This window comes from Chionomys nivalis, chromosome 8 (genome assembly GCF_950005125.1).
Source record: "Chionomys nivalis chromosome 8, mChiNiv1.1, whole genome shotgun sequence".
NCBI lineage: Eukaryota > Metazoa > Chordata > Mammalia > Rodentia > Cricetidae > Chionomys > Chionomys nivalis.
The window spans coordinates 34,923,629-36,077,061 of record NC_080093.1 but is presented as its reverse complement, the minus strand read 5'-3'; the positions used below and the strand labels follow the sequence as shown (position 1 = coordinate 36,077,061).

General features: G+C 41.2%; 5 protein-coding genes and 1 pseudogene across 23 annotated transcripts; 3 read left to right on the top strand and 3 right to left on the bottom strand.

The window, feature by feature from the left end:
• Positions 1-149,181: 149,181 nt before the first annotated feature.
• Positions 149,182-149,532, bottom strand: LOC130879571 (40S ribosomal protein S26). The gene has a single exon (XM_057778236.1). It carries the CDS (start codon positions 149,530-149,532, stop codon positions 149,185-149,187), a length of 348 nt encoding a protein of 115 aa, XP_057634219.1. The 3' UTR covers positions 149,182-149,184.
• An 86,348-nt stretch (positions 149,533-235,880) lies between these two features.
• Trpm3 (transient receptor potential cation channel subfamily M member 3) lies at positions 235,881-728,663 on the top strand. Of its 16 annotated transcripts, XM_057778234.1 has the most exons (28): positions 235,881-236,354; positions 473,311-473,390; positions 474,829-475,033; positions 487,820-488,033; positions 491,454-491,578; positions 506,258-506,429; positions 520,401-520,475; positions 537,819-537,993; positions 558,956-559,079; positions 603,068-603,140; positions 632,386-632,486; positions 633,720-633,854; positions 637,310-637,360; positions 643,432-643,467; positions 643,619-643,759; positions 645,985-646,014; positions 646,924-647,213; positions 647,828-648,056; positions 650,508-650,675; positions 654,718-654,858; positions 660,795-660,923; positions 665,437-665,688; positions 671,777-671,987; positions 711,433-711,583; positions 711,701-711,900; positions 715,696-715,828; positions 720,051-720,334; positions 721,986-728,663. In XM_057778234.1, exons 1-28 carry the CDS (start codon positions 236,178-236,180, stop codon positions 722,006-722,008), a joined length of 4,125 nt encoding a protein of 1,374 aa, XP_057634217.1. In that variant the 5' UTR covers positions 235,881-236,177; the 3' UTR covers positions 722,009-728,663. The 16 variants fall into 16 exon arrangements, with proteins under 16 accessions (XP_057634217.1, XP_057634218.1, XP_057634204.1 ...); XM_057778235.1 differs by lacking the exon at positions 520,401-520,475 and having other exon boundaries at positions 671,777-671,951; XM_057778221.1 differs by having other exon boundaries at positions 671,777-671,951; positions 720,051-728,663.
• A 134,773-nt stretch (positions 728,664-863,436) lies between these two features.
• On the top strand, positions 863,437-888,575 carry Klf9 (KLF transcription factor 9). The gene is made up of 2 exons (XM_057777966.1): positions 863,437-864,818; positions 886,804-888,575. The coding sequence occupies exons 1-2, from the start codon at positions 864,314-864,316 to the stop codon at positions 887,031-887,033; spliced, it is 735 nt and encodes a 244-aa protein (XP_057633949.1). The 5' UTR covers positions 863,437-864,313; the 3' UTR covers positions 887,034-888,575.
• Positions 888,576-925,954: 37,379 nt separating this feature from the next.
• Smc5 (structural maintenance of chromosomes 5) lies at positions 925,955-1,000,829 on the bottom strand. 3 transcript variants are annotated; one of them, XM_057777979.1, is made up of 25 exons: positions 1,000,571-1,000,829; positions 996,316-996,457; positions 992,822-992,874; positions 991,499-991,661; positions 989,160-989,294; positions 987,314-987,454; positions 985,544-985,705; positions 981,781-981,852; positions 967,246-967,501; positions 965,331-965,485; positions 960,921-961,034; positions 956,938-957,032; positions 954,545-954,677; positions 953,394-953,567; positions 953,132-953,301; positions 950,370-950,493; positions 949,856-949,978; positions 937,489-937,614; positions 934,591-934,635; positions 934,074-934,169; positions 933,480-933,584; positions 933,159-933,278; positions 929,490-929,669; positions 929,314-929,409; positions 925,955-928,192 (listed from the first exon to the last, which is right to left on the bottom strand). In XM_057777979.1, exons 1-25 carry the CDS (start codon positions 1,000,753-1,000,755, stop codon positions 928,049-928,051), a joined length of 3,309 nt encoding a protein of 1,102 aa, XP_057633962.1. In that variant the 5' UTR covers positions 1,000,756-1,000,829; the 3' UTR covers positions 925,955-928,048. The 3 variants fall into 3 exon arrangements, 2 of the variants coding, with proteins under 2 accessions (XP_057633962.1, XP_057633963.1); XM_057777980.1 differs by lacking the exon at positions 934,591-934,635 and having other exon boundaries at positions 925,956-928,192; XR_009057576.1 differs by lacking the exons at positions 925,955-928,192; positions 929,314-929,409 and adding an exon at positions 932,232-932,325 and having other exon boundaries at positions 929,543-929,669.
• A 10,898-nt stretch (positions 1,000,830-1,011,727) lies between these two features.
• Mamdc2 (MAM domain containing 2) lies at positions 1,011,728-1,149,011 on the bottom strand. Of its 2 annotated transcripts, XM_057778067.1 has the most exons (14): positions 1,148,641-1,149,010; positions 1,148,204-1,148,317; positions 1,079,811-1,080,082; positions 1,078,180-1,078,264; positions 1,074,667-1,074,804; positions 1,066,477-1,066,733; positions 1,061,117-1,061,210; positions 1,055,092-1,055,235; positions 1,051,971-1,052,236; positions 1,037,387-1,037,480; positions 1,034,776-1,034,928; positions 1,016,384-1,016,643; positions 1,012,677-1,012,761; positions 1,011,728-1,012,554 (listed from the first exon to the last, which is right to left on the bottom strand). In XM_057778067.1, the coding sequence occupies exons 1-14, from the start codon at positions 1,148,672-1,148,674 to the stop codon at positions 1,012,490-1,012,492; spliced, it is 2,061 nt and encodes a 686-aa protein (XP_057634050.1). In that variant the 5' UTR covers positions 1,148,675-1,149,010; the 3' UTR covers positions 1,011,728-1,012,489. The 2 variants fall into 2 exon arrangements, with proteins under 2 accessions (XP_057634050.1, XP_057634051.1); XM_057778068.1 differs by lacking the exons at positions 1,011,728-1,012,554; positions 1,012,677-1,012,761 and having other exon boundaries at positions 1,016,500-1,016,643; positions 1,034,780-1,034,928; positions 1,148,641-1,149,011.
• On the top strand, positions 1,097,346-1,098,777 carry LOC130879228 (pre-mRNA-splicing factor CWC22 homolog; annotated as a pseudogene).
• Positions 1,149,012-1,153,433: the final 4,422 nt, after the last annotated feature.

The window sequence follows — 1,153,433 nt, the reverse complement described above, 5'->3', positions numbered from 1 at the left end:
ATGACAAACCTTAGACAATACAGCATGCAAAGCAGTTACTGTACAGGTAGAAAACTAAGATCCAGTGTGTGTTCTGGTTTTGACATATGCTAACTAACTTGGGTAACTTAATATCTCCAAGCCTCTCTTTCCACTTGACAGTGACTGTAGGGTTAATTAGGATAATTGAACATAAAGAATATTCATGCTAAGAATAGAACAATGACTAACTAATGGAACCTATAATGTCTCAATTGGACTTGGGGAAAAAAAAAAACAGAACACTAGCTTGTTGGCAGGTGGATTGCTTCCTTGACTAGCATAGAGAAGACATGAGATTGACAATTCTACTGCTGCACCAGGAAGTGATGGTAGGTCAGCTGGTGGGAACCCGGAGGTAGTCATAGGTGTACTCTTACTTCATTGATCATTTCTCTGTATCTTGACTGCGCAGTAGTAAATTTTGGGGTTCATTAAGAATTGTGTGTAAAAACTTTACAACATGAAAATAACAATCTGATCCTTAGGAGTTTTGTGGGTGGTAAAATGAATACAATTGACATCAGCCTTTGCACCAGCAAGGTTTCTTGTCTTCCAACCGTGTCTCTAAAGATACCTTCACCACTTTTCAACTTGTTCACTTACCTTAATGAATTGACCATTCTCTATTGCCTTTAGCAATCCCAGTGAAACAATGCTAGGGTTTCCTAGACTCAAGTTCATTAAGCTTGGTTCCTGGAGTCATCATTATTTTTATTTTAAAAATGTGGGACTAATTTATAAGCTGTCATTACCTATAGGCATAATATGTGCTGTCTTAACTTTCATAGTTACAAATGTTATTCAATTAGAAGCATTAGCTCTTAGTCAGTATATCAGGAGAAAATGTATTTAATTTCAATTATGAGTTTTACCTATTATGTCCAGAAGTGTACCTGTAGTCATAGAAACAGACAATAATGTTAAATAAAAAGAATCATTCAAATGAGTAGTAGATTGAATTCTAATGATTCTAGGATTTCAGTCCTATATTTTTAGAGAGTTTAATCTACGTGCTGTCCTGTGGTAATTTGTCTTAGCCAGGAGGAGTGCTGCCTTTCTGGGCTGTGTAGGAAATAGCTAAGGAGATCTTCACTATTCTCTGGTAATACAACCCTCTTGACTTCTCTTAAGGGCACCTTGATCTGAGCATCTCTGGCTCTTCATAGACCTTTCTTTCCCTCTGGGCAGTACCTTTAGTTCTCAGTTACTGATTGCTGCAGATGCATCTTTTGCCTCGAGTACTGATTTGATTATTATTCCTAAAAGGAAGCCTTTTAAAAATTCTGCATTGAGCGGTGTTCCATAAAGAGACCTTAGTGAGACACAGAGGAATGCTGTCTGGCATTGGTTTAGTTATCTATGTGTACGCAAAGTGCAGCCTCCAGGGGCGCCATCTGTAGACTTGACAGATGTGGCAAAGCAAGAACTAGCTGGGACTCAACGGTACGATATCTATACCTTGCAGCATTGAGCAGGGTGTGATCATAGAGCTCATCTCTCCTAGCTGAGTTTTGGTTCTGTTGCTGCAGAATGAAGGGGCCTTACTGAGAAATCTGTGCAATTCTACAATTTCTTTGGTCTGTATTTGTATACTTTCTTCTATTGGGTTGTAAATTAAAAATGGCAAAGTTTTATTTTTCAAATATGTTTGAAAACAATCAGAGAGAAATCCTTACCCCCCACAAGCCCCCAGTTCTGTCGTGAACACAGATTCATTAGTCAAGTGTCAGGTCTTTGGTGCAAATCATAAATCATAGACTCTGAAAAGTCTAGAGGAATTGCATGGCGAATACATCATAAAAACTAGAAACAATGAAAGCAAGTTCCATAAAGAAGTTTCCCCAGTGCTTTGACAATGCCATGGTGGTAGCATGAATAAATGAGTAGTCTAGTCTCAACTGGTACTTGTCTATGAGTAGATGGAAGATAACAACCCCCCTTCCTCTTCTACCTCCAAGATAGTGCACCATGTCTGAAACTCTCTGAGGAGAGAAAGCTTTCTTAATTCCTCAATTTTTCTTACTAGCCACAAGGACAAGGTATAAAACAGTTAATGGCATCAAATAGTTGCAACATTGAGATAAAGTATTGGAGTCGTTTTTTCTTCAGACTACTTTCCCATACCTATAACCTTTTAAACTTTCAATGCAGTTTAATTGAGAGCTAAATTGTTCTTATCATTTCATGGACTTTCAACATATCACAGGGACATCTAGATAATGAGATTATAGTTTTGTAATTAAAAAAGCAATTGAAAAAGGTAAATAAGATTTGTTGGTATTTATCTTTAAATTTTTATTCTGAAAAATTTCTAATATATGTGTAAAAAAGAAGACAGTATAAGCCACTATATATATATATATATATATATATATGTAGTCCACATAAATATTTTGGCTGTCCTCTCTTTCCACCATTTTCCTGAAGCATTTTAACTCAAACTCCAATGTTTTATTTGATAAAAAAAAAAACTGTTACTGTTACTTTGATAAGGGGATCATAAATAGCTCTATTAAATCTTTTTTTAGAAAAATTAGTTCATTTACACAGAAGTATTAATACACTGTCTGATGTGATTGCAAAGAGATGACTACACAGAGCCTGAGGCAGCCAAAAAGAGATCATGTGTGACTGTCTTACTCAAAAATTGGCTCTTCCATAGTAAACTCATAGGAGTAGCACCTTTTAGTTATTTTACTACTTTATATTTAGGGTTTAGAATTTGAATGGCTCTTTATTGTTCTTTTATTTCCAAGTGCAGTATCCAATACAATGCCTAATAGTTAAATACCTAATTGATTTTTTTAATCTTGGTGACATTAATATTCCATTTTGGTGTATTAACACTTTTCTCTGTTGGGTAGTACTCTGAATTGTTAATAACAAACTTGTGATATCTATAATATCATCTTCTCTATTCATGAATTATCAAAATGGTAAAGAAAATGTCCAAAATTGGATAATTGTGTTAAAATGGAACTGCTGATTCAGGCTAGGGCATTTCCTTATATCTCACAGTGAAGTCTCTAAAAGAAAATTTTTTAATCATTATCCTGAGGTCTTCTTACATCTGAGAAGAAGATATTAGAACAAAATGATCTTATAGCTCACAACAACAAAATAATAACAAGCAGCCATGGTTAAAGCTGTGTCACAGCTATTTTCCCACTGGGACTGTTCACTCTTCCTTCTTTGTGTGGCACAAGAATCCTACAAAGTGCATATCAGACACTCTCCTCAAGGCAAGGATAGAGGAACAGGTGACACCCAAATTCCGGCTCTTGTGTATCTTTTACTAGTGGTTGATAAAATTCACGCCATTCTTTGCATTTATACAATTTTCTTATTTTATTATAGGTGAGAATATTGAGTCACAGAGAGTCAACGTCTCTTAAGCCAAGGGACATGTTGGTAGGATGTGGCGTTTAGCATCTGAATTCAGATGGACAGGCTTCATGAGCCATCCATAGCATGGTGCTATTTCCAGATCAAACACCACAGCTTGTGTTATAGTCATACTTTTATGCCCCACTTTAGGGTCTTGGCTTTGTTATTAAGGTGAAACCCGCAGGACAAAGCAGGTCTGTACTACATATTGTGACCATTCCAGAAAGTCTCATATGAAAAGAGAGCAGATGATCTTTTTTGCTTTTTCAGCCATTCATTGGTATATTAGCTAAGGTCTTTTCGTGGTAGTGATCTCTTGGGTGTGTGTGATAGGATGTGGCTAGTGCCAACATGAGGATATTTTTGTATCTGGTGCTTATCCCCTGAGCTGTGTAATTAATGTGCCCTGGAGCAAGTCAATAACAAACTGGATTCTAAGTTGAGAGAGATGGGTTTTTAAACCTTACACACATAAACACTCATTTTAATTAAAAAGTAAAAAAAAAATTATAGGGTAGGAAAAATAATGAAGCAGGGTAAAATTTGCACAATCTTTTTATTAATTGGGTACATTGGAATGGGAATGCAAGGTGTGTGGGTACCATCCATACAACAGGGCTGAGGCCGGGGGAAACCAACAATATAGAAATCACAACGCTGTTCTTTGAAACAGAGCTGTTCATTCTCCTTGCATAGAGAATACACCCACTGGTCAGGTGTTTGACTTCCAAAGGTGAAACAGCTAGTCAGCCCCTGAAGTAGCTTGTGTCTCCTATCAGAGGCTTCATTCTTAGGCATATGTCTTTAGTGAGAACTATTCAACTTGAGTGTGAAGCATATTGCAAAATCAGATCTCAGAGGCCCTAAATCACAAAGCCTTCTAAGGAAGAGTTAATGACTATAAACTACCATGCAAAACTCTAAAAGAAGCAGGGCAGTGGTAGCACACGCCTTTAATCCCAGCACTCAGGAGGCAGAGGCAGGCAGATTTCTGTGAGATCGAGGCCAGCCTGGTCTACAAGAGCTAGTTCCAGAGAGGCTCCGAAAGCTATAGAGAAACCCTGTCTCGAAGAACCAAAAGACAAAACAAAACAAAACCAAAAGCCAAAATCAAACAACAACAACAACAACTCTAAAAGGAAGCCAGTAACACACTGTAGGAACTTGTGAAGGGAGTGAAGGTGACGATTGATTAGCTGTGTGAGCCTTTTGCTCAAAAGCTATTTTGCCTTGGAGAGCTCCCATTAGATCAGCCCCACTGTCTCAGTGGGTGGCGGTCCTGACTTCCTTGCTCATGTTCTCCCTCCTTCTGCTCCTCATTTGGACCTTGGGAGCTCAGTCCAGTGCTCCAATGTGGGTCTCTGTCTCTGTCTCCATCCATCGCCAGATGAAGGTTCTATGGTGATATGCAAGATATTCATCAGTATGGCTATAGGATCGGGTTATTTCAGGCTCCCTCTCCTCAGCTGCCCAAGGAACTAGCTGGGGACATCTCCCTGGACACCTGGGAACCCCTCTAGAGTCAAGTCTCTTGCCAACCCTAAAATGGCTTCCTTAATTAAGATATATACTTCCCTGCCCCCATATCCACCCTTCCTTTTGGCTGAAAAAGCATGGGATAAAACCGGACTCTCTGAACATGGTGGACAATGAGTTCTGCTGAGAAGCCAAGGACAATGGCCCTGGGTTTTGATCCTACTGCACGTACTGGCTTTATGGGAGCCTAGCCTGTTTGGATGCTCACCTTCCTAGACCTGGATGGAGAGGGGAGGACCTTGGACTTCCCACAGGGCAGCGAACCCTGACTGCTCTTTGGACTGGAGAGGGTGGGGGAGTAGATTGGGGGGAGGGGGAGGGAAATGGCAGGCGGGGAGGAGGCGGAAATTTTTAATAAAAAATAAATAAATAAAAGTTACAGAAAAACCAAAAAAAAGCTATTTTGCTGTCATTGCTTGAGACTCAAGACACACTCCCGTGCGACCCACTCATCAGCTTATATTCTGATCATAATGAAGTGTTCTGCTTATTGTGCAGCTCAAAGAACATCTTAAAATCGTGGGTGGATTTTGCAGGCAAATGGATGAAGCTAGAAAACATCATTTTGAGTGAGGTAACCCAGACCCAGAAAGACAATTATCACATGTACTCACTCATATGTGGTTTTTAAAAGAAAAAAAAAATCCAGCCCACAAATCACAATCCCAAAGAACCTAGACAACAATAAGGACCTTAAGAGAGACATACATAGATCTAATCTACATGGGAAGTAGAAAAAGACAAGATCTCCCGAGTAAATGGGGAGCATAGCGACCTTGGGAGAGGGTTGAAAGGGAGGGGAGAGGCAGGGAGGAGAGCAGAGAAAAATGAAGAGCTAAATAAAAATCAATGAAAAAAGAATAAAAATTATGGGTGGAACCATGAGCTCAATGATAAAATTTTAAAAAGTGAATACAATAGGAGCTCTAGGAGATTAACCATAATACTTATCACTAGCCGTTAGGTTGAAAGAAATCATGAAATGGATATAAATTTAGAATATTTTAGTATTTTAGAATAAACAGAAATCATGAAATGGATATAAATTTAGAATATTTTAGTATTTTTTTTTTGAGAAAACCATTTTTATTATCACTGCTCAGCTTGTGTGTGCAGATTATGTACCAAAAACAGAGCACTGATTTATCATGAATCTTCAGTAATGTATGGGTTTAAATTAGGTTGGTTTAATTTAATATAGATTTAGTGGGAAATATATTAAGTCAGTTTAAGACACATTCTAAAATTGTTTGCAACATTTCAGTGACTTCTGGCCAAAATTTCCTTTTTTTACACAAGCAGCTTCTTCCTAAGTTAAAAAATATTTATATTTAATGGACACATAATTAAATATATTTATGTGATAGATGTGAACTGTGAAAATGTGTTTATGTTGTATCAGGATGTAATGATTAAGTCAGAGTAATTAGCATATTGACTACCTCATACTTGTACTATTTCTTTGTGACAAGAACACATGGAATTCTTTATTTTTAACAACCAAACATGACAAAATAAAATGCAACAAAGCAAAAACTATTATATTGAAATTGAACACAACAACACAGCAGGAAAAAGAATCCCAAGAGCAGAAACAAGAATCAAAGACTCATTCATTGTCATACTCACAAGTTCCAAAAAATCCTAAGCTAATATATATATATATATCTTATGTGTGTGTGTGTGAATGAGTGTACATGCATGCATGCACATGCACAAAAGACCTGGTCCAGATCTGTATAGGTCCTATCCTTACTTAATGCTTCAGTCTCTGTTAGTTGATGCAGAGAGCCTCTTTTTTTCTGATGTTCTCCATCCTTTCTATCTCTTTTACTCTCTCTCTCCCCTCTTCCTTAGAGTTCCCTGAGATCTGAGGGGAAGGATTTGATGGATACCTCCTATTTAGACTGTTTCCCTATGTAATATCTGGCTCTGGGTCTTTGCATTTGTTTCCATTGCTGCTAGAAGAAGCATCTTTGATGCTGACTGAAAATGCCACAGATTGTGAGTATAGCAGAATATCACTAGGAGTCATTTCATTGATAATTTCCCCCCGCCTTTTTTTTTTTTTCAGATCAGAGATGTTTGGTTCTTACCTAGGTCTCTGGGTCATCTACTCTCTAGTTCTGGTTACCTTTGTAGTGTCAGGTAAGGATCCCCTCTTATGGAGTAGACCTTGAGTCAAATCAGATGTTGGTTGGCTACCACTACAAATTCTGCACCACCATTGATTGCCCTTGCATATCTGCAGGCAGGCAGACTGTAGGTCAAAGGTATTGTGGCTGAGTTGGTGTTCACATTTCTTCTTTTGGTAGCCTTTAGATTGCCTTCTTTACCAAAGACACTAGAATGTAGGGGTGAGGGCTCCAGGTAGACAGCAGCTTGACTTCTCCATGCCCAGTGAGTTTTATGGGTGTCATCCTTAGGGATGGGGCCCGACTGTCAGTTCGCAGAGAGCAAACCATTTTCTTAGCAACAGCCTGGGTGTTTGGGGGATTTCTACAGAACCCCTGGACCAACAACTCAATTGAATGCAAACTACTGGAGGCCTTATTTGGCAAAAAGAAATGGCCAGTTGAGACTTCATATCCCCTTTATTAGAAGACCTCATAGATCACTTTCATATGCTTTCTAAAGTTTCCTCTGCACTTGGCTTCCATAACATCCCCCAGATGCCTCTTAATTCCAGCTGTCTCTTCTCATATTCTCCCCTTTAACCTCTCTCCTTCCCCACCCACCTGATTCTTCTGCTCCCCTCCTCACCTACCCCTAGTCTGCCCTTAAAATCTGTTCTATTTCTCCCTCCCAGGGAGACCCATGTGTCCTTCCTGGACCCCTGCTCTTTACCTAACCACTCTGAGTTTGTGGATTGTAGGTTGGTTATCATTCAATTATTTGCTAATATCCAGTTGTAAGTGAATATATACTGTATTTCTCTTTCTGATCCTGGGTTACCTCACTCAGTTTGATATTTTCTTCATAGTATCAGTCATTTGCTTGCAAATTTCATGATGGCATTTTTTAAAGAACTGAGTAATACTCCATTGTATAAATGTATCACATTGTCTTTATCCATTCTTCAGTTGAGGAACATCTAGGTTGTTTCCAGTTTCTGACATAAATAAAACAGCAATGAACATAGGTGAGAAAGTATTCTCATGGTAAAATGGCATGGGTATATGCCCAAGAGGGATATAGCTGAATCTTGAAGATCAATTCCCAACTTCCCGAGGAACCACCATATTGATTTCTATAGTGACTGTACATGTTTGTCTTCCCACCAGCAATGGAGTCTCTAAGTCTGTGATTTTGAGATTAATGTTGTGTGAACACATCCATGTGGCAACTGAGCCTATAACCTTGGACTTATTAAAAATCTACCAATGAGTGCATTATTGACAGAAAAGGCCAAAAAAAAAATAATAAGGGGTGAGGAGTTGATAACAGCAAAAACACATTTGAGAATGATAATGTTTTTAAAACAAAGAGCTGATATTGTGGTGGTTAATAAACTTTCATGCTGCTTTGCTCAAAGTGAGATTTGAATTTATGCTGATCCTGAAGATAGAGACAGCTGCTGTCTCCTGGTCAGTACAGAGGTTCTGTTGGGGAAACACTGTGCTCCTTTTAAATCACAGCAAAAGTTGTTACTTCTGTGTTGCCCACTCATCTCCTCATTTCTATTCCCAAAGGCCACAGTTCCATTAAGGCCAGGGACAGAAAAGTCTGGTGAGTAATCCGGTCCATTTCGACAGACAGAAATTTGTTTGCAAAGTAGAATATTATCCTCCATATTGCTTTGCAATTGCTTTTGGAGTCATCGTCCTTTCTGACAGATTTATGGGAAAGCTGTGAGCGGAGCAGTTATTTGGATCTAGGATTTTCTGTATAATTATTAAGAAAGAGAAAAGGAAAGATCAAGATAAGAGCATCATTTGAATGTGAAGCAGCGGAGCCTGCTCCAGCACAGCCCCCACGAGCAGGACTGTGATGTGTGCAGGGAGGGCCAGCTAGTTTTGGCATGTGACCTGACTGCAGACAGTGTTCTCAGTTCCAGATAAAACATCTGCCAGATGCACACTGCTGTTAATTAGATGCTGGACCAGATAGAAGTTGATGGATGCAAATTCATAAAAACGAGAGAGGACTGACAATTTCTCTTTGTATACAAGTGAGAGGATTGCTGCAGAGGTTTTTATTTTATTTTATTTTTTTTAAAACCACATGTATGCTTATCCCTGAGAAGGAGCTATGATTTGAATTCCAGCTCACCCTCCTGCCCCCTTCTCTGATTCACCATCTGAAATAATGGCTCAGTCAAAAGCACAGGCCACCATCTGTGAAACTGCTTCCAGTAGCTAAAAGGTTAGCTTGGTCACTGGCTACCTTGATTTCATTGCTTGCTGTTGTCTGACATGCCGTGTTCAGGGACTTTCTTTAAGAATGAGATACTGTGAAGGCTAATTAGCTATCAGTTGGCAATTGGGTTTCCTGGGTTGAAGGTTTACTAAGTGGGACAGGGCATTTAATGTGAATGTTAATGTAAGTTTTAGTTGTTCATTAAAATATCTCCTGCATGTTAGGCATGTTTTATCCTTTTTAGGAATAAAATAGTTATGTAGCCCCATAGAAAAACCAGTCTTTGTTTTACTATTGTAAAAGTATCTATCAGTGGCTTATAATGACAAGACTTTGCTCCAACTCACACTATACACCCATGTTCACTGTAGAATGTTAGAGACCCCAGTGGCAGGGAAAGGGAGTTTAGAAGGTCTCTTATGTGTAATTGATTGTTTTTGATTGTAGATAATGCATGAATTTATTTTCTGAGGTGGGAGGGATGCAATAATCTCTTGGCCCCAATAGACTATCTTAGAAAGAGGTCATATCAGTTTCCCGGGACTTACCTTGATAAATGGCCACAAACTAGGAAGCATAAAATGGCAGAAATAGTCATTTCATAGATGTTGGCTGTACATTTGACATCCAGGTGTTGGTAGGTTAAGATCTTCTAAAGCCCGAGTAAACATTTACTCCACACCTTGATCCCTGTTTTGTTTTTTAGTGTTTATTGATAATATGTGGCCATCTTTGTCTTGTGGAAATGTCACTCCAATCTCTGCCTCTGTCTGTATGTGCTGTTCTTTGTCAAGGGCAGAGTCCATATTTTCCACTTTGGGGAAAATTAATAATCACCTTAATTGGCATAATATAGGTTGATTTCATTTTAGTTTTACCAGTGTTTTAAGCCAGAGTTTCTCTTTGTTGGTCCTGGGTGCCTTGGAACTCACTATGTAATTATAGTGATGAGGCGAGCAGGCCTGTTTTTCGTCCCACCCGGCTTCTGCAAGGCTAGCTTAGCCCCGGAAATAATAACACAGAAACTGTATTCATTTAAACATTGCCTGGCCCATTAGTTCTAACCTCTTATTGGGTACCTCTTACATATCGATTCAACCCATTTCTAATAATCTGTATCACCACTTGACTGTGGTCTACAGGGATGAGTCTAACTGGCATCCGTCTTGGAGAGGAGAGCCACGGCGATAGCCTGACTCTGCTTTCTTTCTCCCAGCATCCTGTTCTCTCTACTCTGCCTACCTAATTTTCTGCCCTATTAAAAAGCCAAGGCAGTTTCTTTATTTAACCAATGAAATCAACACAAAACAGAAGACCCTCCTACATCATGTAACCCAGACCAGCTGTATACTCATGACTGACTGTCCTCCTGGGTAAGCCTCTCAAGTGCTGCCATGATAGGAGTTAGCCACCATAGTTGACCCTGATTCTTTTCATAGCTGCAGTGACACTTTGTTGGAAGTTGGTCATATTCTTCGGAAAACAAAATTAAACCAATAGCAGGGTCACTGGAGTAAAGTTGGGCCCTAGTATTAAAAGGGAGGCACTAAAAAAGATGGCAAAAAGGATGCCAGTGAGTTCTGTACTCTTCCTGAAGTTTAGAAAGTATTATACTTCTGAAGTCTGCTTGGAGATTAAGAAAGGGTAGATCTCAATAAACCAACACATGGGTGATGGTGACTATAAAACACTTAGGTTGACAAGCTAATGATATTTTTTTAAATATTTATTTATTCATTCATTTATTTATTATGTATACAATATTCTGTCTGTGTATATGCCTGCAGGCCAGAAGAGGGCACCAGATCTCATTACAGATGGTTGTGAGCCACCATGTGGTTGCTGGGAATTGAACTCAGGACCTTTGGAAGAGCAGGCAATGCTCTTAACCTCTGAGCCATCTCTCCAGCCCAAGCTAATGATATTTTAACTATAGAGACACTATCAGGAAAGGGTTATAAGGATTTCAATGTTCTCAATTCTTTGGGTCCCTCACTTATTTATTCCATGTTAGCAATATTAAGGAGGGATATTGTACTCACAGGTGCCAACAAACAAACTAAGTTTACCTAACTGGAACTTTTCGCATGGGTATAAGTGTCCTCCTGGTGCTGGTTGTGGCGAGATGTCTTAGAAATCAGTAGGATATAATATTTCAAGACCAGAGCTTACTCAGTATTTATTTATGATAAAGCACCAAGAATCATTTGATTTCAGTGATGACAAAAAAATAAGTATGAATTTAAAAATTTCTAAGCTGTATCTTTGGCTAATTCTTGCATATTGTTTGAAATAAAATTGCTGTCTAATATTCTTCTGTTTGTGGGGGGGCACTGGAAAGATGCCTCAGCCTTTAAGATTGCTTACTGCTATTACAGAATAATTATATCAAAATGACAGAACATTAGAGTTTTGGAAAGTCACGGACATCGTTGATGGGACTTTGCATGGACCACCGTCTCTAATGTCAGCTAAAAGTAAGAAGGTGTTTCACATGTGGAGAGGGTAAAGCATGTGGGAATAAAGGGTCAGTTATAGGCAGGGTATAGTGAAGATCAGAGAAGTCAGAAGTTACTTGATATATCAGAGGCAATGAGACACAGAAAACTAAGACAGAAGTTGAATGGAAGGCCAAGCTTTGTCCCTAACTTTAGCTATTCATTTTTAAAATTAAATGCAATGCTTCATCTTTGTTTTAGTATTCTTAAAACTTCTAAGTTTTGGAAAAAATATCTTAGAATTGGGTACAAGGGCATCATAACAAAAGTAGTATGTATCTTTGTGGTATAACAATGAAAACATACCATTTATACACTGTTGCAAGTGTTTTCAGTGAGTTTAGTGGTCACACAACCCAAGAGGAGAAAGCAATTAGGGAATGGAGGTACCTTGAAAGAACCAACATGAAAAGCATAACCTAAAGTTGACCTGACTGTAATTCTGTGCCCATAAGCCCTGATTTCCAAGGCCTACCATTGGTAAATAGATAGACAGTGGGTAGAAAAGGAGAACCAGGGTACAGTGATGACTTTGAATGTCTCAAACTTATGTGTTTATTCATTTAACTAACAGTTACTGTGCCCTTAGCAGTGCCACACAATTCCAGACCCCAAAGACTTTACTGGGCAAGAGAAGCCCAGGTACTGTCTCCTTTGTGTGTTCTCTTCAGTTGAGGGACCAGGGAGGTCAGAGGCACTGGCAACAGAATAGGAAATGCTGCCATGGTCGGAGATAGATTACCAGTAGACCTAAGCAAGTAGCATTAAGCTGTATTGAAGAATGTGAAGTGACTGGGTGAAGAAGAAAGGAGCTGTTGAGTAGAGAAAGACAGTGGTGAGAGCATAAGGCCAGACATTTCCCTCTGGGCCAATGTTCATCTGACTGCTTACACACTGATTGATATTCTGATTTATGCTTGTGGGAGGCCTGTATATTAATTCTATTAGCAAGTTGGGGGAGATGCCAGTCTGGTGAACCCTCAGTTTTGGCTAGTTTGATTCTTGGAGATTCATCAGGAGGCAAATGATTCTGAGGATCAGCACACTGGAATTTCTTGGTAACGTTGGGAGAAAACTGGAAAAAACAATGTAGTTAGATATAGAAGATGATGACACTCTTCTGATGCTGTGTGGATTTGGTCACAGAGATTGATAGATACTAGCTATCCCGAGAGCAGTCTGGAGGATACATGTTAGCCAGGGGCTGTGTTCTTGATGATGTTGAAGTGTTTTCTGATGAGGATTTGTGTCTTACTTGAAAGACAATATATTCTGATGTAACGCTTGATTCTCAATGGGCCTGATAATTACTCAGTCAGTTTTGATAATGCTCACACATAAGTGAGCCTTTCCAACTCTTTCACACACAAAACCCATGACCAGGCAGCCTACCATTGTAATTTTATCACTAAGGTACTTTGCATCAGCTTCCTAAGTCAAATGTTAGGATAGCACATCACAGCTTTTTAAAGTCAGAGAATAATCTTAAAAGGAAGGAATAGAAGGAGGGAAGCATCATTTCCGCTTGTCTCAGAGATAGGTGTAGGCCAGAGGTCCTCAACCTTCCTAATGTTGTGACCACTTAATACAGTTCCTCATGTTATAGTGACCCCTAACCATAAAATTATTTGTTGCTGCTTCTTAGGTATAATTTTACTACTGTTATGAATCATAATATATATCTGATATGCAGTATATCTGATATGTGACCCCTGAGAAGGGGTCTTTCTCAAATCACAGGTTGAGAACCACTGTTCTATGCTGTGCTTTCACAAGACACAAACTCACACTTCAACATGGTGAATGTCTGCGTTATAGTCCAGCTGAGTTCTTGTTGGCATATGAATAATAAATCATTAGTTCATGCTTCTTTTAAAATTTTTAGAATGTGTTTTTGATATTGTGGCTCTTTCAATACATAAAAGAATAAAGTAAAAGCTATATGAGTGTCTGTATGTATGTTATTAATTTAAAGATCTTCTGAATGTCATCATCCTCTTTTTATTTATCATTGTAATTTTATCTTCTTATAACTATTATGATTGATCTTGGTGTTTATTACCCAAGACATTGAGAGTATCTAGAAAACATAAAAATAGAGAGTAATTTTGACATTTTAAGATATCTAAATAGCTTCTCATATAAATCTTTCCACAACTTTTTCCTTGCCTACAATTATGTTTAGAATATACATGCATGCATCAGTACTGCATTGATTTTTATTGATTTATAATATTTCATTGTATAATAAGATGGTTTATTCATGCCATTCTCCTATTATAGACATTTTAATCGGAAACGACCTAAATTTCTTTTCTCTAATCATAGATACAACTAGTCATTTAATTTTTGCAATTTATAGGTGTCTCCACTTATTTTCTATGATTATTGTTATAGAACTGTTTTCTCAAAAGATTATTAAAGAAAGAGAGTATGGTGAAAGGGATAGAAAGTAAATCAATAGATGATAAATACGTAGACCTAAATTTACTCATATGGAGTTCTATTGCAGCATGAGCACTGTACCCAGCTTTCCAATCTGAACTATAAGTTCCTTTCTAAAGGAGGAACCAGGGGTTTCTCAGGATAGCTCTGAAGTAGGTTACGTTTTATAAAACAATATGCCCTAGCTCATATTAAAGAGACCGAATACATCGGTCATTATCTCCAGGAACAAATGTCTTCACATTAGCATTTTCAGGTCTGTTTAGCAGGTCCTCCTTTAAAAGAATAGCTTTTTGTAAGGAAAGGTCACACAATTACATCATGCAATAGTTTCAGCCTTTTCAGTAATGAATTCTGAATTAAAACGAGGCCTTTGTTTTCTGTAGTTTCTGACTTCCAGGATGCTTATAGATACCTTCTTTATGAGCATGGAGGTCAACATTATTGTAGCCTCATCACCAGAGTAGATAGCCATTCCCAAATGCCTTCCATATGAGTTATCATTGATGTCTTGAGTGTCCTTTACTAGAAGATGCACTCTTCTTTTTTTGTAGCATGGAGTTTCTGTCCTGCCTGGTCCTGCAGCTGTTCAGTCCCAAAGAAACACACAGAGGCTTACATTAATTATAAACTGTTTGGCCTATTATCTCAGGCTTATTAATAACTAGCTCTTACAACTTAACCCATAATTCTTGTCTAGGTTTAGTCGAGTGGCTTGGTACCTTTTCTCAGTGCAGCATTTTCATCTTGTTTCTTCTGGGTCTGGGTGGCAGTTGTACACTGAGCCTTTCCTCTTCCCAGAATTCTCCTAGTCTGGTCACTCCACCTATACTTCCCACCTGTCTACTGGCCACTCAACGTTTTATTAAACCAGTACCAGTGACAAATCTTTACAGGGTAAAGAGAATTATTCTACAGCACTCCCCCCCCCCTTTTTCTTTTCAAAACAAGACTCTGAATCTAATCTCCCTTTTTCAGTTTTTTGTTCCTGGCTATTATCCATAATAACTTATAACACACCAAACAAGACAAACATCCATAATCCATTTTTTGGGGATTGTGGACATAGTATTCCAGGCTACTTCCTGCTAATTGGGGGTGCTGATAATCTTATGAAGACCTAAAGAAAATTTAGGTTTATCATCAAGTCCTGACAAGAGTATTCTGTGAGCCTGGATCATCTCAACCAGCAGTCTTGAAGCTGTTCTGGATGTAGAACTCAAAGGAAACTGTAATAGAGGTGCTCTGAAATGTCGGATTATCTGGGCCATCTGTTCCTATTCAAGATTTTTCAGGGGGTGTTCCTTGATCAAAGCTTATTTTTCTTAACCCAGTATGAATCCACAACCTTATGAAAGATTTTGTCTTGCTTCCTCTGCATCTGGGTGGCGACTGCAGACTGACCCTTTCCTCTTCCCAAAATTCTCCTAGTCTGGTCACCCCACCTATATGTCCTGACTGACTACTGGCCAATCCACATTTTATTAAACTAGTACCAGTGACAAATCTTTATATGGTAAAAGAACATTATCCCATAGCATCTTCTGACTACAGATAATACTTATTAAATTTGGAATGACATAAAGCTTGCAAATTACTTGAAGTTAGATGACAGAGTTGCTAAGTTCATGGAAAGGAAACAAAAGAATCTGAAATAAACAAAATCTAATTCAAAAAGCAGTGAAAAGATGCTGGGCAAGGTCCAAACTCTTTTTATGAGGCTACAATTACCCTGATACCCAAACTGCGAGGTCAACTTAGCAAGCTTCCATGTGAGGAGCTATGAGGATATGGATGATGAGCTTCATGTGCATCCCGTCAACAGGTAATTAGTGCTGTGCAGCTAAAACAGTGAACTCAAGACGGCCTTGATAGCCATAGCCACAGATGCAGCTTCCCCTACAGGAAGTATCAGCCACCCAGTAAGTGGTAACTTTGGCATGTTCCTTGGTGTCTTCCTTGATCAGCTCACATTTGAGTGATCGTGTTGGGGAGATGTTACAGGTATAGATTCTGACATCACTAGGAGACACAATCTCCCAACAAGGTTCTGGATCCTCTGCTTTGTACATTCTTACAATCTTTCTGTCCCCTCTTCTACTCCCTTCCCTGAGCCTTAGGTGAAATAGAGTTTTGTATATATGTATCCATGAGGACTGGGCTTCACAACTCTGCTTATTAATTGATTGTGCTTTTCTTCAGTGATCTTCATCTGTTGCTTTGATAAAGGGTTAAGACTACATTTATCTGTGCATGCGTGAACACAAGTTTGTAAATTGTCATTAGGGATTATGTTGTTTTAGGAAATTGGTGGCTATAGATTTTCCTCTAATAACCTTTATTTCACTAACACTGATTAGTTATTTAGGTTTCCAGGACTGGGTATTGAATCATTCTTGTTAAGTGGGCCTTAAGTTCATTATGGGAATTATTGGTAGCCATACTAGCATGTACTACCACTGCTCTACCGATAGAGTTATCAAGTTACAAACAAGAAGCTCAAAATCTTTAAAATAGTTCAGTGCTAATATTGGTTGTTGCAAACTAGAAAAATACTAGGAAAAATATACTAAGAAATGTGTTCTTGAACCACACCAATGACCACCATAACTAACTCCTATATCAAATCTTATATTTGCTTATTTTTATCAATACTCAAAGTACACACCTAAATATGTGGGAAAAAAACTAATAATAAAGATTGGATCAGTTATTGGTGAAGGCTTGTGGAACAGAAGATGCAAAGATACAAAATATCAATTGTCTCTCTGTCTATTAGTACAACTATCTGAAATAAAACTGGACCTAATAATAAAACCTAAGATATTCCTGTTTTAATTTTTTAAAAAGGAAAATTTAATTATATGCACTAAAATGAACAGATTTAACTACACCATTTAGTATTTTGGGGACTCATTGTTGCTTTTTTGAAAAGAGTTTATTCCATGTAAGTGATAAGTAAGATTTTTTTATATGAGCTATATAATGTGATTTAATAATATATCTAATGGTAGCCATTGTTTCCAAGTTCAGAATGTTTTGGAAAATACTGTAAATATTTTTGTCTAACTCTTTATTTTTTTTTTATTTTTATTTTTTATTTTTTTCTGTTTTTTGAGGCAGGTTTTCTCTTTGCTACAGTCCTAGCTGTCCTGGAACTAGCTCTTACAGACTAGTCTGACCTTGAACTCCCAAGTTCTGCGATTAAAGGTGTGCCACCACCATCTGTCTTGTCTAACTCTTTTAAATTATATATATTTTAAATTTTGGAAATACACTTCATGGTGCAATTACCATCTTTATCTTTCTTATTACATTGTTTTCATTCTCTCACTGTTTCTCTTGTGTGCATGCATGCATTTGAAAACCACGGAACAATCTGCAGGGGTTTCTTCTTTTCCACTAAGTGGGCTGCGAATCAAACTCAGGTCCCCATGCTTGGTGACAAGAACCTTTTCACACTGAGCACTTTTGCCAGTTCCTAAGTCTTTTAATAAACGTTTTAAGAAAATTGAGTTAAGTACATAACGTTCTAGTTGCTTCACCCTTTGCTAATTCTGTCTTCTCTGCTTTCCATTGTATGGCATTCCTGGAAGTTTATGATGTAACTTGTGGTTTTAATCTTCTGTTCCCTGATGATTAGTAACCTTGCTCATGTTTTGTGTTGCTACTAAAGATTCACATGCCTCTTGCCAATTGTCTACTCAAATCTTTTGCCATTTTAAAACTTGAGTTGGATATTTTCTTCATTATTTTACCATAGTAATTCTTTTTATATTCTGTTTACATCAATTTTAAACATATTTATTGTGAGCATTTGCTTTCCAGTCTTCATTTTAACATTCTGATAATTAGATATACAAATTCAATAAAGTGTAGTTTGTAATTACACATTCATGTGTTTTGAATCTGAATGAAGAAGTCTCACAGTTCAGTGATGTAATAGTGTTTTCTTCTAAAGGCACCATGACTTCCATATTTTCCTAATGCAGACACTGACTTTAATCCTTGCAAATTTCTGGCAACTTGTGAAAAAATTAGAAGGCCAATCAAATATCTCATTTTTACCAAATTTTCCCTGCTAGATTTATCATCTATTGACATTTTTCACACCATTTATTTTTTGATGTTGCTTTAGAAGTGGCAGACTTCTTATTTCACCTCATTCATTAGTTGTTGTTCTGTTTTAGCAGATTCTCTTCCCACTGCTTATCAGTCCATCATCTATCATTCCATCTACCATCTGCCTGGCTAGCATGAATCAATGGCCCCTGCTTATTAGGTGGTTTATAAGAAATTGCTTTCTTCTATTTTATGTTTAGACTGCCCCAGATATGCTCAGTGGGTACCTTTTGAAGCTACATATTTCTTACTTTTAAAATAGTTTTGTTGTTTTTGAAAGGAGCTTCTGTAGTTTATGGATGGCTTCCTGAGACGAACTGAGTACATCTTTAACTTTATCTGTCTCTGTTGTGCTCATCCATTCCTCCCTGAGCCCTTGTTTCATCCTGAAGGGAAATGTTTTGGAAAAAGATTTCTGAGTGTTGGGTGTGCTCATTGCTACAGGGATAGTCTTAATTAAGTGCTTGTCTTTATTAGGTTGAGGTTGAATATGAATTATTACTAACTTTTTATCTTTATGAGATGTCTTTCTGAAATTATTTAAAAGAGGTAAATTCATTTCATGCCAATCTCGTAAGATTCTTTTGTGCCTTCCTCCCTTTAATATTTACACTAAATATTAAGTACTCACCTACATATTAATGCCTTACAAATATTTTCTCAAGTGTTAGAGTTTATTTTGACTTGGTTTATAGTGTTTAGTTTTTATTAAAGAAAAGATGCAAAAGTAGAATATTCTTATAGATCAAGTTGGACAATGTTCTCAGAGATCTTTTCACTTACCTTCTACTTAGTTTTGATAGCTTTTCTGTGTATATTTAATATGTTAACCTAAGAAATTAGCATTGATATGCCCTGAAACTAAAAGAGTATTTTAAGTATTTTATCCAAATATTGCTGGTGTTTCTTTTCTTCCTAACATCTGTTTTTTTTTTTTTTTTTTTTTCTTTCTGGGATCCAGTTTGGTTTGGTACACTGCATTTGGCTACAGTGCCTCAATGCCTCACTGTTCTCCAACCTTTGGTAGAGTCACATCTTTCCTTGCCTTTCATTGCCTTGGCAATTTGAAGCATGCTATTTGATACTTTCCAGTGCCTATATTGAGGTTATGAGTCATAAGAAACCAGCACAGAAATGGTGCATTCTCTTCAGTGTCGTATCCGGGGGCACGGTGATAGCATCATGTTATTTGTAGTTAGGATTTCCATCATTTAGTTAAGGTCATGGCTGATAGTTTTCTTTAAACTTACTGTTTTCTTGGTTAGATATAGGAAATGTTTGGTGGAAAATACATTAAGACTTATGCAAATGTCTTGCTTCTATTATATCTGTCTATAATGTAATATCCATTCTTTGTTTTTTGCCTATAGCAATTAGGCCTGTAGTGTTACTATGGTCTTTTTTAAAATTTCTTTTTATCATCATAGATATTTTTGTTTGTTTTATCGAGGCAGAGTTTTTTTGTTGTTGTTGTATTTCCTTTTTTGTATAGCAGCTCTGGCTGTCTTGGAACTCACTCTGTAGGCCAAGTGAATTCAACTTGAACTCACCTCCAGAGATCCACCTGCCTCTGCCTCCCAAGTGCTGGGATTAAAGGCCTGAATTTTTCTTATTTTCATATTTCATATTTCTCTAATACAAAGCTATTCTTTTCCTTCATTGAAAGGTCTGTTTGCTAAGGGTGTTCATACCCTGTGTTGTTACTGAAACAATACATTTAGGTGTGTATATGAATCCATGCCTCAAGCCCATACTTTTCTCTTTATAAATGTGTATGTAACAGCCCATGATGGTGCCTCTCACCCAGGGAACAGCCTCTAGGTTGATCATAGCTTTTATCATGCATTTACAGGGAACTTCTTTCTCAGTCAGTGGTGAACATGATTTCCTTTACTTATAATGAATTTGCACATTACTCAGCATACACTTAGTTTCAGAAATGCTAAATCAAATTCTTAGGAGGAACAAATTTACCAACTGAAAGAGTGTTGGGGGGGATTCTTTATCCCTTCAGCTTTACCATGCTTAGCCAAAACACTGCTTCCAAAGCTGCCTGTAATCTGTTCTCAAGATTTATTTATGTGTTATTCTGCTAGACAGTTTGTCTTTGTTACTATATGAACCAACAGTCTGGTGTTGAATTTTTGAGTGATATTTCACTGTATTGATCTGTCACAGTTTGCCTGGCATTAAAATATTAATATGCATGCTTTTGTGATCATAGACTGTCATTTTCCTTAAGGGTTAACCCAGAAGTTGCTTCATTGTATCATAGGTTTATAAGAAACCGCTGAACTGCTCCCAAACTGCCCTTACCATCTTGTAAGTTGATGTTGCTCCAAAATCTTTGCACAATCATTTTGCTGGCATGGTTGTTCTTTTGCTCCACACTAATGGAAATAGAGAATAAACATATTTGACTATTTTTACTAGTTTTTATGTTAAGTATTTTTTATATACTCTGAATGTATTTTCATTGTGAAAGATAAGATTTACGAATATTTTCTCTTTGTCTACAGGCCATCTTTTAATTTTCTATGGAATTTTGTCAAATGAAGTTGTTTATATGCACTCAAGCAAAGTTATAATGGACAATTTTCTTTTTTTTTTATTCTTTTTTAATTAAAATTTCCACCTTCTCCCCGTTTCCCATTTCCCCCCCCTCCCAAATATTGCCCCGTCCCCCCAGTCCCCTCCCCCTATCCCCACTCCTCTTCTCCTCCCCCCACACCATTCCCCGTCCCTCTCGATACTGAAGAGCAGTCCAAATTCTCTGCCCTGCGGGAAGACGAAGGTCTTCTATCTATGTCCAGGAAGGTGAGCGTCTAAACAGGCTAAGCACCCACAAAGCCAGTTCATGTATTAGGATCGAAACCTAGTGCCATTGTCCTTGGCTTCTCATCAGCCTTCATTGTCCGCCATGCTCAGAGAGTCCAGTTTCAACCCATGCTTATTCAGACCCAGACCAGCTGGCCTTGGTGGGCTCACAATAAATCAGTTCCACTGTCATAGTGGGTGGCTGCATCCCTCGTGGTCCTGGTTTCCTTGCTCATGTTCTCCCTCCTTCTGCTCCTCATTTGGACCTTAAGAGCTCAGACCGTTGCTCCAAACTGAGACTCTGTCTCTACCTCGATCCATCGCCAGATGAAGGTTCTAAGGTGATATGCAAGATATTCATCAGTATAGGATAGGGTCATTTCAGGTTCCCTCTCCTTAGTTGCCCAAGGTACCAGCTGGGGACATCTCCCTGGACACCTGCTAACCCCTCTAGAGTCAAGTTTCTTGCCAACCCTAAGATGGCTCTCTTAGTTAGGATATATACTTCGCTGCTCCCGTATCCTCCCTTCCTATATCCCAACCATCCTAATCCCCCGAGCTCCTCCCATCCTCCCCTTCTCATGTTTCTCATCCCATTTCCCCTTTGCCCCTTGCCACCTCACCCGCAAGTTCCCAGTTTTTGCCCTGCAATCTTGTCTACTTCCCCTCTCCAGGCAGATGACTATATGATTTTCTTTGGGTTCACTTTCTTATTTAGCTTCTCTAGGATCACAAATTATATGCTCAATGTCCTTTATTTATGGCTAGAAACCGATTATGAGTGAGTACATCCCATGTTCCTCTTTTTGGGTCTGGGATACCTCACTCAGGATAGTGTTTTCTATTTCCATCCATTTGCACGCAAAATTCGAGAAGTCATTGTTTTTTACCTCTGAATGTGAATTTTTCGTAACACTTTTGGAAAGCCGTACCTAATACATGGATTATGGAACGATTCACTCATTTCCCATCTATTACTTGGATAGTTTCATTTTAAAATTCATTTTTCATGAAGTTTGAGTTTGTTCTAGGATATTGTATGAAGAATAGATCTATTATTATCTTTTTCCAGATGGCTGAACAATTACTCAAACAGTACTTCAGAGTATATATTTGCCCTAGCAGTTTGAGATGTCACCTTGATCATATGTTACAGCCCCAGAAGTTGTTGGCTCTATTTTGGGCCTCCTTACACTGCTTCATCTGTGTAGTCACACACTGGCACCCACACTGCTCTGAGATAAAGGAGACATCGTATCATATTTCAGTCTTTAGGACTCTTTTTGCTGTTTTTTTGGAATTATTCATATGTAACTCTTTTATCATTTGAATACAGTTATATGTTCATCTATCTTTGAAAAAAGATTTTTATGATTATCACATTAAACTAATAATTAGTTTTGAGAAATCTGGGATTTCAATATTTGAGATGTTAAAAAACTAACAAGAAATATTTTTAGTTCACGCCACTCTCCATTTATATATTTTAAGGTTTTTAAAATAAAAATATCATTTTATCTCTTAATATTTGCAAATTAATTGTATATATCAATCTATTAATATGTTTATTGTCATTTTGAATCATTTCTATTATATACTATTCTTATGAATTCTTTATTATATAAAGAATTTTTCTGCATATGTGGTTTGATAGTTGACTAGTACATTATTACTTGTATTAGTTTATCATTGATTCTCCTGGCAGTTTGGTTATATATTCATACTATTTACAAACATCTTTTTCATGTCTAATTGCATTGTTCACAGCTTCAGTTTAATTCTAGTGTCAGAACTTAAAGTATGTTAGGTTAACCTGCCTTCTTCTTGGTCTTAGTTAGACCATGAATGATTTTCTCCTAAGAGTGAATGAATGTGTGTGTGTGTGTGTGTGTGTGTGTGTCTGTCTGTCTGTCTGTCTGTTGATATGTATCTATTCAAATCAGGGGTTGTTAAAAGTGAATATTTAATCTTTTGAAAGATTTTTCACAGCCAGTTGAGTAAAATTTCAGAGACTGCATTTTATCAGTTTTAGAGTCTCCTGAAATCTCCATTATTCATGTATCATTTTTATTTATATTTTTAAACATCAGTCATAAGTTCATTATTTTTAAATTTTTTCTTCCACAGTTTCTGAATTTGCCTTCTCTTGATTATTTTCATGGACTATGAGTCTCATTTTCAAGGTTCTTTACGAAGAGTGAACATTACATGGCAGCAAGGAGAATTTGGATTCTGTCATCTCCCTGCATGGTGTTAAATACTGTTCTAGTAGACAGTCACGCTGCTGCCAAATCATCTTCATCTTCTGGAAGCTTCCAGTTTCTCTCCAAGTCTAAGAACTATTTCTTAGTCATGGCATAGGCTTTGATTTTCAAGAGCATAAACATTTTATGTATGAAATGAGGCATTTACCAAGTCTCTCAGACTCCAAGGTTACTTTTGATGTTCTCCACCATTTTTAGTTTGTCTCTGTCTAGATCTCTCTCTCTCTCACTTACTCTCCCATTACTTGAATGCAGTGGGCAAGAATCAAGAGGAATGTGAATGGAGTTAATTCCAAAGCTGGGGGCATTGGAGGGTGTTGTGGCCAGATAATCTGACTATTTTGAGTGAACTGATTGAGAGTGGCTGGCACGATCATGCCCTCAGACTCTCGTGATGACTGTTCTGACTGGATGAGCTTGTTTGTGGCACCTATGGGGTATAAGCAGCCAGATGCAAACAAGCATTGTCTCTTTTTATTTCTAAAAGGGGTGGAGAACACTTAGAATTGACACCCCGAACTGGTTTCTACATGTGGCCTTCTACTACATAGGAAACCTTACCTGTAAGATAGTCCTTACACTCAAGAAGTTAATTTGAATATTTGAAACCAATATGGTAAATATGTAAGAGAGTATTTGTTTTATAAAAAGTTATTTGCTTGTTCTCAGATGACCCAGTTCATTGGTCTCAGAGATAATGAGGCAGACTATTTAGTATTTATTTCTTATATTATTTCAGATGAAAATGGCAAAATTAATTTTGGCAATTGTTTTCAGCAGTATTCTCCATCAGACATGCAATGATACTTATCTGTAGCATCAAGTTATAGAGAGTTCAGTGTGAGTCACATAATTTGGGGATGACAAAGGCACATTCTATTTTGAGAGTACTCAGTATATGAGAATTTAACTACTGGTTGTTAACTTTGAAAATGACTACACTACTTATAAGACATTATGCCCTTAATTCTGGCTCTGTATAATTGGTCTTCAGATATATTGAAATAAAATATACCCTAAAATAATTTGATTTTCTCAGTTTCTATCCAGAGGATCAGGGAAGGATGTGGGTTTATGATATGTATAATATCAGTCTTTTCTAAATAGAAAATCTTATCAAGGGGGAGAGATGACTTGACGTCCTCCCTGAGTGATGGCCACGTCTCAAATCTCATGCATTCTTATTAAACTCGGTTATAGTTGCTATTCACAGGTTTTGGTAATTTATGGTTTTCTTAGTAACCCCAAGTCTGTTTCATCCACATCTCAGTTAAAATTTCAGCATGGAATACATTTTTAAATGTGGGGCTAAATTCTATCATAGGTTATCACAGTAATTGATATTTTATTGAGTAATATTTTAAGAAACTCAGTATTAGAGTATAAAAACTAAATCAGTAATTGGGATAAATAGTTGGAAGGGAAAAGATGCTGAAACAAACACAGTAGCTGGGTATCAGGCTTAAAGCTCATTCTTAAAGAAATATAGAAGAAATAATAGTTAAGAGAATTGAAGAAATAAAGTTAAAGAATATCTAATCAGATTTGATAACCATATGGGAATAGCAAAGGATGAGACAATTTGGGGAGAAGAAAATGATTGTTAAATAAGAAATAGCATAGAAAAGAGAAAATACAATTTGAGATAAAGGATTGGAGTTTAGGGATGTAGCAGAGCATAGAAATGGCTATTTGGGATTCATTCTCATGGAAGTGATAAACAGAGTATTCAGAGTGTATGAGGCAGGGCTCCCCATCATCCATAAGAGAGCAGATGATGCTATGGTAATTCTGTGGCATAATTTATAGAAACATTTTGTCTTGAAATGTTTTGTTGTGACTTATTCCCCAGTGCCTTTCTGTATTAGAAGTTAGCCTCTTTCCCAAAGCAGTTTGTAGCTCATGTATTTTAACCATAGTGTAGCCTTTGAAATTTCAAAAGCATATGAATTTCTTGGATTTTTCTGTCCTGCTTTCTTATTATATTTCTGTAGAAGCACACAAGAAATGCATGAGGCAGGTTTAATACGAGAGCTCTGATTTATTTATTCAGTCTTCAGTGATTTACCCAATTAGTTATAGTTTGTTTTGGAATTTTATTTTTACCAATTGTTATATTTGGAACACAAGCTTCTTATCTCTCAATGGGCCAAGATTTATATTTTAAATAAACTAGAGGAAGAAATAATTTTGCTTGAAGTTTTTAAGAAGATTATTTTTCTCAACTTATGTGTTTATAAGGGACACACCCCTTTGGCCATCACCTCTGGCATTTCCCTTGTTAGTTTATCAGTGCAAGTTTGGAAATTACCCCAAGGCTCTCCCAGGTGAGGAGTCATACCACCTTATGCCTGGATTGCTGGAAAGTTCCACTTCTCAGGAGATGTAGGGCAAAGGCTTCCTACCTTCTTCACATGCGGCAGCTCCATGTTATTTCCAAATTTTCATATTGCTGTGCTTGTAGTGGAAGGGAGGAGGCTTACTGAGGCAGATGTTGTTGGGAACAGGTCACAAGCTAGATTGCTCACCCTTGCTGAACCGTCACAGTACAGACATTTGCTGGCTCTGAATTCTAACAGGGTTCCTGTGAGGAGGTCATGAAGTCTTTGGTTCAAATCTAACCTTGTCCAGTTCCCTTGTTAGGTTTATATTCTCTGCTGGAATTATAGGTGTAATTGAGTTTGCAATCTTTAATTAATGGCATTGTCACTAGAAATATTTGATTCAATGTCCCAAATTCTTGTCTTCCTTTCCCCATGCAATCTGCATGGATCTAGACTAAGCAGGATTTAAGACAGAGCAGTGATTAACCAATTCTCTTTGGATGGAGTTCCCCAGAACTCCTCCAAATCTTGATTCAGAATTGATTAAATAAATACTTCAAAAAATCCCCCACTCTTGAAGACAATTTATTAGAGTGTATTGTAGAAACCTTGTTATATTTAGATGGTGACAAGGCTTAATTCTCTGGGCAAAGCTCATGGGCATTTGAATTTTTTCGAATGTGTCATTAATTAAGGACATGAAAGCACTGCACTGGACTTTTAAAAAATTATAAAATTGTATATGAATGCTCAGCGTGATGTGAAAATGTTGTGGAATTATTCAACTAAAATGAAATATGTCATGAGACTGGGAATAAAGCAGGTACGACTAACTTTTTAAAATTGAAAATTTTCTTTTCTCATACAATGTATCCCATTTACACTTTCCCTCACAGTCCCTCCCTGCCTCCCCTCCCACCCTCCAGATCTGCTCTTTTCTGTCTCTCATTAGAGAAGAATAGGATCTCACATCTCATAGTTCAAATTACATTCTCATAGACAGACTGAGTACTCAGTAACTTTGAAAACTCTGAGCTTATTTATATTAACAAGCTGCTGATTTTAGCTAACTGCCACCTTGTATATGATTTCACTGTGTTTGTGGCATGAGCAAACACTGACCATCAGATCAGTTGTTCTCCTTTGAGTTAAATAGACTTTATCAAAAGATATCTCAATTGAAGTTTTATTGTTCCTAATAAAAAAGATGTCATAGAAGAGTCTGTTAGAGTAAAGGTTACTTTTCTGTTCTCTCAAGAGCAGGAAGGCTCTGAAGTTATCTGTTTAACTATCCAAGAAAAGAAGATGTAAGATGTTTGTAGAAGAGGTTATTGTATGGGTAGAGGTCATATATTACTTGACCAGTTTATTTAAGCACCAGGGTTGTCTATCCCATGAGCATGCTATGCTACACAGAATTCATTTTGTAGGCAATATGACTGTGCAGTGACCTGAAAAACATTCATCCACTTTGGCTGCTTTAAAACTATCTTAGATCTTTTCTTGAGCCCCAAAGCTATTATTCTACAATAGACTGGGGCTTTCCACCCAGTATCCATCTGCATCAATCCCTTGGTCATATGGTATCCTTGGGGCTTATTCTACTGTTGCCTTGTATTTAAATCCCAACTTACTCTTCCAGGAAAGATACCTGTAAGCTATGCCTTTGATTTCTTACAGGACATTACACAAACGCCACAATGTGAAGGATGTGCCCACCATACAACTCTGGTGCACTGTATACAACCTGCCCAACGGCATGTTTTTAAGGCCGTTGGAATCATCTGTGGTCGGGGTGGCTCTTCTTCTCTCTAAGTCCATGTCTCAGACTTTCAGACATGGTCCTATAGTCTTCAAGATGCCCATTGCTTTATCCCTGATTCTCTGAGAAAGAAAATTCAGGAAGCTATTCTGTGATTTTCCTTCTATAAAACACTGAGAATCTAATTTTCTGCCATTAGAGAAGTATTGAAAGACACAAATTCTCACATTCAGAGATACTGTGGCCATCAGTAGCATAATAACTAGAAGACTGCATTTAGCTAACACACTCGTTATCCTCCATTTCATGTAAATAATCAGTACAAAAATTTAAATTTTAGCATTGCCACTTATGAGCACATCTATACAATGATTATACAAATGTTTTTCTCTCACTGACACAGGTCTCCAAAGAACAAAATTTTTTGTTAATCTAATTGCCTTTCTGTGTGTCCCTGAAAGTGAATAAACTAAAACTAGACAACATCTTCAGTTAGTTGTCTGTGAGTTCAGGCTCTGAGCAATGTATGAGCTGTTCCTCTGAATGACTGACACACATGAGCTACCTACACAAAGGGGCAGCAGGCCCGGGCTTGTGGAGGATGGTTGTGGGTACTACATCGGGAACATGATCCAGCTGGTACCAGACTGAGATTTCTAGTGTGTTGCCTTTTTCCATTGTCTTGCTAAATTTGGCCCTCTTCTCCTCTCTCATGTTTTTTCATCTGTCTAGTTACATCCCACAGTTTCTTCAAAGCAGATGTTATTTCCCAGGAATTTTCTGCATTGATTTATGTGGAGGCTCATATAGGCTTGTGTTTGAGTTACTGGGTGCTCTTTACATCGCAAGTAAATGAGAATGCTCCCTTAATAGAATTTAGAAATCGTAAACACACACGCATATACACACACACAGAGAGAAATCATAAACACATATTTTCACCCTGTAATAGGGAAAGAGTAGCCCAAAATTTAGGAACTAGGTGCACAGCTGTTTTTCTTGGAAGAAAGAATTCAGGACAATTAGAGAAGACCCATATAGACTCAAGGGTTTGGAGGGATGTGTTGACTCACCATCATCATTACTTGTTTTACTTACCCTTAACAATTGTTTTCACCCCATCTTTTCAGCCATCCCCGCTTTACTCAAGTTCTCTAACTTGTAAGCTATATAATGTGGCAGTCCTTAAGTGACCCCTTTGATACTGTTGTATCCCAGAGGCTTAGCTCAGCTCTATGACTTTGAGATACTCCATACTCAATTCTTCTTGATCAGTTGAAATATCAAGAAAAAAATTATATAATTAAAACTGTCTTACTCTGGTATCTGCTGGATTCTTGGCATTACATTAGATACACTGCAAATCACAGACAATTACAATATCTAATCACTTCTCTCTAGGTGCTAATTTGAGAGACAAAATAAATACAAAACATCAAGATAGCTAGTAATTAAATAGAATCACAATGATGCTCTGGGATTGTTGCTCTTCTGTGTTTTTATGTGCTTCAAAGCTGACCAATTTAGTCTGCATTCGATCCATGACAGCCACTGTACAACTGGATGTATTCCGAAGCCTCCAGGTAATTGATGTGACGTGTCCCACAAGGCTCATGCATTTGAAAATTCAGTATCGGAGATGTAGAGGGACCTTTGAGAGTTGAGGTGTGGTTTCAGCTCTCACTTGATCTAGCTGTTTCCTGTCTGGTGCTATGGCATTAACTGTTCACTTTATTCTTCTTTTGCCACAGTGAGAAGCCACACTTGCATTCCTGTCTCCTCTGCCACGATGGGTTGTAGCTTCTCAACTGTAAACCAGAATAAATAAATTAGACTTCTCTTAAGCTGCTTCTAGTCAGGTGTTTCTCCTAAGTGACAAGAAGAGTAATACACACAGATAATGAGAACCTTGATACTCTCTTTTTCCCAAACATGCAAAACATGCGCATAAAGTTGCTGAATTATATATGTATATGCACATATATATGTATGTATATATATATATATATATATATGACACTCTTAAGTATTAACAAGCATTGAAAAAATAGCGTGAACCAGTCAAAGAATCTCTCCAGTGGCTTGCAGATTTTTCTACGTCTTCATTCTAAACACTATTATCTCCTTGGTCCTCCTGAAAACTTAGATCCTGTTTGGTTAACAAAACATCATAAATACAGTTGTATAAATGTGATCTTGCTTTCTCTCAAACTACCTTATCAACCATAGATATTTGAAACTAAGAATGATAGGGATTACTGTTAATGCCAAGTTTTCTGTTGCCCAAGCCCATTCATTTTGTGATTACAACAGTTCTGTTGTCGTCCCTCTTTTACAGAAATAGAAAGTGAGGCTCAGAAGTGAACTTACCTGACTGAAAAAACACAACTGAATTTTTAGTCATTCTTGTTTATTATACTTCACTGATATTGAGTCTGCCAGTATGCAAGTGGAAGGTCCTTCATCTCTGGGTCACAGATATATAAATATATTCCTTTCTGTGATAGCATTGAAGATATTAGTTAAAAACAAGTTAGACCTATAGTGCAGCAAAGAGGCAATAAAAAGAACAAATCAGATTAATGACCATTTTTGTTTCAAGTAGGTCATTGTAAATATGTATTTATTATGAATTATAGTGCTTTTATATTTATTGTTATTATCAGATAGGATGTGGAAGTGTGCCAAAAGCTACCAGACAATTTGTGTGAAGCACAGGGGTAAGGGACAGATTTTGGAATAGAACTCAGAATTCCAGGCCCCTGTCCACCAAGGTTTTTGTTTTGTTTTATTTCTTTAGAATTAAGAGACATTTTTAAAAGAGAAGAAGGGAGGGACTTTTGTGTGCTCTTGGAATAATTTGTTAATAATAATTTTAGTAATTTAATACTCTACAGTCTATAACAATGCTTTTCAAAGAAATGTTGAATGTGAATTGATTGTACATAAATAACCTGACTTACATGTTTTTAATTTTTTCATGCTATTTTAAATGCCTTTAATTAGTCAGTCATAATCTGCTCCAATAATATCTGTGGAAGAACTCAAATCTGCTTGCATGGCATAATGTGGCAGTCACTTAGTAACAGTGACAGGTGGCTTGCAGAACTTGTATGTTAGTTAATTGGTTCAAACATTTGCCTCCTTGGACCAGAGTTTCAGAAACCAAGCTTCATTCACATGCTAGCTTATAACTCACTTGGTCTTTGTAAAGTCGTCTGAAGAGAAGAGAGACGGTGAGAAGAGGATGAGGGGAAAGACCAAAGGAGCATAGGAGGACACGTGATGATCAACCAGGGTGAGCTGAGTCTCCTGAGATGTGCCAAATGTCAGAGCAGTCAAAGAATCTCTCCAGTGGCTTGCAGATCTTTCTACATCTTCATTCTAAACACTATTATCTCCTTGGTCCTCCTGAAAACTTAATTCCCGTTTGGTTAACAAAACTCACCTGCCATTGTTCCGTCTCTCTCTGATGACCAGGTTAGTCTATATCTCAGATGAATCCAGCCCATCAGGATGGTGCAGTGGCCAGCTCAACTTCAGAGAAGGCCATTAACTCACTAGCACTCTGGATGACTTTATTTCAAGTGCCTTTCATGGCTAACACTCACAATGTCAACTTCTTCCTCCTTTTGGAAATAGAAAGGTGTAATAATTAATGCATAACTATATATATACATACATATATATATATATAATTTATTTATTATGTATATAGTGTTCTGGGCACCAGATCTCATTATAGATGGGTGGGAGTCATCATGTGGTTGCTGGGAATTGAACTCAGGACCTCCAGAATAGCAGTCCATTCTCTTAACCTCTGAGCCATCTCTCCAGCCCTAACAGTATTTTTAAAAACATTGATAGAGGCTCTCAGGAAGATGTTAGGATACACAGATTGCTTCTGTAGCAAAGCTGTCTTCTGAAAGGAAGTCGAAGAAGGCTGGGGGATAAAAAGGGCTGAGGGCACCGAAGGACAGCCCAAGTTCTGCTCTTGATTTTCAGAGTTTAAAACTGTGGTACATTTCTTAAACCTTCCAAAAGACCAGTACATTCTGTGTGCTTTGGGGGTTGAAAATAGAGGTGATTTGTGCAGCATTGTTCAATTGTTCATAGTGCTAACCCTATGTTTTGTATTTATCCAACGTCTTTGATCTCAAAGGCATTCAGATGGCATAGTGCACATGTAATCCCATTGTAGATCCCTGGAAAACCTCTGTCTCCTTTCTGAATAGACTTGCCTGGGAAGACAAGGTGTAGAGCATAGCTGGTTAGTCTGCCCTAGGATCATGTTTCCTAAACATTATCACAAATATTAGCCTAAAGGCATTGGCCTAGTGTCCATTGTCCTCCACATCTCTGTTCTTTGAGATTTTTTTTTGATTGTCTTCTGAACAAGATCTTAACTTGACAAAATCTTTAGTAACTTTCTACTAAAACTAAGACATTAAGTCTTTGATCCTAGGAAGGCAGATACTGTGACTCAAGGAGAGTGGAGAAACAGCAGGCCCCCAAAGAGCAAGTACTTCAGCTAGAATAAGGTGTAGCCTATCTACCAATCTGGATCTATAACTGGGAAGAATTTTATAGAAGAGGTGAGGCCAGGTAAATAGCATGCATGGTAGGACATTACATGTAGTTTCATCTAGAAACAGTATCTTACTGGCATCTTGACAGTTGGACTAGTATTGGTGAGTACTCTGCAGGAAAAAGTGAAGTGTTACCTTGCCTCTCATCTGAGTCAGAGGAAAGGTTGAGAGGGGACCTTTTCATCACCATGGCACTGGAGTTATGAGGCCAAGAGTTCTTCTGGACCTAGGGAAGCTCCAGCTGCCTCTTTTCTCCCCTTGTGTTTTCTCTACCATTGAATAAGTTTCTAGGATCGTTTTTAGAGTATTGGGGACAACTAACTGTCTATCAATAAAGAAAAGACTACATTATCAAAACAGCAATAATCTGTTTTCCCAACTTTGCGATGACACACGATTAATCTGTCTCATCTTATGAACATGTTGTTGGAACCAACACTAAACAACACACTCACAGAGTCAGACGTGTTGTTGGTATTACATATGTAACTAGTGAAATACATGTTCTCCACGCCCCATAGCTCACCATGTGCTGAGTAAAACCATGCAGTGCAAATAGCACCTGCTATGCAGTGCTGACCCATCTCTCATCTCAGACACTTGAACCAATCAGTTCCCTTATATGTAAATGGAGGTATTACATGCAATTGTCTCTAATTTTTTCTTGGGGTCTCATGATTCTTGGTTTCTTCTGAATAGTTCTCAATGAATTGTCATAGTTCTCAGTAATAAATATTGGATTTTGGTCATAAAATATGAAGAATTGTTAATTCATTAGTATATAAGATCTTTGCTGCATTCACCAAACCCTTGACCAACAGTCTAAGGATATTAGACTCATTTCCTAATCCCAGTGCTCAGAAGAGAAAGTCATGCAGATCTCTAAGAGTTTGAGGCCAGTCTTATCTACAGTGACAGTTGAGGCTACCCAGAGAAACCCTGTCTTGAAAAACTAAAAGAAAAAAAAAGAAAAACTTCTTCTAGTGTATGAAGTCAGTATTTTTCCTGGTGGGGAAAATTGATGCTGGAGGAAATATGCAGGTAAGGTGCATTGCAATGCTGTGGTGTTCCTGGAGTCCACTCTTGAGATGGGAGTTATGCTATAGTGAAACAGCTCCTGGAAAACATCTCAAGGTTATGCACAAATGCTGCACAGGCATGAAAAATCTCCAGCTGAAGTCTAGTGATACCTAATGAAGTAGTTTTCATAAGAGAAAGCAGCAACAGAAAAATTATCAAATTGTAATTCCAATTTAACAAAGTTCATGACAAATCTAACTCTCTCTCTCTCTCTCTCTCTCTCTCTCTCTCTCTCTCTCTCTCTCTCTCTGTGTGTGTGTGTGTGTGTGTGTGTGAATGTTTGAACATATGGGAAGAGAAAAATGTGGTGAAAACAGGAAAGATTTTCAGACTCATTTAGTACCCTGATTTGCCATTGCCCAAGAAATTCCCACTCTCTGACATTTATTTATTTCTAACATGAAATGCAGTTTTAAAAACCATTCTATCCTCCCTGGACTTGGGGAAAAATAGATTTATAATCCAACATCTCTGTGTCCCTAGACTTGATACTTAAGCCTCCTATGTTCCCACCTGTGAAAGGGGGTGATGTGATTTTTACAAGACATGTGTGAGCACTTTGTTAAGCACCTGTATAAGAAAATATCATGTTTCATAGCCCATGTCAGAGATGATATACAATAATAAACCGAAGGTGCTTAAAGACACGTCAGCACCTTTTCTTGCTTAACACATTGGCTCAAAACATAGAGTTTAGCTTCTGTAGAGTTGATCCTGTTTCACAGTTATGTTGTCATCTGTTTTAATATTATAGTTATATTTTCCTTAGTTATGATAAAAGATAAAGAAGATATAAATGTTATAACTGTAATTCCTGCTTGATGCCTGTTTTGTTATATGTAATTTTCCTATGTTAAAGTAAAACCTTCCCTTTTATTTAAACAGAAAAGGGAAAATGATGTGGGGAAAAAATATTTTCTTCTAGAGAAGATCTACATTCTGGTTTTGGTTGCAAACAATACTGAGAATTTTTGACTATTTATTCAAGAGTCTGATTTTTTTTTACTGTTTTCATTTATTGTAATTTCCAAAGATTTTTTCCTAATTAATTACAGTAGTACATATACTGGCATACCGATAACAAATGTTTGGTAGATTAAGACCTAGTGCAGGTGGGCACATTCTGTCCCTAAGAAAGAGAACTGAATATTTCCATCTGTCCGTGAGTACTTGGCTCAGTGAACTCTCTTCTGTGGTGTCATAGATAAGGCGGCTTTGCTATGACCCTGTTCATTAGGGCTAGCATAAGCCAAGGTAATTTAGAATGAGCCTTCAATAGTCAAATTTGCTGTCATGCCAGATTAAGAAGGAAAGTCCAGTCAGACCTAGCACTCTTCAGGAATGAGGTCTGTTTGCTTTTCCCTCCCTTAATGTTTTGCTTCTTTCCTCTCTTTCTTTCTTCCTTTCTCCTACCCTTCTCTTCTCTCTTCCCCTCCCCTCCCCTTCTCCTCCTCCCTTACCTACCTTCCTTCCTCCATCCTTTATCCTCTTCTTTTAATCCCTTTGGTTCCCTTCATGTTATCTTCTCTCTGACTTTGGTGTGTCAGCTTCTTTTCCAGTCCTAACCTGATGTCCATTGTTTTGGTCACATAGGTGATGATTTAGCAACAGCTTTTCTTAGTCTTTCAAACTCTAAAGTAGCCGTTTTACTTCTGATACCTACTCCCACCTGCGGTTTTGGTTCAAATTCTCAAGACAATTCCAGTTATTCCATTGATGGATGGAGGCTGTGTCAGCTGTTGGTTCCTGATCCCTTGGTAGTTTGGGTGGGAAAGGTGCTTGCAAACACTATATCTGTATAGGATAACTCCTATTCACTGGCAAATGTGCCTAACATACTCACTTGAAAAAAAAAGTAAATGACAATTCCTCTACAGGACAGCAGAGAGAATCACATAAAATAGCATACAGGAGGCGGTAGGATGATATGTGGGGTATGGGAGCAAGAAAGGACAAGAGTTGGACTATTGGTGTCACCAATCAGCAATTGGATACACTTAGTGACTAATACCTTTGAGTTTAGTGCTGGTTCCTTTAAAAAGTCAATTGATACACTCGAGGTTAGAGCTGGTTCCTTTAAAAGTCCAATCTGAGTTGTAAGACTCATTCCAAGCATACTGTTAACCAGAAGGCTGGATGAACAGAAAACACCAGATTTAAATTATTAGGGAACAAAACCAGTCCGAATTAATAAGAACTGTACTGGAGAAAGGATGGAGTCATTTTATCCCCCCAAATGTTGAACTATTTAATATACCACCAGATCTTGACATTTACAGTGTATCACCTTTTTTATTACAAAGGGCAAGATGACTTAGAAATATTGCAAAAAGGTGAAAGTGGCTGATCTTTTATGAGCAAACATACTCCACAGTTGATCTCTTACTCTTGACTAATTATTACCTGATCTACTTTTTAATATAGCCAATGCATTTCATTTGCGTTAAAAACCTCAACTTTAACTTTGCAAATGCAATCTGAGGAGGATTGTTTTAGGTGCGCAGTGAATCATATCAAAAAATTCTTTTTTCACACAATGTTCTTTTTTGTGAAGTTCTGAACTAAAGTTTTATCCAATATGACTTTTAATGGTCTCTATTGACACCATAAAATATAAATTAGAAAAAGGCTACTGACTCATTCTGCTACCACAATGCTGTTAATGAGACAAGATTTGACATTTTTATCACAACTTTCCCAGTCACGTAGAGCATTCTGGCACAGTCTAACTTAGCTGTTACCCGAGGCAATATGACTGCTGATGCCATTTTGGGCATAAAACAACAGGTGAGAGTGTAAGCTACATACAAAAGTATTTAATGAGTTTTCACTTCAGAGTACTTTCTAATGTCTGCTATGAATATTTCTATGAATATTACTGACATTTTATGTTATCATCTGTTTGGATGAGCCATTTGAGAGATTTGTCTATCAATGAAGTATCTGCTATTTCTTCAAGCTAAAGTTCAAGTAATGTAACCATGACAACTTCCTGGATCCTTAAGATGTTTTGCGCTCAAATGAATAATCAATTTTAATAGTCTAATCTTTTCGTTGACTTGAGAGCCTAATAAGCACATGATGGAATACCAAATCATATTAAATAGTATATTGTATGCCTCTATCCTCCTCATCATACCAAAAATCCAAGATATGTGTTGTAGTAACCATTACTAGAGAGACTCGTGTGACAAAAAGCACAGAAGAGCCAAGTGCTAGATTAGAGACACAAATCGCAAGGTACTGTGAGGCCACATCACAAACAACTTCTTAACTTGGTCCTAGACAGAACTGCAGGAAGATGTGACCCGATAAAAACTATAAAATTGGTCCCAAAAGTTACAATCCACATTGTAACATTTAATAATTTAAACAAAGGAAGAATGTAATCTTCTGTTTTAGAACAATCACTTTGGTGACACCCAGATGTTAACCAGACAAAAAAAGCAAGTCCAAGTAATAAGGAGAGTGATTTCAGACTGGTTGGTTTCTAAACAAGAGGATGAAGATGATTATGATGTCAGTATCTCATTTACTGACACTGGATTAGATGAAGGTTGACATATCCATCAGGAATTGAATAGGTGTTTTTATGATTTGTTTCCTTCTTAATTAGAATTTACTATTTTTATAGGAACTAGGGGTTTAATTATATTTCATACATATCATATATATTCTGACCATCTTCAATACCCTATTATTATAAAAATTAATTTCAAACATTCTGAAGAGTAGGAGGAATGACATCTCTTTTAAGATTCCTTATTTTATTTCAGAGAATAAAGAAACTGAAAAGGATATGCGCTGACTTATTAGGGATGAATTGCAGCTCATAACAGTAGCTTAGACTAGGAAAGCAGCAAGGAGAGCAGTGAGCCAGTTTGAGAAACAGTGTGCTCACAGAGTGAAGACAAGACGTGCTGCTAGCCTGGGTATAGAAAATAATGAAGGATATAGAGCTGCCAGGAATGACCTGATACACGTGGGTCAGAAAACAAATTGTTGACTAGGAGAGGGAAGTGTAGGAAAGAATTTTATTTGGGAGTTCGATTAAAAGCAGCCTTTTGGCATATGCTTTTTAAGATACACTAGAATCTTCCAAAGAGGTTTCAAGCAGATGAGTGGCTGTTCATATTCCGAGACATAAAGTTCTAAATTGTGAATGTCTTTATTATGTGAAGTGGGTTCTTTGGGGGTGGGGCAAAGATAAAAGGATAGGGAGGGGAAAAAAGACAAACTGATTTTCACATTTGTGCACTGGATGAAGGAAGCTAACGCTATGAAGGTAAAGGGGAGAGGCTAGAGTCTACAAAGCAGTAACAACGAAAGGACAAGAACAGAGGTCAGGCTTGTATTTTTCCTGTCTTGTCTCTGACCAGCATTGATACTTATTTTCATATTAATTGTTGTTGGTCACATCCCTTTCAGGAGATGCTTTTGATAAACAATGATTCACAGAAATTCACAGGCATCTCCATAACCAGATATTCTATTCTATCATTCCTCAGGTTTCCCCAGGAAAACAGAACCAATAAGGTTTAAAACAGACACATAGAAAGTAATTGCTTCTCAAAAGGAGCCTCTCTCTCTCTCTCTCTCTCTCTCTCTCTCTCTCTCTCTCTCTCTCTCTGTGTGTGTGTGTGTGTTTCTTTTTTATTAGAAATTGCTAATATATTGCAGCACTAGAAGTTTAGAAAGTTATAGAAACAATTTTTCTCTATGTTTCATACATTAGAAAAAACACATGCTAGGATTGTGGTCCTAAAGGTAATGCCTTTTATCACTACTTATTAATTCCTCTGCTTCTTTCTGAACCTTTATCAGAAACTGTTTTCAGCTAATTATTCACATGAGCCAATTATGATGGCCCAATCCTTAAAATAATGAGGTGCAAAAATCTAGCATTGGCCGGGCGGTGGTGGCGCACGCCTTTAATCCCAGCACTTGGGAGGCAGAGGCAGGTGGATCTCTGTGAGTTCGAGACCAGACTGGTCTACAAGAGCTAGTCCAGGACAGGCTCCAAAACCACAGAGAAACCAAAAAAAAAAAAAAAAAAAAAAAAAAAAAAAAAAAAAAAAAAAAAAAAAAAAAAAAAATTCTAGCATTGTCTCACTTTAGAATTCTATAATTTCAACTTTTCAGAGATTTTAAGAGCTAAAAATAATGGTCAGGGAGTTTCTGCTTCCCCCTCTCAAACTGTCTTTCCCGTGGGATGCACTCATATTCCTGCTCTTCTCATGTCTATGGTCTGCCTATCTGTTGACAAAGCAGTGAGCTTGCTGGGACTTAGGTGAGTGACTGTTAAAATAATAATAGTGATTTAATATTACCTTGTAAAGCATATACCGAGAGTTAGAGAAGATGGTAAAAATGTAACTTCTATGTATATCTATAAAGACATCTGTAGAAAGTTAGTGTTGGATGCTGGGAGGAAGGGAATGTCTTACTGTTGTAAACAGGTATCATCCAGTCTATCTAGGCCCCTGACTAGGATAAAATAGTAGAGTCACGATGAATTCATTCTTGTTGAGTTGAGGCATCCATGTTCTTCTGTCCTTGGATGTAGATGCCTCTGGTCCTTGGACTTTCACTTTGATCTAGGCCTTCACTCTACTGACCCTGGGGACTTTGGATTTTTATTGAAACAATAGCACTGGCTTTCTGGACAGTTGATCAAGGGACCTTTCTGACCCCACCACTACTTCAGTCACTCCTGCTTACAAAATCACTTTCTATGTGTCTGCTTATATCCTGTTGCTTCTGCTTCTTCTTTTCTAGGGAACACAGACAAATAAAAGCAAAGACTGTCCTGCTGTGGAGATTCCTGGGAATGAAGAACATTCATTTTCCCATTGTGGGATCTTGGATGAGTTTTTTAATTTAGTTTTTAGAACTCTAAGAAATAATACAACAATTTAGCAAATGCAGCAAAAATGAAAGAATTTCAAAATGGTGGTTTTAAGTGGAGAAATTCAGTCAAAAAGAGTTTGTATGATGGTGTTTATATAAGATTTTAGAAAATACACGCTTAGCTGTAGGAACAGAGAACATTTCCATGTTTACTTTGAGTTGGGAGTTGGGAGTGATCTTAGGAACAGTCCACAGTAAGAGATGGCACAAGGAAACTTTAGAGGGCAAGGGATGTGTCCATTATCTAGATTGTGGAACTGGTTTTGAATAACAAAACTAATCAAATTAAAATTTAATATAAAATTTTATTTTAAGTATATTTCAACAGAATTTTAAACAGAATTTTTTGACTCAAGAAGAAAAACAATTCTTAATTACCTTTCAACTTTCAATGTCTATTTTAGAGATAAGGGGACCAAAGGCCCTGGATCTCTAGAGGCTACCAGAGCCAACTGGTTAGGGACATCTATGACCAGTCTCCAGCAACTGGCTTTGTCAGAGATGTCCTTGGCTACCCAGAATCTGGCCATTATTCCCTGCAATGCAGGCAGTTACTAGTTGAAGACAAACTATGAGTGTTGAGAGAACAATGGAACAAACAAAACACTGTTGCCACTCATTGCCCTTTTGTGAGGACATAGAGAAGCTTCATCAAGTAGTGGATAATTTTGGAAATTCTGCCCTAACATGGAACATCAAATTTCTAGTTTTAAAGAAAACTAACTAAATATAAATATAACTAAAATATAATTTTAGTTGTCCAAAACATTGACATATTCACAGAACATGGTTATATGTGAAGCAAGTCCGCTGCTAGAGGGTCACATGTCTAACAGTCCTTGGTTTTTGGATGTCTTTTCTTCTTTTTCTTTTCCCCTTTTGGTTTTTGAGATAGGTTTTTGTTATGTAGTGAAAGCTGGTCTGCAGCTCACTATGTAGCCCAGGCTAGCCTCAAACTCAGGATCCTCCTACCTTAGTCTCCAGAAAACTGGGTTTAAAGGTGTCTTCTACCAGGCCTGGTCTGGTTGCCTTTTTAATGACTTAGATTTTCATAGTGACTAAATTCCTCACCTGAATTACCATATACCCTGCATTTAGAGACACTACTTACAAAGTTTCCTTCACTTTGTCTGTGTTTAATTAAGTCTTTGTGTTGGGCGAGGGCTACACTTGGTCGCGTGTGAGCACACATGTGCCATGACATGCATATCTCCATACATGTTGTTACAGGACAATGCTGTGCAGTGCTTCTCTCCTGTCCCTTCACACGTGTTCTGTGGACTGAACTCAGAAGCTGTCTTTCCCTGCCGAGTCATCTCACCATCCTTGCCTTCCAATTGACTTTAAAAATTGAAATCCTATGTTGTTCCTCCCCTTTTTCTGGAATATATGTAAAAGACAATTTGCTGTCTGCATTTGAAGCATTCAGCCAACCATGGGCCCGAATTTAAGAAATACAATTTAATTACTGCTTTTACAAATTCGGAGCACCATCATACAAATGGGAAAAGCCATCTTATTGGGACAAAGAATGAAAATAACAGTTTAAAGTATAAATAGAAAAAAGACAGGGTTTTTATTGTTCCATGTTTTAAGCTACCTTCTAAGACTTTATAGGAAATGCAGACATTGTTTTTATGTATCAGTCTCCCCCTCCCCCTCCTTCTTTTTTTAACTTTACAAACCTTTGTTACCATTCCAGCCCAAATATGAATAATTTCCCTTTCCTTAGAAATAATCAATCATTCTTTTTCACACATAGATTTATTTTGAACCTTTGATCTCACCATTCACATTCACCATGACATCATATACTCATCTGGTCAGAGTGCATCCTTCCTCCTTTCCAGGGAGAAGGCAACATGGAATAACAGAACCAGAAGGTAGCACAGTGAATGTGGCTTAGATAGCACCTCTCACCCTCTGTGCTACAGACTGAGAAATCAGAGCCCACAAAATCTGAATGGAAGAGGATCAAAAGGGGCACTAAAGCTTGTGAATGGCACCTGAAAAGTGACAGTAAGCTGGCCTGCACAATTGTGTTCCCTTCGTGTGGGCTTGTCTCAGCTCTCTCCTATTGTTTTAACCAATTCCCACCATCTTGGTGGCTTAAACAATGTAAATATGTTAGAGCTGTATAGGTCAGAGGTCTAGAGTGCGCCTCATTGGCTCACGTGGCTGCAGACAAGGTTCTTCTCGAAAGAGTAGGGCTGGGTCTATATCTTTTGCCCCCCTTCTCCATCTTCACAGTCAGCAATGTTGTATGTTTCTGTAACCTCTCTTTGGTCCCCATAGACTACTGATTCTCAACCTTCCTAATGCTGCGGCCCTTTTAATACAGTTCCTCATGTTGTGATGACCCCTAGCCATAAAATTATTTTTGTTGCAATTTCATAGTTCTAATTTAGCTACTGTTATGAATCATCATGTAAATATCTGTTATTTCCTTTGATCTTAGGTAACCCCTGTGAAAAGGCTATTTCACTCTCAAGGGGATCATGACCCACCACTGTCCTCGACTCAGAATTCTTTTATTAAATTTTATAAGTCCATGTGATAAAGTTGGGTACAACTGCAAAGCCAATCTCAGGGTCTTAGTTATATTGAGCCATCTACATGCCTCGTAAGGACATGCATTCACAAGTCCCAGAGATCACTGGGCATCTTAGAAAGCCATTGTTCTAAGTACCGTTTGAGTAAGATATCAGAGCATTCAGGGAAGGAGATGAAGACACAGACAGAGGCTGAAGGGATGTGTTTTAGAGAGCTGTTTTCTGGAGTGTGACCCTAATTAGTCTTATCAATAAAAACCAGGAGTCTGATATTAAGGTAAAAACCTGGAAGATCAAAGAACTGAGAGCAGCGGCTGCCAGTTCCTTCTTTCCTTCCTCTCTCCTTCCCATCATCCTGTTTCCACCCCACCTTATCACTTCCTGTCTCCTCCTCCCAGGTGCTGGGATTAAAGGCCCAAGCCCCAACAGCCCAACTTCTGTGGTTAACTAGCAGCTAGCTCCACCCTCTGATCTCCAGGCAAGCTTTGTTTGTCAGAACACAAAAGAAACACCACACAGCAGTCAGTTTACTGGTGTGATTTACAGAAAAGGGTCCACTAGAGAAGGAAAGCGCAGCAGACAAGACAGAGCCGCAGGTGTGAAGGCAATACTCACAAATTAGCCGCATCCGCACCTTGTACACAGGGCAACCCTTTCGACTCACTCAGTCGCCAAATCAACCAGTTCCCTCGTGGGCCTGCCTGACATCGGCTTCTCAATCAGGGTGACAGATGGAGCCCCGTCATTAGGTACTTGACGTTTTAAAGCATTGGAGTGAAATAGTTGAAAATCATGACAACAGAAATATAAGTGGATAGTTTGTAAACCCAGAGTTCTTGCCTAAAGTCTATCCAGGATGAGCGAGAGAGTAATAGAAAAACAGCACATATACTGTAACGATTGCCTTTGGGAGCAAACGTGGTCTCCCCCTCCCCACTTTAAAAATAAAGCCAAGATACGGACACAGTAAAGTTCAGTTTGCAGAAAACGTAAGTGATGAGGAAAAGGCAAATTATGCTTAGAAATCTCTCTCTCTCTCTCTCTCTCATGCTGTGTGTGTGTGTGTGTGCACCCTGTGTCATCTCTCTTTTGTTCCAATTAAATGTCTTTAATATCCTACACAGTCCTTTTAAACTACGTTTTTTAGTGAAATTGATTTTAATACATGAGCACGGTAAGATTAATATTCATTTTAATATAACAGCCATCTACAAATATTGCTGGAGGCCATGGTCTTAAAATTAATTACTGTTTGAAACGTACAGCTCAAGCTGTCAAATCAGTCATGGCTGATGGAGTTGAGGTCCCGACCAGGGAGGCAACTGTGAATGCCATGGGAAATCTTTAAACCCAAATGTGTGCAGACTGTGAGCGTTTCCACTGATGTCTGTAAAGCAACACTTGGTTTTACATATGGTGAATATCTGAGTTGTCTGGACAGGGGAGGTGATCGATCCCCCTTTTCTAATGTGTGAATTAACACTGTGTTGCCTTGTCCACTTTTTCCAGTGCAGGTGAGTGTGTTCTGTCTTGAATCTCAGCAGGAAGCATGCAGGAGGGGGCAGCATGTGAGCTCAGGGATGAGAATGGCTGCTCACTCCAGTCCATCCGTGCCACTGGCACGGTGGGGTGGCACAGATGAACTCGTGCAGGCTTGACTCCATGGCTTTGTTTTCTCCATCTGCTCATGCTGCCAACCTGAACCTTGAGGCCTTTTTCTTTTCTGCTTTTTTTTTTGTTTGTTTCTTCTCAAATTGAACTGTCAGTTGAGAAGATCAAGGAAGCAGAATCTCTTAAAACCTTGACCCTGATATGTTTCTAGGATACCACAAAGCAGCTCAGATGCACAAATCAGAAACGCCTTCAGCTACTGAATCTTCTTGCTCTCCCAGAGGCATGGTCATTAGGGTGACCAGTCTGTCAACTTCACTCCTGAGTTACACTCTCCTCTGGGAACACGGTGGTGCATGTGGCATGTCATGGGGGCAGTGTAGATGTACTTGGGTTCAAACTGTGCCTGCCATGTCAACATGCATACCACGTTCCTGTGATTCCTTAGACTCATCAAGCGTTTCTGAGGTAGATGTGGCCGAGATAGATTTGTTCTTATTTCAAAACAGCCTCTTAACTAATATGGATCAGGGATGAACTGAGAGGACAAAAAGGAGTCTCTCAGGATTGCAAAGCATGAAAACACTCCTATTTGCTGAAGAATGAAGATGGTAGGAATCAGGAAAAGAAATACACTTGAAAATGGTAGATGGAGAGCTGTGTGATTTTTTTTCTTTGATAAACAGGTTATGAAAATGGTATTCATAGTATATTTGTTATACTTGCACATGAGTTATCTTTGTGGCAAATATAGAATGATTTTGAAAATTTCCTGGCAGGAGTGCTTCAAAGACAGGCTAACATGACTGAAAAAAGCACTTGCTCTCAAATATCACTGCTAAAACCTGCAACGTTACATTATAGCTCCTAGCAGTCGGCAAATGGTTCAAGTATCCGACTTCGGAGCTGACACCCTTGTCCTTCAATAGGGTGCTTAAGTATTCATAGTGATTACCAATGATTTATGATTTATAATTATAATATGCCTAAATACAATAATGCTTAAAAACAAGCTTGAAAGTTAGGAACATGTCATTTTTGTAACTACAGAAAACCAGGAAGAATCGAAACACAGCTAAAATACTAAGGTGAGTTCTTTCTTACTTTGGAGTTAGTCTCTGCATCATCTTACCCTGATTTTGCAACTAGAAAAAAAATAAATAGGTGTGAGGAATTTCCAAGTGCTTCCAAGGGAACAAGAGAAAGCTCATGCCCCTTGGTCAGAGGTTCTCACTGCTGAGAGTTAGATGAATTCTGTTACTTTTTGAGATTGAAGCTTCATGAACTTGAATATTGACCACAGCCTCGAGAATTATCTTGGCAAAAGGGAAAGTATTTGTAAAGTTATGAAGCAAAAGTACTTTGAGATGAATCAAGATGAATAAAGGAGTACCAGGGGTCATAGGAGACATGTGCTTTACACATTAAAATACAGCATGATGTACTTGTGACCTAAAATACATGGTAATGAAGCATTTTCTATGAAACATAAATACATCTTAATACTATTGCTATCATTTTAAATTTTTCCATAAATTATGGTTAACTTTGCTGAAGATAGGTCATCGAAATCTAGAAACCATATATGAAGTACCAGCTATTTTTAAATCTAGAAACCATATATGAAGTACCAGCTATTTTTAAATCTAGAAACCATATATGAAGTACCAGCTATTTTTAAAACTGAAAATATGAGGTCTGAGTATACACATCAGCGAGCAATGATTTACGTTGTGTAAGTTCCTAAAAATACAACATTTTAGGTTTGTAGTATTGATTTTGAATATATTTTTTAGGGAAGATTTAGATTTACAGCATTATTACCTGTAAATGCAGAGACTTTCCATTCCCTAATGCACACCTCCAAAGCACAGCCCCTCTAAATGCCAGCATTCCCTTCCAGAGGTTTATATTGCAACAACTGACACGCCCACATTGGTTGACACATCCTCCTCCCAGAAATCCACATGCAGTTTCCAGGAGGATCTGCTTTGAGGATTGAATATGATATTCATTTTGAAATATGAATAACGGCATGTATCAGCTGTCATGCAAGAAGACAGGGAGTTTTGCTAGCATACAAAACCTCCTGTTCTCTGCCCATTGATCTGTCCCTCCTCAGAGTCTCAGGGGTCATTGTCCTTTTACTATCTCCATACTGTTTTGTTTGCTTGCTTCACTTCCTGGCTGAGATAAAATGTTATTTTTATAGGTTTGACTTCTCAGAATATGATAGAATTGCAACCACGCAGTGTGTAGACTCTTCAGACTGGTTTATTCTTTATTACTATGGGCTTCCTTTCCTTATCAGCACTGAATGAGAGCCACTATCCAGACACAGCACTGTTGTTACCCAGTGTTAGTATCCTGGTGCCCCTTGGGAACCTGGCGCAGTCACCCCTCCATGTATGGCAAGCAGTTCCATGACTATACGCAGGTGCAAAGGTCCCTTTAAGAGAGAAGCTTCACCCACTCCCTATCTCTCTCTCTTTTCCTTTATTTCTTCTGAAGAAGTGAGGAGGTCTCTGAATCTCTTCCTCTGCCCCCCGCCCCCCGTCTCTCTTCCCTTCTCATTCTCTTTATCTCAAATGAACTCTACACTCAAACTCTGTCTGTATGGCATATTGATCTGTCCCTGAAGGCGAAGGCATTGTCCTCACCCACCATGGGACCCACCCACGTCTCACTCACACCATATAATAATACCCACCCACCCATGGCAGAACACAGCACGTTGTATGTTTCTAAGATGGCAATTTAAAGACATGAAAGATTTATGTCATCTGAAGAGGGAGAGAACACAAGTTGCAGCCACTTGAATAAAGTTACTGTAAACATCTGTGCAGGGTTTTGTGTGAACATAGCTTTTCAGGTGATTTGGGAACATGCCAATGTACTCTGACAAAAACAAGAGCAACTTCAGGGAGGAAAGATTGGTTTGAGTTCACATGTTCCAATGCTGGCAGGTGGGGTAGAGCGGTGAACATCAACTCCAAGCAACCTGGAAACTGGACAAAGATAGGGAGGGGCCAGGATGAGATTCATCCGTCCAAGACTCCACCAAGTTAAATAGTTCCCTCCACTAGAACCACATTTGAAAGTTTCCACTACCTCCCAATACTTACCTCAAATGTTGAGTCTGTCTACTGAATAAACCATTGATTACTTAGAATACCTGTGAGCTAATAGCCTCTGGGAGACACATCATGGGCACTCCTGAAGCTTGCTTCACTCATGTGCTAGTTGTTTCCCAGTCCAGTAAAGAAGGTGCTCAGGGTGAGGCATCATAACCAAGAAGCACAATCTGGAGATGATTCTGGAAGCACCTACTAGATACAGATGAAGCTCAGTGGTAGAAGAAAATAAAGAGAAAGGAAGAGGAGGGGGGATGCCAGTCTACCTTCTGAGGTGGCTGTGTGTTTTGTGTACCTCTACCAATGAATGAGGGGTCCTCTTATATTCGTGGTAGGATTGGGTGGTGTCATATTTGCAGCATGTGCCATTGCAATGGGAATGAAGAACATTTCAATCTTATTTTATTTATTTTTTTTTGATTTTTGAGACAGAGTTTCTCCGTAGCTTTTGTTTCGTGTCCTGGAACTAGCTCTTGTAGACCAGGCTGGCCTCGAACGCACAGAGATCCGCCTGCCTCTGCCTCCCGAGTGCTGGGATTAAAGGCGTGCGCCACCACCGCCCAGCTGACATTTCAATCTTATTATGTGCTCCTCCTGGCATGTGATATGGAGCAACTTATTGTTTGTGCATTCCCGTTGTTGCATGGAGAGTTGACTATTAATGTGTTTTGACAGTTTTTAATTGTACTGTTTTTTAGCAGTTAAGTGTTGGGAGGCCTTTGTCTATTTTTTATTGATGTTTGGTTTGCATGTACTTTTATGTTGGCAAGATGCTGCTCATTCATTCCCTGCTACTCAGACCCGAAATAAGCACACAGAATCATTGTTTGGCCTATTAGCCCTAGCTTCTTACTGGCTAGCTCTTGCATCTTAAATCAACCCCTTTCTATTCATCTGTGTATTGCCAAGTGGCTGTGGCTTACCGGCAAGGTTTTGGTGTCTGTCTCCTGTGGGCAGCTACATGGCATCTCTCTGACTCTGCCCACTCTCTCTCTTCCCCCCTCTCTATATATGTATATGCATATATATATGTATATATTTCAGCCTGGCTATACTATGTTAAGCCATTGGATAAAAGCAGCTTCTTTATTCATTAACCAATAAAAGCAAAACTGTACAGAAGAACTTCCCACACCACTTTTATGCAAGTCTGTAGGCTATCTTCTCATTTTCTTGACTGTATGCTTCACACAGGGAATTTTAGTTTTAATGAATGCCAGTTAACCAGTTATTTCTTTCATGGTGTTCTAATTGAAAACTCATGTCTGGGCAGGTATAGAGTTTCTGCAGAGGGTATTATCTAGGAGTCTTAGAGTTTTGTCTTTGCATTTAGGACTATGGCATATTGAATTCACCTTTGGGAGTAGTGTAAGTCTGTCTCTAGATTTTCTCTCCTCTGTCCATACCCTGCCCTAGTCTTTGGCTTGCTTAGTATGTGGCTGTCTAGCTATTCCAATACCGTCTAGGAAAATATCTGTTTTCTTCATTGCACTGTCTGTGCTTTTTAGTCAAAGATCAGTTGGCTATATTTATAGATGTCTATTTCTGGAATGTCTATTATTACACTGATCAAATAATCTATTCCTTTGAAAATATTACAATGATGTGAAGTGATTCATGCTATCAAAGTCATGGGAACTAGAAATCCTCCTACTCATGCTTCACTAAAATTTTCTAAAAAATAATTGAAGTTTTGTAGAATATGTTTTTCTTATCCTAAAGCCAGTGCTAGTGTTTGGAGAATTTAAAATAAGAAATATTAATTCACAAAAATATTTTCTCAGTAACAATTTTGTTTTAGTGTAATCTTTGTGTGTATAAGTATCTGTGTTTGCGTTAATTACACGTATTTATTTATATATTGTGTGTAACAGGCATGGCATGCTTATTGAGGTCAGTGGACAACTTGCTGGAGTTGGTTTTCTCCTTTTACCACATAGATCTCAGGGATTGACCTTTGGGTTGCCAGGCTTGGCAGCAAGTTCTCTTGTCTATTGAACCATCTTATTAGCTGTATGTATAAGTTTTTAAATCACACATTTCTATGAAGATAGTATTCAATGAGTTCTTTATTAGATAATATTAGATATGCAGTGTTGTACATTTTCCTTAAAAGTCATCCTCTCATTACTTTGTGATGAAGAGAGATAAAGAAATATTCTTGGGATAGATTATTGCAGTAGAATAGTCTCCCCGGTACTTTTTGGAGTTCTGGAAAAAGAAAACTCAGTTAAGGAACAGAGTAAGAAATTGGTAGATAAAAATATTAGGTATTACTATGCTTCTTTCATCTTTTGTTGTATGGTAATCTTCTGTTTTGTGACAAAAAAGAAAAAAGCTATTTCAGTTTAAGCCTAATTTCATGGGTTTATGTTGATAGGACTTTTGAGGATATTGTATCCTGAAACATGAGAGAAACTCTGGTCAGCTGGAGGTAACATGTCCTCAAAGACTGATTCACAGTAATCCAGTCATCAGACACAACTTTGTAAATCTTGCCCACTCTTTAACTCACAGCATAAGTCGCACTTCATAGAAAAGTTAGCCACTCCCTTTGAGCAAATAGGTGTACTTTGGTGACCAGATTACATAAATAGAAAATGATGTTGGAGGCTGTGAAATTAGAGCAATGGGAATTGAATTTTTAGCAAGTACTTCTCTCAAGGATATTTTGCCCTTTGACCCTCGAGGGGATTTTCTATTATAATAATCATATACGTAGTCTAAATATCTTTCTCAAGACTTCCGCACCTTTCTCTGGGTTGATTAATGCAATATTTTATTAATAAAAAGTGCAATGAAATATTGATTTCAGCTTCCAATATTTTGGTAGGTTGAAGACTAGTTTCATGGTTTGTTATGTTTTGTTTCTGCTAAAAGGAACACCTTGGAAAAATCTAAATATATTAACATGACCGCTTACATTGAATTCCAACATTTTGCAATGGTTTTTGCCTTTTCAAGTTCAGAGTTTGATATTCATCCAGGTTGTGTGTACTAAGGTCAGCCTTGAAATTATATATTATTTTATTTGGATGACATACAAATATTAATAGTTTAGTATTTTTGCATCTCTCCTAATAAGTTGTGCCTGTTTTTGTTATAAAAAAAAAACCTCTTCTTAACAGTTTGATTTCTGTTATGAAGTTGTTGTTCTTGGTCTGAATGATGGGGAGTCCTTTCTCTCTGCTGTCATCTTTGTCAACTCTACCACATTTTTTTTTCATGGGATTTTGATGAAAATGAATGTGTGTGCCTTTCAGTTACAAATTAACATGTCAGCACATTGGCTGCAGGCAGGCTGTAATTCTGAGAAAATGGAAACAATGAACTTGGTATTCAAGTTATGTGTTCCTCCAAAATGTTTAGTAAGTGCAGTGTATTGTTCACGAGCCCATTATTTCAGAATTACACCAAAATTGTAAGTACAAGAAAATAGCTAAGGAACCAGCATTAGGAATTCAAATTGTGGTGGATCTTGCCAACATTCTACTTTATTTTGGGGTGACATGTGGCTGTAATAGTGGCTCGAGTCTTTTTTATATGTCTTCTAAATAACTAAATATATTTCACCTTTAATTTCTCTTAGTGCCAGTGGTGGTGTGTGTAGAGGGTTCTCTTGACTCTTGTCTTCTAAAAAGAAATAATTCACCTGAAACAGACATAGATGGTTTGAGCAAAAGTTTACTCAGCAAGGCTAAACACAGCAAACGCTCTGAAGAGAGGTGAGCACGATTCACTCCAGTATGGGGAGCAGCCTAGTTGGTTCTGGATTGCCAAGTTAAAATAAAAGTTTCTAGGAATATTATGATGTGTATGATATAAACATGGTATAAGATGACCCCTCTTCCATTCCAGTTCATGGTGAACCTCATCTCCCTTTTAGAATATTTCTTTTCAGGTCCCCACAAAAGGGGAGTCCTGTCAAAACACACTGCAAGTGATATTTATAATGACCTTCAGTCTCTGAGAATAGAGGCCCTTGGTCAGCACTCTCGAGGCATTCATTTTGGTACAGTGGAAACAATTTAGCAACAATTAAGGGGGTATCTTGGACACAGAGACATCTGACCAACAGGAGGCACAATTGCCAAGATACAGCTGTGTTGCCCCCAGTTCCTTGTATCTAATGCCTTTCCTATCTGCTGTCACCCCCCCCACACACACACACATACACACCCCACAAGGACTGAAAAACCTGGCATTGATTTTTAATCCCCACATTTGTTTCAACTGTAACATTTGCACGTGTCCATTTTCCTAGCAGTAATAAATGGTATCTCTTCTAAAAGTATAAGACATATTTGTATGAGACATTGAATTTATTTGTATCAATGTCAATAAAGCAGTGGAACATTTACCACAAATTCAGCACATTTTATAGCTGTAAGGAAATGGGACAACTGACTAATCTTTCTTTCTTTCTTTCTTTCTTTCTTTCTTTCTTTCTTTCTTTCTTTCTCTCTCTCTCTCTCTCTCTCTCTCTCTCTCTCTCTCTCTCTCTCTCTCTTTCTTCCTTCCTTTCTTTTTTTTTGGGTAAAGGATAAAACATCTGGAGAATTTATACTTAATCAACACATATTAAAATATTAAATGTACAATTTAATTGGTGGTAGGTGTATATATCACATGTGACCTGATTCTTCAGTGGCTCTGAAGAAACTTTGGGACATATGCTGACACCTTCAGCTATTGAGGAGACAAACAGGTTCTGTCCAGTGGAAAACCTGACAATCTATTAAAGACTCAATCACGTTTATGTCATGATGTCCCTTGCTGTTGGAAGAATATGCTCCCAGGCATCCTTGGAGAGTGACATAGGGAGGCACATGATTTACTCCCAGTACAAGATCTCAGGGCATCAGAACCGGCTTCATGATCACATGCTCTGAAGGCCGAGCATCAACCTTAAGCAGGAACACAGACGACTTTTATTTTTATGTGTTTACTTTGCTTTCTGCCTTGACTTCACATCCAACTCTGAGCTTCAATTACAGAGCGCAGCAGTACTGCTTATACCAAACCCCCATTACTTTGTTTGCTGAGGTGTAAAATTGCTCTCATTTGGTATCAGAATAAAACCAACCTAAGCTCCATTAGGTACTGTAGAAAGAAAACGATCAGTTCCTTTAATTTAAGGGTGTTAAATACCTCCCCTAGGACGGACTCTATAATGAAGTGATAACAGATCATTAAGTGGTTATGACAACTAGATTCTGCTGGAATTACTAACAAGACCAGATAAATGTAGTAGTCGAAACTGAGGATTAAATTAGATGTATAAACACTCCTACTAGCCTTCCCCTTGGTTCTCCTGGATCTATACTCAAATAACCCTTATACTTAGGCAATGACAATGTATACAGATGAGCTAGGTTCTAGCTGCTGCTGTTACTGCTTTAAACTGCCTTTGTGGGAGAAGAGTGTGAGTGTTATCTGTGTGAATGCATGTGACTGTGTGAACCATGTGGAGGCCAGATGTCAATTCTCAGGAGCCATTCACCTTGTTTTTTTGTTTTGTTTTGTTTTGTTTTTGTTTTTGAGAGGAAGTCACATTGGAATTTGATCTTAAAAACTGTGCTAAGCTAGATGACCCAAAAGATTCTCCAGTCTATTGTTTGGCAGTAGGGTTATAAACATCCCTCACTACACTAGATAGACATTTTATATGGGTTCTGGGAATTGAACTCAGGTCCTCATGCCTGCATGGTAAGGACTTCAGTAAAGTGAACTGTCTCCCCAATTGCCATAGTCATATTTTAACTGAAAAAAATATTTCTTGATGATTATAATAGTTTTATACAAGCCATTAACACACATCACTTGCCTTTGGGAGACGTGGGGTTGGTATAGGAGGTTCTTCTGTTTGTGTGTTGCTTTCATTGGTTAATGAATAAATAAACTGCCTTGTCCTTTGGATAGGGTAGAACTTAAGTAGGCAGGGGAAACAGAACTGGAGGCTGGGAGGAAGAAAGCAGAGTCAGAGAGAAGCCATGGATCTTCCGTTTGAGACGGATGCTGGTTAGGATCTCCCATAAGCCACTGCCACATGGTGATACACAGATTAATAGAAATGGGTTAAATCAAGATGTGAGAGTTAGCCAATAAGAAGCTAGAGCAAATAGGCCAAGCAGTAATTTAATTAATACAATTTCTGTGTGGTTATTTTGGGGCTAAGCTAGCCGGGTGGCCAGGATGAACAAGCAGGTCTCTCCTTGCTACATGGGGTGTTAAAATATATTGGAGCTCAGGTGAAAGCTAAATAATTGGCTATCAGAATACAAATGCTGCAGAGGATGGATTTCATTACACATATAGAAGGGGGAAAGACATTTAATAAATATTAGCACAATTATTAAATCACTCAAAATATGTGATTAACATGGCCAATATATTTTCAAAACCAATATTGAACTATGCCAAGCTAAAACATTTCCATTTCTATAAAATGTAGAACATGTTATGTCTGATCACTTTAGCAAAAACATTTTTAATTTGATAGCAGGGAGACTTGTTGAATGGGATGTATTTTCAACTCCCAAAATATCAGCTTTAGAAAAACTAGGACAAGTCATTGTAATCAGCTAAAGATAAGTTTTACAAGAAGCTCTTAGGCCAGGGTTATAATAATATGGTTATAGTTCTGTGGCAGAGTATATGTTTGACACATACAAGGTCTGAAATTCAAACCCCAGCACACATACATGCACACATACACGCACACATACACACACATACACACACATATACACATACACACAATCACAGTTTAACATAAGACGAGATGGAGAGATACCTCAGTAAGAAAAAGTACCTACTGCACAAGCACGAAGACCTAAGTTCAAGTCCCCAGATCCCACATAAAGTAAGCCAGGCCAGGTTGTACATGCCTATAGCTCTAGAATTGTGAAACTGTAGACAGGCACAGTGATGGTCAACCAGCCTAGCCAAGATGGCAAACTCAGATTCAGGAAGAGACCTTGTCTGGGGCTGTAAACCAGACAGTGCCACAGGGCACAGAGAGAAAAACAGGACACTCCACATCTTCTTTTGGCCTCTGTAAGACACACATGGGCTCAGTACATACCGACACACACACACACGCACGCACGCACGCACGCACACAAAGAAAAACCCAGAGCAAAATCAGTAATTACAAGAAAAATTTTAAGAGCAAGTAAAATAAATGCCTTATTAGGAGTGAGATAAAAATTATAATATAAATACTAATTTATCATAGTAGCAAATATGGCTGATATACCCCAAGATCAGCAACGGTAGTGCCTGCTTCTTATAAAATTTCACTGGAATAATAAAAAGCAAATAAGAATAAACAAATGTACTTCTTATTTGAAAGTTCAAATTTATAAATAAGTCCATATATTCAAAATAGATCTTCACAATAAAGATTTTCCTAAAAGATGTATGATGGAAACAATAGACAGTCACTGAATAAACAGTTACAGAACACAGTCTTTTCCCTCTAGAAAAAGAGAAGACATAGGAGTGATAAAATGTGTCACAGCTAACTATCTGGGGACAAATTAAGTTAGATACATATTTTTATATATCTTGCCACAATAACCTTCAGAATTTACAGCACACAGTAAAAATAAAAACAAAATGTAATCAAGTGTTCATTAACCTTTAGATTTAAAAAATCTGAAATAGAAAATGCCCAAAGGAATCAGAAAAAAGAGGAAGTAATTTGATTATAGAGTGGATAAATAAAGATGCAAATAGGAAAAGATGGTGGCACCTAATGTGTTAGGAAAGACTGGGAAGGGAAGAGAAAAGGGAGATGAAATAAGGAGAGAATGAGCACACCACCGCGGAGGCGGCTGGGAAGCCAGTAGCCCTGGATGTTGACCCATACAAAACTAACCCTGGAGAAGGTACCCCGAAATGGACTCTGTAGCTCCATTCTATCTTGCACATCAATAAGTAACCTAAGTAGAAGTAAAGAAAATATAATTAGTCTCAGTGATAAAATACTCAGCACAGTATTTCCTATAGCAAAAATTGGAAGGAATCTAATCAGTTAATAATACATGAAATTGTGTTTCATAGTAATGTCAAAGAGATTTACAGACTGAACAGTGTTGTGCGAGGAATAATATGGAAACAGCCTTGAAAAGGCATTTCAAGGATTTCTGAAAAGGATTTTATTTGAGAAGAGACATTAACTGAGACTATAGAATAGGGTGGTTGTTCGTATTCTGTTTTCTTAATTTATTTGACTTTTAAAAGACTCTTCAAATTAAACTCACCAGTGCAGGAAAACTTTTTGTACTCTCTGTATCTCGAATTTACTAATAACAGGAGATAGTAGGATAAGAAGGAAAAAATAAAATAAAAGATTGCATGAATATCTTCCCTCACTCCAGGCAGGGTTCTATTGAAAGCCTGGCCATAAATGGACACTTTATAAAAGATTCAAGTCATTCATCCACAGCCCATCAAAGATCTGCGTAAGAAAGAAGGGCTGGTTCAGTCATATTACAAGAAAAGGAAAGAAAGAAAATATGTTATCATTCTCTAGTGATTTCCTGTTTAGTCCAGAATTTTATCTGTAGTATTTTGTAGGATCCCAGTAGCTTAGATGCTGTGTCCCCATTTGCTACACTGTAATCAGTCACATAATCTGTGTCAAGAGTTACTAAGTGACAAAACCATGTACCCTCAGCATTTCTGCTTGAGATACTACACCAGTAAAACAATATGCTTGTATGTGAGCCTCATAGGCAGACTGTAGGAGAGTCTGGCTGCCAACTTGAATTGCAGAATGGGGAATTGTATGTGTGTACCCTCTTGCAGCTAGAATTGAAAGCTTAAACCCATATCAACTGATCCTATAAGGCAACAGATTGGGAAAGGAAGATACAGTGCTAGCCTCTAAAAAAAAAAAAAAAAAAAAAAAAAAAAAAAAAAAAAAAAAAAAAAAAAAACTTCTAAAGCTGTAGGAGAACTCCCATCTTCCACTTCCTTCAGGTAAATTATCCCTGCTTATGCTTTAGCACCAACTTTAGTTGCTGAAAAAATACCTGGGCCATGACAGCCTTGTTAAAATAAAACCTCTGGGGTGGGAATCCAAGCACCAATAAGTATAGGCAGAGGCCGCTTTTTCATTCCCAGTAGCCCGGACCTGAATAATTACTCAGAAACTGTATTAATTAAAATACTTCTTAGCTAATAGTTTATGCATATTTCTAGCTAACTCTTACATCTAAAATTAACCCATTTCTATTATTTTATATTTTGGCATGATGCTTGTGGTTTACTAGTACCGGCACATAGGCATCTTTCTCCTACTTCCTTTCTCCTCTATCTGCTTGGAATTCCCACCTTGCTCAATTCTGCCCTGCTGTAGGCCAAAGCTTTATTCATTAACCAATGGTATTCACAGCATACAGAGGCAAATCTCACACCACCTCCCCTTTTCTGTCTAAATAAAAAGGAAGGTTTTAACTTTAACATAGCAAAACTACATATAACAAAACAAGCAAGCAAGAATTATAGTTATATTTAGTCTATTTACATTTAACAAATTAATGAAAATACTGTATCATCTATCCTATATTTGTGAATCTAAAGTTTTATATCTAATCTATCTTTTATAATTATAACTATCTTTCTTCAACTCCATCAAAGACTCCAAAAGAATATACTATTACCTATGTTAATAGGAAGAACATTGCAAGCAACTTTCAAAACTATAGAATTGACAAAGACATCTCGCTGCCTGGACAGTCTCCCAAAGTTCTTCTGCAACATTGTGGCATCCATCTTCAGCCTACAGGCCCATAGTTTCTGCCAGAATTTTCCATGAAGCAGGAAATTTTAAAGACAGTTCCACCTATATTGGCAGTTTGTCAGTCAGTCACTTTCCTCTGTGTTCTGCAGAATGTCTGGCAGACTCTTTCATGAACTAGGAACCCCCAAGGACCATCTCACCTTTAGGCAATTTCAGCAGTCATTTCTCTGTGGGTCCTGCATGTCCAGTTCATATGGTATAAAATCAAGCAGTCCAGGCAAGAGCAGTTTCTTGCCCAAATGGCTAACAAACTCCATAAGGAGCCTTTTGAAGTAGATTGGTGCTGCCAGAACAAATGTGTCTCACTGTCATGAAAACTTCTAAGTTCTTAAAACATTTTAAATCCCATATTCTGTTAGTCTTTGAAAGGTATGAAGAATAACTATCCATCTGAAAATATATCTCTGTATATCTAAAAAACCTAACTAACATGACTACATGCTTGACTGTTATAAATGACTATCTATTAACCTGTATTTCTTAAAGTATACATCTTAGTTTAGCTTAGTAGCCCATATAATGAAATGTATCTCTGTACTTAGCTCATTCACAGTCAAAATATTCAAAGAAAACATAATAATATACACAATCCAGACTTTCTGTGTATATTCAATCTTTATGTGGGTTATTTTTTTTACTCCTATAATCTATGACTGTCTGTACTCTGTCTCTTTAAAGACTTTAAAATTTTTTTAAAATTTCTCTCTCAAGCCTATGTACATTTTTAAAACACACTGTGACCTCTTGAGAGGTTTATTTTTGTCTGAATCTGTCTTTATTGTCTATCTGACCAGGAGCATATTTTTTCTTAATGCTAAACAGGCGTGGCTAGGACCAACTCCACCCAGTCCAACATGGAGGAGGCATATTCATTGCCTCTGAGAGCATGTACATTTCCCTAGCTCCAGGGTCACAGCAGGTCACCATTAAGCAATTTGTAACATGCTGCTCACAGACCTCATTTAAGTGCTTGGCTTCCTGAAAGAGCCAGAGCTGTTCATTCAACAAACACAAACCAGTAAGCCCTCCCCTAAAGAAGCTACACAGCTTTCATTGCCAGTGCTGAGTCACAAAGACTTCTCTTAAAGGAGCCATGTCATCCCTGCTTGCTCCCTGCAAACAGAGTCCATCTGAAAATATATATGTATAGCTATTAAGAAGCTGTGCTAAACTCTCTCTCTCTCTCTCTCTCTCTCTCTCTCTCTCTCTCTCTCTCTCTCTCTCTCTCTCTCTCTGTGTGTGTGTGTCTGTGTGTGTGTGTGTGTCTAGCATTTCTTTTTAAAGCTTTCTCAGGTTTTATGTGGATATAGCTGGTCCACATTGGCACACCATTTTGTAGGTGGAGACTACTTGTTTGTTCCTGTCTGCCCAGACCCAAAATAATCACAGAGAAACTGTATTAATTACAGCACTGCTTGGCCAATAGCTTAGGCATATTCCTGGCTAACTCTTATATCTTAAATTGACCCCTTTCTATTAATCTGTGTATCACCATGAGGTTGTGACATACTAGTAAGTTTCCATTTGGCATCTGTCTTCTGCAGTAGCTATATGGCATCTCTATCACTCCACCTTCTTTCCTCCTATATCATCTTGGAATTCCAACCTTACTCAATTCTGCCCTGCTGTAGGCCAAAGTAACTTCATTCAGTAACCAATGGTATTCACAGCATACAGAGGAGAATCCCTTATCAAATATGTTTACGTTTCTCCTAGTAGCACTGATATGCAGTTAATTTTGAGAACATGTGTCTTAATAAATCCAAGGTCATAGTTTATTTCAGAAGTTGTGATGGTGTGTACAAATTTCAGGGGAGGGGAGTGCTGACGGAAAGGCCATGGGTGAAGCTAGTTATGATGTTCTTGTAGTCTTCAATCATTTTATTTCAGAACAGATATTTGATTTGCGTGCTGAACATGTAGGCTGGGAGATAGTCCATCACAGCTGCCCATACCCTGAGGGGTTCCCTTTGTGAAATATTCAGTCATTTGGATGTGAAATAACACAGATATTGAGTTATAAAAATTATCTGGTGTTAAAAATATGACCCAGTTAGGGTTAAGTGCTAGCCAAAATATTGATTATGAATAGTGATATCAAATTGTCTTTTACTAAGGGCAAGTCAAGGTCCACAGATCAGCAGGTGTCAGTTAGAGGGACACTGGTGCCTAAAAAACAGCAGTAGTTGAGCCATGGCTTTGGATAAACCTTCATCCTGATAAACACAAGTGACTCTCCTAATGTCAGAGTCTTCACTGGGTCTTCTTGACGCCGTAGTTCAAAATGCTGACTTGATGTATTATGTGTCCTTTTCTTCTAGTGGACTCTTGGGGAGAATTCGGTGAAAAAGAAAACTCTCCCACACGACTAGGCTACGTTTATGTTGATGTATTATTCATCAGAGGTCTTCCAATTCCCATGGGCACTGTGTGAGAGGACTGGGGGATTTCAAAGCCTACCTCCAGGGCTGTAGAGCAGAAGATGGGGGCAGGCCTGAGAAGCTCCATTTTTGATCATCTCCCAGATACCGCTGCTCTAATCCAGGCCTTGAGGCTCTAATGCTAAGGTTTCCTCTGACCTGGTTCTGCATCCTGTATCTGAGTCAGCAGGAAATGATGTTATTTACATGTCCTCATCAGTGTGCTTCTTACAGTAAAATGACAAACAAATGCTGAATGAAAATAACATTGGCCTCTCTTAACTAGTAATAGCATGCTTATGATCATCTGTAGTCAGGAAATAGGAAACGGAAAAATCTCAGAATTCTCTAAGTTTCATACTGCATGCCAGGCTAAATAGTGCTATGATAACCTTTTCCATCTTGTTCCATCCTCCCTGGGATGTATTTCATCCTCTCTATTCACAGTACCCACACTTGTGTATGCTAGCTGCCATCAGTCACTTCATAGACACCTGATTATTAGATCAACCATAGCAGTGATACAATGTTTGTGCACGAGTAGCCCTTACTTTACTCAGTAATGGCCATGAAATGTAAGGATGGTAATGATGGCAATTTGATAAAGAAGAAAGAAAGAAAGAAAGAAAGAAAGAAAGAAAGAAAGAAAGAAAGAAAGAAAGAAAAGTGAAAAGAAACCAAACTCTGTATACTTTAAGAAAACAGGTGAATATTCTCCACTTAACAGTTGTTGAAAAGAAGATCAAATGCAGAGGCTGGTAAGATCAATGTAATAATCTTCTAGCCATAACATTATAGGAAAGGAAACACACATACACGCTGAAAGAAGCATTATTGGCTCAGGACCCCCAAGACCAAGTTCTCAGCACAAAGGAGATTTATTTGCCCCTGACAGCAAAGGTCAGAGAATAAGAGACAAAAATAAATAAATAAATAAATATAGAAATAAGAAACAGGAGATAGAGGATGAGGGAGAAGAGAAAAGGAGTACAGGAAGGGAGCATAAATATTAATCCCAGCACTCGGGAGGCAGAGGCAGGCGGATCTCTGGGAGTTCGAGGCCAGCCTGGTCTACAAGAGCTAGTTCCGGGACAGGCACCAAAGCTACAGAGAAACCCTGTCTCGAAGAAAAAAAAAATATTTGTCCCAGAGGATACAGGGAACCGCCTCTGGATAGAGAAAAAGAGGCCCCTAGGCCAACAGAGGGTTATGAAGGTAAAAGCAGAAAACCCATGCTAGAATGAAGTGTTTAATTTTAATTGGGCATGTTACTGATAGTAGCCAAAAGGGGGCTTTTGAGTGCCAGACTTCAATAATTTGATAACTGGACCTCGGTAGTCAGTTTCAGGAGGAGAAAGTGGCCAAAGAAGAGATCTTGATGACCAACTTCAGGAGGGTAATCGAATGACTTTTAGCAAGGCAGAGGTAATGGGGGAGAAGGACAAGGCCTGCCAGAGCCATAGCTGCCTTGCTAGGGCTGGCTAGATTCCTTTCACATGCTAATTTTGCTGTCACTTTCAACTGCAAAAAAACAAAACAAAACAAAAACCCAGTAACTGTTTCTGCATAAGTGCTTAGTTAGTTAGGTTGAAAATGACATCAAGGACATAGTGTGGTGCTCTGCTCTTCCAGGTGTTTCCTGGGTCCCTAAAGGGTAAGGGGAGTACACTATTATCCCATAGGTTGATGCTGACAATTGGATTTTATAAGCTGACCATTTTAGGAACCACGTGATTTTCTTACATGCGTATTATAATATGTAAATCATTGCTGGATAACAATCAACGGGTGGAGATTCTACACTTGTTAATTGCCTGGCATGCTGGCAGGGATGGTGGAGACCTGTGAGACACAAGGCCCTTGCCTGTATTTGTATTGCCTGGTTGAAAACTGAGCCTCTTTCTTTCTCTTAGGGTTTCATGTATCTAGTGATGTTTCCTAAGACAGTTGGATCAGTGAGGCGCATCCTGGAAGCTGTTTATGATTTCCTTGTTATTATGATGTTAGCTAGTGCAGCCCCATTTGTCAGGATGGAATGGACCCAGTAATTGAACTCTCTGGAGGTCAGAGTTACTTGGAGAGGAAAAGCATTAGTGTGTTCAGTTCAGCCAGATTGTTTTTATGTGTTTATCTTGTTTTCCAGGGAGGATACACTGTGTGCTCTGTGTGTGTGTGTGTGTGTGTGTATACTCCTTAGAATGTTCGAACAAGCCAGTTTGTCTTAACCTTGCCCGAGACAAGTCTCCTAGGCAACTTCTTGGGGGCCAGGAGGCCTGATGTCACCCTGATTCATTATACCTGATGTTCCCAGGATGAACCTGACATTGCCCTCTACCCCCACGAAATCATTGGCTCTCAAATTTTCAGGAGGCGCACCTAGAGAGCTTAGTGGGATGTGGAATACTGGCCCCAAGTTCTAGGATTTATAATTGAGCAGGCTGGGGTGGGATGTTATGTCTTTAGCATGGTCTGTGCTGTTGCTACTAGTAACAGTGCAGTCATCATTCTTCCAGGGGCATTGATTTTGGAAACTCTGCTGTGAGCCACAGGCATCACTGCCTCCCCAAAAGAGGTCACCTCTTTTTTAAGTTCTGCTGTTGGTGCCGTATTAAATATCAAGCTTAGTTACCAGGCTAAAATCTTATCCTTAAATCCACGGTGAAGCTTCTATTATAAACTAGGATTATCTTGGAAATTATGAAATCATGCTTTAAGTTACCTTGGGGCCCATTTAACAATCTGACAATTGAATTTTATCTAAACCAAATTGGAATTTTTGTCTCAAAATTTATTAGCTTAGCTACTTTTAGCTATATCAATCACCTACGGAAAGGTCCATCTAACTATTTTCATGAAAATGTATTTGCTAGCCCCTTTCGATTAAAGGATAAACACCATTAGTGGCATGTTCTTGTCGTTGTTCTTCTTTTGTTGTTTTGTTTTATTTCTTGAGACTGCATTGCTCTGTGTTGTGTAGCCCTGGATATCCTGGATCACACTCTGTAGACCAGGCCAGCCTCAAACTCAGAGATTCACCTGCCTCTGCCTCTCAAGTTATGGGATTAAAGGTGTGTGCCACCACCACCCAGCTGACATCAGGACTCTTAAATCAAATATGTAGATGGTTCTCTATGTTATGCTCCTGGAATGATAAAAATCCTTTTCCAAGGCATGTCGCTCCTGGACAGGTTATTTTGACTAGGATGTCTAAGGATCATTTTTAAACCTTGAATCTTGTTACCACGTGGTCAATGCTGTTAGAAGAGAACTATGTAGATCATACACTGCTCTTTACAGCACAGCCTTCTCATCCCTAAACACAAGATTGCTGTGGGAACTCTGCCTGGTATCAGACAGGTTAGGTACCCACAGGAGGTTCCTGTAGCCTTTCAAAGCGTAAGCTAGTTTGGAAGATAGAAGCTTTATGCGGAAAACAAAACCAAAGTAAAAACTGGTTCTGGCAAGCTTTTTACCTTGATATGTCAATATTTTAGTCACGGAGCAGTGTTCTGTGTAGTGTATATATGTTTATATGTGTGTAGCATCTTGTGTGTGAATCTGGGCACACACAACACACTGTAGGTGTACAAATTAGAGGGCAACACCAAATTTTGTCCTCTCCCTCCTCCTTGAGACTCAGTCTCCTTTTGGTTGTTTACTGTTGTGTGTTTGAGCCTAGCTGGACAGGACCACTGGACTTACAGACATGCACCCAGCTGTATGCGTGGTCTGGTGTGGTATCATTTCATTTGTATTTTAATGAATAAAGCTTGCTTGAAGCCCAGAAAGTGAAACAGCTACACTGGCCAGCCCTGAAATCAGTCAGAAAATGGTGATCCTGCCTCCAGGAAACCTCAGAATGAGATTGAGATTGAGAGCTATCTCCTCCCGTTTTATAATCCTCTCTAGTGCTGGGATTGAGGGCGTGTACCACTACCTCCTGGTTTCTATGGCAAGCTAGTGTGGCTACTGGGATTAGATGTGTGTGTCATTGCTGCCTGGTCTGTAAGGCTGGCCAGTGTGGCTGTTTTATGTACTGGTCTTCAGGCAAGCTTTATTTATTAAAGTACAAATGAAATGCCACAGTCTGGGATTTGAACCCAGGCCACCACACTTACGTGACCAGTGATTTACACAGTAAGCTATCTCCCTAGGCTTTATTTTTGCATGTTAATGTGTGTCTGGATGTGTGTGTGCAGGTGCATGTGCACACGCAGGTGCCTATGGAGGGTAGAGAAGTTGATGTCAGATGTTTTCTTCTAACACTTCCCTCTCATTTTTCTTTTGAGCCAGGGTCTCTCAGTGAACCCGAAGCTAACTGATTTGGCCAGGCAGGCTTCCATAGAAACTCCAGAGTTCTACCTGTCTCCTCTCCCCCAGCACTGTGGTTACAAATATGCACTGTCATGCCTAGGTGTTAGGGACTGGAACTCAGGTCCTCCTGCTTACTTATCATCACTCTAGAGTCTCCCCAGCCTCACCCACCCCCAGGTTTTTGAAAAATCATTGCATTATAATAAACATAAAATATAGTTTACTTTTCTTTAGTATTCCCTATTAAAAACCTATTAGATAGCATAACATAGTCTCCCTTTTCTCTTGAGGTTCTGATAATAGAATTGTGTTTTCTGTGTCTTTGTATTTTAATAAGCTTGTGCAACAAGCTAGGTAATTAGGTTTCATTTTGCCACGCTATGCCACAGGGCCCCCTCTTTCCCCCAGCTCTCTCTCTTAAGGAGCACATCTCTTGTTACTGATGAGCTAAAAATGTAAAAGCCGTGAGTCATCTGGAAACACTCAGGGTTGAACCTGCTGCGGTGAGAATGACCCTGCATCTTTTAGCTCTCTGTGATGGCTTCCCTATCTCTAGATCTCGGCTATGACATCCTCATAGGGCATTTCCACTTCTCTATCCACCATGGCTCGTGAGCCTGCTATTAGAAAAGCGCTAGAGACACCTCACATTTATGCTGTCGGTGATAAATATTTAGAAAAATAGCTTTCTTTTCTATTATTAAACTCAACTGGGTCATGCGCTCCTATTTCGGCCATTGGTAAGGGTAAAATAAACTCATCTTTCCCAGTACTCTTATCCCTTTTGAACAGTCTGACATTTTTCTTAAGAAGTCAATGACTCCTAAAGTAATTTTCTGAAGGAAGTAAGGAATACTTGCGCACACTAATGAGATAGAATGGGATATATATTTCCTCGGGGTTCCCTAAGATTCTTGGTGACTTAGCCCCGAGCATGGTAAGCAAAAATGAGTGACCTGAGTGTGTGATGTCCTGTGTTTCCACTCCCGCTGCAGCCGCCTTCACTCTCTGTCCCAGAGCTCCATGTGTGAGCTGGGATCGAGCATCTGCCCTTCAGCCTCTTTTCAATCAAGCTAGAATCTATGCAATTTCTGCCTGGTCTTTTGCCTTACCCCAGATTGACACAAAAATCACGTTTCTTAATGAATTCTTGACTTTTACTTTCTAATTTCTTCAGTTACAATATAACTTACAAAGGGCTCAAATAACCATTCCTGTTCCCTCCTTTGTTTCTTTTCCCTTCATTTTCAGTACCTTTTCCAGCTTGAAATACTGTACTTCATAATCTGTTCTTGATATTAGCCTTGTCTATGCTGAGTTTTCCTGCCTTATCTATGGGACCTTCTACACCCACCCTCTCAACAAAGCCCAACTCCCACTAATAAAGGCTGTTGCTGTTGTGGATGTTGTCTATGAGGGCAGTATTGAGGCCATTTTGGAATTCAAAGTCTAGTATGATTTTATCCTTCTTTGCTGGATTTGCTTTTTTCCTAAACCAATGAATACAGCAATTTCAGGAGCTAAATTAAGGGCAATGAAGTTATACTGCACAGTGTTTCAGATTCCAAAACGCTTGAGAGCTGCAGATCTTATTGGTTTGGTTCTGAATTGTTCCCTAGAGTATTTTGGTGGTTTGGGACTTTTGTATCAATTGAGCAAATAGCATTCTATAATCAAATAGACTATGGGCTTTCCAGTATGTTCATAAAACAGGAGGTAATGAGGCTAGATAAATATTTACTAATATTTATTGATAAATGTTTATGAGCCTGTCCATATCTGAGAGTATCTGTGATGATCATCTGTGATTAAAATAACCAGCAGGTGATTTTCCAACTGCACAGAATTTTAAAACTACAGTTATCTAGGAAGAGATTTGCGATGCACAGTGTAGGAGTTGATTTATGACATTAAATTGTACATGTTTTTGTTTTAGGTAGACATTTAGAGTTTGTTCCATTATCCCCAAAGCTGTGGCAATTATCTCGCACTGCTTAGAATAGAGGGAACCCATACCTGAGAGTTACTGCATTCGCTGCAGGATTGGTAAGGGGAATAACTGATCAGATTTTTTAAATATCAAGAAAATCCTTTGAGGATCAATCCGTGTTTCCACAGAAGAATAAATGGAATCAACATTTATGAAGCAGCTACTAAAACCAGACCCTGCATTACATGTTCACATATGTGTGCATTATATATTGTCCCTTTAAAGTGGACAATTTTTACAAGAGAGCACGTCACAATGAGGCAACTGGTACATTATCATATCAGAGTTTTTTCACCTTTAACCTACTGACAACAGAACTTATCTGAGAAGTAGCAATAGCATTTCTAAATATGGCAATTTGGGGGTGGTTAAAGAAACTTACTGATTAATTTAGGGAATACATTTTATAGCAAAATATTTTACCATAAAACATGAAAGTTTAATCTGATTTTTCTTGTGTACTATTTCAGTGAATGTGTGTTCGAATTTAACAGCCTGTGATTGTGAACGCCAATGAATACATGCTTGGGATCTAAGCCAGGAACTATTGGGAGTCAAGAATAATCATAATCAGCATGCAGTCATACAGAGTCCACCCCTGATAAGTAAATAAAAAGATTGGATTTCTGTGCTCACCCTATAAAGTGAAACCTCACTCATAGGCCCTCTGAGGTCCTCAGATGCCCCATGGGTGCTTCTGTGTGGAGTTCTGTATTCTTGTTCAGAAGCCAAAGATAAGGAAGACATGACCCTTGGTATCTAATTGGAGGCTAACATAAAATTTAAAATACTTGGACATATGCTGTCAGGAGATCAAATTCCCCTGGGCATGCATTCTGTTTTCCTGTGTGGCCTTTTATATTTAGAAACGGTGTGCTCACGGGAAATGTTGGAGACATATTCCTAGGATGCAGATGGAATACAAACATAGATTTAGTTTGGAAGCATGGGATCTAGCATGCATCAGCTGTTGGGTATGTATTGACACACATTCATTCTGTTTGTTAAGGCCATGCTGTGATTCCTTGCATTCAGTTGAATTTCAAAGTTCTACTGAAGACTTGGTTTAAGGTCCCATGTGGTCCTGAGAACATGGTCAATAGCAGTATCAGTTATTGTCCTAAATATTAAATAATGTCTCGTCAAATTCCCTCATTGTCTTTTGCTTCTTTATTTCCTCTTTATAATCAAAGGGACCATCTAGGAATTGATGATATATTCTGAAGATGTTAGCCATTTCTTTTTCAAATTAAGAGCTGCATTATAAAGACTTAAGGATCCTCAACTTGGAAATGCAAGAAAGTTAGTGATTTATAATCTTATTTAAACTTCAAACCAATATTATCCTTACAAACACACTGGTGAAAGCCTCTGTTTGCCTCTCAGACAGAACTATGCTGAGCCGAAAGCACCTGGATTTGAAAGCTGTGGTTAAGTGTTTGAGGAGAGATTTTGACAAAAGACAGTTCTTGAAGAACAACACTCACTGAGAGATCTACTGAAAGCTAAGAAATATATCGGTTTTACAACTGGATGGAAAAATGATCCAATTAAATAATTTACTTGCCTATTAATAGACAAACAACTCAGTCATGGATTTCAGCTACATGAACTTCAAAAAGATAGTCTGCCCACCAGCAAGAATACATTTAAGCTTGCATGAAGTTAATGTTGAAATCATTGTTTCTTTAGCTATTTTATGATTAATATTCCCTTATTACAGAGTTCTTTGGATGTTTAAGAACCAGGAAAGGAAGCACAGTTCTAGTAGGCATTGAGTCTTTTAAGCTTTAAGCCCCAGGAGATGATTTTGAGCTAGAATCTCTGTTTCCATTTTGTGTACACAATCCATTATGAGGAGGCTGTCACTTGGTGTACTTTCCTCCTGGATTTTCTCCTACCTACTCTCCCCACTCCTGGCACTCAGATGTATCTGTTTTAGCCCGGAGAACCTTCTTGTCCTTATTTGAAGTTTGTTCTTTAATAGCCATATTTTGTCGTAAATTTTCAGTTCTTGTATTTATAAATACATATGAGATAAATTTAAGGGAAAGTATACAATATTAGTCACTCAATTGAAAACAACATATGAGGAGATGTTTACCAACCCCAACAGCTTTCCAGATGGGAGGTATTGGCTGAGGTTAAGAACTGACAAGACAGATTTCAGATGACAGGTGAGCAGTAGTGCAGATGACAACATAGGATAGTTTATCCGACTTTACCAACTTCTCTTCTTGCATTCCCTTTCCTGCCCCTCTGCCTCTTATTTTTTCTTTCATTCTTCCACTGTAATTTTCTGGACCATATTTCCTTTCTCTTCCATTCTGTTCCATTTACCTTTTAAATCCAGTGTGTGTGTGTGTGTGTGTGTGTGTGTGTGTGTGTATTTGTCTGTCTGTCTAGTATATGTTTGCAAATACTCATAACTACCTATGTGGAGGCTTGAAGCTGGTATTGGATGCCTTCTTGGATTTCCCTCTGCCTTATGTATTGAGATGAGGTTGCTTGCTGACAACAGAGCTGGCTGTTTCAAGTGTGTCTAGCCCCTTTCTCTGCCTCCTGCCCACTGGGATTCTAGGCAGCCATGCACAACTGGCAAGCATGTGGGTTTGGGTGATCCTCCAGTTGTGTTGCTTGCATGGCAAAGGCTTTACTTGGTGAGCCATTTCCCCAGCCCTACATTTTAAAAATAGAGTTAAGATAGTTAAAATGGATATTTCCATTTATCTACTTTCTTCCACAGTAAATATCTTATACTATATTTATCAAAATGCTTTCTTTTGTAACTTTCATCTGTCCCAACCCTCTAATTCACCTTTGAAGCTGTACTGTATAACAAGACCTCTTTGAACAGGTGACACTGTGAAGGCACAGTGCAGTAACTACAGCACACATTCCCTGTTATTTTCTCTCTACCCTCACCTCTATTTATTCTCCCATGGTGTATTTGAAAGAATTTGAAAACAAAATTCTGCTACTATTTACTAATCTAACTAAAGACACTGATTTCAGACCCTCACGGACATTTATAACCCAAATTTCCTCCTAGACAGCCCAAGTCATGACACCTCCATTATCCCAGGTGGCTGCCAGGACTATCTTTTCAGATGATGTGTCTGATTCTATCAGTCTTTCCATGCGTTCTTGCTCAGTAGAGTTGTGGTCCCTGGACCATGCTAATGTTCAGCACTGCAAGGAGCATGCAGGAACAAGGAAGGTTTCAAATGTTTGAGGGAAAGAAGACAAGCAGATTCTATCCACTGAGCACTGTGCTCTGGCTCCAGGTACTCTATTTTCAGCATGAGGCTGGGTGAGTTCATTTCACAGTCTGGTTTTACAAAGCTAGGTCTCCATAATTGCTGTAACGTGAGGTACACAGGCTTTAAAGCAAAGGGAGGCAAAACAGGAGAGTGATGGCTTCCATCTGACTCTAGGGATGTAGACAATACCCAGCCTGTCCACATCCAGGAGTCAGCGGTGTGACTTTTAAAAATTAAGTGTTTTCAGCCGGGTGGTGGTGGCGCACGCCTTTAATCCCAGCACTTGGGAGGCAGAGGCAGGCGGATCTCTGTGAGTTCAAGGCCAGCCTGGTCTACAAGAGGTAGTTCCAGGACAGGAACCAAAAACTACGGAGAAACCCTGTCTCGAAAAATAATAATAAAAAAAAAATTAAGTGTTTTCTTTTTATATATATAGATTCGTGGTTTTGAATGGGCACTAAGTTTGTAAGATATAAAATTTGGCGCCCTTTGTGCCTCTGAGGACACAGTGAAGAACACATTTCACTGGGTACGACACCTCAGTGAAAGCACCGGAGCGCAGAGGGCAACAAGAAAAATGTGTGGTTTTGTAGATGATGGAAGAGCCTGAGCCTCATAGCGAAAACTTTCGTAGGGCATTTCCTGAGTCAGATCCTCTTAGACGAGGGAGCTGTGCCATCCAGGCAAGAAGTACTGGTTTTTCCGTACTGGTTGCTAAGCTTTGGGGAATATCAGGTTGTTAAAGGGGGAAGATGAGCACACACCATGCCAGACACACAGCAACTGTGGGTGATTACCACGCGAGCGAACTTCTTTCATCTTAAGGTTAACATTATCTCAGTAAAACCCAGAGCTCTTGAGCTTGTTTGGTGTGTAATCATTTACAAAATCACAGGTTTCATCATGACTTTCGACACAAGTACATCATATAATTTGCTCATATCCACCCTCATTGCCCTGGCTTGTGCTGCCCTTCCTCATCACAAACATCTCTCCTTTTCACCGCATGCCACATATTTGAAAATCCAAATTTCACATACATACAATGAAACATGTGACACATGTCTTTCTCGGTTTGGGTTAAGACATTGAATATGATCTTCAGATCTACCCATTTTCTTAAAAATGACACAATTTTGTCCTTTGTACGGCTTAATAAAATTTCATTCTGTGCCTGTACAACATATTCTGTACACTTTCATCAGTTGATGGGCATCTAGGCGGATATGTCTTGGCACATATTGAATAATGCTGCGGTAACCACGGATTGCAGTGTTCTGACTTAGACTCTGCTGAAAATATCCACAGGGCAGCACAGCTGGGTCATTTGACTTGTTTCACGTGGCTTGACTTGTTAGTACAAAGAAAGTATTCAGAGCCATACCTCTTGCATCCCCTCTCATCAGCTGTTCCTCTGCTCTGTAGGGAAAAAAAAAAAAAAAAAACCAAAAAAAAAAAAAAAAAAAACATCAGTTCCCATCAGTCAGTACAGTACTAGAAATCTCTGGGCTTGGCTAGAAAAAAAGTATTCAGAGTTCAAAAAGACTATTAGCGAGTCAGATTCAGCTACTCAGTTTTAAATTTTTTTCTTTTTTTTCCAGGGCAAAGATCTTTCTGGTAATAACCTTTGTAGAAATAGGAAGATTTGACCATTGGGTTGCTTGTTTAACCAAGGAAAGTAGGACTCTGATTGGCTGACTTCATTCTTCTATCTGCTTTCCTTTTGATTCTTTCCTTTTCTCCCCTAAAGACAAAGGGCTCCACAAAGAGTCTTGGATTTTGGCTGCAGGTGAGAGGATATTTGCCCAGTGACGCAAGTTCTCTGAAGGAGGCCTGTGCTGGGCAGAAGAGAGCTGCAGAGAGATTACAGAGGTCACACAGGAAGGTCTTTCCTGTGTTGCTACCTGCAGTTTGCTTCTGGGCCATGTCCAAACCATGGTGGAGCACCTGTCTGGATATAAATTCTTATTATTGGGAGAAGCAGACCTGACAAAAAGGAGTCTGATCCTCTATAGTATATAGTCTTAATAAAGTTTCTATTGATGATGTATATACAAAATTCTAAATTCTATGTTACTGAATTAACTTAAAGTCACTACCCCTTATATCCTCAACTCTATAAGGAAATTGGTGACTATATTATTATTTTAAAATTATATTAATTTTTATGCACATGGATTTTTTCTGTACACCACATGCAGGCTTTGCCTTCACAGTCTAGAAGAGACCATTGGATCCTCTGGGACTGCAGTGACAGATGTTGTGAGCCATCATGTGAGTGCTGGGAATCGAACTTGGTTTCTCTGGAATAGCAGATGTGCTCTTAACTGCTGAGCCATCTCCAGGTCTGGCCGAGATATTATTCAAGTCCTTTCTTATTTCATAGTGTGGGGGATCAGTTTTACAATGTGTAGGACCACAGACTTAATTCTATTCCTGAAGCTTAAACAAGCCACTTATTTTACTGTGCCAGCTTCCCTGTCTGTATACCAAGGATGCGTTAGACTGGTTAAGATGAGTCTATGGGATATGCCTCATGCATAGCATCAAAGGAGCAAACAAATAAACCATCCAGATTTCAATATCAAATAGGATATAAAGTATCCTGCACTCCTTTTAGACATTCTATATGTGTGTTAGTGCAGTAAAGAATCTAGATTTTCTGTAGTAAAAACCATATTTAGGCTGAGTGTGATGACATATGCCTGTAATGTCAACACTCAAGAAATGGAGGCAGGATGATAGTATTCAAAGACTGAGCTCCACAGTGAGTCCTAGCTTCAAAAAACACATGATTACCACCACCAGAAATTTAGATAATAACATTTAATTATGTGATTCTGTTTACTAAAAGATCTTTAACTTTGTTTCTGAAGACAGTTTACTAATTTATGGCAGATTGTTTGTCCCTCAGATTCTAAAGTATCCCTCAGTTCTGACTGCATACAATTTGATGCTTTATTTCCAAAAACAAATATAAGAGCCTAGAAGATTGGTTGCGGTGTCGTAAGCATTTCCATTCACCTTTTACCACATATGAGAGCCAGTTACACTTCAGGTCAGCTAAGGGAGTCAGGGCATTGTCCAGTGGTATGACCACCAACCGTGAGGAATGTGGAGTCAAGTTGCCTGGATAACTTCTTCTCCCAGTCATGAGACTGAGAATACTTTCAGAAACTTGATATTTTGTTTTCTGTCATCAAATAAGTGAGCCTTACACTGACATGTCCATTCAAATGTGAAGGGCTCAGAACCTTTGATAATGTCTTTACAGTGTTATATAACTACGATGATTGACTCTTCCTGAAGATATTGAGAAAGCAACAGAAAATGACTTATCCCATGATTTTTTCATGTGTTACTCAAATTTAATCAAATTTTGTTAAATCTCTTCTTGACTGTGCCATTTGTCTCTATTATGCGCTATCATAAAATCTTGGTCACCTAAACTCTATATGGTTAACATTTGAAATATGGACCAAATAAATTCTCTTAAGGTATTTATTGCCATGGCAATCCCAGGGGGAACCAACGTCATTTCTTCCCTGGTATCCTGCAGTCATCTTTGAATGGCGGTTGATTTCCCATTGTTCTTTTATCATTATCAATTAGAGTGCTAGTTTAAAACATACCAGATATTGTAGTAAGGTCTTCAGCACATTAGAAAAAATGTTGGAATATTTAATCATGACCCTCAGAGTCTCCACTAGTGCTTAGGCCTACATGAGGCATCTATATTACCTGCCTCCCCTTCAAGGCTCAGGAAGCATTGCAGAAGTGCAGCGTACGAGATGTGCAGCAGAAGGACATTTCTGAGCATGGCATAGCTGTATGGTCATGAACTCACGACAGCCGACCTTGGAGTCCATAGTAAGTTCTCATTCTAAACTGCTGTACTCTGTTTTCCTCAAATCCCCAATTTAATTCTTTTCTTTACAAACCTTAGAAGTATTTACTATCCTCAGTTTTTCTGGATAACTAGCTTTCTTTCCTGTCATGCTTATTTTCATGTTATCTGCCTAGTGAATTAGCAAGAGTCAAATTCTGGGACCTGGTCTGGGACAATGGTCTGTATTCTGTCAATTATAGTTTAAATAAATGCTGATTGGCCAGTAGCCAGGCAGGAACTATAGGTGGGACAATCAGACAGGAAGTAGAGGCGGGTCAATGAAACAGAATTCTGGGAAGAGGAAAGTCGATTCCTCTGCAGTCCTGCCCTAACCACAGAAGAAGCAAAATGTGACTTCCCCGCCTAATAAGGTACCAAGCCACGCGGCAAACACAGATAAGAATAATGGGCTAATAAAAGTTGTAAGAGTTAATAAGAAGCCTGAGATACTGGGCCAATTAGTTTACAACTAATGTAGACTTCTGTGTGATTTCTTTGGGACTTAATGACTGTGTGAACTGAGCAGGACAGAAACCCTGACAACAGGGACCCATATTGTTTGACACAACTCTGTGCAATGAAAACTATGTTATAAGATATATTATACACACAGAGGGATGGGTAATCAAAATCTGGTTAAATAATGACCATGGAGTGAGCATCTTCCTTTCAACATCAATAAAAATAGAACATGGAAGTACCTTTGATAGCCCCTGTGTACTCTCTCACCCTTACAGAGGTGACTGCAGGTACATTAGTCACAGTCATCGTGTTTCCTTTGCATCCTTGAATTCTAGGTTTAATTCTGTCTGTTTCTCTCCATTGCATATCAATGGAACCTTATGTGTATGCATTGTCCCTGATATGTTTTTTCAGTTTGTGTGTTTGAGACTCCTTTGTGCCGATGAATAGGACCCAGTCAGGCCGGCTCACACTGGAATGTAACCCCACTGTGTGAGCAAATGAACATTTAGTTCTCCATCCAGCTGATGAATGCTTGAGTGGCTCAGAGGATGCTGCTCTTATGAATGATGCTGCTGCAGACACCTCCCCATGTTTCCTGGAATGCTTGCAAGATTTTTTTCTAAGGTTTACACTTGACAGTTGGTTTTGGTTGGCCATAAATTATTCTCCTATTCAGTCCTACTCTGTGACACCAGCTTGTTTTCCAAAGTGAGATCAAATTATATCCCCCTCCAATGGCACATGAAAATTCATGGGGCTTTAAATCTCCTTGCACATGTCAGGGAGATTGTCAGCCTTTTAAAGTCTTGCCGTTCTGGCAGGTGCGAAATGATAGCTTCTTGAGATTTCTATCTGCATTTCTTTGCTTACTATGGAGACCGAGGTTTCTCATTTGTTGACTGTGGTCTTTCATTGGCACGGTGGACCACACCCTTAGTGAAGACTCCCTCTCCAAGCAAGTCGCTCCTTAGCTAGAGGTGGGACTTTACACTGACCTCACGCTCCGTCCTGGGGATTTGTCTGTTTTGAACTTGTACAGGTCTTGTGCATGCAGTCACGACTGATGTGAGTTCATATGTGCAGCTGCCTTGCTCTGTCTTGAGAACACTGATTCCTTGTAGTCATCCACTCCTCAGGCTCTTACAATCTTTGTGCCCATTCCTCCACCATGATATTTAAGCCTTGGGAGAAGAGGGTGTACTATAGATGCCCACCTACAGCTGAACATTCGGCAGTCTCTTATTCTCTGTACTTTGACCAATTGTATGTTGTCTTCATGTTGTCATCATTTACTGCAAATAGAAGCTTAAGCTTCTCTGATGAGGGTTGAGAGATGTACTAATGTGTCTATGGCTATAATAAAAAGTCATTAGGAATCAACTTAATACCATGTTTATCCAGCAGAATGATAGAAGTAGGCTCTCAGGATCTATGCCCTGTCTAGCCACGGGTTCTTGGCCTCCACAATGGTGCTACGTATGGGTTTCATCTATGGAGCAGACCTTGAATTCAATCAGAAAGTGGCTAGTTTGTCATTTATGTCATTGTTACACCAGTGAACATGTCTTGCCAGCTCATTATTGCAGTTGTCACCATCCACATCTGGGTATGATTGACTATTACCATTTTCCTCTGGTGGCCTGCAACATTGTGAAAGCTAGCCAGTAGAGATGCAGCACCAGGTCAGTACCAATATGATTATGCAAATATATGAGTGTCATCAGCAGTAGGGTCTTACCATCAAGTTTTGGAGAATAATAAGAAGCAATGGCAACAGCCTCTAATATTTAAAGGTCAATAAGATCTTATTAGTCAGCAACTTAAAAAAAAACATTCTTAACACTAAACTTTTTATTTATTATCCTCTGGTATCTAATATGGGCTTAAACACTTTTAATGTCATTAAGAGATTCTCATACATTTTTTTTCAACCAATCTTAATCTACTCATTGAAATCTTAAAATAAATTGCCATGTGTATTCTAAGAAAAGAATTGAATCTCTATTGTTTTCTATATGGATTTCAGTAGTTCCAGGGAATCTATATTTTAAAAACCCACCCATTCCTGAAAAACATCTAATATTAATTCTTACAAATGCAGCATCTCCATAGATATATGAGTCTCTTTGTGGAGACTCATTTCATCCTAGTATTTGCCACATCATGGGTGCAATATCAAGGTTTTAAAATTGCTATAATGTTAATAACGTAGAGAGCAATTCCTTTGATCATATTAATCCTTCACTTCTACATGAGGGTATTTGGAATCATGCTATGAGTTCTGTGAAACATCCTTCAGGGTTTTACTGCAATCGTACTGAAAGCATGACTGAATTTCAGGTAAGGGCTAATATTGGCAGTATTAGATCATTCCTGCACACAGTAATTCTCTGGTAGGGCTTTCTAAGTGAGTTTTATCTTGCTGCATAAATTTGCACATTTTAAAATTTTTCCTAGATGTCCCCCTTTTGAATTTGTAAAGAATGTAATTAAAAAATACATCTCAAATTTCTTCTATCAGAGGCTTTGCACTTTTTAAAGTTTCAATATGCTTGAAATGTTTAAATGTTGTGCATAAAAGAAAGCTCTCCAATTACAATGTTTTATTTATTTCTAAGACATTTATAATGCATTTTATCTTTTACATAGTGAACTGACTCAAGCATCAAACATAACCTATAATAATGGACCTTTGTGTGTGTGTATGTGTGTGAGTGTGTAATTTCAAAGGGAATGATTTTAAAGTTTCATTATTGAGTATGATTTTTGCCAGTTAATTTTTCCAAATTATATGTTTTGAGATTAGATTTATAAGATTTAGATTTTTCTTGTTTTCAAACCATTTTATTATGAAAAGATGAACTTTATAGAATTTTCCACTAGAAAATTGAAATGAATATAGATATTTTCCCATTGAACTGTAAATGTAATGAGTAACATTTCTGATTTCTAATATTCAACCTTACATTCTTGAGAAAAACCAATATTGCCAAATGTATTTACTTTGGAAACCTTGCTCTATTTGGCTGAAAGTATATAATTAATGTGGAATTAATTATATATCAAAGAAGCCAGGCAGTGGAGGCAAACAACTTTAATTCCAGCACTTGGGAGCCAGAAGTAGGCAAGTGTATGTATGTTCGAGGCCAGCCTGGTATACAGAGGGAGTTCCAGGACAGCCAGGGCTACACAGAGAAACCCTGTTGAAAAGCTATATATATATATGTAATAGTCAGGTTTTTTTAGGGTTCCTATAATTAGGACTATATTGCCCCTGTTCTTTCCTTGTCTCTCTTTCGTGTTACTGCAGAAGTTAGACATCACACATGATTTAGAAAGTTTCTTACCTCTCTCTTTCCTAATGCTTCCCCCCCCCCCCCTCCAAGTCAGGGTTTTTCTGTAGCTTTGGATCCTGTCCTGGGGCTAGCTCTTGTAGACCAGGCTGGCCTCGCACAGAAATCTGCCTGCCTCTGCCTCCCAAGTGCTGGGATTAAAGGCGTGTACCACCACCACCTAGCCCTGTAGCTTTCAAACCTGTCCAGAATTTCCTCTGTAGACCAAGCTGGCCTCAAACTCACAGAGATTCCCCCTGCCCTAGTGCTGGGATTAAAGGCATGCACCACCACCACTTGGCCTCTGAAGATGTTTTTAAAGTGGTTGATTCCTAACAGGTTGATTCCTAAGAACTTGCTTATAAAATGCTGCCCGAGATATAAGGTTTTCTTTGAAAGATTTTAAGCTACTCTGTTTTATCTATCTTAAATTTATCTTAAATTTTAATTAAAATATAATTAAGTCAATATTCTCCCTCCAGTTCCTCCCAAGTCTCCTCCTTCAAGCCCCTCCCATGTTCCCTCCCTCCAAATCTTTCTATGTCCTGCCTCATTCTCAGATTGATAGCTTCTTCCCTGATTGTTATTTTTACATGCATGCACAGCCATTTGTGTGCATTTTTATGTGTGTGTGTGCACATAAATGTATGTGTGTGTGCGCGCACTACAAATATATAAATACAAACTTCTGGGTTCATTTTTTGTTGCTTTTGTACAGATGGTTTCAGTGCTCACCACTTTATATTATTTGGATCACCAATTAAGGACCTCATCCATGGGAAAGGCTGGCTCTCCCTCTCTTTGCAGCTATTGGTTGTCTGTAATTCCTCATTTAGGGGTAGAACCACATGTCAAATTGCTTACTTTAACATGCTATTAGTAGTGCTCAATTTTTCTGTTATTTCTTAAGTGTCAGTATTAACATTCTATATACCGGTAAGGCTTTTATCCTTGACTTACATTCGGTTACGTTATGTTGTATATGAAATCCTTTTGTATTTGCAATTGCTACTTTTATTCTGTTTCTCCCTTTGTTTTTAAAGCAATCAACAATTTTAGAGCTTGCTCAATTACTTTATTAGGCATAGATTTTTACTTTAATTGTTTCTATTTATATCCTTGTTTTCTATTTTGTATACTCTATTTCTCCTTTTAATTATATTGACTTTTGCCTGCCAACTTTTACAGCAAAGGGCTCCTTAATACTGACTCCATGTTCTGTGTTGGTCTTGTATGTAAAGTTGGACAGTTAGACTATCTGTCTAAGCTTACTTCATGAGTTTGGACTTACTGTTTTACTGCTATTCATAAAGGTTTCAGTGTTTTTTTTTTTTTTTTGTAGACAGAAGTTTTGTCCTGCCTGGTCCTGCAGCCATTCAGACCCAAAGAAACACACAGAGGCTTATATTAATTATAAACTGTTTGGCCAATTAGCTCAGGCTTATTACTAACTACCTCTTACAGCTTAAATTAACCCATAATTCTTATCTATGTTTAGCCATATGGCTTGGTACCTTTTCTCAGTAAGGTATTCCCATCATGCTTCCTCTGTGCCTGAATGATAAACTGAGTTTCTGCCTTTCCTCTTCCCAGAATTCTCCTAGTCTGGTTGCCACAACTATACTTCCTGCCTGGCTATGAATCAATCAGCTTTTTATTAAACCAATACACATGACAAATCTTTCAAGTGTATAAGAACATTATCCCACAGCATTTCCCTCTGTTTTCTTCTTCTTTTCTTTGATCTTTTATGAGAGAGGGTCTCTATGCAGTGTACACTGGTCCAGAACTCCCTGAGTAAGCCAGGCGGCCCTTCAGCTTCCCAGTGCTAAGGTTATAGGCACATGCCACCATGTCAGGCTTACTATTTCTTCTTTGTTTCTATCACATTTTGGTTTTGTTTATCATTATTAGTAATCTGATTCTTATCTTACCTGTTCTGCCTTCTTCCTTTGTTTTTTAGTCACTTTATTTCTGAGATGTGATAAAGTAAGAAAACACAATCTGCATGTTGTAGATTATTGGACTTTGCCTTATGTTCCTAATTGTAGTAGTCAGTTTTCTAGATGTCACAGTAAACCTGACATCATGTCTATTCCTCAGTGATTAGTTTTATGATCTTTGTCTACTAGGTCAAGCTTCTAATTATGATATTCAAACCTTTCAATTCTAGTAACTTATCTTTGAATACTTGATATGAAGTGTGTTATATCCCACCACTCTAATGGCTGATTTGTCATTATCTCTAGTCTATTTTATTAATTTTCTTTTGAATATTTTTGTAGCTCTACTAATTAGAGCATGTAAGTTTGAAATTATTATATATTTTCAGTTAATTTATCAATAACAGTATTCTTTTGCCTCTGATGTTAACTTTGGAATCTATTTTTATCATTATTTTTTTCTATAATATAACTTTATCTGGATTGAAGTCATATTCAACACATTTAAAGACTTGACTGGTTTCTGCTAGCAACTGAGAAACTGAACAGTATCCTGTCTATACAATAGAAGGAACCATTTAGGGCAAGGAATGGAGAGGCATTTGTAGGAGGCTTGACCAAAGAAACAGGGTAATTCTGAGAGGGGAGTACTCAGCATTATCTTAATTAAATCCATTTGTTTTAAGGCTAATGGAGAGTGGATTTCTTAATAGAGGCTCAGAAGGCTGGGATATTCATTGCTGGTGGTAGATTTTCTGATTTGGGAAAAGCTGTTGTGTTATGTACGTGGTGGGGTTCCTCCTACTTTAAGGTTTCACTGTGGTAGCTTGGTACTTTGCATGACTGGCCTTGTCATATTGGTCACTGGGACCTACCATCTAAAGCAGTGATCTCCCCTACATTTGTATAATGCTATTATTTTTCTCTTAAATTATTGTATTTGTAAATATCACCTGTTTCAATTTTATGGCTTTCAACCAAATCTCCTGCTCTATGTTTTTATGGACTTATGAACTTTGGTTTATTTAACATTGATTATTTCTGATATATATATGTGTGTGTGTGTGTGTGTGTGTGTGTGTGTGTTTATTTCTATCATATTATTTGTGTTTTCTGTTCTCAGCTTTTTCTTTTCATGACTTTATACTAATTATCCATAACTTCAGTATTTATGCACACTATACTTATTCCTTTAGATCATATGCATCTTAATATACATATTTAACTTAGCAAATTCTAATAAATAATTTATCTCCTCCCAAACAGTATGAGGGCTGTGGAGCAATTCAACTTCAATGACCTTATTCCTGATTTCCACAGATTCCTTAAATTTTGTCACCATCTTGATTGCTTTAATTCTTCAATTATATATTGTATTGCTTTGCTATGTAGGCACTCATATATTTGTGATTTCCATGACCACAAATGAATCTTGAATCTTTTTAGAGATGCATTTTAGTGTGAGCGTGTGTGTGTGTGTGTGTGTGTGTGTGATGTGTGCTTTGGGGAGTTGATTTTTTTCCCCTTCTACTATGGGTCCCAAGGAGCAGATCCAGGTCTGATACCAGGCTGTGCAGTAAGCACCGTTACCTACTGAGCTCACAGGCTTTATTTCCTGGATGTCATATGTTCATTTAAAAGTCATTTAAAGGAGATTTTTAACGACATTTTATGGTATTTTTTTATTATTACAAAGAGGACTTTGGGAAAGTCTTCAGAGAGTCTCTCCCTTGTGAACTCTGGATCTGGTGCTCCAAAATAATTTTTCTCCATCCTAATTTATTTAGACATGCAATGTGTGCTTATTCCAAATGTGAGTCTCAACTGTTACAGGTAAAATAGGACTCAAGACAGCTCTCTCATTTGTCCCTTGTTTAAATGGTCATTGAAAGTATCTTTCTTCTATGCTGGGCTGTGCAATTTCACAGAGACATATTTACATATGAGTTACTCCTTTCTTAAAGCTCATCTTGAATGTCTAAAGTGTATAGCACTGTGTCTTATGATGATATGAGATGCAAAGTCATTATGTTTTTCAAAATTGCCTCTGTCCCATTTTGCCTTTTGTGCCTTTTGTGAGCTTTGAATAGATCTGTGCATGCCCTTTCATTCTGTGCCCCAGCCTCTTAGCCTTGCCTTCATCTCAGCACTGCCTTGAGGGTAATTTCCTCAGCTCTCTCTTGGAGGGCCCACACTTTTCTTCAGGTGTATCAGAACTGGGAAATGCACACATGGAGTTTCTGGTTTTATTATGGTTTATCTCTAGCAGTATTATTGCTTCCCTCCACAAACTGTGTGGTTAATTTTTTATTGTCTTGTCGCTTTACTTTGACAATCTCTTGGTATCGTCTTGTCCTCTTTAAGTGCATTTATGGACGTTAGACATCCGGCAGTTTTATAGATATCCTCCGGATGTACTTTCTGCGGATCCCCACTGCCTTTTTGTAGTTTTACAATCACTGCTAGTTTAAAGTCAGGTTGTATTATTTGTGTTCTCTAGAAGCACAACTGAACTTAGGGTCCTTCTTGTGGTTTTACAATCACTGCTAGTTTTAAAGTCAGGCTGCATTATTTGTGCTCTCTAAAAGCACAGCTGGTCTTAGGGTCAGAAAGTCGCAAAGAAATGGCTATTTCTAGTTCTGCCTATAATCAAGACCAGGAAAATATATACACCTTGCAGCTTCCCCCTGCAGGAGATTTTTATAGCTAATCTCTGAGGATCTCAGCCTCATAAATAAAGGACTGTTTCACAACCCATATGTTGAGTCCTAAGCTTTTGTTTACTCCTACATTTTTGCTCACATAGCCTTTAAAAAAATACAGAATCTTGCTCCCTTTGAGTGGTTCTCTGTCTACAGGAAAAAAAAAAAACATATTGATTTCTGTGTTTTTCCTCTTCTGCATTCATCTTTCTCATCTTCTGTATCCTCTTCCTCCTCCTCCTCCTCATCTTCCTCATTCATCCTACTTGTGTCCAAGGCAATCTCTTCTTTTTCTCACCAGTCCACCATGTAATGAAATACAGTAGAAGGGAAAAAAAAATCACCATTTCTTAGCTCTCTAGTATTTCCAACGCTTCTGTGTGTAAAACTGTTCTCTTGTAGGACTCATTTTTTGCCTCCCTGTGTGTATCTGTATGCATTGATGGATATATTTATCTGCAAATATGAAATCATAGTGTGGATAAACAGTGTCAGTGAGTTTTAATTTTGTTGATAATCTACCCTCAACCTACATCCAGAAAATAGCATGTACTGTATACCACATTACGAGGCTTAGGGGACCATGCCTTTATCCCTCCTCGAGGTACTTCTCATGTTTTGATGTAATCATTTGAATAAACTATCAGGTATTTAACTTGAGAAATACTGGGAATTTTTATTAAGGGATCAAAAGATGTTAAGAAATGTCTCTATCCAACAAAGAACAGCCGACTTTCACAGCTTTTAGGATGAAATTTTCAGAAATGAGACAAATGTAAGACTGTCTTCTAGGCTCAGAGACACGTACCTAACCCGTGTCCACACGTCTGTGGACGTCTTGGAAACTCGCCTTAGACTTCTTTGAATTGCTCCTTTGCATGCAAAGCAGTTCATTCTAGAGTTCAGTCCTCAGCTCTTAATATATATACTAATGTGTGTGTGTGTGTGTGTGTGTGATTATGTGTACCACATTACTTAAGAAATGAGGCAACGTTGGACAGCTGAGCAATGGACTAATGGGACTCATAAATGTCGTGGCCTCCTGTTGGTGCTATGAGATAAAAAGCTCATTTGGTTGGTACACAGTCCATGGTCAGTATAAAATAGTAACAGGTCTTCTTTTTCTGTGTAAGGTTCGGAAGTTGTGACCTGTGGTGATCTGAAGGCCAGCAGCTGTCCTTCAAACGTCCCTCTCTCCTCCACTCACAAACCTCTTCTTTTCTGATGCTCTGATGCTGTTAAATGTTCAGATAGCATCTTGTGTATTCCAATGCCACACACTGTTGTTGTTTTTTGTCTTTTGTCTCTTGGATTAATGCTTTCCTCCTTTTCCTGTTCCAAGCCAACACGAATTTTGTGGATTGATGGCACAATGATGCCTGGACGGAGACTAGACAGGCAGCCTTGAAGGCTTCCTGGGTGTGTTCTGAGGCTTCTAGAAGGAAGGAAGGATGGGCTGCATATTGATTTTCCCAGACCAGCCATCGTTCGCCTGTGTGTGACACTTGTATGGTTAATCACCTATTGTTCCTCTCACACACCACATTTCTCATATTATATAGCTAATCCCGAAAGGATGGCAGCCTCAATATGGTTTTCTCATACTAATTATTTAATATAGTTAAGTGTTTGAGAATAATCTCATGAAGTCAGTCATAAATCAATTATTTATTGAACATCTGGTAAAAGACACCGACAAAAAGAATAGTTTCTGGGCTCTGGATGCACATTAGTGAGCAAGAGATAAAAGCCCCAACGTGAAAGAATTTGCCTTGGCTTTGAGATAAGAACAGTAATGAGTACACAGGACTGGCAACGAGGTCTAGGGGAAGCGAAAACAGCTTTGAATTAAACGTAGGAAAACCTGTGGGGGCATGAGAAGAGCAACCTAGCCAGAGAGAGAGGTTGATATTCTGAGAAGCAGGAAGCAGTTTGTGTAGCTGGAGTCACAGAGGGGGTCAAACAACGGGATAGATCCAGTCTAAGAAGCAGGCAGTGGGCGGATTATCTAACACAGGCTCCCAGTAAGCAGCGTTCCAGGCCGCACTGCGTGGACGCGGTTACACCAGCCTCTCTGGCTCTTCCACTCTCCCCTCTGAAGTTTGTGGCTAGTGCTGGGACCCAGACTACTGACCCTAGAAAATACACCGCTTCGTTACTTTGGTCTTCCATTCTCATTGACACCTCTTTGGGTACAAATGACAAACAAAAGCTACACGGGTTAGGAATGTAGTGAAGAAAGAGTGCTAATGGCCGGGAGTCGCTGGGCAGAGATTTTCCCTCCGGATGGGAGATGGGCTGGGCGAGCAGAGCTTGCACATGAAGGGCAGATCACAGCACGATCCTGGCTTCTTGCAACAAACAGATTGGAGCTTTGAATAAATTACACGCCCTCCCTTGGCTTTGCTTAACTTGAACTACTATTGCTTACCAGCAACAAGTTGATTACAAGACTGGAAAGCCAGTATCCTCGGATGGGCTGGGGATACCTTCCACAGTTACAGTGGCTACTAGACCCCCTCCTCCCTCTACCAGGGTCCAAAGGAAGGGAATTAACTTATTCCAAATCGTCAGACTTCTTCAGGAATAGGTGTTTGGCTCTTGATCTTGAGGATCATAGATACCCAGGGCTGGATCATTGGCGTGACTCTAGCCTGGGAGCAAACAGGACTTAGAAGAACGTCGTAGGCAGATGCGTGTAATTTTTGCTGTGGTTAGCATTTTACTTCTGTAGAACGAGTAAGGCACGGTTTGAAATTTAGGAAGCAAATAGGTTCATTTGCACCCACAGAGCGATTGTCAAGCCAGCCAGGTGATGGTTCTCAGAGAGACCTGATTTGAAAACTCCAGCTGGGAAGGTGGGTTAGGGGAATCAGCAGGGTCAAATCGTATGCACGGAGAGAACAGTGGGACCGGAGCTTATCATCAGCGAAGAAAGCCTCGCCTGGTGCTGGAGCACTTGAGACGGCTTGAACCAAACAGCCTAGGCATTGTTTGATTTGGACTTAACAACCCTGAGATGAAATGGCTTTTCATTCGACGTTGTTAAACAGGGACAAGCTGGGCCTTGCTTTACTCTTGAGTTTGCCAAGTAAAAAGATTGGCGACCGCAGAGCCGTGCAAGACATTTCTTCTCCATCAGTCTCCCGATGGCAGCTTTTCAGCCCTAAGAGCAAGAGTCTGCTACTCCAGAGCAAAATGGAATAGAAAGGAAAAGGAGGCTGCGACGTCTCTTTAAGTAATGCATCTGGCGCCCTCTCGTGTCTGACTGTAAGAATGCAAGTCTGGGATAATTTATAACAAAGCCTAGCCTCTCAGAACTAGTACCTGAAGGTTATACATGGAGGAGGGCGGGCATTTTAAACAAAGAACGCAATCTGCCTGTTTAAGTCCATTTTACAAACACGCGATGTGTGGGTTCCTCATCTCGAACACCTCATGTATCTTGAAAAATTTGCCTCTGCCTATTATTCATTTAAAACAGAGTATCCTCAAGGAAAGGGTATTTAAAACAAAATAAGTGTTTGGCTGGGCGCTGCTGGCACACGCCTTTAATTCCAGCACCCGAGAGACAGAGGCAAGTGGATCTCTATGAATCTGAAGCTTGTCTACAAAGAAAAGAAAAAAAATAATTTGAAAATTAAAAAAAAATGTAAGATACTTTGACCCAAATTTTAATGTAAATTAGTAAATACAAAGTTCATGTGTTTTTTAATTCTTTTTCCCCAATTATAAATTAATCTGTTCTACATAGTTTCCCTGAGGGAATATTCTCTTGTATTTCTTAGCTGTGTGAACTGTTTAACCAATAGAATATTTTTAATTGTATTTCTTATTTATGTACGCAATGTGTAACGAGGTGGATGTGAGTTTGTCCAGGTGCATTTCAGTCCTCTCCTTCCACCCCGTGGGTCCTGAGGATCGAACTCAGGTCCTCAGCCTTGGCTGTAGTTGCCTTTACCCTTTGAGCCATTTTGTCAACCCTTTAGCCTATAAAATCTTAATAGTAAAAGTAACTGGCACTTGCTTGAGAAGAGCGATTTAGGAACATCATCTTCAGTCATGTTTAGAAACGCCTGTATCAGAATCTAAGCCTAGGGATCAGAAAGGTCGTTGGATCAATCTTGTAGTACAAAATTGTTAATAGCCATGAACGCATCAAAAATGGAGTTTATGAAGTAAATCACCAATTTATCACTTTCTCTTAAAGAAGTAATTTTAGTGATGTTATGGTCAGTGGAAGTTGTGTGTGTGTGTCTCTCTGTGTGTGTGTGTAGAAGCATCCTTTGAGTAGATGCCCAAGAGTGGTATACCTGGGTCTTGAGGTAGATTGAGTACCTATTTTCTGAGGAACAGCAATATTGATTCCCATAGTGACTGTGTAAGTTTGCACTCCACCAGTACTGCAGGAGAGTTCCTCTTGCTCCACACCTTCACCAGCACGAGCAGTCATTGCGACATTTTTATGCACACACTTCCCACCCACTGATATTTCTCCTACTTTCCTTCCTCACTGATGAGCCTCATCCCTGATAGTCCTTCCACTTCTACTTTAAAGTCATATATTCCATCAGCCTCTTATTTCCCTGCTTTAGATTCTTACTCCCCTCTTTTAGCCCCCTTTCTATTTCATGTTCTACATATATGTATACACCACTGAGATATGACATGTGTGACTTTAAAACTAGGTTTACACATGAATGAAATTTATTGATGTGATATTTGTGTCTCCAAGTCATTTATTCCATTTAGCAATATGTCTCCCAGTTCCATCTATTTTCTTGCATGATTTCATTCTTCTTTAATGTGTAGTAAAATTCCATTGTGCCTTCTGTAGATAGACATATACACGGGTTATATTTCATGACTATTGTGTCTCATACAACAATAAACATAGATGAGCGGTATCCCCGGGTGACTTAGAAGCCACAACTCTACACCGGGTGTGGTAAAGCCTAATCATATGGTAGCTGTATTTTAGGAGGGTCCGCTGTGATCTCCACAAAGGCTGTGCTACTTTCCATTCCCATCACTGCTCTAGCATAGATTTTGTCTCCCCACAATCTTATTGTCATTTGTTATCTTAATAACAGCCAAAGTGACTGGGGTGAAGTGGAATCTCAAAGCAACCATAGTTTGTATTTCCTTAATGGCCAAGGATGTTGGATGCTTTTTTTTTTTTTTTTTTTTTTTTTGCCACTTAGTTCATTCATTGACTGAAAAGTTTATTCTAGTAAATTGCTATTTTATAGTTCTTTATATATTCTAGACAGTTTCTTCTTGGGTTCTCTATTCTGTTTTAGTCTGCGTGGGTCCTCTGTGTCTTCTTCATAGAGTTTGTGCTGTTGTTCTTACCATGACTCTATGGTATAGTTTGAGATCAGCTCCAGCATTGCTCTTTTGCTTAGTTTACTTTGGCTATTCATGTTCTCTGGCTATTATGCTACTTTGGCTATTTGGCTAGTGTTCATGTTTTTATTTGATTTTTAATTGTTATTTTCTAGTTCTGTCAAGAATATCATTGTGTTTTTGACAGGAATTATGTCGTTTGCTCTAGCTTGCTTTCAGTAATAAAGCAATTTCCATAGTACTCTGATAATCCGTGGTAGTGACATTAGGGGTATGTAAGTGTCCATTTTCTACTGTTTTAAAGTTATTATTGGGGATTTGTTTGATCTCCTCGGTTAATTTTATTCTTAGCTATTATTGAAGTAATTATGAATGGGATTTTACCCCCGATTTCTTTCTTGTCAGCTTCATTGCTGATATATAGAAAGAGATGGTTAACGGTTAAGAGCACTGGCTGCTCTTCCAGAGGTCCTGAGTTCAATTCCCAGCAGCCATATGTAATGAAATCTGGTGCTCTCTTCTGGACTGTACGCAGATATACAGGCAGAACACTATATACACAATAAATAAATTAATCTTAAAAAGAAAAACTAGTTGTTATTGTACTTTTTGCATTTATTTTTGTTCTCTTTGCTGAAAGTGCTTATCAATTCTAAATACTTTCTGGTAGTGTTTTTGATTCTTTTTATTATAGGTTATGTGGTTTGCAAATACAATAATTTGACATCTTTGTATTACTTTTCTGTTCCTTTCGCTTGTCCTACTGCTCCAGTTATAATCACAAGTATTATATTGACCAATAGAAAGTGGGTCCCTGCCTAATGTCAATTTAAGAGGTGGACCTTTCAGGGTTTTTTTTTTTTTTTTTCCAAATTTAGAGTGGTGGTGTCCTCTATGTCCTTTACTTTGTGAGATTCAATTCCTTGTATTCTCAACTTCTTCAGTACTTTTTATCATGAAAGAATGTTGGGTTTTGTCAGAGATCCTTTGTGTGTCTACTGGGAGAACTATATGATTTCTATCCTATGTTTATTTATGTGTTGTGTTTCATTTATGTATTTGTATATGTATTGAATTATCCTTCCATCCTAGGATGAAACCCATGTGATCACGGTGTGTAATCTCCTTAATGTTTCCTTAAATTTCTTTTGCAAGCATGTTACTAACATTTTCATGTCTATGTTCATCAGAAATATAGGTTCATAGATTTGTTGTCGTATCTTTATCTGCCTTAGGTATCAAGGTGATGCTGGCCTCATACAATGAGTTTAGTACTGTTCTTTCTTTTTGTACTTTATGGAACAGTTTGAAGAGCTTTACTTTTAGCTTCTTAATCATTAAGTACAATTCAGCAGCAAATCCATTAGATCCTAGATTTTCTTCATTGGGAGATTTTTATTGTTCAGTCTCATTGCTTGTTATGGATCTAGTTGAATAGTCTATATTATTTTGATTTAATTTTGTTAAGATATATGTATTCAGGGGTTTCTTTCTTCCATGTTTTTTAGTTTTTGGAAAATTCATTTTAGAGCATTCCATAATGCTCCTCTGGATTTCATTGAAATTGTTATACCATCCCACTTTTCATCTCCAAATTGTTCAGTTGCGTCTTTTTCTGTCCTTTGGTTAGATTGGCTATGGGCTTGTTTAGCTTTTCTTTAATCCAAAGCATCAGCTATTTTAGTTTTATAACTGTGATATTTCCATGTTTATTTTTATTCATTAAACTTTCCAAATATTGCACGAATTAAACTACATTCCTTAACTGTATTTTAATCATATTGACCCCCTTGACAGTCCCTGCAACTTCTCCAAGACTCCCTCACCATATCCTCTCCGCTCCATGTCCTCTGTTTTAACCTTCTGAATCCATGTAGGGCTTCAAGTATGTGCATGAGCATGGATCCATCACTAGAGCATGGGTAAAAGACCAGGTAACACACCTTTAAAGAAAACTAATTCTCTCTTTCTCTGTAAACTATCAGCTGTCAATAGCTTTTCGGCTAAGGGTTGGTTTCCTGAGCCTCTCTCTAGCCAAGCTAGAATTTTGGCTGGCTTGATATTGTACAGTCTTATGTAGGCAACCACAGCTGCTATGGTTTCATGTGCTCAGTGGCTCTGACATGTGCAGAAGTCATTGCTTATAGCAATGCTTCTCAACCTTTGACTCTTACAATCTTTCTTCCCATTCTTCCAAAATGATCCCTGAGCTTTGGGGGCAGGTATAATATAGGTCTTCCATTTAGGGCTAAGCATTCTGCAGCCACTTATTTTTCCATATTTTGACCAGTTGTTGGTCCACATCGAATTTTATTCACTGCAAATAGAATATTCCCTGATGAGGGCTAAAAAGCCATACTAATCTTTTGGATAAAAATGAATCTTAGAAATCTTAAAAATAATAAAAGTTAGATATTAGGTTCATTTAGCAAAATATTAGAAGTAAGTTTCTTTCTAGGTCCTACGACTTCCCGAGCTACAAGTTCTAAAGAACAACTCTTTGTCTTATTTATTCTATAAATTGCTCTTGATTTTTCATTTCACTGATATCTGTGCTGACAATTTACTGCTTCTTGCTACATTCTTCTTTGGGAGTTGGCTTGGTTTTATTTTTCTAAAACTTTGAGGTACGCCATTCAGTTATTTATTTGAGATCCCTCTTATTTTTTAATGTAAGGTTTACATGGCTGTAAACCTTCTCCCGAGACCTGCCTTAGCTGAATCCCAAGGTTCTGGTAAGTTGCAGTTTTATTTTATAATGATCTTTATAATTATTCCTTTAATCTTTTAATGGCACGCTGTTCATTTCACAGTCTATTGTTCAATCGCTCCACATTTATATTGTTTCTATGGTTTTTCTTGTTATTGGTTTCTAGTTTTATTCCACTATGTTCTGATCAGACACAAGAAATTATTTAGAGTGCTTTCTATTTGTTAAAGCCTTCTTTGTGGTTCACCATGTGATTTATTTTAGAGTAGGCCCCCATGAATGGATAAGAATGAAAATTCTTTTTTTTTAAAATATTTATTTATTTATTATGTATACAATATTCTTTCTGCATGTATGCCTGAAGGCCAGAAGAGGGCACCAGACCTCATTACAGATGGTTGTGAGCCACCATGTGGTTGCTGGGAATTGAACTCAGGACCTTTGGAAGAGCAGGCAATGCTCTTAACCACTGAGCCATCTCTCCAGCCCCAAGAATGAAAATTCTTATCTGTTGTATAGCATGTTCTATAGACATCTTGGTATGTCTATGTGATTTATGGTGTGGTTTAACTCTGAGATTTCCTGATTTCTTTCTTGATATTTAGTTTGTATGTCCTTTCTAAATATGAGAATAGGATATTAAAGTCACCAACATTTACTGTATTAGGCCTATTAACTGTTTATACTCATTAATGTTTTATGGAATCGGAAACATCAATATTAAGTTCAAAGATATTTAAAATTGTTATGCCTTTTTGAAAACCCATGTTCTTTATTTTTAATTAGTATCCTTGTGGTTTGAGCATATCTTCATAGGTTCATATATTTGAATATTTGATCCCTACTTGGTGGAACTATTTGGGAAGGGTTAGGAGGAGTAGCCTTGTTGGGGGAGTTACTAGGGGAGGGCTCTAAGGTTTCAAAAGATTTGAGTCATTCACAGTTACCTCTCTCTGTCTCATGCTTGTAGGTCAGATGTTAACTCTCAGTTATTGCTCCTATGTCATGCGTGCATGTCTACTGCTAGGCTTCCAGCTTTGGCTGACATGGATGCTAAGTCTCTGAAAATGTAAGCCCCAAATTAATCATTTCTTCTTCAAGTTGTCTTGGCTATGGTGCCTTATCAGAGGAACAGATTTTTTGTATTCGGATTCTTTTTTCAAATCTTCTTTATTAGACATTAGAATAGCTACACTTTCTTGGTTTTGGCATCCGTTTGCATGATACATTTACTTCTATCTTGTGACTGTCAGAATTTGTGCTTGACAGATAAGTGTGTTTCTTAGAGTCAACAGGTAGTTGAATCTTGATTTTTAATCCACTCAACTAGTCCTTGTCTTTTTACTAGGAACTGAAACCATTGACATGTAAAACTATTGTTGAGAGAAGTTTGCTTATTCCTGTAATTTAAAAAAATTTAATTTATTTTCTTATTTATTATTTTGCCCACATGTACTAGTTTTTGGTGTATACATGATGTGTAAGTGGGAGTGCATGCCTCAGCATGAATGTGGAGATCAGGGGACAACCTTGTAAAGCTGGTTCTTTTTTCCCTTCTTTATATGGGTTCCAACGATTGAACTTTGGTGACACAATTGCATAGAAAGTACTTTAACCACTGTGTCATCTTTCCAGTCCCCAAACTACAGGGATTTAGTGGTGATATCTCTAATGCTAAACTTAAGCTATAATGGATGGGGAGGAGGAACTGAGGCAAAAGGATGAGCAGCAAAAGTCAGTAGGTACTAACATGGCACATTTGAGAGGGTGGGGGGCCAAGAGTTCTCCTTCAGGACTGATCATGAGCCAAGTTAGTGTTACAGAGCGGTGTTGAGATTAGGGCTTAGTAAATATTTATTATTGATGCTATGTTGGGTATGGAGAGGAAAGACACAGCCTAGGAAGACACCTAGGCAATTGTAGGATTCAAAGTGTGCACACACTTGCAGCCCTGGCCAGAAGTCACTGCTCCAGTAATAAAGGGAAGTGACAGAGAGGAGCTCTGATTGCTGCTCTTACACTTGTCTTTAGAAGAATATACAACAAGCCCAGGTAAATAAATACCCTAGTCAATACTGCAGCAGCACATAAACACACAGAGCTGTCTATTTTTAACAAGAGCATTTAAAGTATCATGAAGTACTGCATAAACTATCATGGAAGCAACCAGCATGGGGAAGCTCAGAGTGGGTAACATTATGATTCCACTCTATAATGTGTCTAAAGTAGCATGACCAGGAGACACAGAGTAAAATGGTGGTTAATGTGGGGGGAGAAGATGAGTTGGGCAATGGCTAAGAACCTAGACCCAAGACACAAAATGAGAAGGCTCAAGGTGAGAGCCAGACAAGCAGAAGTTCAGTGGGAAGGCAGAAGAATGCCTGTGGACTCAGAGGAGACAGGCATTCTTGGAGTAGGTTTCAGCCAGTCTTCAGGAGGTCACTGAGAGACTCTTGGCAGTATTTAAGAGAACAGTCTACAAGCATTCAGGAGGGGAGATGTTGCCAAAAGTGGGAGGCCCATCCTCAAAGAAATTCGCATAAGCTCTTTGCTTGCTTAAGCAATCCCTTCTTATACAAAGAACTTTTTTTTTTCTAAAAATTTCCTCACTTTATTTTTCTATCCAACATGTTTCTTCTCATTTTATGCACCAGAGGCTAGACAGACAGACAGAGAAAATTATAGGGACAGGAAAGGAGCCCTCCGGGAGCCTGGTGAAGTTTCCCATTGCCTAAGATGGAAGAATTCCACCTTGGTGTGAGGATGGCCTTCTTAAGGAATATCACAGTTAGATGCCACAACATTAGCAATTTTGGTGATTTCCAAGGAAAACTGTATTTGGCTCCCTGGTGCCAAGTACAGTGGCTAACTCTCTACACATCACAGCTTGAGCCAAGACTACCTACACTTTCTACCTGGTCAGCACTCAGCCTTCCTGCCCTTCACACCACTCTCCATGCCTTCCCTTATTCTAAAAGTCCCTGGCATCTTCTCAAAAGCCCAGTATTACTCAACTTTAAATAGTTTCTTTTAGGGGCTTCAGACATGAATCAGTGATTAAGAAAACTAGCTGTTCTTGCAGAAGATCTGGGTTTGGTTCCCAACACCTACTACATGGTATCTCAGAACAGTCTAGAACTCCAAAGGTTCTGATGCCCTCTTCTGGCCTCCTCAGGCATTTAATGTAGGAGGTACACATTCATGCACACAGCAAAACTCTCATACACATAATATAAAAAAATAAATATTAAAAATATTAAGTTTTCTTTTCAGATGGTACTTAGCCACAGTCCTCTGACTAGGGCTTCTCATCTCTACTTCTGACTTGTCAGGCCAGAAAATTTCCCCTCCGCAATACCCACAAAGAGACTTTAGTTATGAGAGCTGTGGGCTTCTGTCGGTGGAACAGCCAGGCATTTTCACCAGTGATTACTGACTTCCCTTTAGCTGAGGCTACCATTTCCATTTTCTTGCTGGGAATTCGTGTGGCTGTTACTTTTTGGGCAGCCCGACTTTCTTCTTTTCAGTCAGTCCCCATTCTGCAACTCTGCAGCTCTCAGCTGAAGTTCTTGACTCATTTGTGAATTTCCAGAGCCCTTCTTCTCTTTACGACTTTGCAGCAAAGTCTGTTTATTCCTGTGTAACACTGTTCCTTCACCAGGTGATGCAGAGGCATCTTCTAACCTGCCATCCTGCCTCTGATGCTGTGGAGTCCAGGCTGGTTCACCCTATCAGGCCACACCCTGCTTTTATGGTTTAGCCTCTAATTTAACACTGGCATACATGCTTGGGGGAAAAGTTGCAAGTTTATTATTTTGAGGAAAAAGTTTTCTTATCTAAATTTAGTTCTTTTATAAATTCTTTTTTTTTTTTCCAAAAGTGCCAGATGGACAGATATTTAACTACACCCCCTCTTGCCTGGAAGAACCTCCGCAAGCCAGGCACCTTTGCTCTGTTGTGTAAGTCTCCTTATCTGGAGACTCCATTCCATGGCATGCACCTGTCGCTCCACATGGCTGATACTTTTCCTGGAAGAGGTTGCCCTCCTGTGTGGGGATATGCATTTCGGACTTAATAGCTGATTCCAAGGAATATTTGCAGTGGTGACTAATCTTTTAAAGAAACTAAATCCCTCATTTGCATTTCTCACAATTGGGCATTATTCAACATTTTTAGCTGAGGAAAAAAAGTGATAATTATAAACTGTCCTCTGTGTATGTGTGTGTGTGTGTGTGCATGTGTGTGTGTGTGTGTGAACATGCACACAAAGGAAAAAAAACTTAATTTAAACTAGATCTGCATTTCTTTGGTCACAATTGCAACAGATAATTTCTACTTAGAATTGATGACTATTGATTATTCATCTGTATTGATTCTTCATGTCTGCTACCTGATGCATAGTTTTGTCATTCCAAGATAAGATATCTGTACAAATTATACATGGATATGGTTGTATACACCTCCAGATTACTTCTAGTCAAATATGCCCAGTATTTTCTTCTTATTGAACACTGGTGCTATTTCTTTGCATTAAACACTAAAAATAGCAATTACATATGGCTCCACTGAAACAGCTTATGCCTTGGATGATAAACCTAAAATATTTATCACTCCAGATTCCAGTTTCATGAGTTTTTCATATGCCTAATAGATAGTAATATTTAGAATTTGGCTCGTTGGAAACAAGCTTTGATTTTAAAAATGCATCCTTCTACTGTGGCCTGGCTTCCTCCGATTTGCAATCTCCTGTTTGTTTCTGACAAACATTATGGAGCTTACAACCTCCCCTGCCTAACACTTTTGTACTCTCTTCTGTACCCTCTAGAAAACCTCTCGAACCCTCTTGCTTGACTATCTGCCAATATCCTATGCTTCTTTGGGGCACTTAGGCATATGTCTTCCTTGGAATATACCTTCTACAGGTATGATTGCCTTATCCACTTCTATGCTGGGACTGCTTTGATTCCAACATGTGGAATGATGGTCTTTTGGTAACAGAACTTCAATTAATTTTCTTTTTATCTGAACTGAATTCATAGAGCAAGAGTTTCCCATGGTCCAAGAAGTTGAACTAAGTTGAAGTGGTTTCTAGTGCTTAGTGCTATGAGATGCACACAGTGCAACTTCCTGTGCCAGCTATGGCGGAAACAATGGGAATATCAGAGGAAAATGCACCAGAATGTATTGTGTTGCTAACCTGCCATTTATAATTCAGCCTCCTTTCCTCTGTCTTTATTCTTGGTGGGTTTTGTTCTTTTTTGATAGAGACTCCTCTGTCTTCAAATTAGCCCCTTTCTAGAGTTCCGGCTATGGAAGGTAATGCTGAACTTAGTGTGGATTACATGGCGATGAAGTGTTTCTCCCAGGTAGATTTTTATTTTTCCTGAATCCAGAGTAGATTTTTGTTGAAGTCAATGCCACTGGCAGAGCCCTGTGACTATACTGACTGCATTATGGGAGATTCCTACTTGGGATGATGTTCTGCACTTGACTGTAAGCAGAGACTGCTCATTTATTTTCTAGCCACACAAACCTGAATAATCACACAGAAACTATTTTAATTACAACACTGTTTGACCAATAGCTTAGACATATTCCTAGCTGACTCTTACATCTTAAATTAACCCATTTCTATTAACCTGTGTATTACCATGAGGCTATGGCATCTTTCTCTTTCAACAACTACATGGTGTCTCCCTGACTCTGCCTTCTTTCTCCCTGCATTCGGTTTAGTTTTCCCACCTAGCTCTATTCTGCCCTGCTATAGGCCAAAGCAACATTTATTAATCAATGGTAATAAAAACATTCACAGCACATATAGGAGAATCCCACATCATTTGACCTACTTATGTGGACATTTTGTAGCCTATCATTCTCAGTTCCAGATGTATAAACCTAACTATCTCCTGCCTTGAATTATTCCTTTGTCTACAAATTATTTTTTCAAATTTGCATTTCAAGTCTCCACATCTACACAACAAAAACTGACTCAAAGAGAATTGTATCATGGTGAAAATTATTTCATCCATTCTTTTCTAATCTTTATATCTTTTAAAATGAAAACAGTGGAAACAGCCATCTTTGTAAACAGTTTTCTATGTAAACTCAAAGGAAATATTTCCACTATTTCAACAGTGAAAATCAGGAAGTGTGACACCTCTCAGGGCTCAGCCTTAACATAGTCAGAGCTATAGAGCTGGGGTAAATAACTAGAGGTGAAACAAAGGATGTCACACCAAGTGTGGTATTTCTGCAGAAAGTTTGGTAACTGCTTAACACAGTGGCTTCCATTATGGAGAATGAGATAGTCTGCCTACTATACCTAAGCTTGTAGGCTGACACTTATGTGCCTCTTACAGATTCAAACACATGGCAATTATTCTGGTTTCAGAAGCATTGTTAATGCCAGGTTAAGATTTGGGGCTCCCTGTAGACAGTTTTACAAAGGACGTCTGTGGAAGGTCCTTGTGTTTGAAAGCAGCCCAGGGGCTGATGGGTGAAACAGCCTTTGTATACTTTCTTGGAAGATGAGATGTGCCTCTGAGTGCACATGGACTCCAGTGTGCTTGTTCTCTGGCACTTTATTGGGTGTGTGTACATGATGGAAAGGGAAGTCTGTACTGTTGCATAGCTGGATCACTCTTAATGAAGTCTGAATACCTTCAGCTTCCTTCAGCAAAGATGCTTGGTTCCATAGCACAATCAAATTTTTTGTAGCTTGAAGCCAATCATAAAGAGCACCCCAGATAGTAGTCATGCTCAAATCTACCTGGAGGCTTGAAAGGTCAAACCTAGGACATAGCAACTCAAAGAATGCCTCTGTCCAGCACAAGGTGACCAATAGAAGTTGACTATGACCCTGCAGGAGCTAGAGGGCTGAACTCACAGACAAGGGTTAACTTACAGCTCTGGGCACAAAACCATTTGTGCCAGATTAAAGAAATATTAACACTGGACTCTGTACACTGGATTTAAGAATATGTATGGTAACCCACAAATAGCACCACAGAGACAAGGAGCATCAGAGCCCTTGAGGAACTGAGAACTGGATTTGGGAGACATAGAATTACTCAGGACTGTCATGGAGAAGACCATGCAGAACTTAATTGGTTCTATCTGTAATCATATATTTGAATTCTATTTTACACATGGTGATTATGAGTTATAATTACACATTCATATAAAATCATTGGACTAAGTATAGGGCTACCTAATGTGGGTCCTAATTCATATAGCTCTACAGTCTGAATTGCGTGCACAGGTGTGTGAGCCTTGTCTCGTGGTGTGTTCAGTCTTTTTATTATGAAGACTTTCATCTTTGTGCAGCCTACACCCCCTTACTACTTACAAAATGAACTAATAATAAATGACTGTATTTGTAAATAAGCTGATACAGAAGTATGTGGCTATCTCCATACCTGGTACTTCTGTAAGGCAGTGATAGTACATACTGGTTTGTTTGAGTTTTTTGCCATATGATGATGAATAGACATTTCTACTCCCCTCTCATTTTAAATGTTATGCCTTTGTGTGTGAGAGCCTGTCTGTGTGTACATGCATGTGGAAGTCAGAGGACAACTTTTTGTACCGTTTCTTGATCTCCTGTCACCCTTTGTGTACGGCACGTCTCTCACTGCTCTGTAAATTCATTGAGGGGGCTAGACTAGCTGGCTACTGTGATCTTCCTATCGCTCCTGTCTTACCATCTATGCACATTTTTTCTTTATGAACTGAACCATCCATCCAGCCTAAAGTCAACCTTTCTTGTCAAAAAAATATTTTTTGATGTTTAGAATTGAGTTACACAAACTCATATTCATCTATAAAATAGTGTCAGTTTATCTCTCTGTTATTTCTGTTTTCTTAATATCTTGGTTGCTGAAGATAGAAAAGAGAAAATACATCTAGGCTTTCCAGGGCCAGACACCGCTTGAGGAGGTCGCTGAGGTTCAAACACACTGTCAGGGCTCGTCTGCCAAGAAGCCTTTGAAGCATAACTCTCACGTCTAGTGTTGGACAGTATTCTCTCTGTTACTCCAGTTACCCCTCCAACTCCATCTGGCACCAGTGGGGAATGAGTGCCACCAAATAGCTCCACAGAAGAGCGGACTCTGACCCTCGGATTTGGAAAGTAAATAGGTCTTTGTCATTTCTCATCAGAGTCCTGGCATCCTGTCCCTTCACGTCTTTTGAATCAAGGGCACAGCATCTGTAGCTGTCTGTCGGGTGGAAAATGACTTAGTTCTCTGTGTCATCTGCTTGGCATGAAAGTGTCTCCGCCCATGAAAAATTCCACAGAGGTGTGTTTGCTGCCCCTAGTGGGAGCCCTTTCTAGGTCTTTTATATTTGGGTTTTAAAATTTTTATTTTTTTGTTTTATTATTATCTTTTAAATCTCTATGTAGACACTCTTTTACTCCAGAAGAGGGTTAGTGTTCCTGTTTAGCAAGGCCTATCAGAAGGGCATATGCCTCTTCTTGTCGCCAAAGACTCTATTTCTTCTGTCAACTGCTGCTAAGTTGTGTTCATAGTGAAAAGATTCCTCAAAACATATAAATAAAAAAAAAAGACTCACCTTCCATCTGTGGTGCTGTGAATGATACAGAATGCAGTGTCTCAGGATGGAAGCAGACTTCACCATTTTCAATGTAGAGAAGTTTGTCTGTGTGTTTGGAATGCTAGGATGAGAAAACGGAGAATATCACCATTTTCATGTTTACCTGTTAGGACTTATGTCACTATTCAGCTGTTGAAAACTGTGTGGTTGACATATTCACAGAAGCTTGTAGCTCCCAAGATGCTTACTTGCATAAAACCCCCACATAAGATTAGTAGAGTTCATTTTCTTTTCTTTAAAAATATTGATGGAAAGTCAAATATAGTGGCCTACATCTAGGACCTACATCTAAGCCATCTGAAGCAGGACAATTCAAAGTTAGAAATCATTTTGGCCGATAAAATGAGATGCCTCTAAACAAACGCAGTTATCCAACTTCAGCATCCTGAATGTTTCGATTTTATGGTGCGTGATGAATACCAGTATTTTTCCAGGCAACGTAACTGGAAAGTCACACCATGTGGGTGAAGGTGGGGAGGCATATGTTTAATTCTTCACCCTTTTGAAATCTGATTAAAAGACTATTTGTGTCTGTGACTTTTTTGAAAAGAGCGAGACCCACACCAAAGAAGCTGAAAGGTTTTCTGGAAAGAAACATAGAGATGGACTCAGTTTCCCCACTAACTCGAAGTCACATGAAAGGACAAGCTGTGGGCATAGGAGATAGGCAGACTGTGTGCTGACCTTCCACTGCCAGTCTGGGTCATGAAACTGTTCATGCATCCTATGCCTATTGTATGCTTGTGAAGCAGGAAGCCATGTCCCTAGGTTAAAGGATAAGACATATGCTTTACTAAAAGATCACTGCCATATCTAGAACCTTTCTCTCTGAATCAGGTACTTTGAGCAGTTCTTCCAGCTCAGGTACAAACTTGTAGGATGACATAATAATCAGGAGACTGTATCTTTAATGTTTGGATTGCATTTTCTTCTCACGAAAGTTGATTTGCACCTCTCCATGTCTTTGTTTTATTGTGAATATCTCATCTCCTTGGCTCTGATACCCTAATATCATACCCAGTGTCTTCTTGTTTTCTAAATGTCATCTTTGCCACACCCTGTGAATTTTTGTTAGACCTTATCCTCTCTCTGAAACCTTTGTAAACAATGCTAATCACTCAAAACCATCTTTATCTGGTCTTCAACTCAGAGCATAAGCTTTACTTAGAATGTCACTGAGAAGCTTGGCTTCCCTGTCTAACTGGACACAGATGTCTCCGGTATCTATTGTTGAATATTGGCTAGATAGGACATCAAAGAGCTGATGGAAGAAACTTAACTCATAGATTTCCTGTGCATCATGAAGAAGCGAGTAAGATGCAAATTCCCAAGTGATACATTATTCTTTAAGTGGATCTCCATTGATTATTGGATCTAGATGATCCCATTCTGAGTGTAAGTCTTGATGAAAAAGCCAGACAAAACTGTTCCCTTTAAGGATTTCAAGCTTTACTTGAGAAAGACAAGAAATAACCAACCCGATAAAAGTAAGATAACAATCTATGCATTGCGTGAGAAAGAAAATAGAATAGATGATATCATAAAGTCTTTGATTGTGGACCAGGGGAAACCAGCATGAAAAGACACAATGGCTACGCTTTGTGTTGTAAGAATTGTTACTCAAACTAGCAGATTAAAAAACAATATTCAGTGAGGCTTCTTGTTTGTTTTCCAGGAAATAATTAGGAATATTTTGGCTGTGTAGCTCTTTCTAAGGTCTGAGCAAGTTGCTGGTGTGTAAAGGCTTGACAGGGCTGGAGGCTCTGCTTCCAAGAAGGTTTACTTATGTTGATTACTAGCATAGGGGGCCAATACTTACCTCATGAATCATTCCATTAGAGTCACACAGATGACAAATTGACAGATTCCTCCCAAACAAAAGAATCAAGAGAGCACTTATGGAGCAGCAGGCATCTCGCGTTCTACCCTTGAAGGGCATATGCTATCTTCTTATCATATTTTTTTTTTAATTTTTCGAGACAGGGTTTCTTATCATATTCTTTTGGTTACACTGACTGGTGCTGATAGTGGAGAAAGATAATTGTTAGAGGATATGCATACCAGGAAGAGAGCATCCTTAGGAGCCACTTTGCTTGTTGCTTAACATAATAGAGGAGAGCTGACTTCAGGATAGATTTATAAGGAGCCTGTTGTAGGAAGCCACTTGTTTGTTTTCCCAGCTGCACAGACTCCCAAAATAATCATGCAGAAACTATATTATTTAAATCACTTCTTGGCCAATCACTTAAGTGTTTTGCTATCTAGCTCTTACATCTAGTATTAACCCATTTCCAGTATTTTATATTTTACCACGAGACCCGCAGCTGCTCCATGGCTTCTCCCTGACTCCTCCTCCTTTCTCCCAGCATTCAGCTTAGTTTTTCCCCACCTAGCTCTACTATCAGGCCAAGCCAGTTTCTTTATTAACCAATGATATTCATAGCATACAGAAGGGAATCCCACATCAGGAGCCTGTTAAGTGAACATCCAGTTGGGGAGAACATTCCAGTTCAGAGAAACAATGTTTCTAGGATTCTAAGAACAGGGTAGATTGGTGCCATGAAGAAATGCACCCAACATTTGCTTCAGTAAGTCTGAGAGTAAGATGGGGGTGACTCTAGGGTTAAGAGGTATCAGGGTCCAGCCTCGATGGGGTTCACACATTCCAGGGTACAAACATGTGGATTAGAAATATTACATAGGAACAGAGATATGAAAGAAATACAGAGACATAAGATAGAATCAGGTGGGCAATCCAGTGAATACTGAATTCACCCGCATTTATTTTCCATGTGCTTATATACCCCAATCAAAAGGGGGAAGAAGGCAAAAGACTGCTTTAACATGACACAAAGAAGAAATAGAGTGATTACTTGCTTTAATACTTGAAACATCAAGCCACTATATCCTGAGATGAACATTCTGTTGTTTAGACAGGACATGCAGCGACTATATCATAGCCCAAGCATCCTGTATCAAGATCAAGTATCAAGACAAGTATCACACCTTGGGTTAAACCTCCTATCATATCCTTGAAGAAACAGGAATAGGCTTGAATTCTCTGACCTTTGGTCAGGGTGGAATGGATCTTGTTTATAGTCACACCTTAAGTCAGACCTCTTGTCAATAACCTTGAAAGAGCAGATAAGGTTAAACTCTCTGACTTTCAGTCAAGGTAGAGTAGATCCACTTCTGTGGGCCTCTACAAAGGGGCCAGATTGTAAAACTTTATAAAGGTCTGAGATATATACTGAGTGGGTGGTTTACATTCTTGGAAGGTTTGAAGTAGAGAAAGGGACATATACTGCATAACCACATTTGAACAGAAGTATAATTCTGAACAAAATCTAGACTGTACCCTTGAAGTTATAACACTATACAGAATAAGTGTGATTCAGACTCTTGACTTTTACCCTCCTCAGTCATGCTATGTGATCTCATATACAATGAGACATACAGAGATTTATTATGTTCCATTGAGTGATAACAAAGTGAACTGTGGATTTAAACATGAAATGTTAATATCTCAAACTCTTGTTCTGCCATCATAATACAAGTGGTTCTACAGTTGAACATTCATAAGAACCAAAGTCCAATGAGAATTCCAGGTGAGCAGACCCCCAAGATGCTATATAAAGCTTTCAAGGGCCGTGGTATGTTCTTGCTCACGCAGTTATGTACTTCCTGTTTTTCTGGAAAGTCTTTCTGGTTTCTCTGCCTCGTTTTTCATGCTGTTAAAAAGCAGAGCTTAATTTTTAAAAAGTCAACTTTAGACATCAAAGAATATTTCTCTGTTCTTTTAGCTCCTTCTCTGGCATTCCTAGCTCACAAATGAATGATGAGATTTCATTCTTGTAAATGTTTGTTTCAAATGAGATTATTCTGCTCTGTTGCACTGTATAGGTGTTGAGATACAGGTCACACTTCATTGACTTAGAGAAAGAATGTGTTTGGTTTTCCCTTTAAACAGCATATACCTTCATGGTCTCTGCCATGCCACTAAAATATTTAAGTGGTAACAGATTATAGCAGACAAGAATGATCTCTGATCATTCCCATGTACATAAAATAACTCCCTTTTCCATGTCAAAGAGTTTGATTCAACATTTTATCTCTTCTCTACTTAAGCTACATTTATTCATTTTTACTTAGGATTAGAAATATTTATACCTTATTTCCAAGCCCTGAATAACATGCACCAGCTTTCTGGATAGAAATCTAATGTTTATCTATGTAAATTCATTTATCTTAGTGAATTATCTATAATAATAGGTAAATAAATCAATTAAATTTTTTATTGGAGATGCTTTTATGCAATGTATTTCTAATAGTTGGAGAGCATCTCCATTTTTAAACCCACATATGTTTCTTGGTGTGGTAGTTTGAATGAAAATGGCCCCATTGACTCACAGGGACTGGTACTAGTAGGAGATGTGGCCTTGTTTGAGTAGGTGTGGCATTGCTGGAAGAGGTGTGTCCTCGGGGCAGGCTTTAAGGTCTCAGATGCTCAAGCTATGCCCATTATGGCAATTGATAATGGACTAAACCACTGAAAGTATAAGCCATCTTTAAGTAAATGATTTCCTTTATAAGAGTTGCCATGGTGATGGCATCTCTTCACAGCAACAGAACAGGGACGAAAACACTTGGGTTGTTCTCCTGGTGCCCACCCTATGCTGTTGGTCCACCACCATACAGCGTGCTTTCCTCATGTCACATGTCTCTTGTGCTTTGCCTGAAGCAGCCTCTGACTGAGTTTGTCTTGTGAGTTGTCATTTCTCTTTCAAAGTTCAGTGCAGTCAACATTTTCACTGAAAAGCTGTCCAACTCTGGGAACAGATCTGATACCGATTGCCACACACTCATGAGAGGACATGGAGACCTTCTGTGGAGCACGGACTTCACACACCAGCATTGCTTGATTGATCAGTCCCTCCATGGCCTCACACATCATAGGCTCAATACAAATTATCGTATGAACCAATAACCCGAACCATCCTCACATTATCGATGTGAAGTATTTCAGAGCTTCTCAGCAAGTTAACCCGGGTCATCTGTTCATCACAAGCTGTAGCCATCTCAAAGAGCAGGGACAGCCTCAGGGTGGCTGCTTACAAGAGCTTCCGATGCAGAGAAGCCAGGAAATCCCTGTCCTTGTTGGCTATGCTAGAAGCTGTGAGAACATTCGTAGAGATTTGATGTCTGTTGTATTTGTGTAATGATGGATGTGCTCATCATTTATTGACCCTGAGTATATTAATTAACAAAATGATACTCAGAAGCTCAGCCCCATCCATTCCAGTTTAGAATACATAACATTAAACAAATGACTCTCTGTATTTCTGGATTTAAGAATAAAAATTGTCTTCACTTAAAATAAGATATGGCTTAGGGGCTGTCAGATCCTGGGGAGGATGAGCTAAGCAGCAGAGGTGAAAGATCTGGTCTGAGTAAGGAATTGCACTGTGCCTTCCAAATCTCCCCGTTGCCTGGTGGAGAGACAGGTAGATGATGCCATCAAGTACACTTGGGAATTAATATCCAATAACGTATCTATGCAGTTTTATTCATTCACTTCTTTCTTCCACAACCATCAGCCTTGTGCTCCTAGGGGCAGCCATTTGCTGGATGTGGAGTCACAGTAATAAATAAAACCAGATGTCCTGCCCTCACCTGCATCCATTTGGGTGGGATGAAAGATACGAGCTCACGTGTGATTTATTTGTTACAGTTTTGATAAGTGCAAAGTATTCCGGGGTGCTGTAAGACTAGAGGATAGTGGAGATGAATGTTAGCTGAGGTGGGAAGAGTCTTTTTCCAGGAGGGACGTGGAGGATGAGAGAAGGAATCAAGGGAGTTGGGACATACGGAAAAATAAGGAAAAAGTAAAGGGAGACAGAGCGTTCCAGACAGAAGGAAGAGCTCCTAAGACACTCTTGCTGTGTTTGTCATGGAGGACTCACAGGTAACTTTTGCTCATCTTTTACGGTTTAGTCATGCAGAATTAAAATGAACTTTTAACATTTGACACAACATTATTTTCTTTTCCTTTAAAAGTTTTTATTGAAAATATTTTTATTCAATATATTCTGATCTCAGTTTACCCTCTCTCATCTCCTGAATCCTCCACTCCCATCTGATTTGATATCTTCTTCTTACTTATCTTGGAGTGGGGGCAGGGGGAGAGGAGTGGGAGGAGGGGGAGGGAAATGGGAAACGGGGCGGAGGCAGAAATTTTAATTAAAAAAGAATAAGATAAATAAATAAAAAGAAAACTAACAGGAAAATTAAACAGTAACAATAATAATGATAGAAAAAGCAGAAGAAAATAGTACTTAGACATACACAGATAAACAGACAGATACATACACATACCTTAAAACACAAAATATAATATACAAGCAAAGAAACAGTATTTTTTTTAAAAGCCACAAGACAATATGAGACAAAAAATCTACAAAAATACCACTGAGTTTGTTTGGCTGTCTAATGCTGGCTATGGAGCCTGCCCTGAGGTGTGATGTGTACACCCAATGATACTCTATTAGAGAAAAACAGTTTTTCCTCTGCAAGTGCTTGTCCATTGGAGAGGCCTTCTTGCTTAGGGATGAGAGTTCATGTCCAGTTCCCCTCTCAGTGATGGGGTCCTATCTGGTTTGGACCTGTGCAGGCCCTATGCATGCTGCCACTGTCCCAATAAGGTGGTATGTGTGTCAACCTACAACTGTGCAATGTGCAGAGAGTGAGACATTTTGGAATACTCAGGCCTAAATGGGATGCCTTCACTCCCCACCCGGTACCCACCCAGGCATCTAGGAACTATGCAGAATAGGAGGTGCAAAGATTGTAGAGTCAGAGGGGAAGGATGACACCAAGGAGATGTTGTTTTCTGCATTCAAAGAATTAAAGTTATATCCCTTAATAGAAACAATGAATATTATGTTAAGTAAAATAAACCAGTCATAGACAAATACGGCGTTCTGCCACTCATATGAGACAGCTGAAGTCCTCAGCATTAAAAAATTAAATAGTGAATGTTACAGACTGGAAGTCACAGGAACCAGAAAGTTGCCAACAATTGGCATAATGTTTCGATTAGGCAAAACAAAGAAGGCTGCACCTATGCTGAACAACATGGGACTTTTAGTTCATAAAACTATATTGCACAGTCTCAAAAATTATGAGAGACTGGATTTCATGTTTAGCAACTTTACACCAGAATATGAAGTATCAAAATAATATAATGACCTAGAATACACCAAAACTGCTTTTATTTATGTTTCTGGGTAACCCCATCTGCTTATGATGTGAGAATTGGTAACAGATATCAATTCTCTTCCTTTAGACATAGAGGGAAGAGCCTAACAAACTGGTGGGCATAGCATAAGTTACCAATGCCCAAAAAGAATGTAGAACATAATGCCTGTTGATAACAAAAGTGTAGTGTTGGGTTTCAGTTAAACAGGTTTCTTGCATTTGAAAAACGAGAGGTTAAAAAAAAATAGAGAAAGTCACTGGCTCAGAAGGTGAGGAAGGATGATTGGCAGTCAAAGGATGCAGTCAAGAGTTGGATACTAGAGAAACATGAGCACAGATGTTGATGTGAAAGGGATTTTCCCAGGATGCTTCACTCCCACAACAGACTCACAGATAGCTCTCAGTAGTGTATGATGGAAAAGGCAAATTAATTGAAGCAGAGGCTTACTTACTTCTGAGAAGACATGCTTCAAACCAGTGCTGGGGTAAGAAAGCCACAGAAGCACAGTTAATGCCTCCAAACTTGGTTACTGTGGAAGGATCACAAGGAACCAGATATTAGCTTATATGGCCAGTAACATTGCAAGGAGTCACCTCTGAAAACTTTTCAAATTGTTCTTATTGTTCACTTACTCTCTTTTATCCAAGCAATTTCTTCTTCTAAAGGATGTGAAAGAACAATCTCAGTGGATGCCTTAAGGGTTCAAGTTGCCATCAGAAAGTAGCCTTATCATCTGATCATCTTCCCAGATTCTACAGAATATAAAGTATTATGGTTCAAAAAATCTTAAAGATAAAAAAGAAATTGGAGCTGGAGATATGACACAGCATTTAAAAGCCCTTGTTGCTCTTCCAGAGAACTTAAGTTCAGATCCCAGAACCCATGTCAGGTGACTCACAAATGCTTGTAACTCCATTGCTCCAGCTCCCTTTTCTGGTCTCTGCAGATGCCTGCTCTCTCTCTCTCTCTCTCTCTCTCTCTCTCTCTCTCTCTCTCTCTCTCTCTCTTTCTCTTTCACTCTGTCCCTCCCTTCCTCTCCCTTTCCCTCTCCCTCTCTCTCCTTCTCTTCCTCTCTCCCTCCCTTTCACACTATTTAAAAATGTTAAGAATCACAAAATAATTTTGATATTTAACAAGTTCTAAACATATTTTATAAGCAGTACAGATAGAAGAATAGCTTTATTGTCCACATTTTCTTTGTGTTATGTAAGTTCTAATTGATCTTTTTCAGGAATTCCTTTTAAAATAATAAAGTTCCTACTGTGAGATTTAAGAGAATCATACTTACAAAAGTATCTTTCTTTGAAATCATCTGAATTAAATATGTTTCTTTGTTATAGTACATTGTGGTATAATTTAAACATTCTTTCTGTAGTATTAATGAGAAATGATTACAACTGACCCATTCATAAGGATTTTTTTTTAAATGCTGGAGCTAAGCAAGTTTTAAAAATATGTATTTTGATAGAAATACTCAGCTTTAGGATGCAGAGGTGGAATGAAACGTTTTGTGAAGTGTGAATTGAGTACAAAGGAAGGCAAAATGGTGGGCTAGCTCTATGTGCAGCTTTCAGGTATAAGATATACTTGACTATATTCTTTCTCAAACTCTGCTCAGAGAAGATCTTGGTTTCCAGACTTAGCCCCCTTACCTATCAGGAAGGAAATGGGTCTTCTCATACACTGGAATTTGCAGTGAGGGCTGGTGCATAGAAAAATATTGTGTTCCTATACTGTTTGGGAACCCTCCTTTGGATCACTTACAGCCTTGAAATACTCCTTTGCACAAGTAGAAAGGGTGTGTTATAAAATGTTCTAATCAGGCACTTCTACTACATGGGTCTACCAGTGGCAGGGAGAGGGCAGAATCATTTCTTTAATATTTTCTTTTACAGTATTACCCCTTTTCTGTGGTGGCGCAAATGAATGTAGACAGATTATATAGATATATACAGCTTTAATAAGGAAATAGACTTACAGGACCACAGGTTCCCGAGGAGCACTGGAAAAGCGGAGCAAAAGAAAAAAGGGGCTGCTGGGCTCACACCCGGCAGATTTATCCGTAAACATTAGCCCGAGGCGAACACGCCCCCAATGGGTGGGGCTATGTCCCTACACTTTTCTATTTCCACTCTTTTCTATTCTTCTTCTACTTGAGAGTATTAACAACCGAATCAAGGGTAAGTCACACTAAGCCCATGGGCTAGAGCACCAGGTACGAATTATCTAGAATGAAACAAATTTGCAGATTTGGGATCTCCAGTGTCTGTTCTCGGACTGATTTTATGGTCCTTGTATATACACATGGGCACTTTGAAGTGCTATAGACAATATGGAGGTGTGGAAGACACAACTCCTTTTACTAAAGGAAGGCTTCCTGCAGACAACAGTGCTGAGATCGCTCATGAGTGCCTCCAAACTACTGCTCAATGAACTGGAAGACCAAAAATATGTCTGCATACTCTCTTGGGAATTTCCTTCTCTTCATCTTAGAAGTAAATTTTAAGTATAAGGAAGACTGTGCCTATATTTTGTATCCTCTTCTCCTGAAATTGTCTCATGGATTGCTTCCAGAAAAAATAGCTGTAAAAATTGTGTCCATAGTACATCTATGTCCTACTTAGGGATTAGCAGCATTCTACAATCTTCCTTTCTTGCATCTTGACCAATTTTGGGGGGGGGTCTCTGTGTTAATCACCACCCACTTCAAAAGAAGCTTCTAGGATTGGGCATAGAGATAACTCATTAGAGGTCAGTTCAATTGTGACATTGATTTAGAAGGGTGACATTAAAACAGCAATTCTAATATTCCACTCTGGCTATATTTCCAGGCATTAATCATGGTGTTCTATACTGATAATTATTATATGGACAGCTGAACATTTGGCTGTGCTACATTGTCAAGATACTTAACTACAAATGTTCTACAAATTTTAAGACTTGTATTATAAATATCCAAGTAATATTACAGTACCTAACTCTCTGTGATCTTATTGGCCAACTTTACATTGGTTTTTGAAGAGCACAGAGATTACTAGTTTTCTCTTGGTAAATAACAGTTCACTCATCACTAGAAACTCAGAACTCAAATGTGTATGTAAGACAGCACAGCTCCTTACATGCCTGCCAGCTGTCTCACCTGTCTATATGCTGTATGTTTGCAGATCACACATCTGGGAAGTTATATGGAGACCTCCAGCTCAGGCATAGCATATCTCAACATTTATATGTCTTTCTTTCCAAACTATGTGGTGAATTCCTCATTCAGCAATTGTGCTTCCTTGGTAAGACTTTCCCCCCCCCACACCAAGCAGACTATCCCCTCCTTTTGAATACTCCCAGTACTTACTTACCTTTTACAAAAACCATTTGCATGCAACTCACTTTATGGAAGAAACTAGGTCTTGTACTTTGGTTATGATATGCCCTTCACAAGGGGTTATGGTGATGAAAGTTTGAACCCTCACTGGTTGGCCCAGTTGCTGAGAGTGGTTTTATCATAGGACCTTTGGCCTCATCAATGGACCAACCCCCTGATATATTCATAATGCAATGACACCAACAGAAGCCTATGGAAGGAACAGTTGATGAAAGGATGACACTGGGGGCAGGACTGAGAAAATTGTATCTTGTCCTTAATGTCACACATACATCTGCTGTATGGTTACCATGATGCTTCTGCTTGTTTTGGGTCAATGCAGTGAAGATAGCCAGGAATGGACAGAAACCTAAGAAATCACAAGGTAAAGCAAATCCTTGCTCCTGTAAGTTATTTCAAGCATTTATCACAGTGCTCTAACTAGAAGAATCTTCAGTTGTCAATGCCGCTCACTGCTGTGTGCCCAGCACTTGCCGTAGAGTTGTGATGTGTCAATGGAAGGAATATGTGCCCCTGTGATCGGAAACAGACTGAAGTAACCACTGTGCTGGGCGTCAGAATTGCAGAAGGTTCACAAATGCATGGGGACTTCAACCTTGGAAATAAATGTCATCTATTGAAGCTGCATCTGAATTCTGACCCCATGGCCTACAAATATGTTCGCAAGCCAGATGCTGGGCACTTCTAATGGGAAGCTGTTTACCACTTTCTTTCTCTTCTACTTTCATGACTGCTATACCTCTGAAAGTAAAAAAGGAACAGCCTTCAGAGAATCTGAAATCCCTGTGCCATATGCTATGTCTCGAATCTTGGAAGGAGATCAGAAGGAATGCAGTAAAGAGGAACTTTTTTTTCTTTTGATTGAACTGCTCTCTCTTGATTGGCTGTAGATCATTCATTTTTGAAAACAAGATAATTGTGGCAACAGCTGTCTATAAGAAACAAGAGGCAAAGCTGGCTTCGTGCCAGGAGAAGAGACATTCACAGAATTTTTTCAGACTTACGGTCTTATAGTATACTTACAATTAAAATGCTCAAATAGAGCTAGATTACACCTAAAATAATGGGTGGACTGTAAGATAATAGACTTGTTTAGGTGCACAATGGTCAGAGATTGATGTTTTGTAGGTTGCACAATGTGCTTTTACTCTTGTTTAGAGGGACAGTTAAAACAACCTTTAAGAAACACATGAGAGTAAGCTTGGGAAATCACAAATGAATCAGAACACTCTTCGCCCTTTTACAAGTTCAAGGAGGCCAGACAGTTATCCACAAGGGATCAGAGGTGACAGTGTGCTTAGGGCCACTGTGCAAGATTCTGCCAGGTTTCTCACATCTTGAGCAGCAGCAAATGGATGGCAAATGCCGTGACTTAGGCCCAACGCCTGTTGGGTTACTTGAACCTGATATGACTGCAAAGGAGCAAGAACAATGGGGTCTAAAACTAACAGAGCTTTTCAGAAATAAAAGTAAACTCGGAAGTTGGTGGAACTCTTCAACCACTCTTATTCTGAGTGGGAAAGAAGGGGGGATTATGTCCATTCCTCTTGGCTTACTGACTCATTTTTGTTGAGAGGCATTATGGTGTACATGAAAAGCGTTTACAAACTAGACAGAATCTACTAGACAGGATGCGAGCATGCTTTGCAAATTGCACGCACTCTTTAAAGGTGGTTTTGCTAAGTTGTACTTTAGACTAATATAAATTAGTTTCCTTTAATAAATATATTTTCTTTATTTAATGTAATTTTTATTGCTTCTTTGGGAATTTCACATCATGTGCCTCATTCCCCTTCATTTTCCAGTCCTTCCATGTCCACCCCCCCCAAAAGAAAAACCCCACCACTTCCTCTCCATCACATATTCATTCATTGTAGTGCTATTTCGAGTTGCTGTGTGTCGCACAGTGTACCCCTCTTCCAAAGCGACTTTACTTGCGAATGTTCATTGCAGTGGGTTGTTGGTCTGATTCAAGCCAATACCATCAGTATTAGACCCTCACTGGGACTTCTCTCTGCTGTCTTGCTATTACCCTGAGCCATGAAGATCCTGGGGCTATGGCTCCACAGTACTGGTCCCCTCAGGTACTACGACTGGTCATAGATGGGGTAGATGTTAAGATAGGCCAACTCAAAGCACTGGATGTGGGCTTGGGTGGTAACTGAGCTGGTCAGTCCAGGCCTCCACTAGGAACTCCCCACTTAGGGGAGGACAGGACTAGGTCTTCTGTGCCTACCTCACTGAGGCCAGCTCTCCCAGGGCAAGCAAGCGGTGGGGTCAACTCAGCAGGACCCTCAGACCTCAACATGGCTTTCAGTGGTGGTAAAGCAGGTCACAGATGTCAGCATAGACCCTGGCTGCCATCAGGCCACAAACACAGACATGGCTCAGTGTCAGCACAGGGACACACACCACATGTGCTCCTCACCACCCTCATCTCTCCAGTTCCTGCTCTCTCCATGGCGCACTGGACTGCTCTGCTTCTCCTTCCGTCCCATTTCTCCACCAGACATTTGTTCATCATAGAGGGACCCAGTGGTGGTGGTGGGTGGGTCTCTGGCCACTGTCTTTCTCCCGCCCACAACTGCAGCCACCAGACAGGCAGGCTCAAACAATTATATTTTAAATTAAGTGAAAGGTGTAATGTTTACTGTGTGTGAATTAGCCTTGTGAAATTGGCTACACTAAACTACTTGCCATATGTATTGCCTCATAGCTTCTTCTAGGAGAATGTCTGCAATCTATTTTTATTCATTAGTAGAAGAGATATCCCTCCTTTAATTGAGACAAAATGTTTCAAGTATTCAGATCATCGTTATTAGTGTTCTCAGCCTCTAATCCAGTGTATCTCCTCTACATGTTACTTTACTGAAATGTGTGCTTTGATCAGAATTCCACTATCCCACCCACCCTTGGCCCCTGACAACCATCCCTTGTGCTCTGGGCTTCTATGGGTGTGTATTTCTAAATTCCACAGCTACAGGGGAGACCATGTCATTTGGTGTCTGGCTTGCCACACTTAAGATGGGGCCCTCCAGTTTCATCTGAGAAGTCACAGCAGATGTCCCCTTTTCAAGGGTTAGATAGTTTCCATGATGTGTGCTTAGCCAGTTTCTTCATTCAGCTGATGATGGACGGGTTCCTTCCGTATCTCGGCCATTGTGGAGAACGGCGTGGCAAGCCTGAACCTAAAGTACCTATGTCTGATATTGGCACAGTGAACTTTCTTTTCTGGCTATCAAATGCTGTTTTGAGTGGTTCTTGTGTTGCAAGGTCACCAGAACCATTTCTAGCCCCTAACAATTAGATGATTAGATCACAGTGATCCACGGACACACAGATGCATGCACACGCATGTGCACACACACACACACACACACACACACACACACGGTTATAGCAACAAAAGTGTCTCTGTTTATTCCTAGAATCTGAAGGACAGCAAAATTGCCCCTGGTTGAGAATTACTGACTCATATCATAGTTTGTGGTTTCCTTTTAAAATATTTACATTTATTTATTAATGCATTTATCTATGAGGTGGGACTCATGGGGAGGTCAGAGGACAACTTGAGAGAGCCAGTTCTTTCCTGCTACCATGTAAGTCTCAGTGAATGAACTCAGGTCATCAGGCTTGGTAACAAAAGCTGAGCCATTTCACCAGCCAGTGCCATATCTTACTGCAAAGCAACAACTTACGATTATGTCAGCAAGCTAGGAAGCCTGTGGGATTTGTTTGTTCCTGTTTTGTTTGTTTTGTTTTTAAGATAAGAACTTTCACTCCAAGCTGGGTTAGCACTTGAGCTTCTCTCCCTTCAGCCTCCTTACTTTCAGTATTGCGGGTATGCGCCACCACCCTAGCAAGCTACAGCTGATAAATCTTTTTCTTTATCAGACTGCTATTGAAAATCTTATAGTGGATTGCATATGAGAGAGGCAGGAATGTGTAAGAAACTGTCCCCTCAGATTTAGTTGTAATAAAGAAAGCAGCTGCATGAATTAAGTCATTGTGCTATGGGATGTGATTGTAATTCTGTAAAGGTCAATTCCATGGTGCTTTGGCAGCCTGCAGGATGTGTAATCAAATTCAGGGTGAAGAATGCAGAGGAGCTGAATAATGGATTCTGTATTACTCCCCAGAATCTTTCTCCATGTCAAATCAGTGTTCTCTCTGGGACTTTCAGATCCTCCTAACCCTATAGATGCAGAAGGATTGTGAATCTGAGTTCCTCAAATTTCTCCTTGGAAAGGTAGAACAGCATTTTATATCAAGTCATTCTTAGAGGGCGTGTTTCACAGCTCTGTTCAAGAGTGATGTAGGCATTTGTTGGCTTGGGGAGGCCACTGCAGCAAACCATCATCATTTTCAAAATAGGAAGAAACCAAATCAACATTAGGTTAACAGTAGAGTAGAAATAATGAAAGTGGCAGAAGCCAGAGGATCAGACAAGTTATAAAAAGCCAGTTGCCCTGCAGAAGCTGGCCCATGCCTCTAGTAGATGGTTACCAAGTGTGTTATTTTTTCCTATGAGAAAAAGCAATAGGAGGAATACACATAAGGCCCTCTCTTTTTTGTCCACCTGTCCATCTATTCAACCTCCAAACAGCGCCTCTTTCAATTGTTTCTGATACAACTTAAATGTTGCTCTATGATACTGTTCCTTCAGAGCTGTCTCCTCTGCCCTTAGCTTGGCTCAGGCTACTGTCCTCCTCCCATAAGATGCTGCAGTGACCTGCTCATGCCTCACTCTACCCTCATTGCCTCTTTCTCTATCTACCAGCTATTGGCTTTCTGCCATATGTGAGTAGTTTTGCTTATGTAGCCTTCTCTCCCATTGGTTCTTGCCCTTCTATCTGCTGGCTTCTTCTGCTGCATCATATCAAAGCATAAACATCATTTCCCGAAAAATGGTCCCTTATATAATCTCATCTACTTCAGAGCCTTCTCAAGAGTAAGAATCCTTGCAGGTTCAGTTCTGTCTACGGATGTCTCCTAGAGCAATGAATCAGTGTACTGGGCTCTCTGATGGAGATGCTTCAGAATTCTGGAAGATCACTCCATTTTCTATAGGCAGTTGAGCAGGAAGGCCCGATCATTGCATACAACTGAACTGAACAGAGGTGGTTAGGCTGATTCTTTAGGAGCGATCTCTGTGTAGGTGTAGTATTCATGCCATAAATACCCAGGAGAGAAAACTAAAGTGGACACGTTCCACACACACCCTCACACAGTCACACTTGGGCCAGAGAAATGCATTGCTGTTCCTTTGAACTTCGTCTGGGAAGGCTTTGGAAGGCCATAGGACTGAGGCATTGGGGTCTGTAACAAACCCAGAGACAGATATTGGGGTTCAACCCAAAAACCAGAAAAGAAAAGCAGCCAAACCACTAGAGAAGTTTTACCTCTACCAAGGCTGGGTGAGCACAGACTAAGCAGACTAAGCAGTTGGAGCCTCTCTCTCTTCCCATTTTATATTCCCCTCTAGTGCTGGAATTAAAGGTGTATGACTCCCTAGTACTAGGGTTAAAGGTGAGGCACCACCACCTGGATTTGTTTCTGCATTGATCTTACATAGCCCTGAGTGGCCTTGAACTCACAGAGATCATCTGCCTCTGTCTCTCAAATCCTGGGATTAAAGGTTGTGCCACCACTGCCTAACCTCTAGGGGCCTAGCTCTGCCCTTCTGATCTTTAGGCAAGCTTTATTTATTAAAACATAAATAAAATATCACTATAGGGGTCATTGGCATAGCCATGCCTGTGTCTACCTATGAACATCCAGTCGATGGCAAGAACGTAGTGACAGAAACTATGTCTAGTCTTCTCATTATGGTCTTCCAAGTGACTCGAAAAGAACCCAGATCTATTCAAAAACATTTTGAAGGTGGGAATAAATGAGCTAATCTATTAGATGATTGATAAATTCTGATTTGGGTTAAAAATAGCAAAAACAATTAAATTGCTAATAGATGTAGAAAGTAAATTTGCAAGTTTTTTAAAATATAAAAAGGTTAAATAATTTTTTATTTCGATATTAGGTAATAATTTTACCAAATTATTTTTTAAATTAATTTCCAGGTGTTTCTTTCCTTTAGAATGCGAGTGATATTACATTATTAGTAATTCCTAAAATTCTGTCATCAGTTTTAATTTTATTATAGAAGTTCTTAATACTTTTTATTTTGTTAATGACAATGGTGACCTTTCAGGTCTTAAATTACTGAGCTCATAAAACAATCCACTGTTAACACTGGAGTCTAAAACAATTCCCCATTGTAGCCACCAGGTGTCAGTGTCCTAGACAATCCATCCACAGTAGAGAAATTCAGTCTTCGGCCACTTGATGGCATCGCTCCATTGTTTTCAAGAGCACAGTGACTCCCTGTTTCCTTCTGGGTCTGGCTGCTTTGTTTTCTGTTCTGTAGTTGTCACTGTCTCACAGTGGTCCTGAAAATAACCCCAGTTACGTGAAATGTCTTTTAAAGAGAGGATGTTTGGACCAATTCATTGAAGGATATTAATCATGATTTTATTTTTTTCATTTTAATTAAGCTATACTTTTAAACCAGAAGAAAACTCTTCATTTAAAGAAAACAAAACTGTGTAGTACTCTTTAAAATCAATGAGCGGATTGTCTGCATATATACCAACAAAGAATATATTTATTGGGATGGCTACATGTGATGCCATTGTTTTAAGGCTTCATAGTTAGCTTTCATTGTAGCATCATGTTGCTGGGGCTATATTATAATTTCACATTAAGGACCTTCAATCTGTACTTCTTGTAGCAAAGCATAGGACTTTTTATATTATCATAGTTTACAAAAACCTCTGACTTTTAAAAATTCTCAGGGACAATACAACTACATTAACGCTCCAAAGTAATTGACAATTTGGGGTGGTTGGAATGATATGGGAAAATGCTTTATTTGTGTTTCTTCAGTGACTCATACCTTTTCTGAGTTTCTTTGTATCCTCATTCGCTTGATTTGACCCTAGCAGAATTTTGGATGGGCAAAGGTTTAAGTGATTGTATCTCTAGGTGTTGTTCTTGCAGAGTGTGTAGAAAGTGTCCCTGGTGAGTCAGCCTGGGAACACTCAGCCAGGGAAGGAAGCAAACAATCTCGGAGTGCTTTTCAAGTCAGAGAATTCATTCCACATTGTTTTTAGCATCTACTGTGGAACAGCAAATCATAAATGATGACTTAAGGCCCATTAGAGATGAACGGTTTTAAGTGTCTATTTCTATGGGAAAGACTTTTAAAATAAAACTTTTAATTTATTCCTTAAGAATTTTATACATGTATACATTGTGTATTGATCATATCCACTGTGTCCCTCAAACTTTCCCAGACCCACTCCAACCAATCCCCCCTCCCAGTTTCATGTCCTTTTTTCCCCCTTTTTAAACCTGGGATCAAATCAGCACTGCGTGTATATAGGTGAGCGTGGAGCCATGCACTGTGGCAGGGGCACCTACCAGTGGCCACACTTCCAAAGGAAAATGACTCTTCCCCTCCAGAAGTCGCCGACTACAAATAGCCACACAGCTGGGAGGTGGGTACCTTGTGAGCCAGCCACCCCAATTCATTCCTGCATGAAATTTTTCTCTGTTGTTACACAAGTGGTTTTTCTTTGTATTTTCTGCTAAGGCAGTCTTTCAAAGTGTCTGTTTTCAAAGCATGCAAATCTTGTTCTTAAAATCTTAAGAGTGTTTCCAAAATGTCAATGCTGGGGACACTCACAACCACAGCGGGCTGTGTAAGTGTATAGCAGCAATTGAACATAACACCTGACTAACCCAACAAGAATCTCTGAGTGTTGTGGTTGAACGGGAAAGTCAAGGTGATAGTATATGACAAAATTGTGATTAGCTGGAAATACAGGCTTGATATGTCCCTGGTTGGCCCCTTGAATCAGTGAAGATAGGAATAGCTATAAACAACAGCATAAGGAAATAAATGCTCAGCTAAATTAAAATGCAAAGGAGTGGGTGACATGGGATGGTCACGGGTTGGTTAGTTCAGAGCCTAAAGGATAATCTTTTTGACTTTCCCTTCTACCTTCCCATCGGTCAGCTCTGTCCTCTGGCTTGTCCCCTGGCAGTCACGAGATCATTTTATGTGTCTAGAAGTCATGCTTTGATATTAGAGTGTTCAAAGGAATAGAACTGTCTAACTCTACCCAAAGGCCCCAGAAAGCACCACCCTCAGGTCTCAGACGTTGCTTGGATACTCATTTCTGGGTCACCCAGTGGCAGGGTAATTTGGTTTCCAGCAAAGCTTGAACTCTTAGGTTTATCACTCAGTCACTCAGAAAAGGTAGAATTTCCCAAGGGAAAATGTGTAAGGAGTGTAAATGGCTTTGGGCTTGACAAGCGACCACTGTGGATGCTTGACTTTGTTCACACTTATTGGTGGTTTAGAAGAAATGTGAACAAATTCAGCTATCAGAAGAGCAAGAATGTGCTTTGCATTTTGGTAGTTTCAGCATTCCCAGAGAACAATGGTACACCCACCTTTGAGACTGTGCTGCCAGCCCAGAGAAGGGTGGTCAGCTTGGTGTCTCAGCAAATATCTTACTCTTTAGCTCTTCTAAATGTTCCTCTAGCTAATAAAATGAATCATTTGCTAGTACATAAATATTTAAACTTCTGAGCTTTCCTGCTTTGAGGCATACTTCATAACTGTTAAACAGTGATCCCAAGACACCATGAAAGTCTAGGCAGCAGAAAGTGATTGATTTCTGTATTCCATACTGGGCCATATTCCATAACAGTAATACAGTACCTGATATAACTAAGTTAAATGGAGGAAAATTTTGTTTGGGCTCAGTGTTTTAGAGGTTTCGGGCAATGGCCAACTGGTTCTTTTGGATCACATCTGTGAGGAAGCTGCATCTCAGAATGGGGAACATGGGACAGAGGGAGCATTTATGTCATAGTGATAAGGAAACACAGATGGGGAACAAGAGGAAGGTGGGGCTGTGATCCAGATACCTTCTTTCATGCATGCCCTCATCTCCCAGTAATGCCACCAAGTGGAGAACAACCCTTGGAGATAAGCCCTGGGGACATTTTAGAGCCAACTACAACACAGTAGGGGTCCTCTCTTTACCCTAGGATAACTGCCTACTTTATCTTAGAAAACAAGTTTCCCTTGCTAGGAATTCCACCGAATGACTTTCCCTTCAGCATTGGAGTCTCCCTGGCTTCCTTCCACTTTCTTTTCTTCTTTTTTTTTTCTTTTCTTTTTTTTTATTATTTTTATTCTTTTTTAATTAAAATTTCCACCTGTCCCCGTTTCCCATTTCCCTCCCCCTCCTCCCAAATATTGCCCCCTCCCCCCACTCCCCTTTCCCTATCCCCACTCCTCTTCTCCTCCCCCTACTCCATTCCCCCTCCCTTTCGATACTGAAGCACAGTCCAAATTCCCTGCCCTGCTGGAAGACCAAGGTCCTCCCACTTCTACCTAGGTCCAGGAAGGTGACCGTCCAAACAGGCTAAGCTCCCACAAAGCCAGTTCATGTATTAGGATCAAAACCTAGTGCCATTGTCCTTGGCTTTTCATCAGCCTTCATTGTCTGCCATGTTCAGAGAGTCCAGTTTCAACCCATGCTTATTCAGTCCCAGTCCAGCTGGCCTTGGTGGGCTCCCAATAAATCAGTTCCATTGTCACAGTGGGTGGGTGCACCCCTCGTGGTCCTGACTTCCTTGCTCATGTTCTCCAGAGGCCAATTTTGAGGTGGCAAAATAAATCCTATTGTTGCTCATACCCTGAAAGGAGGCTGATGTAATGAGAAACGTGAGAAGGGGAGGATGGGAGGAGCTTGAGGGATTGGGATGGTTGGGATATAGGAAGGGTGGATACGGGAGCAGCGAAGTATATTTCCTAACTAAGGGAGCCATCTTAGGGTTGGCAAGAGACTTGACTCTAGAGGGGCTTGCAGGTGTCCAGGGAGATGTCCCCAGCTGGTACCTTGGGCAACTGAGGAGAGGGAACCTGAAATGATCCTATCCTATACTGATGAATATCTTACATATCACCTTAGAACCTTCATCTGGCGATGGATCGAGATAGAGACAGAGACTCAATTTGGAGCAACGGTCTGAGTTCTTAAGGTCCAAATGAGAAGCAAAAGGAGGGAGAACATGAGCAAGGAATTCCTTCCACTTTCTTCAGGCTGAGTACAGCTCCTCCCTTTCGAAGCTAACCACTACTTGTGTCTTTGACTCTTGCTGTTTTTCTGCAGACTCCACAAGTCTTGTCATCTCAGTTCTGCAGGGCACAGAAGCTGGACACTTAAGAGTGTCTTTGATCCTTGGCACCCTGTGCTCTGAACTGCCAGCTGTTGTGGATTGTCTCAGGAGCTATCTCCTCCCACCCCATGCTCCTGTTATGTCTCACAGACGTTCTTGTAGAGTCTCAGAGACCAACAGACTCTTTTCCCTGAATTTGGCTTTTCAACAGTCTGGAATTTGAAGAAGGGTTTCTGTTTTGCTATTTTTTACTTTTATTAAATATTCTGAGAGGTAACCTTTCTGTAACCTATATTTGCTTTTAAGTACACTAGAATTACGTGGTGTGCAGGAAACCTAAGGAGGCTAAAATGGTACTAGCTAACTACCAAGTGCGGAGAGAGCGCTAATTAAAGTGTCTCGCAGCTAAATCCTCTCTACTAAGGAGATAAATTAGAACTGTTGGAATTTACAGAGGCCAATTTTGAGGTGGCAAAATAAATCCTATTGTTGCTCATACCCTGAAAGGAGGCTGATGTAACTGTACGTAAATGTCAGTAAATTCTGCGAAGCCAGTTATTTATATAAATGGCTATTAAATGGGGACAATGCAGTTCTTGTTGCTGTGTGTTAGAACCATTGTTTGCATTTCTTTTTATTTCCATTTAGTTCCGATCTTAAGTGCACGTACCACGCCCACGAAGGGGCCAGACCTTAAGAATTGCTCTTTACTCTGTATCCAATGGTCCACTCACATGGATCGCTCACTTCAATGACTTTGCTCCGTTCAAAATCCAAACTTTGGGCCAGCGTGATTGTTTATTAGGCAAAAAGCCCTTGCTACCAAGCCTGATAGTTGAGTTAAAATCCTGAGACCCAGTCGGTAGAAAGAGAGAACCCAATCCCAAGAGGCATCATCAGACTTCCACAAAGCATGTCATGGCATACCCCACCCCCATCGCAGCATGTCACACACACATGCACAGGCATGGGAATTTTCTTGTATTTTATTTAATTATTTCATTTGTAATTAATGTAATTATTTATTTTAAAATAATTGAGTAAAAATGTAATACAAATTTAATCCAAAATGTGACCAATGTTTTCTATAGATGTGGCAACTGAGCTTTTTTTCCCCCTATTTTTTTCTTAAATATAAATATTTTGAATATTAAAAAATAAAAATCGAGCCACCAGGGGTAGATCAGGAAACACTCTTTGATTTGTTTGTTTTGTTTTTTGTTTTTCCAGACAAGACTTTGTGTAGCCTTGGCTGTCCTTGAACTATCTCAATAGACCAGGCTGGTCTCGAACTCACAGAGATCCAGCTACCTCTGCCTTCTAAGTACACAGGAAACATTCTTGATGGTGCTAGAGCTTGTGTTTCAGAAATTACTTTTCTACCCATTATTATCAGATCACTTGCTCTAAGGAATATCAGACAACCAAATAATGCACATTTTCCAGTAATCACTTACCCAAGTCTCCATTTAAGTACCATTAAGTAATTTAATATCTTAAAGCATTGTTCAGAACCTGAGTCATGCTTATCTCTTCTCTGTCTACTGGTAATATGAGTTCTGATTCACTGAGAAAATAAAAGTCAGTCTTTATTAATGTGGCTAAATTATAGCAACTCTGCTTCTCTGCTGGAACTCTCCCCCCACTGGGCAGCCTGTTGTCTCCTGCAACAGGCCTTGATGTGTTGGTCTGTTCTCTCCTGAGTCTTTGAAGCCACTGCCCTTCTTAGTTACCCAGGCTCTGTGCCTTTAAATCCTTCTCGGCCATTCCCGAGACCCCAATCAAGCAAAAGCCCCTTCTTGTACCTTTATCCTTCTCATAGTTCCTTCTTCCGGTTTTCCCCATATCCTCTGTTGATGACTTGAAGAAGCCTATGTACTCCCGCATTCACCTGTCTGTGATCTGAAACAGCTGGGATTATGTTCCCATTTCCTTGGAAACATTCATGAGGTGCCCCACTGTCCTGGAGAACTGTCTTCGCATCTCATTCAGACTTCCTAGTCTGGAGCAAAAGAAGCCTTGTCAAGCTCTTCTTCAGAACATTCTTTGCTCTCCTGATGCTATGACGCATGAGTACACTGACAATACTCTGGCACAGCTGGGGTCATCACACCTCTACTCATATTTTTTCCCCTCAACCTGGGCTGTTAATTCACCAAAACTGAGTTTGTTCATCTTCCACAATCCCCTTGAGCGTCATTGACCTTCTCCTAACACTAACCAGAAGCAACCACGCATGCTCTATGAGACTCAATTATACTCCTTCGGGTAGCTACACGACTTAACTCACTTTGCTCCCCACAATGTCCAGCATGTCACTTTCATTTTCTCTATTAAATTTCCTCCCCCTAAACACCACCTGAAGCAGAATCCTGTGTCCACAATAGGAACTCCAAGTCATTGGCAGAGATGGAATTACCTGTTGTTTAAATGGTTTGTGTTGAGAGTGATCTTTACAGTATCTTTGAAATTTATAATGGAAAGTAAAATGCAGTTCAGATCACAAAGGTCATAGTAACAGGTGCAGAATTAACAATTATACAAGCAACATGCTGTTCATATCAGGAATAGTAGCAATACTGGCAATGGTGGCAGTAGGCTTATTTTTCCTTGACAGGTTCTGAAATGAATACTGCATGAGTCAATTTTCAGGAAGCCAACTTACACAGCCTCCCTATTTCAAAATTCATAAACCTTCCCTAGCACTTCATTCTGTTGACAAAAGTCAAGCCTAAATTAGTAAGGCCCTCTCTCCATTGAATCTGATAATGACCGAGTTTCCAGAGTGCTACGGAGGAGCTTATCCAGGATATTTGACTGTTGCGGGAGCCGAGGTATTTCCTAAGTCAACTACTCATCTCGTCGACTCAGCCCCTAGACCTGGGAGTTCCCCTGGAGATGTTTGCCAGTGGCCAGTCAACAGTTCTCTCTATGGCATTAGTGATCTAAGATGCGTGTATCCATGGTCTCGGGATATTTCATCTGCACGCAAGGTGTGCTTGATTCATAGCCCAGGACCCTGTACTTTTGAAGATAAGCCCAAACTTACACCTATAAAGCCACTTCCCACATCCCTCTGCTGCACTAACAATATTTAAAACTGTTAAGAGGCCGTGACTTCCCTAGTCATCACGTAGACGATGCAGGTTATGGTTTTGTCTTGAAATCTCCTTCCGAAAGCAATAACACACTGGTAGCCTCTGACTCTGTGCCCACTGGCATGGTGAATAGCACAAAATAGCACTGTAATATGGCTGACGAAGCAAATGCCCTGGATAAAATCATGGGAGCTACATCTTCCCTTTAATCTCTAAAACTAACATTAGTTCGAACTCACTTACATTTACATGTTTAAATGCAAGTGGAGTCTGAGCGTCTCTCAGGATGCTTTCGTTACTGACACTTTCATTATCCCAAAAGCCGCTTAGAGGTCCTGGCATTTCCAACCAGTGAGATAACGAAGCCTCAATATGTCATCTCTCAGAACTCCAACAGAAAAAATATCAGCTGGATACAATCTCTATTTGCGTTATTTTTATTTACTGATGTGACAGAAGTTTTGGCTAGGATCTATTAAGAGTTACAGGACCCTCCTGAAAGTAGCTACCAGGGGTAACAGGAAGAAACATTATATATTTGATGGTCTACACACTAGAAGAGATTTCACATTTAAAGCCATGAAACCAAAGGCGTGGGGTTGGGCAAAGCACGGTCTACTTGCAAGCCATTTGATGTAGCAGAAATATATAAAGCTTTATCTTCTTACATTCCTGGAAAGAAGTGATACTTTGAAGGCAATTTCCTGTTTTTTTTTCCTTTCTTTGGTAATATTAAAAGTTAACTGGGAACATCTTAAAAGCCTTTTATCTTTGCAAAGAAATAATCTATAGAGTAGCCAAGGTTCACAAAAGGTCTAATGATTTGACAAGTGCTGAAGGGTTGTCTACATCCTAGTAAATTTTCAGCATCGAAAATTTAATGTCCTGCTAGAAGACTAAAGAGTTCAGTTAAAAATTTGTCCATGGAAGGAGAAATCCACTTGTATGAATTTCCATCAGCAGAACAATCCTTAGATGGGTAGATTGTATATCTTTTTAGTTTGACCCACAAATATCAATACTTCTCCCAACTTATATGAGCCCATCCTTCTTACTTTTATTTATTTACTTATTTAATTTGCAAATGTCTTCAAGAGAAGAAACTGCCACATTAAAGTTCAATCTTCATTTCAAATGAGGGGAGGTGCATTCATTGTTAAATTTGGGGGGTGTTTAATGCAAACATTAAAATGTTAACACTTTCATAAACTGAATCGGAGACAATAGTGACTTGGATAAGATTATCTGAGTAAAGTCTTATGGTACTGAGGCTAGCTAACAGTCATGGCTAGAATGATTTTAACTCACTGACTGAGGACAACCTTTTTCTAATACTTATTTCAGTGAATGGCATGCCAAGTATAGAAAGTGAATAGATCATAAGTCCTACCATCTAGGAGCTTGGAGCCAATGCCCTCACCAAGATTCCTAAGGTGTGGGTCATGAGCCATAAGTGATGTGGGGGTCTTGAAAAATTTGGCCAAAATAAAAGCTATTTAAAGACATAGTAACTAAAAACTAATTTCTAATCAGATGCCTAATGACTCTGAGCTACTTCAAGCAGTAGCAGATTGAGTTATCACATGACTTCACCCAAGCCTTGGTTTTGAACACACAACATGTCTATTTTGCAGTGTACCCATGGAACAGTAAAGAATGCTCCCTGAAGCACCTCCACTCAGGTTCAGACTCATGTCTGTGTTGTGAATTGCAGTGTGTTCCTGTACATAAAAAATTCCCTGTTCTTATGGGAATACCGTGGCTAAGTTATAAAACAAACGGTTTAACATATTTTTCTGGTCTTACTCCCCTGCATGTATCAGATTAGCACATCTATAGATTGTGGTGTTCTGCTGTGATCTTTGGTTTTCTAAAACTGCTGTGTGAGTTTCTGACAGCAGTTTCTTAATAACCAGCAAAATAGCAATTCAAGTTTCTTAAAGGATGTGCCAGACAGATTTCTGCCATTTTGTACTTTGTATTTATGTGAAACAGTTACCTCAGTATTGATAATGATAAAAAACAAAATATCAACCAACACCCCCCCCCAAAAAAAAACACTTACAGATGATCCACATCCAACAGTGCTCAGCAAAGGTCTAATTCTCCATGTGAAAATGAGTAGGCATGCGATCTCGTAAACAGGTAAACTTGCTTTCATCTTGGATAGACATATAATATGTACAACAACAAAAAAATATCTGAAGATAAAAATTTGTTCAGACTTACTATCCTCTACTGAGATGCAAAAGAAAAGGAGCTTTTCCTCCAGGTGACACCCGTAGAGAACTTTGAGACAAATACCAAGTTTCAACGTGTTGGTTTAAAATATTAACACATAATTTATGAAGATTCCATTTATTTGCCATTCACAAATATTTGTGCAGCAGCTTTTGCCTGGGAAAATATGCTCTAATGAGATATAGCGTTCAAGTTGAAATGCATGACTGTTCGAATAGTATGTGTAGAAGACAATGGTTTTTAATTTATAAAGCTCAGACTTCTTTAATTGCATGAGCTTTTCTGCAGCGTCCTGTGAATATCTTGGTTTTGCTTAACAAGAGTATTTGTATATACTTAATTTCAAATTATCCGTATGACTGGTGAGAGTCCTTTGTGGACTCAACTGTGGACATTTGTAGGAGTCTTATCCACAAATAAAGCAACAGATAGCTTTAGATTTACTTAAAATGTGAGTTTATTTTCAAAAGTGTCCAGAATGATTATAATTACCGGAACCGGAAGATAATACATGCCACTACTTTTTATTTATTTTTTTCATTTGGAAGGAAATCCAGCCACTGGGAAATGTGCCTCATGTGTTTCTTCTTAGTAGAGAGTTGGCCTGGATGTTTCCAATGCAGGCTGAATTCTAATGTCTACAGAGACACCTGCTTTCCTGAAATACATTGAAAAGTGAACTTGGAAGAAATTTGACACTCCCTTTTTATATGTATGTTTTGTCTAGTTAAAATATAGGATGTACATTTAAATCATTTATACATCAAAAACCATTTTATTTGTATTCCTATTCATATTCTTCTGTACCTGGGTCCCATAAAATGTTCTTAGATTAAAAAGGTGTCACGAAGTGAAAAGTTTAAGGAGCTTCAGTCTGGCCAGCCTCACTTCCCCTGAGAGTCATTTTGAAAATCCTAACAGGAATAAAAATTACCCCCAAAGTCTGAGTACTAATTTAGTGATGAAGTAGAAAATTATTTTGAAATTTATAAGATATGACATTAATAAAGAATCTGGTACAGGTGAGAAAGTCGTACATCTAAGGCTCAGACTGGTCCATAGAGAGAACCTTCATATTTATGTAATGAGCTCCAAGATGCATGAAATTATTCCTCTGAGCTATGCTTAGATGCCATAAAGGTCTCTTCAGTTAATCCTTGACAAAAGAATAAAACCCTTCAAGCAAATAAGTTATTATGTGGAAAATGTTGGGAATAAATTCCACAAGCTGTTCTAGTTAATTTTATTTAATAAATATAACAAAATACCTTTTTAAATTTGACAAAAAACCTGAATAGGCAAAGCCATTCCTTTTTTGAGGGAGTATTATTATATATCCTTGGCTAGTCTGGAACTCACCATGTAAACCAGGCTGGCCACAGAGACTGCTCTACTTCTTTCTCGCAATTACTAGGATTAAAGATGTGCGCCACCACAACTGGCAGCAAAGCCATCTTTGAAAACACCAATTCATGAGACCATATCATGTTGATACAGATGAGTTTAAAGCATAGATTTTATCTTTGTTAACATTATACTGAGTTGATGTTGATAAAATGAGAAATATGATTTCCACACTCTTATTTAAGTAAAAAGAAAAAAGTTCACCAATAAGATACTTATTCTGAAAAATGCAATGTATTCTGAGGGATTAGTGGTGATGAGTGGTATGCCTACTCTTGCATGATATTCTCAGTTTTTATTATGGAAGTGGATAGATATTTCCTGTAACTGTAATAATCCACTTTAATTCAAAGTTTTTGCTCACTTATTTTTAAGTATTTAATTGAAATAGAATTATATCACTTTCCCCCTTTTCTCCCTGTAATACCCTCCCTCCAGTCACTCCCATACTCCCATCAAGTTGATAGTCTCTTTTTCTTTGATTACTATTGTTTTATATATATAACTATAACTATATATATTTCATATATATGGAAGTATATCAATGCAACCTGCTGAGTCCATTTTTGATGTTGCTATTTATGACTCAGGGCAAAACACTTTGCATTGGAAAATCAAAAATGGATCTCATCCCTGGGAGATGCTAATTCTCCTTCTCTCAGCAGTTATTAATTTCCTGCAGTTCATTATCTGGGGGTGAGACCCTGTGAATTCCCCCTTCCTTTCATGTTAGCATGCTCATTGAAACTCTCTGTGTTCTTGTCTTGTTTATTCAGACATTTCTAGGAAAGAGTATCTCACATATGGCTTCCTGGTATTCTGATTCTCACAATCCTTCTGCTCCCTTTTCTTTAATGTTCCCTTAGATACAAGAGTTCTGCTGCAGATGTATCCACTGGGGCGGAGCTCCCCAGGTTCTGTTGTGTCCAGTTGTGGTTGTCTGTGATGGTCTCCATTTGCTGTGACGTAGCATCTTCGATAAGGAACGACAGCTACACCTGTCTATGGGTATTAGGATGAGATTTAGAATGTAGTGAGCAGTGATGCTGGTCTATAAAATTGCTAGTAGTAGAGTTCATGAATCAGGAGCCTCGGGAAGCTGGCTAGGTTTCCATTATCATGCAAAATTTCCCTTCTGTTGAACATACCTTAGGTTCAACTAGATAGCTGCTGTCATGTGAGTGCTACCTTTGAGGATATATTGCCGTGCTAGTAATTGTCATTCTTCACAGATGTTGCATCTGGGAGGGACTGTTTAATTTCTTCCCTCCCTTGCCAATTTGCATAGTGTGTTTTTGGAACTGTTTTTGAACCATAGGAAAGAAGTTTCCAGGTGAGATCCAGCTCGAATCATTTGTTGACTCATAACTTTTGATGATGAAATCCTGTTTTGCTTCAAAAGTTTTGCTGACATTGAAAAAAAATACTCATTTTATAACTTTGCGTATCTGTAAGTGTGTCGGGGGGACCAGTGCTAACAAGATTTCTTACTAAATCTAGAGCTCACCAGTTAGGCCAGACTAGTAAGCCAGTGAGCTCAGAGGACCCAATTGTTACATCTCTGGATTATAGGAGCATTACACCATGCATTCTTCTTGTATGGGGACAGTGGATCTGAACTTGGATTCTGATGCTTGTGCAGCAGTACTTTATTGACTGAGCCATCTTTCTAGCCCTTGCTTTGTAATTCCTGAATTGGAAATTCATGGGAAAATGTTATTATTTACCTTCCTGTAGAATATTGAACTATAGTGAAATCAGCAATATTTGCGAGCATCCAAAAGTACCCTAAATATTAAAATTGGTAGAGCCATGTGTTTTCAAATGTTTATCTGTGGAAAACTTTGCAAAGCCTATCAATAATTATGTTAGCAAAGCTGTTCTGTTCTTCTACCGTGGGAAGTGCAGTCAATAAAAAATGGATTAAAGTTTCACCATGTGAAATGTTAAATATTCCATATTTGGTGTGTACTTTTGATGCTGTTATTTTTCTGTTTTAAAGGGAAGGAGGATGAAAACCCCATTTCAGCAGAGATATGTTTGCTCTGGTAAAGTCACACTTCGATAATTCAACCCAAGACCTTGCAATCCCATTGCATTGTGTTTTGTTGGTCACAGACTGAATTGGCAGAAGGCTGTGTCGATGAGACTATTCGTAGAACAGGGGCTGGAATGCTTTTAAAGGTGTTATTCAAAAGTAACGCCAATACTCTCAGAGTGCATTGGGAGGAAGGAAATTCCCAAATGGTTCCTTTAGAAGAAAGATGGTTGTGCAAGGCAATTTGAAGATATTGGTGAAGCGTCCATACCCATGAAAACATCCCTCAATTTTCTCATTCACCTTTACAGTCTCATTGTTTAGTGTCCTACCACTTAGAAATGCATTGGTTTTATAAGGTCCCTTTAGCAAATAAACAGCCCTTGCCATAATATTATGCATCATATCCACCTTCATATTGATAATATTTAATCACGGAGGATACAGAAAGAACAAGTTCTTAGGAATAGGATGAAGAAAGGGGAGTCATTTTTTGTTTATTTGGTTGGTTGATTTTTCTTCACTGTGGGAACCTGGGGAGTGAGATAGGAGGAGACAGCCACAACTAAACATGAGAGTCCCCGGGAGAGGAAGAGGAAGTTGTGATTGACTCAGTAGGAGGATGATGAAGTATACAGAGAAGGAAAGCAGACAGTCCCCGAAAACTCAGGCATCATCTTTGGCAGGCATTGTTTATGGTGTGGGTGGGATAGGCTAAAAGCAGACTGGCTGAGAGTAAAATGTGACCTAACACCTGAGTGCCTGGCTGCTTATTATTTCATAGGAATATACTGAGATACACGGTGGAAACAAAAGGAGTTTCTGTTCAAAATGTGGTGAACTACAGCTAAATGTTTATTGCAATGAGCATTCAGCAGTTTGAGAGGTACAGCCTACCCCTCCTATGTGAAACATAAAGGATAAAAACCTACCAATCATCTTTTGAATATTTTCTGTCCTTTGCTTGGGGGAATGTTCATTTCTATATCAAAATGCTGTCAAATTGAAAAGACAAGTATTAAGACTCATCAGAAACACCCATATTTATAGTATAGAATTTATCTTCCAAACCATCTATCAGATAAAAATGTGTACTTCCTATTATTATCCCCACGTTTTCACACAGCCATTTTGTAAGAAAGTGAACCAGGCTTTCTGAAATAAATGCTGGTATAATAGATGACCATTAAATTCCTAGACAGAAATATTTCTAAGAGATATGATCTGGGAAATTGTTTGGATCATATTGAGCCTACCCAAGATCTGCTTTCATACTACCATCCTTTATTCAGATAAAGGAAAGAACATTTATATATTCAAGATGATAAGAAGGGTTTACATAGGTCAGTAGTATTGATGGGAAATTCTAAGACCCACAGAACCCATTTTTATGCAGCTCACAAAGCTGTTTCAGTACATATCTATCTTAATGTTATCAAGTGTCATTCTTTAGCAGCATACATAATTTATTCCAGGTTGAACAACCTTTCTATCTGCATCAAAATCTACACTTATATGTGTGTGTGTGTATGTATATATCTCCTAGATTGGACTTGGAGTGTGTGAATATGATTTATCCTCGGAAGGGTCTTTGGAGATCATGAAAACAAGCTAGGATGTAGGAATCACAAGTAGACATTCTTGCTATCTTATTAAGTGAATATGGTTATTATACAATATCATTTATATACTACTCTTTATTTCTTTCTGCAAATCTAGGGTAGAAAGGAGGAGGGAAGCTAAGAGGTAAATGATAGACGGTTGTGGTTGGAAGAAACAGTACAAACTGAACCGGCTCACCTCAGTTTATGGAAAAAGAAATTGATACCTGGAGCATTTAAAAGTTTTATCACGGTCCACACATTAAGATGCTTGTGCATCCAACTCTAAAAATTAGGTGGTCCATCTCTCAACCAAGAGGCATTTCCAAGCACAAAGGAATCAACAAATTGAGATTAGGACAGATACTCTATGCATTACTGGAATTATTTTTGTATTATGTCTGTTAACTTACTATTTTGTATACCACATAAAGCTGCTGGGATATTTATTTATAGTCACTAGTTGAGGCCATTTTATATCATAGACAGACAATATGCTTTTCTGGTAAAAATAAACATACATTTTCAACACATGAGGAAATCATGAAGTGTGTAATAAAATTAAAACTGGGTATGTCCTGTCCTACTATAATAAGTATTATGTTTTGCCTTTGTGGGGATGCCCAGAACCAGTTTGCCTCAGAAGGAGAGTCTTTTGCAACTCTAGAAACCTGAATTTTTCAATATCCAGAATTTCTGGGAAACTTATCCAGTATCACCTTTTTGTATGTTTCACCATTAAACATTCAGATGGTGTATCTGAATCTCAGTATCCCATATCTAAGGAAAACAAACACTTACTGGTAATTTACAATGTAATTAAAGTAATTTACTGAAATTATATCATCAGCGAAACAAACTGATCCTATTAGTGATCAGAAATTCTGGAAAATTTAAATCAGAAAGTGTAGACTCCACATTTACTCCTCTTTCTCTGGCTCATCTGTCAGTCAGGCTACACAATCTAAGTAAATTGGTAATCATTTGCTCACTTATTCATCATACATATATAGATTATGTGCTATATACTGCGGCACTATGGTATATACTGCAAAGGAAAATAATGGATCTTATAATTTAGGACTCAAATAATAGCTTAGATTGTATTGTGAGAAACCACAGTGAAGGTTCAAAGAATGATTGGGTGGAGGATGAAGGTCCTAAAATAATGATAGAGCTCTCTTTGATGAAAGGAGACTTGAGAAGAGTGCAAGAGTCATGGAATAAGGTAATCTCGCAGTATATATCAGAATACCTACAGAGAGAGCGTCCAGTGAGTAAGTCTTGCATGAAGACAAACCTGAAACATTACAGAGTAAGAAGGAGGCTGGAATGGAGTGGGGGAGCATGCAGCATGGTGTGAAGAAGATTGAGGTTCACACAAGGGGCAAGATCACATATGGAAAACCATAGTTTCTTCTCAGGAAGCTGAAGTACTTGCCAGAACTTTCTTTGGAGCTGGTGGTATCTGTATATAGATTGCTTTGAAGTGTTTGTTTACTATTAGGGTTTATTTATTTTATACTAGTTTTTGTTAGTTTGATTTTTGAGGCAAGATCCCATGTAGCTCAAGCTAGCTTCAAATTCCTTATGTAGCTGAGGCTAGCCTTGAACCATCCTTCTGTAGACATAAGTTTGTGTCCTGACTAGTTCCACAGCCATTCAACTCCAAAGAAACACACAGAGGCTTATATTAATTATAAACTATTTGATATATTATCTTAGGCTTATTATTAACTAGCTCTTAAACTTAAATTAACTCATAATTCTTGTCTATGTTTAACCATGTGGCTTGGTAATTTTTCTCAATAAGGAATTCTCATCTGCCTTTCTCTGTGTCTGGCTGGTGACTGACTCTACCTTTCCTCTTCCCAGAATTCTCCTAGTCTGGCTGTCCCACCTGTACTTCCTATCTGACTACTGGCTAATCAGCATTTTAGTAAACCAACATGAGTGACAAATCTTTAAGTATACAAGATCATTATCCCACAGTAATCCTCCTGCCTCCAACTCCCAGATTCTGGAATTACAGCTATGCACTATTATCCCCAATTTAGATTAGTATTTGTAAAAGACGTGTGGGATCTGAATAGGAGTCTGAATTTCGGGTTTCACAAATCCCAGTATGGAAGACATCCATTGTGAAGAAACTATGTTGACATCATTGAATGATGTAACCTTTCAATTCACATGTTGCAGACATAGCTTTTAGTGTCTCAGAATGTGACTATACATGATATGAGGTCTTTAAAGAAAAAATAAACTAAAATGACATTAAGGGAGGCCTCAGCTCAGTACAACAGGTTTTGTCACAGGTTGAGACCTAGATAGGAACACAAAAAAGACCTGGAGAAGACAGAAAGGGAAAGGGAAACAAAACCAAAAATCCCTCTGCAGAGAGACTTCAGAAGAAATTAATGCTTCCGACAGTTCATCTTGAACTTGTAGTTTTCCGAATCAATGTATATGTGGGGTCTGGGCTTGGGGTTCTGTTATCTAAGTCCCCAGATCTTTAGTGCTTTGTTCTGGCAGCCAGGGCAAAATACATATGAGTATTCAGAATCTTCTATTATGTTATGCAGCGCTACCCTGACAGCATTAGCAGCGGTCCCTGCATCTTGTTATCCCCACCCTTATGGGTTCCCTCACACAATGAATCGTATTCCTGTCTGTAACTGATTGAAAATTAGGTGACTGCCAAGGCTGTGTCACATATGACACTGTGGCATGGCCTTGTTTTGTCAAGGCTCACTGCCTCTGAGGAAAATCAGCTGCACCATTTTATAAGGACATTGTAGCTTCCTATAGAGGTTCTAATATTATAAAGAACTCAGACCTTGTCAGCTGGGCTTGCTAGTGAGCAATCTCTAGAGCCCCCAGCTCCCCAGGACTCTGGTTGCAGCCTCAGTACACATCTTCAGTGAGTCCCCGCCCAGGCACACTGCACGGTGTTCCTGACCTATAGGGATTGTTCCATAATAACTGTATATTGCTGCCATAAATCGCTCAGTCTGGGGCAGCTGGTTCTGTAGTAACCGACTGATAGGATAAAAATTAAAAAGAAAAGGATGGCAGCAGTGTGACTATGCTCCTTCTGGTAAATCCAAAAGTGGGTCAGCAGGATTTCATTCAGCCTGAATTAAAGGAAGAGACTTGAGCTTCACTGCAGAGAATTCTGGAGCCTGGGGTGATATTTTAAAGGCCCAGCTGAATTTTTGTCTAGAGAGTCTTTATAAACTGGGCTATTTCCAAACTCAGTAAGAATGTCTGATGATAATAACACCTGCAATTCATTTATCTGTGATTTGAAGCACATTTTTTTTTCACATCAACTTCTGTGTTCAATTTAATATGGGAGATGGCAATTCTCTATAGTTTCCTAGAGTTTGTATAACTTTCTAAAATGATCAAAGCTCTTCCCCAAGAGGTGCAGGCAATGGTGGTTTTGTTTTTGATGTAGATAATGCCTTTGAAAATTAAAACATGACTCCTTCCCTTCTTAGCATGCCATTAATTTTGTATAAGTTGCATACATCAAGATTCGAACAGTTGACAATATCTACATATAATTAAAACTACTGTTTACTGGAAGATGAATATTTGATACTAAATCTTTACTTGTCAAATTGAACCTAAAGAGAAAGGTATGCTTTTGGCTGTAAGAGAGTGTAGCTTTTATAGAATGCACAGGGAAGGTGAGTCTTTGGCATAATTTTCAACCTTGGTACAAGAATGGGATGGATGGAAGAAAAACTCATCAAAAGGCAATAAGGTTAGAGGCCCTGGTGTTCTACTATATAGGAGGTGACTATAGGTGGTAATATTATGCTGGACATTTCAAAAGTCAAAATGAAGGGGTTTTATAAGTTTTACCATAAAATTGTAAATATATTTATGGCAAAGAATTTAACCTGATTTAAATATTATGACATATATACACAATTCAAAATAATACACAATACCCCTTACACATATACATCTTCATGTTTTATGTATCAGTCAAAAATAATAAATTTTCCAAAAGGACAGAATATTCATTTTATTTGAAGATTATATTACCTCTTAACTGGTTACCTCATTCACTGGTTACCTCGTTCTATGCTCTTTGGGTAAGGACAATGCACATTGTTGGCTAGGGAAGCAGGAGTGTAAAATGAAGAGCCTGGTAAGTCTTTTCCTAACCACATGCAGCAATTTAAATTTATTTGTAGAGTTTGGGGCTTAGAGCAGGTCACTTTTGGATAAGGACGTGGGAAGAACAGACAGCAAAAATGAGCCTGCTTGTGGAAGGAAAGTCATGTATGTGGTGACCTAGATGGTAAGTGTGATAGGGGGCTATAGAACTAACTCGTCACAGCACAGGCGTGGGAAGAAGATTGATAAAGTTACATGTAGAACAGGAAGAAAGAAGGGAAGAAATTAGAGAAGGGGTATCTTCATACTGGACTCACCCGCTGAGCTCTTTATACATCAAAGAATAAATGGGGTCAGGAAAATTGACACATGCTCTGGCAGTAGACATACCAGGGAAAGATAATTCTGTTGGTTTCCGTTTGACTTCTGGTTCAATCATGTATTACTCACTAGTATGACCTTGGCAGGTTGTTAAGATGGCCCATGGACAGTATTAGTTCTTGTCCATTGCTAGACTGGAACTCAGATCCCTCCAGAATCCATGTCCTCTACCTTGGGTAAGACATGCCTGCATCAGAATCTGCTTGAACACTGCTCTCTGAGCTAGCGCATATCTTTGGCATAACCAAGAGAACCTCATGCCTTTGGAGTCCTTTGTGTTCAACACCTGAAAAACGGAAGTACTGTGAATACAAAATGCAGGTAACCTGATTTTTAAGTCTGTTAGGTAAATCCTTAAGTAGCTCTATATCTGTAATTATAATGCATATATAATAATTTATTCTTTTTACTGTAAGAAATGATTATCAACTGAGAGGCATAATAGCGTAGAGTACAAAGTGTTTTTCTACAATTCTGGGTCAAATCTCCTAAAATGGATCAGGAGAGCTGCATTCATATGACTGCTCTAGGGGACAATCTGCGCGGTCATGTTCCAGAGAAAAGAGGCCACCTGCATTTCTTGGTTCCTCACCAGGAATATAACATCTTACCGCTTCTTTCTGTGTCTTCTACCCTCTGCTTCTGCTATCAGACTTCCTTGTCTGACTCTGACCCTCCTGCTGCCCTCTCATAAGGACTCTCAGGATTACACTGGGTCACCCAGATAATCCAGGATAATCTCCCCATCTCAAGAGCCTTAACGGAATCACATCTGCAAAGCATCTTTTGCTGTGTGGGGTAACATACAGGCTCTTGGCACAGGACGTGGACACCTTGAGGGTGGGAAGCTGTCACTCAGCTTACCACAATGTGCTCATTAATATATAGTATACGATACCCTGTTCCCTCTATCATTGCTAGGGATTTTAGCTGGCCCATACCGGTAAATCTGTGGCTCTGAAACCTAAGAAAAGTTAAGAATAATATTTCCTTTCTTCATTGTCCCAAATTCTTCTTGCCTGTGATGTGAGTAAATTGAAGTTTGCCTTTAATTCGTGAGGAAGAGGCAACCCACAAGCTGTGGCAGAAATATGTGCTTTGAAACCTGGGGCTTAAGAAGCACTGAACAGCCTTTGCAATCCTGAGGTCTTGGAAGCCTCTGAAGCCTTAGGTGGTCTTCAGTTCAGATCCAATTAGAACCACACTGCCATACAGTGCATGCAGATCAGGATCCTAAGGGTGGAAATTCCTAACAGTCTGCACCAGCTCCGTGTTGTGAGTGTAGAAACAGTTCTGATGGAGACCTGGATCAGAAGAATTTGTATATTTGCTTATTAAAGCTGTCTCTCTGTTGTCACAATGAATATGTGTGGGTAACTTGTGGTCAGAAACACTGAGAACACATATCTCTGCTTTTCTTTATCCAAAACAAACTACAAAATGCATGAAGGATCACATGTTGAATTTACAGATGACACTTGACGTTTGTCACTGGGATTTAATTCTTTTAACTTTCAGGCCCTGGTCTTTAATAAGTATCAAGCAGTCTAGAAATTGAGATGTTTTCAGCTACAGAAAGAGAGAGTAGAGGGAGAGAGGGAGGTTTATTATTATTCATCTGGGCATTCATTATCCTTTTATTGACAGTGCACTGCTCAATTTCACCTTCTATGAATGTATCTTCTGCATATTCTACAGGCTGTACACCCTGGTAGCAACCTTGATCAGAGAACATGAAGTAGTCATAATTGTAACCTTTCAAGAGCTAATGATCCTTTAAAGTATGTATTACAAATAGAATGATTACCATAAATCTAAGTGGCAGGAAGACCAACATTTAATTTTATCAAACTTTAAGGAAGTTGGTATGCATATACTTTTTAAACTCTGTGCAGCTTCTTCTTCTAGGCTCTCATGTCCCTTCATCCAATGTCCTCAGGCATGTTCTCTTCCTCTTGTTTGGATACCAGACTTTTATTCCTCGGTTTATCTCACATAGCCTCTAAGCTTGCTTATGCCCTAATGAGTTTCCACAAGTCATATGCCTAAATTCAGAGCATTGATCTGACCAAGACCTGTTGTCATGACCATGTCTCCCCTTATCAAGTCATGGATACGCCCCATGCTACCTACTAACTGAAGACATATGGAAATTGAGCATCATGGCTGTGGTGAGTTTAGACTCAGACAGGCAAAACACATACCAACTGCTATGACCTGAAATGAAAATAAAGACCTAAAGACATTAATTTTTCATATGTTTGCATCATATTGGATTAAGTAAAATATCATAACAAATCTATAATGAAAATTGTGTATAACCTAGTTTGCTTCCTGTTGGTGTGAAATGAACTATGACCACAAAAGACATAAAGAGGAATGGGTTAGGGGCTGGAGAGATGGCTCAGCGGTTAAGAGCACTGGCTGCTCTTCCAGAGGTTCTGAGTTCAATTCCCAGCAACCACATGGTGGCTCACAACCATCTGTAATGAGATCTGGTGCCCTCTTCTGGCGTGCGGGCATACATCGAGGCAGAATGTTGTATACATAATAAATAAATAAATCTTTAAAAAAAAAAAAAAAGAGGAATGGGTTAATTTGGCTTACACACATAGATCATAGTCCGTCATTGGGGGAAATCAAGGCATGAACTCAAGCCAGAACCTGGAGACAAAATCTGAAACAGAAGCCATGGAAGAATGCTACTTGCTGGGTTGCTCTTCGTGCCTTGTTCATCTGCTTTCTTATACCACTCAGGACATCTGCCCCACGGTAGCATCACCCACAGCTGGCTTCCCCTCCACATCAACCAGATTTCAAGAAAATGCCCCACAGATGTGCTATATGCCAATCTGACAGACTCATTTTCTCAATTGGGGTTCTCTCTTCCCATATGACCCTAGCTTTATCAACTTGACAAACTTAATGAAACTTAGTTTATGAGATGAACAGAGGCACTAGGACAAGAATGAGCATGTGGCGGGGGAGGGGAAAGGAAGGGCGAATATGATCAAAGTACAGGACCTGTAGGTGGGCAAAGGTTCTAATTAAACTTATAGTTTTTATAACACATTAATTCTGATGAATAAGAAAACAAAATTATAATTTTTTAAAACATTGCTATTAGCACCTTTCTGATTGTGAATATTTAACATATATTTTATATAGCATTAAATTTTAAAATCACACTAAATCATTGCTTTGCATAGCCCTGCTGCAGAGCATCAACTTTTCCAGTAAATGGCTAGATTAAAAAAAAGATCTTCTTGGCTTGGGTCATAGATGAGCTATAATTGAAGACTGTGGCTCTGTTTGAGAGGAGACCAAGACAGGGGTTGTGAAGATTCAGGCCAAGGTCATAGTTTATAGACACTGGATCTGGAGCCTAAGGCAATGACTGAAACTTCTTGAGTGATGGATGCATCTTTATCTTATTGTCTGACCTCTGCCTGCCTCTACTGGCATCACTGTAACTCATGAGCACCCACATGCATCTACTGGGATCCCAGGAACATTCTTATTATATAACTTTTATAATTAAATTTATAATTAAATTATATTACTTTGAATTGATTTGAAGACACTTGGTTTCATTATATTTTCACATATATGCACATATACAAGTAATTGTATTTTGCTCGGTTTTGCACCTTTCACTATCCTGTTGTGCCCTCTCCTCTTTACCAGTCCTCTTCATTCTTCCAGCCCTTTTAATTATTGCCATTCATGTGTGTGTGTGTGTGTGTGTGTGTATTAACTCTAAACTTGCATGTGGGAGAAACCATGCACTATTTTGTCTTCTTAACCCCACCACCCTCTCTTTAATTCCTATTACCCTATTTTTAACGTCCCCTCTTTCCTTCTGTTTCCCCTTCCTATCATAAATGTTCTTCGCTGGTTTGTCGTATACCTTATAATTGTCTTTGAATATAAGCTCACACAAAGACCACCCCCTAAGAATGTAATGAAAATGAGGAATTCCTCTACCTGGCAGATTATTAAAACAAAGAAGAGCTGTATGAAGAAGCCACAGGAATCCCAGGACTAAGTGTGTTAATTCGGAAAATGAATTGGAAACAAAACAAAACAAGGATTTGGCAGAGTACAGAAGGGTATGAATGGAGGAAGGGCAAGGAATTAAGTCTGCTAGTATTTCCCCAAGAGTACTGTGAAACGGGAGAACAGGCATGTGGTTTTATATGTAGATCCTGACTCAGGCAGGCATTGTCCTTATGTTCTTCAATATGAGAAAAGTGTTAATCTGTTTCACAGGGAGATAATGAGTTAGGAATGTTAAGTAATGTGTTCAAATGGACACAGCTTGCAAAAGGAAGAGCTATGATTGAAGCTGAGGTCTTCCCAAGAATAAAGCCCCCCTTTCTTTGCTAATCTATATTGCTTCCAATGGTCCTGAATTCCTACACTAACATCTCAGCAAAGGCATCATCAAATGACAATGTTATTTGTTCTTTGAGTTAGTAGATAAGCCTACTAGGAACACATGGCTTGAAATCGGCCTTTTCCTCTAACTTGCCTATTTGGATCAACTGGTAAACTAAGCATGAGACAACAGGCTTTTAAAAATTAAACAGCAAGGCCGGCCGATGGTGGCGCACGCCTTTAATCCCAGCACTCGGGAGGCAGAGGTAGGCGGATCTCTGGGAGTTCGAGGCCAGCCTGGTCTACAAGAGCTAGTTCCAGGACAGGCACCAAAGGTACAGAGAGACCCTGTCTCGAAACACAAAAAAAAAAAAAAATTAAACAGCACTATTAACTACAGTATGTAAAAGAGGAAAGATCAATAACTACTCCCCACTATCCTACTATCCCAAAGGCAGGACTTGTAAACACTTCATAGCCCAGGCAGTACATAGTAAGCATGGTTGGTGTCAAATGCAGTGTTCGTGGTTCTTTCTACACTATTACTGACACGAGTTCAGGGGTTTAGTTCGTGTTCATTTTATTACCCAGTTCGCTAGACATGTAAATCTTTATATCAAACAGTGAGGATCTTATACCACTCTATCCTCTCAGTGTAAAGTCTGGGTCTGATGATTTTAAACATCTTTCCTTATACTTGAGGGGCAGTGGAGAAGAAGCATACAAATGATTTTGAGATTATTGTAAAATCAATCCCAGGGAAATGTAGCTTAGAGCACATACAGAGCTTCCTAGCCAATAGTAGCTCACTTCTGGTTTCTCATTCGGGGGTTAATCAAAGGTTATAGCTTTTAATTTGCTCTCTGACTCCTATGTATTATCTATGGCTTTTGCGACTCTTCTGTAATCTCTGGGGAGAATGGGATGCTGCCAAGGGCTCCAGAACCTGCAAATACCCAGCTTGAAGATTTAATTCTAAATCAGTATCTAAGACGATTTCTGAAACTCTAGAAAGATGTTTGAGTACTTCTGTCAAAAACAATTCTCTGGAAAGTTGTGGAATAACATGGCACAGTGTATACTTCTGAGTTAGCAGTAAATGCAAACAGGTTTTATAAAAATGAAATATGAAGAATTTTATTGGTGTCTGGCACTACATCTACATTTTCCTGTCAGTAGTACAAATATTTTACAAGTGATGCGGCTGAGTAATTCTATCCTATGATGGTAACTTCTTCCAGGTCAACTTCGTTGTTTTTATTTTGAGACAGGATCTCACCATTTAGCCCAGGCTGGTGGTTAACTCATCATGTAGCCAAAGATGACCTCAAGCTCACTGAAATTCTTCTGTTTCAGTTTCTTATGTATTATAATTATAGCCTAGCACCAAGTACTGTGCCTAGCTTTCAACTTTTAGAATCACCTAGAAGGTGGGAAGGGCAAATCATCAGATAGTCTGTCTGTGAGGGATTACACGAGTGAATATATTCCAACCTGAACTGGGCAGAACCATTCCACAGGCTGGGCTCCTACACAGAAACAAGCTGGGTGGGGGTGATGGAAAAACAATGACTTTCCCCTTCTCTACTTCTTGGCTGTCATGCTATGACATGAGCCACATAACTCTTGCTCCCTTCAGCCTCTGCCAAGTGTTTTGTCACAGCAATGAGTAAACATACACATATCATTGAAGGAATTTAAGACGCATGTTTAAATAGCACAGAGGTCAGTGGAGCTTCCAGAAACTGTCCACAAAAACCATCAGCAATATCGACACTCTCTTAGAGTTTAGTCAGTACACAGACACTTGCTGTCAGGTGCCAAGTTTTTGGGTATGCATGCCATAAAAAATTGAAGGTTTTTAAATATAGTAAAAGAATTGAGAGAAATCAAAATTTCTATCTCATCTTCAGCATTCCTAAAATGTTGGCTTTTTAAAAATAGATCTGCTTCAGAGAACCAGAGATGCATTTTTTTTCTCAGTGGAAATTTAGATCACAATGACAATATAATCATGACCACCAGTCACTGCATTTCATTTCCTTTAAGACTTAGAAAAATTGCTATTCACTTTGAGAAATACATTATTGCTTGACAAGCAACTAATGGACCACTTTTTGTGCCCTTATTGAATTTTGAATTGATAATGTAGCATTTATTGGAATTTGGGCCTGCCTTTGCTAGGATGATAGAACCTTAGTTGCATTCATCTTTGTATCCCTAACTTTAAGCATAGGCCCTTGTGTATAGCAAGCAGATATAGACACATATATGTGTCAAGTAGATAAGTGATGGATGATAGAAAATTATAATCAACTCTTAGCATGTCCTTTGGTGGGTTTTGCACATGATAAATAGCCCTAGAATATAGTTTAATGGATCCTAACAGGAGGTTGGGAACTAGGGTATAAGCTCAAATCCTGGTGCTAGTGTTTACTACCTGTGTGACCTTAGGGTATTTATTTAAGAATACTATACTTTGACTTATTACAGAAATTGGAAATCAACCTGTACAGTTTTATTATGCATATTTTATAAGTAAGATGTTTCACTCACCCAAGGACACAAATTCTGATTTCAAAAGGAGTTGGGAAAAGCAATTAATATCACCCCTATTCTTAGTCTTTTTACTTGTCAGAGAGAACAAGAACCAAATGTTCCTAGTTCATTGATTCTCACCTCTGACACAAACAGAGGTCTAACTCTGTATCTTAGGCTATCCCAAAATCCATTGTGCAACCCAGGAAGGCATAAAATGTGTAGCAATACTCCTGCTTCAACCTCCCAAGTACAGGAGTGAGCCATATTATGAAGCCACATACTTTCATGCCCTCAAAAATGTGACAAGATCACTATTGCATGGTCTGTCTTTGTTAAACATGACCGTGATCCTTTGGATAGGGTCTGGAATCCACAGGAGAGAAAGTGTCATAAGCAAAGGCTGAACAAACCTGACTCCACAGGTTTCTGCTGTAACATTTCCATTCTATATTTTCATGAAGAATTTTTATGTGGACGGAGGCAATTTAAAAGTATTTTCTCTTTCCCGTGTCATGATGCCAGTAAGCTGGTATCCAATTTAAAGTGATCATACGAACATGGATTGAGCACCTAGTATGTACCTACTCAGAGCTGCTGAAATAGAGTAAAATATAATAGAAATTTCCCCCCACTTCATAAAACCATTTACATCGGAGATGGTCTAATTAAATGCAAAATGTCATGTGGTATAGAGTTCAACTGAGTCCTTCATTTGGCCCTTCACCTTCCATTGAATCCTAAGTACAGATTTGTTACCTGTCTATCTAGTATGTTTCTTTTAAATCTATGTAAACTTATTTCCTGAACACAGAGGCCCAAAGTAAAATGAATAGCGTCCTACTATAGGAAATAGATATATTTTATTGTCGTAGGGGGACTCAAGTTCAATCATTACATTGGTCCTTTAGGCAAGTGCAATGTGAATGTGATTTGTGGTCTTGGACTCTTTTCCCTGACAAACAAGTAGGCAAATATGAGCGAAAAATAAGCATGGCGATTGTCAGATCCATTTTATCTGCTAGGAAATTAATTCATTCTAATATATGGGCAAATTAGGAAAGAATGATTAGTATTCCTTTTAGTTAGAAACCTATTTACAAAGTAATTGTTTGAACTAAATTCTCTTGCTTTTAATAAACTCACATCTGTTCATGAACAACAAAGAAATTGTATGGGCCTGTTTTGTTGGGAGGAATATTCTGTCAGCAATTTCAGATGCGGTTACAGCAAAGGTGTAACATCAAGCACTTAGCTTTCACAGCAGGCCCATTTTTCATAAAGCTGTGTTGGTTGCAGGTTAAAGCTACCACTCCATCCTTGACAGTGGCATGTTTCTCTGTCTCCTGCTGTGACCCTATAGACATCCCAAGCTTCCCAAGAAACCTAGTGTCCCCGAGACTCAGCGATTTCCACTCCTTCCTCTGCTCTATGCTAAAGTACCTGTTCATTCTAGCAATTAAAAACCAAAGGAAGGCCGTAGAACACCCCTTAACACAATGTGAGCAAGAAACTTAGACAAACTGTGAGCAAAGTAAAACTTCACTTCTTCCCCAAGGTGGGGCTGAGTTCTCAGGGTGGAGGTTTACTGTTTTATTCCACGCAGAAGTGAATCTGTCTCCTAAATCTCCCATTTCACTCAGTAGTAGACTTATTCTGGATTCCCAAGGATGTTACAAAAAATTTTGTGTTCATTGGTAGTGATCCAGACATACATAGCTAAGAAACTCAAAGCCAATTGATTTAAGTTCCATTCGCCCCAGGTAAATCTCTTAAACTTCAAAGAAAGCAGGGGTTAGGAGAGTCTATAATCCCATGAAGATTGAATTTAAACTCTCAATTTTGAGTAAGAGAAAATTACAAAGCACAACACTCAAGTCTAACTGATCTGGTAGTATTTCCTGGAAGTTGCGTGGCAGAGGGGCGCGCTATAATGGGTGATTCCTGTTGCACATTGACGATACTTCTCACACATCCACACATCCCTTTGTTTTTCCTGGTGGTTTATCTGCATGTTTATGTGAGTACTCTCCCACATCTGATCCATACTCAAGCCAAAGGCCCTAGTGTGTAGAGAAATGTTACAGGTAAACTAGAAAAATAAGCTGGTTTCTAGGAAGAATGGCAATATTGATCTAGAACATTAATCCTTTAACACATTTGTAAAGCATCATTTTGGTTGAAGATTTGTGTTAAATGTCCATAGGTCATTTTCCCCATCCTCATAGACACTGGACTTTTGAACTGCTTTTTGCTAGGAGAGGGTAGACTGTCATAAGCTTGAAAGTTTAAGGGGGAAAAGCAACAAGAGACAGAATCACCATGGTAATAAAGAAGTCTGTGGGTACAAAATGATAGGAGAGTTCACTGGGGAATGTTGTCAAGAAGGAAAAGCAATTTCATTGATCTTGAAAATGTTGCGTTTCCAATGGGCAAGATAGAGACATGGAAGCTTAGGACCCGGGACTCAACTGAAAAGAGGTACGGAATCTGAAGGTGTGTGAAATAAAAGGGCTTGTGGGTCCCCTGTGGCTGACACCTCAAGATTGTACCTGGAAGGGAGACTCTGTAGTGTGTTGCATTCTACAGTTGGGGTTGTATCCTGGCCATAAGAGGAAGAAGAAATATTTCAAAGGGAAGTGACATGTGATGAAATTGGGGTACAGTGAGAAGAGCCACCATGAGGAAACCTGGATGTGTTTGGTCTCTAGAGTAGTTGATGGCTTGTGGGTTGCTTCTCTGTAGCTCTTAGAATTACATGGCCAACAACTCTGGCAAGAATATTTTTGGATGGGCCTACATTTATATTATTCCAGGGTGTACCTACCCAGGATCAGGGATGCTAGACTACAAGCTTTCAAGTTTTAAAGGAATGTCTATTTCCCTACTAACATATTTAGGGTGCCTGAGCATTGGTGTCACATTTGAAACATGAAGCTGTGATTTGAGGCCATCCCTCTAGCTGGTGCTCGTTGTAAGCAAACCCCTTTCCTCCCCTCAGTCTCCTCACTCTGCCAGTGCTGGCAGCCAGCTGTAGACCTTGTTTATGAAAGTCAAATCAGAGGAAAGTATTTCTCTCTGACAAAGACTATAGCATAATTATTCATTTCCACAACCTCAAACTTAGACATTTTGAAACAGTTTTTAAAAAGCATCTCATTTCTCAAGTAAAATCAGTTTGCTTTGAAATGTAGAGGCAGAAAGGGAAGCATTTTAAGAAAAGATAAAATAGATTGCAACATAAGAAGTTTTGGGTCTTGTCTTTTAAAATGAAAATGTCTGTACCAGGCTCTGTTGTTTTATTCTGTTTGTGTAATAGAAAAAAAAATAATAGAATTCAAAATGAACAGATGAGAAAATTTAACATTAAAAGTAGTTATAGGCCAAATGGGATATATGTGTCTTATAAACTCTTTGGTCAAAATTTTGAATATTTTTACAAAAATTTTTAATTTTAAGTCTGTTGAAAGGACCCTGGACCTCCTACTGCCCTGAATAACTCACATTTTTAATCTTTGCCATTTCTCTCCTTAAAATGAAGAAAGGAATAAATAAATTGATGTTCTCATCCCATGGCTATATACATTTTAGAGTTATATGTTATGTGTCTAAATGTAATAAATGAAGAACAGAATTAAGATGAAGTTTCTAGTTTAGAGATTGATAAACTAAGCCTTGGAGCAAAATCCAGTTTGTGGGTTGTTTTCACACACCTCATCTCTAGACAACGGCATATCACCCTTCCTAAATAATTCAAAAGACAAATACTTTGTGACATGCGAAATGATATGAACTTCCAAAGTCGGTAACTTGCTGGAAAAAATATTATGGGAACATGGTACATCCTGGCCCTTGCGCTGGCCCTGCTCAGTGCCCCAGGAAACAGTCACAGCGAATGGCTCAGCCTGCAGAGTTCAGAGCATTTCCTTGACAGTCTCTAAAGAAAAGGCGTTGCGGTCATAGTTGAATCTCTGTATTCAACTATGGCACTCACACTGGCTTTACATATTTGATGAGAAGAAAGTATATTGTTTGTTTGAGACTTGAGTTTCTTGGTTTATTTTCACTTTGCCTTTTGTCCGTGTTCTCCACATCCCAGAATGCGTGCATGGAAAGCTAAAAGTAAACTGCTGGTACACACATCATGCTAAAGCTACCTGTGGCCATGGCAACATGTTATAACCTCTCTGTCACAAGGGAAAGGGCCTAACACACGTTAATATTAAAATAGTCTGCTTAGCCATTTTCCTCTCAGAAAACGGCTCTGCTGGTCACCACCACCATCTGCGTGCATTTGCACGAACCCTTCAGCTGTGGTTCTCAATATTCCTAATTCTGTGACCCTTGAATACAGCTCCTCATGTTGTGGTGATCCCAACTGTAAAATTATTTTGTTGCTGCTTCATAACTGTAATTTTACTAATTTTATGAATCATAATGTCAATATCTGATATGTAGGATATGTGACTGTGACTCCAAGGAAGTCCCAGACTGTGGGTTGAGAACCACTTCCTTAGGGAATCCACCAATTCTTGATTTTCAAAGTGTATTTTTTTCTAGAAGGAGCTTTCTTCTCATGCTAACCTCAGAGGTCCACACATTTAAATGGGTTCAGGCTTCTGTGGGAGCCATGTTCTTCTACTCAAAACAGACATTTATGCATAAAATGTTTTGAGAGTCCCTGTTGCAAAGACATTGCTTATTGTTACTTGGTGTTTTCCCATGAAAGCTTTTCTTCCCACACAGTGCTCATCTAGAGTGAGCTCAAGGAAGCACTTGCCTCACACTGATGCTTAAGATCAGAGGCATTTATTTAACCAGAAAACCAAGTCAGATGCTTAGCGCAGCAGAGATCTGCTGTGTCAGAAACAGACAGAATGAGTTTCATTCAAGCTGAAGTATGCAAGAGGAGACTTGAGGTTCATTTTTTTTTTTTTAATTTTCCCTACTATGTCCGCCAATCCCAACCTCTGGTCTTCTGGCTAGGTAGCTGGCAGGTCCAGTTGGATTAACTCTTGAAGAAAGGGACACTGTGTGGGGCAGTTTAGAATGTTTTGTCTCACTTAGGGCCAGAGGTAGAATGCAGACATCATTTCTGAACAGAAAAAATAGATTGACTTTAATGGGTTCCAGCAAAGTCCTCTAGTTCTCCTTTTCATGTGTATTCTTAATCTTCAGAAGGGAGAACTGTGACGCTTTTCTTTCTTGGGTTACCAGAAAAACGGGCTGTATGGGTGTCCAAAGAAGATTATGAGGGAGAGATCCTTTCTCAATGGTCTTCAAACCTGCTCATGCCTAGTGAGCTACCTAATACTAGAAATGTGACCCATTTTGAAAACAGCATCATTACATATGTCATTGTTGAGTCAAAGATTTTGGAATAGGATTGTCCCTCAACCCAAGATAACTTGCACCTTTGTAGTAAGAGTAAACTTGGATGCATAGACTCACAGAGGCAGAACAGCCTATGACAAAGCAAGGCTCAGCATGATGCTTTATGAGCCAAAGGACGCCAGAGATTGTCAGTTAAATCATAGGAACTCATTGGGGTCTGCTCTACTAAAACGCCTAGGAGGAACCAGTTCTACAGACAGTTTGATCTTAAATTTCTTCCCCCTCCTAAACTGGGAAAGGATAAATTTGTTGTTCTTTTTGGCTACTTTTGAGATTAAACCCAGGGTTTAAGGCATGATAAGCTAGGCCCTAGCACAAGATTCTGCTACTTTTTCATCTATACAGTTTGTGATATTTTGTTATAGCAGCCTAAGAAAGCAATGATTGGGATATGCAAATCTTTTCAACTGTTATAGCCCTCCCACAGTTGGGGGCTCATTAAGAAGCACTACATTTTCATTAAAGAGGACTCCAATGTGTAGAGTACCAGAAATGAAGAAAAGGTGGCCTTCCACCTTCTGGAACAGAAGAGGAAAGCAGGAGGATAGTGGACTTTGTAGGAACCATTTAGAGTCAATGCTTAGGGGTGGGAGTTAGTGACAGCGAGAGTCCTAAGATCTATAAAAACCATCATCAGTTTGAATTTACTCTTCCCTTTCTCCTTACCTCCCTCCCCTTTTTTTTGATGGGGGGGCACTATGGTAAGAGCCAGAAGGGACAATGGAACCAGGAGAACATGGCCCACAGAATCAACTAAGCAGAGCTCATAGGGGTTCACAGAGACTGAAGTGGCAATCATGGATCCTGATGGGTCTGCACTAGGTCTTCTGCATATATTTCATGGTTGTTATCTTGGTGTTTTTTGAGAATTCCATGCAATGGGAGTAGGGGTATCTCTGATTCTTTGGCCTGATTTTGAAATTATTTTTTTTTTATACTGGGTTCCTTACCCAGTCCTGATATGAGGGTTTGTACCTAGTCTTATTTTAAGTATTACGCTCAGATGGAAAGGTATCCTAGCTTACCACAAAGTCACACCACATAACAAACCTCACACAAGAGATTTATTGGGAGGGAAAAAAAAAAGGAGGGTGGCTACCTCTGCTTGTGGGTGAAGCAGCAGGGAATGGAGCAGAAGGCAGGGTTTACATAGAGTTTCTTGGAGGGTGGAGCTTTCTTTGGTGAGAAATGGTGGGATGTCAAGTCCAGAGTTTGGGGTGATCTCAGGTGCGGTGGCATTGCAATTGTATTTTAATAAATAAAGACTGCCTGAAGATCTAAGAGTAAAACAGTCGCACTGGTCAGCCTTACAGACCAGGTTATGTTAACACACATCTTTAACTTCAGTAGCCATAATGACATGCACTCTTAATCCCAGTAGCTACACTATTTGCCATAGAAATTGGGGTGGGGGGATACATGCCTTTAATCCCAGTGGTACATGCCTTTAATCAGAGCCGTAGAGAGGAATATAAAACTGGGGGAGACAGCTCTCAGAGACAGCCTCATTCTGAGATTCCTGGAAGCAGAATCTCCATTTCAAACTGAGGTTGAGGTAAGAGCCAGTGGCTGGCTGTTTTGCTTTTTGGATCTTCAGATTGAACCCCAATTTCTAACTTTGAGTTTTTATTAATCGTACATCACTCAGAGACTGCTAGGATGTTAAGTTCTGTGCTTGGCTGTGATGGGTCATTACAGCAGTTAGAGTGTTTTGTGTATGGAACCTGGCAGTTGAAGGTGTCCAGGGGCCTTATGATTTATGTGCCTTACCACCAATGTGCCTTGAGGGGCTTACAACTCCTCTTTCTTGTTTGTTATTGATAAACAGTCAGGGGTCAGGAAAGCAGGGTGATGTTATCATTAAACTACTTCCTGTTGAATGGGGCTGTCAAAGTTGTTGGGATAAACTTTACCTTCACCATCAGGGTATAATTGGGAGTCCCAGGCCTCTGGCTTGGTAGCTAGGGGCTGGTAATCTATTAATAACAACTGATTAAAAGTATGGCTAGAAATTTTTTGGGTTTGTTGTTGAAGAAATCTAGACAAGAATCTTACAAAGCAGGGTGCGATTAGTAGTATTAAGACAAAGAAGAGGAAAGAGGTTAAGAAGGGCAATATCCACCTCCATTTTGGACTGTTAAGGATCCACTGGCCAGAGGCATCAAACTGTTTCTTACGTTTTTGGAGCTCCATCTGGAGTTGTTGGATGTTTTCTTTTTTTTTTTTTTTTTTTTTTTTTTTTTGGTTTTTCGAGACAGGGTTTCTCTGTGGTTTTGGAGCCTGTCCTGGAACTAGCTCTTGTAGACCAGGCTGGTCTCGAACTCACAGAGATCCACCTGCCTCTGCCTCCCAAGTGCTGGGATTAAAGGTGTGCGCCACCACCGCCCGGCTGGATGTTTTCTTTTACTACACCTGTTTAGTTAACACAGAAGCAACATTCCTCCCTGAGGATAAGACAAAGACCATCTCTCCCTGCTATTAATAAATCTTCTCACCAATTTTGTACCACCATGGTGGCCAGTGAGTCTATTTGGCCCTGGAGGGTAAGGATGGTCTGAGCCACCCTTTAGAGATTCTGGATGAACTGAGAGGAAAACCAATGGTAACCAGCTAGGGAAGAAGTCAATCCCACCACTGCTGCACCAATGCAAATGGTTATACCCAGGATAATTTATAGAGGGTATGACCTGAACCTCTTGTTTGTCATGCCCTGATGCTATAAATCCTGTGATGAGAATCAGCAAGGGTTCTTCACCAGGTACCATGTCTAGTTTTGGTAAAAGGAACCCCAGGGCACAAGTCCTAGCCCATCCAGCAGGTGGGTGGCAATAAATTTAAGTGCTACAGATAATCGAGGAATTGTGAATTGTGAATGAATGGTGGTAGTACTAAAGGTTAAGGTTGGTTATTTATTTATTTATTTATTTATTTATTTATTGTTTTTTAGGACAGGGTTTCTCTGTGTAACAGCTTTGGCTGTTCTGGAACTCACTTTCTAGACCAGGCTGGCCATGAATATACAAAGATCCTCCTGCCTCTGCCTCCCGAGTGCTGGTATTAAAGGCATGTGCCACCCCCACCAATTATTTTACATAAATGGTAGGACACCTTCCTGAATATGCATCACATCTCCTTCGGTACCAATAGGGGAAGGCTCCACAAGTCTCTGGCCAATATCAACAGTAATCTCTAGTGTGATCATAAAGAAAGCAAGTATGGGGGACAAGTGTTTTAGAAATTAATTTGATGGTTAAAGGGAAAGTATCTCCTTTTGGCCTCCTGCAGGTGGGCAGTCTTCAGACCACACCACCAGGGTTTTCTGAATGGACTGCTAAGTATAGGTTTTCTGCATTTTTGAAATCTTAATATAGCAAGAACATAGAGGGTAAAGGGAATCTGAAACATTTTTCATGATCAGATCACTGTCTTATAGCTCAGAACTTCATTAAGCTTTTGTATCTTCAGACTTTCATAACACTTTCGTAGACCCTCAGAACTTACTTTTACGTTCTCAGACCTTTATATACTGCCTTAGACTCTCATTGTAACTGGGTTGCATTTTCATCAATAGCATATCCTGGGTTGTCTCTAGGAACTCCAGCCCTGCCACACAGTGCCAAGTCTCCATAATCCCTTCATGTCTTTTTAAAACTAATACTACCTAAGTGACTCTTACGTTACAAAGTTCGGCTACCAGTATGAAGTACATTCTTATATGCATACAGGGAGGTGCATCTTTAATACTTCATTAAACAAGCATTTCTTTTTAATCCTATCTTTCATAAACCCTGTTTTTTTTTATTTAAAGTTTAAGTTCCATTTTATTTTCCCAAGGGGTTTTCTTCTATTTTTATGAAGTCACTTTACATGGGCTTTGGTGGAGGTCGTGGTGCGGCACCAGCAGGTCTAAATCGGGGTGGGGGTGTTCGGTCCTTCCGAGCTTCCCGAGATCGATTCCTGACTACCTTGCTATGAATAGCACAGCTCACACAGTAATGCAGCTTGACATAGAGTTTGGGGAGCACATAGGCGTCGAAGACACTTGCTTCGGATATGTCCCTGACGGCAGCCGCCTCTACGATGTTCCGAATGACGAACTTCTTAATGGCCTTGTCCTTGGGCACACAGCGGGCACAGTTAGTGCAGCGAATTGGCTGCACATGGCCGCGGCCCTTTTTGGCACGACCGTTGTTCCTCCTCTTTTTGGTCATCTTGGAGCCAAGTCCCGAAAAAACCATAAACCCTGTTTTTATGATTTTTATTTTAAGGACAGGAATTATCATACAAAAGTAGAGAAAATGGGCACATGGGGAAGGCCCAGTGAAGGAGAGATGACTAGTGGAGCTGTAGGGAAGTGAATTAGCTTTTGACAGCCTAAAGTAGAGCAATTGCTTGGCCCTATTAGTATAGGCTATCGGTAAGAGGTGCAGGGTCTCCATATGTAATAGCGGCCCTGGACAGGTTAAAGATAAGAAGAAACAGAAGAGAAAAGAACAAGTTTAGATATAAAAGATTTTCAGATCATTTGTTTGTGCAGTGACAGAAGTTGCCACCACTGAAAATCAAGCATGACAGTTTAGGTTATCAAACTGTGCAAGGTCAAGCTGTTTGTAGCCACAGAGTGAGGATTTAATAAAATCCAAGTCCATGGAAGAAGAGAGGTAGGGTTACCAAACAAATTCTGCTGGAAAGAGTTTCTATGAACTCCAAGTGGGAGCTGAGAGGCAAGAGAAAAGCCTGGGGAGACACAGAGAAGCTGTGAGAGTTCCAGGATGGAGCTGGGACACATGAGGGACAAGATGGGTCCAGAAGGGCTTAAGGAAGCTATGGGACTTAGCAAACAGTTCCTAAAGGAAGGAGGCAAGAAAATGGGGAGGGCTCCATTAGAGGGAGAGGTATAAATATCTTGATAACTAGAGAGTTGCCTGCAGGGTGGCTCCTTAGTGGGTACAGTAGGCTCCAGGAACCAGAGGGAGAACACTTACTGAACAGGCAAGAAGAGATGGATGGGTAGAGCAGGTAGAGGGAAGAAATGGCTGAAGAGGTGGACTCTAGAATTTGGAATCAAATATGGTGCGGGTCAGAAACGAGCAGAAACAAATGATCCACACCTAAGGGTACCTTAAGAGAGTCAAACAAGCAATTTGAGTCAATTTTAAATGTTGATATATGGGCATGGCTGAGAGGTAAGTGTAGCATCCTCTATCAGTGTTACCGGAAGAGAGAGAACTCTGAGGTTGGGTAGTGTTTGGAGACCCTTGTATGTTAGGAGATAGGATAGGTAGTAAAAAGAGAGGATAGTAGTGGGTGGCCTGAAGGTTAACCTTTTTATTTGATTTTATTTTTATTTATAAGATGTTCTGCTGTGACAAGAGTGCACAGGCAAGGTGTCCATCCTTGGACAGTATGTTTTATTTTTTGATGAGTATGTAACAGTTGCAAAGGAAGGTCCCGGTTGGTGACTCAGGGCCCTGAAGTCATATTGCTCTGTGTCTGTAACCTGGTGAGAGAAGGGGTGAGTTAAATCCAGAAGATCTAGGGTCAGGGTCCAGAGATGAGCCTTAAAAAATGGTTTAGTGATGGGTATAACAAGGGGTTCATGTGAGGGGTCAAGGGCTGCTTCACATAGGAGGTGGGTGAGCAGAGACAAAGAAGGCAAGTGGTAGGTTCTGTGTTTTCTTTTTAGCTGAGTATGGGGTTACTAAAGGGGGGGGGGATGAAGCAGGGTGCAGAAGATTCTTAGAGGTCAGAGATAAGAGACTTAATTCTCCTGAGGCTGTAGAGAGAGTGGGTATTGTGCCTGGGTGCTTTATTTGGTGGGGTTTGATGAGGTTGATAAAGCTGTCCCCTACCCTGACAATAAGAAAAGAGAGGTGGATCATTAAAACTCCATCAGGACTAGGTAAGTGGTGCCAGTGTCCAGAAGGAAAGAAATAGATCACTCTTATATTGTGATATCTACCTGGTCATAGATGACTGAGGTCGGGTCAAGGGATCCCAGGCCCCATCAGTCATTCACAGCCAGACATAGGAGGTTGGCTGAAGGACCATCTGGATTTGAAGTGCCCACGCTAAGAGAGACATGGATACAGTCAACATCCCAATACGTTTCTTGATAGTACCTTGGGCATTAGAAACGTAAACCACTCCAGGTGGTTTATGAGGTTTCTGACAGGCCCAGGGCTCAGTGGCCCTCCTGATCACATTTGAAACTGGGATGTGGAGGTTCTCAGGATTCTGGAGGGGAGGGAACCTGGGCAGTTGCTGTGCCATAGCTATCATCAAGTATTTTTGTTTCAGGCTTTTCCATCTCTCCCATTATACACCTTGAAGGCCAGTGCTACAACTTCTGCATGTGGACTCAGGGATCCCCTCTCCAGGGATTTAAATTTGGCCCTAATGTCAGAAAATTAGGAGAAAAATTAGGTCATAAGGAGTTGTTTCCCATATGGGGTCTCAGGACCCAGACTGTTATATTGTAAGAGGGCTTGTGTGAAGTGGTCTAGGACACGAGAGGGATTTTTCACATTTGAATTTTTTGTAATTTATCATTTTAAGCGTAGCCTTATGAAGACTAGTCAGGATGCAAGTTATAAATTGATCCCTAGAATAACCCTAACTTTAGGGAGGTTCCCTTTTTGGCAGGTGATATCTAATCAAATGAAAAGCATTTGTTAGTCCTATAAGTTAATTTGGATTGAATGACCAAGCTGTTTGATGAACTATTGCCATTCCTAATCAAGATGTCTCTCCTGTTCGAATCAAATCTTTATCAATCTTGATACTATCCATAGTATTTCTTCTGTAGAAACTAAAGCAACACCTCTTACCCAATGCAACGCATATCCTGGTTTCCATTCTGAGGTCAACACATCTTTAAAGTGTATGGGTTGATTCTATTCAGCATGTTGTTTTTCCCCCAATACCAAATGTCTCTCCATACCTGTGTCTCCTTTCTCATTAGCATAATTTTAAAGTTAGTGAGATGGTGGTTGCATATGTTTTTAATCCCAACACCCAGGAGGCAGAGGCAGGTGGATCTCTGTGAGTTCACAGCTAGCCTAGTCTACAGAGAGAGAGATTCAGGGCAGCTAAGGCTGTTACACAAAGAAACTTTGTCTCAACAAACTAAAAAACATAATAATAGAATCAATAAAGCATTCCAAAATCAATCTCTGGGAGTCTTTATTCCCCCTTTCTTTTTAATAAGAATATCTTTTAGAATTTCTCTAGTGCCAGGTTTCTTGCTAGCCCTTAATGGCTCCCTCAATCAAAAATCACTTTCCTTGCTCTCCATCTTTCCTCTATCTCGATTATCCTGTTCTCTCAAGATGTTCGTCTCTCTCCCCTTCTCCCATTCTCCACCCTTTTGCTTTTCCTTCTTCTCCCACCCCATGTTCCCAATTTTGTCAGGAGATCTTGTCTATTTTCCCTTCCCAGCAAAATTTATATATGTTTTTCTTAGGGTTCACCTTGTTACTAAGCTTCTCTAGGGTCATGGACTATAGGCTTGTTATTCTTTGCTTTACAGCTAGTATCCACTTATGAGTGAGTACATAGCATGCTCGTCTTTCTGGGTCTAAGTTACCTAACTCACAATGTTTTTTTCTAGTTCCATCCATTTGCATGCAAACTTCAAGATGTCATTGGGTTTTGCTGCTGAGTAGTACTCTATTGTTCAAACATCACATTTTCTTTATCAGTTCTTTGGTTGAGGGACATCTAGGTTGTTTTCAGGTTGTGGCTATTACAAATAATGCTACTATGAACAGAGTTGAACAAATGCCTTTGTAATATGATTAAGCATCCTTTGGGTATATGCCCAGGAGTGGAATCCACAAGGATGACCTCAGCTAAGACCCTAATCAATAGTGGAGAGGGTGCCCTAACTGGCCTTGCCTGTAGTCTGATGAATATCTTAAATGGCACCATAGAACCTTCATCCAGCAACTAATGGAAACAGAGGCAGAGACCCGCAGCAGAGCGTTGGGCTGAGCTCCTAAAATCCAGTTGAAGAGTGGGAGGAGTGAGAATATGATCAAAGAGATCAAGACCATAATGAGGGCACCCACTTAAACAATTTACCTGAGCTAATGGGAGCTCACCAACTCTGGTCAGACAGGGAAGAAACAAGCAGAGGACTAAACTAGCCCACTGAATGTGGGTGACAGTTGAATGGCTGGGGCAGAATGAGGGCCACTAGCAGTGGGACCAGGATTTATCCCTACCACTTGTACTAGTTTTTTTGGAATCCATTCTCTTTGGATGGATACCTTACTCAGCCTAGGTATAGTATGGAGGTCTTGCACCTCCCCCAAAGCAAAGTGCCTTAACCTCTCTGAGGAGTGGATATGGGTGGAGTGGAGAGTGGATTGGGGGAGGTGGTAATGGGAAGAGGGGAGGAAGAGGGAACTGCAACTGGTTTGTAAAATAAAAAAAAGATAGTTTGTTTTCTTTTTTATAAAAAAAAGAAAAAAAAAACAGTATCTTTTAAAGTACCAGTAGGTCTTATTGTAAATGTCCTGTAGGATTGTGTGGTATACCTTTAATATATTTTATATATTGTAACATGCAAAAACTCTTTCATTTTACTAGAGACATATGCTGGAGCATTGTCAGTCTTAGTTCTTTCAGGTGTCCCCATGATGGCATAACTTTTAATAAACATATAATTACAGAATCAGCCTTTACAGAACTTAAAGCAGTTGTTCACTAAAATCCTGAATAAGTATTTATGGTATGGTGCACATACTTTAATTTTTTTCAAACTCCACAAAATGAAACACATCCATTGCCAAATTTCATTTCTTTGGGTACCCTTTGGGTTACTTCTTACAGATATTGGAGTTTAGTTATACAAAGAATAAATAAGACATTGCCTTATAATTTCTTTGGCTTGTTACCAAGTGATAGAAAAATCTTTCTTCAAACCTTTAACTGTCAACATTGTGTTTCTTAGGAAATTCTGAGGTGTTTAGTATATTTCCTACCAATAGTTCATTATTTCATCATTACCTTGTGCTAAAGGGCCTGGTAAACCTGTATGGAATCTGATGTGTGTTATATACAAAGGATAATTTCTATTTCTGATTGTTTATTAAATTTGAATTAATAAAAATGTTAATTTTGAATCATCTGGAGTAAGTTCAGCAATTTCAATATATAAAACAACTTTTACTGCATATTGAGAGTTAGTTATGATATTTAGAGGACCTAAAATGTCTAATGATACCATAAGTATAGCATATCATTTTGATTTTTGAACTAAATCATAAAGGCTTTGAGCCACTTTTCTTATTTTTCCTAACATAACCTGCCTTTCCTGATTTATTTTCATTAGTAATAACTGCCAGGACTCCAGATATTGGTGCTCCCATACAGTCTGAAGAAGGATTAAATTTGTTCTCTTTATAAACTGGTCTCTTACTTTGGGAATATTTGTTGTTATTCTTCCCAAAAATATTATTGAGAGCTTCTTGCCACTGTTCATTTTCTGTCCATAATGAGGCAATTTCAACAAAGTAAAAAATAGATCTGCTGGATCTGTTCCTGATAATTGACAAAGTTAGAATTTTCCTTTCAGAATCGACTCAGAAAAACCTTTTCTACATAGGTCTTTAATTTTTTACTCTGTTTGTATGATAAAAATATCCATTTTCAGACATTGTCTTCTCTCTGTATTTGAATGTCTGTAGAGGAATGTGTAGAAGATAAAAATAACCAGAATACAATCAAGCTCTGGATCTAGACAATCAACATATACATCTTATAATTTATTTCTATCAAAGTCAATTTTTCCCCAGTCTCTGCTGATAATTTTCTTGGACTATTTATGTACTTATCACTTTGTGTTTTTGATTTTAGCCATTCTGACAGGTGTAAGATGGTATCTCAAAGTTGTTTCCATTTGCATTTCCTGATAGCAACAGATCCATCAATGTTAACTTAAAAGCAGGACATTTATACACTGGGTGTGGCAAGGCATGGGAGTGGGGACAGACAAAAACAAGCAGGGCTTGGCACAGAGAAAGAGAAATAGGCGATGGGGAATGTGTTTCCATTTCCCCCTATTGCTCCCAGTATTTGTAAAGGTTCCAAATAATACTGAAACCTAAGGTGTCATTAGATGGTCCTTTGGATGGATTATCAAAGGTAACTTTAAATGCAAAAGCAAATAAATTTAGAACCTGTTAGCTCAGGTGCCAAGAAGAGAGGCTGGAAGTTTTCTAAGAGGCACCCCTAAGGGGAATGGGAGGGTATGGAAGACACCATTGGCGTGAATAAGAGAGGAGCTGGAAAATGACTGTCTTTCTTCCTGTCTGAGAAAGCTCCCACCCGTAGATGCTTTTACTAAGATATGTAATAATGCACGTATACAATATAATCTCAGCTCTTATGACTTTTCAATTTTTTTCTTTTTTTACTGTTTTTATTGAGTTATACATTTTTCTCCTCTCCCCTCTTTCCCCTTTCACCTTGTACCCTCTTCTGTGGTCTGCCACACTCCCAATTTACTCAGGAGATCTTGTCTTTTTCACCTTTCTATATAGATCCATGAATGTCTTTTAGGGTTTTCTTTGTTGTCTAGTTTTTCTGGGGTTGTGGCCTGTAGGCTGGGTTTTCTTTGATTTATGTCTAAAAGTCACTTATGAGTGCATACATATTATATTTGTGTTTTTGGGTCTGGGTTACCTCACTCAATATGGTTTTATCTAGATCCATCCATTTGCCTGCAAATTTCAAGATGTCATTTTTTACTGCTGTATAGAACTCCATTGTGTAAATATACCGCATTTTCCTTATCCACTCTTCAGTTGAGGGACATTTAGGTTGTTTCCAGCTTCTGGTTATTACAAACAATTCTGCTATGGACATAGTTGAGCACATGTCATTGTGGTGAAATTGAGCATCTTTTGGGTATATACCCAACAGCAGTATTGCTGGGTCTTGAGGTACATTATTTCCTAATTTTCTGAGAAATCACCATACTTTTTTCCAAAGAAGCTGTACAAGTTTGCACTCACACCAGCAATAGAGGAGCTTACCCCATATCCTCTCCGGCATAAAGTGTTATCAATGTCTTTGATCTTGGTCATTCTGACAAGTGTAAGATGGAACCTCAGAGTTGTTTTCATTTGCATTTCTCTGATGGCTAAGGATGTTGAGTATTTCCTTAAACATCTTTCAGCCCTTTGATATTCATCTGTTGTTCTTTGATGTCAAGTTTCTTGAGTTCTTTGATATCCAAAATATACAAAGAACTTTTTGTTTGTTTTTTCAAAACAGGGTTTTTCTGTGTGGCTCTGGAGCCTATCCTGGAACTTACTTTGTAGACCAGGCTAGCCTCAAACTCATAGAGAGCCACATACCTCTGCGGCCAGAGTGCTGGGATGGATTAAAGGCGTGTGCTACCATCGCCAGACATGACTTTTGAAATATGTTTTATCCAACACTGGTGAATTTGTGGGTGTAGAAACTAAATATATGGAGACCCCTCAGTCATGCACTTTTACCTTCCTTTCTTCTCTCCCCCTCTTTTTCCTCCCTTCTCTCTTCCTTCCTCTTTCTCTTTCTCTCAAGCATATCACTATGTAGCTCAAACTGACTTGATGTAGGGGAGACCCAGCCAATCACCTTGCTAGCAGGGGGCGGGGTCCCCCGAGGATATTTTTTACTTATAAAGATTGCGGGCATGCTCCCAGCTGCCCCTTCTGCTTTCCTGTTCTCTGCTGGAACTTCGGTTCTGTGAGTCTTTCCCTAATTAAAGCTGAATATTTTATTATAATTTCCGTCTGCCGTTCATTTACGCCGCGACAACTTGAATTCTTGATCATCTTGCCTCTGCCTCCTTCTAAATTCTAGGATTATAATCCATACACTGTCACCCCTAGAGTTTAACCCATAATACTTCTTATCGTAGTTTTTTCTATTGGAAAATATCATCAAGTGATTTTTGTACCTGGACTTTTCAGAAAGAGTTAAAATCAAGGGATAATATTTCATTATCATTTCTACACACATTACTGGATTTTTGTGGATGTTTTGCTCACATTAAAGTTTTTAGACAGACACATGTTGTGTTCATATGGCTTCCCCTGTCTCATCAGCATCATTTTACATTATTATCTTGGTCATAGTCAGTTCTAAAAGAGGCAAATGTCAGCTATTGATTAGGCAGACATACCAGGTGAAATAATTGTTTTAAATACCAGCAGTGTTCTGCCTCTCTTGTTTTGTGTCAGAATTTGAAATCTCTCCCCATTTCTATTTCAAGGTTACAGATAGAAGAAGATAGAATGAATTCTTTTGACTCAGTTCACCAATGCTCTGTTTAGTGAGAGACCCTTCTCCATCAACCATGGGTGGATCTAAGAGAGGAGCGCTTGGTAACATGGAAACAAACCCCAAAGACAAGAATGGTGTAATTTGGAACCACTTAAAGAAGAAAGAAAAGTCTAGCTAAGTTGTATGGGGAACTGAAGAAAATATATCTGCTTAATAATCTTTTTTATTGATTTTTAGAAGATAATAGAGATATTTTGAAAGTATTAAAATGACCAACTAGTTTTAGATGGTACTAAAAAGTTTAAAAATACTGTAAATTCACCCTTATTTTGAATATTAGTGGTATAGCTAAATTTATGTGAATACACTATCCATTAATTTATAGAAGATTTCTAGCACTGTATTGGAAAGTGCCAACTTTTCTTCTGGCTATGAATTTGCCAGTTGGTATGTAATTGCATTAAAAGACGTATTTAGTGCATATCTATACCTCTTTTTTGTTTGTTCATTTTGTTTTGTTTTGTTTGAGACAGGATTTCTCTCTGTAACCCCTGGCTGTCTTAGAACTCACTTTGTAGACCAGATTGCCCTGAAACTAGCAGAGATCTGCCTGCCTCTTCCTTCTGAGTTCTGGGATTAAAGATATGTGCCACCACTACCCAGCCTCTTTACCTTTTTATAAAAGCTAAACAATAATGGCTAATTTAAATTAATGGGAGCATACTTTCAAAGACTCAATATAGTTTTTAATTTTGGTTTGTGGTCTCAGCTATAGCCTTGTTATAAAATGACAAATCTTAACTCTTTAATGCTCAATAAGTTAAGTAAGCACTTCAAATGTGACCAGAGATTATAGAGACAAAGTACATTAATTTTTTTGTTTTATTTTGTTGTTTTTTAAAACAGGGTTTCTCTGTAGCTTTGGAGCCTGTCCTGGAACTAGCTTTTGTAGAGTAGTCTGGCCTCAAATCTTACAGAGACTCACCTGCTTATGCCTTTCAAGTGCTGGGATGAATGGTGTGTGTCACCATTGTCTGACAGAATGTTAATTTTTTAAAAAACAAAGATAGTTATCTTTAAACCTTCAAGAAAACAAAACTTTAAACCTCTCCCTCTCCTTGTCCTCATTCTAGCAAATATCAACAGGATGACCAGTTGTCAGTCTCTCTGCTAGTCTCCATCCTGCAAAAGAAAGCTTCTTCAATGAGGCTAAGAGATACACTTATCTTGGGTACAGTAATATATCATTAAAAGTTGTTATAATATTATATCCACTTATCTACATAATAGCAATAAGCTTTTGATTAGGGTTCTGATCTATCTAGCTACATACCGGTCCCTGTTCTGAATAATGGTGCCAGATATGGGATCCATTTCATGGAACAGACCTTAAACCCAAGCAGAAACTGACTGACTGTTCCCATAACATTTGTGCCACCTTGCATTAGTGGTTATCTTATCAGAATAATTGTTATTATAGGTCACAGGATTGATAACTGGGTATAATTAATGATTACTATTTTCTGGTATCATGCATAGAACCCTTCAGAACTAAGGAAGCTGGTCATTAGGGTTAAAACTTCAAGATCATACCAGCTTGATTTTACCATGTTTTATGACTTAAGTATGTGGTGTATTCAACAACATGGTCTTATCAAAGTTCTGAAGGCTAACCAAGAACAATGACAGTAGCCAGTAATATTTAAGAGTCTGTGGGACCCTCCTAGTCAAGAACCCCAAAAAGAGGTAATTCATTCCTGGTACTGATGTTTTTATTCTCTTGTGTGGGTTGAGAGGCGGGTGAATCTGGGGGCAGTTAGGATGAGACAAATATGATCAAAATATATTGTAAGAAATTTTCAACAAATTAAAGTATTTTTTAAAAAATTTATTGGAAATAAAGATTCTTTTTCATATAATATATCCCAACAATTTCCTCTCTCTCCACTCTCCCCCACATTCCTTCTCCCCCAGATCCACTCCCCCTCTGTTTCCTCTTCAGAAAAGAGGAGGTCCCCAAGGGACAGCAGCCAGACTGGAGAAGAAAATACAATAAGACAAGGCAAACACCCTCATGTTGAGGCTGGACCATGCAATCCAGTAGAAGGAAATTTTTAAAGGCTCACATCAAAGATGCAATCCAATCTGAAAATTAAATATTAAGGGAAAAGTTTTAAAATAAAAGTAAAGTACACAGGCTGTGTTCTTTAGCCCAGTAATCAGAACTGTGGTTGTCAATAGTGTGGTGCCTGTTTCTGTATTGTTTAATCATCTTAGCAAACAGAAAGGGATTTTTATAGACAGTGGTTATTTGTTAGATAGAGTTTCAAAGTTCTCATTTGTAATCACAGTTTTCTGGCAGACAGCACTCTGAGGAAGGTCTGGATTTACAACACTAGCTCTTTATTTGAAGTTGGGAACTTCCTCTCCAATATCCTTGCTTCACTTTTTTTTTTTTTTTGAGACAAGATTTCTCTGTAGCTTTGGTGCCTGTCCTGGAACTAGCTCTTGTAGACCAGACTGGTCTCGAACTCACAGAGATCCGCCTGCCTCTGCCTCCCAAGTGCTGGGATCAAAGGTGTGCGCCACCACTGCCCGGCTCCTTGCTTCACTTTTGTGTTTAACTCACCTGCAGTTGAAGAGGACATTTCAGAAGGCTACCTGAGTTAGCCTCTGTTTCAAAACTGAAACCCTGAAGTAACACAGATAAACCTTTTCATGCATTAGAAATCATTTTTTTCTGGGCAGTGGTGGCGCACGCCTTTAATCCCAGCACTAGTGAGGCTGAGGCAGGAGGATCTCTGTGAGTTCAAGGCCAGGCTGGTCTACAAGATCTAGTTCCAGGACAGGCTCTAAAGCTACAGAGAAACCCTTTCTTGAAAAAACAAAATGAGATGGGGGGACATGGCAGGAGAGAGAAAGAGAGAGAAATAATTTTCCTTGTGTAAGCACTTTTCAAGCATGTATGTTTCCTGTATGTGCTAACTCATCCTTTATGTGATACCCAGCCCATCAAGTACCCTTGATCTTTAACCCCATTCTGCATCCAAATTCCTGAGTGTTCTTACAATAAGAACCAAGGCTTCTAGGGTTTGTTTTCTTCCCCTGAGGTGACTCGTTTGCACTTTGATTTGTACTGAAACTGTACCATACAAGCACAGTAATTCATGTGATTTCTCAAGGAAACTATCTGTAGACAGCTCAATTTACTCATCCTGATGACAATCGTAGGTGAGAAACATTTACTAATTTGTGTGAATGAGTCACCTTTACTACCATACAAGCCAGGAGTTAGGGAAGGTTGAGTAATTACTTCTGAGCTTGTGTTTTTCTGAATGTGTCAGCATAGGCTTCCAGGAAAGTACATGACTAGTTTAACACTTACTTCATTCTTATCCCCAGGAACCCGCCAGTGTGTTCCTACTTCACATAATATTGCAGTAATTTTATTTAAGGAGTATTTGGACAATAGGCATAGCACGGATGCTGTTACATATTCTGTACCTTCTCATAAGACTCCATTCTTCCGCACCTACTGTCTACCCCACATACTGCCAAAAGTACACCTTGCGTAGGCACTTAGAAAACATATAAAAATAAGATTCAAGCAAGACTGGAAGAGAATGCCTTAAAAACTTAACTCATAAAGCCCAAGCAAGATGAGAGAACATCTTAAATACTCCCAGGCCTGAATACAGAGTCATTTTTGAAACTTGGGAGTAAAAGTAGAAAAAAGTATTGGCTTCCATGGAGGCAGTTCTTTTAAAACTCTTTGTACACTCAAACCTGTTCACTGGGGCTATTAACAATTGTATAGTGCTGTGTGGGGCACTGAATTGGAGATGATGTGTGAGAGGAAAGAGAATAGTAATGGAAGTCAGCACAAAAAGCCCTCATGTTGGCTAGACAGCATCTAAAATATGGTGAATATCTTAAGTCGCAAATTCCTGTAACAGTTCAGGAAGTAAGCATAACTATAATCCCCATTTCACAGATAAAGAAGCCAAGACACAACTAGATCAAGCAATGCTTCAGGGGTCACAGAGCCATTCACCAGGGAAGCTGTGGTTTTAACACTACCTTAGGTCTATATGATAATACTGCTTGTTAAACATCATTACTTAGTTTTACATCCCCTGTTGGGGCTTCAGTGTATACTGATAACATAAGAACCAAAATAAGTTTAAAGCAGGACTATGATGCATGTTACAGGCTTTGGTATAGCCATGTACAGTGTATTCGTCTACAACTTACTAAGGCATGTTAGGAGGAAGCAGTCACACTGATCTGTGTCATGAGCAAGGCAGAGGGCGTTGTGATGGGCTATCTCCCAGATCCCTGGGTAAGGGAGAAACACTGAGAGCTTAGGACAGCATAGGTAATATTGTAAGGGTAAAAGTCATTTGCTCAGCCAACCTGTCCTGTTCCAAAGCTGCTGTGTGGCTTTGAAGACAGAGCTCTCTCAGAGACTGTGTCATCAGCCAGAGCCAGGGCAGCAGATTCAGTTTCCCCCAGATGCTGGCCAAAGCAGATTCTTCTGAGTGCCAGCCTCCAGGACATTGGTTTGCAGTCTGGCTCTAAAGAATGGATCCCGTTTTTATGTCATCAGCGTAGTGAGCGTTCTGTCAAGGTCACACAGCAGATCTGCAAAACAAACAAACAAACAAACAAACAAACAAAACCAGACTGTGTGTGTACAGGAGGAACCGAGAGCAAAACAAAAATAGGAAAAGACTCATTTGGGATTGTATTAGATTCCCTTGCCTCACTACCACTGACAAAAGCAGTCTCTGGAAGGAAGGACTATTTTACCAGCACTTGAAGAGTCGGATGTGTTCGGCGGGGGAAGTTAGTGCTCCAGGAATTTGAGGCACTGAACACACTATATTTGTAGTCAGCAAGGAAAGGGCAAACAATGTCTAGGCTCCTCTGGATTTCTCTTTTGTTTCCAGTGCTGATTCAGCCCATGAAACGGTGCCATTAAGAATGTACAGGTCTTCCCACCATTCAGAGTGTGCAGGTCATCCCACCTCAATTAGCTCGATCTGGGTAATCACTTCTGGGCATGCACAGAGGTGGGTCTCTTAGTTGAGTCAAGATAATCAAATGTAAACAACTGAATTAACTGTCACTAAGTCAGACTGTGAATTTGCTCTTTTTCCCCCCTATTGCCTCAAAACTATAGGAAATAGAGTATTAAAAGAGGAAAACAACACCAAATAGTCAGGAAATCGTAGAAATATTGCAAGTCAAGCAAATAAGTGCACAGCAGTAGTCTGTAGTATGTGTGCTAGCGTAATATTCTTTCGAATGGGGTTGCCTATCTAAATTGCTTCTTTATAATAAAATGGAATATGCACACAATGTTAAGGTTTCCTCCTGAAGTATGAATGCTTAGGAAGTTACTTGCTTAGAAAATGCTTGAGGACAAGTTTTGTCAATTTTTTGCTATTGTTGTATGTATTTTGTTGACATATGATCCCCTGTTGAAGTCTATTTGAGCTATTATAGTGACAGATTGAATGTGAAAAATATGAAACATGAGAAGTTCCAAAATCTAAAAATTATGACTAATAATGTGACAGGTCACAACCAAAATTCAGGTGAACTAAAATACTGTATTAAGTTACCATTAGGTTATATGTGTGGGTGTATTTGAAAAGTAAATAAGTCTTGTGTTTTCTCATGTCTCATTCATTACAATATCTTATTATGTGTATGAAAACATTCCAAAAATCTAACATTTGAAATCTTTCTGGTCCCAAGCATTTTACATAAGACATACTCGTCTTCTTACCTAAAGTGTTCATTTATCCAAATAAATTTTACATAGTCAAGTGTAGAATATCATTTTAGCATGTAGTAGAAGCAATTGTATATGGAAAAATAATTTCTAATGTGCGTATATCAGTTAAGGTAAATCTTGGTACTGTGGCAGACAAATCCAGTGATTTGACAATAGTGAGTTTCTCACTGGTGTCAGAATTCAGTGAGAATAACGAATTGGTTAGATGACTCTGCTCCAGGTAAAATTCCAGGACCTGTGCTCTGTGCATGTGGTTTCCACATCATCCGTTTATGACATTCTGGCTCACCTGGGTCATAGTCACTCCTGTTGGTCACATGACCTGGGGAGAATTTTGTGGGTCAACTGGGCTATCAAGTGGAAATATTCTTTTGCCAAATTCTGTTGATTAAGCTCCATCAATGGGGCCTTACTTAGATGTTAAGTAACCAGAAAGAGCAATGAAACAGGGCTTAGTGAGTACTTAGTCTGTTATCCCTCTATCACAATAGATGTATTGTTTGTCTCCTATATATGAGCATTCTTGCCTGAAGGCAGTGGATATTGGTAACAATGAAATTTTATTCCCTCTCAAGGATATGAAGCCTTTTGAATATCAGTGTGCATATGAAACAATTATTGTTGTTTTAAAGTTTACATGTATGTGTACATATTTGTTCATATTGACTTCTAAATGTGATGGATTCCATGTTCACCAAGTACTCATGTTCTAGGATTCCAGAGGTTACTAAAAGTCTAAGGAATACAGCCATCAGGTCCTGAGTCTGAGCACATGACTGCCCATTGCCAAACTGCTTACTAGAATATTTTCTATAATCCACACCTCCCATATTCATTTGTGTTTCTTACTATGATGACTGCAGTGCCATACAATGGCTGAGAGAAGACGAGGATGAAGAACAAAAACAAAAAATGTGTGAGAGCCAAAATGGCTGATTTTGTTTCTATTTTGAGTTTACACTCAGCATTACTCTGTGGGATGATTTAATCGATAATTTAAGTTTCAGTTTGGGAGATGAATAAAGCTTCAAAGTTTGACTCTACAGGGGACAGTAACTGGCATTACAGGTACTCTCTGACTTCACTTGGAAGGTAATGGAAACTGTAGGAAGCACCAGTACAAAGGAGGAGACAACATGACAGATTTGGGGAGCTGAATAAGTTAAAGAAACTAAGCTTAGGAAGAATTTGGGAGAGCAAGTGGGAGGAGGGTCAAGGGAATTGAGATGTGAATTAGATTACCTAGAATCCAAGGAGGCCACCAGTGACATTCTAGGGAATAGAGAGGACAAAGGGCTTTAAAATGGGTTAAGAGGCAGACACAGCAGTGTGTTATGTACAATAAGCCAGACACATAAGGGAAATACAATGGAATCTCATATGTGTTATCAAGAGAACTGAATGGGAAGGAGGAGCATGATGGTTTGCAGAGGAGGGACTTTGATGGGGTAAGGAGAAATGTTGATCTAAGTGTACCGAATTTCATGTAGGAGAAGAAAGCTTTAGTAGTAATTAATTGTAGAGAATGATAGCTAGTATAAATATGCAATGCATATTTTAAAAATGCTAAAAAAATTAATGTTATTGTGTTTACCACAAAATGATCATGGATGAGATTACAAAGCTGATTTAATCATTCTAAATTGTAAGCATATAAGAATATCATATATTCATGAATTCTATTGCCAATTAAAAGCAAAAAGATATTATAATACATGCAAATTTTTGTTACAAATCTCTTTAAAGGAGTTTCCATTCATCTACCATAGTTTAAGTTTGACAAGTTGCTGCCAGATAGCAAAACTTCATACTTCCAATCCTTTTCTGAAATTTAGATATAGAGGAGAAGACATTAAATGTGCCATATAGTGGAGCTCCTTACACTTCTTGTTCAACAATAAATACTTTTTTTCTGTTTTAACCCAAAGACGCAAGATACCGCCATCCATAGGTTCCAAAGTATAGATTACTTTCTATCTGTTACAAGTTCATGGAAGGTCTGTTCTATACCCCATCCCTTGCTGGTCATCAAGGAACTGGCTGAATTGAAGTCAGGGACACAGCATCATCTACCCTCAGTGTAGGTTTAGGGGAGGGCTTGGGCTCAGTGCTCATATTCTGTCATTTTGAAGGGTATGACATTTGAAATATTAGATTATATTCTCATTTCAAATTTCTCTTCTTTAAATCTGAGATGAAATGACCCTTTCGAAGGGGTTTTACAAGTTGTACATAGGAAATACAGCTGCACAAACATATCCATGTATAACATATGCAGAAAACAGGTATTGCTTTTCTGAATTGGAGCTAACCTTCAGTGGGTTAGGTCTTCCCAGCATTCAATTTAGTTTTCCCCACCTAGCTCTATTCTACCCTATCAGGCCAAGCCAGTTTTCTTTATTACTTATCCAATCATATTCACAACACACAGAGGGGAATCCCACATTCTTTTACCTCACTGTCTCTTTACTCCACTCCTAATTCTGTTGCCCACCACCTGTTGTAGAGAGGGCTTGCCACTAGATATTTTTATATTTTATGGTATGGTGTAAATTGACTATTAGGTGTTAAAAATAATCATTGACTTTGAACTCATTGACACCATTGTCAAAAACCAAGTGGGATACTTGGTGTGAATGAGAGAATGCTAATTGGTGATGGTGTAGAACTTTCTGGTATTTCTTTAGTAATTATTACTTCAAGGTTTATTATTGATTAGTTTGTGTAAATCCCTTAGGGATAGAGAGCACTGGTCTACTTTATTTGGTGTGTTAAATGCTCACAATGCCAACTTGAATGGTGACTTTAGGACTACTGATGCCTCTTTTTCATTAGGTGACTGTGAAATGGAATGGACCTGTGTCAGCTCTGCTCATATAATTATGTTTACATATTTTTAGTAAGTAAGTTAGCATAAAAAAAAGGTTTGCTTTCCAGTTCTTCCATCTTTTATGGCCACCGGGGAAACTGATCTGGAGATTAAAATGTTTATAAAACGATATCAAAGAGCTGGGCGGTGGTGACGCACACCTTTAATCCCAGCACCCAGGAGGCAGAGGTAGGCGTATCTCTGTGAGTTCAAGACCAGCCTGGTCTACAAGAGCTAGTTCCAGGACAGGCCCCAAAGCTACAGATAAACCCTGTCTTGAAAAACCAAAAAAGAAAAAAAAAAGATATCAAAATCAATCAAAGAAACAAAGCAATCCTCTGCTGATTTTTCATACCTTCTTTTATTAAGTGGGCTGCAAATGACCTTATATATGAATATTAGATGTTCATATATAAATAAAGGAAATAGCACTTTGACTTTGTCTGTTCTGGAGATCGAAAAGTAAATGCACACACCAGACTCTCCAGGAATGGGAAAATGCACAGTTATTTAAGATGTATGTACCAATAACTGACATGTGCAGAGTTGTAGGAGAAAAAAGTGAGGACTAAGGGTGGGGTATGATGCGATCCTTGAAGAGTAAGTAGTAAAACTTTTGATCAGGAGGGATGAAGAAGGAAGAGCTTGGCTAAAACAAGACTCAGAATAGAAGTAGGTGTCTGGAAGACCTGAAGGAAAGGCTAGGGTGAGAGAAATATGGGAGGGGAATCTCACAATTTAACCACAGAAGCTGAGAGCTTCAGAATGCAAATATTGTTTCCATCTAAGGAATTTGCATATGTAATAGTTCAACTATACAAACAAGCACTTGAGAACACATTTATGTGTATGTGCATTTGTACTGAGGGGTTAACTTTTACAGACAATTTTGTTTTAAACTACATGCATTCAGGTAGACCAAAAGACAGCTTTTATCAGTTTATTAATATGGCAACAATAACATTTTTCACAGAAACTGATCTATTTTGAACTTCCACTGTAAATTAGAATTTTCTATATTTCTGGGGCTATGATAAAATTTGAGAAAGCAAAATGAGCTGTTTCTCATTTTGAAGCACAGTTTGATTATCCTAGATTTTACTGAAGATTGAAAATTTAGTGGTGGTAAGGAAAAGGAAGTGGGCTTTACTGTTCATCAAGTAAGTGGGGGAAAATTCAGCCTTGGTATTTCTATAAAAAATAACAAACATGCAGAAAAGTCTGCCATTCTGTGTCTGAGACTGGCAGCTGAATACACTGTTGGCTAAACAAAGGAAGTTGCAGTCCTAACACATAGAGCACAAAGTGAGTGGATGATTTGGGAAGAATCCTGAAATCTCTGAGGCAGATAGAGTTAAAAGGACTTTCAGAAGCAAGGATGTTTGGGGACTGACTGACCTTTATCCTCAATTTCTGGACTGGAGAGCCTGGTGCTATTGACTGACTTTCAAACACATCTTTATCCACAGATTGATTTATAATCAGTTCCTGGAAACCATGTCTGTTCAAAGCTTGGAAATGAACACAGTCTTTTCCTTTCTTGAATTAGTAAAATAGGTACCTTTTCACAGGGACTTGGTCACAAGCACAGTAATAAAAATTAAACCAACACATTTACTGCAGGTCAAAAACAGAATTTATTATGTCATTATGCCATCTTGTTTGATCCTTATTGCAACTGCAAAAAATGGCTACTATTTATCTCTATTTTATGGAGGAAAAAATCGAAGATATGATATGAGGAATAACTAGCTGGCTGTCATAGGATGAATGACCAGCAATCTGGGCATGCTCTCTCAAATCATGGTGGGTTCAGCTGGGTCTTGGAGGCAATGAGGTGAGGTCTGCCATGGAGCAGTTATAAATGCAGGGGAGACCCACAGATGTACTCATTGATTCTTAGGCTGCTTATATATGGTCTTAGAGATCCTCAAACTCTACGGCTTACTAGATTATATACTATTGTCAAAATTATGATAATATCAAATCATTATCTAGTCGCTTGAACATAAGAAAAAATGAAAAATTGTTTGTAATCTTTACTTATATGATAAAACTTATATGAAAAGCATATTGTCCACCCTTAGATAATAACTTTTGGAAGCACTACTATTGCATCTCTATTAGTTTCAGTCAAAAACTTCCACTTTTCCAGATTGAATTTGAAAAGACTAGTGTGTTTGATGATGCCCAGTGCTACCAAGTGTGTTGAGAGTGTGTACACCCACACTGCAATACTACCTTTCAGGAGGGCATTGGGATATTTCCCACTAAGATTTAAAATGTGTACAGTTTTAATCATTCTCCTCGAGACATCTGTTTTCAGATGAACTTGCACTATGGCCACAGGAAAATCAAAGGATTTTATTGTATTTATTTTATAGAAAACATGGAAGCAAACTGTCTTCATCCACTGTGATATAGCACATATTAACTCCTTTAAAACTGTGGCATGTACCCATCCTTCCATTTCTCTATTTTGAAGTGAAAATAGACGGACAATATGCTTTCCATATATGAAGAGAAGAACATCATAAAAGAATATGAATAGCATATTTCCTTTTGTGTTTGTAGTGGTTTGAAAGAAAATGGTCCCCATAGGCTCATAGAGAGTGGTCCTACTAGGAGGTGTGGCTTGTTAGAAGAGGTGTGTCATTAGGGGGTGGACTTTGAAGTCTCTGAAGCTCAAGCTGGTTCTCTTCTTGATGCCTGTGAATCAAATGTAGAACTCTGAGCTCTTTTTCCAGCACCAAGTCTGCCTGCACGCTGCCATGTTTCCTGCCACGAGGATAATGGACTAAACCTCTGAACTATAAGCCAGCCCCAGTTAAATGTTTTCCTTTGTAAGAGTTGCCGTGGGCATGGTTTCTTCACAGCAGTGGAAACTCACTAAGAGTGCTATGAAAAGTGTGTGTCTGTATGTGATTGCATATTTCTGGAGAATGTCTGAAGGAATAACCTTGGGAGTTGTCAGCTTTGGGTAACAGAAAAGGGACTTTAGAGTTTTGACTAATATTCTTCTATATTGCCTAAATTTTTATGAAAACTATCATTTTATTCAGAAAAATAAACTTTGGGATTAAAAATGAATCACTTGATTTTGTTAGTTTTAACCTTAGATGATTGTTTGATTTTGAGATTGCTTCATCCAGGCTTCCACTCCAGGGTTCACAGAGCCTCCTTAGAGTGAGAGGTACAGAGTTTATATATTAGTAAAAAGAACTGTGACAGCGCATCCTTCCTCCAGATCTTCCTCCCACCTCTGGGCTTTAGCTTAGGATGCCAGGCACTCAGGAGGACACCATGGGATAAGATATGGGCTTAGTTCTGTTGGTACCATTACCAGGAATTCCCAAGAGGGAAGAGAAACCTTTAATCTATATGTAAACTATGTAGAAGCAAAAATTATTATGGTACATCTCTTCTCTATATGGGTCCAGCAATGAGAAGCTAATTGGATGTAAGTTGAAGTAAAATTTAACTTCATTCAATCTACAAAAACAAACAAACAAACAAAAAAAAAAACAGTTAAGCCAAGATGTTATAGATACCCAGAGGATTGTTTAATCTAGAGCTCCTATTAAAGATATAGTGACCTAATTGTTGGTATTCAAGCATGTGAGTAATTATAAATCAGACTCTGTTAATTAAATCAGGCCTAGAGTTGTACATTCTCTTGCGGTAGAGGGTATGCTTTAAATGAAACTATCGACAAGAAGAATTTTTAGCTGATAGTGGCAAACACGGTTGTGAGTTCTCTTTAAAACACTATGACTATCTCAGATATCTCAGATTTGTTCATTGGTGAACAAATATTAGATGGACAGTGAGAGAGATCTTGGGTAGCTTGTCTTTGTATGTGTCTTCATGTATCAATCAGACATTCTTTCTTAAAATATAACCACTAATAGCTCCTAATATGCTTGTAATACCATCTATACATCCACTATCCAGGTTATTTTAATAAATTAATTAATTAAGCTATTTATTTATTTTATATCCTGGCCACAGTTTCCCCTTCCTCATCTCCTCCCAGTTCCTTCCCTACACTCCCTCTGTTCCACTCCTACTCTGTTTCAGTTTAGGAAAAGTCAGGTCTTTCATGAGTATCAACAAACTATGGCATATTGAGTTACAGTAAGACTAAATGCCTTCCATTGGATTAAGGCTGAGCGAGGCAACCCAGGATGAGGAGTGCTGTCCCAAAAGCCAGTAAAAGAGTTGGTGATAGCTCCTGTTTCCACTGTTAGGAGTCACATAAGAGGACCAAGCTATTCAACTGTAATATATATGCAGAGTACCATATAGATCAGTTCTATGCAGGTTCCCTGGTTGTTGGTTCAGTTACTGTGAACCCCTACGAGCCCAGGTTAGTTGATCCTGTAGGTTTGCTTATGGTGTTCTTGACCCTTCTGGGCCCTACAATCCTTTTCCCCCCTCTTCTACAGACTTCCTGGAACTTTGCCATATTTTTTTAATTCATTCCTTGATTGAGAGACATTTAGGTTGTTTCCAAGTTCTGGATATTACCAATAAAGCTGCTATGTACATAGCTGAGCAAGTGTCCTCGTGGTACGATTGAGCATCCTTTGAGTATATACCCCAGAGTGATATAGCTGAGTCTTGTGGTAGAATGATTTCCAGTTTTCTGAGAAACTACCAACTGACTTTCAAAATGACTGTACCAGTTTGTTCTTCCACAGCAGTGGAGGAGTGTTCTTCTTGTCCACATCCTCTCCAGCATAAACTGTCACTTCTGTTTTTAATCTTATCATTTTGACAGGGATAAAGTAGAATCTCAGAGTCATTTTGATTTGCATTTCCCTGATGGCTGAGGATGTTGAACATCTCCTTAAGAGTTTCTCGACCATTGAGATTCTTCTGTTGAGAATTGTCTGTTTAGATCTATACCCCATTTTTAATTAGATTATTTGATGTGTAGGTATCTAGTGTTTTTGCTTTACATATTTTGGAAATCAGCCCTTTGTTGGATGTGGGGTTGATGAAGATCTTTTTTCATTCTGTGGGCGGCCATTTTGTCCTATTGACAGTGTCCTTTGCCTTACATAAACTTTTCAATTTCATGAGGTCCCCTTTTTTAATTGTTGATCTTAGTGTCCTGCTCAGGATGTTGTCTCCTGTGTCAGTGCAATGGAGATTATTTCCCACTCCTCTTCTATCAGATTTAGTGTACCTTTATGTTGAGGTCATTGACCTGCTTGGATATGAGTTTTGTGCAGGGTGATAGAAATAGATCTATTTGCATTCTTCTCCTTGCCAACATACAGTTAGATCAGCACCATTTGTTGGTATAATAAAGCAATATACAGGAAGTTGATTGTCAACATCAAATTAAATGGAAACTCAAAGAAATTCCAATAAAATCAGGACCATGACAAGATTGTCTGCTCTCTCCATACCTAACCAATATAGCACATTAACTAGAGCAACAAGACAACTAAAGGAAATGGAAATCAAGGGGACACAAATTGGAAAGGAAGAAATCAAAGTATCATTATTCATAGATAGTATACATAAGTGACCCTTAAAACTCTACCAGAGAACTCCTACAACCGATAAACACCTTTAGTCAAAAGACTGAATACAAGATTAACTCACAAGAATCAGCATCCCTCCTATATGCAAATGATAGATGGGCTGAAAAAGAAATCAGAGAATCAACACCCTTTACAATAGCCTCAAATAATATAAAATATCTTGGTGTAACTCTAACCAAGCAAGTGAAAAGCCTGTATGACAAGAACTTCAAGTCTTTGAAGAAATAGATGCTAGAAGATGGAATGATCTCCCATGTTCATGAATCAGTAGGTAAGATAGTAAAAATGGTCATCTGACCAAAGGCAATCTACAGATTCAAGCAATTCCCATCGAAACCCCAACACAATTCTTTGTAGACCTTGAAAGAACAATATTCAACTTCTTAAGGAAAAACAAAAACTCAGGATAGCTAAAACAATCCTGTACAATAAAGGAACTTCCATAGGTATCACCATCCCTGACCTCAAGCTCTCCTACAGAACAATAGTAATAAAAACCACATGGTATTACCACAAAACAGACAGGTGGATCATTGGAATTGAAATGGAGACAGAAATCCATATACCTATGGACACATGATTTTCAGCAAAGAGGCCAAAATTATGCAATGGATAAAAGATAGCATCTTCTGTTTCAATTTCTAATGAAAAGAATCATATTTTTCTAAAAATTCTAACATCTCTCTAACCTCCGTCTTAGCTCGCTTCTTATTTCTAAGATTTATTTCCTCATTTTTCTCAAGAGAAGAGACTTCTTTTTGGACACTAATCCGTTTCCTTCTAATTTGTAAGCTAAATACCTTGGGACAGAACATTAGGATAAATGTAGGATTTAATCATGTGTTACAAGAGCAGAATGGGCATGAGATTAAAAAATGGATTTAGTGGCTTTTATAATATGTTTACTTTCACTTTTATATTACAGTTTGAAAGTAGTTTATGTTGTTTGTTAATCTCAAAATGTTTTTTATGATACTAAATAACCTGGAAACTAAAACATCAAAGGATGATTTTACTTGGGGCTTGGGAAATGTCTCAGTGGTTAAGAGTGCTCAGTTTGCAAGGACGAGGACCTGGGTTTGAATCCCTGCCACCCCGTAAAAACTGGGTGTGGTCATTTCTACCTGTAACCCAGGTGCAGTGGGATGGAGACAGGTGAATTCTGCAAGTGTACAGATCTACCAGTTTGCCCCAGATAGTGTGCTGAGATTCTGTGTCGGAGATTAAAGAGGAAAGTGATGGAGCAGCATCCTTGACATCTGCTTCAGGCCTCCCGACTGGTGTGTGCACTCTTCTACACAGGTGCACACATATGTAGACCACACACACAGAAAAGGTAAATAAATAATTTAAAAACTGATTTTCCCACATGTTTGAAACATGAAATGTGTTTAGGTCCTAAACACAACTTCCTCCCCAAAGTGAGATATATGTAAGACATAACCCCCTGAAACCTTATCTGAAAATAGTCATTGTAAATGTGTTTAGCTAAGATGAGGTTTCACTGGGGTAGGAGGGGCCCCTAGCCTCATAGCAATTATAATAAAGCTCTGTGAAGATGGAGACATGCCATGTGCTGCTAGAGACGTTAAGCACAGCTTCACAGTTGCAAATTATGGAGTAACAAAAAGGGTCAGCAAATTTCAGAACTGTGGGGAGACAGGAAATGTCCCCACATGTCCCACAGGGAGGCTAGCTCTGCTTTCAGCTTCATTTTGGACTATTATCCTTCAGACTCGAAGATCATATGTAAGACAGCCTTAGGAAGCTAGCCTTGTAGATATGAGAGTATGCTACTTTTACATGCAAATCCTCATTCTCTGCCGGAAGTTCTTGATATTCAGAGATATCAACAAGCCAAGGGGTCATTAGGATGCTGTTGTGAACCCATTCCTTGTTTGTTTCTTTTTCAAGTATGTAGACTAGATTCAGTTGCTGTGTTTATATAGCAAAGGCACATATGAAACACTTAGTCTGGAGCCTGGTACAGAGTACCATAACACCGTGAAGTCTCTTGTGTCATCTCTCCGAGTGGAATAGGATGGCAGATGCCACAGGAGTTGCCTTGTGTAATATACCGTGATTAGTCTCTGAGTTGGAGAAGCTGAAGCTGTGCTAGAAACTATGCTTAATCTTGATCTTGGCAAACAGACCAGAAGGAAAGATAGGCTCTGCCAACTTCCAAAAAAAAAAAACGCTTCCTTAGTTTATGTTTCTAGTTTGTTTTATTTGGGTTTTTGTCCCCTTTGAATGAGAATACCATTTAGAGATTTGTGGATTTCTGCAATACATTGACTTTAGATTAAGGGCTGATTTTTCCTGTCCATGGTGGGACTAGCTGGCTGTTTTACATACTGTAGTTTTATGCACAGAGTTGCTCTGAGCTGACACCTTTTTCCTATTGTTTCCTCTTTCATTTCATGCATCAGTTGCAAACAGTTTCCATTAGAGTTCCCGACTTCCCCCAGACACCTGCGCTGTCCTCAAATATTCCCTTCAGTTCACTTAGGAGTCCCATCTTTGGCAGGTACAAAGTTTCTCTCAGCACGCAGCTGACTTACCCATCAGTGTGCTTCCAGACTCACCAGTCCTGAGTCCTCCATTTCTCTGATGCCATGTGTGTAGTTGTCAGCTCTTTCTTACTTAACTTTTCAATAATTAAATATGCTTCTTCCTTGATAGTGAACGATCCTGGATGCAAATTCGTTTGGACCACCTGGATCCCTGTGGGTGAGAATGTGAAGCTATTTTGAGACCATCCCTGAGAGCAGATTTTAATGAGCCAGAGACTGGAGTAAATGTCAGGAGAGAGAATGGGACAGTAGGCCAGAAAGGCAAGGGCTGCCCCTGCTCTTGAGAACCTTGCCTGGTACATGGTATTGCCCAAGGCTGGTTCTGAGTCGAAACTTGATAGCAGGAATATCTACTGCTTTGTGCAGACTTAGAATCTGCTCAGAGAATTTCACTGTAGAAAACCATTGTATATGGAACCGAGGACCAGCAGATCCTAGGGAGCCTGAGTTGCTTGTTTTTCAGGGCCTTGATAATATTAAAGATGATCAGAAAGGTGAGCAAGGAGAGGACAAAATCAGGTCACTACAGTGATAGTGTGGCTTCTCCATAGACAGTGATCACAGGACACTAGTATATTTTAGAGCAGCAACGTGACTCTAGCCAGCAGTCTACACCCGAGGCTTTTGCTAAGCACAAGCCCCTCTTCTCTCCTTGATCTTGTGTGTGCTTTGATCCATGTCCACGTGGCAGCACATCCTAATGGTTCTACCTCCTTGTGAGAGGCCTTCTTGGCTTCTCTGCAACCTGCACACTGACGACGTCTGGATGTGTATTCCCAACAGCTGTGTCTGGAAATTTGTGCCAAGAGCTAGTTGCTGTCTGTTCTTCAGCCAGACAGATGATAGGACTGGACGTCTCCTGCTGAGGAGAGATAGCATGGTAAAGCTACAGAGCTATTGGTTGCTGTTGTCTGACAGTATATTAGGTGAATAGGTTGGTATTCTCGTATAAACAGGAGTAGGTATTTGAGTGAGGCTGACAGATTCTAATTGTGCTTCCTTTTTCCTTCTGTAGTCTGAATTCCCAGAAAGGAAAAGTGCTCTTTTTGATTTCTGCAGGACACCCATAGTTTAAACTGGGAAACTGGGATAGACATGCGTGCTCAAGGATGGGGGACAGTAAGAGAATGATGCCACCCTTACTGTTCCTGTTATTAGTGTGCTCAATGCTACTCCCTGCAGTAAGACATTCCAAAGTCTGTATTTAAAGGTGAAAGTGGTCACATCAAACTACCTTTAATACAAACTGCGGAATAGCGTGAAACTAATAGATGAAGGTTGGCCAAGGGTAGGCCATGTAACACTTCCACAAAGTCTTCAGTGCAAGTTGCTGGCCGAGGACTCTTGTCATGCTGGCCTTCAGGAGGAGAAGGAGCCAATAATTCTAATCAGTCAGGAAATTAAAGCATAGGAGAGAAAAAATATTTTCAAAAGGGCTGGATGGCTAGAGGGAGAAATGCCTCTGGCATCTCAACCAAGGACAGCTTCCAAGAAAAATATCTGGTCTAAATGAGAGATTTTTTTGTTTTTCAGCTTTCAATACCCTTAGAGAACCTATCTCGGGGTGAACAGTTGGAGGCAGATACGTCAGTCACTAAGCCAGGAAGTCAACTTTAGGGCCAAACTCCTCTGTTGATGCGACTTCAAAATGCCTTTTTCTTTGTTTTCTGCTAGATTTTATGACAAAGGTGAGCGTGCCCAGAGGCATCCTGTCCACCAGTTAACTTTCAAACACAGGATCTGTGACCTTGAGCTGACCATGTCTCCAGTGTGTATGCCACTTTTCTCTCTTAAATTATGCCCTTACACTGAGCATGCTCAGGAATTCGCTTACCTCTAAGGTACTTTTCTATAGGAATATATTTAGACTCCCCTAAAGAGGGCATTGTTTGAGAAATAACTTGATTGCTCTCCTGGTCTGTTACAGTTATGATATATTTCTCCACTCTGCCACATCTTGGTCATGTATGTTTTGGCTGCATGGTCATCACAATTCACGCCTGTTATGTGTGTTGACAGTGAGGAGCAGCTGTTGTGGCCTTGGCCATGGATTTTATTGTCCATAGCATTGGGCTATGGCTCTGCGCCATACATGTTGAAGTTGTACCTAAGAGTTGGCTCATGGGAAAGCTTTTTTAAAGCCGATTGTGTTTGTTACAGCCCCGTCACAGTGCTCTGCCTTGTCTGGCATGTTCTGTTGACTACCAAATTACTTGCTGACCTTTTCCAACCATGTGGGAGATGAGATGGATTAAGTCAGTCTATTAACGGATGCTTGACAAATTTTCAATAAATGTTTTCACTAGCATCATTAAGCCATTATGCCATTTTATGGTTTATGCTGGATTTAATGAAGTAAAGTTAAGAACTATCAAATAAGTAGTATTTTAGGTTAAACCGGCTCCTTTATGGGTTTTTAAATAAATGTACATGAAGGTAAAACCACTTTCTTCTCTGGACCCTAGCCATGATAGAGCAGAAGGGGATTAAAGTGTGTCAGTCTGGCTTAAAGGAAACTTACTGTGGGATTGCTTAGTCAAGAGTGATCCCAAATGTGAGGTCTCCATTTTTCTCCATATGTCTTCCCTCTGACTATAGTTTGTGCCTACTAGCCTGTCTGTTTCCTGTATGTCGTGTGTGTGTGTGTGATGTTTGTTCCTATTGCCTGTGTATTGTGCCTATATCTATTTTATGTTTGAGCCCGTTGTCTGAGGTGTGCGTGTGTGTGAGTGTGAGTGTGTGTGTGCGTGTGTGTGATGTCTGCCTCCCTCTAACAAAAGATCTTTGCTTGGTAGTTGTTGATCAGCAGAGAACATACAGTATGGGGACAGACCAGCAGATTCCTTACAGAAATCTTCAACAGAGTTTTGGAAGGGAAGAAATCACTTTTCAAACCTCAACTCCCCCAGAGTGGCACTCAAAACAGCAAACAGTCATTATCAGTCCATATCTACACGCAGCTTCCAATATTTATGGGGCACTTGTTTTGCTTAAGGTTACTTTCAACCTGTTGCCTGCTTTCAGCAAATGTTTACCAGAACACAAACACGTACATACATTACTCTGGGTCAGGGACATGGAAGAGTACACAACTTAAGTTAAAGCTATACATGTAGCTTAGCTGTAAAAGCTGGTTACGTGGCAAAGTCAAGGCCTAGTAAGGTTGGTCACACTGTTCTCTTAAAGCAGCGGTTCTCAGTCATCCTAAGACTGGGACTCTTTAACACAGTTCCTCATGCTGTGCTGACCCCCATCCATAAAATTATTTTGTTGCTAATTCATAACTATAATTTTGCTACTGTTGTGAATCAGAATGTAAATATTTTTGTGGATTGAGGCTTGCCCAAGAGGTCACAAAGCACAGGCTGAGAAACGTTGTTTTAAAGGAAGTTAAACTTACATAGGATAGCAGGCTAAGTCCATCATAACCTCACCAGGACAGCAGGCTAAGTCCATCATAACCTCAGATGATCTCAAGGCATATTCCTCTTGGCTACACAGTCTGGGAAAAAGTTCATTCTCATTGAAGGGAAGAGATATTTTCAGAGAAATATCTCAGCAGACCTGTCTGTCACATTAAATGGAAGAGACTGAGATTATCTTAGTCAGATAGACAAGGATTTCAAGCCACCAAGTTCTCAGAGGCATAAATCCTAGATGGCCTCACTTTTTTGTAGGTTACTGTTTGAGGGAAGAAAGTCAAGGGTTGGGATCTGTGCTCTTACAATGCCGATTGGTGGATCAGCAGTACTTATTACATACACACAAACACACTCACATACCACTCTAATAGTGTTCTATTTCCTATGCATATGTGTGCCTGATTAAATACTGTCTTAATAGAAAACAAGTTAAACATCTATGTGATGGACAGGGTTCATGTGGAGGCCTTGGTGTCCATCCCCTGGTGTGCCTAGTAATACATTAATAGTCCCTTATCATGGGGAGCCTCGGGAGGCTCCAATCTCTCAATGATGGAATGATGATGGACGAGGTGTTTTAACCAAAACATCAGGTGGTTTCGTGCTGTACTTAATGACTGTTGCCTGGGTCACATTTTCAAGCAAATGTGGTTTTGTTTGGGCTTGCTTCATCCTAGCAACCCCATTGAGCAAGTGATAATAGACAGCGACTATGAGGTGTGTGAAAAAGGCCTCTGTGTTGCCGGAGGACGGTGAGAAACTGATACCATTTTTATAAATTCCAAGGAAACCTCGGTTATAAATGTGATAACTGGACCTCAAAGAGAACATTGTAAGTCAGTGACTGCAAAAGGATTCATGCCTTCTTGATGTTAACTACGATACCTAAGTGATCGCTCTGCAGTTAGGAACACATACTGCTCTTGCTGAGGACTCAAAATGGTTCTCAGCATCTAGGTCAAAAAACCACAACCATCTGTAAGTCACTTCCAGGAGATCCTTTTGTGACTTCTGAGAACACAAGCCCTCACCTGCCCATTTCTACACACAGACTTGCATGCATGTAACGAAAAACAAAAATAAACACCGGTCATAGTGGCATACACCTTTAATCTCAGTTCTTGGAAGCGAGGCAGATCTCTGTAAATTCAAGGTCTGCGTAGTCTAGTGTGCTCCAGGCCAGCCGTGACAACATAGTTGCTGTCTTAAAACAGCAACAGCAGCAAGATAATAAAGAAAAAGAAAGAGAAAACAAATTGTTAAAAATAACCACATAGGAGATGCTGCACATCTACTTCTCTGCTTATCAGTGGCTGCTTTCAGCTTCAAGCCTCCTATTTGCTGCTTTTCCTTAGTAGACTGAGCTGACCTAAGGGCTTCGGTCGTTCACCTCTTTTTTATCTTGAAGTTTAAAGAACTCAACCCTCTCCTAATCCAAAGAAAGCAACAAGTTCCTACTCGATTACTGTTTATAAAAACAAATAGTTTGGAAATGAAAATCACAACCAATCAAAATGCAGAATTGTGGAGCCCAGTCCCAATGGTTACAACTAGGAAACGTTCCTTCACCTAAGTCACAGGGAACACTGTGAAAGCAGAAATAGTGTAAGAGTCAGAGGAGGGGAGGGAGTTTTCTGATCCTGTTTCCTAGTAATGTTAGAAGCTACACCCATGAAGCCTCACCAATATGACTGCCTGAACGTTAGCTGAACGGGGAAAGCAGCATTAAATCTGCCAAAAGGAGATGCAGAGAAGACCAGGAACTCTTCATGAAGAACTACAGGCAGTTGAGGAATGCTAAAGGTGGGATAGTTTTCCCCAGGGAAGAGCAGACCAATTGGTTAGCCAAAGCCAAATAGTCAGCCCTGAAATCATGCATACAAGTAACAGTCTACTGACTAGGTTATGATTAGGAATGTGTGTGTATTTACATAAACATATATGCCTATTGCAACAATTAATGAAAATACCATGAATTTAGTATAGAGCATGGAAGGGTTGGGGAAAGAAACGAGATTAAAATCTCAGAAATAAAGGAAAATCAAAACACACAAATGCTTCTCCATATAGGACTTGTTGCTTGGAGCTGTGATGGCAGGATGGCAGATTCCACACAATTTAAGAAAGCTCGCTGTGTCTGGAAGGCGAATGATTGGGATAAGCCCTCTGTTATCTGGAAGAACATAGATTTTTCTCACATTATAAAGTGGAAATATAAAAAATAAAAATGAAAAAAATCACTGCATTAACTTGGTTGGAAATAAATGATTCATAAGTAGTTAGATCTCCAAATAAGGGCAGTCCTGTCAATCTGACTAGATCATCAAAAAGAAAATAGATATTCTAAGGTTTTCATGATCGGTTTATTCTAGCAGCTTAGTTCTCATAGCACTGAACCAACCTTTAAATAGTATTTTTATTTTGCATCTGTAAGATCTAATGTGTGAGAAATTGAAGAGGAAGCCGGGACCTTGTTTTGAAAACCCATTAACCCTTTATTAAGTGTAATGGCCTGATTGAAATATCGCAACTAATTTCAAAACAGCAGAAATCTCAGAGTCAACAGAATTGAAGCATTTTATCGTAGTTTTTTCTTAAACACTGTAATTTCTCTGACAAAGCAGAGTTGGCCTAGGCTGTCTCAAACCACCTCAGAGCTACTTCCTACAGAGTCAGTAACAGGTGTGCCCGCCCTACCTGCTTGCCCTCATATCCAAGAAGACATTTACAGAAATTAATTTGACCTTGGGGTATCCTGTAATGGGTTGGTTCTCAAAAAAAGGCTAAAGTCATTACACTAGCATTTCTTTCAAGTATATGGCTTCACAAAGTATAGCCATCTTTCTTAAAATGGGGTTAAACATTGACCCACGTCCTAGGAAGTTATATGTAGGTTAAATTCCTTTTCAGATGAAGCTAATTTGGAATACATTTGGGGAGGATATCTCTCTCTAAGAAACGTAGATGAATTCTCACCTTGCATTGTGTGATATAAAATCTATTATATTCTCCCGAGAAGGGGACAATTTCCAAAATGGCAGTTCAGCTAAGCCATTTTCTACAGTGATGAGCAAAGTCCCAGACACATTAAAGCCATGTGGCAGATTGCACTGCTGTTGTCGAGAGAGCCACCAAAATTACTTCTGATTTTAGGAGGCAGATTTGATTAGAGAAGTCTCATTATGATTTTAAAATTTTGTTTCACAGACTATTTGTGGAAAAATTATTCTTCAAATGGAAAATTTCCCCAAAAGGAACTCTAGTACACTGCTTGACTCATATGGCATGGAATTGTTTCTAGGCCCCTGTGAATCCTGAAGCCCCTGGCAAAGTCAGTATTCTGCCTTTTCAGAAAAAAAAACCACAAAAAACAAACAAACAAACAAAAAAATCCATGCAGGCTGAATTTCTGGATGCCTGGCTTCTCTAGTGGCCATTCTGTTTTGTCATTTCCTTCTGCTTTGTAGGTTTTAATTTTCAGCAGTCAGTTTGTTCAGAATCATGTAAGGGATCCCAGTTCAATAACAAATAGTCAATCTTCTGTTTAGGCACAACATGCAATTGCATTTGGCGCCAAGTAAAGCTAAGAACAGACTAGAGCAGAAGCCTGGATGGGGTGGGGGTTCTCTCAGAGGAAGTGAGGACGCAGCTTTCTGTCATCAGTGCAGCATGGGGGCTCCTGAGCTCTTTCTGGGCGTGGTGAGGCTTCTGGCTTTTGCTGGTTCCTTTAGCGTGAATTCTAGTTCTGTCAGCTGAAGGCTGATCTTCAGCTGAGTCTTTTACATGTCGGCCCCCTTGCATGTATATTTACTGGGTCCAGTACCGTGACGACAGCATCCCCCTTTCTTCCTAAATGCACCAGAAAGGTCTGGAATATAAAGATCAAGAAAAATCAGGGTTCAGTATCTTCTGATTAATTTTAAAAAATTAAATTTACTCTAATGCCTGAAATTTTAATTAAGTTAAATGTAAAACTATCCTCTAAAATATTTTTTAAAATTCAAATAAATTTTAATTTGGAGGGGCTGGAACAATGGCTCAGCAGTTAAGATGACTGCTTCCATCTTTTAAATTCTTGGGCAGATGTTCTACTCTCTATGGAAGGTTTTGTACTAACTACTGTGAGAAATAGTTACTACATTTCTACTTTCTGAAACAAAACATAGTGAATTTATGTACCTCTGTGCTATAGCATGCTTCTTTCTATTACATTTTAACTTGGGAAGCATAGATTTGCATACAAATGTCTCCTTAACGTGTATCATATCAATATAAATACAAGCGTATACTGTAAATTAAGCTATTGCTATTGCTGTGCTCGCCATGACAAATGATTATAGGTTTATAACAGTCTGCCAGACAACTGTGCGGTACAAACATATCTAGAAGAACCTAAATCCCAAGTCCTACCAACCTGAAAAATGTCCTTATTCCAGGTTTAAGATTATGACTCAGCTTAACATTTGAAATGTCCTTTCTCAGCAAGGGACGGTTCATGGGAAGTTATCTCTTGTTCTTTTCTTTCTTTCTTTCTTTCCTTTCTCACTTCATACCTTCCGCTTTTCTTTTCTCACCCCTTCCTTTGATTCTTTCTCACTGTGCCTTAACCATAATTCCTATTATGATACAAAATTAGTCTCCTCATAGCCTAAAGAATGCAAGATAAACAGAAACAAAAATATAATAAAAGTATATGTAAGATGACTGTGTACATGTCAGGAGACTATGATCTTGTCCTGAGTACTTTGGTGCAAAAGCTATGGAAACAGGAGATAACAATATAAACAAAACAAACAAACAAAAAAAATTGGGATGTGCTTGGGAGTATTTATGATATACAGAATATTAATTAAGTCTTCTTGAGTTGAATATTTAAAAATAGAACAAAATGGGCTGACCCAGTGCATGAATGACTCAAGACCCTGTTGTGGGAAAACTTGGGTACTCGTTTCATTCAAAAACTATGTTCCACACCACAGCATGTAATCAGCAATTGCCCTGCAAGATTTCCTATGCTTCTGCTACGGTGCTTGTGTTTTTCGATGCCACATCTATATACTATGCCATTGTGTGATTTCAAGATCCATGTTGAAATCCAATCCACCTTTTTCATCTTTGGTTTCTGCCTCTGCTAAAGGCATATCTGTTTACCAGCAGTAGACACATCAGACCCTGTCAACATTTCCCTTGGGGAACCTCCCCTCATGGCTTTACTCCCTGCCATGTTTCCACTAAGGTCACTCCAGCACTGTTGTTCTCACCCTGACCCATCATGTGCTGCCCTGTTTTTGTCTGCTGCCCCTGTTATTAGTGCATCTTCATCTTCACACTTCCAGTTCATTCTCCTGTCTGCCGGCCAGCCTTGGGGTCTCTTCCATGCGCTGAAACTCTCAGGATTGCATTGGCTCAGATTCTTTCCTCCTTGGCTCTTCAACTGCTCAACTTGATAGGGAAAAGTTCAGAATTAAATAACACTATCACAGAGCCACACACATCTAGTCTGATCATTGCAAAAGAATCATTTAGGTTCTCTTTGTGCAACCTTAAGCTCTCTTCTGCAGAGGCCACTGGGACTTGCTTTTCCTTCTTTCACAGTCCTGCCTTCCCTCACTCCCACAGGTATTGCAAGACAGCTACAGTCTGGAGGGAACTGTTCTATATCTTTGGTTATGCAGCTCTGTTTATCATTTCTTTCCTCCCAGTCCCTTTGCCTCCTGCCTGCAGGGAATTCTGTCTGCTACCCTCTCCTTATTCCTGTGTGAAAACACTTAGCCTCCCAGTCTTACAGTCAAACTATCTCTTCCCCCTAGCTCACCAAGCAGGATTAGGCCCCCACTCTGACAACAGAACAATCTTGTTTACGTACCTGTTCTCTCTTCTCTCTCTCTCTCTCTCTCTCTCTCTCTCTCTCTCTCTCTCTCTCTCTCTCTCTCTCTCTCTCTCTCATAGTCCTGCCACTTCTGCTGCACCACAGGTATTTGTGGATCCCAGCTGATGGCTGAATCTTCACATCAGACTCTCACCCTTGAACCAGCATTTCGCTTCCGGTTTTCCTCCCCTTACTGACTACCTGTCTCTTATCCTTAGAGAAAGCAGCAGAATGATCAATTCCTTTAGAACTTTCTCTTCATCCCCATTGTCTCAGTGTGTGGGTGCCCCCCTCGCGGTCCTGAGTTCCTTGCTCGTGCTCTCTCTCCTTCTGCTCCTGATTTGGACCTTGAGATTTCAGTCCGGTGCTCCAATGTGGGTCTTTGTATCTGTCTCCTTTCATCGCCTGATGAAGGTTACTGTTCAGGAGGATGCCTATATGTTTTTCTTTGGGTTACCTTCTTATTTAGCTTCTCTAGGATCACGAATTATAGGCTCAATGTCCTTTATTTATGGCTAGAAACCAAATATGAGTGAGTACATCCCATGTTCCTCTTTTTGGGTCTGGCTTACCTCACTCAGGATAGTGTTTTCTATTTCTGTCCATTTGCATGCAAAATTCAAGAAGTCATTGTTTTTTACTGCTGAGTAGTACTCTAATATGTATATATTCCATACTTTCTTCATCCATTCTTCCATTGAAGGGCATCTAGGTTGTTTCCAGGTCCTGGCTATTACAAACAATGCTGCTATGAACATAGTTGAGCATATACTTTTGTTGTATGATAAGGCATCTCTTGGGTATATTCCCAAGAGTGGTATTGCCAGGCCAGCTTGGCCTGGGTCAGAAAAAGCATGGGATAAAACCGGACTCGCTGAACATAGCAGACAATGAGGACTACTGAGAACTCAAGAACAATGGCAATAGGTTTTTTATCCTACTGCACGTACTGGCTTTGTGGGAGCCCAGGTAGTTTGGATACTCCTCTTAATAGACCGAGATGGAGGTGGATGGTCTTTGGACTTCCCACAGGGCAGGGAACCCTGATTGCTCTTAGGGCAGACGAGGGAGGGGGACGGAAATGGGAGGTGGTGGTGGGGAGGAGGCAGAAATCTTTAATAAATAAATAAATAAATAAATAAATAAAAAGAAAAAAAGAACTTTCTCTTCAGAGACACAATTAAAGAAAAATACTCCTGTATTTGTTAAGATGGTGGTGTGGTTTGAATGTGACATGTCCTCTGTAGGCTACTGTGATTGAACTCTTGATCCCTGGGTAGTGGTGCCACCCATTTGGAAGGTTGTGGAACTTTTGGGTTTTTTTTTTGTTTTGTGTTTTGGTTTTTTTTTGTTGTTGTTTTGTTTTATTTTACTGTTTTTAATGAGCTATATGTTTTTCCCCACTTATCTCCTTTCCTCCTCCCTCCCCTTCTACTCTCCAATGATCCCAATGCTCCCAATTTATTCAGGAGATCTTGTCTTTTTCTACTTCCCATGTAGATTATATCTATATATGTCTCTCTTAGGGTCCTCTTTGTTATCTAGGTTCTCTGGTATTGTGAATTATAAGCTGATTTTTCTTTGCTTTCTGTCTAAAAGCCACTTATGAGTGAGTACATATTATATTTGTCTTTCTGAGTCTGAGTTACCTCACTCAATATGATGTTTTCTAGATCCACCCATTTGCATTCAATTTTCAAGATGTCATTATTTTTTTCTGCTGTGTAGTACTCCATTGTGTCAATGTACCACATTTTCTTTATCCATTCTTCATAAGGAGGGCATTTAGTTTTTTTTCTAGGTTCTGACTATTACAAATAATGCTGCTATGAACATAGTTGTGCACATGTCCTTGTGGTATAATTGAGCATCCTTTGGGTATATACCCAAAATAGTATTACTGGGTCTTGAGGTAGTTTGTTTTCTAATTTTCTGAGAAATCACCATACTGATTTCCAAAGCAGCTGTATCAGTTTACACTCCCACCAGCAATGAAGGAGTGTTTCCTTTACCCCACATCCTTTCCAGCATAAGTTGTCATCAGTGTTTTTGATCTTGGTCATTCTGACAGGTGTAAGTTGGACTTCAGAGTTGTTTTGATGTGCATGTCTCTGCTGGCTAAGGATGTTGAGCATTTCCTTAAGTGTCTTTCAGACCTTTGAGATTTATCTGTTGAGAGTTCTCTGTTTAGGTCAGTACCTTATTTTTTATTAGATTATTTGTTCTTTTGATGACCAGTTTCATGAGTTTTTTGTGTATTTTAGAGATCAGCCCTCTGTCTGATGCAGGGTTTGTGAAGCTCTTTTCCCATTCTGTAGGCTGCCATTTTGTCTTGTTGATGGTGTCCTTTGCTTTACAGAAGCTTTTCAGTTTCAGGAGGTCTCATTTTAATTGTTTATATTAATTGTTTCTCTCAGTGTTTGTGCTCCTGGGGTTATATTTAGGAAGTGGTCTCCTACACCAATGCATTCAGGTATATTTCCCACTTTCTATTCTATGAGGTTCAGTATGGTTGGTTTTATGCTGAGGTCTTTGATCCATTTGGACATGAGTTTTGTGCATGGTAATCACAAACCTAAACTTTTATACCTGAAAAACAATCAGCTCTATTCCCCACTCATCAATAGATATTTTTATATCAGGAGACTGAGGCCACAAGGACTTAATCATTACCTTTGGTCATCAACCAGTCCTAGTAAGAAAGTCACATCAGCAAATGACAATTGGGATGCTTTGTTCTTGTTGTCTGACATTAACGAGTTCCTCATTCAACTTTGTGCCTTTCTAGGTTGTCTTCTTTCAAAGCTATTTGGCCCAAACATCTTAGTCTAACTTTAAGTTATTTTCAAAGCTTTTGTTTCAGCGATGATGCACTCTGAAATCTGTGAACACACCTGCCAATATTAAGGCTAAAAGAATTTAAGCTAGCTGGGCTACTGGAACTCAATTGTTTTCCTTAATCATTAACCTAAGCCATAGACTATGTGTCTCCTTAATAGAAACTCATGTGTTCTAGCTGTGCGACACTTCCTTGTTTTATTTTTTTACCATCAAAACGCTATTTAAACTAGCATTATTATTATCAGTTAGACAGTACAGCTTAGGAAGAAATCATCTTCATAATAATCCACAGGAAAAATGCCCAGTAGAAGGAGATGTTTTTATGAGATAAGCACTATATTACAGGCAGTGGGGATCTCCCCACATCTATTCACACCATACCAGATACCAGAGGACAATGACAACAGCAAACATGAAAAGACACTGCAGAAACAAGAGACATTCTGGAGCCTGTGGTCTCAGGACCTTGCCTGTCTGAGATTCACCTATCAAGGATTTTCCTCCAGGTGGTCTGACACCCTGAAGTCAACTGTCATCTGCTGGTCCTCTGACATGGCAACTGGCATTTCTCTCTTTAGTTTTTGTCTAGATAGCTTGCCCATTGGTGAGAGTGGTGTATTGAAGTCTCCCATTCCCACTGTGTGAGGGGCAGTATGTGGTTTAAGTTGTAATCATGTTTCTTCCCATGTGTTTTAGTCATCGATGTTAAGAATTGAAATGCCATCTTGGTGGATTTTTCCTTTGATGGAGTATCTTCCCCTTCTCTTTTGATTAGTTTTGGCTTGAAATCTATTTTGTCAGATATTAGAGTAGTTACGCTGACTTGCTTCTTCTTCGGTTTATATGCTGGGAATATTTTTTCACAGCCTTTTACCCTGAAGCAATATCTGTCCTTCATGTTGATGTGTTTTTCTTTTATGAAGTAGAAAGATGGATCCTGTTTTAGCTTCCATTTTGGTGGTCTGTGGCTTGTTATTGGGGAATTTGGAACATTGATTTTGAGAAATATCAATGATCAATGATTGTTGATTCCTTCTATGTTGTTGGTGGTGGTGATGGTGGTGGTGGTGGGGTGTGTGTGTGCGCTCCCACGCACAAGTGTATTTTTTCTTTTGGTTTTGCTAATGTGAGATTATTAATTTCCTGGGTTTTCATGGGTGTACTTAACCTCCTTGCATTGGAGGTTTCTTTCTAGCACTCTTTGTAGGGTTAGACATATACATAGATACTGTTGAAATTTTTTTTTCATGGAATATCTTGTTTTTTCCTTCTATGGTGGTTGAAATTTTAGTCTGAGCCGGCATCGGTGGGCTCTAAGATCACATCTATCCAGTCCCTTCTGGTTTTTAGAGACTCCATTGAGAAGTCAGGTATAATTCTAATAGTACTACCTTTATGTAACTTGGACTTTTCTCATTGTAGCTTTAATAAAACTATTTTCTGGGCCTTTGAAGTGGGATTCTTCTATTTCCTCTAGTCCTATTATTCTTAGGTTTGGTCTTCTCATAGTGTCCCAGAATACCTGGATGTTTTATGTTAGGAATTTCTTAGATTTAACATTTTCTTTGACTGGAATATCCATTTCTTTTATCCTATCTTCAGTGCTTGAAATTCTCTCTTCCTTAGCTCATATTCTGTTGGTGAAATTTGCCTCTACAGTTCCAGTTTGAATTCCTAAATTTTCATTTCCAGAATTCCCTCTATTTGTGTTTTCTTTATCGATTCTATTTCCATTTTCAGATCTTGTTCAGTTTTATTAATTTTCTTCAACTGTTTTTGTTGTTGTTGTTGTTGGCTTTCTTTAATAGATTCATTCATTTCCTCTTTAAGGACCTCTATCATTTTCATATAGGTGATTTTAAGGTCTTTTTCTTGCGCTTCAATTATGCTGGAAAAGTAAGGCCCTGCTGTAGAATATTTGGGAACTAGTAAAGACATTGTCCTGACTGTTAATTGTGTTCTTTAACTGGCATCTGGATTTGAAGTGATCAGGTCTGGGTGCTGATTTCTGGGTTTGATTTTGTTGGGTGGGTATTTTGTTCCTAGGTTTCTGTTTCCTCTCCAGATTTTGAGAAGTGTGATGATTGCTGTTGTTGCCTGCTTTACTGGCCTGCTTGGTTGGTGTGTTCACAGGGAATGCCTGCTGATGTTTCAGGCTGGGATGCAGGGAAGAGTCCAGTGGGGGAGGTCAGGAGAGGATGGTCCTTGGAAACCACAGAAGATATGGGTGGGAGGCACGGAGATCACAGCTGGTGATCTGTTGCAGCACTAGGAGGAGACTTGGAAGGACTAGGTCGGGGGGACAGAGAGATTGGAGATGTTCTTGTGGGCAGCCTGTGGTTGAGAAGAGGGAGTCCTCCTGAGCCGGGGGCTAGTATAGAGTAATGAATGACGAAGCCAGTAGGGGGTCCTCTGTGAGATTCACAGGAGCAGTGGACAAGGGGGAAGCAAGGCTGGGGACAAGCCTAAGGGATTGGGTCTGGGGGAACAGGGAGAACGGAGTGGGGCAGCCTTAGGTAGCCTACCTGTTCTCTTTTCACATTTCCTAATCATGTCTCTTTGGTGCAGGGTAGAAGATCAAGGCAGTATGGAAAACCGTTCCATATACAAAAGAATTATGATTGAATTCCTGGTCCATAATATGTTCACAAATGTGTTTTTTTTAAATTAGTAAAAAGGAAATGAATCTGAATGGAACCTTATAAAATTGATATCTCAATGATGGGCTTTCTAGATATTTAAGTTAATAAAGCATTACATCTTATTGCTAATCACATGACAGACAGTTCAGACTTCCATCTCAATTCTGCACTACCTGTCCAAAATACTTCAGGTTTCTAGTTTATAAGAATCTTGTCTCATAAACTTCTCAATTCTCTGTCTTTTTGTCACTGCATCCTGCTCATTAACCAATATTGCCTTATCCCCCTGACTCACTAATGAAATAGCAACAATGCCACAGAATGTTTACAAAACCCCACCTCTGACTAATCTTCTCATTCTCTTCCCCACTTGAGCCTGGAACTCAGAAAGTGAGAAGTAAAGGCTGTGCTTGAATTTCTGTATCTCTGTGTATTTTTCTTCTTCCATTTTCAAAATGAAATCCATCAACCTACAGCATCAATGAAGAATCATATATGACTGTATTACTTTAAAATGGACTGTTTTGTTCTTGGCAGACAGTTTTACATGGGCTTTCTTAATGATCACCCATTTCTGTATCTATCTTTGACCTGTACATCTTCTGTCTGTTGCATATCCATAGCATTAACTTCCAGTGACCACCCTTTGTAGGATGTATTGTTCCGTCTCCTTTATAACAGAGCAGATTGGGGAGAGGAGCTTTTTGTAATCCTTGATGAAACTGCAGTTCTGAGGACAGCTTTCGACATACAAATATGTTTCACTTGGAAAGTTTATTGCTTAGGAGAGTTTGCTTTTAGAAGATTTCTGATGTGAGAAAGCACACCCCACAGGTCACAAATGTGCAAAAATCAGTCAGGACTTACTATTACACATGCATATGTGCACACACACACACACACACACACACACACACGTATTTAAGTATCTGCTCCTCAGCTGACCGCAGTCCTTGCCACTCCTGTCCAATGAAAAGCTAGAAATCAGTCATTGCAGTATATGCTGACATATGAAATAGACAGACTAACACTCCCTCCTCTCCTTTCCATTGCACCCTTGTCCTACCGCCTTGTCCTTCCCCCCCAAGTGTAGTGTGGTGACTGAATTCAGAGAGGTCAGGTGGTATAGGATCTGCCCTGGTTTACTCTCTCCTGCTAAGAAGCAAAAGGAGTAAAAACTAGGCATCGAAGGAAGACAGCATACAGGTTATATATTCAGAAAATCATTGCAATATGCATGATACTTTGAAAAACTTTCCAGGTGACAAAATTAAAAATGCAACAGTGCAGCTAAATATCATGTGACGTGGCGATGGGTGGTAGCTCCTAATATGCTTTTCTTAATAGTAACACTGAAAAATTAATATGTATAGTGTTTTGTCTGCATGTATGTCTGTGTGATGCATTTGTGACTAATGCCTATGGTGGCCAGAAGAGAGCTCTGGGTCTCTAGAACTGTAGTAAGAACTGGTTCTGTAGTAAGAAATGTGGGTGCTGGGAATCGAACTTGTGTCTTTTGGAAGAACTGTAAATGCTTTTAACCACTGAGCCATTTCTCCATCCTTTCACACCATTAATATCTTTTTGGAAGGTATCTTTTGTATTGTCAGTGATGGTGTGACAGCTGTTCCTCCTTTAAGTGAGGGGCGTCACAATACACTTCACTTTAGCTTCAACACAAAATGGTCCTTTATGTGATTCATGTAACTGTGTTCGTGCTAAAGACTAAAGTTTAAGTTTTATCCTCTCCCACTATATTCTGTCCTCCATCTTTACCTTTTAAGTCTGCAACTTGCCTTCAAGTTACATGTGACACATGTCTGTATGTACCAGCCATCCTACCTGCAAAAAAATTAGCATCTACTCAAAGAATGGAAGAAGTCATTGGAAGGTATAATTTGCACCCATAGCCAGCAGCCTCTGTTTCTCAGAATCATGGAGGCTTCTGATTAGGTTTTTAGGCTAACTTTTCCATGAACTAGAAGAGTGGAACCAAGTGTTGAAATGTGTGAACTGATGGGGCATTTATATTCAAACTATAAACAAATATTATTCTCATTCATTTGCTCTTGTGTTCTTAAAATGTAGCACGCATTTTTGAAAAACCAGAGAAAATATTGCAAATAAAATTGTCTTCATGCCCACTGGTCTTGAGAAATTCACATGAGGAGAAAATAAATGAATGATTAATTCAAATAATTGTTTAAGTTATATGACATATTTTGCTTGCTTCAAATTTTGACAACTTGACCATCATGGATTTAATTTTGGAGACCAACTTCATTATTTCTTTGTGTACAATACAATGAGTTTCTGGAACAAGCTGAAGTATGTGAAACCACAATTGTAGAAAGAAAAAAAACGAGTAAGAAAACTGGTTGACACAGGCACTCACAGATTTTCACAGGCTAGTAAAACTGGCCTGTCTGACACGCTTCTGTGTAACCATTTCAAATGGTTAAAAGAAAAAAGTATACTCAGAGAACTGGTTGAAGCGGCTTTTGGAAAACTGGCTTTAAGTGCAACGGCTGTCTAGCCTGCTGCTAAAGAGATGAGAATCTTTTGGAATGCTGGTCATGAGACTGCCTGACCTCCTGCCTCCTGAGTTCTCCAGGTCTGCTCTTTCAGGAGCTGCCCTGCAACCCTTTGTCTTTAAAATTGTAAATTGTTCTCAGCGGAACCTTTCCCTTTCTCTTCTCTTCTTTCTTCCCCTTTCTTTTTCCTCTCTTCTTCTCTGTGTCCCCCTCACAGCCCTGCATCTTCCCACACAAAGGCCTGTAACTGCTCCTGAGTGTTCCTTCATTCCTGATGTTAACTCTCGTCAGACCACCCCATACACTTTGGTCCTCAGTGAGCATCTAATGCATGATTCCAGTGTCACCTTTGGAGGTTAAAGTTGCTTTTACCTGTCTGATGCTTTGTTATAACTCTTTAGAATAAATATAGGATGCTTGCAAGTTTGCCTCTGCTTCAACCTCTTATATTTGACTTTCTGACTCGTACCAATTACTCCGGCGGTCACATTTTGGACATGAACTGTTCAGATGAATGTCTGCAAGCCTTAGTACTTGCTGTGTGAGATGTGAGTGAAGCCCCCCTTCCCCTGGGATACCTTCTTCGCACACTATCCCATGGTATCGCTTCCTCTTTTTGTTCCTGTAGCATCTGGTACACATACACATCTGTACCTTAGAGCCTAAAACACATCCTTAGGACAAACTGTTTCCTTTTTCAGGGCCAACATTCAAGCCTAAACCCTTTCCACTATCTCCCGAGAACCATATCCCAATACATCATAGCTTGTCAAAAGATGATTGGAGAATAATAATGTATAACTGAACAAACAAAATATATGAAGAAAAATAGGGCTCTAGAAATTTTTTTAATTAAAATTCAAATAATTTCCTGAAACAATCTACTTAATTTATTTCCAATTTTGAATTTTTCAGCCTTCTTGCTAAGAACATATTTCAGCTATTACTATGTGAATGATGTATATCCGCTGTTAGACAAGAAAACAATACAACACAGAGAACAGAAACTGCTCTGTGTGGCTGTGTGCTTCCTCACAGTGGTCTAATGCCATGTCCCAGTAGGTTTTGTGAATGTCAGTTGCTATTCTATGGTAGACATGGGACATGAAATCACAAGTATGATATTTTATTAGAACTAATCTTTTTCTAATCTTCCATTCAGTGACTTCCTTTCTAATTAAATCACTTTAAAAGGTCCTCTGTTATCTGCAGAAATTCAATAATGAGGATAGAATAAACTTAGGTTTGCCTGACTCTTACACAATGTTTTAAATGATTGAGAACCTTCTCTTGGAATACTCTGTCTTTAGCAACTTTCTTACGTCTAAGCCTTTTCCTAAAGTAACCTATGTCTACAGTCGCATTACTACAAGTTCCTCTGTTCACGTCTTCCTTCACATGGCGCCAGATGCTCAGCATGTTCCCTGCCTTGATTCTGTACTGAAGCTGTTCTTTTTCAGTCACACATTTAGAGAGATGTCAACCCATCAATGCTCTAATATTCCCCATAAAGCTGAGGGCATCTTCAAGAACCTGAGCAGAAGGTCAAGTTGGTGCTTCATAATTCTTTGGGATTCTAGACCTTTGAGTCTGATCAAGTTTCCCTCTTCACAAAATGCACACATATACTTGCAAATTTTAACTAAAAGTTTAGTGTGTCCTAGGTACATAAAATACATTCCCCTAGTCTTTAGAGCCATGGGGTTTAGATACGTAAGTACGATTTGGATGTCCCCTAGTGAAGGGTGTTGTTGTGTTAGGGCATTGAGAGCAAACCAAAGTGAGAGATGGAGAAGGGCATGGGTCCAAGAAGCTCAATCTATGAAAACAAATGGAAGGTTATTTACAAGATAAGTAATGGCACATGTGAAATTAATTTGTTTCATTTGTTTGATAGAGAAGTGTGGTGTAGTTTTGCAAATACTTCAAAGAGATTATTGAGATTGAGAGTCACTTATGAGATCAGAAATATGACACTAAGACACCACTTTTGATAAGGCTAAGTTTATTTACATTGACTGTTGAGGAGTAGAAAATCTTCTGTACACTATATAAGGTTTGATTATGTCTAATTTATTTTTTTAAAAAACTGGTAATATTTGTAGTTTAGATTAGGAGGCCTGAAAGTTGTTGGGCATTACACTGGGTTCTACAAAGAAAACAAAGATAGTTTACAGGCTATAGCTTTATAGACAGCTTGAGAAAAACACATTCATTCTGAATACTACTTAGGTCCAATTGAGATGGGAAAGAGGAAAGAGAATTTGATATCAAAATCTGAGAAAGCCTGAGAAGAAGGCAAATTTGAGCAGGCTTTGAAAACAGACTGGATTTAAACAAGTGGAAACCAGGTGTCTTAGGGTTTCTAATGCTGTGATGAAGCATCATGGTCAAAGCAACTCAGGGAGGAAAAAATTTACAAGTCTTGTTCTTCCATACAACTCTTCATCAGCAAAGACATCAGGACAGAAACTAAAGCAGGGTAGGAAGCTAAAGGCAGGAACCAATGCAGATGCCATGAAGGAGTGCTGCTTACCGCTTGTTCGCCATGATTTGTTCTGTTTGTTTTCTTACTTAGGACCACCAGCCCAAGGGTGCCCCCTCCACATTGGGTCCTTCACATCAATCACTAATTAAGAAAATCCCCTATGGCTTCTCTCTAGTGACTCTAGTTTGTCTCAAGTTGACATAAAACCAGCCAGTACAGCAGGTATGGGTGCTATTTTAGCTACTATGCACTGGAGATTAAAAAAAAAAAAGCACTGTGGACTGTGAGTGAAAATATGTAGCATGAGTCAAATAAATGTGAGTTCGCAGATCAATTCCCCGCACTGAAAAAAAATACATTTTAAAAAGTAGTAAAAGATTAGCAAAGATAATGAATATTCTCGGGTTGAGGCAAACTTCTGATGCCGAGCAAACACAAAGTCTGCAATGGCAGAGCATGTTCTGAATTCAACATTCAGCAGGTACTCAGCGCTTCATAGGTGCAAGGAAAAGAGAAACAAATGATATACAGTACCATACTAGAAAAATTCCAAATAATTTTAGAATATGACAAAGTGCTTGATCAAAAAGCTGGTGAGAAAAAGTACAAGTTCCCTGTGGATTGCAAGTAAACGGACCAAACATCATTCATTTAAAAAGTGACTTGAGCCGATGGGGCGGGGGGTAAACTATTCAGATATCTTGAGGTAGAATGCTCCAGAGAACGTGTTGCAAAGCCAAAGTTGTTGTCTGTGTTCAGGAATAGCACACACATTAACATAGCTGGGCAGGCCTTTGGGAGAGCAGTAGAAGACACAAGGAGAAGGAGGCACATGGCAGACCTGGAGGTAGAATTGAGTATGATGGAAGTTTGTACACTTGCTGACTTCTTCGGTGGGCACCTCTGAACCCTCACTAGCTCCGTGCTGTGTGCTGTCTCCCAGGGAATCTGCAGTCAGTGCTCGGCTTTCTCTGCCAGGGAGGAGCTGATTCATCGACATGTATGCCAGCAGATGGTCTCTATAATATTTCAAAATTTTATTCAGCCTCATAAATCTCTGGAATGGAGATGACTTTAATAAGCTTCAGAAAGCAAGGCAGCCATCTTTCAAGTTGTTAAATGTTCCCTGTTGAGTCATACCCATGTTGCACTCGACAGAGCAGGTGTGAGTGGTTCTTTCCTGAAAATAATTTTTACCCCACAGATATTCAAAGAAATTTATTCAAGGGAAAGAAGGCATATATAGAGTGACTGTCCTGATAGATAAAAGAGAATGTTTATAAGCTTTATATATAACATAAAACTCAGATGTGTATTGTATCTTTGCAAATATTGAAAACAATATGTTAATCTTTGCATTTCCTTTTCTAATTAACATACGTAGAACAGCCATGACTTTCCAGATAATTTTGTGTATTCTAAGAATCAATAGAAACATATGGTTGTGATTTCAGGGTATATTAGTGGCTTTCTATGACCCATACTATACTCATAATACTTTCTCTAATCCTTAAATTGTCTCTGTATTGGTTGCCTAGGAGGACACACACATTCATTTATGTATATCTACATATACATTTATACATACAGATTATTGACTCACAGTTGTAGCGGCGAAGAGGTCTTATGATCCACTATCATTAAGTCAGAGACTCTGAGACCTATAGTGCAAATTCCAGCCTGTTGCTTAGGCTTGGCAGTGCCAAGTACTTTGGCCATAACCAGAACAGTGTCTTAGTTCATGCAGTCAAGAGCACACGAAGCCCCCTTTACTCCCCCTTTTTCTTTTATTCAGCCTTTAGATGATCTGGGTGATGCCTGCCCACACCAAGGAGGGTCACCCACATCAATAAGTCTACAAAGTCAGATGCTACATGCATCTTACCAGCCAGGTTCACAAATTATTTTAGCCATTTACATGAGCTTCCATTAATAAGCTGATGCCATCATAGGCCCCGTAGTAAAAGGGACATGTATTCATTTTGTAGAAAAGCCTCTGAGGCCAATGGAGATTAAATAATTCTGTTTACTCTATGCTGCCTATTCATTGTGTAATTATAGCATCACCTATATGATTTTGACTGGCTCGATTGTCTTTAACTTTTCTCCAGACTTTGAAAGTATGTAAGTAGAGTCCAGTAGAAGGAACAAATGGTTAGCACATTAATAAGTACAAGGTGTCTGAATTTGCTAGCTAGGACATTCTAGACTGATTTAAGTGCTATGGAATTAAAAGTCCTTTATTTATATACTAGTCTTGCCCCTTACAAATGATATAATCTTGATGAAATTATTTTTAGTTTGAAGCCTTTAGTCTTGGTTTATGAAATGAGGATTAGAGTATCTGCATTGCAGGGAAAATTAAATAAGGATGTCTTTTGGATTGCACAAGACTTTAGCTTTTGCCAGCTGAATATTTTTATATTCAACAAACATTTCTATATTTTGCATTGATAGCCAAAGATATGTCACGACACTGAGGTTACACAGAATATCTTACTGTTTGATGTTATAGTTAGATTTTCAATAAGAAATGCACATTATCCGTGTCTCGTGGTAAGTTGTACTAACCTCATTTCACCCAGGCAAGTGTTCTGCAGTGGCAAATGCAGACATTTTTGACAATCTGTCCTCTTAGCTGTTAAATAATTTAATTATTTCAGTTTCAGCAATCTGTCTGTGTGCTCTTCAGTTCGTGTCTTCTCTTCCTAAATTACTTGATTCCCCACACCTATCAAAGAACAACTAAAAACAGCATCTCTTCTACTCAGTGGATTTGTTGTTGTTGTTGTAATTACTTAGCATTGTTTGAACTCAGAGAGCGCAAGTCTGTAATCTTTATTTCTTTGGAATGTGCAAAAGCAGCGTTAAGTTAACAAAACACTTGCGGCTAGCAGTGTGCTGAATAACTGAACTTTAATCAGGGTTTTCAGTGTCTACAGTGTATTTAGAATACAAAGTCAGAATAGCTTGTCCTGGATTGAGGATTTAGTTGGTATTATTACTGCTAATCAGATTACCTACTGTCATTGTTTACTCTCACCCTGCCTTTGTGAAAGAGATAAGATTCGGGAACACAATGCTAAGTATATATTTAGGTAGGAGCTGGGATTAAAAGTGTTAGACATGACCATTCTTTGAAGCTGAGGGCCTATATCCTTTAGAATTTTTCAAAATAGAAATCATACTTTTGGAGGTGTTTAGACAGCAGTATAGACACATTTGTGGTAATTTGCTTCTCATTCTTTGTAAGTTGTGAGACTTTGGTATTTATTTAGTAAAAATATTCCTTGCCTTCAGAACTGTAACATTTGTTAGCTTAGCAAACCAAAATGTTCCCTCCGCATTGTGTAGGTGTTATGCTTTTGGTTGATAATTTACTGTTATTCATTTCCTACCAGTGTTTGGGAAATAAATGTAGAATTTTAAAAAGTCAGGGTGTGTTAGTGTGGGTAACTAGAGACAAGTAAGGTCTCACTCATCCTTGCTTTCGGAGTGAAAGCAGAGTGAAGCCTCCGAATATCTGATAACGTGTGCTTCCTGGAAATCATGCTGTGTCTTGATATTCCAACTCTACAGAAGCTGCTATGACCAGACTGAAGGCTGAAAGCATTATCAAGTTGTGCTCATAAGGGTACCCATTCTTACATTGAGTATTCAAGCTTTTCTAAACTCCTTTACAAATACAATGATACTAAACATTCTTCTTCTAGAATTTGAAAGTTTTTGAAAGAATAAATGTCTTGTTGTTTCATATTAAATATAAACCTGCAACTCTCTTGAAAGTCCTGAAGAATACTTATAACAAGTTTTCCAAAATACAGTGTGATAATGAAAAATACAAACACATTTTATCTTACTCATAACATAAAAGTATTTAATAAAATCATTATGTGGAGTTATATTTGCTGTAGTTTAGTAGCAATAAGTTCTTACTTAAAACATTAAAAATTATGCCTGAGGGGCTAAGGAGATGGTCAGTCACCAGAATACACCCAGTGTTCACCTCTCTCACACATGAACACACATACATACACAGATATACACATATACACACACACGGGGGAGGCATGGATAGATAGATAGATAGATAGATAGATGGATAGATAGATAGATAGATAGATAGATAGATAGATAGATAGATAGATATAGATAGGTAGGTAAGTAGATAGATAGATAATAGATACATGCATACATACATGAGAGAATTAATCAAGTGAACAAAAAATTAGATTTAGTTTTCATATAGAGGAAAAGTTGGTATCTACTGATGAGAAAAAGGTGCGTAATTCAGTGATAAGCCCATATACCCATTAACTAAAAGTTGCCTCCAGTACTTTCCTACATTTTATGTAAAACGGTGAAGGTCTGTATAGCTAAGCACACATGGTTATGGCTGACAACTTAGCAATTAAGGAAGCAAGCCCTGACTTCAGAACTCCTTGTCAACCGCCATGTTGTTTGCTTTTCTCAAACTCCTATTATACTAGAAACTACTGCAAATCCAGTCAGTATAACATCTGTCCAGCAGAATCAGTAGAATAGGGGCATTGAGAATGGTGGCCGTCAGCACTCACTGGGCATCAGCCTTTCCAAAAGTTCTACTAAGTAGCAGGATTCTGGTGAGGTTATGTTTTAAGTGCTCTGACATTGGAACAGAGGCACTTTTTGAGCAAGCTTTGTCTTATAGGACATGGATGCTCAAGAGATATACTTCAAGCATTTCCCTTACTTGAATTTTTAATATACTTGGACTAGGAAATAATCATAAGTCCAAACAGTTACAGATATTAAACTTCCAAGTAAAAGTTTAACCACTACTGTGCCAAGCTCTGCTTGGTTCCAGAGTCTTTTCAACGTGCTTAAAATGCTCTGAAGTTTTGACAATGGTTTCCTCCTACCAGTCAGGTTTCCTTCTAACAGCTTGGCAGACACTTGTCCTTGGTCTTCTGTTGTTCTGATAAAGTGAAGTTGGAATTCCCTTCATAGACATGGGAAGTTGGACAGTCAGAAGTGATTAAAATATTTCTTAAGAGGAGTCCTTGGCTTTTGTCTATCTACTCAGAATGACATATTAAAAAATATTAGAGAACAAACTCCGAGAAGAACAGCAAAGAGATCTCACTTCTGGAGTAGCGTGGTCTCCGTGTTTATTGGGGGATGTGGAAAGTTGCTTCGGTTAAATTCTGCTGAAGGAGGAGGCCAGCTGGATTTTATTACGTCGATATAATTTTTGATCTGGTGCCAGGAGAACTTTGCTAACCTGCAAAACAATAAGATCCAAGTTGTCTTTAAGTGGAAAAAAATATTGCAGATCAATTAATGTATCCATTTCATTTCAGATAGGAGACTGAACTGAGTCTAGACTTTTAACTCCCAATGGGATTTACAGTACAGCCCCGTGCTTTGTGCTTTGCCTCCCTGCCTATGGATGATCCTAGTGTTTGTTCTAGAAGTATCTTTACATTATCTTTACAAATTCCTACTTTAAATATAATATATGAGTTTAGATGTTCTAAGTAGAAAATGTGATGAGGTCAGGGATTTAAAGCATGAGCATTTTAAGGAACAGTTCAAAACTAAAGGCTTTCGGTATAGACCCAAATTGAATTACTGTATTTGGTTAACTCTGGAATCTAAACTACATTTTCAGTGTATGATGCTTGAACTTTGCCATGGAAACGCCTTAAAAGTTCATTCTCACAGGACCAAAAATAAATAAATAAATAAACCGAGAGAGAAAGAAAATCTTTCCCGCTGGTATTTTAACGGAGCCCAGCTTCTTCAGGATGGCAATAGACACTTCAAGTTGCAAAGCACTTAAGAGATTTCCAAGAAAATGTCTTAAATTAGATCATCTGTGCCAAGTCAGCTTGCTATACTGCAGGGGAAAAATGAAGGTGCAAACCATACATGTTGGCTCACATCTTGTGGACATAGAATTCATTTCCCCACTGGAAATCAGCTTTTATATTTGTGGGTGTAAGCCTAGCCTTTGATGGCTGAACCACCCCCGCAGCCTGGAAATCAGCTTTTAAAGCATGGCTTTCCAGGGAAGGTCCTTAAGGCCATGTATCTCACCCTGTGGCCAGGAGTCAGGCACCTAGATTAAGGGACAGGATCTCCCAGGCTCTGCTTTGGCTCATCTGTAATTACTCAGAGAAAAGAGTTAGGGTAGAGTGAGCAGGGGTGTGTCCCAAGACATCACTGTTAAGTTAGTCTAGGCATTTATAAGGTAATATTTTAATATTGCCCTTAAAATTAATGTGGCACTTATTGGTTCAGCCTAGCACCCAATTAACAGAAAAGTGTAATTAAGACAAACCCCTCCATGTGTCAAACACTATTCCTAATACCTAGGCAGAAGGCATTACCATGATGCTCTTACGGAACTGCTTTTCTTGGGCTCGGTAGGACAGTGTTGACCACAGTCTATTGGCACTGTCAACTCACAGAGTGTTACTAAGTGAACTTGCACATGGATGCTATCATTTGTGGCTGCTGGCTCCTGTGGATCCTTTTTAGTTCTCTAAGCTGAGCGTTATGCTGACCGTATTTACCAGTCACATTGTCAAGTAAACCCATAGTTGTTATCCTTCTGGCAAGCTCAGTGCTTGATCTGGAGAGAGTGTCCTGTTTACGTGGAAGGATGAATGCACATAGTCACTCATTAGCGACTCCAACCACTGCCCTTAAGGGGAAAAGAGCTAATACAGCGGAGTAAGCACCTCATCAATGCTCCCGATGACTCAACCTTGTTGGGCAGTGATAAAGCCAGTCCCGCTGTGGTGAGCAGATCAATATGAAAACAAACCGTGTTTACTTCTCTCCTACTGGATCTCTTTTCTGTTTGTCAGTGTGTTGAAATACTAACAGGCTGAAATTCATAAATAAAAGTAAAATTTTCACATATTTATGCCATTTTCACCGAATGTTAATAATCCAGTTAAATGAAATACAGAGCTTTAAAAAAAAAATAAAATAAAAGCTGTATTTCCACACCTAAAGATTTCTTTGGGTTGGATGCATTTTAGTGACTGATTTATTCACAAGTAATAATTCTGCAGAAGCTTTTCAGGTCATTGCATCTTAAGAGGTGACATTCAGTACCCTTACTGAGGACCCATGGCATAGAACTTCCATAGGGAGTTGGTTTTTAGCAGTGAACTTAACTTGAAAAATAAGCAGTAAATCTAAGAATCTTTCCCCTTGCAGTTTATTTCAAAGCAAGTTTGGGGTGATAAAATCTTACTGACAAGAAATTCACAGTTTTACATGTAACAAAGGACATGTAATTCTGTTTATTTATGATTTGTTTCTATATTTCTAAAGCCCCCATTATCATGAAATCAGCTATGACATAGATTTATGGGAAAACAAGCTGCAGTTCCTCTGTGCATTCTGAGACGGAAAGACAGGTGCATCATACACTTTTCGTAATGTACATTTTTCACTTGTTGACGAACAATAATGAAGAATCACAGAGACTTCAAACAACAGCCTAGCAAATGCCTCTGTCTAAATAGAAACCCTGTATTTGATTCTTTCTTCATTTGGAGCTCAGTCTAGTGTTCATACAGAATCACCTTCCTCTTCTTTGTGAACTCATAATATCCCTTCATCAGTATTTATGGAAAGTAGTTAGCATACTAGAGATGCCCAAGACTGTTTTCTGTATTTCTAATGTCTTAAACAATTCAAAGAATATCACCTTGAATGTGCTGCTTGACTTATGTAAGCACACTGAAGGATGCATTTCTAGTAGTAAAACTGCTAAGTCCTTAGGTCAATACCTTATTTTGTTTCTGATAATGATGACCAGTATGCCATTCCTGGCACATGTATCAATTTACACTTCCACTAGGCGTAGAAGAATATAAAAAAAACTTCAATTATGTATATCAAATGTTTAGATCTTTGCCCATCTGTTGATTCATTTTCTTGGCAAGCTGGCAGCAGATTGACCTGTAGGCAAGCCTGTGGGGACATTTGCTTGATTGGTGGTTAATGTGGAAGGGACCCAGCCCATGACATTATGGGAAATGCCATCCCTGGGCAGGTGGTCCTGGGAGATATGAGAAAGGCAGGTGAGTGTGAGCCTGAGGAACGAAGCGCTAAGCAATGTTCTTCCGAGGCCTCTGCTTTGGTGCCTGCCTTGACTTCCTGCCTTGACTTCCCTTCATGAAGGAATGGAAAGCTGGAAGACAAAATTAATCCTTTCCTCTCCAATTTGCTTTTGGTCAGAATGTTCTATTACAACAACAGAAAACAAACACACAGAGACAGAAACCGGACCAGTTTGTGAGATAATGCAGTGACGAATCTGGCCATGTTATTTTGAGGAGGGCTGTGAAGGACTTTGGAACTTTGGACTTGAATAGGCACCCAGTGCTTAGAACACGATGGGCTTAGAGATGTGGGAATTTGGAAGATAGGAATGTTGAAAACATTGCAAATGATTGAAGCCTGGCTTGTGACGTTTTGAAGAGAAGTTTGACAGTCTCTAAAGGATTCTATCAGGACGAAGTGAATGGTATTTTGAATTACATATATGTGGTTTCTGGCCATCTGTGGCTGAAGCATTGACTGAGTAACGGAGACTAGAACTACTAATGTGAAACCTTTACCGGGACAATTGAGCTATTTACCTGTGGCTGAAAGACCAGCAGCAGTGATTAAGAAGAGACCAACATTGTTGAGGTGAAACCTTCTGGGATGGTTTCCTCCCGAGTCAACACACAGCTGTTGTCCAGAAAGGGGGTGGGGATGATAAAGCCTGCATCTTAAGCTAGTTAGCCCAACTTGGGAATGTGTAAGAGTCTCTCACTTGGTTGGTGGTGGTTTTGGCAGCCTGAGAGCTGCAGAGTTTGAAAGGGTCATGGAGAGACCCCGAGGCTTGGCACCACACCGCAAGAGGCCATTGGAGACAGTTCAGTCTCAGCTGTACTGGAAATACGAAGATTAAAGGTGTCATGGAAAGATGTTGAGCACCATGTGACAGGTCAGAGCCACTGAAGAGAGCCCAGGGGAGGCTGTTCCTGAAAGGACAATCCGGGTAAACAGAAGGCCTCAGCAGTCTGGAGATGCCAGAGCCGGTCTGAACACAGTAGACAATCTGTATGTGTCGTGGATGGCAGAGCCAGAAAAGTACGAATGCCTAAGCTCTCTGGAGCTCAGCACTTCATGGGTGAATCCCAGGCACCTGACACCGAGTGTTAGACTGTTGGAGAAGAAGCCTGTGCTACACTGGGAGGGAGTGTGTGCTACTGTGAGCAGGGAGCGCATGCTACTATGAGAGGAGGCAGGGCGTGTACTACCAGGAGAGGGGGTGTGTGCTCCTACAGGAAGGAGCACTTGCTACTGAGAGAAGGAGTGGTACTAACTACCATGAGAGGGAATGTGTGCCAGCGTGGGAGGAACGTGTACTATGGTGAGAAGGAGCCTCTGCTACCCCGACCGAGAGCATGCTGGTTAGATTTCTTGGCTTAGGTTCCTCAGTGAGATGCCTCTTGATTTGTATAATTTTTGTCAAGATAGAGATAAAAGGGTAGCTATTTCTAGAACCCTAGAAAATGAAATGATGGTAAAGGTGCAAGTGATTAGGGCCCCCTGTGTGGCCTTTGTACCCTGCTGCTTCTTGAAGCAGAGTGAGGAGCCTGCAGCCCTTCCTATGTGATGTCTTCAGCTGACAACAGATGTAGCTATTTCTTCAGTCTGGTTCGTGATTGGAGCACTTCAAACAGGCTGAATTCCAAAATGCTGTCTTAACCTGATTTCTCTTCTGAATGGAGATTGGTTACAAGGACCCCTCAGTGTCCAGCCTGAATCCCTTGAGAGTTGGTTCACATCTGCACAGGACTTGAGGAAGCTCCTCAGGCTGGGTCTTTGTGAGGACAAGCAGCTGAATTGGATTGCCATTAACATTTTCTTAGCACGTTCCTATTTTTGTACTTTGATAGAGGAGGGGATGGGGGGAGATTTAGTGGCTAGAACATATATTTTCCATAAATATTAAAAAGAAATCGTTACCCAGACAATAGTTCGGATGTATTTTATGTGATACACATATGGAATTTCTGTTTCAAAGGTGCCAAGGTTTATTTTTAACACACAGCTATTTAAAGAAGGATCAAATTAACCCATGCTTTCCCAGACACTTTAAAACTTTGTAGTTGCTTCTAAGCTTTCCTGTTTTCAAAAAATACAGCTCAGGGTTATGTTATATGTATTTCCTTTTTTAAATTCAACATTTGCTTTGTATTGCTAACAAGAGAAACCCAGATCATCATCAACAACAACAACAACAACAACAAAAAACCCTATCCCCCCAAAATAAAAAAATCAGACCTGTGAGAGCTTTGGAAGTATCTGAAACTAATGGGTAATTTTGTGATGTATTTGACAGTTTCTGATTTTTGAACATGATAAATATCTGTCATTTTTCCGAAGGCAGTGGTCAGCTTGTGTGCATGACCAGGAGGTCACAACTCAGGCAAATCCTTCTCTCTACCCTTTTTCTTCCAACGCATTATTACTCAGTACAAGCATGAATCTAATTATTTCTTTATTTATAGGTGAAGTGTTTATAAACCTGGGATTTGTAGATATCAAATAGCCCTGAGCCTTATTAACTGTATGACTTTCGACAAGATATTAACAGGATCTGTAAAACAGGAATGATGTAAATAGTTCTCAGCAGGTCTAAATGAGGTCATGTGAGTAGCAAACTTTGAAAGGTGCCTGGCACAGAAGACTGCAATAATTGTGCACATGTGCTCATTATTTTCATAATTATTGTTTATAATAAGTCGTGAACTCCTGAAAGGCAGGAAATCAGTTTGCTCGATTTTTTCTGTACAGCGATTAGAGGCAGTGATTTGCATGAGACAGTATTTGAGCAAATATTTGTTCATTGAGGACATATTAATAAATTATGAAAGGCTGCAAGTTGTTACGATCTTCAGGGAAAAAAAAAACTTTTTTTTTTCAAGCTGCTGAGCAAATGGGTATTGTTGTTACCACAGGGTCTCTGCACTTGGTCAGGCTTCCAATTTCCTGATGACTTAGCAAAATAATTGAGAAAGCCCACACATACAGTTGATAAGAAAATAATTTCTTTAGAAGAGACACCGTGAAGTGGGTCTTCTGTAAGCAAGCAGCAGGCTCAAGCAAGAGGGTTCCAGAGCCCTTGGCTCTTTTCCCTGGTTCCTGAGGAGAGAGGATTAATCTCCAGGAGCAGGGAAGAGATAGATTGCAGCAGGCTGTTTTCTTTAGGGCCAGCAAACAGCTCCAAAATTAAGACATGGAGACTTCTTGCTAGTTATGAATGCTCATCACTCTTATCCTAGCTCTTATTTTAATGTTTCTCTTTATCTACATTTTGTCTTGGGGACTTTATCTTCCTTTCTGTATGTCCTACTCACACTGATTCTCATGTCTGGCTGACTGGTGGCTGCCTGGCTTCTGACCCTTGGTTTGTCTCTCTCTTTCTCCCTCATTTTCTCCCCTTTCTTCTCTTTGCCTGCCAGCCCCCGGGATATCCCTCTTCTGCCTAGCAATAGGCTATTCAGCTTTTTGTTAGACCAATCAGGCGAGGCAGGCAGGGTAAAACAGCAACACGTCTTTACATAATTAAACAAATGCAACATAAACAAATGTAACACATCTTTACATCATTATCAAAGGTAAAAGAAACAAAAGTAGCATACAGCTACATTTACACAGTTAAAGTAATATCCCACAGCATAAACAAATGCAGTGCATCTTTACATAGTCAAATATTCAACAAGAATGGATCCTTCCTTTACCCTTGCAGAGTTGGGTTGTTAGCTAACTTTGAAGGAGCAATTTTTGCATGGCCATACATCTCACAATGTTAAGAATATGTGTGTGGATTATACATAGGAAGTAGTCTCCTGTGCCCATGTGTTGTAGTGTACTTCCCACTTTCTCTTCTATCAGGTTCACTGTGTTCGGACTGATATTGAGGTCTTTAATCCATTTGGACTTAAGTTTTGTGCATGGTGATAGACATGGATCTATTTTCATTCTTCTACAGATTGACATCCAGTTTTGCCAGCACAATTTGTTGAAGACACTATCTTTTTTCCATTGTATACTTTTAGCTCCTTTATCGAAAATCAGGTGTTCATAGGTTTGTGGGTTAAAGTCCGGGTCTTCTATTCGATTCCATTGGTCGACTTCTCTGTTTTTATGCCAATACCAAGCTGTTTTCAATACTGTAGCTCTGTAATAGAGTTTGAAGTCAGGCATGGTAATGCCTCCAGACGATCCTTTATTGTATAAGATTGCTTTGGCTATCCTGGGTTTTTTTGTTTTTCCATATAAAGTTGATTATTGTCTTCTCAAGGGCTGTGAAGAATGTTGATGGGATTTTGATGGGGATTGCATTGAATCTATAGATTGCTTTTGGTAGAATTGCCCTTTTTACTGTGTTGATCCTCCCAATCCAAGAGCAAGGGACATCCTTCCATTTTCTGGTGTTCTCTTCAATTTCTTTCTTCAAAGACATAAAGTTCTTGTCAAATAGATCTTTCACTTCCTTGGTCAGAGTTACCCCAAGATATTTTATGCTATTTGTGGCTATCGTGAAAGGTGATGCTTCTCTGATTTCCCTCTCTGCTTCCTTATTCTTAGTGTATAGGAAGGCAACTGATTTCTTGGAGTTGATCTTGTATCCTGCCACATTACTAAAGGTGTTTATCAGCTGTAGGAGTTCTTTGGTAGAGTTTTTGGGGTCACTTATGTATACTATCATATCATCTGCAAATAACGAAAGTTTAACTTCTTCCTTTCCAATACGAATCCCCTTGATCCCCTTATGTTGTCTTATTGCTATTGCTAGAACTTCAAGCACTATATTGAAGAGGTATGGAGAAAGTGGACATCCTTGTCTTGTTCCTGATTTTAGTGGGATGGCTTTGAGTTTTTCTCCATTTAATTTAATGTTGGCTGTCACCTTGCTAACCCCAGCAGCACAGACATTAAGGGCCTCATTGAATAAATGGGACCTCCTGAGACTGAGAAGTTTCTGTAAAGCAAAGGACACTGTCACTAAGACAGAAAGGCAACCCACTGACTGGGAGAAGATCTTCACCAACCCCGCACTGACAAAGGTCCGATCTTCAAAATATATAAAGAACTCAAGAAACTAGACCGTAAAAAGCTAATCAACCCAATTATAAAATGGGGCAATGAGTTGAACAGAGAATTCTCAACAGAAGAATTTCAAATGGCCAAAAGACACTTAAGGTCATGCTCAACTTCCTTAGCGATCAGGGAAATGCAAATCAAGACAACTTTAAGATATCATCTTACACCTGTCAGAATGGCTAAAACCAAAAACACCAATGATAGCCTTTGCTGGAGAGGTTGTGGAGAAAGGGGTACACTCATCCATTGCTGGTGGGAATGCACACTTGTGCAACCACTTTGGAAAGCAGTGTGGCGGTTTCTCGGGAAATTCGGGATCAACCTACCCCTAGACCCAGCAATACCACTCTTGGGAATATACCCAAGAGATGCCCTAACATACAACAAAAGTATATGCTCAACTATGTTCATAGCAGTATTGTTTATAATAGCCAGAACCTGGAAACAACCAAGATGCCCTTCAATGGAAGAATGGATGAAGAAAGTATGGAATATATACATATTAGAGTACTGCTCAGCAGTAAAAAACAATGACTTCTTGAATTTTGCATGCAAATGGACAGAAATAGAAAACACTATCCTGAGTGAGGTAAGCCAGACCCAAAAAGAGGAACATGGGATGTACTCACTCATATTTGGTTTCTAGCCATAAATAAAGGACATTGAGCCTATAATTCGTGATCCTAGAGAAGCTAAATAAGAAGGTGAACCCAAAGAAAAACATATAGACATCCTCCTGAACAGTAACCTTCATCAGGCGATGAAAGAAGACAGAGACAGAGTCCCACATTGGAGAACCAGACTACAACCCCAAGGTCCAAACCAGGAGCAGAAGGAGAGAGAGCACGAGCAAGGAACTCAGGGCCATGAGGGGTGCATCCACATACTGAGACAATGGGGATGTTCTTTCGGGGACTAACCAAAGCCAGCTGGACTGGGTCTGAAAAAGCATGGTATAATACCAGACTCACTGAACATAGCGGACAATGAGGACTGCTGAGAAGTCAAGAACAATGGCACTGGGTTTTGATCCTACTGCACATACTGGCTTTGTGGGAGCGTAGGCTGTTTGGATGTTCACCTTAATAGACCTGGAAGGAGGTGGGAGGTCCTTGGACTCCCCACAGGGCAGGGAACCCTGAGTGCTCTTAGGGCTGATGAGAGAGGGGGAGTTGATTGGGGAGAGGGAGGGATATGGGAGGCGGTGGCGGGGAAGAGACAGAAATCTTTAATAAATAAATAAATTAATAAAAAAAGGAATATGTGTGTGGAGCATGGGGTGGACAGAAAGCAGAGGATACATTCTTCCAAGAACAGCTGTCCAGGGTCTCTGGATCTGTCTCTCATTGGTTAGCTTCATTCCCACTTTATAGCTAGTAATGCCCCAGATGGCATGTAGAAGCCAGCTTATTGAGGATAGATGGCTGGAGACACAGCACATACAGCTGTCCTTAGGGCAGAACAATTCTTTCCAAAAGTATGAAGCAGGTTTGTAAATCAAGGTGCATGTTGGAACACTTTGAACTCTCAGAAGAACCCACTACATTTCCGTCCACAGATAATGTAATGGAAAGAAAGGAAATTTATTTTTTTGGACAATCATTGCAGAAAAAAAAAAAAAAACTAATGTTAAAACAACATACTCATAAGCTAGTAGCAAGCAGATGGGAACAAATTGCTTCTTGAAGAGTCAAATTCTTGCCTTTTTCCTGTGATGTATTATTTACTGTGAGGAGTACAGGACCAGCTGCTAAAATGCATATGGCCATCTGGGGCCTTTGACCAGACAGCAAGGAAGGACAACATAGGGCCAACTTGGAAGTTCAATTGTTCTCCTCAACTATAAGCCTGAGAAAGCTGAGTTTCTTCCACCGTGACATTGGTAGATGCATTTAAATGTGCATTTAACTTGAAGGCTGTCCATGGAGGAGTCTAGAAGATCAATTATAGGTGGTTAACATTTTCCTCCATTCCTTACATGCAGAAAGTTAAGAAGATGTTTGTTGTTTTATTTTGTCTGTGATTAGAGAACAGACAGAATATCAATCATATGCCTGAAAAAGAATTATATGTCCAAGCTATAATCATAGAATGAGTCACTCTGCATTAAAATAAATTTAAATACCTTCAGAAATAAAAGTAGAATTCCACATGAGAAAAGAGACACTGCAAATGTTTGCATTGTTCCTTCCTCTTGGAACTCAGATTTCCTCTCTCCAGAGTCCAGTTATCTCAGCAAAGCAAAGCAAGACTACAGAACAGTTAATTAGGGCTTCAAAGACTCTTTGTCAAAAGTGATGCAAAGCCATGGTATTTACTGCTTTCTAAGAGCTTTCTAGAATCCAGCCTAAAAGCCTCCCTTTTAAAGAAAGTTATGCTTGTAACTGGAAAAAGGCAAGGTGAAAAGCAGGGCTTGATAGAACGCCCATAGTAACGCTTCTGTTCTTCTCTGGCCCTAGCCACTTGCTAATGTCTAAGGTCTAAGGGGCACTCCCTTTAGACTTCCTGATGGATTCCATTTGATATTTGAGGCACTGAATATTTACTCATACTTTCACTTTCCTTTTGACCTTACTCTAGAAGAAAGGGCATGTGACTCTTGACACTACTCTCTCTTCACTAAAATTGCATCGATAAACAATTTTTCTAGCTTTTCTAAAAATAATACTTAAAACACTTCATAATTTATGATCTGCTGTCAAGTTTTTTTGAACTATTACCCAACAAATATTTATGGAAACATAATTTTATCTTATTATATCTGTTCATGTGATTTACATATTTCTGGTGGCACAAATGTTTGTAGCTCAGAAATATAAACCTGGGTTACCATGGATACTTGCATACAGAATTTCACTTCATCAAATTATTATAAAAAACTTACTATTTATTTTTAGGATGTCATATAGCTTAAGCAAAAACTCTTACGGTGTTTATTTTCACTCCTACTAGGATTGTTAAGACTATTGCTAGTAATTTTTTTCTTTTAATGCTTCCTTCATGCTTTTTTTTTTTTTTTTTTTGCCAAAGGGCACAGTTTAAACTTTATGTCAGAATGACTGATCAGCAGTCTGGGCTGGCTTTTGCTACTCCTCCTTCCTGCAGGTATGTCAAAGGAGGTTTATATATAACCTGAAAATGATGCTCACTAAAATGTGTTAGAACAATCCATGAGGGAAGACCAAGGTCCTTCAGAATTTGGACTGCTCTTCAGTATCGAGAGGGAGGGGGAATGGAGTGGGGGGAGGAGAAGAGGAGTGGGGATAGGGGGAGGGGGCAATATTTGGGAGGAGGGGAGGGAAATGGGAAACGGGGAGCAGGTGGAAATTTTAATTAAAAAAGAATAAAAAAAATTTAAAAAAAATTAAAAAAAAAAAAACAATCCATGAGGGAGCTCATATGAAGCTAAATGACCCAATCGAAGAATAAAGTAAAATCTTAGCCCTGCCCGCCCTCATGAAAAATCCCCAAGAATAATGATATTCTGCTTATCTTCAGAGCAGTGCACCCATTTTTAACAATGAACTGGAAGCACAACATTACTGATCTCTAAGAAGCAAAGAGAAGAGACTGTAACGGATGTATGTGCAGAACCAGACCTAAGTCAGGAAACTCATGAGCAAAGAGTTGTATGGAAGGAATTAGAAGGTGATTTTGTTTTGAGTAGATCAGACTACGTAAGATGAGATCATAGCGATGGAACAGAGCTCCTCAGAATACCTTTTGGATTGAGTGTGGTGGTTCTGGGTCCACAGTATTAAAAGCCTGAATGACACCGAGGTTCAAAATCACAGACTGAGTAATTTGGGATATTATTGCTTCCCTTTTCCTATTCATTGGGTTGACTATAAAGTAAGGACTATGTTATATGGAAGATCATTTATTTAAAATGTATCACAGAAAAAGAAATGTGTATGCATATATATGTATATGTGTTTAACCATATGAGTGAAAACATAAAGAGTCATGGAGAAGAATGCTATGCCACACAGAACTTTGTAGAACCTGAGCATCCAGTGATATTCCTGTTAAAGTTGCTATGGGCAAATGAATTTTTAAACATCATGGTTCAAGAAGATTTTGCTATTATGAATTTTATAGTAACGTTAAAATGTCAGCATCAGTTACTTTACTGTTTTAGACCTCTAACTTGTTTACGAGTCAGAGACAAGGATAGCTATTTGGCATAAACACTTCAGTAATTTATGCATTCTGCTTCCTTAGAGAAATAAAGCCTAGCTTTTATTTGAGTTTTTCCGAAAGAACCACAAGCTTATTCAACCACATCCATCTATAGGCTAGAGATAAAAAGAACTTAGAGCTTGGAAGGAGATATGTAAGCCCTGTGGTTAGTACTGAATGGAGATGCCACCACACAGCTCAGACATTGGGGAAGATGCGCCAGCTAATCTGGGGCATTAACTGTGTCAGGTAAGTGCCACATAAATTAGCGGGATGGTGGGATACTAACTGAAGCATCCAGGAGCCAACCATAGCTTCAGACACCTCGGCACACCTGTGCCATTTTATACCTCCTCCCATCTTCATCTGTATCTCAGAGCATCTTCTAGCCTGAGGACACTATGTGGCAGGCTGCAGATATAGGTGGATTTAAGGTCCTGCCACCCCGATTCTCTCACAGCAGCTCACAACCAATCACTGATGGGCTTGACATAGAAATCACCACCTGCTTGGTCTTGAGGAGATAACTCTGGGAAGAAAGCTGAACATCCTGTCCCAAAGTAGCAACACACCAGTGAAAACTCCCAGGTGGCTGTGATGGTAGACTCAGAACACACTCCCTTGCCTTTCCCGGTCTCAACCCATCACTTTCATTCTGTGCTTCCTGAAACAACTCCCAAGTGCTACTAGTGTGCAAACCCTCGTTTTAATGTTTATCTGAGGAGAATAAAACATGAGAAAGTCAATTGCAGAGAATCTGGTCATCCTGCACAGGAGGCTGTGGGATGCTGTCTAGACAAAGCTATTTACTTGAGCAGTAGGAGATCAGGAATCCAGAAAGGCTACTTCATAGTCAAGAACAGAAGGAGTGGAAAAAGAGCTCTGCTTTCTTTACTGCACATCTTTGTGCTTTTTTATACTCAGCATCCCATGTGTAACATGAAGGTTAAAATTGAAACACTATTGAACAAATGTCCTTGTAGTATGATTGAGCATCCTTTGGGTTGATGCCCAAGAGTGACACTGCTGGTTCTTTAGGAAGGTTGATTCCCAGTTTTCTGAGAAACTGCCAAACTGTTTTCCAGAGTGGTTGTACAAGTTTGCACAAGCTTACCTGAGCTAATGGGAGCCCACCAACTCCAGCCTGACAGGGAAGGCACCAGCATAGGACAAAAGGAGGCCCGTTGATTGAGGCTGACAATTGTATGACTTGGACAGACTATGGGGCCACTGGCAGTAGGATTTATCCCTACTGCTTGCATTGACTTTTTGGAACCCATTCTCTTTGGATGGATACCTTGCTCAGCCTAGATACAGAGAGGAGGGCCTTGGTCCTGCCTCAAAACAATGTGGTAGGCTTTGTTGACTCCCTACGGGAAGCCTTATTCTCTCTGAGGAGTGAATCAGGGGTGGAGTAGCAGGGGGGGAAGGTATAGGAAACATCAGGAAGGGAGAGAGTGGAAACTGGGATTGGTAAGTAAAATGAGAAGGCAGTTTTTTTAAAAAAAATAAAATAAAATAAAGAAAAAATTGAAACACTACCCTTTTGACAAAACTCACTTTGATTGTAAAGACATTCAGATATCATCTGCATACATTAGAGACCAAATGAATGAAATTTCAAAAACAGTCAAAACGTTTCAAGTACAGGGATAAAATATTGAAAGTGATCATGTGGAAGAAACAGGTTAATTTCACAGGAAACCAAAAGCTGAGTCCAAAGTGTGTGAGGTATTGAAACAGGGCAGCTAGTGGAACTGTAGGCATGAATGAATGCTATCTCTGGAAAACATAATTTAGTCTATGTATGAGATATAATAAATGTATTGTAACTAGTAGTAATTTTATTTGTTCAGAAACTATAAGATATGCTTTCAGTGGTGTCTTATTTTATCTTAGATTTAGACATTTCCCTATTGTATGTATTACCACCCTCTCTCAGGATATTCCTGTTTTTAAAACCACTTTAGCCTACAAAATTGATACAAGGAAATGTGATAATTGGGACTAAGAGTTTTCTAAGAATTTTCTACTTTGAAATTATCAGTAAAAGAACAGAGTCCGGTGGACTGAAGAGTCATGTTCACCCTTCAGTTAAATACTAAAAGGTCTGGCTTCTTACAACCATTTTGAGTTAGGTTTTGTTTGTAACTATCAAAATTCACCTTTCATATACATTCAGTATTTTTGTCTTTGTTTTTAAGTTCTATGGGGACACCAGCCCCTCACCCAGCTACATATGACCTATAAAGTTTTCTCTAAAGCTGAGCACATTGGTGATTGTTATGAACTAAGCTTTAAAGATGAATTTTATTTATTTATGTGCATGTAGCTGTGTGTGAAAGCATATCTGTACATGTGTGTACAAGCACGGAGGCCATAAGACGGCATGGGATCCCGAGGAGCTGGAGTTATGACTATTTGCAAGATTCTTGGTTTGTCATCTGGGTACTGGGATCCCAACTCATGATACTCGTGGCCATTGAGCAAGAACTCTTAGCTGCAGAGCCATTTTTCCAGTTCCAGAACTTAGTTTTGATGTCTCAGTATAGCTACTAAATTATTGAAGTTATTAGACAAAGAACCAAAAAAAAAAAAACCAAAAAAACAAAGACCATGGCAACAGTCTAACTCAGTTTGTTGAGGAATTTTGTATTTTACAAAACAAATACATCTTTTTCAGTGATCTGGATTTGAATACTCATAGGAAAAAATATAAAAATATGACACAGATGATCAGTTTCATATTTTTAACATGACAGGTGAACTAGATATCAAGATCACCTGGCCATAGAGACTGGTTTGATTTGATTATGATGATATCTGATCTGAACAACCACTTTGGGAACCCCAGTGTTCTCTCAGGCACAGTCAACCGCTTCTTTCTTTCTTCTAAAGTCATAGCTTTCTCACATTTAACTATTGTGCCTTCCGCTGTAGTGCATTCATTCAGTCTACTAACAGAGATATTTTCTGGAATATCTTTGGCTAGACTGTTTGGATCTAGTCTTATTGCTTTATAGTTGCATCTACAAGGCCTGGCACAGTAGGTACTGTCTAATTAAAGAATTGGAGGAAAGGACTGAGGAAGGGGGGGAAGAAAAAAGAGCCATCTTGAAGCAACCACTGAGGACTGTTTTATTTCTACTTGCTTAAAAGATATTGTGCCAGCCGGGCGGTGGTGGCACACACCTTTAATTCCAACACTAAGGGGGCAGAAGCAGGCAGATCTCTGTGAGTTTGAGGCCAGCTTGGTCTACAAGAGCTAGTTCCAGGACAGGTTCCAAAGCTACAGAGAAACCCTGTCTCAAACAAACATACAAACAAACAAACTAAACAAAAACAAAAAAGATTTTGTGCCATTAAAATATATTCAAACATTCTTGAGTGATATGAACTCCCAAATTTGGGGCAATGCCACGATGTTACATTGAAGGAAGGGAAGTTATGAGAAAGGCTAGGATTACACCAAATTAGGAGGATGATGGAGGGAAGAAAGATGAACTCTTCAAACATCACGACATTTCCTTTGAGAACAAAAAGAAAGTGTTGCCTGTAGGGACTGAAATACCAATGCATGGCTGTCTGGGTCCAAATGTGTCTCTGTCATTTCCCAATGGACCAGCTTTGAGAGTAATGTTAATCTCATCCACGATTCATTTCATAGAGATTTTTTTATTGACACACTCCACTACTGGTAACAAACTGACTGTGGCTTAAATTAAATGTCTGATGTCCTGAGACAGCCAAGAAACCTTGTGACAAAATGAATGTACTTGGCTTCACACTGCGTGTGGTACCACTAGGCTGAGTGGTTTCTATCTGACTCTTGGCTCCCCCTTCCTGGTATCAAGACACTTGCTCCAGCTTCAAGTGCTACATCTTGAGGTAGCATAGCCCCGTAGGCAAGGCAGGAATGAGGCGCAGTGGGGGGCATAGCAAGGACCACAAAGATCGGGGATTTTCTCTTTTTAAGAAGACTCCTCCCATGCTACCAACATTCTTTTCCTTCTTATTGACTAAAACAAGATATAATGGAACCCTGGAAACCAACATCTTATTTTTCTAGCCTCCCTGATAACATAAATAACAAAAGAAAGTTAGATGGCAGTTGAGTAGCCAGCCTAAGTGTGTGCCAACTGTTGGGTGGGGCATATTATTGCTAGTATTGTGCTTGACACGGCAAAAGTATTTAATTGCTACTTTTATGATTCACTACTCTAGGCTACGGTAAAGAAAATCACTCTAATATATGTTAATGTTTCCTATGGGATAGCACACCAGTTCCTCCCAACTAACGCATGTTTACAGATGGTTTGTAATTTCATGTATTACTGTTACTGCTAATCTTTTCGGTCTTTCTTTTATCTCCACCTCCTTTGTGCTTTGTGCAAATTTCCGAAAAGTAGTTTGTTCCTGTTTGGGGGACTGAAAAATATTACAGTGATTTTCCTAAAATATCAATTAAAATGAGCAAGGATTTGTTTTGATTATTTTTAATATAGCCTCAAGAGTTGAGGTTGTATTGTTCCTTAGAGCTTCGTACGTTATGAAATTTTCATTGCAGAAAACCTCTTGAGATAATACCTTGCTGCTCACCCATTTCAATGCACCTCTAGCTAACAGGAAATTTCATCATCTAATATATTCTTCCCATCAATTTAATCTTCGCGGACACTGCTTATTTCCCTTAGAGCATGAATTATGGTGAGAAAGAAGAACAAATGGAAAAAAGAGATAGTATATTCTCAAGGAATCAAGTAAGGAAATCAAAGAAATAAATAAAACCAATAAAAATGAAAGAATCCTTCTGGAGATCAAAAAAGACTAAACTAAAAAGTCTACAACTAAGTCCATTAAACTATAAAATTGAAAGGCCTCCTTTTATTTTGTTTCAAATCAAAATATATTGCAAAATGATACTTATTGAGACCATAGGACATGGGCATAGAGCCAAGCAAAATGGAAGCGCAAATACAGAAATTTACATGGTGATTTCATTTTATTTTCATTTTAATTTTTTTTATTTTAGAAAATTGCTTTTCCCTTCCCTCCCACACTCACCACCCCTTCTCATCCTCCACCCACTCCTCAGAGGGGGTAAGGCCTTCCTTGAGGAGTCAACAAGATCTGTCATACCAACTTGAGGCAGGACAAAATCCCCCACCCCCACCCATCAAGGCTGGGCAAGGTATTCCACCACAGGGAATGGGCTCCAAAAAACCAGTTCATGTACCTGGAATAAGTCCTGGTGACACTGCCAGGAGCCACACCTACACACACACACACACACACACACACACACAACAGATCAAGTCACAAAGTTGTCACTCACATTCAGAGAGTCTAGTCCCATCCCATTCAGGTTCCCCGGCTGTCACTCCATAGTCCATGAGCTCCCACTAGCTCAGGTCAGCTGTCTCTGTAAACCACATGCTCTTGATCTCCCCACTTTTCCTTGTTCATATGATCCCTCCTCCCTCTCTTCATCTGAACTTCAGGAGCTCAGCTCAGTGCTTGGCTGTGGATCACTGCATCTGCTTCCATCATTTCCTGGATGTAGGTTCTATGATGACAGGGTAGTCACTAATCTGATTAAAGGGGAAGGCCCTTTCAGACACCCTCTCCACTATTGCTAGGAGTCTTAGCTGGGGTCGTCCTTGTGGATTCCCAAGAATTTCTCTAACACCAGGTTTCTCCCTAACCCCATAATGGCTCCCTCTATCAAGGTATCTCTTTCATTGCTCTCCCCCTTGTGCCCTCCCCCAATTCAGTCTTCTTGATCCCTCATATTCCTATTTCCTATCCCTTCCCTTCAACCTCCTCCCAGTTCACCCAGGAGAACTTAACTATTTTCCTTCCTGGGACCCTTCACATGTGTCTCTCTTATGGTTCCCTTTTTACTTAACTTCTATAGGATTGTGGATTGTAGCTTGGTTATCCATGATTTTATTTTCAAAGGATGCAAGGGCAATTCTAGAAATGAAAGAAGCTTCAGCAGTGTGAAAACAATTATTATATTAAAAATATAATTGTATCATTTCTTCCTCCCTGTCTTTTCTCCACCCCTTCTATGTCTCACCGCCTCTCCCTCCCAAATTCATGAACCCTATTCGTTAATCGTCATTGTTACAGATATATACAAATGAATCAATATATAAATACAATCTTCTGAGACCGTTCACTTGCCTACATGTATGTTTCTAGGGCTGACTACCTCATGTTAGATAACCAATTTAGAAATGATCTAGGAGGGATCTCATGATGAGATCATCACTGTCTCCACTGGATGTTCACCATTCTTGAAATCATTCAGGTCTTATTTAGGCATCCATGTTGTTGAGATTTCATGAATGTAGCCTCCCTGTCCTAGCTAGAAGGCACAGTCTCACCACAGACCTAATCCTCTGGCTCTTACAATGTTTCTGTTCATGAGACCTTTTTTAAAATACACACAGCGTCTTGCAGTGTCAACAGCCTTTAGCCATAAAACAAACAAACAACAACAAAAAAAAAACAATTTTCATGTTCATAAGTAGAAAATAAAATAATGACTTTGAAGAATCTATGTATGAGAGCAATCAGAAATGTACATGATTATTTGAGATGTATGCAATCAATATTCTAAGGAGGACAAAAAGTGAAATAGAGACACAAAAACTTCTTGAGGAATCCTGACATAAATTTTGCCTTAATTGCTGATTGCAATGTTATGAAATTGGACTCAATTCAAACTTACCATTCACTGAATATTATTTGTTTTGTTTTTTTAAAAATCACTTGCCTTAAAATGGAATGCATGTACAATAAAGCTCACCAGTTTGAAGTATATAACTCAATTATTGAAGGCTAGAGAGGTGGCTCGGTGTTTACCAGCACCGGCTTCTCTTTCAGAGGCCCTGTGTTCAGTTCCCAGAACTCACATGGCAGCTCACAACTGTGTGTGACTGAAGTTCCAGGATTTATCTGATGCCCCATGCTGGCTTTGGCAGACACTAGGGACAAACCTGGTACATAGACATATCTATACAACTGCCCACATATACACAAATGAATAAAAAATTAAAAATTTATTATTGGACCTACTAATGTTAAGCTAACCAACCACTACTCAGAGTTTTATTTAAGAAAGGAAGAGGTGGATAGATTCCCCATTCACACAGATCATCAAACAGGGTTTTATCTAATAGCCCAGAGCAAATTAGTATTTTTATATTCTGTTCATTTATGTGTCCTGAATTCAGACAACAGCAACCACGGAATGTGCCAATGATGACCTCTAATTGGGAGTGGGACAGTGTCAGCTTTTCTCCTGAAATACCCAGAAGCTAGTAGGAACCTAGGCAGGGGTTGAATGGAGGGAGTAGAAGTAGAGAGGCCAAGAGGCCTTTGGTATGGGCTATGTGTGCAAGCTTGAGAGAGGGCTTATGGCTCGGCTTCTTTTTTTTTTTTTTTTTCAAGATTTCCAATCCTTTCTCTCTGCCAAGTATCATTTTCTCCTTTTAGTTGTAAAAGATCCTTCAACATATACTTAAAACATTTTAAACAGAGTAAAATATTAGTTCCAAGAATACTTAAAACACGTCATACAAGCCTAATGCTTCCTTTTAGACACTTGGCAGAAATTTGAAGTCATTTCCATATGAAGACCTTGGATGACACATCAAAATGAAAAACAGGTATGGACTCAATTTCAAAGTCTAGTGTTGAATTTGTAAAATTAAAGAGAAATAAGAGAATGGCTACATTGTATTCAAGGAAACAGATAAGATAGTTGTAATTGCTTAGCTGGTTTAGCAGAGTCAAGGTTGGCATAATTGCTAGATTTATTCTCTATAAGTCCACTAATTAGTCCTTAAAACTCCATTATCAGGACTCTTTTCTCCATGTTACTGCTTTTCTCAGGGACGCTTGTCTTGAATATTTATTTAAGTGCTTAAGTTAAAAGTTAATCTGTTCACTTGCCCCTTATTAGAAAACAGACTTTTATTTGACCTTCTCTCTACAAGAGAAGCTCTATCAGAAGGAGTAGCTTTTGTCTGTAAAAGGTCAGGAAAAAAAATGATTCTTTTTAACCCCGATTTCTCTGAAATAGTACCCTTTTCTGCTTTGTCACTGTGTGAATCTCAATCCTTTTGTAAAAGTTAGCTTTAAGGAAAAGCTACACCGCAAAATTAACTCTTTTTTAATTACATAGTTCATTCAGCATGATGGAGACTTCAACTCTACTGGAAAAGTCCTATTCCCAGTCTATAGGTTTTAGGAAACCATTTTAGTGAGTTAACACTGAAGACCTCATGTTTATTTATTTTTCAGTTGGTAAGGTTTGTTTTCCTCCTGCTAGTCTTGCCAGTTTCAATTTGTTTCTAAAAGCATTTCATTTTTCTTGTTCTCTTTGGATAGAATTTAGGGTCTTAGCGTTGCTAGGCAAGAGCTCTGTTCATTAGCTATACCCAGATCACTAAGGTCATTTCTATTACATTCCCAGTTACATTTAATACCAGTTCTTAAAAACTTCAATGACATCTGTTTCAGTCATCCAGTTCAAGCATCATGAGCACCCAATCCTGTCTACACTTTGTCAAACAGAACCACCTTTTGGACTCAACGTGTTTCTGGATCCTTTTACTTCATTGACTTTCCTGGACCTATTCTAGCATCTCCACAATCTATGTCAAAATTTTCTGTATTTTTGAGCTTCATGCAATGGCTTAGAAAACTCACATCTTCCAGTTGCTCCTTCTATGCCCCCAGGTCTCAAAGTATCTCTACCTACATGGGATAAAAGAGTTAACCTAAGAGAAGGAACATGTATGGTGATCCAACTGGCATCTTACTTAACTCCAATTGTCAGCTTCATATAGCCTAGAGAAATTATTCTCCATCTTCCTAATACTGAGACCCTTTAAACAGTTTCCTCATGTTGTAATGACCACTCCCCATGCAACCATCAAATTGTTTTTGTTGTTACTTCATAATTGTAATTTCATACTGTTATGAATTGTAATGTAAATATTTTTAGAGATAGAGGTTTACCAAAGGGATCATAACCCACAAGTTGAGAACCACTGGCCTAGAGTCACCTGAGAAAAAAAGCCTCAACTGAGGAACTGAATAGGTCGGCATGGACTCTGGCACTTCTGTCGGAGGATTGTCTAGATCCTTAATTGGTGTAGGGAGGACTAGATAGCACACTATGTTTGGTACCATCCCCAGGTAAAGGGGGTCATATCAAGATCCTGCACATCAGTCATCCAGCAGTATTCCTCCATGGTTTCTGTCATGAATTCCTGCCTTCAGTTCCTGTCCTTAATGATGGATTATAACTTGGAAGTACAAGCCAATAAACCCTTTCCTTCCATAAGTTGATTTTGTTCAGAATGTTTTAGCATGACAGAAAGATGGAAATATAAAAAATAAGTAGCTGAATTTCCTTGAATATACTACAATACTGCCAGAAAATCTTCATAATATTAGACAAGTTAGAATTCCTTACCAGGAGATTAAGGTGTATGGATATGGGAAGAGTTCATTGGAAAGTAAATAGGCATGAAAAGTATCAATACAGAGGATCTGAATTCTAATCACACAGTATTAGTCATATCTGTTTTTCAGGAAGATGAGTAAGTCACCTGCCGCGTTCTACTTCAGCAGATGCTGAGTCCTGTTTGCTTTCCAGTCTTAGAGTCTTAGAGCAATGAGTACAGGTTGAGCCTCACTGTCTTGTTTCTCAGTCCCTCTCCAAAGTGAGGCTTAAGGCATTAAGCCTTCCTGAGTCAGTAGCTAAAGATTTTTTGCTCTCACCTCTGGAGAGTTGACTGTGTTGTCAGGTTTTGATTTTTGATTTTCTATGATGTGCCAGTTTCCCGTCCTCTCAATGAGATTACTTCGATGTTTCATCCTTATGGGCATTACGTATTAATCTCTTTGTAGTATCAGTTTTTGGCTTGATGCTAGACACATAGTAAGCACTCAGAAGTTAGCTGGATCAACACATTTATCTATATGGAATAGTCAATGCAAATCTAATCATATTTTAATAGTGTCCTCGTAAATTTGATAAAATATTAAATATGTGGTCATGCTGTAAGAATGGAAGATTAAAACCTCATACCTTAAGATATACACTTCTGTTGTTCTTCAACCAATCTTATTTGTACTAATAATGAATAACATTGCCAATACGACTATTTTACTCTACTGAGAGTATAAAAGACATACTAATTTTCTTTTATTTTCCTTTTGCCTGAAAGTATGTTTGTGCTCGGGTGTATTTGGTCTTAGATGCCTTCTCCCAGAGTAAACTTCCATAGCACTGCTGAACTCCCCTTCTGTCTGTGATGTGGCAGTGCTCTGGGTGAGTTAGCTGTCTTCCTTCACAGATTCTGTACTAAGTATCTGACAATAGTCACTTCATATTTTTTTAAAAAGGGATGCTGAAAATGCTTTATTTGTGGAAAATTTAGAATGAATAGAAGCATATATGGAACTGATCTTAAATTTTTAAAACAATGTTATTTTTGTTATTTACTCAAGACCACACTTAGTTTTGTGATGTTATCCCAAGTCCTAGAGGAGCAGACTGAAACGGCCCCATATCGAATCTGCTGGTCCTTGGGATAGTCTCAAGAATTCAGTTGCTTTGGTTGTCAGAGTGGTCTACACTATTCAATTCTGTCTTCCTGGCTTCACTTCTCACTTTCTCCGCTGTCCCCACACATAAAATTGAAAGTAAGGCATGGAAGAATTTGTGTAAAATTAAGGAAACTTTAAAGTTAAAGGACAACCAAGAATTGTGACAGGCAACGTGCCAACAAAAATGCCATTTACGGGGATACCTGTGCTTTAAGATCCAAACAAATTTTAGTTCCAAGTGAGTGCTTGAGGAAGCGCTAATATAACAATTCAGGTATGTTGAAAATGATTGATCTAGAAATTGGAGTAGTTTCATTCTTAAAAAGATTGTATTTGTAGGAATTGCTCTTGAGTTCTTTATCTGTGAAGCTTTTACCCATTTTATTTATTTTTTCTGTTGAGAGCTGTGAGTGAGTTCTCAAACTGGATCTGCCCTCCTCTGCTTCTGTACCAAGTCGACAGCTCTAGAAACGTAAGTTCTCTGTTCTCTGGCTTTCCATTCAGAGGGCTCAGCGTCGGCGCTGATCTTCAAAGTCTCTAGTTGCTGATAGTCTGGCAAGTTCAGGAATTTAAGTTACATTTATTCAGCAACAGCATTTCACTCACTTTTGCCAGTCAATCCTGTGGTCAAGATGATTGACACATGGAGCGATACTAGATTGGTTTACCTAGGCCAAGATGAAAGTGTTTTAAGTCCTGAGGATTCTTTCATTTATGGAAATAGTATTTGTGAATGAAAAAATACTCTTAATAACATCTGGCAGCATGAAGCAGTGACCGTTGTTATGGATAGATTGCAGATTTTTATCATTGAATAGGAAATCTTAATATTCAGAGTTGGAAATTGGAAAATTTTCACAACAATGCTTTGATGAGCCTGCAATAAAGAATAAAAGTATGGGCTGTGGCTTGGTCAAGTACAAGCAAGAAAATATAATGTTTAAGCCGGGCAGTAGTGGCGCACGCATTTAATCCCAGCACTCAGGAGGCAGATGCAGGCGGATCTCTGTGGGTTCAAGGCCAGCCTGGTCTACAAGAGCTAATTCCAGAACAGGCATCAAAGCTACAGAGAAATTCTTCTCAAAAAAAAATCTAATGTTTAAAACACAATGATAGAGATTAAAAAGAACACGCATATATATTCATGCTTTTTATCTGACTTGAGCTGGAATGATAGTTCTTCAAAAAATATAGACTAAGTATGTAAATGCTAAAATTTGTTTTCAATATAAAAATATAAAGACGAAAGAAAAATGGAAATCTGTTAATGACTAATGTGATAAGAGATAATATCCTTAATATAAACACAGCATTCAAGAATTAATGGGAAAAATTAAACTCTAATAGGAAAAAAGTCAGTTGATAGAATTTCAAATGGTCATAAGAAAATGGAGCCTTATAAGTTGCAAAATAGAAATAAATATATTTAGTTTCCTGTTATCAACTTGGCCAGAAATAAAATTTAGATTTCTAGTTTTATGAATAATTTACTAATAAGTCATTCTTACTTGCTGCTGAAAGGTATTGAAATGGTGCATACCTAGGTGATAGTGTGAAAATATCTATCAAAAGGGTAGCCATTTCTCATTTTGAGTTATGTCTTTAAAATGAAATCAAAAAGATGTATACACAAATGTGTGATCACCCATCCATTACAGAAGTATTTATAACATTGAAATGGAAGCAAGCTGATTATTGTCTACTAAGGAACATGAATGAATCAAATGTAAGCATTTAACATGCTTTTTGAATATTCAAAAATTTATGTATTAATTAGGAATGCAATCATAGTAAGTTGTATGTGAATTATGTTATCTAAAATACTTGATCAAATATCCAAATTCCATATCAGGAATTGTAAAGTTCTTTTAGTCTGTTTTCTGTTATTATCACAAATTCCTAAGGTAAAAACTTATAGCAAGAAATGCTTTCTTGTGGCTTACAGGTGTGTGGGCAGTAGTTCTTGACTGGTTGATGTTGTCTGCTTTGAAAAAATATAATGGCAGGAGTTTATGGCAGACCAAAGTCACATGACTGTGTTTAAAGAGAGAGGAGAGAGTTGGATTCTTGGTTTCCCTTTTAAGACATGCCCTCAGTGACCAAGACTCTACTTCCTATTCACCTCCAAACAGTCTCATCATTCCTTACACAAGGCCACTCGAATGAATAACCATTATTGCATAGACTTCTGGTGTCATTACATATGTAAACTGTAGCATAAATATTTAAATTTCTCTTAATTTTCAACAATAAAAACTGAGTATTATAATAAGAGAAGAAATAAATATATTTTCTCTAGCTCATTATATAAAAAAACAACCCATCGACTTTGAGTATGTAGTTCAATGCATTCTAGCAATGGCTGAAGTTGAACATCTGCCACTGAGTTGAAAATAGAATGTTTCCACTACCCTGAGAAGTCTTCCTGTCCTTTTTATTGACAGATAACCTTCCTAACAGTTACTGGCAACCATGACTGTCTTTGCTGTCACTCTCAGTTTGTCTTCTCTAGAATTTCATGATTTTGAGATGTATTCATGCTACTGTGTATACCATTATTTTTTTCTGAAGATATATTTAGAAAGAAGACCCAGCATTGGCTCACTCTAATAGACTAACCATGAAGAGTGCACAGAGCCTCATGAAGCACACACGAGGCAGTAAAACTAGAGATAACAGGGTAAATCAAGTCAGGTTCAACAAGCCTGTTTGTCCATCTATAAAACTAAGTTAGTAATCACATCTTCCTTACCAGCATGTCAGCATAATTATGGGTAAGGAATTATAATATTCTTGTGAGGAATCAAAATCAGATTATTTATAATTAGTATTATTTATTATATTATTTATAATAATGATAACTATTATTATTAATTGTGGATCTGGTTCGTTGATGTGTGGATGACTATTCCTGCATTTTTGACTAGACATTTGTCTTTATATAAAATACAGACTCTCCTTCATAAGGATATATTCTGTAGGTTGGATCTTCCTGAATTCTCATCACAAGGGATGTCTAACACTGCTATGTTACGATGAATGGTAGCTGATTCCTTCATGGGAGTTACTTTAGATTTCATCGCTTATGCTTGCTTTGCTTCTCTTTCCCAAGAACCCCTGTGCTTAGAGCTTGTTCTGTGCTTGAGTTAAGAGCCTGTAGGCTCTTCCTTTCATTAATTTTTAGTAGCAGTTCTTAGACTTTTAAGTCTAAAAGAGCCTGAAGAAAAATTCAGTTTGTTAATAAACACTATGCAGCATGAGACTCTCCTAAATAACTTAAAGGCAATGGTTATAATCAATATTCTTATCCATTTATTCTTACTTGTTCATTCTGGAACCAACAGACTCTGATTTGACTTCACACCTTGTTCCAGAGACTCTGCTGGGATCTATTATACTGTTGATGACTGTCCCAAAGAAATGACATTCAAGTAAAAGCTGGGTACCAGAAAGAAGTAAATCAATCATTTAAACAGTTATAAGTTCTAAAAAGTAGAAAAGAATTCAGAGAGAGACAGAGAGAGAGAGAGAGAGAGAGAGAGAGAGATGCAGTAGGTGTTGAGGAGCTGCTGCAGTTGTGCTGGAAGGGCTCTCAAAGATCACACTCAAGCTGAGCTCTCTGCCGCGTGAAAGAGCCACCCTCAAGAGGAGCCAGAAGGAGGAGTTCTGGAAGAACAGAGAAGAGAACACACAAGAGTCTGGGGACAAGAAACTCAGAAGCTAAAATAATAAGGGCTATTAAAGTATGATGGATGGTGATAATGGTCCAGCGTTAAAGCTGGAGAGATGAGAAGAATCAGTGAGTCACGATAATGAAAGCCAAGATCAGCAGCAGAGTGCCTCCCAACCCCAAAGAGAGAAGAGATGGTTTTGCTCATGACAGTGACTTGACTTGATCTTTTAAAATCTTAGGTAGTTTTATAAAATGGACTTAATCATTCTTCCATTTGAACTGTGGCCATGCATTTACTTGCATATGATTTAATTAAGGGATAAGAAAAGGCACGTGTTTTATAATCTTATCTACCTATTTTTGTATTTATTTATTCAAAATATCATGTATGAGTACTGTATTTATATCACTTCTGCCTCTACATCTCTCTCTCTCTTCCAACTCCTCTGGTGTCCTTCCCTAAACTTTCACTCAAATTCAAGACTTCACACACATATGTATGAAGATTTTATAGATATACATGTATTCCTATTGAGTCCATTTAGTATTATATATTAATAAATATTAGTGATATATATAATATATAATGTATGTATTAGGAGTGACACATTTAGCATTATGTATATAAATATACACACGCACATTAGGATTGGTCACTTTGGATTAGATAAACTGTACAAGGAGTCCCCCCTGAATAAAGTTTACTTTCCCTCTCTGAGTAACTATTGAATTACTATAGCTCTTCTTCTAGGGATGGGACCCTATAAAATGCCCCTGTCCACATTGTCATGTCAGCTGGTGTTGTCATTATTTTTTCAAGTCTTATTTAATGAGCCATATTGTTGAGATGTCATAGTGAAACGTCCCAACCCTATTTAGAGCAGTGTCTGGCAAGGAGTCCTGGTCCTCTGGCTCTTACAATCCTTCTGCCTTTTTTTCCATATTCCTTGAATATTAATGGGGGATTCAATTTTATCTATTATTTACCAAAACAACTATTACAAAAGGTCCCTGCTTCCAGGAACATTATCTGTTTTTTTCTATTATAATTCCTTACATAAAAATCAAGTAAGCTTGAATAATTTTCATAATTGTGTTCAGACACCTTTGACTTTTATTGATTGTTACAGACATACAGTTTTGGTCCAAGTGCATCATTGCGTACCTGAAACCACCTGTTGCTATTCTAAGTATCTAGAATGGCCCATCTCACTTGTTATTTGAAACTATTTCAGTTGCCTTAAAAGTAGATTTTTGTAAATGCACAATTAAACCTCACAAAATATATAAAAACTGTGGCTCTGAACTTTGCAGGGTAAATTTACATACATATTTAACTTTTAATTTAAGCCTTGGTTTCCTCATCTAGAAAATGTGGGTGGAAATAAAAAGTGGACAGTAGTAAGTAAGAATTAAACAATTTTATATGTGTAGGACAAACTGAACCTACCATATAAACCCTGTAGGAATATCATTTTCCATTTAATAAGTACCATGTTGGGAGAGAGCTGATAAATAAATACTGGACATGTGAAATGAGTATGAACAGTCTTTATCTCACCGTGGAGGTTCACATCCTGGCACTAGGAAGTAGGAAGGAGTGTAAGAGTCAGTAGTGAAAGCAAAAGCCACAGCCACTGAATGACTCATGGCCTGGCTGTGCTGTGAAGCTTCTGGTGTCAAGGTGAATTCTCAAACATTGCTTAGTCTCTGTTCAGGTTCAACAGCTCAAATGCTGGTTTCTTTATGGAGAGTCAGAAGAACTTTACTTACATCCTTTCCTTTCTAATCACCATCAGTATCTTGTAATAGGTAGAAGTATGAATTATGGAATCAGATGGATCTAGATTTAAGTCTACCTTGCCTCATGTGACCTCCTGAAGGAATAACAACTTGGGAGACTGTTTTTTACTATTATTTTGTTGTTGTTGTTGTTGTTTCGACAGGGTTTCTCTGTGTAGCTTTGGAGCCTGTCCTGTAGCTAACTCTTGTAGACCAGGCTGGCCTCGAACTCACAGAGATCCGCCTGCCTCTGCCTCCCGAGTGATGGGATTAAAGGCGTGTGCCACCACCGCCCGGCAGGAGACAGTTCTTTTGTTCTAATGGGATCTTTTTTTGGCACATCACATGCTTCGTAGTCATTCAACAACTTGCCTACCACTTTGGCATTACAGCCCTGTCTGTTTTAAAGATTATGACTCATAAAATTATGGTAATTGTCAGATAACATAACAGGATCTCAAATCCAGTCCACCTTGACTTCAAAATTCATGTAGTTTTAATCCCCTTGATTTTAATCCCCTTCACAAGAAGAACAAAATAAAACCCAAAATTCAAAACTGGCCAACTGACTAAAATCATCTAATTCCTTGGCTACTATGACTAAGACCCATAGTTGTTGAAAAAAAAGGTAGCATGATAAATACAGTGTCATGTTTTCTGGAAGAATGACAAACACAAAATGGCAAGCACAATAAGTACAATTTTCATTAGCTTTCATCATGAAAATCCTCTCCCAGGCAGCGCCACCACTTTGAAGGTTTTCCAGATCACAGTATGTCTCAGTTTCCCAGGTGAGCGGACCTTATGTTCTAATGTGGTGCTGGCCATCAACATCAGAGGCTCAAGATGCACAGGACACATTGTGTGCTGGCAGAAGCTCCCAGTTCGGGTTGATGAGAGTCAGAGGACGTTTGCAGGGTATGCGTAATGTTTGAGCTTGAACATGAACATATTTGCGTATTCTCTCACCAATACCTTTCTTAAGCCTCCTGCTAGCAATGACTTTCTGTGGTTCCTTCAACCGATCCATTTTTTTTCAAGCAGGAATTAGTGACTGACTGCTTAAGTCTCCTTGCCCCACAGGCATTAACTTTTATATTCATTAACAACATGGTAAGATTGACAAATTTCATAATAAATTTGTGTAAGGTATTCTATTAATAGAGGTGTAACTGTACACACTTGTGTTGCACATATCTAAGCTTAGAATGGAGAGAAGGGTTGGAGTAACAAACAGCATCACAAATATCAGGAAACGGACTATAAAGTAGTTTAAAATGAACACCTCAAATTCTTATATTTTTAACAAGGCCCCACAGACTCATTAAAATTTTAGAATCATTGCAAAGACTCATCCCTGTTGCGAATACAAGCAATAGGATTTCAGAGCTAAATGAGAATGTATTTTAGCCCCTGGCCATTGAAATTTGCTGGCCACCTTATGTGTGTGTGATTTTTAAAGTGTTTTATTAGTAGTTATTTGAGAATTTCACACATGGTTCTGGTCTTATTTCCCTCCCTTCTGTGGTTCTTCACAGACCAACTCCCCATCCCTACCCACTCAATTTTGTGTCTTCATTTTTTTTTAACCCATCAAGACCATTTGTACTGCCCAATTAGTCTTGATTATGTGGCCTTCTGTTAGAGTATAATTATCTCAACCAGTCTTATGTTAGAGAAGACCGGCTCATCATCCAGCAGCTACCAGTGGCCCATAGCTCCTCCACTAGGTAGGACTTCATGTTCAGCTCCCCTTTCTGTGCTGGAATTTGGTCTGCCTTGGCTATGCATAGGTCTGGTTCATGCTGTCACAGCTGCTGTGAGCTCGTATGTGCAGCTGCCCTATGTTTTAAAGACAATGCTTGCTCGCGGTCTGTTATCTGTGCCTCACTCTTTCCACCTTCTCTTCTACAATGATCCCCGAGCCTTGAGAGAAGGGAGTGTGATATATATGCTCAGTTTGACACATGTGGTTTTTATTTTCAGTGAGATACAAGCTGTTTACATACTTTTTAATTTCCCAGAGTAACACATATTTACTTATTAGTTTCATATTTTATTTATAAGTGTGTAGCTGCCATTCGGTTGCAGAGTGAGAAACTGTCAGGGAAGTCGGGTGTGTATCTTTATCCTCGGGGTCTCTGAAGTGGCTCCTCCTACATAAATGAGAGAAAGGGAGAGGTGAAGATATTTTGCATTTTAATTGTTTTAAAATATTTTTTCATTGGATCTTCCCCATGCATGATCTAAATGTAATTTCCTCCTGTGGTGTTAACTTTACTTCCTTAGAGCAGTGTCAATGGGCAGGGCAGCTCCTGTGACTTCAACAAGGATAAACACAGACTGCTAACAATATTTTTTTTTTTTTTGCTTTTCGAGACAGGGTTTCTCTGTGTAGCTTTGGAGCCTGTCCTGGAACTAGCTCTTGTAGACCAGGCTGGTCTCGAACTCACAGAGATCCACCTGCCTCTGCCTCCCAAGTGCTGGGATTAAAGGCGTGCGCCACCACTGCCTGGTGACTGCTAACATTTTGACCCTTGTTAACATCTTCTGTGGTCTCTGCAGATGTCTATTCCTTTAATGTGGTTAGCATTATTATTCAGTTTGCAGATAAGACACCAAAGTGTCAAAAGATTAAGTGACATCCTCAAATCATCTTATAAATGGTAAAGCTGGGTTATAAGTCCAGGTATTGGGTGCCAGTCGTTGATCTTAACCACTGGGATAAACTATCAGCAGAGCCACTAATGTGGTGACTCATGTCAATAATATAAATAACAATGACAATCATATATGGTTTTCATTATATTAGTGTTATGATAATTGCTTCCATTTTTCTTCCAAACTATGAAGGTGGACAGTATAGTGGACACTGTTTCTGGAGTGAGAAACTAGGATTTGACAGCAGATGTAGCTGGTTCAGGTCTAAGTAGGGAATAAAAGGCAGAAGAACTGGAGTCTACTTTCAAAGCCATCACACGAAGACACACGAAGGCCACTTTCCTACTATCAGTGTAGAATTCCCATTAGCCCATTACAACCTACCTCCCTTACAAGCCAGGGCCAGATTTTTAAAAAGAGGAATCTATACTTATCAGTTCAGGTTGGTTCTCTCTGTCTCTCTTTCTTTCTTTCTTTCTCCCCCTCCCTCTCTCCCCACCCCTTCTCTCTATGTGTGCATAAGAGATAGAATTCCGTTTTCTGCATGTATAGGCTGCCATTGCTTAAAGTCAACATTGCAGAGGCTTACTGATGAAAATTTCAGAAGAGGCAAAATTATTAGTGAATTTTCTTTCAAGCTCCTTAAAGAACCTTTGTGAGAAGTATTTCAAAGGATTTAAGAGGATTAAAACATTACTACATTTTGAGTACCCCTGTGACACGATATTGAATGTAGCCCCTGAAGAGGCTGAATTTTTATAACCCTGTGGAAGGATTCCTGCTAAGAACTGCATGTCATGGTGTGAAGAGGGATTGTCCACAGTGGAGAAAAAGAGGACTTCATGGGTTTGTTCGAGCACAGTCTAGAAAGGCATTTGGGAAACTCGACTTGGGAAGACAATTTGATGTAAGAAGTCACAAGGAGGTACATTTCACCAAGCCTTAGGAAGAACTCTCTGTCAATTGAAGCTGCCCAACCGTGGAATGATCTGTTACACCACCTCACCTGGTCCATGTCACTGGAGGCATTTACGCAAAGGGTGGGGAGCAGGCAGGGTAAACAACCCGGTGCTGGAGAAAAGATGATCGTTCTTGTTCTGAGGTATGAAACAAATGCTACTTCGGCTTGTTAAAAAGTGAGTAATTCATTTTAATATAGTTTAATCTATTTCAGAATCTATTATCCATAAAACAATGCTAAAGGGGAAAGATACTTTAACTGGGAGAAAAAAATCATGTAATTTATTTGAACAACATATTTGGAAATAATAAATAAAAATATTGTACATCAGTGGGGCCTATAATAAAATTTTATATTTTAAAGAATATTATAGAAACATCAGAGAAGTCCTAAAAATTTTATAGCTCTGAGAAGAGTCAAAAGGAAAAGATACATTAAAAAAATAAAATGGTTTCCAGACAGAAAGTGTAAATTACCATGAAGTTCACAAGAACAACAACAACAAAAAGTCATCTTTTTGACCAAACTATTGAGCTGGCAGGACACCAGAAAGCTGTGAGTTGAGGGCTGGAGAAATGGCTCAGCAGCCAGCAGTGCTTACTGATCTTCCAGAGGCCCAGAGTTTAGTTCTAGCACATATACTAGGCAGCTCAGAACCACCAGCTCCAGGGGTTCTACTTACTGTTGTCTTATGGCCTCTCTGGACACTCTCAGGCCTCTCTCTCTCTCTCTCTCTCTCTCTCTCTCTCTCTCTCTCTCTCTCACACACACACACACACACACACACACACAAACACACACACAAACACACACACACATACATTCTCAAAAATAAAAATACACCTTTAAAAAAGAAAAAAGACAACTATAGATTGAGGTCAGTCATAAGTAAGCAGAAGGTTAAGACTACTAAAAATTTTGAAGGGGAGGAAGATATATATAGAGGTAACCATTGTCTGGTTTTAATACGTCTCCTGGGTGCCAGAGTAGCATCTACCCTATGCAGACCATGTCCAAAAATAAGCTCCTGAAATACACATACAATTAAAGTCCAAATACCCAAATATTTCAATGGTATAATAACAAAACATACAAACTTACTTTGGAGCATTTTGTGTCTGGATGTGTGTTTTCTTACTTTGCTTACAACATGACCAAGGCACGCTATAGAAGAAGAGTTTATTTTCTTCCAACCTCCAACTAACACCACCACTTAAGCCCTGCTTACGGCACTCAAACGCTTTACTATCCTGAGAAGATGGTTCTGATTTATGTAGAAAAGCAGACTGAGCAAGCCATGGAAAGCAAGTCAATAAGCAGAGTTCCTCTGTGGTCTCTGCTTCAGGTCCAGAATCCAGGTTACTGCCTTGAGTTCCTGCTTTGTCTTTCCTGAATGAGGGACTATAACCTATAAGCCAAATATAACCCTTTCCTCCCCAACTTACTTTGTTCATGGTGCTTTTCACAGCAATAGAAAGCCAACTAGGACAGTGTGGTGTGTATAAATCACTTTATGAGAAGGGTTTGGATATTCGGATCTACCTGGTCATTATGCATCATCCCCTTATGGCCTTAGTTTTCAAATTAGCCCCTCTATATTAAAGGGATATCATGAAGACTGAGTATGAGCCAATGTCTCATCAAAGTGTTTTGACTTTTCCCGAGAGGAAACATGCTGTTGAAGAATAAAATAAAGGCTAGCCTAGTTATGACTTAGTAACTGCCTTGAGACTGAACTGAAAGGTAACGGATGAGAAAGAGGCTTGCATCGCATAAAAGAGAATGGAAATATGTTGAAAGGCACACGTTAGAATGCAAAAAAAACCCACACTTGCTACTTTTGGGAATATTAAAAAGTAATCTGATCATTTAGATTTGTAAATACTCAGACTCATAGCATTGAAAATGAGCATTTTAGATATATGAGACATTCCCTGCCTTAGCCACACCTCCTCTTCTCTAGTTTTCCTCTTAGGGTTCTCTCTAAAAGCATGGGGAAACTCATGTGTGAAAAATACCATTTGTTCTAAGCAAGGAGAGTCCTGAAAACCCCTCTTTAGATAATTGACAGCAAATAATCCTGGCACAAATTACTCCAATGACGAGAAGACTTCCCCTTAAACCGTTCATTCTTTTGATCTTCATCTCCTTTGCTGTGTAGCCTCTAACTCCACTCCCTGAAGGTTTTGTGCTCATCCCTCTAATTGCCACTAGAGAGGATGTGACACCTCCTGCTTCTCATTTCATAGAACCCTAACTATATTTCTGACCGAAGTTATTCTTAAAAATTAAGGGCACTAAGAGGATCAAAGGGTGCTTTCACTTCTGTGTTCTTTACACTTTGGGACAGTGAGGAGAAAATGGGGGCAACTGGAATGGCCTTGCCTCTCCCCAGAACTGACTTTTCAAAACTATGAAGAAACAACTTAAGTGGCGTTTAGTAGCGAAGAAATGCCAGTTCCTGGTAGACTCACTGAAGGTGACCCTTTGCAATCTGATGACTAGGCTTCTGTAAGGAAAAGGCTAAGGGAAGTCCCATTGCCCTTTCAGTCTTTGCCTTCTTCTTTATGCCATTTACTGAACTCTTCACAGCCCATAGAAAACATCCAGGTTGAGTTTGTCTTGCTTGGTTTCATTACCTGGTACTGCAAACATACACACAAAGTATCCTTAATGAAAAATGTCAGTGGGTCCCTTTTGTAGAATAGGGCATGCTGCCTAGAAGATGAATTGTGGTAGAAGGGACTTGAGAGATGCTAAACATGCTAAACACTGAACTTGGTGCTCCACTGGCCCTAGCTCATTTGGTTTCACAAGAACTCTGGGTGTGTAGCTGTGTGATTGCCTCCATTCCAGAGATAAAAGATTCCAGTGCACATAGGAGATGAGAAAATTGCCCAAGGCCAGGGTCAGAATTCCACTGTGAACTCTGAAGTCTGATTTTTAGAATTCAGGAGGCTAAGCAAACCTCAGTGGCATGCCACAGCACTGTGTGAGGACATACTGAGCTCTTAGCCCATCTTTTATTGCGATTCTTACATCAGATTAAAGACCAGAAAACCTAAGTAAAGGTGTTATTGATGTTGTCTCCAACTATGAAAGAAGCAGAACTGAAAGTATATCTTTGGGGTTCAGCAAAATGATTCTAATGCAGGCTAATTTCTTTGGACTTTATTTGCTTAATCTGTGAAACAGGGACATGACAGCATCTGCCCTAGAGGGCTGCCATTGGTGTGAGCTTGCATGATGTAAAAGGGCCCACACCATGCCTGACATATGTATGTCCTAGCTTGTTAACACTCTAAAACGTCCTTTACCCCATTGTGGAAATAGGATGGTGGCAGAAAATGAACCGTGTGTGAGTTCTGTTAAATTGGTACTGCTTTAATCGAAAATAATCTGAAGCCTGGATTTTTATGTCCCAGTAAGTGGCTCTGTAATTCTCTGCATCTCCGCCTCTGGGACACTTTAGGAAATGGTGCGATGGTGCAGGCACCAGGTGTTTGATAACTTCTTTGTTCTTGATCCTAAAACGTGGCCTTGTGTCACCATCACATCTGCTCCAACCCCTCTGGATTTTTGTCCCAGAATGCACAGGAGTCATGGGAGTGTGTGTGTGGTGGGGGGAAGGGGTTACCCATTTCTTCTGGTTAATTAAAAATGAAGACTCTCTAGGGCACTGGGAGGGAAGTAAGGTGGGAAGTGTTAAGTTCCCTGGCAACACTTGAAGGGTGCAGGTGTGGGAATCTCCTGGGCAGATTCTTTGGTCAACAGTACTGCAAAAGTTTAATGCCTGGGGGGAGTGGGTAATCCAGGTGAGCAGCATGACATGCCCTCCCCTCCCAGCCCTCCTCCGGTCCCCTCCTCTAAGTGAAATTGGCCATTGTCTTCCTTTAAATGGGAAAGTTCTCTTTTATTCCCTTTCACCATGGGAGCTTTACAAATTACGTATCCCAAGGCAGCTACGGTCTCTTAAAACCCCCTTCAAAAATTCTTGGGAACAAGGGAAACATGCACTGGAGGAAATCACCTTTTGTGGACAGTGTTCTTTCTACACAGCACTTTAAGGGTTAAACTTCGTTGTAAGAGAAGTCTGTCTTGTGGGGATATCCCCCAATTTAGAAACTACTATTGCTAAAAAGGTAAGCCACGAAAGCATTCCTTTGCACAGCTTTCCACGACAGGAATAACTCCTTATCCCCAGCGTGTGTAAATGCAAGTTTGACTTAGCCTCGGCACATCTATCATCGATATGGTGCTTGTATCAGGGTGAAGACTGTCAATCACAGTTAATAAAAGATCCCAAAACACAGCAGGAATCTCTTTTGACTGTAGATCCATTTTACGATAGCTCTCAATTCTCAATTTATTATGTCACACAAATCAAAAAGGAAGCGTTTATCTTATCATTCAGAGGCATCCTTTCTCCCTCCCAGTGCCCCAACCCCTCCCCCTGCGCCAGTTTACAGCCCCTCAAAGATGCTTTGTGCAAGAAAGTACAAGTTCTTCTGGCTTCATTTTTGTTCCTTTTTGCTTTCCTCCTGGCTCCCCCCCAAAACAAGAGAGCAAAGCAAATGGCCCGGGTCCCCCCCACAACGCCTGACCTGCGTTTGCTGGGAGGAGAGCGGGAGAGGGAGCGCGCATTCTGGAGCAGGCTGCTCTGACTCCGACCACAGGCTGTTTTGTGCAGGCTGTCCCTCTCCTTCGAAATCAAGCATCCCCTCCCCGAAGCAGCAAGCAGTGTGCCTCCATTCGGCCACATTTGGTATGCATGAGCACGGCTGCAGGGAGGTGGCTTTCTTAAGAAGGTTCAGGGGCTCAGGAAACGCCACTTGACTAGACTCCCAAGTTCCAGGAAGCCTCTGCCCTAATGGAATTTGCAGGTGTGGAGATGACCATGGGATGCCAGGGTCGTGGAGGGCCGTTTATTTTCTAGGCATTGCCCAGATTTGCAGTCTCTGGTCTTCCCGGTGGAATTTGGAAGGGGTCATGAATCAGACTGATGCTTCTCGACCCCTAAATTGGACCATCCGGAAGCTATGCCACGCAGCCTTTCTCCCATCTGTCAGACTTCTCAAGGTACTGTAACTTGCTGCTTTGAATGTCCCTTACTGTGCTTTTCAGGTCTAAACGCCCAACTTCGCACTTGGGCTGGGACGCCAGTTTTGGGGCGTGCGAATGCATGCAGTTCTGCCTGTGCTACCCATGGCTGGAGAGAGTTTCCATCACCCCTACCCCACCCCCACCCAGCCGGGAGGATGGCCTGAGCTACACTAGGGAATTAGATATGGTCTCAGGAAAGGGGCTACCTGTGTGCACCCCCACCTTTCTTAACCATTAGTCTGCCAAAGAATTAATTCACTTCTTTGCGGGGGGCGGGGGGGAGGGTGAGAATTATAGTGGGCATGAAATCTCTTCCTTGTCTGCGTTTGGCTCCAGAGCTCCTTTTCTTTCCCTGGGGAAGCCCTTCGACCCACTTTTCCTTAAATGGAACCTGAGAGAACAAAGGATTCTCCTCCTTCTACTAAAATCTCCCTGGTTAGGTGGTCAGTCAGGTATAGACAAAGAAAGAATGCACCTTATCACATAGTGACTTTTTAAAGGCATGAGCATTTCTCTCTTGGTCTTTGGACTGGAGTCGGTGTGTGAGAAAGTATTGTTTCGCATGCATTTGAAGGGAGCAGTCTCCAGCTCCGAGTTACACAAAAGATTCCTACTACACCTGAGCTGCAGTTGCTAGTTGTGCCCACAGTGTCCCTGATTCTGGAAGCAAACGTATTAAAGACAGAAAAAAGTCCTCACGAGTCCTTAAGAATCTACCTTCATCACCTGCATGACAGGGAAGGGCACAAAGTGTGAAGGTGCAGAAGAAAAGTATTGCTTAGGAAAGGAATCGTGTTAACCCTTTGGGGGTGGGTTGAGCACAGCTGAATGCTTCACATCCAAGTTTGTCAGGCAAGGCAAAGCCTTAATTCTCCTTTTCCTATTATATATGATCTTTTTGTTTAGTTACTTGTGAGTACAGAGGGAATTTGCTACAATGGAGGAATGATGGATCAGCCCTGAATAAATCGCTCTGATTTTTTTTCCAGCTAGGTATGGTGTGGACGGATAATTCTAAATAGCTAAGTGGTGCCTTGTTGCCAAATACAACCCATTGGCTCAGTTTCCCTGACCCTGTTAAACACAAACTGGTATTAACTTTCACTAGGCGTGCCCCCAAGTGCCCTTCAAAACCCATCTTATGGTTGTCATGGTAATGACTTGCTTCCCAAGGAATATTTGGAAGGAAGAGCATTTAGGGGCATAGGGAGTGGGAGAGATTTCTACACTTAAGCATGCTTTTGCTGTATTGGAGCAACTTGTGTAATAGGGCATGAAAAAGAATGAGGCCAGAGAATTAACAAATGAATGTGAATTTCCCTCCAGATTTAGTAGTCAATCAAGACCAGGAAAAAGAATGTTTTGACAAATTAACTATGACTGAGAGAGTGAAGTTCCATGGTCCCATGTGCAATAAGAACTACCTTTTCAGTTAAAGCCACTCACTGGCTTGAACCCAAAGTGATGCTTTTTAACTCGTCTTAACAGATATATGTATATATTATTAATGAATACTCAATGTATTATTCATTAGTGTTCATTTTTAAAATAGAAACTGTTATTAATATACTCATCCCAAAGCCAGGAAAGAAGTTAGTATTTGAGATAGATCACTTATTTTTAGAAGAACTCTGTCGTCTTTAAAAATTACACATACACAAACACACACGCACACATACACAGCACAGCCGGGAGACCAGTGCTTGCATTTCATCCCGCCCCACCCTTCCATTTATTCCATTTATTAATGTGGTGCTTGATGACACTTCATCTAATAAAGGGCATTAGTGAGCTTCCTTCCACTGATTGCAGCATCTGAAGGGGGGATGCATTTTATTAGAGAGCTTTCGCTTGCAAAGACATCTGTGCGTTTGAGAGTATAGCTACCCCATGAGATTTGAGAGAGTAAGCACATTTCAGAATCCTGTGAGGAAAATGAAACGATGCCAAATCCTCTCAGCAACATTTAGGCAGAAATACCAACTTCTTTTGGAAGGCAGCTATGCTCACCACTAGACCGCCCAGCTGCTTTGGAATATGAGCGAACGAATCATCCATATGAACACTATGGTGTGTGTTTCCCCCTCTGGGTTTCGGTTGCCCCATTTTTGCTCTGCTTAGCACCTATGCATTCTTCCACTGCTTTTATCTTCTGTGGAAAAACTGAAAGCTCGTGAATAATAATTTGTGTCCTTGTTAAATGTTCTTGTTTCAGGCTAGACATTAAATATTCAATAATGGTTTTTCTCCCAGGCCCTTGCTTACTTTCTACTCTCTGACATCCTTTTGCCTCAGACTCTACTCCCCCTCCCCCACTCTGCCACCATCATGCTAGTTTGATGGATAGACTCTCTGAACATCCAGAGTTATCGAAACCCTTAGCTAACAGACAATTCGCCCATTCAACAGGTAATTTTTGTTTCTCCTCCCACTGCCCTGATGTGCTTTGCCCTCTTTGATGTCCTGAGACTTGTCAGTATATACAGTGTGGGGCATGATGGCCTGATTAAATTTGGTTAAATGAGATCAGTCAGCAATTCTGACAGCCTGGTTTCAAGCTGACTTCCCTTCTCGTTCCTTCCCATGAAAATATATTGAGTATGTATGTATGTATGTATGTATGTATGTATGTATGTATGTATATGTGTGCGCATGTATGTATGTATGACTTTGCTAACTTCAGTGTCATCTGGACAGTCAGAATTGGCTTTGTGTATAATTTCTTTTTAATTTCCCATGTCCTGGTAGAAATGGGGTGCTAAGGAATCAGGGGGAGAAGACCGTCTTGAAACATGAATTAAAACCAGCAAGTGTTAGAATGCACTTATAATTCTTCCTGAAAACATTTCATTCTTTGTTCTGTCCATCCCAAAGCAAATTTTGAACATGCCAACTGACCCTCACTCTACATTTGGAGCTTTGTTTGGAAATAGCACTTGGAAATGAATGTCTGGTCAGGCACAGGGAGATGGTAGTCAAAAGACAGAGCCTGCTTTGAAATGGTTGCCTTTTAGATGGGACCCTTCTCAGGCGACTTCTCATCTGCTATAGTGGGCTTCATTCTTATGTGGTTCAAGGCTTCATCCTGCCATTAATCACACACCCAAAATGTGAATTTTGTTTCAGTGACAGAATGTTCTTAGCATATTTCATATTCATTATCAGGTCTATCTCTGCCATTGTTTTATTTAGGAGATTTCATTTTGGTAACTTGTGTTGAGTTTGAAGAATATTTTTAGGACAAAGAATTTTCTTAGAAGTGAAGTCTTGGCAGACTTTTTGAAGGGAAGGCTTCTGAAAAATGGGTTGCATTGGAGCGAAAGGAAGAGCTATGTAACACACTTTGAATAAACACATTTATGTCAATTTGATAATCAAAAGCATCTGATCAGTATGACCCTAAAGACTTTGGATACTTTATATTGAACAATGCTATGATTTGAGTGAGCAATGTCAAAATAGTATAAAAAGAGGGATCAGTGTAGTTAAGAGTACTTGCTGCTATTCCAGAGGGTCAGTGTTTGGTTCCTAACACTCTTGTTGGTAGTCTTACAAATGCCTCCAACTCCAGACCCTAAGGATCCAATGCCTTCTTTTGGCATCTATGAGCACCCATAGATATATCACACACACACACACACACACACACACACACACACACACTCACACACTCACACACATACACATGCATACACACACACATGGAAATAAAAATCTCTCTCTTTCTCTTCTATTTTTTTGAGACAGGGTCTCTCTATATAACCCTAGCTGTCCTGGAACTCACTTGTCACCCTGGCTGACCTCAAAGTCACAGAGATCCTCCTGCCTCAGCCTCCCTCCCAAGTGTTGGGATAAAAGGCATTGCAGTATCATTTTTGGCTTAAATCTTTTAAACACATTTATTAAATTATATTTGGGAAAGGTAAGTCTAACCACTTTTTCCAATTTCCATTTTCTTTCTAACCAGCTCTGTGACCTTGAGGCTACATAGTTTCCTTGGAACATGGAGTTCTTTTTAAAATGAAGGATTCCAGTCTTGAATAGGTCCCATGATAACTCCCTATGGAGAGACCTACATGCTCCCTGGGAATAGAAGAGCACACTATATCTGGGCTCAAAGGATTGGATATTCTAACTGAAAACAGAAATGTAACAATAAATAGTGAGACTCAAGGCAGATATAGGGTCTTGTCTACTAAAAAAAATGCTTTAGACTATTATCCCAAAACAGATAGGTATAGTTAATATTTGTGGTGAAGTTACTTCCAGATTCAGTATTGTACACTCACCCTGGCTGTAGGGTCTAGCCTTGGTAAGACATGGTTAAGTGGAAGATGAATGCTTAGATTAGAGACCCGAAGAATTTCTAAGAACCTGGGCTAGGACCAAAGCAATAGAAATAAATGAAATAGGGGCATGTTGTATTGATTATTGATGTCTTTGGGAAGAACCTAGAATAATCTTTTAGTCAAGAATTTCTATCTTTGCTATCTAATTGAATGGAAGCCCCCTGGACCTAAGAACAAAGGTTCTAAGAATGAAGGGAGGAGCTACCTTGTGAACCTCTTGATGAGCTAGAAAGGTAAGTCACCTCTGACTAGTTAGGACAGAAGTCAGCACTGTGCTTTTTTGTCTCACTCATCTCACTGAGTGTGGGTCCCACTGATCCAGACAACTTTGAAATAAATGATACATGCTTATAGTGGCATCATGTCCATGTTATTAACTATAATATAATGTCACCAATCTCATTAAACTATGTATTATTTCACCACTTAATGCCCCCGCCTTGCAGCCCAGTCTCTTGGACTTCAGCTAATACTTGTTCTATTTTTCTCTCCTTTCTGACTTTTATGTATTAGAATTAATTAATATTACCTAGATAGCTAAAGGGAATTACCTGGAAGAGCAGTGATTCTGCTAGGAGATAAGGGTTGAAGTTTTATGTCCTGTATTTCCTTATAAAATTATCCTATGCTCATCATACTGTTCGTGAGACAAAGCAAGATCTTACTGAACAAAGATTTACAGTATACTGTACAGTCAATGGTCCTTCCAGAAAACAACTACTCCTTAGTGCTCTCAAGTTCTCAACAGTTACATGGAGATTAATTTCTTTTATTGCTATGTTTTTGAAAGGAGATCTCAATCTGACACTGGACTCAGACATGGGGCAATCATCCTACCTTAACCTTCAAATGCTAGGGTGACAGGCATGAGCCACCACACCCAACTTTCAATCGGTATTTTAAGTGGATGACTTTCAAAAGTCTTCAAATACCAAATACAACTCAAACCTTTCTATGAGAAGTAGAATAAGAAGCAAACCCCAGGTTTTTGGTTAGTAAGGGCAGGTCACAACTAAACCACAATACCTATCAGCTGTTAACTTCAAACCAGCAATGAAACACACCACTCTTCATTAATCTATACATGATGCAAATTATGGCTAGTGAGTTCAGGGACCTGGCTATGGATCAAGGCCTCTAAGAGGCTTAAAGATAGGAAACATAAAGAATAACTATATTTAGGAAAATAAGGTGTGATATTAAACAGAATTTTAATGCTACACACAAAGAAACCTGTGTATTTCCATTTCATGGAGTATCAGCTTCCAATTCCTTTAAGAAAAAAGTGAGGAAGAAGACTGTGGCCAGACTGAAAACTCTGGAAATTGTCTGATGTGCTTCAGACTGTGGCCTCCACTCAGGCTGCACCCTGCACCACGTGACTTGGCTTTTTGTGAAATGTTCCCAGACAGCCTGAGGAGAATTTCTGAGGCCAGAAGAAATCTTCTTTTTGCTCTGGAAAGTTCTGTCTCCTCTATTGTGGACAGAAGAATGAAAATGTGTGGTCATGGGGATAAGGGAGGAAATAGTTGAGATGTCCAAGTCCAGGGCCACCTCACTCAGGGAAGCATGGGGTCACAGCAATGTTCCTGCCAAGCTCTGTCTCTGCCTTTTGTGGTGACTTCCTGCCTCTGCAGTGGGGCTTCCAGGCCTACCTCTCCTGGCTGTTGGTGTAACCTCAGCTAGCCCCAGAATGCCAGACAGCTAGATTACATCTTTCTGTTCCATCATCTGATATGAATAACTCTTTTAATCCTAAATATTCAATAAATGTGTGTTGAATAATCAGAAAAATGAATCAACGGTGAAAGATACATGAAGCCTTAAGACTATTAACCATTATCTGGTTTCTCAGCCTCATCTCACAGTTATTGATTTAGTAACTAGGCAGAGATCCAGAATTTGCACTTTACCCAGTTCTGGGCCCAGTAATCTACATTTTAACCACCTCTCCCAGGGAGCCTGATGCCCGCAATTCTTCTAAGAATGGAGCCCACGTTGAGGGAAGCAGAACCGGAGGGAAGATTCCTTTAGTGGCCTGTCGTGTGCTGGCATCTGGGCTGAACAGATTTTGTGTTAGTCAACAGTGGAAGGAAAGGGTTTGAAGTAAACAGTTCACAGGCTTTCAAAATGTAATCATGAAATACCATGTACAGAGAGAAATAAATTGAGCTCAGCTGCCCTGCTTTGGGTTGTAGATAACGCAGCACTGTAATCTGAAGAGATGTTTGTCCTCACTCCTTTAATTTTCTGCTTATTTATGCGATCATTTTTCTCTCGTCTCTTTCATATGGTTGAGTCATGTAAGTCAGAGTTTACACTTTATGTCTTCTTGAATTTATTTGAGATACGGTTATGAGCAGAGCTCCCGAAGACAGTATTAGTAATTGGGATTCTGCTACATTCTTGTAGGATTTGAGGGTTGCGATGCACATTCTATAGGGCTCTTAGAATGAAATTGTATTTGATAGCACCCCAGAAGGGCAGCCATAACTGATTCACACAATGCAAGAGGCTTCAGCCTTCTACTTGATCCACATAACAGTCACCAAACCATCCAGGGATTCTAGACAGGCTTGGGGCAGAAGAGAACACTCCACACTTCTGCTTGAAAAAGCATATTCTGATTTAAGATTAAATCCATACATGGAACTTTTAAGCGATGCCTTGTATTAAATACTATATGTGGGAGAGAAGAGCTAAACAAAACTGTCTTTTTTTTTTCCTGAGCATCTTATTTGACTCTGGTCATTCAAGGGAGATCATTATAACACATGAAGTTTGTATATCAGTGCATTTGGGGATTCTGTTCCAACTGTCGGCTCTGCTCTATTTCATTTTCAGACACATAGACCTAAGAATTATAGTTTGGGAACATTATTGATCTACTCTATTCCTTTTCCTAGAAATAAAGTTATTTCCAGATTTGATGTAACTGTAGATACATTATCCATAAATAGATCCTGGATGAGTTAAGGCAGTAAGAAAGGAAAGAAAGAGATGGGAAGAAAGGTAGGGAAGATGAGAGGAAGCAGGGGAGGAAGGGGAAACGGGCGGGAAAGAGGGAGGAGGAGGCTGTTCCTCCCACACAATGAGCTCTTGAAGGGATATTTCTCAATGAGGTCCAAGACTGTCTGTGATAGATACAGTTCTAAATATTCTGCCCAGGTTACAATGCTGGGGGGAGGACCTTGAGAATTTGCATTTCACTCTCAATTTTATGCATAATAAAATTGGAAACTCTTCCCTTTTGAAGTATGACATGTCAGTGAAGAGACATTGGCTCATTAAATTATGCCTCTGGCAGGACTGCACCTCAGTATCCGATTTTATCATTAAAACCTGAGCGCTTACCGTATTTCTATACATCTATGTAGGCTCATCCTTCATCCACATCTTGTCATTTCTTGAGCTCACAGGGCACTAAAGGACTTTTACACTTGTTTCTTAAGGGGTCATGCAGGAAACCTAATTTGCATACTGAGAGGAAGGGTATAATCCATTCATGGCATTCGGGGTTAGAAGAGATGACAGCACTTTAATCGAATTCTTCTTACTTGAGATGCTATAGGCTCTCATGGAGGATGACAGAGAAACCTTAAAGAAAGTATCCTAGCTCTGTGACTTCTGCCTATTCCCATGGCCCTTGCTGAATTAGATGAGTCTTCCAGAGCCTCCTGTGTCTTGGGTTTCCTCCTGCTTGCTAGAGTCACTCATTAACCAGATTACTCCAACTAGAAAATCAAGGTTGATGCCTTTCCTGCCTTGCTTTGTTTTATCCTTACATAATCTGACAATTAGTCCTGCCAGATTTTCTCCTGTCTCCAATCCGCCCCCTTCTGTCTATTCCTAGTTCCCAAATTTGGCCTCTCTGTTCCTTAGGCCTAAAATACTATAACCATCTACAGTCTTGTTTACCTGAAATCATTCCTTCCCACACCCTCCAGAATGGACCACTTGAAAAGCAAGTGAGCTAAAGCTGGGTTGTGTCTGTATCTGATGTTCTTTGACAGTTCTCCATGTCCTGTAGAATAAAATCTGAACTTCTTGACCCAGTAAGTAAGGTCATCCCATGACCTGGCCTCTTCGTCTTTTCTGACTTTATATTTTGCTCCAATTGTAGAGCTCTTTAAAGCTGGTCTTTATGGAAAGTGGTGATTTCCATACCTGGAAAATCCGAACCACACCTTCTTCTCACCCACTTCGTCCATTCTTAAATGCTCAACTTAGCAGAGCAAAGTGAGCTCAGAAACCCATCTCCTGGGTCTCTAAGGAAGCAAGATGTAGCTCTCCTTTGCATGTTTGTAAAATTAACTACTGTTCCTTCTCCCCACCCAAGCCAACAGTGGAATTTGTCTTGAAGTCAGGAATCCTATTTCATTCAGTTTGGTACAGGAACATTTAGGAGAGAACCCGGGACACAGTAGGTGTGAAATGAGCTATGCTTGCACAAGTAACAGTTGGAGGAAATGAAGTCATGGACTGGATTCAGGCATATGATGCTACAACTTAGAAGATGAAATGGCATTACAGTACCTTACTATTTTGGACAATTAAATAATATTTTCAAAGAATATTTATGTGTCCCCTACATTGGAAGATTAAATAATTAAATCAGCAATGAGCCCAGTTCTTAGTAAAGGCAACACGAAATTGTTTTGAATTGACTTTGAACTCAAGAAGACACTAAGTAGTTCAGACGAGGTACCTGTTTTAATAATATTTATGGAAAGAAAAGTGAGAAATGAAATCACCTCATTTATTGATTGTGTTAGACTAAGTGTACTCTTTCATTTAGTAAGCTATTAGAACTTATTTCCTTTAATAATGTTCTTGGCCGGGTTACACTGTTAACGAAAGAAAGTAATATTAAATTTACCTTTAACTCCTGATTTACCTTTAACTGTGCATCTGGCAAATATCTAGAGATAACAACATTGGTGCTGTCCTATTGAAATGTTTGGCTATTTAATGTACATGTGATTTGGAATTTACTTTTCTGATTGCATTGGGCTCTTTTACTACATGAATTATTATATATCAATGTCAAGTAGAAATCTAGGTTTTTATGATTACAATAAAGGAAAACATAGACGAAAATAACTACTTCAGGGAAGAGATTAAAGTCCTTAGGAAATAATCCCACTGTTTTTGGTTAAAGCCAGTCACACATGGGACTGGATGAACGGTATGCAATTATCGCTGGCATTATCTCTGTCTTCTTCTTGTTGGATGGAAATGGAGCTGTCAGATAAGTACTTGCTCTACGGTGGCTTGAATGATGACTGGACCATGTGGGATCTAGCAGTTACATTTGCAGAAGTGTTGAATGCTTTGAGCACGTCCTTACAACCTGAGCACTACTGATGTCCTGAACTTGTAGTCCTCTGTGCTGAGACACTTGTCGCAGTGCCTTTGGTTTCCATGTGCCATGTATACAAACCAGGGCCTTTGCAGTGCCAATTGAAAATGTCTCCACACATTGACAAATAAATTTGAAGTGAAACATCATTCCAAGGTGACGATAGCTTCTGTACAGTGCCATTTTGAAGACGGGTCTTTTAAGTCTCAGTTAGGTCATTTGAATTTTCTAGACTCAAGAGGTATTTGCTCTTGAGAAAGGGATGCTCCGACTTTGGATATGCTTTTCTGCTTTATGAAAGTCTGAAATTCAGCTTATGTTGGGAGGATTAACTGGTCAAGTACTATTTGCCAAATATAGAAACACTAAAATCGTCCCCTCATCTTATTGTCAGTCACAACTTGTAAAGAAAAGAGAATGTGGCCAATTTCTGAGAAAGTAAGTATTCCATAGTGTGACTTTACAAAATAAAATCAGAGCATATATGCCAGTTTGACTGATGTGTCCAGCAAAATATTTATATTATATCATTGTTTTATCCTATAATATAATAGTATCTTCTTAGAACTGTCAAAGAAAATGCTGCACAAAATTCATTTCAATGACTACATGAGGGCATTCTACTTCAATATGATTTTTTTTTGCATGGCATTAGATCACATGAGCAAGGATATGAGATTAATCAGGGAGCTACGTGGGTGTCTATCTAATTTAACTTAAAGATTGCTATAGATAGATGTAAGAGCTAAGTTTTGGTCATTAACTTCAGAATGATAAATGGACATTAAACCAAATTAGAGAAGTCAATTAGAACTAGCGTTGAGTTGTCAAGAAGAGTTTTACCTTTGGTGTCTCAGGTATCGCCTGTAGTGAGAAGTTTGGGTTACATCAGAGCCGGTGAATTTTTTTCCTGTGAAAAGACGGATTATCAATTTTTTAGGCTTTGTGGGTCGGATAGTCTCTGGTAAAAGTGTTTGTAGGCGATCAACTGTGTATTGTGACAAGCCACTCCCTTACACTGTGGCCCAGCATCAGCCATGAGATAGGACATAACAAATGAGTGGAGATGTGTTCCAGTAAACCATTCATGAGCACAGAAATTTACATCTCATCTACTCTCAAATCTACCCAACATTACTTATTGCTATTATTTATAAGCATTTTAAATGCAAAAATGAAGTATTTTTTGGCTTACCAGTTGCAGACAGGTCTGTAGACCATAGTTTGTCATCCATGACATAAGGTCACTTCTTGCTCTAACATTTTTAATTGGATGCTTCTTTTTAATTTAATATTTTCATATAATATATTTTGATCCTGTTTTCCCTTCCCCCAGCTCTTTCCAGATCTCCCCACCTTCCTATCCAACCTCATATTCTATCTCTCAAAAAAAAAAAAAAACCACAAACAAAAAAAACCAATAGAGCAAAAAAAAAAAAAAATGCCAAAATGAAACAACCCCAACCAGCATCTCCCATCTGCTCCACACACAATTTCGAAGTTTGTTTTGTGTTGGCCAACTACTGGGCATGGGGCTTGCTCTGGAGTGGGGCTTATACCCAGTGCCACTCCAGTGCAGAAACTGATTTTCCCTTTCCCAAGAGGTATCAGTTGTAAATAGCTTCTTGGCTAGGGTGGGAATTTGTGTCTACTTCCTTTTTACACAATGACCCATGACTGGACAACGTGCAGAAAGTGAGTATGAGGCAGAGGGGGTCTATGCAGAAGTGGAATGGGAAGTATGGTAAAAGGCAGAAGTGATAGATGCCTCCAGGGAAATAATGTCTTCTACACACAGCAGAACTGGGGGATAGAGACTCACAGAGACTGCGACAGCATGCACCACGTCTGCATAGGTTTACGCCAAACAAAATCCCTGCTCTAATGTGTTTTAATTACAGAAGGGTGACGGCAATATTATAGCATTCCCTCATTTGTAAAGCAGCTGAGAGAGTCCATTTGTCCACCGTCATGGTTATATGCTTATTGGGGTCAGTAGGTTGTGGAATAACTGTCTCATGATGGACAAAACACTTGTTCTTTCTCTTTAAATTATATACTCTCAGTTCTTCCACAGATGTCATTATTCAGAGATTATATTGAAATGTCCAAGAACTGAAGGTAAAATATTAACGATTCAACATTTTAAAAGTTCTTTTCAGTTTGCTGGGTATTTTGCTGTATAAAAAATGAAATGCATTTCACAGAACATTGGGCATAATCTTCTGAACAACTACAGTAGGTCTGGTCACTTCCCTTTTTGGATGAGAATGTTATGGGTTAGAGAAGCTCAGCCTCATGTTAGTGGGCTTTTCTGGCTCCCTGTGCTCTTCTGAATCTTACCTAAAGCCTCTCTGAATCCCTTCCTTTATCTAAGGTCTAAATAGCATGTAAGAGTTCTCTTGTGAACCTATAATGGAAACACAGAAATCATTTAGGCATGTTCTCAAAATGATCGTGGGCCAGACACAAATTAAAAGTCTTCCATTGTTATAAATTAAAGTGATGGGTTGAATAGTTCTAAAATTAATACATTTAGTGTTGGTATAGACCGTGATCTCTATTCAGTAAATACAAATTATTCCTTTCACCCTAATAAAGTAGAAATGGCACAGTGAGAATGAACAAAATTGAACATGTCTGTTGGATAATTTTCTACTTGTGGAATCCACGTTATTTGTGTGCAACTTGTTTTCACTGTTAGTCTCTGTATATTGTGTTAGTGTTGCCCAGAGAAATACACCAATATGGTGAACACATATATGCTTATGTATGTCTACATGCATGTGTGTCTGTAAGTGCACATGAGTTAGAGGAAGAATGCATCATTTGTAAATATTGGCTCCTTCGCTCTCAGAGGCTGGCAAGTCTGAAACCTTCAGAGTTTCAGGGGAAGCCAGCAAGTGCAGACTCAGGAGAGGCCAAGCTAGAGTCACTTTGGAACTGGGAAAAGTTGGTGCTTCAGAAGTCATGAAGAGGGATTCTTCCTGACTTAGAGGAGATTGGTCTACTTTTGACATCTGGCCCTCAACTCCACATTAGGGAGTGTAATATGTCTTACTCAAAACCTCATGATTTAAGTGTAGACCACATCTAAAAGCACTCTCATAGAAATATCCAGAATGTTTCAGTAAATCCAAATACCTGGACACCATGGCCCAGACGTGCTGACACATATTAACCATCATATAGGTCACTGTTAATTACTCCTGCTAATGTAAATGGAAATTTTCTTCAATAATTAAGCTTTAGCATATCCAGTAACTTGAAAGGAAGTGCTGCCTAACCTTCTTGTTAGTATCAGTCTTCTTGGTTACGGGGTCCATAGGCTCCCAGTTCTGCTTCTCCTGCTCTATCTCTATACTTTCCTTTGGAGCCTAATTTTTTTCTCTTCCTCTCCAATCTACTAAAACTTGCTAAGGCACCACATTCTAAGTGATCTTGGAGTTCCATTCCTTGATCTGACCACTCAGTTACTCCTCTGCAGGAATCTCACTGTGATCTTCCAGCTGACTAAAATTTACCATCCCAAATCTGTATTCTTGAAGAAATAAAAAGCACAACAGCTTATTTTGTTTATGACTCATTGTTTAGAAGTCATATAATAGTCAACTGAATACAAATAAGGTTTTATGACATTTTAATTAATACGAAATTAGCATACAAAGTTGTTCAGTATACAATAGATTATTAATATGTTAATCAAAGTTGACCAGAGTTCACTGAAGGCCTGAAGTTCATACAAATTTAATATTCAAATGTGTATATTGTTTTTGTTTTCACACACCGATTCATGCATCAACACAAAGTCTATGAAACCGTCTTTTCTCCCCAATCACTTTTGTATTCCGTCCACACTGTTTATGCTACAATAATCTCCTGCATTGTGTCAGAAATTGTGCTTGTATTAGAAATTCTAAGATGAAAATCACTAATCCTTTGATCAAGAATAGCTAATGATGGCAATAGGGAGACAGAGAAGGACACCGAGGACAGATGCAAACACCAAACACAGCCAAGAAAGATAGGCAGGCCTTTTTAGGAAAGGCAACATCTGGTGGAAAATGACAGGTGTGGAAAGATGAGGCAGAAAGGACACTGTGGGTAAATAGAGTTTCATGAAAAGTGGTAGGACAGGGAACACTGTCAAGGACAGTGTGCCCCACAGGGAGGCACTTTCAGAAGGGGAGCAGGCATGCATGTAAGTGCTGAGGGCTGCCTTGCAGGGAGGGAGCCACAGGAAGCTGGGGGCTGCTTCTGCAGAGGGTATTGGGTGTGCATTACTTGGGCTGTACAGCTCGTACTCACTCAGCAGACTGCCTAGTTTAGGCTGCTCAGTTGAAGTGCAATGCTGCCACCTCCTCACCCTCTGCCTCAAAGCTTTGTAGATAGCGCCGCTTCCCCCAGCTGTGCAAATGCAGGGGCGAACCCAAATTCATTAGTCATTTAATGTGGGAACTGTTCAGCAGCAGCGGGATGCTCTTGAGACGGTTACACTGTGGGAGGGAGGCTTCACTGAGCTTTTTTTTTTTTTTCCTTTTCTTTTTTTCTTATTTAATTTTTATTTTTGTGCCCCGGGCAAACTCATTTGCCATATCCAAACGACTTTTCCAAACCGCTTCCTGAAGAAGTAAGAATCTTGTTGTATCTATGCATTCTTAAAGTGCCTTGTCCAGGGTGATAATGACCTTCGGAGAATTACAGTCAACAAGCATCACGGCGAGAATAACTTCCTTTTGCTCTGGAACTCTCTGAAATGTGAGGCAAAGGGAAGAATGGGTATGCTTAGCTTTTGTCATGGAGCTAGAAGGGAGGTGTGTCTTCACATGGGTCACCTGTCAACAAGCAGGTGTATTCCATACCTGCGGTTCTTGAGTTCTGAACTGATTCTCTGGGATGGACAACCTCCAGTCACATCTGAATGCATCCAACAGGTAACCCATAAAGGTGCTACTGGAGCATGATGAGGAAAACTTTCCTGACACAAGATATAACTTACACTGAGCATTATTTATGAATTTTTACCATAACCTTAATAATTTTCACAGCTGCAGTCACTATGTGACCACTCTTGCCAAAGCACATTAATGCTGGCTCTACCATCAATGCTGTGGGCCTAGGGTAACCACTGTTAGATTTCTAACGTTCTTATGAGGGTGTGCATATAGATGCACCTGCATTTTAAGCATTCTGTGTATTATTTTGTTCTAACATCTTAAATTATTTCTTGCTTGTAGGATCTGCCACCTCTCAGGGATAGTCAATTCTTCTAGATGACAATGGTTCAGCAGGAAGTGGCCTTTGATACTTTCTAGAGTATCTCTCTCTGACCTTGTCACCAGAATGCATTATTTCTCTCTCTTAACCAAACCTAAGCCCAGTAGCAGGAAATTAGGGCTCATCCCTGTAACACAGATCCCAGTGGCAGCATACAAACTAGCCAGTCCCAAAGTAATTACCTCACATTGCCAGTACACTGAGCAGTGAGGGCTTAAACCTCCTTTTCGCCAAGTCTTCTTTCTCCTGATCACTAGTTCCTGTTTTGAATTTTCCTTTTCGGTTGGCTTTGTGTCTCACAGGTGCTTTCTCTTTTCTTGAGCCTCTCGGTGACTGTTCCTGGCCCTTGTCATCACATAGATATGCAATCCAAGGCACTCTCTACGTCAGTTTTACTTTGTCTTCAATTTTGTATTGAGTTGAGTCTTACCAATTATATTTTGCCTCAAGCTTCTTCCACTCAATATTTCTGAAATTCATTCATTTTGTTTTTCTTTTCATTCTAAGATACATGAGTATACCATACAAGGTCTCTCAATTGTCTCTAAATGGGCATTTGTTTTATTTCTCTTTATGGGTCCCATAGTGGTAGTTGCTGTGGACATACTTGTGGACATATGCATTCATTTGTCTTGGTGGCTTTAGGGATGTGATTGTAGTTATAGGGTATAAATATTTGACATTAATAAAAACAACTGGATAAGTCTTCAATAACAATAATAATAATAATATTTTACACTCTCATAATGAGATTGCTGTACACTCATATGATATAAATAAATTTATCTATCTATTCACTCCGTGCAGTCATGCCTCTCAGGGGTTATAATTTATAATTCACTAATGGCTAATATAGTGATCTTCTTATGCTAATTTTTAAAAGAAACAACAGCTAGAAAACGTTATGGGTTTGACTAAGGAAAGGAGCGAAAAATGAACATTTGCTTAATTATTGTGACTAAACACCAAGACATCATATACATTTTATTTCATCCTAGTAATAAAGTTTTACCATATCAGTTTTCAGACGAGGAATGTGAGAGTGAGAGGGGCTAAAATGATGTAGTGAAGTAAGAATATGAATTACTTGGCACTGTGATCAGGAGAAATCATGAGAGACAGAGGAGGACATGTGCAGTTTTGGGAAAGCATCTGGCACCTGAGAAAAAGTATTCCGTATTTGTCTGCTGTTCTGAAATAGTGCTATAAACTATAAATAAGGGGGCATTGTTCATTCTTTTAAGGAAAGCCTGAATTTCACACCTAAGCCCCTCTGTATGCTATGAATATGTTTTATTACCATTGGTTATTAAAGAAGCTGTTTCGACCAATGGTTTAATAGAGTAAAGCCAGGTGGGAAATCCAAACAGAGACACAGAGAGAAAGTAGGTGGAGTTAAGGAGACGCCGTGTAGCTGCTGAAGGAGAAAGATACTAGCCACCAGTCAGAATTTTGCCAGTAGGCCACAGCCTCATAGTAATTCACAAATTATAGAAATGGGTTAATTTAAGACGTAAGAGTTAGCTAGAAATATGCATAGGCTATTGGCCAAACAGTGTTGCAATTAGTATAGTTTCTGTGTGAATATTCGGATCTGAGCGGCTGGAAAACAAAAAAGTAGTCTCTGCCTACAGCATTCAGATGGTAGCATGGCTGCTGTTCATGGCTGTTACCCGGGTCTACAGTAAGGGAGTGAGAACAGTAAGAAATGCTGAAAGATTTCAAAACTGTGAAAGTTGAAAATAGTGGCAGCAAGATTAACATTGGAGGACAAGCAGAGTGCCGAGGAACCACCTGCAATTGTTAAAGAGGAAGCTCGTGCTTTTCTCTGGGTCAACAAGAAAGACACATCGAGGGCAAGACTCTCCTAATAAAAGGCTTCAACTTTTCTGTTGTTTTTGCTTGCGTGTTTGAGGCAGGGTCTCATTAAGTATCCTTGTCTAGACTGAAAGTCACTATGTTGTCCAGGCTGGCCTCCAGCTTACAGAAATACATTTTCCTCTGCTCCTCTACTTCTAAAATTGAAAGCTTGCTTTAAGGTTCTAACTTTTGCAAATGCAAATCCATTTGCAAACAGAGGATGTAAACTTAGAATCAGGAATTCTCTGATTAAAAACAAACATCTAGGGAAGTGTTGCTTCTGGGTCAATGTACAAAATACATGGAGACCATTACAATTGTGAGCCAAGGGATTCAGGCAACATCTCAAGCTGGCAGCAGAAATTGACGATGTTATCCCTGTGGCACTGGTTTGAGGTCATGAAAGGCATCTCATACTCCTGCCACCCTGACTTTCCTGCCCCAATCTTTGAGCCAACATAACCCCTTTTTTTCTTCAGTTGCTCACTTCGCTGTTCCCAGGTATATTGTCACAACAAGAAAAGTAACTGATGCAGAGAGCATAGGCTGTTGTTAATTAATGCTCAGAGTCCTACTTAACACTGACCTTACCAGGAATATCTTATGCAGGGACATACTATGCTATCTACCAGAAATAAATACTAGTAAAATAATTATACCCGGCTTCTTTTTTTTTTTCAATAAAAAAAAAAATTATACCCGGCTTCATCTGTGGGAGCATGCTGTCTGCTCATTCTTGTTACATCTACTCATTTAAGCTGTTACAGTTGGACCACCAGAGTGATGCTGAAGACTTAGTGAATCCTTTTCTTCCTCCATATTTGTTTTGGGTCACTGTAATTAGAAGGATTTTTGTTCTTGAGCCAGGATTTTGTTTTTAAGCCCACTATAAATAAATTTTAAATATCATCAGTCACTACTCTGTCAGTATTTGACCACTGATTCCTCGACGCATGCGTCTGAAGCCACAATCCGTATTTGACAGACTTCTTAAGCAGATAGCTGTGTTCTGGCCTCAGCCGTGTTGAAAGCTTAGTTTCCTCGGGATGCTGGGCTATTAAGGGAGAAGACACCACCACATTTTTAATAATATTCATTTTATCAAGAAAAATTATTAGGGGCATCTACTTTGGTTACAATCAGGATTCCGGTGAGAAAAACGAAAGTAGTATTTGAGAAGATTCGCTGGAGTTTAGAGGTGGGTGTTCAAAAGTGACCACAGCTGTTATCCATCTCCAAAGAGGATTTGAGGTGATGGTTTTATGTAAAACTAAAAATCAATTCCTGGGTTAAACTTTTATAACTGTGCCTATAAATTCTGTTAAATATAAATGCTATAAGGAAGGAAGCTTGTGATATCATCCCCTCATATTCTATGAAAGATTGGTTTCAGGCCAGTCAAGTCATTTCTATAAGACTGGCTAGCGCACTCACATAAGCTTCCCACCCCTCCCATACACCCTAAGTCATCTCTGACTCAGAATACCTGATGCATGGCAAGCATTGTGTGAAGGGTTGCCATTCCACATTATCGAGAGATTCACTGTCAGAAAAACAGTCTGTATTTAGAAAGGAAAGACAGCAATTTCCCCCCCTGACTATTTTCAGGCCACAGGTAGTGGAGTTCATAGACGGGGAGGTACAGACATGAGAAGTTAACTGCACAGGTTTATCCGGCAAGAGCAGCATCTGTGCCCTTCTCAAAACTAGAATCTTATTAATTCAATACATAGTTGTGAGGATCTCCGATGAACCAAGGCCCACGTGCATCAGGACCATGAAGATGAAAATGTCATAATCTCTAAAGTCTAGAACTTGAAAACTCATGGTATAAGTACAGAAAGAATTCACGATAGCATTTCTAACAAAAAAAAATAACAGAAAAAACATGCCAAGACACCAGGTGTTGTGAGACAAACGGTTGTAAAACAGCTCATTTTCCCTGAGAAAAACAGTTCCCATTAAGGGCCTGTCCAGGTGTTAGACAAGGAATTTTTATGCATAGTTTTATTTCCAATGCAGAGTTTTACTATGCAGACCAGTAATTTTCCCGCCTCTGATTCCCAAATTCTGGGATTACAGGTATGTGCTGTCATATCTACTCTGTTGTTCTTTCTACATCTGTAGATACTCAAGGCAATGCCTCACACAGTCTAAGTTAACACTCTACTATACTGAGATATGCCCAAGCCCTGATTTGTCCAAATCTTAAAAGACAGGGGAAAATCATTCTAGATAGAAACAAAAGTTTTGTAGAAAGGTATTGTGGTGTGAATGGATGGCCCACTGGGTGGCTTCCAGATGTTCCTGTAATTGAGGAAGTTGACACTGTGGCAGAAGCTGGGAGGGAAGTGGGGAAGGGTTTTGTGTACATTGCTCAGTAGTTTTCATTTGCATTTTTTAAACATTCTGAAATACTCTTTAGGGAAAGTATGTTCAACAAATATTTACAGAGATCATTCATGTGGCACAGTTTGGACTAGGCATGGGCACACAGTAATAAAGGAACCCCAACCCTGGCTCTCAGAATCTCAAGGGGAGTTAGACATGAAGAGAAACAATGGTACCTCAAGGGCACGTTGAGTTGCTCAACTCAGGGGAATTAGAAGCATAAAGGATGAATTTGTTTGCTTTGTGAAGAAAATAATCCGTTTTCAACCATGACAGAAATAATTACGTTGCTAACCAAAATGTAATGTGTCCATCATGTCATTGTTGTGGAGTGAAAGTTTGAAACGTATTTGAAAAGAAAAATTCATGCTGGCACTCGGCTTTCACAGATTTGGTGTTCAGAGCACAGACATATTCCCCTAAAGAGGGAAAATGGAATAGAGTTTGGATTTAATTGCTTCTTCTGAACTGCCCTGAGAGAAAGCTGTTGGCTTCCTCGGGCCTTTACCAGTTTTGTTATCAATAATACAAGAGAAGAGGCTTAAATGCAGCTTCCTCACTAGGGAAATGCTGTCACAGGAGCCAATGACCTAAATTGTATTTAAACGCCAACCTTTCTAAAGTGAAGAGGACACATTTGCCCTTTGAATATTAAACTAGTCCTGAAACTGGGACAAAAGGCTCACAAAGAGCCCTTTGACTGCGCTCTTCCTTGAGGAAAGTGGTGCTGGGGTGTTTGTTACCTTGAAGAAATTAGGTGAAACTCCTGGGCCCATTGTAGGAGAGCTGTTTTTGGAGGTTCACCCTCCACAATGTAACCATGTTCCAAAGCTTAGGGTTCCTTGGCTGAGTATGAATCAGATTCTTTGGGAATTACTTAGCCTACCCAACTACATTCTATATTTCACTCTTATATCTCAGTCTTCAGTTATACATATAAATGAAATTCAAATCTCTCCCTAGTCATATAATTTTTCTAACTACTTTTGACTATTTTTTTCATGTCAGTATCTATAGAGAGAGGAAACGAATGATGACCAAGACAAGATGAGCAATTTCCATGGTCAAGGTTAATTGATTGAGGAATAATGTGGTGGGTACATGTGAATAAACCAAAACCACTAGCAAGTGATCCCAAGAGCAAGGATCATGTCTTATCCATGGTTCATTCCCTAACACATATACTCGAGGCACCAGATGCCTCATTAATTGAAATAGCAGGAAGAAGAGGGAGGGAGTGTAGTATTTTAAGAGGAAAAGCAAAAGAAAAGAACATAGCAGATGAGCTTCAGGTAGATACACAACCGGAAGGAAGGCACATTTAGGTTTTAGACATAGTAGAAAGCAAGGAGCCAAAAGGAAAATTAAATTCATATGTAATTTGGTAAGAAGAAAGAATGAGTTATAGAACATGCTAGGATACAAAATGTAACTTAGGCTCAACCTAAGATCTCTGCTACAATTGTGTGATGACTCTAAGTTCCCTTTCATACACTCAGTGTCAAATGACAATAACTAGTATTTAGTGAACATTTATTGTGCCAAAGGCAAGAGATTTACACATGGTGGACATACAATAAATGTTTGTTGACTACGTTAATAAGGAATGATTTTTTTTATCTTCTAAGAGAAAAAGACTAGCTAAAGCTGCAAAATTTTGTTGAGGAAGAAAAGGAAATTCTAGATGTTTTTAATCAGCTAAGATATTTGCAGTTGACATTGAAGAAATGGTTGTTTTGTGTCAATTGTATATTATACATTTATATTATTTCAGTAAGTCCTTACTCTAAATTTACAAGAAATAGTAGGGAATAATATTTTTGATGTTGATATTTCAGACAATGAGATTATTTAGAATATGGAACTCTTGGTTAATCAGGAAACTATATGACCAAGCTGAAATTTGAACTTGACCTCTGCCTCCAGAAACCAAAACTTCCTGACAATGAAGAAATGAGGCTGGTCTTTAAGAATCCCTTATTTCTTTTTGTCTAGGGGTATTTTATTTTCTCTTGATGATATATCTATTTATAGACAGATTATGAACATCTAGATCCATCTATATGTATTCACATGTGTCTGTGGCTGCAAGTACATATGTATGCATATGCAGATAAATGTATGTTTGGATTATATACATATACATTTATACATATGTGTCCATATGGAGATAACGTATATATGTATATTCATCTAAATGTACCCACAGATCCCTATATTTAGAGAACTGTGCCATAATAAGTTATTTTTTAAAACAACTTCAGATAAGTGATCTGAGAAATGGTGGTGTATAGAATTTTAATCCTGGAAAGAATGTAATTAGATATCTGACCCCATTTCTTTCTTATCCTGAGTGTAGAGGAGTGAGCAGGATCACATGTTAACAAAGTCTGGGTGTCAGAAATACTATACAAACATGTGACCAATGTTACTACATACACTTAAGTGTATATATTTACTTTCAGTGTTGCCAAGTACTCAGCATTGCATATGGCCATTACTGACCAGCAGTATTAACAGTGACTGGAGAGTAGATGGAAGTAATTGCCTTTAAACCAGGAACCTCGGTGTAAATGTTTAACAAGCTGACTTGCCTGAACATATCTGTTCCTTTGTCTTTCTTTAAAGATTTCTGTCTAGCTGATATTGCAAATCATGTTTCTTCAATTCCCATACACCACACAAATTAATGTTAGGATGCCACTGGGCTCCCACTGTGAACTGCTGATTTCTACAGCTTCTTCTTAGTTGTCTTTCATTTTAACTCATTATAGTCTGATTGAGGTTGAGTTTGTAGAGAGGGCCCCAGGTGTAATCAGGGGCTAATCGTAGGTAAGTAGACATACTGCACTGACCCTGCTGTTGACTGTAGAGTCACCTCTATTCTACGAAGTTCTGCTGACAAGAGGGTGTAAACCCAAAAGCCAACCAAACAAACAAGCAACAACAACAGCAAAAACAAACAAAAAACCTGCAGGTATTGGGCATATATTTATAGCATTCCCCTTTCTCTATGGCAAGATGTTCTTGAGAATCCTAGATGGCTCAAAGAGACTTCTTCACAGAGCTGTCCTTCCATTGCCACATGTCTCCACTACTAAGTCATCTGTGATATTTGGCTGCTTGTTAAATCCAAGGCCTCCAGTCTTCTGGATGAGATGAAGCTGAAAATGCTCTGTTGGAAAAGCCCATCAAACCACTGCCTTGTTATTTTGTCACCCATGAATCCCTTCTGGAGTGTACTTGCTGGCTTCTTAGAACTTCCATTTCTTCTATTTTTAGGTCCTAACATTCAGGGACTCATAAGCTGAATGACTGGGATGCAGTTTTACTTTTTTTCCTATGGGGAATATATTTGGTTCTAGGAGAAAGTCAGTGGTACCAATAAGTTCTGAGTGGTTTATTCCAAGCTCATAGAAGTTTAGAATAATACATAATTAAAATATATGTGTATGCTTTAAAAGTTCGCAATATTAATTATAAATAAACACTGCATAACATATGACTAACCTGTCCTACATGTACATTAGGTGTATTTTTACACTCAATGATGGCAAGCTTTGTGTATGATGTACACATAGAACCCAAAGTGTTAACAATACATTTTAGAGTTATGAACAGTGTCTTCTTAGACATTCTCTTAATTTTCTTTTTTTTTTTATTTTAACAGATTATGCTGTGTTTTTATAAAAAGGGACAAATATTTGAAAGCAGGTCTACCATCCAGTCTCTTTCACAGCAAACCATGAAATCACAACAAACCTGCCAGAATCAGGAATGACACAGGAAACGGCCAGTGTTTCCTGGGATGTGGCCAAATAGGCCACAGGATCTCATTTCTCCCTCACTTTCTTCTCCAAAGAAAGAGCTGTTCTGGGCCAGAATAGTGTAAGGGACCATGAAATGACTGATGTGCTGTGAGATGGGCTGGAGGCAAAATCTGATCATTGAATTCTCAATTTCTGTTTCTTTTGAAATGCTGAATAGCCTCTCTCTCTTCTCGCAGAAATTACAAAATATATGAATTCAGTGGACTCCAGCCAATCTGGAAGTTAACGTTCAATAGTAGAAGAGTTTGTCTTTTACTGTGCCACTCTAGATGAAGAAAAACGCTGCTGTCATTCGAAGTTCTAGTATCACCTTCATCATTTATTTGAGAGTGTGTACTCATGTGTCCACATGTATGTCCATATGCATGGATGGGCTCTCCAACAGTCTGGGAGAACTTTGTCTCCCTCAAGAAGTGCATAGCACTCACAAACAGCAGAGATGGGCTCTTCATTTTCTCTCAGGGTTCCAGGGGCATGCTTTCTTTTATTCTTTTTATAACTACTTTATTGTAATGAACTCACCAATAAATACATTGCACAGTGAGATTAACATAGCCACTCACACAAACACTTGCCCCCTCGCAAACTCTATTCTTCTCAGTGAACTTCTACAAAGTTAGAATGGCCATTCTACAGTCATGGAGCTCTGACTGGGGTTTCCACTTTTAATAGAAATTATATTTTTATGGACTTATCACACACACACACACACAGAGAGAGAGAGAGAGAGAGAGAGAGAGAGAGAGAGAGAGAGAGAGAGAGAGAGAAACAGAGAGAGAGAAACAGAGAGAGAGAAACAGAGAGAGAGAAACAGAGGGGGTGAGAAATTGTGATAGAGCTGAAACTCAAAATACAATTAGCTTTCTGTCCCATTTTACTTGCAACTTATGGCTTCCAGTAAAAAGTGTGAGCACAGACATGATTACCATCTTCATTCAGGTCCGAGAAAATAGCTGCAGCACTTAGATACAAGTAGTGAGGAAACTCACCCAAAAAGGGTGTGAGTGTGTGCTGTTTTGATTCTTGGTGAGAGCAGCGTTTGCAACATTGTTTTGAACTTACATTTCTCCTTGATCACTTGTTTTTATTGAAATGGAAGTAAATGAACTAATTTTTGAAATGTTAACTTTACTCAAATTTAAGTTCTGTCCTCTAGAAGCAAGAAAGCTAATCTTGAAACGTTATCTTGCTTGAATAAATACTTACCTTTAAGTCTTAACTGGAAAAAACCTTGTTGTTGTTGTTGTTAAGAAAAGAATAAGAGTGCACTTCACTTTTTAAAAATCATTGATCTCTCTGATCACAAAGAAGAGAATTGTAATGTCATAAGAAATCACCATGATGAAAATCTCCATTATCGAGTTCGTATCTCTAGTAGTTATCTGGGCGAGCAATAGAAAAGACCCTGGTGGCTGTTAGAAGATAAACACACTGGCATGAAAAACTCTCAAATTTTACCATGGATGGAGAAATGTTTTTCTCAGCTACATAAATTAGCATTCAAGATAGCATAAAAACTGTTCAAGACTTTAAAAAAGAAAAAAAAAAAAGGAGCACTACTGGCCCCTCACCTTGCTCTCAAACCCAGTTTTTTTCATTGAGGAAAAAAAAATAATCAGGACAATAGTTTTATCTCTTATATATGACAAAAGGCTTAGCAAAACTCCTCTGTATTTACTTAAGGGAATCCTTTGTTGGTGAAAACAAAAGGGGCTTTGTTCACATACGTTCTAATTGCCAAATGCAATCAGAAACTCAGAAGTCTTAGAAACAGAGGGGATCTAGTTTTGTGCCCTCTGAGCCTTACTCTAGGCAGAAGCCCAGGACTTTCCCAGGGCTTGGATTACGGTCCATTTGGTAGATAGTCATCTGTGTGGACGATATGAGTATTGAGTGGCTGTTTTGAATGGAACACTATAAGTGAACTTAAGATCTTGCTGGAGCCTGGGGTCCTTGTCCTTTTCCTTGCTGAGCCTTAAGTATAGATCACTGAGCCACGAGCAGGGAGATCAATGCTGCTTGCTGACTTGGCTGTCAATATTGTATTATGAGAATGGAGTTTTCCCTCGATACTACACAATCTGATCTTTGATACTCATTTTAAATCTGTCCCATGTGGCACAGAATGATCACTTTGTACCAAGGACTGCATTTAACACTTTTCAGGCATTTAATACATTCTTTTCTACCATCAGCCCGGTTGAGATGATCCTTTCTATTGCCTACAAGAAAGCTAAGCTTAATTAGTTGTGTATTTCACTGCTGCTGGATTATAGATCCATGGTTGATCTTCTTTTCATCCCAACCCTTGGTTTCCTCTAGTGTATTCCTCTTGCTAAACTCTTATGGCTCATGGAATAATACGGATTCTGTGGGAGAGAACACAGAACTTGGAAATGGAAAGGAGATAGAGTAACAGTCAAGCTCATGAAGTAAAAAATTTCAGAATAATCGTTTTTTTTTGTTTTAAATATATCAGAAATAATCTCAGTGAGATATCTGCATCTGTTCTATTCAGTCTCACATTCTTAGCACTCAACCCTGTGATCAGCAAATGGAACTGGCCAAAAATACCTAAATAAACGAATGTTTACAGTTAACTGTAGGCAGAAACATCCTACAGTGTTTAATGAAAAGTCTACACTATAATAATAATGATGGATACTTATTTCCTCAATTCAAATGAATGCTATACTGGTCATAAATATTTAGAAATATAGAATCACATTTGAAAAGATATTAAATACCTAATTTGTCTTTGTTATTCTTGAGTCAGTAGTAAAATTCTGAGATACCTATGTATAATTAAGTGCTGAAATTTCAAATTGAGAATGCTTTATAATTTATTATTTATTAAGAAGAAAAGTTGGAAAAATTGTACTTGGTAAATTGAAAACTTCAGTCTTACTGCATTTAGGAAAACAAAATTGGGAGCAATCACATTTAAATTCCAGATAATTGGTGTTGTTTCCTTTTCCATAGTTTAGAAAGGATGCCGTGATTTCTCACTGTCCAGCGCTAGAGGACATCATTCATATAACGAGCTATGTAAATGAAGCCTTCCCACTCTATTATATCAGTGCTCCCGTTTTCTTTTATGTAGATTATTGAGCCCAGAGGCATGGATTCCTGTTTGAAAACAGGTTCTTTTATTTATTTTGAAGTGAAAATTTGTTTTGTTTTAACATTTGTTGAATAACTATGTCAGACATTGAATAAGAAGCCCGTAACTGAGTGAGGGATGATTCTGGAAGTAGATGCTTTATCCATTAGACAGATGATTTGATGACCAGGTGATACAGGCACAAAGATACTATAGAGATATAAATGTATGTCAATGAATGTGTTCCCATGGCTGAAATCCAAGGTGGTTGTGCCATTTTAAATTGGAGTCACCCAAACAAAATTGCCTTTCATTGTAGATTGGGCTTTCTGTTTCCATGGCCTTTGAGTAATTATGATACACTTGGAGACTGGCCTTTCCTGGGCATGAATCCCGACTGTCTTTAGCAATGCATGTGACTGGAGATCTCTGAAAATGATAACAAAATCAGTCTCTACCAAATTACAGCACACAAGAAGATTATTGGTTCATGGAGTTAGAAACCCAGGAGCTTCCAGGCTTCAGGTAGACAGTGTTTTGCTTGATCCTGTGGTGTAGGAGGTCCTTCTGTATTTGTATTGCTTTCATTGGTTATTAAAGAAACTTCCTTGGCCTAGTTGATAGGGCGGAACTCAAGTGGGTAGGGAAGATAGAACAGAATTCTGGGAGGAAGAAAGCAATGTGGCAGATGCCATGAATCTCTGGCCTTAGATGGACATAGGTTAGATTCTTAACGGTAGGCCACAGTCACGTGGTAATACACATATTTAATAGAAATTGGGTTAATCAAGATGTGAGAGTTAGCCAATAAGAGGCTAGAGCTAATGGGCCAGGCAGGAATTTAATTAATACAACTTCTGTGTGATTATTTCAGGTATAAGCTAGCCGGGCAGGACAGAACTAAAGGACCCTGCACTCCTTTTACAACCATCATTTTGTATTCTTTCTCTGGTCATATTGATTCTCAGTCAGGATGTCCTCTTGCTATTCAAGGTGTCTGCAGCAACTCCTGATATACAACTTCATATTTTCAAGTTTTTGGTCACAATAATATAACAAATCCTTATCAAGAGGTCTCACAGGGAAAGGCCATGCTCCAGTGGGCTGAAGGTGATGTGTTCCAGCCCTAACTCAGGTGGATTTTTCAGCTAAGCAGTGGAGAGTGGGGTGGCTTCTCAGAAGACTGGAGCTCAGTTACCAGAAGTGTGAGAGGAATACTGAGCATAGAAACAGCAGAAATAAAACCACGGAGGCTAAAATGAGAAATCTTCCTTGCCTACCCAGAAACCAACTTTTATAGTGAAAGTTGCCAGCATTTCCAAGAATGAATTATTTCATTTTTAAGAGAATGGTAAGCGTTCTATTTGCAAGGTTTGATAGCCCAAGTTGTTCCCTATTGGATCAGAGTCAAAAGACAGGATCAGCACCACCTACAGATGGATGAGTCCTCCATTCCACATCAATTAACAATCAGGAAAATAACCTTACAGACACACAGACATGCCCATAGGAAGGTCTACTGGAGGCAATTTCCCAATTGAGCTTCCCTTTCTCTTATGTTTCAAGTTGACAACTCCAATTAACCATCATACAACACTAGGCTAAAGATCAAGGTCACCTTGTGAGCTAGGTAGCTATTAGTGTCACTTAATACTGAAGCATAATAAAAGCTCAAAAGTTGTCAAAGATCATAATGTGAACAAGTGCCAGAATTGAACACAAGCTTAAGTCCAAGAGACAAGTTTGAGAGACAACGATTTATCCTTTGCTGTTAGGCTTCTCCAATAATAAATAATAAATGTAATTTAAAACAAGAAAAGCAGTATATATATATATATATATATATATATATATATAGAGAGAGAGAGAGAGAGAGAGAGAGACAGACAGACAGACAGACAGACAGACAGACAGAAACAGAGACAGAGACAGAGAGACAGGAAGAGAGAGAGAGATATCTCAAGGCAAATAGGAATGATAGGGTAACCATCTTAGAGGAACCCTTAATAAAATGAAGATCCAGAGTAAGAAGCAACTAAGAAGCTAAGATAGTTCTGGATCTGTAGCCTGTTGTATGAGTGTATGAGAGGACCACATCAAAGAAAAGGCACACAAAGAGTTCACCTACTTGTGAGAGAAATTGCTTGTAGAAAGGGTATTCAGTTTATTGCATGAAGAATGGTTGTTAGCTATTTTAGGGACATAACTTGCAGCTAAGCAAAGGCTTCTTAGTAATTGTCTCTAGCTGCCATTTCTTCTGTTCAGAGGACTTCTCTGCCAACTCTTCAACCTGTCCCTCAAACTTGAAATGCAGCTTTCTCCATGATTCCTTCCTTGATTCCCTTCCCCACTGACACCAAGCTAGGCATGGCCTTCTAGTAACTATCAAGTCACAGACTCTAAGAACTCTTGTAACTCCTGCACTACCTTTATCTTATAGAACTCTTGTTCCTCACAGCAGACCATAGCCCTAAGAGTAACTTCCAAAGTCAGAGATGCATGAAGAGTCTCCAAAGAGGAAGACGGGATGAGTGTTTCAGATCTGGGAATGACTTTTCTTACACCCACATAGTAATTATTCTACCTTGGGGTGGTTAGAGTTAGGAAACTTCATTACACCTTTGAAACTCTACTGCTTCTACTTAGAAATGCCAGCCTACAACTTGGGCCACACAAGCACTTTTAGACTTTATAAAATGAAGTGAAGTCTCTTGAATCTAGAGGTAGCACAGAGAGTGTTTGTTATTTGAAAGTATTTTGGTAACTAAATAACTCCAGTTGAGTTTGTATAATAAGATATATTAAATTATTACCTATAGACTGTGATACCTTTCAAAGATATTGCCTGTCAGTCTTTGAGAACAAGATTTGAGGATACATTGAACTGATCCAGGCCATTGTTTACATGTCTGTACTGTTCCCACTTCACAAAATGAACTTCCTCCTCTGCCATCTGGAGATGTTCCACTCATAATGAGTTTGAATTTCTTCCATCTTGAAATCCATTTTCTCTTTTCAGGTATAATTAAGTGTTCTGTCCTCTTTGCAGTTTGGGTACTTAAACAATCCTCTTTCCCAGAGCTTGTCTCAAGTGACTTTCCTTCCACAGTTGTCTCTGGAGTTGCTGTACCCTGGCATGTGTGACTGATGGTCACTATGCACAAAAGTTCATTAAGGCATAGAGATTTTTTCTTCATTGTATTTTTAGTGTCCAGACCAGCATCAAGAACAATGGACACAATAGAACCCAACTAAAGAACCAGTAATAAGACAAGGAGTGAGGCAGATGGATTATTACAGGTGTAGTCTCTTTCTGTCAACATTTAAAGCCAAAGAACATTGTGGCCATACTTTTGAAAAGTTCTTAAATATTTGCCTTTCTAATACTTGTTTGCTTTGTGCTTGTACAGATTGTAATTTTCAAACGACAATTATACCATGGACCCATGCCACATTCATTTATTAGTTATAAGTGTTTTCTTAGTCTTTGTTCTCAGTAGAATTGGCCTCAATGTGCAATAGCCTATGTTTAAAATGTCCTTTGCTCATTGAAAGAAGGAAATTAGCTTCCATTTGTGTGCACTGGCTCACTGGTGGGCGCTCTTCACCTACCTCTTTTCTCCCCTCCTCCGTGAAAGCAAATTAACCCAAGTGCATTTCGCATTACTAAAGAACACACCTAGGCAAGCAGCGAGGTGCAAATACATGAGGACCACCAGGCAATCTTACTGCTGTGCTCTACAAAGACACATCCAAAATGCGAGTCTTGAAATTGTTATAAATGCAAATAACTTGTTTTTTTTTAACAAAATAAAAGGCACACTGAGATATGCACACTCACAATATTGTGAATGAGGAACAGGGGAGGGAGTAGAAGGAAAGCATTCATTTCTGGTGGAATATGAAAGCTTTTTTTTCTAGGAACTGGTACCTGCATTATGCTGTGATATATATAACATTAGAAATACAGAGTGTGGGGAGAAAAGAAAAGAAAACTTCTGAGAATAAATTACAATTTGGGCTCAGGGATCGAAGCAACAAGCTTAGTTGGCCTGGAGAGGGTACATGAATAGTCACAGGACATAAGGTATGGCTACTGTGTCACCTTTCTATGACTGTAACAAATAACTTAAGAGAATTTTAAAAGAGGTAATTTTGTTTGGTCTCACAATTAATGGGTGTTTCGGGTCATATTTGGTTGGCTTGTTTCTATTGGGCCTGTGATAAGGCAGCATATCATGACAAGAATACACAGTAGCACAAGTCAGCCAACTCTTAGAAGCTTAGAAGCAAAGAGGAAAAAAAAGACCCTGGGCCCACAACCCCCTCTAAGGGGACACTTTGAGGGACCTACCATCTGCCAGTAGACTGTACATTTTAGAGGTTCCTCCTACCTTCCTCTCAATTGTACCAAGGCGAAGAACAAGTCTTGAACACATGAGTATTTGCAAGCTTTCCAGACCCAAGTCATAGCAGTGGCAGAAAGATTTGTATTAAAAGTTCTTGGAGAAAAGCAAGATTCTAGAGAGATGTGAAAACTTGAGATTTATCGTGTCCCACATTGAAGTGATATCTGTTAGGGTCCAGTCTCAAAAGGTTCATATATTCCAGGATAGGGGCATATGAATTAGAAATGTTAGGCTAATAAACAGAGATACAAAAGAAATACAGAGACATAGGATAGTACCGGGAGGGCAACCCAGTAAATACTGAATCTGTCTGTGTGTTTTTCTTATGATCTTTAAATACCCCAATACAAAAAGGAGAAAAAAAAGCAAAGACCTTTTTATTTTATCATGATACAAGGAACAAAGTGATTACCATCTTAATACCCAAAACACCAAGTAACCACATCCTAGGTCACGATATCTTTGTTAGTAGCCACACCGTAAGTCAAATTTTCTATTAATAACCTTAAAGGAGCAAGAATAGTCTTAAACTCTCTGACCTTTAGTCAAAGGAGAACAGACCCACTTCTGTGGGCCCTCACATATTCCTCCCATTTAAATTTATTTTAAAAGGCTGTGCTTCTGCTACAGGACAGACTATCATGTCTGTCTTAGGCCATCTTCTTCTTCTTTATGGACTTACCCATCATTGGTATGAACATTTCATCATTCATGTCCTGTATTAGGTTGCCTGGAGGGGAAAAGATCTTAGCTGTCATTGACTATGAGTCTCTGTAAATAGAGAGATAAGGAAGGGTACACAGCTAGTTGTGTACCTCTTAGACAACTTTCCATCGAGATAGTTCACAGACAAGTAGATAATCATATGCAAGCCGATTAATGCTTTTCAATATATGTGTGCCTATAGCTACAATATCTCCTAATAAAGTGGAGAAAGACAAAGATAGGATGAAACTTTTGAATTGGTATAGAATGTCTTTAACAGGTTTTAGCTACATCAAAATCAAAATGTGTCCTATTAAACATATCAAATTTAAAGACTTGTTTGCATTATGTCAAATTTTTCTCAGACAAGCTCTAAACTTTTTCTAATCAATAACAACTTCGTGGTGACCTAAAGCAGTTATAAACTTTAATAAGTCAATACCATAATTCTAGTATGAAAATATATAGTAACACACAATTTGCCAAATCATAATTCTCTTAAATCCATTCTAATCAAAGGCAAGAAAAGGTTTCTGTGATAGGTAAGCTGAGTCTTTTTCCTCTCCTAGACCAATTGCATTGCTGCTTTTTACTTTCAAAGATAAGTTCAAACTGTCCCAGTCCCTGAGTAGCAGCAAACTCTTTTATGCTATTCTTCCTCATCTCTGAAAAGGGGCTTCAGTCAGTCTTTGCTTCCACAATAGTGTTCCATTGCTTTAACAAGTCTCTTTCTCCTAGAGGGGTAATTTCCTGAGGCCTCAGTTCTTAGGTCCTTTATTTCAGCAGCAGACTGAACACCATACTGGCAAAAATGAGTTCTGTGTCCCAAGATATGGTATGGATAAACTGTCAAATGTTTAGTCAGCATTCTTTAAAGTAAATAGGCTGACTTTAAAGTAAATAGGATTCATTTGAGTCTGTAAATTTGTGCAGTGTGTCTATCAGGAAGCTGGGAGTCACGAATCATCTCCATGATCTTCCTTTCTCAGATTGTAGCTTGACATTAGAGGGTCAGAATGCAGGTTCAGCAGTCTCACTCTGACTCTTCTGTGGGTGCACTGGTGGCTAAAATGTCAACAGGGCCAGCATCCTTCTTCTACACAGTGGACCAGTCATTCTGGATTTCATTCTCCTTCTGTGAAAAAAAAAAATAGACGATAAATGAATTTAAAAGGGAGGGATATATGGGAACCCACAGAAGTGTATCCATTTCACCTTGTCTAAAGGTCGGAGAGTTTAAGCCTATTCTTGCTCCTTCAAGGTTATTGACAAGAAATTTGTCTTAAGGTATGGCTACTAACAAAGATATCTTGACCTAGGGTATGATTACTTGGTGTTCTGGGTATTAAGATGGTAATCACTTTGTTTGTTCCTTGTATCATGATAAAAAACGTTCTTTGCTTTTTTCTCTCCTTTTTGTATTGGGGTATTTAAAGATCATAAGAAATAAACACGGGCAGATTCAGTATTCACTGGATTGACCTCTCTGTACTCACCTATGTCTCTGCATTTCTTTTATATCTCTGTTTATCTGCCTAACATTTCTAATCCACATGCCCCTACCCTGCAACATATGAATCCATCGATACTGGACCCTGACAGATGTCACCCCAATGTGGTACATGACAGATGGTCCCCAACGTGGGGCTATGACAGAGATTAGGCGAAGAGAGGATAGGCCTAGCATTCAAATGCTTTCAAGAGTCATGGAGTTCAGTCAACAGAGACAGAGATAATAAGAAGTAGGAATTTGGTAATGTTGTAGTGACTGATTGCTCACATACAGTCTCCAGCTTCTCAACTGTAGACAAAGGTAGAGTGCCTCACATATACATCAGAAGGTGTCCATTGTCAGTGCCCTTCAAGTGAAACAAAGGAAAACTGTAACAGGCTTTCTGGGACTGCCAGCCCCCAAATCATGACACAGAGACTCATTACTAATATGAATGCTTGATCTTAGTTTAGCCTTGTTCCGCTAGCTTTTACAACTGACTTTAACTTATTTCTCATCATCTAAATTTTGTCTTGGGGCATTTTTCCTTTTCTTTCATTCTGTATGTACTACTTTCCTGCTCCCTCCATATCTGGCTCCTGCTGTCTCTCTTTCTTTCTCCCTCATTCACTCTTTTTTTTTTTTAGCTTTAAATATTTTACATTTATATGGATTTTTATATATTAATACAAATTAACATTATTTTTGTTATAACATACTATACGTACATTTCCAATCTTGTTCAAGGTATGGTACCTATACAGTTCATTTAAAATGTAATGCAAATCTCTACTCCTTAAAGTTATTATTACCAACTATTTAGGATAATAAGAAAATTCAGATTAGTAGTTAGTCATCTATTACAATTGAACTTGAAGTCATATTAGGTATGTTTTTATGGTCAAACAGAGATATATTTTAAAGGTCATCTTAATATGTTGTAATAACACAGGCTCTTTTTTTTTTTTTTAAGTCAACCAAACATGTCTGCTCCTGGCAGCACCAATTTATTTCAGAGAAGATGATGGGCCTTGAAGAAACTCCACATGGAGTCTACTTTCTTTGTATGTAAAATAAACCACTTGGCAAAAAGTAAACTTGCCTCTGTTGCTAATGCTATGCAGTACAAATTGGACAAGCAGTATACAAAAGAGAATGACTGTCAAACCTTGCTAAGACAAAGCAGAAAAGTCTTTCATTAAATACTTATAGGCCCTCATTCACTCTTGAGTCTAAATTCCTTCTCCAACTTATTCTCTCTGCCCACCAACCCCACTTATCATTATTTCCCTAGCTATTGACTGTACTGTTTTCTACTAGACCAACCAGGTACATGAGGCAGAGAAGGTGAAATAGCAGCACATATTAAATTCACTATAAACAAATGCAACACACTTTTACATGGTTAAGGTAATATTCTACAACATGGTATCTCACAGACATTTTCTTGGTCAGGCTCTGTATAAAATATTGTAAGCATCCCCTTGAAAGATATTTATTGTATTCTGCCATCTCTTTACCAGTGTGTAGTGAGGTGCAGGGTTCAAAAATTTCTAGGTAGAATATATATATATATATATATATATATATATATATATATATATATATATATATTTGCAGATAGACAGGCAAACTAATTTTTATGGATGGCTTGCCCTTCAGTGAGATAGAACAGAGACCCAGTTTTGGAAGAAAAAAAAGACTTAAGGACTAGGTGGTTCAATGGTAGAATACTTGCTTAGCGTGCACAAAGCCTTGGGTTTGATCTCCATATCCCCAGAACTGGGGGAGAAGGAGGAAGAGGAGGGGAAGGAGACTTTACTGCTCTTTGGCCAGCAACAGGCACTTACCTATAATGTGTATATTTTCTCAAGTTCTCTATCCTCTTTCAGTGAAAGTTGAACCTAATTATAGGGTAGGGCATGCTTAGGTGATTGGTGAAGGAGCAGCTAACTCTGAGCAAGAGGTTTGTGTCAGGGGTCCTTTAAGGTCCTTTATTTCAAAGGTTTCTGGGAAGCAGAAGAAAAACAATTTTGAATGAATTTCTTTTTCACAAAATCAAGAATTGGTGTCTTTTGAATATTCCTGGCCCAGGTCCTGTTATCAGTCTTTCTAACATCAGGGACAATAAGAACATTTTGGCACAAGTTTTATTCTATAACTTGGTGAAATTAGTGTGCGTTAACTTGTGGCACATCCTTTTAATCCTGGCGCTCAGCAGGCAGAGGCAGGTAGATCTCTATGAGTTCATGGCCAGATTGATCTCCATAGTGAGTTTCAGGACAGCCAGTGCTATGTATAGAAACCCTGCCTCCTCAAAACAAACAAAAAAATTAGCACGCATTAGATATAAACACCAGACCAAACATCTGTGTCATCAATCATCCTATTTCTCAGGTTGCTAAGAGAATCAGAGAGGCCCAGAGACTGTTCAGCACAGCACTGACACAGTGTTGACCAAGATATCAAAGTGTGGCAACTCTTCCCGTCTCTCAAGGAGGAATCTATAGAACCCTTCTTCCTTTCATAGACTGGGTCCCTACCAATTCATCTCATCTGAGGGTCCCAATGCTTAGATAATTCTAATTATTACTTCAGTATTTAGTTTATATTCATTTTACACGTTTTAATTTTTACCACTTCTTAGAAGGATTAGTTAAAATTACATGTTTTCTTGTATAATGTATGCATGTGCTTATGTATGCATACGTTTTATATATTATTAAGATAGAAGCAGTAGTAATAATATTTGGACTTAGACTGGATAAAATTAAATGTCCTTAGCGTATAGGACTGCTTGTTACCACAACAAGCAACACATTAAGAAATAGTCATTAAAGGAATGGAGAGATGGCTAAGGTGTTAAAAAGAAATGTGTAAACTCTTCCAGAGGATACCAGTTCAGTTTCCAGAACCTACAGTGGTGGCTCACAACTGCCTGTAACTCGAGCTCTAGGAAATCTGATACCCATTTACAGCCCCCCACAGTTATCTGCATTCACACACACACATGCACACACACACACACACATGCATGCACGCACACACACACACACACACGAGTTTAACAAAAATTAAAACATCTTTTAAAAGAAATGGTTATTAAAATAAGAACTCCATTCATCCCTGTCCATCATATTTTCTCGTCCACCTAGAAAATCTCGTCTGCTGTCAGACTACTAGAGTTTCCAGTTTCAGAAAAAGGACCTCCAAGACTGACACAGGAGACAGACACAGAGACACAGCACGAGTGCGGAAAGAGGAGAAGCTTTGAATCAGTCAGTCAGACTTCAGTCCCAACTCCCCACTTACACCTATAACTTTGGCCAGCTTGCTTGGTCTTCTGAGTATTAAATTTCTCCAGTGTGCTGTGGAAAGCGTTCTATGAGACGACGGTCACAGCTACCTGATGTGGTTCCTAAAACATGTGATGTACTTAATACATAGTAATTATCAAACTGATGCTGGTTACATTTATGAATTGTTTCCATCTTACAGGACCACTGGGTACTTTGATCCTGTACCTTCCGTTTGATTGACTCAGAATTCAGACACATTTCTCCCTAAGCACTCGACGTATTCTGTGAAATAAATTACCTGTCATATAGCATTGTATAAATAAAAACAGTTTCTTCACACACAGAGAAGGATTTAAGACTCCACTGTGTGAACAAGGTTGAAATCTCCATAGTGAATTGTCGTGTCTTCTAATGTGCTATCTCTTCTGTTCTATTCCCTAATCTCGTACAATAGAAATGAAATTCTAGGGCTTATTGTATTTCTATTACCCCTTTTGCTTCAACCACCAAGAGGCACTCTTCCTAAAAAAGCCAATGTCAATGGATAAATTATTAACCTTGTGATTTATTTTCTTTGACAAAGATCACTTTAACCACAGTAACATTCTGTTCCCTCTTCATTAATTTGACAGAAGACCAGGCCACATGAGATCATTTAATCCCCTAACAATAGGATCAGAGTGTATTAGAGTGTGAAGACTTTCATAAGATATCCAGCTGCTACTTTAGAGGATACTTCCTTCCCTATGCACGAGAGCTGGTAGAAAGAAGCTCTGGCTTGTCTAAATCCTCACCCACTAGGGTAATAGATACAAGTTCTTGTGAGCTATCATTCAATAGGATCTATGACTTATGATCTTAACACTAGACATAGATTACTTTTATTCACCTAGAACAAAATCAGAACACATCTCTAATGTACCTGGTGGGCAATCCTCTCTTTACCCTCCATGTTTATATATGTTAGGTGAGAAGAAAGTACAGGGCAATGAAGTTACACAGCACTGTTCAGAAGATACCACCATTCCACGAGTACCAGTGAAGCAGGGATCATTTCACTGGACTCCTGGATTTGTTTATGGATGCGTATTGTCACAGGGATTAAACCTTCCCTCCAGAATACAAATGAAATTTAAAACAAACAAATTATCATCAATGCTTATAATCCATTCACTATGTTTCCATAATATTAAATACTTTACTGAGGGTCAGTTGATAGTATGTGATTTAACTAAGCTGGTATTTTTTTTAAAAAAACTTACCCTGTTACTTGGAAACATGGACAGAAAAGTGCACATTCTCAACATCCCCTTCCCCATAGTTTTCCAGCAGCAGTTGGCATATTTATGTCTGTACAGGGACATAAGGCTGTGTTAGGGAAAGTTAGAACATGGGTGGGTATGTAGACGTGGTTTTGGCCATTTTTGGAATCACCCTAAGTCATAAGTCCAGTGGGTCTCTGTAGCTAAGGAAGGAGGCAGATGTAGGACAGATGTTTGCACACTCTCATTGAACCACTCCCTACTGGAACAGACTAAGTTTGGAAAAACCAATGATAATTTTTTCAGAAGCAGCACTGTAGTCATCAAGCTCAGCCAAGTCTCATATTTTAAATGTTCCCATGTGTGCATGCATGTGTGGCAATACTCACGCGATGGCCTAGGCACTTTCTACCAGAATTAGGTTCTTAGTTGCCTTGTTAGAATGCCAACAAAGTAAGATTTTAAGTGAGGGACTCTCCCTTTGACACTATCCTATGTATTTAATTCTCAGCCACTCATACTATCTCAGATTTAAAGAGGAGAACTCTTAAGACAGGTGATTATTAGACATAATCACCCAGCGAGTGAAGAGCTGCAGGTTGAATGCAGGCAAACTATGATGAAGGTGCTTCTCTCTAGTTACTTCCACAGAATTCCCCATGAGTTGACCAATAACTTTCCTTCATAGCTTTCCAAAAATCTTGTTAATGCGTTGTGGCTAAAATTCCTCTCTGTCCCCTTGAAAGCAGAGTAAATGGATTTGATAATGATTTGTTTAGTTTCATCTGCTGAAAGCTGAGTTGGACTTGACTAGGTCAGTGCTGGGAGGGGCATTCAGCCTCGGTAAACCTAGACTTCCCATTCCCTGCCTCCATTTCTCTGGCTCTTTGACTACCTTCTTGTCAGGGGTATAGTTGACGCCAGAATGTGAATGCAGAGGGGATTACCATAAGCAATCCCAGAGAGAGATGGACTTGGAATCTCCCACGCTTACTGTACACATACATCACCAGCTACACAATTTTCCAACATTAGCACAAAATAAAAATTCACTAGCCCTTCTTCAGAAAGAAGGAAAACACATTTTATTTTCCTTTGCGTAGTCTTTCCCTTGAATACCCATGTGTATTAAAACTTTCTAACTAATATTGTGCCCACTCAAGCATGGAGATAATCACTAGGCAAATACACTTAGATCCCCAATGAGAGGGAGTCTGAGAGAGGCCGGGTTTAGGGAAGGTTGGATTGGGGTGACAATGTATCTGTCATAGAAAGGTAATGGGAGATGGGTCTGCATTGAACCTGGGTCCTATCTCTGATATCTACACCACTATCCCACTGGACAGCAGTTATAGAATACATGTCCAAAATAAGATTAATAAGTAAGTATATGTCAAGTTAGTAAGTTTACACGATCCGATTTCAAGAGAAGGTCTTCCCTTGTGAAAGTGGGGTCTGGCAGCTACCCTTGTGACACACTCAGGAAGCTGGTCATTTGCCCATACTGCTTTGATTTGGCTTAGGAGTTGCAGAGCTGCTAGGAAGTGTAGGTGCAGCTCCTCTGACTCCCCCCTCCCCCATTAGAATGATAGCTTCCTTTGACATCATGTTTGAGTCTTTCTCCTGACAAGATCGGAATCTTGGAGAGCACAATGTCTCCTTCCTGTCCTTAGACGATGGCCAGAGATGGATGGAGAGCACTGGGGCAGTCTGTGGAGTATAGAGAGTCATCTTAGGGTGTTTCAGACTCCCCAGCAGGGTCAAACCCATAAAGGACTCCCATCACTCCATTGGGGATTCACTGATGAACGTTGCTGACTCTTCAGCAAGCCAGAGAGGGAGCAGATGGAAGCCACTTGCATAAGCAGGCTCTGCATGCCATTGGGAAGACTCCCATGCATGTTTAATAGAGGACGATTTACTTTCAGCTTATCTCCAAAGGGTACAGTTCTGGATGGGCAAGCTGAACGGGTCTTTAGAAATCACCCCTTCTCACCCAGATTCTTTGCCAAACAGAAAAAGGAGCTTCTAGGAGGGGTATTAACTTACTTGAGGTCACGCCCTCCAGAGATACCATCCTCACATGGCCTGGTTTTTACCACACAGCACCCTCTCCTTTGGAGACTGACTCAAATTCCTGGGAACGAAAACCAATCAGAGGGTACAGTAAGAAATGGCACCCTTACTCTCTTTCCTTACCCTGAATCACAATTTGCCTGTGCTCTCAGACCAAATAGTTGTCTTCTCCCACTCAGTAAATATGCTCTGCCTTCTTCACGCAGTATTTTTTTTTCCTGGTAGTTTGTCCATGTCCAACCACCACCTCTAATTGTTCCAGTGCCACCGGAACAATTTCCCATTTGTTGTTGGCATTATCTAAAGATAATGACGTAGAGTTTACCTGTTTAGATGTGACAACGATGGAGGGAAGGGCAGACTATTGAATTGTGTGGCTAATGGCCTTCAGTACCACCAGCCACATAATCATATGCAGAAGTTATTTACCATGATCTAAAAGCCTCAGTGTAATAGGACAAAATGTATTCTTTACACAGATGAAAGATGGTCTAGCAGTGAAAGTTTAAATTAGGATAACTTATATGATTGAAGCATATTCTTTTCTTTATATTAGTGTTTTTTCAATGTCTTAAATTCCTCTCTAGGGAAATAAAATCTAAATAATCTTAAAGGCTGCCATGCTGTGAAATTCAGCATTCCTTTTTCAGCTTTATCTCTCACAATATTTTCTGGATTTTCTTATTAAATAATATTTAATTCTTCTATTATAAAATGTATGCCATCTTTCAGCCAGCAGTTTGAAAAGTGAAACTCTTGGTTACATCATTATGCAACAGAAGAAATGAAATTTTCTAACCAAATTGGTTTATTGTTTCTTGATAATGTGTGGAGTGGAAAGGGGAAAGATATTACAGCTTCCTTTGAAATCTTATTTGAGAAAATATCAGTGGGCACTTTGGGTACTAGAAGCTGCATTTCTGGCCGGGAAAACTAAAGCAATTAGATAGTGTCTAGAGCTAATCACAGAAGGGACTTCTGTCCCTTCGCAAGCTCACAACTCAGAAATTATTGAAGGACCAAAAAGGACGCAGTTTCTCTTCGCACATCAGTCGTAGATCATTTCCTGTGTAGGGAGAACCATGCCACATATTCTACTTTCTATATTTACCTTAACTGCCAAGTTCAGCAGTAAGGTTTTGACTCAAAGATAGAATAACACATTGAGCTTGTAGTTTTGACTAAGCTCCTACTTTCATTTAGAACCTTATTGCTTAACTTCCCTTTTTAAATATCTATTTATAGTTATAGGTATTTTTCTCCTAGTTTCTGTGCAGAATACCCTATAGGAGATTAGTTTTAAAAATCACTTTGAGTTCTTGAACAGACAGTGTAATTTCATAGGCTCTCAGCTGCCAAGGTTCATCTTCTGGTTTTACCACTCAAGGGCTGTGTGCTCCTGGCCAGCAATAACTGCTGAATGCAATGATTGTTCATTTTCCCCATCTAGAGTGGTACCTTAAAGTGATTGTAGGGATTGAAATTATTTGCATAAATGAGGAACATTAGAAGGTGTCTAGAGTGAACTAAATATACAGTAAGTATTACCTACTGGGAAGATGGACTGATGGAGGAATTTACTCAAAAGGAAATGAAGTAGGTGAATACAAGATAAAATGCACTATAGAAATAATGGTAGGGTATCTCTATGCTTTTAAAAATTGTCACAACTATGCTGTATAAGCAAATGGTAGTCCTGATACTGGCCACCTATAGCAAAGAGCAAAGTGAAAAAGTTGTCTTTAATAAGAGTGTTTCAAAGAACTGAAATATTCATGTTTTGCAGTACAAAGTGAGATGGGTGTACATAGAAGTTTCTGTCCTACCCGGTCCCTCATCCATTCAGTCCCAAAGTAACACATAGTGGATTATATTAATTATAAACTGTTTGGCCCTTTAGCTCAGGTTTATTATTAACCAGCTCTTACAAATTAAATTAATCCATAATTCTTGTCTATGTTTAGCCATGTCACTTGGTACCTTTTATCAGTGAGGCATTCTCATCTTGCTTCTTCTACTTCTAGATGACAAATGCATCTCTATCTTTCCTCTTCCCAGAATTCTCTTAGTCTGGTTGTCCCACCTATGCTCCGTGCCTGTTACTGGCCAACTAGTGTTTTATTAAACCAATATGAGTTGGAAATCTTTATAGTGTACAAAAGCATTATCCCATAACAGATATGCTTTCATTTCATCCTGAGTTAAATATTCTCTGTAGATTTTTCTTATGAACCATAGAATTTTGCAACCTAGTATACAATCAAGTACCCAGGACCAAATGTGTCTAATTTGGTTGTCTTCTCCTTCTTCTTGCCCCTTCTTTTTTACTTAATAGCCACTAAGTTGTTTACGCTCTCTCCACAAAGAAAAAGATAAGTGATTGACACACTTGACATTGGTTGATTCCTTTCCTTTTATATGAACCACGCTCTGTTCTAAAAGTTCTTAATGTCATCATCTTGATACCATGGGCAGGTTGTGAACATTATACCTTAGCACCCTCAGGGTTTCCCAGTTGTGACTTGCCTAACACCTTAAATGTGTATGCTGAGTTGGTCTCTATGACGAAGGAGCATCTTCTTCTGAATCTCTAATGACCATACTACAGAGTCTGTGGACAAAGAGGGAACTCTAATGTACTAGTTTGATCTTGCTCAACTAGGAGTGTCTATCAATGATATAGAATCTGGCTTGAAATCCACTTCTAAGTTTCAGATTTTCTACTGTTTAAGGTTATTATGGCTAGGCTAATATTCATTTTACCATTGTTGACACATGATTTTAACCTTGTATCATTCTTTTGTCATCAATTTTTGAGACCCTGTCTATTCTTGCTCACCACAGCTACACACCCAGAAGACTCTCTTCCATTAAACTGTCTTTATCAGTTAAGGCAAAGTATGTGCTGCTGAAACAGAAGAGGTTTATTTCTTTCACCAGCAATATTCCAGAACTTGCAGGCATTTTGTCATCTTCCAAACATTTCTCCTTGAAAGTCCAAGGCAAGCAGATGACTCAGAAGTGGTTCCTTGCAGCCACAAACACCTTATTGGTCCAAATACTTCATTGATCCAGCAACAATTTCTGACTTATCCTTTACAAACTAATGGCACCCTAAGTTTCCTAATACTTTCTTATAGCAAAGATGATCAGATTTCATTAGCCTCTATAATGAGGGCAGACCTCACTCACTAGGTATATTTTTTTGCTTCTAGAGAGTCATTCACATAGGGTGACATCACCTTTCATGCAGAAAATAAACCTTTGGAGCAACAGTTAGGGTCTTGGCATATAAAGAAGTCTTCACATTATAAACCCAGGAGTTGCAGAAGATAAGTCTCCAGAACTTCTCTAAGACTGAATGTGTTGTGTCTATGTGGAGAAAAATGAGACTTCTGTTTCAGACCAGTGATAGGCACTGTGACCAATGCTTCCATTATAAAAGCAAACAAGAGCTGTAAACATAGATGTTAGTAGGGTACTTGCTTAACATGCCTGGAACCCTAGGTTCAATTGCCAGAACCATATAAACTTGACGTGGTGACACATGCCAGGATTTGAAAATTGGATACCAGAGAATCAGGATTCTAAGGCCTGCTTTGGCTATATAGTGAGAACAAAGTCAACTTGAATAACATGAAATCTTGTCTCAAAAAAGAAAAAGAAAAAAAAAGGCAATTGGTGCACTGCAAAGTAGCAACAGTTGAATATCTCTTCTTATTCTTATCCTCATTCTAAGTCTCATAAATCAAAAGAAAAATGTAGAAATGTTATTTGCATGGGTAGAGAATGACTGTAAATGTTATATAACCCAGAGTTTCACACTGTCCTTCCAAAATACCTTGCTATGATTTTATTGTTCTGACTTTTTAAATGCATCTGATAAGAAATCTGGCCCAAGAGAATTTCAGAAAAAAAAACTTACAGAAATTGCTGTGGATTAGTTCCACAAGCTAGGAAAAAGCTAAAAGTGAGGTGAGGGCATGTTTCTCTGCTTTCCCCAAAGTCTGCTCTGTTTCAGTCAGCATGAAGAACCGCCTAGCTCACTGTGTGGTAGCTCCATGCATCATTCATGACCGGATGGAGCTGCAAACCCCCAACAATCGATGCAGAAACCCCACCGCAAAGATTTGGTCCCCCAGCGGGCTGCAGACTTCTCCAATTTCGTTTTCTGCTGATGTAAGACATTTCCTCCTCCCATTTCAGAAACAAATTACTGATACATTTTGATAATAACACTTCATCCAGATAGCTCCCCCCGGCTTTGCAAGCTGATTCGAGTGATAAGAGTACTGGCAACTGTTGGAGTGAAATATAATAATTTCATGGTCAGCACTCATTAAATTCCAAACTAAGCAGAAGGATGAGAGCTTAGAAGGGAAATTATTAGATGGCTGCCTTTAAATACACTTTTCCTTGTTCCAAGAAGGCTGGTGCTAGGAAAAGATCCTAAAGCTGAGCCGGAGTTTTGACTTTATTTTATGAGGAAAGTCCTACACATTTCTGTCTTTGCAAAGAGGTCCCCTATAAGACACACTTTTAAAATAAAAGTTTGTAAAATGAAATGCAAATGTATATTCTTATTCTCTTACTTTTCTCATATAAAATATTTTATTGTCATATATAAAGAAGATATAGGTAGGTAAGTACATTGTTTTACTCAGGTCCCAGAGAGATTTATTTTTTATGAGAATATAAGCAGAGCTCTCATAGTTTTATAGGATTAGATCTTTTTCTGTTGTGTGGGTATAGTAGAGTTTATTCAGCCAACACAATGGATCCTTTAACGCTGTACTACCACCATGGAACAGGCATTACTATTCTGATTTTTTCAAGAACATCTGGAATGGTTACAGCATGTTCCTAATGATGTCTTTCATAGCCTATTATGCTACATCATGCTATGGTATCATGATAGAAATGATGGTAAGCTCTCAAGTATTGGATTGTTTTAATGAAATATCCTTTAGTTGCATGAATAAGCTTCTATGCTGGAAATTCCAAACTTCAGATACAATAAAATACTTTGCCTCCATTGAAAATGCAGATTTTCAGCTCAAGACTCATAAATTCTCATTAGTATGTTAGAAGCAAGCTGCAAGAAAGATACTGTTTCAGGTTGCCCAACTCAAACTTAGCCACCTTCTGTGGGTGGTGCAGGAAAATCCTACCTAGCCGTCTTCATGTTGTGTTTCCTCCTATATGATTTAAGGACAATGATGCCACACTCTAAGACACAGCCATAAGTAGGCCACGTATCACATGTTTAGGCTTTGCGTTATGGCAGGTAGTCAGCAGCAGCATTGCTGATCCCATTGTCGCTGGTTCTGTGTGGTACTCACTGTAGGCCAGGCTTGCTTTCTGCAGTTCTTTGCACCCTGGCTTTGCATAAACTGTCCCAGGCTCCAGTAGACGCAACTAAGCATGAGACCGACCATCTTCTCTTGTTCCTTTGGGATTGAGAAAGACTACAATTATCTGTAGCAAATTAGCATATAAATAAGTGCTGTTAGATTCCCTATTCTGAGTACAGCAAGAGTTGAAAGTGTGTGAAAGAAATTTAATTAGGAAGTTCAATAAGATGGAAACCAGGGAAATCTTCCATGGGAAGAGTTGTTCCCTAAACATCCCCTTCACCCTTCTGTTGTTTCTACCACAGTCAGGTCAAAAATCATTAAAACGGGGCCACGTTCATGGAATTGAACAGCCCAGAAAGTCTGACATTGAAGAAGCATCAGAGACATGATATAGGGGATTATTAACTCCAGGCCCTTAGAAGGATCCCAGAGGTTGGAAGCCCTGAGATCATGAGCAAATTGCTATGTTAGAAAAATTCCTGATCTCAAATGATTCGGAACCATTAACAAAGCACCGTACCATCACTTTCCTGAAGATGTGATTTAAGCAATAATCCATTGACGTACTAAGATTGTCACACATGATTAGAAGCAGAGATTGGATCAGAACAAGAGCTCAAAGGTTTTATCTTCAACCCACCTGATTCTCATACTCCTTCCACAAAATATTATTATTGTCATAACTATATCACTACCCGTATTAGTTATGAGAAAAATAATGTGCCAGGAGGCTCATTTGCTAACCAAGATTCAAACTCCAGCTCTACGATCCCACCTCCTTCCTCATACTGCTCTGCCTTTATCTTCTCTGAACTGATGATAGGTGCGCTAGGAGAATGACGGTCAAAGGTTTTGTTTAGCACATTCTCATGAAATAGTGCTGGAAGCTACATTGACTCTGCTTATTTCCCTGCTTAAGCATGATGGATTAAACAGAAATGACAGATTTTCAATGATAAAAGAATAGATGGTCCTATGCCAAAATGCCAATTGTAAGCGTAGCTGAGGCATGTTTAAAGGAATCTAATTTTTCTTGGAGCTTTTCTGTCTTTCTGTTTTCTGCAACGTCTACCTATTTTTTTTTAAACAACAACAAAAAAAAACCATACTCTTTTCCTTGTGACTTTTTCTTTTTTATATGTTTTACGGAAAGCATTTTTTATTATATTTAAAATACATCTTACAACAAGCCTGTAAGTTCACTGTCTCCGACCATTTAAGAATCATTGACCTCTATCCATATTTCCTGTCAGTGTCAGGTCTCTTGTCTGTCTTCAGACTGCTGCCATGCAAGCTGGGCATCAGGGCCTCATAGAAACTACTTCGTGCTCTCCTGGGTTGAAATAGGGTGCTGATGCACATGCTAAGCTTTCTACAAATTGGAGGAAACAAGTTATCTCCAAACATTTACATTCAGAACTTGAAAAGGATGTGGATTCTGAGTGAATGGGTGATAAATGTGATCAGTTCTTGTTTTGCATCTTAGTTTTTTGTTTTGTTTTGTTTCAGTGTAGTTTAATGTTTAGCTGCCTTGGGCACTTGTCAACAATGATTTCTCACGTGTGACTTGATATGTCAAAACTCCTAATTGGGCCTTTGACAGAGGCATAAATGGAACACTGTCCTCCATGTAAGTCTGGAAAATGTCCTGCTGTTTTAAGCTGTTACAAAATGATTTTGGCATGGTTTGAAGATGCTCAGCTCCATCTGCCTAGACCCCATTTACAAAATGTTTTAGGGTCTATTGTTTATGGCTGGGAAAAACTGTGTTATAGAGTTTGTTACAACTTCAAGTCTAAAGTTAAAGGCAATTGCTTAGAAAGCCAGCATGGGATCTTTTTCTAAGAATTTGGTCTTTTGGTAAACCAAGGGGGAACATACTTCAGTTTCTTAAGAAACTTGGCATTTCCAAGTGTCAAATTCTGTCTTGGGGATTTTTCAATATTTTAGTAATAAACATCATGAAGTGAAGTCTTATTTAGATATCACTGTCACCAGACTGTGATGTATCCTACGTTAGTCAAGTTTTTCAGACTGAATTCTGTACCTTTAAGGGGTTGAAGGTTATTTTCTCTAACTTTAAACATACATATATGGACATATATGATGTTCTTTCTGTCTCTTTTGGGGAAAATGTGTCCTGGTAGCCATGAATCAGTTTTATATAGACATGATTATTTAGGAAGCACTAACAGAAGCTGTCAACTCCAAGTGAGTCCCAGTGTTCTGTGCTGGTTCACCTTACATGTCTACATTTGTTGGATTGTTTTAATCTGTTTTCTTACGCTTCTACTTCTAAATGGTATTGCTTACTCTTGAGTAAGTCCATTTGCCCAGCCTCCACCCCACCCCCACAACGTGTCACTTTGCTCCTTCTGTGTATTTTTGGGAGCTGACAAAAAATGTGTACTACTTGGGTCCTGTGAAGACTGGAGTGTGTTACGTACATAAAGGTGACAAGTGGCAGGACACAGACGTGATTCCTCTTTCCTTTCTTTCATCACGTGCATCCTAGGATGGCTCTAGATAGGAGAGGAGATTGCATAAATGGTTTTACTTAAGTAACATTTTGCTATAGGCTTGATAGACATAGTCAATGTTTACTTAATGAGTTCACTTAGCTTAACTATATGCCCATAGAGGACTTAGAACACATTAGCATCCTATTATTTAGAATGTGGGATGAGTTACTGAGTCAGAATTCTAGAATAGGGATTGGATATATTACTTAGCTAATCAGTAGCAACCAATCAGCAGCAACACAAAGAGCCTTCTAGCTCTATTTCCTTCATGTTCATTCATTCACTCATTAAGGAGATATTTAAAGGGAAGCAATTTTGTGTTTGTATGCAAAATGATCTCAAAATCGAAAGGAAATGGCTTCATGGTCCTTTATAATGCTTAAAGAACCTTATGTGGATTAGTGGCCTTGTCCACCAGTTTCACAAATCATGTTTACCTCACAATCTTACTTGGACATAGCCTCTTCATTCGGTAGCCCTAAGATTATATTCACTGTTATCTCTTCAACTACACTCAATGCAATAATGTAGTCCATTATGTAATATAGAGATTTGAACCATTACCACTTACAAGTTATCAAGAAGCCTCTGCTATTCCATTTATTACAAGCTCTGTCACCTCACTCTCCAGTTCAATGTGATAAAAGTCAGCGCACCTTTTCTACTTGTGACTTCTTTCTGCTGGAGAACATTATGTTACTGAGGTATATAAGTACAAAAAATAATACAACTATTTATATACAACAACTTTACAAAAAATCGTGTATAGAACTGTGATAGATATGCTGATTTATTTTTACGAAAATAATTAAATCATTATATCATGATTGAATTTTGCATCTTCAACATTTTCAGAATTGATTGATGTTTTGATTTTGTAATCACTGTTGCTGAAAATCTGCATCCCATAAATAAAGGGTACAACATAATAGAAGTACATTTCAAAAATTTTTGGAATTATATATATTCCACAAATCAGCTTTTATTTAATAATTTTTATGAGAATCAAGTCATCCAGTCAAATAGTAATTTTTTTATATTTTCATTAACATGTATTTATACATAAAAATGGGTCATTGTGACATGGTCATACATGTGTTTACAATTCCTTTTGATCACACTTATCCGCATTAACTTCTCAAATCACAATTTTAAAAATAAAAAAAATTAACACAGTTCAAATCAAATACATACTAATTTATACTATAGGATGATGGTAGAAAATATTATAATTATCTTTTGTTTTCTGTAATTAAAACACCATGGTTCTGTAAAAGTAGACAGTGTCACATGTGAATAAAAACACTAAGATTCATAGTATACATTGGTTTCCCATAGGAGTCCAGGTTTTTTAGCCAGAGTTCCTTGGTACTACCTGGTATGATGTACAGTATGAAGTATACATATTGTGTTGTCAAACCCAAGGCAAACTTGAGCCATATTAACACTGGCAAATGCTTCCAGAAATGCCTCACATTCCATTATAATCTGTTTTTAAATTAAGTGTTCATCATTGCATATTCAGAAATCTCTTACTGCTGTCAAAATTTTTGTGACACCTCTCCCCCCATTTAATCACACAGCCCAATGTGAGGTCACGACTTTCAAATTAAGAGGTTATATATGAGCAACTATGGCTAGACATTCCTTTCTACTTTTGTAGCTTGAGTTCCTCCTAACATGCCTACATAGTCATTACACCTTTTGAATTATTACAATATTCTGGACCTACCACAGACGCTTGAAACACAATCCCAGCCTTTAAATATTGAGAAGTCAAGAAAATAACAACAAAGTGATAAAGACAGTACTAAATGCATCATTATAATTATGATGAAGATTGCAAATCAGAATTTTGGTCCATTATGAGAATGTATGAAGAAGGACGCTAAAAAAATATCCCACACTAGCTCAGAATTGAGTATAATAAAGGGTTACTTATTTAGGGGTAGACTCACAGATCTTAGTCCTCTACACAAATGGGAAATAGGAACCGATTCCAGCAGCTGGAAGAGAGCTAGTGTGAACTTTATGTTGGCATTTATAGTATAAGAGACCACACCCAAGTGGGCTGGTATCTTAAAGGCTACTGGCTGAAGGAGTTTCTACAGCAAATGTAGAATCTAAGACTATCTAGAAAACCCAGTGTTTCCGTGATGATTGGCTGTTCTCCTCTGTGTTATACATCATATATGTTTCTTCCTCCTGTTCTATATTTCTGGTACAATTTAATATCATTTCAACATGCACATGTGTTGCTCTTTGTGTCTAGGCTCTTTCCAGAACTCTCCTTCAGAGGCTCTCGGTTTGTTCAACACCTCCCTTATGGTAGATATCTCCAGAAGAGTTGGAAACAAAGGATGCTTGCTCCAAAGAGATCATTCATTCCCACACCTTTCATCATTAGCTATAAACTACATCCAGGGCAGGTCAGGACAAACCTATCCAGCCCTACCCTGCATTACCTCTGTGACTGTGTTCTCCACTCAACCATCCTAGTTAGGACATGCCTTCCTAAATGTTCTTTATCTCACTGTCAACTCCATCAGAAACATTATCCCACTTCTGACTGTCAAATGCATCCAGTACCTACACTTTATAGATCTCTCTACAGACTTTATAGTCCACAAAGGTTTATGTCTTTTATGGCCATATAATTGTAATGTCATATGTTGTTTGACAATTGGCCTTATCCTCTCAATATTGTAATACACCTAGATAAGTCCATTCCTAACTTCTAAAGGCTATTTCAGATGAAGAGCACTGTATGAGACAGTGCCCTGTAAATATTTGTAAAAGTTCTACTTGTACTCTGTAAAGGTGAAGACATTTTGTTGATATTTATTGGTGAGCTCTCCCATAAGGACAGTGCATCAGGCTCCTTAGGTGTCAGGTATCTCAGTTGTTGTGACTTTTCCAAGTGGTAGCTTATGATATGAGTTTTGAGTTTGTGATATAAATTATAAATTCAGAACTTCGACATTGGAAACAAAGCAGCTGGATTCCACAGAAAAGGAACAGTTGTGTTGCTCGATTGCTGCTTTAGAAAACAAGATCATTTTCTATCCCAGTGTCTTGTCTCATCAATGTTTCATGACCTTTAATTCTTTCCTGGGAAAGAATGAATAAAACAATTGAATTTGCATAGTCATTGCTTCTAAGCACTGGTCTGCTGGCTACGGTGAAATCTACTATATTTCATGAAATATGTTTCATGGTGGATTTCTAATATGGTTCTATTGGTAGTTTTTACAATTAACAGATAAAATGCAAAGGCATGACTTGTTTTTCTTGGTCCTGATTAATAAATTGTATCCATCAAAAGAGGGCATTAAACCATAAGATTGAATGACTTAATATAGAGGCGTAAAATTGAAATGCCCTGAAGTACACCTTTATTACACTCATTAGTGCATCCTGCATTCTAATAAGGACAGATAGGCTGGTACTGTATAGAGCCATGACATGGACTTTTGGATCTCCCAAAGGTAATATGGCATTTTCCTGGAAAATCTAGGGCAGTGGCACCTGGGGACTGCAGCTGACTCTTTAATATTTATTATGAGTCTTCATTGAGGGTTGGTGGATATCTTTACAGTTTGATTGCCTGGCTGTGGGTCACTGTAGAAAAAATTCCAGACCCTACAGTAATAAAGCAAATACGAAGGCTCAATTTCCCAGGTGCAGCAGGCTATTCCTGCCCTTCCCTTAAGTCCTTCTATGATCAAGCAGCAAGCCTGAATTCTAAGGTCTCTGTGGGTGTCTAAGTCAGAGTAGCCGCTATTCTTCCTGTGCCAAGAGTCTCCAAGAATGCTCACACCAGACTGAATAGCTTGTTAGGACACGTGGGGCTCATATAGTTGTGTTTATAGCTAACATTCATTATAGCGAAAGGGCATAAAGTAAAATATGCAAAGGTAGAAATCACAGTAGGTAGACACTCAAAGAAACTATCAGGAGCTTCCAAAAGTCCCATGCAGCCAAGTTCCCAGAATGTCTTCATCCCTCCAGCAACAGAAAACAGCTATTGTAACGTGTCATCAGGGAGTATTTTGAAAGGCTCATTGCCTCATGATTTTTATTGGGGGGTGCATCTGTAGCCACCCTCTGCCTGGCGTCTTAAATTTCCAACTCCTGAAGGACAGGCAGGTGTTCAGCATAAACCATAGTATTTCACAGTTTGAGGACCCTCACACACTCTTACTTATTCCAGAAATGGTGGGGACTTACAAGTGCCTGGGTTTTCTGATGCCAAGCTTGCTAATAGAAACTTTCTGAGAATAACCATATTGGGCCTTCTGTGTTTAACCCTTCTATACACAGCCTAGGTCCAACTATAGTTGTATCTGCAAACTTACAGTCGAGCTGTCTAAGCCTTTAAGTTATCTTTGTCTCTCATTCATTCATTTTAAAAGATTACACCTTTTCCATGGCACTTCACAGAGTGGCCTTGATCTTCCTTGTCAGCTCCATCTCATACCTCTGAACCTCTGCTACTTTTCTTCATAAAGCAGCCACACTGACTGTTGATGATCAGATCTTCAAGGATTCTAGTATCTTAAAACTTCAGAGCCATGTTGTACCCTGTCCCTACTAAACATCATGCATCCTTTACCCTGCAGTCACTTACTGAGAGATGGCTTTTCCAACCTAGAAGGGATGAAAAGACATTATCCTCTAGGAGTGCTATTCTTTTCCTCTGCACTGGTAAAAATTTGTCTCTCAATACATAGGGATACATTTCAATTTAGTATTTGTTTTCATAGCTGAGAGTAAGTTTCTTGGTGGGGTGGGGACTATGCCTATCCTGTCTGTAGCTATGTTTCAAAATAACAAGATCTACAGTCAACCATATTTGTTTAAGAGAAGAATCCTAATTTATACTTTAAATCCTTTGACAAACAAGATCTTGCCTTGTCCAGATGCATTTTCTGTGTTAGACTGAAGATTGAAAATATATATATATATAAGCCAGGTGGTAGTGCATACCTTTAATTCCAACACTCAGGAGGCAGAGGCAGGTGGATCTCTGTGAGTTCAAGGCCAACCTGGTCTAAAAGAGTTAGTTCCAGGACAGGCTCCAAAGTTACAGAGAAGCCCTGTATCAAAAAAGAAAAGAAAAGAAAGATATAATTGGGACAACTATGTTGTGGATCAAATGCATAAAACTGGTTGGTTGTGCTTGAATTTTGGATTTTACTATTGTAGAAAGGTAGATCTTTGCTGCATGGGCTCTCTCTCTACAGGGAGCCTGAAGAGTTAGACAGGTCTTACCTTTAAATTCAGCACTACAACTTATTAAATTATGTTAGACGAGCTATCAAGCTTTCAGGAACCTTGTTCCTCTTTATAAGCGAGGATGTAAAAGCCCATCTCAGGATTTGGAAGGAGAAGGTTGAGTAATCAAATGTGCAACATGTCGCACATGGTACTCAGCACATGAGCACGTCCAATAAATGGGAAGTGTGGTTTTGACTCTGCTGGGCTCAGAAGAAACTTCCAGGCCACACGTTTTGGTTTTTATTTTGTTATTTTTTTATCTCTTACTCAATCAAGGAGTCCCTATTCTAACTTCATAGTGCAGTTCTTATTGGAAGCTGGTCCACATGAGCTCAGTGTTTTGATTGAAAGTGGAACTCAGTGCTCATGATTAGCCGTCTCTTAGCTTGCTATGATCTCTGATTTGCCCACCGTAATATCTACCTTTAGAGCACTATTTTCTTTTCTTGGGCAACAAGAATAAGTTTGATTCTTCCACATTTAAACCTTCAAGTGTATGAAGATAGGTATGAAGTCTCACTTAGATTTTCCATCTTCCTATTTATTCTAGTGGAATATCACCTCCAGTGACTTGTTACACCTGCTACCAAGTAGGGTTCCCCCCGGTTTTCAGACAACTTGCAATCTTGACTGTCATCCTGAATGCATATTCCATTTGGAAAGTGTGTCAGGGCGCTTTGAAAAATCAAAACCAACAGTGTGTCTTTGTGTAGGGTGTGCACATGTGCACATAAAGAAATTTAAGGGATTGGCTCCATTGGGAACTGGCAAGTCCATAATTTATAGAATAGGCTGGGAAATCAAGCAAGTGATGCAGCATTTCTTCCTCCCGGGGAACCTTTTTGCTCTTGGGGACTTCACTTGATCAGCTGAGACACCCCCCCATCTGTACAGGACAGACTTTAAAGTTGGTTGATAATTGAAGTGACAAAGATCTACAAAATATCTTCATAATAGTGGTGAATTTAGTGTGTCGATGTGACATTGTGTGTCACATGCTATAGCCTTAAACTACTGTGATCAAAGCTAAATGTAAAGTACTTGCTCTGGCGATGATTCAACACTGTGAGGCATGGCTCCTTTTCTCTGGGAGCTACTTGATTATGAAGATAACCTGAGGTTTTCATGAACTGTTTAGAAATATACAGACCATGCTGACTCGTTTGCTTTTGCAACAAGGATCCTGCGACCTGCTTAAGAAACTCTGGGGGAGTCTGCCCAAAAAGAAACTCTAAGCTAGAGGAAAAGGCTTCATCAGGAAGCTGAATGGAAAACTAAGAAATAAATCCTTGTGTTTGACTTCCCTTTGTCTAAGACAGCTTATCTTTACCCTACCCCTCCAGCTACAACCCACAACCTACAGCACAGATTTGATCATCAGGTCTAGTATAAAGAGATAGGCCAGACTGTGAGCAGCTGACATTGACATGTTGAACACAGAATAAAAGTACATGTACCACCTAATTGGTCAGACCTGATCACGTGCCTGATTTGGGACTGGTATGCTCAGTCTTCTGTCTCTGCTGGACAGTGACACTTGTCACTGGCTGAAGCTGAGCCCTCTGTTTTACCCTGTGTTAGGTTTCTATTTGTTTACACTTTAAGCACACAGAAGTTTGCTACATAGGGATTTAAGTATGGGAACTTCTGGCCAAATTAAAGATAAATTGACAAAACTGTGACATTATGACTCCTACAGGTTATTGACAGCTTTATGGGTGGCTACTGAACTTTGAAAACTGTATCACAGAAGTGGAATTTTTGCAGCAGAAATTCCAATCCAAAAGGCAAGCAGAAAGAGAGGGTTTTTGTAAACTGGCACAGGATTCCCCAGGTAGACCAGCTGTGTCCCACTCTCCATTTCTAAAATCTGTCCACTATACCTGTCAAGATGCTGTCCTCTCTGAGGACGGCAGCCGCTTGATTATCCTGTATGACCAGCTCTCCTCATCTGTGCAGCTGGGCCGCCTCTGTCATTAGTTTGGTCCCCTAATTCCATTAATAGCAAGAGATTTTGAACAGCTGAAGACTCAGCAGGAAGAAACAAGAGAATGGGATGTGTCATTTCAAAAATAGTCAAAGCCTACAACACTCATCAGTCATAGCTGTAGATTAGAAGTGGGTGCCAGGTGGCTGCGCGACTTGATTAACCATGTATCTGATATCATCTGGGACAACATCAAGGTTTGCTGTACTAGTCAACAGCCTGGTTTATTCTGCTTCAGAAGTAGGACCATTTCTGATAAGGGTGTCTCAAAGTACAACGCCCAGACCATGAGGGACACAAGATACTGTCAGCTGTTTCTTGAATGGTTGTTTCCATGTTAGATATGATTATTTATTTTAATGCTTATTATTATAATATGAGGGACATTAATGTACATTCAATACTCAAGTGTTATAGTCAAAACCTGGGATCTGACAGACCCAACAAGCTAAGCTCGCCACATATTTTCAATGTTCAGTAGGCCAGTTAGTTACAAGACACTAGTTGATAGTGGAAGGTAGAGAAAGGAGATTTATTCAGATTTAAAGTGATGCAAACAAAATAAGAACAAGAACATCTAGTGACCCACCAATTCCATCTTCAGGTTATTAGCAGAAGGTTTTCTAAGCAATGTGTGAGAGTTATATATCACTTAGCAGTCCTGGTCAAGGCATGGTCCTGCCCAGCACCAACCCATCAATGCCTCTGCTCTAGGCTCTTCTGCAAGGTGGTTGGACAAGTTGCCAAAACTGTTTAATTCTCTTCCTGGAATAGAAGTACCTTTTATGACTGAAACCAGGCTTCAACCTCTTCCTCCTACCAGCATGAGATTTCTGTGTAAATTCCAATTCCTTCAGGACCATTGCTTCAAGAGTTGATAGCTTATAGAGAGTCAGTTTCTCTCCTCAAAATACCTTTGCTCTGGTCGGGATGCTTACACACTTAAACTACAATTGATCCATCAAATGTTTAACTGCATATTATTTAAAATGATGCAAACATGAAGTTTCCAATTCAGTAAAAAGAAAAATTAAGTATATAGCATAACTAGTATATAGAACAGGGTAAATGTTTGAACAGTGAAGTAAATTTGACTAAAATTTAAAAGCACATGAATATTAGGAAATGCTAGTTTTAGATCAGATTAGTTAAAATTTCAGCTCCACTGAGGTCTTTTAAGATAATATGACCTATGAAAATGGTCACAAGATCCTAAGGGTTTCCTAACCCTTAGGGCAGGTAGGTTTGAGGATACAGCTGATGACATAAGGTGCCAGGCATATCAAGGGCACTCCCTACACCGAAATTCTGCTTTCAGTGTTCAAAAAAAAATGAAACATGTGTCAAGAAAGAACAAAGGATGAATCTATATGATATAAGAACAGAAAACTCTACTTGAATCCACAAGAGCGCACCAATGCAATCAAACGGCAGTTTAGCTAACCCTGCTTAGACCTAGCACTTAAGTACTTGAGACTATCTTTACCCATAGAAGCAGAAAAAGAATGGCAGTGGTTGAGGTCAGTCAGGAAAGATCCTTGCCAAAAGCAGACTCAATGGTTCAGAAAGGTTTCTTGACTGACATGAATTAGTTGGGGTAGCACGTCTACTCCTAGAAACAGTCCCATGCCCTGTCTTTGTTCTTTAGTGGGGTATTTGTACTTCTTCATGATAAATTTTTAATTTTCTATTACAGGGGTATAGCTGAGGCCTACATGAGTTTCATGAAAAATAAATATCCATGTACTATGCTGTGTTCTAGAACAGTGAAATAAAAGGGAAAATTCACAGTGGCCATTTAGCATCCCAATGTGTATTATTTTCCTCATGTATGCAGGATAGAGGAGGAGGCACCTTAACAAACACAACTGATAAGACTTTTGGGACACAGTTTGTGTTTCAGCTCCAGTTGCTGCTTAATTTAATTTCATATTCACAAGAACATGATGGGAAGCTATTGCTAACATGCACATGTACATGTGTTTATGTGCACATGTGTGTTCAAGGGAGAGAGCGAGAGAGTAAGAATAGCACTTAGAATAAGCACTACTCTCTAACCTAAAACTGAAATATACAGTCTACTTATATTCAACGTTGTTTCACAGATCTCGGGGATGATTATCTGAGAGGGAACAGAGGGTTTTCCCAGACTCACACAACTGGAAAGTAGAAGGAATGGGATGTTAATGTAGGCCTCTAGATCTCTGAGTAGGCTATACTCTTTTCCATAACAACAGATCAGTTCCTCTACCATCGAAGATTTTCAGTTCCTGGACCAACACACCCTACTTATGATAACTGAGTGGGTAGAAACGTACAAGTGTCAATCACTATCAAGGACTTTCTATTTGGCCATTTGTACACTTTCTCCTCCAGGCCTACGCCTTCTCAATGGCATAGTCTCCTTGATCTCATTCTCCCCCACCCCATCCTGTATGGAACTTGATTAATTTGATAATCCATGTGATATTTCTTGAGCAGAGAGTCTCTTCATAGTGGTAACTGCTATCAGAGAGCAGTTAATACAGTTTGTCCCACAGAGCACTCATGCTGCATACTATGTTAGGAGAGAGTATGTGTTTTGGAATGTATGCATCAACATCATAGATATTAGAGACCTTTTCCTGTGAAAGATGAGTATTGAATTCTCTGGATATGACTGTAGAAATTTTGATGGATATAGCCATAGCTGGGTAAAAGACAGAGCGATACAACTGGAGGAGAATCAAGACGTGGCAGAATAGCCTTGTGTGACAGAGCCTGAATGGACCTGCGACAGTAAACATTAGTGAGATGGGGTCACACATAATTCCTGATACTTCTGAGGAAGGACGGTGTGGAAACTGACAGACACGAAGGTGTGCTGGAGAGGACCAGTAGCCTCCAGCTGCTCAGAGGACTAATTTCCCTCATTCCTCTAAAATAAGAAGATCTCTGCTAACACCTCTTTATAAGAAAGCATTTAAGCATGTGACTTAGAGGGGAGTGAGTCATTTCCATCCACTTTCATCTCCTAAGGGCTAAGGCATGCCAGAACGCAGCCGTAGCTCAAGCCTGATGAAAACTCTGTCTCCTCTACATTAGGAATGAGTGATGGCCACTATCTGCACAATTTAATACCTCACAAAAATCCATATTGGCATTTTTCTCACACCAGCATCAAGGTGAGGCTTTGCTTTTCTGAAGCACTCTCAAAAATTGGGCCCTGTTTTCAGTTCCCCGCAGTTTAAACTCTTGAGTATGGTTGTCTGCAAGTTTAACTTTCCTCCCAAGGGTATGTCTCCAGTTTTAATTTAGCAAAATGGTTTAAATCACTGGGCTAAAGGAAGTGAGCAAGATAAAATTCTACCCCTGACCAGTGTGATAAAGTACCTCCAGAGGAAACCAGAACCAGTAGGCATCCTCCTGACTGAGACAATAAATGGAAGCTTCAGAGTGGCTGCTGAAGGCACCAGGTGGGGAAGTTGGACCTGACACTTATATGATTTGTTATTGCATCAGAACTCTCAGAGGCTAGGACTTGAGGCAACTTGCAACTAAATGAGGGCCTAACAACTAGCTGAGTTAGGTGAGAACAGCGGTGGACTTCTTTGATGTAAAGTGAGGCAAGGAGTTGACTATGGAAGTCTATGAAAAGCTGGAGAGAGAGCTTTGGCCATCTTTCAGTCGGCTAATATACTGAGCACCTATTCTGAGCAGGACACCAATCTCGCCTGTGTCTGGGATAGAAAGATGAAAGGCATTCCGTCAAAGAAAAGTGACAATGATACACAACATGAAATTTCAATACTTATTTTTTCTCATGATATGACCAGAATAGAAAAAGATGAACTCTTTCACCCAACACAGGCTGATAAAATACCTTCTGTATGCCAGGTGACCTATGAAACACTGTTTTGATGGCTTGGTGATGAGAGAATCCAAGACAGTACTCAACATATGCTTGTTGTTTCCAGGAGGAAAACCTGTGTATGCTTGCCTCTTGAAAACACTTACTTTCTGAAACAATTATGTATGAATCAGCTTGCATGTTCTTGTATTAACATATATCAGTGGTACAATACAATCATTTCATTGAGACATGTTCATACATGTATGCTCAGAGGTCATGCACATTCAACATTTATAATCAATATGTAGATTTTCAGTTATTGCTAAATATTGGATTTTAGCACTGACCATAAAAGATTGATTCCTTACATCTTGTGAACCAGGAGGACAGAGCATATCATATTCCAACACTATTAGAGAAAAATAATAAAAATGACAGTGTTTTCTTTATCTGTGGGACAGCATAGAGTGCAGAGGCTTAGAAGTCTAATTTAATCCAACAAATTTCAGAACCTCTGCAAAAGCAAACTACTTATTGAATTCTTTCCAATACCATTGGTTTGGTGACATGTTCAAATTACTAACGATGGATCCTGAGTCTAGGACATTCAGGTAAAATAATGGAATTTAAATATATATACATATTTTTATATGGGTAGAAACTTACAAGTGTTAGTCACTATCAAGGACTTTCTATTTAGCCATTTCTACACTTCCTCCTCCAGGCCTATGCCTTCTCAATGGCATGGTCACCTTGCTTTGTTCTTGTTGATTAATTCAGGCTAGAAGCTTCGAGTATAAAGAAAAGTATAAACACTAGGCTAACATTCAAAACAAAACTCCACAACTGATTTAAGAGTATAGAGTATTTATACCTGTACTCAGTCAGAACCCAGGGACATGGTGACTTCATTTTCAAGCTGACAAGCTTGAAAATCTGATACTTCTCTAACTGTCTCTCCATTCACTGGCACTTGGAGCAGTAAATAATACTCTGTGTTTTTATTTGATAGATTTTTCCCAACTTATTCAGCTACAGAACCCTTGGTTGTGTGATCCAGCAGTACCCACTTGTTTTTTCTTTGAAATAAGCTGACACAGGAGCAGGATAAACTATGCAGCATCTTCTTGAGGTGTCCCTTAGCCTGTTCTGAGAACTCCACAGTTAAAATCAAACCAACATTACTTCAAGTTACTATCATCTGAGAAAACTCTATGATTTGTATTTTAGAGTCAGAGATTTCTCATTTATATCTATTATGTCCTTCTTATTTGTCCCTCCTCCATCTTCTCATTGAGAGCTTCTCTTATGAGATCCACCAGCCATCCTACAGGCAGATATGTTCATACAACACACAGATATTTCTTAAGTATCTAAGATAAAGAAGATTGTATCCTAGGTACTTAGGTAAAAATGAAAACTTTGTGCCTGGGCATTGTGGTGCATACCTTTAATCCTAGTACTTGGGAGGCAGAGAGGTCTCTATGAGTTCAATGCCAGCCTAGTCTACATAGTACCAGACCAACCAGGGTTCCACATCTGAAAAGTAGAAGGAAAGGTAAAAAAGATGATTTTTAAAAAGAAAGAACGAAAGAAAACTTTAGAGACAGACTTAATATCTCTCTTTAACCTCTTCAGTTTAGTCAATAAGGGATGTTATTGTGTTCATTGTTATAATAACTCACTGATGGGCCACCTGCCATGACAAAGTTATAAAGGAAGTGGGATAGAGCAAAAAGAGTATCTGCATTGAGACAGGCTAAAAACAGGACACGGAAGTGTTGTATTATGTGCGGCAGGGCTGCATCCCCAGCACCCGGCCGCCCATAATACAACAGAGATGGCATCCCACATTGAGTGAAAGCCCTGGGGAAAAAAATGGTTGTACTATCTCTAAGAAAGTCTGGAGACCTTTTGTTGAAGTGCCCCTGTGTTGGTTAGTTTATAGCAGGAATCATGTCCACTAACCTTGAGGAGGCAGTTTGGAGTCACATAAAAGATGCCCTTAAATGATAAGGTATTGGATGTAGTTTTTCTGTGGAAGGAAGTAATGGGCATTAAAAAGTTGTAGAATCTTTTAATAATACAGCAAAACACTGGAGCAATACATTTAGAAGATTCACTGAGAAGCAATCATTAAAAAAGCTAAATTGAAAAATAATTAGATTTTGAGTATACTGAAAAGTTGATAGAAATGAAAAAAATCAAGACTGAGGCTTGACAAGTAGTCATTTAGGGAAGGAATAAAAAAGTCAAGGTGGTGGCACATGCCTTTAGTTCCAGAACTTGGGAGGCAGAAACAGGTAGATCTCTGTGCTATAAAGGTCTACAGAGTGAGTTCCAGGACATATAGAGCTAAACAGTGAAACGCTGCCTTCAACAAACAAAAAAGTAAAATTAAAATGAGCCTGAGCCTTTGAGATTTCTTTCTGAGAGTCTGGTGAGATATATAGGGACAACTACTTTGAGGGTGATGGGGTCTGGGTATTTGAGTGTTTTGTATTCCTTATAAGAGGCCATGGAATGTAGAGGTGGCATTTCCATACAAGCAATGGAAGCCTGGAGATTAATAATGAGGCTTGGTTTTGAATGTCTGTGACTCAAAATTTGAGGATTGAGGACTGAAAATTGGCTCAGTTCCCTTCCAAAGGACCCAGGTTTGAGTCTCAGTATCATGATGACTTACAACCCCCATAATTCCACTCCCACGGGATGTGATTCCCTCTTTGGGTACCACAAACACATGTGGTACAGACATACATGCAAACAAAACACTGATACACATAAAATAATGAAATAAATCAATTTAATCTTTCTAAATTGAGGATCAGGATTGTAGAAAAATATTTGATGTTAATGGTAGACAGTACAAAGGGATATGAGACATAATGGTGAAAAATTCCAGATAATGAGAAGAAAAGACATCAAGGAATCTGCTAAAGGAATATTGTAAGATGGCAAGTAAGAATTGGTGTATTATAAAACTGCTGGAAGTGAGGGACAAGAAAGCCCAAGTGAGATGATCAGGTCTGGAGGAATACCACAGTGTACCAGGTTTCATCTCTAAGTGGGGAGCAGTGCTTAAGCTGTGGGTGCCCCTCAGAACCCCCAGAGAGCTGTCTAAAACACAGGTCACCCATCAATCCTTTCCTTTTGCCCAGAATTTCTGATTTTGTATATCTATGCATAGTGAAGCAAGAAAACATGCACCTCTAACATTATTTGATGCTCTTGGTATTGAGAGACCTAGAACACATCTAAAAAGACAGAAAAAGAAAACTCCTTTTCAGTAGGATTACAGAATTGTAAGAGATGCCGGAGAATAGAAGAGTAAATGACTGGTGTGCTCCCATGCAGCACGTAGAAGTAGGTTCAAAGTAAATGTCTGTGCAGAGAAGATGGTAGAAGACCATGATTTTGAAGATCCAAATTCCCTTCCAATAAGCCCAGCAATGTAGATTATGTGCGTTTGCAAACTGAAGATATATAAACGCTGCTTCCTTCTACTTACTCTGGTAACTGAGACTTCTTAAATGTAACCTTAAATAATATTAACCTTTCATAGCCCCTCTATCTGTTCCTTTCTCCCCCAGAGTCCCTTAATTCTACCTTGTATCCAGCACATGCCAGCTGGGTCACAATCTTCCCCCGGCACCCAAGTTTGGCTGCAGCACTATTCGGTGCTGTCTTTAAGGAGTCTTGGGGGAGAGTGAGTCAAACTTCATTTAAGTCCAGGAAATTCAGCCATGTGTGCCTTCTTTGGTGTGTCAGTTTTAGTGTTCAGTATCTGTTTTGCAAAGATACTGAAATTTCGGGGCTTCTCACAGAACCACGAGGACCTGCCAGACAGTGTGCGCTTTCTGTCGTTCAAATGCAGTCATGCCCCCTTGGGTAATCCCAGGAAATAGAAACGAATGTGACTCTCACAGCTTCAAAAAGTCATTTCCTGGGCTGTGTAGTGGCTTTCTTCATGACACGGTGACTTTATTACCTATCATTTAACACAGCATGGTGTTTCCTGATGACTGGTGTGCTCCCATGCAGCACGTAGAAGTAGGTTCAAAGTAAATGTCTGTGCAGAGAAGATGTTTTATAGCGCTTGCATTCCACCCCCCCCAACTGCCAGGTATGTAATGCTTATTCAAATTAAGTGTTTCTTTTCTTGTTTAAATCCTTTGGGGATTCTGCTCTTACCTGGATGAAAATGAGAATGAAGAGTTACACAAATATAATCAAAGGCTGTCAGAAGGCTGAAGCTCCTGTTTATTAGCATTCTGCTTTAGGACATCCAAAGGTCATTTAGTTTGTACATAAACTGTAAGTAATCCAGAGGGGTTGAAAACTCAGGAATTGCAAAGGGACACTTAGGAAGATAGGAGATGGTACAGGCAGCCCTTGCCAGTTATCATGGCTTAACTATGGATTAACATGGGAAAGAAAATGAACTACAAAGCACAGCCCATCCTACACATAAATGCCATCTATTGGAACTCATTTGAATGACACGACTTTGCATAGAACACAGCAAACAATCATTGAGACAGATTGCTGACTCGTATGTGAGCATTACGTGGAGAGTGTGCCTGCCACACAGAAACACTGAATAAAGGACGTCGGTTGCGTGGTGGAAGTGAAGATAGTTGGCAGGCTTCATTAAATACAGTATATCTCAAGTTCATTTCACCATTGCCCCCTCGCATGCTTTTCAGATAACAACGTTAACATTTTGAGGTACTTATTTTAGGAATTAGGTAGGAAAAGCACACAGCTAGACAGTTAACCTTTTCATTCTCAGCCTGAGGAGCTCTAAAAATGGGATTCATAAATTTCTCCCACAGAAAATGAAAAGATCAGATTTTGCATGTTTATTTGTATGTGCATATTATAATCTAAAATAATGTTTCATATGAAAGTTGATACTCAGTATTGTCCTTTTATAAAAAAAATAATAATCTCATGAAGTCCAGGCTGCTCTCAAACTTACTATATAGCCAAGGATGACCTTAAGCTTCTGATCCGCTGCCTCAGTATCCCCATAGCTAGAATTACAGGCCTGGCAAGCAGTCTACCTTCTATGCTACATCCCTACCCTACCCCCTGCTAGTGTTATTATTTCCAGCTATCTAGTTTAGACAAAGAGAAACATATGAAGATGATGACGTGTCCATTGACCTCATGAACCCATAGAAGCAGTGATTACCTACACAAGACCTGCACAAAATCTAGCCAGTTAAAATATTCAGCATGGAGGAGACATGTTCCTATGGTCCCAATACTTACTGAGGAACTATCGGCTCTTGTTTGCTGATAGGAGAGGGAGAGTCACATTCCTTCAGGAGTGTGGCCGCTGGTAGGTCCGCCATACTCCAGTGATGATTCCATGCCCATGTGCTTATGGGAAGCACTAATTAGACTCACAAGGTCAATAGCTACATACTAAAAGAAGGACGTGAAGCTAGGAAGGAAAGGTGATGAGGGTCCTGAAGGGAGTTGGAGGGAAGGAAGGTGGAATGGACGTTATCTAGATACATTGTACCCATGTGTGAAATTTTCAAAGAGCAAATAAAAATTCAGATTAGAAAAGGAAAATGGCCTATTCTACAAGAAAGTGTTACATTATAAATAAAAAGGGAATGATATTGGCTAAGTACAGACTAAATGTAGAGATGAAGTATATGAAAGATAAAGACTGGAAATAGAGGAGTAGAAACTGAATAAACAGATTACCTGGGAGAATTATCATAAAACTGCAGTAGCAATAGGTTGTCATTCAGGCTGAGATCATCAGGTACACCTTTATGAATGACCAATACCTAAATTCATTCCTGCTTTGGACTGAGTCTTCTAACAGTCAATGCCCGTCTATTGAGTTCAGGGGCAGAGACAGATGCCTGTGACAGTTTGGGATGGCGGGGCGGGAGATGCACATGTGTGTGTATTGGGAATGAGTTTGTTCTTCCTTCTATGATCTCTGATAGGTTTCACAACTCCAATAAAATATTTATTGCCAAACCCAATACCCAACATAATTCCAGAAAGAAACTATAGCATAAGAAGAGATTTATTGCCATTTAAAAGCAAAACATTTGTTTTATGATTTTTGGTGTTGATATCATTTAGTACTTCCCAAATATCTGCAAAATATTTAAAAGAGCCCCCCATAGTTCACACAGAAGACCAACTGAGAAGACACTGAGGGTCGCTGCTCATTGACGCTCTCATCAGCTCTTCTCAGTTGTTGAGATGACACCCGCTTCACCTAGGTTTCTGTTCCCCTCTACTTCATCTGCATCAGATGAGCACTCCCGTTAGGAATCGAAGTTTATAGCTCTTGTTTTGGCATTCACCGGGGTTGCTTTCCAAACTGTGTATAACCGAGACTGCTGCCACACTGGGGCTTTTCTAGTCCCGAGTAGAAGGCATAGTTAAAATGTATGCAGAGAGCTACTACCCCGTTGAGTCACTCTCCTTTACACAGCGCCATCCCGAAAACAAAATGATTCATATACGGCATGAGAAAATATCTCTAACACCAGCTGTGACCGTCAGTGTCATGGGGATAGCATCGCTAAGGCAGAGCAGGCAGCATCAGGCTGGGGAGCAGCTATGCATGGCAAGCTGCTCTGTAGAGAAGGCTTCTTCGCTGATGTTGGAACATATTGAGGGATATTATGGGCCTCACAGTCAACTTTGTGTAAAGACTCCAGCTCCTGCACCCAGAGCTCATCCTGTTCGAAGTCATAAAGCATGTTGGTTCTCACCTTTCCTCAAACTACAGCCTCATTTGTGTTGTAGTGAAAGGGCATGTGAGCTCTTGAAACCAGGGTTGAGACAAGCCACAGGCATTTTCTTTTCTCTATGGGAGTCTCACTTTCCCCCTTCCTTGAAAATTGTGTCAGAAGATGGGCTTTTTAACACTTATGAGATGCGTTGGACAAAGCAAGATGTTCAGACACTTTTTTAACATTTATTTTGTGTTTAGTGAGGTGTGTGGGGAGTGGACACACGCAGATGAACGCAGGTTTCTCCTGAGTCTGGAGGGGTTGGATCCCTTTAAAGTCGGAGTTGTAGGCAGTTGTAAGACACCCAAAGTGAGCGCTGGAAATTGAACTTGGTTCCTCGGCAAGAGCAGTACATGCTCCTTAAAAAAAAATAGGAATGGTTTTATTAATTCTTTCAGCATTTTATACAATGCATTTGATTCATATTCACCCCCTTTCATGACTGCTGCCAGATCTGCTCCCTTATCACAGTAACTTCATGTTCTCTCTCTATCTCTCTATCTCTCTCTCTCCCTCCCTCCTTCCCCTATCTTTAAACACATCAAATCCAATTTTTGTTGACTACCTACTTCTGTCCAGGAGGTCTGCCCTGGATTATGGTTGCTGCACTAGTTCTCACACCAATAGTAATAAAAGACTTTCCTTTTCCTGGAAGCTATCAAATGCTTGTAGCTCCTCAGTTAGGGGTGGGATTTCACATTCACCTTCTCCCCTCCACGCTGAGATTTTGGTCTGGCTTAAACCTGAGCAGGTCTTGTGCATGATGTCAAAAATGCTGTGAGATCATGTGGACAGCTGCCCCGTTGTGTCCAGAAAACAGTTTCCAATTCTGTGTCTTACAATCTCTCTGCCCACTTTTTCTCATAGATCCCTGAATCTTATGGGTCAGGGGTGACACAGATGTTCCATTTAGAGCTGAGTACCCCAAGGTTTCTTATTCTCTGCACGTTACCAGTTGTGGATCTTTGTGTGAAGCACCATCTTGTGCAAGTATGAGCTTCTCTGATGAGGGTGTGTGGGGATAGCCAACGAGTCATTGGGAGTCATTTTAATGCTGTTTAACAGAACAACAGTAGTAGGTTCTCCCCTAGGTCCATGTCCTATCTATCCATAGATTCTTGGCTTCATCAACCGTGTCAAGCAAGTATAGGTTGTATTTGTGGAGTGAATGTTAAATACAATTTTTTAAAGTGATTGGTTATTCCAACAGCGTTTGTTGTTGATATTTTACTAGTGAGCATGTCCTGCCAGACAGACCATTATCATAGTTTGCAGGGTTTATAACTAGATGAAACTAATGATGACTTTCCTTCTCTGATAGTGTGTACACCACAACCATACATACATACACAAACATATATATACATATATACATGTGTGTGTGTTGTAGGAAGTCGCTTGTTTGTCCCAGCTGCCTGGCAGGTTTAGACCCGAAATAACCACACAAAAACTGTATTAATTAAATCACTGCTTGTCCCATTAGCTCTAACTTCTTAATGGATAACTCTTACATATTAATTTAACCCATTTCCATAAATCTGTGTATCGCCATGTGGCAGTGGCTTACCGGCAAGATTTCAGCATGTCTTGGTTCTGGCAGCTCCATGACTTCTGACTTCCTCCATTCTTTCTCCCAGCATTCAGTTCTGTCTTTTCCACCTACCTAAGCTCTGCCCTGCTATAGATCCAAAGCAGTTTCTTTATTCATTAGTGATATTCAAGAATACAGAGGGAAATCCCACATCTCATATATACACTTAAAATATAATGATATATTATACATAATTTAGGGAGCATCTACATTAGTAGGTCTCAATATGGCATTTTCAGAAGCCTTTAGTGTTATCCATCTGCTACATTCCATGCTGTACCCTGACCTCCCATCCCCCACCCCATTTACTACTTCTGTCCCATTTGCCATCCTTTCCTCTTATAACACTATACTCAATTAGTTCTTCCTTGAAAGACCCCCTTCTTCTCGCTGACCCTTTACTAATTCCATAGCCTCTCTAGCTTTTTCATAGGAAAGACACACATATAAAGCTTAAGATCTATCAACTGCCTATGAGAGAAAGCATGGGATGCTTATCTTTCTGTCTCTGGGTTCCTTCATTCAGGATGATTGCTTCCAGTTCCACCCATTTACCTGCAAATTTCATAATCTCAGCATTATTAATGGCTGAATAATATCACATTGTGTGAATATACAACATTTTCATTATCCACTCTTCAGCTAATACATATCCAAGCTGTTCTCATTTCCTGGATATTTCGCCCAGATCAAGGATATGTGTCTCTGTGGTATGAAATAGAGTCCTATGGGTATATTCCCAAGCGTTGAACAGTTTGATCTTAGGGTAGATCTAGTTCTAGTTTTTTCAGGAATCTCCACATTGATGTTCACAATGACTGCATCCATTTTCACTCCATAAGCATACATGTTCCAATTTTCCTTCATCCTTTCTAGCATTGGCTGTCATTTGCTTTTGGTCTTTTGATCTTGCCCATGCTGACTTGGATAAGATGAAATCTCAAGGTAGCTTTAATTTGCATTTCCCTGATGGCTAAGGAGGTTGAACATTTTAAAAAATGTTTCTTAGCTATTTGGGTTTCATCTTTTCTTTCTGTTTAGTTCCATGCCCCATTTTTAAATTGGGTTGCTTTGTTGTTATTTATTTACTTTTAGATTCTTGTATATTCTAGATATTAACCCTCTGTCAGATGTAGAGCTGGTAAATATTTTTCGTATTCTGTAGACTTCCTCTTCATTTGATGATAACATTTTTGCTTTATGGAAGCTTTTCAGTTCTGTGTGGCCCCATCTGTCAATTGTTGGTCTTAGTGCCTGTGCTCTTTAGGGTCCTGTTCAAAAAGTCCTCTCTGTACATGTCAGTTCAAGTTTATTCCATAATTCCTCATCTACCAGATTCATAGTATAATGTTGTGGTCCTTGATTCTTTTGGAGTTTGTGCAAGGTGAGACAGGTAAGACTTTAACTCTACATGCAGCTGTACTGTGTCACCAGCACCATTGTTGAAGATGCTGTCTTTTTTCCAGTGTGTATTTTTGGAAGCTCTGCCAAAAATCAGATGTCCATAAGTGTATGGACTATGTACAGTTCCTCAATTGTATTCCACTGTTCAATGTGTGATTTTTTTATGCCAATACCATACCATGTAATTTTTACTACTGAAGCTCTCTAAGTATAGCATGAAATCAGGTATGGTGATGCCTCCACAAGTTTTTTTGTTTGTTTGTTTGTTTGCTATTGTTTTAGCTAGCCTTGTTTTTTTATGTATTTCCATATGAAATTTAATATTGTTTTACAATTTCTGTAAAGAATTGTGCTATAATTGTTATGGGAATTGCTCAGAATCTACAAATAGCTTTTCGTAGGATAGCCATTTTAAATATTAATTCTGCCAGTCCATGAACATAGAAGATCTTTCCATCTTCTGGTATCCTCTTCAGTTAATATTTTAGTGTCTTAATTTTTTATTACATAGTCTTCCACTTCCTTATTTATATGTATTCCAAGATTTTTGAGGCTATTGTGAATAGGATTGCCTGGCTGATTTCTTTCTTAGTATGTTTGTCAGTTGTATATTAGAAACTTACTGATTTTTGTGGTTTAATTTTGTATCCTGCTATTTTGCTTAAAGTATTTATCAGCTGTAGGAATTTTCTGGTTACATCTTTTGGGTTTTTATGTATAAAATCATATCATCTGATAATAAGATACTCTGACTTTTTTATTTCCTATTAATAGCTTTTTAATATTCTTTTTAAAATTTTTTAAACCTCATAGCAGATGTTTTCTTTTTTTAATTGATTTTTATTGAGCTCTACATTTTTCTCTGTTCCCCTCCCTGCCTCTCTCCTCCCCCCTTCAACCCTCCCCCAAGGACCCCATTTGCTCTAGCTAAGACTTCAAACGTTATATTGAATAGGAGTGAAGAGAGTAGCCATCCTTGTTGTGTTCCTTATCTTTGTATACACATTTTAAACTTCCCTCCATTTAGAATGATGTTGGCTGTAGGTGTGTTATAAATTGCCTTTATTATGTTGAGATGTACCTCCATATCTCCGAATCTCTCCAGGACATTTATCATTGAATGTTTAATGAGGAATTTTCTCAAGTTTATTTTCTGTATCTAATGAGATGATCAAGAGGATTCTGGCCTTTTGTTTATTTATGTGGTATAATATGTTTATCTGTTTATGTAAGTTGATCTATCCCTGCATCTCTATGATGAAACCAGTGTAATCATAGGGGATAATCATTTCTATGTGTTCTTGAGTCTAGTTTGAAAGTGTTTTATTAAGAATTTTTAACTATCATCAGAGCTATTGATGTATAAATTTTTGAGTCATTGGTTTAAGTATCATGGTAATATTATAATGGTTTTACAAAAAATTGCAAATGTTCCTTCCTTTCTGTTTTGTAAAAATTTGGGGGTAATATTTCTGTTGCTTCTTTGAAGGTGTGGTAAAATTCTCCACCATATCCATCTGTGTTTCAGCTTCTTTTACTTAGGATAGTTTTTAAAAGACATCATTTATTTTATTTTATATGTTTATGTGCCCGAATTTATGTGTGTAGGTGCCTGATATGGCCAAAAGAGGGTGTTGGATCCCCTGAAGTTGGAGTTATTGGCAGTTGTGAGCCACTATATGATTACTGGGAAATGAACTTGGGTCCTTTTTAAAAGGAACTTGGTTCTTAAATGCTGAACCATCTCTTCCTGCCCGAGTTGGGAGATTTACAATTACTGCTTCCATCTCATTGTGTTTTTGCCGTCTTCATTCAGGCATTTATATTCCTATCCTCTTTGAATTCCTTGAACATATTTGTAACTGTTTCAATGTCTTGTCTTGTGCATCGGCTATGTTGCTTTTCTCGGGGAATTTTACCATGGAGGTGCTGATTTGTGTTTTGGAGAGGGTTTCTAGGCATCCTCTCCCTGACTGGTGTTCAGTTGTTTGTGGTGTTACTTGGTGCAGATATTTGTTCTTGGCGCTGTTGGGGAGGAGTTTGGATCTTTGACTGATGTTACTTCAAATTATCAGGTTGCCCACCAATTGAATGATGAATTATCAGGTTGCCCACCAATTGAATGATGCTTTGTTTTCAGCCCTGAGGTCACTCTAGGGCTCTAGGTGGTGCTTCTGATAGTCCTAGATCAGTACAGTGGGTAGGTTGGCTGCTAGGCTAACGCAGGCAGATCTGGAGATCTCTAACAAGGGATTTAGGTCTGGGGGATGGTAGTGGATAGATTAGCTGATACTCAGGGGAGTGAGTGGACTGACTCCGGAAGTTGCTACCTAAAGTTCCAGTTCATACTATGGGTTCAGACTCCATTTAAGCGGTAAAAAGGCCACGCAGTACATGCTCTAAGTCGCTGAGCCATATCTGCAGCCCCCTAAATCACATTTGATTGTTGCCGTTATAATCAGATTATCAAATTACTATAATTTCAAACATATATTATAAAATATGACAATATTCTCAGAATTAAAAAAGCATAACATCTACTGAACAATTACTAAGCCACAGACATAGAAAACTACTACATCTGCAAATGCTATGGCGAGTATCAGTAAATACTAAATCATTCTCCTGTTCTGCCTCATGTTTCTGTCTGCTCCAGATCCTCCCAAGGAGAAATTACCCTATGAAATGAGACTCCAAGGAATGAAGAGCTTTTAGTCTTGTTTCCGATGACTTTGAAATATCTGCCGATGCCTGCTGAGAATTGTTTGCCTTAATTTTCTTTGGCTGGCATAACTTTGGGATGAGCTGACCACGTTTATGACCTGAGGGGCTAATCAGCCTCTTTTTATTCTTTGTGGTCACACGTGACTCCAAGTCAATATGCTCTCTTGTAAACTGCACATCGTTTTTTTCATTCTTGGCAGAATTTAGGTAGAAAGTGTATACTATGACTTTCTTTTATTTTTTTAAACTTTTCAAATGTTCTACTCCTTTTAACCTGCTTATTCATTGCCTGTAAGGGCTTCATGTTCCAGCCACTTTGTGAAGCTTGTCACCTGTGTTCTGTGTAACACTCTGGGGCAGTTTTGAATTCTGATCTGGAACAGGAGAAAACCAAATCTTTTTTTTTTTTTCACATCCATGGTATTAGGGCAGTCTTATCAGACCAATAAAAGATGATATTGAATTCATGCTAAAAGAAAGTCTGACAATTCTCTTGGGGAACAATTATCTTGTAACTTTGGGGGGCTTTTATATTGATTTTATTGAGCTTTACATTTTTTCTGCTCCCCTCCCTGCCTCTCCCCTCTCCTTCAACCCTCTCCCATGGTTCCCATGTTCCTAATTTACTCAGAAGATCTTGTCTTTTTCACTTCCTATGTAAATTAGATCCATATATCTCTCTCTTAGGGTCCTCATTGATGTCTAGGTTCTCTGGGGTTGTGATTTGTAGGCTGTTTTTCTTTGCTTTATGTTTAAAAACCACTTATGAGTGAGTATATATGATAATTGTCTTTCTGGATCTGGGTTACCTCACTCAATATGATGTTTTCTAACTCCATACATTTACCTGCAAAATTCAAGATGTCATTTTTTTCTGCTGTGTAGTACTCCATTGTGTAAATGTACCACATTTTCCTTGTCCATTCTTCAGTTTAGGGGCATTTAGATTGTTTCTAGGTTCTGACTATTACAAACAATGTTGCTATAAACACAGTTGAGCACATGTCCTTGTGGCACGATTGAGCATCCTTTGGATATGTACCCAAGTGGTATTGCTGGGTCTTCTAGAAGGGAAAGCCAAATCTTTGACTGAAATGTTTGCTCCAGAGTGAAGCATCAGAAGACTCCAGGCAGGCTTGAAGTCCATGCTGTATCTGATTCAGAGTCCCCAGGGTATGTAGAAATAAAGTTTTAGAGAGACCTCAGGGCTTAGGTCTGGCGTTTTGGCCTCAAAGACAATGACAAATAGTAATGTTGCTGTTTCCTAGTGCGTCATTTCTGCTAATGCCTCATTGAAAGAAAGCCTTCTTTGTCTCACAACTGATGGAGCAACCACCTACTCTGGCACTGTCTTGGTTACTTTTCTATTACTGTAAAGAGACACCAAGGCCAAAGAAATGTAGGAAATTTACCAGGGGTCTTAGAGTTTCAGAGGGTTAGTTTATAGCCATCGTAGTGGGAAGCAAGGCAGCTGGTAGGCCGGTACGGCCTTGGAGCAATAGCTGAGAGCTTACACTTGATCCACAAGCACACAGCATAAAGAGAGAGGGCAGAGAAAGAGAACCTGGTCTGGTGTGGGCGTTTGAAACCTAAATTCCCACTCTTAGTGCTCATCTCCTTCAACAAGGTGATGCCTCTTAATCCTTCCTAAAACTCCATCAACTGGAAACCAGAACTGCAGATATATGAGCCTCTGAAGGCCATTCTCATTCACAAGCACATTAGAAGATGTCACTTCCCTTCCTGTAATCATAAACCACCATTTTATGTGATAGGCCATCTCTCCTATTCACCTTCTAGGTCTTGGTGTAAATATGACCTCTTAGGACATGTTTCCAGCCCTACTGTGTCATTTTGTCCTTTAGACTGTGTGAGTCCATGAGTCCAGGGCCCATCTGAACTCTTCATCCCTAACACAATTCTTCCACCGGATGCTCAGAAAATGATTGTTAAAGTATGTGAATAACAGCAACAGAAGGAAGCAGGGAGGTTTATTGTAAGGGAGAAAGGCAATGGGGAAGACAGAAAGACAGAATTCAATAAACAAGCGGTGATGGGAACCACTAGACCTAAGGCCTGCAGAAATGAGTTCAAGTTCAATGCTTTCCCTCTATTTCCCAAGCAGTGAAATAAAGGTTTGGACATGAAGGCAAGAAGCATCCCGGATCTCTTCATACTATCTCATTCTCCAGATCTGTAATTATAAGCATTCTCAAATGCCTAATATGCTCTTCTCCGTGGGTCTTCCACCTCCCTCAAGTACCAAACAACCCGCGGACTCGAACAATGCAGACCTGTTTGAAAACACTTTACACTCTGTCACTTGAGCTCTTCTCTCCCTAAGCTGTCTAAGGCTTGAAAATTCAATAGGATCATTAAAATCAATCCTTAGACTGTGGTTCTTTTGTAATCAGTAAGCACTCTGTTTTGACTAAAGAAGAGCATAAAAGCTTTAGCAGCAAGAATAAATAGGCTGTGTCACTTACTTGGAAGCGTTCAATGCCATTTTCCATAGAATTGATGTTTGTTTTCCTGGTGTTGTTGTTGTTGCTTGATTGTTATTCTCTTGTGGCATCCAGGTTTTTTAGAACTGAGAGTGGACTGGAAGAAAGCCACTTTGCCTTTCGTCTTCTGGACCGTGGGCTCTTGTACATTACTGATTAGATTGGGTGTCATGTTTTCTGATGAGAGGCTTTTGTGTATTTCTGTGACATCATACCCATGTTGTGAAGGATGTTAGCCAAGAGTTGAAGCTAAGCACACAGTCAGCTATGCTGCATGAGGGATGAAATAACAAAATGTCCTCCATTTTGGAAGGGCTATGCTGAGTGGATGGGTGATAAATTGACTGTGAACTATTCTGTACATGTGATGTATACAAGCTTATACACACACGCGCGCGCACTTTTTATAAGTTTTCCTAATCCAAAAATTATATTGCTTGTGTAAACACCCTGAATTTGAGGCACATCTTAGATTCTACACAATAAAAATAGAATTTTTCTCATTCTTAAAGACACATGTCTCTCAATCGTACAGATCCCCTTGAGCTTCGTTGTGATGTGCACAGAATCAGGAGGTATTGTCCAAATCTCACATTTTGCACAACTTTGACTTGCAAGTTGCAAACTGGTGACAGGAAGCTACCTTTTCTCAGACTGATGCAAACGTGGCCTTCTTTCAAAAGGCCTTTCAATCTGGGCCTGATACCAAAGGCTTCTGTTTCCTACACAAAATAAATTGTAATAAGACCTCCATCTGTTTCTTGGAAAATAGTGTGTAAACCAATAGGTTAAACACTCTCTTCCCCTTTAACATTTTAGTTAATCCCCAGCAAGTTAATAAATAAACTCTGCAACCTGTGGAAAAAAGTTATCAATAATATTTCCACTTACCAGTGAGATTTGGAAGCATTGAGTTAGTGTGGACTTTCTAAACACATCTCAAGGTTGCAGAGACAGAAGAACTTTCTCAAAAATATTGAAGAAGTATAATTTAGAGGCAGGGTAGCCTGCCAGTCCTTCCTTGTGTATCTTAATTAAGTAAAGCAGGTCCTGAAATTGCCTTCTGTCATCTGCACAAGAAGCAATTACAATCATACTTTAGAATGTGGGTTTCAAAGAAGAAGAAGGAGGAGAAGAAGAAGAAGAAGAAGAAGAAGAAGAAGAAGAAGAAGAAGAAGAAGAAGAAGAAGAAGAAGAAGAAGAAGAAGAAGAAGAAGAAGAAGAAGAAGAAGAAGAAGAGAGGAGGAGGTGCACAAGGAAGAGGAGCAAGAGGAGGAGGAGCAAGAAGAGGAGGAGCAAGAGGAGGAGAAGGAGGAGGAAGAAGAGGAAGGAGGAGGAAGAGGAAGGAGAAGGAGAAGAAAGAAGAATCTTCTAATTGGCTTAAGGTAAAGAAATTAATGTCCATGCTTGTGAATATGCAGTAGGACAAAGTGGGGAATTATTTACAGCTCAGAAGATGGGAAATTCAGAATTGGAGCCTGAAACTCGCCATTCCCTAATCTTAAAGTTGGAACTGGTTAAAAATAATTATTTTATATCCGACAAAGAGTGGGGGAAATGTCCCCATGTCATAAACCAGCGTCAAGGTACAAACCTCAAAATCTGGGCTTGTAACATTAAGTTGAGTTTGCAATGGTGCATAATATGTAATACATCCAGTTGGAATACTTTTGTGCAGCAGCCTCTGCATGTCTCTTTTTAACAGAGGTTGCTTTATATTTATAAATAGGAAACACAGCAATGATAGCAAATATCAGATGTTTGGTAGATTCTATTTATATGAAAGCTCATAAAAACTTTTATGCGGAAAAGAAATATTAAGATTTATGTGATTTTATTTGATTTATATATGTCTGAGTGTGGATATGTGAATTAGTATGTGAGTGCAGGTGAACTCAGGTAGAATCTTGAAGATGGTGTCATATCAACCAGAGAAAGAGTTACATGAGGTTTGGAGTTGGCTGATGTGGGTGCTGGGGAATGACCTCAAATCTTCTACAACAGCAATGTGTCCCCTAAACCGCTAAGTCATTTCTCCAGCCCCTGCAAAAGGAAAGTTTACAATATGTGTTCATGCAATATTTGAATCACTACATGTGTGACTCCTTGTACCTGTTCATAAGATGTGCTAGGTCTATAAAAGTACCTTCTGGATTTGAGGGTTATTACTAGAAGACTTTCCTGTGGGTAAATGCAAAGATTTTGGCCGTTGGTCCTTTCTTTACCTGTTTCTGCTGTCCTAACAGAATTCCTGAGACTGGCTAACTTAATAAAAAAGAGATTTCTGTGGATCATGGTTCACGCAGCTGAAAGTGCAAGGGCAAAGTGATAGTACCTAGTAGGGTGTAATGGCATGGTACAGTGTGGAGGGGTGAGTGATTGCATGCAAAAAGGGCAAAGCAGTGCAGGTGTCCTGGCCTTCCAGCTCTGTCTTTGGTAAAGAATCCAGTCTCTTTGTAACTCCTTTAATCCCTCTAAGACTGCACCACATAGCAAACAGATTAAATATAATATAATATATTAATAATATAATAAAATCATAACAATGTGTTTGATAAGTCTTTTGTTTGTGTGCTTGTTTTTCTGAAAAAATCTACTCTATAAGATTATGGATGGAAGCAGATAGCTGAATGGTTGTCAACATGGTTTTAGTAATCAAAAGACAAATGGACATAAGGAAGAAAGCTTCTGTAATAAATGTGATTGACATCAACAAAAGGTGGGAATTGGGGTGGAATTACCAACAGCCTGGGATTAACATTTGGCTGTGAAAATACAAAAAAAAGTAATAATAATCAGCATGTAAAAACAGCACTAAGAGAATTTTTCATAGCAAAATCTTGTAGCACAGTCATTTTTTTCATTAGTAGTGGGGTCATGCATGGCTTAAAGTTATTTCTGATGAATTTTCCAGAAATTAACTTCCTAGAATGTTGACTTCCATGCACACATGCACATTCTGAATGATGCACTAGTAAATGCTGCATCACCCAAAAGCTCCCTGGATAATACAGTCAGCGAAAGCCCTGGTTTGTAGCACTGTTTATTGCACAATATAAATACTCAGCCATGGCTTACTACAAAGTCATGGTTCCTGCATGTATGACTCGGGGGAAAAAGAAAAATCAGCTCTCACACTCTCACATCAGGTGAGGAAGTTAAGATAACCTTGCACATCCCACCCTCTTATGCCTTTAAATCTGAATGGTTCCCAAGTGGAGCCTATGAAGATGCACAGAGGTAACCCAGAACCTCAATTTGTAAGAAAGAAATATTCCCCTTTCTTTGGCCCCTATTTCATTCAGTTAACTCACTAGAAGAATGAAGCATGCCTCTGCTTGGACAGGACTCGGTTTATAGAAACATACTTGATAGATAAATGTGAGAACCCGCCAATCCTCACACAGAAGTTCTCAGCTGCTTTGATCTCTCCTCTTCTAAACATGGCCATCATGATACCCAGAAAGGGCACATCTAGGGTCTGACACATTTTAGTAAAAGTATCTGTCTCCCAGAGCCTTGGTCTCGGTCAACCTGCATCATTTTTTTATTTTTTAAAAAAGAAAACAAACTATCTTTTTTTTATTATATATACCCAATTCAAGTTCCCACTCCCTCCCCTCCTTTCCTTTCCACCACTTATCCCCCCTCCCCCCCCCGCCTGACTCCACCCACCATCCACTCCTCAGAGAGGGTTAGGCACATTGCTTTGGGGAAGGTCCAAGGCCCTCCCTACTATCTGTAGGCTGAGCATGGTATCCATTTAAAGAGATTAGGTTCCCAAAAAGCTAGTATAAGCAGTAGGGATAAATCCTGCTGCCAATTCCAGTGGCCCCTCTGTCTGTTCCAGTCACATAACTGTCAAGCACATTCAGAGGGACTAGTTTTGTCTTATGCTTGTTCCTTCCCAGTCCGGCTGGTATTGGTGAGCTCCTATTAGCTCAGGTAGACTGTTTTAGTGGGTGTCCCCATCATGGTCTTAAAATATAGATCTGGTTCTTTTTTTTTTCTGTGTGTATGTATATGAGCGGTACATGTATGTGTGGTATGTCTGGTGTGTACATATAGATGTGGAGTGCATGCATCCATGCACACATGTGCAAAAGATCCTCTTGATTACTTCTTGCTTCACTCATAAGACAGAGTCTCTCAGTTAGAAGCTTACTGTTTTGACTAGTCTAGCTGTCTAAAAGCTCTCAGGCTACATATCTCTGTCCTTATCCTTGTCCCCAATGCCAAGGTTCAGGTGTATAAATCCATGCCTGACTCTTTGTGTATGTGCTGGGGATTTGAAGTCAGGTATCCATGTTTGGACAGCAAGTGTTCTTATCCACTAAGACATCTCCCTAGTCCTCCCAATGGGCTTGTAGTTCTCTATTTATTTCCCATGTTCCTTCTTGCCCAAGAAACTGAAGACCACAATCTGCTTCAGATAGGAAGATAATTTACTAATGCTAGATGGATACCAAGGAAATTGGATTTCATTGTTTGACTCTACTTATAATCAGTAATTGTCTCTAAGTTAAAGCATGGGGTATTCATCAAAGTCACTGGAAATATGATGACTAGTTAAATGAAATATGGGAAACAATATGCTGTAACTCAAGAAGGAAGGCAACATTTTATCCAAGTATATAATGTTCACCTGCCAACATAGAAAGTTACTTTTTTTTTTGCAAATTCTTGATTTTGAGTTAAAAAAATACTTCATTGGCGGTGTGCATCATCATATACTACATAAAACAATAAATAGCCATAAACTGAGACTTCTGAAATTGTCTTCTTCTAAACAAATATATTTAAATCCAACCAATTACATCCTTAATGCTGTCGATTAAAAGCTAAGGTGTACATTTGGTCTTTAGGGAATTTTGTAAAGCAAAATTGATGACATAACAAAACAATTCTCTTCTGATAAATGAAATACTTTTTATCTGAAAATCTGGTGACAAAAATTCTAAAATTAATAGTAAGAATTATTAATGAGAACTCTACAACAGCTTTAAGATTTATATATTTATAAATATAAATGTGTGTTTATGTACCTAAGTATGTGTGCGTGTGTGTGTGTGTGTGTATGTGTGCATACCATGTACATGCACGTGTCCACAGAGGTGAGAAGAGGTCAGGTCCCCTAGAACTGAAATTATGGGCGGATAGAAGTTGCCCAACGTTGGTACTGGGAACTTAATCCAGGTCCTCTGGAGGGGACACAAGCTCTCTTAACAGCTGAGCTAAGGCAGATTTGTAAATGAACCTAACACTGAAAGATGTATTTTGTGATTGTAAGTAAATAAATGCATACATTTTCAGTACTGAAGTGGAACAGACACAAGAAGTCATTTTTCCCTCCTGTGGGGCCCAGTTGTCTCCATCACACACATGTCTATAGTCTCTCTATTTAAGAGAAGGTCGTCTCATTTCTGTAGATTGAAATGGCTATGTTCTTATCTTCCCCGATACTTCTGCTGTCTTGTCTCTTTTTTCTCTTCTCCTGTTTGTTTGCTTCACTTCTGCAATATTCAGACTGTTTTCCATTGTATATTGAACTTAATGATGAATTTCCAACCTGATCTTTCTAAATATAACTTGCTTTTTGTAAATACGCAGGTGACTGAACCCTGTGTGTTTCCTTTTCGTCAATAAGGAGGTGTTAAATTTCAATGTTAGTCAAATAACAGTTTAGAAAATATATTTAATAAAAGAAGTCATTGAGGTAAGGCATTTACGATGAAATGAGTCTATAATCTCTAGCCTGAACTCTGAAACTGAGAAATTTACATATGCAAAGAACATAAAAATCTCTCATGATCTTAAAAATACAAATTCCGTAGCATTAGTAGAATACAAATTAGCATGGAATCTTCAATATCACTAAAATATTATGAATGATAAACACAATTGATAACAATATGTATGTTTCTCCAGTATCCACTCTAGGCCAGGTACCTGACCTTCGTAAATGCTGTGTAATAATTGCTATGCTAGATTTTTCACCTGTCTTGGGTCCATTCTTTAGAGTAACATGCTAAACACATTGCCAACTTTCTGAAAAGTTATACACATGTATCTAGAAAAGTCTAGAGGAAATAAGATAGGAGGAGTATTCAAATTCAAATCAGGCCAAACAGAACTCTTTTCTCTTGTTGCTACTGCAATCCATTTTAAATTCTGATAGCTGAGATCATGACGAACTTACTCATCTTAGTGTTTCTCAATTGTTTGGCATTCGATATGTGTGTATTGAAAGAATGGTTTTTTGTATGTTAATTAATAATTGTGATGTTACTTATTTGGCAGTAAATTCTCAGACATTTAATGTTTGTAGTATTTTAGATCCACAGAGGAGAACAACAAAGGACAGTGGAAGTCAAAGATGTAATCTAGAAAAAGCTACAATATGCAAAGATGATGAAATAAATGCCTAAATCCCATAAGTTCAGTAAGCCAGTATTTGAATTGGATAATTGCATTGGTAACTAATAAACACCATTTACCTATGTAATTTCCTTTTCAATTTTAGCATAAAATGCAATGATTTGAAATGAAGAGCTTTAGGAAAAGTAGTTCTAAGCCCAACTTTTGCATCACAGGTAAAAACGCCAATTAGCATTGACTATGTTCTGTGTTGAACCATGAGCATATTACAACTCAATGTAATTACTCATTATCACTTCTGAGAGTTACTACACTAAATTCCAAAATCATTTTGTCTATACCAAATAATGTCTTATGATCTTAAATTTTCATTCGACCTGATTAGTTGAGGAAAAACTGTGTTTCATTTTGGTGACCTTTGAGTTTCATTTAAATTTAGTATTTTCTCAAAAAAAAAAAGCTGTAACTCCTCCCTATCAAGGAAGATCCTAATACAGCTAACAGCATAACAATAACAAAATATCATAAAAATAATTTAAACATTTTTCTTAGCTATAAAAGTAGAATATCTTTACTGAATAAACCTTAGAAAACTGAAAGTAAAAAATCAAATATATCTTCTGATCCTGAAATAACTACAATGAATATGTTTAATATGGGTTTGTTTGTGCTGAATAGTCTATGCATTTTTATAAATATGTAAGTATTTTTATAAGTACTGTAAGCAGTTTTTATAAATATGTAATATAAATAAATGCAATTTTCCCTCTTATCTCCGTAGAAATTCTCAGGATGCTGTCTGTTTTAACTGAAAATAACCCTAGAGTAGCTATCTTAGTTAAAGGGTCAGTATATAATTTGGTGCATGATTCAAAAAAGTAGCATCCCCTACAAAGCAACATAAATTTTCTATTTCGGGCCGGGCTGTGGTGGCGCACGCCTTTAATCCCAGCACTTGGGAGGCAGAGGCAGGTGGATCTCTGTGAGTTCGAGACCAACCTGGTCTACAAGAGCTAGTTCCAGGACAGGCTCCAAAACCACAGAGAAACCCTGTCTCGAGAAAAAAAAAAATTTCTATTTCAATTTTTGTACTACATACTATTTTCTGAATTCCAGCTGTCTGTTTGATGATTTTTTATCATTTATTCATGCTTTCTCATGACATAGCACCATAAACCATGAGTCATGGAAGCTTTATTGCCTACAGGACTGTTCTCAGTAATATGTGTATTGAAATATCTATTGACTTACTTTTTTCATAAGCTGATACCATTTAAACTTCATTCCTTTTTAAATTTTTAATTTTTTTTATTTTACATACTAGCCCCAGTTCCCCTTCACTTCCCTTCTCCCACCCTCCCCTTCCCCCATCCCACACCCTCATCCACTCCTCAGAGGAGGCAAGGCAGCCCTTGGGGAGTCAACAAAATCTGCCATATCAAGTTGTGGCAGGACCAAGACCCTGCCCACTATGCCAAGGCTGAGCAAGGTATCCCACCATAGAGAATGGGCCCCAAAATGCCAGTTCATACACCCAGAAAAGTCCTGATCTCACTGACAGCCCACCGCCAACAGATCAAGCCACATAACTGTCACCCACATTCAGAGGACTTAGTTCTGTCCTATGCATGATCCCCAGCTATCACTTCAGAGTCCCCGAGCTCCACTAGCTAGGGTCAGCTGTCTCTGTGGTTTTCTCAAACAGGATCTTGACAACCTCCACCCCACCACCCTGCTCATATATGATCCTTCCTCCCTCTCTTATCTAAGCTCCAGGAGCCCAGCCCAGTACTTGGCTGTGGGTCACTGCATCTACTTTCATCAGTTACAGGATGTATGTTCTATGATGACAATTAGGGTATTCACTAATTTGATTATAGGGGAAGGGCAGTTCAGGCACCCTCTCCACTATTGCTAGGAGTCCTAGCTGGGTCATCCTTGTGGATTCTGAGAATTTCCCTAGCACCTGGTTTCTTCTGGACCGCATAATGGCTCCCTCTATTGGGATGTCTCTTTCATTGCTCCCCCTCTCCATCTGTCCCCAAATTCAGCCATCTTGTTTCCCTCCCTTCCCAGCTTGCCCAGGAGATCTTGACTATCTCCCTCCATGTGTGTCCTTCTTAGGGTCATCCTTTTTGCCTAGCTTCTCTGAGGTTGTGGTTTGTAGCCTGGTTATCCTTTGCTTTATGTCTAATATCCACTTATGAGTAAGCACATACCTGTTTGTCTCTCTGGGTCTGTATTACCTAATTCAGGATGTTTTTTTCTAGTTCTATACATTGCCCTACAAATTTGAAGATGTCATTGTTTTTTTACCGCTGAGTAAGACTCCATACCACGTTTTCTTTATCCATTTTTCAGTTGAGGGGCATCTAGGTTGTTTCCGGTTTCTGACTATTACAAGTAATGTTGCTATGAACCTAGTTGAGCAAATGTCTTCATGGTCTGATCACGCATCATTTGTGTATATGCCCAGAAGTGGTATTACTGGGTCTTGAAGTAGATTGATTTCATTTTCTGAGAAACTGCTATACTGATTTCCAAAATGGCTGTACAAGTTTGAACTTCCACCAGCAGTGGAGGAGTGTTCCCCTTACTCGACATCCTTTCCAGCATAAGCTGTCATCAGTGTTTTTGATTTTAGCCATTCTGACAGATGTAAGATGTTATCTCAGAATTGTATTGATTTGCATTTCCCTGATGACTAAGGATATTGAGCAGTTCCTTAAATGTCTTTTAGCCATTTGAGATTCTTCTGTAGAGAATTCTCTGTTTAGATCTGTTTAGTACCCCATTTTAAAATAGGATTATTTGGTATTTTCATGCCTTATTTCTTGAGTTCTTTATATATTTGGAGATCAGCCTTCTGTCAGATGTGGGATTGGTAAAAAACTTTTTCCATTCTGTAGGCTGCTATTTTGTCTAACTGCTATATCCTTTGTTTTACAAAAACTTATCAGTTTCAGGAGGTTCCACTTTTTTTTGAGTTTATACTTATTTTTTTTATTTTTTAATTAATTAATTTATTTATTAATTAATTTATTAAAGATTTCTGCCTTCTCCCCACCACCACCTCCCATTTCCCTCCCCCTCCCCCATCAAGTCCCCCTCCCTCATCATCCCTAAGAGTAATCCGGGTTCCCTGCCCTGTGGGAAGTCCAAGGACCACCTTCCTCCATCCAGGTCTAGTAAGGTGAGCATCCAAACTGCCTAGGCTCCCACAAAGCCAGTTCCACTTCTTAATTGTTGCTCTCAGTGTCTATGCTGTTGGTGTTGTATTTAAGAACTAGTTTCCTGTGCTCATGCATTCAAGACTACTTCTCACTTTCTCTTCTATCAGGTTCAGTGTCGCTGGATTTATATTGTGGTCTTTGATCCATTTGAACTTAAGTTTTGTGCATAGGTATAGATATGCATCTATTTACATTCTTCTAAATGTCAACATCCAGTTATGCCAGCACCATCTGTTGAAGATGTTAAGCTTCATTCTGATTTTTTTTTATTTTATTGTCACAGATAACTTGAACTTACAATGAATAAATAGTAAACTTTTCATTGAGGAAATATTCTCTAATTTCTAATTCATTGTCATTTCCTATTTTGAACATCTTTCAAAGCACAGGTCTTATTCTATACTGAATGTGTGTATACATGTGCATGTAGATGTGTGTAAATGTATGTCATTATAAATTTGTGCCCTAAAAGAATACACTTGACAATTCATCTTATATTTATTTATTTTGGTAGATCTTTTATTCTCCTTCAATGTAAGTATTTTGATCTTACAAACTTGAATAAATATGCAGAAAATACGCATATTTTTACAAAAAAATTTAAAAGATTTAGTAGTTTCTTGAAATACTAATGGTGGGTTATTGTCAACCTGACACAACATAGAATCATCCAGAAATAAAGTCTCAGTGATAATTTGTCTAGCTCAAATTGGCCTGGTGAAATGTCTATAAGAGATATTCATAGTTAATGAAGTGAGAAAGAGCCAGTCTGAACATGGGAATATTATTTCATGAGCTAGGCCCTAGACAGAATGAAAAGGAGAGCGCCATCTGAGCTCCAGCATGTACACATTAATAAGTCATTGCCCTCTGCTCTTGTCTATGGATATAATATGACTGACTCACTCATCAAGTTCCTGCTGTCCTAACCTCCCCAAAATGATGGACTGTAATAAACACTTCCTTCCTTTATGTTTCGCTTGTCAAGGTGTCTTATCATAGCAATAGCAAACAATGCTAAGACACTTTGTTATGTATGTAGACAATAAATCAAGTATTGGCAACATCTGTGACTTTATCACTAATATAGTCCACAGAGATGTTCGGATCTCCTTCCAGTTGTTACAGATATCTTAAACTACCACTTACATTAACCTTTATTTTGAAATTATGACAATTACTAGACATATGCTGCACATGTAATGTGTTGATGAAAACTTGCCTATTTTGTTCTATTATCCAATTTTACTATAATTGATTTTCTTTGCAAATGGATATGTTTATTTTTATGCATAAGATCTATTTTGAGAATAAAAGTATCATCCATCAATTTATTTTAGTGTCCCAAAGATTAGGATAAATGTACCAATACATAATTATTATCAAAACTATAAATATTAAAGACTTCAATAATAATAGAGTTAAATGGACATAAGATTCAATTCAATACTCAGATGATTTTATTTCACGCATTATTTAAAGCTACATAACTTAAACCATCTTGAATTCAAACTTTTATTCTTTGATTTCTAGATATATTTATAGAAATAACTATATTATTTGATATATTCTTCTGATATTTTTCTAAAGGAAATAAAAATGAACTGATAGCATGCATAGCATAGCATAGATTTTTAAAACAAAAATTTAATTTAAAATGTGACAAAGCAATCTCATCATTAAATATATTATATACATTATCCTAATTATTACCTAATATTCCTTTAAGAGATGTGCCATACAAAGCAATCTTTCTTGACACTTTAGAAATATCTGTTCACTAGTTTCTGTACTTTGTTTTAAAAAGTGATAACCTCAGAACTTGGAAATTTGTTTCTACACAAACAGAAGGATTAGAACTAAATGAAGAGTGAATAGGAATGACCTTAAATAATGTACAAGGAGACACATCTAATCTCTCTAAGGATAAATGATGTTACTCTCATTCAGCGAATGCGTTAGCAAGTTAGTCTGAGTAATTTTGAATATATTTAACAAGACATGGCAGGTGTACTTTATATGGTGAAGTAATGTATTTGCAAAAGCAATTCTAGAAAGAAGCCCTTTTTGGTTCTAGATGTCACTCCTGGCTGTTTCCTAAAGTTCCGGGCTTTAAAACAAGAAATGAGCCCCCTTTACACCCACTCCCATCCAGCAAACTTGACAATCTTAAAGAACAGTACCGGAGAGAAAAGAATGAAAATCTTATACTGATGTATGCTCACTCCTTGTATAGTCAAGCTAAGGTGTGTTTCTGGTTCTCCTCTGTACTTCAAAAAATATACAGGCCAATGTGAGAACATTCAGTGGGAGGTTGCTACAAGGCTCTGAGGAAAGATTCACACTTGTTTTAAGAAGGTGAAACCTGAATGAACCATAAGCCTTTATGACTCTAAAGATCCTAAGTATGATGGAGAGGGATATATTAATCAAGATGTGTATTACTTTTTCAGTTGTTGTGATAAAACCCCAAGACCAAAGCAACTTACAGAAGAATAAGATTGTTTTCACTTACTATTCAAGAAGTTAAAGCCCTTAAGCATAGCAGCAGGAGGCATGGCAGCTTCAGCTGGAAGCTGACAACTCACTTCTCAACCACAGGCGCAAGCAGAAAGAGGAGTAGGGTAGGATCTCTGGTGAAATAATTTCCCCGTCAGGGACACGCCTCCCACACCCCTCAGATAGCTCTACCAACTGGGGAACCAGGTGTTCAAATACATAAGCCAGCAGGGGCCTTTACAACCAAGCTACTGCACTGGGAAATACCTAACTTCTCAAAAAGAATTGGCTTAAGAAATGTTAGTCATTGCCACAATGTCCATAGGTGATCTTCATAGTTAACCCCCACGGGTGACATTTATCCACATTAACAGAAAAGCGGGATGAAGCTGTTTGTTGCATGGAGCAGCCTACTAAGAGGGGTTTACTGAGGAAAGAGAAAAGGTAAGCTAGGTGTCTAAACTCCTAAAGATCCAACAAAGAGGGCCACGGCTTCCTGTAATAACGTGGACTTTAGTGGCATCCACAGATGCCACAAGATGAAGCCAGTTCTGACGTTCCTATCACAAAGCTTTGGCTTCACATATGTGTGCCCTGCCTACAGTAGTGATTGCCAGTCAGTCAATGCAATCAATACTTGTCCTTATTAAAGACAACATTTCTAGTCCAACCAAAATGTGATTTTCCCCCCTAGGAGAAATTGCATTATCCATGGTCCATTAGAAAATTAATCTTGTATATCTCATCCTCATAAATTGAAGAATAATGCTTATTTCTCTTTTATGAATAATATACTCTCTTTTTGCCAAGCGTATTTGGGCTTCTTCATAGGTATATCCTGTCAACTGTCATCAACAGGCTGCAGGGCTGCTTCCACATAGCTGTGACAAGCAGAACACGCCAGTCTGTAGAGAACCTAGAGCTCACTACATCAGTCTACACCAACTGTCTGTCAGTCTTCACAAACCAAGAGCACAAAACGAGACAAAGTTAAAGTGATGGTCCAGAAAATAACGGCTCCAGCTACTCTGGAGAATGGATGTCTGTTGTATTTGACTAAGGGACACTTGTCCTCTCACAGGGAGAGAAATTCTTGGGGCTGTGAGGGGGAAGAAATTCAACAGTGATATACCTACCTTCTGCCGAATTCAGAAAACAAGAGTTGAAATCCCCAGCCAGAAAAGGGGAGCAAATTCTGGTGAAAAGTACTGACCCTGTCTTCACTCGTGTGCTAGGTGGGCAGGCAGCTATAGCTACCCCATAGCGCTTGACTTTGGGGCCTGTATGTCTGCAGGGGACTGGAGACCCAAGGGATACAGAGTTCTTCCAGTACAGTGGGATGAAATCTGAAAATTAAGTACCAAAAGGCAACAAATAATAAGAAAAAATAACAACGCTTTTATTGTCACACATGACAAATGTCCCGCTATGAGCTAATGCAGTTAGCGATTACTGACTGAATGCCAGGCCCGCTCTAAGTGTGGTTTACATCGAAGGAAGCAGCCTAAGCACAGAAAAGTTTCATCCTGCTGATGACAGATGTTGAGTCACAGGAAGTCGCTTTCAGAAGCCGCACTTGTAACACTTATACTTGACTGTCTACTTAGAGGTTATGGGACATTCTGTTGAGGAGACACTGAGATATGTTTTCATCCCTGATGACACAGAAGCTTGTGTCTCCCCTGATGAAATCCCCAGTTCATCCGACCAAGCACTCCCGCTACTTCCCAGGTACCATTGTGGCTTCTCCTCTTTCTGTCTAGAAACTAATAATAACCCAGGTTTTGGCATTCAGCGGCTCTGTTCTAATATGCCTACATACGAAATCTTTTGTTGAATATATGAGGATAATTTGTGCTTAAATAATTAAACAATTAAAATTTTCTTTGGAGCCAAATGTAAATTCATGTTCAATGGCAAGAAACAGTAAAGATGTATGTAATGTCCTCTTGAACTGGTTTTCCCTAGATTTTTAATATTTGTAAAACTACAGTACATCCAAGACCAGGTTTCTGACACTGGACAATACTGAGTACTGTGACTCCCCTAGGTTAACCAGTGCTTGTGGGGAGGCTTGGTTCTGGACAGAGTTATGAGTGTGTTTGTGTTTCTACATCACAGACATCTGGAAGATTTCATTGCCTTAAGAAGCCCTGGTCCCCTCTACAGTCACAGCATCTCTTTCCTTTATGTCCCCTCTTCTGCCCCCAACCCTGAACAACTTACGAAACTCTTCTCCATTTCTAAAATGCTTTCTTTTCAAAATGTTAAATATAAATATATTTATATATAATATAAATATAATCACAATATTTATTTATAAATAATTTATAAATATAAATATAATCACATTTTTTTGGATTAGCTTTTGTACTCAGCATTAGCCCTTGGAAATAATTCCAGGGAAGACTTCAAAATTTCTGCAAGTGTCAAAAAAAAAGCATTTCTTTTCATTGTTGACTAGTTTTCCATAGTTGGCTCACCAATCTGCCCACCGAAGAATGTTGTGTTTTCTTCGCTCTGGTCTAATAATGTTCCTATGCACATTCAAGCACAGATTTCTGTGAGCATGTAAGATTTTTGTTTATCTGGGAAAGCAGGCCAGACACGCATTGGCTAGGTTTCGCATTGGTTGGTGTTCAGTTCCACGAGTAACTGCAAAGAGATTCTTCGAGTGGCTGTCATCTGCCATCATCAGCAAACGCAGGTTTCTCCTCATCTTTGCTGGCATCATGTTTTATGACTACTTTCAAACTTCGTCCTAGATAGTTTCTGTGATTTAACTTGGATTTTTTTTCTTGTGACTAGCACTGCTGAGCATCATGTTAAGGCTCATTCACCATCTCTATTTCCTCTTAGAAGTGCCGTGCTGATTCTCTAAGTAGATGGTTTACTATTACCATCTCGGTTTAGAGTTCTTTATGTCACCTAAGTAATCGTTCTTTGACAGAAAAGTGGCCCATACATGTGTCCGCTATCTATAGCTTGCTTTTCTTATTATTAGAAGGATAATTTTTAGCAAACAGATATATCATTTAACAAGTGTCAAATAATCAATTTTTCCATTTTATGCATGAATTTTTGGTGTAGAGACTAGGAATTCTCTCTCCCACCCCAAATGACAAAGGCTTTTCTCATAAGAGTAACACGTTTTCGTGTTTTTTGTTTAAGTCTGTTACCTGCTGCATTAATATTTTGCTTGAAGGATAAGATGTAGGGTGACATTCACCTGTTTATTCATTTTGCTTATGGATGTCTTGTCATCATGGTGGTTTTGCATGCAAAAACTGTCATCATTCTTCCAATGGGTTTTATTTGTACCTTTAGAAAAACATCAAGTGTAGTGTTAAACAGCTTCAAACTTAGTACATGGGGGATTGAGACAGGAAGACTACAGGTTTGAGGCTAAGCCAGGCTGTGGAGTGAGACCCTGTCTCAGGAAAATCAGGAGCTGTCATATTATGTGGTTCAGTATCTGGGCTTTCTTTCCTGTGCTGAGTGTTGCCCTCCCTTCCCTGTTTTCTTGCTGAATGTGACTGCACAGCAAGGCCTGACCGCTGGGAGAGTGACTAGTCTCATTGTCTTTCTTTTTCACTTTTACCTTAGGTTCTTTGAAACCTATATTTTTCTGGCCTCATGGTTTTTACTTTAATGGAAAAACAAAACAACTTGGCCTTGGTCATGGCTCCATGTAAGCTGCTTCCTGTGAAAGACTAAGGACCCAAGTTTGATCCCTAGCACCCACCTAGGAAGCATGGTGTGGCAGTGTGTGTGTGTGTGTGTGTGTGTGTGTGTGTGTATGTGTGTGTGTGTGTGTGTGTGTATTAGTCCCAGCACTGGGATGCAGATGCAGGCAGATCATGGGTGTCTGGTAGCTAGTCAGTCTAGGTAACAGGTGAGCTCCAGGTTTAGAGAGGGACCCTCACTTAAACACTGAGCCCTCTCCAGACCTTAGTGTCTCAAACACTAAGATAGTAAGTGATAGGGAAAGGCACCTGATATCGTCCTGTGTGCACATGGGTACATGCACCACATCTGAAAAAGAAAAAGGAAAGTAACATCCTCTACCACTCAGCATCATCTCTCCAGTCTCTAATACCTTCCTTTTGCCTCTGAATAAGATGAGTAGTAGGTTGGTTTATCAGTTTTATGCCATATGTCTACTTTCTGCTATGATATGTAAGGTCTTGGGCTACTTAAGACAATCTATCTTTTGTCTTTCCATTTCCCCAAAACTCTGGCTATTTGATCAGCAAAATAATAGTCTGCATGAATTCATTTTGTAAAATTCTGTAGACTTTTTCTATGGCTCAAACCTTAAAACATTTTGCATTTTTCTTCTCTTTTACCTGGAAAGAAAGCGTGTTCATCATTTATTAGGGAAGTATTTCCAGACATATCAGTTGAATCAATACCATAACTTTTTTTCAGTATCTTTGGTGATATTTTCCACATTTATTCTGTCATTCTTGAGAAAACATCACTAGGGTGCTAACTATTATATCTGTTATTATTTCTTTCTTTTACTGGACTCATCAACACTTACATTGTGAATTTTAAGCTTTTATGATTAAGTGTAATACATGCACATAAGTTGTCTTATTCAGTCTGGACTTTTGTCATTATGAAATAATTTATCTGTAATTTTTACAGTTTTGTATCTGATATCAGCATGTCTTTCCTCATTTTAAGTTTTTATGGTATATAGTCTCTGTCTCTTATTCCAAAATTGTTGTGACTTTGTATCGATTATGTGTTTCTTACAAATTTAGTTTTGATTCAAGTATTTGATAGTCTTCTGTAACTCAGCATGGTAATCTTGGACTTTTATTTTTGTCCAGTTATATTTTAGGTTTTTTAAAGATGTGTTTATTTTAAGTGATGAGATTTTGCCTGTTTGTGTGTGTGTACCACATGTATGTCTGGGGCCTATGGAAGCCAGAGAGGATGTCAGATCCTCTGGAACTGGAGTTTCAGATGGTTGTGGCCACCATGTGGCTTCTGGGAATGGAACCTGGGTCCTCTTCAGGTGCAATAAGTACTCTTAAACACTGAGCCATCTCTCCAGCGCTAACCCTCATATATTTCTGTAAATAATTGCTCATTTGGTTAAATATTATTTTATGTTTGTTCTCTGTCCTTTTCTTTCTCTTCTTTTGTTGTTGTTCTTGTTGTTTTTACTAAACAGGGACTTACTCTTAGTCTCTGTCTGACCTAGAACTCAATATGTAGCCAGGGTAACATCAAACTCAGGGCAACCATCCTACCTCAGTCTTTCAAGTATAGGATTATCTGTCACCATGTCTAGCTAGTATATTGTATCTGAGAAGTTGGTTTTTCTCTCCTTCCTTACGTTCTCTTACAAACACTTTAACAAGTTAATAACCTAGGAAAGCAAAAATAGGAAGGGGAAAATCACACAGCCTCATATGCAGAGCGAATGTGAAATTATTCGTGAGAGCATATGACACAATACAGCACAGCGGGCTCACTGTCTGGTCAGGTAGCTAAGTGTGAGCCTCATCATTATAACTTAGTGTTGTATTATAAACACAAGGACAAAAATCAAATGTACGTGTGGTGAGCCAGTAGAGAAATAGGAGCCCTTGTACACTGGTGTGTAAACACAAGAAGGTGCAGCCAATCTGGAGAAATAATGTAAAGTTTTTGAGAATGAAAAATTTTCTAGAGACTATGTAATATATTATATAATATATATAATATAATTTATATATACTATAATGTATATTGTGCATAATACAACCCACCAATTCTACTTTTTACTTAAAAGAGGTGAGAAGAGTGATTTGCACACTTTTGTCCATAGCTACGTTATTCACAATAGCTCCAAATGGCAGCAACCCAAACGTCCCTGTCCAACAGAACCAACATGAGACATGTACGCATACACAATGGGATATTGTATGGTCTTAAAAAGAACAGAAATTGCGACACATGCTGCAACATGTACTGAGTGAAATAAGCAGACAGCTGTTGCGAGGTTTCCCTGATATGAGGCACTTAGTGTAATTAAATTCACAGACCCTAAAAGTAGAATGGTGGTTGTCAGGCCCTGACAGTGAAGGCGGTGGCAGGAACCTTTGGAACTTATGAAGATTGTTCGAGAGGTGAATATTGATGATGACTGAACAGCAGTGACTTAAAAATCACTCATTTGTAGCTTTGAAGATAGGTGTGTGTCGCCAAGCATACAATGTACACACAGACTTTTACTGAGATATGTAATGTGCTCACGGGTGGTAATGGCCTCAGCAACTCTCTGCTTCCTCTTGATTAACTCTTGTCGGGCTAAAGGAAACACTGTCTAAGAAACCGTCTATGCTCTCTATGAAATGTGAATATTCTTTTGAAACAAAAATCTGTTCACAGCCTTTCAAGAATGAAATTAAATGTGTCTGGTTCATTGATCCTCTTTATGCTTAGTATATTTTTACAAGAAAGCTTTGGATTAGCAGTTGAAAATACAAAACATGAGTGAGAGACTTTAATGGTGAAGTTCAAAGTTTCGTACTGAAGAAGTCACTCTTTAAACTGCACCAAACCCCGATACTTCTTTTCTGAGTTTCCGTCACAGTTTATAACTATAATTCAAACATTCACGCGACCCCATGTGTATAGCACAACTCAAAGCAAAGGCTGATTTCCAGTTGGTGTGAGCCCTTTCTTGCCCCCAGTTTCCGTGACTGGGAATGTCTGCAGTTCTCTCAATCCCTGGCTAGAATATGTCTGTTGTACTGGTGTTTTATTGTCTAAGACTCCCCAGCATGACTACCTACAGCTGGTAGAGGTAGGGCAGGCTCTCCTCAGTGCCTGGCAAAGCAGAAAGAGGAGCCTCAGTTCCTGGAATTTCCTGAGCAGTTGTCAGAACAACCATACTAGAGCGCTTACTGAAGTAGGGCTAGCCTGTGTGCCTTGTCAGTCTGCCTCAGTCTATCAGCCTTTCAGACAGCACTCCACCCCTAGAGCAGCTGGGAAGGAGAATTAGCCTTAAAACAGTTTGGTTGTTGTTGTTGTCGTTGTTGTCTTTTTTGAACACAAAAAAAGTAAGAAAAAAAAACTAGGAAAGAAACAAAAGCGAGAAAGATTCATTTAGGGGAGTCTTATATTAGTTCTGTGTTTTCAGTTAGTTGTCAAGCCAAAGTTTTCCTAATAAAATGGGCTAAGCAAAAAGCACTCAGTGGACCAGAGTGGTTTAACTTAAACCATTCATTATTTTCATCAGGTTTTTGTTATGAAAAGGAAAACATAATAATCATAACTACACCAGTATATATAAAACAATAGGATGGGATAGAGGCAAAGCATGTCATTCATACAAATAAGCATAAGCAGATTAAGCTTAATTTACAGGAAATTGGACGATTTTAAGATCAGATCATGATGCAAAACCCAAAACAATGCTGCGTATGTAAAATACACCTAACATTGAGCTCGGAAAGCTAAAACTTAAGAAATGGAAGCAGGAATGAAGGTGTCTATAACCATCTGCTCTTGGGGGCAGGGTAGGATTTCAGGTTTAAGCCTGGAGTATCTTATAAAAAGATCCTGTGTTTACTTCCCTTAAGTTGATTAATTTTAAGTTTTAGGAAGTTGGAGTCAACATACTGTTATTAATGTAAAATTCAGATCCCAAGGAAATCCCTAAAGGAGTGAGGGGGAAACCTAAGCCAAATGAAAGAAGGAAGAGCCACAAAACAGACATCCATGTAGTCAAAATCAGAACAGTAGAATAAAAAGTAAGAGAAAAAAAAATGCTTGTTCTTTAAAAAAACAACTCATCACGTATGAAAAACATTACAAAAGATAATTGAAAGGCGATAGTGTGTGAATACATGGGAAAGTTATAAATCCATAGAGTGAAAAGTGACAGCAGCGAAATGTCACAAAACAAAGGAAATTAAAAAATCATTCAGGGTCCTTTGTCCTACTCTGTGCAAATAAATTGGAAGATCTAACTGAAATAGGCAATTTCCTATGAAAAGACAATTTAGTAAATTCGGCCTTAAGAGAAAAAAAGCTTAAACAGATCAATTTGCATAAAATGTGTTTAGTTATCAAAGCATGAAGTAAATTCTACTGAAACTTCCACAGCTTTTCCAAATACATTTGTTTCATAACCACCGAAATAAAACAAACAAGAAAACTTCCAAAACATCATCCTCCTGATACAAAACAAACCTAACTGTACAAAGATGCTCCAGAGAGGAAGGGGCAGCCTGGTCTCATGTGGGAAAGACATTTAAAGATCATAGATAAAATGCAGTAGACCTTAAGAAACATTTTATGACAAAGAAAAAGCCTATTTTAAAATTTCAAGGATGTTATAATCTTAAATCACCAGTAAATTTGCCATAGCAAATTATCTAAGGAGAAAAATCGTCTCCATAGTGAAAAAAAAAGCATTTAATAAAATTAGACACTGAGACTTGGTTTAACACATAATAGGAATTAATGAATGCTTTCTCAACATGGATCTTCCGTTCTCTAACTCAGGGGAAGAGGAAGAGAAAGGGAAAGATGAACAGTGAAGAAGTGGGGGAAACAGGAAGACCAAAGACTTTGTCAGTGTCCTACATTGTCAATGGGGAATCCCATGGAAGGCAATTATCAATGTGTAAGAAAAATTTATAACAACTTACATGTTAATCCATTCGTTTAAATTCTAGGAGATTACCCTGAAAATACATCTTAACAAGTGCAAATTATCATGGACACCAAATCACTTATTGTGGCCATGGGTATTAGCACGCAGCTCTAATCCCAGCACACTGGAGTCCAAAGCCAGCCCACCCTACATACCAAGTTCCAGGCCAACGACCAGGGCTACACAGTCACATACACAAACATGCATACATGCTTATGCACACGCGCAGCACACACACACACACACACACACACAATTTATACCATTATTCATAGTAAAATTCTGGTAACAGCCCAGTGTCTATCCACAGAGGAATGACTATATAAACTTCACACAATTAAGGAACAAAGAAGAAAGATATGCAAAGAAAGAAAAACACACCCTTGACCTGCTGTGGAGTGGCCTTCATGACCTCCTGTTAAGTGGGGGAAAGATAGTTCAGGGAATTCAAAATGTTTAAACTAAGTCAGCAACAACCAAACAAGTCAGACCGCAAAATTAAAGAACAGAGTTGATGGGCCAGATAGCTCAAAAGTAGCCAGGCAGTGCAGATGAGCAAGGCAGGAAAACAAACACATCCAGTTCAGCTAAAGAGACTGCACCACTCACAAACCAAAGGCACTACCATATTTGATTGTGTGCTGGATCAAACAATAACAAGAATGATTAAAGACCTTTTTTTTTTTGAAAACTTGACTATGGGCTGACATCATGTTTTTCTCAAATGAGGTTAATGATGTGGATGTATAGGAAAATGCTATGTTTTTAAGAGCTCCATGTCCAAGTGTCTGGAAATAAAGTACTATGGTATCTAAAGCTAATACTCAAACAGTTGAGGAGGGTACGGGGCAGCTATAGGTCGGGGATGGAGCAGAAGGCGCTCGTGTGCTCACTGTGGCCTTCAGTCAGTTACTGTGCAGATTTAAATTTATTCAAACAAAAAGTTGGGAGGCAAAGGGAATGTCTAGGGAGGATGTATTTTCTATTCCTCAGGAAATAATGAATTTCGTAAGTAATTCATTTGTCATCATTAAGTGAAGAAACATATATTACCCATCTGCTATCCTATGTTTGTACAAGGAGACAGAAGAACCTAGTTCCGTTTCTAGAGACTAGACACACAGCAGAAGAAGAAAGGGTTGTAGGAAAACATGACCAGTGTTCTGGATGAAGTTTAGTACTGTCCGTGTGGAATAGTTGTGTGGTATATTCAAAAAGCTACTCTTTTCTCCTGAGAGCTCATTACAAAGAAACACCACTCTTGTTAGATGGATTTCTAGAGACTGCCATTTCATTTCAAGGGCCAAACCCGAAGACCAAGGTCTCCAAGTTCAGTCAAGAGAAGTGTATCTCTTGATGATGTTTCTGCACTGAGCACACAGCAGGGCTTAGTTTATGGAATCATGGAATTCTTCAAAGCAGAAGTGAGGTCAAGGGAAACACTCGTGAGTGAATTAGCAAGCTAGGTGCAGGTAGTTAATGAAGGAACATTGCAAAGATGTGGAAGGACGTAAGCAAGACACAAGAAGGGGACGCAGTGCACTTGAGGACTAGAAGGAGGGTGGTGTGGCTGAAGGATAGAAAGCTCAGAATGATGCACAGCAAGAAGCAAGACCAGACACAAAAAGTCTGCACTCTTCAGAACCTCCCTTTATATTAGCATGTTAACCACAAGGGGGCACCCAAGACCCAGTACCTGCCTGCTGCTGCACCTGACCAGGTGCAGAGACTAGGGTCTCTGTTCCTTAGATTTATTAAATAATAATAATAATAAATCAGTAGTACCCTGTTTATTCACATACATCTCTTTCTGCCACCTAAGCAACAGAAACTAAAGTTCAAGTTACTATGGCCACACACCCAATGTAACATATGTTTCAAATTCCCTCCTTTGCAGTCTGGACACAAGAGGTCCACCATCAGCACCATCATCCTTCAGTTAGAAAGCTTTTCCTTTGGCTTCATCTTCAGAATGGTTCTTTAAGCCTAAGCTGTTTCTAAGGCTGGTTGAATAAAGTGTTTTGTTTTGACAATGACTGTGTTGACTCTGGCCACCATCCTTTAGGTTATGTGTGGCCCCAAGACATTTAGAAGTAAACACAGGAACCAGATGTGATGGTGCAGGCAGAGGCAGGTGGGTTGTATGTTTGAGGACAGGTTGGATTATACAGCAGGGCTCTGTATATAAATAAGTACATGAATAAACAAACAAATAGTTTATCTCAGTATGTATGAGCAGAATGCATTATTTATTTTTAATTTTTTTTTTGAGATAGACTTTCACAATTTTGTATTCTAAATCGTGAGCCTTCTGCCTCAGCATCTCCAGTGCTGGGGCAACATGCACCACTACACCCAACCTCACTAATGCTTCTCTGATACCCATGAGCAGAAAGAACATCCGTGGAAGAACCCAGGAGGAAACACACTGCTGTGCTCCTTTCTTTACCACTCTCTCTGTTAATTACCCAGCTTTCCTATACTCAATCAGAAGGAACATGGTTACAGTCCAGATATGGGGCTTGCTTCTGAGCAGATCCTTGGATTCCCAACCCAAATCTCCTAGACCAGCCTGGACTCTGATTTCCCAGACTAGAGAGTTATAAAACTGGCTTCGGGTTCTAAAAGTTTCAGTCACCCTTCCACGAAACACCATTTAAGCCTCCTCCACGCCAACAGGACACCTGTTACAGTGTAAAGCAATTAGGTAGAACTGAGGAAATCTAGCCCCGTATATTCTAAAATTACCCCTTTTTATTCTGACTTTCTGGAAGTCTTTGCAATAAGGAAAGGCATTAAGCATTGTCTAGCTGCCATTGTGTTTACAGAAGCTAATGCATCGGACTATCTGTTCCTTCTATACACCTGGCAAGAACGACGGGTTGGAAGAAAGAGCCACTTACCTTGATTCTAAGAATATGCATATTCTGTGAACACTAATGCGAAATAGCAGAACTACCAATTCTCAGCGTGAGACGACCCTGTCCACTAGAAAGCGTACACACGTTTTGTTGTTGGCTTCCTGTTACCTCTGCAAAGCACTTGAGCATCTTATTTAAGGAATTCAAAGGCAGGAGCAGCCCCTTTGTGTTGGCAGGTATTGTTATTGAAGTGGAAAACTCTGTTTAATTGACTGCAAAGGTAATTAGACTAGGTACATTTGAGTGTTAACAGCCCAAGGAAAGGCAAATAAATTAAAAGAAAAATCTGAAAACTTCTAGATCCCAATGAGTAAGAAAAATTTCATTCTATTGTGTGTATAAACTTTAAAACCTATCTCTCACTTGTAACCACATGCCAGGAGATTACTTTTGTACCTGGGAATAGATCTGAAACCAACATTGGCATTTTCTGTCTAAAGCCAAGCCGTCCTGCAAAATGGCCAAGGAAAAAAACAATGACTAACACGAGGTGGAATTCAACACTTCAGCCGGAATATTCCGCCAAATCAAATCTCCAAGCTCCGAATTAATAAACTCATTCCGTTTGACTTGATTTTAGGGTCACATTGAGCCAAAACCAACTTGCGGTCTTGGATTCAGTACTTTGAACTGAACAGTGGACTGTTTACTTGTTCCCAGAGAGAATACATTATGCTGAGTGATCGCTTCCTGTTTGTCCTGAAGAGGCTTCCCTGGCCTGAAAGAAATCACAATTTGGGTCAGCCCTCCCAGCAGGGGCCGTCCCTGGCTGCTTTCTTGGGATTAATGAGATCTGAAACACCAGGCTTTCAGGATATGAAGAAAGCTTGGCATGGCCCTTGCCTCTGTGGAGGGGTCTGACTTTGAAAATGGTCTGCGTGCTGCCGTTTTTCCCCCTCCCCAAACTGACTCAGGCTGAGGTTTCCTGTAAGAGGTCCATGTACTCCTGAGAGCCCAGGCAATGCATCCATGTGGATATATTAGATCGTCTGTGGGAGGGCTGCCCAGAAGCTGTTGCACCTTCTTTTGGGATGACAATGGAAGGTGCTGAAGGGTAAAAATAGCCCTGGATCAACACATGAGTCAATTGCTGTATTTATCCATTCTTCTGTTAGGGAACAAAACCCTTGAAATGCCATCATGCCGAAAATAACGGGCAATTAAAGCATACTGAACCCATGATATGACTCGTGGCAGCCAAGTGTTCTCAAGAAGCCTCATTATGGGAATGCTAATTACACGGGGTTTCCAGTCTTTAACTTCCCCTCTGGTTACCTACTGAACTCTTTACTCTTTTTTGCATTTGAGAAGCAAAGATTCTCCCAGGGCAATATTACTACTGCCTGTCATTTCTGATCAATTTCAGAAAGTCTTAGGATGCTAAACTCAGGAATAAGCTATTGTCTGGAAAATTTGGAAAGAGAAAGTTGGTGTCCACCGACAATTCAATTCAACAACTTGGAACAATTTATTCAAGGGACAGCACAATTGCAATCTACTTCAGGCATGATGGACAGCCAATTACTAGGTCTCCGCCTTCGTAATCCTTGCTTTCTAGTGAGGCTCTACTTGGGCGGGCCGATTCCCTTCCTCATCTTACCTGAGTGTGAGTTAAAATGAAAGGAAAATGGAAGATTCATCTTGTAGTGAGACTGAACAGGACTAGAAGCCTTAGGGAGGTGACTGCCACAAGCCAAGAGCTTTGCTAGACCGAACCTGGTGAATTTGTTTGCCCGCCGTTCTCTTTCTACATAAGGGTGTGATAATAAACCACAGCAAGTACAGAAATGTTGAGCATATCAAGTAGACGTACTGGGGAGTCTAGGAAGGAAAGGAAAGCATTGTCAAATAAAGGTAAAGCAGTCAGTTCTAGAACCTCTAAGCTACAATAGTGAAAATGTGTGTTCTGGAGTGCTAGGATCTTATGTCCAATGATAAGGAATGTATCTATATAGGCAAGCAAACAGTCAGAGGAAAGAAAGGAAAGGTCAGAGCTGAGAACTTTTAGGGCAGTGAGGTGGTCCTGCATGGTAAGCTGTGATGGTGGTTATGCATTTCTACACAAGCCATGTGAAATGCAAATGCCGAGAGCAAGCCCTGTGGACTTGCTTGATAAAGGTGAATGGTTAGAGAGGCAGAAGATGTCACAAGTGCTCACTGTAGAGGGAGAGGTAGCTAGTGGGATAGGCTATGTGCGTCTAGCGGCAGGGTACATGTGGGAAATCTCTGCACCTTTTCAGTGCTGCATGAATCTAGAATTGCTCTGAAAACAGGAGCATTAAACAACAGCGAAAGTAATACAAATAACGTAAAAGAGAGCATGTCAGGTACGGAAAAAGCTAAAATATACCATCAAAGCAATGTATGTAGAGTTTGCAGCCGGTCTATAGAGTGAGTTCTGGGAGAACCAGGCCTACACGGAGAAACTTGGTCTTGAAAAACCAAAAGAAAAAAATTAAAGAAAGAAAAAAAATGGAATGGTTTTATAACCCAGGAACAATAGGAACAGTCTTGAAGATTTACGACCAAAGTATTTTGTGTTACTTTGTGGACTGAAAGATAGAGACATGGTATTGTAAATCTTGGTGGTCTTGTTAGGTTCCCCAAGAGATGAAAAATGGTGAAATGTCTCATAGAAACCCACTGGGAGTCTATCAAATTAAGTACAGTGTGAGCCATAAAAATCTCTGGCTTTAGACATTGGTTAGGAGCTCTACTAAGTAAGCCTATCTCTGTTTTTATGGGGAAGGACAAAAGACTTTTGAGTTCCTCTCCAAGTTACTAGATTCCCTCAGACTTTGAAAAGGTCCCGGGAAAGAATGTGAAAGAGGTCATATTTTGAAAATGTAGGAGATTACTTAAAGGTATATATAAATGTACCACAGGCTACAAACGGGAAACAAAAGGAACCATCGCTGAAGTCAGGAGTAAATTTGGAGTTCTTTCATTGGAAAGGCATGTTGTCTATCGGTCCTCCAAAGATACTAGCACCAAACCATTTCCACCATACCAAACCATGGCCCACAGCACATTAGAGTTAATATGCTGAGTTTTGTCAGTCAGAGAAGCCCCCATACTTCCCGCAGAAGCCCCCATACTACCCACAGAAGCCCCCATACTACCCACAGAAGCCCCCATACTACCCACAGAAGCCCCCATACTACCCACAGAAGCCCCCATACTACCCACAGAAGAAGCCCCATACTACCCACAGAAGCCCCCATACTACCCACAGAAGAAGCCCCCATACTACCCACAGAAGAAGCCCCATACTACCACAGAAGCCCCCATACTACCCACAGAAGAAGCCCCCATACTACCCACAGAAGAAGCCCCACTACCCACAGAAGCCCCCACACTACCCAGAGAAGCCCCATGGCACATTCATCTTCTACCTCCTCTGCGTCTGGCTGGCAACTCCAGAATCTGACCTTCTTCCCCTCAGCATTTTCCTAGTCTGGATCTCCTGCCTAACATTATTCTGTTCAGCTATTGGCCAGCCAACTTCTTTATTAAATCAATTTCAGCGACATATATTCACAGAGTGCAAAAGAATATTCCATAGCACAAACCTTCTAAAAACTCATAAACCCTTTCATCTACCTCTAAGAACCAGAGAGCATTAGAAGAAACATTAATCCGTGTTGCCGGTAACTTTGAAAAATCCTAGGTAGTAAATGTTAAAGCTCTGGGAACCATTAAACTATATTGTTAATAGCTAAGCATAATACAAGGTAAGTGGAATCTACTGTTTAAATAAAAAGTAACAGGGCAGGAGAGGTGGCTCACTTGTTAAGAGTATTGGCTGCTTTTCTAGAAGATCCAGATTCAGTTGTCAGTATCCTCGTTGTGGCTCAAAACCATCTGTAACTCTATCCCAGGCAATTTAATGTCCTGTTCTGACCTCCGTCGGCATTTAGGCATACACATGATAACATACGTGCATATAAAGCAAATGTAAAAGAATATTTAAAAAGTGAAAAGGGGCTGTAAAAATGGCTCAGTGATGAAGAGCACTTGCTGCTCTTACAGAGGGCATAAGTTCAAGTTCCAGTACCCAAACGATGGCTAACAACCATCTGTAGCTCCAGTTCCAGGGATTCAACACCTCTCTTCTGATCTCCAAAGGCACAAGGCATAGACAGGGTACACAGACATAAAATGATGATGATGATGATGATGATGATGATGATGATGATGATGATGATGATTTTTTAAAAATGAAAAGAAAACCAAATAAATTATTAAAATAGAAAATATTCTGTGAGCTGATCCCAAAATGAGCATTTGTAGAAACTTAGCATTATGTTTCAGCCAGTGATTCCCTATTGGTCGTAGATATAATCTAAACACCACATCCATGGATGCAAATGTAAGCAGGGAGCATATATACAGCATCCTAATCTGTTTAATTCCTCAGATGTCAACAAATGCACCTGAGCATCTTGTTCATTTTATTTGACTTTGGATCTTTTTGAGCCTCGGACATGGATAGAGCAGGCCTTTTGGTGTCATTAAAAGACAATTGGAGCACTCTTGGGACTTCCAATTGCAAAATTGGGCCCGTGTATTATATCATCTAAGTCCTGGCCTTCAAGTACACTGAGCAAGATGAGTTAATGGCTGTAGATCAAAGTTCTGCCTCCCTTAAAATAATGCGCAGAATTCTAGTTCTGCAGAAATGAGGGGGAAACTCATCAGCCACTCACAAATCACAGGGGCCCAGAAAGGCTCAGAAGGGCCTTTGATTAATTCCACAGTGCTGTGCCTTCAGTGGGTGAAGCTCTAGTTTCTGTGATGAGAGTAGAGAAGAAGCAGTAATTTCCTGTAACCAGTTCTCCATCCACTGGGGAAAACAAGCCTCAGCCAGTTTGAAAAATTGCATTTGCATTACAGTAAAATAACACATAGAGCTAATGGATCCAGGGAATTACAGAGAGAAAAGTGACCAGAAATGGTAGCACTTAAGGACTCAAGTTAGGTTGTCAATATATGATAGCCAAGTGAACTTGAGCCAACAGTTACGTGACTATGCATGTCTGGGCATCTGTCCGTGTAGAGAAGACCACTGTTAGGTTTTGCAAGGCTTTATTTTTTTTTGAGCGGTTTTTAAGATCCTGGCATGCTATGCCCATTCATCATCTTTCCCACACATCTGGAAAGAAGCTAGGCACCTCTGACGTAGCTAATTGAAACAAATGGTTGTGCTGGTGGCGTTGTACAGAGCCAGGCAAGCAACATCTCACTCTTCGTTAGACTCTGTCACAGTCTAATGAAGAAAAAAGGTCAAAATATCCTACCAGATAGTTTTTGTAATTGTTACGATGTCACTGGATTTGCAAGGGTGACAAATGGAAAACCAAGAGAGAAAAGAATCTGCCCAGCTTTGCACGCCAAAGACTCCAGGTCAGCACACCACAGTAATCCTTGCACAACTATGCATATTCCGACACTATTTACAAGAGCCTCCTCATTAAATCAGCCTGGGTGTTTGACAACAGGAAAATGGATTTATAAAACAGCAGTGCATAGTCACAATGGGATTTTATTCACCCACAAAGAATGAAAGCATGCCATTTTTAGGAAAACGGATGCAATCAGAGATATCGTAATTAGTGAAATAAGTCAGACAGCAGTCAGATAAATAATGCATGTTTTCTCATATTTGTGGATCCTAATCTTTATATAGATGCATAGAATCAAACATGCATACAGGGCATGAAGGTAGAAGAAAGGTGTCTATGCAGATTAATTAGAATGATGGGAAGGGAGAGAAAAAGGAGAGTGATAGTGAATTTGGCCAAGTACCTGATAGATTTATATAAAAAAATGTCTCATGACGCCTATCACTATTATATTAAGTCTTACATTACATTAATTATATATTACATTAAGTATCACTGCTACATTATATCTTTCAGTTTGGAGTCCAAGTTTAGGAGTTTTGTAGATGTATTCATCATGTATCATGCACACTTTAGGAAAGGCATGAGCTAAAAGCAGAGAACGAGCCATCCCTATTCCACTTCTCGTCTGGCCTAGAGAAAACTCAAACTGCTGATTTTAATGTTTCTGAATAAGTGTACCTGGTGAGGACAGTCCAAAAAATTAGGGCCTCTAACCTTAGGAAATGCTGACGTTAACCAAAAGAGCACCTATGTGTTGTGAACTGTACTACAGAGGCTTCCAGGCTAATTATCAACTACGTATAAAGCAGGAAAGTGATAGGGAAAGAAAGAGGGAGGAAGGGAGGAGGGAAGGAAAAGGAAAGAAAAGGAGGAGGGAGAGAGAAATAAGAAGAGAGAGGGGAGAATGTGTGTTATTTGAACCTGTTTACTCTGATTTCTGCAAAGTGCCCTTGTGCTTTGGTGATTGCGCATCTGAAGTGTTCCCCATGGGTCATGAATCACCTGTGCACACACTAAAGAGAGATGGAGAGAACGCACTCCAGGAAGTGAGAGAAGGTTTAGAGATCCTTTTTTTTTCCTGAACCGGCACCAGGTTTCCTATCGATCAGCTGGGATAAATATATTGTCTACCATTTCTTTGTGTCTTCCATGCCAAGTGGCTGGCGGTTTATTATATAGGATGTGCAGAGAAAGCCAATTCAGCAGGGCGTTGGCTAACGTACATGTTTAACGGCAGGTTTCAGAGACAACAGCGATGCTTTAGCCCTGGATGCTGAGTAAGCTGGAGGGACTAAGGTTGGCTGGAAGAGGAAAGGGGAAATAACAGAGGTAAACCTTCCCTGGAGCCTGTACTGATTTGAAAGGGGAAATGGAGACACCTGTATTCGCCTGGCAGAGAGCAGAAGACAGGCTAGGAAGCAGGAGAGTGCTGTAATCAGCTTTTAGAAAGTCATTGAAATGTAAATTCTTTGGAAAGATCTTTGGAGAAACATCAATGTGAAGTAAGGAATAGAGCCCAGCTCAAGTAGTTCTCAAGCCAGGAGCTGTTGATTTTGTACACACCTTAGATCCACTGCCTAAGCCTATGATACAGCAACTGCTTTCTAACACTGAGAACGGTATTTCATGTTAAGAGCTGATGTGTTTAGAGCATGTCTTCTGCATTGGGTAGCAAGTATATGTATTATAGGCTTAAGTCTTCCCTTGTTCAAGAGTTATAGAGCCAGTATTAGTGTCAGGATTTTATCTTGGGTCTGTTTGACTGTGTTTGCCTTCCAGTGTTGTTCCCTGTGGACCAACAGATCTTATCTGTCTTTGGGGTTTTTGCGTGAACCTGGTGGTGGTTATTAGCTCTCTGTTTTCTCTCTTCCTGCCTCTACCCATTTGTGTCTTTTCCCAAGTAGCATGCTCTCTATCAGTGTGTGCTGGCTCTCCAGAGACTGAGTCCTTGGAATTTGTTCATGTTGCCTGAAGCAGAGAATGAATTTCATTTGCAGGGGACAAACAGCCTATTTAGATGCTAGCCATACCCGCCACTCCTCTGGAGTTCCTGCTCTGCCTGCCTGGGCTGGTCACAAATGACCTCCACCCTATATCTTGTAAGGGCCGTTTTGGCCGCAACTCTCAAATTCTTCCTTTATTCACAATTCCAAGCTTGCATCTCCATTTGCATATCTAAAATGGAACTGTCGATTTTTCAACCTAAACTTGCCCATCCCAATATTATCTTGGTCAGTGGCATTACTTATTAAATTATGTATTCCTATCTTTCTTGCGATCCCTTAGAAGATGTTGCTCATTTTGTCTAGACTTTCTATAGATGCTAGTCATTACTATTGCAATTAGCAATATACAAAACTGTCATCCAGCTCATACCTGGACTCCTATAATTATTCAAACTGGGTCCCAGTCTTCATCCTACAGCCCAATATTGTGGTCCCTGTAAGCATCAGAGCAGGCAGTGAAACCTTCCCTGTGCAGTGAAGATGAAACTCAGGTCAGCAACACTTTAACAGGGGCTAGGTCAAAACTTCCAGAGTCTGACTTCATGGTTTATTTTTCTTATACATTTAAGCACAGTAAAACTTTGGGGGAGAGTCTCAATATGACAATTATCACAACAAAGTTTCAGGGGCGGCTACATCTAGACTCCCTTGCAAAGTAGTAGAGCAAAGACATTTACAATAAGAATGAGTTCTATTGACTGACAAACAGAGCTCAGGGGAAGGGTCTGGGGAGAAAGGATTTGTATAAGCATCAGCTTAGATCCTTTTGATGGAGGATGCAAAGTACATGGAACCTCTTTCATAGTGAATGTTATATTCACTGAGAGACAAAGCTCAGGATTACGACCTAAACAATGCTCAGGATTTGGAGGAAATCAGGTGAAGGCTAGCTCCATAGAATAGCAAAAAGATCACCAGGATGTTAGACAACATCCATTCCAACCTTCCTGGTGAACATGTGTCAATCATTTTCTTCCCCTGAAGAAAAAAAGCCCAGATGTCTAACATGCTTTCTGTAAACTGTGCTTTCTACAGTTCAAATCACCAGTATAAGTTTTAGGAAATTTTGATAATATCAGGTTGTCCCATTTAAAAGCCCTCTGGTGGTATCCTACTATGACTGGATAAAAAAATACTTCAGTCCTCCCTCTCCCCTCCATCAAGGGTTTCTCTGTGTAACAACCCTGGCTATCCTGGAATTCACTTTGTAGACCAGGCTAGCCTTGAAGTCACAGAGATCTGCCATCTCTGCCTCCTGCGTGCTGGGATTAAAGGCGTGTGCCACCACTGTCTTGCTCAAATTCTGTATGCTAGTTGACTGAGCCGTGGCAGTCTGGCCCCCGTTCTCCTCTGGCTCCCTGCCCTACTGCAACTCCTTCATCCTGCTCTCTAGGAACCTGTGCCTTCCCATTCTCACACATGTAGCAGGTGACTTTCTTAGATGTTTGTGTTTCTCATCCCTCCACCTAACATCACCTTCCTTCATTTCTTCCTATAGGAGGATATTTCTCAACCTTTAGGTCTCAGCTCTTTAAATGACACCTCTTCAATGAATATTCCCTAACCCACGATGGCTCTGTCCACAGGAGGCACGCCATTGGCACTTTCAGTGATAGGTTTTTGTTATTCAAACTATCTGTGCTTTATTATTTATGTTAGCCATTTATTGGCCATGTCTACCATACACCTTCTAGACCTGAACTCTCAATATGATACTCACCCCCAACATGTTACTAATGCAGCTACGTAAAGTAAATTCAGTTAAAATCTCACTTTCCCTGTCACGCTAGTCCCATGTGAAGTGCTCCACACCCATATGTGACTTGTAGTGGCTGTATGGAACCAGACAAGCACAGATAATGTTCACGAGTGTGAGAACTCCTAGGGAAAGTGCTGCTGTACACCTAATTCTAGAGCAAGGGCTCTGACTTGGGTGGTGCCCACCACAGGTGTCTTTAGCAGTCTACAAAACCTATTGGCTTCCTTCTCAGGAGGAAATAAGTATACGTAAAGAAGATTTCAAAGGGGACTAACTCTATAAATACAGTTATCAAAATCATAAAATAAGCCTGTAATATGCATTTGCTACTTTACTAGCTCATTAAAAATTAGATCTAACAGCAAGTCTAATAACCATCCTAATCTGAGTTGGCGATAGGCACAAATGGCATTTGAGATTTGCTAACACTGTAATGAGACAGAGAAACATCTGCGGTTTTTGTTTGGCAGCAAGAAGTAGCGCATATAATACTAAAGTTCGTCTCCACTTGTGTTAAAAAGAAATGGTGTCAGTTTAAAATTTGGTAATAAACAAAGAAATAAATATAAAATTCTCATCTATGCTTAAGGACCACAGAGTTCCATCTTGGATCTAGATTAAGAGCCTCTGTGGGAAGCATGCAAACTGAACTGGAAGGTGGGAAAGATAGGAGATGTACACTGAGGGCAGAAGAGAGGAAGCTGTTAGCTATCACTATACTCGGGTAGGAGATGAAGAGCCTTGCATTGGACTCTTAATTTAAATTCAGTGAAGTGTGTATTTATCTTCAAAATAAACCCTATTTAGCAGCTGTTTGATTTAGCCTGGTCCCTCCAAAAATCCTCTATAATGGGTACACGTTCTACATTATTGAGGACGCATTGTGATTGGCAGAGCTTCAGGGTGTGCAAGCATCTGAAACACGGTATGTCAGCAGCCTGACAGTGGTGCTGCTTGTTTTCAAAACCCATCTGGAACACCATGATACAAAAGCTGAATCTGTTTTGCTAGAGAGGAAAAAAAAAAAAACCTCTTGTGTATTTTAACCATGTACACGTATGTGCAAACATAGTGGAAATTCATGGCGTCACTGAGAGTCACACATAACCCAGGACCAAGAGAGGTTTTCCTGCCCAGTTTCATCCCTAGCATTTGGAAATGGCACTTGGGATCTAAGGGTGTGTTACACAGAACAGGGTTCCAGGGCATCACCTTCCAATCCCTGCTTATCTCACAAGTTGAACTAAACTTTTCTGTCTTGTTGCAACGTCCTAAACCGTGCTGTCTGTTTTACGGCGCCTCCGTGAATTTTCTAGGCTTCAGGCAGAAGTTTGAAAGCACACTTTCATTTCTCATTTTTATTGCCAATAGCTGTGTTAAGAAAAGGGGGAATACTTTTCTTGTATTTGTGTGTTTGTCTCTCTGAGCAGACATAATTTGTTGTGATGGAAGGGCCCTTTATCTTCTGCTGAACAGTGTACTTTGCATACATTGACTGGGAGAAATTGTGGCTCATTTCAGGGTAGTATAAGCAGTAAATACACAACCTGGAGATCACAGTTTCTGATATGTGAATCCCTCCACTTAGTAGCTATGTGTTTGGGGTCAGTTATTTAAATAGTTTGTCACTCACTCTCTCACAAAAGGCACGAGGTCAGAAGTTATGGTACCTTTCTCAGAGAAAGACTCTTGCAAGTAAGCAATTTAGGGCATATAAAATGCCTACCCAGGGCTGGACACATAAATGTTAACCCAAGTTAGTGTATCAACACGGAAAAACACGCAAGGCTTCCCACACAAAGAGAGACATCTATCAATAGTTACTTTAGGTTATATACAGACCGTTGTGTTTTTATTAAATGTGACTTTCACGAAGCCTGGAGGCATAGTTTGTTTTCACGTGAAAGACACTGGAAGGCAGAATCTGGTTGAATGTCCAAGTAACTAGTCAGAACAATCCCAGTTACATGAGATTTTATCTTGAGAAGTATGTAAAGATTACTGCTCCAAGTCAAGATCAGAAAGGGCAGAGTAGCTACCCCTGTCCCCAGAACCACATGGAAAAGCTAAGAGAAAGGGAAATCAGCAGCTGCAATAAGGAAGAAAGCTCTTTACAGCTGCAGGCCTCCGGGAGTTGCTGTGGATCAAGCCGAAAATTCATTCACCGTTACTTCTAGAATCTTAGCTAAGCCTGTGGTAAGTGGGGCTGGGTTGTTGCACTACAGGGCATTTATAACAAACTGAAAGAGATGGAGTGAGAGAGCTATGCATTTCTGGAGTCCTTGGTGATATGTTGAGGGAGTAGAAATGATGTTTCTCCTTCCATTTGCCCCTTGGAAGATAAGAACTGTCACTTCTTATTTATGTTATAGATAGGAGCTTCCATATTCTGTGAAAAATTAAGAGGGACTTAATTTTTTCCAAATAATATTACCTTTTAAAACATAAAGCATTCGATTCCATTACATACATAGCAGATATGGCTCATTATCATGGATCCAAGTATCTAAACTTAGAATTAAAACAAGGTCAACTAACTGCCTCGAAGTTTGTTAAGAAGGAAGGAAGTCTTGCATGATTGGGTTCTGTCTAGGCTATCTCAAAGCTATCAGAGGTAAAGCAACTGCATAGAAGGCATAAGGTCCTGGGTACAATAAGGAAAAAAGAAATCAAATCAAGAAATGGGGTAGCTACTTCCTTTTCTAGAAGATCAAGTAGAGAATCAAGTTAGAGGTTCAAGTAAGGGAAGATTCAACTCAATTACTTTAGGTTGTTGCAAATTCAATTTTTTTAGGTTGTAGGGTTAAAGTATGATCTTCATTACTGTTCTATTGCTATGAAGAGATACCATGATAAGGAAATTCTTCCTTCCTTCCTTTCTTTTTTTCTTTCTCTTTCTCTCTCTCTCTCTCTCTCTCTCTCTCTCTCTCTTTTCTTTCTTTCTCTCTCTTTCTCTTTCTTTCTTTCTTTCTTTCTTTCTTATTTATTTCTTAGCATTTTGAGACAGGATCTCTCTCTATTAGAGCTGGCTGTCCTAGATCTGTCCATGTAGACCAGACTGGCCTCAAACTCACAGAGATCTGCCTGCCTCCGCCTCTCAATTGCCGAAATTAAAGACAAGTGCCTGGTAGATCAGGGTAACTCTTACAGAGGAAAGCATTTAATTGAGGACTTTCTTATGGTTTTAGAGGACTAGTCCACGATCACCCTGGTGGGCAGCAGGCAGAGAGAGACGGGACAAAGAGGCAGAGAAACAGGGAGACAGACACTGGGCGTAGCATGGACTTTTGAGACCTTAAAACTCACCCCACTCCCCAGTGACAAACCTCCTCCAACAAGGCCACACCTCTTAATCCTTCCCTAAATAGTCCACCAACTAGTGACTAAAACATTCAAATACAGAGGAACCTTTGGGAGGCCATTCTCATTCAAACTACCACAAGTACTAAGTTCAGTGCCAAAAGGTCTCTCTGAGGCTGTTTTTTTGGTGACATCCAGAGGCAATTTAACAGCAGATGATGGCTTCCTTCCATGTTTGCCAGAGTCCATCTTGCTCTCTCATATGCAATCAGCAAGAGAAGGGGTTCCTCTTGATAATCTCATCTCATCAGAGTGGTCCATTATATTCATGTTCGTATTTAATGAACAACTATGAGACTTCGTAAACAAAATTCCTTCTCAGACAGAGCTGCCTAGATTTGTGTTTAGTAGGTTATCACATGACTTTGGAAACTGCCTACCAAAATATTCGTGTACAAGGCACATAATGAACACTCACTTCATTAATAGGTTAAGAAAAAGAAGTACACTAGAGTACTGACTCCCTATTCAAGAAAAGTTGGTATCAGAAACTCCATATTGGTTAGTTTTCTTTCTCTTAGAGTTCTGGTGTTTGTGTGTGTATAAACATGGAGATCAGAAGACAACTTTTGGAAGCTGATTTTTGCCTACTACTCTGTTAAATGAGGATCTCTCTTGTTTCTGCTGCTGTGCTGTATACTCAACGCTAGCTGGCTTAAGAATCTCTAGCCCATCCTCCTGTCTCTGCCTCTATTCCCATCTTTGGAATGCTGAGATTGTAGATGTGAGATTTTTGTATGGGTTTTGGGAATGGAACTTGCTCCTTACATTTGAGAGCTAGGGTGGTTTGGATGAAACCAGTTCCCATAGGCTCATATATTTGAATAATTGGCTCCCAGCTGGTGGGACCATTTGGAAAGGATTAGGAGGTGTGACCTTGTCGGATGAAGTATGTCACTGAGGATCAATTTTGGGATTTCAGATACTCACGTCATTCCCAGTACCTCACTCTCTGTCTCATGGTTATATCTCAAGGTGTAAACTCTCAGCTACTGCTCCAGTACCACCCCTGCTGGTCTAAATACCATGCTCTCCACCATGATGGTTATGGATTCTAACTCCTGAAACTATGGAACCAATAAACACTTTCTTCTATAAGTTTTCATGGTCTAGGTGTCCTATCACAGCAATTTAAAGAAAGTAACTAAATCTAGAGTTTTTAGCCACTACCCACAGAGCCATGTCCCTGGCCCTGATTGGTCTTCTTTTATGGTTTTCGTGGGGGGAGTCGCAGTGGCAGTGAGGAAGAGGACCTAAGGGCCTTTCACATAGTAGGCAAGCACTCTCCCACTGACCTTCAATTCTGCTTCCGATTCTAACAGGTTTTCCATTTTACATGTGGTACAGTAGAGGTCAAAGGACTTTGAAGTGAAGTGTCTTAGAACATACAGTTTGAAAACAACAGTCGAGAATTTCTTTTGACGATGTCTAATTCTAAAGCCCGTCAATTCTCCTCCACATCTGGACTTCTCGGACACTTGATGGTTGTGGATCATCAAAGAGCCTTCCTCGTTGGTGCTCTAAATCAGCTGATCATGGCCCAAGAATCGTGATTAAAGAAGCCAGGGCTTGTCTCAGCATATCCCATATATACCAAAGAACCTCTATGACTAATACTAGTCCGCTCACATTAAGAACAGTTGTTTTAATGCCAGAACATTTAAAAGAGCATAATTGAGGAGGACAAGATAATCTTTTATAATGATATCTCTCATTTGTTTCTGGACTAACAACAGATTTTTCAGAAAGAACATTAACGGTTTTACATTTGGGAACCACTGCTTTATAGCCTAGCTGGAAAGTTTTTAAGTCATTTGGATAATATACGTGATTTATTCATTAACTAGGAAATAAAATTTTAATATCATTTTAAATATATGAATAGCATAGTACTAAAAAAGCGAAAACTACAAAGACATGCTAAGTCTCAGCATGTGATTAATTTTGTTTTATTCGTTTTTAAAAAGTGCTCCTTAATAGAAAGTTCTAGGTTTACAGTAGGATATTAACAATAGTGTCGTATACTATACTGTATAACCACCTTCTCAGTAGGAGTATCAGCAAAAAGGACTTCTTTGATCTTACTGGCAGAGCTGTTAAAGTTCACAAAAGCTACTGATAGGTATATGCTTAACCAAACTAAACCATGTATATGTTAAATGTGTGTATTCTGACTTATTAGCAATAATTGTTATAGAGCATATCTTAGTTTCTGGTTTTCACATTTCAAAACATCATCAAAATTAGTCATTTGAGCATAATTTCTATAGCAACAAAACTCTACAAACAAAGCCACAACATACTGACAAGTATATTAAGGGCTGGTCCCACAGTCCAGGCCTCACCCCATCTACTCTGGAGGTTGGGGAAAGAGGACCTTGAGTTTCAGGCCATGCTTAACTATAGAATGAGACAAAGGCCAGGCTAGACAACTCTCAAATTTTCAAAAACAGTAGCTGGAATAAAGTTCAGTGATCGAGTTCTTGGCCAGAATGTGAACAGCTCTCACATTAATATGTAGTTCCATAAAACATGTCTACTGATTTATGAAATCTTGGAGAATATTAGAAATTTTTAACACCCTCTAGGTACATGGGCATAAGAGGTGGGAAAATGAGACAGAATTTCTCTGTTCTTCATATTTCAATTTAATTAATAAATGATATTTCTCTGCTCAAGAATGTTTTGAGAGACATTAATTATGCCTGTTCTAGTCCTTATATTTAATATAAGTTAATATTAAGTAAAATGAAAACCCAGATTATCAGTCACCCTAGATATATGAGGAGAGCGGCTACCATATTGGTAGGGCCCACATATAGAACACATCTGTCATTAGGAAGTTTTGTTGATGAACACTGACACACCATTGGATAATTAGTATTCCCAAAGGGATAACCATGATAGTAAGTGGAAAAAAACGAAGGTATTTCTATGTTATTTTGCTTGCCTTTCTGGATGTCTTAGAAATGTGATCTTCAAAATATAATAGGATAAAATATGCTATACCTATGCATGATCATGATTACTAATATTAATTGAATATTTCCAGTGATCCAAACTCTGGGCCTAATGTTTGACTTTTTCATTTCTTTTCTATTGCTCCAATGAAAGCCTTGAGGCTAGAGTTATTTATAAAGAAAAGAGGTTTGTTTAGTTTGTAGGGTTTGTTTGTTTCTTTCTTTGTTTGTTTTTCAAGAAAGGTTTCTCTATATAGCCCTGAATGTCCTGGAACTAGCTCTGTAGACCAGGCTGAGCTTGAATTCAAAGATCCACCTGGTTCTGCCTCCAGAGAGCTAAGATTAAAAGTGTATGCCACCACTGCTAAACTTGGTTTACAGCTTTGGAAGTTGAAAACCCAAGCAGCATAGGCTCTGGCAAGGACCCCCTTGGTTATGCCATATCATGGTGGATGGTATCATAGAAAGACTACTTATGGAAGAGAGAAATGGCATGGTAAAACAGGAAGCCACAGTAAGGCCAAGGGTCCATTTTGCTTTGTCTGTAACAAGTTTTCTTCTCAAGAAAACTGAGGATCTCTGGAGAACTATCTTAATTCCTACTTCGGATGACGTTCCCTATAACTCAGTCACCCTCCACTGTCCTCATCTTCCAACAGTTCCATCATCTCTTAAGTCACCATCTAGGAGATTGAGCTTCCAACAGATGAACCTCTGGGGACCACACCCAAGCCATGTTCAAATCATGCCCACCCATATTCTTCATATCATCTACCCACCGCATGTATGTTTGGTATCCTTATACCCCCACATTATAATCTGAAAGCCAAGCTGTAGAGAGACTACATGATTGGATAGAGATGCCCTATCTAGGAGGTTGTGGAGTAAGGATCAGAACCTCAAATCTTCTTGAGCATCGTTGCTATGTCAGCCGAAACGAGCTTCTAGAACGTCTTGGTCCTTTTTTGCAACTGTCTTCCTTTAAGCTGTGCTTATTTAGATATTTCCTGACACTGCCTTCCCGAAGATGACACATCTATCTCCTTGTCAACAGAGGCAATAAAACAATTTTGCTAATGGTTTAATCATGTACTCTCCAATATCATATCCATAATTTATTAGGAGACTTTCTGGAGACAGTAAACCAAGGCTCACTCAAACGATGCCTTTACCCTCCAGTGCTCAAGCTATTATGTGCTGCAGTCTGCAGAAGTAAAGCCATGATGCTCTGGATAAAATCATCTTGACTTTCTCAGCAGCATCATGGGTTTAGGCCAAGATGTTCTTGAACTGCGTGGAGAATAGCTTGCACAGACATTAGACTTATCAAGGCTCATGCTAATTAGCAGCGAACCACTTTAATATGACCCATGACCTACCCAATCACCAAGAAAACACATTGTCATACATGTAAAGGCATGTATGCGTATTTACCTGTCTGTGTACATGTGTATACTGAAATTGTTTTAGATTCCTTAAAATTAGTACATTGGACTCTACATACTAGAACCCCCCAAAATAAAAGGGAGTGCCTGTCTATGTCTGTATCTCTGTGGGAAATGACACCCAATTTAGAAATTCAGGCAGAAAAAAAAAAGTAACACCAAGTACCCGACAATAGGATTCCTACTTTTAAAGAGGAGGTCAGCTCAATGTTTAACTATCTCCTCTCAAAGGGGATGGGGGGTGGGGGTAATGCGGTCAGGTTAAGCGCTGCTGGTCACGTGAGCAGGGTGTGGGGTAAAGAGCTGGAAATGAATAGGAATGTGTGAAGTGAGCAGGGCTGGAACGGAAAGGAGCAGACGCCTTGGAACCCAATGGGAGGCAGGTGACACTGAGCAGGATGGAAAGGAGAATGAACGCACAGCCGGCTTCCATTAGCTTCCCACGTCAGGAACACAAAGGAAAACGCATTAAAAACCACTTTAGAGAAGCAAGAGGAAGCCTGAAATCTGTCCCAGGCCGACCCTTCATTGATCTCTCGTGCTGCCTATTCTCAAACATCTGCCTTTGCTGCTCTCTCCATTATCGCTGGAATCCTTCCTTCTGCCCTCGAAAGAGCTTGGCAAAGCCCAGCCCCTCCTGGCAAATTAAGAGAGGCAGGACTGCCCCCTCTTCCTACCAGGCTGCCCCCCAACACACACACACACACTCTTGATGCACACCTAGAGGCCTGACCTAAATGCAACAGCTTCCGTTCATGTAGCTGTTTGATAATCTGGCGCTTCAGCTAGTATAGCACCAGCTCCTGGCTTAGTGTACCCAGGATCGGGAGGAGAAGATTGTGGTCCTTCAAAATTCCCTTGGCAGAGTTCCCCCTTTCAGCGTGACTGTCTGATAAACTTTCAGCAAGTAAGGCTAATAAGGCCATGAAGGTAAGGCATTAATCCTGTAGGCCTACAAGTCGGTTTTTTTTTTCTGCCTACAAGTTTTGTACAAAGAGGGAAACGGGTTCCTCCCACGGGTTCCTTGCCCCTCTACAACTCCCACCCCTCCTACCCCACCTCCACCTCCCACGAAGATACTGAAAGTGGCCATCAGCAAACCAAGAAAAGGTCCTCCCCAGAAACAAGAGTGGCATGATTTGATCTTGGGAAATATGTTTCAGAACTGCAAGAATATGAATTTGTATTGTTGAAACTCTGCTCCTACGTTTTTCCTATGGCAGCCCGAGCATGCTGACAGTTTTACGTAGATACCAATGACAGCAGTTACAAAAAGTTCAGGTTGAATTTGGGACACCAAAGAGGCAAGCACCATCAGTTTAAACTATTTTATTTACCCCGAAAGCATAGTGTTTCCATAAAGAAAATGCTTAATAAAAAATGACTAAATCCTGCCCACTCTTTAGCTTTGGGGGTGAAAAATGTCTTCTGCCTTTCATACTTCAAACAAGCAGTCGGCTCTCTCCCTCACGTTTCCGTTTGCCCATCCCCAAACTTCAGTGTTCCCCAAACTAGGATTTTGGAGAGAAACTGGAGTTAATTAATAGCTTCTAGTTAAAAGAGCATGCCCATTCGGCCACATTTTTATGCCAGAGGTACTCAGCGGTAGAAAGAGAGGGAGATGGTTGCAGGTGAGAACACTTGTGGTTGTCAAGAGCCAGGCAGTCACGACAGTCTGGCTGGAAAGTCAGCGTTCTTGTCCCGTTCGCCAGCATTAGTGTGTTGAAAGTCATGGAAAGCCTGGAAATAACCAAAAGTTGTCACAAGGGGACAGAAGGACAGGGACTCGTCCTCTCTGTTGCACCTGCCTGGCCTATACTCCACAGTTCACATCAGGGAATCCTCTCTGCTTTAGAAGAAGGGTCCCCAGTGGAGCTTCCTCGGGCAGGAACTGAAGTATTCTACAGACTTAACCTATAAGATATTTAGGTTATATCTAAATATTAGATATCCCAACCTAGCAACGTGGACCTCCAGGAGTTCTCGTGAGGCGGAAGAAAGGCACACTTTGGCCCCGTAAGACTGTGAGCCGGCTGGGAGAACAAGCTGACCTTTTATCGGAAACATTAGTTCTACTTCTCTTCTCACTAGAGAGGGGAGGGAATGCCTGAATTGATGCTTCCCGTTCTCTTCAGTAAGTGGTTTTGATGTTTTTCAACCTCACCCTGAGAACCTTTCCTGAACTGCTTTGGACGCTAAGGGTGGTTCCCAACTCTTTCGTGCTTTGGGGCCAGTTAGAGGAGTTAACCTCTCTGCACCTGCCGTTTCCACCCCCAGCCCACCCCTAGCCCCCACTTATGCCTCATTGATTCCCATGGAAAACAAAGAAGATTCAAGATCGTTAGCCAGAGCAGGGGCTTCCTTACCATGTTCTATGGCTTTCTCTTTCCTGAGGCTGCCACCTGGTTAGGATTAAGACCTTTGAGTAACTAAGCCTTAAACCATTATATAAGTATTTCTCATATGGAAATAAGGACGGTAAGCTGGTATAAGCTGAAAGGCTGCACAATTTATCATCTGAAGCTGAGCAGCTGTGTTAACTATAGGAGGCACGATGTGATTGGCATGGGCCAGGACAGCTGGAATACTCCAGAAGCCTCCCGAGAAAATGGGGATGTGCTATGACCCCAACTGAAATCCCCAATGATGTGTAAATTCTCCTTTTTCTGTGATGGCTAGTTTGATATTCCTTTGAAACTATGACATGATTTTTAAAATATCTCTTGATTTAAAATACTGTTGGCATTGGTCTGGTTGGTAAATGCAGTGGTTCTCAGAGTGTGGTTGCTGTTTGATTGTCATCATAACCATTACGGGTAGCAGATGGGGCTCCCCAGGCCCACCCACACCTACTGGGAAGAAAACTGGAGGCTGGTGGTCCAGCGAGCACTGTGGGAGACTCTGGCTCTTGTAATGGTCTGAACCACAGGGCTGACCACTGCTGCCCTGGAGGCAGCTTGTTCAGATGAGCCACCAAAACTAACCTCGGGTATTTCTCTTCCAAAGCAGAAACAGGAAAAGTTGGGGCATGATTAATCAGCAACCAGATAATCGATAATGAAGCTGATAGTCCCCTCCTACCCACAGCCTCCTGTCTATCAGTCTTCAGTTGTTGATTATGACTGAGGGGCTTTAGGTAAAGCATGCAAATCTATCGTTTTATTTTCAGACCAATCACTTTTCAGCACATTCTCAGACATTGTGTGTAGTAGCTAGGAAAAGCCTGAAATCCCTGACTTGGTGATGTTGAACTTTGTGTCTCCATCTTTGCATCACAGTGGTTAGGCTACCTGGTGTGGCCAAATAGCTCTCCAACCCCAGTCTTACTTATAACAGCTTGGCCTTGCTGCTTCTTCTTGCTTTGTCTATCATGGCTTTATGGAGAGAGGGAGCATCCTGGTGTGGCGCTGGACACAAGCAATTTAACTCTATTACTGGAAATGCCACCTTTCACTTGAGAGCACAACTCATTAGCAAAAGCTGGGGATAATAGCAGAGCCCATAGAATCATTACACAGTAAACAGTAAGAAATATACTGTATAATATTTAAGAAAGGAATAAGTGTCCTGGCCAAAGGAAGACAAGTAAAGTAAAGAGATAATTGAAGCCGTGAAAGCTGGTGCTTGAGACAGGTGGTCAGGATGGATCTCACGGAAGGGTGACTTGAGTAAGCCCTTAAAGGAAGAAGGACAATTAGCCATGAAGACCTGCAGGGAAGGACATTCCGGGCTAAGACATCAGCACAAGAGCAACTGAAGCAACAGCTTGAAACTAGAATACACATGGTCTATGTGTGATCACTGAAGAGTGGAAGTGAATGAGTGGTGAGGGGTCAGAGGTGAGGCTGAACAGATAACTACTTATGAGGGCCCTGATTTCTACCATGTCCCGGGCACAGAGGGTGGGGAGGTATGAGCTAACTTGCAGTATAAACTGACTTTCTTAGACTTGTATAAAGAATAATCTCTAGACCTCACAGGAAGCTACCATCACCACAATGACATGTGAAGTACATTTGAAGCAGGGCTTAAAAGAGAGATGGAAAATCACAATCAAGTCAAATACACTTGGAAGGGCTTCCTAGTAGTCTCAATGTGAGATGAAAGAGAAAGGGAAGAATCAAGGAGCAAGAAATGTTTTGGGTCAAGGTCAAGGACAGGAAGGTAAAACGGAGGCTGTAAGGCAAACAGTTTCTACAGAGAAGACAGAGTTCAGCTCTGTGTGAGATGGGAGAAAAGTCTGTTACCATGGGAGCTGACTGAAGTGCAAACCTTCTTGAAACCATGTGTGGGGAAGTTGAGAATCACAGGTCAGGGCATTCTGCCATCTCTGCTTTACCAATCCACTCTGATACCCACAGAGACCCGCCTGGAGTAATTCTTCAGATGAATGGCTATGATTTAAATAGCAATTTTATGTTTCATACCTCAAAATACAGTAAGATTACTATAAAATCGGGAGTCTGGTTATGCATCTTCATCTTCTATTCACAATGTGGCACGCATCTACAAAGAGTGTTTACTTGATACAGGAATAAATAAAAAGAACTAGCTGCCATTCTTATTCTGGTCTGGTGTAAATGAACACCGAAGTGGCAGAGGTGTACAGGAGACAAGGGGAACCAATCAGAAGGCCCAGGATTGAAAAAAATGCATCAGTTTGGCACAAAGGGGACTCTGTAGAGTGACATAACGCTGGTGTTGATGTCACACAGAGTCTAGCGAAAATGTAGGTGTTCTAGGTAGACTTTCTCCATTATAGAAACATTTTCTTAGAGAAGGCTAATGTCAAGATATCTGGAAAGGGCAAAAATTTTGATCATCTCATCTTTATTCCCTAGGAGGAGAAAATACTCTTTGTCATGTTTCTGTCTGGGAAAAGGTATCAATGACACTTTAAAACAAGTATGTTCCTTTCCTGTAATAGGGGTGGCAACCTCTCAGCATGATTTGTTTGAAGACTGCTGGACACCAGTGAGCCTGTAGCGATGAGACTTATGAACTTCCTCCCAGAAATTCAAGCTGTCTTCCACCAAAACTAATATGCTTCCATTTTGTCCCATTTATGCTTTATGAAAGGCTTCCATTTTATGGATGGCACATTAACACCAAGTCCACTGTCTTGTCTCATAACGGAAAATTCAGTCCATTTCTTTCGGACACTGTGTTTCAGAGACTATGAAGAGAAAGTACCTGAAATAACCTTCAGTGGCTAGAGTCTCTCGGGTCCTCCGGGCATCTCCGCTGTGTAGATGAGCTAAATAATGATTGTGGCCAGAAAGGAAAGATCAGAAGATTTAAGGAGGGGAACTCTCATGGGACTTTCAGAGTAATATTAACTGACAATGGACAAGAGCAAAGTACAGTGTTGAAGGAAAGTGACGATGGCTGGACACTTTATTGGCTGGATTTCATTTGCTTTGATCAAGACTTAAGAGTAGAAGTAGCCAGAAGCCCTGGGAAGGATCAAAATGACTTTCAATTCACACATGCCGAACTGTCAATCATTGCTGCACTGACTATGGTGATTAAAGAATGCCTGCTTGGTCCTTGTCCAAGTCTCTCCTAACTGAGCTTCTAAAACTCACAATTTTCTGGCTGACTGGGTGTCTTTTGTTCTAATAAAAGCTTGATTAGTAGGCTCCTAGGTGACTTCAGGTTGGGATCCAGTTTCTGGGAAGACCAAGGCTTCATCAGAAGGTTAAAATTTTCAGGGACAAACCAGACCACCACAGAGGGGAAAGGGTCTGGAAAGGAAGTTAACCACCAATGGTCAGTGATTCGCTCGGTTGTGACAACACCTCTGTGACAGGGCTGAGAGAGCCTCTAGGTTGGGAGACACAGGAGTTCCCGATATCCCAGAAACATCATGGGAGCTCCTGCCCTTATGTTTGGCTCACCGAATCTTTTCTATTTGGCTGCTCTTGAGCTGTGTCCCTTTACAAGGAGCAAGGAATAGAAGTAAGGCTGTTTTCTAAGTTCTGTCTGTGAGCTGTTGTGCATGTTTTTGAACTTGTGGAAAGGGTTGTAGGAATCCTTAACTCCATATCCCATTGATCATTCAGAAGTATGGCTGGTCTAGACTTGTGATGAACATCTGGAATGGATACAATCTTGTAGGACAGAATGCTTAAATTATGAGGTTTCCCACTAACTCCGGGCAGTTAGTGTCAGAATTAAATTATAGGACACCCACTAAGTATATAGAGAAATGAACTTGTTGGCATGGGAATAAGCCCACACATTTTATGTCGGAAGTGAGGAAAACAGTTCTGATTGATAGACCTGTATGTTACTCAACATACAAGAAAAGGCCTCTGAGTATGTAGTCACAAATACTGCTTAAATGTTTGTTCCTTTTCTAAATGTGCCTTCTAAAAATAAGTTCTGAGAGAGGAGATTACTTCTCATGATTGACAAAAGAGAAATCAAAACTCTAAGGGACCTTCGAGGTGTAGCTGGCTATCCACCAGGGGCAGTTAAATGAAATTGTCCATGGATTCTGTCTCAAACTGGGGATTGAGAGTGGGCTTCCCATTCAGGATGAGCCTGCTGACATCTTTGGTCTGTAGATGGTTACCATTTGTTAAATATCATTTCTTTTTGTCTATGTAACACACACACACACACACATACACACACACACACACACACACATATATATATACATTACAATTACTACATAAGATTCCTTTCATAAAACAATTAAACTATTGTGAAGATTGTCTTTTTAGGCATCAACTGTTTTATAAAACTATCTGTCCATTGGTGAGAAATCTTATTTCTTTGAGAATGCACAACTGCATTGAAATGACTCTCAAATGATTGACAGAGCTTTGTAAAGAACTTGTTCCGAGTAATTTGTTTCAACCAGTAGTCCCTTTCCAGTGACTTTACTTTGTTTTTTTGTTTTTTTGTTTTTTTTCTGGGGTTGGGATAGTTCTCCTTCAGTAGAGTACTGATAAATGTTTAGTTACTAGATAGGTGGATATTTTTTATAAGCAAGTAAAAGGAGGGCACAAGAGACCAGGATTTGTAGTGTTGGTTCATTTTGATGGCATGAATAAGTGACACTACCTACATAACGTTCCAGTCTGGAGTGGAGAATGGTTGCAATGATTATGCGCGCCACTGTTTCATTTCCAGTCTTTAGGAGCTAATGTACCCTAAAGTCAGGGAGAAAAAAGAAGTATCTCATCAAGGGTAGATTATGAGTATTCCTTGAAGTTATGACACTACTGTGTAGGTAGCTAATAAGCTTTTGAGATTTATTTGCTTATTTAGTTGTTTGTTTATTATTTATTTAAACAACCAAGAGAACTACCTGAACATCAGTGTATGTATTTGAATCTTTCTCAGTAGAATTGGGACAGAGTTATAAATATAGGATTCCTTCTCAGATCTGTGCTAATTCAACCAAAGTAGGCACATGATAAAGACTGAGAAAAGGAGACCCTGCTTTTATCATCTGCCACAACCTGTTACTGATATGATAAGTAAGTCTGTCCTTTGCATTAACTAGACAGTCATGATAAGAGACAAGTCGCCTGGGCTTCCAGTTGCTTCCTATCGTTTTCGTCTAAAAATGAAGTCGGCCCCAGTTGCTTTGTCTTTATACTGGAGATAACAAAAAGTAAAAACATACATATCACGATGCTGAAAGGCTAAGGTATCATATAATGACAAGTTTTCAGTGGTGGCTGTATCGCATAGAAGGTTTAGGTTCTGAAGTGCGGACAGGAGAAAGCAGATCACGCTTCATTTCCATCGATGTGTCTGAAAGCCAGCTTCTCTCATAGCCAGCCAAGCCGGGCACTTAGCTGAAGAAAGTTTACGGTGGGGTGTCTGTAGACTCTTTGCCTCCTGGGATAGGACAGGGAAAACAAACTACACTGACTTCATTGACCTTTAGGGTCAAAAACAAAACAAAACAAAAAACAAACAAACAAACAGTTCCCATAGCACCACTGTTTAAAAAAAAAAAACAAAACAGCCTAATTGAGACCTCAGTCCCATGATATGAAGTTTGTCTGTTAAAAGTGTACAGAATAGTTTGTTTTAATGTGCTCCTAGGGTGTGCTCATCACCATCACGTAATTTCAGAGCATTTTATCTCCCCTAAAGAAATCCCCCCTAAGGAGGACCTCATACTGCCCACAGGGCAGGGAACCCTGACTGCTCTTTGGACTGGAGGGGGGGGGAGGGGAGGGGAGGGGGGTGTGGGGAGTGGGGGAGAAAGGGAGGCAGGGAGGAGGCAGAAATTTTTAATTTAAAAAAATTTAATAAAAAAAAAGAAAGAAATCCCCCCCTAATTAGCAGTCACTTACCATTTCCTCCCCTCCCCGCCCCTTGCAAACACTACATCCTCTCTCCATAGCTGCGCCTGTTCTGAACGTTTCACACCCATGCATCATACTCAATGTGCCTTTAGTGTACTCTTTGGAATGTAATGTTAACATCATGTGTCAAAGCTTCATCTGTGTTATAGTGTGTCATCCCAGCTTCATTGCTTTGGGGAGCTGAGAAATATTTCACGGTGATGTATGTGACAGCAGTTGAGAAACATGAGGGCTATTTCTATTTTCATTCTGAATGATGGGGTAACTGCATCTTTGTCGATGTTTATTCCTCTGGGTTGTCTACCAGCAATGGAAATGCCAGGTCCTGTGAAAATTGTTTAACATTCAGAGAGTGCCAGACTCCCCTCAGGAGCAGCTGCACTGTTTTCCATTCCTCCCAGCCACAGCTTAGGGTTCCCACTTCTCCATACTTCACCATCAATTGTAATTACCTTGCATTTGTTTCGTAACCATCCTAGTGAGTATGAAATAGCGATTCACTGTGGCTTCCATTTCTAGTTGCCTGGTGTTGCTGAACACATTCTCATGTGCTTACAGGTAATTTATAGATCTTCTTTGGAGAAATGCATGCTCAAATCCTTTTCCCATTTTTCCAACCAGTTGTCTTTTAATTAGTGAGTTGAGAGAATTCTTTGGATGTCGCATTTACAATTCTCTATAAATGCTTGATTAGAAAGGAAACATCTTAGTCTCCAGATATGCTTCCACAGTCTTTTTAAAGTATCCTTTCATCTGTAATGGATAAGTTATACTGATTTATGGAGTGCATTGCGGTGCCTCAATTTATGTACACAGTGTGTAATACTTAGCTCAAGGTAATTTTATTTCTATTTCCATAGATGTCTTTCAGTTCTTTGCTTTTAGAATGTTTGACATTCCTTCCACTAGTTACTTAGAAACTCTCCACTAGATGCGGTCAAGTATAGCTCCCCTGTTCTCTGAAGGATTAGGTGGTCTTGCTCCTCTTCGGCTGCATTCCCGTAACCACACTTGCCCTCCTCTCCCGCATTATTGTCTCAGACTCTTTTCCATTGCCTTAGTGGCATTCTGTGCTTCAACTCTTTATTTTTAATGAAGCCTGATTTGTCGATTTTTTAAAAATGTGTGCTTTATTTTTATTTAGGAAGTTATTAAGTTCCTTGATCCAAGTTTTGTACATACTATGATCCTGATACATCTTCAAAACACTTTATTGTTGGAGGAGCGGTGTTGGGGCAGGAGATGCACACCACGGTGTTCCTATGTAGGCCAGATGAAAACTTCGTGGGGTCAGTTCTCTCCTTCCACTTTGACAGGGCTTCTGGGGATTGAGCTCAGGTCGTTGGTGCTGTGAAGCAAGCACCTTGACCTACTGAGTCCTCCTCATAACCTGACACTGTCAACCTCAGTCACTTCTACCTTGAGCTCTGATATCTACATAAGCTCTTTGTGTTCTCACACTGATACACAGGGAAAGCAGGATTAGCCATGATTGCCGCCCCCACGCCTCCCATAGAATAGCCATGAGATAGTAGAAATATTTGCGCAGACTAGTATCAAATTCTGGACACTTTTGCCATTCGGTGTTTTTATAAGCATCTGTCAGGCCCCTGTCTAAGTCCTTCTCTGTGTTCAGTCTTTCTCTTCTACACCCCACTAGACTCTTCTCACCAGGCCCCTTTAAAATCCCAAATACAAATTTGACTTATTTGCTCAGGCGACATGTCATACATTTCTCGTTTTCTTTCTTGAGCTACTGAACGTTTTCACACACTCGGGAGTTCTCACTCTGTTCTTCCCAGGAATGTATTCCTGACCCTCACAGGAATCTCAGTGTCATCTTTAACATCATCGTTGTGAGTGTGTGCTGGTAGAATGGGGGCTGGAGGCTGGGCCTTATGGTCTGAGCAGCAACTAGTAAGAATCCTTGAAGGAGTAAACAGAATCCAGAAGGGGGCCCAGAGCCATTTGTGATGATGGCCTTTTACTCTTTCAATATTCTGCCAGCAGAAAGGTCACAGAACGTGTCAAAGGGGCACAGGTGTGAAGAAATAAAGCAATGAATGGTGGGGGTGGGGAGGACCCAGCTTTTAAACTATAGGAGCCTAGGATTTGAGTTCACACAGATGTGCAATACCTTGTAACGGTTTTGAGTAAGCATTGTTCAAATCTTACAAAAGTGTAATAAGCAAGGATTTTAAAAGGCCCTTGGAGAGTCTAAAAAAGCAAACCACCACTTAATACTTCCTCAAATGAGATTTTTTAAAAAATGAGGGGAATAAATTTCTATGAGTTCGGGTCTGGTTTATCTGCTAAATGAAGGAAGGAAGAGAATTCATTTTTCAGTCTAGGTTTCTCTCTTTTTAAATCCGGAGTGTCACATTGTAGGAGTGTGTCGTTCGTGCACAGGGTCTGTAGTAAAACAGATTCTCCAGATGTTCTCGCTGAGATCCGCCAGCAAATGGGATGAGAGTGAGGGCAGGCGTGAGTCCCAAGTGACAATCTTTCCAGCTGGCCCATTCTATCTGGGCAGGGATGTGTCACAGAGATAAGCCTTGCTGCCTAGAAACAGTCACACCAGCCTCATTCCCTCCAGTTTCCTTCCAGCTTTCACTTTGCAAATTTACTATGGATGTACTTGAGACGAAAATGCCATGTAAATGCTGTTCATGGAAGTAGTGCAAAACCAAGGAAAGAAAAATGATTGCAAAGAGGAGAGGCGTGGACAGGAAAAGAGACCAATTCGGTGCTCAGAAGAAAGGTGTCCTGCCCCAGAAGTGCCTTCACCAGCCCCAGCTCCCTCCTTGGAAGAGACTCTAACAGGTTTCATTGATGAATTAGTCTTAATTTGTCTCTGTTTTCATAGTACTCTAATAGAGGTTCTGGTCCAGCTCTGGTACAGGAAAATGCTCAGGATTTGGATCCAGAAAACTGGGTCTTATGAGACTCCTCTCAGCATGACCCGGCTCAGCATCACTTAGTTTTACTTCTGACTAGGAAGGTTGCTGTTCCTACAGGGATATTTACAGCATTAGCGCTAATGTCCACAACCACCTTGTAGTACAGATTCTAGCATCCCCATTATCACCAAAGATGAGATTCAGAGACATCTGCTGAGTGGTCCAGGATGCACAGGAATACCCTGCTCCCTAAGACTCAGATACAGCTCTGTCTACTGATACCCTTGCTCATGCTTCGGCTCACCGTGCCCTGGTTGTGTCACATCTGGATGGATTCTGAACTTGGTGTACAATCCAAAGTCCTCAGACCAAGTTTCCCATGTGAACCACTCCCTGTGCTAGCTGGATGACCTGGAGCAGTAACAACAGCAGTAGTTGTGATAATTACGATAACTGCGATTCATTTTATATCCAGCCCCAGTCTAAGAAATTTTATTTATGCAATTTCTATTAATACCATAGAGCTGCTTAGCATGTATAGCAATCCTACAGGTATGCAGAATTATCATGTTGTTTATAAACGAGGAAACTAAGATACACGGGGTTTAATGGAACAACCTTAAAGAAGTGGGAGATTTAAACGCAGTGATCTATGTGCAGATTGGTGGTTTCACCCAGATCACTGCAGAGCCTAGAAGTTTAAGCTTTTGAAGCATCATTTTGTTATCTATGAAACAGAAGGATGTTGTCCACTTTATGTGATTCTTATCAATATGAAATCAGTAAACACAGAGAAAGGACAAGAGCAAGTATTCAACAGTGCTGATTTTCTTCCCTTTTTCTCTGCTGCTAACACACTTTTTACAACAGTATTTAGTATTCGGTACACTAGTGATTAAGACTACAAGTTAGAGTGGCATGGGGCAACCCAGTGTGCAGCTTGCACTCTAGAAATAGACCCAAATCAATGGTAGAGACTAGGAGAAGTCAGAGTCAGTTTTGTTTTTTTTTTAATATTTATTTATTTATTATGTATACAATATTCTGTCTGTGTGTATGCCTGCAGGCCAGAAGAGGGCACCAGACCCCATTACAGATGGTTGTGAGCCACCATGTGGTTGCTGGGAATTGAACTCAGGACCTTTGGAAGAGCAGGCAATGCTCTTAACCTCTGAGCCATCTCTCCAGCCCCTCAGAGTCAGTTTTAAACTAGGAAGTCATACTAGCTAATTGAGGGACAGAGGGAGAGAAAGGAGGATGGAGGGAGGGAGGGAAGGAGGGAAGAAGGGAGAGGGGGAGAGAGAAAAGGAGGGAGAGAGGGAGGAAAGAAGGAATTCCTCTGACCAGGCAACAATCTATGTGTGTTTCAGCCTGCTCTAGAAGAATCTTTAGCATTGATTCAGGTGAAAATATAGTAAAAATTCAGATACAGTCTTGCCTACTGTGGAGACAGATCTAAACTCACATTCATCTTTAAGTACTTTTGCATTCTATAAATAAATAAGCTCTTGATCAATCAACATTAGCCTACTGAATTCCTATTTTAGGCTCAAAATTGCTGGTTCTATGGGGCTACCTGTTAGTGCATATGAATGGCTCCTAAAGACTCCCCTAGTGAAAAGAGACAGACAAGACATGGCAAATTGGTCATGAGGTATAGCATAGTAGAGTAAGTCTTACCGTTATTAAAATAGATGTGTGAAAGGAGCAGAGTCTGGTGGCATCGACTTGTACTCTCACATACGAATGAGGCTAAGGCAGTAGGGGGCTGTTAAAGTTCAAGACCTGTCCAGGTTACTTGGCCCTGTATCCAAAAGGAGAGGAGGGAAGGGAAGGCGGGAGAGAGAGAGAGAGAGAGAGAGAGAGAGAGAGAGAGAGAGAGAGAGAGAGAGAGAGAGAGAGAAGGGGAGGGGAGCGAAGGGGAGGGAAGGGGAGGGGAGGGAGGGAAGGAGGGAGGGAGGGAGGGAGGGAGGGAGGGAGGGAGGGAGGGAAGGAAGGAAGGAAGGAAGGAAGGAAGGAAGGAAAGAAAGAAAGAAAGAAAGAAAGAAAGAAAGAAAGAAAGAAAGAAAGAAAGAAAGAAAGAAAGGGAAAGAAAAGAAAGATAAGAAAGAAAGAGGAAATTCCATATTAGCGAGAGACTTGAGTATGGCTATAGAGTCTTGCCAGACACTCACGATTGTGAAGTGTAGTGTTCCCACCAGCTTACTCTCCAAGGAGTTCACGCAAGACCAGATGTGTCCATCTTATCGAGCATATCATGAGGATCACTAGACTCTGGAAATACCTAAGAGAAAGTAGGCAAAAAAATAACGTTGAAAAACCTCTACCATATACCCCTGTCTTTCAGTCCATGCTCACAATGGCACTGAGAAGGTGCAGAAGAAACTGTTCCACCTTGTTTAACTCAGGAAGGGGGTTCCTGAGTATTTGGCTCCCAGAGCTCTTTTCTTGAGCAATAGCATCTCACTGGCTCCATGAGCACCAGAGGGAAACATGGGTGCACATGAGGCATGCTGTCGCATGAAGCAGAGTGATGACTTACTCTATTTGGGGCCATTCTAGAGTTCATAAACTCAGAATTTCTTCAGATCAAAAAGCATATCTAACTTTAGCTCTCCATTCATTCATGGACTTTTTCTACTTGGGTTCTTAAATAACTGAAAACAAAAGCACATTTGAAATCTGTATCTTGCCATTCAAAGGCAGCCCACTCAAATGCCGGTCAAGAGTTCCCTCTTTCATAAAATCCATTACCACCCGCTTCCAGCCCATAGAGATTTCTCTGTTTTTGGAACTCCTCAGTACTGACTGTCCTCCAGTAATTGGGGCTCTGGAAGCATCTCCATGGAATTGGAATTATGCCACACACTTGCCAGCAGATACAAGGAGGATTGTGAGAAAACCGCAGCTTAAAAACAAAAGGCAGCTGAGCCTCAAACTACGATCAATACTTAGGGGACACGGGTCCCCTCCTCTGCACTTCTGTTTCTGTGAGTTTGTCAAAACACACTATGCCTTGGTTTTCCAAACTCAGACATAGATTTCCATTTTATACATACATGTGCATATATATATAAACAAAAAACCTAATGAATCTTTTGGCCTCTCCATGTGATTTCTTGGTTGTTCTCAACTTGAAACAGTTCTCAGCTGTATTGAGATCGATGAATTTGTATTCACAGCCACTTTATTTTAAAAAGTGATGAAATGCAATGTTTCTAAGGCATCTTAGCATGATTTTTCTTATTGACTATTATTGAGTTTTAAAATAAGGATCAATATTATTAAGTTAGATGGTTATGGGAGCCATGTTTTCCTTGGTTCTTCCATGGGTGGCGCCTGCATGAATGGACATGGAGCATGTAGAAGAGGAAATGGCCAACAGCAGGCTGGACTGACAGGTCTGTGGCTAAAACCCATTGCTCAGCCAGCACAAGGGCTGAAGTTCAGAGCCAGCACCCCAGTAACAAGCCAGGCATCCTTGCAAATGCCTTTAACCCTAGCTCCAAGGCAGGCAGTATAGGATCAATGCAGCCTGCTGGCTTCTAGCCCAGCAAAGAAAGCCTTAGCCCCAGGTTCACGGAGAGACCCTGCCTGAAAGTAAGAGGCAGAAAAAGAACACAGGATACCCGCTTCTGTCCTCTGTGAAATTCCACAGGCAATGTGCAGTATAAACACACATACATACACACAATTAATCTAAAAACTTTTTAAAAAATATCCACAGACACTTCAACCTGAGAATTTAAAAATTATACTATATCAATCCTAGAATAAATGAGAGGTTAACTAGAGGAACGCAAGGGAGTTAGAAAACTGGTGAGCAATGACATCGGCAACATGAGATGCAGAAGCGTTCTGTCACAGACTTGTTTACTGTACAACGAGGCAGAGAAATGAATTACTGTGCATTTTATTGGTTCATATAATAGAAAAGCATCAGAAAAGGTACAATTCGTAAAATTCTCATGATTGGCTGAAAGCAAACTAGACATTTAAACAAAGGATGATTTATCTAAAGCCCTGTGGGTAGTTAAAATATTCATTACTCAAACACAAATTATGATTTATGAAAATTGGTCAAGGACTGGAGTCCTACCTAAGGCTGTAATTCAAACGTGTTATATATGACAGCTCGTATCTGCTCACACCACAACTAGAAACTTGTCTGTGAGTTCCTCAACCAGAAGGGCTCTGCTCTAGATTGTTCCAAGTCCATGCACAGCCCCAGACTTAGTTGCTGCTCCATGAATGTTGGCTACCCAGACTAGTCATCCGGGGAAACAGCCAACGAGGAACCAGAAGGGAGAGACAGCAGAGACAGCAAGATTGTTGCCTTCAGGTGGGAACCATGCCTCTGTCTTTTATTAATGTCTCCTGCTTTGAGCCTCTCTTTAGTCTTGCTATTGTTTCTTAACTCAATCACTAAGATCTAAGCATTCATTCTTTTCCTCTTTTCTAATTAGAGACAGAAAAGGAGTAGATTTGGAGAGGAGGGAAGTGAGGATGAGTTGGAGAGAGTAAGGGGATCTATACTAAGGATGTGTTGCATAAGAATATTTTCAATAAAAGAAAAATGGAAAAATAAAAAAATAAAAATGTTAAAGTGTTACTTTAAAACACTTCCTTCTGGCTGCATACATGATTCTAATAGAAAAACCTTGAGTGACTTAGAATACTCAGTCATTGATCATGCACTGTGAAGGCAGTAGATCTTTTGGAAGGCTCTGGGGTTCAGTACCTAGTTTGAGAATTATGAGTATTGTGGTGGTTTTAAATGAGAAATGTTCTCCATAGTCTCAGATATTGAAACACTTGGTCACCAGTAGGTGGCTCTGTTTGAAGGAGTTGGGGGCACAGCCTTGCTGCAGAAAGTCTGTCCCTGGCCACAGACTTTGAGATTAAATGCCTAGATTCAATTCACTCCCTCTGCTTCTTCCTTGTGGTGATGTGAGCCCTCAGCATCTTGTCTTGCCCCCATTACTGCCACTTGCTTCTGAGCTTCCCCACCATGATAGATTCTAATCATTCTGGAACCATAGCTCAAACACACTCTATATCATATGAATCACCTTGATTATGGTGTCCTTTCACAGTAACAGAAAAAGTAACTACTACAGGCATAAATCCATACTTTGCTGGAGGTTTCCAATGAGAATGTGGCTACATTTTTAACCCTTCCAAGCCTCTTTTGTGTAAACATGTTAGTGTGACTATGGTTAGCTTCCAAAAATGCACAGATGCCAATGTGAAGGTCAGTGAAGTATGACCAAAACAGATCTGTGTAACCACCACCAGGATAAGACATGGATCAGTGCCAGCCTCTCATGAGAGTCCCTTGGGCCCCCTCAAATACACGCCCTTTCTTCCCTCCAGAGTCACTGCTCTTGACTTCAAATATGACAGCTCTCTTTCTGCAAACATTATCCTTTCACAGTCCTAGAATGCACATTTCCTTCCTTATCCTGTGGTAACTTACAATACTTATACTGGAGGTGTGCCACATAGAAGGTGCTTATAGTTTCCATCTAGTTACCAGCAAAAATGCAGGCTTTATTTTCCCCTATGCTACTCCCACAGGTAGCATGAACACATACACAATGTTAGTGATGAAGGTAGAAACTATGTCTCAACATTTGACAGTGCTTACCTCGCCTCAAGACCTACTGCTTAAACATTACCTTTAATCCTATGGGATAATTCTCTTCTCCATACTCTTTCTACAAATGGAGGCACTGCTCTTTCTCCGTTTATCTTTAAACAGGTTCAGTTGGTTTGTGCTCCAGAAGGTTATGTAAGTGACCTAAAATGAGCTTCAGAGATGACAGTAATTACAGCTTATCTTTCAGGAGGGTTCAGTATGCCAGGCATTCTACTGATAACTTTGTATGCCTTAGGTCTTTTCAGTCTTCCAACTTGAGTGTGGGGTAGGTATTTTTATTATCCCCAGGATAGGGGCCAGAGAGGCTCGAAAGTTCATCCAACCATGAAGAAAGGGAGTTTGGATATCAACCTTGGCAGTGTATTAAGAGTCTGGCTCTTTCAAAACTTATATTAATTTATGTATTTATTGTGTGTGCATGCATGTGCATATGTGTGCACATGCCTGCGTACCTGTCTGCCTGACTACAACCCCCTGTTTAGGCAGGAACTAAAATGTGTTCTTGGAGTCTTTTAGGAGAGGTTGTTAACTTTAATTTCAGCTCAATGTTGGAAAGGTTCTTGCTTTTAAAAATAATGGGAATGTCTATCATTGTCTCTCGCTTTATTGGGATATGTCCTGAGTGTCTGAGCACAGCTTGGAGGCCACAGGCCACATAAATGTCTCGTTAAAAGTGTTACGATTTAAAGGCTAAATCCATTTTTATATTGTTGCAGTTGTGCTAAAGCACCATGGGTTTTCTGGAGGATGTGCCTCTGGGGATGCCTTCTCTAGTTCAGCCATTAGCGTCCTATTATCTTTACAGTATTTTTCCCTATGTTTATGTTTTCCACTGTTCATCACAACCATATGCAGTTGTTCTAGACTGCGCATCAGAAAAAGAGGGAGTCTGCCACTGTTAATCTTGAGAAGTTGCTGAGAAGAGGCAGCATATAGTAAATTCTTAGGTCATTAATTCATGTGTCTCAGTTTACAAATAATAGACAGATAAATGTACATTTAGTGTCTATTTTAGCATACTTTGTGTGTGATAACATTCTAGAAATTATAAGTAAAACAAGAAATTAATATGACATAATCTCTGGAGAAGTCAATTTGAGAAAGAAGTATATATATATATATATACACACACACACACACACACACACATATAGTTCCAGAAAGTAAAACAATTGTTCAAAGTAATAACAGGAGCACTGTTTACAACACTGCCTGTAAATGAGAAGGCCTTTGACATAGTCTTAGAGAGGTTCCCTGAGATGTGGAGGGGCATCGTGCATTGGGTCACGCTGCTGCACAGGAGCTGCAGGCTGAGGGACTGGAAAGCATGCTTGCTGACAAAGCACAGCTTATCTCAGTGCTGCAGGAAATGAGAGGAACCAGGGAGTAAGGTGGGCTGTCTTCCCACTGCTGCTGCAGGAAATCAGTACGGGCATGGTTGCTCCAGACACAGACACTCTTCACACCATTTTCTGTAGCTCAGAAGTCTAAAAACAAGGCTTCCTGGTTCAAATGAGGCATTAGCAGAGGGCATTCCTTCTGGAGCTCTGGGTGGGAACCTGTCCCTTGGTGTCCCCTGCTCTTGAAGATTTGCATTTGGTGGATGGTGACTTTACCTTCTGTCTCCAGAGCACATCAATCGACACTGCTTGCATCATTCTGTCTCCACTCGGAGAGATATCTGCCCTCTTCCTCTCTAAGAACTCTGACGACCACAGTGACCCCTATGATCATCTTATCTCAAGATTAGCCTCCACACAAAAGTTCCCTTTGCCAAGGAGGAAATCGGAGTCTTAGGCTCCAGGGATTAAGGCTATGGATCTTGGTAGGAGCCATTATTTGCACCGTGTTAGGACGGACTCTAAATGATATGCTTTGAAACATGATGTGCACAGAACAAATCCACCAGGCACTTTGATCTGGGCAAAAACAAGAGCAAAGCATATAATGCAAGGCAGAGAGGCAGACAAGATGGTCATGGGGAAACCGAAATGGGTTACTGGCTCTGCTGTTGGACAGCATGTACCTGACATGTCTGTGAGTTGATGTTTGTTATGCATGTTGTGTATACCTGTGAGAGCACCTCCACGGTCCCCCACAGCTATGGCTATGAGTATAGCCAGTTTGTTCTCCAGGAATGTTCACCTAGTATGGGAAACCACATAGTTACGGGTCCTGAATATTCTTTTGAGCACATGGATAAATTTTAAACCTTCTTATTTCTGAGCATTTTCCATCTTTCTTGAATGCTTCAAAATATGAAATATTAAAAGAGTTATGGACTGAAGAATCTTTCAGGTGTCCCAAAGGGTTTTCTAATCGTAAGGTTATGTTTCAGCTCTAAAAAGTTGCCTCCGATGAGACCTCAGGCAAGCTGCAGTATGTCCCAGCAAGAGTGTTCTGTGGATCGCTGAGACCACGAAATGGGTCTCCCGGAGGTGCCTTGATTAATGGTATTTACAGCAGAGTTGGGACACTGTGTTAATTGTGCACCAGTTGTTTCCTTTTCCTGTCACATTGCCAAGAAGTTGAAATGAGTTGTTATACACTGTGAGTTTTGATGTAGAAATTTAATTTGTTGGAATTAGTTTTAGCGCTGGCTCCACACAGGTATGAAATACAAGAATCCAATGAATTAGCGTATTTGCAGTGGGCAAAGAGGTGGCGAAGGGAGCTATCACTAACAGACAGGTACGAGTTAGGTTTGCCTCTCCGGCAGAACAAATTCATAGAGTCTCTACGGGGATGTGCCGAGACGGTAATTAACACATTTGGAGGTCCCGTCATCGGTACAGCGGCTTATCTAGAGAAAAGCCACCAAGATGCCATCAGGTTGTGCAACCTGAGTCCCTGTAAGATAACAGGGAGCTTTCGGGGCGCAAAACTGTCTTCTCAGAAACAGGAGAGAAAATTACGACAGCGGCATTCAAACTCGAGAGAATTGCAAGGGAGCCTTGAAAAGGTGGACGTTGTGAAGAAAAAGTTCTTTCCCCGCCCACGGCTGAACAGAAGGCCGTCGCTAAGCTATTTTGGTGGCGTTGAACAGTTGTGATGTTCGATGGTAAATAAGATCCACAGAAACAAGCCCAGAAGCCCCAGAAGGAAAACATCAACACTCAGCTGTGCTTTTAAAGACTTGCTATTTTCTCTCTTAATTGTGTTTACCTTTAAAACAACAACAAACAGAAACCAAAAACTTGGCAGAGGGTTGCTCTTTAAGGAGAATGTATCCCTTTGCAGCCAAGCAAACATGCCACTCTTCTGACTGGGCTCTTCCTCTGAAGGAAAATGTGGTGATTTTCCATTTCCTTCACGTCTTTCGCTCAGAATTTACCCTTCTAAATGTGGGAGGTCCAGAGAGAGCAAGTGAGGCCACGTCTGTTGCTACCATCATCTTTACTGTGGCTGTATAAAATCATCAATACTCTTAGAGGCTCAGGGTGTTGGGGACACGTTAGGTGGAAAAACACACATACTCAAATAATTACTCTGCAATGGATAAGGTAGTTGTGCTGATTTGTACCTATTGAGAAGTAACTTATTATCAAGATGACCTCCCTTGCATGAATTTGTGTGCACGTTTGTTGCCTTCAAAGAGTTTCTTACCCACCTGGAAAAAAACAACAAATTATAGCAGCAATACAAACCTACTTTTGAAAACTTGTTTTTCACATTTGGGGCATGGGACAGAGGGGGGAATCACCCACTTCAGGTCACAGGGAGAGACACCAATGCAAAAGTAACTGTTATGTTTCTGATATTGTAACAACATACCTGAAATAATTAACTTAAAGAAAAGATTTACTTTGAGTCACAGCTTTGAAAATATCTGCTCATGGCCAGTTACTACCCTACTTCCTATAAGACTTGCTAATTGAATTTTCAGGCTGGTTGCACATCCTGGATGATGTATATGGCAAAGTAGCCTCATAGTGGAATGATAAAAGAAAATAATCAGAGTCCAGTTTATCCTTGGAGGTCAACTCCCAGTGACCCACAATCCTCCATAGGCTCACCTCTTAGAGGTTGTGCAGTCTCCTGGTAGTGCTGAGCAGAGGACTTTTAGCATTTGATTATCTGGGGGCTATGGCAGTGACTTCAAGCCACCCTGAATTTCTGTGCAACCTGAGAGTTGCAAGGGCAAGCCTCTGCGTGCACTGACCACATGTGCTACTCCAGATGTTCAGGATAATAAACTTCTTTCCCTGAGACTTGGACACTCTCTCCAGAGAAGAAGGTACCAGATGCCATTTAGGGAAATTAGAGGCAGGGAGAGAAGGGCAGCTGCTGGTTTGAGGACTTTGGACAAAGTTCTGATTATCATAAGACTTTTGGAAAGCTGAAGAGAATGCTTATTCATTAATCACTGTGGGCCATGCATAATACAAAGTGGTTAAGCTACTGTTCAATTTGATAATTTCTATATGGTATGAAATTTATAAGTAGAAGACATGATTTGCAAAATAATGCCTGATACATTATTCTACAGCTAGAAAGTGGCAACTCTGGAGTCTGGTGTTCAAATTCAGTCCTTTTAAGCTAGAATGTTTCCCTCCTTGGAAAAGTGAGTTCTGAACCTATGGCTTACCTAGGAATGCTCACAGATTCACTTAGTGGATTGCGGTCTCCATCCTGTCACGTGGAAAGAGATAATCTCACAAGCAACAGATTCCACTTTCAGGGGGATAATCATAGCCACCGTGCATAGTCTAGTGAAAAAACATTTTAAAATTCAAAATTAGATTTGTTTAACTCTCAGGTGGTCCATTAAAGAATTATTTATTTATAATGTTCTGTATACAAACACACACACACACACACACACACACCTCTATTTTAGTCTCTCAAGATATCGTTACCTTTGAGAGTGGCCATAACTATGCCATCTGCCTGGCTGACTTTTTTGCAAGGTACATATTTTCCCTCATCTTTTTATATTTAAAAGTACTATCTGTTGTAATTTTAAAAACAGAGGGAGAGAGATAGACACCATTATGTGATAGAGCTCACATGGAGAGTTTTTATTGGAGGAAAAAAGTGGGAAAAGGGTGAGGGGAGGGAGAGGACATCGACCTCTGGGGACAGCCAAAGGGAGAAAGAGGCTGAGAGGCAGAGGAAGAAACAGAGAGATAGAGAGATGGTGGAGAGGCAGAGAGAGAGAGAGAGAGAGGGGGAGGGAGGGAGGGAGAGAGAGAGGGGGGGGCACACAAAGGCCAGCCTGCCTCTGAAGGAGCAGCAGGAAAGACAGGGGAGACAGGGAGAAGCTACTCTCTTAAATGGGGGCGTGGCACATGAGCACAGACTGCCCAGCGATGCAGCAGCCATAGGACCCTGGGTTAGTACTGCCTGAGTGCATCCTGCCAGCTGACAAGGGGCAGGCCAGCACAATGCCTGAATGTTAACACTATCTTTGAGTGAAAATGTTGAGTTGCTTAATAGAATCAATGGATTTTCGGGCTGGGTTTTTTTTTTTTTTTTTTTTTTGTCTATTCTGGCAGAAATCTGGCTCTTCCTTTTTGCATCTTTTTTTTTTTTCAGGAGAAATGCACCCATACATATAAGTATAGCCTGCAGTCTGTCCCTGCAAGTCTAACCCAATGCTTGGAAAAGCTTATCTTTGAAAGAGTAAACATTTTAGTCCTTGGGATTCTCAGTTGGGTGCCCTTCAAGTGGCACTGCCAAACAGATCAGTTAGCATTGTGGTGGGTCCTCTTATTTGGTTAGTCACTTGCTGGAGACTAGCCCCCTAATTAGTATTGGCTGCTGAAAGGTTGTCAGCATTAAACATCTTGTCACCCTCATCACTTCTCTACTCACCCCATAGACCAAGCGTATTAGGTGCCAGAGAGCCACTAAGCTGCCCCCATCTCCCTACAGCCAGCACTGTGCTTGCTGCGTTCAGCGGGAGAGTAAAAATGGAAGCAACGGGGTCTGCCTCCCAGGAAGAATGATGACAACCCAGATACAGGTAGAGAAGATTGTGCTGCCAGACACTTTCCTGTCTCAGGAAAGCTGTGTCCTGTCAGCTGCCATCTCAGTTTGTCACCTGAGCGAATGTTATTAGTGATAAAAAGTTTTCCATTGTAATTCTAACACCTGCCCTAACTTCCCGAGTAGTCTCGAAAATGTCACTGAACCTACTACCTGGGACTCGAGTTTCCCAAGTATAAAGCAAAAAGAATCCCATTCAATTGGAAGTTCTAAGCTGTTGTAAAGACCAAGTGAAGCAGACATGTACCGACACACACACACACACACACACACATCAGGTATTAAGAACTAGAGACATACTCTTCTACCAATACTATTAAAATACAGACATCTGGAACAGAGAAGAATAGATAAAGGCAGGAACATGAAATAAAAAAACAAATGAAGAAAACTAGATGAGACAAAAGAACCAATTAAAATCAAAGAACAGCCCTCAGCCTGCCCAGACTCAACACAGAAACAGCTTCAGAGTGCTGTAGGTGTTACTATTGCCTATGGCAGAGAAGCATTTCTCTAGAAAAAAAAAAAAGTAGTATAATTGCTACTTGTTTTCAGTTAAGCTAAAAATGTTGAACAGCAAACATGATTGAGTTGAGAAGCGCCTAGGAGGTTAGAAAGCAGACTTCGGGTCTATTCGGCGTCTGCAGGGAGAGAGGGGAGTAACTAAGACAAGAAGACAGGCCATGCAGTCTGCAGAAGCAGCTGTGACACAGAGATGGATGGACCTGCGGAGTGGGCTGCAAAAGCTCATGTCAGAGAGAGCAAGGCTTCTAGTTTTCAACAATTCTAGGTACATAAGGCACAGTGAAGCTGCGGCTGCACATTCTAATCTCCTGTAGCCAGCTAGAAAATGACTCACGGAGCTCCCCGGGAGAGCCTGGGAGAGCCTGGGAAAGCCTGGGAGAGCCTGGGAGAGCCTCATCAGGATCTGTCAACCGTCCCTGGCTGCTGCTGGATCTGCTTTCCAGATCTTCCGCAAATGGTGCCTTGGGCATAATTCATATTGAAGCCTAGCTGGCAAGGAAGTGGGGAGCCCAGGTACTCAACAGAAGACAAGCTGGCACAGGATTGCTCCCTGTGCCTGTGCTCACATGGCCACGGAAAGACTAAAGTTATAAACCAACTGTCCAAAAGACAAAGCAGAGTTTGTTTATTACGTTTTCAAACATGTAACTAGACTGCGTTCCTATGTTAATAGGTATCACCCAGTTACTATTATAGGATTCCCTAAGTAGGAGTTGAATCACTAATTTAGGAAGAGATTTTCAAAGTAAATTTTAAAATGCCACATGAGACATGCCTCTCCCCACCCCAATAGATGCTGTTAATAGTGTGAAATAAGAACCAGTTTTGGTCGGGCGGTGGTGGCGCACGCCTTTAATCCCAGCACTCGGGAGGCAGAGGCAGGCGGATCTCTGGGAGTTCGAGGCCAGCCTGGTCTACAAGAGCTAGTTCCAGGACGGGCACCAAAGCTACAGAGAAACCCTGTCTCGAAAAACCAAAAAAAAAAAAAAAAAAAAAAAAAAACCAGTTTTGAAGACAAAGAAACAGCCTGTTAGGGAAGTTGGGAACCCCGCATTCCTTCTGTACACCTTTGCATATCCCCTCCTGTCCTGCCCAGGCCAATGCATCCTGACGGACATGTGCAAAGAGTTTCTCTGATGGCCAGAGTAGTGCAGAGCTTGATAAACTTTTCAGCTAGGGACCCCTAGTCGCCTGAGCCACTTTTATGTGACCCCAAGTGTGTAGGTATGTAAAATAGACAACAAAGCAAATATTTACTGGTAATCATGAAGACATTTATTTTAAAATAATATTGATAGATGTAATTTTATTTATTGAAGATGAATGCAAATATGTATGTTAATGAGATAATGCACTTATTTATCTGACACAATTCAACAATTCAATCCAAAAAACATACTAACTTGATGTATTATATGCTGAGGAATTATTGTAGAGAATTATCATTATTTACAGATAATGTAGAGAAAGTATCATTATTTTCCATAATTAAAGACTTACAGCTCTGTAAAAGCAGAAATTTTTGCATAGTAAACACATGGCCATTTATAGCACATAATAGTCTCACATCTGACCTAAGGTTTTTACTGTTGTCTTGTCCTTGGCTCCATGGGACCAGAGCGGAGTCGTCCTGTTTATTCTCAGAAGCTGCTCTGCTCCTGCCTTTCTTTCACAGCGCAGTTCCTTAGAGCTTGTCCTGGAGCTGAAGGTGTGCTTCACTGGTTGAGCGCTGGCTACTCTTCCAAAGGAATAGTGTTCGAATCTCAGCACCCACATGGATAACAACAGTCTGTAATTCCACTTCCAGAAGACCCAATGCCCTCTTCTGACTTCTGTATACTACACGTATGCAGTACACAGAGATGCATGCAGAAAGAACATTAAGATGCCTAAAATCAAATTTTAAAGGTGTGTGTGTGTGTGTGTGTGCGTGCGTGTGTGCATGTGTGCTGTTTCTGATGTCCACCTTCTCCAATTGGTGGAGAGGCTCCAGGCCAGGCGGCTCCTCCAGTCTACATTTGTACTTGCTCTTTACAGCCTACCTTGTTTAGGCTACAGAGTTCTATGTGAACCCCTTCCTAGCTCAGTGGCACATTTTGTACTGAGTTTTGGAGCTATGTGTATATGAGTTTCCTTGGAAACTTTATGGGTAGCTTAAGGCCGAGATACATGGATTTTAACCAAATTCTGTAATAATTTGACCTAGTATTGAGTAACCACATCTATGGCCACCTAGTAATCTCTAAGCATTATAACATACAAGCAAGAGTCTCTAAGAGTTTGTTTTCTAGCTTTTGAGAAGAGCATGTGTTTGTATAATAATATATTTTAAGTTCCTTGAAGAGCCACTTACTTTGTAGAAATGCCATTGAGTTCTTACTGTAAGTGGCTTATTTTCATTTTGTTGGAGAGTTGGAGTAAAATGTCCCCCATGGTATTCTTCCCTGGAACTGCTTGACTCATTATAGCCTAGCTTTCAATTCAAAAGAATGTTTATAGATACAATATTTCTGTAATAAATTGTGATACTTAACAACCTTGTCCTCAATAGTCTCAAGTGGCTAGGTAACCCTGGAACACAGCAGCATTTTAAAACTGGGTGACCATTACCCAGAACGTTCTCAGGAAAACCTCCCTACCTTGGGCAAAGGGAAGATGTCAGAACATGTCGCAAATCTTGCCTTTAACTCAATGGTTGAAGTTCTGTGCATTATGCATGAGGTGTACAGCTCCCACCGCTGGAGGCCTTTGTCCAATGGAAGTCAATAGGGAGCACCTAGCTTTCAGAGCTTGACTATGTTATATAGGTCCGTATAGGAACTCCCCTCCCCCATCATCTGTCAAGGTGACAGAAAAAAAAATACTTTGAATGCTTTTCTGATTTGTTGACAACTCAAATTGAATTTTGTAACATCTGTGCTTAAATTCCCTCCAGTGGCTCTGCCTTACATTCTGGATCCAGTCCACCATGCCTTGCCTTGTTTCAGTATGCCTTACAGCAGCTGGTTCCCACTCAAGTACAAGAAACACCTAGCCAGACCTCCTAAGCTTTTCTCATTCCAGCCTCAAGGAGTGCCTGGCTTCCCTTCTCCTTTAGTGAAGAAGCAAGTGCATGAGCTCACCTGTCAATCCCTGTCTGACTTCCCATCATCCTTGATCACTACTCGCATGGATTCTCACTACGTTCGCTGAAGATAAGATTTTAAGCTTCTCTAAAATCATCTACATGTTACGGACCTGCCAATTCCTGGTGTCCATCAGAGGGGCTCAGAACCAATCACCATGCCTGAAAGGGACTGCTGAATTCTACATTTCCTGTGTTCTCTTTATCTCCAAATCAAGAGACTTCTGCTAACATAGAACTTGCTCGTTTAATTTCAGTGGCCTCTTACTAGAAAAGATCTTCTGGGTTCTGACCAAAACACCCATTGAAAGTTATACTATAAATTCTTCACCTAAAGTCACATTCTAAAGCACCATGTAAGAAATTAGCATAATTGCCAGTATATTATCAAAACCAATCCATCCCATAGATCCAAGCTGTGAGAGATGGAAAATTGTACTGCAGGAAAATGTGCCCCTGTTAGTGCCACGGAGTCATTAAACGACAAAAGGCAATGAGCATATGTCACTAAGGCCAAGAATGTAGCCTCATTTATGACTAGAATTGTACAATCCCAAGATATTGCCTTTGCTTTCTGGAGATTTGAACAAGGCTTCTCAGATTAGGCACCCCGGGGAACATTATTGCTTTAGACTTCCATAAGCCACTTTTGTCTGTGTCTCAGTCTGCCCCATGGTACCCAGTATGATACAGAATCAAACCTTTGTGTTCAAGGCAAATCTCTGTCTAAATTGAATTCACTTCTTCTAGAGAATCGGAAAGCAGATGGATGAGCTGCAACTTGTTAGTGGTGATGATTGTTGCTTGACTATTCAATTTACAATTTGATTCCTTGTGGTGTTAATAGAATGCCATCACTATTCGCTCTTAAAACTTACCTTTCCATATGGTTTGCAGATTGTGTTATATCAGATACACACTGAACTGAAGAAATATTAATGCGGTTCATCATTATTTCCTAACATTTATATCCCTCCACCCATTCAAACATAATTACTTATTAAAGCATCTACTAAGAATGAATTCTGAAGTGGTAAATCTAGCACTTGCAATTGTTTCTCACATTCTTCAGCTGAGCGGATTACACTCAGATGTTTTCTTATAAGGGACCAGGAAACACAAGGCTGGAAATTGAAAAATAGATTTAAAAAATTACCAAATATATGTACTATAAAAAGAGATCCTGATGCAGACTGGAGAAGCTGGATGAGATCCGAAGGACCATTTCATGTTCGTGTGTGTGTGTGTGTGTGTGCACGCATGTGCACATATTGGTGTTTAACTGGCTTGTCTTTGAGAGGGAACCAGATCCACTGAAACTAGAGTTACAGATAGTTGCTGCCATGTGAGTGCTGAGAATTGAACTTGGGTCCTCTGGAAGAGCGGTTAAGAGCAATGCTCTTAAACATTGACCCCTTCCCTCCAGGTTCTTATAGATAATAAAGTCTTTCTTCCCTTAGGTTCATTTTTGTGAACTCCACTTGTCTCAGAACTTGCCTTCCCATTAAAAGGAGTGAACACCTTCCTAGCATCTTTTCTCAAAGAGCCTAATTCCCCAAACATTAGAGTTCTATTTTCTAGATATTTCTCAATCACTTTCTGAGTGCTAGGTAATCTCAACTGTGTTTGTGTTTGACCACCTCCCATTTCTTTCTGTGACACTCTTAAGAGCATGTGATCCACATCACCTGATTCCATGAAAATATTGTGGAAATTGGTTTGTCCACTTACAATGGATTATATCAGAAATAAAAAAAAATGTGTCACTGATGCTTGAGAAATGACCTCACTAGCTTGCGCACTCTCTAAGAACCAATGGCAATTTCTCAAACAGGTGCCTTCAGATCGTAACAAGAGCCATATTGAAACTTGTTTTCTACTTGGTTAATGTAGCTTTAGATGATTTTTCTAGAAATCACAATGCTATAGAAAGTTTGCATCTCAATTTGAAAGATCATGACTGTACTGGGAACCTTTGAATTATTTTTCCTCAAATCTTAGTAAAACAGGGTATGAACATCTCATCTGTTACACCAAGGCAAATTTCATTTGTATTATCCAATTGTCAAGTCAGTTCTATAGGAATTCCAACAGCAGTCATTTTGCCCCATGGCATAAGCCTAAGAAAGGAAAGCAGATGGAGCCGGCAGTAGTTCCCAGCTCACAAAGGAAGGGGACGGCTTCCACCATTAAAAGAGAAAGGATGCAACTTTATTCCAGAGCCCTGCATCACTCTTGTCAAAACTCACGTGACTACACCTCTGATCCCCTTCATTTTTATGACTTCAAAAGCCTTCATTAGCCCTCCACTGGGCACCTTTAAGATTATGTTCAAAATATATGGCATGGAGGAGGGTCCTTCCAGGATCATGCCCTTGTCAACATGGTCAGTCTCACCTCCTCCCTTCATCTGCAGCTGCAGCCATCTGGAAATCATGTGGTTTTCCCTTACCAGACCATCTTCTGGTTTTGTGGGCCAGGCCCAGCTCTGCCTTATCCCCCTTCCATTTGCCTCAACCTGTGTTTTAAGAGCATTGGGGTCATCATCTCCTTGGAGACTTTCAAACACACCAGATTGTCCTTGGCTCTCACAGGACTTTGTGTTCACATGGTTTATCTGTATATCTTACTGTACTGCAAGTTCCTTAAAGGGAGGACCCAGAAGGTTTAGCACTGTCTCCCCAATGCCTAGTATCACACTCAGCACATTAGAAAGAGTGAGGCCAAGGAAGTCAAGAAAGAGTAAATCAATTGCCCCTTTACTTAGTTAGAGGTTTTAGAATCTCCTGTCCTGGAGGACTTCATCAATGAGGGATGAATATCAGAAAGTACATTTTTATTTAAAAAAAGCACTTGTTTTATTATTTTATCTGATTAAAAGTAATGGAGTCTAATTATAAACAATTAGCAATACAAACCATATGCAGAAATGGAGCAAATTAAAATCATGCTGAGATAGCCACCACTTATATCCCTAGTATAGCCTTTAATTTTTATGCAAAATTATTTTAAAGGACATTTCATAAAACAGCTGCATAAGCTACTTTTTGCACAGCATGCAGCAGCTCTGTCAGTACAGATTATGACAACAGTGACATTTAAAATGGAGAAGACATTTGTAAGCATCTTTATGCATATTAACTCACAAGCATCTAAATGCCTGCATTAGGTTGTTATTATCTTTGTTTTATAGATGAGAAAACTAAATCAGAGAAGTTACATGACTTCTTCACAGCCATACAGTCACAGAGGGACAGATTGTAACTTAAACCTTCTTAGTTTGGTCCCAAACTCAGTGTTTATCACTAGTAACAATCTCAACCATCCATCTGATGGGGACCATGTCACAACTACTCCCGTCCCAATATTCTCTGAGTTTTATGAATCCACACATCATGACCATTAGTCCAACACAGGTTGCCTAGAGCATGTTTACCTGCCCAGCCTATAATCATCGGCATTTAGATGCTAACTGAAGGAACATATAGTGTTAGACATAATTGCTGAGTCATGTCATGAGGCTATCAGCTGGAGGCATTGAATTTCTCTCCCTAAAATCACAAGCTAAGAGAAATGCTGCATCATCAAATCAGCAGGCCTGTCTGCAGTCAGGATCTAAAATGAAAGCCAGAGAGTGAAAACACGAACACCTAAGCCAGGAAAATGACTCCATGACTCCATGGCTTGTCACCACACAAGCATGGGGACCTGAGTTCAGACTTCCAGCACCCACATGAAAAGCTGGACTTGGTAGTGCATGTCTGTGATCCTAACACTGGGATCCGTTGCTATAGGAAGATATCTGGGACTTGCTGGCCAGCCAGTCAGGAAAATTAGAGAGCTCCAGGTTCAGTGAGAAACACTGCCTCAAACACTACCGTGAAGAACTGCAGACAAAGTCATCTGACATAGCTCTCTAGCCTCTACAAGTGCACACTCGAGCATCAATGTACAGCACACACATACAATAAAAAGTTAGCAATTTCCTGCACTAATTAATGTTCTTGTAATCAGGTAGATGGTGTCAGTAATTCAGGAGAATGTATTATCAGAAGTGATTCTGGATTCATTGTGTTGGTCTTAGTTTGTGGCACTCACCTCTGGGGTCAACAGTGATAGAGATTCCACTCAGCATGCATAGTGGCTAGAATAGCCCTTGCTGGGATAGCAGAAATTATATTTACTGCCTCTTAATCCCTGAGGGTGATGTTTGTTTAATAGACTTCTAATGACCTAAACCATGACTTTGAAGATAGTCTCTCCAGTTCCCAGAAGATGTATTAATCTTTAACCTACAGCCCACTCTGTGGGTTTTCGTAGCAGTGCTTCACAGATAATTGAAAATGTAAGGTCATTAAAGGACTCTCCGTCAAGGTCAGTGTGTCATGAGAGTGAAAGGTGGGCAAAAGACTAGAGGAGAGCAGCACCCACCTACAGCACGAAGCCTTCACGTCCACTTTGTTTCCCACAATGTTCTAACGACTCAACGTACACCTCCCCCTTCAAAGGAATGAATATACATTTATAAATAATAGAAATATAAATTAAAGACATCATTAGGGAGACTGGAAGGTAGAATCTCAATACAAACCAAGAATAAATTATATACGTACACATATATGTATATTATATAAATAACTGGAGTCATTTTATGAAAAGGAGGAATGGTTTAGGGTTGTGTCTGAAGGGCAGTGTCAGAGTGGCTTCAGTGTGTGTCTATAAGATGAAGGACCTGCATCCTGGCTGATACCAGACCTGTTGTGACATTAAAGACCATGTGGACTAATACTTGCGCACCTGTGTAAAAGTACAGACAGGAACAATTCATATACCAGAAAATAATTTTGTCTTCCTTGATCTCCCTCAAAATGATTTGGTTACCTGAGCATACACTGAGAGTGGGAGGTGCAACTTCAAACTGAAAGCTGCCATCCCAAATTCCCCTACAAAGTGCCCAGGAGCCTTTCCGTGTTGTGCTTATGCATAAGCTCAGCCTTCTCCCCCCCCCCCCCCCCCCCCGCACACCTGTTCTTGAAAGCATCTTGCAATCACCAAAAATGGTGTCTAGGAGCTTCCAGAAGTAGGTCAGCTCCCCTCCCCATCTCCCCCTCCTCCTCTCCTAAGCTCCCAGCTTCCTGCCCAGGGAGATAATATTTTAATTCCTCTTTGAAGAGCAACAAAAGGAAAAGAAAACTTATTTGGGGGCAGACTCCCTCTCTTTCTTCTATTACCAGAGGATAGTTATTCACATTCAAAAGAAATACAACCTGAGTACAAATAGAAATGGTGAAAGTGAAAGTCCTTGGTTTCAAAATCAGGACTTGTATTTTTTTGTAATGCTTTTGTTTAAATGAAGGCAGTTATTAAAAATAAACAAAAACATGTGGGTTCAGAGAATATAACCTTTCACCACAGGGAAGGAAGAGTTTGTATCCTGGTGTTATTTTACGGTATGAGGTGCTTATTTTTTTATTAGTCATTGAGACAATACAAAGAGGAAACACAATGTGGCGCTCTCTTGTGCCCCCCCCCACTAGTCTATCTACAATGGGATAATCAAAGTATTCTCATACATGGTGAAAGTATTGTCTTATAGTATATTCTAAAGCTAATCATATTCAGTCATTATGTTCTAAAACCACTTGAAAAACAACACCTAGTAAAACACATGCACATATTCACTGCTTGGCATTAACAGAGGGTTTCTACTATTGCTTTTTTTTCAAATATTTGTTTATTTTTAATGAATTCAAGTGCTCTATCTGCATGTATAACTTTATGCTGGAAGAGGACATCAGATCCCACGACAGATGGTGGTAAATCACCATGTGGTTGCTGGGAATTGAACTCTGGTCCTCTGGAAGAGCAACCAGTGCTCTTAACCTCTGAGCCATCTCTCAAGCCCCTACTATTTTAAATTCAGGGACTATCGAGATGACTATCAACTTCAGAATGGATCTACATATTGTCACAGTTTTACAAACAGAATTCCATCCTTACGAGAGAATAAATGTTCACCACTTAACTCATTCTCACAGAACATACTGCTGCGTGCAGGGAGAAAGGGCTCTGTGTTGCCCGACTGTTTTCTACAGGAGCAAAAATCAGCAAGATTGTTTTGTTTTAGCAGTCACAATGTTAGTTACTTTGGAATGAAGGATGGAGCAAGAGAAGTGTTACTGTGTTTGAAAATGAAGTGTCCCCTGAAGGCTCATGTGTTTAAGCATTTGGGCCCCAGTTGGAAGTGCTATTTTGAGAGATTTGTTGCATTTTTAGAAATAGGGAGCATCTGTAGGAAGCAGATCACTGATGGCAATGGGCCTTGAGGGTCATACACTGGCCAGTTTCACACAGAGTTCTCCACTTCCTGGTCCATGGAACAATATCTGAAGTGTCCCAGCTCCACGTTCTCACTGCTGTGAACTCCGCCAGGGCTTCTCAACCAAAATGGATTACACCCTCTCTAACGGCAAGCCGCGATCAGTCCCTCTGCCCTGGTTTCTGTCACAAGACTGAGAAAAGTAACTAATCTGAGGCCTGATGTAGGGGCCTGGTTGGTGGTACATGTGTACATTCAGTGTGTGAAAATGGACCAACATAGCATTTTTAAAGCTTTGAAAGACTCTGTATCCCCAACTGTAGGCTGTATATATCCTTCTCTACAATCATACACATTCAGCACACATCCTGAGTAATTTCTAAATATGAATGCTCACTCTTATTATAGTTTCCAGAGGAGGAGCTGATAAACAGAGACATAAGTCAATTCCCCAAGTTGTATGTGTTGGATCTTACTTTCTGACTCAGTTCTTCAACTGTTTGCCTCCTTAAAAACTTTTCATTATCATTCCGTCTCTCCCCCCACTCTCCATCCCTGTCTGCCTCTGTCTCTCTCACTCTGTCTCTGTCTCTGTCTCTGTCTCTGTCTCTCTCTCTCTCTCTCTCTGTGTGTTTTATGTGTTTTATGCACATGTGTAGAGGCCAGAGACCCACCTTGCATGCCCTTCCCCAGTTACTGTTGCTCCCCACCTTGATTCTTGAGATAGTCTTCCACTAGCCTGGAGCTTGCCATTTTGCTGAGTCCCAGTGATACCCCTGCCTCTGCCTCCCCATCACTGGGGTCACAAGTGTGTAACACGTGACTCGGGGTGTAAATGTGGCTGCTGATCATTGAACTCAGTTCTTTCTGCTTATGTGGCAACTTCACTGACTGAGTTATCATCTTAGAGCCCAGTTTTCTTTTTCAAGTAGGGATAAAATGACATTGAGCTGTTCTGACCACACCTATAATTCCAGTTACTTGGAGACTGGGGCAGTAAGATCCCAAGTTCAAGGTCAGTCTGGGTAACAGAGTAAGACTCTTTGTCAAAATAAAAAAAAAAAAAAAAGAAAGAAAGGAAGGAAAAGAAAAGGGGTGACTGGGGACATGTAATTCAGTGATGGAATACTTGCTGGCATGTTCAAATCTCCGTACTCAGTTCCTAGAATAAAAAGGGGGAGGGGATTGCCACAAGGATCAAATGATACCAAAGGAGGCATCTGTCTGTCCCAACAAACAACTAAACTAATGTTGACTACATCCAGGATGAGTGTCCCTTTCTGACCAAGGCTAATAGTGATCTCCCTAGCACAGGCTCAGTTTGTCATTCCCATGGACTCTTGACACCAGTGTCTTCCTCACCTCAGTGCATTTCGTTTCCCCTTCCCTTCCCTCCCCCAGCAATCTCATCTACTCTCCCCACCACTCAGATCTTCCCTCCATTTCAAAATTGGTTACAAATTAACTTGCTCAACATTTTAAAGTTTCTAATGGTTGCTAAGCGACAAGAACTTGTCTACTTAATGTTGCTCCAACAAGGCAAGCAATTTACAACTTAACAGCAGTCAGCTAAAATCAGAAGAAGGAGGTAAAGTTAGAAACTTCGAGCTAGTAAACATTGAAAATAGCATAAAGTCTTGTAGAAGCTGAAGTAACATTTCTTGGGATTTCATCTTGCCTACATTGTTTTATGTGAATGTAGTTTTTTCTTCCGTCAGCTCAGCATTCTAGCAAGGTATGTTGTTGTATGATTTTGCTCGTTAAGCAGGTGCAAAAATTGATGCTTACGAGGTTTGAATTCATTTATTAAATTTATTTGTGGTAGAGCAACTTTGTCGAACCCAATCCTGTTCTGGGCTCTGTGAGAGTTAACTTCTTAGAGGCCGTGTGGACAAGCATTACAGAGCATATGAAGATCATTTCAGCCTGTGGTTAACATTCTGAATCAAGTCATTAGAATGATGAGGACAGTGGCATGATTGGCAGGCCCCATGCAAGAGCTCTCTCTGTTCTGCCCCGAGGAGCTTAGGGGAGAATCTTACTGTCCTTTCATTCTTCACAGACCTTCACCACCCTAACTTCACATTAGATCATCTGCAATGCTCAGGAAATCTTCCTATGCCTGGGATCTCCCCACCTGAAAACTTTTAAATTAGACGTGTTGCCTTTTAATGCAAGGGGCAATTGAATGTGGCCCAACGAATTAAAACACTTACTTCTGCTGATTCCTAAGAGTTAATGCAAATCACGAACAAACTTATATCGATCTGATCATTTGCCTAGTTTTACTGAGGCTATGATGTGGGGTTTTCTTGGTGAGCAAAATAATGTACTCAATATGATTGGAGAAGATGAAATCTGCCACAAAAGTGGGATAAAACATTTCCTTGTAAACTATAATCACTTAAAACGTTTTGATTTATACTATTAAATTAGTATAAATTAGATGTTGTTCTTGTCACCATCTAATCAAGGAACATTGGAAGACAGGAGAAAATCGTAAAGTTCTGATATATGTTTTTATACTGAGTGTCACTAAATCAAATGCCCTTTGCTGGTGTAAGCTGTCAGTATGGAGGCATCTGAGATGGTGTCAATGATGTTTGGTCCACCCTTTGCTCATAAGGCAAGAAGGGGCATCTGTCCAGAGGAGGTCTTTACTGTAAGGCTATACACTAATTCTTCATCCACTCTTTCATTATGAAAGAAAAAAGGATCAGAGGAAAAGGAAGAGACAGAAATGAAAGGAATGACACAACAAAAGGAAGTGGGAGGTGTGGAAAGCAGGGAGGCTGTGTGGTCCACAACAGTTGAGACCTTGCAGATGTCATATTAAAAAAAACAAGGGCTCCCGTAAAAACTCACGCCTTGCTCCAAGGCTGATTCCTAAGCTAGTTGCTTCCCACTGGCTTGCTAGCAACAGGGTTCTTCCAGCAGGGTGGCCATTAAGGATGCTGTTCATTTGCTTTCTTCTGGCTTCCATTCATCCACCTCCAGCTCTCAGATGACTTCCTCCCTTGAAAATCCAACTAGAGCAGAGGCCAGACTGAATGAGATTCTGTTACTTGTATTACATTTCATTAGGAGGGATCGTTTTAAAATCATTTTCTTAATAACTAACACATTATAAAACTATGCTTGGTATCATCCATTTTGAAGATGTTGATAACTATATAAATCTTCTACCTAGATTATTTTTTGTAGGTGGGAGAAATTAATAAAGTATAGGGCTAATCTGGGAGACCTGGTATAGCAACGTGGCCTGTGTTTGTGTTTAGTCAGGCTATTTGTCATGAATTAAGAGGGCCTTCACAGTAAGTAACTACTGCTTTAAGTCTCAGAACTAAGTATTTCCTTGACCTTTTAGGAAAAGTCAACTCGAGTTATTAAGTGGGCATAAGAAATAGAATGGAGAGCTTACAAGGGAGGGCATAGAAGCAAAAACATGTTTTAATTGTATGCAACTCAATAGAATTGTATATAAAAGTATTAGGTTTTTTTAAGTCAAAAGTATACCTTCATGATGACAGTAATCATATATTCAATATTTATATGCAAGATCTATGCAATCTGTTAGGAACACCATGTGAGAGTTTTTTGGAGTCAAATTCAAATAGTTTTGTGTCTAGAAGATTCTAGTAAAAAATATAAATCTACATGTGAAAGGAAAAATAATTGACTTCAGTCAGTAACTATCAGCAGCCTCTGTTAATCCATTAAATCCATGCCTTCTTTTCTCCATTCAGTAAGTGAGGACACCATGTATCACGTAAGTTGACTGATTGAACATCCAGTTAATGGTGGTACTCATGTAGGAGTTGCCGTATGAGATGCTCGTTTCTGTTTCATCACAAGATCTCCAGCAACAGGGATGGATGGCCAGGTGCCTGTTGCTTCTACTTGTCTTTAATTCCCCAAAGCAGTGGATCTCAAAATAGTGTGGGAGTTGAAAAAAAACTATTAAAGCCCAGACCTTATTACCCCTTAATGAGTTTTCCCTCTGTGTTCTTCATTAACTCCCACACAAACTGAAAACCATTGGTCAAAATTACTTGTTTTATAGATGATCACCCAAGTTGGTGATTTGATCGTAAGCATAGAGCTAATCAACACTGAAGCCAGGATTCAATCCTGTCACGTCCTAAATGCAGTTGTTTCTGAATTTGATGGGCCAGGCGAGCATAGACATTAACCTGGGAAGATAGACACACATCCAAAAGGGACTGATTTTCATTGCTGAGAAACATGGAAGGAACAGCAGAACCCCTGTTAGAAAAGCCCATCATGCCATGGTTCTGTGTGAGCCAGAGCTGATTTGTGGTGCAGGCTGTGGAACCACTGAGGGCAGCTTAGAAGCTGCTCTCTTGCGTCTTTGTCTTTTCTTTTCCCTTGAACTCTTGGCCTTCCTGCATTTTGACCAATACGTATATGCCAGTCTCTTCTTAGCTTGAGATGCCTTACTGAGCCTTCACTGTTAAGTCATCTCTGTGAAAGCATTTGTATACATTCATGCATCAGAGTACTTAAAGGTCCCAAAGTCAGTTCTAACTCGGGTGGTTATGTGTATACTTCTGGAGAAAAAGATGGCTTCTACCTTTTAAGCCCTTTTTCTGGAAAATGCCTCAGCTGATAGGTGGCCAGTTGCTCTGGTAGTCTCTGCTAAACTGAATAGCACAATCAGCTGTGCCAGATACTAATCAAAATGAAGGTGTATGTGTAATAATATTTTCAAGGACAAAGCCTACAGGTTGAAAGCAAAATAGAAAGACTTGAAGGTTTTCTGGCTGATTCATTTTGAAACATACATTTAAAAAAAATCAAGTAGCAGATTTGGGGGTGGGGGATTACTTGTTGAACTGAGGAGCCAAGCATCACTCACCTCTGTTACCCAGGAGGTGCTGTGAGTACTCAGAGGTACGTGAAATACACCTGAAGAAAACTGGTACAAATTTGGTACAACCCAACCCCCCTGGGTCCTTCACCATATACATTAAAAGCTGACAGTTTGGGGCCTTTAATATCCTTTTCCTTTCAACATCACTTAATATGCCAAATAAATCTTCCAGCTCCCTATCTTGGCCCAGGGCAGACACCATACTGATGCCCATAAAATTCCCATACCACGCCATGACTTTCAAATGCCAGCTTTGCATATTTCATGGACAAACTCTAGAAATATAACACAACTGTCATTTTAAAGAGAAACGGTAAACAATTATTTCAGCTCCGAAGGTCTAGTGCCGGCCTTCATAATATTTCAATTATTAAATATGCCCCAACCCTTCCTCTCCTGGAGCCCTTAGCTCCGGCACTCCCTCCAGATAAAGCTTTCTTCTTTCTCCCACTCCCATCCAGTCTACAAACTCCTCATTGATGCTGCCTTGTTCTTCAGCTTTAACACCCAAGGCCATCTCTGGCAAGTAACCCTTTGATTACTTCATTTTTTAATGTTTTCCCACCATACTCCAGGTCCCACATATGGAAGGCAAAGCACTAGCACCTAGTAGAAGCTCAAAAAGTACTTGCATCAGTGGACGACTAAGAGCAAGGGCCCCAGGCTAACCTGGCCTCCTCTGGGCTCAACCTATTAGGCACCAATCACTCAGTCTCTTTAATCCAATAAAAACCTAATAAGTTTTCAAAGAAGCCTAGAGTTAACATCACCTGATGACGAGTATAAGCGGTGGTCACACCGTGTCACGTCATCACTTAGGGAATCTGTTCAGTATTTTCTTACACCTTTGTTTGCCTGAGTTTTTCCCATGCCTAACTGGAGGCTATAACTGTATCTACTTTTAAAAGTTGTATCTATCCTTAAAAATTCAATAGCAGTTTTGACTTTTGAATACAGACCAGTGTATAAATGCTGGAAATGCTGTGGAGAACATGACCCACAGGAAAGCACCTTAAGTTTACGACCTCATGGTTGAAGCCACTCATCTGACAGAGTTGTTTGCCTCAGACATGGTGAACAAGCATCCCAACTCTACTCTTTAACTTCACCTAGAATGCATTTCCTGTAATTATGGAGAGCTGACTCATCAGGTGAAACCCTGGAGCCATCTCTAGCTCCTTGCCAGCTTCCCATTTTAGAGAGCAACATCTTATGTCATTAGCAGAATTAATTGATTTCATCCATAGATGAAAGTGCTGGAGAGAAGATCCTTCCCCTGGGCCAAGGGAGGCCTCGGGAAGGCCTTAGCAATCATTTCATAATTCAGCATCAAATTTAAAAGACTGGGCTGTCTCGTCTGTAGATGTCCTAGTCTAGCTCCCAATATAACTGTTAATTGCATTTTTCTTAGGAGGTGTCTCTTTTCAGTTTTCTGCTTGCAAAGTCAGCCCTGTGGGTACATTGGATCACGATAGGCCAATTAAGGATTTGTGGCTTTAACTCAGGAAACTGTTCCTCAAAGACTTAAGGCAAATCGTACTGCTGCTCTGTGAAGCCTGCATGGTGGGAAGGGGAGAAACTGGCCGGTGCTTGCACTCCTGGTGACATCAGAGGGGTATGTCATGAATCCTTCTGCAGAGTTAACACACGTGAGCCAAGGGTATGAAGAATTACCGACACATGTGAGGATCTTTAGGGACCATCAGGTAATGCATCCCAGCAGTAAGTGTGTGCTTTCGCTGTTTGGAAGTTTCTGTAGTCTATAAGGACAATACTATTGGTCGGCATTCTGAGTAGCAACCTTGAACAAGACTGTAAAGAAACAAATCTAGTTTTCTTGCGTCCCCCGGCCCTTCCAGCACCCTCTTCTCTTTCCATGGTTACTCGAACCTGAGGGACACAGTTTGCTACGCCCCACTTTTCACAAGAGGAGTGGCGCTGAGAATCTCTTATATTCCAACTAGTTTAGACAAGTATCCCTTGTTGTTACTTTATACAATGTGAATTGTAGATGAAAATCTAAAAGTGGAATTATAGCAGCTAATTCAAGTTGGAAGAGAAAGAAGTAGGTAATATTGATAATAATTAAAACACTTCATGATGAGTAGAGAGCTAAGGATGCAAAATCTACAAAGGCCAAGAAGGCTTCAGCAGAGATGGAAGGAAAGAAACAATAGGATTGAAAGGGGACACAGAAGCCAGAAGCATGAGAAGCCAGACCACAAAAGAAGACGCTGCATGGCATGAGTAGGCACAGGACGCTGCATGGCATGAGTAGGCACAGGACGCTGCACGGCGTCAGTAGGCACAGGACGCTGCATGGCATCAGTAGGCATGCACTGGGCTCAAAAGTCATCACTACAAAGTACAAAGTAGAGCTAGCCGTGGTGACATATGCCAGACATCCCAGAACTCAGGCAGCTGAGTAAGGAGAATTACAAGTTCTAGGCCAGCCTGGGCTACATGGTGAAGCACTTCTTTAGATGCTGTGCCCACCCTGTGGGTGTATACACTCCAAATGCTAGCTTTGTGGCCAGAGAATCTAAGCAGCGTGCATTGGTTTCTGCAGAACATGCTTGGCAATCTCAGTGCATCATGGATTTCAAGGCTACAAGTTCCTATTCCAGGAGCTTAGAAAGAGAATTTCAGTGTCTACCCAGTAGACATCCATTGATCTGTCCAACAAGACCCTTAGTATCAGATGGCCATGTTTCAAAGTTACTTTTCTTGTGAGGTTCCCTCACAAAGGGTCAATAGCATCTATACTGCTTGCTGATGTGTTTAATTTCTTAAAAGATTAGCAACTGGGAAATCAAGTTCTCTGCTGTTCATGAAAAGATTTGCGTTCCCTCTGCTGCCGGGGACGTCATTCTTTAAAATAACCGGGCAAAGATTTATGAGCAAAACTAAAGTTCATTATTTGCAAACATCAGCCTATTTGGTATTTTCAGTGAAACCTCATATTATTTACACTCTTAAAATGTTGAATTTAGAGTCATAAATATATCTCATTTATAGATTACAAACTTGTCCAAAGGTGTTTGTTTATGGCAGCTGTGAAGTGGAGCTAACATACAGACCAGACCCTAAATATACCTTCACACTCGCCACCTGTTTCTATGAAACCTGCCTCTCTAAGCACTTCAAAAATTATTTTTTGACCCAGGCATAGGGGTGCACACCTTTAATTTCAACACTTAGCATGAGGAGGCAGAGGCAGGTGGATTTTTGTGAAATCAAGACTAGCCTGCTCTACATAATGTGTTCCAGGGCAGCCAGAGCTACATAGTGAGAACCTATCTTGAAAAAAATCAAAAAAATATTTTATGTGTGTTAATGTTTTCCTGCATGTATGTATGTATGTATGTATGTATGCCACATGTATGCCTATATTATTTGGGGGCATCTCTAACCCCCCTGAACAACAATTTGAGAGGGAGTTTCTCATGCCTGATACTGAGGTTTTTGTTGGCTAGTCTATGGCTCTTGGGCCGAGGACATTATCACCACAAATCATTTAATTTCACTTCAGCTATACACATATATGAACACGCACTATTTTAACCATCTACTTTCAAAACTTAGCTCATTTTGCAATGCACAGTTGTGAAAAGGTGCTGAATCCACACTCCTCCCCATTTGCTGAAGTTGTGCTAACATGTAGAACAAACCAAGTCCCAAAACACTGTGAAACTGTTTCCAAACACATTTCCCGTGGTGGGAGTGTAGATCAGAAATACAAAGCTTATGGCACAGACTGACCTTGCTTCTACAGATTTTTCTGAAAAGTAGAGGTTGAGAAGTAATGATTAGCCGAGTGTCCTTTGTGTGATCCAGAGAGCTGAGACCTGGAAGGTCTTAGCAGAAATGAGTAATAACAGAGAAATGTCATTGAATTCCCTCTTGTATGCAAAGTTTGAAGTCAGCTGAGCTTCAACACAGGATTCTGGTCCAAATCCAAGATCGGGGACAGTTTACTTAAGATGAGAGTCAATTCCTGTGAGCTTTAATATGAAATCTGTGGTCAAGACAACACAGGGTGTAGAAGAGCCTAGTTTAAAATAAAAGTCACCAGACTATCCCATGAATAAAATCATAGCTACCAGTTTACCCCAAGGCTCATCAAGACCCCAGCAGGCTGGTATCCCTCAGGTCACACTCTCTGCTCTCAAGACTGTCCCCTACTAAGTTGTATGTCGTCACTAAATAAACCAATGACTTGCCAACTGAGGTTTGCCTTTTCCACTGATTCATCTTGAATACCCCAACCTGGTTTGGGGGGTTAATATTGGAATATTCTTTCAAGAGCATTAGATGACAGAACCTCATCCTTAGCCACTGTTTCTAAAGATGATGGAAATGGTTCTTCTGTATCAGAGAAAAGTCTGTGATTGCCCTGGTCTCCACATGGAGGGTAAGGATGAACTGAGTGAAGGTTTGGTTTACCTTTTTAAAATCTCTAAAAATGTATTTACGATAAAGTAGTAGTTGTTTTTTTTCACGTGACTGGTATACTTCACCACTTGTTTACTATTTCATTTATCTTTTTATTAAACTTCCCGTCCATTTATGTCATGCAATTGAGTTTAAAATTCTTGAAGGATGAACCTGTAAATTAAGAAGTTATTGCCGTGAAGCAGCCATCCCCTCCTCCTCCACCCCCAGGAAAGCTATGTCTGCTGCATTTTGTTGCCTACGTGAATCCTATTCCTTTATCAAAAAATCACTAGAAGGAAAGGGTGTAAGTTCACAGATACTCACAGGCCTTTTGTACTTTTTTGTAACTGGGTCACACATTCCCCTTTTGCCAGCTAGGCCTTGAATCTTTACAGAACTGTAGAATATTCAAACACATGATCATTGTCTGAATGATCAGCATCGCAAGGCAACTTTTAAAATTTTTTTATTCCCTAGCAATTTCAGACATGCTCATATCCAACCCAAACTCCCTCATCCCTTGGTACAGATTCACTTTGCCACCTTCATCTGTTCTTCCTCCTCTTTTTTTCTTTTTATAATTAAACTGGGCCTAGTTAATTCTGCCTTTATGCACATGAATGTAAGGCCATCCACTGGAACATTGGAAACCCATCAACAGTCACATAATGAAGGAAAAACGAATCCCCCACACACAGAGAAGCCATCAGTTGACAATATTTTCTTAGCTCAGGGTAGAACCTGTAGACAGAAGTTTCTGTCCCACCTTATCCCGCAGCCATTCAGTTTCAAAGAAACACACAGAGGCTTATATTAATTATAAACTGTTTGACCTATTAGCTCGGGCTTATTATTAACTAGCTCTTACACCTTAAATTCACTCATAATTCTTGTCTATGTTTAGCCATATGGTTTGGTACCTTTTCTCAGTAACACATTCTCATCTTGCTTCCTCAGTATCTGACTGGTGACTGACTGACTCTCTTGTGTTATTCGTCCCAGAATTATCCTAGTCTGGTTGCCTCACCTATACTTTCTGCCTGGATACTGGACAATAGGCTGTAGTGGCATTTTAATTGTATTTTAATAAATGAAGCATTCCTGAGGATGGGGAGAGTAAAACAGCCACACTGGACAGCCTTACAGTTAGGCAGTGGTAACACACACTAGTTACCATAGAAACTGGGTCGTGCACACCTTTAATCCCAGAACTAGAGAGGATTATAAAATGGGAGAAAACAGCTCTCAGACACAGTCTCAGTCTGTGCTGCTTGGGGGGCCTTTGGGGCCTCTTAGACCTAGTGAGGTATCTCATGCTTGGCACTGAGATTTTCATGACTTCTAATAGAGATAATGTCCACTCATGAAGGGTAGCTCTGTCTAAACTACTTTTTTTTAAAGTTGGATTTTTAAAAAACATTTATTTTTAGCTTCCAAAGTAGTGTGCCTCCATAAGACTTTTTAATACATCATTGGTTTTGGTTAACTAACCATCTTCCATCTCTTTTTCCCATTTCCAGCCCTTATTTTTACTTCAACCTTTAACCTCCAGTATTCCTTCTCTCTACTTTCATATGACATATTTTCTACCACCCCTCAAGGCTCCTGTGAGAGCCACCTTTCTAGTTATGAGTGCTATAAACACAAACATGATTCTGTTTATAATCTAACCAGAAGACATGTTTAGATATGTCACTATTCTTGGAATCAGACATATTATTGAAGATAGCTATTTTTGTCAGAGTTCTTGCTGTCTGATGATCCAAACAAATACATAGGGGCACACATTGATGAGTGAAGGAACAAGGTAATAGATGATGTCACCCAGGTTCAAGTGTATAGACCAGGGGATTGATGTATTTGTAGGCAATCCATGATGTGCAACCAGCTTCCTGTGCTTCTTCTTTCTGAGAGATACATGCACAAGGTAATTATGCATTCAGCTTCGTCCTTTAGGATAGCCCCAGCAGCCATTCTTTACTTCAACATTTATTAAACAACATGACACTCTAGCACCACAGTATTACTGATGTGGTGCCAAATGTATATTGGGTCCTTGGCTGCTTAGATGCTTAAAATCTAATGAGGGAGGCAAAGTAATTAACAATCTAATTAAATCCAACCCAGAAAGTATTACAATGGAAATATATCCAAAAGCCTGAAAGTATTGGGAGCCTACAGAAGAGACAAACTGCCTGGAGCATTGGGGAAGTCATCAAAGAAATGGCCATTTCCACTGTGGGTAGGAGAGTATTGTGTGACAAAAATTTTTCCGGGGAGAAACAACACACACATCTACCCACTCCATATAGGAAAACTGCAATAAACCAAATACAGACCACCATCAAAGTTTAACAAGGTGAACCAAGGAATTTTATTGAGGTTATTTATAGGACTATGGGTGAAGGGTTGCTTACAGAAGCAGAAATGATTCAAGGATAGGTGCAGTGCATCACCTAGGCTCCCCCCACCATGGGTGGCAGCTCACAAAGCTGGGGTCTTAGGGCAGCCTGCAGCCTGCTCAACAGATTGGGTAGTGTTCTTTCTCAGGTGCCTTAGCTGGTCTAAACCTCATGCAGGTTGCTCAGCTGGTGTAAACCTCATGCAGGTAGCTCTGCTGGTCTCTGCTCCTTCTGGGAAGCGGATCTGGTCTCAGAATCTTTGTAATTTCTTGTGGCTGAATCTTCTTGGCAGTGCTACCATTTTGGGGGCTTAGCTTTCTCCAATCTGAGAGGGACTCTCAGCTTTCATTGTTTACTGTGACAAGGAGGAGCTTCGTGAACCTGGTTGGTTTCAGGGACTTCCAGAAGCTATCCTGAGTTGTTTACTGTCTTGCTTAAGGAGTTTCCCTGTAGATTGAAATGTTTCAATCTCTGAGGAAACTGTTATACAACCAAGAGAGAAGCTGCAGTCTTGGAATAAGGGCTGGAAGAAATGAGGAGAAGACTGAGCATTTTCGAAGGAAGCCAGGGCGAGGTTGAACAATGAGACTGAGGAGCAGTTTGAGTCTAAAGATGAAAGGTTCTAAAAGAACTGCCTCTATTCTCACTGTGATTTGAGTATGTCTTCCAGTGTTTGCACAATGGATCCTTGAACCTCAGTCAAGGATGGGTAGGGGTTGTATGGAGGGGTAGGACCTTCAGGATGTGAGTACATCACGAACTTTTGTCCTTGCAAATAGATTAAGCCCACCACTGCAGTAGTGGATCAGAGATTGGGGGAGTTTCTCCTCATGCAAGCTCCACGTTTTCCCTCTCTTCTTACACATGCTCCTTGTGTCTTCAAGCACAGATGGTGCATTATGAAGGTCCTTATCAGACAGCCTCTTGACTTAGGACTTTACAGTCTCTAGGATTATAGAAAAGAATTCTCTCTCTCTCTCTCTCTCTCTCTCTCTCTCTCTCTCTCTCTCTGTCTCTCTCTCTCTCTCTCCATTCAAGATAGGATTTCTTTGTGTAGCCTTGGCTGTGGCTGTTCTGGAACTAGCTCTGCAGACCAGGTTGGCCTCGAACTCACAGAGATCCACCTGCCTCTGCCTCCCTAACGCTGGTATTAAAGGCATGTGCAACCACTGCCTGGTTCAAATTCTTTGTTTCCTATAACCTAACTTGTCTATGTATTCTTCTACAACACCACAAAATCAATCAAGTAAGCCATTCTTTAAGCAAGTGCCACCACAGAGAAGGTCCTCAGGCTGCACTTGCCTTCTGTGAGGCAGCATCAATCATACCTACTCTTTCTTCTCATTCCCTGAAGATATCACCCACTCAAAGTCCCAAAGACTGAGTCCAGCATACTCTGCAGTTCAACCCATAACTGTGCTTCAGCTACCCACTACCCCTTTAGAGAGATGTGGGCAGAAGAAAGAACAACACCTTTCATTCTGACGGCAAGGAAACAATTTACCCACAATTAACCATTCATGTTCAAGTCTTCCAAGGTTATGAAGTAGATATTATGAAGTCCCCATTGTAGGATAAGAAGTTGAGAAAACCAATTTATAAAAAGAATATCCTTAATTCACTATGATTATTGATGTGATAATAAATATATTTCTAGTAGGTGCTATGCCTGTATAACATATCTTATATAGTGTATGTGCTCAACTCTAAGAGCTTAGATTTTGTTTACAGTTTATGATGAGGAAACAAGGCTAAGTAATACTAAGTAGTTTTCTCGTGGGATTAGAAGTCTAGTCACTTTCCACACCTGTGTGTGTTTTCTCTGCTCACATCTGCTCATGCTCTCCAGGTTGGAATGAATATGCAGATATGCTGACTTTCCTTTTTATTCATGAGCTGTAGAGTTCTCATTGTCAGGTTTTATAGCCAGGAAAACAGATGAAAAACCCTCCTGGGCATCATCAGTCTATACTGCATTTATCACAGAACACGATTCTCTTGCTATAGAACCTATTTTTTCCTTCTTTTCAATGCAACACTTTCTATGGAAATTATTTCTCTGGGTTGTAACACTAAAGATATTAAAATGTAACCTGAGGAGTGTGGCCACTTAAATTGCTCCCAGCCACTAATTATTGTGTGCATCAAATTTAAAAGAAAATAACAGAGCCATGAGAGAAGACACAGACCTACTAACTGTTAAGTGTAACAGCTCTGAGGGGAAGGGTCTCCCAAATGGAAGCATTGCAACTCTGAGAGGAAAGGTTTCTCCAACACAACTATTGCAGCGTTGAGGGAAAAGGTATCCTGGTAATAGGGAGTGAAGGAATAGCGCAAAATCATACTACACAAAACAAACCTCACATAGGAGATTTAGTGGGAAAGATGCAAAAAGGTGGCTGTCTCAGCTTAGACAAGAACGGAGCAGGAGGCAGACTTTATATTGGGTTTCTTCAGGGTGTAGTTTTCCAGGGTGGGGATTTCCAGGGTGGGGATTTGTGGAATTTCAAGTCCTGAGCTTGGAGAAAGCCCAGGGATTGGTGGGATTTTAAGCTCAGAGGTTGGTGGGTTTTTAAGCTTAGTGACTGATGGATTTTCACAACATAGAAGTAAGCTTGGCCATCTTACCCTACGCTAACGACCCTCAACCTTCCAAATGCTACAACACTTTAATACAGTGCCTCATGTCTCGGGGACCCCCGCCCCAGCCACAAAATTATTTTCATTGTTAGTTCATAACTGTAATTTTGTTATGTAAATATTTGGGTTTTCCAATGGTTTTAGGTGACCCCTATAAAGGGTCTTTCCACCAATCAAAGGGGTCACAACCCACAGGTTAAGAACCACTGCTCTACTGTATCATTCTGACAGATTAAATTCAGTATCTTTGGCTTGGTGCACATATACAGAATAAGGTGAGGTCCTAGTGATGAGCACAATGCTACTGGTTTTTTAGTTCAAAGATTAAAATACCCATGTGGATAACTTTCTTAGCTTGCCACTACCAAGCTAAAGCTTGTTTAGCCTGACTCTGCTGTCTCTTTCTTTCCACCACAGGAATACCTTCCCTCCTATCTAAGTCCAGTCCTGTCCCTGAGTACAAATCCTACCCTTTCATCCTGCCCAGGATGCAACCCATAAACATCACACCCTTCTCTTTTCTTTTCCATCTCCACTTGTCTTTCTTAACTCTAGTTCTTTTCTTCAGTGCTTAAATAGTCTCCAGCTTCACTTAGCTTCCAATACAACCACTAAAAGAAAAAAATCAGTCCTGAGGGACATGCCTCTTCTGCTGTCACCCTGGTTAAGTCTATTTCCTATGACAAGTAACAGAAGCCTGTTTTCCTAGAGCAGCTAGCCCATTCCCTTAAGGAAATGTATGAGGCCATCTCCATTCCTTCAATCTAAACATCTCCCACTTGGCCCCACATCTCATTATTGCCTTGTAGAGAAACTGAGCTCAAGTTTCACTGAGAGAATAAACCAAACTCATAGCCTAGTGTCCTCTCTGCCTTTTCCTCTGTAAGAGAACTTCTGAAAGTCTTGACAGCTCCTGCTCTCTTTATCTCGCCTTTCTCTCCCCTCAAGCCTTCCCTGATGGTTTCTCCAGCATTTCACAAACAGCTTTTAGCCTGACCCTTGCATCACTAACCTTTGCCTCAGCTCCAAATGCTTCTTTCTCTAGGATCCGATTTTCCACAACCTCCTGTATTTCTTCCTACTTTTTCAGGACCCCAAACCACCTTCTAAGAATGGTCATTAAATCATAAGTCCCAGTCTAGTCACAACCCCTATCTATGCTTGCAGTTAGTTGTAACTGCACTCAGTGACACAAACCATTCAGGTCCTATCCATAAATCAGTGATCATCAAACCCATCTTTTTTCTGAGTCCATACCCCATTCCCAACTGTCTAGTAAATAAATCCACCCTAACATCTCAAAAGAATGTCAAGTGTAGGAAACATAAAATAATGCAACAATATATATCTCTCTTTCTCTCTCTCTCCCTCCCTCTCTCTTTCTCCCTCCTTCTCCCTCATCTGTCTTACTACCTGCAGCCACACTCACCCTAAAGGTTACAGAAAAATCAGTTCTTTATCAAACCACTTTCTCCTTTGTACCTCACAGGTCAAGTAATAGCCAAATCTCCATCTGACCTCTGAAATATATCTAAAAACCACCTACTACTTCTTCTATCCTCTTCTCTTCCGTTATCTACCTGACCTAAAGCATGTCTTAGCTACTTAAGGTTCAGAGCATACCCTATTAAATGGCCTTCTTCTCTTTGCCATGGTATAATGTATAAGGTGTTCTACTCTCTTCAAGCCACCAGAATACCTGCAGGGACACCGCGTGGTTCAGTTTAAATAAGAAGAGAGACCATAAAGCTATGCATTTCTGGCTTCTGCCTCCACTAAATCCACTGGGCTTCTTTGGGGATCTTGTACCTTCTTCTGTAAGACCTTTGTATATGCTCTAGAACTGTTTGATTATCTTTTGATTTTTTTTCTCTTCACCTTTTAAAAACCCAAGTCAGTCTAGGTCAGCAGGCCTTGTGTGAACTCTCTGCAACCTTCTTTCCTTTGTTTAGAATATTTTACCTAGGTATTTTATTACATGCCCAAGGGTGTGGATGTGTATTTATCTGTCTGTACTGTGAGTTTGTAAACCCCACACAGGTAGGAAATGTGAAGTTTTTCTGGTGATTACTAGAGGTGATTATTAGAGCACAGAATGGCTCATTAAAATTTCAGAAGGGAAACAGAGAAGCAGGTACAGTGTCAGGAAATACAACATGTATATACAAGTCCTTCCTCTCTCTCTTCACCTTACATCCTTTGCAATTGGTACAAAGAAAGACAGTGGTTCCTGCAAGAGGGATAGCCATTATGTAACGATAAGATTGGTAGAATTTTAGGGTGACCAATGGTTACAACCTTAGGTTCCCCCTGATTTATCAAGACCTAATATGAAAATCATCAGATAGTAATTTCTCCCATTCTCCTTCTGTATTATCTTAATTGTTCAGCGAGACTTAACAACTGCACCCTTTCTTGTTATTCTTGCATCCGCCTGAGGCTTAGCACATGTTAATGCTCTCCCATGCATTCCAAAAATGATGGACCACTCACAAAAGTACCATACACACGGAGTTTGGGGCAACCAAGAGAAAGACCATTGGAACCAGCATGTTCATAAAGCAAGAGGAACCTATGGCTGTACCACTCTGAATGCACCCATTTCATCTCAGCTGATCTTAAAAGCCAAGGAAGCTCAGGCTTAGTTAGTGCTTTGTAGACAGAGAAGTAAGAGAACTCAGAGAATGCAAGTGTGTGATCCCCGGATTCCCCACGATTGAGTTCAGAAAGAGAACTCTCAACCGTATGCTTAGTGTCCTTGAAATACATATCTGCGGCAGTCAAACTTTAAGACTGATTGTCAAACTTTGACCTTAATGTTTTCTACTAATGTAAAAAATAAGGATGAATTATTTAAAAGCTTGTCATTTAGAGAAAAGACTATTTCTCTAGGAAGCTCTTTTTTTCCAATTTTTTTTCTCATCATTTTTTTATGCTACAAAAGAATAATGGTTCAGAAAACAGAAGTGTGAGGTGGTGATCAATCCTGCCTTTTACTTTCCACAAGAAATGCTTTCTTCCAACTTACCTCTATTGCTCCTTTTTGGAGGCAGCTGGGTCCTCATCACTGGCAACAGCTCGGTTCTATTTTCTGAGTTTTGTTTCTAATCTCTTTCAGTCACCCAGAACTCACATTTTTGAAGTGATTCAGATGTCTTAATTGTGGAGATATTTCCCTTGAAATGAATTCTGAGCACATTGCTGTTAAAAGTATACTCTCTTTGCGTATTTTGATTATTGTTTCTCCAACACATTCAGAAAACAAAAGGCTTTATATTTACTTTTGTATTTTCTCTAAATGCAGATTGCACATTTCAATTTATTCCTAAGACTTCAGGCTGCTACATGTAAATGCGCTTACTAAAAGGACCATTCCCATGTGCCAGAAACCTGGGGAGCATGACAATCTACTAAGTCTGAGAACGTCATATTGATCACTGTGACTCTTAAACCACTCAACAAAGATGAAGGGAACAGCCCATAACTCTTCAAAACAGAAAAATCACTTTGGGGAAGAAAATGTTTTGCTCTTCTAAGCCATTCAGAGCTTATGGAGCATGTGTCAGACCCTTTGTGTTTAACTCGCCTGCATTCTCATCCTTGGATGGTCCTTTTAGCAAAGAGGAGTACGCACTTCATATTTTTTCCCTCAAATACTTCCTTTCACTCTAAAGTTCCTGTTTGTTTCAAGCCCCACATCTCAACAAAACAGTCTGGAAAGGTTTTGTCTTGTGTTGAGTAGACATCTTAAAAAATGCTCTTGCCTCTACTGAAAGTGGAGATTTAACTTGAGATTGAAGATATTTGAATATAGACCACTTTGTCTTTCAAGCAGACAGCCATGCAGTCACATTCTGGGATATCTACTACTGGTTGAGAATCCAGCACATTACACCATGACACTTCCTAATAGGACATTAATGAGGCTTTATAGTACTCATGTCTGTTCTTAACAAAAAGAATATGTTTAATTTTTGTAAGCTTTAATATTAAAATACTGTGATGCTAATGCTAAGATTTAGATATGGAAAATGGCAACAGGATGTAACTCCATGGTAATACTTGCCTAACATACAGTGCCCTGGATTTAACCCCCAACACTGCAATGAATGGAAATGAATGAATGAGTTAATGAATGAATGAACAAATGAATGAATAAAATAGATAAAATATATGCATATTTATTTTTGTGTGTGAGGGTATGTGTCTATAGATTGGGATTGGACCTTGCAGATACTAGAAAAGCACCTTAATATTGAGCTATATCCCCAAGTGATATTATATTTTTAATAATAAAATGTCAATTATGAGAAAAAGATAATGAAGATGATGAAAGGAAGCTTGAAAATCCCCCCTGGGAAAACAACTTTTAATGCTCTGCTGAATCCTAACAGCTACTCACAGAGGGTCTAAGGAAATCTGCATGAAGTGACAAGTAAGATAATTTCTTGAACTTTTGAGAAAAAATAGTCACCATTATTCCCTTCTCTTACTGTAAAGCACTATGCTGGGAAATACACAAATGTTACTTATTTCAACATGAATTTGCTTCTTCCCGCTCCCGTGCCTTCCACTCTTATGAATCTCTTCATTTCTTTCCAAATCCAAAACAGAGGAATGTAAGAAGGAAAAATATAGGTACTTCATACTTGTTTAAGAACTCCTCCATTTACTACCTATAGGATGTGTGCATCTCTTTGATCCATGAATCTTAGCTGTTAATTGGGAAAATGGAAAAAAAAAAAACTACCTCATAACAGCTGTCCGAACAGCCATGTTGCATTCTACTTAATGGTTGGTATCTACAAGTCCTGAATTTCTTCTTCTCAAAGACATACTTCAGAACTAGAATTTTGATGCTTAAGTTAACAGTGCCTGGAGAAGTGGGGTGACAAGAATGGATAGCTAAGTGTCCAGAAAGAAAGGAAGAAGGAAGAAAGAAGGAAGGAAGGAAGGAAGGAAGGAAGGAAGGAAGGAAGGAAGGAAAGAAGGGGAAAGAAATATAAACAGAGTCTGCTTGTTAGTTTCCCAGCTGCCCAGACCCAGTTAATCACACAATATTAATTACAGCACTGATAGACCAATATCTTGGGTTTCTTATTAACTAACTTTTACATCTTAAATTAACCTATTTCTATTATTTTATATTTTATCATGAGACTCATGATTTGTTACCTCTTGCTTCTTGGATGGCTACATGGTGTCTGCCTGACTCTGCCTTCTTTCTCCCTGCTTTAAGTTTACTTTTCCCACCTACCTAAATTCTGTCCTTCCATAGGCCAAAGAAGCTTCTTTATTAACCAATGGTAGTAAAGCATATTTACAGCATACAGAGGGGAATCCCACATAATCTCCCCTTTTCTGTCTAAATAAAAAGGAAGGGTTTAACCTTAACATAGTAAAATTAAGAATTACAATATTTATATCTAATTTATTTTTTATTATAACTAAGAAAACTACAACTATCTATCTTCAATGCCATCAAAGAATCCAGAAGGACATAAAATTACCTAAGTTAACAGTAAGTACACTGTAAGCAAATTCCAAAACTCTAGAATTAACAGAGACATCTTGCTGCCTGGACAGTCATTCAAAGATTTTTGTAATGTTGGGGCATCCATCTTCAGCCTACAGGCACATAGTATATGGCAGACTTTTCCATGGAGCAGGAATTTTGAAAGATTGTTTCACCTGTACTGGCAGTTTGTCAGTAACTTTCTTCTGTGTCCTGCAGAATGTCTGGCAGACTCTTTCATGAAGCAGGAACCCTGAAGGACAGTCTCCCCCCTTTTTAGGCCAGTTTAGCAGTCACTTTTCTATGGGTCTTGTATGTCCAGTTTATACAGCATACTGTCAAGCAGTCCAGGCAAGAGCAGTACCTTGCTCAAATGGCTAGCCTTGTCACATTGAAGACAAATAATGAGTTTCTTCAATACTCATCATCTTCCTGAAGTAATTGGTGCTGTCAGAAGCAGACATATCCCATTGTTGAGAAAAGTCTAAGTTTTTTTTAGAACATTTTAAATGCTGTATCCTGCGGGTCTTTGAAAGGTTTGAAGAATACCTATCCATCTAGAATGTATCTCTGTACATCTAGAAAACCTAACTAATATGACTAAAAGCTTGAATATTATAGATGACTATTTATTAATCCATAATTTTAATTATGCATTACATTTTTAAATAAGCTGTATAAACATAATACCTTAAATAAGAGTAGAAATCTATATACAGTGTAACAAAATCAGCCTTAAATTTGTATCAATAGACCAAGATCCATACCAATGTAAAGTATTCATCTCTATATCTTAAATGTGGATGATTACTTCCAGAAGCTTGTAGAAGATTGCGGCTCATAGGCAGCAATGCTGAAGAGCCATTTTTCCATGCTTGTGATAAGGATAGGTTTTCCCATTGCCTGTGTCAGGTATGAAAAGACTCAACAGGATCCAGTAGAACTTGAGATTTCATGTAGGGTTATCAAGAAATATGCTACCAGAAAGCGCAGTTCATCAAGTGACTCTAGCTCCAAAGACCTGAGTAGTCTATATGGGGAAATCATGCAGTGGTCCTCACACTTATGACGTTGTTTCCTGTGGTTCAGTTACTTGCTTGCAACTGTAATCTGCATAGATTAAATAGGAAATTCCACAAATATATATCCATGGGCTTTAACTACCTTTATGATTAGAATATGTTATCATAACCTACTTTATTATAAATATCTTATTGTACCTCAATTATGAATATGTCTTATCATAGGCATATACATACAGAATAAATCTACACATATACCAGGAATGGGACTAGCCAGAGTTTCTGACTTCTACCAGGGTAGAAGATTGCATTCCCTATAGATAATGGCTGGGGAATGCTAAAAGACTGTTGGAAATCAGCTACCAGGTAAACCAAAAACTCCTTTCTAGCACTCACTGGGATGGCTTTGTAGACTCCACTTTTATCCTCACCATGTACTAAGCCTTCCTGGATCATGGAAGAAGTCATGCTTGACTGGTCGACTGGAATCACAGCAGTTCCCGTCACACAGCAAATGCCATTCTGGGTCAGAACGAAAACTCAAGCTTTTCTTAGAGTATGGATGCAAACAACAGAGATGCATTCAAAGTTGTTCCCGTAGGAGGTGGCTGACTGTCAGGGAGAGTTCTCAGACATGAGGAGCACAAAGCAGCAGACAGCCTCTCATGAGGCGCCTAACCATCACTCGTCCTATGCACAGCCTTGCTTCCCTCTCCACAAATCCCTGAGAACATATTTCTTGGTGCCTCCTGATTCCTGCCTCTCCATGCTACCCATGGCTCAGGGTTGCCACAGGGTTTCCTTAGAATTCAGTCAAAATTCCCAGCTTCCAGTCACAGTGAACTAAACGAAGAAGCCACACAGGCCAAGAAGCTTTGTTAATGTCACAGAGGTCCAGTTTCCATACTTGCTAACTATATTTTCTGTGTAACTTGGGAAAGGAGAGAAGATCCTACCAATGTCCCATACCTGGATATATATACACAGAGAAAGTATACTCCATGCCAGGTCTTTTGTTCTGGCCCTAAGCTTGTGTTTGTTTCCTTTCTCTTGCTACCTAAATATCCAGATAGCCAGTTTTTTATCTTTTAAATAAATAACCATTTTATTAATCATAATTCCAAACTGGTGTTTGTGACTTATGCCTTCGCCTTCAGATGGGAAATTCTTTAGAACTCACTGGAATTCAGAAAGGAATTCATCAAACTAGTCTCTGCTCAAGCTGGACATGCATTGACTTAGAAATAAGAAATGTTCTCTCTCTCTCTCTCTCTCTCTCTCTCTCTCTCTCTCTCTCTCTCTCTCTCTCTTTTCTCTCTCTCTCCATACACACACACATACCACCTTAAAGTGACATTAGAAAGCCTTCACTGGGGAACTGTGAGAAAGCTGCATTGGAATGGGACATGGGCAGAAAACAGGGAGAAATGGCAATGCAAAACAGAGAAAAGAGCCCCAAGCTGATTATGCCTGCCCCATAGTTTTCCCATAAATCACACAGCTGTCAGAACAGGTGACTGTAACTTTGCCAACTCTCCCCTTTGTAGGAAATGGGGCACCCGACACAGTGCCAAGGCCTAACAGACGTACTTAAAGAATACAGAACAATGTTCAAAAAAGACCTTGCAAGCAGCAGGGACCTCTAAAGAAACACTGGAAACAGGCAGTCCAGCAAGTGTAGAATGTGCTTATTTTTGCTCCATGAGAAAACTTAGTGCACTTTCTACGTAATGAAGTGGACTTTGAAGGTGAGACTGTATTCAAGTCTTTGCTGGTGACCTTTAAATCCCTTTGCCATTTCTTAGGCTGTGGGCTCCCTATAGCTTTCCTCATTGATCTGACAGCTGCTTTGTGGATAGCATCGGCTCATATCACTTCACTAACAACTAACTGTGTCTTATCCATGGTTTGATTAGTTTTATCTCCTACGTGCAGAGTCTGATCCCGTGAAAGTAAATTTGATTATCTGCAAAAACGGAGGGAGATGCGGCTCTCTCAAGCTTACACATCAAATTAGTTTTCTCTGCTTCCCTCAGCTTCTCCTGAAAAGGGAAGTGGAGTGCAGTGGATGTAGATACAAAGGGATGATAACTGAGAGAGCGTCTCGGTATGCTGATAATAAACTATGGAATAAAACCCTGACAGAGAGTACTGAGCCATCACCTGTGACGGTCATGGAGCTTTCGCACGTCAGTTTTCACCTGACTGGAAATGGAATTTCCTTAGATATGGCTCATTTTCACCCTTCTGCTGGAAATTGTGATTAGAACCCATTCCCAGACATGGGAAGAGCTGGTAACACAGGTTTTCTCTGACTGAAAGATTTAGCTGATTTATTTTGCAATGTGTATACTTTTTTATCTCAAATCTATAGAGTCACTTATAGCTTTGAGTTTTTAGTTTAAAAAAAATGCCCACCTTAAGTATCCCCAGGAATAAAATTGGTCACCAGATGTAATATTGTTTAAGGAGCAAAACTATGGAGCTTATATGAAGATGGACAGGTTAGCTTTCTAAAGGCAAAACCTGCTTGGTTACAAATGGTTCTATTTGATAAGTTGTATTTAATGCCCTGACTGGGATGTAGGTTACGAATAAAATGACCTTGAAGCAGCACTTAGCATGCGTAAGTTATGACTTGTTTATGAGGTGGCATCAGATGCCAATGGATCTCAAAGTGTAGATCCAATCTTGTTCTCTCCCTGCCTCTCTATTCAAATGCCCAGCATGTCCAAAGGGGACATCCTACATCTTGTGATTTTTAAAAGAGCCTGTATACAATCACGCATACTCGTGTGAAATAAAAAGGACTCATACATTTTGCATCATTGGGGTGTATAAAGATAGTTCATAATGGGTTTGGATCAAAACTATTTTAGAAATGCTGTTTTGTTTCACTTTGGACTTAGTGAAACTCACTCAAATAATTTATATGTTCATTTCTTTGACTGACATAAATCAGTTCATACGTCAATTTACAAATTCGGAGTAGAAATTACCATAGTTCATTCCCTCAGCAATTCCACTGACTGCCAGTAGCCTGAGTATTGTGTTCGGTCTTCTGAAACTTGGATGGGTTTGCTCTGCGGATTGCTGACTGGTGTTTGGGATGTGCACGCTGTGGACTGAATTTTAAGGGTGGTCTGTTTTCTGTGAGTCTCACTCTGTTCTTTCCCCTTTCTGAGCTGGCCTTTTTCTCCCCTGGTCATGAATGGAAGACAAGGTACCTTATTGAAACTGAATCCTCCCCCAGACTGACACTGTTCTCAGGAAGGTTAGACTGGCCTAGTTTCCTTATTGTCGGCACTTCCTCAAGGAAGAAAAGAGACTTCTCTGAGTCCCAGTTGTGTTAAGGAGGACTTGTAACCCATGTTGACAAGAAGCTTTTATCTCTGCTCCTTCTAGCCTCTTCTTCCATCTGAACAGCAAATAATTTTGGAAAATAAGTAAATTCTGACACTCAGCCATTTAAATTCATGTTCTAGGAAAACTTTATGTAGGCATCAGCCATAAAAGCAACACGAAACCGGTACCATGACTCATGGTCTTTTATAACCGCTCTGTTCAAGTCCCGTCTCCGAGTTTCACAGTGTCCCCAAACCATTTTCTCCTGTGTCGCTAAGAAATAAGCTAAGTTTAATCCATCATGGCTGTGGGGAGGTGATCCATCATTTAAGTGCCCTCGGTCCTTTTAAAACACATTGTTTTCATCAATTCTGAGCAGACTGGCTGTATGTTTGAGGTACGCCATCTCATTTTCGGATTCGATTTGGGGCCTGTGAGCAATTTCAATAACAGCAAAGTGCAAAGTAGACTTCATTAAATACCCTTGAGCAGCCCCGCACAATCAATCAAAAGTTATCATTTGCAGTGTAGCAAAAGTAAACGTTGGAAAAACAGCACCATCTGCTGGAAAGGGGCAGGTAGGGAAATACGTTTGTCCAGTATCTGGGGGCTGAACTCTTCAACTACCTAAAGCATGTGTTTGTGTCATGCGAAGGCTGTGTGGTCATTTCAGTGAAAATGTGGGTTCAGCTCACAGAACAGGGATATTTGGCAATGCCCCTCATTTCTCTATCTTCATACCATAGTCCTTGAAGAAATTACTTTGTAATTGGATATTGGAGTAAGATGGACGTAGTGTCTGAATTTGTTGCTTCATACTGCTGTCAGCTGAGATTCAAAGCCTCTAGGTCACACACAGGCTATAAGATGCAGTGATGATGTGAGCACCTCAACCTTTAACTCAGCAGCACACACAGGTACAGAGCAGACCGCATAGGTACTCGAACACAGTACCAGAGAGACGCCACAGGAAACATTATGGGATGAGAAGGGAACAAACTCATTTCATTTGAATCAATAACTCTAATAGGAATCCACTTAGTGATAATTATGAGAGAAATACGAACAGGTCAGGAATGTTCATCCCTTTATCTTTTCTGATGCTGAGGGAGTGGCACTGGTGATTACCAGTGAGGAACCATTGCATCATTTGGTAGATGTCATGCTGTGTTAAATGTCACATTTTGAAGAATAATGATGTGGGAAAATAGTCACCATATAACTAAACTGTATGAAAAAATGCTGATAACTAGAGGGATTGTGATTTGGGGTGGCTGAGAAATCAAACAAGAAAAAGAGACATCAAGGACCACAGGATGAACTGTTCCCTGTGGTAATCTGTGAATACCTGTGATTCTCTGCTGTGTCTGTGGGGCTAGGCTGGGCTAAATGCCATGGTCACCTCTTTATCCAGATGTGACAACCCAGAATATCTTCATACCCTGCCAAACATCCAGGGGCAAAATCACCCTCACTAGTTTGAAGGAGATACATCAAGGCAAAGACTCGAGTTGCATCCTTGTCTGTGTTTCTCAACAATATGGTTAATATGTTGACTACGGGAATCAATGCAGAACTTTTAGGGGAAAATGTCTTGTTTAGAGGAAACCTTTAGGATGTAGTTCTGGCATGTGGCAAGAAAGACTCATAGGAGATATGTGCCTGTGTACAGGTAGAACAGTGGTTTTTATGACAGGTGTCCTTGTGGGACCTTCAATCCTTTCCTTCTGCAGTAAGGATATAAGTTTATACACATCTCACACTGAAAGAGGCTCAGTCCTTATTACTCCCAGGAGAGGATTGTGGTATTGTTTACTTTTGATATTTTCTACACTTTCCATAATTTCCTACAATTAACACTAATTTGTTACCAGAAAAATATTAAATGAGCATTTTAATAAGCTATAGGGAGAGGCTAGGAAGCAGACACCCGCTGGCTGCTGTTCTCCTCATGTGGGCTCCGTGACTTTCACAGTCTCTGCCTCTTCCAACATCATCATCAGACAAGGTCTGTTTCATTGTAAGAGTGTGTGTGGCCATGTAGTAAAAGGCAGTAAGTGCTGTAAAAACTCGTGGCTATCTTAAGAAACATTTTCCTTCAGATTTTCTAGGTTTCTTTTTCATCAACTAAGTTTATTCAAATTTGTAACCAAGAAATTGCAACGAAGTCAAACAACCTATGACATCTACCCAATTGCCCATAGACAGCCACCATAGTTTATCACTGGTTAAAATACCTCTTCTATTTGTATGTAGTTATCTCTTAAAGGAGTGGGGGTGGTTTGGTTTTGTTTTTTCGATCCTACTTTCCCAAAGTTTTCTTCAGACAAAGTCCCTCAGAGCTGGGTCCTTCCACTGTCTCCACTGGATTTGTATGACCTTAGTTAGACTTGATAAATTCTTAGCACAGAGAGAAACAGCAGTTTTGCTTTTCCATGTTTCTTTGAAATAGTGATTTTTTTTCCACTAAGGAAAATACTCTGTTCTCCTCTGTAACAGTTAGCAATTGTCTGGAGAAATTATGGGTTGTCTCAGTGGGAGTTAGCGGTAGTAACTAGTGACAAAAACCCAGGAATGTCACTAACCATGCCCTAATGCGTTCTGTTCCACTTCTGCATCGAGAATGACACATCCCAAATGTCAGCAACCCAGGCTGAGATCCCAACTCACTTTCAGCATTTGCCAGCTCCCACTAAGGGTAAAATCTCTTAACAGAATCCATGTTTTCCTAGAGCAGGGAATTCAGTATCGAGAGGGAGGGGGAGTGGACTAGGGGGAGGAGAAGTGGAGTGGGGATAGGGGGAAGGGAGCGGGGGGAGGGGGCAATATGTGGGAGTTGGGGGAGGGAAATGGGAAATGGGGAGCAGTTGGAAATTTTAAGTAAAAAAGAATAAAAAAAAAGGAAAAAAAAAAAGAATCCATGTTTTCTCTGATCATTTCAAGATAATAAACCAGCCTGTGTCTGCTGTCATTAAGAAAATTAGCAAATAATTCCAGGGACATTTGCTCAAGTGTGAAAGTTATAAACTTGTTCAGAAGGGATATTTCTCACCTTGAGATGCAGCTCTACTAAATCACACAGCACTATAGACAGGGTGAGCCAATTTTTCCTGCAGCCCAGTCTTTCTCCCTGATTCCTAGGCAGGTTACTTTGTCCAAGTTTCAGGCCAATGTCTGCTATAGATATGAATACTTTGCATTGGTATGGGAGCTCGGTCTATTGATGCAAATTTTAGGTCATTTTTATACATTTTTTATTAATATTTATTGAGCTCTACATTTTTCTCTGATCCCCTCCCTGCCTCTCCCCTTCCTCCTCCAATCCTCCCCCAAGGTTCCCATGCTCCCAGTTTACTCAGGAGACCTTGTCTTTTTCTACTTTCTACTTCCCATGTAGATTAGATCTATTTAAGTCTCTCTTAGTGTATGCATTGTTGCTCTGGGATTGTGGTTTGTGGGCTGGCTTTCTTTGCTTTATGTTTAAAAACCACCTATGAGTGAGTAGATGTGATAATTGTCTTTCTGTGTCTGGGTTACCTCACTCAAAATAATGTTTTCTAGCTCCATCCATTTTCCTGCAAAATTCAAGCTGTCATTATTTTTTTCTGCTGTGTAGTACTCCATTGTGTAAATGTACCACATTTTCCGTATCCATTCTTATATTGAGGGGCATTTAGGTTGTTTCCAGGTTCTGGCTATGACAAAAAAGCTGCTATGAACATAATTGAACACATGTCCTGTGTCATGATTGAGCATCCTTTGGATATATACCCAAAAGTGGTATTACTGGGTCTTGAGGAAGGTTGTTTCCTAATTTTCTGAGAAATCACCACACTGACATCCAAAAGGGTTGTACAAGCTTACATTCCCACCAGACATGCAGAAGTCTTCATGGGTCAATTTTGTTAAATGTATATTTCTGCTTTCGAATAAGGTATTGTGTTTGTTCAGCTCATTTACGAAAAGTGAGATAGATTATAGAGTATTTTCTTTAATTTGCCAAATATTGTAAGTATAATTCTTGCTTGATAACTGTTTTGTTGTATGTATTTTTACTATGTTAAAGTTAAAACCTTCGTTTTTATTTAGACAGAGAAGGAGAGGTGATGTGGGATTCCCCTCTGTATATTTTGAATATGTTTTATTGCCATTGGCTAATAAAACTGGTTTGGCCAATGGCTTAACAAAGCAAAGCTAGACAGGAAAACTAAACTGAATGCTGAGAGAAAGAAGGTGGAGTCAAAGAGAAGCCATATAGCCACCCACAGGAGATCAACACCTTCGCTGGAGCCCACTGAAACTTTGTGGTAGGCTACGACCTTGTGTTGATGCACAGATGAATGGAGGTGGGTTAGTTTAGGATATAAGAAGTAGCTAGACATACGCTTAAGCTCTTGGCCAAACAGTGTTTTAAATGATATAGTTTCTGTGTGATTATTTCATGTTTGGGCAGCCGGGAATGAACAAGCGACTTCCCTTAACAAATGTCCAAAGAATTAAAGGACCAATGAGGTTGCAATTTGACATCGTAGACTCCGGGACACACCACATAGGTTTTCCAGACATGTGACATCATAGATTCCTGGACGCACCATGTAGACGTTGCAGACTTCTGCATGTGGGGCATATTTACTGTTTTCTCAGTAATCCAACTCTACTTCCCTGGACCTCTTCTATATCCCTTGATTCAGGCAACATCTCTCCTCCCTGGCTGCTCAAGCAAGACTCCTGTAAGACTTAGTTTCTCCAGTGGTGCTCTTCTCAATGAAAACTGCCGTCACTCCTCTTTGACAAGATCCCCTTTGGGACATCCTCGGGCCAGAGGCCATTCATGCAATCTAGAGTTAGTTTCCAGGCACATTTATCATCTATTGACTAGAACAGATGCCCCCAAACATTTCTGGCCTGAGGGTGGGTTCGTTTGCTTGTTTTGAAGCTCACTATCCTATGTAGCTCCATGGAATCCTCTTTCTCCATCTCTCCCAGAAGACTGGGACTACCTACTCATTTGAAAGACCTGCTAAAAAACGAACTTGTTCTGGGCTCATTCACTGGCTCATATCTGCTATGAACAGGTCACTGTCCCTTTGTCATCTGTTTCTCCTCTTATAGCAAATCCCAGCACAGTAGCTGGATTCATCAAACTAAGCAAAAGAACCAGAGAAGAGACAGATGGACAGACTGACAGTTAAAGCACAGCTATTTTCTATAGCCTTCCTTTTGACAGGCATGTAAAGCAGTGACCTCAGTAGATCTCTTTAGAGATCCAGGAGGCCATGTCACTTAAGAAAGAAGAATCAGACTTCTCTTCCCAGTGGAGAAATGGCACAGCCCCTCAGCATTCCACACATATTCAATCTCTAGGGACATTCAAAGCTGTGGGAGACTCAGTTAATGCTGACAACACCAGAGCAGTTTGGAGCTTTACTCTTTGTAAGCCCCGCATGCATGAGTTAGCATTACACTTTGTGGTGTGAAGAGAGTCAGCAATAATTTATAGGTCAGTCTTTGCATCTCAACAAAACAGAGGCAGAGAGTTCTGTGTCCTAATATCTTGCATGCCTTTAATCTGAAAGGCCATGCAGAGCAGACAAGATGGCATGAGTTGGTTTAACTGCACTGTGGAAATGAGGACTAAAATGAAGACCATGGTGAACTGGAAGAGACCAGAGAAAAGGGTGGGACCACAAAACCTGGAGCCAGAAATACAGTTGTTTGTTTGGTGAAGAATAAAATGGACAAAGAGTGAAGCAGGAATGAGCAGGAGATGAATGAATCTACTTAACAAGAAACCAGGGTGGGAAGCTGTCAGACATTTTCAGGACTATGAAACGCAATTCATAGCTACAAGGTTTTACGATGAAAGGGAGATGCACACATTTATAGGAAATGGCCTGTTTGCTTGCCAGTGCTTAGCTGGACATAATGAGAATGATCTAATTAAGAATGCACATGTTGTATTAAGATTCTTCTAGAAAATGAGTGCCAATAAAAGTCTACAGCAAATTTTCATCAGTTCGGGATAAAAGAAAGGCAGTACAATCCCTTTTTTATGACTCTATTTAAGGTACTCTCTTTTTCTAAAATTAATCCTTTCCAATTTCTGAGTCTTAATATTTCCTTTTACTTACAAAGCAATATAGAGAATAGAATTATGACTATTCACATTGGGAGTTTCATGCTATTTTTCTCCTCAAACATCCTCAGGGGTTTTTTCTAATGCTGTATTTAATTGCGTTCTGGAAATAATAAGTTTTTAGAAAAGATAGAATAGCTGTAATCAGTTGTCTCAGTTCCTTAGACTTCCTCCTCTAAGTTGGGTAGGGGAAACTGATGGTGTAGCAGTAGTCGACTTTCAAAATGCCTTGTCACTGGTTGCTTGTTTTTATTTATTTATTTTTTTATTAGCAGATCACATTCTCTGTGTTCTTTCATCATCGTAACAAAACACTCAAGGGACTTTGTAAAAACCCTTATCTCATCAGGTAGTCAAATTAAGATTTTGAACATCTTCTGTGTGCAAGGAACACAGGCACTGTAAGAGGCACAAAGATCACAAAGTGTGATCTTTTCCTTCAAGATGCTTGCAGTCAAATGAGGGAGCGGAGGATCTTGTATTATAAAGTGGTTGAAGGAATTCCTGCTGTCCAGAAAGCACTAGGAGTGAAGTAATAAGAAAAGATGACGGTCTTTACACTTCCTGATGAATTTGACATTGCTGAAAGTGTGGCCATTGGTTCTCTGCTTTTTAGTGGGGAATCGAAAGCCTAGTGGAGAGAAATGCATGGCCAGGCCAGAAAAGGGGAGGTGACACAGGGAACAGGGAATCAATCAATCTCCATGCTCAGCTGTTTAAAGTTTCTTTGTTAGTCAATGAGAGACCGTTGGAGGGTTTTTCACTGAGTGTTATAACCTTGTGTTGTAGGAAAATCACTAAGTTAGGTGGGATGCAGTCTGTGGGAAAGAAAAGAGGCAAGATGCAGAGAGACAGGCAGACATCTCCCACAGGGTGTCCACTGCCAAGGAAGAGGTAATGTGGATTCAGATGTGACCCCTGCAATGAGTGGAGTCCCCAACTGGGTGTTCTTGGAGCTCTGGTGCAGTTTTTAAATGTTGTGAGGGGAATATTTCAATACCTGGGGCAAATAAACAAGTATATGGGGAAAAAACATATGATAAATATGCACAGCATCTTCTCCTAAAGCTGCCATCAGACATTGCATATTACTTATCACTATTTTAATGCAGGAACTAAGGACACATATTGCTTGAACTTAGTGGTGGAGAATGCACCAGCTCCGTTTGTGACAGATACTCCTTTTCTCTCAGAGCTCTGACTGACTTCACTTTGCTGAGTGCCCAACCCAGGGCTCTCTTCCAATGGCTAGGGGCCTACATGTCTTACTGAACTCCTCTTTCTATTTTTAAATTTGTTTGAAAATTGGTATATATTAATTATATAGCAAGATGGGTTTTGTGGAATCACTTTCCCTAAGTATATCACGGACTATAACCAAATCTTCTACCATGCCTGCTTCTTCCTCTTTCTCCTCTTTCCTACTCCTTCTAGCGTCCCTCTTTCCCTATTCTCCCTCCTGTTTATATGTCATATGTATGTATTTGTGTGGGTGTTTATGTATCTATATACAATCCAGAATCCATCAATGAAGGAAAGCATGCTGGATTGTCTGAATATGGGTTATTTTACTTGATATGATGGTATAGGATTGCATCCATTTTCTAGCAAAACTCATAAGTTTGTTCTTCCTTCCAGCTGAATATCACCCCCCCACACACACAGACACACACACACACACACACAAATGTACACACACACTTTTCTATAACCTTTGACCTGTCAGTGGACATTTAGGATGTGAACAATTTGGTTGCTGTGAACCAGCTCCAGTGAATATGTATGTAAGCATCTCTCTGGCATGCTGACGGAGAACCTCCTTCAGGTACACACACGCAGGAGTGGTAAAGATGGGCCACATGCTCTAAATTTAGTTGCTTGAGGAGTCTGATTTCCACAGTGACTGGGCCAGTTTCCATCCCCATCAGCAGAGTAGATGTACCACGGCCACGCCATCTCTGCTAGCATTCATGTTTCTTGATGACTGCTATTCTAACTGGGATGGGATAGGATCTTAGAGTTTTTATTTGCATTTTGATGATGACTGAGAAAGATGACATTTCATCATATGTTTATTGGACATGTTTATTTCATTTAATGAGGATTCTCTATTCATTTCATTTGTCCATTTGTCAGTTGGGTTGCTTGTGTTTCTGGTAGGTTTTTTGTTTGTTTTGTTCTGCTTTTTGTTTTTGGGGGGATTTTTGTTGTTGTTGTTCTTTAGATATTCTTGATATTGATCTTCTGTCAGCTATAAACAGCAAATCCTTTCTCCCATTCTGTTGGCTGTCTCTTCAGTTGATTATTTCTTTTGCTGTTCAGAAGCTGCCTGAATTTCATGCCTTCCCAATAGCAATTGTTGGTATTTTTCTTTGAAGCTGCCGTGTTGAGAACCTCCTTGACTGTGTGTGTCTATATCTTGAAGTTTTTCCCATGTACTTTCCTTATCAGTTCTTGGGTTTCAGATATTACATTAAGATATTTGATCCTCTGTAAATTGATTTTGAACAGGTGAGGCATAGGCATTTAGTTTCATCTGTTACATGTGACTAGCCAGTTTTACTAGCACCATTTGTTGAAGATGCTGTATTTTCTCTAATGTTTTTTTTTTAGCATCTTTGCTTAAAAAAAAAATAAGGTAGCTGCTATTGTATGTGTCTTCTGTTATATTCCATTTATCTGTGTGTTTGGTGTTGTGCCAGTACTACACAATGTTTGTTGTTGTGTAACTTGAAGTTAGGTATCATGGTATCCATCAGCATAATTCTTTTTCATCAGGATTTGCTTTGCTTCTTGTGATTCCATATCATATTTTGGATTGTTTCTGCTGTGTTTGGGAAGCAGGTGTGGTATTGGAAATTGATAAAGATTGTGTCAAACCCACAGAACACTTTTATAATACAGCCTTTTTTCAGAATATTAATTTTGGCAACCCATGGGCACGAGAGATTTTACAATCCTCTAATGTCTTCTTTAATTTTTTCAATGTTCTTCTTTACATAGAGATCTGTGCCTCTTTTCTTTGGTTTTGGTTTTGGAGACATGGTTTCTTTGTGAAACGTACTTCGTGTGGCCCAGGTAGCTAAGGCTGGTCCTGAGGCCCTTGATCCTACTGCCTCCAAGACCAAACACTGGGATTACGGGCTTAGGTCACCAGATGCAGCAAACCTTTCCTAATGTTTTCAAGTTTTACTTGTAGATGTCTTTTACTTCTTTGGTCGGGTCTATTCCTGGCCATTTTAAAGCTATTTTGAAAATGATTGATTTCCTGATTTCGCTCTCAGCTTGTTTTACAGGTATAGGGAAAAGCTGCTGATTGCTGTATGTTGATCTGTCTTCTGCCACTCTGCTGAAAGTGTGGATCAGGCCTAAGTGTTTGGGGCAGAGTCTTTAGTGACTTTTAAGGATAGGCTGACGTCATCTGCAAATGGAGATAATTTGACAGTTTGACTTCTTTTGTTTTTCTCTTTGCTTTCTTGTTCTAGCTAAGTCTTCAAGAACTGTATTGATTGTGAATGGAGGGCCTGCTCTCATGCCTGCTTTCACTGCCAATGCTTTGGTTTTCCCCATCTTTTGGAATGTTGGATACTGGCTTCTCACATGTGATCCTCTATGTTGGCATAAGATCCTTTTATTCTAGAGTTTAGAGCTTTTACAACAGTAAGAGGTTGGTTTTTGTCAAATTCCTCTTCTGAATCCATTGAGATCATTCTGTGGTTTCTGTCATTGAGCCCACGAGTATGTTATATTATGAATATGATTATATATATATGTAATATATATATATATATACACACATGTATGTCTTTGCACATGCTGTTCCATCTTTACATTTCAGGAATGAAAGACACTCAGTCATGGTGCTGTTTATCTCTGACACTACTTGTTGCTATTCTGCCCTGGAGGGATGGGGAAAGGAAGGAAATCTATACCTGATAGGAGAATCACAGACTCATCTACATCTGAGTTCTAGACAGGAATAACAGATAGTCCCTGAATACTAACCAGTCCTGACACCATTGTGTGGCGATTTCAGAGCAAGGTCAAGCTACCCATACTGAGTAGAAACACTATAGATGCGCCTTGCTTCTAGATCAGCAACCAGCAAAGCGGGATATCCCCGAGGCTTCTTTTTCTGAAAGTCCTAATGAATGAAGGCTCCCCAAGGGACTATTTTAAGCCATTATTACAGACGTTTCAAAGCCTACGTTTACCCACTTGTAACTATTGTATAATCCATGAGTTTTTTTTGCACACACACACACATGCGCGCGTGCACATACACACACACACCTGTTGTGCCTCAGCATCACTTCAACTTCTCATTGTGTCTACAGTGACTAAGATGACAGAGTTTTTTCAGGCATCACTAAGGGCTATGTTCTGTCTGTCTGTCAAGGAGCAATATACAGTACCCATACCATCATCACTCTGTTCTTTTCCCGAGTCTTCCCATAATCAATAGAGCATACTGGTGACCCAGCATTTGGGTGGGTGTGATCTGTGTCCACTATATAGAAAAAAATCAAGAACCTGCATCTTTACTTTTTTAAATAATTAAATTTATTCATTTACTTTATATACCAACTAAAGTTTCCGGTCCTTCTTCTCCCATTTCTTCCCATCTCCTCTCTGCCCCCTCCCCACCAAACCACTTATGTTTCTGTTCAGAAAGCGGCAGGCCTCCCGTGGGTATCAAGAAAGATGGCATATCAAGTTGAGATAGTACTAGCCTTCTCCCCTTGATTAAGACTTGATAAGGTAACCCAGCATGAAGAATAGGTTCCCAAAGCCCTGCCAGAACATCAGGGGCAGGTCCCACCCCCACAGCTCGAGGTCTCACAAGTAGACCAAGCTATACAACTGCCACACATATGCAGAGGGCCTAGGTCAGTCCCATGTGGAATCCTTAGCTCTTGGTCCAGTGTCTGTGAGCTCCTTTGAGCCCAAGTTAGTTTTTTTCTGTGGGTTCCCTTGTGATGAACTTGACCCCTGGCTCATACAATCCTTCCTCCCTTTCGTCAACAGGAGTCCCTACTAGAGTTCTGCCCAGGGTTGGCTGTGAATCTCTGCATTTGCTTCTATCAGTTACTAGATCTCAGATGACAATTAGGGTAGTCACCAGTCTTATTACAGGGGATGGTCAATTCAGGCTACCTATTCTATATTGCTAGAGGTCTTAGCTGGGTTCATCCTTGTAGATTTGTGGGATATCCCTTGCACCAGGTTTCTACCTGACCCTGAAATGCTTCCTCCTCAGCAAGACAATCTCTTTCATTACTCTTGTCCCTTAACTGAAGAGTGGACATATAAAATGAAATACATTTACACAATGGAGTATTACTCAGCTGTAAGAAAACAATGACATCAGGAAATTTGAAGCCAAATGGATGGGACTAGGAGAAAAATATCCTGAGGTTACCCAGACCCAGAAAGACAAGCAAGGTATGTTCTCACTCGTAAGTGGATATTAGCTGTAAAGTAAAGGGTAATCATGTACAATCCACAGTCACAAAGAGGCTAGATAACAAGGAGGGCCCAAAGAGGAATGCATGGATTTCCCTGGGAAGGAGAAAAGGAAGAGATCTCCTGGGTAAACTGGGGGTGGGTGGGGACGGGAACATATGGGGTCGGGTTGGAGGCAGGATAGAGGGGGAGAGTAACAAAGCAGCTTGACCATTTTAATGTAGTTAAGACTTCGATACATAAATTAATATTTTACACCTGAAGAATTACAGTGATTGGTATGAATTGCTGTGTATAACCCAGATACTCAGTAAATTATATTTAAGGTTAAAAGAAGTCAACTTAACTTGTTTATGTATCACAGCTTGATATATTTATGATGGTAGTTCCAGACATTAAAAAAAAAACACAAAAACAAAACACAAAAAAAATATTACTTGTGTAGAGTTAGTTCTTGAAAACACTAACTAGTCAAAAACAAAACACAAAATACTTTCCTTTTGTCTAGCTATTTCTTGGAAACACTAACTAGTAGTACATTTAAATCACTGTTTTATTACTAACTGTTCACATCTTCCTATAGAAGTCTTGAGATTTTAGCAGCCGCTATTTTCCCTACTGCCTTTGGCTTCTGTGTTAGAAAGTAACTGGGAACCTATTGGCTTTTGTTTTCCACTGCATGCCCTTCTCCAGAGCCCCCTCACCTATGGTGGTGATATGAAAAGCAGGAAGCCTGGGGCCAATAACTCTGGGCAGTGGAGGGTGGAGAGGTCGCTCTGTACTGCGGTCAGATTTTGACCTGCAGTGGCTGTTAAGAATAGAGTAGCAATTTATTTCAGGGCAAATCAAATAAAACTATTGGCCTCTCTATGTTCACAGATGAAATTCAAAGTCCATACCTCTGAATGACGCTGGAGGAGCAGCATCCTGGAAAACAAAATTAGATATGATTAAAGATGGCTTAACCAAATTTGGAAATAAAAAACAGAAATCACTTTCTGTCATTTGGGGTAGAATTGGGTTTGACAATGCTACTGTAAAAGGGTATACACAGAAGCCATATCCATTTGTAAGTCACCAAATTTGGTAATATTTACAGTGATCCTCTCAATAAGTAGGATAATTGATGAGCCTGTAGTTGGTCTAGAAAGTGAAGATTACAGATAAGAAATCTTGGTGATGATAGAAAAGCATATACATGTGTAGTGATGATTTGATGCTTTTGTATGTTCCTCTCTTTTAATTGTACATTTCGGGAGAGTACAGTTCATCCCATGTCAAATGTGCCTTAATAACTCCATGGAAGCCGGGAGACAGAAGGAGAATAGCAGGGAGCAAAGTGTAGACTACCATACACCATCCTATCATTTCTTTTTTTAAGATTTATTTATTTATTATGTATACAGTGTTCTGTCTGTGTGTATGCCTGCAGGCCAGAAGAGGGCACCAGATCTCATTACAGATGCCTGTGAGCCACCATGTGGTTGCTGGGAATTGAACTCAGGACCTCTGGAAGAACAGTCAGTGCTCTTAACCTCTGAGCCGTCTCTCCAGCCCCCATCCTATCATTTCTTGCTTTTGGAGGCTTCCTCCCTAAGACTCCTCTCACAAACTCAGGAGCAGTGTGCAACTTTGCTTTGGCTTCCCAGAGGCTGCTCATTTGCTGTTCAGTGTTTTGTAAACACTTTAAGATTAACTACCCAAATATGTTTTCATGTCCACCCTGTAGACTCTCCCAGCTCCGTTTATTCTGTCTCTTTACTCTCCCAGCAGGGTAGAATCTGAACTAAGAGGTTCTGCCTTGCTTCAGGAATCTCGCACCCCATCTAGCCTTCAGGACCTCAGCACCTTAGGAAAGCTGTTGACTTTTTCACCAAGTGGCAAAATGATTTTCCCCAGAATAATATGTATTTCACAAAAATGTTGTATTTTATACAACACTTTAACTCTTGTATTTTAACTCTTGAGAAAGCATTTAACATATAGCTGATACCCTTCATGCCTTTGGGTAAAATAATACTGAGAATTATGGCTGCTTTAAACACAAAAAATTCACTATGATGCTTTTCAGAGAAGATTATATTAATCCTTGAAAATAATTAGTTGTCCCTCTTCAGTCTTCCTCTCTCCTCCTCCTTTTTCTTCTCTTCCTCCTTCTCATTTGCCCTGGCCACAACTGTCTTCCATCATCAACCCCAATGGAGACAAAAATGATAGGAACAGCTACTTTGAGTATGATGGGCTTCTATGATTAGTGTGTTGACAGAGCTGAGAAAAGGGAAGGGGTCACTGAAACAGATGCCCTGACAGTAAAGGACAAAGGGAAAACAGGTGCACAACATCACTACAAACCAGACTCCAAAGAGCTCGGTGGCTTTCAGCTGGAGAATGGGAATAGAGGAATGGACATCCAGGATGCTGAGGGAATCTGGAATCTGATGGGCTAGAGACAGCAATGATCACTAACAAACAGAGAGATAGACAAAGAGAGAGAGAGAGAGAGAGAGATTGACAGAATCTCATGAGTTCATTCAGACACTTGAATTTTTTTTGATACTCATTTTTATTTTTTTTTTTATTTTATTACTTAAAAAAAATACCAACCCAAATTCCCACTCCCTCCACATACCCTCCCACTCCACCCCCTCCAATCCTAAGAGAGGGCAAGGCACCCTACCCTGTGGAAAGTCCAAGGCCCTCCCTACTACATCTAGGTTGAGCAAAGTATACATCCAAAAAGACTAGGATCCCCAAAATCCAGTACATATAGTAGAGACAAATCCCAGTGCCATTGCCAATGCCCCTCAGTCTGCCCCAACTGTCAACCACATTCAGAGGGACTAGTTTGATCCCATGCTCATTCACTCCCAGTCCAGTTGGAGTGGGTAAGCTCCCATTAGCTCAGGCAAACTGTCGGACACTTGAAATTAAAGGTGATTTGGGAAGTTTTAGTTGGAACCAGCTGGAAGATGTTTGTATATGTGAAAGTAGAATAAAGAAGAAAGAGATAGGTTCATGTTGGCATCATTGAAATTCCAGAGGTGGTTCTGACATCAGAACATGGCACTGTCGTGCACGAATGTGTTCAGCCACATTCATAGCTATCTTAGGACACATGCAGTCAACGGACCTCTGTTGTGCTTGCCTTGTTAGACTGATGCATGATTCTATATGCTGTTAGCCAGGAAAAGAAATAGTAACACAAGTAACATCTATCCAAATAAAGCCTCAGGGGAAACATTAGTATTTTTTAAATGGTCCTAAAACAGGCCCTTGATAAAGAGACCAAAAATAGCCATGACGTGCAGGAAAAGCATAATAGTCATGAAAGAAAATCTATCCACTGTGTGTTCTGCACAACACCAGTGCTACCATTTGATCCCTCCAACAGGCTTGGGAATGGCCCCGTGACAACTCTCTTTCACGATCCTCATCTGAGAAGACCTCCAATAGTGAAATTCATTAGGCTGTATGATCTAGGGGTTTCGAACATGCTGGCTCACGAAGCATTAGTCAATCACTGCACACCTTGCAGGGTCGCACGAGAGCAGCATTCTCCAGTCACACTTTTGGAAAAATTTGGTGCACAGGTCAACAGGAACTCGAACATCAGGCAGGACAAACAGCGACACTGTAACAGAACTACACGAGACAGGAAAGGCACACACTGCCGGCCCCAGGGAGGGCTGCGAGCTCAGACAATGGGACTAATCAACACCTAGGGCTTCCAGAGGACAGAAACACTAACTGTACACACGGGCACAGAGGGGAGCCTGTGCTGAGTGTCAGCTGTGCTCACTTGGGGTCCCAGAACCTTTACAGTCAGAACATAAACAGAAAGCTATAACATAATAGCCCAAGGATTCACCTTCTCTAGATATATTTCTGTCTGTCTCATGGTTTCCTCATTTTGATTTTCAGTAAACTGTAAAGCTTGAGAAACAGGAAAAAACATACATGATTAAGAATATGATTCTCACAGAGGCTTTCTGAGACTTTGGCTACCTGTTTGACTAGATACGCTAGTTCTACAATTTTTCTCTGCCGCAGAGTAATATTGGGCTTCAACATGGCTCTCCTGGTGTCTGCTATATTAGTCATGGTTCTCTAAAGGAACAGAACTGACAGAATTAATGTGTTTGTGTGTGTGTGTGTGTGTGTGTGTGTGAGAGAGAGAGAGAGAGAGAGAGAGAGAGAGAGAGAGTGCTACTGTGATGTACCATACAAGCTTTGCCATCCTCAAAGATAAGTTGTCTTTGAGAGAGCTTGTTTCCTGTTCCCTGTTTACAACCTCACCCACAAGGGGATATGCTTGGTGATGAGAGATGATGTCATTTTATTTGTCTTTGACAAGATCAGTGGTTTTCAACTTTCCTAATATTGCTACCCTTTGCTCCATTCCGCATGTTGTGGTGACCCCAAGCATAAAATTATTTTGCTTCTACTTCATCACTATTATGAATTATAGTGTAAATATCTGAATAAGCAGGTTATCTGATATACAACTCCTGTGAAAAGATTGTTCCACCTCCCAAAGGGGCCATGACCCATTGGTTGAGAACCACTGAACTAGATAGTCAGGCCCATAGTGCTGCTTATCCTTTCCTGCTGCTGGGAAGTGCCGCTTGGGCTATGTGCCCAAGTGTGAGTCTGCTCCTTTTTTCTGTCTTCCATTGCCTCTGTCTGTTGGCTGTGATTGTACAGCCTGTCATAATGACCTGTTTCCATATGCGCACTGGCCCAGTGTAAACACTTAATTTGCTGTTCTTCAAACTCACAAGCTTTAACTCTTTGCATCCCAGACACTTGCAGTAAAATTATATTGACTTTAGATCAGTTTATGAAGATGGAAATTTCCCAGGATTTGGTCTCCCAATCCACATGTCTAGTTCAAGCCTCTTGTGCTTTTACCTTCTTTAGTTTCTCCCAATACCACTTTGCTTACTCGACGGCTTTCTCTTCGGTGCGATTTTGGACCCGCAAGTTCATGCTGACTTAACAGTTCAACATCATCAAACATTTACATACAGTTCTCTAGTTCTTGGTGCCAGATTGATCTGAAACCAACTACTCTGCCACCCTGCATAGTGAGTGAGCTGCCCCCTCCTCTATTTATAGTCTATAGTCTGATGTACCATTGGGTTCTGGGAAGTCTCTACTATCCGCCTTTCACAACTGTGCGTCACATGCAGCTGATGCACATCACTGAGCCATACCCACATCTCTTTAAGGAACGCTAGTTTTGTATATTGGTTCATTTGCTTACTTAATTATGGAGGGATTTTAAGACAGGACCTCACTGTGTCGTCCTTCCTGAGCTCATATGCACGATGCTCCTCTCCTCTGCAGTCTCTTGAGTGCTAGAATTACAGGTGTGCCCACCAAGCTGACAAAGACACATTATTTATTTATTTATTTGTTTATTTTGTTTTTTTTCGAGACAGGGTTTCTCTGTGGTTTTGGAGCCTGTGCTGGAACTAGCTCTTGTAGACCAGGCTGGTCTCGAACTCACAGAGATCCGCCTGCCTCTGCCTTCCGAGTGCTGGGATTAAAGGCGTGCGCCACCACCACCTGGCGACACATTATTTAATACACATCACTGGCTCATTAACACGGTTATTGTAATAGGAGCGGTGGGCTGCATTCCTGCCCAGCTCCACACGGCTAGCTTTACCAGAAATAATTACACGGAAACTATATTCTTTTAAACACTGCCTGGCCCATTAGCTCCAGCCTCTTATTGGCTAGCTCTTACAAATTGATCTAACCCATTTATAATATTCTGTGTAGCACCACAAGCTGGCTTACCAGGAAAGATCTTAACCTGCATCTGTCTGAAGTGGGAGAATCATGGCGACTGTCTGACTCGGCTTCTTTCTCCCAGCATTCTGTCTGTCTACTCCACCTACCTAATTTTCTGTCCTATCAGGGCCAAGGCTGTCTCTTTATTAATTAACCAATGAAACAACAGATAGAAAGATGACCCTCCTCCACCACATGGTATTCAGGGATGGCCGCCCCAGAATTTGTGCCTGAACAAGGCTTATTTAAAACGTCTTTCCTTCCCAGTGCATGGCACTGATGTCTCCTGCTCAGGGACACTGTATGGTACTTCAGTATTAGGCTTGGGGAAGGTTTAATGGCAAATACCCAATGAAAAGCATTATAATGTGAAAACCTTGGTGCCAAATAGAGCATGAGAGTTTATTGTATGCAAACGAAGTGGGCAGCCATAGCGCTGCCTCCCTCCTACTCCACCAGGAACACTTGAGAACTTTCTGCTATGCTGTACATGCCAGCAAAGCCCGGGAAAGTAACAGCAGTACTGATTGTGAGGTCACGGGTACATCATATCAAGAAAGCAAACTCAAACAGACAAAAATTTATGAAAGTCACAGATCAAGTGTGTTGTTTAAATAAAACCACACTGCTTTCAGTAGGTTATAGCATATAAATAGAATCCCAAATGTCCATGTCAGGGCTTGGGCATGATTCAGTTAGTGCTGGACATGCAAACATAAACCTGTGTTCCATCCCCAGAACCTACAGGAGATGATCAGCAAGCTGGCGTACAGGTGTAATTCTAGCACTGGGAAGGCAAAAGACAGGATGATCCCTTGGGCCACTGGCCAGCTCCAAGCTAATGAGAGGCCATATCTCAAGAGAGGTGGATGGCCTTTACACACACACACACACACATACACACACACACACACACACACACACAGAGAGAGAGAGAGAGAGAGAGAGAGAGAGAGAGAGAGAGAGAGAGAGAGAGAGACTATGCACACATGGAAAAGTGAATAAATGACATTTCATACACTTGGCTTCTTACATATTTGACTTCTTACTTATCCTTGAGATTACATGCTGTCCATACTTTGAAGCTCAACTTCTCTTTTTTGTGTTTCTGTGTATGTGTGTATCCGAGCATGTATGCCAAGGCACATGTTTGAAGGTCAGAGGGTTACTGAGGGAGTCAGTTCTCATCACCATCTGGGTTCTAGGAATCAAAATCAGGCTTCAGAGCAAGTGCCTTTACCCAGTGAGCCATCTTGCTGGTACTTAACTCCTTTAAGACATCATCCATTTTAACTTTGGTGATATCCAATCCCCATGTCAGCATTACCGCAAGGGCTTGAAAGAACCTTCCCCAAACTTCAGGGACCCTCATGGTAGTAACTTCCCTATAATCTAGCATACAGGTGACACCAGGATCCCTCCAGAGTCCTTGATCCTCGCCACTTTGACCTTATCCCTCTCTCTCTAGTTCAGGTTAAGGGAAGGATCAATCTGAGACCTTCAGTTTGCCTCCTCTCACAAGCTTATCAACAGAAAACAAAACCTGTGTTCAACCTGACCTTACACTTTCTTCTGTCATTCTTCCTTGTGTCTTCTGGGGTTGGTGGGAACTTAGAAATTACTGCCTACTGCATTAAGACCCTTTGTATAAGACAGGGAGTAGTTGGTAGCGCACAGTATTCCCCAAATATTATCACAGGAAGGAAAGTCCAGCAGAAGGAAAGCGTTAAGCTGTCCAGGAAGAGCAAAGTCCTAGTTTCGTTTTGCTTTAATGTTTCTTGTACTCATTTGTTGATTTGACGCCACAGAAGTCAGAATGGTCACATAAGAAAATGCCTCCCTGTCAGACTCCTGAAGAGTATGATTCAGCATTTACTTCGATCCTCTTTGGGGTGGCGTACTTTAGATGACAAAAGTTTATTTGTTAAGTTTCTGCTTTCCAGATATTTGAAAGCGCTGTTGCTTTTGTGTGTGGCTAGAAAACCGGTCGATACCATGGAGTGCTACTCCTCAGAGAGATTTAGTAGATGCTGTTGAGAGAAAATTGAATAAAATGCTAGGTAAAGGCTGCTGTCTCCTCTGTTTCCGATGCTCTGTGAAAATTACATGGTAGGTGCGTCAATGTCTTCTAGAAGATGTTTACCTTAGTTGCTGGTCTCTAAACGAAGGGTTGAGGGACTTCTGATTAAGTAATTTGAATGTGTTGGCATAACCAAAGTTAAAAGGCTTTCTCTACTGGCATGTACACAGCATTTAATAGGGTGACACCCCTTGGTATCTATAAAAGGGAGTAGTCAGTAAACATGCTCAGCTTCACAAACCTCTGAAGCAATGCCTGGCAGAAATAGACGTGGATTTGGGATATACTGTCCTAGAACATGATCCACTCGTGAACACAGACTTTTAAGTGACGGTATGAATAATTAATGACTGACTGACTGACAGGGGCCATGTCTAATTGTCAGCTTGCCATGGATGCTCTGGAAGTTGTCGTTCAGGCTAACAGGCATCTCGCCAGATATCTTGAAAGCTGCCAAAGCCATTGAATTCTGCTTGTCTGCCTCTTTAAATGGTACCATGAGTGAGGTAGGTGTACTGAGACTGTGATCACTGTGAGAATGTTCCCAGCATAAGGTCGCTTTACTTTCTGGGCTATAGACAGGATATTAGAGTGGCTTCTTTCAGATTAGATATTAAAAACAAAACACTGGTGGCTGGAGACATGGCTCCATGGTTAAGAGCACTTGCTGCTCTTGCAGAGGACCCAGATTCAGTTCCCTGCACCCACATAGTGGTTTGCAACCATTGTAACCCCAGTTCCAGGGGAATCTGATGCCCTCTTTTGATTACTGTGGGAACTGCACCCACATGGTACACAGATATACTTGTAGAAAAAAACAGTCATACATATAACATAAAACAGATAAATCTGAAAAAAATTAAATACTGTTCAGTAAAAAGGCAGGCCATTAATGGATCTCTGAAATTTTTTTATATTTTATGTTATTCCCTTTGAAAAGAAAATGTTCTGAATGACCATTTTGCCTTCCTAGAGTGTGCTAAATCCAGTTCAGCTCCTCCCTGGGGCATCTCATCCTGGCACCACTGAGAATCGTGTGGAAATAAGACCAGGCTGCTCCCGGCCCATCAGTGTGTTTTGGCTCTCTGTGAGAGCCCCAGAGCCCTGCAAGCTCTGCTTTCTGAAGGGACTGCCTATTTCCTGTCTTCCTCTGAGACTCTTTGCATTCCTCCTCTTCCTCAGACCCTTCCTGGAGCAGTTTCTGTCTCAAATCAGGAAGGCATAACTAACACACATTTGGGAACTGAAGATGAATCAGGAGAATGGCCTGGAATGAGCACCTGGCTGCTGCTTCATTGATTAGAAATAACGTAGCATCTCAAGATTCTGTTTTTCTTCATAGGGCAAGTGTTTAGCTGGTAAATACAATTTTTGAGGCTGTTTTAGGAGAGTTGAATTTCCCAGAGAAGATGAGGGATCCTTTTATTTTTATTAATGAATAACAACTAAAACCTCTGGCAATAGAAATCTCTATCAAATTCTGCGTTTTAGGGAAACCAATATTTCCTCCTTGGTTTACTTGGTTACCTACTGTGCATGCTCACTTAAGTCTTGTCTGACTACATCTCCTCAGTGTGGACTTACACAGGAGAAACCTGCTAGGTGCCGACGATCTGACCCAAACCATTACAAAACAGAACCCCGTCTCTTGATGTGGATTGCATGGTTTGCCTGTGATCCCTCTTCAGTATTTTCTGGTCAGAATCTTGTGCTCCCATTCTCTCCAGGGTAACTACCCTTACCAGAAAAGCAAGCTGCTTGCATTTCAGTTCCTTGTTAAGAAATGCCCAGCTTCCTTGCCACAGTCCCGTCCCTTTTCCCGCAAGTTCTTTATTTTAATAAATACCCCAAACACTTTCCACAGAAGGGAGCACATTCCTCCTAAGGCAGTGGTGTGAAGAGGTGCAGAGTGCAAGCTCAGGGGGCCAGCGTGGCATTCCACCCAACCCAGCTAATCCTCACAACCAAACACGCCAGTCATCTGTCTGTGTCTTCATGTCCGAGCTCTCTTTGAACAGGCAGGAAAATCCAGATCTTTGTTTCAAGTGCAAAGCCCTGCTGCTAGGCCAGCTTTGGCAGTTCCTGAACACATTGTCTGTGCTTAGTGGCCTGGAAAAGAAAAAAAAGAAGCTCATTATATCTGAAAATGTTAATGTTTCAACACAGGAAAGGATGGTGAGCTACCAACCAACACGGCTCATCTTTCCTTTGTGCTGGGTTTGGTTTCTGAATTCCTTCCTGGGAAAGAGTTCTGCTGTGATTTTTCTCTTGCCAGCGAAGTGGATAACATCTCTACATCCCCTGTCCACTTCACCTTCTCTTCTACATTTCCAGAAAAACACACAGTGCCTTGTCTTTGGTATACTGAATACCAGTGACAGACACTTTACCAGGCTGGAGGGGCTACCCATGCTCTGCCCCAGGGCTCAGGCTTGTGAGCTTCCGGCAGCATCTGAGGTTTATTGAGATGCCGGCCAACAACCTTCTTTGTTCCTGAACATCGTTAGGATCCAGTTACAGATTGTTCACCCATCCACATCCACACAGGGTGAACTGGACACCAGGAGCTCTGACTTAATACATCAAGGATTCCGGGCACCTGTAGTCATCCTAAGAACAAAATAGACCCTCAAATGAAATAGCTTATGTTTTTCCCATTGTGGTATCTCAAGAAGAAAAACTGAAAACAGTCAACACGATTTCTATTCAAATCAGAGGTGAGAGATGATTAACCAAATGACTAAGCACTCCCTCCTTCAGCCTCACTCAGATGAAATTAGCTTCTTTCAGAGTAGCAAACTCCCAGCAGCTCCTGCTCAGTGGCAGCATTTGCTGAACACAAAGTCAGACACAGAGGAAATGAGGCCTCCCAGGTTTGGAATGCACTGATGACAATTGAAACCACTGTTTTGCTGAGTGTGGAGTACTGCTAGGTGAAAGGACATACCATACACACGTGCCAAGCCAGACCAGCACTGGGACGAGGCAGCTCATGCTTGTCTGTACCTCGAATATCTTGAATCTTGCCCATAGTCACCCCCTCACCGGTTTCTATGGAGTGAGTTTGCCTTTTAATCAGCTGGACATGTGGGAAAGAGCAGCCTCAGGGAAAGAAAATTACACACATATCGCTGTGTGTTGCCAAGGAAATATTCTGTGTTGACCTTCACGTTCTGTATGACCCCTCCCCCAGCCACCAGAGAAAAAGAATGTCTGTGCGCAGAGTTTGTTCTATGGGGCTCAGGCGTGCAGCAAGCACACCATGTGACATTTATTTCCTAGAGGTAGGACAGTGGCAAACACCAGCTGTGTCCACACTACAGAACACTTGAAGATGTGTGTGATATACTCTCCAAACTACAGCCGCACACCGTCCGCTGGCTCATCAACCAGTTATTAAAACCTGGAAATGAATAACCTTGAAGCAGACACCGCTGCCTTTCTCTGTTTGCACCATCAGGTGCCATTCAAATAATAGTGCTCCCAACATTTTAAGTTTTTAAATTCAATAGTTATTAAGAACCTCTCTGCTGGTTGTCTCCCTTTATGGACCAGTTTCTTTATTTTTGCTAATGAATATCTTATATCTGATAATTACTGTCAAATTTGCTCATTGAATTTATTTTTGGTTATGAAATAAAATTTCCTGTGTGTATTCTCTTCATCATGTAGTTCAAATTCTGTAATTTTTCTCTTTTAAAAAAATGTATTTTTATTCTTTGAGAGTTTTATATGTTCACACAATATATTTTGTTCATAATCGCTCCCTAATCTAAATACCTCCCAGAACATTTTGACTCCACCCAACTTCCTGTTTTCTTTTTTTTTAATAGCCCACCAAGTCCTTTTTTTTTTTTTTTTTTTTTTTGCTGTCTATATACTCATGGTATGGGACCATACACTGGAGCTGAGTCAGCCTGCTAGGGACCACACCCTTAAGTACTCAACTTTTCTTCTGGAAGCCAACAATTGTTAATAGCTCCACAGCTAGAGAAGCCGGGCTTGTGAATTCTACTTCCTTCAAGCTGGACTGTTTACTGCGGTGCAGTCAACCACAGCCACTCTGAGCTCATGAGTGCAATGCTGTTCTCATGACCTGAAGACACCGCTTCACTCCAGCCCTTCTGACCTCTGGCTCCTATAGTATCTTATGTGCATCTTCTGCAATAGTTCCCAAGCCTTGGGAGCTGTGATGATATAGATACTTCATTTCTGGACACATTGTCTGTGCAGAAAGAAACTTCTCTGATAAAGTCAGAGAGCTGTACTAATCTCTGGGTATCGAGATGCAAGCGTAGATGGCACGTTGATTCTACGTTCAGTTAGTATTATTGCAGTAGATCAGTAGATCCACTGCTAGGTCCAATGAGCTCCCCAGACATGGGTTCTTGGCCATATTTATGTACCAGATATTTCTTTCTGTGGAGTAGGTCTTAAATCCGATGAGAAAGTTGTCAGTTACCCCAGAATATTCACGCCACCATGGGACCTAGGTTCACACCAGTCATTTTGGTAGCTAACGTGGTTTACGTTGGGGTAAAACTGCTGATAACCTTTCCCCACTCCCCGGCAGTGTACATAGCATCGTCTAGTACTATGTAAGCCGGTGAACAGGGAGGGAGCTTCCAGGTCAGCACCATGTTATTTCTTCCATGTTCTGTGACCAAAGTGTTTAGAGCCTTCAGTAATACGGCCTTCCCATCAAGTTCTGTGGACAATCGAGAGCAATTTCAACAGCATATATTGCTTCTTGTGGGGTGGGGTGGCACTGGCAACCAGGACTTCTCAGACGAGCACAATCACACATAGTTCCCATATGGCCTTTCTCAAACGTCCTTGGTGTTAGCAATCCCTCTCCCATCCCGTCTCTGCCATGTCCTCCCATTTCTCTCTCCACATGAACACAACGTTGCTCACCAAAATCATATTCAAATTCCCCTACTTAAAAGCAAAGTTGTTGGCTGGGATTGGTGACACACACATTTAATCCAAGTACTTAGAAGGCATGCTGATCTCGGAGTATAGTGAATTTGAGGCCAGCCTGGTCTGCATAATAAGCTCCAGGCAAGAAAGGGCTATATAGTGAGACCCCTGTCTAAAAAGAAAAAAAATAAAACAAACAAAAAATTGAATCTTGTATCTTAAGTTTTGCTCACAGAGGTGAACTGTTGGGCTAGATATGAGAGTCCAGATAGTAGTATTTCATTTTCATAACTGTTCCTCCAACTTCATGGTGATTCATTTTAGGAAGTGACTTGGGTATTAGGTTCCTGTATTAATTAAGCAGTGTGACAATTACCTGTTAAAAGTGGCATTTCTTCAAAAACTGCAGGTTGTCTCTAGGTCCCTCATAGTATCAAATGCAATGTCAAGTTAGAAGATGCTATTAGCATGAAGTATTTTTCATGGAAACGTTTTTAAAAGGTCTCTTAGTAAGACTTCTAACAGTGAGAGCAGGACCTCTCCCTAGTGCTTAGGTGGCTTTTGGTTGCCTGTTCCCTCTGCTGGATTACCTGGCCCCGCCTAGATGTAAGGGGAAGAGCTAGGTTCTGCCTCAACTTGATGCTTTGTGCAAGCCCGTGGGAGGCCTGTCCCTTTCTGAACAGAGATCAAGGTGGAGAGGATGGGGAGGGGGTAGGTGGAGATGGGAGGGGATGGGGGAGAAGAGGGAGAATTTTAAAAGAAAAGAGTCATTAATCCACAGTATCCAGTGCCAAGAGAGCTCAATGATCAACATAGTGTTTGGCTCTGATTTGTATTATCACAAATACGCCCAGTGGGCCAGTCCCTTGAGCAGTTTACCTAACGCCTGGTGGCATATGGGGCTCCAACCTAATTCTTCCTTCCTTTTCATGTCGCTTTCATATATGGCTGAGTGGTTCCTCCTGGAGCAAGACAATATATAAATAGCATGGAATGAAAGGGGAGTATTAAAGCAAATCAACTTGCGATATATGTTGAAGACAAATGCGAAGTCACCCTCTGTATCCTACTGGGCAAATGATAGAAAACGGCTCTGGAGCCTTTTCAGAACCTCAAAGGCATGTGCTTCACAGTGTTTTAGCCCAGCAGGAAAATCCTGCTCTTTTGAAAGTATTGTGAGTGTCTGGCCAGGTAAGGCCAAGTTCATCTTCTTGTGCACTCACCTTTTCCCTCTTTTAGTCCCATGAACCAGGAACCAAGGATTAGGTCAGACCATTGCCTTGATTTAGGGAAAAATCACAAGGTCTGCCCTCCAGTCAGGGTGTGTAGGTAGGGCCACAAAGTATGAAGGGCATATTTACAAAGTTTGGCCTCATTGAACTGCTCATAATACCAGACAATGCAATTTATACTAAAGGATGCAATGATACTTCCTGGTTGGATGCTGTAGATTACAGTGCATGCTTCCAGGAGTGACTGATTGGTCATCAATGCTCTGGTCCATTTTCTGCTCTTATTCCTAGTTGTACATTGAATTCCCAATTCCATTACTATTTTTTTTCTTTTCTTTCTTTCTTTCTTTCTTTCTTTCTTTCTTTCTTTCTTTCTTTCTTTCTTCTTTCCTTCTTCCCTCCCTCTCTCTTTCTTTTTTCTTTTCTTTTCTTTTCTTCCTTACTCCCTGCCTCCCTCCCTTCCTTCCTTTCTCTCTTTTTCTTTTCTCATACAATATGTCCTAGTCACAGCCTCCCCTCCCTCCACTCCTACCTTCTCCCCTCTGTGCCTCATTCACCTGACTCACTAGAGATTTATTCCTTGACTTATAATAAGTCACATCTCTATGATCGAAGCTATGATTCCTTAGCTTGTAACTTAATTTCTTTTTCTATAAACATGCTTTAAATGTCCTTCCTAGTCTGAGATTCTCTTAAATATTTCTTCCCAAGCAAGGAAAGGATGCAGTATATGCAGGAGTTATTCTTAGACTCTTTGAGAAACTTCAGGTATAATGCAGTAACATAACTAAGTCCCATCTCGTCAGATGTGATTTTCTCACTGTTGACTGACCGATTCATGAATTCATCAAGCATTAGAATATTGCTTTTGCAAACATGACGCTAAGTACTATGCGTACATTGACAAATCAATGAGTATTCCTAATCAAAAAGAGTTCATAGTCATGGTCTTGACCCCTTTGCTCATATTATCGCTTCTCCCTCTCCTGGACTGGTCTCTGGAAGCTCGGCCAAGTGCTTCACTGTAGAACTCTGTATCTGCTTCCATCAGTTGCTAGATGAAGGTTCTATGATGACAATTAAGGTAGTCATTAATCTGATTACAGGGGAAAGCCAGTTTAGGTGTCCTCTCTACTGTTGCTTAGAGTCTTAGCTGGCTGGGGTCATCCTTGTGGATTCCTGGGTATTTCCCTAGTGCCAGGTTTCTTGCTAACCCTTTGATGGCTCCCTCAATCAAAATAGCTCTCTCCTTGCTCTCCTTTTCTGTCCTTCCCCCTTCTTGAGCATCCCATTCCCTCATGTATTCCTCCTTCCTCTCTTCTCTCCTCCCCCTCCCTTTAACCTTCTCTTCTCCCTCCTCTCACCCCTACATACTCTCAGTCTTTTCAGGAGATGAAAAGGCTGACTTGAGCTAGTGAGAACTCATTGACTCTGGAATGATAGTTAGTGTGTGTATGTGGGGGGGGGGGCTTCATAGGACCAAACTAGGTCTATTGAATGTGGGTGACAGTTATAAGGCTTGGCAATCTTTGGGGCCACCGGCCATGGGACAAGGATTTATCTCTAGTGCTTAAACTGGCACCTTGGAGCACTTTCTCTTTGGAGGAATACTTTGCCCAGCCTCCATATAGGGGTAAGGGCCTTGGTCTTGCCTGGAAGTGAAGTGTCAGACTTTGTTGACTCCCCATGAGAAACTTTACCCTTTCTGAGGAGTGGATGGGAGCACATAGAGGGAAGGTTGGGATGGAAGGAGGGGAGGGAGTGGGAAGGGGATTGCTATGTAAAATGAGAAAAGATTGTACTAAAAAAGTTCTTAATTTTTTTTAAAAAGTTCTTAGTCTAGAAGACAAAATGCAAATAGAATGATAGACAAAGATGAACTCATCCTTGTGGTCTCTGCATCCTTGGGACACAAGGCAGAGAGCAGAGACCCTGAGAAGCAAGGTTGAGAACGGTTTATAGATGACACCAGGATTTAGTTGACTCTTACAAGACTGTATATCATAAGAAACAAGAAGAGGCCAAAGGGGAAGCTGAGGCCACAGACAGAGAAAAAGCCGAAGGACCTGAGCTAATATAGGCAGCTTAGGAAGTGGCCAATGGTGCTGCACTCATGGGAGGATGGGCGCGGGACACAGGAGGAGGAGAGTTAGCAAATCATAAAAAAAATGGTTCAGAACATCATAGGAAAATTAGACAAAAACTCTTAGGAAATAGGGAATAGCTAGAGGATATAATCACTTTTACCCACAATAAAGCAAACAAAAATAAAAGTATCTTAATAAAATAAACAGTAAGACTTTCTCCAGAAATGGCAAATCATCTTTAAGGCCACAGTCATTATGGTGCTGGGTTTGTTCCGGTACAAAAAGAAATCTCTCTTTCCCTCTGTGGATTTTGGTTTGCCCCAGTGCTTTAGGTTCTGGCTCCAGCAGTCTAGCTGTCTTGCATCTTCCTCTCTCCCATAATTGTCTGGCTCTCTGAACACATAATAAACTCTGGTCCTGGCTTCCGTTCATTTTACTGAGGCACATTCTCATGATCACTGCGGTTCATGTTTAATATAAGCACTGTCTGCCAGCTGAAAGGGTCCCCTGTCAAAGGCTGCCATTTGAACCCCCTCATTCCCAACAAGATTCAAATTAGAAAGCTTAGCTCAGTTCTTGGTGTATCAGAGTTTGGGATGTCTTCAAATGCCTTTCAAACTAGTAGAAGCAGCAGAAAACCATGGTGATTTGTTTGTTTGTTTATTTAACACTTAGATTGCTGATAATTTAGATATGCTAATACCCAAAGACTAATCCTGGAGTCATTCAGTAGATAGCCCCTTGTCAGAGATCTTATTCAAGCAGGGAAACCTCAGAACAAAGCAAGAAGAAGAAAAATAAGTAAATGTGTTTTGTTCTGACTTAAACTTTTGGTTATCTGTGACTTGATAGATAACTTTAGCCCTGGTGTACTTTTCCTGTCTGGCCCTCCTTGAACTTGAAATACAAATGCCCTTAAAGGCCAGTGAGTTGATACACAGCAATGAAGAGAATTTCCTCCTACATTACTGGCATAATTTAGAAATCATTGTTTCTTTCATCTTTCAAGCCATTAGCGTACTGTGTTTCTGCTTTCTGCTAAATGAAATCATTTCCCTTTCCCAGTTGGGGACATTTAACAGATTTCTTATCATTTTTATAAGAACTGTCCTCTGGGAAAACATTTTTTTCTACGTAACTTCAGCCTAGATTTTGTGAAGTTTTTAACACTGTCCAATTAAATTTTTAAGAAAGTCTTCAGTGGGATTTCTAGGAAGTGAGGGTTCAGCTCCACCCCCTTTATATACTATCTTTTGGGATCTTCAGTTTTCTCCTCTATTAAAAGGTTTCTTATACACTCTGTTTGGTGTCAAGATGCTTTGTGATAGTAGACAGCTCTTTGGCAATCAAAAATATATAAACTACAGAAATTCCTTTTCTTAAGGCATACGTCTGGCATGCATACATACAAGACTCATTACTGTTATGTTAATTATCCTACCCAACTGTGAATCTTATGAGCTATAACAATGGCTGTCCTGCCAAAATATGGTCAGTAGTAGTGGCAAAAAGTTATGGGAGTAACCAAACACTTTCAAATTATATGTAAAGACTGTTCCAGAAGACAGAATTCATCCATGGTACCATTAACTGGGCCAAAATCCCATGACTGGCTAGGTTATATAGGCCCTAGTGAAGATCCTAATACTATAATTTTGTTAAATGGACACAATACTAAACTACCCTAAGTTCTTATCTGTATATCTATAGATTAGTACATCTCTCAACTCTAACCAAAGAATTTTTATTTTGTTGTAGGCAATGATTAATACAGAACCCACAACTGATCAATATACAGGGAATAAGAGATTGTGGGATTCTTAGCTCTAAATATGGCATTTATATTGCATTCCCTCCCTCCCCTTAATGGACAGGGATCATTGTAGAAGACAGGGTCTGAAAGATTGTAAGGGCTAGACGTGAATGTCTGTAGAGAAACATTATTTGCTGGACATGATAGTGTTGTGGCAAACACACGCTTGCAAAGCCTATTGCACACACAAGATCAAGACAAAAACACAACATGAAATAGGAAGAGGCTCATGAAGTTCCACCCTTAACTCAGAATCTATTAGCAATTGACGGCTACTAGTGGGAGGGAGAATTAGTCTCCTCTTGGGATGCAGCCCGTAATATGGTCCTCTACCCACACACATACGTGCAGCACTAAGTGGATGCCATGGATCTTTTAAAGGAAAAGAATGCATGAAGTTGGGAGAATAGAAGAGAAGTTGAAGGGGAGAGAAAGAAGGGTGGATTTAATAAAAATGTATTATATGCATGTTTGACATTCTCAAAAAAAGAATCCTGCCTAATTCAACTAAAAAAGCACAATACAATAAAGAGGAGAGAGTCTTATTAATAAATGCTAAAATGCCATAATGTACCATGAACATCTGTTGTGTTTAAACACTTTTTTAAATTGATTTTTATTGAGCTCTACATTTTTCTCTGCTCCCCTCCCTGCCTCTCCCCTCCCTCCTTCAACCCTCCCCCAAGGTCCCAATGCTCCCAATTTACTAAGGAGATTTTGTCTTTTTCTACTTCCCATGTAGATTAGATCTATGTAAGTCTCTCTTAGTGTCCTCATTGTCGTCTAAGTTCTCTGGGATTGTGGTTTTTTGTTTGTCTGTTTGATGTTTCATTTGGTCCTGAGCATGTACATCACTGAGATGTAGTTAGCATATCCCTTTCCTTAAACATTTCTCATTTCTTTGTGTGAGAACTTTTGAACTCTTCTAGTTGATGATAAACTTTGCATATAACATTCATTTTTTTCTAGAAAACATTAGAACCTACTCATCCCATGTAACTGTATTCCAGTTCCTATATTCTTATTCTCTAAGTGTCTGTGTGATCAATTATCCATATTGTAGATCCTTGAAGCCATCTGTTGTCTGTCTGGCCTTTTGACTAAAGAAGGACTTTATAAAAGAGTCTATTTTCCCTCTATGATGAAATTTTATTGGAATCACCTTTAGGTAATGCCCCATATCTCTAGATTTCTGACTTAGAGTTATCTAATACCCAAATCTCTCTAGTTAAATTTGTTGTCTTCCAAGTGAGACATTCTCTCTATTTTCAATTGCCTAGAGGATTTAATTGTGTCTATTTTTATAATTAAGATCACTTCACTTTCTGTGGTCATTCTCTACCAGTAAAACACATCTCCAGTGCATATTTGCATCAACTATTTTGTAGTCTGCTAGATTCATTGAAAATGCTAATATTTTATATAAGACACAGCAGGTGTGATAGTTTGAATGTAATTAGCACCCATAATTCCCTAATCTCATAGGGAGTGGCACTATGAGGAGGTGTGGCTTTGTTGGAATGGGTATGGCCTTGTTGGAGGAAGTGTGCCACTGTGGGGGTGGGTTTTGAGGTTTCATCTTCTCAAGATACTGCCCAGTGTGTTCTAGTCACCATGTAGCCAGCACCGTATCTTCCGACATGCTGCTATGTTCCCCTTCATAATCATAAAGGACTGAACCTCTGAAAATGTAAGCAAGCCACCCTTAATTAAATGTTTTCTTTCTAAAAGTTGGCATGGTCATGGTGTCTCTTCATAGTAATAAAAAATTCTAAGACGGCAAGTAACTATACAAAAATTCTATTGCTCATAAATACAGGGACTGTTCAATAATCCATTTTAGGAGATGGAAATTGTCACAAGTCATCTGTGATTGGTTCCTTGTATTGGATAATTTTAATTGCAATATCAGACATGAAAGAAAATTAGGGAATTCTATGACTATATCAATAATCTTGTTTCATTTTTAAAACCCTAGATAGTTAACAGTGTTTGTGTTAGTTTTAGCATCTTTGTGGTCGAAATCCCTGAAAAAGAACATAAAGAGAAAGATCTAGTTTAGCTCACAGGTTCAGAAGGTTTTGTTAAAGATTGCCTAATCAGGATTCCACAGTGTGGGAGTGTGTGGCAAAGGAATCATCTACGCCACGGCAGACAGGAAGCAGAGAGTGAGAACCAGGTATAACCTTCAAAGGCATGCCTCCATTGACTTTCTCTGGCTAGCCTGCACCTTTCCAGAACCTCCCGAGATAGCATCGCCATCTGGTGACCACAATGTGAGCCACAGCAGTGTGCCTCTCCATTAAGCACACCAGGCAGTGTACAAGGTTGTATCTATTAGGATTGACCTAGCGAGTGCTCTCCCATTATAGGAAATTTTAGGCCTTTTTAAAACTTCGTTAAATTAAAATAAAAAATAAAAATTCCTGTATTCCTAAAAACTCCAGAGAACACAGAACTCAATTTTAGGCACCTTCACAGTTTAGCTCTGCACATGCTGGGATGCAAAAATGTCACACTTGAGTGTGCACTTGACACTTGGAAGAGCGCACTCTTCTATGTTCTCCCTCGATGCTCGCTGCAGCTAGAGGAGGGACTAATGTCATTCATCGGGGCACGCAATACAGTCACCACACTAATCAATGTTGTAGGACTATTTAAAGAATGCTCTGAAGTGCTATTTAAAATGTCCTCCACTCAGGAATTAACATCAGGGTCCCAGCTCACAATGGATTCTATTATAATCAGCATGGCATTAGATGGAAGCTCCTTGAAGACAGTTCTCGAGTAGCTTCTTAAAAGAAGTAGAATTTTCAGAATACTCCTGACATTTTTTAGTCAAATGCCCAAGTGCTATATCAGCGGTAGTAGTATTATGGTGAATTTACGTAACAGTCAGACACAGATCTGAACCCTGGAAAGGTCGGATGTCATGCTTTTTGGGGGGAAAGGGATTTGTTGCTTTTGTTGTTGTTGTTTAATACACTCAGAAACACACACACCCTTGTACTTCATCCTTTTCTACAAGGTTTTCTTACTACTAAGCCCCCAAGTGCTAAGATGAGGCCAGTACTTGGTTGTCACTGTAAAATAAATGAGTGTAAGAAAAATGATAGTAATATCTTTGACCTTTATACTAAAGGCACGAATCTTCATTTATGAAAAACCACTTTCTGGATATCAGTGTTGAATGCAGCAAATGATAACAGCCCATATGGTGTTTTTTTTTTCAGTTCTCTGACCCAGGGATCCATTCACTGTGTATCGCAGAAGCGACTTCTGTGGGATCCCCAGCTTCATCCTGCTCCTAACTTGCAGTTGAATAGCCACATTGAAAATATTCCTTAATGTTTGTTCATGAAATGATATGTATATATATGTATGCATTTTGTAGACATAGCCACTGCATTTGAGCTTGTCAAATGAGAAGACCTATGTTTAGGTAGTCTGACTGCTTCTTCTCACTGTAGTGAGATGGTTGGCTCATGGCCCCTTTTCATGCTGTCTCTGCTATCTGTTCTCCACTAACAATTTCCCAAATAGCATTCCCAAATTACAAACAGAATCCTGGATAGCCATAACCTAGTTCACCCTCTAATTCAGGGTTGTTCCTGTGGGGTAAAACCTTAAGCTTGTTATAAATTCTGACATTTTCCAGTAGAATCAATTTGTGCTTACCTCTTCATATTTTTCAGCTTCTTTGAAAGTACCGAGAGGCTTAGGGTGTTTTGCATAAGACCTCTTTTAGTGTGCTAGGCTTTCCATGGGAGGAAAGAGAAAGAACCCTTTGATGTAAATCTTTTTTGATGTAATCCTTCTCTAATATTAATCTTATTCATTCAGTGTCAATCTTTAATTACTATTAGTCCTTTAATCTGCCCACACGTGGGATTTGGGAGAAGGTATTTTTCTTCCAAAGAACCGTGATTTTCCACGAGTTACAATGTTCTGTATCTGGTAGTATGGGGCATGACCTTTCCTGGCCTGCAAGGTGTGCTTTCAACCACAAAGTCACCAAGATGTCACTAAAAATACATGTGATATACCAATACCATTCATTGTGGGTTACCACTGGAATGTTTTATATTAATATTAATACATATTATATACATATATATATAGTTTTAATCTCAATAGCATTATGATTTAGATTTCTACAGTATTTTTCATTTATAAAAATACCTCCTCAACTCTCATTCATAGTCTTCATTTTCTTGAACCTAACAAAAGCCCTATGAAGCAGAGAGGACTGCAGTTCTATAGCTGAGCAAACTTCACCTCATGGTATTTGAATGAACTGACAAGTTTCCTTGAGACAATGCCGGTTCTCTGGCCAAAGGTCCTGGCATTGTCCACAGGGGTTCACCAAGTTAACTCCCCAACATGATTAGTTATGTAAGCCTTTGAATTAGGGAACCTATGGGAATAATTTCGTGAGCAAACGCAATATTATCAATTTAAACAATGTTTGCACCTAGTTGTGATGGTAGTTATCCAATTCAAGATAACTCTCCATTGAGAAAAACGATCATTGTCAGCCTTTCTTTCACACTGTGTTGTAGATAATAGTGTTTCGTGACTATTTATTTGCCCATCTTAGGCTGGGGATGTGCAGCTAAGTGGCAGAGTACTTGCCTACTATGTATAAAGCCTCTGTCTCATTCCCCAGTATTGCTAAAGAGAAAAGGAATGGGGAAGGAGGGAGGGAGGGAGGGAGAGAGGAGGCAGGGAAGCAGGCAGGCCTCTCTAATTCCTTTCGATGTTGTAGTGTACTAACAACTTTGGAAAGACAGTAACGGTTTTCTCAGTTTTATACTTGTGTGTGTTTGGTCACATAGAAAGTGTACATCATTCCTAGACACCTTATATGTTAGTATAGGTAAGTATTTCCCAGAACATAAAGTTTACAGTATTCATTTTCCTTCAAAAGATTTCTATTTTACTGCAAACAGTGGTTAGCTCTTGGACCCAGTGTTCGTTGAAAATTGGAAGAGCTACTTTAAATAGACACCTTTAGCAACATGTGGAAATAGTTTCTTAGAAGTGATCTCAACCTCCCAAAACATGTGAGTCTTGTAAATGCTTGCTGGCATTTGCCTAACAGTTGTTTTGTTGTTGTTCATTTTGTTTTGTTTTTTCCTTTTCTTTTTAATGGGTTAGGAGTCAATGGGTAAACACAAATCTGCAAGCTGATGAAGCAATACTGTTGAAAATTTTTGCTTTAATCTCCAAAGCCTAAAAGATTTCAATAACCAAAATTGAATTGTGTTGAACTCTGGTCATTCTTTAAATATTTGATTAAAGAATATGACGTTCTACTGCCAACACCCAGAGTGAGCTTAAACTGTTCCCTAGAAAATATTCAAGTGCCAGATATTGGCTTCCTACATGACTTCAAAACTAGAATCTGATCCCATTAATGTAAATGACAAGAAGTGTCAATCTAGGAGAATAACCCTATTTCTGTATATTTTTACCAATTTACAGGTATAGTATGGAGTTCTGACCATAATAGACGTTTTTCCCCCCACTGGAGATTAAGAGTTATTGCTAATTCATTCTACTTTTGATAGTGTGAATACCCGTGTAGCTACAAAACTATATTTCATGAATAATTAATTTCCACAGGTAGCCTTTCAGAGTTTCAACACAGAGGTATAGAAACGGTGTGGGCCATTCATTCTGAGACTAGAAGTCTCCGATCTTGTTTCTCATTTGTTCCTCTTTCTTTGTGGTCTTGGGCAATCTTTTAGAACTCTGAACCTGAATTCTCTGTCTGGGATGTGAAGGCAACATTGCTTTGCCTCCTACGGTTCTCATTAGGATGGAAGGAGGTGATACCTAACCCAGTGGCTCACAGTAAATCATATGCATTCATTTTACATAAGAGCCAGGGAGGAAATGAGGAGATGGCTAATGGTCTGAGGTTACGCTAAATAGTTTTATTATGGAGCCTTGAAAGCCAGCTGGTACACAAGCCCTTTGACTCAAAACTACTGTCTGATCAGTCCTTCCTCACTCCATATTTCTGTTTGCCACCAACCTTCGGCTCTTTTGCCACATTTTTATGGTGTTTAACTATTTCTGAATAGCATCTCAAGAATCCTACTTTTTAAAAGGTTTTTCATGCCCGGTACTTTTATGGTAAAAGGTGGAGTTCAGCATTGTTCTCCTCTCCAGGAGACTCCTCTCTTCTCTTACCCACAATATAAATTTAGAGAACTGTCCTTCGAACATTTATTTGTAACTTTTATTTGCTGCTAAATCTGACTGTGACATTATTCAATCTTTTCCCAATGAATATTTCAGGTGATGTACATGTTAGGTTTTGTTGCTGTTCTTCTGTGTTGTAGTTTTGCCTCACAACACTTCCCACACCCTCCACATCTCTTTGGAAATCTCTGGCTCTGGCCCTGTTGGTCCTCAGCTGCAGAAGAACCGGCAAGAGCTTCCTCCTCTCCCTGACACTTTGCTTTTCTGTATTCTCGAAAATCCCCTCCACTCTGTCCTGTGTGCAGTCCCCTGTTCCTTAGACATCTTCCTTCCCCATGTTTATGGAACACAGTTTCCAGCAGCCCTCTAGGGAAGGGTGGAGAAGTTGCATTTTGAAATATGTCCTATTTTCATACTTGTTCAAAATTGCTTATGCTCGTGATTTCAAGATATCCCTTTGCCCTGTTGATATCCTCTTCTTGGTCTTGCTTATGAAACCATTTCCCCTCTAGAGCCTGGGAAACTTTCTGCTCTGTCTCATTCTTTGGAAATCCTGCCATTCTATACTTTGTCATAGATCTATGTCATCCCTGAGGGTAAACGTTCAGTGACTTCTCCAACTTGAAAATTTATGTTCTACAATTTTGGAATTCTTAAATCATTTTTGCTTTATTTTTTTCTGTGCTAGGGATCAAATTTTGGGCCTCATATATGCTAGGCAAGCCCACTACTATCACCAAGCCATATCCTGAGCCCAAATAACCAAATTTTTATTCTTACCTTTCTAAACATTCAAACCATCACTGCTCATTCTTTAATATTTTCATTTTTGCTTTATATTTTCTCCTTGTTTTTTTTTTACTACTGATCTTATCATCTGGTACTTCTGTTGGCTTTTCTCCCTCTATCCATCCCTTACTCCCTTTTCCCCCTCGCTCCTCTTTTCTTGTCCTATCCCTCAAGTTCCTAGTGCTCCCTCCCATTCTGGAGATGTTCTCCATTGTCACCGCCTCGTACCCCCTTGCCTGGATCTTCAGCCCTCAGAGTCTCCTGGGAATACTACCACTCCCGTTCTCTGCACTGTTTACTGCTGATTTTGATGACTTCTGTCATTCATAAAAGAAGCTTTCCCTTTCCTGATGAGGCACTAAGATGCAAATTGTAATCCTTTGTCCTCATAGAGTATTTAGTGCCGGGTGATCTTTTCCGTGAATGTACATTTTGTTAGGAGGTCCCCGAGTTCAAGATAATTAGGTCATTCTTTGGTGTTCTTTAATATTTCCAGAGTAAACGATCCAGTGTCTGTGTGAAGAGGACTTTAGGGTGGGACAGAGGATTGCAAAGGAGTCATGGGGAAGATATTTAGCCAAACTGGCCATGGTCTAATAGCCCAGAAGAGAAGGATCCTGGAGGGTCTCTAGGTAGTTCATGGTATTTCACTGCTCGTTTTCATTCTCACGCCTGATGCCTTCTTTCAGATGTGTCTGGGGACCCCATGTAAGTGTCAGCTTCTCAAAGGAATACATTTCTAGACTTCTCCAAAAAAAGCAGAAAAGTCGGGTTCAACCTACCTCTTGACCCAGCAATACCACTATTGGGAATATACCCAAGAGATGCCCAAACATACAACAAAAGTATATGCTCAACTATGTTCATAGCAGCATTGTTTGTAATTGCCAGAACCTGGAAACAACCTAGATGTCCTTCAATGGAAGAATGGATGAAGAAAGTATGGAATATATACATATTAGAGTACTACTCAGCAGTAAAAAACAATGACTTCTTGAATTTTGCATACAAATGGACGGAAATTGAAAACACTATCCTGAGTGAGGTAAGCCAGACCCAAAAAGAGGAACATGGGATGTACTCACTCATATTTGGTTTCTAGCCATAAATAAAGGACATTGAGACTATAATTCGTGACTCTAGAGAAGCTAAATAAGAAGGTGAACCCAAAGAAAAACATATAAGCATCCCCCTGAATATTAACCTTCATCAGGCGATGAAAGAAGACAGAGACAGAGACCAACATTGGAGCACTGGACTGAAGTCTCACGATCCAAAGGAGGAGCAGAAGGAGAGTGAGCACAAGCAAGGAACTCAGGACGGCGAGGGGTGCACCCACACACTGAGGCAATGGGGATGATCTATCGGGAACTCACCAAGGCCAGCTGGCCGGGGACTGAAAAAGCATGGGACAAAACCGGTCTCGCTGAACATAATGGACAATGAGGACTACTGAGAACTGAAGAACAATGGCAATGGGTTCTTGATCCTATTGCATGTAATGGCTTTGTGGGAGCCCAGGTAGTTTGGATGCTCACCTTAATAGACCTGGATGGAGGTGGGTGGTCCTTGGACCTCCCACAGGGCAGAGAAACCTGCTTACTCTTTGGGCTGAGGAGGAAGGAAGACTTGATTGGGGGAGGGGGAGGGAATGGGAGGTGGTGGTGGGGAAGAGGCAGAAATCTTTAATAATTAAATTAATTAATTAATAAAAAAAATCAGCAAGAAAAAAAAAAGCAGAAAAAACAGTTCTCTGGCTTTTTGAGACTGAGTAGCAAAGTTGGCTGCTTCTTTTAAAGAGCATCCCGTATGAGTTTAGTCCTACAGCTCCATCAGATCTTCAGCCTTTAAAACTCTCTGGTGCCTCTGTTCTAGGCTGTGGGAGTTCAGTTTAGGGTCAGCTTATTTAGCACTGGCCAGTGCTTTCCAGCCCAGTAACTCAGCTTCACATATTCTCCAGTCAACTATGCCACTTCTCCCATCTGTCCACTACAAAGCTTGCCGGCGTCCCTTGTGCACGAGGCCTTGGCTCCTGCGGACTTGTCCTGGAGGTTTACATATTTTTGTTGGGTTTTGTTGTGTTCCTGTCAATTTAGGAAAATATTTGAAAGGAACCATGAAACATAAACACTTAATTGTCTATGTTGATCAGAAGTGCTAATAAATGCCAGACCCCTTCTTATTCTAGAATGGGTGTGATTAAAAACCTCAACGAGACGAAGGTTAGCAAGAGGGATACTGTACTCCATCTTTCTCTGAGAACAAGTCCAGGCGTCATCAGCGTCTCTACTGAGCTCAGATAGACAGGTGGCAACACTGTATTTTCACTGGCTCAAGAAGAGGATGTAAAACAGGTCTCTCTGTACGACCACCACTAAAATGTGAAAAGGAAATAAAATTCAGTATACATTAACAATGGAAGTAACGTGCTATGTAAATGTCAAAAGCAAGACGTGTACCTTTCAATAACAAAAAAATTAGTAAGTTAAATCTCCAATAAATAAATATAAATATTGCCAATAAAAATCTGAGCTGACACATAACAATAATTTCCAATTTTACTTTGCTATCTAGGAAACTTTATAAACAAACCATATGCATCTAAATAAAAGGGCAAAGGATACTCCTAGCACCTGGTAATCAAACAAGAACTAGTGAATTTAGTTCATAAAAGTTCACATTGCCAGTTGCCCACTGTGGACTGAGCGGTCACAGTGCAGCACAGCAGATCCCGAAGGCAAGCCTCCACGGTCGGTTGCAGCTGCATGCTTACAGTGACCGGGGGAAAGGCAAATCCAGTTAATATGCCTCCTTAGTTCTATGGAGCATGCCACAATCTATGCCAGATGCAATTAAAGAATGGTTGAAGTGGCAGTCTGTAGAGCTTTGAAGATATCCATGGGAACTGGACTGCTTGGCTCTTCATTACTGTTGTAATAGATTAGCAGTGACATTGGTTTGGGGGGGAAAAAGCACCTCATCATTCTGGTCCAGTTGACCAATTAGAACATTCACACTTGTCATACTGCAGTTACATAACGGTTGATGTTATTTTTCATAATATGATTGACTATTATGGGAGAGAGATGAGGTACTTTATGGACTTTATCTCTGCCTTTGTGCAAATTAAAGTCTTCAGAAATAGAGCGCATGTATACATAGGTAACTGAAACCGAGTAAACCATTCTCTCAAGTTGAAGAAGATAGCTGATGTCAATAACTTGATGTTTATTTAAACAGCAAATGTTGAAATCCCAAGATACCCTGGTCCTAGAAAACACAAGATTTCTGTGGACAGACTCATTCTCCACAACTAAGCAGGAATGAAAGGAACCCTGACTACTCTCAGAACAAATGCACTGGTGACTGTCGGCAATCTAGTCTCATCCCAGCCTTACAAGGGACTTGCTTCTACAGCAACTCACCAGAAAACATTAAATCAGCAGCAGCAACAGAGCATGAAATCTTACCTGTTCAATTTCCATCACCTGTACTTCCTAATAAGCTCTGAAAGTGAAGGAGAAAGCAGCCTTGTATTTAGACATATTTGTGCGTGTGTGTCACTTAAAATACATGTTGCCTCGGTAGAAGGCCAAAATCTAGATGTTAATAGGCATCATTCCTAAGAGCTCTAAAGGAAGGCGTGCTCACTCACTATTGCCAGTGGTTGCTTTCTGTCTTTCTCTCCCGACTCATTCCTGTCTCTCCTGGGTGTTTGCCTCTGTCTTCTTCTATCTGGATAAAGGCAGATCTTCCTCCCTGACTTCTTTGTAACTAGACTATATCTATATGCCCCTATTCCTATACAATCATATTTGAGTCACAGGCCAGGGCACTCAGTTGCGAATTTAGAGAAACAATTCAGCCCATAAGGACAAATATTATAATCAGGTACTTTAATGTTTTAGAGATATCAGGATGCTTTGGTGTATTTGGTTTTATTTTTCAGTTCCACGTATAAGACTGTGTTTAGGGAACTCAGTAGCTGCTCTCATTCCAAAGAAACCTAGTGTCAGAGCATTTGTGAAATCCTAATATTTGATGAGAAGCTAAGAAAGTAAACACACATTATCATTCAAAAGCAGAGTGGAGCTACATATTTTTAATGAATATAAGAATTTCTGTCCTAGAGCAATTTCCTCTGTCATCAGTGGAAATCATTAAGACATATGAGAGGATGAATATATCTCACTACAAACTAATCTTATTTGTACTCAAAAATCCCACCTAACATCCTGTGGTAGTTACTGTTGTGTCAGCTTGACAGACACTAAAGTCATGTGGGAAGAAAGCTCAATTGAGAAAAAAAACGCCTCCATCAGAATGGCCTGGGAGCCAGTCTGCGGTGTATTCTTGTTTAAGGATTAATGTGAGAGTGTTCAACCCACTGTGGATGGTGCTGTTCTTGGGGCATATCAGAAAGCAAACCAAACAATCCATGAAGAGCAAGTCAGTCAGCAACATTCCTCATTGGCCTCTGATTCAGTTCCTGCCACTAGGTTCTGCCCTGCCTTCCCTTCATGATGGACTGGTAGCTGTACTATGAAAGAGGCCCTTTCCTCCTCCATGTTGTTCATAGTCACAGTGTTTAGCAAGGCAATCGAAATCAAACTAAAGCACACCCAAGCTGACTTCCTTGCTACCTTCTTGCTTTAATATTTAAACACAGAAGAATGGACCCTGAACCATCTCAGCAGGATCACTGCTTTGCCCTCTATAAGCCTTTCTGACAAACCTGCACAGATGACCACAGCACAGCCGGCGTCCAGAGCAGGTAGACAAGATGCTAGGGAGAGAAATTAGCAGTAACTCACATTTTGACTTCATCACTCTTGAAATTTCTATTTCTATTTGCTAATTTTGCTTTTGTAAAAAATTAAAAATCCCCCCACATCCTTCTCTCATGCACACACACACACACATTCCCCCCCATCAGAGGTTCTCCTTAGAGAACCGTAGAGGGGGTGGAGTCAATGTCTGATTTGGAACTAAGCTCCGAACCACCACTTATTTTTTTAATTCTGAGGTATCCATGAGTGTCCAAATTTACTACAATTTATTGCAAAAAGCCTGCTTTGCTTGAAAACGGTGGTAGGATTTTTTTTCATGTACCTATAAATATAGCTATTTAGAAAGTATTTTGATGTTGCATCAATTTAATTAAGAAATATCCATAAGTTCAATCATTTGTTTCTATGCCTTTCTTGTTATTAGGTTGTTAACTGGGCTCATTGTACCAGGCATGGGTTTCCTTCTACAGAGCAGGCTTCAAAGGCAGTGTGTGCTTAATGCCCCAAGAGTCATGCCACAATTACATTGATGGACACATCTGCCTGCAGGTTGGATTCTGATTCAGAGGGTTCACTGCTGAGTAAGGCTATCAATGCCTTTTGTTCCCCCAACAGCTTGCATGTCATCCTCTGACATTTCAAAATCTAGACAGCAAAGAGGACAGTTATAGTTCATTTCCACCTTGCTTTCTATCTTGCAACTGCAGTGTGTGGTTTCTTTCAGCCACAGGATATCTTAAACATTGTCTCTTAAAGTTATGAGTGTACATATGCATCTGTGTGTGGGTTTGTGCAACATGAGCAGGCGTCCCTAGAAACCAGCGGGCATAAGATTCCCTACAGCTGGTTGTAAGCTGTCAGACATGAGTGGTGAGAACTGAGCTAGGACCCACTTTGAGAGTAGTATGTCTGTTTAACCACTGAGCCATCTCTCCAGCCTCAGTACAGTGTCTTATCTACTAGTTCTGGAGGGTAACAAGAGTATACACATAAGCCTCCATTTCTCTGTGGGTCCCTGGGGCCTCTTAACCACCCTCTGCAAACCATCACATCTAGGATGTGGATTTTATTAGCAAGCAATTGTTTCTAGAAGCAGTGTTACCAGCAGTGCAGGGTAACTCCCTTCGATCTCTTATCTGGGTTGTAGGATAGAAGGTTTCTGTGTGTCTTTTTCCTAGGCCTTTTGTTTAGGTTAATCTTACCTCACAGACCATTTCCCTCATCCTCCATCTCCCTCCTGTTTAAACCTTTCTGTCCCCAGTACCCCCTCTTTACTTTGCTTTTATGTAGTTTTAATATCCCCTCTCCCCACATCTGTAAGGGTCAAACACTTCCCCCATGTCTCTTTCCTAGTTTAATGACTTCCACGGCTTTTCTGTGTTAAGCAGAACTAAAAGTTGAAACAAATATAAGAAAAAAATAATGTCTCACTCAGTATAATTATTTTTGGTTTCATTCTTTCACCTGCAAATCTCATAATCTCATTTTTCTTTATGAATCAATAAAATTCCATTCTGTATATGTACCACATCGCCATATGTTGATGAAGATCTAGGCTGCTTAATTTCCTAGCCATTTTCAGGAGAGCAGTAATGGATCTGGTCCTGCAGGCATCTCTGTAGTCAGATAACGAGTACTTCCGGTGCATGCCCAGAAGTAGTCAACTGTGTCACATGGTAGTTTTATTTCCAGCTTTTTGAGAAAACCCTACACTGATTTCCAAAGTGGCTAGACCAATTTATACTCCCACTAATAGTGTATGAAAGGGGTTCCTCGCTGGGTGGTGGTGGCACACATCTTTAATCCCAGGACTCAGGAGGCAGAGATAGGCAGATCTCTGTGAAATCAAGGTCAGCCTGGTCTACAAGAGATAGTTCCAGGACAGGCATCAAAGCTATACAGAGAAACCCTGTCTCAAAAACAAACAAACAAACAAATAAATAAATAAGGGGTTCCTCCACCATTCTCTCTGGAGGGAGATGTTGCTCAGCATGGATATAGTGGGGTCCTTGGTTCTGCCTCAAAGCAATGTGCTAGACTTTGTTGACTCCCCTTGGGAAGCCTTACCCTCTCTGAGTGGATGGGGGATGGGATGGAGGGAAAGGTGGAAGGAGCAGGAGGAGGGGAGGGAGTGGGAACTAGAATTGATATGTAAAATGAGAAATGATAGTTTATTTAAATAAATAAATAGAGATTTACTCCAGAGCATACCAACTGGTTATCCAATACCAAATAGCCCTGAAAACATACATACAAATATTATTGTATAGACTGAGCAAGTTGTAGTTATGTATTTTGGAGTATGTGTGTGTGTGCGTGTGTGTGTGTGTGTGTGTGTGTATGAAATACCAACCTATGAAAAAAGTTGCATGAATTTGAAAGAGAGCAAGAAGGGATGTGAAGAAAGGGAAGAAAGAAATTACATAATCACATATTAACCTAAAGAGATAATTTTTAAAAGGGGGTCCCATTTACCACATCAGAACTTGCTGTTATTTGTTTTTTTGATCATGGCTGCATGCCATCCACATGGCTTAGTCATGGAACCCTGACTAGGGGTGGGGAGGAAAGGAAGAAATGACAGACAAACACACATATACAAAACCTGGGGTCAGGTGGACTGGGCGTGTCCTGATGGAGGGCACCAACTGCTGCAAACGAAGTGGAATCCCAGCATGTTTATTATATGTAACACAGGGGGCGGGGCTAGGTAGTCTTGGTAGGTGGTCTCCCATAGGCCAGCAGTCTCCGCCTGTAAACATCCCAGAGAAGGAAGATGCAGTAGCTAGTCTTTGTACACACTGATTCATCATCCATAAAGTCTTATACTTGACCCAGGAGAAGAAGACCTTGCTAATTTCGAGCCTATGCCATCTGGGGAAAGGCTTCACTAACTACTACCATTTCTATTTCTTCTTCTGCAAACTGTTTAATTTTCTAGTCCAATTTTTAGCTGAGCACTTTGCTTTCTTGGTGTTTTATTTTAGAATAATTTGTACATTCAAGACACTAGTACTCTGTCATAGGTATAGACGGCAAAGACTTTCTCACATTCTGTGGGCTGCCTCTTCATTTGACTAATAATTTCTTTTGATGGACAGAACTAAGGGAGTCCTCCATTTTGTCCCAGCACAGAGACCTTTCTGGACCTGGTGAATTGCAGCCTTAATTGCAGGGCACTCCAACAGTAAAGAATTTGAGTTGTTCTCACAAGGAATACAGATGCCACTAAACATTTTACCAGCACAAGACAGCCACCCACAATAGTCAACAGTACTGTGCAAGTCACAGCAAAGCTGAAGAGCTGAGGTCAAAGAATGTCATTCTCACAGTCTTAAGGAAGACTGAACGAGGCCACACACAGAGGACAGAGAAGCATCTTAGAAACTGTAGCTCAAGTGCCAATGTGTTAGGAGAAGGCCAGAAACAACATCAGAACGGCTTTAGCAAGCTGCGGTAATCTAGTCTGCAAGCAGGCCCACCTGGAGAAATGCTGATGAGAAAGAAAAAGTTCTGCTCAATGCACGTAAGGAATTACCTGTCATCCTTCTTTAGAAATTAAACCCAATACTATCACAACAAAATGACACCTAATGACATTCTACTATAACCATAGATCAGTGCCTTCCTCAGTCATCATCAGAGAAACTTCCTCCTGAGGCAGATGGGAACAAATACAGAAACCTACAGCCAGTCACTATACAGAGAGCTAGAAACCTTGGAACCCTCAATCCTAAAAGGATTGTCTCCATCAAATCCTTCCTTCCCAGTTCCCTCCTCTAGGCTAAGGGATATCTCCATCAAATCAGGGAACCCTATGAAAGAAGAAGGAGTAAAAGGGCCAGAAGACATGGACGACACCAGGATAACAAGGCCCTCTAAATCAACATGAGCAAAGCTCACAGAACTCACAGAAACCAAGGCAGCATGCCCAAGACCTACTGTACATGTTAAGGCTTCCAGTTGAATGACATCTTGAATTTTGCATGTAGATGGATGGAAATAGAAAACGCTATCCTGAGTGAGGTAACCCAGACCCAAAAAGGTGAATATGGAATGTACTCACTCATAAGTGGATTCTAGCCATAAATAAAAGACATTGAGCCTAGAGAAGCTAAATAGAAGGTGAACCCAAAGAAAAACATATAGTTATCCTCCTGGATATTAGAAGGAGACAAGATTGCCAGGCAAAAATTGGAAACTTGGGGGTGGGTTGGGGTGGGGGTAAAGGGAGATGGGGAGAGAAAAATGAGAAGGGGAGGATGTGGAGAGCTTGGGGGAATGGGACGGTTGGAATGGAGGAAGGGTGGATATGGGAGCAGGGAAGTATATATCTTAATTAAGGGAGTCATTTTAGGGTTGGCAAGAGATTTGACTCTAGAGGGGTTCCCAGGTGTCCATGGAGATATCCCCAGCTAGATCCTTGGGCAGCTGAGGAGAAGGAGCCTGAAATGGCCCTATCTTATAGCCATACTGATGAATAAATAATCATTGATATCTTGTGACTCATAGAAGTTAACTATCTTTTCTCAAATATATTGATGAGAGCCACTTGGGTCCCGCCTGGAGATAGTTTATCACATCACTGGCACCCAGAACCTGAGTAGAGTCTCGGAGCGGGATTCCCCTTCCTACATCTCTGCCTCTCAAAGGCCACCTGAGTAGTTCTCTCTCACATGTCTATCTTCACAGTCTGTGTGGTACACTGTTAACAGCTGAACTTCTCACAACACCTCTCCTCAGGCAGAAATACTCCTTTCCTTTGGGACTTTCTCATCTCATGACTTCTCTGCTCCATTCTGCCTGGCCTATTTTTCATGTTCTAAGGTGAGACTTAGAAAAAAAAATGTAATGCAGACTGATATGAACTTTAAGTGTTCCATCTCCAGTCCATCCAAACAGCCATCAGCTTGTCTCTAGGGGCAGCGCATAATTTGATGTAATGGCCATATTGGGGATTGGGTTTTCTTTTTTTTTTTTTCTGTCAAACCAAATAATTGTCTATTTAGTCATGATATTGTGGGGAATGTGAATATATTACCACACTGAAAATGGTCACCAGTATAGAGAGGCAATAACTGTGATCTGCAGAAAGTACATAGGTTTTGATACTCATATACAACTCCTGGCTTTAGTGCGCTTACACGCACATAACTTTGAGGTCTATTCTATCATTGATATTTAATGTATCTAATCATATATTTCTATCATTATTATGCTGTAGTGAGCAAATGTGCAGGAGCTACTTTCTCAGGAAATGAACTCAGAATTGAAGATAGCACCCACATAGGAAAATGAAGAAGCAACCCTCATTGCTCTTTGGTCTTCATGATATTGTGAAACCATTTGAAATAGTTGTCATGATCTGTAGTCAAGCACCCTTGGAAAGTCACTTGGTAGAATATTTCATGGAAAACTCTTAGCAGTTGTTTAAATTCAACTTTTATGATCAACAGTATGAAGTGGGTGGGCACAAGAGTGAGGTTAACTTGAAGTTTGGATATTGTAAAACTACAAGGTATCTACGTAGCTCATGGACAGAGCATAAACCATCTCCCTTTTCTGGTCCATTAGCCTACATGCCTGTACTTTAGATGGCAATCTGACTTCTAAGCACAGACTACTATGAACTTTAGGTGTTCCATTTCTACCCTACCCAAACAGCAGGCGTTCAAGACATGATATGTATTTGAGAAAGCGATTACACGGATAGAGATAGTGTTTTATACGCAATAATCAGCTCCTCTTGATGGGAAAGTGCAACGGGTATTATGAATATACATGTTGGATTTAAGACCTTAATGAATGTTATCTTGTAAAACAAGAATTATGTTAGGCCTAGATATTTAGGTTTCAGATTCATTCCCATACAAACATGATGCATGAAACAATGATAATGAATGGCATATAATAAAGAGCAAATAAATAAAGAACATTATTTATTATCAGTTCTACTGTAATACTTTTCATTCTGACTTCTGATCCTTACAGCTCTACCCTTAGGTGACTACATCTTCCGTTTCTCCCTATGTCTTATTATTCATGGGTGATAGGTTTGGACTTCTATTGAGGGAGAAGTGGGTATCCCCCAAGTGCAGCATCTTAAAGGAAACCACACACATGCAGAAGGGGCCAGAAGTGCCATTGCAATGTCATCTTTATTAGGCCACAGTGGAGATGTAATTATTCTGCTAAGTCTTCATGTATGATTTGAGAGCAACAAATTAAACCCCACTAATCTACCTCACCGGATGGTACTTACCAAACCTAAGAGGCTTCAATTATCAACAGTTTAATAAATGTACTAATCTTTAGTAAATGAAATTCTTTGCATAAGCACATTGAAACAATGCTTAAGTTGTAATCAGCCTGCCTAGTACCCAAGCATGCGGTGGCTGAGCCCCAGAATGCTGTGTGATCAAATTCCATGTTACTTAAATCTAATGAAATTCCTAATAGTTTTTTTTTTTAAGAAGGAGGGGGGTGTCAAATTAACTCATAAAGAGTTTATTTAATCCAAAAGAAATTAACATTTTGGTGTAAGTCAAGCAAGAATATAATTAAAGCTGCTAAAATCCAGTCACCTATAATTATGAAAATAAAGCATAAAAGAATGTGTCAGTCTGTCCACAAGCCAGCACACCCATTTTAGCAAGTCCTCAGGTGACACTCAAGTTGTTCAGGTTGTCATAGCATTTGTCTGTTTCAACCACAGTCCCTAATGAGGTAGCAAATGGAGGCTATACTCTTGATTTGCAAGGGAGAACCTGGGCAATAAAATTTGTCACCAGTCATATCAGGGAGCTGTGTGAGGTCACCAGTGAAGCAGCACGGGGACTCAGAGCATTTCCTCCAGGTTATCTGTATTCACTTCTGATACCGAAGCTAAACTCACAGTGATGGTGCCGTGAGGGCTTCATCAGTCAGGTCTGGTGTGATAACAGAGCTTTACAGAAAAGGGTAGAATGTGTGCATCTAAGGTCATGAAGGATGAGTACTGACATTCAGCTGAACAAAGCATTGCAGGGTTGTATCCTCAAACTTGTAGAGTGAATTAATCATGTAACCCTATCCACACTATGTATAGATACCCATAGAATATGTGAATGTCAACTAAAAGCTACTAATTCAGAATTCTATTGGTATAGTCCTTTTAATATAGATTATACAGAAATTTCTATTTGGGTAAGGCAAAGGCTAGCAAAGACCATCAATTATTATTTATTTATTTGTGAAACAGAGCAATTTTTGTTGTCATTCTGCAGAAAGGGATTCCAGTGTAGAGAAAAAGCAAAGTGGCTGCCGTGTTGATTAAAGGCCATCATTTCAAACCCACCTAAGAGATAAAGATCTGCTCTCCTTTGTTGCATTAACCTTTAGACTATCAAAATTAATTTTAAGGTAGTCTGCACCAGCCCATGTTAACTATAGCTTGCAAAAATGGAAAAGGGGGCTCAGGCTACAACACAGTGGATGAAGTGCTTGCCATGCAATCTTTGTGACCTGAGTTCAATCCCCAGAATCCATAGTAAAGAGCCAGTGTGGAAGGCATGTGCCTGAAATTACAGTTGTGGGAAAGCAAAGACAGGAGAATTCTAGGGGGCTTCACTAGCCAGACAATCTAGTCACATCTCCAGGTTCAACAACTAAAGTACAGGGTGACTGAAGTATCTGCTATCAACCGCTCGCCTCATCTGCACATAGATGCACATGAGCCAACACCCGTACACACAAGCTCACCCAGCACACATGCATGCAATACACCTAGATATACAAAAATGAGAACAAATGAAACACAGAACAAGATCCAAACTGTGAGGAAACATAGTCAATGGGCAGAGGTGCTACTTATCAAGTGGCCGGGTTGGAATAAGAACACGGATGGACATTAAGCATTCCATATTTTCCCCAAATAGCATTTGCTAATCCAGAATATTCAGATTATTTTATTCTTAGGCCCCTCAGAGGCATCTGTGTTTCTTAATATAAATTTGAAAACATCCAGTAATGATTGGATAGATTCTTTATTCTTTTTATTTAAAGATTTATTTTATTTTAATTGTTTGTATGTGGGGGTATGTCTAGGTGAGTACAGGACCCATTAATCTTCAAGTGAACTAATCAATTTATAATGCCAGAAAAATGATCAGTGATAAATACTATATATGTGTGTGTGTGTGTGTGTGTGTATAATTTCTCTTTCTTCATCACTTTCAGGGTATTACCTATATTGTAGAATTGGAAAACACAAAACTTGTTAAATGTCTACCAAATTCCAACAGAAAATAAATAATGTGTGCACACAGCATGCACACACATGTGACTCATTATAACCACTTTTCAGCACAGTGGCAATACTTTAAGACTGACAGTTCCATTTCTCCTGGTATTTTAAGACCTGACAGGTCTATTTGTACAGAAGATGATAGGTAAATCCAAAAACAAATTGTTTCATTAATGAGTACCTTACAGAATACTCCTTCCACAGTTGAATGATTTGTTTTCTAGATATCTGTAATGTTATTTTTTTTAAAAGAAATGGTTATTAAGTTTTGAGCAGGTGCAAGGCACTTAAAATCTGGCAAGAGAATGAAAAGGTGAACAGACAACCTGGTGTGCTGGCTCCCACCTGTAGTCCCAGCCTTTGGGAGACTGAAGCAGGATGATTAGCACAGATTTGAGGCCAGGCTGGTGGCTCCAGGACAGCCTGGGACCCATTAACACAACACACACACACACACACAACTAAAATGTAGGCATTGTCCTGAGCCTAGAGCTAAAGACTACCACAATGATCAGAATGTGTGACCAACACTGGTCATAACAGAATGCAAAGGGTATGGGGGAAGGAGAAAATACTTGGAAGCAAATACCTTCCATTATAGACTTAAGGAGAAAGAAAAATTTAAATATATCTCTAAAATTACAGAGGTTAAGAACGGGTAATTAAGGTTATATCCCTTAGTTATGGAATTAAGGAAGAACACATTATTTGGAGGAATGCAAAAAAGTTCCTGGAATGCAATACCCATCTTGTACTGCCAGTGCACACCAGCCATGGGCCAGGCTAGCTCAATGAACCTTCCAGGCAACACTGACTTCCCTGATAGAATGGCCCCTCTTAGCCATCTGAGTCTCATAAGATGCTCTAATGTCCATGTGCTCCGCTTTCTGGCTGGATGACATTAAACTCTTTATAGCTGCCGCCTCATGTTCATACCTGAAAAAGGAACATAAAATATAAACCCTTGCTTCACAGGTTTGTGAGAAGGCTCAACTTAATAAAGACTTGACAACCATTAGGCGACTGAATGGCCTATGTCAAGAGCAATGAAACTGTTCATTATTGCTGCTGGTATTAAATAGGTCTTTACTGTACCTGGCTTTCCCCCAGAACAAATTTACTGTGAAGCAGTCGCCTGAGAATTGCATTAACTTTAGTACTATTTGGTAGGTCAGTGAGGTGTAAGCATCCCCATTTCTGTCATGTTGCCCAATAATGCGGATACGGCTAGAGTAAGACAGTTCACTGCACACAGATCCATGTCTAGTGGTCCATGATCAGATGCTGTCCCTTAAGCCAATGGTGAATGCTCAGAACACAGAGGTTGAGAACAAACATTTGGAAACAATCATAGCAATTTAACATTGCCCAAAGGCCAAGTTCACGATCATATTATAGTGGTCTACAAAACTATTGGTCTATGATAAATTGAGGAAGTTCTTTATTGATTATTGATTCTAGTCCAGACTTTATTCATATTTATGACTTTTTCTTTTTTTCAAAGATTTTTGTTATATTTTTATTATATAAAACATTTTTAATGCATCCCCACCACAATTTCCCATCCCTCCATTCTTCCCAGTACCGTTCCCACCTCATCTCTTCCCCAGATCCACAATTCTTTCATTTCTCTTCAGAAAAGAGCGGGCCTCCCAGGATTGTACACTGAACATGGCAGAACAGTCACAATAAGACTAAGTAGGCACAAACCCTCATATCAAGGCTGGACACGGCATCCCAGTAGAAGGAAAAAGATGACCCAACAGCAGACAAAAGAGTCAGAGACACCCCCACTCCCACTTCTGTGAGTCTCACAAAAACAACAAGCTAGAAACCAGAACATATTCCCAAGGACTGAGCTCACCTGTGCAGGCTTCGTAATTGCTGCTTCAGTCTCTGTGAGCCCCTGTGAGCCTTGCTTAATTGATGTCTGCGGGGGGGTGTTCTGGTGGCACACACCCTTATGGCCCACAGAATCAACTAAACAGAACTCATCGGGGCCCCAGTTTGTACAGTTGATTGTGTGTGTGTGTGTGTGTGTGTGTGTGTTATGTGTGTGAAGTACTGGAAAAAGAAAGTACAGATATGACTTAGCCCTAACTGTTCCAGAAAAGGTCTTGGGTATGTTCGGTTCCTAGCAATTCACATGCTGGCTCACAAGCATCTATAAGTCCAGTTCCAGGAATTCTGACACCCTCTTCTGACCTCTGTGGGTACCAGACATATGCATGATTCACATACATACATACAGGCAAAACATCCTTATGCATGAAATAAAAGGAATAACTCAAACAACGCAATTTTAAAATTTAACGTGAGCACACAGCACCGATGGCCCATTTTCAGAGTCTCTAGCCACAGACTCAAGGCTAAGATCCAGGTAGCACTGGTTTTAATAACATATATTAATACAATTAGAGCTTCTCAACTGGGCCTCTGTTTATAGTTTCTCTTTCAATTTTTTAATTTGCATATATATGAGTAAGTTTCATTGTGGCATTTTCAAACAAAAATTGTTTTTAATAATTTTCCTCTCTCTCTCTCTCTCTCTCTCTCTCTCTCTCTCTCTCTCTCTCTCTCTCCCTCTATCCCGCCCAACCCTCTATATCTCCCCTTTTTATCTTTCCTCACTCCCCATGGCCTCTTTTCTGTTTCCATGTGCTTAACTCCTCCCCCATCTTTCCCTCCTCTTTGTGTGGGGTCCTTTCTAATTTCATAGCCTATACCCACACCCACTTACATATCTACATACAAACATCATAAGCTGGGATCTGCATAGGAGCCTACATCTGTATTTTTTGTGCTATCTTCTAAGATTCTTTAAGCATATATTTTAATTTGTATTCATTTTCTTGTGCATCAAATGTAAAATATATTTAAAGAAGACTAAATATATAGATTAGAATCTACCCCGGGATCTAAAATCTTCAAAGGGGTTTTATATTAGCAAATAAAGAAACACATAATCGGTAAGATGCAGACTCCGGCAGCAAATGTTTAGGGAAGACGGCATTAGCAGTGTTTTGGAGATAGGGTTGGTAAACTTCAACATCATGAAAACTGTCAACTGTCCCATTGGCATTCATCAAAGGTTGCGTCTATGTGAATGTTTTGATTGGTTTTTTTGGTTTTGTTTTGTTTTGCTTTTTTTTTTGTTTTGTTTTTTTTTTTTTTTTTTTTTTGATTTTTTTGAGACCGGATTTCTCCGTATCTTTTGGTTCCTGTCCTGGAACTAGCTCTTGTAGACCAGGCTGGCCTCTAATTCACAGAGATCTGCCTGCCTCTGCCTCCCGAGTGCCGGGATTAAAGGCGTGCGCCACCACCGCCCGGTTTACGGGAATGGTTTTATCTTCTACCAAATAACTAAGCAATTTGACTGAGAGCAATGGCTAGCAGATAGAGATAGATACGTTTATGCTGCATTAACTGAACATCTAAACATTCTTCATTCCCCGAAAGATGGTAGGAACAATATTGCATTGACATTGCTGGGCCTGTATGCTTATATGTTGCTACCAATGATACAAATAAGATCGTCTTTACCCTCCAGTTCAGTCATTCTTGATTGTTAGGGTTTTGAGGGAGGGGTTCCTATAAATCTTGTTCTGTTTTGTTTGGCTTTGTTATAAATCCTGACTAGAATGGCAATATTAAGTTTTGGTTTGTCATTTGGTGAGGAAAGAGGGTAAGGGAACACCATGTTCCAGTCTTAGAAGTTCTCTAAGAGGCATAATAAAAAATGCCAAGTTATCATTTAATCATAACAATGTCGTTAATAACACTTGGATTCTCACTGAAACAGAATTACAGTTTTACATATGAGCTGAATAGCTCAGCCAGGGACATTTTTCAGAATGGCTGGAGCCTGGTGAGAATTCTTTCGAGGATTACTTATTAATTCAAATCTTCTTATGTACTTTGTGCTGGATAGGCTGAAACCCTTGCTCTCCGCAATGGTTCCATTGCTTGCTTATAAAAAGAATAATAATTCCACAAATGTGTAAAGAACTTTAAAATCTTTGCCTCTTAAAAACAGCCTCTCAACCATCTTTGTCCACATTAATGAGGGACTAAAAACAAAGCTGCAGGTCTCTGTGTCCCAGAATCCTAACTCTCAAGACCCGCAGCTGACCTTGGAGGTCTCTAAGAGCGTACCACTCTCCAAGATTAGGAACCTGGCTATCAACAAGTCGTGGCCAGGATTCATATCTCAAGATCAGCTATGCCTCTACCAGGCTCTGCCTTAGTACTTTAAATGGATAAGGAAAATTGGGAGTTCAGAAATAAAATCCTATAGCCAAATTGCACTCTATTTTGTAATTAAAAATTTTTACTTTAAAATTTAACTCATAGTAGTAAGTAGTTAGGAGTGTGATAAAATAAAATTTGTACCATACATAAAGACAGACAGACAAGATTGGGATTTCCCTAGGAGTTGATCCTGATAAAACAATTCTCCAAAAATTTGACTGTAGTGATTTATCTAGTCTTATTCTCTGTTTGCCTCAGCATCTTCATCCCTCCAGGACAAAAGAATCAAGATTAAAATTGGCCTCTGCACCGGATGTGGCTTGTCACATAAATTCTATCTACATATTCACTGAACATGAAATGCTCTAATTTTTTGACTCAGCAGAATGGCAGGAAAGGGATGGCAGGCTATGCCTCTTAACAAAATCAGAACGACCACAATGATCTACTATAAAGAATGGAGCGCTTAAATGATGCCAAGCTTCAGTCTCACGAGGTGTTTTTGGTCACAGCCTTGACTTTCAATTCCTCTTTCTTGGGGTAAAGTTTATCGTGTTGCCTTTTAGGATGTGAACCAGATTCCCAGGGAGCAGCGGTGTCATGTTTTTGGGTCGACAGAGGCAGTGAGTTCCTAAGTGTGCAGGCGGAGCATATAAATGTTTAAGTATGGAAACGAGAACTGTGGCAAAGCTCGTGGCTAATCCTTGGTAGTTGTGGAATAACTTCGAAGTAGAAGCCAATATCTTCATTTCAACTCTTTCATCGGAGCCTTTTAGACCTGATGAAATAAATGTACATTTTAACAAGCATCAGGATTCTGATGACATTAATCCACCACACCCAAAAGTAAAGCATTATTGTACATTTTTATTTTTTCGCCAGTCATAAATTTTATTTTATTTATTTTTATTAAAAATTTCCACCTCCTCCCATTTCCCTCCCCCCCCCTCCAGTCCTAAGAGCAGTCAGGGTTCCCTGCCCTGTGGGAAGTCCAAGGTCCTCCCCCCTCTGTCCAGGTCTAGGAAGGTGAGCATCTAAACAGACTAGGCTCCCACAAAGCCAGTCCATATTTTGCATCTTTAAAATCAGTGACAGAATAAAGAAAGCAGAGACCTCAGTACCAACAGAAGCACACGGCCATCAGGCTAAGGTTAAGCCAATCACTGGTATAGAACTTTGGCATAATGCTTAATCTGCATAAAACCCAGTTTTCCTTTATATAAGAAAATAATGTGATGTCTCTTTTATAAACTTACTTCAAAGGTTATATGAATACTATGTTCAGAAACATTCTGTGTGTAATAGAAAGCTGTGGAAAATGTATTATGCTTAAGCAACGATTAATTGCTTTACAATGGAGAAGCTTTACATGTTACATATAAATATATTGGGAGATTATTTTCAAGATGACAGTGTAGAATGACCATTCCACATGCAAATCCTGGTCATATTTAAATGCAATTTTCCCAGCATGGCCTGTTTATAAAGGATGAGTTTTATTTATAACTGGGAAGTGTGGATATTCTCAAAATTAATAGACAAAATAGATAGTTATATCTTATAAATTTAGATGCTGTGTAGTCAGTTCTATTTCAAGTAATTTCAGTCTATAGCCACATTAGTCTCCAAAAGGTAATCCTAGAAATGAGGGTGTAGCAGTCCTTGAGGAAGAAAGGAAAACTAGGATGGAGAAGAAGAGCCGGGCGGTGGTGGCGCACGCCTTTAATCCCAGCACTTGGGAGGCAGAGGCAGGCGGATCTCTGTGAGTTCGAGACCAGCCTGGTCTACAAGAGCTAGTTCCAGGACAGGTTCCAAAACCACAGAGAAACCCTGTCTCGAAAAACCAAAAAAAAAAAAAAAAAAAAAAAGGATGGCGAAGAAGAGAATTCTTCTAGGGAGGTCGTCCACGCTCTAGCTGTGCCATAGTAGACACAGAAAAGGATGGGGACAGGAGACAGCGGAAGTGGGTGAGTGTACCTACTGAACCAGAAATAAGTGATTAGAACAGTCCGTGAGCCTGCTGCTGATGGGCGTGAGAGCCAAGTATGGAAGCAGAACAAAGTCGCGGTTGTTCAGGCTTGCAGGGGTTAGCTAAGCCTCTCACAGAACAAAGTGTTTTATGCAGACTTAGGAATACAAAGGCACTCACTTGGTGCAGAAGGAATAATCTAACTTTCCAAAGGAAATAAAAACACGCCCCGTGGCTGAGAAGTGTGGAACCGCTTGGTGGATCAGGGACACCATCCATATTCTGGTTGACCTGAACAGAAAGAGTGTTAAGGATCGCCAGGAAGTCAAGAGATCTGAATAAAACCCTTCCAGAGTCAGATCCCAAAGCCTTTCAATACTGAGCTGTTCTCACTTGGGCTCAGATGATACATAAGAGTTTCGTAGGCGACAGCATGATCAGTCGCTGGGAAAGGACATGCTTGTGGCGGCGTGATCCAGAAACAGGGACCTTGCTGTGTCCTCTGGGGTTGTTTATCGGTCAATGGCAATTCAGATGGTGAAAACCACAACACATTTATTCTCACACACTGGAATAAAAACAAGGAGTTTAAGGGTTGAAGGGCATTTAAGAGGGGCTGCCTGTGTCTCCTCAACGGCAGTCACTTCATGAGAGCATTGTGACTTTCATCTCCATGTCGTTTTTGGTTTTCGTAGTGCTGAGGATTGAATCTAGCCTTTTATGCGTTCTAGACAGGTACTCCTCCTGTGAGTTCTGTCACTACCACTCTCCTCACTTTTTACCCTCAGGTGCCAAAGCGATCCTTCAACTCACGCTGTTGCTCAGGTAAACCTTGAATGTGAAGATAGACCTTCCCTAGCCTTCCGAACAGCTGGGATTACAGGCCTGTACCACTGGGCTTGGATAAACACTTCTGATGGACTCTTACGTTTTTCACACTTCCAAATATGGGGAAAATGTAACCCCCAAATGATAATATTTTATTAGATGTAGCCCTTCCTTATACAATAATGCGTTGCTATGAACCCAACATAAACGCCTACCTAGTTAGCCTCAAAGTTTTAGGAGACACAAGTCCTTCTGACATCATCCATTTCTTTTTTATTTTGTTTATTTTGATTTTATGTGAATTTGTGCTTGCCTACATGTATGTCTGTGTGAGCGTGTCAGATCCCCTGGAACTGGAGTTACACACAGTTGTGAGTTTCCATGGAGGTGCTGGGACTTGATCCCAGGGTCCTCTAGAAGAGCAGCCAGTGTGCTTAACCACTGAGTCATCTCTCCAGGCCCAGATGCCATCCATCTAAGGCGTCTTTCTAAGGGAAGGTTTTATTCTTCGGGAAATGGAAGGGTTTTCTAGGTCTTCTGTGTGCCTCCCCAGTGCCACAGTTCCAAGTGCAACGCTGATGGTGGTAACAGACTGACATCACTGCCCTTGGGAACTTAACTTCCTAGTAGAGCGAGGGGACATGACCTGGTAGAATGGCAAGGTGTTCCTTTGGCTAGGATGGTCAAAGACCGCTAGGGGGTGAGATATCTGAGGATGGACCTATCACAAGAAAAAGCAAGAGAAGCAAATGTGTCTGAAGACAACTTGCCTGTTGTGCAGGAAGAAGAGTGGAGACAAGTGAGGGGTGGTGCCAAAAAGCCTGGAGGTCCACCAGCGGCTCCCCTGACAGCCCATTGCAGAATTTGCTTTTGTTTGTTTGGTTTTGGTTTTTCTGTTTCAAAGGTTGATCAGTTACATCACTTGCAGCCCACTACCCTCTTCATTGAAATGAAGTATGCTCAGTCATGATCGTGTCTGTGGCTACTTCATCCCGCATGATAACCAAGTAGTGAAGTATTAAGGTGGGGATTTGCTGTCCACTAATATCCTTAAGTGCATACTATCTGACCTACGGTGAAAATGTTTGCTGAGCCCCTAATCTGAATCATCCTCTTTGTCATTACTACCAAATGAACAGCTTCTTTGCAGGTTCTCATGGCAACCCAATATGCATTTTACATGTTAAAATCGCGTTTCCAGCAATAGAAAATCCAATTTTACTTTTTAAAGAATTGTGTGCCAACAAATCCTTTTCAGATGTAATGTTTCATCAACGATAAATTTGGAGAATAAGGCATTCTGCCATGGCATGAAAGCGGAAGTGAGAAATAGCCATAGTGACCACCAGGCATGTGATCTTCTACTGTTACAACTCAAGTTCTCTAAAAGTACACCTGAAGCAGCCTGGTAATAAATCCTTCTGGGAGCTGCATCTCGGATAATGATGCTGTGGGTGTGAAGAGATCCCTATGCAAAGTAGCTCTGAGCTGCGAGTCTCTTTGGAGCTAATTACCTTGCCTAATCAAAGGGTCCACCTCATGTGGAAGCTCCATTCTGCTGACTTCACCTGGAGCTTCCTGTTTCAACTCCCACAAAAGGCCCAGGACTCTGTAGCAATATTTTCATCTCTGGTGTAAATTTCATGGACGGCAACTCATACTCTTTTCTACTGAATATTTACTTCTCTTTAGAAAAGAAAAGCAAGCAAAACTAAACCAAAATAAAAATGAATCAAAATTAAAGAAAGAATCAAAATAAATGCATAGAAAAGTGGTAAAAGACTCTATCAGAGGGATCTGCTGGCAGAAGGTGTTGAAGAAGGTGAATTGCTGACTCTTTCTGCATTGGGAAGTTTACTGAAAAGTCATTGATTTAGCATAATAACTGACTGCTGCTACATTGTCTTCTCAGTAGGTCTTCCAAAGTATCAGTCTGCCCACTTATCCCGCCCTCTCTATTCCCTACCACTTCCTTCCTCTCACCTCTCCCGGTCCATTTCTCTCTTTGTGCCTTTCCAGAAATCTCACACCATATTGAAAACAAAAGTCTTTCTTTTCCAGGATCTCCCTTTGGAGTCCTTCTCATTCTTCATGAACTTCTTTCTAAATACTTTTCTGAGCACCTTCCCGTACCATCCAGTGAGCATAAGACAGAGCGTGGTAACTGAAAAGCAAATGCAAAGTGCGTTGTTTTAACTCCACAGTCTCCCAATGACAAGGAGCACCTGAAAAGCAATGGAATAAAATGAAAACTAGCATAGTTGCCAATCATCTTCCTATTTAAAATTTGCCATTTTTTTTCTTCCTATTTTTCTGTGGTCTGCTCTTTTTCACATTGCAACATGAAAATATGTTTCTCCCTGAAGCCTTTCTGTGATTATCAAATGGCATAAACCATAATTTATTTAGTTTCCAGTTCTGAAGTTTTAACAATGACATAGAGACAATCTCTAATGGTTTAATTAGAATGAACGCTCACAGAGGCACAGAGGAAAGGATTATGTGGCATTACAGCTGTGGCTAATTCCTAAGGACAGGTAGAGGATGTTTGTACCTTTTACCAAATAATAATAATAATAAAATAATCATCATCATCTTCAAGGGATTGGATTAGAGAGAGAAAAAGACCAGAGAACACATATATACCACTGTGCATGTGTGGTGGTCAGGTAATGGCCTCAGATGCCAGTCCCCATCTTTCCATCTTGTTGCAGACAAAGTCTCTTTTGTCTGCTGCTGCGCATCCCAGACTAACTGGCCAAGGAGTGCTCAAGGATTGTCCTATCTCTGTTTCATGTTTTGTCATAGAATTGCTGAGATTTCAGATGAGCACCAAGGTGTCCAGCTTTCGATGGGTTCTGGGCGCTCAAACTCAGGACCCCACACTTGCACGGCTAACTATTCAGAGCACACTCTGGATTCATCTCCCCAGCATTCCCTCTTGGGTTTCATGGTAAAGCTTGACACGATTCACTTAAGTCTTTTTTTTTTTTTTTTTTTTTTTTTTTTTTTTACCATGTTTCATCCACCGAAAGTCCCTAGGTAGATGACTGTCCCTTGTCTCTGGGGAAATTATGGTTTATCAAAAGACTAGCAAATATGGGAATCGATCCTGCAAAGAGCACAGGCAGTAAAGATGGCTGGCTTATGCGCTAATCCACGTGCGAAATAAGTCACTTGGTTACTATTGTCATTTTTACTGTACTGAGGACATGAGCTATTCACTCGGACACAAGGTAACAGGAAAATGAAAAGCAAAGTCCCGCTGCCCTGGCTGATTATAGCCCTGAAGGCTTGCTGTGGAAGGGTGCCACCTCTCAGTTGACTGCCAGCCTGGGAAAGAGATACAGTGCTCAGACACTCACTTCTTCAGAGCTTGTTTGCCTTATTGAAATTTGAACTCGTCTCCCGAGTGTATTTGCTTACCTCGTTACTATCTATCATCAAAAACATTCTCTCTTGGGTGATCTCTGAAAGCACCCGATGGGGCCTCATACAGGCAGGAGTCTCCTAGTGAAGCCCATCACACAGCTGGCTCCTCACACTTTCTCCACTTTCTGTCTGCACCCACATCCACGGGGCACTCAGCAGATACCATAAACAGGGAATGCAGGTCTCTCGTGCCTTTGTGCTGGGCAGGGGAAGGCTGCAGGCAAGGAATCCAATCTGGCAAGTTGTGTTGACATCTAACTGTGAAAGGTGAACAACTTGGCCAATCCCAACTGCGTTCTGCTTAGGTTCATGTGCAGGGACCCGAGGGTTCCTTTGAAACGCTGTGGGTTTTAACAGTTTCTCTTTAAAGAAATACTATCATTCCATGCTGTTCGGCCGAGGAACAATGGCTCTTGTGTGTTCAAACTACTGGCAGCATTAATACACTGTTTCTTTAGAGAGATTCACTTTCCAAGGCTGAACTTTCAGAACTCCGAACACCTTATCACTCTTGCAAGCCTCCCTCCCGCTTCGAAAATGGAAAAAGAAAAGGTGGGGGGGGGGGTTGGAAGCGGTTAGGACTTGTGCTACTTAAACCCGATCTCTCCAGGGATTTGTTTTTCTTCTGGCTTCAGATTAGATGTTCAAATCAAACCGTGTTTGAGGACTCTGAGAGAATGTCCATGGGCTTCTTAGCCAGGCTAATCCTGGAGCCCTGGCACATTCCAAGGGGCCAATCTGCCCAAGTTCATTGCTTACTTGAAATGTCTCTTGGGGGAAGAGCCTGGCAAGTGACTTTTTTTTTTTCCAGTGGGCGGTCATCCGAGCATTATTAGCGGGATGGCCAGCCCCAGTCACAGCAAAATGAAAGCAACAGGAGCTGTGCAGGGGGACTTCTGCCTTGCTACCAGCCGGAGTCGGTGCCCAGGTAAACGATTCCAGCTAACCTTTCTTGTGTTCACCTTCTCCAGGCTGGATGTGGGGACTTAGAGGTAGACCAAGGGAATACACAGAGTGGGTAGAGCAAACAGAGGGGGAAATGAAAGTATATTTTGGTATTTTGTTCTAATGAAGACTGGGTGGCCTCTTGACACTGAGACTGGGATGGCGAACAGCACAGATATGTGTCCCTCGTTATTTGTGTCCAGAAGTTCATTATGCTTTCGTTTTAATCTTTGGATTGCCTGCCTGGGTTACTGAGCTGCTAAGTTTGTGTTGCAAGTGTTCCCTCCCGGAGAAGGACAGAGTCTACGGCTAATAAGGAGGTAAAGGGAGACAGGGGCAGAGCTGTTGGTGCCTTCACGTTGATAGCAGGGCCTGGGTGAGAAAGAGTGGAACCTGTTTAAATGAAATGAGTTAATGTTTCTTTTGTATGTGACAATATTTATAGGTTCATTTTGCCTTCTTTCATCTTAAAGTTTTATTGATTTCATGTTTAATTTTCAAAAGTAGCTCTTGTTTTTATTCCTTAGGGTAGTGATTATACTTTGTTCAAAATGCAGATACCTTTGTTTCTGTTTTGAAAAAAAGAAAAAAAGATATCTTTTAATCATTAGCATTTGAAAACATTTCCCTGTTACATATCACACATGGCTGGTAGTGAAGAAAGACAAGAAAGAAACAGCCCCTGACAAAGTCAGCTTGGGTACCTGACTGGTCTACCTCCAGGAAAGAAGGCACAGAAGTGAATTTCTGAGGGCTGATAGAATCTTTTCGAGAGGACTGGAGACTGCTGTGGAATAGTTAAAAAGCAAAGCTGGTAGGGCAAACCCTCCACTGAAGTTGTGCCTTAGAAGAAAATCAAACCGTCAGCAGGAAATGCATGTCAGATTTACTTCATGCTTTCTAACAATGAGGGCAATCATTGTGTGCTAACTTAGTTGCCTGTTGGAGCAAAGTCTAAAGCTTCATGCAGAGTAGTACAAAGCCCTTGAACAAAAGAAAAAGGGAATTCTTTTAGGCCACAAGTTAAACCATGATTGTACATCAAAATATGCCCTTTCCAAAAGAAAAAAAATTAAATCGAATATCTGGCCACACTAGCAACCTGAATAAAGGCACAATGAAGCCAACCCAACAATATAGCAGAATCAATTATGCATCTTTTGGAGAATTTCTGAATTGGCTCTTATGCACACCCACTTCCTAGGATAAATTATTCTTGCCTCATAAACAAAGAGTCAAAGTTCATTACGAATGACGGAAAGACCTTTTTACCTCACCTTTCTTCTCTTCCCAATTGTGCCATGGCAGAGGAACTGATTAATCTGCTAATACCAAGGAACAGAAGTGATTTCTCATCCATTCACCCGCATAGAGGTTGCTTTTCTTGGTGAATGTAATTAAGTTGCTGGACCGCACACAAGCCAAATCACCTTCCTCTCAAAGACTTACAAACAAATTGACAATCCCTATGCAGTAATTTTTCTACATACCATCTTATCTTACTAAAGCTCGCAGGACCTCCCAAATTGAAGCTAATAATAACAGTGTCCTCGAAGAATCTGATTCGTTTGGCACGGCCCCCATATTCTCAAATTTAAAGTCTAGTTATCATTCCATTTCCTTGCTGCCACAGAAATAATAACATTTCTCCCCTTCTTTAATTTCTGCCTTACATATTGGGCTCTCCCTAAAGTGGCATCCCATCCATTACCCTAAATGGAGAGAAAAAACAGGTGGCAGCGAGTTCACCCCCACCGTGGGTGAATGCTAGACTGTGGAGGTGGAAGGGGAAGAAACAAGTCTGAACCAGTTCTCAGCATGCCACTAGGAGTTCAGTGTGGTTCAAACACAAAATAGTCCCAGGCATCTCAGATGGTACTGCACACATAAAGGACATTCAGAAGCAGTACAGTCTCCTCTGGCAAAGCAATGTATCCAAGGGGTAAAAGGAAAGATCCTTGGGCAAAGATGCTCAAGGTCAAACTGTGGCTTTGGAACTTACTTGCCAACTCTCTCTGGCTCCATTGTTTTTCATTGATAAAATCGATGTCGTATTGTAGAGGATCCCTCCCCATCAGTGCTGTTCTATGTATCCAAGGACATAATGGACCCTTAACAAATGTTAGCTACTGTGCAACCTCGCTGAGCTCCTACTATGTGCTAGCTGTGCAAAATGAACCTCTTGGTCTGTTTATCATAAAACCCTCCATACTAATTTAGAATCTCTATACTATACATGAGGCTCAGAGAAAGTCAGTAACTTTTTTTCTTATCTTGTTAGTTGTCGGTCTAATGTTTTATGAGCCAAACAGAGGGGTGGTCATTTCTACCAGTATTTTATAGACCCTTATATGACCTTCCATGTGAATGTATAGTTTGAGAATCAGTCCAGAAGTCTGGCATGATGGTGCATACCTTACTCTCAGTGCCTGGGAGGTTCGGGATAGTGACTGCTCAAGTTTAAGGTCAGCTAGATTTACAAATTATTACCGGGATAACTGGGACTAGAGTGAGAACCTGTCTCAATAAACAAATAAAAGCCAAGGTCATTCTCTCTTCTTGAAGCCAAGCATGGTATTCCCCAAGTAACAACAACCCAGTATGTCAAGCTTTATTATTGTACCCAATATACAGATGGGGAAAACTGAAGCTAGAAGAATTCCTAACTCTTCTCATCTACGAGAGCCCTTCCTTTCTCCTTTCTCAGCTGTAGATTTTATGTCCCAAGCATGCTGCCTTTCCAAATTCCTCTCCTGGAACATGGACCAGCACTCACTAGAGCAGGCAGATGATGCCCCAAAAGATTTGTTTGAAGGCTTGCCAAGACCGGCAACAGAAGTACATTCTTTCTTCACTGTTCCCCAAGGTGTAGGGAGAGTGGGTTTCAAATGTCCAGTGAGGAACGTCAGATAACATCAACAAAAGTATTCAGTGTTTCAGCACCACGGGCTATGAATAGTTTAATTTACAGGCTTTTTACAAAGATAAAGACGGTTATCTCTGCTGCTGAGCTCCTTTCTGTTGCAAAGATGAAGTCAGTAGCTTTCTTCTCAAAGAAGGAAACTCTTTGAGAAGAGATTTTTTTTTTTCATGTCCTGCTACAAACAAAATTACAAATGCCTTCTGTATGCATGAAGGTAGAGAGGTGCATCAGAACCTAGAGACCTTTGAGGCAGTGTGGGCTGCGGCTTTAAATGAAGACAATGTAGGGAAACCAGAAATTAAGTGGCCCCACTGTGACCATTACTGAAAGAGAATACAGTGTCTTGATGGTCCTCAACCATTCTCCGTGTGGCCATGTGTAGAATATGCATTACTGTAAGTATTAAATAACTACCAGTATGGATGTCACATACACAGACCTCCATTGTATGAGATCAAGGGAATAAGTGTACACCAGAAGGCACAAGGCTCAGATAGCACTGTGTGCCCAGGGAATCGGGACTAATTACACATAGCAAGTAGAAGCTGGTAACAGTTCCCACCAGTGATTGACACAGGTCAAGCGAACAGCTCAATTGTGCATCGGGCCAGGATATTTTAAGAATATGATTTTAGGTGTGACAGTAAAATAATGCCATGTGAAATACCTAAGGTTTGCTCCAGTAACTTCCATCTTAAATACTTAGGATAGGAATCTCCTAAGAAGTTTAGCAGGTTTCATGGAGACTTCTCTTCTGTTTCAAATGCTTTTGAAGAAAGGGATCCAGGGTATCCAAGTTTTTGGAATTGTGGCATGGTGTTTTCATCTACAGATGTGCAGAGCTTCATGCATAGTTATGGTTGGATAATGCAGTCTACGGCCCATAACTTGTACATGAATGTTAGATGATGCTGGGGGGGGGGGAATACCCTTTTGATGGACAGATTATCCTTGCCCATTTAGGAACACCATCTCGATGCCAGGGTGTCTGAGTGTAAGAAGCCATACTTTTTGGCATGTATGTAGGATATAGGGGAAGTGTGCCCATTCCCTTCCCAAGCATTACCCGGGAGCCTGGAGGCTGTGCTGACACCTATCCTCTTTGTCTTCCCATTTCCTTTTCTCCCTCTCTGTTCTTCTGTATCACAAACTTGGTTTTAAAGAACCTTAGTGATGTAGCAGGGATTTGGAGTTATGCACCCCCTCAGCCATCTTCCTTTCCTTCTGTAAGAAAAATCTAATAGAAGCTTCAACCGTGAAAACCTGATACTGAACTAGGTGTGTTTCCTCTGACTTCTGAATTTCACTTTTCCTGTAAGATTATAAATGTCATGTTCTGTTCCTTCAATTTCATTTTCTCTATGAATAGCCTTGTGTTTCTGTCATTTAGAAACCATAATGAACATGTCTACAGTCCCTTTACTAATACTTTTTCCAGCCTGGCTATTTCCATTCTTCTCAATATTATAATGTTAAAACAGGCAGCAGGTTCTGAGAATGGCTGATTGGATGATATACAGCATGGAATCCATTTATGGCATACTAGTATATCATGTGTTGTATTACATGTGTTGTTATCTAGTCAAAAAGATTTAAAATTTATGCTCGCCGGGCGGTGGTGGTGCACGCCTTTAATCCCAGCACTCGGGAGGCAGAGGCAGGTGGATCTCTGGGAGTTCGAGGCCAGCCTGGTCTACAAGAGCTAGTTCCAGGACAGGCATCAAAGCTACAGAGAAACCCTGTCTCGAAAAACCAAAAAAAAAAAAAATAAAATAAAATAAAATTTATGCTCATCATTCTTCTTTCTCTCCCTCTTTTTCAGGCTCAGAAATCCTGGATTGAACGAGCATTTTATAAAAGAGAATGTGTTCACATCATACCCAGCACCAAAGACCCCCATAGGTAATCCTGTGATCTTTAATGCATTAAGAATTTAAAGTCGTAATTATAGGGATAGAGCCCAATAGTAATTACTACCACTGCAAGGGAACCCCTGCCAAATTAAATATATTTTGAAGCAAATATATACTGCACTGCTTAATATGCAAGGCTAAAGTTAATCTTCAACTAAGTGTCTGTACACAGAGTAACAGATTCGCTATTGTAGAAAGACTGGTCCCTGTATATAACAATATACTATATTTTTGTAACAAGTACTTATTTTTCCATCTTAGCATTTTGTCAAATTGTTTCATTGGTGCTAACATGCCCTGCTAAAATAAGCAAAACAAAACACAGTATTGAATGAAACACTCCTAGAAGATTCATTAGGGTTTAGACCTTCAGATCGCTCTGCACTTTTTGGCACTGTAATTCTGTAATTACCTTTCTGGAAATCAACAGTATGTACAGCCGGAAGCTACAATAGTAATAAATACATCGTCATCTGGAAATGCCTTTTGAATGGGAAGTTTTTAAAAGGTGGCTGAAAACACAGATCTTCCAGCCACAGACTAGATACATAACCTTGGATACATTTCTTAAGCTTCAGCACTACAATAGTTTGTCATCAGTGTATCTTCAATGGTTAGTGTGTAAGAGAATGCTATGTAACTATCATTACTAGTAATTGTAATGTTATAACATTCGAAGGACATTTTGATGACAAAGGAAACAAATTTTAAGTTTCCAGTTTTTCTCATTTCTTTTTTTCTTTTTTTTTCTTTTTCTTTTTTTTTTTTTTGGTTTTTCGAGACAGGGTTTCTCTGTGGTTTTGGAGCCTGTCCTGGAACTAGCTCTTGTAGACCAGGCTGGTCTCGAACTCACAGAGATCCGCCTGCCTCTGCCTCCCAAGTGCTGGGATTAAAGGCATGCGCCACCACCGCTCGGCCAGTTTTTCTCATTTCTTCTTCAAAAAAACCTATAGATTTTTATTCTCAGAACTGAATATTGGACGGGAAATCTCAATTGGAGAGATGAGTTAGGTTGTAGCCCACACATAACTGAGATTCCTCATTTAAATGTACATGTTAGAAGTCTTCCCCCCAAGGTCTTTAGCATCTTGTATGTGAGGTTTGATAGATGGGAGCAGTTAGAAGTGGAAACACCTAGAGAACTTCTGTTCACAATTGCCCTGTACAAATAATAGGCCAAGTACTTAAAGGTGTGGGTGTTGAGGACAGTAAGTATGGATAAGCTGGGTGGTGGGGAAGAACAGTCGATGGGGTGTTATGGGGAGCCTCTCTCCATCATTTTCCTGATAAAACTGCATTCTGGGATTTCACCTACCACTGAACTGGAGTGGGTCAGCATGATCTGTGGGTTTCTCTAACAGGCTGCTTGCACATGCATTCTAGTAATGGCTGATGCAAGGGGTTCACTTTAACCTCTCATATTATAGGTGTTGCTGTGGGCGCCTAATAGGCCAGCATGTCGGGCTCACTCCCAGTATCTCTGTGCTTCAGAACGAGAAAAATGAGAGTCGCCTCTCCCGAAATGACGTCCAGTCTGAGAAGTGGTCCATCAGCAAGCACACTCAGCTCAGCCCAACAGATGCTTTTGGGACCATTGAGTTCCAAGGAGGTGGCCATTCCAACAAAGCCATGGTAATAAAAGAAAAAAAAACAGTCACATTCTCCCAGACACGATTTCCCATCCTGTAAGGGAACAGCTAAGAGCGAAGCTGTAGGTTTCAGGCTAGCCTGGCCTCTGTCGCTTCCCAGTAGGGGATGTAAACCCTTCCCCAGGACTTTTTAAATCATTAGGATGAGATCAGATGGTGAGCTGATTTTTACTTTGGTTAGCATGCACTATTGTATATGATCTTGCAGTTCAATGTTGTTTCTGTATGTGTATTCACACTCATTGCCCAAATCCATCACCTCTTTATTCATCTCCCAACACAAGCACCTGTATTATCTTCTGTCAATCACTCTTATAATCAGATCCGCTGCTCTCTGCCCTTCACGTATGAAAGCAAAGGTGGTACTTGTCTTTCTGACTCTGGTTTGTTTTCTGCAGCCAGTCACAGTTTGAAATATTATTTTCTATGTCTCATCTATTTAGCCTTTTCCTAAATCATTTATCCCAGGTTTGGAGAAAGAATAAAAAATGTTTCCTTTAGGTTTCTATTTTGTTTTTATAGGCAGCATTTCCCAGCTGTTTCCTTCATGGTCTTGACAGAGATCTTGTAATCCATATCAAGTACCTTTTCTCCAAGTAGCTGGGTTAGGAATATTCTCAATGGGAAAGAACAATATCTTTAGCGAGGAATTGGGACATATATAGAAATTTTGTCCTGTCTGAACTATAGTTCCCGCGGACTGCACTTAATATGGCTCACAGACTTTTCAAAAAATAAAAAGTATAGCATTGTAGTCTGAAAATTCTGGAAGTTTTGTAATTCAGTAGGCTGGCTTCTGGAGGCTGAAAGAGGCAATAGGTGTAAGATACGAGCACAATGCTGGACGTGTCTACGGGCATGAATTAATTTAGCTGTGTTATTATTTTATTTTTAATTATTTATTTATTTATTTATTTGTTGGATTTTTGAGACATGTTTTCTCTGTGTAAAAGCCCTAGCTGTCCTGGAACTAGCTCTATAGACCAAACTGGCCTTGAACTCACAGAAATCCCACCTACCTCTGCCTCCCAAGTGCTGGGATTAAAAGCGTGCTCCACCACTGCCTGGCTCTAGCTGGCATTATTAATAGTCTTATTTTACCCAGTCTCTAAAAGAACTTGGAAAAATATTTAAATCATCCTTTAAAGAATGTGCCTTTTATCTATGCCTCTATTAGTTCATATACTTTAATTTATAATTTCAGGCAATGCTTACGTTTAACTCTGAAAGATCAGACCTTGTAGCTTACTGGCTGACTTTTGAGTAGGAATCCATTGGCTGTTTATTCATAGCCTGTTGCTGGTTGCTGGTTGTGTGACTGTTCTATTTAAGCCTAGTGCCTTAGTTTCCTTGTGTGAAAAGTGGGATAGTAACTTCTACTTCCCAGGACCATTTCAAGGTTTTATAGCGCCTCTGTAGATTAAGGACTTTGGATGGTGCCTGGTGCAAAAGCTACAGAAGGTTTTACTCTGAGGGAAACTTTGTGATCAATCAAAATAGATGTGTTCTCCTGAAGTCACAGAGCTAGATACATTCTCACTGTCTGATTGGAAATTCTTAGTTAAGCCATTTAAATTTACATGCGCCTCAAGGGTTCTTCCTAGAAAGCTGGTAACGTTGCCTTCCATGAGGTTCATGAGCATAAAGACACCTGATACAAAGCTAACGCTCAATATACATGGGGAAATGATAGAGATGGGTCAGGAAAACAGCTTCCTGTACTTCCTAGAAGCTCAACAACCCCTTAGAATATTTCCACAGGGACATCAGCTTTCTTTTGCCCACAGTTGAGTCTTTGTTCTGTGAAGAACAGCTTTAGTGACAGTCACCATCAGGAAAGCAGGATAGAGGTTTGTAAGCTGATGTCCACATTCTCTCTGGCCCTGGCAGTCACTCATCCCAGCAAATCAGAACGAGTTCCATTACCTGGGTCACTGTCTGTAGCTAACCTGCTGTGGGCGTGGTGTTAGGATGAGCACAGCAAGAGCCCTTTTGTTGTATAAATTTCCTCTACAGGCAATTTTTTTCATCCCCTGAAAATTTCTGGTGAATCTGAAAGACCCCCTAGAAGCCTGGGAAGCTAAACTCAAAATGACTTTATTAGCATATGCCCTTCAACAAAATGTTCCAGAAAGTACTTCAGCAATTTCTTTCATAACCTATAAGGAATAATAGTCATGATCATAAATGAGCAACTAACTATTCTGCAATCTCCTCAGAGCTCATCTCCCCAACACATACTGATGAATGCTTTTCAGAGCTGTGATCGAACCCTGATCCTCATGCATGGTCCCAGCCCTCAGATATTAAGAATTTCAAGACAAAAACTCAGGGACGCGAGCTCTAAGCACTGCCCTTCTGGGCACTGTTTTACACATACTGTGCTGTTGACCCTGAGGTTAGAGTGGCCCTAGGTGGCCGAAGGGCAGTCTCTCTGAGGGCCACCCTTTCTTTCTCCCCAACCCTAATTAGCCTAATGAAGACCAGTTTTTCTCTTCATTACTGTTGGGTATTTAGCGAGTGGAAATCCCCGGCATTCATTCAGACACAAATGAGCATCTTGTGCACTTTGAAAGCTCGCCTCAGAGTTATTCGGCTGCTCCTATCTAAACAAAGAAGTGGTGCTTCTGGCCTCCTCTTCCGAGGTAGGGGAATGGCTGCTTGCCAACCCGAGCCTCTCTTGCTTCCCAGCCTCTCGAGCAAAGCAGTAGGGAGTTTGGACAGACAGACCTGACACCCACTTCCTGTGAAAGAGGCCAGTCTTCGTGAGAACACCGTAGGGTTAATTATTCTCCAGAACTGCGGTTGGGCAAGCCAGTACACTTAATGTGTCTATGGGCCATCGTTTCTGAAAGGAGTCCTTGAAGTGATTTTTTTAGCAAAGTCATCAAAACACTTGCCAGGGGCAGGAACGACTTTTATTTTTTATTTTTTTAAATTAAGGGTAAGATATAACATTAACTTTTTTTTTCAAGGCAGTCCAGGATACAGCTCTAGCACTGTCCACATGCCAAGGTGGACTGCGCACAGTGAGGCAGGAGGACCAGACTCATTACTAAGATGCCTCCCATTACTTGAGAGCCGAGCTGAAGCTAGGTGTTGGTCCTACCACACGTGTAGGACAGCAGGGTACCACAGACCCTTAAGCATCAAAAGCACTTGAGGGTCCCATTCGGTGGTTCTTGACTTGGCACCAAATAACAAGGGAGGACATCACAGATAGCAGTATCTAAGATTGACATATGGCTCATTCATTGGCTTTGATGAGCACATGGGCATCCAAAGATCTTTGGATATATACAGAGCAGTTATTCCACTGTGCAATGGGCCTTGGGAAAATTAATCTCCATCCCTTCTACCTACATTATAGGTAGGATAATTGAAGTCCTCCCTCCCCAAAAAAGTAACTTCTTTTACCAGAGAAAGTTCTTGAACCCAGCTTCCTAATGACCCCCTTTCCATTCTCTTATTTTCTTTGTCACATGTACCCAGGACAGATGACAGCCACTGTTTTATTTGAAGTTGTTTGGAGATGATTGAAAGGAAACTAATTACCATTGTGCCTCTACCTTTTTCATAGGGGTTCTTAGAATTTTTTGTAGCAGAATTTTTAAATCACTAATATTTAATGAGGTTCATTAAACTTGAAAGCCTTGAGAAGAAGGGAAGTCTTTGTAAAATTACATCTTAGATCATTAGACTCATTTGCCAAGTTCTTTTAAGTGTTTGGTGGTGTTCAGAACGCAGTGTCCAAGCTTATCCAAGCCCCAGATAAAGTCCACGCTTTGCAGAGAGAAACTATGACGTGGGAAGGAGCCAATCCAAGCTGACAGTGAGGGAAGGAACTTGGCTTCCTGCCCATTCCCAAGATGCATCCTACCAGATGACAAGCTCTAAACCATCCTGAGTGCTCTAAAGACCAGATCTCTCATAGGGACATCTCATAACTTGCAAATCACCTGAGAGCCACAATAAGATCACCCTGTCAGCAGACATAGTGAGGTTTCTTGGAGACTTGTCTATTGAGGGCTCCGACATGATTTACAAAACGAGCAGACTATAGACTCACTTGTTTACAGATCATCTCTTCTAATTAACACAGAACTGGCTTGTGGGCCAGGTAAGGCTGAACCTAATTAAGGGACTGCAGTTAAACCTCTCAAGCCAGCCACATGATTCTCTTCTGGCTCTCCTCTGCTATTTACCCTGCCTATTCGATCATGTGGAGCCCCTTAGAACAGTTTTCATATAATTTAGAAAATTATGCCTAGCCCTTTTTTTCGCACTGAAGGCTATAACTATTGAGCCTACAGAGGTGAAAGTCTTGCTCTCTGAGCTCTGGGGGAGGGGACCACATAGTAGCAAGGTTGTCCCTGGTAGCATAGCATCTGTAACCATGTACTCTTAGAGAGTTTTAGAGATTGAATTTGAGGTTTACAAACTGTCTCTCTTTGCATTCTGCGGATTTAGTCTGGAAACCCTTGACTAATATTCTTCTGCATAGGAAATGGTTAAATGGTTCTTTCTTCACACACATGAACAACTAATCACTGCCCTATGGCTAACACGAGCTTCCTACAGCTTGATGGGGCTGTGGAGAAACCTTGTGATTGCTCCACTGATTTCCAGTTTGCACATTGTGGTTGAAGGCTGCAGAGCTAGCAACAGGACCAGATGGTCTGTCTGAAATTAAAAATTAAGGTAGAAGCAGGGCGTAAATTAATCCTAGCACTAAGAAGGCAGAGGCAGGAGGATATCTGTTAGTGAGAGACCATCCTGGTCTACATAGAAAGTTCCAGGACAGCCGGGACTGTTACACAGTTGTTAAAAAACAAAAACAACAACAACAAAAAAAATTAAGGTAGAATATATGATTGATAATTCCCATCCTAATTATAGGTATGTAAAATATGGGAAGCTGAATCTGCTCAGGAAATCGTCCACTTCCTTCCTTCTAGAAAATGCTATACTAAATATTTCTGATAGAAACCCCATAGACTAACCCCCATGATCCCTGTATGTGCTTAGTGGCATTTTATGTTCTTTCTCACTACTGAGCTTCCCATTATCGATATTAATCCTACAAATACCTGATATCTAACACTGGGAAACTGCAAAAATAATGACACTTTTACTTCCAAAGTATTGAGGGTCATCAAACTGGAAATTTAAATGCATTGAATGCAATTCCAAATATTTTCTTTCTAGTGAGATTCCTCTGTCTACTGAACCACCATAACCATTAAACTGGATGCAAAGTCTCCATGGACTTGGGAAGCTGCTAATGGCAGATTTCTCTCTGGTGTGACATATTGCGTTTGACTGCAGCTTTAATTATAAGTACCCCCTTTATATGTGGTACAACTATTGAGAAATGAAATGACGCTTGTCACATTTCTCAACAGAGAGAATGGGCCCCATTTCCCACTATGAGCTTGAAAGAAAGGCATTGTGGAGACCGTTAAAACAGATTTCACAATGCTAGGTCCATTAATCAGAACAAACACTGCTTAAGAAGTACCAAGTGGTTCTTTATAAGAATTAATGATGGCTTTGCAGTGAAGGGGAGAGGATTTGTCATTGAACATTTCCAAGAGTCTATCCAGATTTATTGTACTGCGGCCCATTTTCATTTTCATTAAAACAACTGGGCAATGTTACATGGATAAAAATCTAGGACTAAAGAGGCAACTGATGAATTAACACAACCAAATGCTCTATGAAGCTCGAGACAGCTGATAGAAGTTCATGGAGTTTTGTCTTTGATTTTTTGTTTGTTTGTTTGTTTTGTTTGTTTGTTTTTTGGTTGGTTGGTTGGTTGGTTGGTTGGTTGGTTGGTTGGTTGAAGGAGACAGTTTCCATCTCTCCATCTGCTCTCAGTAGAAATGACTGCATCCTCACTCCATCCAGCCTTTGTCCCTGTGGATATGATTGAAGGGGATATGAACACTGCCTAATGACACCCCGTGAGCTTCATCGCATTGATAAGTGAGCAGAAGCATTAGGATTGATGACGTCGTAATAGCCAATTCAGTAGGAAAATCACCTGCTCAGTACAGGCATAGCTGACCCTCTGCAGAGGTCATTAACAAAGAGAAGCTCTCATTGCCTATAGTCTCACAAAAGGTAATTTCCAGTTTGTTGTCTGGAAATCAAAGTATATATATCTTCATGTGAAAATAATGCTGAATTCATTGACCTCCACAGAACTCAGGAACATAAAACTAGACAATTTCAACAAAAATCTAGCTTCTGTCTTACACAGAACATTCCAAAAGTCATCCACCTACTTGATGTGCACAGGCCTCCCAATGTCAGACAGAAGACCTAACAGCAGGAAGAGAAAAGGACAGATCATTACATAGATGCACACCAGATCTCAGCTTCTCTTTCGATAAACTGGAGACCTCAAGGTCTGTTGTAAAGGTCTGTAGGTCTCCTCCTACCCCCACAACACTAGAGTGGAAAATAAAAACTATTTTGAAAAGCATGTGACTTGAATCAGTTAAATGCAGGCACACTATGTCTATGTTGAGTGTAAGGAATCTTTACCCGCTTTGGACTTACTGGAGCTTCTTGGCCATTACATCATCTACGATTTAACCCATACAGTAGCCTGTGCAGTGGTCAGGGTTGGTCTCCTTTAGCAGGTCAGATACTCACATTGTGCAAATGATCAATGCTGTCAGCATCTGATAATGGAGTCGGAAGTTGCTAAACAGCACCAAGCCGGAGTAATGCCTAGGTGACCACATTTGAAACACCTGTTAGGGAGATGTGTGATCATTTGCATTATGATCCCTTAGCAATTAATGACTCATAATGGGAAAATAGTTCATCATAGGCTGGTGGGATGGCTCAGTGAATAAAAGGCACTTGCAGCCAAGGCTGATAACCTGAGTTCAACCCCCGGGACTTACACGGTGAAAGGAGAGCACTGACTCTCACAAGCTGCCCTCTCACTTCTACACATATGCCATCCCCAACCCAAAATCAAAAAAAAAAAAAAAAAATGAATTGCTTCTCACGATGACCCAATAGCTCCTAATTTCAAATCACATTAACAATTTAATAGGAATTGTTCAATTTCTCTGGGCACAATTAGTGTGAAGCTGCTGAGTGAGCAAGTGAGGTCATTGTTCTATACACCTGAGAGGTGTGGTCTCTACATTCATAGGAATAGCATCTTAACTATCTCATTTTTTTTTTTTTTTTTTTTTTGGTTTTTCGAGACAGGGTTTCTCTGTGGTTTTGGAGCCTGTCCTGGACCTAGCTCTTGTAGACCAGGCTGGTCTCGAACTCACAGAGATCCGCCTGCCTCTGCCTCCCAAGTGCTGGGATTAAAGGCGTGTGCCACCACCACCCGGTTTAGGAATAGTATCTTAATAGTTTCTATTTAATTGAAATTTCTAGGTAACCTTAAAATGATGCTTAACCCAATGTTAAGAGTTTTACCTCCCAAACCATTTATTCTATTTTCTAAACAAAATTATTTTTATAACAAATTTCTTTATACCAAAATTATTTTTTTTTAAAAAAAAGTAGCATAGTGATTTACTTAAATATTTGCCTTTTGTTTTGCAGGAGAGGAGCAGAATAAGTCATAGATTATGGGCAATAGGTAAAAGTCAAGGAAGTGGATGTTTGTGGTCTTTACCAGGTTCTGGAGAGTTAGCTGTGGTCTGTACAGAATCTCAACTTTCTCTGCTGGTCCTAGCCAAGATGGGTACCATTAGTGAGATGCCTTGAGTCGCTTGCCAATGTTGTACCTTCTCACTTACTGTAGCCAGTTTCTTCCCCATCATCTCTTTGTTTTCCACAGAAAATTTCAGTGTATTTTACTTTCCATTGGCTCCAAACCAAACACCAGACATGCTGCCTTAGTCCTTCCTTGTGCTTCTGTAGAAGAGTATCTGAGATTGAGAAACATATAAAGAATAGACTCTTATTTTTCACAGTTCTGGAAAATGGGAAGTTCAGAGTTAGGGGCTTGTTGCCAGTGTGGCCCATGGTTCAGTGTCATCTTCCTGAAGTCAGTGCCAAGGCAAGAACTCATGTCTGTGTGCACACAAGACCATCACCAGCAGGAATGAGAGCAAACACATCCTTTTCTCAGGACCTCGTTCCTGTGTAATCTATTCAGGAGGACAGTGTCCCCGTGACCTAACTATCTCTTAAAGGCCCCATCTCTCCAAATGGCTACACTAAAGATAGCATCTTCAACATAAAACTTTAAGAACACACTCAAACCATATACACACTGTTTAGGTCTTATTTATCTGGGCAGGAGTTGTGCACGTGCAGACCCCAGAGAGCTTTTAGAAATAAAGATAGCCAAGATCGAACCTAGACCTATTAAATCAGAACCTCCACTTTTTACTAGCTTACCTATCCTATGATTTTTACACTTTAAAGAATTTTTACATTTTTACATTTTTACATGTAAAGGCCAAGCCCATCTACAACTGTCAGGGTTCACTGTAACTTTAACAATATGGCTATAATAATGGAGTAAATGACGGTTGGATAGCTAGATATGATATCCCTGTGAGACAGTCTTTGTGCCTCCTTTCTGGGGCTATAAGCAGAATAGTTGAAGAAGATGATCTCCAGAACCCCATGATTACATAATCATCTCTTATAATCCTGTGCCTATTTCACAGCAATATTGACAAAGTTTACCAAAAGCCATGGACAGCCTAAAGGCAGCCTGTAGCACAGGTATGAAATGGCACATAAAGGAATCATCCAGAAAGAACTGTCACACTGGACTCCAGCAAGAATCACATTGTGTCAGCATGGGCTTGCAGTCTTGGGCAGTCACTGGGACTGAAGCGAACCTTTGAAAGATGAGTTTAGTTTCTGTGAGTAACAGGGCAGAGTGCATTACCTTAGAACTTGGAGATTATTATTAGTCAAATGCACAGAAAACTGGGGAAAGCTGTCAGTAGTGAGTGTAAGGCCAAAATAAGGGGAAGTTCGCTTTCCCGAACAGAGAATTTGAAAGGATGCAATGATTTAAAATAAGAAATAGTATGATCCAAGGAAGAAGTCAGCCCAATAACCTGCTGCTGTCTCATAGCAATCTGAGGTATGGAAAGGCCACAAGGAGGCTGTTCCGGAACCCAAACTGACATCCTTTAAGGGAATAGACTGCTAACACAACTGTGGAAAGAGCTAAGACCAGGCCTGCGTGAAAGGAGTATTTTGAAAAATGCCTCCTTAGGACTTGGAGACTAGTTGGTTTATGTAAGGGAAAAGGAGTAAGAGGCAGTTACATCTTTAAGGTCAGGAAAAGGTTGTAGATTCTCAAAGCTAGGTTACAGGACCTCTTGTGACCCACTAGTAGTGTGTGCTTGGAAACAGCATGGATCCTTTCCACCTCATTGGAAATGGTAAGGGAGACTATGAGATGGAACTTAGAAAACATGTACCTGGAATGCAGAATTCAGGCCCCACAGAGTGACCTTTTCACTAACACTGGACCATATGTAGGATGCTGGGCTCATGTATGTACAATGGAGCTTAAAACTTACCACCCCTTAGTGGCATGAGGGGAGCATAAATGTAAAAGGCAGCTCATTTTGTTTGGATGTAATTGGCCCAAAGGTAGTGAATAATTTGGAGTTTTTTGAGATAGGATTTTATGAAGTCCAGGCTAGCCTCAAATTCACTATGTATCCAAGGCTAGCCTTTGAACCCCTTAACATCCTGCCTCCACCTTACAAGTGCTGATTACAGCAACGCGCCACAAACCTAGTTAATCAATTATTTTCTCTTCGGGTACAACACTTTCAAAATCTAAAACATTTTAATTAATTTTCTGTGTGTATATATGTGTGCATATGTGCATATGTATGTGAGCCATAGTGAGCACACAGAGGTCAGAGAAAACTTTTGGGAGATGGTACTCTCCTTCTACCATGTGGTCCCGGGGATTGAACTCAGGTCCTCAAGCTTGGTATCAAGGAAGTGCCTTTCCTCGCTGAACCATCTCAAGGGCCCAGAATTTACTTTGGTTCTTGTTATTTTTTACTTTTGAGACAGCATCTCATGTAGTTCAGGATGGTCCCAAACTTCTGATGCTCCTGCCTCCACCCCTCAAATCTTGGGATTACAGGCAGGCACTATCACATCCTGTTTATGTGTGGCGAGGTATCAAACCAAGGGTTTCCAAGGCATGCTTCTACAACTGAGATATATATCCCCCATGTAATATGCACATAAGAATACTATAATTTTGATTACTAATGTATTGCCTAATGCTTTATCTCTATCCCTTTACACTATAAATTAGGCATGATTATTGTTTTATATTGTGTAATAACATGACTTTGTATTTATCATGTGTGAGTTAACTAGTTACATCCCACCTTGTGTTTGAGGTCATCATTCTGGATCATATAAGCTTCAATTTTACTTCAGTGAAAACTCTCAGATGGGAACTCAGGGTTGGCATCCATAAAATGGATTCCACCTTTTTCCTGAGCTCTAGACCGACTGACCATTTCTCCTGGCTTTAATTTCCATTGCTGAAGTTGAGGAGTGGGTTTCCTTCCAGTCTAGAGCCTTCACAGATGACGCTTTCTCCGAACCGTTTTGAGGGGGTGCTTTCTGTGACATATCATGACTGAAGTTTCCTGTTGTTTATCCTGCCTAGGATCCATTGAGCTCCAGGATCTGAGAGTTGGTATCCTTCAGTATTTCTGAGACATATTTCACCAATGCCTCCTCAAGCAGTGCCTCTTTCAAGTTTGTCTGGAATTTTTAACCCACTCTCCTGAGCATCTTTAACTCTCCTGAGCATCTTTAGTTGTTTTAGTTTTTCTGTGTCTTTCTTCAAACCTTCATCTTTCCAGGTCCATGGCTAATTTTTAGGAACCATCGTCAATATGTTCCTTTTCCTTGCTAATTTTCACTTACAGTATTCACCTTAATTTCTTCACATTGTTCTAGGTTTCAAATGGCTATGGTCATTACAACTTCTTCCTTGTTGTGATATCCATATATTAGATGCTGAATGTGTCTGTTCTGTATTCTATGACCATCTCCCTGTCTTGGAGGGTCTAGATCAGCTATCTGTTGGTATGCAGTTATTCCTGGTCTGGATTTATTACACATTTCTCCACAGAGGGTCTGTGTTTGTTTCCACTGCTTACCAGAGCCATCACTCCACCAAAATTGACATTAATATACCACTTTCTACATCTCAAACCACACTAAGTACTGATGGCGAACTTGTGTTTAGAAATGATAGAATGGGAATTCTTTTGTCAGTTCACCCATTGCCTACCTCAGCATGCCATGGTTGAAGCATGCAAATGTCCCTACAGCTTTCTTTCATATAATTCCTTAGCTTTTCCTCTTAATGTTTCAGAGTTGAGGACTTTGATGCGTACAAGTTTTCCACAAAAACTCCCCCAGACTTCAGAGAGTCATAAGGACAGATGTTGAGGGGCTGCAAATTTTGGGAGAGCCTCTCAGATCCAGCCCTGCTTCGTGCATCCAAGCAGACTTTCTTTCGGAATTGAGTGTCTGTATTTCATGCCATGTCAATAGTACATTTCACAAGATTTTTCTCTAATTGCCTAGTATATCAACTATGCAGTTGAACTAAAACCTGTGCGTCCCTGTATATGATCCTATATATTATCATTATACTTATAGCATTTGTTATACATACTTAGGATTTCCTGTTGTGTCCAGTAAAACCCTGATTTCTAGTAAACCCCTGATTTCTGTTATATATTTTCATTTTCAACTATAGATGGCTCAGCGGTTAAGAGCATTGCCTGCTCTTCCAGAGGTCCTGAGTTCAATTCCCAGCAACCACATGGTGGCTCACAACCATCTGTAATGAGATCTGGTGCCCTCTTCTGGCCTGCAGGCATACAACACAAACAGAACATTGTATACATAATAAATAAATAAATACTTAAAAAAAAAAAAGAAATAGCTGGCATGTCTTCTGTCACTGATCTTTTAGAATTAAAATATTTGAACTGCATGTGGTGCCACATATCTCTTATCTCAGCACTTTGAAGACAGAAACAGGAGGATCACTGGGAGTTTGAAGTCAAACTGATTTTAATAGCATGTTCCAGACCAGTCATAGCTACATAGTGTCTCATAAAAATTAAATAAATACAAATGGTTGATTGATTGATTGACTGATGACAGATAGATACATAGGTAAATGATAGATAAGTCAGAGATACATAGATTTTACATAGGTAGGTAGACAATAGACAGGCTATCTGAGATACATTTACAGTTATATATAACCTACTATAGCTTGATTTTAAATTTTTCATTGTATTCTGTAGAACTTTTGAGTCTTCTAGAACCTCAAAATGACAAGATCATAAAAACACAAAGACATAGCTATATCTATATCTAGTTTATTTAAAGGAATTGATCATGTTGAAAATATTAGGAGTGTTTGAAGTATACAAATATGAACATTGAAAAAAATCAACATGATTTGTTTTAGACAAAAAGCTTACCAGGAAAATTGTGTTTAAACTGTATTTTATAAAAATCAGGTAATATTTTAGTTGGCAATAACTCAATTTCGACAAAACCTTTAAAAGTAGGGAGCCCTTTGTCTCCTGAAGCCCCTTTTGGTAAAGGAAATGATCCCTTCTCTTTAAAATGTCTAATTTCACATAAACACCATTTTCTTCAAGCAGAGCACATCTAACTATCACAAAGTTCAGCAGCCCCAGGCAGCCCTACCCATCTTCCTAATTGTCCATCTTTATTCTAGTATGTTCGAGTATCTTTTGATACAAAACCTGATCTCTTGCTACACCTGATGACCAAGGAATGGCAACTGGAGCTTCCCAAACTTCTCATCTCTGTGCACGGAGGGCTACAGAACTTTGAACTCCAGCCCAAACTCAAGCAAGTCTTCGGGAAAGGGCTCATCAAAGCGGCCATGACAACCGGAGCATGGATCTTCACGGGAGGGGTCAACACAGGTAATCAGAGTGGAATGAAGAAAGGAAACTGTGATAATATTGTGTCTAGAATAATTTCACCTCATTGAAAATATCCATATTTCTCTACATTGTCTCTACCAGACATGTTCACCTCCTGCTCATTCCTCTACTTTCCCTTCTTTCCTTGCCTAAGTCATGGCTATACAGATGATTTTCAGCTAAGAAGAACTGCATATGAGAAATGGCTTTACTATTTAATGACTTAAAGGATTTGAATACACGACTAATGGAAATTTGCAGGATGTTTTCAGTAGGTCAAATGATCATCGGTATCCACTAGCGCTCTAAGAAATAACTTTTTGTTTTAAATTGGAATGTCTGCCTTCATAATTTATGTAATTTCCATCTTGGTATTTAATAACTTTTTAAGTGTGTGTGTGTGAGAGAGAGAGAGAAAGAGAGAGAGAGAGAGAGAGAGAGAGAGAGAGAGAGAGAGAGAGAGAGAGAGAGAGAGATCTACATGTGTCTGTCAGTCCTTGCCTTTCCCCTTCTTGAGGCAGGGTTTCTCTGTAGTTCACTGCTGTGTACACCAGACTAGTTGTCCAGTGAGCCTCTCACGACTCTCTATTCTCTGCCACTCATCTCTCTATGGGCATGCTACAGATGCTCAAAATACTACTGTATCTGGCTTTTACATGGGTTCTGGTGGTTCGAACTCAGGTCTTTACACTTGTATGACAGTTGCTTTATCTACCGGGCATCTTTCTAGCCCTACTTTTGAAATACCATTTCTATCTGGGGCATGAATTCTAAGGGTAAGTCTAGATTACTGCATGCTTATTTAAGATATTTTACTTTTATTTATATGTATGTGTGCATGTCTGAGTGGATTTGTGCGCATTAGGGTAGTGCCCTCAGAAGCTGGAAGTATTGGATGCTTCTTGGATCTGGAGTTACAGGCAGTTGCTTACTGCCCACCGTTGGTACTTGAAACCAAACTCGGATCCTCTGCAAAAGCAGCACATGCTCCTAACCACTGAACATCTCTCCAGACCCATGTGTGTTTATAATGTTAAATGTTTCTTAAAATATTCTACATCAACAGATGATTAATTCAAAACATCCTTGGATTCCAAATACCTTTTCCTGTCTGCCACATAAATTTCCATAGTATGATACAGGCACGTAATTAAATCAATTCTAATAACCACTTAAAGTTAGGTTCTTGTCTGCAGAACATGATTAGTATGCAACAGAAAATGGAGTAAACTGTTTTGCCAGAGACCCTAAGTCAGAGATTCTCTATTAAAAGCACACCAATGCCAGGTGTGGTACTGCATGCCCTTAACGCCGAAACTCAGCAATGAGAGGCAGGTGGATCTCTGTGAGTTTGAGGCCAGCCTTGTCTATAACGATGAGTTCCAGGATAGCTAGGGCTTGAGAGGGGGCTAGGAAGAGACCCCCAAAACAATAGAAAAACTATCCTAGTAACTTTGTAATAAGCAAATACAAATGTGTCATAGGGCTCAAAGCCTGTACACATGGGCACATTTGAAGTTAGTGGGACATCTAGAGTATATAACTCTAGACCAACTAATGTGCTCTTATTAAACAATAATTGAGTTTTAGCTTGGATGACACTTGAGTGATACCAAAATTGAAATCTCTTACACAGCTAGAATTTGTGAGCAGTCAGCACACAGCTAAACAGGCATGTCTTGGCAGTCAGCTGTACAGATGGTCCACACCCAGTAATGTCTTATAAAGCCCAGCCCGGCCCATCAGCTGGCAGCATCATTGGCTGACCTGCTCAGTCAGCTCTTACTGTTGATCCTGTAAAGAAAAATTTTAGTGACTATTCAGATATTAGCCCCCACATTTTTGATTCACTAAGTAAAAAGTGCTTGCTTGTAATTATTTTGTCTTTTGCTTTCCTGGTATAGAGAGACCCGCCCAATGGAAGACTCAAAAGGCTCAGAAAAAATTTCAACCAATTTTCTATATTTAGAAGGTTGGATTGCTAGTTGGGTTTCTTCTTTTATGAAATGTATTCAAAAGCAGAGGTGGGGGATTACATCCTAAATACTAGAAACCAAACAACTAATCTCTGGTTCAGAGTACGGGACTTTAATGATAGTTGTTATACGTGGTGGCAGGAAGAGAAAACCAAGGCAAAGAAGCACGCCGTAAAGTTAGATTTCTTTTCCAACCCAGCCCTGATGTGTTATGCATATTATGTTAATATTTATGGATTTCCTGTTTTTTGTCCAAAAGTTGTGTTCAGAAATATTTTTACTTAGATGACACATTGGCAAGCTAACAGGTGAGAAGGGCCTCTCCCAGACTCGCAGTACAGCACACTGTGGATTAGTGCTCAAGGAGGTTTAGTTGATTCCTAAAAAGAAACTCATTTTGTCTGATCTCACGTCTACTTCACAACTGAGCTATTGAAACATGTATGACGTCTCCACAGTGACACTGCTGGGCTTGTTCTCCCTGGTCAGGGCATGGTTTCCGAGAGTCAGCCAGTCCCTCAAGGCCCACAAGTTGACGTCAGAGGGCACATCTCACATGCTGCTATGCATCACTAGAAAATGCAACAGTGCAATCTGGAGCCTTTGGGGACTCACAGGCTGCTCTATGTGCAAGGAATCATAATCGACTTAGTATTTGTAGAAGGGAGGGCACAGGGGATGAATGCTTCTTGGGGAATGGGGAGAATGTTGATGAGCATAAATTCTTAGAAAATATATCTTACAAGTCATATATAGAAACAATTGTTCAAGAAGGGAGCTAAAGGATTAGATACTGCCTATCCTTTAAATGCTTTCTTAAAATAAGATCAGGTTCCCTACTGCTGCAATCTGAATTTCCTTGCTTTTAACTGTGAGGCAATCATTAACAGGAGGAAACAAGGAGAATGGTGAATATTAAAGGTGTGCTCACACATTTTAGCATAAATTTGCCATTGAATAAGACAGCATTATTACTAGGCTTTCCACATTATGTGATATAAATAGAAAGAGGAAATTGAAGTTAATAAAATCTTAGGTAAATAACTACAGAAATGACCCTAATTCTTTCACGGACTGTGGAATAAATTAACTTTTGTGCTTTTTATTCCAAGGATGCAAGGATACTAATAAATCACTATGCTTACAAGAAAAGGGTCCTCTAATTATACTATAATTTTATTTATTCTTTGCTGACATTACATATTCTCTTTTTCCATGTGAGTTAAAGAAATGCATTGTTTAAATTTTTATTAAATCTGATAAATATATCTGCATTATAGCCACTCTTATGAAGTCTTTTCTAAATGTAGCTATTATAGAAATGTGTCAGAATTGTATATCCAACACGCTCCCCCAAGTTACAGGCACTCATCAATTTCTGCAGAATGGTAGGAAGGTCACTGCCCTTAAAAGACAAGGTTAATCCCTCTCTCTCTGCTCCTAGGAGTCATTCGTCATGTTGGAGATGCCTTGAAGGACCATGCCTCTAAGTCTCGAGGGAAGATATGTACCATAGGTATCGCCCCCTGGGGAATTGTGGAAAACCAGGAGGACCTGATTGGAAGAGATGTAAGTCCTGAGGAATGTTCTATTATTTGACTTCTCCTAGTAGCTGTAATACATCAGGATGATACTTTTGAGTCCAACTCGCAAAGTCAAACTCATATTATGAAAAGTTTACTAAATAATTTCTTGGTTTCCAAAGTTCCCTGTCAATTATCCCAACCAAGAAAAGTCAAATATAAGATAGACCAACTGCTCTGCCTCTGCTCAAACAACATATTCTTGGCATGACAACACCAACCTGCATTCATCCGATGTAACATCGGGCAACATGAACTGGCTGGTTCATCAGGACAGTAGTCTATGAAAGATGAAGTCTGAGCTGTGCACCATCAGAATGGTAGTCCTCTGAGATGTGCTCTGTCAGAGCTGTGCTCCACCAGAGTGGTAGTCCCTCAGAGCAGTAGTCCTCCATCTGAGCTGTGCTCCATCATAGCTGTGCTCCAACAGAGTGGTAGTCCGTCAGCGCACAGTCAGCTGAACTGTCCTCCATCCGAGCTGTGCTCCATCAGAACTGAACTCCATCAGAGTGGTAGTCCCTCAGAGCAGTAGTCCTCTGAGCTGTGCTGCATCAGAGCTGTGCTGCATCAGAGCTGTGCTCCATCCGAACTGTGCTCCATCAGAACTGTGCTCCATCAGAGTGGTAGTCCCTCAGAGCAGTAGTCCTCTGAGCTGTGCTGCATCAGAGCTGTGCTCCATCCGAGCTGTGCTCCATCAGAGCTGAACTCCATCAGAGTGGTAGTCCCTCAGAGCAGTAGTCCTCTGAGCTGTGCTGCATCAGAGCTGTGCTCCATCCGAGCTGTGCTCCATCAGAACTGTGCTCCATCAGAGTAGGGCTCTCCCGCTGCAAGGCTCTGGCTTTTATAGCATTAGCATGCTCATTGCCCAATTGAGGAAAGCCAAAGGGAGTGCCTTCCATTCAACATCATGACTTCCCTTGTTGGCCCCTCCTTTGGTAATATAAAAGAGTGCCAGTCTCTGTTTCTCTTTCTATGTCCAGGACTACACACTAACCAACAGTAGAAGTCTAGAGCATTTTTCCCCATTTTTCTCTAGGTTATGATTTCATTTCTGTTTGTTTTTCTGGGGAATCCGCTTGCAAAATATAAACAGTATTACCACCTTCTCAGGGATATTCCTTTCTATATAACTTCTCAAAAGTCCATCAACCAGAATCGATAAACTAGTGAGCAGGTAACTATAGTTTATTTCTCTAATAACTCTATAAAATTTTTATCATTATTATGTACATTAAAGCAATTCACTCTCCTTTAATTAAAGTCCCACAGAGAGTAAAACATTTATGTTAAATAATTTTCTATTAAGAGATCTGTTGGAGCCAAAATAGGATACTAAGTGCTGGGGACCAACTGGTTCAAAACTGATACTTTTATTGAGACTGCAGCACAGTCTTGTCATTCTCATACCATACAGACATTTTTTTTATGCAACCCAAGAGAGGATGCCATGAAACAGAAATGCAGATTCTAGAGGTGATACCCAATGTGCACGCATGGCCAACACTACCAAATATCATACGTAAATGCAGGAAGACATTGGATGGAGGAGAGAGAAAGCAAGATAGGAAAGGGGTTTCTTAACTAAAGTTTCCTGGATGCTTCATCCAGCTGGTAATCCCCAAACTGTGAGGCAGGCAGCTCTGACTGGGAAAGAGCCTTTCTATCCTTTCAGAGTATCTGAGACTACTTTTCCCAGAATAAACTAGCCTCAAACTCCAAGCTGGATTTTAAGTAAATCCTGATGTTTTAATTAGACTAAATATGAAGGCATAAATTAATTATTTCAAATGTTAGGATGACTCAGAAGTCATTTTGGAAGGTTCATGACTTAAATATTTCCATCATAAGCGTTATTATTCAACTTGGGTTGCAGTTCTAGAATTTTCTCATCCATATAAACTATGAATAAGTCAAAGCATTTTTTAAAGGCTCAGTAACAAAATAATAACTTCATTAGCCTAGTACAGGCAAAGAATGCTGGCTTATCCTATTCCATATTTGTTGACCTTGTGACCGCCATAGGATGACGGGAAGCAAGACTTCTGTTAGCGATTTCTCCCTTGTGAGTTGGAAAACTCAGTCCCAATTTATTCTCCTCTTCTTATCACATCTCCATCATATGCAAATAAGAATATACACATGCTAGTAGGACCGAGAGATGTTTTATGGTGTCCCAATTAAAATGGTCTTGGTGCTAGCCCAGAGGATAGGGAAAGGTGCTCATATACCCGATAAATTGTGTGCTTTCATCCTTCATGCACCCAGAGAGCTAACAAAAACAAGCCACACCTCACAGAGAACTAGGAGAGCTGGAAGAAAGGTAAAATAAAAAGTAGCATGAGATCCAAGACATTTGATAAGAAGTTCCCAGCACCACACACACAAACATGTACACACACACACGAACACGCACACAGATACACAGAGAACATTATGCCTTGGGGATGCTTCTTTCTGAGGTAGTGAGGTGCCTGAGGAAGCTAAGAAAGACACAGAAGCCCTCTGCAGGGGGAGGGGGTAGGAAGAAAGTATTAATTAAATAAAATAAAAAAAACAACAAAAAAAGAAGTTTCCAGCACTTCCTTCCTTCTTAATGAACAACCAGGTCTTCTCCCCACAAATACCAAAGTTGCTAAGCTCTGCTTTGAGTCAGCTTTTAGGGTTATAAAGTCCATGCAGGAGGTCTACAACATTCGAGACTGTGACCTAAATGCACTCGATGTCCTTTAAAGGATTAGTATTCAACACAGAAAGAACCTGACCTGCACTTACTGCCTGGATTATGAACAGTGCAATGAATACTGGGGAATAAACACTCAAGAGAGTGAAAGGACTCAATAATAATTATAAGACACTGATGAAATATATTTAAGAAGACATTAAAAATGGAAAATTTTCTCATGTTGGTGGACTGGAAGAATTAATGTTCTTTAAATATACCTTCCACTCAATGGAAGGCCTATTAAAATGTCAATGACATTCTTCACAGAACAGGAAATAATGACCTTAAGGTCTGTATGGAACCACAGTGCCCCAGATAGCCAAAAGATTCCTGAGGGCATAACAGCTGGCAGCCCCACAAAATCTGATGTCAAGATCTGCTATGGAGCAGCAGTGTCCTAGACAGCAGGGCATTGGCAAAAGAAACAAGTGGCACAATGAAACTGAGCAGAGATGCCATGCGTGCACACGTACCCGATACTTAGCAGAGCCTCAAAGGGGCTCACTGTAGAAGTGGTGCTGAGAAGGGTGCAGATCCCCAAAGGATTCAGATTGGATCCTTACCTCTCACTCTCTATTCGAGATAGAACCAGATTGGGGGTGGGGTGGGGAGAAGCTGGGAGCTGTATAGGGAGGGGAAACCATAACCAGAACATATTATGTGAAACAATCTAGTTTCAATAAAAGGAAAAAAAATCACTGAAATGAGGAGTGGGGATCAAAGGCTTAATGAGGTCTGAAGCCACCAGAATCTGAAAAAGAAGGAGGCTTTTGAGGCCCCATAGGGGCCGTGACTTTCTACAGGGGACCTGCAATGGCAGAAAACAAAAGCAAAACTTGACTAGTTGAGATGAAATCAAACCCAAAACATCTCCATAGTATGAGAAGCAACAAGATAAATAAGCAGCCTACAAAATGAGAGAAAATAATTGCCATTACTTCTCTGACAAAGGGGTAATAGCTAGAATACATAGCAACTAAAAGAGACTTAAGCAAATCATCTAACTTTAAAATGGAAAAATAACCAAGGTTCTTAACATATTGAAACACTGAATAGTATTAGCTATCAGGGACATGTAAATCCTAACTACAATGAAAACAGGTATTATAAAATAAATAAAAAATTCTGGCAAAGATGTGCAAAAATGGACCTCATGTACTGGTGATGGTAATATAGATTAGCCCAATCATTATTCAGAACAGTATAGAGGTTCCTCAAAAACTAAAAATAGCTATACCAGAGGATCCAGCTATCCCACTTCTAGGCATATATTCAAAGGAAGGGAAGTCAGTACACCAAAGCCTGCAGTATAGTTCATAACAGATACAGATAAGGAATTAGTCTAAATGCCCAGCAGCAAATGATTGAACATATATACATACACACATATATGTATGTTATCAGATATACTATCATATATATTATTCCATATAGCTGATAATATACTGTATATGTCATATATCGTATGTATGATTAAATATTACCTGGCCATAAAGAAGAATGAGGGACTGTGATTTGCAGTAAAATGGGATTGGTGGCATCGAGTGATATAAGCTAGACACAGGAAAGCAAGGACACCATGGTCTTTCTTATATTTAGAAGCTTTAAAAATGTTGATATCAGAATACTCACTAAAGACTAGGAAGAATATGTGATTGTAAAGGAGGAAGTTGAATTTGATCAGGCTGTGTTATGTGCACATAGAGAAATTCATGTTGAACCCACTAGTATGCATAATCAGTTCACATGATTCAATTGCATTTTTAAAAGGATATAGTCAAAATTTCTTTTTTGAATGGAAATTAAAATGGCAGGTTATACCATGCACTTAAAATATAATGATAGTCTAGTTTTTCAAAAAATTTGTGACCAAGGCTTATTGAATTTTGACCATTCTGCTGCTTTTTTCTCCCAACACTGATGATCTTGAAGGTACATAGAATTTGTTAGGCTCTTTTGTGGTAATAGTGGTTTCTTTTTTCAAGTTTCACATTAGAATAAAAGTAACAATCTTATAAAAAGACAAAGCCAGACATAGTGACCCATGCCTGTACACACCAGCCAAGAGGCTGGGCCTGGGGAATCTCCAATTTGAGAATAGTATGGGCAATATATATCAGGGGCAGGATTATCAGAACTCAATTTAAAGCCTCAATTTTAATAAATATTTCATAATTAAGGTAAATTGGGCATGATGGAATCTAGACTTTATCAGAGAATAAATAAAATATAATGATGTATCTTTCTCCCTTCTCTCCTTTATGACAGTTTCATCTCTCCCGGGTCCCTCTTTATTAGGATCTTAATCCAAGTGGTCTCCATATTTGGGGGTTCGACTCTCATGACATAAATACCTCCTAGAGATCTCACTTCCTAACACCATCACCTTGTACATTGGGTTTTCAGTTTAGAATTGGGGTGAGAGGGGACATAAACTTTTAGTTCGTTTCACCAGTGTTAGAGTGCCTGGAATATTAAACATTAGTATAACACTTTGCATGAGAATGTCAGTCATTGTAGGGCATTCGTACACTTAATGTCTTCATCCCTAAATGAATTGTAAGAATGGTTTTTCTGTTGCTATATAGTATCATTATGATCATATCTAGAGGAGCTAATTATAATTTACTGAATATACCCTGTAATAGAACAGCATTTCAGGGGTTAAGTAAATGAACCATGAACTAGAACCCAAAATCCAACTCTTTCCTGAGACAACTCTTTTTTTGTTGTTGTTAATTTTTATTTATTTATTTATTTATTAAAGATTTCTGCCTCCTCCCTACCACCGCCTCCCATTTCCCTCCCCCTCCTCCGATCAAGTCCCCCTCCCTCATCAGCCCGAAGAGCAATCAGGGTTCCCTGCCCTGTGGGAAGTCCAAGGACCACCCACCTCCATCCAGGTCTAGTAAGGTGAGCATCCAAACTGCCTAGGCTCCCACAAAGCCAGTACGTGCAGTAGGATCAAAAACCCATTGCCATTGTTCTTGAGTTCTCAGTAGTCCTCATTGTCCACTATGTTCAGCTCTTATAATATTTATCATATCAAGAGATCTGAAAAAATCTTGGCTTACACAGTTAACTTATAAAAGTGCCTCCAGTGTGAAGTCAGGAAACAATTTCTAGCAAATTCCAGTTCTCACTTAACACATTTTAAATTTATATTCCTTTAGAAAATAGCTCGACAAGAATTATAGGAGGCAACTAAAATTTTTTTGAAATCTTTATCTCTCACCAACCACATTAACCAGACACATCCCAAATTAAAAATTATAACCAGAAGCAAAGCTGTGTTTTTGTTTGAACTTAAGGATGAACATTATGTCTGGCCGATTTTTCTGACATATCAAATTATTAAACTATCTATTCAGAGTTGTACTTCAATAAATTACAAGTTTATCTCCTTGAGTTTTTATAGCCTTCGAGAATTCTTGTGAAAAGGGTCCTTTCAATGCTATCTTTGCATTTTAAACCAAGAACTACCAAGGTCCATAACACAATTGATTGCTGGATTGGATGTGGTTATCAACTCAGTACACTTGTCAGTTATCCGGGGGCAAGCCAAATATGACTTCACACCATAAATTGAAAAGGCATCCCGACAGTGGTCTCAGCATGAGATTTTTTTGTACTTCTATGACTGGGTAAGACAGGATGTACCCAGAGGATGTGCAAGGAAAGAGTCAGAGGCAAGGAAACCCAGCGACATCTGTTAGTGATACAGGGCGGAGTCAGAGATTGCTGAGCCTGGACCACACAGATTCTGGGCAAACTGCCAAGGCAATAGTAAGGATCACTTGTGTCAGAAGCAAAGTTTTGGTGAAGGTAATGATGAATTTGGATTTGAGCATGTTCACTTTGAGGTTTCCTTGAGACATTTCCAGGAGGATTTCTGGCAAGCTACATGGTGTGTGAGGCAAAAGCAGAAAGATTTGTCTACAAGCTTGGATTTGGAAGTCATCTCAGATGATGGCAATCAGGCCATCCTGGTGGTTGGCATCACCATGAGAGGGTGGACAGGGAGGGAAAGAAAGCCTGGATCCTGATGATCTCTGCAATTTAGTGGCCAAACGGAGGGAAAAGAGCCAACAAAAGGAACTTATGAAGGGCTGAGATGTAGGGACTGAACCGTAAGTTATGGCGAGGGGAAGGCGGTGCTTCAGAAAGGCAGAGCAAAGGGAGCCAAGTGCTAATGACAGACTAAGGATGGCCTGGAATCAGAACTGTTGTTTAGACATCACTGGCACATTGATCCAAACTGCTTTAGTGGCGTGACAAAAAGGCAAGCACAGGCAGAAGAAGAAAGGCAGCATCACCAAGGAGAGACAGGTCATCTACAGGAGTCCCAGGGTGAGGGATTTAAGCAGCAGAGAAGGTGCTGATGTTCCAGGGAACAGGAGAGAGGTGGGGTTGTCTATGCAGTTCTAATGTAAGGGATTAAAAACAATGTGTGCCATTGGTGCTTGGGGTATAAGGGTAATAGATGGGGTAGCCCATGGGAGTCACACTGTGAGGGACTCTTCCTTGAGACAAGATGGATTTGAGCTTCATCACATAGTGGTTATGGAAAAAGGTTTATGGAAAGACAGATGATACTTCTGCAAAAATTATCCTAGAAGGGTCATGAGGTGGTAAAGAGTCCAAAGCTTAGGAGACAGAAAAAAAAGAAACCATCTGTAACTGAAGAAGAGGGAAGAAGTTACACTTGGAAGGTTCTGTCAAGATATTAAAAGGGCTTTAGAATGGAAATTTATCATTATCAGTTATTATACTAACAGTTTTGTACTAAGAACCACCAGATACCTAGCTCCTTGCATAAAAACTCATTTAGTTCTCCACAGGGTGCTCAGAAATAATTATCATTCATTATGCTCATTTTGTTGGTGGCAAACCTAAATCAGTTGGGGCTCCAAAGATGGTTCAGTGGTTAAGAGTACTGGCTCCTCTTCCAGAGAACTGGGGTTTGAATCCCAGTACCCACATGGCAGCTCACAGCCATCTATAACTCTAGTCTCAGGAGATTTGTTACCCTCTTCTAGCCACCAAGACACTGCATACATGGAACCCAGACATCTGTGCAGGCAAAAAACCATACACATAAAATAAGAACAAATAAAATCTCAAAACTTTTTTTTTCAAAAAAAGAGATTGAGTCAACTTCCAGGTGTTCCATGAGCAGTGAAGGATGCGGCTGGGATTTTTAGCCAGTGCTACCATACTGTACCCTTAATTGATTTGAGTGCATCATTCTTTAAGGTTTGCTTCTCAGTTACTCTTTAGGGTATATTGTGGTGAGGTTATGTGCCATAATCCCACTGTGAGCCATGAAGAGTATAAATTGAAATCCATTTAATATGCCTAACCTAATGGGCATTATTAGGTCAGTCAGCCTTGAACTGCTCAGGATACTTAGATCGACCTACGGTTGAGTCTGTTTTGAAGTGGAGTGTTGAATAGTTCATATGGTTTAGTGGCCATGGGACACTGTAGAGTACCAAATCAATCCTTTACCTTTCTAACCATATGCATACCTGGATGCTATGGTTTGCTGCCGCTACAAAACATTATGATAGAAAATCACTAACCCAGAAAAACTTGGTAGTTTCTATTGACTGTTTATTGCTTTTCATATCTTCATAAAGTTGAAAAATCACAAGGTGAACCATTGCATTGGGGGGGGGGATATCTCAATAAGGTGATTGTAATACTAGCCTCAATTTATATATGGAGACATAGAAAACATACAATTCGTAGAGTTACCCTAATCAACTAGCAAGAACAGAAGTCAGACCATCTGCCTAATACAAAGGGGAGGAATTTGTTCAGCAGTATGAAGAGACTGGAGGATGCTGGTCACCAAAGGAGCACACATCATAACTGACCAAAAGCACAGGGCAGGAACTCTAGGCAATGAGGACTCATGCCTAGGGGCAGAGGGTAACAGCAGTCATGAAATTATTTACAACAACTAGTCCGAAGAAGAAGACATATTTTGAAGTCTTAAAGAAAGACAATAGTAATACAGGGTAGTTTTATCTGTGGAAGCATTAAAACGGCCTTCAAACGTAATGGCTTAAGTAACAAAACACTGGTTTATCAGTTACTGGGGAAGGAATTTGCGAGCGGCTTCCTGTAAAGCTCTGGATGCAGGTCTCTTGAGGCAATGATCACATGGCAACTGTGCAGCACTACAGTCTGAGATTCTGCACAGCTCACTCACTAGGCTGTTGCTGTTTATTGTTCCTGGTCACGGGGTGTACCTCTTCAAAGAGCTGCGAAACCATCTTCCCAACATGGTACCAGCTTTCTCCCGAGTACATGATCTGACAGAAGGAAAGCTAAGGGGAAGCCTTTTCTGGTTATACACTATCAGTTTTTGCTTTATCCCTTAGTGGTGAGTCGTTGCATCCGACACAGACCGAGAGAAGAGTTCCAAGGACTTTCTGAACACTCTTTAAATTCGCCCCCATTAGGGCCACGGTGACTGCTGGAGAAAGGAATCCCTCCTCCGGGCCTTTTTTCACCACCAGTAGTGAGTGGCACATGGCTCCCCTCAGGATGGCCTGGCCAAAGGGAGGTGATTCCATCCCAGCATACCGTATAGAATGAGCGTCACAGAACTCTGTGCGACACACCCTGAGGGACGCGTTTTCAAAGAGTTGCAGAAAGATGGCATTGATGCACCTGTAGCGTTTAGTGCTACTCCCACTGCTCAGGGATCTGAGCATTCTTTGAAAATGGGTCCTTGGGTTGACTGACTCCCGTGTGGACTGCTGAGCCAATGGGCAGCAGCTGAGCTTCGGGTCGTTTGCTTTATGCCTACCCTTAGCAGCAGCACTGGCTGAACATGAAATGAGCAGCCAGGGCCCCGCTGGCTGTCGCCTCTCTGAGGGTGAAGGCGTAGAGAAAGCCTTTCCTTTTCTCATTTCTTTCCCTCAGTCCCCACGCTACTGTATCTCTGACACAAAGGTTGCTTCCCGCTTCTCAGCAGTGCCCCCTTTCCCCAGCAGTCACGGGGATGCCAGAATCCTCAGAGAATCTCACCTTTCATTGCTCTCCCACCAAAATACAATCCCATCTGGCTCCCTGCTGGTCCCTTCCCTGACCTCCTAAATAACTGTTCTAGATGGCTCTACAGGAAACAGTGTGCCCAGCTGTCGGAAGGATTCCAAACCCAGATAAGTCAGTAACCAAAATGCCCAGTAGCAAAGTCAACTGCATCCTCTACAAATTTAAAATGAGACAGTCCTGTGTTTCCTTCCTAATGCGTGCTGGCTTAAAAAGGAACTTCAGATCTAGATTTGAATGAGCGGTGGAACGCGTTTGGCCAAGACACCTCGCATCTCAGAACCTTACAGAGCCCTGGATAAAATAAAGATGAAGCGTTACTCCATGGGCTCTTGTCCTCAGTGCACGCAAGCTAGATGTGGTCAATGAATGCTTATTTTCTTCTGGCCTACATTAAAGCCATGTTGCTATTAGGAGAAGGTGACTCTTTAGGCCATTTGTCCCCAACTCTGCTGTTTGTTTGGGTCATGTTGGTATACAAGTCACTAAGAAATGGACTTGGAACTGCAGAGGGCCTCTGATTGATGAGAGAAAAACCCAATTTATCCCAGCTCAATTCTGTTAGGAAAAGGCATCTTGGGTAGCCAAATTTCCATTGCACTGCACAGAGTGCCAGAAGAGAGACGAGGTTGCAAAGCATGAGAGAGGATGCGACTTTACTTTTGTAGCCAGCACTCATTTTAGACCATTGTTCTCCACTGCCTTGGATCAGGAAGCGTGTTTTCTAGCAAAGTGTATATAGCCTCGAGTGTTAGAGGGAGGAAGATTCCAGAAGTTATGAGTCCTGTCATTGACAGATAAGAAAACTTAGCATATCCTGAACATTTATTAGGAGATATTATCTTGACATATGACCATGTATGTCCTCAGCTCAGCATAGTGCCATCACATCACAGGCTGCTTGTCCTCAAGAAATTTATGAAGTAATGAGCCATGAATTCAGATATCTGCCCAAGGTTACAAGGTAGTAGCTATAGTTAACTATAGTTCTTATACATTGATTTCTTGTAACTATTCTTATATGAGACCATGACATGCCTGAACATACTTAGAAAAGCTCCAGCACTTATCTGCAAATGACTGATGTAAGGCCAGGTTCAGAATACAGTCTATGATCAACACATAAAGGACATGTCCTATTAATGCCTTGCATAATCTCTTGGAAGATCTCACTCCTCAAAGGCGATCTCTTTTAGAACGAAGGCGTACATAGAGGCATGAGGCAGAATTCTATCAAATGCACAGTGCAGTACTAAATGGTATGCAATGAATGAACAAGTAAAGATGTGTTCACTTTTTCTTGATGGACAAGAAAAAAAAGTTATTACTTATACAACTGTGATCAGTGATGGCCAGAGAGTAGAAAGGTTTAAGGTCCACTTCTAAGTCGACTTACTTGCCAATCATGAAGACTGATTAAAAAGCCTTTCAGACACTGCTCAACATTCCTCGATGTAGGCTATGATCTCAAGAATAAAATGCAGAAAATTATTTGGGTGCCTGCCTTCTCAATTCTTCCAAGGAGGAATAAATACATGGCTTCAGTTCTCCTAACTTCTTAGGAGCGAAAGGGGACATTTTACCCCATACAGGTTATGGATCTTTTTGATGTAACCTCTCACAAAGTCCCCACTGAGAAGCATCCACAATCACCCAGTGTACAATGAATACATCACCATCATAGCAATACCACTTCCAAAGACAGCCGTCCTCTCTGTATGAGTTCTTGGTGATGAAACTGCTGTGCTGCCTCTAAAACATGTCAGAAGAAGAAGTACATTTGTATTCCTGTTATGAAAAAAGCAATATTTGTTCTATTTGGAAAACACACAAGAATGATCAGGAAATATTTGTAGATACGCAGACTGTAACTCTAATAAGAAGAGACTACAGACATGTTTGTAATGAAAACTATTAAATGGATTTTGTAGGCAAGTTAGACCAAAATACATTTCTCTAAAGTACTGAAAGTTTGGAGATAATTACAAATAGTTGCGTGCCATCACCCTCTTAGATGCCTTAGGGGATGTGAAAATTAAAACATATTTTGCATATTTTGCCAACAGATGGTTGATTTTCTTCCTCTTCTTTCACTGATCTAAATAAAAAGTGAGTGACTTATCCCATATTATGTTTTGATCACTAGTTTACAACTAGAAGCATATAGTTGGTAAGAGGGAACTTAGGAGAAGAGATAAGACAGCTAGCTAAGGAATACATACTTCTAGAAAGCCTGGTAGGAGCTGGGCAGTGAGGCTGGTACTTCACATGTGTGATCTAAAGCAGTCCCCCTGAGGTCAGCAGTGTTATTATTTTCTTTTTGCAAATGAGGAGACTCGGGTTTCAACAGCCATGAACGGAACTGCAGTTCCTCCCTTGATTTATGTTGTTGGGGATGCTCCAGGATCCTGTAAAGCTTCCTCCAAAGAAGAGAGAAATACGGGGGAATTTTACTCATTTTTCAGATTTATATTCTCTGTTTGGCAGACAAGGTCTCTGCCAAAACATGACAACCTATATTGTTACACATGAGAACAAAAGAAAGGGTGATTTGGATAATGAAGAAATCAGAATCTGCAGGTGTATAGAATTCCCTAAGTACTCCTGTGCTATATTTCCTAAGAGAAGGTTGTCACACACCCAAAGACTGAAGCACCAGTGGACATAGGATTCCATAAGGGAGGAAAGAGATGTGACGGTCACAGGAAGACTGTGTAATTGCCTTTTATTTTGTGATGTGGTACTCAGCTGAATTCACAATAATCTTTATTCCTTTTTTATTCCACTTGAAATTTTTACTTTTACTAATAGTCTTTAAGTAGATTTAGAACTTAAAGTGGAGGGGGAGAGGGAGAGAAATAGCACAAATGACTATCCCACATTGTTTAACCTCCAGAACTCCATTTTCCTCTGCCTCTTATAGAGCTGCCCCTCTGCATCCCCTCGGCATTGAGTCCTCGGGACCTGCCACTGAAGTCCAGCACCGTAACTAAAGCATTTGCCTTTGTCCAATGTGCACTGGAGAGGCACTTTCAGAACAGGGGAAAAGTCTTTCTGCTAAGCCTTCCAGCAAAGCATTAATATTTATTAGCATGCACTCCCCTGTAGGATGAATGTTTTATGATCAAATATGAGTGGCAACAAATGGAAATTTCAACCACAAGCCACCCACTCTCCCAGTGCTGCAGCGTGCAGGACTAGCTTCCCAATGCAGGCCTCTTCATTCTGGAAGAATCCCACTCACTGTTCTGGACAAGACAGCAATTGACTACTGCCCATGAGGTTTTTCGAGGCCACAATCAAGGTTATCAGCTTTAAAAATCAACAAGGAGCAATTAAAATGAAACTGGGCACTGGCATTATATTAATGCTATTTTAAAATCTAGGACACATATAACAGGACTGGAGACCATTTCATAATAATAGACGCATTTTAAATTTAAATCAGATCAGCTCCCTAACAATTCTGAAAAGAGGAGATCCATTGCCTTCCCAGGTTTGAACAAAAGCATGACTGTCTCGGGTTTGCCTATTCATTCCGTTTATTGAGTACATTTCATCTTCTGGGCCCATTGCACTGTAGGTTTTCAATCAAGATCAGGGTCTAAAAAATGACTTACATGAGCTCTTTGCTATTGAAAACTGCCCTCACTAAATCACTCTGTAATGCCTTTAACACACGACTCAATCTTACGCCAGCATTGCATGCTGAGTTATTACATGCCGGAAGAAACAAGTACATCTCCTCTGTATAATTAATGGATGCACTGCACAAAGACACAAAAATCAGAGCCCAGTCGCATCTATTCCTGTTCTGTCAATTTCAGTGATTTTGTGCAGATGTAACCATGCTGAGAATGTGCAGCAGAGAGCCTATTGAATGGCCTCTTTTCTCCCTCTCCAGCTGAAGCTCTAACCTAGATATTTTAGCAATCGTTTGCCAATACAATGTATGTCTGATTTGCTCTAAGCAGCATGGCAAAAAAATCATAAGCTCAGAGTTTTGAATCAGGCATTGAATGTAAAGTCTGATTATTTGTCTAAATTTTTGGGTAACTCATATATCTACTTCTTTACTTTTGCGTCTACAAAATAAATATCGCATGACAGATAGGATTGTAACGTGGAATGCAGATCCTATATGAAAAGCAACAGGTTGAAAAAGATACGACTTTTGATAGCAAAGATGTCAAAGACTGTGTTGAAATTATTTTACAGAGTAAAAATCGTTTTGAAATTAAAATAAAAGTAAGAGAGAGAGAGAGAGAGATAAAGAGAATAGAATAGAGATGAACTTTTTAGGCCTGATTCAATTTCATCTCTTGAGAGGGTTATTTTATAGTCAAGCTCTTTTGTACTTAAGGAGTGTTATTAAGGATATTGTTGATTTTAAAAAACAGAGTTCCTGGTTGCTAATTGAGATTGAACAACAACAAAACAAACAAACACAACAACAGCAAAATATTGCCCCTTCCCCAACTCCTGAAACTGACCCCGTTCTCCATAATAATGACTTCTACCTATTAAACCATGGACATGACAGAAGGAGGGAAGAAAGAAATACATGAGTTAATTTAGAAAGGATATTTGGCTCATTAACAAGATATCATTTTTGAATGAAACAGTCGTCAGAGCATGACTCTAACACAATGAAGGAACAAACTGTAGATCTAGTAAGAAACACTTCTCTAGGAACAGTCTTCCTTCTAATGGGATTTTACCATTAATCCTTCTTCTATTCTCGCTCCAGAGAGAGGGTGTCAGCTGCACCTCACTGTACCAGAGAACCACTGAGCTTTCTTTCAATCTCTCTCATCCTCTGTCTCACGTCTTCTTTTCTCCTCTCTGACATCGGCTTCGTTTTGCTGCCTGCAGGTAGTCCGGCCATACCAGACCATGTCCAACCCCATGAGCAAGCTCACCGTCCTCAACAGCATGCATTCCCACTTCATCCTGGCTGATAACGGGACCACGGGAAAATATGGAGCAGAGGTGAAACTCCGCAGACAACTGGAAAAGCACATTTCACTCCAGAAGATAAACACAAGTAAGCAAGCCTCTATTTCCACTCCCATGCCTCCTAGGGAATATGCTAAGTAATTAAGCATCCTGTGCAGTGATGATAGGGAAATTCAAGGAAACAGTAATGCACCAGCCATGGCTCTTCCTGAGCCAGTAAATGGAGTGAAGGAACTTATCCAGGAGAAAACAAGCAGAAACCTGAGAACATTCACACAATGACTGGGCTCAAGCTCAGTATTTTACACATCCAAAAGTCAGCCCCATCTGGGGTTCAGGAATGCAGATAAGCCTTCTCTCAAACTTTTCTGACATCCTTTTCAGAGTACCCACAGAAGAAGGGCACCCCAGAGAAATGGCTGCTATTTATTAAGCCCCCCCCCCCTTTTTGTGACTGAAAAAGGCAAAAACAAATCAGGCTTTGATCTTAGCACAGAGGAGTCTCAGGAGGGTTGAATGTTTTTCTAAACTAAAGCATCCAGGGCAGACTTCTTGCTCAAACTTGACCACTGTTTCTATATTTATGTGTGTATACATTCGCTGTCTCCAGCTACGTGTGCACTTTGATGGATGGGAGCACGTGTGTAAGCCACACGCTACATATCTGATGGCTGTGGTCATTTCTCCTAAGGACTGGGGAGCTCTGTACTGAAGTTGTCACATAAACATTTGCCTGTGAAAAGAAAGGATGCTCCCCCACCACCTACTAAAGTTTCCCTCAGAAGAAGAATCTTCTGTTTTCACAAAGAGACATACGAGGCTTCAGGGACTGGGCAGTTCAGACTGTGTAATTGTCCGTATCACAGAAGCTTAGATATGGTTGATTACAATTCCAAAGCCTGTAATTCCAAGAAATTCTCTTCGGCTACTGTTCAAAAGCTCAGTGCCATGTGGTTCAGCTGGTGCAAATCCCATCTCTCTACTCTGCTTTTGCCCCAAAAGGATCATACTTCCTATAGCCACCTTCCTCACAGAGCTGGGATGTCAGGCCTCTCTGGCCTTGACTTTTCTTCCTAGGCTCCCCTCTCTCATTTTCCCTCCTGCTACTAACTTAGCCAAGCTTTATTCTTTCATTCTATTCAGAGTGAAATCTCAAATAATAAATTTGGCTCATCTGAAATAAAAATTATGTTAGGAAACTCCTTTCTTGAATCTTTGCAGCTGGAACCCAAGGGGAGCCTTTATTGGGGAAGGGTACATCAGTCAGATGGTAAGCTTTGTTGAAAACACTTCATCTGGGAATTCGAGAGAATGAACGGGGAGATGCTATATAATTAGGATTATTTTACACTATTTTAGGCAGCAGTGGTAATTTTTCTCCTGCTATTGGGTTAGACATGAGAGTTTAATGAGAAATGAGCCTGAAACTGAAAGACAGGAGAGCAACAAGGACACAAGAAAAAACTCAAGATTAAGTTGAGTACAGGTCAATGGGAAACACTTGCTAGACCAGCAAAGCCCATCCCTGTGCAGGTCCTGGTGGCTCCTGAGCCAGCCATGCTGTAATGTATAAAGGGAGGTGGATGTGTGGTTAGGTGAGTTAGATACCAGCTGAGGATACGCAAGCCAGCGTTAGAGGGGCCAGGGCTGTTAGCTGAGCCTTATGCTTGACAGCTGCCCTGGCAATAGGGTGCATTTTCTTCATTCCAAAGAGACACCTTTTGGTATTTAATTTATGTATCTGGAAGAATGTCTTTCTCCAAAGGGGTTCAAAGTGCTGAATGTACAACTTGCCTTCCAGGAAAGGAGGGACTGAGCAAGGGACAGGCATAGAGGATCCTGACCAATCAATCTCCTCAAGCCAGTGAGCAGCAGAGTCCAGACACCTAGAAGATGAGGATGACCATGGCAGATGGTTAGGGACATTAGGGGATAGCCAACAAGAGGCAGTCTCTGGAGTGATAACTCATGGACCCATCATATCATACTTGTGGAGACATTGGACCATTGCTTTACTGTCACAAAAGGCAGCAGTTTGAGTTTGTACTCATAAATGGGAACCCATACAAGGAATGTGGATACAGAGCAGGAGCACAGAGGCAATTGTTAAAGGGTTTATTTTGGTGATGGATTCTGAGGCAGCATAGAAACCCACAGCCTCTCACTCTGCTAGTATGAGCAGTAGCAAGAAATGGATTACAGAAGCCCAACAGACTCCAGAAGTCACAGGAAGCTAAGAAGAATATATCTGTGGGGGCAGTAGATGTCATGAGTTAGAGCCTACCGTTCTGCCATTAAACTCACTAAAGATTTCCTGGCATTGTCCTTGGTCCCCCTGGGTCTATGAAAACCTGAGATGGGAAGTCACTAGATGAGTGAGTAATCCCTAAGTTATAAGACAGACTTCATTCTTTACTGTGTTCAGACCCAAAGGGGTAAAAAAGCAGCAAGCTCCTCAGATGGGAAAAGTGATCAGGCCCCCTGAAAAGGTTCCATTCACTTAGCAGCATGAGCAATTGCCCATGACAACCACAGTAGCCCCAAGAACAGACCTGGGAGGGGGAGCAGACCTGTTCATAACATGTATCAGCCTAAGAATATCAACATTCGTGACAACCTTGCTCAGTGTTCGAAACAGCAATTCTACCTTCTTATCTGAGCATACATTTGCTTTGTATCATAATTGGAAATTAGTGATTCATCCTTTTATATAATTAAGCCTTATTCTACAAATTCTAAAAACTTCTCTTGTGTTTGCATTTCCTGTTCCAAAATGGAAATCACAAGAACTCAATTGCCTGAAAATTAGACATTCAATGGTAGCCATCCTACCCACCCCTTCTTATACCCATGGTGGTTCTAGGACTATCGGGACACATCCAACAGTCTCCTACTGAAACATCAAGCCTCATCAATCAGAGGAGAGAGCTTTCAAAGCAGTAACCTACCCACGAGCCTGTTTACCTGCACAAATGGCATCAACTTATGGAGTACACGTCTTTAAACATAAAGTATATCCTCTTCAGGAGACCCTTAAACCCTTTCTCATCAGCAGGCCAATTCTTAGTAACAGAAGCACTGGCTGTCTTTACATTTGATGTGCACTCTGACATCCATCATCCCATCCACAGCCCTCTCTACCAGTCAGTAGGAAAGCCTTGTCAGGGATTACCGAGGGCTCTATTTAAAGAAGAGAATTATTTTAGACATGAGAAGTTCCCTGCTTTAGACTAGTCAACCAGCCTCAATTTTTTAAACTGCAAATTTAACCTACCAGGGGCAATGCCAATTATTTCTTTACTGAATAAATATCTTTTAAACTCTTAATATAGATCTGCTTTGGTTAAGATCTGGAAAAGCAGAAAAAAATTCATTGAGTTTAATTCAAAGACAAAGAGGGTAAGAGGAAAATAATTGAATATGTGTTATCTGGTGGTAACGAGTGCTATTAGGAAAAATAAAGCTGAGGAAGGCATCTGTGGGCACACGCATGTACATGTCAGGAGGGCTATTTGTATTAGTCAGGTGTGGCCTTTAGGAGGAGGACACTGAAGCAGGGACTTGAATGAAGAGAGGGACGGCTGTGGAAGGACCTTTCTGGGTAGCAAGCAGGTACAGAATCCCAGGACCTTCAGTGAAGACATGAAAAACTTAGCAAAGACTCTGATATAATTACAAGGAGTTTGGATCTAAGAACTTACAGATGATCGCCCCCTGTGCTTTACAACATTGCTCCGATGGCAGGTAGAGATCAGACTGGAGTGATGAACAAGGTTAAAAGCCAGCGATGCATTTATAAGGATCTCACAGGAATGTAGGGCAGACACAGTGTTCTTTGGGTGAGCAGCTGAAAAGGTAGTAAGCCTTGTCAGATGCAGGTTGTAAGACACAGATAGGCTGTTCCAGGATCCAAGTGTCTTCATGATACAACTCAGGATAAAGTTCCAAACGTGCAAAATTAGAGCATGTTTTGATAGCACAGACATTACATACTACATATTATCTGCATTTACCAACTCAAGCCCACTCCTGTTTTCTCAGGGCATGTCCCACCTGTTGGATCTCTGGAAAATGGGAAAACAAGTCCAAACAGCACACAATCCCACCCAGAAATACTTCAGTACCAAAATATTTCTGTCTTATATTAGCCAGTCATGGGCTAGAACTGAGTGGTAAATAGTGATCTAGGAACCCTTCAAAATTCACTTCTTTCTTGAAAAACTAAAGGTTAAGAATGACAATAGATTAGAGGGCACTAAAACAGAGAGGGGGAGAACTCATTCTGGTTTGCTGTAGCCCAGTAAGGCAATTCTTGGTCAACACTTCTTACCATATGCCTGTAAGTGACTGAAAGAGGCATTTAAAAGTCCTCACACAGAGAAATGACTAATGGAAGATACGAAAATCCTTGTTACTCTGCTTTGTTTACTGAGTACCTGTGTTGACTGGCAACCATGTACTCCACAATGACTAATACTCTCAGGCAAACTACACTAGTTCCTTGTCCATTGGTTGAGCTTTTGACCACAACCACAGCCGTCAAAATGCTCTAGACACATTGGATACACGCATAAAAATTTTTAAAGAATAAATAGTGCTTAAGATATATTATTTTATTGTTAAAAATGTATCTTAAAAGTTGAACAATCCTCTCTTCTGATGCGAGATTCTACCCTCAGCTTACCAAAAATCCAATACTGGCATTATTGTTCTCAGTAACTAAAGTTATAAAATTTCCAGAAGCTATAACTTTTTTTTAAGTTTGAAAGAAGGGATGTTGTTTTGGGGAGAAGAGGAAGTCTTTGCCTGTTACAAGTGCTAGGAAGGGCAATGGCAGGTAGACATGGGAGAGCAGATTATTATAGTCTTAGAACGTTCGGCCATTTGCCAGTTTTCTCTTAGTAATGATTCTGAATCTGTGAGCCCAGGATGATCGTTCACAAAGTTGTGACTAAACGGCTGAACACATAAAAGAACTGTGCCATGTGGCAGTTCAGACCTTTGGTCCCCTTCTGGCCCTCTCAGTAGGAACCATGGACCATGTTTATATATCCCCACTGCCTTAGGTCCAACCGTGACCCTGAGCTTCTGCTCAGCAGCCCATCAGAGCCAGGATGTTTATTAGAATAGCTTTACTACTTCTAGCCTGACTCTGCTGATTAAGAGTCTACCTCCCCCTTCAGTTATAGAGAGGGTCCAAAGATAGAAAAGTCACCAAAATTATATCTGGCATGTATCATCAAGTGTCTATTATCACTAATTATTAAGTGGTAATTGACAGAATTTCTTGGTCTCTAAAGTGATAACCAAAAATCACTAGCTTTCCCTGAAGAGTTGAAAATCTAGTGTCACTAGGGCCTGAGTCTATAGTACAAAAAAAGAAAACGCTGAAGCTGCTTCCCTGTGTTTGAGAGATCACAAATGTCGGTAAGGCTGAAATGTATCCTGCCTCTGCCGGGGCAAGAACTTGGGCTGATGCAAATCAACCCAGAATGTCGAGAATCTTAGATTTTTCTTCTGATCATTTGCCTAAAGGACATTGTAAGAAAAAGACCAAATTCAAGTTGTCTTTGGGATTCAATTGATTAAAAGTGGTGGAGGTGGCTCATCACTTTATACTTTAGATTTCACCAAATGGAAATTTCATCTGGCTTGGGTTTATCATTATATTGTGCACGTCAGTCTAGGACATCTTTATGAAGCTAGAATTCCCCAGCTTTTCCTCTCTGCTTAAATGAGAACTCTCCATCAGGCTGAATTCAATCTTAGAAAGCCTCTCATGGCAGCCCACTACAAACACATGTGCTTTGAGGGTTAGTTAATGGAGGTGTCATTGCGTGCACTGAGGTTTCCACTCTGCCAGTTTGCTAGAAAGATAATTTGATGCTGTTAGCCCCAGAATAACATCTGACATTTAACGGTGGCCCTGCCTGATGAGGCCACCCAGAGCACTTTTCTCTAAAGGAGCAGATTAAAATGAGTTTGACATTTATTTTTTTAAGTAAACAAGGACAAAAATGATTGCAGAATTCCTAAAATACAATCAAATGATATTGGAATTTAGAACCCGCTGGGGGAATTTTTTTATATATAAAGTTCTTGTTGCAATACACCTGTTCATATATGACTTTGTACTTATTTACACAGTTTACAAAAAGAACAGTGATGAGAGTGGTGTGTCCCAGTAGGACAGAATGACATCTGTAATACATCCCAGATTTTTGTGGAGAGCCTTTCCCCTTTCCACTGAAATGGGTCTTATGACCACACTGGGCCACAAGATAAGTCAAAGCTTTTTAAAAAGGAAGTTGGTTAAAAGAGATTATGGAAGTTCAATTGATTAAAATCAAAATTAAATTGTATTTGAAGTTTAGTATGTGCCTATGATGTACATACCAATTTAAAGCAATTTATGACAGTGAGGTTTCAGCTATGGTGGAACAGCCTCCCTTAACAGACAAATGAGAGAGCAAATTTGGAGTTGCCCCAATCTCTGGTACTTAATTATTGACATGGGAGAGGGGCAAGAATACTAACCTCCTACAATATGTAAGACAGCTTCATATGAACTCCTGGTATCCAACAACGGCATCCCTTTGGATGCGCTTGCTATTTGAATACATATAGAAGAAACATCGCTCAGGAATAGTGGTGATATTAAAAATATTTAACAGTCTGTAAGGACTTTAGTGCCTTTAAATCCGTAATATAAAATGCCAGCTCTAATACATCCTAATATCACTGTAGGAAATTTTCTGTAATATCGAACTTTATTGGTGCTGAAAATGAAGCCTATTCTCTCCTAGAGATGCCCAATAGCATCTCTGTATTCAAACCCTTCATGTATTGGGAGTCAGGGAATGGAGTTGACCGCTGTGCCGTTGTGGTTGTATAAAAGCTAGTCTTTATTTGAAGAGACACACTGACTTGCCTAACAGGCAAAACCAGCCCATGAAGTAAATCAAATAAGAATTTGCAATTCAGCAGCACCGGCTCCTAGCCTACTGCTTTAGATGTTTCAAGCCTGGTGATCTACCTGCTCCAGGCTGGGAACTCTCCTGTCGTAGCCTTTGGTGTCCAGAGAAATCCCACAGTTTACAGTTGTCAGCTAACATGAGGATGAGACAAAACCCAGAGAGGCAATTGCTTTACCTCTGAGGCCCTGGCAAGCTCACTCTTTACATGACATTGCCCAGGGAACATTCTAATAAATCAGGGTTCTGCCAAAATAGATATCAGATGTGAATAGGCAAAAATGCTAATTTTATCTATAAATTACTTAGAATTATTCTAGAAGTTAGAGGCAAGGAAGTAACATAAATCTTGAGCGAATGAGTAATTCATGAAGCGAGCACCATGAGGTAATTTTTCTAAAAAATTTACATTGTATATCTGGCAAGTAGCATATATATTTCACATCCCTAGACTATAGTAGATCATATATATATATATATATATATATATATATATATACATATTCATATTATTAAACCATGGAGCCAAGTCTTCCCAAAGGATTGACATCAATCAAAGAACCTGTTGCATTCATCAATACACTTATCAACATCACTATCCCTGAGGGGCAGCAGTGCTAAGCCGTAGAGACCACTTGGAGATGAAGGACAGTTAGTAACCTGCCCAGCTATATTATTACAAGAAATGTGAAAACTACAAATGTCTGATTTTTTTCCCTAATTCTCTGAAGAATGACATTGGAATTTTGATGAAAACTGCATGGAATCTATAGATTACTTTTTTCAGTACAGTATTATTTTTATTTTGTTAATCTAGCCATTACAGAAACGTGGAAAGTCTTACCATCATCTGTATCTTCTTTAGATTCTTTTTTTCAGTGTCTTGAAGTCCTCACTGTAGAGATCATTCACTGCCTTGGCTAGGTTTATTCCTAGGAAATTTCTTTACTGTTATGAATAAGATAGAACTCTGAGTTTACCGTTGTTATATATGAGAGCTACTGACTTTTTTGCATTGATTTTGCAATCCGTTTATTAGATCTAAGAGTTTTCTGATAGGGTATGCAGGATCTTTTAAATACAAAACTGTTGTTTGCAAACAGGCATAGTTTGACTCCTTCCTTCCCTAGCTTTATCACTTTAGTGGCTTTCTCTTGTCTTATTCCTCTGGGACTACATTGCATAAAAGAGGTCTGAGGGAGGGAATCTCTGTGGAGACGGAAGAGAAAGTGAGGAGGGGTGCTAACAGCTTATGTCAGTCTCCAGTCTGGCTTCTTACACTTGAATGATCCTGAAGTGATAACTAGTCATTGTACAGAATAAAGCCTGGAGGGATAGGGTGCCGATGAAGCCATTAAATGACTAATAAACATATGAATTGGTATGTCTGCTAATGAAAGTTATAAGAAAATATATGACTATAATTAATCTTTATAAGTAAGTTCATCAGGTTCCTTGTTTTAGAGATCATACACATGTCATTATCAATTTAACCCTATTTTTTCCTTTGATATTTTTGTTTGTTTGTTTTTGTTTTTGTTTTTCGAGACAGGGTTTCTCTGTGGTTTTGGAGCCTGTCCTGGAACTAGCTCTTGTAGACCAGGCTGGTCTCGAACTCACAGAGATCCGCCTGCCTCTGCCTCCCAAGTGCTGGGATTAAAGGCGTGCACCACCACCGCCCGGCTTTCCTTTGATTTTTAATTTGCATTTTCAGTCCAACTTAAGTGCTAGAGCTATGTGTAGATGTGGTTTCTGTTCTAGCTTAGAGAGTGAGCAAATTCAGGGTGTGTGTGTGTGTGTGTGTGTGTGACCTTGCACATTTAAGGAGGTCACAGCAAGAACTTTGAAAATAAACATTCTCTTTTCTCCCTTATACTCCATTGTTCACAACAATTTCTTGGTCCCACTTCTGGCTGGGCATCATTTCCCACTGTCATTTTATAAAATAGCTTGAGTTTTCCTTATCTAAAAATGCTTGAGAGTCTGTGTTATAGATTTCAGAAAATTGGGGCTACCAAATTTTCAGATTAGGGATGTTTGATTGATGCCAAAAAATGATAAGTATTGTGACTTTTACATTCACATAAGACAGGGTTTTACAGAAAACAAATGCTTAGAAATTCCATTAGAAAAACAATTTCAAAAGACAGCCAAATGAAGACTATATTTGCAGCTGTGACAATGAGCCAATTTCCATAATATGCAAAGTATTTATAAATCAAAAAGAAAAATGTGTAACACCCTATGGAAATTGATCAAGACATATTCATAGGAAGGTCATGGGGAAGGAGATAAAGATTTAACATCATTCATCAATGAAAAAGTTATATCAATCAAACTGGCAAAATCAAAGCTCAAGGTAAACTTATGTCAATAAATACTACGTAAATATGAACTGATAATATCTTTGTTATGTGTAAATGTGGAAACCCTACTTAGCGATGTTCTACCATCCCTTTTATGCGTACAAAACCTTTGAGTCTACAATTTCACTACTAGGAATTTACTCTGTATATACTTACTATAATATTGCTCACAGTAACAAAACAGAAATAACCTAACCATTACTCAATGATACAAAAAATTATAGAGACATGTAGTAAAATACTCAAATTATTATAGATAGTGAAATAGTTCTGTTTGGGCTCATATAGAAAGTTGTCTAGAGGTATCTTTTAAGATATCTAAAGTTAATCTTTAATTTAAAGTCTATTCTATAATGTAATTGTTTGTTTACTATAATTACATCTTGATATTTTATACTCATATGCTTGTACAATAGCCCTAAGTATTCTAGGATACGTAGAATCGTAGGTAAACGGTACTTACAGTGAACCAGGTAGAAGACAAAAGGCAGGAAATGATACCTACACCTTTTGTTCTTAAAACTTCTTGATGTTTGTCTAAGTTTAATACTATGATGAAAAACCATGACCAAAGCAACTTGGAGAGGAAAGTGTTTATTTGGCTTTTGTTTCCATAACACTTGAAGGAAGTCAGGATGGGAACTCAAACAGAGCAGGAACCTGGAGACAGGAGCCGATGCAGAGGCTGTGGAGGAGTGTTGCTTACTGGCTTGCTCCCCATGACTTACTCAGCCTGCTTTCTTATAGAACCCAGAATCACCAGCACAGGAATGGTACCACCCTCAATAGGCTGGGCCCTCCCTATCAATCACTAATTAAGAAAATGCCCTCCAGTGGGATCTCCTGGAAGCATTTTCTTAATTGGGGTTCCCTCTTTTCAGGTGACTCTAGCTTGTTTCAAGCTGGCATAAAACTAGGCAGCCTGATGCTGAATTTTATAGTAAACAGAGACAATTTTTGCAAAAGAGTATATGAATAAGTCTTTGGAAGTAGTTCCCCTATCCCTTTAACACAGGAGTTTGACACCTTCCTTCCCTGAACATATATATACATATATATATATCATGTTTTAAAATAGATATTATGTGTAATTAAGGAGTACAAAGTAGAATTATTAGACACATCTAAAGTAAAACCATCTCACATAGTTCCCTGTCTCCTCCTTAGGATGGATAGCCATAACATACTCATTTGGCAAACATCCTAACTACAGCACACCACTGTCCACTGTAGTTCTCATGTTGTGTGTTATTTTTAAATTGTCCTTTCAACTGTCGCATCCTTTAGCTCTCCTCTCCTTGTTATCCTACCCCAGCTCTAGGGTGACCCCCATCATACCCGACCAGTAAATGGGAACCTGCATCACTGCATTCAAAATACCTCTTCCCTGATCCACGCAGTCTTGGTTGTGTCTTAGGAATAAAGAATCAGCAAAGAATCTAGTCTGGAAGCTGAAGGGAAGAGAGGCTGGCTACAGACACAGGAACAATATTCTCAAGTCACATATGAAAGTTATATAAAAATTAGGATACCAGTGTAACCAATGTCATGCTTGTATTTAATAATAACTAAAATCAGATCACACGACGTGTTTCTGCTTTGGACTTGGCAGATTACAGCACAGTCTAAACATGGTCCCAGGACTAAAATATAAATAGGTGTCCTGTCGCAGTGGGGAGACTGGAAGCACCCTGCATCTGTGTCCCTACCAAGAGGGGAATATGGCAGTCCAATAGCTAATCATTTCTCTTTCATCACACTCCTGGGGGCCCCAAAGTCCACTTCCCTCTCTCCCCATTAAGTTGCAGCTCATTCAACAGCTGTTTCATGTTGAATAGTGCCCATATGCTCACCGTAGCAAAGTGTCTCCAATATACTCTTTACCTCACTATAATGTTAAGATATTTCCTATGCACGCAAAATATATATTGAATTTCTTCACTTTTTTTTTTTTAAAGTGTGGCAGAACCTCCTATGGTTTAAAATAAACAGCAATTGCGCTGTTCCATTTTCCCATGGCAATGCTTCTTTGGGACTTTTGCTCTACAAGTTTGCCTGAGTGCCTGCACTACAGAAAGCACTGTGGAGGCGGCAAGGTACACAAGGCACAGCTTTGTGTTTGCAGAACTTAGTCTTCCAAAGAAGTCAACAAAACCTTGTGTTGATCGAGTCCTACTCTACATCATTTACAGGGAATAGCTGATCTAATCTCTACAAGAGTTCTTCATCGGTTCTTTAGTAAGCAAACTAAAGCACAGAGGCCAAGGAATGGACCCCAGGTCAGGCTGCTACTAAGTGGCAGACCCAGGAAGTCTAGATCTGAGCCCACGCCTGTACCAGCCTGTTCTGAAGGGCTGGCTATGTGTACAGAGGCTGCACTATAGAACAGCAAGTACCCGTGCTCTTTGTTATACAAAGTACAGTGGCAGTTCAGACAAAAACATTTCTGGATAGAATATTCATGCAGATGCCTGACAAGCAAGATTTGACAGGCACAATGGGGCCAGAACATTTACATGCCACACAGGTAAAATGCTTTCAATAGGCAGAAATTTGGTGCAGTACAGAGAGTTGAACCTTGTCTCATTTTTCTTAAATTGTATCCTCTAATGGCACAGGGAAGTTTTCTGGGGTAAACATGAATGAGGACATGTGACCTCAAGTTATATTTTAGAACATATAAATTATTAAATCCATAAGGAGAAGCATGCATGTTTTACTCCTTTTTTTACTAACAGAGAGTCTTAGGGAAACACTAAAGTAGAATATAGAACCAGAACATAAATAATATAGTATGAGAGTGTGTGTGTATATGTGTGTGTGTGTGTGTGTGGTGTGTGCACAGACATATAGATGATCTGTAGATCTCATCTACATCACTACTTTCATTCTTTATATAAAAGTCACTTGGAGAAACCTTAAGGTTTTTTTTGAATTCACAGTGAATTGACTTGACAGAGCTTCTGCCTGAACCTAAGCTACACGCAGCCTGCCATTCCCTGTTCTGCAGCATGTTGCTATCTTAGTTTGAGGGATGGTCTCTGCTTGGTACAATGTCCTAGGAATTCAGAGGTAAAAAATAAACCTCTCTGTGAAGTTCAGCAACATCCACCAACACAGCACTTGTGGAATCGATCTTGTTTAGTACAAAATCTCTAGTCTTTCGTTCCCCATCTTCTCATTCATCATCTCTCTACTGTGTCTTTGGGGGAGAGGGTTCAAGACAACCAGGGACATGATCCCTTTGCCTCGACACTCCAGTTTTTAACTATAGTCTCACTCTTTTCCCTGCCCTTTAGCATAGCAGCCTTTGATATTTTTCTTCATCAGGAGTTTAGAGAGAGAGAGAAAGAATAGATTGAAAATACCAACCGGTGGTTCACTCTTCAGGAAAGATGTAACAAAGCCAGGTTTATTTAATTTAATATATATTTATGAATTGCTCAGTTTCATTCATAATACTTACACTAAATATCTGGAAGAGGGTGGGTGTAGTTGCCATCTATTAGTAGCTTTGCTTATAGTATTAACAAGTGGTCTGATTCCTACACACAATTGTTAGCTGAATTTATGTCCTCAGAAACACACTGATTAAGGATGCACTGGGAAATGTAACATTGTTATTTTATGAACAGAGGAGAATCTAAAGGGAGCAACCCATGTCCTGTGCTTCAGGGGATACTGCTTTATGGTTTTGTCCATGTATTCACTGTTCTAACAACACGGTTTTATCTGCTTGTGGACCTGAGGAATGGCTCAATGATGACCCATGAAAAGGGGCCCAGTGCCTTTCACCAACCATCCGTCCCTTTCCAATATTCCCAGCAACTGCTACAACCTAAGGCTTCTCTAGAAGTCTAGCTCAGACCTAAGAGGCTGAGGTCTGGAATTCCTCTATATGTTATTCTAGGGCAAGAGACTCAAGGAAGGCAAAGGCAGGCTGGCTCCCTTAGGCCCAGATTTGACAGCAGATGCTGTTTGAGCCACCTAGCCAAAAACAGGCTAACTTAACCAGTGAGATCTCCCCAGAAAGGATTTGCCATTGACTATCTTTCCTGGATGAGAGGGAGAAAAGCCAGCTCAGAAGGAAGCCTGACATACTGAAGTGAGAGAAGGCATTGGAGACACAGACAACCCTCTGACTAGCCAATGAAAGAGAAAGAGCAGAAGGAGAATCCTTAGTAAATAACATTGCTCATGCTTAGTAACAAATCAAGAAGATTAACATGTGATCAGCTGGTATAATTCATATGTAGATAATGTTTGGCAATGGAACATTTTTCTTTAAAAAAAAAAACAACAAAAAAAACGCAGAAATGTTTCTAAAAGCAAGAAACAATATAGGCATGATTCTGCTTCTTGTCCTGTCCTGGAAGACAGAACTGAAAGAGTCATAATTATCATCTTACCTGATACACCAGCCACCAACACTGGGTTTCGCCAATACTAAGATGTAATATGAGTGTAAAGCAATCTCTTCACCTCCCATAACTAATCCCGATGGGAACAGGTCAAAAATATGTTTCTACCAGCAGAAGGCATGTTGATATGAATCTGCTAGTGTTTGGTTTTGAGAAATCGTATGATACTTTGCCCAGCTCTGCATGTGCAGGATTGCACACACAGAGACTCACACAAATTGGGTGGTCCATCTGCTTTAATGAAATGTGTATCCGACCATTGGGTTGTAGAAATTTCAAAGCTTTTGTTTTTTGACAGGATGCCTGCCGTTTTTCTCTCTTGACTCCCGCTTGTTTTATTCATTTTGGGGTAGTTGCCAATTAGACCCAATTGGTAAGTATAATTAACAAGAACCTTGAATTTCCTCTTAAACCCCAAGCAAGAAAATTAACCTTAGAAGCTATCATTTCCTTAAAAATTTCTAACCACATCACTCTCCTGACTACTGCTCATCTCTTCTAAGACATCCATCCCCACCGGGGCTTAGTGATTCCTTTTAACATGTTACCTTGAAGATGCCACTTAGGACAGCTTAGCAGCATTCTAAGATATGAGTAAAAGGAAGGAAGCATTTATTCAAGTTCCCGAGACTATATAAGACATCGCCCTATGTACTGTCTCTCCTAATACTTGACAAATCCATCCAAGGTAGAAATTACATGACGTTTTATAGTTATAAAATGATATCTCAGATAGGTTATACCTTTACTCTTATGCCCAGCTACTTGGGTACCTGCGTGTATACCTAGACTGCTGTGATTCCCAAATCTTTATTGCCCTGTTCTTCAACATGCGAAACATTAGCTCACTTAAGAAGAGGCTCCCTAAAATTTGTCTCCCTTTGAAAGCATTGTTTCATTCAGCACCTAGTTGAGGACTCACTGTGTCCAGGACTGGTTAATCATTGCTTTGAATGAGTCATCAATCAGGACTTAGGTGGGGAGAGATTTCCGGTCAGTGGCTAAGATGCTGGAGAAATAGCGCGAGCAGGAAATAGAGAGGATGGCTAAGAGGGGACAGGCAGACACAGGCAAGCAAAGGAGCTCCTGACCTATACCATGGCTACAACAGTCCTTCTTCATGTGACTCGTGGACTTCCCTTTGTCATCCTATGCCTGAGAATATATGAAGGAGGCTGGGAAGGCAAAGGGACGTTCAATTGTCATCACTGGCATCTTTTTTGATCATTGCACCATCATCCAATGCATTAAGATAACCATAACATGAAATTTTCCATCACTGAGCCCATAACTTTCCCACGATAGGGGTAACAACTCTGTACATCATAGAACCTTGCCCAGGGAAGTTAAGAAGTGAGAAAGAGTGGATGAGACACTCACATATTATCAACCCCAAGTTCAAACTCTAACTGGCAAAGGAAGCTGAGCTTCCTCTAAGCAGTCATATCACATCAAGGACATCCTAGCACCTTCTGTAGATGCTCTGGTCTGTTCAGACCAATCATACAGACTTTCTTCTGTCTCAACCAAAGACTAAGGCTGAGTACAGTTTTAAGTACCAAAGTCATGGGCAGTTACTGGTATCTGTGATGACTATGCTATTTTCCAAATGTTCTCAGTGGTCTAGGTTATTCAAAATTTCCTCTGTCTTTTAGAGGACCTTTTAGCTAAGGGATAATTTGTGTGGTGGGGGGCGCAGTGAAACAACAGCAATCTCAGCCTCACTCCTCTCTGTTTGGCAAAATGACTTGGCACAAGTTGGTTGTGTAAAACATTAGCCATCCTTGCTAATTAAATGCCACTTTAAAAATCAAAACAATGAAGTCAAAACAACTCTGGAGAATAGAAGAAATTTTAAGGAAAATGATGTCTTAGTGTTTGTCTATCTTGCCCATCTGACCCTTCCCTAATCAAGCTAGGATCCTTCTCTTTTTGTGAAAAGAAACATTTTCACTTTTGACTTACTTATTTGGGGATGGGACCATTCTTTTAAACAACTTTGACCAGGTAATTCACCCAGCATCCGAATGGGATCCCCTAGGCACTTCTCCACGGAGAAAAGAATGGTCAGAAATCTTTATATATTAGGAAGACTTTAAGTTGGAAATAATTGATATTTTTGTTTTCAAAATCAGTCAAATTTACTTCTTCTGGCCAGTTAAAGTAGATTATTTTCATGATAACAGGACCTGCCTGGTGGGAGGGACCTGGTCCTTTTCTTATTTCATTGCTAAGTGAAGGACCCTCCATATTATTCCTGTTTCTTTCCTAGCTTCTTTTTCCCGTAATGCCACATGGACATTTTAATCCACTCATTCCAAGATGCTTACAGTTTTCTTGAAGTAATATACACTATTGGGTATGTTTTGTCTCTCTTTGAAACCTGCTGGAATCCAGTCCTCTTTTATTACTGACGGCAACATTCCTTTCATCTCTCCGCCTAACAATTTACCTTCCATCCACGCATTTCCCTTCCTTGATGAGCCTCATAGACCCACACTCCTCACACCGTCCACATTCACACTTTACTCTCTGAAACTCTGTGGTAGCCCTTCTCCCTCATTAGTGATGGTGTGCCCATTTCCCTGCTCAACTGCCTATCACCTGCAAGCTCTGTGACTGTAGAAAGCAGAGCTCATGTCTTAAGCATTTAATCATCCTAAGAACTGAGTGCAAATAGCCGCCCGGTAGATCACTTTTGTAAAGGGCAATGCTTCTTCCTAGCCTTGTTTTCAGCTTTGGTTTCCAGCCTGACATGGAGAGGAGTACGGGGCTTTAGACAATGTAATCCAGAAAGGAAAAGACCAATGAGGTAGTGACATGATAGAGAGACTCAAGGAAGAAAACTGAACAGGAAGGTGTATAGGCTCAATCACCGTGACCACCATGGCTCATGCAGAAGAACATTCAGTCTGGGAAATTTTAGTGTGTTCCTATTCCGTGGCAATTATTGTTAACCATTTCCAACTAATGCATTTAGAAGACAAAAAAAAAAAAATTGCATTAGCCAATGCCGTCATAGCTTCAGAATTTCTGTTTATACAGAAGTAGAAGTATTTATTGATTTCTCCTCACTGAGCCAAAGTAATAGTCACCCATGTCACCACCTAATCTTTGGACCAGATCAGGATCAATTCATTTGGTAGCAACGCAAGGCAAACTTTAGAAAGTTAGACAAAAGGGGGATAAATGAGAGGACTTGTGCTGACTGGGTGCTGTTCTGCCATCATCATCAACTCACAGTGACTTATAGAGAAAAGATGGCATCTTATTCCCGAGGGGTATCAAAGAAACGTGGATTTAAACTCTCATTTGCTGAAGATGGTTAGAGCTGAAGAATTCAGTACAAGCCCTCCAACGCCCCTTTTGAGGATTGTTAATAATTTGTTTAATCCACACAAAATGTTGTTTGGAACATTTCAAGCTCCTGAAACAAAAGAATGTAGAAATCATCATGTAATTTATATACTTCTGAAGAATAAAATAAGGGTCCTGGGCATCACTAATGAAGCTATCATTGTTTTAACGATAAAAAACATGTTTTAACCTTAAACTCTCAGCTCATTAGCCCCTAAAAAAGTGAGGAAATTAAGAGATTTCATGCCTGAATAATAGCCAAACAGGCAAGCAGCAGATTTTCCCTTCTCTTTTGGCACCCCTGGCTGAGATAAAACAGCACTCTTCCCGGCACTGAACAGGCTGTTCCTGTTCCACACTGGAGGCCAGATTTCCAAGCTCAGCAAAGGTCTACATGCCACAGTCCAGCAGGCAAACACTCAAGTCCTACAACACGGGCAAGGGAATGCAGGACCCTAACAAGCCTTGGCGTCGCTGGGTCCACATGGGGAGCTGTGGGCAATTCCTGCTGCAAAGAAGCAGAGTGAAAAAAAAATTGGCATGCCTATGCCAAAACGGGGAGAGGGAGGGCTGAAGAGTCAGCTTTCCCGGTCATCAAACAAATCGGAGCTGAGCCCTGCCTCATTAGCGGCGGAGTTGCGTTTCTTCCACCCAGAGGGAGAACACAGGAAGTGTGCACCGTCTGTGCTGCACAGTAGGGTTTGTTGTGAAATCCTGGGGGAGGCTGTGAAGCAAGCAGCAACTGAGCACAGCACGCCTGCCTGAAAAGTCAAGGCAGCCGTTCCCTGCACCCTTGTTTTTCAGCCTCAGAACCTGGCCCGTTGGGACATAGCATTTGTTTTGTTCTGTCGATTTTTATGCTCCCATTAGTCAAATCCAAAGAACTGCTGCAGTATGAATTGTTGTTCATAAACTTAGATTCCTGGGAAATGCCACAATAACATTTTCCTTGATTATAATAAATTCCGACATCCTCTCCATGTACTTTGTTTAAGTTCAAACTGGCCATCCACATTAGTCTCCGCACCAGCCCTAACACTGCACTATTGAGTTTCATATCGCTGTAAGAAGCACTTGGGCTGAACATGGTGGCACACACCTGCACTTCTAGGTCTTTCTGGGAAGACCAAGACAGCAGGATCTCAGGACTAATGACAGCCCAGGATACAGAGAAAGACCCCATTTCAGAGACACAACAAAACAGAAAATCAACTTCAAATTCACCTAATTTTGAATACCTGTTTCCTGAGTGATGAGCTGTGTTGCTTTGGGCCCCATGATGAGGTGGTACATTATTGTAGGAGTCACGATCAAGCAAAACCGCTCATCTCATGACTAAGAAGTGAGAGAGAGAGAGAGAAGATAAGGCTCCCACAATCCCTTTCAAGGGCAAGCCTGCAAAGATCTAAAGAGCTCCTAGTAGGTCCTACTTATTATTTCCCATATCCCTGTTAGTGCCCTTCTTGGAGGCCGAGCCTTTAACACATGCTTAGGGGAATCACAGCTGTAGCACCCCTACATGCCCCCTGACTTGCACTCTCCTGTTCACAGACAAGACAACTTAGAAAATCGGGGAGGGGCTCTCGACTTCCCTCACTCAAGGTCACCCGCGATGCCAAAGTTGTCCACATCTGTTCCCTCACTCCAAAGCAGGCAACTCTGGCACTCCCGTGCCAAATAACATCTATGGGGAATCCCATAATTTTAGATAGAGGCATAGGGAACCCATGAAGAGGATGTGGAAATTGAAAAATGAAAGAAGAATATAAAATGGGCTTAAAACAGCCCTAATACCAGATATCAGCTAAATAAAAAAAATAGTAAAAAAGATGGAGAGAGGGAGGAGCAGCTACTGAGCCGAGAGCAATCCAGGGTGGTGGACTGACAGAAGTCAAGCAAGGAATACATTTCCATCAGCAGGATGGCCCCTGGGCTCATGATGCTCATAGCCAAGTAAGAAGGCCTGAGAACCAAACCAGGGAGTTGAATCTCTTATCCTGGTTCCAGTATTAGATGCTTCTTTCCATACCACCTGGTCACACTTGTCCCTGTCAAAGATACACCCCTTTCTCTTACCCTTTTCAGGGCAGGAGTTTGCTTTTACACAAAAGCCGTCTAGAAAGTTTGTCTTCAAGTCATTTTGCTTTTAGCAGCTCTAGCAAGCAACACGAACCTGCCATGAAGTGGGGAAAAATGCACCCGGATGACTCCGTGTGAAATGAGCAGAGGAAAAAACAAACGGGAACCAAAATCTAATTCAGAAATCCACAAATTCTCTTAAATCATAAAAACATGTTAATAAGTATTTTCTTTACCTATAAAAGCAAACCACCAAGAAGAAAGTGCAGGTACACATGAGAAATTTCACTAGCATGGTGAAACTCCTTCTGGGATGGGGGAAAGGATTCTTACACTGTCCCAAGCAGCCAGGTCTAGGAGCTGAATTGTTAGGGGATTTCTCTGCCAGTGAAAGCAGTTTGCCACTGGTACAACGGAAGGTGCATCAACACTGGGCTTACACATCCATGTTCCCAACTTGGTCATTACCCGTTGGACCCTCAAGATAAATGAACTAACAGATTTTTCCTCCTCTGAATTTCTTTAGCACATTATCTAGGCCCATGGGTGAGCAAACTGTAGCCCAGAAACCAAATCCAGCATGCCATCTATTTTTGTAAATGAGGATTTACTGCAGCACACATGCTATTCTAAATAAAGTATCCCTGGAATGCTCTGTGTCACAGTCGCAAAGCAGAGTCCTTTAGCAGAGTCCATCGGGTCTGCAGAGCTAAAAACACTCGCCTGTCTGGCCCTTTAAGGAAGAAGTCTGCTGGTGGTTCCTGCTTTAAAGGAGACTCCTAGGAACCCTGTGGGTGGCTCCAGTCTCGCCCCATGAACTTTTCCTTTACTTGCTTGAGTGGAGCACAGTTTAGATGTCAGCTGGTTTTTATGTTTGTTTGTTTGTTTGTTTGTTTTTTGTTTGTTTCTTTTGCTGCCTCCCCCTGCAGCTTAGGCTAAACCACTGGCTCTCAAAGTGTGGTCCCCAGAACAACAGCTGCTGCAGCATCACCTGGAAACTGCCCTGAAACACCGATTCTCACTGACTGGAAACTCTCAGGGATGGGCCAGGCTATGCTTGCAAGCTGTGGCCTCCACGGGTGATTCTGATGGATCTAAAATAAGCCTCCATCCTAGCACAGACACTGGCGTGAGATTTCCACACATCCTTTCTACGGATCCTTCTCAACTGGGCGAATGACTTTTGTACATGAGCGGTGCGATTTTTAAGGCAAACCTTGAAGGACCACGTTCTTACTTAATAATCTTAAGAGAGCCCTCTTTTAGATAATAAGGTCATGAGTTATTATTGCAGCCACCCAGACTTTTGGTGCCAGCAGCTACAAAAGGCCATTTCCCACAGACATACAGAATAAGATAACAGGATTAAATACTCTCATGATTGAGGGCTCAGAGAACCTGCTGCATATCTCTGGGCCATAGCTGTCTCCAGCTTCTCATCATCTGCCAAATGAGTTTAAACGAGGGTGCGGTGCAGCATTCATCTCCGGAAGAGAAGTAGCTGGGATTTATCCCCGGCATCACCAAGGATTTGCTAGACCATGAGAAAAGTTTTGAACTGATATCCTCCCACTAAGAGATTGACACGGGTGCCTCTGTATTATTGCTCTGTTCCTTTGCTTAAAGATTCAGTCCTTCTCTAGAGCCTCATCTCCCCTCGTGGAGACAGGGGAACAGCTCTGACAATGAATAGCTGTATTTAGAAGAAGCAGAAAACTGAACCCATGAAACAGGGCCCTCAACCCCGAACAAACCCGGGCCTCCTTTAAACACCCCAGAATTGCTAGCTACTTTTAAGAACTGCCAGAGATGACCTTGAGATCGTAAGTCTGGCAGAGCTACTGAACTTGATGGTTTGTCCAGAATTAAGCTGTTTGGGTTTCTAGTTGAAATACTGAAGTCATTATCAATAAGGACACCTACACATACTTGTAAATGTGCTCTGATTGGATGGTAAATGAAATGATTTCCTTAGTTTGAGACAACACTTCACTACAACCACGCAGTTCACGAGCAGCCTTGTTTTGACCCATTTGTAATCACCTTCTTTAAAAACCACATTACCATCATTTGCTTGTGAAGAGCTGTGATGACATCAAGAAAAACAAATCTTACGTAAGGAAAATTGTGGTTTTTCCACTTAAAAATAGATTTACACTCCCAACTTGGAATCAGAGGCTCAGGTTGTCTTGGTGCTGCTGCATAGTAGATTCTAGAGCTGAAGCTGTATTGTAGCTCACAGTGTTAGAGCTGGAAGCCCACCACACCACACCACACCCTTGACAGGGACCATACTGAGAGTTGGACACCACAGCCAGGTAGATGGAGAGGAGAATGCCAATTTCATTGATAACACTGTTAAAGATACTGAGGTAATTCCACAACAGGCATTTTTACCTAGATAGCTGACTGGCATTCATCCCCTGAGGAAAAATAGGGAAAAGGCTGAAAACACTCATCAAAGGACCCTCAGAAACTAGCCCTCACCAGTCAAGCTGACCATAGAGCCAGGCATGATGGTGCACTTCTGTAATTCTGGAAGCCAAGAGCCTGAGACAAGAGAATCGTGAATTTGAAGTCATTCTCATCCACCCAGTAAGAACTTATCCTAAGCAAGGAAACAGACAGGGTGATCAGGGGTGGAACACTACAGCAATGGGGATGAACTCCCTGAACAGGAAAACATGAAGCCAGGAAAACAGTTTCCTGCAATATAATATAGTCTCATAATTTCTCCTGAAGGTTCATCAAAGACTGTGGGGACTAGATATAACTTATAGATGGACAGATAACCATATAAAAACACTTATCTAATTTTGTGCTTTGGGTCCAAAATTAGACCCACAATTTGGGATCCAAAATGATCCAAATAATAATTGATCCAAGATAACCAATGCCTTTTCCCTTAGTCTTGTGTCTAACAATGGCAGTCTGCTATTTTCGTTGTTTTGATACCTTGTTGGTGAAGGTCATCCCTAGCCTACTGCTAAAACATATCAATCAGCTCAGTGGGAAGAAATTTTGGCTTCAATTTCAGTCACATAGCCTCTATTCATTGCAACCAAAGGAAACAATAGCTTCACGGGCATCCTTTTAGCAAGGAGAAGAATGTAAACCTTTGCTTACATCTTTCTCCCCAGTGGCCGAGATGCTTTGTCCTCGTAGCTAGGTCCAATCCTGAGAAACAGCACAGCCTCCACTTAAAAGTGCAGACAGTATTCCGTCTCTAAACATCAGAGCTTTTCCAATGTAATCCAGGTGGACTGCTACAGTCGGAGACACACCCACTGATCTCTGACCACTGCTGAAGCCCTGTAGTAAAGATCTGGAAAAGGATGCCACAGAACCACCTAAATGGCTTCCATATGCACTTTCAGCAGGATGCCTCAGTAGCATTGATGTGTGTAATAGTCTCTTTGCAACTCTTGATGTGTTCCTATCCCTTCATCTGTACTGTCCCGAGGTGTTATGCATTTTAGTTTTGTTTTCTGTTTCAAGCACTTGTTTGAACCATCTTCTGAGCATGAAGCATTTGGGAGCCAGTGTATTGAGATGAGGGAATTACTGTCAAGGAGCTTACAGTGTAGTGGGGGAAAACAACTTCCATTAAACCAAGGCAGAGTAACTACCCAAAGACAATTTTTTAAGTGAACAATGGGACCACAAAGGCATAGAAAATTAATACTGCCTAGGGACTTGGGTAGGGCTTAAGAACTGATAACATTGGAACCAGGCTTTGACAATTGAAATGGAGGGGGGCAGAGGGGGCAAAATAAAGTGTCCCTCTTCTTTATCCAAGTTTCAAACAATATTAATAAATAAAAGTAGTTAGGGTATATAGAATCCAAAATACCACTTGTATTGCTTATAGGGGAAAGTGGGGGAAGATGACTTTAGGACCATTAACTGAATAAGCTGTATGAATCCCAGAGTTGAGCAGAATCCAACACCGTGCTGCACCCCCTCACATCATACCCACCTCCTGGGCAGGGCATCTGGAGGACCTGGGAGAGCCCCACTCCACCCCATCCCACCTCTGCTCCGAGCAGGCAAGAGGAAGGAAAAAGTATTGGGCTTGGCCGACCAAACTTAAATGTTCTTTTTAAATTTACCAGGGGGAGAGAAAAGTCCATGGAACTGCTTAGCTAAAATACCTCCTCCTGGAGACAGCTGCAGGAAGAGAGAGAGAGAGACAGAGACAGACACACACACACACACAGAGAGAGAGAGAGAGAGAGAGAGAGAGAGAGAGAGAGAGAGAGATCCCTCTCTGAAGTCGAGGGTGGCTAAAGGAGGAGCTTAAAAATAATCGCACATGGAGGACCCTGAGGATGCTGTGTGAGAATACAGAGTGAAAAACCGAGAAAGCTGAAGCTGAAGCTGTGATCTGAGTCTGGGAGAAGACGAGCCTTTATACGACAGAGAAGGATTTCAGATTTTTCCTATAAGCCGTGAAACCACACTAGATTTTCAAAGAAAGATAATAGCTGTGAATAATGGCTAACTGCTACATAAATACTTCTAGAAAGGCCTGAAAGTTACCAAAGGGACCTTCAATAATCCACAGGAAAACCAGGGAACATACACATGGGGTATTTGCATTTCTGATTTGGGGGCAATGGAAATCATCTCTCAGTTAACTGAGGACAAATTGCTCAAATTTACAAAATTTACAAATTGTTGTAAAAATATTTTAAAAATGTCTGGGGAAGAAGTACATTTTTATTACAATCATCAGGACAGAACTGGAGCAGAAGGGGGGGAGCCCTGGGGAGGCTGAGGCAGGTAGAGCTCAATGAGTTCGAGGCCAGCCGTGGCTATGGAGTGAGTTCTAGGACAGGTTCCAGAGCTACACAGAGAAACCCAGTCTCAAAAAACAACAACAACAATAACAAAAACAAAATGACTCTGCCTTCCTGCTCTTCTGTATCCCAAACCTTAGTGGTCAACCACTACATAAAGAACTCTGTGTGACATGCTTGAATTACTAAGGTACATCTGCCAGGTAGGGAAAAGAGATGCTGGGATACATAAACAAGGAAATAAAATTTCAAGAGTCACAGGGGGGCCATGAGAACCTTCCTCTTTAGATTGTTGTGGCTGACTGACAAATTTATAGGGCATAGTCATAACAGAGACTTCTTTTTTAACTATAAAAAGAACACAGCAAAATGTTTAATTCTGTCTCCTAGTGAAGGGGAAAATGTTCAAGAAGACTTTGAACTTGAAAACAGAAAGGGATGGAGAGGAATAAAACACTACTTGAAGAAAGAACTCTTGGAAATAATTGCATTCTCTTATAACAGATGCAAATCAAAACATATGTACAATTTGAAGATGACCTGTTCATACACATTGGCAGTAACACCGCGCCCATCTCCATCAGCTCTTCCCTGCATGACAGGCCAGGTCCTTCCCTGGGTTCACAGCCCACAGTTGTTTTAACTGCTGTTCTTTATTCCAAATATACAGCACTTGCATGGGCTGTATATTTGGATCTCAGGACACTGGGAGAAAAGTGTTGGCAAAATATTTTAAAGTAAAATGAGTTCCGAACTTCTCCAGTTACCCCACATGTGAGAAGGCAAGGTCAGTCTTTTGATGTGGGTTTTGAACAGTGCAGAGACGAAGATTATAGCTTTGTTTGGATGAGTTTTCTTGTTGTCTTAGATCAATTACGTTAAAACATTCAGTCTTCAAACAATGACCCCAAAGAAAACAATGTTGGATTTCCCCTTTTGGAAAGTAATATCCGCTTTATAGCCCATGGGACTGGGTGTCCCTTTCTATTGAAATTACCCACAGTGATTCTACTTGCATAGGAGCACACTGACATTAATAGCAGCATATTTCAATCAGAGCTGTCTGGCCATAAGGGAATAACTTTTCCCATTAAGTCAAAAGTTAAGTGAGTTTGAAAGCATATAAAATACTTGGATTTGGCTTATTGGTTTTATTATTTAGTATTTGCATCTTTTTTAACCCACTCAAAAGACTTAATCAACTGATTGAGGCACCAAGAAAAATAATTGAGAACTAGGAAAAAAAATAATTTAATTTTAAAGGCCATCTACCTCAAACCAGGAGGTTTTGGGTTTTGGATGCAACATAAATGCATATGGTTTTAGCATATTGTTGGTCTGCTCTAGAAACTAGGCACATTTTCAGGGAGGCATGTTTCCCAGTACTTTACTGTCAGAACATGTGTTTGACTTAAATAGATAAATTGCATTCATTTCTTCTATCTTCATGAATCATTTATATATTTAAAGAAGAAACCTTCTATAAGCTTAATAAATATAAATAGGCATCTTTATATGTGTGTTTACTTAACAAGAAAGCCCTTAGTGCCAAGCTCTATTTTAAGAGGCTTTATAAATGATAACTCCTTTATCGGTGTGATGATCTCACAAATTAGGGATCTACTCTTTGTGCTACATACTGTGCAAAATAGCAAAATTTGGTTTCAATACATCTATGTCTATCAAGTTGCCTTCTAAGACAATTAGGTGGAGCTAACATGCTTTATGAAGTCTAGCCATGCGGACAGGGGGTCTAGCAGTGGCAGTCAGGGCAGGGATACACTAGAAACAGAGATACTTTCTGAGGACCAGTGAAGGAAATGGGAATGCATTTTCTGGGCTCCCTCTTCTTTGAAGCACTTCTGAGATCCCTAATGTCTCATTCTGAAGGAAGTTTAACTGCAGCACCATCTTTGTACACAGCATTTCCATAACTCTATCTGAATACTTACCTATCTATGACAGAGAAACTTGCAAGAAGTATCTCAAAGCTAGAGAGAAAAAAATTAGATTTTTCTTAGACACAACCAATCAACAGCTGTGTGTGGTTGTGTGTGTGGATGTGAGTGTGTACACCCATGTACCACAACATGCATGTGGAGGCCAGAGGGCAATTTTTCTCTCTTTTCACCATGTGGGTTCCTGAAAGCAAACGTGTCCGCTGATCCATCTCATTGGCTTGATTATAGCTTTACCTAATTTTCTTACATCCATTTCACACTTGCAGACCACAGAAGATAGGTCATATCTAGTTACAAGTACTTAGAATCTAATCTGAAAAAAAAAGCTATGGTACTGTATAGCTTCCATCACTACAATAATTGTTAATGCCTCTCAAATGTGTGGGAGATTCTGTTTGAAACGTGCAATAATCTAGAAGGTTACTTGGTTTCGCTGGCCACTCATATAAATATAGGAGATGATGACCATGTGTTTATCGGCAGAATAAACTGCTAAATTAGAGCCCAGGGTATTTGAGTTAGTGGGTGGGTGAAGCCTTTTAATTATAATTGTAATTATGCAAATTTAAATCTGTGCAACATGAAGCATATTGATAAATTCTGACAATATGCAGTATTTCAAAACACAGAAATTCTCGCTCCAAGCAAACTTTTAAATCACTAAGAATTGCATACTCCCAGAGCTGACAAAGCCAAAAATTAACTACATCAATGTTATTGCCACAGTCTTCGATTGGTTTCCCACCAGTGGCAGAACTGGTCTTGAACTGGCCACTCTCTTTAGGAAGTCATCTCATACAAGGAGCAGGAATCTCCTTTCTGAATGATACAGACTAAAAGATTGTAAGCTTGGCCTGTGGTCATTGAGACTTAGATCAAGGTCAATCTTGTCTGTTTGACCTTCATGGAAATATAAACCACTTTTCAACAGAAAATAAATGACTCTGTAGACTCCTAAGTACTTTAAATTCTATCTGATCGTCTTGACATAGAACCAGAGTATTAGTGTGAACTAAGTCATCTCAGTGAGTCAGCCATTTCTGTCCAACACACCAAGTGCTTCTATAATTACCTTAACTGATTATAGAATATAGATGCATGCCAGAGAGGTGGGGAAGGGGATAGACGGGTAGAAAGAGAAGCTTTTTTTAAGGGACTAGAAGGATGGCTAATTTAAGATTGCTTGGCTACTCTTCCTGAGGACCTGGGTTTGGTTCCCTGCACCCACATGACAGTCACAAACATCTGGAACTCCAGTTCCAGAAGATCCAGTGCTCTTTTCTGGCCTCTGCAGACACCAGGCACACATGTGCTACACAGACTCCCAGACAGGCAAGACTTATCCATACATACAAAATAACAAAAATAAAATAGAAAAATAATGAGTTGGCATTTTAAGTCTTCCTGCCTCCTACGTCCTGAACAATGCCCAACTCAACTCAATCTTAATTTATCCCAACATAAATGCTGCCCACATAGGGGTAAGGAATGCCCCCATTTCTGAATGGCATACCAGTCACACAAAGATTTGACAAAAGTCAAATATGTTAGGCTGTGCAGAAAGAACTGGGACTCTAAATGTAATGAGAGAGTCTAGGTAAACTGGACCCTGCTGAACTCATGTCCATTCCCTGAGCTCATATTTTTGTTACATGTAACAAAATGCTAAGGTTGAAGTGTGTGGCGGGTGTGTTACACATCTTCTTGTTAAAGCAACTTATGTTCTAGTAGAAATCTCCTAAGGACCACTACAAGGCTTCAGATACAGAAGAACTTGTCAGATGATTGTGCTCAGCTAAGGAATTAAATTAATTTCTCCCCAAACCAAAAGAATAATAATCCAGAGATCCTCAATAAGCGACATAATCTTTTTCCTAAGAAATAGTTTTTTTTTTTTCAGTATAAATCTGAGTAACTTTTGGGAAAGGGACTGGGAGGCAAACAACCAACAGTTTCAGCTGAGCAAGACATAGTTTTAAATGGATCTTTAAAGGAACTTAAACTAATTTCTGACAGACATAAAGAAAAAGCAATGAGTTGAGCAAATCTAGGTCAGCTACAGATAAAAGGAATTTCCAGAATGTTTCCTTTCTGTCACTAATAAAAATGTACTATGCTTGACTTGTAAAAAGCCATTTCATACTATGTGGCAACAGCCTACAGTTTGTAATCTGTTAATTTTTCTAGAGATTTTCCTAGATGTGTTATGCTCAAAATGTGGTTAAGAAAATGAAGTGTGGGTGGAAAAAATTAAAGAATGAGAGAAAGAGCAGATGGAATAAGAGAAGGGATGTGTTCTACAGTGTTTTACTGGGGAAGGTTTATCCAATCAACATAAAAGAGCAATAAAATGGAATATAATTTCCTCAGATGTAGAATTTAGCTTGAAAAGCCATCAAAGAACTTGTCTCAGTGAGGATCATAAAATAGCAAGCTAATGCGTGAATGTTTCAATGTGGCTAAATAAAATTCTTTATGTACATATTCAATGATGAGCTTCAGGGATCCTAGAACCCCAGTAATTTGCCTAGAAACATCTTTGCCTCTGTCCAGACATGCACTTCCTTTGTAGAGCAAGAGTTTCTCACGTTCTTCACATTCTCACAGGTATTCTCGAAAGCATGCACCACCAATAGACTAACACTCACAGCTTAGCTCATGATGTAATATTTAATATACTTTCCCCCTCTCCGATTCAAAACCAATGTGCATGTATGTGCATCCAAAAAAAAAAAAGCTTAATGTTGCCAGATCTTGGCAAGTTCTGTTTGTGTTAAGCATAACAATTGTCTCTCCCAATAAGAAATTAAAGTAAAAAATAAAATTTTTATTTTAAGTATTAAGCATTTTTTAACCACTGGGTAAACTTCATGTTTTGTCACCAAAGAAAAGAGAGTTTGGGGTATAGATATATATAGAATGTTTATAAAAAGGGAGACAAATATTTTTGCTCTATCCATTTTTTCTAGCACTGAACTTAATTGAACTATTCAATTACCAAGTTCATTACAAATATAGGAAATATTACCATCCTGAGCATATTTCTGTTTCTTTAGAGATTATAACACTGATATATTGACAACTATGTTTTCAGGAAATAATTGAAATGTATTACCTACCCTGAAATTAGTCCATAAAAACTGATCCCTTGTAATTGGCTATCCTTTTGGAAAAATGGTTACTGGTTCTCTTGTCTGCCTTCCACCAGGCCTTAAAACACTGGAACATTCTAGAGGCCCAGTTTAGAACATCCCCCACCCCACCCCTCCACCCCCTACCCCGCAAGACGACACTGAGTGGATTTCAAACGAAAGCCACTTGGTCTGTTAGCTTGAGTTGAAGGCACACTGACAGAAGCTTTGCTCAAGAGTGAGAATTTAGAAATTTCCGTAAATGATTTTCCCTTTCTATATTTGAGGCTGAATCCAGAGTCTTGAGGTATACCACTAGGCTACATCCCCAGATCAGAATGAGTCTATTATCCTCGGAAAAGAGGCTGTGTTTCTCAAGGCACGTTAATGTATAAATCCCCCATCTCGTGAGTGTTTTATGGCAGCAAATTCTCCCCTAAAAATAATGTGCTGTCTGAAGGTCTCCAGTTCATCTTTTCTCTCCCCCAAACCCTTCAAGACCTCGCTCAGTAGTCCCAGCATGCAGCACTGGGAAGCCTCTTCCTTCACAGACACCATAACAGACTTCTTCAGGCATCTGGTGTCAGGGTTGGAAGGGGCTCCTGGAAAGTAGAGCCGCAGAATATTTCACTGTCTTCTCGTTATATTTTCAAAATAATCTTCAAATCCTACCCTCTTTCCAAAAACTAGTGGGACCCAGGTTTCATCTCTCCCCAGTTCTCCTTAGAGAACACAAAGATCTCACAGGCTTCTACCTTAACGAACAGGTGTTCTTTTTGTGACATGTTTTATTTTTTGTTTTGGTTTGTTTTGGTTTGGTTTTGAGTTTTGGGGATTTTCTTGTTTGGTTGGTTTTTGGTTTTTTTTTATTTTTATTTATTTATTTATTTTTTGAGACGGTTTCTCTGTAGCTTTGGAGCCTGTCCTGTTGTTCTGGAACTAGTTTTTATAGACCAGGCTGGCTACAAACTCACGGAGATCGGCCTGCCTCTGCCCCTCGACCCCTGCCCAGCTTTGCCACATGTTTTTGATGGAGATTTAAAATAATACCTATTCATGTGCAACCAGCATTTTGGACCTTTCCTTTAAGATTAAAATCAAATTGCAAAAAAAATCTATCCTCTGTAACATAGAGTTGATAAGACCCTGTGAGACTGGTACGCTCAGATTTTAGAAGGAAAACAGTCATAGTAGCCCTGTAAAATCTCCTACCAACAGGGCAAAAACCAAATCCCAAGTAGTTGCTTGTCACTGGGAAGCAGTTTCCTGATACAAGATAAATTGTCAGCAAAAGGACAGCCAGAAAACACAGATGACCAAGTTTTGATTTTATTTTTGTTTTGTTTTATGTAAATTCATATTTACAGAGGTAGCACAAAATTTCAATTATGTCTTTTGTAAGAGCACTTTTGGGTACATCGTAAAACCAGCTCGTTTTTTATGGTGTTCAGTTTGACTCATGTACTATAAAATTGAACAAAGTACATTATTCAGTGACACCTAATGATACTTAAAATGTCACTATAAAATAAATTAAATCTGTCCTCATGGTTTTTCTCGTGGACACTGGTTTTCAGTGCTTCTCTTTAACATGTTAGGTTGAATCACACATACAATGCTTACCTTACAGAAATTGTTACATGAAAATTACAGGGGTTTGTGGCTTGATATAAATCTTAAATGCATTGGGAAGTACCTTTGAATCCCCTTAATTCAACTGAATGCAACAGATGTGTAGTGAGTATCATCATACACCTGGCACTTTGCTCAATAGTGCAGGGTGCAATTATGCAGAAACCCATGTATCCAAAATGGTGACCTTTTATGATGCTGGTGTTGCTGGGAGCTGCCCGTCAGACAATCAGCTGTGCTTAGAACACATAGACCTATATTGCAGCCAGCATGGGATCCAACAAGGCCCTGCGACTTTATTTTTTTTAATGAAAAGAGCTATTTAAACACTTCTTTGGAAACCAGGAAGTTGGAATTTCTAACTTCCAAATTTTACACAGAAAACTGAACTGCTAGATAGATAAGACACTTCTAACAATCAGAATGTGGCTTCCAACATTTTGACAAACGGCCCAGTCTTTCTCTGTGAGTCACTTCCCTTCTTGATGTATCAGATTGTCCGATGTGAAGTGGAATAATATCCCTCTTGTGAGTTATGGGGATTGGGCAGGATCATGTGTACTTTCTGGGGGTGGAAATTCTACTAACGAGTTTTCTACAAATGTCATTCAGTGTTTTATCCTTTCGTATCTCATTACCTCCCCCATGCTCAGTAATTTTAGTTTCTGCTTTTTTGTTCTCTTTTTGTTTATTTGGTTTGCTGGCTTTGTGTTCTTTTCTCCTTTTTTCCCTTTCTTTTCCTTTTTTGATGCAGGAATCGGCCAAGGGGTTCCAGTGGTGGCACTCATAGTGGAAGGAGGACCCAACGTGATCTCGATTGTTTTGGAGTACCTTCGAGACACCCCTCCTGTACCAGTCGTGGTCTGTGATGGGAGTGGACGGGCATCCGACATCCTGGCATTTGGGCATAAATATTCAGAAGAAGGCGGGTAGGTGAATTATCAGGCCCCAGGGTAGACTCCTGAGTACAAAGCTGGTGTTTAAAGTATGGAAAAGAGGGCATCAGAGCATGTTCTCTGCAGTTCAGTCAAGACCTCATATCCTAAACAGCTATGAACAATTATCTAAACATTGACTGTGGGGTGGTAGAGAACAGAGGACAACATCTCAAATGCCCCTGGAGTGGGGAATCCCTGAAGGCTACCTTGAGACCACCTGAGGATGGGGAGGGAGGAACTTAAAGGGTGTGTTCTTTTATCTCAGTTTCTCCTTCCCTCTTCTCCCTCAAGGAAGGAGAGGCAGGCACTGGGCTATGAGAAATGAAGCAAACAGAATATGGGTAACAGTGCAGGGTAGCCTCCAAGATAAGCTGAGTTTGGGGCGTGAGTCTAAGAACCATCATGGTCAAGCTGCTGTAAACACTTTCGGAAGACTATTATTAAATACTTCTCTATTGTCCTGGAAGATAAAACCTCTATAATTGTGAATTACTCCCAAAACTCCTCAGCCCTATATATTTTGGTTGGAGTATCAGCTTTTTGATGCTGCTGTCTAAAGTCCAAAGCTCCAACTTTCGCTGGGCGGTGGTGGCGCACGCCTTTAATCCCAGCACTTGGGAGGCAGAGGCAGGCGGATCTCTGTGAGTTCGAGACCAGCCTGGTCTACATGAGCTAGTTCCAGGACAGGCTCCAAAACCACAAAGAAACCCTGTCTCGAAAAACCAAAAAAAAAAAAAAAAAAAAAAAAGCTCCAACTTTCCTGGGAGGAAGTCTCTCCACAGTGACCTAATAAGACACTCCTTCAGGTCATGGAAGTAATTTGAAACAAGGTGTGAATGAGTTTAAGGAACACAACCAGGGGAAATCACTTAACTTTTGCTTCTTTTGGTTAATGTTGTTTCTGGGTTTTTGTTTGGGTTTTTTTTTTTTTTTGGTTTTTTGTTTATTTGTTTTTGAGAATTTGATGTGAAGAGCTATAGACAGACAATCAAAGGCTGCTGAGAGAAAGAGAATCATTCTTCTCTATAGACAAGGTCTCTGATAGGTTACCAAATCCATAGTGATCAACTCTTAATGCATACCCACACACATACACACACACACACACAAAACATTAAGTCAAACAAAAAAGCAAAACACTAATTACCCAATTTTTCTAGCATATGGTTAGGGTGACAAACGAGTCCCACAGGAGATAAGGCCTCTTATAAATATAGAGTAGCTGTCCAAGGGTACATGAACTGTGCAAAACATTGAGATATAAACAAAGAAGAGCCTGGAGTTGCCACCCTCAAAAACCATAGTACGGCTAGTGGGCAGACCAGTATGCAACTACAGTAATGAAATTACTGCTAGCCCGGTGGAGGGCACTCCCTTTCTACCTCTCTCTCGCCAGTAAAGAGATTCCACATGTCAGCCACTACCTCCTCTCCTTTCCCTTTCTTAATCCCTGTTTTGGCAGCCACTAAGACAGTATGTTTGCCTGGTTTATACTGGAACCAATACGTGTGAAGTGGAGACTGTCAGAAGGCTGAGGGCTTCTATGCCACCCGTGAATGCCATGATAGTGACCTGATACCTAGAGATCTGATGGTTCTAAAAACATCCTCATCGGAGTTAAAGCTTAGTCACTGCCAAATTTATTTAAATTGCCATCATCATTCTTCTTTGGGAGAGTAAGTACTGACCCATCTTATTACTGAGGACCTAAAGAGAGGACATTTGCCCAATGATCTTTATATTGACTAACTGATAACCTTAACTGTTTTTTAATTAAATTTTGCCATAGTCCTTATTTCTTTCAATATAGCAATATAGTCCTCTCATCTGAAAACAGCTCTTAGCTCTTGATTGTTTGTTGACCCATTGAGTTTGCTGATTGTTTTTGTCATATCTCCACAAAGCAGATATGGGTTTGCATTTGGAATGCAGGTTTCCTTTTCTTTCCTACAAAACCAAAAAAAAAACAAACAAACAAAAAAAAAAAAAACAGGAAGGCATTCTCCAATGTCTCTGCTATCTTGGATCACCCAAGTGACAGTCAGAGTCTGGTGCCTATTATTTATTATTTTTTAGGCTGTGTGTCTTGAACATATTAAAAATCTCTCTAATTGAGCCGCGAAGTGGTGGCACACATGTTTAATCCCAGCACTCAGGAGGCAGAGGCAGGCGGATCTCTGTGAGTTCAAAACCAGCCTGGTTTACAAGAGCTAGCTCCAGGACAGATCCCAAAGCTACAGAAAAACTCTATCTCGAAAAACCAAAAAAAAGTCTCTGATTATTATTATTTAAAATATGTAAGAAAAAATGTGAGTTTTAGAATTGGAAGGGGCAGTGGGCAGCTTAATCTAGTGGACAAGAAGGTAAATGCTTTGTCCAAGTCTGCACAGTCTATGAGCTCATCCATCTGGGTTATTAGCAAAATTCACTGAAGTATGTTTCATGATGAATGTTTCTGTCCTACTCAGGAAGGGTCTTGATGACTTCTTTAAACTTTTTTTTCTTAATATATTTTAATACAATCTTTTCTCATTTTGCATAGCTATTTCTGTTCCCACTCCCTCCCCTCTTCATACTTCCTCCACCTTCCTCCTACCTCACCTCCTCAGACTCCTTTAAACTTTAAGTGCACAAAAGTTATCCAGTTTTTTTAATAATTTATATTTAATATTATTATTAGCATATGTATTCATAACATACAAAAATAGTGCAGTCCTGGTTATGATCTTGTGTCCAAGTTTTGATCCTTTCTCATCCTCACCTAGACCATCATCCACCCATCCCCATATCCACCTCGACTATCATACACTGATCCTCATCCCCACCTATACCATCATCTACCCATCTCCAACCTCACACCTAGACCATCATATACCCATCCCTGTCTTCACCTAGACTTCATCTACCCATCCACATCCTCAACTGGACCATACACCCAACACCAATCTCCAACCTCACCTAGACCCTCATCTACCCATCTCTACCCTCACCTAGACCATCATACATCCATCCCCACCTAGACCATTATCTACCCATCTCTGACCTCACCTAGACCATCATACATGCACCCCCATCCCCACCTAGACCATCATCTACCCATCTCTAACCTCACCTAGGCCATCATACATGCACCCCCATCCCCACCTAGACCATCATCTACCCATCTCTGACCTCACCTAGACCATCATAAACCTACCCCCATCCTCACCTAGACCATCATACACCCATCTCCAATTTAAAACTCAAAAGGACTGTGAACGTCTAACTTCACTTGGAATTCTTATTTCTAACTATTTTATAATCTAAGTATGCAAAATTCCCAATCTATATAGCCTCTACACAAACATATGAACCATGGGCAGTTATCAAAGAATCTGAAGTCACTCACATAATTAATACAGAGGCAAAAATTAAAATAAAAATAAATAAGGCTATTTATTTCAGTGGGTCTTCAAAGCTTAAAAATTATTCCAAGATATTTTTAATACTTAAATAGAAACCTGAAGGGAAGTTTTGTGTACGTGTTTGTCAATACATGTACTCACACACAGAGAGATATTATACATACTGCTATGATGAAAGTCTACACTCTTAGGAAATCAATGGTAAATTTATCCTGATAAAATACCAGTCACAATGTTTCTGTATGCCATTGGAATAACTGCCAGGATTAGTTGTGCCTATTCAGTTTGACAAGAAATTCTTTACCACACATGTGCATGCAATTTAAAGTCATTTCCAATGAACATTATTTTGTGGCAGTGTACTTTCTTTACATGTACGAAAGGAAGGAAGGAAGGAAGGAAGGAAGGAAGGAAGGAAGGAAGGAAGGAAGAAAGGAAGGAAGGAAGGAAGGAAGGAAAGCATGATCCAGCTAGCCTTCATTGACCAGGAAGGATTTCTTTAATTTTTCAAATTCCAATAGAATTGAATATTCTACTACATAACATATGTGCATACATATTTATAGAAACAAACCTGTATAAGTAAATGCATCACTGTCCAAATAAAATTGGATATAGGGAGCATACACATCCTAATTAAAAAGCTTTCATTTATAAATAAATTAATATTTCTGATGATTTTTTTATTTGGGAATAAAGTTAATTTAATTTATGGATTGTTAAATGACATAGCTATAAGGACTATGGGTGTATGTGTTCAGCTATGTAACCTTACATTTTAAAATCTTAAAGAAACGACATTTTTCCCCTTACATTGTGACCTTTCTAGTCTGTCATTGAGTTCCTTTCCAAGAATATGAATTGGAAAGAGAATATGAATTGGAAAGAGAATATGAATTGGAAAAGAATTACTTTGGAAGTGAATTATAATTGGCAAAACTGATTATCTCCTCTGAATGAGATTGCTTGAGATAGAAACAGACAGACTGTGTCTATCACAGCGCAAATGGGCATGGATACATTAGGAGACAATCACAATGAAATGCTTTTTCTGTGTGTGGTGCTGAGGTTAAAATTAAATTCTATGTTTTGTCTTTTTCCTCCCTATCTGTTCTGTGACATGTGGTACCTGGAAGAAATGGCCAAAGTCCATTTCCTTATCACCGTAATGGGTTTTCTGTTTACCTGTCATAGTTCAGAGTGAAGCAGTAAGCACTTTCCATAATTAATTCTCTTGCTCCAGAAATATGATCAAAGCTTTCTTCCTAATGGCAAATGACTAAACCCCATAAATACAAATATTAATGTTACCAGGAACTGTTAGATTTAATTGCCCAGTGCTAAACACAAAGACTTTCTTGTGTTTGACTAAGCAGATAAACAGCATTGCCTGGTGTCTGGAGCACCTTTCAGTGTGCAGCTTCTTGATGCTGAAATCATCAGGCCTTTCTTTACCTGATAACTGTCAACCTCGAGTCTCAAGCTGCAGAGAAATGGGATCTCATCCCTTCATTTGTCACACAGGGAACAAGTGCCTGACAATGGACAGTGTCAGCATGAGAACGTCGTCTGAGCCCACGTGTGCTCTGAGTCACGGTTTTATTAGCAATGCTTATATTTACTTTAGAATTTTTGTTCAAAACTTACCTCCTGGATTTACCACAGTTTAGATCTAGAAAAGTGGCAGAACCAGCCAGCTAGCATCCAAATAGAAAAACATGCCTTAAAGGATTTTTAATAATTTGTTCATGACTATTGGGAAATTATCAAATTATCAGTGAGGCATATACCACTCCTATTCTATGTTCTAGTAGCATTTTAATTAGGGATTGACTGTGAAGGGCATGTCAGCAGTTGTTTTGTTGTTTGTTTTTTTTTGTTTTGTTTTGTTTTTGGTTTTTTTTTTTTTTTTTTTTGAGACAGGGTTCCTCTGTGTAGCTTTGGCTGTCCTGGAACTCACTCCGCAGACCAAGGCTGGCCTTGAACTCACAGAGATACACCTATTTCTGCTTCCCAAATGATGGGACTAAAGGTATTTGCCACCACTGCTCAGCCATGAGAAATCTTACTCTTGGGACTAGAAGAAAAAAAGAATGTAGTGTGTTATGTTGTATGGGATGTTTGTGTGAAGAGAGAGATGAGAGAGTTGGGTGGTGACGGGTGTGTGTGTTTGTGTGTTTGCGTGCTATGTGTGAAATGGTAGAGGGGTGGTGTGGGGAGACAATAGAAGTGGGGATGTGATGAATGGGGAAAGTATATGTGGTATAGGACAGGGGTGATATGGGGTGAGCGTGGTATGGGAGAGATTTTGGGGGGTGTGTGTATTAAAAATATTCTGAGATTTTTCTACTTAAAAATAACTTAATAAGAATTCTCATGAGTTTTTTGTTTATTTATTTTCATTTTCCTTGATGTTAGCCTTTTTATTGAAAATAGATTTTGGGGGGTCAGCTAGGATGAAGGCCTGAGAACATCAACTAACTATGAAAAGGGAAAACTACATTGCATGGTTTCCAATTTATAGCTGCAAATTTCTTGAAAAATATTTGTTTCTCTCCAAATACCTATCATGTATCCAAAGACAAGAGAAAACCATCAGAAAATCAGGTGTATCAGGAAGCTGGGAGTAGTCAGCATTCCCTGGGGCATGTCATTCTGTGCAATAATCACAAGTGTTTACTCCTACTGCTTCAGAGATTCAGCTCACACTGAAGGATGTCAAAACCCTAGCATTTTTCTGAATTGCTTTCTGCAGAAAGTAACTGATCTGGATGGTCTGCACCCCAGCATGAGAGAGACATAATTGGAATGTCAAGTAAGAAAAAGAAACCAATGGCAACTAAGCTGATTTCAAGCATCAATTTTAGTTTTTGTTAATCTCACCTAGCCTCATCCCTTTTCTAGAACTTTTTGTAAGACGTGTCAAGCTGATTCTTTTTCAATTTTCTTGAATGAAATCATAGAAAAAGACATCAAAAACAAAGACTAGAAATGGTTCTCCTGTCACTTCTGTAAGCGTTGTTTAAGGGGTACCTCCTGTGTGCATAGAACTGTTGGAACTGGCTCTCAGAGACACTGTAACGAATATTCAAACACATGACTATAGGGTCACATGGGCTAAAATGCTTAAACAGTACAATATAAAATACTGAGTAGGGCATCTCCAGCAAGACTTCTATAGTATGTCAGTTATCCATAAATGCCAATATAATCAATCTACTCCTTTTTCCCTCTTTCCATCAAATCTGTGTTTAACGAGGATCACCCTAGATGGTAGAAGAAGAAAAATAGTGCTCTCTGTGTAACAACCCCAAAGAAAGAGTCAACCCAAACAAAATGAAAGGAACTGGTAGAGGAGACTATTTTTTGTTATTGATGTTATTTTTGACATTGATAAGCTCTAAATCCTCCTACTTCCGTCTCCTGAGAGCTGGGATTTTAAGCATGCACTACTGTAAGTGGTCAAGGAGAGGAATTCTTTAAGATGGCAGGCTAGCATTTCTGCGTGCTCATGTATGTGCGTTCTCACACACGTGTGTAATTAAATTTTATGTCTATATTTAAATTCAATGCATTAAGTGTAATAAAATATAGCAAAATAACTAACATAATATTTACTCACATATAATTATATAAGTACCCATATCTTTATGTGTACATCCAAATGATTTAGTTGAAGACTTAAACAAAAGACTGATAGCACGACTCTTCAAATTAATAAATCACTAGGTATTTTCTAGAAATCACTTTAGGTACCAAGGGTATTATGGAAAGCATTATTTTCCTCCAGAAACATGTATGCAGTCTCATGTAAACAAATATAACAAATAGTTTTCAATGTTAAATTACTGAGTCTTGAGGTGGCAGAAGGCACCACAGAGAGAAGTATCACTGTTGGTTTTCTCAGAGGAGTATAAATACACAACCTCGTCATAGTGCCCACATTCTACGTGGCCAGAAAAATTGTTCATTTCAACACAAGTTATATAAAACTTTCATCTGACAAGTTACTGTTAAATCTCTCCATAACGTGTCAACATGGGGAGGATAAAGCATTGATTTTATAAAGAATTATCTCAAGAATAGAGAAAATACCAGGAAGGAGAAAGGTTTTATTGACCTACGTTAGCCAGTCAACTCTCTACATTAAATATGCTTTATTAAAATTGCTCCACTCTTGGCTCACTGGGAAAATGTGTCATTGAACATGAAGAGCCGCCATCCCCAGAAGGCATCTGGGCAAACCATTATTGAGAACTCTTGACTGGAGTTGCCAGAAAACCCAGGGAAAGATTTCAAAGGTGCATACTAACCACACAGTTTTATGTACTGATTTAGATGGACTGAAAGCAGAACTCAACAAACTCTTTAAAACCAGAGTTTTTATCTATAATCCCAATGATAATAATGCAGGTACCCCCACTTAATCCCGATGAGAATAATCTATGAGCCCCACTTCACTTAGATAATTTATATTATGTGAAGATTAAATTTCTCTGATACATCTACTGTTTTCCAAAGTTGCTTCTCTGGTCTCTGTACCTGGTGAGTATTCTCCTCGAGTCACTAGACCATTGCTGCAGGTCTCTGCACCTGCTGCCACAGTTGGTCTTTAGAACCCAGTTGAATCAAAAAGTGTATTGACCTTGAATCTCCGCCTGCCCCAGCTGTGCCTAGTTCTGATCAGATTTGTAAAATCCTCCTCTACAGGACAATTTTACTGATAAAGTGCTCATCTTGATAGAACTTTTAGCTCTTAGTACTGTTATTTGAATAGATTTCTTAAGAACATCAGTGTCCTTCATTTCTTGTCTTTTGCAAATTATTGGGGATTTTTATTTTTTAAGTTGGTATTCATAGCATTTTCATATGTATGTGCAATTTGTTATAATTCATCTCCCCTCCTGCTGTCTTCCCTTTGACTTACTGTCTGAACTCTGATTGTTCCCTTCCAAGTATATTCTGACTAGTGAAAACACACAGTCAATTTTAAAAGGTAGACAAATGGGAAAGATGAGAAAGCAGTATTTGAGGAGGAAATGCTCCGGCAGTAGGAAAAGCATTAGATTAGCATGGATGCCATCCAACCTCACTTGTCATTGACATGATAGTTATAGGAGAGAGACACTACAGTCCCAACCTTCCATATGCTTGGTTTTCACTTTTTTATGTTTATTTATTTTTTTTTAAATTTCGTTTTACATCCCAACTATAGTTCTCTCTCTCTCAGCCCTCTTCCCGCTCCCTCCCCTCCCCCCAGCCCATCCCTCATCTATTCCTTCCAAAGAACACATCAAAAAAAGTATCCACCATGACCAAGTAGGCTTCATCCCAGAGATGTAGGGTTTGTTCAACATACAGAACATCTGTCAATGTAATCCACCATATAAATAAACAGAAAGAAAAAAAATCACATGATCATCTCATTAGACGCTACAAAAGCCTTCTACAAAATCCAACACCCCTTCATGATAAAGATTTTCACTTTTTAAAAATAAATATTTTTATTAATTCTTTGAAAATTTAATTCAGTATATCTTGATCAAATTCACCCCCAAATTCTCCCCTAATTATTTCCAGATCTACCCTTACATCCCTACTCCTCCAATTTTGTGTCCTTCTAGCCTTCATGGTTACCAAGCACACAAGTGGTACACAGATGTACATGCAGGCAAAACAGCCATACACGTGGAATAAGGAAATAAACAGCACCGAAATGAAATGACCTTGAATTTATTTCCTGTCCTTCAGAAGCTAATTCTGAAGTATCTTAACGGACATTTGACCCTGCAACTGTTGCTACACTGGTTTAACTTGCCACCAGTGGTACCACTAATAATAAATGTCTGGAATGTTCTTAACAGATTTTCCAGAACCCACATGAAATTCTCAAATTGATCATAGACCACAACATTTTCATACACTAGTTACAGCACCGACAACCTGCTGGAAAGCCCTTTTTGACAGAAAAGGAGAAAACACATTGAAAGCAGGATCCAATGATACATGTACTAATCTTGCCAAAAGAAACGTGAAACAAAAGCCTCTCAATTTGATTCCTATATTACTGGGTGGATATCCACGTTTATTATACAGTCTTTGGATAGTTTGTGTCACACAACTCTTCATCACAAAGAGAAGCTCCTATAGGTCTTGGATAAGCATTAAAGAATCTGTTCCTTTAAGGCCATGGCAGTCATAATTCAGTATTTCGGGAACAGTCCTAAGATTTGGATGTCTGTAAGACTGTGATCACCTTAGTGTTCATCATTTGATAGTGTGTTTCAGTTTCATTATTTCTGGTACAAGAATCACAAGCCATTTTCCTCTTGAGTGAGAACTCACATCAGTCAGTGATAGTCTCCTGAAATGCACTGAGAACGACTTTAAGGCTTCATCTGGGCTCAGATGAAAGGACCTGGTAGGATAGATTAACAATGAAACGCAAAGAGAGGATCTCACAAACAGACAATGTGTTGTGAACATCTACTCTGGCACTTGAATAAAATGGCACCCTTATAAGTGCGCTCATATCTATAAGACCGCCAGATGAGTAACAAGTAGTACAGCAATTTATCTAAACAAAGAGAAAAAGCCCAAATTACCACAAAGGTATGTGGGATAGAGGAAGCAGTTGCTTCTTGATCAATATGGCAAAACATATCAATGTTTCAATTATCTGGCCACATAAGAATGTCCATACAAGGATAAGGCATGAGAGATGAAGGAACAGAAACTCCTTACCACTGGGAATCAGTTGGAAATGGAAAGAGGGACAGGTTGACAACACAACTTACTGTTGATAATATATACGAAATAATAATGTTTAAGTAGGAATTAGGGGCTGGGGAGATGGCGTTGGAGTTAAGAGCACTGTGGCTCTTGCAGAGGCCCAGTTTGAGCTCTCAGCATCCATGTGGTGGCTTCCAGCTATCTTTGATTCCAGTTCCAAGGGATCTGATGCCCTCTTCTATTCTCTCCTGGTGCCAGGAGTGCACATGGTACATATATCCAGGAAAAACATATACATAAAATAAAATAAGTTGTTTGAAATTTCTTAAGCAAAGAATAATCCATCATAGAATATGTAACAAAAATAGAGAAACTTTCATCATCCCAGTATCTGAAAGAAAATACGGTAATAAGGAATAATTGGACAAACTACTTAGAGACATAATATGGTGTTACTCTTCCCCAACCCTCTACCCCTATCTCCAACAACATCCTTGGCACACTGGAGTTTTCTGTTTATAAATATGAATATATCTCTTATATATTATTGCAAAACTTTTACATGCAAAAACTTGGTCTAAATATATTACTTTGTAATATGAGATAATTACGATATTGATCCCACTGTAGAAATAAGAAAATGTAGGATGAAAAGGTCATGTCATTTGCTAACTTTCTCCTAGTAGCACCATGGTCTTCCCAGGCAGGCTGGAACTGGAACTGTGCTCTTAACACCCGTGCCATATTGTATCCTAGGAAGATGGCCCAGTAACTGCGGGAGGCATGTCTTGCTTATTCCAGAGTTATTTCAGACAAGAAAGTAGAATGCATCCAGCTTTCTTCTTCTCTCACATGCTACTTAGCTTCTCCTCTGAATAAATCTCTAGCCAACATTTAATGTATATTCATTGAAGGCATTCCATAGCTTGGCCTCCCCAGAGGTTCCATATACTCCTTAAGTCACCTCTGATTCTGACTTTCATGCAAGGCCCAAAATAATGAAATCCTGACCATCCCCCTAGCCTGGTTATGGGTGGCGTTCACTAATCGGTTTTACTTGGAATGAACTCTGAGTATATTGCTTAACTTACAGTTTTGGCAGAAAATCTGCCTGACCATGTGGCAGTTGCTATATTCCTTGGAAAGCTTCCTTTTCACTCTTGGGCACACGAATAGCCACAGGCAAAGGGAAGAGGGGAAATGACATACAAAAAGCCAGTACTATTTAGAAATTTGTACTTAAATATCCTGCTAGCCATAGCCCTAGCTCTAGTCCAAGGTGGAGCATTTGCCTGTGCCATAAACCTCAAGAGCAATGCTGGCCAACAGAACTTTGGGGGATGATAGAATTTGCCTCTTTGTCATCCATCAGACAGTCCCTGAGTACTTGGGTTATGGCTATGAAGTTGACTTACACTACAATTAAACTTAAATGATCCCTCATTGCTAATGACAATCACATTGAACACCACAGTTCTTCATTTCTACAGTGGGTTTTCACCAAACTAGAAATGCTTGAATTCTGATAGATTTCCCACGTTATTTGATATTTCATTCAATATTACTTATTCATTTGAGAAATACATTGAATAACTATTATGATCTAAGCCCTAGCCCAGATACTGGCAAAAACACACAAGGAAGCCAAAAGAACAAAATTCTCTACCCTCGTGAAGCTTAGAGTCTAGCAAAGTTGGATGATAATAATAATAGTAATAATTAAAAATAATAATAAACAGTACTTTAGAAGGTGCATGCAGGAAAACTACAGAGTTATGTGATCAACACAAAGACAAAGTGGAAAAGTCTTTTAGGATTATTAAGTTGGCACTCCAGAGAAAATACAGATACATAGGTAATAAAACTTGCCATCCAAGCAGCCAAGGAGCTTAGAGTCTAGGTCGTCTTACGAAAAGCCACCAGTAAAACACAGACCACAGAGCTTGTTCTTATCACAAGTACCAAGTGCTCACTTGCCACTCTCAACCTCACTTGTGTTTCCTTTGGTACATATGCCTATACCTTCTATGTTACTATATATGGATCCAGATTTTGGAATTCAAGAGCGAGAGTTAAATGGGAACGGTCCCTCTATGGATATCAAAAATGAAATTTGTCAGAGAGCATCCTGTTCCACTGATATATGTCATGACCTATAACAGGCATTTTCTCTAAGATCCACCTCAGTAGTAGATAGAACCCTCAGGAATAGTCTAGGTGAACAATTTCTTCTAGAATAGACATTAAGACACAGAACTGCTGTTTGTCTTAATTGATAGGGGCTGTTTTGTCGCTGGTTTCGATATTCAGTGACAAAATAATCTAGCTAACCTACATCTGTGTTCTAGTCAATCTGTACCAACTTTCTATCTAGCCATCCTTTTCTGAAAAAGAGCATCAGAGTTGCTCTTAGGGGATTCTAATTGTTGAATATTTATGTGTATCTTTCAATTAATTAAAGGAACTTTGAGCAGCTGATTAAAAAAAAAAAAAAAGAATTCCCCTGGGAACACAGTGGATGCCTGGAGTCACATTACTGAATCTTCTCATATGTCGACTACAGAACATCCTCGTGTATATAGTAGAAGATAACACTTGCATCGAGCCCTTTAAACAAATCATAACGGTTCATCATACACCGAAGTGAGCCTGTACATGGAGGCTGGCATACATCATTATCAGAGTCTTCCTTTCTCACTCTCTTGTCTCCCTGCTAAGCTGGCTCTCACAAGCCACATCCTGTTAAGGAAGTCAATTCACCTCTACAGACCTCACATTTTTTTCCTTGCAAAAAATTATTAAAGGTGAATCATTCCTTTATTCCAAGTTCAAATCTCTCCAGCAGAATCTTCCAGGTAGGGCCCTTCCTGGTAAATACAGATTTTCAAAGGATCAAAATTGGAAAATCAGGAAGTGTAGAGCTTTATGAGCTTTGATTTCCTCCTGTTTGACTGTGAAGTGATATAAGATTAGTTCTGGGGACCTCCTCATCACCAGCCTATTTCCACCTCACCTGATGAGTGAGTGCGATTCTGGGCTTCTCCCATTGAAACCACTGAGTTAATTGGTTTTCAATGGTGCTTTGCCTTCTCATTCAAAGGCTTGTCTCATCCAACAACCAAGGCACTATTCCCCTTTCTCTTCACAGTGTGCATGCTTTGCATGCTGGTTATCTTATTTCAACTCTGAGCTGGGTTTCACTAGCACTCCTCTGAAGGTGTAAAAAATTCTCAGGTACATAAATAATCCTTGTTTAATATCTCTTCATCAGAGGTAGTTCCAGGTGTTTTTCTCACATGATCATTTGACCTAAAAACATCATTCTTAAGGACTATTCTAGATCTGTTATCAAATGAGGAGATAAAGACTGAAAGAGCTAAATAAACTATACAGAGTCCTCAGTAGAAAAAGAAGGGATGGTTTCCAATGAGAGGCACCATAGCAGAGTGCTTTAATTACATCCCTACATCTTCTACTGATCATTTATTATATATGTTTGTTGTGTTGACATTCGTGTGATAAAATTACTTCCAGTTGCCAAATCACTAAGCCCTATGTGGAGGAACTTATCTTTGTATCACTGAAATGCTGAATATCTTCAGATGGTGCGCATTTTTGTGAATGACTGCCCTACACATTATGAGAATAAAATGATATTCTCCCAGAGCATCTTGTAAGTAGGAATCGGAGATTTTCACCCAGGAGATAGTTTCAACTGAGATTTAAATAGGCTTTGAGTAGAGAGTTTAGGAGCAGAAACCATTCCATGCAGTAGACAGAGCACATTCAAGGGCAGAGAGGTATACAATAAATGCAGAGATCCTGTATTTATAGGAAGTATATAAGGGTAGCAGAAGAGAGCCTAGGTTAGGCGAGAGACCACAGATAATCTTAAATTACATATGCAAACTAAGATGCCATCTGACTGGTGATGGGGAGCTATTGCAGAATTTTAACAGTGTTCTAGAACATGATCCCGCTACAAAAGAGCCATTTAATCAATGCGGTGGAGGGTGGACTGGAGGAGGATAGGCAAGAAGCCAATTAGCAGTCTTTCTATTCCGACTGAGAAAGATAAAGACAAGCCCAAGCCAAGGTTCATGGAGAAGGAGCTGAGTCAGGACAATATTTCCAGAATTCAGATCTCTATGTGCTGGTGTTTCTAACAGGGGTTGCTAAAACCTGCAGGCGTACTGTTGCCTCACCACCCCAAGCAGACCTCGATGTGAAAGAAAGACCCTGAGGGAAACAATCGAGTGTTTGGTGCTGACTTCCCTTGGTCATGTAGAACTGGCCCATGCATGCACATATGTTACTGCTACTGCCCATTACATACAGCTTTTGACAGGGATAAAAGGATGAGAACGGTAGCCATAGAGAATGGATGCAGGTCAAGTGACAAAGTCGAAAAGAAATACCCGGTATACCGTGAGTCCCGAGTAAATGTAGAGAATCACCTATACCAAAGGGAAAGCGTTGTAGGCTCTATGCACAGACCTAAGTGGCAGTGTTTTAGAGATGTGTGTGAGTGATTAGGTGGCCACTTTTAAGGATACATGGTTCTTAACCACATTAACTACTCAAGAGGGAATAATACTACTAATTCCTAGATGCTAAGACTGGAGAGTCTCATCTCCCAACCGACTCTGAAGACAGTGCATGACGGTAACAGGTGTTAAGTATGATTTGCTGAATGAGCGAATGAATCAGAGAATGAACATGCGATGTCTGCATGGGGTGACCGCAAAGCTCCATTTTAATTAAGCTTCCCCTAGATCTAAATATCTCAATTTCCCCCAAAGTAAGAAATCACCACAGCTCTTTAATCTGTCTCAAATGGGAAAATTATTTCTCTTGAGAAATTATAATTCAAGGCCAGCTGCCATCACAGCCAATTTTCGCGAGAGGCATGCCACACACCAGAACCTTTGTGAGGATGGACTTACTTAATTCACGTGTCTATGAAAATACTTTATCACCTCCATGTAACATATACAAAGGGGATAAATAAGAGCTAAGTAAGTCTTAAAATCACACAGCCAGTGGGTGAGAACTTATTAAAGGCTGTCGGCAGCAGAGGTACAGCATTTGAAAGAAAGTGGTAGCTTTTCTGGAAAAGAAGGGGAGAGTAAGGTTGAAGGGAAGAGAAGGAATCACAGAGATTGTCACTCTCTATGACCTCATTCAAGGACACCTTTGGGTGTCCTTTGTGTAACATTTAGGCATTTGCTTTGGCTTCAAATAAATGACGAAAATTTCTGTTTTCTTTAGTAAACTAGAGATACCATTGGAAATGATGTCTTTGAAGTACCAAGTATGGGTATTCACAGTTTTATTTATATAAGTAAAATTCCTCACCCTGTGTGTGCGGCATCTCAAAGCATCTGCAGGGGTCTCGGGAGGACCATTCTCCTCAAAAGCTGTTAATTAACCTGAGATTAGCTCCTGGAGTCGCACTGAATTCTAGATGCTTTTTTTTTTAAGTTTTCAAATCTAGGAACAAAAATCTGATATTGCAGATAATTAAATTTATTCTGGGAGAACTATTTTTACATGTGGGCTGCATTTGCAGCGTTTGAATAGAACACTAATTGCAAAGTGTGGGGCGTGTTTCTGGCTATCCTGAGCCCTGGGTAAACACTGACCTATTTTAAATTACTCGGTGACGAATCTGAAAACTACAGGCCATACATGCAGCATTTAAATGGAACCACAAATACCACAGTGCAGAGATTTTCCTTAGTCGCAAAAACCCTCTAATTTGAGGTGGACCCAAAATAACACTGATACATATGGAGCCCCCAATTAGCGGTTTCCATAAATAAGTCACTGTCACAGACCTGGTTCTAAAGCTACAGTTTCATGGAATGTTACAACCATGTTTTGGTGTCAAGAAGTTTTCAATCACTACTCTAGTGCCATAAAAAGACTCCTAACAAGGGGTTGTCTCTAAATCCATTGATGTTCGAATATCATGGTAAAAATTTTAAAAAGCTATCAATTTCTCCTCTCCAGGGCTGTGGAGTGGGAAAAAAAATGGGAAGAACTAAAAATAAAATCAGAGTTTCAAGAAAGCGGGCTTCTCAAAGACACGAAAATGTGTGTCCACAAAATAAGACAGGGAAACAAAGTGAATCACAGATGAGGGTCTAAAGTCGACAAATCTTCAAGCTGCTGAGTGCTCTGTCTGGTGTCTTCATTTACCAACCCCCACTTAGACTCCTCTCCCCTAAGCCGGTCAGAACACTTCCAACATTCTTGTTTTCTCATTCTGTCTCCTCTCCCCATTTGTCTGCCAGTCTGTCTTTGTCTCTCTCTGTACATACATTCATTATACATACATACATACAATCATACATACATACACACATATATATATAAAGGAAAAGCATTTTCCTAATAACTTATATTTCTCCCTGTGATGCACATGACTAGGAAACTGAGTGACAGAGTGCTATAAGACACAGGAAAACTGGAACCATGGCTCAAGAGTGAAATGAAGAAACTCAGCCCAGTCTGAGGTCACCAGGCTATGAGACATCACAGATCTCTCCAGTACCTTTACCAGTTTCTTCCCCTACAAAACAGGCCACCTGCCTGCCTCAAAGACTCTTCTCCCATTTCTGCCATGGATTGATAAACCAGGAGGTGCTAGGAACACGGGAAATGCATACTATGGGATTGCTCTTAAAGAAGAAGTGTCACTAAACCTCTTCAACCAAAGGCACATGAGCTTTAGATGTGCTAGTTCTCTGTTAAGAGGAGTGACTGCTAATGGGACACTTCAAACAGCAGAGGCACACCAAAAATATTTTCATTTTGATGTAATCAGAAAGATGTGGGGGAAAAAATAAAGCAGAATTGGAGTTCAGTAAATATAACATAATGCTTCAGATGGACCAAGTCTCCTTTGCTTCCCCAGCCTTGTCCGTTCCATATGTAATGGCTCTCTTCTCCATATTTTCTATTTTACCAGCAATGAGCCTGTCCACTTTGTAGCTCCAATCCATTGTAAGGTTCTTCTTGCTAACTGATTGATCCAAAGCCACCACCTTGAAGAGATATGAAACAGAGACTCCAAACTATAGAACTCTTGGGCGAGTCTTTAGGCTCGCCTAGTTCTGAACGCTGTGACTAAGTCAATTATACGTCATTCTCTAATTCCCAAACTGACAGACTGGATGGAAGTGACAGACAGTGCTCGCAAACAGTTAATGACTTCAGGGAATTCGGAGTTCATTACAGATGGCTGGCAGTAGAGAACAAATTCTGAGCTGTTATCAAAATTAAACACCTGCCCATGAATGATTGGACCTATCAAGTGGCAAATCAGAAGAATCCCTCCTGTAGTCAGACATGTGCTGCATTCTACACTTCTGTTGCTGCAGAACTCTCTGGAATTACCCTCCTGGGTTGCCTGTCAAGTAGACTTATGACCAGGTATGACTGAGTCTTAGGAGAGTTAATTAGCACCACAAGTAGAAATGGGTCTCTTTCTCCTGCTGAAACACTTCTTACCACTGTGGGGACAAAGCCACAGATCTCACAAGACATGGTGGCACTTGTCCGCAATTCTAGCACTTTGAAGGTAAAAGCAGGAGAATTATGAATTTGAGGCTAGCCTGGGTGTACAGTAAGACTGTGTGTCAAAAACCAAATAAACTCTAACATAGTCTCCAAAGGCCCCCGTGATCTTGTCCTGGCTAACCCTCACTATAGCCTCATCTTTTCTTACTTTTTTAATTTGTTCCCCACAATAGCTTTTAGTTATTGTAACAACTGAAATAATCATTTCATAGAAGCAGAAAGGTTTGGGGAGTCACGGTTTTGTACATCTGAATGTATGAATAGCTGACTCATTGGTGTGGTGACAGATCTTAGCTGGAAACATGGAGCAGAACAACACCATCCAACCATGTGACTGGGACACGCAAAGCAGCCTGGATCCCTTTGAGGGTGCAGTCCCAGCATCTGAAACCCTTCTGTTAGGTGGCGCTTCTGTATCAGTCAGTCACTTTTCTGTTGCTGCAATAAAGCGCCAGGGCCAAGGCAACTTCCAGAAGACAGGGTTTATTTGGGGCTTACAAGTCCAGATGGCTAAGAGTCCATCATGGCAGGGATGAGGGAGCAGACAGTAGACATGGCAGCCGGAGCTGAAGCTGAAAGTTCACATCTTAAGTCGCAAGCAGGAAGCAGAGAGAGCATGTGGCATGTGGCTTTGACACCACAAAATCCAGCCCCAGTAGCTTACTTCCTCTGGCAAGTGCGCAATCCCTAAACCTACCCACACAGGTACCACTGACTGGGGACCAAGTGCTCCAACAGCTGATCCTGTAACGGATGTTGACATTCAAACCACTTCCACCCCTCCCACTAGCATCAAGCTGAGGCCACACCTTTATCAGAGAGACCTGTAGGGGTTCTTTTGTGTCTAAACTACAGTGCTCACATGCTCCAGCCATTCTGCCCTCTTCTCCCTTCTCCAAACCAGGCCTAACCATGCCATTCTGTCTGTCCTTTCCCACCCTTACCAGGTCCAACCCTTTCTAATGCTCACTCTTCTGCAAGTGTCAGGGAAAGCTCCATCTCCTGGGTTTTCCCGAGGTCACCTCTCACCAGCTCCTCTACTTCTCTACCACTGACAATTGTGGCTGAATGTCTAATCCATGTCCTTCTACTCCACTGGAGGCAGGGGGTGACCATACTGCATCCATATATCCTTATATCCATCTATCCCTGACGCATACCACAGCGCCTACCACCAAGTAGACATCCACATGAATTTTCTAAATGAGTGAATGACAGATGAGTGGGTGGATGAATGGATGGATGGATGAATGGATGGATGGACAGGCAGACAGATGATTTCTAGCTGATTTGATGCCAAGACCATGGAGTCAACCAGAATCACTATCGAGAGAACATTTGGGGTATCCTTTCTCGTCCTCATCTGCACCTCCTTTCCTCTAAGCATGTACATCCTTTGACACTATCCTTCCTGAAGAAGGTGCGAATGGAGGTGACCCTACCTTCTGATCCTCAGACGAAGGACTTTCAGGATCCTTAGATTTACACTTTTTTTTTCAAAGTAAAGGTACCACAATGAGCAGCCCTCTGTGCTCATGGGAACCCCACATATCCAAGCCATAGCAGGTCACTGATAGAAAGGCATTTCAAGATTCATGCCCTGCTTTCCTGTGAAAGGAATTCTCACAACTACCTGCTGTAGGGGCACAACATTGAAGGGGGTAATGGTGTGGGGTCCTCACTGCAGAGAGGCGGTGACATGGAAGAGCACCGGGCAGTACCCTGCTCTGCCATTGCTTGTTGGCTGTGCGGATCTAAGTTTTTGACTCCATCTGGCTAAAATCCATGCTCATAAAATTAAGCAAATCTCTTGCCAACAGGGTTCCTGCCAGCATCAAATGAAATAATATTCTTTCTATCTTATCTAGGAGCTGCTGATACTTCAATAATGAAAGTGATGTGTGCCATATAAAATGTACACATGATAGACAGAAAATATGATTACCACTGTCCCAGAGAAGAGTGTCTATCTTCACGATTTTAAACAGTTAGAACAGTTACGTATAAAAAATATGTTTTCACACCCTTGTCATTTGGTGACTGTCAGATACCTTTCTCTCCAGGCTAGTGGGAGGAGTTAAAATTTAGTAGCTGAGGCCTAAGTGTGCATTGATTGATTGGGCATGCTGAAGTAAACAGTGCTTTGCTTTGGAAATGCTGCTTCCTATGAATCAAACTTTTGGCTCACTAGAAAAAAAAGTAAAACCTTTTTTAAAGTTTAAAAAACCCTTTAGCTTAAAGTAGTAACCTAATTCTTATTTCCACTTGGGGGTGCCTGTTTCTGTCTGTTTCTGTGGGGAACACATGTACATATATGTGTCTGTGTATATATGTATGTGGAAGCTAGAGATCAACCTGGAGTGTTACTTCTCAGGAGCCGCCCACCTTCAGTTTTTAGACAGTCTCACATTGGGACCTGGGACTTGCTGATTAGGCTACCTAGCTAGCCAGGGAACCCCAGAGATTCTTCCTTGTCTGCCTCCCCAGTGCTGAGATTGCAAGGTGTATGCCACATCTGACTTTTACAAGGTGCTGGGGATCAAACTCCTGTCTTCACGTTTGTACAATAAGCATTTTACTAATGTCCACATCTTATATTGATGCTGAAAAATGTGTTGCTGAGATGTAATTTTTGTCCCCGTAAATAGTTATAACATTTCAGTTTGTGAGGAAATGACACAGCAAATCCTTTCCAAGATGTAGACAATGCAATTGAAGGCATCCTTAATAACAGAATTTGAGGTAGCAGTCATTAAACACGTGACTATGGAAAAGGCAAATGGCAGCAGATGACTAAGTCCACTCCCTACTTCGCCCTGTGAGGTTCTGAGACACGAATGCTTTGGAAACTGACACGTTAAAAGAGCTATTGTTGGAAAACATAGGCAGAAGTGACTCTGATTAAAAATAAATCCTCAGTGTTCTCCTGTGTTCTGCAATGTTCCAGCTGCGCTGTAGGGTGACCATGCTAAAGAACACTAGTATTTTGAAGTAGCTAGAATGGAGGGGTTTGAGTGTTATCACTGCAAAAAATGATAAAAACATAAGGTGCTGGATATGGTAAATACCTTGATTTTATTATTCCATAGTCCCTAATATATTAAAACATTACCCTATCAACTATGAGCAATGTGTAAATTAAGATAAACTACAATAATACACACACACGCACACACACACACACAGAATAGGAGTTGTGCTGAACTGACTGATCTTGGTTTTCGTTGCAGACTTATCAATGAATCCTTGAGGGACCAGCTGTTGGTGACAATACAGAAGACTTTTACATACACTCGCACCCAAGCTCAGCACCTCTTCATCATCCTCATGGAATGCATGAAGAAGAAGGAACTGGTATGTCACCCCTGTAGGGGCAAGGCACTCTCCATGCTGCCAAATGTTTGCTTCCATCTTGTGCCCCTTTCTCTTCCGGGTTTTGCTTTCACAGTCCTCCAGAGGTGCCACTGGCCCCAGAACTCATGAATTTTTTTAGTGTTGGCTTGAATGACATGTGTGTAGCCAGGTTTTTCACAGTTTTCCTGGTTTGGGTTCACCCCAATACTTCAGAATATCTCAACCAAATGAGCCAAGGAGAATATAAAATTGGTTTCCTCTGGGAATGTTCCGTGGAGCCTCTCGTGGGGGTGGGGTTCCACTTCGCTTGTAAACTGAGAGTCACTGGGTGTTTCTAGTCACCACAGATTTACTGATATAGTATCTAAGTTAATATGCTCAGTAGTACAGATGGAAAATGAATTGAGTACTGTAGAAGCCCTGGAACATCTGTGTAAAGTTTCTGTAGTGCTATCTAGATGCTGCTCAAATGTTTCTTACATCAGTTAGAAGTGTACTCCAGATGTGGAGTAACCAGAAGAGACACTCTGGCAGGGGGAAGAGAAACAATGCAAGCTAACACCAAGGAACCTTTAATATACACCAGGCAGAGTTGAGTCTTCCTGTCTATTAACATAGGTGATCTTTTCAAGTAGCCTTGAAATTTCCCAGTAAGGCAATTCCAGAAAAAATTCCAGGAGCCGTTAGAGGTTATAAAACTAAATGATATTGGATGAACTTGCCAGAGTGTTTTATGAGACTGTCCTATACGATTCTGCGAGATAATTATCATTTCATCACGAACCCTGAGGAAAAGGTTGAGTGCATTTTCAGGGCAGAAATGATAAGGGCTGATAAGGTTGTACTTAATTTCAATGATTTCCATTTCTGAGGGACAGTGTGGACAGTACTCGATGCTTTACAAATGAGGGGAACACAAGGTAGTAGTTTCTCTTTGGGGGGAAGCAGAAGAGCAAATTGGGGCATCACCTCCCTTAGAGGTAAGGCACCCACATACAATCCAAAAGAGCCAGTTGGGAGGGTCTTGGTGTAAACTGATCTGCACTCACCAGACTGTAGCACACCGAATACAGAATAAACAGGACACTATAAGGTGAAATCCCTCTTCCTTCTTACACTTCAGCTGTTCTTTGATTTCCTTTCCAAGCTCGATGAGATATAATTTTCTACTGCAAATCTAACTAATTCAACTAAAGCTCCAAGTTCTACAGCTGATGTAGTATCATTCCCCTGACCACAGCCAGTTAGCTCACACAGTAAACAACATCACTAGAAATACGTATTTAGATGGCTCTCTCAATGTTTCCGGCAGGGGAAGCAGCCCTGTGCATTCTACTAGCTTCATATGGTTCTTAAAATTCATTTCTCCACTGCTTATGCAAAGCCTGCCACATCGTACCTCCAAGAAATCAGCAGTCTCCAGGCTGGTCAAGCATTTCCCCCTCTATTCACACGTGAATTTTAAAGTTGTATTGCCAAATCTGCACGCATGAACACTACCAGATAGAAACAGCAAATGCATTTATGACTCTTCCCCTCGTATTCAACAGAGGCTGCCTTTGAGAGAAACCAAAGCCCATACACTTGTCCACTTGCTTCCCCCATCACAAAATATCCTGATCTAGGTTTCATCCTTTTTCTCTGGTATCAGAGGAAAGGGTATTCTAAGAGGGTTCACCTAACGTGGGCCATATACCCCCCCACACTCCATACTTCCTCTGTGGTCTTGCCCTAGGAAGGGTGCTTGCTTTTTCTTTTCAACAGCAACCTTCTTTGTTACTCCGCCTGAGGGGTCCGCCTTTATTCCCTCTTTGCCAGTCCCTCAGTGGCACCGTTTTCCTCCCATCCTCAAACTCCCACATCCTCTCCTCTTTTCCTTCCCTTTCTCGTAGTTTTTGCCCATTGGAGCCACACCATGTGAAGCTTTGTTATTTTTCCTTTGTGTCATTTTTAAGAGAATTTAAAATCTTCTACCGGGGGAGATTGCATCCATTTCTCCTTGAAATTCTGTCAAATTTTTCCTTTATGTGTTCTGAGATTATGTCCCTGGGCTCATAAGACTTTACAATTGGCTGTATTTCCTAGTGAATCATTGTCTGCCATTCTTCAACAGCCTTATTTGTTCCTGGCAATGTCTCTGCCTTGTATTTCAGCTCATCTGGTATTAATACAATTACATCAGCTTCTCTCAGTTCATACTTTCCTGGTAATGAAAGCTTCCATGTCTTTCTTTTTTCATTTCCAATCTTTGTATACCTTATTGTTAGGTGCATTTCTCAAGATATATAGCTTTCCTCTTTAATATCATTTAAATAGAGCTAATATCATAAGCTTGGCCTAACTACATGTGTTTCTGAGCTGTTTGCCCTAAATAAACTTCTTTTAGATTTTATTCAGTCAATGAGACAGTCTCGCCTGCTGAGCTTTCTAAAGTATTTTAATATAGTACCCCATTTTCTTGATAGTAACTCACACCTCTTGCTGGCTTCAGCAATAACCTGTTTGGATGTTATTCATAAAACTATATTTCTGGCCTTAACCTCTCACCTTGTCTCCACAAGCATAATTGAAACTTGCTTGGAATGCCTTGCTTGGTTTCCCATTGTTAATTCAAATTTTTAATGTCTAGAAACATCAGTTTCCCCAATTCCCCCAAAGGCCCACCCCTACACACCACCATAACACGCCACCTTCCTTCCTGCTCTCACATCATTTTCTCGGTCCTGTGCTTCGCTCCTCACGTTTTCTACCAACACCGCCACCCCAGCAAATCATTGCCAAGCTGTCTTGGTGTTTTTTGGAACTGTCTCTGGTGTCTGCCTGCTTTGCCTGGTTCCAATTGCCACCATTCTCATCTTTCTTCATTAGGACTCTGTGGATTGTTTCCCCTGACCTTGGGAGGAAAACCCTTTCCCTACTTCATGCTTTCTACATACTGCTCCTGCCTTCACCTTTTGGGAGCCCAGTTCAGAGTTTGTCACCTGCTTCCTTGGCAATCCTCATTATGGCCAAACTAATGGACCTTTTGATTCTAGGTGCAGCTGGGCATGTGGTTACCACGTGATCGCTTCCCTTTATCACCCTTCCTTCCATCCAGTAATTCAGGCTCCCAAGTTCCCTGCTCTTAGTCAAAACAAACCATCTTTCTGCTGCTGTTTCCACCTGTTCAAATCATGCAGCTAAGGGCATCCGGTTGAGACATCTCATAACCACTGAGTATAATTCCAACCTGAAAGATCAGGGAATAGATTAATTACAGTTTCCGTGTAGCCTGTTTCTAAGATGCTCATGGTGGAAGCCGTTCACACTGGGTCTCTTACACAGTTTGCTGTGCGTACCCTCTAACTGTCTTTGTGATAGCCCATGACAGCCAGATACTTGACAACAGTGTTGATGCCTCAAAACAATCCCACACCAGTTAAGAATTATGGATAATAAAAGGGGTTCTTTATTTAAGGGGAAAAACTTATAGATCACTATCCCAAACAACAGTCCTCTCGTCGCAAACAGGAAACAGAAAGTCTAGCTGCCAGAAAGGGAGCCAGAAGCAAGAGAAAGATCACCAGTTCCCACTGCTTTTTAAAGTATAAGAGACCACACCCCAGTGGGCTGGTATCTTAAAGGCTATTGGCTGAAGGAATAGAAGGAGTTCCCACAGCACCTCCCCCTTTTTGTTTAAGTAAGAGAGTTACAAACCCAATACAAAACAATATACACTAGGAACAGATATCAAGTATAAGATTAGAATTGCAATCAGCATAAATAATATTAAGCAAGGAACATATGTTAAATGTTTTAATAAAGATTCTATCCTATGGAGTCTAAGTCTTGTATAGGAAATGGCTTGACTAGATCATAAGAGTACAGTAACTACTACTATCTAATATTCAACCCAATCAAAGACCTGAGAAGGGAGATAATATTACTTAAGCAGGCAGGAAGTACAATCAAGTTACTTCCAAAGCGAGCAATATATGACAGAGACAATCACCCAAAGTCTCATTTTGCAACGTTGAACCAACCAACTTTGGCTAAGGCCTACTGCAACTGACAGACCATTCTCAGAGGCAGGAAATTTTTCAAAACCATTTTACCCTATCTTGGCAGGATTTGACAGCTCTGCTTATCCATTTCCGGATAGTATGTAACTTGTCAGTGGTTGAGGCATTGTCAGTTCCTTGCCCAAAGGCCAGTTTTGCCAAGAAGAAAACAAGCTCAACATTCTCTCAGGAATAAACTGGTGCTTTCAAAAGCAATCATGTCTCATGTCAACAGAACCCTAAGTTATTTAAATGCTATGTTCCACAGATCCTTGAAATGGTTGAAGAATACCTATCTAGACAGAATACAATCTCTATGTATCTAAAGAACCTAATTGATCTAACTGTATATACAACAAATAGGAACAACTATTAACCTATAATAATATGAAAATATACCCTAAAAGTTGTATCAATATACAAAATGTCCTAAACCGAGGTAGAAATATGCATATAAACAATCTGACAAAATAACTTTGTATATATGTACAAATAATGTAAACAAAAGTAACAAATATATAATAGCTCACAAATATTCACTCTATTGCCCACTATTACTATCTCCCCCCTCCTTTTTGAACAAGCATAGTTTTCACCCCAACTCTCTATCTAGTACAAGTAATAATCAACAAATTCTAAACAGTGTTCCCAACTCTATGGACAAACTTTTTTGGGATAGGGTGTGTCGTCTTCTAGAATTGCTTCCCACTGTCATGAAGGCGATGTTCTTTTAATGGGATCCTGCAAAAATTAAGTCAGTGGCAGGAGAGTGAGCCTTTGAGGTTGATTTTGACAATGACCCATTGAGTCAACACCAGCAATAAGTGCATTTTGTTCATGATATTTCCCTCAAAGTATTCATACACCAGATTTTCCCCATAAAGGCAAAATGCTACTTCACATTTATGTTGGAAAATAAAAATTAAATAAAATACTAATGACTTCACACACATTTATTGCTTTGTTCAAGATGGCTTCCTAGTACTACTTGATTAGGAGATATTACAGGAGGGGGGATCTGAATTGTATTCTTAACTTGAAATTTAGAAGATTGCAATTTTCCTACTTCATCACATGATTTTGGTTGAAAGCTTCAAGAATTATAGTAATTATGCCACTATTATTTCTTACTCCTAACCTACAGTTGCGAGAATGATGTATCTGCCCAGTGGTTTGTTTTGACTTTCAGTTGTATATTGAGAATTTATTGGAGATCTGGTGGTTTGAAAAGGGGGAGTGGAAATTTCTTAATTACAGTTTATGATAAAATTAATTTAATATTGTTTTTTCAGAATATTTGAGAGACTGTGTAATGCACTTTTATAGCCTTTATGACTTAGGAGCATGGCTTTCCTACTTACTTCCTTAGAGCCAATTCTCGTTTGCAACAATGGTTCTAAAACCAATAAGCACTGAAATGGTATTAGCAGCATTTATCCAACTTAGCAAATTAGAATGGACAGGAATGAAAATGAACCCATTTTTCCTTAAACTTTATCAGATAAGAAGCATATAAGGACTACTGTCCAATTCTGGTCAATTTGGACTTCCCCTGAGTAAGTGTCTTATAAACAAAGTTTATTGCCCAACGTTCTAGAAGATGGTAAATTTCAGAGCAAGGTACCAAAAGACTAGACATCTGGTAGGGACTTTCTCATAAAAGATGGTTTCTTTCTGAGCCTCCACAGGATGGAAGGGGCAAGCAGGCTTCTTCAGAACACTTTTCTGAAGATGCTAATCCCATTCATGAGGGTGAAGCCTCTATGACCAAGTAAGCACCCCGCTTGGTGACACCATCATGACTCTGATTAAGATTTAATGTATGCAAATGTGGAGGGCCGGTCACAAATATTCAGAGCACAGCAATCATAGCAACATCTGCTAGGAAACATGAAAAAGAGCAGGATGGGGCTGGGGAAGGGCACATTATATCTCCTCTTAACTTAGACCATAATGGATACACAATCAGTACGCTCCACTGATTGATAAGGCTGGTTGATATAATCTCCTCATAGTATCTGAAGCTGTGTCACTTCATTAGGATCATAGTCTCCCTTGGGTAGGACACAGAAGTAAGGCCAGGAAATACAACATGTGCTGATAAGAGGCAGGGAGGAGGGTCAAGAGTGGCGAGCTGTGGGGTTCATGTATGAAGTTCTCAAAAAAAAAAAATCAAGCTAAAAACAATGTGCTAATGGAGTAATGGAAGCAAGGACATTAGATCACCATTTTGTCTCCTTTCCAGACCTTTCTTTGAAGTACTGGGCATTCCATTTTCTCTTCCTGCTGAGACTTTTCTACAGATCTAATTTAGAGTCTCAACTTTCCATTTTCTTTGTACTTCTTAAATTCACTTTCGCTTTCCATCTTCCTCCCTCTCCTTCCCAGCTCCATAAGCTGATGTTTATCAAAGATTGATGTGTGATGCTTTTCCTTTGGTTTGCTATTAGAACTTCGGCTTTAGGACTAGGTGTGAACGTCTCATCATCTGCATTCTACACCCTCGCTCACACCCTCCTTCTGCCTTGCTCTGACTAAGCCTGCCCTGGTGATCCACTATCCCCACCTGTACACTCCATGGACTGACAGATTTCCATAAAGAGTAGAAAGCATTTATACCAGGCATACTCTGTATATTTTTGCTCTCCAACAACCCTGTAAAACTAAAGCCATTCTGAACTTCTCAGCCACAGAAAAACAAGCCATTAACAGTGAAATTACCTGGCACGAGTGAGAAAGAAACACAGAACACGCAACAAACCTGCTTAGTTTATTTGAGGGTGTGTATATAGCCCTGATGGAGGTTGGTGTGCAGAGAGAGAGAGAGAGCTGAAGATGGCGCTTCCAGCTTTTCAAAGCTGCCTGGCACATGTGAACAGGGGGTTGACATGAGTATGTCATATGCAGATGATGGAGCTCACGCATGTGTGCAAGGGCTCACACAGCTGTGCTGTACATAGATGATGCAACCATGTTACACTAAAATAGAACTTAAAATGGTAAAAGTAGATGAGACCCCTTCCCTGCCCAGTCTTGTCTTCTGAACCAGGTAGGTCAGGCTAAGCATCTTCCATTCCACGCTGGGATACCTCTCCCCACTTCCCAGTTGAAGGTTTAAGTGACCCGAAGGATGCATTTCTATAATGTGTTTTCCTCATCGAGTCCTCTCAAAACTTCTCTGTGCCTTTTAGTTAGATCATCCCATCCCAACACATGGAAACCGAGGGAAGATTGTAGGGCCAGCCTGGACTGTATAGTGAAACACTTGCCTTCGCCCCCCATCACCTCTCCCCACCCCATTCAAACCATCCCATCACCTTTGCACAATCATTAACACGAATTAAATTTTTTAAATTGTAGCCACTGAAATTCCAAAATATTTCTGGTTCTCTATTTCTTCCCGGTTCTCTAACAAAATAAAGTACAGGTTCTAGCAATTCCCATTTACTGAAATTCCAAAGTGGAAGGTTCCAGATGCTGGACTCAGTGTAGTTTCTGTCTTACCTAAGCAACATCACCAAACCCCAGGAGATGGCAAGTTCCTCCCCAGCACAAACTACCCTGCAGTAAAATTCCAGGTAATGGAGTCCTAGACTCCTTGGAATTCAGAACACCTGTGACTTCCTATTACTTGGTTACCTCACACTTTCACTGTCTGACCCAGAAACCTGGGGCCTCTCCTACAGAGAGCAAGCCAGCTTGTTGTGACTTCCAAACATCATCTAGAGTAAAGCTATGCTCAATAATAATCAGGAACTCCGTACACAAATCCATAAAAATTGAGAGTACTTATCCACTGTCCTCAGGTGTAGCAAAAATGTAGAAGCGTGGAGGACTCAGAGCAGGGCTTGGGGGAGGGGGGAAATGACTGTGTCTGGCCACCTGATGCTAGGGTAGGCTATCACTCAAGTTCCTCCTCTGCACCTTCTACTAAATGATAGCAGAAGAGAAAGTTCCTTAGACTAATTAAACTTAGTAGTGCTTAAGTAGAGAAAAACAAAGAAGGTCTCACCAATAGGGAAAATCACAGACTATATTGGGTTCTGAGAACATGCTTTAACACATCTGCTCACAATCTGTAGGCTAGCAGACATCAGGCACAGAAAACATAATTGACTACACCTTGGCCAATCAGCCAGTCGACTGATTACAGCTCGATGAACAACTAATTATGTCTTACTTAGTTCATCAGCTATAGGGCCTCCTGAAACCAGGCAAAACTTACTTGCTGTAATTAAACTCATGATTTTGTCTTTGAAGCCCCATTCAAAAACATTCAACCCAAGTAGATGGCCTTCTGCAAGTTTTACATAACTCCCATGACCAGGCACACTCCATAAGCTTCTTATGGCCAGGAGGAGAAACCTTTCATCTCTGAGACAAGAGTGTTCAGGAATGGATCATACCGACACTATGTAGCACAATGTTTGGAAAGAAATGGGAAATATTTTAGAGATAGATAATGAGCTATCCCTGAACTACTTCAACTTTATTTGAACTTCATCTTAATAACTTAAGTTCAAACACTTTCAATGAGTTAGAGGATGTTTGAAAAACCCCTTGCTAAATCGGGCTTCCAATATCAGAGGAGCTACCTAGCCTAAAACAAGCAGTCTATGCAGAAAGATGCTGTTGATAGCTCATGTAGAGTCTCTTCTACGAAAGAAAGTATTCACATTGGGAAGATATGCTTGGTGGCTGCTGCCTGACTTGGATCTGATACTAGGAACCAGATCTTGCGACTTTCCTACCTTACTCCACCTGGCATCCCAGGGAAAACCACGCCCAGGAACAGCCATCTTTCTTTGCACACAAGGCACAAACTCAACACAGTGCTGCAGAAATATTAATTATGTGTATGCATGTGTGTCTTTGTGTGGTATGAGGATAGAAAAGTAATTCAAATATTTTTTACTTACAAATCATGGGCAAGGAGCATGTGATAAATCTAGAAATAGTCCTCCATTCTGTGGTACATGAGAAGAGCAAGGCAGAGAAAAAGAGAGAGCATGAGCAGAAACTAGCACACTGTTTAAGGGAGCAGAGTGTGGGTGAGTTTAATTGCACCAACCGATCACTGAATGGTTGTCCCTTTAAAGCTGCGAAAGCTGAGAACACAGTCTGTTAAGCAAGGTCCTGTCTCTGGGCACTGGCTTGTGTAAGTTAGGTGAGTTGGAGGCCAGCCTGGTTTATAAAGCCAGTTCCAGTACAGCTAGGGCTGTTACACAGAGAAACCCTGTCTCAAAAAGAAACAAACACACACACACAAAGAAATATTTGACCTGTAACCTGTCTAAGAGATGTGCCTAACAGTTGTGTATGGTTCTGGGCAACAAAGCTAGGACATGAGTCTATGGCTTTCATAAGCTAATAATATTGACAATAATAATTGCATTGTTTTTCTAGTTATAAAAATATTGGACAGGAACCAAAGGCTACGGAGAAACCCTGTCTAGAAAAATCAAAAAAAAAATATATTCAACCATAGAAATATATGGGACAAAGGTAATAATAAGTGAGAACTTTAAATAAATATCATTATTACATTAGTGCATCTTTCTATTAATAGTTTTTACGTAATTGAGATAATTGTTTACACCCAAGGATTTTTAAATTTAACTATATGCATGATATTTTCATGACTTCAAAAATGTGATTATAATAAATGTTTTTCAGAAATCTGTTTTTAAGAGCCAGAAAATCATTAGAACTTTAAATAACAAAATTGTCTAATAGAGCTTTAGTCAAATATCCCAGATTGAAGGTTACGGAATGCTGTCCGTGTAAGTTCAGATCCAGAGTAGCCACATAAAATCCAGAAATAGAAACCCTAGTGCTGAAAAACAGACCCAGGCAGATGGAAAGGGTTTGCTGACCGGCTCTTGTAGCCTAAACAATGAACTGTAGATCCAGTCCAAGACCCTGCTTTTGTATCCCTACTTCTCTTGTATCCCTACTATTCCTTCTCAAATTTATGACCCCTTCTTCAATTGTCATTGTTACACACACAAATGTAAATACAACATGCTGAGCCCATTCAGTGTTTTGGGTGTGTGTGTGTGTGTGTGTGTGTGTGTGTGTGTGTGTGTGTGTTTGGGGCTGACCACTTGGGATACTGATAACCTATCAGGAAGCTTATCACTGGAGAAAGCTAATTCTTCTCTCAGCAGCCATTGGCTGCCTCCAGTTCTTCATCTCGTGACAAGCCTTATAAGAGTTCCTTTATTCCCATTGGTTTGTCAGCTGATGTTGTCATTGTGTTGGTCTTGTTCAGGCGGCCATGTGGTTGGGATTTCACAGGTACAGCTTCCCTGTCACATGCAGAAGGCACTATCTCCCAGAAGACGTCCTGGTACTCTGGCTTCACAATCTTCTGGCCCCTCTTCCACCTTGTTCCCTGGGCCTTAGGTAAAGGGGTAATGTTGTGGACATATCAGTTTGTCTTGGATACTGCAGAAGAGAGGCCCTGCCTTGAAAAATCAAGTGGGAGTAATGGAGGAGGAGACTTGTTTTGGCCTCTGACCACCACATGTGAATGCATGGGCAAGCTTATCCCTCTCATGAACTTGGACACCAAAAGAATTCAAATTGAAAAGTGGGCACCATCGTGCACACTTATACCAGCCCTGGGGAGGTAGATGCAGGAGAACCTGAAGTTCTAGGTCATCCTTTGCTACACGGTCAGTGTGGGCTACAGGAGACCCAGTCCCAAAAGATAAACAAACTTAGAACACTAACTGAAGGGTCACCCTGAGAACAGTCTGTGTTTTACAGACAAGTAAACAAACAAAGGCGTCGTCCCATCCCCAGCTTTGCACAACTGACGGAAAGTGTGGATGTGAACCTAAGCAGAACACAGGCCAGAAAGCGCTCTCTTCAGCCCCACCTCACCAGGATGCAAAGTTTGCCTGCTGCAAGACAGCTTGCAGCTCAATGAAAAAGACAGCCTTCTACATGTCTGTGTCCCCTAAAGGTCTAGCACAGGGTCCCTTCACGTAATTAGTGTTGAGTACCTGAGAACAAATCAAAAGAAATCATTGTTTCTTGTCTTCCGGCAACACTTCTTCTTCTTTTTCTTCTTATATAAACAAACTTGATTTTATTCAGACCAAAAATTTTGAATCATTTGACAGAGACCCAGACAAAGATACATTTTAGTATTTTTCTAAAATCTGGCAACATTCCTATGGGGTGACCCGTCTTCTTGTTTTATAGGACTGTGGAGCCTTCCTGGACATCGCATGTGATGGGCCTACAGGGCAGATTACAGGCTCTCTAGCTTTCGTATTTGTGTAATGCAGGAGGAACAAAAGTCTTTGAATGACAAAGTCTTACTCAAATATTTAATATGGGTTCTGGGGATGTAGTTCAGAGGGGAAGGCACTGGTCTATCAGAAGCCCCAGGTCAGATCCCCAGGACACCCTAAAAATGGGGTGGTGAAGGTTTATAATGTCATCCCTGCCACTCCAAAGGAGGATACAGGAGAATCAGGACCTTCAGGTTCTTGCTTGACATGAGGTTCTCGCTGAGTTTATCCCATGTATGAGGGAGGTGGCTTTTTAACCTTGCAATGTATGTGAACCTCCTCAGAGGATACATACTGATCCAAAGGAAATTACTGGTTAGTGTCCCAGGTAGAATGACATCGAGACAAGAAATAAAGGTGGGAGAGGGTACATAGGGTTAAGATGCCACATCAATTAATTCTTCTCAGTCATCTCCTTCTGATGCCAACTCTTGTATTCAAATGATTTCCAGACTTTGCTAAGATCTTAAATGCACTAAGTCCCATATAGATCCTCAGCCCTACTCCACAGCTACTGCTAACAGGAATGTTCTTTCATTCATAGCCTTGTGTTTTCCCTCCATTCACTAAAGCGTCAATCCCTAGCCTAAAATCCCTAAACAATTCAGTCTGTAGAGAGTCCTGTGAACCCTCTGAAAACAAATGCATGATTTAGTGTGCATGATCTCATGGGGGGAAAATATACATAGGTTTCCCATTTCCCAAGGTAGCAGTGACTCCAAGAGTTAAGAGTGACTGCAATCGAGAGCTCTGCACTGTGACATATAAAGACCATGAAACCACAAGTGTTCCTTAATGGGCTGGAAAGATGCATCCATGTTTTAGAGAACTCACTGTCTTATAAAACACAAAAGAGCTCAGTTGTTAGCACCCATGTCAAGTGGCCCACAACTGCCTGTAACTCCAGTTCTAGGGTATATCTCAGGCCTTCTTCTGTCACCCCCTCACATACACACACTAATTGATCAATTAATTACTTAAAATCCTTTTTGGAAAAAGGCCCTTAAGCACCCTGTTGCCTTTAAAGGTGCTGATAAATATTTAGCAGTCTCTGAGCAAGAATGTAAACCTCACCTTTATCATTGGCCATGTTTGCCAAGGTAACCTTTTTGTGTGAAATCATCAATCATGCATTTCAGAAAGTCATCAACTTATCTATGGGCAATATTCTACTTATAGAGCAGAACCTGTTTTCTCAGAAAACAAGCTAAATATTTTAACTAATTTCTCATTTTTGCGGAGATTAAGAATAAGAAATCAAGGAGGAAAGGGGGAAGGAAGAAAAGAGGGTACCCCTTCCTTGGAAGACACCCGACCTGGGAAAGTAGTTGTAAACACCACGTGCTTTTGTTTCCATGTGGAAACTAAAACGTTGCCCCATGTAAGTTGGGAGTAGAAGAATGGTCGGAGGGTCTGGGGCAAGCGTAGACAACTGCGTATCAGGTCATGGAACACAGAGATGTCACACTGTGCCCAGAGATGTGCAACCACTGTGAGTAGACACAAAACACATATATGTACACATTATTATATATCTCTATACACATAACTAGCATTTTAAATATAAAGAAAGAAGCCAAGTCTGTAGCTTCCACTCTCTCCTCTGCAGGATTGCTGCCATGAGCCCCCTTCCAAGTTCCTTTTAATGGCAGAAAAGAATTTCTCATCTTCTTTTACCGTGTTCACCACAGGTCCTCACCTCCCCTGACACAGACTCCTCTTCTGTACTGTTACCCTGGGAACCTGGAGCCAGGGTTTACAGAGTTCCGTGTATGAAGGAGGGTGGCATTTTAACTTTGCAACGTCTGTGAGCTTTCAACAGAGGACACATTCTGATCCAAATGCACTGGCTAGTTAGTGTTTCAGGTCGGGTGACAGAAAGGTGAGAGATGCAGATGGGGAAGGCCACGGCGGGGCAAGATGCCACCTCAATTTATTCTTCCCAGACATCTCCTTCTGATCTCAACTCTTATATGCAAATGATTTCCAAACTCTAATTTCTAAGCATATCCAATAGCAGGGAGAAAATAAATGTTGAAAATAAAACTCTGGTCACTTTCAGCTTAATTATTTAATTATTGGGGGAACTGGGATGTTGCCCAATGGTTGGCCACTTATCTAGCAAGTGCAAGGTCTGATTTCAGTTCCGGGCCCCCAAAAATAATCAGATTAATTTTGATTCTCTAATACTTTTCCGGTAATCCCGCCATTGACTAAAGCCATAGGATTCAAGCTAGGAACCGACTGCTTCAGAATAGATATTTCCAGGCTTTTTGCCATCTTCCACTGTCATTTTCTCCAACTGTGATTGAAATTTGTGCTTTTACAATTGCGGAGATGTTTTTGATCCAGTAGGATTGGAGCGAGTAGAAAACGGAAGGGGATTGAAAATGAACTACAGAGGTCACTACATCTACAGGTCATCGGTCAACCTAGGATTTGAAAACAAGATACTCACCATTTCTCTCCCATGCTAATTAATACACATAAAACACTCCTGTGGTGGGAGCTTGGCCACAGAGCTTCATGTCACCACTGACATGCCACCAGTGCCTCTTATTCATGGTGAAGCTCAATAAAGGAGGGCATTCTTCAGATTTCAAAGGTGCAGCCAGGGCCAGTGGTCCTGATGCTGGGCACATGTAACACTCTCCTAATTCATTATCTGCCTTCATCAAATCCAAACCCTGATGAAAGCACCCCAATGGGGGAGCAAGTACACACTGCCCCGAGGCTGTTGCTACTCCCATAGTCCTGCCTCATCTATCCTGGGGTTTACCTGTTTCACCTTAGCCAACCTCTCCTTGGAGGGGAACTGAAATGCTTTGTCTCCTTCACGGTAAGGAGCATGCTCACTCTTTTTGCCTTACTCATTGGTCTTCTCAGAATTTTGTTAACTTTCTGGCCAAGGTCCACTGCAGCTGCCTTGTATCCTTGTGTGTGGACTGATTGTCATTTCTCCAGTTTAGCAATACTCTATAGCTTTCTGAAACCTAATGGGACAAGACAGAAGGCTCCAAAAGAAGGATATTCCATATATCTTGTAACATGCCTTCAAATTCCCAATACCCCTTGGATCCAGGCACACAGAGGGCTGGACACAGAACAGCTGCCAGGCACATAACACACTGTATATAAATAAACAAGGGACTCAGGAATTACTGAAAGTATTCATGGAGCAGGCTTCAGCTTGGAACCCATGGAGCAGGCTTCAGCTTGGAACCCATGGAGCAGGCTTCAGCTTGGAGCCCATGGAGTAGGCTTCAGCTTGGAACATCCATTCACATTTCTCCCAGAGCTGAGCCCTTTCCAAGTCACACAGGGCAAGGGAAAGTTCCTGTGATAGTCTTCTGTTCCCCAAACCATTTTTTGGTTTCTCCAGAAACATACATAGCATGTCTACTATCTGCCAGATATTATTCTAGCACCAAACTCCTGATGTGGGGGGTGTTTTGTATTGTCTCTGACCACTTCCGCCCAGCATGGATTTGATGAGTGTATACAAAGGGAGAATAGAGAAGCCCTCCTTCAGTGTCTACCACTGAACGTGCTGTTGGAAAACAATGAAGGGCGGGCTCACTGTCAAAGATCTAAAGACAGAATATTCCAAGAAGATTGAGGCATGGGTGCAAAGGTACCAGTGGTCCCTACAGCATTAGAGATATAACAAGAAGGTTAGAGTACCCGGAAGTAAATTGGTAAGAGCTGAGGTGATAGACGTTGTTGCAGAAGCAGCCTTGGGGTGGGGAGTGAAGGTACCAACCAAACACAGCAGAGTGTGTGCTTTGAGTCAGACGGGAACCTGTCTGGTTATGAGCCCTGCAGTAACATGATCTTTTGGGGCCTTCAAAAGAACACCTTGGTCTGTGGCCAGCATGATAGCAGGCAGAGCAACAAGGAATGTCCCTAGGAATCTCAACAAAGGGGATGGTGATATGTACTGGAATGAGAGACAGTGAAACAGGCATAGCTGGGTTGGGAGTCTTGCTTGAACCTAGAACTAGCAGAACTTGTCTGGCAAACCAGATGAGACATCATGGACAAAGACGAGGCAATGGCTACTTTCTGATTCCTGGCCCTATAATGAGAATTGCATGCCCATCTAATAAGGTGAGAGAAGAATTTAAAAAAGAAGTGGACTTTATTTTGGAAAAGATTATTTGAAGCATCTTATTGGACAGCTTAGGGGCATTGCCATAAAGTAGTGATTTATGAACTTGGGCTCCAGGAACAGTTAGAGTGGGAGGTGTGTGACTGGCAATGCTTACTGTATTTGCACCATGGAACAGAATGAGTTACTGAGGAAGGAACACAGAGAGACATGGGAGCCAAGGCTGAGACCTGGGTCACCATGACGTTTAGATACCCAGCAGAGAAGGGAAGCTCCAAAGGAGACCAGCGAAAAGGTCAGTGACACAGGAAAAGGGAAAAAACCCACAAAGAAAGGTCTGTGCTGGAGCCAAGTGAAGAAAGAATTTCCAGGGAGGCGCGCTCTTTTCTGATGCACTCCACGCTGCGAATATTAAAATCGGCCAACAGATTTAGAAAACAGAGCTCATTGGTGCCCTGAGTGAGTAAAATTTCTATAGTTTTGGAAGAAAAATCCTGTATGTACACCCCACAGGGTTCTTGAGGGGAGGGGAGAAGAGACAGCAAGAAAACAAAATGCCCCTGAGGAAGTTCAGTAAAGGCAGAAAAATGAGGACAAAATTGGAGAATTATGGAAACTGAGAGATAACTTGTCCATTAGAAAAATATGTCATGATCTTAACTACTCATTCTACCCAATGCTGGAAGACAGCGGCTTTGGAGAATCTAAGAAAGTCAGATTCAGAAGCAGAGAGCAAGGTTGCTTGACAGCACAAGTAATGAGAAGCAGAGAGGGGCCAACTCCCAGTGCTGTTATACCTAGCTAGTGACATGCTTAGTGTTGTTAGTGACGTCATATTCTACACTTCAAGTTCTGGGTATTTTTACCACAATTAAACAAAAAGAGACAGTAAATCTTCATTTTTTTTATAAACCCAAATTAAAGGCATTAAAATGTTGCAGGCGGAGACTAGAGAAATATCTCAGGTGGTAGGAATATCTGCTGTGCAAGCATGACATCCCGAGTTCAAATCCCAGCACCCACATGAAGAGCTGGGCATGATGACCAGTATTGATAAGTACCTGGCCTTAGGTTGAAGATACAAACAGATCCCAAGATCTCACCAGCCGGCAAGTCTAGGTAAAAAAAATGAGCTTCTAGGACAGTGTCAGGGCAAACACATCAGTAAGTGACAAAGGAAGCCACCCACCCAGCACCCTGCTCTAGCCTCCTCAAGTGTGCACAGATATGCACACCAGCACATTCATATGCACATGCTACATATGCATGTGGCACACGCAAAATATTCCAAGTCCATTGAGAAGTCAGAGTTCAACTAATAAGAAGAGCAACACTGTGAGGAGGAGGAGGCACAGATGCCACCAGGTATGGTGTAGTATTGGTTGCAGTCCCTTGCAACCACTGCACTTGGGAAGTCGATGCAACAGGATGCAGAGTTCATTGTCTTCCTCAACTACAAGTAAATAAGTAGATGTAATAAAAATAACAAGGATGTTGTATCCGGTACACGTTTGGTATTGGACAATTATATATACACACATGTATGCATGCATGCATTCGTGTGTGTGTGTTTGTGTGTGTGTGTGTGTGCTTATTCTCCCCGTCTTAAACTGAAAATTACCTTTAAAGAGATATTAATGTCACCTCCACCTCTAAAGCACAGATAGGCTAAATATTTTCTCCCAAGAATCGAGGGGATCATGAAAACCTGAATGTAGGCTTACTTAATAAAAAGCCCAGACTCTCTGCACACATCACTCTAACTTTCTAGCCTAGAAGTCTCACCGTCAAGTGAGCTGGTGAGACAGAATGCCTGTCTGCAAGGCCCAGTCCCATTCATCTGGTCTTTAGGGATTTCTATAGTAAGAGTTTCTTTTCATGTATGAAACTAATTTCACATTTCTTAGTGAACGTGAAACTTACAGTTGAATACAACTTTGATTTGATTTCTTTAATTGTGTAACAGATACTGATGAAAATATGTTGATTATAAAAAGGTTAGAACTACCATCATAAAAAGAAGGGACAGTATCATCTAGGGTGCCCCAAGCTGGAGTTTTCTTCCACAATGGCTGTTCTTTATACATATGATTTCTTAGGCTATTCTCTTTGTTTTTAAACATAGTTGTAGTCGTGTAGTGGATATTTATACAGTACAGGTTTCATTTAGCAATTAAATTCCATATCTTTGAACACTCTTCATAAACATTGTTTAAATTAGATCTTCTAGGAGCTGGGAAGATGGCTCAGTGGATAAAATGTTTGCCATGCGAGTATGCAGAGCTGAGCTTTGGTCCCCAGCATCCACAGAAAAACCAGGTGCCCATGTCATGTGTCTGTCACACCAGCACTGGGAAGGCAAAGACAGAAGGCTCCCATGGGCTCACTGGCCAGCAAATATAGCTCAATCAGTCAGCTTCAAGTTCAGTGAGAGACTCCCTCAAAAACCTAAGGTGGAAAATCATTAAGACATCCAACATCAACTTTGGGCCCCACAGGCATATGCGTGCACACCTACCAATACACAGACACACAAACACACATACATACACATACAATCTACAGAAACACACATCTGAAAAATAAGGCAGGATCATTCCATTTCAGAGTAGCACCCCCCTCTGAAAACGTTAAGCTGAGTTTAAAACTAAAGCACCAGTAGCACTTAGCCCTAGTGGCTGTCAGTTTTGAAGGATGTACGTCAGATTGTGAGGAGTCCCCGTTCAGTGGTCTTAACATCTACCTCCATCTTCACCACACTATGAAAACTCTCTGCAGGGCATCTGTGTGGCAGGGGTAAATGACCATTGGGGTCCTCCGGACATCAAGGCCACAAACCTACGGAGTCTATCTAAACCCTAGGATTGACTTGTATGCTAATCCCACATCTGCCTAACAGAGACACCCCCACCCCACCAATTGTGTGGGAGTGCTGCTTAGGAGACTACTAAAGATCGCCTGTGACTATAACATTTGAATAGGGGGCATTGTTAAACCTTATAACACAGAGATGACCCTTCCTACTTGCCCTTCCCACTCATGAATTTCATATAATACAGTGAATTTTAATGGAGTTAATGTCCACACACTTTAGTTGGGCAACTTCCTGAGTTGGTGAGTGGCACTGGCTCTCAGACATTGTGGGTTTTGACCTTCCTGGAAGCCTACCAAAGAACCTTTGTTCCGAGAACACAGCCCCAGTGAAGGGGCCACGGGATAAGAAGTAATTGCATGGCAATAAGAAATATGAAGACCTAGCCTGTCCTGGCTGTGATGAATGCAGGTTTTTCCCAAACGAGCTGCCAGCCCCGCCTGCCTGCCTTTGAATTTGTGTTTCCCATCAATGTGCTTTCAGAGTAGCTCCGGCAAGGTCTCCATGTAAGTCCCATTTCCTAGTGTGTTACCACCAGCAAGACTGCTTCCTTACCGCTGCCGATTTATAAAGCAATGACCCACTTCTGCAGGGTCATAGGTCACTGTACCAGCCCCACGAGGTATGCTGCATCCACACACATTATAAGTAGATCAGAACCACCAAAGTGAATCCCTGTTCATGCTCCACTGAAGAATGCTCATCTCTGTCCCTTTTCTCCTTTGGAATGGTTGACAAGTGCTGGGTCTGAGAAATAGCTGACTTTGTAACTAGACTGTGGATACATGGAAAAACTGTATCTTTGTGGCTCCTCCAGGCTTCCACTTTTTTTCATTTAAAAATACTTTTCCATGCGTTTGATAATAAGGAAGATAGCCCCTGGCCCTGGGTAGAACCAAAATGCAAAGAAATGTATAGATTAATTTTTTTGAGGGGAACAGACATTCTCACTAGCCCCAAGCCTAGTTTTACATGGACTACAGCCCCCATGACTGGCATTTACTCTGCCCGGTAAGGTATCTGAGAGAGAGAACCACTGTCAGGGGAATGGAGGATTTATAGCAGCAGTTACTGAAACAACTGGCCCTCAGCCTGTCCAAACATTCTCCCAGATATATAACATGAAATTACCTTACTGGAATGAGCCTCCAGGAGGCTCAGACAACTAATTGACAAGCTGTTCTTCTCCCTGTTAAAGCTGACCTGAGTCTCTCCTTCTGGGTCCCAAAACATGTGAAGCCAGACCAAGTTTTCCCACTCCTAAGGGAAATAACCTACTTATTATCATTTCTTTATTCCAACAGTATAAAAAAGAACAAACCCATAAACCCTACTTGCATGGAGCAAGACAAAACACACTATGGTCTCCCAACACTGTAGGGTAAACTCCCTTTTGTACTAAACATTATCCTTATATGTGATGCTGATCACACTGGCAGAAGTTCAAATGCACTCTGCAGAATATCCACGACAGGATGGAAGCTGCAGGGTGAGCCAGCTGACCCAGCCCTTGAGGACAGTGGACTCTTACCAATAGCAGCAGCCTTTGCTGAGTGTCTGCTAGAGCTTGGCACCATGAATGTCAATCAGCCCAGGTTCCTCAAGAATACAGCATGATCTTTCCATTATTTCATAGCTGTTAATTCACTTCCTTCATGGCTTCTGATGGAAATACTGTTAGCACACTATCTATAAAACAAGAATTAAGATGACTGATTTTCAAGTAACAAGACTAATAAACTAAATAATCTTATCTGAAGTACTTATATGATATAGCATAGCACAATAGTATGGATAGATAATGCATAATGAGTAATAGTTAACAGATATAAACTTGTGTTTTGATATATAATATTTGGAAAGTTGAGACAGGGTTATCCTGATCTAAGCCATTGCACAATGTGTATAGATCACACCCCATAAAGAGGTACAATTGTGATGCAATGACCAAATTACTTTTAGGCTTTCACGGGGGGGAAATTTTATTGTGTACATTATGAGGACTGTATTAGAAGGCCAGCAAACTGTGTTTTTTATTAAGGGTCTGTGAGGTCTTTCTGTCCTTGCCACTGGCCCAGGCCACACTGTGACTGCTGAGTATGTTCATTGAAGCAGTGCTTGAAGAGCAACTGAAACCTGCAGTTGACTGGGCCCAGAACAGCAGCCGGTCCCCTTGAAATTACAAACTGAACTGCCTGAAATGAAACTTGTCATGCCCGGCAAAGCTGTTGACGGCCTGTCACATCTGGGAGTTCTTGTGGGACTGAACCAGGCTTGACAGACAGACAGGCTCTGAAACTCGAGCAACTGGGAAAATGACCTGAGTCTTCCCTCCCTGGAAGCTCTAGGTGGAGGATGGTCTTCCCTGATGGACCCGTGTAACATGGAAGGTGTGTTCTAGGCGGCCTTCTAAGAAAGAGAATGAGATACGTGGGCATAACTAGATTTGTCTTTTGTTTTTGAGATAATTCTCACTCTGCAGCCCAGGTTGGTCTTGATTGAACTCATGATCCCCCTGCCTCTCAGCCTTCTCAGTGCTGGGACTCCAAATGTCATCACCATAGCAAGTGACATATGCTGAAATAAAGTGAGTAATATTTTGATAGTTAAAGAACATATCATACATACTTTTTAGACAGAAGAGACTTCCAGTCCGTTTTCTTTAGAGATTGCCTTGATTCCATCAAGCCTGGAGACCATAAGGCTATGGTCTGTCTTCATGGTTGCTGGAATATGGCGTTAGCTCCTCTTTCAGAGTGGCTCCTAGCTGTAAGGAGCCAGTAATGCTGTTGTAAGACTCTACTTCCTTACAGAAATCAGACCTTCCATTTCTAGAGTGGATGAAAATAACACCCGATTCCTCCTCAGGAAACTAACATTTTCCTTTTATTTAAGACTTCAGGAGCCTGCTCTATAGTGTATAATCTTTTAATATTCCCCGCTGATAAATCTAGGTTCATTTATCAGTTAATATAGGATATTTTATTTTAGAAATTATGATCGCAAAAGGCACATTTTGTTCGTTATCTAACAACTACATTCGTTCTTTTAGAAGCTCAAACTGCTCTTCCGATGACATTTTTGAAACTAAAAGTGTTGATTAAGTCTACGAAATTTCAGTTCCTCTGTGTAGAAACTCAGAATGACAGTGTCCTTAAAATGCAGTGATCAAAGAATTAACTAACTCCTCTCTGGCCCTTTCTACTCAACATCTAAACCGTGAGATAAATGCTGAGAGTGATCATAAAGGAAGTATTGCAGACACACACACACGTGCAATATGTACATATCCTTCATAATACGCATCCTACATATTAGTGTATCGCACTAGCTTCGATCTGTACCGTTCATGCTGTCTTTAAGATAGCATGGTGGAGATGTACCAGATTGGTGGCCTTCTAAGACTTCTAGCTAATAGCTTTGCAAAGAGAAATAGAAGGAATGAGGGAGGAAAGAGAAGAGCAGGCTGAAATCTAACCAGAAGAAATGTAGGGTTGCATGAGACAGGGATCCCCCTCCAACAAATGTCTATCAACAAATGTTATGACTATCTGTACATAACTCTGAAGCTGGCGGGCATTTTGTTGCGATTGTCACACAATGGAGAAATTCAACAGAAAGCAATTTCTGTCCCTGAAATTCAGAAACGAATACCAAGTAATGGACAGAAAATCGTTAGATTTTATTTTATACAGCTCTTATACTTGTGATTACTAACTTCAAATGCACATCTTTTCATGCCATTACCATGCCGCATGCCATTTACCATGACTGCATGCCATTTACCACGCCAGTTTTTGTAACTCAACATTTTCTTTAGCATCTTTCTTTCTTTTATACTACAGCTTTTTGTAGGTGTACAAGGAATTCTCTACTTAAGAAACACAACATACAATGATCCAACGTCACTGATGAAATACATTTGGATAATTAGACCAAGCAGGAGTCACTATTGCCAAAACCATGGAGAGGTGGTGGTTCAGTAGCCCTGTGTTTTTCTTTCCAACTAAGGTTCTTTTTACCCTGGGTGGTTAGCTGATGGTGTTTCAGGAAGGGGGGGGGCGGGGCAAGAGAGAGAGGGGGGAAGAGAGAGCGAGCAAATTCTGTGCAAACGAAGGTTTAGCAAGCATGATTCTTTCTCCCCATAGATAATGGGTTTTCTTTCAAAGACCTATTAAGTGGGAAGGGAGAGACTATGAAATCAGGGAGGGGCTTCAATAGCAGAACGACTTCTCAATGTGGCGGCAGAGCAGCCTGACCACCCAGGCGATCAGCCAGGCACTACAGCCCTCTAACCCCTTCTCTTAGCAGGTTCTTTGCTGTGAAGCACTGGTTACCAACAACAAAGGCATCAAGCTGTTTCTCCCTAGAATCCATAAAACCATGATGAGTCATCCGGCAGGAGCAGCAAAGCCTCCAACTATGTGCTCGCACTAAGGGAATTCCACCTCCCTGACTGTCGAGGAGTGTTTTTAAGTCGCCCTTCGTTCCACTAGAGAAATACGAATGCTAACACTCAGTGCTGTTGCGGGGAGGGGAGTGAGACTTACTGGGGCACAAAGCTTCAAGAAGTGCCGCAGCATGACCATGAGCGCTTGGCTGTTCCCACTAACAGACAGACACGGCTTCACTTAGCAACTCTCTGCCTTCAGAGTATGGATATGTTCAACCCTCCACTTACTCATAAATACTGGAAGAAAAGAACTCAGCTAAAATCAGAAGGGCTGGAGAGAGGGTGCAGCAGTTGAGAGGACTTGCAGCTTGTGCAGCACACTCAATCTGGTCCCTAATACCCACGTCAGATGGTTCACAACTGCCTGTAACTCCAACGCCAGGGACTCTATCTCCCTCTTCTGGCTTCTGTGAGAACTGTACACACATGCAGTCAAACAGAAAAATACAGGGCGATGGTGGCGCGCGCCTTTAATCCCAGCACTTGGGAGGCAGAGGCAGGCGGATCTCTGTGAGTTCGAGACCAGCCTGGTCTACAGAGCTAGTTCCAGGACAGGCTCCAAAGCCACAGAGAAACCCTGTCTCAAAAAACCAAAAAAAAAAAAAAAAAAAAGTAATACGGCAATATCCAATTTATATAAAGTATATAATGTCCTGAACAACCTAGAATACATGCAAGATGCATGAAATAATAAAATAAGATAAAAACTTTAATTTGAATTTTGACACTATCAGACAACCCACACACCAGATCATACACAGTCCTGGTTATCAAATGCCCCCAGAACCATGACTCTCTGCTCAGTTTTAAGCTAGCACCCCCACTTGTTTCAGTTAGGACTCAGGAACCACATGACTGAGGGAAGGAAAACTGTTAAACCACAGAGACAAGACACTGAAACAGCAGGCATGTAGTACTGGGCTATGGCTTGGCAGTAGAATGATTGCCTGGCATATGTGAGGCCCTGGGTTTAATTCTAGCACCACGAAATACTAAAAATAAGTAAGAAATGTTTAGGGGTCAGGTTTTAGCTTAGTGCTAGAACATTATTTTGGTTAGCATACAAAAAACCCTGGGTTTGATCATCATCAGCCCTTCTCTGGTGTGTGTGTGTGTGTGTGTGTGTGTGTGTGTGTGTGTGTGTGTGTGTGTGACATGAACTTTACATGTGAACAGTATGGGGTCATTTAGACATGTTCCAGTACCCACTACCACCCCTGGCGGTCAATGAGAAAGAAGTTCACAGAATCATTACAAAAGAAGATAATGGAGCCTCATCGGAACTAAAATGGAAATAGTGTTGAGATAAATGATCTTGGACAACTAATTTACACTTCAAAACACAAAATGTTGTGTGTATTAAGAGAATTTTAGAAAGTCGGATGGATGATTGGATGGATGGATGGATGGATGGATGGATGGATGGATGGATGGACAAGACAGACAGACAGATAGAGGCACAAGGAATAGTTAGCCCAAATATCTATTGCATTTCCATATATGAGAATTAACATGTTTTTATTTACATTAGTGAATAATTCGCACTTAACTAAAAAAAATGCTTCTATGTGAATGTTTACTTCATTCTTTTATATGTGTAAATAAGTCAGGTGTCATCATGTAACCCAGCCAATGTGATAGAGAGATGTAGGGAAGGTTCTGGCATTCGACTGAAGTGGTAAACACAAAGTTACAGTCTCTGCAGAGACTGTAGTTCTCTTGCTTACAGAGAACCACAGTCAAATCACACACAGTCAAATCCACACATCTGGAACAACATCTGGCAAATGCAACATGTTCCATGTTTAACACAGCCCAGGGTCTCACAGAAACATTGTTTGTACACGCAGGCATACCTCCTTTAGCCAGGGTACAAGTTGGTGAGTATAAAACCAACCCTGTAGATTTACTCTCCAGGGAATTGGTCAGAGGTTCTGTCTTCCTCCTGAGTTTGTATACATCCCTCTGTGACAGACATTTGTATAGTATCCTGAAGCCAGGTCCTGCCTGAAGTCCCCCCTCACACCTCAAAGCTTCAGCTACCTCTGACTCTGTTTGACTTTAGCAAAAGATCTTTGTGTGAACTAGATGGATTCGAGACCAGGTCTTGACTCTGCCTCTCTTTCATCACATAAGTGATCTTGGGCAGTGAACTTACTCTCCAAGCCTAGCAAAATTGATGTGTGGGTTGATAGAGGTGTGTGTGTGTGTGTGTGTGTGTGTGTGTGTGTGTGTGTGTGTGTGATGTATATATAATATGTGTGTATGTATATATGTATGTGTGTATGTATATGTGTGTATATATGTGTATATATATGTGTGTGTGTGTATGTATATGTATATATGGCACAAGGCATAGTGTGCCCAAACGCTGTGACACTGAAGATCACCTGCAGTTTGACCCCAACCTTGCTTTCCAGCCTTTCATCACTAATGGCCTTTTCTCCACTCATAGCCTCAGCCAAGTTCACATTTAGACATAAGATTCCCACCCTCAAGAAAATTCCCGCATCGAAGCTCTAATACAGCCTACAATGGCCAATCACATCTTAGCCTTCTCTGTAAGCCCAGGCAAGTTCCTCTGAGGCATGTACCTCTCTAACTAGAATTCCCCTATGGTGTTTGTCAGTGTGTCCTGATTTTGATTATACAGTTATTTGCCACATAACAATGTCACCAGCAGTGCTGAGCAGCAGATGACACCAAGGCCACAAGATTATAACAGGAGTGAGAAATTCCGCTCTCCTTAGGAACATGACTGACAGCACGGTATCAGAGCACACACTGCTTGCTGTTTTCACTGACATTGATGTAAAGGCCTAGTGTGTGGGGGCCACTTGTATAAAAGTATAGCATATGGAACATCACACTCGATAATGTGATGGACCACTGTGCTACTGGTTCATGTATGTAGACTTTTATCAATATTTGAGGATATTCAGTCCCATGAAAATGTTAGCTGTAAAATAGCCCGCTGTGATACGCTGACAGTAGCCTCCTTCCTCTTGAGTTCACTGTATCCTTTAACTGCATCAAAGGTCCAAGTCAAGTGCTGCAGGCCTGTAGTGCCAGCTACTCTCAAGGCTAAGGCAGGAGGATTATAAGTTTGTCCAATGCTTGCCTGGACTACAGAGTGAGCTTAGGGTGTGTGTAATCCTATCTCAATAATCAAAAGTCATTAAAAAAAAAACCCTAAGGACACAGCTTAGCAGTAGAATACTTCTCAGTATGTGTGAGGCCCTAGGGTCAATCTCCACTAAAAGATATATGATAACTTAAGAAGCTGTGTACAGACATCAGGTGACGTAGCTTTGTCCGCACACTCTAGAAGGCTTGCAGCAGTGATGGAGGTGCCTTGTGATGTAGTCTATTATTAGTAATGCATCACAGTATTTGAGTATTTATTCCTCTCCATACATTTTTAACGGAAGAGGCCATGTTAGCCAACATTGTGCCCAGGTGACTAGAAGTGGGAGGGAGGAAGGGGAGAAAAGTAGGGTGCTGAATGTGCTCAAAGAACATGATATGCTTGAAAGAAGATGTCTTTATGAAACCCATCATTCTGCCCAGTGAGTGTATGCCAATATATTTTAAAACCTTTGGTGTATGTGGGGGTTTACAACGCTATTCACCGTTCAGCAGGGCTTCCACTGAGGAAGCGACAGAATGAGCCATGCCATTTCCCTGGTGTCCTTTACATATCTCACCCCTTGTCTTTCTATAAAGTCTCCAAGTCTTTGAACCATTGAGAATTGAAGTTGTGGGCTTATGTTTGGCTTGGTTTGGTTCTTTCTGTACTGGGTATCAAACCCAGGTCCTCACTCATGCTAGGCAATTGTTCTAACAGTAATCTACACCACAGTATGTATCTGATGTTTTTTTACTCTTTACTCTTTGGGAGGGTCTGCCATCCAGTTCCCAAATAAGTACATGGAGACTTATTCTTGCTTAAGACTGCCTGACCTTAGCTTGGCTTGTTTCTAGCCATCTTTTCTTAACTTAAACTAGCCCCTCTACTTTTGCATCTAGGCTTTTACCTTTCTGTATTCTATGTCTTTCTTTACTTCTTACTCCACTGCTGACTGGGTGTCTTGGTGGCTGGACCCTGGCATCCTCCTCTCCTTCTCCCCTTCTCACTCCTCCTTCTTCTCGTTCTTTCCTTCTATTTATTCTCTCTGCCTGGAAGCCCCACCTATCCCTCTCCTGCCTAGCTATTGGACATTCATATCTTTTTTACACGAATCAGGTGTTTTAGGCAAGCAAAGTAACACAGATTCACAGATTTAAATAAATGCAGCATAAAATAAAGCGACACATCTTTGCATCATTAAACAAATATTCTGCTGCATAAATGAATGTAACACATCTTCCACTAATATTCCACAATAGTGGAATGTTGCTTCTGCACATGGGGTCTAGATAGTTTCCTTATAGATCTTGCTCTAGACCTTTTCATCATGTCAAAACAGACCCCTTTTACAATTCAGTAATAATGTTCACACATAGTAGGCCTGTGCCAAGAACTTAGCATGCAGTTACCTCTTTTGACATTCCATAGAAAATGACTATAAGGGGAATGGCAATGACTCCCATTTTCCAGATGACCAAGTGGAGGTTTCCAGATGGAAGTGAACTTGCTCAGGGTATAGCCAATGAGAAGCATAACAGAGTTGATCCCAGAGACAGCTGACTTCAGTGCTCTGCTGTTATTCAGAGAATGGGTTTGATGAAGAGACAAGGAAGGAAGCAAGGACGCTGCTCAATGGGGCTGCTGGAATAATGTTAATGTAGGAGAGAGGACTGGAGTTTGCACCTGGCGATAGTGGGGCATTGGTCAAATCCTGGATTCAGTATACAGGAGGTACCAGAACCATGAACAGTATCCACTGCTGATGATAGTAGCAAATATTCTTGAGACTTCCTAACGAGCTATCATGGAGGTCCAGTTAATGTTTTACATGTGGCATAGAAAAGAAAAGCAGCCCTGGGAGCAGGAGGATGCAGGGCTGTGTGTGTATTGGCACTAGGAAGGGAGAGAGGTCACTCCGGCTTCCAGAGAAACAATACAGCAGATAGACTGAATTGTTCTTCCTTTGAATCAATTCCATCTGAGCTTGAAAGAATAGAAAACTTTTCAAAACAAGGTTCACCGTAGGTCAGGATAATGTGGCCCTAGACTAATAGCTCCTTTCACCACTGAACTAAAGTCACACTCTTCCTTTGTCGGGTCAGAAAATGCAGTTTTGTGTGAAAGCTTCGTTCTCCCACCAGCTTCCTTTTGGATTTGCCAAGCTGGTTTCGGGGGAAAGCCAACTGGGGCTACACTTTGTTTCCTTTTGTATTTCCATTCAGTCATGTGAGAAAGGACCCCCACACACACAAACAACGCCCGCTGGCTTCTCATTCTTCTCCAGTGGCTCTAGAAAAAAAGCTGTGGAGGAAGCCAACTTGAAAAAAAAAAGCTGCAAGAAAGGAAGAGAAAAATGACAGTGTCCCCAGGCTCAGCATTGTGTAAATAAACAAGGGACAGTTTCTGCCCATGGGACCAAAGCCAGGCACATAGGACCAATTCGAGGCAGGGGAGAGTCTAGTTAGATTTGATTCCAGTGACTGGCCTTTGTGATTTTCTCATTTATTTGCTCTCTGTTATTTGTCTTTGTTTAAGACAATAAAATCATGTGATGATATAATCTTATAGCTTCATTTGCAAATGCTTTCAAACATATTAACTCAAGCAAGCAAAACTTGGGATTATCTTGGAGCAAATACACACTCCATAAAGTCTGGGCACTAGCCTCGCACATCCATCACCAGTGGGCTTCTGTTTATCCACAAGGCCAGAAAGGCTTGCTTTTTACTATCTCTCTTTCCAGGAATACTATTTCTTATGACATAGACTTTTCAGATAGCCCATACACAGTCACAGATGACCTGATTGGGTTCAGGCAGGGCTGACCAGGATCTTATGATTCACATCTGGTCACAGCGTGGATGTGTCTTTGCAGTGTTTCTCATCCAGAGGCTAGGTACAGTTCCCTCCCAGCATCCCCAGTCATACCTGCCAGGCTCAGTGTTCCACTTTAGAGGAGCTTATGCCTCAGTAACTCTGGACTCACTTTGCTTGTAGATTGGAAGGTTAATCAAAAGCAATACAAGCGTTCAGTCTGGCATTTTACTGTAGCAAGGTCCTAAGAGTATGGTCTCTGGTGTACCTCAGTCTTTCCTAACTGCATGGCCTTTCACCAAGCTGTGAAGTGGGGTCGGTGATGGGAAATAGTGATGGGTTTTTGTAAGACTGGTTGAAGTCGTGATGCATGCAGTGTCTGAGACACAGCAAATGCACAGTGAGCAATCATCGGTAGTACCAATGTAATGCTGTCAGTGTCTCTGTGCTGAGATAGGGAAATAGTCACAGCCACCAAGAGAGGCACGTAAGAAGTGATGCCTGATAGGGAAATAGTCACAGCCACCAAGAGGGGCACGTAAGAAGTGATGCTTGAATCCTGTCTCAAAGAGCAAAAAGCTAAAAGCTTGGTGGAGTTTTTTAATGGAGCAGACCAGCAGAGAGGAGAGAGAGGAGAGAGAGGAGAGAGAGAGAGAGAGAGAGAGAGAGAGAGAGAGAGAGAGAGAGAGAGAGAGAGCCACTGGCTCTTAACTCAACCTCAGTTCAAAAATGGGTCATTCTGCCTCCAGGAAACCTCAGAATGAGACTGAGACTGAGAGCTGTCTCCTCCCGTCTTATAATCCTCTCTAGTTCTGGGATTAAAGGCGTGTACCACTACCTCCTGGTTTCTATGGCAAGCTAGTGTGGCTACTGGGATTAAAGGTGTGTGTCCTTGCTGCCTGGTCTGTAAGGATGGTCAGTGTGACTGTTTTGCTTTTCTGGTATTAAGACAAGCTTTATTTATTAAAATATGAATGAAATGCCACTATAATCCTGAGATGAAGAGTCGTCCCCATTTCACTCACATGGGGAGGTACAGAAAGGGACCATGGGTGGCATAAGGGTATGCTTCTAATAGGTAGCATCATCCCCTCTTTGGCACACCTTGTTCAAAGTCCATGCTCTGTTTATGGTCAGTCATCTTCAAGACAACACAGAATGTGTCTAGGTACTGGGAAGGAGTAGAGACCAGTCCAGAGACAGACTGTGCACATGGCAGTTTTCACAGTGGGGAGTCCTTGTCCCTGGGCACAGGTGGAGTAGTATAAATTGAAGAGTGACAGACTCTCTGGAGTGGAAAAAGGATTGTCATATGCCAGTAAGGGCTACTGTCAACAATGGGGTTTTATAACAGAGAACCAGATTATGGAATCATCACACAGCACCGTAAGGGGTAAGGGGATGCTTACAGTACAAATTTCCCCTAAATCATTGGACAGATTACAAAAGACAGCAAATGTGATTTTTTCAGTTGGTACCACCCATAAAAACCAAGATTGCTTCTTTCAGTTTTGATGGAGAATTAGTGGATCACCTAGGAGGTTGGACTACGACATCCTGGTGTTTATTTTCTGCCATTCTGAGAGCAAACAAAGAGGCATAGCCTTTAGGGGGAAAGAGAGCCCCAGTGACCATCAGTCAAACTTATTTGACTCTGAGACGTAAGAACATTACACCAGAAGTCCTTCAGCCCTGGACATTTGCCAAACTAAACTAACCTCATCCTGCAAACCATAGAAAGAAAACCATGAACTCAGGTTTAAGTAAGTTTTTTCTTCTTAAACATTTCACCTGGCCACAATCTTTTCGGCTCTAGTGGGAATTTAAGCAGCTCTCTTCTTCAGTGTTTCACTGGATATGGTACTAAAAGCCTGCCTGATGAAAACCAAAGACCATGCCCTCAGAGAACCTGCCATGCTATGCCTCCGAGACATTTGTCTCTGGGGTTATCACTTGACACAGAAGAAGAAATGGAGTATATAAAGAAATTTATATTAATTGATATTCTTATTCTCCATAGTTTCAAAGCTCCCTCAGTTGCTCAGTTGTAAGGTTGTACTGCCCAAGTCTGAAAAGTGGGGTTGGTCCAGTAACAGGTGGGTAGATTCCCAGAGAGGCAAATTAAGGACATCTGGTATACCCAACTTTTAAACTGTCAGTAGTGCTGTTACCAGGGATCTGGACTACCTTGAAGAGGGAAATGAGAACCTTTTCTGTCTGGAGCCCTTTATGGTACCTTTGTCATTTCTCTCGCCAAGCGACAGTGTCTCATGGAAGTGCTTTTAATAAAGAGACGTGTGATGTCGTGGTAAACATGACAGAAAAGCAAGGGGATAAGGATGCAGTTCTGACTGGTGGTGATGAAAAGGGTAGGAAAAAACAGCTACCAAAAAAAGCAGAAAAAATTGTTATAACTCAATGAGAAGCACATATGGTGTTAGACTGGAAGCATATCTGTGGTCCTGGGTATTACTCCCAAGAGATACTTAGACTTATTTTTAAACATATATGAAAGAACTGCACACGAACACAGCAATACTCTTTTCCTAAAAAAGGAAATGCTACCTTGAGTCACATTAATTTTCACCCATTTGATTGGCTGACAAGATATAAATAACAATTATTTCTTTAGTCTCTATTTTTTATTCTCTGTCATGAGATTTACAGAGAAGTTTCTGGAAATGTGACTGCAGGGCACATCACACATGTATATGATAAGTGAACACGGAAATACCAGTTATCAGGAAAAGAACTGAGAGGGGGAGACAGTAGATGACAGACTGCCGTCTCGTCTCTGCCTTCTAGAAGGTGCGAACTACATGAAGGGTTGCACCCACTTTATATTTTCCCCTCATCACAGAAGCAGCTGAGGAGTTTTGTTCTGCCTTCCTCTGTGTCATCTTAGGATGGGAGCACTCTTTCCATGATGAATGATACGCCAGTCACGAGTTTAGGAAACCTTGGGTGAATTACTGACCCATATTTTAAATTCTTCTTACTGTGATATGACTTACGTGCTGTAAAAATCAATCCCCATGCATTATGTTCACTGAATGATTTCTCTTGCACATGCCCAGTTATATAAGCCAGAATGGCCTAGAGACCCTAAGCGGTCTTCAAAGAGCTGGAGGAAAAATCAGGCAGGTCAAACCGGGAGAGAAACTTGAACTGAAGCTCCACCTGGTGGCTAGTAGTCGTGAAGACAAGCTCTGACCCAGCTCGCTTCTCAACTGAGACAGGTGTCTGTTCTCTGATACTGTTTTGGAACCAGCTCTCCCTCGGGCATTTATTAATGGATTTAGAGGGTTAGCCAGCAAATCAGGTTCAAAGACAACCCAAGCTTCCTCTGACTTCAGCTCACCCTGATGCTAAGACTCCTCTCTAGCTATGGCAAAGGTTGTGGCAAAAGCTCCACATGTCTAAGACTTATTGTAAGGACTATGTGCTAAGCACAGAACAAGATCCCCACTCCAAACCTTCATCCTATCTCTATTCACAGCAAAGAGTTAGAAGCAATGCAATTGATTAACTACAGGACACTAATTAAGAGAACTATAATATGCCTATCAGATAAAATACCCTGCAAATATCAAAAGTATATTCTTGAAGAGTTCTCAACAGTTCACAAATATTATGTTAATTGAGAACATGGCATGCAAAATAATATTTTAAAATATGCTCCTGTTTCTCTTCCATGAAGAGAAAGGGGAAAGAAGGAGAGGGAAGGGAAGAGGTTGAAGAGAAAGAAGTGATAAAGGGGAGGGAATGGAAGGGCAGAGAAGGGAAGGAGAGAGAAGGGGAGAAAAGAAAGCACCCAGGTGTGCAAGCGTATTACCTTTATAGGATGAAAACTACATCTCTGGCCTCTTAACTACAGTTCTTGGTGGGGAAACTTCTAGTATCTTGAAATTATGGCAGGATTAAAAAGGTAAAAGGGGAATCTAAGATTAGAGTACAAAGTGTACCCATCTTTCTGCAGCTCCATTCATTAACTGCCAAGTTGTCTTTAGGGTCCCTTGGGGTAACACAGAGCTGAACAATGGTGTAAACGTGACTCATTCTATAAGACAATTCTCCACCAAAATCAACCTAAGTCAAATTATGTATAAAAGTCAAATGATGAAAATAAACTAACAAGCCCATGGTGTAACAACACATCCTTTTTCAAAGTTAAAAAAAAAACTTACTTATATAATATGCAAATTTATACACAAAAACTTTATAGAACATGCTGGAATTTTATTAATGTCACCCAATTTCTGTCTCTGCAGCACTTTTTATTCAACTAGCTCAGTGCAAAATGTGAGGCTTGTTCAAAAATATTCCATAAAGAGTTAGGCCAGTATCCCTTCAGTATCCACAGGTCCCACAACCACCTGCTCAACCAGACGCATACCAAAAATATTTAAAAGGAACTGTATCTGTGATGAACATGTACATGCATTTCTCCTTATAGTTCACTGAATAATAATACAACCAAATGGCTATTCACAAGCATTTACAATGCAGTAGGTATTCATTTAGAGTTGACATAACCTGTATGGAAGGTTATTCATAGTCTAGATGTCAAAATTTTGTTAAACCAAGGGGCCCTGTGCAACCTCTGAGTGTGATGCTCATGGGAGGTACTGGGGTCAGTCCCCATGGGTACTAAAGGGTCATATGGAACTTAGGACAAGTAATTGAATCTGATATTAATATTTTAATTTTAAATTTGCATTTCTGTCTCCAATGCTGTTTTGTTTTCTTATCTGAAATTATACTTGAATTTCCTCTTGTTTCCTTCCTTCTTATATATTAGTATATATGTCCCTTGCTAGAGTCAATAACATTGACAAAGTGACATTTTAACAATTTCATCCAAAAGTTCATCAAAACAGCTAGTAAACAGTAAGAAGTTTCAGATTCCCAGCATTCTGTTCCTGAAGGTTCATTATTCTCCCCCATACCAAGTCCCTTCTGATAAGGCCAGAAAGAAACCTAAAGTCATTGTGTGCTCAGAAGCCTTTGATTGCCACCGAGATTCCTGTTTTCCCTGTCAATAGCCTTTTATCATTCCATATCTTAATGAGCATGTATTTTGCATTTTTATTCAATTGTCTCAAGTTATTTTAAATACTAGTGATTCATAGGGGAAATGCTAGTGATACTAGGGCAAATGCCATGATAAGCTTGTGGACTTTAAAAGGCCCTGGGACTGGGAATGTTGCTCAGTGGTAGACCACTAATCAATCCAGCATGTGCAAGGCCCTCAATTTGATCCCCAGCACTGTAAAAAAAAATTAAAAATAAAATAAAAAGCACGGCATTGTGATGACTGAATTTTTGGATCTAATCCTTCCTTTCTTCTGAAGCCTCTACAGAATTTAGTGATCATCCAAACAGGGAACACATCAGAAATGTATCCTGTCCTGGGTGGGGAGGTAGGGATATCTGCTATTTATTTTTTGAGACAATGTTTTATTCTGTAGCTCAGGTTGGCACCTAGAACTTCGCACCTTAGCTTCCTGATACTGGGATTCTGGCATGAGCCACCATATCCAGGTCAACATTTTTCTTCTCTGGAAACACTCAGTCAGCATTTTAGTGTCCTTGAATCTACGGGTTAATGTTATTATAGGTGAACTTTTTGAAATTGCAAGAATTTCCTTTGTTGATCATCTATGTGTAGCTATAGCATTTCTGTAAACTTCTCAGACATGCTCCAAACCATTTGTCAAACTCAGATGTCATCTCCCAAACAGCGAGCAGCAGGATACGAGTGTGGAATGTTCCTTTCTATTTCTAATCGATTGAGCCAGAATGTCCTTGCAGCTTATGCCTGGTTTTCAGTGCAATATCACAGTTATTTTCATTTTCAAAAGCTCTACTCAATATCCATGCCTGCTTTCACAGATTCGATGCCCACTGTGACAGAAATATGTCACAAATTAAGCTGATAAATAGGTACTTTGAAAGTGAGTCAGTTTAATTTCCCCTGTATATTCTTCCATACCTTCTTCCTGTTTCACCCAAGACTTACTAAGTTTTAAAATGGAATGTCCATGATTAATTCAGGGCATGCCCTCTATTCTATTTCATTGTTTTCATGGTGAGAAAAGACTCATTTATTTCCAAGAAAAAATGAATTAGGCTGCCCCCTAAGTCATTTTAAGTTTCTGCTGCATTTCCTTGGGGTATATTTTTACTTTGAGTCTTTTTTCCTATATGGAGTGTAGTTTAGAATACATGGAAGCAAGGATTCTGACACCTTGGTGAAACATATTTTGGAGTATCTTATGCTTCTGTAGTCCCCAAATTTTCTTGTGTATATGAAATCCCAGTAAATAATGCTTTTAAGCTATACCCTACCCTCCTTCATATAAGACTTGTTCAATCTCGCAACAACAACACAGTATCGGGAAGACTCTTGTACTGAAATTGATTCTTGGCACTTGGGGAGTATATCCTACTTCTTTTTAAATGTTTTATTTTCTTTAAATCAGTGTTTTAAACACAGCCGTTTGGAGGTAGTTTATCCACTCAACAAATGTTTACAGAGCTGGGACTGGGAATCCTTTCTGCAAGCTAATCTCTCCTTTATACAAAGTGTGCATACAGGAGTCATAAAGGTGGAAAGCAGAGTCTCAGAAAGCCTTATAGAATGATAGGAGCATAAAGAAAGTGTGTAAATTTCTTTAAATGGCTCATGTGTAGAGGAAGACCCCATGGTTAGTTCACCAAGTAAAGGAAGGAAATTCAGCTAGGAATCCTCTGAATGGACAAAAGCTGAGAAACCAAAAAACTCAGGGTCTCGAAAAAGGAATACGTTGCTCCACACAGCGGGCTGGATGCCTGGTATGCAGACTTGGGTTGTGGCTGTGACAGGGAGAAATGGCAGCCAGAGGCATGGACGACAAGTGTGCAATCAGCAACAGATGGGGTTAAAGAACAGCTGGGAGCACACACCAGCCATCTTTGAATGCCCTGCTAGGAATCTCTCTGCCTTATATAGGGATGGAAGCCACTAAAAAAGTTGATACAGATGTTTGCATGACTAGCCTAAGGGGAAAGAATATGAGAGACAGGACCATGATGTGGGAGGTCCTTCTGTCTATGTGATGCTTTTATTGGTTAATGAATAAAGAAACTGCTTTGGCCTATAGCAAGGCAGAACTTAGTTAGGCAGGGAAAACTAAAGTGAATGCTGGGAGAAGGAAGGCAGAGACTAAAGAGAAGCATGTAGCCCCACCAGAGACAGACATCGGAACTTTATCCAGTAAGCCACAGCCTTGTGGCGATACACAGATTAATGGAAATGGGTTAAATTAAGATATAAGAGTTAGCCAGAATTATGCTTAAGCTATTGACCAAACAGTACTGCAATAATATGGTTTCTGTATGGTTATGTTGGGGCTGAGCAGCCCAGAACAAACAAGCTGCCACTCACAAAAGGACCAGAATCACCACAAAACTGATGCTGTTACAGGCGGAACAAGGCTGTGAGAGCAGGCACAGAGAGAAAGGGGTAGAGGAGGCAGAAGCAATGCTGTACAGAACATTACACAACATGGTACCGCATACCACACCTGCTCCCTCATTTCCCCTTCTCAGGATGGCAGCGTGGGAGAGCATGCATCTTATCTGCCCACTTTGGTACTGCGCCCTCCACACTCAGCAGACTGGGCAGAAAGGCCCGGGAAAGCAGCTCAGTAAATAAGAACCATACACAACTTGGGAGTGACAAGCACGGTGACCAAATTTCTGACTTTTATAAGGGGACACAAAATAAAAATAAAGACAGTGAAGCTGGTTGGCAGTCAGGCGGAAGGGGTAGAAAATAAGGGAAGGCTGTGAATTTTAAACTCCACTTCCCTTCCTTATGAAAGCCATAATTTTATCTAAGCTGAATTTGGGGGGAAACTTTTTTAATGAAATGGTTTCCACGTTTATTCTTTTGTATCTGGAAAACTGAGTTAATCTTCCTGTATCCCATAATGTAACTTTGTAAATATAACCAGCCTTGTCAGACAAGTCTTAGAGCTAGCGTTCACGTTGAAAATCTCAGTGCTAAAAAAAAAAAAAAATCAGCCTATACTAAACTATCTATGAAACAATTAGGTTAGCATTCTATTTAGTTTACATTTTTATTACACTTGTTTATGATATTTGATAAAATGAGACACATGGATATCTCCTTTTCTACCCCTCAAATGACAAAAAGAGAAAAAATGAATTCTTAAAATATTTTTTTCTTTTATGCTTAAAATGTAGTAGAAAGAAAAGGATACTATGGGAAGGAACAAGAATTTTTTTCCATAATTTCTGAATTAAAAACAAGAAACAAGGCTGGGCATGTTGGCACAAGCCTTTAATCCCAGTATTTGGGAGGCAGAAGCAGGTGGATAAACTAGAGTTCCAAACTACAGGACAAAAAGTGCATATTGTAAACTTAACTGTTCTTTTCAGACATCCTGAGAATCAGAATCTGCGAAGGAAAGAGTGAAGGCACCGTAGACAGCAGAGAGGGCAGGTGAAGGAGCTCTCCCTCAGAGCAGCAGGGCCAAGCTTTCTCCTACAGATACATAACCCTCCCCATGTGCACATGAGGGTAGTCACTGCAGCAATGTTTACAAAGACAGACGAGGGAAGCCTGCCTTGTCATAGCGGCTAAATTCACTACAGCACACGTAGATAGTGGACATCAGGCCAATGACAAATAAACGACGCCCACGTCTGTAAGCGGAGATCCCTGCTCTTCAGAACAAACTGTCATGCGGAAAGGAAAAGATAGAACAGCCTAGAAAGCTGTCAACCCTGGAAGAGGTAGAAGGAGGCTCTATGCAGCTAATTTTCGCAACATTTTCATTTCAAATTTTAGCAGTTTTAGAATAGTGATAGCAATATAACATCTCGGGTCAGTCAGGGGAGCTTATAATATAAAACTTGTCTTTGGTGTCCCCAGCTCTCCTTGGAGCTCCTTTGGTTCTTCTGAAGGTTCCCTTGCTCACAGCGTCAGCACAGGTCCTTGAGTTCTTCAACAGCAGCATTTGGGAAGGCACATGGACAAGAAGGCAACCATGCCCGCACTTCAGTTTTCAAAAATAAAAGTCCCACAAAGCCCTTGCATGCCAGCACCATCTCAAGCTCCTTGATAACAATGCCATGCACCTCTACAAGCACCCCTATAAATCCCTTAGGAACTCCCCACTCGTTGCCCCCATCCACATCTGTTACTATGAAAGCCCGATAATCTTACATTTTAGAGTAAATTTAACATGTGTATCAGGAGGATTTCCATCGGAAATGTGATCTCTAATTGTGCAGTGAGGTTTAGGCATTGGAGAGCTGAACGGGTCAGGTGTGCAAAGAAGCCCATTTCATATTGCAATTGTCTTGATCTTTTAAATAATGGGCTCAAATACGACCCTGGATTCCTTCATCTTGCCATAAGTTAAATGCTTTTTGCATATCTTTCAGGTCATCCAGCCCTGGAGAAAAGAGTTAACTTAAGCAATTAGTCAAATTACCACTTCTAACCTCAGGTTACCTCTCCAGCATCTCTTCTTGAGTTCAGATCAAGATACAGCCTCTTCTCATCTCCCACCTGGAATCTATGAGGTCATCAATAATGCTAGGTACAATATCCCCATGGGTATGCAGAAGGAGATGCCCTATGAAAACCTAAGTCAGCACACACTGCCACCTGGAAGCCCTTACCAGAGACCCAGCTGTGACCACAACTCAAATACACTATATAGATGGGTTTTGTTTGGTCATTTTCTTATTTTTTATTTCAAATGTCTATGAAGGTGTGTTAGTCTTTTATCTCTGTGATAAATACCTGAGTGGGAGAAATTAAATGAGAGAATTACTTTATCTCATTGTTTCAGTCCATGGTCGGCTGGCTCTACTGTTGTGAGCCAAGGAGAGAACACCATGGCGGTGTTGTGGTAGAATCTGATCACCTCATGGCAGCCAGGGAGCAAAGAGAGCGGCCATAGAACAGGACAGCACCCAAGATGCACTCCCCAGTGACCTACTTCCTCAAACTAGGCCCCATCCACCAATGTTCCTAAAACACCACAGAATAATGCCAGAGAACCAAGCCTTCAACACATGAGCCTATGGAAGAACATCTCAAACTCACACCAAAACAGAAGGGCATTCCGTTCACAACCTCTGTCTCGTAGCCGTCCCAGACTCTGACCTCCACATATGAGCTGGAACAAAAGAGGTAGCTCAGCTGGTAATACTGTGTTCTTTCCTCCTTCACGTACTACTGTCTAGATGGGATGGGGGTAAGGAAAGGCGCTGCTCAACTTCAGAGTTCTAACTTTTGTGTGACCTTAGCCAAGCTTTGTCTCTGATTAAACAAGCAGATGTCTGAGGCAATTGGTAATGTAGCAATCTATGGATCCATCTATTCTCTCTGAGGCAGTGACAAAACTTAAGACTATTTGCTAGGAAACCCTATATGGTTTATTTCCTATCTAAGTGGAAATAGGCAAACATTATCATCCCACCTTATGAACAGAGGAGATTGTTCTGTACAGTAGAATGCAATGGTAACTCACTGTGGACATTCAGAATCTTTTGGGTGACTAACACAGCTTTCTCTTCCTGGAAATTCAGTGTCTCCTTATTTGCTAAACGCTCTTCAGAATGTTTCCTGTCTCCCAGAATCTGCACGATATGCCCAAAGTCACATGGAGGATCTGAATGCTAAAGTGTTCATATGCCAAGTGTCTGTCCATGTAAGACTGCGCGACACACATTCCTAGTGTCAAATCCACAGTCAGCTGTACTCTATCAGCACTGAAATGGGCTTTTATCATTTGCTTTGTGCAAGGCTATCTTCTGATTTATTAAAAGACTCTATGATCAGTTTGAATAACTATTTAGGAGTTATAGGCATAATATCAAGGTCTTAATAATTTCCTCATCTAATCTAAATATTCATAGCAATGATTTGTTGATTGTGTACTTTATATGTTCACTTTTATGTAGATGCACACATTTATTTTATTACATAAAATGAGGAGTTGAAGATCATATATTTGAAAATAAATATCACTTTTCCTGACACAAAGAAAATGTTCCCCCCAGACAGGACTTTTTCTAACTGGGAAGAAGGCTATGGTGCACCCAGACTGCTGTAACAGAATGCTATAGCCCAGGATTCTAATATATAATGTAGATTTACTCCCCAGAGCTCTGAGTGCATAAAGGCCAGAATGAAGGAGTTACAGATGTAAAGGGCTCTTTCGGGCTCCTAAGTGGCTCCTTCTGGCTGTGTCTTCAGATAGCAAAAGGAATGAGGCCATTCTCTATGGGCTCTCTTATAATGATACTAATTTATAGCCCTCATTAATCAAGACATAGCACCCCCTTAATTGCCCTATATCCTATAACCATCACCCTGGCCTTAGGCTTCAACATAAGGATTTAGATAAGACGATCAATAAAACCATGGATGGGACACATGAAGGGTTGTTATATAGCACATTTAGGTAAAAATAAAGCCTAACTGAAGTGCCAAGCTGCATAAAGAGGACATATCATATTTTAGTAGACTCCAGGCACGAAAGTCGAAGAAGATTATTTAATCAAAGCATATAATGGTTAGAATCAGTAGTTCTAAAATAACTATTTTTAGCACATGATTGGGCAGTCATGTTGGAGATATTTTATGGGTGTAGTTTCTGATACTACCATGAGACAGTATTTAGGAATGTATATGTCTATACATTTACAAAATGCAATAACAATTAGTGAAAAATGAGCCAGGAATTTTGGAGAACAGGGAAGAGTATCTGGGAGGGTTTGGAGGAAAGAAATGGAAGGGAGAATGTTATGTGGAGGCTGCTAGTGTGTTCCCAGCCACCCTCTGCTTGTTCCTTTCCCAGCTTCCCAGACTCCCAAAATAATCACACAGAATCTATATTATTTAAATTACTGCTTGGCCAACCACTTATGAGTATTGCTAGCTAGCTCTTACATCTAGAACTAACCCATCTCCATTATTTTATATTTTACCACAAGGTTCATGGCTTACTGGCAAGGTTTCAGCATGCCTGTCTCTGGTGGCAGGTCCATGGCTTCTCCCTGACTCCACCTTCTTCCTCCCAGCATTCAATTTAGTTTTCTCTGCCTACCTCTATTCCCTGTGCAGACCCAAGACAATGTTTTTATTCACCAGTTGTATTCACAACATACAGAGGGGAATCCCACATCAGGAGAAATCTTATAATTAAAATACAATCTCAAAAAATACAAATTTTAAATGTGTCATATTTTAAAAACTGTTTTTAAAGAACATGTAACACAAAAATAATACATTGATTATATGATCTGTACTTTTATTTTGTATTTGGGAATGAATCTAAGAATTCCATTACATGAGAAAAAAAAATCTTTACAAATTATATTCTCCTGTATTTTATAAAAATTTTATACGTTTTTACATATCGAATCCATTTGGAATTTTATCTGTGTGGTTTGGGAGGTAGAAAAGGAATTCAGATTTTTTAAGTGGAAAGGTACAGTTGTCCCCACATCACTTATTGCTCAGGGTGGTGACTCATGTCCACAATCCTAAGGGGAGCTGAGGCCATAGATTGTAACTTTGAGATCAGTGACATAGCACAACCCTTTTATTAATGGAAAGAGAGGAGGGAGAGAAAGAAGATGGGAAGGAAAGGAAAGAAAAGAGAAAACAAGCATCTTCTCCCCACTGACTTCCAATGACCCTTTGTCTGGTTTTAAATGCTCACATACGTGTAGGAATATCTCTGGGTTATATTCTATTTCATAATTTACTCATTGTTTCCAATGCCAACAACATATGCTTTTAAATTCTTTGATTTGGTAACTAATTCTACGACAATTGTGTGATTGTGACTATTTGAGTCCTAGAATCCGTCCGTCAAAGGCACAGAAACACTCTCGGGGTTTTACTGAAATTTCAACTGTAAACTCACTTAGTAAACAACGGCTTATTTTTGAATTGTGCTTTCTGATTGGTTAGCTAAGGGTATGCATCATTAGCAACCTTCCCTGCCCTTCAGCCAAGTTTATACTTTCCCATTATGATCTTTACTAACTCTTCATGGAGTTGGCAAGAAGATTCCTGAAAATAGATTAAACCTTGCTCTGTTACAAAAATCCTTCTCTAAGTTTTTCATGCAAATTTTTGCTCCAAAACCATTCTTTACCTCATCCCGGCTAGAAACCAATACTTAGCCACTGCTTGTCTTTGCCTTTTAAGCTGGGAAACTTGCTCTGTGTAGTCAGCACTCTACAAGAGAAAATGAAAGCTTCTCAGGGCGCACAGTAGAAACAAATCCGGTGCTGCCCATCACTGTGGATGCCAGTGTTTCCTGCACACCCATAAAAGATTCCCTCCAAAACAGGCACCTGGGCCTTTGGTGAGCATAGAGGACGCATACAAATAACATTTCTTGGGACTTTCTTTTAATGTCAGCAAAGTTTAAGATTATGAGGGGAATTCTTCAGTGCCATAAAAGTAGAGATTATCCCCAATTGCTAGTTTGTGCTTGCAGTAACAATTGTTAGTAAAAACATCTCCTCTAGAATGAGTCTCCCAACTCCCTCTTTCTCCTGTCAACAGTCAAGTCTCAGGGAAGAATTAATTCCTCGCTGATGCTTCTTCCCTCTCCTTCCTGCTATTCTTCCCCAGAGACGTTGTTTCTCTCCTATATTACCACGGAAAAGATGTTACTTTACTGCCTTCTGTCCATTCCTACCATCTGGATATACTGCTAGATTATTCTAAAGGATATGCACTCATTGAGAGGGCTAAACAGTGATGCGCATCCCAGTGTCAAAACCCTTGAATGTGTCTTAGTTAAGGTTTTTATTGCTATGATAAAAATACCATGACCAAAAGCAACTTGGTGAGGAAAGAGTTTATTTCAGGTTAAAACCCCCAGATCATGCTCCATCACTGAGGAAAGTAAGGGCAGGAATTCAAAACAGGTACATAAGGCAGGAACTGAAGCAAAGATCACAGAGGAATTCTGACTTTCTCCTCCTGGCTTGCTTCTCAACCTAGTTTCTTCTTCTTTTCTATTATTTTGTTTTACATATATGGGTGTTTTATTTTGCAAGTATGGGTATTTCTGTGCAACACGTGCTTGGTGCCTGCAGAGACCAGAGATATTGTCAGATTCCAGAACTGGAGTTACAGACAGTACTGCCATGTGGGTTCTGGGAGTTGAAACGGGACCCTCTGGAAAAGCATCCAGAATTTTTAACTGTTGACCCATCTATCCAGCTCCAGAAGCCTACTTCATTGTATACCCAGGACTATCTGCCCAGGAGTGTACTGTGCCCTTCCACATCGATTGTTAATCAAGAAAATTTCCTACAAACTAGTCTATAGGACAGTCCTACGGAGGCACTTTCTCAGTGAAGAATCCTTTTTCCCAGAGACGTCTAGGCTGTGTCAAGTTGACAAAAACCAGCCAACACAGATGACTATTGTTAAGGAATAAGTGCAGATGTGGTTACAGTGCGCATTTGTGCACATGCAGTGGGCCATTTTCTACAGAACATAGTGGCCAGCTATCTTTAAACACAGTTCCTCACTCATGGTCTGTGCTACAATTTACATATGTTACAAATCCTAAAAGCCCTGCTTGATAGCCACTATCAATACAGTAATGTAAGATGGTCCCCACTTGGAGACTATTGATACATCTCCCTCTTAAAGAACGGTTGTTGAAATAGGAGCGGCGGGGCTGCGTCCCCGACACCCGGCCGCCCACATGGCTAGCTTATGCCCCGAAATAATTACACGGAAACTGTATTCTTTTAATCACTGCCTGGCCCATTAGTTCCGGCCTCTTATTGGCTAGCTCTTACATATTGATCTAACCCATTTCTAATATTCTGTGTAGTACCACGAGCTGGCTTACCAGGAAAGATCTTAACCTGCGTCTGTCTGGAGTGGGAAAATCATGGCGACTCCCGACTCGGCTTCTTTCTCCCAGCATTCTCTTCTGTTTACTCCACCCACCTAAGAGTTGGCCTATCAAATGAGCCTAGGCAGTTTCTTTATTATTTAACTAATGACCTTCCTCCATCAAACGGTGGAGCCCATTCCTCTGATCCTCACTCATTATGTACACTTGCCCTAAAGTTAAGAACCTACTTCAGGGACAGTAAAACTGTCACTGCTCAGAAGTGGTTTCATTGATTTGATTTCTCTCTGGAGGACAAATGTGTTGTTAACCATCTCCTTGTCTCAAATTACAGATCACAGTATTTCGAATGGGATCAGAAGGCCACCAGGACATTGATTTAGCTATCCTGACAGCATTACTCAAAGGTAAGAGTTCCTCTATCCACATAACACAAAAAGTAATTTAAATGGATTAACATAGACACCTTAAGTCTCCTATTAATGGACTTAACCCCTAATGATTTATGTCACATCTAATTACTGACAGCCCATTGGCCCATCATGTAAGACAGTGCTACCACTATTGAAGCCTTTTAATGCCGACATATGTTGCATTGACTTGATTTTATAAGTTTGAATAGAATATTACTCATGTCCATTTAAATTTAAATAAAAATTTAATCATAAAAATTTAAATGAAAAATGTTAACGGAATATGTAAAATGCTATCTAAAGTTATTTAATAATTATTATTACTTTATTTTCAAAGCTATCTAAATGGATATGAGCATAGATGTATATATTAAAATTAAAAATCAAATATCATTCAGAAGATAGAGAAATGAAAACGTAGACAATACTCCTTGTTATAACTGAGCATTAGACAGAACTTTAACTTCCCTGTTTAACATAGTAAGCACAGGCACGCTTGGATTATTGGATTTTAATTTATAAGGTGGATATTTGTCCTACTCTCTAGACTCAGTCCTTCAAAGATATCTCATTACCTGCCCTCACCCTTGGAGCCGTAGCCATGTACAGGCCAATTTCCTCCAGGTTCTATAGATGAAGCCTCCACTTTCGTATACCTTAGTGAGCAAGCTACACTTCAAAACTTTTAAGAAATTAATATAAACAGAAGAACATTAGGCCTGTTCAGATCTAAAATTCAGGCTGGGAGTATAAGGAAAACAAACTATAAATGTTTCTGAGTGTGGTTGTCAGTCGCAAACAGCTATGTTCTCACTTAGCGCTATTAACGCATCTGCAGCGGCCCTTATCGCCCAGCTCGTCCTTGCGTGCCCGTGACCTCCATAGACTATAAACTCAATGAGAGCAAAACAGCTGTCTTATTCACCTTCTCATCATGGAATTTAATCCCCAATTCATGCAGCTTCAGTTTTTCTTGGATGAAGAAGTGAATGGATTGCTCAGGGATCTAGTGAGAGAATGGGCATTCTATATTTCAGAGTTAAAAGGACAGTTACTTCATGTGCTGTTTCTAGAACATTACTCTTGTTTCACTACTGCTATTTTCTTGAAAACTTATTAAGTGGCAGTAGCTGTGCCAAGCTCCTTACAACTACGGTAAACATTAATCACAACAACAGCTATGCGATGCAGGAACTAATTGAATCTCGCTTTGCCAGCGGAGTAAGAAAAGCTAGACAGGTGAAGTAACCTGCTGTACAATTCAAACTCATGATTACGCCTGAACTTAGGACCAACATATCTGACTTCTCCCTGGACCTCATGAGACCCTTAGACAAACGTGATTATCAGGCTTCCCTGCTCATTCCCTGAGTGTCTATATGCATTCACTAGACTCCCGATCGCATTTCAGGAGATTTCCATTCCCACACAGTGTGTGGTGTATCCTAGGTTGGACATTTCTGTAAGATGTTTCATTTCAACTACAAATATAAATGCTGGGAAGGAGAATTAAGGGCCTGAGGCGGGTATGAATAGGTTGAGCCACAAGATACACTCTGGGCTTTATGCTGCCTCTATCGGAAGCAAAGGTGAAACTTCTTTGCAAGAAAAGTCTGATGTTTTCTATTCTCATATAAAGATAAAAGTAATAATATCAATAAGCAATGTTTGTTGAAGACTTACTATGTGCCCAACACTGTAAAGAACATTTATTGCATTCCTTCATTGATTCTGCAGTTCATCATGAACCTCACTTACACATAAGGAACCTGAGGTACAGAGCCGGTGAGAGTGTGCTCACAGGAGCTGGCTAGTCAATGGTTCAGTCCAAAACTGAGAGCTCATACGTACAGCCAAGATATCCCCCACTCCATTGACATCAACAAATGCCATCAACAAATTTCATAGCAAATGGGAAGGGGAATCTAAGTCTCAGAAAGAAAATAAACCACAGTGACTGTGACTGTTCAGTGAAAACACTTGTCTCCAGCAATCTGTGAAACTAGAAATTAAGTGTCTTATTCAGGTCAGCTCTACAACGTATTTGGCATATTGTAGAATACTTACTTGTTTTCTAGCTTTTTAGTGTGATACTTTAAAAAATGAAATACAGTTTGTGTCATAGTCAAAGAGTTAGACATATTGCTCTTTAAAATTTGAAATGTATCTCAGATAAACTTACGTGGACAATATGCAATAAAATTGAATATTTTCTCTTTTAATCTACTTTCCCAGATGCTGATTGTACCTACTAAATTGATTTCATGGGTCATAAACCTACAGCTTAAAAAAGTACTGCAATAGGAGATGAAAGAAAATTTTGATTGCTCTAAGAAATTGATGTTTCTAATCACTATAATGAACACTGTTTATGCAGCCGTTATGCTGAGGGAATTTGTGTCATTAAATGATTACAGTGTGTCAACTCTATTTTGCAAAGATTCCTGAATGCCCCCGACACTGACCTACTTCATTTGGAAAGGGAATCCGGCACAGTTTTGGATGACATCTTTGATGATCAAGCATATATACGTAATTACATCCATTTTAGATTCTTAAGTTTATTATATTCCTCCTGTGTGTTTAGCCAAGACGAATAACAGGTTTAATACTTAATTTTCACAATTATATTTAATTTTCAATTATGTAATGCACAGGGATTATTTGTAGAGTCCAATTTTTATTCTAAGACATTTCTGAGAAAACCAGTAGATAGACTGGAGGAGAGACAGGAAGCAAACCGTTGCTTCATAAGGCCACTGGGGGGAAAGGCAAGGCAGATGGGAAACCAGGTGGCCATGGGGAAAATATGTCTTTGCTTCCCTTGTTTTTGAGCTGTTTAATTTTCTCATATTTGAATTTATATTAGTGAATTTCACTCTTCTTTACTGGGAAGCAATAAAGTAAATGATAAAGGTGAATTTCCCCACACCTTAGACAGATGTCTTTCCTATTTTCATTTTCAAATGAATGCAGTGAAGAAAGAAAGGGTACAAGGAATGATGCTCCAGAGAGCCAGGAAACCTGGGGTGGCTTCAGATAGTAATGTGGGTACTTTTGACAAGAAGTGACATTACATTGCCCTTTACATTGAAAGTGAGGGTCCCTGCCACGGGCTGTGTGCCCTCCGCTTACCCACTCTTCCCTCCCCACCACTCACACATGGAGAAACCATATATGCAGCAGATCCAGCTGCATCACAATGCTTCAGGTGCCAAATAAGCCGTTTTAATAAAAGAGCAAAGAATCAGCATGTATTCACCTAATATAAAAAGTATATTAAGTCTAAACTGAAACTTGCTTTATTTAACTGTAATCAGTGAACTATCTATACAATTAGAAATTATCTAAGTACCAGAAATACAATTTAAATCAGCTAAAGCAGAAATGGATGGATTTGTAGATTCACCTGGCCAGACACTCTAAGGACAGACATAGTTCAGACAAAATGAGAGCTAGGACTCAACTGATGTCATCAAAGTAGCCCTCTAGCCAGGAGCCGTTAGCCTGTACCTGGGTCACCAAAGAAACCTCATCAGTCACAGGCTAACACCCAAGCAGCTCAGAAAATGCCAGTCAGAAAGATACATCTTTCCTGGGAACCACAGCGGAGAGGTTCCAAGAAGAGTGGGGACTTGCTTAATTCTGTAAGTGTCCATCTCTTGAATCAGTCACTGTCACAAAGGTGACAAAGGAGTCAAAGAAATTCTGGACCTGTGAAATGGGACATGGGGCAGCTTATCCATGGCCAGAGTTATTACCTTTATCTGGGGAGGGTGGGGGACACATAGGAAGGTCAGAAGCCAGTTCTCTCCCACCACGTAGGTCCCAGAGCTTGAGTTCAAGTCAGCAGGTTTGGCAGCAAGCGCCTCTCCCTGCTGAGCCATCTTGCCAAACCCCAAGTCTGAGCAACCCATGGAACAGAAGTTCTGTAGACAGAAAGGGGAAAAGAAAGGAAGCCCAAAAGACTTAGAAACCGCAAATCTCCACACATTGTTTTAAAAGAAGTACTGAGGGTCAAAAAGTATCAAACGTCATCAAATGCAAATATCAGAAATCCACATCCTAGGATAAACACACTGTGATTGCATTCTTTGTTCAGTGCCAATGCGTGGTGTGCTCCAAAATACAATGTTTCTTTTATCAGACACAACCAGGAACAAGGTCAAAACAATACTAGCCAGGCAGGGTTCAAGGATTAAACATCTTCCCAAAGCTCATAGCCGATATACCTAACTGTGCCACTGATTACTTTTCTACCATTATCATTACTATAGTCCAGTTTTAATAGTCTCTACTTGGTCATTTCTAATATTTTTGAAGAAAATTATGTGCTTACCATCTTTTCCCCCTAAGACCAAAGTTTATTACTTTGAAAAAAAAAAAACTATCCTATATAGGTCTTACTTACTCCTCCCACCTCTATCCCCACTACTAACCCCTCTATATGACACTTACTACAGGGAAGCCATAGTCCAAGGGTGTGACACCTTCGAGCAGCAAGACTTGTGACCACATTCAAACACTGCTTTTTCTTGACTAGAAATTTGTTTGACCTCACTGAACCCCAGTCTCCTCCTCTATGAGTCTGAGATAATAATGGGCCATTCTTTTGTTGTCGTGGTGAGCATCTTAACTGATAATGGCAGTAAAGCCCTTGGTGTAGTACCAGGAGAGATCTCTCTAAAACACGGTGGTCTGGCTGGAGATGAAGATGATGATGGCAAACTGGGCAAAAGGGGCCGTATCTGTCTACACATGCAGTGTACAGGAGTACCCAATTCCCACCACATAGGAGGACGGAAATATGTGTTTGCTGGCCTCGTGGCACCTTTCTTGTGTGCAAAGGACACCTGAGGAGGCTGCTCTGGGTGCTCCCTGAGGCTGACTCCCTGCCTTCCTTCATGATTCACATTTACCACATAGTCGTTTCCATTCGAAAGCAGGCTTTAAAAATTCCTAGGCTACTGAGACACCCTCCATGTTCAAAACCCATCAGAATTATGATATGCTAAATATGAAAGGCTCCATAAATGTTAAAGTGTTCATTTAAGGTGAAATACAGAAAATATCTAGTATATAGATAAGAATCCTGAATACAGTACAAAGAAATCAAACCCCAAAAAAATGGTGAAGCACATGCTATTTTGCTTTCAAATAAAAATTTACTTATGGTCAGGCAGTGGCGTCAAACGCCTTTAATCCTAGCACTCAGGAGGCATAGGCAGATGAATCTCTGTGAGTTTGAGGCCAACCTGGTCTACACAACAATTGCCAGGACAGGCTCCAAAGCTACACAGAGAAACCCTGTCTCAAAAACAAACAAACAAACAAAAAATTAACTTATGGCAAGCTTATTCCCATGTAAAATTGAGCAGATCTCAGAGCAACAACAGTGCCTAAGGTAGATAGTAAGTTCAGACAGTACTGTCTGTATCCACCAGAGAATGCAATAAAAGAATTCAAATACTTTAATCCATTTCATTTGGATAAAACTTTGTAATTCACAGCAAATTTTTCACAGCAATTTTGTCATTTAATCTTCACAGCTCTTTGGAATGAGTATCAGATAATTTATCTCCAAACAGGCATGGGGGGGCATGAAAGTGGGAGGAATTGTTAACGATGCTGGTAGAGCTGTAATAAACCAGGATGGCAAGTCAGAATATTAGTGCCCTGGCTACAAAAGTCCTGGTAACCATGTTTCCAGAAAAAAGGGATTCTGCTCATGTGCCTGAATGCTGTATGTATCCTCTCCTCACCATCCAGCAAAATTTGATCACAAACAGCAGGAATTTAATAAATACTACTTATTAATAGAAATGAAGTTATTTCCTATATCAATAAATCACTAACCAAAGTCATATAAACAGCCCAGGTGTAAGCTATGGTACTCTTACCTGTGAAGGTCATTGGGGAGGGCTCTATACTCTCAGGTCAATGACCAACAAATACAACACACTCTAAGGATAGTGGGAAAACTTCCTTCCATTCTCTTGCTCAGTACTGCCTTCTAGTTTTTAATTCCATGTGTTATTTCTTTTCTTCATCAAAGAAGTCAACTTCAAAATGAACAGGAAAATGAAACTTACGTTACAGGATGTTTAATAAACTGTAGAGTTTTCTAGAAACTATCGTGGATAAAAAAGAGGTTTATTTGCTAATAATGCAAGTGACCCCAAAATAAACAGCATCTCTAAGCTTGACATTCTTGGGTACTTTACACAGACTCCCTGTGGCCTGTCCGTGTGACTTCCCTGGATACCAGCATCTCTCAAGTTCCCAACACTCCTGCTCACATTGCTTGCTGTCTTTTCATACCTCCCTCTAAGAGTGAAATACACTGTCTCTTTTCAAACAGAGCAGTGCCTCCCTAGTTTCTACTTCTTACTCCAGGTGCAACTGCTCTGTGCCTTGACTTGGTTGAAAGAGAAATGGAATCAGGGCCAGATAAACCCGGGTCTATTATGCTTTGTTTAGCACCATGTGGCCATTTCTAAATACTAATGTAGCAGACTCTCACTTCTTCCTCAGAAACTAAACATCCTTTTACTTTGAAACGTGTTTGTCTTAGTTACTTTCTCATTGCGGAGAAGAGACACCATTGACCAAGAAAACTTATAAAAGAAAGCATTTGTTTGGAGGCTTATAGTTCCAGAGGCTAGTAGAGTCCATGACCATCATGGCATGGAGTCTGTCAGCAGGCACAGCACTGGACAGTAGCTAACAATTCATACCTAATCCACAAGGAGAGAGAGAGAGAGAGAGAGAGAGAGAGAGAGAGAGAGAGAGAGAGAGAGATCAAAACCAATCTTGAGTGACATACTTCCTCCAAAAAGGCCTTGTCTTCTAATTCTTCCCAAACAGTTCCTCAAGCTACAGACCAAGCACTCAAATATTTGAGCCTATGAGGATCCTCCTCACTCAAACAACCAAAACATGCAAGGCTCTGACGTGGCCCAGGAAAGTTTACTGCAAATCCACACTGCTGAACAGCTCTCCACTAGTGGAGAACTCATTGCTGTGACTTCCCAACAGAGTTAAGGAGTCATGCCTTTTCTTTCTTGACTTAGTTGAGAACTGTGGATCAGCATCAATTGTACAGTCAGCCACTGCCTCGATTATATGATCATATGGACTGGCGGAATATACAAATAATAAAAATAATGACGGTGTCACTTGACTCTGTAGTCCCAGAAGTTCCTAACCTCGTTGACAAAAGTACTCAAGGATAGACAAAGAGGTCTTGAACCGAAACAGACTTACTGAAGCAAAAACATTCCTTTTGAGGGAAGAGAAGATAACTCAGCTCCTGGGTGCATCAAACTCAGGAATCGGGGCTTGGAGGATGAGAAGAACTTATGTCAAAACTACACACATAATGATGGAGTGTTCTGGGAATGGGGAGGGCATTTCTAGGAGCCAGGAAAGAGTGGAGGAAGCTGACCAAACACGGATGGATTCTAGAGTTGAGAGACTGAATGGGGGAGATGAGTGTATGAAGCCACCTACATATCATATCTACAACGGTATATAAATGGAAACTCTAGCTGAACTCTTAGACTCAGGGTTCCTTGGAGTGCACAGGTTACTCTCCTGGAGGGCACAGTTGCCTCTCTGGCACAACAGAGTTAAATGCAATGAGCACCCAGTTAAGGCCCTAAAACCCTCAATCTAAGTCTTTGTATTCCACTACCCATGGCAATAACAATAATACAATTAGCATATAACAATCACAACTAATACATAAGTGACCACATTTCTGAGTATTAAATAACTTCATCTTCACAAGATGGCTACAGGTAAAGGACCATTAGGGACACTGGGAAACAGAAAAAACCTGAGCTTTTGGTCAAGATCTCACAGCTAGAAGTTGGTAGACTCTGAACATAAGTCTAGATTCCCTGAGTCATTCACACTTGTTCTGCATACTAAGATCAATGTCCAGAACCAGATATTAAACAGTGCCCCAAATTCATGTTTTTTAGGTTAGTCAATGACTACTACAGTTTTTTTGGTACATGACAAAACCCAGAGAGACTGACGAATGTAGCAGCTGAACCAAGGGTCTACCATGACTTGCTAATAAACACATCTAGAGCAAGACAGCAAGGTCTTAATTAAAGGCATTAGGTCAGAAGCATTAGGTTCATGCTTCCTGTACTGATCACTCTCTCTAAGGATGGAAACTAAATACCTCAGATTATTTTGTAGAAATGTTAGGATCACGTGACTATGTTATAACCAATGAGACGAGACTAGGACTGAGGTATGCGATTTCTATACCTGGAAGATGAGAGCAGACGCGGGGGCGGGGGGGGGGGGTGGCGGGGGGAGAAACGAAAAATAGCAGACCGGAAAAGAAAACGGAATTCTAAGCTAGCATCAAGTTGATTTACACTTGGTGGTGCCCAAAAGTCCCAGAATTTGGGACAATCAGAAATTCAAAAGGAAAGCTTTGGGAGGAAAAATAGGAAAGAATTTGTTAAGTCTTTTTTAAGATGCAGTCAGAATGCCATGTCTTCCCCCACTCTGAAAAACCCTCTCCAATTGAAAATAAAAGACTTATTCTCTGAAGAAGCCAAAACAGATTTTCTGGTATGGAGGACCAGATGCTAAAAGCAGGCTGGGATACAGTTCCGAAAGGAGGCTGGGGACAGGAGACTAAATAAGCAAATGCATATTGGATGCTGAGACCTTGGGCTCTTGAGACAAGGAGACTGGAGATTGTCATAGCAAACCTGAGAAGAATCAAAGGCTCACTTTTGTAATGTTAAGCTTTAGTGAAAACACATCACATATGGCCATTGCGTTGCATGGCACCCAAAGGAAGAGACAGAATGAGTAAAAGAGAATAAAAGGGAGAAAACCAATGCAATAATTCCACAAAATATCCCAGAACCCCGAGGCATAGGCTTCTATAGTACCTTGGTGGTAATAGCAGAAATTTTATTCACATAGCTGTAAAAACAAATTCCTTTTGACATATCACAAATAATCAGCCCAAGAGTAAGAATTTTTATTTTATTCTCAGTCTCGCATCCATTATATTTCTCTACTTTGCCTATTGTGCGTACATCGGGAACACTTTTCCACAGCTTTCTGCAAACAAACAAGGGGCTGGTAAAGGATTGGCTTCTTGTACTGCAGAAAGGGCACAACAAAGAGAGCACATTTATTTAAACAGATGTTTAAAAACAGAAACACAGAGCACTTTACAATATCATCAATCATAAACCATATAAGTCCATTCATCCTTTCTACTTGTATATATTGTTGGGAACCTAAGGACATGGGGGCAATGTTCATAGAAACTCTTGGCGCATCTATCACCAAACAGACTGAGTGCACATTTAAATTCCTGACTTTGTGAGGTTGTTATATGACTTTGGTCCACAAAAGACTAATTCCTAGCTCTAAAGTCAAAAGCAGAAACATTTCTTCATAGTGAGTAGAGTTTCCCCGGGAAAACAACAGAGCCCGGTTAATAAGGGGATAATCAAACCAACATTTAGTGCCCACCTCTTGTTATCTCTAGCCCCAGGAAGGAGTAAATGAAGGGGCTCAGGTAATGGAGAAGCCCAGATCTCTCAGGAAAGCCAATAGTGAGAGAAGGGGTCTGAAGTTCTTGAAGAACTGTCACCCCACCGTGACCAGTGAACACAGCCTGACTGGTCACCAGGACAGATTAAGCAGTTCCATTGGCTGCTTGCAACCAGGGGCCACCATAGGACATCTAACCTACATGTCCTCTTGGACCAGACAGCCTTGAGGATGTTGCCAGAGAAGTCGTCTAAATAGAGGTGGCTGTGGCTCATATGGAGAATTCCCAGTGTTCACAAGCTAAGCAACCCAGATAAATGCACCTCCAAAATTATGTTCCTAAAAACAATATCGTTTTAAAGTCTGAACATAGTGCCTCCATCTGCATTCAAACTCTCGCACGGTAACAGCTTTACCTCCTCTGGTGTTTATCTTAACCTTGGCAAACTTCAGCTCACTCAAGAAAGAAGCTGAGAAGAAAGCCAAATGGTAGATTTGATTGACACCTCATATTCTGTCAGAGAACCACTCCTAATATAAATTGGCAGTTCTGACATGCATAAGCCCTAGGAAACTTAAGGACCATCTGGACTTAATACTCAGAATTTCTCTTCATCTTGTAGTATCATTTTGTGGAGAGTTTATAGCAGCCAGTCATTCACATTGATCACAGAAAACCCTGTAATGATGGTCCAACTGGGAATGTTCTACATGCAAAACATCACCAATTGGCTGGCATATTTATTAAATTATGATTATTAATTTGATAATAGTTATTATCAAGAGTATATATATAAAACACTAAAAATTCTTTGCATAGTGCTTTCTTAGAATACTTCATTTATTATTTGACAATTTCATATATTAATATATCTTTATCATATCCAGCCTAAACTCCCCATTATCCTCCCAGATCTCCCCAACATTTCCCGCTCCTAACTTCAGGTCCTCACAACCAGAACACTGAAGAAAAACTCCCCTTCCCCTTCCAGTAAGTACTCGACACCCGCTCTTCAGCTGGGAGGAGAACCGCTGGAGCCCTTCTCCCAATCACGCTTGGAAATTGGCAGGATTAATTTTATGCAAAGGCTGTGCAGCTGCTCTGAGCTAATGGGAGCAAAGAGACCACTTTGCCTTCCCTGGTAACTGCACCCGTGTGCAGTCCCACCACTAGGGGGCGGGGATTTCTTTCCCCACGTCCTCACCAGCATTTGCTGACATTGGGTCACAGGATGACACCAATTCTAAGCATTCGCAAAGGAGTTGAATTTTGTATTTCCTTTGTGGATAATGATGTTGAGCACTTTTTAAAATGTTGTTAGACAATTGTATCTTTTCCTTTGAGAACTCTCTGTTCAGTTCTGTGGTCGGTTTTTTAAAGTGTTTCTTTGATACCCATTTTCTGGAGTTCTTTGTATATTCTAGAAACTGGTCTTCTATCAAATACAAAGCTGGCAGAGATATTTCTCCCATTCTGTAGGGTGATTTTTTTTTTACTTGAACCACAGTTTCTTTTTTTATATAAAAGCCTTTAATCTCATGAAATCTCACTTGTTAATTACTGGTTCTATTTCCTGAGCAATCAGAGAATTATTCATAAAGTATTTACCTATGCCTATATCTTGAAGTGTTTTCCAGCAATATTACTCAAGGTAGTATCTTTTCTCAAATGTATATTTTTGTCAAAAATCAAGTGGCTGTAACTGTAAGGCCTTGTATCTGGCTCCTCTATTCCGTTTCACTGATCTACATTTCTGTTTTCGTACCAGCATCTCAATGTTTTGATACTAAGGCTTTGCAGTACAATTTGGAATTGTGCATGGTGACACCTTCAAGAAGAAATAATAGCTCTTCTCACTCAGGATTGTTCATATAGCCAGGATCTTTTGTGCTTCTGTGTGAATTTTACAATTTCTTTCTCTTTCTGTGAAGAAAATCACTGGACTTTTGATGAGACTTGCATTGAATCTATAGATTACTTTTGATAGGATAGTGTTTTCCCAATATTGATCCTTCTGATCCATGAACACACTGGTCTTTCCATCTCCTAGGGTCTTCCTCAATTTCTCTCTCCTGTTTTTAAGTTTTCGTTGTAGAGGAGGTGTTTCACGTCCTTGGCTTACTGGTCTTTCATATCTTTGGTTTATTCTGAGGTCTAATGTATTTTGAAGCTACTGAACAGAATTGTTACCGTGATTATCTTAGTATGTTTGCATTGACATATAGATAATCTAATAATCTACTGGGTTTGTATATTAATTTTGTATCCTGCCACTTTGTTAAAACTGTTTTTCAGTTGAGTTCTAAAAGCTGCCCGACAGGCTGTAGGGTCCCTCATGTATAAAAACATGTCTGTAAATAAAGACACTTTTATTTCTTCATTGCCTGATTGTATCCTTCTATCTTCTTCTTCATCTTACTATAGTTAAGACTTCCAGTATGGTCTGGGAAACTTTCACCAGTGAATCCATTCGAGCCTTGGTTTTTTTTTACTAGTGAAATTTTTAATTACTTCCTCAATTTGTGAATTTGTTTTGTTTTGTGTTTTCCGAGACAGGGTTTCTCTTTGTAACAGTCCTGGCTGTCCTGGAACTTGCTTTGTAGAGCAGGCTGGCTTTAAACTCAGAGAACCACCTTCCTCTGCCTCCCAAATGCTAAGATTAAAGGTGTGTACCACCACTCCTGGCTACTCCTTCAATCTTAACTGTTTGCTATGGATCTGTTTACATTGTTTATCTGAGGGATAAAGAGACTGCTCAGTGCTTAAGAAAATTTGCTGCTTTTGCAGAGACCCTGCATTAGGTCCCCAGTACTTTTAGGATGTCGCACCGCCATTTATAAATCCTGTTCTGGGGGATTCGACACTCTCTTCTGGCTTCCATCAGCTCTGCCAGATGTGATTTACAGATACATACAAGCAAAATACTCACACACATAAAAAAATAGATAAGTAAAATCTTTATATATTATCTCATTTTGGTTTAATGTTAGTAGGTCATATATATCCAGAAATCCATCAGTTTCTTTTAAATTCTCCAGTTCAGTAGAGCATATTATTTAGATTTTCTGAATTTTATTGATATCTATTGTAATGGTTCCCTTTTCACCTCTAGTTATATTAATTTGCACCTTCTCTTTTGTCTAGGGTTTGTTGATCTTATTTATCTTTTCAGAGAAACAGCTCTTTGTTTAATTCTCTGTATTGTCTGTATTTACTATCTTGTTTCTATTTCATTGATTTCTGCTTTGATTTTAAGGATTTTTTTTTGCTATTGATTTGTAGTCTTTTTCTGCTGTGATCAGGTAGAATAAAAGGAATTATTTCAGCTTTCCTATATCTGTTGAGACTTGCTTTGTACCCTGGTATATGACCTATTCTAGAGAATGTTCCGTGGGCTGCTTAGAAGAACATATATTCTGTAACATTTGAAGGGGACATTCCGTAGAGTCTCTTTGATCTATGGTGTCATATAATTCACACATTTCACTGTTTAATTTCTGTCAGGAAGATCTGTTAATTAATCAGAGTAAGATATTGAAGTGTCCACTGTACCGTACTAGATTTAATCTGTGATTTACATCTATTAGTATGCATTTTACATGATCGGGCACACCTGTGTTCAGTGCATATACATTTAAATAGGAATGTTCTTTTAATGGATCTGTCCATTAATTGTTATGAAGTACCCCTCCTTATCTTTTCTTTCCATTTTTGAATTAAAAAACTTCAGCCAGGTGGTGGTGGCCGCACACACCTTTAATCCCAGCATTGGGGAGGCAGAGATTGGTGAATCTTTGTGTGTTTGAGGCCAGCTTGGTCTACAGAGCGAGTTCCAGGACAGTCAAGGCTACACAGAGAAACTCTGTCTTGAAAAAAAAAATTTTTTTTTCATATTTTAGAGTAGTTCTACCTTTTCCATCCTTTAATTCTAAGATAGTGTTTAACTCGAATAATAAAAACCCAGAGACAGATGTTGGGGTTCAAACTGAAGATCAGAAAAGCAAAGCAGCCAGCCACTAGCTCTTATCTGTACCTCAAACCAAAATGGGCGTTCTGCCTCCAGTAATCCTCAGACTGAGACTGTTTCTCTCTAAGGCTGGAATTAAAGGTGTGTACCACCACTGCCTGGCCTCCATTTCTAACTAGTGTAACTGCTTTGCACTCTGATCCTCCAGCAATTTTTGTTTATTAAAACACAAATTATATACCACTACAGTAATGTCTGACTTTGGTGGTAAGATATGTTTCTTGGGGACAGAAAATAAATGGTTACAGACTTTTTTATCCTGTCTGGAATAGCCCTTTGACAAATCATCATTTTCCATTTATTATCCCATTTATTCTGCAAAACCATCTTTTAAGACAGATATTATTTATGTGGTTTTACATGTAAAGAACTAAGTCCCAAGGAACTAAATCACTTCCCAAGCACTGTGGATAATAAATCAGCTCAGTGCTCATTCTCCTTGAGTCAAAGAAGTTACAGCCCATAAGCACAATTGCTACTCACCTGCTATGCCAGGGACCAAAACTGAAGTAAGAAGTACCCATCTGCCTGGGAGCTCGGTTCTCTAAGAGTCCAGACCTAATATCAACGATGGTCTAATTCTTGAGCCATCTCCACATATAAGGCAAGGCTCTCTATGTCGCAGTCTTCAGAGCTATTTAAAACAGTATCAAAATTTTGCATAATTAGAGATTATAAGGTATAAACAAAATATTTTAAAAGTTCAAATGTAAAGGGCCGCTGAGCTCAGGAAAAGTATATCTGAAGTGTTTGAAGTGTAGGGTTGCTGTTCAGAATGCTGCACACAAACGCAAGCCTATTCTACATCAGTAGCCTGAAGAATTCGAAAGTGAAAATGTGATGGCTTCTTCTCAGAACAGTTTCAACTTAAGGAAAATGCACAATTTAATAACCTTATTAAGACAGAAAATTAAACAGCATATGTAACAAAACTCAAGGAAACTTCATTTTGCCTACCCAGGTATAAATCATTTTACCTAATCAATACCCTCTTAAGCATACTTGACCTATATCCTCTTTATATCTTTATGCAAATTCTTATCTGGGGAGAAGGGTAAATACTTTATAAAGAATCATTTTAGGAAATAAACATTACCTAAATTGCTGGTTTGTATGTACTCGTCTTCACTGAGTGACAATTTAAACCAGGAGCTGTATTTATAATGACTGGGGAGGGAAGGCAATCAAGATGGAATTATTGAAGTGAACAGGGCTGGTAGGGATAGGTGGAAAACATTGAGAACCAGTATTTGCTGTTCCAAAGGAAATAAATGCTGGGTTTATTTGAAACCTCTAGAAAGTGTCATAGTGTATTAAATGATCCTTCAAAGGATTCTATCCAAACAGAAACTTTTTAATAAAACCCAAAGGAATAAAAAGAAATACATACGTAAATATTTAGGGGGTTCCCTCCATTGAAAGCTCACCCTATTTCCCTGGTGTCTACAGTAAAGGCTGGCAGAAAACTAGAGCTAAAAAAATTTTTTTAACAAATTAAACCAGTTAGAAATCCAGGTCTTATTCCTGAAGGCTCCTCTGTTCCACATCCCAAGTGCACAGGCAGAAAAATGAAGTAAGAATTTCTTTAGGAAGCCTACAGGGTGACACTGGCTGTAACCCTATACGTAGGAGATAGAGGTAGGAGACTCTCAAGTTTGGGGTCAGTTTTAGCTACACAGTGAAACTCTAATTCAAAAAAAAATTGATGGTGGAGACAACTGCAAAATCAGGCTGCCTGGGTTTGAATCTCACCTCTGACCTGTCCTGGCTACTTCAACGTAGACAGGTTTCTGTGCCTGGATTCCCTCATCTGTAAAGTTGGAGTAATGGCACCTGTGGGTCATTGTAAGAATTCAGGTCATGAATTCTCAGAAACTGTGTTAACTAATGTGGGTTCAAGCTAAACATGAAGAAAATGTTAAGCATTATTTTTCTTATTTACTATAACCCAAGGAAGTTACCCTATCTTCCTTCGGGTAGCTCTGTTTTATCTCTCGCATATAAAAATGGGATTTATTCAGCTAAAGCTAACTTGATCTTTCCTGATCCCAGTTAGGATTCTCATGAGATTCACTTAAAGTTATTTTTACCATGAGAAGATAGTTATCATTCAAGGCAATAAAACATAGAAAACAATAAATTATATACAAACCCCATCTGTGTAAGGTGTGTGTGTGTGGTGTGTTTTCAACTTTAAATTCTGTCTTTCTCCAGGTAGCAGCCACATTCTTGAGGGAGGCTCCTGAGTAGCAATCTCCACTTGGGGAGAAGATTGAAGGTGTTTCCTAGCAACGTAGGTCATGTGAAAGGGCCTTCCAGCTAGTTTCCTCCCACAGTACTGATCTACATGTGGTTAGGGAATCTGATGTCTTTTAATGAAAGGGCAGGTGGTTTTGTGTTGATTGAGACCGTACTGCATTGGTTGCAAAATTTATAAATAAAATAAAATAAAAGGGATACTAAATGCAACCATAGAAAGCATTTTTAGTTAAAGTACCTTCACGTCATTTCTCCCTTCCTGTCTTTTTTCCAGCCTCTCTCATGCACCACAACCCCATTCTGCTCCCTCCCAAATTCATAGTTTCTCATCCTCGCATTCCTTAAATGTCATAGATGCATACATGTGTGTATTTGTGTGTGTGTGTGTGTGTGAATAAATATATAAATACAATTTGCTAAGACTTTTTAGTGTTGGCTTTAGGGCTGACTGGCCACTTGGTATTGAATAGCCAGTGAGTTCCATGGGTGTGGCTTCCCTGTCATATCTAGAATATACTATCTCACACGGGAATTCCTAGTCCTCTGGCTCTCACAATCTGTCTACCGCCTCTCCAGTGGTGTTCACTGTGTCTCGGGTATATGAGCTGCATTGTAGGTGTACCAGCTGGGGTTGGGCGCCACACGGTCCGTTGTTATCAGCATTTCAGCCAGTTGTGGCTTTCTGTAATGGTGTCTATCTTCTGTAAAGAGGAGGGGTGTGTGTGTGTGTGTGTGTGTGTGTGTGTATGTGTGCGTGTGTGTGTGTGTGTTGAATTTTATACTTAGGTGGTATATTGTTCGTGTTTTCCCGTCTTTGTATATTGAAGACATTTTCATTAATTAATTAATTTTACATCCCTACTGCAACCTCTCCTCCATTTTCTCCTCCCACTCCCTTTTCCCTTCCTCCCCTCTGCCCCCCCCCCCGCCATCCACCTTTCCTCTGCAATTGTTCCAAAAGGGGCAAGGCTCCCATGGGCTTCAGCAAAGCACAGCATCATATCAAGCTACCATAAGACCAAGCACCATCCCCTCTAGTCAGGATGGGCAAGGCGATCCAGATTGAGGAATAGGTTTCCAAGATCCAGTCAAAGCACTGAGGATAGCCACTGCTCCCTATGTCAGGAGTCCCACATAAAGACCAAGCTACATAACTGTGATATATACGCAGAGGTCCCATGCAGGCTCCCTGGTTGTTGGTTTAAACAAAGAGGAGCTTCTTTAATGCAAGGAGAACTACATCAGTCTGACTACACCAGCACACAGAATCAGGAAAGACATATACACTGAGATAGGATCTCTTGACATGTACCGCTGGGTATCCTGGATCTCACTATATAGAACAGGATGGCCTTGAACTCACAGAGATCCACCTGCCTCTATCTCACAAAGGCTAGTACTAAAGACATGTGCTGCCACATCTGGCTTATAAAGTATATTTAATCTAGATAAAATTCTTTTTTTTTTTTTTTTTTTCCGAGACAGGGTTTCTCTGTGGTTTTGGAGCCTGTCCTGGAACTAACTCTTGTAGACCAGACTGGTCTCGAACTCGCAGAGATCCGCCTGCCTCTGCCTCCCAAGTGCTGGGATTAAAGGCATGCGCCACCACCGCCCGGCTAGATAAAATTCTTTATGTAAGGCAAGGAAGGTTCCAAATCCTTCAACAAGAAAAAAAAAAGTGTTCCTCAACCTTATTTAGAGAGATGGGTGTTTCATCCTCAACACCAGAGTCATGAATGACACATCAGAACCTTCTGCCCATCCTCACCCCAACCTATCAAGCAGGATTGTATTAAGACTATCTATACCAAATGAGACACCCAACATTTTTATATATCGTCGCCCTCAAAGAGGATGAATTATTTGCTTAGTACCCAAGGCCTTCAATTTTTTTTTGAAAATTTCATCCATGTATATATTAAATTTTTGGCTATTCACCCCTCAATACTGTGCCATAATTTTTGTCTGATTGACAGTTTCAAACATTCATATAATGAATTGTAGTCCTTTACTTCCCCCACTCCCCTCTCTGATGTCCTCCCACTGTCGCCAGACCCCCCCCCCCATCAAGTCCCCATATGTTCATGCCTCCTTTTTTTAGTTCACAGTGTTTAATTGGTTTCTACCCAAAATATGTTGGGGAGGGAGGATGTTTTTTGAAGAGCAACATATCAGTGGCTACACCACTGAAGAAAATGTCAAGCCTTCCCCCAACAACCATTAACTGTCAATAAATAGTTGGGAGGGGTAGGACCTCATGAGCCTCTCCCCAGTCCACAATGAAATGTTGTCAGACTCAAGCATGTTCTTTGCAGATAACCACAGCTATAGTGAGTTCACAACCCAGACATAGCCTTTTGTTTCACATTTCGCATTTCGCTACCCTCTGGCTCTTACATTTTCGGTCCCCTCTTCCTCAATGTTTCCTGAGCCTTAGAGAAGGTGGGATAGCTGTTCCATTTAGGGCCAAACATTCCACCATCATGTGTTCCTGATACTTTAGCCAGTTATGGGTTTCTGCATTAATTGCCACTTCTAGCAGCAAGAAGCTTATGTGATAAAGGCTGGGCAGAGGCACTGATCTGTGGGTATAAATATAAGTGTTTGGAAGACAGTTTGATAGCACAGTCATTCAGCAAAACACTAGCAGTAGGTTTCCATCAAGGGGCTATGACCTCGCCAGTCATTGGGTCTTGATTGGGTTTACAGAGCTAGGCATGAATTTCCTCTTGTGGAACAAGCCTTCAATGCAATCAAAACACAGTTGATTACTCCTATGACAGCCATGCCTCTATTATGTTTGAGGATGCACCTTGCTTGACAGGTCATTATCGTAGCTCACAGGATTCACAGCTGGGTAAGCCTGTTAATGGTGTTCCCTCCACACCACCCCCAACTTTATTTCTTTGACTTCTGACCAAGTGTGTAGTATCTATCTTTGGCAATTGGGTCTTATCACAAAGCTCTGATGGCCAGTCAAGAGCAATGACAGTAGCATTGTTTCAGGAGCCTCTGGGACCTCCCTGACCAACAGTTTATAGGGAAGTATCCAACACCTGGCAGTGGGATTTTTCATTTAATAATCCATGACTTCTAGTAGGAGCATTGTCCATCCATGATGGATACCTCTGTCCAAACTCTTATTTTAGATTTTTTTTTTTTTACAATTTTGTAAAATAGTAGGTTTCCATATGGCTTTTTATATTATCCTTAATTTTGGTTACCCTTCCCCCTCTCAGATTCTTGATTCAGTTGAATACAGTGATCTCTTAAAGGAGCCTCCTGCTTCTGGTCAAGCATGTTCCTGACTGTCTGTCCTCATCCTTCAGCTAGAGCTACGCTACCCTGTGAAGACCCCTGCTTAAGAAACTCTCTCATTTACATGACCTTCTAATTGCCAACACAGACATGATCATATGTATCAACTCATCACTCTCCCCTTCCTCTCCTAAAAGGTGTCCAAATCACCAAATCAACTGACCAGGAACAAGGAAACACAAGCAGCTCCATTTTGGTGAAACTAAGAAATCCGCTCCAAAATGTCTGTGTATGCAGGAACCATGTTGGGGAACAGGGCAGAGTTTGAAAGAAAAGGCAATAACACTGCACCTTCAGAATCCTATTCCTAGATGTGCGGAGCGCCCCAGGATGCTCTCTTCCCTTTGTCTGCCGCAGCAGGTGCAAAGAACAACAGAATGTGCAAGTCCTTCCTCACCCCGACTCAGAGCCAAGAAACAGAGGAGGTGGGATGCATGCAGGATTGTGTGAATAAGCCATGCTTGCAGGGGGGAGTTTGATTTTGGCATGGCTTAGGAGAAAGCCTTTCAGTTGTGAATAATAACTAGCTCGGAATGCTACCCTGGGCCCATTATAATCCAACTCATTAAATGATAAATAATAAAAATGGATTAGCATAGACTGCACACCGAGAGGGTCGAAGGAAAATAACAAAAGAGCAAAATGTATTAACAGAAGAATAATATTCTTTATAAAAATGTTTCTGGAAAAAAAAAAGATGAACTTTTACTATAGTAGCTGCTCTTTATCTGTGAGAACACATTCCAAGACCCCCAGCACATACCTGAAACCACGGGTGGAAGTGAATTTTTATACGTTGCATTTCTTTATATACACCCATCCATACATGCATACCAATTTAAAGTTTAATATGTACAACAACTAATAAAGCTGGATACTTAACAGAATCCTGAAATAGAAATTACATTGATGTGATCTCTCAAAATAATTTGACTGGGGCTAGGAAGGTGGCTGTGTGGGAGAAGATCTTGCTACACGGGTATGAGGACTTGACTTCAGGTCCCTGAACCCAAGTCAAGCTAGATGTGGTAGCATCCATAACTGCAGCCCAACAGCCTGGAAATGCATAGGCCAGCTAGTTTGCTGTATTCAACAGAGAACAAGAGACACTGTCTCGAGCAAGCTGGAAGGTGAGGACTGATGCTCAAGGTTATCCAGCAGCCTCCATTTGCATGCCCACATTCACAGACACAAACAGACTCACACACATGAGCACACACACACATCAGCATCAGCATCACAAATGCACAAAGACTATCAGCACGTATATTTCCAGAGATGTATCTTCCTACTCATCCCATTGTGGTGTGAGGTGATGCTAGCCTCATGTAAGTAGATGAAAAGGGTGAAGATGTGAACGCTCAGCACACATGGTGGCTGGAATGTTTGTATTAACACAAGCTTTCTTTACCATTGCCACAGAGAATGCTTTTCTTCCTGTGGATCTTAGCAACCTTACCACATGTTGTTTTCTGTCCTATTTTAGCCAGGCAATTTCTCATGTTTCTTCAAAGAAGTGCGTGCGAAGTTCTCTTAACCAATCTCAGTTGCCAGCATCACTGCTCTCATGCAGTAGAACTGTGCCCACCCTTTGACTGTTGCAACCCTGGGGACACAGGTGAAGCACTGTGAGCCCACACCAGACATCAAACCAGCTGGCACTCTGGTCTCGGGTTTTCAGCCCTCCCAAATGTTGAAAAAAAATCTATTCTCTGTGAGCTGCCACTTTCTGGCATTGTCTTTTAACACAGAGAGACTAAGACATGCCTTTTACGACCACATCCTGCTCTGAACTCTTAATACAGCAGAAGAAATGAGCTAAATACCTCATCTCCTCATACATCGCTCTGTTACTGAAATGTCCAGTAATTCATCCTTCAGAACTCTATGTGGTCATAATTTGTCCACTTACAACTTCACCAGCCTCCTGTAGAAAGATAAAATAATTGGACCGCAATGTTGACATTTTATACTGACGTGTACTCGTGCCCACATTAAGGCACTGTAGTTGACCCTTTCCCTCTCTGGATGGCCTCACATGCCTCCTGCCTTCTCATCCTTATACCTCTGCCACTCCTCCCGCCATTCATCCTCACCCTGTATCCAAAGGCTTTCCTCAAAGGCACCCAGGCCTCCCACCTACCATCCCAGAAAGCAGGGCAATTGGGTGAGTACCCTGAGCTCAAGTCAAGACGTAAATGGAATTCAGGCCTTTTTTTAATTCCTCAAGGTATTTTCCAACTCTCTATTTTCCATGTGGAGTCAACCAGAGAGCCCAAAGAACTCAAATATTTGTGCCTTCAAGGCTACTCAAAGACCCTCCTATTGAAGTAGCCTGCCAATGGATTGCACTAGCTAGCTAGTACAATATTGTCATGGCAACAAGCAAGATTGGGAAGTTGGAGCAGTACTTACACAATCATTTGTTTATATAGATACAGGCCACAGATATGCTGGGAGTGGCACCGGTCCCTATAGCACAAATCACATTATAAAGGTTCACTGTTACAGGTTTGCATGTTTTCTGAATACTGGCCCACAACTGACTAGGACACAGCAACCTCCATTAAGAGGATGACTACAGCTTTGGTGATCACTATTAGCTGTGCAAATTCAAATGGTTCCTGGAAACAAACGTATTCAGCAAATACATGTTGAGCGGGGAAATTGCATGGCTGCTATATTAAACTAGAGCATTCTCCTCTCCAGACTGTAAGGTCTGAAGACAAAGGATTCAGCGTGATTCATCTTGGTGTCCATACTGGCAAAATGTCTGTCATTTGGGAGGGCATGAAATCAATATGCTTAAATGAAAAAATACACGAGTGAAAAGTGAGCAAACTATTGAGTGTATATTACCTACACTAGAGGGTCTAAACTTTGTCTTCCCATATGAATCACCTGGGGAGCGTTTTAGACCATGCAGTGCCTAAGACCAGATTAACCAGGATCTCTAGGGATGCATCTGAGGCAAGAGTGTATTAAACTTCTGTGGGAAATTCCAGTGCACAGCTGATTAAGGACAGCCCGAGCGAGCAGCCATCCAGTCTTACCTGGGACTGAGGCATCTCCCTGTATGAAGGAATTTTCAGTGCTAAAACTGTCACTGTCCTAAGGAAACCAGGGTGGTTCATCACTTGTGCTGATTCAAACTGTCACCCAGGACCATCCTTGAGTGATGCATTTTCAACTTTTTGAAAATCCAAAATTCAGTGACTTCATGTTTTTATTTGACACTTACCTAATTACATTCAGGCCAGTAGCTCACCTTGACCTCAATTGCTCCTTCTTCTATGGGCTCCTGTTCAGGCTTGTGCTGTTATTGACTTGGGCAGCATACAAATTTGTGACATATAAATGATGCAGGGAATGACTGAACCATTATAGTATGTTCTCAATGACCAGCCGACCAGCTAAAAGAAGCAAAGTGAATTGTGTGTGTGTGTCTGTGTGTGTGTGTCTGTGTCTCTTCCTCTCTCTTCCTGTGTCTTCCCCCCCACCAGATATCTCTCTCCCAGATAAATATTGTTGATATAATCTTTATTTAAAAAGAATTTATTTAGAAAGAAAGAGCACGGATGATGCAGAAAGATGGCTCAGCATACCAGAGCACTTGTTGCTCTTGTAGAGGACAAAGGTTCAATTCCCAGCACTCACGTGATGGTTCACAACCCTCTATAACTCCAGTTCTAAGGGATCTGACACCCTCTTCTGACCTCCACAGGCACCAGGCATATGCATGGTATAGATAGGCAAAACACTGTACACATAAAACAAAATAAATAAATCTTTTTAAAAAAAATTTTTTTTAGAGAAAACAGCATGGAGGCTAGGATCCTCAGACAACTCAGACCAGAACGACTGTGTGATGTGGCTGTCCCAGGGCCAGGTGTACATCAAAAAGGAATGAAATCAGTACAGCAAAGAAACATCTACATTCTCGTGTCTATTGCAGCACCATTCACGATACTCAGGGCAGGGACTTAACTCAGATGTTCATCACCAGGTGAACGGCTAAAGAAAATGAGATGTCTTTATACAGAATGCAATAGTATTCATCAGAAAGAAACAGAGAAACATGCCCTTTGCAGCAACACAGGTGAAACTGGAGGACACTGCGCTAAGTGAAAATAAATAAATCACACAACGGCAAATACTGCAAGTTCCTCTTAGATTTGGAAACTAAACGTTGATATCACAGAAGTGGAAAGATAAATAGTGGGGGAGAATGAGGGAGTGGGGTGTTTAATGTATCCAGGGGTTCAGCCTGTTAATTGTAGTAACTGTACTGTAGAACTATAGGAAAACTAGGGTTGACAACTGACCATATTTTTGAAATAGATAATAAATTAAATTTTTAATGGTCTCAATGCACACTCGTACAAATGTCCTCTGATGGTCTCTGCCTGTGATTCTGATTTTATCCATACAGACAGTGTCTGTGTGTCTAAATGTCACACAATCGTCCACAAATGTACACTTACTGTGTCCATTAAAATAAAAAAGACTTTTAAAAGATAGGAAATAAGAAGCAATTATAAAATGACACCTTCCAAATCAATCCCAGGGAACCTTCACTTTTTTTTTCTCTGCAACTTAGTAACATACATTTTCACATATTTCAGTTACGCTGCCACGAGTTTTGCAATCCATGTTGCTATCTAAGAAGATAAATGATTTTCTTAATAGAAAATTCTGTGTAAATGAAATTAATAGGCATTATTTCAAACAATAATCAATTCATTCCAAGAATATGATGTACACTATACCCATCAACTTGCGGGCACCAGGCTCAGACTTGTGAAAGGAGTACAATGCAAACCTCTTAAGGAGTTTGTCACCCAAAGGGTAATCCCAGGACAGGCGCAGCAGCTTTTCCTGAGAGCCGGTTAATGCACAGACTCAGGGCCGGGATGGACCTCAGCATGGAGCACTTGAATAGCCCTGGGTTCCATCTCCTCTATCACAAAAAGAAAAAAAGAAAAGCAAAACCTCAGGCTTCAGCCCTGAACTCCTGGGTCAGACTGTGGAGGTGAAACAACAGGGGCCTGCAAAGACGGGCCAGGTTAGGCACACATGGGCGAACTGGAGTCAGGCTGAAGCCGTCCTCTGGTGAACACTGTTTGCATTAATCACTTTGGCTTGCATTGTTTTTACTTGTTTTCAATGCCTTATCTATTTTTATTTTTTATGGGCATTGGTGTTTTGTCTGTGTGAGGGTGTTGAAGCCCCTGGAGGTAGTTATAGGCAGTCGTAAGCTGCCATATAGGTGCTGAGAATTGAACCGAAGTCCTCTGGAAGATGGCTCTTAATTGCTGAGCCATCTCTCCAGGGCTATTTGTTTGCTTTCAAGATGGGGCTCACCCTATAGCGTAGACTGGTCTAGAACTCACAGCGACATTTCTGCCCCAGTCTTTCAAGTGGTGAAATTATGGAATGAGCCACCATGTCTGGCAGTTGCCTAAAAGAATCTCTCTCTTTGCATTCTTCTACATGTCGACATCCAGTTATGCCAGCACCTTTGTTGAAGATGCTTTCTTTTTTTCATTGTATAATTTTAGATTTTCTCTCAAAAATCGGGTGTTGACAGGTATGTGGATTAATATCTGTGTCTTCGATTCAATTCCATTGGTCAACCTGTCTGTTTTTATGCCAATACCAAGCTGCTTTCATTACTGTAGTTTTATAATAGAACTTGATATGCGGGATGGTGATGCCTCTGGAAGTTCCTTTAAAGTACACGATTGTTTGGGCTATCCTGGGTTTTTGTTTCTCCATATGAAGTTGAGTATTGTTCTTTTAAGGTCTATGAAGAATTGTGTTGGGATTTTGATGGGGATTGCATTGAATGGTTCTGGCATAACTGGATGTCAACATGCAGAAGAATTCAAATAGATCCATATCTACACCCATGAACAAAACTCAAGTTCAAATGGGTTAAAGACCTCAATATAAATATGACGCCCTGAACCTGATAGAAGAGAAACTGGGAAGTAGCCTTCAATGCATGGGCACAGGAGATCACTTCCTAAATATAACACCAGTAGCACAGACACTGAGAGCAACAATAAATATATAGGACTTCCTGAAACTGGGAAGCTTTTCTAAAGCAGAGGATACAGTCACTAAGACAAAAAAAGCAGACTACAAAATGGTAAAAAGATCTTCACCAACCCCACATCAGACAGAGGACTGATCTCCAAAATATATAAGAACTCAAAAAATTAGACATCAAAATTCCAAATAGTCTAATTAAAAAATGGGGTACAGATCTAAAAAGAGAATTCCCAACAGAAGAATCTCAACTGGCCAAAAGACCCTTAAGGAAATATTCAACATCATTAGCCATCAGAGAAATGCAAATCAAAATGACTCTGAAATACCATCTTACACCAGTCAAAATGGCTAAGATCAAAAATACCAATGATAGCTTATGCTGGAGAGAAGGTGGAGTAAGGGGAGCACTCTTCCATTGATGGTGGGAATGAAAACCTGTACAACCACTGTGAAAATCAGTATGGCGGTATCTCAGAAAATTGGTAATCAACCTACCTCAGAACCCAGCAATACCACTCTTGGGCATATACCCAATGGATGCTCAATTATACTACAAGGACATTTATTTAACTATGTTCATAGAAGCATTACTTATAGTAGCCAGAACCTGGAAACAACCTAGATGCCCATCAACTGAAGAATGGATAAAGAAAATGTGGTCCATTAACACAATGGAGTACTGCTCAGCGGTAAAAAAAATGGCATCCTGAAATTTACATGCAAATGGGAAAAACCATCCTAAGTGGGGTAACCCAAACCCAGAAAGATGAACATGATATGTACTCACTCATAAGTGGATACTAGCTGTAAAGCAAAGGATAACAAGCCTATGGTCCAAGACCCTAAAGAAGCTAAGTAACAAGGTGAACCCTAAGAGAAACATATATAGATCCCCCTAGGAAGAGGAAATAGACATGATCTCCTGACAATTGGGAGCATGGAGGTGGGGAGGAGGGAAGGCTGCGTGGAAGGAGGAGGAGAGGAGAGTGGAGAGAACTTGAGGGAATGGCATAGTTGAGATGAGGGAAGGTCAAAGATGGAGAGCAAGGAAAGAGATATTTTGATTGAGGGAGCCCGTATGGGGCTACTAAGAAACCTGGCACTAGAAAAACTCCCAGGAGTCCACAAGGATGACCCCAGATAAGACCCTAAGCAATAGAGGAGAGGGTGCCCGAACTGGCCTTGCCCTGTAGTCAGATTGATGACTATCTTAAATGTCACCATAGAACCCTCATCCAGCAACTGATGGAGACAGGGGCAGAGACCCACATCAGAGCACTGAACTGAGCTTCCAAAGTCCATTTGAAGAGTGGGAGGAGTGAGAATATGAGCAAAGAGGTCAAGACCATTATAGGGTCACCCACTGAAACAGCCTACATGAGCTAATGGAAGCTCACCAACTCTGCTGGACAAGGAGGGATCCAGCATAGGACCAAACTAGACACTCTGAATGTGAGTGACAATTGTATGGCCAGGGCAGACTGTGGGGCCACTGGCAGTGACACCAGAATTTGCCCCTGCTGCTTATACTGGCTTTTTGGAACCCATTCTCTTTGGATGGATACCTTGCTCAACCTGGATCAAGTGGGGAGGGCCTTGGTCATTACTTGAAGCAATGTGCCTTGCTCTCTGTGGAGAGTGGATGGGGGTTGGGTGGGAGAAAAGGTGGAGAAAATGGGAGGAGGGGAGGGAGTGGGGACTGGGAATGGTATATAATTTTTTAAAGATAGTTTTTTTTATTTTTAAAAAACAAATAAAGAGTCTCTCTCTCTTCCTCCCTCTATCCCTCCCTCATGTGTGTACTGTACACACACATGTGTATGTGTGTTCATATGCAAGACTGAGGTCAACACTAGGTATCTTCCTCTAGTCCTCTCCATCATCTTCCTCTCATCCTCCCCATCATCTTCCTCTAGTCCTCTCCATCATTTTCCTCTAGTCCTCCCCATCATCTTCCTCTAGTCCTCTCCATCATCTTCCTCTAGTCCTCCCCATCATCTTCCTCTAGTCCTCTCCATCATCTTCCTCTAGTCCTCTCCATCATCTTCCTCTAGTCCTCTCTATCTTCCTCTAGTCCTCTCCATCATCTTCCTCTAGTCCTCTCCATCATCTTCCTCTAGTCCTCTCTATCTTTCTCTAGTCCTCTCCATCATCTTCCTCTAGTCCTCTCCATCATCTTCCTCTAGTCCTCTCCATCATCTTCCTCTAGTCCTCTCCATCATCTTCCTCTAGTCCTCTCCATCATCTTCCTTTAGTCCTCTCTATCTTCCTCTAGTCCTCTCCATCATCTTCCTCTAGTCCTCTCTATCTTCCTCTAGTCCTCTCCATCATCTTCCTCTAGTCCTCTCCATCATCTTCCTCTAGTCCTCTCTATCTTCCTCTAGTCCTCTCTATCTTCCTCTAGTCCTCTCCATCATCTTCCTCTAGTCATCTCTTTCTTCATCTAGTCTTCTCCATTATCTTTCTCTAGTTCTCTCCAACTTCCTTAGTTCCTGTTTGAGACAGTGGCTCACTAAACCTGGAGCATCAATTTGGCTAGATTGGCTGCCAACAAGCTGCAGGGATCCTCCTGTCTCTGTCACCCCACTACTCCAGGACTGGATTACAGGCACAAGCTACCATGCCTAGCTTTTATGTTTCTTCTGGGCGTGGAGATCAGGTCCCCGTACTTATTTAGCAAGCACTTCACATCTCCCCAGTCCTGTTTGCCTAAGTCTTAGCATCAATATTGCAGAGTCCAGAAGAAAAAGGCATGGGGTAGACATAAAAAGAGGCATGTGGGCCAGCAGGTCTCTGCCCCTGCTGCACATTCCAAACACCTGAGGGCTTAAGACACTTTTTTCAAGCAATGTCTCTAAATTGGTATGAGTACTGGCGTGGTGATAATGTAAAGATCTCCTGGTAATTCTGACAAGTGACAACAGGTGAGAGTCACATACATTCATAGTGTGGTGGGCAGGAAGTGGATCCTTCTGTTGATGCTAACCTTCCCAGCTGGGCAGAATTCCCAGAGACTGGCTCTGGCTAGAATCTCACTGCACCATAATGGATGCTTCAGTTTATTCCGTGTTAGGAGTCAGGCGACCTTCCCCTGATGTCACTCTAGCATGACTAGACTTGAGCATCATCACGGGTCCAACGCAGAGAGCAAGCGCCAATGTCCAGTATTCCTTGGGGCATTCCTTATCACAACATGGAGAAAGCCCTAAAAGTTTGCCAAACATATGTCCAATTTTCAAATTCTCTGACTCAGAGGAGACTGCTTTCCCTGCTAATAGTAGACCCAGTAGAGTAAAAATGAATCAGTATGCAGTGAGGCCTCTTCCTCCATACAAGGATGTCAATAAGGTGGAGGGGGAAAACCGTTGGCGTGTGAATTCACTCTTAGGGTCAGATTTCAGTCTTGCAGCATCTCCTTTGAATAAAATAGGATAATTCTTATTTCTCCCGTTTCAAAGATGACAGAAGAGTGACTTATAGAGGTCCCAGTCACAAGATGGATGACAGAGGATGCAAGATATTCCTACTGCCTTCTAGGCTGCACCTGTGCTCAGCTACGCAAATAGTTGCTGGGGGGTGCGTGTGTGGATTGCATGCTTCATCCAGACTGCCTGTCACAGCAGAGCCTTCTGTAGAGACACAAATGTCAACTCTGCTTCTAGCCGCACTTGACTGTTGGGGACTGAAATGTAACGAAGGCCAGGCACACACCTATTATCCCAGCACTCAGGAAGCCAAGCTGGGAATATCCATGAGTTTAAGGCCAGGCTGAGCTATATATTGAGACCCTGTCTTAAATAGACAGACAGACAGATGATGAATGAATGAATGAATGAAATAATGAAATTTTTCTACAGTGCACAGGAAAGCACCGTGACAAAGAAGGATCCTCCTCCAAAATATCAATGGAGTCACACAGCTCCTTAGCTTGTCCCTGGGGAAGAGGGATCCATGGAGGAGTGGCTGAGAGACTCTTCTTGACATGACTAACCACTGTTTCTCTCTCCCTCCTTTTTTTCTCCCACTTTGCACAGGAGCCAATGCATCTGCCCCAGACCAACTGAGCTTGGCTTTAGCCTGGAACAGAGTTGACATTGCTCGCAGCCAGATCTTTATTTACGGGCAACAGTGGCCGGTAGAGTATACATCGTTACCCCTGAAAAGCCCATGTGTTTGGCAATGGTATTTAAGGAACCTCTGAAAGAGGCTCAGAAAATTGGGGCGGATGTTGGGGGGAGGAGCGATCACCCTTTGCTTAGCGCTACACCGGGCTTGGGCGCCCTTCTCGTGTTTGGGGACATGCTGCCACCTAGTGGAAGATATAAGTAGGTGCACCACCAACCTTTTCCTGGCTCTTCTCAGCAATTTTCAGATGCAAATCCTATTTTTATTATATCTTTAAAGATACAGAAAAGACAACGTTAACATAAAGGCAGGAGAGGATTCGTATGCTACTGGTTATCTTTCAAGAGAGCAGAAGGAGGAAGCTGCTGCCGCCAAATGTTGGCACTCAATGCTGGTTTGCTTCTGGGCCAGGCCTCTGTGTGTAGGTACCATCTGGTCCTGGTGGCTGAACACAGGTCTGCCCTATACCCGGCACAAGCGAACCAAAGCTTTATATAACTGTCCGTGGCTTTTTTTTTTCTGTTGCTTGACTGCCAAAAATAAGAATTTGGGAAATGGGATGTACGCACCCACCCACGGGTGCCAGCCCAGAAGCAGCGTGGAAGTAAGGCTCCCCAAACCTTACACCCCCAGAAGCTCTGGCCACAACTGAGCACCTGTCTTCACGGTGTTTAGAGACTGCTAGTCTGGGGCATAATTGTCAAGGAATCTGGACGTTGACAAAAAAAAAAATGAAAACTGCAAAACGAATACAAATCCCAGTCAGTGCTCCATCTAGAAAATACATTTAGTTAAGTGGCCCCGGTTTGTTTCTGGAGTGTCCATTTCTACCCAGAGATTCCATGCCTATTGGACCCTCGGCTCTGTTTACCTGGGTTCCTATCCTTAAGTCAGCCAGGACCCTCATTCAGAGCCTCCCGGAAGAAGAAAATGGAGGGGAGCGTCTAGCATTGCCTGTGTAGGCATTATGGAAGCCAGAGAATCTGTCAGGAGGAAAACCTGGGGTCCTGAAGCTCCAGAGTAAAAGATTTAGGGGAGAAAGTAGCTTCTAGATCTGTAAGTCCAACAGTGGCGCGGGGGTGGCGGGGGCGGGGCGGGGGTGAGAGCTGGGGACGGACCGGTTCTCTCTGGTATATCTGGAGATTTTCACAGGCCCCCAATCGGTTTCAAGCCCCTCAAGGTTAGCATGGAGGAACTGCTCTTCTCTGCTCTGGGCAGACTAACTGAAAGTCTTAAATTACAGGTAGGGTCCCTGGAGCAAGCCATGCTGGACGCCCTGGTTCTGGACAGAGTGGATTTTGTAAAATTACTCATCGAGAATGGAGTAAGCATGCACCGTTTTCTCACCATCTCCAGACTAGAGGAACTGTACAACACGGTAGGGCCAAGCTAAGATGGCTTCCAGCTTCCGTTCTTCTCTTAGTCTACCTTCTCCTGCCTTGCCCCCGCCCCCATGTCTGTGATTCTTTTCCTGTCTCTCCTGTGATGCATGGATCGCTCCTCCCATGCCCTCCCGGCACCTGGAAAACCAATAGATGCCAAATCACCACGACTTCCCTTGTTTTAGCTGCTCAGTTGTTAGCATCTTAGGCAAAAGGGTACCTGATCGTCCGAGGCCACTGTTCTCAGATTCTAACACAAAACCACCAGCAAGTCTCTGTCGATCAGAGCTCACATATTCTGTAAGCCTCAGGGGTGTTTGAGACAAATATTGCAGAAGAGGGTTGGTTTCACACCAACGCAGGCTGATTAAGTATTCTCTATCATTATGTCATCCTCAGAGTGATGAAGTCCATTTTTCTCACAATAGTATAAAATACCTTGGAGTCCAAAAATGTCTTAGGATGGTTGTGGTTCTTTGCAGCGGCATTCACCAAAAGAGCCACCCAGTTTAAAGAACTAGTGCTGTTTTTTGCCATTTCACAGATGAGAAAACTGAGGCGGTCCTTAGTCTGTTTGTGCTGCTACAACAGAATACCTGAGGCTGGGTAATTTATGAAGAACATAAATTTCTTTCTCACAGTGCTGGAGGCTGGAAGTCAAGACCAAGGGGCCAGTAGGTTCATCACGTAGTGAGAGCCATTCCCCTTTCCGGAATGTAGCCACTACAAGAGACAGACACAGTCCTCTTAGGGCAGAAAGGTTGGAAGTACAAGAGTGGGAACCATCTTCTGTCTAGACCTCAATTCCACTTACAAAGAAGGTACCCTTGTGACCCAATCACCTAGAGTCCCACCTCTTCACACTGCTGTACTGACATGAAGCTCAACATGAATTTTGCAGTCCCGAAAGTGTAAAGTATAGACGGGGTCTAAGGAGTGTTTTATCGAAGGTCCTAAGTCTCTGAGAAACAATAGAGAGAATCCAGTAACTAACCCCAAGCTTCTTCTCAGATGTTTCCTTTCCATGCACTGGCCACAATGTCTGTCCTGGTACCGTGAGTGCAACGCGTTATAGACAGTTCCTCACCAAGAGGCAGGAGACAGATAACACCAGTGTGCTTTGTCTCAGTCTGCTAGAGGAGGGAAGCCAGTTGACAGAGGGGACCCAGGCTTCTGCTTTCCCTGCGGGCTTGTCTGGCCTCAAATCACTGAGACTTCCAGTGAGAAGTAAATACACCTGGGCATTGGGACTCATCCGTTAGACAGCATTGAGATGGAAAGGTTTAAAACCAAAAAGAATGTGAAAACCCCTGGTCCTGAACCTTAGATCAACAGGTTTCGTTACTCCTGTCAGCCAACAGTGGTCAGCTGCAGTACCGTGATGAGAAAAAATACGGGACAGCGAATGGCAACAATAAGGAGGCATTGCGTCGTTTAAGCTTCAAGTAGCCCAGTCAGAAGAAGCGGTGTACTCTCCTCATTGTAAGGAGGAGAAAGCTGCATTCCGGAAGTTCTGCGATCCCTCTATGCACACCCAAGCTGGGGCAGGAGCCTCAAGCCAGAACATTACCAGTGTCTCAGGCTCTGCGATCATGTTGTCAGATTTGGGTAATAGCTGCAGCACACCAGCAGAATTTGGTTTTCAGAAAAGCAATGAGTGTTAGCATATAGTCATCCTTCACATCGCATAGGAGTCGTCCTAGGAGTTACCACAGAAGAAAACAACACCTTCAAATGCTCACATTCCTCATCTAAATGACATCAGATTTGCATAGAACCTACACACATCATCCAGTTTTTAAAAAAATAACCTCTTTCTGCAAACTAAATAATGAAGCAACTAAACCAGGAACATTGCGCTCTCCTGTACAATACCCACTATGAGATGAATGCCATCTAAACAGTTATTAGCCTGTATCTTCTGAGGCAGTGTTTCTCAACCTGCGGGTGGTGACCCCTATAGGAATTGCATATCAGATATTTACATTACGATTCATAACAGTAGCAAAATTACAGCTCTGAAGTAGCAACAAAATAATTTTATGGCTTGGGTTCACCACAACATTAAGAGCTGTATTAAAAGGTCACAGCATTAGGAAAATTGAGAACCACTGTTCTAAGGAAATATAAGAAACCTACCTGTACATATTCAATACACACACAATTTCACCCAAATGTTTTCAATCCAGTGGTGGCCTCAGCAAATACAGACATCTGAGCACGGAGGACTGACTACTATTCCCAGTACCACATGGGGCATCATTGCTCTTCTGAAAGTCAAATTTCACTGGGATTCTGTACTTTACTCAGCATCCCTACTCCTGAAAGACCACAGAATAACAAATCATCTACTTTATTCTTTTTCTTTTTCCAGTTTTTCGAGACAGGGTTTCTCTGTCGCTTTGGAGCCTGTCCTGGAACTAGCTCTTGTAGACCGGGCTGGCCTTGAACTCACAGAGATCCGCCTGCTTCTGCCTCCCAAGTGCTGGGATTAAAGGCGTGCGCCAACACTACCCAGCTTCATCAACTTTATTCTAAGCCTCGATACATCCATACCCTTTACTGACCTCTTTTTCCCCAGCTTGCTTATGACCTTCCCTTAAGTCAGATGCCAGGGAGCTATCACGAAAATATGAAACCCTTCCACTATTTCTGTCCAGTGTGGGAGCTAAGGATGACTTTCTTTTATATTTCATGGTTGAAACAACCAAAGAAAGCCACAATACTCTATGACATGTTAAAATTTATGAAATCCTGCCAGATAGAGCAGCAGCTGTGTGTAATCCCAGAACTCATAAGGCTGACGGGGGAGGACTGTGATTTTGAAGACAGCTGAGATTACACAGTAAAAAGCCCTCTCCTAAAAGAATTCTGTGGAATTTGATTTTCTGTGACCATGAGTAAAGTTTTGTTGAAACCTAGCCAAGATCACTTGTTTACGTACAGCCTGTAGCTGCTTTCATACAGTAACAACAGCTGAACAGATTTGAGAAAGACTGTACAGTCTACAAGGATTCGCTACCGACTTTCTGGCATTTTGCAGAGAAAGCTGGCCAATGCTTTTTTTGAGAGAAGTTTTTAATGACAGCTTGGAAAACTACATTAAATCAAATGAAAGTGTTTCTATGGCAATGTGTCAAACCCTCTGCTTTGTCCTGCCGGAAAACTGGCTCTTTCCACACCATTTGGCCCAGGTATCTACTAGATGGCAATTGCCTTGACAAAGTTTGAGCCTACTTCAAATACACTTTCCTGGAGAATATGTGATCCAAAATCCAGCCAGCTTTGGTTTCAAAGTGACAGACACAACTGAGCAACTAGAACAAGGCCTAGCACCACGAACCGCCCTCCACCAGCCAGAACCTTTCCTTCCAGCTCCCTGCTCCCTCCTGCCTCGTCACCCAGAGCCCCTGACTAGCAAAACTGTTTGATTGTTTTTTATCATTTTCAGAGACATGGGCCCTCAAACACATTGTACCACTTGGTCAGGGATGTCAAAAAGGTAAGAATCCTCTAGACCACAGGTCAGAGGCCCTGTCTTGAGTGCTTCCTGTGATAGACTGTACCTGTAATGCATGAGCTACCCAGTCTCCATGTCCCTGCCAGCCCCCCACCATCGCAGAACAGTTTATGTGCATCTGCTTCGTAGCTTGGGCACCTCTGCTAACAATGCCGCTGTGGTCCTTCCTTCGGTTGCCATGGTTTTAGATGCTTTCACTGAATGTAATGCTTTTCTATAGCAGACTCTAGGCTTTCTCCCATGCCAACGTGGATTTATGTCATTACCTATAGCTTGCCAAATGCCCGACACTGTTTGGGGGAGTAAATTTCCATGGTAACTTACCACATGAGGTGCCTTCCTGCCAGCTCCTCATAACATCCTATCTACTCACATAATGTGTAGTCAGGAGCCGAGACAAGGGGACTCGTCTATGCAGTCCATCCTCCTAACACTTCAGTTTTCCAAACTAAACTTTATGCTCATCTGTTTGATTGTTTTAAGCTGGTCGGTGCAAGTGAGTTGTTCACAGTTTATGGAGAAGGCTGAAGAGAAAGGAGGCAATGACTATATTCAATCATTAGTAACATGCTAGCATCACCACAGATACTTTATCAAGGAAAAGCAGCAATGACTGAGGCTTACTGGTGATGGAGCACACAGTATTACATAGGCTTTCTCCAGCTGAAGTCCTTACTCTTCACAAAAACTGTCTGAAGTAGGATTGTAATAGCCTCGTTCCTGTTGCACAAAATTCTCCTTTAAAGTTGAACATAGGAAGGTTATGTTTAACCTTGGCATGTACTTGCTCTTTTGCCCCAAACAGTCCCCTTTAATAGTAGCTTGGCTTCAGAACCTTTAACCCCAAAGAACAAAACAGAAACTGTTGACCTTCCCCACCTCATAGACATGCTGTAGTGCTGCGGCAGAACCCAAGGACATACTGAGAGAAGGGACCTGGACTAGCAGGTTGTTCTTCAGTGGCAGGTTCCTAACAGGGAGGACCATAGGATCAGAAAATGCAGAGGCAAGGAAAGTTGGGATCAGGCAGTCTTGCATAAGCTGTGCCATACACCAAGCAAGTTCACTAAGAAATAATAGCACCTTCTATACAGTGTGCAGGAAAAAAAAATTAGAGAGTCAGCAGAAAACCATCATACAATGGACAGACTCAGAAAGAAGCCAGTCAAGCAAAACTGCCCAAAGAGAACCAGGGATATTTCAGGTGTACCACAGGCTTGGCAGCACTGATGACCGCAGTCCTTCGGGATGGGGCGGGGGTGTCCCAGGATGAGAAATCTCAGTTCTCCCAGAGCCCTGGCCCCAGGTCATTTTCTGGCCTTTCCAAACATGTTCCTGGTTTTAGACAAGGAACTAAGTTCCTTCTCCATGCATCGTGGACTCAGGAAAAGTTTTAGACTGGTTTGACTCTCCACTGAGAATCAAAAGTACGAGACAAGTACATTATCTTGTAGAAAGTCTCAACTACACTTGACCCTTAGTGAACTGTAAGCAACTCTTGCTATCGTCTTCAAAGTGCTGGAGGCCTGGGAGCTGCTTATAATCGGCCTATTTTAATCTACTGGGCCTTCGTTAAGAGCGAGTAAAGGATGTAAGAACAAAAACAAAAGCCACATCCACCTGAACACACTGGTTTTATTTTTCCTTGCTACTACAAACCTTCCTTCCGTCTCCACACAGCCATATTGAAAGATTGTCCAGCTTTGTGGGCAAAACCCGTAACTCTTGACATCAAGGGAAGCAGACCCTGTGTGTTTGTTTACCCAAATCACTACTTTACTGAGACCCCAGCTTTCCTCAGTCGGTTCCAAGCCACCGTGGCATCTGTGCCTCCAGAAAACCCATTTCCTGTGCCTCCAGCAAACCCATTTCCTTCACACATTCTGCTTTCCCTTAATTCATCCTGACTTCAATTTTTCTGGAAACTACTCTCAGGTGATTAGGGTCCCACTCACTCCGCATATTCTTTGCTAAGCATTTAACTCTTATGTTCAATAAATTATTTCAAGCAGTTTTAAAATAATGAATATGATACCATCTCCTCACCTCAGAGCAGTCTGTGTTCAGCTAGAACATGAGGCTTTCTGTTGATATAACTAGGCTTTGGTCCCAGAATCCCGTTCATCAGTCAACCTAAACCTTGGAACACACGCATTTTCCCTGTCCCCTTTCCTGGCAGTCAGGTCTCGCCTGACTTTCAAGGAGATTTTTGAAGTGATAGTTCCTTGAACAGAAATGATCACCATCTCACATTAGCTTCTCTCAGCTAAATGATCTTTCATAATAGCGTCTTTCTCGGAAGATTTCCAGTCCGCTACAGCAGTAGCCATTAGCCAAAGCTCCTTGAGCTGTCTCCTGCAGTTGTTTGCAATGAGTCTTGTTAGAAGGCAGGCAGCGAATCCTTAAAGTACTCTCTTCCCTTTTTAAACCTTCTAGGCTGTTAATGTACCTTGAAAATGACATAGATTAATAAGAAAAGGATGCTAAGAACATGGGAGGAAGGACCGTTAGCTAAGAGCAGCCTTTCAGAGCAACAGGAACAATAGCGCCAGAGGAGAGTTAGGGGAGCACGCATTGACTCGCTCACTTAGGGACTGGAGTTGATGGCTTTAACGCTCATCCAGAATCGCACTAGACTGGCCTAGCAACAGTTTCTCCTTTTACTCTGAGAGCAGACTGTTAGTAAGAGGAGGGCAAAAATGATGTCTGTGTCTGTGTTTAGTTTCTTCTTTCCGAAGAAATGGAAACAGGAAATAAAGGCTCATCTCTCTGGCTACTGAAGGAAAGGAAGGAATAGCCTTCTCATCTACAAATAGCCACATATCAACAGTTTATGTTCACAGATAAAATGATATGGAAATGAGACTCATTGTTAGGTATTTCTCAAAGACATGAGAGTTTCACATCTGGGTGCAAATTTCTCCCATGGTCCCATAGAACTTTTTCTAATTTAGGCCAAGTACTTACTCAGGGGATCTAAAATCTAGGTTTAAAATCCTAAGAACGTCTTGGGACATTTAATTTTTTAATTAAAGAATATAATAAGTATTAAGGAATACAATAAGCACATCTTTCCTTACAGGCATATATGTATATATACATATATATTATTCTGGGAAAGTTTTAACTGGCAGTCATAATGCAATGTATATACACATACATGTGCATGAGTTAGGAACATAGTTCTGGACTTTAAACATAGTAGATAGTGAGATAGCTCTGAATTGAATGTAAATGATGCCTACAAATTCAAGGATACATTTTGTAATTATCAGATCACCATAAGCCAATCAGGTCATCTCCAAGTCCTGCTGTTCTTTGAAACCAACGGAAATGAGTGAAGAGAAATGCTTCCACGCCAGTCTCAAGACCTCAGATTCTTTCATATCTAGAGAACAATCTACAAACAGTGTGGTAAAGAATCGCTATTCTCCATCCACCAGGAGTTTGAACTGATATAAGCCAAACCAATTCGGTCAAGTGACTTCATGCATAAATCCATCCACTATATTCATGGCTTTCCTGTTAAGCTAGCGGCTCAAGTCTGTCTGCACTCCTTTAACATATGACCTGCCGTTTCAGTCGCTGCCTGCTCGGTCTGTGGCTTCGGATGTTTTAAGTCATAGTTTCTCCTAATACTTCAGATTATCTGTGTGTTCCTTCCCTGCCAGAGGAGGGATTTGAGTAGAATACAGAGGCCACGGTGAAATTAAGATTTCAAGTTCATTTACATGGGAACTAAGACCAGTTTTGCCGAATACAAAAGAGGGGGGATTAGAGAAGGGGGAGGGAGGAAGAGAGGGAAAAAAGAAGGAAGGAAGGAAGGAAGGAAGGAAGGAAGGAAGGAAGGAAGGAAGGAAGGAAGGAAAGAAGGGTAGGGTTTTTGAAATTTTGGATAAGAAAAGGAGATGTTCCGAAGCCCATAAGAAAAATTCATGCAAATTTATAGGAACACTCTTATTTTAAAAAATAAATGATTGCCTGTTTTTTTTTACTTCGCTAGCCTACTAAACCATGGGTGACCTCCTTACTTCCTGAGTGCTCCCCAGAATGAGCCCTAACTAGTGACTATTTTACCCCCATCAAGCCTGTCTGTCCCCCACGTCTTTTCCACACTCTCCTTTGCTGAACCTCAAAATCAGCAATCATTTAAGGCTTTCCACACCCTGAAGAAACAAGCTTGTTTTCAAGGCTTGCTATGTGTTTCAAAGGGAAAAAAAGCAATGTTCCTAAACAGTTCAAACCTGACAACCATACCGTGAGCTGACGCCTAAAGACAGTTCATTCTGAGTCTGAACTGCTCTCAAAGACATCTTTAAGCATGGCATGACTTAAACTTTACCTTCAAGTAATGGTTCAGAGCATGAGGACAACATTCTCAAGTTGTCAACCTGCCTCCCGATCCTCTCTATGAAGTAACTTGAATCTCAGGGCCTGCCCTGTGTTGTTAAGGCATGAAATGGGGGCTCGTTCTTGAGGCTTTGCCCATTGCCAAAGTCATGCCCCACAGGGTGGGAACAGGATTAAGAACAGCAGGCAGCGTAAGAATGACTCTGGTCTCAATTTTTTGAATTCCAATTTGGAAAGGTCCAAAGCAAAGGAAGACTCCTTCAGGAGGCTGTTGTGACTACCTGTTGGGCATTCAAGGTACCACTCACCCCTTCTGCCTCCTCCAGAGCAGGGGAAGCGAGAGCACAGATCCATCCACATCACTTCCTTGACCACCTCCAACCCCACACACCAAACTCCAGAGGACACCAACCCTGAGCACTCTGCGCAGTGCTCTTTGCCCAATGGGTGGCGGTAGAAAATGAAAGCAGTTGGTAGATGCTGATTAACAGTCGGGCTTCTAGAAGCAGGCGGGACCTGAGGAGCGAAGGTCCCTGATTTCTGATTTTTAAAACACAAAGTGAGATATAGAAAAGGATACAGAGTCATGCAGAGTTGAGCTAACAGAGCCTAGCCCCGTGCTGTTTGCCCTGGGGACTCATGTCTCTGGCCTTTCTTGGCATGAATACCTGCAAGCTGCCCTTCGGTCCAACAGTTGTGTCCCAGGATAAGCAATACAGATGCCTCGTCATTGCTGTGTGCAGACCATGCCAAATCAGGGCATCATCCTCAACATATAACATGTATCCAGGATGCAGTTATCCCAACCAGGGATGATGAAGGGAATCTAGCTACTTAATTTTGCTACTGAGAATAGAACACAAAAGCCCAACCCAGGCTGGATCCCAGACACATCAATTTTTTTGTTGTTGTTGTTTCACTGATACATACTTTCAACAACAAAATCCCAAGAACCAACCATACCCCACATGTTATAAAAGACATGGGAAATATAAAAATAAAAAAATTTAAGAAAAATTTAAAACTGTAGGTTTAATGACAGACTACATTGAAGCCTTCTTTAACCAATTAAATGAATTTCCTACTGCCTGAGTCCCATATCACACTCTGGAGATCTGTAAGTGGACTGCTATTGCCCCAAACGAAGCTATTTTGCAACAAAAGGTGACAAAACCACCTAATTTTGTGAAAATTTTAATTCTAATGTTAAAATGTCTTCTCCCGTTACACACACACACACACACGCACACACACACTTTAAGTGCAAGGGACACTCCTACAGTTCCATTCAGACACTATGAAATGCCTTCCCTGATTCCTGTTATTTACCTGGGTTGGGGGAGGGCCAGTATATGTGACCAGCTAACAGAGGTCTTGTGTTTAAGTAGAATTGATCTCTAAGTGGTCCCCGCCCTGGTAGCGACACTCATCTTCTGAGAGGAGTCTTCCTTTTGTGAGTTGGAGGGGGAAACCCAAAGGGCCTACAAGAGGTAGGCCTGGGTCAGAGAGAGAGGCTCAGGAGCATCAGGGGACCCTGCATCTAGAAGCTGGGAATGATAGTCCTTGCCTTGTCTAGCCTGTGTTTCTTTCTGCTACACTGGTGTTTTTTTCTCCCCAGCTGAAGACTTGAATAAATAATTTGATTTTCTGTTATTGCCGGCGATTACCGCATCTTCTTATTTAACTTATGTCTTCTTTCCAAGCGAGAGTATCCAGGTTTCGGTTGGATCTATTTTAAGGTGAATTAATTAACCAGCATAATAATACATTCATGTTTCTTTTTTCATTATAATTTTTACTCTAAAATAGTTACAGAACACTTGCCAATGAACCCCTAGTAAACCACGCCGTCTTTTTGGGTTTGTCTGTTGTTCCCTTCGTCTCTAACAGGGAAACCTGCCCCCAGACTACAGAATCAGCCTCATAGACATTGGCCTAGTGATTGAGTACCTGATGGGCGGGGCTTATCGCTGCAACTACACCCGCAAGCGCTTCCGGACCCTCTACCACAATCTGTTTGGCCCCAAAAGGGTGAGTTTCTAGCGTGTTCTGAGGTTCTTTTGGGGAAGACTAGGGAGGAGAGATTTCGGGTATGGCTTCTTGTCTCCAAGGGAAAACGAATTGAAAAGACAGAAAGTGCACTCCCATCTTTTTCCATCCAAATTATTGAAATTTATTATTAAATATAAAATACTGGACAAACAAATTCTATTTGCTGCTTTCCTTGCGGTGACGGTCCCACTCTGGTCATTCTAGAAACGTCTCTCTAGAGTTACAGTCTGAATAACTGCAGTCTCTCTGCTAGTCTTTCCTTCAAATAAAAACGATCTTCCATTGGGGGAGGGACTTCGTTTTTGAGTTTTCTATCTTGCATTTTCATGTCTGCAGTTCAATTCCAGCAAAAACCTGCACTTTCCTCAGGAGTCCCTGGGTCAGAACTACTATGGCAAAAGAAGTCCAGGCAGGGACAGCTTACACCTATGTCCCACAGGATGGCAATAGGGTTTTTCTAGAACATGTGTTCATGGCTCGATTTCGCCAATGATTACAGTGTTTACGTCTTGAGGACGTTCTTAAGTGAAGCTGTGTTGCGTTTGTGTTCGTTGGTTGTTTGGTTTGTTGTTTGGTTGGTTCATTTTGTGCCTAGCACTGGGATCTAGGAACAGTCCCCAGGTTGCTCCATTGCCTTTCCTCCTGTCAAGCTAAGGCCCCCACAGCTTTAGGCCACTAGCGCTTTCATAGCCAGGACCCTCAAAGGCGTGTATTACTATAAACATAGCTTGGACTTCACTCCCTGAAAGGGGCTGGGGAACCCTTAGGACCCCTAAAAGACACCCGGAGAGCAAGTGACTCTGCTGGTAGTGGGCATGAGATTTTCTCCCTTTTTCTCTCTTTTAAAAAAAAATATTTATGATTTTCTTAATGTTTGGGTTTTATGATTTTTCCCTTTATGTAGTTTTTGTTTTTCTGGGTTTTTGTTAGTTTGTTTTGTTTTGTTTTTTAACAAAGTTTTCCACTGAGGAAAATATTTTGTGGGTCTATTAGAAAACCAGGAGAGGGGAAACAAAATGTTTGAATAAAGACAAAAATGTAGACTTGTAGTAATTTTAGAAGCCAAAAGAGAAAAGGAGGGAGAGAACGTCAAGCTATTGTAACTCATATAATCACATCAAATCACAGGGACTGTCAGCTCCTAATTCTTATGTCCTCAGTAGCTTCCAAAATGACACCCACTGCTCTGATGCACTTACAAGATGGAATTGGTACCCCTGGCCCATGGGTGTTATTTTGTTCTCCCACTCTTAAATACAAATTCCCAAGTGGCCTTTTCCGTGCCCTCAGTTGTGCCCATTTTACAAACACCCAGCAAGGCCAAGGAAGCCACTCCCTGTGTGGGGATGCCCTCCGTGCCACTGAGCAACTCCTGCCACCAACAGCGCCTGCACACCCTTGGCTCTGCTGCGCAACACTGGAAGACAGCCAAAGGAAACATCTAAACAAACATTTCGAATTATACCCCAACTCTCTGCATAATAGAAGTTTTCCAGAGGTTTGAGAAATATCTGGTTTATCTGTTGATTGTTTCATTTTTCATCTGTCTTCTCTGCTCAAACTACTGTAACAAAATACCAGAGGCTAAGGGGCTTATAAACAGCATCGATGTATCTCCCACAGCTCCAAGGTCAAGAACAGGCTGAGTATATGCAGAGACCTGTTTTCTACTTCATAGGTGGCAGCTTCTATCTGTGTCTTCACACGGGAAAAGCCAACCAACTCCCATCAGCCTTTCTGATAATGATATAACTTTCTTCCAGAAGGCATCTTCCATCGTGATCTAACACTCTCCCCCAAATACCCACCTTGTCAATTAGAATTTCATCATCTGATGCAGATGGGTGGGGAGGAAAACACTCAGAATATAATATTTATTCAAGTGCTGTACATCCTGGAGGAGCCAGTGAAGTAGGACAGTCATAGGAAAGGGAAAGAAACTTCAACCCACAAAAGTCATTCTAAACCTTCAATTTTATCTCTTCAGTTTTCTAATTTGCTGTGGTTCACCACAATCACAACATCCCTAACTCTCCTCAATCTTTTCAAAAACATGTTCCTTTTATTGTGTTTACTCAGTGACATAGAATTAATGCTATATGGTGCCGTAGAGTTCTTATATTACTTATTTGCAATATAGTAGAATTCGTTTCTTACCTCAATGAAAAAAAGATCTAACTTGTTCACAACATTTTTTTAAACAGCCCAAAGCCTTGAAACTGCTGGGAATGGAGGTTAGTGTTTGCTCAAATTATTAGTGTCGATTATTCTCTTTCTCACATATTTAAAAGATATATGAGTTCATTTTAATAGTAAGGCTTAGTGCATGATTCTAAAATACGATTTTCCAAGTGCCATGGTGGCAGTTCACAGTAGCTCTTAAAATTCCACAATGGATTTATGTTAGCAGTGGGGGCAAAACAAAAATAAATAAATCCAATTGTAAGTACTAACTTGAAAACCAAGTGCATAAACTCCGCAGGCAAAATCAGTTAGAAATATTTACCAATGCCAACAGATCCAAAGAATTTCATAGATGAAATAATAAAGGTGAAGAAACTTGAGCAGTTTTGTTCCCATCTTTGGTTCATTGTTTATTGTTGTTATGTGAAAACACAAGTATAGAATATCCTTGCTTTTTCAGAAAAAAATATAAGGAGAAAAAAGAAACATGGTAATGCTGTCCATCATGAGATACAGACAGCCACACCTATGGAAGAAGAAACAAACAATAGTAAACAAACAAAAAAAAGGAAGTAAGAAAATGACCTACGAAAACATGTTTGGAATTTTTAAGAGAGACTCTAATTATGTAGCCCAACCTGACCTCGAACTTGCCATCCTCCTGTTTCTGACTCCAAGGTGTTGCTGGGATTTTAGGAATTCACCACCATCCCCAGCTTAGAAAATGTTCTGTTTAAAGTAAAGCATAAACGGACATGTTGGTCGTTGAGTATGCATTTATTAAGTCTTATTTTTATATTAGCCCGAAGGAGCTTGCAAGTCTCTTTAGGACAAGAATTGGTCTGGTTCGTTTCAGTATGATTCTAGAGCTGAGCCAATGGAAGCTATACATAAAATATGTAATGAATTAATATGATTCATTCTTCAACTCAGCTTGCTTTTGTTCTCTAAAATTGCAGGATGACATTCCCTTGAGGAGAGGAAGAAAGACAACTAAGAAGCGTGAAGAAGAGGTGGACATTGACTTGGATGACCCCGAGATCAACCACTTCCCCTTTCCCTTCCATGAGCTGATGGTGTGGGCTGTCCTCATGAAGAGGCAGAAGATGGCCCTGTTCTTCTGGCAGCACGGAGAGGAGGCCATGGCCAAAGCCCTGGTGGCCTGCAAGCTCTGCAAAGCCATGGCTCATGAGGCCTCTGAGAATGACATGGTTGATGACATTTCCCAAGAGCTGAACCACAACTCCAGGTTAGCCAGTCACTCGAGAGGAGGGTGGGGAGAGAAGGAAGGGTAGACTCCAAATGCCAGAAGTGTGGGCTCCACAAAACTTACGGGGTTAACAGGGTCTCAGCACTAGAGCACACAGAGAGTAGGCATGAGTCATTTACCCTTATTGTGCACAATACTGCATAGAGGTACGGAGAGGTTACACTGATTTCATTCATCCTCTAAACTGCCCAAGCAACAGGTCATATCACCATGTACTTCATCCAATTAAGGATAACATCTCAGAGAATCTAAGTAACTTGGCTGAGATCATATATAGTTGGCAAGAACAGATCTGTCATGTTTAAGAAGACACACTACACTCTAACGACTGACTGATTATTCTGCCTCTACCTTCACATGCCCTGAATTGGGGATCTTGAGTGCAGGAATCAAGCTTTGCCCTTCAGTTCTAGACATGGTATCTAGCGAACACTTAACGGATGTTGACTGGGTGGTTTTATGAGCCAGCAGATTTGACATGAAACAGCTACTCCTCACAGCAAGCTACCTTTTATGATTGCACAGTGGGGCTCATCTTTGTTCATGGAAGTCTCCAAGTTGGCCTAAAGACCCTCCTGTGCCTTGTCTTCCAGGGACTTTGGCCAGCTGGCTGTGGAACTCTTGGACCAATCCTATAAGCAGGATGAGCAGCTGGCCATGAAACTGCTAACGTATGAGTTGAAGAACTGGAGCAATGCCACATGCCTGCAGCTGGCTGTGGCTGCCAAGCACCGTGACTTCATTGCACACACGTGCAGCCAGATGTTACTTACTGACATGTGGATGGGCCGACTCCGCATGCGCAAGAACTCGGGCCTCAAGGTCAGCATACCCAAAAGAGATCTGTTGCCATAGCATCCAAGGGTTGGTTGGAGTTTTTTCCAAGCCAGATCTATGGTGGGTCTAAGGGTTATCTTACGTTGGGAGGTGGTGCTAACCCATCACCATTCATTAAAATCTTCTTAGAGATGTGATTTTCATTTAGAGTTAAGGGTTTGAACTTGGGGTCTGTCACATTTAAGAAGGCAGACTACATATGCTATAGTCATTGATTGCTTATTCTGCCTCTACCCTCAAAGTTCTTAGATTGGGGGTCTTGAGGCCAGATCTTAAGGCCTACAAAAACAGAATCTTGTCTCAAATCCAAAGATGCAGAGTACACACAGGTCCCGTGGGGGACACTGTATACTCTTGCACAATCATGCTACCACAGGAGTCTCACCTAATCACCCTTCAGTGCCCTGTGAGGCTGAATACCCTCCTGGTCCCACCCATGCTATTTTGTATTATGTCATATCATAGAGACATGGCCTCTGATAGAATGGGCTTGAGATATTTTAGCTGAACTAAAGTTGAGATAGACTTGTATATCAAGACATTACTCAGAAGAGGTGGGTTCAAAATCAAACCCAGAACCTCACACATGGCAGTGAGCTACATCCCTAGTCCCTGACCTGTTCTCAAATGAGGAAAGTGAGTCACAGGCCAGTCGACACAACCTAAGCCCATTTTCAAAAGGTTTATGTATAGTGATAGATATAGAAATGAACTAAGGAACACCAAGAGGCACACATAGTGTTACGTGTAGTAGTTCTCTTGGGTACTGAACAGACCACGCATGTGACTTGTTCTGGAGAAGAGAATGTTGGGTTGAAGCTTTTGCCTTATTCATTGGCAGTTTTAGAGAAGATCACGGGGTCCCACACATGCCAGGTGAGCTCTCCACCTTTGAGCGACACTTCAGCCCAATTTTTGCTTCCTCTAATCCTGCTAGTTATTTTTCAGGGAAAATGTTAAAATGAAAGAATATTTTAAAAGAGAGAGAGAGAGAGAAGTGAATGAGAGAAAAATGGAAGGGTGTTTGTTTGGTTTAATTTTTATGATGCCAGGTTTTAATTACATGTATTGAAGATGTCAATACAATGTTTTAGCATACACAGTGAAATAACTACCAGAGTCAAGCAAATTGGCACATTCATCATCTTGAAATTATTCTTTTTTGCATGTGGTAGGATTTTCTAGCATCTACTCTCTTAACAAATTAGCTAGTATGTAGTGTGACATCATGACCATGCCACTCATGATACACCTAATCTCTTAACACCACAATTTTGCATCCTGCCCTCCTTGACTGTGGTTTTACTGGACTGGGACTGTTCATCTCACTCCGCCTTTGTTAGGGGCTCTTGACCCGAAGTTACAAAAATGGTTCTATAAAGAACCTGCTGCTAGTAACTGCCAAGTCTGGTCTTAGGTGGGGAGCCAAGCTAGTTCTCGGCTCCGAGGACCGGGCGTTGTACCCTGCAAAGATTGCCAGTGTGTTGTTTGAGCCTCCTAAAACACCTATAATTTAGAGTCAGTTCTGGTCCTTTTCTCCTGACTGGTCTTAAGTCCCCATAGCTATTAGGACCACAAGACTGTCCCTGTGGAGGCATCACACCCACTGTTCCTTCAGGATCTGTCTGAGTCCCTCCCCTCCATGTGGTATCTTCACTGAGGCTCATCTTCGGGAGCCTTATGCACTGGAACTATTTTAGAATAGAGGATACTGTTCTCTGACAATGGAGGAGATCACTCTACCATGAGAAAGGCCTGTGTAATGAACATCCTGTCACTGAGATTCACACACAGTGTTTACACATGAGAGTAATGCAGTGTTGGCCTTTCTGGGGCTCTTGTGCAAGGAGACTAACTATTCTCCATGAATACCAAGATATCTGTGGGAAGGGATGGTTCTGTTTGGACATTAGCTATTGCCAGTAGAATGTTCTACAGTAGATAAAATGATTTTCTACATGTGCCTTCAAGGTCAATCCAGAAAGCTTTACTTCATAGAGGTCATCAGCTAGCATATCAACTCTACTTGACCCATTTACAAATAAATGCCAGTATGTATATGAATTGATTTTACAAGGCCAAGTTCTGTCTAATGATCAAATGAAAATCTCCTATTTTTTTCACCTTTGCTTTGAATAAGATCTTTCTCCTCAGTTTCCCCCATAAAGTTAGAATTAATCGGGTAAGATATATTTGAGTAAAATAAGTGTTTCCTACATGGGCCAAAAAGTCACCTTCTTGTATGTTTAGATCTCCAGATTTCCACATCTATGTTCAGCCAGTACAACACCTGTGCGTAAGCATGCATGTGCACACACACACACAGACAGACAGACACACTCGTATGCCACACCCCAGGTTCTCAGATTCTAAGCAACCACCCTAATCTTAATCCTTTAAATGTGATTATTATTATTATCATTATTATTACTTTAGGTAATTCTGGGAATTCTACTTCCTCCTTCAATTCTCAGCTTGGAGTTCAAGAACAAAGACGACATGCCCTATATGACTCAGGCCCAAGAAATTCACCTCCAAGAGAAGGAGCCAGAGGAGCCAGAGAAGACCACAAAGGAGAAAGATGAAGAGGACATGGAGCTAACAGTAAGAAAACACTATGGCGTTTTTCTCCCAAGCCACTCACGCACTGATATTGCTGAGGTTCAATAATGCTTGAGATAGGGGTTTCCCGGCTTCCTGCCAGGTATAATCATATAAGTGTTGAGATTACAGTACCATAAAAGTTTCCTCTTTGTGCACAAACAGCAGGGCTATAGGATCCAACTGTATGTGAAGTCCTTCTGCCAATGATGCTACAAAACAAATCAGTGAAATTCAAAGCCAGGTGACCTCAATTTTCCAGGCAAGCATCCATTGAGAAACATGACGATGTGACTGGCAAGAGAGAGAGGGAAGCCATGAGCTGTGAGCAGCCAGCTCTGCTGAGCTGGGGCCATTCTGCTGGTCAGAAGCTAAGACTGTATCTGTGTTCAGAGTCAAAGTCACAAACCCATCACTAATTGAATTTTGAGGTTTGTGGAAAGCTTTTATTAGCGCTTCCTGGTACAATTATAGAACATGGATGCTTTGTTCTGCAGTGAGAACAAGACAGCTGTGCACGGAAGCACTTCCCGCAGCCCCCACCCAAGTGACATGACTGCCACTGGCTTGTGTCCAAAGGCTAAAAATAGCCTGTGCCTGTGCTATTAAAGGGACAAACAGGATTTCATAGCTTGGGAAAACTGCATCAAACAGCAACTCCACAGGGTCAGGTCTGAAGCACCTCAGCCTCCCTCAGCACCCTAGCCCCTGAATCTAGGAGTAATGACCCAGAGGAAACTGTAAGAGGAAAAGATGAAAATTGGGTTGGTTCAAGTGATACAAAGACTTTGCATGAGTCTCATCACTGGCACCACCACGAGACAATCTTCCTCGATAGGCAGTGCTTATTTCTAGAAACTCCTTCCTGGGAATCTGTTGATAGATATGACCCTTCGCTCACCGGATGAAAAGCCAATTTTTGTTTCAGTTCCAAGATCTTTGTAAAAACCTAGGTAGGCACCTGCCCTGCCCTGCCTTGCGATAGCAGCACACTGCCTTCCCTGTAGAGCATGTCATAATTTTTGTCTCTGAATGCCTCAATAAAATGGTTTTTAAATCATGGTTAGTGTGGATTCTGGGTTCTTCCTGGCTGTCTCAACAGAAAGGTAAAGAGTATGTGCTTTAGAGTCAGAATCTTGTACAGTATGATGTTTTATTCTTTTGGCTTTTTTGGAGGGCCAGCTCCCAAATAAATCATACACAGAGGCTGATTTTTAGTTATGAATACCTGGCTTTAGATTAACTTGTTTCTTGGCAGCTTTTCTTAAATTATCCCAACTACCTTTTGCCTATGGGCTTTTATCTTTCTCTATTTCTGTATTTCTTCTTTCTCTGAGGCTTGCTGTGTAGCTGGGTGGCTGGCCCCTGATGTCTTCCTCTCCTTGTTCTCTTGTTCCTCTTTCTTCCTTGGTTCTCCTTCTGTTTACTCTCTGCCTGCCATCCCCACCTATCCTTGCTCCTGCCTTGCTATTGGCCATTGGGCTCTTTATTAGACCAATCAGGTGTTTTAGACAGGCAAAGAGCCACAGCTTCACAGAGTTAAACAAATGCAGTACAAACAAAAGTAACATACCTTCAAATAATATTTTCCAACAATCCTGCCCCTTCACCTACTTGCTATGTAACCTTAAACACAATTTCATCCCATCATTAGTGGAAGTAGAGTTTTGTCTGCCTTGCGGGTGATTGTGTGGTTTAAGAATAAACCACTTAGACACATAAACATAAGCTACTTAGACTAACAACTAGGCATTAACAAATGTTTGCTTATGTTGTTGAAATGGCACTGCATACTCTCTCTGCCTTCGCCATGGGACCACATCATGCCCATCAGGTACACATTGTTCTACTTCCCAGATTAGAAAGCAAGGACTCAGAGATTAAATTGCCCACATTTAGCCAGCTGGTTAGTTGCAAAGGTGAGATTAGAATCCAAGCATCCATACTCCATTGGCTGTTGTTACACATTTAACAACCTCAGCCAGTTGCCAAGGGCAAGAGAGAATTATTTTCTGTTCTCTGATGGTCCTGCTTGGTAGATTTAGTTCCCCAGAGTAGAGAGCCTCCAAGAGATGCCAAGTGTCCCAGATCAAGTATGGTGTGGCTCCCTCTCAGGCAGCCTCCTGGGAGGACAGTCAGAAGCTGCATGATGCTCACTGGATCTGAGTATAGAAGAAGAAAGGCCCCTTGTCTACTAAGGGCTTTGGGGACTATGATCCTTCAGAAAGTCACTGTAGAAGACGTCTCTCAAGTCTCAGAGCAAAATGGGCTTGCCAGAGAATATATCCTAACATTTGTGAGTGTCATACAGTTCGATGAGCTGGCTATGAAGAAATCATTGAAATATTTGAAACTTATATTTGTATGTATTGTGTCAGGTGGTTGAAAACTAAGTCATGTGGAAGTTATCTATGTCCTCAACTTCACTACAAATTGCAAACACTGCTATAATTAGATCTCTTAATTTGAAACTTAAATGCCAAGTACTGTGTCTTATCCCAAATCCTTGTCAATTCTGAGCAGCTATAATGTATGTCTTATCATAGACTCATACTTATTGAGTTTCAGGCTAGGGGGGTTGACTTAGCAGTTCAAGTCCCCAGTCCCACATAAAAAGCTGACTGTGGTCACATGTGCCTGTAATCCAAGTGCCAGGATGGGTAGGCAGAGACAGGAGGTTCACTGGGGCTTGCTGGCCACCAACTAGCTTCAGATTCAGTGAGAGACCCTGCACCAAGGGACTAGAGAGTGACAGAGTGGGCCACCTACTATTCTCTGGCCTCTGCATGCACACATATGTACATACGTCACCCATTCACCACATAATTGCAGAAAAGAAAAAACTCAATTTCCCAGCATTGTATGATTAACCTCCTATGTCTTATAACAATGTGGAAGAATTAAAGCCAATACTTTGTCCTGCTATAGATTCTCATAGCATGCACACCTTTCTGGTGAGGGACCTTTAGGTGAGAGTATCTAAGAAGGTCAGAGCTCACTTTGAAGACTACCTAGTATTTATGGACCACTCAATTAGGTGCCAGGTGTTAATGCATAGGCCACCAAGGACCATAGCCCAACTTATAGCTAAAGAAAATAGGTCTCAGAGAGGTTAAAATAGCTTGCCCAAAGAGTGCACAGATCCTGAGTGTTCACCTTAGAACTCACCCTCCCGTCTGTGTCATGCAAAGCCTACAAGCCTTCACTGTTAGGCTCTTTAGTCATCTCTGGGACATCCTGTTGCTTGCTACCCAGACAGGGTGTGTCTTCCTGTCTTTAGATTCTGCTGTTTTTGCAATATTTGATCATTATTGTTCATACGGCTACTGTTGTGATGAACAACAAGGAGATGCATGTGTTTGGAGCTCTCCAGCAGCTTAGAGATGAGGGCCATTGCAGATCAAGCTTGCTTCAAACCCTTCCCCTAATCCATCTGGTTGAAGAGGAAGTCAATGTACCCAGAGTTAGCACAAAATTGATAACAGCAGTGATTCTAATCGTACAAGGTTTAAAATGGAGGGACCAATGCCTGTGCTTTGATATGGGTTGAGATATTCCTAGTCTAACTAAACTCCAAGCACTTCAGATGGCTTATAACATGCCCAATCAATCTGCTTTTGACTGGGAAGTCACTAGCACGGGGTAGACAGAATTTGAATCCAGGTCTTGCATGTCTTATATACATATGGGAAGAAAGTGACAGAATTGGGACAGATACCTGTAGCCTGGCCTTCCCAAACAGTGCTTAGTATCCCTCGAAGAACTCTATGTATATCTTACTGCCTACTCATTCAGAGGGTCCATGATGTAGAAGAAAAGAAGGCTCAAGAAATAAGCCCCAAACCTTCCATTCTTCAAAGAATTACACAGCTCATACAAATATAGTGCAAACTCACACATAAGAAAGGCAAGCCTTTCTACTCTCTGGTGTGGAGCTTGTTTTCTTGGGTTCTGTGATCTCTCAGGCATCATGAACATCCACTCCTCCTTTGCAACATGGCCTACAGAACCCAGCCATGATGGTCTCTGTTCTCTCCCACTGTAGGCAATGTTGGGACGAAACAATGGGGAATCATCCAGAAAGAAGGATGAAGAAGAAGTCCAAAGCAGGCACCGGCTAATCCCCGTGGGCCGAAAAATCTATGAGTTCTACAATGCACCCATTGTGAAGTTCTGGTTCTACACTGTGAGCATTTTCCTTCCCCCTTTCTAAAAGGCTAGCCTCAGGGGTGGGCGGTCCTGTCTCGGGTACCTGTGTGGCTTTCTCTGAGCAGCACTGTAAGTACCACGCGTGCAGGAATGGAAGCTCTGTGACCTTGTTTTTCCTACAGCTTCACAAGATCTGCGAGCTTTGGGGGGGCAGCTTCTATAGACTGCCTTTCTGCTCGCCACAGAAGGTAAAGGAACTGACAGGGGTGAGAAGTAATAGAAACAGATGTGCTACGTGTATGAGTTAGTTTCACATGCAAACAAATGTCCTCTTCCAGAACATTCCTGTGTTGCCGCACGAACGAGAACTAGGACAGAGTAACCAATTACAGATGCTCAACCTGGGCTTCAGGGGAACATGGGGGGGGGGTCATATGTAGCACCTCCAGAGACTGACAGCATCTATAAGTAACAACTGCCAACTTGGTGATGACATCAGTCACACTTTCTTACTCAGGCAAAATTAAACAGTGTGCATCTCAAAGCACGAAAACCTCCAGCCCTGGTAAATATTCTCCAGGAATCACACCCTACATGCACTTCCTGCCTCCAAAGTCACGGGCTGTCCCTGAAATGGCATCAAATATCATAGATAGGGACATTGCTACGGTTCCCTTTTCCTTTTCAGTGACACTTTCCAGTGGTTCTCAACTGCTATAATGCTGTGATTCTTTGATACAGTTCTTCATGTTGTGGTGACCCCCAACCATAAAATTATTTTCATGGCTACTTCATAACTGTACTTTTGCTACTGTTACGAATCTGTGTTTTATGGTGGTCTTAGGTCATCCCTGTGAAAGGGGTCACCCCCAAAGGGTCATGACCAACAGGTTGAGAGCCCCTGGAGCTTAAAGTGGTTCTGTCCAGCCTGCTGGAGCTACGCCAGTTGAAGGACAAAGCTTCTGTGTTTCTAGACTTTCTCACACCAGCTGCAGGGCAGTCATTTGAGTCAACAACAGGGCAATCTAGATCTGAGGACAAGAGGGGCTCAAATGACCGTGGACGTGGCTTCCTGTGCAGTCCAGGGTGTTATTATTCGACACTGGCTTTAGAGCAAGACTTCACAGCCTCAGCACTGGTAATATTTTAGCTAGGATCCTTCTTTGCCATGCAGCAGCATCCCTGGTCTGTGCCTACCAGATGCCAGAACCACACTCTGTCCTTTAAGGATGACAGCTAAAATGTCTGCAGGCATTTGTGGGGTGAAAACTACCACCAGTTAAAAGCCGCTACTTTAAAGAATGATTTTTAATAGAATATGAGAGAATATGAAGACACACATGCCTATTCATTTTAGTAAAATAAAATTCCAAATGTATTGACATCCCCAAATCATACCCACCTCAAAATAATATACATCCAAAAATTCAGTTTACATTTTTTATAGCGTTTCTTTCAAGCTTGCCCTGTAGAAAGCAGCATAGTTGTGTAGCTGTGACTGCATGTGATCTGAAAAGAGGCAAGTGACATATAGGTCTACCTGTGTCCCTCTGTGCTGTGTGATTCCAGAAAACTTACTTTCCCATTCTGTCCATCTGTAAGATAGAGAGAAAAAAAACTACATAATATGTGAAGATTAGTGTGTTGACGGATATAAGACACAATAATGTCTGGATCCATAAGTACAATGTGGAGGAACTGGTGTTGCTCCTAAACTCGTCACATTTCTGAGAGGGAATCGATGCTAGATACATCTGTCCATGCCACAAGAGAAGTATCATTTATTGAACAGCTACTGTGTGTAAGCAAGGATCCAGATGCTTCCTAACCTCCCTGAGACTGACAGTGAGTTCACCAATGTAACATCTGTCCCTCCTTTTTATGCCCACATCTGCCCTTCTTTTTCTATTCTCCTGCCTCAGTTGTCACAACCAAAAAAGTGTGTGTGCATGGGGGGGGGGGTATTTGAAAGCTATAGCTGCAGAGGAAACTCCACTCTTATGGTCTACACGCTGGAACTCAATTTTGCATTTTGATTTCATTTATTCTCTGACACCATGCATCACACCCAGGGATGCTAAGTGAGTGCTCTACCATTAAGCTACAACCCCAGCCTGTTTTTGTTTGGTTTGTTTTTAACCTTTCTTAAAAAGGTTGAAATAAGTTTTTTTTTTAAAAAAAAAAAAAAAAAAAAAAAAAAAAGATCAGTTTGTGAAAGATGAACTTCAAACTTCAAATTTCAGTGTTTACTACACCTGGCCACACATGTGCACTAACAAAAAAAGTTAATTATGACCATTAAAAACAAAATCCTCTTGGCCTACAGAACCCTGAAGATTCGCCATGTGGCCTTTTGTGAACGTTAGCAGATTCCTGGTCTAAAGCATAAGAGAAACTGGTGTAAGGAATTACATAAAGATTAACCAGCACTTGGTTGAACACTGACCTCAATTAGCCTTCCAGGTCTCTGCTCTTTCCTCTTCAGTGGGGCTCAGCATGCCCATCATCTGAGCTTCTTGATTCTCTTGCTCCCTGTTGACCCAACTAAGGCAATTTTCAGCCTCAAATGCTTTCTCATCACCAGTACCCTGGCCAGTGGCTGTCATCCTTGGCACCTCTGTATCAAGGTCATTGGAATCACCCACTACACTTTTGGTTCTGATTTTTTTTAAGCCACGGTCTCACCCAAGTTGTCCTTAAACTCCTGATCCCCTTGTTTCCACCTCTCAAGGACTAGGATTATACGCATGTGTCAAGTCCATGTGCTGGATCACTTTCAAAACATGCTTTCACCATGGTCAAGGCAACTTAGAGAAGCAAGCATGTAAGTAGGCTTATGGTTTCAGAGGATTAGAGTCCACGATGAGGGAGTGAGGGCATAGTGGCAGGAACAGCAGAGAGAGAGAGAGAGAGAGAGAGAGAGAGAGAGAGAGAGAGAGAGAGAGAGAGAGAGAGAGAGCTCCCATCTTGATCTGCAAGTAGGAGGAGAGAGAGAGAGCTCAAAATACTGTGAGTCTCTTGAACCCTCAAAGAGCCACTCACTGGAGACCAAGCATCCAGACATATGAACTTATGGGTGCCCTTGTCATTCAGACCACCACGGGAGCTGTATCTTTGTCATTTGGGGTTAGGTCTTCTACAACTGTCCTGGTTAGCCTTGGTAAATCCATCACACTAAATCCCCCAGTTAGGTTTAAACAATTCCAGCAATTTGTGTTCAAACGTTGACAAAACCCAGGCCTCAAGGTAAACGGATTTCTGGAAATGAGTGCCAAGCTGTTGAGACCCCAAGAATGCTTAACAACAAACTTCGTCATCAGATTGATGGTCACATTTGCTGTAACCTGTGTTCTGTTAGAATACTTTGCTCTGATTTCCAGAAGTGTCCTTTCCTCCTCTCTGACATTCTACCCAAAGGGAACACCCACCTCACTCCCCTATGACCTTTTGACCTCATCTCAGCTTTCCAAAGGAACAGATAAGCAGGTGGGTCCCCTTCAGTTCCAAGATAGAAGGAAGCAGAGATCCAATTGGTTCACAGGCCCTGTCTATGCAGAGAACCTTTCTCAGTTATGAGCTGTAGAAGATTCAGGTTCAAGGTACAAGCGACCACAGGTCAGAGGACATGATGTGCACTGTGGGTTTCCCCAGCAGTGACAAGCTCTTCCCCAGAGGCCCTAGGTTAAGTGACTTACACAAAATGACATGCATGGGCTGAAACTTAAACCCAAGTGCCACTCCAAGTTTCTCTGCCTCCCTTCCTTCTCCAGACACACCAGACCTGAGTTCAGAGGGTGGACCCTGTTAGTAGAGTTACTTAAGTTCTAAGACACGGAATTTCTGAAGAAATGAGTTTATGTGTCACTGGGTCAACATGTGACTAGAGGAGACAATGCCTTGGAACGTTTTGCATTGAACTTCGTAAAATGCTAAAAGCAGGGCACTTAAGAGTCACTCCACCTTGAAGCAACAGAATTTTATTCAATAAAAGGAAGGAAGTGACCAGGAAGATGGAAGCGATGCCAGGCAGAAGGAAATAGTGTGTTAGTCTCACCAGCGGACTCCCTTCCTCTGTGTTTCATAGCTCTGCATACAAGGACCGCAGAGCCATGCCAGTGTTTTCTTGATCATAACCTGTGAGCCAAGTCACACTCAAAACCAGTTTTTAAAGGATGCCTCTCCCATGAGAAAGTTCCCTGATTCACTAGTGGTTCTGAAGCGGGGAGCTGTGGGAACCTAGGCCTGGGTTGATGTGACAGTACTCATGGGGATAGAGAAGATCAAATTGCCCAGGTGGGGGAGTTCAGCTAACCCTCGGCAGCTGCAGCGCTCGCTCACTGCCACAATCTGATTGTTCCAGATGCCATGTGCCTTACTTCTGTCATAGGAAGGGCTGGCTGGGAAGTAGCTGGCCGTGGTAGAGTGTTTGCCTACCATGCCCAGGTCTCAACTTATCAGAAAGGGAATTCTGTGCCACAGTTGTGACTGGCCATGTATATCAGTGTAACGGGAATGTCAGAGGTACATTTGATTCCCATTTAAAAAGTCTGTTTAGTTTGTAAAAACGAAGGGAGAAGCCCATTGATACACATCTCTCTGGGCCCATATCACTGATCTCCTCACCAGGCTGCAGTTTCTACCACCTATCTTGCCTTTGCAGCCCCAAAGTCACCCAATGGCTTCAGCATCTTAAATTCTCAATCCTCCTGCCCACATGCTGCCCTGTTCATTGCCACACCACCCCCAAAGAATACAGATTTGAGTCAGCTCACTCTGGGTCCCTGCTCACAGCCCCTGAGGCCAGTCAGTACCTTGCTCAACTTGAAGCATTGCCAGCAGGATGTTTCGCCCATCTGCCATCCCCCTCGGGGCAAATTTTCTTAGGCAAGAGCACCACTAATTCTTTTCTTTCCATGTTGACATCACTGCATCTTTCAGTAGCAAATTAAAAGCCTGGGCCCTGAGGACTGTTTCCCCACATCTAGCATTCCAGCCAGTCACATCAGGACTCAAACTCCAGATGCTGGTGCCTCCGGAGAATTAAATCCACAACAGGCCACACACCCCACGCCTTCCTGTAAACTGATTTCTTTTCTCTTGTTTTGTTTCAAAGAAACAGAACACAAACTCCAATGTTCCGAGCAGGGTAGGGAAGGATGACAGTCTACAGTGGGAAAGAAGTCAAAACCCTCCCTAAGAAGCCAACCACTGTAGGTCAAAAACATCCACTCAGGAGAGCAGGGGTGTGGGTCCTTAAGATTAAATCTAGGCTACTTACGCTGTGGTTTTACCAACTTCTAAGTAGTCTATGTGTCTTCCTTTCCTTCTGGTGGGCATTATCCTACCTGGAATCTTTCAGAGGAAGAAAAAGTATACTGCATCACCTTAGTATGGAAAGCCATGTCTACGCCTAAGCAAGAAGAGCCCTGGTAGGCCAGGTTCTTTTCTAAGCCAGAGCACTGGAACACACACACACACACACACACACACATACTGATGATTGCCACACAAATTTTTACACCATGACACAAAGGTATAAACAAGATCCTAGGGTCCCAGAGACACTATAAAGGTAAAAAAAAAAAAAAAAAAAAAAAAAAACAAAAAACAAAAAACAAACACATTGCATATGCAATTATTTTAACTATTACAGCCTTTAAGAAAAAAAAAATGTTTGAGGCAGAGATGGCTCAGCAGGTAAAGGCACTTGCCATCAAATCCAAAGACCTGAGTTCGAGTCCCAGAACTTGGTAGATGGCGAGAAACAACTTCTGAAAATTGTCTTCAGACCGCCACAGGAATGCACATAGAAAATAAATAAGCATTCTTTGTTATTTAGAATCTGTATTTCAGTTCCTCATGGACTCCCTGTCCTGCTTACTGACCTTGCTCGGTGCTGCCACGCAGTGGTCTTGCCCAGGGCGCAGCCCCCAGGCCTCTGCAGTTAGACTCCTGTGCTGTATTTCCTTGCAGCTGGCATACATCGGCTATCTGATGCTCTTCAATTACATCGTGTTAGTGAAGATGGAGCGCTGGCCTTCCACTCAGGAATGGATCGTCATCTCCTACATCTTCACACTGGGAATTGAGAAGATGAGAGAGGTAACTGCTTCCTAACAGAAAACGGGAGGGAAATGGTGGTTCATCATACCTGAGGATAGAGACGCAAGAAGGCTGCTTGGGATCCAAATTAAACCCCAGACAGGGTTCTGTAAGGCTGCTGGAGGCTGCTGCTTTCCCTCTTTGTCAAACCTAGAGAGGTTTCCTAGGGAAATTCAGTCTATTTTCTGCTCACGTGCCTTTTGCCCCAAGACATCCTCCAGAGGGCTTCAATATCATTTACACCTCCCTCTTCTCATCTCTATGAAAATGACTTTTTAAATTTTGCTATTTTTAACTCCCATTTCAACTCCTTACTTGGGGTCTCCTTGGACACTGTCCACCAATCCAATATCAAGCTCTCCAAATGTGTTCCCGCAGCTTACTGTCAAGCTCAATGACCTGCATTCAATACCCAGAACTCTCATGGTGGACAGAGAGAGACAACTTCAGCAGCACGGGGGAGAGGGGAATGACACACTGCATTGTTGATTCCTTCTTGGTGTCTACCACCCCCACACTGGGCATCCGCCAGCCCTTCCACCCCTAGGGAGCACCGTGGAGGATGGAACTCAGTTCTGGTCTCTTGTCACCTCCTTCCATTTAGCCTAAGAGGAGTCACTGAAATGCCACCTCCTTTATGATTTGTTTGAAGTCAAAGCTAACCTTGGGGACAGGAAATCTTATTCATTGCTAAAAAGAAATGAGCTATGAGGCAATGGGAAAACTTACCTATGTGTTACAAAGAGAAAAATGTCTGAACAGGATACATTCTATATGATTCCAGCTATATGAAACCCTGGGGAAACCTAAGGAGATGGGGGGTGCTATGGAGATGGGGGGTGCTATGGAGATGGGGGGAGCTATGGGGATGGGGGAGCTATGGGGATGGAGGAGCTATGGGGATGGGGAAGTATGGGGATGAAGGGGAGCTATGGAGGATGGGGGGAGCTATGGGGATGGGGGAGCTATGGGGATGGGGAAGTATGGGGATGAGGGGGAGCTATGGGGATGGAGGAGCTATGGGGATGGGGGAGCTATGGGGATGGGGGAGTTATGGAGGATGGGGGAGCTATGGGGATGGGGGAGCTATGGGGATGGGGAAGTATGGGGATGAAGGGGAGCAATGGGGATGGAGGAGCTATGGGGATGAGGGGGAGCTATGGGGGTGGGGGAGCTATGGGAGTGGGAGAGCCATGAAATGGTAAGAAGGTTGACGGTTGCCCAGGGTTGGACATTAGAAGGATGGTAAGTGAAGCCCAGAGCTTCTAAGAGTACAAAAGTATTTTATATGCTACACTAGTGATGGACTCATATCATTCTGCACACGTTCAAACCTATAGAATGTTATAGAATGTACCCTACCAACAGTGAACCCTGATAGGACCTGTAGTCTTTGCGTGATGGAGGCTGTTAATAATGGAAGAGGCTGTGCCTTTGCAGGGGCCAGGAGACACCAAGGAAAGTGCTTTTTGTGAACTTAAAACTGTTTTTTAAACTTAAATAATTAAACAAAAAAGAGGAAGAAAAGCTAACCCCAGTGGTCCCGAGATTCCAAGCGCTTCTAAAATCTATGTGGTCAAGAAACAGTCCACAAGAGGGCGCAACAATCCTGCTCAGTGCTCCCCACAAACTCTTACCTCACCAGAGAGAACCTGCAGGGAAGACAGGTTTGCAAGGTGAGGTGACTCCTCTGCATGTTCCCAGAAACTGCAGTGAGTGGGAGGGGCCTTTTCAGTAGGGAAGGATCATGTCAAGCCTGTACAGCCCTGGGCGCCCCAGCACAATCCTGGTTTCTGTATTTTAGTGGGTGGGCAAAGAAGGCAATGGGGCTACAAACCCACCTTCATCACCCAGACAGATTCAAAGAAGAAAGACGCCGTATCCATTAAATGTGACTGCATTGAGATTTAAACACACACACATACAAAAAGAAAGAAAAAACTCGCCAGCACCTTTCTCTGGGGCTATGTGGGAGTTATTTTGATTCTAATTAGTATTTCCCCCTCCTGAGAGCTTGGGAATGGTACACAAGTCCCAACAGATTAGAGACTAAGGACTAAGGCAGCGAGACGCCTTGTGCTGCTCCAGCCTGTTCTCCGCGCTGTGCCCCACCATTCGCGGTGCCTCCCATCGCCTGAACAGTGCAGTGGACTTGGAAACTGAAAAACAGTAATAAATTTGCCTGGGACTTTGTGTCGCTCTGAGAATCAAGCCTGCTCCCGCCAGGGGCCCTGCCTCTGTGTAGTGCCAGCTGGCACTCCCGAGACTTCACACCCAGCCACATATTCCTTCCCCATCACAAGCAGAGGAGGCAAAGACTAGAGTGTGGAGACTGGAGGCTGTCCAGGGACTAGGCTGGAAGAAGATGGGGAGCAGCCTGTACTCCTCGGACTGTTCTAGAAAGGCTGCCAAGCGGGCAGGCTGCCAGCAACCTCCAGGCCCGGCCGTCCACTTCTTGTGAAGCTGCACGTCACGGCAGGCAGGGTGGGGCTTCCGATACTGGGTCAGGGCTGGGTCAGCTGAGAAGTGCTTGCCGCTGGGGGAAGATGTGAGAAGTGGGGTCGTGGCCATTTTTGTGCGTGATCTTTTTCTCGGCAATTGGTGAGGTCGCCTCTCACCCCATGTCCCTGCCTTGAACTCTGGAAGGAGTGGCTCGGCTATTGAGTGGGTGACAATTCCCACAAGCACCGGCCTTCCCGCCTCCTTGTGGTTGGCACACAGGCCCTCGGGAACCCAGACGCAAGATCCTGGAAGCATGGAAAAGTTCGCATGCTTCCGTGCCTCCCAGGCAAACACCAGGAAGGCTGTGGTTTCATGTGCTGCCGGTCCCATTCTGTTCTCCACATACTTCTGCACGTAGTCACCCGAGCCAGCCGCAGCAAACCCTTAATCGTATGGAGTTGTTTACAGCAAGCCTTAGTAGACATTATCTCACCCAGTTCTCCCCCAAGTCTGTGAGGTCAGTGACAGCCTTAATCGCATCCATCCCCGCTTTACGGGTCTGGGAAACAAGAAGGAGCAATTGTTTGGTATGCTAGGGCTAGAGAAGAGAGCGGGGGTTCGAAACTTGTTGGGTCATCTGAACCGCTCTTCCCTTTCCACTCCCCCGTGATGCTCTACTGTGTCCCTGGATACCAAGGCCTGTGCTACAGGCTGGCTTACCAGTGATGGGGCAGAGGAGGGGCTTTCCTCCCTTCCCCCTTTTTTCCCTTCTCTCTTTCCTCACTGTCTCCCTCATCTATCCTCTCTCTCCCCTCTCTCCACGTGAACAAGTGGGTGGACTTCTCAGAGGCCTGGCCCATCCTCCTTGCCCCTTCTTCCCCATGCACATGAGCAATTTGTATCTAGTTAAGCTGGAACTAGAGGCTGAGGAGCTGACAGGACAGCAACAGCTGCAGGGGATACTGGTGGGTAGGTAAGACAGTAGATGTCCCAACATGGTCGCTGGGAGCCTGCAAGGACAGCGAATCCCCTGGCCCAACCCCCACACCTGCTGAAGTAGGAAGTCAGTGGCCCGAATCAGGTATCTGTGTTTTGGAGCAATGGAGGCTTCTGCAGCTGGAATGGTCAAAAGAGGCCTTCCTAGGAAGAGGACAGCTGAATAAAGAGCTTAAGATTAAGAAGGAGTGAAACATGCAGACTCTTGGAGAAGAAAGTCCCCAGGGGAAGGAATTACGCGCAAGTGTCCTGAGCTCAGGCTGAACTTGCTAAGCCTCCAAGCAAGTCAGTGTGGCTATGGGGGCAGAAGGACTGAGAATGCGGTGGGATGTGAAGTGAGCCACGGGGAGGAGCCTGGCTTCTGGTCTGTTTATAATGAAAGCCATCAGAAAGTCTGAGTATATACTTACCGTGGTTTGCTTGTCCCTCGTCTCATTTTTTAAAGAAATGAGGTATAATTTACTGGTAATGAAAGGAACCCCCGCTTAGGGTCCAGCTTGATGAGTCTTTGCTTACACCGTCAGTTGTGTATTCATCAACCACATCAAGGGTTAGGTCCTTAAAGAGCTTACTGTGTGTTGCTCAGAAACTGGGCAGTAGGCTGGTGGTCATAATGACAGCAGGTATGTCCTGAGAAGACCGCAGCAGCCATGTGCCTGTAATGGGACTTAGGATTCAGTGGCAATCATGGAGATGATGATGAGTCATTAATGGGGTTGTACTTCGGGCAATGATTTGGGGACACAAGAGAGGAATGGAGGTGTCCTGTAGGAGCGGTCCATGTCACTCAGTCCTGAAGGCTGGTTATTGAGGTGATACGGGTATCTATGTAATGTTATAGCAAAAGCCTGCAGTGGCTCAACATTGCCGGACCATCCCAAGAGTCAGGCCTGTTGTTTACATCTGTGCACATCTGGATTGCCTACGTTTAGTTCAGTTATGCATCCCTAGCATACAGGTATTCAACGAGACACAGGTCTCGATAGCCCCTTCCATCAGCTGACAGACCCACTGCTTCCCAGCGGAGCTGAAAGGATACAAGAAAGCAGGCCTAACCCTCTCTGCTGCCTTCCAGATCCTGATGTCAGAGCCTGGCAAGCTGCTGCAGAAGGTGAGGGTGTGGCTGCAGGAATACTGGAACGTCACCGATCTCATCGCTATCCTTCTCTTCTCGGTGGGAATGATCCTCCGTCTTCAAGACCAGCCCTTCAGGAGCGACGGGAGGGTCATCTACTGTGTGAACATCATTTATTGGTACATCCGTTTGCTGGACATCTTCGGCGTGAACAAGTATCTGGGCCCATATGTAATGATGATAGGGAAAATGGTAAGCAAGGGCATTTGGGGCGTGGTCACCCTTCCCCGGAGGAGGATCCCTGATAATAGAAAGAGAGTGTGATTCATTTGGATTTGCCACTGAGGTCTGCATGAGATGGCCCCAGGGGTGCTTCAGGTTTTTTAATTTCCTTTAAGTGTTTGCAAAGTTGACTCTATTGCTATATAAAAACTAAAGAAAGCAATCATCAGCTGCCTTTTTTTCGAACTGAAGCATATGGAAAGATCACTTGCTTTATGGCAGGCACTGGCTTAAGAGCCCAGCAAAGGCAAGCAGTGGTGGTGCACGCCTTCGATCCCATCACTCAGGTGGCAGAGGCAGACAGATCTCTGAGTGTGAGGCCAGCCTGGTCTACAGAGCAGGTTACAGGATGATCAGGGCTACACATAGAGACCCTGGCTAGGAAAAGAAAAGGAAAAATAGTTGAGCAAAAATGACATTTTATGAGGTTGGGACAAAGGGAAAGGAAGGGAAGTACTTGGCATGCAGAGTGAAAAGGTCTTCATGGTGACATCTTATGGAGTCACAGGTCAAGACAGACTGACACAGAACGTTCACGGTGGGCGGGCATGGAGGATGACTTGGTCTCCACTGAAAACTGTTAACAAATTTTTAAGACTCATAGAAGATGAGTTTTTGAGGCGACATTTGAAGCTGGGTGTAATTGTGCTCACTCAGAATATCCAACACTTGGGAAGTTAAGGACGTGAGATCCCAGGCCATCTAGGCTTAGTTACATAGCAAAAGCTTATCTCAAAAAAACCTGATGTAAAATAAGATCAAATAAAACTCTTTTAAAAAGTGGAGTCTAGTCCACAAAGGGGGGCGAGGTTAAGTTGATCTGAGTTAGGTAGGCAGACTCTGAGTACAGGGGAAAATTGTGAATGAACCTGGCTCCTGAGGGAGACACCTGCTCCTCTAAATTCTTTAAAATAAAAGAATCTCAAGTGGCGAGTTAATGTATCTCTATACAAATGTCTGAGAATTTCAACTTCCTGGCTATATTCTAGTTTTCAGAATTTTCCCATAAAGATTGAGCCTGGGGTAGCCAGCATCAGTGTGACCCTGGTGGTAGGCATAGAGTGGAGGTGGGGTGCTGGGCTCATGAGCTTCTTCCTCAGACAGTCTAGGGGAATTACCAGAGCCTGATGCCCTCATGTATATTTCTGACACGTGGAAAGCTAAGAATATCCACCCTACCTGGAAAAATACCCCCTCATAAGAATTTCTTTGGGATCGTCTCTCTAGTTCCCTCCTGAGTTGTTGGAACCAGCAAGTGGCATTATAGATGCCCCTTTTTACTGCCACTCAAGTTGACAAGCATCATTGCTAATTCAGTATTTATCAAACATCTGCATATGAATGCTACTGAACTACATCTTAAATAACCAGAAATCTTCCTGTAAAAAAAAAAAATCCATGCACAGAAAGGAAAAATTTAAATTCAAAATGAATTTCCTTTACTCCTTGATATTCCGTTCGTGGCCTTCTAAGGCAACAAAGAGCAGCAAACATGTACTTTGCAGAGCTGTGATCGTTAGGACTGGCGGTGCTCAACAATAGCTGGCTCGCGGTCAGCTGGCTGATAAATTGTGTCTCCTATTGTTACGCTCAAAGTGTCTTTGTAAAGGACAATGAAGGAAGAAAAGTTTATAAACACACAGTGTTTTCTATATAACCAACCCTTTCTTACACAAGCTTGGAATTATCACACCGACACTGTTTAGGGTAAATAGCACCAGACAGATTCTAGAGAACAGAAACATGGATTCTGGAGCTTCGGTCACACACACTGAACCCAGTTCAGCTTGATATTGTTTGGGGACGGGGGAGTGTGTGTATTATTTGTTTATTCTGCCCTTATGTCTTCATTAAACAATGGCTTTGAGATACTGGTGAAAATTCTGATGTCTAAAGGTAGACCCTGGGGAATAAGTTTGAAGGAAGGGAGGGACCTGGGGATCCTGCTCCCAACTTACATAGGAAAATGTGCATATGGATTTTCGGGAGAAAACAGGCCTTTTTTGAGATTCTCAAATACATTTCCAAGCAAACTGAGAAAAAGATATCAAACTTTAACAGCTTGGAAATCAGGCCAATTTTTCTCCACCTTGGCACATTTTTTTTTTTTTTTTTTAAAGAGTGTCTCACTATGTAACTCAACCTATCCTGGACTTTACTCTCCTCCTACCTTTGCCTCCTCAGTTCTAGGGCTACAGGCATGCATACCACACCCCGCTGGGACTGCGTAATTCTTTATTGAAAAGTCTGCATACTGCAGGATGCTTAACACCAGAGAGAAAGAGAGAGGGAGAGGGAGAGGGAGAGAGAAGAAGAGAAGAGTTAAGACAACAAAGATGTCTCCAAACATTACCAAATGTCCCTGAAGCACAGAGCTGCCCTCTGTCATGAACCACTACATTAGGCTCCCATTTTAGCTCTATTTATTAAAATACAAATGAAATGCCACTACATTTCCCTTTTTTGACTAAAATAAAAAGATTATTAATTAGGGGATTATTTAATCTGATAGTTTTTTATGATAACCTTATTTTAACAGAATATTCAAAGACCCAAACCAAGTCAATTATTTTTAAAAAGTCTAGGTGGCATTTAAATATTTGAAACATCTAAAGTTACATTAATGCAGTGAGATTATCTTAATTTCCATGTCTATCATTTTAATAATGGCGTAATTACCCCAGTTTTGACTAAAATAAAACCTTACTAAGAAATGAGGAGGAGGGCTGTGATGTCTTTTCTCTACTTTTTAACTTATGAATGACTTCATTTATCAGTCAGGAATAAGTAGGAAATTTGGGGACTTTGAGTTCTTACAGGATGCTTTTAAGATAATTAGTTCAATAATTGAGTCATCGATCCAGAAGGTAGATAAAATCCATCGTTGGAGTTTATCAGTGAGCCAGATGGATGGCAAGCTGGAAGCTGAGGAGTCTTCCCAGATGTGTTATATACAAAGCCCCCAACTTTAGAGGCGTCCTCTTTAACACTCCACACCCAGGAAGCCCAGCGCCTCGGTCTCTGGACACCAAGCACAGGATGGCCAAGTGCTCATTCTGAAATCATTTTCTGTGTTGACAATGTCAAGGAAAACAACCAGTGTATCAAATAAATACCCGACAGCACAGAACCTCTTCGTTCTTCCCACTGTGAATCCTGTTCATATGCAGGTCAGGTTTACCTGAAATCCTGACTCTGACCTTCCATATTTTATTTCTTAAGGAAACTCTGTAACTGTGGAGTAACTCACTTACGTAACGTGGAATAGAGGCCATGAGAGGAGCTGTGCAATACTGTGCCAGGCACCATGGGAGATGCATCTCAGTCCTCAAAACTGTTAAACCCCATGGAATTGATCTTAGACCCTTCCTACATTAATAAACAGACTCTGGGAGAAACAGGGACAAGGTTCAAACTCCTGACTCCAGATCCTCACCTTCCAATAATAACACATTAGCGTTTATGAGAATTACCGCATAGCCATTGAGCCAAAGGTGATCGCGTGATTGTTATTATTACCCCACTTACAGCATTTAAAAACAAGATTAAGCACCTCATTCCAGGCCACTTAGCCAACTTTCTTTTTTCTTTTTTAATGATCAGGAAAAAGTTTTCTTTGGTGGATTTTTTTCTCACATAACTATTTTTGCTAGCAGTCAGGATCAAAATCTAGGTTGTCTGGCACCTGAGAGCTTGTGCTTCCTCCCCACCGTGGATATTCTTTGTTGAACACACTGAAAGACACTTGTAAGACTGGGCAGGATCTTAGCACTGATCTCACTGGATAATTTCACTTAGAAAACAAAAGAAGTCTGCTCCTCTTCATCTTGTTGGGACTCAGATCCTGATATTTTTATGACAGTAAAGACTTTGACATAGAGAAAGCTCAGCATAGAGGAATAATTTTTTCTTTTGCTGTTTTGACCCTGTGAGTAGATATTAGAAACAATAATTTAAAAAAAAAAAAAAAAGCTGAGACATTAAGTTGGTGCCGTTTCTGTATTTCCTCTCTGAGTTTCCTTCAGTCCGACTAGCCCTGCACGCTCATGAGCCCACCTAATCCGCCCCACCCGTCTTTTAACAAGTGTAACCAAATATAACACAAAGACCCATCTGTGCTCCTTCATTGATAAACTTTCTATGAATAAGTGGTCAAAGAATTTTATAAAATAAAAAGAAGAGAGAAGATAAAGCATGGGTTTCCTATGAACATGTTTTACCCAGACATCTCACCTACTTCGAGACCCACGACCACCAACTGGAAGAAGGAATAACAACCAGCATAAGCCTGCAGGGAGATGGAAAAGAGGAATCTTAGAGAATTTCCTATCTCACTTCAAGGTCTTAAAATTTTGGGCAGACGTATTCTGAAGTTGTCTTGAAAACTGATCTGAAATATATTGAGGCCCCTGTGTCCTAAGGGACCCAGAAAGAATGTAATGTTTAAGTACCATAAAATATTGTCTTTTAAGCTAGAGGTGGAAATAGGTCCATAACAGAGTGTGTGCTTAGTGTACAATAGGCCCTTGTCCAATCCTCAGCACAACAGTAGCAATAATAAATAAGTAAAACTGTCTGAAACCTTCTTTATCACTGATAATTATCATTCATCATTCTCTGTGGGTAGGTACCCCTTACACTATAATATCCAAGAGGAGGAAGTCTTTGGTGTCAGACAGTTTCACACAAGGAGTGAAAACCAATCTTTGTAACTTATGAGTGTGAGGGACATACTGACTTATACAACAGGGTGGAACAGACCATAAAGACGACTGAGACAGGGGTTGGGTCACTGCTGGGACTAGCTCTCTCTATCTGCTCCTTCACTGGTGGGGAAACTCAGCCTCCTGCATGCTACATGATTACAAAGAATGAACATTATGAAGAATGAAAGGGAACTTCTCTCTCTACTTCTATTTTAAAGAGATGATAGAACAGGCTATGTAATCTCAGCACCCTGGAGGCAGAAGCAGGAAGAGCATGAAGTTGCGGGCTAACCTCATCTACACAATGAGTTCTAAGATACTTTGGGCTCATACGGAGACCTGTCTCCAAACAAACAAACAAACAAACAAACAAAGGTTCTGAAGATTCTGATAGTCCTGTCTTGTGTCACATGCCTACCTCACCACGGCTTCCATGGAATGAGGGCCCACAGCTAGCCTAGCTTGGACAGCACACCCATCTTTCAGGCAGATGCACTGGAACTATCTCTTAAAGAAAGAAGTTGTGGGTTTAGAGCCACTCAGAATCACCACTCTTTGTTCAGTGTTGAAAAGAGAGCAATTGGGCAGGGAAAAAGAAATGCCTAGTCACATAGCATTGAAGCAAGCGAGGGGATGGAGAAGGAAAAGTGGGAAGAGTGAAGGTGGTGGGCTTCAGTCAGGAGAAACTGGCTTCACACCAGGGAGGAAATGCGTCATGTCAACAGGCACTGGTCTCAGTCATGAAGCTACATAGCTTAAAGACCAGTGAAAAGACCCCCCCCCATAATAAGATACCCTACAGGAGAAACATAGAAACTGGATGACTTGTTGAGAGACGGATCCGTGGCAGAGAATTCAGCAATGCGATGGGGCTCCCATTTGCCCTCCTGCCCTGGGTCTATTGTAACCCTGCATTTTCTTGAGCTTCCCGAGTCATGCTAGCCTCTTCGAACTAAGAGTAGAAATATGCTGCTCTGCACTTGTTCCTAAAATAGCCCAGCTATTCCAATTCTAATTTTCCTAAGAAGAAAGAAACCAAAACAAGCGACTTGCCTTCTCTAATAACAGTTTTAAAAAAAATGGTGCTGGAACCATGTGAAGAACCCAAATTCTGAGGATTAGCCCTTCTGTGTCTAAATGTAAATATATTCCATAGACGTCCATAAAAATGAAGGGGCTCAATTATGTGTGCACTTGTAAAAAAATTAGCAATTGACATCAGTATTCAGCATGTAGACATCAGCTTCAATAGTCCAGTTGTCCTCTTAGCTGAGGACTTCTTCAATGTCAGCATTCACAGGCACCCTCAATCACATGGCTTTTCTCTTATTTCTCCTTCTCTGTCCTTCCAGATGATAGACATGATGTATTTTGTCATCATTATGCTGGTGGTGCTGATGAGCTTTGGGGTCGCCAGACAAGCTATCCTCTTTCCCAATGAGGAGCCATCTTGGAAACTGGCCAAGAATATCTTCTACATGCCATATTGGATGATTTATGGGGAAGTGTTTGCAGACCAGATAGACCGTAAGCAAGTTTATGATTCTCATACACCAAAGTCAGGTATTTAACTTTGATTGAGTCACGTCTTTTCCAAGTCCATTCGTTTGTCCTCAATAAATGGCTCAAGATAGAGGGCCGATTCCTAGTTTGCTATCATGGTGGAAACAATCTCTGGAGGTGAATATAATACCTTAGCAAAATAGCCATCAACTGTTTCTTCAGGTATGTCCTTCCTGTAATACAAACGGACATCTAGTAGATCAAAGTTGATACAAAAACTGAACCACTTTAAATGATATAAGTTTGTGTATAACTCAAACTCTTAAGGCAAGGTTTTCTTATATTTCATTACTGGGAATATATTATGTCAAAACTACCCACTCCTACCTTAACCCTCACCTTGCTAGGCTTTAGAAAACAAATTCCTAGGGCTTGACTTTAGAACAAATAAACAATTCTCAATTTCATTATTAGAATTCAAGATTAAGGGCAAACATCTGTATGGTATTTTCCTCATGCTAGAAGCTATTCCCCAACAGTCTTTCTCATTGTTAAGAGATATTGAGACACAGATGAAGCCAGAATTCATTACCAAGAAGTATGGAAAATGCCCATAGGTCATAGACCAAGATGTTGGCTGTAGATGCTGAGGTGCGGGGGGGGGGGGGTATCTATATCCTCAATTGATCTAGTGTGGACCAAGAGGCAGCAGCCCCCGTATCGTTAGTCTACTAGATACAGAGTCTCTGCAAAAAAACAACTCCTTTTGTGTGGAGTTGGGGGACAGCTGTAGTCCTGAGTCTGTTCCAGGGTTTTATTTGGACCAAATGTCAGGGCACACCAGGCATCAGGAAATGACTTGGGGAAGAAAGCATCAGGGGAGAAGCATGTTTCAGTGTGGAGCTGAATCCCAGGAGCAGCTCCTTCTCATTTTCCCTGAGGAGTTCAACTCTGAAAATAACAGCCCTCCAACACTGTTGAATTAACATTTTTTTCAGACATTTATTTTTTGCTGACAGGTCAGCCATGTGAGCCCTGGACTGTGAACACGGATTAGGGTCAGGTAACCACATAGCTTAGTAAGAAAGGGAGTAGAGTCTCGTCAGCACCTGCTCTCCCTCCTCATCCCAGGTGAGATGGGGCCTAAGCATACAAGGACAAAAGACGTCTGAGCTTGGAAGTCCTCAGGCCTGTGAAGAGTGTGGGTATCCTGGCAACAGAACACAGTTACACATCATTTTCCCCTCCACGATAGATCTGAACAAATACGTTTTCCTTCTCAAAACACATTATCCGAGGCTCTGAGGCAAGCACGACTTTTTGGAACACCTAATTGGAACAAATATCTGTTCCATAAGACTTAGCCAACTCACGGAGGAAGAATTTTAGCTCCATCCTCCAGTTACGGTATCTTTGGCTGACAGAAGAAGGCAGTTTCCCAGGGACAGGAATTTCCTGTAGAGAGCATCCTTTCAAATGGTCCCTCCAGGCCAAACAACACTTTAAAAGCTTGCTCTGCTGATACTCCTCAGAGACAAGGCTATTACACACACACACACACACACACACACACACACACGAATACATACCCAGAAATTGCTTTTCCACTTGGTTACATTATTTTGCCTTTTCAAATTGTCCCTTTTTCTCCAAGAACGAGAGGAAGTCCACATGGGTATTTGAACAGTGTAGTGTGGGAGAAAGGGGGGAGGAAAAGGAAAGGGGGTGTGGATGGGTTTACAAATGGGTTTCTGTCTGTCCCTCTACATGTGGCCATTTATTGATGTTGTACTATGAACCCAGCCTAGTGCAACACACACTACCATCTGCTGAACACAAGGATTTAGTATCGCTGTTCTAAAAGAAGGGCTGATTATAGTTTAGAACTTGAGATCTCCTCACCACCCCCAAAGACACAATGGAGATGTTTTGTGTGAAAATGGACAAAATTCCCCCCGCTCTGGGAATTAGATCTGTGGTGCTCTATGTGTGTGAGGATAAATCTTGACCCCAAATCCCAAAATAGAACCGATCCAGCCTTAGGTAGATGCAACCTTCTTGAAACCCTGCTCTCTTCTGTGATCTTCTGAAGTTGGCCGCAATGGCAGACTGTTCTAAGCTAAATCAGCCAGTTTTCTGTCTAGAGTGCTAAACAGGATTCGTCCTTTCTCAAATGGAATTAGATAACTGTCCTCAAACCTCAAATAACATTCGACCAAGGTCACCAGACATCACTCTCCTATTAATGACTCAAATGCCTATACTATGGCACAAGATGGGCGCGGTGGAGATTGGATGCCTGCCCCCACTCTTCAGAACTGCCCAGGAGAACCAGCATCAAACTATTTGAGAAAGGTACAAATCATTCAAATCATCGCCGCTGCTCTCCAGTGTGTGGCCTCCTCTCTGTGCCGTGTGCAGGTTGGCGTGTGAAGCATGTATTCAGGCTGATAGGATTTCATACCCACCCGGACCCGCTGCCCTCCCGTGGTCTACCAAGCCCCCGCTGTGGATGTGCCCTGTAAATGTGCCCCGTGGGTGTGCCCCGTGTGGCCCTTTCCCAGTGCTTCTCATTCCCACGCACCTCAGATAACTCATTCCTAACTTGATGCACGCGCTCCATATCTACCTCTGGATGTTTTGACTTCTCCGTTGCTGGATCCATTTCATGTGGGGGGGGGGGAATGATCTCTTTCTGAACTGGGACTGATTGGTGTGAATATGCAATGGGACCTTCGTACCAATGTCACACCTCAGAATGGAGGACAGCTAGAATGCCCTCACTTCTGGGAGGCAGTGTTACCTAACTGTAGTATTTTGGGTATAAATTTCATCCATTTTCCTGTTGTTTTAGACAGAAATTAACCTAAAAATCCAAAGACCATGGGATAAAACCTGTGAGGTTACTTTCCAAATGTGCTTAAAAACTTGAGAAAAAAAATTGGAATCACATTTTTAAAATTCACAAAATAACAAGTTCATTTGCCTTCTAAGTCATAATGGACTGACACAAATGACATACCAAGCTTAGTCTAAATTACCCGAGAGGATAGGGTTTGGCTTCTGGTTTGGGATCGGGGCGTGCAAGGATGTGGTTAGAAGTAGATGATGGTGAAAATGAAGAAGAGACAGCAGCCGTTTTCATCATGGAGGTCGGGCCTCGTGCCGATCTGATTCATGTGAACTGACCTTGCTGTTGTTGGCTAGTTAGTTGGTCAGTTGGTATTTGGGTTTTACTTTACTTGGTTGTTACTGTTGCTGCCGCTGCTGCTGTTGTTCAGATAACCTGTAATTGACATTAAGTACTCATGCTACGTATATTACCTTGCTAAGCCCAACTAAGGGCTACCATAGTGACTTGGAGTCTGGGTTCTTAAATGTACCAACATTGCCTGGAGTCTATAACTCAGTGGTAGAGCATTTGCCTTGCCCACAGGATGCTCTGAGTTCAATACCCAGTGCCACAAAATAATTCATTTCATTCCGTTAACTACACCAATACCAAACTACAACATTCTTCTGGGCAGTCTCATTAGGGTGACCCATGCTGCGTGGCCTGTGAGGGCCCTAGCCAGGCCCCCACAGGTGCTTGGGAGGAAAACTCATTTCAAAAGCAGAACAACAACAGAATACATAAATTCCCAGCAGTATCCACACCAAGGCTGCAGTAAAAATTAAACTTGAATGGTTTTTCGTGAGCTCAGAGATCTGGCTTGGTGGGCGGGGACCTTGGAAGTGCACCTGTGTTAGCAGAGGTGACAGGGTGTCTCCACACGCTCCAGCCTCTGGCTGGATGGGGGCTGCTTCTTCCTTACAGGGTGTTCTGCTGTGTATTCAGATTCCTCAGGCTGTACTAAGACAGGAGAGAAATGAATCATGCTCTTGAATGCATTAAATGTGGGTCTAAATTTAGGCCTCCTTTCTGCTTTTCTGGGTATTTTTACAGGTTTAGATAGTACTGGGGAAGCAGAATGTCCAGGACTTGCTTTCTACCATGAGAGCTTAATATTACCTAGGCATTTCCCCCTCTGAATTAAATATCCAATCTTCTTAGTGCGTGGGTCATTTTTTTTTTCTTAGTGCCTGGGGCTTTTTCATCTAAAATTAATAGGTAATCTGAAGGAGGAGGGGTTTCTTTGTTTCATTGTTTTAATTGATTGATTGAATACAACATTTTGCTGTTAAAATAACCCTTGCTCTTTGGTATACAGGTTGTCATTGTGGCTTTGACTCAAACCATGTGTATGGAAAGTACTGTCCTGAATTACTTTCCTGTCTCCAATTAATTGTTCCTGGGTCTGGCTAGGAAAGTAGGACAGCTCAAGTGTCTGAAATACACGTTCGATGGTGGACATAAAACACCAGAAGCCAGGAGGATGCGAGCTGTGTGCATCTCAGCTGTTTTGCTCCAGGTCTCAGAACTCTGGTCTCAGCTACTGCTTACTATTTCAGACTGACCTCCAATGGCTTCGGAGCACAGGGTTGCCTACCGGCTAGAGCATAGGGTGCATTACCCAACCAGGAAGCGTACTTTGGGAAGGAAAACTTGGGCCAGTGCCCACTTTGGGGGGAAAAGAAATTGTTCCATGAGATTCCATTTTCACAAACTGCTAAGGAAGTTAGTCAATGCAGGCTGTCTCTGAGAAAGTCGGGCCACACTACAACGGATACCCACATGACTTGTTTACTACTCCAGACTTGGGCTTATGAGATTTACCAAAGAACAGAGCGATCTCTGCATTAGGCCCCCGCTGTGACCTGTATGCATTCCGCTATCATGATATCCACGGTAATTTCTTCCCAGGTTGGCCTCTATTTGGAGTCCATTCTTCATTCAAAGGGTGTTTTCTTCTACCCATGAGCTGCAAGGCAAAGTCTGGGAAGAAACGTGAAAGAGACATTGCCTTCGAGGAACTTACAGTTCAGGAGGGGGCAACCTGCCGTTGGCAGCCTATGGATTGAAGAGACACTCAGCGAGGAAGTCAGTCAGTCCCACACGGAGTAGGAGCATGGGTGTAATAGATGAGGCCTTGCGGAGAAGAAGAAAGCTGAGCAGAGCCCTGAAATATGAGCAGATGTGTGCTAGGCAGATGGGAGCAGGGGTGTGAAGAGAGAATAGCAATCCAAACTGAGACCCAGAGTGGCAAGCTCCAGGCACAAAAAAAAAAAAAAAAAAAAAAAAAGATTTATCATGGCTCGCTATAGAGTGAGAGGTAGGAGACAGGAAGCAGGACAGATGGGTCTGGAAGGAGAAGGAGAGGGAAAAGAAGATGGAGATCGTGAGGAGGAAGGGAGATGGGAAGTGAGAGATGAAAGAACATCCCTAATGTGGTAGCGATGGGAATGGTGGCAGCGGGAGACTGGAGGATGACCGGGGACAAAGTCAGATGGTACCAAGAGTGTAGAAGAAATGGGCAGGGAGTCAAAATGGAGGAATGGGAAATTGCCCTGGGATCCCTGACTTAGTCTAAAGTATAAAAACCATAGAGAAACTTGGGAAGATAAATATGCATGGGCCTGGTGTCCCATTGGGGTTAGATTGAGTTTGTAGATCCTGTACAGAGTCCAGGGAAGTCATGAAGCTCAACAGGATGTGCTGAACTATAAAACGAATTAAATATGAAACGGGGGACTGAGAAGATGGCTCCATGATTAGCATTCGCTGTTCTTTCTGGGGGCCCCAAATTCAGTCCCCAGCACCCACATCGGGCAGTTCACAAACTCCTGCAGCTCTAGTCCCAGGGGATATGAAACCCTCTCCTGGCCTCTGCTGGTACCTGCATGCATATTCTACACATACAGACAAGCAGGTGCGTACATATACATGTAAATAAAGGTTAATTAATTACTTTAAAAGATCTTCACTGGAAGTGTAGATTTTAGGATGTCTTTTTCTGTGAAAGCCAAGATGGATGAGCACAAGTAGAGAACACAGTAGAGAGAGAAGAGCGGCTGGGGTAAGGTACCAAGAACAGAATCACAAAAATGGCAAAGCCTACCAAGAGAAAAGGGTCAACTAAGTGGATGGTTAGAAGAGTCATTGGTGACCTCTTTGCTAAGAATTTTCATTTCTGTGCTAGGGTTCCAGCCTCTCCTGAGATGGATAATTCTCCAGCCATTTGAAGAGACCTTTCTTCAAAGCCTGGTTACTCCAGTGCCTTTAATAGAATACTTTTGATCCACCCTGGTTGGCATGACTTCAAAATCCATATATTGTCTACTCTACCATAACCCCTCCAATGTGAGTCCTAGGTAGCCCCACAGAAGAAGAGTTTCCAGGGGTATAATACATCTTGAATTCCCATAACTTTCTCTTAGTCTTCTATACTAATCCCCCAAAATTTGTAATGAGAAGGAATATTGAGCTCCCATCTGACTATGGGAACTATTTTGTCACCCAATTGCAAATTTCTTGGTAGCAAAAAGCAATATAAGAAGTATTTGTCCCTTTCAACAGAGACAAATCAGTACACTTCCTTAAAAGTGCTTTTTAATCTTGTCCTCTTCAACAAGTACAAAAAATTAGGTTAGAAAGTAGGAGTTAGTTAGGGTAAGAAAAGACTCATGAGGCAGAGGCAGGTGGATTTTGCATTTGAGGCCAGCCTAGGCTATCACACACATACGCACACACACAACACACACACACACACAGAGAGAGAGAGAGAGAGAGAGAGAGAGAGAGAGAGAGAGAGAGCTAGCTAACATAGTGTATAACCTCGTAGCACATTAATAAACATAGGCATCCAGTTAGCAATGTGGTGGATACCTGGTTCCCCCTCACCCCCTTTTCCAGGTTTTGCAACCACCCCTCTGTTTCCATGGTCTCTAATACTGGGCTTACATTCAGATAACTGGCCCCAGGATTTTTGCAGTCTCTTCGTTACCCAGAGAACCTAAGGTGACCCAAGAGTGGGGATCCCAAGAAATCCTGCACCTTGCTTCACCTGTTAAATGTGGGGAATATAAACACTTAGCTGTTTTGACTCTTGTTGAAGCCCCCACTCCTACTTTGAGGCTGCTGAATACCTTCCCGAAAGTGAGGCACAGCCCATACCCTGGAGCTCCCAGTGAGATGGGGTATGGACTCCAGCTTTACCTGAAGTTGCACTTTTTTTCCTGGCCTTTCATTCTCTCTCTCTCTCTCTCTCTCTCTCTCTCTCTCTCTCTCTCTCACACACACACACACACACACACACACACACACACACATTCTGCTCCCACTGTGCATATTCCCTTCAGTAAGTAAATCACACTCATTTTAAAGCTCTCCTCAGTGATGCTTCTGGAAGAAATTGACTTGGGATAGGCCCTCAGACTCTAAGTTTCCTCAGCGAAAACCCAACATCGTTCACACTGGAGACACCTTTCCAGCAAGGTAGGAAACCGTGAGCATCCTGGATTATACACACAGCAGATGGCTCATGCAACCACCCACATTTACAATGTGACAGTCAGCTCTCCCATTACCCCCTTCTTAGTTTTTTATTGGTAGGGACTTTACAATAAAAGAGATGCATGGTGACACACACCTATTATCCCAGCACTTGAAGATTGAAACTGGAGACTCACACATTTGATAAAAAAAAAAAAAAAAAAAAAAAAAAAAAAAAAAAAAAAAAAAAAAAAAAAAAAAACACCTCTAAAAGTCTGAGAGATAAAAGCCAAGAAAAGGAGAAGAGAGAAGGGGAGGGCTTGTTTGTTTAGTTCTTCAGCTTCATGAACAAAGCCAGCTTGACACTGGCATCTTCTGGGCTCTGGAAAGGGCTTCATGATGGATGTTGTCATAATGGTGGGAACATGTGAGAAAGAAATCACACGGCAACACAAGGAACAAGAGACTAACAAAGAGCCGGGCTCACCCTGTTTTGTATAACTCCACTCTTAAGAGAGGGAACCCACCCTGAATAACTGCTATTAATGCTTTTGGGGAATTTCTCTGCAACCTAATTACCTCCAAGGGACCCCCAGCTCTTAAAGGTTTCCCTATCTCAACATCACCAGATAGCACACCAAGCTGACAGTGCATGACCTTGAAAGGTCAAATCACACAAGTTCCAGCATTATATAGAGCTGTGCATGGTAGCACAGACCTGAAATCCCAACAACTGAGGAAGGATTGAGACCCTGACCCAAAACATAAAGAAAAAAAAAAAAAAAACAACATGGCTGATAGAAAGATGACTGTACCCTCTTTAATAGTTGTGATCAGTAGCTGTAATAAAAGACACATTGTTCCCAGGAGTCTCTTTAAGAAGTCATGCTTGACGCTGAAAGAATCACTCCAGTCTATTCTGTATTCTTAAAGTCTTGCTTTGTACGCACAAGGCCTGTGAAGAAAAAGGAAAATATTTGGATATAGTCCTGCCTTTAAGGAATTTGTAAGCCAGGCCAGACAGGTGTGAGCAATTTTTTTTCCAGAAATGACTAGATGTTGCTTCAGGGCAATATGGTCTCTGTCATAGTTAGCAGTGTTTCCATTTTACCCCCAAAGTTATCCTAGACAAGAAACAAACCAGTGTGTATAGCTATGTGTCAATAAAACTTTATTTACAAGAACAAAAGGAGGGCCAGATCGGCCACGCAGACTGATTAGACTTCTGACTAAGCCAACAAGTCATGTAAGTGTATGGTTTCCTTCCTACAGTGATCCATTGAACTTCAGGATGGAATCAGTTTCCTCACTACTCAAGTTTTTTTTCAAAAGCATTAGATGTGCTTACCTCCCAGGAATATGTTATTCTACTACTCCAAATAAAATGGCCCGGTAAAGAGGAGGACATCAGTTGTTGCCTGGGTTCCTGTATGTAGAAGGAAACCATACAACTTCTGGGGTGAACTCTGCTCCCAGACCACAAATACAGATGCTGCCAGGAAGTCAGTGTTTACCTTAGAATTCCACTTATTTCAATTTTGAATTTATCCTCTTAAAACTGGGAGGCAAGTACTGCCTGAGGCTATGGAGTAGGGTTTAGGATGGGAGGGGCAGGATGCAGGGCTGACTTGCTAGTCCATATAGCTTCCTGCTCAAAGTCAGTGTGTCCTTCCAGCCCTGCAAAGTTAGAATGTCTCCCCACAGTCCCAGATTCCAGAAACATTCTCTCCCAAAAAAAAAAAAAAACCTGCTACTTACAGCAGAACTCCCGGGATCGCACAGCCTGGTCCCACGAAGCCCAGGTGCACTGACATTCACTCTCGTCCACACTCACATCTATGTGCAGACTCCCATTATCTCTTCTGTAGCCCTGCTTCAGTCAGGACATTTGAGTATGCTCCCCCAAATCTTCCTTTCTGTGCTTCCTTCTACAAACATTCTCAGGTCCCTGAGAATTTATAAGAGAATAGCCTGAGGGCTGGAGAGATGGCTCAGCCATTAAAGGCTAGGCTCACAACCAAAAACATAAGAGAATAACCTGAAAGATAGGTTTTCTCTGGGTTCTCAATGATACCTCTCCTAGCCATGAAACGCTGAGAACAAAGCTAACACCTGGTCCAAAGGCAGGAATGGAAAGTGACAGGCTTGTCATCCCAGTATCCACAGGGGACTGGCTTCAGGACTTCACCTCATCCTGTGGCTACCAAAATCCACAGATGTACAAGTCCTTTATACAAACAACTTAGGCACATCCTCCTGTATACTTTTAGGTTATCTCCAAATTGCAAATGCCCAAAACAGTATAAATGCTAAGAACATGCTTATTCTCTCTTATATGTTTGGTGCAGACAATGTTTGTCACCCCCCTACACACACCCCAGTATTTTCCTTCCATTTCTGGCTAATGCAGAGCCTTCAGAAACAGTGAGCCAACTCTATCTCAAAATCTTACCCCACCAAATTAATTTAGCCATCTTATTATTAAAAACTGGGTGTTGCCAATGTGCAGGTTCCTGAGTACTGCGCATAAACTATGCTTCTAAGGGAAATTACATGTGAAGAATGACAATCTGTAGCCCTGTCATTCTAAATCATGTCTCTGTGTGTCCACGGGGGTTTTATAGAGTCAAGGGATGGTTCTGGAAAATTCTTCTAGAACACTCTTGTGGTAGAACCACCTGTGACAGAACTGTGCTATCTGAGATTGGAGCTGCTGATCTCCCATGCTTCTGACTACTTGAAATATGGCCAGCGTGAATGAAGGACTAGCATTTCTATTTTGTCTCATTTTAATTAATTGGGATTTGAACTCGAGCAGCTGTAGATCCCGAGTGGGTGCCATATCGGACAGCTCAGCCCTAGAACAAAAAGCTTCCTTTATTATGCCAACTCCATGGGGGCAAAAACCACCTCTCTCTGTTCGCTGCTGTAGCTTCAGCAGCTCAAGCTGTGTCTGGCACAAAGAAGCAACTCAGAAAGTCTCCAGTGCATGATTAAACAACCCGGAGCAAGACACAGAGAAAAGCGGTGTTGTCGACAGCTTTAAATAACCAACCAAACAAGCAGATTCCAGTGAGCAGGCCCATGGAGCTAGAGAAATCAGGGTGCTGTGAATGTCAGGCCTGACCGTGGAAAGGAACTGAGTGTTTACAAAGGAACTACAATGGGTTAAATTGAAAGGCATGATCGTGGGCTCAGAGCACAGGCATGCACGCCTTGAGTAAAAGGGAGAAACAAACGTGTCCTGAGAGAGAATCCAAGAGTTGATAACAACCTGAAACTTAGCAAGGGGTGTCCTTTAGAAAATTATAGCCAGGCTCAAGGAATAGATTAGGGACAAAGCCTTCGTTCTAATATGTACACATAGATTAGCTGTTAGACATTTATAAAGATGGGGGGGGGGGGAGGCCCTTCATTGTGAGAGCACCGAGAAAAAGAGGGAGGGTTGTGTGAGCCTAGCGGAAGGACAGACAGGCCCTGCAGAGCCCCCCTGCTCTAAGCAGCGCCACGCTGGAGGTAACTGCTGTACATCCTGTAACCACAGCCTTTCCAAATGCACAGCGTTCTGACCAAACACAGTAAACCAGATGGTTGATCTCCACCGAAAGCAGAGCCAAGGATGCCCATTTTGATTTTTAATGGATCTGTATTAACAAATAGGTGTTCTGCACCCAGGTTAACAGTTAGACCATGCCAGCAAGCACCTACATTAATTGCCCTAGAATGTGGCAGTTCATAAAAGCCTGGAGGCAGCGTGTAAGGAAGAAAGGTGCCACAGATTTGGAAAGATGATGTCCCCTGGAGCAAATAACTTCCTGCAGCTACATTTATGGCCATATCTGCTGAGGGATGATTAACTGAAACTTGCCTGACTTTGGGCTAAGTATTTGGTCTCTAGAATGGCCGGTCCCTGGTTCAGGATGAGTTTAGAAGACAGTAGATTCCAGTCTACTGTAGAATTTTGAACCTTTGTCTTAACCTCTGTTCTTGTAGATAAACTATTTCTTGATCTTAGCAGTGACACTGGAAATATAAGCTCTCTGAGTCCTTCTATGTGGGCATTAAATCTTACCGTCTAATACAGGAAAGAATGCAGGGAACAGCCTGCTATCCTTAGTCTGAATGGGTCCATTCAGTGATACCGAATACTTCCGGATATCCGGCTCTCTGCCAGAAACAGAGGTTAAAAAGGGACTTTACTTCTTTGCCTTTGAAGAACACTTAATGGGGAAGATTGGCGTATAAGCAGACCATTACAAATTGGTGTGATTTGTTTCCATAGGGGTGACTTACAAGGACTTCCATTGAAAGAAAGGGGAACACAGTTTAGTTTAGCAGTAGGCTCAGGGAGCCACACCTCAGCAAAGAGGCAGAGCAGTGGGCAGTCAGAGGCATCTGCCTGGTGATAAGAATTCAGCCGGATTGTGAATGGTACTAGGAGTTTTTCAGACAGACAAACCATTCTAAAGAGAGGACTGTCATGTCCAGTCAGAGACAGATGACTAAGCATGCCAGGTGTTAGCAGATGAGGCTGGAAAGAACAAAGACAGGAGGTCTCCCCACTCTGCCAGCCGCAAACTAATCTCCAGGTTAGTGCCCCATACAAGACACTCCCAGGCCTCCTGAACCTACCCTAGTCTGACGTGTTGTTTTTGTCTAGTTTCTTATGTGACCACTTGTTCTTAGCGGAGGAGCTGGGACTAGAGACTGTGTCCATCTTTCCTACCAGCGTTTGAAGGAATGAATGGAGGAGATGAGGTTAGGAAGACAGATGGCTAAGAAACACTTTCTGTGCCAAGCTGAGAAATGTGGGTCTCTTCACAGTTCATCTTGTGTGCAGCCTCTTTCTAAGTGAGATCTCTAACTTAGAAAAGCCAAGTGAGAGAGGAACAGAGAGATCATGCTCACTTCAGGGAAGCCAGAGAAGGCAGGCAAATGCTCTTGTTCCAAAACTTCCCTGACTGAGGACTAGCAAGCTTCCCTTGGAAGAGCCAGAATCCCCTGGCCGGGTCAAACCTGCAGACTCATCTCTCCTTAGGGCGAAGTATTTGTGCGTTTAATCTTAACTCTCCAAATTGCTGAAATCAGCATTCAGAAACAGAGAGCTGGAAGCTGGACAGGAAATGTCGCAGCAGATGGCTCAGGCTGGATGGAGTGGGCTTTGACCAGCCAGAGGGCAGCATGAGGCAACTGTGTGGCTGCAGGACAGGGAACAGGGCCTAGGCATGCTGGTGGAGAAGGACTGTGCCTGCATGGCAATTTTCCCAAGCACCTTGGTGAATAGCTTGCTTTCTCCAAAAACCATCTTTATGCTGCCTGCGGGACATTTCTAATGCTGTTTGAAGTAGCAGGATTACTGGAAGCCCAAGTTCCTCCCCAGACCAGCACTGACAGTTTAGCCTGTATTTTCCTTCTGTGCCCCACCTTCTCTCTTTAGGCCCTGCAGGAGGGAGGAGTGGAGGAAGAAAAGCCAATGCATATCTCTCTCTCTCTCTCTCTCTCTCTCTCTCTCTCTCTCTCTCTCCATCTCTCTCCATCTCTCACTTTCTCTCTCTTCTCTCCCTCTCCACACTTTTTGCTTTTTTTTTTTTTTTTAATTCTTAGTCCATCCTTTGCCAACCTGCAAACACATCAGACATGTCTCAGGATTGCCACAAGAAGCTGAAATATACCCACAGAGCCTTTCTTATGACCACAGAAAAATCTCCCAGGATCTGGGGTGATAGGACACTCTCTAGTATGTTCAAGGTTGTGGGTTTAGTCCCTAACACTGCCAAATAAATGATGATTACGATGATGATGATGATGATGATGATGATGGCCTCCCAAAGTTCAAATCCATTTCATTGATCTTCAACCAGGGATAATATGACCACTTAACCTCACCCAGCAAGGGGATATCTGGCTTACAAATTTTGTTTTTATTTTATTTATTTTTTAAATTTCATTGAGCTTTTTCTTTGACAATTGCATACATTTATAGTATGAAATCTGATTATAACCCTTATCTCTCCCAACCTCTAGGATTTCCCTCTGTTCTTTCTGACAAGTTCCCTTTGCAAATCTACAACTTTGTTGTTGTGACTCACTAACAGGATTTAAGCACGGCTGCCTGTGTGACCATGAGTTTGGAACCACCCACTAGAGGCTCTTTGGTGATTATACAACTAAAGGCAATGATCATCAGTAGTAGCCAATTATTCAGCATCAAGGCGTATGGCCCTGGAAGCCCACCCACATTCATGGTAGCCTTTCAATGAGTCCAGTCTTGTGTAGGTCCATTACAGACCATCTCAGCTGCCATGAGGTCATGATTACATTGGCTGCATGACTGCATTTTTATGGGTCCTCTCCCTATCTTACAATTCTCATTTTTTTTTTCCTGCCTCCCCCTTAATACTGTTCCCTGATCCTTAAAGGTGGTAGTATAAATGTCCTGTTTGGGGTTGAACACTCAATTGTCACTTGAGCCATTTGTTTCTGGAATAGCGTTTACCTAGGGGTATAAACATAAATATTTAAAAGGCAGCGTGGCACTATGATGATTTAGCTAAACAACATTATTACATTCACCTCTGGGGCCCAATATCTCCTTAGCCGTAGGTTTTTGGCGAGTTTTATAGTACCAAGTATGAATTCTTCCTTGTGGAATGGACCTAAAATCCAATCAGAAAGGGATTGGTTAGCCCCACAACAGCTGTGCCACTACAGAATCAGTGGGCACATTTTGCCTAACAGGTTGGTATTTGTAGACAGTAGGGTTCACAGCTGGGTTAGCCCATTGATGCCTTTTCTTTACAGAAACCCGTAGTGCCATCCATGCTAGACGACAGGAAGGAAGCCTCCAGCTCAATTTAAGCTTGGCTTCTGCCTACCTTGAAGCCAAAGTGTAGGGTTCCTTCAGCAATGGAGCCTTATCAACTAGTTCTGGTGGGCACCACCGTCATTAAAGGCATGCACCACCCAGTTTCTATGGAAACTAGTATGGCTACTGGGATTAAAGGTGTGTATCATTGTGGCTGCTGGAATTAAAGATATGTGCCATTAATGGCTACTGAGAGTGAAGGTGTGTGTCACTGTAATCTGGTCTATAAGGCTGATGGGACTCAGTAGTGATAGCTGCTAATCAATGCCAGCAAAACAAATTCAAAACAGTCCTTAAGCAGGGGCCGCTCACTAGCCTGAGGATCCCATGGCGCTCAGCTTCACGAAAGCACAGTTCCTGAAGCAAGGAAGGGAGACTGGCACGGACCCTTTTTAATATTCTGTTCAAGGGCTTTGGAAGTCAAATACCACCGTGAACTGAATGGTTCCAGTACTGCATAGGAAGGCCAGTTGCTGACAAGTACTTCAAAGCCGCTCGTGCCACCTGAGGGACATAATGTTCACCTACAGAAAGAGCGATAGACGGTGCATGCGGTTCTATTATGCAGTAAGTAATTGAATATCCGGGGCAGGGGACGCCTCTTGCAAGCAGGGCAAGCACTCAAAGACTGAATTCTTTTCTGTAGATTTAAGATTGCAAACCCTATCAAGTATCAAAAATGTCACCGCCTTTTTGCCAAATGGTCAGCAGATATATTTAAGTAGACTGTACTGAATACCAAAATTCCCATGGTCTCTGTTAAGTGTGTTACAAAGGCAGGGTCACAGGCTCCGCGGGCTTCTTCTGCATGACTAAGGAAAGGGAAAGTCAATTAACACTTGTCGAGTACCTGATGCAGTAGTTGGCACCAGGACAGGCTTATGACACACTGCTACGCCCTAGTCCAAGTCAGCTGATGGATATAAGGAAGAGTAAAGAATTTGCCAAGGCATACAGCTGAGGCTGAACTGGAACCCAGGCCCAGCGCCCAAGTCTGTCTTGCTTTCTACATGACAGCAGAAGGCTGCTCCTATCTGACTTCAGAACTCTCCCCCTTGCCCTGAACCTTTCTATAGTGCTATGTTCTATCTTGCATTCCTTTGCTTACTAAGTACCCTGTTCTAAGGTACTTACTAAGTACCCTGCTGGAGATGTAAGAATCACAACAGCTTATGGCCATTCTGAAAGAGCACAGTGTCTGTCACAAGCCAACTGTCAAGAGGATGGAGAATCTCGCAGAAGCCAGTGACACCCCCCTATCCAGAAATCCAATAAAGGGCCATCACTTGGCCCCCTGAAAGGTGGCTATAGTTCTAGAATAGTAATTCTATTACTAGTAATAGCAACAGAGGCGTTGAGAAGCCCTCATCATGGATGACTTAGACATGGAAAAATATAGCGTGTCTTCCTAGTGGAATCTCAGCTGCCTTTATGAGGATATAAAGTAGCATTCACCATCAAAACAGTCATGCCAACAAGAATGCAGTATTTGCAAAGGAAACAGCCTGGGGGTAGGGGGCAGAGGCAGATAAGTACTGCGAGGGCAAGGCAACTAAAAAGTGCGCCCTGAGATGCAGGCTGCAATACTACACTGAGCGCAACACGCTTAGAGAAGGCTGTACAGCAAAGTGTACTCTTGGGTTTCTTAGCATTTGGGACCTGAAGCATGATTAATAAAAGCTCAGAAATTGGGGTTCAACCTGAAGATATGAAAATCAAAACAGCCAGACACTGGCTCTTACCTTGACCTCAGTCCGAAATGGCGATCCTGCCTCCTGGAATCTCAGAAGGAGACTGCATCTGAGAGCTGTCCTCCCCCCATCTTATATTCCTCTCTCGGGCTAGGATTAAAGGTGTGCACCACCGTCATTAAAAGCATGCATCACCCAGTTTCTATGGCAACTAGTGTGGCTACTGGGATTAAAGGTGTGCATCATTGTGGCTACTGGAATTAAAGATGTGTGCCATTATGGCTGCCGAGATTAAAGGTGTGTGTTACCATAATCTGGTCTATGAGACTGAACAATGGACTGTTTACTCTCAGATCTTCAGGCAGTCTTTATTTATTAAAATACATTTTAAACGACACTACAGGGACCTCTTTATAATTTCCATTTAGGACTTTCCAGATGGCAAGGCAATTGCATTGAGGCCTTTCCCCTTCAGAAGCAATGATTGGGAGTTGAATTTTGGAAACTAGTAGGCCAGATTTTCTCAACCTCCGTACTGGTTAACATGGAGGATGGGGCCTAAACCCTAGCCCTAGAAGTTCGTGTTCATGGTAGGCACAGGATGGGTGGGGAACCAGGCTATAAACAGTCTGCTCTAGTGTGCAGGGACAGTCCGTGACAGAACCAGGTGTACCCTTCAGTTTGTTACTGAAGCTGTGTTTGGGTCTGCCTTGGATCTCCCTCCCAACAATGCTGCCCCATATGAGAGCAGGCCTTGCAGAATGAAAGTAATGAGCTCAGAAACCGAGGCACTCACGCACATTACCGATTTTTTATTAAACCAAAATCTATGTTGATGTCAAAGTGTGCTGCATTTATAGAAAAACAGTAAGAGCAGGGCTGGTAGTGTGCAGGTGTGCCAGATTAATGAAAGTGACTCCCAAGGGCAAAAGTTTGAGAAAAGAACAAAACAAAAGACACAAAACCAAGCTATGCAGGGATGAGATACCCGTGGTAACATTGAAAGGATGAAGGGCATTGTAAGGTCGAGTCCTGGGACGCCAAACTTCAAAAAGCTGCTGTTTCTTCCAGGTTCTTCCAGCAAGGGATGCTAGCTCCAGAGAGATGGGAGAGCCTCAACTCATTTCAATAGTGAGGTGCTTCTCCTCTACACGTCTTTGGTTGAAAACAAAGAAGCCAAAACAAGCTGATTCAAACAGCAAGCTTCTCTCTCGAAAACAAGCTAGAACCAATGCATTTATGATGTGCTCATCACAGAAAAAGGTCTTGATTGTTTCTGGCATGTCTCTGCTTTCCAGCCAGTCTGAAGGTCATTCTGAGCAGCTGACCCAATTACTCATCCACTCTTGGATCCAGCAGTTCTGTGCTGTGTGCTAGGAATTCATGAAGCTCATTAAGCTGCCACCACCTCTTCCTCTCCCTCAGACTCGCAGTCTATTGGAGGTATCAGATAATAAACCTAGAAACATACACATAAAAACACAAGCTTGGGCTGGAGAGATGGCTCAGTGATTAAAAACACTGGCTGCTCTTTCAGAAGATCTAGGATAGATTCCCAGCACTCACATGGTGGTTCATTGCTGTCTGTAACTGTTCAGGAGATCTGACACCTTCTTCCAGCCTCTGTGAGCAACAGGCACACATGTGGTGCACAGATATTCATGCCAGAAAAACATATGTGTAAGTTGAAAAAAAAAACACAGAAGCTTGAGCCCTATAATCTGTGATGAAGAAAGACGGAAGCTATGAAAAAAGACAAGAAAAATCTCTCTCAGGAAGTGACTTGCTTCTAAGCCAAGCTAGGCAAATTTCACAGAAGTCCGTCAGAAGAACCTAGGGAGGTAAAGTTATCTGTGCAGAGATCCTGAGGTGGGAAAGAGAGGGAATCCTGCTGGGAACTTGATGATAGACCAACAAGGTGGAAGCATAATGGGTAAGGAGGAAATGATACTAAGCAAAACTAAAGAGGCAGGCGAGGGATAGGTCGCACAGACCTTGTAGGCAGCATAAAGGTTTGAGCTCATGCCTCTGTTAGTGCAAAAGCTAGTAATGACCCTGTATAAGAATGGAATTAATATAGACATTGAGGAGGGTGACGTGTGTGTGTGTGTGTGTGTGTGTGTGTGTGTGATATGATTTGCATGATTAGACCTCCACTATAGCACTGATCCAAAGGTTCCCAGTATGGTTGATGATCCAACAATCCTGTAGTTTAGTAGCCGGCAAACTGGACTTCAAGTTCAACTTTGTCCGAAAGAGCAGATCATATTACACTAACCTAGCACCTCTCTGTAAACTGAAGTGACTGAACTCAACTTTGCTCTTGGTGGCTTTTACTGAGGCAACCTAGCCTCTATATTTTGGGAATTTTATCTTAGAAATCTTGGTGTGATTTTTCCTTGCCAGTCCTTAGAGGGATAAGATCTAACAATCAAGCCTTGTTCTCTGTCTACAGATTTTTAGTATCCCAGAAAACAATTATGTCAATAAAAACCCTGGTTATAATTATCTGGATTTAACTCCACCGTATATTTAAATACGTTAATACAACATTTTGCATGTTCTTAATAAGTCATGGATTTTTCCAGTCATGAAACCACCATGAAAATCAAGGGAGGTGGCATTTTGTTTGTTGTGGAACTTTCTCTAGGGTGGTTCACCATCTTGGAAAAATCAACTTTTTCATGACAAAGCATTCACTGTATTTGGTGCTTACATCCATCTCCATCTGTGTCTGTCCCATTCCTGGAAATTCTCTTTATATTCAAACACAATTGCCTCATAGCAACATCTAGAATACTTATGCCTGAATATTTATAAGTTCAGATGTTTGTTACTTTGTTCCTTTTGTTCTTTAACATGAAAAGACATACTATTGATTTTCCATAGTTATGAAAACAGGCAGACTATACCATAACAGACTAAAGAAGACAATAGAAACTTGTTATCATGAAAAAGAGATGCCAGGTCCGATAAGATTAAGAATAACTAAACAAATTTGTTCAGAGTCCAGAATGGTGCTGTTTTAGGGATCTAGTTACTTACAATCACTAGGTAGGTTCTTAGTTAATTTGGCATATGAAAATTTTGCTATAAAAATTATATTTTGTTAAATGATACAATGTCACTAAAAGATAACGTCATTGGAGAAGGGGTAAGGATGTATCTCAAGGATGGAGTACTTCCCTAGCCTGTGCCCAATAAATAAGTAAATGTCATTAGTGTGAATCTAGGCATGGTGACACAAACCTGTAATCCTAGCACTCAGGAGATGGCTGCAGGACACCAGGAGTTCAAAGTCGCCCTTGTCTACAAAGTGAGTTTGAAGCCAATCTCAACTAGATGAGATCTTAACTCAAAAAAACCAGAACTATAGGGCTGGAGAAAAGACTCAATAGTTAAAAGCACTTGTTGCTCTTACAGAGGTAATTCTTGATTTAAAAAAAAAAGTGTGGAGTTGAGCAGTAATTATGCCTAAGGGTAACAAAAATAACAACAGCAAATGCTATTACTAATAGAAATGGCAATATCACTTTCCAGAGCTAAGAATATATAAACATATACATCTATCTATAACTCAAGTGACAGACTGCTTGCCTAGCATACAGGAGGCTGTAGACCAATTCCCAGCAATACAGACACTACACATGATTAAAGGGTGTGTGTGTGAGTGTGTGTGTGTGTGCACCCACATGTGCATGCATGTCATGGTACACATGTGGAAATCAGAAGAAAAACTCTTGTGAGTTGATTCTCTCCTTCTACCATGCAGATGCCAGGATGGAGCTCAGATCATCAGGTGTGCCGGAAAGTCCCTTTATCCACTGAGCCATCTCTCCAGCCATTCATAGCATTCCTCTATACCAAGCAGGCATTGTCCCCACACAGTTATGAGTGCTAATTCATTTAATACCCACGAGGAACCTATGATATATTATGATTGAACCTATATTTTTAACGAACTAAATACAGAGAATATTATTGTATTTGTTGAACCTGAGGAAATGGGGAAATGGCCAATTTTGTTGTTCAATAGTGGCCTGTGTCAGGAAATTCCAATGGTTCATAGTTGCCTAATTAGCAACTTAAATAAGATACACTGCTATTTGAAGGACCAAGCTGGACCTTTGTCTGGGCTGAGATCTCCAAGCTCCAGGGCCTCTCATAGAGAAAGGCTAGTATTTCTTGAGTGCTTCCAATGTGCTAGACACTATACTTAAATCTCTATACAAAGCTCTGATTATGACTCACTGATGGCCGAAGAACAGTCCCAGGGAGCATATGTGTCCTGCATTGGACAGCCTATGAATGGCAGTTCTTGGGTTTGAAGGCATGCTGGCTGGTCCCAGGGCCTGGATCTTCTATTCTCTGTCTCTTCTGTGTTTCGAGGTGTGGCAGGATTCAAACTGAGACAAGTTTTCCCTGTGGATGGACAGTCTAGAGAGGAGAGGCGTTTCCCCTCATGCTTTCAATCTGGTGGGGAATACAGAAGGGAGATGCATTACTCGCCAGCTCAAAGCAGCTGATGATATTCTGGTGGAATGGGAAGTTTATCTCTTAATGTGACCAAAGGGGAGCAAGGAAATGCATGAGGGGGTGAAAGAAAATGGAATAAAAAGAAAGAGACTGTGAACAATTGAATGATAAACTGGAAATTACCATCCTGGAAATACTAGGATGAGGATTGCGTTTGAAATTGTCTGTCTTTTCCCTATCCTTGAATGGTTTTCTGGTCAGCCGGTGGATGTTCTATGGTTGGCTCTGCTTTCTGTGGAGGTCATGTCATACTCTAATATCCAACTGACTTGATTCACACCAAGATGTTCACCATGAGAGGAAAAAGTAGCTAAATGTTACTCTCCAGAGAATGTACATTTTAAAGCACCACTTAATAATGTGACCTAAAACTAATTAACTAATTCTGTCAGGTTAAATCCAAGTGAGCCAAAATGCTGGGTTATAGAATCGTTTAAGTGCAGCTCCATTATTTTGACATACACACATGTGAAAATAGCCTAGCTACAGACTGCATCATGAGAAGATCTATACAAAGACAGAGTACTAGAACCCAAAGTAGCCCCAATTTTGAGCCAAAAGTAGTTCAGACCACCCAATGCACAAAAGAACAGAAAGATTCTGTAGTATGCCTCTTTAAGTCCAAAAATAGAACAGATTATGTTCCATATTCTTTGCTCCCAGGTCTGAGTCAGTTCATGGAGGCAGGAGAAGACAGACCTAAACAAGGCTGGCTGTGTATGTGTGTATAATTTTATATACAGTCTATATATAAATTAAATGAGAGAGCACAGCAATGAAGATCTTATCAGTACTGCTCTGTTTATTTGATCTTATGTATCTGCCATCAGTTAGAACATTCCCTACAGCAAATCCATCTCTTGAATTCTCACGCCACAGACGTGATTGTCGGCATCTTGATTAGTCTCGGATGCCGATACATAGAATTCCGGTGTTTGATAAAGTCAGATCCCTTTGTTTGACATTCCTAAACTAAACACGAATGCTTCTATTATAATCTGGGAGCAGTTGGAACAGTGCATATCCATGACAACCATCGATGGAGCCAGGGCCTTCAGTCACCTACTAACGTGAAATAATAGACTCTCCTACATGGAGATAACAAAACCAGATTTGTGCTTTGTGCACTGCTGACACAAGCCTTGTCGTAGCTGGTCCTTAACCTCTTCTCAACTGAGCCCCTGCTGCAAACCCAACCAGCTGAGTGAAGCTGTCAGTTAAGGGGTCTCCAAGCAGCTACGCCCAGGCAGAATGGTTCCCTTTGCTCCCATCCGCCCCATCCACTGAAATAAAGAGCTCTCTGTTCCCACAGGTCAGAGACAGATTTCAGGATAAATACCTAAAGAGGTCTTCCTTAGAGTCTTCAAGTCTGTGGTCTAGGTGACCTTATCGAACACAATATAAACACTTCAAAATCTGCACGTGTATATTATATCCCTGTCAGTCAACTAATGCTGACTCAAGGAATTGCTGAACAAAAAAAAGGAAATGGAAAGTTAGCATTTTGAGTTCTTTCATTAGGTAACATGTGACCAACTTTCCATTTGTTGAATGAATGGTCTACATAGATAAAGTTTGAAAGTAAGCATGGTAGCCAATAATTCTTATGGTCAGACTTATCCCAAAAGTTCACAAATGAAAAAAAAAAAGATCATTTGTAAACGTCACTATTTGATAGTCACTAGCCTGACATAAGGATGGAGCACAAGAAAAGCCGGAATGCAGACATCAGCACATCAGCCCATGCTCCCTTAGCATGACCCTCAAGATCCTCATGATGACCAGGCATTGAAGTGCATCCCTTTAACCAGGACGCAAAGGCAGGTAGATCTTTGTGAGTTCAAAGTCAGCCTGGTCCACATAATGAGTTTCAAGTTAGCCGGGGCTACATAATAAAACCCCATCTTTAAAAAAAAAAAAAAGCCGATCTATTGGGAGCTCACCAAGGCCAGCTGGACTGTGACTGAAAAAGCATGGGATAAAACCGGACTCTCTGAACATGGCGGACAATGAGAGCTGACGAGAGGCCAAGGACAATGGCACGGGGTTTTGATCCTACTTCAGGTTCTGGCTTTGTGGGAGCCTAGACAGTTTGGATGTTCACCTTCCTAGACCTGCATGGAGTGGGGAGAACCTTGGACTTTCCATAGGGCGGGGAACCCTGACTGCTCTTGGGACTGGAGAGGGAGGGGGAGAGGGGCGGAAGGAGGGGGAGGGAAATGGGAGGCGGGGAGGAGGCGGAAAATTTTTTTTCAATAAAAAAAATAAAAAATAAATCCTCATTATTAGAAGCAGCATGGTATGGTAGCTAAAATGTTAAAATGGTAGAACTTAGCATGATAATGCGTGCCTATCATCCCAGCATTAAGGTGGCTGAGGCAGGAGGATCTCAAGTTCCTGACCAGCCTGGGACACAGATGGCGCTCTGTTGTAGTAGTGGGGTGTGTTCGGGTGGGTGGCTTTTGTTTTGTTTTAAAGATGATAGAAACTTGGGTCTGAATTCAGGCCTTTTAGCTCTGTGTCATTGGACAAGTTAGTTATCCTCTTTGCCTCGGTTTACTCATCTCTAAAATAGGCACGAGAAAAGTGCATACTTCATATGTGTTTTCTTTCATTTTTTTGTTGTAATTTATAAAACATACAAAACAATTCCTGGGACAGACCAAGTGCTTAGTATTGGGTAAGCCAAGCTCTTTTTTTTTTTTTTTAAGTGACTAGGTAAGAACTTCCAAAATGTTCCTTGCTAGATTTGGTCCACTTCATCTTCTGTATCTGCCCTTGATATAGAACTGTGTCAGTTGCTGTGAGGCTCAGATGAGGGAAAAGATGGAAAAGCGTTGTCCTAGAGCCTGCTGGGCCCTTCTTCAGGAAGGCTATAAATACAAACGCCCTCTCAAGTCTTCACAGGGCCTTTCTGTCTGGGAATCTGAAACACGTTTTGCCAGACCCGTGTCAGCTCTGCTCCTTGAAAAGTTATGGAGAAAAGTGTGTCCATCGGCCTCATACCTGTGTGAGTCAGCACGTCCCCTCATAGCCCAGACAGATTACATGCTCACGTCACTACACGTTGGCTTTGTCATCTTACACGGAATTCCGCCTTACATGGAGTTCTAACTGCAACCATGCAGCGCGAGGTCCCTAGGCCTCCTGTCAGGGACCTTGCCTTCTTTCAGCTCTCGGTCCCTTGTGTCTCTCTCTCCAGTCTCTGCTGCATCTGCTTGTATGACGTGTGTTTGTACGCTTGCTGAGAAGACTGAACCTGAATGCTCACCACCCTCCTTTCTCTAAACGGTGCACAAGTCTCCACTCCCCGAGTCCCGTTCTATGAGAACACAGCAAACAGCCTTTGTCTCGGGAAGAGGCAAGGGACAGCAGCCCAAAAAGGCCAACTTGTTTCCTTTCTATGCAGAACCTAGAAACCGGCCAGTTTGTACACTGCTTGTCGTTCCGTTGTAGGCTTTTTCCCACACCTCTATTCAGACCGACTTGGCCAGAGGAAACACTGTTTGTCCATTACTGTTCAGAGAGGAGCTGCACGAAGCGTTAGCTTCTTAAAACTGTGTCAGCCAGGGTTTTAAAGAACAGACGCAGATCAGCTCTCCATGCCACCCCTGTGTAAGCTGGGGTGTTTTTACAATGGCAACGTGAAGTTCTCTCGTTTTCCAGTGTTCTTAGCGAATGTAATCAACCGAGTTGAATATTAACAGGTAATTTCTGTGAACCATCTCTCCTACTTTTTATCTTTGAAATTAAGGCATTCCTATCTCCGTGAAGAAGTCAAGCAGGGATCGAAGTCTTTTCTTGTCACACGAGGAATCAAACCATCGAGAGAATTTTAAGCCCCCTGCTGGCTCCAGCTTCACATCAGTCTTCCTGCTTCGGCAAAGGTTAAGGCACTTAAGGAGCGAGGGGGTTTGCCTATACCTGGGCTATTGTTCTTAGGCACAGCAGGCGCACGGAACACTGTGCTGAGTAGCACCGCTAGCTACAGAGAGAAAAACCAGGCTTGGGTCCTGGCGCCATCAATGAGAACCCTGTTCTCTCTCGTGCTGTGAGGCTTTCCTCTATCTGTGAAAGTTACTTCTGTTCGAATCAGATTAGAAATCAACATTCCTTCAATGAACTGCTGTGTGGCCAAAAGCTGGGGAAAGCTGTGTGGGTGGACTGAGAGGTAGCTGGCGAGCCCTGTTCCTAACCTCTATTTGAGATTTCGGTTTTGTTTTGAGACAGTGTCTGGCTTTGTGACCCAGGCTGCCTTCAAACCCAATGTCTTCCTAAGACTGCCCTTGAACTTGAAACTCTTCTACCAAGTGCTGGGGTCACAGGCATGTGCCACCATGACCAGCTGCCCCCTATGATTATCTTTCTTCTTTATGAGTTATATTTGCAGACTATAGGGTACCAAAACATGACAGCAATCGGTGTTCCTTGCTGAGTACAAACTACCAGAAAAAAAAAAAAATTCTGAAAAGGGCTGCAAAACCGTCAGGCAGCAAGGAGAAAGGAAAATTAGTCAGTTACTTGAATGAAACCCAGGATGATAATACAGAATGCTTTATTCCCATGCCTGTCACCTCAGAACCTGTTTCTCTGAGGTCTCTCCAGAGGCCCCATGTGATGCTCTCTGCCCTCAACCCTTCCTTCTTCTCCAGCTGCTCTCCCAGTGTGGCCTCGGGCACAGGGACCTTCCTGAGCTCACAGCACATAGCAGGCAGGCTTCACCTCAGAGCCTTTGCTCAGCAATGCCTGCTGCGTGAACCAGCCTTTCCTCAGCACCTTTCAGCCAACAGTCCCATCCGAGACCAGTCTGTTCCCATCATGCTCTCCCAGGGTGGTCTCTTGGCCACCTGGACACACTCTGGAGCCTGCCTGCTCCAGGGCCAGTCACCTCTCTACACATGACTGAGTTTGCTCATCCATTACGCTCTTGTTTCTTTTTCATGGGCTCCCTGTGACCTCTGTCCCTCAGCACACACACGTTGCCTCCCAGTGCAGATGATCAAACAACAGAGGTCTCAGCACTTCATTCACTGAGGTATCACCAGCCTGCCTCCTATAGGTACTCTATGAGTACTTGTTAGATGAATGGCCATGGAAGCTGGGCATCTATCAACATCATTATCTCAGCCTTAAAGATGGAGATACTGAAGCTCCCACCCATGAGTGGGACCAAGCATACATAGCTGAAAATAGCAGATTGAAGGCTCCACCTGAACCTGCCCAAGATAGCACGTCGTGTGTAGTAACTTCAAGAAATGATGTAAAGAGATAGACCAGTGGCAGATAGCTATCAAAACAAAGAATATAAGATGACGTAATTGTTGCAAATAGATAAGCTGGGATAAACCGCAAAAGGCCCTCCCTCCACTTCCATTTCTTCCCACAGTGCCACTTAATGGATATTTATTTTAACAAATAAACCCATGAAAATTAAAATGCTTATTTAATGACATATGTCAGTGTTAGTTCAGTGTATAAAGGTTTTCTGTCACCTGTTTTATTATGGTGATATTGATATATTCAAGAATAGCGGTGTTGATATTCAGCCCACATTTGAATGTCTGTTCCTAACACCACAGCAAGTGCTGGGTGCTGGCATCTGAGCCTGCCAACAGCTGTTTAGGTTCAGTGCAGAACGTGGACTGCATACAATGTGGACTCTCTACAGCCATCAGCGGGAGGGTGAACAGCTCTAGTTGTAAGAAGAGACAGGACTGAGGAGACAGGAGACTGACCGTGGCACCTGGAGCACAGAAAGCGACCAAAGGACATGGAGAGGGAAGTATGCCAGAGGATGAGAACCAGGAGTAGGAGCTGGGAGAATGAATGGCTCTCCTGCTTCATCTCTTACCAGGGAATGTGTAAATAATGTCAGCAGGAACTCGAGTGTGCCTATCTACATGAACTGAATAAATGTTAGGGGCCATATAGATCGCTTCCATGAATGTAATACCCCTCAAGCGCAGTCTGATGAGAGTCAATGGGAGCCATGGATCATTTCTGTGGCGCTGTTACAGCCTTCCATCCCCTAAGGCGCACCCAGGCAAAGATGTGCCATCTGGCTTGCTGCATTGATCCCTCCCGGCACAAGCGGCCCTGATGTTCTCTTACTAACTCTTTTACTACTGTCTCTATTATAGGACAGTCCCTCTTGAAGGTGGTTCCAGCTCATCCCTCTTCAGATATCATGATGAACAGACTCGCTGGAGATGTATGGGTTTCTGAAAAAGCATGCAATCCTGATTTTTTTTTAAAAAGTAGCAACACACATGTTCCCCTATGTGTATGCAAGCTGAGCTGGGGCAGCCTTCCAGGGGAATCTCATGGCCAAGGCAAGGAGAATGAATCTGCTCTCTTGCGCCTGTAATAGGAGAGATCCATCTCCTGCCCCCAGAGCTCTGAAGTCAAGTAATAACTTGAGAGTTTGGGGTCAGCCTAGTCTACACAGCATGGATCAGGATAGCCAGGGCTACATAGGAAGTCCATGTCTCAATTTTCTAAAAATTACAGTAGAATATAAATGTGTGTTGTAGCACACACTTGTAACCCTAGTGCTTGGGAAGTGGAGGAAGGATGATCAGAAATTCAAAAAGTTTCCATAGAGATAACAGCAACACATAAGTCCAGAGAAGCAAACTGCAGGGTTTTTTTACTTATTCTCATTACTCTTGTGTGACTGTGAAAAAAAATATAAATTCCTGACAGAAATACCTTCACGCTCTTGGACAGAGCATCATGGCTGCAGGGATATATGGTAAAGAAGTTGCTTCACCTCATGAAGGGTGGGAACCAGAGGATAAATACTGCAAGCGGCCAGAGCAGGATAGAACCCCAAAGGATGGACCCCCCAGTGACCCTCCCGAGTCCCCACCTCTGATCTTTCGCCCACACCCTTACTGTCATTGTATCATGAACCATCAGGGATTCAAACATTCATTAAATCAGAATTTCCATGTTCTAAGAGCACTCTCAAGAGATCCCCAAATGTGGGCATCGCTAACTTTGTGGGCATTTCTTAGTCCAATCAAGTTTACAATCAACATTAACCATTATACTTGGTTTCTGCGTTTTTATTGTTGTTTTGGTTTGAAGGAGAAGCAGCTCATCTGATCCCATTTTGTTTAGGTTCATATCAAAATGGTGTGTGTGTGTGTATGTATGTGTGTGTAAGTGTGTATGTGTGTGTATGTATGTGTGTGTATGTGTGTGTATGTGTGTATTTATGTGTGATGTGTGTATGTGTGTATTTATGTGCATGTATATATGTGTGCATGTGTGTGTATGTGTATGAGTGTGTATGTGTGTGTATGTGTGTATTTATGTGTGGTGTATGTATGTATGTGTGTATGTGTGTATATGTGTGTATGTGTGCATTTATGTGCGTGTATATATGTGTGCATGTGTGTGTATGTGTATGAGTGTGTATGTGTATATGTATGTTTGTATGTGTGCATGTGTGTTTATGTGTGTATATGTGTATGTGTGTGCATATGTATGTGTGTATGTGTGTAAGTGTGTATGTATGTGTATGTATGTGTGTGTATGTGTGTATGTGTGTATTTATGTGTGATGTGTGTATGTGTGTATTTATGTGCATGTATATATGTGTGCATGTGTGTGTGTGTATGAGTGTGTATGTGTGTGTATGTGTGTATTTATGTGTGGTGTATGTATGTGTGTATGTGTGTATATGTGTGTATGTGTGCATTTATGTGCGTGTATATATGTGTGCATGTGTGTGTATGTGTATGAGTGTGTATGTGTATATGTATGTTTGTATGTGTGCATGTGTGTTTATGTGTGTATATGTGTATGTGTGTGCATATGTATGTGTGTATGTGTGTGTATGTGTGAGTATGTGTGTATGTATGTGTATATGTGTGTATGTGTATATGTGTGAGTATGTGTATGTATGTATATGTATGTGTGTATGTATGTGTGTATGTGAGTATATGTATGTATGTATATGTATGTGTGTGTATGTGTGTGTATGTGTGTGTATGTGTGTGTGAAAGAGAGAAAAAGAGAAAGAGATGCCAATGTGAGCCCTCAGAAGAACTGTGACTTCCGCAGTATTTATTTACATCTTCCCGACCTCTGAAGACCCCGTCTGCCATCTCATTGCTATCCCCACTATCCAGAGGGGAAACATTCTGAAAATGTTCCCGCTCTGATGAACTACTAGTCGGAAGCTATTTCTCCCTAAGACATTAATGACACAAAGAAAAACATTGGTTGCAGGAAAACAAAGCCAGTCAAACTAAGTTACAGAAGATGGACTATGAGCCCAGTAGAGGACATCACAGAGGGATTTGGAGACAGGAGATGCAGCATGAAGTGGGTTGATAATGAAACTGGAAGTGGTTTGGGGGAGCCAGCAACTGAAGAGGTGGCCTCCAGCATCTGCTTCTCTCTCTACTCTCCAGTCTCTGTCCATGTCACATATCATACTCCCTGGCTCTCTCTTTCATCCCTTCCCTCCCTCTCTTCTCCCTTTAGATATCTTGCTTTACTCTTTTTTTACTAAATTTTTTTAATCCAAATTTCTACTCCTTCCCGTCGTCCCATTCTTTCCACACATCCTCCTACCCCATCCCCTCCAATCCTAAGAGAGGGCAAGGCACCTTGCCCTGTGAAAGGTCCAAGGCCCTCCCTACTACATCTAGGTTGAGCAAGGTATACATCCAAAGAGAACAGGATCCCAAAAAGCCAGTACATGCAGCAGAGACAAATCCCAGTGCAACTGCCAGTGGCCCTGCAGTCTGCTCCAGCCACACAACTGTCAACCACATTCAGAGGGACTAGCTTGGTCCTATGCTTGTTCCTTCCCAGTCCAGCTGGAGTTGGTGAGCTCCCATTAGCTCAGGTAGACTGTTTCAGTGGATGAATCCCTCATGGTCTTGACCTCTTTGCTCATATTCTCATTCCTTTTACTCTTCAACTGGACCTTGAGAGCTCAGTCCAGTGCTCTAATGTGGGACTCTGCCTCTGTTTCCGTCTGTTGCTGGATGAAGAGTCTATGGTGATATTTAAGATAATCATCAATTATCAATGCCAGTTCAGGCACCTTCTCCACTACTGCCTAGGGTCTTAGTTGGGGCCATCCTTGTGGATTCCTGGGAATTTCTCTCAAGTCAGGTTTTAATTTGATTCCATTGGTCAACATCTCTGTTTTTATGCCAATACCAAGGTGTTTTCATTACTGTAGCTCTGTAATAGAGCTTGATGTCAGGGATGGTGATGCCTCTGGAAGTTCCTTTATTATACAGGATTGTTTTGGCTATTCTGGGTTTTTTGTTTTTCCATATGAAGTTGATTATTGTTCTTTCAAGGTCTGTAAATAATTGTGTTGGGTTTTGATGGGGATTGCATTGAATCTACAGATTGCTTTTGGTAGGATTGCCATTTTTACTATGTTGATCCTTCTTATCCAAGAGCATGGGAGATCTTTCCATTTTCAGGTATCTTCTTCAATTTCTTTCTTCAAAGACTTAAAGTTCATGTCAAATAGGTCTTTCACTTCCTTGGTTAGTGTTACTCCAAAATATTTTATGTCATTTTCGGCTATTGTGAAAAGTGATGTTTCTCTGATTTCCCTCTAAGCTTCCTTATCATTTGTGTATAGGAGGGCTACTGATTTTTATTGAGTTGATCTTGTATCTTGGCACATCACTGAATGTATTTATCAGCTGTAGGAGCTCTCTGGTAGAGTTTTTGGGATCACTTATGTATACTATCATGTCATCTGCAAATAACGAAACTTTGACTTCTTCCTTTCCAATTCGAATACCCTTGATCTCCTTTTGTTGTCTTATTGTTATTGCCAAAACTTCAAGAACTATGTTAAAGAGATAAGGAGTTTGTTCCTCATTTTAGTGGAATTGCTTTGAGTTTCTCTCCACTTAATTTGATGTTAGCTGTCGGCTTGCTATATATTGCTTTTATTGTATTTAGATATGATTCTTGTATCCCTAATCTTTCCAAGACCTTTATCATTAAGGGGTGTTGAATTTTGTCAAAAGCTTTTTCAACATCTAATAAAATTATAATATTTTTTTCAGTTTATTTATATGATGGATTACATTGATAGATTTTCATATTTTGAACCAGCCCTGCATATCTGGGATGAAACCTACTTGATCATGATGGATGATTTTTTTGATGTGTTCTTGGATTCAGTTTGCCAATATTTTATTGAGAATTTTTACATCCATGTTCATGAGTGAGATTGGTCTGTAATTCTCTTTCTTGGTTGAGTCTTTGTGATGTTTTGGTATAGGGGTAATTGTAGCCTCATAAAAAGAGTTTGGCAATGACCCTTCTGTTTCTATTATGTGGAACACTTTGAGGAGTATAGGTATTATCTCTTCTCAAAAGTTCTGGTAGAGTTCTGTACTAAAGCCATCCAGCCCTGGGCTTGTTTTGGTTGGGAGGTTTTTGATGACAGCTTCTATCTCATTATGGATCTATTTAAATTGCTCACCTGGTCTTGATTTAATTTTGGTAATGGTATCTATCTAAAAAAATTATCCATTTCTTTTACATTTTCCAATTTTGTGGAGTACGGGTTTTGTAATAGGACCTAATGATTCTCTGAATTTCCCCAGTGTCCGTTGTTATGTCCCCTTTTTCATTTCTGATTTTGTTAATTTAGATATTCTCTCTCTGCCTTTTGATTAGTTTGGATAAGGGTTTGTCAATCTTGTTGATTTTCTCAAAGAACCAGCCCCTTGTTTCATTGATTCTTTGGATTGTTTTCTGTGTTTCTATTTTGTTGATTTCAGCCCTCAATTTGATTATTTCCTGTCTTCTACTCCTCCTGGGTGAGTCTGCTTCCCTCTTCCCCCAGAACACCTCTCAACATACCCACAGTATACCTAGGTTTGGGACATTCTGCTTTCTAAGCCACTAAATTGAAATAAATTATGAACAGCTCAAAACTAAAATTATGCTAATAGTCAGTGACTACATACCAGGATGGCCCTAAAGAGTTAAAGACTGTATCACTGGTACCCAGGTGATACAGGCTTAAGGACCTCATGACTTTTCTTGGAATCATGGACCAATACAATGTTAGGAACAGATGAAGTTTGAGTATCATCTAATTTAGTATTTCTCAACATTTAATCTCTATTTTGTAACCTCTGTTCTGTTCCTTGTAATTTTTCAACTGAGTCACTTTTTAAAACTCAATTTACTTAAAAAAAATTATATCATGGCCATAAGTTGAAAATGACTATGATTTGATGTAAATAGAAGATAACCATAAAAGAAACAAAAGGAAAACACCACACTATTATGAAATTCTTGGCAGATGCTTAAGCATGGCTCAACTTTACTGGAAATGGGGTCAGTGAAGGATGAGTTAAGCAAACATTATCCTCAAACTGACAGTGTCCTCCTGATGAAGTCAGCAAGGGTTGAATGAGTCTTGGAAAGGTCATTTTCTTGCCATCTAACTCAATGCTATTTAGTGCTCAGTTCTCGTACCCTAAAATCATCATGGACTCCCTGACCTGCGGAGGTGCCACCCTTTGAGGAAGATCAACACTCTAACTCCCTTCATTCACAGATACAGGACTTGAGGCAGCCTAGCAAATTCTAACGGTTGTTGTACCAAGTCATGAGAAGCCAACATCATCCCTAGCAGTTGAGTTAGGGACTAGGAAAAGAAGTCAGCCATAAAAGAAGTAATAAGACCAAAACTAGTCTTACAGACTTGTACAGAATTCAGTCTGATCTGGTTTACACTTACCTTTATAACTCCTGTCCTTGATTGACTACATGGGACACTGTCAATTCTACAAGCATTAGAAACTGTCCCTAGCTTCTAGATAGGTATACCACAATCTAAGACCTTTAAATAAGGAAAATTCTGAAAGAGGTATCAATACAAAAAGAAGTATCTTCAATTATTTCATCCTGAAGACTATTATGCTACAAAGAATACCCAAGGGCAATTCTCCAAGAGTTAGCCCTCAGAGAACACGCCAGGACTGTGGCCATAGCATTCCTGGTCTTTCAGTCAAACTGACCATCTTAGTTAGGAGTTATATTGCTGTGAAAAGACACCATGACCACAGCAACTCTTATAAAGGAAAATATTTAGTTGGGGCTGGCTTACAGTTTCAGAGGTTTAGTCCATTATCATCATTGACAAGTGGCATGCAGGCAGACATGGTGTTGGAGAAGAAGCTGAGAGTTCTCTATCTTAATCTGAGCGCAGCAGCAGCCTGTATAGTACTCTGAGCATAGTTTGAGAAAAGCAGACCTCAAAGTCCACCTCACAGTGACACACTTCCTCTAACAAAGCCATACCTATGCCAACAAAGTCACACTTCCTAATAGTGCCTCTCTCTATGGGGGTCATTCTCCTTGTCTTCTTATCTTTTAAAAATGGATGTTTTTATTACATTGTTTATTTATTTCTCTACTGCAGGGAGCATGTGTGCATGTGTCATGGTGCATGTGTGGAGGACAGAGGACAGCTTACAGATGTTAGTTCTCCTCTTCCACCATGTGTGCCCAGGGATGGAACCTCAATGGGCTCCTTTATCCACTGAGTCATATTCCCAGCCCTTAAACAGAGTTTTGGTTGAAAATCATTTTCTTAAAAAAATAACATAGAATTGAACAAGTCAGATATTCAACTAAACTCTTTATTCTATTGACTCTGGTTTGTGATTAAGCTTGGAGGCACTTTTTTCCAGATGTGAGAGGAGATGATAGTCCTTTAAAAATCGCTCTCCTTGTCTTATCTTTAAGAGTAAAATTAGTCAAACATTGGTCCCATCTTTACTTTTAAATATTTCTGATTTTGAGGGAACAGCATGGTACACATATTGAAATAAGGAACATTTTCTTTCCCTGATTATTGTAGGAGAGAAAAACAAAAGGCAACGTCAGTGCCTCCTCCTACTTATGAACCTGCTCTCCTCCGTGCTCTGACCTTTAAAGAGCCCCAGTCAGCTCTTCTTCATCTGAACAGTGCAGGCTAGTGACATAAGAACAATAAAAAAGATGAAGTATCTATAAAATTCCCTCGTTTGTCTGTAGTCGAGAGGCTCCCCTCATCACTTGTGTTGTTCCCTCTTCAGAGTCCCTGAGGAGACTCTCGTCCACCTTGTATGGGTGGCTCCATTGTTCTTCCCGAATTCTTCTGAGACACTGACAAAGGTTTTGTACTTTCTGACCGTCTATTAAGTCAAAACTATATAGAGATCATACCTCAAGCTCAAGCCTTTGGATTGAAGCCTGCAGTCGTTGGTCACTAGTGTTCGCACACTGACAAAGCCACTTGAGAAAGAGTGGAGGGTACCCAGGCCAAAGATCAAAGGGAGGCTGTACCCATTTCTCCTATATTCGTAATTACATCGTCGGTACAAATTACCATGCCATGCAGCAGGAACTCAGCATGATTGGGGTAAAGAGAATAACTATAGGGTTATCTCGTGTTAGCTATACAACCTTGAGTGAGAAAGGCATGCCGCCCCGCAACTGTAAAGCAAGGATGATTAGTTTCTTTTTCATTTTTCTTTCTAGTTTTTGAGATAGAGTCCCACTATATAGCCGAGTCTGGCCATGAACTCCCAATCCTCCTGCTCCACCTCCTGAGTACTCGAATGGCAGCTGTGTACCACCACACCTGGCTAAGATCAGCATGTTTCTTACAGAGCTGGGAGGAAGAGCCATGTAAAGCTCTGGTGGAAGTGGATGCCTACCATCCCTTCCACAGACGCTTACTGCAGGTCTACCAGCTGTGCTTCTGAGGGGCTCAGATGAGAGAAGAACTGGGGTTAATATTTTCTGAAGAATCATCCACTTTTAAAACTGCCCCCTTTGAATTGGCAAGGTGCAGGGTCAAGTTCTGGGGGGGTCTGTGATATGTGGGAAAAAGTCCATGTCACACACCAGGAATGTCTAGAATACGAAGGGTGTCTAAGTCTAGCACTCTGGGTTCCTGGGCAGCTGGGATGTTGGTCGAGTGTCAACCAAACCTTGTAGACTTGAAGTGGGGACCCTTAAAAGAGACAGAAAATACCTTTCACCCCAGTCCTTGCATTCCCATTTTACAGCAGGCTAAGTATGGCCCTGTGCCTTATATGAATTACAGTTCATTGGCCATACTTCCAAGAGTTTTATCTAGGCCGGGCGGTGGTGGCGCACGCCTTTAATCCCAGCACTCGGGAGGCAGAGGCGGGCGGATCTCTGTGAGTTTGAGGCCAGCCTGGTCTACAAGAGCTAGTGCCAGGACAGGCTCCAAAGCTACAGAGAAACCCTGTCTCGAAAAAAAAAAAAAAAAAAAAAAAAAAACAAGAGTTTTATCTAGGAAAGGATTCCAAAGTAACATCTTGGCTGAAAGGGGGAGAATGTAAGGACTGGATTAATTAACAACGTCTACCATGAGTACTGGATGAGGTAGGAAGTTTGGTTTGCTATGGAGGATTATACAACAGCATACAGAATAAGATCTTCTATTGTTCTGGACAGAGACTTTGGGAGGAAAATCCTATTTTTTTTCTGTCAGTTTTTTTGCTATCACAGAAGTTTTCAATACTAGCAGATTATGGCAGCACTTGATGAGACCTAGGAGTAAATAGGACACATACTCAGCTTCTGACCTGGTAATAGACATCATAATAGAGAAATGCATAACACTGCATCCTGGTGTCCAGCATCACCATGTTTAGCTGCATATCTCTGTCCAGCACCTGCATGTGTCAGGTAATGTCCAGGAGGCTGTGTTCTTCAGCTTGGTGAACAAGAGAGATAAGAATTCTGATCTCGGGGCTTATATTCTTGGAAGGATGCTGTTGACCCTTGTTTCAGGTTAGGTTCTACCTATTTCAGCAATGGAAACTGAACTCAATGTCCTGTTTATGCTAGTTAAGTACTCTTTTCATAAGCTATATACTAACCCCCTTAGTTACTAATAACTGTTTATGGGGGAGGAGTAGTTCCAGCCACTGGGATGCTGTTCCACAACCTATGGAGTAGCTTTTTTCCTTGCCCACACACTCCTACCAGACTGTGACTAGCCCATCAGTGCATTCCATAGCCCGATTGTCCATTTCTACCTCTGAATGCCTCATTAGTGGGAACTGGCACTTCCAGTTTCTTCCCTGTGATATGTCAGTGTGACCCACATAGACAAAGCACGGGAGTCCCTTCAAATTTGGCGAGAACTGCACAGCCAAATTCAACACTTATAGCCAAGTTCCCCCTATGTGCTCACACCTGTCCTATGGTACTGCTTCTAGAACTCACTCTCTTTGCTCTCAGGGTTGGTGGCTCTGTCCAAATATTTGACCAGTTCTTCAGACTTGTATCCATCCCCTAGTCTTTATTGCCAGTTTTCTGAGGCCGCAGTTAGATGAAAGTTCAGCTTTATCAGACTAGACCCTTTAAATGGTTTCCTTTGAGGAAGGAGGAGAGCAGCTGAATCTCTACTTGTACCCCTAAAACTTAGACACTGATTCAGCCTCAGCGTCAGGTCAGATGCTGTATCACTGGGTACCACTCCCAATCTTTCTCTACTTTTCCAAGGCTCTAACTATGAACATCTTATTTTACTGACTGTGGACAGGGAGGGATTGAGGGTAATTATATCATCTGGTGCCCCCTCTACCTTCCCCACCCTGCCCCCTACCCCTGTGTATGTGAGGCTGTGCACACAAGCTTCTTCCTGTGTCCCGTGTCAACCTTCCTAGTGCTGGGATTGCAGTTACACACCACCATGCCTACCTGCTGTCAGGAATCTTCACTGCAAGTGGAAACAGCCCAATTAAAACTGACTTTGGAAAAACAGAGTTGTATGGTTCATGTAACTGGAGAGGGCTGGGCTCCTACTTGTCTTAGTTGGTCATTAATTTCTGTTCTCTATGATGTCCTCTCAGTCAAGCCCTTTCTACTTGACAGCCTAACATTTTGCTGTAAATGGCGGGGGTGAGGAGAGAAAAGCGAGCCCACAGAAATAAACAGGATGCCCTTATTCCAGGAAGGGCAGGGGATATGGGAGAGCTAGAATCTACAAGCATCTACTGCAAGAACTCTACTGACTATCATTAACAAAGGATCTGATAGCGTGCCACTTGATAACTAATTCATGTTTATGGAAGTATTGGGAGAAAAAGGACCCAAGTGCAAAGTGGAAAAAGTAAGAAAGGGGGGAAAGAGTGATCGCAGCCAGTCCACATCCCCCTCAGCCACCATCCATGTGCTGTCCGGGTGCATATGCTTGGGGACATCCCCAGCAACTTGTTGGTATCATAGGACTGCCGAAGATAACTTACCATCCTTCCTGATAAAGGCTGCTTGTCAGGTTTGGAAGGTACCCTGTTCAACCCCATTAGTGGTAGACATGTGTGCATTTATTTGAGTTATTGGACATCCTAGTGGCATCAAATACCCAGAACAAGGGAGTCATTCATAGCCCTAGTGGAGCAATGCTTTGCACTAACTGCTGCCTATCATGCTTACAACGTCTTTGCTGATATTACCAAATAAAGGCTGCCCCTTAACTATTCACTTTTATTGCCGTTATCACTGTCACGAGGAACATCTAACTCATTCACGCTGCACTTCTTGCCATAGATGACATTCCTCAGACTGTCCTGATGTCTACACTGCCCCTCTGAACCAACTTAGTAGGACCACAGCAGTTTACACATGGGTGCTCAAGAGATTTCTCCACTCAGACAGCAAACACTGACTATCCTGGGGCGCATATGAACATGCCATGTGTATGGCTGAGCAAAGAGGAGGGTAACCTTGAAGAGCTATGCCTCAGTGGGAATCTCGTGTATGGAACAAACAAGTGGCACACAGAGGAAACAGTGTGAGAGCCCTGAGAGAAACAGCGGGAGTGTTGGGAGTTGAAGTATATGATTAGCCTAATCCGGGCTAAAAGGGTAGAGGTGGGCTGCGAAGCACACACTAAAGAGAAGACATGAGTGAAGCTTGGGTGAAGCTTGGCAGTGGCACCAAGTTGTCAACAGATCTTATGGAGGCAACAGGAATAATGTGGCTCAAAATCAGGAAGTCAGAGGGAGACTGAATTTCTAGGAACTGCAAAAAACTTGGTCCAGTCTGCGCCCACTGGGAGAAGTGAGAGGAGATAGCCCTGGGGAGCCGCCTGCAGAATTTGGACATCACCTGTAGGTGAATTTCCTCCCAAGACCCTCTTACAGGACTGTCTTAGGTGGTCAGTGCTACAAATGTCAATAACAAGATTCTGCTTTCTAGAAAACACCCCATTTCCACATCCAATTATCCGTCAAATAGAACCAAAGGGAGCTCTTTGGCCTTCTCATCCTAGCCATAAAATCAGGATCTTGGTTGCCTGATGCTAATAAAACCTTTGCTGGCTGCAAAGGTATTTTAATTTAAAAAAAAAAAAAAAATCAAGCGACTTTTCCAGCCTAACTAAAGCTCGGTTACTCAACCTCTAAAGCAAGTAACAAGGAAGGCTAAGAGCAAATGCCATACCTATGACTCCAGGGGCTTCTGGTTCAATTCTGGGTGAGTGTTAGTGTTTCTAGCTGCCAGGTGAGCCCTGGGTATTTAGAGCTGAGAACCTGTAGAGCACAATGCCTGGCAGAAGGAGTTCTGGAGAAGAATGGGCCCCCTTTCTATACTCCTTAAGCCTTATAGATTCCCACGCCACCCCTTCTTCCAGATGCTCAGCTGCAGCCTGTAGGCGCTGCTGAGGCCTCCTGAGGTGCTCTTACCCACTGCTTACAGAGGCATGGTCACACTGTTCAAACAGCTGCACTGCAAGGGCTAGCTCACCTACCCCCTAATACTTACAAGCATCTTCTGGCTCTGTGATGATTTGAATGAGAACGGCCCCCATAGGCTCATGCATGTGAATGTTAGGGTCCCTGCTGGTGGACTGTTTAGAAAGGATTAAGGGGTGTGGCCCAAGCTCATTCTTTCTCTTTCTCTGCCTGCTGTCTGTGAATCAGATGTGAGCTCTTAGCTACTTCTCAGGCTATGCTGTCTGCCCATTGCCGTGATTACCACCATGATGGTCATGGACTAACCCTTTGAAACTGTAAGCTAGCAGCCCCCTCTCCCAATGCTTTCTTTTACAATATGCCTTGGTCCCTCCATCTCTTCACAGCAAAAGAACAGTAACAAAGACAGACTCTATGAGTTATCTTTGCAGGGCCATAAAGTATTATTGAGGTCTCCCCCTCCCCCACTTACCTGGAAACTCCAAGCTGGCCTCATTAGCACATTACTTCTGCTCACCCAGTCCCACACATCCCGGTTCCCACCTCCGCATCTCCCTGAACACCATCTTTGCTATGTAGTTGCTGCAGTTAGGTTGTATGCCTTGTCCCTGAAATGCATGACTTGGAATGAAAATGTAGCTAGTTTGCTATTTAAAGGCAAAGTAGCTCTGGGCTCTGTGGTCCCTCCCTGTCATCCTCCTCATCCATCAGGGGCACCAAGTGACAAGCTCTCTTGGGGCTTCCCAGGGTGCTGCCCTGGACTGTTCCTTCCGTACTGAGACAGCAAATCGTTGGCTGGGGTGGTGGATTGTTTCCCACAGCAATTAACAGTTGCCCTGGTGTTAATTTCCAATCAATAGCCTGCCGTGCTCAACTCCAAGCTGTCCGCTGGAGGCCTCTACAGCGCATTTTGAAAGTAACTTGCCAGGAGGTAGGCCCTGGCTCCTCCAAAAGCCTTCACCAAGCATTTTAGGAACACCAAATACCCCCTCACCACTGCCGGGGGCCAAAGGACTGAGGGACCAGGCAGGTGGTTCTAGACACCTTTTGCAGTCTGATGACAGATTGGGGACACAGGTGGATCCGCCTCTCCTCAAGAGTGGTGGCCCTTTGAATATTCATGAAGCTCTCATTTTCCAATTTTGGCTTTTTTTGAAACTCTCTGCTGTTTGAGGTGGCTGTATTTTTTTCTTCCATTAAAACCCCTCATTTAAATGTCTCTCTATCTCTCATTCTTTCTCTCTCTCTCATGTAAATCAAATTGCCTTGGTTTCTCATTTTTTGACTATGTCGCTTCCTCTAGCCCCCTGTGGACAGAATGAGACCCGAGAAGATGGCAAGACAATCCAGCTACCTCCTTGCAAGACAGGAGCATGGATTGTGCCAGCCATCATGGCCTGCTATCTCCTGGTGGCAAACATCCTTCTGGTCAACCTCCTTATTGCTGTCTTCAAGTGAGTGGTCATTCTTTAGGCAGACAGGTGGATGGGTGGGCAGCATGGATGGAGGGAGCTGATATTTCAAAAAGCAATGATTTTGTTTTTCTCTTGTGACTCTCTGATCTGTTTCAGCAATACATTTTTTGAGGTAAAGTCGATATCCAACCAAGTATGGAAATTTCAGAGGTACCAACTCATTATGACGTTCCACGAGAGGCCGGTACTGCCCCCACCGCTCATCATCTTCAGCCACATGACCATGATATTCCAACATGTGTGTTGCCGGTGGAGGAAACACGAGAGTGACCCAGATGAAAGAGACTACGGCCTGAGTGAGCGGCAAGCTGGCACCTGCAGCTAGAAGTTCCCAGCAGTTCCCATAGGCAGTCAGGCAGGATCCACGCCCTGCGTGGTTCTCCTGCCTGATCTCTCCTGTCTCCTGCCTATTTAGGGGAGTGGGAATGGGACCTACTCGATGAGATACATGACAGAAGGAAGACAGCATAGCCTGAGCAGAAGCCACAATTCTTAGCCACTTCTTACTAAGAAAAAAACCGCTCTCCAATAGAGTTAGTCACCTTCATACACTCTTGCTTTCCAAAGATCCCACGGCACATCAGCCACATTGCTCTGCACCAAGTGTTATATTAGATAGCATTTTTAAAGAGTATGGCCTGAGTTTTTTTCCTCCATGCTTATTTCTGGAACTGTCACTATTCCAGATCTTAAATGTTTTCTCTACCTTCAGCATTGTACCTATATGATTTTGTGGAGAAAACAAACCTTGCTTTCGAAGGACAGACCAATAGCCTCTCCACCACCCACCACCCACCACCCACCACCCACCTCTAGCCTGGTGTTTCTGAAGGGAAGTTTGGATGGCATTTGGGCTGGAAGAGTTCCTCACTGTGTAAGAATGTGTGACATTGCAGGAGACTTAACATCTCCATCTCTGCATATTAAGTACCAGTGGCTCCTGCAGGCTCCTAAATGCCCCCTGGGCACCAACTCTCAGGAGCCACTGGAAATGCAATGACTTATAAACAATCTGCTGTGCTTTTTCCAAATGGATTAAGTCTACATCTACATTAAATCCACAAGCAAGAGCCTCTAGGATGATGGTCCAGGAATCTACCTCCATCCATGGGATAGCAATACACCATGGTTTAAAACCAGAGCCCGTTAGTGAACTGTTTATCTAGTGAGCCCCCTAACAAAGCAATGCCAAACTTCTTTCTAGATATTCAAACCAGACCATCAGAAAGACCTGGCAATTCCATTTCCATTCCCTTCTGAAATACAAGTTTAGGCAAACAGAAAGCTGGGGTGCTCGAAACATGCCAGCATGGGCAAACACTAGGCAAGGACTGCTGTAGGAATAATGAGCTGGAGTTGGGGTGGGGTGGGGAGGGAGGGGAAAATAGTCAGGATGTAAAATAAATTAATTATAATAATAAATAATATTGTGCTGGAGGTCACAAGCAGGAACACTTGTGGTAGGAAACTCTGCTTAGCGAGCGAGCACAAGATGACTGGAGATACCGAACCTGACAGAGGGCTGTGTAAGGGATTTTCATCATCACTGGGACCAAATACCTAACAAAAGAACCTTAAAGGAGAGGCTTTCTATTTTCACAGTTTCAAGAGAAGGAGTTCAGTAAGAGAGGAAGGCCTGGAAATGATGGGTCTCCATAGTGGCAAGGGTTCGAGGGACGTGCAGCTCCTCATACCGTGGGAGATCAGAAAGCCGAAAAACTAAACAGGCACCAAAGCAAGGCTATGAACCTTAAAGATGCATCCCCAAAACAAAGAGTTTACATACTATAAAGCATTACTCCCCTCTAAGGACCAGTTATTCAAACACATGAGTCTGAGAGGGATATTTCCTGTTCAAACCACAGCTGAGGCAGCCCAGAGACCTATTTCTTCTTCGGGGCCCATTTCATAGGTCCAAGGATACTGAGAAGCTCCACCAAACTCTATATGTGATCTGTTTTGTGCTTCATTTGTGAGGCACGGTCTCACTGCATATCCCTGGCTACCCTGTAACTCACTATATAAATCAGGCTAGCACCATCCTGGTAGCAATTCACTTCATTCTTCCGAGTTCTGTGTTTGTAGGCAGGTAAAAACCACCCCCAGCCATATACGTGGTTTTCTTATTTTCAGCCAGAGTAGCACTGAATGTGTCACTAGGTCTCTGGACATGCAGCAGGGAGGAGCAGGTGACAGACTTCTCAGAGACGGCCTTCCCAGAAGGATGCTCTTGAAAATGTGGCAGGATGAGAAGAGCAGAGAGCAGAGAGGCAGGCCGTGCATGCGCCTACCCATCAGGGAAGAACGAAGCTCTCCCATCCGTCTGTAGCTGTCATTAAACGATCCCAGAGCACTGCCACATTCTAATTGAGTCACAGAAAGAGTAAACTTAGAGTTATAGGGTAAAATCTGACATGGTAATAGTTTTGCTTTGTTTTATTTAAAAAGAAATAAGTATATTTTATTTTTTGAAAAAGAGCAGCACGGGGACTGGAGTTTGATTCAGTCAGTAAAATGCTTTTTATACAAGCACCCTGAATCTGGGTCCAGAGGATGCATATAAATGCCACGCACAGAGACAGCAGCAGTGCCTGTAAAACACACACACACAGAGGGTGGGGGAGAGAGAGAGAGAGAGGAGAGAGAGAGAGAGAGAGAGAGAGAGAGAGAGAGAGAGAGAGAGAGAGAGAGAGAGAGAGGTGTCAAATGAGGCACTTATAGGGTGCCAAGTAAGTTCTGGGTCTACTCCTTTGGATCTCAGAAACATCCTTACCAGAGGGCATCATGGCTCTTTGGGATCAGGGAGGAAATCTACACACAGTCTCTCTTCTTTTTGACCCTGATGCTCACGGTTCTGTGTGGTTTTATGACCACATTTCAGTGTCCCTACATGGCACAGCAGTCCCTCGCCTTAGAAGCCTAACATATTAAAGAAATGCAGCCTGACTTCCAGTGATTTCTAGAGTCCCAGCAGCTTTTACACCCATGTTTTACAGACCTTGGCAAGTTCCAGTCAATGCATCTAGGCAAGCAAGAGTGATCTGGGGCAACAAGGCCATGGATCTGGGATTCAGCCCTCCTAACATTTGCATCAATCCCTGCAACATCTCAAGGGTCCAGGATGAGAAAGACTTCCTGATTTGGAAAATATCCACAGCAACCCTCTTGCCCTAACCCTGTTCCAGAAACCATTTTAAGGCTCACAGTTCCTCCAGACTTCTTTTGTTGCTGTAGCATTGATGTAGACGGTTACCTTCTATTAGAAAACCAGAATAACAGTATCACAAATAAGGACAGCTCCCTATTCCTTAATTACAGAGAGTGAAGGAATGATCCAAAACTCATTATGGCTCACTGAGAACAAAGACACAAACTCCTTCTAGTTTTGAGCTCAGTGTTTCCTTCTGCGTGATTTTTTTTCAAGGTCACAGAATAGTCACTGGGCCTCCAGTCATCAAATGTTTATGTTGTGGTTAGGAAAAAGAAAGGAAGCTGGGGGGAAAAAAGCATAGAAAGAGCAGCCATGTATCTTTTTTTTTAATCAGGAGCAAACTCTCTTCTGACATACCATCCATCTCCGCAGTAGACTTCTTGCTCAAAACCAAGTCTTGCAATTTCTAATAATTTCAAGGGTAACTAGAAATGTATGCATTTGGTTTTCCTGCCTCTGTAACAAGGGGAAAAGACAGAGAGAATGTGGGGTTGCGCGAAGATTATTATTCAATAACGTCGGCACGTCACACTACACAGCCCAGAAAATTCGGAGCCTTTAAGAAACATCCATGCTCCCAGTTGCTTTCTTTCCCTGGCTTTCCTTATGCTCTCAGTCCTGTCGCTTCCTTCATTAAACCAAGCTCCTGTGGCACCCAGGTTTACCCAGGTGGGTTCCAGAGACCACAGTGACTCTGCTGCTCAGGAACGAGCCTGTGTTTCAAGAGACCTAATTAGATTTGGATCCTGTGTGGGACTCGGAATAGAATCTGGTAGACGTTCCCCAGCCTGGATTTCTTTAAAGCTGTCATTAGGCCACAGACCAGATGCTGTTGCAGTCCCTGCTCTGTCTCATGGCTCTTTCTCTCCCCCTCCCCCAGAACTCTTCATAACTGATGATGAGCTCAAGAAAGTCCATGATTTCGAAGAACAGTGCATAGAAGAGTATTTCAGAGAGAAGGACGACCGCTTCAACTCATCCAATGACGAGAGGATACGGGTGACGTCAGAAAGGTGTGTCCCCTGGGCCCTGCCTCACAGAGATGGGTCCTATGGCTGTCCATGGACCAGATAAATCTGTTCTCACATCTCCAAAACACAGACATCTTATCTTTACTGCCCAACAGAACATGAGCCTTCTGAAAGAACAGATTGTTGCCCAATCAGTCCACAGACCAAACTCCTAGAAATTTCCTGCGTTTTTCCAGGAGACAGTGAAAGCGTCTGCCTGGGCAGAGTGCATTGGTGAGTCTAGTGCAGGTCTGGCTTGGACCAAAAACTAGAAAGTTCTGTCCCAGACATAAAGCAAAGAAGGCCCAACCCCACCTGAGGCTCCGCAGCAGGTTTCTGCTTCCTTCTATAGACTATTGAGTACTCTTCTCCAGAAGAGAATAGCCCCATGCTTGGCTTATGTGGGTATTCCATGTCGTCTAGATAGGCAAGAGCATGGGTTCTGTCCACCAGTGAAAATAATGATTAGTATTTTACCAAGAACTACTTTTGTTGTTTCTCTTTTATAGAGTAAATCTAAAAACAAAAACGTAAATGCATAATTTTCTACCCAGATTCACTTAGTACTTACCAAAGGGCTTCAAAAGCCAAGAGATCTATATGAAAAATATTCTCTACAAACATGAGTACCTGGGCTCATATCACAAGACAGGCATGGCCTCATGCACACCCGAAACCATTGCGACCATAGTGCTGTCAAGGGTAGAGACAGTAGGATCATAGGGGCTTGCTTAACTTCAAAAATGCAAGCTCCAGGTTCACAGAGAAACCCTGCCCTGCAAAAGTAAGCCACAACACACACATGACAGAATTTTTGATATCTAACAGTTCTAGGTCTTGTGTCTCTCATGTGGCTATAGGCTAATAAAACCATCATTCTGGTCTGATATATTCATAATGCAGCAAGTGGGGCTAGCTTCCAAAAGAACACTCAGAGAGTGTCCCAGAGAACTGGTGTGACCGCACTTTAGCTGTTTATACTATAAAGGCAGCCAGAGCAAATGGTGCAAATGGTAATAGCATAGACGACATAATAGATCGGTAACTGCAGTCAGTGTGAATGGGACTTCAAAGATTTAAGAGACTTGTTTCCAATTTTCATGAGATGACACTTTGTGTGCCCACATCAGAGATTCTTTATTAACTGTGTAGAAATCACATAAGATGCGATATTTTTTTTGGTCCCTTGCTCTTTCTTTAAAGAATGCAGAATATATACATAGATATAATTGCATATGCCAATGAGCGCTTGAACCATAGGTACCAAGCCAACATTAATAAGATTTAAAGCTCTGCACAGGTTTTATTCACATCTGCCACTACAAAACAGAGAGATTTATGATATGCTGTAAAGTAGTTTCCTGGCAAACAGGGAGGAACTGAAATTCCAAAGCGCTCTCATTCTGAGGCCTTGGAAAGCTGCTCATGAATGGACATACAGCCGCCTGCTTCCAGAAAATTGTGCCGTGTGGGAATATTACCATAGCTGAGACACATTTCCTCAGCGTATGTCTTCGGGCCTTTGAAATGCTTTCTGAATTCAGAAACACATAGGCCTAGGAGGCAAGAAAGGCAGGAAGGGAAAGGCATATTAAGATGCCAGGAAGGCTTTGCCTCTCTGAGGAACTAGAATGAAGAGGGCAGACGCCAGCACACATGAGTATACTGCGACCATGTCAACAACTCCTTCTGGGAAACCCAGCAGGGAACCACAGTCTCCCACTCCATGTCAGCAAACCCTGCAGGACTACTTCCTCCCCTGACCTGCCAACTGTGGCTTCTCAGAGTGTGAGCGAGGTGAGAAGCTGCCAGGGATGCAGAATGAAGGAGAAGCCTCCTGTCTTCTTGGTCCAGGCCTCAAGAATCAGAAAATGCAGGGTCACAAGCCCAGTCCCCATTCTGCTTCTATGGTTTCTACTTGCTTTAGAGTTTAACTGTCGTTATTGTTGGGTTCTTTGCATTTTTAAGAAAACCAAAAACTAGCATCTTCCAACAATTGAATGGCATGTAAGCACAACAGAAATGTCTCGGGGTGCTTTGGGAGCCTACCAAAAGACCACAGCATCTGTATTGGGTGTCTCAGTATCCTCCAGGATACGTCTGTTCTGAGTGCAGAGGCAGTTGGTATCACCTGCCTTATCCACAGCCTCTTAACAGAGACAGAGAGAACCGGGAAAGAGGTCTGCACACATGTGTGTCCGTGAGTAGACACATTGGTATGGATGCTGATGGCTGCATTTCACTACTGATTGTACACAGTCCGAACAACAGAGAATTTTATGTAACTGTGCCTTTGTGTTATACAACCTGAGCGCAGGGATCTGAAATCAGAAGAACTAAGAGCTTGTTCTCTTTTCATGGGCATGCGCCACCTCTCATCTTCCCTGCACCCTGTTGTCATCGACTTCTGAGTTCATCTGAAATGAACCACTCTCTAACTGGAGATGGGATGGGAAACTAAAGTCAGGTTACTTTCTATATAAGATCACGGTTTTCACAATGACCTCTTTTTGGGGGTAACTTAGTCACTGTATTTGTATTCCTTGGGGCCACAATCACTGACTGAAAGTTCTTGGCAGGGTCTGTGTTTGCACGCATATGTGGCGGTCAGTGGACAAGTTGCAGGTATAGGTTCTCTCTTCTACCACGCACATCCAGGGATCAAACTCAGACCAGCAGACTTGGTGGCAAGTGTCTTTACCTATCGCACCATCTCACTGCTCCCAAACTTTTCAAAGAAAAGAAAAAGAAGTTTAAAGGAAGCTGTCTTGTTATAGAACAAACATAAAGTAAATTTGGCTCTAGGTCCTTTTTAGATTTTAGCTTCCACATTAAGCTCCTTACAGCTAGTTCCATGTTCTCATCAATAGACTATTGGGTGGTTAGATGATTAATCACCCTCAGAGTGATAGATGGAAATGGGTTAATGTGAGCTCTTTCTGTCTTCTACAAGACTTAATACACCAACTACATAGGAGTGTAGAGAAGTGGTTAAGACTAATTCTTGACCAGGTTAGGTGTGCCATGCCTTGAATCCCAGCACTCAAGAGGCAGAAACAGGCAGTGCCTGCTCTATAAGAAAGTTCCAAGACAGCCAGATCTATAGAGAGACTCTGTATGTATGTATATGAGGCCCTGATTGTGTGAATGTATATATGTATATATGAGTGTTATATGTATATATGCATACACACATAAATGTATGTATGTATGTATGTATTTTTTCAGCCCCTTTGCAGCAGTTTCCAGCTCTAGCTTGATTTTCTTAGTCTGGGATGCTTTGCTTTTAGGGCTCCTATAAGAACTTTCCTAGTGTACCTGAAGCGCCTCTCCCCCTGTACCCCAGCTTCTTTTTCACTCTCCCTGGGTTCCCAGTCTGGGCCCAGCTGACCTCCCTCATTAGGCCTCAACCCTCTGACTCTTTCTTGCTCCTTTTCTCTGTGATACAGAACCCTAAGCCATAGGGCAGTAAACAAAGGGGCCCCATGATCCAGGCTATGGCACGCAGACATTTCTCAGCCCTTAGACCAGTGTAGGAGTATTACTGGGAGATAACTCCAGTCTGTGCAACACAGAGAGACCCCTTTTCAAAATTACTACCAAAACTAAAGAAAATCTCTATTTGATCATTTCCAAAATGTCTTTGGACACAAACGTATTCAGATTCTGTAATCCTAGGTTAGGGCAGGAATGCCACTCTCTCCCCTTCAGTCCAGCTCTTTACTTATAACCCCTCCACGTTCTCCCCTTCAGCTCCTCCCTTACCCATAACCCCTCCACATTCTCCCCTTCATCCCCTCCCTTTACCCATAACCCCTCCCCGTTCTCCCCTTCAGCTCCTCCCTTTACCCATAACCCCTCCACATTCTCCCCTTCATCCCCTCCCTTACCCATAACCCCTCCCCGTTCTCCCCTTCAGCTCCTCCCTTACCCATAACCCCTCCACATTCTCCCCTTCATCCCCTTCCTTTACCCATAACCCCTCCACGTTCTCCCCTTCAGCCCCTCCCTTACCCATAAGCCCTCCACGTTCTCCACTTTAGCCCCTTCCTTTACCTATAACCCCTCCACTTTCTCCACGTCAGTCCCCCCTTGACCCAAACCCCACCCCACTGATTCCCTCTTGGAGCAGAGCACAGCTTTGCCATCTTCTAGCCTTACCCTCTAACTCCCCCAGGAGAGGACCCCGACCCAGGTGACTCTTACTCTCTGCTTCTCGGTACAGGGTGGAGAACATGTCCATGAGGTTGGAGGAGGTTAACGAGCGAGAACACTCCATGAAGGCGTCACTCCAGACCGTGGACATCCGGCTGGCTCAGCTGGAGGACCTCATCGGACGCATGGCCACAGCCCTGGAGCGCCTGACGGGTCTGGAGAGGGCGGAATCCAACAAGATCCGCTCAAGGACCTCCTCAGACTGCACAGATGCAGCCTACATCATCCGCCAGAGCAGCTTCAATAGCCAGGAGGGGAACACCTTCAAACTTCAAGAGAGTATAGACCCTGCAGGTGAGGAGACCATATCCCCAACTTCTCCAACCTTAATGCCCCGTATGAGAAGCCATTCTTTCTATTCGGTCAATGTGAAAGAGAAAGGTGGGCTAGAAAAGCTGGAAAGCATTTTCAAAGAAAGGTCCCTGAGCTTACACCGAGCTACTAGCTCCCACTCAGTAGCAAAAGAACCCAAAGCTCCTGCAGCCCCTGCAAACACCTTGGCCATTGTTCCGGACTCCAGAAGACCCTCTTCATGCATAGACATCTATGTCTCTGCCATGGATGAGCTCCACTGTGATATAGACCCTCTGGATAGTTCCATGAACATCCTGGGGCTGGGCGAGCCAAGCTTTTCAACTCTAGCGCCTTCCACAGCCCCTTCAAGTAGTGCCTATGCAACCCTTGCACCGACAGACCGACCTCCAAGCAGGAGCATTGATTTTGAAGACCTCACCTCCATGGACACTCGATCTTTTTCTTCAGACTATACCCACCTCCCAGAATGCCAAAACCCCTGGGACACAGACCCTCCAATGTACCACACCATCGAGCGTTCCAAGAGTAGCCGCTACCTAGCAGCCGCACCCTTTCTCCTAGAAGAGGCCCCCATTGTAAAATCCCATAGCTTTATGTTTTCTCCTTCAAGGAGTTACTATGCTAATTTTGGGGTGCCCGTGAAAACAGCAGAATACACAAGTATTACCGACTGTATCGACACAAGATGTGTCAATGCCCCTCAAGCGATTGCTGACAGAGCCACCTTCCCTGGTGGTCTCGGAGACAAAGCAGAGGACTTATCCTGTTGCCACCCTGAGCGAGAGGCAGAGCTCAGCCATCCTAGCTCTGACAGTGAGGAAAATGAGGCCAGAGGCCGGAGAGCTGCCAATCCGATCTCCTCTCAGGAGGCTGAAAATGCAGACAGAACCCTATCCAACAACATCACAGTTCCCAAGATAGAGCGTGCTAACAGCTACTCAGCAGAGGAGCCAAATGCACCATATGCACATACCAGGAAGAGTTTCTCCATCAGTGACAAGCTTGATAGACAGAGGAACACCTCAAGCCTACGAAATCCCTTCCAGAGAAGTAAGTCTTCCAAGCCGGAGGGCCGAGGAGACAGCCTATCCATGAGGAGATTGTCTAGAACATCAGCTTTTCATAGCTTTGAGAGCAAGCACAACTAAACCTTCTTATCGTGTGTTGCAGGAGTCTCGAGAATCCAGCACTAAAACTCTCCCCATGTCCACCTTGTCCCCCCCACTTCCTTGAGTTATATCCGCTTTACTCTTAGCTGAGCAAAACATTGCCTTGGGAGATGTTAACTCAAAGGTAACCTCTGGGCCACAGGTCCGTCCGGCCCAGTGCCAAACACAGGGTTTTCTGGCATGTTCACACTTGTTGGGAAGGGAGGGGAAAAGAGGACGGCAAGGGTTTAGAGATGAATGCGTGTCACCAGGCACCACAGAAAGCCACAAGCTCTGGGGAAAGAGCTCAAGCATTCTCTATGCCAGCAGGCATCTTGGGACTTCTGCCCTGTTATCAAGAGTTGAGGAGACAGGGCTAAAATTACAAAATAAGATAAAATAGCCAGCATGCAAGATGAGATATTCTAAACTTCCATTCTGTTTTCTTTTCACATTGGTTCCATCACTGGTGACTGATGAAGAACATCCCTTTTATTCAGTATAAGCCGGCAGCAAGCAGTTCTACCTAACGTCCCACATCCTTCTCATGCCAACACTTCTGTAATTGGTCATTATAAAGAAAAACAAGGTAACAGTCGTATATACAGTTCGCCTGTCTCTTATATATTCACTTCTGGTGCCACAACTGTTTATCTCTTTAGAAGAAAATAAGGGAACAGAAATGCCTTTTTTTTTTGTCCTCTTTGTCTTGCAATCAAAATGAAAGAAGAGTTGATGTTGAAAGCAAGAGCGATATGATTTATAATATACCATGGGCAACCAAGTGTATAGTCAAGCAAGCTCAGGACGAATGTAACTAGATAATTTTATATTCTTAAGTTATTTTGTATCTCACCTATCATCAGTGAATTCACTCATCCCATATGTAATATTGGGAAAGCAGCAATGGGAAGAACTAACATTACGTTGCCACGTGGGATGTTGTTATAATCTCACCATCCATAGTATGTCATGCTGCTGTGTGGCCTTCTTCATTTGCATGTCTCCACTATGTCCTCCGAGCACCTTCAAGATGTAACTGCCAAATTCCCACACCACTCATCACATGACCATTTTGTATTTGAACACATGGTGATATGTGAATATTTTCATACCTAGAATTTAGCCATCGAATCTGGGCTCAGCATAAACTTAATCGGAGTTTCTCAAGGGCTGGTATCTTTTTTATGGAAATGTTCCAAAGTACTTTTTTTGTTTTGTTTTGCTTTTTTTCCAAGACAGGGTTTCTTGTTTGTAACAGCTCTGACTGTCCTGAAACTCACTTTGTAGACCAGGCTGGCCTCAAACTCACAGAGATCTGCCTGCCTCTGCCTCCCTAGTGCTGGGATTAAAGATTTGTGCCACCAGCACCTGGCCCCAAAGTATTTTTTAAGGAAGTTTAAAAACCATAAATAATCTTAGACTTGACTAGGGGCTTCACATCCACCCAAAGCCATCAGTTGCAGGCAGACCATGAATATGTTTCTTATTTACAAAGTTATTTAAAAAAAGTATAGTAGGCCAAAAGAGAAAGCAAATATAGCATTTGCAGAGTTCTATAGTCTATGCTGTTTATGTATACACACACATGCACAGATACATGTTTATATAAAGTAATAAAGCAGACAGAGAGATTTTTTAACAGGCTTGACTTCCTGTCATCTGAAGGTATAACCAAGATTATTTTTTAAAATTGAAGCGGTTTCAATGGAAAAAGTTCACTGTGCCATTGGACCCACTGCTGAAATTACAATTTTTAGAAAATCTCTGTCTTTTTAATCATTTCTTACACTGAACAAGAACTGTCAAAGTGGCTCACCCTTGCCCTCTGCCTCCTTCTGTTTGGAAGCACGCACTATTGTGACATCTCTTTCACTCTGGTTTCTCTGACAGGAAGCTATTACCACCAAATACAACCTGAACAGATGTGTGATTCCAAGCTAGTTTGTATTACACAGCCTAGAATGGAGGCATAAATTTCTAGACTGGAATCTAGATTTGAAGTGAGATAAGAAAATCTTGATCACAAAACTTTGGATTCCTATTTGGATCATTGAATATTTTAAAATAATAAAGTCTTTAAGAAAACTAATTTGGAGCCAGGAGTAGTAGTGACGCACACCTGTGATCCCAGTACTTGGAGAGATGAGGCAGGAGGTTGAGGAATTCAAAGTCAGCCTCCGCTACACATCAAGGTCAAGGCCAATCTGGACTACATGAGACCCTGTCACGAAAAAGGAAAGAAAGAAAAGAAAACATAAAAAGAAAAATATTCTGAGCTAGGGCTGGGGCTCACTTCCTTAGCATACTCAAGGCCCTGTGTTCCATACCCAGTGGAGGGGGGAGAGAAGAAGGAGTAAGGGAGAGAGAAAAAACAGAAACATGATTCATGTCCCTGGCCCCAGATGCTCTCTGGTTCTTTTAATGGTAGCGGTATCTCATTTAGTGACATCAAGTCAGTCCCTCACAAAACCTCTAGCCTTTAGCTATATATTTTTTTAAAGAACCAAGCTTTTCATCCTAAAACAAATGGCATGCTCACATACATGTAGAATCAGTTTTCATCCTTGGTATTTCAGTAACACCCAACCTCTTTGTTGATAAGAGGAGACACATCCTTATTGATCTCTCTCCCAACAGACATGCATTGAATCCGAGAATAAATCATTTGACTCTAAGCTTCCCTGAGCCATGAGTCCCTGTGAGAGCCTCACGGAAACTTTGAGCCCTGTCACCCCCCCAAATTCACATCCATGTGAAGCTGCAATGTGACTTTCAGGGGTTCATGACTCCCCTGTTTCCACAGTGGCTGATGAAGAGAGAGACCATGTTCATCAGCAGCCAAGCTGAAACAGGCACTATACACTTTTAGACCATTTCCCTGTGATTCTTTGGAAGGCCATGTCTCTGTGCTTCTGTTCCTTAGAGTAGACACGGTTAGCTGGATGTGGTTGGGCCACTTTCATGACTTTGATTAGCAAGGATTCTCAAAGGCAGAGACTGAGGGAACTATGGAGAAGTCCAAGGAAATGAGTTTGTCATCTGTGACCACAGGGCAGGTGCCAAGCACTGTGGGCCTGGCTTGGGACCTCATTGGAGGCAAGGGAGAGAAAGGACAAGCCTGAGTGTCTCTGTTTGTTGTGACCACCTGAGAGAAAGAACATGACCTGGGAAAGGAAACACTTAACAGTCCTGAGCTTTTGTTCTGCATGAAAATTAAGTGCTAGCCTCCTTGGTGAAGTGTGTGGAATCTCTAAGCCAAATGTAAACAACTTCAGACACAAACTGTGTAGGCCTCATAAGCCATCTCTTTCCTGTACGTGTGTGTGTGTGTGTGTGTGTGTATGTGTTCTTTTCAGTCCCATCTCCTTCCATGTCTGGGTTCTCTGCACCAGTGTGGCATCGATTCTGTGGCCTTGTACAGACCACTTGTGTTCAGCTCATTCGTCCCACCATGTCCCTGATGGAGGGGACCTTAATTACCTGCCTCGTGAATTAAGCAGCTCATGAGCAGCCTGTCATTGAAGACCATACATACACAAAGTCATAGAGGGCTCAAGAAAGAGATAGTGTATTTAATTGTCTGCTTCATAGGTGCCAATTTTTATATACTGCAATGTGTAATGATTTGTTCTAAATTGCTTGCTTGTTCCTTTGGGGGCAGAAATGATGGATGTTTTATAAAAAATGGCCATATTTTATATTTACAGTTAGAAACTGATAGATTTGAATGGAGTGCTAGACCGCAAGAGGATAGTTGTCGTGGCCAGTTTGTGTTTCTGCAAGTCAAAGGAGGACAGTCGGAGTGCGGCACTTTATAGACCTGGGTGTTTCTTTAATGTTGAAGCTTCCAGGGCCAGCTATTACTTAGCACTTTGAAAGTTCCCCCTTTGAAAAAACAATATATATACATATGCCAGAATAATGAAATGGGGGGAGGGGCACTTGTGGAAACACAAAATGTGTTTCTTCTGAATGTTACAAATGTATTTTCAAATCCGGTTTCTATAGATAACATTATGGTAGATCACTGGATAGTACGTTTCTTTTTGTCTTCCTGCAGCTGTACAGTCTAATCTCCCTGGGTGTTTGGGCTGTTTGATTTCCTTAAAGATAATATTATCCAGTTATCCATCATGCTCTATCTATAGGCTCTGCCATGTGACATATTGGGCGATGCTGTATCATAAAACACATGTAAACCTGTCTGTAACCTGTGTTTAACCCAGCATAGTTGTAGCATGTGGTTGTATTAATGAACGTCACAGGACCGCTTTCTACTCATTTATAAATCTGTAACATTCAATAAAGAAGCACATGCGGCAAGGATTGATGACGTTCCCATTTCCATGTTACTTAGCAGCTTCTGGCAATGGGTGTTTTTGTTCCTGATCTTCATTATGCTGCCCATACTCCTCGGACTATTGTAAAATGTTTGTATAAGCTGATGGCCATCCTCTCCCAGGTCCCACTAGCTGTGAGAGGCAGGGTATGGCTGTGTGATGGACAAGCTGGCATGTTATGCAAAATACTATATAACCAATGAACTTAAATATTTTAAACTCCAATTGAATCGGTTGTTTGTTTACGTCTGCTGACCCTGTGTGGAAGCAGTGTATAGTATTTGATAAATACGTTCATTCAGTAGCGCTGTCTGTTCTAGATAAAGTGATGCTAACGTTTAGGCAGCCGTATACTTGGCCTAGATGTTGTGTTCAACCCGCTAATCCTTCCAATAGCAATGTGACTTGACTGAAGTAACCCCTCTCCAAACTAAGTCTTAATTTTGTGCCAGCACAACGCACGCTGTGCTTTATGCACCAGTCTTGACTCTGTTTAGCGCACTTAACGTTTTACTCTTGTCTGCTGCAGTGCTTAAGACAGTTAGGGGCCCAGGCAAACTGTTGGGCTTCTTTAACTGCGGCTACTTTCTGGCTTCAGAAATTAAAACAAGTAACCAAGGCTTCCTTTTGTTTCAAGTTTGTACAGCTCTGAACAAATAATATAGCTAGAGTATCCCCTGCAAGTTGCAATAGCTAGGGCCCCAGAGATGGCAAAGCAGCACCACTCTGGAGTCCCAAGGTCTAGGTGCCGGGGCATCTGTGGCATGAAAGACATGCCTTGGATTCTTTACGGCTTCCTGGGTGCAAATTGTTAAACCAGAGATGAAAGCCAAGGGTCCATGGTGGCAGGACAGAAATGCGCGGACGTTATGGGTGAATGGTCCCACACTAGTGGACAAGGACCCCCCTTCTTGTCCTGTGGCTTTCACACCTGTGGGGGAGCTGGGCCCAGAGGAGGGAACAGCTGATTGCTTGATGAAATATCAGGTGTCTCCAAAGAGTTTATTCTTTAAAGAAGTCGCGGTTCCATGGTTACAAGCCTTTCAACATCTGGAATGGGATGGATCCAACTTGCACAGTCAAAATGCTCCCAAAATGAGCAGGGGAACCTTTTCTCTCCACCAGCTTTGCCCTTGTGTCTATGAGTCAAGCATCCTGTCTCTCAGATTAGAGCCAATAAAAGAAGGGGTTGGCTCTGATTAAAGAAGAACAACTTTTTCTTTTCTTTTTCAAATTAATTTCAGAGAGTGTTAATGTCGCCTTTGCTCTCGTGATCTCTTTGCACTGATTAAAACCTAATAAAAACTAAGATGTTCCGATTTCTGTGTGTCATCTAAGAGGGGATGGAGGTGAGCAAGTCACCCTGATTAATCAAAAGAAGCGGTTTGTTTCCTAACTTTGCTGGAATAACTGGCCACCTTCTGCTGGCAGTACATATCCCCGCATCGGTAGTGGGTGTGGAAACAGAAACAATGGACATCTACATAGATGCCCATAGACTCTGGTGGGCATCAGTGCCAGCCATGACTCCAGCCCCTGGTGGAGACAGATTCCTGAGGAATGTGAGGCACAGGGTGAAATCAGCCTTGGGCCGGGGTTGCAGCCATTTTTTTGTCCCCTTTCTTTCCTTTTTCTTAGTCTAAAGTCTAAAGCTAGCTCCTTTTTTTTCTATATGTGTGTGAGACCAATAGACTCATCCATTACCTCATATGGACCCCAAACAGTAACCCCAAACATTGACTACATGGGGAAAGCCAGATGTTCTGAAGTTGACCCGGGTCTGGTCTCCCAGCTGACTTCACCTCCTCCCTCCAGCCAAGTTCCTAACGTGGCTACTGTGACATCTGTCACATCCGAATCTGAATCGCATGTCTGAATCCTGCAAGGCCCTCTACATCTCTACCCAGTCACCTGCCTCTCCATGAAGGGATGACAAATTCAATCCAAGACCCAGATCTAGAACACAAAAGAATGGGCCTAGGAAAGACAGTGCAAGCAAAATCTGTTGACCATGAAAACATGTATGTTCCAACAGAGAGATTCAGATGTGGGCTTTCAAGCCCTGTGCTAGCCTCCCAGGTGTCTGCAGCAGGATTCTCAATGGCCATGTCGGGGGGCCTCTGATTTGGAGCCAAGCGGGGTCTGATCCATGATTCTCACACAGAGAGTAAACACATCAAATACACTCAAGAACTTCAAGTTGGGAGAAGCAGCTCATGCTATTTGGGGTGACTCGTAGATGACTTCCATGTATGTTGAGAGCATGTTTTACTGGATCCAAAAACAGGACCAGTGTGAGGGAGACTATGAGGAAGGGTGTTGTAGCAGGTGAAGACTTAACCTGCTTCCTGTCACTGGAGTATCTCACCTGAGTTTCTCTTGCTGCTACCACTGTGGAAGTCAGTCCGTGTAGTCAGTACACTACACTCATAACCATTTCACAATGTAGTACTTAGACTGTCACTTGTAAATGAGTTAACCATAGTTTACAATGGGGGGAATTATTCAGACACCATTTTTAAATGATTTCTTATAAATACAATGATTTTCAAGTTGGGTTTACTAAACATACATCTTTTCTTCCTTTCATGTGTGATAGAAAGAGGTTTGCTTATCTACTGACACTGAATATATATATAAATCCAGAGGCATTGTTCTTTTTTAATGGTCTGTTATTGGTTGACAATGCACTTTGAGCTTGTCTGTTTAGATATATAATTTGAAGCAGAAGTTGGCAGATGCTACAGGCAAAGAACTTTCTGGAATTTCTGTAACAATTGTTTTGCAATAAAAAAATACAAATGGTTTAAAACATGACTCAGACTTCCTTGTACCTTTATGTGTCTCTACCTGCTCGTCACCATTCTCATGCTAAAGCTCCTGGTGATTGCTAGGGAATCACTGCCCAGAGCTGTATGAATTACTCATTTTGGAAAAACAGAAGTTACGAACTGTTAAACTATGGGGCGTGTTCACCCGCAAAGAATGGATATTATAGGTCAATGTGGTGTGTGTGTTTCTTTTTAATTTGAAACCATTTTCAAATTGACAGATATCACATCTAATTCTATGTTTCTGGTACTTCCTAAGACACGTGAAAATCTGACCATAATAGACTTATCCTATTCCCATACAACTGAACAAAATCGTGTCAGTTCAATGGGAGTCCAGTTTCTCCAGTCCTCCATAGTTCTCACTGCTCCTTCCTGTCCCTTATCTGATGTCCTTCCCTTGCTGAAATTTCCTGGAAAGCCCCTAGAAGCCCTGGAACTTCAGGACTAAAAGATATGAAAGAGTAGTGGCAAGTTTAGAATACTGAACTAAAAAAGACTCAGGGTAGCATTTTGTTAGGGGGATAAAGAATAAGAAGAACTTGTCTTTGTCCTAAAAAATATAGAACAACTATGACTTCATTATCCCATTTAAAGCATATTATGAAAATTTTCCAATAGACTGGTTTACAGGTCTGGCTGTATATTCCATTAAGAAGGACAAGCAAAAGCCTTGCCTTTATAAATCTTTTAATTTTTAAAAGCATAGACAGAGAAATTACAAAATATATACACATTCATTCATTTATTAGACAGCCTCATTTTGTTATACAGACTGGTCTAGAAGTCCTGGACTTGAGCAATCCTCCTGCCTCAGCCTTCCAGTTAGGAAAGACTACAAGTGCATACTGTGGTGCCTAGTTATTCCTTCGATGAAAAATAATTTTGTCCCAAAAGATTCAAGAGGAGGAGCTGGAAAGATGGCTCAGAGGTTAAGAGCATTGCCTGCTCTTCCAAAGGTCCTGAGTTCAATTCCCAGTAACCACATGGTGGCTCACAACTATCTGTAATGAGGTCTGGTGCCCTCTTCTGGCCTGCGGGCATACACACAGACAGAATATTGTATACATAATAAATAAATAAATAAATAAATAAATAAATAAATATTTTTTAAAAGATACCAAGATGAATAAAGCAAACTAAGTCCCTGTTCTTGTGAAGCATCACACACAGCTGTCCTGAGAGTGGGATCATATCATTATCATTTAGTTGCCCAAAGAATAAAGTATGAAAAAAAAAACCAGTCTAGAGATTTAGAGGAGTGAGCACTCTATGGCTCAGGAGAAATGTTCTGCATTGGACTGAGCCTGCCTACTCATTTCTTTGTAATGGAATGGTTGACACCATTTGCTAAAAGCAACTTGTTATGTATGCTCTTCAATGCATATAGCTGCCATAACACACATGGCATTCAATAAAGTACCCTGGAAACCCTCAAATATAGACCGGCATGCATCTTTCTTGGATGAGACACCAACACTAGTGAGAAAAATAAATTCTGTAGAAAAAATTATCATTACATTTTGCTCATGTTACCTCACTTAACTGAAATACAGAAAAACTGATCTAACCATAAAAGGAAGGTCTTTGGTAATCACATCCTTATCACTGGGATTTTTAGTAATTACTTTTTTTAACCTTTCTAAGTCACTGGTTATTAGATTTTTACCCAAACATTCAGCTCATCGCTATGGTAAAGCTTAATCCATTTCCTTAAAGCTGTGAGCTGTATTATGGTCATAATCTTTCAATATATTGTTGGGATAGAGACTAGTGATGCCCAGTTATCTTAGATTGTCACTTGAGATCAGAATATTGCTCTAATCTTCTCTGTCTCTTTTGTTAAAGTTAGATATATTAGTTTTCTAGAACTTTCTTAACAAAGTGGCATAAACTTGGAAACTTAAACAACAGAAATTTATCATTTCAAATTTCTGGAGATTTTTGAGTCCAAAGTAAAGAGTTTCTTCCCTTCACATAGTCTTGCCTGCTTTGCGGTGTTTTCTGACACTCACTGGAATCTCTTGACTTATAAAAGCATCACCCTGTGCTCTGCCTTCATGTCACTTGATGTCACATGATATTCTCCCCACATATTGTCTCCAACTTTCTCCTGTTTACGAGAATACAAATCCTACTCTATTAGCCCCACCACCACCCTGCACCTTGACTCATTCTACCTATAATGATTTTTTTCCCTAATAAGGTGATATCTGAAGTATTCAGGGCTAGGATATTCACAAATGGATTTGGGGAAAGAACAAAATCAAATGGTAATGGTGAGTAAATTTGTACATAGGTTTACAGAGGCCATTGGTCTTTCTCATGTCTTTCAAGATAAAGAAATCAAAATTCAAGAACCAATCCAAAACCATATATGGGTTAACCAAAAGGAAAAAGTGATAAATCAGTTATGCCAACCAAGAAATTATTCAAACTTTTATTAAAACTTATATAAAAATTTACATCTTCATGTATCTTTATAAAAGACAATATGGGAACATGAAGATGGTTCAGTAGGTATGCCACACAAGCTTGACAATCTCAGTTCAATCCACAGAACCATACACAAACAGAAGGAGAGAGCCATCCCCTGAAAGTGTGCCTCTGACCTCCACAAATATGCCAGGGCATATAAAACCCACATTTTCACACATGCCATACACATGAACAATAAGAAACAATTTTTTTAAGGAGCTACATAGTGAGTTTGAGGCCAGCCTAAGTGATATAGTAAGACCCTGTTTCAAAACTAAAAATACATTCCAGTATAGTGGCTCATACTAGTAATCCCAGAACTTGGGAAACTGAAACAGAAGGACTGTCACAAATGTGAGGCCAGCTTGGGCAACTGTCTTAAGAAATGCTGCTAGGTGTGGTGACACATGCCTTTATCCCAGCACTCAGAAGAAAGAAGCAGGTGGGTCTCTGTGAGTTCGAGAACAAATGGGTCTACATAGACTGTTCCTGGTAGTCAGAGATATATAGTGATGCCAATCTTAAAATAAATGATAGATTAGATAGATGATAGATGATAGATGATGATGATGATGATAGATAGATAGATAGATAGATAGATAGATAGATAGATAGATGATAGATAGATAGATTGATTGATTGATAGATAGATGATAGATAGATAGATATAGATAGATGATAGATGATAGATAGATAGATAGATAGATAGATGATAGATAGATATAGATAGATGATAGATAGATAGATAGATAGATAGATAGATAGATAGATAGATAGATAGATAGATATAGATGATAGATGGATAGATATAGATAGATATAGATAGATGATAGATAGATAGATAGATAGATAGATAGATAGATAGATAGATAGATGATAGATAGATGATAGATAGATGATAGATAGATAATAGATAGACAGACAAATAGACAGACAAAATAACAATAGTGATGATGCTAAGAATAATAATAACAATAAGTGCTGAATAAGTGGTAGTGGTAGTGATAGCTCAGTGGGAGAGCCCTTGACCAGTATGCACGGGCTCTGTGTTCATTCCCAAGATTGACATAACCACACGCACACACACAGACACACACATGCACACATGTGCACACACACATGTACGCATGCATGCTCGCACACACACAAAATTAATACATTAAGAGACTATATGGTTTGGTACCAATTTCTATAAAATTCAAACTAGACATACAGATGGAGATATATTGGCTTATAAGTCATGAAAAGACTGCAGAGATGCCTCACCACATAGTAAAAATTTTATAATATAGTTTTTCCTTTTGAAAATGAATCAAAAGTAACCTAAAGCTGGGTAGTACACAACTTTAACTCCAGCACTCAGGAAGCAGAGGCAGGTGGATATCTGTGAATTTCAGGTCAGCCTGTGCTACATAGTTCCAGGAAGCCAGGGCTACACAGAGAGGCTGCCTCACAGAGGGAGAGGGAGAGAAACAGAAAGTGACCTAAGCAAAGTTGGGGGGTATAACAAGACGCATTAACCTCAGTTAGGAGGTTTTTTTCTTCACTGTCTTTGTGTTAACGGCCATTGTAGGCATCACCCAGAAATCATGAGGCTTCCAATGCGAGTCATCTCCTCCAACAAATGATATAGTTAGAAGAAAATGGGAGAAATTGGTGTAACTACTAATGTCATGAAATTATCATTTAAGGCATAAATATAATCAATGCCTTTTGAGCAGTTACTTTGTTCTCATGAAAGAACTGAAATTTTTATTAAAAAGGCAAGACAGTCATGACTAAAAAGATAATTGCATGTTTTCATTATTTAATTAGAGCTGTTGAAAAAAATGGGACCAAGCAGCCTAAGTACGGCTCATCAGCATTCAAAGCGCTCAAGTAGAAGCTAATGGCCCGGGTAAGGCAGTGCGTGGATGGTTTCCCACATTTAGATAGGAAATTGAACTCCATATCCTATTCTGAGACTATAGAACGGGACTAGAAAGTCTTCAAAATTAAGAGGAGAGAACAAACCCTCTAGCCTGGCAGAACCTAAAAGGATATGTAAGACTAAAGACAATATAGGGCCAGATATTCCCAAGGCTAGAGCCCCAGGTAAAAACAAGATTCCACCATGAGAAAAAACGAGACCAATTCCTTGGGAGCAATAGGAAGTCACCCTGCCCTGTGCAGAGGACTCAGCCCCGAGAGGTGCTGCTAAGTGCAGTGGCCCCTTCAATTCATTCAATTGTTTCTATGGTTATTAGTCTGTCCTGGGTAGAGGAGAGGAGACTCACCATTCTATACATTAGTGGCAGGCTAGGGTTTGGACTTTATTCTGGGGCAGGAAGAAAGCAGCTGAAGAATTCTAGACAGGGCACGTGGCACATGACAGTGAGGTCACTAGAGGAGGGAGGAGCAGTGGGGCCCATTGAAGGCCTGACTCTCTTGCAGGCAAAAGTGAAAGGAAGCTTCGCAAGCCAACTACATAAGCGTCCCTTGAATGCCTACTGAGTGTCACTACCCTCTATCAGAAACAGTACCCTCTCACTCAACCTTCTGATGAGCTAAGTCTTTCTCAGTAGAGGACTATGGTTAAATGCACGCCAAGGCCTACGCCTAGAAAGCCTGCTTTCCAGGAACATTTGTGCCGGGGAGAACAGCTCTACGCTCTGGCTGAAGCTCTTCATTAGGCCAGTGCATTCTTGGCTTGATAGGCTTGATCTAGAAGTGTCAATCAGCTAGCTGTGGTGGTGAATACCTGTGATCCCAGCGCTTGGGAATAAGAGGCAGGAGGACTTGCAAGGTCAATTTGAGTTACCTTGTGAGCTCGAAAGATAATCATAATGATAGTAGTAGTTGTTGTAATTAAAGCAGCAATTCGTTCTTCTCTTGGAAATTGGGTCTAGAGATGGTACAAAGGGGCAGGATGGGTAATAAAAGTGCAGCCCAGACCCTTGGGTTGTCACCCGTCATGTTCCTGCAGGTTGGCTAAGTTGCAGAGGGAATCAGTCTGCCAAGAACAAGAGAGAGGAATATAGTCACGAAGACAGGAGCAGATGTAGGAACCAAAAAGATTCTAGAGTCTTCCTGAGATGTAGCTATAATCCCACATTTAGGCTCTAAAAAACATATCAGTATCCTTAAAATAAATACTTCTGTCATACACTGAATTATGTCCCCAAAGATACCTCTGTTCTAATTCCCAGAACCTGTGGCTGTTAGCTTGTTTTGTCAAAATGGGTGTACTAAATTGGGGGAGGGGGGAACAATCCTGGATTATTCATGTGGCTCTGATTGGAAGGAGGGGAGTTGTTATGCCCAAATCTGCAAAGTCCCCCAAAAGTCAACAAGGAAACCGAGTTCTGTATGTAAAAGCAAAGAGCCTTTATTTTATGCAAGTTTGCAAACTCAGTCTCTCCGCATGTCCAACGTACTGGAATAAACGGAGAGCCCCGAGCTCAGTTAGAGTTGGGTTCTTACAGTAGTAAAGGTGGGAGTGAGGGGTTTCTGAGCTTCAGGACCGCTGATTGGCTGACATTTGTCTAGGGGTATCCCAATGAGTGTGTTCTGGCAGGTGATCCTATCTACAGCGATTGGAACGTTAGGCATTTCCTTTGGATGGTCTGTTCTTGGGTGGTGCTCAGGTAATCTTAATTTATGGTCCTTCCTGCCACCAGGTATTGCTTCAGGGTGAACTACTGAGACTCAGGCCTCTATTAAACTTATCGATGGCTGAGTCCTACACAGGTGATAATGGTTGGAAGTAAAAACTTCCTTTGGGTGATCTGTTCATATCATGGCTGACTCCTATAGGAGTCAGAGTCAGAAGGCCAGGGATAACAGAAGTAAACTGGAAGAAGGGGCCTAAAGTCCAGGAATGCAGGAGGCCACTAGAAGCTGGAAAAGACATGGACTAGACCCCCCTGAGAGTCCCTAGAAAGTATCAGATGTGCTGCCATCTTGGTTTTAGGTCTTTAAGATACGTTTGCATTGATGGCCTGCAGAACCATGAGAGAACATTGCATTGACTTCTCAAAGCAGCAGTTGGGAATAAACACACTGCAACCCCACACCTAGCATTTTTTTAAAGTGAAAATATATTGTACAACCTCCAGAATCTCACTACTGCATATTTCTTTTTGTCTTTGTGATACATTCTAGCCCAGGCTGTCCTCAAACTCATGACCGTCTTGCCTCAGCCTCCTGAGTATTGTTCAGATATATGGTATTCAGTTGGGTGTGGTGGTGCCTACACTTCCAAGCTTGAGAGTTGGACAGAAACATTGGTATATTAAATGTATACATTGATTTAAAAAATATCCTGGCTTCAAGATGTGGAAAAAGAAACTTAGAATTATTAATACAGCTTTTTACCCTTCCAGCTATAGTTCAACCATCTCTATTTCTATAAAGGATTCGCCAACTCACCCCAATGATCTTTCCTTACTACCCAGCCTTCACACCTTTCTGTTAAGTTTCTTTGTCTCCCATTCCTCTCAGGTCAGTCCCTGGAGACCCTTGGCACATTCTTAGGACCCAGCTGAGAGCCCGACACTGAATAATGAAGAAATAAATGCATATTTCAGCTCAGGCCCTCAGCTAATCCCCCAATGAGTATCATTAACACATGTCCCCATATGAACCTGATTTTGCTAAGTACCATAAGTAAATAATATAAGCAAATTCCCCTTGAGTGTGGAGTGTAATGTAATGTACATTCAAGTTTGCAATGGATAAAGAGCCAAGTTGGAGGAACCAGGGAGGGCTTCTCAGGAAGGGTGAGATTTGAACTCGAATATCTCAACTGAGAAGAATAGGCGGAATGTCAAGGTAGGGTGCAGATTCTACGAGAAAGGTATAATCTGGGTTTTTCAAAAGTCCTAACAGCATGAAGATGCAGCAGAGTCTGAAAAGCGATGAGGGACTCACTGGGGCTGGAGTACACTCCACCATGTGGTAAGTAAAAAAAGACGGTGTAGTGATGAGGAGCGGCAGGCTGTGTCCCGCCACCCGGCCGCCCGCACGCCTAGCTTTATACCCAAAATAATTACATGGAAACTACATTCTTTTGAACATTGCCTAGCCCATTAGTTCCAGCCTCTTATTGGATAGCTCTTACATATTGATCTAACCCATTTCTAATATTCTGTGTAGCACCACGAGCTGGCTTACCAAGAAAGATCTTAACCTGCATCTGTCTGGAGTATGAGAATCATGGCGACTCACTGACTCGGCTTCTTTCTCCCAGCATTCTGTTCTGTTTACTCCACCCACCTAAGAGTTGGCCTATCAAATGGGCCTAGGCAGTTTCTTTATTAATTAAAGAAATCACTCCCACATCATTTCCCCTTTTTCTGTTTAAACAAAAAAGAAGGCTTTCATTTTAACATAGTAAAATTACATATAGCAAAACAGTTATAAGACAAGAATTACAGTTATAATATTTATATCTACTTTATCTTTTATCATAACTAAGGAAAACTATAACTATCCATTCTTCAACTCCATCAAAGACTCCAGAAGGATATAATATTACCTAAGCAAACAAGAAATCCCAAACTCTAGAAATAACAGAGACATCTCGCTGCCTGGACAGTCACCCAAAGTTCCTCTGTACTGTTGGGGCTCCATCTTCGGCCTTCAGGCCCATAGTTTCCAGCAGACTTTTCCATGAAGCAGGAAATTTCAAAGACAGTTCAGTCACTATCTGCTGTGTCTTGCAGAATGTCTTGTAGACTCTTTCATAAATCAGGAACCCCAAAGAATCATCTCACCTTTAGGCAAGTTCAGCAGTCCTCTCTCTGTGGGTTCCCTGTGTCCAGTTTATGCATCAGTCCAGGCAAAAGCAGTTTCTTGCCCAAATGGCTATCAAACTCCATAAGGAGCCTCTTTGATGCCCATCTTCCTCTTGAAGTAGATTGGTGCTGCCAGGAGCAGACGTGTCTCATTTTCATGAAAAACCCTAAATTATTAAAACATTAAATGCCATATTCTGCAGTCTTGAAAGATATCAAGAATGCCTATCTAACTGAAATATATCTCTATATACCTAGAAAGTCTAACTAACATGACTACAAGCTTGACTATTATCGATGATTATCCATTAGCAACCTATATTTCCTAATTATACATTACATTTTTAAATGAACTACACAATCACAATACCTTAATCAAGATTAGAAATACATATACATATAACAAAACTGACCTTAAAATCCATACCAATGTAAATTATTCATATCTATATCATATCCCCCTTTAAATGTAAAAGAATATTTATAAACCATATTTGGGAACATGGGTGCAGTTTTTTCTCTCCAAACTGCTTCCTGCTGAATGGGGGTGCTGTTATTCAGGTCTTTTATGGGATAAGCTGTGTGTCAGGGTCATCTCAGTCGGCAGTTGAGTGAAGTAATTTTCTGAAGGTGTTCACAGCAACCTTTCAGGAGGGCGTGGTCTATCATACCATATTGGGATAGATGCAATCCACAGAGTCTCATCCTCTGTGAAAAGAAGACCCTCTCCAAAACATCATATCCTTAGATCCATATTCTGAAATCATAATACCCTTATATCCATTCTGATTTAGCTTGGCAGCCCATATAATGAAATGTCTCTCTGCACTTAGCTCCTTTACAGTCAAAAATTTTTAAAGAAAACACAATAATACAAAGAATCCAGACTCTTTGAATTTTCCATTTTTACGTGGCTTATTTTTCTTTATTTCTTTTAATCTATAACTATCTGTACTCTGTCTCTTTAAAGACTTTACCCTTTTTTGTTTATTTATTTATTTATTTATTTATTTATTTATTTATTTAAGATTTCTGCTTCCTCCCGGCCACCACCTCCCAGACTCTACCCTTTTTTTAAGACATTAACTTTATTCTTTATATATTTTTTTCTCTCTCTCTCAAGCCTACGTACATTCATCCAACAGTCTGAATCAGTTCTATTGTGAATCTGTAATTTTTTTACTATCTAGGAGCATTTCTTAAAATGTTAAGCACTTCTTAAAAACTTAAGATGCACCATATACAAGTAATACAGTACCACCTGTGTCCTGCTCGGTCTAAACCTTAACTGCACTGTTATTATGGTAATTACGGTAGTTCCTGCCTGAGACCAGCACAGTTTAGCTTGGTGGAGCTGCCTGCCTCTGAGCCATTTGGTGCCCCTGAGCCACACACAGTTCCAGGCACACAGCAGTCCACATTGCCATCAAGCAAGCCGTAGCACTTTACTTCAAATGCTCCATTCAAAAACTCTGTCTCCTGCAGGAGCCAGACAGAGATCGCAATGGCGGCACAGCCCAGAAAGCCGGCATTTTAAAACAGCCAGTTTTTTCCTGTTGCTGAGTCAGGACAATTTCTTTGCGGCTCGCAACCCGCAAATAGCAAAAAGCTGTCTTAAATTCTCTCTCTCCTTTTTAAGCCCTCTCAGGTTTTACGTGGCATTAGTAAAACCTGATGTGGGCTAGAGCTAAAGATGACTAAAAAGGCAACAGTAGAAAAGCTAACGTGGAAAATAGACAAGACTCACCAGTGAGATGAAAGTGCTATAGGGTGTGCTAAGTATGGAAGAATCTTCTAGATGGACATAGCAGAGTGAGAAGAGACACTAACCAGTGAAAAGGGGAAAATCAAAGATGACGCCAAGGACTTAAGTCTCAAATGCAATCCTAAAAATATAGAGAGGGCAACTGTGTATTATCACTGTGTCTCCTCCCGACAGAAGACTGAAGACGCAAATAAACTATGAAACGAAGTCAAATGAGTGAATTGAATGAACAAATGATGACAGCCCTCGACCCAAACAGTGACAAGACCACACAAGTCTGAAGCCAAAGACACATGAGACCTTTCGCTTGAAATATGATCTGAGTTGAAGAGTATTTGGGGACTGTGGCCAAGAGCGCTTTAGTCACCAAGGTGTTCTCTCCTGTGTGATATGTCTGAGTAAGTCCTCTGTGAGCCTCTAATCCAATAGCAGCAGACCATGTCAAATATATAACAGTTGTCCCTCTGGGGCGTCTTGGGCATGCCATGAAAGCTAACTTGGCCATGGGAAGAAGCTATAGGAAGGAGTCAATGAAAGGCCCCATGTGGCTGAATGTGCATGAACAGCTGACAGCAAGGTATGCTGACTGAGAGACTGGAGACTGAGAGCAGCAAGCCACACTACCCAGAGCTATCTCCCCTTGTAGGAGAGGCAGCCTAGGAACCCAGTAGGTTCTTCCCTACAGCACCCAGATGCCTTCCCCAATATGATCTAAATCACGTTGTTCTTCTTTACGGTTCTCTCTGCCCACACCCTCACCCCTCAAACTCGTTCACTTTAAAAGCTCTGATCTATCCTACCTTGCTTATTTTTTATTTTGGAGATAGGGTCCCTCTACACAGCCCTGGCTGTCCTGGAACTCCCTATGTAACCCAGACTGGCCTCAAACTCCCAGAGATCCACCTGCCTCTGCCTGGATTAAAGGTATGTGCCAGCACACCAGGCTTACTTTGCTTATTTAGTGAACACAACCATGTCCCATTTCCTAAGAAAACTGATCCCTGGTGTCCCTTGTGTACCAAGGGACCCATTTTACTAAACAGGACACACATGGGTTATGCAGAGAGGAGGGTGGCGGCAGGAATGGGGTATGCTAACACACACAGGCACACGCACACAATCCTGCTTTGCTTTGTTTCTCTTTCAATGTGTTTGAGTTAGGGGTCTCACTCTGTAACTCTGGCTGGCCCCCAAGCTTACAGTAATGGTTCTGCCCATGTTCTCGAAGTGCTGAGGTTACAGACGTGAGCCACTCTGGCTAACATCACAGATACTGTTGATAAGTTCTTTTCCTCAGAGTTCATACACAGCCCAGGCAAAAGAAGACAGCTGATGTAGCCTGTTGTCCCTGGCTTCTAGAGACTGGAGGAGCTGTTTCTCGGTTTCCTGTTGTAGGCTTGACTCTGCTCTCTGGGCTTCTAGACTGATGGTGGAGGCTCCTGTGGCTCAGTTTTATTCAATCAGTTTTGCTGGGCCATTAGCTCAGTCTGCAGTGGACAAAAAAAAAAAAAGCAGGTCAGCTCTATCGTGTCGTGCGGGCACTTCAAAAAATTCCAAAAGCCAGTCTGATATCTCTCCTAACATATTCTCTCAATTGCTCTGTCTGCTACAGATGTCTATGGGTTGGACTAGGCCCGTGATTCCTTAATTTCTTGATGTATAATCATTTACTGTGATGTACTGAAAGCTAAAAACAACACTTAGGGGGTTAGGAGAGAGCTAAGATTTGTACAGCTATTTAAAGAGATCACAGATCATCCACTGTCACACCAAAGGAAGGCTCTGGGAAGCCCAGGTTAAGACCCAACAGGACCTCATGCAGCCTGTCAAATGGGAAAGTACACAGTCACCTGGAGCCTCTGTTTGCAGAGGAGACCCAGCTGACAGCTGTCTGCAGCAGGGACACACTCATCTCTCTCCGCTCTCCGCTCTCCCTCTCCACAGCCGCTAACAAACACACCAAAGTCAAGACAGCCAGACCCTGAATTAAGCGAGTCAAGCTATTCCTAATGCAGACGGCAGAACGGTCTGCACTTCTAGGTCTCCTAAAAAATAGCGGCTGCAAGGGGGGAAGCTGTGCCTGCAAACGGGAGCATGGTAATCACCTCAGATTGTCTGGAGATCTGTCTCCTGCTCCACCAGCTGGAGAGACTAGCTGCTAATAGGAACGCCACTCTTTGAAAGCAAGCAGCCTTGCCTATCACGGCGCTGTGCGGTTTGCTCTCTGTCACAGTGGGTGCTCTTAGTGAACAGAATACATGTGATCAAAGCTGCCAATCCGTGGGCACAATTGTCACATCTCCTGCTTTCTCCAGGGAATTCTTTGACTCCCCAGAAGTCATCCTGCTTCCTCTATTTCTTTTATTTATTCATTTATTCATATGTGCATGTATATTTTGCCTACATATATGTCAGTGCACTACACATGCACATGGTACCCAGGGAGTACAGAAGAGCATGTCAGGTACCCCAGAACAAGAGTCACAGATGGTTGTGAACTGCCATGCAGATGCTAAGAATCCAACCCAGGTCCTCTGGAAGAGCACCCAGTGCTCTTAACTTCAAAGTGAACATCCATACCTCTTCCATAGTTACAACAATCATCAACAGTTTGCTATTTGCTTCTCCCATCACTATATAAACTTCCTCCTAAAGCCATATTAATCAAAGCATTTCACTTCTGCAGACTGGAACATGTCTCCCAAGAATAATGAATGATACCTCCCCTCTATGGTTGTTTTAGTGTTACCATGCACAAGGAAGCAACAACAATCCTAATGTCATCTACCATCTAGTCCAAGTCAAATTCCATAATTGTTTCCAAATTGACTCTTGGGACCATTTTTATCTTCTAAGCCAGCACGTTTGATTGTTATAGCTCTTTAGCCTTTCAGACAATGGCTGTTTCTGCAGCATACCTACTTGTTTCTCATGAGACTGAGTTTCCAAAGACTAGGTCAACTGTCTTGTTGACTGTCCCACATTCTGAACCCATGTGGCTGTTTTCCATTTCTTGGCCATGTTCCTCTAGACTCTGTGTGTCCTATAAACTGGTAGCTAGATCATATTCTGGTTAAACATATTGGATAATGATGGGGTTATTACTCAGTGGTAGAGTATATGTATAGCATATTAAAACCATGTGTTCATAGCCCAGTGCCACAAAAATAGAAAGAAGGGAAGAAAGGAGAGAGGGAGAGAGAGAGAGAGGAAGGAAGGGAGGGACGGAGGGAGGGAGGGAGGGAGGGAGGGAGGGAGGGAGGATGGAAAAGGAGGCTTGCTCAATAAGAATACTTCACAAATATCTTCCACATTTTGGTGTCACACCAGGAGGTCATCAAATTAACTGTGCATTAGAAGTGAGGCTGCCCTTGATCACATGGCCAATGTGGTCATCACCAGGTTTCTACAGTGTAAAGATACATTCTACCTTGGTAATTCATATGAAAACTGGAAAGTGATATTTGGGGTCACATGACTTATTTGTCAGGGAACTTTGGAAGGACTGTTTTAGCACTGAGATCCTTCTATCCCTGTCAATTATTCTAAAACTCCCTTTGGAGTTACCTAATCCGAAAGGGCAATCTTTCTGTCACATGTATGTGAGGCAAGAAGCAGATCGGGCCGGGCAGTGGTGGCACATGGCTTTAATCCCAGCAGAGGCAGGAGGGTCTCTGTGAGTTCAAGCCCAGTCTGGTTTCCAAAGTGAATTCCAGGACAACCAGGATTACATAGAGAAACCCTGTCTCAAAAACCCAGGCGGGGTGGGAAAAAAAGATGAGTCAGATCTGCTTTGCCATTGCTTCCTGTTACCACACAGCATCACCACTGAAGACTACTTCTGCACAGTCCTAGAATTCTGGTCTGTCTTGGGATCCCGCCACTCTTGTCTCCATCATTGAACAGGCTGCTGTAGTCTACAAAGGACAAAGTCCCCCCCTCAGTGCTAGGTGGAGCTATGAACGCGTGCCCTTCCCCAACTCACAGAGGCTCTTGTCAAGAGCAGCTCACCCCAGAAATGTCCTCTTCACAATTAGCCCAGCTTCTTCTGCTTCACAGATCCCCTTACAGCCCCGATTACATTCTCTCCCCAAAGATCCTTGCTACGGGGCAGCAAGCACAGAAAGCGGCTCTAATGATTCTCCCTTTCCTGTCCTTTTTTTTTCCCCTTGTCTTACAGCATGTGCTTTAGTTTTTTGGAAAGCCGGACAATTCTGATATAGAAGTCATTCTGGAAAGTCTATATGCACCTAAAGTTTTGGCTGATAGCTCAATGATTCCCAGCATCTAAAAAGACCCACAGATAACAGGCCCCAATAACTATCTTCTCCTGGCCATTAAAGAGAACAGTACTTAGCGTCTTGGTGTAGTATGCTAGGACGTGCTTAAAGACACAGGGAGAAGAAAGCCCCTAAATTTGCAGACTTTGTTAGTTTCTATTATATGAATATTCCATCTATTGCTGAGTTTAGACTATTAACCAAGGTTATGTCTTGACACCATAATCGGCTGTCCCGCCAGCACAACACAGCTCTAGCAGATGATGGTGTTTATCATAATGGCCTCCTTTCTTCATAATCTTGCTGCTTAAATGTTCATCTTTAAAAACCTGAAGCTAACCCCCCTTTTCCTTTAGATAATTAGAATAATATTGAGCTTTTTTTTTTTGCTAATTCTTCATATATGAATAGCATCAACGATGCTCAAAGTAACTATACTATGATAATTTTCATGGCGGCCCAGGTCCCCAGAACGGAATTAGATCACCATGTACTTGGGCATTTGGACTATTTCAAGCTCAGGGCTATTAAAAATAGTAATGAATATTCTGTTGGCTCTACACTTCAGATTGGAGTCCCTGATTAGTCTGGTAAGTATAGCTTCAACTTTACTGGATGACACAAACTTTCAGGGGAGAGTTTACTAAATCATCTTTCCTCCCACCGTCTGAAATTCTGCCCTGCTCCATCTTGTCAGTTATTGTCTGTGTATTTAATGTTAGCCTTTGCAGAAAATGCATAATGATGTTTCATTGTGCTTTACAGTTTATTTTTTCTGATTGCTAATTAGCATATTGTCTATTGTTTTGGGTCATTTGAATTTCCCCTGCATTTCAACTGCCTTTTTCTCTGCCGCCTGGGTTTGTACAGGATATTTTCACATTCTCAGATAGAAATCCTCTGCCAACTGTGGGAATTGCCAGTATCTCCCTTCTCCATGGTTTCTCTCTTCAAATGTTGTGCCCCGTTATGAATATGGATTGTTTATAAAGCTTTTTGTATTCTCCTCTAAAAATTTCTATTTTCAATAAAAATAGCAAAATTCAAAGTAGAAACTAGAAATTACTATATGTGAAGAAAAATCCTGCCTCATGCACCTTTCTAAGAGAAGCCAGGCTCGTAAGTTAAAGACAATGTGCTCTTCCAAGAGCGTTTCTATAGGTGACAGCTTCAACCCGTCCCTTTCAAGAGGCTCCACCTTCCAGGACCCAATTTATTGCCAGTTCTCTGGATAGAGAAAAATACAAGCTCAGCTTAATCTCTGTTGGACCTTTCTGTACACCCTCCCTTATTTGGCACCTGCAATGATCTTGTGTTTACGTGATATGCATGTGTTCAGGTGTTTTCATAGCTATTAAGAACTTCCTTCATAAAGTTATTTGTGAATCTTATGACACTATGTGTTTTAATAAGTTAACTTCCCCCAAAGCCTACATACTGTGGTATGCATAGTGGCACTTTGAATCAGTCCAACAGAGTAAGATAGCTCTAAGCAAACCAGGCATAGTGGATTACCTGCACAGGCAGCTCTGCCCTCCTGGGAGCTAGCATTCATTAGGCATCTGCTACCAGAAGGACTCTACATGTATCATGCCTAATGTTCCACTCTACCAGGCAGCTTCTATCAATCCAAGTTCATGAAAAATTGAAGGTTCAAAGGTATTGTAATAGCTCAGGAAGTAAAGCAAGTGTAATGATCGAAGCATCAGAGTTTAGATCCCCAGAACTGACCTGAAATCCAGATGGATGTTACAACCTGTCTATAATCCCAATCCGCCAGAGGCAGAGACAGGGAATCTCTTGTGGCCAGCACAAGCCAGCTAGCCTGACTAACCAAAACAGTGAATTCTAGGTTTCTGGGGAAACCATGACCTAATGTAGAATATGGAAACTGATTAAGGAAGATACCTGGCATCAGTGCCAGGCCTCCACATACACATATGTGCACCTACACCACACACACACACACATACACACACACTCATGCAAAACAACCGAAAAGTCCAATGTCACAAGTATAGCAAAAAGTGGAGTTCAAATTCCAACCCGACTCTTTAAAGCACCGAAGTCTATGTCCAGGTCCATGGAAAGCCTGGATTTGGGTTCTCTGAGAGAGTGATTCTTCGAATGGAACTCATTTCATATCACTAGCCAAGGAACCTGTGTTGATTTGAATAGATGTCCCCCATATTCTCAGGCATTTGGTCCCCAATAGATGGCGCTTTTTTGACAGGTTTATAAGGCATGACCTTGTCGGAGGAATCATGTCACTGCGGGCGAACTTTGAGAGGTTAAAGGCTCCTGCCTTATCTGCTTTAGTCTCTCTGCCCCTAGCTTGCCTTTTGAGACAGAAGCTCTGGCTGCTGCCACTGCAGTGCCTGCCTCCACACTTCCCTGCTGTGATGGCGAAGGTCTCTCATCCCTCTGGAACTGTGAACCAAAAATAAACTCTTTCTTCTCAGAGTTGGCCATGGTGTTTTATCCTAGCAATAGAAAAGTATCTAAGACAGAACCAAATAATTATCTTCACAGATATCTGCCCACCATATTTATTCGGGCAAAAAAAATAATGCCGAATTTTGTGTTTATTTTCTCCAAATACATTTGTAAGAAGAATATAGAGTTAAAACTTGAATAATGTACTTTGGGGTGGCAATTTAAAAACAAGTATGACAGGTAGGGGGAATCAGGAACCATAAATGTCCATTTCCTGAGCTTGCTGTTAATCTAACTTGAAATGCGTAAATGTTTCCTGCTTCTACATCACAAAAGAATGACCACAACATCCCATTACTTACTGTTTTGACAACACACAATCCATCTAATCCAGCTCACCTGTTGGAAGGCAAGAGCTCCTCTGAGCAAGCCAAGAGATGATAAATGGGGGACGAAGGACTCCTGACTGCAGCCCATTCATCACGTCTCCCAGGAAGTCAGACTCAGGAGAGCCGATGTATTCCATGTGGCAGACAAGAGGAAACAGACCACCAAAATGGCTTGCCAGACCTCTTAAGCTTCAGACTACAGAACCACAATCCACTTTTCTTCCTATTTGTCATGTTCGTGCTAGAACCTTTCTCTCCTTTCCCACTCACCAAGTCTGTTCACGCATTTTCGGCGGTCTACTTTCTCAACTGGAGAAAAGACGGCCCATGTTTCCTGAGGCCTGAGTCCAACATGTGTTTTCTCATCAAATAGCTACAACAACCCGATGAGGTAGGCGTTGACGCCCCCTTTTAATGGAATGGCGTCTTTTGCTTGGGAACACAGGGTCAGGTTCGCAGTCAGGAAGCCGGACGGCTTATGACCCTCCTCTGAAACTGTCTCTCCTCAGTTCTGTGAAGGCTTTATGTGTATGGACCCAAACAATTTAGACTTCTAAGATTTTGAGCTATTAAAAATAATCTGATCAAATTATCTGCTTTCAAGGGCTCTTCACCTCTCCTGTCTCGTTTTCTCCTTAGGCCAAGCCATTCTGTGGTCGCAGTACTGCGACTTAAGGAAGCATATCAAAACTCGATAAAAGCCAGGCACTGTTGTGCATGTTATTAATCCTGGCACTCGGAAGGCTGAAGCAGATGGATCTCTGTGGTCTACATAGCAACTTTCAGGACAACTAGGGCTACATAAAGTGTCAGTCTGTATATCTGTCTGTCCGTCTCTGTCTGTGTCTCTCCGCTTCTCTGTCTCTTACACACACACACACACACAATCTTGAGTATAGCTGGGGATGTAACTTAATGTTAGAGCAACCACCTAGAATGTACAAGACCCTAGGTTCACTCCCCAGTACTACAGAGAGGATAAAACCTCAAACAAAGATGGAGCCGCTCAGTGTTATGTATCTGTAATGCCAAACCTCAAGAGGCTAATTCAAAAGGATAATTTGAGTCCAGTAACTTAAAACCAACCTGAGAACATAATGAGAGTTTCTCTCAACAAACAAATAAACCCTCCATCATGTAGAGTGGCATTATGATAGGAGACAACACTAAGCCTGCTTAATTTAAACTAAATATTTACAGACTGCTGTCTTATGTAGCATTTTATCTCTAAGTGCCGCTATGAGTATGATATGTATTTACTGGAGTGTTACTGTGAAAACTCTGAGCTAATCCAGACTTGTGCTTCACAGTCAAGGAAAGTCAAGTCCAGCAAGGTTGAGTGATTTGTCTGGGCCATGAGCTAAGTGGTTTTGCTGCCCTCTTCTAAAGCATATGTTTGCCCCTCGCCTCTACATCACCGTAATTGCCAGTCCAGGGCAAATACACAGCCTTGTGCCTAGGGTCTCCTGGGTTCTCCTCCTTCTGCCCTCCCTCCCACTGGAGGCTCTTGGCTCTTCACTCTCCCTTAGAAAATCTCCCTCACCTCCAGCCCACCAAGTGCCTCTCTTCACAGCTGTCTCAGTAAGGGTTTCTATTGAGAAAATGAAACACCATAGCCAAAAAGCAAGTTGGGGAGGAAAGAGTTTATTTGACTTCCACTTCCACACTGTAGTCTATTACCGAAGGAAACCAGGACAGGCGCTCAAACAGGAAAATAACCTGGAGGCAGGAGTTGATACAGAGGCCATGGAAGGATGCTGCTTCCTAGCTTGCTCCACATTGCTTGCTCAGCCTGCTCTCTTATAGAATCCAGGATCAATAGCCCAGGGGTGGCCCCACCCACAATGGGCTAGGCCCTCTCCAATGAATCACTAAGAAAATGCTCTACAGACTGGCCCACAGCCCAATCTCATGAAGGAAATTTCTCAGTTGAGGTTTCCTCTCAGATGACTCTAGCTTGTGTCAAGTTGACATAAATCTAGCCAAGTACAATGGATCCTTTGTCAAATTGACACACAAATATGTCACTGTTGAGCCACAACCTTCCTTTCTTGTTCAGCCCCAAGATCACACATTAATAAAGACATTACAATATAAAACATTCTACAAACTTAAAAAATCCCACAGTCTTACCATTTCAAACACGCTATAAATTGTCTCTAAAAATATCAAGTCTCTTAAAATCCAAATTCTCTGTAGAGCCCCAAAATCTCTTCTTTAAAAGTTTAAAGTCTCGCCGGGCGATGGTGGCGCACGCCTTTAATCCCAGCACTTGGGAGGCAGAGGCAGGCGGATCTCTGTGAGTTCGAGACCAGCCTGGTCTACAGAGCTAGTTCCAGGACAGGCTCCAAAGCCACAGAGAAACCCTGTCTCGAAAAACCAAAAAAAAAAAAAAAAAAGTTTAAAGTCTCTCAGCTATGGAATTCTGTAAAATAAAAAGGTAAATTAAGTACTTTGTTACTTCAAGAGGGAAGAACCAGGGCACAGTCATAATCTGAACAAAGCAAAACTACATTCCAAAAGTATAAATAACTCAATGTCTATCACCTGGGATTTACTCACAGTCTTCTGGGCTCCTCCAAGGGGCTTGGGTCACCTTTCCAGCTCCATTCCCTGAAGCATGCACAACTTGTCTTCTAGATTTAGGCTGGCTCCCCTCCACTGCTGCTGCTGCTATTCTTGGTGACCATCCCATTGTACCGGCATCTCCAAAACACTGGGGTCTTTTGTGGCAACTGAACTACTTTTTTACCAATAGCCTCTCATTGGCTCTTTTCGTGGTGCCAAGCCTCAACTTCTTTGCATGACCCCTTCAGTCCTGAGCCTTTAACTGCTACTGAAGCTGCATTTTTACCAGTGACCTCTCCTGGCCTCTCACAGTGTCAAGCACAGCTCTCCATGACACCTTCAGGTCTTCAAAACCAGTACCACCTGGTAACTCTTATACCTTGAGCTACCAGATCAAGGTACAACTTTGGCCACCTCTGAACACAGCTTCTGTGTGATGACTCTCCTCAGGAAATACTTGCCAGATTTCACCTCAACATTGCTGGTCTCTTATTTATCACCACTTATTTCTCAGCTCCTGTCAACCAATATCTAGTGTTCCAGTAAAGCCAAGGTTTCACTTCAGTAGTTCTGGTATCTTGTTAGTCACAGCGTGATTCTCCAACCCTGGCAAATCAGAATCACAGAATTTTTTTATTCAAAGTAACAAATGGTCCTCATAAGAGTCTTTAAACTTCCCTCTGAAACTTTACAAGCCAAGCTTCTGGCTTCTGCTTTGCCCTCAATATCCTTATCTTCCAAGTTCCCACAGAACAGCTCACCAGGCACTGAACACTCAATTTTTCTTGCACAAAATTCCAAAGTCCTTCCACAAGCATCCCCAAAACAACATGGTCAGTTCTGTCACAAAAAAACCCCACTCCTAGTACCAACTTGTCTTAGTTAGGGTTTCTGTTGCTATGGTGAAACCATGAGTAAAAAGCAAGTTGTAGAGGAAAGGGAATATTTTGCTTACACTTCCACACTGTAGTCCTTCCTTGAAGGATAGGCACTTCCTATGTTAGGAAACCATGATAGGAACTCAAGTGGGGCAATAACCTGGAGGCAGGAGCTGATGTTGAAGCCATGGAGGGATACTGCTTACTGGCTTGTTCCTGCTGCTTTCTTATAGGACCCAGAATCACCAGCCCAGGGATAGCACCACCTACAATGGGTTTGCCCCCTCATCAATCACTAATTAAGAAAATGCACTACAATCTGGCCCACAGCTCAATCTTACGGAGACATTTCCTCAATTGAGGTTTTTCTCCTTTCAGATGACTTAGTTTGTGTCAAGGTGACATAAATCTAGCCAGCACACCAGCCATCTCAGAGAAAAGATGTTTAGGACACACCCAGATGAGAATGGCTAGAAGAGCTGCTAGCTGCACTAGAAGCAATGTTTTTCCAGTATTTGATCCAGTAGTTCTTTGGTTGTTGTTTTGTTGTTTTGTTTGGGGGGTTGGGTATTTTTTTCCTCTTTGAAATTATGCAGAACTCCCAGAGAGCTCAAAACCAAACAAAGATTAGTGAGAAGAACAGCATTGTTCTGTGTTTGCAAACCTCTGTGGTATTTGGCATAATAGAAAACAGCTGGATTCTCAGGTCTGGTTCTGCAGCCTGTCCCTTTCCATCACACGTTATGCAGACTCTGGAAAAGTCCCCACACATTCATAGGAGACTGATTGAGAAAGCCTTGTTCTGAGTTCACAGACACACTGAAGGAATTCCCACGGCCTCCCCCTACAGGGTGTTCCATGATCATACACTGAAAACTGCTGGTACATGAATGAATGTGCACTCAAAAGATCTCAAATCTGGGTGGTCACTTACTAGCCATGTGACCTGGGCATTAATGTGCGCATAAGAGAGAGCCTGGTACAGGCAGGCAGGCTCCCCGCCCCTTCTTTCAAGAGAGTTTCATGGCCTCAAAATCACTATGTAGACCACCATGGTCTCGAATTTTTAGTTCTCTTACATCTACCTCTGAGGCAATGGATTACAAGCATGTGCCACCACGCCTGGATTCATATAGAGCTGGGGTTTGAACCCAGGACTTTGCCATGGTAGACAAGCACTCTGCCAACTGAGTTTCATCTTCAGTCCCAAAAGGTTTTTTTCAGAGCTTCTCCAAAATGCACTTATGGAAAGGGCGTGGGGGTAACTTTAAGGATGGTGCCCGATACAGAGTCCAGTGAGGGAGTTTCGGGAAGACTGGGAAGGGAAAACTGAAAGCAAATTGTGCAAACATTTTTATCCCTTGGGCGATACCTAGGGTCCCTCGGTTCACAGCATGCATGTGGCGTCCTTGTGGAAAATTTCAGCTACGGAAGCATGAATCCTATTTGTACCTTTGGTAGCCTCTGTTTTATCTGAACCTTTTAGCCCCCAGTGACTCATTTAAATCACCTCTGACCCACAACATCAAATGGGAAGTTCCCCCCTGAAAAACGTTGCCCTAAAGACAAAGGTCCCTGGGTTGGATGTTCCATTCCCACCTGCTGTTGAGGCTCTCTTTCTCCAACTCTTTGGGGAGACTGGCAGGGGGTTTTCACCCTCCTAGCCACCCTTCATGCTGTAGGCATGAACGGGATCGGGGGCTCATCCTGATCTATTTCCAAGCTAGATAATGAGCAGGAATTCTTAATTAGAGTTAGTTCTTGGGGAATTGTTGCTGTGGATGTTATAAATAATGGAGTGCGGTCTGCATTAAGGATTGTGAAAATCAGTCTGGCTATCTGGAACAGTCTGCTTCTCCTCCTCGGCCGTCTTTTAGAACTACCGAAGACCAATAACAAGCTCCTATACTACATTCCTGCTACCAACACAGCGAAGACTCCAGGAACTTTAGGTGGTATTTTTAACTGCCTTATCCAGCCCAACTCCCACTTAAAATACACCCTGAGAAAAGGACATCAGGGACATTGCAGTCCTGACTCTCAAGCACTCTGAAATTCAATTTGAGGCCAGTTGGAGACATATGACTGAAATGTTTGGGAAGAGAGAAAAAAAGCTGTTGATGGCAAGAAACACAAGTGCTATTCATTATCTGCCTCGCTCAGCGGGGCATTAGCCATGTGGGAATCAGGCTGGTGGCACCAAGAAGCAAGGAAGGCACACTGTCAGGCGACTAGGCAGGGACTATGAAGGGCACTCAGCTCACCCGAAGGGGGCAGCACCTACAGCTACTGGTTAAAGACCGAATGAAGCTTCTGGTTTTCAACAGAACCCAGAAATCTAGATTTATTTTTAAATGTGAAAAAACTCCCTGTATTTAAATGCTTCCACTTTCAAAGATTTTACACACACACACACACACACAAAGTTTTTTTTAATTCTCAACTGCATTCAAAATATCTATCCTTGCCGGGCGATGGTGGCGCACGCCTTTAATCCCAGCACTCGGGAGGCAGAGGCAGGCGGATCTCTGTGAGTTCGAGACCAGCCTGGTCTACAAGAGCTAGTTCCAGGACAGGCTCCAAAACCACAGAGAAACCCTGTCTCGAAAAACCAAAAAAAAAAAAATCTATCCTTGCATCCACGGGTGCACATACACATAGCTCTCACCCTTCATTGAAGAAGCTTCTTTTTGAAATAGAGACCATCACAGAAATCCACAACTGGTCAAAATGCAGAGAATGGCTGGCTATGGGGTGCCCACCTCATGTTGATATATCTATATTACAGTTCCTACACTTAAAACTTGGGGAACATTGTGGAAGAAGAAGCAGAAAAGTCAGAGGATGAGGATGTGTGCTTTGAGACAGTGTTTTCGATATATGATAGGGAGCTGCCCCCATGAAATCTCAGCAGTACGTTTGCTCAAACAAGACCTACACAATGATACCAGTTGACATCCTAGCATGAATGGGGAAATCTCACAAGACCCTACCCCTGTCTCTCTTTCTCTTCCATTTCACCACCATATACTTCCTCATCATATTGATACCCAAACACCCAGCATCTTGTGGCTCCTGGTAGGCATGTGGATGCTTCAGGCAGCCTGAACTGTGAGGAGTGGGGGCTGTGGTGTGTGTGGGGGTGTCTTTTGCTGGCTTGTCACCCAAGGCATCAGGTAGGTCTGTCAATTGATGGCTTTTAAAAGAGAAAGAATCAGTCTTCTCCAGGACAAGCTATCTGGTTTCAAGAGGTTAACCACTAAACACATATATGTATGAACACTGGACTTGGCACATTGTATAAACAGAGACTGCATGTTCCTTTCCCGGCCGCCCAGACCCAAATAATCACACAGAAACTATATTAATAACATCACTGTTTGGCCAATACCTTAAGTGTATTACTAGCTAACTCTTACACCTTAAATTAACCCATTTCTATTCATCTCTGTACCACCATGAGGGTGTGGCCCACTGGTAAGGTTCCTGACATCTGTCTCCTTTGGCAGCTATATGACATCTCTCTGACTCTGCCTTCTTTCTCCCTGCATTCAGTTTAGTTTTCCTGCCTATCGCCTAGCTCTGTTCTGCCCTGCCATAGGTCAAAGCAGCTTCTTTGTTAACCAATGGTAATAAAACATATTCACAGCATACAAAGAGGAATTCCACATCAATGTTGTATTTATTATATATATATGTGTGTGTGCATTTATGTGCATATATGTATGGATGAAAATAATACTTAAAGAAGAGGTCATGAAATTGAGAGGGAATTGGAGGGACACAGAAGGAGTTAGGAGAAGGAGAAAGGAGGGTAGAAATGATGTAAATACAGTACTTCTGCAGAAATTCTCAAAACGAAATGGTACATATAGGAGTTAATGAAGCCCTGAGCAATAACATGGGCACAGTGGTCTCAGTGACTACTGGGTGGCAAAGCCTTGCATAGTTTCCTCCCCACCCCATGACCCCCATGCTCACTGTTCCCCTACAGAGACTGCTCCTACCAGGATTAGCTAAACGTGCTTCTTTGTTCAACCGTATATGGTAACCCTGCCTCTTTATCTATATGCAATAATCCCACCTCCTTGTTCAGCTGTATGCAATGACTTTGCCTCCCTGCATTTAATAAATATGCTGTGTTTCCAGGGTGCTACATTTTCTCCGTCCAAGAGCCTAGACCCCCCATCCCAGTTTTTCTGTGTCTATGATTCTGTCTTTCTTTATTCCTTTCTTCCTAGTTACAGGAGCCAATGCTTGGCGAGGTGGCTACAAGGTTTTTTGAAAAGTTAAAACAACACTTGAATTACAAAGTGCCATTCTGTTCCCTCCGTGTGAGTCCTTAGAGCCATGCTGTGCATCCATCCTGTTCATGTTTCCAAACTGTCATTACCGAGTATGCATCCAAACACAGCCCACATTCTGTGTTGTAGGCTGTAATGCTACAGAAGTAGCATGCTGCTGTTACTTTAAAGTTTGTTTCTTATTTTAAATTAAAATATTTAAAAGACACACTATTATGTATTAACCTAATTCATACTATTTTTTGGTTTAGTTTGGGGGTTTAATTTTGTTCTTTGAGACTGGGTTTTTCTGTATAGCCTTGACTGTCTTGAACTCACTATGGAGACCAGGTTGGCCTAAAACTCAGAGATCCACGTGCCTCTGCCTCACAAATGCTGGGATTAGAGGTGTGTGCCACCACCACCTGGCACATACATTTTAATTATATGATATTCTGTCACTTAAATGTACCAAAATTTAATTTACCTATTCTTCTTTTGATACAAAATTGAAGGGTTTTTTTTCTAATTTCAAGGTGCTGCATATCTTCAACAATAAAAATCCCTCCATCAGGATAAGGCAGTGCATATGTGTAATCTCATCATTCCAAAGGCTGAAGCAGAAAGATAGAATAAAGCCAGCCTGAGCTACACTGAGAGACCCTGTCCTGAAAGGAAAAAAGGGAGTTTCTCTAGAAAAAGAATTGCCAGGAAGTGGCAAATACAACTTTATCCTTCCTACATTTTGACAAACTGCATTCCAAAGTGATTGTTCAATTGACTCATCTGCCAACAGATAGATCCATCAGAGAGTGCCTTGGTTTTGTTTGTATGGTCCATGATTGTTAAGATCTGGATCTTAACATATAATAGCATGTACACACAACTGAAACTGTGCACCTTTAAGAATGTAGCATTGGGTCAGTTCTTTTACCCCAGAGCTCAGGAACACAGGCACACAGACCTCTGGGAGTTTAAACCAGTTTGATCTACATATCAAGTTCCAGTCCAGACAGAGGGACACAGTAAGACCCTGTTTTAAGAAAAGAAGAAAATAAAGCATATCTCTTTATATATGTTACAGAGGAACTATCTATCCACTGTCTAAGACAAGCAGACAGAGAAGTAGACACTATTTACTCAGGTTTTTAAAAGGACTAGCAAGCCATAATTTTTCAAAAACTTACATATAGAGGGATAATTAGGACTAGGGAGAAAGGGAATGGTTTAATTCTTTAATATGGTTTGCTTTATTGGTGTAATTATTAAGGCACTTAATATTGTACATGATTACCCCAAAGTTAATTTGATACAAAAATAACCCAAAAGTCAGAACCAAGAGAAAGGCAACCAACCTAACAAGGTATCCTGTTAGTGGCTTAATCAGAGAGATGAGCTATGCTGTATTGCTTTTATCACAATCTATAACTGCAAACATGCACAGCTGATGTGCAGTGACTTTTCTGTTGCTGTGAAGAGACTATAGCCATCAGGGGACTTAGAGAAGAAAGAGTTTATTTGGTGCTTACAGTTTCAGAGAGTGAGTTCATGATAATGATGGCAGAGAAAATGGCAGCCAGCAGGAACAGCTCTGGAGAAGTAGTTAGAGCTCACATCTTGAGATGACAACCATGAGACAGAGAGAAGAAAGGTAACTGGGACTGGTGTGGGCTTTTGAAGCCTCAAAGCCAATTCTCAATGACATACCTCCTCCGACACAGCCACATCACCTATTCCTTCCCAAACAGCTACTCCGACTACAGACAGAGCATTCAAATATATGAGCCTATGGGGGCCATTCTCATTTAAATCACCACAACACTTGTATATTGTTGGTCGTGATTTTGGGACTAGTTTGTTTATATTGTTTATATTGTAGAATAAAGCAATTGAGAATTCAAAGTTTCCCTTTGAATATATGAGATATTTTTGTTTTATTTTCTTTTGAGATAAGGGTCTCACTCTATAGTCCAGGCTGGCCGGAAACTTACAGCAATGTGAGGGTTACACGTGTTAAGACACCACGCCCAGCAGTATGTTTTACCTTTTAAAAGTAAAATAGGAGCCATCCTCCCTGGAGGCCGCTCCCACTCAAGGAGTTCTTTTCTGGCTTTTCTCTAATAAATCTATGCTTTTTTTGTTTCTGTTTTTTACTGTAAATTAGCCAGATATGAATCCTCAGAACTATAATCCTAGTGTTTAGGAGGCTGAGGTAGGAGGACTAATATTCAAGACCATATTTCAAAAAAAGGAGAGAGAGAGAGAGAACATAAGTAAAATGCTGGGACTAGTGGTGTAGCTCAGTAATAGAAGACATGATGGGGGTATAGCCAGGTGGGAGAGTCCATGCTTAGTATGCCTGAGACCCCAGGTTGAATTCCCAGAACTGGAAATTAAGTTTTCCAGCTCTGTCTTCTAAAATAATGACCAACCCAGATCAGTGAGCTCCTTAGGCACCCAGATGAAGACATCTAAAGATTGTTTTTTCCTACATAGAGTGCGTCTACTCAGAGATAACTTGCTCTAGGTCTGAAGCGGAGATGAATGAATAAACATAGAACATCTTATTAGATGGAAAGGCAAAGCAGTAACAAAGTTCATGAGGGTGATCTAAGCGACCAAGATTTTGATCTAAAGATGGAATGACAGGGCCATCAGTCAAAACAAGACTGTAGGAGACTGAAAACATGAGAATGTCACTACCCATATGTTTATAGTAGTTTGTTTAAAGACTCATCATGGGCTAGGGAGATGGCTCGGTGGGTAAAGTGCTTGTTACGAAAGCACAAGACCAGCCTGATCTCCCTAACAAGTTCCAGGATAGCCAGGGATACATAATGAACCTCTCTCATAAAACAAAACAGCCCTCATTCACGTGTGAAATGCTAGCGATGGAGTATTATCATAAAAGGTAAAGAGCAGAAGGAATGAAACATTTGTTTTGATTTTCCAAAGCAACTGTGTGTCAAGAAGATCAAACAGTTTATAGGAGAAAGCTCTCTTCACTTCCGCATTCCAGAGAGTCAAGCTAACACAGTAAAAGGAGAATTCTAGCATTGTGTGATCCTAATGAGTTATTGGATCTCAGCAATGAGTATCAGTGGCTGCTCACAACGCTAAGGGAAAGACCTTTGGATCTTTGTGTACGGTGACAAGGCTGAGTTTCCAGAAGAGAGAAAAGGGATAGAGGGGGACAGAGAAGGGAGTCAAAGACACACTGAGCTGATCAAGCATCCGACTCTATCAGTTTTGTGTGTGCCACATGTGACAGAGAAGCATTATGTGCTCCGAGGAGAAGCTGGGGAACAGCTAAATGGTTACCAAGCGTTTTGATAACCGTTGGTACCACAGATACCAAACTCCTAGAACTCTCAACGGGCAGAGCCTGCCACTGACCAAGGCACTCATTTCCAGTGCTGCTGAGCCAGCTCGTTCAGTTCACCTCTCCTTGCTGCATCTTTAGAGTATACACCATCAGCTGAAGTTCCTGATTGTTTCCATCAATACTTCTTAAGTCGCGGTCTTCCCAGCCACAAAAGAGGACACAATTTGCTCCCTATCCTTTGCATGTATTCTCCACCAACAGCCATGCTGACCTTGAACACCAGAAACCTGCCTTAAATAAAGAACACAGAGGATTACAATAGGATTTCAGCCAGGTGTGGTGGCACAAGCCTGTAATCTCAAGAGTTGGGACGCTGAGGCAGGAGGATCAAAAGTTCCAGGTCAGCCTAGCTACATAGTAAGGCTTTGTTTAAAAGAAAAAAAAATCAGTGGAATATCTATTTCTATCATTTCCATATATGAGTAACACTAGACCACTAGAATATATTAATTATTTAATTAATTGTTACTTATATAAAAATGGAAGCTAAAAGAACATTTCCTGAACCTCAAACACGCAGGGCACTGTGACTTTTTGGCAGAGAGGGATTTTTAGTATATTGCTAATATAGCATTGAATAGGACGAAACGGCTTCTTCAAAGGTCTAAAAAAGGCAGAACAGCTCCCCTGCTTCTCCGTGTCTCAATCTTTTCCATATTTAGTGAGCAAGAGTCAAAAATATCAAAACTCCTGGGAAATTCTCAGTACGAGAATTTATTTTTGCTTAGCATAATTTAGTCCCGTTTGTGGCTGCATCATGCAAGACTCAGGATCCCTTACACTTGAAAGCGAGAGCGACTCAAGGCGTGACTGTCAAATCAAACGCCAAATAGCCCTTTAGCCTTTGACCATTTTGTAGCAGATTCACAGGAAAGTAAGAAACGGGATCAAGAAGCCAGAGAGATGGCTCAGTGGATAAGGGTGTTTGCTGGACAAACATGAGGACCCAAGTCTAAAACCCCAACATCAGAGTAAAAGCTGGACATGATTACATGAACTTGGGATACCAACGTTGCCTGGCAAAGACAGGCAGATCCTAGACGTTCACTGTCAGCCAACCTAGCTGAAACGGTGAGCTTCTTGTTCAGTGAGACACCATCTCAAGGGTACAACGTGGAGAATCAGCATCTGTTCTGGTCTCTGCACAAAGACACATATACCACCAACACATGTACACTCTCACATCACACACACACACACACAATTCGTTATTCTTTATTAAATAAAGGGGTCAAAAAGAATAGGACCCTGGCCTCACATAACAAACAGTCCTTGGAGGGAAAGTTGTGAGCTGGGTGGTCTCACTGACTCGTGTATTGACTGTAACGGTAGACCAGCTTGTATTATCTACGACCAGACATCAAAGGAAGCAGATTTTGGTGAACAACACTGTTCAGAGAGCAGGATATTGATTTTAATTGCTCTTAATTTATACTGCAAGGCATAGAAATGGCAAAGCTCCCGAGAAAGGAATGATTCTTTTAACCCAAACTCTGAGATTCTAGCATGCAGGAAGACACCAACCACTGAAGCCAATTCTCTAGAGCTAAAAGGAAACAGTATTTCTCCTTCTCCGGTGGCTGTGTGGGCCTGCCCTCCATCTCAATGGCTGATTTTCAAACTCTGCACCTAAAGCGGAACTCAAAGCTGCCAAAGGTATTGGGAGAAGTACTCAAAACACTGGCTGAGGCGTGCTGTCGAAAAACTAATCAGATTTGTGTCAAGCTGTAAGACCTGCACTAGATCTTTCGTATAGTCTATTTTTAGTATCCACTAGTAATGGCTGATTTAAAATTAGTATCATCCAAAGTTGAATAAATCTTGAGAATGAAGACTGTCCCCATTTGACCTACCTGCTTTTAAAATTGCCAGACAGATGCTGCTGACAAGATCCATCATGTTCAGGGATCTTTAGTTTTTGATCCAGCATCCAATCATACAACTGGAGACGTTTATAATTTGCTGACATTCTTAAAAGACACACAGTCTTGATCTGTCTTGTACCTTGTCATGGGAAGGTGTGTGTCTCTGGATACCATACTGAGGGCTCTGGTTCTTGCTGGGTTCAATTGGAATGAAGAAACTAGGTGGTTTGGAGTATGGCACAGTAATGAGATGCTTACAGGCATGTGCAAGGTCCTGAGTTCAATTCCCAGTCCCACCAAGAGAGGTAATGCAGAGAGGGAAATGGAGGGGATAGAGATGGAGATGCTGGGTGTAGAGATGATAAAGGGAGATAAAGAGAGAGAGGGGAGGGAGGGAGGGAGAGAGAGAGAGAGAGAGAGAGAGAGAGGGAAAGAGAGAGAGAGAGAGAGCTAAATCCACGAACCCAGGTGGCTCCTACCACCTCTACTGATGTGTGTATTGGGCAGAGGAAGCAAAGGTGGGGAAGAAACAGTGGCCACAGATTTGCTTCCTACTCACACACAGTTCCTGTCTGGTGATACTCAGATCTGTTTCTAAACTCTTCCATCCATCACTCGAGAAGACAAAATGAAGTCACCTAGAATGTTGGAGTCAGGTTTTACTCATCTATAGTCCTATGCAAATGTTCACTAGCAAAATCTGCACCTGCATTCCAAGAGGGCAATTGACTGAACTGGGGAGGAGAATGCTTAGACAAGGACTTCAGAAACCCACAGCACTCCATAAATATTGGTGCAACTTGATTAATTAAAAAGTAATAAATTATAAAAATGGCTCCTTGTGCTCCACGTAAATAGAGGCACTTCTAGCTAGAACCCATGCATGGATTTCTCCAGCAAGATAAGGAAATAAAACCAGATGGAATCACTGTGGCCCTCTGGAGACATCCTAGTGTTTGTTTTTGTGTTTGTTGTTTCTGTTTTTCTGTGTGTAGCATTGGCTGTCCTGGAACTTGCTCTGTAAACCAGCCTGGTCTCAGACTCAGAGATCTGCCTGCCTCTGCCCTCCTCAGTGCGGGATTAAAGGTTTGCAACACCACCACCCAGTTTTGTTTTTTAATAGTAATACATGGACTCTTTCCACCAAGAGTTTGAGGCAACATACAAGTGCTGTAAAAAGTTCATGCATGGAGCTGGGGAAAAGACTTAATGGGTAAAGAGCTTGCCACCGAGAGTGAGAACAGAGTTCTGATCCCCATCAATCATGCACCTGGATGTGGCAGCCCATCTGTGATCCCAGTGTGTGAATGGTAGAGACAGGGATCCCCAGAACAAGCTGATCAGCTAGACTAACTGAACCATTCAGCTCTGAGTTCAGGTGAGAAGAAAGATACTGCCTCAAAAAAAAAACAAAAAAACAAAAAAACAAAAAAGGGGAGAAATTGAGGAAAATAGCTGACATCAGCCTAGAGCCCCTTGTGCACATGACACACACATATGAACATGCATACACATAAGCACACACCACATAACTAAAGTGCATACAATAAAGAGATATAGCGAGGACAGTTTTTCCTTTCTCTAACAGCTGTGCGTACCTACTGTCCCTTCATCACGGTCCATGTTAAAATCTTACCTGTAATTGTAGCACTTGGGAGGCAGAGGCAGTGGCATTAACATTTCTGACCTGGAATATTTAATGAGACCTTGTGTCAGGAATGGAAAGGAAGGAGGAATGGTTGGGAAAAAATAGTGAAATGTGTTGTATGTGATTAAAATGCAATAGAACCAGAGATAGGATGGCACAGTCAACAAGATGAAAATTTTGAACCTCAGCCTCCTGAAAACTGGGGTGGGGAGAAATAAGTAACACAGTTGCAAAATTCTCACTTTTAGAAAAGACAAACAAGGTTTAGGTAAGAGCAACAGAAATTTCTCCCTCACAACGACGGTGGCCAACTTCCATCCATGGAGCCCGCTACTTGCCCAGGAAATGGGGACCCAGCTGACAGTGCCTTTCCAAGAAATTCTGAGTAACGAAGAGTGTCGCACAGAGTGAGGAGCCATTTGGCTTCTGACTTGATTTCATATTCTCAGAGCCAAACCCCAAGATAGCAGGGAATCTCACTGAGGATGGGTAACCTCAAAGCCAAAATCAGTTACAGCCCCCTCTGCCTATTTGCAGCCTGTGTGGCCATCAGAAAATAACTTCGCTTTATGAGTCTCATCTCTCTCCTCTATGAGAAGCAATATTTATGTGTTCTGATGAACTGGAATAGGAAAAACAAATCTATTAGGCAGACACTAGATCTTTGGAATACTAATGACATGTTCATTATTATCAACTCAGATATCTGACAGTCCACAGAAATAACCAACAGGATGCCCAGCAAGTATTCACTGTGTGCTAACCCCACATTTTCTCTTAGAGATTTAAGGTGTGCATCAGAGGATTGGGGAGATGGCTCCACGAGTAAGAGCATTAACTGTGGAAGTGTAAGGACCTAAGTTTGAAACCCCAACACCCTCAAAAGAAGCTGAATGAGGCCACATGTGCCTGTAACTCAGTGCCAGGGGCCAGCGTGGAGACAGGAGGACCGCTGGGGTTGCTGGCCATTTGCCTAGTTCAGTGAGACCCTGTCTTGATGGAGTAAGGCTGAAAGCAATGGAACAGGAACTCCAAAGTCCTTCTCCAGCTTCAGCGTGTGCACACCACAAGCTCACACACATGCGAGCGCATACACACATGTACACATACCTTGCAATGGAAGGAAGAAAGGAGAAAGAGAGAACCAACAAACAAACTTAGGGGTTAGAGTACAGCTTAGTGAGAAAACACAGGCTTAGCATGTTTGAGACCTTGGGTTTAAAACTCAGGGCTAAAAACTAAAAGTTAAAGTCCTCATTCACCGTATCAAACAGAAATGAGAGGTATAAAAATTGATGATGATGATGATGATGATGATGATGATGATGATGATGGAGTCACTTCTGTCAAAATCCCATGAAACCTAACTGACACTAAGGTACCTATCTGAACTTCTGAGCAATCAAGATTACAGAGTCGGAGTCCAAATATCCCAAACAGGACAATCTATGCATGATAATGAAATTCCCCGGACTTTTCATCTTCATACAAAAGAGTGACCCAAAACAGTCCCGTGTTAACCAACCATTACTTTCCGACTGCCCAGTTTCCCTGTGCCTGCCTTATGATGGAAGGAACTCTGGGATGACCTATTCACTTTGGGTTTTGTTTCTGCTATTGTCAGTACTTTTCTATCTGAAAAACCAACTTCTTCTGCTTTGGCCATTACAACACTGATTCAATTTTATGGAATGAAGTGTTGCCCAATTTCTGAATCAAAACTGAGGATCCTCAAGTTGTTGTAATCTTATCCTTTGACAGCAGTTTTAGAGCCTTAGGACTTCCCACACTCATGAGCAACAAAAGTACCTTTCTCTCAGGGACTGAGAAGTACAAGTTCAGGAAGCTGGCCGATTCGAGGTCTGAGAAGGCCAGCTTTCTGGCTAATAGACAGCTGTCTTTGCTGTGTTCTCACAGGATGAAAAAGAGAAAGGAACTCCCTGGCATCTCATGAGTGATGCAGGAAAAGTGGGGGTCTTAGAGAGTGACAGAGTCCTCCCAGCCCCAAGTGGGCTTCAACTCATGATTTAAGGTGCCACAAAAGTTCATGATCACACGAGACTTCCACTGAGCCAGTGACTCCAGGTTCCCGTGTCATGAATCGAAGAGTGAAATTCACAGAGCACAGAAGGTCAAGTTTTAGAAAGAAGTGCTATTATAGGATTCTAGTTTGGGCTTAAGGGAAAGGAAGAAGGCGGCGCTCCTTCATAGCACATGTGGGTCCAGAAACAATGAAGTGCCACCACGCTGCTAGTCTAGGCTTTCCCTGGGACTTAGGGCAGAAACTGGGGTGAGGCTGGAGAGATGAACTGTCCATCCCCAAGGTGTCCAGGTGCGTCTTGGTCCCATTCACATCCTCATGAATGATTTCCAGGCAGGGATGCTCAATTAGAACCCGAAAGCAGGAGGGAAGTGGAAGAGGAAGCAGAGCCTCCTTCTGGTATTCCTTATAAGAAAACAAAGGACATTTCCTTCGAGCTTCTGGCCAAGGGTAAGACTCTAGAACTGCTGCTTCCAAGGTCCCTGGTCTAAACTGGTTGCTTTCTAGGTCACTTTCTCATCCTAAAGGCATTAATTCCAACTGTGAGGATGCTGCCATCTTCACTTCATCATCTCCCGAAGGCCATAACGCTGGCACGAGGATTTCATTATACAAGCTTGGAACGGGACAAGCATTCAGATCTGTATTCAGTCTGTTTTAGTAGCATCCCCAGGCCTGTTTGACCACAGGCCCCACTTTCTATTTGCATGACCATGCTCTAGGGCCTGTGCTTTGGGAACATCAAGCATTCCTACGGGTACTCCCATACTGATTTGCTACCTTTTCTCCACATCCAGGGGAAACATCCAGATCTGACCAGTTATCAGAGTCCAAGCCTGGAAGAAATGCTCTGGCTAAATGGGTTGAAGTCAGGGCTCCTGTTGAACACCTTACAATGCATGCCCCAAATCAGAAGGAGCTGACCTGATGGTCGATAATATCATGACTAGGAGACCCTAAACTCATCCTTCTTTAAGATTGCCAGGACTGGGGCATAGCTAGGTAGAAAAGTGATTGCCTAGCATATTCAGGGCTCTGGGTTTGATCTCTGTCATGATGAAGTCTTAGAGTAAAGGATTAATTGCCACAGAGAAACTGAGGCATGGTGGCTCATGCCTCTAGCCTGGGAATCTCAAGTCAAACCTTTGTTTCAAAATGGATGACAAAAAATTTGGACCCAAAAATACATTATCGAATGCATTGTCTTCTGTGACCATGCTAAGAATGAGCCTATTTTATACATCCAGTGTACCTAGAGCGAATGAGCAACCCACCAACCACACCAGCCTTCCCCTTGGTTCTCCAGAAGTTCTCAAGATGAATTGACAGGAAACAGAAGGAAAGATGCATACAGCGATGTGCATGAGGGGACTTTCACGGCATGGGTCCATTAACGAAGTATGAGCCTCCCTGACAGGCCCATGGTAGGACCTTATTATGAAGTTAATCTGTGATAAAATCTCTCCGGAACTGCCTTTAGAACAGCTAGGTATGTGTGGTGGCACACACCTCTAATCCCAGCAATGGCGGGGGCGGGGGGGGGGGAGAGGAGTGAGGCCAGCCTAGAATACAATACATACGGAGACTCTGTTTACACACACACACAAGAAAAGATGTCTGGGCAACTGTCCTGCACTTGGGGACCTTTGGTCTCCTCTTTCTGGGCAGTTAATCTTTCCTCATTAACGAGGTTTTATAATAATTGCTTTCCACCTGAGAAGGGAGTTTGGGCAGAAGCCTCTCCTTGCACTTTGGAAGAGAAAGAGATTAAGAGACAGGGCTATTATGGAGGCAAATTGGAAGGACATCGGAAAGGTTCCTTGCTTAATTCAGTCACCATACTTTAGGGATTGAGTTTTTCTTTTTTTCCTCTTCTTTTGTACTAACTAAGCTCCTCCCAGTTTGTGCATCCTAACCTCACAGCTGTAAGGTCTGTCAGCGCTGCCGGTCCCCAGACAGATCTGACTCTCAAGACTGTCAGTGCTGAGTCTTCTCCAAAGACAGCAGTTCTTTCATGAAGCACAGCAGCAAGGTCTTCATCTCCATGCCAGGCAGGGCATTCTTGCAATGAACTGTGTCCTTTCTAATCAAAACCCTCAGCACACTTCCCAGGTTGTGACCAAGAGCTCCAGCTTGTAAGCATAGCTTAGATGGTGTCTATATGAAATACTGACAAAGGTCATTTAAAATATGCCTCGAATGTACCTCTCACCAACCAGCCGTGGCATCTCCCAGCCTGGGGAGACTTAAGCAGAGGGATCACAAGTTCAAGTTCAGCTTGGGTTATGTAGACATATTCTATGGGATTTTTTTTTTCATTGTTTTTTTACAATTACACCCAATTTCCCTTTTGGTTTGTGTGATAGCTAAATTTGATTGTCAGTTTGATTTGATTATTAAACACCTGAACAATTAGTGAAGCCAACTTTTGGCATTTCGAGAAAGGATTAACCAAGGAGGGAATATCCACCCTGAGTGGGAGGCACCATCCCATGTGCTCAGGGCCTTGATGGAACTGAAGGTTGGAAAGGAGAAAGCCGAGTGAGTACCAGCATCCATCCCTCCATCCTCCTAAACCCATGCAGGTGTGAGCACGCAGCTTCTTTCTCCCACTGCTATGCCTTCCCTGCCGTGATGAGCTGTATCCTTTCAAACTTTAAGCCACAATAAACCCTTCCCTCATGCCCTTTAGGTCGCTTTCTGTCGGGTATTTCTTCCAGCAGCGAGAAAGTATGTAACACAGCCACTCTTCTCATTGTCAGAAATACACCCTAGGAGACTCTGGTCCCCGCAGCAGATCCCTTCATCCTTTGGGCCCCATGATGTCATAGAAAGCGATCAAGACACCTCCTCAGAGGCACCTCTCTGCTGGTTCTGCCATGTTTTTCCAACTTCTCTTCATATCTAGTCTCACTGCTTCTCATTCATGCCAATCTGAGGCCCCCTCTACCTCAGTTTCCCAAATGTACCTGGCTTCCATCATTCTTCACCAGTGCATGGCTAGAGACATGAAAGGCAAAAGCACCCACTGCAGGTTCCCACGGGACAACTCTTCCGTGCTTCCTGGGTTTGTTCTTTCATGATTGAGCGCTATCTGCCCGAGTCCCCTTAGGAGATATGCTTTTACACACACACACACGCACGCACGCATGCACATTTTCACATACATTCTAACACACACACACCCTCTGTCTCATACACACACACTTTCACACTCAAACTTTCTCACACACACTCATGTACTTTTCTTTCTCTCCTTTTCTTTCTCTCACACACATGCTTTCTCTCTCACAAACTTTCATGTACATACTCTTACACGCACACTCTTAGTGTCACATGCACGTTCTCTCACACTTATTCTTTCTCTCTTATATGCACACTGTCTTTCTCACACACATATTCTCTTTCTCTCTCTCTCTCTCTCTCTCTCTCTCTCTCTCTCTCTCTCACACACACACACACACACACACACACACACACACACACACCTTCCCTAAAATTATCATCTCTGCCAGCAATTTCAAAATCAAAAGTCTGTTCAGGTTTTTGCCGAGTCATTTATTTACCATATAATAAAAGCAACAGCCAGGCATGGTGGCCCAGTCCTACAGCCTCGGCACTGGAAAGACGGGGAAAGGGGAGTTATGTTCAAAGTCATGAGGCCACATAGTGAATCCTATCTCCAAGAAGAAAAAGGGAAAGGGGGGAGGAGGGGGGAAGGGAAGGGAGGAGGGGAGTGGAGGTGGAGAGAAAGAAGAAGGAAGGAAAGGAAAAGGAATGCCCCTGCTCTGGAGGAAAGAACAGCTCAGTGCAGGAGGAAAAGGAGGAAACCGTGGTTAAAAGCCCCATGTGGGTCGTCCCACAGCACTCGTGTGGCTCTCCTGCCACTGCTGAGGCTACTGCGTTGACCTGGCCATGCTTTGTATCCAGTCTCGAGATTACTGTTCACTCCTGAGCCAGGCGCAGGGATGAGACACCCTGGTGACCTCTTGGAGATACTTCTTGAAGTAAGTAGGTTGAAAGATTTTGTGAGATTTCGGCTGGGCTCAGAGGGCAAAAATGGACTAGTGAGGAGCATGGGAGGAGAGGTGATGGTAAAGTCTTTCCCCAAAATCACTCAAGTAAATATTGCTGGAGGGCCTGTCGCTAACGCGGCTTTCTGGGGAGGTAAGAGACACCAAGTCCTTCCTCCTAAAGTTCCAACAAGTAGATGTGTGATTTTGCCAAAGATCCCCCTGGGGAACCAGTGAATTTTTTAGGCCTGCTTATAGAACAATGGGTGACACCTTACTGGGAGAAGCATAGGTGGCCTTAAAGTAGCTGTCACTGGAAGGTCTTTACCTAGCATGAAGGCTGAAACCACCATGGTTGTGTAGATGGAGCCCCCTCCCCTTGGCCTCCCAGAGACTAATGGCTATCTGGGCAGAATGACATCAAATGGTTGGAAGGTGTGGGTGGCAACAAATGAGAGTCAGCTGTCAACAAGCCCAGCTATGATGACCTTTTGCAAACCTGCTCAGCTGAGCTGATAAAGATATGTCAGTTTGATTCAGAGGATAGTCCTATACAACAGGACCTGATGAAAAGAGAAAACTCATATAAAAAAAACACTCAAACCAGGCGGTGGTAGCCTTTAATACCAGCACTTGGGAGGCAGAAACAGGCAGATCTCTGTGAGTTCGAGGCCAGCCTAGACTCCAGCTCCAGAGCTAATTCCAGGACAGCTAGGGCTGTTACACAGAGAAACCTTGTCTTGGGGGGAAAAAAAAAGGAAAGAAAAAAGAAAATTAAAAAAGACACTCAGAAGCAGCTTCACCTAGGAGCCAGAATCTAACTCATACTCTGTGCGAACAGCAAAGCAAAGCATCCCCTCCATGCTGTCCTTCCCTTCTCCCTAGCACCTAAGCCTGTCTGTGGAGAAGTGAGGGAGAGGTTGTGGTTTTGTACCTTCAGGGAGAGGCAGTGTTTACTCTAACTGTTCCGTAGACACTAGGAAGCACAGCTGGGATGTTTGGTTCTGCTCTGCAGGGACTCACTGATGCTATGCAAGCTCTCTACTACTGAGCGGAGTACTCCCCAACCCCTGCTCCGCTGGCGGCTGTAAAGTGGATGACTTAGAAAGGCAAGGTAGGGCTTTTAGCAAAAATCAGTGCAATAGCCATGGGTGGACTGGAGAGGAATGTGGGAGCCCAGCCACCTTCTGGCAAAGTCCAGATGAGATGCTCCTGAACAGGAAAAATACAGAGATAACACGGACACACAACGGCAGTGCAGCCAAATCAAGAGAGTTATGGTCGTCTTGCTGCCTGAGCCTGTAACCTCCCTCTCTCTTCGTTTCTAGAGTATCAAAGTCAGAAGGTCCCCAAACAGAAGCCTTCCAGTAGAATCCCTAACAGGGGACATGCCCTCTTCCCACACGACCCAGGGGACTTTCTGGTGCAGGGGTAGCTCTGGGCCACTGTGAGAAAGGTCAGCCTCCACTGCAGATGTGGCAGCAGCCCTAGCCTTCTGGGCATTCCTCCAAGGCTTGGGATAACTCCAAAGCCCAATCAGCAAGTTAAAGCCAAACAAGGCCAACATAGTACCTCCCATCCCATCTCAGTGAGGTTATACCAGATGTTTTTGACATGTCCAGGTAAATTCAGAAGGAGTAGGGTGCTATGTAACCCGGCAGGGGGAGGCACAGAAGCAGTGGGAGCTGTTCAACAGGGTTCAGCCCTTAAAAAAATCTGAGATCCTGCTTCTCAGCCAAGGCTTGGGGTTCCCGAATCCATTCCCTTCCTCTCCCCTCAATCTTTTGTATTTCTATCTCATCTTCCTTTCCCAGCATGCCTTGTTCTCCCTCCCAACATGCCCTCTTTTCTCATTCCTCCATATAAACACGGAATCAACAAAATATACTTAGGGCATCCAGAAATAACCCCTAGCCGACAATGCATAACCATCTCTTCCAGATCTCCTATCTCAGCAATCACCCAGCGGGCGTCCCTGGAGATGGCTGAGCTTTTCCAATCTTCTTTGGCGCATTCCTAACACACTCTATTTCAACCATCAGGAAAGGGGGTGCATTCCTCAGCCCTGGCTGGGCTCCCCATGCCTGGCTCCACACCACTGGTTTCCTTTGTTAACTACGTGAGGGGTGGGAGTAGCAGGCGAGCCTTCAGGCTCGCTCCAAGCAGTTTGTCTCTCCTTTGCTACTTACTAACTTTGCCCCTGGCACAGAACAAGACATGAGGAGGTCACCAACCACAGGAGGCCGCAGGATGTGCCCAACAACGAATTCCAGACCAGAGAGCTACGAGGAGAGTACAAGAATACAGAAAGCTGAGAGGAATTACGGGAAAAACTTCACAGGCAGAAACTGAGACACCTTCCAGGTGGGAGTAGCTGAGGAGAGGCCCCAAAGTAAACAGAGCAGGCCTATTTGTAGTTGTGCAGTGCAGCTTGAGGGTAAAAGCTAGAGAGTTCAACTGGAGTTAAGTTTATAGAGGGCCTTGAATGCCAGGAATTTATCCCACTCATAGTAAAGAATCGTGGAAAGCCACGGAGCAGGGAAAGAGCATTATTAAGTGATGATGCGTAAGAAAATGTCAAACAGAGCCCTTCTCGGGGCCACAGCTGGAAACAGCGGTGGTAAAGAACTTCAATGGACCACAGAGGTGGTTAAGAGCACCTGATGCTCATACGGAGGACCTGGGTTCAACCCCGACCTACATGGCAGCTCACAACCATCTCTAACTCCAGTCCCAGAGTTATATCAGGTGCACATGTGGTACACACCGCGCAAGCAAAGCAAGCAAAACACCCATACACATAAAATAATAAAACCAAATAAATCTAAAAACAATTCTCTTTAAAAGAACTTCCTGCAGTGAACACAAGCCAAGGAAGGGAGGGGGCACATACACACTACCCACTCATTGGTAGCTATGGTTACTGGCCACCACCTAAGCTACAAAGGATTCACAGACCGGAGAGGTTAGCCCAGGAAAGTACAGTATCTCCCTCCTCTGAAAGTGGCCCAGGGCCACACCCTGTCATCTTCCCCCACCTCCCACACCAGCCAATCTCACCAAAGTCAGGGAAGGACTCCAAGAGAGGCACCTGTGGAGACTCAGGGAGTCCACTGCTGCTCGAGCTCCTGAGAAGGGAGAAAGGAAATCAAGAGCAAGAGCAGGTGGAGAAAGGGACATGGGGAACCCCTGCACGATCATTCTTTAGTATGACATCATGCAGGCTGTCTGTGGGGCACACAGACAACTCGCACCGGAGCAAAAGGCCAAACACTGTATGGTTTTACTGATAGGAGGTACCAAAAACGGACAAATCCAGAGAGAGAACACGGAACAATAGTTGCCAGAGCGAGTGGAAGCCGGCAAGGGGTGAGAAGGACTGCTCCGTGGGGGATGTTCAGAAACTAGAGAGTGGGAATGGCACAAAACGCTGTCAACCCACAGCATCCAACTGAACTGCACCCTTCGAATAGACCCTCTAATGACCAGAGGATCGAGTTCACGTTAAATAGATTTCCCATGACATTTTCCCTTTCTCCGGTTGGTTCCTGTCAACTTGACCCAGGGAAAAGGGAATCCTGATTGAAAAAATGCTTTCCTAAGATTGGCCTGTAGGCAAGTCTGGAGTTATTGTCTTTTTTTTTTTTTTTTTTTTTTTTGGTTTTTCGAGACAGGGTTTGGTGCCCGTCCCGCAACTAGCTCTTGTAGACCAGGCTGGCCTCGAACTCCAGAGATCCACCTGCCTCTGCCTCCCGAGTGCTGGGATTAAAGGCGTGCGCCACCCACCCGGCTGGGGTTATTGTCTTAATGATTAAGGTGGGAGGCCCCAGGGCAGTGTAGGTGGGGCCAGCCATGGGCAGGTGGTCCTGGGGTATACAACAAAGCAGGCTAAGCAGGGTTCCTTCCTCCATGACATCTGTTTCAGCTCACATTTCCAGGCTCCTTCCTGCCTTGAGTACCTTCCTTGATGTTCCTAGGCCAAGGGAGATGTGAAAGTTTTATGCTGAAATAAACTCCTCGCCAAATTGCTTTTGGTAAAGGTGTTTTATCACTACAACCGAAACTCAAGACATCCTTGTTTTAAGAGTGGCTGGGCTTCGGCCATTGTTAGTTGTCATCCAAGGGTGCCTACGAGAAGAGGAGGTTCAGTAACCAGATGGTAAGGAGTGGACTTCAATAATGTGAAGGAGTGGGCCAGAGGTCAGCAGACTGGAATAGAGCCTTGCTCAAGATAACAGCGCCAGGGGCCGGGAACAGGTGACACACACCTTTAATCCCAGAATTCAGGAGGCAGAGGCAAGCAGATCTCTGCGTTCAAGGCTAGCCTCGTCTACAGAGCAAGTTCTAGAACAGGCTCCAAACCAAAGATACATAGAGAAACCCTGTCTCAAAAAATAAACAAACAAAAAAAGAACATGGCCAGGCTTAACTGTCTAAAGAACACATACTTACACGCACTCACGCACACGCTGTAATAATTGATACCATCCCCAAATATTTCCAAAGCACAAAGTGCTTTTCCGGGCATACAGTAAGATTATACTTTCTTCTGTGTGGGTATGACCATGTGACTAGTTAGCGCTGGCCAAGGAACTGCAAGAATTGGTCATATAAGTCCTGACACAAGGTCTTATGGGAATTCGCGTTCTCTCTGATGCAGACTCTGTCTTTAAGCCTGAGTCCAAGTGAGCATGTGCAGAACCCTTGAGTTCAAGTGAGCGTGCGCAGAACCTTTGAGTTCAAGCGAGCGTGCGCAGAGCCTTGGTTAGCCTGCAGTGGACACTGCAGAGTTTGAAGAGAGTAAGCTGCTGCTCTCTGCATTTGCTCAAATCCTAGGCAGTTTGCTCCTCCAGCAGCATCCTCTCCATCCTAAAGGGATCAACACTGGACCCCTGGCAGCTTGGATGCAGTCTAAGTGTGAGCCAGAGACATTAGTGGTTAGGAAAGCCAAATAACCCTTCAGTGCCTGCTTACAAGATAGGGTTGTGTGATTTCCTCTCTCCTCCAGTTCCTCTGGTCAAATGGAAAGCCTGAGAAAGCAAGCAGACAGTGAAGGTGAGCGCACCCCACTTTCCTCCTCAGGTTCCCATCCTTAAGCAGAAAAGAGACACATATTAAATCAGATAAGATTTAGTCTGCGGCCCCACCAAGCAAAGCTATAGTAAATTGGAATGCATAGCAAGCAAGGAGAGCTTTGATATCCCAAGCACCAAGGAAGGGAAAGTCCACAAGACTTTATCAAAAGCAGTAATTGGGGCTGCACGGGCGACCAGCAAGAAGATGGCACCTTCAGAGCGGGGTGAAGAGTTAAATAGGACAAGACTATTTCCGGAACGATAGGCAAGCGAGGAAAACCCACAGAGCCAGCAGCAGGAGGAAAGACACGCATTGGTGGTCCCGGAAGGGGCTACAGATAGCTGCTGTAACGAGAGTACTGAGTCCGGAAGAGTGTCCAATAGTTATAGCTGAAATGTAAAATGCTCCATGGGATCGCATGTTGAACAGGTCACTGTCAGCTCATTTGAGGGTTATACCTGGTCCCTGTCCTCCCCACTCCACTCCCCTCTTCCATGAGATGAACAGTTCCCTCCTCCCCATGCTTCTGCTCCACTACCATGATGTCCTGCCTCATGAAACCACAGTGCCAAGTGGCCAACACAAACTCTCTTAAACAATGAGCTATAATCTTTTAGTTGTGTCTTCCGGGTCTTTTGACCATGAGTTTGCAACAGTAGCTAATACACCGCTCTGCGCCCTCCGGGCTGGGCAGTGCTCTGACTTCTTCCCGTCTGTGGTCTGCAACCAGGGTTCTGGAACCACCGAAACCCAACAGTAATCTAGAGATCAGGCAAGGCTTCAGTGCATCCAGGGGGTTCTGACTCCCAGGGATGGGATCACATTATAAGGAAGAATGAAGCGTCCACCCAGAGGTCCAAATGAACACTACTAGTTGCCGACCTCTGCGGAGCTGAGAGTGCCCGTGATTTTTGCCTGGTTTAGGAATGTTTCTTTTATGGCTGATGTTTTAGATGAGACTGGATGCAAGGAAAGTAGTTCTGACAGGGAATGGGTGAGAAAGTAGAAGGAAAAGAGCTGGAACAGCATCCAGAAGGCAGGGAGAGTGGAGCGGGCAGAGAAGTGATTGAGCATGACCACTAAGGAGAAAGCCATGAGTACCCGTCTGGATGACACCCTGGCCCAACTCCAGGAGCTCTGAGAAGAACAGGCGAGGCAGATCGCTCTGTCAGGTAGTATTCATCAAGAAACACATTGCAGAGGACAGAACGGGAAAGGGTTAAATGCAGGGACCACTCAAGGTATGGATGCACCTGAGAGAGCCAAGGAGGTCATTAGACACCTGAGACTAGGCATGGTGGGAAGCATTTGTTATCTTCTCATGCGTGAAGGGCTGGGAGACAAGGGGGAATCTGGAGACACAAGGAGCCCTTCCCCTGTGGGAGGGGGTGTGGAGGACTCAGCCCAGCACCCCTACCTCCCCATGAAGAAGCTTCGCCCATCTCACCCCTGCCTGGATCTCCAGTCTTCTAGTACCTTCCGCTGGGTGAACACAAGGACTCGAGGAGAGAAAAAAGATTGAATCTATGGGGAACCCGACATAGAAACTGACCATTTTGCAGTAAAGGAAAGCGAGAATGGAATACTGAAAATGGAAGCCAGGGAGGCAGACTGTTGTTGTTTGTTATTGTTTTAGGGTTTGGGTTTTTGTTTGTTTTGCATGTGTAAAGAAGAGAGGGGGACTGAAGAGGTGGCTCTGCCATTAAGAACACTTGCTGCTGTCCCAGAGGACCTGGGTTCAATTCTCAGCACTCACATAGTTGCTTCTATAACCATTTGAAACTACATTTACAGGTAACCAGACGCCCTCTTCTGGCCTCCATGGGCATTGCATGCAAATGGTACACAGGCAGGCAAATCACCCATACACATAAAACATATTAGAAGAGAGATAGATGGGGATTTGACTCAAAGGTAAAATATATATGTCATACAGGGGTCCTAGTTCAGTATGGCACTTGGGTGGGTGGAGCAAAGAAAGGGAGGAGAGTACTAGAAACAGAGACAGAAAGAGACAAACAACTCATGCTTTAAACTGATACCAGATGTCACCGTGGCAGGATATTCCTGGCTAAGACTGTTCTGAAATTACCTTCCATTAGAGCCAGGCATCTCTAAGGACCCCAAAGACCCCCATGGCTGAAGTAAGAGAGTAAATCATTACAGAGTAATATAGCAACAGGCATTTGCCTCTCCCTAACCATCCTCTGTCCCCCAAGGAGCAAGACAGGAAAACAGACTGCCTCAGTAGCACAAATGCTAAGACAGTCCCTGGATCCTCAGAGCTGGTTAGATCCAGTTCAAACTCATTCTCTCCAGAGGTACTGAATAAGTCTAGATAAGCCTGTTACATTTTCATGTCACTGTGTGTGTGTGTGTGTGTGTGTGTTTGTACATGCGTGTGTATCCCCACGCCCCACCCCCAGCCTTTTGGAGAACTCAGACCCTGACATTCCAACCCTAAATTATGGCCAGCCAATGCGCTGTATCTTAACGGACCAGCTGCCTTCTGGAAAAGCATTTATCAGCACAGTTAAAGAGGGAGGGTTCACCGCCTTTAGTTGGAATGTGAGGCAGGTGCAGGTCAGCACAGGCCAAGGCCAGTAGAATCCAGATCGGTTCCTGCTGTGTAGTTAACTAGAAGAAAGAACTTACAGTGCTGTATTCGGCAGCCTGAAGAGAAAAGGCTCAGAAAAGGGGACAGTGGTAAGGGGTCCTCGTCAGGTAGATGAATTTTACCAAGAAAATGGAGAGTAAGCCCTTAAGACTTCAATTCCTCTGTAAAATATGATAACAGGGTAGAGGGCTGGGCACGCTGGTAACTTTACAGCACCTGCTTCCCAAACTGCCCCTCTAGCTAAGGGTGTGGCGACAGTAAAGACCCCTCGAGGCAACACATCTGTGTGCCTAGAGGGCAAGGTGGTGTTTTTATTGCACCAGGAATCCAACGCCACAAGGATCCCTTGTTTCCCCGATACTCCCCTGTCTGGAGATGGGGGAGCTCTGTGACTGGTTCTACAAAGATGCTATATGGGCTTACAGAAGCCCTGCCCAGATTTCTTGTTGTTAAAAATACATTCACACTTCATGTCTTGAGAAAACACACACACACACACAAACAAGTCATCTGCCAGAGTGGGGGCAATTCGGAGGAGATAAAGGTAGTAATCATGGTAAGAGCAACAATGCATTGGTGATAAGCCCGGCCCATTTCCAAAGGTCACTTCCAGTAGGAGGTCTCAGTGAAACCTGCCGCGCACCACCAGGTTCGTCTATGTAAGTCTATTCCTTCCCGTGTAACTGTAGAGCTTTTAGCACTGCCAATGTGATCTCAGCTCTCTGATTTCAAATGCCCTGCCCTTTTCACAATACAAACAAAAATAAATACATGAAAGTCTGCACACTTAGAGAAATTCCCAAGTACAGAACGAGATAGCAGGCAGCCATCCACGGGCATCCTGGGAGCCAAAGCAGAGGTCTTCCTTAAAGGCCTCTATCCAGTCTCCGTGTTCATTCTTTAGCCTCTGTCTGGCTGTTATGAAGACTGCCCTGCCTTACTGCTGGACCAAGAGTGAGCATATAGCCACACCATAGCCAATGAAAAGCAACGAGACTTGTGCAGCCTTGGGGACTGGGATGGGAAGAGATCCTCTCTTTCCCATTGATCCCAAGCACACAGGAAGGTATGTTTCGAGTTACTGGCCCCATGTGGGTGAGAACAGAAGCAATGTGGGTGACAGGGAACCCAAGAAGTGACTTCACAAGGCCCTGATGACTTTATTAGACCCTCTGGACCAAGCACTTCTTACTTCCTTCACAATATTCTTCTTAGCCCTCTCTCCACCCCAGTACTGGAAATTAAACCTAGCACCTGCTACAATCTACTTTATGTATCTTGCCACTGGGCCACACCCCTACCCAGGGCCTGTATAGTTTTACTACTTAGGTAGCTTATATTGCATCATCCATCCCTTGTAGCTAAAATATCTTAACTGGTGCCCGTAATTTCTTCCTCTCTTGTCTCAGTAGCCATATGCTAATGGCAGCCATGTCATGTACAGCCCTGGGGACCAGCAGAAGATCCCATGACCAAAGACAGAGGCACAGAACCAACTAGTGTCCTTATGTGGCTAATCACTGACTCTACTCAGCAACCTGGAAAAGTCAGGTCATTTCCCTGTGCACCAACATCCCACGGAACAGCCTTGCTTAATAGGCACTGGGAGAGCATTGTGGATACAGTGAGACGCCCATGTCATGTCAAAGGAGTAGAATACGTGACAATATCAGGACCTCACACACACACACATACTACATACACTACACACACACTTCATACACTACACACACACACACACACACATCTAAGTCATTATTGGGAAAGTCAAGAGTCCAAACTGGCATCCTCTAGAGAAAAGTAAGGACTAGATGCTCAGTGAGAGTGTCCTTACAGCCACCGTTTGAGCATCATCGTTGGGACCTGAGTACAGCCCTTTAACTTGGTTTCTTGTTTGCAAATTGAGGACAGGATTAAAGATACAAACGTCCCTCTCCTCCTCTAACATTTAGACAGACTCCCAGTATGAAGCAGGAAGGCCAAGGGGAACCAGAAAAGAGTGGTCACTACTCATTCCAACTTCGCTTCACTCTGAGAATGAGCTCTTGATAGGACACAGATGTACCCGACAGAAAAGAAATGACCCACAAAATGTATCCACTTAGGTGGGGTACACATTCTATGTTGACCTTACAAAGTTCTTTACACGGTTCTCTTTTCTGTTTTCTGTTTACTTCCAGATACCAGATGCCATGGTGTCACAAATCCGAAGAAATCACCCTGCGACCTTTTGACTCGCTTTGGTGCTTTGTTTGAGGAATTCTGTCCCCCACATCTGAGAGGCCTTTATAAGCTGTCTTGTGCAACGACGAGGGGGAGGAACCAAGGATTATTTCCAAGAAACTGTGGGAAAGCAAACTTCTGCTGCCACAGTTTTCAGCATAAATCAATTTAGCATCCTGTGTGCTTTAAGCGCTCCCCTTATCACTGCTGGACTTTATTAACAAGATGGTTGTCCTAACAAAGGCTCTCCTCCATTTCCTCTGATACTTGTCCTCCCTTTGGGGGATATTCTAAAGTCACAAGAATGGGGAGTCCCTATAGCCATTATCTCCGCTCTTCTGTAGACTCTGCTCCTCAGAGCCTCCGTGAGAAGCAGCGTGACCCAGCACCAGACTCCCCCAGGAACCCTCCTTCTTCCCATGGGCCTTGGCATCCTTGCTACCTTTCCCAGGATCCTATGTACAAGACTTTTGTCAACATCCGAATGTCTCAGATACTGCCTCCCTCTAGACAGACCCAGGACCCAAGCCAGGAACATCAGGTGAGGAAAGGTTTCGCCAGACTCAAAAACACAAAACTCTTTCAAGCTTAGCGTGTTTTCCTAGTCCCTCCTCCCACGAGCATTTAGCTCCATCAGAATAGGCTAACATGGTTTCTAGCTTTTCAGAAGAAAACAGTCAAAAAAGAATAGGACATGCTCCAAACAGTGAGAAAAGAGGGGGAATGGAGAGTTTGCTGAAGAAAACCTCTCCATAAGCTTTAGAACTCACCAAAAGATGGCTCATTGGTCCCATGCTCACATAAGCTTCCATTTCTATGCTTGTCTGGGTCTCCGGTAGGTCAGGCTAACCTTGAACTCACTATGTGGCCCCAAGGCTGGCCTTGAACTCCTAATCCTTCTGACTCTACCTCCCAAGTACCAGAGTTATAGTTGTGTGACACCCCCCCCCCAATCCAGTTCCATATTCTTTAAATTAAGAGCAGGATGTAAACCTTGACTTTTCCCAATCCCAAATGAAAAAGCAAAAGATTTCCCCAACTTGCTATACTAGGAAGTCATGTTCTGGGATTCAGGGTAAAGATCAGAGAATTTGCCTCTCATGCACAAGCTCCTGGGCTCTGGCTATATCACAGCAAAAAGAAAAAGGAGAAGAAGAAAGACTATTTGGTAGCATGTAGAAAGTCAAATTTATGTAGTGGTGGTATGATCTAATTTTTTTTTTTCAGGTTTTTGAGACAGGGTTTCTCTGTATTTTTTTTTTGTTTTGTTTTGTTTTGTTTTTCTAGACAGGGTTTCTCTGTGGTTTTGGAGCCTGTCCTGGAACTAGCTCTTGTAGACCAGGCTGGCCTCAAACTCACAGAAATCCACCTGCCTCTGCCTTCCAAGTGCTTGGATTAAAGGCGTGCGCCACCACCGCCCGGCATCAAAATCTGAATGTTTAAAATATATTTATTTTCTTGTACCAAACATAATCAGATCATACAACTATAACACATTATAAATTTCAGGAATGGTTTTAACATCTGCTATCAGGATATAACCCACACCACACAATTCAGAATCACTAGGGGTGAGACCCAGGTGCCAGGAGTGTTTGAAGCCCCAGGAGGTTCTAATGTGTGCTCGAGGTAGAGGGTCCTGCCTGGGAGCTACTGGGACCACTGGCAGAGGGAGGCACCCTCAACATTTCCCAGCTCCCAACTAGAAGGAGAGAGGAACTCTTGCCAGATCTTTGAAATCAAATGATTCCTGAGATACATGCACAAGAGAATGTGTTGTCCTGCTTTGGAAAGGAGCTACACTTGATTGATAAGAGCATAAATAGAAACCTCATTCCAAACAGGTTAGAATTACAACATCCTCCCCTGCTCTAGCCCGGCTGCCTATAGCTCTGCTTAGCGACCCTTTAATACGGTTTCTCGTGTCGTGATGACCCAAACATAAAACTATTTCATCGCTACTTCATAACTAGTTTTGTTATTGTTCTGGATAGTAAGTATCTGTGTTTTCTGATGGTCTTAGGCGACCCTCCCCCAAAGGGGTAGTGGCCCACAGGTTGCAAACTGCCTTAGCAGGTTGCAGACAACACTTTGCTAAGGTTTCCCTGCATGGTTATTTTAAAGGCGGTCAGTGAGGACATGAAACTCTCCCAAGATTCCCCAGGCAGGAAGAGTTGAGCAAGCAGGTCACCTTTGCTGGAGAAAGTCCAGCCTCGGGCTAGCCCAAGGACTGTCCTTGTATGGCCTGAGCCAGGGACTAAATGCAGGCACAGGAAGACATGAACAGCCTGGAGACACTTTCAGTGAGGAAATGATGTTGTTCAATGTGTAGTCTGATTTGGTAAAAAGCATTTTAAAATGTTCCCCAACCCCTGACTTTTGGGACTGACTATATTCCAGTGATCCAAGACTAAATGCCAGACAGAGGGAAAGCGTTCCCACCCTAGCTGGGGAATCTCTGGTAATTTCTTGAATCAGAGGTAAAGATGAATTCCATATTGGGAGCCAAGAATATGAACTCTATTTGGTTTGGTTTTTACCTCAAAGTGACTTTAAAGCTGTAACACCATATTAATCATTGGAAGTCTTTATTAAGCAACTATTGCCTTTAGGATATGCAATATTAATAAAAGGTGTGGGTCTCTAGCTGATGCTTATTAAATATATGCCTTTGATTGATAGACTGATGCATTTATAAGAATTTATCCGAGGACAAAATGCACACTTGGAGCCACCACTCACACAGATGCACTATTAAAATGAAGGTGATACTTCCCCTTCCCTATTGCCACCTGATCACTACCCAGCACTATGGTTGAAAAGTCCCCTAGAGGCTCATAACCATATTACCATAAACCTTGCTTAGAATAAGGACCCCACCTCCTTTTAGGAGAAATGCAAAGCAAACTTCATGTACCAATAAGCTGACACAGCCACTGGGAATTACCGGGTTCTGCTAAGATTCAACACTTTAAGCAAAAGCACTAGGCAAAGTACCATGGTGTCCAAGCAGGAATATAGAGAAACCATCCACTCATCAATACACGGAACCACAGGAAGGCATCAACTCAGCTTAATCTTGACTTTCAGGCAAGAAGGGGTAGACTAGGAATCCATCTAGGCCAATTCAGGGACCTGCTTCAGGACAGGTTCAGGGAAATGCGCTTTGGGCTGTCACTCACTTGCACAGTATAGATCACGAAGGAGTCCTGGGATAGTTAGAACTCCGAGTTACGAGCTCGTAAAGCTCAGCAAAATCGACCTAAACCGAAGAGAACTGATGGTCTACAAGGTACAGGTAGGGCTGGATGTGAGTCCTCAGAGGTGCTACACAGAACCCGTTGCTGTCTGCCTTCAACTCTAATTCCCTTCGTGCAGCTCGCTCTTCAGACAAGCCTTCTGTCGGTGATGTGAGAGCTCCTTGAAGCTCCATCACAGCTGTCAGCTTAGCAGCTCCAGATAGTCCCAGCAAGAACTCAGGGCTGTTGCCCACTGGTTGGGCTACAATTACACCCTCAGCTTTCAACCAGAAGCTGCGGCCGGCTAGGGAATGACAACCTTCTCACTGGCCAGTCCCTGGCCTATTTCTCTCATGGATAGAAGCCAACCCTGGTCATGACCCCAGGACTAAGACTTAGAGGAAGAGGGTCCCAAAAGAAAATTGAAGGGTTTGAGATATAGATCAGCAGTATTTCATTTGACCCATTGCCCGAGGAGTTGATGGCTAATACCCTGGAAAAGTAACGACATGCTTTCTTAGATGGTTGATGGGAGCTGGGTGTCAAAAACAACAGTTCTCTACTCACTGTGTTGGCCCTTGTATTAGTTATTTTTCTATTACTATGATAAAACACTATGATCTGGGCAACTTAGAAAAGGAAAGGTTTATTTGTGTTGATGCTTCCAGCAGTAAGAATCCATCATGGCAGGGAGATGTGACCGCAAACCAGGAGCAGGAAGGAGCAGGAAGGAGCAGACTCACACCTTCAACAGGAACCATGAAGCAGAGAGAGTGAACTAGGGGCTTATTTTCTTTGAATGGGTGTGGGGTTTGCCTGCATGTGTATCTGTACACCACAGGCTTTCTGTGCCCAAGGAGGCCAAAAGAGGGCATTGCAACCCCACTGGAATTATAGGACGGGAATTATAGACAGTTGAGAGCCACCATGTTAGTGCTGGGAATCAAATGTGGATCCTCTAGAAGAGCATTAAGTGCTCCTAACCACTGAATCATCTCTCTGGCCCCAAGGCCTAAGCTTTTTAACTCAAATCCTGCTCCAGTAACATGCCTCCTCCAGAAAGACCACAACTCCAAAGCCTCTCTGAGAGGACACCAGGCATTCAAATGATGAGATTATGGAGAACATTTATTATTCAAACCACCACATTCCCTTCCCTGTTCCCCATAGTCTTATGGCCATATCACAATGCAAAATGCATTTAGTCTAACTTCAAAAGTACCCATCGTCTGTTATCACCTTGATACTGTTCTAAAAGTCCAAAATCCCTTCTGAAACTCAAAGCTTCTTAATTGTAAAACCCTGTCAAATCAAAATGCAACTTACACATATGCAGTACACAATGGTAAAGAATATACATTACCATTCCAAAAGGGAGGAACGAGGGCATAGTGAGGGAATGCTGGACCAAAGCAAAGCCAAAAACTAGGAGAGCAAACACCAGAACCATGTCACGGGTCTTGGACTTGAATTTCAAAGGGCTCAGATGGATCTGCCCCTCCAGCTCTGCTGCCTACCGCCTGCAACCAGCACCCTTCCCTCCTCTCTTTGGATGCAGCTCTCCTTGCCAGAGCTCTCACAGCTCTGGCCATCACCATCTTGGAATCACCATTGCAGCCCAGGCTTCATTTTCATAGCTTCATGCAATGGTCTCTCCGAGCCTCTTGCTCTTTAAGGAACTTCATGCAGAGATCCCTGCTTCCCGCCATGTGTTGCCTAGCCTCATCAGTTCCCTTTAATCCCTTTACCCATATATCCTTCGTGACTTTAAATCCAGTACTGCAGTATTTCGAGTGATAATGGCCCCGTGGGCTCATGTTTTTGAATACTCACTTCCCAGGTGGTTGGACTGGGAAGGAGTAGGAGGTGTAGCCTTGTTGGAGGAGGTTGGAACGGTGGGCTTGGGGTTTCAAATACCAATACCATTCCCAGTTAGCTCTTTCTCTCCCTCTGTCTCATGGTTGCTGCCTCAAAGCATGGCTCTCAACTATTTACTATTCCAGCACTATACCTGCCTGCTGTTACGTTCCCTGATAGGATGATGCTCACGGAGTCACCCTCTGAAACTGTAAGCCTCCAATGAACTCTTTCTTCACTGAGTTACCTGGGTCATGGCCTCTTCTTGACAGCAGTAATAAAAAAGTAATTAGCCAGGCAGTGGTGGAGCATGTCTTTAATCCCAGCACTCAGGAGGCAGAGGCAGGAGGATCTCTGTGAGCTTGAGGCCAGAACAAGAGCTAGTTCCAGGACAGGGCACCAAAGCAACAGAGAAAACTTGTCTCAAAAAAAAAGAAAGAGAGAGAGAGAGAGAGAGAGAGAGAGAGAGAGAGAGAGAGAGAGAGAGAAAGAGAAAAAGGAAAAGAAAGAAAAGAAAAAACTAATTAAGACAAGTATCATGTGGACAACACTGGCAACTCTGGCTGCCAGCTTAGGATGGACCCATGCCCCTTGAACTACATTAGAATCAGCTTTTGTTTGTTGTGACTTTATAGCAGCAGGAATCCTTAGGTTTACTGCTACAGATTAGAAGCAGGTGGGTAGGATCTTGACCTGAGGGCACCTTTCCCTTTGTTCCAATGCAGATCCCACATTTCCTTAAACTCATTATCTCTTCCAGCACAAGCCTTGGCAGCAGCCTTACATTTCCTGGCCCTCTTTCTCTCTTCACACCACACATGTTCTATTTTCTCCTGCCCCGCTTGCTCTTTTTCACTGAGACCTGCTGAAGAATGATCACCTATAATATCATGATATATCACTATCGTGCTATTTTCTCTGCTAAATAAATTAGCTCGCCACTTTTCAATTCAGCCTCAGCCTCAGGCAAAAAGTTCTCGGGACAAGGGCAGAAGGCAGCCAGATTCTTTGCCAAAAAACCACAGGACTGGCCTCTAGCCCAGGTGCTAAGATGGCTATCCTCTAAAGCCTCTAGAGCTGAGCCTCCACAGTCCACATCGCTCTCAGGACTGTATTCCAAGCTCCGGCTAGGATGACCCATTAAATTCTGCTTACAGTAGGTAGCCCATTTTATGGTGCAGAGTCTTCCATGCTCCTCCTAAGAGGACCATGGTCAGTTCTGTCACAGCAGGAGCCCATTCTCTGATACAAGTTTCTATATTAGCTACTTTTACTGTGATAAAATATCTTGCCAAGGCAACTTTTAGAATGAACAGCTTATTTGTGCTTATAGCTCCAGATGGCTAAGAGTCCATCACGGCAGCGAGACATGGCAGCAAGTGGCAGACACGGTGGCAGGAGCAGGGAGCTGCAGTCTCATGTCTTGAATTACAAGCATGAAACAGAGAGAGCCAACAAGAAATGGCATGAGTTTTAACTCTCAAGGTTCACCCTCAGGAATATACTTCCTCTAACCCACCAAAGCCCTCTCTGTGGATTCTGGAGTTATAAGACCAACTCTTGGTCTTGTTGTCCCTGAATAATTTTCTAGGTCAGAAATTAAGGAGACATTTGAAAAGTCATTTCAAATGTTTGTATGTATGTGTGGATGGATGGATGAATTTGAGGGCCTAAAACATGAAGCATTTAGATATTCCATAGCATTTGGTGCTATTCCTAAATGGAAAATATATTTGTAAAAATATACAAAACTAAAAAGAGTTGTTGGGGGAGCATAGCTGGAAAGTCAGGTCTAACCTTTGACTTTAAGACTGGGGATGGAAGCTGGGCAATGGTGGAGCACGCCTTTAATCCCAACACTCAGGAGGCAGGAGGTAGGCGGATCTCTGTGTGGTAGAGGCTAGCCTGGGCTTTAAGAGCTAGTTCTAGCTAGTTCTAGGACAGCTAGAGCTGTTACACAAATAAACCTTGTCTTGAAAAATAAAAACAAAACAAAACAAAAAGACTGTTAGAAAGAGAGAAGGAAGAAATACATTCTGGGCAGGGACATAACATGGGCATATGGGCACAGTCCTGAGATCAGACAGTCAGACAGGTTCCCCCCATCCAGACACGAAAAGAAAACCAGTCAGGCAGAGCTTCATGTAGGGGACCAGTGCGAGAGGTGAAGGAGAGATGGGACAACTGTGCTCTGATGAGCTAGACCTGAATCCTGAAGGCCCTGGAGTGAGAAAGCCACAAGAAAACCACTGTGCTGTGTTAGCAACAAGTGTAGAGGACCGAGTGATAATTGGCTTTGGAAAGATAAACTTTCAGGAGACCCTGGGTGTGACTGGACAGACCAGGGTGAAGGAAGTCAGTCAGAAAGCTATTGCCAGGTAAAGCTGCCCGGTGGCCAGACTCTTGACTGCAGACAGCCTCTTCCATGAAGCCCAGAGACCCATTCCCTGGTGAGCTCCCACAATTCTTTCCTTCCCTGCTTCACTTTCTGTCCCACTTCTCAAAAGCATGTCAGGTATTTGTTTGCACCCAAGGAACTTGTAAACTGAAAGAGGTTCCAGGGACAGGAGCTGGGAAGAGGTCCATGGGACAAGATCAAGGCTTGCTGAAAGACACACGGTGATAGGGATGGGCCAGGGTCCCAAGTGGACCAAGGTCAATGGTCAGTCTACCTGACCAGTGCAACTGTTGAAAACATCTTTGCTAGAATATCAGTTGAATGCCTTCGTTTTGTAAACCAGCTGAATTGAGCATTTACTGGTTGAGCACTCATGGGTGAGTTTTCTCTCCTAGCTTTGTAAAAAGCGGGTAATAATTAACTCTCCCCTAGAGCTTGATTATAAAGATTGTGTTAATAATGTATATGATAGTGCCAGACTGGATAAATACCCGCTACAAGTTGAGTGGCCCTACCTGGAAGGCTAAGGACCAGATGTGTTGCAGATTTTAGAGGTTTTCAAATCTAGAGACATTTGCATAAGCTTTCTAGGTTGAGTGACTCCAACTGGAAAATCCCATCTGTTCCAAAATCTAGAATTTCTTGAGCCTTATCACATAGCGCTGTGTAACCTGAATTATTGCTATCATAGGGATCAAGGCACATCATGAGCAGATAGAGAGGGTCCACACAGAATCCCCCCAAAAGCTAAAAGTGCCTCCCTTGCAAGAGAAGCCTAGGAAACGGGGTGAACTCTCTCACACTGCACCACACTCACACCACAGAAGTCACACCACAGACTTCTGATCTCTTCTGAGCAATTCCAGCAACTAGAGAGAGAGTGGACTACTGGAAAACACAGTCCCTTAACATGGTTTCTTTCAAGCTACGGCTTTGAAAAACATCTGCGGCTGTGATAGCAACTTAGTGGAACCCAATTAGCTTTCTTTTTGTCTACTGAAATAAATTATAGTAGAAAAATATCATCATTGCAGAAGAATCAGGTGGTTCCTGTTTCATGAAGTCTTTTGCTTTCATTACGCAAGTCCTGGTGCATGTGTGTCCTGGGTCTCAGTATAAAACATCTCTGCATCAAAATAAATAAATAAATAACAAAACAAGGGCTAGCTAGATAGATACACACAAGGATAGATAGATAGATGATAGATAGATAGATAGATAGATGATAGATAGATAGATAGATAGATAGATAGATAGATAGATAGATAGATAGATAGATAATCTTTAAACCAACAGAGCGTCTTTGCCAACCATGAACAAAAGTCAGACTTAAAGAAGCCCCAAACCAGGAAGCGACAGAACTGTGGACTCATGAGAACAGTTTGTGTCACTGGTACAGCAGTGAGTCAGTCATAAATGACGCAGCCAGTGCAGATGACAAATCTATGACCCTTTCACCAACAAGCCTAAAACACGACTTGTCCACTCTAATATGAGCTCTCAAAAGAAAAGGAAAATTCTCACACGAAACTTTGTGTGATTCACCCAATTTTTTTGTAGAGTTGAGCGCAAAGAAAAGAATCTGCTACTATCAAAAATATTCATTATTGTGGCCAGGTGTAGCAATGCATGTCTGTAATCCTCGTTCTCAGGAGGCTGAAGCAGGAGAAGTTCAGACCAAAAGGCTAGCCTGGGCTACAGAGTAAGACCCTGCCTCGATAAACAATAAAAATACTATGGGTTGCTAATGCTCTTATTACCAGCAGCAGGGGCCTGGCATGTCACTATGTACCTATAACCCCGGCTACCTGGCAGGAGATGCGTGAGTCTGGAAACGGAAACAGCTTAGGTAACAGCAGAACCTCAGCTCTCAAACTTATTGTTAGGACTACTGTTATTATTATTATTATTATTATTATTATTATTATTATTATTATTATTATTATTATTAATGAGCTATAAAACCCCTACACTGAACCTCACTGTTGAACCTACAAAAGTCTCACTCTGAGATCATCCTACAGCCCGCTAGCCATTTGTATCCTCAAACTGTACCCTTAACCCTGAAGCAAGGTGAAGAAACAGCGAGTCCCCTCCTAAGCGTCCGCAGCTTTTTTCATGGCTCATTTGTACAGAGGCCACTGGGCCAACGCCTTCCCCATCTCCTGTCCCTCCAGCCACAGCCATAAGTCAGAGAACACAATTTACAATACTGTGATAGCTTCCACAACCCCAAGAGAAGTCACAAGCACCAGGGACCTCAGCTTTCCTTTATAGGAAACCAACTTTCATTGTTGCTGTTCCTTGAATGCCTAAGAGGAGAGAAAGACATTGAAGAGAGACAGTGACAGACTTGTTAATTTCCAAAGCTGGTGCCAAGTCCTAAGAGGAAGGACATCACAGGCATTTTACTCTTCCGGGAAAGCAAAGTTGGAAAAAAAAATTTTTTTTTCCACTTCAGGCAGTGAAAAGCAAATGGCCTAAGCCCAAATCCCAAAGAACACCACAATTTCAAATTTTTTGGGGGGGTTATCTGCCCTCTTTTTCCTCTGTGTCTGTGTGGTTCCTCAAAGTGGGCTGGAAGAGTTCAAACTTGGTTCACAGAAAAGAACATTCTGTACTCAGCCTGTGCCTGGCTGCGCTGTGTAAAACAAGATCAACAGAATGATCTCAGCCGCAGCCCGGCAGCAGCAGGCACCGCCGCCAACCCGAATGAGCGCAGAAGCCATCTGCGGACAGTGGCCGCAAAGTGGGCACAGGCTAGTGCACCCAGCACGCCAGAGATGCCTTTCTGGTCCCCGGAGTTCAGTTCCGCTGTTTCTCGCCTGAGGGTCAAGAGAGCTGTTAGCACATTTGTCTTTGGAGTTTAATCACAACTGAATCACTTCCAATGATAAACAAGCCCTTGTGTGCACACTTCTGCTTTGGCGTCGATTGAAGTTTTTCAATCTGTTTGGATGTTTCTGTGATCAGATGACAACGGTAATTCTAACTATGCTACAGAGACCGCGCCTGCCCTAAGAGGTGGCGGGGAGCGGAGGGGGCAGGGAAAGAGGACAGAAGAGCAAAGTCAAGATCATTGCCCCAGCCCCGCGCTGCACCCGCCCCCAACGTTTCCATCTCCTGGATCCAACGCTATTTTCATCTTTTGTCTAGAATTTAACCAACTATTCAACGCATATTTATCCAATGCTGGGTTTGTGCAACGGCCTGTTCATAAAATAGTACCTGCAGCAAGATTTTTATTCTAGCCAAATGGAAACCCGGCCTCCAAACCAGAGGACGGAGGGAAACTTTCTGAGAGCTGTGGTTACAGCCCGGGGGGTGAGGTGGGGGGGGGGGTGGGAGGAGAAGGCAAAGACTAAGACCCAGCTGCGGAGCCTGGAGCCTGCGGAAGGGTGGGAGCTTTGGAATAAAGCTCAGCAGGCAGCCAGCACGGTCACTTCCCAGGGATCATCCCAGTTGAATTCAGGCTGGTTACAAAAGGAAGGGGTGGGCCGGGGTAGTGGGCTGGGCGTTTTTTGCCCCTCTGCAGGAAAAGGAGAGCAGCAGGCGGGAAGGGCAGGGAGAACAAAAGGTGTACTGTACAGGGTGACTTTACATCCTTATTTACTGTCCCTGGGACGTCAGGCAAGTTCCTCAGACTTTGTGCTGATGACTGAGAATGCTCAGTTATTAACTGGGAAAAGTCCACCTGTTTGCTGAATTTGCCTTTTATGGGGATCAAGGAAACAGAATGTGTTGAGTAAATAGTAACCATTGTTATTATGAATGGAAGTGCAGGTCAGTGGAAACTTTCTTAGGTGTTGATTAAGGACACCCACTAACCTGCCCTCTAAACTGTTCTCTTGTCCACATATTTTCAGTTTATTGACTCCGTGAGTGGCTGGTGAATAGCTTCACCTGCCACCACGCTTTGTGCCAGGCACAACTTGTCCTGGAGAGGTGGCCTCTCCTTCCCAAGTGAGCATATTCCATCCAGGCAGTACCTGAGGCAGGCCTCCTCCAAGTGGGCCTTCTTGTTATGCTCAGCCTAGCTTCTCACATGTCCAATACTGATTTCTAAGGCAGTGACAGCCCGTTCCAAAGACAAAGGAGGTGCTTGGTGAGCCAGCGAGCCAGGAAGCCGCGAATGACCTGGGCCAGCCCTGAGACAAGGCATTCTTGGGCTTATACTTGCAGAATGTAAACACCCTCAGGACCAGAGCTCCTGCCAAGACAGGAGAAATGAAGTTACATAAGCACCTCTAGGGCACTGACACACCGCAATACCACACTGCTACCACACAGGGAGGTAAGAGGAAGATGGCCTCTAGGACTCAGGGGTGGACTATGTTCACCTGTAAACCAAAGTGCACTGGGCCAGAAGACCAATAAAGCAGAAGCCTTACTCACACCTGTAATCCCAACACTTGCAAGGCTGAGAAAAGAAAATCACAAATTCAAGGTCAACCTGGGCTTCCAATACAGCCAGGGCTACTGTATTAGTTACTTATTTGATGCTGTGATAAAACACATGGCCAAGACAAATCTAAGAAGAAAGAGTTTATCTGAGCGCATGGTTCTAGAGAGAGAAAAGTCCCTAGTGGGGAAGAAGCATATGGTAAGAAGCAAGCATGGCACTGGAGCAACTGAGAGCTCACATATTGAGCCACAAGCACGAAATAGAGAGAACAAACTAGAAATGGCTTGGGTACTTAAACTCTCAAAACCTGCCTACAAGTGGGATGCATCCTTCAAGGCTTCCTACACCTCCTGAAACAGCACCACCTACCGGGGATTAGTGTTCAAATGCTAAGACTGTGAGGGACATTTCTCATTCAAACCCATAGCTACATAGCAAGACCCTATTTCAAATCTTTCTAACCAACACCCCCACAAATAAGAAAGCCTTAAGGCCACTCTGCCAAGTCCTTGATGACCGCCCAAGTAAAGAGTCACCAAAGATAATTTCATAGACTCCCTTTCCACTACCGATGTTATCTAGAGTTCAAGAAGCCAATCACAGGTCATCTGGATCAAAGCCAGGCCCAAGCAGGGCTTCCTTGGAACCAGTCACTGAGACATCTAAGTCTTTTCTTCCTATATAGATCATCTCCCCCCACTTCCCTGGCTCTCCCATTTCACTGAGAACCCTGTTCACAATACTGGCAGCAAAGCAACTGTCTCAAGCACACTGTCTCCCCAGTGCAAGTCCTCACCAAGGACTACTGCCCACCGCAGCCAGGTACAAAGGGAACTTCTCAGCAAGCCAGCGTATCCATAGAACAGTGAAAGCAGGAGCTAACAGGTAAATCGAGCTAAGTAAATTCAGAAGCTAGGTAAGTAATGGAGACCTCAGGGGGAGTCCGTGAAGTGAAGGAGTTTCCCAGGGGATACAGTAAAAAATTGAAAAGAAAAATCAGAGCTCGTGAAGTCTGTTGACCGTTTATTATGTGGTAAGAGCTTTGAGTGTGTTCTCTTGTTTAATTTGCACCAGAATCCTCTGTAAGAAACCAAGGCTCAAAGGTTTGACCTCGAAGAACCTCAGAATGCTGCTGTAGACATGCTGCCCGTGTCCTTCAGCAATTCACACTGGAATCTAAAGTTGAAGTTCGGATACTGAGTCCCACTCTGCAGCCTCATGTCTCATCCTACCCCAGTTCATATCATCAACCAGAACTTTCCAACTGCCCATGAGGTGCTGGGCATAGAAAGGTGGGTTCGCTGTAAGTGCAGCCCTCGAGGAACCTCTGTCCATCTGTATAGCCATGATGCTGTATAGTTGTGAAGCCATGTAGCCGTGATGCCGTATAGCCGTGATGCCGTATAGCCGTGATGCCCTATAGCCGTGGTGCCCTATAGCCGTGGTGCCTTATAGCCGTGGTGCCGTATAGCCGTGGTGCTGTGTAGCCGTGCTATTGTATAGCCGTGGTACTGTATAGCCATGGTGCCGTGTAGCCGTGGTGCTGTGTAGCTGTGCTACTGTATAGCCGTGGTACTGTATAGCCGTGGTGCCGTATAGCCGTGGTACTGTATAGCCATGGTGCTGTGTAGCCGTGGTGCTGTGTAGCCGTGGTGCTGTAGAAACAACCTCTGAATCCCAATGGCTTCACTCAATAAAGTTTATGTCCTGATCTTGCCATATACCCTTTTGGGGTCTTTCCTCGAGGGTCTTGGCTGATGGCAAGTTGCCAGATCTTTTAACCACTGTCAATGATCATTTGAGAAGGAAAACATGATCAGGCGTTTACCATCTCTTAACCCCTCTTCTCCCAATGGCTTCTCCCCTAGAAGAGCTCATGACAGCCCTGCTCCCGAGCATGTCCAAAACAAATCAGACACACAGGACATCACCATCAAGGGATAAGAGAAGTCCAAACCCACCACAAGCCAAGTAGAGCAGCAAAACCAAAAACATATGGTGACTGGCCTTCAAAATGACTGTAGTCTGGCAATACAAATGACCCAGCCAGAAGCCTTATAGCCCATATGCCACAACAGTGCAAAGCTAAAAGATGAATTTCCCTCGGAATAGGCACATTGCACATTAAGACTTATAAAGAACAACAGAGAATGAATTATGCTGGAGAACCCAATAGAGTATTGTGAGCAAGTCAGATCAATGCCGAGTCTGGGAGAGAGGGGAGAACCTGAATGGGCCTACAAAAGCAGCTGCATTGACCTTGACCTTTGAAGAATGATAGCATCCCACCACCACTTAGCCTCGTGGATGACCTAATTACTGCAGGTCTGAGAGACAGCCTGAATGAAGAACTGGAGCATCAGGTATACACTGTGGGCTTGAGAAAAAGAAGACTGAGGATTGCTATAACTGAGCAGAGTGCTAGAGTCGGGTGGAAATGGCTGCTGACCAAGCCAGAAGCTAAAATGATGCAGAAGAAACTTAAGCAAAGAAAATGCAAATGCAAGTTAGGGACGGTGGTACACATGTTATCCCAATACCCAGAAGAAGGCCCACTGCTGTCATTTTAGGGCTAGCCTGGACTATATAACAAGTACCAGACCTGCTGAAGCTATATGTCAAGGAAATGACTTTATTAAGAAAGAGAGAGAGAGAGAGAGAGAGAGAGAGAGAGAGAGAGAGAGAGAGAGAGAGAGAGAAAGAAAGAAAGCAAAAAGGGGCATATAAAACAAATCTGGTAAAACTGCCCTTAAGTTTTGCCTCCAGTCTCTGACAAGAAAATAAATGTGTAATGACCTTGCCATCATGCCTTCTAAGAGAGACTGATCTCAAGAGATACACTGGTGAACAGAAACTAAAACTTCAATGAAGCAAGATAATGAAGAAGGGCTGAGGAACTAAAATGCTAACCAGCAATGAGGAATCCAGAGAGGAGGCTGCATCCATCAGCCAGTGGATACTTGGAGGAAACAGGGCTACAGCAGGCAAGAGGAGATGGGGCTCTCAGAACAAATGGACACTTTTATTAGGGATTTAAGTTTAGTTACATGGTGTTTGGGAGGAGCCCTCAACTTTCCTCCTTTGTGAACTTTTCAGCAAATTCAACATTCTGTTCCTGAGATGCTTTGGGAGGTGACCAGAGGTCACAAGTGGGCAAGTGGGTTGCAGTGAAGTGTTGACTCTGGCTTCAAAGTGGATACAGGGAGTTAGCAGGGACTCCCTAAAGAATCCAGTCATGTTCTGTTAAATAGATGTGAGCACTCTGGTTTATGTAGGAAAAAGTGGCTCATTCAAGCAGAACAAGAGTCAGTCAAGACAACCCTCATAAGGGGATGAAAGACAAGAAAACAACCCAATCACATGAGTGTAACACATCCCTATCCAGGCTCTAAGAGCTACACAGGCTAAGGCACTAGTTTGATTGACATCATCAAGCAAATATTGATGCATAGAAATACAAGATGTAAAGTCAGAAGGAACAAGTTCAGTAACCTAACCCAGCAATCAGGATTTATGGGAACAAATAGATCCCTTTCATGGTCAAAGTTATGCATATAGTATTTATTAAGCACCTTAGTTAGGTTTCTATTATTGGGATAACCACCATGACCAAAAGCAACTTGTGAAGGAAAAGGTTTATTTCATCTTACATCTTGTAGTCTACAATAAGGGGAAGGCAGGACAGGAGCTCAAGGCAAAAATCCTGGACGTGGGATGTGAAGCAGAGGCCACGAAAGAATGCTGCTTACTGGGGTACATGTTCCTCATGTCCTGTTCAGCCTAATTTCTTATTCACCGCAGGACCACCATTCTAGGGATGTCCCCACTCACAATGGGCTGGGCCCTTCTGCATAAATCACCAACTAAGAAAATGCCCTACAGACTTGCCTAGAGGCAAACCTTCTGCGGCATTTTCTCAATTGAGAGTCCTTCTTCCCAAATGATACTATTTCTGTCACATGACATAAAACTATCCAGGACACAAACCTTCAAATACTTCCAAGTTGCATATTTACAAAGATCTTCTGCTTTGACTTGTCTCAAAAGATGCGAAGTCATTGATTTCTCATCATCCCATCAGTAAACAAAAGCAAAATAAAAAGGTTGTGGAGCTGAGACAAATAACCCCCAAGGATGTCATGGCTTACTTATATTTACCTCGCCCACATGACATGCCAATATTTACTTTGCTGCTAAGCACCAACGCCTCTACGTGCCAAGATCCTTCAGATCCTGCATCCTGGCAGATGAAGGATTGCCGGCGACAGAACTGAACAGCAGCCGAAAGCTGGTGACTATTAACACACACGTCTTGACTTACAGGCAACTGTCAGGTAGGAAGATTCATCCATGTTGATCAGAGCCAAAATATCCTCGTGTCGAGAGTGTGTGTGCCTGGGAAGCCTCTGAGTCAGAGAGCATTTCAACAGTCTCAAAAACAGCCATGGTACCTTTCTCCACAAATGCTTCCAACGCAGTTTGTAAATTTTACATTGGTGGGAAATCACCATGGCAGGAAGGCGATATGGATACTTAACAACTCCCAATGAGAACATGAGACTAAGTGCACTTTGGTGGCAAAGTAATGAGATCTAAGAGTGAACGTTTTATTCAGAATGGGAGTGAAATCAGAATGTTATTCAAAGGTGCGGATCTTTCCTAATAAGTCACTCAGACTCTGCCCACTTTTCTCCTGCTTCTACATTCAATTCTACAGTGGCACTAAACTTTGGTCCCCTGGGCAATTCTGTCATCTTGACCTGAAAATGGTTCTCCTCTATACACCCTGAACAATGGCAGTGGGCAGCAGACTCGTGCCAATCAGAGGGGCTATAATTCATGCATTTCTGGAACAGTTCTTATAGAAGCTAAAACCTACTCAAGAGGTGGGTGAGCAGCTGTGAGAAAACAGAAGGAACCTCAAATCACGTGTTCAGCTGGTAAATATTTACTGAGCAACTACTATGTTCATGAAGACGTGACAGGATGCAAGGAGTACAGCGAAGGACAACATAGATGTGGCCCTTGACATCCTGGAGCCAGCCAACCTGGGTTGGGAAGAGTTATCATGCAAACCATTTCAAACTTCGTACTGGGATACATAGCAAAGGATGATTCTGAGAAAATAAGCCAGACACTTGACCTAGGCTGTGGGGAAAGGTCATGGAAAGTCCGTCTAAGAGTGAAGTTCAGATGGAGGATGAGCAGGAGGTAGATAGAAACCCTCCTCGTTCCCTTGTCTGTAAGGTGACTCTATAACAGTTGCCCAGAAGCAACCCTAGGGGAGGGCATGGGAAGGTAAGTTAGAAGGACAGGACATGACCCTGAGGAAAACTAGATAAAAAGTTAGGGAGAAGGACTAGGAAGGTTATTCAAGGTTGAGAGTCAAACAGAGCCTCCTGGAAAGTGTAGCAGAAGGTAGACAAAGTCACATAGGAGGGAACTGAGAGCACTGGTTTTCCTGAATCCATTTATAACAGGTAAAGTCGCAAGCATTTTTCTTCCCTGTCCTGGCTAAGATGCAGAATGCTCCAATAGCCGGAAGACTGTGTTCCATCAGAGACCTCTGCAGGAGCAGGGAACTCAACTGCGGGTAACCATGGCGTGCAGGAAGATCGTAAAAAGATTCAAGGATCAGCAGAACTATTTGCTACGTAGCATGTGAGTTCATGTGGAACGAAACTGTGCACATAAGGAGCTGAGCGGGGCCTGACAAGCGTAGTTAAGGGTTCACTCAATGTTAGTGGTTGTCGTGTGTGTCTATTGCTAGGCATCAGCAGGCCTCGGACAGGCTTCACTTTCCATCATTTGCTCTGCCCACTCTATCTTCAGGAAACCCTTCCCACCACTCGCTGCCAAGTCTCCTGAAACAAACATGCATATAAATAGAGTGGTATATATTTATACTTCTCAGAACCGTCACGTTTTGCTAAGCTCATAGGAGAACTGCGCAAATCGCGCTGTCTCCTCTGTAATGTGTCTGTCACTCACGGCAGCTTCATCTCCATCTTCCCGGACTCGCAGGGCTCAGAAATGAACGCACACGCTCTTTTCTCTTAAATCACATTTGTACTCACCTGATACAATTCTTGGGGCCTCCCTTCCTTGGGCCACGGTAGAATTCTTGGGCCAGAAAGACCTCCTTCAACGGTTTAACTTTCTGAGCAATCCAGTAATTACTTGTCATTTGAGAAAAATCAGTATTTTAAATCAAAAATTTTTTAAAAAGAAACTACCTATAAAAAGATTGTACTAGTTAGTTTTCATTGTCAGCTTGACACAATCTGGAGTCAGAACCTGAACTGAGCAATTGTCTGTCTGTACAAGGTTGTCTTCACTGATGATTGATGTGAGATAACCAAGCCCATTGTGGGCAGCACCATTCCTAGGCAAGATGCCCTGTGCTCTACAAAAAAAAGCCAGCTTTGAATTATCCAGTGACTGAGACAGCAAGCAACATTCCTCCATCGATTTTACTTCAAGTCCACCCCAGGCCCCTAACCTTCCTCAGCACTGGACTGTGAACTCCAAGTGGGAGCTGAAATGAATCCTTCCTTCCCTATGCTACTTTTGGTGGAACTGTTTTATCACTGCAACGAAAAAGAGAACTAGAACGAGAATCTTAAATATGCTATCCTAAGCGAGAGGAGGAAAAAAAAGACACAAAAGCCTCCACATGAGATGAGTCCACACAACAGAACTTCAGGTCCATATAGTAGAACTTCTAGATCAGGGGAAACTGATCTGCAGAGGCAGGAGGCAGTAGGTGTCTGCAGCCATGACTAAGGCAACCGCAAAGAAGGCGTGAGAGAACATTGAAGAGTTGTCAATGTTCAGTCCTCTACTGTTGAAGTGGCTACACTATGTTGAAATTCATAGGCCTATATACGTCAAATGAGTATATTTTATTATAAACAAATTGTAACTTAATAGAGCAATGTTGGGGGACAGGGTTTCACACTCTGTTACCCAGGCTAGGCTCAAATTTGCAGTAACCACCTTATTTCAGCCCCTGCATTCAGAATCACAGGTGTACACTGCCACACCTGGCAATAAAGTCGTGTTTGGAAATGGGAGAAGATGTACTTTGTTACCTCATCAGAAATCAAAAATAAACCCAGAGGGTTGTAGAAATAGCTCCGTCAGTAAAGTGCATGCCCTAAAGGCCTGAAGACCTGAGTCCAGTCCCCGGCACCCACATAAGAGGTCCAATGTGGTCGACCGTGCTAGTGATCCCAATACTGGGGAGGCAAAGATAGTAAGAGCTCTAGGTCTCACTGGCCAGCCAGTCTAGTGATGAACTCAGTGATGAGCTCCAGGCCCCAGGGAGAGACCTTGTCTCAGTAAGCAAGGTGGATGACTGCTGAAGAAGTACACCCAAGGTCAGGCTGACCTTTGGTCTCCAAACCCTCAAGCAAACACATGCGTGCACGCACACACATACACACACACACAGTATATCCAAGAATAATCATAAGAAACCCCAACTAAATAAATACACGGAAGTCTTTACATCTATTACTGCCCTCTAGTTTTTATTCTGGCAAGAAGTTAGTCTTCAGTAATGGGAGGGGGAGGGCAAGGAGAGTCCAGAAAAAGACAAAATAAAACACAAGTCTAAGTTGCACCGAGATGTGTTTTGTCACCTATATATAACTAAGAACTCTGTCTATTTGACATGCTCAGATGCATTTCCAATGATATAATAAAGGACCTAACTTGGTGGGATCCAGCAAGAGCCTCACTTTCCTATTTCCACTTCTGCTTGCCTCTCACCCAGACGTGACTCTTTCCTTCAAGCAGGCTATAGAGTGTGGCGCTGTTGCCTTCGTGATGTGTTTACTTCGCCGTTTATTATTTTGTATTCACTTGCAGTGACATTAGAAGTGGAGATGCTTAAGCCATTGCAAAATGGCTTGTTGGAGAGAGGGATTTTCTGAAAATTAACTAGAACATCCTACTTGCATGTAATTGAGAAAAGATTTTAGAAAAATCATGTTCTTATAATTAGCACACGGTTGAGTTGTCATCACGACCTGGCGAGTATCTCCCAGTACACCGCAACACCGCACCCATTCTCAAGCTCTAACATTTCCGAGGTTGCATTCACCCTTCCTCCCATCCCCAACTCTGTACTTTGTCCTGCATGGCACTTAACACGTGGAAGGCAAATGCCTGTTTACCAATCTCAGTCCTGGACCAGACTGAGAGCAAGGGCTATGGAGGTCACAGTGGTATCTAGCTCCTAGAAAAATGGCAGGCCCCTAGTAGGTACTTAAAAAAGAACTGTGGGGTTGTTGCTGTTCTGGACACATAGCAGAGTTTATTTAAGGTTTTGGAAATCAACTGCACAAACAGGAAAAGCCTGGTGCTTCCAAAGGGAACTCCACCCAAGCAGTGTTCCAGCAGGAAATACCAAAACATCGGTATCTAGCACAGAAAGCACAGGGCATGTGTTTCCAGGCAAATTCTCTTGAGCTGATCTCCAAGAGGCTGTGGATGGTCTGGAAAACACAAGGGTTTCCAAACAGCCCATCAGCATTCTTCTCGAAGGCAGGTAATAATGTGTGGATGGAGAGAAAGGAGTCGCCAGGCCCTCCTAAGACCCTGAACCAAGTAGAGCACCACTGAGTTTGCATCTAATACCACGTACTAAATGAGCGCCATTGAATTACTTCTCAGTGAGGGCTAGACCTGGTCCCCCAGACTGCCAGTGTTTCTGCAATGGTAATGCTAATGTCTCCTTAGAGGATGGTTGCTAAGTTCCAGGTGAAAATTCTCAGTCTTTCTCTCTCTTATTTGTTTTGTTTTATTTTCTGCATGAGGGATTGAATCTGAGGCCTCGCTTGCATGTGATAGGTACATGCTCTACCAGAAGACTGTCCCCAACGTTTATGTTCATTTTTTTTTTCCTTATTTTGAGACAGAATTATCACTAAGTTGCCCTCACTGGCCTTGACTTGCAATCTTCCTGCCTTCGCCTCCTCCACAGCTGGGATTACCCGTGTACATTCATGAAGGCAATGGCATCTTAGCTGCCTATATTACTAAAAATAATGTAATTTCAAAATACTTTAAGAACCTTAAAGCCAACAGCATAAGAGAGGGAAGAAAAGGCAATTCTGAAGAATAGCCACCATTCGCTGCTCATTGATGGTTCAAACAATGGCTTCCATGACATCAGTAACCCCATCCCTTCTTTCTTCCATGCCTTCCTGGGTATTCACCTTTGACCCACTTGCCTAGTGATTAGAGAAGAGAGAGCAAAGAGAGCTTAAGTCAACTCGGTGTTGCCACACTAGCAGTCCTCAAGTTGGGAAATACCTGGCTAAAATGAGCATATAGGAGACTCTACAACCAGCTTCCCATGATCCTCCTTGCTGATGTTCTCATTGTTAATATACCTAGACCTGACACAGGTTACAACAAAATGCCTTTCCCTCACTAGAACATTTAATTAAGAAGTGATCTGTGGACTAGGGTGTAGCTCAGTGATAGAATCCCTGACTGGCTTATGTAAGGCCCTTGGTTAGATTCCTAACACCACCATCACAATAATGATAATAGTAATAATAACAGCCATAACAATAACAATAATAATAATAATAATAATAATAAATGAAAGTCTATCTGAAAAAACAAAGAAGCAATCTGGTGAGTTTACTATTCCTGCAAGCTATATCAAACAAATCACCTCCCTTGAGTTTAAATAATGAACCCTGACAATACACAAACATGTTAGAAGATCATCTCTCACCTCCTAGTAACACTTCAGTGTATACCCACATCATAATAATAGCACCAATAACTCATTCTTTAGATCTTTTTCAACCAAAAGACAAAAACTCTGGAATCTGCTTTGAATCCTTCTGGCTTTTACTATGGACATAACTAGTCAAATGGCTTCTCCTTTCCTTTCTAGATTCTCAATCCTACATTGGGATTAAAACTTACCAGTGAATATTGTTTGTGTGTGAGAGGGTCTGTCTATGTAGCCCTGTCTTAGAACCCACTGTAGAGAGGGACCAGGCTGGCCTCCAACTCACAGAGATCCACTTACTTCTGCCCCCCACCCCAGTGCTGGGATCAAAAGCCACCACACCCCACCATCAGTGAGTACCTTTAATTATTAATAGTAAAAATAGTAAGAGCTGTTTCCCAGAGACTCATATATACACCAGAGACGTTAGTCATTTTGCTTTCTCCTTCAAGAATGCCCAACTATATCTGGGACAAAGCACAGCTTTGTCATTCATTCATTTAGAATGTTCTTTCCAGCCTAAGGGCCATTGCAAATGTGATTTTCCTCATTCCTATACCCTCCAAGTGTACAGTAAAGGGGATATTATACAAGGCAAACTTGGTAAACTGCTATGCACCATCAGACCAAGCCATAAGACTGACTTGAGAGGAAAAGAAAAATTCCTGAGTGGGAACTAGATATAAAGAAAGCACAGAGCAAAGGTAAATATTTATTGAGCACAACCAGAAAGCCTGAGGTCCCATCTTCTTAGCTTGTAGTTGTGGCAAATACAACAGCGTCTCTAAACATGCCCCTCCCTAGCCAGTTCCAGTACATTGCAATGGGTTCTGCAAATACTGCAGAATGGGTGTCAATACAGACAATAAATATTTATCCTGTCTTCACTGGAATAGGCAAGGTAAGAGAACCAACCTAATCCTTGCATGTCCCTCCTCTTCCTGGAGCAACTTGGTAAATGTTTGATGACGTGAATAGATTGTTCTGATAAACTAGAACATTTATCAGAAGTCTATCGTGGTTGACCTGTCCCATTCTTTGGAGCAGCTTCTTTAGCGTCTGCAGCTAAGGTCCTTGACAGAGAGGTCAAATACCTGGGAGGGGGGTTGCATGGCCAACTATTGTGCTTCTCACAGGGCCCAGCCAATTATCACACATATTGTATGTGCTTAACTTTGAGCCCCAGCCACTGACCTCTGGGAGAGGACAAGGGTATAGGAATCAGGTTCCATACACTTTGCTCTTCAGCAATAAGATTCGGTGCACATGGGATGACTGAACTTGTGGGCCTCCTGGTGACAGCACTCTGCAGAGGCATGGAAGTTTTATGCCCCTTCTAACATTTCTCTTTTTTGGTAACTTCCTTTATTTATATAGATATATAATCAATATAAAGCCAATGCATGTGTTTTCCTTGTTCCTTGAGCCATTCTAGCAAATTAATCAAGACCAAAGAAGGACAGTAAGAACTCTAACCTAAAATAAGTTGATCATAGTGCAGGAGGGAACTTGCTACTTGCAAGGGGTATCTGAAGCAGGGGAATCTGTCTTGCGAAAACCCTCGACCTGTGGGATCTGTTGCAGTCTCCAGGTAGATGGGGTTGGCACAGAAGTGAGTTAGAGGATGCTCAGCTGAGCTATGCTGGAGACTTGTATGGCGAGTAAGAAACCCACACACTCATGTACGTATCTTGTCTCAGAACTGTGCTGTGTTGTGTGTGAATGGGGAAGGGCAGTGTCATTGCTGATCTTTAGAGAAATCAAGAGAGTCAACCCTACAAGGATTTGCAAAGCTCAGCCCTCCCTGTGGACATTCACTCAAGTATCCACCCAACATATGTCTCATTAAGTGCCTACAAGACAGGGGGTCAATAGCAGGGGCTGAGATACAATCTCAGTCTTAATGGGGATGATAAGAATCCATCAGCCAAACAAGAATAAGCTGAGCATCTACTGTGCACCCCATGTACCACTGCTCATTAACACCCATGAGACTGGCTGGATGCTGGAGAGGAAACTAGTACCATTACCACTTGGAAGCCTGGGGCCTCAGCTTGACATCATGCATTGCCTGGCGTGGGGAGAAAAGTGTAGAAAGTAAGATAGAAAGTAAGTAAGATGGCTGACAGAATTCACCAAAATCCCCTGTCCCTCATAGGTACCATGAATACACAGATTCTGAAGGTTTGGCAGTAAGCATAACCAAACTAAAAAATAATAATAATAATTACAGTGACCTTAAAAATGTTAACGGGTAGACTGTGCCTGCTGCCTTTGTGGGGCATGACTGCTGACCCCCAGCAGCTTCGAGAGAGACGAGGCTGTCCATTTTTAGACACCAGAGAAAGATTTATTTCTGCCTGAGCCTCTTCAGAGCATTGTACATTTTTATAAAATTTTAAAACAACACAGCAGGCAAAAGAATAAAGGTTTTCCTTTTCTTTTATCTCAATATAACTGCGTATGAAGGGCAGGGAGCCAACAAGTTCACGACCAAAGCCTCGGGTGCTATTTGTAGCAGCCTAATGAGCCCAACTTTTATGGACATTTACTCGTCCATTCATCTCGGTACCTGACAACCCCAAGAAACTGAGGGCAGCACATAGTAGGCGCTCAGAAAGGTTTTGTTGAAGAGATGGATAAGCAAATGATTAACTCCAATGAATGAGCTGACTAGCTCAACCCAGGATCCATCCAGCTTCCCGGAGCCTAGCCTGCAGGATTTGCCCTCAGTACCTACCTCATATACTCTCCACCAGTGACTAGAAGCAGAGAAACTCATCAATTCTGAGCCCCCTGAGGAAGAAAGTGGAGAAAATGGGGTAGAAACATTCAAAAGGATGGCTCAAGCCAGCGTGGCAGTGCATTCCTGTAATCCAAGCACTCGGTGGGTGAATGCTGGAGGACCACGTGGCAGGGGTTGAGAGCGCTAGTGCTCTCGGTACCCAGCACCCACATCAGGCCGCACACAGCCACCTGTGAGACCAGTTTCAGGGGCTCCAACATCTCTGGCATCCACATTCAAATGCACATATCCACACACAGATACATATAAATAAAATAATAAATTGTTTTTTAGAGACCAGCCTGAGCTATATAGGATTGGGAGAAGAAGAAAAAAAAACGCTCAAATCAAGGAACACTACTAGAGAGAAGTCATCTTTAATTTCTTAGACTTACCCAGATCACAATAATCACCTAACTAAACCACAAATGCTCGCTAAGTTTTGTTGTGTACCCTGAGCTGTGGATATATGAATCATAGCACACCCTCCAGTTCTGCCAGCTTACTTTCTCTGACCCTCACTGGAGACTCGACATCTCATCTCTCACCAACTGCCACTTCTCCTTCATCTGTCTCTGAGTTTATAGTCATAGTCCAGCATGAAGGTAGCCATGCCCTAGAAAATGCCTACAGTCTTTGCTTGTTGTCTCTTGTTACACACATCCTTCAGACTTTACTTGGAAGCGAAACCCAAGACCCACATCCTCAGTCTTTCTTCAGCACCACAGAAAAAAAAATCACCTAAGTGAGCCGGCTGATGCCATTTATCATACAAGACCCACTTTTCCCACACCAGTAAAGGCACCACTAATGCCTGCAGAGGATGTTTAAACAGTCACCCAAGTTTTCCTTCTCTCTTGTGCCCCACGTCCAAACCATCACCAAGGTAAACATGTCATTCCAACACGAGTCTACAGGGCCCTCTGCACCTCCCTCAGTCACATCCTCACCCCGCTCCACTGTCTCTCTCTCATCTGGACCACTGAAATTGTCTCTGAGTCGGTCTCTCTTTTATTTGCTTTCCCACGTCTGGTTTACTCACTGGAAAAACCAAGAGGGACTATTCACGCCTCACCTGGACTGCAGTCCCTATGTCCCTGCCCTTGTCTTCAGAATTCAATGGTCTCACTTTCAACCGCCCAAACTCAGGGCTAGGATTCTGTCTTCACTTTCTGATTTTCTCTGGTTATTGTTGTGGAATATTACTTTAACTAGGCAAAGATGTGTTGCATTTGTTTATGTTGTTTTTGTTTAACGATGTAAAAATGTGCTGCTATTTCACCTTGCCTGCTTAAGGCACATGATTTTTTGGAGGAGGGAGGCCGCTTGTTCTTCCCGGTTGCCCAACCAGCTTATCCCTGAAATAATCATACAGAAACCGTATTAATTAAATCACTGTTTGGCCCATTAGCTCTAACTTCTTATTGGCTAACTCTTACATCCTAGTTTAATCCATTTCTAGTAATCTGTGTATCGCCATGTGGCAGTGGCTTACTGGCAAAGTTTCGGCATGTCTGACTCTGGCCGCGGCTCCATGGTGTCTCCCTCTCTGCCTTCCTTCTTCCAATATTCAGACCAGTTTTCCCCACCTACCTAAGCTCTGCCCTATCAACAGGCCAAGGCAGTTTCTTTATTCATTAACCAATAAAAGCAATGCATAGACAGAAGGACCCCCCCCACACACACACACACCATTGGTGTCAGAAGTGGGATTCTAACCCACACCTCCATTTTGACCAGATTGGTCTAATAAAAAGCTTAATGGCCAATAGCTAGGCAGTAGAGGGATAGGAAGGGCTGGCAGGCAGAGAAAATAAGTAGGGAGAGAGAGAGACAGAGAGAGACAGAGAGACAGAGAGAGAGAGAAGGGGAGGGGAGGGGAGGGGAGGGGAGGGGAGGGGAGGGGAGGAGAGGAGAGGAGAAGAGAAGAGAAGAGAAGAGAAGAGAAGAGAAGAGAAGAGAAGAGAAGAGAAGAGAAGAGAAGAGAAGAGAAGAGGAGAAAAGGAGATGCCCAGGGCCAGTCAGCCAGGCAGTCACCAGGCAATCAGACACAAAGTAAGACATCCATAATGAAAGAAAGGTAAAAAGGCCCAAGGAAAAACATAAATAAAGAGAAACAGGTTAAAATAAGTTATAAGATCTATTGGGACAAACATAAGGCTGAGCATTCATAACTAATAATAAGTCTCCATGTTTTATTTGGGAGCTGGGTGACAGCTCAAAGGAAAAGTCAACTGCAGGTTATGAAGCTGCTTTGTCTACTGTTAGTAGAAGAAACTTGTTAGAAATTGGTGCTTTCATAAAGAACTGCTGCTTGAATTTGTGGATAAATACATCAATGGGCAAACTGTACTAAGATGGAAAATGCTTACAATAGCAACAGAAAGAAGCAGGATCCAGTATTGTATTATGGTGCAAGCCGTGTAATGTTAAACACAAAGCATGAAAGACAGAAACAGGAATAGGCAAAAGTCTTCGGGCATCACCCTTTCTACATTTTCCTCACTTTTCTACAGAGTCCAAGAAGGGTAAAATGAAGTTTGTATTAAGAGTCAACAGCGGTAAACTTTTTTTTTTTGGGGGGGGGATAAAGTTTTATTGTCTTATTTCCACTATAAGTTGCTTCCCGGTAGGACTATTTTGGACTTGCTTCCTCGGGTTTAAATTAGTCATACAGATTTGAAATTCCTGAACTTAAATATACAAATTCATTTCTTCCTGACTTTAATTTTTTCTTATTTGTGGTTTTTCAACAACAAATTACAACAAAATAAGATATAAAGTAATAACTATCCCATGGCAAAACAACAGAAGGAAAAGAGCCCAAAGGGAAGGTACAAAAAATCAGAAATCAACTTGTTCATACATTCAGGAGTTTCATGAAAGTACAAAACTGAAAGCTACAATATAACACATGGTGCATAGCCACATGTGAAGGCCCTGTGCTTGCTGCTTTTGTGTCTGTGAGTTCATATGAACTTTGCTTAGTTAATTTGGAGGTATTGTTTTCCTAGCGTCCAGCATTCTCTCTGGCTCTGAGATTCTTGCCTCCACTTCTGATATGTTCTCTGAGCTCTGGGGTGGGGAGATTTGAAGGAGACATCTCATTAAGAGCAGTAAACTTTTTCAAAAGGAGAACAAGTTACAAATCTGGCCAAGAACTCCTTTATGAATGAAATACATTTCCTACTTCTTTCTCTTAGAACTCACTGTTCTTTGGTTTATTTACTTAATGTTTTATGTTGATTTATGTATGGTGAACCAACCTTCCAGCTCCAGGATGAAGCTCACTTGGTTCTCAAGCATAATCTTTCTTGTCTGCATCTCCAGGGGCATTCTGGTCTTCCAGATGCCCACCAAAATGCTCCATCATGCCTTCCTTACACTGTTCTGGGTCTTCACTCTCCTGCAGCTCCAAACTCAGGCACATTCCTTATACAAACAAACCAGCGGCAAGGCCTGTGAACCATATGGTCAGGCTTAGCACAGCGATGACTCTACCCATGAAGGATTCGCCTCCCATTTAACGGCTTTCTGTATCAGCTCTTCCTGCTTTCTCCCCTATTGCTGTGACAAAATACTTGACAGGAAGCAGCGTAAGAAGCGGAGGGTTCAGTGCAGCTTCCAGTTCGGAAGGTTATCTTCCAACATGGTAAAGAAGGCAAGAAGGTGGAAGCAGAAGGCTGCTTACTCATTGGGCAGCTCAGGCAGCAGAGAGAAGGCTGGTGCTAGTGGAATTTTTAGCCTCTGAACTTTAGGGTTATTTGTTATATAGCATGGGTATTTAATGCAGTTATATTAGATACAAGTAATGAGAAATTCAGTCTAAGGCATGGACTATTTCTAAAACTGTCATAGGCATTCTCTAAAATGAGCTTTTCTACAAAGACCATAACTGCTTTCCAAGCACGTTTATAAAGGACCAGTAATACAACATTCTGTTATCCCAAAGTCCCAGTGTTTACAAATTTTTAGTTCACACTCTTGCCATTGGGACAAGGAAGAATTCCTTACTTTTCTGCCTCTCATCAAGCCCATTATAGAACCATTACTGTTGATTGTTATGACCAACTTATTAGTTGATCACAATTTCACAGAGCTATAATAATCAAAGATCATAGGATTACTGGTTCAATGAGATTTCTTGGATCATAAACTTAATATGGGTTTAAAAAAATGTATGTTCAGGGCTGGAGAGATGGCTCAGTGGTTAAGAGCATTGCCTGCTCTTCCAAAGGTTCTGAGTTCAATTCCCGGCAACCACATGATGGCTCACAACCATCTGTAATGAGGTCTGGTGCCCTCTTCTGGCCTGCAGACATACTCACAAACTATTGTGTACATAATAAATAAATATTCTAAAAAAATGTATGTTCAACTTGAGGGGAAATCTTCAATGCCTTTTCCCTTCCCTACCAAAGAAATAAAAATAAAAACCTTGCCAGAGGTAGGAGCCTACTGAGATCTTTCATTCCCAACTTTGTGACTAGAACTGTCTACCATAGAGAAACAGGGGAATAACCTGACCCCCCACTGTGCTCACAGTGTCAGCCATATTCAACAATCTCCAAACTCACCCTGAATCTTTGGATTATTGTATTCTATAATTTCATCTATAAAAGCCTCATCCATGATCTATAACTCTAGCAGATAACTCCTTTTAAAAGCAACCACAATACCTTTTTTGCACACATGGTCACCATCTTTAAATGGGGAATGAACACAAACAGGGACATAACCTGGTCTGGTACCTTGGCTGTGGGAGGCCAAACTATAACAAACACAAAGGAACCCAAAGAAGGCTAGTTATCAGATTTGACCTTGAACATGAGAGTGGGGAAATGATGACCTTGGAAAAGGGAATAGCAGGAATCGAGCTATGAGAACAGCCTGGGTGGTCTGGTTGGAAGGGAAGGGTGTAGAACCTTCCACCTGCACTAAGGCACCAAAGACACTCCACTTGGAGCTTGTCTTCTTCTTGGCAAAGCGTGCCTTTGGGCAAGGAACTGCCCATACCTCAACCACTGACAAAATACATAGTATCCAAAAAATGGATAAACAACTGTCGAATCTTGCCAAAACAGGGTAAGACAGTTTTGAAAAATTTCTTGCCTTTAAAAATAATCTGTCAGTTATTCTAGGCCTTAGCCAAAGTTGGTTGTTTCAACGTTGCAAATGTGACTTTGGGTGATTGCCCAGGTAGCCAGTTGTCTCTTTGATTTATTACATATTTTGGAAGTTGTCTGATTGCACTTCCTAATTACTCAGGTAACATTATTTCCCTTCTTGAATCTTTGACGGGGTTGAAGACTGGATAAATGTAGTTACTTTTCTCTCATGACTTGGCCAAGTTATTTATTATACAAGACTTAAGCTAGTTAGGATATTTGTTCTTGTTGTATATAATTTTGTAGTAGGTTTTGAACTCTCTTATTTAAACAAAAGGGGGAGGTGCTGTGGGAAGGTGTATAGCTAACAACTACCCGCCTACTAGGGCATGGCCTCATAGACTATTTACCTGGATGTGGAAGTGCATCCGACCTTCTTCCTCTCTGCCTTTCCCCCTGGACCCTGGTTTTGCTGGTTCGGTTTGTTTGAATCTCATCTTTATCCATTGTTCATGCAGAGAATCCTGATTTGTAAGTTTTATCTATTAATAAATACTGTATATTTCTTAGTTCTGAGCTAGATTATTATTAAGTGCCAGATCTCTCTGCATTCACATATATACAATATATGTGTATATATATATATGTATTCATATATATACATACACACAGAGGCTAACACACCAAACACTATGGGTACACAGAGGTCAGAGATCAGGGCTTGACCACATAGGCTTTAGTTTGCAGCAGGCGGTGAAATAGATGGCAATACCTAGCACCATTTTTACCAAGGTTTTGGGGAGATTGTTACACAGGGTCCTTGTACCCTTGTGCCTCATGCTTTTCACAAATGTGGCCATAATGTCGGCGAAACTGGTAAAGTCCTAAAGCAGATGGCACAGTGCTGTGTGAGCTGCTTCTGCTCCTTCAGCTAATAGCCTTTAAGATACCATCCCACTTGGGTGTGATCTCTTATACTATAAATGCAGCTGTAAAGCCTGTGCTCGCTCTCTTGCTTCCTGCTCTCGCTTCCAGCTGCTAGAGCTAGACTCTGTTCCTGTTCCCCATTTGTGCAGAGGACTGTGATCTAGGACAGTGATCTGTGAGTCTCTCCTAAATAAATAACCTTTTATTATATGTAATTCTGAACTAGTATGGGATTATTTTGTAACTTCCGCCATCATCTGGCACGCAACATAGAGACCAGTCCACACTTTTTGTGATCATTTTGCCAGCCACATAGTACATTGGGAACTGATTCTCCGGCCTGCAGCTCTAGTTGGCCCTCAAATGCAGCAGGCTGTTGCTCAGCATTCCCCAGTTCGCCACCCACACACTGCCTCTCTGTGCATTACACGCCAGCCCACACACAGTTGCCTGTGTTCCCTGCGATGTATATAATCCACAACTCACACTAATAAAAAACTTTGGGTTTTCTTTTTTTTCCTGGGCCCCAACTCTAGGACTCATTTGATCACCTTAATAACTGCTCTTAATCTGTTAAACAAAGCATATTTTTCAGTACCTAAGTAAGCAACACGTGCTGTTCACTGCTGCTAGTGTCTCTCAGCCAGGTGGCTGCAACTGCGACACCTGCTGGCCAGTAATGATTATTACACCTACTCTAATTCATTGTAATTATGACAGGTAAGATCTGGAAAACTACAAAAAAATGATTAATAATATCCAGGAGTTCAATAATTATTTTGCGTGTACTATGAAAGGTATTGTACAAGACTTACACTATTTTCCTTCCTTTTATTTGATTCCAGGAATTAGCTAGGTCGACAAGAGACAGACAAGGCAACCTGATACCAATGGGAAACTCTTTGGGGGGGCCTCTCACAGGCCCTGATGTCAAACAAGGCCCAGTCATTCCCAGCCACTGTGGAGAACATGTCTCACCAGGAAAATTAAACAATTCAGTGCCTACTGTAAAAAACCATACTGTTCTGGATGATGGAATAGACCTGGAGGATGAGTCAAAGACTCCAGTAGGAAATAATAAACATATATTTTTGGCAGACTTAAATGATCAAAGACCAAAGTTAAGAGTGCATATAAATGACATTGTAGTTGAGGGATTACTAGACACAGATGTGGATGTGGCTATTATTACTCCAGAATCTTGGCATCCAGATTGGCCTCTTCAAGAGGCAAATATTCAATTCCTAGGAATAGGAACCCTATCTCAAGTAAAAACAAAGCACAAGGTGGATTGAATGCATAGGGTCAGAAGGACGAAAAGGAAGGCTGAGGCCGTATGTAGCTAATATTGCAGAGAATTTATGGGGCCATTACCTATTGCAGCAATGGAATACCCTGGTTAACATTCCTGCAGTCCCAAAAACTCATGTTCCTGGGAAGTATATTATAAAATATTATAAACAAAAGTCACCAGCCATTCAGGCTGTACAAGAACACAAAGCAACTAGCAAACCTTCAGAGGTACTAATAGCTTTGTCTTTAAAATGGTTAACTGAGAAGCCCATACGGGTTAAACAATGGCCTTTAATGGAAGACAAACTGCAGGCTTTAGAACAGCTGATACAGGAGCAATTAGATGCTCACCATATTGAAATATCAACCAGCCCTTGGAATTCTTCTGTATTTGTTGTTAAAAAGAAATATGGACAGTCCGAACACACTGAACCTGATAGAAGAGAAAGTGGGAAGTACTCTACAACACATGGGCACAGGAGACCACTTCCTACGTATAACCCCAGCAGCACAGACATTAAGGGCATCATTGAATAAATGGGACCTCCTGAGACTGAGAAGCTTCTGTAAAGCAAAGGACACTGTCACTAAGACAAAAAGGGAACCCACTGAATGGGAGAAGATCTTCACCAACCCCGCAACTGACAAAGGTCTGATCTCCAAAATATATAAAGAACTCAAGAAACTAGACCGTAAAAGGCCAATCAACCCAATTATAAAATGGGGCACTGAGCTGAACAGAGAATTCTCAACAGAAGAAGTTCAAATGGCCAAAAGACACTTAAGGTCATGCTCACCTTCCTTAGCGATCAGGGAAATGCAAATCAAGACAACTTTAAGATACCATCTTACACCTGTCAGAATGGCTAAAATAAAAAACACCAATGATAGCCTTTGCTGGAGAGGTTGTGGAGAAAGCGGCACACTCATCCATTGCTGGTGGGAATACAAACTTGTACAACCACTTTGGAAAGCAGTGTGGCGGTTTCTCAGGAAATTCAGGATCAACCTACCTCTGGACCCAGCAATACCACTCCTGGGAATATACCCAAGAGATGCCTTATCATACAACAAAAGTATATGCTCAACTATGTTCATAGCAGCATTGTTTGTAATAGCCAGGACCTGGAAACAACCTAGATGCCCTTCAAGAAAGTATGGAATATATACATATTAGAGTACTACTCAGCAGTAAAAAACAATGACTTCTTGAATTTTGCATGCAAATGGACGGAAATAGAAAACACTATCCTGAGTGAGGTAAGCCAGACCCAAAAAGAGGAACATGGGATGTACTCACTCATATTTGGTTTCTAGCCATAAATAAAGGACATTGAGCCTATAATTCGTGATTCTAGAGAAGCTAAATAAGAAGGTGAACCCAAAGAAAAACATATAGGCATCCTCCTGAATATTAAACTTCATCAGGTGATGAAAGGAGACAGAGACAGAGACCCACGTGGGAGCACCGGACTGAAATCTCAAGGTCCAAATCAGGAGCAGAAGGAGAGAGAGCACGAGCAAGAAACTCAGGACCGCAAGGGGTGCACCCACACACTGAGACAATGGGGATGTTCTATCGGGAACTCACCAAGGCCAGCTGGCCTGGGTCTGAAAAAGCATGGGATGAAACCGGACTCGCTGAACATAACGGACACTGAGGACTACTGAGAACTCAAGAACAATGGCAATAGGTTTTTGATCCTACTGCACGTACTGGCTTTGTGGGAGCCTAGGCAGTTTGGATGCTCACCTTACTAGACCAGGATGGAGGTGGGTGGTCCTTGGACTTCCCACGGCAGGGAACCCTGATTGCTCTTCGGGCTGACGAGGGAGGGGGACTGATTAGGGGAGGGGGAGGGAAATGGGAGGTGGTGGTGGGGAGGAGACAGAAATCTTTAATAAATAAATAAATAATTTTTTAAAAAAAGAAATATGGAAAATGGAGAATGGTGACAGATCTAAGAGCTATCAGTAAGGTTATCCAACCTATGGGCCCTCTACAGTCTAGAATTCCTCTTCCTTCTTTATTACCAAAAAGCTATACAGAGATAGCCTATCTCAAAAAACCAAACCAAACCATAATAACATAGCAATAATTATTATTCTTAATGTCAGCAAATATTCCATATGCTTATCTCCCCAGTTATTCCATGTTTTGCTTGCTTATTTTACAGTTGACATGCATGGGATTGATACATATCATTTAAAATTTTATTTTTACCTTTTATTTTATGTGTGTGGGTATTCTGTCTGCATGTCTGTCCATGCACCATATATGTGCCTGTTGCCTATGGAGGCCAGAAGAGGATATCTGAACCTCTAGGACTGGGGTTATAAATGGTTATGAACCACCATGTGGGTGCTAGGAATCAAACTCGGGTCCTCTAGGAGAACAGCCAGTGCTAGTAACCACTGAGTCAGCTCTTCAGCTCCCAGAAGATCAGGAAGAGAAGGCGGAAAGAGCAAGTTGTGAGTGTGAGTATGAGCAAAGTACAATGAGATGTATGCATAAAAACATTTTATAAGGGCTGGGGGGATGAGTTAATGGTAAAGAGAGCTTCCTGCTCTTCTAGAGGACACCAGTTAAGTCCCCAACATCCATACTGGGTGGCTCACAACAGCCTGTAATTTCAATGCCAACTCTAGAAAATCCAACACCTTCTTAAGGCACCCACACATACGGTATATATACATTTACAGAGAGACACATCCATAAATAAAATTTTTTAAAAAATCTTTTTTAAATGAGTTTTTAAAAAGTCTTAATAAATCTGTTGTTTTGTACACTGACTGCGAAAAATTTAAAAGCATTTTAAAAATTAAAAACAAATATAAAGGGGGCTGGAGAGATGGCTCAGTGGTTAAGAGCATTGCCTGCTCTTCCAAAGGTCCTGAGTTCAATTCCCGGCAACCACATGGTGGCTCACAACCATCTGTAATGATGTCTAGTGCCCTCTTCTGGCCTGTAGACATACACACAGACAGAATATTGTATACATAATAAATAAATAAATAATAGAAAGGAGAAAATAGTCTTTAAAAAAAATATAAAAATTTAGAGGACAATATGATGCTATTTTCATTAGCAAAGGGAGAGTATTGGTTTCAACTTTGGACTTATGAGCAGTCCAAATCTGGGTTCCTGGTTAGACTTATACTACTTAACATGCTTTTGCTCCTGTGAAGTTAAGTCTTAAATGCAATTAGAAACTGGTTGACTACACCCATAACATTGGTGACATTATTGCTAAATCTGCAGATGGGTGTAGCTCTCACGTTCCACCCGAGAAGCTATTTGTGCAGGGGACAGTGGTTAAACATAGACACTCACAACTGATCAAGTGTGCAGAATAAGTGTCTGTGGAGTGCTCAGCCACAAATAGGGAGATCTGCATCACAGCTCACCCCCTCAAGACTCAGGGAAGATAGTGGGAAAGGAGGCAGAAAGACTGTAAGAGCCTGAGGCTGGAAAGACTGGAGCAAAACTGTTTTCTGTACATTTGGGAACTGTTTCACTCATGAACTTGAAGTTGCGATTGCCTGCCCCAGACCAAGTCAATGAACATTCTAGTGTAGAAGGAGGCGGGGCACAGGAACTGCCACCTCTAGCTGAGGAGCTATTGACAGCTGATAGCTGCTAAAGGAGGAAGGGTCAGTTTCTTTAAGGTACCAACCCTGGTAGATTGCCCATGCTCCAGTGCATGGCCCCACATACCCAAGTATATGGGTAGCACAAAATGGACTCAGTGGGTTATTAAAAAATTAAAAAATAATATTAAATTGGGAGGGTCTAGAGAGAGAGAGGTGGGTCTGAGAGGAGATAAGGGAGAATGTGGGTGGTAAAGATAATCAAAATACACATGGAGGAAATTCTCAAATAATTAAGTAAAATACTATATGTGTGTGTGTGTGTGTGTGTGTGTGTGTGTGTGTGTGTACATATGTATATATAGTGGTTTTTCAAGACAGGGTTTCTCTGTTTAGCAGCTCTAGCTGTCCTGGAACCAGCTCCAGCTCTTGTAAACCAAGCTGGGCTCAGACTCCCAAAGATCCGCCTGCCTCTGCCTCCCAGGTGCTGGGATTAAAGACATGTGCCACCACCACCTGGCTATATTTTTAAAAAATTGAAAATAAACAGGCAACGGGAAGTTGGCCCAGTCAGTACTATGCTAAGTTCCGTCCCTCAGAAGCCATGCAAAAAGTCAAGCAGAGCGGTGTATGTCTGCAATCCAAGAGCTGGGGAAGTAAAGGCAAGAGCATCCCTGGGGCTTGCTGACTTGCCAACCAGCCTGGGGTGTGAGCTCCAGGTAGATTTAAGAAAAAACAATCCTATCTCAAGAACTGAGGTGGAGAGCGAATGAGGAGACACCTGGCATCGTCCTCTGGATTCTGCCATGTCCAGCCACGTGCACAGGCACACGTGAAGCAAAAACAGAACTCTAAGTTGTGTCTCCTCCCCACCATCTTCTATCACTTCCACAACCACACCCTACACTGGGGTTATGTTTTCAGTTTCCAAACCTTGTGAACATGCTGCTTTCTGATTTCCAGTAACGACTCAACTTCCCTATTAAACAAAAAAGACATCAGAACCCTGATCTTATTTACCTTAATTCTTTTCAGGCTGTGATGAAGAGTCATAGTCTGGGAGATGCAGGGTGAGACCTAGGCCCCTGTTTCTTGTGTGCTTTTGTTTGGTTTGTTTTGGTTTAGTTTGGTTTCTTTGGTTGTTTAGTTGGTTTTGTTTTTTGTTTTTGTTTGTTTGTTTGTTTTTGGAGACAGTGTTTCTCTGTGTAGCCCTGGCTGTCCTGTGTAGACCAGGCTGATCTCAAACTCAGAGATCTGCCTCCCTCTACCTCCCACGTGCTAGGGTTAAAGGCATTAACCACTACCGCTTGGCTAGACTCCTGCTTTTAAATAACCTTTATGTTTGGATTTAGATCCATTTGGACACACACACAGAGAGGCGGGGGGGGGGAGGAAAAGGAAGAGAATGTGATAATATCTCTACAAAAAGAGATGAGAACTAATTTCACACAACAGTTGATACAACACTGTTTAGAAACTCTGTTGGGGAATGTTTGATGACAGGCAGTGAGAGCTTTGTTCTGCTGATGCAGCCCTCACTATGGCCTTTTAATACTGAACACAAAACAAAATGTCTTTTACAACAACAGCAACACGCATCCGCTATACCCAGTTGATAGCAGCCTGCTAGACGTCAAGTTACTTTCCTATTCTCTCTGCAAAGTGGGTGAAACTAATAACTTCCTAGAAAAGATCTCACTGAGACTTCAGGGCAAGCCTCTCTCCGGCTAGGGCATCTTTGGAGATGGTGTGAAGTGAAAACCGAGGAGTCACCTATACCTGTGAATGTCTTGGGGTGGCCGAGATGGTGAAACTACTGAGGAGCCTGCTCCCACGCGGGACCCAGGAGGAATGACATTCTCGGGGTCTGCTTCCTCCTCAGGCCCGGTTCCTCTGGGCTCACACCTTACCCCGGCACCTAACACTTGGGCAGGCTAGTTCTGCACTGGAAAATGGAGGTGTGAACCTCATTACTTCTTTTCTTATGGGGCCTGACTGGGATTTATCCGCCTCACAATGGGAAAGAGACCAAAGCAGGCTTACTGTCTCCTTTTCATGATTGGAGTCAATTAACGAGAGATTCCAAGCTGTCCTGGAGGACCTGGTTGCCAGAAAATCCCCTGAGCAACAGCTGGAATAAAACTAATAAAAACAACTGCGGAGCAATCTGTGGAAATGTCAAGCGCAACACAAACACGCTGGCCCTCATAAACCTCCCCATGAACTTGGGGAGGGTGGGCCCAGCCTGCCTTGAGTAACGGCAGAAGCCAGTGGCCACTGCTTTCCTGCCAATGCTCTGGTATTTCCAAAGACCTTTTTCACACCTTGCTGCACTGCCCGGCCAGCCTCCCCATGGGACCCTCTGGATTTGCTCATCAATATCATATATTCATTCATCTACGTGAACATTTGCAACTCGCTTCTTCCCTAAGTATGGGAGCCAGCACATCTAACCACAGAGGAAAACTCAGTAGCTTTCAAGGAAGGATCACCAAACAAATTTTTAAGCCAGTTCAAGATGCCCAGATCCCACATAAGTCAATTTTAAGTTACCAGACTCAACAATCCACGCCTTTCTTCTCACTGCCTGCCCTTTAAATGGTTCCAGGAGCATTTGTTCCTGTTTATAGAAAAACAGGCCTCTCTTAAGACAGAAAGTAGCCATGGAAAGTCACGGAGGGGATTAATTATTGAGCGGCCACAGCTTGATTTGCACAGCTCCATCCCAATTTCATGACGGTGTACACTGAGGGGCTGGGGAGATGGCTTGGCAGCTTTGGGTGTGCCCTGCTCTTCTAGGAACTGAGTTCAATTCCCACAGCCCATGTTGGGAGGCTCATAACTGTAACGCTGGCTCCAGGAAATCTAACATCCTTTTCTGGCTTCTAAGGATACTTGAACTTGGCATACACTTACACATACACACAAGTATAAGTAGATACTGATCCCTACTGTATATGTTGAACCAGGTGGCATAACTGGCCCAGAAAGGTAGGGAGAGTCTATCTGAAATTAGAAGGGGAAAATTAAAAAAAAAAAAAAAAACTTAGATTTTTTTTTTTACAGTTATCTACTTATTTAGTTAGGTGTGCATGCCTGTGCATAGGGACACTTGTATGAGTGGAGGTCAAAGGACAACCTGTGCAAGTCGGTTCTCTCTTTCTCCCAGAGGAGATCGAATTCCTATTCCTTGACAGGAAGTGGCTTTGCCCATTGAACCATCTCTTTGGTCCCGAAATAATTTAAAGTACTTTCTCTGGATAGTTGCCTTTGCAGGGGTAGGGAGGATTGAACAGGACTGAAATGGCAGCCAGGGGATATGAGGACATCCAGAACGATATGGATGCTTGCTTTATGATCAGTCCCTGAGCTGTGTGTTCTATTTTGCACATTTTTCAACATGTGGGCAGCGCTGAACAATTTTATACACACGCATATTTCCTCCAAGCTTGACAGTCAGTCTCTAAATAATTTACAATTCCTAAAGAAGTGTTAAAGGATATTATTCCTAAGTATTCATGAGGACATCTAACCCCTTTGTGCCACAAGCTCTCAAACCAGTGCCACCAGGTGGCGACCAGGTATTCAAAACACATGACCTTATGAAAGACATTTCACCTTCAAACCGTAATCCACGACTTAGAAAAGTTTTTAGGTGGGTTCTACCTCAGTCAACTGAGCAAGAGAAAATGGGGAAAGGTGAGGAGTGTTGAGGTACGGACCCAGACCAGAAAAATAAGAATGCTCCTTGCCTCCTCTTGTAGTGCTTGTCTCCAAGTGAAGGCCCGTGGACTACACGGCCCGCTCTATCAGGGATTTTCTTCTCAGATCTCCTAATATTGGTCCTATTCTTGCTCTCTGCCCATAGGCCCTCCACTGTGCTTCCCGAAAAAAAGGCTGAATGTGACGATGTAACAAGAGCCTCCTTTACCACCCTGCTTCACCCACATGCTCTTCAACAAGGCCTAGAACTTTCCCTGGCCAAAAGAGCATCTCTCTGTGCTTGGGACAGCTTCGCCTGCTTTCTGTCAGTCAGACACACTGCAAACTTTCCCTTTGTGTTGTGCACATTTCTTTATCTTCACTGACTTCATCTCCTCTGCCTGGAATGCTTGTCAACTCCCTTTTCCTTCTGGCAAAGTCCTGCTCCAATTCCCTACTAAGCCCACCCCAAAGGATCTCTCATTTGCCTTCCTTTCTGGTTACAGACTCTCTTCTTTGTTGCACTGTCCTCGGGAGAATGAACATACTAAGTCTGGATTTTGTTTTTGTTTTTAAGATTTTATTATTTATTTGTGTTTGTGGATGCACTCAAAGGCACTGGTGGGGGTCAAAAGAGGATGTCAGATCTCCTGGAGCTGGAGTTACAGATCGTTTGAACTGTCTGACATCAGCGATGGGAATCAAACTCCAGTCCTCTGCAAGAACAGCAAGCACTCTGAATTGCTGTACAATCTCTCCAGTGTCAAGTCTACTCTTATTCATTCATTCATTCATTCATTCACTCATTTGCTTTTCTTTTTTCAGAACAGGATTTCTCTGTGTGGCTCTAGCTGTCCTGGAACTCACTCTGTATACCATGCTAGCCTCAAACTCACTGAGATTTGATTGCCGCTGCCTCCCAAGTGTTGAGCTCAAAGTCCTATACCACCAAGCCTGACTCCCAAGACTGTTCGTAGGGAGAACTGCCTTGTTAAACTGCCCACACCAGAGAAGACAAACGGAAACCATGTGTTTTTCTGAGTTCTATCTGTGTAGCTTCTCATTGAGATGTGCTGGATAACATGCCCTCTTTTGACTCTGGCTCTAGAAAAACTGAAAGGTACAATAAAGGAAAATCCATTGCATGGCTCCTGGCCCTGGGCTCTCCTACCTAGACCGTTGTCTGCTGGGTCCCTACCAGTGATCTGAGCACTTGGTCCTCCCTGGCCACAGAGTTGCTGTTGCAGGCCCTTCTCTTATTCCCACTGGCCAGGTCTGAGCCTGACTAGTCGGTGCTGATGCCAGTAACATTAACCACCTCACACTCTTCCTGCCATGACCCAGGAGCAAGGTGAGCAACGGTAACTGCAAAACATTTAGACCCTGCCAGTCACTGGAGCCTTCTTCAGTCACCTTCGGAAATGGCAAGCTGCAGATAGAATTACCCTCGCCCAGAGCAGACGCGTCTGGTGGGACACTTAACTCTCTCCAGACCAGACCAGAACTCCCTTTTCTTCTGAATCTTTTTTCATTCCAATCTTCTACCCCCTCTTCCCTGGAGCTTGTCTTTTTGGAGGTTCTTTTCCCTCCTGGACCTCTTTTCCAGACTGAGATAGAACAGAATCGTCTTAGGATGATTTGAGTTTCCTGGGCAACTACACTGACCTGGAGAATAGGCACAACATCCTTGTTGCTCAGGGTAGCCTAAGGCTGAAAACACTCCGCAGGGAAAGTACTGAGGCCAACAGAGCATGATTTAAAAAGGAAGGAGGGAGGGAGGGAGGAAGGAGGGAGGGAGGGAGGGAGGGAGGGAGGGAGGGAGGGAGGGAGGGAGGGAGGGAGGAAGGAAAAATAAAGTAAAACAAACAACAACAGAACAGTATTTCTGAGTATATCGTGTTTGTATCAAAATGACGTAGAAAGGCTGGAGAGATGGCTCCGCCATTAAAGGCTAGGCTCACAACCAAAATGACATAGAAGCAACTCAGAGACAAAGTGTACCTTGTAGTGGGTGTGGTGGCACACATTTAATTCCAGCAGAGGCAGGAGGATTTCGAGTTTGAGGCCAGATTAGTCTACAGAGTGAGTTCCAGGCAAGCCAGGGCTATATAGTGAGACCCTGTATCAAAAAGAAAGTCTGTCTTGTCTGACAGATGAGAAAACTGGGATCCAGATGTGAGGAGAGGGCTAGCTCAGGGTCACACAACTGGTCGGCCCTGAGCTTCACTCTGCTCAGGGCTCTTTTTAGCTTCCATTCTTAGGTGCTAAGATTCCCTAACCACAACAAGGTACAGGGGTTCCCAACAGCAACACCCTCCCATTTTTCTATCTGTTCATTGTTTTGAAGGGAGTTACATCTCTGAGTTCATGACACTGTATCTCTGACCCCCTCATCAGTTGCAGTAAACATTTCCTCTTGCACACTTGCAAGACTTCCATATAAGCCTTGGTTTCTAAATCTACATGGGGCACACGAAGGGACTCTTGAAACAGACTTCTGTCTTCATTTTGGTGTTTTTCATTTCTTTTTATTTTATTTTATATACTAATCCCAGTTCCCCTCCCACCCCTCTTACTTCCCCTACCTTCCCTCCCACACCCCCCACATCCCCACCCACCACCTATCAGCTCCTCAGAGAGGATAAGGCCTTCCATGGGGAGTCAACAAATTCTGCCACATCACCACTGGATCAAGGCCCTCCCCCTCACGGCTAGGCTGAGCAAGGTTTCTCTTCATAGGAAATGGGCTCCAAAAAGTCAGATCATTCATTAGGGATTGCTCCTGGTCCCACTGCCAGTGGCCCCACAAACTGCCCAAGCCCCCCACTCACTGTCACCTGCTTTCAGGGGGACTAGATCGATCTTGTGCAGATTTCATAATTGTCAGTCCAGAGCCCGTGAGCTCCCACTAGTTCAGGGCAGCTTTTTCTGTGGGTTTCCCTATCATGGCTTTGACCCCTTTGCTCACGTTATCACTCCTCCTCCTCTTCGCCAGGATTCCCGGAGCTCAGTCCAGTGGTTAGATCCACAACTAACTACTCTGCGTCTGCATCTCTGCATCTGCTTCCGTCAGTGACTGGATGAAGGTTTTAGGAGATCACGTCTATTTCTCCTTCCTAAGTGGATCCATGTATGTCTCTCTTTAGATCCTCTTTGTTATCTAGCTTCTCTGGGGTTGTACACTGTAGGCTGATCATCCTTTGCTCTGGTCCAAATATTCACTTATGAGTGAGTACATACCATATTTCTCTTCCTGGGTCTAGGTGACCTCACTCAGGATGGTTTTTTCCACGTCCGTCCATTTGCCTGCAAATTTCAAGATGTTTTTATTGGAGTAGTACTCCATTGTGTAAATGTACCATATTTTCTTTATCTGTTCTTTAGTTGAGAGGCATTTAGATTGTTTCCAGGTTCTGGCTATTACAAATAATGCTGCTATGAACATAGTTGAGCGCATGTCCTTGTGCTATGAGTGTGTTTTTCATTTCTGTAGGCCCAGGGTGGGGCTCGAGAATCCAGGCTCTTTTAATTCCTTCACTAATTCCACTTTGAAGCAAGAGTAAGCCAGCTGACTTTTTCAGCGATCTGTTTATTTATTTGGCTTAGTTTTTCCTCTTTTGATCTTTTGAGACTGCCTCTCACTCTATAGCCCAGGCTGACCTCTAACTCATATGTAGGTCAGACTAGCTTCAAATCTCAACCTCCTGTCTTAGCCTCCTGAGTGCTGGGACATTGCCAGCAAGCACCTCCCCCCGAGCTGTCGAACCCAGAGATTCTCTGCTTCTGCACAACGTGGAATCCCTTCCTTCTGACTCAGTGATGATTCATCATTGCCAATTTTAAAAAGAAAACGAAAGCACGACATAACCAGAAGCAAGGGCTTGCTAGCCACAGTTAAAGCAAGGAAGCAGGCATCCAGAAAGAGTGTGGAGTCATTCAAGGTCACCAGCAGACTGCCTACATCAGCAGAGCCGCCCAGGGATTTCTAACTCAAAGGCCACGAGGTGCTGCCGTCTTGTAGGATAAGCAGTAAAAAGGGAGACCTGTGACCCTGGATGACTCGGCTCTACAAGGTGAAAGTCAGTTAATGCCCAGGCACTGCCTCCCCATCCATGACGTGGCCACGATAAAGCTTGCCTCCCTCCCAGGCGATGGAGTCACATAGGACTCCAAGAGACGAAAGTGTGGTGCAAGGACAGAGCTGTCTTTCTAAAAGAACTCACCCGTGGTTCTCCCTCTTAAGTGTAAAATTCCCATTTACATCCCGCGTGGTCAGATGCAGCACAAGAGCACTGACAGCTTAAACCCCAGTTCATTTAACTTGGGGTGCATGAGGGACCTCCTTCAGTGTAGCTAACTCAATTTAGAATTCATTGAAATTAGCCTAACACCGACACACAATGTCTTCAGGTCTTTCGATTCTCTTAGTTTCTACCAAATCCCAAATGCAGCACTGATTTGGGGCTAAGGAGGAGGCTCCCCTAGGGAAAATTCTAATCCTCATGCATTACAAACACACTGGCCTCCAGGGACTGGAAGTTGAAGAACTGGCTGAAAACCACTGAAGAATATTCCTAGGATTGGCATAGTCCCCTGGATGCTCTTCTACCATCATACCCCAATAATCTATGAGCCAATAGGCCCAAGCCTGGTGAGAATACTGTAGACAGGACTAGAAACTTCAGAGATACTGAAATAAGCCAGTGTGATGATGGAGCCCAGTTGCCACCACATCCCTCTCTCTGGAAATAGGAACAGGGGATTGCAAACTGGAGGCTACCCTAGGCTACTCAGTAAACCTGAATAGACAATGTACCAAGCAACAAAACAAAACAAGTCTAAAATACTATTCCACTAAAGGTATATGGGATGGCAATAGCTCCCATCGTCTGGGATTTCAGACCCTGCAGTGCTAAGGCTGATTTGTAACCTATGTTCTTCTGCCTCCATGCATACAATGCTCAGGATTCTCTGGCTGCCTACAGGGTGGTAGACTTTTGCTGATCCTCATACACATGCATACGGCAAACCGTGGAGTGGACAAGGGGGCAGAAATACAAGTGAAAGAGACAACAGAAAAGGGAGCATTGCAACAGACCAGAGACAGAGAGAAACAGACACACAGAATGAACAGTAATCCCAAAACAAAAACGAGAGAAGCGAGTGGAAAAAGGAAGAAGCAATGGGCCAGACAGAGAGTCCAGAGAGTAAACCAGTTCCTGTGTAAGTCTGCCAGCCTGGGTTCCATCCCTGGAGCCCACATAATGGTAGAAGAAGAGAAGTTATCCTTTGATCTTCACGTGTGTACCATGGGGCGTATGCTGCCCCCTCAGTAATTAAATTTTCAAACAGAAAAAGAGAGAGAGGAAGGGAAGAAGAAAGCGTAGATGGTAAAGGCACAAACACTTCTCAGTTCCAGGCTGTTCTGAGTTGAGACGGTAGGAGGAGTATGGAAATCACGTTCCTATTGGAGTTTAGATGCAGAATGTCCCCCACAGGCTCATGTGTTGGAACACTCGGTTTTCAGCTGTTGTTTGGTGCTGTTTAGGAAGGTTTGCTACTTTCTGAAGACAGAGCCTGGGTGGAAGAAATAGGTCATTGGGGGTGGGCCTCATTGCCTGACCCTATTTCCTGTTTGCTGTTTCCTGAGTGGATACGCAATGTGACCAACCAACTTCCTTGCTCCTGCTGCCAAGCCTTCCTGATATGTTGGACTATATCCTCCTAGAGCTGTGAGTTCAGAGTAAATCCTTTCCTCCATGAGTTGCTTTAGTCAAAGTGTGCTATCATAGCAATGGGAAGGTAACTAAGACCATTTGTAAGCTGAACAAAAAGTTGGGTTGTCCAGACCCGGTAAGGACACGCTGGCCTGACAGACTGAAGTTATATGGCAATGTGTCATTCTGGTTGCTAACAATGTTAAGCACAGCCTGCTCTAGGTCAGCCTTAGAGAAGTATAGAAGATTCTCTGTGGGCAAAACAAATCACAAGTGTCCCACTGGGTAGACTGGAAACTCGAAAGGAAGGTTGGCGTGCAAAGGAAGCTCCTGAGGTGATAATACTAGGCTGTGTGCCTTGCTCTATAAAGCACTTCAAAGTGTCTGCATGGACATTGAGACTGGGGAAGCAATAGGTGCCCACTAGAATTTCTTTGGCCTACAATAGCAAATGACATAGACTGCACACAGTTCTAGAGCTTGGAAATCCAAGATCAAGGAACCAAGTCAGTCTACCCCTACTGAAATCCCTCTTGCTGGTTTGCAGGCAGTTGTATCCTCCCATTGCTGAGAAGGAAAAATAATCTCTTTTGTGGATCATCTCATAATAGCACTAATCCAGTTCTTGATGGCTCCACCCTAGTGATTCAATCACATCCCAAACTACCCATCTGAATATCCTCACACTGACTGGGCGGTAGAGGTGCATGCCTTTAGTCCCAGCACTCAGGAGGCAGAGGCAGGCGGATCTCTGTGAGTTCAAGGCCAGCCTGGTCTAAAACAGCTAGAGCTAGTTCCAAGACAGCTAGGACTGTTACAAAGAGAAACCCCGTCTCAAAAAAAACAATAAATAAATAAATAAATAAATAAATAAATAAATAAATAAATAAATATCCTCACACTAAGGATTGGGGTTTTATTAGGTAAGTGATGGATATAAATGGCACAAACATTCTCATCCCTCCAACCCATTCCTCCCTCTTTCTCCTTTTTCTCTTGAGACACAGTTCCATTATGTGGACCAGCTGGCCTAGACTCAAAATCTCCTGCCTCTCCAATAACAGAATTTCAAGCATATGTTATCATACCTAGATTCTCTTTTTTTTTTATCTTGTTCTGAAAACTGGTCAATTACAGTCGTGGTGACTTATGCCTATAATCCCAACAACAGGGAATTTTTTTTAGGCCACTCTAAGCTACATAACTAGTAAAAGAAAAGTCAGCTTACAAATGTGAATGTTTTGCTATAATAGGCTTGTATCTTTTTAAAATTCACTCTTTAAGAGTTTCATATACTTTGACCAGATGCACTCCTAAAGCTCCCCTAACACCTGAAGATCCCCTCCCACCTCTACTTCCTTATTTATTTATTTATTTGTAACCCATCAAGTTCAGTTTGTACGGCCTACATTCCTCGGTGTGGAACCATGCACTGGTCAACCTGCCAGACCTGCCAGAGCCATATCCTTAAGGAGAACCCTCTCTCCCCAGAAGTCAATAGCTCCTCATCTAGGCAGAAGGTGGGCCACATGCCCGCACACCCCACACCCACCTACACACACACACACACACACGCCACTCCCCACCCCTGCCACTCCCCACCCCTGCCATGCTAGGATATTGATTGGCTAGATGGTATGCAGGCAGCCACAGCTGCCAAGAGTTCAGTGGTCCAGCATCTCCTGAAGACACTGACTGCTCCTGTCCTTTTAAGTCCCTGGCTCTTACCGCCTTTCTACCTCTTCTTCTGCAGTGTTCCTGGGGAGCGGGACAAGCACATAGATTTCCTGTTTGTAGCTGATCACTCCACTGACACTTTCTTCTGAGTATTGACCAGACACGAGTTTCTGCACTAGCCACCAGCCACTACACAAAGAAACTTCTCCCATAAGGCTTGAGAGTTATCAGTCTAGGCTTGGGTCTTTATCCAATGTTACATCTACACTTGAGCCTTTTGTGGGCCCTGTGTTTAGTCTTTAAGATTTTTTTTTGTATTTTTAAGACATGTACATGTGTCCATAAACAATAACCATCATTATCTGTAGTTAATTTTATGATTTGATTAAAAGATAATGTATATCTTGAAAGCCACCTTTTAAATTTTAAATATTCTGGTATTTTAGTTTATCATTATTCTACTTGTAGAAACAATTCATTCATTTAATTGTTGTATATTTTTCTCTCTTAGATGAATAGCCCTCAATTTTTTTTTTTTTTTTTTTTTTTGGTTTTTCGAGACAGGGTTTCTCTGTGGTTTTGGAGCCTGTCCTGGAACTAGCTCTTGTAGACCAGGCTGGTCTCGAACTCACAGAGATCCACCTGCCTCTGCCTCCCGAGTGCTGGGATTAAAGGCGTGCGCCACCACCGCCCGGCTAGCCCTCAATTTATTAATCTCTTCTTTTGACAAACATCTAGGTTTCATTATTGCCATTTCAAGGCTGCAATGACAATCTTACGAGAGTTTCTCTAGGACATAACGACCTGTGCAATGACACGTATACATTCAGGCCCACAGATGGTAACATGTTGTCCATATAAGGCTCTTCTGGTGTCTTAGTTAGGGTTTCCATCACTGTGATGAAAAACCATGACAAAAGCAACTTGGAGAGGAAAGGGGTTGTTTACTTGGTTTACAGTTCCATGTCACTGTTTATCACTGAAGGTCAACAGGACAGGCACTCAAGAAAGGGAGGAACCTCAAGGTGGGAGCTAATGCTGTAGCCATGAAGGAGAGCTGCTTACTAGCTTCCTCCTCATGGTTTGCTCAGCCTGCTTTCTAGAACCCAGGACCACCAGCCTAGGAATGGACCACCCACAGTTATTTGTCCGATCCCCATCAATCAGTGATTTAAAAATTGTATTACAGCCTTTCCTATAGATAATTTCTCAATTGAGGTTCCCTCCCCTCAGATGACTTCACCTTGCGTCAAGTTGACATGAAACTAGCCAGCACACCAACAATGAATCTCCTCTTTTGTACCCTTCACATCCTCACTAACTTTTAGTCTTCATTAATCTAATAGTATGAATTAACACTTTTAATTTTATTTCTATGATTATTTGTTAGAATAGCATCCGTACCTATTTTTTCCTCTGTAAATTGCCTTTTTCATTTTTTTTGTTTTCTTTCCCTTCTTTTCTTATTTGTTAGCAGATTATTTCTCAGTTTTTGCTGATACTCCGATGCCAAGCCTCTGTGGATTATATATGACCAGAAGTGTTCTCTCAAAGCGTAATTTGTATTTAAATTCCTGTTTTGGTGCCTTTTCATCATCCAAGAGTTTTATTCTTTCTCATAATCTAGTCAAATAAGCCGGGTTTTCATTTATAGTTTCAATTTTGATGTTTTTTTATATAAATTTTTCTCTATCCTCAATGACAGTCTCCTATAATTCATTTTAGATAGTGCTTTTTCTTGCTTAGAACTTGGGTTTTCAAGATCTTGTATTTGTGTATTTGATGAGGTATAGGCATATAAATTTTGTTCTAGTAGATATTCATTTACCCATCCCCCACCTCATTTACTGGCTTTTGATTTGTAGTGCCCCTTCCTTTAAACATCATATCTCCACATTTGTTTGGTTGTCCTTATGGACACCAAAAGAACAAAGTCATTCTTTTCTACTCATCTTCCTGCTTTCAAAGCTACTGGCGTCATACCATCTTTGGCCAAATAGCTCACTAAGCCTTGATATCTATCATAAGACTCCTCCTCATCCTCTCCTTTTTTACTTCATTTTTTTTTCAAAATTCTTTTAACTTATTCTTGGCCTCTTTATTTTTCAAATTAACTTGGGGACCAGCCTGTCAATTGCTATGAAATGTGTGTTTTGCATGATGTTCCCTGGATGTTGATCAGAAACAGTACCATTTTGAATGATAGAAATTAAAGAGCTTCTTAGGAGGCTTAGAATTTACATAATTGTGATAGTAATGCATTTTATGTAAGCTGTGAACTATGCCTGGTGTCAGATACAAAATCAGCCAAGACTAACAAAGGAAGAAGATTAATGAAGGACAACAGAAATAATCGAGAACCCACAAAGGTAAACCTATGTCAGTTTGTCACTGCCCCAACTTTGGTAATGACATTTATGACTCTGAGGGCAGGCCAGCACCCTTCCTCATAGAGGGACCACGTAGCTGATATAGTTATCACTGAATTTGTTGCAACAAAGCCTAGCCCCATACTCTATTGAGTTCCATAGCACAAAAAATAGTTCCTGCTTTGCCTTCATGTTCCAATCATTGCTCATAATTTTCTTGTAGCTCACCCAAGCCACAATGAACCAATGAGTGGAAATCTGGGTAACAGTCTTTGGCTAGCTAAACTGATGCTTCTCAAAGCTGTCTCACAGATTTTAGTTAGACTAGCTTAAATCATAGATCAATTTCAATTACTTTACATCTTTAAAATATTAGTTCATTCCATCTGTTACATTAATTTGTCTTCTTTATAGCTGTTGTTGTCTTTTGTTTTTTGGTTTTGTATTGTTTTGTTGAGACAGGGTTTCTCTGTGTAGCTCTGGCTGTCCTGGAACTCACTCTGTAGACCAGGCTGGCCTTGAACTCACAAAGATCAAAAAAAATTCAAAAAAAAAAATTCAAAGTCAACAAAACACTATACAGGATCTAGGCTTCGTGTGTATTTCCCATCTTTATGTGGCTTTTTTTTTTTTTTTATATTTTACTCTCTCTTTAAAAACTTGATTATTTTTAAACTATTTTTCCACAGCTGTCTATACTCCTTTTCTTTCTTCAGCATCTAAGCACATTATTTAAACATACTATACCTTTTTAGAGATCTTCTGTGTCTGGGCATGACTTTATTAAGTACCTGCAGTGTTCTCTGACTACATGAGACAGATCTTAAACTGCCATGTCAACTGCTGTGTGGCTTACCTTAGTGCATGGTACTGGTGTGTGGTGTTGGTAGCTGGTCCCAGTTCACAGACAGTAACCAGGAGCCATGTCTCTGTATGCTGCTGAGTACCGGCCCACCTGAGAGACTGCAGGACTAGGAATCCACATCTAACTCCTTATCAAGAACTTTTCTTAGCTTTCTCAAGCCCTATGTTTGGATATTCGAGCCCCATGTTGGGTATCATATATAACAGTACTTTTTCACGGGGACTACCAGCTCACAAATAATGAAATGGAAACTGATTATTAATTATGAAAGCATAGCTTGTCCCTTTAGCTCTTATAACTTAAGTTAATCCATATTTTTATTAATATACATTCTACCACATAGCTTTTTACCTCTCTCCCATTCTATGTATCCACTCACCGTTAACAGCAGGGTCTCTAATTAAAGCTGATGGCAACACTAATATATGGGCATAAATATAAACATTTAAAAGGAAATTTGACAAATGCATCATGTCCATTTAGCAAAGCAACAACATAAACTTTCCTTCTAAGGCTTTTAATTTTCCCAGTCACAGCTTTTGACCAGGCTGATAGTATCTGACATGAAATCCCCTCTGTGACTGAGTCTCAAATCCAACGAGAATGAGGCTAGCTGCATTCATAACAACATGCCACTACTGTCCCTGCTGACTTTGTAGCTTCTGTAATGAATTAATCAACTATATTCATTTTTGAAACAGGATCTCATTCTATGTAGCCAAAGCTGACCTCAAACTTACAGTAATCCTCTTGCCTCAGCCTCTTGAGTTTTAGGATTATCGGTATGAGCCATTACAGCTTTTGAGTGTCTTAAACATACTTATTTTAAGTTGTTTTCAGATTAATTAATTTTAATCTCCTCATTGTTGATTTTGTTGACTCTTAGTATTGTCGCCCTCAATTTTTTGGTTTCCGGCTCGTCCACTGTGGGAGTTTCTTTTAAACTTTTTTCTCACTATTCCTAATCTAAAAATGCTTCACCCGCCAATTTTCACACAAGCCCTGCAGAACTTCCAAACTACAATTAGATTTGTAATTTACCATCTAGAGGAGATAGCCTAGGATCGTAGCTGTATTGTTGCTATAAATAGCTTGATTTAGATCCTGACTAAGAATCTATCTGCTTTTCTCTGCCTTCTTATTTTCTCTGTCCTATGTGACCTAGGCAAGGGCCATTTTAACTTCTTCCTGCACCTCCCCTCCTTCCAAAGATGCAGAGAGAGAATGATGCCTCCGCAGGCCTGAAACAGTGAACCCAGCTTCCATCCCTTGCTGTGCCTGCATTCCTGCAGGTTCTGTCTCAAGAAAGGCAGGATTTCTCGACTGCTTGTGTCTGATTATCAGACTCAGTTGGCCAGCTGCTTCAGTTCTATCCACCACTTGCTTCATCTCTAAATGGCAAATGCTTACTCTAGTTTCGAGCATGACTCTATGGATTTCGTTTCCTCACTTTTAGTTCTGTCTATCATTGGTTCCTTGAAACAAAGATAGTAATTAGGACATAAACTTACAGTGCAACCATTTTTATGTTTTGTATTGGTTTTGGTTTTCTGAGATAAGGTCTCTCTCTGTAGCTTTTGCTGTCCTGGGACTCGCTTTGTAGATCAGGCTGGCCTCAAAGTCAGAGATCTGCCTGCCTCTGCCTCCCAAAGGCTAGGAATAAAGGTGTGGACTATCACCACCTGACTTCACAGTGCAACCTTGATGGGAGTCTTATGCTAATTGTTTTGTTTTGGTTTTAGAGATAGGGTTTCTCTCTCTGTAGCTTTGTCTGTCCTGGGACTCATTTTGTAGACAAGACTAGCCTCAAACTCAGAGATCCACTTGCCTTTTCCTCCCAAGTGCTGGGATTAAAGGCATGTGCCACCATCATCTGGGAAGAGTCCACACACACACACACACACACATTTTAGCCTTGTTTCTAATTATGAGCCTGACCAAAGGAAGTGGTAGTGACAAGCTGCCACCCATCATCACAGGGTGACCACCGCTTAATGGTCCCTTGCTTGGTGGACTCACCCTCCTCAGTGTTTGCAGTTAAAGAAAGACAGAGTTGTTGAAGAGAAAACACATGCTTAAAATGTTAAGACAAAGTTCATCGGTCAGTTTACCCTTGAATTTGTCATGGTGTGCATCTCAGATTATGAGTATGTGGCAGAAATGTGGGTGAGAGTTACTCTGAAAGATACTAAGTACAACATATTCAGCAAGTCTTCCTGGTGGATGACAATATAATTTGGGGGGATAAAATTATTCTTACATTATATAAATAAACATGTATTAATTTATATGAGTATGTAACACAAACACAGGTCTTCAAAGGAATTACCATACCCTTAGACTCTAAGAAGTTCCACTGTTCTGGTTGCCCAGGTCTTAGGTAAATAATAAGCAGGAGTCATCATGAATGAATGACGTAAAACACAAAGGAAGGAAAGGAAATGAAAATGTTCTCCACTTGTCCGTTCACTCTCTTCAATTTCTGATTTCCTACTTTGTAACCAGGGAGGGTGCTGTCAAAGTGAGCCCTTCATGTGGCAATGAGAGTTTAGTCTCCCCTCAGACATGCTTTTATAAAAGCTATGTAAAGCCGTAAGGACACCTTATTACTGAATATTCTGCTCAAAGCATAGTTACTCCAACTACTAATCATTCTCTCTATTCCAGCCCAAGTCTTCGTAGGCTTTCTGTGACCACCATATTTTCCAAACTAGACACATGTGGGACCTGATAATAAAACTGAATCTTGACAATTGACTGTCATGTAAAATGCATGACGTCTAGTCAGCAGAATTATGCTACTGGAGGGTTCATGATGGAGAGACAGAACGGCGCCTAGCCTTAGACGAGGGGTTTTCCTCCTAGCAAAGCAGGAGACTGGGGTCTCCAAGGAGTCCGCTCGATCAGTAGCCCCAGCAGGGCAGTTGGAATGCTCTCATACTGGCATTCTCTGAACTTGTCTTCTCTTCTGGGTATCCCATCATCTCCTCCACCATGACACGCTCCTTGACTCCTGGCCATCTCTCATAGAGCAAAGCTTCCTACTGACAGAGACCTTGTTAATCATTCACCTAACTGTTCAGTCACCCATTCATCTATCCATCTCTCCTCATTCAGCTTTCTTTTGTGTTTTCTTGTGCACACTGGCAACTTTTCAAATTAACAGCCCTTAACTATCTACGCCATCTTATCTGCAGCTTCTTTTCCTTTTCTTTCATCATGTGTGTATTTTGGCATAATAATCTTTCCACTCAAATATTCAATCTACGCCACCTTATCTGCAGTTTCTTTTCCTTTTCTTTCCTTCATCATGTGTGTATTTTGGCATAATAATCTTTCCACTCAAATATTCACTAAAGTAGTGAGTAAGAAGTAACATGTCTTCACTGAAGTTTCTAGCACAGATCTCACCAAGTGGGACTAGAAAGATGGCTCCGCAGTTAGGAGCACTGGCTGCTCTTCCAGAGGACCAGGGTTCAGTTCCCAGCACTCACATAGCAGCTAACAACTTCCTGTAACTCCAGTCTCGGGGATCTTAGATTCTCTTCTCGCCTCCACAGGTATCACACATATGGTACCCAGACATACATACAGGCAAACCACTCATGTACATAAAGTAAAAATCAATAAAATCTAAAACAAAACCAAAAAAATCATCAATTTCCTCAACAAACAGCTAGCTGCAGGGAGCATAGTTTGAAACAATATAAACTGTAAACCATGTTTGGTTAAATTTTATATCGTGTTCATATGTGTGCCAGTAGAGAGGACTGGAAAGGGACCAAACATCAGCCATGGTTTCATGTCACTACTGTGGCAAGTTCTTACTTTGTCACACAGGATGGCTTTCAGCCCCTTGGCTCAAGACATCTCTCATCAGCCTGTGAAGTAGCTGGGACTCCAAACGCACATCCCTAAGCCTAGCCTGGTGTCCCATTGGTTTTCCAAGCAACATGTGCTGTCTCTAGATATTATTATTTCTTTGCCTCCCCGCCCTTGTCCTCCTCCCCCTACCTCCTGTCTGGTTTGTTTGTTTGTTTGTTTTGATTTTGATTTTGATTTTATTTTCTAAATGTAAGGCACAATCTCTGAGTAATGAGATTATAGCTTATTTATCTACTCATTTTGTGGTAGTGCAGACTAGACCTCTCTATGCTAAGTAAGTCCTCTGCCACTGAGCCCCAGCCCCAGCCCCCTGCATTTCAAAGCACTCACATGTTTAGCTTTTATGTTGACCCAGAGGTATTTTTCTCTGCTCTGCTTTATTTTTAGTTCAGTATGAATGTAAAAGTCACCAAAAGGTTAAAAAAAACTAAGAAGGAGAAAAAGAACAAATTTTTAATGTCGCAGTTTATATTTTGAAAAAAAGAGAGCTGCCTTTAACTTTCGAGTTGTTGTTTGTTATTTAAATTTGTTTTCAAAGCCTAGCAGCCTAGCATGCCCAACACTTGAGAGGTAGAGGCAGTCTAAGCTATATATCAAGACCCAGATCAGCCAGGCTACATATTAAGACTCTGTCTAAAAAAATAAAATAAAAAATAAATTATAAATTAAATCTGTTTTCATTGTTATACAAAACTACTGGCTATCTTTAAAATATATAATTGTTTTAATTTCTTTTAGACTCAGCAGATGAATTTTAAGATACAAATTAGAGTCCCTCAGCAAAGATGAGTCTATTGTGTTCAGGGAATCTTAGGAAGCACTGGGAACCTAAAGATGAATTCAGCTCAGATTCTGCCTTGAGCTCATAACCTAATTTACTCTAATTTTTAAACTGGGGAAGCAGACAACTAGGAAAGCCGTGAAACCCATGCTAGAGTCCCAACGGACATTCCCTGCAGCTGGGAGGAGCCATGGATTTTTAAAGGGCATAGGAATTTGATGGTTTAGACTTTGCCTAGTCTCTCCTGCAGCAAAACAAAAGAATTTGTGCTTGACTCCTTTAAGATTTGCAAAGAAACTTGCTTGCTAAGCTCCCCTGAAGTAATTTAAGGTTGTCAGTTAGTGGCTAATAATTAACATCCATATACTAGACATCTCCACTTGATCAGCCCACGGAGACCACAAACCGAACTTATTCAAAAGGCGATTTTTTATGCTTGCCTAAAAACCCTTCCCACTACATTTTTTGAGACATGCTCTAGTCTGGCTTGCAATTCCCAGTCTTCGTGTCTCAGCTTCCTGAGTACCAGGATCGCAGCACTAATGATGACTCGTACGTCATGTCTCTTTCCTGAGACTGAAGACCTGAATCATTTGCCATTGCCCTTAGGTAAAGGTCAAGGGTATTTAAAGAGCTGTCTTGAAAGAGTTAGGCTTTTTCTTTTTTCCATTATTCCTTGCTGTGTTAGAAATCAATCTAGGGTTTGCATGTGGTAAGAAATCAACAGATGCCCCTGCCATCTCAGCCTCCTGAGCTCCATTGCTGCCTCTCCACATTCTATGTCCTTCAGCTCCTACACCCAAAGTAAGCTGTCACCTCAGGAATAATGTACCGGCTGTTCCCTCTTCCTTCAAGGGCCGCCCTCCACCCATCTTTCCCTTCTTGCTTGGTTTAGTGCTGCTCGACCAACCACACTCCCAGGCGCTCCCTGATGCTTCCATGAGGTGCTATGTTTTCTTCAAGCCCCCTTCAACACTCCTGCCACAGTGCTAATCTTGCCATGGTGCCACTGGTTGCTTTCTTCTCTTTTCAGGCTGCAGGTCTGAGAAGGTCAGGGTTGTTTCTGTTCCTTCCACTGTTCCATCTTTGGGAGCCAAAGCTAGCATATCTGACTATAGCCAGATACACACTGGCAGATAGCAAGGATTTAAAAAAAAAAATCAATCTCATCTTTTACAAGGAGTTATAGGAAACTACCTTAGGCTCTATGATTTAATTCAAAGAAACAGATGTCCAGAAGCACGTTTTAGTTGACCAGCAGGTGTGACTGAAAGTTCCATATCTCAAAGTGAGCTTTTCTTGGTTCTTCAAGGGCTAAAGCAGCAGTTTTGGGTTCCCTCAGGAATTCATCTACTTCCTCTCCTGGTTACCGCCCCACTCCTCTCTATGAGATGACTGTGCTTTGGTTTCTGTAATAGCTTACCCACTCGACCAAGGCTTTGAAATCCCTTTGCCTTTTGCTGTTGCTGGGGAATTTGGGGCCAATCAAGAACCAGCTTCTTCCAGAAGATATGCTGAAGCTAGCACCTGCTGACCCTCACAGACTCCAAGTGATGGTGAGTGACTGAGCCACTGCGATCTCTACACCGACATGCCAGCAGAGAGACACTAACAGATAAATATGATGGACTTAAATACTACCATAAAGGGAGGCAATGGTGTATGGATTTCTTGAGAACCAGTGGGCTCCCAGTCAGGTCTCTTCCTACAGGAGTCTGGAGAATGACACATGAAAACCTTACAACCTGACCCTCTAGGTTGAAGAGCCAAGAGCCAGCTGGTGGACTTCTCCATCGCTGCTTTTGGAACCAGTACACACAGTGTGTGGGGAAAAAAATCTTAGAAACTTGTCTATCAGCACCAAAATCCATTTATGGTTTCCCAGGCAACTCTCTACATTACTGAGACATTCAAGTTGTTATAAACTTTGAGGATAGCAATTTGGCACACGGCAGCTCTGGCATTTTTCTCTTGGCTGTCTGCTTCATTCATGCCCCTCCATGCTCTGGTCTGTGAGACCAGCCACATAATTTGCAGGGTGAGTGCAAAATAAAAGTGTGAGACTCTGTTTTTAAATTAAAATCTCAAGGTAGTGACAAGGGAGCATTAAAGCAAACACAGGGCTCCTTTAAGGGTGGGGCCCTGGGTGACTGGCCCTGGGTGACTGCACAAGTCAAATGCCCACGGAGCCGGCAGTTCTCTCTGTGTCTTGGGAAGCTGGACCCGGCAAACTCTGCTGTTTGCTTCTGGCTATGCTCACTAGGTAGGAGACCCTAACAGAGCTGACTAGAGGGCAGAAAGGAAGAAAACATTTTATTCCTCTGCTACTGCAGCTGTCTCTGAAGCTTCCCACAACGGGGAAGATCATCTTTTCACAGATTCAACAGCTGCAGCAGCCGATGACTCTGGTTCCAGCATCCTGCAGGGATTCTAAGCAGACTGCTGTAGTTTTACAAGGGAGTCATGTTCTCAGGTCTCTTTAGCTGATATTACCTTTGCGTAAACATCATACAACGTTCTTACACAAACCTAGACAGTATAGCATATTACATACCTAGACCATACGGGGCACATATATGGTACAGCCTATTGTTCCTAAGGCTGCCATGAACAAAGTCCTAGATTAAATCCAGCAGAAGAGAAGGTGACATAACCAGAAGGCAGTAGACTCAAGGTGTAAAAGTTGTTGCTGCATCCAACTGGTTTACAGAAAATAATTTTCCATTTGGTTAAAACGGTTCCCTCCTGGATCCCTGCATTGTAGGACATTATATTGTGAGCACAATGGTGTGGTCACAGCAGTCATGACTCCCCACCACCACCAAGAGCTACTTCACAAGGGCAGGCTGCTCATATTCCAAGGAGAGATTGGAAAGGATCATCCACCCTCACTTGAGATTTGTCCCATGGCCTTCTGAGCCTCCCTCCCAGCTTAAGTAATTCCCCATCTGTACCCGAGTAAGTGGACCATGGAAGGTTAACTGCAAGGGGACCCTCATGGTGCAGCTATAGGGAGCCATCATTCATGCTAGGCTGGAACTTTCACTGCTGCTGGGGTCACCCATGCTCTTGTAAGCAAGAGGTTTACCAAGAAGGACTTGAGTGGAATCATTTCTTTGGTGTGACATTGGTGGCTGATCTAGGGTGAGAAGACTTTTGACCCAAGTAGACCATGTATCCAACTACATTAAACTCTTGATGTTTCTGCCACCTCTAGAATGCTGAGATTAATACAAGCACACGCTACCCTAGCCAGCTATAGTAAACATTTTTCAAAATTAATTTATGTATATGAATGTTTGGCCTGCATGTATATCTGTGCACTGAAGAGGACATCAGATCCCCTAGAACTGGTGTTACAGATGGTTGTAGCTACCGTGTGGTGCTGGGAAGGAAACCCAGGTCCCCTGTAAAAAAGGCAAATGCTCTTAACTGCTGAGCCCTCTCTCCAGCCCAACATCAAACATTCTTCTATAATAAAAGCCCACTAAAATAAAGACTAGACTACTGTGTAGCGAATATATAAACCCACCAGCATCTTCATTTGCTATCAGGATCAAGCGGTCCATGGTATGAATAATGGTGCACGCTCTTCTTTTATAACACTGGACACACAGTATGTGTGCTTACATCAGAATCACCACAAGGAGAAATTCCTTGTCTTGTGATGATGTTCTTATGCTTGGAGAGGCACCAAGCATAAAGGCCTTTTCATCTTCATTATAATTCTGGGGACCCTGGCATATGTGTAGTCCATTGTTGATAGTAAGGTCCTTATGCAGTGCCACCATGGAGTGTGCATTGCCACTGGTTCCAGCAACAGGCACTGCCTTCATCAGGGACAGCAATGAGTGCTTTCAGGGCTCTAGTAAAACCAACTCCTCCCTTTTCCTATAGTCGTAGGGTTAATAGTAATTTCCTGAAGTCACTGCCCTCAGGCTGATTTTACCTTCTCATTTTGCTTCTTCAGCTCTTCTAACAATAGCAATTATTCCTTAAATTAGGTCCCCTGGTTAAAACAATTAGTACTATTTCTAATTTCCTGATGAGACATTGGCTGATAAAATGGCTAGGTCCTTAAAATTATGTTTCCCCACTGACCCAGCTATTCAACTTGGAAGGATGCTTCCTATGGGTATGACCGTGGAGTAGGAAAAGACATAACAAAATTGATACCACATCTTGTCTCCTGCACCTTGCTGGAATAGCAGAGGCAGTAAACAGTCTAACTCCTAATATCTAACAGTGCAGCTGCTGAGAGATCCCAGGGAAAACAGATGCCAATGAGACAAATTGTAACATGAAATCCAGAAATGGGAATTTAGTATATGAATTATGTGGTCTTTGAAGTCAATATGTGGTAAGGACAGGAGAAGAAAATTACAGACCAATACCTCTTATGAACAAAATATAAAATTAATTAACAAAGAGTTAAAAGGATAATAATCATGACCTGTGGAGGATAGATGAAGTCCTAAGTGATGTGTGTAGTTGACATGAACACAACCATGTCAAGAAACCCAATGCCTCATATCTCCAAGAACAGCAAAGCCTTCCCCAGGTCAGGCTCAGAGGAATGGAAAAGCCTTCCTCGGGTCCCAGTATGGACATTTATGAACCTTTAGCTAAAACAAGTGTATGCAGAAACTGTTAGCCACAGCTTTCTCCTCCTGGATGATGGCAACCTGGGAATGCTGTCCTACAGAGACCTCCTATAAAGATTAGCAAGCCTGCATCCTCCTTGTTCATGCTGTACATAATAAGCCAGCTGTCTCCAGGCTGCTGCTGGTGTATCTCTAACAGAGCCTACAGTCTACTTGATCCCACCTTTCCTATGTTTGCCCATTGTTTCTTCATTCTCTGGTGTGGGAGGTCCTTCTATGGGTTGCTTTTATTAGTTGATGAATAAAGAACTGGCCTGGCCTATAGCATGGAAGGAGGAAAACGGGGTCAGAGAAAGAGATGCCATGGAACCGCTGCCAGAGATAGATGTACTGAAACTTTGTTGGTAAGCCGCTGCCACGTGGTGAAACAGGGATTAATAGAAATGAGTTAAATTAATATGTAAGAGTTAGCAAATAAGAAGCTAGAGCTAATGGGCCAAACCGTGATTTAATTAATACAGTTTCTGTGTGATTAATTCGAGTCTAAGCTAGCCGGGCGGCCAGGACGAACAAACAAGCCCTCCGCCTATATCTGTTGTCTCAGTTAGATAAATCCTTAAACCTCAGAGGTCTTGGCAATGATAGCTGGGCTTTCTTCTCCAAACAAATTAATAGTTAAAAAGAAACAAACACTGCTGGGTATAGTGGCACATGCCTTTAGTTCTAACACTTAGGAGACAAAGGCAAGTAGATTTTTGAGTTCAAGGCTAGTCTGGTGTACAAAGAAAGTCCTGGACAGACAGGGCTACACAGAAAAATCCTATCTCAAAAAACTCCCAAAAAGAAAAAACACAAAAGCTCCGAGTGCAGTGATACACACTCAGGAGGCCAAAGTAAGAGACTCATGACCTGAAGGACAACTCGACCAAATAGTGAGCTCCAGGCCAACCTAAGCCATACAGCAAGACTTTATTTCAAAAAGAAAGCAAACAAACAAATACCACATTAAAAGGATAAAGGTCAAGCAAGATAATTTCCACCAGTAAGGGAAAAGCATTTGTCAAAATCCATGACAAACACTCTCAACAAGCTAATAATAGGAAAGAACTTTTTCAATATGATTGATAAAGGGCATCTACAAAAATGACAGCTAAGTTCATATTTACTATTTATGGTTTCCTAGGCAACACATATTCTGAAGAATGGCTCAGGTTGGCAAAAAGAAAAAAAAAATCAAACATTGTGGATAACGTTCTGAAAACATATAGCCAGGATCAGGGAGATGGCTCAGCCAGTAAAGATGCTTGCTACCAAGCCGGATGACCTGAGGTAGATCCCTGGTACTCACTGGCTAGTGTAAGGAAATAACAGACTCCTGCAAGCTGTCCTTTGACCCTCACATGTACACATGAGCAAACATGTATACACAATAAATAAATAAATAAATAAATAGGAAAAACCACATAGACAGTCAGTCATTTACCTGGCTGCTCAAAGAGGTGGAAAACAAGCTACAATGCTTGCTGCCTCTATACTAGTCAGCAGTTTACTAGAGTTGTAGCAAAGTCAACAAGGAAAGAATGAAAGAAATAAAAAAGAAGGGATGTCCTTACCCAGAGGTGATGTGGATATGAACATATAAAGGAAGTAAACTCAAACACGAGAACAATCAGTGATTAACTGGAGAAAAATCAGTAAGGTACACACCTCATGCATCATACCAGAAAGATGTTTTTAATAAATCCATGAAGCCAGAGGGACTAAGGAGCATCATGCAACAGTTTTCATTTGAACGTGGAAGGTATTCTAAGTATGAAATAACATCTAGAAGTATAATAAAACCAGTGAATACAAATATTATAACAAAAAATGTATAAAACTTTTTGGATTTTTGTTTATGTGTATGGGTATTTTGCCTGCATGTATTTATTTATGTCTGTGCACCACATATGTGCCTGTTGACTAAAGAGATCAGAATGTGGTGTCAGATCCAATAGAACTGAGTTACAGATGGTTGTAAACTGCATGTGGGTGGTAGGAACCAAACCTGGATCCTCTACAGGAGCAACAAGTGCTCTCAAGCACTAAGCCATCTCACCAGCCTGTGTAAGAAAGATCTTAAAACTTCTGGGTAACTAGAATTCAAAAACCAATGTTAAAAGGCAAATAAGTTGGAAAAAATATTTGTGATTCCTGTCACAGACAAAGGGCTATTATGCTGCCGGGCGATGGTGGCGCACGCCTTTAATCCCAGCACTCGGGAGAGGCAGACGGATCTCTGTGAGTTCGAGACCAGCCTGGTCTACAGAGCTAGTTCCAGGACAGGCTCCAAAGCCACAGAGAAACCCTGTCTCGACAAACCAAAAAAAAAAAAAAAAAAGGGCTATTATGCTGATAAAGACTCTGGGAGGAAAAGTCTATATCATCTGAGGGAAATGGGGGAAAAAAGAGATTAGAAGACTAAGAAGAGCTCTCAAACATATTCCTCAACCTCTCCATAATGAAATGATATGGATTAAAAGCACCTCAATAACATCATCTTTTTATCAACAAGACTAGCAAAAGAATCAAACACAGGTTGTTTGTTTGTTTTCATGACAGGGTTTCTCTGTGTAGCCCTGGCTGTCCCAGAACTCACCCTGTAGACCAGGCTGGCCTCGAACTCACAGAGATCTGCCACCTGTCACCATCCAGCTCAAACAAAGTTTTTTTGCATGTTTCACTGAAGAGGAAACATACTTAGAAGGAGAGGGGATACGCAGGGTAATGGTGGACAGTGTGATCAAAGTGTGTATATGCATGTCTGAAAACACCGCAGTGAAACACATTAGTCTGAACAAGTCAGACACACATAAAAGGAAAAAAGAATCTTAAAAGATAAAATCAACATGAACTGATACAAATCCTAAGGACAGCAATTTAACATTTACTAAAATTACAAATGTGATCTGGGCATGGTATGCCAGCAATCCCAGCTGTCTGCAGGTTGAGGCAGGAGGATTGCTAGTTCGAAGCCAGCTTGGCTTACATAGAGTTCGTCTCAAAACAATACCAATGTGTGTCCACTTTAACTCAGTGTTGGGTTTCTAGAACTCTTGTGTTACAGGTATATTGCCCCAGTGTGAAGGGTTGTTTGTTATAATAGTTTTTGAAATTCCAAGAAATTCGATGTAGCTTAAATGCTGAAAAAAGAGAATTTGTTAAATAAAATAAAGCACATTTCTATTGGAATTCTATGGTAGCCCTTAAACCTGGGCAAACTATATACTGAAAATCAATATGTAATATGTACTTGACCTTCAAGTAGTAACCTTCAAGATTTATTATTGTTAGAAAGGTAAGATGTAGTGCCTTTATAATAGTAATAGTTTGTGTACAATTGCGGAGGATATATACATTGGCTTAGATATACAACCAATATCTTGAGCAGGAATAAAGGTGAACACAGGGGGAAAGGGTTTTAAGGAAGGAATGAGGAAAGCAGTAGAATACATGGAACACGAAGGGGAGAAAAGTACTGCTGGAAGGGGCACAAACGTGGGAGGGCACGGGCATGTGGGAGAGCTACAGGAGGGAGATGCAGCAAAAACAAAGCTTGCTTGATAACGTCATTATGACCTCATGATTTGAAAACTTTCTTTTGCAAACAGTGTTCTAGTTTGTTTTCTAATGCTGTGGCAAATACCATGACCAACTTCGGGAGGAAAGGGTTTATTGACTTACATGCCCATTATTGAGGGAAGTCAAGCTGGAACTCAAGCAGGAGCAGAAGCAGGAACCATGGAGGAATGGCACTTGCTGGCTTGCTTTCCCTGACTTGCTCATGTTACTTTCTTATACAAGCCAGGACTGCCTGTCCAGGGGTGGCATCACCTATAGTGGCATAGACCCTCCCACAGCACAATTGTGCCATATATACACGCACTCATACCTCCAAGTGTGCATGCATAGAATACACAAAATAAATTTTCTTTCTCAGGGAGACAGCTGCAACAGCTAAACAATCCTGATACTTGATGACACAGTCCTCTTTATTTATGGGTTCTGACTGTGGATCAAGAAGAAGATATATGGCTGGGTGGTAAAGGTGCATGCCTTTAATTCCAGCATTTGGGAGGCAGAGGCAGGCAGATCTCTATGGGTTCAAGGCCATCCTGGTCTACAGAGCGACTTCCAGGAGAGTTAGAGCTACATAGAAAGACTCTTTATGGAAAAACTAAAAACTAAATAATAAAAAAAGATAAAAAACAAAAAACAAAGACAAAAAACCCAAACCACAAAGCAAACATACAAAAAAGAAGGTATATGTTGGCTGTGTGTGTACTAAACATAAGCACACATTTCTGTTATTAATTCTTTAAACAACATAGTTCAATGACGGTTTGCACAGATCGACAAGGTATATGGTAATATAAGTAATCTATAGGTAATTTAAAATGATGTGCAAAGGTGGTACACAAATACTATACCACTCCATGTAAGACACTTGCATATCTAGACTTTGGTTTTAGCAGAGGGTTCTGGAACCAGTCCCCCATGGATCTCACAGAGCCAACTCACTGTTTCAAAGGACAGAATATGCCAGATCCTGAACACAAGTCAGTCAGGTGATGCTGCAAACTCTTGCCCCTGTCATGGTGCCTCTCTCTCTCTCTCTCTCTCTCTCTCTCTCTCTCTCTCTCTCTCTCTCTCTCTCTCTCTCTCTCACACACACACACACACACACACCAACTACCTCCTCCTGTTCAATAAAGAAAACAAATATCACCAGTAGTGAAGTCCAAACCTTTTCTTTTTTTAATCTTCTCCATCTCCCGACTTCTCCTGTTTCTAGCCAGGCTCAGGTTCCTCTTACAGCTTTAGAAAACAAGGTGACCTTCCTTTTCCTTCTCAAGCCCTTGAATTTTGTTCCCTCTGTACTTTTAATCAATTCTCTCCTTTATGCCTCTATCTTCCATTTCTTTGGTCACCTGTCCTTTGTCTTAGCTAATACCAGCGCCCAGAGCCAGGAACCTCAGTTTTGTCTCTCAGCAGTTTAACCTTTCCTGAATCCTCTTATAGCTGCTTCCTGACCATCTTCCTACCATGTCCTCATCCCTGTCACACGGCCCAGGTCCTTGTCAAGCCTTTGTAGCTTTTGCTTTTGTTTGTTTACTTTGATTTTGGTTTTTTGAGACAGAGTTTCTCTCCGTAGTCCTGACTGTCCTAGAAGTCACAGAGGTCTACCTGCCTCTGCCTCCTGAGTGCTGTGATTAAAGGCATGTGCCACCACCAACCAGCATGGCTTTTGTATTTTTAATCAAGATTTTTATAATTACCTTGCAATTTACTTCTGGCTTCCTAGCTCTGTCTGCCTTAGTCTATCCTTCCTCTTATTCCACAGCAATTTTCTCCTGTGAGTCTGTGAACTATGCATCCCCAAAGATCACACATAGTATAAAAATGTGATGATATTAAGAGATGAGACTTTTGGAAAGTCCCCATCAGAAGGCTGCACCCTCGTGGATTAGGGCACTTACAGGGGGCTTGAGAGAAGGAGCAAGTAGACTCTGCATTGTTTTGCTCTTCCATTCCTTCAGCTGTGTGAGAACACAACATCTGAGGTCCAACCTGGAAGCAAAGATGTGGACCCTTGGGCTGGAGAGATGGCTCAGCGGTTAAGAGCATTGCCTGTTCTTCCAAGGGTCCTGAGTTCAATTCCCAGCAACCACACGGTGGCTCACAACCATCTGTAATGAGATCTGGTGCCCTCTTCTGGCATACACACAGACAGAATATTGTATACATAATAAATAAATAAATAAATATTTTTTTAAAAAAAAAAAAAGATGTGGACACTTACTCGATACTGGACCTACCTACACTTTGGTCATCTACTTCCCAGTCTCAAGAACTACTGTAGCCAGGCCGTGGTGGTGCACACTTTTAGTCCCAGCACTCAGGAGGCAGAAACAGGCGGATCTCTGTGAGTTAGCGGCCAGCCTGGTCTATAAGAGCTAGTCCCAGGACTCAAAGCTACAGAGAAACCCTGTCTCGAAAAACAAACAAAAAAAAAAAAAAAGAAAAAAAAAGAAGGACTAATGTAATTTACGTAAATTCCTTTTAAAAGACCCAAACTATGACACTTCGTATGGATCAATACAAGGTCCTTCTTCCCAAAATCTGGATCTCCAAAACATCATCATGAGGCCTTACCTGATGCAAAAGCAGAGTCTTTATTTCAAGTTAATTCGGGTCCCTCCGTCAGTCAGAAGCTGCTCCGTCTGTCTGTCTGAATCAGCGGTGGCAGCAACAGCAGCAGCAGGAACAACACAGAAGAGACCCTGAGCAGAGAAAAGAAGGGCGTTTATATAGAGGAAGAAGCTTAGGGAAGTCCAAGCCTCTGGGCTTGTGATTGGCTGCTCCCGAGTGGGGGAGGGGAATTGCGGACTTCCAGGCTTGGGATTGGCTGCCCCTATGATGAAAGGGGAATTTCCAGGCCTGAGGAGAATTCCCAGCTACCAGTAACTGCCTGAGGGGAATGCTAAGCCTACAGGGGCTCTGTGATTGGTCATTTTTCCCTCCTCCGGGATTGGCTGGTTTTCTGTCAGGGCAGCGATGGCTCTGATTCTGGGGCCAAACTTTTGTTTCTTTCTTTGGTTCTTTTTACCTTTTTGACTCTAATATTTGGACCAGGGTGAGTATCTTTAATATACCCTGAATCTAGGGGCTTAGGGCGTTCTTTTCTGGTCCTGGTTTCAGGGTCCGGAAACTCTTCTCCGACTCTAGGTTTGGGGACAAAGTGCCTCTTCCCCTGGCTCTGTTCCCATTTTCAGGGTGTGTTTCTTTCCCTGGCTCTGAATCTAGGGCCAGGCTGCTGGGGGTGGTGCTAGGGCTATGAACTCACTGAATCTATGGAGGCCTGGGCCTCTCACCCACCACTGACGGAAGGCAAGCCCAGTGACTGTTGTGTACATTACATGTGAGTGGCACGGTCTGCTCTCGAAGCCTCACTCCTGTTGGCCTTTTCTCATCTTATCACCCTTCATGTCCAGCACTAATAAAATTTCCAGGAAAAAGCTTCCCAAGGAGAAAGAGCTGTTTTGTGATCTGAAAACATCTTCCTTCCCCATACCGTGACATCGCTGGGGAGAAAGACTACTACAGTTATTTGTATCTCAAATATATCTATCTACTCGCATTTTAAATTATACTGCTTAGAAAACTTGTCACGATATGAATTTATCTTATCCTATGCTACCATTGCTGCATATAGTGAATTTATATTATTACAAGCCCTATAAGGCTATCATTTTTATTTTGTTTGATTTTATTTTATTATTTTTGGTTTTTCAAGACAGCGAGCCTCTGTGTAACAGCCCTAGCTGTCCTGGAACTCACTCTGTAGACCAAGCTGGCCCTGAACTCACAGAGATCCACATGTCTCTGCCTCCCAAGTACTGGGATTAAAGGTGTGTGCCACCACCACATGACTAAGGCTATAATTTTGGATTTAAATACTTAATACGTGTTAATTTGTTTGTTTGTTTTTCGAGGCAGGGTTTCCCTGTGTAGCCCTGCCAGTCTTGGAACTTGTTCTGCAGACCAGGCTGGCCTTAAACTCAGAGATTATCCTGCCTCTGCCTCCCCAGTGCTGGGATTAAAGACATATGCCTTGTGCCAGGCCTCCTAGTATGTATTTTAAATAAAATATTTTAAAAATCGTTTGAATTTATCCACATATTTATCACTGCCAAGGCCCTATACTCTTTCTGAAAGACCCGACGGCTCATGCCCTTTTAAGATTATAATGGGAGACTATCACAAATTCTAGACCAGCCTGAGCTATACGGTAAGTTCCTGGCCAGCCTGGGCTAGAAAGTGAGATCCCACCATGGAAAAAAAAATAAAACAAACAAGGGGGCAGGGTGGGGGAGAGAAATAAACAAAAGCCAAATGAAACAAGAACTCTCCCCCATTATACATCAGAACTCACTTTTTTCACCCTTAGAAATGTCTTATATGGGTCAGCTGGTAGCAGATTCTCATTTTCCTTTAACGGGAAAGTATTTTATTTTACCTTCATCCCTGATGAGTATTTCCAGTAGACACAGAAATCTGGCTGGCAGGAAGTTTCTCTTTCAGTCCTGTAAGATGCCATTGTTGCTTCTGATGGAAAATCTGCGCTGCTCGGATTCTGTTCCTGTGGTTACCGCATGACTACTCCTCTGACAGCTTTAAAACTCTCCCTTTATCTTTGCATTGCCAGAGCTGGGCTGTGATGTGCCTACTTATTATTTTCTTTGTATTAATCCTGCTTAAGTTGCACTGAGGTTTTTACATCTGTCAACGTACGTCTTACTATACTGTTCCTCCCTTATCTTCAAGGGATGTGTTCCAAGACTCCCAGGAGATGCCTGAAACCACAGATAACAGCAAGTCAGACATATAATATAGATATATTATGCTACATATATATATATATATATATCAATGATAAAGATTAATTCGTAAGTTCAGCAAAATAAGAGATTAACAGCAATAACCAAAGGCTAGGGATGGAGCTGAGAGACAGAGTGCTTACTTAATAGTAACTAATAATAAAAAAGACTATTAATGGGCTGCAGATGTAGCTTGGTGATGGAGAGCTTGCCTAGCTAAGTATGGGTTTGGTTCTCACTTTCTCTTTCTCTCTCCTGCTACTCTCAAAGAATCTTGTGGAGAGTCAGGTGTGGTACTACGCACTTGTAATCCAGGTCTGTGGAAGGCCAAGGCAAGAGAATCATGAGTGTGAGGCCAGCTTAGGGTACACAGCAAGACTCCGTGTGAAAACAAATACAGAGGTACGGCAAGGTGGCTCAGTGGGTAAGGGTACTGGCTGCCAAATCTGATGACCTGAGTTCTATCAGACCCACATGGCAGAAGGAGAGAAGTGACTCCTGCAAGGTGTCCTCTGACTGCCACAGAAGCACCACAGTATGCATGTCCCCCAAAAAATCAATAAAAATAAGTGTGATAGAAAGACATAAATAGAATCTTATTGTACTGTGTTAATATTTCTTACCTGCAGCTGACAGTAGGTGACAAGCCTAGGTGTATGTCTTCAAATGCACCTCCTGTTTCACTCCCTCTCTTTCTAAGACTACATAGCACGTGTGGTGTGTGAGGTTTTCTAATGTCACTCACCAACTCCCAAACGCTTGCTTTCTTTAGTTTTTCTTGCAACAGTTTTTTTCTCTGTGTATCTCCAGAGAAGAGATAATTTCAACTGATCTATCATCAAGTTTATTGACTCTGTTAATCATCCCCGTCTGCTGTTAACTACTATGGATTATGCTCATTGTTAATAAGAAAATAGCAGGGAAATAGCAGGGCAAGAAGAGATTGGGTGAGACAGCCTGACACAGAGAATGCTGGCAGGAAGAAGGGTGGAGTCAGGAGAGTAAGGAGAGATGCCAGTTAGTCGCCGAACAAGCAGGACAATATAGAAAATGAAGTATCAAGTCATGAGTCACATGGCAAAGTATAGATAGAAATATGGGTTAATTTAAGTGTAAGAGTTAGCTAGTAGCAAGCCTGAGCTATTTGCCAAGCATTTATAATTAATATAAGCCTCTGAGTGTTTATTTGTGACTAGGTGGTCAGGACAGAAAGCTTTCATTTACAGTTAACCATTACAATGACTGCTTTGCTCCTCTCTCCCTCTCCCTCCTCTCCTTTCCTTTCTTTCTTTCCTTCTTTCTAGCTGTACAGTGCTGGAGATTGAACCGAGAGCCCTCTGCCTGCTCTGAAAGTACTCTACCACTGATCTACAGCTCTAGGCCCTTCATGTAAGTCTTCAAATTCCAGAACTTCCATTTGAGTTTTTATTTCTCTGCTGAGGTTTCCTATCCACTCATTCTGAGTGGATTCATTTTTTTCCATTTATACATATAATAGCTTCTTTAGAAGTTCTAGCTCCAGTTTCCACCATATGGTCACCCACTATCCATGACTGTCTTTTCTGGTGGTGGGCTGTGATTCTCCCTTTCTCTACATGCTGAGTTTAAAATCTATTCTGGGCATTGTAAGTAATGCATTCACTATAGCCTAGTTCTTCCTCTCTAGCTCTTGCTCTTCTGGAATTTCTTCCTTAGATTTTTATCAGCTAAGGGTGCCCAGACTTTGCCCTCTTACTCTTAAGACAATAAGGACAGGCGTGGTGCCTTGGGTCTATAATCCCAGCACCTGGATTTCTGTGAGTTCATGGTTATAATCCCAGCAGGAGGATTTCTGTGAGTTCATGGTTAGCCTAAACTATAGAGTAAAACCCTATCTCCAAAAGGAAGGAAGGAAGGAAGGAAGGAAGGAAGGAAGGAAGGAAGGAAGGAGGGAGGGAGGGAGGGAGGGAGGGAGGGAGGGAGGGAGGGAGGGAGGGAGGGAAGAAAAGAAGGAAGAGAAAGAAAGAAAGACAAGATTATGTGCACGCACACACACAGACACACATACAGACATCCTGTTCACATTTTAGCCACTTTAAATGTCCTATCCACTCATCCTCAGTAGATTCTTTCTTTCCATTTATACATAAAATAGATTGGTACTGTCCTCATTTGCTTTCTATTGCTCTAATAAATGCTATGACCAAAAGCAACTTGAAGAGGAAGAGGTTTATTGCTTATTACAACTCCCAGGTCACTGTCTATCACTGAGGAAAGTCAGAGCAGGAACTCAAAGCAGGAACCTTGAGTGGGGAACTGAAGCCAAGATCACGGAGAAATGTTGCTTCCCAGCCTGCTCCTCCTTCAGGCTATTTTCTTAGAGAGCACAGGACCATCTGCCCAGTGGAAGCACTGCCCATAGGGGGCAGAGCCCTCCTATGTCAGCCATTAAACGAGAAAGTACCCCCATGGACTTCCTCACCGGACAATCGGATGGAGGCATTCTTTCCAATTGAGGTTCCTTTTTCCTAGATGACCCCAGTTTGCATCAAATTGACAAATAATTATTCATCACAGGAATTTACCAAAGCTGCTGTAAGTGAGAAGTTCTCTTTTTTTTTTTTTTTTTAAATTTGTGCTATTAGGGATCAAATCCAGAGTCTCACATGCTACACCAAGCTACACCCTGAATCCCTAAATTTTTAAATATGTGATTAACAAATAAAGATTATATATACAACATGATAGCAATGACTACACCAATCAAATGAATTAACACACCTGTCACCATCGTAGCTATCAAAACTTAACTGAATTTACAAGTGAAGGTGTGCGCCTTTAATCAACACTCTCTCTTCTCTCTACTGATGTGATTCCCTTCTTCAAAAGATCAACCACCTTCTACTGCCTGCTCTGCTGTCCTCCAGAGGCCCAAGTAGCTGTCTTTGTTTTTCTATTTCATCTAGAGTTTTGTTTTATAGAACTAGATAGGTTGTTTTGTTTTGTTTGAGGCTGACTTCAAGCTGGTAATCCTCCTGCCTCAGCCTCCTTAGTGCTGAGATTACAGACATGTACCACAGAGAGAGGCATGTTTACATCTTATCCAGAGTGTATAGTTCATTTTGTTCTAGATGAATACACCAGGAGCTTACTCAGCAATCCTAGATAGAGGGTCAGCCACTATTTCCAGCCCTCTGCCTTCTGCGCATGTGGGTGAATCATGCTTTCTATCCCCCTTAAGGGTGGGATGGCAACATATGAGATGTGAGAGGAAGTTTTGCTTGCAGTGCTCCAGATGGTGGCTCTACCATCAACCGGGAACCTGAATGGACAGACACCTCAACCAATCTTTGTTTTCAATGTATTCTGAACAATTAACAAATCTTTTTTTTTTTTATTATTGAAGCAACTAACATTAGGGAGTCATGCGTTATTATAGCTTCTTCATCTGATCTATCCAGGTCTCATTTTGTTTTCATTTGAATTAGTTTCTGGGGCTGCTGGGACAATGCAGCTTTAGTGGATTAAAAATCAAAAATATATCAGCAATCTAAAATCTGTCTGCAGGGCTTTATTCCTTCAGAGGTTCATGAGGAAAACTTAACTTTCAGACTTCTGGGAGCTGCCTGTGTTCCTGTCCTCCGTCTTCCGAGCTAGGTGTGGCACCATCACTCCAGTCTCCTCCCTCCGTCTCCTTTCATAAAAGCTTGTGAGCATGTCGTGCCTGCTCCTTTAATCCAAGATAAACGTCCCATCTCAAGGTCCTCAACTGAGCCACCTCTGAGAACTTCCTTTTGCTATCTAAGGTCACGTATTCAAAAGGCCGAGGATTCGATCGTGGACATTTTGGGGAGACTGATATTCACCCTACCAAACAAAATGCCACAGTCTCTAACATAATAATTCAGAGAGAGGAGGGGCTCGATAAGTGAGTATCAATTAAATGAAATCTAGCCCCACACGGGAGTTCATTAAAATGTAGCGCTCTGGCCCACCCCAAACCTACTGAACCAAAATCTTCATTTTAACAAGCTCCCCAGGTGAGCCTCTTACTCAGGAAAGATGAGGTGTACTGGGGCGAGTCATTTAATCTAATAACAACGGCTAACACGGATTGAGCCCTCTCAACAGGCACTTCCTGTGCTTTTCCTCACATATTCATGACCACCTCTAACCTTAACTGCACGGAACATTTCTGCGGAGTGCAGATTTCAGGCAGAGTCCTGAATACTCTCTGTCCCAGAGCCTTCTTCAAAGTTGAGGCACCCAAAAATGGAAGGCTTGCTTGATCTTCCTGGAAGAGACTTTGGTCAGTGAAAATGTAGTCTGATGGATAAATCCCTCTGCTTCCCATTCTTGGAATGGGTAATTGCAAGAGGCTCTCCTACAGAAGAGACCTCACCTGTGCTCCCGAACCCTGGTTCTTCTTCCCTGGGATCGTCTGCAGAGAAGCTACCTGTCTCCAGGTTCGTTTCTATGGCAAACACCAATGTGGTACTTGTTCAGCATCATGCCCTCTGCTGAATTCCATGTCATTTATAGCATGTTGTACCTGCAGCAATTCTGTGAAAAGATACTATTTTTACCTCTTTTTAGAGGTAATGTATAGCAGCTCATATCTGTAAACCCAGTCTCTCTGAGACAGAAAACTGTCAAGACTACAAGGCCAGCCTGGTCTACACAGTGAGGTTGTCTTAAAAAAAACATACACAAACAAAACCAGTGTGGTGGTGTATGCCAGGAATCCCAGCATCCAGGTATAGCCAGTTCTTGGCTAGCCTGGGTTGCATGGAGCCCCATCTCAAAAAACAAGCAACCCCCCAAATCCATGAAATTCTAAAAGAAAGTAATTTTCCCTACTTCAAGGAAATAATGAGTGATAGGACCCAACTGGTAAGGACCAACTGACTCGACCTTAGAGCCTGTTCACTCAGTGCATTGCCTATCTCCAGAAAGAACACGCGGTAGCTTCCAATGCATAGAATTTCTCATATTAAGACTGGAAAGGCCGGATATGGTGGTGCACACTTTTAGTCCCAGCGCTTGGGAGGCTGAGACAAGTAGATCTCTGAGTTAGAGGCCAGTCTGGTCTACAGAGTGAGTTTTGGGACAGCCAGGGCTACACAGAGAAACCCTATCTCAAAAACCAAAAGCAAAAATGACTGAAAAGAAGCAGGGCCTGGTGCAAACACCTTAAGCCAGTAGTAGGTGGGCTAAAGTAGGAGGACTGCCACAAGTGTAAGGTCGCCATAGCTATATAAGGAGACCTTGTCTCAAAAAGGAGGCCAGCAAGATGGCTCGGTGGATAAAGACACTTGCCTGCTGATCTTAGCATCCCTGGTACCCACATAAAGGTGGAAGGAGAGAAACAACTCCACAAAGTGGCCCTCTGACCTCCAAATGTGCCCACCATATATACACACAACAACAATAAATAAAACTTTAAAACTACAGGCAAAAAGAATTAAATAATTAAAACTGAAAAGGAACAGGGCCTGGTAGGTGAGCCTGTGATCTTAGCTACTCAGAAGGCTGAAGGCGGGAGGCTTGAGAATTCAAGGTCTGTTCAGGCTACATAGCCAAGTCCAAGCCAGCCTGCTCAACTTAGTGAGAGCTATCTCATAATAAGAAGAGGGAAGCTGTGGGGATGGGACAATAGGTCAAAGAGAAAAGTACTCCTGTTTCATCCTTCCTTCCTAATATCCCAAATGCCACACACCCCATTGTCAACAAAGGAAAGAAATCCACTTCTAAATCCAAAAAGTATAATCTAATGAGTCCTTGGGTCCTACCCACTTTTCCTCCCTTCTCCTCTCTCTCTCCCCATTTCTTTCTCCTTCCTCCTTCTCTCCCTCCCTCCCTCCCTCCCTCCCTCCCTCCCTCCCTCCCTCCCTCCCTTCCTTCTTTCCTTTCTTAACAAGGTTTTGGGCAGCAACACAAGCTGGTCTTGAATTGGCAATCCTCCTGCCTCTGCCTCCTGTTTACTGAGACCACAGGCATGAGTCCCTGTGTCCTACTTTGCAGTACTTCTCAAAGGGGTCAGTAAAACTGTCTTAAGCATTGTATCAATGTGTCTTCTTCCCTTGCTATGCAGTTCCCAGTCAATGAAAGGCTTGCAACATTGCTACTCATTAACTTTTTTATACATTTTCCAAAACCTTTTAGAAAGGGCTGCTGAATCTCTAAACTCCAACACTATCTTCACCAAGTATCCCCTGGTCATGAGGGTAGGTCGGTGGAAGTAACTTAAGTTAGCCCAATCAGACCAAAGGAAAGACTTGCATAAGCCCCAAGGGGATGACGAGCATGAACAAGAAGGCAGACTATACCATTGTCCATGATTGGAATTTTCCACAATGTCAGGAACTGGCCCAGAAGGAAAATGATACTATAATGGCAGGGTGCAAAGAGAGGGAGGGAGAGAGACCAGGTGAAGTTGATGCTTGAATAGTGGAGCAGGAAGATGAAGGGGCATCTTGCTATTATCATGCTATGTCTGTGGGCCCTCTGTGTCGGGAGCTTTCCCACTACACTATAACGCCTTTGCACAAATCTGCTCAGCATCATGAGGTAGCAAACCCTCCAGCCAAGACGAACGCGCAGCTGCGTCCTCAGCGTCTGTGTCTGGAGTAGGAGAAATGGCCCATGTGACACTCCTTGATCCCCACACACATACAGATGACATCTGGAAACAACATTGTGTGCTTCAGCAGCTGACTGCAGCCGCAGCAGGAAGAACTGGTTTGCAGTTCTCTGCCTTACTCAGAGGCAGGGGCAGGATGAGGGAGTACTCAAAAACACAAGCTCTGGATGCAGGGTCTTGAGGGCAAATCCCAGCTTTGCACCCCTGTGACCTTGGCTTTGTACCTTAATTTCCTCATCCATAGACATGGAGTGTCCAAATCACAGAATGAATATTTTATCGGTGTCTGGGCAATATAAGAGTTCAAATGCTACAGGGCTTTATCCTCTGTGCTTGTCTTTGGCAACGTTCGCTGGGAATGTATTTCTTTTCAGGCATTGTTGTAGGGATGAAGAATATATCAATGAACAAAATAGCTTGTATTCCAACAAGAGAGAGACCCAGAATTAACAATTAATATGAAATGAGAAAACAAAGCCAAGGAGGAAAGAAAAAGAGTGTGAATGTTTTCTTTGGAAAGGAAAATATAAAACAGAGCCAGGGGCAATAGGAAGCGGCAGGGTTTGCAAAGTTGACCAATGTGGTTTTCTCTCAGAGGGGCCATTGGAGCAGAGGCCTGGAGAGTGAAGGAAAGCTGGGTATGGTTCGCCTGTCTATAATCACAGCATTTGAGAGGTGTGCAGGCAGGGAAATCATGAGGTCATAGAGAGAATGTGAGGTCAACCTGAGACCCTGTCTCAAACAAACAAATAATAAACACATGAACAAATGAATGAATAAATATCAAAAAGAACGAGGAGGAGTTGTGGGGGGCACTTGGGGAGAGGGAAGGCATGTAGGATCTTAGAATGGGGCTCCAGGATAATGGGATGCACCCCTGTAAAGGTTTCTAAGGAAGGGGAGCTGTTGGTTGGCTCCCATGGAAGGAAGGTGAGCAGAGTGGCTGGAGTGGAGTAAGGAAAAACAACAGAGTAAGAAGAGGGTCTCAGCCGGGCGGTGGTGGCGCACGCCTTTAATCCCAGCACTTGGGAGGCAGAGGCAGGTGAATCTCTGTGAGTTCGAGACCAGCCTGGTCTACAAGAGCTAGTTCCAGGACAGGCTCCAAAGCCACAGAGAAACCCTGTCTCGAAAAACCAAAAAAAAAAAAAAAAAAAAAAAAAAGAAGAAGAAGAAGAAGAGGGTCTCAGAAAGTCCAAGAAGCTAAGCCAGGCCCTACCCTGTTCCCACTGGACAGACTACTGCAGGTGCCCTGAGGGACATGCAGGGATTTACAAAGGGCTGTCTTGTCACCTGTTGTGTTTGAAGGAGCCTGCAGGAATTGTATGCAAAGAGAGATTGTGACCAAGTAGAGGCAAGGAGACCTTCTGGGAACCCAGGACAGCGACTGTAGCGAGAGGTGAAGGTAGTACAGTAGAGGCGATGGGAAGGGTCAGGATGTGGAGACATCAGGGATTTGATGAACACAAGTTTATGTGGGGCACAAAGGGAGGGATAGCCAGACATGATGGTGCACACGGGTAACCCCAGCTCTCCAGAGGCTGAGACAGGAAGATGACTGTGAGTTCTTCTACACCAGCCAGAGCTACACAGGGAGACTCTCTAAATGGACATCTGTCACATCAGCTTTTGATACAAGCCACAATAATACAGGGAACTCCGCATAGAAGGTATGACATCTTAGGGCATATGAAGTCACCCATGGAGTGGGAAAGATGAGGCCAAAGCCTTGGATTCACTTGGCTGTAAGAGGTTAGAAGGCTGGAGAAATGACTGAGCAGAGAAAAGCATTTACCACACAAGCCTGACAAACCAAGTTTGATCCCTGGAAGTCACAAAGTGGAAGGGAGAACTCTTATCTCCATAGATACCATGACACTCATACAATGATATTTACTAATCCATCCATTCGTCCCCCCCCCTCTATCTATCTATAAAACAGGATCTGGCTGGCCTGTAACTTGCTATGTAGACCAGGTTGGACTCAAACTCAGAGATTCACTTGTTTTTGCCTCTCGAGTGCTAGGATCAAAGACATGTCTGACTTTTTTTGGTTTTGTTTTTTGTTGTTGTTTGTTTGAATTTTATTTTATGTGTATGGGTATTTTCCTGTACACATGTCCATGCATTAGAATTGCACCTGATGCCCCCAGAGGTCAGAAGAGGATGTCATATCTCCTGGAACTGAATTTACAGTTGTGAACTGCCGTGTGATGCTGGGAATCAAGGGTCCCCTGGAGCAACGAGTGCTCTTGACAGCACAGCCATAAACCATAATGACAATCGGTGTGCTTATCCGAACAGGGTGTCTCTCTCTCTCTCTCTCTCTCTCTCTCTCTCTCTCTCTCTCATAAATAAACTTTTCAAAAAGAGAGACAAGTGGAAGACATTGGAGGAGACAGCTGAGGAACTGGCCTCTCTTTGAGCTGGCTTCTAGAAGTCTGTTCTCCTTGTGATTCTTCACTACCTCCTCCTTGTCTTCTGTGCACGAGGCAGTCAGTGGAGAGACATAACTCCTGGAGATTTTTCAGGATGAAAGTCATCTGTGACCTTGACAAGAGTAGTTCTGGTCTAGCGATAGGGGTGAAAATGTGACTGGTGTTAAATGGAGAGAGAATAGGAGGAGCATGCAGGATTGCTACTGATCGGGGGATGTGCAGCCAGACAAAAACAGTAATCAAAGATTACAGAAGACCATGGAGTCCTTGAAAAACATTCATGCACATCTATGTATACCCATGAATAGAGACAGGCAAATATGTAACAGGCCCCCAGACCTTTGCACACTGATGCCATGTTAAAAGCACCAACATACAATTCTGACCTAAGAATCCAACACAAAGACCCCTATACCTGCCAAAAAGCAAGAACAAAGACCTAATCCATCATAGTCCACAGTTCTGGGAAAGCCTTAAGTGTACTAACCTTGCTTTTTTACTTCTATGGCTCTATTTATTGCTAACCATTCTTACTAATTGAAGTATGTCAACCAGGATATAATATCTTTTGTGCATAAAAAGTTAAGAATGGTAAGCAAGTAGTTAGTTTGGGTAAGTTTCCTATGTAGCCCACTGGTAGGTGAATAAGGACTTTCTATTGGCTTTAAGAGTCTTTGTGTTTAAGTTAAAACATTTTTGTACTAAGCCGGGCAGTGGTGGCGCACGCCTTTAATCCCAGCACTCGGGAGGCAGAGGCAGGCGGATCGCTGTGAGTTCAAGACCAGGACAGGCTCCAAAACCACAGAGAAACCCTGTCTCGAAAAACCAAAAAAAAAAAAAAAAAAAACCATTTTTGTACTAATGTGAATGATTCTGATGATGAACAGGAGGTAGGGCTAAGTTCCAAAGCTATTAATGGATGGCTTTGTTATAAGTGTTTGCCTCTAAACCTTACTTGAGAAAGTTATCATCACACACACACACACACACACACTCACACACACACAGAGAGAGAGAGAGAGAGAGAGAGAAGTTCTCATGAACCCACACTTGTCTATACACAATATACATGTACACAACCCTAATAAAAACAGTAAAAATTTTTTTATATTTTTTCATTACTATAACAAAAGAAGGTAGACTTCTTTACAAAGAAAGGTATAGTTTGGCTCAGGGTTCTAGAGATACAGGCCTGGGATAGTAAAGCCAGCCTTGAAGGCATAGAGCATCAGCTGGCAAGAGACAAGGATGCTAGAACCTGCCTCTTGCCTGCTTATAAAGCTAGCAGGATTCACCCATGGGAATGTCAACAATGACTGCCCTCAGAGCCAAGTGACTGCCCTTTTGGGGAGTTCAGCTACACTCCTCTGACTAAGAATTATCCCAGTATGTTCTATGGACTCCTTACACCCTGACACAGAGATGTAGGGCAAACTGGAAGACCCTCACATAAGAATCTTGCATTACAACCATCTCTTGTATGCAACTCTGCCTTAATCACATGCAAGGGGGAGTGAATGAGTATATAGGCCAGAGAAAACTTAGGGAGGGAAGCTCAGTCTATAAGGCTACAGGGAAGTGCTTGTCACTGGTGGGTAAAGGCCCCTGGGGTGGCCTATTGGAGGGGGACGAAAGTCCACAACCCTGTGGGTATCCACTCACCTGTGTTCTGTAAGGAAAGCCAATATAATCATTGGTTACCCAGAGTGAACCAATTTTTTTGCTGGGACATTGCTTATATTTCCCCCTGGGAGGGGGTGGGATGAGCAACAGGTGACTCCATAGTAGTTAGAGTTTTTCTTTCTTTTGTACACAGAAGTTTCTGTCACGCCTGGTTCTGTAGCTGTTCAATCCCAAAGAAACACAGAGGTCTATATTAATTATAAACTGTTTGATCTATTAGCTCAGGCTCATTATTTACTAACTCTTACAACTTAAATTAGCCTGTAATTCTTGTCTATGTTTAGCCATGTGGCTTGGTACCTTTTATCAGTGAGGCATTCTCATCTTACTTCCTCTGTGCCTGGCTGGTGACAGCATCTCTCCCTTTCCTCTTCCCAGAATTCTCCTAGTCTGGTTGCCCTGCCTATACTTCCTGCCTGGTTACTGACCAATCAGCATTAAATCAATATGAGAGACAAATCTTCACAGTGTATAAGAGCACTATCCCACAGCATTGTTTATGTGTGCATATGTATGTATACATATTCATGTGTATACATGTGTTGGGGGCACATATGTGTACATGCATATGGAGTCCTGAGGTGGGTGTCAGAAATTACGAGCAGGTTGCCCACCAAGCATTTCCATGGTTTCTGAGAATTCAAACTATATTCTTCTTATTCGTGCAGTAAACATAGACTGAACAGGGACTTGCAGATTAAATGATACTCTCATGTGTTACCAACTGAGCCATCCTGGCCCATTCTTTTCCCATCTCACAATAGGGATTAAATTTCAGCCACATAATAATAATTCATTCATTCAAATAATTCATTTATTCAAATAATATCCTACCTGTAGCAATAGACAACTGGGAGGCATCCTGGTGCTGTGGGTGAGGTATGGATGGGTATCCAAGGAACAGAAGTGTAGGCAGGCTGGAGAGATGGCTCAGTGGTTAAGAGCATTGCCTGCTCTTCCAAAGGTCCTGAGTTCAGTTCCCGGCAACCACATGGTGGCTCACAATCATCTGTAATGAGGTCTGGTGCCCTCTTCTGGCCTGCAGACATACACACAGACAGAATATTGTATACATAATATATATATATATATATATATATATATATATATATATATAGAAGTGTAGGCAGCACCTGAACAGAAGGATCGAGAGCATGGAGGGTGCAGTAGGCGGAAGGTGAAGCTTTTGTCCAATTGCCTTCATTTCCTCCGTGAAGTAAACAGCAGGGCTTTTGGCTCAGAGTGTGGAACAAGGAGGGTGTCTGAGGACAGAAGGTGCAATTTAGTTATTTCAGAGTGTGGGAAAGGAAAGTCCCCGGGGATATGCAGAAGGACAGTGCTGAGAGCCCACTAGAGACTAAAGATCATAAATTTAGAGTGACGACAGTGTAGCCTTGTTATTTTAGTTCAGCATGGCAAGTTGGAGAGGAACTGTCCTTTGCCAAGAGGTCCCAGGAACCAGGTGAGGGGCGCGTGTATACAAACCATGGTGTCTGCCATAGCTGGGTAGCAAGGGTGTAAGGACAGGATAGAACAGTGAAAAGGGATATTGGAGGGCCAAACTGAGTCAAAGAATTGCGCAAATATGGTTATTGGAACCCATAAACTAGAAGAGAAAGAAGTGTTGGACAGGAAGTAGGGTGCAGGACAAGAGTTTAGAAATGGCTTTGGTATCTAGTGTTCCAAAGGTCTATCGTCCCCACACAACAATGGGGAGGTTCAGGGACTAGGGTCCCGGATGGGCCACTTACCTACCTGATCGCTAAATTCCTTAGCAGTGTTAACAGTAGTGGGGTGGGTGTGGAGAGTTGTGAGTCAAGCATGTGGGAGTGTGGGACTCTTGGAGCATGAAGGAGAATCAGTCAGCAGGAAGGCACGAGGCGGGGTAAGCATAGCCTGGGGGCAAGGTCTAAAGCTGCAGGTGCTGGGGAGAGAGGCCAACTAACTTAGGGACTGACGCCCTGCTGCTGACTACACGTTCTCAGTTCCACTCTGGAGGCTCAGTAAACCTCATCCTCTCTTTGGGGCGAAGAGGCCATCCAGGGTAAAGGATTTATTCAGGGTCCTGGAGTCAAAGGAAACAGGCAACAGCCAGATCTTTTATTTCCGTTTCTCTGCTTCCCAAATACCAACCCAGTGTTTTGGATATTTAAAAGAACACATAAAATGTCCTTGTTCGCTGCTGCCTTTATACTACCAGTGCCGCTCAAGGACAGGGCTGTGGTAACCATGGCAGTGAGCAGAGGGTGGTGAAGAGGTGGTTTTTAAAATGGGGTGAACCTCAGGCAGGCAGCACACAGAGCTGGAACCTCTTGTCCTTTCTGGGGCCCTTTGTTCATTCAGCTTAAGGAAAAGCTGAATTCCTCCCTGCAGGGAAGCAAGCCCGAAAGGGAAGGGTTTGCCTCTTTCGAGGTGTACCCTGGGAATAGATTTTGGGGGGCCAGCAGGGAAAGTAGGGGCAGCTGGCATAAACAGGACAGTCTGTGGTGGCGAAGAAGCCAGCTCTCCTGCCTCCTGGGTGTAGAGTTCTTAGGATCTGTCAGCTGTCACACCACCTCGTCCCAGACAGGTGGCCTCTCATGGGGGTGGCCCAGAAGCCAGGCCAAAAAGGCTGCCAGGCCCTGCCTTCGCAGGAAGGTATGGGGGACAGAGCAGAGGAGGGTAGAGGAGACAGGAGCCAAGGAGAGGGCTGCTGGTTTAGGAGCCTCAAGTGCCTTCCTTTCGAAGACGCGCCCCAAGCGGTCGCAGGGCAGGACAGGGCAACCTAGAGCCACATGGGCACAGGGAAGTCCCATGACTGCAGTGTTTCGCGGCAGGTTTCCCAGCTGCTCCAGGCAGAAGGGAAGCAGGGCCGGTGATGGGTGAGGGGAGGGAGAGAGAGAGAGAGAGAGAGAGAGAGAGAGAGGAGGAGGGAAGTAAACAGGAGACCACGGAGAGAGCCAGTTCCCGGTGTTCAGAGAACACCAGCCGCCTCCGGTCCCGGTGGGTGGCTGCATGTGTGGAAATGAAACAGGGTGTGGGAGGGAGAGTGAAGAACAAGCACACACTTTTTTTGCCTGTCATCTACTCACCTCGCCTTCCCGACCCTGCAGCCCACGTCCCTTACTGGGGTAGGGGCGGTAGAAGGTGGGAGGAAGACAGTTCGCCAAGCACCCACCCCCCCTAAGTACGAGCAACTGTCGGTGAATCAGAACTGTTTCAGTCGCCTGTCACCTACGCTCATTCGGGAGGGGAACATGGCATCATCCTTGGGACGTGGGACTTGCGAGGGGGCGGAGGACCCAGCGGTCAGGACGTGGGTGTGTCTACCTCCCAACGTCTAGAGGGGACATCGGAGAGAATGGGTGGCACGGGGGGACGGGGGGGGGACGGGACAGGACACTTGGAAGCATGGGAGGCGATGAGAGAGGGCGGGAGTGTCCTGTGGTGGGAAGCGCCGGGGGAGCGGCGCCGGTACTGAGGGGCGGCTGCTGCTGCCGCCAGTGCGCGGGGTTATGCGAGGTAACCGAGCCTGGAGGAGGAGGGAGGCGGCGTGGGCCGCGGGCCGGGGTGTCTGGCGCTCGTTGGACAAAGAGATGATGAAACGTGAGCGCTATATTTACCAAGGGGGTGGAGACGGGTGGGGGGTGGGGGGTAAAAAGGACAAACTGTTCCACAACAACCACAGGAAACACAGCCCTTCTGACTCACCCAGAGGGCCGCGCCGACCCCTGTGCAAGCTTAGCCCCGAGGCAGTACCGGAGCCGTGGGGGGGGGGGGGTAAGGGGGAGAGAGGCACCGGTACCGAACCGAGCCCGGATACCCGGGCTGGGGATGGGTTGACTTATAAATAAAAGGCACACTGGGTCGAAAGGCTACGTGTACGCGTAGCTTTTATGGGGCAGGGGAGGGCGCGGAAAGATATTACTGTTTTTTTAGCCGCGTGGCCGGGTCATCGGGGGAGAGATTGTGCCTGCAGTCGCCGAGAGCACGATTCTTGCAAAGTCATCTTCACCCGCACAGCCTGGCCGTCCGGTCAGCCCGCCCCGCCCCGCCCGGAGACAACAGCACCAGCCATCCCCACCCCGCGCTTTGCTCGCAGCGCCCAGAGTTGGGGTGCGGTGCGGACTATGTTTAGAGGCTGATGTCATCGTGACACCCTACTCTGCAGTGTTCCCAGGGGTACCGCAGGGCAGGTTTTCCTGATCTTCGAGGATGTGGGGGTAGAAGGTGGCCTGCCTTCACAGCACACCCATGGTACCCTAGAGATTTAAAAAAAAAAAATCTCTCTAGAGTTATGAAACAGGGCGGTGCGCGCACGTGGAGGGTGCAAACCTAGTGGCTAGCGCCCCGAGGGGCCAGCAGTCCTCCCCAGTCGCTCCACCCCCAGCTCAGGTGTGGGGGCTAATTTCAAGGTTAGCTCACGTGGGCGCGGGCGCCCGGAGCTCCTAGCACGAGTTTGGGGCGGGTTCTTCGTCCCCCAATCTAGGGCAGTTTGTTCAACTGCAGCAAAGGGAGCTTGATGTTCCAGCAGGGAAGGGATTTCTGAGAACTGGGACTGTCCTCAGATGAACCTGCCTCCTCCGGCTGCTGCTGCGGCGGCGGCCGCCTGCGGAAGACTTTTTAAAAGGGCGATGCCAGGCCCAGACGCTCGGCGCGCAAGTGGCTGAACCGCCCGCCACTCTGCGGCCGGAGCAGAGCATCCGCCTCCGAGCGGCGAGCAGTGCCGCTCTGAGCACAGGGGGGCTGCGGGCTAAACTTATCCTCCTGCATATGCATGAACGGATGGCCTTTCCGCTCTGCAATGGAGAGGCCTGGAGTTTTGCGGTAGGCTGCTTAGTGGAGAGAGAGTAAAGTAGGGCGTCGTGTAAGTTTTCGCGCTTGCCGGAGCTCCCCGCCCCCTCCAGACACTGGGTGTTAACTCAACCTGGCCACAAGCAGTTCGCCAGATCCGGCTTTATCGGATTGTGTTTCAGTTCCAGGGACATCACTGTAGTGCACCCCTTCACTCCTGTCTAAGTCCTCGCTAAGCCCACCACCTTCCCTAATTCTGCCTTCAGGAAAACGAACATAGCTTTCCTCAGTAGGCCCTTTAAGTGCCCTGGGTGGGATCGCTAAATCTGCAGAGCCCAGGCCTGGAAAGGGAGAGGTGTGGATCCTGCCCAATGTGAGGTCTGACACGTGATCCCCTACCCCCCAGCGGGCCATCTGTTCCTCTTCCTTCCCGCCGGGAGGCTGGCAACTCTGTCCAGGCACAGTCCACGCCTCTCAGCAGGAAAAGACAGCGAAAAGTCAGAATCTGCAGAACCCTGAATCTACAGCATGTGACTGTAGGCTGAACTTCGGGCCTAGAGCAGGGGCCATACCTGGCCATCTGTGTTTTAAACGGAGTGCCAGGTGATTAGCCCCACCCACCAAGATGGGGAAGCCCTGCTTCGGGTCTAAATAAATCTCCAGGGAGGAATCAGCAGCATTAGCCTTGAAATACCTTATTGGGGCTTACCTAGCAAAACGAACAGATTCTAAGCTTCCTGTAGGCCCTACCTACAGACCAGTGAAAGAAACGGGTGGTGGTGAGATTATGAAATTAAGAAATAAGGTATGTTAACTTTAGCTTTTGGGAGGTGCTAGAGTTGGAAAGACTACCTTAGATCCTGTTTTTAAAAAGAATAATTTTGGGGAAAAATGCGTTCTCATTAAATACCGGATTAAGGTTCTCCAACCTTCACTGCGGTAACGCGTGGGTGGTGTAAGCAGACAAGGTAAACCTAAGAGAGCAAATCTTACTCTAGGGGCCCCTGCCCCAGGATTTTTGAGACAGTCTCCAGCAACCCAGTCAGGATTCCACAATCTCCCTTCCTAAATACTGGGATAACAGGTCTGCCCTTCCACACCCCAACCTGCCCTTTAGGGGCTTTTTAAAGACCCCTGCAGGGCAGGAGTGTGAGTCTCTGCAACTGTATTAATCTAATCCTATCAGTCTGCAGATAAGGAGGTGGCTCAGAGGGTTAGGTGAGGTCACAGGTCTCATCTTAGGCCCCAGAGGCCTATAGCCTTCAGGCACTACCTTGTACTACATCATTAATGATAATTATTTTAGGAAGCCTTGTAAATATGGCTCATTGTTCTGACTACAGGCTCTTAGCCAGAGCCTTGAGAACTTGGATAATGAAGCCTTAAATTTAGGGAGAGTGTGGAGAGGCAAACAATATAAACTAGAAGCAGTTACAATCTTTGAATCCCACTGTACCTCTGGGTGGGGATATTTGGAGTAGAGATGTATAAAGACTAACTTGGGAAAGTAGACCTCTTATCTTTATGTGGCATAATACTAACGGGGTAAATTGCCAAAATTTAATTGAGACAACCAGCATAAGCTGGTTTTAATCATAAAACTATTATAGTACATTCCAACACAGCAAGGAAAATATTGTTGAAAAATACAAGGGAAAAATCATGATGTAGGATTTATTATGTAGCTCTCCTTTAGGACAGAATCCTTTGAATTTCATGTCCTCACTATCTCGCAGTGAAGAAGATAAATATCTGAGAAGGAACAGTCAAGAAAGGGGACTATGGTGCACAGTGCTAGAATTGCTGGGTTTGAAAACATTCTCTCAGTCAAGTAGCAGTTGGTTTGCAAATCTGTAAGAGAAATTCACACAGATGAAATCTGCCTTCTCCATCTTTATTTTTTTTATTTTCATTTTTTTGAGGCAGGGTTTCTCTGTGTAACAGCCATAGCTGACCTGGAACTAGCTCTTGTAGACCAGGCTGCCCTCGAACTCACAGAGATCCTCCTGCCTCTGTCTCCCGAGTTCTGGGATTAAAGGCGTGCGCCACCACCGCCCGGTTTGATCTTTATAACTGATTCGAGAGTATCAGAGAACTCAGTCCAAACCACATGAAATTACAGGGCACTGAAGAGAAGGCAGAAAGAAGTAAGGAAAATTAGAGCTTAAGATATAAAAAACCCCTGAGGTTACTGTATTCAAATTCAAGACCATAATCTTTAAGGAAAGATGCAGGCTTTTCTTTTCTTTTTTTTTTCTGAGAATAATACTTATCTTAATCTTAAAGTTTTTGTTAGCCACTCAGACCTACACCAGAAGAGACTTGGATGAGTGTAACTCACGCCAGTGGAAACACAGGTCTGGGAGGCTGTGTAGGCCTTGATCATCAGGCTCCTGGAGAGAGCCACTGCTTATCTGTGCTGTGTCCTAGGAGGCAGACAGAGGTGCAAATCCAAAAATCATGTACCTTAGGGACAGAATTTATTCTACAAAAAAAATCACAAATTAGGTAAAATCAATCCCTCCTCCCTCCTTCCCTTTATTGCTTTCCCTTCCTCTCTCCCTCCCTCCCTTTCTTTTTTGAGAAATGTTCTCACTCTTTAGTCCAGGTTTACCCCCAGGCTGGTGTCTTCAAATGTTCCATCCTCCTCAGTCCCTAACTAGGACTTCAGTTGTGCACCATCATGGCCAGCTCCTGTGAATTCTCCCCTGAAATTAAGGATCTTAGAATGCAAAAATAAATAAATAAATCCAAGATGGCTTCCCTGTTATCTAGTGAACTGTATGCCTACTTGCAAGAGGGTGCAAGGGTGTGGTGTGTGGGTGGCTGGCCCAGAGCAAGACTCCATTCTTTCATGGGGTGGGATACTAATGTGGTGGTGGTGGTAATTCTCCACAGGCCAGTCCCTCCTTTCTGTTTGTTCTTTTCCCAGGAAATGACCTTGTGTGTCTTTCCTGCTTCACTTTAGAAGTTGAAATAATCTGCTCTAACCTTCAAACTGGAAGGATTCATCTGAAACCCAGAAGAACCCGGTGGAAGCATCCCAAAGACTGAAGATGAATCAGTAGTGGGAGTCAGAGTTAGATACTGTGAAATTAGCATCTCATAGAAACAAGAGCCTTTCATACTCAAGAATAAGTAGACAGATGTTGAATCAGCAGTGCCCCTGATAGCATGCCCCTGTTATGGATAATGGCCTTTGATTCTTTGCTCAGCTACAAAGATGGAAAACAACCCCAGCATTCATGACAAAGCCACACTAATTGTTAATCAAGTAATGCCACAAGATTCAATTGGTAAGGATTTCTGGCTGATTCCAGTTCTTAAGAATCTATTTAACATAGTTAATATTTCACAGGGGCTTGGTTCTTCTAAAGCCGAGCTGGAAATCAGGAACCCTGTGGTTTCTATTGAGTTCTACCACTATCTACCTGATAAAGCAGAAAAGTCTTGTTCTTCAACATTTGTAAAGCAAGAGGAAGGAAATGTGTCCGAAAGGAATTGGGAGGAGTCCCTGAAAAAGAAAAGGATTTTTAAAGTTATGCAAATGAGGAGTTTCGCTCCCCTGGGTTTAGTGACTGCTTGGAGCAGTAGAAACGCTGGGGCATAGCAAAACACCAAGGCGTACGTTGAGTATGGAACCTGATCTTTTGTTAGCTGTTTTTTTTTTCGATGAATTTCTAATAGTTTATGTGTAGGGTGAAGAACTTTTAACCATCTCCAAAGTGCTGCCATTCAAACCAGAACGAATTGATTCTGTCGCTTCAGAGTTTGTCCTTGGACGACGTGACCTGCCATATTGAGGGTTTGTTTAAAACTATAGATTCACACTGCATTTATTAATCACACATCCTCCCATCTATATTTCAGGGTTACCACCAGCAACACAAAAAGTAAAGATCTGTTCAATTTCGCTACAGCTCCGCAGGTTTACAAGTGTCGGGCGCTTGCTTTCGGAACGCCCTTCTGATTGGCTGAGCCAATGCCAGTGACATCAACCAACTTACTTTTGATTGGAAGACTGGTTGCTGGGACTGTAGCGTTTGCAGGAAGTCACTTAACTATTTGAGGGCTGGAAACCCGAAGCTGAAGTTCTGTGTCGTCCCTAGGGACGGGTGTAACCGCCTGGGGGAAGATACGTCCCTAAGCCACGCCAGCCGGCACGTGGGCCGGGAGGCGTGGGCGCGCTCGCGGACCGGGCGGCATCCACGGGGATGCGCCGCCCGGCTCGGAGCAGTTTCCCTTTTAAATGTCAGCGTTCGGGACTGGAGGGGCAGCACGCGGCGGCGGAACGGAACGGTCGGATTGGCCGCGCGCCGCAGTTCTAGACGCACCTCTCCACCGAAGGGCCCTTCTGACTGGCAGGGGGAGAAAGTAAACAGAGTTGAATCACCCTCCCCACTGGCCAATTGGAGGGGGCCTGGATTGTGACGTGATGGGATTCTGCGAAATTGTTACTGAGCTGGAGAATGCCGGAGCGGCGCGGCGCGGCAGGACCAGGGGCTCGGTGGCCGTCGGCGGACGCCGGAGGAAGTGTCTTCTAAGCGCGGCGTCCCGCTCGGCCCCCGCCCCCCGCTTCCGCGTACTCGGTTGATGCCCCGGGGCGTGAGCTGGGCGGAGAGGCGGCCGAGGTCGTGCGCCTGCCTGGCAGTTGTCTTTCCCCGCGACTCGGACGCGTTTGCAGTCTAATAAACTTGCGACCGCCACGTGTGGCATCTCTCCAAGGAGGCGTCTCAGGAGGAGGGCGCGCCCGTCGGGGGATCGCGCGGAGCGCCGGGCAGGGCGGCGGCGACAGCGGCGGAGCTGGCCGCGGCTGCTGCGTGCGGAGGCGCAGCCGGTTACGTAAAGATGAGGGGCTGAGGTCGCCTCGGCGCTCCCGCGAGTCGCGAGCTCCCGCGCCCCCGCCCCCTCGGCCTCGCCGCACCGGGCTCGTCGTCCGTGGCCAAGGTAGGGCGAGCCGAAGCTCCGCAGACACCGTCAAGTTTGGCCGCACCGCCCGGGGTGCCGTCGCCCGCACCATGTCCGCGGCCGCCTACATGGACTTCGTAGCTGCCCAGTGTCTGGTTTCCATCTCCAACCGCACCGCGGTGCCGGAGCATGGGGGCGCTCCGGACACCGAGCGACTGCAACTACCTGAGCGCGAGGTGACCAAGGAGCACGGTGACCCGGGGGACACCTGGAAGGATTATTGCACACTGGTCACCATCGCCAAGAGCTTGTTGGACCTGAACAAGTACCGACCCATCCAGACCCCCTCGGTGTGCAGCGACAGTCTGGAGAGTCCCGATGAGGATATAGGATCCGACAGCGACGTGACCACCGAATCTGGGTCGAGTCCTTCCCACAGCCCGGAGGAGAGACAGGATTCTGGCAACACGCCCAGCCCGCTCTCCCTCCTCCACTCTGGAGTGGCTGCGAAGGGGAAACACGCCTCCGAAAAGAGGCACAAGTGCCCCTACAGTGGCTGTGGGAAAGTCTATGGAAAATCCTCCCATCTTAAAGCCCATTACAGAGTGCATACAGGTTAGCGGCGTCGCCTCTCCCCCGCTCCGGGCTTAGCTAACCTTTGGCCGACCAGAATTCCTGGGCGCCCAGGACTCCGCACTCGGCCTAGAGGCTGCAAACATTTTAGAGAAGAAGCTGCTTAACTCTTGCACGCTCTCCTTACTTGACCCCAACCTTTAGGAGCCACCCAAAAGCCCCCAAACGGCCGGGCTGAGCGTGTGGCTTGGCGGGGAGCGGGACCGCCCCTCCCATGCCCGCCCCGCCCCCGGGACTCCGCACCCCGCACCGGGCCGCCCCACCTGGGGAGACGCTGGCGGCGGGCAGTCAGATGGCGCAGCTTTTATTCCATTCCCTGGTGGGGTTGCAGCGAAGGGGTCGCAGCATGGGGGGGAGTCGCACTCTGCGTGGAATCCTTTTAGGGATGACTAAGGACTCATTTAGCTGGATGGCGGCTACTTTTCAGGGCTTGCCAAGGTGGTTTTAAATTTGGCCAGGAGTCCCCTGAGAGGTTTAAAATAAAACTGCTCCAGGCTGCAGGGGAGACTGATGAAGGAATGGTTGGTGGATTAATTTCTTGACTAGTTAACCTTCCTAACTGACGTGATTCGGTGCTGATCTGGTCCCATGTGACTTAATAGGTAGCACCTCTGAACCCTAAGTAGAGAGGTGTGGTTCTTGCTGGAGTTCAAGGCCTCGGGGATTGAATGTGGGGGCGCTTATTGCTAGCTGTAGGCCCAGCAGCACAGGCCGACGTGGCTGTAAAGACATCTGCTGTGTGGAATGGGCTTTAGGGACTTAGAAGGACCTTGGTCAACTGGCTCTGGTTGTTCCAATTAAACACGCGCAGGCAAGGCTGGCAGGCATTCGTGCTGTCTGGTCGGCTGGGGAAGGGTCGTTTGGGACTGCTATCATCAGGCAGCAGGCCTTTCCTGTCTGCCCCGAGACAGCATGTTTAAGAAGTTGTTGGCATTGTGTGGCAAGGCGTAGAGGCTTTTTGGTGTGAAGGTTTGGTGTTTTGGTTTCGAAATGGTACTCTCCTTGGGATTTTCGGCCTTGCTTGTGTTTTAAAGGAAGGACTGTGTAACCACCTTTCCTTTTTTTTTTTTTTTTTTTTACTTCCTTTGGAAAGCTAGTCTCTTGGAGGTGGTTGCCAGCACCCATAGAAATCTAAATTTCCTAGTGATAAACAAACAACAACAACAAAAACAGGTGCTTGGGGAGGTCCGCATCTAGGTTGCCTTGTGGAGCAGCACCCTTAAAAGTCTGGACCTGTAAAGCAGTTAAAGAGAGGCCTGTCCTCCCAGTGAAGGGTGTGACTTTTAGTAGGGCTCTGGGAGGCGAGGAGTGGTCTATGAACTCAGCCAGTTACCACAGCTGTCGGGAGGGCCTGGCCATGTCAGCCATGTTCCCAGGGTTCAGTGGCTCCTGTGGACACCCACTGCCACCCTGAGCAAAGGCATTTTCTCCTTCAGGAGGGCTGCCCGATGGTGTACGAGGGGAGGCCCGCAGTGCCTCCGTGGCCCAGCAGTAGTTCCCCGGCATTCTGGGCCATTTCGGCTGAGTGCTCTTCTCCGGCATTTATAGAAATGGCTGCTCATGTGTGCATGCATGCACGCGACTCTTTAATTCTCCATAAGGCACGTCAGCTCAGCTGTTTCGGGAGAACCTCACACGGAGTGGAAAAGGAAGTGAAAGAAATACTCTTCCCGTTTTAAATGCTAGTCATTCTTTTGGTTCTAGGGGTGTGGTGATTGCAGGGGTCTTATTTATGTTTGGGGGGGGGGAGGTGGGAGTGAAGGACTCTCTGTCCTGCTAGTGTGGACAAAAACTCCAGCCTTTGCAGATGTTGCCCAAAGTGTACTGACGAGGAGGCACATGCCAAGTTTGAGTTTCAGGCATTCAGATTCTCAGACAGCTTCAGGTTAGATCATGGCTGGGTGGGGCAAGGAGCTTCCTGATTTTCTTTCTGCTGGTTCTTAAATCCTGAAGGTGCCTGGAGACAGGCGTTCTGTGAAAATCTTAAGAGCTGAAATCCCTGCCACACCCCCGTGTTCAGTACCGCTCCACACATTCCCTTGAGATCCCCCTGCCTGCTCACTTCCTTAGAGAGCCTCACACTGCTCTGCTTCAGACGCCAGCATCTTTAGAAGTCGATTCATTTGAAAAAATGTTCTAGTGAATTCAGTGGAGCTCCTTTGGTGGTGTCCCGAGGAAGGACACAGTTGAGGTGGCTGAATGAGGCCAAGGCTCGGGTTTGCCTTTCAGTTATTCCCTGAGACCCTCCACAGGTCTAAATAATTCGGGGTTTGCACACTGGATCGCATGGCTGCAGAATTTGCTTTGCAGATTTGTTTGCTGTGGACGGCACAGAGTTGATAAAAATTTCATTAGTTACCAGCATCGAAAAAATCAGGATTCTGGCATGAGGCCAGATTTCTTGTTCTCTGGAAAAATCAGAAGATCTGGCAAATAGTGAGTGGGCCCGGATCCTTGCCTAGCAACAGTTGGTTTGAACTGCTTTATATTGGGTGGATCTCATGGATTTATTTTTATTTCAGGCCTTTGGAGATGGGGCCTTGCTGAATTGGCTAAGCTGGATTTGAATTTGAGGTCTTCCTGGCCACCACCCTCTTCCCACCCCCCAAATGTTGAAGTTACAGGCATGTACAACCAGACTTACACTTTTTCCTTGGATACTCAAACTGCCTGGCAGAAGGTACTGGCAAAACGTCCATAACAGAAGCCTTCCTCCAATTTTGGAATAGAATGCTTGGTCTTCCTCAGGAGTGTCCATACTGGTCAGTTGTAACTCAGGGGAAACGTTTGCTTCCGGGTACCCCGTGTCTCTTTCACTGTTCCCTGTAGCTTTGGTGTTACCTGTTTGAGAGTCTAGTGTTATTCTGGTGTGGTGTGGCTGGATGTGGTGGCACATGCCCTTAATTCCAGCTCTCAGGAGACATAGGCAGGTAGATCCCTCTAAGTTTGAGGCCACCCTGGTATACACAGCAAGGTCCAGGCCAGCCAGGGCTACAAAGTGTGACCCTGACTCAAACAGACATGTGATGTGAAGCCACTTAGGGGCTAGAGGTGCATGTTTAGTGTGTGCCCAAGACCCTGGGTTCAATTCTTAGCACCCAAACAAAAGCCTAGGGAGTCCGGGTCTCAGGGCCACAGCCACCTCTGGCTGTGGCCCCAAGCCCTTGTCTGAGAGGCCTTAGTGACTAAAGTGTGGTCTCTTGGTCCTGATCACTTTCTCCTCTTTTGATGAGTACAAGGGAAACCCCGTACCCTGGTCCTTAAGGAGATGTGGTCTTTGCCCTTGTTCTTTCCAGACAACTTCCTACAGCGATATGCAATAGTATTTCAGAAACTGCATCCTTCCCGGATGTATTTACATCGAAACCCAACTGAGTGATGAGGAGATGACTTGCCCACAGGAGTATTTCTCTTCTTTTTCCCACTACATGTCCCCTGAGGAGACTTGAGATGATCTTATTCTACAAATGCCCACCCTGTACCTTATGGTGACTTAACACTGGCAGGATAAATTACAGAGCTACTTAGGGTCTGTGCCCCTCAGAAGGCCACACATCGTCCTAATACCTAAGATTGTTTCCATCTGTCAAAGAGCCCATTTCTGCCCACCTACCCCAGTGAGACTGTCTAGATCCACCTTCAAATGCCCCGTGTGGAGAAAGAACAATGAACTGTAGAGAAGCAAGCACAGAGCCGCACGCAGCTCCCCACTGGGAAGATGGTTTTGTGGGGTTGTTAGTGAATTCCAGATAAGGTGCTCTTCCCTTGAGTCCGGAACAGGGTGGCCTTTGGTTATTTGGCCTAGTTGAAATCTCCCCTTGAGATGGAGACCCACCTTGGTGACTCTTGTTCCTAGTCTGGAAGAGAAGAAGGACCAGTTAAATGCAGGAGTCCTCCATCTCTTATTTGCCCTAGCGTTGGCAAAGCAGGGTGGCCTGGGAGAGGCTTCTTCTGAAGCTGGCAAGGATCCCTGCTTCACAGCATGAAATGCAAATGGGGTCCAGTTACAAAGCACGTGGGTGTTTCCTTGGTTTCCCTCTCAGAGGAGTGGGTGTGTGTGTATGTGCGCGCCCAGGGTTGGAGGAGGGAGGCAGCAGAGGAAATGGGGCCCTCTGGATGGTGGCACCCCATTGCCTCCAGACACAATGCTACAACGGGAGGGAAGTGGACCTCTGGACTCCATTCCTGTCGCAGCTGTTGATGCTTATCCCAAGAACCAGTCATTCTGCAGGGTCTGTGGGAAACTCCCAAAGTGAACTTCCCAGGGAGAAACATCATAGGACGGTGATCTTCCCTAATAAGTTCATTGAGAGGAAAAGTGGGCAGATGCTTCCCAGGCGCTTTCAGAAGCCCCTAAAACCACAGGGCTAGCTCTGCTTGGAGCCTGCTTTCAGCTCGGTTTCTGGATGCCTTCCGACCATTAGCACTGTTGGTATTGAAAAACAACACTCGGGGCCTGTTGTGTTTCTTAGTCTGGTTTTTATTTTCTCTCTTATGCCTTATCTATTCTCAAGGTTGGGGGGGGGAGCTTACAGCTAGAAACCTCCCCCACATCACCCTCCCACCCTTCCCTAGTGTTTCTCCAGCAAACCCAGCGCCCACGGAGGAGCGTAAATTAATGCCTAGTAATTGGTACAAAGGCACTTTCTGTTTCTATGCAACACACGCAAAAAGGAGAGGCAAAAAAGAAGGGGGGGAGAAAAAAAAACCCACTGATGTTAAAATAGGAAAGAGATCCTTCCAGCAGTGGTCTTGGGTAATCCTGGCTCCCAGTCCGCCCCACTTTTTGTTGGAAGTTAGTCACAGACCTGGGCCTAACTCAAGAGCGCTTGGAGGCAGTAGTTGTTGGTCTGAAAAGAATAGGCCTTGGAGGTTGGAACTGACCTTGAAAGGTCATCTCATCCATCATTTTGTCTAGAAAAGAGCAAGTGCCCACCCTCTGAGATGGGCTTATTCTGCTAAAGCCTTTGGAGGAACTTGGGAGATTTGGAGGCACACCGCCAAGATACAGAAGCCCTCCTGCCTTCGCTGGCATGTGACTGAGCTTATCCGGGAATCTTCTAGTGCTTGCAGTTCTCAGGAGAAAACGTTAAAGCCTGTGGCTTCCAGCTTGCTTCTGGGAGTGCTCAGTTCTGCCTCCATTGTGAGTTCCTGAGGTTTTGACTCTGTAATTAGCAAGGCTTTATTTTTGTTGTTGTTTTATATCTAGGCCTAAAATGCTGCTGTAGGGGAATTAATTGGGTAAAGGGGCTTGGTGAAGTGGCCTGGCCTCTGCCCTTTGATTACCAGCCAACTCCACTACTGAAGCAGTCCCAGGCAAAGCTCTGGGATAGCCGTTGCTCTCCCTTCCTGGAAGGCTCCTAGATTTCAATACCATTTTGGTACATTTAGGCCAAGAGTGAGCATTTGTCTTGGCCTCAAGCAGCCTCCTCAGCAAGGACTAACATCAACGAAGAGGATGGGGTTCCCCGCTAGGGATGGGAGAAGCATTTCTTTTTCTGGGGTCTTCCTGGACATTCATTTTTCTTTTGTGCCTGAACACCTGTTAGGTGTGCCTTCAAACTCCCTTTTTCCTGGGCTCCTCCCTCTTCCCAGGCCCCTCGGTCTTTGGAAGCCTGTGGTAAAAAATGAGAACCTGGACCTGGAATCCAAAGGTTTCCCACTTCATTCTCCTAGGCCAGAGCTTCTGGGTCTTTGAGTGAATGAATGTGTTTTCTGGACTTGGGAGATGGAACCTGAACCTCCCGAGGGCTAGGCAAGTGACCATTGCAGTATATCCCCAGGTTTTTTGTTTTTATTATTGGTTTTTTTGAGATAGAGTTTCTCTTTATAGCCTGCCTGTCCTGGAATTCACTCTATAGACCAGGCTGGCCTTGAACTAAGGGATTTGTCTGCTTCTACCTCCAGGGTGGTAGGATTATAGGTGTATGCCAGCACCTCCCACCCTGAGTTTATTTTTAAAGTAAGGTTGAGAATGATCACTGCTATGACCCGGAGAGTGGAATTCATCCCTGACTGGCCCGACTGAGTCCTTTGAAAAAATGAAGACGTTATTTAAATTAAATAGATTAAAATAAAACCATGGGATCTTATACCATACAAAATTAATGACTAGGTTTTGAAATGCAGACAGTGCTGTGTTCTGTCTTCAGTGAAGTTTAGACATGTTCTGGAACCTCCCTCTTCATAGAAGTGAACAGATGCTTCTGGAAGTCTGTGACAAGTGGGAGCCGCTGGATAGGCAGGCACAGGGACAATCGGCCCAAAGGCTGACCTGAGGTGATAGACATTTTGCTTATTTTTAGTTATGTGAAGGTGTGTGTCGGACGCCTGTGGGTATGTGCACATGAGTTCAGGTTGACCACAGGGGCCAGATGTGCCCAGTCCCTTGGAGGAGTTAGTTATACAGATGTGGGTGCAGACAGGAAAGAATTATACAGAAGGTGTTGCCCAGAACAATGAGAGAAAGGTGGGGGAACTTGACTATCTGTCCTTTCCAAGGGGCCAACTCTGCTAAGTTTCAACCAGTGACGAAGTGGCTCTGGCCTGTCAGTTGTCTCAGAGGAGCTAGGTTAGGGGTTTCCAGAGGCGCCTTTACCGTCAGCATGGAGTCAAGGGTACTGTGGTTGGGACGGGAGCACTGGCTGTTAGCATCCTCTCCATAGGCTTATCCTGATACCCTTACTCTTATCACAAGGACTCAGGCCAAGCTCTTATGTCCCTGAACCTCAGGTTTCTTACCTGTGAAGTGGAGCTCCGTAATTACATAGTCATGAAGTTAGGAGGCCAAGTTCAGATGAGGAGACATTTAAAAGATTTAGCATGCTCATCTTATGCTGACAATTATTACAATTAAAAGTAAACACTTTATATATATATATAGCCCAGAAACCCTTGAGAGTCTTAGAATTTTTGTTTAACATTCTAGGTGGACCCAGTGTCAGAGGATACTGAGTGGCTGATTAGTGAAAGGTGTGTTAGATGCTGGTGGCAATGGTCACTTTGTGAGTGTTGTCATGTTGAGTATGTAGTATGTCCGGTCCTGGGCTAAACAGCTTACGTGTCACATACAAACAGCTGTCCCTGAGATAGAAATATACTGTTTTGCTGGGCGGTGGTGGCGCACACCTTTAATCCCAGCACTCGGGAGGCAGAGGCAGGCGGATCTCTGTGAGTTCGAGACCAGCCTAGTTCCAGGACAGGCTCCAAAGCCACAGAGAAACCCTGTCTTGAAAAAGCAAAAAAAAAAAAAAAAAAAAAAAAAAAAAGAAAGAAATATACTGTTTTTCTTATTTAATGGGAGGAGCCAGACTACATAGTTAACCTAGTCTGAGTTATGCTGGGACTTTCTACTGTGTTCCTAGGTTCGAAGAGTTGTATGTGAGGGCTGGTGACCTTAACCCTGTGGCTTTCTCCCAGGGAGAAAAGATTCCGTGTTTCTTGTGGCTCTTTTGTGTTTGTTGACCCCCAAAGCCAGCTTAAGCTGTCTTCTCTGTGTCCTAGCTGTGTTGTGAAGATGTTTTTCATGAGCCTTGGTTAGGAAAGTCAACAGAAGTACTGACTCTGACCATGTCATCCAAAATTGTTTAATTCTAGCAGGAAAAAGAACCTATTTTGTTATGTATAGCTCAGCCCAACCTGAAACTGTCGTCAAAGCTGTCTTCAAACTTCCTGCCTCGGCCTCCAGAGTGCTGAGGTTATAGGCCAGTGCCACTACACCTGCAAGAGCTGGGTTTTGGATCCATAGACAAGTTGAAAACAAGGAAGTCTGTAGACTTGGAGAAAACAGTGCTCCAAACATGACGTCATACACCTACAGCCCCAACATTTGGCAGGTTGGGGCCTTAGACTGCAGTGCGTTAGAGGCCACCCTAGGCTAAGGCTACTTAGCAAAGCTTTTTAAAAAGTGTTTATTATTATTATTAAAAGTAGAGCTCCAGGTTCAGGGTGTTGCTGGATCCAGGCATTCAGTGTCCTTCTCGCTGTCCCTTCTCTCTGTGTCTTTGCCACCCTGTTGCTGGCTCTGGCTTCATTCATGAGCTGCTTCTCTCTGAATGGTGCTAAAATGGCTGCCAAGCAACACCAGATTCACTTCCTGCCAATTCAGCAAAGCCACACGAAAAGACTACTTCCCATTCCTAATGATTCCAGCAAACAACCGAGGCTCTAAGCCATGACTGAGCATAAATTGTGTGTCCCTTATGAAAGCCGTCAGTGTGGCAGGACCAGATTCCAGCACATCCAAGCCTCCCGAGTCTGACGGTGTGAACTCAGCTACTAAGGACTCAGAGGAAGAAGAGCTGGTTGCAGGAGGAAACAGGAGCACTGTTTCATACAAGAAGAAGGAATACAGTCCAGACAAAGCAAATCAAACACCTACGTCCACGTAGACTTGCAAGCAGGAAGCACCAAAGAGCAGCATTTATTTTTTCTGCTCTCTGGAGCTTAACGGAAGAGATGGGCCATGAGTGAATGGACAGACAAGACTGCAGAGGACACGTGATTTCAACACGTGTTGGAAGTGCTCACACACCCACAGGCCTACCCGAGGAGACGGTCAGAAGACCAGGACCAAAAATTCACATGGGACAAATTTATCAGGAGCAGCGTGATCTTTAAGGGTATTTACATGATCGTCACTCCAGATTCTCCATTTCAGTGCTTAAGGGAGCGAATTCCATTCGCATGAACATTTATTATCCACGGCACTAATAGATAAGGTCTGTGTGCAAAGATGAGCCGTTTATGTAGCGGTTCCCACCGAGATTGCAAAATCCTTTCACTGTGCACAGTACTCAGTAGAAACACCACGATAAATGTAAGAAACCGAAAACAGCTTACACACACACACACACACACACACAGTGACTTAAATTCCTGGGCTGCCATAATTCCATTGGAGTTTTCTAACAACACTATCATTTCAAAGACAACAGCAGAATGAAGCCAGGCGTGAAGGGCATGCCTCTGGTGCGAGCAATTGGGAATGGACAGGCAGGAAGAATGAATTCTGAGTGCATCCAAGGCCAACCTGGGCCGCTTGGCCAGATCCTGTGGGGACAGGGTAGCGTGGCTGCTTCATGTTTGGAGAGCTCAGACCTACACTCCATCGTCTTTGCTGATGAACGCTAAGCCGAGGGAATCTGTGACTCATTTTCTTGCAGGGATTAGTTAGTGGCTGTTTCATGGAACCTGTGTGGGTAAGACTATGTCACCAGAGCCGTACCCTAGGACCAGCACTGTTCTGGTCCCCAGAGGGGAAGCTGGAGGCAGGTGAGTAGCATCACCTGTCACTTTTCGTCCTCATCTGCCTCAGCCTAGCTGGCTGGCAGAGTGGGTATAGTGAATCAGACACCAGCCGTCCCATTTCTGCTGTTGGAAAACGGCTCTGTCTCGGCAGTGTAGAAGTTCTTGGTCCTTTCTCTATTTAGGGCCAGTGAGTTTATTTAAAAGACAGTATTCCATAACCCACACTGGCCTCAAACCTCAAGGTGATCCTCCTCTCTCAGCCTCCCAAGTGCTGGAAATATAGGAGTGACTTGTTAATGTATGACATTGTATTGTCTATCTAGGGTAAAGTTCAAAACAGCCACTCTAATTTGGGGATCCTTTGCCTTTCTTCCCCTGAGTGATAGCTCATCTGGAATACCCGGCTCACCTGTTGCTCTGGCATCATGAAGGGTCATCCACATGACAAGCCTTCCTGCAGCCTGGTGGTCTCCACTGGCTGTCACACACCCACTGTATGTCCCATCCTCACCAATACCCTGTGCTGAAGAAGAGGGCTTCTACTCAGCGACTACAGAGTGAGAGCCTGGGCTCTGTGACCTTGTCTTCCTCCAGTGGGTGGCACCTACTCCTTTCTCTTCTCTACCCATTTGGAAGGGAGGAAACCCAGGTCTGCAGAGAGGAACGACTCACTCGGTGGCAGGAGTCCAGTCCTTGAGTTGCCTGCCTCGCCTGGGTTCTCACAAGCTTCACTTATGTTCTGGAGAGGCTGAGAGAAGGCAGCTTTTCCTGAGCACTTCCTGGTCTGTCATTAAAAGGGAGTGAAGAGCAACGGTGCTCCCTAGAAACCTCTGACATCTGCACTGATACTCTTCTTCGAATCTTGTTCTGATCATAAGCCTATTGTAGGTTGAAAATAACAGAGAACATTGAAAAGGCCCGTGTAAGCCTCAAACATCCTAACTTAGCAGGACAGCCCCCTGTGGACCATAAGACTTCTCTCCTGATTGTGGCTGGCAGGGGCGGGGGGAGTTGGGCTGTAGCTTACTGCTGCCCAGCATCAGCAGAGGGTATTGAGCCCAGGAAATGACCAAAATACCAACCTCTGCATTATCACAGTGTTGAAGGATCTAAGGCTTAGATTCTAAGCAAAGCCATCATAGGTCAGGGGTCATGTGTACTCTAAGGTCGGTGAAGTGCTGGAAAGCCCAAGGCCAGTAAGAATAAAGTGTATAGCTTTTTGTCTGTTGAGACAGGGCTTCATGTAGCCCAGGCTTGTCATAATTCTCCTGGCTGCCAAGGATGACCTTGAACTCCTGATCCTCCTGCCTCAGCCTCAGGTGTTGGAATTTCAGGCCTGTGCCACAGCTCCAGACTTGGTGTTCTACATTTTAAAACCGTTACTTTGAAACTTAAAGCTGGCAGAGTGGCCACTTCACTGCCTTAACAATGCCACCCCTGCCCTCCAGCAATGCATATGGAAAGAAGGGCCAGGAAGACGTAAGCAAAATCCAGCAGGAAAGTTTCTCTCTGCCTTCAGTTCGAGCCTTGGCTCTTTTCTCACATCTCATCCCTTTGTATGTACAAAATTGAAGTAAGCATGCGAACGGTGTTTTAAACTGGTCATGCACTTTAGTGCAGTGGCTCCTTGGAGCTGGCTGTTTCTGAAACCCGGCCAGTTAGAAGTCAGCAATGTTACGTAAAAATGGAGTGAGGAAGAGGATCCGTGTGTCTGAGTTAGTTATTGATCATTTGCTTCTTGTTTGATATTGAAAGCCCACTGGCCATTCATTTCTCACATCTTCTACAGTACACTGGGCCGATGAAGTCATGCTGACCTGAGAACCAGCTCCTGGAAGCTGGGACCTGGTCTCTGAGGAACTAGCTGTGTGGGTGTGGGGCCTTTGGAGCATGACTAGGAGCTTCCGGCTCTCAATTCTGTGACAAACTTAAATAATGCCATCTAACGAAGTGGACCCTGATGCAGACCTTTCTTGTGTTTCTAAATACCTGTTTGAGCTGGGCGGTGGTGGCTCACGCCTTTATTTCCAGCATTCCAGAGGGGGCGGTCTCTGTGAGTTCAAGGCCAGCCTGGTCTACAAAACTAGTTCCGGGACAGGCTCCAAAACTACAGAGAAACAATGTCTCGGGAAAAACAGACTGTTTGGGGTTCATATTTTGCCTCTGCACCTGTTTTAGAATTTCCCGAGATGAGGCCTCAGGACTCAGTTCCTGCTGTGCTAAGTACCCGAAGGCTCAAGAATCCTGTCTGCCGTCTTTCCTTGGAGTTTTGCTGGCCCGTGGGTTTCTCACAGCTCTTTTGAGTGCGGGGGTTCTGCAAGCAATAGCAAGCAGGTTTACTCCACAGATCCCAAGTGCCTGCCACGCAGTTTGTATGCCTTGGGAGACACCCACATCCTACACTGGAGCACAAGTTGCTTCCCTTCCCACCGATATCCGACAGTATGGGTTGTACCCACAGCATGGGTGATACCCACAGACTGAGCACTAATAAAGAAAAAAAAAAGCCAAAAGTAAAAGAAGTAAAACCACAAAGACTGCAGGGGAGAAGTGGAGCAGTGGTACTTGGATGGGTAACCGTGGGGGGCAGGACTGTTCCTTCAGAGGCTGCCAAGACCTTGCTCATTCAGAACGGGTTTGGGTGTGGCAATACCGGTGAGCAGGAGACTATGGTGTCCTGATCTTTGAGTCCAGTATTCCTGAAAACAATCTACCTAGGAGAAGATGGGGTTCTGTCTGCGGAGTTCACAGACGGTTAGGTTGGGTTTGCACAAGAGCTCGGGAGAACGGAGGAAGCTGTGTGTGTTCTGCCCTGCAGATGCTCTGTGGGTGGAGGGAAGGTGGCCGTGGACAGCCGGGGAGGATCCGTGTGGGACCCAGCCACATCAAGCACCGTGATTGAGGGTGTGTTCTTGGACTGGCCCTCTGCCTAGTAAGGATGGCAGTAGATGGGCAGCCTGCAGATGTGGGGCATAACCCAGCACTCAGGAGGAGGGGTGCCTTTCGTTTGTTCTTGTTTAGGGCCATTTCTAGGTCATATGGAAAGGGGAGGGAAAGGGGTGGGAAGTGTGAGGCGGCAGATGTATATCCCCAAAGGTTCTCCCCCTTCTAATGAGTTCTTCCATGTCTTAGACACCTATGGTACCCAATAATTTCTCCATAGGAAACATACATCTCTGCTCCCACAGAACACATTGGTTTGTTTGTTTTGGGTGGGTCTTTTGTTTTAGGACAAGGTCTCAATGAATAGCCCTGGGGAGCCTAGAGTTCACTGGATAGGCTGGCCTTAGGCTCAGAACCACCTGGCTTTTTTTGTTTGCTTGTTTTGAGTCAGAGTCAGGCCTCAGACTCTAAGTCTCAGCTACCCAAGCGCTAACTTATGGACATGTGCCACAACAGCCAATCTCGGAAGACTCCTGGATGATCCGTGGAATACCCTAAGCTCAAATGCATCACTGTTTTCAGTAAATGTATGTATTCACATAGAAAACATTTATTGATTAGTTTTTGAAACAATGTCTTCACATAACTCAGTTTGGCCTTGAACTTACTGTATAAACCAGGCTGGATTTGGGTTTGTAAGCCTGCTAAATGCTAGGGTTGCAGGTATATGTCACCAGGCTCTTTACAATATTAGATAACTTCATATCTCTGTCTGTTTCGCTGGTTTTGCTGTGTCTGCACTTGACAGCCCAGGAGAACGGAGGTGACTGCCCCTTCCAACCTCTGCTGACCTCAAGCTCACTAGATCTCCTTGTAAAGATGAGCTTGAGTTTCTGACCTTCCTGCCTCTGTCTCCCAAGTGCTGTGGTTACAAGCATGTACCACCATGCTTGGTCTGTGTGGGTTTGGAGATGGAACCCCAGGCTTCATGCATGCTAGGAAGCCGCCACTCTATCAAGTGAGTCACACCCCACACCCCCAGCTCCTTCTTTCCTCTCTTCTTCTTTCTCCTTATTTTTTATTTGGAGGTAGAGTCCCACTTAGTAGCTCAAACTGGTCTCAAACTCATGGCAGCCCTCCCTCAGTATCCCAAGTACTGGGACTATAGATGTGAGCTACCATCCCTGACTTTGTGAGTTTTGGTTTCTTTTTTTTTTTTTTTTAATTTGTGACAAGGTCTCACCGTGTAGTCTAAGCCTTAAGCTTATGGCTATCTTCCCACATCAGCCTCCAGAGTGTTAGGGTTAGAGGTGTGCCCCACCATGCCTAGTTGTATAGTATTGCTTGATCATTAGTGCCTCTTGTAAATTTCCTATTCGCGTCTTTGTCCACTTTTATTACAGTAGACTGTGATTTTGTCTGAGTGTGTATGGGTGTTTGTGTTCATGTCTGTGCAGGTGCATGTGTGAAGGCCAGAGGTTGAGCCTCAACTGTCATATTTCTTACATTTATTATTCTCTCATATAATACACCCCGACCGAAGCTTTCTCAGTGGAGTCTCTGCCTATCCTGAAACTCACAGTATCGACCAGGCTGAAACTCAAAGATCTCCCTGTGTGTTCATCAGTTCATCTAGACGGTCCAGCTAGGAAGCTTCTTTGTTTGTTGTTTTTCGAGACAGGGTTTCTCTGTGGCTTTGGCTCTTGTAGACCAGGCTGGCCTCGAACTCACAGAGATCCACCTACCTCTGCCTCCCGAGTGCTGGGATTAAAGGCATGAGCCACCACCCACCGCCCAGCTCCAGCTAGGAAGCTTTAGACTCTCTTATGTCTTCCTTCCCAGTGCTGGGATTACATGTCCGTATTGCTATGCCCAGCTTTTTTTTAAAAAAAACATTTTATTTATTTATTGCGTATACAGTGTTCTGTCTGCACGTGCGCCTGCAGGCCTGAAGAGAGCACCAGATCTCATTACAGATGGTTGCCATGTGGTTGCTGGGAATTGAACTCAGGACCTCTGGAAGAGCAGCCAGGGCTCCAGCCCCTGGAACTTGGGTCTTTATAGCAAGCACTATCCTAGTTTATTACCTGCTATAATTTCATGAATTCATTGCTTAAGTTCTTGTTTCATAAAGTTTTATAATGTGTAAAAAGTTTTATAAATATATATTGTCATGTAGACTCTGAGGCAGGGAAATGGTGAGTTTGAGGCCAGATTAGACTACATAGAGAAAGACCCTGTCTCAAAAACTAAGAAAAACTATCCATGAATTTTGCTTATGGCTTCATGTTTAGAAAGCCTTTATTCCACCGTGATTTAAAAACATTGATCTGGGGCTGGAGAGATGGCTCAGTGGTTAAGAGTTCAATTCCCAGCAACCATATGGTGGCTCACAGCCATCTATAGTGAGACCTGGCGCCCCCTTCTGGCTTGCAGGCACACATGGAAGGAATGCTGTACACATAATTAAATAAATATTTAAAAAAAATAAAAACATTGATCTGTATTTTGTTTACTTTTTACCTTTATAGACCATTAGAATTCCTTTAAGTAAAAAACTATAAAATAGGGCTGCAGATTTAACTTTTTATCTGATGTTCCTGTCATGAAAACAATACATGTGGCCACTGACTCGAAATACTGCATTACCATGTACAAAATCCCTGCAGTGTCTCGGGCTTACCATGCACTAAATCATGTATTCCATCCTGATAGATTCTTGGGTTTGTTTTCAGTTCTACTGTTGCTGAGCTGGTGTCTCACTATCTTCGTTACTATAGCTTTAATAATATATTTTAATAAGTAGTCTGGCAAATACTTACTGTTCCATAGAATCTAAGGCATATTTGTCCTTATATGTGGACATCAGGAATTTGTCAAGTTTGAAGAAAGAGGAGTTTTTACCACCGTGTGTGTGAATGTTGGGTATGAGTTTGCGCAGAACTGTGGTGTCCCACACTGAGTTTCGCCCCCCGAGGACGTGGGAGCTCTTCCGCTGTGTGTTTTCTTTATTCTTGGGGTACAGTTGTGAAAGTCCTGAGCCTTCATTTTTAGGTCTATCCCGAATTCTCCCGAGCAGATCCATACCAAAGTCGTGGCTCCTGCTCTTGTAACTTAGATGGGGTCCCCCCCCCAGTGGTCGTGACTTTTCATCGGAAAGGTTGTGTCAGCTGCAGGTCGCAGACTTCACTCACTCTGGACAGAGAGCCGCTGTAATGGCAGGCCAGGTGTCCCCGGCAGCTTTGGACTTCTTTACTACTGACCTATGCTGAAGGAAGGTTTCGGATTTGTTTTCTTTAAACTTGCTAAATAATTTTCTTTCTCTTTTCCTGAAAGCTTTCATGGGGAGGAACATTTAAGTTTTATGAAGTCTTGTGCATCTGTCAAGGGGTGCATCTATAAGGGCACTAGCAATAATGTGTTTTTCAATTCCAAATTTACCCTTTTTTTCCATAGACTTTTAGCGTTTTATTTATTTATTCGTTCATTCATTCCTTGTCAAATACAAACCGGTTTTTCCTGAAAAAGCAGGCTTGGTTCTGTGCACTTGCAGGAAGCTATGATTCTTGATTGACACGTGTGGGGTTCTGTTCTGGAAAGGAAGCTTCCTTCTCTTAGATTTGTTACCAACTTGGTTGGCTTTGGCCAGAAAGAAACAGTGAGAACATTTGATTTTGGATTTGGAACCGTGACGTGACAACGTTAGACCTCCTCTGAGCCCTCTCTGACTAAGGAAGGGAAGCTGAGAAAATCCAGGGAGAAGGAGCTATCGAAAACAAAGGCCTCTCTGACTTCAGGTTCAGACCTCAGTGGTAGCCTTGACCCTGAGAACCCAGGAGAGCCTGCGTGGGGCTGGGAAGGCCGTGTACCTGCCAAGCTCTCTGCCTCCTTCTCATATATGGAGTCTCAGCTCCATTCCCTTCAGGATTTTCCCAGTAGGAATGAGCTTTATCCGTTGACTTTCCATTGCTGTGACAAAATAAAAGCTTTAGCTGACTTATGGTTTCAGAGGGTTCAGCCCATGGTGGCTTGCCTAGGTTTCTTTGAGCCTATGTGAGCAAGGCTTCATAGTGGAAGTGTGGGGGATAATGGAGGACATTCACCCCATGATGGCTGAGAAACTGGGAGAGAAGTGGGGCCAGGGTCCCAGTATGCCTCTCAAGGACATGCCCTCAATGACCTAACTTCCCCGTGAGGCTCCATTTCCTGGCCAACTCATCACCTCCTGATAGCACCGTCAGCTGGCCACCAAGCCTTCAGCACAGGAACCTCACTGAGAGGCCTTTGAGATCCAGTCCCTTAGGACTGACTAATTGCTAGCAGCCAGGAAGTTCCTTCTGAGAAGCAATGTGGGCCCTTTGTGAGCATAGCTGGAAGGCCCAGCTCAGCCTGTCTCCTGCCGTGGTGGGCTGGGAGCATTCTGCAGGCCTGGTCATCTAAAGTCTGTTACTCATGTTGTGCCAAGTTCAGTAGCTTTTTTGGTCAAGTTAACTTTATACTCCGGAAGAGCCTGTAAGAAAGAGGTGTTTAGCTTGTGCCGAGGGGGGCGGGGAGTGTGATGTAAATAATGAGAATTCAGAGGCTTGGGCTCTTAGCAGCTCTGCTCCAGAAAGGCAGAGCTTATTGTTATTGCCTCTGGGTGTGCTTTTCCTGAGAAGGCCAGAAACAAATTCTAGCACAAGCCTGCATTCCCCCCAGGAGAAGGGTAACACTCATAAATGCTGCGGTCTGGCATAAGGACCCTCTGACTGATGCATGCCTTGCTCTGACTATCACGGAGAAGGCTGATCATTGCCCTTTGATCTTAGCACTGAGGTGAAAGAGTGCGCCTGACTTGGTTTCCCCCTTAGAGCAGAACTATGACATGACAGGACACAAGTTCCTAGCCCTCATTTCCCTTCTCAGCAAAGTCTGTTCCCTGCAGCCCTGTGCTCCTCTCTGCATAGTGATTTCCCCTTCTCTCCCTCCTTCTTATTTTCTTTGACATGGGCTTTTGCTGTGTAACACAGACTTATTTGAAACTCGTGGCAAGCCTCCTGCCTCAGCCTCCCGAGAGTCAGCTTACAGGTGTGCCCACCATGCCTGGCTCCTGTTTCAGGCTTCATTAAGTGCAAACCTCGTTATCACTTTGTCAGTGACATCTAGTCTCCGCCGTTCACATCATCATGCATCTCATAATAGGTTCTGTGCAAAGGCTTGCTGGGGTGAAGAGGAGTAAACAGTAAGTAGGTTCCCGCAGAGTCAGACCTGCATGTACACCACTGGCTGGTTTTATCATGCCGCCTGTGCGTGACTGTCAAGATACCACTCTTCAGGTGACCGTGGGCCCTACCAAAACCCAGGATCAGGTAGCCACGAATGCTGATTTCATCTCACTTTCTCAGACACGAGGTGCCATCTCTCGTTCTTAACCGTTTGGTCTTGACTTCTGGCAAGAGATCTGGACGGTAGGCTATGGGTTGCTAAGCCCTGGTGAATGCTTTTTCAACATTCTGATGTCTTTTTCGAAACATACTCCATAAGACTCATACCTGCTGTTGACGGCAGCATCTCGCTTTGCTAACTGCTTATGAACTGTCAGCTTTGGTGGACAGGTGAAATGGGCCCCACAGAGGCTGTTCTTGGCTCATCTGGGCTAGCCTCTTCTCTCTGAAATACTTGGGGGACGAGTGTTTCAGCACCTCCATTAAGAGCAGTGGGAAGACTCACAAATGGTGACAGGCCATATTGGAAGTGAGTCTTGTGAGAATGAGCCCTAAATACCCTTGAATTCTCTCTATATAAGCATGAAGAATGTTCCTGTGGTCCCTACAACTGACTCGTGACACTTTGCACGGTGACACTTCTCTGTAGCCATCTTTTTCTTTCTTTCTTTATTCTTTCTGGGTTTTGGAGTTAGAGTTTCTTTGTATAATAGCCTTGGCTGTCCTGAAGCTCATTGTGTAGACCAGGCTGACCTGGAACGCAGAGAGATCTCCCTACCTCTGCCCCGTGAGTGCTGGGACTGAAGGCGTGTGCCACCATGCCCAGCGTGCAGCCGTCTTCTAAATGAGGGAAGTCCCTTTCTCCTTGGCAACTCTGCCAACAGAGTGGCCCTTAGGAACATTTTCCCTGGATGCAGACACAAATCGTGGGATTAGCCCTCCTTCACCCGACTCAGTTGACACATGGCTGCAGGTGCGGTGAGAACACTAACCCGTATGGCACGCTGCCAAGAAAGCCACCTCACTGACAAGCTCTGGGAAGACAGAAGCTTTATTTTAGGTCTTCTCGCCATTTTTCCTGAGCATCATAGAGCAGTGGCTAGAGCTTCTAAGGGTGAAAGCAAGAGCTTTTGTCTCTTTTTTGTTTGAAGCTTATTCTGTGAATTCTGCTATATTTTCCCCATTTTATATCTATAATATCTATATCTATCTATGTCTCTATATATATGTTAAAAGATATGATTTATGTTATGCAGCCCAGGCTACCATGAACTCATAATTCTCCTGTCTCCATCTTCTGGGTACTAGGACTCCAATCCCAGTTTGTCTTTTTATTTTCACGTATTATTTATTTATTGGTTTTTTCAAAGCAAGGTTTCTCTGTGTAGCACTTGCAGTCCTTGAACTAACTCTGCAGACCAGGCTAGTCTCAAATTCAGAGATCAGCCTGCCTCTGCCTCCCAAGTGCTGGGATTAAAGGCATGCACCACCACTGCTTGGCTTTGTTATTATATATTTAACATACCATTGTTTATAAGAACATTTCCCTGTAGATGCTTCTTTGCAGTTAGAAGGACTTTGTTGCAACCTAATTCTAGAATAGTCCTGAAGTCTATTTCAGTGACCTAACTTCTTTTTTTTTTAAGATTTTTTTTTAGATTTATTTAATTATGTATACAGTATTCTGTCTGCATGTATACCTGCATGCCAGAAGAGGGCACCAGATCTCATTACAGATGGTTGTGAGCCACCATGTGGTTGCTGGGAATTGAACTCAGGACCTTTGGAAGAGCAGGCAGTGCTCTTAACTGCTGAGCCATCTCTCCAGCCCCCGTGACCTAACTTCTGAGAAGGTTTTGGTCAGTAATAGTGTCTGGAAATAAATACACCCCTGTAACACCTACCTGGCCCCTGCATCTGTGGGTTCCACATCAGTTTATCAGTTCCACATCAGTCAAATACAGATAAAAATATTCAGAAAAATGTGTTTCTACTAGACATATGTTGATCTTTTTCCTTGTCATTAGTCCCTAAGCAATTAAATATAACAACTATTTAAGTAACTTAGGGATCATTGAAAATACATATGATGTACTTATGATATATGGAACTATAAAATACACAGTCTTATGCAAAGGACTTGAAAGTCTTTAAATTATGGTATCCATGTTGGGGTAGGGGTCTTGGATCCCCCCCCCACACACACACACTGGTATTGGGCATTCGATAAATGCAGGTAATACAAAAGTCATATAGAATATTTTCCTTGCCACAAGAAGCTCAATCCTAGAGAGTTATTACAATCTGGATTTCGACTTGTGCTCCAAGGTCTGCTGAAGTTGGTGCAATGCTTCTTGCTCGTCAAGAGTCTGCAGCCCCTGCTTTTGCTTGTTTTAGATTTGCTTTGGATTGCTGAGTGCAGACTTTCTCGCTGCCTTTTCTTCTTGACCCGCCTCGGGAACTCTCTGTGCAATATCACTCCTGGTTCTCTACTCTCATTTGTGGTTAGCTCCAGCATTCTTGTAAGGACTTAGTCCATGGTTAGGCTGTGCAGTGTTAGACCTGGGCACTGCTTGGAGCACAGAAATGCCCGCAGGTAGCAGGTTTAGATTCCTGCGAGGCCTGGACTGTTGGCTGGCTTGGCCTCACTGTTTCTGCGTCTTGTCAGTGCAGGTGAAGAAGGGAGAGTGTCTTTCTGATGACTCAGGGGCGTCGTGCTGGACAGCTCCCAGCCTCCGCAGTGTCCTTCCAGCTTCAGGCCAGCCTGGGGACAGGAGTGAGAAAATGATCGCTCCTCACACCTACCGAAGGCGTGTCTGGAGAGCTGTGTCGAAACAGGAGCCTGTGTGTCCTGTGTGTACAAAGCAGCTGGCTTGGACTGTGCTTGGAACAGTGTGAAGGGCAGGCAGGTGGTCCCAGAGCAATGCGATGACGGGTACTTGCAAGAGCAACTGAGGTCCTAGTCTTAACCAGTGTAGTCTGCTTTTGTGCTGGTATGTGTCCTTCTGGAATGATGGTATGATCCCACCCCCCTTGCTAGGATCTTGGTGGGTGTGTAAGAGGGTGGGTATCTCTAATGCCACGATGAGCATGTCTTCCAGGTCGGACTGTGGCACAATTTGGTGCGACTCCAACCTTAAGAAAGCAGTCAGAACCAGGAAGGATGTGTGAAAAGTGTCAAGACCTCATGACTCACAAAAGGCAGGACAGCCAAGTAGCTAGAAGCTCCGGGTTTGACATTGGGCAGACAGTGAGCTCAAGGCTTCCGAGCCTTCACCTTGCAAATCTCCATTTTCTCAACTGTATGCTGGCCGCCATGTGGGGGACCCCCGTGAGAAGGGATCCAGGGAAGCACTGAGTGGGTGGCCCTAGCTCTCTGCCTGCACGTAATGGGAGGGGCGTGGAGGGAGTGTTTACTCTGAGGAAGAGACAGCTAGTGAGCAGTGGTGGCCAGGTGCTGAGACACTCAGAAGATAGCTTTGCAGGAGCGCACAGTTCACCACAACGAAGAAGTCTGTGTAACTTACCCTCAAGCACCGCCTCCACAGGTAGTGGCTTCCTACCATCAGACTTGCTGGTAGATGCGGGGTGGCGACAGTCCTGGGGACGTCTAAGGGCAATGCCTGTTGTGGGAGGGAAGGTGGCCTCTCGGTTCTCTACTTTCATCTCTACAATAACAGGAAATAGAGCAGAAAGGGCCTGACCTTTGGCCTGATCTGAAGAGCTCATGAAACCAACAATTGTATAGGATAAAATTAAAAGGGAGGAAAGAAAGGCTTGTGAGTGAGCATTGGGTGCAGGCACCAAGTTTATTTGTTTAGAGTGTTCTCGACCATCCCTCCCCCCCACCCAAACTTGCCAGGGCTGCCAGAAGGAAGAACCACAGACATCCTATGGCTGAGTCAGCAGTCATCTCTGATCTGGAGGCTGGATGCTCACCAAGGTCTCTCTCGGGATCTCACTGTACTCTTTCTCATGTCCCCTCTTACAAGGACACCGGTCCTGGGATAAAGGTCCACCCCCACCCCTCAGTGACCTCGAATGTGAGCATTTAGGATGGTGAGATGGCTGAGCAGGTAGCACTCCCGTGCAAGTCTGGTAACCTGAGTTCAATCCTAGAGCCCCGGTAAAACAGAAAAGACCTGACGCCACAAACGTGCCCTCCGACCTCCTTATGAGTGTCCCTAACACACATGCCCATGTGCACACATACATATCTTTAAAATTTTTTTGAACTTTTTAACGATGCAAGTATTTGCATAGAATGTAATGTAATGAATGTAATAGTGTAAATGTGTGTTCCATCATGAAGAAAATGACAGTAAAAAAGTCAGTACATGAGACAGTGTTTCCTTTCCAAACATTTTCCCATCCATTATTGGTTGAATCCAGCTAGGGACCCCATGGATAGGGGACAACCATACAGCCACATTCTGAGATGTGTGTGAGGGTTTAGGACTTCAACTGAGAGTTTGGGAGAAATGCAGCAGAGCCCATAAAACTCATGACAAGAAGTTTCTCCTTTTTGTTACAGCTCCTCATTGTTACAGCGATTGTCACTCATAGATGGCCTTCATAATGTTTTTGACGTGCCCTTTAAACAGTGTTCTGTCTTGATTCCCTTCTCTTAGGTGAACGGCCCTTTCCCTGCACATGGCCAGACTGCCTTAAAAAATTCTCGCGCTCGGATGAGCTGACCCGCCACTACCGGACCCACACTGGCGAGAAGCAGTTCCGCTGTCCGCTGTGTGAGAAGAGATTCATGAGGAGTGATCACCTCACCAAGCATGCCCGGCGTCACACCGAGTTCCACCCCAGCATGATCAAACGATCAAAAAAGGCACTTGCCAGCCCCTTGTGAGGTGCTTCCCCATGGCAGCCAGGCAGAGATGGTCCCCAGAAAGACAAAGCTCCCAGGAAACAGACAGACAGACAGAAGCCCGCCCCAGCCGAGGGGTGCTGGCCGCAGGAGGTCACTACTCTTTGGTTACTATTCTGATACTCTCCCTGTACTGTTTCCAAAAAGCACACGGTAGCCTAAAATCAAAGTCAACATTTGGTCCCCTTGCAGAGGCAACTTGGAACCGTCTCTTGACTGTTGGAGGGCAGGCAAATGCTTTTGGTATTTTCTTCTTTGTTTTTGGGGGTGGGCGGGAGGGGGGGCAAGGCCAAGACTCGGGGTAGGCGTTTGAAGATTCACACTGGTGTACATACGTCTGACTGGGTGAGTTGACCCCTGGCCTCCCACAGTGACTCTGGGTCCTTGATGCTTGTTGACTCTCAGAATCGTTTCCTTCTCTTTTAATGTACCGACCAGTGTGTTTCAGTTTGTTTAGCAGAACCACTTTCCTGAATCACTTTAACGTTTGAGATTTAAGAAAAAAAAAAAACAACCCTCCATAGCACAGCTGTCTTTTATGCAAGCAAGAGCACACCTACTCCAGCATGATCTGTCATCTAAAGACTTGAAAACAAACAAAATGTTACTTATAGTCAATGGATAAGCAGAGTCCGAATTGACACTAATCAAGACAGACCTTCGCGAGGTCACGGTAGTCCGGAGCTTTCCAGCCCTGCTTTGTGTGACTCGTACTATCGGAACATAAACTGCACTTTCGTTTTCTAAGACCGAGGGTGAGTAAGGTAAATACGTGCTTTAAGGGTAGAAGCAGACGTTCTGTTTGGCACCACGTTACAATCTGCTTATCTTACAGTAATACACGTTTCCCTGAGAACCTGTAGCAGAGCTGTGAGGGCAGAAAGTATAAAACACATGCTGAGGAGGAAGAGGAGGGGAGAGGAAGGTGGTGTTTTGAAAGATGCAAAAGTGAGCAAACAGTTTGAGCTTTCATGAATTTGTTTGAATTTCCCCGTCCTTTCAGATGACATCATCTTATTACACTCACGACACCAGGACACAGAACGAGAGCTTCCGGCTCTTTCTAGTGTTAGTTGATAAATGGGTGCGTAACCATTGTCAGGCCTGGAATGCCTGTTTGTTTTGTTTTTGTTTTTGTTTGGGGTGGGGGTATGTTTCTTGGTCGCCTTCCTGTGCTCCTATGAGGTGTAAGAGTTGTTATCAAAGGAACGGGAGCTGAAAGATGAAAAACAAAAACAGTTTGCCCCCATAGGTAGTAAGTACCAAGGGAAGACGCCACAATAACTTCAGAGGCGACCCTGCAGAACAGCCCCTTCTGGTGAGCACAGGTCGAAGAGACACACGTGAGTAACATCACACCACCAGCTGTCTGCATCCGTAGCCTTCCACTCCTTCGCTCGGATCTAGGTGTCTAACAGTGGCCTAAACCACTATCTCCATCCTATGCCATTTACTGAAAACGGCCAGAAAAACAAACTCAGTTTTCATAGTTAAAAAAAAAAAGCAAAAAAAAAAAAACAAAAAGCGAAAACAAACAAAAACCTCAATCGAGGGGAGTCAGCAGTGATCGTGGGGAAATGTTTACATTTTCTTCCTTCAGAAAGACGCTTTCTGACGGTTTTACCTGCTATCTAGCACAGAGAGCTACGGTGCACTCTAGTTTAGCCATGTGCCGCACATGGTGTACAAACTCGGGGTTCTCACCTATGGCGAGCTCCACATTTCACCCAGCGAGGCTCACTTCCATCCCGGCAGCGGGTGCTCCTGCAGTGGGCACGGGGCACAGCTGACTCCGACTTCCAGTACAGCAGCCATCATTAGCACAGTGTTTTCTGTTTAACCAATGGAGTCGCATCAGGAGTTCTATCCAGAGAACTGCTTTTAACATTAGGGACTGGGAGTAGTCCATGAGCTAAAAAGGAAAGTGTTTTCTCACGAGAAAACATGTCAGGAAAAATAAAGAACACTTTCTACCTCTGTTTCAGATTTTGAAACGCTTATTTTAAACCAAATTTTAATTTCTCTGTCCAAAATAAGTTTTGAGGACATCTGTTCTTCCATATGAAATAGGTTAGGCTGCCTATTTCTTCCTGAGCTCATGGAAAGGCTATGCATAGGGTCCTCTGCGCGCTGCCTTTTAGTGAGCGAGGAGTTTGAGGTTGCCTAGCAACTTGCTAACTTGTATAAACTCAGCTTTCCCTCACAGAAAGAAATGAAGGAAAAAACAGTCGGTGAAAGACAATCTTCATTGTTTCAGGAGTGAGTCTGAATGTGGCTCTTGCCGAACGCTTAGATGGATAGAAACGCAGCAACTTGTCTAAAAAAAAGAATGCACAATTCCTTCCCAGAAGAGTTGCTACTTGCCTTTTCAAGTTGTTGACAGACACACATTTGATATTCTCTTCTATGTTCTAGTAACGTAACGTATAAACTCAAGGCTTTTTATTCTTTGTGATAAGTCCTGTTTTGCCTCACAGAACAGGAGCCAGCATTCTAATTAGATTTACTACACGGAGATATGGTTCAAATAGGACTACTAGAGTTCGTTGAACACTAAAACTATGAAACAATTACTTTTTATATTAAAAAGACCATGGATTTAACTTATACAAATCCAAATGCAAGATAGTAATTTTTGTTTACTTTTTTAACCAAACTGAATTTTTTGAAAGATGATTGCAGGTGTTTAAAAAGAAAGAGAAGCCGTTTTATCTAATACTGTAAGTAGTTGTCATTCATGGACAATATACTAGTTTTAGAGGTAAGATATCTCCTCTCCTTGGTTAGGGAAGAAGAAAGCCCTTCACCATTGTGGAACGACACCCTGGCTTTAAGCTCCACATCACGCTTCTTTTGAGAATTATATTTGGTAGTTACAATTACAGAAACCAGTTAGTTTGTCAGTTTGCAGATAGATTTAGCAGTACTCATCGCTCTGGGTAGATAAGATGTTCTTTCACAGCGGATGAATGGTCTGTAACACTGTAAGATACTGATCTTTACAACTGTTTAATCAGTTTTATTTTTGTACAGTATTAGTGACCTAAGTTATTTTGCTGTCCCGTTTTTGTAAATCAAATGAAATTATAAAAGAGGATTCTGACCGTAGGTATTTTGTACATATGTATATATGTTGTCCAAATAAAAATAATAAATGATAAAGATTAAATTGTCGCAGCCATTATGTTCTTCCGTAGGGTCGCATTTCACTCTGTATTAAGTGGCATTGTTAACTGCAGGGCTGATTTAACCCTGTGCCTTTCACCGTGCAGCATGTTGGGGTAAATTTGTGTGTATTTGCTCCTCACAGACCTCCATGGGGTACACGGAATGGAGGCCACTGGAAACCACTGCATTATGCTGGAGGGGAATATTTATTTATATTTTGAGGTAACTCATGTACAGGCTAGGGACAGATCAGAAAATGTTAAAGACTAGGCCTAAGCTCCTCTGTGATGGGTTAAGAGAAGAGAAGAAATAGTTTTCCAAAGCCAGGCAGGGGGAGACGTCATGGCCAGCAAAGAAGATTACCAAATCCTGTGAGTGTGTGTGTCTGCAGGCATGCATGGGAGTGCATGTGTGCGTGTGATTTCTGAAATCATACTAGCTGTTGTTTAGTAAGCTCTTAGTGTGTACTAACTGTTTAGGTTTCTCCTTGAATCCGTGCAGCAGCTCTGTGTGGTTTTGTTGTTTTCTCTGTTTTAGGTGAGGAAACTGAGGAACAAATGACTCAGCAGGAAAATGTAGGTAGCATAGACAGTTCAGGGTGAGTTATGTAAAAGGCTTCCATCCAGGAAGCTTTGGATTTCAGAGGCTTATTTTGGATTCTGGGTTATTTGCATATACATAATAAATATTATCTACATATATGTAACAAGTCTTATGGTTATACCCCATCAAAACACATTCATGTATTTTTTACTTAATTTAACTTTTTTTTTAAAAGAGAACAAACTCTCTTTTTTTCATTATGCATACCAATCCAAGTTCCCATTCCCTCCTGTCCTCGCTTTCCCTCCACTTACCCACCCCCTGTCCACTTCACAGAGAGGGGAAGGCCATGTATATTTTCTTCTAGTTTGCCCTGCTGGAGATTGATCTCAGGACTTCGTACATGCTAGACTACTGTTTTTAGCCCTCTTTTTTATTTTTTTAAATCTATCTATCTATCTATCTATCTATCTATCTATCTATCTATTTTTTGTTTTTCAAGACAGGATTTCTCTGTGTAACAGCCCTAGCTGTCCTGAAACTCACCCTGTAGACCAGGCTGACACCAGAGATCCTCTGCCTTTGCCTCTGCCCCTGGAGTGCTGGATAGAGGGCATCTATCACCACTACCAGGCTCTTTTTTATTTTTATTTATTGTTTTGAGACAAAGAATCAGTAAGTCGCCCAGGTTGGCCTTGAACTCAGCCTTCCTCCCTCAGTTGTTTGAGTTGCTGGGATTACAGACCTGGTGATTTTGCTTTCTTTTTTTTTTTTCTTTTTCCTGTAAAGGAGCCTCTCCCTCCCTTTATTCCCCCCCCACACACACACACACTCCATTGCATGCCTTTCCCTTTTTTCTCAAAAGCGCTTCACTTGGTAGCTGAGACTGGTCAGCTGGCTATGTGACCCAGTCTGGCCTTGAGCTCTCAATCCTACTGCTTCCAATGCTGGGATTAGGCTGTGCCACCACACTTAGCTCAAAGTTCATGTTCATTTTATGTGCAAATGAAAAAGCCAGGAAAAGGGTGACACACAAGAAGGAACAAATGGAGAAAATAGAGCTCACATGTCATTGAAACCTCCTCATTAGAAGGTAGTTTCTCAACTTGAATAAAACCAAAACCGCATGTGTGTGCCTATGTGTGCACACACATGCACGCGTGCATTCTTATGTATGGCTATCTGCAAAATCATTTGTGTGTGCATACTCATGTGTGCATACTTACATTCAAATGCTTATGTGGGGGTAGGTGTGCTTGTCTTAGAATTCATGTGAGAAAAGCAAAAGCTAAAAGCCAAGCTGTTAAGACACAAAAGGCCAATGAATGTAGTTCAGTCACTAATATCAAAACAGATGAAACTAATAGAATTGAAGATAGAAATAGCTGGGTCCCAGAGATGATTTTATGTCAGCATCTATTATGTGAAGATATAACAGTAGTTAATTGTTCAGTCACAACCTCTGGCTCACTCCTGCAGTCTGGGAAGTCCTGTTCCCCTCCCCCTCTAAATCTCACCTGCTCAGACAGAAGCCCACTTCCACATTCTCAGCAGCTTCTGCAGCTTCTTCCCCTGAAGTTGCCAGCAGCCCAAGTTCCCGCCTAAGCTCAGCTTTTGACCACACTTGAACAGAAACCCAGCTTTTGGCTGACACCCTTCACCTACAACCCATAAAATCTCCCTACTTTCATTTGAGGGCATGACTTCTCTGGCCTTGATCTCTGGGACCTGAGAACTCACCCAAGAGTTGCTCTGCTCAAATATACTTGTTATACTTTTTCAATTTGGTTTGATCTGGCTTACTGCATCAGTGGAGAAACTTATTATGGGGGTAGGGCGGAATACTAATAACTTTCTATCAAAATATAAAGTAAAATGACTAATCAGGAAGAACTGATTAAAATGTAACCCAAAAAGTAATATAAATAATGTGTAATTCACAAAATAGTTCATGCTGCCTCGTAAATCATAGCAGCTCAGGTTAGCCTCAAACTCAGAGAAGTCTCTTCACCCTCCTGAATGGTGAAAGACATCATTCCAGATTTACACATTACTTTTAAATAACCACGAAACTATGTAACATAAGACTATAAACAACACATATATTATGTCTTAGATACTTTTTAATTACTGTGATAACACGCTATAACCATGGTGACTTGTGGAAAAAAAGTTCATTGGGAGCTTAGTTTCAGAGAGTTAGTCCATGAGCATCATGGCAGGGAGCATTGTCTCAATGGGTGTAGCTTGAGCATAGAAGACTTCAAAGCCCACAGTGACACACACTTTCTTCACCAAGGCCACACCTACTCCTCCTTCAACAATGCTACACCTTCTAATAGTGCCACTCCCTTTGGGGGTCATTTTCTTTCAAACCACCACAGTTCCTTCAAGTATGAGGCCAGCCTGTATTACTTATCCAGTTCCAGGCCAATCAAGGCTATATAATGAGAGCCCGTCTTTTAAAAAAAATGTAATTCAATGAACAACACCTTTCTTGTTTTTAAACTAGCCTTTAAAAACATAAAAATGGTGCTAGAGAGATGCCTCGGCAGTTTAGAGTACTGTTGCTCTTACAAAAGAACCAGGTTTGATTCCCAGCTCCCAAATAGTGGTTCAAAACCAAGTTCTGACCTCCTTGGACACCAAGCACGCACATGTTGCACACATACATGAAGGCAAAATATTCATACGTATAAAATAATAAATCATTCTTACTGTTCTATTACTGTGGGGAGGCAACATAACCAAGACAACTTTTAGAAGAAAGCATTTAATTGGGGAATTGCTTACACTTTCAGAGTGTTAGTTGGTGACCATCATGGTGGAGAGCATGGCAGCAGACAGGCAAGCATGGTGCTGGAGTAGGAGCTAAGAACTCATTTCTGATTCCCAAGTTGCAGGCAGAGAGAGAGAGAGAGAGAGAGAGAGAGAGAGAGAGAGAGAGAGTACAATAGTAGGTCCAGCATAGGTTTTGAGACCTCAAAGCCTACCCCTAGTGAAATACCTCCTAGTCCTTCCCAAACAGTTCCACCCACTGGGGACCAGCATTCATACTTGCGAATTGATGGGTCCCATTATAATTTAAAATACTACAACCCTAAAACAATATAAGAAAAAAATAGAGCCTTGGAATGTAGCTGTTAGTAGAGTGTTTGCTTAGGTTTCAGAAGCCCAGGTTTGATCCTCCCCAGTGCTGTAATTCCAGCACTGGAGAGGTAGAGACAGAAGGGTCAAGGTTATTCTGGGCTATACATCTCTACCCTTGTCAAAAAAGAAACAACAAAAAAACCATTGCACTGGGCCTAGTGATACAGACTTGTCATCAAGACATTGAGGCAGGGAAATTATAAGTTCAAGCCTATTCTGGTTTATAGAGTGAGTGAAAGGCCAACCTGAGCAACCCAGTTAAGACCCTGTCTCAAAAGAAAGAAGAGGTCGAGGGATAGAGTTCAGTGATAGAGCACATATGTAGTGTGCATGACCACATATCTACTAGTGTGCATGACCACATATCTACTAGTGTGCATGACCATATATCTAATGTGCGTGACCACATATCTAGTATGCTTGAGGTTTTAGGTTTTAGATCCCCAACACAATCTCTACCTCCAAAAGAAGACGTGATAGCTAAGAGCTGGAACTGAGGTTGTGATCTTCTCCTGTAAAGTCATGTGAACCCTGTAGTCTCTGTCACAACCATTTAGCTACCTTGCAGTCACAGGCAGTGTATAAATGCATATGAATAGTTGCATTCCAATAGTATTTTATTATAGACACTTCCATTTGCATTGCATCTATTCTTCATGTGCTTGTGAATACAACTCTCAACCATTTAAAGAGATAAAGACCATTCTCAGTTTATTGGCTGCACAAAACTGACCACAGGCCATGATTTTGCAAACACCAAGGTTGTTTGCTTAAACAAAGCTAATGTGAGAACAGTAAACTCAGAGGGGAGATAGGATTTTAGCTCTTTCTTAATCAAGGGCCATGTGTCCTCTGAGAGAAGAAAGGCACAGAAGTTGAAACCCTTGTGCCTGCTTGGTGCAACCCTAGACATTTACACAGCCTACTTTCCACAGTGATGTTACAGGATTACATTTGAACTTGGCTTTTCTTAAAGAGGACACAGAGCCTAAGAGAAATTCATTAGACCCAGCTCAGAATGGAAGATGAGTTAGTTTTCTCAACAAACTTTAAATGTGGTGTCTTGACCTAGGAAGAACTGAATTTGTGGTGGCAGGACGGAGCAGAAGAGACTGAACTCAGCTCAAGAGGGTGGAAACAAGAAGCAAGTGCTTCACTGCCAAGGTCACCAGAGGCTACTTGAAGTGGAACTGATGAGAGAGCTTAAGAATTCAGAACTCGGCCGTGGCTGTCCTCCAGACACCACCCTGTCAACCCGAGTGGATGTCCAGGGGTGACCCCATGGGTGAGCTGCGCCTCTGGTGGGTGGGGCAGGCAGCACTTTAGTAAACAGCAAGCCTCACTTGGTAAGAGCACACAGCAGGTGCTCATATAGAGCAAGGGGTTTGGGCTGCTGTCCTGAGAGTAGAATGATTTTCAGACATGTCTTTTCTTTCCCTTTTATAAACAAAACTCTAGACATTTGACCATCAGGGACATATGGAGCACATAGGACATAACTGAGCAGTTGAGCTTTACTTACCATGTGTGAGGCCCTGGGCTTTTCTAGCACTGGAGGAACATAATGTTGGATATGGTGGTTCATTAAAGGCATGTGCCTCCACAGCCCGGCTCCAAATTAAATGCTTTTTGAAGACTTGCTTCTTGTCCTCTCCATTTCTGCTACATAAGCCCACGGAATCCACAAGACATCTGTGTTCATGAGTGTCACATTGCTAAGGCTGCAGTTTTCTTTCTAGTTTCTCTGCTTGTCTGCTGGCTAGGAGCTGCCAGGTTACTGGTCAAGATTAGCATTTAGGGTTAAGCTTTTAGGCTGCACATTTCCATTTAAGATATTTCAGACTTATTTTTATTATAAATTCAAATCCACTTTTGTCGGCGGTACCTGAGAATGCTTCTGTTGGACACTGACCTTGTTATTTGATATATAAATATTCTCAAAGGTACTAAGTTTAAGGGATCTATGCTCTTTTGACAAGTATGACCATTTTTACCTTGTTTCCTGTAGTAGGTAAGGTGTCTCATTTTTGAGACAGATTCATGTATCCGAGATTGGCTGGCACAGTTTTCTATACAGCTAAGGATGTCTTGTCTCCATCTCCAGAGTGCTGGGATTACACATACATGATAGTTTATGTAGTACTGGGGACTGAACCTAGGGCTTCATGGGAACAAAGCAGGCAATCTCAGAGCTAAGTCCCCAGTCTCATTACATGTATTTAACACATGCGAGCAGGCTATAAAAATGCCACAGACTTGGAAGCAGAAGTACAAGAGGTCCTTTCCTAAATGTCAGATTGACGAGGCAGGGTCACACCAAACTCATCTGCTTCCTCTAAGAGATGCTCTCAGGCTGTTTCAGGCAGGAGCATGTTTCTCTGAAGACAGCATGCGGGTTTTCTTCTGAGTCCACCTCTTGACAACCCCATTTACCTAGCCTCAGAGCAAGCAAGCTTGCTTTCTGCTAATTCGAGGGAAAGCCTTAGGGGCTTCCAGCTGCGTGTAACTAGCAGCGAGCCATTCAATCTTACAGCTTTTCTCTTTTCCCAAAGCAGCAAGATTCCAGTCTTGTTTCCTTTCTTTTTCTCTTTTCCTTCCTTCTTCCCCACTCCAGTCTTCATTTTTCTTGTGTGTCTGTGTGTGTGTGCGCGCGCGCACGTGTGCGCGTGTGTGCACGCATGCTCACATGAGAGTACAGGTGCCCTTGGAAACCAAAAGAGGGCACTGGGTCTTAATTCCCGGAGTTGTTTGAGGCCAAGTGTGAGCTGCCCTATGGTGAAGTAGGTGTTGGGAATTGAACTCAGGTCCTTTTTCAGGAACAGTACACATGCTTCACTACGGGGCTACACAGACCCCTTTTTCTGTACTTACTTTGCCTTTATGCTCAGAAAAAGATGTGTCACTAAAGCAATGAAATAACAGGAGCATTAACTGGGCTTTGTTTACTTTACAGTCCTGGGGATCCAATCCAGGGCCTTGTACATGCAAGGCAAGCTCCTTGCCACTAACCCACCCCAGTCCAGCCCTGCCCTTCCAACTCATCTCAGTTTCTTTGGTTTTGGAGCCTCATCTCTGCCAGATTCTTTTTCCAATGTGTCCCTAGGTTTTACAGCTTTGCTTAGGCCAGGCATATTCTCTGACGTTCTGCATGATTAAACACTCATCTGACAAACCAGAACAGTTCTGAGACAGACGGGGTCTCTCCAGAGAGGGAATGCTAAGTTGTTTACAGTTCCTTCCGCAGTTCTCATGGCCCTGGGTGCACTTAGTCTTCATCATGTCACGTTCCCTCTGTCCAAGATTCCAGCTCCCCTCCCCATTCTCATGGAAGCTGAGGGCAGCGCATGCGAAATGACTCATTTCTCTGACTCCGACCTGAGCTCAACACCGATGTACAACTCACTGTTTCAGAGCGTCTCTGACAATGGTCGGCATGTTTCCTTTTCTACAGATATAATAGAAAATTGCTTTACAGCCTAGATAGACAGCCTCTTGTTTCTGTGTTAGTCCTAGGTAATCAGGTTCGGGCATCTTAAAAAGTCATTTTCTGTTCTCCCCACCAACAAACATACCAATCGATCTCTATGGAATTTTCCCCAAACAAATAAACTTTTATATATTATTTCAGTTATGTTCATTTCTGCTATGGAAACCGTGGGTATCTGTTTGTCTTCAGACTCTTCTGAGGGAACACCTCTACCTTTGCTTCTTTTTAAGAGCTCTGAGGCGGAAATGCCTGAGGTTTTATATGCACCCCCATCGGGACTGCCTGCAGCTGAAGTTTCCATTTTCCTAGAGCCCAGCAACTGATTCTCCCTGGTTCTCCCTGACTCCACTGCAGGACATCTGAAAGCCAGATGAGAACAAGTGCACAGGAACCAGCTTCCGGGTGTGTGATGCTCTCCTTCAATCCTAGTACTCGGGAGGCAGAGGCAGGCAGGTTTCTGTTTGAGGCCAATCTACCAAGTTCTAGGCTAGTCAGGGTTTCATGGTGAGACCCCGAATCCCAAAACAAAACCAAACTAGCCTCAAAACAACAAGACTGGGCTGGAGGCTTAGTAGGTAAGGCTGCTTGTTGCAAGCCTGATTTTGTTCTGATCCCCGGGATCCATATAGTGGAAGGAAATAATCAATTCCTTCAAACTGTACTTTGACCTCCGCACATACAATGACACGCACACAGTGCATACACACAACACACAAATATAAAGTTTCAAAAACCCACTGAAAACTAACACATTCTACCTGTACTATGATATGAACTAGAAAATACTGTTCATTTTATTTATTTTTATTTTTAAATACTCTTCATTAAAAATGATCTGAAATTAGCCAGGCGGTATGGTGATGCACGCCTTTAATCCCAGCGCTCGGGAGGCAGATCTCTCTGAGTTTGAGGTCAGCCTGGTCTACAGAGGAAACCCTGTCTTGTCATACCCCTTCCCCCTGAAAGATCTGAAATTAAAAAGAAACTTAATGCTTAATCCTTTAACACAGTTCCTCATGTTGTGGTGACTCCAACCACAAAATTATTTTCGTTGCTACTTCATAACTGTAGTTTTGCTACTGTTATGAATCGTAATGTAAATATCTAATATTCAGAATGATCCTAAGTGATCCCGGTGAAAAGATCGTTTGACCCTCAACGGGGTCACGACCCACAGGTTGAGAACCACTGCTCCATGTAGTTCCAGCTGGCTTGAAATTCATGATCTTTCTATCTTTGCCCACTAGGTGCTATGATTACAGGCACGTGCTACCACATCAGACCGAATTGTTAACTAAATTAACAACAATGAAAGGCCTGTATTAATAGAATACAGGGGTTGTCGAGATGGCTCAGAGGGTAAAGACATTTGTGGTCAAACCTGACGACATGAGTTCAATCTCCAGGATGCACATGGTAGAAGGAGAGAACCGACTCTTGTGTGTTGTCCTCTGATCTCTAGATTGGCCCATTTCCTCTCACCCAAACAAATACTTAAAAACAGATCACAGCAAGATGCTTTAAAAGGTGTATATAACACCATGGAAAGACTAAAGCAATTCATTTTAAAACAAGTACCTGAGAGGCTGGAGTGCAGACTTGGTGGTTAAGTGTACTTGTTGCTCTTACAGAGGACCCAGGTTTGGTTCTCAGCACCCATATGGGAGATCACATGCATACATGTAGTCATAAACATAAACCAAACCTAAAGCCGGGCGATGGTGGCACACACCTTTAATCCCAGCACTCAGGAGGCAGAGGCAGGCGGATCTCTGGGAGTTCGAGGCCAGCCTGGTCTACAAGAGCTAGTTCCGGGATGAGCACCAAAGCTACAGAGAAACCCTGTCTCGAAAAACCAAAAAAAAAAAAAAAAAAAAAAAAAAAAATTAACACAAGTATCTGCTCACTCACTCTTTTGGGCTCTAGTAACACGACAGATTATACAATTCTAGCCACTTGTTCCCTATTCCCTCCTGCTAGGACTTCCGGACTGTGGATTATTCTAGTGCTGTTCTGCCTATACCCTTTCTTCCCGGGCAGTCCTCCAGCCATTCAGACTAGTCCGCAATGGGAAAGAGAACTGGTTTTGCCTTCTTACTTTGCTACGTGAACTGGGTAAGTCGGAAACTACAAAGTTATCTTTCCTGGCTGCAGGATAGAACTCAGGGCCAGGTGGTGAGCCTGGAGATGGGGTGAGAAATCTGTGTACAGTAGTGCCTGAACCTCGCTTCAGCCTTGGGCTTCCTGGTGTGTGTGTGTGGGCAGTGCACGTGGGACCAGAAACCAGCCTTGAAAACCATCCACTTTGGATTTTATTTTTGAGGCAGTGATTCTTGCTGGGATTTGGGGCTCCCAGATTATTCTCACCTGGCTGGTCAAAGAGCCCCATGACCATCTTTATATTCTCTCCCAGAAATGAGACCCCGGGCATGCAGCATCATGCCCAGCTTTTTCTGTTGGCTCTTGGGGTCAGACTCACGCTTGTGTGGCTGCCCTGTCACCAGAACTCTCCCCCGACTCCCACTTGCTGTTTTTGCTTTCATTTAAGCGAGGCCTCTGTTAACTCCACCAAGGATTCTGCCACGAAGCTAAAGTTTCTACAAGATGGTGGGAAAATGTAAAAGTAGCAAAGGATTAAATGATTGTTTCAAAGCTTTTATGATTTTTAGGCTGTGGTGTCTAGTCAATTTATTATAGACCAACAGGATCATTCTGTTTCATTGAACAATAGACGTGGGGTGAGGGCAGGTACTGATTTTAATGAATCACAGATTCCAACCCCTGCCAAGCTTTTAAGTTTCTCTGATATATCTGAGTTATAAATTATTTAGACTTATCTGCTGCTTAAGCAATAGTTTTTATCATTAGAAAATTTTCTGTCTTTAAGTAAATTGTCTATGAGCGAATTGCCTTTTCTTTTTCTTTATTAAAAAATTACAATTAATTCACATATTACTATCAGTTCATTACAGAGAAATCTACAAAGCATAGAAACAGTTGTTTTTGAGACAGGGGCTCATGTAGTCCAGGTTGGTCTTGAACTCACAACATAGTAGATGAGAACCTTGAACTCCTGTTCTTCCTGCCCCCCTCCTCCCAGTGGCTGGACCACCATGCCTGTGTGTATGACAGGGAGCAATTGTCAAGGTGCACTTTGTGAAAAGATGATTTAATCAACAGCTATTTATTGAGCACCTTCTAAATGCCAGATACTGTCACAGGCAACAGAAAAACAGAGGTTAGGGCCGACAAGGTCTTTGAATTTCATAACTACCCTAATATATGTGTGTGTGTGTGTGTGTGTGTGTGTGTGTGTGTGTGTGTATGTATGTATGTATGTATGTCCTGGAACTTGCTCTGTAGATCAGCTGACCTTGAACTCACAGATTCTCCCTGCCTCTGCCTCCTAAGTGCTGGGATTAAAGGTATACACCACCACCACCTGGCTATTTGTGAAGTTTTTTAAAAAGCATGTTATATACTATTACATGTAGTGTGTATATACAATATACACAGTGTTGCATGGTATTTGTTTACACCGTGTGAAGATGTGTTGTTGTGATTACTTTAATAAAAAGCTGAGTGACCAATAGTTAGGCAGGAGAGAATAGGTGGGACTTCTGGGGAGAGAGAGGAACTCTGGGAAGAAGAGAGGCGGGGAGATGCCAGGGAGATACAGAGGACATTGGACATACAGAATGAAAAAGGGTAAAGAGCCACGTGGCAGAATGTAGATTAATAGAAGCAAGTTAGTTTAAGTTAGAGAGCTACTTGGGAACACGTGCAAGCTAAAATCCAAGCTTTCATAATTCATATTGTATCTCTGTCATTATTGGGGGGCTGGCAGTCCCAAAAGAAGGTCTGACAAGAAAGCTTGCCATAATAGTTTTTTGTTATTATATATAGTCTCTATATACACTCCAATATATACATTTATATACATACATGACTATATATTGTTTTTGGCTATTATACTGTATAGTAGTATAATAGCTATTATTGAACTAACAATAACACACAATTCATAGACATATACATATATGTGACAATATATACATAGTTCTTGCTTTTTTGAGACGAGGGTCTCATGTATCCAAGACCAGCCTTGAGCTTGCTATACAGTAGAATATAACTTTCGACTCTTTTCTTTTTGAGAATGGGTCTTGATACGTATTCCAGGCTGCCCTGGGACTCACTATGTAGACCAGGCTGGCCTCAAACTCGCAGAGATCTGCCTGCCTGTGGTTGGAGTACCCTACACTTAAGGTTGCAGTTCTCCCGCCAGGCGGTGGTGGCGCACGCCTTTAATCCCAGCACTCGGGAGGCAGAGGCAGGCAGATCTCTGTGAGTTCGAGACCAGCCTGGTCTACAGAGCTAGTTCCAGGACAGGCTCCAAAACCACAGAGAAACCCTGTCTCGAAAAACCAAAAAAAAAAAAAAAAAAAAAAAAAGAGGTTGCAGTTCTCCATGTTCAGAGAGTTCTCTGAGCTTGGCGTAATATGGGGGACTCCCTTTGCAGCAGGACTCCTCTACCCCATTTGGACAGGGCCTCTAGGCCAGGATACCTGACCTTATTTGGAAACTGTCCCTGAGCCTGGATGCCTGACTGAAGTGTGACCTTTGACATAGTTCCCTGCAAATACTCCCCCTTTGCTGTCCATATTATGTTCCCACTGTATGGGAGGACCATACTGCCAGATGCAAATTAAGTGATGTCCCAGCCACTGTCCCTATCCTATGTATTTCCCTTACCCTGAACTAAAGTTGAATTGTCTCATTGAAGCAGACTTCTGGAAGGCTGTTTCTGTGGCGCTCACGGGCCTTAGAAAGCCCTGCGTGCTGCCTCTGCTCCCTTTGTCCTCACGGATCGTGGCCAATGGACCATGAGGAAGAGGGAGACCCCACACCCTTGGGTCCCAAGGGTGTGTGCCACCACGAACTTGAACTCTTGATCCTTCTGCCTCTCAAGTACTTACTGCAAGTACAGACCACACACTAAGATAGTCTATGTTTAAACACACATGCAAATATATAACACATAAAAGTATAGTTTAAAAGATGACCATGGGTTTTATTCTTTTTGCCATTTGTTTATTATGGGTTATTTTTGTCCTATTTATTTATTTGTGGGGTTGGGAAATTCATGCCACAGTATGCATGTGGGGCATCAGAGGACGCTAGAGGACACTTTTGCGAGTTGGTCTTTCTTCTACCATGTGGGTTCTTTTGATCCAGTTCAGGCTGTAAAGATTGGTAGTGTCTCTATCTGCTGAACCATCTGGAAGGCCCTGCCCATGGGCCTTCAATTATTCTATTATCTCTTCAGAATTGCTTTGTGAATTTTTTGGGGGGTTACCTAATAAAGTACTATGATTTTCTTTGGGAATTGTGTATAGGGGCACTTGAGGTTTGAGGTGAGAGGGAAACTTCTCCACTTAGCTTTAGTGTAGTGTCTGAATTTTTTCCCACATGTTGTATTACCTTTCCAATTGATAACACTATGATTTTTCTTTTTCCTTTTTGGTTGAGATTGGGGGAGGGGCTGCTATGTAGCCCAAAGTAGCCTTCACCACAATCCTGCCTCGGCCTCCCAAGCGGTAGGATTACAGATGTAGAACATCTTCATTCACTCATCTCTACTTCCAAAGCACTGGGATCACAGAAGTGTGCCGCTTCACCTGGTTTTATGCAGTGGTAGGTGTAGATCCAGGACTTTCTGCATGCTAGGCAAGCATTCTACCAACTGAGTTAATATCCCAAGCTTTGTTTTTGAGATAGGTTCTTGTTATTTAGCCCTACCAGGCCTACATAACTTAAGTAGCCAAGCTGGCTTTAAACCCATGGTAATCCTCTAGTGGGATGAGATCACAGGGTGGATGTCCTACCATGCCTGGCATAAAGCAAATCCATTACTGTTAAGTATCAAATTACATACAGTAACTATAATCTCCCCTTTAAGTAGCAACGTTTGTTAAGGCCAGAGAATCATAGCTTGCTGAAAAGCTGCAAACCTATGATCAGAATTCCAGAATTTCCCATTTATCACTCAATCCATCTGCTTCTCTATGGTGAAGCTTGTTGAGATGAGTAAGAGCATATTAGACAAACTGGGACAAGATGCAAACAAAACCAGAAAAGCATAAATCATAAAAAGGAAACTATTAAAATATTAAGGGGCTGGAGAGATTGTTCAGCAGTTAAGAATAATTAATGCTCTTCAGAGGACCCAAGCTTGGCTCCCAGCTGGTTGGCTCACAACTACCGAACTCCAACTCCAGGGGATCTAATGCCTCTGGTCTCTATTGGGACCTGCACACACACACACACACACACACACACATACACACACACACACGCACACACACAATTTTTAAAATATAAAATATTGATACCAAAAGAAGTACAAAAGAGCTGTGGCTATGCTAAAACAACAAAAAATAAAGATTAGGCAATGTACTGAGCTTATGAGAAATTTAGGTGACATCAGACAGTGAAGCAAAAGTCACATGATACATACAAGCAAGCCCAAGAGATATGAATAGGCCCTAAGTGAGCTAGGTCTCCTATATTTGTACAAATGGCTTGAGAGACCAACATGAGGTTTCACGCGGATCAGAGGAAGCGCGGGATGAGGCTTTAGGTGCTCAGGTGCTGGAAGGGTGGGATGAGGCTTGCTTTAGGTGCTAAGTAAGCTTTCAGTCTTCTGCTGGAGCAAAAGAAAACGGAGGAAGAACTGAAAACATAAGTCATCAGCAACCAAACACCACCCCCTCCTCAAAGCTAAGTGTGACTGCGGACACTGGCCCATGATAAGGGAATAGCCTGGTGTGGTAGCATCCACTGTCAGTATGACAGGATGTGGAATCCCGGGCAGACGGAACTCTGGGCAGCCGGAAGAGCACTGTCTGCATCACACTGAGGTGGAAGACTCATCTTTACTGTAGACAAGACCATACCCTGGGGTCCTAATCACAGGCAGGGGATCCCTAGCTGTATAAAATGAAGAAAGTGTGTTGAACATGCACACATTCCTTGCTGCTTCTTTACTGTGGTCCCAACATGACCAGCTGCTTCAAGCTCTTCACGCCTTCACTCCTCCATCACTGCCGGACTGGGAGCCAAAATGACTTGGAGTTGCTTTTGCCGTGACGTTTTAGTGCCGTAGCATTTTATCACAGTAACAGGAAAAGAAACGCCTCACCACAGCTAAAATGAGGATTTGCCAATGCAGAACCATTTCTCATAGTTTCTTCAGTGTGACGTGGAGACTGGGGAAAACCTGCAGGCTGCTGCCTTCTCTTTCCAGAGGACTGATGAGGCTGCAGCACTGGACAGATGTCTCACAGAAACAGTGTCTGCGTCCGTCTGAAACCCAGGGCTTTTCACTAAGAATGCTGCCATGGGGTGACTCATACCTACACTTAGAGCACTTGGGAGGCTGAGGCAGGAGGACTGCCACAGAGTTGGGGCAAGCCTAGATTATGCTTTGAGACTTGCTTGAAAAAATGTAAAAGGGGGCTAGAGAGATGGCTCAGCGATTAAGAGCACTGGCTGCTCTTTTAGAGGGCCTGAGTTCAATTCCCAGTAACCACATGGTGGCTCACAACTACCCTTAATGAGATCTGGTGCCTTCTGGCCTGCAGGCATGTAGCAGGAAGAACACTGTATACATAAGAAGTCTTTTTAAAAATGTGAAAGGAAGGAAAGTAGGGAGGGAGGGAAGGAAAAGAGAGAGATGGGTGTGTCCAGTTAAGCTCAGTTTGGGAAGTCTAAATTCATAGTGCCAGCACCGGCTTCCAGTGCAAGAGGGGAGAGGGGACAGAGCAGGGAGATGCAATAGATCCCAAAACATGGGCATTCATCCTTCCGGGGCGTCGTTTCTAGCACTCAATACAAATCTCAGTGGGGAAAAAATCTGATATTCCACGAGTCTCAAGTTTGTTATAGCGCTCTCTCTAGATTCCTCAACATCTAGCTTCTGAAAAGCCACCCACTGGAAACTGGACCAGAATGTGAATGTGAAGAACCAGCACAGAATGAACACAGGAATTGTGTATCACAGTCACGGCCCAGGAGAGCAAGCCTTCGTCCTTTCCCTGGCCTCGCTGCCCTTTGTGACAGACACGTCAGCTCCTATGGCTTCCTACATTGTCTCCACCAGACTCTGACAAACATCGTATCGCGTTTGGTGGAATTAGCTTTCTAGGAGATTCTGCCCATTTGAAGACTATATGCAAAGCTGGGGTCTGAGGGTGGCCAGGAGAAGCCTCTCCATGTAGGCACTCTGAGTTCCAGAGATCTGAGCTGTAGACACGTAAACTCAATCTACTCTTATAGAAATGCATTTATTTTTACACACCACAAAAAAAGGACAAAACCAAACACAACTAAATTCTCTGTAGGAGTCACAATGGTGATCAACACATTAAGCTAAGCACCCTGTTCTCCTGGCTTACACTTGTGAGCCAAGCCTTTACTCTCCCAGCAGGGAAGAGTTGTCAGTGCTGAAATTGTCCTGTTCCTGTGGAAGGGTGACAAGTGAGCACATAGAATGTAAAGATATTTTCAAAAGTTTTTTTTTTGGGGGGGGAGGGCTTAATTCTGAATTCACTCTACAGTACTGTAATAACTAACACATAAATGAAAATACATATATTTTGGATATAAGGGGATTCTAGAAAGGCACCTTCCTTGTATTCATTTTTTCTTGAAACTCACTAAAATAAGTGAATGAAATATAGCAAACCTGAAGACACTGAAACTAGGAACTAATTATGGCCTCACAGAGATATAAAAAGAGTACGGTAAGTACAATGTCTTCTCTATGGAACTGAAAAATGATGTCTGAAGGCAGCGTTTGCTAGTATTGCTACCAGCTCAGGGCACAGAACTCAAGCCCCTGCAGAAGAGCCTTAACCTCCTGCCTTGTAGTCACAAAGACAGAGTCATAGGAATAGTGGATATAGCTACTTTGAAAGTGGCTGCTGAAACAGATCAAACAGATCAAAACAACTTGAATTGAAACCACCAGTTGGCCCTGCTTACTAACAACCCAACTCCCTAAGCAACCTGCAGCAAACCAGATAAATCTTGGCACAACCAACATTCCAGCTCTAGAGTTTTAGGCACTGTTTACAGTATTCCTGGGTGAACAGGGTGGAGAGGAAATCAGTGGGCAGAACAAATATTAAAGAGACTCCACCTCACTCTAATCAAACAAGACTTAAACATAGGGAGAAATATACAGAAGCAAAGCAACAAGCAAAAGAGAATGACAAACACAACAAACAACTGCAACAGAAACAACAAAACCTCTCCCAAAACCCCAAACCAGGAAAGCAACTAGCAAGTGTCAGAAGAAAAAGGTGTTTGGAGAGAAAAAATTAAAATATTTTGGATAAAAAAATACTCAACCACTAAAATATAAAGCAAAAAGCAAAATTAGAGACTAAGGGAGAGGAAACAGAATATAGTGTTATGAAGGGATAAAGGAGACCTAGAACACCACTCCTGCAAGCATCACAGATTATTGCCAAGGCTACTGGTTGCTTTCCACAACTTGCCAATAAGGTGCTACTGCTGAAGATCACTTACATCATCAAATATGGAGTATCAAGCTGGTGCCTGACCAGAAGTTTCACTTAAACTGACTAGCATTCATGGTGCTGGAAGGTACTCTGTACACTACTGGAGGAAAAGAGTGACCCTCGATCTCATCTAGCTACATACCCTGTGATCCACATAGAGACCTGCCTATAAGATATAAAGATACAATAGTGGCAGAAGTATTATGGGAACAGTCAGCCACTAATCAGATTTTAGGTCTACTATATGAGATGAAATCCATGCCCCACAGCTAACGTGACCAAGAACATTAGACTAGATAGGTCATGGGCCTAGAGACAAACCTATTATTACTCTGCTAAAGGAACTTAACAACAAAAAGATTCCTAATGACGAACAGCTATACCCATAGATCAGAGCATCCCTCAACCCTCATCAGGGAAACTTCTTGCAGTAGATGGGCATTAACACAGAGACCCACAACTGAACACTGTACAGAGAGAGACTTTGGAGTACTGAGTCTTATTAGTGGGACGTCTTTATCAAACCCCCTTCAAGGCTCAGGGTTCTATATAGAAGAAGGGTTGGCAAATGGTTTGAGCTCAGAATTCTACAAGACTTTCAAAGAAGAACTAATACCAATACTCCTCAAATTATTCCACAAATTATAGAAACAGAAGGAACATTGCCAAACTCTTTCTATGAGCTACAATTACCCTGATACCCAAGCCACAGAAAGACATTACTAAGAAAGAGAATTACAGACCAATCTCACTCATGAACATTGATGCAAAAATACTAAATAAAATACTAGTCAATCAAATCCAAGAACACATCAGAGGCATCATCCACCATGACCAAGTTGGCTTCATCCCACAGATGCAGGGATGGTTCAACATAAAAAAAATCTGTCAATGTAATCCGCCATATAAACAAGCTGAAAAATAAAAACCACATGATCATCTCATTAGATGCTGAAAAAGCATTTGACAAAATACAACATCCCTTCATGATAAAGGTCTTGGAGAGAGCAGGGATACAAGGAACATACCTAAACATAATTAAGGCAATATACAGCAAGCCAACGACCAACAGCCAACATCAAACTAAATGGAGAAAAACTCCCAGTGATTCCACTGAATATACACTTTCCCCACCAGGACCCAGCACCCCTGTCAAACCTTAGAGGAGACAAGGGAAGAGCAGCTTCCTTGCGGCTGACACTGAGACTTCTGTCAAACCATAATGATTGTTACTGAACATAAATTCAAGTCCAAAGTACCTACCAGGAATACACACATAAAACAAACAAAAACAGGATGAAAAGGGAAAAAACTTACAAACCAGAAGATATATACACCCTCATTTGGTGAGCTTTTTTGTTAACCTGACATAAGTTAGGATCATCTGGGAAGAGGGAGCCTCAACTGAGGACATATCTCCATCAGACAGCCTATCGGCAAGTCTGTGAGGACATTTTCTTGATCAATGACTGAAGTAGAAAGGCCCAGCTCACTGTGGGTGGTGCCCCCTCTGGGCAGGTAGGTGGTCCTGAGTTGTATAAGAATGAAAGCTGAGTCACCCATAGACAGGAAGCCAGTAAGCAGAGTTCCTCCATGCCTTTTTTTTTTTTTTTTTTATAATTCTTCTCTTATATATTACATCCCAAATGCAGTTTCTCCTTCCTTTCTTCCCCCCAATCCCCACGTCCCTTCTCAGGCAAGAGCAGGCCTCCCAGACACATCAACCAAACACAGTATAACAACCTACAATATGACAGGCACATACCATTACATTAAAGCAGGATGAGGTAACTCAGCAGGAAGGAAAAGGGTCCTACATGTAGGCAAAAGAGTCAGAGACAGTCCCTGTTCCCACTGCTAGGAATCCCACAAGAAGACCAAGGTATTCAGTTATAATATATGTAGAGGGCATAGGTCAGACCCCTATGGTCTCCCTGACCTCTGACAGCCCACATGAGTCATGGTCAGTTGATTCTGTAGGCCGTGTTCTCATGGTGTCCCTGACCCTTTGGTTCCTCTGATCCTTCCTCCTCTCCTCTGCAGGATTCCCTGAGCTCCACCTAATATTTGCTGTGAGGCTCTGCATTTGCTCCTATTAGTTGCTGGATGAATTCTCTTGGGTTTCTTTGATGACGATTCTGCTAGGCTCTGGTACTAGAACACTCTGCAGGCAGGACAAACTGTCTGCCTCTGTTTTTATTTGAATTCCTCTCTGACTTCCCTTCAGCACAGGAAACAGGAGCCATCAACCCAAGAACCCACAGACCGGTGGCCTCTCAGAGATGATGAGCTAGCTGAATCACTGGGAAAAGATTGTAGACTCCCATTTTTAAAAAGGTTTGAGGACCAAGCAGAGGATTTAAACAGGTAAGGAATTTAAGACATGGAAAAGGAATTTGAGAAATCAACTCAAGATACAAAGTTCTCAAAGTGAATAAAAGAATCAGCACTTTGGAGGGGAAAAATTATGGAGAAAAAATTCTGCAAGGAAATATATAACTAGATTTCCAAAAAGTCTAGGATACACTGAAGAGACCAAACCTAAGACTCATAGGGTAAAACAGTTGAGATAAAAGTCAATTGTTGGTGAAGGCTGCTCCTTCGTTCCTGGCCCCTAGACCCGAAATGATAACATAGAAACTATATTTACAACACTGCTTGGCCAATCATTTAAGCATATTTCTAGCTAGCTCCTATATCTTAAATTAACCCATCTCTATTACTCTTTATTTTACCATGAAGCTTGTGGTTTACCAGTAAGGTTCCAGCTGGTAGCTACATGGCATCTCTCTGACTCCACCTACTCTGTCTATATATATCTCTTCCAGTCTGGCAATATTCTGTTAAGCCATTGGTCAAAAGTAGCTTCTTTATTAACCAATGGCAATAAAACATATTCATAGTATACAGTCAATGGCTTAGACAAGTTTTTCAGTGAAATTATAGCCAAGAATTTCCTAAGCCAAGAGAAAAGAACAGACATCCAAACACAGGAAACATTTCGATCCCCAAAGACACATGGCCAGGGAAGAACTTCTCTGTCACATATAGTCAAGATGTCAAAAATACAAAGCAAATAATAAAGCAATAATAAAAATTGTAAGGGAAATGCCAACTAACATACAAACATACAAAGACAGGGACAGCAGAATAGTACCAGATCTGTTGTCAACAACCCTAAAAGCTAGAAAAGCAAGGAATAATATAGTTCAAGCATTGAAAGTGTTAACAAAGATTATCATACCCAGTAAAATTATCTATTAAAATAGAAAAATTAAAAATATTTCAAGATAGCTGGGCAGTGGTGGCGTACACCTTTAATCCCAGCACTCGGGAGGCAGAGGTAGGTGGATCTCTGGGAGTTCGAGGCCAGCCTGGTCTACAAGAGCTAGTTCCAGGACAGGCACCAAAGCTACAGAGAAACCCTGTCTCAAAAAACCAAAAAAAAAAAAAAAAAAAAAAAAAATTTCAAGATAAATAAGACAACTACGCCAGTACTGCAGAAAATTTTTAATTGATTTTACTGTCTGTATGTGTGTGTGTATAGTACAGCACCATATATATGCATGAACTGGAGAAGGTCAGAAGGACTTGGATTCCCTGAACTGGAGTGGCAGGTGATTGTGAACTGTTTTGTGGGTTCTGGGAATAACACTATGTGGGTCTTCTACAAGAATAGCAAATGTTCTTGATCGCTGGGCCATCTCTCCAAGGCCCATAGCACTTCTTAAAGGAATGATAAATATAAGAGAATATTTTTACACACAAGAATGCAGGACAGAAGGCAATCCATGAAATAATAGACGTTAACAGAGGCCAGGGAAGGAATCAATCATCTCCCACACAGCAAACATCCAACACTACCAGGAGAGGAAGAAAAGAACTACCAACCAGCCAGCCAGCCAACCAACCAACCAACCAACCAACCAACCAGAAAAACAAGCAACAAAATCAGAAATCGCAAACCTTTTTTAGTTTTAATCTTGAATACAAATGGTTGTAACTCACTAAAAGACACAGACCAATTGACTAGATTAAAACCACAACCCAAGTATTTTCTGTCTCCACTTAGGAAGGGCTTGCAAGAGGCAAAGGTGGGACATCAAACTACTCAAGTAAGAAGTTGTGGTACTAAATAAAATTCAAATAAAAATAAAACAGAAGAGATACAAAAGCTAGCACACATCAATAATGGGAACAATTCACCAAGAGAGTATAGCTAATATAAATATGTATGCACTGAATCCTGGGGCCCTCAACTTCATAAAACAGATGCTAACAGTAAAGACCACAGACATGGTAATGGGAGATTTCAATACTCCACTCTCCCACCTAAATAGGTACTCTAAATTAAAAACCAACAAAGAAATTTCAGAGCTAAATTAATCCACAGACCAACCAAACATTTTTGTTTTTAAAACAGGGTTTCTCTTTGCAGTTCTAGCTGTCCTGGAACTCACCCAGAGATCCACCTGCCTCTGCCTCTCAAGTACTGGGATTAAAGGTATGCACCACCACTGCCCAGCTCTCAACTACTTTTAACTGGCATCTACAGAGCCTTCCACCCAACAGACAGGGAATATAAGTTCTTCTTAGAGGTGTATGGGCCTTTATCTAAAGCTGACTGTACTGTACAGGTTACAAGGCAAGCCTAAATTTTAAAAAAAGTTTACTGCTTGTCTTAATTTTTAAAAAAGTTCACTGTGTGCTATTATATATATGTAGTATGTAAGTATGCTTTTATTTTATAAGGCTCACAGTTAAGAGGTTTCCTTGAGTCTCAGAAAAGACTGGGCTTTAGGGTAGTGCTGGGGCGTTTAAAGTTGGACTGAGTGCAACTGCCTTTGGGAGCAGGAGTAGGGCTTTATGGTTTGGATGTGATGTGCCCTACACAGGTTCATATGTTTGAACACTTTGGTAGCCAGCTGGCAGAGCTAATTTTGGAGGTTGTAGAAATGTGTGTGTGTGTGTGGGGGGGGGCTTGCTAGAGGAAGTGACTGCCAGATGGTAGGTCTTAAGAGTTATAGCCAGCCTTGCCTACAGCCCAGGCTTTCTTTGCTTCATGATGTAATATTCCCCTATCATGGATGGTGCATGATGCCTTTCCCACCATGATGGAACTAAGTTCCCGTTAAACCATGAGCCATAAACCTGTCCTCCTGAATTACTTTTCTCATGACTGTGAAAACATGTCCTGACAAAAGGAATATAAGGAAGGGTTTATTTGACTTACAGTTCATGGGCACACATTTCATTATGGTGGAGAAGGCATGGTAGCAGGGGCAGGAGGCAGCTGGTCACACTCCATCCAACTGGAAAGAACAATGCTCTGTACTGCTTTCTTCCTTTAGTTTAAGACTTCAAGGTGGGCATGCTGCTGCACGCCTTTAATCCCATAACTCAGGAGGCAGAGGCAGGAGGATCTCTGTGAGTCAGAGGCCAGCCTGGTCTATACAGTGAACTCCAGGGCAGTGCAGCCAGGACTACTTATAGATCTGCCTCAAAACGCAAAACAAAAACAAACAAACACAAAGACTCCAGCATATGGAGTGGTGCTACCCATAATTAAAGTCGGTTTTCTCACCTCAGTGAACTCATTCTAGATAAGCTCTCACAGGTGGGCCCACAAGGTTGTCATCTAGATGAGTCTAGATCCTGTCAAGCAGACAATCAATGTTAACTAGCACATCTACCTCTAAAAAAGCCCAAAGTAAAATAATTTGCTCCTCAATGTGTCTCTGCAGAGGTCCCCCAACATAGATAACCAAAATAGGCGCCACTCAAGTATCTTACATGACAGTCTAACAGTTGCCTACAGCCACCTCGCTTCCACCCATTACTTCAGATCATCTCTACATGACCTATTATAGCTAATAATAACAATAACAATGCAAACACACTGTCCAAGGTTACATTACTTAGGGAATGATAATTAGTACACTCAAACATCTTCACCTCTCTCCTCTTTATAATATTTTGGGTATGAATGGTATAGGTCAATCTGGTTCTGTGATTCAATTCCTACCCCTCTTCACAAACTCTGCCTTTGACAATCCTCCAGGGGCAGGCTGGTACCTCCTCCTGTAGTTGCTCCTGAGCCTTTTATAGTACTATGCCAATGGGTCCCTTCCACTGGTGCTCAGTTTTGCCTCCAATTGAGGAAGCTACTTCAAGACATTTTAGGCTGGTCTTTAATCATGTTAACGAGAAAGACGCTTCTTGTGTAAACAGCGACTCTGTCTTATCTCTCTTTTCCTGGAAGAATGCAAGGTAGAGCTATGGACAAGTGATTTTGGCTTAGAGCTTATGTGAAGGCAATGTTTGAAAATACTTGGTTTTACATTTATGCTATAAAATTTTCAATGATAAACTTAACATGACCAGAAAATTAATTATGGCTCATATTTTATTGTATATTCTGGGCAAACCCTGCATTTGTCCTCATAATCAATGAAGCATAGTAAGAATCTTTGACAGTCTCTGGAAACCAATGGATGATGTACTATCATATAGTAATGTAGCTAGTAATAAATAAATGGTACTAGGGAACTGCATATGCAAGATAACCTATATTATTTTACACAAAGTCAGTGTTCTGGCATTTAAATTAGTAAATGTTGCTCCCCTTTCCCCCTCAGAGTGGGATGTATTATCTGGGAAGGATGTATTTGTAATAGAGAGGATTACCATACTTGAACAGGGAATTATGGTTACTTATTGAACAATATATACATATATAGGTACTTCCTCTCTAGCCTTCACAAATACGTTACTATGTATACTTTATAAAGGAATTATTAATTTTGCACTATGTTTAAAATGCTTTATAGCCAAGAGCCTTTTCAAAAGAACAGGCAGAATTATAAAGTTTTATAGAAATTGTGTCATAAAGTATTGGTTATATAAGACATATTTTTCCCCTCCACTTTTTTGAACACAAAGTATTGCTGTGTAATTCAGACTGGCCTTGTCTTGTACTTGTGATCCTCTTATTTCAGTATCCCTAGTGTTGGGTTTGCAGGCATGTATTACTCCGTATATTCTTTCTGTAATGCAATCACATGAAACAAACAAACAAATCAGGTTGGAGGTTTCCTTGTCCCCCCACCACAGTAACAAATACCTAAGATAAATCGGTTTATAGGGACAGGTTTATCTTGGCTCATAATTTTAAAGGTTTCAGTTCATGGCTGGCTGGTGTGATGCTTTTCAGCATATGCAAGGCAGCATTCCATGGCAGAAAAGAGTGTTTACTTTAAGGATGTTGATAAGCATTAAGAGACAGGATAGAGTCTTAATACATTTACAAATGGTATACCCTCAGTGATCTAACTTCCTCCCACTAGCCCCACCTGCTAGGAGGGAATCCCATCCTTTCCAACAGGGTTATCAGTTGGGGAACCACACCTTTCATACATGGGCCTCTGAGGTATATTCTAGATTCATACTATAAGAGGAGTATATGTAGTTTAGTGGTAGATGTTTGCTTACACAAGCAAAGGTCCTAGCATATGGGCATGCAAGTAGTTAAATAAAAAAATCAACTGACTCCAAAACTCATGCTCTTTTCTAAGAAAAAATATTTGAGGATGGAGAGCCTAGTCTGGGTAATACAAGGAGACTATGCCTAACAAAAACAAGGCTGGGGAAATGACTCAGTGGGTAAGAGCAGCACATTGCTCTTACAGAGGACTTGGATTTGTTTCCCAGCACCTTCATGGTGGTGGAATTACTTATAATTCCAGTTCCAGGAAATCAAACGCCCTTTTCTGACCTATACAGGCACCAGGCATACACATGCTACACATATTCACATGTAGGCAAAACACACACATTAAAACAAACAAAACCCAAAATCGAAAACCCAGACTTTCCTTCCCCGTTCTTCATTTACTTGACTACTTATCACAGAGACAGCCACTGTTAACTTTCTACAGAGTCAGAGAACCTTGCTCTGTGTAGTGTGTGAGAAATAAAACCAAACACTCAGATCCGCACTTTGCTCTTTCTATTTAACCATGTGGAGATCTGACCACATTAGGCTATAAAAAGCACCCTCTTTTTAGCAACTATATTCTCTTAAGTGATTGTATGCATTATAATTAGTCCTCCATATATAGCTTTTGAAATAATATGAAATAATTTTCATACATCTAGAAATACATGTGAGAGAATATACACAGTAAGTATGAATCCTTCTAAGTGGGTTTGCTAAGTCAAAGGGGATTCTCACTTAAACACACTGCTAAGCTGTTCATAATAAACAGGTATCATAATATATAATAGATAACAATGTCTATGATTCTTTCACTGTGAGCTTTTCACCTTCCTGGCTGTCATTCCCTGTACTCTTTTTAGGATACTACCTGTCTCTGAGTCTCAATACCAACATTTACCAGTTTCAACTTTGCAAAAGTCAATATGATCTTTCTAAGCTTTCTTCCTCATTGAATGTACAATTCAGAACCTCCATGAAAATTAAATGAAATGTTAAATGACCAGCCATTAAGAAAATGATAGACCAAAGCTGATTATTTTATATACAAATAACTCTCATACTTTTCCCACCACTTCTATTGTTGGTACAGCAAGCATCTTGGTATTATTTGTTCTTCTGCTTTCATTGCCTTTCTCCTATACTCTGCCCACCATCCAAATAATCCCGGTCAAATGAGTCTTCCTGAATTCAATCTCCCAGTATTTGGAAGAAAAAGTGAGACTAGGAGTTCAAAGTGTCTTGGCTACATACTAAAGTTTGAGGTCAGCCTGAGCTGTATGAGGGCATCTCAACTCCCATTCATCCAGAGCAAAAATGAAATTCGGAACCTTATCCTACATTTGAAAAATATTTATTTAAGCCAGGCAGCAGTGGTGTACACCTTTAAGCCCAGCACTGAGGAGGCAGAAGCAGGAGGATCTCTGCGAGTTCAAGGCCAAACTGGTCTTACAAAGCCAGTTCCAGGACAGTCAGGGATATTACACAGAAAAACATTGCTGGCTACTTAGGACAGAGAGGGACTGAGGAAACAAGCTCCACAAAGCAGAAGCCAGGAGCAAATTCAATCTCAGAAGCCAACTCAGTCACAGAACACTGGCAGATTAAGATTGAGCCAGCAACCTAACTCAGAGTCAGTGATCCCCACCAGAACAGGTTCAACTCCAAGCCAGGGATTTCTGCAGGAGGGGATCCAGACCAGGATTTACAGAAACAGAGCATAGCCAGGAACCTAGGCCAAAGTAGGCCTGAGAACAAACTGCAAGTGAGCAGAGCAAAGCACAGGAACGCTGAGCTATCTCCAGGAACAATGAGTAACCAACAGGGTAACTAGAACTGTGACACTGACTGTACCAAGAGGAACAGCTTTGGATTCACTGGCACCTAGAAGATTATTCAACAGAATCTCAGACAGCCCCAACCATAACTATTAGAGAAAAAGATAAGTAGAAAAGGTAAGATCACATGCTACACCACAAAGAGCAACACACCACCAGTAAAACTTAAAGACTCTACAACAGCAAGACCAGAACAACCAAATATGGATGAACCAGAAGAAAATGACCTAAAAAATAACTTCAAGAGAATGTTTGAAATTCTTAAAGATGAAATGAGAAATTCCCTTAAAGAAATTGAGAAAAAGACAAACAAAAACTTGGAAGGCATCAGCAAATCACTTAAAGAAAACCAAGAAAAAGAAATCAAACATTTAAAAGAAACTATTCAGGACTTGAAAACTGAAATAGAAACAATAAAGAAAACACAAGCCGAAGAAATTATAAAAACAGAAATCATGAGAAAAAGATCAGGAACCACAAACGCAAACATGAACAGCAGAATACAAGAGATGGAAGAGACAATCTCAAGCGCTGAAGATACAATAGAGGAAATAGACTCATCAGTTAAAGAAAACATTAAATCTAAGAAAAGCTTAACCCAAAATATCCGGGAAATATGGGACACCATTAAAAGGCCAAATCTTAGAATAATAGAAATAGAAGAAGGAGAAGTTCAACTCAAAAGCACAGAAAGTTTATTTAGCAAAATCATAGAAGAAAACTTACCCCACTTAAAGATATGCCTATAAAGACACAAGAAGCTTACAGAACACCAAATAGACTGGATCAAAAAAAAATTCTCTTGCCACATAATAATCAAAACACTAAATATACAGAGTAAAGAAAGAATATTAAGAGTTGCAAAGGAAAAAGGCCAAGTAACATTTAAAGGTAGACTTATCAATATTACACCTGACTTCTCATTGGAGACGATGAAAGCCAGAAGGTCATGGCCAAGAATTATGCAGACATTAAGAGACCACGAATGCCAGTTCAAACTACTATACCCAGCAAAACTGCCAATCACTATAGAAGGACAAAACAAGATATTACACAACAAATCTAGATTTCACCAATACCTAGCCACAAACTCAGCCCTACACAAAATACTAGAAGGAAAACTCCAACCCAAGGAAGATGGCTACACCAACAAAAACACAGACAATTGATGATCTCATAACAGCAAATCCCAAAGAAGAAAAAAAAAAACCGCACAAATTAACATCACCAACAATAAAAACTAAATTAACAGGAGATAGCAATCATTGGTCATTAATATCCCTTAATGTAAACGGACTCAACTGACCTATAAAAAGGCACAGGCTAACAAATTGGATACAAAAACAGAATCCATCCTTCTTCTGCATACAGATAACTCATATCAACCTCAAAGACAGATATTGTCTCAGAGTAAAGGGTTGGGAAAAATATACTAATCAAATGGACCTAAGAAATAAGTGTGTGTAGCTATCCTAATATCTAACAAAATAGACTTCAAGCTAAAATCAGTCAAAAGAGACAAAGAAGGTAATTTCGTATTAGTCACAGGAAAAATCCATCTAGAGGAAATCTCAATACTGAACTTTCATGCTCCAAATACAAGGGCACCCTCATATGTGAAAGAAACACTTCTAAAGCTTAAATCATACATTAAACCCCACACACTAATAGTGGGAGACTTCAACACTTCCCTCTCACCATTGGACAGGTCAATCAGACAAAAAATGAACAGAGAAATAAGAGAAATAACACGTGTTATGACTCAAATGGACTTAACAGACATCTATAGAATATTCCATCCTAACAGAAAAGAAAATACCTTCTTCTCAGCACCTCATGGAACCTTCTCAAAAACTGACCACATACTTGGTAACAAAACAAACCTCAACAAATACAAAAAAATTGGAATAACCCAATGTATCTTATCAGATCACCATGGTATAAAACTAGAAGTCAATAGCAATAGTAATACTAATTTCAGAAAACCCACAAACACATGGAAATTAAACAATGCTCACCTGAATCATCAATGGGTCAAGGAAGAAATAGAAGACTTGCTAAAATTCAATGAAAATGACCACACAACATACCTAAATTTATGGGACACAATGAAAGCAGTGTTAAGAAGAAAGTTCATAGCACTCAACACCTACATAAAGAAGCTAGAAAAGTCCCACATTAGTGAATTAACAGAACATTTGAAAATTTTAGAACAAAAAGAAACTCACCTAAGAGAACTAGATGAGAGGAAATAATCAAAATGAGAGCTGAAATCAACAAAATAGAAACAAAGAAAATGGTTCTTCGAGAAAACATTGCCCTGGAGAACAGACGACAACAACACACACACACAAATGTACACACACATATAACACATACATATACATATGTATACCCTGGAACTACCTCTCCAGCCTTGTATCCTGCACTAACTACTGAGTTCCATTAACCTACTTCACCTTCTTAAATATTTTTACTAGTGCCTTTAGCCATTGTTATATTTGCTGTTCTCTTTAAATACTCTAGCATAAGCAGAAATTACATGCTAGGGCAAATTACAAGTATTGTCAGTCTGCTCTACTGAGAGTTTATACCTAAGTGCTCTAATCACATAGCGAACTACAACAGCTGCTGTCACAAGTGCTACCACCCACTGCTTAACACCATCATTGTTAGCACAGAGGTCAGAGTGGTGTGTTTTGTTTTTGTATTTTTAATTAAACTAACGGTTCATAATAAACGTGATGGATTTGAGAAATGGTTTTCACTGAGAAATGAGATATTCAAGATATGTATTAAAGCCAGATGGTAATGGCACACACCTTTAATCCTAGCACTTGGGAGGTAGAGGCAGGCAAATCTCTGTGAGTTTAAGGCCAGCCTGGTCTATATAATGAGTTCCAGGACAGTCAAGGCTACACAGAAAAAAAAAAAAAGAGGAAAAAATAAGGGTATATATTAAGAGACTCTCTCCTCCTATTTTTCATAAAGTGTAAAAAGTCTTTGACTAGTGTGATGTCTATTGTTAACCATAACATTTTTCAACTTCCTATGACACACTCTAGCTTCCTACATGTTCTATTTTCTTTTCCAAAGACTCATAGTAAATACCTAAATTCTGTAACCTTATGAAGGCTTGCAGATCCTCAATCACCCTTGGGTCCTCTCTGTTCCAGCAGTGTACTATTTATGGTAGATACCCAACCTTTTATTCCTCAAACTACAGAGTAAAAAGCACTGCTCACTGTACATATAAGAATTAACTGACCCACGTTAAAATCAACAGTACTGAGTGAGCATTATTCTTTTGAGATGTAGTTTTGCTATATAAGAACTCACTATGTAGCTCAAGATGGCCTCAGATTTATGGCAATGCTCAGTCCCTGAAGGAACGATATGACAGGCATGCAACATCACTCTTATGCCTGTGTCATGGGACCCCCCAAATAAGATCACCGCAGAGCCAGTTACCGATGCAAACACACTGGGGTTTATTGATTACAAGATAGCTAACTCAGATCATAATCCAACACACTGCTGCAGCAGGTGATGGAGAACAGCCCCAAGCTCTCAGGGTAATGTGTTTTAAAGGGAAAAGCAGGGTGACACAAGTCCTGGTGTTTGGGTATTGGGTAAAAGTATATAACTTTTGAATTCATTGGTTGGGGTATAGGGGAATTTCAAAACAGTGGTTAATTGGGTACCTACAAGGATGTTCGAACAAGCAGATGTTCTTTGGACACCCTGGTGGGTCCCTTTGACCAGGGCAGGCACAGTTTCTTGGGAATGTTTATGACTTTTTACATTCATCCCCTTTAGTGTCAGGTCCTATCTAAAATGGAGTTCTTTCTCAAAATGGAGTTTGTTCTGCTCCTTCATTACACTCAGCTAGAAAAAATATCTCTTTATGCTTCAGTAATTGAGTGTTTACTATATAGTAGGCATCTTCCTAGGCTCTGGTAAGGTAGCAACCAACACATTGAAGTCATTTTTCCTCAGAGAACTTTCATACACTACTAAAAAGACAAACCCCCAAACAGCAACAAAAACAAACCAAGACAACCAACCAACCAAATTATAAATAAGTAACTTTAAAGACTAAGATAACTAATTTCTAACGGCAACAAGGGATGTCTACAAAGTCTTTTACCTGAGGACACTCTCAGTAAGCTATCTGGTGAAGTTATTTCTTGGGGATGGAAGCAGAGAGTGCGACCCAAATCCTTTTCTCCTCTTCGAAGGTGAAAGACTAGACTTTACTCTATCTGAGAGACCTTCTTTCAAAAAACATGAAGGGCATGTGAAGACTGCAACTGAGCTTAACCTCTGACCTCTGCACATATGTACACAGGCACACATACACATCGACACCCACATAAAAAAGAGAATTAGTAGAAAATAATTTTAAATCTAAAGGGAAAAATAGACATCTGTGCATTAAGAACTTTGTAGTGATTTGAATAAGAAAAGCCCCCAAAGGCTGATATGACTGAACAGCTAGTCCCCCATTAGGAAAATTGTTTAGGAAGTTTTGGAAAATTTGATGTTATTGAAAGAGATGTGTCACTAGGGTGGGTTGGGCTTTGAGGTTTCAAAAGACCCGTGCATTCCTAGTATTTTGTCTTCTGCTCTTGGAATACAGATATGAACTCTTAGCGGTTTCTGTCACTATGCTCTTGCTCTGCCACCATGGATTCTTAACTTCTTGGAACCATAAGCCCAATCAACACTTTTTTTTAAAAAAATCAGTTGTCACAGCATTTCATTTGTATGTTAATAAATAAAGCTTGACTGAGGATCAGAGAGTATAGCAGCCACACTGGCCAGCCTTACAAGATCAGGCAGCAATGGTGCACGCCCTCAATCCCAGCACTAGAGAGGATTATAAAATGAGAGGAGACAGCTCTCAGGTTCAGTCTCATTCTGTTGTCCCTGTGAGACCATTCTGAGAAGCTCCCAAAATGAAACCTTGATTGTTTTGGAGACCCTCCCAAGATATCAGAGGTGCCAGAGGTGTGGGATATCTGCCAAGGAGAGACACACTGGGACTGGAATCAGCCCAGGAGAGAGAAATGTGCTACAGTCAGTAAAGCTGGAATAGTAAGATATATTCCATGTCATTATATGTTAGAAGTATATGATTTGCTTTTTGATTTTATAGGTGGTAACAGTTAAGATATTGCCTTGACTCTCAAAAGGGATCTTTGTTTAAGCAATCTAAAGACATAAGTATTTTTGAAGTTGGATTGGAGGCATTTTGCATTAAGATATGGCCATGAGCCTATGGGGCCAAGGAATGGCCAATGAGATGGGATTCCATGGGCTCATATATGAATACTTGGTCCACAGTTGATGGAACTGTTTGAGAAAGATTAGGAAATGTGGTCTTGTTGGAGGAGGCAGGCCACTGGCTTTTGAGGTTTCAAAGACTTGAGTCATTTCTAGTGTGCTTTCTGTCTCCATCTTACAGATAGATGTGAGCTTCCAGATGTCCCTGAAACCATGCTTTTGCTTTGCCACCATAGACTCTACATCCTCTGAAATCACAGGCCCAATTAGATGCTTTCTTTTATTAGTTGCCTTGGTTATGGTGTTTTGTAAGAATAATAGAAAAGTAACAAATATAAACTCCAAATACACATGACCAGAGAAGAAAGCCTTTATGACATAGAGGTCAAGATGTCAAAACTGCAAAGCAGGGCTGGGGAAGACAACTCAAGGTTAAGTGTTCACCACATAACCATGAGGACCCGAGTTCAATCTTAAGCACCTGTGTAAAAAGCCAGGCATCAAAGAGTATGCTTCTAATTCCAGATAGACTCCTGGGACTGGCTAGCCAGTAGGCCTAGCCTAATCAGTGAGTTCTAGGTCCTAGTAAGAAATCTTATCTCAAAAAACAAGGTGGAGAGGGCTGGAGAGATGGCTCAGTGGTTAAGAGCACTGCTGCTCTTCCAGAGGTCATGAGTTCAATTCCCAGCAACCACATGGTGGTTCACAACCATCTGTAATGAGATCTAGCGCCCTCTTCTGGAGTGCTGGCATACATGAAGGCAGAATATTGTATACATAATAAATAAATAAATCTATATTAAAAACAAACAAACAAACAAACAAACAAAAAAGGTGGATGGGTCCTGAGCAACAACATCTGAGGTTGAATTCTGGCCTGCAAAACATATGCATGTACAATATATGCACACTCTTTAAACACACAAGTGAACTCCTATACACATGCACTCCTGACAAACATGCATGCATATACACACACAAACATATATAACAGGTATAAAATATTAAAAATAATGATAATTAAACCCCATCCAACCAAAAAAAAGTTGCAGGGGGGAAATACCAATGAACCTGTAAAGACAAACAGCAGAATATCATCAGTGTAATCAACAATCCTAAAAGTCAAGAAAGGATGGAAGATACATTTCAAGTCCTGAAAGTTAAAAACAACCAGGATTGCTATAGCTAGCAAAAGTTATCATTTAAAATTGACAGAGAAATAAAGATAGTTCAAGACAGACACAAACCAAGACAACTAATGACAAGGAAGCTAGTATTAGGAAAACCCTACATAGAGCAAAAGGAAAGACAGTTTCAATTTCTAAGATCGTAAGAATGTATACAGACATTTTGAAAGGAAAAGACAAAAAAGAAATGAGAAGGAATCCATCATGTCTAGCACAAACTCCTAGAGAGAGAAGAACAAGCAACAATAGAGCTAAACAGAAAACAACCAACAAGATCACAAAAATTACTAAATCCCTGTATTAACCTTCAATACAAATGGCCTCAACTCATCATTAAAAAGACACAGATCAGCCTAATTAAGTAAAAGATCTGTGGGGCTAACAAGATAGCTCGGATGTTAAGAGCACATAGTGCTCTGGTAGAGGACCCACATTTGGGTGCTAGCACCCATACATCGCAGTTTACAAGCCCCAGTTCCAGGGAATCTAATGTCCTCTGGCTTCTGTGGGCCTATGCATGCACTGGTGCACATAAACTCACACAGACATACATACACGATTGTAAATGTAAACAAACATTAAAAACAAAATAAAAACAAACAAGACAAAATTATTTACTGTCTCCAAATAAGATCACTCACTGGAGAGATACCCAAAGACTGACAATCAATCAAATGATCAAAGTCAACCTATCATGCAAAATGAAAGCCCAATACAAATTTGTACAGCCATTCTGATAAAGTAAACTTCAAATCCAAATTAGAAGAGATCAAAAGGGTCACGAGATTTTAATAAAGGTATTAATTCATCAAGACTAGATTATGGTGGCATGTACCTTTCTCCCTGTACTTTGGAGGAGAGGCAGGTGTATCTGTGATCTGAAGGCTAACCTAGTCTACATAGTTCCAGGCCAGTGTCTGAGCTACAAAAAAAGATACAATGGGGCTACCGAGATGGCTTAGCCAATAAAAGCACTTTTTACAAGGCAGGAATTAGACAGGTATGCTGCTAGAATAGCAGCTGTGATCTTTAGCATCCTGATCCAGGCAGAGACAGGGGTGGGAAGGAGAAGGAGATAATCAGACAGACAAACAAGACAGACCAGGACACAGACACTGGGCCTGGTCTGGGCTTTTGAAATCTTACGGTCTACTCACTAAGCAAAATAAGCAGAAAAACAATCACTACATGTTTCCTCTCATATGCTGATATAGACTTAAATGTTTATATGTGGATATTACATGTGTGTAGGCCATGAAACTAGGTAGGGAAACATGAGATCTGAAAGGAGGCAGGGGAGAAAAGATGGCAATGGAGAATAGATAACTTGAAAGCAGAAAGGGACACTTTTTTGAGGAAGAAGGAAATGGGGAAGGGAAGATGAATGGGAACACTCATGTGGGATACTCCTTCTTTGCACTGTGAATGTGTATTGCTCTGATTGGTTGAGATTAAGGTTGCTTGGCCTGTAGCAAAGGCAGAATAAGGTTAGGCAGTAAAGTCAAACTTAAAAGACAGAGAGGTGAAGGGCAAAGTGAAGGAGAGATAAAGAGATGCCAGGGGAACAAGATGTGTTAGAGAACAGGTAAAGCCACAAAGCCAGGTGGCAGAATGTAGATTAATAGAAATGGGTTAATTTAAGTTGCAAAAGCAAATTAGTAATAAACCTGAGCTACAGAAAAGCTTTAAGAAAAAAACTTCTGCCTCCATTTACAGAGCACAGTTCAATATGTAAATAACACAACGAAATCAGTTACTCTGCATGTCACATTAAAAATTAAACTAATGAGAAGAGTTTTCCATGGACTGGGGTAAAGAGGGAAATGGAAAGTCAGTCTGAATAGATGCAATGTGTCATGTTAAGATTCTTGTGTAAGGATGATGATTACACAGCATTGTAGATGTATTTCATGCCACTGAACCGTATACTTTAAAATGGTACAATTTATATTATGTACATTTGCCACAATAAAGGAAGGAGAAAAATGAAAAAAAAAAAAAAAAAGAAAATTCAAACCTTCAATTGTTCCAGGGGGACTAAAAACCTCAAATTGTCAACAGTCAAATCTCCCAAGTACACATACTCTATCAGTAATGTGTCTTCCTAAAATATATGGCTGGCTATGAAGTAATAAGACAAACTACTGTAACTCACATTCAGATTTCATGAAAGTAATATCTGTTATGCGAAGTCTATCACTATCTGCATTCTGTGAACAACTAACTATCAGTAACATAGAAAAACCTATACGTTAATCTTGCCTTCAATTCAGACATAGTACTTCATTCACAGCAGAAGTAAAGATTTATAAAGCACCAACAATGAGGCTAGGTTCCCTCACAGACCTGATTCTCATCTAAAAACTATGAATTAGGGACGCCCTCATCTTGTTAGTGTGGAAATAGCTGAATGCAAATGGTAAAGAATCTGATTCAAGATACATTTTAAAAGGTTGTGTTGAGTAATAGTTCAATGTAAGAAACAGTAAGATGACATTGTTGATTGTGCATGTTTTTAGCAGTTACTGTCTCAACATTAACATTTATACTTGCCTTTTCACTCATCTTCTTTGGATGCTTTCAAGCTTTTCACGTGTTTACTGATATTAGATTCTAATTCTACTACAAATGGACAAAAGACTAAATCTTTATCTTTTGGAACACAAATAGTCTATTAAATATTGTATCATAAATGGCAGACACTTGAATAGACATTGAAAATTTTTTTGTAATCCTGAAAAAAACGACTTTTATGAAAATTTAAAGTATTAAAAAAATCTCCTTAAATAACCTATACCAAAATATGGGAAAATACGTATTTATTACCAACAAAGTAGTATTTACAATATAGTTTTAGTCACTTACACTTAGACGTGCCAGAAAATGATAAGATGCTCCTCACAGGCTACAGATATGTCCAAAGCTATTGGAAAGCAGCAAGAACCCTCTCTTTGGGGCTGAAGATATGGATCATGGTTAAGAGTACTGACCACTCTTCCAGAAGACCCAGTTTCTATTCCCAGCACCCACGTAGCAGCTCACAACTCTTTTACTCCACTCCCAGGAGATCTGATGCCCTCGTCTTAGCAAGCACCAGGTACTCATGTGGCGTAAAGACAAACATGCAGGCAAAATCATCATTCACATATAATAATCTTACAAACAAAATGAACAAACAAAAAATAAAACACCAGTCCTCTTCCTTTTTTTAAACTGAGAGACCTTCTAACAGAGACTGTCCTTTGGCAAACCAATGTAAAGATTTAGTCATTAAAAATATCTGTAACCTTCAGGTTTTAAATATTTTATTTATCAAATCAAGCTTTTACTTGGAATTTGTACAATTTGAATGTAATTTAAAAAATCAACAGTTGCAGAAAATATGACATTATTTTTGACTATTTTTAATATAAATGATACATAATTTATCCTTCCCAGCCCAAAGTTCAATATAAAACAGAACATTAATTTTGCTCACTGAATGCTCATAAACACAAAATGGAATAACTTTTGGCATATGTAAACTAAAATGGAATTGCTGATGTGAGTTTTAAGTATGTCTATCCTTCAATCAGTTTTTACACTGATATGATAAAACCAAACTACATCAAGCACATATTAGTGAAGATATATCAGAAAACCAAGTAACAACACAAATGCTTAGTAATATTCTTCACTAATATGCTACCAAGCTTTAAAATTCTTGACTTGTTCATACAGATAAAAATGTTAATAAAATATCTTTCTATTCATGTATGAGACTTTGTTTAAGAGGGGAGGGCTCTCAAGTTTTATAAAGAAATACAACTTTTAAAAGAGAAAATGTCTAAGTGAAATGACATAGGCTCATGTTCCATTATTTTTTAACGTAATAAGAATGTAAATTTTCATTGGCATTACAATAGTACACAAACCCAAAATTTGGTTTATTCAGGCTATCACGTCAAAAAATAGTTTTGTCAGTACCAGGAGAGATATGGGCCAGTCTATTATTCAAAGACATTTCTATTTTATTGCAATATTTAGTTTTTAAAATATCAGAATGTGTTTGACACTGTTAATTAGCATACTCAAAGAAAAAGAAATGGTTTTCTCATTTAATTTTTTTCAAGATGGAAGAAAAGAATTTAGATGAAATTTTTCTAAAATACTAGGTCTGACCAATCCTGTAAGGAAGTACCTACAAATTCTAAAAACATTACGATTTTAAGCAAATCAATACCTTGCCATCACTCTTTACATAGCACTGAGAAATTTCAAATACAAATTGTAAAACCTCGTATATGAAATCTTAAGAAAAACCTTATTAAAAGTAATTATAAAAATTCTTTTAGAAATTTAAGATGTAAAATATATTTGACTTTAAAAACAAAACAAAATAGAACAGAACAAGAAACTCCAGCATAAAACTTGTACTTTACAATGCTAGTCTGAATTCTTGTTACCTGATTTCATTCTGTCAGTGTTTGGGCCATATTATGTCTCCTCTTTACCTTGTGACGTCTCCAAAGCCTGCTGCTATTTTGAAGCCCCATGTGTATGTTTTCCCAATTCTTTGAATACCAATAAAGCTATAACATCAAGTTGCCTAAATTAAAGGCCCATAAATATGTTTTCTATGAAAACAAGGTAACCTTTAATACAAAGAAATGAACAGATCTGCCACAAACCTATTAAGCAGACATTCCCATACCAGTTTTTAAAAATGAAATATTAACACTGGAAGAGTGGGATATCTAATTCTGAGTTGCTTTTAAGCTCTAAAAGTCAGGAAGTTCTGCAATCAATTGTCAGAGTCACCACACTTAGTAAATGAAATCCCCATTCTGCCATACCTCTCTGTCTGCAACAGGAAATACCATTTGTTATGACACATGATCTCACTCTACAGCCTACACGGTTTGGCTCTCACTTTGCAGTCCAGATTTGCCTCAAACTCATGGTCTTCCTGCCTCCACTTCCCAAGTGCTGGATTAGATGGGAGCCACCACACACACTGGTGGGGGCAGCAGACACAATCCAGTGCTGACAGAGGATTAAGGAATCAAGTTCAACCAAACCGAAGACTTAATTTTCACTAGAAAATGTTCCAGAGTCCCAGTGGTCTCCATTTCATCAACCTATTTGTTTTTAAAAGCAGGTTTCCAAAAATAACCAATCTTTCTTTTTCAATAAATCTGCTAATTTTTATTCACTTGAGCCACACGTATAAACAGTTAAAAGAAAAACCTCTGAAATCCCCTCCCTTTCCTTTCACTGAGATGGTTGAGTGAAGGTAATCCTTCGCCGCCGCCTTTGAAAAGCCTTTAAATTCCATCGGTTTGGTTCCAACATATGAGGACCATTGTAGACAAACAATACTGTCATTTTTTCAGAATAAGGAAGATTTTGTAGAAGCTGTAAGGATTGAAATAAATTGCCACATAATTACATTATATACTGAGAAAGACAGTTTCCAATCTTACATATGTTTAACTACATCATCAACTTGTCAGACTATGACAGCTTCCAGAATAAGCATAATTGAAGCCTGGCCTAATATTCCTGACCTGGAATATTCTAGTTGGTTGGAATCCTCTGTATTCATCTACCAACAAGGACCATAGGCACATCTTGGAAAAGAGTGTTCTTTCACTTCTACACAAAACACTTCTCCAACAACTTCTATGGCTAAGCACTGTGATAGACTGGCAGTGTGAAACCTGTGGGGGAGGTTTGCTTTCTAAGCCAAGGAGTTTGGTTAAAAAATAGAATAGGGGGCTAGTTCCAGGACAGGAACCAAAAAAGTTATGGAGAAACCCTGTCTCGAAAGTCCAAAAAAAAAAAAAAAAAAAAAAGGATAGGGGCAAGACCTGATTAGTCCACAGATCTGACGATAAAAGATGATTAAGTACAAAACTGTACATTTAGGTGGGACATCCAATGAGATATTTATAAATATTTAGTTGATAAGAGGAAAAAGTAGATTAGTAATAAACACATCTTTGAGTACATTTATTTGATAACTTAGCCACATCATTAGATTTAACAAAAGGATATTTCCTATTACAACAGCTCTAGATTATGGAAAATTCTCTATGATTATAATTATGTGCTTATAAAACCTGATCTGTCAGTACAAGACTGGGTACTTAAGACTCTTTAGGGCTAGGGTAGTGGCAGTGGGAAGTAAAGACTATATGACGTGACAGAGAGGGCTACAGTTCTGGGGTTTGCATTCCCAGTCATCTTTTAGCAAAAGAGGAGCTTTTCTAGAAGGGGAATGAGTATTAAAGGCAAGGAGATCTAATTCTAGAACATAATGAAGTGCCTCCTCTGCCACTTCCTCAGATAAAGTTTCTTATTAAGTGTGTCATTAGAATGTGTCCCTTCTATGAACGTAAAGACTGCTATAACCGTTTTAGCTCCTTTTTGGGGGGTAATCCTGTTTAAATACACACTTGGCCCAAATATGCTCCACAATTAGGCCAAAGGGGACATGTGAGCACATGATTTTTGGGAGTTTACCCATTACTCACCTTTGGTGTGATGAAGAAGTACTGGGATGTGTTTTCTTTACAGGCAGTGTTCACAACCATTTCAAACACTCTTCGTTCATTGATTGGGTCCATACCCTAACACCACAATGACAATAATCATTACATATGTGTCTATTAGAGGATGCAGTATATTGCCCCCAAAGGTATCATTATACCTGATTGATTTCATCAACTACTCTGAATGGACATCTATTAAGCTCCTGAAGTGCCATCAAGTACAACATGGTAGAAACACTTCTTTCCCCTCCACTTTGATGGTGAGGAGTTAATTCATGCAGCTGAGTACTACTGCGAAATTTTACTCTAATTCGGATTCCATATTTATCATAATCTTCCTGTAAAACAAAAAATTGAAAAATAAGTGTTTTCTGATTATTTCAACCAATTATTTGAAAATATAACAGTATATCAATCATAAAAATAACAAATTTAGATTAAGCAATTACTATCTAAAAATTTTAATAGCTGAGTGCCTACGTGTGTGCACACATTCACAAATATAAATTTTACTTTATAAAAAGGGAAGTATTTGGTGTTCTATAAACTTTTGCCATCTCTGAGACCACTCTAAGGTTTATTTACTTCTCTTAGCTCTACGTCATTCAGATTCAGATTTATCTTAAAAGGCAAGCATTTAACACTAGCTGAAAGTTAGCTAGTTAAATGTTCTAGATAAGTGTCTAAACGAGAGGCATACTACAAGAAATAGGCAATTCAGCAGTCATATTTTTAAAGCATAAAACACAAATAGGTAAAATAACCTTCAATGGTGTAATTTAATCCAATATATTCAAACAGCACAAGATAAAATGTTATCAATGAGTATTTTACATTTTTCATACTAAATCTCTGAAATTGTATGTATTAGGTATAGAGGTTTAAGAACAAAAAGTGTTTTATTTATTTATTATTTGAGTTTGGATATCATCAGTTAGTTATAAAGGAGGCATGGCAGTTATTTATGGATGAAGTAGCTCAGAATATCAGTGGAACGGGCAGGTTCATGGAACATCACCAGTGATTCCCCCCAACAGTAATTTCAGCCCACATTCTTTATAGATGTGGCATCACCTCTAACTAAGAAACAATCCTGTTTGTGGTGCCTCCATATTCTGGGAGAAGGCCTTTATGTCAACTCTTATGCTAACTGCCTGAATCTCTCCACCTCTCCTATAGATTCTTATCCCATAGCTACAACTGCTGTTGGCAATACTTTTCCTTGAGACCTTACTGGAAGCATGCTGCCACCTTTGGTTATAGTTTTGGCTGCACTCCTATCAATACTCTCTCAAACAGCAGAAGATACTTTCCATAAGCTAGTGCAGCCAAGATCCTTGCCACCATTTTGCACTCTGCTCTGGCTCTGCTGCTACAAGTCCTACATTCTAGTTCCCGACTTGTGAGAAAGCAAGAGCTTCCTTTTACAAACTATAAACAGCTTCAAGCAAAAATGCAAAAGTATTCAAGTAGGCTTTAAAAATTTTACAAATAGTACTTTTTCCTTTCAAACCTCCTAAGTAAACAATTGATAAAACTGAGCCAGGCATGGTGGCGGATGCCTTTAATTCCAGCACTCGGGAGGCAGAGGTAGGCAGATCTCAGTGAGTTCGAGGCCAGCCTGGTCTACACAGCTAGTTCCAGGACAGTTAGGGCTGTTATAGAAAAACTCTGTCTTGAAAATCAAAACAAAAACAACAAAAAAGACAGATTTGTAATAATTTGTAAAAGTTTCAATTCCTCAGGATTACTTTTAAACCATATTTATTCCACAGTGAGTTTATTAAATATGTCACTTTTTGATTACATAGGCTTTGATTTACTGGAGTTTTGTTTTTGACTCCTGTAATTGATCATCCTTTTTTCTCCCTTTCTAGCTTCTTCTTTCTCATTCAAGGCTCCAGTTAAAGAAGTCAGTTCTAAACTCATTACTAAGGAGGCTAAAATAGAAAGGAGATAACGGGAAAAGTTGAGAAGAGGGAAGGTCCAGGGGAACACACTGAAAGGCATGAGGAGAGCCTTTCTATAGCAGTGCATTGAAAACAGAGACTGTGGAGAAGAAACAGGACAAGACAAAGGAGGAACCATGCAAGAGGATATACAGGATGGTATTTCTGTGACACAGGCTTCACCTTGCTTACTTGATCACATTTATACCCCACACAGTCAAGCTACTGATAAAGATTCCGTTGTTACTTTGAGCAAGATGATGTTCACAGTAATCAAATTTATCTAAGAGCTAAGGCTCTGCCTGGGATTAGATAAGGTGTTTGATTCTTTGCCACCTGAAAGCAATGTGACCTTTAGTAAAATAATGATAAGTTTCAGCTTGTTTTTTAAGTAGGATGGATATAAATTCCTGCTTCATAGGATAGTTATAAGAGATTAAGCAAGATAAACTTAGAAGTGTCTAGCACAAAGGAAGCATATCAGAAATTAAGTTTTGTACACACATTTCTTAGTTACAGTGAGGCAAGGACTGTGTGGTAAACTACTACAGAAGGAACTAAGACCTCAAACCTAGGACTTAACAAAATGCTATTTCACATGTATGCTTCACACGAAGCAGAGAGAGCTGTGAGGCAAACTCCTCAAAGGAGCAAATGATGCTATTTTTCTTTATATTTATACATGCAACAGAATGAAAACATGCACACTTGCTAAAATTTTAAAGATATGAAAATATTCTTAATTAACTTGACTTTCATTCAAAAGAAATTTCACCTTGGAAACATTCTGATACATGCAAAATGAGAATACAAAAATGACTCCAGTGCAGCAAAAACTTTTAAATAAAAATCAAAAGATGGCCTGCCTTTTTTTCCACAATATTCCTTTCCATCCATTCCACTTTCCCAATTATTTTCAAGAAACCAGTCATTTCTGCTTCCTTTCCTCACCTGTTTCTTGTGTTGGGAAACGAACCCAGGGCCTCCTGTAGCTGAGCATGCACCATCATTTCACTGCACCTCCAGCCCTTCTTCACAAAAGTTTCTTAACGGAAAATTTGTTTTATCCAAAATAGCAATACATAGAGTTGTAGTTCAAGAAATTACCATATTTCCTACTACCTTCTAAATTTGTGATAAAGAAGAAACCAAGGAAACTCAGCATGGTAATGGAAGTCTATCATCTTAATTGGGAGGTAGAGGTTCAGAATTTAATGTCATCTTTGGCTACATAGCAAGTTCCAGGCCAGTCAAGGTTATAAGAGACCCTGATTCAAAAAATTAGAAAACATCACCCCTACCAAATACACACACACACACACCACACACACACACCAAAACGAAAAAACAAACTCAACCTCATTGATATAAACTACATTTCAGTTGTGTTTGCTAATTTGTTTATGGCTTTTAAGTGGAGCAGTTACCACTGAATCATTAGTTACACTAAAGCATTGCACTCACTCAACACAGATGAATAATCATTATTTAGATAGTCTAAAACAAAGAGAGGCATTAACCTCTTAACAAAACACCATACCCACCCCCAAACCAAGCAAACTTCATGTTAGAAATCCAAAGGTAGTCTTTTCCTTCCTTTTCACAATTTTTCAGTAATCAGAATTTTCATGTACAATTCCAAAGTAAATAAATTTACATGTACCCTTTGCACATAATTAAAATTATTGGTCATAAAATACATCCTTTGTGTCTGGCAATGGTGGCGCATGCCTTTAATCCCAGCACTCTGTGAGTTCAAGTCCAGCTGGGTCTACAGAGCAAGTTTCAGGACTGGCTCCATAGCTACTGAGATACCCTGTCTCGAAAAATCAAAACCAACCAACCAAACAAACACAAATACACCCCCAATGCAGTTACCTCATTTTCTGTATGAAGATCAACTTCACCAGCACACTGCATAGAACTAAAAAAGTTGCTGAACTTCTCATTGATTTTTTCCACTAGCTCCTTTAAGGGGTTCAGCCACCTTTCTTTCACCTATAAATGAAAGACAAAAATCACAAATTGAAAGCAGTACTATCCATTCTGATGTAAAACTTTACATAAAACAAATTTTTATAACAGAGTCAATCTGGTCATAAAAATACTTTTTCTCTTAGAAGCAATATATTTGTTTTGTATAATTAATATGCTCATCCCATTAATGGTAAACATATAAGAAAAAGGATAAAAAATTACCTGTGAAATATTTTCCCTATATTCATCTAGTTCGACTTTCTTCCCCTTTAGTTCTTCAGTTAATTGCTGTATTTCAGTTTCTCTTCTTGAGTATTCTTCAACCACCTGACAGAAAAAAATAAAGCTCTGTAAGAAACATCTATCAAAGAATAAATTATATAAAAATTTGCATCAATTAAGCTATTAGCTAAAAATGCCAATTGCACTGCATTGTTTGTATGCACTTAATTTATGCTATTGTGCACTGAAAGTGCTACTTTTTTTTAGTCTTTGGAAAAAAAATACACACTGCTGTATTTCAAGTTAACGCAACTATTCTTTTTATAAAGAAAGGCACAGAACACTGTGTTCCTTAGGAAGACTCTATTTAAAATTCTAATAGATTCAGAATCTGGCATTTAAGGCATTGTTCCTGCTGTCTAGATTATTATTACCCAGAGCTCCAGTACAGTGTGGGAGGCAAGTACTGGAGAGGGCTGTGTGTGTGTATGTGTCTATGTGCGTGCGCATGCACACATGCATGCATGCACATGTGCGCACTGGGGAAGGTAGAAGTGTGAGAGCTACAAGATGGAAAAGGAGAAAGAGGCATACTGTAGGATTCAGTCCTGTGAAGCAAGAAGCTCTTGATCTTTCTTCAGTTAATAATGCATCAATTTCATCCAATGTATTTGGAAGATCTTGAAAAGCCTAAAGGAAAAAAAAATCTATCATTAAAAATGGAATAATGAAAAGTTTTATTAGACTAGTTAAGAGAAAGTAATTTGCTACAAATCTACTGTCTGATTAATAGCATGCCAGCACACAGCAATAATACAAAGGAATCTAAAACAGGGTATTTTGCCTTTAAAAAGCTTACACTTTAAAAAGAAAACACAATGTATACATGTTGGATAGTACCTTAAGGCAATGTATTGATGTTGAGTCTAAAATAAGCAGTACATATGATATAGGCTTTGGAATTTAAAATAATGAAGTGTCAGTTCATGCTACATGAGAATTAAAAGAATTCAAAGGTCTATAATTTATCTCTGGGTCTCAAAGCAATGGCTAGGGAAAAGCAATGCAAAAAGGAGAAAACAATTTGGAAAAAAGAATGAGTACTGCATACCATGGGGGGTGAGGAGTTGTGTCCATTTGGAATGGTGGGTACTTGCTGAATTGGTAGAATGGGTCCAGAATATGTGGGGCATTGAAAGAGAGCAAGAAGTTAGAACTTTATACTGTACTTATGAAGACCTAAAAAAGCATCCTTAGAATTCAATCACTGAGACAGAGTTTCATCAAGACTATCTTCGGAATCTATGCCACAGAGACTCATTAGGATAGACACTTTCCTACGAGGATTGGCATGCAGTACACTATTTTGCCTAGCACAACCTGTAGAGCCCTACAGTAAAAAGTATGCAATGAATCTGGAGCCCTAAAAAAAAAGTTTTGTTGAGTTATACATCCAATCTCTACAAGAGCCTCTAGGAATTTGTCATGTACATGTGCAACATCTTTGATTTGTCTGTTGAGGTGTGAGCTTATGTCCAAAACTTACTTGGTGGCATCTTCACCAGACTCTAACAGGCATACTAACCTTATGATAATGAAACATAATTTCTCCTCATCCACATTCCCCACCATTATAAGCAAATCAACTTCTCATCAGTATAGAGCTTCAGCTTGTTCAGGCAAACATTTAGGAGTTTTCTCTTACCTCTCTCATATCCATCACTAAAGTAAAAGTTCCCCCTCCTCTGTCCCTTTGTGCTACTACACACAAAATAATAATGCTCAAAGTGGTTTACTTGTTTCCTTTCTTATGGATCTATTCTTCAGAGAGCAGCTAGGCGTACTCACCTAAAAACTGAATTCAATAATACCATCCTTGGGTTTAAACCCTCCAGTGGCTTCTATCTCAAAGAGAACAGAGCCCAGGGCTGGGGATACAGATTAATGGTGGAGTACTTACCTAATCACTAAAGGGAGAAAACATTTCCAAACTCCTGTATACTGTATAAGGCCATACTAATCTGGCTTGTGCCTTCCTCTCTGCTTGGAATGTAATTTTTGGTTTTTATTTTTTGAAGCAGGTTTCTTTGTGTAGAACTGGTTGTCCTGGAACTCACTATGGAGACAACTCAGAGATCTGTCTGCCTCTGCTACCCAAATTCTAGAGTTAAAGGTATGTGCCACTACTGCAGGGCTGGAATGCAAATTCTCTCTCTCTCTCTCTCTCTCTCTCTCTCTCTCTCTCTCTCTCTCTCTCTCTCTATGTATCTATCTATGTATCTATCTGTCTGTCCGTCCGTCCGTCCGTCCATCCATCCATGTGACACCACTGCAGGTTGGAATGCAAATTCTGTCTGTCTGTCTATTCATCTATTCATCCATCCATCCATCCATCCGTCCGTCCGTCCATCCATCCATCGCTAGGTTTTCTCTTTGTAGCAGTCCTGACTGTCCTGGAACTCCCTTTGTAGAACAGGCTGGCCTTGAACTCACAGAGATAACTTGTTTCTGTCTCCCCAGTACTGGGATTAAGGGTGTGTGCTACCACACCAATTTGAGGAATGTAATTTTTAATCCCACCAAGATTTCTTCTAACATGTGCCAAATACATTTGCACCTTAGTGACTTTGTAAGAACTGTTTTCTCTGCTTGATATTCTTGCTTTACAGCCCTACCTGACCTGACTTCTTTTCTTCATCTAGCATGTACCTCAAACAGTATCATCTCAAAGGAACCATTGTTAAGCATCTACCCATCCTTGCTACTTATCTATCACCTTTATTTGGTTTATTCTATCTTCCAGACCAGAACTCAAGTTTCAGCGAGGAAAGAAGCATGTCTGTCCTACTTAATATTTGGTCATAGCAGCCAATCAATATACTTTAATAAATATATTATTTTCTAATTTTATCCCTTTAAAATAGATAACACGTGGGGAGGCAGGGTTGAGACAGAATTTAGTTCTATATGTAGCCCAAGTAGACCTTGAATTTGGGATCTTCCTGCTGCCACCTCACAAGTGCTGGTATTACAGACAACTGCCACCATGCCCAGCACACAGAAACTGTAACTTAAGAGTACAGATATCACACTGATTTTATTAAAACAAAACATATTTTTGATGTGTTCTATAATTACCTTTAGAATCAAACTTCTCCATTAGCTTTTTAAAAAACTCCTCAGTTAGTTTTATAAATATTTGTTGAACTCTTACTCCTCTGTACCTATCAAACCCAACTTGCTTTGTGTCTGAGAGCATAAAACAAAACCTTCCAGGATCTGACAACTATAATCTTAGTCTTTTTCTATGCTTAGTGGACATTTCCTCATCTATGAAGGTTGATACATTTAAGATTTTAAAAAGTACCCAAGTACTATTTAAAAATGCATTTCTAACTATTTTGGTATTAGTTTGGGTAGGAACACAGAAAAGGCTTCAATGTCAGATAGAACTTAGGAACAGGGGACAGAATAAATGGTGGAGTGTCAACTGAAAGGCAGCATTGCTTAGTTGGACTCTGACATATCAGCATAAAATCAAAACCAACTATCAGCCCTAAAGATTCAATATGTGATGTGCCCTAATCAAACACCAGGACATCTAGGAAAACACTTTGATTTTGCCTCTGTCTTTCTAACTATCACCTTATTTACTGTTTGTCAAGTAGAAATTACTGGCTTCCATGAATATTTCATACTGCCAACTACCTCTCAAAATAGTCAAGGGCGAAAGGATCTCCTTTAATAGTAAAAATGAAAGTTATATTGTAATGTTAGGAAAATTCCCCTATTTTAAGACTTTTAATAATAAGCAAAGATTGGTGACTAAATCCGAGGAAGTAAGTTAAGCAAAGTTACTTTAATGTATATGATAATCAGTGAAGAATGGGGGAAAGCGTATTTTTAAATAACACTTCATGTTTTTCACAGCCCGTTACTATGCCTAGAGTAGGATGTCTTAAAACTACCGTGTTACGGCAACTGCAGCATTATATATTTTTATACTTACTGTCTGAAATTCTTGGGGAACGGCTTGGTCTGCACTCAGGTTACATACTTGCCTAGCTCTCTTCATAAGTTCCTTGCATTTCTGTAACAATCTCTGTCTATTTTCATCCAATTCAATGAATTGTTGCTGTTAAAAAAAATAAATATTTCAAAATGTTACTACTAAATCAGAAGCTTGTTGTATAAACAACCTTGCATCCAATAAATTGCTGAATTCTGATTATGATAACTACATTAACTGAACCATGACTTTTTTTTATCGTAAAGGTACATTAGCCTTTTATTATAAAGGTCAAATTTTAAATTAAACTTTAAAATATTATTATACATAGACTTCGCATAAGAAAATACAGCATTTCAAATATAAACTTTTAAATCACTTTCCAAGTATATTTTATCTATCATTTATTCATGGCCTTATTAATTTCCTCACCAAATAATTAACAAGATCTGTGAGAAGCCCACATTACAATCTCTATTAAGTACTGCAAGGTGAATATGGACAGAGACCCACAGAACCAACACCACAACAGAAACAGGCACTATCCACTGAGTGATTATGTGTCAGGCCCTTACATAGGTGCTTTTTATCTAACTTTTCTTTCCTTTCCTTGAGTTTTCATTTTTCTTTTTCCATTTTGGGGAGGTGGGGCTACTGAAGTCCCATTTAGACCAGGCTGGCTTCAAACTTTGCCAAGACTGGTCTTGAATTCCTAAACCTCCTGTTTTCCAAGCAAGGGGATTGCAGTTACATAGCCCCATGCCTAGACATTGTATCTTTTATTTTCTGCAATACTATACTGTAAAAGGAGACTGGAGAGATGACTTACAACTTCCTGTAACTCCAGCTCTAGGGATCCTCTAGACTTCATGTGCACATACCCCAACTCCTACATACATATATGAAGAAACATAAAATTATCAGCTGTAGCATTTGGGAGAGCAAGCCCTGCACCTCGCCTGGGCAGCACAATAAAGCCAACCCTATTGGCAGAGGTGTGGGTGAGCCAGCCCTAAATCTGTTGAGTGTGTGAGAGCTGTCCCCATTACTCGTCTGTCCTGTAGCTGTGTAGGCATGGAGGAGACATCCACAAGTCACCCCTTGTCCCTCACTGCCTGTGCTAGACAAGGAAGGTGACCCTCCCCCTTACCAGCAGCAGCACTGAGGAAAGAGGGCTCTGCACCTTGCATGGGCAACACAATAGAGCTGGCCCTGAAGGTGTGGGTGTGGGAGAGCCAACCCTGAGGATGTAAAAGCAGGAGAACAGGCCCCATCCCTTAGCAAGGTGTGAACTAGCAAGGGCAACACTGGACAGCTCACCTAAGAGGCAAAGATGGGAAAGTGTAGTGGTATTTCATTTGTATTTTAATAAACAAAGCTTGATTGAAGATGCGGGAGTAAAACAGGCCCACTGGTCAGCCTTACAGACCAGAGAGTGGTGACACACACCTTTAATCCCAGTAGCCACACTAGTTTGCTATAGAAACCAGGCGGTAGTGGTACATGCCTTTAATCCCAGCCATAGAGAGGAATAAAAGATGGGAAGAGACAGCTCTCAGACACAGTCTCATTCTGAGGATTCCTGGAGGCAGGATCACTGTTTTGGACTGAGGTAGAGGTAGGAGCCAGTGGCTGACTGTTTTAATTTTCTGACCTTCAGGTTGAACCCCAATATCTGTCTATGGGTTTTTATTAGATGTGGTACAGGAGAGTTTGTGGGCTGACCAACCCTGCAACTACCCAGGCCCAGAATCAGGGTTATGAGTTGGCTCACTGTAACATCCACCTAATCTATGATCTGCTGGAGCATGTGAAGGGGCAGGTCCTGCAGACCCAAAGCTGCAACAACAAGATATCCAATCTCATTGCAACAATAGGATATCCAAAAGTTCTAGTGAGGGTCAGTGTCAATAATACAGCAGAAACTAGAGGCCTCAAACCAGACAATGGCTCTTTGCAATGAACACTTGAATATAGAGATATATGGACGGAGGAGTTTGCTGTGTGGCTCATTGCATTGCTTACAGCTTCCATGACAAGATTTTTCTTTCTCTCCTAAATTTGATTTTATGGGGTGGGGGGGAGTTGCAGGAGCAGAAGGCAGATACGAAGGGATGGGGAATGAATGGGGTCAAGATGCATGATGTGAAAGACACAGAATAAACAGAAAGAAGGTTGGAAAAAAGGGTATTAAAATAGAAGGGAAATTATACAAAAAAAGCACTATATTATTAATGGTATTAATAACAGTTTTTAGATTAAAAATCAAACTTAAGTTTAAAAAAGAAAAGATAATGAATTGCCCTGAGCATCACTACATGATTACCACAATCAACCTTTTGTTTACTCCCATAATATCTCAGTGTTATTATATAATAGAAATTATAACAGATCTATTTTGTTAGTTTAGTTATTTTTCTTATGTATTTTCTAGGTACATTAAAATTTCTTATAAACAACAAAAATAAAAATAAAAGGGTAGCACTAACAAAAAGAAAGATAAAGTCATTTTTTAAAAGACTTAAAAACTATAGGCAACAGAGTCAATTTAGGAGCAGAAGAGGTGGCCCTCTCCAAGGAAGAACACTCAAATTGGTTCTCCAGGCCAAATGGTCAGCCCAAAAAACATACATACAAGCAACAATATGTGGATTCAATAGGTTATATTTGGAAATATATATGTACACAAAAATACATATATACATGCAGTAACAACCGATGAAAATGAGAGGCCATGAATCTGAAGGAGAGTGGGGAAAGTATCCAGAAGCGTGGAGGGAGGAAGGGGAAGGGGCAATATTGTAATTATAATCTCAAAAACAAACAAGCAAACAAAATAAATCATTTTAAAAACCAAAAGAGAGAAAAAAGGAACCTGCTACTCTGGAGTCAGGGTTTCATATAGTCCTGGCTCACCTCAAACTTACTATTTAGCCAAGGCTACTGTTGAACTCATTTTTCTGCTTCCACCTCACAAGGGCTCATAAGTGTGGACAGTATACAAACAAGAAATGGAATGTAGAAAGGTCAGAATGGCTGAACTGTGTCAACTGCACAGTTTAATGGGGGAAAACAAGGCGTACAAGAGTCAGACTTTCAAGTTTCATGTGTGATGAGGAGGGCATCTAATCTATGTAATGCCACTTCTAGGCCAAGTATTATTAGAACCACCATTCCACAGATTAGTCAATTCAATACTCATTACAATCCTAAGAAATATGTTAAATTTTAGATGTGGTTAGGAGGCACTGAGAACGTGCCTAAGGCTATAGAACTAGGAATGAGGTTTCTAATAAAGAAAATATATTTATCTCATTTTGTACTAAATTCCAAACTAGTATGTGTGTGTGTGTGTGTATATATATATACACACACACACACACAAAGTAGGGGGTTGTGCCCTAGTCATATCAATTCTATTGTGTTAATAGTCTTGGAGGGACCTGGAGAGCTCTAACATTAAAAGGTCTTTGCATTTTGACAACAAACAAACAAAAAAGATAATACTACAAAAAGTAAAAGGTTATATATAGGATTGAACTGAAATAAAAGCAAGCCTTTATCTAACTACTTACTACCATAGTTCCCTTGAATAAATTCCTTCAGCTGAGAGAAATGAAAAAATTACAGATTCCCAGTTGCCCTACTTTACTCTCTAAGGGTCACTGTACTTAAGCAATGTAAAACAAGGGACAGCTGGGTAGAATTCAACATTCCTAATGACTTCTATTCCTGTTTGCTGTTCCTCTGGACTTTGCTAAAATGAAATATTAGGATACTGTAGGAATGAAGTATCACTGAGGTAACTACTTGAAGCTCTACACTAAGAAGGGCCAAAACCTCATTTAATAGTTTCCTTCTGTTGGGTGGCATTTGCCTAACAAAATTTTTATCTGAGAAAAGCCTTTCTATACATATTTGTTTGGGACTCTACCTTGTGACAAAGCCTCTGCTTATTTTCTTTTCATTTTTACAACATGCTTTCACTGTCACTATTTTGAACTTAGACACTTGACAAGGAAGCACATAGTTAAGCACATGCACACAAATACATAAAGTACATATGCAAATGTGTTTTACAATCCATTCTGGATATTCAAGGAAGCTGTTAACTAAGAATGCATTTAATAGATTATAAACATGAAAGTCAAGATGAATTAGAATGATTTTTTTTTTTTGTCTTCTGGGGAAAGACACTACACAAAAAACTTATCTGAGTAAGTAACTCCAAATGTAAATTTTAAGTTTTTGGCTTTTTTTTTTTCCCTAAAGCTAACTTAAAATCTGAACATCCTCTTGTTTCCCCAAATCATGGAAATCGTGTGGCTAGCATTCTGTAGGACCAGTCCCTTAATGTGCTGCACCAGGTCACAGATGGGATAGATGTTAGGGTGGGCCAACCCAAGGCCCAGGATGTAGGTTTCAGTGGTAGCTAAGCTGGTCAGTCTAGGCCATTGGGACAGTCCCCACTTAGGGGCAGAGCCAGCTCTCCTGTGACAACGGGGCCAGCTCTCCCACAACTGTGCTGAGGTTGAGTGGTGGTGGTGGTGGAGGCTCTCCCACAAGAAACTGAGCCAGCCATGTCAGGGCCAATGAAGGGCAGGACCCGCTCAGCATGGCCCTCAGATTTCAACATGCATGGTTCCTATGTGTTGGAAGCTCCACATTGAGGGCCATCTGTCAGGCCACCATGTTGGGGCGATATTTGCCGGGGTCCAGCCTGGACAGGTTTGTACATTTTAGGGTAGGGATGTGTGGAGTAGAAATGTTAGGCAGAAAAAAATAGAGATACAAAAGAAACATACAGAGACATAGAATAGAGTCAAGAGGGCAACCCAGTGAATATTGAATCTGTCCATGCTTATTTCTCATAATCTTTAAATACCTGAATTCAAAAATGTGAAAGAAGGTAAGACTTCTTTACCATGATACAAACAAGAAACAAAGTAATTACCATTTTAATACCCAAAACACCAAGTAACCATACTCTAGTTCCTATTAGTAGCCATACCTTAGATCAAACCTCTTGTCAGTAACCTTGAAGGAGCAATAGGCCTGAACTCTCTGACCTTTAGTCAAGGTGGACCAGATCCACTTCTGTGGGTTCTGACACCTATGGTCCCCTGTGGTAATACAAGCTATGAACATTAACACGGACTCAAGTTCCAGCAGGCCTATGGACCCAGATATGGCCCTTGGCAGCAGCTTGGGCCTAGATATTATCATGGCCCCAATGGCAGCACAGGTCACCCAGATCTGTATGGTCTCAGTGGCAGCATGGCCCTTAAACAACAACATGGTCTTAGGTAGCGGACCAGACCCTGCACAGTCCTTAGAGAAGTTTCAGTAAGGGTCCAGTGATGGTTATGCCAGGGGCTAGAGGCCTTGAACCAGACCAATAACTCATTGCAATAAACATCTGCGGAAGGAGCTGATTGAACAAAAAGGTATACTGTGTGTCACACCACAGTTCCCAAAGCCTCTCAGTTGTTGGAGTGGAGGTGTCTAGGAGACCCTTAAAACAACACAGGTAACTGTCATTGTCTTTGGCTGCCTCCCAGAACTTAAGGTAAGACACTATGAAGATATCGCACACTTCAGACACAAGAATTATGGAAACCTCCTCTCTGAAGACTAGCTTTTACAGTATGAGAAGGTGCTATGCATGCTACTAAGAGAGAAAAGTTCTTAAAAGTTCTAGCCAGCTGTCAACTGTGTAAAGCACACACAGGGATCAGATGGGCAAAATATCCCCAATGGTATGATAGTGGTATTTTAATGACAACAGTCATCTGATAGGACTTCAGGCCTGCTCAATATGAGGGAACACATGGCCGGTACTGTTAACCTAGTCAGCTATCCACAGTTGGAGAGGTTATAGACAAAAGGGGAAAAACTACTGCTGTCATTTTCTTAAACCAAATATAATTTCAAACTATATTCTAGTGTAGTTTTTATCCTTCATCAAAGATTCTTCTACAGCAGGTGGAGACTACCATTACAATTTGTTAAAATGTAAAGAATAAGTGAATCAAGGGTACAGAGACTCAATTAGTACATCTATAATACAACCTCCTACACACACCCACACACCTAAGGCTCAAGGAATATCATGGAAGGTAAGTGGAAGTGACAGAGGACTGGGATGCCCACTACAAAATACTAGATATGAAAAGGATGTTAGAGCCATGAAATCTTCAAAACATGGCTGTCTATACAAGACCTGCACACTGACCATATCATTAGGTATACCAAAGGGAATGGGAAAAATGCACAAGGTCTTAGACCTAGATGAAGAACTATAGGCAATCAATGGCTGCTGAAAAACAAGACCTCTTACAGGTTGTCCAATCTCAAGTTATCAGCCCTAAATGTAGACATGAACATCATAAAATGGACTCAGTAGGTTATATGTACATATACATAAGCATATGTGTATATGTATGTATGTATGTATATAACCATTATAATTATAAAAAAAAGTCATGACATTGAGAAGGAATGGGGAAATACTAATGGAATTGGATGGGGAGCAAAACGGATATAAATATTGTGCATTTATGTACACAATTTTCAAAAAAATTATGAAAAAATAACAAAAGATACGGGGAAGCAAGGAAGTGGCCAACAACAATATAAGCTTCACGGTAGTAAGTAAGAAAGGAGACCCTGATCACTGCTGAACATAATTCTTGTTGATCTTTGTTGGTGGAACAAAAAAAAAAAAACGGAATATATATTTATATTAGAGCTATAAAATAAGTTAATCAAAGACTTTATTTGGATTCCTGCTTCAGCTCTAGCCTTAAGTAGTTAACTGAGTATAGAAAATAATGTTTCTGTTAAGACACAAAACAATTCCAAAATTTACAAAATATTTTCAATTAATAGCTCAGCAAAAAAATAAAGTATATATCTTAAAGAAATGGTTATTATTTTTTCTCTGAAATTCTTTCTACAGAAAGTTGAACTGTCATGAGAGCTGTACAGAAATACCTTGACAAATACTAAACAAGGAAAAGCTTTTCCTGGAAGGCCCTCTTGTGGAAGAATTATTCACTGTCTTTCTTATTCTACTAAACAGTTCATTAAATAAAATAAGGTTTAAACAAAATAAAAACTACTTCCTATATATACAGAATTAAATTTAAGCTCTAAGAAACATGCCATTAGTAAAACACTGGCTAAAAATTAACATATTTCATTTTCTCAGTGAAGGAATTATGACTGTCCCTATATTCCCAGCTCTAATCCAACTGATTGCTAATCATGTCATAGATACTTTACAAAACACATAATTGAAAATATGAAAATCATTAAATATTTTTCTTAAATGCTAACTTGAAATTTTTTTTTTTTTTTTTTTTTTTGTTTTTCGAGACAGGGTTTCTCTGTGGCTTTGGAGCCTGTCCTGGAACTAGCTCTTGTAGACCAGGCTGGTCTCGAACTCACAGAGATCCTCCTGCCTCTGCCTCCCAAGTGCTGGGATTAAAGGCGTGCGCCACCACCGCCCGGCCCTAACTTGAAATTTTTATAACAAGCCAGAGACTTAAAATTCGTAGCCCTAAACTGACTGTTTACTACATAAGCTTATAAGTTTCAACCTATTTATGTTTAAATAATACAATCTGGTAATATAGTTGGAGCACCCCATCTGAAAATCCAAGTTCCAGATCAGAAATACTGTCATGATGGTAAAGTCGAAATTTCCTCACTTCAGCCATGGTCAGACAAAGTCAAATCACAGTTGCAGCAGAGGAATCAACTTTATGTGTATGATGTGTACAAAAAACACAATGTGATTGGGTTTTGCTTTGGAACCCATCCCTAAGGCATTTCATTATGTATAATACAATCTCCAAAATCTGAATGTGAAATGGGAAATGCTTCTGAAAACAAACATTGTCAGGTGAGAGAGACATAAAACTGTAGCGGTGTTTATTGAGTGGTCTGTCCGTCTCTGCTCTCTCAGACATGTTGCTGTACTTGGTATTTTACATGGGTTGTGAACTCGGTGCTCATGTTTCTTCTTCACCCACTGAGCCATTCATACAACCCATTTCTTGCCAAGATTGATGATGCACCCTGTTGATCCCAGCTGGCAAAAGGCAGAGGCTGGTGATCTCTTTAAATCTGAGGTCGGCCTGATCTACACATGAGACCCTGTCACAAAAAAAGAAAGTAAACTGGAGGTTCTGTATTAGAGGTACTGCCATTACTGGTGAGAGGGAAGGAAGGAGGAAGGGTAAGTTACTATTCATTACTTTTAGGTAGAGCTGTCAGTGGTGTTGCTAATGCACAGGATAGTAAGTCTCTTACAGAAATCATTATCTGCTCCAAATGCCAATGTTCTGAGATCACAATACCCTGCTCTAGATAGAGGTTTATACAGACAGAAATTTGATTTTTCCCAGTGTCATTTCCTAAGTGGTAATATGTCATCAGGACACACATCTCTAATGTAATAATTTCTTCTTCATTCATTAGGTAGAATATGCCCATAAAGAAGATCCCATTTATTTCTATATACTTAATATATTCCACATATGAAACGTATAATGATGGGGCTAGAGAGATGATTCAGCAGTTAAGAGCATACATTGTTCTTACAGAAGATCACAATTCTGTAACTCTAGCTCCTGGGGAGCTAACCCTTTTGTGGCCTCTGCAGGCAGCTGCACAAAGCTGCAGAGACACTCAGAAATGCATGCACACACACAAATAATTAAATCCCTTTAAATACCACAATTGGAAGGCAGAAGAAGTGAATCTCTATGACTTCGAGGCCAGCCTGGTCTATATACTGAGTTTCAGGCTAGCTTAAAAAAAAAAAAAAAAAAAGCAAGACCTTCTTTCATTCCACTCTGAACCCCTACAAAAGTAGGATGAACGCTCAATTTTTTAGAATTTTTCAAAATAATAAATTGGTTTTTCTAAATATCCTCTAACCTAGTAAGATCTTTAGAGAATCATTCTAAATGTTGATTTAGAGATTTCTAATATATTCAGCTTAGTGTGACATCATTCACGGCCAGTTAAGAGTCTTCATTCAGGTTCACAGAGTCATCTGGGATTCTTTGTTTTGCATTCATGCCTGACAAAATCATCAATGTATACCTAAGATTATTTACACATTGATTTCTTTTTCTAGACTTAGAATCATCTATTTTCTCCAGTGAGCCATTTTAGTACAAAACAGTACTTAGAGGCTATGCAGATGGAATGAAGAAATGTTTTATTTTCTTTTGGGGGAGGGAGGTTCTTTCTGAAATAAGAGTTCACAAATGTAGTGCACGATGTCCTCAAACTTATCCTTTTGACCTAGCCTCCAGAGTGCAGGCATTAAAGCCATGTACCACCATGCTGGGCTTGTCCACCACCCCTCCCAGTCCCAGTTACAGGAAATGCATTGTGAAGTTATTCTGGTTATTTCCAAATCAAAGCCTTCAAAGCTCTTACTATTTAACATCCTTACTTTACACTGAAGCTGTTTTCTTTCAGGCTAAAAATCCTAATGGCATCATTTATTTCTTCACTTTTACCAGAAGAACATCACAGATATTAGCGGCTTAATTACTGAAAACAGGTTAAGATGCTTTTTGAAATTCTTTGTGTGTTTAGAATCAAATTACTTGGGAATGATTTTTCTCTACGAGGTTATGCCGCTAACTCAAAAGTTAGATGTATTTGTTTCATTTTGCTTTTGTCTTGAAGAAAAATTAATTTTATTTTTGGATTATTTCAAAGGAGGAAAAAACGCTAACAACTAAAATGAATATAGATTAAACTCATTTTGTACTCCATGAATAAGAAGGAAAGATGCTGGCCTGTCCCCGTGGGGCTTCACCACACACCCCTGACCATTTCCCAAAAAGCGGAAACACTATATACATCCCCTCTTTTCCTTTAGTAACATGTAAAATGACAGTAACTTCCTAATAAGATAAAGAGATAAGACTTTAGTTTCCCACTCATTTAACAGATTTCATGAATTTACATAAGATTTCAAGTTTAAGTGTTCTAGTTAATGATTGTTAGTAAATCTACAGAGCTGTATAAACATTACAGATCCAATGTTATATTTTTATCACTTTAAAAAGGTAACTGTAGCCATGACTCTTCTATTTTTACTCTTTCTGAAACATTTTTTTCTTTTATATGTATGTTAGATGTTAGAATTTACTTAAAAAAATCTTGGTAGAGAAATCACAGACATTTGAATTTAATAAGCTGATTTACATTGGGCTATTTGAGATGGGGGCTCATTTTGCCTATGCTGATCTCACCTCTTAAGCTCAAATGATCCTGAAGCCTCAACCTCCCAAGGTCCTGGGATTAAAGTCATGTATCCACTTGGCCTTAATTCCACCTGCATTTTCAACAGTAATTTTTTTAGCCCAAGAATTCGTACGCAAAATGTCTACTCTTGAGTTGTACAGCCCTTGCTTTGCACACCTCTTCTTTGTAAATCACTCACTTTGTGCAAATACTTTATATGATATTTATACCTGCTTAGCCTTTTGGGAAAAAGGTTATTTATTGGCTCCTCAGAATGAATAATACTGAAATACTCCTTATTTCCCTGTTCTAAAGCACCAACTGTTATAATACTGTTATCTAAAACAACAAACAGCAAATATATGCCATTTTATTTATATCTTTCCTTTTCAGAGAATTTAGTTATATAACCACACCGTTAGTATCTGTAACTGTCCCTTTAAGACATAGCTCTTACTCTTTCCAGTAAGTTCTTCAAAGGAATTTAAGATTTTAAATCTACACAATGCCAGCATTATCAGACTGTTCCCTAGTCTGTAACAGTCTTTCTCAGTTTCATGGACTGCTGAACTTTCCATGGTTAATGGAGCCTCATTTCTTTAGAGAAGAGTATCTGCTGGTAGTTTGATTTTGGGGTTCTTGCTAATATCAGGCTAGTTTTAATGTTCCTACTGATTTGTGTTGCCCCATTGTATTCTGGAGTTCTCAGGTAGAAATGAAGAATGTGATTAGCCTTTAAAATAAATTCCAAGAGATTATTTTTTATTCAAGAATTTCTTGGATCACATCTGAGTGTATTTTAAGGGGGTAAACTCACAATGTTAGTGGACATTGCCAGAAAGACTAATCTTATGGTTAGAGAGCTTTGAACCATAGGACTTCAGCACTTATATGACTTTCCAAACTTAGGATAGGTCTGGAGACTGAGTGCAACCACATGGCTAATGTTGTAATAGAAACTCAATAGAAACCCTGCAGTGTGGTGCTGCTTCCTGGCTGGTGAGCACAGGAGAGTGGCACACCACAACTCCTCATGAAGAACGCTCTTGGATGTTGTGCTGTATGTCTCTTTATGATAAAGCTCAGTGCTGTTCAGAGTTCTGTGCTCTTAGTAAATTACCAACCATGAAGAGGTCATGGAAAACCAGGGTATTGTAGCAGATGGTCAGAAGTAAGATAGTGTAGGATCCTTGAACTTAGAGCCAGTGAATTAAGGAAGAGCAGTCTACTGGGGGTATTCCTTATAAACTGTCCAATTTGGTGCCAATTGTATGTGGTTAGCATCAGAACAAGACTGTAGGACATCGAAAGGGAGTCCTTACAGTTTAGTGCTGTAACTGCACAAGTCGTCCATGGATATTTAGAATACTAGGTGTTCTATTTTTTAGAAAGGAATTTGGAGATTAAAAAACTAAGTAATAACAAAAACAAAAATGAAAAATAACTGTCAGCCAGGCGGTGTGGCGCATGCCTCTAATCCCAGCAGTTGGGAGGCAGAGGCAGGAGGATCACTGTGAGTTCAAGACCAGCCTGGTCTACAAGAGCTAGTTCCAGGACAGGCTCCAAAACCACAGAGAAACCCTGTCTCGAAAAACCAAAAAAAAAAAAAAACAAAACAAAAACAAAAACAAAAACAAAAAAAAACAAACATAAACAGTTGTCACCACCTTGATGCTGCATCTTTACAATGAAGTTTGTCTATTATTCCCTATCACTTTCGCCTGGATAACTTTATCATTCCACTGCTAAGTATTACTAGACTGTCGTGATTATTCATCCACTCTTACACACTTCAAGTATTGCTTCTTTATAGCAAAATGTATTTTATTATGTTATTATTATGCCTGAGAGTGTAGATGTGTACACACTAAGTCTGTGGAGTCAGCTCTCTCCTACCTTTCCCTGGGTTCTGGAGACTAAACTTTGGTCACTGCCATTATGAGGCAAACATTTTTAGCCAATGAGCTAGCTTGCTGGCCTCTAACACAACAACTGCACAATGCAAATGACAGTATGTGATGGATACTTTCAAACTGGTTTGAGGATGGACTCCAAAAAAAATAATAAAAAAAAGACAAAAATAGATTACCTCTATGAGACGCAGCTGTGAAGATGATGCCATGTAATCTGCTTCTAATTTGTTCTTCTCAGAGATCACTGTAGTATTCTGAAGAATCAAATCGACTTTTTGTATGTGCAAAGAAGTGCAAATCTACAAGCAAACAACCCATAAGAATTTTGTTTTTATGTTGCCTAAGTTTTACAACTATGAAAAATGCCATAGTTTTTTCAAAACAAAATTATGAATCATGAAAAATTAACATCTTTCTACTGTGATCAAATAGTTCATATAAAGCTACTTTTAAAAAGTAATTTCCTATATATTTAAGTCATCTGAAAGAAAATAATTTAGCCTAATGATGTAATAGAAACTTTTAAAATTCAGTGTAAGCATTAAAACCTAAACAAGCTGAAACTAATCATAAAAATCTCTTGCTTATTATTATTACTAAAACAGAAAAACACTGAAGAGATTATGTCTCATAAGACTAAACTTACTAAATTTTAGTATCCAGATGTCAAAAATTAAGAAAATATCTTACCTTTACTAGGCCTGTTAATTCAGTAACAAGTTTTGCTTTCTGAACGTTTATTTCTTTGATTTTGGTACTCGCTTTTCGTTCTTCTTCTTCCAGATTGCAAGTATCCTGTTCCATCAGTCTTATACTGTATGACAGACACACATAAGGAAGGAGAGATCAGAACTAAACACAGGATGAAGCCCAAAGCCTTACGTCCCCTGAAGTTCTTTGGGTTACAACGATAACCAGATGCATAAATGCTAGCTCCTAGATTAAACATTTCTTAATGCAATCACTCAGGATCAAAATATATTGTACAGCTATATGACCAGCACAGTCTAGTGTCAGTAATAATGCTGATGCAGAATATGGAGTGAGAAAGGGCACTTGAATTTCCCCTTTGTTAGTCATCAATAAGTAGAACTCGATAAGTTACACCGTGGAGGTTAAGCTTTTCCATCTGTAAACTGAAGATGATAAAATTTCCTCTCACTGAACTTTGGAGAAAAAACAAACAATATAGCAAAAATATCTAGCCCAGAATTTATTTATTAATATAAGTTGTTACTATAGTGTTCATGAAACACAATCCTTAAGCAGGTAGAGCTACTCCACAGGAAAAACAGAAGAAAAACCAAAAACAGAAGAAAACCAACACAGGGTTGGGAATGTAGCTCAGGTGGTGAAGTACTTGCTTAACAAGCATGAAGATTTGGACTCAATACCCTCCCCTCCCCCAGCCGCATCAATCAGGAGTGGTGGTGAGGCAGAGGCAAGAAAATCAGAAGTTTAAGGTCACTCTCAGCTACACAGCAAGTGTGAGGCCAGCCTGAACTACATGAGGCTAAGCCCTGCCCCCATACAAGAGTCCTAAAATTATCTTTAAAATAATTTTAAAATTTAAGAAACAAATGTTTGAGCCAGGTAGTAGTGGCACACACCTTTAATCCCAGCACTCAGGAGGCAAGAGGCAGGTGGATTTCTGTGAGTTCAAGGCCAGCCTGGTCTGCAACAGCTAGTTCCAGAATAGGCTCTAAAAACTACAGAGAAACCCTGTCTTGCAGGCCACAACCCCAGAGAACTTAGACAACAATGAGGACACTAAGAGAGACTTACATAGATCTAATCTACATGGGAAGTAGAAAAAGACAAGATCTCCTGGGTAAATTGTGAGCATGGGGACCTTGGGGGAGGGTTGAAAGGGAGAGGGGAGAGGCAAGGAGGGGAGCAGAGAAAAATGTAGAGCTCAATAAAAATCAATAAAAAAAAAAAAAAAGAAAAACAAAAAAAGGAAAAAAAAAAAGAAAAAGATAAAAGAAAGAAACAAAGGTTTGAAAAGGTAAGTAAGTCACCGAAGACTATAGCTATGAAGCAGCAGGCTACGATTAACACCAACTTGGTGTCCATGGTCTTCCACTAAACCATGGTGACTCCAAGGCTAACGAGAGAAAGGACAGAAGTAGTAATAAACAAGAACCATTAAGTACAGTGGATGGGGTACAAGGTGAGTTGCTAGAGAGGAAAACAAGTTTCTGAATAATTATGAAAACCAGTCCTAGGAAGCACAAGGTGGAGACGAGCAAAATTTTCAAACAGTAAAAATAAAAAACAACTTTTGCAATAGTATTCTGGATGAACTGCACAGAGTCCAACCATCACCCCAAAACCACAAAGTGTATTAAGGACACAAATAAAACCACTGGGCTGGTAATGGGCAAAAAGTCATTGTGTTGCAAAAATTACTAGATTTTCCAAAAGAAGAGAAAGTTTTAAGCAATAGGTCCAATAGTATAAAGTTCAAGTGGAGTCACACAGTAAAGTCTAATGGTTTATCAAAAATTAAACATAGTATTAAAGTGAAGGATCAAAGGTGATAAGGCCAAAAATTAAAAAAGAAAACCTAAAAAAGAAATTGTTTGCTTAGAAAAAGATTAAAAAAAAAATCACAAAAATTTTCCTAGCCCATTTTATTGTTTTCTTCTTTAAATATTTTTGACTTTCCTATTTCTTTTAATCCAAATTTGTTTTCCGACAAATCAGTAGACTCCCGCATTCACAGCATTTCCACTCTTCCTTACCCACCTCCAGCTACTTTATACCCCAGCCCTCTCACATTCACGGTTTATAATTGTGTGTGTGTGTGTGTGTGTGTGTGAGAGAGAGAGAGAGAGAGAGAGAGAGAGAGTCAGTCCATGTATTTAGGGCTGACCATTTGGGATTAGAGAACCTATCAGGAAGCTCTTCCCTGGAGAAAACGGATTCTCCCTCTCTCAGTAGCCATTGGCTGCTTGTAGCTCTTTATCTACGGTGGGCCTAGTGGCCTGGTGAAATGTCCCCAGTCTGTGTTGGTATATTTACCATACCAACAAAATATCTTCAATAGTGCAACAGTCACACTTTTATCTTGGGGGGAAACCAATAGCTATTTAATTGTACTTAAGATTCACTTCATAGGAGGTATTTCATGCCCGGTAATATAAACCTAGCTAATTACCCATAGCTGGAGAATTCACAGGCCCTAAAAAAGAACCTTCAACTGCCATTTTATTATATCAATATAATTTCTAACTGTACTCTAAATTATACTCATAGGCATTAAAGGGATCAAAGGTCTGGAAAGAACACTTTAGTCTGATTGACTTTTGTCCTATGTACCACAACTGTAATGTGAGCATTAATATTAAAACTTTAGAAATAACTATAAGCTGTTGACATCATAGGATTGAACCAGTAGGCTCTTGTGCTGTGTGTCGTTGAGCTCCCCTCCCAAAGCTACAAGATACCTTCCCAGCTTGGAGCTGATTTTCTGCTCCAGTTGTCTTTTTTTGGTTTTTCTTTCAAGAAGTTCCTTCTTTTTCAGTCTCAGCTCATTGTCTTTGAGCTCGAGATGCTTGTTCGTATCACGTAAGGTCACCAATCCTGATTCCACTGCTTCCAACTTTCTATTAATTTCCTATGGAACAATCAAATTGTTAACAAAAACTTTTAAAGTTCCAAAGTATTAAAAATCCAGCCAATAATTTAATAACTATGCAGTGAACCAACCTTTAGCTGTTCTTCCAAGTGTCTTCTTTGTTCTAGATCCACAGTGACAGTGAGGAACTGGGCTACTTTCAGGGATGTGTTACTAGAAATAACTTTATTTGAATAGAAAGAAGTTTTTAACACATACTTTTCTTCTGCTGTATAAATTTGTTTTAATCGAGTTTCTTGTATTACCTATAATGTAAAGTAGGAATCATAAACATTCTAATAAAAACTATGATATATGCTTTAAAGGACTAAAAAATTAAGAACAAAAATTACTATATTTCAAATATCTATCTAATAGTAAACATTGTTTGGCTTTTAAAAAAAAAGAATTAAGAACATAAACCAGGAGAATTCTAGAAGACCAATATACCAGAGTTAAAATAACACTATTAATCAATGTCTCTAAACTGTGGTTAATGTATCTTAGGTAAACGTTTTTGAAACATAAAGGAGGAGAATGAAGCAGGTAGGTCTGTAATTAATTCTCAGATCACATACAGTATCAAAACATAAATGAAGTAGTTTGAAAAACACACTAACAGCCCAAGCTGGGTGTGGTGGTGTATAACTGCAATCCTAGCATTTGAGAGTCTGAGAAAAAAGAAAGGAATTCAAGACCAGGCTCAGCTCCACAGTAATTCGAGGAGAGCCTGGGAACATGACATTCTGTCTCATAAAACAAAAACAACACAAAGAACAACAAACCCCTTACAAATAAAAAGAAAAGCCTGTTCTAAGAAAGATTTGTTCTGTCCCTGTTTGCAAAAAACTTTAAGGATGTATTTGCTAAGAAAATAAGATCTTATGAAAAGTGGCCATTTGTTTACTGAAACGGTCTTAAATAAAAGCTTTAAAAAGGTGAAAGTTTACCAGAATACTTATTTCCCTGTCTACCATTCTAAAGCACACCTGAAAGATAATCTAGTGTGTAAGATTTTTAAAGATTAAATAATCATTTTATATATATCTCAAGGTAGAATCAGCTAAGAGCACCCAGACATTCTAGGTTTTAACTTTATTCTGCTAAAAATAAAAGTATGTACTAATTTGTTCTAAGTAATTCTGTATCACTTCTACTATAAAATATTAGCTAAACCTCACAGTTTTATGTCCTATTACAACTGTTAAATTCAAAGAGAGTTTTTAAATCTTTACTTTCTTACTCGTTCAATTCTTTCTCGAGTCTTTTCGGTTCCCACAGGAACTTCATGAATATGATACTGGCAGCAAAGGTAACTCATCACAGGATCAGGTGCATCAAATAGCTCTCGCAAATATGAAAAAAAGCCATACTGTCTGAAAAGAAGAGGAGAGATTTGACCTTTTTTTCTTAAATTATTATTTTAAAAATCTGACTACTAGGCTGTGGAGATGGCTCAGGAGATGACGTGCTGCTGTGGGATATTCGTACACCATATGGAATGCATTGCTGTGACTGATGTGAGAAGAAGCTGAATGGCCAACAGCTAGGCAGGACAGTATAGGTGGGACTTCTGGGCAAGGAGAGAACTCTGGGAAGAAGAAAGGCAGATTCACTAGCAAGACACAGAGAGAAAAGTAGATGCACAAGATGGAAGAGAGGTAATGCCACGTGGCAGAACATAAATTAATAGGAATGGGTCAACTTTAGTTATAAGAGAAAGTGGGACACCGGGCAGTGGTGGCGCACGCCTTTAATCCCAGCACTCGGGAGGCAGAGGCAGGTGGATCTCTGTGAGTTCGAGACCAACCTGGTCTACAAGAGCTAGTTCCAGGACAGGCTCCAAAACCACAGAGAAACCCTGTCTCGAAAAACAAAAACAAAACAACAACAACAACAACAACAAGATAGTGGGACAAGCATAAGTCAAGGCTGAGCTTTCATAGTTAATAAGTCTTGGTGTTGTTATTTGTATCTGCTGATCCCAATGGAAAAGCTTTCCACAAAATGCCTGCCTTGCAACAAAAAAGTCTGGGTGCAATGACCTGGAGTTCAAACCCCATGACCCTTACAAAATCTCCAGGCAAGGTGGCATTGGCTTATTATGCCCATAGAAAAATAAAGATAGTGGATCACTGGGGTCTCAAGCAAGACACCTGGTAAATTCCAGGACAGTATGATACTTTGTCCTTTCTTTCCCCCAGATCACAAAAATGTCTGAGGATGGGAAAGCATGAGAAATGATAACTGAGGCTGTCTTCTACACACAGGCATACACACAAGTGCACTCACAGACATACAATCTAATTGCAGACAAGTAGTCAATAAGCAGTAAGTAAATTACAGTTTGATGGTTTGGATGATAATGGCCCCTATAGCCTCACGTTTGAATACTTGATTCCAGTTAGTAGAACTGTTTGGGAAGGATTAGGAAGACTGGTTATATTGAAGGAGGAGGTGTCATTGGGGTGGGTTTTGAGGTTTCAAAATTCCACACAGGTCCAGTTTCTCTCTCTTTGTCTTGTGTCAGTGGATCAGATGTAAGTTCTCAGTACTGCTGCAGTTCCATGCCTGCCTGCTAGGTGTCATGCACCCCACCATGATGGTCATGGGTTCTATTAATCCTCTGAAACTGCAAGCAAGCCCTTAATTAAATTCTTTTATAAGTTGTCTTTGTCATGGTATCTCTTTACAGCAATAGAAAATAACTAAAGCTGGAGGTGGTGGCACATGTCTTTAATTTCAGCACCTAGTAGGCAGAAGGCAGGTGGATCTCTGTAAGTTCAAGACCAGAATGGTCTACACAGTAAGTTCCAGAATAGACAAAGCTACACAGTGAGACCCTGTCCCAAAACCACACAAAACCCAAACCCAACCAAACAAACAAATAAGTAATAACACAAAGAAAATAAAGTAACTAAGACACACATTTTAACAAAAGCAGAGGAAAAGGCTTTTTACATTTTAATATCACTTGTGCCATTTTCTTCCTTGCTGCTAAGTCTTTTATGATTACAATTTATTCTTTTTGCAAACTATCTTTTTTCTGTTCCTATTATTAATCGTTTTATATTAAGAATGTCTAGTTATATCCAGAGATCAGATATTTAGCTATTATATAAAATTCTGTTTCTTTACATTTAGCCCTTATAGAAATTATTATTATTATTTTTGTTTTTTGTTTTTGTTTTTTAAACTCAGGGTTTCTCTATTTAACAGCCCTGGCTGTTCTGGAACTTGTTCTGAAGACCAGGCTGGCCTCAAACTCACAGAGATCCCCATGTCTCTGCCTCCCAAGTGCTGAGATTAAAGGTGTATGCAACCACCGTTTGATACAGAAATTATTTCTGCATTAGAAAATGATTCATTACTCCCTATTTCCAATGGCTAACCTTTACCTTTAGTAAAAGATATTTAGTTTTTTTTAAAAAAACTAATCTAATGTTTTTCTACTAATTTGAAAAATCACCTTTATGAAACATGAAACTTGGCACATACCTAAGCCTGAACTTTTCCCAATTTTATACTTCAGCAGATCTCCTAAGACAGACTTATACAGCTTATAACAAAGATGTGAAGAATTAAAAGTCACAAGACTCAGTGTCTGAATTTGTTCTAATAATACTTTCAACTTACTTTAACTCATTCAGAGATCTTGAAGGCGCTTTGTCTGCATAAGAAATCTTGGGAGCAATAACAGCATTTACTCTTAACTTCTTATTGTCACGAACCTGAATACAAGAAAAAGACAATACTAATTACCACGTACTTAACTGAAATAATCTTTAAAGTCAACATATCTCCAATGGCACTACAAGGACGATCAGAAATTTAAACAAAGCATTATATTTTATTTTTTTCTGTTAATTTTACCCCCTCTAAATTCAATCTGAGCTTTTCTACTTTATAGGTTCTCTGCTTTTGGTTTTTCTGTTCAAGACAGGGTCTTACTTAGTCTGTGGACGGGAATTTACTACAAACTCCAGGTTAACCTTAAACTCACAATCTTCTGCCTCGCCTCTCAAGGGCTGGGATTAGAGGTATGTGCCCCTACAGCCATCTGAGAGTCCATTTCTTTTAGAAATATGTACTAAATTTTCAGATGAAACAGGATGTCCGTAACTGGCTTCAGAATATATAGATGGCACTTACACTTTCATTAATAACAGATTATCTGGTATTGGGTTTACCTATCTGCCAATAATGATTATAAAACTCTAGGCAAAATTTCAAACAATAATTTTTTAAAGTACTAGGAAAACAAATTGGAGGGATGGAACTAGCTAAAATCTGAGTTTATGTGACTTGTGACTTGAGAGCATTCACTAATCGAGAAGGAGAGTTACAGAAATGGAAATTTAGGTAGAAAAATGTAGCTGTGGCTTGAAGAAATCAGAGGATGGAATTTGTGGTGGCTAGAATGAACATGTAAATTAAAGGTAAATTCTTGTCAGGATCCTGACAAATGAGAAACCTCAGAATACTCAAACCTGTTTCAATCTCTGGCTGATGCTTCAGCTATAAATGTATGGAAAAATCCTAGTGGATCATGAAAAAGCAATAAACAGAAGTGGGAAGGCCTGAACAGGAGGGGCCAGGGAGATGGCTCACTATATAAAGTGCCTGTCATGAGTTCATAACCCTAATACCTACATAAAAGCTGGATAGGGCAGCGTATATCTATAACCAAAACATTGGGTAGGTACAGAGATAGGAGGATTCCTACAGCATATTAGCCAGCTAGCCTAGTCAATCAGTAAGCTCCATGTTAAGCAAGAGACTCTGCTTCAAAAATTAATGTGGAGTTTCCTATGACTGGATTTCCAGAGTTCTGTATCCATTGCAAGCACTTTTGTACCATGAGCCAAGAACCAAAACCATAAACCAAAAAAACTCTGTTGTGAAAAAAAAACTATCTGGACGGAGAGAGGAAGACACCAAAAGGCCAATCTCTGGATTCCACACGCACACATGTGTGCACACACACAAACATACAAAGACTCACACGCATTTGCTTTGGTTGCAAACATTTTGAAGTTTGAGTCCAATTCAGTTTGTTGCTAGTCAGTCTCTTCAGAAGGGAACTGATCCTAACGGTATGATGTGCAATTTCAGTGAACAATAAAAATTCTTATGTATGAGAATTAAATGCCACCATAGCTAAGAGAAAAAGCAGTTTGCTTAACATGGAGTTTACTGATTGGCTAGGCTAGCTGACTAAGAGAAACTGACCTCAGAGGAACACAAATGTCAGATTTAACACACAGGAATTTTAAGCAGTTAAGCTTATTCAAGAAAACCATTACCATACTGAATAAACAGATGGCCAACTATAGCAGACATAATAAGCAAACAGATTTCAACAGAAACTCTAGATAAAAAATATACAATATCCAAAAAAACTCACTCATGGAAGAGGGTTAGTGTCTAGAATATATGAAGAATAACAAGAAAAAGTAGAACATCAAGAAAACAAGCCAATTGAAAAGAATAGGGCAAGAAATTTCCAAAAGATAAAACAAATAGCTGAGAAACACTTCACCCTGAGGTCATCTAGGAAATGTAAATTAAAATTACTCAGACATTTCATCTTATTCCAGGGAGGATGGCAAAGATCAATAAAACAAATGACAGCTGTGATGGCTAGTCTTGGCTGTCAAGTTGACCACATTTGGAAGCAACTAAAACATAAGTAGCTGGGCTCACCTGTGAGGAATGTTCTTGGCTGGATCAGTTGAGGTCAGAAGACCCACCTTAAACCTTCTAGTGGCAGCCCACATGACATGAAAGAAGGAAGCTGTGCTTTCTGTGTGCTTACCCTCACTCTCACTGGCAAGTCCTACCCTGAGCCATTCCTTTGCTGGTGTTAGAACCTATTTCATTGGGATTCCAACATGGACAGAAAACTCAAAGATGTATACAACCTCCCAGGACTTTAGCACCAGATTGGAACTGCTGAGACATCTAGTCTTCTGGAATAAATTAACTATTGGATCCTTGGCTTTTTCACCAGGAGACAGTATTATTGGACTACTTGGGCTGTAAGCCACTCTAATAAGGCCCTTTCATATGTATATATTTTCACCCTATCTGTTAACCCTAGTTAGGGTTAACCTGATCCTTAGTTAACCCTGACTAACACAACAGCACATGCTGGCAAGGATGTGGAGAAAGGGGAACACACAGTTCATTGCTATAACAATAATGGACTAAACCTCTTAAATTAAATGTTTTTCTTTATAAGAGTTGTCACAGTGTCATAGTAATAAAAACCCTAAGACAGGCCATAAAGCGTACATTTAGTAAGTAAAACATACACTGGGCTGGGGAGAGGGTTTAAGAGGTAAAGTGTGTGCCTTGTAAGCACAGGACAGAGTTTGACCCCTGGAGAACATACAAACAGAGGGTGTGTGGGGTGTGTATGCACACTTGTAATCTCAGTGAGGGGAGGTGGAGACAGGTATATCTCTTTAGACTTCGCTGGCCAGCCAGCCTACTCTAACTGGTGACTTCTAGGTGAGTAGAAAACTTGGTCTCAAAAATAGAAAAAAAGCACTAACAAATAAACGACACCCCCCCCCGCCGGCCGCCGCAAATAACAAACCAAAAACCATCTCCACTCCAAAAGGAATAAAAACCCAAACTAAACCAAACCCTCAAACCTGAACCATAAACCTTTTACATACTGCAAAAGATAAAACAACGCTGAGGCAATATAATGAAGGAGTCTCATTCATGAAGAACATATTAACATTCTAAAACTTCTTTCATGTCATTTACATTAAAAAAAATGAGTAAGTGTGGGGGCTGGAGAGGTAGCTCAGAGGTTAAGAGCACTGGATATTCTTCCAGAGGCCCTGTGTTCAATTCCCAATAACTGCATGATGGATCACAACCATCTATAATGAAATCTGTTGCTCTTTTCCAGTGTGTAGAAATATATACACAGATATATACAGATAGAACACTGTATAATCTTGCCGGGCAGTGGTGACACACGCCTTTAATCCCAGCACTTGGAAGGAAGAGGCAGGTGAATCCCTGTGAGTTTGAGGCCAGCCTAGTCTACAAGAGCTAGTTCCAGGACAGTTAGGACTGTTACACAGGGAAACCCTGCCTCGAAAAAAACCAAATAAATAAAAATAAGGGAATATTTTGAGGATAAGGAAGGTGTTATTTTTTCAGAGCACACAAGAAGATTACAAATCTGCTGTGCGACTTGTACTATGTAAAGATTTACCACTTGTATTAATTCAATAAATGCTGATAGGCCAGTAGCCAAGCAGGAAGTATAGGTGGGGCGACCAGAACAGAAGAATTCTGGGAAGAGGAAAAGTTCAGTCTGTAGCTGTCACCCAGATGTAGAGGAAGCAAGATGTGACTGCCTTGCTGTGGCTAATACAGACAAGAATTATGGGCTAATTTAAGTTATAAGAACTAGTAAGAAGCCCGAGCTAATAGGCCAACCAGTTTATGATTAATGTAAACCTCTGTGTGTTTCTTTGGGACTGAATGGCTGCGGGACTGGGAGGGACAGAAACCTCAGTCAACACAAACTCATAAAGGAGAAAATCAGAAGGTGCCTTGTCAATCAGAACATAGTGTTGGTTAGTACTTACCTCTCTGAGGAAAATCTCCATATCCTCTTGACTTTCAAACACAAAGGCTCTTAAGTCATTTGATGAAATATGATTTTCAACATACTTTGCATTTTTATTATCTTTCATATTAATCTAAAAAAAAGGAAAAATTAGTTTTTTCCTGAAACCTACTGATAATCTTAGAGCATATGCAAATATCTTGGATGTATTTAATTACATGAAATTTACTCCTAATTTCCAAACATTTTGTTTTTTACTCAGAACAATCATATGAAGATCTGCTGCACAATGAGTTTTAAATTATTTCAGAAACAACCTTAGTTTCCCTCTGGTTAACTCACTGGAGTTGGAGACTGCTACCTATGAATATAAACAGTTCTCATCTTCCCTGAAACTTAGTACTTTCCTTCTTAACCTTGACAAAAACATCCTATTACGTTTGGTAATAGTTCATAGGTATAAAACCGTAATAAAACCTTCATAAGACACATGGAAAAAACTTGTTATGTTGGCCAGCTGTTGAAGCCATTCGAAAGATTTCCATAGCTAAAACATAAATTTATTTATTTAGGATTTTAGGGTGTTTTTTTTCTACTATGTGATTCTACCTGCAATTCATTATGTGGCTTGTGCTCCAGGCCTCAAACTTGTGATCCTCTCTCACATCAACCTCATAGGTCCTGGTATTATAGGTATATACCACACACAACTTTTACAAACATGTTAAAAAATATTTGCTAATTAGATATTATAGCACAAGTGACTCAATTCTATGGAAGATACTAAGACAGGTAAGTGGAGAACTGTCTCCAGAATATTAAATCTTTCTTTATTACACATGAATGAGCAAAATGCAAAGCAAAGAACCATACAGTTTTCACTAACAAAGACACAGTAGAAAGTGCTGTCTAGTAGATTTCATAGGAGAGCTAGATGAAAGACAAAGTATTCACACAGGATGCTTTACTATGAAACATGCTATTTTTGACCAGGGCTCTGGCCTGGGGATATATCTCAGTAGGACAGTACTTGTCTACTATGTAATGGGCCCTAGATGCAATTTCTAAAACTGCCTTAAAAAAGAGAGAGATAGTATGGTTAAAAAAGTAAATAAAAGGTTTGTTATCTAAACATTGGCCAATACTATTCTCTAGAAAACATCAGCAAATGTAGAAAAATGGGGCTACAGACAGACAACAATCTTTGTGAGATATGATCATCCAAGTACACACTCTACAATCATCTGGTGGCTGTCATTTCACATTTTTTTTATATTCAATTACTCTACTGGAAGAAGTGCAAATGAATGAAGATGCAAGCTGATATTCACTCCAAGTAGAATGAACAAAAACAACTGCTATGGATGAGCCAGACATGATTTGGTTCTCAAGTTTTTCCAGGGTGTATTCATTAGAAATATCTTTCCATTTAAGAACAAAAAGGCCTCACCTTGTGTAAACAGCTCATGTAATTCTTTGAAATCTCACACAGTCATTTTGGTTACTAGCCAGTTAGTGCCAGTGTAGCAGTGGATAATTTCCACTTTTTCCAGGTGTAATGCATATCCTCAAGTAAAATTTATACAAAGCATTGGTTCTTCAGCTTCCTGTTTCTTAGAATCCTATTCCTTTCTTTCTGGTATTCAGTGAAAACTAAACTTCTAAGAGAATTTTACAGTTATACCTTCACAAAGAAGTAAGATACAGACTGGCAGGCATAGCAGACATACCATTCTTAATATCATCTGGTTGATGCAGTCTCCTGTTTCATAATTTTTTATTGTTGTTGTTTTTTGTTTTTTGAGACAGGGTTTCTCTGTGGCTTTGGAGCCTCTCCTGGAACTAGCTCTATAGACCAGACTGGACTTGAACTCCCAGGGATCCGCCTGCCTCTGCCTCCCGAGTGCTGGGATTAAAGGTGTGCACCACCACCGCCCGGCTTGTTTCATTATTTTTTAAAGGAAAAATTTCTACATAACCTATTCAACTCACTTTATAATTCATTAACGTTATAAACGCATTCATTTATTATTAGACCTAACCTGTAGCATTATGTTTATATGTATGCAGGTGTGCAGGTTCACCTACATGCGTATAAGTAGAGGTCAGAGGACAATCATCATTGTTCCTCAAACTCACCTGGCCTGGTACTCACTAAGCAGATTAGACTGGCTGATGGAGAGCCCCAGTGATCCATCTGCCTCCACCTCCCTAATGCTAAGATTATAAGCACACCACCACGGTTGGTTTTTTGACATGGATTCTTGGGGATCAAATTCAGGTTTTGCAAGCACTTTATCAAATAATCTATCCCCAGACCCTACAACAGTATTTTAATGGTTGAACTGAATTGTACTGTGAAAATAAAAGGTAATTTATCTCACCTACCAGTATCTTTTAAGAATTTTCTTCATTATGCACATTACTTCTGTTAATATAAGGTATAGTTGTTATTATAAATATTACTATGAGACTAGTATCTATAAATCTTATCCTAATTTCTCCTGCTCTAGACTGAAGTCATTAGAAATAAATCACAGAAATAGAACAAGCTATATGACTGACATTTTCAACATATATATTCTTAACATGCTGATGCAGGTTCATTTTCAGGTAGACTTGACGGGTTAGGTAAGTGCACATACATACAGATACGAATGGAAACAGAAGCAAGAAGAGTGAAAAGTCACTACATGAAGGTTGAAAAGTAGAATACATCTTTTTATTTTAAATGCTCAGATGTAGTTAAATATGTAAATATACTCCAACTAGTGATGTATGCTGATTATGAGTTATACAGTTAAGACAATCAGATGACAAATCTGATTAAGTTCTGAACTATTACTGAGGTTGTTATTTAAAAAAAGTGTAAATAACTATATGCATATAACTTATAGCAAGGATTTTTACAGTCCTTATCAATAGATTAAAACAATGAAAACACTAAATATAAATTATGTTCCTAATTTTGGAAAAATATTCTCTTTGCTGTTCTTTCTGCTTGGTTTAGGAGGACAGGGTTTTACTATGTAACCCAGGTTAGAAAGGAACTATGTAGCTGAGGCTAGCATCAAACTCTAAATCCTCCTGCCCCAGATGCTTGAGAACTGAGATTAGAGGCACATGCAACTGTGAAGAAAAGAATGTGTTATGGAAATAAATTTTACTAATATCAGATATAATAAGAATTAAATCTATGCTATCTTAATAGAGTATGGTTAGAGAAAATAGGGCTCATCATGAATTCTGCAAAGATAAATTACAATTTTTCAAAGAAAAAATGCCCAGGAAAAATTATTCTTTGGTTATTTTGGGGGGGGTTCTAATCTTATTTATCTATATCTAGTATATCACCATTAAGGAATGTGTTTTCTTACTCTTACATCCCTTTATAAAGTCAAACTAATTACTTGATAGTTTGATGGAAATTTAGTGACCAAACTTCACTAAATTATTTGCTATAGTTTTTCTATTCCTGATGATCCACAGTAATTATATCAATTATTTGCTTCATTCACAAAATCCTCAGAATGTTTTTTATACAAGATAACTTTCTTGCTTATCTGTCAATCATCCCTTATCAACATTTTTATAGCAGTTTTCTTCCTCTTAAACAGTTTTGAATCTAATAATCTAAACATTAGTCAAGCAAGCTTACTATATGCACAACTGTAGGTTAGAAAATCCCATTTCCTATCTTTTTATGGGGTGTGTGTGCCTTTGTGTGCACATACATGCAGATGCTAGAGGATGATATAGGGTGCTTCCCTCAATTTTGTTCCAAATTATCTGGTTTGGAGAGTCTCTCACTGAATGTGGAGCTGCAAATCTGGCTAGACTGGCTGGCCAGAGACCCTATTATCTGTTTCCTCAGTGCTGGGATTATAGGCATGCCATCGCCAACATCCACCTTTACATATAGTTTTTGGGGATCTTTATTTCCCCTTTATATACAGTTTATGGGGATCAAATCAAGGTCTTCATGGCCAGTTTACAGACTGAACTTTTTCTCCAGCCCCTTCAGTTTTAAACCTCTTTCTTGAGAAAAATTCATAGGCTTATATACTATTATGGTTAAAGGGCACTTTAAAAAACTTATGTATGGATTCAGCCGTGCAATGCTTACAAGTCCAATGATGAATAACCAGGGTCTTAGCTAGGTGGTGGAGACATCCACCTTTAATCCTAAGCAGTTAGAAGAGAGGCAGAGGCAGGTGGATCTCAAGTTCAAGGCTAGCCTGGACTACAGAGTAAGTTCCAGGGACAGCCAAGGTTACACAGAGAAGTCTTGTCTCAAAAAACACAAAAACAAACAAGCAAACAAAAACCCAGGGTCATAATAAAAATAAGACTTCTTATATCAACAAAAACCTACAATTTCCTAACAGTAAAACTGACTGATATTACAAAAAGGAATAAAATTTCTTACCGTGAGCATTATGGGCTCACAGACTCTTTGCTTAAACCTATCTCTGTTATTTCTGAGCCACAAGACAGCATCGTATGTGTCCCGGTACCGCTGTCTCAGTTTATCTTCCTTTTGATTCATCAGATTGTCAAAACGTATGATATGATCACCCACACCTAAAATTGGAAGGAAAAGTATCATTTCTCTGAAAACATTAGTACATCAACCTGTAAACAATACAGAATATCTTAAATCTAGGTTATAAATACCACCCATGACAGATCTTTCAAAATCACTTAATGCTTAAGATAAAAAATGACCCTGAAGCTACTGAAAAGCAAAGCACTTGGGGGGGAGTAGCTTTTCTAGCAGAAATAGTAGCAAGGGCCTTGAGATTTTTTTTTATTCTGAGAGAAAAAAATGGATATTCAGTTCCACCTTTAATATATAGCTGAATATATAATAAAATCAAGAAAGGGGAATGCTAAATGTAAAATGTCTCAGGTAGTTCAAGAACAATGAAATTCATTTTCAGTATCCTTCTTAGAAAGTTACCTAAACTCATAAGAAAATAAAGAGAGGAGGACGGTTGGGGAAAGACGATGAAATTCAGGAATCAATTGACTTAGTGCAGGAGTGGCATGAGACAAATCTCGGATGAGTGAGGATCTTGGATGAGGCCTTGGAAACAACCTGGTTAGACGAAAGCAGGACAGCAAGATACAGAATTAAAAAAAAAAAAAAAAGTTGGATTTTTCTCTTTCCAAATTTAAGAAAATGCTGGGCTGGTGAGATGATGAGTGGATCAAAGTGTTCATTATGTAAGCCTGATGACCTCAGCTTGATTCACAGATCATATGCTGGTAAGAAAATAAAACCAACTCCAGAAGACTGTCCTCTGACCTCCATGTGTGCCTAGGGGCAACTGCATGCCCAGATATACAAATAATAACAACTTGTTCTTAATTTAAAGATAAGCTACAACAAATGGTGTTTCTAAAAAAAGGAAATTAAAATTCTTAAAAATATTATCAATAAAAGTCAATTCAATTATAATGTACCTGGCTGTAAATAAGTTTAGAAGTCAAACTGTTAAGAAAGCATATACAGTCAGGTGATGGTGGTGCTTTTAATCAGGCAGAGGCAGAAGGATCTCTGTGAGTTCAAGGGCATCCTGGTCTATAAGAAAAAGCTAGTTCCAGAACAGGCACGAAAGCTACACAGAGAAACCCCGTCTTGAAAAAAAATCAAAAAACAAAAAGAAAGTACATGCAATTATAGTCCCCAATAAAGCTTTACTTTTCAAATAGAAATCATATATAGGAGAGACTTGAATATGAAAAGTAAGAATGGGAGTACTACATTAGTACCTGAGCATACAAAACATACACAAGAACTGACAAAATTCACAGTAAAAATGTCAGCATTACTAATACAGTAATTTTGGAATTACAATACAATGGAGGTGTGGTGGCGCACACCTTTAACCCCAGCACTTGGGAGGCAGAGACAGGTGGATCTCTGTGAGTTTGAGCACAGCCTGGTCTACAGGAGCAAGTTCCAGGACAATCAGAACTACACAGAGAAACTCTGTCTCGAAAAACAAAAAAAGAGAGAAATAACAATTTGAGTAAAATCTAGACTCAAGAGAAAACAGAAAGCTAAGGTATATAAAGTTAATTAAGCAACACCGAAATATGATGTGATAATAAAAGCAGGACTGTCACAACAAACTGCTACCACTGGGACTTAAGGTAGCCAGGGAAGTGCCACTCTTCCTGAATGTCTTTCAACTATATGTATCTAGCATTCAGACAGACAGATTAAATGACCAAAGATCTCAAGTTTTATCTAAGAATCAGTATGAGGGGGTGAGAATAAGAGAAATAAGCAAGGCTCCATTTTATAAACCATTTTTTGCCCCCAAGAAACTTACTCCGTTTCTGCTTCTCTAGCATCTCCTTTTCCCTTTGCTTGTCAATGATCTCTCCTTCACACAATCCCTTTTCCTCCTGAACTCGCCTCAGATCATTTGTGATGGCATCAATCTGAGGCTGAAGGTTCTCGCAGTTCTCTACAGTCCTGAGTTCATTCTGCAAGTCCTCGATCATCTTGCGCGTGTTGCTTATTCTCTTCTGCCGGTCATGTTCTTCATTCTGTTTGACTGTTAAGGCCTGCTGAAGTTCCTTAATCTAACAAAACAAAAGCAGGCTAGTGTCCAAGATTGTTTTCTTCTGGTCTATTAGCTTTGTACAGTGATATAGCTTTAAACTGTCTAGGGAGTGGTGTGGTGCTCACTGGAAAAGCTGACCTGTCTAGCTTACAGAAGACCTAGGGTTGGGTCACCACATACACACACACACACACACACACACACACACACACGCATGTACACACGCACTTCTCTCATTAAGAGGTATACTAGTAGGTAAGTGTATCAAAAGTACTTAAGAGCAACTTAACATATAATTAATGCTCATTAAAATACTTGGTGAATAAAAACACATAAAACCAGATGCCCAAATATTTACAGAAATATATACCACACAAATGACCAAAATTAAAAAAAAAATGGTACTAATTGTAAGTTCTTACTTTTAAAATCAAAGAATTTTCTTTCAACGAAATTCTGTTCTGCTAACAATTCAAGTTAACACTGAAATTTTAATCATCTTTATATTTAAAAGTTTTGACTTATAATCAGTATAAATTTTTTTAAAATCAGATGTATTGACTGCTACTTATTGTCAAAGAATTTAATTAAAATAATAGTATTCTAAAAATATCATTTTCTTTAAAGACATTTACAAATGGGGGACTGGAAGATGGCTAGTGATTAAGAGCTCCTTAAAGGTCCTGGTCTTGATTCCTAGTACCCACATGGCAGCTCACAATCACCAGTAACTCCAGTTTCAGGGGATCCAGTGCCCTCCTGTAGCTTTAGGAACACATGTGGTGCAAAGACATACAAGGAGGCAAAACACCCATATACATACATACACCTAACAAACAAAAACCAAAAAAAAAAAAAAAAACCCCACCAGATATACACAAATATAAACTTCTACATTTAACTTACTTTTATAACTAGAATGTTGTGTTAAAAATAGATAAAAGTTAGCACATTGTATAATCTGTTAATTTAGCACATTGCATAATGTCTTAACTAGTTTTATTTCTAAGTCACATTTCTTTCTTTCCTCCATTATGAGCAATAATAAATTAATTATAAAGAATATGGAATATCTCACTCAGGATAATGTTTTCTATGTCCATTCATTTGCATGCAAAATTCAAGATGTCATTGTTTTTTACTGCAGAGTAGTACTCTAATGTGTAGATGTGTCACACTTTCTTTTTCTTTTTTTTTGTTGGATTTTCGAGACAGGGTTTCTCCGTAGCTTTTTGGTTCCTGTCCTGGAACTAGCTCTTGTAGACCAGACTGGCCTCGAACGCACAGAGATCCGCCTGCCTCTGCCTCCCGAGTGCTGGGATTAAAGGCGTGCGCCACCACCGCCCGGTGTGTTACACTTTCTTTATCCATTCTTCCATTGAAGGGCATCTAGGCTGTTTCCAGGTTCTGGCTATTACAAATAATGCGGCTATGAACATAGTTGAACAAACGCTTTTGTAGTATGATTGGGCATCTCGTGGGCATATTCCCAAAAGTGGTATTGCTGGATCTTGAGGTAGATTGACTCCTAATTTTCTGAGAAACCACCACACTGATTTCCAAAGTGGTTGCACAAGTTTGCATTCCCACCAGCAATGGAAAAAGACTGCCCAAGCCAGGCGCGACCCATCTGACCTGTTGCAGAAGCACAGGGGTTGTTAAAATTTAATAAGAGAGAGTGGATTGTAGGCCCATATTTCTATATGGTGTGGCAGCCAGGCTCTGAAGCCATGGGTCCCACCTGAGGTGGTCACATAGACCTTCAGACAGGCTGTCATTGTCTCAACAATAGCCAGGATGTGCTGCTCCTTTCTCTTTTGTTAAAAATGTACATCACCTGGGGAGAGGTGTTTGCCAAAGCTGATGACTAAGTTGCAGGTGTTTCCCTGTCCTGTGTCCCCCGGAAAGAGAATATTAATGAGGTATCTACCCAGGTTGACTGGGGGGTTAAAAAAAGATGTTTTGTACAATAAATGAGGGTAGATCTTCAGGATGGAGAGAAGCCTGAGATGCCTTTCCGTGACGATGATGTAAGCTGTGTCTGGTTATTTCTCACGTCTCCGTACCAGTTGAGTGAGGGAAAATAGTTTTCTATGTCGGGGCCCATGGGTCCTGACAGTCAGACTGATGACTATCTTGAATATCACCATAGAACCTTTGTCCAGAGACAGATGGAGATAGAGACAGAGACCCACATGGGAGCACTGGACTGAGCTCCCAAGGTTCAGTTGAAGAGCAGAAGGAGGGAGAATATGAGCAAGGAAGTCAGGACTGCAAGGGGTTGGTTCACCCACTGAGACAGTGTGCCTGATCTAATGGGAGTTCACCAAAGCCAGCTGGACTGGGACTGAAGGAGCATGGGATCAAACTGGACTCTCTGGATGTGGCCGACAATTGGGGCTGACTGAGAAGCCAATGATAATGGCACTGGGATTTGTTTCTACTGCATGTACTGGCTTTTTGGGATCCTAGTCTATTTGGATGCACACCTTCTTAAGTCTGGACAGAGGGGGGAGGGCCTTGGACTTCCCACAGGACAGGGTACCCTGTCCTCTCTTAGGACTGGAGGGGGAGGGGGGAACAGGACGGAAATGGGAGGAGGGGAGGTGGAAATTTTGAATGGTATTATTTATAAAGCAATAAAAAAGAATATGGAAAATGTAGACAGAACAAATAAAAATAATTTATAATGGGATATCTTTAAGATTTTATACTTATTCAATGTCTACTTGTATCTTATTTATAAACACTTGTATTAAATGACATCACTCAAGCTTTACTGACATTTTCACTATGCTCCCCACATATTCTTGCAAAAAAAAAAATTAGCCTCAGTATCATGTCTTGTCATATTGAAGCACCACACTTTATTCCTTATAGTTAGGATTTCTTTCTGAAATTCAAATTTAGTGCTATCAAGAAAATAAAGCAAACATATGCCAAATCCTGTCTTCTATATCAAACAAAGAGAAATAACAGAATGTTTATGTATATACACACATTGAAAATTAAAGAAATAGACAAGAAATCACAATATTCAGCCATGAAACTCACAAAATACAAATCATTCAGGAGAATAAGTGAGCATGTCAGAGTATAAGAACAAGAATTGAGCCAGGCGATGGTGGTGCATGCCTTTAATCCCAGCACTCGGGAGGCAGAGGCAGGTGGATCTCTGTGAGTTCGAGACCAGCCTGGTCTATAGAGCTACTTCCAGGACAGGTTCCAAAGCCACAGAGAAACCCTGTCTCGAAAAACCAAAAAAAAAAAAAAAAAAAAAAAAAAGAACAAGAATTCATTCACTAAACACATAAAAACATCTAAGCCCGCCCACAAGAGACAAGAAACTGAACATATATAAATGTTGAACACTCGGTACAATGATATACTTTATAATAATAATAAAAGAAAAAACCCAGTAGATTGGGCAAAAGGTTTACCAACAGAAAGTCTTTAAATTGGACTTTAAAAAACAGAAACACACCTCAATGACTCCTTATTTTTTTGGCTATGCTTTCTCAACTATAACACACTCATTACCTTCATCCAGCAGACTATCAATACCACCAACAATCACATCAGTCCCACTACGATTGGTACTGATGTTGAACATGAGCACATAGCAAGTTTAAATCTCACATCTCCAGGTTTTAATACTACTGTAGTGTTGCTTAATCTCTTTGAATGTACTTTCTTATTCTAGCGGAAACCTGGGTATTTCTGGAAGATACTTCTCTGCTGAGATCTCTCAAGTAAGCCTTTATTGGCCATAAATCTTTACTTTAGGTTTAGAACCAAAGTCAGAGGTTCCCTCATGGCAATTACCTCCTTTCTCCTTTCATTGGGCTCTATTTCAGTTTCTTTTAATACCATTGGATCAGATGATGCTACCCATCATCATTGTAGCAAATTAACTACTTCCCTCAAGGCTCTCCCTCACTACTTACAGACTGATGACTCTGGCACCTGATTCACTGTCTTCTTTAATCCACCGTTATGCCTGTGGGTCATGTGACTTCAACCTAAACACAGAAAGTCAATCTTTTTGGTCTCTGTGTTTTTTTTTAACCTCTTTAACTTCAATGACATTTTCCTTATATTGTAGACAATGTAATTCACTAAAAGCCACACAGCTTCTGAAAACTGTATTTCTGCAAAGCTATTCTATGATAATTACTTCCTTCTCTCCACTATATTTTGCCCGGTATTCCTAGTTTACCTATTCTTTAAATCCAAAGGATCCTGAAATCTATTGAGCCATTTACTACCATCTCAATCCATCATCTCCTTTATTTCTTTAGCCACCTGGGTTCCATAACGTGCCATTCAATCATTTCCTTGTTAAGACCCACTGATCCTCAGCTCATGTTATACTGAAAAGAAAATAAGCTTAATTCTAACTAACTACATGTTTCTGCTATATCTAAGCAACTGAAATAATGTAAAGCATCCTGAAAAACTGGTTTACAGTCACAAAAATGGCAGTCAAAACTACCTGACACACTCTCATTCCTATGTAAATTCCTCATTTCCTCCATTTTTCAGTCTTACTGCTGCCTTTCACTATTAAGTCAGCTCATGTCCTTGCCCCATACTCCCATTAGAATAGTTTAAAATCATATCTTACTTTAAACTCATTACATCTGCAGTTTTTATCTTCCACAAAGTAAGAACAGTCCCTATAAATACTTAACTCTATCCCCTTCCAAGACTACTTCAAACAAGTTTTTCAAATGATTTATAATGAAAGACCTTTGGAAATAATCTCAAACCACTGTAAGATGAGTTTTATCCACTATCATTACAATAAATTACCAACAGAGGTCTTAGAAAACACATAATCTAAGGTAAATGTACTTTTAGGAATTTCCCAAGAGCAACAAAAGCATGAGGACATACAAAAAGGCAGACAAGTAGCTGGGAGATGGCTTGGAGGGTGGATCACTTGCTATTAAGTGTGAAGACTTGAGTTTAGATCCTGTACGGGATGGCTTTTTGTCAACTTCTAGAAAGCTAGAGCTATCAGGAAAAAGGAACCTCGGCTGAGAAAATGCTTCCACCAGATAGACTACTGGCAAGTCTGTAGTGTACTTATTTTCCACTCTCTCCATATCTCTTCAGTTTAGTGCTTGAAGTTCTTGCAATAGCAATAACAATAAGACAGCAAAAGGAAATCAAGGGGATTCCAATTAGAAAGGAAGAAGTTAAACTTTCGTTATTTGCAGATGATATGATAGTGTACATAAGCGACCCCAAAAACTCTACCGAAGAACTCCTACAGCTGATAAAATACCTTTAGTAATGTGGCAGGATACAAGATCAACTCCAAAAAATCAGTTGCCCTCCTATACACAAAGGATAAGAAAGCAGAGAGGGAAATCAAAGAAGCATCACCTTTCATGATAGCCACAATAGCATAAAATATCTTGGGGTAATTCTAACCAAGGAAGTGAAAGATCTATTTGACAAGAACTTTAAGTCTTTGAAGAAAGAATTTGAAGAGGATACCAGAAAATGGAAGGATCTCCCTTCCTCTTGGATTGGGAGGATCAACATAGTAAAAATGGCAATTCTACCAAAGGCAATCTATAGATTTAATGCAATCCCCATCAAGGTCCCATCAAAATTCTTCACAGATCTTGAGAGGACAATAATCAACTTTATATGGAAAAACAAAAAACCTAGGATAGCCAAAACACTCCTATACAATAAAGGAACTTCTTGAGGCATCACCATCCCTGACTTCAAACTCTATTACAGAGCTACAGTATTGAAAACAGCTTGGTATTGGCATAAAAACAGAGAAGTCGACCAATGGAATCGAATAGAAGACCCGGATTTTAACCCACAAACATAGGAACAACTGATTTTCGATAAAGGAGCTAAAAGTACACAATAAAAGAAAGAAAGCATCTTCAACAAATGGTGCTGGCATAACTGGATGTCAGCCTGTAGAAGAATGGAAATAGATCCATATCTATCATCATGTACAAAACTCAAGTCCAAATGGATTAAAGACCTCAATATCAATCTGAACACACTCAACCTGATAGAAGAGAAAATGGGAAGTACCCTACAACATATGGGCACAGGAAATCGCTTCCTACGTACAACCCCAGCAGCACAGACATTAAGGGCAACATTGAATAAATGGGACCTCCTGAAACTGAGAAGCTTCTGTAAAGCAAAGGACACTGTCACTAAGACAAAAAGGCAGCCTACTGACTGGGAGAAGATCTTCACCAACCCTGCAACAGACAAAGGTCTGATCTCCAAAATATATAAAGAACTCAAGAAACTAGACTTTAAAATGCTAATTAACCCAATTAAAAAATAGGGCACTGAACTGAACAGAGAATTCTCAACAGAAGAAGTTCAAATGGCCAAAAGATATTTAAGGTCATGTTCAACCTCCTTAGCGATCAGGGAAATGCAAATCAAAACAACTTTGAGATACCATCTTACACCTGTCAGAATGGCTAAAATCAAAAACACCAATGATAGCCTTTGCTGGAGAGGTTGTGGAGTAAGGGGTACACTCATCCATTGCTGGTGGGAATGCAAATTTGTACAACCACTTTGGAAATCAGTGTGGTGGTTTCTCAGGAAATTCGGGATCAACCTATCCCAGGACCCAGCAATACCACTCTTGAGAATATACCCAAGAGATGCCCTATCATATTACAAAAGCTTTTGTTCAACTATGTTCATAGCAGCATTATTTGTAATAGCCAGAACCTGGAAACAACTTAGATGCCCTTCAATGGAAGAATGGATGAAGAAAGTATGGAATATATACATATTAGAGTACTACTCGGTGGTAAAAAACAATGACATCTTGAATTTTGCACGCAAATGGATGGAAACAGAAAACACTATCCTGAGTGAGGTAACCCAGACCCAAAAAGAGGAACATGAAATGTACACACTCATAATTGGTTTCTAGCCATAAACAAAAGACATTCAGCCTATAATTCGTGATCCTAGAGAAGCTAAATAAGAAGGTGAACCCCCCCAAAAATATATAGTTATCCTCCTGGATATTACAAGTAGACAAGATTGCCAGGCAAAAATTGGGAACTTGGGGGTGGGGTGGGATGGGGGTAAGGGAAAATGGGGAGAGAAAAGTGAGAAGGGGAGGATGGGGAGAACTTGGGGGAATGGGATGGTTGGGATAAAGGAAGGGTAGATATAGGAGCAGGGAAGTATATATCTTAATTAAGGGAGCCATTTTAGGGTTGGCAGGAGACTTGACTCTAGAGGGGTTCCCAGGTGTCCAGGGAGATGTCCCCAGCTAGTTCCTTGGGCAGCTGAGGAGAGGGAACCTGAAATGGCCCTATCCTATAGCCATACTGATGGATATCTTGCATATCACCACAGAACCTTCATTTGGCGATGGTTGGAGATAGAGACAGAGACCCACATTGGAGCACAGGACTGAGTTCCCAAGGTCCAAATGAGGAGCAGAAGGAGGGAGAACATGAGTAAGGAAATCAGGACCGCAAGGGGTGCACCCACCCACTGAGACAGTGGGACTGATGTAATGAGAGCTCACCAAGGCCAGCTTGACTGGAACTGAAAAAGCATGGGATCAAATCGGACTCTCTGAACGTGGCGGACAATGAGGGCTGACTGAGAAGCCAAGGACAATGGCACTGGGTTTTGATCCTACTGCATGTACTGGCTTTGAGGGAGCCTAGTCTGTTTAGATGCGCTCCTTCCTGGACCTGGATGGAGTGGGGAGGACCTTGGAATTCCCACAGGGCAGGGAACCCTGACTGCTCTTTGGACTGGAGAGGGAGGGAGAGGAGAGTGGGGGAAGGGGGAGGGAAATGGGAGGTGGCGGAAATTTTTAATAAAAAAAAAATCAAACTAAACAAGTTCATAAATAATACATAAGCACATATAGGGAACTTAACACTTAATAAAGTACAATTAACTTTATCAGAAAAATGTTTTTCTTCATTTGACTATTTCTGTATTCATGAATAATTAATTTTTCATTTGAATCAAAGTATTACATTTAAAATTATTTTTTCAATACTTCTGATACTGGAATGTATATTTATTAAATCTCAAATGTTTCACTGCATTTGAGAATTATTTTACACATTTTTTAAATATTTTCAGGCTTGTTTAAACTGTATACAATAAACAAAATAATTAAAAAAAACTGGAGAAAACACTAAACTGAATTTATACAGTAAACTGAATGAAAATAAAAATAGAACATATCAAAATATGTAGGGCAGGAGGCCGGAGAGATGGCTCAGAGGTTAAGAACATTGCCTGCTCTTCCACAGGTCTTGAGTTCAATTCCCAGAAACCACATAGTGGCTCACAACCATCTGTAATGGGGTCTGGTGCCCTCTTCTGGCCTGCAGGCATATACACAAACAGAATATTGTATCCATAATAAATAAATAAATATTTTTTTTAAAGAAATATGTAGGGCAGAGCTTAAGCAGTGATGAAAGGAGAATGTGCATCAGCAAGAGTGTTCACAATGTCTCAGATCAGTAAATTACACCTTGAAGAAAAGCAAAATAAAACCACAGCAAGCAGCAGAAGAAAAATAAGATGACAATAAATAGAAAGAAAAAATAAAACAGGAAAGAAAAAAAGCATTAAAACTAAATGAAGAGGGGGGACATTAACAAACTTCTGGTAAGACATTATAGAACTGGGAGGAAAACTGGAAGAAACACAACTTGCCCATGAAATAACACATGGATCTAACTAAAGTCTCTAGATATGTACTGAAGGATACAAGTACACCCATAAATTTGACAATTTGAATAAAGCAAACCGATTTGCTTTCTAAACACAAATTACCAAAACTTATAACAGAGGTTATTTGAACAATCTAAAAGTCATGTTTAGGAAATTGAATCCATAACTTTAAATGCTTCTAAAATAAATTTCTAGGGAGCCTGCATGATGGCTCAGCAGGTAATGGTGCCCACCACCAAGCATGATAACCTGAGTTCATTTGATCCCCAGAATCCATACAGTGGAAGGAAAGAACCGAGTCAACAAACTGTCCTTTGACTTCTACAAGCAGGATGTGTGCTACATAGTGTTCACAGCCTGCTCCAACATAAATACATTAATATTAAAAAAGAAAAAAAAGCCTCTAGGACCAAATAGTTTCACTTCAGAATTATGGAAAATGTTTAAAGAAGAATCAATACTTGTCTCATACACATCCTTTTCACAAAGTCACTGCCCTGTTCACTTTAGGAAATGAATTACAGACATAGTAAAAAGGAACACTATCCTCCATAAACAGAGTAAAACATCTGTTAGCAAAATGTTAGCAATGCCATTCATATATGAAAAAGAGATGCACATTTATATACCTCAATCAAGTGGGGTTCATGTTAGGGAAATAAGGTTGGTTTACTATTAAAAAACCATCAAATGTAAATCCATCATATCAACAGTGTAAAGAAGAAAACAATACAAACTTATCAATAGACAAAGGATATTTGACAAAAATTTAACTTCATTCAAAATAAATATTCTCAGAAACAATATATAGAGAAACTTCCTGAATCTTCTAAAGTGCATTCTATTTATAAAAAGCCTACAACATACATACTTAGCGGTGGAAATTCATTGCCTAAGATCTCAAGACAGTCTGTGTTCGTTCATCACTTTTATTTAACAGAGGAGGTATGGCAAGAAAAGGAAACAAATAAATCAGAAGAGAAAAACTGAGGCTATCCCTATTTACATGTGACATGGTATCTAAAAAAATCCACAGAATCTGGTTGTGGAGGAGAGAAAGAGAGGGGAAATAGGCAGATTAAGGTTTAAGCCTAACAAAACACAAATGAAATAAATGTGTGCTGTAAACAGTCAGTGCTGACAGAAGGCAGAAAAAAAGTCTAAATAAATGGACACATACAGTGTTCCTGGAGTGGAAGACTCAAACAGTAAAACTTTCCATTCTCCCCCAGGGTTTAATACAATTCTTATTAAAATCCCAGCAACACTTTTCTGTAGATATAGAATAGACTTAGATTTCATCAGGAATAGTGAAATAAGGAATTCTACAACCTTCTTCTCTATAAAAACCAACAAACATTGACAAAAACTATCAATATTAACTTTAATCAAATGTTTGTAGCAAACTTGGAAATGTTAACTAGCCAAACCAAATCTACCCTGAATCTGGTAAAAGTGATAAGCTTTGTAAAGTTTTAAACATGTCCAATTCCTACACCTATTTTGTTTCCCCACATCCTTGATAATAACCCACAATGCTAGTGAAAGCTAACAACCCAACAACTTTTGGAGAATTGTCATTATCTGCTTTGTATAGCGGTTTCTTAAAAAACAGTATTCATAAGGCTTGACTAAATCCAATCTAATTCACAGCTTACCCAGTGCAAAACAACTTTGTTCCCGAACATACTTGTCAAGAACAAGCAGAAGAATTACTGAATATCATAGCTGCTTGAAGAGGGATAAGAATAACATTTGTAGCAAACAACAAGCAAAGCAAAAGTCTTAAAAAGAGAAACTGGACTGAGCTGTTCAATTAGGCCTCTGGAAGCTTCTGGTGTCCAGAGTGGTACCTAAAAAAATAGGACTGTGCATATCCAGGGCTACCTGAGCTCTTGCCTGTTTCACCCTGTAGTCTAGAAAAACAGGAAGTGAAGACTGGAACAGATGTGTGCATTTACAATGGAATTAACCCCAAGTTTATTACATTCTTATTTAAAACAAAAACAAACAAACTGGAAATCACTGAACAGTTAGAACATGACTGAACTGAGTGCTAAGGGCAGAGCCCAACAATTCACCCTCCAAAGTTTGGCACACATAATGGTTCCAGGCATTTGTCTGTTCAGCTGTGAGAAGACTAACCCAACAGTGACTTAAAAGCCAATAAATACTACTTTAAAGACCGAGGAAAGTCCCTAGACAATCACTAACATCATTAATGAGGCTAAAGATAAAGCTCAGTAGTAGAGCCTGGAGTGAGAGCCTAGGTTCAAGCCACAGTATTACAAACAAGCAGCCATTCATCATCAATGAGTAAGAACATCATGTTTTTGTGAATGGAAGAGAACTAATCTTTAGACGTGCCACATTCTGCTATCTAAATTGTGTATTTTTGACCAAAAATGGTTAATACATTCTAAGAAATAAGAAAGTTGGCAGCCACACAAGAAAAAAAAAAGCTAACAGAAAAAATATCCAAACAAGCCAAGAAATGGACTTAGAAAAGACTAAGGACTTTATTTAAAATATCTATTCATATTTTACAAACATAAGAAAACCATATCTAAAAGAAACAACAGTTTCACAAAAGAGACAATATTAACAGATGTAGAGACTTAAAACAGACAATACAAAATCCAGCCAATAAGAAATTCTGGAACTGAGAGTGTTCTAATCAAAACAAGGTTTTGTTAGAAGGACTCAAAAGCAGATCTCAAAAAGCCTAACAAAGAATAAGTAAACCAAACAATGTCAACTCAGATTTTGCAGTTTGAGAACGAAAAAGAAAAATAAACATTTCTGTAGAGACCTGTGATACATCAAACAGAAAATGAGGAGGTAAAAAGAATACTGGAAGAAACAAATAGCCCCAAAATTTCCAACTTCACAGAAAACCACTAAACAGAACTAAGAAACTCATGAATTCTAAGCAGGATAGACTCAAGGCAAGTCTCATATAGAAGCAGACAAATGTGAAAACTGAAGACAGGAAGGAGGCTGGGGATACACCTAAACTGGTAGAATGACGGCCTAGCACGCATGAAGTTCTGTGTTTTTATCTTAAACACTGCATAAGTCCAGAATGGTGGTTCACACCTATAATCCCAGCACCAGAGACAGGAGAATCCAAAGTTCATGATTATCTCGGGCTATTACATAGTAAGTTCAAGAAAAAGACTAATCATGTCCAAATTCTCATTAAGATCCTTCTCAAAGGTAAGATAGCTCAGTGAGTAAAAGTGAATGCCAGCAATTATGCAGACTTGAATTTGATCCCTGTAGTAGTTTGAATAAGAATGGCCCCCACAGACTATGCATTTGAATGCTTAGCCCATAGGGAGAGGCACTATTAAAAGATATGGCCTTGTTGGAGTAAGTGTGGCCTTGCTGGAGGAAGTATGTCACTGTGGAGGCAGGCTTTGAGGTCTCGTACATGTTCAAGCTACACCCAGTGTGACACACAGTTGTTTTTGCTGACTGCAGATCAAAATGTAGAACTCTTAGCTCCTTTCCAGCACCATGTCTGCCTGCACACCACCATGCTTCCCACCACGAATAAAATGTACTAAACCTCTCTCTGAAAGTGTAAGCCAGTCCCAATTAAATGTTTTCCTTTATAAGAGTTGCCATGGTCGTGGTGTCTCTTTATAGTAATAAAACCCAAATTAAGACAATCCCCAAGTCCCACATGGTAGGACAGAACTGAGTCTCATAAGCTGTTCTCTGACCCCTACACACGTCATAACACACAATCACACGCATAAACACTCAATGAATAAATAACTAAGTAAACAAATATGAAATAACGGAAATAGGAAATTCATTAAGTCAAATTAAAAAGCTCCACAAAAAACCTTACCAACATAATGGATCAAGGGAAGGACAGAATATCAAGATTTGAACACAGAGTAGAAGAAATTGGAACACTCAGACAGACAATTGAGAGATGAAAAACAGAAGGTACAAACAGAACATTCAAAAGTTATGGGGTATTATGACAAAAGACCAAATCATGATCATAAAAGAATGATTTCATGCCAAAAGCATAGAAAACATTTTTAACAAAACCTTAACAGAAAACTTCCCAAAATCCCAAATCTAGATACAGATACTGATCCAGGTATAGAAGGCATTTTGAACACCAAACAGGTTATAATTAAAACACGAAAATGTACAGAACAAAAAAAAGTATTTTAAAAGCGGCAAGGGAAAAGCAACAGTCACAGAGAGTGGCAGGCCCACTAGAAAAACAGCATATTTAATAGTTTGGAGTCTCGCAACAACATATTTCTAACTCTGAAAGACAACATGTGCCAATTCACTCTACTACACACAGCTAAACGGTCTGTCCTATTTTAAAGAAAAAGACAAGCGTTCCACAAAATAAAACAAACAACAAAAGGCTGAAGGAATTTCCGACTAACCCTACTCTACAGAAGATACATGGAAGAATCCTTCAGACTAAAGAGAAAGACAGCATAGGCACGCTGCTACAGGAAAGAGTAAGTCAACACAGAACAGTGGTGAAGCAAACAATAATAAAACACCAAACACACAAAATCAACAAAATACCAAGACAGGTCTACCAATACAAACTGAATATAATGGTGTCAATTCCTCAGTCAAAAGACCAGAGACTAGCAGACTGGGTTCAAAACCAAAGATTCAAGAGCAGCCAAGGGCTCAGGGAGTAAAGATCCAAGTCAAACAACCCATATGGAAGAAGACAACCAACTCTACTAGTTTTTTCTGACCTCTATACACATCTTGAGATACATAAACAAACAAACAAATGTATAATAAATAATTATATATAATAAATAAAAAATAAATGGAATTTTAAAATTAAGGAACAATTCTAGGTATAAAGGTTACATTAAATGACCTTAGAGCAATACAATTAGCACTATGCATCATGTGGGAAATTATCATCCCAATCCACAGCCTAAATTCTGTAAATAGAAGCTGGAGTACAGCAGAACCCTGGCTTCATTTCCTATCACTACTGTTCCTAAAAAATTTCCTATCTACAGAATTACAATAGTAAGCTCCTCTGAGCAATCTTAGTCAAATGACAACATTAAAAATTACATTTTAAGTAAGGCATGGTAGCACACATCTTTAATCCCAGCACTCAGAGGCAAAGCCAGGTAAATCTCTGAGGCCTGCCTGGCCTACAGAGTGAGTTCCAGGACAGTCAAAGGGCTACACAAAGAAACCCTGTGGAAGGAAAAGAGAGAGGGAGGGAGGCAGGGAGGGAGAGAGGGAGGGAGGGAAGAAAAAAGGAAGGAAGATAGACAGATAATAAAAATTACAGCATTTAAACCAAAATAAAAAATTTAAAACCTATGAGATATAGCCATATGAGTAGCTTTAAGGAATTTTCTCCAATTACCTTTTATACATCTACTACACTTACAAATCTTAGTTTCCTTCATAGAGAAACTAACAGAACAAGGAGGATTCGGGATAGTTTCCAAACAATTACAATAACCATTTGTCCCAACCTGAAAACAAGTTATGGTAAGTTAAGGTAACAACTTTTTAGTAAAGGAATCTTACATGTCTATCCTTCCGTTCTATAAGGTCTTGCCTTTGCTTGCATTTCTGAGATGCTTCCTTAATATCAGTTGCCTGCAAGATTGAACCAGAAAGAAAAGGTTAATTAAGAACTATGTGAATCAACCTACAACAAAACTTTCCCACATTTTACTTCAAATCAAGATTATAATTACCACCAAAATTACTAATGGTATAGGAAATCTATAAAGGTTATTCCTATCAATACTAAAATGTGGATATAGTAATACATGTACATACATTTGTTTATATGTATTTGTTTTCTTCCTTTTTTCTTTTCTTTTCTTTTTTTTTTTGATTTTCGAGACAGGGTTTCTCTGTAGCTTTTGGTTCCTGTCCTGGAACTAGCTCTTCTAGACCAGGCTGGCCTCAAACTCACAGAGATCTGCCTGCCTCTGCCTCCCGAGTGCTGGGATTAAAGGTGTGCGCCACCACCGCCCGGCTGTATTTGTTTTCTTATATTTTGTCTGACATTGAAAACAGTTTGATGAAACAGTCAGACTAGACATTCTGTTTTAGTATATGAAGAAAATAAGACTAGGCAATTATTAAATGACAGCATGAGCATTTATATGTGTATGAATTCAGAGCCAATGGCTTCTATCACTATGGTGCCTCTCTGGAATGTGGGTAGGAAAAGAATGCGAGTATTAGAAAGGTTTCTGCTCAAAAAGAAGAGAAGTAAGAATATGACGCCTACAATTAATAACTATTCCTGTTACATGGTTTAGAAGAGTAATAATTTTAAAATACACATATGTAGACTGATACAATGTGCCACTTCAGAAGTCACAAGCACCTCTTCAGGAAAAGAATTCTAAAATATTAAAGACCATGTATATTTCTACATACACATAGGCTCAGAGATTTTTTCAGAATGCCTTAACAGCTGGCTTCTTTTATGAACAGAGTTGCAAAACAAGTGTTCCTTAATTTATTGTAACTTTTTTTCCACTCCCTACAAAAATTTTTAAAGTAATTTAGCATTAACTTCAGGTGTCACAAAGCAACTATAAATCCACAGCATAAACCAGCCCCTGTAACTTTCCTGTATTTGTTGTTAAAAAGAAATCTGGAGCCTGGCAGTGGCGGCACATGCCTTTAATCCCAGCACTCAGGAGGCAGAGGCAGGTGAATTTGAAGCCAGGCTGGTCTACAAGAGCCAGTTCCAGGACAGACTTGATAGTTACGGCAAAATCTTGTTTCAGGAAAAAAAAATCTGGAAAATGGAGAATGGTAACAGATCTAAGAGCTGCTAATAAGGAGAGTCAACCAATGGGCCCTTTACAATCTGGAATTTCTCTGTTTTCCTATTGCCTAAAGAATAGCCTCTTATAGTTATTGACTTAAAAGATTGTTTCTTCACTATACCTTTACAAGAAAAAGACAGAGAAAAATTTGCCTTCACAATGCCTATTTATAGTAATTCTCTCTCTCTCTCTCTTTTTTTTTTAATAGTAATTCTCAGCATGCTAAAAAATATCAAAGGAAGATTGTCCCACAGGAAATGTTAAATAGTCCCACCCTGTGCCAATATTTTATATGGCAGCTGTCAGGAACTATACCTAAGCAATTTCCTGAATCTATAGTTTACAATTACATGGAAGACATTTTACTATCTTATTCAAATGTAGATACTTTAGAAAGAATGTTTGAAGAAGTAAATAAAATTTTGCCTTGTTGGGTATGACAAAATGCTCCTGAAAAACTACAAAGAGAAGATTCTATTAATTATTTAGGCTATAAAATAGGCTTACAGAAAATTAGACCACAAAAGGCACAAATTAGGAGAGATTGATTGCTGACCCTTAAGGACTTCCAAAGATTTCTAGGAGACATTTTCCAGCTACGACCTACTATTGGGATAGGTCCTAAAGACTTGATTAATTTAAATAATGGTGACAAGGACTTAAACAATCCTAAGAAATTATCAGAGGAAGCCGAGAGAGAATTAACTTTGATTGAAGAGAAATTACAGGAGGTACATGTGGATCATGTAGATCCAGATCTTAATTGCATTCTAGGCATATTACCCTCCAAACATTCCCCTATAGGGATTTTAATGCAAAGGGAAGATATTATCTTAGAATGGATCTTTTTACCACATATACCGAGTGAAAAATTAAAAACCTATGTGGAAAAGGCCTCTGAGTTAATTCTAAAAGGAAAATTGAGACTTCATCAATTAGCAGGCATACACAGCAGAAATTATAACACCTTTTAATAATGATGAAATTGACAAATTATGGGAAGAAAGTGAACCCTGGCAAAGAGCTTATAGTAATTTTTGGGAGAGATTAACAACTATCACAAAAGCGAGAGAATTTGACTTATAGAGTGAACTAATTGGATCCTTCCTTGCATTCCTACACACCAATAACTGGAGCCCTTACATTCTATATTGATACAAATAAATAAGAAAAGGCAGGTTATAAATCAGAAAATTTAAGTAAAGTGGAACAAAACTGTTACAATTCTGTCCAAAAGTCAGAATTATATGCTATTCTCATGGTACTAAGGGATTTTAAGAACCTCTCAACATAGTTACCCATTTGCAATATGCAGAAAGAGATGTTTTGTATACTGAAACCATTGAATTTATACCAGATGATACAGAAATGACTTTATTATTTATTCAGGTACAAGATATAATCAGGAGTAGGTATTATCCTATATATGTATAACATGCATCTGATCCCATACAGGTCTGTCAGGTCCTCTAGCATAAGGTAATGCAGAAATCTATCAATTATTGATTATAAATATGCTGAAGGCCTAAGAATTTTATAAAAAACATCATGCCAATAGCAAAGGTTTTAAAAAAAGAGTTTTCTATTATGTGGCAACAAGTTAAGGAGATTATAAGGAAATGTCCTACTTGTTCTTTATACAACCAAACACTACTACCTGCAGGAAGTAACCCAAAGAGTACCCTTTGGATGTCAGTGTGGCAATTTCTCAGAAAATTAGAAAACAACCTTCCTCAAGACCCAGTAATACCACTTTTGGCTATATATCCAAAGGATGTTCAATCATGCCACAAACTATATTCATAGCAGCATTGTTTGTCATAGCCAGAAACTGGAAACAACCTAAATGCCCTTCGACTGAAGAATGGATAAAGATAATCTGGTACATTTACACAGTGGAGTACTACACAGCAGAAAAAAATGACATCTTGAAATTTGCAGGAAAATGGATGGAGCTAGAAAACATCATTTTGAGTGAGGTAACCTAGAATCAGAAAGACAATTACCACATGTACTCACTCATAACTGGCTTTTAAACATAAAGCAAAGAAAACCAGCCCACAAATCACAATCCCAAAGAACCTAGACAACAATGAGGACCCTAAGAGAGACGTACATAGGAATCTAATCTACATAGGAAGTAGAAAAAGACAAGATTTCCTGAGTAAACTGAGAGCATGGGGACTTTGGGAGAAGGTTGAAGGGGAGGGAAGAGGTTAGGAGGGGATCTTGCCTCAGTGTCCCAAGTGCTAAGACATGGACCCGAGCCAATATGCCCAGCAACTATCAACTTGAAGTTTCTTTAAGGCAACATTTCTTTAAGGCAACATTTCTCTCTAATCATGACAAGCTCTTGCAAGTACTAAATTAATTCCTAAAGAACTTGAGCAATAAAAGCTTCAAGTGAACCCTAGAAAATACTTTCAAAGACATGAAAAGTATTTTTTCTATTGTAAATAGAATTCAGACAATGCAAACGTGAACAACAAAAGTACCTTTTCTTTGATCCGAGTTTCCAAAGTACGACGCTGCCTTTCAGTTTCCTCGATCCGACGTGTCATAGGAAGCTGCCCCTCTTTAAGTTTCCTGACCTCTTCCTTCACTCGGTCACGAACTAGTTTCACACCTTCATATTCCTGACGTACATTCTCATATTCCTTACAAATAATTCAAGAAACATAAATATATTAAGTAATTCAAATTAATACATAATAAAGCCAAAGAATATGCAGAATTTTAAAAAATTTATTAATAAAGACAAGATTAAGGAATAAACAAAACAATCTCAATTTTGAAGATAAAAAATTGGTCAAAAAAAAAAAACCTCAAAAAGAAATTATGTAGTCACTATTTGGCAAAACAATGTCTGGGCCAGAGAGATGGCTTAGCAGGTAAAGGTGCCTGCTATTGAGCCGGCTGACTTGACATGAGTTAAATTCCTGGGACTCATATGGTGAAAGGAGTGAACAACCTCCCACAATAAAAGATGTCACTCCACAGGAATCAGCCAAATATTTGTTGAATAACAAGAAAAGAGAATGCTAAAATACATATTATAGTAAGAGTGAATGAGGGTTGGGAAGGCTCGAGGCTGGCTCAGCAGTTGAGTGTTTTCTGCTCAGAGTGCAACAGTACACACATGGGGCAATTCAAACCCACTATTCTAGCTCTAAAGGATCAAATGTCTTCTGGCTTCTTTTCCCCCAATTAAAAGTATCTTTTTAAAAAGTGAATGAAATAAAGCAAAGGGGGAAAAAAACTACAAATTTTAAATTAAGAAGATTAAAATCAATCTCTTAAAAAAGAAGGAATCACAGAAACACTCTGTGAGTTTGAGGCCAGCCTGGTCTACAGAGTGAGTTCCAAGACAAGCTCAAAAGCTAAAAACCAAATCAAGCCATAAACCAAAACAAAAAAGATAACATACACACAAAAAAGAAGGAATCAAAAGACTTCAAAAGTTAAAGTGAAAAATAATAATAAACAGAAGAGGGCACCAGACCTCATTACAGATGGTTGTGAGCCACCATGTGGTTGCTGGGAATTGAACTCAGGACCTTTGGAAGAGCAGGCAATGCTTTTAACCTCTGAGCCATCTCTCCAGCTCCGGGCATTCATTTTATATTCAAGTTAGCTACTACTTTTAAAGTTACAATACATATTAAAATTAAGTATTTTTCTGATTCTTTATTTGATATATGCCGATTACCACATAAATGAATGCCCTCTTCTGGCCTGCAGGCATACATACAGACAGAATATTGTATACATAATAAATAAATAAATATTTAAAAAAAATAAATGCCCACTTAAAAAGATGTACTTTGTAAGTACTCAGTCACTGCATTTATTAGTTTTGTTTTGTTTTTGTCAGTTTCATACAAGCTAGTGACATCTGAGAAGAAACCTCAATTGAAAAACTGCCTCCATCAGATGGCCTACAGTTTTTTAATTTATGATTGCCGTGGTAGAACCCAGTCCACTGTGGGACATTAGCTCTGGGGATAAGAAAGCAGGTTAAAAAAAGGCATAGGGAACAAGCCAGTAAGCAGCATTCTTCCATGGCCTCTGATTCAGTTCCTATCTTTAAGTTCTTGCTTAGAGTTCTTACCCTGATATCCCTTCAAAAGACTATGAGCATAAGCTGAAATAAACCCTTTATTCTCCAAGTTACTTTTGGTCATTGTGTTTATCACAGCAATAGAAGGCAACAACCAAAGACAACTGAAGAGTCACCTACTTTACCTCAGATAATTAACACTTACCACCCATGGTCTTTTTGCCTCAAGCATCTCAATTAAATCTAAATGTCGCTTTCGCTCATAGAATCTTTCCACATCTTGTTTGTATCTTTCATTTCTCTGAACCATTTTCTCTAGGTATTCACTTTTCTCTTTGCAAGAGGTCTAAAATAAGTATTTGTTGACAATTAGATTAAATGAAAATAAAATTTAACAAGGAAACACAATATAATCAAAATTTTACAAAAAGAATTCTTTAAGGGTTCTTTAGAATGATGTAAAAGTGAGATAGAAAGAATCCTTGCCTAGAAGGCATGCAGTTTTGGATCTGAACCCCAGTACTGCTTAAAACCAACCTAGTGACAGACACCTGCAACCTCAGTGCTAAGGAGGTAGAGGCAAGAGCATCAGATGCTCAAGGTCTACATTCTCAGCTACACAGAGAGTTAAAGGCCAGCCTGGGCTACAAAAGATCCTATCTAAATACAACAGAAAAATAAAAACCAGGTGAAAGTAACACTCATGCAGAAAGGTTCTGGTTCAAGGAGTTAAATACATTAGTCATGGAACTGTGAAGAAGCCCTTCAACACCTCTAAGCCCAGGGCTTTGCCTAAAAAAATAAAAGAAGCAATTCACTGAATAGAGGTTAAGTATCCTTTATTTGAAATGCACAATGCTAAAAGTGCTTCTACTTTTGAAATGCATCAAATGATGGAATATGTGCCTGGATGTTACCACCAGTTAAGCATCTGTAATCCGAAGTTCTTAAATGCTCCTAAACTGAAGCTTTGTAGACACCCATAAGACATTCATGATTTGGAATTTGAAACATTTTAGATTTTTGTCCAATCTGCCCAAATGAAAGCTTAATAAAAGCTTTAAAAAATGGCATATGAATGCAAAGTAATATCAGGATTAGTATTCATGAATGCTTAGGACTTAAAGCTAAAGGACAGAAAGGTAAGGACTTAAAGCTTAGGACAGAAAGCTAAAATCAAATTTTTCTACTGCATACTAACAAACACAAAGATGCACTGAAGAGCCTAGAGGAAAAAAAATCATGCTTGTTTTCTTCATGAGAGGGAGGCAATTTAAAAATGTATTTCTGGTGGAAGTATTATATTGATGCAAAATAAGACAAAAGAACTGAAGGAGTACCAGACTCAGAATTGACTAACCACAAAATTCTTGGACCAATTCCTTTTGAAGTAAGACAATAAAATTAACATTTTACTACAATAAAACATTTATCAAGTTTAGAGAGTTATACTTAAAGATAATATATATTTGGTTTTTTAATTATAAAAACATACAGCCTTAAAATCTAAGAATCTACAACTATAGTAACTATTTTTAAAAACGATAGGTAATAACACTTCTGTATATCTACTTATTAAAGGTAAAAATTAAAAATACTTAGCTAATTCTATAACTTTGCTTATAAAGTCTATCTTCATTCGATTTAAGAAGAAATTACCCCAAATGACATCAACAGAAGTGTTTTTAAACACAGCCTTCTCTTCCATAATACTTAAAACCTTATATAGTGCCTGGCACGTGGCAGGTAGTTAATGGGTAACAAACGGAAGAAAAACGTATCTTCCTATGAGAAAGTTCCTTAAAAACTCAACTGGCAACATGTATTTACTGAAATAGTCAAATATTTCATACTATTCATAGTCAAAACTTCATAAAATCAAAATCATTCTCGGTTTCTGTCATTTGATGTTAGAAATATAAGCTTGGGTGAAAAAAAATCAACCACAATTATGAATCTACTCAGCATACCAAAATACCACCTATTCTCATACATTTTGAGAAAGAGAATCAGTAAACGGCAAGGGAAATGAGCTATCTATTACTAAATACCTCTAGTTGCTTCTCCTTCTCTCTGAAGTTTTTGAGCTCACAGTGGTATCTGTGCATCTCCGGAGGACCAATTGACTTCTCAGTAGCTTCAAGCAGCTCAATTTTGCTGAGTTTAGCAAATTCCCCAACTTTGTCCTACAGCACCAAAATTAACTATCAGCAACTATCATCCATAAACACATTTACATTTACAATGTATTAAATTTACCAAGGTAGGTTTCATTTGTTTAAAAATCTTGAGATATGAATTTTCTTATAATCTTTCATATACTGTTTTTCAAAACTGATAGTATGTTTTTATAATCTTTAAAAACTGTCTATGTCACTATTCCTAGGTAGAATTATTTACACAAATAAGCAAGTATTTGTGTTGGAGATAAAAGGAAACAGCCTTCCAGACTGAAATGATCACTAACACCTATAGGAATGGGGAACGATTTAAAATATTTCTTTCTGGAGAGCTTTTAAATTTTAAATTTGTATTTAATTTGGACTTATTGAACCAAATCATCATTACATTTGTGAAAATAAGCTATAACTTAGTTACTACGCAACATTAAAATAAAAGATATCTGACTAACTTTAAATTATCAGGACTTTTAAAAAATTCTTTTAAAAGTTTCTCTTATATCACGTGTATTTGTGTTTTGTACATCTGAGTGCAATGTCCAAGGAGTCAAGGCGGAGGCATCAGATCCACTAGAACTAGAGTTACAGGCAGTTGTAAACTGCCATATGTGGGTGCTAGAAACCAAATTTGGGTTTTTTGAAAGACTAGCATATGCTCTTAACAAATGAGCTAACTCTTTAGTTCAAGATATTTTATTATTAGTGAACAACTGAAAAATATTACTAGGCTTTAGAAAGTACTCCTACATATCAAAGAAACCTATTAAAAGCTGTTCACTAAGCTGGGTATGGTGGTTCATGCCTTTAATCCCAAGACTCAGGCAGCAGAGGCAAACGAGTTCCAGGACAGTCAGGGATACAGGGAAATCCTGTCTTGTAAAAAAAGTTATTAAGTGTGGCTTTTCAGGATCACCACACATAAGAATGAACAAGCCAAGTAATACATACTTTTTAAATAATTTATTTTTACTTTTTGAGCATTAGTGTTTTGCCTACATGTATGTCTGTGTGAGGGTATCGAATCTTGGAGTTACAGATAGTTGTTAGCTGCCATGTGAGTGCTAAGAACTGAACCCAGGTCCTCTGGAAGAGTAGTCAGTGACCTTAACCTCTGAGTCATCTCTCCAGACCCAAACCAGTCACCATTCTAACTGGAAGTGACTCACAAATCCCAACTCCTAATTGAGGAGCTATGAACAGTTAAGTTGCTAGCTTCTGGGAGAGAATCAGTTTTCTTTGGGTGTAGCTCCTGGTATATTAACCAGTGCATGGCCCAAATCAAGGAGAATGTGGACAGCACAAATTGGAGTCCACGGGTTATTACAAAAATTTTAAAATGACGCAAAGTTGGTAGTAGTTGGGGAGGTGGAGGTGGGTGGATACTGAAGAAGAAATAGAGGGTAACTTTATGATCAAAACACATTGTATGACGTCTCAAAGAATTAACATCAATGTTTTTAAGAAGCTGTTCCTTGAAAAATGTCAAAGTTTGCAAATGACATTGTGCATCTACTCTGTTCTAAAGTACCTTTCCTATAGGAGAAAATGGAGAGATGGCTCAATGAGTAGAGTGATTTCAAGTGCGAGGATAGGAGTTTTGATCTCTAGTACCCAGCATGGCAACCTGCCTGTAAACCCATTGTTATGGCAGACACATGGAATCTTCTAGTCAAACTGGTGAGCTCCTAGTTCTGACCACATCTTAGTAAATAAGTGGAGAGTGAGTGAGGAAAACATATAATGTCAACCTGTCTCTAAAAATATGTGCACACATGTGTACTCAAATACTAATGCACAGCACATAGATACACATGAAAAAAATTGATAGTTAAAAAAGCATTTTATAACTTTAATATATTAATACAATATATGGATGATTGAGGTTCACTTGATCTGGAGTACTACATTTACAGATATATGTCACCATAGACATAAAAATAGTAAGTACTAAGAGTGCTGTGCTCAACGTAAAGAGTAATATTTGCATATTAAGTGTAATTAATTTTATTTAATTTAAATAATATTACTAACTGATATTAATAACATGAAGTGATAGAAGCTTCCTTTTACAAAGAACTATAAATGTTAAGAGTACTGTGTTTGATATAAATACTATTGCAATATCTTTTGAATAGTATTTATGTTTTCTGTGGCATAAAGCCAAAATATTCACCCAAAATTTCCCCACGTCCACTTGTATTTTCTCAGACCTGAGGCAGGAACTGGCACAGATTGCCCACTTGGATGTTTAAGGCTGCAACTTGTTCTTCCACGATTTTCTGGGACACAGGTTTTTTGTTGATAAACCAAAATGACTGATTTTTTATCACATCAATCTCACGGGTGATTATAAGATTTCCCGAAGTCCTGAACCTAATTAAAGAATAATTGAAGAACTTTTATACTCAAAACGCACACTGATTTAAGAATAATATTTTCTATCACTTTTCTTATTCCCAATGTCTAAGAAATAAATAGTACTATAATTTTTATTTTTCCTGGAATTTTTGGATCCCTCCCAAGCTAGAAACCTTGGCTTTTTGTTTGTAATTATCCCACAAATCAGTTATTATTCAGTTAATATTAAAAATCACCTAGACTGTTGAAATTAAAACAAGTGCCAATACTAACCCCAAACACACCGTTCATTTATCCTTTAATTATTACATTATTCTTTAATCATATATATTGACTACAATTCAAATTGGGTTAGTACATTAAAGGCTAATATAACAATCAGCTGAAACTTCCTCTACTTGGAAAATTCATGAATGAAAACTGGTTTCCACATATTAAGAATTTCCTTATCAAAAATCTGTGTTCAAAGGGTGAATCATGGATTATCTACCATGCTCTCAGTATATGCCTATGAGACTGTAATAATCGGAAAGAAGGGTATTTACTCATGTCTTGCTTTCGCAAGTACTTGCTTCATACTGCCCATCTGTTCACCCATCTTCCTGACAAGGGGAACACAGCCAAGGCTGTAAGCATATCAGGCAAACTTGACCACTACACTATACTCCAGCCCAAGTATTTCAAAACTGGCAAAAAGTCTTAAATTTATGAAAAACTACATGTTTTTCTTTCCCTCTTTCTGAAGTGTGTGTTTGTTGGTTTGAGACAGGGCCACAAATAGTCCAGGCTGCACTTGAATTTGTTATCTGATGGAGAATGACCTTGAACTCCTGATTCTCCTGAATAGCAGACAACTCCTTACTCTCCAGCCTCTACTTCCTATGTGCTAAAATTATGAAGTATACCATCAGCCCTGTCTACAACTTCTGGGCATTTTTTTTATGTCATATACTTTTGATTCATTACCCCTACTAAACTATAATTTTTGAAGAACTTTCCAAAATAGTATTTTTAAAAGACACATTAAAAAGTATTCCGTTGCTTTATGTATCCTTTAAATATCATTTTCTATATTTGCCACAATATTACTTTTTTTTCCAACATCATCAAAAAAGTATTAATACAAGCTGAAAAACTATACACAAAAGGGGTGTTTTAGAAGCTTTCACACTTACAGTTCAATTTCAACCACGCCTTTGGAACATCCTCTCTTCACGAAAAACCCAACCTACAGTGTAAAAAGAGTAAGTGAGCTGCAGCAACAGTATTTCCAGGCTAACAATCAGAGATATAGAAAAGTCATTACTGTTTGCCCAATCAAGATTTTTCCCCCCCAGTAATTGCAAGAACGTCCATCCTCACTACTTTCTGAAAGGTACAGGCCAGGTCCCACCACTCCTCCGCTACAGCAATCAGAGTAGTTAAATTATGGACCACTTCAGTGGTAGGCAGTTAAGGCTCTTACAATGGTAGTAAATGGAGGGATGCAAATCTGGGTAATCCGGTTCCAGAGCCTATGGGCTATGCTATGTACTCTCGGAAGAGAAAAAAGTCCCAGAGAGAACAAGCTCTGTACTACAACCACAAAGCATTATACCAAATCTACTACTGTTGCAGACCCCCACAGAGGCACACAGATTAAACATTAACAACCACTTTAACAGTGCCTATCCTGTTTTAAAGTCAGACCTGCTATCAAATACCTTTTAAAAATGTTTAATAAAATTATAATTTACATAGTAAAATAGACATCTGAATTAGCGCTCTCTCTCTCTCTCTCTCTCTCTCTCTCTCTCTCTCTCTCTCTCTCTCGTTTTTTGAGACACGGTTTCTCTATGTAGTTTTAGGAGTCTGTCCTGAAACTTGCTCTGTAGACCAGGCTAGCCTCGAACTCACAGAGATCCACCTTTGTCTCCCAAATGCTGGGATTAAAGGCATGCGCCATTACTATCCAGCACTGAACTATTTTTTACGACATGAATTTATACACAACACAGATTGACGGACTAAAACATCACATTAGATCTTAAGTTTGAGTTCCATAAGTACTAAATACTAAAATGATAGAAATGCTATGGTTCCACCCCTCAGTACTTGGGAGAAAAAGCCAGGAATATCAGAAGTTAAAGGTCATCCTCAACCACACACTAGTACTAGCCAGCCATTGCTATATGAGAACCTGTCTCAAAATACAAAACAAGTGGGGGAGGAGGAATGAACATCATCAAATATATTATATGTTATTATTAAAGAAGAAATAAAAACATTTCAAAACAAACAAGGAAAAGTAGCAATAACACAAAATAAGGTGGGTACAAATTTATATTTTAAAGTACTATAAAATATACATGGAGAGGAAGTCTAAGAAAACCACCAACAATAGAAAAAAATTTAATCAGAATGTAATGACCAGAAAAACATTATATGATATATAAAGAATAAGGGCTGGAGAGTTAAGAGCACTTACTGCTTTCCCAGAGGACCTGAGTTCTGTTTCCAGTATCCATCGTGGGTGGTTCACAACTATGTGTAAACCTGACACCCTCCTGTGGCCTCCATAGGTGCACGAACACACACACACACACACACACACACACACTCACTTTAAAAACATAAAACAAAATAAAAAGAAGGCTTTGGAATAATTTTTAATCATGCTAACGATTTGTGATAATAACTGCAAATAAACTACCATTTATTATAAGCTGTGGAGATAAACAACTGGAAAGTTTCCAAATTCGATTGGCAACCTTGAAGTATATTTATACCCATTTTATAGATGATGAAATTAAGGATAAGAAAGATGCGGTAGGGGCCTCTGTTCTTATAACCTGAGAATACTAATTTCTACTATAGGTTCAAATCACAGCTCTGTCATACACAAGTTATTCAGCCTTAGCTGCAGAAGTGACTTCACATTATTTACTCACAGACAGTGACATCTCTGAAAGAGCTAATTGTGCACTGGCTTATAACAATTAAAATATTTGGTACTAATGAGGGGGAAAAAATAGAAAACAGTTCTTATTTATTATAAAGTATCCATTCAGATGACTTAGATTGTACTTGTAGTATATGTTTATACAAACATTTACATAGAAATATATTAATTCTTCTTGTTGAGAACTTGGATCTCACTTAAATATTAAATATATAGATACAGAAGGCCAACAGTCTGTATTTAGGAACCACTGCACTCCAGGGCCTCCCTTAAATACCCTACCACTTCCAAGAAGAGATATGGTTTCTTTCAAATAAAATCAGGAAGGCTGGTAAAAGCTGCTACAGCACAACCCAATCTAATTGTACAGACTGAGAATCAACCAAGTGCAGAGGGAATGAATTCATGACTTAACAAAGTATATATCAATAGTCATAAAATATCTGAGTTGGCCCTTGCAAATTAACTACTTCAACCCCCTCATCTTTGAAATGCAAGTTTAATGTCCAGACCATTGTCCAAGGTCACCAGGCTAATTTATTAACAGAGCAAAGTATTTTCTTCTAGCTTACAAATGCCTCTGGTACAGTTTTTTTTTAAATGTATTTAAATAGGTTTATTTATAATTTTAGAGGGTATTTGGTTCAATTTTGTAGCCCTCCATTACATTTTAAAGTATAGCTAAAACTTGGTAATATCATTTGACCAATGTTGCAGGTTTTTTGGTTTTTTTGAAACAGGGTTTCTCTGTAGCTTTGAAGCCTGTCCTGGAACTAGCTCTTGTAGACCAGGCGGGCTTTGAACTCAACAGAGATCCATCTGCCTCTGCTTCCTGAGTATTGGGATTAAAGGTGTGCACCACCATCGCCCAGCTGTCAGTATTTCAGTTTAAGCTTTAACAAAATACTGTTTTTGTTTTGTTTTTGAAACTATAGTTGAAGAGAGTGTGCATGACATGTCCCATGTATATGTCTGTTCTCTTCTCTCAATTTGTGGTTACAGGGATGGAACGCAGGTTGTGAGTTCAGTACCCACTTAACTATCTCACTTGCCCACAAACTTTTCTTTTAAAATGTAATTTTATAATTTTTGTTAATTTATTCTTAAGTAACTTACATTTACATTGCTATTACTGACAACATCTGGGCCTGGAGAGATGACTCAGTAGTTAAGAACACTTAGTACTACTGCAGATGCTCAGAATTTGGTTCCCAGTACACACAATGGAATTGCTCAAAACTTCCTATAATTCCAGCTCCATGGGATAAGACAACCCTCTTCCAGCCTACACAGACATGCATGTGCACGTGCGTGTACACACACACATACACACGCAAAAAAAAAAAAAAAAAAAACCAAACTTTTTTAACTCCAATTTTTTGTTCACTGCTAATGTCCAGAAACTCAACTAAGTTTTAGCTACCTGGTATTTGACAATCCCCCCTGAGAAATTTCCCTATTTAAGGCATCAGGTTTATCTGGAAATTCTCTTTTGTGAAAGATCTAGCTTTCTTTTTCTAAGTGCTACTATCATTTCTTTGTCTAATATACTATTCTACATAGAACTTCTAGGGCAGAATTAATAGTAACCTCTTGAGACAATGTAGCTCTAGAAGTTCTAGGTAGAAAGCAAGCTTATTTGGTACACTTAAAAAAAAATGTAGAAATTGACTTGTTTCTAAAAACAAATGGTTCTGAATTTTCTTAAAAAGTAATTGCATTACTCACCTTATCTGCACGTCCCATGAACGCGGGTTTGCCTGCTAGTCCAAGGCAAATGGCACACACTATACTTGACTTCCCCGTTCCGTTAGCTCCAATAATCATATTGAGATGGGGCCCAGGAGACACTTCACAGATATCGTATGTTCTGAATTGTAAAGAGGTAAAATCAATAAACAGAACTGAGAGTAAAGATTTTTCTTTGTAAGCACATTGATGTTCTGTTGCTGTGCATTATCACTGTCCGCAACCCTTTTAAAATTCATTTAAAAGCTAGCTAACCTTATGAATGTAATATTATTCATATATTTGTGGGGGAATGAGGTCCAAAGGATTCAACCCAGGGCCTTTTACATGCTACGTAAGTGCTTTATCATCCAGCTATATCCTTAACCCTCTAAGTTTTAAATAATCAACTTATAAAGGGAAAATTCTAGCAATGGAAAAAATAAGAATGCATACATAAAATAAGAACACGGGCTGAGCACGGTGGCACAAGTCTTTAATTCCAGCATTCAGGAAGCAGGGGCAGGCAGATATTTGTGAGGCCAATCAGGGTTACAGAGTAAGATCCTGTTGCTAAACAAAATATCCAAGTTTTATCCTCTTTTGGAAACTATTATCAAAGCTACCTCACAAGTAAAATAATTTCGAAACAAATTTAGATAAGAAGTCACGGCTTTTTTCCTAATGTCTTACAATTACATTTTAAAAAATTAAAACAGTAACTTCTATATTTTATATTGTATTTTATCTATATTTATATATTAATATTTAAAGCAATCTAACAGTTATTCTTATTCAAATGATAGGATATGATAGATTATCATACCAATAGCTTCACTTTATCATAAAAAAAAAAGCCCCTTCATTTCCTTTAATATGCGCAGGAAGACTCCAAGAATCCACGACAGGCTATGTTCCAAGAATCCTTGTTCCTCTCTAGAACGCAAGGAGGCATAGCCAGAGATTTGCAATCCTCTCACACACATTATGTTGTCCAGTACTCTCTGACTCCCTCAACAGTTAGTACATAGTTAAATGAATTAAACATATTTAATTTATATTCAGTACCTAGAAGATTTATATACCTGCTTCTAAATTGCTGCCTCTGTGACCTCCCAATTAAATGATTTTCTCTTACACTTTTTTAAAGATTAATTTTATTATTTATTTTGAATCTGTGTTTAATCTTCATTATTTGTCAGGGACACTTTGGCAAGATATAAAGCATACTGTGACTTAGACATTCCCCTAGCTTGCCTTTCAAAATCCTTAATTAGAATCCATAAGTAATACACCTTTTCTAATTCTTTAATGCTTAGGCTCAGGGACACCTAACTAATTCCCCAAGATAAAAGACAGAATGCTACTAACACACTAAATGTGTAAATAAACAACATACACCAACTTTAATACTTAAAACTTTAAAAAAAAAAGCCAGGTAGTAGCAAAAATAAATACATGACAAAAAAACTACACGGATATACATAAAACCTAGTATCACCGTTTAAAAAGAAAGAAAAGCTACAGAAAAGGAGCTGGACTGAAGAGCTGGTTCCAATGTTACGAGAACTCATTCTCTTCCAGAGGCCCCAAGTTTGGTTCCTAGCACCAATATGAGACAGCTCACAACCACCTTGTAACTTGAGCTCCAAGGAGTATAATACCCTCTTTTGGCCTCTAAAGGAACCTGCACACTGTGACATATACAAAGATACACACGTGCACACACACACACACAAATCTTAAAAGAGGAAAAGAATCTTTTGTAACTTAGCCCTAGTTTCAGCTCTTTCCTAACTCCTTTTTCTATCTCTGCTCAGAATTCTATATTCTATCTATGATATATTTCTTTCAGTTTCTTGGTTAATTCGTGCAATAGTCTAGAACTCTCTCCCTCCACTCTCAAGTCCACTGGACTTAGTTCATTCATAACAAACTCACGTACTATTTCTAGGCCATCTGAATCTCTAGGCCTAGCTTCCCCCTTCTTGCTTGCTACTTACTTCCTCTCAGCCTCATTCTGTGATGCCTCTTGTTGGTTGTCAACTTGACTACATTTGGAATTAACTAAAACCCAAGCAGCTGGGCACACCTGAGGGATTTTTTTCTTAATCATATCACTTGAAGTGTGAAGAACCACTTTTAATCCAGATCCACCTTTAATCTGAGCCACACTTTCTCCTGGCAGTCTCTATAAAGGACAAGGAAGAGAGAAGTTTGCTTCCTCTGCCTGCTTTCTCTCACTCTCACTGGCAAGTTTATTCCTTCAGTAGCATTAGAGCCTACTTCTTTGGGATTCTGGCATATACTGAACACAAGCTGAGACATCCAGCCTCATGGGCTGAACAACTACTGGATTCTTGGACCACTGGTAGACAGCCATTGGTGGATTAGCTAGACCAAAGTCTGCTAGCCATTGTAATAAATGCCCTTTCTATATGCATACAGACCCGTTCTGTAAGTTCTCCTCTTCTAGAAAATCCTAATATACTCCCCAAACCTAAAGTCTTATTAAAATAAACAATCCATACCCAATTCCGCATTTTTCAATTACTTTTTCTTTTAACTGTCTTTGTCCAAGAGTTTTCTCCTCATTCTACAAAGTTTTGTTTTGTACTGCTTTATCAAAGGAGCAACATTTTTCCAAATACTAAATGTGGGAGGCTTCAGTCTCATTTCAATTCAATGGAGCAGATATTTTTGAAGTAGTACTTAAACTTAGCTTCCCTGACAGGTCTCCCATGAGTCTGAGGATCTCTAAGTTCATCCTCTTAACTCTTATGATAAATAGGCTTTTTACTCTTCCAATTTATATTTCCTTTTGCTTAATTTCAACGATTTCTGCAACATCAACAATCACCTGTACAAGTCTTCCAAGTCTGTGACTTATTCACATTGCCTCTGAGCTCCAAGCCACTATAAACACCACCTAGAACACTTCCTGGAGACCCCACAAGAAATTTCAAGACACAGGCACCCAACTGTGTCCATCAATTATTCTCCCACACTCCTCTCTCCTGGCTAACACCCGACCAGCGAGCTGAAATGGAGACTTGGGAAGAACTAGCGCACTGCTCTATCCTATGCCTCACAATCTGGGCAGAGCCTGTCAAACCTCTCCTTTCAGCCCCTACTAAGTTCACCCTCTATTTGTTGCTTTCTATCTGGCACCCTCTCAAAACCATCCTGCAGACCGCCTCCAGATTGCTGACTGCCTGCAGGATGAAGTTGTTATTTCGCGGCATAGTAACAGACAAGAGGAAGCAATGGTTTCTGACTTCTATCCACGCATGGTCGTTCTTACATCCTAAGTCAGGTCGTTCACTCGATTTACACTCTGGCTTTCAACCAGTCCCTTCTTTTCAGATTTTAATATTTTCTTCACAAAGTTCTTCGAGCTGTGCAAGAATCAGCCTTTTTAGTCGGTATGCCTCCCGTGAAACCCTGGGTAGATAAGTTACAGCAGATACCTCATCTGAGGACGTCTGTCAGATTCAAATCGAAATTCTATATAAACCTGGGAAAAACAACAGCGTCCAGCTTACATCATCAATAAAGAGAGGAAGAAACTGCGATGTGTAAATAAAACGGATGAGCACCTGGTACACAAGTGCTTGGGGAAAAAAATGGCAGTAATGTTGCCAGAGTTCTGTAACTCGTATTCAAATCTACATTTTAAAAAAATACCTCAAAAGAAAAAGTCTAATAAGACGCTAATTAGGCAATGTTATTTTTTTCTAACATTTAGAATCTACTTAACTAGCTGGGGTAGGGGCACGGAAGAGAGGAGGATCTAAAGAGTCAAGAGTCTGCAAGGAGGTACAAAACCAGGCAACACGATTTGATTTTTTTTTTTTTTTGGTACACTCAACAACCATTACCATCTTATCTGCCCACTCAGAAAATGTGTACACTTTCAAAACCTGCCACTCTGCTCTAAGTGTCGCCTCCTGAGTTCTGTGAAGCGCACAGGTCCCGGAAAGATCACGACTGGCAGTTATACTAGATGACCTGGCCTCTTAATGTATCCGCTGACTGCAACCGAGCCTTCCAAAACCATTGGCGGGTGGATTAAAAATAATAATAAAAACATCAGGCGGCGTCTACTACAGCCAACACGGCCATTCTCCCCGGCCTAGGCAGGGACAGCCTCAGGGGAAGCCTGGAACCAGTTTTCCACCGCCGGGCACACCCCCCACGGCCCGGGGCCTGCGGGCCGCTTGCTCCCGCCCAGGCGCGGCCTGCGGCCACTCACAAGAAGTTCTCCATGGCGATGCGGACGATTGAACCCTCCACGAAAGGCCCGGATGGACGCGGCAGGGTCGACGTCGGGTTCGAGTTCTTTCTCTTGCTCGGGACCTCAGAGGAAGCCTCTCTGGAGAGAGTCCTCTTGGAAGCCTGGGGATTCGGGATCATAGTGTTCCCGCTCGGAGTCGCCATCCTGGCTTCCTCCGCGTTCCGCAGCCGCTTCCGTTCCCGGCGAGCTGCAGCCCAGGCTCCCGCGCTAACTGACCCCCGCCTGACCCCGCCCTGCGACCGCGCGGCGCCTGCGCAGTTCTGCCCAGCGAAGCTGTAGCCCCGCCCCGCCCCGCCCACCGCCGATCTGGGCCCGAAAGGCCAGAGATGCGACAGCTGGTGCGACGACTGGAAGGGACCGAGACTAGGGGACCGAATTCCATACGTTTCGGAATTTTCTTCTCTGAGAACTTTAACGCTAGAGCAATATGTGAATTGCACCTACTATTTTGAAACCTGCCTCGGCACTTTCCGTGCTGTCCCTCCCTAGAACCCGAGGCCACACCTGTCTTTGGTTCCACAATGTGGTTTCCTTTTCCGGTGCCCAAATCAACTCCTCTCCTCCAAAGAACAGGAAAGATATCCGCGCCCCATTGGCTCTGTGCCTGTCGTTTGGAGCGTGGCACTAGCAGACCTCTGGCGCTCTCAAAATGACGAAGCCTGCCCTGCGTTGGTTACCTGCCCACGAATGCTTCCTTGCCCTTTTATTTTTTGAGAAAGACACTTTTATATAGCTCTGGGTGCTCTACTAACCACCACACAGCCTAGGCTGGTCTTGAACTCCGTCTGCTTCTTCTTCCTTGGTGCTGGAATTCCAGTATAGGCCACCAAATGGCCTCTTATGTGTGTGTGTGTGGGGGGGGGACTTAATTTCCTACATAAACTTCCTGGAAATCCTTGAACCAAAGAGTGACTCTACCTCCCTGTGCTCACATTCATCTCAATAGCCCTTTGGGAGATGACACCACTGAGCCCCATAGAGAGCATTCACCCAACTAATAATGAGTATGTATAACAAGAGAATGAATAGATACCGGGGAGTACCTCTGATGGGGAACCATAGGATGGTTTTAAGTAGGAGAGGACTGTGATCTAATTAAAGTTTTAGTCATTGTGCATGTTGTATGGAAAATGAATTGAAGGGTGTCAAATGTAGAAGTCGGGAAGCCCTTTAGAAGTCTGTGGCAGTAGGGTCCTTTCTTGGCAGCTAGCGCAAAACCTTCTTGGCAGGCCCCTGCTTCTTCCTCTTACTCAAATGTAATCTGCTCACCGAAAGTTATAACCAAAGAAAATAAAATCGTTGTAGGAAGTGTGCAGACCCGTGACGGGTACTAGATTTATGTCTTTATTCATTTCAGTGGTGAGAGACCCAGGCCCTTGGAGATCCCTGGTCCATAGCCCCCACACAGACCCTGAATGGCTGGGATCCAAGCCCTGACCTAGGGAAAGAAAGACAACCTGAAAACGGGACTAGAGAGAGGGGAAGAGACACTCGGTCCCCAAACATGGAACTGGAAAAAAAAAAAAAAAACAAAAACATGAACCTTGAAACTAGGACCAAAGATCGCACTAAGTCCCTAGATTCAGGGCATACCAAAGATATTTGACTTGGCCCCAAGATCAGGTTTTTGTTTTGTTGTTGTTTGCCCCAGCTGTCCTGGAACTAGCTCAGTAAACCAGGCTGGCCTTGAACTTACAGAGATCTGCCTGCCTCTGCCTCGCAAGTGTTGGAATTAAAGGCGTGTGCCACCACCGCCTGGTTTAAGATTAGTTTTTTATAAAGTAAAAAGACCCCCTCTCCCCCCCCCAAAAAAAAAAAAGAAAAGGAAAGAAATGGAGCCATTTCTGCCCTTGACTCGAAACCAGCCAATCCCTGAGCAGGGAAAACGGACCAATTAGAGCCTCAGGCAGTTGCTGGCAGTTGGGAATTCCCCTCAGGCCTGGAAAGTCCTCTTACCTCTGTCAGCCGGCAAGCCAATCCCAAACCTGGAAGTCTGGAATTCCTCGTGACACCACTAGGGGGCAGCCAATCACAAGCCCAGAGCTTTGCAATTTCCCCAAGCCTCTATCCCCAAGCTCTGGGTCTTTCCTGCGCTTTTCCTGGGGCTGCTGCTGCTGTAGCTGGTTGCTTTGGGTAAACAAAGAGACCCACCCGACTTAACACACGAATAAAGACACTTTGTTTTTACCTTGGAGTCAGTCTCCCGGTGGGGATAACAGGTCTCGGAATTAGGGCGTTAACCGTGGAAATTAAGGACTAACTTGTAAAACGTGCACGTGACAGGAAGAAATGAAAAGACCTAGGGTTTAGGACACCATACTGTTTGTTCTTCCACACGTTGCTGGTGTGTGTTTGTTGAAAAGTAGCTTCAAAAGCTTTAATGTTGCCAAACATGGTGACCGTGTCCGGAAAAAAATAACAACATCTTGAATTTTGCAGGAAAATGGACGGAGCTAGAAAGCATTATTTTGAGTGAGGTAACCCAGACACAGAAAGACAATTATCACATGTACTCACTCATAGGTGGTTTTTAAACATAAAGCAAAGAAAGCCAGCCTACAAACCGCAATCCCAGAGGACTTAGACAACAATGCAAACACTAAGAGAGACTTACATAGATCTAATCTACAGGTGAAGTAGAAAGTGGATAAAGACAAGATCTCCTGAGTAAATTGGGACTTTGGGGAAGGATTAAAGGGAGGGGAAAGGTAGGGAGGGGAGCAGAGAAAAATGTAGAGCTCAATAAATATCTATAAAATAAATAAAAAATAAAACATATTCACAGCATCCCACATCAGGCTAGAAACAAGCAAGCTAAGGCCAGGCAATTTATAAGCAATAAAAAGCCTCTGTGTGAATTTATTTGGGAGCTGAGAGGTGGGCCTCCAAAAGCCAAAAGAGTAAAACATCAGCAACTCATGCCAACATAAATAAATCAGACCTCTTAAAAGAAGCACTCAAAGCCAAAAAATAAGGAAATGATAAATTTTAAACCCTGAAAGTAAATGTCAACTAATATTTTTATATTCAGCAACGTTATCTCTTAAAGTTGATGGAAAAATGAGGACATTTTAAGTAATTCATAGCCAACAATCCAGTACTTCAGAAGACACTTGAAGAATCCTAAGCACACAGGAAGAAGATAGTCTTATTCGGGAAAGCACAGAAAAGAACATGACTCATGGGAGGAACAGATCAGCATAGGAAAAAGAAACCATCCTACAAAACATAGTAAATCAGTTAACTCCTGATACCGGTAATTCAGCTAACCAGAAAAACAACTGAAAAAAATCACGGGAATTAGTGAATCTGAAATCTGCTCCAGCCACCATGCCTGCTGCCTGCTGTTTCTGCTCTGCTATCACAGACTCTGACCTTTTGGAACCATAAGCCCAAATGAACTCTTTGTTCTATAAGCTGTCTTGGTCATGGAGTTAAGTGACTAATATAGAGGGAGAAAACCCAAGTCAATAATTTAGAGATGAAAGGAGGGGTATTGTAACAGATACTAATGAAACCCAACAGTCATTAATCAAGACTTTATAAACTTATACTTAAAAAAATACCTGGGAGAGCTATAAGAAATGGATAAGTTCCTAGACATATATGACCTATCAAAATTAAAGCAAGAAATACAAGCAACTTAAACACATTTATAAAAAGCAATGGTATTGAAGTAGTGAAAAAGAGTCCCTCAAAGAACAAAAGCCCAGGGTTAGCCAACAAGCACTAACACACTCTACCAAACCTTTGCAGAAGGTTTCCTATAGAGGAGAAATGGAAGGAACACTTAGAAACCAGTATCATTTTGGTACCAAATTCAGTTAAGGGCACAAGAGGGAAAATATAGAGCAATATTCTTGATGAACATAGAAATAAAAATTCTCAATAAAATACTTGTAAAACAGAGATCTCCGCCAGAACACTGGGGCTTCAGAAATCAATGGTTGCCATTCTCCCCTCAACTACACACCTCTACATGGATCTGCTTGAGCCCATGTGATCTTAGAATTTCACCTGTCTGCTTAAAACAGCTGTGCCAGCAGTTCATGTCATAAAAATTCTTTTTGTCTCTTCTTTTCTATTATTTATCTTTTATATATGTGTCATGATGATTTTGCTTCTGTTTTGATATTGCTCAGTTAGGCTTTAGGACATTCTCTATGTTTCTCCACCAAATTTACTAAAGGCAATCTTTTGGTGTGGAATGTCCTTCTTTCTATGTCTTGCTTTTATCGATTAATGAATAAAGATAATTTGGCCTATGGCAGGGCAGAATATAGGTCAGGCTGGAAGAGATATATAGAGAGTAGGTGGAGTCAAAGAGAGGTCATGTACCTGCCAAAGGAGACGGTTGCCAGAACCTTAACCAGTAAGCCACAGAATAATTTCTATTATTCTGGCAATACATAGAATAATAGAAATGGGTTAATTTAAGATATAAGAGCTAGCCAATGAGAAGCCTGAACTAATAGGTCAAACAGTGTTGTAATTAATATAGTTCTGTGGGATTATTTGGGTCTGGGCATCTGGGAATGAACGAGCAGCCTCTGTTTGCATTCTTTACTATTCAGTCACATCTCATATACTTTCTGCCCCTTTCCTACCTTTGTTCTTCTTTCTCTCATCTTTACCCCATCATCTTCCTTTACTGCTTATATAACCTTCCATAACTTAATTCCAAAAGTTCATAGCCGGGGTTGGAGAGATGGCTCAGAGGTTAAAAGCACTGGCTGCCCTTTCAGAGGACCCAGGTTCAATTCCCAGCAACCATATGTCAGCTCACAACTGTTTGTATCTCCAGTTCCAGGGGATCTGACACCCTCTTACAGACATAAATGCAGGCAAAACATCAATGCACATAAAATAAACATAAATAAATTATTTTAAAAAAAAGTTCATAGCCACAGCACTATTCTAGCTTTCCCCTCCTAGGTACTTTACCCCCCTTGATTTTCTATCTTTTCTTTTTTAAATTATCTTTTTATTGTTTTTATTGAGCTATATATTTTTCTCTGCTCCCTTCCCTTACTCTCCCCTCCCATGGTTCCCGTGCTCCCAATTTAGTCAGGAGATCTTGTCTTTTTCTACTTCCCATGTAGATTAGATCCATGCATGTCTCTCTCTCTCATATATATATATATATATATATATATATATATATATATATATAAAGTGGCAAGAGAGAAACATGAAATCAATAAGAATAGAGAACGCAATCAGAAGAGAGAAAGAAATAAAGAAGATATGTGGAGACCCAAAATATGTGAGCTGTTCCACCTTGTCTAAAGGTCAAAGAGTTTGAGCTTAGTTTACTCTCTCAAATTTGTTGACAAAGGGTATGGCTACAAAACAAAATATCCTGACCTAGGGTGTGGTTACTTGGTGGTTTCGACATTAAGATGGCCCATAGAGGTGGATCTGCCCCACCCTGACCAAAGGTCAGAGAATTTAAGCATACTTTTGCTCCTTCTTTTGAAATAGGATGTTTGAGTTCGAGGGTGGCTGCCTGCAGGATACTTGGTCTAGGGTGTGTTCACTGCCACAGACATCACATGCTTTTCTCAGGAATTAATGGTTTGATATTTCAAGTATTGAAACAAGTAATTGTTTTGGTTATCCTTTATGTCATGTTAAATCAGTCTTTTGCCTTCTTCCCCCCCCCCCTTTTTTTTACTGGGGTATAAAAGTGTGTGGAAAATTCAACACAAGCAAACTCAGAACTCAGAACTCAGAAAATTCAGCATTCAGGATCCACTGAGTTGCCCTCCCGGTACTATCCCATGTCTCTGTGTTTCTTTTTTATCTCTGTTCTTCCTATCTAACATTTCTAATCCCCACACCTCTACTCTGGAATGTACAAACCCACTGCAGCTAGGATCATGGCAGAAGTCACCCCCAAAAAAGTGGCTCATGGCAGAGATATAACTAGGAAAGAAAGAATTCAAATAATCTGTATTTACAGATGAAGTGAGGTGCACTTACCAGGAGGAATTTTTCAGAAAGTCCTTAGGACTGCTAAATGTTTTCAACAATGCAGGAGGATATAAAAACCATACAAGTGATGGCTTAGAATAGCACCCACATTAGAAAGAAATCGGGGATCCTGAATGCTTTAACATGACACAAAGGACAACTAAAATAGCATTAAGTTTTAGCACAGCAAAAGAAAGAATCAGCAGAGTCAAGAGATAACCTGTGGAATGGGAGGGAAGCTTTCCCAACCAGACTAAGGGCTAGGAATTAGTATCTAGGATCTAAAGAACCAGAAAACCTAAACACCCAAACCAAAACAAGAACACTTCCAACTAAAACCCCAAATCACCTGGACCAAAATATTGGCATAAAGTAAATAATTCTTAGAAAATGATTTCTAAAAAATGCAAATGATCAATACATATTTTAAGAAAATGTTCAACACCCTTTGTCATTAGGGAAATGCAAGTTAAACCTGCTTGGAGATTATATCTCATTCTAGTCAGAATGACTGTCATGAAGAAAATAAATGATAGCAAATGCTGATCCCTTATCTTGGCTCCTGGGTAGATTGCAGCACTCAGTGTGGATGTGTGCATGCCTCTATGGTCTTAACTCCTGGACCATCTCAGCCTTCCCCCGGCATTTATTTCTTACCATATTTTAATTTGATATTTGAACAGCAATGTATTTATATGTCAATATATTGTAAAATACATTTGATATTCTTTTCAATGCTCCCTAATTAACTCTATCTATTTGTCTGTCTATCTATCTATCTATCTATCTATCTATCTATCTATCTATCTATCTATCTTCTATCTATCTTCTATCTATCTATCATCTATCATCTATCTATCTATCTATCTATCTATCTATCTATCTATCTATCTATCTTCTATCGTCTATCTATCATGCATGTGCTTCTGTGCAAGCACACATTGATGCACACATGTGGAGGTCAGAGGACAACTTACAGGAGTTATTCTTTCCTTTCATCATATGGCATTCAGGAATTCAGCTCAGTCTATCAGGATTAATGGTGAGCACCTTTATTTGATGAGTCATCTCAATGGCTCTCTTGCTTTATTTAAAAACTGGTTTTTAGAGATGCTTGGTTGGGTTTAATCCATTCCATATTTTATAATATGCAACCATTCACTGTGCAGTCTAAAAATTTATGAAGTGAGCTGGGTGGTGGAGGAACATGCCTTTAATACCAGCACTCGGGAGGCAGAGGCAGGTGGATCTCTATGAGTTCGAGGCCAGCCTGGTCTACAAGAGCTAGTTCCAGGACAGGCACCAAAGTTACACGGAGAAACCCTGTCTCGAAAAACAAAACAAAACAAAAATGAAGTGTTAGAAAATGACTAAATTAGAGACATTAATATCCATATAAATACATAAAAAGGACCAAGGAAATTATTATAGAACTGCAAGAAGACTTTCTGGGATTCAGAACCCATGTACATATTAGTGGTAAATAAGAGCTTTGCTTGAACATTCAGTTAACCCAGAAACATCTCATGAAAGCTAAGTTAGGGGACACTTTTTGAAAAGATGGTCCTAAAACAAGAAATCCAATTTAACATAAGGTTTTCAAGAAATTCATGTATAGTTCAGAAGAGGCACAGTCAGCGGCTGTGGTGGGAACAAGAAGACATTGTAACTGAAATTTAAAATGAGTCTTGAGCACCCAGTGCTAAAAGCGATGGCAGCATGAGATTACATGGTTGCTTTATCCTTAAGATGGCACTATAAGCTCACAGTTTCTTTATACAGAAAGCGACAGAAAAATAACTGAGATTTAACTGAAATTTTACTAATTCCTAATCATATAAACCGGGAAGGCTTTTGTGTCAGAAACTAAATGTGTCTAAGTTCTTGTAGGTTTTATATTGCTGTTGCTGGGTATTTTGTTGGCTTTACTTGACTTTGAGACCGAGTTTTATATAGCCCAGGCTGGCCTTGAATTCCTTACAGAACCAATGACGTCTCTGAATTTCCAATTCTCCTTCTTTCAGCCCCCCAAGTGCTGGGATCGCAGACATGCATCTTGCCATCTATTGTTTTCAGTTATTCTTCATAGCAACTACTTTACCCCACTTTGCAAAGCAGGAAAAGAAACCAAAGAGGGTAAAAGACTTGCTGTCGATTATAGTTTACAAGCGGCAGAACCAGGATTTGAACGGAGGCAGCCAGAATCCAGGAGCAGGGAATCCAGTTTCTGAACTGTGTTACATTTTTATGATGATCCACTTACCAGAAATTCAGTAGCATTAGAACACTTACTAGTTATGAAACCTTATTTTCCCCATCTGGATGTATGGGGGTGAGAAGTTAAGGAGCCCATTTTTATCCCTCCAAGAGTAAGACAACAAAACACCCAGGTCTCTGGAATGCTACACTATGGATCTCTGCCATCTGATACCCCTCCTAGACTTTCCTATAAACTCTGAGCATATGATCACATCATATTTCTTGAAATTGCTTGCTGGATGTCTTGTATCTCACCTCTTCCCTAATCTGCAAGCATCTTTGCAAACCTCTATGCTTGGTAAAATTCCCAGAACAAGATACCTTAAGAAATCATCCCTGAACTCTGTTCTTCCCTCTTAAGCCAGACACTGCATCAGAGGCACTGTTTGCTTGGCATCTACGCTATTCCTCCTTTCTATACATAAATAACCTTCACTGCAGATGGTGGATTGTAAGAGCAAAGGCAATCCGCGTAGAAAGCTGTTTCTATTTAAAGAGCCTGGGTATTTAGGTGCTGCCGAGAGTAGGAGAAATGCAGCGACTGGGGTTAAATCTTTAAGTAGCTCCTAGTAACTAGCGTGCCCTCCTTTGGGCATTTCTGAACCTGGGAAAATGATGCTGTGCTTACCATCTGCCCATATTTTCATCTACATGAAATATAGGCAAAAGGAGTGCTAAGGGTCACTTAGAAAGAGAACTTAGGCATCAAACAGTGGAATCCTATAAGGAAGTAAAATGAAGGAAGGTGAGTCACTCAGCTCACTTTCCATCTCCTTGCCTCTAAAAACGGCAGGTTGTTTCTTAGCAACTCCCAGTAATAATTACCTCTTTCCTTGCTGCCCCCAAATAATTCTCTGAGCTGCTGAGGCCTCTCTCCAACCTGCTAAACTCATTTTTTTCCCCAGATAGGGTCCTTCTGGAGCTCATCTAGTTGCCGCCATGTCACGCTTTGGACAAGGGTACGTGGGGACCCTAACTGAGGCTCTCATGGTGGAATGGCAGATGTTTTATTGATCGAGCCATTTCCTTAATTCCATATTGGGACTATTTGTATAGCCAATAAACCCTAGAAGAGGGAAACTAGGAACCTATGGCTAGTCTGTTATCCATATTGCTGTTGGAGTTTAGGGGCAAGTTGGCAGGTTGACAAGGCCAATTTAGAAAGTTTAGAACACAGAATGGGCAAGGCAACAGGCTTGGTTTCAAACACAGGCCTCACACTAACTACTGATCTTGAGTGGATTTAGTTTTCTTATTTATTTACTGGAACTGCTGTTTGGATCTACTTCATGGGTTGTCAAGACAAAGTTAACTTGTGTGAAAACATATTTGCCCTAAATCTGAAAACTGTAGGTGTTCAACAATGTTCGATGGAACGATTCCATGAGAGTATATGTCACCATCAAGGATGCCAGTGAACTACTTCATTCGTTCATCACACAGAACAAATACCTCACTATGTACTCAGGTGTGTGTGAGTCCTGGAGACACACTCTATGTTTCTTTATTCAGCAAATGTAGCTATAGCTATCGGTGGGAACAGTGTTGTGAGGATTTATGTTGCCTAGTGTATGTCAAACACTAGTACCCCCGTGACTAATTAATCATAATAGTACAAATCTCATTAATAAAAATGTTTTATTACGAGGTGAATATAATTTTCCTTATAAACCTTAGGATGTTGATTTTGTGCAGCTGAGTTGTTTTGTTTTCTAAGTGATGTGACACGCAGAGAGACGTGGTGTTCTTCACAGATGAGGCCAATGGATTTATAGCCATGCCAAGCTAAGAAATCAACACGCCACCACTTTAGTGCTATTCAGTCTTAAGCAACTTTCCACTTTCCGATGCTCAGTCATTTCATTTTTGGCTTTTTGTTTTTCGAGATAGGGCTTCTCTGTGTAACAGCCCTGGCTGTCCTGGAACTAGCTCTTGTAGACCAGGCTGGCCTTGAACATACAGAGATCCACCTGCCTCTGCATCCCAAATGCTGGGATTAAAGGTGTGCGCCACCATTGCCCGGTCATTTCATTTTATTTTTGTCTTCAGAGTACTTAGGATCAAACCCCAGGCCTTGTTCATGTTTAGCAAGAGCTGCATCATTGAACTATGTCCCCAGTACTGATACTTAGCTTTCACACCTGTGAAAATGCTAATTAGATTTCCATTTCAGGAGATAAAGGAGAGATTAGACTCATTTGTGCATTCAGTTTTGTTCCTGGGCACTAAGAGCATAAAAGTAAACACCAGAGTCTGTGTCCTGGGTTGGCTATATGGTCAGTGTGTAGAGGTGCTTGAGTTCAGTCCCCAGGGCTCATGCAGTAGGAGGGGAGAAGCGGCTCTCTCCAGTGAAGGTCAGACTCTTAATACTTGTATTATAGCATTCATGTGGACCTCTCCAATAAGTAAATTTAATTTTAAAAGCTAAGAGAAAAGAATTTATGTCATTATAGTTTAATTCTAGTGATAAAATTTAGGGAAATTTTCTTATTGGAAATAAAATGCTCTTTAAATATTTATTATATAAATAATTGCAGCATTGATGTTGTTAATAAGGTAACTTAAGACATCTAATCATGGCAGAATAGATATTCAAATTAGAATTGGCAATTATATAGTGAATGTGTTCTGATAAAGTCAAATACTGTAAAAATGAGTTAATTGCTAATGAAAGGAGTTTCAACTTATCTTTTATTAGGTAATTTTGAAGTTTTACAACAGCTACTTGGCCACAAATTACACACATATATACAATTCTCTAAGTAAATAGAAGACAATAGTTTAGTAAATGTAGTTGACTCCATATTACTCAAAACTTCACCAAAACATTTATCATAAAAATCAGTCAAATTATTAGACAAATTTATAAAAATTGTTGGGTGTGTATACATGAAAAATTCATGCTTGCCTTATTGAAGAGGTGCATTTCTGTCTGTGCACTCATAGTAACTGTCCAAGGTAGTTAAAAGGGAGAGCAAAGAGGGCAGCAGTGCCTTATACTGCAACATTAATTCCTAGGGACTTACCCTGGGGCTCCATGAGAGCTCCTTTCTTATACCAATAGTGAAACAGTAATGATTTATGGCTTTTTCTGTTAATAAAATACACAAATGAGGTCTTATTTCCAGAATAACTTGTTACCATAAGTAAACTGCATTCATTTTGCAGATATTACCGACACCTTGCATTATTTAAGAAAAATTTTCGTACTTGAAACTCAAAAGGAAAACCACCACGTCCCAGTCTCCCAATACATTCATTGAATGCAGACTTAAATCAACACATTCATTTTGACTGTGCCCTTTCTATGTGCACTTTGAAATGACTATAACATAGTACATTTGTATTTTTAATTGGCACCCAAATTAAGATGAAATGGGCTATGTAAAAGTAGCCTGTACGTCCAGTAACAGTTGTCAAATGCACAGGGGAATAAAAAAGGAAAGCCCTGAGTCAGTCTCTCTCTCTCTCTCTCTCTCTCTCTCTCTCTCTCTCTCGTTTTCAAAAGTAATGAAAGGGGGTATTCTGAAGTCATTTCAACTTATACAATAGTTAAGAATATCCAGTATTCATTTCTTCTGTTTTCACTTTGATTGAAGAGAGGCACAAATTTTGTGTATTTGATCCAATTTAGATAATTTCTTAATACTCAATTTCATTTAAGTCTTCAGAATATCCTGATGATTGTTGAGTTGTATCTTCCATTTCTGTCAGGAAAGACAGACATTTATTTTCTCTATAGAAAAGATGATTTTGAATTCTTATAGTTTGAAACTATATTATAAAATCCATCTTCTAATCAAGCTTATGTAATTGAGGAAAATATTACCTGTACATGGTCCTGCCTGAAATTTAACATCATCAATGGCAATATCACTTCTTATTGTTACTCCCCGAATAGCTTCAAAAATGATCTAAAAAAGAATGACATTTTTTATTAGAAATAGAGTCAAGCTGATAAAACTGCATTGGTCAAGGACGACCAAGGCTTTGTGGCTCTAAAAACTTTGATAACTAGTGGGGTTGACTTTTAGAAAAAGGACACAAACTTACAAATTCTAGGCTGACTTTATAATCTTATAAATCAGGAGGTTAAAGTGAAAGAACTGTTAGAGATTCAAGCCAGCCTAGACTATTTAGTGAGTTCTAGAAGAGCCTGGGCTATACCAGAAGCTTGAGGCCAGTCAGGGAAGCATAGTAAGACCCAGTCTCTAAAATAAAACAAGCAACCACAAAATAAAATTACAAATTCCAATTAGATTATTTGGAGTTAAAATATTTCACCATAAATTATGATGCCTCATAACTCTTTGCCTCTTTAGGCAGGTCTCCAGAGATGCTTAATCAGGAACCTGAAAACCCACACCACTTAGAACACTCCATCTAGCTCTTCTCAGCATCTTCATCTCCCACTGACTCTACCTTTGTACTGGCATTAGGTGGAAAGCTAAATAATAATGTGTAAAGTAATTAAATTGATCAAAAGATAGTGAGTCACTTATGTTAAATACCATAACATCAAAGGCACAGTCTTTGAGGGAGGACACTCTGTTTCATGAGTTTAGAGTGTTTGAAGAAAACAACTAATCATATATTCTTGTTGTAGAAAAATAGATCACCAGCTCCAAGGATGCTGCAATAATGGATAATAAGTGACTGAATATTCCAGAGAGGTTTGTGGGTAGTGATAACTGTCCTGAAGATATATGTGCTCTATCCATGTCATTACATTAGTTTATGATTTAGATGAATTTTTTATTGTTTTTATTGAGCTATACATTTTTGTCTGCTCCCTCCCTTCTTCCCCTCTCCCCCTCCACCCTCTCCTGTGACCCTCATGCTCTCAATTTACTCAGGAGATCTTGTCTTTTTCTCCTTCATATTTAGATCTTATATAGGGTCCTCTTTGTTGTTTAGGTTCTCTGTGAATCGTAGGCTGGTTTTTCTTTGCTTTATGACTAAAAGCCATTTGTGAGTGAATACATAAATTTGTCTTTCTGGGTCTGGGTTACCTCACTCAATATGATGTTTTCTAGACCCATCTATTTGCCTGCAAATTTCAAGATGTCATTATTTTTACTGCTGAGTAGTACTCCATTGTGCAAATGTACCACATTTTCTTTATCCAGTTTTCAGTTGAGGGGCACCTAAGTTGTTTACAAGTTCTGGCTATAGCAAATAATGCTGCTATGAACATAGTTGAACACATGTCCTTGTGGTATGATTGTGCATCATTTGGGTATATACTCAAAAGTGGTATTGCTGGATCTTGAGGTAGATTGTTTCCTAATTTTCTGAGAAATCACTATACTGATTTCTAAAGCAGCTGTACAGGTTTGCACTCCCACCAGCAATGGAGGAGTGTTCCCTTCACCCAACATCCTCTCCAGCATAAGCTGTCATCAGTGTTTTTGATCTTGGCCGTTCTGGTAGAAGAAGGGACAGCCCTCCAGAATGTCCTACTTCACAGAAAAGTCTCTTGATTATGATAGGCCTGTAGGTCAAAGATGGATGCTCTAATCATTCTGCACCCCTTGAACTGCAATATTCTAAACTGACACCCCAGAGGCTTTGCCAATCTACAATTTAAAATGTACTTCAAGCTGGGCATAGTGGTGCATGCCCAGAATCTCAGCAATGGGAATTTAAGTAAGGAGAATTCTGAGTTGGACGCCAGTCTAAGCTACATGACCAGACCTCTCAAAACAAAAACAAAACCAATGTCAAAGACGGCCCACTCAGGAAGCATAGCCTATCTTATGAAAGGCCCTGTGTGCTTATTCCCAGAACTCAAATTTTACAGCATTTGTGTATCAGCATCATATAAGAGTTAAAAGAAGCCGGGCGGTGGTGGCATACATCTTTAATCCTAGCACTTAGAAGGCAGAGGCAGGCGGATCTCTGTGAGTTTGAGGCCAGCCTGGTTTACAGGAGCTAGTTCCAGGATAGGCTCCAAAGCAACAGAGAAATCCTGTCTCAAAAAAAAAGAGTTAAAAGAAAAATCAATGCTAGCTTGGGAGTATAGCTCAGCGATGGAACACTTATCTGGCATGTGTGAGGTAATGGATTTGATCTTTTGCACTGCAAAATGGAGGATTTTTTTTTGTGTGTGTCTGTGTGTGTGTGTGTGTGTTTGTATGAATGCTTGGATACCATCACCAAAATGTCATATTCATTTAAATCTGGAGATTTTCTATTTTTAGCTTGCATCACTTGGAGGGCTTATTGAAGTAAATTTCCGGGACTCCAAAGCCCTCCGGAGTTTCTGATTTAGAGTTCTGCAGTGGAGTCTGAGAGGTAACATTTCGGGTGACCCTATATTTTAGGTATTTCTGTTGCTGTTGGTTTATGGACCATGCCTTAGGATCTTTTTGATAAAGGGTCTTGAAGCCTGACACGATTAAGCTGCCATCTCTGAATAACGATCAACTACATTAGTATGTTCTCGTCTGGCCCAGCTACCTTCTATAACATCATAAAAAATGCTTCATGGGATAATCTGCCATTTTCTAATATGTCTCCAAATATTTATGCTTAGCTGAAGGATCCTTCCTAGAAGTAGGACATCTGCCTCCTGTTGTTTGTTGCTCATCAATGTAGCAGCTTGAATGGCATTGTACTTATCCAATAGGGCTGCCATTTCTTCAGTTTAGATCTTTAGAAAATCAGTTTGTGTTGTTGAGTGGTGAGAAAAAGAGCTCATATGTTGGCTCTCTCTTCACAGGAAGACTTCAGTGCAGGCTAGGCAGCTAGCCAGTGGTTAAAGCTGAGCGCACCCACGAGCTTTACCACCCAGAAGCAAAGCCACAGAGGAAGGTGGAGCATTAGTTGGAGAGCATGCTCATGCCAGAATTCTCCAGAGTGAATTCAAGAACAACTGGGAGTCTGAAGGCTGTCTCCCCAGAATTTTAGCTTTGGTGGCTAGGTGAAGTCTAGGCTTTCTAGGCTAGAGTAGCTGCTTAGGCCCACCTACTGGAATGATTGGATACATTTAGGACAGGGACTTTCTATAACACATGTGGAATTGGGTGTCTGAGGTGGAGATGACTATGGTCTTGGAACTAGGATCCCCAGTTTCTTCTACAGCAATATAGTAATGCATACAGAGGCGTAAGAAACTGAGCATGGGCCATACACACTCTTAAATAGAAGCTTAGAACAAAAGTCCTTACAAGGAAGTGGATCATGGGTAATAGGGGCAGTACTAGTGCATTTGAAAGAAAGGAGACTTGCTTTTGGAAGAAACGTACTTGGCATTCACAACACACTAAGACAGAATAGGAACCTTTCATCCTTGAATTGTTAAAAGCAAGCACTTTACGCATGGATGTCCAAAGCTTTAGCTCCCTGTCTAATTTTCCATTCGCTGCTTAGAGTTAATCAATAACAGGCTAATTATGTTTACTCTTCAACTAATCCTGCCTTTATTTCCGACTCTGAGAAAGGACAAAATATTCTCTTTTGTAGCAAGAACCCAGAGAGCACAGGCGCTTCAGGCCGTGTTTCCCGGGTGGACTGGCATCCCTCCAGGCTTACCTGGTGTTGCCTCCTGCAGCTGTATTCTACCAGCGCCCGCAGCCAGGAGATGCTTTGCTCCCCACGCCTTCTCCACAGCAGGGTCTCTTTATGTTCTTCCTCTGTTTTCAGAAAAATGCTCAGCAGGCCAGTTCCTGCTCCATACATGTGGTAGAAGAAAGTCAAGCAGTGCTTCCCAGGGACGCCTCTCAAGGGCTGGGACAAGAGGTGTGCTTTTTGTCCATATACCATGTGGGAGGCCTCGATAAACATGTAGTAGCCTTGAGAGGAATGCAAAGCAAGTATGGTTAGAAAAAAGACCCAATCATATCTTTTTTCTTTCTTTCTTTCTCCTTCCTTCCTTCCTTCTTTCCTTCCTTCCTTCCTTCCTTTCTTTTGTTCTTTCTTTCTTTCTTTTTTTTGTAGTATTCCTGGTAACATAGACACTTGGGCTGTAGTACTGAGAAAAAGGTTTTATAATCCTGGAGAGTATTTATGATCCAAGGAAAACAGATATGCTGTAAGGATTAGACCACAAAATGATTTTTTTTCATTTAATGGTTTATAATCCAGTTTAGTAGAAACAAGGGAATTACTGCACCAGAATTATGTCACTGGTATAATTATCAAATCAGAATTATCTTACTACTGCCTTGCTTTCGTACTCCTCTTAGCTTCATACATTAAAATCTTAATGTCTAGGGTATCCATATTAGAGAGGTGATTACGTCACAAGGGCAGTGACCCCAAAATGAGAACGGCATCTTCGTCAAGCACTTCTGGAACTAATCTTTTATGCCATGAGGGAGGAGTGTGAGCAGATGGACACATCTGAAGAAGAAGCCCCCACCCTCACTCCTGACACCAAATCTGCTGGTGACCTGGGATTTCCCAGCATCCACAGCTGTGATGAACAAAGATATGATGTTTATAAACTGTCACGCAGCCCAGCAGCCCCAAAGCATGGCAGGCCACCCCCCATCTATTCCGGCTCCAGCAGTTGCCGAGGCCTTGAACCGGAAAGTTGGACAGCCTTCTCCCTCTCCTTTCTTTCCAAACTGGCAGGAAGTCCTGGTGACCTTACCATCAAAGTAAACGCAGAGCCCTGTTCCACTCTCTCGACTGCTAGTGTCCTGCTCCAATCATGTTACCTTGAACCAATGCGACAGATTCCTGGCTCATGTATTTGTCCTCACCTTATCCCCTGTAGTCTGTCTAACTTCAGCAGTATCTGCAGCAGTCTTTCTAAATGCTTCGTGTGTGTGTTCATTGGATATCAATGGGAGCCTGTGTCTGCCACCATGCCTGTGTGAAGGTCAGAGAACAACATTGGATGTTGGTCCCTGCCTTCCATCTTGTTTGAGATAGGGTGGACTTGCCCTTTTCTGTAGTATGTGCCAGGTTATCAGTCCAGTGAGCATCTAGGGATCCTCCTGTCTCTGCCTCTCCCTATAGAAGCATTGGGATTACAGACACTGATTCTGCTGCGCCCATGGGTTATAGAGACCCAAACTCAGGCCCTCATGATTTCACAAGTGCTTTTGCCTACTGGGTATCTTTCCAAACCCTAAAAGCTAAATTGTACCATGGCTTTGTTCAAAGTTTCCGTTAGTTCAGTTTAGAGTCTAGGCTGGCAGCGTCAGGATTGCTTCAGGGCCCTGAACAACCTGCCTCCCTCCCATCACCTCCCTTTCGCTATTGTCCTTCTTATCCCTCATTAAGTGGACTCTAATGTTCCTGGATGTCACCTCAGGCTTGCATATGCTAACCCTGGCTCTTCCGGAGTTTTTCTCCGGTCTCACTCTTTCCTGGTTTAAGTGTCTGCTTGGACGCTACCTTTTCTATTGGGCCTATTCTGATTTCACTGTTTCAAGTTGTCATCTCCCCATCTCAGCTGCTCCGGCAACGCTCCTCATCCCTTATACCTTCATTTATTATGCTTTTGTGACATTTAATGGCCTTTTAATGGGCCATCTAATTCTTTTCTCTTTAATCTTTGTTTCCTTCTTCTCTAATGCACAGCTTCCTTGTTTAGTTCAGGACCACATCCCCAGTTCCTAGAGCAGTGCTCTAGGCATGGTAGATGTTCATAAGTATCTGTGAACGGATGGATGAACATATTTTCTTTCCTAGCACCAAGCCACAAACAAGTCCGATCGTTTCTAGAACACATGGCTCCACCCAGTTCACGATGAAAGGATGAAGTTCTCGGCAATGAGAAAGGCATCTGGACTCGGATGCTGTAAGGCAAAGCTACTACAAACCTAAGATGAGCTAAAATCACAGTCACAGTAAAACAAATGTTCCCAGACAAGCTTCAAGTCATCTGAGGTATTTTTAGAAATGAACATGCATAAAGCTGGGAGTAGTGGTTTCTGCCTCTGATTTCAGCTCTTTGGAGGGAGAGGCAGAAAACACTGAAGTTCAAGGTCTTACTTGGCTACATAGTGAGTTTGAGTCCAGCCTGGACTACTTGAGACCTTGACACACATTCACACACACACACACACACACACACACACACACAAATGTTTATGCTTTGCTTTGGAATTCTCCAAGGCCACTTGCAATCCCACGTGACAGACCCTTGCTAGAGATGAGGCTCTAGGAGGAAAGACATTGTCCTGGAAATATTCTTTCACCGAGCAAGTGCAAATGAAAGACTAGGAGGGGCGGAGAGATAAAATAGGAAGCAATGAATTCATCGTGAGTGACAGGTGAACTAGGGCTGTCTTTCACTTAGTGATAATAATTCTCAGCCATGGCCAGTCTGAGGTCCTATAAGATTAACAAACTCTCAGTGACTCCCCGAGTATTGGCGAAGACAATAGTTTCCTCAACGTTGAAAGGGGAAGTATCACTCCATGCCAGGCTCTTGCCAGCAGGTCAGGTGGGCTCCAACTCAACCAGGGCTGCCTGTGCAGCCTCCTACACCCATATCCCCTTGCTTTGGACTACACACTCCTATCCTTGCCACCGCCACAGCCTGCTCTGTTTTCTGCTCCCGAGACACCGAGTCTTGGGAGTCAGGTGAAAGCTCTTAGTTAAGTCTACCAGTCCCAGAGAGCTTTGGGCTAAGTGCTGAAGAATATAAAAGGAAATCCACACTGCTTGACCCACGTGGTTGGGCTCCTTTTGGAAGAACAGTCCTGCGTGGATGGAGAGTGACTTCCTAGGACACTAACTTCAGTCTGTCTTTCTTCAGTATTCTCAGCCTTTGCAAATCATTTCGGGATATAATCTGTATTTGTTTGTTTTTTTGTTTTGTTTTGTTTTTTGAGACAGGGTTTCTCTGTGGTTTTGGAGCCTGTCCTGGAACTAGCTCTTGTAGACCAGGCTGGTCTCGAACTCACAGAGATCTGCCTGCCTCTGCCTCCCGAGTGCTGGGATTAAAGGCGTGCGCCACCACCGCCCGGCGGGATATAATCTGTATTAAGGACACATGTGTAGGGAAATACCGACTTAAAGGAATCTCAATCAACTTCTATTCCTAAATAATGAGTTTAACATCTTTGCTAGCTGATCAGAACTCCCATCCCCATGTATGAACTGGTTGTTCCTCTTGATTACAAATACTTCTCCCTTCTTGACTTGCACACGATCCTTCCTTTTCCTGAAACTACCGGAGAACGTCACAGAGGCCCGTCTGCCTCACACGTGGTTGGAGAGCAGAGCAAGGCCAAGTGCGCTTGTCCGCATTCCAGCTTCAAGCGCTGTCTCAGCAGCCAACGCCTGGGGTAGAACAGGATGTGGCAGAACCGATGCTTGAGGCTCAGCTCGTGGGGTCCTGCACATGAATGATGGTTGCTGGCGGTGGTGGGGCTAAAGTACTTTCTGTGGGCTGCCGTCCGACATCCAGGATGCAGGAGTTCCGTGGATCTCCGGGTCGCTCAGGGCCCCATCTGTTGTTTGTGAGTCAACTGTGATGCCCCGAGAAGCAGAGGCTCACACTGTACTCATAATCTTTAACGGGTAGACAGCTGCTCCTCTAGGCTCTTGGCTGTCTTTTAAAGGGTTGGGAAGGGGCTTTGGCAGCCTGTGTGATGAGGCCCCATGGAAGGAGCGGCAAGCTGTTTTCATTGCTCTGAAAGAGCATTCCTAACCATCGGGGAGGCAGCAAAGCTTTGGGGAAAACAATTGGTAAATTACAAGGTGTCCTTATAAAATCACTCCATTATGATTATTGGTTAGTCCTTCGGTAATCTTTACACACACAGTACAGTCCAGCTACTCTCTCCCAACCCTTCCTTATCTCTCTTCTGCCTGTTTATACCGTCCTCTCACCCCTGACTCCCTACCCGTCCCTTTCCCAGATGTTGTTGCATCACCCATTTCCTTCAGTCATGTTAAAAAGCCTTTCAAATCTGGATCAATGAACCCAAAATTATACAATGGAAAAAAGAAAGCTTCTTCAGCAAATGTGGCTGACAAAACTGGATGGTAGCATGTAGAAGAAAACAAATAGATTAATTTCTTTTGCCATGCATAAAATTCACGTTCGAGTGGATCAAAGACTTCAACATAAATCGAGTTACACTGAAGTGGATAAAAGAGAAAGTGGGAAAGAGCCCTGAACACATTGTCACAAGAGACCACTTCCTGAACAAAACACTAGCAGCCCAGATACCGAGATCAACAATAAATGGGACCCTCTGGAACTGAAAAGCTTTCATGAGGCAATGGACACTGTAAATAAGACAAAATGGCAGCTCACAGAATGGGAAAAGATCTTCCCCAACCCCACATCTGACAGAGGACTGATATTCACAATATATAAAGTACTCAAGAAACTATACATCAAACTACCAAATAATCCCATTAAGATGGGGTACAGATCTAAACAGGGAATTCTCAACAGAAGCATCTCAAATGGCTGAGAGACACTTAAGGAACTGTTCAATATCTTTAGCTATAATGGAAATGCAAATCAAAACAACTCCAAGAGACCGTATTACACCTGTCAGAATGGCTAAAATCAAAATGGCTAATGACAGCTTATGCTGGAGAGGATGTGGGAACACTCCTCCATTGCTGGTGGGAGTGCAAATTTGTACAGTCACTTTGGAAATCAATACAGAGGTTTCTCAGAAAATTAAGAAACAATCTACCTCAAGACCCAGCAATACCACTCTTGGGCATATACCCAAAGGATACTTAATCATTCCATAAGGACTTTTGTTCAACTATGTTCATAGCAGCAGCATTCATGCTAGCCAGAACCTGGAAACAACCTAGATGCCCCTCAACTGAAGAATGGATGAAGAAAGTGTGGTACATTTGCACAATGGAGTATGACTCAGCTGTTAAAAACAATGACATCGTGTACAATTGCGCACACATGTGCGCACACATACACATGCCCATACTCCCGCCAGACGAGAAGTTTAAGGTCATGTGGCTACTAAGATCTTGCATCAGCAAACAGTACAGAAGAAACAAAGAAACCAAACCCAAACAACATTTCAAATACATTGTTTTCATTTAAGAGCATATTTCCATAACTATTCTTTGGTATGTCTTCTTAGACATGAAGAAGACACCTACTTTTACTTATTACTTATGTTGGAAGAGAATTTAATTTCCAGAACAAACATCAAAGAGCATTTTGAAAGAGAATGACGGTGTCTCTGTTTGGAGGTGTCAAGGCAGTGGATGGAGCTGCTTTCTCTGGGAGGAGGAGGGATGGGGTGAAAAACTTGTGGCAGGGCCACCTATCAGGAGACTCAGTGGCCGGAAGTTGAGGTGGGGTGGGTGGGGGAGAAATTTCTCATAAATGGAATAGTTATCTGTTGGTTTATTTATTCATTATCATAAAATCCCTATTAAAAAATCCTTCTAAAACAAAAGCTCACAAAGAATTCTGACAGCCGGGCATCATAGAAATGGCAAAAAAAAACCCCTGGCAAGTTTGTTATGACTTTGCTGTCTCATAAATAGGAAGCACAGTGGCATCTGTGTTAGGAAACTTTTGGTTCTGTAGGACAGAGTGACTCACACAGATGGTGCAGAAACCAGAGAGCTAAAGCTAAACACTGCAACGTCCATGCCACCTTGATGCCAGTCACCTCATCTGTCACAGAATGCTGTCTTTCTTTTAACAGCAGTGAAATGGTGGGGCTAGAATGTTCTGGAGGGTGTCTTTGTTGCTATTTTAGTGCAATGATTCATTGGTAAGTATTCCCCACTTTTTCATCATACATATTTTGTCTTCATTATACTTTTTGTCTACATATGCTACTTGCATTTAATATTTTCCTTTTAATAGTCTATTTGCAATAGTTTTAATAGTTTTATTACTTATAGATGTTTATTCAAATAAACTTCATGCTAGCATAAAACAGAAAACAAGCTAAAAGTCTATGAAATAACAGTTCTGGCATGCTGGTTATGGATTTTTCATTTGCATGGGTATTATTGGCAAACCTAAAAGTAGCCATACTCTTATCACTTGACGTACTGGAGGTAGATAGAATGTGATTAAGGGGGATTTTGGTTTAGTGACTCTACCAAGTCTTTTGCTTTCTACCAAGGAAGTTTATTAGTGGTCACAGGCAATGGCTTTCTACTTTATAGAGGCACACATGGCATTAAATAGGGAGTATAGGAAAGTATTACAGAGCCAGACATCAGATTCAATGAAAGATTCATGAATTGTAGAAATAATGATACCACATGTTTCAGTGACTTTTAAATAAATTATCAGTTAATTACCACAGCAACCTTAAGAGACTAGCAGGGTATTAACTGTTATTGCTATTATTATTGTATTTATATAAAATATAATAACAATTATTATATATGAGGAAACTCAGACTCAGAGGCCATGGAATCATATCCCAGGCTCTGCAGCCAGCAAAGAGGAGATGCAGTTCACTGATGGATGCTTTACCTTTCTACTAGACTATACCACGCTAACCTCAGGATATTGAAAGTTTTTTTTTTTTTTTTTTGCATTGTCGTTTAGGAAGGCAGAAACTGTATCTTCTTTAGAACTGTTATATATAAGATATATTGATCCTGACAGGCACAAAATTACCTGGCATATTTATAGTTTTCTTTTCGTTTTCCTTTTTTTTTTTTTGGCGCTTCTTTTTTAGGTAATAAATTTAAGTTGACTTACCATTTAATATAGTTATCTATAAACCAGTTTTGATGCCTGTCTCCTTTCTTCTGTTTCTCAGTATATGCTCTTCCAGGCTTTAAGGATGGGAAGTGAAAAGGTAGAATGCATTCTACAGATAGAGGCATGGCCTATAAAAGTTCCAGAGTGCATTATGTTCATTTAAAAAGGACCCTGTGGTCATTATCCATGATAGGCATCAAGGAAAAGCACACTGTGCTACTGGTCCCACATCTCAGTGGAGCACGTTCCAATGTATAAAATAGGAAGTACCCCCTTTTAAAGTTGCTCCTACCATTATCTTCTTATATATATATTTGAAAGGGAGCCATAGAAATGCTGTAAGTCACCCATGCAGGTACTAGCTCTCTTTTTTGATGAAATTCATCATTGTTTGCAGTGTGTACTTAGTAACAGGAGAGCTTATTGTTGTTACCTAAGCAACAGCAGATAATTATTATAATTTCACTAAATAGGTTGCCATACTATTTAATGCATATGTTGTTTTAGCTGATCTATAATAGGCTGCATACCCCCATCACCCTAAAAATCTATGAACTGCTATTAACTTGTTGAGTCAATGAAAAATTTCAAAATATATTATTTCAGGATATATTTGCCATTAAAGAAAATTTTCAGTGTTATCTAAGCAAAAATTATACTGACTATACGAGTCACTTTAAATAGCATAATACAGTTTTCTAAGTTTCTTCTTTGACAAGGGAATAAAAAGAAGACATTTACAGCACTTTAATACTCAGAGTTTGCAAAGAATGACCCAACTTTAGCTCCTAAATCTTTCCCTAGGCCTACCCTTTCCTCACAAATCCTACCTTATAAGAGGCTTTCTAAGTCAGGAGCCCTCCACCCCAACATATAATCAAAGAACTGTGTGATTATTTCCTTCATCTGCCGCCATGTCAGAGCCTTGGGCTGCCTTTACCTGGTAGTCAGTTCATCCAGAATCCTTTCTACACACGATGCTTCTTCCTGCTAATTTTCCATGTCCTGGTCTCATGCTGTCCCTTGTTTCTCTAGTCCTCCTTGGCCGTACTGCATTCAGGTTGAGCCCAGTCTTTCCCCACCACTGAAAAATCGCACTCGCTGGTTCCATGATGGTTGGGAGTAAAGTCTGCCCTACTGGGCTTTAACAAGTACAGCTGGGATATTTTTCTTAACATAATGTCCCTGGTATTTATTGCTCCTGATGGGGGGTTATGAAAGGAAAGACACAAACAGTGACATCTGCTGTTGGGCAGTTTACAGCCAGAGTTTGTGTAAATTTTAGTAACCATTGCCAAAGAATGGGACTCTATGCAATATTATCTCAGCTACAATAAGTTCCTTGGAAAAAGAGGCAGAAACACCAACAAATGCTTATCAACATAAGAGGGCAGAAATACAGTATTACATTCTATCTTTTGATCAGGGGGGATTTATGGGTAAGATGATAGATAAGACATTCATCCCAGAGGATCCAATGTCCTGTATTCTACCCTTTGTGAACATTACACACACATGATGCTCAGACATACATGCATTACATGAAGGTAAAACATTTATGCATGTAAAAAGAAATAAATTTACTTTTTAGAAAAGTAGTTTACAATTCAGTGTAATCCACATTAAAATTCGGATTATATTATTCACAGAAATGGAAAAACAATCTCAAAATTCATATATAAGCACTAAAGAGCCCAGATATTCAAAACATTCCCGAGCAAATAAACACCTCCACATGTTCTTGGTAGCACACACACATTTGTGTACATACACAATTGTTTCTACTAGTAACATTAAATTAAACATTTTGAACCATGTTTACTTTTCTTCATGGTATTATGCCCATGATTTGATCCCCTAAAAGAAATTAAGAGAAGAAAATACAAAGTGTAAAATACACATAAACAAACACACATATAAATTAATAAAAGTTCAAACTAGAATGACCATTTGGCCCAGCCCAGCTACACCATTTCTGGGGCACACAGTCCATGGACTCCACATCATATTGCTGAGTTTTTTGTCCAGCCACGCTCATTGCCTCCCTACTCATAAGAGCTATGACATGGAACCAGCCTGGCTGTTCATCGATTGAATAGATAATGAAATGTAATACATTTACACGATGGAATTTTAGTTGTAAAGAAAGATGCAGTTACTAAATGTAGAGAAAAATGGGTGGAACTGGTGAGGTACCTCATGCTCAGAAAAACAAACGCTGCGTGTTCTCTCTCACACATGGAGCCTAGCTTCAAATTTTTATGTTTCGTGTGTTTAATTTGGGGTTTCTTGAGAGATCAAAAAGCTAAAAAGAGCATATGTGAGAGGGGAGGGGAAAAAGCCCCTAACGCAAGTAGGGAATAGTAGCACATATATGATGGCTGACTGTCATCGTGCTGAAAGGCTCTATATGCAGGCTGCAGGGGGAGAGAATTCATCAGTAGACTTACCCAAAGGTGGATCCTGCATACTGCACTACTAACCTGCCAGGCAAGGTGTACCTACTTGTGCAACAGTGGCATGGCTCTTAAGAGGGCAAGCAATTGCTTTCCCATTAGATTTGAAGCCTGCTCCCTATGAGGGGTTTCATGCCTGGTATTGGGGAGGTCCTATGTCCTAAGGGAGAACTTATTATTGTTGTTTTGTAAATATAAATGCTGTCAAACTGCTTTCTACACATTTGTGTTTATACCCATAAATTAGTGCTACTCTCAAACTTGATCAGAAAAACTTACTTTTTTATAAAAACTTATAAATCCGTAGCCAATGGCTCAGGCTTATTATTAGCTAGTTCTTACAAGAAAAGCTTATTTTTGTATTGGACAGTGGTTAATGTAGAGATTCACAGTTGATCCAAATGCTGAGAATAAGTAACTGTTGAACGTTAATCTCCAAATGGGTCATCTAAAGCAACCTCCTAAGACTCAGGGCACATGATGGGCAAGGCAGAATGAATGTAAGAACTCAAGGATATGGAGGGGTGCTGTGAAATGCTGTCATCTAGTCATGACATGACCACTGCACTCATAAACTTACATCATCTATGGTTATTTGCACAAGACCTGCATAAGAGCAAGCCAATCAACATTCTGGCATGGATAGGAGAGGTTCATGATATTCCATTCCTAATTGAGAAGCTATTGACAATTGATGGTTAGTGGGAGAATGGAGCCATTTTTCTTGGAGGGTGTGGCCATGAATTGGCCCATGCACTGCTACATGGCCTCACATCATGCAAATGCAGACTCAATGTGTCATTTCTTAAAATAAAAAGAAGAAAAACAAAGAGGACATGAAGATGGGAAGGGGAGGCCTTAGGGGAAGAGTCTGGGAACAGTAAGAAAGGGGATTTGGGTTGGATATGATCAAGATACATTATATACATGTTTGGAGTTGTATATAATGCAAATAATAAATACAAATATTTTAAAATTATAATTGGTTGGCTTGTAGTCTAGAACAGAGCAATGCGCCTAACTTCTGAGCAAAACAATCTGTTGTAAACAAATGATGTTACGGAAGGAGCCTGATATCAGAACTGCCTCTTCTGGCTCTACTGTATGACTGGCACTGCTTATACTATGCCTAGAGGAAACTTAGGACAGACAAACAGAAAAAGAATATTCAGGGTCTTGAAGGACTAATGACTTAAAAGCTTCAGGTGGCTGAGAAACTCTGAGAGGCAAGTTGCAGGCTCATGACAGCTTCAGTAGTTAGGAGCCTGCAAGCTTGAAGGTCAGCATTGCAACCTCTGTTTGCAATTTGAGACTGCAAGGGAACAGATTCACAGATGTAATCTTCTACTGGAAAGGTTCTTTTTTTTCTGTTCTATAAAACCTCCAGGGCCTTTGCATCTTTGTGCACCGTTTTAACTCCTGCTACTCTTCGTTGTTCTGATTAAAGAACAATCCGCTTCTGTTGACCGTAGCTCTCCTTTTTCTTTTATTTTCAAATCGCCTTGATCAGTCCTGATCTAACAGGAATGGCACTGTTTCAGAGTTATCAGAGAATGTTACAAACTGCAAGGCATTGAGGAACCAACAGATTCCAGAGAAAATAGAAGGTCCACAGAATGAGCTCAAGACTCACGGAGCTGCTTCTCCCTTTACGCATTGTGTCAGAGATACCCAACAGACTCACCGATGTGAGCAGAAGGTAATTAGTGTTCAAAGTTGCTCAAGCAGCTGAGGTTGGGAGGGCCACATTTTATGAGGAAAAAGGGATAGAAAAGAGAACATGTTGCTTGGCAATCTTCTCTTGAGGCATTTACCAAATTCTTAACTTGAAGAGACCAAGAGACAGATAGTTAAATGCAAAACAAAGTAAGGTTTCCTGCCGTCTCACCAGCTAGAGATAAAGTTTAAGTTCAGTACATACTAGAGAGGATAATTCCTAAATAAACTTCAGACTCCTTTCTTGGAAAATATGCCTGGGCTGTAGGCAGAACCAGATGGGTGCCCAGGAAAGCAGAGCCACAGACACCTCACTTCACCTCAGTTCTATCCTCTGAGAGGAAAACATCACAGAAGTGTTCTGTGGGTTTTCATTTACAACGGTAAGATTTCAGTTAAATTTATCATAGATATTAAGGTGTGTCTGTGTGTGTGAGTGTGTGTGTATGTGTGTGTATACAGAAAAACTCCACTTAGGTAATTAGGCAGCCCATACATGGACTTAGCATATGTAGTTTAATGGTTTGAGTATATAATCACAAGTTTGAAGGGTTGGGGTAGAGTGTAATAATGTGTCTCTTGCCATGTATGTACAGGGCCCTGAGTGATTCTTAACACTACAAAAGTCATGCACACGTTTATATGTGTACATAAATATGTGGAAGCATTCAAGAAAATGGAAAGATATAGAATTTCACTAACAAACTTGAATTGATTAAAAGGCAAGCAGGTGGTGAGAAGGGTTCCAAAGATGCAGAATAAAGACCTCCAAAGATCTAAAAATCACCTTCAAAGCAAAAAGAACTCTGGCAAAGGCAAAATGGTCAAAACTAACTTTATCAGTATTCTGGCAATTAACCAATGGCCCTAACAGCTCAAGAATGCTAGTTCAAGAGAAATGCTTGACTTTTGCTAAGAACAGTGACCTTTTTTACTCAGCCTCGTCCCAGATGCACCTCTGCCGTGGCAGAACGGTAAAGTAAGAGCTTCATGATTAAGGCACTTGGAAGGACAGGGTGGGCACAGACACTGAGTCAGAATGGGCGGGCTACTTCCCAAACACTCCATTCCTGGGAAATTGACATTATTTGACAGATTCAGCAGCTAAATTGAAGAGCTTCATTCACAGGGCTTGTCTTTATTTAACCTGAGATGATGTATTGATTCTGACAGACACACAGCAGCTTGACATATTTATATTGTGGCTTTTCTGAGCCTTTCTTTGTCAATACAGACATGTATTGACTGGCCGTCTAATGCAACTGCCTATAAAGCAGGCTTGCATCTCACCTCCCTCCCACCCATCTTTCTTTTTTCCTCTTTTTTTCAAGTTCTGCCAACTGTAAACTGACAGGCTTCACACAGGGAAAGTTAAAAGGCAGGACTGATTCAGAAGCACCTTGATAGATGCTTTATCTTGGGCCCAAGGCAAATACCAGTGGCTTTTGGTCTTTAATATTGAGGTGCCTTCAGTCACTCTTAGCTTAATCCTCTGCAGAATTTCTCCACACCCATGTGAATGGGGCAGGAGTGGGAAGGCCGTGCTAAATGGGCAGTGAGAGTGGGAGTCTATGAAAATGTACTTTTCTTATTTACTCTCTAGTTGATGGCCATGAGGCATAATTCAAAACGGCTTATTAGATGTCCCCACTATCTCAATCAATTGGACAAAGGAGTGGCCAAGTTATGGATAAATCACTGTTGTATGGGTGGATATTTCCTTGTTATATGGCCTTGTTCCCCATTCCTGCTGTGGAGACTCATAGCTTCAAGTGTACCACCTCCGTATAAGGTCACATTTGAGGCTCTACTTTCATGGGACTCTTGGTTGACAGAATCCTATGGTCAGTATTGTAACTTAGAGTTCCTGAAAGCTGTCTTGCTACTTAAATGGCTGCGTGTCTCATGCTTGCTCTTTCTTCATCCTGACATGCGTTCATATTCCTTACTATTCCTGAGCTACTCTGGTTCATCCTCCAATAGACTGCTAAGGAGAGTTGCTGCCTGACACTGTCCCACCATCTCTTGAACTTGACCCTTATAGCTTTACTTGTAGCTTCGAGTCATTGGGATGGTGTTTGGTATGTCATGGGTATTGAGTGCTCAGAAGGTATGGAATGAATCAAGTGGGGACCCTGGATTGTGGGATATTAATGGTAACTCATTTTTAAGATAGTTGATTCTTATATGTATGTAACTTCTGAGGCTGGTAGCTTGAATAAGTAGTTATTTGGGGGGTTAGTGAGATGGCTGAGAGGAGAAAGGTGTTTTCCCCAAGCCTGGTGGCCTGAGTTCAGTCTCTGGAATTCACACGGTGGGTGGAGAACAAACTCCTGAAAGCCCTCTGATCTCCACACTCACACTGCAGTGTGCATGCGTCATCTCTCTCCCTCCCTCCCTCCCTCCCTCCCTCCCTCCCTCCCTCCCTCCCTCCCTCCCTCCCTCCCTCCCTCCCTCTCTCGCTCTCGCTCTCGCTCTTTCTCTCTCCCCAGCTAAATAAATGTGTAGAAAACTCCGAACAGTTGTTTTAGAAGAGTCTTTGTTTATAACACTTATATAACTTATAAGTTTTGAATGGGTCACCCTTCTCTCTTGTAGATCCGAGAGTGCCTATATCAGCCTTATTTAGCCCATACTATTAACAGCAGGGGGACAAGAAAGCTACTTTACCACGTATGAGGGTAGACAACAGGAATATGGGGTGTGCTCCTGGAGTTGCACCCATAATATCAAAATATAGACACTAGAAATAGGTCGGGAACCCTGTAGATTATTTCGGATGGCGGCATGCATTATGAGTCATGTGTGATGTGGCAGTTTCTGAGAGATTCCAGTAAGGCAATGTGGAAAGAATATTGTCACTAGAACCAAACAAACCTGAAACCCAGTCCCTGCGTCCCCAGTTACTACTATTTAGCTCTGAAATGGCACTTAGCTTCTCCAAGCCTTCATTTCCCTATCTGAAAAATGGGACTTTTTACTTGCTCAGCAGATTATAGAAAGAGTATAAAGATTCTAGGTACAGAGCCCACTCAGGATAAATGTTCAACAAATAATCCCTAGCTTTACAGTGAAAGGTTATTAAAGTAATTGGCAGCCCTAACCAAATGCTATGTATCTATAGGTACCTTGGGCATAGTATTTGTTTTCTTACTTGCATTGTTATGCATGGGAATAAAAAAGATAGATTCCAAAATTATTTTATTAGTTAAAAATCTGAAAGGCATCTTGAGAATCTTTTGGAATTTAATATTGAAGCAGGTGAAATAATTTATTTTTAAAATCAGCATTCTCTACACTGTGCCCCAGAGACTTTCATTTAATAGAGCTAGTATTCATTCAAAATAAATATGGAGTTCACTAAGAAACATTTGCATTCATTCTTTTGCTGTGACGTTTTACCCTAGCCAGCTGAAACATTCTTCTGAGTTTCCAAAGAGACAAAGAAAATACAACCACACCATCTTCAAACAAAACCATTCCAAGTTAATTAACATATGCCCCCATAGTTCAGTAATGATGTCAGTAAAGGATTAGAACTTTGCATTACTTAATATACATTACACATGTTATTGATAGATTTTCATACTTTTGAATGTGCAAGGAGGAGGTAGGACATGTTCTTTGAGTCAAACAAGCCTAGACTGTAGCATAAAGAGGAGCAGGAGCAGGCCTGGGCTGTCACTCATTTAACTTGAAAGAATTGTCCTTCTCCTTTGATACTCAGCCCATGACACTGAGTCCTGGGAGGGAGTCTGCCATGGGTTAACCTGCATTTCTCCAAAACACATATGATGAAGACCTAGCTCCAGTATATCAGAGTGCGGCTATATTTAGAGACTGAGCTTTTAAAGATGTAACTGAGTTAAAAGAGGCTTGTTGGGGTAGATACTGATTCATTACAAGCGCCATAAGAAAAAGAGACATCAGGAGTGTGTTGGCACAGAGGGAAGACCATATGTGGACATAAGAAGAAGATGGCCATTTGCAAGCCAGAGAGGACAGAAGATAGCAACTGTGAGAAACCTTGATCTTGGACCACTCCTTGAAATTATGTAAATGAGTAGGTAGTTGTAGATATTCTTGTTTTCTTGATGTCAAAGCTGGAAATTTAAGTTGCTTTCTTAAGGCCATACTCAATGACTATAATCTGTTGGGTTTTCCCAACTCCAAAATCCATAGGTCTCTTCTACCCTTGACCCGGTTGCTTCCCTTTGCTCTGTTCAGGAGGGCCTCCTTCACTATTTACCACTTTGATTCTGCCCTGTCTTCCGTATCCAAGACATCCCATGATCTTCATTATCCAGAATACCTGCCCCCCACGAAGTCTTCCTACGTTTATTGTTGATAGCATCTTTTCATACCTCTAACTGAAGCCTTCTTTATGTCTGCATAAAAGAAATAAAAACTATCAACTTTCTCCCAGGAAAAAAACTCCCATAACAGATGAGCTAAATTGATTAGCTCTTCTCTACTGTACTGAATATTAAAAATAGTATCTTCCCACAATCTTAATTTTTCTAAAGAGGGTTTTGGTGGTTTTGTTTTTGTTTTGAGACAGAACTTGCTATATAGCCCAATGTGATCTGGATTTCATTATGTGACCCATAACCTAGCATGACCTGGATCTCATTATGTGACCCACGCTGGCCTTAAATTTGTAATACTCCTGCCTTAGTCTGCTGAGTACTGGGATTATAGGTATGCACCACCATACTAGTTATTAGAGGTCTTGCTATATAATGATCTTTCTCATGTTTCAGTAAAGGCATTCATTCATTCATGCATGCATGCATTTGTTCACTTATCCTGTAAAGATTTTTTTTTGCATAGCTTATGTAAGTCACAATACTAAGTACTATGGGAATTCAATGGTTTTATAGTACTCTATCTCGTGACATTGCTATTCAGAGCCAATAAGGTTCAGTTTGGCTGGCCATGGTGTCATAGGCCTTTAATTCTAGCACTTGTGAATCAGGAGAGAGGAAGGTGGGTCTATAGCAAGTTTCAGCCAGCCAGGGCTCCATAGTAGTGCTGTTTCTCAAAAAGCAGGGGTGGGGGGGAGATCAGTCTGGAGATTTTCATCAGCATTTTTCCTTTCTGCAAAATTCAATACTGAAAGTCCATGAGGCTGCCTTTGCTGTAGCCAGTTTCTTCTCATGATTGGATATCATGTCAGATACTGAACTAATCCAGAAAACCCAGCACAGAGAGATGGAATGAGAAGGAAGTTCCCTGATTATATAGTTTATCCCTTGCATCAGAATGTGCCTGAACTCACCTTTTCCTGTCTCAAAGTTCAGCAAAGGATTTCCTTTCCACTTATATCAGTTTGAGTTCTGTTGGTGTTTTATGCTGCCAGGGAGCTATCATATATGGCTTCTAGTTATCACTGTAACTTCCTGATGAATTTTCAGATGGAGCTTAACAGGTCTTATAACTCTTTTATAATCACTATTCAATACTGAAAGTGGATATCTGGTCTACCTTTGGCCATTGCTGCATCTCTTCACTGAGGAAATAATCTTCCCGAGCCTATGAGAAAGCAGCACACAGAAAGGGCAGCAGTAGCACTAGGTGGAACATTTTAGGTGAGAGTGCATTCGTTTTTGAGGCCAGTGGACACTCTGGGAAGACAGATGAAATCAAGGGCTCTTCAAACAAAACAAAAACTTTCAAAAAATATTTGGGTAGCTGTACAGAGGTGTGCACCTTAATTGTGGAGGAGCAATGTGCAAAGGGCTGGTTATGGAGGGCTAGGCAGAGCGGACGTAGCCAGGAATGATGTGCTGCAGATGTTCCAGTTGGCCACCATTGACATCTGTCACAGTGAGGGAACAGTCGATAGCAAAGAGAGAATTTAAAACAGCACCAAATATCTCAAAGTTCTTTTCTTTTAATTCTTTCTCTACCTGCCCTGACTTGAGGATGAAAAACAGAGAAAACAGGAGAGGAGATGAAATAAAGATTAAAGACTAGACAGCCTTCTCCTTTATCCTCCTGAGACAAGGATTCAAGGCCAAGCTCTAGAGGTCAGAAGCATTTCGACTGAATGAGAAATGCAAGTTTTTTTATTTGGACTAGACGTCTTAACATGCCTGAATTATGACTGGTCCAATACCTCACCAGAACTGAGAGTTAAGGTATTTACCAAGGAGTGAGGAGAAAAGTCTTCAGGATATAACTGAAGTGAATGATGGAAAAAAAATAAAGCCATTTGTGGTTGAGGTCTACCAAGTTGGACTAATTCAGTAGAAAGATTACATACATTGCAAGTTGACTCAGGGTATTTGGTCAGAGATTTATCTTGAGGCTGGTCATAAGGTAAGCAAAGTATGACCCAGCATATCCTCGTGACTTTTCTTTAAGGACCCTGAAACTTAGTGTCAAGGATCTCTGTGGGTTTAGATCAGGGTCAGTTTTCCTTCTTTGAACTTAAGTTGTGCTTTAACTGATATACTAAACGAAAATATCTTGCCACTGATTGTTTTTACTTACTGATAGACAGTAGTAACAGGATGATCAATCTTGAGTTTGTCCTAGGATACTTTACATACTCTGTGTTGAAATCATACTCCTTAGTTAGGCATGGTGGCGCACATCTACATCCCTGAGCTCTCAGGAGGCTGAGGCGGGAAGATCCTGAGTTCCAGGCCAGCTTGAATAAGACCTTGTCTGCGGGGTTGAGTGGGGGAGATAGATAATGTGCACCTGATCATCTGTACCTACAGCTGTCTGCTCCCTCTGCTTTCTCCCAAGAACACAGCAAATCAGAATTCACAGATGAATGGAGCTGAACTTACCTGCATGCCCCCAATCTGCCTGTACATTTATATACTAATCCTCAACTCCAACTTTGATTAACTTCTTTCTCCCTTTTGTACCTCTTTCAGTTTTTAAAACCTAGTTCTAAATTATCTTTGCAGCACTATACATTAATTAGTATTATAAACATAAAAGATGATTTTCCAATAAACCGATTAAAAATCTCATGCATGTAGAATCATGTGTAGTTTATTCTGACCACAAGACATAAATTTGCACTCTCAAAATGCAGTGAATGACCGCTAGTTGCTAAGTTATGTTCTTAGGAAACAGCACCATGTGGCATAACTCACCTACCCCAGTAGTGTGATCTCCCTTTGGTCCTGTGTAAGAGGTGGGTGTTTCTCCTCTCCCCCTGTGCCAGCTGCTCCGGTTTCTTTTTTCCTGTGTAAACGCACATTCATCTTGATCGAAAGTGCACTCTCCAGGTGGAGGTGGAAGTCTCTCTGCAAGGAAACAGCAGGTGTTGCAATTGCAGAGACAGTCGATGAATATGGATAGTCTCATGGCTCCTAGCAGCCCACATTGCATGTCTGAGAGGTGTCTGGCCATATGTCAAGCCTATGGAGAGGCAAATCCCCCACAGGTGGCCTAGCAAGCCTTTCCTCCAGCTAACCTGTGCTCCATCATGGGTCCTATCCTGACACAGAATTAGAAATCTAGATCTGAAATGTTGGGTTACTTTGAACAAGACATCTTCCCAAACTTGGGGATTTGTTTGGGTGGAATTGAAAAGCTCTGGAAATTGGAGATACAGTGCCTATAGCACCTTCTTATATCCATATCCCCAGTGAAATTTTCAATGACAGTCTGTTTCTTATGTTTCTCTTGTGTTTTATTTTACATACAGTGCTAATTAATGAAGCCCCATTCCCTGTTATATACCGAGTGTGGATATTCTTATTGGTATTGTCCTTCTAAGGACTCAGAACCCAAGGGTCTGAAAACAAGATGTCTTCCTTTAAATTGATTTTCTAACATTGGGAGTAAACACAGAGCCTGTGTAAGCTGTGAAAATGTCTGCCACTGAGCAAGGCCACCAGCCCAAATGCAGTTTGCAATTATTCTCTGGTATCAGAGTGTTGTTACAAGTTGGCTATTTGTTAAAGAGATGAATACCATGTCTGACATGTTGCTAGCTTCCATGACTTTATTTTATTTATTTATTTATTTACTGTCATCAATGCTTAATCTGATGTAAGACAAAAATAAAAGGAAAATTATAAAGAAATGACTGGGAGGAGCTCATTCTGGAGTCTGGCTGAAGTCTCAAGCCAGCCAAGAGTGGAGGATTTGACACACTTCTAGAACTATTTTAAATAATAATGCTAAAATAGCAGGGAGCCTTGCATAAGATTTGTGTATGGCTTAAATTAATCTTACTCCATTTCCAGATGCAAACATGTTATGTTCTGAGGCTCTCACACACAAGATTATAAATTTAGTTTGTAGACAAAATATGTCCCAACCCCCTTGCAACTAATATAGTAAGGAATCCTTCAACACTGTGACCTATGGTTTTGTCTTCTTAACAGTCCTTATGTTTATCAGTACACATTAGAAACCACATTAGAAAAAGAAAAAATCCTTAGAAACCCTTTTAACAATGTAACTCCAGAAAGCCACCAAAATTCTCTATACAACTATGGAGACCGTCTCTTGAGAAGCCCCACAGCCTTATCTTGGACGTCTACTGTCCTTTTCCTAAGCATCTTGTTGTGTTGACATTAGAACTTAAATCCGTGTTTAAACCTTTTCTTAATAAGTTCCAATTTTGCTTCTGATTTATTCGGAAATTCTTTCCTGAGGTATAGAAGCCCGAGCTGATTTGAAAGAACCATTGCATCCTCATCCCAAGGCTCAGGGATCATTGTGGAAGTACAGAGCCAAAGAGTGTAAGAGCAGCAGCTGGAGATGACTGCAACGGAACATCTGGACATAGCACATATGAACTCCCAACACATATGAACTCACATAGGAACTGCACATATGAACTCACAACAGTTATGACAGTGTGCACAAGACCTGTGTACGTCCAAGCCGGGCTAAATCCCAGCATGCATAGGTACATCAGGCACACAATCCTACCCCTCACAATAGAGAGCTACCGGAAAAGGAAGGATCAGATTTATCTAAGTATGTAACCCTTCACAAGTTGACCATGTTTCAGTGGAAGGACACACTTCCAAGGATATTTTGGGCAGGACAAATGGCCTTGAAGGGTTTAGACCCCCCAAAGTTAGGTGAATGAGGGAAAGAGAGTAGTTCTGGGAAGACTTGGGAATGTAAATACGATCAAAACAATATTATACAAAACTTTCAAGTAACTAAAAAATAAAATAACAAATAACCATCAGGCTGCTATAAGCAGCAGCATAAGACTATGTCACCTGTTGCTGCTGTAGGGTCTATTGTTCTCTGTCACTTTGTTGACTTAGAACATATCAACTTTATCAAAAGTTTAATGAAATATGCCTCACAAGTATTTGTGAAATAACAAAGTCATCAGTATTACTTGAAAATGTGCATTCTCTAAGAGTACAGTGATAATACTGGTTTAGATAAAGGGCACTTGTTTTTAAAGTATTATTTGGAGGCAGTTAATAAGCTAGGGAATGTATATGCATTGTCCCCAACATTCAGGGAGGTTTGCTAATTTTCCTTACAATGAGGAAAAGGAGACAAGCCATACATATAAAACCCCACAGAATACTGGCACTTTAATGTCCAGTTTGTAGAATCTACTACAAAGCTCTGTGAGAATGTGTCTATTAAGAAAAAGCAAAGGATAAAATGTATGTATATGTATGTATATGGATCAAATGCATGAGGTTCTTTGTGGAGCTGGAAATGTCCATCATAGGGCAGAGGGACACAGAACTGAAGTCCAGGTAATCCCCTTACCTGGAGACCGGCAGTTTCCCAATTGTATGGCAATGTCATCCAAAGCTACAAGTCCACAGTCCCAAAAGCTTTTGCATAGGCTCATAAAAACCACCTGTAATTCATAAAAATAAAGTAATCTTGTTAGCTGGAAATGGAAACCCTTCAACCTGAGATTTCCCAAACACAACAGACCTGCACAAGCAATTTGAAACACCCTCTCATTGCTCGTATGAGTAACAGGATATAGTGGCATGGAGAATGGCTACCACTGGTAAACTCCCCTGGAGTTGCGTTCTTTGAAACAGAGTTGACTTCATAAAAAATACCGTGTATATGAATATAAAAACTAGAGGTGGTCTTTCAAGATTCACAGCTGCTTTGAGGGAAGCAAACAATTAGCTAGGTGATAGGAAAAGCCCCTTAGGTTTTAAGTATCTTCCCCTGATAATCGCCAAAGTGGTGGTTGTTTCCCAAGCATCTTTCAAATGTTTCCAGTACAAACATTGTTGAAAGAACTGCCTAGCACTGTGCTTTATTTACACTATGAATAAAGTCCCATTGGCCACCCACCCAGAGAATTCTGCTCCATTTCCAGGACAAAGGCAAATAAAAGCCCTAACATGGTTATTATTAAATTCAGTGTGTGTGTGTGGGGGGGATGAGGGAGAGGGAGGGAGAAAAGGAGAGAGAGAGAGAGAGAGAGAGAGAGAGAGAGAGAGAGAGAGAGAGAGAGATTGATTTTGATTTCTTACTGTTGGGCCAGTTTAAAAGGCTGTGTTTCAGATATATACTGACCAAACAGAGTTCCCTAAAATATTATGTTGCATTTTCACTGTAGTTGATCAAGCTGCTTCAAATACATAGTTTAATGTTTAATTAGTGTGGGTTAGTAAGGTCCATATTCTGTCTCCTAGCTGCAAATCTCTACGCAAGTGGAGAAGACAAAGGCTGGCACACAGCAGCTGAAATTCTACTTAGGATTAATGAGAAAACTCGACCGTCTAGGTTCTACTATGCCAAATGCTGTGGTTTGCTTTTATTCCTGTGTGCCATTAGTGGGGTCCTTTTGCTTAAGATGGTCAGATTTATTAAAAGACAGAATTTATTTTAAGAGAAAAATCTTAGCTCACGTGACATCTTGTCACTCTGCACGCTATAAAATGTCCTAAGTCAATCTCCCCAGAGGAAGCTCTAATTGCCTGATGTGTGAATGTTTCCAGACTCTGTGTTCATATTCTTTTATAAATAGGATAGCTAAGAGATAGAAATGTTTATCTCTGTGGATTTACACAGAACAAAACAAAATAGGGTGACTTTTATGGCTCTTTTTGTAAGCTTCTGTGAATCTTTCTTCTGGAGAGATTGTAGAGGTTATCTAAATAGTAGAGAAAATATTTTACTTTCTAGATTCCTGCCTTGGAGCTTCTTCTGCATTTGGGGAGCAAAGATCTCTGTCTTCACTCCCAAACAGTGTCACATTCTATTAGCATTTTATTGTTATATTAGAAGGAATGCATTGATAGGCCTCATGATTTACCAAATTAATTGTGCTACACAGAGGGAAAAAACGGCTTTTTTTTTCTTTTGTCAGCTTTAAAGTCCGTTTTTCATAAGTACACTGGAAGAGTTCTTTTGCACAATGAACATGAAGAAGCAAGATGATCCATCCTCTAAATCTGTTCCTGTGGAAAGCCCAAACACTTTGCATAGCAATGCATTCTAAAGATGAGAAATATTAGCATGCTTTTATATCTTTACTATGGCACTATTTTATAGTGACCATTAAGCCAAAAAACATGCAGGCGGGCAACAGATGAAATAGCCTAAAATTTCAAAAGGAAAGAAATAAACTAGAATACAGCAGTCTGAGAAATAGGGGATCATTAAATCTGAGTGCTGTGGAAATTATTCAGTGCCACAGACACTGATTTAAAATGCTAAGTTAAAAGCTGATTAAAAGAAAACAATCTCCAATTCATCTAAAATAATAGAAGAGGCCTAGAAAACTTAATAACTATATAATTATTATGTTAGGCTCATAAAATTATAGTTATAGTTATTTCACTATTGAAAAAAATGAGAACATCTATAACAAAAAAGTAGAATAATGTTTGTGATGTAGCTCAATGACAGGGGTTTGCCTAGCATTTGCAGAACCCTGGGTTCAATTCCCAGCAAAATATAGAGACAAAAATAGAATAGTGTGCTAATATTTACTCTAGACTAGTGTTATGTATATGACAGCCTATAGGCACAAATTATATTCAAATTAAAGCTATTCAGTATTGTTAACTACATGACAAAGTATTCAATACAGTAGCAAAATGCAGCCAAGTGCCTAAATGAATTGAACCAACAGATAAATAACATTTCCTAATTACAAAGAGTTATATTGAATGGACTTCTTGGATTCTTTTTGCCATACCAAAATCACATACTTGGCTCCTTTTTTGTTCATGCCAATTATGTTGAACAAAATACTAAATATGTTTGGAATAACACCAGGTTATCTCTACTTCAGATTTTTCCACCTGTAGAATACTAGCTAGCCCGCGTGTCATTCGGTCTAACCACAGACCCACCCCACCCCCAAACCCATCATCTGTTAACTTAATTCAAGCTAAGGCCTCAAACCTCAAATTTGTTTGGCAGTTCTCTGTTAGTATTCCAGAAAATAAAAGAAGTATAACAAGATCACCTTGCTCAGTCTAGCAGCTGGCATTCTCCACCAAAGCTCTGGTAACACTAAGCACTATGTTTGTTGTAGGCTACTTGGTATGGAGAAGCTATTTATAGGTAGTTGGTGACTGAAGGAGTAGCTGACTTACCTGTATTGACTTTGTCCAGGACAAAAGAAAAGTTAACCTGGTGCTTTCTCTTAAGAATGCTCTCTGTGGATACTGGAATGCCCATGTTTCTTACAGTATTATTTACAATGACCAATTTTATAGACTCAGTCTAAGTGTCCAGCTAAAGATAAATAAAGAATATATACACAATGGAGGTTTTTTTTATCTATAAAGAAGAATGTAATTGTGACATTTGTTGGAAAATGGATGGAACTGGAGATCATCATGCTAACTGAAATAGGTCAGACTTGGAAAGATAAATATCACACATTTTCTCTTATATACAAAAAATACATCTGAAAGCCATGAAAATAAAAGGGGACCACATAGAAAGAGAAAGGGGACCAGTAAGAATGAGACAACAGGATAATTGGGGCTTATGATCAAGGTACCTTTTACATATGAATAAAAACACAACAAAGGCAGGTGAGTCTTAGCGAGTTTGAGGCTAGTCTGACATGCAGAGTGAGTTTCAGGAGAGCTAGGGTTGTTACCCAGAGAAACCTTGCCTCAAACAAACAAATAAACAAACAAACAAAATTCAACAACCCATTAGTTTGTACAATGAATATCCACTAAAAACCCTTTGCATATGGGTTGAGATAAGACTGTGTCAAAGGATCAGCCATAATCTAAATTCACGAGAGGTTTAACATCTCATTTATAGAGTTAAAATCCTAATGTTTATATCGATTTCAGTAATATTTTGAAGAGAGTAAACCATCTCTAAAAGGTGGGAAATAAACCTTAGTCCAAGAATATATTAAAATGTATTGAAGAAGGAGAAAGATGAAGAACAGTGTTTCCTAGACATGAAGTTGGATGGCATCTCTTAGACAGGTGTCCTGGACTGTACAGGATAGCTCAGAAGTAAGGTCTAGTCATACTCATTAAATCAGTGTGTTTCAAGTGCCTGAAGGTTTCAGCCTTGGGTGTCACTAATGCTTGAGAGTTACTTTTGTCTTGATGGAGATATTCATCCTTGAGGAAGCCTCTCTAGACTAGCTTTGGAGAGCTACTCAAATATTCTTGAAAATAATATAGTTAAGTAACAACAGATATTACTATTTAACTTGGTCTTCATTGTGCTAAGAAAAAATACCGCATATGCTCTTTTATTCACAACAGGGTGTTTCAGTCTCAGTGCTATTGATATTTAGAGCCAACTGACTCTTCATTGTGGGTGCCCTGGGTCCAGTAGTATGGCCCACAAAATCCTCTCTCCAGCCTCCACTTTTAGGGCTTTGTTATTCCAAGTACTTTCACCCCAAAACTGTAACAGTCAGAGGACGATAGAATTGCCTCTATGCTTCATCTTTTTTTTTTCATTTTGAAAAAAATAATTTTCTACTCTCTAGAAAACAAATACTAATACTAAGCAGAAGAACTGAGGGAACTGAGCAAGCACGACATGAGGTAACGACGAGGAGAGGGTCTGTGTGAAAACCTACTCCTGGCTGTGTTAGTCAACGGGGCCAGACTGCCCCTAAGATAGTGAAAGTCTTGGCAAGTTCTTGGTTAGAACACTGTGAGGAGGGTAGGGTGGGGAGCGACCTAGAGAAATAGTTTTATCATTTAGCCAAACCACATCAGGTTGTTTTAGAACAACTATCCATTTTCACTTCAGAGGTGTCAAAGTGCAAACACTAGCCAACACAATGAGTAGGATTTGGAAGATGAAGGAGATCAGGCTTTGCACAGAGCTGTGAAATACAGTAAAACACGCCTCTGTTGAGCCATTAACAAGGGTTGTCTTTGTTAAAGAGCTAACCTGGACAAACTGCATGGTTTCTCAGTGATGTCTAATGACCTTTCCGTAGCCTGTTTGATAGACTGCAAGCTGAGCTGTTGAGCCGCCGGCGGGGTAAAGTTAGGTCCCTATTTAGAACGCAAAGGACATCTTCCATAAATGATCTTCAGATGAAAACATTTCAATCCTCTGCCAACAAAACCATAAGTAAGCCATGTCCATCAAGGGAGTTCAGTTATTTCTTGTTATCAGTAATGGGCCTCAACTTCAGATCCCAGGTTAAACTGAACATTTCTTCTCATGATGCTAAAATCCTTTGAAATAATTTCAGAGATATATTTGGGTGTGTTGATTACAGAGTTGGTGGAATTAGTCACAAAATCACTATGATATACACAGAGAAATTCTAGAACCCTTCATTAAGATGCTGTGGACACAAGAATAGTGGTGGAACGCCTAACGCCATTGCACTTATCTAAATGATTGACAGTGTTAGTGTGTTTGATTCTGAGAACTACAAAAGCCCCAAGAAAAAACACAGATTTCAAAATGAAGATACTTGGCGGGAATAAGGAATTTTTCACTAATTTATAAGAACAAGCTTAGTGGATTGGCACCTGGAAAAGAGTGTGAGATTTAAACATTCTTAGATCCCGGTTATATTTTAGGAAATTGTTGCTAAATCGTAACAGCATGACTCTTGCAGATGCTATATGTGGTTTGCGTGTCCCACAAACCACAAAAGGACCATGTGTTTTTAAACAACTCTTTCGCTGACCGATGTTTTCTTCTTAAAAGAACCAAAAAGACCCATCTGGTTTTCTTTTTTCTTTCTGTAAAGACTCATATGATTTAATACAACTTTTAGCTTTGACAAACAACAAAGATTGATCAGCTTCCAAATTTCCCCAGTGCAAAAAATCTTTATTCATACAGTTTGAGATAGAGGGCATGCTGGGATAGAATACAGGCCATAGCCATTTTTTCATCTCTCTTTGGGTGGTAAATATGCAAACCTCGCAATTCATTGATTTTAAAACTCTGCATGAGTTTTGGATCTTCCTACCACGGTAAAGTGGGGGACAGGTAGAAGAGGCCCTAGAATCTGTCAGTTTTAGGGTAAGACAAGGGCAGTTTCTGATTCAGATCCATAAGACAGCAAGCTGCACATCCAAGCATGGAACATCAGACCCTTGCCATCTCAGGGATGGGGAAAATTATACCACTCTGCTCATTCTTTCCTTCCCTGTAGGTGTTGAAGAAGACTGCACTCAGCCCTAAACAGGATGCCTCCGTCAAATCTCTCCTCGCAGGGCTCAAGGAACACCCTCAATCCTGTCCCTCACCCACACACCACCCTGCAGAAAGGGAGCAAAGAGAGTGTAAGAGTCAGAGGGGATGAAGAATAACAACAACAACAACAAAAGTCCTCTAAATCAATACAAACTCACAGAGACTGAGGCAGCATGCCAGGGACTGCATGGGTCTGCACCAGGTCCTTTGCATATATATTATGATATCCAGTTTAGTGTTTTTATGAGATTGCTGAGTGTGAACAAGTATCTTGTATCTTCTGATTCTTGTATCTTCTCTAGGGCTCTTTTCCTTCTGTTTGTTTACTTTGTATAATTCCAATGTGCTAGTTTTTGTTTTATCATATTATGATATATATTATATTATATTAATTATTATCAATTAGAAACCTGTTTGGAGCTGGAGAGATAGCTCAGAGGTTAAGAGCACTGGCTGCTCTTCCAAAGGTCCTGAGTTTAATTCCCAGTAACCACATGGTGGCTCACAACCATCTGTTATGAGATCTGGTGCCCTCTTCTGGCCTGAAGGCACACATGTACACAGAACATTGTATACATAAGAAATAAAACAGAAAAGAAATCTGTTTGTTCCTAATGAGAGACAGAAAGGGAGTGGGTCTAGATGGGAACAGAGGTGGGGAAGACCTGGGAGGAGGAGAGAGAGGGGAAACCATAATCAAGATATATTATGTGAGAAAAAGAGCTATTTTTAATAAAAGGGAAATAAAATAAAAATATGGTTCTGAAAGACTTGATCTTAGAACTTCCCAGTTAAAGAGCTCTGGGCCTGGACTTTATACCAAGTATTTCGGTCATACATCTAAAAGTTTTCAGAGTTGGGGCTCCAAAAGTATTGTGCTTACCTGTCCCAGCTACTTTGAACTAAAGGACATTGGCAGGGCCTCAGAAGTCAACCTTTTTGTCCCTCTGAAGGAGAATTGAGTGGCGCAGGTAGACTAGGGAAGGACAATGGGCTTCCTAAGAGGGCTGCTCATTCTTCCCAGAAAACCTTACAGAGAGAAAGATGGAAAGGCACTGGGGAGAGGGGGGCATTTAAACAGGATCAGTAGTGGAAAGGGAGGACCCAGAGGTCTCAGGAAGTATCCGAGCCAGCTACCATCTAAAGGACTCCAGCTTTGGGTTTCTTTCATCCGGAATGCATGCAGCTTTCCCTTTCCCTACAGCTTGCTCTTCTGTCCTTCCTGGGGGCTCAGTTCTTTGTTCCTTCTAGGGAATGAACTCAGCAACCCTCTAGACAACTGCAGACACCCCCATTATACCTTTGTCTTTTTGTCTCCAGGTCCTTCCAAAAACAGTCTGTAGAGACTGGAATTTATTTTCTCTAAGGGAGATGATAAAAGTTAGACTTCCCTTTCCCCACAAATACCATCATAAAACATAGAAACATTGCCCTAATCTTTACCGTCTTCTGCTGTAGGGGGCCATGCAGAACTTCTCTGACCCAGCTTACAGGTCAGAGAGTAGGTTATACACCCCTCCCACTTCAGAAGGGCTCCGGACTGTGCTTGGGAGGACAATCTACTCCAAATGAGGGGACTGCAAGTGTTAAGGTTCTCTTCCTGCTCCCCACCTATTACCATCAGTGCATTCTTTTTACCCAGCAGTATGTCCATACGGCTGTGCATGCGGCACGGAGAGCATGCCCCTGGATCCTCAAGTCTTTGTTTCTAAGGGCTCCCACATCACACTAAACTTAGATTGGGGCTTACATTAGTCTTATCCCTCTCTTGCTGACTTGAGGTTTGAAAACGGAGGCTGTCATGGGGAAAGAAAGTACAGGTACTATGCTTTCGTGCTTGCCCAGCCCTGAGTGCTGGAGAGCAGTGCACTCAGAGAGCTGGTTAACTGGGACCCAGCGGTAACTCTTCTGGCTTCACAGCTGCTCCTCCTCACCACGATGCTCTTCTCTCCCTTACTTGGTACTGTTACCTTTCCACTCTATCTTTCCATGGTCACGTTAGGAAAGAATTCCCAAATCCCTGATCCTTCATCCTATAACCTCACCATCATGTCCCCTTCATACTTCCTTTATGCTGAGAGCAAAACCTGAAACCAATGTTATATCCTTTACACTGGGGACACAGATGGCCAATTTTACACAATATGGGGCATCCAAACAGAACATGAATGTGAGATCTCCAAAAGTGAGCATTAAGCAAAGAAAAGATAGCATTTTTGTTGATATTTCAGAATCTAATTTCATATTCTAATAATGGGGATATTATATATAATGATATCATAAACCCTTTGTCACTGATGAAAGACAGATGTGGATGTTTTTCTGTTTTGCACATATATTCATGCATGTGTGTATATACATGTTTGTGTGTGTGTGTGTGCACCTAGAGCCCAAAGGTCAAAATAATATCTTTCTCTGTCTCTCTTCATATTATTTTCTGAATTAGCTAGAATGGCTGGCCAGTGAGCTCTGGGGATCTGTCTGTCTCCACCTCCTCAAATACTGGGGTTCCAGAGATATGATACCATGCCCAGCTTTTCTGTGGGTGTTGGCGAGCTCAGCTTAGGCCCTCATGTTTTCATGGCAAGTCCTAACTGAACCATGTCCTCATCTCTGGCGTTCCTGCTTCTCGTGTATACATCTCAGGCATATGAACTGGACATGCAGGAACCACAGAGAAATGACTGCTGAACTTGCCTAAAGGTGAGATGATCCTTTGGTGTTTCTGCTTCATGAAAGAGTCTGCCAGACATTCTGCAGGACACAGAAGAAAATGACTGAATGACTGACAAACTGCCAATATAGGTAGAACTGTCTTTGAAATTTCCTGCTTAATGGAAAAGTTGCCTGATACTATGGGCCTGTAGACTGAAGATGGATGCCCTAATGGTACAGAAGAACTTTGGGTGACTGTCCAGGCAGTGAGATGTCTCTGTCAGTTCTAGAGTTTTGGAAGTAGTTTACAATGCACTTTCTGTTTACTTAGGTAATATTATATCCTTCTGGAGTCTTTGATGGAGCTGAAGAATAGATAGTTATAATTTTCCTTAGTTATGATAAAAGATAAAGTACATATAAATATTGCAACTGTAATTCTTGCTTGATACCTGTTTTGTTATATGTAATTTTACTATGTTAAAGTTAAAACCTTCCTTTTTATTTAAACAGAAAAGAGGTGATGTGGGATTCCCTTCTGTATGCTGTGAATACCATCGGTTAATAAAGAAACTGGCTTGACCTGGGGGCAGAATAGAGGTAGGCAGGGAAAACTAAACTGAATGCTGGGAGAAAGAAGGCAGAGACAAGAGTACCATGGAGCTACCCGATTGGAAAGACATGAGCTGTCAACTGGAACCTTGCTGGTGGGCCATGAGCCTCATGGTAAAATATAAAAGAATGGAAGTGGGTTAATTCTAGATGTAAAAGCTAGCCAGCAATACGAGTAAATGATTGGCCAAGCAGTGATTTAATGAATACAGTTTCTGTGTAGTTATTTTGGGCCTGAGCAGCCAGGAACAAACAAGCGGCCTCTTACAACACTTTCCTTCCCCCCCATTCCTGCTGCTTTTTTCCTCCTCTCCTTAATCCTCTCTCTGGCAAGTGCCCTGTCATTAAGCTTTAACACACCCTCACAAATTGCTTTCTTCCACGTAACTTCCTAGATGCTCTTTACTCTGCAGAACATTGCGATGGTAGTGATGGGGGTGCAGAAGATATAGTTTTACGGTTCTTGAACTTTTGAGAATGTTTCTGAAACGTTAAAAATACACTGTTTTTTAAAGAGAAGAGGCTGGGGAAATGGATCAACTTATAAACTACTTGTCATGCATGCCTGAGGAACTGAACTCCACCTCAGTGCCAACATAAAAAAAAAAAAAACAAAGAACAAAACAAAGAAACAAACAAACAAAAAAACCGGGTGATGTGGGGAAGAACAGCTAGGTGGATCTCTGGGACTTGCTGGTCAGACAGTCTAATCAAATTGGTGAGCTCTGGGCTCAGCGAGAGACTGTTTTAAAAAATAAGCTGGCAAACAATTGAGAAATTCTCCTGACCATTGATCTCTGGCTTGCTTGTGCAAATGCACACATGTGCACGCGCGTGTGCACACACACATACACACACCTTTTCACCTCACATATGTGCACATGCACATACAAGCATACACATACAAAATCTTGTAGAGCTCATGGTTGTACACATCTTTGATTTATTTAAGAAAGTCTAATATTGTTAAAAATGACTTAACTCTGACATCATTTTCAACACCTCACAGAAAAAAAAAATCAGGATACAGAATTATCCATGCACCAAATAAATATTGTAACCTAGAAAAGCAACCTTTGTTCTTTCTTTCGATGTGTCTGTGCTGTGCTGAATTTAATCGTGCTAATTATGTGCCAGGAGACATGCTACATACTTCACTTAAGCTCACGTGATACACAAATGACTTCACAGCAAGTACTACCAGATGCCCATTTTACACATGGGAGAAAAGAGAAGGTTACATAGATAAAGGGACCACAAAACTAGCCCAGAGAAGAAGCCATGAGTGACAGAGGGCCCTCAGCCAAGCACCGCAAGTTCTAACTCATTGGTCTGTTTTATCTGTGATTAACCACCTTGAATTCTGACCCCCTCTGGGAGCCGAACATTTCTAAAACAGATAAATTGAGAGCCAGTTTAATAAAGTCCTGGATTTTCTTATTTACCTAATCAGAGCATTAGAGCTACACGTTCTTTCCTACCTGATCCTGTCATTTGACGTCAACCAAGAGAGGGCTGGGTGACCAACAGGTATGGTATAAAAACAGCGTGTGTTCTGCAGTCAGTGAGTCCTGGATCCACTCTCATCCCTGCCATTTAAGTTCAGAGAAACAAGAAGCCAAAGTTGCAGAAAACAGCAAAGTGTCCTCATAATTGTGGTGAATGTGATAATGGTTTTGTGTGAGGGGGTGGCAAGGGAAACAGGGAGAACATGTCTGAGATGCGTTTTAGAGCTCTGACCTAATGGTCTTACCTGCAATTTGAAGGAGATCAAGAAACTAAGAAGAACCAAGCCATTCTAACACACTGAGATTTCAGAGTCCTCCTCTGTAAATGGATTGTTGGGAGATGTTAAGGATTGGGAGTGGGAGAGCTCGCTTCTGGTCACACAGTAGGAAGATGGGAAGTGGAGAGCTCACTTCTGGTCACACAGTAGGAAGATGTCAAGGATTGGGAGTGGGAGAGTACACTTCTGGTCACACAGTAGGTGCTTGATAAAAAACCACGTTTCTTCTGGTTTTGACCTGAGCTGATCTGGGACTCCCTAGAAGTCTCAGCAGGTTCATTTCAGAATCTCAGTCATTATAAATTCCAACTATTATAAAATGTATGCGAAGCTCAATATGCTCAGAAAAATTTCTTAAGCTTCCACCGGTTTAGAATAAGTTAAAATAAATATTGCATGATTAAACTGTAGAAAGCAGCCAATAGAAGCTTCTAGACAACATGCAACAGCTGATAAGCATTCCCCCTCCATGCCTATTTTCAGTGCTTTGTGACTTAACACGCTTTTCTAAATGTGAAGAATATTTGGAGAATCATACCCTCTGTGGACAGGAACCACATGTGGGGAACAGTCTCACAGGTTTGGTGTTATACTTCTCAAATACTTTTCTCAGAGGCATTGGAGGGTGCTTACACAAGAACTGTACATTGAACTCTAGCTTTTTAGGTGTATGAAGAGTCCAATTCAGACCTGTGAACTTGCAGGGACATCTCCCAGAATCTCAGAGTGGGAGAACTGGGCATGGAACTCACACAAACACACACTTGCCTAGATCTTTACCAGCTGAAAACCTGCTAGTCTACCAATCCTGGGCTCAGTACAGTTCAATTTCCAGTACTATAGAAAAGCAAAAGAAAGCACACGGGCACTAAAAAGAAGAAGAAGCCAAGGGGTTATGGCAAGAGAAGGGTTCACTGTAAATCTACAAAACAGCAGACAGAGGGCAAGGAAGCAAAACTGGCTTACAATTAGAGATAGAATTATGTTAATTTTTGGAATTAACTTATAGATTAATGTTCCTCATCTAAGCATGATATGGCACATCATTTAGAAATGGACAGATAATTTTAGTTGTTGCAGTGACCATAGAAGTTTAAAATCCAGTAATTTGAGGGATAGCTCTATACAAAGTCAGAAATGTCTGTCTTATAATGTCAACAGGACCTCTGCTAGGACATCTGTTCAGGTCAAGCTTAGTAGGAATGTGAGTGTGTGTTCCAGTTTCAACAATGCCCCAAAACAACTATATATTTGAGAAGGGCACAGAAAGCCAAGAAAAATTGTAGGAGTGAGGATTTATTCATGTTACAAAGTAGGTATAAATAAACACTATCTAAAGTTTGACATGGAGGTATAGTTAAAGTTGTGTTCTAAGAACCCAAATAAAAACAAAACTATGAGAAGTCCTTAACTTTTCATAGCAGAGAATCAGCAAGCACAGTAAAAGTTAATGGAGAAAAACATTACAAATCTGGAAAGAAACTCCTCAGAAAAAAACAGGAGTAGAATTGGAGTTTGCACTTAGGGGGAGAGGACAGTGAAGGAAACATTGACTCTTTGCTGTATCTCTTAAGTAGCTTTCATTTGTGTAAACACATGGAAGCCTAGTGTATAAACACATAAGTACACAACACACACAAACACCTACATATGTGTGTGCGTGTGTGTGTGTGTATACCATCAGTAAGCAAGCTTCAATTCTTCTCCACTAACTGTACCCTCTCCCTCTCTGAGGAGATAGTTCTGCCCAGCAGGAATCTTCTAGAACTAGGCCAGCTTCAAACAGACACCTGGAGGTTTATGTGTTGGACTTTCGTTTGAGTACATGAGCAGTTCCTTCCAAGAGCTATAAGAACTCTTCTATCCTGACTGGGTCTGACTCCATTTTCCCTTCTGAGGAACTACTCAGTGGCTGGACGTCTTGGTGTTCAGCTTCCAAAGAAGAAAAGGACAGAACCTCTGGGGCACCCATATCTGCTAGGAGGTTCTTCTAGCTTCCTGAGGATCAGGAACAACTGGGACTCTTTGTAAAGGACTGAGCAGATTCCTAAGCAGTACAGCATTAGCCAGTAGAGGTTACAGAGGTGAGGAGGAACAGTGGTTAGAAGCCGTCATGGCTTGAACTTTGTCCCCTCCAAACACTAGGTCTGCCAAGTCTGGATAACATTATTTTCAACAACAATCAGTAGATTCACTTTTACAACTTTCTGAGCAATCATAGTGACATTCAGTGGGATAGTGACATTCAGTGAATTTATCTCAATCTTAAGCATCTCAATCTACTATCAAATGTGAACTCCATCTTATGAGTAGGATCTGAGATTCATTTATCTTTATATCCCTTGCTTCAAATAAATACAGAACAGATGATGGTTTAATAAAGGAACAGACACATGAATGAACAAATAAATACATGTAAGCTAAATAAATAAAACAAAATTCTTGCTATATTTTTGTTTAAAAATCAGTAAAATTGAATTTAAAGCAAAACATAAATTCTACATTCTGGTGAGTCCTTGAGTATGCGACACTGGGATGTGTGTGTTTGTGTGTTTGTGTTGTGATAGCTGTTCGTGGGAATTAGATGATTGGAAATGGGCAAACATCTTAATTCTTTGAGATACTTAAGAGGTATAGAGAGGCCTGGGCTTTTCTGGCACTGATCCATCAAAGACGAAGTGCAAGTGTCAAAGGACATTTATACAAAGAAAGATTCATTGAGCGCACATTTGGAATTGTCTAGGCAACAAGCTAGAGGATTATCTTGTCCTCCCATGGTATTAACCTTTCTTGGGGGGTTTGGAGTCGGGGTACCTCCTGGATGGTGTGATGATCAGATTATTCACCCATTCACTCAACAGTATATACAGAGCCCCACTGTTTGAGATGATCTTGGAGGAAATGGCCTTTGTTCATTCTCTTTGGGTCTCTCTCTTACACAGAGGACACTCAAGACAAATGTGTTAGTCTCCTGAAAGGCCAAAACAAAACGAATTTTCCCACGCTGGTTTCCCATCTTAATTCACAGAACTTGCTGCATCTGTCAAGCTTCTTTGAGTTTATGAATTGGTAAGCTTGGGAGCTTACTGCCTTTCTTTTGTATTTGCCTTGATTTATAGGGCTGTTTTTGTGTTCTTATTACTAACAAAATCAGCAGCTGATGGCTTCCTGTGTGCATCTCTGAGTGGGGTCAGCTGGTTCTAGTGATCACCCAGGCTTTAGCCTGTGTCTTCTTAAGGCCTTGAGTGTTGACCTTAAAGCCACAGTGAAGACCCAGGCACAATGATCTCATCTTTTCAATTGCAGCATTGTGGGGAAGGAGAAGGAAGAGAGGTGGAGAGAGAGATAGATAGATAGATAGAGAGAGAGAGAGAGAGAGAGAGAGAGAGAGAGAGAGAGAGAGAGAAGGGAGAGAGACAGGGAGAGAGACAGGGAGAGAGAGATTGTGTGCTCTTAGGTGGACATAATTCAGGAAACACAAAGGAATTGAAGACTTAGCATGCAGCCGCCAGGGGCAGGTTGTGTGTATTTTATGTACTAACACAGGTCTTAGTCTGAACAGAAGAATAAGACACCATCAGCAGATAGTAACTAAATAGGAATTGCGAACGTATCTAGCAACTAAAACTGGACACAACTGGAACAGTTTTACTGTACCTTTGTGGGCATGGGCTTTTTAAAGCTGATTTCAGCTTGTATCCAAACACCCCTCGGGGACTCGAGCACAGACCAGATCTTCTCTTGCACCACATGGTTTTCTTCAAAGATATAAACTGCAAGGGTGTCGCTCATTTTCAAAAACCCGAAGATGGCATAATGAAAGCTCACACAGTACTGCATGTTCCCTGGTAAGGAGGGACCGTAGAGCCTTCCGATGTAGCCAGGCTGGAACGTAAACTTAGTGTTGGCCAGCAGGTAATGCCCTGTGAGGGAGACAAAGCAGCAGCAATGCAGAGTGAGAAGCACAGACTGTCAAGTGGAAACTGGCTAAAGCAATGGGGTTTGCCAGCCGAGACTACTTCCAGGGGCTTTAAACTATAAAGATGCTTTTTCTTGAAGTTTGTGGTTTAAGTGACAAAAAAAAATATAAAATCTATAAAATGTCCTTGTACCTCCATTGCAAATGAAATCTCTTAGGAATTCAAGTAAATATCACGAGGCAGTATAGCTCTTATAGTGAGTGCACAGACTCAGATTCGTGGTATTAACTAGGAATTATGCTTTTTTTTATATCAGAAGATGAATGAATGAGCTTGGGACTGCTGACTGTCTGGCTCAATTCCTGGTGCTGGGTCACACACACTCAGTGGCAGTCAAGAGCTCATTCCCAGGCTATATCTGTAGTGCCCTGGAAGGTGGTGCCAGGACAGGTTGGCCTGGCATTGTTTGAGATTTCTGTGTCTGGGCAAAACCCACTGTTCTTTTGACCATATATTAAATCCATACCTGAGAAACCATGTTTCTACTCAGATTTGCCCTCCCAGGTACTGAAGCTGTGTTCAATTGTTCTAAATACCATAAGGAAATTTCTAACAGCAATGGTTCCCTTACCACCAATCCTACTGCCCATGTATTCAGCTTAAGATGGATCCATGTATGGGAAGTCAGACAGAACAGCTTTCCCCTTTTCTGATCCATTCTCTGTGAGTTCACTTCAGTATTTTCTCTACAGTTTAGTTTCCCCAAAATATTTTAAAAATCTCATTCTTGTAAGAAGAGTTGGGGGCCTTGTTCCTTCCCTGACACTGGCTGGGCACGTGAGGACGCGGTGTGAGGACTGATGTCTGCAAGCCGGGAAGAACAGCCTCACCAGTCTGGATCCCAGACTTCCAGACTCATGAGTGTGACAAAAAGCAGCTGCTGTTTAAGCCCCAGTCTGTGGTGCTTTCCTCTGGCAATGGACGAACATGGATGGCCACCCAACAGCCAGACCCTTTTGGAACCTGAATATCATCTTTCTCTTTTCCACTCAAAACCTTTCAACGGCTTCTTATCTCCTCTATAATTAACCCCCAAGGCTTGCTCTGGTCTGCCAAACCTGCCATCCATCCCCCTATCCCCCCCCCACCAGTTATGCTGCCCCTTCTACCACACAGCGGGTGTGGCTGGCTCTCTCCACACTGAAAGACCTCACAGACGCTTGTCTCTGCAGCTTTCCTTGAAGAGACCACTCCGAAATCTCTAACCCAAATCAGTTCCTTACTCTCTTCTCTCTCAGAGCACTGAAGGTCATCAGGACACAGTGCCTAAAGTATGCCCCTCTGCTACATTAGTTATTTTGAGCTGAAGGCATTTGAGGACAGTAGAGGCAGAAAGGGCTCTCTGCCTTCCCACTTTCTATCTAAAGCAGGCCATAACATGTGCTGGGAGCAAGGTGCACATCCTGTTGAGGAAGTCAGTATACAGAGACTGAGACTGTACCAGAGCAGATCCGTACCAACAGAGGCACAACAAAGTCACTGTCTTTTATTAGTTTTCTCCCTGGACTTCCCAGTCACTTTCTCACAATCTACTATCCCTCCCTCTCGCTTGTCTCGCTGCTTTCCACAACTTTCTTTATTAAAGATGATACAGAAGCCTTCATTTTCCCTGTGAAGGTTCCCATGTGCATGTAAAACTGTTTTATTATAACATTGCATTTTTCCTCTTGCTAACCTGATTCATGTCTGTTTAATTCTCAGCCTTAGCTACAGAATCTAAGGGAGAAGGGAATAAGTTTTCATCTTTTGCTACGCTTGGGATTATGTTCATCTGTATATATGTTTACCTATCACTTCTTTTGTTCATTGAAATGGTTCTCAGACAGGAGAGTGAGGTTCATATTGGTATTTTATCCTCGCTGGGCTTAATTTGCCAAAGTTTAGAAAAGTCTTTGTAGGGCTTTCATTTCCACCACAGATTAGACCATCTTTAAGAAAACAATGTGAAATTATAGGCATAAAGTTGCAAGACCCTTTCCAAGGTCACCTGGTGGCCTTTGTAAATGAGCACATGTAGAAATTTACCTCCCTAGCTTCGTGACAAATTCATCATGGTGCCCAGGACGTAGATAAATAAATGAAACAAAACTGTTTAGCCCCCTGCCTGCCCTGCGCCCCCGTGAGTGGGATTCCTGAGGATGTCATTAAAGTACTTTCAATACTGAAGCAACACTCGGTCTCTGACTTCTGGGACAGATATGCCTATGAAATGTCCACTCAAATGTTTTTTCACCATGATATTTATTATTGTGGCAGAATGTATAATATACGGTTTCCCATCTCAACCATGTTAATAATGTTATCCCTTTGGTGATTCACTAAGCTTTCATTTTGTTAACTTGCAGAGCGAGAGCAACCATCACCATTCTTTAGTTCCCTGGCATTTTCATCATCCCCAAAGTAAACTTCATGGTCATTCCACAGCTGGCCTCCATCCTTGTCCCCGCAGCTCCTGCAACCACTAATCTGCCTTCTGTCGCTATGGATTCCTTTGTAGATTTCATGCAGATGAATCTAGTGGGTTTTGGTTTGTTTGTTTGTTTTAAAGTATTTTATCTGAAACGAAGAGCAAAGCAGTCTCCAAATATTTGTCTAATAAATGGACTGGCAAAGGTTTTGGGTAGCATTGCATCTTGGATGACAACTTACAAATATTTAGTTACCACCAAGTGCCGTGTCTTTATTCTCATTCTTTTCTTTTCTTCTTTTTTTTCCCCATTGCCTTTGCAGAAACAGAATGAGAAGAGCAAGTGGTGTGTGAAACCCAGGCTGTGCGGCCTGACAGACCCGTGACTCACCTGCTCCTGTCGTGTGGTCCCCCGCCCGGTACATGTTCGGTTTCACTCTCACTCTGGTCCAACCGGGACCGTCTTTGTCTTGATAGAAGTTGCAGAGATCTGTCTCAAAATCACAGCTAGTTTCCACAGCACTGAAAGGAAGCCCTGGGCAAATGAGAAGCAAAGCTAGAGTCAGCACGGGACTCTCAGAGGACTCCATCAGATAGCTTTTGGGAACAGCTACCATTGTGCCAGGGAGACCGAGGAGGAGACACAGCAAAATATTTTTAAACACGTGTCAAGCTGACAGGTTATCATAAAAACAGTGTTTTGACATGACAGGGAAATTGTTCTTTTCCTTTCTAAAAGGAGAGCAAGAAGGAGCTCTGATCATATTGTCTACAAAAATAAAAAGAGTGCTAGGCTTCAGAGGGAATTTCCTTTGAGAATGTAGAGGCTGTGAGCATTTCCTCAAACCTTTCAAACCGTCTCCTGCAAAATTCAAAAGAAAGGAGAGGCTTTTAAGAGACATGCAAGTTCTAAGATGTGTTTTAGAAATAGTCTTTTCCAGAGGTAATTCCTCTTTGTCTCTGCATCAGAGTGGTGGATTGGCATTAGCCGTAGGAGCTGCTCCACCAGAGGAAAAGCAGCCCTCAGCCGAAACCACAAGTTCAGAAGTCATACGGGGCCGACCGGCAGCTCCTGTTGTTTTGACTTTGATGAGTTCTACCATCATTCATCGTTGTTCCAAAGTATCACTTTGGCCCAGACTGTGGGATGGAGTGGAATATAGAAGAATCCTGCTCCTTTGGGAATAACAGTTGTTCCTATTCACATGGGACTTGGAAGCCTCGCAGCTTAGCTTGCCCTGTGGGGTCAGAGGGACTGACCACGGCAGTCTGGGATGCTCAGTACAAGCCTAGTCTGAATGATGAGATACACTGCTGGGACATTTTAGGGCCAGAAAGATAGAGGGTGTGTTTTTGTACAACTGGAAACCATCTGTAGAGAAGCTGTCATTCTGGAACAGTCAACTGGCGGCACAGGGCTCTGAAGGACAAGACCAAGTTCTCAGCTAATTTTCAACCCAAAAAAGCACTCATGTGAATGGAAGAACTCATCCAGAGAAATGGTGAAAAGAATCATTCAACCAAATGCTACAAGGAACCCAAGGTTCAGTTTTGACCCAGAAAAGCAAAAGCATATAACTATAAAAAACACTGTTACAACAGTTACATACTTTGGGAACTCACTGATAACATTGTATCAGCATTAAGTTTCCTGAATCTCCTAGTTATTCTACAGTTACACTGCAGATACACATTAAAACAGTTCAGTGGATAAAGAAGTACAGTGTTCTTCAAGGCATGATAAGGCAAATGCTGTCCCTGCCTAATGCTATCTGTTTGTAGAGAGGAGTCTATGGGAGCATCTCACCGTATTCCCGAATTCCTGTAAATTTTATCTGAGTTTGAAATGCTACGAAAGGAGTTCCATTCTCTCTCTCCTTATGTTTCTCTGTCTCTCTCTCTCTCTCTCTCTCTCTCTCTCTCTCTCTCTCTCTCTCTCTCCTTTTTGGTAATGACTAACCATGCATTACAGGAAAAGAAGAAGAAACTGTCCCCTTATATCTGGATTATGGGTATTTCAGATCACCTGCCTGAGCCCGAGAGTGGAAAAGGAAATAAGAGCTGCAGTGCTCTGGGCCTGGTGATTCACCCACATGCTGTTCTGCCTATTTCTGCCAGAACTAAAGTGTATCTATAAGCCCAGGAGACAATGCCTGCAAAAATGAATATTAACACACACACACACACACACACACACACACACACACACGAGGATCCCTCAACATTCTTTCAACATTCTCCATGGATAGTGGAGACCAGAGGAAACCCCACGATCTCAATTTTTAGCCAACTTCCCCCTACCTGGTAATGAAAAACACATGAAAAGTCAAAGTGTTACAGCCAGCCTTTTTTGCTCTGGAAATGGTGAGACACTCCTAAATGCTTGGCATCTAGATCATCAGGTCAGTAAAATTACTCATCAGGAATGAATGTCAGAGCAGCACCCATGGGTGGCTGCAAGAGAATCTGAACTCCTTTGTTAGGCCGACAGTAGAGGGTAGAGGTAGTGCTGAAGTTCCAAATTTACAGCATATTTATTCACAGGGGCCAGAATGTAGACTCAGCCATGACGGTCTTCAGTTGGGTACATGGGCTGTGGTACATTAGACAATGGAATATTATAGAAAGGTATTAGCTGTGGAGCCATGAAGAGATATGAAGGAAACATAAATGTCACTATAGGTTAAGGAAGTCAGTCTGGGAAGGCTGTATACTGTACGACTCTACAGCTGCAAGGCTTTTTGGAAAAGGCAAAATAGGGAGACAGGGAAAAGATCAGCAGTTGTGGGAGGAAGGAGAGAAAGAGCCTGAATTACATTGTAATGGTGGGCACATGTCATTGCAAATTTGTCCACACCCATGGAACATGCAATACCAACAGTGGCCCTAAGTGTATTCTATGGAGTCTGGGTGACTGTAATATGTATGGACAGAAGGGTGTATGTGTGGTTGCTCTGACTTCTCATCACTTGGCTGAACCTCAAAACACACCAATAAAGCACAACTTTAAGCAAAGATCATTTTTCTCCATGGTAACACAGAGTTTTCTGGTCATGCTATTTTCTTCCCTTGATAAATACTTCATTTAAGAAGTGTTTTGTCTATAGTCTGATAAAGAGAAAATTTCAAAATTGGAAATCATAGACCAAGTCTTTCTTTATGCAGCACATTGAGACAGTTACTTAAAGCTAAAGATAGGGACCCCATCCCCCCAACTCACTGCCCAGCATTTGAGGTGGAGGCAAAGCCCTTGTTCACTCCTTGTTTCAGAAGGTTGGGTCAAGTGAAGATCATAAATTGAGCTGTTGGAGCCTGTTAATGACATGCTGAATACATAGGTATGAACTGGAGGCAGACATGAGCCACTGAGCATCAGTTGATAGGAAAAAGAAAAGAAAGCAAACTCCTTAAGTTATCAGAAAGCATCATTGTACAAGTATTAGTTAGTTACTTGCTTCCTGACATTTGAACTTCTTAGAAATGGAGGCGTTTTAAACAACCTAATTAGCTGGTGTGTACAACAGCCTGGGAAGAGCAGTTGGAATGTTTGTCCCCGTTTCCTCTGCTGCATGGAGCTCCTGGAGACAATCTAAACACCAGCGCTGTAATCTAAGACTTCTCAGTCCCTGCAGTAAGAGACAAGGACTGGACACAGAAGGCGGTGAAGGAAGCTAGCCTTGGAGCATGGTTTTCTTTCCTATGAGGCAGCTTAGAGGAAGTAGAGACAGCTCCCTGCTGACTAGGGGGAGAGAGAGTGTGGCTAGGACCTGGTCCTAGACTAGGGAACCATGATGACACGTGGTGGACAAGTAGCAGATACACTTCAGGACACTGTGACAGGAAAATGTCAGCAGTTTCATTTATAGTTTAGGCAGCAATTAGAGTCATTCTCAAACTAGACAAGAACTCTGGGCTGTGTCCCGGTGTTGGTGAATGTTTGCTGTTGGCTCACGTGGCCTTCTGAGGAGTATCTATAAGTAACCACGAGCGCCAGGACTTCTGCAGTCTCTGGCCTGGGCATGGAATGGAGAGAAGCCTGCACCTGCGTATGCTATAACATTTTGGAGTTGGGTGTTAAGTTAGGCCTTCTAGAAGTAAACATGAAAGCTTGCTGGCTGTTCTAAGATGTACAGACCAAAAGGCAATAGTGTAGACTCCCAGGAGAATCCTCACTTTTGGGCTTTGTGATACAATGATGTCATTCCTGCACTTCCACAATGGCTCACATCCATCTGGAACTAACAGTTCTGATACCCTCTTCTGGCCACAGTGGGCATTGTGTGCATGCACACACATGCAGGCAAAACACAAAAGATCACACAGCTTATAAGTGTGAATAAAGGGATGAGAATCCATTTCCTAGTTCTTGGGCATAATACTAAAATGATGCAATTAAGTGGTTTTTTTTAAAAGCAAGCCTGGCATGAATGATGATGAGTTCTAAAGACCAATATGGCGCCTGGGCTGACCTACGGAATGAGAAGATGCATGTGGGTACCTCCAGGGAATGGGGGCTTGTGGGAGCACATTACACACCGAGGAGACATGGACCCTCTTAAGTACCCTTGTTTTGGTGGAACCATTTTTTCCTGTTTCTAGTCAAACCGGTGTTGTAGGGAGGTTGTGCTCATACCCATCCTGCATCTCTTTTGGAAGCATCTGCAAAGTTGGCTTTGTTACTTCCTGGCTACTTCTTCATCCTCCCCTCTATCAAGTGCAGGACTTCTCCTCCCACGTGTCTAGCTTAGGGATATAAAGGGTCATGTAAGCGCCCAGTAACAGAGAAGAAAAGCCTTGAAAAATCATGACAAGGAGATTGGGAAATCACTGTTATCATAATGGAGACATTAATATTTTTCTGTGTTCTGTCAAACCTAGGGACTGTTTTAAGCTTTGGGCTAAATTATTTAAAATATGTAAACACATAGTTAGGCTCAGGGGGTGGAGCGCTTGCCTCCTATGCCTGAGGCTATGGATTGAGATAGCTTCATCTAACTCCCTTCTAAAAAATTAGATCAGTAATATGACAATAACAACAATGTCTCAGGGTTTTTATTGCTGTGAAGAGACAACATGACCATTGCTACTCTTATAAAGTAAAACATTTCATTGGGCCTGGCTTACAGTTCAGAGGTTTAGTCCATTATTGTCATGACAGAAAGCATGGTGGCCTGCAGGCAGACATGATTGCTGGGGAAGCAGAGTTCTACATCTGTCTCTGCAGGCAAGCAGGCAGGAGAGAGAGAGACAGAGAGAGAGAGAGAGAGAGAGACAGAGAGACAGAGACAGAGAGAGACAGAGAGAGAGACTGGGCCTGACTTGAGCATTTGAAACCTCAAAGATCAGCCCCCAGGAACACTTTCTCTAACAAGACCACACCTACTCCAAGGCCACACCTCCTAATACTGCCACTCCCTATGAGCCTATGGGGACTGTTTTCACTCAAACACCACCACAAAAAAACCCCTTAGCTTCTTGTTAGCAAATGAGGTTTCTCTCTAAGTTGAGGATAACAGTTTAGCTCAACTGAGAAACATTTGCTTAGTCTATTTGATAGGATATCACTGAAAGCATATCAGAAACCAGTTCTGCCTTAAGAGAAAGCCAGGCCATAAAGGTCAGCTTCACTAGCTCCTTTCTCATGCTTAGATGCAGAAAGAGGGCTTGTTAGTGAGGTGGGATGGAAACGGCGTCACCCTGGCTGTTTCAAGGAAATGATTCTGCTGAGCAGTGAGGTCAATTGCATTTAACCGTGTCATTGTTTAACTACTGTCACCCTTATTATAAAATACTTTGCTTATCCATTTTCTGAGAAAGTAGAGAATCCCCTCTCTTTTCAGAAACCCAAGTTTATAGAAGTATAATTTTGGTCTGGATAAAATTATGTGAGGGTTCGGCTCTGAAAAAGAGGGGAGTTAAGAGCACATACTGTTTAACCAAGACCATCTCAGAAATGTCTATTGAATACTAATATTTATAAAAACAAGGACATTATGAATCCTGGAGACTTAAAAATTAGAGTTTCTATAATTCCATTAAGTAGGTTGTGAGTTTTTTTTGTTTTGTTTTGTTTTGTTTCGTTTTTCTCTAAATTTATTCAGTTATTCATTGTATGGATCCAAGATATCCTTTAAAGAGATAAATTAATTTGGGTAAATTAATATTTAACTTTTTCTTTCCTAATAGGGAGGGAAGACAAAATGTCTTTTGGAAACTTCTGTATAGTATCAAAGAAACTACCATATGAGGGATGAAAGAGGACAATGCCCCAGAAGAAAAGATCATTCAGCTGATGACCCTTTAAAGATAAGTAGGACAAAAGGGGAGGAAATTATAGACGACTCAAAACAAGTGCCAACTCTGGGCATCTGGTGAGGCAGGCACATCCCAAGTGAGGAAGAAGAAGCAGGACTCACCTGTCTGATTTTGGCAATGAACGGGAGAGAAAGAAATATCATCCAGAGCAACATAGCCTCCTTTGGGACCATTGAACGCAACTTCAAAAATAACCTGGGAAGGAAAGCGACAAGTTTGCATATATTTACATATGTTCTTGCTCTTACATGACTGAAAACGACACCTCAACCAAACCAGTTAAGGCCAAGATACAAGGACTCATGTAGTCACTTTCCAATATGTACCTGGTTATCAACCTACTTTAAAAAAGAAATGGCTGCTGCGTTTTGAGGAGATTCGCTTGCTGAAATGTTATATCTATTGAGGGCTAATCCTCAATGTGGTGGTATCAGGAAGTGGGTCATTTGAGAGGTGATTAGCCCACGAGGGCAGAGTCTCTGTTCTTGGACTTAGTGATGAGTCCCAAGCAGCTTTCTTCCATGTGGAGACACAGTGGGAGATGCCATCTGTGCACTGGAAAAAGTACCCTTGCCACATGAATTTTCTAGCATGTTCAGCTTGGGTTTCTCAGTTTCTAGACTTTGAGAGATAAATTTCTGATATGTTATGGAATATTAGTTGAATATTATTGTTTATGCTGTGGAGCATTTGTTTAATGATGCAAAGATGTGTTGCATTCTTTTATGTTGCATTTGTTTAACTCTGTGAAGCTCTGTTACTTTGCCTGCCTAAACACCTAATTGGTCTAATAAGGAGCTGAGTAGCCAATAAGCAGGCAGGAGAAGGAGAGGCAGGCTGGCAAGCAGAGAAAATAAATAGGAGAAATCTGAGAAGAGAAGATGGGTAGGAAGAAAGAAGAGAAGGAGAGGGGTACTCCAGGGACAGCCACCCAGGTACACAGTAAGCCACAGAGTAAGAAGTAAAGAAAGGTAAAAGCCTCGAGGCAAAAATTAGAAGGGATAGTTTAAGTTAAGAAAAAAAATTAGAAGGAATAGTTTAAATTAAGAAAAGATGGCTAGAAGCAAGCCAAGCTAAGGCCGGGCCTTTACACATAATACACATAATAATAAGACTCCGTGTATTTATTTGGAAGCTGGGTGGTAGACTCCCCCAAAAAGCAAAAATCCATAGAAGTAAAAAAAAAAAAAACAAAAAAAAAAACAACTACACTTATGTTATAAGTCATTGAGTCTATGGCATTTTGTTGTAGCTCCCATAATGGACCAAGACATCTGAAATTTGTGTTTACTAGTGGCTGCATGCCCCACTCCTTGACTATCAGCTGGCATGCCCAAGATATTTCTGACAGAATTCCATTCATTAGCACTATGGGCTTCATCTATAAGAAAAAGTCAGTGAAGAAAGTAGATTAGGTTCTTCCGTTATCTACAGGAAATTAATTTGCTGTGCCCCTTGCCCCATATGGTGCTCCAAATGAGAGCCTGGGCAAAGACACAGTGGTCAGAGCACTGTGCCTAGGCCTTTCCAGCCATGTTCCAATGAATTCACGAAGACCATGGATCAATGAAATCAATAGCTTCATTTTTTATTCCTTATCTCCCACCTACTGACTGAACTTTCTGTGTGTGGCCACAAGACATGAGGTGCAACGAGCACACACAGCCCTGAGTCATGTTAGGAAAACAATCCAGGTGTGCAGTCTCTGCTGTGTGAGTTGATAACTAAGTCACACTGTGGCTTCTGGCTTGAATGCACACCAAGGAGGGCCAGGAAGATGTAAATACATGAGGTTGGCCAGCTGTGATGCAGACTCTCTAGAGTGGAGAAGGCAGCTCTATTGAAAGGAGGCAGCTGCTAAGCCTCTTCTAATCCCTAGGATCTTAGTTTGTTACCCCCCCCTTTTTTAAAACATATGTAATTAAGATGAGGTCATAACAGCAGAAGGGTGGGTCTCTTTTCCAAATGGTTGATGTGTGCATGTCCCCACCACAGACTGACACTGAGTGGCTGATGGAGGGAAGGAAGAGACAGCTCATCCTGAGCAGAGAGATTAAGAAGCTCTTCCTGCCGAGGGTCTGCCAATCCCAGCTCATAATGCCAGCGTTCTCTGTTCAGAAAGGTCCCTAGGTTTATTTTCCTCTGGAGATGTGCTTGAGAATGTGGCGGCATTGAGTTCACTGATTTCTTCAGTGCCGATTCTTTTTCTTGGCAATTAGTAAGAGCAGACAACACAAATGACAGACCTAGACCAGGGGAACAAGATGGCACACATGTGGATCTAAAGATTCATGTGAAGGGTTAGCTGTGCCCAGCATTCTGACTTTTCAAGTGCTGATTTTAAAAAATAAAAATGCAGCAATATTTCACTCATGTAAATGTTGCCCAGAGAGTTTATGTTGAACAAAAAAAGTTGGTAAAGAAAACACTATCAGTGTGTGTGTGTTTGTGCACATGCACACACACGTGCATATACACATGCCTGCCTGACTGTGCAGACTCATTTGACTTTAATAGAGGAAAATGTTCTGGGGCAGCATTTCTTTTCCTTCTGTAACCCAAACTCACAAAAAAATTTCCACTGGGCTGGAAGAGCAAAAATCAAAGCCTGATCAGACTTGGTGACAGGAAATAGCACACATTCTACAAAGGCCCTGTGCTCTCTCTGGTGCTGTTGGGAGGGAGAGATCTGAGAGGGATAGGAAGGAGACAGTAGTGTCAGGCAAGGCACACCAGCAGCCGACAGAGCACATTGGCCATGGAGAGCCAGCTCAGCCTTCTCCAGTTCCACAGCAGGCTAGCAGATGGCGCCACTGAAAAGCAGCCAGGGGAGCAGGCCACTTTTGTTCTTTAAAGGGAACTGGAGAACTGGAGAAGATGCCGCAGAAAGTACGAGGGGAAAAGCTGGGGGGTATTAATAACTTTGGCAACAAAGATGCTACTTATAGCTAGCTGCAAATGCTCAGCCGTGATGCTGCACCCCCAGATCCTGCACCCCCAGATTCTTGTGGCCTGGTGGGGGCTTCAGACAGACTGAAGTACTTCCTCTCCGGTTGTGCATTAGTTTAGGAAGTCTCCTAAGCTCGCTGGCATCTACCAGCTGTGTGACCTAGAAAAGAAGACGTCAGACCTCTTGGACAGTTGTGTTTTCTTCTTTGTCCTCTGACTATGGGTGTGATTGTATGTGTGTACTTTAGAGGGCAGGAAACACTGCCAGTACTTGGAAGTTCTGAAAGACACACATCTATAGATACAGATTCAGATACGTGCTTACAGAAAGATCTGAAGCAATAAATACTACAATGTCAGCTGTCAGATCTTTCTTTAAGCCCATCTCCCCTTGAACCACTGGGCAGGTGGTGAGCATCATTCAAACATTGTTAAAGAATCATTGCTGGTTTTCAGAAACATTCTTCAGGTTTGTATCGTAAGCATGCATTCCCATGTGCATTTTCTTGTAGCTCAGCAGAGGTTGGGCATGGGAATCCAACCCTCCAGTTTGTAGCTGTGGAACTTTCCTCGGGCTCATTGGATTCTTTGAATCAAAGGACTATCAAGTGATACTCGCGTGCCAGCACCAGCAGGCTTGACCGCCTGGAGAAAACTACACAGTGATCACAGAAGATTGCCCTGGCTTTTGAAGGCGCAGCTTCCTCCAGGGCTGTTGGACAGTTTGTACCAGACCTTTGCTGTCACAAGTCTCAGTGAACTCTAGATGACTTTACAACCCTTTCTCCCTAGGTTCACTTCTCTCCGTGGCCCTACAGAGGGGCTTCTGTGACTGATGCTAAAGAGGCGAGGCTGTGATTGATTTAAATATAAGTCTCGATGACTGTGGTTGGTGCCAGGAGACAAGGCAATTGGTTCTCTAGCTGTAAGCAAGCTGCTCAGGCTCGCTTAGGGAATCGGTCTGGAGACTTTATGCTGGGAGATCTCCCTTGCTGTTCCAGACCCAGTCAAAAGCTTCTCTCCAGTCATCTTTTCTTTTACTGAGAAACGTGAAGAAAGAAGCAGCAGAAGGTGGAGCGGTGGCGACGGCAGGTGGAGCCGTGACTGCTGAGCACCAGGGAGGCAGGGCTGTAAAGTGCAGAGGCAGCTGGCTGGCGACAGCTGGAGAAGGGGCATCTAAGCAGCTTGGAGTGGCCTGGCAGCAAGGAAAGGGCTGTAAAAATAGAGAGAGGGCAAGAGAAGGTCGAAGGCAGAGACTGAAGAGGGGATAAAAAGCCACAGGGGGCCACAGCAGAGGATGTGCAGGATTTGGTCACTGGAAGAGTCAAGTCTTCGAGGCCACGGGATCTCAGATGTTCGGTCTCAGCTATAGCCTTGGCTGGTATGAAAGACTGAGGAATGTGACTTCCTAGGCAGACAGGCAAGGGTAGCATTTGTAGGGCCCATGGTCTGAATTCTAGTGGTATGCACAAGAATTGTAACATGATAGGGCGCCTCCTGCTGCCATTGCCGTTGCTCGGGCTGCCTTCTGTGCCCATCGCTGCTTCACAAAGAGGAGGGAAACTAGCGCCAAACCCAGGACCCGAAGACTCTCTTTTTGCCTACCCAGATTTCTATCCGAGTAAAGGCAAAGACCCTTAGATGATGGGGAACTCTGGGGTGGAGGTTCAGGAAGGAGTCATACTCAAGCCCTGACCTCCTGCTTGGAACTCCCAATGCTTATAGCACCTGATCAGAGGGAACAGGGATCAGGGAATTCAGCTGGTAGACTGCCTTTCACACTTGCCCTTAGAAAAACACTTCTGATGGAAGATGAAGACAGTAAGAGAGAAAGGAAGGGGTTACAGGGGGAGAGAAGTGAAGAGATTATGAAGGGACAAGAGAGGGAAGGAAACGATTGAAGGGCTGGAGAGATGCTTCAGAAGCTAAGAGTGCTTGCTGCCCACTCAGGAGGTCAGGAGTTTGAATCCCAGCACCCACATAATAACCAGGCGCTCCGACAAAAGTGCCAGCAGCTCCAGTCCAAGGGATCAGCTACCCTCGTCTGGCTTCCAGTGCTCCTAACTGCTGAGCTCCTTCCTCCTAAAAGATTACAATAGAGGCAGGTGTATCAGGTACAGGTCTGTGGGTACAAAATTACAGTTAGACTAAAAGGGTATAGTTTGGTCCTATTTCTCAGTAGGTCAACTATAGTTAATAATGATACATTGTTCATTTCAAAATACCCAGAGATTTTAAATGGTGCCACTACCAACAAATAATAAATGTTTGAGGTGGTACATATGCTAGCTATTAGGACTTGATTGCCACCCTTTTGAGTCATATACAATCAAAACACCACACTTCACTACATAAATTGGTTTAATTTTTTGATAAATTAAAAATAAAAAATAAAGTCAATGTATTCCTGCCTTCAAAAGCATGATTGAGGTAAGTAAGGAAGTACGGTGGGGTGACCTCCATGCCTGCGTGTGTAGCTTCTCAGCATGCCAGCAGGCCAGGGCTCACCTACCTCCATGGGGTAAGGAGCACTGAATTCCACCTCTGCAAGGTTCCAGGAGGCACTGCCTGGACTGTCCACTCTCCAGATCTCCTCATACAGGCCAGCCATATCCCGGGTGTAAAGAGTGAAGACATTGTCGTTGCCTTGCTGAAGCTGGTAATAGAACGAGAGGCAGCCAGACATGGGGGCTGTGGTCATCGGAGAGATGAGCTGGGCCACCTCCTGGAAGTGCTTGACGTAAACAGAGTCCACGTACATGTAGTGGCCTGGAAGTCATACAAACAGAACACGGGAAGACAGGCGGGTAAGCTGCAGGTGAAACTGTGCCTTCTGGGACTCACCTCAAAATCCATTGGAAGGGGTGAGGAAAAAGATGGTCGTGGGTACATAAATGTCACAGCTGGAAGATGGACACATCAGTTTATTGCACACTGCAAATGCCAGATGAGAAGCAGTATAAATTTTCCTTTACTTTTGATTGAGGTAAATTATCCACACAGGAAAGATGTGTCATGTTTGGAGTGTTTGATTTTTCACAGATGACTGCACCACTATATCAGATGTGATCCCTTTCCAAGCCTTCTTTGAGTTATAAGACGTCAAGACTGTACTGTCCTTTATGTAAAGAGCATGGAGAGACCCTTCTGGACACATTTTATGACTTATATCCTATGCATACTGTGTGACTGAGTGATACTAAGGGAGTTTACAGCCAGGGCTAGGGTTTGGGAGTCCGAACCTGTGAAGCTGTTGCTGCTGTACCCTGGCGACAACAGCACCCGGCAGACCCAGAGCCACTCAGCTCCGCTAAGGGCAGAGGCTGACACAATATGGAGACTGGTAAGAGCTTTGATTTGTTATTGAAGAGGACTAACTTGGAATCCCACTTCCTTGGCGAGCTGCTGGGACTTAAGCAGATCTCTGAATCAGTCTGAACCACAATTTCCTGGGCTCTAGAATGAGAACCCTAACATCCTTTGCTATCTGGATGAGATTAGATCCAGGAACCCCTGGGTATATTAAATTCTGTGAATACTCAAGTCCTTCATATAAAATAGACTAGTGTTTGTGTGTAACCTATGTGCATCTTATATGCTTTTGAAAGTTTTATTATTATTGGTTTATGAGTGTAGCCTTTAACGGTTGGGTTGCCTTCCCCAGGCTTAATACATGGAGAGGTGCTTAGTCTTACTGCAAATTGATATGCCATGCTTTGTTGATACTCATGGGAGATTTGCCCTTTCCTAAACAGAAATAGAGGAGGAGTGGACTGGAGGTGGGTGGGAACAGAGTGGGAATAGGGGAGAGACAGAGAGGAGAGGAGGGAGGGGAAACTGAGCCTGGGATGTAAAATAAATAAATTTATTTTTTAAGTTTTTATTTATTTGCTTATAGACAGAGCCTTGCTGTGTAGCCCTAGATGGCTTCTAATCCCCAATCCTCTTGCTTCAGGCTCCTGAAGGCTGTAATTACAGGCACACAATACTACCCTTGGTTTGTTTGCTTATTTATTTTTTTACACAGTGTTAGGTATCAAACCCTCAGCTTTGTACATGCTAAACAGGTGTTCTGCCACTGAGCTACACCCTCAGCCCTTCTGATATGCTTTAAACCACTTGTAAATAACTTAAAATAGTGATACAATGTAACTTTTCTTGCTGTTTAATGGGTAAGAGCAAGAGAGAACTCAGCAACTGTGTGACATACATGCAGTCACTTTTCTGACTGTGTTTGTCCACTGTTAGTTGAATTCACAGATGAGGAACCCCCCAGTTGGGACAGACAACTGTGCTTTCCTCTAGGGTTGCTGGTATGAAAGGAGATCATGTATGTAAAGTGTTCATTGTGTGCCTAACATAATTGCTCATTGTAGTTATAAGGAAATAACAATACAACTTATGAACCTAGAGCGATGCTTGTCCTATGGTCTGCTTCCTATAAGGGGGAGTCATTAGCACTAGTAGTAATTTTCTACACATTTATTTAGGTTATGATGAGAAGAGCTATGCAGTGTGGCTTGGACAGAATATTTTTTTTTCTATTTATAAGCTCAGAACAGGTATACTGTAATTTATTTGTTTGTTTTTAGGATATAGTGGTGTATGATTGTCTATGTGTGGGGACACGTGCATGTGAAGGTACAACATTGATGTTTATGAGTCTTCCTCAATAACCTCCTCCTTGTTCTTTGAAGCAGGGTCTCTCAGCTGAAGTCAGAGCTTGGAGACATAGCTGGCCTGGTTAATCCCCTAAATCTGCCTTGAGAGTTTGGAACTAGGGGTGAGCTTCCCCACTTACTTTGGTTCTAGGGATCTGAACTCTGATCCTCATGCTTGGATGACAAGCACTTTACCCAGTGAGCCATCTCCCCAGGCCTGAGCAGATCAGCGTTTGAGAGAGAATTTGAACAGTGAAAAGTTTGTCGAATACAGAGAGAAGTGCCTGGCTTCTCTCGGATATAGGAAAAGGCAAGAATCTGATTGTAGAGCTGTGGGGACCAATTTTGTTGCTGATGACTTCCCAGAGTTTGATGGAGCAAAGGCTCTGACTTTTTCCTTAGCCTGAGCGGGCTACAGCACTTCAGAAAAATCCTCTCAAGAGGACTGCCTGTGTGCATGGTTATACCCATTGAGAAGGTCTGGCTGATCCCATTACTCCTAAAAACTGAAAGAAGTTCATGTAGTCAACCAGAAATAGCATCATTCCTTTCCTGGAACTATAGAGCACAATTCTCATTGGCCGTGGGAGAAGTGGCCTTTGACCACCTGCAGTTTAAGGGCGTCAGTCTAAGATTAAACAGCAGCAGGCAGGTAAAGTGTTTTGCCCATCGCCCTTCTTTTATGTTCTGAACCCTATTATACTTCTTCCCCAATCCCCAAAAGCCAGCCTGGTTCAGGGAGTGGAAGAAAGTCAAAGAAGAGAAAAGTGAATACACAGAAAGAGAACACAAACTTCTCCTTGCTGCTGCTGCTCTGTGGAAGAGCCTGAGTGACGATCTGCATCCATAAGACATGGGAGGTATGCCCTGGCTGGACTTAATCCTTGGAAGTCAGACTGTTGCTGTGCGAAGATGGCTATGAAGCCACAGAGGGAGACCCAGCAGACTTGTGTGAAGGCAATGCTGAGGAAGCAAACAAAGCCACATCCCCACTGGGTGCTGATGCCACGGCCCAAGCTGTGCAAGGCAGACAGAATGCTTAGGTGCCATCCTGCCACTCGGCGCTCCATCCAAACCGAAGGGAGGAGAATGGCGTGACATATGGAAAGCTGATTCAGCCTTCTCGTGGGCTTTGGAGGAATAAAACAACCCTAATCTTATTTTGAGTTTTGAAACTTTGTCCAGCTCCTTGCAGAGTGGCACTTTGAGCGGCTTGACTTTAAAAACCTCAAGCCTCAAGAAAATAATGAATTCTCCTCATTATTTTCCCATCAATTCCCTTCTTTTTGCTGAGATGCATAGGAAACAGTGCTGATCCGAGCTGTCAGCAAGTTACCTCACGAATGGTTTTGTTTGACTTCATGAAATATTAATGAAGAAGAAACCCCAATGAGGTGAATCAGAACTGGAAAGACACGAAAACAAGATAAAAACCACATCCCCTCCCATATCACAAAGAAACTCAATTCTTAGTGCAGAATCTGTTTCTATCTTTCAACAGGAAGTTGGGGACAGTGTTCATTTGAAAAGTCAGAGCTCCCTCACTGTTTGGGGGAAACTGGTAAAAACACGCACTCAAAGGAAAGAACCCGGTATTCACAGTGCGTTCTGCAGATGTTGTACAGACTGTTCCCCTTTCTACAGCAAAGAACTGGGAATGCGTCCTTCCACACCCGGGTCTCTGCTGCGTGGGTCTTCACTTCTTACCAAATACAAAGGCTTAAGCTGCTTCCAGTATGTGAACGAACAGGAGCTGAGTCCACAGAGAGCAAACTCTGCTGCTGCAGGCAGACATCTAGAGCGTTTAATCTCTCCTTGGCCACCCAAATTGATAGAGTGTGGAGAAAATCAATATCCAATAGAAGGCAAATGGAATAAGAGAGGCAATCTCTATTTTCTTTCGAGTGTTGGTAGTTTTGTTTTTCTGCAAGAGTCGCACTGGGCAAGTCTTTGTCATCTTGCGGGCAAATCTCTTTAGACAAATATTTTGGAATCTTCAGAAATCACTTTCTTATGCCCTATCCTGAGTAAGGTGCGGCTTTCTGGGAGTTCATGCATGAAGTGGAGTCCACCTACGAGAGAGTTTACACCCGTTGCAGTGGCATAATTGGAGGAGTGGAGCCGTTCTAATAGATTTGGGGCTTGTTTTGATTATTTCTTGTTATGCCTTGTTTTCCCTTTTGGAATGGGATTGTTTTCTCTGTGCCATTATATCTTAGAAGTGTGTAACTTTTTTTTCAAAGTTACATACTTTGTAGAGCCTCATAGATAGACAATTTGACAGCGCTGGAACTGTTGAGAGGTATAGGGTAGTTTAAAGTTTGATGGAATGCATGTTATATATAATGTGGTCTGGAGCCTATACTGATAAAGAATGAAAGATTATGGCTTAAAAATGATGTTTGGGTGTCAAGTTGATGAGGAGTGGAATTGAAGCAGCAAGAGTTAACTGTTAACTTGACAGATATTAGAACCATCTTGAAGATGGTCCTTTGGGTGAGTCTGCCGGGGGGGCTTTATCTTATGATATTAATTGCAGTGGGAAGACCCTCCCACCACGGGTCGCATTGGCCCATCATTCTCTGCTTCTTTGCTGTGGATACCCTGAGACTGACTACCTCAAGCTCCTGCCACTGTGACTTCCCCTACGATAATGGAGTGAATAATAAACCTCTTGTCTCTCAAGTTGCTCTATCAGAGTATTTCACATCAACGGGAAAGAAACTAAGGCAACATGTCCCCCGACTACTGTTCTGGGAAAGAACATTTTTAGACAAGATCTCTTCAAAGTTCGTGACTTTTCACATCACCAAAGCATGCAAGAATGCCTGGTATAGATGCGTATGTGTGTGTCGCCTATGATGTGTATATAACAAGCAGGTGGGTGACTATATGACATGAGAGATCCATGAAAAGCCTCTTCCTGGAGGTCAGCTGGTGGTTTGCTGGAAGGGAGATGTAAGCTTTCTCTAGACTTTTCCCTTTCAGCCATAGCGTCTGATGCTTGGTATTAGGGGTACCAAACATTGCTAGAACTGCTTGCCTTTTGGAGATGCTTTAGAAATAGCCCCGGGAAAGCGGAAATGGTTGGAAAATGGAAAGGAGGAAATAGGACGGACAGAGTGAACAGAGGACAGAGGCAAGTGCCGTAGCAGAGATGACCTCTGCATCAGCAGAACATAGAGGCCTTCAAGGATGACCGTATTGCGGTCCTTTTCACCCTCCCTTCCTTTTTTTCTGGTGTCAAATACAATGCACTTATATGTATTCAAAAGGCTCTCACACAGCTCTGAAATAGATCCCAACGAGTGCTGAAAACAGGGATTTTAATGTGTAGCACCAGGCCAAGAGAGAAAAGTAAAATATGCAATGCAAAAGCATCTTGACGATCACTGGAAGCAAATTCCTCACCTCACCTGCAAATAGGTTAATGGTGACTCTGGGATACTGAGGGGTGGCTCCAGGAAACCCAGCACTCTGAGAACTGAATACAAGCTGGGGGACTCCTGGACTAGCTCATTCTCTGTCCCTTACTGATCCAATATGGCCAACATGGTCTGTGGCCATGGAGGAAGACCTGTAGATTACACTCTTTTAAGGAGAGTCCGCATTCAGGAAATACAGACATACAAACAGTTTGACACTCGTCCAGAGGTTGGTTTGGCTTCTCCTGAGAAATCCCCATTCCTGCAGGCCAGCTGGCTCTTACCATCAATGGGGATGACAATGGCACTGTGAATAATGTCATCAGAAGATCACGATGCTCACCATCTTGGAGCTAATTTTTGAGTGGCTACCTCTGTGTAGCTGTGAAACAGAGACCCACGGTGATTACAGCTTCAACTTCCTATCATTTTCTGGGCTTGATTTATAAGATATAATGGAAGAACCATCACTGAGCTAACCTGGCGCCACACGTAATGAGAAAGTCACCCAGATTTTCTCTTATGAAATCCCAAGAGATTGTTAGCAGCTTTATTTATTTAAACAAAGGTTTTGGGGGTGGCATTTTACTGTTCTGAGTTAACCCAAATTTCTGATATTACCAAAAATGCTAAGCCTTTCTTTTAAAATTAGGAAGTGAAAATGTTTTTTTTGTGTGTGTGTGTCATAGTCCCTTATGTGACTAACCCGAATTCTATCTAAAGGGCTACTGGAGTATTAATTTATTCCATTATTCTGTGGTCTTGTCCTCCACCTAGCAAGACAATCACCTTCAGGGTGCTATTATACCCATTGTGTGATGTTGTCTCACCCTCTGTTCAAAGACCTCTGCTGGCTTCCCACTGTCAGTGAAGTCCAAATCTGCTCCCACATTCAAGCTTTTTAGATTTTGCCCACACGGTGCTTTTTCACCCCACCTCACCCCTCTCTCCTTACTTCTTGCAGTTGATGCAGCTATTCACAGCGTCATTGCTTCTCTCCTCTCTTCTCTCTCTCTAAAGCCACACCTCCCCTTCGAATCCGTTTACTTCACTTGCATGACTTACAAGGGTTCTTTTATCTCCAACTATCTACCACTTTGCTTTTGATTCTGAATACTCATCAGTGTTATTTTATCTCTAAATGTTCATCGCCTTTCTTTTTGTAAGGGAAGAGGATAATTCTGACAACATTTGGCAGATATGATCTTGTTTGATGTCCATTTCTGGGAGAAAGAGGTTCTTTTTCTTGGCAAGTATCTCTTGAAGTTTGGAAGCAGCATGGTAGCTTGCCATTTTCATTGCCATTTTCTTCATTGTACCCAATTCAAGACCAGATGAATAAAAATGCTAAATGCAAAGTTGGGTTTATCTCAGGCAAACAAGCCCTATGTGCATAGCTGGCTACTTAGAAGTATTTTGTTCTAAGTAACCTGGACATGTTGAAAAGGAAAAAAAAAAATCCTGTAAAATAGAGGCCGAAAAGCAGGAGCTAATTAACCTTTTGTCAGCCCATTTAGGATTTATAGTATTTTTCTTTATTTTGATTTAGAAAATACACGCTAATTTTTACAAACTGAGAAATTTCAAAACCTACCCCTCTCTTCCTGATTATTTTAAGGAAGAAGAAATCAAAAGATCTTATGAAGTGGGCTCACGCTTTGCGACAACACAATCAGATCTACTCTGTATGTCTCAACTTTCTAGTTAGCCACAGTCCTCAGTAGCTAGCCACTTGCTTAATCTCTCTGCTTGGCCCTTGCGGGAAACTGAGTCTGAGACTCAATACAAAGGAGGAGGGGGAGCATGAACAAAGAGAAGAGCGATGGATGTCAAGATGTAGACTCTAGAGTCCAGGTGACCTGCAGAATGGATGCACTGGGGGCAAAGTCAAAGACATGCTTTTAAATGTTTAGATGTCAAGAGACTGCAGTCAGCGAGAGACAATAGGGAACCACGGTTATGTATCCCGGCAAAGGTCCACGCTGTCTGTCATCATATGAAACTGACTAGGATGTGTCAATAGTGAAAAAAAAAGCGGGGGAGGGAAAGTCAGAATCTTCTCAATACTTAGAAAAGGCCATAGAGTCGAAGACTAGGATGTTTTTCAGATGAGAAGAAACCTTGCCCTAGCTTCCCCTCCTGAGGTTTTCTCCCTCTCTGCGAGCCTCGCCTCTGCCTTTTCCTTGTAGAGTGCCCGTGTACTTGACCACCAGGGGGCCCTGTTGCACACTTCAGCAAAATAATCTTTAGCATTGACGGTCTCCTGGGAAATTCTTAAGGACTTGCCAACCTGCAATCTATTTTTAATGAAGATCGGAATTTTTCCAGCCTTGTCTTTAGAAATAAGAACACAGCCAACAGAAAAAAAGTGAAACAAACCACGGACATGTAAAAACATCCAAGCTTATAGACGATCTAAAACCTCTCCTTTTACGACTTCCTTAGTTACAAGCTTATGTCTGCAGTTGTCCCTGTCTCACAGGCTGTCCTTCCTTCCTCCTCCACTAGGTCTCCTGGTGTGATTCCCCACCCTTTCTTCTATTGACAAAAGCCAGGAGGTGGGAGCTGAAGGCAGGGTTCACCCTGGGAAGGAGACTGCATTTGTGACCGGCTCACCCTGCTCGCTCCTGAAGGTGTGGTCCTGTGGGAGGACAGAGTGGGAGTTCTTCACAGTTCCCCCTCCAACAAACCAGTTCACGTTGGGATTCCAGCGGTTCACAAAGCCACAGAGATGGTTTTCTTCAAAGTCACATTCTGGAGGAAGAAGCATAGACACGCATGTCACAGACCTGCAGCCAAACCTGGGGACACGCACACTTGATGTAGGATTCCCCTTTGTATGCTGTGAATATGTTTTATTGCCATTGGTTAATAAGGAATCGTCTTTGGTCCTATTGCCATGCAGAATAGAGCAAAGCAGGAAATCCAAGCAGAGATAGAGGAGAAAAAAGGCAGAGTCAGGGAGATGCATGTAGCTGCCAAAGAAGACAGACACGCTGGAACCTTGCTGATAAAACACTAGCCTCATGGTAAAATATAAAATAAGAGAAATGGGTTCATTTAAGATGTAAGAGTTAGTTAATGAAAAGCCTAAGCCAATAGGCTGAGCAGTGTTTTAATTAATACACTTTCCATGTTATTATTTCAGGTCTGGGTGGCCAGGAAATGAACAAGCAGTCCCCCACTACACACACTCTCTGCAGAGTCTGCCCTTTGTCATTCTGAGGGCTCTCTTCCTCAACCATGGGGGCCTGTGGACCAGAAATTCTGAACAATATTGTGCAAGAAGGGAGATCCAGTAACGAATCAACGCGCTCCTTCTTCATTGGCCCTCTGAGCCGTAGTCCTTTCTCCCATTAGCCCTGTGGCTTGCTGTGGGACTCACCGTCTCTCTGAGTCAGTTTCTTGCTGTGTGAATCAGAAACAACAGGCCCACATTATCAGACTGCAGGCATGGGCAGCTCTCGGTCCAGCACCAGAGCACTGGACACGTGGCCCATGCCTGAAATAAGGTGATGATTATTTTGGTCATCTATTAAATTAACTAGTCAATTTTTGGTTTCAGGGACTAAGACCAGGGTCTAGCACATGTTAAGCATGCACCTGACCGCAGACCTATGTGCCCAACTCCACTGAGTGTATTTGAATGTACTACTTTAGGGTTGTTTCCTCAGCTCTAGGCCTTTTCTGCACCTCTCTTTCTATGACCTGCTGGCCCAGTGCTCCACCTTGTTATGGTGAGCAAGATTCCCAGAACTCATGCTTCCAAGATGCTAAAATTTCCCCCACTTTTCTGATGACTTAGAATTTAGTCAGAATAGATAGGAGAGGCACACACCTGGCCCAGGGTCCTCCTGCAACTCCTGCCTAGAGATGAGAGATACGGAAGTAAAACCTCTGAGGACATTGATATGTTTGCTATAACTTGTTCCCCATTAACAAATTCTTCTAGTGGGAACAGGGAATTTATAAACCCAATCCGGCTGCTGACACCATAATCTTGCAATTACAAAATGAAGGGTGATTGCATCCTGCTCTTCTCTACTGCTCCATCCACCTCCTCACTGGGTCCTACTTAAGGGAGGGGGAAAGGTGACATCAGTGCTAGTGGTCAGCGCTATCACTGTCAGGTTGCCATGGTGAGCTAGGCCCCTTTACAGAGGGAAAAGCCTAGCCAGAAGCAGTTTTGACTCCACAGCCACTGTTTCAAGGTGCTAGTAATTCCTTCTCCCTTATCCCATTGGCAAGCGAGGTAACAGCTTATGAGTCACAGCTGGTCCTGATTCTGGTCACAGTGGCAGCGCCTGCAGGTGTCTTTACCCTGCATAGCTTTTGGTCTCCTTGATGGTGACAGGCTTTCTTCAAATTACAGAGGCAAGGTTGATCCCCATCCACTCCTCCACCCCCCAGCCCACCCCCACCTTCCAGCTCCCACCTTCCTGCCAGGATCCTAGCTGGTACAGTTGTCAGCGAGCACTGACAAATCTCAAGATTTCTTTTCAAATTTCCACTACAGTCTATGCCAACTGATGCTCAACATCTAGCGCCAAGGGCTGCCACAGAGTGTAATAAAAAGCAAAATCCTTCTCAGCATGCCAGGCACTCGCCTAAGCTTTTGCTATGAATTCACTTAATCCTCAACATAGCTCCTTGAGAAAGGTACTATTATTAACCCAATTGCACAGACAAGGAGCCAAGAGAAGAAGTGGGCACAGAGCAAGGAGGGGCGAAAGCATGGCAAGGTACACTTCTGTAGTGTCCTTTTTGTTTCAAATAAATTAGAAGCCACCAAGTCATCTGCGGGAAAGAAATGAACACTTCTTGAGTGCCCACCCTCAAATCCACCTCTTCTCAGACCTCACAGGAACCAACTCTGTTTTGCAGCGGATGACTAGAGCCGGGCAGGGATTGGGAGGTGTAGTGAGAGACTAAGCCAGCAGGTGACGCTCCCCAGTTGCATCTGACTACTTCAGTGTGTGGAGGGGCAGCACCTAGGCTACTCATGGGAGAAGCCTGGATGGAAGCTCTGCCTTAGAGGTATCACTTAAAGACTAAAACAGAGAAGCGGTACCACAGGGTTTTAGCATAGGCTCCTCGTACAGGATCATCTTTGACTCTCCGCTCCCTTTGGCCCGAGTCCTCAGTCTAAACACAGACAATACTGAGGCGTCTCGCAGCTCTATTGACTTTTTTCTTTTGCAATGCTACTCCCCCACTTTTTACCACACCCCTGGTTTAAGATCCTCTTCCTGCAGTCCCTGTAAAGTCAAAGTCTCTTCCAGGAGTTTACTAGCTCCTATGCATCTATATTTTCCTCATCTCCAGCTCATGGAGACCAGTGACATCATTGGAAAGCCACAGCTGGACGCCTGTCCCTTGCAAGCTAACTCTAACACTTACCAACCTCATAATTAGGTAAACCCAGGCTCCCGGTCCTGAGACCAGTCTCTGGAAGAAACTCCGTGATGGTTGCCAACTGCTCGACTCTGGCCTTTGTGCCTGTATGCTCAGATCCTTTCTCCTACCAGATTTTCCCCCCAGACAAACTTCTATGTGAACCTCCACAGACGCCAGCCCCTCCGTGCAGTGCTCACTGGGTAGTTATGGTCAGCGGCAGATGAGGAAGGGTCAGGCACCCATGGGGCAGGGGCTGTCCTCTTTTCCTGCCTTCTCAAAGCTGCCCCGCAGGCAATCAATCCTGCCCACACCAGGCAGGATCCGAGTGACAGCTTTGATGATGAAGACAGCAGTAGCAGTGTATCAGGAAGTAGGTGACGTGATGGATGTTTCCTCTTCTGGCACACACAGAGTTTCTGATGGCCTTTCACAGCAAGCCAGCCATTGCTTTTATCATAACTAAGGGAGGTTAGGGAGCATTGCTGATGGGTAAAAGTGTCTATTTCTCCTTGTTAATCCAGACAGTTAGAACAAATGCTAATGAGCCTTTCCACTGAAGACCGAGGATCAATGTACCATCTTCAGGTGACCCTTGCAAAGAACAGAAGCTACTACGCATTTTGCACTGTGTTTCATGACACACTTGGCCTTTAGGATAGATTTAGCGCTTACTGGCAGTGGATTGTAGGGAGAGATTTGCATTCCGCTGCCATGATCACGAAGCTCACTCACCGATACAGTAGCCGGCCGTCATCTTGATTTCAAAGAGGGCAATGCTGGCTGTGTCTCCTTGTCCCAGGACACCTTCTATCATAATCTGTACAACATATGGGGGAGAAGGGGGATCAGGCATCAGAACACCATGTTTCCTGTCTATTATTTCAGTTCTTAGTCAGGAGCTGTCATTCAGTGTGATTCATGGCTATTGAATGTGGTTCTTACTATTGCATTCATTCCTGTGCATACATGAACACATACGTGTACACCGAGGACTTTGACATGGACAGTGTCCAACAGATGCACAGAGTCCAGTGTCTTCCAGTGCTATCTTAACTTCCACATCCTCCTGTGTTCATGGAGGCAGTCACTGGTGGATGTTCATGGAGATGTGCTGAATGGAGCTGAGGGCAGATGATACAGGGGCAAAAAAAAGGGGGGGGATGGTGGTGTTGCGAGGAATCGATGGATGAGAAGGCAGGGATCCAAAACTATCAGACATCTCCACATGAGATGGAAAGGTTCAAAAGTTAATCCATAATTTCTACTTTGATGAGAAATTGAGAATTTTACACAAAGAACAGATAAAAGCGTGACAATTCGTGTGGTTGATTTTAAGGAATGTTAGAGTTCACATCTGGTCCTGTTTTTCAAATAGCTTTTTCTCCTGTGGTTTCAGCAGGATCTTTTGCAACTATGTGGGTAGATTTGGGGTCTGATAACCATTGGAGGGTGGTGTGAAATAGGACCTCAGACTCAATGTTCCCTCCCTCAGTGGCGGCCTGATGGAGAGAGACTCCCAACAGGCTGGGCTAGCCTGAGATGCTCTGTTTTAAAGCCTTTCACAGGAGAAGGTTGAGCCTAGGAACAGAGCGCATTAGGAATGGGGTTCTCCTGGTGGCTCAGGGACACACACTGTCATGTCATATGGACCACCCTTCAGCTCCGTTCCCTGCTCCACTCCACGCCCCACCCCTTACGTCTTCTGCCTTCCTCTCAGAGCCGACAGAACAGTTAGCCTCTCTGAAAAGGAAAGGAAACATGACTGGCAAATAACTTTCCTCTTTCAAAGTATTTGATTATCTCACTTTATGATAATGTCTTGCTCAAAGTTTGGAGCAACTAACCCATGAGGAAGATAACACAACATATTCCACAAACAATTTAGAAGGATGACGCAGAATTGTTGGCAACAAAAATATTCCAGAAAGTTCATTTTCACTGAGGAGGTCAAGTTAAGCACCATCTAGCCTTATGTTTTAAATAGATGGGAAAGTTCATGAAGATGCTCTTTTAAGGAATAAACAAATATTAATTTACATTAATTTTCTACACTACAATGAACCTTACTGACTTACTTGTTATAAAACATGGTTCTTAATCTGTGGGTCACAACCCCTTTGATGGTCAAACGACCGTTTCACAGGGGTCTCATATCAGATACCCTGCATATCAGATATTTACATTAGGATCCATAACAGTAGCCAAATTAGTTAGGAAGTAGTAACAAAAAAATTTTATGGTTGGGAACATGTGGAACTGTATTAAAGGGTCTCAGAATTCGGAAAGTTGAGAACCACTGTCATAAGACCTCATGAAACAAAGCAAGTCACAGGTCTCCTATCTTCCTCCTCAGCCCTGCCTACCTTGAATTTCTTGGAGCTGTTTGGAAGATCCAGACTGGCTATGAGCCAGCTGTCTGATGACTCCTTAGTGGACCAAAGCAAGCGATCGAAGCTTTCATCCTCAAATCTCACATAGAGGTTCAACTGGCTGGGTTCTGACACGGGGCCCAGAGGTGCGGTTATCTGGTAGACCAGGCGAAGGCAGTTCCATTCCTCCGCCTGCAAATCAGAGCTTAGCAGCACAGCTTTCTCCCCTTGCTTAGCAAAAGAGGTGTCCACATAAACATAATGGCCTGAAAGAGAGAGGAGCGCAGACAAGAAATTAGTCTTAGAAACGGAACCGTTTTGTCCATTAAACCCATGGGAAAGGCAGACCCTGCAAATGCATTGTCTCAACCCAACAGAATTGCCTGAACACTGGTCTCTGATCTGTGAAATGGGCTTATCTCCCCTGCACTCCATGGGCCACATGCACCCCAGGATAACTGTTAATGCACCCCAAAACACTCATAAAGGATGTTATACGACAATGTTGAAAGACAGACACCCTTACATGGTTTGGCCATACTGTAGCCACTTCCCCACGTGACAACAAGCTGGAGTTGAGCAGTGGGCCTCGCAAGAGAGTGGAGTGCCCTGTCCTGTTTTCTATCCCTTCAACTCCTCAGAACTCCAACACTGAGGCCAAGTGTCTGGTGCTTTTCCTCATCCTACAACAGGCCCCTCAGCACAGTGCACAAGGCACGGTGGCTCTCGTTTGGGTGAGGGTGCAGGCTCCGGACATTGAATCTAGGGAGCAATTTGAGCAGGCTGGACCCAAAAGCTTCAAAATGCTATGACTTGGGGCACACAACCATCTCCTTACACAGTTCTCCCCAGAACAAATGAGTTAATTTGCATTTAACTTGTGTCATTAGAATAGACTAAATTGATTTAGTTACTTAGTCTGGCTTTTGGGCCCTATCCAGACAAAGTGTAAGCTGTTTTTCTTTTAAATTAAGAATCAGATTTCATTTGCCTAGACTCTTTCCCATCCAAATACAACTAAATGGAAAGTGTATGTAGAACACATTGCGTAGGGCTTGGAGAGGGTCATGCCCATTCTGTCTTCCTCTTTCATCTCTTCCTCCTTCTCGGTTCCTTGTTTCTCTCTCTCTCTCCCTCCCTCTCTCTCCGTCCCTCCCTCCCTCCCTCCCTCCCTCTCCCTCCCTCCCTCCCTCCCTCCCTCCCTCCCTCCCTCCCTCCCTCTCCCTCCCTCCCTCCCTCCCTCCCTCCCTCTCCCTCCCTCTCTCTCTCTCTCCCCCTCCCTCTCTCTCCCCCTCCCTCCCTCCCTCTCCCTCCCTCCCTCCCTCTCCCTCTCTCTCTCCCTCCCTCTCCCTCCCTCCCTCCCTCCCTCCCTCCCTCCCTCTCTCTCTCTCCCTCCCTCTCTCTCTCCCCCTCCCTCCCTCTCCCTCCCTCCCTCCCTCTCTCTCTCTCTCTCCCTCCCTCCCTCTCTCTCTCTCTCTCTCTCTCTCTCTCTCTCCCTCCCTCCCTCCCTCCCTCCCTCCCTCCCTCTCTCTCTCCCTCCCTCCCTCCCTCTCTCTCTCTCTCTCTGTCTCATCTCCCATTTCACTCTTTCTCCTTTCCCCACCCTCCTTTCTCTATTTTCCTATCACCCTCTTCTCTTTCTGCCTCTGTCCTGCTAATACGATTGAGTGGTATTCTGCGGGATGAACTAGGATATGAAGGGCTGGGGAAGGAGTGAAGCCAAGAACACCAATGTAAGCCTTCCACACTGCTCTGGCCACCTGGACCTCCTAACAGAGTGATTCACTTGATTATTGGTCTTTGGAAGTGCAAGCTGAAGGCTGCAAATGCCCGGAAACTCCCACATTTGTGTCCATATCTACCTAGTGTCTTCTACCATGTGGCCGCCCACTTCACCCCTGGTAGTTTGGGTACCTAGCCAGAAAGCTCTGAGATACATGTATGTTTTCCTTCAGCCCATCCTCCGTACATAGTTCCCCAAATAACCATCCCAGCTAGGACCATCAGTGACCAGTTCGGACAGGCCAGAAGCAACCCAGCAAATGATCAACCTCCATGTAGGACACAGAATGCCATCTTGCTAGCTGGAGGATCCCAAGATGAAGCTGATCTCCAGCAGGCGATCTTCATGGGGCAGTCACTCACAAGTGACAACAGCTTGAGTTGAGTAAAACATCTCAGCCCACCCCAGTGTGGCAAGTTTGATGCCTAAAGCTATTGTCACCATCAAGTGTTCTGGGTACAGCTAGTCTTCAGGTTCCAGGCATTGCCCTGAGCACATGGTTCCCATTCGCCATTCACAAGCTGTGGTGCCTATGGGCTCCCAATGATGAAGTTGGGCTCTTGATACCAAGGAGTTTGCTAGTGAAGACGTGGATCACTGCGACTGCGGGGGCTGTGTAAATGCCACCCTGTTTTCCCAACTCTGCTCAGGGGCATTTGAGTTGGCAGGTAGCTAAGTGGAGTGTGGATGGGATAGTGTGCTGGTTAGACTTTTTTGTCACCTTGAGACAAGCTAGAGTCATCTGAGAAGAGGGAACCTCCAATGAGAAAATGCCCCTATCAGATAGTCTCCCATCATGTGGAAACATTTTCTTGAATGGCTGGTGATGTGGGTGGGCCTAGCCCACTTTGAGCAACACCATCCCTGGAAAGGTTGTCCTACAGTTTGTAAGAAAACAAACTGTGCAAGCTAGGGATGCAAGCTGGTAAAACAGCACTGCTCCATGGTCTCTTCTCCAGTCCCTGCTTCCAGATACCTGTCTTTTGTTCCTGCCGTGACTTCCCACAGTGATGGACCTGATCTGAAAGTGGAAAACTGAAATCAGTCTTTTCACTCCTGACCCCCAGTTGCTTCTGGTACTGGTCTTTATAACACCCGCAGAAACCATAACTAAGATAGATATGGGGCTTGGGGGCGTGGAGAGTGTTTCCTGTGGAAGTGAAAAGGTGGAAATGGGGCATGAGCCAGCATCTATGATAAATCCCAAAGTTGCTATTGCAGAGGCTAGCTCCCCTGGGCATTTCCCAGTTTCTTCTGCCTCAGCTCCTTCCTTCCTTCCCACATTCCAGAAGAGAAAGTTTGAGACTTGAAGCTGAAGTTTTCAAACTTACATCTGGAGTCATCTGGCGGGTCACTTCCCCTCCCAAGAAATGGGGATCATTCTCTAGGCACTTCTTTCTTTTTTTAATATTTAGTCAAACACTTTTTAATATTCAAGACAATTACCACCAATATTAAGCTCTACCTTTTGATGATAGTTTTAATTTTGCCACCGTAATTACATTCTATAAAGCCACAAAACTATTATCCGGCTAGACATGTTCTTATCACCAGGTACTACTAAGTTTAGTAAAAAGCTGTTTCTGAGTGATGGTAACATTAGAGCACCTGTTAGGGATTCAAGACATTTACTTTTTAAAAGAAATTCTTTTAACTTTTGTTGATTCTTTGTGGATTTCACATTATGCATCACAAACCTACTTATCTCCCTGTCCCCTCACTTCCATCCTCTGCCCTTGCAATATCCCCACCAAAACAAAACAAAATTAAATAAAAAACAGCCAACCAAAACAAAACAACAAGAAGAATCTCAACATGGAAGTTGTAGTGTGCCCTGTTGGGTCACAGTTTACCCGTTAGTCCAATCATCTTTACTAGTGAGTGTTTACTGCTATGAGTCACTGGTCTGGTTTGAGGCCTCTGGCTTCTGCTACACGATCGATAATGGGCTCTCTGTGGGGCTCCTCTTGGATATCCTATTGTCCTGTCTCATGGAGATCCTGCAGTTTTGGATCTGGAGGTTCATCTCCTTCTTTTGCCCCAACAGTTCATTGATGAGGTGGATGTTGGGGTGAGCTAACACTAGGCTCTGATTCTGGGCCTGGGGTGGTAGCTAGGTTGGTCAGCCTGCCTGCTTTGCTGCATCCTCAATACCCCGGTGAGCTAGCTCTCCAGCACTGTTGGCTAGCTCACTGAAAGCAGCCTGCAGCCAGGGGCTGGGGGCCAGTTCTCCTGCTGTTAGGTCCTCAGGTCCAGCTCGCCTGCACTCACACCACCAGGGCCAGCTCTAGTGCTCTGCCCATGTGAGCTGGGCACCTTTTGTCTGTCGCAGAAAGGGCATCATGGGTTCCTATAGCATGATCAGGAGGGAAGAGATGAATCTAAGAAGAACTCACGCATCAGTGAACGTGTGTAATAGCAGGTTTATAGCCCCGACAATGGGAGATATCTGTACTTTTTGGTGAGAACTGTTAAAAAAGCCTGTGCTGGATTGGGCGTGGTGATGCACGCCTCTTAATTCCTGGCACGTACAGGATCAGGCAGGAGGATAACAAGTTTGGGACCAGTAAGACTTTACCTCAAAAAGGTAGTGGGCGGTGGTTAATAGAGTGGCCCGCAGCTGGCCAGCACGCAGAGAATAAAGCCTGCAGAACGCTCAGCTCTAAGAAGAACATATACGCCAAACTCTCTCGCAAGGCTTAGGGATCATTGTAGATGAAGGGGTAGAAAGAGTATAAGAGCCAGAGTGGGTGGATGACTACAAGGAAATATCTTCTGGACACAGCGGGACAGCTCTACATAGGAATGCCCAGGGGTTGCAATAGCTTGCCCAAGACCCATGCAAGCAAGCCTAAGCGAGACCAAATTCCAGCATTGACTGGGGAGTTGAGTACACAACCCTACTCCTAGTCATGGAGTGATCAGCAGTTATAGTAGCTGCAGGGAGAGGGAGAGAGAGTTTTCTCCAAGAGTGCAGCCCTTGGTAAGTCTATCATTCTCCCATGGAAGACTACCTCCCCCATCTCACTTTGTAAATCCCCGTAAGCATATGCTAATGATTTCTTGTTAAGAGCCTTTGAAGCATACACTGCATAAAATGCATTATTCAAAATACCTTGATATTATACTGTCTGATAAAAGTTGATGCTGTTTATTAAGTTATTTTTGACATCTCTCGTCCATAAATATTGACTATTTCAAAATGTTGAGATTGCATATTTACATTACAGACTTCAAATTCAGCTCCGGGACACTCTGTGTGAATATGTCTACTAGCTGTTTTCAGGTTTATCTACCCAGTAGAGCAGTGCACTTTCGTAACTTAATTAACTCAAATGCTCCTACCTTAACCATCACCTCCTAGTTCAAGATACTGCACTCAATCACTGAGTCCACTTTTCCTACCCAGCCTGGATCCAGCCTCAGAATCTTTTTAAACACAGAGTGTCCCATGGAGCCATTACCAGCCAGTCTGAGTTGGCATTTGGGTAGATGGTGTTTGTAACTTCGACTTGGGGTTTCAAAGAAACACTGTATTTTGTGGCCATGTTACAGCTAAATTAAACTAGAAGGAACATGATATATTTAGATGAAATTTGTGAAATCAAATATAGAATGAGCAAGTGATTTTTCCATACTGTAACTAGCAAAATTCCTGTAAATCTTCTTTATTAAAGAGAAACACACCACGAAGTGAAACAATATGCATGATTTATTCCGCACTGGGTAGACTGACATCAGCAATCTAACGTTACATGGATTCCCTCACCAAAGAATCTACTTTTTTGATACAGTCCAGTGGTTCTCGCTGCGTTCCCAAGGTTGTACAGCTATCTCATTGTTATGTGATTCTAGAATAGTTGTGCCACTCAAACCAAGTTTCTCAACTCATTCACAGGTTCTTCACCCTCCTCTTAGCTGCCTCTGGAGACCACGATTTGCCTGTTTTGGGAATGACTATATGTGTAGGTTGACTTCTCAGGTGACTTCAAAGGTCACCTGTGTTGGAATTTCATTCCTTCTTAACAAAGTTCTACTTTGTATCTTGAAGTCACCAGCTAACTGATGTTTGGGCTACTCTCTCTTTTGGTTGTGATGAGCAGGGATGCTATTGTGAGCACGCACGTGAGTTTTCAGTAGATGAACATTCAAGTCTGTCTCACTGACGAGACCATCATTCACTGCTTGTTAGCACATATGGTAACTATGTTTAGCTTTTGGAGGAACTGCCAGAAATTCTCATGTGGCTGCAGTCTTTGCTTCCCATCCCCAGTGTGTGGGTCCTATTTCTTGTCTACAAATAGAACTATCGATGCCTGCTATTATCCATCTTTCTTATTAGACATCCTGGTAAATAAAAAGTGGTGTCTAAGTATACCTTTGTCTTGTGTTTATCTAATGATTTATGATGTGGACCAGCTTTGCTGTGTTTATTGGCCATTTGTATGCCTTCTTTGAAAACAAATATATTCAAATCCCCTTTCTATTAAAAAGTTTGGGTTATTTGTCATTTACTATTGAGTTGTAAGTCCCTTAGTTTTTCCAGAGAGTGGGAAGTTTGTACTGCATTCTTTCTTTAGGCTCTGAGCAGGGTGTTTGTTCAGGTAGCAGATCAGCTGAGCATTTGTTCAGGGCTGCTGTGAGAAAGCCTTCCTCTCACTTTTTTTTTAAAGCAACTATTCCTTTGATGTTAAATCCAACACCTGTGCCCTCTGCAGTGGGAGGCTCCTCCTTTTCCATCCTCAGCAAGTTCCTCTCCTCCCAGCTGGTTCCTATCTAATGCCATCCAAAGACAAGGCCAGCTTCCTCCTGGGAGACTGCCTCAAATCTTATAAGCCAGACCTGACAGCAATGCTCGCACTTCTTTCTTGCTGAACTCTTAGAATTTTTCCTCTATAAGACAAAGGCGTTTCCTTGTATTTATTTTTTAAAATGCATTTTAAATTGAAATGTAATTACATCACTCTCTCCTCTTTCCTTCCTCTGCCTCCTCCCTTGTCTTCTTCCTCCACCCTTCTTACTCCTCCACTCTCAGACTGACAACCTCGTTTCCTCTGGTTGTTTTCATTGCATGTACACATTCGTGGACATACAAATGCAACCTACGGAGTCCATTTTTCTTGTTTTTGTGTATAGTTTTGCTTCTTTGCTTGCTTTTTTGTCAGCTTCCTCCATGAGCCTGTAGTCTAGGCCCTGAATTCGGACTAGGCTATTCTTCCCTGATTTCATGGTGTCCTTTCTCCCTGGATCACACCCTGCCTAAGTGAAGGTATAGGGTGGTCAAATGGAGTAGGTATGTCAACCAGATGTTGGTTCAGATTCTAAGCCACACTATTTAGAAACACTGTCATGTGGAACTGATTTATTGGGAGCCCACCAAGGCCAGCTGGTCTGGGACTGAATAAGCATGGGTTGATTCCGGACTCTCTGAGCATGGCGGTCAATGAAGACTGATGAGAAGCCAAGGACAATGGCACTAGGTTTCGATCCTAATACATGAACTGGCTTTGTGGGAGCTTAGCCTGTTTGGACGCTCACCTTTCTGGACGTAGATAGAAGGACCTTGGTCTTCCCGCAGGGCAGGGAATTTGGACTGCTCTTCAGTATCGAGAGGGAGGGGGAATGGAGTGGGGGGAGGAGAAGAGGAGTGGGGATAGGGGGAGGGAAGTGGGGGGAGGGCAATATTTGGGAGGAGGGGAGGGAAATGGGAAATGGGGAGCAGGTGGAAATTTTAATTAAAAAAGAATAAAAATAAATAAATAAGTAAAAAAAAATAGAAACACTGTCATTTTGGGGCAAGTTAATTATAGCATTTGAGGTTCACTTTTTCCACTGATAAAATGGGGATGCTAAATCACTAAATCTGTATCATTTTTAAGAAAATTAAACAAGATCATATAGTATAGTAATTAGCAGATTGCCAAGCTCTTAATAAATGTTAGTCCTTATCTCCCCAGTTACCAGTCAATAAGATGTTTTGGACGCTCAGTATCCTCATTGTCATCTTATTCAAGAACTCTCTGATACTAGCTACCCTTTATCCTGCTGCTGTGATGGCCCTACTCTTCTGATCTGATATCAACTTCTGCCACTGCACAGAAGACCCTTTCTGCCTTTGCAGCTAGACACATTCGGCCTAGTGCTTCTCTGCTACTGTGTGCACAGCTTTATCTCATGCTGACTTCTTCCTATCTGTCCATCCCACTGCCCAATCATGCTCTGCATCAAACAGTCATCTCTGGAGCCACCAGATGACCAGAGCATTCTGGACAGCAATGCATTCAAACCATGTAGCAAACATTCCTCTCTGCAAGGAACCAGATTCCCATTGCGGAGATGGGCTCCTTCCTCCACACACGTGTATCCTAATTCTGTACACATCATAAACTTACATTTGAAAGAGCTGTGACTACTTTGGCATATAAAAGGTTTGTCAAAAACATCAATTTATGAATATGTATAGAAAATTCTGTATGTAGGGTTTCTCAAAAATGTTTGTCAATATGGAGATGGTTAAGAGGAGTGAAGAGCATATATTGCTCTTTTAGTGGGCATGAGTTCTGTTCCCAGCCTTCATGTTGGGCAGCTCACAGGTACCTGTAGCTCCAGTTTCAAAAGATCTGACGCCCTGGCCCCCTTGGGTACCTACAATCATTTGTAAATGTCCCTATCCACATAACTAAAACTAAAATAAACTAGTTGATTTTGTTATCTGAAAATAATTGTGATAGCACTCTTTACGTGTTGAAGAAACTCTAGTAAACACTTGAGATTATTAATATTCAATTTTTTCAAACAGATTCATAATCATCAATAAATCTACTGAACTGTAAACAGTGCTAGACACATGACACCAAGGGCATGAAGGGTTACAGAGTCCCTCGACACAAGGCCATCAGTGGCGGCATCCCCAGGTTTCAGCCTGTTGTACCAGGCTGATGTATTTACTCCCGAACACTGAGGAGAAGACTTCATGGTAGGTTTTTGGTGTAGGTCATTTCCACAAAGGATTTGAACTCTTAACTTCTGGACAACACATTACTCCATGCTATCTGATAAAAGAAATAGTCCACTAGGCTTCAGATCCTTGTTGGATAGCAAGGGTCACTCCCTAGGACTTTTTATGGCTTTACAACCCTTCCCAGTATGTTTTCAATGGGAACGGCTTCTCCTCCACTGCTGCCATCTGAGGTCCCTCATTCTGAGTCAGTGAAAGTACAGGAACCCTTTGGGTCTCGGTTTACTTTTGTGCAGAGAAAATGATTTAAGAGGTATTAACTGATACCCAACTCTCCAGAGAAAGCAACATTTTGAGGTTAGTTTGCACCACCTCTTTATAGGTAATCCACTCCTAAAGTGGAATGGGCAAAGTGGCCTATAATTGAGAAGGCGTGTCCAGACCTTGCAGCTCTATGTGGGTACCCATTGCTAAGAAACTCTTCCCAGAACAAAGTCTAGCATAGCAAAATGTTCTTATGTGGGGAATCTCAAACACAGTTTTGCACCAGGAGAAGAGGGGAACCTGCATTTAAAGAGCAAAACAAAATTATAGTGTACACATTTCCTTTTTAACCCCCACACAGGGCTACAGCCATATCCTCTCTGCGTATGTAAAGGACTTTGCAGTGGTCATGGACACCTCATTAAACTCCAGTCTTGACAGAGGCACTGTGGATAACAGTGCAATGTACAACTCCTTGCTAACCTCCACCTACAATACTGGAAGTCTCTTCTAAGCTCTTTTAGCGTTTATTATATCCATTTACATTTGTCTAGTTCCTTATCTACCATTCTCATTAGGACTTTTCACATTTAAGGGCACAGAGCAGATTGACTTGGCTCTTAGTAGGTTTGTATTCTCTGTTTTTAAGTAAATGAATAAACTCCCTCCTGACAGTAGGTTTTCTTTATTATTTTTATATAAAGACACATTAAAATTGCTTTCACTGTGGAGCTCTCTCATTAGTTTCAAATTTCTTAATAATTTCTCCCTTACTGTTATTCCTAAATTTCACTTCAGGAAATATGACATTTGATGGAAGCTAGGATCTTCACTAGTGACTCACGCCACACTTAACTACTTTCACATATGCCCTTACTGTTAATACTCTTTGAAACACTAACCCCACTGCATTGAGATATGCAAAGAAGTATAAAATTGAACAATTCTTTGCTTTGCTGGAATGTAGAGCTTGTGGGAAGTATTAGGAAGGCCATCCGGCATGTGACATTCCAGATTAAATGTGACATTCCAGATTAAAGAGAGCAATGGTTTTTTTTTTTTTTTTTTTTTTTTTAATCAAACTCCCAGTTTGGAGGCGTTGTTAGAAAACACTCTGTGGAGCAGTGACAGGGCTGCACCACACAACTGTCTCCAAGGACATTGCCATTGCCCCTGACATCAGGGAAACTTCTCCTTGTAGCTAACACTGCAAAAGTTGTGTCAAAAGATTACAGAATGTTATGAGCGCTTAAGCAGATCGCCAGCAGCAATCTCCAATGTAAACAGTGGCCAACACTGGAAGCTGCTACCCAGATGTCTGTCTGCACTTTCCTTTAGGGTTATGCAGGGTGTGGTTAAACCCTGCTGACCTCAGCGGCAGTTCTGAAAGAGAAGTTTACCTTAGCAACAGGAAACCAAGTGAGGAACCCACAGGGAAAGGTCATGAGGCTGCTGGAAAAGGGAACTCAGCTTTACAAAGCTTGGAAAACTAAAAGAGGCTTCCACTGAACAAGAATGTTTGCATTGCTAGGCACCCGCTCTTGGAAGAGTTTCTAGAAGATGTTCTTTGGAAATATTGACATGGTCCTTTAGCTAACATAAAAGAGCTGGACCTGGTGTCTAATCCCTCTAATTCCAGCAGTAGGGAGACTGATCATGAATTCAAGGTCAGTTTGAGCTCTCTAGAGGGACTGTGGCTCAAAAAGAAAACAAAGAAATAAAAAGAAACAAGATAAGTGTGAACAGCGATGATATCAAGGACAATGGGTAATCTGACTCTCTGCCAGTTCTCACAAGTGTATTGGGAAGGGAAAAGGCAGCCTGCCTCTATGAAAAACATGTTCTTTATTAAGATAGGAGACTGGTAGATAGTAGACGATAACATAGATAGACTGCCTAATAACATGACAGAGAATACAACTGAATAGTTTTGCCCATGAATTATATAAGACGTTTTGTCAAATGCACATTTCAGCTTCATTCAGACCAGAAGAAAATGAGCATGCCAATGAAGACTTCACTGTGGCATGTACAAAGAAATGTATCTGAACATACACATGTATATGTGTGTGTGTATTGGCACACACATGCATACATAAAGACATTAAAGTCTTTACAATTTTGTATTTCAAGTTCTACATCATGTGTATTATAAAGAATAAGATGAAGAAGGATGAAGAAGAATACGCTATTTAAAAAATACACAGAGGTTAACATGTTGCATCTTGTTGTGCTCTTTAGAAGATGGAAGATAGGATAAACAGAGTTTAAATGAGTCAGTGGGTAAAATGTTTGTGTGCCAGCCTGGGGACCTGGGTTCACATTCCTAGAGCCATGTAAAAGCTGGGAGCAGAAGTACATGCCTGTCATCTCGTGCTCCTACAGTGACATGGAAGACTGGAGAATACCTGGAACTCTGCATGCCGGCTAGCCTGATATATGCAATAGGGAACAACAACAAAGAAACCTTGTATAGAACCAGTCCCTGAGGTTGTCCTCTGACATTTACACATGCGCAGTGGAACCTGTGCAAGTCTGCACTTACATACACAAATGCACATACATATCCACATACAAACTAGCTGTGGTAGTTTGAATGAATTTGGCCCCCATAATCTCATAGCGAGTGGCACCATTAGGAGGTGTGACTTTGTTGGAGGAAGTGTGTCACTGCAGGGGTGGGCTTTGAGGTTCCTTACGCTCAGGATAATGTCCAGTGAATCAGTCAACTTCCCATTGCCTGCAAGATGTAGGACCTTCAACTATTTCCCCAGTACCATGTGTGTCTGCATACTGTCCTGTCCCCCACCATGATGGACTGAACCTCTGAACTGTAAGCAAGCCCCCTCATTTAAATGTTACTCGTGGTCATGGTGTCTCCTCCACAGCAATAGTAAACCCTAACTAAGACACAAGCACATGTACCATAACACACATATGATGTTCAATGGCGGAAACATAGTATTAGAAAGAAAAGAAAGACACCATGCAGTACCGAGTAAGTGAGCATTTTGATCTAGAGTCATTATGGTTTTACAACTTTTAAAAACACAAGCAAATGCAGTAGTTCATTTATTGACAATGCAAAGACAAGCCTCTGGGATGACCAGGTGGGGCCAACAGCTCTACAGACCTTTGATGTTAAGTACAATTTTACCCACCGGTTCTGTTTCCTCCCAAGTCCATAGTGTAGGATCTGAATCTGAATCTGGTGGTGGTTCGGCAACCTCTATCTTAGATCTTCTCAAAACTCGAGGTTTAGTGCCGCATCTTGCCCCTAGTGCCCACTTTTTGTCTAATTGGCACAGGTTGAGGAAGGCACTCCTGCTCCATGGAAGCCCTCCCATACAAAGCAAGCTGGACCCACCAGCTTTCAACCCCATGGGCCTCAGCGTCACTGAAGGAGACAAGGCCTGCAGGACACGCAGACACCTTCTGGGTGATTCCGAAGTGACCCAGCAGGAGAAGTGTTTTTTTAACCATTTGCTTTCCCAGCCAGACCTCAGCCACACCACACACTCAGATACGGTCAGCTGTATCTGTTTTATTCACCGTTAGCTCCAAGGTGTGGTACATAGCAGGTGTTTAATAAGCATGTGATAAACTAATTAAATAGCAGACTCCTTTATGAATTTCAGTCCAAGGGGAATGAACAATGAGAAATGAAGTTCTGGCTATATTTTATGATGTGTTCCCTAGTTTAGAAGCATTGCTTGCTTTTTATGGAGAGAAATATGTGGGTATATATATGAATCTAAGACTTAAAAAACACCAAAATAGAAGTAGAATAAATCAGGTTTCAGTAAGTGGTTTGAATTTCGATACACACTAACAGAAACATGTTTTTACTCAGCTTTAGAGACTTAACTATTTGCAAAGCACTGGAGCTGGCTTGTGCCTCCCATCAACCCCATGACAAAGCTGGATAGTGTTGTTCTTCATTTGACAGATTGCAGAAGCCTGGCTTGGACACTGCACTCTTCCTAATGAGCAGTGGGCTCCAGATTCACTCAGATGGCCAGACAGAGCGGTTGGAACTACTGACGTGTGTTCTAAATATTGCATGGCACACACTGACCTTAGGAAACTTTGTTTGTTGATTATTTGCAGTTCAGATTTAACAGGGCATCCTGCAACCCTTGGTCTTAGCTGGATTCTTTCTCTGGAAAAAGCTAAGGCTGTATGTGTGTGTGTGTGTGTGCGCGCGCGTGAACGTGCGCACGCACGCTCGCATGTGCACATGCATACATTTTGTGTCATGCCCATGTATAAAGAATGACAGGAGTGGTACCTCCCAGGGCTCCAGAACCATACTATGTATGAAGTCAATGGTTTATTACTTTTTAAATTAATGAAAAATGATGCACAATTTAAAAATATAAGACCATCAACTAGTTCTTTTATCCTGAAATTCTGGGACATTATGTCAGAGTTGCTTTATTTATATACAAATACACAGAACCTTTGTAGTGATTTGAATAAGAATATCCCCCCACCCCAGGCTCAGATGTTTGAATACTTGCTCCCCCTTTGATGGTGATGTTTGGGTAGTTTTAGGAGAGATGGCCTTGTTTGAGGAAGTATGTCACTGGAGATGGGCTTTGGATGTTTAAAAGTTCACCACCATTTCTAGTTGCTCCCTCTGCTTCCTGATTTCAGTCCAAGACATGAGCCCTCAGTTTCTACTCCTGCCAACATGCCTTCTCTCTGCCATCAGGAGCAGAACCATCCAGAACCATCAGGCTAAGTAAGTGCTTTCTTCTGTTAAGTTTCCTTAGCCATGGTGTTTTTTCATAGCAATAGAAAAGTAGCTAATACAACTATATATTTAGATATAGATTTTGAATCTTCATATAAGGGTTAAAACACCCTTTTTGTGCTACTTTTCTTTGAATATACTGTAAAGATTCTTTTCGTCTGTCATGCATCTTTAAATCTATCTATTTACTGTGCTTGCTGCAGATCAAATCCAGACACATTCTATCTCCTGGACCTGCCTCGGGTTGGCCCAAGGCTTTGCCAGAAGACTCACATCCTAAGGACTCATCACAGAGAGCTAGAAGGGGAGGAGAAAGGGTCACAGGTTCAGTTCACTTGATCTGGTAGCACCTCAAATCTAAAACTTCACCAAAAAAACTGTCCCATAATTGAGGGATGATGTGTGTAGTTTTACCATGGAGTTTACATATGTGTGTGTGTAACTCCCACATAGCTTTCCCTCTGATTAGAAGCATCATCTTTAACTAATCATTGCCCTAGTGATGAACATAACCCCATATGATTTGCTTTTAGAAGAATTATGGTGATTATCTTCTATTATGACTTCAAAGTATGCACAGCTATGGAAGAGATCTCTAGAAATGGCACTGCAGAATTAAAAGGAATAGATATTTTTTTTCTCATTTTGGTTAAGTGGTACCAAATGTTTCTTCTTGAAGATATGTCATTTTTTTCCCCTAGGGGCAATACATAGAATCATTTCTTCTATCCAAATCAATTTTAGCATTCACCAAAATAATGAGGATTTTTCCAGTAAATTAAAATGGAATTTTATTGATGCTATCATGAGATTTTTTTTCTTGTTATGTGGAGTAGAACATTTTTTACAGATATAAAAGTCGTTGATAATTGATTTCCCATTGTTTGATATTCTTGACCTATTTTGCCATTGGTAGTAAGTCCTTCAGTATTATTTATAAAAATTATTATTAAGAAAATTGGAAATTAATTTAATATTTTTATGGGTATTGAAGTGGTCTCTAGTTCATCATTTGTCTAAGATTAATGCTACTTGTAATTTCCTGACTTCTCCTGCCAATCCCTACAAGGATGAAAACCACAAGGTCATCCAGTCTTTTAGAATACAAAGATAATCTAAGATACAAAAGTCCAAATATATATAAAATCTGGGGTCTTGAAATGAAAGAATAGGATGGGGTGCTTGCTTGAAGAACTGAAACAAACAGGACATTTCATGTTCGTGGATGTCATGACTTGGATGACAACATGAAGTGGGAGCTCGGGCTGTGTTCCTACCGCCCCAGCTCCTGGTCGCCTGGCTAGCTTATGTCCCGAAATAAAAACACACAAATTGTATTCTTTTAAACATTGCTTGGCTCATTTCTATTCATGTGTGTAGCACCCCAAGGTGCGCTTACCGGGAAGATTCTAGCCTACGTCCATCCTGGGTGGGAGCTTCATCGCATCTGCTCTGGAAAGGAGAGCATGGCGTCTGGCTCCAAGAGGAGCTGTCCTGCATCTGAGCTCACTTCCTCTTCCTCCCAGCATTCTGTTCTGTTTACTCCACCCACCTATGTTCTAACCTATGAGGGCCAAGCAGTTTCTTTATTTTTAACCAATGACCTTCCTCCATCAACAACATGTCCTCATAGGGAGTTATGTGAATATTTAGTATGATGCATGGACCTAGTACAGTACTTTGTGCCAACAAAACAAGAACCTAGATTTTATGTCTATTAAGTCATGATAATACCAATCTATTTTGCTGAGTTTCCTGCAGTTCTAATACTACCTTCAGGGTCTTGCCATCTCTCGGTACTATGGTATATTACTACTTCAAGTCTCCTTCTAACTGTGCTCATGTAAAAATGGCTGTCGGATTATCAATCCACTTTGCTATAGTGACTGGTCCCGCAATAAAAATCACATGACCAACCCAGGTAAGTTGGCTTGTGGGAAGAATTTCATAAGCTTCTAGGAGAAAGCAGCTTTCTTTCTATGATGACTACCAGCTTTTAAGGTTGGCTGCCTCCACCTGCTGGAGTCCATAAGGAAGGTTTCTCAAGGATGAAGATAGCACAACCAAAGACAGGGATGGGAGACACAGAGAAAGGGAACTCAAACCAGATAGCATCTTTAATCCCCTACAAGGACTTGAAGTCAGACCCAACCAAGCTTTTGATTTATGTTAAATGATAACGTCTTCATTTAGTTTACACCAGTTTGAGTTAGAAGCATTTCAATTTGGAGAAAAAAATCCAGAGCTTTGTTAGGACAGAAGTCTGCATGATTCAGGCTTCAACAACAGGAACTGGGAGGAGGACAGACAGCTGCTGTGAACTGGGTGGTAGCCTGTGGAAGGTGGTTCTGAGCCCAGCCTCCTGTCTTCCTTTTGCCCACACTTACTGTGTGAGTGTGAGCAGTGGGTTAATATCTCCAAGCCTTGGCTTTCCTTTTTTTCCTTATTTTCCTGGAAAATAAGAGAACTGGGCAATCGGTAGTTCTTGGTCAGGGAATGAACCTCAAGTGGTATGATAGTCACGGATATCCAGGTTCCTAGACCTCCATTCTATGGGACTAACTCTCCTCTGATCTGTATTGTATTCCAGGCTGTCTTAGAGAGTTCTGAGGGAATAATATGTCCTGTTGTTAAAATGGGTTAGCTGACCATTCCTGTTCTGTTGATAGCAAGTCTAAGTTGAATCAAAGCTCAGTTGGAGCCCAGTAGGAATGTGGTGTCTGGTTAATATTTTGTACTCTATGTTAGCAGTTGATCAGAAGACAAGGCCAAGAATGTAGTCCCTGGAGGGTTTATTAACTTTCCACAGCTAGAAAAAAATGTTAGTGGTTATGATATGTGTCACTAATCTTAAGAACTATCTTAGAGATGCAGGTCATGGGTCACACAAGGACTGGGGACAGAGTGAAAATGACTCTGCAGAGCCATGAGTTCCACCTTAGGTGCCAACACAAACACCTCTGGCCATGCTCAGCAGATTGGGGACAGAGTAATTCTGCACAGAGGTTTCTTTCCCCTTCCTTCCTCTTCTCTCCTCTCCTCCTTCCTCCCCTGCTCTACTCTTTTCTCTCCCTCTACTCTCTTCTCCTCCACTCTTTTCCTCTTCTCTCTTTTGTTTGAGAAAGGGTCTTCTGATCAACTCCTAACACAGAGTAGAAAATATTGCTGGTATGTATCCCAGATTGGCCTAGAACTTGTTAGCCTTCTGTCTTTGTCTACCCGGTACTGAGATTAAGGGCATGTCGCTCCCAGTTGTTTTCCCCTGTGCTTTCTCAAGATAGAATGATCACTGTAAATGACATTCAGGACACAGGCACCCACACTTTCAGCTGTAGAGAATTTGATATGTTCTCATGATGTTTTAAGCTCACGTACATTTACTTTTCCTTGTGGACAATGTACATATTATAGTGGTATTTTTAATGAAAGTATATGAAAGCATTTTATTGTACTATAAAACATTATAATTACATAAAAATGAAAACTTTAGAGCAAATATTGTTCTGAATATCAATTTCATGTTTCAAATCTTAAAAGACAAAGGGGTCTCTTAAAAATTAAAGCTTGGCATTCAGTCTGAGGTTTTGTAGAGACATCATTCTGTTTGAGGATTCATAGGGACAGGATCGCCCCTTTGGTCTGAGGATTTAGTAGAGGTTTTATGTGGAGACAGAAAAAAAACAGTCAAGTTACTCAGACCATTGCTTACGTGTTTCTTGAACCAATTTGAGGAATCTAGTTTATTTGGTCAACTGACACCAGAAAATGAAAAGAAGTGTGACACGCAAGAAACACTCCTCTGGCGACAACAGAAGGAGAGCTGCAGTTCATACCACCAAAACTCTCCCCAGAAGACAGAATGAAGAACAAGAAAGGTCCCTCCGAAGAGAGATTACTCTGATTACAGCCCCTCTGACTCGAGCAGTCGAGAAGAGGGTATTCTTCCGGTGACAGCATGGAGTCACGAAGTAGGGACTGAGAAAAATGCTGAGAGAAAGAGAGAGGAGAGAGAGAGAGAGAGAGAGAGAGAGAGAGAGAGAGAGAGAGAGAGAGAGAGAGAGAGAGGTGAATAAGAAAAGGTCTCTGACAACACCCATGTCCTGGAAGAAGGAGCCAAGTAACCCAGAGTTCTACTCCGGAAGAACCTGCCACAAAGAAGAGAAAGGATGAGCAGGATCCACCGCTCACTTGAATCAGGGGAGCGTATATTCTTCCTGCAGAACTAAGGGTGATACAGGAGCAGATCCCAGATAAAAACTGAATAAATTAATTAATAAAAAAAAGAAAGAATACCAAAAAAACCAAAAACAAAAACAAAAAAAACAACAACAAAAAAAACGGTCTAGCCTACCAGAGGATGAGCTTGGAGGCCCTGGAGAAATCAACCAATGATCTTATTAACAAGGTCAACATCTTCAATATAAGTGTTACTATCCAAGAGCTCCTTCAAGAAAACCAAGTCAGAGGGAGAGGACTGCTGTCCAGCTCTGTCCTGCAGGCACAGAGTGCTTCTCCAGTCTTTACTCCATTTTTTTTTATTTTAATTTTTATTCTTTACTCATCTTTACACTGAAATCAACTCAAAATTTCCACAGTTGGAGAATTAATCCTCAGAGACTAATTCTTAATTTCTGGAAAGAATATCAAATGAATGATAAGCAACTTTACCTGACTGCTTCAAAATGCATGGCACATCTTATCAACCACAATGTGGCACATGAGGTTCTGTGTCTGGAGATGTCTCTTTGCTGCTGGAGAGACCAACAGATGACAACACTGAGGTAGCTATCGGCATCATTAAGGAGTGTGGCCTCAAGTTAACCCCGTTGTCACCAAAAGGATTCAATACTATCTCTGAACACCTGTGAAACATTCTACATGTGACTGAAACTGACCAAAGAACTAAGCTCGTGATTAAAGTGATGCTATATGGAAGGACAGGTTTAAGGACTACCCTGTTATTTGGGAAGGACTTGATTTAGTGAAAGATGATCGGGTTACCAATGTGCTCTGCTTGAAGGATGACTATGATCCAGAAGATGTTCTTAGTGTTTTCAAGATGGACCTTGATGTTATGAAAAATGAAGAGAAGTACAAAGCTATTACAAAGGAAGCTCATGATAAAGGAGACAGTGATTCAAACACAGACCAAGAAGCTGGAAGTGGTGAAGATGAGGAGGAGGAGAAAGAGGGAGGAGAAGAAGGTGGAGGAGGCAGAGGAGGAAGAAAAAGAAGGAGGAGGAGGAGGAGAAGAAGGAGAAGGAGAAGAAGGGCTTTTCACGTGTGCTGTAAGCAGCGTAGTTAAGTGGTTTCTGAAGTACCACTCTAAAATGGTTTTCTCCATTCACTGAGAAGGGATTGTGAAAAACGCCACTGGGGTTTAGTGGGTGAAGACTTTTCAGTACCCGGTAGGACTGAAGACTGACTGCCCCTTACAACAGAATACCCACCCCAAGAATTTTAAACAAGAAAATTCATTTTTCCTAACAACATAATTTTAATTTGGTATCTTAAACCTTCATTTGTAAAGGGATATCATATTGAGACTGTGTGATAATACAAGCTTGGCAAGAGTGTGTTTGAACATGAACTCATTTAAAAATAATAAAATGGTATATATTAATATAAAAAATTAAAACTTGCCAGGTGATGGTGGCAAACGCCTTTAACCCCAGCATTCGGGAGACAGAGGCAGATGGATCTCTGTAAGTTCAAGGCCAGCTTGGTCCTCTAGAGCTAGTTCCAGGACAGGCTCCAAATCAATAGAGAAACCTTGTCTCAAAAAAATAAAAATAAAAAATAAAACAATACCAATTGTTAGACTGTGGCATCAATAGTGATAGCCAAAATAATTTTTATAGTTTAATTTTAGGTAAAAGTTTCCAAAGGACTGTTGTCTATATAGCAAATGTATTTTTAATTTTCACCTTGCCAGCAATAGCTGAATGCTTCACTCCCTCTAACTAACATGCCTAAAGAGAACAATATAAATATGAAAATTGCTTTTCTTTTTCCCTTTTAGTCTGTATAATTAGGTATTTTTTCACTAGAAAATTACCTTAGTGGCAATATATAATTCAGGCAGTTTAGAATAATGCAAAATAAGAGCCTCATACTCTTGAAGATTAACTTCTCTTGCTGGTTGACTCTGATTTCTTCCATTCTGCTGGCATGTGGTATAGGTATAGAAATCTTGCTTCAGAGACACATGATCAATCTTATGAGAGGACAATAGCCAGGCAGATGGGGCAGAATCAGGATGAGGGAGAGACAGGCCCAGGCATGATGGCACATACATTTAATTCCAGCACTTGATGTTCAGAAGCAGATAGATCTTTGTAAGTTCAGGCCTTCCTGGTCTTGCCAGCTCTATAGTGAGCTCCAGGCCAGCTAGGACTACATAGGGAGACCCTGACTTAAGGGGAAGTGTGTGTGTGTGTGTGTGTGTGTGTGTGTGTGTGTGTGTGTAGAAACAAACAGAGATGAGATCAAACATGTTCAGGGTGGTATGGATTAAAGTAAACAGCAGAGAAAAGCTTAACATAGACTTATAGACATGGCAATCCTAAAACAAGAGATTCAGGGAGACCAGCTTCGGACAGCACCTTGGATAGCTCCCAGGCACTGAGTTATTTGACAAAGCCAACACAATAACAAAGAAGGCTTTTACCTTCTATGTCCCGGCCTCCTGGAATACCACCACCCTAGGATGAAATAATATGGTTCCCGAGCCTTTAGAAACCAGTCATAGTGTTCCATGGCAGGACCTGACTTAGCTTTGTAAAGCAGGTCATCCTCTGTGTTTCCTGGATCTTTGGTGATGGTCGTGATGGGGATAATTGTGATATAGAACAATATACATTTGTCGATGCTGAAAGTTCTATCATGAAACAAATTTAATACATTGTTTTGATTTGAGGCTCAAACCTCTTCATTCCGAGTTCTTGGATTAAAGATATGCAACATCACATCAAAGGAACATCGCTTTCATTATTATAACTCCAACTATAGTGAAGTTCATTTTACAAATGTCCCTGTGTATGCCTATCATGTGGGCATCAGACCTTCCCCAGAACTAGTTAGACAATGTCATCATGGAGAGAGCTCCCTTCTGCCGCTTGTCCATAGACTCCTGAGCTCAAGGAAATATTCTACTCACAAAGTCATTTGGCTATGTTTGCCGATGCTGTCAGTGGATAACAGAAAATCTTGAAAATCAGACTCATTCCAAATGGCTATTCACTGAATTGAAGGCACGGCATTTGGGTCTTCACTCACAGAAGAAGATCTCTGAATGAGATCAGTGTGGGAAAGGAGTTAGGCAGACAGGACAAAAATCCCACACTGTAAGTTAAGGTAGGGCAAGGGTCAATGTGGCACCAGAGACACGAATCAGTGGTGGTAACTTTCCAGTATGTGATGCGGCTGGCGCAAGATGCAGCTGCCAGAATGCTGAGCGAGGGTTGTGCTCATTTATTCATTCAACTGCATTGATGGAGCAGCTACTCTGTGCCAGGGACCATTTCATACCTTAGACACATGGCTGTAAACAAAACAGTTGCTTAAAGCATTATATACACTTTTCTGGCTATCCAAAGTCAGGCCACTTTTCCTAGAGCTTGCTAGGACAATGGGCAGGATAATCAGGAGCTCTTCAACCTGTCAGTGCAGACCAGGAACAGAAGAGCATGAGTGTCCCACTTCACAAAACTACCTGCCAGCACCGAACCTGAGAATCACCAACAGATGATTTCCTGTGGTATTTGGGGGGCAAATAGGACTATGGGTAACACAAGCAGTACCCAGTTGGACATATTTAAGATTGTGAAATATTAGCATCTGACAGAACCCAAGAAGCCATTCAGTCCATGTCCTTCCCTAGAGTCTTCTGAAGCCTGTTAACTAGAGCATGGTAGAGCTAGACAGAGCTTGCTCATTTATACTGGAATGTGTACAAGATACTTCTCTGTGTGACTTTCACATTTAATTGTGTCTGACTGAGGCACCTCCTCAGTAATGTCATTGTATTGACCTGCATCTGTGGTGGAAAACCTGAGGTGCCTCAGAGCAATTGTTTTTGCTTTCTTCCATGGGTCTGATAGTTAGGGCTTTGGCTTGCAGTAAAAGTATAGGAAAAAAAAAAGCTTGAAGAAGGATGAAGAAAGGAATCCAGTTGCAGGGACAATGGTCAGCCTTGTCTTCAGTTGCTATCCCTTTCTTTCAAGTGACTGCTAGGGCCCTTTGATAGGACAGATGGCTCTGAGTGACCGAGCAGGCAGAACTTCTTTGAGCTTAGGGGGCAGATTATATCTGTGTAAGAAGGGTTTCATGGACTATGCAGCCCTTTCCTTTCTTGTTTGGATTGTAGAATAAGAAATACTAAAAAGGAAAACCTGGGATGGGGACTGCTTTCTAGAAAGATCAGTTCCAAACAGATATCATCTAATAAAGCTAAAATTAGAAAGTCCCACATAAACACTTTGAAATAAGAATGCTGAGCTTCTGCTAAGTGATTGAGGATACAATATGAATACACAGAGAGGGCCTCAGGAATGAAAACCCAGCACTCATACTGGAAAAGAACACTTCCCTCTCCATTTTCCAAAGCTGCTCGTAGTGGTCATCCTGATCTCTGTCCTTCTGATTTTAGTCACTGGACTAAATGTCTAACGTTTCCTTTGTTAAGTCTAAAGGTTTTGTGTGTGTGTGTGTGTGTGTGTGTGTGTGTGTGTGATGCTCAGGGCTTAATCTATGCCTTGCCACTCAGCCACAACCCAGCTCAAGTAAACTCAATCTTTTGAGGATGTTAGGAGCTAAAAGAAACATCGAAATTGAAGTTTTAGTCATGGTAGTGTCTTCTAGAATATTGTGCATTCGTCTCCTTCTCCTCCTCCTCTTTTGCTAACATTTTCAAGATTCCTTCTTGGGGAGAAAGGAGGAAGCATTTATTAGGAAATTCTGATTTGCAGGTGGCATTGTATTGTGAGAGCTGAAAGGCGACCAGATCAAGGAAATTGCTTTTTGAGCTTGCTGGTCTGGATGAGCAGTGGATGGCCTCTTCAAAGAAAAATAGCTTCCATGATTGGCCCTGTTTCCTCACCGGCCCTTCAACAGCAATTATGCCAGTAGTTGCAAACCTGGACTGAGTGACTCAGGCGTCTCTCTAGGCTTATGGCTGCAAGAGCTCTTGATTTTCCTTTCAGATGTGGAGAAGCCCAGCCACTTCTCTGAATTCTTAAATTAAAAGATGGGCTTTATGGAAGGAGGGAAAATATGCCCAATAACTTTGCAGAGATCAGGAACAAGTCCAAGTCCAAAGCAAGAAAATGTGAGTCATTCGAAGGGAGCGCATACTCACAGTTAACATTGAAAGTTTTTGTTTTGTTTGTTTTTGTTTTTGTTTGTTTTTATTTTTTTTGAGACAGGGTTTCTTTATAACTTTGGAGTCTGTCCCAGAACTTGCTTTGTAGACCGTGCTAGCCTTGAACTCACAGAGATCCATCTGTCTCTGCTACCTGAGTGCTGGGATTAAAGGTTTGCACCACCCCCACCCGGCTTGCACACTCACATTTAAATCTGTGAATTATGGACTTTCCTAGGAAACTCACAGTAGACTCAAACTTGAATTTTGAAAATGGTTTCTTTCTTCTTTCTCTTCATTTAAAAAGATCTTGTAATTCTTACAGATTTCGGCAGTTGACTCAGGGCAGTTGAGTTATGTGCTCCTTAGGTCTGCACTAACCTTTGTGTCCTTCACTACAGTTCTTTAAAGTAGCCATTACTCCTTCCAGTTCTTTACATCCCAGGACTTCATTGCCTGAATCAAGGAGGGTGGAGGTCTCTGTAAGCATTTTGCCCTTTGCGGTTAGCCAGTCCTTTGTGCCCCAGTCTTGCCTGTCTCCTGCACTTCTCCCGACCTAGGAAGTGTGACTGGATACAAGATTGGAACAAGTAAAATCACCTAGCACAGGAAGGATGAGTGATGGATAAGGATGAGATTGAGTCCTTGGATATCCCTTCGAGGAAGTTTCAGCCATAAAGAGCCTTCAAAGAAAGATAATATATTGAAATGTCTTTTTCTGAATTGGGACAGACTAGCTCCTGGGATCAGTATGGGGCTTCCAATTTGCTTAGTCTATCTACAAATTACTGTACACCTTTGAATATGTCATCTTCAGGTCAGCAAGAGACTTGGGAGGATGAAAATAGAAGATTCATTGCTTATAAAGGTGTTTGGACTTCGTTGGTCTGTTGGAAACTTAGGTGTGTGCACAACCCTCACTCCTTTATTATAGACAAAGGTAGAATCAAAGGGCATTTCTAATGCCATGAATGTGCTTTGGTGTATGGGAATAAGATCAAGAGCTCTGGGGAGAACGATGTTTAACCATGAGGATCTGAATTCAGATCCTAGCACCCATGTAATCTCAGTTTAAGGTGGGGAAGTAGAGACAAAAATATCCCTGAGGCTTGCTGGCCAGTCATTCTAGCTAAACCAATTAGTCCAATATGCAGCGAGAGCCATTGTCCTAGTTAGGGTTTCTATTGCTGTGATAAAACACCATGACCAAAAGTAACTTGGGAGGAAAGGGTTTATTTCACTCACACTTCCATTTAACAGTTCATCCTCAACAAACAACGAGGGCAGGAACTCAAGCAGGGCAGGAACCTAGAGGCAGGAGCTGAGGCAGAGGTCATGGAGGGTGCTGCTTACTGGCTTGCTCTCATGGTTTCCTCTGCTTGCTTTCTTATAGAACCCAGTACCACCAGCCCTCTTCCAATGGAGTGGGCTCTCTCACATGTATCACTGTGAAAATATTCTACAGACTTGACTACAGCCCAACCTTATGGAGGTTTTTTCTCAATTAAGACTCCCTCCTTTCCCAAAGATTCTAGTTTATGACAGGTTGGCATAAAACCAGCCAGCACAGACCATGTCTTAAAATATAACAAGAACCATGATTAAGGAAGATACCAACATCAACTTCTGGTCTTTCTACACTTGTGTACTTATATACAAACATAGATATAAAATCTTAGCAAAATTAGTCAGTGAAAGGGGCAAGACAGGATAGTCACAGAACAACTCCAGGTAAGGCTCTATTCAATGACTTGGTTATTCTTTCCCTTTTGGCAGGATTCTTGTGTCTTTCCATTGCTCTGAAGTCCAAGAAAAACATCCTCAAGATCTGATTCACATCCATCAATAGACCAGGCTGCCTTACCCAGTTCTTCTGCTCTCTGACACTCACAGGTTTACTCCAGGCCTGGCTCATCCTTGTCCTTCTCTGCCTCATAAACATCTTCTCCACATCAAACAGATATCAGACATGCTCTTGAAGCAAAGCGAGACAGAAGACATGTATGTCTCCATGTGGCTCAACTAACATTTATTGTCTTCTATATGCCACGAATGTAAAAAGAGAAAGAAAGAAAACACAGGCAGAGTTTCTCCTTTATGAGATGCAGTTCCTTGCAGGAACACCATGCCAGAAGAATACTTGGATCAGGATATTTACCATACCAGAACCCCCAGCCTCTCTTTGCTTCACACCATGTAAAAACTGTATTTTTGTCTGTGTGAGGTGTACATACTTAAGATGATTTTAAAAATTAGATAGCTCCACACTATTTTTTTTTTTTTTTTTTTTTTTTTTTTTTTTTTTTTTGTAAAACAGAAACTAGAGACCTGTTTTGGAATTAAAAGCTTTCCTGACCATTTAGAAACTTTGCGAGATTTTCCATTCCTCGATGTTAAGTTTGCATCTGGCCACAAGCTACAATTTAGCTTTTGGCCGCCAAGGCACAGATTGGCAACGATACATGGAAACCCAGGGAACGAACTGTGTAAACAAACACTCTTCCCAAAAGCTCATGCAGCTCAACTAGCTCCACTGCTGTAGAGGAGGACACCTTTTCCTTAATAAAATAAGAGGAGCAAGAGAGAGGAAGGGATAGAGGTTGTGGGGGGGGGAGTGAAGAGAGGGACCGTAGCAACGGGGACATTATTAAATAGATTATGATTATAGTGCAGATTCTTGGGCAACTACTAAAAAGAATGATGTAACCATATATAGAACTTAGAAATATGTCATATCCATGAATGTGGATGGGTATTTATCATTACAGCATATAAAGAATATAGCCATGTGTTTACAAATTATAAAAATAAGAGCCAATGCATCTATGCACATTGAGCAGATATGGGAAACACTGGTCATTTCAAGGGGGTGAAAAACGGACAAAGAAGGTTGTCAAGCCATCATTTGTGACTTTGTCTCACTATTTGAATATATATATATATATATATATATATATATATATATATATATGTTTGGTTATTTAAAATAACCAGCCTTTAATCTCTGGTACCCCTCCCGGCCCCAGCCCCGCATTTATTCTCTCTCCTGAAATTAAGTACTATAATAAATAGTGAGGCTGCTAAAGTCTAACTTACTTATAATGCTTTACTGACCTAGTATGTGTGAGGCCCTCAATCTGATTCTCATTCCCGCAAGAAAAAAGGGAAAAGACATTAAATCCCAAACAAACAGAAAACCCAGAACACTACAGGATATTCAAACCTCAAACAGGAAACTGAGGAAGAACACCCTGCTTTGCAGAATAAATGTCGAGTTTAAGATGTTTCTGCATATACAAAGTGAAGAGGAGCGATGTTGAGCAACAAGGCTCAAAACTACAAAACACAAGGCACGGAGGGCCTCTGTTTGTAGACAAAGTTTGCTTCCGTTTTAATCTTCTGCAGCTGTACAGATCTGGCCTGCTCGCCCGGATAAACGGCAGGTGCACTGAGCTGGTGGAGGGGAGAGGCTGGAGACACACCTGCCTCACAACTCCCTCAAGGTTATACTGCGGGCTGGGAGCTTCCAAGGGAGTCGTCTGAAACTCACTCATCCATGTGGCCACGCTGGCTCTCTGGTTTGTAAAGGGCAGATTTATTATGACATCTGAGAGGAAACAAGTAGCCATTTTCTTGTCAAAAACTCAGAAGGGGCCCTTAACCGTGCAGTTCACGAGCAATTAGTCAAGTGCTGAGAAGTAGCAGGCTGAAGCCGAGCAAAGCACAAAACCCCGTGGCTTTGATCCATAAGCCCCCAGCGGACCACCCATGCTGCGTGCTCAAGAACCATGTGTGCTCATCAACGACACAATAAGATCGGCAACTCGAGGGCTGTTTATATTCACGGCTCTCTGCTGGGTGCTCACTCAGCGGGAGAGAGGAATACTTAATGTCCTTCTTATAGCCGCGTGGAATGTGTTAGGAGTTTGTTCTTTGAATGAAGCCTTTGAGAGTTTCTGCGTCTCCACACCACATCCATGTGGCCTGAGTGACTGTGTGTGCCAGCAGGATTTGTGTTTTCAGTAGCTTTACTTGTTAGGGAGGGTGAGTGAGCCAATGGGCACCTGTCTGTGGCATCTTGAGCCTTCTGCTTTGGGGGCACTGAAATAAAGCATGGTTTTATTACCTGTGGGTGGATGTCAGAAAGAAGGAGGTGATCCATTCTATGCTGTGACCACAAAACATACCAGCTAAACGAGGAGATGTAGCCAAGCCTAATTCTGGAAGATGACGACTTGGGTGTCAACCCTGAAGGCCATGGACAATTTTAGGAGCAAAGGTTACTGTGCCTGAGGCAGGGTGGGTTTGCAATAGCCTTTCAACTTATTTCCACCCTTCTCCCAAAGTAGAGATCCTAACAAAAGAAGGTCTCTGGAGTGGGTCTAGAGAGATGAGACCTAGTGGCCTAAGAATGGAGACTTTTGTTGACATAGTAGGACCCAGAAGAAGAGACTCCAACTACCCATTATCTATTAATCAGCAGTTTAAGAAAATACACAGGGCCTTTACAACTAATGCAGAGGAGAACATTCCCAAGAGAAGAAACTGAATGCAGAAGAGAGTTAGCAGTCTAATTTAGGGCTACCAAGGACTCCATATGAACTAGCATTTGGTCTAAGACACCACCATGGCTATCAGTACCACTCTGTTTTGTAATAAGATTGTGTTAATATTTTTGTTCTTTACAGGGATAGCACACTCTCACAAACTGCACTGCAGCAGCAAATGCCTTCCTATGTTCAGATGAAAATTCTAAGGAGGAACAAGTAGGATTAGAGTCAAATGAAAGAACTGAGCCTCAGCTTCCAGGAGGATACCCATGCAAATGAAGTTTTCTTCCCTGTGGGGTGGAGCTTTGGGCCAGGTTGTGGCTTTTGTATCTCTACTCTCATGCTAGCCTCCCCCTCTAGGCCTGCTTCCCGGAGAACTCAGGGAAAGAAGCTGTGTCTGTAGAGACTGATTGATTGATTAACATCGCAGTACTGTGGAGGGATTGGGATGTTGCAGGTCCAGAGGCTAACTACCTTATCTCAGGCTAGTGTTAGCCTACCCAGAACAGACATTCCCTGCCCTCCACTGACTCAGAACTAATAGACTGTAACCATAGATAAAAAACCTTCTGGAATCTACTCCTAGGTTCCTCCAACCCAAAAGCTAAAGGCTGTCACCAGGTAACAACATATTGGGCCTATAGAAAAGCTGCCCCATCTTGCTGGAACCACCTTTCCGATGCACTCATCAATGTGTTTTAAACTTGCCTTGATGTATGATTTTCTTCACTCTGTAAAACTAGGAAACCTCTTACTTTGTTATAGGGGGCCACTTGTTCATTTCACGGTCACCCAGACTCCCGAAATAACCACACAGAAACTATTAATTAAATCACTGTTGGCCTATTAGCTATAACTTCTTATTGGCTAGCTTTTACATCTTAATTTAACCCATTTTCATTATTTTATATTTTACCATGAGGTTCATGGCCTACTGGCAAGGTTCCAGCATGTCTGTTTCTGGCATCGGCTCCATGGCTTCTTCCTGATTCCGACTCCTTTCTTCCAGCATTCAGTTTAGTTCCCCCCACCCCAACCGCCTAGCTCTACTCTACCCTATCACAGGCCTAAGATGGTTTCTTTATTAACCAATGGTATCCACAGCATAGAGAGGGAAATCCCACATCATTACTTCCATGCTAGAACAAGGAATTTGGGTATCCCGCATCTGTGTTCCCAGGCCATAGTCACTCAAAAAAGTTCAGAACGAGCCATCTCTTGTTCCTTTTAAGGTGAGAGCTGTGGATTACGGTTGTTGTTTTTGTTGTTTGTTGTTTTTTCACCAACACTTGCTTTTTTACAAAAAAACAAACAATAGCAACAACAACAACAAGAAAAACAGCCCTGACCGGGAACACTTGGCAGTCAGTCACATCTGTTTCATGGAGTCCAGTAAGGAGCAAGGGTGTCTTAAATGACCCAAAGCAGAATGAAGGTCAGTCATATGAGAGGACAGTCATACTAAATATACAGCTTCTGGGCCTCCCTAGCTCTCATTCTGGAGCCACTATGGACAAAGGACACAGAGAATTAACCTAGGTCCCTCAAACAGAATGACAGACAGTCTTCTATTATAAATAATAAAATATAGTCATATGGTGCACATATCATTAACATCTTAATTCGACATGAAGACACAATTCAGAAACTGTAATTCTGGCATACATTCTAAGCACCAGGGAGCCATACAGTTTGAATGGGAGCCACTGGCCATCTACATGTGGCGACTCAAGCAATTTGAAACAACATGTGATTGAACATGTCATTTCCCAGCCACGTTAGCCACATTTCAGTGGTGTAGCTGTCACAGCCAGTGATTACTGTATTAGACAAGCGTATCTACCTTTCTACCCTGGCAGAAGAGTTCTCTGATACAGATAAATCTTAGATATAACTTTGGGCCTTTGTGAAGTCAGAATAAAGTACCAGTGTGGGGCCTGGGGAATGCAGAAGGAGGCTTGAAACGCTACAGTCCATTAGTTTTTTTTTCTTTTTTCTTTTTTTCCTGAGACAGACTCGCATAACCCTATGCAGCAAATGAAGATCTTGATCTTCTATCCCGCAACTTCATCCTCGTGAGTGCTGGGATGACAGGCATGTGCCACTGCATCAGCCTCTGTTTAATGTGTCACACGTTAGTGCCACATCTGTGTTGTTTTGTTGTTTTGTTTTTAATTTGCTTTGTTTAAGTCAAGTTCTCATTATGTAGCCCTGGCTGGTCTAGAATTCACTGTGTAAACCATGCTAGCCTCATGACTGTGGCCGCCCCGCTTCCACCTCCCGAGGTTAGGATTGGACGTGGACCGTCATGCCTGGTTGTATGAGATGCTGGGTTCCAGCCTAGGACTTTGTACATGCGAAGGAAGTGCTCTAGCAAACGAGCAGCTTCCCCGGCCCTACTCCTTCACTTTGCTGACACAGCCCATTTATATTTCTTTGCTCCTGTGAGGGGGCTATAAAAATACAGTTTCAAGGCCTCTCAAGCTCTTATTCAGGAGCCACTGTAGACAGGAAACCTAGAATTAACCCAGGTCCTCCCAAACAGGATGGCTTTTACTATTACTTTTATGGTAACAGACCATTTAACTCTTAGTTCTTGCTTTTTAAGTAAAGAAAACTTGACCTAATCTCTGGGTTCCACTCTTTAGCTGGTGACTGTTGAGGTCTGCCCTCCTGGGGCTTCATGGCCATATATAACCATGTGCAATGGAAAGTGCCCATTCTGCTTTAGCAACGGACTCCGAGCCTTGAGACCTGACTTCACAGGAAAGGCCAGGAGGGCTATTTTAAGAGAGCAATCTGTTATTGAGATTCTGGCATGTGCCCACTCAACGGCATAAGTCAGCAATCTTCTGAGCACAGAAAATACCCTGTCAGGAGGAGCACGCCAGGTGTGAGACACTTGAATTCCAGAGGACAGGAATATCACACAGATCAGGAAGATGCATGAAATGATGGAAAGCCCGTCTTCTATCTAGGACTCAGACAGAGCTTTCTTCGTCAGGAAGGATGAGAAAGCTAATGCAATCTCAGAAACACACCACACTCCAAAGTGACATGTGGAGGCGTGTCCTTTTGCCATCACGTGTGGAGAGGACCAAGTCGTGAGTGAATGTGTGCTTCTGGCATGAACACAGCCATGGCAAGAACCCCGATGCCTCAAATTCATGGGGGTAGCAAAGCCTTCCCCTGCTCTGAGTCCAGATGTTCACAGTGTGTGCAGAGAGTACCAACCACAGCTTCCTGCTCCTAGATGGCTGCAGCCTGAGATGGCTTCTCTGCAGAGACCTCCTACCGAGATCAGCTAGCTGACCTCCCTTTCCAGCTGTATATGATAAGTAGGCTGAATCTCCAGGCATCCCCATAGGAGTACACTACTCACCTGCTTTTAGGTTTTTCGTTTTTGTTTTTTTTTTTAACCCAGGCCTATTATTTCTTTATCCCTTGTTTTTCCAGTCAGGTCAATCCCTAAGCCTCGCAGATCAGGGCAACACGGAAATGGCGAGTAGGATCACAGCCTACACACAAGGTATACAAAGTGGGGCCAGAGCTGCCTATGCTGCCCACAGCTGCCATCCAGTCCCAAACATGGGGTATGTTGGGCAGCATGTTGACCCCAGGTGGCCATATGGCCACCACATTTCACACTGTGGTGGAAACTGTTGAATTTTCCACCACTGTGCTGTAACCTTTGGCTTTCCTGTCTCTAATTATTCATATGTTTTTTTCTCTTTTATTACCTTTCCTTTTGCAGTGTTAGCCTCAAACATGTTATGAACATGTGTTACTGTCTCTCCAACTCCAATATATTCATAGAAAAGCTTGCTTCACAGCTTTGGATACAAAAAAAAATAATCCCAGGAAGTTTATTGTATCCTAAAACTCTACAGCAAAATTTCCTAAAGTTTATAAAAATCATCTTGAGGGACTTGAGGGATTTGTTTCAAAGGAGAATTCCTGTGACTGGTGATCGTTCCTCAGACATTTCAGTTCAGAGTCTGGCTTAGAGTTGGAAGGTTCCACCTTAAACAAATCCTGTAGCATCTCTGGTCCAGGTGACCCAATGACCAATGTTTGTCTGTTATTTTGAGAGCTAGGACATCCTGCTGAGCCACAGCCTAGAGTGCTGGAGATGAAGCTCAAAGTGCACTTGGCTTTATCCCTTGCTGCTTGTGTTCTTGTGTGTATAATTTAATCCATCTTTGTCACCTTGACATGTTGGTGTTTTTGTTTTTGTTTTCTCGTGTGGTGGTGGTGGTGGTGCTAGGAGTTGAACCAAGATCTCACCTGTGCTGGGCAGGTGCCCTGTTAGTGAACAACATACCCCGGCATCCTTTTACATTTGTTTTTGAAACAGGGTCTCCCTAAGTTGCCTTTGAATTCATGCAACAGCCTAGTCATACATTGAAACTGTTAATTCTCTGGCCTCAGCCTCCAAGTGGAGATAGCAAGACTGTTGATTTTAGAATTAACTGAGTGACAAGTTATAAACATTGTCAATAATGCCTGGTTTGTGGCAATTATGTTACAGATGTTCTCTTATATGGAATAAACTAGTTATCTGCTCCATGGCAACACTGTCTCCATCTACAGCAACTCTGTCTCTATCCTTCACAGCTACAGAAGTACCTAACATAAAGACTATTTCTCAGCATCCTTTGTAACTTTGTGTGGCTGGCCTGAAAGACACAGAAGGTGGGCTGTTTGAGTGATACAGTCTAAAGGAAGATGCAGAGCTCCTTTTTTTTTTTTTTTTGAAAGAGCAGGAAAAAGATGTTGTTAAAGTTACTGATTATAAAGCACTTGCGTTTCTTGTGGGGTCTTTCTCTTGTCATGACAATTCCTCTTTGTGTGTGCTCTATGTATCTCCCAGCTCATCCCTCATGCACACTTGTGCATCAGGCAAATAATGTTCCCTTATATTGGTGTAGATAACAGTAACTGTCTCCAAGACAGTTGGGTCATCCTGTTGACAAATGGTGACTCAGTGGTGAGAGGAAGTCAACCTAGGCACCAACTCACTGCATAGTCAGGCTTCCCCAGACCCCTGCGCCCAGTGACATTTGAGGCTACGGAAACATCCCTGAGTAGAAACATGCTAGACAGCTACGGTGAAGCAGAGGAATCTGCTCATCCTAGTAAGTTGTCCACCTTGCTTGCAGGTGCTGCTGGCATCTCAGGATGGGTAGTACCATCACTACAGCCTGTTCCAAGATGCCATGGTATATGCTTGCCTGGTATTGGCCCTTCCAGAGACTGTGTGCTCAGGGAGGGATGAAGGAAGAAAATGGTAATGTCCATTGATGAGATTGAGGGCCAGTGGCTAATACTGAAGAACCAGTTCTAAGGAGGTAAAAAAGAAAGGACACAGACCCTTGCCTGAGCCAGGACTGCAATCCTCTGGCATGTGTTCTATGACCCATTGGACTTTAGTTATAAAATATATTAATATTTGTTAATAATTTCCAGATGGTGATGACCTGTTTAACTGCAGGGCCATGTGTACAGGGGCCAGCCTTGCATATCAGCATTGAAATAGCTCTCTTGAGATCTGGGTTGGTCCTCAAGTAGGGTTGTTATAGAGAGTTAACCTGACTTCCAAGATCCCGTATTTCCCTTCTTACCATGTGGCTATTCTCTTCCTGTCGTGTGCCTTTACCATCATACTATCCACCAAGCTATGATGTAACCGGAAGATCCCTACTGTAGTTGTATGGATGAGACTATTGGAATTTTCAGCTTCTAAAACTGTTACCTGGATGATGTATCCAGCCTTGGGTATTTTATTACATACCCATATTTTATAACATAAAAAAATATGTTCTACTACAAATGGCAAATGAGTTAGAAGTATCAGATTCAAAGAAAATGCCGCTCTCCAAATTCTGGCACCCATTCCAATGGAGCCAGTTCTAACAGAGCCGCCAATTCTCTTATCACTGGCAGAAGGGACAAATGGCTCTCTGTGGCACCTATTAGCACACCCAAGCACATGCTGGTCTCCAGGCTCACTCAGTATCACACACACCTGTTAACACATTTTAGAGTCCTGGCTCTTCTCAGCCTGCCCCTTACCCCAAACTTCTCCAGCTTGAGGACTTTCCTCCCCAGTTTCTTATAACTCTTATACGTTGACCATTCTCTCTCTCTCTCTCTCTCTCTCTCTCTCTCTCTCTCTCTCTCTCTTTTCTCTTCCTCTTTTAGCCCTCTCTCTATGGTCTCTCTTTTTGCCCCTTTTTCCTGGTCTCCTCGCCCACACTCTCTCTTTCTTCATCTCATGCTCTCCCTACCTCTCCTCCCATGGCCAAGACCAGTCTGCTGGCCTTTCTCACTCTAGCACTTTCTCTCCCTGCTTGAGACTCTTCTAGATGCCTCTGTCTTACATCCATGATATAAAACTTCTACTTAACCATCTCTTGGAGCAGCCATGCCCTCAGTTTATACAAGAAGGAGTCTCCATCACAGATGACATCACTGATGTCAATAGAGGTAATAAGCCTGGACTTCTCACTCTCAGGCCCAGGTATTGATTTTAGGGGCTCACAACAAACTAACATACATCTGAATACTTGACAGGGGAGAAAAGCTTGCCTGTTGTTGATTGGCTGTTGTTTTTTTTTGTTTGTTTGTTTCTATCATCTTCTCCAAAGGACCCATGATCATAAGCACTTAGTAAACACAGCTAAAATGACTGACCTTTCTTCTCAGAGCTCTTTCAGTCCATTCACACTAAAGTGATGAGAGCAATTGGCAGATGCGTGCAGGACACAGAGCAGGGCAACACACTGCAGGGCTGTATTGGAAGATGAGCCACCTCGGTGAGATGAGAATCACAGCCACTCTGGAGTCATAAATGACCCCTCGCCATCCATACCAGCACACAACAGAGCATCCCCAGTGCCCTTGAAGATGACGGCAGTAAAGACAACAGCACCGCAGTACAAGTCCCAGGACTCTTTCTAGTGCCTATCAAAGTTATATGTGTAGAACTGGAGTCTCTCAAATGTACAACAGCATTGGCTAAAAACCAAACGTATTTACTGCACTGTGGCTGAGGCTCAGTGACAGAATACTTCTCTGCCACGTGCAAGGCCCAAGGCCCTGAGTTCTATCCCCAGCACAGAAAGAAGAGTAGAAAAAAAAAAACTTACTTGCTTTAAAAACAGGAAAAAAAAAACCCACTAGCATTCATCTGGGTTTCTGGAAATATAACATCAACAGACTTTCTGGCCACAAAGCTGCCAGGAACCTTAAGAAACACAATGTCAGAGTAAAATGCACTTGAGCAAAAGACCATAAAATGAGGTAGTCGGACTTTGAAAGCTGCTGGCAGCCTGCACATAATTCACATCATTTGAAAGCTGCTAACATACAGTCTATAAATCACTGTAGAGTAGCATTGTGGTGTGTGTGTGTTTTCCCAATTGGTTTCTCCAAAGTCTTTGGAGAAAGGCCAAAGTTCAGTAACCCCCTTCAGTCGCCCTAAAACATGTTTCCAGCCACACAGATCCCACTGATAGCGAAGCACCCTGTCAGCGGGGACGAGTCAGCCCATCCTGGAAAACATCTCACCTTGCCCACGTAGGGAGTCTTCCCCTAGGGTTTTGTTTTATTTTGTGGGTTTCTTGTTAACTGTTTTATTTTGTACAACACTTTATTGCAAATATCCAGTGCTTCTCTGGTACAAGATGTACAAAGACCACAAATTTAAGCACACTTGGCTTGTCAGTAGTCAAAACCTTCTTCTCCTTTAAAACCACATGTTTGTAAACACTTAACCTGGAAATGAGAGCTTAGCTCACCGACAGTCCGTCTCTCAGTTCCTCACACAGTCTCTGTTGCATCTTAAGTAGGCACCAACAAAAACATGGTTTCATTTTGCTCTATGTCTTCCTTATGCTTAGGTTTTAGTATGGGAGGGATGGATACAAATGTGTGGTAATCTGTCGCTGAGTCAAGACTTTGGGAACACAGTCAATGAGATTAGAAAGACAACATGGTCTGTTGGGGGAACAAACTTCACTGGTTAGTTGCAAACCCAGGGAAGCCTTAGCAGAACAAGAACAGTGGGACCCTCTCACACCCTCACCCTTCAAGTATCTCAACTAGCAGTGGAGATAACAGTGCTACAGTTCACGTGTTTGCACTGAGGACCAAGTGAATCCCAGCTGCTATTCTAACATGTTCGGGGAAGCATGAAGCAGCCACTATTAGTTTAGTGTCAGCAGAATCAAAGATAAAGACAACTCAGCAAGGGACTAAAATTTAGGATGACCATAAATCCTGCAGAAAGAGGACCTGGCTAGAACCAGAAATTTGATCCTTGGAAAGTTAGGTGCAGTCAGAAGAAATATCGTGATGTAACCTGTGATCATTGAGAACCAAATTCTCTTTTTATTTTAATTTTCCTTAGCTATGCTGGGCGGAGAGCATGCAAGTATGTGCATATTCTCTGCGTACACTGCTATTCCTCATCATCGCTCTCATCCCTCTCCCTGCCTACTAGTTCCTCACTGAGAGAAAGGACACTTTCTCTTCCTCTTCTGGTTTTTGTTCTGTGACACTAAGGGTCTCACTTAGTAACCCAGGTGAGGCTCCAATTCTTTTCATCAGACTCTCGGGTTCTGGGACTCCACTATACAGAGAAATATGAACTATTGGTTGGTCTTCAACATGTACTATTTAGGTTTTAATCTTGAGTAGCCTCTGAAGCAGTTGAAGCAAGGGCTCTTCAGGAAAGTGACATTTGTATCTCTAAGATTAGCTGCCCTGTGTACCTACTTTGCAGTGTGAAATGTACTCGAAGGAACTTTTTGGTAAATTAAAGAAAAATGTCAGTTTCATGTCTGTTCCTTCCCTCAGCCTCTCTGTCTATTGATAACAGATCCTGTCCAAGTGCAGGCGCTCTCCCTTGGCCCCCATCTTATTATTTTTTTTAATTATCACTTTGGTTTCTTTCTAGATTTGCCGATTCTATATTATTCTTCCCCCATACACAAGTTCTTGAATGGAAATAATGCTTTTCACCAGAGCTGACCAAAAAATAATTTACCTAAAGGCTATATAATACAATTCTTTCTATGCCCTTATTGTATTGGTAAGTCACAATAAAAACTATAGCTCACTTGTATAGGGACCACTAAGCTTATAACACATGTTCTAGCTTCACCATCTTTGTTAATTGCACAAAAATCCTTGGAGATAATATAGTGAGGTAAACGTCACTCTACTCATTGAAGTTACCCAACAGTCATTCTGATGTTATGACTTGAACAAGAAAAACGTGTAGACTTATAACTCATATTTTGTTGCTTGGTTAATTGTTTCCATTTGAATGGGAAAAACCAAGTGGTTACTTTGTTCTAGGACCCCTTGAGTGTAGGGCGGTGCCAGGATGGGATTTTCTGGCTCATGAATGGGAAGCAAGGCAGTGTTGTTCAGTCAGATGCTGCTTCCCAGTTCTTCCGTATCTCACAGTGGTCTCTGTTACTGAAGAGTCAGCATATATAATCCGGCATTACCCAACCTAGTTCTAACAAACCAACTCTAATAAGTGCTTCCAGGTATCCCAGTACCCGCCTCCGGGTCTGTCTGAAAAGCACTGTTGGTTGAGCAATTATATCAGGTCTTTTAAATTTTCCTGTATGAAGTTCTAGATTTTGGAATTTTAGTATCATTAGGAGGTTATTACAATTAAGAGGTTATTAATTTTAAGTTATTTGATTGGTCACACTTTTTTAGAAACGAATTCACATAACAACACTACTTATTGAGATGATTTTTTTAAAAAAAAACCTTTAAGCATCAGAATATTTACTTAAGAAGGGGAACCTAGGTATAGAAGTACCAAATAAAAGTAAAAAAACAATCAAGCAAGCAAACAAACAAACAAAAAAACCCTCAATAACAACAACAAAAACAAAATTCAACTAAGGGCTACTGAGAGCAGCAGAAATAGTCTTTCCCAGGGAAGAGCACACTAACTGGCTATCCAGTCTGCCCTGGAGACATACATACAAGGAAGATTACACAGACTGATGACAATTAATGAACAAGGAGGCCATGAGTTTGGTAGAGAACAAAGTAGGGTATGTGTGAGGGTTTGGAGAGAGAAAAGGGACGAGAGAAACAATGTAAGTATAATCTCAGAAAGAAAAAAAAATGATGTTCCACTAAAAAGTATTACCTTGGTTGTAATTACTGAGGATTAAGTATATAAAATTCTACAATTCTCTAAGGGATTAGTTGTTGTTGCTCTAATCTGCTCTAGATGGTTAATGTTCAGGTCCACTCCTTCAGGGTATAGGGTTGGACCTTGCTATTTTTTCCTTCCTTGGAGCAGCCAGATCTATGCCCATTTTGTGTGTGGGCATTTCTCAGGAAATGCAATAAACCCAGGTGTTGGCCAGGGAAGGATTTAGCTGTTGGGAATCTCCCATGCTGTGTGCTAGGCTTTAATCATGCGTAATGAAAATGTGCTCTGCCAACCAGTCCTCACGCACCCCGCACAATTTCCAAAGTCCAGCTCTTAACTTCTGCAATCATTTCTTCCTGATACAGGGATGTCAGAGCAATTGGGCAGGGCTGCAAAAAGGCAATTAAGGCAGTTACTTGGAGTGGAGGAAAATGTCAAGAAGGATAAATTCTTATTTAGCCAAGATCATGCTGACACGAAAGTGGTGTTCTAGGAACCAAAGGGAGTACAACCAAAAGAACAAATGTTTCTGGCTGGAATTTGTTTACAAATTTCCATGAAACTTCTCAAGGTCGTAAGGTTCCAGGAATCAGAGCACTCACTGTCTCTCCAGGTACACCAAGGCGACTCAAGGCCAAGGCTAAATAATCGCTATCACATTAATTTTTTTTTTGACATTTTAGGAGTTGGAATGTTTGCAATTTTCTCCTTAAAACAATACCTTGGAGTGTTGTTTAGCCTGTGCTATCTTTCAAGGAATAAAGTAGAGTTGTGGTTTGTTATTGCTATTGCTGTTGTTGCTTGGAGACAGGCTATTGCCCAGGCCGGCCTGAAACTCTCTATGTAGCTCAGGCAATTCTTAAACCTACAGAAGTCTTCTTGCCTCAGCCTCTTGCAGCTTGAGATTACAGGTATGAGCCAACACACATGGAATAGGATAGTTTTTCATTTAAAGGCTTGTCAAGCATCCTCTTTGAAATAAATACCAGATGATAGAAGACTGTATCGTCACATTTCACTGATGATCCTATTGCCTACGAAATGTTCATCATGATGAATCCCATCTATAAGAATATCAGAGAAAGCATCTGGAGGTAGCAGCCACATAGATGGTGCTACAGTTGGAAAAACAGTAAAAAGCACGAAGAGTTACCATAAATGTAATCACCATTAATATGTGTCTCTTTAACTGGACCCATAAAACAAGAACTACAAGTAAGCAAAACAGAAACCAGGAGGATAAAACCTTCTGGTATGGTTGGAAATGAAATGGCATGGGAGGGAGCCGATGGTAATGAGAGGCCACAGATGAGCTGGAATGCCCATAATAATCTGCAGCTATCTCTCATGGTTCAGTTCAGCTTCTTCCTGTTCCATGAACAATTCTTCCTGTAGGTCCTGCCCCTCAGGCTATAGGAATCCTATCCTCCCTCTCTGCGAATGCCTGCACAATGCACTTTCTATATCCTTATGCAATTGGCTCCCCTGTAGTTACTTCCAAGTAGATTAGTGCCGGAGGCCAGTGTTCGTTTTGGTGTTGCTTCTCCTTTTCTGCTCTGTCCTGCAGGGACTTCATTCCAGAGGCAGTACTCGACCGATGAGGGGTACTCCAGGGCAAACTTGGGAAAGTTGAATGGAAGGAGAACTTTTGGGTGTCTTTTACCTGCCCCTTTCTGCTTTAAGAGATGTCACCTACACTAGGACTGTACCTCCTTCTATGGCACCACCATTGCTCTGTCATGGCTCCGTTGGAATTCCATGAACCAATTAGAGTTTCATGACTCTGACATGATACACTGGCTATACAAGGGTTCCCCGATTCTGAAGCCATCATGGTTCTACCAAGCTATCGGTTATCAGCATTGTATGGCTCTGTTGGGATTCTGATTCTGTTGTGATTCTATGACCCCATTGTGTTTCTATAGATCCATTACCATTACACAGATCTATTGACAGTCAATGCCTCTTTTGGAGGTCCCATGACTCTACTAGCTACATGGCTAATGTAGCTACATGTTAAGAATAAACTGCACTAAAATTTCCTTTTCTTTCATAAGCAACTTTAATAAAGTCTTTAATGGACACACTTAAAAATACAGTAACATTTTGAGCAAACATTTCCAGAAGATCCAGGTTTTGATTTGCTAGATACGGTTTTACTAATATGTGCTAAACTAAACACATAATGTTAAAATGTACTTCCCAAGTTGCTTACAATGCACTTTCTGTTTACTCAGGTAATATTATACCCTTCTCGGGTCTTTGATGGGGCTGTGTTGTGAGGAGCAGCGGGCCGTGTCCTGCCACCCCAGCTCCGGGCCACCCAGCTAGCTTTACACCCGAAATAATTACATGGAAACTATTCTTTTAAATACTGCTTGGCCCATTAGTTTTAACCTCTTATTGGCTAGCTCTTACATATTGATCTAACCCATTTCTGATATTCTGTGTAGCACCATGGGCTGGCTTACCAGGAAAAATCTTAACCTGCGTCTGTCTGGAGTGGGAGAATCATGGCGACTCACTGACTTGGCTTCTTTCTCCCAGCATTCTGTTCTGTCTACTCTGCCTATCTTAATTCTACCCTATCAGAGGCCAAGCAGTTTCTTTATTAATTAACCAATGAAAGCAACAGATAGAAAGATGACCCTCCTCCATCAGGATTGAAGACTAGATAGTCATAGTTACTTTCCTCTCACAACTTAGCCAAGTTATTTTTAATATAAGTCTTAGACTCCTTAGGATAGGATACTGAAACATTTAGCATTTGTTTCTTGTTTGATGTTGGTCATTCTGGTTGTATATTTTTGTCTTTTCTTTTTCCTGGACAATACTTGATACTTGTTCTTATTGTATATAGTTTTGCATGTGCTTAGAACTCTCTTATTAAGACAAAATGGGGAGGTGATGTGGGAACTCCTTCAGCCAATAGCCTTTAAGATAGCCCACTTTGGGAGTGGGTCTCATGTATTATAAATGCAGACAAAAAGCGTGCATGGGTCTCTTGGCTGCTGGATTCGGATCTATTTCCTACCCACAGTAGGATGTGGGTCGCTACTCTTTCTGTGACTTTATCCCCAAATAAATAAACTTCCACTATATAAATAAATAAATAAATAAATAAATAAATAAATAAATAAATTGTACTTCCTGAAATAACTATTGTTTTACCAGTAGCCTGCATATCAATTTTCAGGAACTCTGGTGTCTGATGAATTAAGGACACACTTACACCTTTCTGCTAACACCTCAGTAAGTTCAGAAGAGAAGACTCAGCTGCTTTTTTGCTCAGAGGTCCTGGAGGTATAGCACAGCACAGTGCTTTAGAGTTTGGATTTTTGAGTAACAGTTGTTTAGCTTTTTTTTTTTTTTTTTTTTTTAGTTTTTCGAGACAAGGTTTCTCCGTAGCTTTTGGTTCCTGTCCTGGCACTAGCTCTTGTAGACCAGGCTGGCCTCAAACTCACAGAGATCTGCCTGCCTCTGCCTCCCAAGTGCTGGGATTAAAGGCGTGTGCCACCATTGCCCGGCACTTGTTTAGCTTTTATCTCAACCACTTGTTAGCTGCATGGGCAACTTATTCAGCTTCTCTGTGCCCCACATTGCTTAGCCATACAAGGACAAGAACATGCAATGCACTTGCCTGCTATGATTATTCTCTGAAGAAACACTCTTACTTCTCCTAGGTCAGTATTTAAAATTAACTACAGTAACTCTTCCATTGTTCGCGTTTGTTCTAGTCACAAGGAACCATTCCATAGAAGTGAGTTTTGTATTCATCTTCATGCCTCTGTCTTACACTGGCTTGCATACACACAATGGGTAGAATCCTACCTATTTGTGCACAATGCCAATTCTATCTCATCAAAACATCTTTTCTGATGCCCTCCTTCTCCCAGAAGATGTCTCCCACTCTTTGGACCATAAAGAACTTCTGTATTTTTCCTATTTTATACACATTACACTTGGTCCAGGGATTTACATGTCTGCCTCCTGTACTGTCCTGACTTTTTATCTTTGGAGGAAATGACTCTGCCTCCATTGCCACATTATGCTGTCCAACCAATGCTTCCATAACCCTATAGAAAAGATGTCTAGTAAAAGCTGCTTTGCCTAATGCCAGTTTCCAGGCTGTGGGCTTTAAGCACAGGCTTCCCTAAATCTACAGTTGTTATTCTTTATCCTGCCTTATAAGTAGTGTGTGTGCACAGAATAATCATAAAAATAGCCTTTGCCTAATTCGCAACTTAAGTAAAATAAATATTTTCCTTACTTTATGGTCGTTCATATTTTTAAGATGTCAAGACTGTCAAGCTTAACTCGGCTCTGGATTCTCTCTGTTAAGTCTTATAAAAGCCTCAAATAGAATCGTGCTCTACAGTTTATAGCCTGCATTTGTTCCCGCCACTTCAGCTGAGCCATACAACATACAGTATTCTTCATGGGGTTACACAGAGTGGGGCTATCTTCATTTTACAGACACTGGAACCCGGCCTCAGACAAGTGCCACATGGAGCGGCACCCACTTGGCACATGTGGGCCTGGATAGAACACACATACTTGCTGTGTGAGTTGGATTCTCTGACCTACCATCCCAACGAGGAACTGTAACCATGGCAACACCATACTGGGGTGCTGTCGTCAAACAATGGGAGACTGAAGTGATGTTTTAAGTTATCCCGAAGAGCCGCATCTCCCGCTTTACTTTTCCACCTGTGTCAGTGAATGCAAGACCCAGCCTCTGGCACAAAACTCATGTAAAGACTGCACTAGCCAATGATGTGGGGAGGAGCTTTGTACTGGTTGGTTTTGTGTGGTAACTTGACACAAGCTAGAGTCATCACAAAGGAAGGAACCTCAGCTGAGGAAATGCCTCCTTGAGATCCAGCTATAAGGCATTTTCTCAGTGATCAACGGAGAAGGGTCCAGTCTATGGTGGGTGGTACCATCCCTAGGTTCTTGGTCCTGGGTTCTGTAAGAAGGTGGGCTGAGCCGGGCAGTGATTGTGCACACCTTCCCAGCACTTAGGAGGCAGAGGCAGGTGGATCTTTGTGAGTTTGCGGCCAGCCTGGTCTACAAGAATTAGTTCCAGCTAGGACTGTTACACAGAGAAACCCTGTCTTAAAAACCAAAAACAAAAGCAAAAAAACCAACCAAACAAACAAAGAGGTGGGCTGAGCAAGCCAGTAAGCAACACCCTTCCACAGTCTCTACATCAGCTCCTGCTTTCTGGATCCTGTCCTGTGTGAGTTGCTGTATTGACTTCCTTCAATGATGAACAGCAAAACTGAAGTGTAAGCCAGCTTGCTGTTTGGTTAAGATGTTTCATTGCAGCAATAGAAACCCTAAGTCAGACAAGCTTTCTACCTCAACTCTACTGTCCGAATCCTGGCTCCTTCAGTCCTGCCAGGCTGGGATGTGACTCTGGTAAAGACGCACACACCATGCCCCACTCTGTGTTTGAGAGCACTGGCTAGGCAAGGGGCCAAATGAAGAACTCATGCTTTTTAGCAAAATGGGACATCATAACTCTGTGCAATTTTTGACATTTTCTAAATTTGCAGGGCCTCTGAGCATGAACCAAGAAAGTCTCTGACTACTGCTTGGATGAGGCTCAATCTGTCCCCTTTAATAAAGATTGCATTGCTTTTCCAGGTAGGGTTTTCAAGGAGCAGAAAAGAGATGTGTTTTTAGAACTGCCAGTTCCTTAAAGTCCAGCAGTGCAAAGCAGATCCCAACAGTCTTTTAAACCCCAGATATTTACATATGGATAGATCAGTGGTCATCCAAAGTCTTTATCTTTTGCACAAATGTTAGGATTCTTAGGCTGAAAGACATTTGCTTTCAATTCTGGACATCTGGGTCAGGAAAAGCAACCCCATTGATGGGAGTAAAGCCAATGCATTACTGTGCTCACAGTGATGCACCTTTTCAGAGATACCAAGTTTTCAACTATTGCATTTTATGTCAGATCCACCATCCATTTGGAAAGCTGATAAACATAGGCTTTGCGTGAGCTGCTTGTATTTACTGTTAGTCATTTCTCAGATATGTCTTTTCTGTGATTTGGTGGAGAAAGGCTTTCTTAATGTATCCTCATTATATTTTACATAGACAGAAACCTAGTTGACTATTTACCTTAGTATTAATTCGCCATAAAGTTTAATTAATTAATTCCCATACAGTATTAATTCTTAACAACTCAGTAAGTGTTGTTTTTCAGTTCTGTTATAGCAGCTCAGTATTCTCTTGCCTTTTGTTTTGTTGTTTTAAAACATGCGTTGTATAGACAAAGTATCAGGCTGAGTTTCTTCTTGGATAGAGGCTGGCCTTCCTCTACTAACCCTGTGACAAGTCATTTGTCATCTTTAGGGATCTGCCCAGAGGGAGGCCTCTGGAAACCCAACCCCCCTACATAAACAGTTTATGCTTCATCAATTTAGAGGATTATGCAATGAATGTTTGTTGCTTAGGAAGTTGAAGACATCTGGGATGGAAAGAAGGAGAAAACTATTTTAAAAGCTCTTTCCTAAAACATGGATCATACACAGACATAGACACATCAGACACCACATACACACAAACATACATACATACAAAACTTTCTCTTGCTTATAAATGCAAATACAATTTCAGAACACACTTAAGAAATTAGTTGTGGTGGTTGCTTGCAAGAGAGGTTAGGGGAGAAAAAAAGACTTTTGATTTAAGGTATATAACCTTAAGATATTTTTAAATACCATATGCATAATCGTTTTTATTAACAATTGTTTTTAACAATGATGTGAGAGGAAATTTTATTTATTCCTAAATAACTCAGCAAAACCCAATAAAGACATTTTTAATGAAACCCTATTACTCTGTTGGTTTCTATTTAGTCACTGGCATGTTGCAAGGAACACAGACTTTGGGATGAAAGCAACTGGGTACAAATCCCAGATGTAATATTTGAAAGCCCAAAGTTCAGGCAGTTTACCGGAGCCTCAGTTTTCTTATCTGAAAAACAGCTCAACAGTTATAGCTTTGGCTACTCTTGCAGAGGACTATAGTTCAGTTCCCAGGACCCACACTGATGACTCTACCTGGAACACCAACTCCACGAGTTCAGATGTCCTCACCTGGCCTTCTCAGGTACCTCCACTCTTGTGTACATAATTCCACAGACAGACAGATAGACACACAAGATAAATCTTTTAAAATATATAATAATACATATATATGTACTGTTATGTATACATATATGTATAAATATTTATTATCTATCTACCTGTCTATCTATCTATCTGACAGACAATAAATCATTTTAAGAAGTGCCTAGCCAGAAGTAAGTTTCAAAAGCAGCCATTAACATTATTGTAACTTTCTCATTTTCACTTTTAAAAGAGAGTCTTGATAAAGTAACATTAATTTCAAAAACAGATGTCTAGCTGGGGCTGGGGGTGGGGTGGGTGAAGGTGGGGGTGGTGCACACCTTTAATCTTAGCACTTGTGAGTTAGAAGCAGGTAGATCTTTGGGTTTGAGGCCAGCCTGGTCGACATAGTAAAAGTTCCGGCACAGCCAGGGCTACACAGAGAGACCCCGCCACAAAATAAATAAATAAATAACAAGAAAAAAGTGAAAAGAAATAATTGTTTAAATACTTAATTCTGAAACATAGTATTCTAGAACTTTCTTGTACTTTAAAAATAATTTTATCCAATAACTATGTCTCAAATGTATACTTTGTGCCCAGTATTGAGTAAGATACTACACACATAGACAAAAAAGAACATGAACCTAATTTTTAAGGTTTTCCTGATCTGTGGAAGAGGAGTTAGAAAAGAAACAAATAATTTGAATGCAAACTAAAGCTTGGCAAATCCCTGGAAAGTAATTTCCCAGTGGATCTATACAAAGTTCAATTAGCTTTGACATTTTCACCAGTTTATAGATGAACACTCTTCAGTAGGCATCAAAGTGTTGCCATTCCACGCTCATACCCTAAGACAGAGAAACAGGGCAAATTAAACGGCCAGAGGTCACCCACCCATCAATGCTTTCTAACCAAGAAAACTAGAAATTTGTGGCACCAAAGACCTGATGTAGGATTTCCTTCTGTATCTATGATTACCATTGATAAATAAAGGAACTGCTTTGGGCCTATAGCAGAGCTATAGGGGAACAGAGCTAGGCAGGGAAAACTAAACTGAATGCTGGAAGAAAGGAGGCAGAGTCAGGGAGAACTCAAGGAGTTGCTACCAGATAGACATGTTGAAAATTTGCTGGTAGTCCACAACTTCGTGGTGATGCACAGATTAATGGAGATGGATTAAATTAATATGTAAGAGCTAGCCAATAAAAAGTTAGAGCTAATGGGCCAAGCAGTGATTTAAATAATATAGTTTCTGTGTGATTATTCTGGGGTTGAGCAGCTGGGAACGAACAAGCAGTCTCCTTTACAACAACCTCTCACTCCGACCCCAGCCTAGCCCTAGATCCAGATACACCTTAGAGAAATCCTAAGTTTTGCACGTGGCCTGGTTGCTTTCAGTCTTTAAGCATGGCCTGGCATTGTACAAACCTTCCTGGGGAGGCATGTGCAAGCATCTGTTTCACCTCGCATGAGATACTGATGATGACCAAAGGACTGGGTCTGCGCATGACCAGTTTGGTGAACCATGAGCTCACTGGCTTCCTTACAGGGGTGTGGGTGATCCCTAAACAGCTGTATCCCTGAAATGTCTCACCCCATCAAGGTGATGACTTTTCCGTAGCTGCATAGATAAGCCCTTCAATCAGTTCATCTTCTACCCGCTCTAACCTGGCACCCCCAGAGACCATATGCAGCTGGGGTACATGTACATAGAGCTAGAATGGGGACACAGGCAGTAGAAGACAGACTCTCAGGTGAGCATCTAATGTCCCTCCCCCTCCCCCTTCTATGAGGTAAATTTAACAGTCCCAGTTCTGAGATTTTCTTGTGACCACAGTTGCTCTGATTAAGGTAGTAGTGGTTGTGATGCTCAAAGCGTTCCACAACATCTGTAATCCTTTTTAGTCCTGTGGTTCCCTACCACATAGACTCAAAGATTTGGTCCCCACATACTCTTCTATTCTCAACTGTGTTCCATTTCAGGATGAAAGCAGAGTTCAAACTTAGATTTTCTGTGAGCCACAAGACACAGGTGTTGTGTGAGTCAGGTAAACAGAAACTGTAAAATTTGAACAAAAGAAATGAGTTTATCAAGCGTTGAGTTATTTTGGCCAAGACTTGTGCTGTTGGTCCTTATGTGACCTAGTTATAACCAGGGCTTTCTACCATGTTGCCTAGGATGGTGAAATTTAACATTGGGATAAATTCCATCACTGTCCCTAAAACCAAACAAGGGCATGGAAAGAGATGCTTTCTGATGGGAAGGAAGAACATTTTGGCTACTCAGTCAATTATCTTTGCTCTTCAACAATAGAACTTTCTATATCCTAAACAATCAGCTGATTGATAGATCTATCTTACAATACTTGAGAGACAGAATGCCTTTAGAAATAAAACAAAACAGAAAAAACAAACTCTCCAAGCTTTTTCAATTTGGTATGCTGTGGGAAGAGAAAAGAGTTCTGTGGATCATTAAATTTGAATACATGATTCAGCCAAAAGATTCCTGGGTTCGTGTCTGTTCCTATAATTCTACTTTTCTCGAAATTGGGTGTATAGCACAGTGGTAGGGCACATACTGGTGTTTTCAAATCCCTGGGTTCAACCTCTAGCACAGAAAACAAATTAAAAAAAAAAACCTCTCTGCTTTTACAGTATTCTATTTCCTTATAGACAGAGTGAAGAGATTGTCTACATGGTCATCAAGGTCGTCTGACGACTCCATGATTCTCAGTACATTGAAAGTAATAGACACAAAGGAATCTGGACTCTCTGGCCTTGGACAAAGCAAAAAGACATCAGACACTTTGGTTAACTTCATTGCAGGGAATGCCAGCATTTGTAGCTGTTCAAAGGTTTAGAAAATGGATCTCTCTGTGTCCAGGAGAGAAAAAGTCACAAGTGACCTCATGGAAGGGTTATGCAACATGGTTCTTGGCCAAAGACCAACTGCTCGGAGCTGCTCTCCACCATTCCACGCAATATCATCAAGTCTGTGTGCTGCCCAGTCCCCCAGTTGTTCTGCATGCTCATCTTAAGTCTCTGTGCCAGCCAACCCCAGACTTTCTCTGGGATGATCTTAAATCCCTGAAGCTCTCCCATCTGGAAATTCTCTCTTCTCCTTTGAAGTTAGTCTGTTGCTCCCAAGTGGCCTTCTGCCTACCTATAGGGCCACCACTTCTCACTCGATCCTAGCTGGCATCTTCTCTTCATCTCTGTTATGAATGTTGACCTGATCACCCACCCTTTCTCTTTCCTGTCTGCACTATTTTTTCTAGTTTATCACATCCAGCCCTGGGCAGTTAATACCCTTTGCCTGCTGATAATCCCTAATTTATGTCTTTTTTGTCAGACTTTAGTTGAACTTCAGAAGCCCATATGCAGTGTGTACTGAATATTTGCATTTAAATCTCTAACTAGAGGGTAAAATGGTATATATCCACACTAGAAACTATTGAGCTCTCTGGTCCCGATTTGGCCTTCCCCCAGCTATCTTTCCTGTTGTTATCCATCTCTATTAGTGGTGCTATCATCTCTCCAGTTGCTCAGTCATCTGAAAACCATCTTTTTCTGGTATGTTTTGTTTTTGTAAGACAAGGTTTTTTGATGTATACCTGGTTGCCTGGAGATTACTATGTAACACACAGTGGCATGGAAATTGGAGTGATCCCCCTGTCCCTGCCTTCTGAGTGCAGGGATTACTGGCATGTGTTACCATACCAAACTTAGAAATCATTCTCAGCTTTCCTTGCTTCCCGTGCACACTGTACAAGTGATGCTGCTGGCTCACTTGACCCCAGGACTCTGCATCTTAAATACCCCTTACAGTCCGCAGGGTTGATGAGCTTTACCTGTCTCTCTCTCCATCCGTCCTTTCCTATCTCACTGGGAAGCCTGTTTACTCACTTTTGTTTTTAACTTCACATTTTTCGTTTTTTTGTCTATAAAGGATCCAGAGGATGGTTTTTAAATAGACCACACTTAACTTCTCCTCCCCTCATGCTTCCTGGTGAGTTGCTACCCCTCCGTGACCCTTGTTCCATGTGAGCCGGACATGGCTGTTCTCTTCCCTGTTGAATCTCCAGCACTGTGCAACAGATAGACATTCTGTAGATACTTGCTGAATGAATGAATGATCTGGTCATGCTGAAAACAGCTAATTTAGCTTTTGAAACTTTTCCTGTCTAGGTAAATAGGCATTCTCATGGAAATGCTTATTTACACTGTTTATTTGCCCCTGTACGCTGAGCGTGGTACCTTTAACCCCAGCTAGTAGGAGGCAGAACCAGGAGGATCTCAGTGACAGTGACCTGCTCTGGAACTGAGTTTGTTTGATGAGAGGTAAAGCCGCCCAATACACACTTGGACCCCGGATTTTTGTTTTATGACAGATAACTGTGAACAATACTGAAACTCTGTTCCCACTTTTGTCTAAGTCTCTAATGTACACCGAACACTAACAATGAGAACAGCAGACAAAAGTGGGCTTAACTCACACGAAAGCAAACCAGGCACACCACTTTCCGTTTTACTCTAAAATGAAAAGCCTATAAAAAGTTGATTGTAAGCATAATGATGACTTTGGATTTAATTTAATTCTAAAAATTAAACCATGTTTTTCCCTACCTTCTATTTCTACAATCAATTAACAACCACATTGTATTAAGCTTGTTCTTACTGCCCCGGGTGGAGGGGTGCATGTGGTAGGGAGCTGTAGAAAGGTATACTCTGTGAAGATGCACATATGTCTGTCTATATATTGTTGTCCCGAGTTTCTAAATAACTGTGGCCAATTTTCCCATCTGCCAGTTCCAGATCTGTAGATTCAACCAACTGTGGGTTGTAAGTACACACAGGAACGAAACTGTGACTGGACCAAACATGCTCAGACCTGTTCTCATCCTCCCCTAGACAGTACAGGGCAACAGCGGCTGGGCAGCAGCCACACCATGTTAGGTGCTGTGAGCTAGCTACCTGCACCCAGCAGTGCATGCAGAGGTTACAAGAAAATACTTTGTCGCTGGATTTCGGTATCCTTGGGGGATCTAGAAAAACCTCCTGAAAACACCAAAGGATACCTGTATTAGAATTGCTTAGAAGGAAAAAATGCAAAAGCATAAAAAGGAAGAAAAACAACAAGCAAAGGGAAAAGCAAGTGGAGAAGCTTCAGAGTAGACCAGCCAAAGGCAAGCTGGGAAAAGCCTCAGTGTGCAGCACAGGTCCGTAGGAAAGCTGGCTGCAGGCCACTCTTCCAGGCTTCCACAAGACCATTACAGCTGAGTCAACAGCTATAGACAGACTGACAGCAGCAAGGAATCTGTTCACAGGATTCATCAGTGAGTTCAGTTCTAAGAACATTTCACTTGATCATTAATCCTGTGTTCTGTGCACGTGAGCCAAACACTGATTTAATATCCATTCATTCAGTTCATTGTAAATCCTCTTCACAGGGTTAGGACAAGGGTGAGAGGAGGGGACAGCAGGAGTGTGCAACAAGAATTGGGTTAGAATCTCTCAACTTAACAGAGACCTTCTCAATTTATTTATTTGCATTAAATTCGAATTTTTAAATAATTGCATTAAAATATTAGTGATTTTGAGTATTGTGATTTTTTTCACCACAATTTAAACATCATGCCCAAGAGGAAGAGAAAGAAGCCATGTGGATGCTGACTTCTAGAATCTCAGCCTCATGGATGGGGTCTGTGTCCACAAGACTTATTGAGCAGGAACTACAGGAGGGCAGGGTTTTGGACTAGGCTCTGGAACTAGAATCTGATGGGTAAACCAGGCTAAAACTCAACATGAAGTGACTTATGCGCGGTGTCACTAACCCCAAACTAGGACGTCATCTGACCTTTTTCTATCAGTCACATGGACAATCACAAGTCCAAACAAGGGCAGCTTCCACCAGCCCAAGAATGAAGTTTTCTGATTTAAAAAATATTTTAGCATGTGTGTGTTCTTTCATGTATGTCTATGTATACCATGTGAATGTTTGGTGCCTACAGGAAGCAGAAGAGGGAGTTGAATCCCCTGGAACTGGAGTCACAAATGACTGTGAGCCACCATGTGGGTGCCAGTGATAAAATCCCCATCCTTTGGAAGTAGATGAGCACTGAGTTATCTCTCCGGCCCCAAGTTCCCCAGACTAATCCTATGAAAACTACACCTGGAGTCAACTGCTCAGGCTTTTCTATTGTCTCTTCTTTGCCCACTTTATGAGAGAAGTGACTTTGAAATGACAGATCTACTTTTTTTTTTAGCCTTAGTTTCTGATTGTTTTGTTGTGGTTGTTGTTTGTTTTTCATTATGTTTATAAAAGCACTTTCTTTTTCTCATTCCATGGAATGCTTATTCTATTTTATGAAACGAAGTGTTGCTGGATTGCAGGGTTGTAAGATAAAACCAAAAAATTTTTAAACTGAATTATAACTTTGTTCTGTCACAGATTGACAAGCAAATGAGGCAGGAGAGTTACCACAACAGCCCTCCTTGTCCTGGGCTGTTTCAAGGTTATAGACTCCCATGCTCGTAGACTAGAAGAATCAATATTGTGAAATTGGTTATATGTCGGGTGTTGGTGGCGCACGCCTTTAACCCCAGCCCTTGGGAGGCAGAGGCAGTCAGATCTCTGTGAGTTCGAGGCTAGCCTGGTCTAGAGCTAGTTCCAAGACAGTCTCTAAAGTCAAGGGAAACCTTGTCCCAAAAAAAGGAAAGAGAAGAAAAAGAAAATGGTTATACTTCCAAAAGCAATCTAGATTGATTGCAGTCCTCAACAATATTCCAGTGCCATTCTTCAGAGAAATAGAAAAAAAAGTCTTAAAAGTCATATGGAGTGCTAGAGTGGTGTCTCAGTGGTTAAGAGCACTGGCTACTCTTCCAGAGGATTGGTGTTCAATGACCAGAACCCACATGGTGGTTCATAACCATCTGTAACTCCAGTTCTGGGGGATTCAACACCATCTTCTGACACAAGAAAGCACACCCCATACACATAAAAATGAAGTCATATGGAAGCAAAGACCCTAGATCACCAGAACAACCCTAGGAAAACCAACAAAGTCAAAAGGTCTCACCATCACTGATGTCTACAAATGTCTTTCTGAATATGACTCATTTTATTTAACATGATTTCTATGTCCATCCATGTTCCAAGTCTCAGGACTTCAGTTTTCTTTGTGTCTGAAAAAAAATCCCATTTTGTGTATGCACCACATTTTTTTATCAATTTATCTGTTGTTTATTATTAGGCTGATTGTTTATTTGTTATCGTTTATAAGACAGAAGAAAACACGGACGCACACACATCTCTGTGGCGCCTTGAGCCTTTAAAGGGCAGGAATCCTTATTACCCAGTCTTGTCACTTTACTACCTAGGCAGTGAAATGAAACAAAATATTAAAAAATAGGCTAAAGGTGTCCATTTTTAGTAGATGTAACCCTTATTATCCTGCTGCTTCCTAAAATATATTTCCATATCTTATGAAAAAACTTTGTAAATATTTAACTTTCTATGACTCCCAGTTTCTTAATAAAGAATATCTTCTACAAAGAGCTGTAAGGATTAAAGAGAAATTCAGGGACAATCTATAAAACAAAAGACAAGCTCAGTACATAGAGAGTGCAAAGACAGTAAGACAGACTAACTCAACCCTTCCCTTTATTCCAAGATTTAATTAAACATTGTTGTCCTTAGACTTATCTGGTGTGTGCTGTTAACATCCCTAATTTTTTTTTGCACAAAAGATTCCTGACCCGTTTTCCAAAGAAGACTACCAAGATTATCAAAACACAAGTGACTTTGGACTTTGTCCAGGGAACACAAGACCGTCATGGGGACTCTGCGTGGGAGATTCTCACACAAGTTTTCAGCTTAATCTCATTTAACTTGGAACCAAATAGAAAATTCTTCTGTTGTCTTAGACCCCTGTGCTATTTCTAAAAGAAAAGAAGATTGGCATAAGATTTTCTCAAGTTAGACCTTATATGGTGGGGGGGAGGCTCTATGCCCATGAAAATATAGATGAAATAAAGTACATCATTTTTCTCTTAGTTATACCAGAACTCATGGACAAATTTTCAGTATCACAAGTAAATATTAAAGTTTCTATTTCCTGGCTGAGAGTATAATTTAGATTTAGAACACTTGCTAACTTATTCAGGGTCCTGGAGTCAGTACCCAGAACTAATAATAATAATAATAATAATAATAATGTATTATTTTCTTCACTGAACTCAGATTGGAACAGAAAATCTATAATGAAAAATAGATATGCTGCCTTGGGTCTCAGTGACCTGTTTCAGCAGACTTCATTTTCAACAGCCCTAATATAAGACCCAGCTCTCTGGGCTGCTCAGAAGTTCAAATGACTTAACATAAAACACACAGACCAAGTCTCAGATAGGAGAAATCACACCTGCAAGTGGCAGCTGTTTTCATAAGTACTGCTGTTTCCTTCACCAAGCCTGTTGGGAGCTCCCACCAAACATCAGGCAGGACTGAGAGACAATGAGCGTGGTGATTCCTTATCTTTGGAGACAGATCTAGGATTAATAAAAAGACCCAACAGTTCCTTGCTCTGTGACTCTCTCATCTCCCACTTCTCCAACTAGAAGGAACATCTTCCTTGTTGGGTTGCGAGAACTCAGTGGACTGAAGCTTTAGTAGTGTCGAACACATAATAAGCTCTTAATGAGTGTTTTAGAAGGTGGTTGTCATCATTTGCCTTCCCCTTGGGTCTTCATCAATAGCAGTATGCTCAGGAAATGCCTGTTTGGCTTTAGAGTTTGTTTAGAAACTCTGAAATTAGAGATAAGGGCAGAATTAAAATATGCCATGTTCTGCTTGCATCTCAGGGCATCTTGACGGGTAAACTTGCTGCAGCACATCTGGTGGCTGTCAGCAGAGACCGGAAAGAGACGCACCCTCTGAATCCCTAGCGCTCACTCTCCAGCCTTGCTAGCGATCAGATGCCTCCAAGGAAAGGTTCTGAAATCGTGCTGAGTCTCAAACTCAGGATGTCTTGGGCATGACTGCAGCTAACCGCACTTGAGATGGAGTGATGGAGAATAGTGCCTATTCTATCCAAGCTAATATTATACTTTAACAAAAGATGGCTCATGAATATGTCCAAACTTATTTTATGACAGGAACACATTCACAAAAATAGATAACTTCCAGACAACTTAAATGACAAATGAGAGGGGTTAATTAAAAATGTAAACTATTTTGCCCCCCTTTGCTCTTTTGATGACATTTTATTGTTAGTAGCTTCCTCTGTGGCAAGATAAGAAGCTGGAGGGATGTCAGCAACGGGAAACATTCCGAGCCACCCACTTCCAGCTCTTCCATGAATACATCATCCTCATCTTCTCTTACAAGCTGTTTGACAGCATACTCAGCAGACAAGAGGGTCATTTGAGCCCAACAGAAATTAAGGCGTCATTGATAATCATTGACATGGTCTTTAACGGCAATGGCCGAAAGCTTGGGATTTAGGCTTTAAGGCAATCATAATTTCCTTTTCAATTAAAGACTCTTTAAAGCACATGCTAACAAAGCAGATAAGGCCGAGTTTATGAGCCCAAGCTTGGAGTGAATCATCCCGCATGGCAGAGCAGTGCCTCTGTGCCTGCATCCCCAACATCGTTTCTCTTCTGCTACTCAATATTCAGGACAGACCGTGGGTAGGTACTATAGTTTATGTCGACAACAAAGATGAAAAGCTGACCTTCTCTATGGAACTCAGGATGTATTCATGTTTTTCATTTTTTTTCTGTGTAGCAAATACGAGTTCAAGAGGACATTGTCAGTGTTGACTCTCTCTCTCTCTCTCTCTCTCTCTCTCTCTCTCTCGCCACACATACACACACACACACGCTTGAATCACACATTTCTTATCAACAATTTTGAGAAAAGGAAAATGTTCCAGAAACAAAGATGGAATTTCCAACACTTACTCCCATCTTTTAAGGATTTATAATAGAACACAAAGCATTTTTTTCAATTAAGTTTATGCCTTAAAATTGCTTGTTGCAGGATCAAAACACATTTGTGAAAGCAAATCCTCTGGAATTGGACCCTAATATATATACATGTGCATGTATGTGTTTTACACAGTTACAGAAGTAGAATGCCCTAGAGGTTAAAGAGGCTAAAGGAAGACCCTGAGTTGTAACTGTGGAGTATATAGGCTCAGTCCTAAGGTGCTGGAGAGCACATGCAGCGCTTTCTGGGGATGTGCAGCATATTAAAGCCATCTCATAAGCACAGCCCCAAACAACACTTCAGCTCTCCTTGGCAGCGAGGCAGAACATTTTCAAATAAGGCATGGAAATTTCTCTGAGCATCTTGCGAAGTTGTAGATCATACGGCTGCACAGCAGCTTTGCCGTTCTGTGAGGAAGAGACTAAGCCCAGGCCTGTGCATCTGGAAGGGCAGCCAGCTTGAAAGCACGCTGAGCTGACTGTGCTCTCTCTATTCTTCTGCAGTAAGACGAGATAAAGCTGAATCCAGGAGTATTCCATACAACTGCCAAAGTATGATAGGTCAAGCCATGAAGCTCCCTGGGGTTTTCTTTCAAGATTACGCTGAGGCCTCAGAAGTGAATCCTCCAAATGGTTATAAGAGCAAACTCTAATCTATTATGGAAAAAATAAAGTATATTTTCCTGCCCCTGCTTTGCTTTTTTTCCCAAGGGCGTGTGACTGACTGCATGGGATGCATATTAGCTGTGACCTAGAAACTGCAGGGAGAGTTAGGACTTGTAGCCTCCCCTATATTTCTTTAGAGGCTCTCCATGATCTCTAGAATGGTATGAAGTCTGCTAACCTGCCTTCCCTGGTGCTGACTTCTGCAAGTACACAGGTGCCATCCTACGTAACTAGGGAGATGGTCCAGAGCCCATAGAAGCTCAAGCCTTTGCAGCCAGGAGGGCTTGTGGCTGGCAACACTCTCTATGTTGGCTTTATTTAAATTTTTGCAAAATCACTAATTGGTTACATTACTTTCAAGATTGTTATGCTGGTCAGAGACAATGGCAACGCCTGTGTTTGGCAGGCGCTATTCAGTGCTGCTAGTTCTATGTCACAGATCCTAACTACTGTGTGACTATGTCAAGAGGTTCCCTTTCCACATTCCATTGGTAACTAGAATCTGTTTTGTCACTAAAGTCCCCTTAGACCCAGATCATCCTCGGGCATCCTTTGGATTTAAACTCTTTCTGCCGAGTTCTCTTTCTTTGCTAGGTCCTTCCCCATAATCTACAAGGAAGCTCTGCTTTTCACTTCCTAAAACAAAGCATAACAACTGAGCCACTCTTCAAATATTCAAGTCTTTTTGCTTAGAATTTTTCACCAAACAGCAGTGGGCTCCATTCAATACGTTCTGCTTGTTCCCTCAGCATCCGTTTGTATTCTTGGTCATTACGCTGTCATCGTCTAATCCAGTTTCCTTAGGTGTCTCTGTCATGTGGTCAAGATTTTGGCTATTACTTGTGTGCTTGGAGAGTCAGTCCGCAGCCACTGTCTGTCTCATTCTGCAAATGACTTTCAGATTCTTCCCCATCCCCTCAATTGGTTTCTACAACTTTATTTAAGATCAATGTACGTCAATTACTAGGAGAGTTACTAGTTGATCACTCATTCATTGACAACTTGCATTATTTATTCAATATTATATTAGACAGTATCAGAACATAGATGAACTAATAGCTCCAAGCTTCCTAATAATTTAGATGAAAATTACAAAATCTTTTGAGGCCTTCTTTTGGAAAACAAAGTGTTTGACTTCCTATTCCCACTCTCTGTAGAACAAGAGCAGGCCATTCCTTTACTGACACACACCCAACGCATCACCTTTTGTGTTCTGCTGATGCTGTCGCTGAATATCAATCTTCCAGCCCCATCAGTTGCATCATGTGACCTCAAACCTCCGACAGTGGAGGGCTTAAACAAGAATGGACGCTGTCAGAATGCGACTGCTTCTATGGATGTGAAGTCTGAGTACCCATCTATCTCCTCTCCGGCATGTGCTTTCTTCAGGATGTTAGAGTAATGAGTTTAGTGCCGTAACCAAGTGAGAGGGAACACATTGGCTGTAGAATGCACATGCTTCAGGTTTGTTGGTGCGGGAGAATTGTCTGTATTCTGTCAATCATGTTATAAATAAACGCTGATTGGCCAGGCAGGAAATATAGGTGGGAAAACCAGACAGGAAATAGAAATGATGTAATGAGAACTGGAGAATTCTGGGAAGGAGGAAGTTCATTACTCCCACTCCTGCCCAGATCGCCAAAGCAGCAGGATGTGATCTGTCCCACTGAAAAAAGGTACTGAGCAACAAGGCTAACATAGATCAGAAAAATGGGTTAATCAAGATGTGAGAGTTAGCCAGTTAGAGGCTAGAGCTAATGGGCCAATCAGCTTTATAACTTATAGAGATCTATGTGTGATTTTCTTTGGGGTTAAACGGTTGTGGGGTACCGGGCAGGACAGAAAACCCCAACAACAGGCCTGGCCCTCATTGCTACAGTTTGTTTGTTTTTTGATTCTGAATCTTGGGCAACTGTTCTCAGGTAACTACTTTATAGTTCCTTAAAGTGGTGATTGTCCAAAGAATTTAAGTCTTCTCTGATGAGCATGCAACTGAATGAAAGGAAGTAAAAAAAATATAATAAAATAAAAAAGATGAGATCCGATAGAAAAACAGCTGGATAAGAAAACTGAAAAAGGAACTGTGACTTAAAGTTTATTCCAGCCACAATGCAGGTTCTTCTGACCTTGGGGTAGCTTCTGTGTTCATTCTTGAGATAGTCTGTTGTACTTCTCTCCAATGTTTTATAGATCCATGCAATCTCTAGCACTAGGGAGCCATCTGGATCTGGATCACACAGTAGTGAACAAATAGATGAACGAACTTTAGAAAAGTTAAGGCAGGAGACCACTGTGATCTTAGACTATCAAGACAAACATTGCCATCATTGTTAACATCTGGATGACAAATTTCTGCTGCAAGAAGTGGTAGTCTGTAGGAAAATGAAGTGTCAAAAAGAATACACCACCTTTAGCTGGGCAGTGGTGGCACACACCTTTAATCCCTGCACTCGGGAGGCAGAGGCAGGCAGATCTCTGTGAGTTTGAGGCTAGCCTGGTCTACAAGAGCTAGTTCCAGGACAGGTTCCAAAGCTACAGAAAAACTCTGTCTTGAAAAAAAAAAAGAATCTACCACCTTGATATGGGCTATCTATCATTGGGTCCCATAATTCTGACTTGCCAACGGAGCATTCCTCTCTACCTGGACTTATAGGATTGTGCTGGAAGCTCTCAGGACAAATCACCAAGTTTCTTATTAATCTGTTTCAGCACTGTAGTCTGTGCTTTTTGCCTGACTCCTCATTATCCCAATAAGTACTCAAGGTTGAGCAAAACCCCCCAATTATCCAAGCTCTGAGGAAGGATTTGTCTTGCCTCACACCAGCAATGCCCAACTCAGGTAGAGAGGAGGCAGACCTCAGGAGACACTCCCGGCAGGCTAAATGGAGAGCAGTGACTGCAGATTATGACATCAAATACTCACCAGAGGACCCCACTTAGATCTTTCCTGAGCAACTTAGAAAATATGATGTCCTTTCCTATCCTAAGTATGAAGTTCCTCTTGAATTTTTTCCAAATCTTAGTATCACCCTCCCAAACTAGGAACCTGAGGGTCGCTTTTCTTGACTTGCTCTCACCCAGAACTGCCAACTGAATCCACTTTATAGTCTTTTACTCCCTTTTTCCCCTTCACACACAATTCTCCTGCTCCCCTGTACCACCTCTCAGGCTACTGAACAGTTCTCAGCAAGTGGCTTTATTTTAATGCCCCGCCCCCTACACGGAGAAGTAGTCTCATAGCTACTGAACAGACAGGTCTAGCAGGGGAACTACCAATGTCTAGGGGGAAGGTCATATAAATTGTTCTTCTAGTAAGATCTTGCATCTCTTTATTCCCACTCAAGTGTAGCTTTCTAGAGAGTGTATTGGTATTGGGAGTTGATTCCCTTCAAACAACTTCCATTCTGCTTTACTTAAGTGGTCATTTTTGTTACTTACAATTATAATCTGTTACTGTACACAGTTCCTTCTAATCTCTCCCATAAATTATAGATACTCGTTTAGTCCCATTGGTCTGTGACTGCCACCAAGGACAGGGCCTGTGTCTATGAACAACTCCACACACTTGTACCCTATAGAATGCGTCTTCCTCTACCAACATAGTTCCCAATGGGCATCTAAAAACTTGATGATGGGATAAGTATTCTTGACCAGTCCTTTCCTATAGAACATAGGGTTCATTCATGATGTTACGGGTCTCTGGAACTGCACCGCTTGGTTATTTCCTTATCTCATTCTCAGCCTTAGACTCCCCCAAGGACAAAGCAGGGGAATCAGACATTCCAGCAGGTTTTACTGACCACACACTCTATCCTCTGGTTTTCCAACTGCCACATTCCTGCCTAAGAAATTCCCTCCCTGAGCAGACAGACATATACCCATCTCTGCTTCTCCCCATCAAGACGAGCACGGCTGACCCCTCACAGAATTCCTTAGAAACACCATTTCCAACGGCTAGTTCAAAGTCTAATAACCTTTGGCCAAAAACTGCTTCTCAGAGCCAGTGGGAGTGCTCTCAAGCCAGCACTGTGGTTGTTTATGATGGCGGAGGGTCAAGGCATTCGGGAGCCTTGATGGAGAATAGCCCAAGAGCTATTTATCCACGGGCATGTCACAGACCAGGCACGGGTGAGATAAGCCAGATGCTCCTCCACTATTACATCTGTAAATTACCAGGTGAGCCTCTAAAGTCTTTGAATTCATCCAGCAGGAAGGACTGCTAAACACACCCTCTTTCACTGCAAGGAAAAATGTCGAGGGTTTTATTTTTCTATCTACTCTCAAAAGAACATTAGAGACTGATTGGGTGCAGGGTGTTTGCTAAAGCCATATCCTCTCTCCATCAAGCCTCTGATGAGGAGAAGGGGTGGAGATGCCGATAGGAGACATTAATAAGATTTTACAGGATAGAAAGTGGAGAGTTTGGTGTAAATGGGGGAAAGGGAAATGCCTCGTCCATCTGGGATGATTGTGCAATGTTCGCTGAGCAACTGGGCTTTAAACTGAGCATTTGCATTCATCAGCTTTGCAAGACTACAATAAAGCAACTAGTTTTGCATATAAAAAAGAATCACACAGCTTGCAGTGATTGGTCTTGAAGGTTCAAAACCAAGAATAGGTAGCACCCCACCACCATCACTCATGTGATCTCTTGATGACAACATATCACGGTGGGAGAGCACAGAAGAGCAAAACCATCGTATCTGGAACCGACACAATAAGGGAAAGGACAAGCGGGGTCCTAGGGTGCCTTCCAAGGACACAGCCCCAGCACCTAAAGACTTCTCATTTTCCAACACACTCTCCTTGTTCTATACACTAGGGACCAAGCCTTTATCACACAGAGCCTTGAGTTGGCATAATTAAATAGTTGTGGGATGATCTTTTTGTTCACTGTGAAAATGTATTGCTATGACTGGTTTAAATAGAAAGCTGAATGACCCATAGCTAGGCAGGAGAGGTTAGGCCAGACTCACGGACAGAGAGAGGAATTAAGGTTGAAAATCGGGAGCCGCAAGAGATACCAGCAAGACACTGAGGAAGCTGGACATTACTAATGTAGAAGAGGTAAAAAGCCACGTGGCAGACTGGAGATAATAGAAACAAGCTAATTTAAGTTACAAGAGCTAGGTGGGCACAAGCCCAAGCTACAGGGCAAGCTTTCATAATTAATAATAAGTTTCCTTGTCATTATCGGGGAGCTGGAAGTCCCTAAGGAAGTCCAAAAAAGTCCAACTACATTAAATGATTAAATCATACTCTAACCACAGCAACACTTCAAACAGGCAGGAGTCGGACAAGAGAAGAGAAAGGCAACGGCAGAGAACAGCGCAATCAGAGGCAGCGACAAGGGATCAACAGGAGAGAAAGGCGGACATAGAATCTGAAGCAGATCATGAATACCATGAATGAAGAGCCTACGAATGTTGAGATAGGAAGTTTGGGGAGCTGGATAATCACTCATGGGATTCTAATGAGATGCTGTCTCTTCTTCACTGCAGCTGTAGGGCTATGTAACAACAGTCACCCCCATGCTTAGTTCTCAACCACAGATGCGTGCCAGCCTGGCAATCAGTCAGTCTGTCAGCCAGCCAGTCAGTTCTTTTAATGGTGTGAAATCTGGTCTTGTTTCTGGCCCCATCAATCAGAATTCTTCGGAGTAGGAGCTGGACATGACTACTTGAAAACAATGTTCAGGTGCTGTCCAATCGATGTTGAGGATGAACGTCCAGGTGAAATGGAGTGGGGAGGCATTCGGGACAAGAATTTCAGGCACACTAAAGTTTCTTGCTCTTAAATAGCTTGTTTATATATCACTAGCAATGTGTTCTTCAGTCTGCGACAGTACTGTGTCTTCTAGTTGATAGACAGTCAAACACGTTAAGACTCCAGAGCAGAGTGAATACATCTTTGTGAAATATGTGATTGAGTAAGTATTTAAGTACTAGAAAAATTGACAGGTGTGAAAATCAGGGTTAACTGTCGGGAATGCCCAAGAAGAGTCCATTACCAGCTGGCTCTACTCACTGAAATGCCCAAACCTCTATTAACATAGCTGGATCTCATTCAAATTCTTGAACATCAAGTTTGTTACATAATACAGAAATAGGACCAGGCTTTAAGTAACCTAATAAAAGGAACACTGATACTTTCAGGACAAGGATTTAAGAATCAGGACTTTGGGGTTGTAAAGGTGGCTCAGGATCTAAGAGGACTGATTGCTTTTTCTGAGCACCTGGGTTTGATGCCCAGCACCCAAACAGTGACTCACAGCTACCTGTAACTCCAGGACCAGGACATCTGACCCCCTCTCCTGGGCATGGGATCTGCATCCACATGATGCACAGATATACATGCAGACAAAATATTCAAACACATAAAATTAAAATAAATACATCTTTTTAAAAAACAAAAACATGACCTCCTCCTTCTCCCCCGCCCCACCTCCTTCTGCTTTTGTTGAGATACAGGCTCCCGGAACTTGTGCTATAGCCCAACCAGGCCTTGAACTCCCAGTCTCTGAGTTCCTGAGTGCTGAGATAAGCCTCCACAATCAGAAAGAGCCAGAACTTTTGTTGAATATTATATTCTGACACACAAGTTCCAAAACACAGTCATTGTAGGTTAAGAAACTTGAGGATGGCAAAGCAAAGTCCCATGATAGCATTCTGTGACCTTGGTTGACTTCTGTAATTAAGAGAAGGAAAACATCCTTAAAAATCCCCAGCCATCTCTGGGGGAGAGGTCCAAGATCCAGAGAACAGCTCCCAGCCCTCTCCTCTGACAGGAGGAACTCAGCCTGGACATTGGCCTAGAGGGAGGTTGACCATACAGAGAGTGTCTATCCCATAAGCCGGCCAGCCAGGCAGATGCTGTCCAAGCTAAATTCCAAGAGGAGTGGTCAGGAAGGACATCTCCTAAATCTCCTAAACAGGTTGGCAGACAGGAAGGTCGAGGTTAGAGAGCTGCCTGAAACCAAGTGAATATTAGGATGCTGGGAATCTCGTGGAGGTAGCGGCACCACCAGAAACAAGAACCAATTGAGGCTAAGGTCCCAGTTCTGTGAGGCAGATAAATGGAGAACGGCTTGGAATGTGAGAAAGAGTAAGGGGCAGAGAGCAAATGATGAATTCTAAAGAAAGAAGATGTAGCTGCTGAAGGATGACAAATTAGGTGTGAGAGGCAGTCTCGTCTCTTTACACACATGTGTTTTCCAGGCACACACAAGTGAGATGAAGCTCACAGGGACTTAACACGGAGCGATGATAAGAAGATTCACCCTCTGGCTGCAACAGTAATGAAAAGCAAATGGCAAAGCTACAAACAAAAGACAGCTACAGTGTCCTTCACGTCTTTCACACCCCAGAGGCTGTATGGGAAGGCTGAGTTAGAAGAATGAATGTCTATATATAATGTATATAATGTTGCTAAGATACAAACCTGGTGATAGTATGGGAATCGGGGTTATGTGTATCATACAGCGGTCACTAGTGTTAGTGTGTCAGTGTGAATAATCTTCACAAAAATCTTAAAAGGCAAGTATTTTCAGTATTCATATCTTTTGTCATTTTATTGTATGTGGGGTGTTTTGCCTGCACATATGTCTGGGTACCACATGTGTGCAGTGCCCATAGAAGCCAGAAGAGGGCATCGGATCTCCTGGAATTGCAGTTATAGATGGTTGTGACCTATCATGTGGTGCTGGGAATTGAACCTAGGGACTCTGGAAAAGCTGCCAGTGCTCTTAGCTATCAAGCCATCTCTCCAGCCCCATTATATCTCTTTGGGGATATAGAGAGGAAAAGTAATGAACACTATTGTGCTGGATAGTTTTATGCCAAGTTGACATAAAACTAAACTTATCCGAGAGAAGGATCCTCGATTAAAAAGTGACTCCATAAGATTAGACTGCTGGCAAGCTTGTAGGAATTTTCATAATTAATTATTGATAGGTGAGGATCTAGCTCATTGCGGGTGGTGCCATCCCTGGACTGGTGGTCCGGGGTTCTATAAGAGAGTAGGTTGAGCAAGCCATAGTGAGCAAGCCAGTAAACAGCACTTCTCCATGGCCTCTGCATCAGCTCCTGCCTCCAGGTTCCTGCCGTCCTTGAGCTCTTGTCCTGACTGCCTCCAATGATAGGCTTTGATCTGGAAGTGTAAGCCCAATAAACCTTTCCTCCTCAACTTGCTTTTGGTCATGGTGTTTCACGACAACAATAGAAACCCTGATAATTAAGACAACTACCCTTGAAGGAACAGTGCCTGGTTCTAATACAAGCTGGTCATCTTGGTTTCTAACAAACTGTTCAAGCTGCTTCTCATGAAAAGGAACTGACTTTGAAGGCGAAAGAAAAACAGTAGAACATAAAAAAAGGCACAAGTGTGTTTTCATGGTCAGATGCTGGATTCATTCATTCAACTATCTACTAAGTACCAATTATGTGCCAAGATTTTTCCTACATGCTGAAGACTGTGTGCAGGTCTTACAAACTGGAGAGAATAAATATATCTTTATATGACATAAAATGTAGTTTTTGTGGGTGTGATAGGTCCCAAACACTTCATTCGAGAATCTGTGTTCTTCTATATGTTAAACATATCACTGGATCTCTGATGTAGAGTTACCAACACTGTGAGCTTTGGAAGGCAGGGCTCACTCTTCACCAGCGATGCAGAGGAAGGGAATAGTATTGAACAGATGAGACAGAGTCCTTCCCCAGGGTTGCCATGAACCTTGTACCCAACTCTGAATGTTAGCTTGTCTAGATGCAGTGTGAAAAGCAGACAGCCTGCACTGGACGGCTTCTCAAGTCCAACTCCTATACCATATGCAGAGACTGAGCAGGACTCAAGCTGCTCAGGCCCAGAACACACAGTCATGCTCAATCTGGCAGCAGCAACACCAGGGAAACCCCAAAGAGTTGCATCTGATGCAGCAGGAACAATATAGCCAGATTTCTGCAGTCAGTGTCTTTTTGAGAGGTACCTAAGGCACATTCTAGACTTATTCTGGCTTCCAGCCTCTATCCAGCATGGTTATGGGTGAATGGAACTTCAGCTGGGAAAGCTGGGAAATAGCCACAGGGGTAACACAGGGCCAATGGGGACAAGATCTTCTTTGACAACTTGGGGATGTCTGGGTGGGATGCTACAGTGGCCTTCCAAGGTCACACAGTGAAGGAAAAAACGGCTTTCTCTTCCATAAAGTCTCATTGGGATCCTTGCCAGACTTAGGGTCCATCTGGGCCTCAAGAAGAATCAGGAAGGATTTAATCACTGTTAATAATAATTGGCACATGACTGTGTGCAGAACTGAAACTCACATGGCCAATGGGGAGTATCCTTAAAAAACAAGGAAAGAGTCTGAGTATAGGAGAGAGAGAGAGAGAGACAGAGACAGAGACAGAGAGACAGAGAGAGACAGAGAGAGACAGAGAGAGAGACAGAGAGAAGGGGGAGGGAGAGAAGAGGGAGGGGGAGGGAGGGAGGGAGAGAGGGAGAGGGATATGCATACATATCATTACAATGAGACGTTAGCACACCCTACCATGTCCTCCACCCTGCCCCTGGCTATGCTTTCTCAGCTTCCATAATATCATTCTCCCTGAGGTGCCAAAGCCACCCATCTGTTTCTTGTAGTAGGAAATGTCTCCCTCCTTGGACACTATCAAGGAAACACGAAGCGGATCTTCCTTATAAATGCTTTGAATGCCCTGTTTACTTTCTCCTGGTCAGAATCGCTCCCACATCCACCTTCTTCGCCCAAGTAAAAGAACAGTATCTCTGTTTAGCTTTATTCTTCCTCCCAGGGCTCAACCAATGGCTTCTTAGGGAGTGAAGGCTAAGCTACCAAACCAAAACCTAGAGCAAAGCCCACTCCATTGCTAATATGAATTGTGAGGCCAACTGTCTGGTTTCCAAGAATCCTCAGCCAAAGGCTTCTGCTCTTATAGCTGTCAGGAGGGAAGCAGAAGGGACAGTCTTAGTGTTAACTGTTGCTCAAAGGGTCTCAGTATTCCCTAAACAAGGAATGAATAAAGCTGGTTTTGTTAAAGATAAATGAACGTGGAACTTTTTCTAGTGTAAAATGTGTTTCTTAACTCCCAAGACTGAATTCAAACCTAAGACTTCAGAGAAAGTTTCAATTTGAGTCTGGTATAATGTCATCTGCTTTGACAAGGTAGGAATATATATATTATATTTATATATGACCATGAACCAGGAAGTAAGAAATACATAGCGATCTAACAATCCAATAAACAAAGAAATGGGCCTCACATAGTTTCATGGGGGCTATGCGACTTGGGGTGCTCATCAACTCTTCCAAGACCTGACTCTCTTTTAGGAAATTCTAATTTACAGATTGATTTCTGGAATCAACCCTTCACTGGCTCTCTCTACTGTAGGTTTAACTCACTGACCAAGGACATATAAGAAATGCTATTTGTGTTGCAAGAACTTGTGGGTAAAAGTCTGTGACATTCACAGCTTTCCTGGTGGATGCAGCACACAGGGGCGTCTGGAATCTCTTTCAAAGGGTTTCTGCAATAAAGTGGAGGCTTCCCAAATTTTAGCCTGGCACAATTTTATTGCTTTCATTTCCCAAACTAGTATAAGGGGGTTTCTCAGTGATCATTTCTCACAGGCAAGCCCAGCAGCTGCCACACATCTGCCTTGCTGCCCCAATGTCTGCAGTGGGCAGTTGTATCCAAGTTCCAGCCTTTGAAACTTTGAGCCATAGAATGGAAGTCTAACTTCCCTGCTCTGCCCCGGAGTCCTCAGAAGGGGATGAATTAATGTCATCCAGCCAACTCAGAGGTCTCAGCCTCCAGCCAGAGAGCAGTGGCTGCATGAAAGAAACTGGAAGAGCCACGGTGCCTTTATGGTGTGATTCAGCTGCAATCACCTTTTCCTATAGGCATCATCCTGTTTTCCCCGGAGGGGGCTGTTTAACCATCACAGTGGTGCAGAGATGCCAACTCTGTGCCTCCCTTCCTGCCAGCCGGGAGGGTCCTGTGCTCAGCAGGCAGCAGCATGCTCACTCAGAATTCTGGCTAGGAGGTAGTTTTGATCTGACAGGAGACCATGGAGAACACTTAAGGACTCAGACCCTTGGTTATGAGAAAGACATCCATTTCTCTTTTTCCTAGGGCTACAGTAGCCCAACAGAAGTGAGCTCAGGACAAAGGATTCAGGGAGCTGTTCACTCTTAGGTCTATGTGAGTTGTTCATTTTGATTCCAGTCTTACTTGGGGCTAACAGCATAGGTATGTGTATGTGCGTGTGTGCATGTGTGTGTGCATACACAGTGGTAGTCAGGGATTTTCAAAGTCCATACACCCAGATCAGTAGAAACAGCAGTCCTAGTACCTTGGAACTTGTGAGAGATTTTCAGGCCTCAATCCAGACCACTGAATCAAACTCTCAAGAAGAGGAAGGAAACTGTCGGAACATGCCCACCAGGTCATCCTGATGCCTCCTTAAAGAAATGTTGAGAAGCCATGCAACCTAGGGAATAATGCTCCCAACGCCACTGCCATTACATAGATAGAGCCATCTTTCAAACACAATCAGAGCAGAAAGCAAGATGGTGGTGATGAACTTCAAGTCTTTCCTAAAGTCACCAGTAAAGCAGTAACCCCTTAACAAGTTGATTTTTCTCATGTACACCTAAGTAAACAGCACTCAAGACCTGGCAAGTGCTGACGACAAAACAATGACTGACTTAGTACTTTCCGGTTTCTTTTCCTAGTGCTGGTCACTCAGTCAACCATGGGATTATTTGAAGTCTTAGATTCTCATGCCAAGGCTGTTATCAGCCACCTGTGTGGGTCAGGGAAGCTCATGTAGGCAAGGTTCCCAAAGATGCAAGGCAGGGAGAGCTATGGTGACACCTCCCATATCCCAAGCAGGGGTCTTGCTCCAGGGAACCAGGCTGAACAACTGAGCTGGGAGGAAGCTCAGCTGGCTTCCTTTATGGCGGCATGTCTTTTAAATGGCTCTACTCCAAGCCCAAATTAAAGGTCTAGAAGTGCATGAAGCTTCAAAATGAGGGTGACAGGAGCAGAGAACGGAAAGGAGGAGGGACACCAGGGCCTGCTATTAAAATATTTTTACGGCAAAAAAAGGGGTAAGAAGACACATTGGACTTTTTTTTTTCATTTTCATTTTGCCCCAGGAACCCAAGCAGTCAGAAGTACTGAGCTATCTGTGACCAACGGGCCCCAGCCCAGTGGCTTCAGATACTCTGTGTAGGTGTTAACTCATTTGCCCAGGGGCACGGAATGGTAAGGGATGAAATCAGAGGCAAAACGGCTGACGGGTGGACCTGGGAGGTCTTAGAACTGAAGACCCTCATGGAGTGTGAAAACATTTTTGCATAGCTTCCTGAAAACACTTCCCATGGACTTTCTCAGTTCAGGCACATGCCCACTGAAGACCAGCAAGGCTAACAGCCTTCAGGGGGCACAAGGCTAGTGGGTGACAATCACTAGCAGAATCTCCCTTTTGTCCCACACATGCTCAGAGCCAGGTACACAGCCGTCCCCTTCATCATGGTTTTTCTGGCCGGCTCCTTGCTGCAGGAAGAGTTGGAAAGAGGCTTCATGACTCACAGTTTTCCTCCCAAAGGGAACTAACTCCAAGATAGCTTTACTTCTGGGACACGGGGAGGGGCGGGGCAAGCCATGAAGAAAGTTCACCTCGGGCACCTTTCCATGGTGCCCCCTTACCTTCCTCATTTAGAATCCAAGGCAGAAAGGCAAACACCGAGTCAAAGCCACAAGTGCCCTCTTCAAAGGCACAGGAACCAGCGGGCAGGTCCAAGGCACTGGCAAACTGCAAGGCTGCGGGCACAAAGGGATTTTCAGTTTGGGTTTCTGCCTGGCAGCATTGCACCAACCCTGGGGACTACCTGGTGAAGGTTGGGGGAGGCACGCAGGAAGGAGGGAGAGAAGGATGCACGACCTTCCTCGACGCTCCAGAGACCCTCCTCTGTGTAACTCCACGCCCACCCCCATCCCAGGCTTGACCAGGGCAGGGAGCTTAGTGGCTGCGAATGATCCAAAAGAGCCCTTGGATGACTGAGCCAGCACCAGGAGCCCCACCCTGCCAGTGCGAGTAGTAGAGTTTCCAGGACGCCCTCGGCGGTATTCCTGTCCATTCTTACCTTGCACTACCAGCAGGATTCCTCCTAGCAGCATAGTTGCACTTCAGGCAGGAAGATCCTGGGAGGGCTGCTGGCTGCTGGCTCACTACGACTCGCTGCTCCGAGGGAAGGGAGAGCGCGAGGCAGGGAGCTGGGGACCCACGGGTGATGCCACAGGCAACAGCTAACTGCTCAAGTTCATAGAGCCCGCGGAGCCGCAAGCCAAGATGCCTGTGTGCAGAGCGCGCTGCGCTGGGCTGTAGCACTCGGTCACTTGTAGCTCAACTGGGCGCGGGACGAAGGCCGGACTGGACAGGGAGGAGACAACTGCACACTTGGGAAGGGCTAGCCACCACTGGGGGGAGAGAAGAGGTCAGTACGCGGTGCGTCCAGAATTTTAAAGCTGGGGACCAGACCTCTTGCACACACTTGGAAGGGGCCGTCCCTCTACTGGGTTGCTACTAGAGGCTCCCGCCCCGCCCATTCGCGGTGGGAAACAGCTTATTTCAGGGGACAGCCTTCCCCGCATCTAACTTGTCAATCTCTCGGGACTGATCCTAATTTTAACCACTTTCCCTCAGAATGGAAGGGGATAGAATTCTGCTAGGGCTTTCTAGAGGAAATTTTGGATATGGTGGGGGTGTGGGGTGGGGATAAGCTCCAATTCTCAGAAGGTTCAGAATTAATGGGCCAGTGTTGCTAACCCTGGAATAGCACCCCCCATTTTTAGCCAGAGGAATGTTTGGCATGCTTGGTGCTCAGCATTCCCTGGTCCAGTGAAATGGGGGGCATTCCTCCTCTCCAAACAGCCATCATAGCAGAAGGCTGGGAAGGGGGAATCACTTCCTTGAGATCTGTTTGTTACAAGTTTGAGTCTGAGCAAGTCTCCAACAATGTACCCATGCAGTAAAATCAGTTTTTTATGCTCCTTAATCTTCTTTGTAAATTTGGGCAGGCAATTCTGTAACTAGCGTGGGTTTTGTTTGTTTGTTTTTGTGTTTGATCCCCTGAAGAAGTCCATGCTTGAGTGGTCGATCCAGTACTGCTGGAATGGGACTCCTGATTCTCTACCTTTCTAATCAATTTCCAGCGTGGCTGGTCTAGAACCACCTGGCGCCTTGCTCTAAAACACTCCGGTGCAGCTGTTAAAGCTCGACTCGCTGCCTTCCCTTGGATTTCTTCAAGCCTGTTTCCCCCCTCCTCTGCCAGCAGCTGTCTCTCCCAGTCTGGCCGGCCTCTCTCCTGACCCTGGATGCTGCAGCGACTAAAGCTCTTCCCTTAGTCTCTGGTTTCCTTTTCTGACCTCTCCTGCAGTGCTTCACCCGATCCCACTGATTGAAGTAAGACCACTGGTTGATGGCTCTCAAGTCGGAAGCACAGCACCAAAGGCTCCTGGTTCACTATCACCTGTGTTTCCTGTGTTTCCATTTGGATGCTTGTGAGTTGTCTAGCACTTATCAGGTCACAAGGACGACAGCTCACATTCTCTAACTTCCTCTTCCACATCTAAGTTCACAGAGTTATTGTCCAATTGCAGGGGACAGAAAAACTTGTCTGACAGCTCCCTTCGTCCCAAGACAAGGCCAAATCTTGCCTATTCAGAACGGACATCACACCAGGTCCTGACCTGTTCCAGGTTCATAGTCAGGCCCTGATTGATCCATGTTGTCATTTTTTATCAACCTGAGACACCACAGTGGCCTCCTGATCCCGATCTTCCCACTTCTGCCTGCCCTACCACATTTCCATCTTAGTAGAGTCATTATGGCCTCCTTTTAATACAGAAATAGGGCCAGGCCACTTTTTGCTGCAGACCTAAGAACTTCCCACATCATTTACTGAAACCCAAATTCTTCACAAGGACCAGTCAAGTTGTATCAAATGTCTTCTCATCCCCTTAGTCCTCAGCCTCAACAGCTTGACTTCGCTCCTTCTGAGCAGTCCAGCTGTATCCACTCAGATCTCTGCACGAGCCACTCCCACTTCTCCAAACGCTCCTCCCCAAAGGTGCTCTGCTGCCTGGTTAGGTCTGGTGTCTGACTCTGCTGTCACTCTAGTAGTGAGAAACATAATAGCCATCTCCTTAGACACCTTGGGAAAGTGTCTGGAATTCTATTTTGAAGTTGAGACATATTTTTATGAATTTTATGTAAGTTATGACTCAAAGAATCAGAAACTTGTTCAGTTAATGCATCTTGCTATGTTTATATGCATTCTCTCAGGGAGGAGGGGGAAAGGAACATATATGCTATTATAAGTATGTTCTCATTTGACCTTCATAAAAGGTTGGTATGGTTGCTGTTACAGTTTAGATCTGGAATGCTCCTGAAAGACCCTTGTGTTGTGGAATATTAATCTAAGATGTATTACATTTATGCTATGAAACATATGTTTAATGATGCAAAGATATGTTGCAGTCTCGTATGTTACATTTGTTTAACTCTGTGAAGCTGTGTTACTTTGCTTGTCTAAAACACCTGATTGGTCTGATAAAGAGCTGAACAGCCAATAGCAAGGCAGGGGAAACGATAGGCAGGTCTAGCAGGCAGAGAGAATAAATAGTAGGCAATATTGGGGGGGAAAGGAGATAGAGGTACAAAAGAAAGGAGCAAGAAAAGAAGGGGCCAGCTACCCATCCACACAGCCACCTAGACACACAGACACCCAGTTACCCATCCACACAGACACCTAGACACACACAACCACCCAGCCACACAACCACATAGCCACACGGTCAGTCAGGCAGTCACAGAACAAGAAAGAGCCAAAGAATAAAGAATGAAACAGCTCCACCTTTGTGCTAAAAATTTGGTTCCTAACCTGGTGATATGAGGAGATAATGGAAGATTAACAAGTGGGGTCTTCTGGGAGGTCCTCAAGTTCAGGGTGGTGAGATCCCAGCTTGTTCTTCTTTCTCTCATCAAAATTTTGACCATAAAGTTCACAGCTTTGCCCGTCACATAGTCCATACCATGGTTTGAGCGAAACCGCCAAAATGTGAGCCTAACGAAAACGTCCCCTTTATAAGTTGATCGCCTCAGGTATTTGTTGCAATAGCAGCAAGTTGACCAGAACAATGAGCCTCATGTAATGGATGGGAAAACTAAGGAAAAACATCCAGTGACAGCAGGTGGTAGAGACAGACACAAACCCAGCCAGCACAGGAACCTCCATTGCCTTACGTTCTGTTCTGTGTTGGTGTCTTACTCGTAGGTGGTACTTTCTGCTGGGTGTGAACATTAACAGTCAGATATGTATTATCTGAGCTTCAGGACACTGTTTTCAGCTTCACAAGCCACGGTGATTTAAAATACTTAGAATTACCTTAGATTCATTTGTGGGTCCTAAGTTGTAAGGAAGTTAAAAAAAAGCTTCAAAATCTTAGGAAGCTAGCCAAAGAAATTAAAATATGTTTTAAAGCCTTAAGACCACACCACCTATGGCCACATAAGGAAAACAGAATCATTAAACAGACAACACAAACTCAGAGGAGTAAAATCCCCACCCAGTGTAGTCCCTCAGCCCTTGGTGTAGGTTGGCCACCTGATGAGTAGTTCAGTGTGCAGGAAGTTCACTGGGAGGTGCCCTGGGATCAATGCCCATGGAAGGAAGGAGGAGGCAGCAGGATTGGGCTAAGAAAGAAAGTTTGAATGCAAAGCTCCACAAGCCCTGTTCTACCTAAGGACACTCAAGGTAAAATAGCCCATCTGATGAACCCGTGGTAGCCTGGAATGACCAGGCCTTTACACTGCCACCTCTGTCAGTCACTGGGTGTGGCCTTTTTTGGGGCAAGTGTGATCTTGAGTCAGGTGGCTCCTAGTGCTGAGGCTGAGAAGAAGAAGTCGATGACTGGAGACTGAAGACATCATTCCCAGTGGCTGAGATGACAGATCCTTTCTTGGAGGGCATGGGGAATAGACCATACCCACTGTTAAGTTGGGAGCATAGGTCCCAGCCCCTTGCATCTATCCTAGCCCCCAGGCCTGGTCTGGATTCCAAATCCCAGCAAGCCAGATCCTGACCCCTCCCTGGGGGTGGGGTCAGGACCACTCCCCAGGGTATTTAAATGAGCCCCCCAAAAAGGAACACGTGGTCCCTTTTCCTTCCTCCCGGTGGTTGTGTTCACGGACCCTCAGGGCCACCCGAGAGCACAGAACTCCCATTGAACCTGAATATTTCTTAATTTGGCTTGTTTTGATTTGGCTCGATTGGGAATTTTGGGTCGGCAGAGAGCTTGCATTAGGAAATATTCCTAACACCCACCACAGACCTTTGTACAGGAAGAAGAAGTATTGTAGAAGGCAGGCAGAGGGTTGAGGAAGGACTCAGAGAATCTAGGAGTTCTGCGTATCAGCCCTTGTCTTTGGCCACTGTGTGTGGAAATCACACAGCTGTGCTACTGTCTTATCATTTAGAAAAGGTGGATGAGGGTGCAGGGACCCAGGACTCTGTCTCCTAAGACTTAGTTTAGTCAAAGGACCAATAATGCACGGAAATATCTGGCTGAGGAAAAAAGCACACAGATTTAGGAATTATGGTAGGTTAATAATGCCCTCCCCAATTTACACACACACACACACATATACATGAGCTTAAATATATATAGATAGATATATATAGATAGATGCAAGGGGCTGGGACCTATGCTCCCAACTTAACATATATATATTTAAGCTCATGAATGTGACCTTATTTGGGAAGAGAGGCTATATGCTTAAGTAATCGAGTTAGGGATGTTGAGATGAGATCACCTCGGATCACCAGATGGGCCCCAGTCAATGGTAAATACGTGTTGTAAGAGGCAGAAGAGAAGT

Excerpts from the sequence above, each read along its gene's own strand:
- LOC130879571 (XM_057778236.1), bottom strand. The coding sequence starts at position 149,532 with ATGACCAAAAAGAGGAGGAACAACGGTCGTGCCAAAAAGGGCCGCGGC.
- Trpm3 (XM_057778218.1), top strand. The coding sequence starts at position 236,178 with ATGCCAGGGTCGTGGAGGGCCGTTTATTTTCTAGGCATTGCCCAGATT. Across the intron at positions 603,141-632,385 it reads CCTGACAGCATTACTCAAAG|GAGCCAATGCATCTGCCCCA; the intron begins GTAAGAGTTCCT and ends CACTTTGCACAG. Across the intron at positions 650,676-654,717 it reads AAGAGGACATGGAGCTAACA|GCAATGTTGGGACGAAACAA; the intron begins GTAAGAAAACAC and ends CTCCCACTGTAG.
- Klf9 (XM_057777966.1), top strand. The coding sequence starts at position 864,314 with ATGTCCGCGGCCGCCTACATGGACTTCGTAGCTGCCCAGTGTCTGGTT. Across the intron at positions 864,819-886,803 it reads CCATTACAGAGTGCATACAG|GTGAACGGCCCTTTCCCTGC; the intron begins GTTAGCGGCGTC and ends CCCTTCTCTTAG.
- Smc5 (XM_057777979.1), bottom strand. The coding sequence starts at position 1,000,755 with ATGGCGACTCCGAGCGGGAACACTATGATCCCGAATCCCCAGGCTTCC. Across the intron at positions 949,979-950,369 it reads AATTAACAGGCCTAGTAAAG|ATTTGCACTTCTTTGCACAT; the intron begins GTAAGATATTTT and ends GTTTGCTTGTAG. Across the intron at positions 933,279-933,479 it reads ATAGGGAAAATATTTCACAG|GTGAAAGAAAGGTGGCTGAA; the intron begins GTAATTTTTTAT and ends TTTCATTTATAG.
- Mamdc2 (XM_057778067.1), bottom strand. The coding sequence starts at position 1,148,674 with ATGCTGCTAGGAGGAATCCTGCTGGTAGTGCAAG. Across the intron at positions 1,074,805-1,078,179 it reads GACGGCCGGCTACTGTATCG|AATGTGACTTTGAAGAAAAC; the intron begins GTGAGTGAGCTT and ends TTCTTCCTCCAG. Across the intron at positions 1,066,734-1,074,666 it reads CACCTTCAGGAGCGAGCAGG|GCCACTACATGTACGTGGAC; the intron begins GTGAGCCGGTCA and ends TATGACTTCCAG.